A 1,153,433-nucleotide genomic window follows, 5' to 3' on the forward strand; every position below is an offset into this window, starting at 1 on the left:
ATGTCTGAACTGGGGTGGCAGAGTGGGCTAAAGAACGGTGATGGATCAAACCCAGATCTGTTGACTGGGTGTGAGTGTTTGATTGGTTCTGATGCTTCATCCATCACCACCCCCTTTTGTACCGCTTTGTTCGCCATAAGTTGGCAGGGTATACTCAGACGTGAGTCCCTTGCTCACTTTGCCACTGGATTCAAGCAAGCCTGGCTGAAGACGGCTGAAATGCCAGAAACCGGTCCTAGGAAGCTTGTTTCCGGTCCAGGGAAGGCATGGCTTGGCAATTCAGGCTGGACTGTTCCCATGAGGCACAGGGTCAGACTGATTTGCATATGGCCATGTCTGAACTGGGGTGGCAGAGTGAGCTAAAGAACGGTGATGGATCAAACCCAGATCTGTTGACTGGGTGTGAGTGTTTGATTGGTTCTGATGCTCCATCCATCACCACCCCCTTTTGTACCGCTTCCGCCCACCACAGCGGCAAAGATCTGGGCGGTTCCCCAAGCCCTGAGTCATTGACTGGGGGCTCCTGCGTGACGCGCCAGTGCGCTGCCCTGCCTCGTAGGCTCCAATGTCACAGGGGTCTTCCCCCCTGCAATCTGACCGCTAAAGCAGTCGAAGTCTGTCCCGGTAATCGACTGATCCACAGCGCCGCTCAGGCAGGGGAGATCCTCTTTGTTGTACCCCCAGTTAGCTGCTGCGGTGCGCCGGGGCCCCGCGCGCTGTCACTCTCTCATGCGTTGCTGCCCCCTCAGGCACTCCATGCGTCACCAGGAGGAGGAGGTTGGAAAAGTTGGGGGGGAAGGCTCTGCTTCCCTCTGCGGCCGCCGCCGCTCCAGCACCGCCTCTGCCGCACCAGCCCTGGCCCACACCGGGTGTCCTCAATGCTCAGCAAGCCGCGGCGGCGGTCCGATCTCCCGCTCGGCTGAGTCACCGAGCCTCCGCCGCTCTCTCTGCAGCTCCACTCACTTTTGAGCGACCAGGGTCCCGTCGCATTTCAGTCCCCGGTCCTCCGCGGCGAAGTCGCTTCTGTCAGCAAGGCACCTCCAGAATTCTATGCCACGCCACCAGATGTCTTTTTGGCCATAAAAAACGGCCCACAAGCAGGATAAATGATGGGGTTGGCGCGGAGCTCTCAGCTCATGCTGCCATCCGCATCGGCTCTGTAGCCACGCCCTTGGTAAACTCCTCATGCGCGTCATGTGATCAAGGCCTTCTGAAGGCTGAAACGAGTCATGGCGGTAGTGCTGGCTGTTACAAAACAAATTAACCTTGCACCAGTTTCTGGGGCCGTATTCGCCCATTGGTTTCAGGCACGTTATAGTTAGAAATTACCATTTCAAAAACCTTTGAAATTCACTGAAAAAAACATAGGTTTCAGGGATGTTATAGTTAGTTGGACATTTGACTCATCTAAAACTATAGAAATTCCCCTGTTATAGTTAGTTGAGCTAACTATAACTTGCGCCCCCGCAATGCACTGCTGATGAAGTCACATATTACATCATTCATGACATGGCTAGTGACATCACTGATGACATCTCAAATGACATCACTGATGACAACACTGATGACATCATCCAGTGAATGTGTGTTTCTATGAAATGTAAATATGTTTTATATATATATATATGCCAAGGTGTATTGAAGAATGATTGTGTGTATAAGAGTCAGGATGGATGATTGAGTAGGTGTGTGACTGACTGTATAAGTGAGTGATTAATTGTGTCTTGCTTAATTTATGTGTTAGCGACTGAAACAGACATTCACACAGTTTAGGTTGTCAGTTGGTGTGTAAGCAGTTCCATGATCTGGTTAGCAACTAAATGAGGATCTATATGAGCTATTGATTGCTTGTCTGAGTACCTGTATGGGTGCCTGAGTGTCTGTGTAGGTGGGTGGGGGGTGACTCTGTGCATAGATGTGTGAGTGGATAATTCACTGGGTATATGTGTTCAAGTCTGTATCTGTGAAGGGCTGTATGGCTTGGTGAGTGTGTTTATGAGTGTCTTGGTGAGTAAATGGATGACTCAGTGGTACATGTGTGAGTAACTCCATATGTGAAAGGCAGTATATATGAGTGTTGGACTGTATAAATGAATATATGTGAGAGTGAGTGATTGTGAGTGTGCCTGTATGGATCAGTGTGTGCTTGTATTAGTTATTGTATTAGAGTGTAAGTATGTGTTAGTATATGTTTAAATAAGTGTCGTGTATGTGTATAACTGTACAGGTGAGTAAATGAAAGTGTGATTGATTATTTCCATTACTGACTAGGTTTGATGAATGAGAGGCGGTGTGTGAGTGTCTGTATAGATATGTGAATATGATAATGCTGTATTGATGGCTGACTGTATGTATGAGTGACTGTATGGGTTAATGAATGGATGTGTGTGTAGACCTAGGAATTATTGAGTGGACATGTACTAACTGGTATTGGTGTGTTCATGGTTTCGAATATTATAGTCTGTATTTTAGAGTGGGTGTGTCAAGTGTTATATTAGGGTCTGATAAGGTGCATCAGATTTTGACTTGGATGATGTCATCAGTGATGTCATTTGAGATGTCATCAGTGATGTCACTGACCATGTCATGAATTATGTAATATGTGACGTCATCAGCAGTGCATTGCGGGGGCGCGAGTTATAGTTAGCTCAACTAACTATAACAGGGGAATTTCTCTGGTTTTATGTGAGTCAAATGTTCAACTAACTATAACATCCCTGAAACCTATGGTTATTTCAGTGAATTTCTAAGAACTTTTTAAATGCTAATTTCTAACTATGACGTGCCTGAAACCTATGGTTTTTTCTGTGAATTTCAAAGGTTTTTTAAATGCTAAATTCTAATTATAATGTTCATTAAACCTATCTTTTTTTCTGTGTTTTTCAATTATCAACCCATTCTCAACTTGGTGAAAACTGCAAATCTCACCACTCTTCCATCGATACCTTACGCCAGCAAAATTGCCACAAGCGAGAGCCAGAACTAACGCTAATGAAATGCAAAGTAGGCGTTCCTGCGATCCAAAAAGCAGGCGATAAGCCGAGTTAGCAGTAACAATAAACATCAACCTTTAATTGGTGTAAGGAGGTCAACTATCTACTCCGTGAATTGGACCCAACTCACAGCCACATCTAAAGACCAACACGTGATAGAGCTACTGATCATGCATGTCCGACACGCACTAAGACCACAACACCCAGCGCCACCACCACCAGAACCTCCCCCCCCGCACCCCCCCCGCATCACCCCCCTACTACCACCAAGGCAGCGCAAAACAGGAAAACGGACCTTCCCAAAACACCATGCCTCTCAGCCACACAATAGCTGAATGTTGGGAGATGTGGCAACCAACTATATATGAAGGATGAAAGTCACCCTTCAACAATAAAGCACACAATGCCAAGTGTAACGCTGATGTGCTGCACAGACCTCACTATGCAAAGCAAAAACCTCTCCATGTGGAGATATACTGTTGATACTTGTAGTGTAGGGCACAGTGGTTGCAACCATGTTACTTCAGGCAGTGGGGAAGATCTCGGTCATGTAGCTGTGTTGTCCCCCCCTAGAAAGCGGAAGCGGAGTGGGCTGCTCCAACGTATGCCACTCCAGCATAGCAGTATGAATAAATAGGCCAGGCCCTAGGCGTGGTTCACTTGAGGGAAGACCAACGAGTCTGTCATAGCGGCAGCCCTCACCCTGGCACGTGGCTGCTGCCATAACCGCGGGCCTCCTCGACACAGGCCCCCTGTGAACCCAGCGGCACAGCACCGCAGACTTATGTCTGTACCGACTACTGCCTTCGATCTACACTGCAGACAGCAGCGCTCACAATTCAGATGCAGTGGCGATTGCAGATGTCGCAGTCCAGTTCGCAAGACACTTTGCTTCCAGTGAGACCCGCCCAGACCACGCATCATCGCACGGTGCGCACTGTGTGCTTCACAGCATATGACACACAGTTTGGACTCACGCTTTCATCCCCGACTCCGGCAGCATCTCAGCTTAGCACCATGAGACTCTAGACAATACCTCACATATTTTCCGTACCCAGGACTATCACACCATTACGGGTCAGTAGTTCATCCTAGTAGGTATAATCACATGCTGATACTACTTCCACAACTGTACTGCAGCGGCCAGGGCACATGACTTCACAGCATAAGAGACAGTGTGGGCTCACGCTTTAATCCTCGAGTCGCGCACAAGCTCACCTTAGAAACATCACACACTACCCAATACCTCACTTACTTTTCGTAGCCTAGAACTTTCACACCGGTAGGCATGATTAGTTCACTTCACACCCTAAACACCCCACAAAGGTTACAGTGCTCTTGTCCTCTTCTTTCCCACATTTTTCACCCTTTTTCCCCCTTACTCACTTCAACGGAATCACAAAACGGCGACCAACACTTCCTAGTTGCAACCTCTCGCAGGGCTCGCAGCCAATTAGCAGCAAGCTCGTGCTAGTAACGCCTCAACCAATCAAATGGCAGAATTCCCAAATATCGATATCTGTAAATTTTGATATGTCTCAAAAACTACTGAACAGATTTATACCAAATAAACAAAAGCGTGTTTTCTAGACCAAGACCCTTCTCCCTGCCAAATTTGGGGTAATTCCGTTCACCCGTTCGACCTGTAGCCTTGTCTAAAGTTTCCTAAGGAAATTCACATTGAAAAAACACATTTTGGGACCCCCCTTTTTTCTCGGCCCCCCCTTGACGAATCACCCCCAAACTTTCAACATAGGAGCTGATCTCAACAAATAATTAGTTTTGAAAATTTCATCAATCGGCGCCAAAGTTATTGCGGATAGAATGTTGCCATTTTCCTATAGGAACTAGGTCCTAACTATAACTAAGTTGCACCAAATCTATTTCCAGCGTGCTGTGGTCTGTACCCGTGTTCCACCTACTAGTTGGACTTTGGGAACCTGCTTTCTTTATATATATATATATATATATATATATATATATATATATGTACATATATATATATATATAAACTCTTCGAAAAAGCGCTTGGTTAATCCTGCCACGTCTCCAGATCAAAGGGCGCGTCGTCTTGTCGGACCAACCCCGCAAGGTCCGTAGTGAATTTCCAAAGTTCCTTAGTAAGGAGTGACGACGCCGTGTCTTGTGCTGCAAAATAGTTTTATTTGTCAGCTGCTGGACGCGTTTCGCCTGACCTGCAGGCTTGCTCACCAACATTTTAAATAAAGTTTTTCACCATTTTAAATGTGCCCAAACCTAAACAGAGGTCACATGGTGGACTACATACACAGTGTGATGGAAAAAAGACTTGTAGTTTTTTGTTTGTAATCAAAATAATTTCACATTTCTTTTTCCTGCACACATAATGCCTCAACCATAGATCATTCATTTATGTAAGTACATTTCAGATATTTGTTTCTATGATTGATCAGACATATATTAATACTTTTTGTTTTTACGCAAAACCAAAATATACTGATCTCTGCATATAAATAATTTTAGCCTTAGTGTGCTTCGCAACTCAAAAATTGTATATAAGAAACAATATTGATGCGGCTGGTGCCTGAGAATCAACGCTTGGTAAATGCAAAACATGATATATCACATTTCATCTACTAAACATGTGTTCTTTACCCATTATGTTGCAGTTATTATAGCCCAAGTGGGCAATGATTGATACAGTTATCTACAGTCTTTTTGTGATTCCAGTGGTATGTGACTTTCTTCTAATACCTACTACAAATTAACCGTGCTTAAATGTGAAAATGGTTAAAAACGGAAAAGGGAGTAGCGTATTTTTCAAATCCTATTTTATTTACAGATGTGTGTATAAATCTTCTTCTACATTCAAACCTGCAGGGGTTTTGCAGTTTAATTTTATTATGTACTTAGATTCCAATTTTCTCAACTGCTTCTCACGATTTCCCCCTCTCTCATTTGGTTTGACAGCATCTATTACATAATAGCTTAAGCCCGTTATGTTTTTTTGGTGATGTCGTTCAAAGTGGCGTGCCACTGGGTACGTTCTGTCTCCATTTTTGACTGCTCTTAAATGCTGCAACACCCTCTTGTGGACTGGTAAGATCGTGCTGCCCACGTACCTCAGGCCACAAGGACACTGAAGTACGTAGACAGCATGGTCTGTCTTGCAAGTATAATGACCTCTGATTTTAAATTCCTTACTCGCTAGACTTGATGTATATTTTGTGGTATTAGTCCCATGGATGCAGGCTTTGCATTTTGTGCATTTGATAAAGCCTTCTTTTTTGTTTAACCACATCTTGGACGATTTAATAGGCACCTTTTTCATTACATTGCTAACCAACATTTCTTTAAAGGTTCTCGCTTTTCTGAATGTTAGTTGGGGCCTTCTCTGCACGATTTTACCCGGCACCGGATCATTTCTGATCAGGTGCCAGTGTTTGGATAATATGTTTCTCACATGTGTGTGCTGTGTGTTAAACGTGGTTATCATCCTGCATACATTCACATTTAGAGTTTCTTTTTTCTTTTTTGTGTTGCTCATCTTAAATAGAATGTCTTCTCTGGTTCTTTTTTTAGCTTTCAGAATGGCTGAGTCTATACATTGATCTGGGTACCCTCTCGCCTGAAAACGTGTATGTAAAATTTTCAACTCTGCATCACAGTTGTTTTTGTTGCTACAATTACGGATTGTTCTGAGGCTTTCCCCATACGGAATACTGTTAATTAAATTCCGGGGATGAAAGCTGTTGGCATGTAGCAACGTGTTGCCTGCCGTAGGTTTACGGTATAACGCTGTTTCCACTCTACCCTTGTCAATGTAGATGGTGAGATCTAAAAAATTGACTGTGGTGTCACTGATGTCACTTGTAAATTTTAAGTTCAGATCATTATTCTGTAAATGCGCAATGAAGTCAATTGCAGAGTTACTGGAGCCTTTCCATACGATGAACAAATCATCAATGAATCTGCTCCAATGCATCACATTGTTTTGCCAAATTTCTGGGTACATTTTTTGGATCACCTGCTCCTCCCACCAGCCCATATGCAAATTCGCAAAGCTGGGGGCGAAGCAGGTGCTCATCGCTGTGCCACATATCTGATGGTATAGTTCACCATTAAAAAGAAAGTAATTATTCTTAAGGCAAAAAGCTTTCATTTCTATTAGCATCTGGGTATGTGCCCAGAATTTTACTGGTCGATTGCCCAAAAAATGTTTGACTGCATTTAAGCCATCTTCATGGCGAATGCTGGTGTATAAACTTGTCACGTCTATAGTTACCAATAAAAAATCACTTTCCCATGGCATGTCATATATTCGTTTAAAAAAATCCCCTGTGTCCTGGATATATGATGAAAGACATTTTGTTAGGGGGCATAAAAAGGAGTCTACAAACTTGGAAGTGTTAGCTAGTGCACTGCCGATAGCCGAAATTATAGGGCGGCCCGGAGGGTTCAATTGATCTTTATGTATCTTTGGTATTAGATACAACACAGGTGTTACTGGGTTACTGATTTTCAAAAAATTCATTTCCTCTTGCTTCAATAGACCTCTTGTATACCAATCTGATAACATGCTATTGTACAAGACATGACTATCCTGCATAGTTGATTCAGATATTTTAACATAATTTGAACGATTGTTCAATTGTTTGTGTGCTTCCAATAAATATTTCTGTTTGTCCCAAAGTACCACATTGCCGCCTTTGTCAGCATTTCTCACAATGCAGTTAGAGTTCATTGCTAATTTGTTGACTAAGGCAAGGTATTCACGTTGTTGTTTTGGTATAGTTTCTTGTTTAGACAGTGTCTTAGTACATAGTTGTTTTAAATGATTGATTACCAATTCACTATAGATGTCAACTGCATCCTTTCCAGTCATTGGGATAAATTTAGAGGTTGGTTTAAAATGCGTTGGATCATTGCTGATGATATTGATGCCTTCACATTCTGCCAGTGATACTGCTCGATCAATGTCCGCACTTGTACTTATAGATGGTTGAGAGGAGCATGGTTGTTCCTGCAGATTATACATGTCCAGCATTAAGTTCATGTCCTCTACCACTAATTCTGTAATTGTTTCCGATGTAGAAGGGTCTTCACTTGATAATGCCGTTTTCGCGTTGTTACTGAAGTATTTCTTCAGTTTTAGTGATCGAGTGAATTTGAAAACATCGAGCCTCGTCTGAACGTAATTAAAGTCTTCTTTTGGGCAAAAAGATAGGCCTAATTTTAAAATTCTTTGTTCTTTTTCAGATAATTGTAGGTTGGTCAGATTTACGATTGTAGCTTTATCGTCATCTATTATTTCCTTTTGTTCATGGGCTGCCCTGCGTTTTCTGAATAGTTTTGTGCCCTTCCTCCTCTGTTTCCTCTGCCTCTTCCTCTTGGAGGCTTTGTGTATTGGACGAATTGTCTTGGTCGGAGATTGAATCTTCTCTCTTGCTCTAAAAAACTAAACTCATCCAATACTGAAGGGGTTGGAGCCATCTGCCCATTAGTTACTTCCTCTGCATCTGTGTCAACCTCTGAGCTCGGGACACTGCTTAACTCTGACTGCACTTGGCCTGTTGTTTTACCTCCTTCGTTTAATTTTTGGCGTCGTATGTTCTCAAATTTTTTTGCAAACGTGTAGATCTGACCTCGCTCATTATCCTGTTTGTCCCGTATAAATTTCTGTGCTTTTCTTTCTTTTATTGAATCTTCCAATTTACGCATTCTCTCCGACATCCCAATCTTGAATTTATTGATAAATTCTTGATCTTTTTCTTTGTCCAAAAACTCAGTGATTTGTTGTATCTCTTCAATGATCTTTACTCTGTCTATTTCAGCATATTTTATAAGAATTGCTAACATTCTAGCCGATGACTCATAGTTATTCTCTGCCCATTCACGTAACATGTTGGGGTTTGGGTTTTCATACGTGGGAGCAACCAGGATGTGTAGTCCTCTGGGGATTCGTTTGACTTCAAGATATCTTGTTAATGATTTCGTCTTCCACCATTTTGAAAGTTCTGCTCGCTTGAGCTTTTCCAGTCTTTTCAGCCGTACACTGACATCATCTTTGTCGACATCTTTTTGTGTTGCATATTTACTTTTGGATTTAACCAATACATCATCAAAGATGCATAGTGCCGCTTCCTCCCTTTCTTTGACTTCTTCAGCCGACATGTTGTGTTTAAATCAAATAGTTCCTAAGAGTAAATTTTACTCGCTCCCACATGAACCGCCAGTGTCACAGCTTGTAATTCAGCATAGACTGTAGTGATCAGAACTGGCTTTCCCTTTTCCTTATCGTCAATTCAAATCCCGGCTTACCTGGGTCTCAGTAGAAAGCCTCGGGTCCTCCGACTCGCTGTTCTGCTACTCAGCGCTCCAGGTTTCGCTCGGGACGTATTCCAAATCTTGACGCTGCTGCGTGGTACGATAAGGGGGGCGGCAGTCGTTTAGATAAACTCTTCGAAAAAGCGCTTGGTTAATCCTGCTGCGTCTCCAGATCAAAGGGCGCGTCGTCTTATCGGACCAACCCCGCAAGGTTCGTAATGAATTTCCAAAGTTCCTTAGTAAGGAGTGACGACGCCGTGTCTTGTGCTGCAAAATAGTTTTATTTGTCAGCTGCTGGATGCGTTTCGCCTGACCTGCAGGCTTGCTCACCAACATTTTAAATAAAGTTTTTCACCATTTTAAATGTGCCCAAACCTAAACAGAGGTCACATGGTGGACTACATACACAGTGTGATGGAAAAAAGACTCGTAGTTTTTTGTTTGTAATCAAAAATAATTTCACATTTCTTTTTCCTGCAAAGCAGCGAGCAGAACTTTCAAAATGGTGGGAGACAAAATCATTAACAAGATATCTTGAAGTCAAACGAATCCCCAGAGGACTACGCATCCTGGTTGCTCCCACGTATGAAAACCCAAACCCCAACATGTTACGTGAATGGGCAGAGAATAACTATGAGTCATCGGCTAGAATGTTAGCAATTCTTATAAAATATGCTGAAATAGACAGAGTAAAGATCATTGAAGAGATACAACAAATCACTGAGTTTTTGGACAAAGAAAAAGATCAAGAATTTATCAATAAATTCAAGATTGGGATGTCGGAGAGAATGCGTAAATTGGAAGATTCAATAAAAGAAAGAAAAGCACAGAAATTTATACGGGACAAACAGGATTATGAGCGAGGTCAGATCTACACGTTTGCAAAATAATTTGAGAACATACGACGCCAAAAATTAAACGAAGGAGGTAAAACAACAGGCCAAGTGCAGTCAGAGTTAAGCAGTGTCCCGAGCTCAGAGGTTGACACAGATGCAGAGGAAGTAACTAATGGGCAGATGGCTCCAACCCCTTCAGTATTGGATGAGTTTAGTTTTTTAGAGCAAGAGAGAAGATTCAATCTCCGACCAAGACAATTCGTCCAATACACAAAGCCTCCAAGAGGAAGAGGCAGAGGAAACAGAGGAGGAAGGGCACAAAACTATTCAGAAAACGCAGGGCAGCCCATGAACAAAAGGAAATAATAGATGACGATAAAGCTACAATCGTAAATCTGACCAACCTACAATTATCTGAAAAAGAACAAAGAATTTTAAAATTAGGCCTATCTTTTTGCCCAAAAGAAGACTTTAATTACGTTCAGACGAGGCTCGATGTTTTCAAATTCACTCGATCACTAAAACTGAAGAAATACTTCAGTAACAACGCGAAAACGGCATTATCAAGTGAAGACCCTTCTACATCGGAAACAATTACAGAATTAGTGGTAGAGGACATGAACTTAATGCTGGACATGTATAATCTGCAGGAACAACCATGCTCCTCTCAACCATCTATAAGTACAAGTGCGGACATTGATCGAGCAGTATCACTGGCAGAATGTGAAGGCATCAATATCATCAGCAATGATCCAACGCATTTTAAACCAACCTCTAAATTTATCCCAATGACTGGAAAGGATGCAGTTGACATCTATAGTGAATTGGTAATCAATGATTTAAAACAACTATGTACTAAGACACTGTCTAAACAAGAAACTATACCAAAACAACAACGTGAATACCTTGCCTTAGTCAACAAATTAGCAATGAACTCTAACTGCATTGTGAGAAATGCTGACAAAGGCGGCAATGTGGTACTTTGGGACAAACAGAAATATTTATTGGAAGCACACAAACAATTGAACAATCGTTCAAATTATGTTAAAATATCTGAATCAACTATGCAGGATAGTCATGTCTTGTACAATAGCATGTTATCAGATTGGTATACAAGAGGTCTATTGAAGCAAGAGGAAATGAATTTTTTGAAAATCAGTAACCCAGTAACACCTGTGTTGTATCTAATACCAAAGATACATAAAGATCAATTGAACCCTCCGGGCCGCCCTATAATTTCGGCTATCGGCAGTGCACTAGCTAACACTTCCAAGTTTGTAGACTCCTTTTTATGCCCCCTAACAAAATGTCTTTCATCATATATCCAGGACACAGGGGATTTTTTTAAACGAATATATGACATGCCATGGGAAAGTGATTTTTTATTGGTAACTATAGACGTGACAAGTTTATACACCAGCATTCGCCATGAAGATGGCTTAAATGCAGTCAAACATTTTTTGGGCAATCGACCAGTAAAATTCTGGGCACATACCCAGATGCTAATAGAAATGAAAGCTTTTTGCCTTAAGAATAATTACTTTCTTTTTAATGGTGAACTATACCATCAGATATGTGGCACAGCGATGGGCACCTGCTTCGCCCCCAGCTTTGCGAATTTGCATATGGGCTGGTGGGAGGAGCAGGTGATCCAAAAAATGTACCCAGAAATTTGGCAAAACAATGTGATGCATTGGAGCAGATTCATTGATGATTTGTTCATCGTATGGAAAGGCTCCAGTAACTCTGCAATTGACTTCATTGCGCATTCACAGAATAATGATCTGAACTTAAAATTTACAAGTGACATCAGTGACACCACAGTCAATTTTTTAGATCTCACCATCTACATTGACAAGGGTAGAGTGGAAACAGCGTTATACCGTAAACCTACGGCAGGCAACACGTTGCTACATGCCAATAGCTTTCATCCCCGGAATTTAATTAACAGTATTCCGTATGGGGAAAGCCTCAGAACAATCCGTAATTGTAGCAACAAAAACAACTGTGATGCAGAGTTGAAAATTTTACATACACGTTTTCAGGCGAGAGGGTACCCAGATCAATGTATAGACTCAGCCATTCTGAAAGCTAAAAAAAGAACCAGAGAAGACATTCTATTTAAGATGAGCAACACAAAAAAGAAAAAAGAAACTCTAAATGTGAATGTATGCAGGATGATAACCACGTTTAACACACAGCACACACATGTGAGAAACATATTATCCAAACACTGGCACCTGATCAGAAATGATCCGGTGCTGGGTAAAATCGTGCAGAGAAGGCCCCAACTAACATTCAGAAAAGCGAGAAGCTTTAAAGAAATGTTGGTTAGCAATGTAATGAAAAAGGTGCCTATTAAATCGTCCAAGATGTGGTTAAACAAAAAAGAAGGCTTTATCAAATGCACAAAATGCAAAGCCTGCATCCATGGGACTAATACCACGAAATATACATCAAGTCTAGCGAGTAAGGAATTTAAAATCAGAGGTCATTATACTTGCAAGACAGGCCATGCTGTCTACGTACTTCAGTGTCCTTGTGGCCTGAGGTATGTGGGCAGCACGATCTTACCAGTCCACAAGAGGGTGTTGCAGCATTTAAGAGCAGTCAAAAATGGAGACAGAACGTACCCAGTGGCACGCCACTTTGAACGACATCACCAAAAAAACATAACGGGCTTAACCTATTATGTAATAGATGCTGTCAAACCAAATGAGAGAGGGGGAAATCGTGAGAAGCAGTTGAGAAAATTGGAATCTAAGTACATAATAAAATTAAACTGCAAAACCCCTGCAGGTTTGAATGTAGAAGAAGATTTATACACACATCTGTAAATAAAATAGGATTTGAAAAATACGCTACTCCCTTTTCCGTTTTTAACCATTTTCACATTTAAACACGGTTAATTTGTAGTAGGTATTAGAAGAAAGTCACATACCACTGGAATCTCAAAAAGACTGTAGATAACTGTATCAATCATTGCCCACTTGGGCTATAATAACTGCAACATAATGGGTAAAGAACACATGTTTAGTAGATGAAATGTGATATATCATGTTTTGCATTTACCAAGCGTTGATTCTCAGGCACCAGCCGCATCAATATTGTTTCTTATATACAATTTTTGAGTTGCGAAGCACACTGAGGCTAAAAGAATTTATATGCAGAGATCAGTATATTTTGGTTTTGCGTAAAAACAAAAAATATTAATATATGTCTGATCAATCATAGAAACAAATATCTGAAATGTACTTACATAAATGAATGATCTATGGTTGAGGCATTATGTGTGCAGGAAAAAGAAATGTGAAATTATTTTGATTACAAACAAAAAACTACGAGTCTTTTTTCCATCACACTGTGTATGTAGTCCACCATGTGACCTCTGTTTAGGTTTGGGCACATTTAAAATGGTGAAAAACTTTATTTAAAATGTTGGTGAGCAAGCCTGCAGGTCAGGCGAAACGCGTCCAGCAGCTGACAAATAAAACTATTTTGCAGCACAAGACACAGCGTCGTCACTCCTTACTAAGGAACTTTGGAAATATATATATATATATATATATATATATATATATATATATATATATATATATATATATATATATATATATATATATATATATATATATATATATATAAAGAAAGCAGGTTCCCAAAGTCCAACTAGTAGGTGGAACACGGGTACAGACCACAGCACACTGGAAATAGATTTGGTGCAACTTTATTCCAGATGGATCGGCATGACGCGTTTCGGCCGCGTTGCCACGGCCTTGATCACATGACACGTTAGGAACCAATCAAGTAAGATATAGTGAAAAATGGATGACTTCCTCCCACATGAACCAATGGAATTGCGGCAGAGAAAATAGCAAACTGCAAGTAAAATCAGGGTGAATAATAGAAGAAATACTCAATCTTACAAAACCATGTTGTTTCAAAATTCAAAATAAATAATAAATAGTACCATAGTGGTAAAACATTCACATCAACAAACCCTGATTTTTACACTGATCACAATTCCCAAAAAAATCTCAATTGGCCATCATTACATACATAGATGGGTCCAAAAAACGATCAAATTCCAAAAACAAATAAACGGGAGGAAGGAAACCACATGAAACAATATAATAAAAATAGTTTTTTCGAGGCCATAGCGATCTTCTCAGATAAAACTTCCAAATCAAAAGGCATAGTTATTTAAATTTGGATGATGAAATTTAAACAGAACCCACTAATTTTTTGTCATGTCACTAATGCTCGTGATTACATGATAATGGTAATAAGCACAGTAGTGTTATATTGATAGATCCAATGTGGTTTTAACCAAAATCTAAACATAAAGAGCATAAAAGAATTTATGTATATGCATCACTATGTTTAAAAAATACCTGATTGTATCATAAAAAATCTCATCCACGAATAATGTAATGAAAGATGAAGATATGATAATATCCAATAAAGTGCAAGTGCAAAAAATATTGGGATTAAATCAAGTTAAGAGAATATTTGTAATTTAATACATTCTCCAAACGTTAATAATATACCACAGGATAAAATCAACTGTACATATAATAAAGTGCAAGTGCACCTGTGCAAAAATAGCAAAACATGTGCAAATAGCATAGTAATAGCAGCAAAAAAGAGTAATCTAGATGAGATTTATGCCTTACAGTGCTAGAGACTAAAATAATAAATATTGAGATGTTCATAAAAGCGTCCAAAAATCCAGGCTAGTAGCCTCAGTAAAAACCCAATAACAACCAAAAGGATAAAATTAGGTTAAAACCAAAGCACGAACCGGTTAAAAGAACGACAGAATGAAGACCAACAATAAAATGCTATACAGTGAATACAATGCTGATCAGAAAGACTATGTTATAAAATGTCACAAACACTACCGATAAATGATTCTCACAGTATCATAAAAAGTTATGCATATCCTCCCCTGTATTGAGGCCATTTGGCATCTTGGTATCTAATAGCAGTATGTATCGGGTTTCTAGCTGTCTAAGACGTTTTTCACTGTTGCCTCCTCTCGGTAATTTTGGTACCGCATCAATCACAAAGTATTTTAACTCATTCAAATTATTGTGATGAACTAATTTAAAGTGGCGTGCAACAGGGTAACTAGGGTCAGAGTTGACAATTGCTCGCAGATGTTGTAAAATCCGAGCAGATACCTGTAGTTTCGTGCTGCCAATATACTTCAAATTGCAAGAGCATTCAAGTATATATACTGCATAATCAGTTTTACACGTAAAGAAACCCTTAAAGCTAATAGGAGTTTGATCAAATGCGTTCATAAATTCAAAGGTGTTGATGCCAAACTTGCAAGCCCGACAAGAACTGCATTTAAAAAAAGCCTTACGATTAGATAACCAGGTGTTAGTAATAGCGACCTCAGGACTAGTCCTCACCAGAGCATCCCTCATAGAAGGTGCTCGTCTAAATGTAATCTGAGGTAAGTCGGGCACTAGCTGTGACATAGTTAAATCAGTTTTCACTATAGGCCAGTTTTTATACATAAGTTTCCTTAGATCTTTGTCCTGGCTACTGAAGGTAGTAATGAATCGAACAGAGTCAGGATCCCTAGATTCAATGTTGGTACTTGAAATAGTTCTGTGGGTAGTTTTTCTAGTAACCGTCTCAAAGTAATCACTGCGGTTCATAGTATTACCTTTGCTAATGCTAATTCTAGATCTTTTCTTTTATATCCACGAGCTAGGAATCTCAACAAGGATTCATTCTGGCAAGTGATACAGTCTGATTCTGAACTGCATATTCGTTTAATGCGAAGAAATTCACCATAAGGAATACTTTTAAGGAAATGATAAGGGTGGGAGCTTCGGGCATGTACTACAGCATTACCAGCTGTACTTTTACGATGTAGCTTAGTTTGTATGCTGTTATTCTTAATATATAGTTCCACATCAAGAAATTCAACTCGGTCTGAACTGATCTGAGCAGTAAATTCAAGATTCAATTCATTATTGTTAACACAATTCACAAACTCATTAGCTGATTTAATGGACCCATTCCAAATGATGCAAATATCGTCGATAAATCTCCACCAACGTATAACATGGGCCATATATAGCTCTCTGTGGGTGTGCCTGAGGACATGCTCCTCCCACCAGCCAACGTGTAAACACGCATAACTGGGAGAGAAGCAAGCCCCCATAGCCACGCCCTGCAGTGCTGAAATAGCTCATTGTTAAACATAAAGTAGTTATTATGTAAACAAATCTCTATCATACGTAACAACATGGCATTATGTTGATGGAAGATGATATTTCTTTTATCGAGGTAGAATTTGACTGCATGTAATCCATCAGAATGGCATATGCTTGTATAGAGGGAACAAATGTCCATGACAATAAATAAATATCCCTCTTGCCAAGTTACTGTCTGTACAGTGGATAGGAAATGGCCTGTATCTTTGATATATGATGGTAATTCCTCAACAAATTCATGGAGGAAAAAATCCACATACTTAGATATATTCTCACAGAGACTGCGTTGTGCCGAAATAATGGGCCTCCCTGGGATAGGCACTTGTTGCTTGTGCACTTTAGGAATAAAATATAAAACCGCAGTAATTGGAAAATCAACTTTAAAAAAACTGTGTTCATTCTTATTCAAAAGGCTGTCCCTTTTCCATTGCCCAAGTTCTCTGTGAATAGTATCTTTCAATTTCCTTATATCATTGGTAGTGGCCTTCCTGTAACAAAATTCATCGTTCAAATGGCGGTATGCTTCCTGTAAATACTGACTTTTAGCCCACAACACAACATTGCCTCTCTTATCGGCCTTAGTTATGATAACATCAGTGTTATTTTTCAATTTATTCATTAAGGTAGAATATTGTTGATCACGATAAGATCGATATTTGTTGGTTTTCAAAACCTTTCTGTTCAGCACTTTAAGGTCTTGAATGACACAGTCACTAAAAATGTCCAATGCATCTTTAGGCATGAGTGGGATGAGAGTGGAGTTTGGGCGAAACGGGCTCAATGCTGGAGAATTTCCACTAGTGCCTAGATTGGATAGTTGTTGTTGAGTTGACCAATCAGCATCATCTGAATTATTGACAAGAGCATGTAGTGTCTTAAGATTAGTCACATCACTGGCAGCAAGTCGTATACTTGGTTTGCCAGAAATGATGATATTAGCAGCAGTATTCGATGCTTTATTCAGTTTGAAGTGTTTCAATAATTTTAGTTTTCTGATAAACTTGAAAACGTCAATTCTAGTTTGAACATACTTGAAACGACTTTTAGGGCAAAATGACAAGCCCAATGATAATAGTTTTACCTCAGCTTTCGTAAGATTGACATTAGTCAGGTTAATGACAGTATTGTCTATCGTTTGATCAGTGCTTAGTTCTTCTTCTTCGTATTTCGCCATCTGCCCCTGTTGCTTCCTCCTTTTGGCTTTGCGTCTTTGTTTTCTGCATTCATTCCTCCATCTGTTCCTCTCTTGGCTTGAGTAGTTTGCCGCAGAGTCTGGCGGCGGTCTTCTACTAAAAAACCTAGTTCTTCAGACGGAGATAGATTGCTTGGAATTGACGTGAGCCCTTTGTCTGATCCACTATCTTCTGAGCAGACACTACTAGCAACTGAGCTAAGGTCTGAATCATCTTCTTCAGGATTGCGTAAACTAGATGTTGCTATTGGAGTAGTTTTAGGTGTCAGAGCTTGCCTTTTGACATTGTCAAATTTACGTGATATATATATATATATATCACTAGTCGCCAGTAGGTAGTTATAGTTAGTCCGCAACATTCTATTTGGAATAACTTTGGCGACCGTTGACGAATCTTCGCGAAATTTTCAAAACTTTTGGCCAGCTCCGGTCCGCTCCTATCCTGAAAGTCTCAGGATGATTCGTGTAGCAGGGGCTGAGAAAAAAGGGGGGTCCCAAAATGTGTTTTCCCCATGCAATTTCCCATGGGACCTTTAGCCGCAGCTACAGCCCGAACTGCTGAACGGAATTACACCAAATTTGGCAGAAAAGTAGACCTTGGTTCAGAGTCGTGCCTTTTGCTTAAATGGTGTAAATCCGTTCAGTAGTTCCTGAGAAAATCAAAATCTCATATATATCTGGGCGGAGCCTAACCACACATCTCATCGTGAGATCTGATTGGCTGTCAGTACTTTATCCAAGAAGTGTTGGTAGCCATCTTGGGTCCAATATACATGATAGCACCTCATTAAAAAGCATTGCAGTTAATAGAAGGTTTTAAGACTTTAGTTACATTACAAATCATTTGTTGATGGTACCATATTCATTTTAGGAATTGTGGTGTGTTCTAAGGTGATTTTACCATGTGAAAAAGCCTTCTGCTGTGATATTATGAATCATGTTTGAGAGAACTATTTTCTCATGCTTTTCCCACAGAGGTTTGGAAGGTGATCTATAAGCTAAACTGAGAGCATATGTTCTGTAAATTCACATTATCTTTCTCAGTCATGTGAGAATGAAGTCCGACATTCTCAGTAAAACATGTACATCCAACAAGGGCAGAGACTGTCAGTTGATTCCTTTGTGTTCTACTGCAGCTTCCCAGAGTGTTCTAAACTAGTGCGCTAACAGTCCTGCTTATGACAAACGTATTGCACACCTGAAGCCATCTTGATTGGAATAAAGTGGTAACTCTTAAAAAATTTAATTTAAAAAGGAACAAAATGAGGGGGTTCATTTTGCCATAGAAAGTAGGATTAGTGCTGCAGAAAGAAACATTAGGGCACATTTTGAGTGACTTCTCAAATCCTCTTCTATTTCATTAAAATTTTCGGACATGCAGACTCAAACATGCACTTTCAATACCAGCAGCAGACTTCCCTGGTGAGCAGTAGTTTTACTACAGTGATCTAATGAGCAACTAGAGTGCTAACATTCTGAATTTATGGCAAATGTGTGATACATCTGAATGCTTTCTTGATGGAATCAAAGTAAAAAACTGAAAGTATTTCCTACTGAGGTGACTGTAGTAAATGAGGAAATTAGGAAACTTCATAACAAATAAGTCTCCCAAAATGGCCACCAGAGACAAAAGAGCCCAAATGTAGCACACATATCACCCAGATGTAGCCCACATGTAGCCCAATGACAGAAGTGGGCAAAACACTTATTGTTTGTGTTTTTGCAGTTTTATATAGTGCAGACTTGTCAGGTATTGGATTGCTTTACATGAGCATTGGTTACATCACACAAGATCAAATTCATTTTGGTTGTAGACATGGAGAGATTAAATGATTTGACCAGAATCACAGAATGTTGAGCTGAAACAGAAACTCCAACATGGTTCCCCAGTTGCAAAGTCTGCAGCTCTGGAAGTAACACCACATCCTCTCCCCTAAGTGCAACATTTTAATCAAGTGGTCAACTGGATAAAAAAACATAAAGATAACAAATAATTTAAAAGTGCTTTGTCGCTATTTGAAATCTCAGAAAATATGTCCTCATTTTAGTTTTTTAGAGCACTAACCATAATTTTGATGCAAATAAGACCCTCTCATATATGTAATTTCTAAAGGAAATGCTCTAGGTATTACAGTTTTGATTACATCAAGATGACGTCAGGTGTTCCACACTTTTGTAATAAATATAGAATGTTAGCAATCTAGTTGTTCATTAGGATACTGTTGAGAGGCAGAGGCCAGGGGCACGGACTCTGAAAATTGAAGGCAGGTAGGAGGGTGCAGAGGCAACAATTTGACCACACTGGGCAGGCAGGAAGGGCAGTGGCAGCACAACAGACTATGGAGGGCAGTGGAAAGGGGGGCAGGGGCAACAAACCAACAATACAGGACTGGCAAGAGAGGCTGTGGCAACATAATAGACCATTGTGGGCAGAAGGAAGAGGCAATGGTAGCACAACCATACATGCCAACAGACCCGATTCAGCCAGGAAACGTCCAATGTTTTTAAGCTCAAATGGGCTTTATTTGATCTGTCTCCTATCTCCTCTTTTTCAATGTAACTCAAAGGAGAAAATCAATACCCCAGTTTTTTTTTAATCTCCCTCTTACCAAGTTCAAAATGTTCGCAAGTATGGTACATTGGATCATGGAAGGCAGGAGAAATTGGGGTAGGGACATGGACTCGGATAACAGAGGACAGGAGGGACATGGAGAGGTGCACCAAACTGACCCTACAGGGCAGGCATCAGGGTTTTCAGCAGCACAATACACCACACAGGGCATGCAGGACGGGAGTGCAGCACAACAATCCATAGAAAACAATAGGGAGGGGACAGGACCATGCAAATGGACAACAGAGAACAGAGGGGAAAGAGACAATGGTAGCTAGCTGACCATAATGGACAGACAGGAGAGAAAGCTGCAGCATAACAGACCATAAAGGGCAGGAGGGACGGATCAGGGGCATTACAATTGAACAGACAAGCCAGGAGGGAGGGAACAGGGGTCTGCAAATGGAAACAGAGGGCTGGGGGCAAGGGGGCAGGTCAGGAGCAGCAAGATGACCATGGAGGTCAGGCAGGATGGGCACTAGAAACAAGACACACCATGGAGAGCAACAGTGAGACTGTGATGGCATACACACAGACCATGGAGGGAAGGTGGGAGGGGGTCAGGGGGAACAAGCTGACCACACACGGGAGGTGGGAGGGGCCGTGGCAGCACAGAAGACCATGCATGGCAAGCGGGAGGGTTAGTGGCAGCACAATGGCTATGATGGGCAAGAAGGAGGGTGCAGGGGCATGCACAAAGGACCATGGAGGATAGAAGGGAGGGTCAGGACCTGGGCACAGACAAGAGAGTTCAGGGGAAGGGGCCTCACAACAGACCATGCGGGGCAGGCAGGAGGAGCAGTTGAAGCACAACAGACCAGGGAGGGCAGAAGGGTGTGGCAGTAAAATGGACCATGGAGGACAGGATGAAGGGGATGGGGCATGGCATGTGGACAGGCAAGGTGGAGGTGGCAGGGACAGGTTACAGTCATCTGACAATGCTAGGCAGATGGGAGGGGAGTGGCAGCTCAACAGAACACTCAGAGTAGATAGGAGTGGCAGGTCCATGGAACATGGTGGGCAAAAAGGATGGAGCAGGGGCATGCACAAAGACATCGGAGGGCAGGGGGAAGGAGAATAGGGGCAGCAAGCTAAGCACAGAGGCTAAGCAGGAGGTCAATGATGGGGCATAGAATTGGGTAATTGAGGGCAGGAGGAGTGGACTGGTACATCATACTAAACGGAGGTCAGTGGCAGCACATCAGACCATGCATGGCAGGAGGGAGCAGGCTGGTCCATGGATTCAGACAACAGATGATAGGGAGGAGGTGAATGGGGCAGCAAGCTAACTGTTCAGAGAAGGTGGGTATTAGGAACTTTATTGTTTTTAAAATGTGTGTCTGTGCGAACTACTTAAAATATGAACAAGTATGCAGCAAAATCTCACTTTTATTCAGGAAGAAGAGGACGTTTGTGACTCCGGGCTCACTTGGCAGAAACACCCCCTGACCCTCCACCCATCGCAAAATGTAATGCCCTTGAAAAGGGTAGGTGAACGCAGTGTTATATAGAACATAGTACTGAGAGCACGATTGAAAATGAGAACTAGATATAGTGTATGGTATAAACTATGCACCAAAAAGTGATATAAGATGAACCGGGCGTGAAATATAATATGCAATACATTGTGCGCAATGACAGATTCATTGGAGAGCGCGAGATAGCACAGGCACTAGCGCGTGCTATGCGATATGCGCCTTGGAGTGTAATATGCACAGGGCAGTGTTGTGTAACCTAACTAGTCTCTAAAGTTGTAATATAAAATATGTGCTGGGGAGTGTAACGTTGCATATGCACTGTGACAAAGATATGGATCCCAGATTGCAATATGTATGGCATAGTGCTGTGCGTTATAACATAGGCATCGAGGAAGGCACGTTAGATGGGGCAATATAACCCGTGCGAAGGCAAGTGTGGCATGACATATTCACGGGGTGGTGTTACAGTGCACATGGGCTAGAGAGTGTCATAGCATACACTAGCTGGTGGAATACAACACAGAGGTGTGTGGCACTCGGCGGACACTGGTGGGTGTAACCCAGCATTGGGCTCAGCCAGGAGCGCGCTGTGACTCTCGTGAGGTTCGTCTCCTTTCCAGAGAGTAAAATAAAAAGTATTACACATCTGGCGGTGGATGTGTGTTTTATTAACCGTGAGGGGGGTTTCTTGCATAGTTTTGGTCGAATTTTTGTCGAATCCCCTTTGAATGGCTTGGTGTGCGTGTGTATTAAATGTGCCCATCAATAGCTACCCATGTTTGTATAAATAAACGACAAGGGTGTCTACTTGGAGAGTACCCACCGGCGGGGGCGCCGGGATTAGGCACGGTAGGGCGTCAGACACGTCAGAGCTTCACTAGCGGTGTAAATACATTCCACGTGGATTCATTGTATGCAGTCGCCTTTTAATGAAAATCACGCAAATCGTCATGGTGATAGGTACATACGGTTTGTCCAGCATGTCCTAGGTGTTTCTATAAATATATATTTTTTTAAAATAATAAAAAACAAAGGCCGGCCCCGGGGGTTGGAGTCCCCGGGGCCGTAAGTGGCCGTAAGTGGCCTGAGGAGGGGGGCAACGCAGCCCCCCTCCTAAAGAATAAAAAAAAAAGGCCACGGCCCGGGGGTTGGGGTCCCCGGGGCTGATTAAGGCCTTGGGAGGGTGGCCAAAAAAATTAGGGGGCAGGCCCTGGGGATGGGGTCCCCAGGGCCAATAAATTAGAAAAAGAAGGGGGGCCACACAGCCCTCCTTCTTAAAAAAATAAAATAAATAAAAGACCGGCATCGCGCCAGAGGCCACGCCCCCTCCTTGCAGCACTCTGCAAACGCGCCCCCTGGCCAGTTCTAAGTTGGGGAATTAATTCCCCTTCAATACTGAGGGTCCCAGTGGGCCAACTAGCCCAACAGGTATCTCCAGTATACGCCAGGGAGCTGCGTTGCAGACAGGTGTTCTGAGGCCACGCCCCTTTTAACACCGCTCTGCAACGCAGCTCTGTGGTGCTTACTGGAGGTACCTAGTGGGCTAGTTTGACCCTAGGGACCCTTAGGATTCAAGGGGACTTAATCTCTCAACTTAGAACGGCCACAGGGTGGGGTTACACAGTGGTGAAGGGAGGGGAAGGGGCCTGAGGTGACGTGTGCAAACACGCCCTGTGGCGTGTTTTAAGTTGGGGAAATAATTCCCTTTCAATCCTGAGGGACCCTGGGGGCCAACTAGCCCACCAGGTGCTTCCAGTAAGCGCCACTGCTCTGCGTTGCAGAGAGGTGGTGCACGCCGTGCCCCTTTTTACACCTCTCTGCAATGGTGCTTACTGGACGTACCTAGTGGGCTAGTTGGACCCTAGGGACCCTCAGGATTCAAATGAACTTAATCTCCCAACTAAAAACGGCCACAGGGCGTGTTTACACAGTGGTGAAGGGAGTGGACGGGGCCTGAGTTAACGTGTGCAAACACGCCCTGTGGCGCGTTTTAAGTTGGGGAAATAATTCACCTTCAATCCTGAGGGACCCTGGTGGCCAACTAGCCCACCAGGTGCTTCCAGTAAGCGCCACTGCGCTGCGTTGCAGAGAGGTGGTCTAGGCCGTGCCCCTTTTTACATCTCTCTGCAATGCAGCTCTGTGGCGCTTACTGGAGGTACCTAGTGGTCTAGTTGGACCCTAGGGACCCTCAGGATTCAAGGGCACTTAATCTCCCAACTTAAAATGGCCACAGGGCATGTTTACACAGTGGGGAAGGGAGGGGACGGGGCCTGAGTTGACGTGTGCAAACACGCCCTGTGGTGCGTTTTAAGAGGTAGTTTTAATCCACCTGCCCCAGCATATACTAGTGGCTTACAGAGGAGGTCATGCTAATCACAGGGGGATCCCAACGCATAGTGTTCCCTAGTGTATGTAGGTGTTTTCACTGTTTTCTGAGTGTCTTTTAACATAGCACTGGCTCTAGGACTGGTTAGTCAGACTCAGTTACCACCAGTATCCGTCTGAAAAAGTTGAGGGTACAGGATGATTTTGCAACAAGGCTTCTTTCTGCTCTTCTGTTTGTTCTTTCTGCACGTTATCCTTCTTCCTGCACTTTTCTTCGTCTTTGAGGACTTCTGTTGCTTCTTTCTGCATTTCTTTTTTTTCTTTCTGTGCGTTTTTTCTTCTTTGTTCACATGTCCTATCTCTGTAGGCATAGTTAGAAATTAGCATTTAAAAAACCTTTGAAATTCACTGAAAAAAACATAGGTTTCAGGCACGTTATAGTTAGGAATTAGCATTTAAAAAAACCTTAGAAATTCACTGAAAAAAACATAGGTTTCAGGGGCGTTATAGTTAGCTGGACTTTTCACTCGTACAAAACCATTGAAATTCCCCCGTTAAAGTTAGTTCAGCTAACTATAACTCGCGCGCCCGCAATGCACTGCTGATGACGTCACATATTACATCACTCATGACATGGTCAGTGACATCACTCATGACATCACTGATGACATCTCAAATGACATCACTGATGACATCACTAATGACATCATCCTTGTGATAGAGTGGCAGACCTCCTCTCACCCTAATATAACCTTTGATACACACATTCAAAAATAGAAACTAAAATTTTCAAAACAATGGACATACCAATACCAGTTACAACAACCTATTCAGTAATTCTAAGATCCGCATACACATCCACTCATTCACCAACAGTCCTATACAGTCACTCATACATGTACTCACTCATCATATGTACTCATACACCTATACATCCTGTTACACAACGCCACTCATCCATAGAGTTACACACATAGTCACTCATGCTAATAAAGAATCAAACATCCATTTACTTGCATATACAGTTATACACACACCACCACACTTACTTCTACAGAAACTTACACATACCTAGTCTTTTAAACAATCACTTATAGAAACACATACGTTTTCATACAGGAACTCTTCCAATCTCTCACTCTCACATATACTCATTTATATACACCAATAGTCACATATACTAGTTTAAAACATATGTAGTTACTCATAAAGACACTATTGAGACAGTCATTCACTCACTAACACACCCATGCACACACTCATCCACCCATACAGTCCTGCACACATGCTGTCTTCAACACATACAAACAGTGAGTCACTCATTCATGCACCTATGACTACGTAATACCCCCCACCGAACTACTCAGACACTCATACTGATACTCAAAATAACCTATATAGACACTCATGTAGCCACTCACCAACCCATGCAGCCACTTATACACAAAGTGAGAGACTGATACAGATATTTACATATTTAAACATTACTCACTAAGCCATGTATTCACTAAGATACACTTAATCAGTCAGTTATACAATCAATTTTTCAAAAACAAATCATCCATTTAGACACTTATATACCCATTTATTCTTCCATCAACCTTGAAATATACATATATAAAACATATTTAATTTTCAGAAAAACACACATTCACTGGATGATGTCATCAGTGATGTCACTGACCATGTCATGAGTGATGTAATATGTGACGTTAGCTAAACTAACTATAACGGGGGAATTTCAATGGTTTTGTACGAGTGAATAGTCCAGCTAACTATAACGCCCCTGAAACCTATGGTTTTTTCAGTGAATATGTATATATATATATATATATATATATATATATATATATATATATATATATATATATATATATATAAAGAGGAAAAGACGATTATCAGAGACTTGAGGAAGACTGTTGTCGAAACGCGTCGTGGGGTCTAATGGAGTGCGAATTGATTAAAGAAGTGTGCCAAAACCTCTGGGAGTGCAGCGTCTCCATTTGGTGAATCATATATATATATATAATGTGTGTATGTATGTATATATGAATATATATATATAATGTGTGTATGTATGTATATATGAATATATATGTGTGTATATATATTTCCAGATTGAGGCATGCCAATGATTGCAGAGTATTAGTCATTACCCAGAAGCATTGCAGGGGTTTTATTACACTGCTTTATTCAAACTCCCATTGTTTTCAATTATTGCCAATACTCTGGCACAGTTCCTATCTGCACCCCTTCTTCCTTTGATTCCTTGAAATCTTAGTAAGTAGATGACAGTTATGAAAACGAGCTAAGTAGTGCACAGTTGTCCTGTCGGAATATGTATCCTTTCTAGTACAGAAAAATTCATGCAACATTATATTTTTCCTAATTTAATACAGGCTCACTTATGGTTTGTTCACTCTGTACATGTATAGTTGACTACATTTAATGTGGCCCTGAATGGATACTAAACTGATGCATATTTGTGCTTGAGTGTGTACTCATTGAACTAAATATATATTGTTTCCAATAATTGCCCTTGCCTGTACAGCAAATACCTACAGCGCAGCTTTCCAAACTTTTCATGTTGGTGACACACTTTCTAGACGTGCATCATTTTGCGACATGGTAAAGAAGTGTAGCGAGCGAGCGTATCGACTGAGCCTGAACCACCTAAGGAGGGTTCTCCCACTGAGAAAACTTTGAAAAAAAAGTGGGCAAATGGTTCATTTTCAAGCAAATTTTATCCGATGCCAGACAGTGCTCAGTGGGTCCTGACCATGCCCCTCTTCCTCATGCTAGACTGTTGGCACATATTCGTGTCATCTTTCTGTTGGCATGCAGGGGCACATATACATGCCCTCTTCCTGATGCTAGGCGGTGAACACTTTCACTTGCCTCTCTGTTCGCAGCCAGTGGGTCCTTCACAGGCCACTCTTCCTAGAACTACACTGTGGGTCATATGGGTGCCATCTTCTATTCACAGTAAGTGGTACATACGCATGCCCCTTTTTCTTTTTGGAGGCCGTGGGCACATATAAATGCCATTTTCTGCTCCCCAGCGATGCCACATACACAGCGTGTTTTGCTCTGCTCGCTGATGGAGGCACATACATGCCTCTTTATCTCTGTGCAAACTGTGTCACATTCACCTGCCCCTCTTTCTGCTGCTGGACAGTGTCACATACACGTGCGTGCGTACGGCCTATCCTCGGGGTCTCCACAAGCCTTCCTGCCTGCGTGACGTCACAGGACTGAGCTCTGATCACATCTCATGACTGCTGCGCTTGTCGCGTGAGGCGGGGTGACCGGCGCGCTCCCTGCTCGCTCTCCTCGCGTGGGGCCTTACTGCTGCTGGGAGGGTGCCGGGGTACTAACAGAGTGAAACACTGTCACAGCCGGTAGGGGCAGCAGGAAGGACTGAGTGTGCTGCAGCCTGTGCGCGCAGAGAACAGCCACCCACCAGGGAACACGTTCAATATTATTACCTCCTTTTTCAGCTAGATCTGAGCTTTTCTAGGTGCTGCAAAATAATACAGCTGGCTGAGTGCCAACACTGTGATCTCAGTGTGTAACCGGCAGGCAGCGCAGACTCAGTATCTCCCGAGATCCATAAGAAATTGCACCTGTATAAAGCATTTTTTAAAGGCTCGTCATACCAAAGAGGTAACCTTGGCTTAGGGTTAACTTGGCTGAGCCTCGAGCCTGCATTCTGGCAGAAGCGGCAAGTTTTGTGCTGGTAACTCGCGCTCGGGTGGGCACACGCACTGCACACGCACAGTCATCGCGTGACACACCCACACATGGCAGTACTGTGTCCCGACACAGAGTTTGGAAAGCTCTGACCTACAGGAATAGCCACTGCTCAACCTTTCTATGGTGAGCAGCATGGATGTTTATTTTTCTTTTCTTCTGAAGCACAGCCCAGTAGTAAGTAGCAGGAAAACCCGACTACAGCCAGGAACGCCATAAAACCTAATGCCTGCCTTGCTTCAGAGTAACCTGACCTATGTCATGGAAAGCTGGCCCTTGGCCTGAAGAGTAGACAGTGGCCAAGAGACCTTAAAATGAGACCGGAAATCTGAACAGGGAAAACTGATGATAGACCTCAAGGTCACAAAAACATTGGACATCCTGGTGCATTGGAATTTTGTCTAGTGGCAGTTAAGGCTCATCAGAAAGTAGTATGGTTAATGTGCCTGCTGCAAAGAAAGTGTACCATACAGATCACAGAACTGAGTGTGAGTGAACTATGAGTGGCGTTATAAAAAAATAAAATGTACCTGATAGAGAAGCTACGGAGAAATGGGGTGCATTGTTGGAGAATGGTAGTGAGGAAAATCACGGAGAAGGTAGTCATGGGGCAATGAATTCAATGGGTAGTCATATCAGCCCTGTATTGCTTCTACAAGGGCTGCAATCAGCCCACGGCTGGTCTAATATAAATAAAGTCATCCTTGTGTAAGTCTCATGTTGCTTTTAGTTTGTTATTTTTGTTTAAATATTACTTTCTTTAATTTATAATTTTTTTTACATGTTGCTTTTCTCAATTGAATTAAACATATACAGTAAGTGAATACATACTATATATACACAGTGCTTTACAATACGTTTCTTTGATTGAACGGAAAACAGTGTAACATGAATACACACAATACATATATACAATTAGATCCAATACATAAAAAGATCTTTTAGTTATTATTTGTCATTTCTTATTTGAAAGTAATCGTGCGGGTATATACACCTCAGGTAATACAAGACAACAATATTATTAGACAATATATACACCAAGTGATTACTTCAACTTCATTTCAAAAACCCCATGCATACAACTCCACTCTCTCCTCTCTCATACAATAATAACAGTTACTCATGCCATTCCCAACCTAGAATAACAGTCACCATCCGAGTACAACGGAAAAAGAGCTGACTTTTTCGACCGTTGCTGTGTTGTAAGGTGGGATATTGTATTTAAGGTGGGATATTGTATTTCCGGTCAACAATATCCCACCGGAATATGTATTGGAATTTTCAGTGGGTCATGTCCAGAGCCTGTCGGTGGCGGTCCCACCGACATCGTAATGTGCCCCTGAATTTGCAGTAAAAGAACTGGAAGTATTGACAAGGGTATGTGTAGGGGCCATGGCAACCATTTTGGGAAATCGTCCCTCATAGTGCCCAAATCACACAAAAATTAAATATGGAAAGCAGTGCAGGAGAAAATCAACTCTGTTGGAGAGACGCAGGGATCCATCAAGGAAAACAGAAAACAATTGTATGATCTCAGATCAGGGACAAAAGTGAATGTTGAAAACTGGCTAAGTGAGGCTAGTGAGGCTAGAGCTACTGCAGAGGGTCCCCGCCACTGCCCCTTCCCCCCAGAACTCCAATAGAAGAACTGGTAGAAACTATTCTGGAGCCTGAATCAGTTGTTGGATTCAGCACAATTCGTACATTGGACATTTCAGAAATCTCTTTAGGTAAGCGTAATATAGCATTATTACTTAACAAAAATGTATGCGGTTAGGCTTTGTCAAAACATGTATACATTTATACAACCTTTACTCTTCTTGGGTTTATATAAATAGGGAATAGAATCAGTATATTAGTGTACCATAAGAAAGCAGTGCATTTTCCTAGTGCATCATGGTAGATGTAGTGAGGAAACCTTAGCTTGAGGTTAAGTACAACAAATGTATTCAGCCCAACTTAACTACCGTCCCAACATTAATGATGAATGGATTTTCTGGCAGATATCCATGCTCATGGAAGTGATTGTCAGAAGCTGAGGGACATAAGGAATCTCATATGCACCTTGATGAACTAAGTGATCTTGACAGCCAGGACACAGCATCCCGAACTGAATCTGGGAGTCTCAGATTCAGAGAGCATACACAGTACAAGACTTTTGTGGAAGAGACACACAGAGTGTCAGCCAAGAAACTGTACTGAGGTCAAAACAAACTGCGGGGAAGATGTAGAAAATCTGGTAAGTGGTAATAGTGATGAAAATGCGCAATTCTTTGGAAGTTTGGAGGCATCAATTCTTAAGGTTCAGTGCTTGCAAGAAAAATAAATCAAGCTTGTTAAACAGAGAATAACAAAAATGGAGAAAAGCATTACATTTGCTTTTCAAAAAACTTGTAAATGCCCTTGCTGAAAACCAGATTGCTATGAGTGTGACACTAGATAGTTTGGCAGACACAGTGAAGACTATGTATTGAATTATATCAGGATAATATGGGTCAAAGACGGAGGGAACTTCAACACTATGTACATATTGATGGCATAAATAGGTCAATTAATCGCCTTGCACAAGCCACATCCATATTGTCACTGCATACTGTGAGACTACAAGTTGAAATGGGCCACTACAGTGGAGATGTAGCTGGAGGCCTTCATTCAAATTACAAATACTGTAGACACATTGCAAACTTCACAAATTGCAGTTGGCACTCTAGTAGTAGGGGCTGAAAGTGAAGATCAGTCCAGTGTCAGCAGCATAACTGCCACAGATAGTATTACTCTTCGTGAAACCAGGTGTTGCAGTACAGTTAGGGAACATAGGAGTTACAATATCTGCTTGTGGCAAACGCAAGATGTAGACCATTTATTTGTCATCCGTTATTTTTGGTGTGTTTAGGTTGACAACACACATTATACCTTGTTTTACATTTGTGACAATGAGTAATATTACTTTGCTTTTTTTATGTACATTGCTACACCTGCAAATAAAGATAGAATATGGTTTACCAGCTACAAAGAATTTGTATTATGTTAAAATGATTTAGGATCTTTTTCACTCACCCTGTAAAATAACTATTAGTTACATGAGCACACCATACTCGGCCTTCTGCTCCTCTTGAGTCATCATGTTATTGAGGCGCTGGTAGCGCTTCATCCTCTCCATCAGACTCCCTAACTACCAATCCTTTCTGAGTTGCTATATTGTTTAGATTTGCACATGTTGCTACAATTTCACAACTGGTTTCTGGAGAATATTGTAGGGCACCACCACTCTTAGGGATACATCGGAATCTACTTAAAAGTCCAAAAGTACGTTCTATGTCACCTCTTGTTCTTCTGTGTGCAACATTGGAATGAAGCTCACTCCGTGTGGAAGTGTTCAGATAAGGAGTCATTATCCATGGGCATAGGCAGTACGCAATGTCACCTACAACATTAATGTACATATTAGCACATCATACTCAAAATATATGTGGTTTACAAAAAGTAAAATACTTGAAGATAATGTACCCAAAATATATCTATCTGAAATAAATCTCTCTTAGTAGCCTTGTGTAAATGTCACTGTGCCTAAACATAAAGGAATCATGGGTGCTCCCTACAAATCATGCAACAATATCCATAAGCACATTTTTAGCACCACATACCACTTGTATGTTTAAGGAATTAGTAGTTTTTTGGTTGCAGAAGAAATACTCAATGGCAGAGGGTGGGCAGATAGGCACATGTGTACCATTTATGCAGCCAATCGTGTGGAAAATTGGCAATCCTTTAAAAGTGCAAATTTGTATTCAGTACTTCTTGTGCATTGCGGGGAAAGTAAATGTGAGCATTCATTCACATTAACATAGGATGTATGACATTACAACGCGTGTCATTACAACGCGTGCAGTTACATCGCATGCGTTACAACGCATGCGATGTTACAACGCTATGCCATTACAACGCAAGTCTTTACATCGACTTGCACTAGATGGCGTGCTAACATTAGAAAAGTGTAATTTACTATTCCAACTCCAGTCCACGTAACAGTAGGGAAGGTGTTGGGATAGTAAACTACACTATTTGTAATGTTAGCACGCCATCTAGCGCAAGTCGATGTAAAGACTTGCGTTGTAATGGCATTGCGTTGTAACATCGCATGCGTTGTAACGCATGCGATGTAAAAGCTGCGTGTGGTAAAAACCGCGTTGTAATGGCTGTTCCCCATTAACATAGTATCCAGGAGTGCACAAAAGGATTGAGACAGAGCATTCTGCGACATCCCAACAGTTGCAGCTAATACATCTTGGTTACTACCTGGGGCTAGGAGGTGCGAAGAACATAAAACCTGTACATTGGAGGGGATAGAATTACTAGACAGAATATTACTCTCAGGCTGTGGTTTTGAATTCGCTATGAGTTTCAAAATTACAGCGTTACTCAGCTTGTCCTTTTCATAGATTTCTTCTTCAGTTTGTTGGGATAGAGTTATTTTGATTTTAATAGTCCTCTCCTGTCTCCTCTTCTTTCTCTTCATTCCAGCCAGTATACACATTCTTCTTGCCTTCAAATATAACACCACCTTTGTTGAAACCGTGAATGCATTTTGGGGATGTTTTTATTGTTTGCACATGGTAACCACTTTCTTTGAGTTGGTGATAAACTGCATGCAGGGGAGCCTGTAATCAGCATTGGGGGTTTGATGGACCCCGGTTTTAAGCCCCGTTTGTTTTGCCCACCTGTTTTTCTTGGCTGCCTAGTTAATGCAACAGATAGCATGTCTGCGCAGCTCCTCCTGAGCAAAGACCTCGCCCTTCATTTACTTGTAGGCATTCTGCCGTTTGGGATGTGCCTGGATCCCTGTTAGTGGGCGCGATCTTGAGAGGGAGCAATTCTCCCATGTTTAAATGACTTATTGATTTTTCTTTTGCACTTTTTATTTTGTTCCCTTTCTGTTAACCAGTATTCAGCTCTTGCAGGGGAGCCTGTAATAACCTGTGGTGGTTGCTGGACCCCGGTTTTAAGCCCACTTGTTTTGCCCATCTGTTTTTCTTGTTCTCCACCCCCTTCAAGGGCTGTCTATTTAATGCAGCAGATAGCACGTCCGCACAGCTCCTCCTGATCAAAGACCTCCCCCCCCTTCATTTCCTTGTAGGCATTCTGCCGTTTGGGATGTGCCTGGATCTTTGTTGGTGGGCGCCATATTCAGAAGGAGTAATTCTCCCATGTTTTAATGATTTATTAAGCCCCAGGCACCAGAGATGCTGCTTGCTTTTTTTCTATTCATGCAACACCGCGTATGTCCCACTTGGGTAAGGAACTACGTAATTTAAATATAACACCTCCCACTAGACATAACAAGTGCACATGCTTTGATCTTTGTAAACTTTAGCCAAAGAAGCCTGCCAGCTGCCCTAACTGCGGCTTCCCTCTCGTGCGTTATGTTCTTTTATTTCACCATCCTCGGGGGCCACTACCAAATCTGCTCTAACGAATCATGGTGCACTTATAAATGATCGCTCCTTGCCTAAGCACAAACTCGATATCGCTGAGCTGATTGATGCTCAAGGTTTAGATTTGCTTTTTGTTACAGAAACCTGGGCGGACCAGGCAGCAGGCACAGATTTCTGCGCTCTTGTCCCTCCTGGTTTCACAGTATTCAGACATGATAGAACACACAAAAAAGGAGGAGGTCTCGCTTTGATTTACAGTGATATTTACAAAGCCACCTTTGAGCCTATATCCTCCCAAGAATGTGAAGCTTTTCTTTTTAATTTAAAAACAGCTAACCGATTTTACTTTAAAGGGATGCTACTCTACCACCCGCCAAGGACCAAAAATAGGTTTCTTACCACTCTTAACCCACTTCTAGAATCCTGTGCTCAAGAAAATAATTTTCACATCCTGGGTGATTTTAATATTCACCTAGCGGTGATTACTGATCTTAACACCGCCTCATTATTAGACATTATGAACACGGCAGGCCTAAGTCAAAAGGTCACTGGTACTTCGCATAGGGCGTGGCCATACCCTAGATGGAATTTTTACTAACAGTGAGTCAACTAATATTAAAGAGATTTTACCACAACCATGGACCAACCATTTTGTAATTCTCTTCGAGCTTAATGTCCCTCTCACTGTTCAGACAAGCGCTTCTAATGCCTAACGTGTCTTACCATAATTAGAAGCAGGTGGACAACAACATGCTTAGTCTCCATCTTTCTTGTTCCCAAACTGAACTGCCTGAGAAAGCGGAACTTGCTTCTGCTCAGTTTAACCATTGGCTCATGTCGGTATCCAACAGCTTAGCTCCTTACAAAAAAGCCTCAAGCAATAGGAAAGTCCCGTCTGCTCCTTGGTTCACAGAAGCTCTTAGAACAAAAAACACAAGAATGCAGAAGACAGGAAAGACGTTGGAGATCTAATTACAACACGAATGTGCTCTCCCTGTACAAAACTTTACTATCTGAATAGAAAGATCTCGGGCAGGTTTATGTTCCCTGGCGCATCCCTGCAAATCAGCATGGATGCGCCAGCGAAGATGCGTCACGCAAGTTTGCCCTTGCGCCACCGCAGATGTGCCGCATTTACAATGCGGTGCATCGTGGCGCAAGGACCAGCAGATGCGTGACGTATCTGCCGGCGTAAGGTTGGCGCAGTGCTGAAGTCGTGTCGCAAGCGCGACGCAACTCCAGCACTGTTCCAACCCACCCTATCCCTAACATGGTGCGTCAAGCCTTACGCCTGCTTCAAGCAGGCGCAGGGTTTTGACGCATCAGCGTTGGGAAAGTGACTCAGTGAAATCTTATAGATTTCACTGAGTCACTTTTCAGGGGCGTTCCTGCGACGGAACGCCCCCCCCCCCCCTGTGTCGCAATGCCCACATGAAACCTGACGCAGGTTTCACGTGGCGCAGGGCTTTACACCGTGACGCATCTCCATAGATGTATCACGATGTAAATCGGGCGCTACGTGGCGCAGGGTTTACACCGCCGCTGCATCACAAAAGTGACGCAACGGCGGCGTAAAAGGGGTGCAAGACCCACATAAATCTGCCCCCTCATCTTTAAGGAAAAGCGCTCCCATTAGTCTAAGCTAATCGGCGAGGCTAAAAACTCCACCAAGGAATTATTCCAAGTGATAACTAAATTGACTACACTCTCTGTTAAAGCTGTTAAAGAACATTCTCAAGTTTTTTGTAAGTCCCTAGCCCAGAACTTTCAAAATAAAGTGGAGCAAGTCTACTCCACTTTTGAGACTAAGCCCAGGTCTAAGCCTCAAGCTTCAGCAGTACTGCAATCCCCCAGCTCTTCAGTATTCACAGGATGTATTCCAGTAACCAATGATCAGATAATAGCCCTAAACCACCAGGCCAAATCGGGTTTTCCTTATGACCCTTATCCGCCTATGATATTCAAACAGGTTCCGTAAATACTCGGATCAAGTTTAACTACCATCTTTAATTCTATGTTTAAGGAAGGGTTTTCCCTTCCATTTGGAAGAGGGCATCGATTTTGCCTCTCTTGAAAAAACCCAGTCTTGACCCAGCCGAACCAAATAGCTATAGACCTATCTCGCGTCTTCCACTTCCAGGTAAAGTGGTGGAAAAAGCCATGAATGCTCAGCTATCAAATTATCTTCAAGAAAATAGTTTTTTCTTGAAGATGGTTTGGCAATAGGGCAGGCCACAGCACTGCAATTGCCCTAATCAAAGCCACAGACGAAATCGGGGTAGTTCTAGATGTAGGGGGTGCTGCAGCTCTTATCTTGCTTGACCTGTCAGCAGCGTTCGACACGGTCGACCATAATCTGTTCTTCTACTATCGTTTGAGTACTTTGGGCATTAAGGATAATGCGCTATTACGGGTCTCCTCTTTCATATTAGGAAGAGCACAATCGGTTGCTCCCTCCTTTGCCTTCTCCTGCGGGGTTCCGTAGGGTTCTTCAATGAGTCCTACTCTTTTTAACATTTATGTATCAGAATTAGCAGCACTAATCAGATCTTTCGGTTTGGCACCAACATCTTATGTGCACGACACTCAAATTGTCTTGTCCGTTCATAAAAATAGTCTACCTCTGGTCAATAGATTTAGGGACTGTATGTTGGCAGTCAGCTCCTGGATGAGTTCACACTGTCTTAAACTGAACTCAGAAAAAACGGAGATAGTGCTCTTTCCCAACTTTTCCCCCAACTGGTCGCATATATGGTGGCTGGACGAATTGGGGTTAGTACCCCTCCTGTTCACAAGGCGAAAAATCTGGGAGTTATCATTGATCCGAAACTGAATTTCGAGCCTCAAGTCAATGCCGTTTCCTCATCCAGCTTCTATCTAATTAAAGTGATGAAGAAAATACTGCCTTTTATTCTAGCAGATTGAAGAAAAATCTTAGTAACATCTTTAGTCCTTTCCAATCTGGAATATTGCAAAGGGCTCTATTTTAGTATGCCGTGAAGCAGCTTCAAAAGCTTCAGATGATTCAGAATGCTGCTGCAAGGGTTCTGTTAAGGATCCCTAAGTTCCAATTAGTAGAAAAGCACCTTCAAAATCCGCATTGGTTTCCAGCCAGAAACCGTATTACCTTCAAAGCTTTATGCATTACTTATAAAGTGCTTCACAGTACCGGCCCTCAGTTTTTGAGACGGTTGCTGCAATGATACTCCCGAAATATGTGCCTCCGCTCGGAAGGAGCAAAACTGATGCTTCTCCCCAGGTTTCGTAAAACTAACTAAGGGCGTCAGAAGCTTCACAGTGGGGGCCACGAAACTCTGGAATACCCTTCCCAGTTTCATTAGGACTCTCTCCTCTATGGCAGCCTTCGGGAAGGCTCTCAAAACTTGGTTATTCAATAAATAGAGATCTTAGCTTACTCAGGAATGCTAGCGCCAAGACACCATTTTGGTATTCGTTCTCTCTAGAAATTTTAATAACGTAACAGGTACAAAATGCTAATTTTGCAATTATTCACAATTTGCAACTTTCTTTAACATACAGATTCCGATTTCCTACTACCTATTTGAAAATCACTATTACGAGTCACAACATTATCAAATCGCAAATTAATTGATTCATCTAAAAAAAGCTAGGAATGCAGTTTGCTACTGCTTACCAATTCGCAAACGCTTCAAACATCTGGCCCCAGGTGTTGAATTAATATAAACCATTATTTTTAAAAGTCAATAAGTGGAGTATGATTATTGTTTCAAACCTGATCTGAGACAGCTTATGTTTTCACATGGCCATTGATATTGTCAGGTGTAGCATTTAGCTGTGTGTGAAAAGAGTAATTTTTCTTTTTGGAAGGGTTAGAACTACCTGTAAATTGGTTTATTGGTTGTTTTCACACTATGTTGATTTTGGCTCAGTAGCCCGCAACACAACCCTGGGTAGGTCAGGACTTCTATGCCTAGGTACTCTAGGGGGCAAGTGATAAAGTACTTGATGCTCAGTTTTGGGCCCAGTAGTAAGGTGGTCCAAGGACATCAGTAGTAAAAGGCCCAGATGATACAACTGCAGTAACATAACCCCAAACTGCCCTGTAATACCTGAACCAGTTTCCACAGATTCAGTCACTATCTATTCAGCTTCTTCCTAGACCTCTAAACTGCTGAATGTGACAATGTACCCTACTGACTCAATCTGGGTATACTATTAAAACAAATAAGCTCTTTGAACACCAATAACCTGACCAGGGCTGTTAAGCATTCTTTTCATGTCCACAAGCAACCACCCCTGCCGCAGACAAATATATTTATCCCCACCCATGTGAATCACTAAGAAATTGTAGATGTACCTTCACTCCGCCAGCAAAGATATTGTTGGGTGATATGAGCTCACCTCCGTTTCTGACTTTTGAGCCGCTGTACTGCATTTGTGGAAGCCCAAGTACCTCTTCCATTTGAGGAGTAGGGCTTTCTGAAGTGCAATGGCAATTAGAAAGCCCAGCAACACACAAGGATGTTGCCTTGCTTGTCTAATACACAGACAAGGGAGAAGAAAAGAAAACATAATCAAGGATTGTGTGTCCCTGGAAATGGCAAAAACACTACATGTAACTCACCTGACATAAGATTTGTAATTTGGGGATTCCCATCTCCCAGTTTTCATATTTTCATCATTCTACTAGCCCTGCCATGCCATGCCACTGAAGAAGCTGACCCACATATAGAAAGAATGAGTCCCGAACCTAGAGGCTGCCAGCCAAAACCTATCCAAAGCCATCTCTAGAACTGCTTGGAATTGTCAGGTACTCAGTGGTTACAACTCTTCATGCAGAAGTTTGGCAATGCATCATCTAGAAGTATGAAATAAGAAGGCAGCAAGGGCAAGTCACTCAAGCATACCTTGACTGGACTTTAACCTTTTTCCTTGGGCCAACCCGACTCAGCTAACAATCTATTGAAGTTAGTGAAGTAGGTAATTAGGTCTTTATTAACTTGTTTCAAGTTTAACAATTCTGTGTCGATTGACTGTATAAAAGTGTGTCTGTCGAATAACTTTCGCATTTCTGATTTAAACCCATTATAATGATATAACATGGGACCATTTCTCTCCATTAGTGGTATTGATCATGTGGCTGTGGTTCCCCCCAAATAAGAAGAACAAACACCTCCTTCAATTGATCACTGGGAAAACAATTAGGTTTGCACATGAGTAAAACTGACACTGGTTAAGAAATGTAGCGAATTAAGAAGGTTCCCCAAAGAAATGATCAGGTAGAGCCAACGGAACGCTTTGTGGTGTGATGACTTGGACTACCATTCCCACTAATACGTCCCCACAAGAAGCTCCCTTATTTAAATCTGACCCTTGTGACTCAGTATTAACACAATTAGGGGGATTTAACAAGGGTTTTGTTGCTTATTATTCAGAGGACAACATTTTAGGTTGTGCACCTGGATCAATTATACCTCCATGCAATTCATCTAACACTAGGTTAATTTCTGAGTTTCACTCTGTGATTGTTGAACTGCCTGTTTCAAGTCCTTCGTTTCATTTTGTAACGCTGCTAATACTGCAATGACATCAGGCAATGAGGGGTTCTGGGACTCCATCTCGCTCAGACAAGAGTAGTATTCTTTGGCTCTCAATTCTGTCCCGGCTAACGTCACCAGTAGCTAATGGTAGCACTAATTCTTGTAGAAGCTAGAAGAGTACCCAGAAGTTAACTTACCGTGTCTCCCAAGCCCTGTTATCACCGGATGAATATTAGCTCTCTGAGTCACAACCGGCCACGTGAATTGGGGGGGGGGGGGGGGGGGGTAAAGCACACCATTGAAAACTAGTAGTCCACACGGGATGTTTGCTAAAGTGTTGACTGGATTCACAATCTCCTAAGCGAGTGAGTCTGGAAAATACAAGATTAAAACTGTTACTCTTTTCAATCTCTCTGATATCAATTGAAAAAAAATGTTTAGAACACCATTGTGAATTCTTACCCAAGACTTCCCTCTTTCCTCACTGAAAACCTGAACTTGAACTTTATACCCAACGCTTCGGAGTTACGATCCTAATAGAGTAAATGAAGCGCAGCCTTATTATGTATTCATATATAATACAGTATTTCTCTCTAATAAACCCACCCTGTCCCCTGATAATGATACCTTGTTGGACCGTGACTCAAAGAATTACTTCATTCCTATATATCAAGGAACAAAAGTATCAGTCTATTACATAGGTCATAGAGAAAACCAAACAAGAGTTCAATGCTTGAATCAAGTCTTTTCTTTTAGGTTCATAACCCAAAGTCTCTATCATTGTTCTTATTTTTTAGAACATGAACAGATCCTACAAAATCCAGAGTGGGCCATCCAAGTGGAAATCCAACATGTAATCAGGAAGAGGACGGTAAGTGATTTTCTAGTAGGAATTGAAGCATGCATCTTACCATATAGTGGAAGGATGGATTGCTGTTGGTAATGACTTTCTTACTTGTTTATTTACAGGGGTCTGTGACCAGGAAAACTCTCAATGGAACAGAGGGTGCTGCCACGAACACAGATCACTCTTCTTCAGGAAGAATAACCAGAAGCAGTGAGGCAGCATAGAAAATGCAGGTAAGCAGGAAGGCAGCATAGAAAAACCATGGTAAGTATTAGGCAAAACAGGGGCTTCAGAGCACGCTTCTTATCCTGCATTTGAGAGCCTGTAATGTGTCTTCCTGAAGGGGCTGACATGGAAGGCCTAGGAGCATTAGAGCCCATCCTCTGCCTTGGCCTGTTTCCTCCTGGGGGCCATGTCAGCTGCGCCGCAACAACTACACTCTCATCACTCCACACTACTCTGATCTATTCTGCACCACTGTACTCCACGCCACTGCACTCTACCCTTCACCACTCCACTCTACCACGAGCCACTCCACTCTACGGCACTTCATTCTACTCTGAAACAATCTTCTTTATGCCACTGCACTCTATGCCACTGTACTCTGCTCTGCACCACTGTAAGCTATGCAATTGCACTTTATGCCACTCTACTCTACTCTACTCTACGTCACTGCACTCTACATCAATTCACCCTATACCATTTTACTCAAAACCAATGCACTCTAAGCCTATCTACTCTTCACCACTGTACTATACGCCACTTCACTCTAGGCCACTCTATTCCACTCTATGACGTTCCACTCCATTAATCTCTACTCCACTCTATCACCCTCTGCTCCACTCTATGGCACTCTACAACACTGCTCCACGCTATGACACTTTATGCAACTCTCTCTATGCCACTCCATGCCATGAATTTGTGATTCTATGGAAATTTACCACATACATTACCACCTATTGTATATGTATGCGGGGGCCTGTGGGTGGCAGGTGGAGTTCGTAGCGGAAGGGAAGGGTAAGCATTTTTTCTAGCAGGAGATAGCTTTGTTTGCTACTGTTGGAAAATGGATTATTGGTAGGGGCAAATGTAGGTCTGTCACTGGCAATAAGGCCACTAACACATGATAGGACTCAGCATAGGTCGTAGAAAATTATTTCTATGCTCAACCCTTGGTAGCTTGGCTGCGAGCAGGCAGGCTTAACTTCAAAGACAGGCATGTAAAGCTTTTAAAAACACAAATCCAGTAAATAATTTAGACACAACACGTAATACAAATCCAACACCAACCTATAATAGTAAATATTTTTCTCTTTAAAATGACACCAAAACGACAAAAATCCATTGTAGGGAACCAGAGATATGAATTTTCAAAGATTTAGCATTATATAGCACTTAGAAACATATAGCACCATATTGGGATATCTGGTCGCGATAGAACGGCTCAAAGTCAAAGTTTCAGGCCGACAGCGATGAAGACCGGAGTCCTGGGTCCCTCGAAGCTCTCAGTCAGTCCGGATTCGGTGAGGGTTCGCCGGATAGCCTTGAGACGAGTTCCCGGTCAAACTTATGGAAGTCCGACCTCCGGAGCGTTTCAGCGGGGCAAACCCAGGATCCAGGCCGACACGCGGCTTTCGGGGTTGCTCCTGGTTACCTTTTCTTTGTTCGGACTTAGAAACTTTTACAGAGCTGTTTCTCGTGGGGTCCCTTGATGCTCTTCACCAGGCCGGATTCGGTGAGGGTTCGCCGGCCTTGGATTTCTTCTACTCCCAAGTTCTCTGGGTCAAGCAGGAGGTCACTGCTGACCAATGGGAGCAGGGCAACTCCCCAAGAATATGACCACATCCTGTAGTGTGTGGCATTATGTTGTCTCAGAGTGCACCAAATCCCCCAAATTCATAATGGCTGATTTTCCAGCAGGGAGGTAAGAGCTGGCTAAACACACCCCTAGGATAGCTTACTTTCCATAAACACTCCCCCTTGCATCTGTGCATTCCTTCCATAAGCCTAGCTCTGGCTGAGGTGAAAAGTTAAGAGTTGTAAATGACACTAAGGCCTCCTCTTCTCTTTGAAGACCATGGTTTACGACTCCTCCCCCTTCTCTGGCATTCCAGTGTAGCAGCACACTGCCCTTCCAGCAGAGCTGGTTAACGCCAGGGGCTCTTTATTGTATTGTATTGTATTGTACTGGTTCTTATATAGCGCTGGTGTCACCCCACAGGTATCCTGGGGCTCCGATATAGGCACATACAGCCGGTGCTGAGGGATTAGGGCAGGACAGAGAGGATTAGGCTTTCGGGAAGAGCCATGTTTTGAGGCTCTTTCTGAAATCAGTTAGAGAGTCGATCTGTCTAATCCTCTGTCGTAGCTCATTCCACAACCGAGCACCCACCACGCTAAAGGCCCTCCCTCCTAGCCTAGATTGTTTAAATCTGGGAATTACCAGCAGACTGGCGCTGGAGGAACGGAGCTGTCTCCGAGGGAGGTACCAGGTGAACCTTTCCTGTAAAGGGACCGGGCCCATCCCGTGTGTTGCTCTGTACACCAGACAGAGGGATTTAAAAAGGGCCCTTTCCCTAATTGGTAGCCAGTGGAGCTCTCTCAAGGCCTGCGTAGAGGACGAATTACGTCGCCAGTTTAACACCAGTTTTGCCGCGGCCGACTGAACTCTTTGCAGACTCTGAAAGATGTATTGATGGGCCCCTAAATACAAGGAATTACAATAGTCCATTCTGCCATGATATTTTTTATGCATGGCGCGACACTTTTCCTCCCATTTACACTTTTATGATTTATTACTGAACACTTTCTAATGGTCAAATGTTAACACGACAAAGGAATATACGTGGGTGCGGACTATCCGTGATTGTCATGCAACCCTACAATTTACAGAGCACCATCGCGCTCCATCAGTCCCCCCTCTGATGACAAGGGTCATCAAAACAAATCACAACTCCCTGGAGAAAGAACCGACCTAAACAGAAGTTGTAGCCATTCTCCCCTGTCTGAACTTCTCTAGGCTTTTGAGGTGCTCATAGTGACTGTCCTGCAGTCTCTCCATCCTCCTTTCAGGCTCCCTAAGAGACCTCTCAGTCTGATCTGCCTTATGCCATTTGTAGGCTTTTACCAGACCCAACAAGATCACACAAACCACAATTATAGCGATGGGCTTCAATATATAACCAAGTATTCCCTTTCCAAGGCTGGCAAACCAACTTCCTATTTTTCTAAAGCCTTTTCCAATCTTGTCCCAAACATCCTCTGTCGCCAAATCACGCACTTCATGATGAATCTCAGTGATATTACTTATATACTTTAGTAGATCTTTGCTGTCATCAGGTATATAAGTACAGCACTGTTGAACCCCGACCCTCCTTTGCTAGCAAGACGTCTAAAGCAAGACGGTTCTGCATTACCATAGCTCTTATCGATACCATCTCTCCATCTACGAGCAACAAAGACTGAGCTGTTTTCGCTGGCTGACAACTTATGCACAATTGTTGACAACCTTCTAATCTTAATGTCATTCAGAACCACTCCTAAACTCGGTATCATTGCAACGAATACATCTCCAACTATCTCTCCTGTACCTGTACCTCGTTTCTCCCTATGATGTACTCCGCCTTCCAAGGGTCCAAGATCCTTAACATGCTAAATTTTGGGAAAAAACACAGCGACATAACATGTACCATACTAATTCAATGGCAATCGCACATAGGCATTTTTCCCACACACAAAATACACATTTGGTACAACTTGCACCGTTTCCTGCAAGAACTGCTTTGCAGTTGCTTCGATTGTTACGATATGATCACACACACTTTGTCCCACATAGACATTATCATAATATGTCTGTACCTGTCTAATGCAAAGCTTCCCTCTCTCTTAGAAATCCAAAGGTATTGGACCAGAGCTCCCTCTCGCCGTGTGTGCTAATTCCTCCTTGGTCCAAGCAACTGTCCCTTCTCTACTATTAGATTTGACTGACAACTGTCTATGTCTATCTTCTACCTGATCTACAAATTTCTTTTCTATGTCAGTTAACATACATGCCAAATTGTGACGATGTGCATAAGCCGTATCTAAGGTAACAGTAGGTATGAAATACTTTCCCACTCTATCTTTCTGCTTGTAATAATCATACTTATTCAGGTGTTTATAAGCTAGAACCTCTGAAAGCACCACATCATAGTTCGAAAAGTAATATATATAATGATCCGTACCGTAAAACATACTAAGTAACAAACTAAATGAAATACCATATGTCAAAGGAAGATGATGGTATCGAATACCTTCCTCCACAGACTCAGGCAATTGCATGCACACATAGCAAACAATCACATCCATCGTGTTCACATACTCATAAAGCAGCTTGGCATAAGCGTTAAGCGTGTAATCACCTTTAGACAAGTCTACGTGTAGCATACGACTAGTCTGATCTAGCATAGCCTTTGCAGCTCCTACGATACACTCTTTTGTGCTAGAAGTACAGGTGTGGTTGTCCCCTTCACTTCCACCCCTTCAACTTCAGCATCATGTGAAAGTTTTACAGACACAATAACTACCGCTTTTACTATCATCGCTCCTACTATGAGTGTACCTATTAAACACTTAGCCCTACGATTTGAATTTCCAGACTCCATTTTCAATGGTCGGTTTTGCACAGCACAGTATTTGCACAAAGTCTCTTCCTCTGCCTCTGATTGCTGTTAACCAGTTCCAATGCATTTTGTTGAAGTTCTGGAAATAAATTCACAGTTCGTTCTTTTCTTTATTTACACAGTTCAAAAGACTTCCTTAGCCCTCTCTCTTCTTCTACGGAAATGTCCCTGAATTTATTTTTCTTCTACTCGGGTCTAGGTTATCTTCTTTTAAAGCAACATTTTTACAATGCACTGTTCAACCAACAGTCTCCTACAAGCTAAAAACCAATTTCAACTAGGACACGTTGCAAAATCTCAAGACGAACAACTGCAATTTCCTGAGATGGTGGCTGGTATCCTAAAGTTGGAAAGGGCAAATCTTGTAGAATCAAAACTTGTACTTTGCTCAAAATTGGAGGTCTAAGTACCGTCACAGTCAACACCACCTCTATTTCCAAACCAGGAACTATCAGCTTGATATCAATTTTCAGTTCAGGGGTCCTTCTGACCACTCGTGAAGAACTCAGCCTTCCGGTCCACACTGGTCCCGGCATCGGTAGCCAGATAAGTCCACTCTGGGGCGGCGTATCTCTGACAAGGCACCCTTGCCCTTTCCGACCGTCTCGGACTCCCCTGTGCTTGTTCTGCATCACTTAACTCAGATATAGACGTTTAAGACATAGGAGCACAATCTCTTTCAGGTGCCAATATCAGATTTAACCTCCTTTGTCTGTCAGACCATGATTCCTCTACGAGCTCTGCCCTTCTTCTCTGCACCCGACCACCTTGCGCACCAGTTCTTTCAACTGAGTCTGACTCTGTATCACTTGCAACGTTACCATCTCCCTCAGAGTCGATACCTGGGCCTTGTGTAGTGCGATGCCCCTCAGCTTGCTCTGGTGGGCAATCAGCTTCAACAGTAACCCTCACAGCTTGGCTTGTCCCCTCTGGTGGCCTCACGACCACAGCTGGATTTTCTTCTTGGAGAGGAGCTGTTTCTTCGGAGGGTCCTGAAACTCTGCGGGTGTGAGATGCGTGTATCCAGTCCGGTAAGCCCCCGCACTTCACAGCTGTATTTGTCACCAAGATCACTTGATATGGGCCTCTACAGCGGGCGTCAAGGCAACTCTTTCTCACATGCTTGCGAATGAGTGCCCAGTCACCCGGACACAAATCATGGCACAGGTCCTTCGAGGTCGGGCCGTTGCAGCTTCAACCTGGTGAGTCACAGAAGGACTTCGTCAGCCAGTCCTTTGCAATAATCAAGGTTCAAATCATCTGTGATGCTTATCAGGGCTGTAGACGGCACTGCTGGCAAGCGGATCGCCCTCCCCATCAAGATCTCATGAGGCAAGAGACCTGTTCTCCTGTCGGGAATGCTACAGATACTCATCAACACCAAGGGCAACGCATCAGGCAATTTCAAAGATGTGGATGAACATACTTTTGCCATTCTCATTTTGAGAGTTCCATTAATTTGCTCCACAATTCCAGATGCCTCGAGCCTGTAGCTACAATGCAGTCTCTGATCAACTTACAAGGTGGCACAAAGCATCCTCATGACCTCACTATGGAAATGAGATCCTCTATCTGACTCCAATGAGGTTGGAAATCCAAAACGTGATATAGGCTCCCTAATCAACAACTTTGCTACCGTGAGACTGTCGGATAAGCTTCCACCCACCATGAGAGGATACACACCACAACCAACATGTACCTCAATCAATTGCACCTAGGCATCTCGATGAAGTGAAGCTGGATCCAATTAAAGGGTCCCCCTGATCTTCCAATGTGACTCAACACAACCACAGTCTTTTTCCCAGCAAACGCACAAAACCGTGGATTGAACCACATTTGCCTGAACACTCACATCATGGCATCCCTTCCAATGTGAACTGCTCCATGAATCTGCCTTTCCATTGGGTTTAGTAAATCATCCAGTAACACAGCTCGACCATCAGTTGAAACCCAAATGCTATCATCTCTTTTCTCACAACCTGCCTTGATCCAACCAGCTTCTTCCTGTCCTGATACATCTCCCTGCAGGCGCTTGAGCTCGTCCCAAGTGTCTGCCATGGCTAACATCATGCTGAGCTCCGTTCTCTCAGGACTCTCTCCAGTATATTCCCCTGATGAAAATGCACCCTCGTTCAGCACAGAAACGTGCAACTTCTTCGGCATCCCAAGCGTGACAAAGTCCTCCCCACCCCTCCTGTTGGCGGCACATTCGACCACTGCAATTTCTTTTGGACGATGCAATGCTTCCAACAACAGTCTCACACACTCCCCATTTCTGATTGGAGATCCTGATGATGTTAAGAATCCCCTCTGTGACCATAGCTGTCCGAAGTCATGAACCATGCCGAAACAGTACTGGCTATCAGTGTATTTTATTTTATTATTTATTTATTTTAAAGGTTTTATATAGCGCTGGCTGGACCCAAGAGTATCAGAGCGCTTTACAGGATTTGGTAACACAGAATAACAGACATACTTAGTACAATTGAGAAAATAAGGCAAGGCAATGTGAACTTTAAGAAAGTTGTAAGTTCGGAAGATCAAAATCAGGTATCAAATCGAAGATAGTAGATCAGGAAGACAGTGAAGAATTATATAGTGTAGGAGGGGTTGCAACGTAGATCTTTGGGAAGGGTATTCCAGATAGAAGGTGCATTCCCAGAGAATGAGCGAGACGGAGTTGATTTCTTTTTTAGCAGAGGAGGGACAAGGACAAGAGCGTTAGTGCTCCTCATTGTTCTAGTGCACCCAGCTTTTTGGAGTTTGTCAGAGAGGTAAGAAGGGGTATTTTGATGACGGGCTTTGTGCGTGATGCAGGCGATCTTGTAGGTGGATCTGCCTTCGATCGGAAGCCATTTAAGGTTTTTGAGAACAGGGTAGATGTGATCGTAACGCTTACAGTCAGTAATAAGCCTAGCAGCGTGGCTAAGCACGGATTTGATAGGGGCTAGGTGGACTTTAGGGGTACCAGCAAGAGTGGCGTTACCGTAATCAATTCTAGACAGGACTATTGATTGTACAACTGATTTAAAGTCATCTGCTGGAATGAAGGGTTTAATTTTTTTAAGGTGATGTAGTATGAAGAGAGCACCTTTTGCCGAGTTTTTTTATATGGGGAGTGAGACTGATTGTCTGATCAACGCTAATTCCAAGGGATATGATTGAGTTGGAGATGGCAAGAGAGCAGTTGAGAGCTTTAATGTCTGTGATCCAGTGTTGAATGGGGAGCGAGTTGTTCTTGGGAGAGAATAGGATGATTTCCGTTTTTTGGGGGTTTAGTTTGAGGTGGTTTTGGTAGAACCACAGTTGGATCTTAGTCAGGGCATCGTTAAGATGTAACACGTCGTCATGCGATTTGATCTTGTAGTATAGTTGTGTGTCATCGGCATAGAGGTGACACCCTTATTCCTAAACAAGTGAAAATCAGTTAAGGGGTTCCATGAAAAGGTTGAATATAGTGGGAGAGAGAATGGAGCCCTGTGGAACGCCCAAGGAGACAGGCTGAGGTTTAGAAAGGCAACCACTGACTTTAATTTGTTGAGTTCTATTTTGGAAATAAGAGGTGAACCACTTGAGAACATCACCGTCAAAGCCGAAACGGTCTTTGAGAATATTGAGTATAGCGTCATGGTTAACAGTATCAAAGGCTGCAGAGAGGTCAAGAAGAATGAGGAGGGAGGATTCGCCTTTGTCAAGGGAGCGATGTATGTCATCAGTAATGCTGAGCATTGCTGTTTCCGTGCTGCATCCCTTTCTAAAACCTGATTGGAAAACATCTAAGAGGTTAAATGAGTCGATGTGTTTGTCCAACTGTAGCAGGACGCATTTTTCGAGGGTTTTGGATAGGAAAGGAAGGTTGGAGATAGGGCGCAGGTTGTTTAAGTCGTTGGGGTCAGCCGCTGTATTTTTGACGATGGGGATAATTTGGCCAAGTTGGAGGGCAGCAGGAACACTACCAGTGGCAAAGGACGAGTTGATGATATTGGTCCATAGTAGGGCGATGATGTGTTTTAGTTCTTTTATCAGATGAGCTTGAAGTGGATCTCTAGTATGTGAGGATGGTTTAATCTTGGTGATGATGTTAAGGACATCACTTTCTGACACTGGACACAAATTATTCCAGGAAGCATTATTTTTTAGCTGGGGGGCGGTATGGAAAGGTTCGTAATGGGTGAAAGAGATGGGGAGTTGGGAGGAATCGGGGGGGGGATAGGAGTGGAAGAAGGCTCAGGGGGAATGTTAAGGAGGGGGGTTGACTGTGGTGGGGGATTTGTGGCGAAGGATTGGTCAATCTTGGTGACTTTATCAGCACAGAAGCTAGCAATTTCTTCAAACCTCTCAACCGTAGCTAGTAATTTAGGGGGGGCTGAGGTAGTTTGGTTTTTAACAATGTTAAAAAGCTCCATAGGACGATTTCTAGCCCGATCAAGTTGTGTATGGAGGAAGGTAGCTTTTTCGTTAAAGATGTGTTTTTTGTAGTTGACCTTTGCAGCTCTGAGGAGGACAAGATTCGAGGTGGAAGGTTGTTGCCTCCAAATGCGTTCAGTCTGTCTGAGGGCTCGTCTCTCTTTGTTAAGGTCAGTATTGAACCAAGTTTTGGAGGGAATGGTTTTTTGGAGTTTTAATTTGGCAGGGGCAATTTGGGCAAGGACTTCAAGGATAGAATTATTGTAATGATCAGTAAGACCAGTGGTGCTTTGGGAGAGAGGGGAAAGCTGTAGGTGAGCTTTAATTGTAGATTACAGTTCGCTAGGAGGAATAAGGTGAAGATTTCGGGTTAGCTTCTTTTGTAAGTTGGTGTTAGAGGGAGGAGGGGGCATAGAGCTGTTAATCATGAAGAGGATGAGGTGGTGATCGGATCAGTCAATGGGGATATTATGGGAAAGAGAATCCAGTTCCTTGCTAGTGATAATAGCATCAAGGGTGGCACCTTTGGAGTGAGTTGGAGAGTTGAAGATTTGCGTCAAGTCACTGATGTCAAGTAAGCCATTGATGAGGTTAACTGCGGGGTTATCGGTTTTGTTCCAATGGAGGTTAAAATCCCCAAGGAAGAGGTTTCTAGATCTGGATCTGGAGAGCGAAGATTGAATAAGAAGATCGGACAATTCCTCAGCAAAGGAGAGAGGGTCGCCAGGGGGGTGGTAGATATTATGTAGGCAGATAGGTGGGGAACCCTGTACTGTAAGTTCGGCACCAAGGTATTCAAAAGTGGAAAGGTCATGGTGGTAGGCAGGTGAAAGTTTAAGTTTTTCTTTATAAATTATAGCGAGGCCCCCTCCAATTTTTTCAGGCCTGTCTTTTCTGAGGATGGAGTAGCCCGGGGGAGAAAGCATGTCAAGGATTGATGAGGAGTGGGAGTTGAGCCAGGTTTCCGTCAAAAAGGCGATGTCAATGCTTTCACTGAGGATGGTTTCAGCGATTTCTGTTGCGTGACAAGAGGCCGACCGACAATTAACCAGCATGCAGTTGAGGGGTTTAGGGTCACTAGGTTTGGTGGAGGAACAGGAGTGAATAGAAGTGAGTTGCTGAGGGGGTCTGGGTGAAACTGGGGAAGACGGGATCCTACTAACTCCCAGGATCACTGGGATAGATGAATGAGATGGGGGGGTTCACACTCTAGGTGGAGAGGGGGTAGATTTTATTGAGGTCAGCGAGGTCATGGGGGGAGATGACTCGGGAGGGGGAGAGGGCTTAATGAGCTAATACGGTCTGTCACTTTAGATGGAGAAACAGGAGAGGACGGGATCCTACCCATTCCCAAGAACACTGGGATAGATGCATGAGGTGGGGGGAGTTCGAGGTCGAGGTGGAGATGATGAATACAGGCCCCAGCTAGGCCCGCAGGACACAAGGGTTCGCTCTCCTGTAATGGAATCTATAAGGAAGTTGGCACGTAAACTGCAAAGTACAAAGACAGCATTTATTAACCCTTAAGGGTGGTCCTACAATCCACACAACACTCTTCAGTATTGCATAGAGTAGCACAAAGAACTTGCGTACACAGTCCCCTTTTATACACAACAGAGGGGCTCATAAGTGGGTGGATACAACATGAGGCTGAAGAACATTACCATTTATGGTCATTTTCGATACTGAATCAATATGTGGGCGGAGCTAACACGCTCCTTGAGCCCGCGAAAACATGGTCAAGCAAGGCTAACTGATAACAGATGTGGTCAAGTCTGGGCATGTGCCAGATGAACAAAGGAGCTATTTATAGACTGTTACTAGGCAGATTACAAGAGCAACTAACACAGAGGTTGGACTCTTCTCGTGGGGAACACATGGAAGCATGACAATACAAAATGGAGTCCGAACTTCGGTCAACATAACAGAGAAAACATGATCTATAAGAGGGGAATTAATGTCTTTAGTAAATGCTTAATCACATCGTTGTTTCAATTTACAACAGACGACCCTTTCAGCATTTACTGAAGACATCCGGCTTGTTAGAATAATCATCATATATATCAATTATCATCATCTCTTCTACTTCCTTAGCTAAACGTTTCTGATAAGTGACATTGGCAATAGCTTTCTTATCGGGGATACAAAATGATACACATAATGAGCAGAGTAAAGGACCACACTGAATGCAGATACAGCATGAAAACAGAACCGCTACAATAATGCAGAGACCAGTTAGAACCTTCCATCCCCAGGCAGTAATTAACGCCCAAAACCATCCAGAAAAGGACCAAGTGCCATTTTCTGTATGGATCTCAGCTGCAATTTTATGCAGTTTATTGATGGCATTATAAACTGATGGCGTATGATCAGGGATAAACACACAACAGCTACTTCCAATAATTTTACATGCTCCTCCTCTATCAGCTAGCATAACGTCTAATACCATACGATTCTGCAATGCAACAATTCTAGTAATCTGCAATTCCTCCGTAAGATTCCCAAGAGCAGCAGCAGTCTGATTTGTCACAGCTTCTACCACTCTTGTTAACCTTCGGATCTTCCTACTGTTCAGGGCAGCTCCAACAAAGAAAAACAGTCCTAAGTTAAAATCAATATACTGTTGCAGACTGGTATCAGTCTGATCTACATCATCAATTGATAAAGTACGTTTATACCTATTTACAGTCACATTATTCAATAATTTCAGATCCTTATGATAAGATGCGGGTGCTAGGAATACAGGAGGTAATAGAAATGATACATAGCATACCCCAGACCACCCAGCTGGCAGACGGTAATAACCTTTATTTCCACACACAAAATACGTATTATGGGAGGCCAAGAAGGTACTATTGTTCAACCCATCAATATTCAGAACAGTAATGCAATCACTAACACCAACAGGAATAAAACCCACACTCTGGACACACAGGTCCGCTTGAGCTTGTGCTACTTGAATTACAAACTTGTTCTTTCCCACAGTGTCTCTTGTGTTCGTAAAGATGTAGGGAATGGATTCATTGTCTGGTCGGTACTCTTCCCACTCCCAAATTGTCCCATTCGCTTGTGGATACCCATTTTTGTCTTGATGGCATTCTTTATTGAGTCTAAAGAGCAATCGTCCCACTGTTGGTTTCCGAGTAGCAAAAAGCAAGGTATACCATGCTCTACAAGAGCCATTATGAGAGAAAGGAAGTGGTATAAATGGCGTTCCTCCTTTCTTCTGATGAGCTGGCATCATCCCACATATCCAACAGTTCGTAGCATTCGTAGCAACGTGGGTATGATGCAGCATCTGGATGAAAGTGTTATTCAAGTAAGATTGTCGATGCTTCAACTCTTGATACGGTAATGTATAAAAGTAGTGCTCCTCAGGCACCGGAGTTGTCAACACAAGAATCTTCCGAGCAGGAGTTACATCCTCCACGAACCATGTGGTTATCCCAACAATGGCTACTGTCAACATGAACCCTAATGCACAAAGGATTTCCTTTTTCTCCATGTCAAGGTAAAAATAAAACCCAATATCTTCCTGAAACTAAAAGTCTGTCAGAACTCTTCCCCTTGGGCAGCGGTTGATTTCTTCACCAGCGGGCCAAGACGGGTGTCGCTACACTAATGCAGGGCTGATCCCCCCCCCTTGCCTCATCGGCTCTCCGTTTCACTAACCCAAGGGCCGTTCTGACAGTATGTCCCGGTACTGGAAAACTCACTTTCTTGGTCGAAGATGATATCGCCTTCCTCCAGGAGTCGCGTGGTCCGGAAAGAGCTCCTCGGTGGCGTTTGGCTCCGCAGCACGGCCTGTCTCTGCAGCCAAGATTTCTCGTTGATCGGTCAGCACGGCAGGTTCCACCAATCCGGGCGGCACCTTCCTACAGTGCAGAGAGTGGATCCAATTCTTTCGGTTGGAGACTCGCACAGCCGTCCTCGTTGCGAGGAGGACCTGCTCAGGGCCCACCCATCTCGGTTCCAAGCTGTTCGTCCTGTCGAAAACTTTCACCATGACATGGTCACCAGGCCGGAGACCATGTCCTTCACCGGTAGACCGATCAGGGAGCGCCTCTCGGACCTGTTGATGAATAGAAACCAAGTTATCCGTTAACTGTGCCAGATAATCGTTCATCATTACACAAGGTACATCATACACAGCCTTAGGATTTGGTGGACCCCAAATATTCATTGGGCGTCCGAAAATGATTTCATAAGGTGTAAGGCCAGTTCGAGAGTGTGGTACCGATCTAATTGACAATAACGCCAGTGGCAGAGCGTCTGGCCAAGTCAAAGACGTTGAAGCTTGAATTTTAGCGATCTTAAGCTTCAGTGTACCATTATACTTCTCAACTAGGCCTGCAGACTGAGGGTGAAACACGGCGTGGAACTTCTGAGTGATGCCTAGGCCCTTCAAGACATACTTTATAACATCCGCTACAAAGTGAGGGCCGTTATCACTCCACAGAAGTCTACAGACGCCATATCGAGGGAAGAACTCTTTCAGCAGCAGCTTCGCAGTAGTCATTGCAGTATTGTCTTTCGTAGGGTACGCTTCAACCCATTTGCTGAAAGCGCAGACCACTACTAGAACATACTTCAGATTGTTACAGCGCTCAAGCTGGATGTAATCCATCTGCAAAACCTCGAAAGGTGCAGTAGGTGTCACAAATCCTCCTGCTGGAGTTCGAGTACCCTTTCCTGGGTTATACCTCAGGCAGATCATACAGGTCTGCACCACCTTCTTCGCTGTGCTAGCAATCTCTGGATGCTCCCAGACTTGGGTAAGCAATTTCACAATTGCGGAAGCTCCAACATGTGCTAGCCCATGTGCCATCTGAACCATAGGCTGTACAAAAGCCGTAGGTAATTTCCATCTATCCATCTGCTTATTTCTCCAGCAACCCTCATCATCCAATTCTCCCTCACTAGCCCATTGTTCCCGCTCTTTGTCAGAAGCGGTCCTTTGCATTTCTCGCACTTCCTCCTTCGCATCATGCCATCTTTCCACCTGCGACTTTACTACATACACGGCAGTAGTACCGGGCTGCATCGCAGTTTCCCGTGCTACTCGATCTGCCAACGCATTCCCTTCTCCAACTTTGTCAACTACTTTCCTATGGGCGCTACACTTAACGATAGCAATTTTCTTTGGGTATGTCAATGCGGTTAAAAGATTGTGAACTAACTCTCCATGCATTATCTGTACTCCATGTGACGTTAAAAACCCTCTCTCCTTCCAGAGTAGGCCGAAGTCATGCGCTACTCCGAAGGCATAGCGGCTATCTGTATAAACATTCACACATAGTCCTGTACTGAGCTCACATGCTCGTGTTAATGCTATCAGTTCCGCTGCTTGAGCTGATTTCTGTGGTATGCGTGCTGTCTCCACTATCGTTTGCAATGTGGTAATCGCATACGCTGCTGAAGTCGTACCATCTGGTAGCTTCAGGCATGATCCATCCACCCACAGTTCTCCATCTACATCTGGAAAGGGCGTATCCTGGAGATCAATACGACCCTTTGTTTGTTCCTCAGTCACGAGAATACAATCATGCGCTTTCCGCGCCTCAGGCTGGGTCTCGGGGTATGGCAACAATGTTGCCGGGTTTAACGTTACGCACCTTTTTAACGTAATATGAGGAGCCAAAAGCGTCAACTCATATCCCGTTAAACGGGCGCTGGTCAAATGCTGCGTCTTCGTTTGATTGAGTAGGGCATCGACAGCATGGGGGACTAATACCAACAACTTATGAGATAACACAATTCCCTCACTTTGGCGTATTGACACAGCTGTCGCCGCAACCGAGCGAAAACACCCCGGTAATGCTCGGGCGACAGGATCAAGTACAGCCGAAAAATATGCACAAGGGCGCTGCTTATCGCCGTGCATCTGCACTAAAACTGACAATGCACATCCATCTTTCTCATGCACATACAACGAAAAGGGTTTTGCATAATCAGGGGTCCCTAACACTGGTGCTGAACAAAGGGCCTGTCGTAGTTGCTGAAAAGCAGTATCACACTCATCTGACCAAGGGATTGGGATAGGCGTGTCCTTTGTCAAGAGGGCTAATAATGGCTTAGCTATGTGCGAAAACCCCAATATCCACTGTCTACAAAAAGAAACAAGACCCAGAAATGCACGCACATCCTTCTGTGTGGACGGTCTCGGTGTATCCAGAATTACTTGGATACGATCCGGTGTGAGTGCACGTCCCTCCTTAGACAAAAGGTGACCCAAATAAGTCACCTTTGGTCTACAGAATTGCAATTTCTTCCTAGATACCTTATGATTGTGGGATGCTAAAAAGGAAAGTAAGGATAACGTACTTTTTTCACACAACTCCAGGGTGTCAGCCGCCAGCAAGATGTCATCGACATATTGAATGAGGGCGACCCCCTCGAGCAGAGCAAAAGAATCCAATTGTCGTTTCAAAGCCTGACTGTAAATGCTAGGGCTTTCTGTATAGCCCTGGGGAATCCTACAGAAACGATAAGATCTATTATTCAATGTAAACCCAAAAAGATATCGGCTATCAGGGTGAATGGGAATGGAAAAGAAAGCATTCTTCAGATCAATCACTGAGAACATGGTCGCCGTAGGCGGGACCAAGGTAAGCAACGTCGTGATATCGGAAACCACTGGGTACTGAGGTATCACGATCTTGTTCACTTCTCTCAAATCAATTATAAACCGATAAACTCTGGCATCCGTATCCTTTTTCAGTATGGGAAGGATCGGACTGTTACAAATGTTGTAGGGGACTTCCTCCACTACCCCTACCGCCATCAAATCCTGCACTATCTGTATGAGAGCCTCCTCGCCCTCCTGGGAAATACGGTACTGTGGGAGGCGTGGTAACACCGCCCCCTCCTTGACGCTAATGTGGACCGGTGGAATCACCATTTGACCCACATCAGTATCCGAAGTTGCCCACAAAGCACGAGGGAGGGTAGCTAACAGCGCATCCTCAGACATCGTACACATCCGTTCTGATCGGGGGTAATTGTCATTCAATATTACCCGTACACCAGCAGGGGAGCAACGGATCGTAGCCCTAAAATGCTTTAACATATCAAGGCCCATAATGTTGTCCGGTGTGTACGGGGCAAGCAGAAACGGACAGGGTGCAGAAAAAGAGTCAACTTTAAACATGAGGGGCTGCGAAAGAGGGCTTCGGGAGAGTGTTCCGTCAAACCCTACCGATGTGACCATTAAGCCAGATGGGGGAGCCCCCGGAACCAATTGCTTAGACAGTGCACTACGTGTCGCTCCTGTATCCACTAGGAACTGATCAGTAGAGCCCAAAACCTCAGCCGATACATAAGGGCCCTTCTGATCGACCGGCACCTCAACTGATTCTAACCCCCATCCAACGCATTCCTATGCATGCTGAGAGTCATGGTACCCCGACCGGTCAATCCCCGACGCTTGGTACTGATGCTGGCGATCAAAAACGTTTGATCTATCGCGGTGCTGCCCAGCAGAGTCAAAACGAGCCTGTTCGTTAGAATTCCCTCGAAAGTTCGAGAAACCCCCTCTACCTCGCGGGCCACCATAGGTATGCCCCTGACGCGATGCATGCAACACCGGGCAGTCCCTAGCCCAATGACCCGATTGCTTACAATACGCACATTGGTTCCTATTTAAATCAGATCGGCCCGAGGGAGGACCATAAGATCCTCCCCTACCTCTATTACTACCCCGCCGGGGCGGGCCATAGACTTGTGCCAACATCACCTTTGTTTTCAAATCTTTCGATTTCTTTTCCTCCTGGCCCTTTGCTTCTTGCTCCTGACGCTCATAATACTGGGCGATAGTCAGGAGGGCCGTCGGTGTAGCGGAGGACCAAGAACTCTCGCTCGCTTTTAAACGGGCCGCAACTGCCGGCAGCAGATTAGCCACATATTTATCCGCAAAAAGGTGGCGGCCCGTATCGTCAGTAAGCAACTGGCCACTAAAATCATGAAACGTCTCCTCAAAGCGCGTAAAGAAGTCCGCAACTGACTAGTCAGCTTTCTGTTTACATGCAGCTAACATATTCCAGTCAATCTTTTTAGGGGGGATAATTGTCTTCAACTTAGCCACAATAGCAGCAGGGAGATCTAAAATATTCTGGGGCGGTTTCTGCGCAGGCTTCCGCTCCCTATCCTCATCCTCAAGGTCAGACCACCGGGCCTTAAAGGCAACTACATCATCTACCTTTCGGACAGATCGCCACATATCCGGTGGTAGAATAAGGCCAAAGAACAAATCGATATCTGCTAAAGTCATAACGCAAGAATTCAAGGCCCCCTCGACTTCTTCGTAGAAGGCCGCTGGATTCTTGCGGGGGTCAGGCAGCGCATTCTTTAATGCCATCACATCAGCTCTATGCCACGGAGTATAAACCCAATTATACACAAAATATCCCTTAGCATCGGCGGAGGTAATGTCCGAGCTAGTCCCCGCTCCTTTAGGAGGAACATACAAAGGCGCCGCCTCGCGCATTGGCTTAGCATGCACTAGATCGCTCTTATCTGATTGAGAGGTGGATGAGTGGCCTTCTGCGGTACACGAATCCGACTGCGTCTCCTCCCCTGCTCGTTGGCGCGCTTTTTCTCTATGGGCCAGCACCGCGTCCCGCAAGGCGAATAGCCGCCGAGCCGTATCAGGAGCCTTAGAGGGAGAAAAAACACCATCATGCAATGCTTTAGCATCTGATGTCACGTCTTCAGGCTCAAAGACACTAGAATATTTCCGAAAAGCAGCAATCACTTCCTCAGCGAAATGGCTCAAAAAATACAATCTCTCTCTATCCTGCCACGACCCCCAAGTATGGAACAATTCATCCACGGACACCTTACCCTTAAGTGCACGGAAAGAGATTTGCCGAAGCTCGGCCATATGCTCAGCCGATAACATGGACCGCGTATCTACCTTACCCGGACCCGGGACGGAATCTTGTGGCCTCGCAGCAGATGCGCCAACATAAGGGGGCGGAGAGCGATCTAGTAAATAAAAATCATCATCAAGATTATTAAGGACAGGATAGAGTGGCTGCCGAACAGCATATTGACCCGAAACTTGTAGCCTACGCTCCTTCTCTTGCCTGTCCGTCTGCTCTCTGTCCTCCCGACGCTTCGCTTCCTGTGCTCGCACATGATCATTCTTCCGTTGTTCTTTATCAAACAGCGCTTTCTCACGCTTCTCTCGCTCACGCACCTCCTTCACCCACAACCGTACACACTCAAACATATCCTGACGAGCACGCCGCTTGCACATACACTGTTCCACATACTCAATCTTACGTATATCAAACGATCCATACAAAGGCCATCGCAACTCAGGATCTTTTTTCGTATATTTCCTCCATACTGTGCTGTACATTATGGAAGAAAGACCATGCTTCACATACATATCCCTATTAGGAGTCCCCTCTGGGGGAGCTGGAGCAGATTCCTCGAGGTTCAACCGGTTCCCAAAACAGCAACACCACTTACGGAGTGCGCTGAAAGCAGGCATGCTCAGAAATAATGCAAAATATGCAATATTATAGAAAAATGGCACTTAATCGTTGCGCCGTTCAAAGTTACACAGCTCCGGAGAAATCTCTCCACATTACCTGCCTATATGTGTTGCAACGCATATATTTTCACAAAGACAAATACAAAATATGACTAGTCATCACAAATCAAACTCAAATAGCCGGACCAGGCTTCAAAAAACTCGGAGCAAGTACCGTACACCGGTTCTTACCAATCAAGAGTCCAGATTCCAACTGCCAAGCTCCACAATAGCCCAAACGGCTTTCACGGCAGGACCGACAGAAGAGGTCTCAGTCGAGGACCGGCGCCACCCAGACGGTCAGCTCGGAAGGGAAGGAAGAAAAACCTCGGGATGCCAGGGCTAAGACGCCGCTGGCAGTGATCACGTCCCCGGTCAAATTCCTCACCTTCGTCGCGACCAGTCCTTCGAGCATCCGAGTCGCCGATGAGCCCCACGTGACGGGCGCCAATTGATGAATACAGGCCCCAGCTAGGCCCGCAGGACACAAGGGTTTGCTCTCCTGTAATGGAATCTATAAGGAAGTTGGCACGGAAACTGCAAAGTACAAAGACAGCATTTATTAACCCTTAAGGGTGGTCCTACAATCCACACAACACTCTTCAGTATTGCATAGAGTAGCACAAAGAACTTGCGTACACAGTCCCCTTTTATACACAACAGAGGGGCTCATAAGTGGGTGGATACAACATGAGGCTGAAGAACATTACCATTTATGGTCATTTTTGATACTGAATCAATATGTGGGCGGAGCTAACACGCTCCTTGAGCCCGCAAAAACATGGTCAAGCAAGGCTAACTGATAACAGATGTGGTCAAGTCTGGGCATGTGCCAGATGAACAAAGGAGCTATTTATAGACTGTTACTAGGCAGATTACAAGAGCAACTAACACAGAGGTTGGACTCTTCTCGTGGGGAACACGTGGAAGCATGACAATACAAAATGGAGTCCGAACTTCGGTCAACATAACAGAGAAAACATGATCTATAAGAGGGGAATTAATGTCTTTAGTAAATGCTTAATCACATCGTTGTTTCAATTTACAACAGAGAGGGGGTAAACTTTATTGTGGTTGTAGAGGTCAAGGGGGGAAGATGGCTCGGGAGGAGGGGTGGGCTGAATGAAATATTACAGTCAGTCAGTCTAGAAGGAGAATTGACGATGGGGAAATAATTCCTTGGTTATATGGTGCGTGGTAATTTTGTGAGGGGACTAAGGGGTAGGTGAGATTGGGAGGGTTATTTGTGGTGAGGGAGGAGACGTCATTTCTGAGGGAAGAGAGTTCTAATACGAGGGTCGAGAGGTGCAGTTCAATGTTGAGGAGTGATTGGGTAAGAAGTGTGATAGGGAGGGGGGCTGGGAGATCAGGATGGAGGTGTGAAAAGTCCATGTTGGTCTGGGTGGAGGTCTGGTATGTGGAAGAGATGAGAAGCCATGAGGGGGAGGAGAGGGGAGTTGAGATAAGGGGGTAGAGATGGAGTAGAGGGGTGAGAAGGTGGGTTCCCAGAATTAGCATGGGGGTCGGGGGAGGTAAGGAGGGCCTGGGCGTTGAATTTGGGGGCATTAGTTAGATAATGGGGGGGTTTATAGGAGAAGGAATTGGGGAGGTTGTTGGAGCCGTTAGGGGAGGTGTTAAATGACTCAGATTTGCTCGGCACCCAAACAGGCACGTGTCAAAGCAATGATCTCAGCCACTTGTGCGGAGTATACTCCCTGTAAACAAGCAGCCTCCATATCTCCAGAAATGGTGCACACAGCAAACGCTGCTCTCAAATAGCCCCTATTGTCCCTTGGACATGAACCGTCTACAAGGAAGATCTCATCAAATTGGGGTAGGGGTTCATCGACAATGTTGGGTCTCGGTTTGGTACAAAGTTCAGTCACATCAAGACAGTCATGCGGCTCACAATCTTCATCATCAACATTTAGCAGGATTCAATACAGAACATCTTTTCAGAGTCACATTCTTTGAGGCAAGTATGACCTGCTCATGGCGTGCGAGTCTGTTATGTGTCAAATGGGGCGTCTTGGTTCTCGTCATCAGGAGCTCAACTGAGTGTAGAACATAAACTGCGAGTGGGTGACTCATTACTATGCTTTCACACCTTTCAATGCTGACCCCTGTTGCAGCAACGGATTTGAGACATCCAGGCAACGCTGAAGCTACCGGGTCTAAGGTAGCGAAAAAAAGGAAACTGGTCTACGGACACCTCCATGAGTCTGTGTTAGTACTGACAGTGTACAACTCTCTCTCTCACAGCAAAATAGTGAGAAGAACTTATTGTAATCAGGCATTCCCTGAGGCGGAGCGCGACGAAGGCTCTCTCTCAGCTCCATGAAGGCGATCAAGCAGTCGTTATCCCAAGGTACCGGATCACTTACATCCTTGTGAGTCAACCTCTGCAAAGGCTGTGCCTTCAATGAGATGTTGGGAATCCACTGACGACAATACCCAACCATTCCCAGAAACATCCTTACTTCCTTTTGTGTTGTAGTTGCAGTCATATTTATGATTGCCTCAACACGATCTGGTGACACCTTCGTCTTGCCTTTCTCAATTCGATGACCCAAGTACTGAACCTCCATCTAAAAATACTGTAGCTTGCTCGGGGACACCTTGTGTCTATTCTCGGCTAGATGATTTAGCAAAGCAACAGTATCAATCCTGCAAGCATCGTCTGTCTCAGATGCAATCAAGAGATTCATCAATATACTGCACGAGAACTGAATTCTGTGGCAGTACAAGATTCTCGAGATTCTTTTTCAAAATCTGATAAAAAATCGATGGACTTTTGGTATACCCTTGTGGGATACAACACCATGTTAACACACGATCTTCCAGACGGAAAGCAAATACAAATTTGCTAGCCTCGTGCAAAGGTATCGAAAAAACGTTTGGCACAGGTCAATCACGGTGAACCATTCAGCTTCACATGGTATCTGAAATAGGATCACTGATGGATTCGGTACCACAGGACAACATGGAACTACAATCGTGTTGACCTTTGGCAGGTCCTGCGCGATTCTGAACTTCCTACTCGGCTTCTGCAATCCCATTATAGGGAATTACATGTGCTTCCCATTATCTCTTTCAAAATTCCCTGTTCAATCATGGACTCAATTACAGGTTTAATTCCTGCCACCGTATCCAGCGTCATATTGTACTGAGGCCTTCTTGGGAATTCAGCGTTTGGCTTGACCTGCATCTTAACTGGTTCAACCCTTTTGATCAATCCTATCTCTTCCCCCATTAAACCCCATACTTCCAAAGAGACAGAATTTCTCAAATCAAGTGGTAAGTCCTCCACAGTTAACATGGGGAATATCTCTATACATGGATTCTGGTTCGCCAATTTGAATGCAATGTCATCATCATGAGTTTGCAACTCCACTCCCTTGGGCGTGCAATAGATAGTGCAGTTCAATTTGCACAATCGATCTCGAACCAACAATCGAAGCTCACCAACAATCGAATCGCACACCACAAATTGGACTAGATCGTGAAAGGTTCCTATTCCCACAGGTACCTCATCTGTCAATGGATTGGTCATTCTCTTGTTTGCAACTCCTACAACTTGGATCGATTGTCCCGAGAGGGGTAGGTTTGGAACTACTGTGGATCTTACAGTAGAATGGGTAGCACCAGCATCAATCAGATAGGTGATGGGGTGACCGTCAACATCTGCCTCCACGTACAGTCCTCTCAGGTCTAACTCCAAGACTGCTTTATGGGTACAGTTTTCCTCCCCCCTCAGGCACCGTCATTATAACGGGTCTGAAGCAAACTCATCAAAAGTCTCAATGAGTGGCATCTGCTGGTATGCCCTGCTTGCTTGTGGAATCCTCGGTGGTTGGGGAACTTGGACCTGTGGTCCTAAACTTCCCCCTTGTACAGACCTGGGCCGTACTGCTGTATTTACTTCCTTAGGTACCTGCACTATCTCCTCATCTTGGATCTGATTAGCAGGATTTAACCTGCACTCGCGCTTCCAATGCCTGATCTTGTGACAATAATGACATGCAGTTGTCTTCTTCAGAGGAGCAACATCCACCCATCTTTGGACCCACAGGTTTTCCTCTTCCCTGACCTGATGAGTTTTGGGTCCCTCTTTGGCCGTTCCCCTGCCTTCATTCCAACGTCTGTGCATGGTCCACTCCCTCTGCATTCTTCATTTGGACCAGCATCAACTTATCCTTGAGATTCTTATGCTTTGAGTCTACTTCATCACTACAGTACCTGGCATACCGTAGAATCTCATCCATGGACTTGTTCTGTCAGCAGATCAAATGCTGTTGGATCATGAAGCAAGTCTCCGGTCTCAACCCCTAGACAAATTTGGAGACGAACTGTCCCATATCCTTGGATTCTAGGGTGTCTAATCCACTGTATTGCCTAAAGGCTTGCAAGAGTCGCTCATAATAAGCAGGAACTGATTCTTTGGGCTCTTGGGTAGTTCGGTCTATCTTAACCCAATCAATATTCTATGGCGAAATTTTAGACTGTAACCATGTAATTACCTGCTCAAACATTTTCATCACCACAGGTGAAGGACCATTTGTAATAATAGGATCTCATTCTGGTTCTGACGTTGGCAAATCAACTGCAATTTTACAAGCTGACCACACATCACTTGGTACTACAATGTCAAACAATGTATTGAAATCAATCCATAAAACCTTTGAATTGTTAACAAAGCCATCGACTTGCTTGTACCACTCAACAGGTTTTTCCCTCAGCCGAGGAAAATCATTTGTGAATGCTGCCAAATCACCCCTGCACAAGGCACGTGCACATACCCTCCGTTCAGTACCTCTCCCAATGGGTAAGCCTCTACTCCTGCTGTTCCTCTTCCTGGAGGCGGCGTATCGCCTATACCCTTCTTGACACTCTGCTTCTTGGACCACCTCTCTTCCCACTTGTCAAGCATACTCCATGCACGTATTCCTATAACCAATTCTCAAATGTGTGTCTTCAACCCTATGACTCTTTTCTCTTCCAATTCCTGATCACTATAATTTAGCCTATGACTTCCCTGCAACATCTTCGTTTTGGATAAATCTACATTGTACCTTCGTGCTAATTCTGACAGTTTCTCCTGAGCCTTCCTCGCCTTACGGGTCACATCCTTCGCCACAAACAACAGCTCATCTTGTTCATAATGTTCCATCCTTTCCAAAGGTAAATTTCCACTTATGATTTCATCCACTTCTGCCCTCAATCTCACCACATCTAGCACTTTTCCCCTTATAGCAGCTTTGATTGTTTCCTGACTCGATGTACTGTTTAGCTATCCACTTTCACTGCCCTGAGTTCTTCGCTGACAACTTTCAACTATAGGCATCTTGACTCTCAAACTTCCTGATCCATTCTGCCTCCTGCTATTCTCCCCATGGGACCTCTGATTGGGGGAGCCCAAACACTAAAATCAGTGCGTGAATCGGCTAACGACACTGATCCTACCGTTCTAGACTCATGGTGCCCCCTAGAAGAGTCTGCAGTAGCAGGCAATGGAGAACTCGCCTCTAAAGGTCGCAAAAGAGGACCAATCCCACTCACTGTACCATTTCCTCCAGAACTGAAACTTTCTCATGCTGCTGGTAACTGTGTTTGACTACCGTTTCCTGCTTGACCTGGATCGTACATTGACACTATGGGACCAATGGTGACCTGCACCGTAAGGGCATCCGGTAACCGTGTAACAGCATTAGCTCCACTCGTCTCTGTATCTCTCGGTTGCTGTATTCCTATTCCCTCTGTTCCTGTTAAAATCTTTCCCATTACTCTCACACTAGGACTCGTCTGTAATTCTCCTGTCCCTTCCGTAAGAGCTTGTCTTCCCTCCTCCGACATTGGGTTATACGGAGGCAGCCGCTCTGCTAGCAACCTATCCAATAAGCTATCATCTGTGTCGCTATCATCGTCTTCTTCCTTCCTCTTCTGCGCATCTCCTACCTTCACTAACATTGGGAACAACCTCTCTCCCTCCATAGTATTCACTCTCCATCTCTTCGCAAATGCATCCCATCATGCATCTTGAAATGCCCTTATCGACTTTTTCACTCTTTCCTGACTTCGGTCCCTTTTCCTCGCATGTGCTGCTCTTATCCATGCATCCAAAGCCTCAAACTGTGTTGGTCTAGGTAGCAGTCGCAATGAAGCCATCACTGCCCTCAACTGATACAAAATGTCCAATCTAAATGAACCATAACGCGGAAAAGCCAAATCTCCCTCCTTCTCAGTAACCTCATGCCAATTTTGAAGCCAAACTATGGTATGGAGTCCTACATTCATGGCCATATAATGTGCACGTAACACCCGAAAGCATTGCATGTTCGAACCTATTTTTTTCCCCCCACAAGATATTTTAGTTCTTACATCCTGATGACAATCCACCAATCCCAGCGCGGCTTTACACCAAACGACCTATTGCAGCGTGGCACACTCCGACGTCACTCTTCCTCCTCGCTCAGCTCAGCAGTCACCCTCCTTTACAATCTCTTCCTTACGCATTCAAGCACTTCATTCATAGAAACAAGTAACTGTCTGCCCACCAAACGACTGGCCAGTCACAAAACCAACTGTCTGTCCACGAAACGACCGTACCGTCTCACAAGTAATTGTCTGCCTCACCTCTGGCAACTGTCTATCTGCGAAACGACCGGACAGCCACCTCAAACCGTCTGCCCACGAACGGCCGGACAGTCATATATCTAATCAATAGGATCCAATCGCTCAAAATCATTCACACACACGGTGACCCACGACCTGCGTTGTTCACTCGAATTGATGTGGTCCGCCCTTGTGCACAAGCTTCCCACACGTCTCTCTCAAACTCTCTCACACATGTTGCCTATCTTCCAGTGGGTTTGTCGATGACGCCTCACGACTCCCACAATCACTGGTTAGACAATTACAGCTCCGGTGTTTTCTACACCACAAATCTATCCCGGGATCTTAGGCTACTCGTCGGGCCTGACACAAAACCAAATACAAATCACATGGACCGCGCGTGCCCTGCCCGAAACCACAATCACTCGACTCTCAACCCAACTCCGCAAGACATCACACAATCAAATCATCACCACAATCTTACACACACATCCCTATTCATACTCACTCCACCGTGAACTGCTGTTCCTGCCACACCGTCACTCTCCGTCGGCTTCCGCCAAAGTCCGTCATCCTCCGCCTTCAATCCTCTGAGCTTTCATCCTCGGGGATATTTGGGGCTCTATGTCTAACTTCCCTAATATTCCTAACATCTCCCCTCACTGCAGAGGTAACCATTCTCTGCTACCAACTGAAAGGACTGAGTTCCTCCTACCAAATTACCATGGAACTCACGGCCGATGGACCTTTGTTACCTGCTGAGAAGTGTAGAGGGGAGAAATAACTCATTTAATCCGGACTGCTAAATTCATTCTGAATACAATGTTTTTATGGCTGTGGCTGTAATTCTTTCTCTTAAAACTTTTGTACTTGGAATGAATTTTGCCAATTTATGGAACTATACAAATACAGTTTGCACACAGGATCAAGTTTTCTACATTTTTTTCTTAATTTTCTCGTGGATATTATTTGTGTATGGATTTTTGACTATTACGCCATGAATTTCTACTGTGCCTCTATGTTTATGTTACTGTCATCCTAAGTATGATACGTAGTAAAGGCATAAAGTATTTAGTATAGCTTGAAATCTGCAGGAGGGACTAAAATCGAGTCCTTTATTTTACCATTCACTAGCAGCGGATCTTAATCACTATGAGTAGCCATCTACTTAATATTGCAGCTCCTTATAATAACTTGTTTTTATAAGTGACGTCATTCGTCATTTTTGCCATTCCTAAGTGCTATTAATAACAAATGATAACATTACTTTACTCAAGGTAGTCAACTACCAGACCTTGAAAGGCTAGAAGGCTGTGTTGGCCTTGTCAGGATTCAAACTGTGAAATAAGGCTGCCTGCATCTTTGCCAGAAAATTACATATGAAAGTGAACCACCCCAATTAGTTCCAGGACCTCAGACAGTGAATCCACATTCTGTATCTGAAAAATAGTATACAAGTGGGAGCAAAAACAACCTACTTTGTTCCAGTTACAAGTTCTTATTAACCAAGGAAGGGGGGGGGGGGGGGGGTTTGCAGAGTATTGGAAGAGCTGCTGTGAGATCATAGTTCGTGTCATCATGACAGACAGTCTCCCTGTGGTGAGGGGACAGCACACACAGTCTGTGCAGTTTAGTGAGGAAGCTGTAGGTATGACTAGCAGCTAGAGGCCTACCTACCAGCAAAAAAGAAGGAAGGAGAGCACCTGACCTGGCAGTAGGAAAGTCCAGGAGGAGAATCCCAACCATACTCCTGGAATATGAAGCACCCTGAAGAAGCTGACTGCCACCAGGAACTAAGCCGCTGATGACCCAAGTCTTGAGGGGTCATCCAGTCTCACTAGAACGCAGTTCATGTGTGAACTACATGAAGAAACTAAAGCCAGAACAACAGTGTGCCATCTAGTACTCGTGGAGTGCCCAAAGGACTGGTGCTGCTGCCGCCTGATGTGTGGTGTATCCGACAAGGAGCAGCTGTCATTGCTGAAGAACTGACTCGTGGCCTGGTGCCACAAATGCTGAAAACAAACACTGGCAAACTAGGCCTGCAGTGCAGGTCGACTCTTGGTCCTGCACTGCCAAAGAAGATGCCATTTACATTTTACATTTACAATGTTGCAATCCTAATCAGTGCACCATCCAGCAGCACACTAGCTGTGACTCAGCTAAGCAGACAACACTAGGCTTTAGCTCATCAGAATGTGAAACTGTGGACACGATTTATAGCATTGTGTTTGTACCGGTCCATCAGTGTGCCAGAGGACATTATGTGCACAGTGAACCGGTATTTGTAGAGATTATCACCGGCCCAGGGGAGATCTCTGTGCATCCACATGAGCTGCCTGTGGAGGCACTGAACATTTGGTGAACAGCTGCCATCTTTTAGGCAGCCAGCATCAAACCTTTTTGTTCTTCACAAACAAACTCACAAAGCTGGAGTTTATGAAGAAAAAAAACTAATGGATCCCACGCCCTGTCTTGTTTTCTGTTTGTGACCGCCAGGGTTTACCTGGCAGTTACGGATAGAAAAGAAAGCTATCAGACCTTCCATTGTATATAGGATGGACAGTCTGATGCCCTAACATGGGCCATCAGAGTAAGTTTTCCAATTGTGGAGCCAATGGGGGCATTGCTGTAAAAAAAAACCTGATGATCTGCCCGACTTACAATTTAGTGGGCAGACTGAAGGTTTGAGACAGGGCAGTGTCACTTTTGTGACAGAGTACCCTGTCTGTCAAACTCTAAATTCAGCCCTGTGTCTTGAACACACAAAAATACTCCTGCAGAAATTAAGCTAACCTTTTTCCAGTGTGAACTCTTTGGCTCCAAAACTATTTAACCAGACCTGGGATTTGCCAATGTGATGATTGGTTGGTCAATTCGCACCTGTGCTTATGTACATATATCAGAGAAATAGCAATAAATATTGGTGGTGGAACCTTGCAGCAGAGTGGCGACCGTAGAGGATGTAGGGATTGGCTAAGTTACCATAGGTGAGATCATATACCCTCTACCCCCATCTTATTGTGCAGCTTTAGTGTGATATTAAAATTATTTTATTTTACTGTTTGAGTGTGAGTCTCTGCCCTTCACAATACCTCCATGAGATGCCTCTGAACGATAGCGTTCTCCCCCTTGAGGGTATAGTTAGCCTAGTTTGCAGAGCTATAGTATGATCAATCAATCAATCAATCAATCAAACATTTGGAGAGCGCACTACACACCCGTGAGGGTCTCAAGGTCTCATGGGAGGGGGCTGGGGGCCGCTACTGATCAAACAGCCAGGTCTTGAGTAGCATCCTGAAGGTCAGCAGGTCTTGGGTCTGTCGTAGGCTCAGTGGGAGGGTGTTCCATGTCTTGGCGGGAGAAGGATCTCCTGCCGGTGGTTGTTCTTCGGATGCGTGGGACAGTGGCGAGTGCGAGGTCAGCGGAGCGGAGCTGGCAGTTGGGGATGTAGAAGGAAAGTCATCTGTTGAGGTAGGCTGGGCCGGTCTTGTGGAGTGCTTTGTGAGCGTGGATGAGGAGCTTGAAGGATATCCTCTTGTTGACGGGCAGCCAGTGCAGGTTTCTCAGGTGGGGGGGTGATGTGGCTGTGGCGTGGTACGTCGAGGATCAGTCATGCCGAGGCGTTTTGGATGCGTTGCAGTCGTTTGATGAGCTTGGTCGGGGCTCCCGCATAGAGGGCGTTTCCGTAGTCGAGTCTGCTGCTGACGAGGGCCTGGGTGACTGTTCTTCTTGTATCTGTCGGGATCCACCTGTAGATCTTGCGAAGCATGCGGAGGGTGTTGAAGCAGGAGGAGGAGACGGCGTTGACTTGCTTGGTCATGGAGAGCGTTGAGTCGAGGATGATTCCTAGGTTGTGTGCGTGGTTTGTGGGTGTCAGGGCTGCCCCCAGTGCCGTCGGCCACCAGGAGTCGTCCCAGGCTGAAGGGTTGGAGCCGAGGATGAGGACCTCCATTTTGTCCGTGTTCAACTTCAGTTGGCTGATCTTCATCCAGTCGGCGACGGCCTTCATTCCTTCGTGGAGGTTGGCTTTGGCGGTGATGGGGTCCTTGGTGAGGGAGAGTATCAGTTGAGTGTCGTCGGCGTAGGAGATTATGTTGAGGTCGTGCTGTCGGGCGACGTGTGCGAGCGGGGCCATGTAAATGTTGAACAGTGTCGGGTTGAGGGAAGATCCCTGGGGTACGCCGCAGATGATCTCGGAGGCTTCGGATCGGAATGGGGGGAGGCGGACGCTCTGGGTTCTGCCAGAGAGAAAGGAGGCGGTCCATTCCAGAGCTTTGTCACGGATCCCTACGGAGTGGAGGCGTGTGCGTAGTGTGCGGTGGCAGATGGTGTCGAAGGCGGCAGAGAGTCCAGGAGGATGAAGGCTGCGGTCTCACCGTTGTCCAGCAGGGTCCTGATGTCGTCGGTGGCGGTGATGAGGGCGGTCTCGGTGCTGTGGTTGCTGCGGTACCCTGACTGGGAAGGGTCCAGGATTCTGTTATCTTCGAGGTATCGGGTTAGCTGTCTGTTGACGATCTTCTCGATGACCTTGGCCGGGAACGGGAGCAGAGAGATGGACCCCAAGACACAATTGCAAATGACCCCACTTCCACGGCTGAGGCAAGGAGCCCCTTTTTGCCCTGTGGTCCCCTGAAGGGTTCTGACAAAAGCAAAGCTTTTAATAAGGCCACTGTAGATACGATTTGTGGGCAGCTGGTTAAGGAGGTGTTCAAACACTACAGAACGTAAATGGGTGGCAGTAGATAATTGGTTTCAAGCTGTGTGTCGGCATCAATAGACTTGGACTTATTTCAGAAGCACCTATGAGTTTACCTCTTTTCTGAATGTTGCTGAATATTTTGTGGTTTGGCTCACAAGGAGTCGTACAGTTTTGTGTCTTGACTGAAAATGAGGATACTCCTATGGATTTCTTTTTGTAAGATGGTATGGTTATCCGTGGTGCTTATCACAATGTTATACCACCAGCCATGCTGGGAACCACCATTTTTGTTCAGAACGGAATCAGCAATTCCAGCCAACACTTCCCACTCTTGAGTCTTTGCCCACTGATATCTTTTATGGTAGGGGTAACCTTTACTACTAAAATCGTATTCTGTGTAACACCTACGCAAGGAACATCAGCCCCAGGAAATGCTGCACAGCCATTTGTATGTCCCCTGAGTTGTTCATGCCTGGGAAACCCAAGATTATGAATTTACTAAGCTTTGCATCATTTTCAAGAATTTCTATGTCTTTAAATGTACAATGGATGCATAGGCACAGTTATCAAATTTATGATACCGGCAGCTGGAAACGACCCTTCCTCTGGTCCGTGACCATAATGTAGCCCTTAATTTCTTTCAAGTCAATCAAACAGTTCTCTATCCCATGCTTTGTAAGTCTTTCAAAGTGTTTATAATTGATCTATGCAGACCATTCCCGAGCTCTCAAGCAATTCCACATCCTTGATCCTTAAGCCCATGACCGAGCTCCAATGGATGCAGCCACCTTGGAGGCTGCCACGGTCCAACCTCAGTCCAATAAGAGTGTTTCTAGCTAAGACATATTATATTTGTGAGCTCGAGCCTACTGGTGAGCTCATAGGATTCCAGAGCCCGAGTTGCCTCGCGACACGGAATGCGATGTGGCCACCAGAGGAGAGAGCAAGGAGATGTGAGGAGGATCCTTACGTTTCACCTCAACACTGTTTCTGTATTCAAGTCTACAATAAAAGTGGATCACAACATACTTGACTCGGAGTGGTGATTTGCAACAATGGCGACGAGCGACTTGAATCCTGACGAACCCACCCATCAATGATGGCCATTGTCGAGTTTTTCTTTCCATTTGATATAAAGAAAATCCAGTCAGGGCAGCGTGAGGAAGAAGCAAGTCCACAAAGGAAGTCTACAATCCTCCAATTCAAGTTTTAAGTCTAGAACTATTTCTACACGCAACCGAATCGTAAGTGTAGCGTGTGATTCATTTTACAGAAATTATTAATCTTACCGTTTTATTCGAGCGTTGGCCATTGAAGATGCGAGGGACTTCTTCAAGGTTCACAAGAACCCTGCGTCATTCACTTTGTGACGTCTTCCATTCTTCTGCCAGAGGAAGAACTTCATCTAGGCAGCTTCCACAACGCTATCTGAAGAACGTGCATTGTCACCACGCACGCTATGCATGCCATGCACGTAACGTGGATGTCGGAGAGGCCAGTACTGTGTACTTTGGAGCACTCCGACCATTGAAGACAGGCACAGAAGCAGCAGGAATTCAAACGAAGCTGTGTTCACTTACATATGGTGATACGCACACCCAGCATGTCACGTATTTAGCAATGGTGATGTGCACACTTTGCGTGTCTTGTATTTGTGGCTGGAAGGAAAGAGAAGCTGTTTTTATTATTTTATTCCACGGTGACACGCACACCTCATGTGTCACATTTTGTGCAAGGGTTGAAGTTGAGGACAAGAGAGTTCATCCTTACATGGTGACACACACACCTTGTGTGTCACGCTGGTTCCAATGCAGATTTACAGCTGAGTTAAATTAGTGCGCAAGTGCACATCCATATAAGGTACTTCCCTTTTCTTAATTTCTGTTCCTTGCTATGGTCCCAATGAACCTTCCTGCTCCACAACCCTTTATGGTAAAGGATGGTGAAGTCAGTAGCCTTAAGTGGGAAGAGTGGAAATATTATCTTATTAATTACATCAACACTTTTGAAAGTAAAGAATTGTCTCCTGAAAGGAAAATAAAATCTCTTGCATTGCTTACATCCAGGTGGTCTACGTGTTTACAATAGCATTGAAAATAGGCTCAGAGCAGGTGATGTAGGCAATGTTTTTACACAAGTCATAGCTGATTTGGACTTTGCGCCCACTGTGTACAGAGCAGTTAATAGCTTTAATTTTTGCCACCGCAAACAAGGGCCTAATGAAAAAATTGAGGATTATCTTGCAGCTATAAAGAGATTAGCCATTTCCTCTAAGTTCGGAATTATAGAAGAAGAGCTTATACGGGACCAACTAGTTATGCATTGTAACAATCCCCATCTTCAAGACAAACTTTGGATCAATGGGAATGCCAGTCTTCTTGAAATAACTGCTATCGTTACTAAGGTTGAACTTACCTCTAGGTGCGCCAAAACTGTTGTAGCTTCCAGCAAGGTCGATAGTTGCGAAGAGATGGTCAAGTTGGAGAAAGAGAGTTATTCACATGCCAATGGACAAGAGAAGAAAAAAAATGAAGAGAATTTGGGAAAGGAGGGTACAAATCAAACCAGAAGGACAAGTTTTCTGATTTAAAAGGCAGATGTTACAGGTGTGATAGTTTGTCACATCTGGCACATGACAAAAGATGTCCTACGTTAGGGCAGAAGTGTGCCAAGTACAGGGTATCTGGCCATCATGCTCTTGTTTGTCGCAAAACAAAATCTGTAAGATGTGTTGTAGAAGACCTAGAGCAGAGGGAGGAGAGTTTGGATTCTGATAATTTACATGCTACGGGTATGTGTTTACGTGAGGAGTCTAACGGTGCAGAGGGCAAACAAAGGAAAAAGCCGGTATGTAAAGCTGTGGCAGGTGGTGTACCGGAGACCGTTATGGCTGACTCTGGACCACCTTACACCAACGTCAGTAACAACACTTGGATTGAATCCTTCAAGAAGGAAATTGGTGAAAAATTAGAATCCTCTGACATACATCCTGTAACTTATACTGGTGAACCTATTAAATTATTAGGTTTTTGCAAGCTTCCTTTTTAGTTTAAAGGAAGATGTGCAGAAGGCAATCTTTATGTATCAGCTTCAGGACCATGTGTCTTAGGTTGGTGGGACCAGAGGGAATTGGGTATTCTTCTAGACCCTAACAGCCCGATCCTTTTCTAAGTTTAGATGAAAGAAAGGATGATGTGAGTAAAGACATAGTAAGGCAAATGCTACTTACCAGTATGCATCTGTTCTTGGCATGTAGAGCTGCAGATCTACACACTGTGCATAGATCGCCATCTGGTGTTGGGCCCGGATGTTTGCAGTTGTTTTTCCTCTTGGAAAGTCTTTGGAAGTCACGAGGTATTTGAATCCTCCTTTGGATCGTATTGCGCATGGGCTTCGGCTCCATCCTCAGATTATTTTTCGCCAGCAGGGAAAGATGGAGTGTAGTAATAACAGTGAAGATGCCCATGTGTGTTGTATCTAAATAAGATGAACTGGAAAAGATAAAGGTAGCCGGGGAGGCGGTGGGCGTGTGTAGATCTGCAGCTCTACATGCCAAGAACAGATGCATACTGGTAAGTAGCATTTGCCGTTCGAGGCATATGAGCTGCAGATTACACACTGTGCATAGATTATATAGCAGTACCTATCCTTAGCGGCGACTACCCGTATCTGTTGCAGTGGTTTGAAATAATGTTTTGAGTACAGCCTGGCCCACACTAGCCTGTTGCTTAGTTTGCACATCTACACAATAATGTTTAGTGAAAGTGTGCGGTGTTGACCATGTAGCTGCTCCGCAGATATCATCTAATGGGATGTTCCCTAGAAATGCCATTGAAGCCCCTATTTTACATGTAGACTGGGCTTTAGGGGGAACGGATAGCGTTCGTTTTGCTTTGTGGTAGCAAATCTGAATGCATTTGACAATCCACCTAGCTATCCCCAACTTGGAGATGGGGTTGCCTTTGTGTGGTGGTGAGAAAGAGACAAACAGTTGTTTGGTCTTACGAAAAGGTTGTGTTCTCTTGATGTGGTAGAGTAAGGCTCGTTTGACATCTAATGTGTGAAGAGCTCTTTCTGCAACGGTCTGTGGTTGCGAGAAGAATACTGGTAGTTCTACAGATTGGTTTAGGTGAAAAGGAGAAATGACTTTAGGGAGGAATTTTGGGTTAGTACGGAGAAGAACCTTGTTATGGTGCATTTGGAGAAAAGGTTCTTGAATGGTAAGTGCTTGTATCTCAGTGACCCTTCTGAGGGAAGTGATGGCTACAAGAAAGGCGGTTTTCCATGTTAGGAATTGAAGTTCACATTTGTGTAGAGGTTCAAAGGGAGGTCCCATTAGTCTGGTGAGAACGATATTTAGGTTCCACACAGGTGAGGGTGGCACTCTGAGGGGAATTATTCTTTTGAGGCCTTCCATGAAGGCTTTAATGGCAGGTACTCTAAAAAGTGATAGATGTTGCCTGTTTTGTAGATAAGCTGCTATGGCTGTAAGGTGCAGTCTAATGGACGTATAGGCTAGATTGCATCTTTGTAGGTGTAGTAAATAGCCTATGATGTGTTGAATGGACACATCTAGGGGATTGATGGTATTGTTGTGACAATAGACAACAAAACGTTTCCACTTGGCTGCGTAGCACGCTCTAGTGGTGGGTCGCCTAGCTTCTTTAATGACGTTCATGCAGTCAGGGGGAAGATTTACATAACCGAATTCTAGGATTTCAGGAGCCAGATCGCAAGGTTGAGCTGAGCTGGGACCGGGTGCCTGATCTCTCCATGGTTCTGGGTTAAGAGGTGTGGAGAGAGGTGTAACTTTTGGTGCGTTACTACCGATAGTTTCAGCAGTGTGGTGTACCACGGTTGTCACGTCCAAGTTGGAGCTACTAGGATTAGTGTGAGGAAGTGTTGTTGTAGTTTGCGCACCACTAATGGAATGAGTGGGAGAGGCGGAAAAGCGTATGCAAATCTGCCTGACCAGTTCATCCATATCGCATTGCCTTTGGGCAATGGGTGTGGATATCTGGTGGCGAAGCTTGGGCATTTGGCGTTTTCGTGGGTGGCGAAGAGGTCTATCTGTGGAGGCCCCCACATTTGAAAGTACGGGTGAAGAACTTGTGGGTGGAGTTCCCACTCGTGGAGTTGTTGTGTTTGTCTGCTGAGCAGATCTGCCATAGTGTTTTGGACTCCTGGGACATGTTGGGCTAGGAGAAAGATTTTCTGGGGTATGGCCCATCTCCATATGCTCTGTGCTAGCTGAGAGAGCTGTGGAGAGTGTGTGCCGCCTTGTTTTTGTATATAGTACATGGCTGTCATGTTGTCTGTGCGGACTAGGACTGCCTTGCCTGAAATCTGTGTTTGAAAAGGTTTTAGGGCTAAAAATATGGCTAGTAACTCCAGATGGTTGATGTGGAGTAACTTTTGTTGAGGTGTCCATCTGCCCTGCATGGTGTGATGTAATAGGGGAGCTCCCCAGCCGGAGAGCGATGCGTCCGTTGTCAGTCCTATCTGAGGAACAGGGTCCAGGAACGGTCGCCCTTTGGAAAGGTTTTTGGTGGCCCACCACTGCAGAGAGCGATGGGTACGACCGTCTAACAACACCAGATCTGTTAATTGACCCTGGGCCTGGTTCCATTGGCGCGCTAAGCACTCTTGGAGAGGGCGCATCTGGAGTCTTGCGTGAGGTACTATGAAAATGCAAGAGGCCATCATTCCTATTAGTTGCATGAACACTCGAGCTGGAAGAGAGTGTTGTGGCTAAAATTTTGCGCGTAGAGCTTGAATGCTTGCTATGCTGGCAGGACTGGGGTAGGCTAGCGCTCTTGAGGTGTCTATAGTGGCACCCAGATATTGTTTTACGTGTGACGGTTGGAGATGGGACTTTGCGTGGTTTACTGTGAAGCCCAGTTGGTAAAGTAGCTGGATAGTGGCGTGCGTGTGTTGTACACACTGGTTGTATGAACTGGCCTCTATTAGCCAGTCATTTAGGTATAGGAAGACATGGATGTGTTGTCTCCGCAGGTGTGCTGCCCCTACTGCTAGGCACTTGGTGAATACTCGTGGTGCTGTGGTGACTCCAAATCGGAGTACTTTGAATTGGTAGTGTTGGCCATCCACTACAAATATGAGGAACTTCCTGTGAGCGTTGTGAACAGGAATGTGGAAATAGGCGTCTTTGAGGTCTAAAGTGGTCAGGAAATCGTTGTGGGAGTGCAGTGGAAGTACCTACTGAAGTGTTACCATGTGGAAATGGTCTGAGTGTATGTATCAGTTTAGGGGCCTGAGGTCTAGGATGGGCCGTAGAGTGTCGTCCCTTTTTGGTATGAGAAAATATAGGGAGTAGACCCCCATATTTTGTTGGTTGGTAGGAACCCGTTCTATCGCCCCCTTTTGTAGGAGGGAGATTACCTCCTGTTTTAGAAGTGTTAGATGTTCCTGTGACATTGGGTGTTGTTTGGGTGGAATGTTTGGGGGGTTAGATATTAGTTCTAGGCAGTAGCCTGATGGAATTATTTGTGATACCCATTTGCCTGAGGTGATGGTAGTCCAGACAGGAAGGACATTTTGGAGTCGGCCCCCGACCGGAGTGGGATGGTCTGGGGGAGTGGAGAGGAGTCATTGGGTAGGTGCGGAGGCAGAGCGGGCGGTGTTTGTCTTGCCTCTGCCTTTATTGTTGTTGCCTCTATAGCCGCCTCTTTGGTAACCCCTTATAAAGGTGGATTGGGTAGGGGCCTTATATGAAGTGGAAGCGGTGTCAGAGGAGTAGCCTCTGGATGTGCCCCGAAAGGAAGAGCGGCGAAAGGAGCGCCTGGGAGGGTGTGATTGTAAGGCTCCCATAGATTTTGCCGTATCGGTGTCTTTTTTCATTTTTTCTAGGGCCTCATCCACTTTTGGGCCGAACAGATGTTCCTGGTCAAAGGGGTGGTTCAGGATGGAAGCTTGCACTTCTGGTTTAAAACCTGAGATCCTTAGCCAGGCATGGTGACGGAGGAGGATGCTGGTATTAATGGGTCTGGAGGCGGTGTCAGCTGCATCTAGGGCACAGCGGATGGAGGTATTGGTAATGGTTTTGCCCTCCTGAATTAACTTCTTTGCCCTATTTTTATATTTGTCAGGGAGGTGTTGCATTATGGCTTCTAGATCGTCATAATGGGCCCTGTCGTATCTTGCCAGTAGCGCTTGTGTATTAGCGATGCGCCATATGTTGACAGCTTGGGATGCAGTGCACTTGCCCGATGCGTCCAGGAGTTTTGACTCTTTGTCAGGTGGTGGTGCTTCGCCTGACGCTTGGGAGTTTGCCCTCTTTCGTGCTGTAGACACTGCTAGGGAATCTAGTGGTGCTGGCCCTCTGATGTAGGCAGGATCTGTAGGGGCGGCTTTATATTTTTTTGTCTATGCGCGGGTTAATGACCCTGGCTCTGACTGGGTCTTTAAAGACCTCCGGCACGTGTTTTATAACTCCTTTGAGCATGGGCAGTATGCAGGTGGCCCTATGCGTGCTGTCAAAAGTATCGAGAAGGAAGTCCTCCTCCACGGGGTCGGTATGGAGATCCACCCCATGATAGTGTGCAGCCCTTTGGAGTAAGTGGTTGAACCCTAATGAGTCTTCTGGTGGGGATGGTCTCGAAGGGTAGAGATCATCTTGCGGGACGTTAGGAATGTCAGGGATGTTATAGTCGTCCCATGGGTCTGGGGAGCCTGTGGGAGTGGGGTTCCCTGTAGGTAGGTCATGGGGTACGTCCCCTATGTCATCATTAGGCCTGGTCCAAAATTCCGTTCCGCTCGCAGAAATTGCGATAATTTGGCAATTTCGCGTTCAGCAGGAAGCTCGAAAATGTCAAAATTTCCGCAATCTGCATCTTACCGGTAATTTTTTTCTTGCCCGTGCTGAAAAAAAATACATTCTCGTGTGCGCGTGATTGCCTTATCTGAATACCCGCGTTCGCTGACAAGTTTTCTCGACCCGGTCGCGTTCTCCACAAGATGTTGGTAGCCATTTTGCTCTGTCTCGTGACAGTTCACGCCCGCATTAACGTCATTTGTCGCGCGAAAACGTCTTTCTTCTCGCGATCATGCACCGCGAGAGTATGAGAAGATTGAGATCTTGAACACATCATTCTCCACCGCGAGCGAGAGCATGAGGACGCGGGCACGTCATATCGAACGCGAAAAGGAGAAAGAGACCCCGAACACGTCATATCCAACGCGACAGGGAGCGAGAGAACGCGATCAAGTCATTTTAGACACGCCATCGACATCCAGCGGAAGTAATGTGAAGCTTGAGAACTCGAACATGTAAAATGTTCAATTTGGAGAAGAATATCAGCTCTAGCAGCATGAAACCTTCTGCAAATGATGATTTGGATGAAAACAACTCCTCAGATTGACATTTGGCTGTCCTTTTTTGTGCAGGGAGTCCTTTTTTAAAAAGGTGGGGAGAGGGAGGAAGTGCCACAGAATCTCCAACTTCCTGTCCAGCAGGCTCCTCCCAGTGCTTTGTCCATCTCCTGCTCATTCTGCCTTTGGATTTTGAGCTGGAAAGATCACTCTTTTTGTCTGCTGCATCATTGCAATTGGATTTGAGGATTTTTTAATTGGATATTTTACAAGTAAGTGGTTGTTGTGTCTGTTTGATTGGGGGCATTGCAGTTGTTGTAACTACAATTTATTTTTGGTAACTATCATCATTCCTTTTTATAAAAATGTTGTGGGTAGTAGTAGTCAGTAGTAGGCCCGAGCTAGTCATGACCTCATGGGTGAGTGCATGATGAAGCAACTGTTCCTTTGGTGTTTTTTTAATGTATTTCATTTTCAAGCATCATTTAGGGCCTGGATGGCATTGGATTTAGTTGGGAAATGTGTTTGTTTGGGGTGGGCTTTCTGTTGTTGGGCCTGGCCTTGTGGCTGGTGGCCATTTAGAAGCCTAGGCCTGCAAGGTTGTCTGGCCTTGTCTGCCAACAGGCCTGCTTTCATCCAGTAGGATCAGAGCAGATAGCCACAGCTTTATTAATCAAGTGTTTCTGTGTGGTCTGTTGAATTTAGACATTATTTAGGGCATGGATGGTATTGGATTGAGTTGGGAAGTGTGTTTTTTTGGGGGTGGGCTTTCTGATGTTGTTGGGCCTGGCCATGTGGCTGGTGGCCATTTTGAAGCCTAGGCCTGCAAGCTTGTCTTGCCTTGTCTGCCAACAGGCCTGCTTTCATCCAGTAGGATCAGAGCAGGTAGCCACAGCTGTATTAATCAAGTGTTTCTGCGCGGTCTGTTGAATTTAGACATCATTTAGGGCATGGATGGCATTGGATTGAGTTGGCAAGTGTGTTTTTTTGGGGTGGGCTTTCTGATGTTGTTGGGTTCTGGCCATGTGGCTGGTGGCCATTGTGAAGCCTAGGCCTGCAAGCTTGCCTGGCCTTGTCTGCCAACAACAGGCCTGCTTTCATCCAGTAGGCTCAGAGGCTGCGCAGGTAGCCACAGCTGTATTAATCAAGTGTTTATGTGTGGTCTGTTGAATTTAGACATCATTTAGGGCCTGGATGGCATTGGATTGAGTTGGGGAAGTTTGTTATTTTGCGGTGGGCTTTCTGATGTTGTTGGGCCTGGCCATGTGGCTGGTGGCCATTTTGAAGCCTAGGCCTACAAGCTTGTCTAGCCTAGTCTGCCAACAACAGGCCTGCTTTCATCCAATTGGCTCAGAGGCTGAGCAGGTAGCCACAGCTGTATTAATCAAGTGTTTCTGTGTGGTCTGTTGAATTTAGACATCATTTAGGGCATGGATGGCATTGGATTGAGTTAGGGAAGTGTATTTTTTATGCGGTGGGCTTTCTGATGTTGTTGGGCCTGGCCATATGGCTGGTGGCCATTTTAAAGCCTAGACCTGCAAGCTTGTCTGGCCTGGTCTGCCAACAACAGGCCTGCTTTCATCCAGTAGGCTCAGAGGCTGAGCAGGTAGCCACAGCTGTATTAATCAAGTGTTTCTGTGTGGTCTGTTGAATTTAGACATCATTTAGGGCATGGATGGCATTGGATTGAGTTGGCAAGTGTGTTTTTTTGCGGTGGTCTTTCTGATGTTGTTGGGCCTGGCCATGTGGCTGGTGGCCATTTTGAAGCCTAGGCCTGCAAGCTTGCTTGGCCTTGTCTGGCAACAGGCCTGCTTTCATCCAGTAGGATCAGAGCAGGTAGCCACAGCTGTATTACTCAAGTGTTTCTGTGTGGTCTGTTGAATTTAGACATCATTTAGGGCATGGATGGCATTGGATTGAGTTGGCAAGTGTGTTTTTTTGGGGTGGGCTTTCTGATGTTGGTTGTCTTAAATACCTGCTTTTGTTGTGTGTGTCTGGTGTGTGTGTTGGTGTGTAATGCATGCACCCTGCAAACCTTTTTGGGGCCTGTGAATGTTCGTATTTGCATTTTGTAGCATTAAAAAGGCAGAGCAGTGTGCTTTAGCTTGCATCCTTTACCTGGCCTTTATAGGCCTTTTGTCAGCTCCTGGTCTTTCCCAGGCCCCCTGCTTGTTTGTGATTTGTGAGTGTCCATGTGGCTGGTGGCCTTTTTTGTGTTGGGAGTTATTAGTGTCCTGCTTTTGCCAGATAGGCCTGCATGGTTTTCCTATTGGCTTACTGCTTCCATCCATCCACCCCGTTTGCCAGCAGCAGCTCCATGGATGCTGAGATGCTCAAATAATTTAATGGCAAATAGGGTCCACCCCACTTCCATTACATTTTTATTTTGGTGGTTCTTATTAACTTTCCTATCCTTCCTGAGAGTGTAGTGTGTGACTGTACACAGTAGTATAACATAGCCCTTGTTGAAAAAAAGTCATAAATGGCTAGACTATATCTTTTGTTTGCACTAGTACAGCAGTAAGTAAGTAACTGAACCACAACAAATGCAACATTTCACTGATGTTCTTCTCCTGGCTTATTTGCTTTTAGCTGCACAAAAAGCCAGAGGAGGAGGTGTCATCAGCATCACCCGGCTACCCGTTGTACTGCCAGCCAGACAGAAGTCCTGCTGCGCATCACGTCCACGTGTGACCAGAACTTGTTGTGCATCTGCATCCTGCCTGACATCTGAAGAAGATGGCCCCAAAGAAAGGTACCAGGTCCAGTACCAAGAAAGTTGCCGGTGAGAAGAAGGAACAGAAAAAGGAAGTGCCATTACCCACGACTGGTGTGCCCGCCAATGTTTTTTTTGGCACCAAAAAAGTTACGCCTGCAGCAGCGTTGTCCGGGAACCAAGCTGGGAGCAGCACCTCAGCACCAGCGGTCCAACCCCACCAACCTAGGCCCAAGGGCTTTAGTGTCGCAGAGGTAGCCAGTCTACTAACGAGCAGCGATGTTGAAATGTCATTATCGCAAAGTAGTACACAATCAACGCAGGCGGAAACTCAGCAGATAAGTGTGCAGCCGCAACAAGAACAGCAGCAGCCGCAACAAGAACAGCAGCAGCCGCAACAAGAGCCCACCATAGTAGTTGTTGCTCCTGACGTAGGGGCATTTCAGAAAATCGAGCTGCCTGCAGACAAAGTGGAGCAAACCACTGTTTCAGAAGATCTATTGTCTTCCAGACCACCAGCAAAGAAAAGGAGGCTTAGTCCATCATCTTCTTCTTCAAGCCCCGCTTCTGATGATCGTGATGCCACTTGGCATCCACCAGCTCAGTCTGAGAGTGATGCACGCCACAAGACAATGCTTCTGAAAATGAAGGTCCCAGAAAAACTTAGAGTTATGGAGGTAGATGTAGAAGAGGGGGGTGATGTTGATGAAGACGAGCCAGTCATCACGCACATCACTCCCGCCCCAAAGGGATTGGAGACCAACATTCTCACCCTATCCAGAAAGGCTCCTACGGAGCGGGATGTAGCACGGATATCACCAACACAGGTTACACCACCACTACCTCCAGCTGCCATTTTTTCCAAGGCCCGGCAGGGACCTACATCCAGCTCAACCATCTCAGTAGGTAGTGGTAGTAAAAGTCACAGTGTAGCTGCACAGGGTCACATTCCAAGCACACCCTCCAGTTCATCTGGTATTGAAAGTGGCACATCCAGCAGTGCCAGAAAGTTCTCCTCCCCAGTTTGGGACTTCTTTTCTGTTAGCACGAAGGAGGAGAACTTTGCTATATGCTCAATTTGTCGACAAGGTGTTCGGCGGGGTAAGCTTCGTACTAACTATGGTACCGGAGGCCAAGCAAGTCATCTCAGAATCCACCACACTATCGTGTGGGAGAATCACCTACTTCAGTTAAAAGAAAGTAGAAAAACTCAACCCATTGAAGTTGGTCAGGAAGACTCAGGGAGCGATATTTTTGTGGTGGAAGGTGAAGAAGAGGGAGGCATTTCTAGCCCTGTCCCCAGTAGTGTAGTGGTACCGCCCACATCCTCCTCAGTAATATCTGAGTGGCACCGCAGTAAGAGCCATACTCCGAGTCAGGCTGAGACACCAAGGCGACCGAGTACCGCAATGAGACAAACTGTCTCGTTGAGCCTAAGTGGGTTAATGAAAACAACAGCACCACAAAGGAAACTAATCCAGCCTACCATTGAGAGCATGCTTAGGTTGGAGGGGCAGTTCCAACGCAACCACCCAACGGCACGGTTGTACAATGCAAAGCTGGCTGAAATGTTAGCGCTGGACCTTCTCCCTTTTTCATTTGTGGAATAGGTGGGTTTCCTTGAATTTGTGTCAGCCATCTGCCCTAAATTAAAGGTTCCCAGCCGGTCCTATTTCGCAAGAATTGCTGTTCCGGCACTACATCATGATGTGCTGGAATTGGTTGGACAAGCTTTGCAGCAGAGTGCTGTTCACAATATCCACCTGACAACAGACATGTGGACCAGTTGCCAAGCCACAGATTACATGTGCATCACGGCACACTGGGTCTCTTTTGTGGGGGTTAGAGATAAGCTATCTGCACGAGGTGCTGTTGACACAGCTGCGATTTTTAAAGGTACTCGGAAACATGCAACTGTAGCAATGTTCGCCATGGAGAAATCTCATACGGCTGTAAACATTTTGCAAGAGTTTCAAAGCAAGGTTTTTGAATGGCTGCGCCCAAGAGGGCTTAGTATTGGTTTTGTTGCCACAGACAATGGCAGTAATGTACTTAAGGCCATGGATCTTGGTTCCTATTTCAGGGTTCCGTGTTTGGAGCACTGCATAAACATTATAGTTCAAGACTTTCTGAAAAAAGAACCCATAGTCAGCAACTTACTGGCCATCTGCTGAAGAATATGCACTCATTTCAGCCATTCTTTTAAAGCTCGGAAGCAGCGGAGGATCATTCAACGTGAATATAGGATGCCAGTCAAAGCGCTCATCCAGGAGATGGCAACACGTTGGAACTCAACGTATTACATGCTTGATCGTCTGTTTGAGCAGTACAGGCCACTCAATGAATATGTCTGGAAAAGAGGGGATGCTACTGTTAAAGGCATGAACATTCAGATGGAGCAATGGAGCCTAATTAAATGCCTGACTGAGATGCTTCGTCCTTTTGAGGTCTTCACACGTGAAGTCAGCAAGGAGGACTGTACAATGGGCCAAGCTATCCCATTATTGCAAATGCTAAAGCATCAGCTGAAGAAGGTGTCTGAATCATACAAAGGTGTAGAGGACAAAAGGGAAGCCTATGACTTGGTGGAGAGCTTAGCCCGTCGCTTAGCTGAAAATACAAGGATAGAAAATAAAATGTTGTCACAAGAACATTAAATTTGTACCACAATTCTGGATCCACGTGCAAAATTTGGACTGAAGACATTCTTTGCTTTTTCAGAGATTGATGTTGCCCGCTACAAAACTTGTATAGCTGAGGCAGCCAGTAAGTTGGAAAACGAACGGCTGCAAATTAAAAGCCCGCAAGATCAACCCACAAGAAGTACTGCAGCAGGGCATGCAGGATCAAGTGCAACTTCGTCGGCTGAGGGCAGTGCGTTTGGATCACAACACTCACCATCACTATCGACAACAGCAACAATAACTGGATCATTAGGCCCAGTAGAATCGTTAGACGATTGGTATGTACAGTTAGGCATTAATAAGCACAGTGCTGATGCACAGAGAAAAGAGCCCGAAAGCTTACCAGCAGCACCCCTGAACATTGAGCGGATGGTCCACGCCTATCTGGACGTCCCAACAGAGGTGTACATTGATCAAAACCCATTGCAGTATTGGTATAGGAAAAGGTCTGAATGGCCACTGCTCAGCAGGCTGGCGATAAGCTATCTGCTTGCCCTGTCGCAAGTGTCTCTTCCGAACGTGTTTTTAGTGCTGCTGGTTCCATTGTAACATTGAGAAGGACCAGTCTCTCGCCCAAAAACGTGGAGAGGTTAACAATGATCAAAATGAATCAGCATTTCATATCACCGAATTACACATTACATGAAGCAATGGAGGAAGATGAGGACAGCGGCTCAGGTGACGGAAGTAGTGTGTCACATGATTACCTACTACTGGCTGAACCCCCAGAGTTTGAGGACGAGCTATACTTCCCTGACAATTAGGCTTGCACTTACTGTCTTCCTCCCTTTTTTTTCCCCATTATTTGTGTCTGTCGTTCCGGTTACAAACTTGTGAATCACAACAAATCCATTACCACCGTCTTCTAATCTAATATACAAGTTTCAGGTGTCTGCAATTTGACAGTACAGTCCTCCGAATCCAGCTCCTCCGCTCCATCATACTGAATCTCCCGCCTAAATCCATTGCCCTCATGAATGATGATTGGATGATGGAAAATAGAAGAAAAATTAAAACTTTCCCTGTCCCGCCAAAAGAAGTGGAGCATGAATCAGATGACTACTATAGCTATCCTCCTTTCCGAGCCGAGAGAGACTGCCCATTAACTGAAAATGATATGGAACAGGTAATGATTGATGCCATGCATTGGACGCAGAGTCGCAGACTGAGTGATTTTGTTGTGTTTGTTGTGCATGAAGTTATGTCATTGTGCACTAATCATCTTTCTACAGTACACACTAAACGTAACTCAAGGTGAATTTTCCCCTTCTTGCAAATAAGAAATTTGTACTTCTCCTGCAGCTTGATGCATTGCTTTTAATTCAATACAGGAAGGGGACTCAATCTGCGCACTGAGTATGATTGACAACAGCACCGTCCATGATGATGATGGCGAAAGAGACGGCCCGTTAACTTAAGATGAGAAGGAACAGGTAATGACAATTAATGGCATGCATTGGACACCTAACTCTGAGCAATTGGTGTTTGTGTGACTCAAGTCAATAATATTTCTACTCTTGTTGTGTAATAACAAAATGTTACTTCTACTGCAGGCCGATCTTCACAGTCAGTCAGTACAAGTATCGGAGATGATTGATGGAATAATAACAAGTCAGGAGGACGTTTCATGAGTGGCATAAAAGCCTAAAGGTAAACACGTCAACAACAACCACAGCAGACCCAAATGTCTGTGTAGAAGTGGAGTCGAGTGTAGCGGTTGGATGACTGTGGTGTATTGATTTAGTAACTTAAACTGTAAAATGCTATGTTTGGAATGGAATCATGGATAATGTGCTTTGCCTTTGTCCAACTCTTTAAAAAAAAAAAGAAAGAAAAACTCTAAACGTAGGATGTGCTACTGCTAAGCAACGTGCCGTCAGGCCTGTCACTGTGGGCCTGCTCTCTCCTGTTGTTGTTGAAGGTCAATGCTGGAAACAGACTAGAGTAGAGATGATGCATACATGCTGCCTCGGAAAGTGTTCTTGTTGCACTACACCATAACTTGTGCATTTGTTTCAACTTTGTTTCTCAATATCCCCTTTGTTTTTCCATTTACAATTACAGGCCGGGCCTTGCCCTATACTTGGGAAAACATTACAATGTACACTTACCTTACCAATAAATCGACATTTTTTTCCAGCCAGGCAGTGGCGAGTGGCGACACCCAAGATTGATGGACGAGAGGACCAAGAGGAATGCCGAGATGCAAATTCAGTCCACATTTTTGACCAGGATAACACAGTAACAGTATCAACTTTCATCTTCTTTTAAATAATTTGATTAATTTTTTTGTCTACAATCTTTACAACAGTGTGTTCTTGTTGTTGTTATTATCATCATTAGGTTTGCTCTCTGTTTACGATTCTTCCAGACTGTAAAAGTATTAAGGCCGGAACAACAGAACGAGAAGTGTATGTAATCCGGGTCTCTCATCATCATGCATGCATTTCCTTTTTCTCCCTTAACATATTGATATGGTAGTCTTCAAAGATTGTCGTTTGTTTGTCCATGCATACTGTTTTTCACTGTCAAACCTTTCCCCAAACCCCCTTCCCATCCATTCAACAAACCCTAACCCTCTTCCCCCGGGCTGTGTGACTTATTGTCGAGGTGTGACTAAATTAAATGTACACCAATACTTAATCACACGCTTGCTGGGGCAGATGTGGCGAAAGCAACAGTACTTAAATTTCAAGGCAGAGCGAAGATCTTCTTCTGCTTGCCCACCCATGAGCAGTATATTTTAGAGGTGATTTTATTTAACAAAGGAACATATACCTCAACATTAATTGTCGGCATTGATTGGATTTGTTGTCATTCCTCACAGCACTAACTTTTACGCTGTAGGCCTAGTCAAGTGACTCGACACAACTATAGTTTGTAACTCTGTCTAGTAGGCTATCCCAACCACCATTATGTTATGTTGTAAAATATTTTAGCATATTATTGTTGCTCGGTGAGTTCTGTACTGTACTTCATTCTACTACTCCTCTAAGAGTCTCTCAAAGGCGATTGACTGTCTCATTTTCTTTTTTTGCAAATGCTGCTGCCCTGCCAGTGTCTACTACTACTAATATACTACCACCACCACCCCAATCATGGCACATTAGAAAAAGGAAACCATCTTCACCATGCACCCATTGCTGTGCCTAAGTTAAACATCAAGCAAAGGTAAGTGAAGTTTGGGGGAGGCAGAATTAATAATGGACATGTTTTCAATGAATTCAATTTCACACACACCTTTGAGTCCAGATAAAGAATGCATAGACTAGAGGAGAGACTGAAAGTACTAGTAGGACAAGTCAGTCAGTGAGGGGTGTTGCATCTATCTGTTTGTGTCTTACACAGTCAGCCAATTATTTAAATCAAACACTGGCCATGGGCGGGCCTGCACCAGCAAGGAAACAGTGTGATGTAAAACAGTAACCCCACCTACAAAACATTAACAACATTGCATGTAACGTAGAAAAATATATTTAATTGACCCTAACAAAAATAAACTAAAAACCCACAAAAGCTGACTCACCCCCCTCCCTAACCCCAACCAATGTCCGGAAGAAAGTTCAGAAAATACTAGTCCAAAAAGCAAAAACCAAACGCCCAAACCAGTTCCCACCCACCCAAACAAGAATTAAAAAAGGGGCAGAAGACAGGGACTAAGGTGTGGGGTGGGATTGCAGGAGGACACGCATCTGCTCCTCTAGACGGGCGACGCTGCGTCTGAGGGCACGGCAGTTGCAGCCACAGTGGGGGGGGGCACCAGAGATGGCATTGCGGTGGCGGCGGGGAGCCGCCAGATGGTGGCGCCGTATCGCTGGAGGGGGTGGCTGGGGCCCGGGGCACTGGAGGAGGCTTCAAGTGCTGCTGCAGTCCCCTCCTCCTCCTCTGCCAAGACCACCAGCCGCAGATATTCCTGCTGGATTGCCTCCAGCTTCCGGCGCCGTGCCTTGGCAGCAACTCCTTACGATTGACTTTGGAAGGAGTAGCTGTGTATCAAAAAGAAAAAATCAAGACCATTGTAAAATACACTCTTAGAAAAACAGTAAGACAAGTTAATTATACACATGGTAGAGTAGCACTATAAAGCACAGTACATAACATTTTAAATCTCGCCCGTCCTTCTTCCTTCCACCCGTCTTTCACTTTTTAGTTGAACAGTGCACCAGGTGCTCTTCTCCATAAAACTTTCAAAGCGGAGTTGAAATCAGATAGATGAGGCCATTGGTTACTCAATACTCCCGCCCCTATGCCAATTAAAGGGTGTCTAGTCTAGTTCACTCTTCAAACGATCACAACAACTCATACTTACTTAAGACATCGGATCCGCCCGCCATCCTCATGCTAAAAAAGGTGGGGGTCCCGTGGGGACAATTAGGAGGATGCGCCTGGCACAGTGGCGGGCGCATCCTGTTTTTTTTACATTCTGGTGGACGGTGCCGAAAGCAATGCTAAAAATACATGTTGTGCTTTTCCAAGCACAACATGACAGGCCCCGCGCTGAGCCTGTCACGTTTTGCTTTGAAAGGCAGGGGGGTACCATAGCATAGGTACCCTCCATGGGGGCCCCCAAGCATACTCTGCATGCCTTTCAGTGGCGGCCGGCAATGCCGCCACGCAAAGGCATTCCAAAATGCAGATTATATGGCTGGCGGTGTGTTCAGAGAGACACCACCACCATATTGAACCCTTTTCGCCTGGTCGACATGTGTGGGGTCTGACTCTTTTCTACAGGGATGACGGGAGGTTTGCCCCTGCGGGGTCGGCGGTGACTACCGCCGGCCCGGCGGGGGCAATCCGCCCGCCATCCTAATGGAGCCCTAAGTCTCAACAGTACAGTATACATACAGTACACCCTTGCAGTGAGTGTACTGTCAACAATAGTTAAGGATTATGAATCTAACTTACCACCGCCCGCCACTGGTGCTGGCACTCCCCCTACCGCTCCATCGTCGGTATCGGCAGCAACTGCCGCATCCTCTCCCTCTGCGTCGCCTTCGCTGGCCCCGGCAATGGTGGTCGGTAGTGCGCCTAGAAAACATTACACATTTATTAGGCGTCATATACACCTCCCCCTATTGGTCAGTAGCAAGACTGAAAAATGAGTTAATAGTATATAACATACATCACTAGTACAAATCAGGTAGTAGTAGAGTAGACACTAATAGTTATATAGGGTCCCCCCCAGGGTCATTCTAGCCTTTGCTTAGTTAGCCCGAGCCATGCAACCATTTTACCTTTGTGTCTTTTATTTTTGCACATGTGACGTTACCTTGCAGCTTTTTGTATAAGACCCCTTTGAGCCCACATGACCTGCCTCACGCTGCTACTGTCTACGCGCTGCGTACAAGCTGTCAACAAAAACATTGACAAGCCACTTTTTTATGAAGTACTGGTGTACTGTTAGTCCATATTGCTTATCCATAAATGCTACACTTTTTGGCACAGCTAAGAAATGCTTGCAAGTTGCAATATACTAACGCGCACCATTTCATTTTTCGCATTACAGACGGAAGATTCCCTTCTACGAACCAGAGCTTTGCAGAGCTTATGAATGATGCAATAACTACCAGTACTAGGTTCTTCTAAGGTGAGGGGTCCCTTCACTCAGAGATCTTCATTTATAAATTTATATAAACTAAATTCCTAGGGGATTGTGGTGTTGCCTTCCACCACTGTTCAGTTATCATGATTTAATTCCCAAGTGTAACAATGTTTATTCTTTTAATGTTATTGATTTTCCGGTTGGTGCTGCATTATATAATAGAACAATGTACAGAGCTTCTCAATTCAAAATAAACATTTTGAACTTACATAGACTTGGTGGTATTTGGTGTGGACTTACACGAGTGAGCAAATTAAAGGAAGGGTGTGCATGTGCATTGCTTCCACGACTGAGAGGTTGGGTGTGTTATGTTCTGGGTTGTCTACTTGTTGGGTATCTTGGGGGGGAGGATTCGGAGACCTAATATTTATGACAAGACAGAACTATAGTCGGGCAGGGGATTGTGGTGGGTTGTGAATTTCTGATTGAGGTGTGTGAGGAAGGTCCAACCTACCATCACCAACATCCTATTTTCTTGTGCAAAGGTCTGTATGTGCAAGATCCCTACAACAGTAGTAGTATGTCCTATAGGCTATCATATCAAAATAGTAATAAATCTGGTTGGGCATTTGTTGCTGTGAATTGTCAAAGCCTCAAGATTAACAAAGACTCAAGATCAATAAGACTAGAAGTAGTACAAGAGGACGACCCAAAGGACAGGACTCAATGGCTAGAGCAACTGGTGAATCTGAGTTTTATTTACAACCTTTCAAATAAAGAGTGGCACTGGCCAACTGGGCAAGCTTAGCTACTACAGTACAGACAGACTGATAGTAGTAGTAGTACAGAGAGTCATCGTAGCAGAGGCAGGGATAACAAGATTTTTGAAACCATACAGATCGAAGGATAATTGTTGGTAAAAATTAGCATTGGGAAACTGAAACAATAGTTCGTGAAAAATATGGTGCAGTAAAAGTTATGGAATAAGAAATATTATTAAAAACAAGAAGACTTACTGGGGCCAGCAGAGGAGCCCTCGTTGGTGTCCTCCTGGTGGTGGTGTTCTCCCGCCGACCTCCCACTCCCGGTCTGCCTGCCCCTGGGTGCTGATGAACAGGAAAGATATAAGAAAGAGACAAACATTGATGGATGGTGTCAAACAAATACAATATCTTTAAAGAACGGTCAAAAAACACTTATGTAAACAACAATTGCAATAACTAAATTGACCGATCTCATCTGGTCAACAAGTAGTATCGGGGGATTCGTGGATCGACTACTTAAGTTACTATTTATCAACAGTAATCCAGTCTTCCATTCTGATTCCAGAATACTAAGTTACAACTAAGCCTAAGTACGACGTACCACCCGACCTAGCCCACCTAATTCCAGGCATGCCAATTGTACATTAAGTATGCATTTCCACTTTTTTTAGTCCTCAACAATGCATATGGACAAATGGAGGACACATGACTACATTTTTTGTATACACCAAATTTTGGGTTGATTGATTGATGCTGATGTTCTACTAGTGCTAAGCCAATTCCACCACTCATTGAACAAACTAGAAAAGGTTCTAATAATGACTGGCGTACTAGCAGCACATGACGTAACTGAGGGGGCATCATGCATACCACAAAAAAATTATAAACTCATACAAAGTACCTAAACCTAAGTATCAATCCGCCCCTATCTCTTAGTGACAGGACAAAGTAAGGACTAAAGTCACTGTAGCATTACGTAACTTAATTTATCTAAAATAAACTCTTACAGAATCACTCTAAGCGAGGGCAAACGCAAAGTTGCAAACAAGTAAGATTAGTAGTAGCGCAGAGGAGCACCTGTGTCATAACAATCACAGAAGACTTTTAAACGTAATTAACCTGGAATGTAAGCAGCAACATTCTAGCTGGTTGGAAGAAAAAAAAGATATTCGCAATATAACACAGAGCAGAAGAACAGACACAAAGTAGTAATAATTAAATAGTTACTCACCAAGACCCGGGACCTCCACTCCTAGCAGGTCCAGCAGGTCCTGCTCACGGTCCAGGATGTCGAACCACCGGTGCGTCAACTGCGCCTGGGTGCGCCGGACCCCAGAGCAGCGCAACACTACCCGGCGCTCCTTCCCCCACTGCTGTCAACGCTTCCGGAGGCCGTACCCGGACCCAGGCCTGCCACCTGCTGCCAGGGTTGAGGGGAGGTGGCGCTGCACAAAGAAAATGAGTGCAACCAACTCCACCTCCCCAAATAAGGCCCCTGCCTGCACCCCTTGTGGGCGCCGCCTTCCGCAAGGAAGGCGGTCGCGGCTCTGGCTGCGACGAGCCCTACCCTTTGACATGGTTCTGGGACGGGGCGGGAAAGAAAAGGTAATAAAATTAAAAAAGTAAGTAAAGGAAATGAATAGCAGGCAATAGAAAGAGTGAAGAAAAAGTAGCTAAAAAACTAAAAAAAAGTAGACAAAAAACAAAAATATAGAATCAGGAAAATAGTTAGAGAAATAATAAATAAAAAGGATTAAAAAAAAGTGGCTTCAAACAAAGGATTGAAAAGATGCAGGGAGGATTCAATATTAGGCCCCAGAACCATGCAATAGAGTGAAAAACAAGATGGCCGCGCCCATTGCGACCACATGCGCAAGTTCGAGCGATTATTTTCTCCCCGAGCAAGCAAAAAGCAACGCGAACAAGTGAAAGCGTTCACGAACAGGAAATATCTACCGCGAACGGGCGCGAGCATGCATTGCGCGACCCGGAACAGGAAGTAAGCATCACGGGAGGGCGGGACAAGTGAAAACAAGATGGCCGCGCCCGTGAGCTACCGCATGGGTAAGTTGGCGAGCCGCGATCACGCAAAAAATACCGCAAACAGGCGGGAAAAAAACTTCTGCGTCTTTGCGATATTTCCGGCGTGTTTGCGGAGATTTTCAACATTTTCGCGATAGTTTGCGAAAGAGAATTTCGCAAATTGCGCCCACCCCTGGTCATCATAGACATCATCATTATCATCTTTCGGAGAGGGTGTGAGGGAATGATGAGGTGGGGGGGAGAAGGAGGAGGTGGAGGAGGGGAAGGTGGAGGGGGTGGAGGAGGTGGTGAAGGCATTGGAGGAGATGGTGAAGGCATTCTGAAAGGGGAGGTAGCAGAGTCCTTCCTCTTTGGAGGTGGAGCTGGGGCAGGCTTTTCCAGCTGTCTCTTTTTGATACTGAGCATCAAATGTCCGGTTTTGGTGTCCTTGATCAATGTCTTTTGCAATGGATCAGGTGTAAAACGTTCTTCCGAGGGTGGTTTGTCCGTCGGCGCCGAAGGCATTGGGGCTGTCGGTTTTCTTGTTTTAGAGGCTGCGCTAGTCCGCTGTTTGAAATTATGCGGCCTGGAAAGGGCTGTCTGCTTACTCGGTGGCAAGATGGTTTTCGGCTTAGAGATATCGGTGTCGGTGGCCTTGTGTTTTTTGCTCGGTTCCGGGGAAGTTTCGGTACCGAGGAGCCGGAACTGGTTTTCGTCGCCGAGTGTTTCGGTATGGAGCTCGGTGCAGAGGAGGAGGCCATTTTCTTTTTAGGCGTCGGTGCGGAGGAGTGTTTCTCGGCACCGACGGTGGGCTGGCTTGAGCCCGAGCCACCAGAAGGCTTAATAGGCTTCTTTACTGGTCCCAAAGGTGCAGTGTGGGAAGCAGTGTCTTTGGTCTTGCCTAGGCCTGGAAGCGAAGGCGTGACCTTAGCCTTTTTCGGTGCCGTGGAGGGTGTGGGGGGGACTTCGGTACACACGACCCTCTGTGCCGGAGTGATGTCCTCCACATCTGAATCGTCGGCTTCGGAGGCGCTGACGAGGCACTCGTCGTTGTGTTGTCCTTCTGGAGCGTCGACGCCTTCCCCGAAGATGTCATCTGGAATCGCCGTCGATGAGTGTGCCATAATTCTTCGTGCCCTTCGGTCTCGAATGGTTTTCTTGGACCGGAAGGACTTGCAAGCCGGACAGTCTCGAGCCTCGTGTTCAGGGGAGAGGCAGAGGTTATATACTTCGTGAAGGTCGGTGTGGGGGAATTTGGACCCACATCGAGGGCATTTCTTGAAGGAAGTCCTTTCCATTAGCCAGGACCGAAGCTTGGGTAGGCCTTCGTCAACGACTGGAATCGAAGGTCTTGATCGATCAGAACCACGCCGAGTGTGGAGATCGCAAATTGGGGTGAGGATTGCGTGTCGATAGACGAACTGGAAACTGTTCGGAACCGAAGCGAGAAGATCACATCCAAGCCCGATGGCGGAAAAAAACAATCTGAGGATGGAGCCGAAGCCCATGCGCAATACGATCCAAAGGAGGAGTCACATACCTCGTGACTTCCAAAGACTTTCTAAGAGGAAAAACAACTGCAAACATCCGGGCCCAACACCAGATGGCGATCTATGCACAGTGTGTAATCTGCAGCTCATATGCCTCGAACCTAGGTTTTCCAAGGTTTTCTCTAGGTCTGTGGGTGGGCTGAAAGGTTTTTCGCACAAAATAATTCTAATAAAAGATGTTTGTCCCTGTGTTCATAAGGTAAGAAATATACCGATGGGTATCAAGGAAGAGGTGATTAATGAGATCCAGAAATTGGTGGACAATGAGTTGAAAGTATTGAAATCCCAGATTGGGTCGCCCCCCTTGTGGTCACCAGTAAACCTATTGGCCGAATCCGTTTGTGTGTGGACTTGAGGGAGCCCAATAAAAGCATCCTTGTTGATATATTCCCTCTTCCCAGGATCTCAGAATTATTGTCCGCTACCAGCAACATGCAATGGTTTTCTATGCTAGACCTGACCTCTGCCTACCACCAGCATTCGCTTCCAGGGCCCTCACTCCCACGGAAGAAAAATACTCTGTTATAGATGGGATGTGTTTGGGGACTCAAATTTTAGGCAGTACGTGTGTTACTGTAAGAATGGACCACAAGCCTCTCACGAAGGTGCTCACTTCAAAAGGACTTAGCAATGTTTCTTCTAGGATCTCTCGCATGTCAGTGCTATTGTTGGACTTTGTATACAAGATCATATATGTATCTGCTGTTTGTAACAGAATAGCTGATTTCTTAAGTAGGTGTCCGCTGCCAGTAAGAATGAATGGGATCATTGGCTGGTGGAAACTATTTTCGGCGAAGAATTACATAGTATTTCAAAGTGTTTGTCTCAGGATTAAAATTTAGTTTCTGTCATTGACTACATTCATACTGGTTGGCCAGAGTAAGCACATTTAAGTAGTACCTTGCTTCTTTTTTGGGAGGTCAGGAACTAATTATCTGTGGAAGGTGGTCTTCTACTGAGGAGTGACACGTTGGTTCCACCCATAGACTTTTGGGACAAGCTCATCAATCTTTGCCATGAAGGTCATCTAGGTATTGTAAAGAGTAAAAGTAGGATCAAGCAGTCTTATTGGTGTGTTGGTGTGGATAAAGACATCAAAAGAGTTGTCAGGGATTGCATGCAGTGTGCAAATTCCGATAAAAGTCTTGTCACGTACAGATCACTTGTACACCCTATTGTAATTCCTGCATGCCGTGGGAGAGAGCAGGAATTGATGTTTTTGTCCCTGTAAGAGATATCAATTGTTCACAAAAATTCATTCTGGCATTAATTGATCACTTCTCGAAGTGGCCAGAAATCAAAGTTATTGAGAGGGCTGATACGGAGAATGTGTTGCATTTCTTGGCTGAGGTTTTTGCACATTAAGGTTTACCAAAAGACCTAATATCTGACAATGGAGGACAGTTTGTCAGCTATTATTATACTAGAGAGGTGGCCCCACAACCAAAGGGAAGAGCGCACTACTATACAGTAGAGAAAATCAGAATTCCCATTGGAAACCAAATATCGGACGCATTCACTCGCAGACTCACTCACACTAAATCTTCACAGTACATGGACTGAGCAATTAAAGTGGAATAAAACCCACCCCGCAAACTAGTATGCCACCAAATTCGAGATATAACATCAAAGGATTTTTTAATTTTGAAAAAAGACACTTCATATCCCAATTCACTTCTTGTGACAAAAACATTTTAAAAGATATAAAATTCATATATAGCATGCAATATGTAATATAAAAACAATGTGAGCAATATAAAAACATTCATCAGAGTATTTACAGAGACAAAAAAGTGAAACGACTCTGAGCACTCCTGAATACGCCCACGAGGAATCTCTGGAATGAATGGAATTTCACATTCACCAGGATATGAACTTGATGTAAATTGTTGGATCAGTTAATACAACAGCTTTGTAGGTCGAGCCTTAGCGCAGCGCGCATGTGCTGCGCTAAGGATACGGCCTCTTGGAGCTCACGTCACTTCGCGCACGAGAGAGACAGCACGCAATTGGCCAAAGGCGTATTTTTGTCCCACCTTTTTGATCCAATGTTGACGCCCACGGCCTAATGCTTGCAGTTACCAGCACGGGTGGCATTTGTTTTGAATTATCGTGCCCAGACACGGGCGTGATAATTGAAAACAGATGGGCTGCTCGCTGTCGTGCACGCGCGCGCCCTTTTTTGTTTCCCTCTCGCGCGCGCACACCACTCGCGGGCCTTTTTTTTTTATTTGATAGCGGCCACGGCATGCAGCACTCCCTCGCCCCTCCTTCCTGCTCGCTTTAAAAGAAAAAAAAAACTGATGCCAGTGTAAACAACACGGGTGCCCGCTTTCATAAACAATACAAAGTGCACATTAACTCGAGGGCATGGGTCACCTTTCATTAGCTCCTGTGCTCGGCTGTCACATTCCTCACATGCTGGCGGCTGCATATTACTTGCTGTGTGTTTGCCCCTTCCCTGCAGTACTCAGCCTTCTGCGCGTGGACGACATGGGGCGGAAGAAGCAGCTCAAGCCTTAGTGCTGGTATTGGGCAGGGACTTTACTTGTGTGTGATGGGCAGCGGTGCGGAATGGATGTGGATGTTGTATGCCCCTTAGTTTCTTTATTCAAGAATGTATTTACTTAAGTATGGCAGTGCACGTCACGTAGTTACATTACATTTAGGATGGTTAATGCTCCTCATTAATCCCGTAGTGATGTTGGTGCAATATGGTAAATGCAAGACCACTTGAATTATGCAACAGCAAAGGAACACATGATGTTGCATGGTTGACTAAATTATGGAGCACAACAACGCAAATTATGCAGCATAAGCGGTGCATTTTGTGATGGTATTGCTTCATTAGCTTGTCATTTTTACATGTTAATACCGCCTGGACAAAGGTTTTACATCATTAGTACCAGTTTAACACGTTAATGCAGCCATAAGCAACAAAGAGACCCGTCAACTTTTAAAAAGAGCCTTCCAATGCGCAGAAACAGTTGCAGCTGCCTTTTTTTTGTAACTTTTGACCTGTTTCGGCTAGAACCTACATTTACAGCAGATGATGCGCTTATGTGCAAAGGAGGCAAACCCATAATTGTGCAGCAAACTGTGCTGCCGCAGAATCGTATCATTAGTGGCCCTGGGTACCAGCCCTTTGCACCACAACGTCCCTGGCATTTTGATGTTTTAAATGCTTTTTTTTGTGTTGCCAGTGTTTGCAGCAAGCACACGCTATAGCTGCACTGCTCTAGATGGTTCAGTGCATGGTGCCTGGTAGCATTCACTCTTAGAAATGTCATTGTATTCTCTCTAATCCCTTGACAGTTTGGTATGAGGATGCACATCAGAGGGCGGGCACTGCTCCTGGGAGTCAGGTTTCATGTCTCTGCTTCTGCAGTGAAGCACATATATGGCTAAGGCTAATAAATGTGTTAAAGCTTCCACTCACGATAATGTAAAGCATGACTAAAAACGTATAAGGTCCCAAAGGCGAGACCTATTGGCTATGCCAATGCTTGTTTTGAACTGTGCACAAAGGGTTCCCCGTTAGGATTTTCACTTTTTTGTCTCTGTATGTTCACGTCAAGGTTCAAGGACATGTCCCATTCCTGGGCTGATTCTAATGTTACAGAGGGAAGAGTTGTGTTGGCAATGGACAGAAGGGCAATAGAAAGTGTGGAGATGTCACCAGAGTTGGTAGAACCTATGTCAAACCAAAGCGTATGGATGATTATATTACACACATATGTCAAGTTTAGAAGTTATGTTTTATTACACTTTTAAAGCCTTCTTTTGTGCCTGAAACTGTTACTTATCGCTTTTCTGTTCTTTACTTTTGTATTGGAAGCAGAGTGGGGTCTTACACCCTTTTTCGTAGTAATTGTATTTTTGTTGTTGTTGTTTTATAAGTGATGGGGAAGTGTTATGTTTGTGAGCTCGAGCCTACTGGTGAGCTCATAGGATTCCAATGCCCAAGTTGCCTCGCGACATGGAATGCTATGTGGTCACCAGAGGAGAGAGCAAGGATCCTTACGTTTCTCCTCGACGCTGTTTCTGGATTCAAGTCTACAATAAAAGTGGATCAGAACATACTCGACTCTTAGTTGTGATTTGCGACAAGACACAGGTATGGCTCAAGGATTATGAATCTGGAAGGGCCATAAATAAACATGTGCGCAGGAAAAACAGCAAAGTGTTTCGGAAGAAGAGATTTTTATGACACTGGCAAAATCTTCCCTATGTTGAAATGTCTAAAATGTGAGGATTACATGCTTAATGTTAGGTGCAATGGTTAGGAATATTGGCCATGCCCTGTGCACAGTTTGTCGTCTGTCCTGCATGCAGATTTGCTAGTCACAGGGCATGAGTGCAGACTATCTGCCGGGCCCATCATGCAGAGGTGCAAGTCGTGAATAATCGTACTGGGCACATGGCATGAAGGTGTGCCATGCTCTATGCCCAGTGCCCTAGGCATAGGTATAGGCAGCGATTAGTTCGTGCAGGGGTATTTTGGTAGGTCTTGCGTGCATGAGCTATGAATTTTAGGGTGCTTTGCTACAATAGGTAATCATAAATGATGGAAATCAAATGATATTCATGTCAGAAGAACCCTTCACTATCAATACTCAAGTAGGGGTGCGCGTACAACAAGCTTCACCCATATACTTTTCCATTACCCCTGTCCTTTTCCCTCAAGCAGGAAGCCCCTCATATCATGCAAATGTTTTTCACTGCCACTCAGGGCTCCCACCCAAGAGTGACTACGGGGAAACCCAGTAACCCAATAACCACTGCCCTGTGGGATATATAGTTCTACTTTCCTGCTGTCAAAAGTTCGACGCTGAGACGTGTAGCATAAGACACGGCAATGTATGTGGCAGTCATGGCCACTTATGCAAGTAATGCTTGCAGACAGCCCCTTCCTCACCCCACCCCCCCCAGTCTCCTTGTAAACCTGCACGACAAGTGCAAAACCAGTGCAGTAGATCTGACTTGATGGAAATAGGAGGAGAGAGATAGGTAAAGGAGAAACACTGTAATCTTTTGTGCCTAGGCTTAAATAAAGATGTATATGTCATAACAAAGTTTTGAAATTCTGCTCACTGTCTTGGAGGCGAGGGAGAACAACACCCCAGCAGGTGGCAAGCCAGAAGATGCTGACTGCAGGCAGCGACTTGACCAGTATTCCAGTAATAATAGGAAGGTTAATCATAGGTGAATTCAACCAGCAGAAGGACTTTACACAGGAAGGGAAACAGAGGGAAGAGCCAAAACATTAAAGGTGCATTCGTAGGGAAGAGCTGGGTACGAATTAGTAGCAACATCAAGAAAAACACCAACATGTTCAGTGGCCAGGCAAGGAAATGAAGCCTGCCTGCCTTTTAAGTGACTCTGCCACTCTGCACCCAGAAAAGGAAGTATAAGCAGGGCGGGTGGCATCTTGCAGTAGTTTGTTTTAGCACCATAGACAGGTAGGAGAGGCCATTTTTATTTGAAAAGTATGCCGCGTTATAAACAAACAGCATCCCAATCACCATAAATCACCTGGACCTGCTCCTGCAAACTGCTACTCTATCAACCACACCAACCCCTACCTACCCTCACCTGCCAATGTCTCTAGGCATTTATTGGAGATAAACATACCACGGAGAAAAAACACCAAGTCTTGCTCAAGAAGAAGATGAAAAGGCCACAAAAACACCCATGCCAAGAGGCAAAACTAGATAAGGATATTTCAAGACGCAACATGTCTGGGAGAGAGTACTCAAGTTAACAGAGCACGTTGCAAAGCTGAGGCTACCAATCTGATGCATGTAGAACCTTGGAAAAATCGAGTAATTCGCTGAGAAGCAGCTAAGTGTCCTATTCGGGTGATAGCTTTAAAGGCCTCTATTAATAAATATCAGAGAATTGTTCAATAAAGCTGCGTGTACCAAACAGGGGGTTCTTAAAGTGGATCCACTGTTGGAACGGGAGTCATGTCATTTCAGAAGGATAGGGCAAGGTCGAGCAAAACAAGGAGATCCTGAAAGTAGGCAGGCAACTAGAAGTTTTTTGGAGCAGGATTTGGAGTAACTCCAAATATAAGTATTTGACATGATCTAAATGAGAGCCTATTAGGGCAGTAACTGATTTATGCTTACCATCAGAGGATAAAAAAGAAAGATTTTATCAGATGATAAAAAAAGAAAAATCTTTTAGAATTTTGAGGTGAGTACAAGACAAAACTACAGCGGAGACTTGATCTGACAGAGGTAGTTGACTGTCTATCGTCACACTCAGCCTCTTCACCAACTTTACCAAGGCCGGTAAGGGGACCATCTCCACAGGCGAGTGAGTGTTGCACCAAAAATCACTGTGGATGTTGACAATTAAGATTTCAGTCTTATCATCATAGAGCTTAAATGTATTACTGCCTACCCATTGCCAGACAATTTGCATAGTTTGTCGACACAAAGTGATATGTAGGATTATTTTCTACCCGTAGCAAAAGCTGGGAATGAGCAACATGCATGTACGACCTAATGTCCATCTTCGAAAGGACTCTTGTCAAAGGACTGATATATATGTTAAAAAATTGGTGAGAAAGAAAGAATTCCTGTGTGACTTCACAGTTGACTGAAACCTTTTGTGCTGCATAAGAGGCCAAGTTCACTGCTTCAGTCCAACCTGAAAAAAAGATTTAAGCCACTGAAATACTGAGCCTTAAGTACCTACTGCTCTGACACAGTCTAAAAGGATAGATTGAGCGACATGTCAAAGGCGGCTGATCGATTTAGAAGAATCAGAGCACAAATGTTCTCCAAGATCACGAAGAATGGAAAGAAAGACGGTTTCAGAAGCTAACGTGCATATCTTCCAGACATTTGTGGTATTGGAGATGCTTGCACAGTTGCTTAGATGGCCTTTGAAGATCTTAGCTGAAAAGGAAAGCAGCAAAATAGGGCGAACGTTCTTCAGAATAGAAGGGCCAGCTCCTGATATTTTTTGGTCGAAGCGTGAGTGTGTCAGCTCTAAATAGGGATGGATCTACTCCATGTTCAAAGGAAGAGTATAAAAGGGACTGTAAAGGAGGGACAATCATCTGACATCAATCTTTAAATACAAGTCATATACGAAAGGCGGGGATCTGTGTTAGATTTGAGGTGAGTCCTGACAGTGGCTCATCAAGGCCAGTAAGAGAAGGCTGCTTCGCAGTATGTTCAGAGCCCTGTGCAGCAGCACTATGGTTCCTGCTGGTGTGCGGTGCACATTATGTAGTTGACGAGTGTCTGCGTTTATAAAGGGTAAAAACTGTCTCCACCAAAATATTTTCAACATGCGCAACATTTATCTGCAGTAAAGGTATTTACAGAAACAAGAAATTCAAATTCAGCACACATCTTAAACTTCTTACATGGGCAGTACTACACAAAGCTACTTCCAGTGCCAGCTCTGCAAGCTTGAATAGTATTTGGTCCTCTGAATGGCCATTGCCTAAAGAAGATGGTTCAAAGCCCACTTTGTTAATTATTTGGAACACATAGAGCTCAGCCTAAGCAAATAAACAATTGTTCTAATGAATGTGTAGTCAGACTGCCAAGTGCAGCTTTAATCTAATAAGTGTACATTTGCAACAATTACGTACATTTGAACGTAATAATGTATAATCATAGCAAATAATGTAATTTTAGATTGATGAAAATGCACTTACAAAAAGAAACATACCAGTGTAGGTCTATTCACAGCATCACATGTACAGGATTCAACTTAAGATTCACTAAGTGAACAAACCTTAAAATTAGCCTTATTCACTCAAAGTCATGACTCTCATAATTTTCTAATGATTAAGGCACGTGTATAGCACAGTGACATGTCCCTTTAAAAAAATATAATTATAAGCACCTTTAATGATGTATTGAGAAGGGTTTTTTGTGTTGTAGCCTATATGTGCCTGGACTGCCACTTCTATTAAAGCCTTTGTGAGCTTTTCGTTAAAGAACTATATGCCACTTTGTGTCTCCTACAACGCTTGCTACTTTGTAGCACTGTCAATAACAAGTGTTCCTATAAATTAACTCAGTCTTACCAATTTAATTATTCTAAGAAGATGAAAGAGGTGAGCTGCCCTAGCTATGGTTCAAACCAGTGCCCTGCGAATTACAATCAGTGCACATGTGAAAACTTACTTTCAGGTGTATTTTCTTGTGAAGGAGAATCATGTCACGAGTCCCTTGATATGTGCCCTACATGATTTTGGCATGAGTTTAGAGTACTAGACTGCTGTATAGCTGGGTCCACCCAAACTGGCATTCCATTTACAATGAGCGGCTATCACCTCCATCACAAGGTCCTGACACTACAAATGGTTGGCATCAGCTGATTACAGTAGTGGCATTACATGAGCCCTTGTGTGGTTGTCGTGGTGCGCACGGGTTCTGTATCATGATTTTGCTCATTCCTCACACTGATTGAAAGTGATATATGCATAAGAAATACATATGATGTGGCGTACACAAGTTGGTGTCCTCCTGGCGGTGTGCAGGGCCTAGCTTTGTAGGGTGCTCCATTAATGTTAACGGTAGCCATGATTGCTGCGCCCTCTAGTCCCAGCGCTCCTCTTCAGTATTCTGGCCTCCCTAGAATTCTTTGTAAAGCCAAGTGCAACGATTCATTCTTTGGTCTACAAAAAGGGGGGGAAAGACCTTTCGTTGGACTTGGCCTGGACCAAAATCCAGTTACAGCCTGAGACCTGCCCAGAGCAGTATCTGAAGCATGGAATGACCCAAAGGATGGCCAAGACTGCACGCAGAGAATATAGACTGCTTGATCAACCGAGATTCTGTGCTTTGCGTTGGTGGAGAGGAGTCGACTACTGAAAGTGACAAGGAGAAGACGGTCCGGTGCATATAGGACCCGCACTCTTCAGCCCGAGCTCAGTGTTGAGAATCCTGCTGTGAGGTGGTTAGGGACAGCTGCCTGACTTGGCAGAGGAGTGGAACTGCTGCCCAGCTGGGCCTTTCTCTTGAGTGCCCACTGAAGACCATGGACTGTAACCTGCTACCATTAAATGAGAGCTACATTGAGTGGATAGATGTTTGTTTGAAGTCCTCCGTGCCTGCACCCTGCATTGCCTTTATTCTGCGGCAAGGGCTGTTAGGCCATGTGTGACTGCCCCCCGCTGTGCTTCTCTTTTTTGCTGTCCCTAGTGACTCTGTGAAGTGCTGCATGTCTACATCCTGTCTTGCCACTGTTTCTTGTGTGTCTGGTGTCCTAGTGAACTGGTGTGCATTTTCTTCTAGATCCTATGCACGCGTGAGGCCCTGGTGCCTGCCGGCTGTATAGCCACTATTTCTTCTGCAACCAACACCCGGGTGAGTCCATGTGTCTCGCCCTTGCTGCTCAAGAACTCTACTCCCTTCTCTGAGCAGACTGCTCTGTCAGTGTGCCCCTTGCCTTCGTGAGTTGCATGGCTCTGGGGCGGTTACTGTATGGTAAAATCAACCCAGTGTGGGACGATTTTTCAGTTTGTAAAACCGCATAGCATACATTTGCGACCTGCTCTTTCTTGGTGGTAAATGTATGAGTGGGCAAGGCCTTTGGAGGGACTAGGGGAGTAAGGGGAGAGGATGTGGCCTGACAGCTAGACTGCCGACTTTGGAGCTGCGAAATCAAGGTTCCAGCATGGGGGTCGACTCCACATCCTGTGATTCTGGGCATATCACTTAATCTCCCTGTGCCTACCAAAAAAAAACAATGTGTCCTTGTGTAACATAACTGTTTTTTTTTTTTTTAACACTAAGTATGAAGTTCCTATCAGAAGATAAAAATGACATGTGCTAACTGTATTGTTGAACCCAACTGAAATATAGGAGAGTGATCTCCTTATTGGAAAAAGACCCTCACACACCTCACAAGTAGGTGTCTTGCTTCATCATCGGGTCTGCTCCTACTCGGGCCGGCGCTGCAATGCCCGATCAGGCACCCGTTATGGGGCCTACTTCTTGGAGATCTTTATTCCAGAGCCGACAGGTGAAGTGCGAGTAAGGGTCCTAGTGTAGGTGCAAGTTAAGTGTGTTTAAAATAGAGAAAAATAGTCCAATCAAAAAATATTTTAATGTGTTTGGCTACTTCCCTAATTAAAATAAATACGTCGCGTATCGTCACCTAATGTTGTGCTTTGATACGCTTAAAAAGAGGTCGACATGTTTCTTGCCTAGTTATCGAATTTGATGGCAATTCCTCAGGACCTAGTGTTGTACTACCTACACATTTTTTGGTGGTGGTCACCCAACACAACCAGTGGAAAGCGGCTACCTTTACAGCACCCTAAAAAATGTGGGGGTACCTTGGTGTCAACAAAGGTTAACAAGTCTTAACCTGAAATGAATTAAAAACAGTTAGAACAGTCAAAATCAATATAGTACAGCATCATATCACTGGTAGTCAATACTACCGGTTCAATCGTTCGTGATAGTGTATTCAAAACATGCATTGGACCCATGGGCAGTGACATGCTTGATGCAATAAAACAATGATCAATCAATTTGAGAACACTTAGGTGATGGAAAGCAGAGCAATGAGTTGAAATATAGATCTCAGGGAAACATAATACTTAGGAGATATAAATTGACATAAAAGGTCTTGTGTTACAAAAACCGATAAAAGTATCATAAAAGTTGTGTCTCACCCTCGTTCAGTCCGTGCCGGGCCATAACGGTACCGGTCGCCGCAAACACGGAGATCTAGTGTCCGGATATATAATAGAAGCACGTTAATGTAGCACAAAATATTATCCATAGTCCGTAGAGATAGTCTTCCTAGGAATGGGTAAAAGGAGTGCCTGATGTGGAGGCCTCTAAGTGCTCAGTAGTAATGGAAGTATCACTGACCAGGTGGTCTAGAAACTATACAGGTAACGGTGGAACGGTAACCTGACTCCACCCACTGGAAGTACAACCAAAAGTATAGTAAGATGCAAAACCGGCCGAGTGACCAGATGTAAAAATGTAAATGTTGTAGACTTGTAAATGTAAATGTTGTAGACTTGTAAATATATATCTATGGTAATGAGGTCTGTATTGTCCTAGACAACAATGGCTCATAGGTAAGCAGTCTAGGTATCATAGGGTTGCACACGCTTATAGTTATCAGGGTTAGTGCGCAAAAGAGGCAAGCGAGGTTCGCCTGTCTCTGCGTATCAACGTACTGTTGTGTTTCCAGAAGCGAACAGTGCTAGTGAGAAAAAGCGTAAAGGTTACTCACGATTTACAGGATGAATCAGAGCGTTAACCCTACCCCAGCGGATCGACCGGTCCAAGTAGTCTGGTGACCGGGAGGGAGCTGAATGGAGTTTAAAAAGAAGAAGAACGCCGGGTGCGTGTTCCCTGTGCTTCCGGGTTGAGTGGGTTGGGAACTAGAGCGCCAAGCAATTAGTGGCGCCATCTTGGGGAAGTCTGAATGAACCCAAGCCGAGTGAAGTAATAGAAGAGGGACTGTTAGTGGAATGGTGGTCTTGAAGGACCGGGCGTTTTACTAAACAGTGATTAGTATATAGCGATCTCAGTTGTAAAGATACCCTCGTGATCGCATGTCAATAGTATAACGCGAGGACCCACATAATTGTTGGAGTCAGTGGCGTTGAAACGCTAACGGAATCGGAAAATCAAAACAAGATCAAAAGGATCAGTGGAATCATTATTAGCCAGGTATTTGTTAAAAGGAAATACGAGCTACGGGCATAAAGCTAATAGCAAAATTCTAGTAAGAATTATCAAAAAATAGCCGAGTCAATGCTGACAAATAACATTAGGGGAATAATCACTCTGAGGACCACTCAGTTTTTTGAGGTTAGCATACTCCAAGGGATATCCTCGTTAAGTCCTGAATTATCAGATGACAGTCTCAGAACCCAGCATTGTTCCAAACGGAACAAGGCATCCTTCGTCATGCCAGGGTGTGCTTCAAGAATACCCCATTCAAAGGAGTCAGGAGGATGTTGTCTTTCTTTGAAGTGGGTAGTCATTTTGGTATTGGTCTTAGCACATCTAAAGGTGCTTCTGTGTTCCATCATACGTAACTTCACTTGTCTTGTCGTCATCCCTATATAGATCAGGTTACAAGGGCAACGCATCAAATAGACACAATTGGTTGTGTTGCAGTTAGTGTGTTTAGTCAGATGCCACACAAAATTGTTCGGGAGATTCAATTGTTTACTAGCCTTGGTTTGGGAACAGACAGAACACGAACCACAAGGAAAGTGTCCCTGGACTGGTTGCAAGTGCCAAAGGGTGTTCTGTGTTGTGTCACGACGTTGTTTAGGTCTAGTATGTATCAACATATCTTTTACGTTGTTTGTTCTCTTGAAAGCGAATCTGGGGTTAGAGAGGTTCAAAGTACCGGTGTTAAGAATACCCCAGTTCTTGCGAATGATGTTCCTCAAACGACTAGAATCTGGGGTGTAGGTGGTAACACAAGTGATGGTGGAGTCTGGTTCTCTCATCCTAACCTCCAACAAACCCTCTCGGTTGTTGTTCCGCGCCCTTTTATAGGCATCATTGATCACCTGTTTGGGGGTATTGACGTTGGAGCAGATCTTGTTTCAACGTATTTGCTTCCTTTTTGTAGTCATCAAGGGTGCTGCAATTCCTTCTGATGCGGAGAAATTGGCCTACAGGAAGATTACCGGCACGGACTGAACGAGGGTGAGACACAACTTTTATGATACTTTTATCGTTTTTCGTAACACAAGACCTTTTATGTCAATTTATATCTCCTAAGTATTATGTTTCCCTGAGATCTAATTTTCAACTCATTGCTCTGCTTTCCATCACCTAAGTGTTCTCAAATTGATTGATCATTGTTTTATTGCATCAAGCATGTCACTGCCCATGGGTCCAATGCATGTTTTGAATACACTATCACGAACGATTGAACCGGTAGTATTGACTTCCAGTGATATGATGCTGTACTATATTGATTTTGACTGTTCTAACTGTTTTTAATTCATTTCAGGTTAAGACTTGTTAACCTTTGTTGAACGAAATGAACAAACAAAACGTGGTCATTTATTTCTGCATAATTTGAAATCATGGCCTATGCATCTTTCCGCTTAGTTCAGACTAGAGTCAGACTGCGGCTTTCAACAAACTGTGAACCTTGCGAAATGCACCCACGTGACCGCTGTGTGCTGAGCAGCGCATTCCCGGAGTGCGGCTCCCATAATGCCACGGGAAATGGCTACGTGAGTGACTGGATCAGATAAAGCACTGCAGTATCACCTAATTGAGTATGGCATCAGAACTTTCATATTCACTCACTTGCCCGTTTATACATTGCAATCAGTGAGTTAAGCTCCTGCTCCAGAAATCTGCCTTGTTCTACATGTCACTCAGTACTCAACTGTACATATTCTGTGAGCAATCAAAGCTTGCTGAAGTGTATGGGAAGCCGTTAATGTCAAAATTACAGATCCCCATATAAGCCACCTCCTGAAATGCATAGCATGCTACAAAATGAATATGACACACACCAGAATAAATGTAATATGTGTCAAAATAATTATGATACCTAGCAGAGTGAATCTGACTTGAATCAAAACAAATATAAAACCTGGCAGAGTGAATATGCTACTTTGGGATTAATATGAATAACACACACTCCACATTAAATAAGAGATATACCTAAATATATATCAATCATACTGAAATGAATATGACCCTCACAATAAACAATATAGCAATCACTGACACGAATACAATATGCTTCAAACAGAATGGGACATTTCTTGAAATGACTCACATATGCCAAGAGGTATATGACATACATTGAAATTAATATAACAGATTTAAATAAATATATTATATTCTGAAAAGAATGCAATGCACATTGAAAATATTATAACTTGCACTAAAATGAACATTAGACATGTTGCAATGAACATGAATTGCGTTGAAATTATTGTTACCCAGATTGCAATGAATATGAGAATTTCAGAAATGAATAGAAGTTGATTTAAAATGAATATGGCTTATGTTGACATTAATATAAGCTTCATTGAACTGAATTTTACATGTCTTAAAATAGGTATGACCAAAGCTGAAATTCTCACGACATTTGTCAAAATTAATATAGCATGCATTGAAATGAATATGATACATATTCAAATGAATATGATACATGTTAAAATAGATACGTTGCATCTTAAAATTAATAAGACTAGTATTAATATGAATATGACATCCATTGAAATAAATATAACATTGATTGAAAGGAATATATAATATGTAAAAAGGAATATGACATGCATTGAAATGAATATGACATTTATCAAAGTGAATACGGGTTGCATTTAAAGTAATATGGTACACATTGACATGATTATGATAAGTGTTGAAATGGTTATGATTCATGTTAAAATGAATATAAGATGTGTTAATGTGAATGAGACATCTATTGAAAGGAATATGGCATGTGCTAAGATGAATACGACATGCTTTGAAATGAATATGATACATGTTAAAATAGATACGTTGCATCTTAAAATCAATAAGACTAGTATTAATATGAATATGACATCCATTGAAATAAATATAACATTGATTGAAAGGAATATATAATATGTAAAAAGGAATATGACATGCATTGAAATGAATATGACATTTATCAAAGTGAATACGGGTTGCATTTAAAGTAATATGATACACATTGACATGATTATGATACGTGTTGAAATGGTTATGATTCATGTTAAAATGAATATAAGATGTGTTAAGGTGAATGAGACATCTATTGAAATGAATATGGCATGTGCTAAGATGAATACGACATGCTTTGAAATGAATATGAACCACATTGTAATAATGCAACATGCCTTAAAATTAATATGACCAATGCTGAAATTAAAATGAAACTTGTCAAAATGAATGTTATGTTTTGAAATTAATTTGATACACATCAAAATGAATATTGCATGTATGGAAATGAATATAACCTATATTGAAACGAATATGACCCATGTCAAAATTATGACAGTTGTTAAGGTGAATAAGACATTATTGAAATGAATATGAAATTCATTGAAAGGAATATGACAAATAAGTGATGGAGAGTGAGTAAAAAAAGAGTGGGAGATAAAGAGATGGAATAAGGGATGAGGGATGTGGAGGGACAACTCAGGGGTGAGGGATGAAACATAAAAAGTCTATTGAGTGAGTGATGTGAAGTGATTATTGGAATTCAGAAGTTAGAGATGACTTGTATATGTGAAATAGAGGATGGCTGATGGATGGTGAGAAATGAGGAGTGAGGGTAGAGGAGGAAGTAGGACATTTAGGTCCTCCTTTATATTTTGTCGGTCGGCCCGTCCTCGACCAGAGTGACTGAGTAAATTACCACATCACCCTGATGGAGGTGCAGACCGCCACATTTTGAAATATCCATTGGCCTGATGGACATTTCAAGCATTGGCAGGTACCATAGCTCCATCTCCACCAAAAATTTAAAGTAGGCCCTAAGCGTGACAGAAGAGAAGGATAAATAATGGATCAGGACTGATCAATCAATCAATCAAAGAAAACAAAGCAAGTAGTCCAAGCTGAGAATATTCAACACAATACTTGACTGACTCCTAAAAAGAAATGAAACTAAAAAGGAGGGTTTTATGAATTTCCCTATTATTTAATGGTAATGATTTGAATTTATTTCATTTTTCAAAGCATAATTTTGCGCAAAGAAATTTCTTTTGTTGCGCTAAGGTCTTATATACAAACATTTTTTACAAAACATATATTATAATCACCAACAATTATTAATCCCCTGGAAACAAAAATAAAAATAAAAAATATGTACAAACATCATCACACACTCATGGCCATTATACTCATGCATACACAGCAAACATTCAAAAGCAAAATCCTTGTGGTGACCTTCTTTCCCTTGTACCATCAGATACAACTCAGTTTGAATGTTCAGAAAACATTTCGTTATTACATTGTCCACAATGAATATGACCAATTGTTTTATAGACTTCACAAAAAAGAGAAAAATCTTTTGAAAGCGGTACAACACAAGGAGAATGAAAACTGGTCGACGCGTTTCGAACCCCAGAATTTGAGGGTTCTCCTCAGGACCAACCAATTTCTGCAATGAACAATGACAAAGATTTAGAATGTGAATTTGGACTTAGGAAAGCTGCAGAGCACTGAACAGGGCTTAGCAAAACCAACCTTAAAGCGTGAAAATCTATCTGCCTGAAGCGGATGCAAATCGTTTCAAATCCAGAGGGACCTAAACCAAAACAATACCAAAAAACCAACTAGATTAAAATTCACTTCACTAGCCAAAAATACACAAATAGCACATGACACACAACGGACTATAGACAAAGGTAAGAGATATTTGCTCAACTTACTGCAAGAAGAGAACGTATCCTCTTATCCGGCTACCAATAATTGAATCCTTATGTATCTAAAGGGAGAGGGGGAGAGGTCGAGATGGGTACCGTTGGTTATTATCGTTTCTAATGCCACTCTGAACTATTGTGCACATGCGCATTTGAAAAAATGGACCGAAGTCAGCTGTGTACAGTCAAGAACTTACTTGAATAAGTCTTGCGGTCTACTTCAAGATGACTTTCCCGCGCCGGAATCTGAAAAGGCGAACGAAACGAACTAAGTAAGTAAACAAAACGAGCTGACGTCTCGGAGCTCCTGTCTTCTAGAAATGACTAATCCCTGATTCATAAAGGCTTACCGGGAGAGTATTTTCCATCCGTCCACAACTTTGACAATCGACGAGTGAGGAAGCACAGAGCCTTGTGGGTAATGGTTACCAGTAGCTTTCATAAGCTCTCTAAGAAGCGCAAAGCTTCCTGGGACATGTAGTTTTGTGCTTTGGCTAACCTACAGGTGTGTATAATCAAAACGTGGCTGGAATACTGGGAAACAATGGTCTGAAGATGGATAATGAAAAAAGACATTTGTCCTCTGTCGCTGTCTCTTCATCTTGGGCTTGCCCGGGTCTGCTGCTTTCATTGATATAGGATCATAATTGTTGGATTATTCCGATCACTCGTTTTGGGGATGTCCGCCCCGAATCTTTTGTGCGTAGCAAAGGTATTGTTCTTTAGATATAGACACAACTGCAAAGAAGAAGTTTTCACCCTGAAGCCACTTATTTTTATCATCGGCATTCCATATTCAATACATTGTTTCCCAGTATTCCAGCCACGTTTTGATTATACACACCTGTAGGTTAGCCAAAGCACAAAACTACATGTCCCAGGAAGCTTTGCGCTTCTTAGAGAGCTTATGAAAGCTACTGGTAACCATTACCCACAAGGCTCTGTGCTTCCTCACTCGTCGATTGTCAAAGTTGTGGACGGATGGAAAATACTCTCCCGGTAAGCCTTTATGAATCAGGGATTAGTCATTTCTAGAAGACAGGAGCTCCGAGACGTCAGCTCGTTTTGTTTACTTACTTAGTTCGTTTCGTTCGCCTTTTCAGATTCCGGCGCGGGAAAGTCATCTTGAAGTAGACCGCAAGACTTATTCAAGTAAGTTCTTGACTGTACACAGCTGACTTCGGTCCATTTTTTCAAATGCGCATGTGCACAATAGTTCAGAGTGGCATTAGAAACGATAATAACCAACGGTACCCATCTCGACCTCTCCCCCTCTCCCTTTAGATACATAAGGATTCAATTATTGGTAGCCGGATAAGAGGATACGTTCTCTTCTTGCAGTAAGTTGAGCAAATATCTCTTACCTTTGTCTATAGTCCGTTGTGTGTCATGTGCTATTTGTGTATTTTTGGCTAGTGAAGTGAATTTTAATCTAGTTGGTTTTTTGGTATTGTTTTGGTTTAGGTCCCTCTGGATTTGAAACGATTTGCATCCGCTTCAGGCAGATAGATTTTCACGCTTTAAGGTTGGTTTTGCTAAGCCCTGTTCAGTGCTCTGCAGCTTTCCTAAGTCCAAATTCACATTCTAAATCTTTGTCATTGTTCATTGCAGAAATTGGTTGGTCCTGAGGAGAACCCTCAAATTCTGGGGTTCGAAACGCGTCGACCAGTTTTCATTCTCCTTGTGTTGTACCGCTTTCAAAAGATTTTTCTCTTTTTTGTGAAGTCTATAAAACAATTGGTCATATTCATTGTGGACAATGTAATAACGAAATGTTTTCTGAACATTCAAACTGAGTTGTATCTGATGGTACAAGGGAAAGAAGGTCACCACAAGGATTTTGCTTTTGAATGTTTGCTGTGTATGCATGAGTATAATGGCCATGAGTGTGTGATGATGTTTGTACATATTTTTTATTTTTATTTTTGTTTCCAGGGGATTAATAATTGTTGGTGATTATAATATATGTTTTGTAAAAAATGTTTGTATATAAGACCTTAGCGCAACAAAAGAAATTTCTTTGCGCAAAATTATGCTTTGAAAAATGAAATAAATTCAAATCATTACCATTAAATAATAGGGAAATTCATAAAACCCTCCTTTTTAGTTTCATTTCTTTTTAGGAGTCAGTCAAGTATTGTGTTGAATATTCTCAGCTTGGACTACTTGCTTTGTTTTCTTGTATTTTGGCTCAGTTCAGCTGAGTTTTTTGAGCCACAACCCAGTATTGTTTTCTAGCAATCAATCAATCAAGGCATTTGTATAGCGCGCTACTCTCCCGGGAGGGTCTCAAGGCGCTGGGGGAAGGGGTCCGTCACTGCTCGAACAGCCAGGTCTTGAGCTGCTTCCTGAAGGAGAGGTGGTCCTGGGTCAGCCGAAGGTGGATGGGGAGGGAGTTCCAAGTCTTGGCTGCCAGGTAGGAGAAGGATCTCCCTCCGGCGGTGGCTCGGCGGATGCGTGGTACGGAGGCGAGGGCGTGGCTGGTCGATCGTAGTTGGCGGGTGGGCGTGTAGAAGGTCAGGCAGTCGTTGAGGTACTTTGGGCCCAGGTCGTGGAGAGCCTTGTGTGCGTGGGTGAGGAGCCTGAATGTGATTCTCTTGCTGACGGGAAGCCAGTGCAGGTCTTTCAGGTGGCCGGAGATGTGGTTGTGTCGTGGGATGTCCAGGATGAGTCGTGCGGAGGCGTTCTGGATGCGTTGGAGTCTTTTTTGAAGTTTGGCTGTGGTTCCGGCGTAGAGGGTGTTCCCGTAGTCCAGTCGGCTGGTGACGAGTGCCTGGGTGACGGTCTTCCTGGTTTCGGTGGGGATCCATCGGAAGATCTTGCGGAGCATGCGCAGGGTGTTGAAGCATGAAGAGGAGACGGCGTTGACTTGTATGGTCATCGAGAGGGAGGAGTCCAGGATGAAGCAGAGGTTGCGTGCGTGGTCTGTTGGTTTGGGAGTGGTGCCCAGGGCAGGGGGCCACCAGGAATCATCCCAGGCGGAGGGCGATGATCCCAGGATGAGGACTTCCGTCTTGTCTGAGTTCAGTTTCAGGTGGCTGTTCTTCATCCACTCGGCGACGTCTTTCATCCCCTCGTGTAGACTGGCTCTGGTGGTGTCAGGGTCGTTGGTGAGGGAGAGGATCAGCTGGGTATCGTCGGTGTAGGAGATGATGTTGAGGTTGTGTTGGCGTGCGATGGCAGCGAGGGGGCTCATGTAGACGTTGAAGAGAGTAGGGCTGAGTGATGATCCTTGTGGTACGCCGCAGATGACTTCGGTGGCTTCGGATCTGAACGGGGGGAGGTGGACTCTCTGGATTCTTCCGTCGAGGAACGAGATGATCCACTCCAGTGCCTTCCCTTGGATTACGATGTTGCTGAGGCGCTGCACTAGGGTGCGGTGGCAGACGGTGTTGAATGCTGCGGAGAGGTCCAGGAGGATGAGGGCCGCTGTTTCCCCGTTGTCGAGCAGGGATCTGATGTCATCGGTGGCTGCGATCAGGGCGGTCTCGGTGCTGTGGTTGGCTCGGAAGCCGGACTGTGAGGGGTCGAGGGATCCGTTCGTCTAGAGGAACGCGGCGAGCTGTCTGTTGACGGTCTTCTCGATGACTTTGGCAGGAAAAGGGAGGAGCGAGATCGGGCGGAAGTTCTTGAGGTCGGTGGGGTCCGCTGTTGGTTTCTTCAGGAGGGCGCTAAGCTCGGCGTGCTTCCAGCTCTCCGGGAAGGTGGCGGTGTGGAAGGAGGCGTTGATGATGTCCAGGAGATGGGGTGCGATGATGGCGTCGGCCTTGTTGAAGACGTGGTGGGGGCAGGGGTCGGTAGGGGATCCGGAGTGGATGGTGTTCATCGTGCGGGTGGTGTCTTCGGTGCTGACCGGGGTCCAGTTGCAGAGGGTGGTGGTGGCGGGCGTTGGTTCGGTGGTTGTGTGCGTGGTCTGTGCACCGAAGCTGTTGTGAATGTCGGCGATCTTGCGGTGGAAGAAGGAGGCGAGTGAGTCGCAGAGGTCTTGCGAGGGGGTGATGTTGAGTAGTAAGTTCCATTCCAGATGTGAGGAGAGTTGTTGGTTGATTTTTTTTTTTATACCTTGGCCACGAGCAGGGACATCAGTCAGTAGTTGTTGAGTTCGCTGGGGTCTGCCGATGGTTTCTTTAGTAGGACATTGACTTCTGCATGTTTTCAGTCCCCGGGCAAGGTGGCCATGGCAATTGAGGAGTTGATGAAGGTGGTGAGTATGTGGTGATGGCATGGGTCGGTTGTGGTCCTTAAGTGGACCGAGCTCATGATGGAGGTGATGTCCTGTGGGGCAAGCTGTCTCCATTCAGTTAGTCAGTTGTCTGTGGTGGTAGCGGGGTCGTTGTGCTGCTTGAAGAAGTCTGTGTCCTTGGGCTCGGGTTTGAAGTTTCTGTAGCTGTTGGGGATCTTGTTGTGGAAGAAGCCTGCACTGTTGTCTCAGAGTTCCTGTGAGGGGGTAATGTTGTTTGTTGTGGCTGAGAGGTTGGAAATTCTTTGATAATGTTGAAGAGTTCTTTGCTGTTATTGGAGCTTGATTTGATGCTTGAGGCTAAGGACTTTTTCTTTGATTCTCTCAACTTTCTGTGGTAGAGGTTCAGGGCTGTCTTGAAGTTGGTTGTGTCCTAACTATTGCGCCATCTCCTTTCCAGATATTTACAGTGTCGTATAGTGGTTCTTAGGTTTTCAGTGTGCCAAGTAGCCTTCTTGCTGGACCTTCTGTGGGTGTTGTTGCCGATGGGAGTGACACTGTCAGCGCAGTCGGTGATCTAATCGTTGAAGTTTCTGGCGTTCTGGTATAGGTTGTTGGAGGAGATGGGGTGGGTGGTGTTGATGGAGTTGATTAATTCGTCCAATGAGACTTAGATCCAGCTGCGGTGGGGGGCGTTGGGCAGACTGGGGGCAGAGGTTTGTGAGTTGGTGATGTTGAAGTGAATAATGGAGTTGTCATCCAGGTGAGTTCTGTGGTGAGGCTGTACCTGATGCAGTCGCTGGAGATATATGTGGGTTCTAGTGTGGGGTCTGTGGTGTTTGTGGGGCCATGGTCAAGTTGGGTGAGTTCGATGTTGTTCATGCTGTCGAGGAGGTTGGTAGTGATTGTCATTGTGGTCGTCGAGATGGAAGTTGAGGTCACCGAAGAAAATGTAGTTATTGGAGTCCATGGCGAGGGGGGCGATGAAGTTGCAGAAGGCTGGACGTGGTCCTGGAGGACGGTAACCTGGGAATAGATAACAAAATAATGCAATAATAATATGTGCTGCATTATGCTGCATAATTTGCCTTTCTTGATGCATAATTTAGTCAACCCTGCCATACAATTTGGCCTTCCTCTCTCTGCTGCATAATTCCATTGGCCCTGTGTATTATACATAAACAGTCCAGCAGTGTCGCCCTTGTCACAGAAATCTTTTCTGCACTTCAAGATGGCACCTCTATAGTACAGTGGCATTAATCACAGCTAAAGTGGGGCTGCAAGAGTGCTTCAGGTGCCATGGCATTTGAAGCTGTTGTTAAGGAACTAGTCAGTATACACATTCCCATCATTCTCCCATCCCTCCCCCATTCTGCATGTTTAGCACAAGCTTTAAACGGTTGATGCAGTTTATATCATGAATCAACAGATATTCTTTCAAGGGACCCCAGATGTTCTTTGGCCACAGAACCTGGGAAATAGTGGAATAGTAGAGTTCCAGTTGGTCGTTGCAGTATATCATACAGCCAGGTCTTCACTGTAGGTATACAATCCGTGTTCCACACACAACACACGCCTCTCCACATCCTTTACTCCTCATGTATCCCTTCTCACTCATAAGCGCTCGCTCATCAGTCGACATCACCCCCTCGACTGATGTCCCTGCTCCTGGCCAAGGTATAAAAAAAAAAAAAAAGAAAATCAACCAACAACTCTCCTCACATCTGGAATGGAACTTACTACTCGACTCCTCTCAAACGGAATCTGCAGATACCACAGCACCAACACAACCCTTATCGCAGCTACCAAGCCCTACTTGACTGAGGAGGGACTGCAGCTCTGATCCTCCTAGACCTCTCAGCAGCCTTTGATATGCTCTCCCACACACATTCATCACAAGGCTGCACAACACAGGCATCCAAGGTGCCGCTCTCAGCGTGCCATGGCAAGCCTGTCTGTCCCTGGACTGTGCCCAGTGCAAGGAACCCTGGTCCTCCCCTTACCGACCATGTTCCTCAGCATGCTCAACCCCTATCCCCACTGACCGCACTGCTCCACACTCCACAAAGGGAGTCTTCACTTGCACCTCCCTCAAGCACCCATCCACTTTCACCGCTCCCGTACCCAGAACCCCACATGCAAACTAACCAACCACCAACCACACAGTAACCCACCCTCTCATAAATGGTCACTCAACCAAAACACGCCAGAGCCTTCTTTTCTCTTCCTGGATCCAGCAAGAATCTGAAAACCTTGCTTTTCTACTCACCATCCTGCCCTGTCTTGGCATGGCAAAGCACACTCATCAACTCAGTGCCAGGATGCCCTCCTGATAGTTTGCTTTACAAATACACATAACATAACAGGTGTACCCAAATGTTTGTGGTGTAGATTTGTATTGAAGACGGAGCAACATTACAGTCTATTAAACAAAAAACAAGTGCTTACTGGATAGCGTACATCCTGATTGCTCCGATTTGAAGGCTCTCTCAAATGCGATAATGAAGAAAAAGGAGTCTTGCATGGGATTACACAATTTTGTCAAGCAGGGAAGCCATGATTTCTTGTTTTGCACTATACAATTCAGCCACTAGCTATGTATCTTCTGTTCTCGTCTGTTTTACATCAAACGTTTTTCATCAAATGTTTGTCTTCATTTCTTGGTGCATGAGGTGGCAGCCTGAGTGGCTTGCAGCAAGTACCCACATGAAAGCTTGGTTAGTTTTGGGCTCCAGGGACCAAAAGGACGTCGAGCTGAGCTAGAGCCATCATCTGCTTGAGCCTGGCTTGAGTTTTCAGTGGCTCACCTACCTCTAGTACAAAAAACTCATGTCTTATTTCGTAACCTAAAATGTTGCTCAAGCCATAATTAGAATCTTGTCCACATTACTCTATACTATATAGTCAGGACCACTGGAATTGTTTTAGAATAGCACCAAGTCAAGCAGCAGGGATGACTAAATTATGCAGCAAAAAAAGGCAAATAATGCTGCTTAATATGGCAAATTTTTTGATATTGTTACTTCACTGTTTTGTAACTTTTACACATGGTAATAATGTCTGGGCAAATATTTCACCTCAGTAGTAGCAGTTACACAACCAAATACATAAAGAAAATATCCAAAAGATGACCAGTTAAACTTTGCAAAGGGCCTTGCACTGCACATAAACCCACGTCGCCATATTTGTCATAACTTTTCATCCTTTTGAGCTAAAAACTATTTTGTTTGTTCAAATCTGCAGATTATACAGCAGGTGTTGGATTATGTGGCAAATCCATTAATATTTTTTTTAAAGCTGCAGCTGTTGAATCACATTATTCCAGTGGCCCTGTATATAGGGTATCCATAACTGACTTACCTTTAAGTTCACTGATAGTGTTGTCATGAGGTTTTTCAGTGTATGTTTAAAAACCCTTATTTTAAATACTTCTGTGATTTACTAAGGTATGAAGCTTCAGAGTATTAACGAAATCCACTTTTTCTTATTTTGAACATCTTATATTATAAAATATTTGTGGCATAATTTACGTGGCAGTTATTCTGAAGCCTCGGCTCGTGCATGGAATCTTTGAGCCAGACTCCACTCTTGACTGTGCACTACATGATAATTTGTTGTACATCGCATATGCTGAGCTTAAGTATTTCAAGGTGCTTCGTATGTGCTAGTGAGATCACTAACACATGAGTGTCTTGAAATACGCTTGTTCAGGATATGCGCTGTACAAATAGGGATTCCCTAACAAAATAGCCCACATGGGTCAATGACATTTGAGTACTAGCCTGTCAAATTAATTTCTGATTAAATCAATCGAGATTGCTTTGCATGTGCCATACACTATTCTAACCAGTCCTGTGAGAAAATGTTTCAGGAGCTCTTAGCCAGTCCCAGTCCTAACTACAACAGGGGGACTGCACCTCAGCAGCTAACATCAGTTGCCCCTCAGGATACAGGCATAAAGGCAGGGTTTGGTAAAGTGTGCTGTGGTCAGGTAGTTGCACGAAGGCTCACTCGTGGTTGCTCACAGTAATAAACGACCAAACTGCAGACATGAGGGAGAAACAGAGTACACACTTCTGCAGCCAGATAATATATTTAACACTGGTTGACTGGAGGGAGGGAGGCCTCGTGGTTACTGGAGGATTGAGACTGCCGCCTCCTTTCATTCGCTAACCTTATTATGGGTCAGCCAAGAAGAGGAAACTGCAGTCCCTTACTCGTCACAAAGTGGGATGTGGTCAGTAGGACTGCTAACTCCAACCCACCCACTCAGGGACGAGGCTTCACTGATGAACAGTCAGCCCTGGGCACTTCAGGGCATAAAACTGAAGCGCCTGTGTCTATATGTGAGGCAACCGCTCGTCATGAGGGGGAAGGGCCTCCAGTGCTTTGACGGGCTGAAGAGCTTACACCCACAAGGCTCTGAAACCTTTATCATGGCAAATTTAATCTCAGACAGCCAGGCACCTGTGCATTTAGCACATGTACAGCGCCTAGCTGCCTGACCTGAACATGAAGTGTGTCAGGCTGAATTTTGCTCAGCCTGACACACTTCATATGATGGAAAAAGTTGGTGGGGGGGTGGCGCCCTTAAGAACGGACCACACCAGTGCCAGAGATAGCCATGACAAGACTAAGACAGCACAGCATCTTAGTATCACTCACAGTTTGGCTGAAAAGGACATAATACAGTAATACACCTTCAAACTGTATTCAGCACCACGCATGACACTACAATGCATCTAGAATTACAACGTGGTAAGTTACAATATGCAAAACTGTGCCCAGGGCGGAATTTGCCACATCAGAGACTGCACACAAGGTAGACTGTGTTGCGGTCTACGCCCCAATCCCCATGTCTCATTCAACTCCAGAAACAGGTTGAGGCCAGCGTCTTCACTGGAATCCGTACACCTCTAAGCACTGCGGTGGAGGCCTCAGCTGCTACCTTCTGTGTCCTCTGCACAAATGTGGGAAAAACTCCTGTCAGCATGTCACCTCTTGGAAGAGGAAGCAGCATGTAATGGCAAGTAACATGTGGCAGGGCTTTCTTTTCTGATGACGCATGCATGTTACTCGGTCATGTTTGTACGTGCTAGGCTTAGGGTCTAGAAAACAAATGGTTTGAATTGTGATAATACTTGACGGAGCGTGCAAGATGGTCATATCATTTTTTAAGCAGTTTGGCATTATTCACACCAACAAAAATAACAGCAATGCAGCAGAGGAAACGTCCATTCAGCTGTTCAGAGAGATATGTGTAGGGTGCAGCATTACGAGGTCATCCAACCCAGGACAGTGCAAATGTGATAGCATATTTCGATACACTTGCTTACCATTCAGATATGCCTCTAACTGAGGCATTGCTTGTTCTGTGGTACAGATACTTGAGACTGAACTACAACTTTTCCACCCTTTTCTATAGATAATTATTGAGGAGAAAGATATAAAGAGACTTATGAATTTGGGAGGGGAAGACAAGAGGACTGGTTGGTAGGGGGGAAATGCTAGTGACCAACTGCAAGCTTTTAAAGGTATTCAGTGGTACGATATGAATTGGAGTAAAATAGTTATGCACAATACTAATCATACACCAAAATAAAGATGCTAATATTATCCATATTGGCGCTAGGTATGACTTAAGCCAATTCATTATTAATAGTAGGGATGCGAGATATGAGATGATTTTTTCTAACTTTCTTTTTATTTTATAGTATGACTGCTGAAATTATTATAATATATATTCCCTTATTCTGATACACAAGGTTTGTGTGCCGATTGTACATATGACATAACTTAGGATCAGAAAACACCAATAATTGTGTATGTTGACTGCTTTCAGGGGCAGGTTGAGAGTTCACACACCTACAAATAATCCTTGCAAATAAAAGCTTATCTGGTAGGACTGTTTGACTCTTAAAACTCTGGATCTAGACGGGACTAACTCATTGCAGAGAAGTATGAGAGACTCCTGCCTTTTTTACTGTTCTCTGAAGGTAGTGTAATAACTAAGACCCATGGAGCCAGATGAATATTTGTGGGTGTGCCCTGCAATTTGGAGGTTCACGACACGGTGCAGTAGGTCCCTGCTGACCACTCGTGGTGGGCTGAGCCAATTCCACTGTGATGGGCACGGTCACACAGGTCTGCTTGAGATAACTTCGTGCATTACCTATTTAAAAAGGTGATCAGCACCGGACTTGTTACTGGGCCTTTAGAGCTCAAATCCAGAAGAATGGAAACACCTAGAAGAGAAGGACTAGGACGCAAGGCACAGTAGCTCAGTAAAATAATTGTACCTATAGCTTGTTCTGTGAAACATTAAGTTTTACATTTTTGTATAAAATTATTTTTCCTAAGCAAAGTAAAGCAATGTGTTGGACGATCAGTTACTGTGCTGCAGGCCAGTTGAGTTTGGAGTTTTCACACCTTCACACTTCCTCCCTGAGAAGCCTGTGACTGTTTGCTGTTGTTACAACTGAAGTCAAGTGTTAAAGAGATTGTACTTAGCCCAGTTTGCAGAGCCATAGGCAACTGTACCCCTGTACACCAGAGGTAAATGACTGCAGGCCCAGTAGCCCTTGCTTGCCTTGTGGCCACCAAAACAGGGTCTGACACCGACACAAGAAACACAAAAAAGATGAAAACGAGAACTGTCAATCTGAAGAACATCTATTTATTGACAACCGATGTAGAATGTATTGGTATAGGTAGTTTAGGAAAAAACTTTATTGATTATACCAGCAACAAATATTGACAAAGTTTCAGGAAAAATAAGTTTGTTCAGTAGTCTTTTCTAATATGCCATGATAAACGAGCGAGGAAGGGAAAGGAATGTGCTATTCTAAAGGCACAGAGCACTGCACCATGCTACTAGATGATTTTCCGGAAGCCTAAGGCCCTTGAATTTCACGAGCTTCCACAAGACTCCCACACCTTCCAAGACAGCAGCATGGTCAATCCTCTGTATCTATAACTACTTCGTAATATATGCATGCATTCTACCCATCATCTAAATATGATGACTAGGCCTGTCCATATCCAGGTGAATCCAGTATCCCAAAGTAGTTTGTTTTAAATGATTCATAGGATATTGAAAAGGGAGGGGCGGAACACATTTCCACAGGTGTTTGCCTCTGAAAACAGACATTTGGACGTGGCTATCGTATGCATGCAGAAACTCTTTTGATGGTTGATGATTAAAGCCAAATGGTGGAACTGTGCTCGTACCAGTCACAAAACACAATGTCTTAATCTGGCTTCACATGCAAGCTCTAAAAGAAGAAGAAAAAAATATTTGAGTCAAACGATTACTGCAACAATTGTGAATGTTTTTATTCCATCTGCTAAATGAATACAGTAATGACTGATCCATGAATAATGAAAACCCCTGATGATTTGCTATGCATCATTTCACAAAAAAAACACATCAAACTTAGATTATCTGCTGTTAATAACAGTGAACACTTCTAGACCTGGTGTGAAAGTATGTTACCATCACCGTTACCATCACCACTATACTGCTCGCCTTCCCACTGTTGAACATGGAGTAAGCATGACAGGTGTTGAAGAAAGCATGTCAGACGTTCGGGCATCATAGGTATACTCCAGAACCAGCCCAACGAGCAGAACGTGCTGTTGGGTGAGTGTTTAGGATAGAGTGTATATAAACTCCACCAGCTAGCACACCGGTCTACCTGAAGTATTGAAATATGCGTTATGGTAGAGAAACTGACCATAAAGTAGAAGTGCAATTGCAGGGAGCACGTGAGCAGAATGACAACATAGACAAAAGCAAATTACTTAACTAGAAATGCAGTGAGACTGGGGGAGTACCAACACGGCTACTCTGGACTGCATTCGCACAATCCACATGCGGTGGCTGTTTGCTTTTCACATTAGTGGGTTTGTTACTTTGGTCTGGGAAAAGAGGAGATTTGTGCTGTTCCCAAGAAGTGTGGCAGCTGTGAAGGTTCCCGTTTGGCTGGGAAATCTTGATTGGCTGAGGATGCTGCAACTCACTCTCTTACGCTCCTCCTTTTTCTTCCCTAGGGCCTCACTAGAGGTGAGGAGGTGCTGTGATGGGCACATATAACAGAAGATTCTGAGTGTCCTCACCTGAGCCAACTGAAATAGATTTTCAAAAGCTCAGGTTGGCTGCTGACAATGGCATCAGCGAAGCACCAAGTTTTCCATCTGCCTGTATTTCAACATGCTAGACATTTCATTTCCGTTTGTGTGTCACTTATCGCCCATAAGTAACACTTTATAGGGAGGAGATTGCATCAGTTATGCCTAAGTAATAAAATACATTACTATGTTTTGTGCAATCTAATGGTCTTAAAGCATGCAGTGATTTGAAAGATCTTAAGAAAGCTGTCATACATGCGAAGTTAAAACCATATATAGGTGGGACGTTTCCATGTTCCGCATGCGGATTATTCACTCTGACTGGCTCTGGTTTAGTGGCTGCCAAGAAGCACAAATGACAGGACTCAGTGCTATGGAGAAGATGTTAGCAGATTACAAATGCCATGCAAATGATGCAGTAAAACTGAAATTAGGTAATATATTGTGACTTTGTATTGTGCAGGAGACGTTAGTGTTTGCTTTGCCACACATTAGAGACTATAGTATTGTTACCACTTTACCACTGTCACACAATTTCAAGGAATTGAGCTTTGCTTTTGGAAAAATTCAAGTTGCTTGCATCTTAGGCCTGGTGAGAACGCTCCCACTTTCGTGTGCCGGGAGGGTAGCGCTGTTGAAGATGGTGGCGTTGCCACGCCTCCTCTACTTCTTTCGCACCCTGCCTATATGGATACCTGCATCGTATTTCGCACGGCTCCGAGCACTGTCTACGGGCTTTATTTGGGGCTCGGGGAGGAGGCGGGTGGCTTTGACCACACTGCGGCGGCCGAGAGCGGAGGGGGGCCTGGCAGTCCCGGATTTTGAATGGTACTATCTGAAAGCCCAACTCCAATGGCTTACGCAGGCGGTGGCCAGGGAGTATAGAGGCCCAGAGGGCCCACAGGGCAGGTTGATTCCACGGCATGTGCTCGCCTTCATAGTCTTGCAGCAGCGGTTGGATCTTGCCCAGCTTACTCTGGAGGAGCGTACCCTCCGGCTGTGCTGGAACAGGTGCCAGAGGAGGGCCGCGATAACTCGCCCCTATGCCCCGGAGATCCCTTTGGGAATGTGTACGGCGTTCCCGCATGGGGGCGATTGGTCTGGGTTGGCCGTTTGGGAGGAGCTGGGCGTGCAGATGGTGGGCGATTTATACAGAGAGGGGGTGCTGCTGCCCTTCCAGGACTTGCAGGACTCTTACGGGCTTCCACGGGGGGATTTTTTACTCCACGCGGCCCTTGTAGCGAGCCTCCAGAGACATTGGAATATGGGGCTCTCGGAGCCGCCGATCGCTGCAGGTTGCCAATATGTAGTGATGGCGGCGGGGACGACCAAGGCCATTACTTGTCTCTACCGCAGACTATCGACGGAAGGCCTGCAGCCCCTTGCCACCTTGAGGGGTAAGTGGGAATTGGACCTTGAGAAATCGATCCCCTAGACTACATGGACCACGCTGGTGCGGCGGGCCTGGAAGGGAACGCGCAATGCCCGGTTTCAGCTGGTTCAGTTTTTTACGTTGCACAGGGCGTATCTGACGCCGGTTAAGATATTGCAATATTTTGGGGGTGTGCACTCTCAATGCCCGCGGTGCGGGGGAGAGGGGGCTGATTTTCGTCACATGTTTTGGTCCTGCGCCCAGTTGGGTAACTATTGGGCAGAGGTTATGGATTGCCTGAATCAGGTGATGGACCGCATTATTGCCCCGGAACTGGGGGCCTGCTTGTTACTTTGGTTTCCCCACACCCGCCGGACGAAGGTTACTAGCAAGTTTTACGATTTAGGGTTGATTATGGCCAAGAGGGAACTGACTATGCACTGGAAGTCCCGAGCGGGGCCTAGCTTCTTGCGGTGGAGGGCGGTGTTTGCGCGATGGGCGGGGGCAGAGGGTACGCTCCGGTTGCAATTAGCCCTTCGGAGGGATGACGACAAGGCGCTGGCGACGGCCCGAGCGTGGGAGGCGCTGGTGGTGGAACATCAGGGGCTGATGTCTGACACCGGGGGAGCGGGGGACACATCTGACAGGCAGGAGGAGGCGTTGAACGGGGAGTAGGAGGGGAGCAGTGACGAGCACTGGAAGCATGAACGTAGCTAGGCATGAGGGAAAGCCTTGGTTCCCTAGAAGAGGTTGGGCACCCGTGCATGATTTATTGTAGGGGAGGGGCACATCAGGAGAGGAGAAGGCAGAGGGGGGCACACCGACATGGGGTGAGGAGGGAGGACGGGGGACCCGCATGTGATGGATGACTATTCTCCTGGATACTGGATGGCAACGATGTATGTAAAGTATTCCTTTTAAAGGGGGAGGTAGCGGGGATTGTATTGAGTTGATGCAATGAAAACAATAAAAAAAAATTCAAAAATCTTAGGCCTGGTGAGAAAAGGGATTTTTTCCTTTTCTTTTTTGATTAAAAAAAATCTACTTGACTATGGTCCTATTTCAAATCAAGTTGGATTGTGTACCACTTACACTCCGTTTCCTTGATTTCATACATTGAACTTTCTTGCATACTAAGTCAACTAAGTATTTGGCCTCAGTCTGACTCAACATACCAAAGAATTCCCCACATTTAACTAATAACGTTAAGGTAATGTAAGTCACCAATTTAGTTTCTATTTTTATTTCACATGTTTTACTTAATCTTGCATTCCCTAATGGGGAGTTAGCTATATCCAAGATCAATCAATCAATCAGGGGTTTGTAAAACGATAGCTACTTACCGCGAGCGGGTATCAGGGTGCTAAAGGAAGGGGGGTCCGCAGTTCATGGAGGTTCATTGAGTTCCATCAAAGAGCTAGGTCTTGAGATCCTTTAGGTACTTGGGAAGCATTGCCGTCTGTCAGAGGTGTAGAGGGAGGGAGTTCCAAGCCTTGGGCACGAGGAGGGAGAAGGAGCGCCCTCCTGTTCTGCTTTTCTTGATCCTAGGTACTGCTGCGAGGGAGTGCTGTGCCGAGCGGAGAGAGCGCCAGGGAGCATGAAACACGAGGCGGTGGTTCAGGTTGGAGGGCCTCGTGTGCGTGAGTGAGAAGCTTGAAGGCGATTCTTTTCTCAACAGGGAGCCAGTGTAGGGTCGGTAGGTGCTGGCTGATGTGGCAATGGCACGGTAGGTTAAGGACTAGTCTGGCGGCAGCGTTCTTGAGTTTGTGGGTGAGGCTTTTGCTGACCCCGGAGTAGAGTGCGTTGCCGTAGTCAAGTCTGCTACTGATGAGAGCTTGTTTGACGGTTTTCCTGTTTTCGGGGGGGTCCACTTGAAGGTCTTGCGGAGGAGGCGTAGGGTGTCGTGGCAGGAGGAGGTGATGGCTTTGACCTGGCGGTCCATTTTGAGTTTGGAGTCCAGAATTATTCTGAGGTTGCGTGTGTGGTCCCCGAGGGCAGGGGTCCACCAGGTGTCGTTCCAGGCATCGGGGTGTGGGCTCATGTTGAGTATCTCTGTTTTGTACATGTTGAGTTGGCGGCAGCTGTTCTTCATCCATCTGGCGACGGCTTCCATTCCATCTTGAAAGTTGTGTTTGAGGAGGGTGGGTTTGTTGAATAGGGAGAGGATGAGCAGGGTGGTATCTGCGTACGATGTGATGTTGAGTCCATGTGCTCTGACGACGGATGCGAGCGAGCCACATAGATGATTTTCCCCGTAGCATTACACTTATACAGTGGATAATTCGAATTGAGTACCCTCCGGATTTTTATTACTGGTCATGATTTAGAGCTCAGAAGTGCAAGTTTCTCACAGTGCCTGCCAGGGAGTCAAAACGGTGTTAAAGTACATGGTCATTTAAACCTATGTAGAGCGCACAGAGCAATGGGCATGTATTTCAGTTCCAATTGTGTTTCTGTGCAACTGTGTGAAGTGGGTATACAGTTGTCAAAATATTGACAAGATGAAAGTAAAGGAAAATGCAGTGTTACAGGTGAGTAGGTGTGTTGTGTTGGGAATGAAGTGAAGGAGATGCAAGTGCATTTCAGGAAACAATGAAAAGAGGATGCTGAAGAGGAAAGAGGAGGTGTGCGATATGCAGATGAAAAAAGATGTGTTGTAATTGTACCTAGATAGCGCTTACTACCCCTGCCAAGACAAAGTGCTTTTCAGCGAGTAGCACGCTGCTCCGGAACCCAAAGATGATTAGTGGTGGGTTAGTGTAGGAAAATATGTATTAATTTGAGTGGTGGACATGTCAGTCTGTTAGTTGGATTGAATAGGATAATGAAGAGATAGAAGAGGGGTGAGTCTAGAAAGTGTTATTTAGGATGTCATAGTTGTAAGAGGAGCCTTGGGATGAGTAAAAGGAGAGCTGGAGGAAGGAAGAGTCTCTAGAAAGGGATTAGAGAAATCATAGTAGTAAAATAAGGTTTTGGGTGAACCAAGCAGGGATAGAGGGGGGAAGAGTCTAGAAAGGTTTATTTTGGTGATCAAAGTAGTAGAATGAGGTTTGGGATGAGTCAGAGTGTGGAGGTAGAGGATATATTGAGAGAGGTATAGGGTGAGACAGTAGTGCATACGAAAGAGTCAAGGGTTGAATTTATTATTTTTATTTATATTTTAGTACTTTGTGCCTGGAAGCCGGGTTTTCAATCGGGAGCACTCTCAGCAACACCCTGGTGGGACCAAAGTCCTAGGGAGTACCGCCTGCCGCTGCCCGCACTCCGGATCACCAGGTCCACACCCTGGGGGACCACAAGTCCCAGGGTGCAACGGACTCCTTCTCCCGCCGCCGCTAACGAGGGGGAGGAGCTACCATTGCACTCAAAGCGCTGCTTCTCTACCCAGGGCGTGGGACGTGTACTTTGTGCCTGGAAGCCGGGTTTTCAATCGGGGGACTCTCAGCAACACCCTGGTGGGACCAAAGTCCCAGGGAGTACCGCCTGCCGCTGCCTGCCCTCCGGATCACCAGCTCCACACCCTGGGGGACCACAAGTCCCAGGGTGCAGTGGACTCCTTCTCCCGCTGCTGCTAACGAGGGAGAGGAGCTACCATTGCGCTCAAAGCGCTGCTTTTCTCCCCCCAGTGCGGGATGCACGCGGGCCTTGCCCGGGCCAAGGGCGGGCCCGTCTTTGCCCGTCAGTGGCCGGAAGAGGCTGGGCTGGGCCACCCCTCTAAGCTTTCGAAGGGGAGATCGACCGATCCCTGGAGAGTGGACTCCACACAAGCCACTAACAAGGTCAGTGACTCTAGGCCCCAGGTGCAGAATATTATTGGGTATTATTCTGCCCCTCTTACAATCATGGGGAGAAGAGCAGGGGTGGGGAAACCTAATGCGGCATCTGTGCAACCGGCCTCTTCTGTCCAACAAACTTCAATAGACCGGATGTTACAAAGAGCCATTGGTGTAGTGACAACCGAGAATGAACTTACTGAAAGACAATTGTCCATTACACCGGACCTAGCTGCTCCCCCTAGCCCCCTCAACTCAACAGGATCGCCTCCGTCCATGGATCAGGAACAAACAACCAGCACCACAAGAAGCCATGCAGCGAGTAGGGTGGAAGAACCATACCCAGGGGATGCCCGACCAAAAAAAGGGATACCCAAATCCACTGCATCTATGGAGCTCAAACATAAAGCTTCATCCCTTGAGACACCGGGCACCGCAAGGGCGGATGGCCAAAGACTATCACCTAAAGAAGGCCCAGAACAGCCAGCCTGGGTCATGGATGTGGTGGTGGACATGCAGGTCCAAGTAAGGACAATTGTGAGGGAGGAGCTAAAAAAATCTATGGGATCGGGTTGATAGCCTCGCCAAATTGGTAGAATGCTGGGTGGACAAGACTGAGGTGATTCTGAAGGAAAAGGAATCGGTCAACACAATGATCCACACAAGACCCAACCCCCGGCCCTTAAAAGATAATCTGCACCCCCCCCACCCCAGCAAGGTATTACAACCCGATCAGGAGAAAGAGGCAAAGCGGCTCAGCAGCCCCGAGGGGTTGGGTAAAGGAAATAGTATACATGGTCTGGAGCACAAGCAGGGGTAAGAGATGGGAAAAGGCAATGACCCAGTAAGGCCCACTGCGAGAACCCTACTGGGGGGTGGGCTAGGCAGAAGAGCGTGCCAAAGGAGGGACCCCACTAGGCAGGGACAGCCCTCCCATTTGCCAATCTCCCCCCGGCCTCAACCCCCTATGTAGTCATCCTAGCAGGAGTCCCGGAACTAAAAAAAAGGGACCAGGGAATCCTATTTTGATCTAAGGAATAAATGCCTACATTGGCTAGTTAATCACAATCACTTTTCCCATAGAGATATAAACAAAATTCTCATGATTCGCAGGGTGGGCTGGATAGGATGGAGACCGAAAGATATTACTGGCGACTGTGTGGTGATTAATTTTAGGAATATGGCGATTGTAGACTCCCTCCTAGATCACTGTTACTACAGGATAGGGGGGTCCATTAGCTCACTGCCTTTAGCCTATTTTTACCCACCTGGCCAGACTCTGCAAGAGCCCAGAGGTTATAACCATGTGAGGTGGGAAAGGCAACAGAATAACCAATTCTCCCCACTTTTGCAAGCACAACTGCCCCCATTACATTTTAATATCCCTGTAAACAATAGGTTTAGCCCTCTTGAGGCTGTGGATTGACTCTGGAAGGCAGAGCCCCTAATAGAAGATCGAATTCATTACAGAGTGCCTATCGTTCAGCCAAGGGGGACTGACCAATGGAGATACCCCCTGACACAGTCTGAGGCTATAATTCAGGTAAACAATGTAGGAAAAAGCAGTTTATCCGAGGGAAAACTGAAACCAGACATCACAGGCACACTAAAACCTGATACATCGTATAAGGATACGCAAATAACAAAATCAGCATTTGGGGTTGTAGTCCCTCCATCAGTAGCTAAAAGCACACATACCTTGAAACCCAGCTCCAGTTCTCCTGTTCTAAAGGAGTGCACTTATGCCAGTGATATCGCCGAACTCCCCTTGCACGTAAGCCTAGCGCACCCCTTAAGTGTAAAAATACTTTCCTGGAACATAGCAGGATTAGCGTCTTAATTGGATAGGCCGGACTGGGGACTCTTCATCGAACATCATGAGATCTGTATGTTCCAGGAAACATGGGCTAGGGACGAACCAAATAGATCGGGGTACGTGGCCTTCAGTATCCCAGCTATCCATGCGGGGAGAGGTAGACCCTCAGGGGGGTGTCCACTTGGGTAGGAGTCCATCTGGGTTGTGAGACAAAACAAATTGAGAGCTCCTCATGTGACATCCTTTGTGTCCTTCTAACTTTTCAATTAGGATTGAGTATCCTCCTAATACACCTATATTCACAACCAACACCTCGCGGGCAAGAGTCTACCACTGTTGACCAACTTAACATCCTTCTCCCGACTTTCCCTCCAAACTTGGGGGTAATTATTGGCTGCGATTTCAACTGTCAATTTGAGCTCCTGAACGGTTTGATCGCAGGAATAACGGATGAGGAAGACCAACATTGTCAATCCCAGAGCCTAACATTCCCCCGATGAGGGCCTGGACACCGCTAGTACTACAGTTATGCACTTTAACACTAAACTTTTGAGAGCATGCAAATGGACGCACCACACCTGATAGCCCGGGGAAACACTTCTGTGACGCAGCGGCGGCAACCATGCGCCACGTTGTGCCCTATTTACAACGTGGCACATCTAGGGAGATGTGTCACGTTGTAATGCCCTGCGCCACATGAAACCAGCGTCAGGTTTCATGTGGGTGTTCCGGCGTAGGGGGGGGGGGCGTTCCGTCGCAGGAACGCCTCGGAAAAGTGCCCGAGTGAAATCTACAAGATTTCACTCAGTCACTTTTCCGACGCCGCTGCGTCAAAACCTTGCGCCTGCTTGAAGAAGGCGTAAGGCGTGACGCACCACATTATGTATGGGCAGCCCACGAGCATTGCTGGAGTTGCGTCGCGCTTGCGACACGACTCCAGCAATGCACCAACCTTCCGACGGGAGATGCGTCACGCATTTGTTTATCCTTGCGTCACAATGCACGCATAGTAAATGCGGTGCATCTGTGGTGGCGCAAGGGTAAACTTGCATGACGCATCTTACCTGGCGCATCCCTGCTGATTTGCAGGGATGCGCCAGTCGTCATAAATCTGCTCCTAAGTCTTGGCATTGGGTGATAGATTTTAAAATCAGTCCCCGCCACGATAACGACCATGATGCTCTCATCCTAGAAATAGCACTGTCATGTACCAGGAAGGTGTCGGATAAACTGCCCGCACAAGCCCAAAGTCTGATCAAGACTAATGGAGGAAGGAGAGTCCGCTGGGGTGAAATCTCCCAATCGCAAGATAAACTAGCCAAGCTCTACCACCAAGTAATTCGATACCTCTTTACCACAATTCAAGCAGTAGAGAGCAAGGGAGCCCCCAAACCCCTCTTAAGGATTTCTAAAAATCACCCAGATTTGATTGCCTCTCTGGCCACCTTCTTCTATCAAAATAAAAAGCTTAGGGCGCCTAACAAGCCCAGGCACCAATGGTTTAATGCTAGCTGCCGAGCTGCCAAATCCGACCTTATCGCTGCCATTAAAAGTAGTGACAAGGCAACGATTAAAGAAGCAAGAGCTTCTTATAAGGGCGCCACGGCCTAAGCCAAAAAATGTTGGGTAGCCCAAAAATGGGAGGACGTCAGAAATGCACTAATGTCACACGACCTGAGGTCCTTCTGGAACACCATAAATTCCGGTTCCCAGGCTGGTAGACCGGCCATTGAACCCAATATAGACAAAGGAGTATGGAAGGCACATTATGAAACCCTCTATACAAAGGCCAAGTATGGGGAAGCAAGCGTAGTAGGAGAGCCACTGCACCCGGGTTTAACTCCTGACACGGTGCCACCAATCTCGGTGAGAGAAGTCACCGATGCCCTAGGAAAGATAACGCCTGCCAAAGCGGCAGGATTGGACAAGATCCCTCGCGACCTCTTCTGCTCGGAACCCACTATCTGGCCCCCCTACCTGGCCATTCTGTTTAATGCCATTTTACAAGGCATGTCAATCCCCACCACTTAGGCTGGGGCCGAAATAATACCAATCTATAAAAAGGGTTCTCCGTTCTTGCCTGTCAACTATATCCCGATTAGCCTCATAGATGTTGGCCAGAAAATATTTGCCCGAGTTCTATTGTGGCGGCTGGCCGGAAAATATTTGCCTGAGTTCTATTGGGGCGGCTTCAAGCCTGGTTGGAGGAACACAATATTCTTACCCCACTACAAGCCGGGTTTAGAGCCAGACCATCAACGATTGATCGAATATTTAGGCCCCAGCCGATATACTGGAAATCTGTCTTCATTGAGGGTGGCAGCCTCTATCTTATCTTTGTAGATTTAAAATTAAGCCTGGGCAAAGCACTACGGTCCTCAACGTCAAGTTGGCGACCGCGAGCAAGCAAAATGACATCCCGGCGAGACTTTTTCCTCGTTCGCGATCAGCAACATCAAGTTGGCGATCGCGAGCGTGGAAAATAAATCTCCCGGCGAGATTCTCAACACGGGGAGGTCAGGGTTCTCATTGCGAGTGGTTGCGTATGCTTGCGACCGCTTGCGATGAGTAACTACCAGTCCGCGATGAGAAAGCTGCCGCTCGAGTAAATATCTACTCAAGCGGCAGAAAACTACAGCTCGCACTGTGCAAGATGCCGTTTTCAATGATTGCACAGTGCCGGATGCTTGTCCGCACTGTGCAATCATTGAAAACGGCATCTTGCACAGTGCAAACAGGGTATTACACAGTTCGCGAAGTGCTACGCGTAGCTCGCATAGTGCGAAGTGCACTTTGCGTAGCTACGCGTAGCGCTACTTCGCGAACTACGCCCAGGGTTATTTAAAATCTGCCTTCGACCTGATACCGAGGGACAAATTATGGGATATTTTAACAGACATGGGAATACCAGAATACCTGTGCCAGCAGCTAAAACGTCTACATGAGGGTAATTTTGCCTGAATTAGATATGGCAAAAACGGCGAACTCACTGCCCCTTTGCCCGTAGAGAGAGGGGTTCGCCAGGGTTGCGTGCTCGCACCAACACTCTTCTTCCTTTTTATGAATGGCCTAATAGACTCATTGATTGCAGGGAAGAACATTGATGCCCCTAGGCTGGTGCAGCGCAAAATCCCAGCTCTGATGTTTGCAGATAATACGCTCCTCCTCGCAAGATCCCCCATGGGAATCCAGAGGACCCTCGACAACTTCAGTGCCTTCTGCAAGCACCGGGGACTGGAGATTAACCTGCAAAAACAAAGTATATGGCCTTTAATGTAGGCAATTCCACCCGCCCCAATCCTTGCTTGGATGGTAGACCCCTGGAGAGGGTAACCACCTTTGAGTATTTAGGACTGAAGCTGGCAGAAAGAATGGATTGGGGTGCCCAAATTAACAAAGCAGGGCTGAGATTAACCCAAACAACAGGGGGCATTTTAAAACTATATAGGAGCTGCACTGAAAAATTGGTCTCCCCAGTAGTGGAAATCTATAAAGTCCAGGCTAGGAGCGCTGCTCTTTATGGAGCAGAACTTTGGGGACACTGTGCATCGGGCTCGCTAGTCCGTACTGAGAATTATTCAGAAACCTCATGGGCCTTCCTAGTAGTACCCCCCCTAACACCACTCTGCCTGGATCTTGGGGTTAGACCCATGGCAGATGAGGTTGCTCTCAGACCTCTTCTCTATTGGCGCCGTCTTTGGAGCACCCCAGAACTAGCAGCATATAGTAATGAATTGACTGATGTTATGGGCCTGCGAGGTTCAGGGCAGATTCCATGGCTGGTTTACATTAAGAGTATTTGGGTTGGGGTAATCTATGGAGAAATGCAGGAGAAACCTCCCAAACAACCTCTAGAAGGACCCTGGTAGAGAGCTATAGAGAGCATAAGCTCAGGGAGCTCAAAAGGAGGTCCACCATTGGCCGCCTGACGGTGGAATTCCTGACAGTAAAAAACAGATACAGCTTAGAACTGGTGCTGGACGATATCCAGCCACTCCTCGCCAAAAAACTTTACGTACAATTTAGAAATGGAGTACTCCCGTTGCGCTCTTTTACTAATAAATGGGAGGGTGCCACTAATGTGTCCGGCATGTAACATCACTGAGGAAACGGAACTCCACGTGCTATTTTTCTGTAAGGGTTACAGGAGGGCTAGGTCGCGCTGGTTACTCCAACTTTGTAGGAACCTGGGGTCTAGACACTGTAGCGAAGTATACAGGCTACTGAAATCTGACACACAAATGCATATTGTCTTCTCCATTTCACGGTTCCTATTCACCATTTTGTGCACCCATAGGGCCATCCTAAAAAAGATGGCCCATTAGAATGGCATTGTAGAAATTCTCCGATTGATCTCCACAATGTACCTCCTTGGACACAATTTGGGCTAATGAGCGAGTGGCTACACAATAAATTGGATACTGATTCTTTTTATGTCAAATTTTAACTGTGAAAATTTTATGAACGTAATGTATTATATTGGGTGATTTTAATGATGCTTTTATGGCCTTGTGTGCCGAAATAAAGTTTTTATGAAGTGAAGTATCTTTTTTCTTTGTCTAAAGTAGGAGTAAAGTAATACATCTATAGAGATACATAACTATATAGACAGGATATACATTTTTTTACTGTAGGAATTAAGTAATTAACATATAGACACATATACTAAATAGAAGGGGTATACAGTAAGGTAATTTCCACTCTTATCAAAGGCAACCAAGTTTGAAAATATAAGCAGACTGTCACCAAGCTTACAGTTTGTAGACTTTTTCTATTTGCGATGGCAAAAATGCACTGAATTGTGTTTGTAAGTTTACCTTTTGTGACAAACTGTTGCAAAAAGTCACATTCTTTACACAAATGTGTGGAAAGGATGCCTCTTAACTATAATGTGAAGTTGCAAAGTTTTAGATAGTCCTATCAACCATGACTTGCCTATTTTTGATAATACCTACATTGAGAGAGGGTAGATTTTGTATCATAGGGGGCCCCTGGCCCGTTCTGGCCACACCTGAATTATGAGACCCTTGTCCTTGCCCTGCCAGCCTAATTTGTAGGCCGTATTACACTGACCAGCGGGTCCTGTGTTGCTATTTAGTCACCCTGGGACATCCCTCCCACTTGGCCAGCATGAAACTGCTGTGTAGGCCCTTCATTTCGAAATATAGGCCTTTGTTACATTGACCATAGCTCTGCCGTTTTAGTGTATTGCAGGCTGATGGCAGGTCTGACCCAACTCATATTCAGTTCCTCTTTCTGCGAGGTTTCCCGCTCCAAACTAGTAGCCCCCACCCTACCGTGCTCTGTGATCGGAATCAAAGTTCAGCATCCCCTTGAGACTTCGACATACAGTAAGCTGCATCCTGGCATGGCACTTGTTTCCTGAGCAGGGGTCCCGCTTTTAAGGGAAGTGGCAACCGCAGAGTGTCAAGTTAGGAGAACTGAAGAGATTTATATGTGTCTATATTCAATTCGCGCACAATATCTGTTTATATTTTCTAAGTCGCGTACAATGTCTGCTTATAGTTTCTGCTTGCTCTGCGAAATTTACGACAAGCGATTGGCCTGAGACACTGACCTTTTCACCTAGTTCATTGTCAGCATTAAGTGGGTAAATGACGACATGTCTGGTAAATACTGCAGACGAAGCTATTTGGGTAACTTACGTAGGTAGAAGTTGCGTGCAAAGAACCCCAAAAACAGTATAAATAGGGAGCACTCACAAACATCAAGCGGACTACCTCGCTGTCTGTATGTGGGTTACGGACTGCGTAGAGTTTTCCCCAAGAGCAAAAGAAGCTCTTGCGTCTGCTTAGCATTATGTTGTATTTTACCCATATGAAATGTCTTGTCATGTTTAATCATTGTTCTCTTTATTTGTTTCTCCTTTTTTGTATTTACATAATGTATTCATTGTAATTGCAGGAATGCTTGCTCTAGAGTAAACGTGAGAGTTCCTAGGTGACAGAGTTCTTATACTCTGAAATGTTTCTCCTTGATGTAACCTGTTTCTTCAATTGCACTTATAAATGTGTTCTCTTTCTCTCTGACAGTACAATAGTGCAGATACGGAGGGTATCATGATGAGCTCCATGTGATTATCTGAATTCTGTATTTTATGCCTTTGTCTTGCAGTTTCTTTGAAGTTGCATCTTCTCATTAAACTGCCATTGTATTCTGCCTCCAATTCCATGTCTCACATGTCTATTTTCTTCAATTTTAGAGCGAGCATTCCTAGGCACCCCGGTTCAAATTAAGGTGCCCCTTTTGTCCCTGACTAACTCTCCTGCTCAGTTCTGTGGTGGCTCCCGGGGCTCTGAGTACCGCCCCTAGCTTCCTTGTCCTGTAATAAATCCTCCCTCCAACAACATCATAATTTTTCTGCATGTTGTTTCATTCAGATACAATGATATGCTGAAGACAGGTCTGATAGCTCAATGCATTCGCTCCAGGAATTTGTGTTTGACTTCATGGTCACAGGTTTAAACTCCGCTGGACTGACTGCCATTCAGTTGCGTGATCATGTCTGCAATGTGTTGACCTGGATTTGTTTCTCTTTCGATTGCTTTGTTGGCCTGTTGCATTGTAATCTGTTTTTATAGAAGAATAAAGTACCCCAAGTACCAGTTCCTACATTTCCTGGCATTGCTTAGTCCCCATCGTCCTACTCAACCTAAGTGCCGCCTTCGACACTGTAATTCACGACATTCTACTCCACCGCCTTGGCATTATAGGAATCTCGGGAACAGCACTCACCTGGATGAGATCCTATCTCACAGACAGATCCTTCCAAGTATTTGAGAAGGATTTCACCTCCTCCAGTAAACCTCTTAATTGCGGAGTGCCTCAGGGCTCCTCCCTGAGTCCCACCCTTTTTAATGTTTATCTTAGCCCTCTAGCTGATGTCGTCCGACCCTTCGTTGTGAAAATTGTCACCTATGCGGACGACACACAGCTAGTGGTTGCGCTGGACCCACCTCTCAACTCCCACCACAGCCTACACAATTGCTTGGAAGCAGTTGCCGCCTGGATGTCAGGCTCCTGTTTAAAACTAAACGGGGATAAAACAGAGGTAATTCTCCTTTGAAATAACATCATGAAATCCATTGATTCCATCTGGCCCCTCTGTTTAGGCAGCTCCCCACAACCCAAGGAACAAATCAAGAGTCTAGGCATCTGGCTGGACCAAACTCTTATTTTCAACCACCAAGCATCCAAGCTTGCCGCCACCTGCTTCAGGCTAATGAGACTACTTCGAAAAATTCTCCTTCCGTTTCACTCAAGACGGATCATGGTCCAAGGACTAATTCTATCCCGTCTCGACTGCGGTAACGCCCTATACCTTGGGGCCCCACAGTCCACACTCAACAAACTTCAAATCATTCAAAACTGCGCGGCAAGAATCCTTCTCGACATCCCTCGCCGAGTCTCAGTCAAAGCCAGATTGAAGGATCTCCACTGGCTCCCTGTGAGAGCTAGAATCGAATTCAAGCGCATGTGCATTGCACATCGCTCCTACTGGGGAACAGGCCCTTCCATCAAACACCCCTTGGTAAAAGCCTATCATCCCAATCGCCCCCTCAGATCCGCGACCTCCCACCACACCTCAGTACCACGCATCAGAAGAGCCAGATGTGGAGGCCGGTCGCTCCCCTACAATCTGGCCAAGATCTGGAACTCTCTCCCCCTCCCAATCAGATCAGAATCCAATCTACTCACTTTCCGAAAACTTCTTAAGACCTGGCTCTTTAATAAAACTACTACCTAAATCTTCCCTCAGCTCCACTAAATCCAGCATTTCCGGCTCAACCTACTCTCCTCTGCAGTTTTGGGACGCCCCTGGGTAGCCATCGCGCTATATAAATTCTCTTTCCATTCCATTCCATTCCCACACAACCACCAGTACCCCCTTTTTGCAGCTCAACTGTGCATTTTTCTTGCAATTACTGCCAGTGCCAGCTTCCTGCTCTGCCCATGTACTGCCAACAAATACCAGTTTGTCACGCACTCTTTACCCGTTCCAGCTTCTCACAAGGTTAACCAGTGCCAGCTTCCTCAATAACCATCAATGCCAGTTTCTTATACTGCCTACTAATGTCATTTTCACATACTGACCTTTAAGTGCTGAATCCTCATACTGCCCACTGGTGCTTACATCTTACAATGTTAAACAGTGTCAACTTTCCACACTGCCCATCAGTGTTGGCAACCTCCTACTGAATTCCAGTGCCAGCTTCTTACACTGGTTGCTAGGGTCTTCTGCTCATAGTGGCTATAAGCGCGCTGGGTGCTTGTACTGCCCACCGGTGCCAGCATCTAACACTTCTACTGCCCACTGCTCATGCTGATCCCACTGATAATTTGCTTCTGTGCTCCACATACAAATGTGCGAGGAACAGTCGAATCTATGTGAAATAAATGCAAAATTGGTCATTGACACCTGCGTGAAATCAGCACAGGTGGAAAGAGTTGCTTGGGGCACGCTTCCCGTTTTAATCTTGGACAGATCCTTAGATTGGGGCCAGACGTGACTTTCACAGAGATGCGATCAGGGAGAGCGAAAGCATCGATTTCACTAAAGTTTATGAAGTGCAGCTTTGCAACCAGCAGTTAACATAGAAACACCTCTGGACGGCGGGGTATGGGATAGGTGGTGAAGCAAGTTGTAGCCGTGATGGAACAACTGGTTCTCGTTTCTGCTGCTCACCACCCCCTTCACAACTCCTCAGTGGACAGAACAAAGAACTGCAGTCTGTGAATATGGCCTGCCTGCTCCTGTTGTGCTACCTGCCACACACATACAAACATTAATCTTAGCACAGCAAGAGGTGGAAGAAAGAGGGGGTGCATGAGGAGAGGGTGGCTGCAAGAGTCTGTCATGCCGCTGACCTAGGGAGGGAGGGAGATGCAAGGCAGTGTAGAGTCACTGGTAATCTCAGGTTTGGACTAGGTAAGCACGAGGGCAGCACAACTGAATTCACCAGCAATGGAAACCGTATTACCTTGTCAGAGCCAAACCCATAATGTGCAAATCACACCAAAGATTAAGGATGTTTAACTCACTGAGACATCATTCCGGCGTCTGAGACCACGCAGATGTGAGGCAACTGGTTACTGTAGCCGGAAGGAAGACAAAGTAGAGCATCATGTCCAGTACGACAGGTAACACTTGCAGTTCTGCGGCCACACCCGAGTACTGTGTGCTGTTCTGCTGGCCATAGCCAAGTTCAGAGTACTTGTCTAGTTCTGCAGGCTGTTGCAGTAGTATTGCGGCCTAAAGGCCACGCCGGAGCAGAGTCTGACTGGCCTATAGGTAAATCTTGCAGTGTTTAAAGAGCTGCTCTGAGAGGCCGGTCTGTGGGCCTGTTTTGCAGTCTTGTGGGCCAGGTTTAATGTTAACTCTCCTAATATCACAAATATTGCCTCCAGCAAGGACAAATGCATGCAGACCCCCATACTTTGCAAAACAGTTATACAATGTTTTTTATATGTTCAAAACGACCTAATTTGAAAATCTGGGTTACATTTTTAACTACCTGCTAAAGGGGCCACTTTTATTTTGGTGCCCGGGCCTCTTTTCTGTCCTAGTCGAACACTTTGCCTAAGATTTGAGTACTGTGTCCAGTTCAGCAAGATGCGCATTGTATTTAGCGCTGCAGGCCACTCCGGAGAATACTTGGGGCCAGTCTGGAGTATTGCATCCAGTCCTGAGGGCCAAAGCTGTGCCCAGTTGCTTGAGCATGTGTCTCCTCCCAAGTATTATGTCTAGTTCTGCAACTCGCACCCAAGTATAACGTCCATTTCTGTTGGCCACACCGGAGTACTGAGCCAGATCTGTAGGCCACGCCCACATAATTGTGTACAGTTCGGCAGGGCACCTTGTGAGTATTGTATCCTGTTCTAACATTCTACAGAATGTCGCCTAACTGTAAATGAACATCTACAATATGGCGACGATCATTGTGTCCAGTACTGCAGGCAGCATTGGGAGTAGGGCAGGGCTTTAAGTGGGCTGAACACATTTGGGGTCTCTTATAGGGGCGTCGCTGATGTAATTAAGGGAGTGGCTTAAAACACTTAAGCTAAAAATCTGCACTTAGCATAGTGTGCTGCCAGACTGGTATTTTAATGCTTCTGTCCATTCATCCAGATATACAACACAAGAAGCAACATTACACCTAAAACAAGCCAGGACTATTGGCTTTGTCAATGGTTGTAAATTGCATAAAATAAATGAGCAACAATTATGACTTCGTTGTATATCATTTTGAAAATGTTTCAGTTCTTGTGCGCAAGGTTGTGGCGTAAGGCTAGAGCCGTCGACTTTCAAGCTGAGAAAGTAGTTTCGAGCTTGCGGTTGGCTCAACATCCTGTTATTCAACAAATTAATATGTTTTTATGTAATGTAACTGGTGCTCATGTAAAGCGTTGCATGTTTGTGCAGTATAAAACTAAAACACGAGTTTCTTTGAAGTTACATCAAAGGCAGTGACGGATGGTACTATTGCAACGTTTTTTCTCACCCCAAGTGTAAAAATGGCCAGATAGGGACCTGTCTAGGTACCTGCTTTTAACAACTGCAGCTGCTGAGCACCGATAGGACCCAGCCACTTAAAGCCCTGGAGTAGGGAGTCCTGCAGTAATATCCTGAAGTATGGCATTCATCTAGCATATGGCGGTCAGTTATGGGCGACACATTAAAGCGCTGTGTGCAGTTCTGCAGACCCTATTGGGAGTATGGTGTCCTGCTCTAACATTCTATAGAGTATGGCTCCCAATTGCAAGTAAACATCTTGATTAGAATATTGGGCCAGTCATGGGTTCCACATCTGGAAATCTGTACATTGTTCCGCAGGGCAGTATTTTGTCATTTTTTAACATTCTGGAGTATGGTGTCCTAACTTTAAGTGCTCATCTGGCATATGACGGTCAGTCGCGGCTGCCAGATTTAGATCATTGTGTCCTGCAGGCTGCATCAGGAATATGATGGCCTGTTCTAATTCTGAAGCACGGAGACCAGCTTTAATTACACATTTGAAATATGGTGGCCTTTTGTAGGGAGCAGAGACAGTATTTCGTGCACTTATGGAACAATGTTTGGACTTGTGTGGTCATGCCTTGAGCTCACATCTGGAGCACTTTGCTCCGTTCTGCAGACCATGTCTTTGGGAGCAGCAAAGCAGATTAGACTCAGTCTGTAACGGAGCTGTTGAGACGGGCATTTTGTTTAAGCAGCACACCAGGGAAACAATGAGGTTGGGACATGATAAAAGAGGGACATTTATATGTCTCGAGGGCATGCATGCATTCAGATGCGAGCATGTTCCAGGATCCTTTGGCGCACGTGGCTAACACATACACCTTGCCGACATGCACGTGAGGGGTGTTCAGAGCAGAAAATAAAACACAAAACAGGCTGGTACAAATATATTAAATGCAGGTACGTCAGTTCCCGTTCCGCTGAAAACAGTGCTAGAAAAAAATAAAACTGAATAGAGAGAGGTGGACAAACATAATTCGCCAGGGATGTAATCATCAAAGAAAAGTTCACGTCAACCCGGTAGCAGCACAAGGGGTTAGATTAATTAAAGGCTGTCCAACTCTCACCTTCCGCCTGGGCTGAAAGGATTTCATTTCTTTCTACATTGACAGTAGAAGCATAACTGACAGAGGAAGGAAACGGTATGCAAAAATGTCTTCATTCTTAGGTTAAACGGGAAACTAAATTCCCTTCAGTTCCCCTCCCCTGCTGCGGGCGCATAGGAATCATGCGGCCTACCCTGCAGCCTCTTCCCCGTCCTTTCCCAGCCTCCCCAACCCGCATCCTGTCTGGCTTACCTCGCTAGTACTTGCGGAGCATGCCGCGCTCAGGGTGGGCGAGTGCTGCGGCATCACCAGTGCCATGGTGAGCTGAGCGCTGGCCATGGAATTACCTTTCAGAGGCCGGGGCCAGAAAGGTCCGCTTGGGGGCCTCCATCAGCAGAAGCTCACACCGGCGCGTGCTGCGGCTTCCTCACTCCCCTGTCCTGAGGGTTTGTGAGTTAATTCTCTACTTTCTGCCATCCCCCCCTCCTGCTTGGGGGTTGCCCACTGACCTAACAACTCACCTTTCACGATACTTTAGATGTGCGCCTTGGGACAGGACACAATACACAATGTTGTCAGAGGGAGGTGCGGGGCTTAGGAGTCAGGCTGGGTGTTCGGCTTGCTGACTTGAGTAGCTTTTCGGCACTGGCAGGCACCGACGTCCACCAAAAGCCTCTCAGGCACCCTTAGCGAGGACATATGGCTGGAAGTGCTTCACCAGGAGAGTGCTGACCGAGAAGGTATGGGCGGGGCCAGACCAACATACATGGCCGTCATTGGTAGGCTTTCAGCTCTATGAGATTGACGGCCTTGTGATCCAAACAGCACAGCAGGGAAGGGTGTGGCTGGACTCTGTGCTGCCTGTTTCTGCACGTGTTTTTCAATGTGTTCCTGTCCACAATCCCTCCTCTTCCTGAGCAGCCCCGTTCAGTGTCCGAGTGAGCTCTGCAACTTGCATTGAACTCCACTGTGATTGGCTGTCAGTGTCATGTGCTTTTCAGTATGTGTTATACACACAATGCACCATATCCAATTCATTCATATCCTTATCCAGTGCATTCAATATTCTATACAACACAATGTGATTTATATCCAATTTCAGTGGTGTCCCTATTCATATCGAACAGTGTTATTTGCCTCACTGTTAGTTATATCAACTTCAAAATGTGTCTTATTGAAACCATCCTATTGGCTAGTCGTTCAAATGTATGTGTTCGTAGAAGCTTGCTTTTGTTTGGTTTATGATCTTTATTTGTCCCACATTTTACCTCTGTTTGCGCACTATTTGTTTTTTTTGCAGAGTACAGGATTTTGTAAAGAATATTCAATTTTGGTCTCTTTAGTTACATAACCCTGTGCGTCATGTATTGTATGCTAATACCACTGTTTTGACTTACATATACATAGTCTAGTATAGTGCGCACTTTTTGTAGATAAAATCCTTTTTATCCATGTTATTTAAAACAACTTTCACGCGGTAATTCAAAGCCTATTAGCCGATGACAAGCATTATTTGTTAACTTCACATTTTGTGAACGGGGCCACTGTTGCAGACTCCATTTTTGTTCTCGCAATGTTCCTTTATTTTTGGATTTGTTTAAAATGTATGCAATACCCTTATTCCAGATGCAACATTTTACTTAGTTTAATTAGGTGAATTTATATTTTTTGCTTTCTGGTTGTGCCTCTTTTATTTATGTGCAGGCTTGACACATTTTTTACGGATGTTCCTTTAGGATGTGTAGTGATGTCACTGGGTTACTGTATGTGTTCACAAATGCTTTACACACTGCCTCTGAGATAAGCCTGTCTGCTCGTGCCTATCTACTAAGGGGGTGAGCAGGGGTTATTTTAGGAGTGTACCCCCTTACCCTGACTAGACACAAGGATCTCTATTTGGTCAAAGGTACCTACCTCTGCCAACTAGAGACCCCCAAATCTAACACTGCCCATATGGTTCAATCAGCTTTCATCAGGGCTTCTCTACTTTCCTGACTATGGGTAAGTATACAGGGTATACCAATAACATTGTTAACTGAATCCCTGTAACTGTCCAGAAAAAGGTCATCTACAAACTCTCACTTGGTTGACTGAGCATTAGGGTTAGGAAGGGAGGAAAAGAAAGAGCTGCAGTCTTCCAAGTTCCCAGGAGCGGGTTGTCATGAGAAGCATGCGGCATGGCCTAGAGTGGCGCTCCCCCATCCCTCAACCCTCGGATCAGGCTGGGGAGCTTCTGTCTCAATATCAGTAGTCCTGGGACAAACATGGATGGAGGACATCAGGTGCAATTCTTAAGTGTCTGCCTCAATCAGAAGTTTCACAGTTTTTAGTGTACAGAAAGTATTTTAAACTTGTTAGCTCGTAGGGAAAATATTGGTTAGCTCAGTCTACGTTGCTTGAACCCTCCTCTGGGACAGGAGGCTCATGCGGTGACACAAACAGTCTTTTAGTTTTTGATGCATTTCTGCACAAAAGGTGCAGTGCTTTGGGAAGTAAGGAAAAGGTAGGGCCTGTTGCAATGCATGATCTTAAGTAGCACTGGATACAGCATTGCACAGTGTATTCCAGCTTGGCACAGTTTTCAGTTAATGTCAAACACCCACACCGGGCCACTTGGACTGTTAGTGTGAAATCCAGAAAGATGGAAAGAGTGATGTTCTCGTGTGTCAGAACGTCACTGTCTGCTTTTCTCAGGCCAGGCGGTGAACATTCTAGAGATAATTGAGCCCCATGTGAGAGGCTAGGACCCAGGGATCTGTAAGCCCTTTCCACAGCGAACAATGCGAAAAGCTGTCAGCTCCACAAAGGTATTTGAGAAGCCATATTGCCTGTGTTTGTTGCCTCAGGCATAACTATGACTCATAGGTTGTTGCATTATGATCTGGCTCCAAGTGCTCGCTCTTCACATTTATGACATTTAGTACTTAAATGATGTTTACTATTTATTTCATTGTAGTCAGCTGTGTTGCGCTACTTTCAGCTATAGTAATCCATTTTTCTTGCTTGCTGAGAGCAGTGGTTAGCGTGTCCACTCTGGAGTAAAGCATTTAAATCTTGTTATCTATAGATGTCAAGCTTTACTGGATATGTACTAGGTGCAAATTCATTTTGTCGTCATCCGTTTCCATGATGGGTCCCTGAGAGGATAATGCTTGTTCCGATGAGTGAGCTATGTCTGTCCTCTTGGTTTCAAAGTCCAATTTAGCTTGCATGGTGTCATCCTTCCCCATCATGCATACAAGGGTATAGGCAATTGGGCACTGCATGAAGCTCCCAGATGCACTGTAGAGGTAGGATATATGATCATTGGTGGATGCTGTGGCTGCTGGGGGAGCTCAGCTGTGAATAGAGGGCACACGCCCTACAGTACATATGCTGCAGATCTCAACATTCTCAATGCAGTCCACTTCTCTCCAGATCACCCCAACGTCGCTAGGGCGAGGGACTGGACACCCAACAGAATTTTACACAATGAAGGCATTGAAGTCTATGTCCACTTTTGCTCCTGGCACTGGAAATACAGCAGGGTACCCTCAAGGTTAGTCCCAGTAATGATACACAGCAGCCAATCAATTTGCTTTAGGGTTTCAAGGGGGCCAAATGCAATGCAAGAGCCCATCCCAGGCCAAGCAATTGCAGTGGGGCCAAGCTGTGCTGTGTAGCACCTGTACATACCACAGGGGTACTTTAAAAGGATATATGGGCCTCAGTGGTGGGCATCAGTAACATGCCGAGATGAGGGCGGTCCTGTCCTGACCCAAGACACCCCAAGGCCAAGCAGGCCCCTCTCGAACTCACAGGGCGCTCACCTGTCCCCATGGACCGGCTTCTATATACTCCTCAGTGCCTGCTGTCCGGACCACTGTCTGCCATCACTACAGAGGTGGCAAAGTGAGGCCACTGTAGGAGAGTAGGATCTGCTTACTATGGTTACCCCCACTTTTTGCTGGTGTTTCACTGTTTTTCGAATTTAGTCTGTCTGGGGTCCTGCTATCCAGGACCCCAGCCTAGCTGCTTCCTCTCTAAATTGATTTCATGTACTATAGGTACACTCCAGTTTGGTTACTGGGGTACCCTTGTGAGTCGCTAGTATATGGTACACTAGGTACTAAGGGCATAGGTACCCCAGAGGTCTACCAGGGGCTGCAGCACGTATTATGCCACCCCTGAGAAGCCTTCCAAAATGACACCACAGGACTGCTACTGCAGCCTGGGTAAGGTGGTGCATGCACCCCTTACTAAGATATAGGTTACCTATATCTACCTTTAATCACTGCAAATATAAACCTATCAGTCACTTCTATGGTAGGCCTTATCAATCCTGAAGGCAGAGTGCTTGGTGTTGTGTGAGAGGGTGCCCATGCATGAGCTTGGTCCCCATTGCAGCTTTTGGAGCCTATTCTCTGAGGCTGTTTAGTGATGCAGCCAGACCATATACTCTTAAGTGTATTATAACCTCGCGGTTAATGCTAACTTTGGAATGGCTGCATGGAAACATGTAGTGTTTGGTGTCAAACACTTTGGAATCCTCCCCCCCCCCCCCCCCCACCAGTCCTGACAGCGGGGGTAGAATTCCACCCTTCTAGGGGGAGAGACATGTACACACTGGTCTTAATAGTTTAAAAGAGCCCTGGCATCACAAAATTGATGCTGCAGCCACAGACACGAGTCTGGCCTCCTGCTGCTGACCGAACCTCTGGCAGGGGAGGCCTGGACAATAGGTTTCCTGTCACAGGGAGGTGTAACCACCTCCCGGACAGGCTTTAGTGTATTGGGGCTGGGTGGGTGCACTCTGAGAGTGCTTTGAAGCCAGCACTGGGGGCACATTTGGTGTCCCTGTGCATAGCCCAGTTTAAACCGGTTGCAGGGGCTACCAACCCCTGCTCTGGCTCAAAACTGGACAAAGGAAATGGGTGTAGCCACCCCTCTTTCTAGACCCTCCCATAGGTGGGTCCCCAGAGTATGTCCAACCCCTTTCTTAGTATAAGTAAGGAACCCCTGGCAACAGGACTTTAGATTACACCTGGACGAAACTGTGAAACTGAATTCTGGAACTTCGACGCTCTACTAAAGACTAGAGGATGGAAGAATCTCCCTTGGGGTCAAGGAGTGACTCCCCTGCTTGGCAGGCACCAATGAAGCATCATGCTGGTCTGCATTTCTGAAGCTCCCGCCGGACTCCGAAGTATTTGAAACACAGGAAGAGGATTTCCAGACTTCTCAGAGGCCAACACCGAGTTCCCAGCAAAGCTGAGACCCGCAGCTCTCGTGAGTGACGTGGAACCGGAACTACTGGACACCGTGCACATTTGCAAGTGCATTAACTTCTCGCCGTTTCTTGAAGTTGTGCTTTAGGTTACTTGTAGCTTAAGCCCCGAGCATTATCTGCACTGAAGACTGTGGGCCTACACTCCACGAGTGCTCCGTGAGCACGCTTCTTGCATTTCCGCTCAAGGCTCCTTCGCGATCCCTGGTCGGTCGACTGGTGGGTCCCTATGAAGGCAACTCTGATTTTCCTTGGACTTCCCTGGTTGCTCCAGACGTGCCCTAACTCCCCACTGAGTGGTGAGTCCCTCGAACCTTGCTGGTCCACACCGAAGCATTTCTTAGATTCCTGTGTGGGTTGCTGTTGCCAAGGCTTGTTGGGTCCAATCTGGACACCGACACTGCAGTACTCGACATCCTTTGTGTGGCAGCTCGATTCCAGATCCTGGTCATCGTTGACACCTCCTGGTCCTCGTGGCTGAAGAGTCAAGCTTCACCTCTTTCACCTGAAAGCACCCGACATCGGTGGGCATTCGACTATCTCGCCCCTGGTCACTGGCAAGTGACCCAGACTCTGTCCCCTCTGCTTTCAAGTTCTTCTCATCTTCGATCCAGGCTTGGATCACACCAGACACTTTCCACTTGGACGGCAGCGGCGCTTTGAAGCAGATCGCCATTGAAAACGACGACGATTCCCGACACCAAAAGACGCCTGTGCTCCCGTGGGTGTTGGCCCTAGAACCCCTTAAGTCTAAAGGGGTTTGCTCAAAGTCCTCTCCTAAGTGTCCTTTATCTTTAAATTTCCAACCGCGACTTTCCCCATAGAAGCTAATGGTGATTCGTGGCTGTGTTCTCACACTGCACGCATCCTCCGTGGGTCCCCTGTGTCACTACTTTGGGTGGTTCCTTGTGGCCCCAGCGATTCTACAGGCTCTAGGCCTTTGTCTAGTCAAGTCGTGGTTCTTATGCCACTTTCTTAATATATGGTTTGGTACGCCCCTAGGGCTCAGCGTATATTGTGCTAATTTACTGTGTGCTATTAAGTTTACCGTATGTACTTTTTCCTCTAGCCTCATAAAGAGACTAGTGGGATGTGTTTAGAATAAATACATATATTTTATATATACACCTGGTGTGGTTCTCCTTTCATTTGGTCATTCATGAGATTATAGACTGGTAAAACAAGCTGCTTTACATTCCTCCAAGACTACCACTAGGATAGCTTTCTATAAAGGTTGTCTTTAACCTACCATCAATAAGGGTCGTTTGGACTGGTGCAAGGTGCCCACTAGAATAGTAGACAGCATATGCCAGGCCAACTTCTCACAGCCACCCAGCCTTTTTACACTGAACCCCATGGAGAGGATGGGCCAGGGCAGGCCTCACCAACTGACATTGCAGTCACCGCACCACCGTCACCAGCGCTCCTCATTCAGGTTAGGGCGCTGATTTCAGAGCGTTTCAGGGTCCACCATCGTGGACCTAGTTAGGCTGGATGTCTATTCTATTATTTCTTACTCTTCAACCTAATGTTCTCATTCATCATCTTTTAATCCTCATCCTTTACTCCTCATTTCCCATGTCTCACTCCAGCTGTTATTCCTAATGCCTTACTAACCAGTCCTTGTCCCTCACTCCTCCTTCCTCCCTTATCATCCATCACCCCAATCACATACTCATCATCCCTCGCTTCTAATGTCTTCATTTATCATCCTTAAATTACTTCTCCATGACACAGTTTTCATACCTCATGTCCTTTCCCTCATTTTGCATCTCCCATTTCTTATTCCGCACTCCACAGCACACACTCCTCATTTTGAATTTCTCGCTACTCATCCTTTACTCCTCATTTTACTCCTTATCCTTCTTACTTCATTCCTTATCCCACACTCATCAGCTCTGGCTCCTGAGTATTCACCGCTCAATTCTCATCCTTCCCCCTCATTTATTACTTTCATGATTAACTCATGTCTCACCTTAGTTCTTATCCATCAGTCTTCATCCCTCATCTCTCCACATATTCTGCTCCTCATGTATCCCCTCTCACCCATCACTCCTTAACACTTGCCAGAGCACTGGGCTGATCTTACCATTTATCCTGCCATGAATCTTTTTGGTTGCCTGAGAGGTAAAGGAAAGTTAACATCAATCAAAAAAGTCAATTGCAGTGTAGGCCATTTGGCCACACAATGAGAACCGAGTATCAGTAAGTATGGTTAAGTATGTTTTATTACAAATTAAGGGCCAAATTGATGTATATAAATCTCAAGAACCTGTTGTAAAGATACAGAATAACCACTGATAAACCAAAGTGTTGAATTAAACTAAGTCTTAATAGCATAAGACACAGAACAAATCCAGTTGCAGCAATACAGAAGATAAGGAATAGAATCTGATGATCAGTGTACAGGTTTCGATCCTACTATCGATTTATGAATAAATCTAAAGTCACCTACATTAATCCTAGACTAAAATTGAAAAAACAGGGAAACCCTAGTGAAATCAGGGAAAGCAGGAAGGTGTCAGTATTGTGGAGATTTCAATAAAAGTTCTCAAAATCAGGACAATGCATAGCATAAAGCCACACAACGCTAATATGAGCAGAGAGGTCTATACCCCTCAGAGTCTAAAGATAATCTGAATCTCCCAACCTACAGTGCAAGCCCTAATCAATCCACAGAACTTTTGAGACATCCACGTCATCAACGTCTGTAACTTTCTACCTTCTAACAGTAGGAATTGTCCATTACTTGATCCTCCTGTCCCACCATTTGAACATCGGGACTGTCTTGATTGTCTCTCGGCTTCTGATATGACATGACTAGGAGATTTCCCTTAGTTCGTTGTGCCACATATTCTTGCCAAAAATTCTCCTCCTGGACCTCATTGTCTCTAATACATAGTAGGCCTTTCACTAACTATGAGATCATATGAAAACCCCTGCAAAAGAAGAAACATTGCAGCACAAGCAAAACTTTCACATTGAAGGGTTAAACATTGAAAGCCAAATGCTTAAGGTCATTGAATTGGGCTAACTTTGTAAGACAGTCAATGTGCACTTCAAATGCATAATTATATGTACACATAAGATTACAAAATAAATGCAAACATTAATAAATGAAGACATGAGTACATAAGAAATGCAATTTCAGTAAAGCAGTATAATATGAAATAGACAAATATGTGTGAATGAGAACTACAATATGTGACATTACAATAAACATGAAAGCACACACTTATATAAATTCCTAATCTCCATAGTGAATACACTCCAGTAGTATGTTTGGTGCTTCACTTTACATTAATAAGGTTAAAGCACATAGCAAATATATTGTGCTAATACATGTAAATATAGCACTTCTGTGACATATAGGGGTAGAGCTTAAATTGTGCCTCTCAATTCTCCCTCACCAGTCCTTATCCATTACACATCCTACCTCACTCCTGACTTCTAATTCATCAGCCCTTCCCTTCTTCTTCACTCCTCATTCTCTGCTTCTTTTCTATTATGCTTAGGGTACAATTTAAATGTTGGCAGAGAGGGAACGGTGGTTCTTGTCAATGCTTGAAATGTCCATTGGCCGGTAGACATTTTAAAATTTGGCAGTCAGCGCCTCTGTCAGGGCAATGGAGTAATTTACTCCAAATATAAATAAGGCCAAAATGTCCTACGTAAGGTTATCACTTTTTATCCCCACTCCTCCCTCCTCTACCCTCACTGCTAATCTCTCATTAATCAGCCATCCTCCATTCCCCATACACAAGTCATCTCTCACCTTTCAACTCTTTCACATCCCTCACTCTGCATCACTCCAAATATTTTTAAATGTTTCATCCCTCACCCCTCATCCCGCAGTTGTCCCTCCACATCCCTCATCCCTTATTCCATCTCTTTATTTCCCACTCTTCCACTCACTCCTCATCACTTGTCACACCTTATTCCTCATCTCTGCTTAATTTTCCTCCCTCATTTCTCCTAGCTCATACCCCCACCGTAGAAATTAGTGAAATGGCCGAATGGTGATACCCTAAAATATATATCACACTGCCAGTTTTAGGACACGCTGATCACTTACATCTCATTCCTCACTTCTCTTTCCTCATTCCATACCCACTTGCCCTCACTCCTCATTCTTTGCTTCTCATAACTTTTTAATCACTATCATTCCTCATTAATATCCAGCAGTCCTCAATGCTCAACCCTGATATCTAACTCCTCATCCTTCATTTCTCATTTGTTAACTCTCATCCCTCACTTTTAATTACTCCTTCTTTCAGTCTAACTACTCATCTTTTATCTCATCCATCACTCGACTTGTCCTTCACCCTCACTCCTCATGACTCAGTCCTCATCTCTCACTCCTCTCACCTATTTTCTCACTAACTCACCAACTACCCTCACTCTTCATCCCTCATTAAACAATCTTGACCCTTGATTTCCTACTCTACAGCCCTCATCCATCAATGCTCACTCCTCCTCTCTTCAACAGTGACACAGGAACTGGACAAAAGATGTTTTCCCTAAAATGTCTACTACCCTGACTATTTTAGGATATCCTTATTCCTCCCTCCTCATGACACAGATCTCAATATTCACCCCATGTTTCACTGTTTTTGACAGAGTTAGGCCTACGTAGCAACGCAGCACATTCTCTTACATTGCCCTTTTTCTGCACAATAACAGTTCACTGTAACCTTTTGCACATATTTGCGTGCGTTACAATGTTGGATTTGTTTCGCTGAAACTGCTTTCCTTATACAATCTGCTTTGCGCAACATTATCGTGATGTCTCAAACACCATGTACAAGGCCTTTCACACTGTCCAAATGTCATCCTATCTTCATACATGGGGCGACAGGGCTATCTGCAAACCCATTACTTCTAATCTGTATACACATCGCAAGGATGCTTTTTATCATAAATAAATAAACATTTCTGGGGGTTAGGCAGTGGAGACACTTCTGCTGACATCGGGAGGTCCCTGCATGCGGAGGCTTCACAAAGCAGCTACCTAAAATCTCCATGAGTGGTTTCCAGTTCTTGACCAAGACGTGATCCTACATTCTGTTCCGCCAGGTAAATGGGTTGGATCATCCCTCGGGAGGATTCTTGGCTATACACTTACATACACACTCCAGATGCTCATAGAGTAGGGATTGCATAGTAGAAGTACGCCTGATTACTATCTTGTTTTATATGTTTGAATACATTTAGCACCAATGATGGAACAGTACCTGCTATTTACTCTTTTGGTGCTCGTAATCACTTTCATATGCTTCTACTGATTATCGCAGCACATGTATTCTATACAAGAACAACGTTGGTTCAATAAATACATTGAAAAAAGGCCCATTGTATATTCTTTGTTTATTTCTCTGAGAACAAGAGTGCATGAGTGCTTGAGCGAGAGGGTTTTCTAGATCCGTTACCACGATCCCTGAGGGGTCAGGGTTGTGATGTTTAGTGGTTGCCAGAAAACATTTGCTCTCTGTTTGGGTTAGGGGGGCTTAGGGAGGCACTGTGACCTATCTGGTCTCTACGCCAACATATACTAAGGGGTGCATGGAATCTGTGTAGGCATCTTACCCAAAGTTTATGTTGCCCACAAACGCACAGATCCTATGGAATAGTCGGAACTGCATGACATCACACTCATCATGCCTCTCTGTTCCCTCATTCTTCATCTCTCACTGAAGCCTCACCAATCAGCCTTCAATCCTCAGCCCTCACACTTCATCTCTCATTCTTTACTTAGCATCTCTCAATCCTCATCCATCATTCCTCACTTGTCACTCTTCAAACGTGCCTTACCAAATCCCTCATTACTCACTCATGATCCCTCAGTCATCATCCCTCACGCTTCAGCTCTCATCCCAAAAACCTTATCTGTTATACATCACTCCTTACTCCTTGAGTCTCTTCTTCCACTCCCATTCCTTAAATTCCTTACCTCCAGTCCCTCACCCTTAGTAGTTACTCCTTATCGCTTCTGCCTCATCCTTCTTTCCTCACACTCCCTTTATTCTTCCTTACCTCTTACCCCTAATTGCTCATTCTGTGTCTCTTGGATTTCACCTTTTCTTGTTGCTTTACATGATAAATGAAATTGACAAACAATGTCCTAAAATGGTCAACAGCCTGTCTATTTTAGGACAATCTACTATCTCACACATCTGTTTTTATTCCTCATTCCTTATCACTCATCCCTATCTCCAATTTTCTTTGTCCTCAAGACTCAGTGATCACCCCTCATTCATCAAACCTCCCCCCTCATTCTCCACTTATGACCCCTCATTTCTTATTTATCAATTCTAATTCCTTACCCCTAATTATTTATCCCACACTCTTCTACTCTTACACTTATTACCTCACTCTTCATCTCTCATTCCTCATCTCTCACTCCACATTCTTTTAATTTTCAGCTCTTTATTGTTTATCCCTTACTTCAGATTTCCATCCCTCAATATTCATCTCCTATTCCTCAATTCTCATTCTGTCCTCATTGTTCTTAATTCCTTGCTTCCTGTTCCTAACCCCTCATTTCTAATTTTTCACTTCTCATTCTTCATCCCCATCTTTCCTTCCTTATACCTCATCGCTCACACCTCACTCCCTACTTTTCGTGCCAGATTCTTTATCCCTCACTCTTCAAATTTTTCACTGCTTGGGCCTCAACCCTTGGTCATCACCCCTCTCTTACCAACCCTCACACCTCATTATTTACCTCTCTTCTCTTGCTGCTTGTCCTTTAATTCTCCTCTCTTACTCTTCATCCTTTAATCCTCACTCATTATCCCTTGTCCCTCGATCACCTTTCACACATCTGTCTTACTCTCTCACTCACCATTTCTCACTCTGTAACTCTCATCCCTTACTCCTTATTCCTCATTCCTTTTCCCTCACCCTTCAACTTTGGTTTTGTATTTTTATTCTTAATAATAATAAATAATAACCTTGAGTTTGTAAAGCGCACAGCTACCTCTGAAGTGGTTTACCGGCGCTGGGGGCCCTGGGGAAGATTAAGCAAGCTATTGTCCAGAGTCACATGGGGCTGGGCTGACCTGCTGCCGGCGCCGGCGATTGAACCGTGAACCCCATGGTCCGGAGTCAGGGACCCTGGCCCCTGCGCCACACCTCTTCCACTCTTCAGTCTTCATTTCTCAACCTTCACTCACTTCCCATCTTTAACTACTCATCTCTTGCTCCATATACCTCATGCAGCACTCCTCATCTCAGACTACTTACTCTTCATGCCTTAGTCTCAGTCCTTATTCACACCCATCACCTCTTCATTTCTGATTTCTGTCTATCATCCCTCATTTATCTTTCACTACTCTTCCCTAGCATTTCATGACCACAATGTGCATATAGGTTCCGTGATGAATTATTGAGTGTTGTATTCCTTTAAACATTTTTTATATGGTTGGATATTGTAATGCATGCAAATACAACACATGCCATTATCATCACACGTATAATACAACACACTGACCTTTAAACACAGTGTGTGGCATACATTATGGACCTCAGCCACACATTGTTGCAGCTTTTATATATGTGTGTGTGTGTATGTATATATAATAACTGTTTCACTGCTCACTGACTCTTGCACTTCAATTTTAATTAAAACCACTTGTACCATACCCGTGCAGTGTCATACCCATTCTTATGGGGAGTGGATTATTGGATTTGATGTTTTGGGCCAGTCTTGCTGGCATTAGCTACCGAAACGCCTTCTCGATTAGGAACAATGCATCAGCCGGCAAAAGTGGACGTTGTAGGAAAATACAAATGGGTTGCCCCCCGGCGGACAGAGTACTTTGGCAGAAACATCACCGCATTGGGGAGAGAGGAGTAGTATGTTACTACTGAAAAGGGACTATATACGTGGATTGAACAACAAGAAAACCCATGAGCCAGCTGCAGAGGAGGTTGTGCAGTCCGCGGGCCAACAATGATAGGGGCACCATTGAGTGCACGGATGCCACATTACTTAATGGGCTTTCTCAGCGGACCACAGCAGACCGACGTAAATTGGCTGGGTGAGAGGCGGACGGTGTATCCTTTGGATGGGACACTGCATCTTTAAACATAAAGTAAGCTAGGACTGTGATCCATTTGCAGTAAGGACTGCCGTATTTAACTAATCCTCTGGTGTAATGACCCCCATTGTGAAACCGGCACTGAAGAAAGCTAATCACTGAAGCGCATCTGCGATGACGTTTCACAGCTCACTGACTCTTGCGCTTCAAATTTTATTAAAACCCCTAGTACCATACCCTTGAAGTGTCATACCCATTCTTATAGGGAGTAGAGTATTGGATTCGATGTTTTGGGCTAGTCTTGCTGGCACTGGTTACCGACACGCCCTCTCAATTAGGAGCAACGCGTCATCCAGCAAAAATGGACGTTGTAGGAAAATACAAATGCGTTGCCCCCTCGTCGGACAGAGTAGTTTGGCAGAAAAATCACCGCATTGGGGAGAGGAGTAGTATTTTACTACTGAAAGGGGACTATACTCGTGGATTGAACAACAAGAAAACCCGTGAGCCAGCTGCAGAGGAGGTTGTGCAGTCCGCGGGCCAACAATGATTGGGGCACCATTGTGTGCACGGATGCTGCATTACTTAATGGGCTTTCGCAGCGGACCACAGCAAACCAAAGTAATTTGGCTGGGTGAGAGGTGGACGATGTAGCCTGTGGATGGGACACTGCATCTTTAAACATAAAGGTGGGGCTAGGACTGTGCTCCAATGGGAGTAAGGACTGCCGTATTTAACTAATCCCCAGGTGTAATTACCCCCATTGTGAAACCGGCACTGAAAACTGAGGTACTGCTTTTTGGGACTGAAACCTCCTTCTGGAACGCATCTTGGTGGCCCAAGGAGTTGGGAGATCTACCTAAGCCAGTTCTGAAAGCTAAAAATCTGGGAGTCATCTTCGACACCAAGCTATGCTTCAGTGCTCAGATTAATGCAGTGACCTCCGGGAGCTATTTTCTGTTACGGATTCAAAAAAAAATACTCCCGTTTATTCCAACAGAACTTCAGAAGACAGTAATGTTGGCCCTCGTTGGGTCGAAGCTAGACTACTGCAATGCACTTTATCTAGGTATCCCGAAATACTTGATTAAAAAATTACAGTCTCTTCAAAATGCGGTGGCCAGAACACTCTTGAACATCCCCAAGTTTAAACCGGTGTCGCATTTACTGCATGGCCTTCATTGGCTACCAGTGGAGAGGAGAAATTCTTTCAAAACATTGTGCCTAATTCACACAAAGTATTTCATGGTACCGGACCCCTCTATTTTCAAGAGCTATTCACATGGTATACACCCAGTAGAACGCTTAGATCCAGCACGGAGCATAAGGTTCAGATTCCTAGAATTAATCGAGTAAAATGGAGTGGGAGGACTTTGACATTCCACGGGGGAAAGTAATGGAATTCCCTCCCTCTGGCCCTCCGCTCCCAACACTGCCTGCAGCTGTTTAGAAAGCAGCTAAACTGTCTGTTTCCACCGACTGAGCGCTAGTGTTTGTTTCCTTGGTCTCTGCCCCTTTTCCGTCTTAGATCCACTCAGCACTAAGACACCTTCGGGTATTGCGCGCTTTACAAAATCAACTCATTCAATCATTCAACTCAAGAAAGCTAATCGCTGAAACGCATCTGCCATGGTGTTTCACAGCTCACTGACTCTTGCGCTTCAAATTTTATTAAATTCACTTGAACCATACCCGTGCAGTGTCATGCCCATGCTTATGGGGAGTGGAGTATTGGATTTGAGATATATATATATATATATATATATCACAAAGTCCAAATATGAATAAGCACGCGCTCTCAGAAGTCCATAGAAGGATATTTATTTAGAGGTTCAGGTTACGCATTTCGGAAGCAATACTTCCTGTGATCAAGGAAGTATTGCTTTCGAAACGCGTAACCTGAACCTCTAAATAAATATCCTTCTATGGACTTCTGAGAGCGCGCGCTTATTCATATCTGGACTTTGCGATTTATGCCAGCTCTACGGGTAGAGTTCTCAGGAAGGGCGCCTACACTACACACATATATATATATATATATATATATATATATATATATATATATATATATATATATATATATATATATATATATATATATATATATATGTATATATATATATATTATCTACTGGCGGTCGCCAGTAGATAGTTATAGTTAGGACCGAGTTCCCATAGGAAATTCTATTTTGAATAACTTTGGCGCCGGTTGACTTATCTTCATGAAATTTTCAAAACTAATGGGGTGCTCCGCTCAGCTCCTACCCTGAAAGTCTCGGGGTGATTCGTCAAGCGGGGGCTGAGAAAAAAGGGGGGTCCCAAAACACGTTTTCCCCATGCATTTTCCCATAGGACCTTTAGTCGAAGGTACAGCCCGAACGGCTGAACAGAATTACTTGAAATTTGGGTAGTCCTCAGGTCAGGCATGTGCCTTTTGCTTAAATGGTGTAAATCTGTTCAGTAGTTCCTGAGAAAATCAAAAGTAAAATCACATATATATCTGGGCGGAGCCTAACCACACATCTCATTGTGAGATCTGATTGGCTGTCAGCACTTCATCCAAGAAGTTTTGGCAGCCATCTTGGGACCAATATACATGATAGCACCTCATTAAAAAGCATTGCAGTTAATAGAAGGTTTTAAGACTTTAGTTACATTATAAATCATTTGTTGATGGTACCATACTCATTTTAGGAATTGTGGTGTGTTCTAAGGTGATTTTACCATGTGAAAAAGCCTTCTGCTGTGATATCATGAATCATGTTTGAGAGAAAACTATTTTCTCATACTTTTCCCACAGAGGTTTGGAAGGTGATCTATAAGCTAACTGAGAGCATATTTTCTGTAAATTCACATTATCTTTCTCAGTCATGTGAGAATGAAGTCTGACATTCTCAGTAAAACATGTACAGCCAACAAGGGCAGAGACTGTCAGTTGATTCCTTTGTGTTCTACTGCAGCTTCCCAGAGTGTTCTAAAGAACAACTAGAGCGCTAACAGTCCTATTTATGACAAACGTATGGCACACCTGAAGCCATCTTGGTTGGAATAAAGTGGTAATTCTTAAAACATTTAATTTAAAAAGGAACAAAATGAGGGGGTTCATTTTGCCATAGAAAGTATGATTAGTGCTGCAGAAAGAAAAATTAGGGCACATTTTGAGTGACTTCTCAAATTCTCTTCTATTTCATTAAAAAATTCTGACATTCAGACTGAAACATGCACTTTCAATACCAGCAGCAGACTTCCCTGGTGAGCAGTAGCTTTACTACAGTGATCTAATGAGCAACTAGAGTGCTAACATTCAGAATTGATGGCAAATGTGTGACACATCTGAATGCCTTCTTGATGGAACCAAGTAAAAAACTGAAAGTATTTCCTACTGAGGAGACTGCAGTAAATGAGGAAATTAGGAAACTTCATAACAAATAAATCTCCCAAGATGGCCACCAGAGACAAAAGAGCCCAAATGTAGCCCAAATATCACCCAGATGTAGTCCAAGTATAGCCCAATGACAGAATGTCCCAGAGTGTTCTAACGAACAACTAGAGCGCTAACAGTCTTACTTATGACAAAAGTATGGCACACCTGAAGCCATCTTGATTGGAATAAAGTGGTAACACTTAAAACATTTAATTTACAAAGGAACAAAATGAAGGGGTTCATTTTGCCATAGAAATTATGATTAGTTCTGCAGAAAGAAAAATTAGGGCACATTTTGACTTCTCAAATCCTCTTCTATTTCATAAACAAATTCTGACATGCAGACTGAAACATGCACTTTGAATACCAGCAGCAGACTTCCCTTTTGAGCAGTAGTTTTACTACAGTGATATAATGAGCAACTAGAGTGCTAACATTCAGAATTTATGGCAAATGTGTGACACATCTGAATGCCTTCTTGATGGAACCAAAATAAAAAACTGAAAGTATTCCCACTGAGGAGACTGCAGTAAATGAGGAAATTCGGAAACGTCATAACAAATAAATCTCCCAAGATGGCCACCAGAGACAAAAGAGCCCAAATGTAGCCCAAATATCACCCAGATGTAGCCCAAGTATAGCCTAATGACAGAATGTCCCAGAGTGTTCTTAAGAACAACTAGAGCGCTTACTGTCTTACTTATGACAAAAGTATGGCACACCTGAAGCCATCTTGATTGGAATAAACTGGTAACACTTAAAACATTTAATTTAAAAAGGAACACAATGAGGGGGTTCATTTTGCCATAGAAATTATGATTAGTGCTGAAGAAAGAAAAATGAGGGCACATTTTGAGTGACTTCTCAAATCCTCTTCTATTTCATTAAAAAATTCTGACATTCAGACTGAAACATGCACTTTCAATACCAGCAGCAGACTTCCCTGGTGAGCAGTAGCTTTACTACAGTGATCTAATGAGCAACTAGAGTGCTAACATTCAGAATTGATGGCAAATGTGTGACACATCTGAATGCCTTCTTGATGGAACCAAGTAAAAAACTGAAAGTATTTCCTACTGAGGAGACTGCAGTAAATGAGGAAATTAGGAAACTTCATAACAAATAAATCTCCCAAGATGGCCACCAGAGACAAAAGAGCCCAAATGTAGCCCAAATATCACCCAGATGTAGTCCAAGTATAGCCCAATGACAGAATGTCCCAGAGTGTTCTAACGAACAACTAGAGCGCTAACAGTCTTACTTATGACAAAAGTATGGCACACCTGAAGCCATCTTGATTGGAATAAAGTGGTAACACTTAAAACATTTAATTTACAAAGGAACAAAATGAAGGGGTTCATTTTGCCATAGAAATTATGATTAGTTCTGCAGAAAGAAAAATTAGGGCACATTTTTACTTCTCAAATCCTCTTCTATTTCATAAACAAATTCTGACATGCAGACTGAAACATGCACTTTGAATACCAGCAGCAGACTTCCCTTTTGAGCAGTAGTTTTACTACAGTGATCTAATGAGCAACTAGAGTGCTAACATTCAGAATTTATGGCAAATGTGTGACACATCTGAATGCCTTCTTGATGGAACCAAAATAAAAAACTGAAAGTATTCCCACTGAGGAGACTGCAGTAAATGAGGAAATTCGGAAACGTCATAACAAATAAATCTCCCAAGATGGCCACCAGAGACAAAAGAGCCCAAATGTAGCCCAAATATCACCCAGATGTAGCCCAAGTATAGCCTAATGACAGAATGTCCCAGAGTGTTCTTAAGAACAACTAGAGCGCTTACTGTCTTACTTATGACAAAAGTATGGCACACCTGAAGCCATCTTGATTGGAATAAACTGGTAACACTTAAAACATTTAATTTAAAAAGGAACACAATGAGGGGGTTCATTTTGCCATAGAAATTATGATTAGTGCTGAAGAAAGAAAAATGAGGGCACATTTCGAGTGACTTCTCAAATCCTCTTCTATTTCATTAAAAAATTCTGATATGCAGACTGAAACATGCACTTTTAATACCAGCAGCAGACTTCCGTGGTGAGCAGTAGCTTTACTACAGTGATCTAATGAGCAACTAGAGTGCTAACATTCAGAATGTATGCCAAATGTGTGACATATCTGAATACCTTCTTGATGGAATCAAAGTAAAAAACTGAAAGCATTTCCTACTGAGGAGCCTGCAGTAAATGAGGAAATTAGGAAACTTCATAACAAATAAATCTCCCAAGATGGCCACCAGACACAAAAGAGCCTAAATGCAGCACAAATATCACCCAGATGTAGCCCACATGTAGCCCAATGACAGAAGTGTGCAAAACACTTATTTTTTGTGTATTTGCAGTTTTATATAGTGCAGACTTGTCAGGTATTGGAATGCTTTACATGAGCATTGGTTACATCACACAAGATCAAATTCATTTTGGTTGTAGACATGGGGAGATTAAGTGATTTGACCACAATCACAGAATGTTGAGCTGAAGCAGAAACTCCAACCTGGTTCCCCAGTTGCAAAGTCTGCAGCTCTGGAAGTAACACCACATCCTCTCGCCAAGGTGCAACATTTAATCAAGTGGTCAACTAGATAAAAAAACATAAAGATTACAAATAATTTAAAAGTTCTTTGTCGCTATTTGAAAACTCAGAAAATATGTCCTCATTTTAGTTTTTTAGAGCACTAACCATAATTTTGATGCAAATAAGACCCTCTCATATATGTAATTTCTAAAGGAAATACTCTAGGTATTACAGTTTTGATTACATCAAGATGACGTCAGGTAATAAATATAGAATGTTAGCAATCTAGTTGTTCATTGGGATACTGTTGAGAGGCAGAGGCTAGGGGCACGGCTCTGAAAATTGAAGGCAGGTAGGAGAGTGCAGAGGCAACAATTTGACCACACTGGGCAGGCAGGAAGGGCAGTGGCAGCACAACAGACTATGGAGGGCAGTGGAAAGGGGGGCAGGGGCAACAAACCAACAATACAGGACTGGCAAGAGAGGCTGTGGCAATATAATAGACCATTGTGGGCAGAAGGAAGAGGCAGTGGTAGTACAACCATACATGCCAACAGACCCGTTTCAGCCAGGAAACGTCCAATGTTTTTAAGCTCAAATGGGCTTTATTTGATCTGTCTCCTGTCTACAATTTCCTCTTTTTCAATGTAACTCAAAGGGGAAAATCAATACCACAGTTTTTTTTCAAAATCTCCCTCTTACCAAGTTCAAAATGTTCGCAAGTATGGTACATTGAATCATGGTAGGCAGGAGGAATTGGGGTAGGGACATGGACTCGGATAACAGAGGACAGGAGGGACATGGAGAGGTGCACCAAACTGACCCTACAGGGCAGGCATCAGGGTTTGCAGCAGCACAATACACCACACAGCGCATGCGGGACGGGAGTGCAGCACAACAATCCATAGAAAGCAATAGGGAGGGGACAGGACCATGCACATGGACAACAGAGAACAGATGGGAAAGAGGCAATGGTAGCTAGCTGACCATAATGGACAGACAGGAGAGAAAGCTGCAGCATAACAGACCATAAAGGGCAGGAGGGACGGATCAGGGGCATTACAATGGAACAGACAAGCCAGGAGGGAGGGAATAGGGGGTCTGCACATGGAAACAGAGGGCTGGGGGCAAGGTGGCAGGGCAGGAACAGCAAGATGACCATGGAGGTCAGGCAGGATGGGCACTAGAAACAAGACACACCATGGAGAGCAACAATGAGACTATGGTGGCATACACACAGACCATGGAGGGAAGGTGGGAGGGGGTCAGGGGCAGCTAGCTGACCACACAGGGAAGGTGGTAGGGGCCATGGCAGCACAGAAGACCATGCATGGCAAGCGGGAGGGTTAGTGGCAGCACAATGGCTATGATGGGCACGAAGGAGGGTGCAGGGGCATGCACAAAGGACCATGGAGGATAGAACGGAGGGTCAGGACCTGGGCACAGACAAGAGAGTTCAGGGGAAGGGGCCTCACAACAGACCGCGCGGGGCAGGCAGGAGGAGCAGTTGCAGCACAACAGATCAGGGAGGGCAGAAGGGTGTGGCAGTAAAATGGACCATGGAGGACAGGAGGAAGGGGATAGGGGCATGGGATGTGGACAGGCAGGGTGGAGGTGGCAGGGACAGGTTACAGTCATCTGACAATGCTAGGCAGGTGGGAGGGGAGTGGCAGCTCAACAGAACACTCAGAGTAGATAGGAGTGGCAGGTCTATGGAACATAGTGGGCAAAAAGGATGGAGCAGGGGCATGCACAAAGACATCGGAGGGCAGGGGGAAGGAGAATAGGGGCAGCAAGCTAAGCACAGAGGCTAAGCAGGAGGTCAATGATGGGCCATAGAATTGGGCAATGGAGGGCAGGAGGAGTGGACTGGTACATCATGCTAAATGGAGGGCAGTGGCAGCACATCAGACCATGCATGGCAGGAGGGAGGAGGCTAGTCCATGGATTCAGACAACAGAGGATAGGGAGGAGGTGGATGGGGCAGCAAGCTAACTGTTCAGAGAAGTTGGGTATTAGGAACTTTATTGTTTTTAAAATGTGTGTCTGTGCGAACTACTTAAAATATGAACAAGTATGCAGCATAATCTCACTTTTATTCAGGAAGAAGAGGACGTTTGTGACTGTGAATCCGGGCTCACTTGGCAGAAACACCCCCTGACCCTCCACCCCCATCGCAAAATGTAATGCCTGTGAAAAGGGTAGGTGGACGCAGTGTTATATAGAACATAGTCCTGAGAGCACAATTGAAAATTAAAACTAGATGTAGTATATGGTATAAACTATACACCAAAAAGTGTGATATAAGATGAACCGGGGCGTGAAATATAATATGCAATACATTGTGCGCAATGACAGATTCATTGGAGAGCGCGAGATAGCACAGGCACTAGCGCGTGCTATGCGATATGCGCCTTGGAGTGTAATATGCACAGGGCAGTGTTGTGTAACATAACTAGTCTCTAAAGTTGTAATATAAAATATGTGCTGGGGAGTGTAACGTTGCATATGCACTGTGACAAAGGTATGGATCCCAAATTGTAATATTTATGGCATAGCGCTGTGCGTTATAACATACACATCGAGGAAGGCACGTTAGATGGGGCAATATAACCCGTGCAAAGGCAAGTGTGGCATGACATATTCACGGGGTTGTGTTACAGTGCACATGGGCTAGAGAGTGTCATAGCATACGCACTAGCTGGTGGAATACAACACAGAGGTGTGAGGCAATCGGCGGGCACTGGTGGGTGTAACACAGCATTGGGCTCAGCCAGGGGCACGCTGTGACTCTCAAGTGAGGTTCGTCTCCTTTCCAGAGAGGAAATAAAAAGTATTACACATCCGGCGGTGGATGTGTTTTTTATTAACCGTGAGGGGGGTTTCTTGCATAGTTTGGTCGAATTTTTGTCGAATCCCCTTTGAATGGCTTGGTTTGCGTGTATATTAAATGTGCCCGTCAATAGCTACCCATGTTTGTACATTGTAGTTTCTATTTTTGAATGTGTGTATCAAAGGTTATATTAGGGGAAGAGGAGGTCTGCCACTCTATCACAAGGATGATGTCATCAGTGATGTCATTAGTGATGTCATTTGAGATGTCATCAGTGATGTCATGAGTGATGTCACTTACCATGTCATGAGTGATGTAATATGTGACGTCATCAGCAGTGCATTGCGGGCGCGCGAGTTATAGTTAGCTGAACTAACTATAACGGGGGAATTTCAATGGTTTTGTACGAGTGAAAAGTCCAGCTAACTATAACGCCCCTGAAACCTATGGTTTTTTCAGCGAATATATATATATATATATATATATATATATATATATATACACACATAGATATATATATCCAAGAAAGAAGTGACTCAAACAGATAGATTCACCAAAGAACAAAAATATATTTCCACTACAACGTTTCAGCTTCCGCCTTCCTCAGGTAGTACAAGATGGTTTGCTCTGTGGCTGCACGGATGACAGCTGAATTTTCAAAAAGCATCATGAGTGAAGATTCCATTTGGAATGTGGAATCAATGCAGTCCAGAGAGCTCTTGAGATATGCAGTAATCAGGTTGTGTTGTCAGTAATGTTCAGTCCATCTGGATGCAGTGATTTTAAACGGTACATCCAGAAGTTTTCCCTGGAGTCCAGTAGTTCTTCCTTTGAAACATGTTCCACGGGGAAAATCTTCAAATCTGACAGTGAATGATCCACAAGGTTAAAATGATTGGCTACAGGCTGGTCAATTTTCTTATTAATTATTGCAGATTTGTGGTTCCTGAATCCTGTACAGAGGTCATTCACTGTTTGGCCTACATATTGCTTTTTACAGCTTTGCCGTTGGCACTGAATCACATAAATAATGCATGTTGAGCGACATGTAAGATGCTGCTTTATTGCATAGGTCCTTCTCGTAACAGAACTAGTTGCAGATGATGTTTGTAAAAGATATTCACACGTGATGCACCTTTTAGAGTCACAGCAATGAACCCCTGCATTTGTTACAGCTTGCTTGAGTTCAGCTCTCACAATAAGAGATCGTAAATTTGGAGCTCTGCGGTAAGCAATGACTGGTGGTTTTGGAAAAACCTTTTGCAATTTTTCACAAGTGGACAGTAAGGGAAATGTTTTTTGCATTATATTTCTTTAGTTAGGAGCTGATGGATGATAGTCAACTACAAATGGAGTTCTGTACATAGATATATATATGTATGTACACATAGATATATATATATATATATATATATATATATATATATATATATATTACCTACTGGCGGTCGCCAGTAGGTAGTTATAGTTAGGACCCTGTTTCCATAGGAAATCCGCAACATTCTATTTTGAATAACTTTGGCGCCGGTCGACGAATCCTCGCGAATTTCTCAAAATAGGTGGGGCGCTACGCTCCGCTCCTACCCTGAAAGTCTTGGGGGGATTCGCCAAGCGGGGGCTGAGATAAAAGGGGGGTCCCAAAACGCGTTTTTCCCATGCATTTTTCCATAGGACCTTTAGACAGGGCTACAGCCCGAACGGCTGAACAAAATTACTAGAAATTTGGCAGAGAGGTAGTCCTCAGGTCAAGGAAGTGTCTTTTGTAGGTTTGGTGTAAATCTGTTCAGTAGATTCTGAGAAAATAGCCTTTAAATCAATATATATATCTGAGCCAGCTTACGGTACGCTTACCGTAAGCTTACCGTACGCGTACGGTGGCGTGCGCGAGCGCGATTCTGATTGGCTGTTAGATCTTAGTAAACATTCGAATCGGCCGAAACCAGGAAGCGGCGGCCGCCATTTTCTCTCTCGCACTCTGAGGGGGGGGCTGTAAACAAAGGCAAAAAACATATAAAGGGGCTGTTTAGACAGCGCCCATGCACATAGCCATGTTAGTTGAGTCCTCAAAGATCCCCCAAGGCCAAAAACGGTAAATTTTTATTTTTTGAAAATTTCGCCGATTACGCTTACCGTACGCGTACGGTGCGCTTATGCTAAAAATTTTAATAAAAAAAAAAAAACACTCTCTGTGCATGGCATATTATTGTCATCACTTACAAATTAAATTTAACAGATTACCTATCACAAGGAAGCGCATAATATGTCCTCCATGTGCGCACGGTGCGTAACGTGGGCACGCGGTGCGCGTAGCGCACTGCGTGCCCACCTTGCGTGTACGGCACTAACTGCGTAAAGTGGGCGCGCGGTGCGCGAAGCGCACCGTGCGCGCACGGAACGAACTGCGTTAAGTGGGCGTGCACGCCACGAATGGCGTAAAGTAACTTAGCATTTAAAAAACCGTACAAATTCACTGAAAAAACCATAGGTTTCACACACGTTATAGTTAGGAATTAGCATTTAAAAAACCTTGCTAATTCAATGAAAAAACCATAGGTTTCACACATGTTATAGTTAGCTGGAAATTTTACTGATAAAAAACCAATGAAATTCCCCCGTTATAGTTACTGTAGGCAACTATAACTCACGCAACCGTAATCCTCTGGTGATGACATATGTGTCTTTATGAAAAAAAAAAATTTGTAAAATATGTATAGCTAAAATTTAATGGAAGAAGACATGGGCAAATAAGTGTCTAAATACAGTATTAGCATCAGCAGAGGATTACGGTCGCATGAGTTATAGTTGCCTACAGTAACTATAACGGGGGAATTTCATTGGTTTTTTATCAGTAAAATTTCCAGCTAACTATAACATGTGTGAAACCTATGGTTTTTTCATTGAATATATATATATGTACACATAGATATATATATGTATATACACATAGATATATATATATAGATATATAAATATGTGTGCATGTATATATATTTATTTATGTATGCATATATATATATGTGTTTGTGTGTGTGTGTGAGACATATACTGTGTGCTCCCTTTTGTCTGGACAAAGCTATACATCTCTGGAGTGCTATAATAAGATAGAAACATGTGCCAGGGGTTGCTTTTATTGATTCCAGGTTGCCTTGGATGATATGTTCCTAATTCAAAGCTGTGATACATTGCCTGGAGTGGTAAAAGGCTTTTGTTATTTTTTAGCTCAGCAAGGATGGCAGTAGCTAATACTATGTTTAAAGACTTTACTTTAAAAATGGGAAAACACTTAGGGCCCCCTTACGATGTCGGGCAGAAGGCCTTCCGACAGCACGTCGGTAGCGTTCCACTCAACATCTGAGGCATCAGTCCGACCGCCATATTAGGATACAGGCAGTCCAACTGATGCCTGCGGCAGGAATCCGCTCCACCTCCGACAGGCTCAAGGAGCCCGTTGGGGATGATGGCAGATCGTAATCTCCAAAATGGAGGAGGTGGGGATTACGATGCACATTTCTGACAGTCTTCCTATGGGGGTCCGACTGCCATAGAAAGGCTGTCGGAAATGGACTCTGGGGGCCCCTAGCAGGGCCCCCGTCCTTCCGCAGCCTTCGCAATGAGGCCTGGGGGGCACCTGTGGTGCCCCCTCAAACATAAATGCATCATGTGGCAGACACCGCAGGGTGTGGATGTTTAAAAAGTGTAATTCTCCTATTGCGGCTTGTGCTGCAGCCCGCAGGACAAGCCGTAATAGGAAATATGCAATTTCCGTGAAGGCAGTCACCCGCTAATTAGGGAAGTGGGACCGCGACTCCTTCTCAGGCGGGCCCATTTCCGACATGATGCCGGTCAGACACTCGTCCAACTGGCATCGTAAAGAGGCCCTTGTCACTTTCTAGCTTGGTGTGGATGGAACTGTACAAATCCTATGCTTAAAAACGTTGCTATTGGACAGAAGCCCTAGCCTCTCCACATGGGGCGGCCATTGCAATGAGCCTTCGCCTCATCCAGTTTAAATATCTCCACAGGGTGTATTTTACTAGAGTCAGGCTGTGCAGGGCGGGTTTGGTGGCTTCCCCGGTGTGTCTTCGCTGCATTCATGAAGAGGGCACCCTGCTTCACACCATATGGGACTGTTCCGTGCTGGCGCAGTTCTGGCGGGGAGTAATGACCTGCCTGTCGGAGGTTCTGTGTTGGGATCTCCCCCGTTCACCTAAGCTGGTTCTCCTGCACATCATGGACGATATCGGGGGCAATGTTTACAAACGTTATCTTATGCTCTTGGGTTTTACCTTGGCCAAACGTGACATTGCTAGGGCCTGGAAGGCTACAGTGGCGCCCTCTGTTTCTGTTTGGAAGAAAGGCCTAGACTTTTGTATGGGCTTAGAGGCTCCCATCTTTGTTACGAAGGGGTGCCCTCGTAAACACTACAAAATATAGAAACGCTGGGCGGACTATCAGGCCTGGAATTGGAGCCTGTTCCAGCCCAGTGCCCAGACCGGCTCTGGTTTCTCCCCTGTCCCCTGAGGTGTCCTGTGTATACACTTGGTGGGATAGACGCTTCTTGGTAGTGAACCGTAGTGAGCGTAGGATTGTGGCTTTGACTGTACATATTATTCTTGCATGGTCGACAATGCAATGGGGAAGGGGGGTAGGGGGATGTTGTATGTTTTTCCTTTTTGTTTTGATTTAACTGCAATTCCTTTTAACATTCTCTTATGTATACAAGAAAAGTGTCAAAGTCATAATAATGTATATTGATACTACAGAAGTCTCTGGGTCACAGAGCTCCGCTCTCTACGTGCTTTTGACAAATAAAATATGTTTTAAAAAAAAATAAACTTTGCTAGAAAAATGGACATTTGAGGTGAGCAGATTCGGTGGTCGGTGGTGTTGTAGAGTGTTCCATAGAAAGAGCTGCTCTCCACCTAAACTTGGGAACTACCCAGAGTTCCCTGCTTCCTTTTATGCATAATTTATGCAGCACTCTAATCCTGAAACGATAAAGATATATACATATTTGTGTGCACACACGGATGTATATGAATATATATATATATATATATACACACACACATATTATATATACATATATATGTCCAAGGAAAATTCTCCAACCAAAGGGAGCCCCCATCCTGCAGGGCGGCTTCACAGAAAGGGGCATGGAGCATTCCATGATTTGGCACACCAAAGAAAAAGAGAAGTGAAGCCCAACTCGGTAAATCACTGGCTTTATTGTGTCTCAAGGGTGGCAGAGCATCAACCCTTACGCGTTTCGGTTGTTGGTCATGGCCTTGCTCACAGGTGAGGAAATTCTCATTGAATAAACTCGCACCATTTAAATCACAATGATCACGTGACCCGGTGCAATCCTACATTTCCCAAAATGCACGGGGTGTTATTGCAAACTGTGGTAGATGTACAATAATGCTGAATAGCATCTTGATGACACAATCTGATTAAAATCATTGCCCAGTGCTTGGACTGTGATGTAATGTAGATCTTGCTGGATAGCGTCCCAAATCGCAGTTTAAAAGTCTGCGTGCAATGTAATGTTCAAAAAATGAAATGTCACATATAAGTTGTGTAGCGTTTACCTTCCATGTTTAAAGTCCTCATGATGTACTGCCCATGGTATCACCATATCTTTGAACATAATGCCAGAGAGTCCAAGTTGGTAAGAGGAGACATAACTCCTCTAGTACTCCCTTTTGCACTGCCGTGCAAAAATACCTGGGAAATCCTTTTTGTCTGCATGTAGGCATACAGGACATATATTTATATATCTATGCATATATATATGTGTGTGTGTGTCTATTTTTTAATAGAGAACCCCCTTTTTTTCATTCTTTACCTGCCTTTACCTCTACTCACTTCCTACAACCAAAAATTATCCTCACCTCCCTTTACTTCCAACCACCTTTAAACCCTAAAATCATCCTTACCTCCCTTTATCACTGTGTGCACATAAAAAATTATCTCATTTACAAAAATACTTACCTGCCTGATAAATTGCTGTGTGACAAATGTAGAAATACTTAATTGTGTGGCAAATCGATGCATGTAATTGATGCGTGGTAAAGGCTGGTTCCTGTGGGTAATATTCATTTTAGTTACTTCATTTTTAGTCCTTATCATATCCTTTCAGAATATGTAATATTAATTTTAATATGTAATATTAATTTTACAGCTGCTCAACATAAGTTCAATGCAAGCCATATTCATTTAAACAGGGGTCATACTCATTTAAACATGGCTTGTGTTCATTTCGATATGTGGTTTATTCATTTCAAAGCATGCTACATTTATCTCACATAGTTTCATATTTATTTCAAAAGGTGTCATATTAATTTTAATAAATGTTCTGTTAATTTTGATGTGGGCCTTATTAATTTCACCAGGCGTCATATTCATTTCAAAGTGGTTCATATTCATCTTAGCATGTGTCCTATTCCTTTCAATGAATGTCATATTTATTTCAATGGATGTCATATTCTCCTTAACACCTGCCATAATAATTTCAACATGGGTCATATCCATTTCAACATGGTCGCTCCCCCTCCACTGCTGCTGCCTGACGCCTGCCTGCCTGCTACTACCGCTGACGCCACTTACCTCCTCCTCTCCACCGCTGACCTCTGCCCTGCCGCTTGCAAGTACCGCCCTCCGCTCGCTGCCTGCTCGCTCGCTGCCTGCTTTTGCTGCCCATTTCCTCGCCAGTTCACCGCCGCCGCTGCCCCGGTCACTCTCTTTCCTTTTTCCCGCTTCCCTGTTCCGGTTTCCCACCGCTGACCCCGCAGTCCCGCCTCCCCTTCCTGCCCATTGGCCACCCAGCCTCCCGCCTCCCAGCTGACCCTCCCTCCTGGCTCCCTACTTATGACGCCCCCAGAGAGACCGCGCAGCGGACGCGCGCAGCGGGAGCGCCGAAGGTGCGCCAAAGGTAAGCCCGTCTGCGCCCGTCTGCGCCTGGACCGCGCCCAGCGCCAGACCCCCGGCCCCCCGCATCCGCCACCCCCCCCGCAAGACCTACGATGCCGCCACACTCAACGCACTCAACACCGACCGAGCCCCCGGATGCTACCGAGCATTCCCGCGACGCACCCATGGACCCTTCGTCTGCCGATCCTGCAACTTCTCCTGCCTCCGAACCGGCACCGCACCCATCAAGACGGACAACAGCAACCACCTCAAGTGCATCCTGATCAACACCCGCTCCGTCCACAGACACGCCGTGGAACTCTGGAACCTCCTCGACTCAACATCTCCAGACGTCGCCTTCCTCACGGAAACCTGGATGAACGCCTCCTCAGCACTCGACATCGCCATAGCCATCCCGGACGGCTACAAGATCATCAGGAAGGATCGCGTCAACCAGACCGGAGGGGGCATTGCCATCGTTCACAAAAGCACCATTCGCATCTCGACTGACTCCATCGACGCATTAAACGCCGACGAATACCTGCACTTCCAGATCCACACCGACCCCAAGACTACCCTCAGAGGCACCCTCATCTACAGACCCCCGGGACCACGCGCACAGTTCTGCGAAGACATCACGGACTTCATCAGCCCTCCCGCCCTCCCCTCCACTGACTACATCCTCCTCGGGGACCTCAACTTCCACCTGGAGAACAACAACGACCGCAACACCACCGCCCTGCTGGACAACCTCGCCAACCTCGGACTCAAGCAACTGGTCAACACCGCCACCCACTACGCCGGCCACACGCTCGACCCCCTCTTCTCATCCAGCAAGCACGTCACCTTCAGCCACTCCACCGGACTTCACTGGACTGACCAAAGCTGCGTCCACTTCAGCTACAAAAAGAACACGGTCCACCACCACCCGAAGCAGGTTCCCCACAGAAACTGGAGCAAGATCACCGTCGACCAGCTCGCCACCTCCCTCAGCCAGAACCCACCTGTCAGGACAATGGACCCTGACACAGCAGCCCTCGACCTCACGCAGTGGCTGACCTCCTGTGCCGACGACCTCGCCCCACTGAGGAACCCACTCACCAGGCCCAGAAGCAAGAAGGCCCCCTGGTTCACCGACGAACTCAAGGACTCCAAGAAGGCCTGCCGCACCCTCGAGAAGGCCTGGCTCCTCGACAAAACCGCCGACAACATGACCACCGTCAAACTCGCCACCCGCAGACATCACCAGCTCATCCGCACCACCAAGAAGAAATCTCTGAAGGAACAACTGGACAAGAACGCCCATGACAGCAAGGAGCTCTTCAACATCGTCAAGGAGTTCTCCAACCCCAGCACCGGCAACAACGACATCACTCCCTCGCAGGACCTCTGCGAATCCCTCGCCTCGTACTTCCACCGAAAGATCGCCGACATCCACAACAGTTTCGGCGCTCCACCCCCGCACCCATCGGTCAAACCTACGCACCCCACCGCCATCCTCCAAACATGGACCGAGGTGACCCCCGAAGAAACGACACGCATGATGAACACCATCCACTCCGGATCCCCGACCGACCCGTGCCCCCACCATGTCTTCAACAAGGCCGCCTCTACCATCGCACCCCACCTCCGAGACATCATCAACACCTCCTTCGACACAGCAACCTTCCCGGAGAGCTGGAAGCATGCCGAGCTCAGCGCCCTGCTGAAGAAACCAACAGCGGACCCGACCGACCTCAAAAACTTCCGCCCCATCTCGCTCCTGCCTTACCCCGCCAAAGTCATCGAGAAGGTCATCAACAAGCAGCTGGCTGCCTTCCTCGAGACGAACGGATCCCTCGACCCATCGCAGTCCGGATTCAGAGCCAACCACAGCACCGAGACCGCCCTCATCGCAGCCACCGACGACATCCGAGCCCTGCTCGACAACGGTGAAACAGCGGCACTCATCCTCCTAGACCTCTCCGCAGCATTTGACACTGTCTGCCACCGCACCCTAGTCCAACGCCTCAACGACACCGGCATCCAAGGGAAGGCTCTGGACTGGATCATCTCATACCTCTCCGGCAGAACTCAGAGAGTACGCCTCCCTCCGTTCCGCTCTGAGGCAACCGAAGTCATCTGCGCGGTCCCGCAAGGATCGTCGCTCAGCCCCACTCTCTTCAACATCTACATGAAACCCCTCGCTGCCATCGCACGCCAACACAACCTCAACATCATTTCCTACGCCGATGACACCCAGCTGATTCTCTCACTCACCAAAGACCCCGACACCGCCAAAGCCAGCCTACACGGAGGGATGAGAGACGTCGCCGAATGGATGAACATCAGCCGCCTGAAATTGAACACGGACAAGACGGAAGTCCTCATCCTGGGACCGTCACCCTCCGCATGGGAAGACTCCTGGTGGCCCCCGGCCCTAGGCACCGCACCCAAGCCAACGGACCACGCACGCAACTTGGGCGTCATCCTGGACTCCTCCCTATCGATGACCAGACAAGTCAAAGCCGTCTCCTCATCTTGCTTCCACACCCTCCGCATGCTCCGCAAGATCTTCCGATGGATCCCGACCGAGACCAGGAAGACGGCCACCCAGGCCCTCGTCACCAGCAGACTAGACTACGGAAACACCCTCTACGCCGATACAACAGCCAAGCTTCAGAAGAGACTTCAGCGTATCCAGAACGCCTCCGCCCGACTCATCCCGGACGTCCCACGACGCAGCCACATCTCAAGCCACCTGAGAGGCCTGCACTGGCTCCCGGTCAACAAGAGGATCACGTTCAGACTCCTCACCCACGCACACAAATCCCTCCACGACCTGGGCCCAAGGTACCTCAACGACCGCCTGACCTTCTACACGCCCACCCACCAGCTACGATCCGCGAATCTCGCCCTCGCCCCTCGCGTCCAGAGAGCCACCGCCAGAGGAAGATCCTTCTCCTACCTGGCGGCCAAGACATGGAACTCCCTGCCCGTCCACCTGCGGCTGACCCAGGACCACCTCGCCTTCAGGAAACAGCTCAAGACCTGGCTGTTCGAGCAGTAGCAGACCCCCTCCCCCAAGCGCCTTGAGACCCTTCCGGGTGAGTAGTGCGCGATATAAATTCCACGATTGATCGATTGATTGAGATTAATTTCAAAGCATTATATATTCATTTTGACAAGTTTTATTTTAATTTCAGCATTGGTCATACTCTACATGTTGAATATATTTCAATGGGGCTCATATTAATTTCATTGCATGTCATAGTCATCTTAGCATGTATCATACTCCTTTCAATGGATGTCTCATTCATATTAACACATCTTATATTCATTCTAATATGAAACATATTCATTTCAACAGGTATCATAATCATGTTAATGTGCATCATATTACTTTCAATGTAACCCGTCTTCATTTTGATAAATACCATGTTCATTTTAACGTTATTTGTATTAATTTTAAAACATGTCAAATTAATTTCAATGAAGCTCATATTCATTTCAACACATTTCGTATTCATTTTAGCATGTGTTCTATTCCTTTCAATCAATGTTATATTTATTTCAATGGATACCATATGCATATTAACGTTTGTCATATTAATTTTAGGATGCAACTTTTCCATTTTAGCCCATATCATATTCACTTCAATATGTGTCATATTCATTTCAGTGCAAGCCATATTCATTGTGACAAATGCCATGAGAATTTCAGCTTTGGTCATACTCTTTTTAAGACATGTCAACTTCAATTCAATGGGGCTTATAATCATTTCAACACAAGCCAGATTCATTTCAAATCATTTCAAATCATTTCAAATCATCTTCTATTTATTTCTGTATAACTCATATTCATTGGAATCTGGGTAACATTCATTTCACCACAATTCATATTCATTGCAACATGTGTAATGCTTATTTCAGTTTATGTTATATTATTTTCAATGTGCATTATATTCTTTTCAGGATACAATATATTCATTTCAGTAACTTACATTCATTTCAATCTGTCATATTCATTTCAATGCATGTCGTATACCTCTTGGCATATGTCAGTCATTTCAAGAAATGTCCCATTCTGTCTGATGCATATTGTATACATTTCAGTGATAGCTATATTATTTACGGTGAGGGCCATATTTATTTTAGCATGATTGATATGTATTTCAGTACTGCTCTTATTCAGTTTGGACTGCGTTTTATTCATATCAATCACTAAGTAGCATATTCAATCTGCCAGGTTTCATATTTGTTTTGATTCAAGTCAGATTCACTCTGCCAGCTATCATAATTATTTTGACACATATTACATTCATTCTGGTGTGTGTCATATTCATTTTGCAACAGGCTATGGATTTCAGAAGGTGTCCTATATGGGGATCTGTAATTTTGACATGAACGGCTTCCCATAGAAGTGTGCACCACGTAATATATTTTGAGAGGGAGTGGAAGATTGCACTTGCTGCAATCTGTGATGGAGTGAAACTTGCTTTGCTACAGCCATGCTGTACATGTTCTTTGAGAAAGTAAAGCTTGCACGCACTGCTGTTACCTAGTAATTTCATATGAGGTTTGGCCGTTCATATATGTTTACATGTACAGGGAGCATTCAACAGTTCTGCAACTCCTCTCACATCATTGGCCGGGATTTTCCACTCACCGTCTTTCCGCCAACAGAATCCCTGTCCACCCCAGGACCTATTTAATGCAGGCCGCAGAGCAACCGTGATGCTGGTGTGCAGTCTGCACCTGTCCACGCATTGACCGTGCCTAGTGCCACCACCCCTGGCCTCCCGCCCCTTGAAGATACACCATTGGATAGCACTACACCCTCAACCCCGGACACCACAACAAACACTGCCTCCGAGCCGACCCACACTATACGTAGGACCTTTCACCTGCACCCACTGCCACATCACCTGCCACTACACACACACACAGCAGCTCACCAACCAGACCCACCCTGAACACATCATAGACACCACCTGCACAAAAACACCAAATCGTATGCGTCCTTTTCAACACATGCTCACTATGCAAGCATTCTACTGAATTATGGGACCTCATTGCCACCCTTGTACCCGACATCGTCTCCCTCACTGAGACCCGGCTCAACCCCACATCCACCCCAGACATTGCCACAACGATCCCAGACGGATATAAATCACTCACCAAGACCGCACCAACAAGCCCGTAGGAAGAACAGCCATCAACCACAAAGAGACCATACAGTGTACCACCACCACCGACAACTCAACCACCCCATGGAACATTTCAACTTCAAGCTCCACATGAATGACAAGACAACCAACAGAGGCACCCTTGCATACCGACCCCTAGGCCTGCGCTCCATCTTCTACAACACGATAACAGACTTCATTGCACCCCTAACCTTAGACTCCAAGGACTACATCTTCCTCTGTGACCTCAATTTCCACATTGACGACCTCAATGACAAAAACACTGCACACCTTCCTTGACAGTATGACAAGCCTCGAATTGACCCAGATCGCCCATGACCCTACACACACCGCAGGACACACGTTGGACCCAATTTTCACCTCCAGCAACCGCATCAAATGCAGCCACTGAACTCACATGGACGATCACTACATCGTCCACTTCAGCATCTTTAGCCCCTGCAACACCACCTCCAAGTTGACTAACGCCCCCATTGGAGGTGGAAGAAAATCTCAGAGACCAGCTCGCCGAACACCCCCTAAACACCTCCATCCCTGCTATTGCCACCAACCTCGAACAGGGAGTTAAAAATTTCAATGCCTGGATTCCCAATTGCGCAAACAGCATCGTCCCCATCAAGAGCAACATCCTGAGAAAATCATCCAAAAGGGCCAGCTGGTACACCCAAGAACTCAGAATAGCGAAACGAGACAGCAAACAGTTGGAGAGGAGGTGACATGCCAGCAAGGACACCTCCGACAGGGCAGCCTTCAAGACCTTCCTCAAACTTAACTACTGCCTGCTGAAGGCAACAAAGAAGACAGCCCTTGCTGCATGCATAGAAACCAGTGCAAGCAACACCAAGGGACTTTTCAACATCATTTAGGAATTCTCCATCCTGGCTGCCAGCAAAAATATCACACCCTCAAAGGAGCTGTGCGACAACCTTGCCCACTTTTTCCACAAAAAATCACAACCATATGCAAAACTTCGAACCCCAACCCACACCTATGGACATCAACAGATATGCCACCACCGTAACCATCACAAACCACACACTAACCATCCTCTCCAATTAGGACACCACCTCCACCATGAAATCCATCCACACTTGAGCTCCCATAGACCCATGCCTGCACCACATCTTCAACCTCGTGAACCAAAGTATCGGCCAGGAACTCACCACCCTGCTCAACCTCTCTATCATGATTGCAACATTTCCTGATGCCTGGAAACACTCAAAAAACCCTCCACTGACCCCAGCAAACTAAAAAAACTACCGGACAATCTCCCTGCTCTCATTCCCAGGAAAGGTACTGGAAAAGATCATCAACAATAAACTCATGACACACCTGGAGCAGAACCACCTACTTGACACCTCCCAATCTGGCTTCTGCAGCATTCACAGCACCAAAACCAGCCTTATTGCAGCCACCAATGTAATCCGAATCCTCCTCGACCGAGGAGAAAAAGCAGCTTTGATCCTCCTCGACTACTCCGCAGCCTGTGACACCATATCCCACAACACGCTGAACGAAAGACTCCACCACATTGGCATCCAGGGGATGTGCTCAGATGGATCACCGCCTTTCTCACTAGAAGAACCCAAAGGATCCACTGACCACCTTTCACCTCTGAACCCAAGTAGATCACCTGTGGTGTCCCCAGGGCTCATCCCTCTGCCCCACACTCTTCAATGTATATATGACCCCAATGGCCAGCATCGTCAGATCCCACGGTCTCAAAATCATTTCCTACGACACCCAACTCATCCTCTCACCGACGACCCCACCACCACCAGAACCAACTTCCATGCATGCATGACAAACATCGCCAACTGGATGAAGAACTGCCTGCAGCTGAACACAGACAAGTCAGAAGTACTGATCTTTGGCAACAGCAGCAACACATGGAACTACTCCTGGTGGCCATCAGACCTAGGACCCACACCTACTCCCTCCGACTATGCCAGAAACCTCGGAATCATCATTGACAACATGCTCGCCACGAAATCACAGATCAACAAGGACTCCTCTGGCTGCTTACTCACTCTGCGAATGTTACATTAGATCTTCGAGTGGCTACCCCTACACTCAAGATGCTTGGAAATCTGCCATTATTCTCCCACTGCTTGAGAAAGCCAACTTGAAGACCCTTGATTCAAATAGCTTTAGATCGATATCCAGGCTGCCCTTCCCAACTAAGATATTGGAGAAAGAAATTAATCTTCAATTATCGGCCTTCCTGGATAGCAATCAGCTGCTAGATGATTCTCAATTTGGGTGTCGCAGCAGCAGCCTGCGACACTGTCACTCATGACCTATTGATAGACTGGCTGGTAGAATTGGGTTTAGAAAGGGCAGAGCTGGCCCTCTTCAGATTCTTGTTGACGGAACGGACCCAATTGGTAGCCATGGGTGATTTCACCTCTAAACAATTTTCCTTGCCATGTGGAGTACCCCCGGCTCATCGTTGAGTCCAACTCTTTTTAATATTTATGCCCTGGTGAAATCATTGGGTCTCTTGATTGTTTCATTTGCGGATGACACTCAAATTGTCATGTAATTTCCAGAAATGGTTCTGACATGAATGAGTCGTCCTGGGTGTGCATGTGAGAGGTCAGTGCCTGGATGGATGTGAACTGCCTTAAGTTGAACTTTGTAAAAACAGAAGTCATCTTTTTTGGGAATAACACATCCTTTTGGATTCCTTCCTAATGGCCAAATGAATTGGGTTTTCTTCCTGTTCCTGCGAAAAGGGTGAAAAACTTGGGAACCCTGGTAGATGATAAACTTACATACAAAGAACCAGTTAATAAGGTAATTTCTACAACCTTCTTTGTGCTACGCACGATTAGGTGAATAGTATTGTTTCTTCCACCTAATTTACTGAAAACAGTGGTCCTTTGCATTGTAATTTCCAGGGTGGACTATTGTAATGGTTTTTATGTCAATCTACCCAATGCTCTTCTGAAAAAATTGCAGATTTTACAAAATACAGCAGCAAGATTGCCAATGAAAATCCAGAGGCTCCAGTCGGCCTCACAGGCTTTGGTGAGACTTCATTGGCTCCGTGTCGAAGGATGCCCTCTAAAGCGCTCTGCATCACATATGAAGCACTTCAGGGACATGGTCCAGCCTTCTTAAGAGAAAAACGTAGAAGGTACGTTCCTAACAGGACCCTTAGGTCGAGTTCATCTGTGAATTTGGTGGTGACTCCCTATAAGCTCTCCTCTAGGAGCGTTTTGGCCTGTACTACTCAAAACTGGAACAGGCTCCTTTAGGAAATTAAATCAGCCCCCTCTCTCTGAAGTTTCCGCAAGCTTTAAAAAAAGTGGCTTTTCACTAAATCCTAAATCTGTTCTCTATGTTTCTTCATCTCTTAGTGCCGAGACTCCTCTGGGTATTTCTTTGCGCTCTACAAACTCAAATCAAATCACTATGATGTTATATGCCAAAGGGGTATCATGATGTAGGCCCCGGTAATGTCATAACCCTTCACCTATATTCTCTCCCTACATTACACTTGTCACGGTTTACAGGGACTGACCTTTTACCTAGATATTACACTGCATGCAGAACGCAGATTTTCCCTAGTTTGAAATCTCATACATTATGCATGAGGATTCTTGGAAGCACAGCAGGACTACCATCTCCTGTATAAAATCTATGTACAAAGTTCATGCCCAACGTCATCCTTAAACCGACACAGTAATACAGTAAGGTTGGATCCCTGGGGAGACCTATGGGCATATATACATCACATCTTTCTAAGATAAGACAGAGGAGACCGGGACTTCCCGGCCGACACTGACCAGAGATGCTGAGGTTCCTGCATGCAGACAATCCAGCTCGCAGTGGTCTAACATCCCTCGCAGGGTGTCCAACTCGAGACTAGGATGGGTCCCACAGTCTCTCACTTCAGGCAATGGGGTTGACTAAATCCTAGAGGGATTTTTGGATTAAAACCTACCACCATGCTAAGTACACTTAGGTACATCTAGTTAGGGAGGCATTGTAGGAGTACGCATCTTTTATCATGTGTTTTATATATTCGTATGTATTCATGATTATAGTAAGATGGTAGAGCTATACCATCCATTTACCTTTATCGTACTGCTAATCATTTCTATCTTATACTGCCTAGCGCTTGTTGCAGCTCATCTATTTTACACCAGAATAACAACTGTTCAATAAATGCTTATTGAAAACGCCCAGCCTGTTTATTCTGTGTATTTCTCTGAGACAGAATAAGTAAGCACGAGTAACTGAGCGAAAGGTAGTATATTGTTTCCACGGTCCTGAGGGATCAGGGTTGTCATGTTCGATGGTTGCCAGGAACTATTCTCTCCTTGGTAAGAGGAGATTCTAGTGGTACCGTGAGCTAGTTGGTACAAAAGGCAAACATACCCGGTGGGGGTGATCAGAGTTTGTCTGACACCAATCCTACAGTGTATGTCGTCTAAACGCGCAGATCCTGTATACTTCTTATAGGAACAACACGACATGGTGCCGCCAAAGTTGGTTGGGTACTTATTTAACAGTAGAATCTGAGTAGTTCAGTCGTGCTATTCTCAGAAATCCCTATTCACAAAACACCAGAGGCGTCTGGAGTGGGTGGGCAAAACTCCACCACAGCTGAGTAGGCGAAATATCCTGTTTATTGGCTGTTGGTTAATCAAGCTTGAAGGACACAGTGTTCCTAAAAAATCTTTGTTCCCTTGAAGATTTATTTTGTGTTCCAAACACAATGACTAACCAGGTCTTAAACCCACTAGACCAGCCATTACCGCTCTCGGAAGACAAGGAGGATGCAAACGCAATACATATTGCGGCAAATGTTAGAAATACAGTCACCCTGAAACTGCTTGTGCATGGTTTAACACCTAGGGGCGGCGTAGTAGCTTTCGTGATTGAGGCACACAAATCATTCAGACAAGATGTATTTTATTCATGGGTTACAAAAACTTTTAATTTTACACAGAAGATGAACCACTAGCGGAATATTGTCCTTATGTGGACATTGAGGATCCGCTCACGTACCAGGAACATTTATACTGGTTTAAAGGCGTCCTACCCTATACAAGAGGAAGAGTGAGACTCGGCCCGCTCGGAAGAGAAGGGGCAACATGTGCAATATTAGCAGCCTACACACCACATCCTGATATCGAAACAATGCCAGGACCAGACTTACTTATAGTTCACAAGGAATTAATAAAACTCTACAGAAACATGATGCAGTTCGTCATGAGGACACTTACAGTCCAGACAGCAATGGTAACAACAAATACAACAAACGTTCAAAACACAACTAAAATAACACCACAAGCCGTACACGCAGTAATGGGTAAAATGCACGCAAAATGTGAACAAATGCCATTCTGGAAGCGCTGAAAATAACACAGCTAGAAGCAGTATTCCCAAATACCAGCGCTTATGAAAAACACAGAATGCTGACAATCTGCTTGCGCATGGGGATAACACAACAAATAGAGGACTGTGCCACTTGGGGTACAGTTTTCAGTGCCATATATACCAGAACTCATGTTATACCGTCCTTAGCAGTAATACCAGATGTATTAAGACAAATACAAAATGAGTACGGAGCAGAGCCTGCTCTGAACTTAGGGATGAAGTTACTAGGTAACTATGCCCAGGTATCAGTGATAATATTAGCAAATATTAAAGGGGAGGCAGCATCAGTGGCTATCCACCAACACCTAAGGGAGTTCAGTCCTTTACAACAGGAGCACGAACAACCAAAAATAATAGAAACTGCATATGCAGAATTAGGCAGGGACAGTTTGGGTCGAAAAGCATTGAAACCACAACTGATGGGTAGTCCCGAGAAGGAGACCTTCAAGCAGACACCTGCTTCTTCTAAAAAGAAGTGGGACAATAACAAAAAACAAAAAGTTAAAGAAAACAGATCTCAATGCAGGGGTAGATCTCCTCCACAGGAGCCATTCTAAAGGAGGTACAACCTTAGGAATAGGGATAATATTAAGAAACCTGACAGGTATCAGGATACTGATACACGTCCCTCTCGTTCCTTTCAGGGTTCAACGAAAATCTCAGAGAGAGAAGGACGGTCAGACAGACAAGGAGAGCATACAAAGTCCAGAGACAAGCAACACGCTCAAGAATATACTTATAAAAAAGAAGATAAAACAAAAACCATAGTTCAAAAAGAAGGTTGCAGGTCTAAAGATCAGACATGCCCAGAATTTTGAGGACTCGACTACTGAACGGGGAATGGGCTCTGACGATGCTAGACAGTGCGGCAGAAGTAACCATAGCTCACCAGAACTAGATGGAATTTCTGGTGACAGCGGACTTGAACGATTACATCTCGGTGGAAACACCAGATACTAGGGTAATTGTCCCACATAAACTATATGAAATAACACTCCAAATGGAGGGGGACAAATGCAGGACAGTAAGAGGTCTATTTTGGGAGAACCTAAAGTTTGGCTATGACATTTTACTAGCTGAACAATATTGGCCGCCAGAAACAGTAATTTTACCAGCATTCTCTGACCATGTTACCAAATATATGAAATATACATATGCGCTGGAGTGGGCGGTAGCCCAAGCCCCAGCATTAAACAAAAACCATGTTGGATGGGATGAGGATTCAACCCACCACATAATTCCATAAAAAATAGTCCACCTCCACTGAGGCAGTATCCAATAAAGCAAGAAGCTAAAACACAGGTCAGGGAGATCTTAGATCAACTTGAATACCAAAGAGTGATTGAAACATGCACCTCTCAATTGAATAACCCTTTGTTTCTCGTATCAAAACCGGACAACACATATCGTCTAGTGTTTGATTACAGACATTAAAACACTTGCACTAAAACATTTGCCATACAGAATGCACACAGTGCCGCATTAATGAATAACATTGTGAGAAAAAAAATACAAAACGACACTAGATATCTCAAATGGATTTTTTTTGGCTAAAATATAGCGCCTGAGAGCAGATATTTGACAGCTTTCTCAGTGCTAGGATCCCAGCAGCTATTTTGTCGACCTACCCAGGGGTATAAGAACAGCCCGGGGTCGTTTTTGGCCATGGTAAGTGAATTACTTCAAAATCTGGATGAAGAGGCATTGTCCTACGTAGATGATATTTATCTGACGGATGATGACCTGGAGGAATACTTGAACAGAGTAAATACCATAATTTTGGGATACGCTTCTGAGGGTTACAAATTCAACTTAAAAAAATTGAAGATTGCCCACCTTAATGTCTTTTTCTAGGATATGAGCTTTCAAGTGAAGGGAAAAGTCTAGCAGCTAACTTTTAAGAAAAATGCACGCTGCTCCAACCTCCAAAATCATTAAATTGTTTTACAATCAATCCTGGGATTCCTGAACTTTGGCAGAACATACATTTTAGACTATGCAGAAAGAGTAAAACCTTTCTACCATTTGATAAAACCTGACTTTTCAGTTAGACAGTGGACACAGGAACACACAGATACTCTTCATTCCTTACAAACAGACATGATAGCTTCAAAACACTTACAGACATACATAAATGTACGCAACCTGGTGATCAGTATAGTTGCGGGTCAATCTGGGTATACCTATCTAATATATAATGAAGGTGAGACAGTACCAATAGCATACAAATCATATTTGTACACAAATGCTGAGATGCGTTTTGTATCAACTGAAAAAATTCTAACAGCGGTATGGACTGCTGTAGTCATAGAAAGAGCCCTGGCTCAAGCGAAACGTATAATAGTTGTTACCCCGGTTCTAGCCTTAGAGGCTGCGACAAAGGCAAGCGTTCCCAGCGCTAAAGCTTTACATCCAAGATGGATACAATGGGCTAATTCTCTCACTGCAACAGATGTAGAATACAGGTACGACTCAAATTTAAAAACACGAGCCTTTCTGCAACACAAACAGGAATATCCTCTACCAAATGAAATAATGCCTCTAGATCAGTATGAATATATAATTTACACTGACGGTTCTGCGCAAACGGAAGCAAACGGCGATATAGCACCGTGTGTGCTAACGTTAAAGGATGCATGCAGGATGGAAAGTTTCACCCAAGATACACAAAAACACAGTCTCTAGGAGACTGCATGGCGCAGCTGGCAGAACTAAAAGCACTAATACTGGCACTGTTAAATACGGATCGAGAATTCCCCACACTAATCGTGAGTGATTCCTTTTACTGTGTACAGTGATATAATAAATATTTACATCACTGGGGACAAAACGGGTTTAAGGATGCCAAAGGTGGCACAATAAAGCACAAAATGCTATGGGAACATGTAGCAGAGTTGAAAAACCAACTACCAAGGGCTCAGGTGATACATACTCAGGGGCATATTCTCAAGGACCTATCGCAGAGTTATTAGCACTTTATCGCAGCCAAAGTGGCGATAAATGTATCACCCTATTCACAAGCTGGTGCTTACAGCCCACATCACCAGTTTTCATGCGATAGCAGCCACAGAAAATATCGCCACGGATGACACCGGCAACTAACGCTAATGAGATGCAGAGTAGGAGTTCCCGTGCAAAAACCCGCGACAACACCACTTTGCAACATTCTGAACGACCAGCCAGATCGACGATAAGATCACAAAACAGGCGATAAGGTGCATTAGCAGCAGGGATTTAACACCTGCTCGTACCTGGTGTAAAGACGGAAGACAACCTGCACCACAAAAGGGAGCCCAGCCCAGAGCCACACCTGAAGACCAACAGATGCCATGGAGCTACTGATCATGCAGCTCGGAGCCCCAACAGGGCCACTACACCCACCGCCACCACCCCCAGGCCCGCCACCCCCCCTGGATCCCACCAGATCACCACAGAGGCAGCACACACAAAGACCTTCAGAAAACGCACCAGCCTCACAGACTTAACACCAGAGAATGTAATTGACCACTACAGGCTCAAAAGGACAACCATGCTCCGCATCCTGACCATCACTGTCAACAGGCTGACCGTATCAACACAGTGGACAACCAACATCCCACCTCAGACAAAGCTGCTGGCTGTGCTGCACCTGTTGGCCTCTGGTACCTTCCAACCAACAACCGCAAGAGTCGGAGGAGTCTCACAGCCAGCCCTATCAAAGTTCCTCACACCTGTCCTGGATGCCATCATCAGCTTGGTACCCCAGTACCTATACATCCCCCACACTGCGCAGGAACAGCTGGAGACCAAGCAAAGCTTCTACGCCATAGCTGGCTTCCTGTACGTGTTGGGGGCAATTGACTGTACACATGTCCTACTTGTGCCCCCTGCCGACACTGCACACAATTACCGCAACAGAAAGCACACGCATTCCATCAATGTGCAAGCAATAGTGGACCACCGGGGACTCTTTACCAATGTCGTCGCCAACTACCCTAGCAGTGTGCATGATTGCTTCATCTTTCGACAGTCCATCATCAACCAGCGCTTTGAGGCTGGCACCTATGGGAATGCATTGCTCGTTGGTAAGTACCAAATGAACACACCACACACCTCAACTCCACAATCATGCAACTCACAACTGTGGGAATGCATATGTCACAACATCACACACAACATGCCAAACAACATGCCCACTTACCAGACACGAAAATGTAGCTTGTTACGTCCCCCCTGTAAGCGTGTGCAGAGTGGGCTAGCCCAGCGTATGCCAGGCTAACGTAGGGGAGTGAATAAAAAGCACGTAGCTCTGGTCGTGGTCCCCTTCCGGAATGGCCAACTTGTCTGACAGGGTGGCGCCTCTCACCCCGCCATGGGGCCGACGCCGTGAGCGGCATTGCCTGCGACCCTGTGCGCCTGCCGCAGCCTGGGCCGCTGGTCCCCGAACCAGTCTTGCCTGCCCTTGCACACCGAGGCCTCACTGCTCATCTGCCGACACCGGCGTGTGTCACGGAGGGCCCACCATGTGCTGGTGCAAGCTCCAAGCCCGAGGCACGTGACCTTGTCAGCCTCGTCAGACCATCACGGCCTCTGCGAGCAAGGCTTTGCAGTACTCCCTTCTCGTTGACGTACTCCACCGGCATTCACAGCAGTCCAGTAGGTCACACATTTGAAACAGTCTTGATTTCTTCATGGCAGAGTTTATATCATTGTACATGCCTCCTCGCAGACTGCATTCCCTTCCAGTTCTGGTGCCACTGACTCTGTGCCCCGAAAGTCATGGACACTCTCTGGTTGAACTTTGGTGGCATCTGAGTCTATGGCCTGGGGGTTGTCTTCATCATCATGTAGCTGATACTGACTTGGTGGTAAAAAGGAGTCTGTAGCATTCTACTCCTCCATTTGCCTTTTTGTGCTTGCATCTGCCCTCTGCCTCATGCCCTGGAAGGACACCTTCCACTGTCCCCCGTAACACTCCACGACATTCTCCTTGGAGATCAACGAGGACCTGCTCAGCTCGTGTGGCCCTACCTCAGTGCACCGCAAGTCACCGTCCCGTGGCGGTGTGACTGTGCCGGCCGCATGGCATCCGGGGCCACTAACTCTGTGCAGCTCAAGTCATGGACCCTTGCTGTTTGAACTTTGAAATTCTGATTGTCTAATCACTGTTGTAGTTGTTGCCAGCACCAACCAACCCCTAAGGGGTGGCTTACACTACCCAACACCCATCCAGCACAGGCATCACTGGACATGTGATCCTGGCAATAAAAGGTTCTGGGCGCACGTGCCCGTAGCCAGTCCCACAAACTATCTCAGTGTGTCCGTGTGGTCATTATGTGTGCATGAGGGCCCCGGGCCCTACCACATTACATTGTGCTGTGTACAGCGGACGCAACCTTGTCACCTCAGGCAGTGGGGTAGACATGAGTCGTACCCCCCTGTGGGCGTAAGCGGAGTGGAGCGACGTACAACAGTACAGCGTAGGGGTGTGGTTGATCAACACGTGGCTCTGGGCGTGGTTAAGTTTAGGCCTTACAAGGAAGTAACTAATGCGTGTGTCTCTGATGTAGCATCTGTGCCACCCGTCCCGCAATGGGCAATGTTGCTATGTAGCATGCCCCCGGAGTGCGGGCTCGGCCGAAGGGGTAAATGAGGAAGCGCAAGCCTGCTCGGGTCAGGGATCAGACATGCCAACTGTTGTGTGTGTCGCTATTACCGCAGCATAAGCCAAAGGTCTATCCTCAACTGCATGGCGAGTTCAGCCAGCCATGAACTCTACATCTGTGTCCGCCCTGTCCTTACCATAGGCCTACAGACACGTGGCCGCCCACCTTCAGCGCACAACATCACTGTGTCATTGACAGGCTTGTGGACATGCGCAGACAGGCATGACAATGGTGTGCTGTAGGAGTGCAAGTGATCCGACCGCGCTGCGCACACTAGTAAATGGGCTCGGGGAGGGAGGAGCAGCAGTGAGGCTACGTAATACACATTGATGCCGCTCCTTTGCAACAAGCAGTACATGTCAAACAGTAATCACTAAGTCACACATATCACACACCAATGAACCAGTGAGCCTGCCAACACATCATGCAGAACGAAGTATTGACTCATGTCTCTCTGCACTGTCACAGGTGATCAAGGATATGCACTCTGCGCTTGGATGATGACACCCCTCCGTGCCCCGAAACACAGGCCCAGAGGCAGTACAATGTGGCCCACAAACGCACCAGGGGCATCGTGGAACGCGCATTTGGCGTGTTGAAGTCACGTTTCAGGTGCCTGGACATCACAGATGGAAGGCTTCTGTACAGCCCAGACATCGTGTGCAAGATGATCGTTGCATGTTGTGTGTTGCACAATGTATGTGTACGCACCAATGCCCTATGTTTTACATTTTCCAGATGCATCGGACGATGATGAGGAGGATGAGGTGGGTGGACCACACCCCACTGCAGCTGCAGCAGGAATAGCCCGTAGGAACACCATCATTGACAATTTCTTCACATGAGCACGTCACATTGTGACAGTCCTTAGCAATCATGTCACAGTACAAAATGACCACAGGCACAGCACGTGCAAATAAATGCGTTCCAAGACACATTCCCTGAGTGCATGCCACACATCTGTACAGGTACATCACTCAAACAAGTGTGAATGCAACATATAGTGCTAACAATTTTTTCATTTGTTAATAGATGGTGGGTGTGTCACCTCGGTACTGAGAGGCTGTTTAGGGTGTCACGTATTCGAACTGCCAGTTCTGTGTGTCACAGATAGTACGGAATCCCACTCTTCGGCGTTTCACATGTGTCCCACATCATTACATATTGGCTGTCATTTGTGACCTACAAGTGACAACAGGGCTTCTTTTGGGGTCAAATATGTACCACCATGATGAAGGGATGCACCCTGTGACTCAAGTCCCATGAGCAACATTTACGTGTGGGGGAGGCACTGCCCCTACATTCGTCCATGCTTTCATAATTGATTGATCATGGACATGACACATCTGTGTGCAGGAGGTGTTGATTGTCCATCTGCAATGTGAAGGGGAGATGCGGTTTCACAGTGTGTTCCATGTATGTTTCCGTATTGGCGCAATTTACATGCAGACTGCATGTCAATGTACATTATGACTGCATGTGAGGAGATGCTTATTTGATGTGGGACAATGGTCATTTGTTCTACGTCACGGATGTGGGGTCGTACTTGTACATTTGTCATTTCACCGTTTTTTTAAACTACTTTTATGGTGCATTTTCCCACATGACGCGTGGGAAATGCAGGCCTGCCGCTGGTTATCACAGATTTTTGTATCACCACTTTTTTCGCGTTCGTGTTTCGCATTTTTGCGGTGTTGCTTTGATTTTAATGCGGTCATTTGACACGTTATCTTGGGACTATTGCATGGTACCACCGTGTTGAGAATTCCACATTAACATGGCATTGTTTTCCCGCGATAGACTGTGATATGCAAAGGTGCGTTAGAATAATTTTGCGATAATTATCACACGTTCTTGAGAATATTACCCCCCCTGAGTCATCAACGTGATGGGGTTCACGTTGAAGGGAATTAATTGGCTGAGGAAGCCTCAAAGGGGGCTGTACGTATGGCTTCTGTAGCTGCAATCACTCGTTCAAAAATGAGAATAGGCGGTGAGATAATGGTTGTGATTATTGCTACACACAATAACTCGGCAGTACCGAAAAGGTTTCCACTCAACTACTCCTACAAGTTATATGCAAACAATGTTCCATTTGCTCAAATTCCTGGAGGGGGGGATAGAGTAATACCAAATATGGATCATAGGTTAGGATTAATTGTAGCAGCACACAAGGGTATAGGGTCTGCACATGCAGGAGTTACAGCAACTGTTTCTCTACTAAAACAGCGCTATTGGTGGCCAGGATCAAGAAAGCAGACTAAGGACTACGTCTTGAAATGCGATATCTGCCAGCAGATGAAAGGCTCAACCGTAACACGTCCAACGCAGACACCATTATTAATATCAGACAAACCACTGGCATGTGTCGATTTGGACCACTGCTGCCCCTTACAATCTGATGGGGCTTACAAGTATATCATGGTTGCAGTGGATTCCTTAGGAGCTCTAGGTTCCTATGGGTATGGCCCCAGAGCTCGGCTGATGCTCTAACTGTGATATAAGATTTGGGAGTCTTTATAGAGACATATGCAATTGGCACATAACATTCTGGCAGTGGCCCCGCATTTAGCTCTAGGGCTTACAAGGAAGCCATGGGAAGTTTGGGTGTAGCATTGTGGTACTCCTCTCCGTACCATCCTGAGGGAAATTCGGTGTGGAGAGGATAAACCAGGACTTAAAGCAGTCTTAACACCTAGAGTATTAGGCTTGGGTGGAAATTGGGTAAAATATCTGTATGGCGTTCAAAGGGCATTAAATAATCAGCCAAGAAGCTCTCTAGGGGGTGTCACTCCTTATGAGGTCTTATTTTGGACGAGAATGTGGGTACCTGATCTTGATTGTGAAGGCACAGTGGCGGATGATAAACCTTTTGACATCCATAAACTTATGGCTGTTTTACAGGACCTAAATCAATCCAGGGCACTACAGAGTAATGTCCAGGTGAAAAGGACCACCACTGGGGAAGCGAAAAGTGTCATGGCAAGACCTGTCTGGATCCCTAAAGTTGGGGATCTGGTCAGAGAGAAAATAGTGGACAAAAAAGAATTTGGGCCATCATACACAAAGCCTGTACCTGTCCTAGCAGTTGAAGGAACAAGAACAGTACTTCTGCCACCTCTTGCCTGTACAAAGGAGAAAAGATTTGTCTTAATTGACTAAATCAAACCACACTATGTGTCCGATACTGAACAGTAGGCCACGATGACTCTGGAGTAACAGACACCCTCCTCTCACAACTATACAAGACGTTCAAACAGAAAGACTCATCACATTTGAAGGCTCACCTGCACGGAATGAAGGACTAAGCAACAATGCAATGGAACTAGTTCCTCTTGACACTGAAGTTCAAAATGAGAACTCAAAAGAAAGACAAGTTTCAATTCGACCAAACACGCATATCTATGTCAACATGCCCCAACAAGAGCAAGCTACACATAACCTGCGGAATTACTGAAAATTGATTGAACTGCATCTGGCTATTTCATTGACTTTGATACTTTTTCATTGGCTCCAAGTGAACCTGAAACAATGCAGGCCCAAAAATCTCGTCTGAAGCGATTCAAAGATTTTCGGAACTTTCTTAAAAAGACATACCTGTTATCACCTTGGGTGGAACTTTGGGTAACTACCGGGGTACTTTTCTTTCTTTTCTGGATAGACCTAATAACTGTCTTTAGCATGATTATAAATGGAACTTATCTTCGAGAAAGCTCTGCAGTACAAGAAGCGAATGTGATTCTGAAACCACATCTATCATCACATCGTGAAAAAAGAGATCTATCATCAGTGAACATTACAGCAGTTTCTATACCTTACATATAGTATGGGACATGGTTGATTATGATATATTTGGCCCGACTGAACTTTTAAAAATACAACATTTATTTAAGATTTCATTAAGTGATATCATTACCTCCAGTACATTTTCTGATGATTGGGATTATGAAACTGTTAATAACATGCTGTCTGATTTAGAAAAATCTGCTGCTTTTTCTAATGAAATGTTAGAGAGCACATCAGACTTTGAAACAATGTATTGCTATCAACATTATGGTCATCACTTTCTGCTTAAATCTGCTAATCCAAGAAATATTTTCACATACCACCAATGGGAACATTGCCCAACACCGCTGAACAACAGTTAAAAAACATTTGCACAGAAATTTCCGTAATTTTCAGGGTTTAACAAATCAGACCTAGCTTCAAATTATTATAAGGTTGCACCAACACCAGCACGGAAAAATATGTTAACAAACACCAAACAGATTTATTCTGCTACCTTTATTGCCCAATTGTCTGAACAGGGTTTCGACTTATGGAAAGACACCATAGACTTAAAATCTGTCTGGGGTACTGGGGACTGGCTGGTCCAAGGAACAGAGGCACAATTTAGATCATAACTTATTCCTCAGCAAATAATATTTTTGAATGAAACGGTGCAGCAAACGACCTGTCTGGGATTAGCCAAGAATAAAGATGTGAATACACCTCGGATGCCCACACCATCACACACTGAGTGTAATATAACATTACAAGAAGAGGTTACACTAGTTGACATCATGCAATAGATCAGACCCGGATTGGAAGGGATGGTTGATTTTGCCCGTAGACACCAATAACTGTCAGGAAAGATTATTGGGTAAAAAAAGGATTTAGTATCAAAGGCCAGATCCACGTTATGTACATAGACAACACCCAAGGGTAGTGACATCTTACAGTGTTGGGAAGTTATGCCTCGATTGGCTAAAAACCTCAACACTTAAACATGTGAAACAACACTTATCCTTACTTTCAGAGGATGTGAACCTATGGATTAGATCCTAGGAAGCCACGTCACAAATGTTTCTATTATGCTGTCTACAATGAGATTTGGAAAATATCACAGAAAGAGGCCGCGGACAGATTACGAGAAATAGATCGTATAAACATAGAGAAAGCTCTAGCAGTGGTCGATATTGGGTTAACAACACTAACGTCCAGAATATATTCTCTAGGCAACATTGTATCTTCTGCTATTGATGTACTAGAACAGGATCTGTCCACATTACAACAAGGGCAATCACAATTGCGTTCTATTATGTTATTAAGCTGGACGCTGCAATATTTGTGCGCAGGCTATGTGCCTTGGCGTTTCATAAACAGTACGTCTCTGTTTTCTTTGTACAATCTGACAGAGAAACAGATAGAAATGGCTCAAAGGGGAGCAAAATATACAATGCTGCGTATTGAAAAAAATGGATAGATTAGCATTTACTGTGGCAGAGTCACCGTCCACGGAATGGTTAATCCATGGCCACATAACTTTTCCAGGCACAACTTTTCAATTCCAATATTGCCTTGAACAAATGCAGGCAGGCAGATATAAAGAAATGGGTAGGGAATTCATCAAAGTATCTTGGGAATTACCGTACAGGTTTCGATGCCAGAGTAGGAAAAAATAAGTGGTTTTTTGAGCGGTACAAACTGTGAGAATACTTTTTGGATCACTTATATGCCAGGATATAATGCTTCATGGGGCCTGTAACGGTCCGGTACCAACTTATCCTGTCATTTAAAGGGTGCCCAGCTGCTGTGATCACTCCAGTGTTCAGGCTGCTTTCAAATGGGAGTTACTTGATGCTGAACGATCAAGGTTGCTGTGGGATGCTTCCGGGCATCGCATATCTGGTAACTGTGAGGTCCAGGGTTACTTGATGTATGCAAGTATTGTTTCCACCAACACATACAGTCAGGGAGGCACCGTTATGGCCTTCACTTAATGTTTCATTAATACGTTTGATGCTTTGAGCAGAATGAAAGCCATGCTTATACAGAAATCCGTTCCCTTAACCTCGGCTCGAGAGACTATTGATCTTCAAGTAGCAAGGTCTTCAGCAGAGATACAGGCACTTATACCTACAAATTGCCCTTGCCATTTCGCAGAAATGGTAAATCGTATCTTCAACATGCCTGGTACGACAGGCATTGTCCACCTATTTAAGACCATAGGTTCTGGACTATTAAGCACCTTTCAGACGGTCCTCGGAATTATACCAAACTTTATACACTCTGTATTTGGAAGCATATTTGGAGGACTGCCGCTGATCCTGTTTCTGTCCCAGTTACCAATGAGATGGAAACAGTACTGGAGAGAAAAAACAGTGATCGCTTGGTACAACTTCTGGGCACACCTCGCCTTAGGGAACTAAGAGCTTCTTGGTTCTTGTCATTTATACCAGTCAGGAGGGCCTGCATCTTACCTGTCCTCCGATGCCTGTTTTGCAGAGAAGAATGCGTGTTGGATCTATGTCTGACACTCCCATCATGTGCGCAACTGAACGTTGATGCTTCACTGGGTAGACCCGATAACAGCCCATGTTCTGCAGTGTCCCCAGTGTATTCCCATGTGGATGGCGGCATTCCTAGAGCCACCACAGGTAGTATCTGCTCCTGTTGGTATGGACACCGGCTCCTCCTCTGATACCCAGGCCTTGGATGGCACCCAGGCTGCCCAATCACCGGCTGTGGACAGTACGGAAGATCATCTTTTTTTTTTAACAGTGTTTTATATAGCGCGAACTTGACCCGAATCGGGTATCAGAGCGCTTTGCATCAGTTGCATTACATGAGGTCACATTCATTTTTGTTAGGTTTTTGTTAGGCACGGGGAGATTACGTGATTTGCTCAGAATCACAGGATGTTCAGCGTCATTGCCGAGACTCAAACCCAGTTCCCCAGATTCGAGGTCGGCCGCCCTAGCCGTTTGGCCAACTCCTCTCCCCATCTGTGCTCAATTGACATAATATGTGAGGTGTTATAGGGACCGCCAACTGCAGAGGCAAGCAATGAGAATGTTGCGTCTACCAGCCAGTACACATAAACATTTGACTCATTTGGCCCGTCTTGTGCTGGTAAAAAATTCGACTTTTTGGAAAACAAACAAAAAATTGGAACTCCATATCAAAATTGACATTCTTTTTGAGCATGCATGGCTTTCAAATGCTTGTAGTAGTTCGAACGATCCCTACGGACATATTAGAACTATAGCTTGAGTGTCAATTTCCATTTTTGACCTCTTTTAGAATTTTTGGGGGACTTTTAAAAAAAGTTTTAAACATTGTTTTTAAGCATAAATAGAAACTAATTTTTTTACTATTTGCATACCAGTATCTAGGCAGCCTAGTAGTACGTTTAGAATTTAACTATGTTAAACCATTCGGAAGAGGAGTGGGTGTTATTTTCCATATAGATACCATAATATAAGCCCCGGTAATCTCATTAACCTTCACCTATATTCTCTCCCTACATTACACTTGTCACGGTTTACAGAGACTGACCTTTTACCTAGATATTACACTGCATTCAGAACGCAGGTTTTCCCTAGTTCGAAATCCCATACATTATGGATGAGGATTCTTGGAAGCACAGCAGGACTACCATCTTCTGTATAAAATCTATGAGCAAAGTTCATGCCCAACATCATCCTTAGGCTCGCAATAGTCTAACATCCCTCGCGGGGTGTCCAACTTGAGACCAGGACGGGGTCCCACAGTCTCTCACTTCAGGTAATGGGGTTGACTCAAACCTAGAGGGATTATTGGATTAACACCTACCACCATGCTAGGTAGATTTAGGTACATCTAGTTAGGAAAGCATTGCAGGAGTACGCATCTTTTATCATGTGTTTTATATATTCGTATGTATTCATCATTATAGTAAGATGGTAGAGCTAGACCATCCATTTACCTTTATCGTACTGCTAATCATTTATATCTCATACTGCCTAGCGCTTGTTGCAGCTCATCTATTTTACACCAGAATAACAACTGTTCAATAAATGCTTATTGAAAACGCCCAGTCTGTTTATTCTGTGTATTTCTCTGAGACAGACTAAGTAAGCACGAGTAACTGAGCGAAAGGCAGTGTATTGTTTCTACGGACCTGAGGGATCAGGGTTGGTAAGAGGAGATTCTAGTGGCACTGTGAGCTAGTTGGTACAAAAAGCCAACATACCCAGTGGGGGTGATCAGAGTTCATCTGACACCAATCCTACAGTGTATGATGAATACAGGCCCCAGCTAGGCCCGCAGGACACAAGGGTTCGCTCTCCTGTAATGGAATCTATAAGGAAGTTGGCACGGAAACTGCAAAGTACAAAGACAGCATTTATTAACCCTTAAGGGTGGTCCTACAATCCACACAACACTCTTCAGTATTGCATAGAGTAGCACAAAGAACTTGCGTACACGGTCCCCTTTTATACACAACAGAGGGGCTCATAAGTGGGTGGATACAACATGAGGCAAGGAATGTTACCTTTTATGGACATTTTCGATACAAGATCAATATGTGGGCGGAGCTGACACACTCCTTGAGCCCGCGAAAACATGGTCAAGCAGGGCTAACTGATAACAGATGTGGTCAAGCCTGGGCATGTGCCAGATGGACAAAAGGAGCTATTTATAGACTGTTACTAGGCAGATTACAGGAGCAACTAACACAGAGGTTGGACTCTTCTCGTGGGGAACACGTGAAGGCATGACAGTACAAAATGGAGTCCGAACTTCGGTCAACATAACGGAGAAAACATGATCTAGAGAAGGGAATTAATGTCTTTAGTAAATGCTTAATCACGTCGTTGTTTCAATTTACAACAGACGACCCTTTCAGCATTTACTGAAGACATCCGGTTTGTTAGGATAATCATCATATATGTCAATTGTCATCATTTCCTCAACTTCTTTAGCTAAACGTTTCTGGTGAGCAACATCGGCAATAGCTTTCTTATCAGGGATACAGAATGATACACATAATGAGCAGAGTAAGGGACCACATTGAACGCAGATACAGCACGAAAACAGAACCGCTACAATAATGCAGAGACCAGTTAGAACCTTCCATCCCCAGGCAGTAATTAATGCCCAGAACCATCCAGAAAAGGACCAAGTGCCGTTTTCTGTATGGATCTCAGCTGCAATTTTATGCAGTTTATTGATGGCATTATAAACTGATGGCGTATGATCAGGGATAAACACACAACAGCTACTTCCAATAATTTTACATGCTCCTCCTCTGTCAGCTAGCATAACGTCTAATACCATACGATTCTGCAATGCAACAATTCTAGTAATTTGCAATTCCTCCGTAAGATTCCCAAGTGCAGCAGCAGTCTGATTTGTTACAGCTTCTACCACTCTTGTTAATCTTCGGATCTTCCTACTGTTCAGGGCAGCTCCAACAAAGAAAAACAATCCTAAGTTAAAATCAATATACTGCTGCAGACTGGTATCAGTCTGATCTACATCGTCAAGTGATAAAGTACGTTTATACCTATTTACAGTCACATTATTCAATAATTTCAGATCCTTATGATAAGATGTGGGAGCTAGGAATACAGGAGGTAATAAAAATGATACATAGCATACCCCAGACCACCCAGCCGGCAGACGGTAATAACCTTTATTTCCACATACAAAGTACGTATTATGGGAGGCTAAAAAGGTACTATTGTTCAACCCGTCAATGTTTAGAACAGTAATACAATCACTAACACCAACAGGGATAAAACCCACACTCTGGACACATAGGTCCGCTTGAGCTTGTGCTACTTGAATCACAAATTTGTCCTTTCCCACAGTGTCTCTTGTGTTCGTGAAGATGTAGGGAATGGATTCATTGTCTGGTCGGTACTCTTCCCACTCCCAAATTGTCCCATTCGCTTGTGGATACCCATTTTTGTCTTGATGGCATTCTTTATTGAGTCTGAAGAGCAATCGTCCCACTGTCGGTTTCCGAGTAGCAAAAAGCAAAGTATACCATGCTCTACAAGAGCCATTATGAGAGAAAGGAAGTGGTATAAATGGCGTTCCTCCTTTCTTCTGATGAGCTGGCATCATCCCACATATCCAACAGTTCGTAGCATTCGTAGCAACGTGGGTATGATGCAGCATCTGGATGAAAGTGTTGTTCAAGTAAGACTGTCGATGCTTCAACTCTTGATACGGTAATGTATAAAAGTAGTGCTCCTCAGGCACCGGAGTTGTCAACACAAGAATCTTCCGAGCGGCTGTTACATCCTCCACGAACCATGTGGTTATCCCAACAATGGCTACTGTCAACATGAACCCTAATGCACAAAGGATTTTCTTTTTCTCCATGTCAAGGTAAAAATAAAACCCAATATCTTCCTGAAACTAAAAGTCTGTCAGAACTCTTCCCCTTGGGCAGCGGTTGATTTCTTCACCAGCGGGCCAAGACGGGTGTCGCTACACTAATGCAGGGCTGATCCCCCCCCCTTGCCTCATCGGCTCTCCGTTTCACTAACCCAAGGGCCGTTCTGACAGTATGTCCCGGTACTGAGAAAAAAAAAAAAAACTCACTTCCTTGGTCGAAGATGATATCGCCTTCCTCCAGGAGTCGCGTGGTCCGGAAAGAGCTCCTCAGTGGCGTTTGGCTCCGCAGCACGGCCTGTCTCTGCAGCCAAGATTTCTCGTTGATCGGTCAGCACGGCAGGTTCCACCAATCCGGGCGGCACCTTCCTACAGTGCAGGGAATGGATCCAATTCTTTCTGTTGGAGACTCGCACAGCCGTCCTCGTTGCGAGGAGGACCTGCTCAGGACCCACCCATCTCGGTTCCAAGCTGTTTGTTCTGTCAAATATTTTCACCATCACGTGGTCACCAGGTCGGAGACCATGTCCTTCACCGGTAGACCGATCAGGGAGCGCCTCTCGGACCTGTTGATGAATAGAAACCAAGTTATCCGTTAACTGTGCCAGATAATCGTTCATCATTACACAAGGTACATCATACACAGCCTTAGGTTTTGGTGGACCCCAAATATTCATTGGGCGTCCGAAGACAATTTCATACGGTGTAAGGCCAGTTCGAGAGTGCGGTACCGATCTAATTGACAATAACGCCAGTGGCAGAGCGTCTGGCCAAGTCAAGGACGTCGAAGCTTGAATCTTAGCGATCTTGAGCTTCAGTGTACCATTATACTTCTCGACTAGTCCTGCAGACTGAGGGTGGAATACCGCGTGAAACTTCTGGGTGATGCCCAGGCCCTTCAAGACGTACTTTATAACATCCGCTACAAAGTGAGGCCCATTATCACTCCACAGGAGTCTACAGACGCCATATCGAGGGAAGAACTCTTTCAGCAGCAACTTCGCAGTAGTCATTGCAGTATTGTCTTTCGTAGGGTACGCTTCAACCCATTTGCTGAAAGCGCAGACCACTACTAGAACATACTTCAGATTGTTACAGCGCTCAAGCTGGATGTAATCCATCTGCAAAACCTCGAAAGGTGCAGTAGGTGTCACAAATCCTCCTGCCGGAGTTCGAGTACCCTTTCCTGGGTTATACCTCAGGCAGATCATACAGGTCTGCACCACCCTCTTCGCTGTGCTAGCAATCTCTGGATGCTCCCAGACTTGGGTAAGCAATTTCACAATTGCGGAAGCTCCAACATGTGCTAGCCCATGTGCCATCTGAACCATAGGTTGTACAAAAGCCGTGGGTAATTTCCATCTATCCATCTGCTTATTTCTCCAGCAGCCCTCGTCATCCAGTTCTCCCTCACTAGCCCATTGTTCCCGCTCTTTGTCAGAAGCGGTCCTCTGCATTTCTCGCACTTCCTCCTTCGCATCATGCCATCTTTCCACCTGTGACTTTACTACATACATGGCAGTAGCACCGGGCTGCATCGCAGTCTCCCGTGCTACTCGATCTGCCAACGCATTCCCTTCTCCAACTTTATCAACTACTTTCCTATGGGCGCTACACTTAACGATGGCAATTTTCTTTGGGTATGTCAATGCGGTTAAAAGATTATGAACTAACTCTCCATGCATTATCTGTACTCCATGTGACGTCAAAAACCCTCTCTCCTTCCAGAGTAGGCCAAAGTCATGCGCTACTCCGAAGGCATAGCGGCTATCTGTATAAACATTCACACATAGTCCTGTACTGAGCTCGCATGCTCGTGTTAATGCTATCAGTTCCGCTGCTTGAGCTGATTTCTGTGGTATGCGTGCTGTCTCCACTATCGTTTGCAATGTGGTAATCGCATACGCTGCTGAAGTCGTACCATCTGGTAGCTTCAGACATGATCCGTCCACCCACAGTTCTCCATCTACATCTGGAAAGGGCGTATCCTGGAGATCAATACGACCCTTTGTTTGTTCCTCAGTCACGAGAATACAAGCATGCGCTTTCCACGCCTCAGGCTGGGTTTCGGGGTATGGCAACAATGTTGCCGGGTTTAACGTTACGCACCTTTTTAACGTAATATGAGGAGCCAAAAGCGTCAACTCATATCCCGTTAAACGGGCGCTGGTCAAATGCTGCGTCTTCGTTTGATTGAGCAGGGCATCGACAGCATGGGGGACTAATACCAACAACTTATGAGATAACACAATTCCCTCACTTTGGCGTATTGACACAGCTGTCGCCGCAACCGAGCGAAAACACCCCGGTAATGCTCGGGCGACAGGATCAAGTACAGCCGAAAAATATGCAAAAGGGCGCTGCTTATCGCCGTGCATCTGCACTAAAACTGACAATGCACATCCATCTTTCTCATGCACATACAACGAAAAGGGTTTTGCATAATCAGGGGTCCCTAACACTGGTGCTGAACAAAGGGCCTGTCGTAGTTGCTGAAAAGCAGTATCACACTCATCTGACCAAGGGATTGGGATAGGCGTGTCCTTTGTCAAGAGGGCTAATAATGGCTTAGCTATGTGCGAAAACCCCAATATCCACTGTCTACAAAAAGAAACAAGACCCAGAAATGCACGCACATCCTTCTGTGTGGACGGTCTCGGTGTATCCAGAATTACTTGGATACGATCCGGTGTGAGTGCACGTCCCTCCTTAGACAAAAGGTGACCCAAATAAGTCACCTTTGGTCTACAGAATTGCAATTTCTTCCTAGATACCTTATGATTGTGGGATGCTAAAAAGGAAAGTAAGGATAACGTACTTGTTTCACACAACTCCAGGGTGTCAGCCGCCAGCAAGATGTCATCGACATATTGAATGAGGGCGACACCCTCGAGCAGAGCAAAGGAATCCAATTGTCGTTTCAAAGCCTGACTGTAAATGCTAGGGCTTTCTGTGTAGCCCTGGGGGATCCTACAAAAACGATAAGATCTATTATTTAATGTAAACCCAAAAAGATATCGGCTATCAGGGTGAATGGGAATGGAAAAGAAGGCATTCTTCAAATCGATCACGGAGAACATAGTCGCCGTAGGTGGTACCAAAGTAAGCAACGTCGTGATATCGGAAACCACTGGGTACTGAGGTATCACGATCTTGTTCACTTCTCTCAAATCAATTATAAACCGATAAACTCTGGCATCCGTATCCTTTTTCAGTATGGGAAGAATCGGACTGTTACAAATGTTGTAGGGGACTTCCTCCACTACCCCTACTGCCATCAAATCCTGCACTATCTGTATGAGAGCCTCCTCACCTTCCTGGGAAATACGGTATTGAGGAAGGCGTGGTAACACCGCCCCCTCCTGGACGCTAATGTTGACCGGTGGAATCACCATTTGTCCCACATCAGTATCCGAAGTTGCCCACAAAGCACGAGGGAGGGTAGCTAACAGCGCATCCTCTGACATCGTACACATCCGTTCTGATCGGGGGTAATTGTCATTCAATATTACCCGTACACCAGCAGGGGAGCAGCGGATCGTAGCCCTAAAATGCTTTAACATATCAAGGCCCATAATGTTGTCCGGTGTGTACGGGGCAAGCAGAAACGGACAGGGTGCAGAAAAAGAGTCAACTTTAAACATGAGGGGCTGCGAAAGAGGGCTTCGGGAGAGTGTTCCGTCAAACCCTACCGATGTGACCATTAAGCCGGATGGGGGAGCCCCCGGAACCAATTGCTTAGACAGTGCACTACGTGTCGCTCCTGTATCCACTAGGAACTGATCAGTAGAGCCCAAAACCTCAGCCGATACATAAGGACCCTTCTGATCGACCGGCACCTCAACTGATTCTAACCCCCATCCAACGCATCCCTATGCATGCTGAGAGTCATGGTACCCCGACCGGTCAATCCCCGACACTTGATACTGATGCTGACGATCGAAAACATTTGATCTGTCTCGGTGCTGCCCAGCAGAGTCAAAACGAGCCTGTTCGTTAGAATTCCCTCGAAAATTCGAGAAACCCCCTCTACCTCGCGGGCCACTATGGGTATGCCCCTGACGCGATGCATGCAACACCGGGCAGTCCCTAGCCCAATGACCCGATCGCTTACAATACACACATTGGTTCCTATTTAAATCAGATCGGCCCGAGGGAGGACCATGAGATCCTCCCCTACCTCTATTACTACCCCGCCGGAGCGGGCCATAGACTTGTGCCAACATCACCCTTGTTTTCAAATCTTTCGATTTCTTTTCCTCCTGGCCCTTTGCTTCTTGCTCCTGACGCTCATAATACTGGGCGATAGTCAGGAGGGCTGTCGGTGTAGCGGAAGACCAAGAACTTTCACTCGCTTTTAAACGGGCCGCAACTGCCGGCAGCAGATTAGCCACATATTTATCCGCAAAAAGGTGGCGGCCCGTATCGTCAGTAAGCGACTGGCCACTAAAATCATGAAACGTCTCCTCAAAGCGCGTAAAGAAGTCCGCAACTGACTCGTCAGCTTTCTGTTTACATGCAGCTAACATATTCCAGTCAATCTTTTTAGGGGGGATAATTGTCTTCAACTTAGCCACAATAGCAGCAGGGAGATCTAAAATACTCTGGGGCGGTTTCTGCGCGGGCTTCCGTTCCCTATCCTCATCCTCAAGGTCAGACCACCGGGCCTTAAAGGCAACTGTATCATCTACTTTTCGGACAGATCGCCACATATCCGGTGGTAGAATAAGGCCAAAGAACAGGTCTATATCTGCTAAAGTCATAACGCAAGAATTCAAGGCCCCCTCGACTTCTTCGTAGAAGGCCGCTGGATTCTTGCGGGGGTCAGGCAGCGCATTCTTTAATGCCATCACATCAGCTCTATGCCACGGAGTATAAACCCAATTATACACAAAATATCCCTTAGCATCGGCGGAGGTAATGTCCGAGCTAGTCCCCGCTCCTTTAGGAGGAACATAAAAAAGGCGCCGCCTCGCGCATTGGCTTAGCATGCACTAGATCGCTCTTATCTGATTGAGAGGTGGATGAGTGGCCTTCTGCGGTACACGAATCCGACTGCGTCTCCTCCCCTGCTCGTTGGCGCGCTTTTTCTTTATGGGCCAGCACCGCGTCCCGCAAGGCGAATAGCCGCCGAGCCGTATCAGGAGCCTTAGAGGGAGAAAAAACACCATCATGCAATGCTTTAGCATCCGATGTCACTTCTTCAGGCTCAAAGACACTAGAATATTTCCGAAAAGCAGCAATCACTTCCTCAGCGAAATGACTCAAAAAATACAATCTCTCTCTATCCTGCCACGACCCCCAAGTATGGAACAATTCATCCACGGACACCTTGCCTTTAAGTGCACGGAAAGAAATTTGTCGAAGCTCAGCCATATGTTCAGCCGATAACATGGACCGCGTATCTACCTTACCCGTACCCGGGACAGAATCTTGTGGCCTCGGAGCAGATGCGCCAACATAAGGGGGCGGAGAGCGATCTAGTAAATAAAAATCATCATCAAGATTATTAAGGACAGGATAGAGTGGCTGCCGAACAGCATATTGACCCGAGACTTGCAGCCTACGCTCTTTCTCTTGTCTCTCCGTTTGTTCTTTGTCCTCCCGACGCCTCGCTTCCTGTGCTCGCACATGATCATTCTTCCGTTGTTCTTTATCAAACAGCGCTTTCTCACGCTTCTCTCGCTCATGCACCTCCTTCACCCACAACCGCACACACTCAAACATATCCTGACGAGCACGCCGCTTGCACATACACTGTTCCACATACTCAATCTTACGTATATCAAACGATCCATACAAAGGCCATCGTAACTCAGGATCTTTTTTAGTATATTTCCTCCATACTGTGCTGTACATTATGGAAGAAAGACCATGCTTCACATACATATCCCTACTAGGAGTCCCCTCTGGGGGAGCTGGAGCAGATTCCTCGAGGTTCAACCGGTTTCCAAAACAGCAACACCACTTACGTAGTGCGCTAAAAGCAGGCATGCTCAGGAATAATGCAAAATATGCAATATTATAGAGAAAATGGCACTTAATCGTTGCGCCGTTCAAAGTTACACAGCTCCGGAGAAATCTCTCCACATTACCTGCCTATATGTGTTGCAACGCATATATTTTCACAAAGACAAATACAAAATATGACTAGTCATCACAAATCAAACTCAAATAGCCGGACCAGGCTTCAAAAACTCGGAGCAAGTACCGTACACCGGTTCTTACCAATCAAGAGTCCAGATTCCAACTGCCAAGCTCCACAATCGCCCAAACGGCTTTCACGGCAGGACCGACAGAAGAGGTCTCAGTCGAGGACCGGCGCCACCCAGACGGTCAGCTCGGAAGGGAAGGAAGAAAAACCTCGGGATGCCAGGGCTAAGACGCCGCTGGCAGTGATCACATCCCCGGCCAAGTTCCTCACCTTCGTCGCGACCAGTCCTTCGAGCATCCGAGTCGCCGATGAGCCCCACGTGACGGGCGCCAATTGATGAATACAGGCCCCAGCTAGGCCCGCAGGACACAAGGGTTCGCTCTCCTGTAATGGAATCTATAAGGAAGTTGGCACGGAAACTGCAAAGTACAAAGACAGCATTTATTAACCCTTAAGGGTGGTCCTACAATCCACACAACACTCTTCAGTATTGCATAGAGTAGCACAAAGAACTTGCGTACACGGTCCCCTTTTATACACAACAGAGGGGCTCATAAGTGGGTGGATACAACATGAGGCAAGGAATGTTACCTTTTATGGACATTTTCGATACAAGATCAATATGTGGGCGGAGCTGACACACTCCTTGAGCCCGCGAAAACATGGTCAAGCAGGGCTAACTGATAACAGATGTGGTCAAGCCTGGGCATGTGCCAGATGGACAAAAGGAGCTATTTATAGACTGTTACTAGGCAGATTACAGGAGCAACTAACACAGAGGTTGGACTCTTCTCGTGGGGAACACGTGAAGGCATGACAGTACAAAATGGAGTCCGAACTTCGGTCAACATAACGGAGAAAACATGATCTAGAGAAGGGAATTAATGTCTTTAGTAAATGCTTAATCACGTCGTTGTTTCAATTTACAACATGTATGTTGTCTAAACTTGCAGATCCTGTATACTTGTTATAGGAACTACACGACAATGACACAGGCTCTCATCACCAGCTGATTGGACTATGGCAACGCCCTCCACATAGGAATCACCACACACCTCCTACAGAGACTTCAGACCATAAAGAACGCCGCAGCAATAACCATCTGCGGCCTTCCCCGACGAACCCATATCAAACTACACCTCAGGCAACTCCACTGGCTCCCTGTACAGAAGAGATGCCAATTCGAGCGGCTGACCCACGCACACAAGGCTCTACACAACCAAGGACCAGCCTACATTAACTAACACCTGAACTTCCACCATCTGTAGAGAAGACTACACTGTGCCTCCCTTTCATTGCCCATACTCCTCGCATCTACTGAATCAGAAGTGGAGGATGCTCCTTCTCCCACATCGCAGCAGAGACCTGGAACAGCCTCCCCATGCACCTCCAGACCATCACCTCACTTCCTGTAAGAAACTTCCTTCCGACTCAAATTACCTTATATTACTTCGACGTCTTCCCCGTCCTCCTCCCATGTGACCTATAACCATAAAAAAGAGACTCAGAGGGGAAAAGGACAAGCGGCATTAATGAAGGACTACTATTATCCCCAACAGAAGGGAGAAGTCCAAAACCCAGCCCACCAATCCAAGGCCGGCCTTGATGTAGCAAACAACCGCATCACAAGAGGGAACGTCGTCAACCAGGAAAACGCAGCACAAGAGGAGAGGAGCCGGAGACCGGGAAATGGACCGTTGGAAGATGCAGCACGAGGAGAGAGGAGCCCGAGATCGAGAAAAGGTCTGCTGGAAGACCACGCTACGCGAACACAAGAGAAGGAGGAAGACCACGATTCCGATGAAGCTCCGGAGGCTTGGAGCGAAGAGTGGTGGTCCCCGACAGATGAAGCTAACAAGCGGCTATAACTCAGGAGAGTTGCGGCCATAATTCAGGAGAGTTGCGGCAGACGCTGGTACGTGTACCGAGAAGGGGTTGGAGAAAGAGCGTATCAGTATTCGGTTAGCTAGGGAACACGGGAGGTTGCTCACAGCTGGGTGGGGATATTAGGAGTATTTTTTGTTTCAATACCCATGGACTTCGACTGAGTTTAGCAGCCGAAATCTCTAGATAAAAGCAGTACTTAATTTGAGCCTGTGGTTCCCGATGGTTGGCACCGGCACTTAATCTTCAACACCAGCACTTATGACAGTATGCTACATGGCGGCACTGATGTCTACTATAGAGACGAGCACAACAAAAGTTGGTTATTTATTCAATATACCTTAAAATGGCTATTACCTGCCTTCCAAGCCATTCCTAGATCTTTGGGGGCCTGAAATAGTCTGAATTGTCACACTTGTAGGGTTTCATGGTTAGTTGTTGTGTTGGTTCTGTCAAAGGTGGCACTGACAGGAGCTGGTGCAAGCTGCAGTGGACTGCTGACTAGAGACCCGGCACTTTGTTTTCACAAATTAACCACTGGGTAAAAGTAAAGTGATGCAGGGTATTCCCACAGACCTCATAATTCCAATGGGGCCGGAAATTTGTGTAATCAGGCCCACTGGTATTAAGAGGCCACTCGTAATGAGGGCTTAGTGTGTTAGCTACCTGTGTTGTACTGGTCCTTTAAGTGTGAGAGAATTGTGAGATGTTGCTCCTGCTACTGCTACTTAACTTTATTACTTAAATGAAGGAGGACCTTGCAAGCTCCATGACCATGCCCAGTCACAAACAGAAAACAGACTGATACCAAGCACTACTTTTTGGTTAAAGAAAAAATGTCTCAGGACATATTTATTATGAAAATATTACATTGGGGCAACCAAGGCAAATGTATTTGTTGAAGACACCATTACAAATCTGCACATCTCCTTTGAACCAAATACAGAGTATCCTAGGCAACGTAATTCATTCCTAACCATCCATCCCTCCTATGCATATTTACATTTTTGTATGCTTGAAGTCTGACTCCTCCTCTGGTTCCACCTGTATTTTCCAAACCTTCGTTGGTCCCAACACAGTACTGAAAGAAGGCACAACTAAAGTTTTGGTTTCTGTAAAAGCCTCCCCAACATTGGGAGCAAAGGCTTGCTGAGATGTAAACCTGGTTATCCATGCCAGAGCCAATCCCACCAAACCATCCCTGAGAGGCCCGAGCCTGATGGAGAGATTGACTGGGCAACTAGGTCCAGAGGCGCAACTAGAGCCAAATTTCAGGGGTGGGGGGCTACCAAGAATTTCGGGGGGGGCGGTCTAATTCTTCTAGCCATACGCAGAGTGGAGATGCAGGGGCTCTAAGAAGGGGTGAAAACACTACAAAGCCTCGTTAGCAACTAAATGGTCTTTTAAAAACCTGTGAAGTACTCGGGTGCGGCTGTGTGTGTGCCCGGGAAGTTGTCTCAGCCGGGCTGACACACACAGCGGGGGGGGCTGAAAACCCTTGAGCCCAATGGGCGTTTGCGCGCCTGACTAGACCATAACTTAATCCCCCACAGCAGGCCTCATCTCATACCACCCCAAAGAGCCACCAAAAAGGAGCAACCAGGTAAATGGAAGGCCAGTAACAGCTGCTGCAGGGCCTATCCCAAGCCCTTGTAAAAACCTTAAAGCTCCAAAAATTCCCTCTTGTGTTCCAACTGAAATAGTCAATTATGTTTCTTATTATATGAAAGATTCAGAGGTGACCAGAATTATCAATGTCAACTATGAGCCCATCCCGCCTCAGGCCGTTATGGGTTACCTGCTTTGCGGCCTCCCCCCACTCTGAGCAATGAATTTTAAAGCAAGTAAGTGTAAATGCACAAAAAGATCATTACTCCCGTGTAAAAGATGTATCCCATCTGAGGGAAAACATGTGGGCATCCCTGAGATATGCTTGTGGGGCACATTTAAGGTGAGATGTTTTCAGTAACGTCAGCATTTTTCGGCTCAGACATATGACAGATTCATTAAGCACCCTGACAGAAATCTCATCAACCCCAACAAACCTACCTGGGAACCATATGTGACCACACTACCACCACCTCAGGGAAATCCTGTGTTAACCAAGACAATGCAGCCACCAACATATCAAGCAAATCATGTTGGCCAAGCAGCGCTGAATTGTTACCCCTAATATGCAGGACAGGCATTGGAAGGCTCCTTGCCTGTATCCTTTCTCTGATTATTGACACACAGACCCACTACACCGAACAATCCCATCCTTAACACAGCCTCTCTCGCTTGGCTCACAAAACCACTGCCAGTGTCTGACAGACTTCAGTACTTACCTGGGAGCAGAATGCTATTTATCGCTGCCCTTACCTTCATGCGGTAGCCACGAGTTACACACATAGGCCACCACGGGAAGATGAAGGGGAGGGGATCAGGAATGGGACTTTGGGGTAAATATGCTGTGACAAGCAGGTTTTCAGTTACTAACACTCTACAGAATGCAATCCACAATATTTCGCAAAAAGAATTGTAAATTATCCACGCCCGCCTCGAAGGAACTGGAGCAGGGTCACAGAGGAACACCTCAACACCACCCTCCTCCTAGACACCCCAGCACCACGACCGACACCAACTCCACAGCCAAAGAACTTCACCGCTGGACCTTCATGTTGCGCCGACAAGCTCGCGACCCTCCGCCACCCCACCAAACAACGCCCTCTGAAGGCCGCCTGGGTCACCACTGAACTAGAAGACGTCTAGAGAAAACCAGGTGAAACCAGAAAACCACAGAAGCACTGAACAACCACAGGGGCGCCCTGAAGGAATACCACCAGCGCATAAGAGACGCCAAATGGACCTTCATTTGAGACAAAATCCAGACCAACAAGACCAACGCCAAGGAACTGTTTAACGTCATACAGCAGTTCACCAAACCCCCCAGTGAAGCCACCGACGTCACACCTTCCCAGGAACTCTGCAACAAGCTCAGCTCCTACTTCCTTCTGAAGATCAAGACCCTCTATGACAACTTCAGCGAACAGACGCCGGACACCATCCCCTACCCACCACCGCCGATAAGCCAACCGTCATGACCTGGAATCCCGCCACCGTCGAGCACATCCCCGCGACCATGAAGAAAACCCACTCAGGAGCCCCTACGGACCCCTGCCCACCTCCCATATTCCACAGGGCCGCCGCTGCTACCATCGCACCCAAACTAGGATGGACCATCAACGTCTCCTTCAGATCCGGCATCTTTCCAGACAACTGGAAGCGGGCGGAGGTTAAACCCCTCCTCAAGAAACCATCGGCCGACCCAATGGGCCTGAAAAACTACCAGCCCATCTCTCTCCTCCCCTTCGCGGCCAAAGTCACCGAGAGACTAGTAAATGCCCAGCTGACCGCCTTCACCGAAGAGAACGCCATCCTAGACGCCTCCCAGTCGGTATTCCGCAGGAACCACAGTACCGAGACCGCCCTCCTCGCCGCCACTGACGACATCCGCATGCTACTCGACCAGGGACACACTGCGGCCATCATCCTTCTAGACCTCTCCGCAGCCTTCAACACCGTTTCACATCGCACGCTCGCAGCCTGAACTCACGATGTGGGGCTACGAAGAGCCGCCCTCAACTGGATCCAATCCTTTCTCTCCGGTAGAACCCAGAGAATCAGACTCCTTCCCCTCCTCTCCGAACCCACCGACATCAACTGCAGAGTACCCCAAGGATCATCGCTCAGCCCCACGCTCTTCAACATCTACATGGCCCCCCTCGCTGCCATCGTCAGACAGCATGGGCTCAACATTGCATCCTATGCCGATGACACCCAACTCATCCTCTCGCTCACTAAGAATCCCGAAGTGACCAGACTCTGCTTCCAGGAAGGAATGAAGAACGTCGCAGCCTGGATGAAAGATAGCTGCTTGAAGCTCAACTCAGAGAAAACCGAGGTCCTCATCCTTGGACCCTGCACCTCCGCCTGGGACAACACCTGGTGGCCCTCTGCCCTTGGGAATCCACCCACCCCTACAGACCACGCACAAAACCTCGGCATCATCCTCGACTCCTCGCTCTCCATGAACCGCCAGATCAACGCCGTCGCCTCCACCAGTTTCAACTGCCTGAGCATCCTCCGCAAGACCTTCAAATGGATCCCCCAACTGCAGAAGGACCGTCACCCAAGCGCTAATAACCAGGAGACTGGACTACGGCAACGCACTGTACGCCGGAATCAACAGAACGCTTCTACACAAACTCCAAACCATCCAAAACGTCGCAGCCAGACTCGTCCTCGGGACACCGCGTTACAAACACATGACCCAACACCTAGAAGACCTCCACTGGCTCGCCATCGAGAAGAGGGTCACCTTCAAACTCCTCACCCACGCCTACAGATCCCTCAACAACATCAGACCCAAATACCTCAATGAGAGAATCTCCTTCCACTCACCCAAGAGGAACCTCCGCTCCGCCGACCTCACCCTGGTAGAGGTCCCCACCATCCGCAAAAACAAAACTGGAGGGAGAGCCTTCTACTACATCGCAGCCAAGAACTGGAACGAGCTCCCTGTGAACATCAGACGCTCCCCGACCCTGCACGCGTTCAGGAAGGACCACAAGACCTTGCTACCCCCCCCCCCCCAGCGCCTTGAGTGGCGTGCTTTATAAACCTCTAATTGATTGATTGATTGATCCTTCCTGCCGTGGTAGATGGATGAAAAGGAATACAAATTATTAAAGGGAAGAAATGACAATGTTAATAAACCAAGAAGACATTAATTCATCCCAAACTGTGGTTTAAGATTTCTGATGTAGAAACATTGGATGGTTTCTGCAAGCTGATGCAAACCTGATGTGTTTGGCTTATTTTTAAAATTGTTTGGAGAGAGCTCAGCGTGAAGAATCCCTAGTTCGGGGAGGGCTCTTTAATTGCCTCTTTTTTACTCTTAAGCTCAAATGATGTTTATCAGTTGAAAAATGGATACTGAAATATTTTTGCAGCTACGCCATTGCTTGCAGTTTGTTTTCAATTGTTCCCTTTTTTGGCTCAAAGAAAATCAAAGGTTAAATTCTTGCCTTCCTCTCTATTGTTGCATCAAATTCAGCTTAATGTCAAAAAGGTAACATTTTAACTCACAGGTTCTTATACTTCTGAAAGTCGAAATGTCCTCTCCATCCAGGATGGTTTTGCTGAAGGAGGAGACTTGCTCTCCATCGCTTCTCCTGCTTGTTTGATTTCTCCGGAAGATGCTCCTGAAAGGTTCCAAAAGGATAATTACAACACACGACTACCGCGAGTGAAGATTCTCATTGATTGGCAGTTGGTCTTGAGTAGAGTCTCTTTTATAAGTCAGGGTCCACCCCAAGACGGCCGCTATGCAGGAAGTCTAATGTATTCTCACAAGACTTCGACCTCATAGGCCTCCTTGATAACAACAAAAAGGAGTCAGTGAATCTCTCCTTTGTTTAGTGGCATCGTCTCTTCTGGTAAATATTACCATACGTTGTTGGGCACTTCTTCGTATTACTAAATGATACCATACCATGTTTAAGGCCACATGAATTTAGGAAGGTGTGCACCCTAAATATCGAACCCACAATATCTGTGGGACAAACTATCGAGGAAAAAATATTTTTAAAAAATCTTGCCAGGTAAGTCTAGATTGTCTGTGCCTAACTTCACATGTATGTACCTACGTGGTACATATATTTTCAAGGTCCTTGTCGCACCAGTGGCTCAGAAGACTCAAGCACCTCATTGCAACTCGTTCCGTACTCATCGCTTTTGGCTTCCTCACATTATAGTTGATGGGCCCAGTGCAACCCACAAAGAAACAGAGGCGACTGGAGGCAGTTTTCCCCTCAACGGGAACGGTGGTGAGCTGGAAAGAATAGCAATTGGCAACGCCGCAGGTGACTCTCAGGAGCACCTCAGGCAGCGAGGGGATTTCCGGAGGCACTTCACGACGCTCCGCGGGAGCCCGGAGGCGGTGAGTGAAGGGGCAGCCCGGATTACCAGCAGTGCCCGTGGGGAGCCAGGGGAGCAGAGGAATCCCAGAGCATAACAGCTCAATACACTACAGGTTGGAGAACCGCGCATGACCTTAAAATGGCAGCCAAAATACTAGGTTCACCAGAGAGGGGGAAACAGGCATATTATGAGGTGGATATATGTCATGAACCTGCAGAAAGGCCTCAGGGAGTAAGGAGGTGCATGCACTGGGGCCAGACCGAATAAAGGAAATGAAAGCTTGACCTATGAGTCGTGCCTGACCCTAAGATGGCAGCCATCCTCCAAATCCTTTCTAAAAGAGTAGAGGAGGGGAATATCCCCATCTGAAACCAACCGATTCCCGTGGGACACCAGGACCGTTGCCTTTCGATGGAACTTTGACGATGCCCCCTGGGCGGATACCAAAACTCTTTGTACCTACCGCGGAGCCCGAACAACCTTGGCCGATGCCCGGTGGAGCTGTCCAATGCAGCTATAGAGGAGTTTGGCTTTGGCTCACCCCCTCGGCGTGACAGCCGGACATCAGACACTGTTTTCCTTGTCGCCCGTTGTGTTTCCTTCCCTCCACCGCATCGCATATTTTTGTTTTCTCCTATGTCTTTACTTGAAACCTGTAATTGATGGAATTATGTAACCTTTAATGCTCTGATCCTCATCTAAAGCGCTCTGATACCTCAGGGTCTAGCCAGTGCTATATAAAACTTTGCAATTAAATAAATAATAAAAATAAGGTACGTAGATGCGGTGGTAAGAACAGTAAATCTATACTTATTACGATATTGTTGGTGTTGATATTCAGTAGTACAATCTTTCGAACACCATAAAGCTGCAAATGTTGCTCCCAATCAGTACCCAAAAACCATCAGACACACCCTTGTCACAAGCAAGATCGAATTTGGGAACACCATCCATGCCAGGATCAACAAAAAACTCACCAGAAGGCTGCAGACCATTCAGAACTCGCCGTCCAGAATCACTCTCAACCTCCAGCGACGCACTCACATCATACCACACCTGAAGCAGCTCTACTTTATCCCCATACCAAAGGAGCACAATTAAAACTCCTTATTCACACTTTTAAGGCACTGCATAACACTGGCCAAGCAGTAATCAAAAATTGCATCTGCTTTCACAAACCTTCAAGACACCCCTGCTCATCCGGACTCCAGCTTGCACACATCCCTTGCATACGGAAAATCAGATCCAGTAATCAAACCTGCTCCTACATCGCGCCTAAGCATGGGGTGACATTCTGCTACACATAAGAACCTCCTCCTCACTTCTAGACCTCAACATGAAGCTGAAGGCCTGGCTTTTCAAATAGTCCCACTAGGTCCTAGGTTTGACTAGTTTTACACCTGATCAATGCCAGGATACCCCTCCCAGGTGATAGTGCGCTCTACAAATCTGCATAACATGATAATGTGACTTGTCTTAGTCTATTTTTAGACTTTTGATGATGCAGCAATGGGTGCAAAGTGTTCCTCCTAAATTGTCGTTGCAGCTGAGATTTGTGGGGCATAGTGGGAATAGTGACAGTATCCCCCTCTTTAAATGTTCCTCCACTCCAGAATTTGTAGGGAAATAGTATATGGAAAGTTTGTTCTAAACAGGGTTCATCACCGGACACAGCCAGTTCTCAAGACCATTCTTTACTTCCTTGTCCATTTCACAAACAAGAAGCTACAATTGTCTTCGTTTTTGGACTTGCACATCCCTCAAGTAATAAATAATGAGATTGAGTGCAATGGGACAAGTAAAGTAGAAGCCTTCTTAAGAAGGGAATCATGAAAGACTGGATGAACTTGATTTGTTGGTAGGAGTTTCAATTTAAATTCAGAGGATTCAATTGGGCTTGAGCCAAATGTTGGGGTACACAACATAACTAAGTCGGCCTTTTTAAAGACTGGAGCTTCTTGACTGTGTTTATCTGCTGGTTTCTTGTAAGCATGTTGGGCTTTTGTAAGTTATGATGTAGTTATACCAAAGTATGCTTTATGTTGCTCTACCTTTCATGTACAACAGGATAGAAAGGCTCACAAGGTAAGATTTTAGGGCAAACTCTCAGGTGAACGCCAGTTAGTGCAAAAAAGGAAAAATTCCTGTGGATGAATGTTGTGCATTATTATATATGAATTCAATGGCATAACTACAATCTAACCAGTTTCCACCGTATTGCAGAGTAGGACATCGAATATATTGCTGTATTGATTTATTCATTCGTTCTTACTGAGCAACTGTTTGAGGATACCTACTGGTGGATAGTTTTACATTCCATTTATTTCACGAAAGGCTTTCCAAAACTGGCATATGAATTGGGAAACTCCGTCAGAGATCACACTAAGGGATAAACAATGAAGACGCACACTGTGAGTGACAGAAAGAGTTGAGAAATAGAGATGGATTGTGCCATCTTGGATAGGTAATCTGTGATTACCAATATGGTGTTATAACACTGAACAGCAGGTATCTCAACTACAAAATCCAGTGAAAAATGTTCCCTTGTCTTCTGAGGAATTGGCGAGGGTTTTAATAACCAGTGAAGATTCTTATGTCTGACACAAACAATGTATTGGGCTATGTGATCAATACTGTCAGAGTTCTTGGAATCTCATCAAAAATTCATGCTTAATAGCCTTTAAAGTCTTAGTGAGCCTGGGATGCCTTGCAAGAACACTATTGGGGTACCAAAACAGAATATGATCTTACAACGATTTTTCTGAACAAAAATTAAGTCTCCGTCACAGGGAATTCCCTGTTTTATGCTTCTGTTCTCTTTCTTGAATACCCAATGTTCTAGATCTACTTTGTTTATCTGCTGGGCTATGAAATTATCAGATTCTTCCTTGATTGCCAGGCCTGCAAAGTGCCTCACACTTGCTTCGGATCTTCCTTAGTAGTATCCTGACTCCCTAATCGAGACAAAAAGTCAGCCTTTTGATTGCTACTGCCAGGTCTAAACGTGATAGGAAAAGGATACTCAGCAAAAGCTAGTGACCATCATAACTGTCTTGGTGTAAGTCTTAGCAGATTTCAAATATTTTAGGTTTCGATGGTCCATGTATACTTTAGTGCTGTGTGGGTTTCCCGTTAAGTATTGCCTCCATTTTGTAAAAACATTTAGCCAATAATTCTTTATCAGTAATAGTGTAATTCTTTTCATAAGATGTTAATTTACAAGAATGGTAAGCCATGGGCTGTAATTCTCCTGACTGAGGGTCCCTTTGTGATAAGCTGGCCCCCATGGCAGAGTTAGAAGCATCAGTACCTACCATGAATAGTAAATGCATTTGTGGATGTCGTAGGATTGGTGCAGTAATGAAGGTCTCTTAATATCTTGAAGGTGTCATCTGCCTCTTTAGTCTAATGATGAAATCTGCTGAAACGGGAGGGCATTCCAAGCTTTGGCTGCTCCCACCTGAAAACTCCTGCCTCCCCAGTCGGTTTTTCTGAAGAATAGAACTGCTACCAATTTAGCTCCTAGGGATCGCAATGGTCTATTTGGAACATACCACTGAAACTGCTGCTTCAGATGTTCTTGGCCGGTCTCGTGAAGAGCTTTAAAAACGGTGCAAAGTGACTTGAACTGCACCCGTTTCTTAATAGGCAACCAGTGGAGTCTTCTAATGTCGCCAGAAACAGAGGTGAACTTAGGTGTCCCTGTAAGCAGTCTAGCTGCCGAGTTTTGAAGAAGTTGTAGTCTATGCAACAGAAGCTCCTGGATATTAAGGTAAAGGCTGTTGCAATAGTCCAGCCTTGTCATAGTCAATGCAGTCACTATTGTGCATTGATTTTCCTTAGGAAGATACTGTAAAATTTTCTTACAGGTTCTCAGGGCAAATGTGGTCGCCGAGACAACTGAGTTGACTTGATCTTCAAACTGAAGCCTATCATCAATCAAAACTCCCAGGTTCTTTACTTTCCTGGAGGGGGTTGGAAGTAAGCCCAGTGAAACTGGCCACCAACTTGGGGTCCAGAACTTGGGATCATTACCAAACAAAATGACCTCAGTCTTGCTTGAGTTGAGTTTTAAGCAGTTCTGGGACATCCATATACCCACTGCGTCCATACAGTCATGAAATCGTAATTCTGTCCCCCTCTCTTGCCCTGGTCGCCGAGACACCACAATCTGAGTGTCATCTGCATAGGATGTTAGACCGAATCCAAATGACCTGATTAAAGGGGCAAGAGAGGACACATATACATTAAATAGTGTTGGACTGAGAGAGGAACCTTGTGGCACCCCGCAGGGCAGAGAAAACGGTTTAGAGCAAAAAGTGTCAAGAGACACTGTCTGCTTACTGTCTAAAAGGAAGGACTTCAGGAGTTCCCATGCTTTGCCTTGTACTCCACATTCCCACAACCGGTCCATCAACAAATCGTGATGGACCGTGTTGAAGGCTGCCGACAAATCCAGCATGATCATTGCGGCCTTGCCTCCCTGATCTAGTGCGGTCCAAATTCCCTCTGTAGATTTTAACAGCGCGGACTCGGTGCTATGACCCGCTCGAAACCCGTATTGAGTTGGATCCAATACTTGAGCTTCCAGTAAGTATGTAGTAAGTTGTGCGTTCATACTTTTCTCGGCCAGTTTAGCTGGCAGAGGGATACGCGAGATAGGTCGAAAGTTATTAGGATCCTTCGGGTTTAGGTTAGGTTTCTTAAGTAGAGGCAGGATTGATGTGGATTTCCAGGCTATCGGGAAATATCCTTTCTTAAACATGGCATTTATGATCGTGGTCAATGATATCGTAATCGGTTCTGGTATCTTCGATGAGGCCCCAAATCATGAATTTCTTGTAAGAAATGGTCCCATAGGAACCTCAGAAGGTAAAGGGGTAAGCCGGGACTGGAGCTAATCAAATCTGTTTAGTAAGGCTGCATTGTCTGAACTTGAGACGGCTAGATCAGCCTGAACTTCATCTAGGGTTTGGGTAATGGCGGTTAAGGGTGCAACAAGTCTTTCCATTGGCCTTAGGCACAATATTTGTTATGGATCTGTCAGCCTTTGATATTTATTCAAGAGCAGAATGGTATCCATTGCCTCCCTTACCTTGGTGTGGTAGCCATAATTTACAAATGTAGGCAACCACTTCAAGATGAAGGGGGGCGGGTTTAGGAAGGGAGCCTAGAGGGATAGATTCTATACCAAGCGGTTCTTCTGTTACTCACACTTCATAAAATGCAATATCTGCCATCCCCATATTTTGCAAAAGGATTTGTAAATTATACTACCTGCGTTGGTAGAGGGATGAAGAGGAATGCCATCCCCATATTTCGCAAAAGGAATTGTAAATTATGCTACCTGCGTTGGTAGAGGGATGAAGAGAAATGCAGAATCTTACTGCCAATATGCATTCCTTGAACTAGGAAGCTGGGCTGTTACGCCAGAGGGTGGAAAATAGAATATTGGCTGAGTTAACACTGTTTAAGGAATTTACAATGTTACTAAATCAAGAAGAAATTAATTCATCCCAAACTGTGGTTCAAAATTTCTCATATTGTAAAATTGAATGGTTTCTGCAAGCTAATGCATACCTGTGTTCAGATTATTTTGCAATTTATAAAGAGGTCTGTGTGATGAATACCTATTTGAGGCTGAGCTCTTTATTTGGCTGATTTTTACTCTTGAGCTCAAATGATGTTCATCAGTTGAAAATAAATGGATACTGAAATATCTTTGCAGCCACACCATTGTTTCAATTTGTTTTAAATTGTACCCTTTTTGGCTCAAAGAAAATGAAAGGTTAAAGTTCTCGCCTTGTACAGTTGTTCTGTCAATTTGCGCTTCATGGCTAAATGTTAAAGTTTTAATTCACAGGTAACTTCACTCCTGAAAGTCGACATTTCCTCTCTACCTCAGCCTGGATGACTTTGCTGAAAGAGCAGGTTTGCTCTCCACCACATGTCTTGCTTGTTTGATTCCCCAGTATGATGATTCTGGACGTTCCAACAGTATAACTAAAATCACATTACATTTTAAAACCCCATCCCAGGAAGGTACAGAAATTCTCAAAATAGGAACATGACACAGCGCAACCCACAGGCATGCATTGGCCAAAATAGTACGTGCAATCAAATTGGAAACACAACAAGTGGAAATCATCAGGATGGACTAACAAAAGCCTTAACGCAGTCTCAATGTTCACCATAGCAAGGATGGCTTGGGGCACCAAAATTCAAATTCATAGTAAATGCCTGATCCAAAGTTTTGTATTGCTTCACCAATCACACCCTGTGCCGGGATCCTGAAATCACAGCCCCTGGGCAGCTTGAAAATCGGAATAAATATTTCAACCACAAGACCACAGCCTGTAATTCTACTGAGGTAGGTGCTATTGCAGACAATTGGTCAGTTTCACCTTATAGGGATCTTATCCGTTGGTTTTCTTGAAGCACTTGAACTCGGTTCTCTTGCATTCTGCAAAAAGAGCTGCAATTATGTTTAACTTTACAGATTCCTGATTGGTAGGTGCAGGATTTCTTATTATAGGCCCCACATCCTCCATTGTCTTCTTTGTGTGACTGAAAGGACTGGTAGGGGATCCTTCAGCAGCATCATGTGTCTCAACCAGGCACTAATACCAGTTTGATTCCAAGGCAAGCTAGAGCCATTAACCTTCAGCACCTGGATGCCCTATCTTTCTTTATATATTCTTTATTTCGACCGTTTTAGATCATAAAAGATATACAACAATAAAAACGCCCTATCATATTTCTTCCAGCAGTTCCCACCAAACTGGTTGTGAGCACATACTATGTAGGGTTGTCAGACCTTGTAAGTCAGTCCTTGTCCACTTCTGGAGAAACCATCCGATTGCCCCACCTCCCTAAACCACCAAGAATTGGTAGGCAGTAATAACAGCAGAAGCTCCTCACTAAAATCTAGCCTACCCATTACCCTTTCAAAGTCCTGGTCCCTGCTGCAAAGGCGAGCTGCACTTTCTGGTGCTTTAGGAGGCATGCTCCTATCCGAACAAGCACCCGCTCACCAGGACTATGGTATGGTGGAAATCACCATCATATACAAAGGTAACCCCCTACACAAATACTTCTAGGTCTGGGGAAAAAGGGGGAGAAAAAAACATTATATTGGAGAAAGTTCCCACTTGACATGTGTGAGAAGGTGGCCTGATATATGCTGTCCACTAGTTCTAGTGGGCACCTTGTATCAGTCCAAACAACTCCTTATGGTGAATGGTTAAAGACAACCTTTATTGAAAGCTATCCTAGTGTTAGCCATGGAGAGCAGGCTTCAGGCTAAGTCTCAGAGGAATGTAAAGCAGCTTGTTTTACCAGTCTATAATCTCTTGAATGATCAAATGAAAGGACAAGCACACCAGGTATATATTTAAAATATATGTATTAAGGTTAACACACACCCCTCTATTCTCTTTATGAGACTGGAGTTCGAAGTACTTTAGTTACAAGTGATTAAGCATCAGTAACAGCACAAATACACGTTTGGGCCCTAGGGGCATACCAAACCAAATACCAAACAAGCATTGAAAATGCAATAGTTCTCGCCTTTGATTAAGTTAAAGCCATTTGCTTTGCTAATGGTATTCTATAGCAAAGCAAATGGCTTTAACTTAATCAAAGGCGAGACCTATTGCATTTTTAATGCTTGTTGGTAGGGAGATTAAGTGATTTGCCCAGAATCACGGGATGTTGAGCCAACGCCGATGCTCGATCCTTGTTCCGCAACTCTGGCCGTTAGGCCACATCCTCAAATTCTGGGAGTTCAGACTAGATTACTTTCAGCAGAAACAAATCGGCATCTTAAAACAATGTAAGAGTGGGGAACATGAAGTTATTCGGTGACCTTAAATACAAAGTGCCCCGTTTTGGCCGCCCGGCCTTAGATTGTCTCAAGCGCATATTTAGCTTTACCGCTGCCTTCGATTGACTCTGACCGGCAGGCATTACTAATCAATCAATCAATAAGGACTGTGGTAATCTAACTAATACAAGAAACAAACCAGCAAACGCTCGCCTCTGTTGTTGGCCAGAGGGGACACCTCGTCCTCTGAGGGAACACTTCTTACAACGTTGGGGGTGGCCATGCTGCACTATGAGAAACATGCACTACTCGAAAGAGCCAGCCAGCTGGAAAGGCCACGTCACCCGCAGGGGGGTGTTTACAAAAGACAGCCCCTTGATGTTTCCCCCACTGTCCGGGAAGAAAAGTCTTTTTTTCAGTGGCCATTTGGCCCCTCAGGTTAGCCGCAGTCAGCGCGAGATCTCTTACCCCATCCCCCCGGAGCGATATCTTGTCCTGGATAAAATTGGGTATTCACGAGGGCTCACTCGCCTGGTCATCCTTGGTTTCTGGCTAGTTTTCATTCCACCTCATATCTATTTTTCTAAACACCCTACACTTTAAGTGGCCTTTGCTCACTCACTCTAGAAGTTCTAGAGAAAAATACTTTCCCAACGACAGATTATTTGTTAAAGAGTCATAGAGCTGCACATCCCAGCCATGATACCCTGCATTGTCCGTAATTTTGGTATATAATGCCCCCACCTGAAGCTGCACTCCGTGTCTTGACGTTTGTGCAGGCACAGGCCCCCGACTCGACCCTGCACAGTGCGCTGACCATCACTTAGTTTACAGGCTGTTCTCGTCTGTGTTAAATTGTTAACACGGTCACTGCCTATCCATCTGCGTAAAACACTCCAAAGTAAAAAAAAAAACCCACAAAGGTGTTTGGGGACGGCCCTTTGGCTTTGTTTTCAAAAGTATGTATTTGTTTAGGCCTAGATTGCTCCCCAGAGCAGATGTGTAATGCGATCTGAACTCTGTTCCTAGATGCGTGTCCTCCGTCGAAATCCACGCTTAAGATTCTCTGTGGGTAAAAATACACAGTTATGACTGTTTACTCGTTTAATTGATTGCTTTTAGTATAAAAGTATAGTATTGCTTTCTATAACTTACTACAAAGTCCATTTTGAAGTCATAATCCTTTCGGACTCTGGTGTAAGAACTGTGAATACCATGTGACTCAATGGCGTCAGTGTTTTCATGTCTTCGGTTCCCATTCAGCAGCCCAGTGCATTTTTTTGTTGTTGCATATTTATATAGCGCAAACTCGACCCGGAGGTATTGGAGCGCTTTACATGAGCACCAGTTGCATTACACAAGGACACACTCCTTTTTGGTAGGGAGATTAAGTGATTTGCCCAGAATCACGGGACGTCGAGCCAACGCCGAGGCTCGATCCTTGTTCCCCACTCTGGCCGTTAGGCCACATCCTCCAATTCTGGGAGTTCAGACTAGATTAATTTCAGCTGAAACAAATCGGCATCTTAAAACAATGTAAGAGTGGGGAACATGAAGTTATCCGGTGACCTTAAATACAAAGTGCCCCGTTTTGGCCGTCCAGCCTTAGATTGTCTCAAGCGTATATTTAGCTTTGCCGTTGCCTTCGATTGACTCTGACCGGCATGCATTACTAATCAATCAAACGCTCAATAAGGACTGTGGCAATCTAACTAATACAAGAAACAAACCAGCAAACGCTCACCTCTGTTGTTGGTCGGAGGGGACACCTCGTCCTCCGAGGGAACACTTCTTACAACGTCGGGGGTGGCCATGCTGCACTATGAGAACCATGCACTACTCGAAAGAGCCAGGCAGCTGGAAAGGCCACGTCACCCGCAGGGGGGGTTTTACAGAAGACAGCCCCTTGATGTTTCCCCCACTGCCCGGGAAGAAAAGTCTTTTTTCAGGTAGGGTAACAATTTCCTAAAATGTTATCACACCTTTATCCTTTCCCTTAATCCGCTGGGAAAGCTACTTTGTTTAATTAAAAAAAGGGGGAGAGACGTCCCCACCCCTACAAACCAGGTTAAACGGCCCCTTGATAATTATTCCTGGGTCAGGCTTTAGCGGGGCATTACGGCCCACCGGAGCGTGTGATATTCGCTTTGAGTTTTTGGGCTGTATGTCTTTTGCTGCTTGTTTTGTTTGGGGGGCTACTTTGAGTTTCCAATGAAGGGCGTTAAAGCGCCCCTGGACAGGGGTGAACAGCAGCTCGGCCTGGGAGGGGGCCGTGTGTGTGTTATTTTCACCCTCTTTCCTCCCTTTGTTTGGGCGTGCGTCTGCCCAGCCGCCTCGGAGCAGCTGTTTCAGCACATGGCATAGGACCCCCATGGGCTGGTGCCCGCTCCGGAGCCTTTGAAGGGCCTGCCAGGCTTGTGCTGGGGTGCTGTGGTCGAGGGAGGGGGAGACGTGGGGGGTTTGATTGTGAAGCTCAAGCTGCAACACGCTGCGCCAGAGAAATTAAAGTTTCTCTTACAGGACACTGCGATCATTTATTTTCTAACTTTAACACTGAGCGGGTGGTGGGGGATGGAGGGGAGGACTCCATCATACGGGAAGGCACCTTTACATCTCATTCCTTATTTCAGTTTGGAAAGGAAACCGTGGGCTTTCGCAAAAAGAAAAAGTGAAGCCGTGGGCTTTCGCGCCCCACTGCACCGCAATTTCCGAATGACCGGGGTGAAAGTCGATGAGGACGCCCAGGATGGAGTTTGCTGCGTGTGTCTGTCCTCGACAGAGACTTTTCTCTTTTGGAGCCGTCCCACTTGGACGGACTGCCTTGCTGGCGTAAAAGGTTTATTATCTTCTTTATGGGGCCATCTGTTTCGCCCCATAAAGAAGATAAGAAACCTTTTACGCCAGCAGGAAGTCAGACGAGCCAGTCCAACTGGGACGGCTCTAAAAGAGAAAAGTGTATGTCACTGGAAGCTCTTTTCCAATGGCTAGCCAACGTTTAGCATACACGGTCACCCCAGCCAATGGAAAAGAGGGGCAAGGCTTAAACTCCGCTAGTGAAAGCTACCCAAAAACATAAAATCTCGCCAGCGAGACTGCGCATGTGCGCAGCCTACGCAAGCCAAAACCTAAAAAGTGGTATGAGAACCACAACTGGAATAGGCACTAGGCCTATTGCCTCTAGAATCGCTGGGACCCCAAGGAAGCACCCACGGTAGTGACACAGGGGACCCACAGGAGCTGTATGCAGTGTGAAAACACAACCGTGGGTTCCTATTATCTTTTATGGGCAATGTCACGGTTGGAAATTTAAAGATTAGGGACACTTCTAATCGAGTCTGGACCAAACCCTTTTGGACTTAAGCACCCACGAGAGCACCGGAGTACTCAAGTTACCTCACCAAGGGAAGCCGGCTGCATAGGTGTCTTTTGGTGTCGGGTCGCGTCGTCGATTCCAATGGAAGCCTGCAAAGAACTGCTGCTGCCGTGAAGAGGAGAAGTGTCCGAAGAGATCCAAGCCTGGATCTAGGGTGTAAGGAACCTGAAAGCAGAGGGGACAGTGTCTGGGTCACTAGCCAGTGACCGAGGGCAGGATTGACCAATGCCCACAGATGTCGGGTGCTTCTGGTGAGTTGATGGGTGTCTTGACTCTTCAGCCACGAGGTGAAGGAGGCGTCGTCGAAGTCCATGAGCCGGATTCGAGCTGTCCCACGAAGTCTGTCGAGTGCTGCGGTGTCAGTGACCAGAAAGGACCCAACAAGCCTTGGCAATGGCAAGTCACTGGAAATCAGAGAAAGGACTGCGGTGCAGACCAGCAAGGTCTGAGGGACTCACCAAGCAAGGGTAAGTCAGGGCACGTCTAGAGCAACCAGGTAAGCCCAATAAGGAAAGGAGTTGCCTTCGTGGGGACCTGCTAGCCAACGGGCTAGTGATCGCGAAGGAGCCTCGAGCGATCGCACTTGAAGCTGGCCCACGGGTCACTCGTGGAGTGGAGGCCAACAATCTTCGGTGCAGGAGGTGCTCAAGGCTGGGGCTACTCGGAGCCCAAAGCACAACTTCAAGGAGGACCAGGAAGATAGTGTTGCTGCAAAAGTTCACGGTGTCCAGGGGTCACGGTTCCACGTCACCCACGATAGCCACGGGCCTCAGCTTTGCTGTGGACTCAGGGTAGCCTCGGGGAAGTCTGGAAATCCACCTCTGGGGATGCAGAGACTTCGGCGTCCGGCGGGAGCTTCAGAATTGCAGACCAGTCAGTTGCTTCTTTGGTGCCTGCCAAGCAGGGGAGTCACTCCTTGACCCCAAGGGAGATTTCTTCAGTCTTCTAGTCAGGATAGAACGTCAAAGGTCCAGGATGTACGTTGCAGAGTTTCGTCCAAGTTAATCTAAAGTCCTAGGGACTGGATTCCTATACTTATACTATGTTTAGGGGATGGACTAACTCTAAGGCCCCACCTATGGTTGGGCCAGGAAAGAGGGGTGGTTACACCCATTTCCTTTGTCCAGTTTCGCGCAAGAGCAGGGGCAGGTAGCCCCTGCAACCGGTTTGAACTGGAGTATGCACAGGGACACCAAGTATGCCCCCAGTGCAGGACTTCAAAGCACCAGAGAGTGCTCCCGCCCAGTCCCAATACACATCAGCCTGTCTGGGGAGGTGGGGACACCTCCCCTCGACAGGAAACCTATTGTCCAGGCCTCCCCTGCCGGAGTTTCGGTCAGCAGCAGGAGACCAGACCCGTGTCTGTGGCAGAGGCATCCATTTTGTCATGCCAGGGCTCAGGAAAGTCCTACCGGGATTAGCCAGTGTGAACATGTCTCTCCCTTTAGAAGGGTGGAATGCTACCCTTGCCGCTAGGACTGGCAGGGGGGGGGGAAGTATTCCAAAGTGTTTGACACCAAACACAACATGTTTTGATGCAGCCATCCCAAAGTTAGCATTTACCGCAAGGTTATAATGCACTTAACATTATATGGTATGGCTGTATCACAGAACAGCCATAAGGAAGTATTTGCACCCTCTCAAATAAAACCAAGCACTCTGCCTTCAGGATTGTCAAGGCCTGCCATAGGAGTGGCTTATAGGTTTATATGTGTCTGTATAAGGTAGTGATATAGGTAGCCTATACCACTGTAAGGGGTGCAAGCACACCCTTACCCAGGCTGCAGTAGCAGACCTGTGGTGTCATTTTGGAGTGCTTCCCAGGGGTGGCATAATATATGCTGCAGCCCCTGGTAGGCCTCTGAGGTACCTATGCCCTAGGTACATAGTATACCATATACTAGGGGCTTATAAAAAATTAGAAATTTACCTAATGTACATGCAAACCTTTTTACAGAGAAAGCAGATAGACTGGGGCCCCGAATAGCAGGATCCCAGTCCAACTAAGTCATAAACCAGAAAAACACCAGGAAAAAAGTGGGGGCAACCATATAGTCAGATTCCACCTTCCTACAACCCGTATTTCTTCTCATATATCCTACAAATGCTGTTGGTTCTGATCCCCAGATACATTTATGCTACATATGCAGTATCTTTTATCAGACCATGTTTATTCATTTTTTCTTATATTTTATCATATTCATTGGTCTCACTAAACACATCTCATAAAAAAGGCTACATGTACATTTTAATATTTCCTTCCATGTACTGCGACAGATATCTGTTTTTCACAAAAAAGAAAATGTCATATTTTACATAAAATCAGAATTGCCCCCATAACACTCCATTCACTCACTCATACATACATACAAAGGCACTCCCTATCATACACTACATTCATACTATGACCCACCATTCCACACATACACTGGACAAACAACGGAAAAGCAGTTTTGATCTGTTGCAACGTTGTGGGCTGTAATCACTTTTTACAAAAATGGTCAAAGCGTGTTTCGGTGTGGGCATTGATTACATTCAACCACCTTCTTCAGGACCACACAACAATACAGATACTTCAAACGGTGGTCGATTGGGGGGAATTGATCTTTACAGCACACTGCTGCTTATAGCTGACAGCCGGTCACACCTATGTCTGGTAGTATGACACCTCCACACTACTACTTAGGAGATGATCTTATTATTACCAACTCCTGACAGAATTCCTCAGGCCAGGATCCTGACAATTCTTTTTTCTAGATGCACTCATGTTGCGTGTGAACTCCTGTGTTGCAGATGGTGACAATTGTCACCTTCACCATACAACCTATGGGTCACACAGGCCATTTGAGGCAACCATATCCTCAACAAAATGGCACCAAACAACACCAGCTTCTATCACAGTAAGGCAACAAGGCAACACAATCAAATTAGGAGTAAACAAGAGACTCGACCATTGACCCCACAACCAAATTGACTTTAACGCAAGGTGACATATAAAAAATTCCCCTACACAGCAGACTCTTGCTTCCACACAAACAGACCAAACATACCAGGAAAGGGAAAACAGTTAAACTGTTTCTAAAGCAGGCTGAATTCGATTGAATGTGCCAGGTGCCAGCCAAAACACACACACCGAAACATGACAAAATCTCTCTCACACTGACTGGAAAATCCTCCTTAGCTCACACTCACTTGGTCAGCACTTGAGGGTCAACACCAAAAGGACTCCTCCAGAGTGTGCAGAGAAAACAGAACAACAAGCAGGCAAACACAGACACCAGCTCCCAGCACTACCCAAGCTGCGGAGGCGAATAGGAGGAGAATTGCCAAAGCTATAGAAGCAAGCATTGGCAAAGACAATAGGTCTTGCCTATGTAAGAGCTTCATCAATATGTTTTAGTCATGTTGCACACCAGCGTGGCTGCTGCTCAGCATGCCTAAAAGTTAGTGGGGTAAAGGAAACTAGCATGTTGTGCCATTAAGTGGAGTACAGTGGAGTGTTATAGAGTGGCGTGGAGTGGTGTAGAGTTGAGTGGTGTGGATTGAAGTGAAGTGAAGTGTTATGGAGGAAGTAGAGCATTGTACAGTGGAAGGGCGTAAAGTGGAGTAGAGATGAGTGGAGTAGACTGGATTGGTGTAGAGTGTCAGAGTAGAGTTTCGTGGAGTGGCATTGAGTTTTGTGGAGGGGTGTAGAGTGGAGTGGTGTAGAGAGTGTTGCATAGAGTGGAGTAGAGTGTTGTAAAGTACAGTGGTGAAAAGCAAAGTAGATTGTTGTAGAGTGGGATAGAATGAAGTAGTGTAGGAGAGTGGAATTGCATAGAGTGAAGTAGAATGTTGTAGAGCCGAGTGGCGTAGAGAGGAGTGTCGGAGAGAAGTGGCGAATAGTGGGGTAGTGTGTCGTACAACAGTGTTGAGTTAAGTGGCATAGAGGGAGCTGCATAAAGCATCATAGAGTGGAATCATGATGTAGAGTGGCATAGAGTTGAGTAGAGTGTTGTAGAGTGGAGTAGAAGGTCATAGAGTGGATTAGAGTTTAATGGAGTAGAGCATCAGAGTGGAGTGTCGTAGAGTGGAATAGAGACACCTAGAGTGATGTGCCATAAAGTACTGTGGTGTTGAGTAGATTGGCGTACAGGGCATTGGTTTTGAGTATAGTGTCAACTGCTAGCATTGTTCCCCTATTTAAAAAGGGCAACAAGTGCGACCCTCAATGTTATCGCCCGATCTCACTGATTGACGTGTCAGCAAAGGTTCTAGGGAAGGTAATCCTAAACCGCCTAATGGACTGGGCAGAGGAGAATGAAATCATTACCGATACACAGTATGGTTTTAGAATGGGCCGTTCTACCTCGGACCAATGCCTTAATCTATACAACTTGGTGGCAAAGTACACCGTGGCAGGCGAGGGGACAGTCTTTCTAGCCTTCATGGACCTGACAGCAGCTTTTGACCGGGTTAACCGGGAAAAGCTGTGGGAGATTTTAGAGCTGTTAGGGGTCGATCCAGGTCTGATATTCATTTTAAAAACATTACACATGAACACAACAGCCCAGGTCAGATACAGTAATGAGGGGAACCTTACTGACCATTTCTCATGTACTAGGGGTGTGAGACAAGGTTGCATCCTGGTGCCCTTTTTATTCACGCTATATATAAATGGTTTGGACAAAGCACTTGGAGAGCTGGGGGTAGATTGTCCTAGAGTGGGCAACAGAAGCATACTTGTCCTCTTATACGCGGACGACGCAGTACTCCTGTCACGCACAGGGAGGGGACTGCAGTCTCTTATTGATGGCTTCTGTGGGTTCATGGCAAATTTAGACCTATCTCCCAATTTAACAAAATCATATGTTATGGAAGCAGGAAAAAGACCAACGAGGAATTTTATTTTTAAAATTGGGGGCCACAAACTAGAAAAGGTCGAGGTCTTTAATTATCTAGGGATAATTTTCGACAGACACCTCAATTTTAACACACTAATCTCAGAAAAATGTAAACAACAGTCGAGTACAATGGGCTCAATTATGAATCGAGCTACGAGATTAGGCCGCTGGTCACTGAATGAAATATTGAATTTATATAACGCAATCTGTTGCTCCAAAATTATGTATGGGAGTGAGGTTTGGGGATTCAGAAACACTTCCATGATACAATTGGAGGAAAATAAGTTTCTTAGAAGGATTCTGCAAGTCCCTCAAAGTATTCCGGCCCACATTGTTCATGAGGAGCTAGGGCTCCCTTACATTACTGATAGACTAAGCATTAAAGCAATAATGTGTTGGATTAAAATTTGGACCAACCCTGAGGCTAGTCTAAGTAGAAAAATAATCAAAGATTGTATAAATAGGGACAAAGGACATAGGATACCGTGGCTCAAATATGTGAAGGATACACTGAAGTGGCTGGGCTTTGCTAGTTGTTTTGATGAGCCCATGTCCCTGACGCCCCAGTTAAAAGTAGTTATAAAAGCAGAATACCTCAGGCGTCTAGCCTGCGCCCGGGAAGACAGTGAAATACTGAAAGGGTCAGTGCGATCACACATATTATCGAAATCTGTTGCAGGTTTAGAACCTTACCTGGCGCAGATATATAATAAAAATTATAGATTTTTAATGACCAGATTCAGACTGGATCTTTTACATCACATCTTAGCTGTCCCTGCAGGGTTCACAAGAGATATTGGATCAAAGGGTCCATGCGGCTGCGATCTGGGATCTGTATTCTTTTGTCCATTATACGAATACCCGCGGGCAGTTTTCTTAAAAACCATCCTAAGAGTGAATAAATTTAGTCAAGTTAGGGTAGCACTCCTATACCTGAAACTCTCCTCGGAACCCCTTACCTTGTTTTGCACTGCAAACTTTTTAAGATTAGCTGCAAAATTAAGGAAGTCTAGACGTGAGGCGTAAGCAACTTTGCTTGTTGAACACAGAGGGTTGGGTTCTATGATTAAAAGTTCCCTTTTAAACTTTGTTTACATTCTGCACACAACAGTAGACCTTACCGAGGATGTATGTAAATTATGAATTGTATGGTACAGTGTATTTGGGATGTTTTATGACGTTTAATATGTTATAGCTTATTTTTAAAGTCTTGTTTTAAACTGGCTATGATCATGCATTTTAAATAATTTTACTGTGTTGGTATCTCGTACTTTATAGATGTTAGCACCCTGCACTTTAAAACTCTATGAATTCACAGCCTTTTTTCTCGTGTAATCCCCGGACAGACCCTGCAGAAATGACTTATTTTAATTATTTTAAGATTATTTGTTCACATTATTGTATTATGAAATGTGTAAATGCATTGTTCTTTTCTTGGATGTTTCAATATCCGAATAAAGATATTTTGATGATGATGAGTATAGTGTATTGACGAAGAGTAGAGTGGCGTAGAGTGCAGCAGCATAGAGTAGAGTGGTGCAGAGTAGAATGCAGTGGCATAGCATACAGTGGCATAATGTAGATTGTTTCAGAGTAAAGTGAAGTGTCATAGAGAGGAGTGGTGCACGGTAGAGTGCAGAGGTGTACAGTAAAGTAGCGTAAAGAACAGTGGCATGGAGTCCTGAATAGAGTGGTTTAGAATGATGCAGAGTGTAGTGGCATAGAGTTGAGTGGTGCAGAGTAGAGTGCAGTCGCAGAGAGTAGAGTGGCGCAGAGAGAAGTGGTGTAGAGTACAGTGGTGGAGTGTAGAATAGAGTGGCATAAAGTGCAGTGACGTAGAACGTAATGGTGTAGAGTGGCAGACCATGCAGGGGCGCAGAGTAGAGTGGTGTTGAGTTCTGTGGCAGAGACTGCAGTGGCACGGAGTAGAGTGGGGAAGAGTAGAGCGGCGCAGACAGCAGTGGCTCAGAGTGGAACAGTGTTGTAGAGTGCAGTGACCGGGAGCGCAACCGTGCAGAGTGGCGTAGCTTGCAGAGTGCAGTGGTGCAGATTAGAGTGGTGTTGAGTTTAGCGGTACAGAGTGAAGTCTAGCAGACTACAGTGGTGTAGAGTAGTGTGGTGTAGAGTAGAGCAACAGAGGTGTAAAGTGGTGACGAGTATATTGGTGCAGTGTAGAGTGGCGTAGAGGGGTGCACATTGAAGTAGAGCAGAGTACAGTAGTGCAGAGTAGAATAGAGTAGCATAGGGTGCAGTGGTGTAGAGTGTTACAGAGTAGAGTATAGTGGCATAGAGTACAGTGAAGTTGGTGTAGAGTGCATTGGTTTTGAGTAAAGGGATTTAGAGTGCATTGGCTACAGTGCAGAGGTTGAAAGTAGGTGGCATATAGGGCAGTGGTGAAGTTTAGAGTAGAACAGAGCAGAGTGCAACAGCACAGAGACCGGTGGCATAGAGTAAATTGTTTCAGTGTAGAGTGAAATGGTGTGGAGTGGAGTGGAGTGGTGCGGTGTAGAGTGAAGTAGCATAGAATAGTGGCGTAGAGCGCAGTGGCATAAAGAGAAGGGGTGCAGGGTGGAGTAGAGTAGCATAGAGGGCAGTGGCATAGAGTAGATTGTAGAGTGAAGTGGGATGGAGTGGAGTGGTTAAGAATAGAGTTCAGTGGCATAGAGTAGTGGCATAGAGTGCACTGGCGTAGAGTGCAGTGTTGCAGAGTATACTGGCATAGAGTAAAGTGGTGCAGAGTAGAGTGGCACAGAGTGAAGTGGCGTAGAGTGTTGCATCAGATGCCAGCAGTGCTAAAGCCTGCCCTAATGGCCATTGTTTCAGTGGAACATGTTCACCTATTTCATTGTTGACAACACATGCATCCACCAAATAGTATAAAAACTATGTTTTGACATAAGCAGGATAATTACGGGTGTAGTGTAAATAATGCAGTGGGTTTCTAGTCTCCTGTTTGTAGTTTTCTGGAAAACAGTAATCTGTGTTGTCTAGGTTTTTATGTCACGGTGCTACTGTAAGCATTGCACATACTGAGGCTATTGCTCATTAAGTGTAGATGTGTAGGCCACACCTTTTGGCTTGCCATTGAGCTATTAATAAAAGGGTTTGGTACTCGGACTCACTGACTGTAAGCAGAAGGATCATTAGACATTCACTAGAGGGTCACATTAAGCAAAGGCTAACAGTGATTTGATAGAAAAACCTCAACATGAATATTTTAGTGCGTGCACCTCCTCCCTGCAGGCCTGTTAAAGGGTTATGTTAAAGCCTCGTAAACTGCAGCATAGGAGTGGCACGAGCTGGCTCCATGGAGAGAGTAATCTGCATTCCTCTTGCTTTTCTATAAACGTTCTCACTTTGAACTCACAGAAAAAAAAAGTAAAGTCCAGACTCCCTCGAAGACGGGGCCTGACATTTGGCCTTGCACAGCAAATGTGACAAGATGAGAACAAGATTTAAAAGTCTATTTACAGTAAGTGAGATCTAGGAAGTATAAAGTAAACAAGGTTTGGGCAAGGGAAGGGACAAGTCAAGCTGGACAGCCTACAACAAATAGAGCAAGCAAATAGAAAGCAAGGAAATGGGAGATACAAAACACAAAGCTAATGGTGAGCAATGGGAAGAATGCACTCCTAGGGAAGCTTTCTGAATGTTCTCAAGATGTCTTCAGCGAACCGCCTAAAAGGATCCGCAGCTTGAAGATACCACAGCACACAGAGCCAAAAGGAAAGAGCTCTGCACCATAACCAGGAAAGTTGGTTGTTGTCCTGGCGGGCTTTTCAGTGGATGAGTTGGTGGCAGCAGTGAGGGCCGGAAGCAAAACTCTAAGCCCACACTTTTTAAAGTGGATGGGCCATGTCCTACTACTGCCACTGCCGCTAGGACACGCTAAGCACACTTTGACATACTTGCCTAGTATCAAAGGAGTCCAGGCTGCCAATTTTGCAGACACAGTATATTCCGGTGATGTTGGTACCCTGCTATAATGTCAGTACGCCCCTTAGCATTCTGTGTGTTAAGGAAGATTTCACTACTGTTGTCCTCTTTGTACCTTCGTTGTGTTGTGAAGCTTGGTCTACAACTTTCCACTACCCAAAATACAAAACATTTCACGTTGGCAATGCTTGTTTTAATGCACAATGTGAATAAAACACTGAACCCTCACAAAAAATGTGAGCAGAGTTTACTTTTGGCTTTCGATGTAGAATAGACAACTTTGTAAATTGTTTAGAGCATAGCTGACAAATGGCCCTATATCATGCAGAACACTTTCTGCCAATTCTGTAATTTTAGCGAACAGTAGTTTGCGTGCTGGCATATTAAGCCCACAATGACAGCGTTAAAAGTGAAACTACAAGCCCCACAATGAAACATTGTTCGCTTTGAAGGGTGGAATGGCTGTTGGTGTCATATGTGTGACTTGGCAGACTTGTGAAATGAAAAATAAAATGCATTTCTTGACTTTATGCATTTTTTTATTGTAAGCTATCAAGGGTTAACCAGCCCATTGCCAGCATATTTTCCTTTCTATTACGTCTAAGCGAACACATGATATCCCTGTACATCTGTCCACTACCTCTGGATGCCCCGACACTTGTCCCGAGTTACCTGTTCCATGTTACATTGTTGTCACTCCTCCATGGCCACGGTTGTACAATGCATTTTCAACACAATAATGTATCTGGAAAATACAGGCAAACTCGTGTCCACATGACTTGGAATCTTATCTCTCCTCACTTGCCATCCACAGGTCCAGTCAGCAACTTCCCTGCCAGCACCAGTTCATCCACCCAAACTCATTCAGAAAATAGACAAGGGAATAGAAAATACATCTGAATATACTAACGTCTCCTTGAACCTCTTCAGTGAGAATAGACACATGTATGAAATGACAAAGGTTCTTGTAGGGTCTTGGGATATAGATACTACGGGGGCATCAGTGTGTGCTTCCAAATACGTTTTTGAGGTGGTGCTGTCTAGTGTGGGGTCTAAGAGGTCAACTGGTTTGGAGCAGTGGTTGCTGCTGGTATTGGTTAGCTCTTAGATTTTGGAGGTGTTGGGGCTGATAGGCAGTCAGAGGTGCAATCTGAAGTCAATCATCTTCCTTGGTCACTTAAGGCCAATGAGGTGTCTGGGTGAGCCCTCCAAACAGGGTCTCTACGCTCCACTGGGCTGGTTGGTATAGGTGTCACTGCTGTCTTGCACATGACCCCCTGAAATGGACCTGAAATGGACCTGATGGACCCTCTATGAATGGCTGTGTCTGTAACAAGCTGATGGTAGGAAGGCAGGTGAAGATTCCCTCAGGAATTGCCTTTTTAATGCAGGCTGACATTTGATGCAGGCACTCTAGGTTCTGGCATTAAGAGGGGTTGATGGCACTCACTTGGAAGACAAGTGTGAAAAAGTGCCTCTTTTCACATGGTTAGCTCCCACTTTTTGCCTGGTATTCGATGTGGTTTTGGTTGCAGTTGCTAACCAGGTCCCCTGTGTCAGTGCTTCTTCCCTAAAGCATACCCACAATTGGCACTTCTGCCCCCTGTAAGTCCCTAGTAAGTGGTGCCCTGTGTACCTAGGGCCTGGAAGCTGAAGAGGGTCCCCTGAGACTCACCTCACTAGGACCATGCCACTGCCCTTGTGTACATGCCCTTGTGAGGTGAAAAATGACAAAGTCGACATGGCACCCTGCCTGGGTGCCATGCCAGCCAGCACTGCCTGTATGTATAGGTAAGTCAACCCTCTAGCAGGCCTTACAGCCCTAAGGCAGGGGGCATATCTGCATGAGTAGATATGTCCCACAATACTTAGTCAATTATTAAATATTGTAAGTGCCAGGAAAGCCATAAGGAGTACATGGGGTGGAAACTCGAGTATCCCAGCACCATGATGGCTTCACCGAAACCAGGAGTGTTCAGTACCAAACAGCTCCTTGTCATACATCCACACTGATGCCAATGTGAGATTTATTAAAACATGTACTCAGAGGGACCTCAGAGGCACCTGAAAACTTACCGACCCTGGTGTGGGCACTGACTGACTTTAGGTTTCCAGGGTGGATAGACTCCCCCAGAATGGGCCAGTGCTCAAAGGGGAAGCTTCAAAGGCCTGCCGCCTTTGTAATGAGACCTCCAGCCTCTGCTGCTAGCAGCAGACGGCAGCCCCCGGTTTACACCCCCCACTTTGGGCAGGAATACTCAGAAGAAGGGTGCCCACCTTTGCCAACTCCACCCTTCAGGTGGAGGAGGTGAAGTTAAGCACACTTTTCAGTCCCCTCCATCCTGAAGATGAGGGGACTCCTTCAATCAGGGCTAGGTCTATGGCCCCCTCCCACAGGAGGGTGGCATACTAGTGGGTATAGTCACCCCAGGTAAGTTGTCCATTGGCCCTACCTACTACTCCCCTAAAACACCACCTACATTTAGTATTCAGGTGGCTCCCCCAGACTTAGAAACTAGACTCCTGCAACCTACGAAGAAGGATAAAGAAGACGCCATGCAGCACTGCCTGAAGACAATTACTGACTTGTCCCCAACCTCACTGGCTTGTCTCCAGCTTTAAAGACTCTGGAAAGAAGACAACGCCTGTCCTGTGGCCAGCGACTTCCAGAATCCTCAAGAATCCAGCCTGCTCTTCATCAAAGACCAGATCTCCCAAGGACAGCGGCCCTGTCCAGAAGAATCCAACTCCAAGGGCTCCGGATCCAGCTGGAACTGCAACTCTTGCCCACTCTGCACCTGACAGCCGAGTCAGAGTGGCTCACCTGTCCAGTGAAGTGTCCCCAGTGATCCTGACCTCAAGTCCAGCATTGGCTGACCTCTCCTGAACTCCACAATGGCTTCAGTAGACTGAATCCAGAGGCTCTGGATGTTGAAAGGCACCCCTGCACCTGAAATCCCTGGGCCTTGGTGAGCTAAACCAACGGTCCCCCTAGATCTCTACTTACCTCTGCTGTCGGTCTCCCTCCTGAAACCTCCAGTGCAACACCTGCAGCCTGTTTGTCAAAAAGCAAAATCCAGCATTGGGATCATGATGTTAAATTTGCACCATGCAACCGGCCGCCCCTGTGCCGCTGGTGGTTTATGTTGGTGCTGCTTTGTGGCCCCCTGTGCTTGACCTAACCCTCAAAGCTTGGGTCCTGCAACCAATTGACTAACCTGCAAGCAGTGTGGCTCCAAGTACCCCCAGTGTCCATTGAAACACATTGGGCCGAACTCCGATTTTGACCTCTGCAGCCGGCTGCCCCTGTGCTGCTGGTGGTGCAGTTTTGGTACTCACCTGTCCTTTTGTCCTGAAGACTGACACTCTAAGGGTAAAACTTACCCGTATAACCGCATTATTGTTTTCCTCCACAGGATAACATTGAACTGCTTCAAAATTGTTCTGTGTCGATTTTTGAAAGTGAAAAGTATTTTCAATTTAAAATGTACTTTTCTTATTGCAAAGATCTTGGTCTTAAAATAAAGTTCAAACAAAGTTCATTTTTCCAAAATTGCTGTGAATCTCCTTTTTGAGTCATGTGCCCATTATTGGTCAATGTTGTGCAGTAAATGTCATACACTCCTCTGTGTTAGGCCTAAGGCTGCTCGCCCACACTACCACTAATAGAGCAGTTTGGTTTTTACATTGAGCCCTGTAAACTTTTGGGGAACCCCTGAACTCCTAGTGGCATACCACATACAGAGCCAGCTTCCTAAAACAAGCAAGCACCAAATCCTTTAATCTCACTCTTAAATTTTAAGGCTGAATTCCTAGGAGGTCTACAAAGACATTCAGCAGGAGTGGCTCAGAGTTCAACTCCCTACAGGGCAGCTTTGGACATTTGATTTTCACTTATATTTGTTTACCTCAACAAATTAAATTTGACCGTCAGCCACTACTGCATGCCAGCCAAAAAGTCCTTGGTTTTACAGAATCCACAGCCCCTGCACCCATGGTCCACCAGGCCTTATCAAACTCTTCGCAATAGGCACATCAGGTGTGAGCACCCTGTTGATTCCATGGAATGCACCACACCCTTTAACATTTGTTTGGTCATGTCTTTAACTCAACATACTTTCTGTGATTCTTTCAGTATACCTTCCCTCAACGTCCTTCAATCTGTCAGCAGGTTTTTATCTTACTAGAATATTTATCTGGGCAAACAAATTTTATGTAGGCAGCTTCTTATTTCAACACACATCCTTTTACATTTTTTTCCTTCCATCCCTAGGCCACCTTGTTAAAGATACATTACTTACATAACAAATAAGATATTTTACTTCTGTTAATACGCCATTAACTACTCCCTCCCTATGTCTCTCCATTTTTATCAGCCTATGGGACAACATGTCTGCTGGCAAGTTTAAGAAATATGTAGTATAGTACATTAAAGTGGGAAACATCCTTTAGGACAAAGCCGGAATCATGCTGTGCCTTCACAGCGCCGGTAATAGAACAAAAGCATCTTTAGCACACATTTGTTCGCACGCAAGTCGTTACAACGACTTGCTTTATGGGTGGGGGGGCATTGGTGGAACTGAGTTGAAGTCCAACATCTTCTTTACTGTTGTGCAGACTGGAATTGGAATAGTAAATAAAGCTATTCCAAAATACAGCGCCCCCCTAAGACAAGTCATTATAACGACTTGCGTGCAGAACAAATGCATGCTAAAGATGTGTTTGTTCTAATGACGGTATTCCGCATGCGTGCTAAACGCATGCGGAATACCGTTATACATTCCATTTAAGTTATACAACTGTAGTTTTGCAGCCAATCTTGCCAACTTCAATGAGACTTTGGTCAGGTCAAAATGAGCTAAAATGTTCAAGAGAGGTATGTTGTCTGCCTTTAGCTCAAACCTAGTACGTGACATTAACAACCTATTTCTTTCTACAAACAAAAGATGCATGCCATGTAAACGCATATTTGCTCTGAAAGCCTTAGGGTTCTTGATGTCTTTGCAATTACTCACTTAACAGCCTGTTTGCTGGGAAAGCATTGCACCCAGCCCTAAAGCACTTGTTTTCACCGTTTTGATGCTATCCCTGCTAATGTCAACCAGAACAGTGCCTCCCCTTTAATGCCCTGAAAAGCAGACTCGTGTCCCTTCCCCTGTTTGCTATCTGCCTACTTCATCATTAGTGTATGCTAGTTTACTAAATTTGCTGAAGATTTTTCATAAGGTTGAGAGGTATTTAGCTTAGCGTTATCCTTTCACCAAACTCTATCTTTGCTTAAGTCTGTGTTTAACTTTGACAGGACCAAGGTAACCAATCTCGTCTTGATGTGCATTTCTATGCTTTTTATCCCTTGATAATATACGGAAAGTAAACAATGTCCTTGTCATTCCAAAATAAGGGATGCATGCTTCTCTGAAAAATGGAGACAAGTTTGCATCGTTTGCTATAACCTTGATTCTGTCATGAATGCTTTTATTTGTCAGAATTCAACATGGCAGGTCACCATCTGGTATGATGACCGCAGGAATAATGTACACAGCTTCATATCTCTGGCAGTGACATCAAATTAGTAATGCTTAGTAGTTGGCAGGAAGCTCTAGGATCAAATATGGCCATTCAGGGATCTAATATCGACACACACCATTGCTCACTCTTACCTTGCTTGTGCCAAAGAAAAGCCTAACTTGAGCCCTGAATTAGTTTGGCAGAAGGGTTACCTCATTACAAATGTGATGGATATCCTATCCACCTTATTACACGTTCCTTGGTATATAATGGGTAGAACGGGATATCGGCCACGTTTGTGATGGAGTAACTCATTCATCAAACTATAAATCAGTCCCTTGCTTTTCTTTATTATTCCCTACTCCGATTGGGCAAAATATGTTGCGCTTCCATTTTAATCCACACAGGAGATCTGCTTAATTTGTGCTTGACAGCGCCAGCTCCTCCGCTATAGCAGAGGGGCGTCGTACCACTGCTTGCAGCAGTGAAATAAAGAAAACATAAAATGACAATAACTTAATGTTATTATCATTGTATGTATTCCTGCTGCCGCAGCTTTGCGGGCGGGCTGGGCTGCTCACACAGGAGCAGGGGGAGGAATTATTTGCCCACTCCAAGTGCACATGAATAATTGGCTGGCCGTCTTGGGCCGGCCAAACATTCATGCGCACTTTGCATGTTCTCCTGGGTGGAGAACATGCCCAGGCTTCCACTGCCTATCTGAGTGCCAAACCACGACGCTCAGACCAATCACAATGCTGCATTGCAGCGTTGTGATTGGCTATTGGGAGCCTGGTGCTTCCTGCTCTGGCTGGGAGAGACGACAGAGGGATGACGGAGAGACGCGACAATCAAATACGTTATTTTCTTTTTTTGACACCCCCTCACACTCTACTCACACCCCTTGCCCCTGATAAGTTTCAGCCGCTACTGGTGCTTGACGAGTCTTTGACCATGTTCCACGTAGTCTTGTGACTGAAGTTCATTAACTTCTTTATAATCTTGGAAAATACATTTCTAAACACCTTCAACATTGATTCTTTACACTGGGAGTACAACACAGTAAAATCACATCACCAATTCAAACAAGCATTGGAAATGCAATAGGTCTCGCAGTTGTTGGAGCTGGAACTATTGGCATTGTAAATGGCAATGATTTGTACTTTGAAATAGGTCTTGTATTTGTTGGAGCTATTCACATTGTAAATGGCAATGTTTTTTATTTATCCTTGGGGTTTTATATAGAGCGAACTTAACAGCCTCAGTTGTGAATTTCGATTCATCAAAGTTTTGTGAGCCCTGAAAGTAAAGTGCTAACAGTATAAATATGGGCACTGTTTAATAAACAAAACCACTGCAATACAAGAGCAAAGGTGACCGAGTGACTGCTTCTGGGTTGACGGAGTTGCTTACACTCACTGCCCGTTAAAGCTAGCTAGCCCGCTACTGTGAGTTTATCAAATGTAATGCTATGTTTTCTTATGTTATGCTACGCAATGCTATGTTTTGATGTGTTTTGTTATGCTATGCTATGTTTTGTTATGCTATATGTTGTTTTGTTTTGTTATGCTATGCTGTTCTGTTATCCTATGCTATGTTTTGTTTTGTTATGCTATGCTTTGTTATGCTATGCTATGTTTTGTTGTGTTTTTCTATGCTATGCTTTGTTTTGCTATGCTATGCTTTGTTTTGTTATGCTATGCTGTTTTGTTATGCTATGTTTTGTTATGCTAAGTTTTGTTTTATTATGCTATGTTTGTTGTGTTTTGTTATGCTATGCTATGTTTTGTTTTTTGTTTGTTTTCTATGCTATGTTTTGTTTTGTTTTGTTATGCTATGCTATGCTTTCTTTTGTTATGCTATGCCATGTTTTGTTATGCTATGCTTTGTTATGCTATGTTGTGTTTTGTTACGCTATGCTGTTTTGTTATGCTATGCTATGTTTTGTTATGCTATGCCATGCTTTCTTATGCTATGCTATGTTTTGTTATGCTATGTTTTGTTTTGTTATGCTACGTTTTGTTATGCTATGCTGTGTTTTGTGTTTTGCTATGCTTGTTGTGTTATGCTATGCTATATTTTATTATGCTATGTTTTGTTATGCTATGTTTTGTTCAGCTGTTTTGTCATGCTATGCTGTTTTATTTTGCTATGCTATGCTTTATGCTATGTTTTGTTATGCTATTATATGCTATGCTATGTTTTGTTGTGTTTTGTTATGCTATGCTTTGTTATGCTATGCTTTGTTATGCTATGCTATGTTTTGTTTTGTTATGCTATGCAGTGAATTGTTGTGTTTTGTTATGTTGTGTTTTGTTATGCTATGTTTTGTTGTGTTTTGTTACGCTATGCTTTGTTATGCTATGTTTTGTTTTGTTATGCTATGCTATATTTTGTTATACTATGCTATGTTTTGTTTAGTTATGCTATGCTATGTTTTGTTATGCTATGTTATGCTATGCAATATTTTGTTATGTTATGCTATGTTGTGTTGTGTTATACTATTATGCTATGCTATGTTTTGTTCTGTTTTCCTAAGCTATGCTATGTTTTGTTATGCCTTGTGCTATGCTTTGTTATGCTAGGCTATGTTATGCTATGTTTTGTTGTGTTTTGTTATGCTATGCTGTGATTTGTGTTTTATTATGCTATGCTATGTTTTGTTGTGTTTTGCTATGCTATGCTTTGTTATGCTATGTTTTGTTGTGTTTTGTTATGCTATGCTTTGTTATGCTGTGTTTTGATATGCTATGCTCTGTTTTGTTGTGTTTTGTTATGCTCAGCTATGTTTTGTTATGTTTTGCTATGATATGTTTTGTTATGATATGCTATGCTATTTTTTGTTGTGTTTTGCTATGCTATGCATTGTTTGTTATGCTATGCTATGTTTTGTTATGCTGTTTTGTTGTGTTTTGTTATGCTATGTTTTGTTTTGCTATGCTATGCTTTGTATGCTATGCTATGTTTTGTGTATACTATGCTATGCTATGTTTATTTATGGTATATGTTGTTTTGTTTTATGCTATGCTATTTTTTATCCTATGCTATGTTTTGCTTTGCTATGCTATGTTTTGTTATGCTATGCTTTCTTATGCTATGCTATGTTGTGTTTTGTTATACTGTTATGTTTTGTTATGCTATGCTATGTTTTGTTGTGTTTTCCTATGCTATGCTTTGTTTTGTTATGCTATGCTATGTTTTGTTATGCTATGCTTTTTATACTATGTTATGTTTTGTTATGCTATGTTTTGTTATGTTTTCCTATGCTATGCTTTGTTTTGTTATGCTATGCTATGTTGTGTTTTGTTATGCTATGCTATTTTTTGCTATGCTATGTTATGCTATGCTATGTTTTCCTATGCTATGCTTTGTTTTGTTATGCTATGTTTTGTTGTGTTTTCCTATGCTATGCTTTGCTTTGTTATGCTATGCTATGTTTTGTTATGCCATGCTTTGTTATGCTATGTTGTGTTTTGTTATGCTACATTTTGTTATGATATGCTATTTTGTGTTATGCTATGCTTTGGTTTGCTATGCTATGCCTTGTTATGCTATGCTATGCTTTGTTTTGTTATGCTATGCTTTGTTATGCTATGCTAAGCGATTTTTTGTTATGCTATGCTATGTTTTGTTTTCTTATGCTATGTTATTCTTTGTTATGCTATGTTTTGTTGTGTTTTGTTATGCTATTCTATGTGTTGTTGTTATGCTATGCTTTGTTGTGTTTTGTTTTGCTATGCTCTGTTTTGTTGTGTTTTGTTATGCTCAGCTATGTTTTGTTGTGTTTTGCTATGATATGTTTTGTTATGATATGCTATGCTATTTTTTGTTGTGTTTTGCTATGCTATGCTTTGTTTTGTTATGCTATGCTATGTTTTGTTATGCTATGTTTTGTTTTGTTATGCTACGTTTTGTTATGCCTTGCTATGTTTTGTTGTGTTTTGTTATGCCTTGCTATGTTTTGTCGTGTTTTGCTATGCTATGCTTTGTTTTGTTATGCTATGCTGTTTTGTTATGCTATGTTTTGTTATGCTATGCTATGTTTTGTTATGCTATGTTTTGTTATGCTATGCTATGTTTTGTTATGCTGTGTTTTGTTTTATTATGCTATGTTTGTTGTGTTTTGTTATGCTATGCTATGTTTTGTTTTTTGTTTGTTTTCTATGCTATGTTTTGTTTTGTTTTGTTATGCTATGCTATGCTTTCTTTTGTTATGCTATGCCATGTTTTGTTATGCTATGCTTTGTTATGCTATGTTGTGTTTTGTTACGCTATGCTGTTTTGTTATGCTATGCTATGTTTTGTTATGCTATGCCATGCTTTCTTATGCTATGCTTTGTTTTGTTATGCTATGTTTTGATTTGTTGTGCTACGTTTTGTTATGCTATGCTATGTTTTGTGTTTTGCTATGCTTGTTGTATTATGCTATGCTATATTTTGTTATGCTATGTTTTGTTATGCTATGTTTTGTTCAGCTGTTTTGTTATGCTATGCTGTTTTATTTTGCTATGCTATGCTTTATGCTATGTTTTGTTATGCTATTGTATGCTATGCTATGTTTTGTTGTGTTTTGTTATGCTATGCTTTGTTATGCTATGCTTTGTTTTGTTTTGTTATGCTATGCAGTGAATTGTTGTGATTTGTAATGTTGTGTTTTGTTATGCTATGTTTTGTTGTGTTTTGTTACGCTATGCTTTGTTATGCTATGTTTTGTTTTGTTATGCTATGCTATATTTTGTTATACTATGCTATGTTTTGTTTAGTTATGCTGTGCTACGTTTTGTTATGCTATGTTATGCTATGCTATATTTTGTTATGTTATGCTATGTTGTGTTTTGTTATACTGTTATGCTATGCTATGTTTTGTTCTGTTTTCCTAAGCTATGCTATGTTTTGTTCTGCCTTGTGCTATGCTTTGTTATGCTAGGCTATGTTATGCTATGTTTTTTTGTGTTTTGTTATGCTATGCTGTGCTGTGATTTGTGTTTTATTATGCTATGCTATGTTTTGTTGTGTTTTGCTAAGCTATGCTTTGTTATACTCTGTTTTGTTGTGTTTTGTTATGCTCAGCTATGTTTTGTTGTGTTTTGCTATGATATGTTTTGTTATGATATGCTATGCTATTTTTTGTTGTGTTTTGCTATGCTATGCTTTGTTTGTTATGCTATGCTATGTTTTGTTATGCTGTTTTGTTGTGTTTTGTTATGCTATGTTTTGTTTTGCTATGCTATGCTTTGTTTGCTATGCTATGTTTTGTGTATACTATGCTACGCTATGTTTATTTATGGTATATGTTGTTTTGTTTTATGCTATGCTATTTTTTATCCTATGCTATGTTCTGCTTTGCTATGCTATGTTTTGTTATGCTATGCTTTCTTATGCTATGCTATGTTGTGTTTTGTTATACTGTTATGTTTTGTTATGCTATGCTATGTTTTGTTGTGTTTTCCTATGCTATGCTTTGTTTTGTTATGCTATGCTTTTTTTGTTATGCTATGCTTTTTATACTGTTATGTTTTGTTATGCTATGTTTTGTTATGTTTTCCTATGCTATGCTTTGTTTTGTTATGCTATGCTATGTTGGGTTTTGATATGCTATTTTTTGCTATGCTATGCTATGTTATGCTATGCTATGTTTTGTTATGCTATGATTTGTTATGCTATGCTATATTTTGTTGTGCTACACTGTGTTTTGTTATACAATGTTATGTTTTGTTATGCTATGTTTTGTTGTGTTTTCCTATGCTATGCTTTGTTTTGTTATGCTATGCTATGTTTTGTTATGCTATGCTTTGTTATGCTATGTTGTGTTTTGTTACGCTATGCTATGTTTTGTTATGCTATGCTATGTTTTGTTATGCTATGCCATGCTTTCTTATGCTATGCTATGTTTTGTTATGCTAAGTTTTGTTTTGTTATGCTACGTTTTGTTATGCCTTGCTATGTTTTGTTGTGTTTTGTTATGCCTTGCTATGTTTTGTCGTGTTTTGCTATGCTATGTTTGTTGTGTTTTGTTATGCTATGTTTTGTTTTTTGTTTGTTTTCTATGCTATGTTTTGTTGTGTTTTGTTATGCTATGCTATCTTTTGTTATGCTATGCCATGTTTTGTTATGCTAGGTTTTGTTATGCTATGTTGTGTTTTGTTACGCTATGCTATGTTTTGTTATGCTATGCTATTTTTTGTTATGCTTTGCCATTCTTTCTTATGCTATGCTACGTTTTGTTATGCTATGCTGTGTTTTGTGTTTTGCTATGCTTGTTGTGTTATGCTATGCTATATTTTGTTGTGTTTTGTTATGCTATGCTTTGTTTTGTTATGCTATGCTATGTTTTGTTATGCTATGTTTTGTTCTGCTGTTTTGTTATGCTATGCTGTTTTATTTTGCTATGCTATGCTTTATGCTATGTTATGCTATTTTATGCTATGCTATGTTTTGTTGTGTTTTGTTATGCTATGCTTTGTTATGCTATGCTATGTTTTGTTATGCTGCTTTTTGTTATGCTATGCTGTGATTTGTTGTGTTTTTTATGCTATGCTATGTTGTGTTTTGTTTTGGTATGCTATGTTTTGTTATGCTATGTTTTGTTGTGTTTTGTTACGCTATGCTTGGTTATGCTATGTTTTGTTTTGTTATGCTATGCTATATTTTGTTATACTATGCTATGTTTTGTTATGCTATATTATGCTATGCTATATTTTGTTATGTTATGCTATGTTGTGTTTTGTTATACTGTTATGCTATGCTATGTTTTGTTCTGTTTTATTAAGCTATGCTATGTTTTGCCTTGCTATGTTTTTTTGTGTTTTGTTATGCTATGCTATGTTTTGTTATGCTATTTTTTGTTATGCTATGCTATGTTTTGCTATGCTATGCTTTGTTATGTTATGCTTTGTTATGCTATGCTATGATTTGTTGTGTTTTGCTATGCTATGCTATGTTTTGTTATGCTATGCTATGTTTTGTTATGCTATGTTGTGTTTTGTTTTGTTATGCTATGCTATGTTTTGTTTTGGTATGCTATGTTTGTTGTGTTATGCTATGCTATGTTTTGTTGTGTTTTGTTATGCTATGCTATGTTTTGTTTTGGTATGCTATGTTTGTTGTGTTGTGTTATGCTATGCTATGTTTTGTTATGCTATGCTATGTTGTGTTTTGTTATGCTATGTTGTGTTTTGTTATGCTATGCTATGTTTTGTTATGCTATGCTTTGTTGTGTTTTGTTATGCTATGTTTTATTGTGTTTTGCTATGCTATGTTATGCTATGCTATGTTTTGTGATGCTATGGTATGTTTTGTAGTGTTTTGTTATGCTATGCTTTCTTTTGTTATGCTATGCTATGTTTTGTTGTGTTTTGTTATGCTATGCTTTGTGATGCTATGTTTTGTTTAGCTATGCTATGTTTTGTTGCGTTTTGGTACGCTATGCTATGTTTTGTTATGCTATGCTATGTTATGCTATGCCATGGTTTGTTATGCTATGCTATGTTTTGTTTTGCTGTGTTTTGCTATGCTATGCTTTGTTATGCTATGTTTTGTAGTGTTTGTTATGCTTTGCTTTGTTATGCTATGTTTTTATATGCTATACTATGTTTTGTTATGCAGTGCTATGTTTTGTCTAGTTATGCTATGCTATATTTTGCTGTGTTTTTTATGCTATGCTTTGTTTTGTTATGCTATGCTGTGTTGTATCTTGTTATCCTATGCTATGTTTTGTTGTGTTTTGTTATGCTATGCTTTGTTTTGTTATGCTATGTTTTGTTATTATATTTTGTTGTGCTATGCTTTGTTATGCGGGGCTATGTTATGCTATGTTTTGTTGTGTTTTGTTATGCTATGCTATGTTTTGTTATGCTATATTATGCTATGTTGTGTTTTGTTATGTTATGCTATGTTGTGTTTTGTTATACTGTTATGCTATGCTATGTTTTGTTCTGTTTTCCTAAGCTATGCTATGTTTTGTTATGCCTTGCTATGTTTTTTTGTGTTTTGTTATGCTATGCTATTTTTTGTTATGCTATGCTATGTTTTGCTATGCTATGCTTTGTTATGTTATGCTTTGTTATGTTATGCTATGTTTTGTTGTGTTTTCTTATGCTATGCTATGATTTGTTATGCTATGTGTTTTGATTTGCTATGCTATGCTGTTATGCTATGTTTTGTTGTGTTTTGTTATGCTATGCTATGTTTTGTTGTATTTTGTTATGCTATGCTATGATTTGTTGTGTTTTGCTATGCTATGCTATGTTTTGTTATGCAATGCTATGTTTTGTTATGCTATGTTTTGTTGTGTTTTGTTTTGTTATGCCATGCTATGTTTTGTTATGCTATGCTATGTTTTGTTTTGGTATGCTATGTTTGTTGTGTTATGCTATGCTATGTTTTGTTGTGTTTTGTTATGCTATGCTATGTTTTGTTTTGGTATGCTATGTTTGTTGTGTTGTGTTATGCTATGCTATGTTTTGTTATGCTATGCTATGTTGTGTTTTGTTATGCTATGTTGTGTTTTGTTATGCTATGCTATGTTTTGTTATGCTATGCTTTGTTGTGTTTTGTTATGCTATGTTTTATTGTGTTTTGCTATGCTATGTTATGCTATGCTATGTTTTGTGATGCTATGGTATGTTTTGTTGTGTTTTGTTATGCTATGCTTTCTTTTGTTATGCTATGCTATGTTTTGTTGTGTTTTGTTATGCTATGCTTTGTGATGCTATGTTTTGTTTAGCTATGCTATGTTTTGTTGCGTTTTGGTACGCTATGCTATGTTTTGTTATGCTATGCTATGTTATGCTATGCATGGTTTGTTATGCTATGCTATGTTTTGTTATGCTGTGTTTTGCTATGCTGTTTTGTTATGCTATGCTATATTTTGCTGTGTTTTTTATGCTATGCTTTGTTTTGTTATGCTATGCTGTGTTGTATCTTGTTATGCTATGCTATGTTTTGTTGTGTTTTGTTATGCTATGCTTTGTTTTGTTATGCTATGTTTTGTTGTTCTATGCTTTGTTATGCGAGGCTATGTTATGCTATGTTTTGTTGTGTTTTGTTATGCTATGCTGTGCTGTGATTTGTGTTTTATTATGCTATGCTATGTTTTGTTGTGATTTGCTATGCTATGCTTTGTTATGCTATGTTTTGTAGTGTTTTATTATGCTTTGCTTTGTTATGCTATGTTTTGATATGCTATGCTATGTTTTGTTATGCAGTGCTATGTTTTGTCTAGTTATGCTATGCTATATTTTGCTGTGTTTTTTATGCTATTCTTTGTTTTGTTATGCTATGCTGTGTTGTATCTTGTTATGCTATGCTATATTTTGTTGTGTTTTGTAATGCTATGCTTTGTTTTGTTATGCTATGTTTTGTTATTATGTTTTGTTGTGCTATGCTTTGTTATGCGAGGCTATGTTATGCTATATTTTGTTGTGTTTTGTTATGCTATGCTGTGATTTGTGTTTTATGATGCTATGCTATGTTTTGTTGTGTTTTGCTATGCTATGCTTTGTTATGCTATGGTTTGTAGTGTTTTGTTATGCTTTGCTTTGTTAGGCTATGTTTTTATATGCAATGCTATGTTTTGTTATGCAGTGCTATGTTTTGTCTAGTTATGCTATGCTATGTTTTGTAGTGTTTTGTTATGCTATGCTATGTTTTGTTATGCTATGTTATGCTATGTCTTGTGTTTTGTTGTTCTATGTTTTGTTATGCTATGTTTTGTTTTGTTATGCTACGTTTTGTTATGATATGCTATGTTTTGTTATGCTATGCTTTGTTTTGCTATGCTATGCTTTGTTATGCTATGCTATGCTTTGCTTTGTTATGCTATGCTTTGTTATGCTAAGCGATTTTTGTTATGCTATGCTATGTTTTGTTTTCTTATGCTATGCTCTGTTTTGTTGTGTTTTGTTATGCTCAGCTATGTTTTGTTGTGTTTTGCTATGATATGTTTTGTTCCGATATGCTATGCTATGTTTTGTTGTGTTTTGTTATGCTATGCTGTGATTTGTTGTGTTTTGTTATACTATGCTATGTTTTGTTGTGTTTTGTTATGCTATGCTATGTTATGCTATGCTATTTTTTGTTGTGTTTTGCTATGCTATGCTTTGTTTTGTTATGCTATGTTTTGTTTTGCTATGCTATGCTTTGTTATGCTATGCTTTGTATGCTATGCTATGTTTTGTGTATACTATGCTATGCTATTTTTTTATGGTATATGTTGTTTTGTTTTAGGCTATGCTATTTTTTATCCTATGCTATGTTTTGCTTTGCTATGCTATGTTTCATTATGCTATGCTTTCTTGTGCTATGCTATGTTGTGTTTTGTTATACTGTTATATTTTGTTATGCTATGCTATGTTTTGTTGTGTTTTCCTATGCTATGCTTTGTTTTGTTATGCTATGCTATGTTTTGTTATGCTATGCTTTGTTATACTATGTTATGTTTTGTTATGCTATGTTTCGTTATGTTTTCCTATGCTATGCTTTGTTTTGTTATGCTATGCTATGTTTTGCTATGCCTTGCTATATTTTGTTGTATTTTGGTATGCTATACTTTGTTTTGTTATGCTATGCTATGTTTTGTTATGCTATGTTGTGTTTTGTTATGCTATGTTTTGTGATGCTATGGTATGCTTTGTTGTGTTTTGTTATGCTATGCTTTCCTTTGTTATGCTATGCTATGTTTTGTTATGCTATACTTTGTTATGCTATGTTGTGTTTTGTTACGCTATGCTATGTTTTGCTATGCCATGCTGTGTTTATTTTATGCTATGCCATGCTTTGATATGCTATGCTATGGTTTGTTATGCTATGTTTTGTTTTGTTATGCTACGTTTTGTTATGCTATGTTGTGTTTTGTGTTTTGCTATGCTATGGTTGTTATGTTATCCTATGCTATATTTTTTGCGTTTTGTTATGCTATGCTTTGTTATGCTATGCTATGTTTTGTTATGCTGTGCTATGTTTTGTTTTGTTATGCTATGCTATTCTATGTTTTGTTATGCTATGCTTTGTTTTGTTTTGTTATGCTATGTTTTGTTTTGGTATGCTATGTTTGTTGTGTTTTGTGATGTTATGTTTTGTTATGCTATGCTATGTTGTGTTTTGTTATGCTGCTTTTTGTTATGCTATGCTTGGTTTTGTTATGATATGCTATGTTTTGTTCTGTTTTGTGTTGCTAGGTTTTGTTGTGTTTTGTTATGCTATGCATTGATTTGTTGTGTTTTGTTATGCTATGCTATGTTTTGTTGTTTTGCTATGCTATGTTTTGTTATGCTATGCTATGTTTTGTTATGCTATACTATATTTTATTACGCCATGCTATGTTTTGTTTAGTTACGCTATGCTATGTTTTGTTATGCTATGTTATGGAATCCTATGTTATGCTATGCTTTGTTCTGTTTTTCTAAGCTATGCTGTGTTTTGTTATGCCTTGCTATGTTTTGTTTGCTATGCTATGTTGTTTTGTTATGCTATTCTATGTTTTGTTATGCTATGGTTTGTTATGCTATGCTTTGTTTTGGTATGCTATGTTTTGTTGTGTTTTGTTATGCTATGTTTGGCTCTGCTATGCTTTGTTTTCTTTTGTTATGCTATGTTTTGTTGTGTTTTCTTATGCTATGCTACGTTTTCTTATGCTATGCTTTTTGTTTTGCTTTGCTATGCTGTTATAGTGTGCTATGTTTTGTTTTGCTATGATATGCTATGTTTTGTTATGCTATGTTTTGTTGTGTTTTGTTATGCTATGTTTTGCTGTGTTTTGCTATGATATGCTATGTTTTGTTATGCTATGTTTTGTTTTCTTATGCTATGCTATGCTTTGTTATGCTATGTTTTGTTGTGTTTTGTTATGCTATTCTATGTGTTGTTGTTATGCTATGCTTTGTTGTGTTTTGTTTTCCTATGCTCCGTTTTGTTGTGTCTTGTTATGCTCAGTTATGTTTTGTTGTGTTTTGCTATGATATGTTTTGTTCTGATATGCTATGCTATGTTTTGTTGTGTTTTGTTATGCTATGCTATGTTATGCTATGCTATTTTTTGTTGTGTTTTGCTATGCTATGCTTTGTTTTGTTATGCTATGCTATGTTTTGTTATGCTGTTTTGTTGTATTTTGTTATGCTATGTTTTGTTTTGCTATGCTATGCTTTGTTATGCTATGCTTTGTATGCTATGCTATGTTTTGTGTATACTATGCTATGCTATGTTTTTTATGGTATACGTTGTTTTGTTTTACGCTATGCTATTTTTTTATCCTATGCTATGTTTTGCTTGCTATGCTATGTTTCATTATGCTATGCTTTCTTATGCTATGCTATGTTGTGTTTTGTTATACTGTTATATTTTGTTATGCTATGCTATGTTTTGTTGCGTTTTCCTATGCTATGCTTTGTTTTGTTATGCTATGCTATGTTTTGTTAATCTATGCTTTGTTATACTATGTTATGTTTTGTTATGCTTTGTTTCGTTATGTTTTCCTATGCTATGCTTTGTTTTGTTATGCTATGCTATGTTTTGCTATGCCTTGCTATGTTTTGTTGTATTTTGGTATGCTATACTTTGTTTTGTTATGCTATGCTATGTTTTGTTATGCTATGTTGTGTTTTGTTATGCAATGTTTTGTGATGGTATGGTATGCTTTGTTGGGGTTTGTTATGCTATGCTTTCTTTTGTTATGCTATGCTATGTTTTGTTATGCTATGCTTTGTTATGCTATGTTGTGTTTTGTTACGCTATGCTATGTTTTGTTATGCCATGCTTTCTTTTTTTTATGCTATGCCATGCTTTGTTATGCTATGCTATGGTTTGTTATGCTATGTTTTGTTTTGTTATGCTACGTTTTGTTATGCTATGTTGTGTTTTGTGTTTTGCTATGCTATGGTTGTTATGTTATCCTATGCTATATTTTTTTGTGTTTTGTTATGCTATGCTTTGTTATGCTATGCTATGTTTTGTTATGCTGTGCTATGTTTTGTTTTGTTATGCTATGCTGTTTTATTTTGCTATGCTATGCTTTTTTGTGTTTTGATATGCTATGCTATGTTTTGTTATGCTATGTTTTGTTGTGTTTTGTTTTGTTATGCTCTGTTTTGCTTTGGTATGCTATGTTTGTTGTGTTTTGTTATGATATGCTATGTTGTGTTTTGTTATGCTGCTTTTTGTTATGCTATGCTATGTTTTGTTATGCTATGTTTTGTTGTGTTTTGTTATGCTAGGTTTTGTTGTGTTTTGTTATGCTATGAATTGATTTGTTGTGTTGTGTTATTCTATGCTATGTTTTGTTGTTTTGCTATGCTATGTTTTGTTATGCTATGCTTTGTTTTGTTATGCTATGCTATGTTTTGTTTAGTTATGCTATGCTATGTTTTGTTATGCTATGTTATGCTATCCTATGTTATGCTATGTTCTGTTTTCCTAAGCTATGCTATGTTTTGTTCTGCCTTGTGCTATGCTTTGTTATGCTAGGCTATGTTATGCTATTTTTTTTGTGTTTTGTTATGCTATGCTGTGCTGTGATTTGTGTTTTATTATGCTATGCTATGTTTTGTTGTGTTTTGCTAAGCTATGCTTTGTTATGCTCTGTTTTGTTGTGTTTTGTTATGCTCAGCTATGTTTTGTTGTGTTTTGCTATGATATGTTTTGTTATGATATGCTATGCTATTTTTTGTTGTGTTTTGCTATGCTATGCTTTGTTTGTTATGCCATGTTTTTGTTATGCTGTTTTGTTGTGTTTTGTTATGCTATGTTTTGTTTTGCTATGCTATGCTTTGTATGCTATGCTATGTTTTGTGTATACTATGCTACGCTATGTTTATTTATGGTATATGTTGTTTTGTTTTATGCTATGCTATTTTTTATCCTATGCTATGTTCTGCTTTGCTATGCTATGTTTTGTTATGCTATGCTTTCTTATGCTATGCTATGTTGTGTTTTGTTATACTGTTATGTTTTGTTATGCTATGCTATGTTTTGTTGTGTTTTCCTATGCTATGCTTTGTTTTGTTATGCTATGCTTTTTTTGTTATGCTATGCTTTTTATACTGTTATGTTTTGTTATGCTATGTTTTGTTATGTTTTCCTATGCTATGCTTTGTTTTGTTATGCTATGCTATGTTGGGTTTTGATATGCTATTTTTTGCTATGCTATGCTATGTTATGCTATGCTATGTTTTGTTATGCTATGCTATATTTTGTTGTGCTACACTGTGTTTTGTTATACAATGTTATGTTTTGTTATGCTATGTTTTGTTGTGTTTTCCTATGCTATGCTTTGTTTTGTTATGCTATGCTATGTTTTGTTATGCTATGCTTTGTTATGCTATGTTGTGTTTTGTTACGCTATGCTATGTTTTGTTATGCTATGCTATGTTTTGTTATGCTATGCCATGCTTTCTTATGCTATGCTATGTTTTGTTATGCTAAGTTTTGTTTTGTTATGCTACGTTTTGTTATGCCTTGCTATGTTTTGTTGTGTTTTGTTATGCCTTGCTATGTTTTGTCGTGTTTTGCTATGCTATGTTTGTTGTGTTTTGTTATGCTATGTTTTGTTTTTTGTTTGTTTTCTATGCTATGTTTTGTTGTGTTTTGTTATGCTATGCTATCTTTTGTTATGCTATGCCATGTTTTGTTATGCTAGGTTTTGTTATGCTATGTTGTGTTTTGTTACGCTATGCTATGTTTTGTTATGCTATGCTATTTTTTGTTATGCTTTGCCATTCTTTCTTATGCTATGCTACGTTTTGTTATGCTATGCTGTGTTTTGTGTTTTGCTATGCTTGTTGTGTTATGCTATGCTATATTTTGTTGTGTTTTGTTATGCTATGCTTTGTTTTGTTATGCTATGCTATGTTTTGTTATGCTATGTTTTGTTCTGCTGTTTTGTTATGCTATGCTGTTTTATTTTGCTATGCTATGCTTTATGCTATGTTATGCTATTTTATGCTATGCTATGTTTTGTTGTGTTTTGTTATGCTATGCTTTGTTATGCTATGCTATGTTTTGTTATGCTGCTTTTTGTTATGCTATGCTGTGATTTGTTGTGTTTTTTATGCTATGCTATGTTGTGTTTTGTTTTGGTATGCTATGTTTTGTTATGCTATGTTTTGTTGTGTTTTGTTACGCTATGCTTGGTTATGCTATGTTTTGTTTTGTTATGCTATGCTATATTTTGTTATACTATGCTATGTTTTGTTATGCTATATTATGCTATGCTATATTTTGTTATGTTATGCTATGTTGTGTTTTGTTATACTGTTATGCTATGCTATGTTTTGTTCTGTTTTATTAAGCTATGCTATGTTTTGCCTTGCTATGTTTTTTTGTGTTTTGTTATGCTATGCTATGTTTTGTTATGCTATTTTTTGTTATGCTATGCTATGTTTTGCTATGCTATGCTTTGTTATGTTATGCTTTGTTATGCTATGCTATGATTTGTTGTGTTTTGCTATGCTATGCTATGTTTTGTTATGCTATGTTTTGTTATGCTATGTTGTGTTTTGTTTTGTTATGCTATGCTATGTTTTGTTTTGGTATGCTATGTTTGTTGTGTTATGCTATGCTATGTTTTGTTGTGAGTTGTTATGCTATGCTATGTTTTGTTTTGGTATGCTATGTTTGTTGTGTTGTGTTATGCTATGCTATGTTTTGTTATGCTATGCTATGTTGTGTTTTGTTATGCTATGTTGTGTTTTGTTATGCTATGCTATGTTTTGTTATGCTATGCTTTGTTGTGTTTTGTTATGCTATGTTTTATTGTGTTTTGCTATGCTATGTTATGCTATGCTATGTTTTGTGATGCTATGGTATGTTTTGTAGTGTTTTGTTATGCTATGCTTTCTTTTGTTATGCTATGCTATGTTTTGTTGTGTTTTGTTATGCTATGCTTTGTGATGCTATGTTTTGTTTAGCTATGCTATGTTTTGTTGCGTTTTGGTACGCTATGCTATGTTTTGTTATGCTATGCTATGTTATGCTATGCCATGGTTTGTTATGCTATGCTATGTTTTGTTTTGCTGTGTTTTGCTATGCTATGCTTTGTTATGCTATGTTTTGTAGTGTTTTGTTATGCTTTGCTTTGTTATGCTATGTTTTTATATGCTATGCTATGTTTTGTTATACAGTGCTATGTTTTGTCTAGTTATGCTATGCTATATTTTGCTGTGTTTTTTATGCTATGCTTTGTTTTGTTATGCTATGCTGTGTTGTATCTTGTTATCCTATGCTATGTTTTGTTGTGTTTTGTTATGCTATGCTTTGTTTTGTTATGCTATGTTTTGTTATTATATTTTGTTGTGCTATGCTTTGTTATGCGGGGCTATGTTATGCTATGTTTTGTTGTGTTTTGTTATGCTATGCTATGTTTTGTTATGCTATATTATGCTTGCTATATTTTGTTATGTTATGCTATGTTGTGTTTTGTTATACTGTTATGCTATGCTATGTTTTGTTCTGTTTTCCTAAGCTATGCTATGTTTTGTTATGCCTTGCTATGTTTTTTTGTGTTTTGTTATGCTATGCTATGTTTTGTTATGCTATTTTTTGTTATGCTATGCTATGTTTTGCTATGCTATGCTTTGTTATGTTATGCTTTGTTATGTTATGCTATGTTTTGTTGTGTTTTCTTATGCTATGCTATGATTTGTTATGCTATGTGTTTTGATTTGCTATGCTATGCTGTTATGCTATGTTTTGTTGTGTTTTGTTATGCTATGCTATGTTTTGTTGTATTTTGTTATGCTATGCTATGATTTGTTGTGTTTTGCTATGCTATGCTATGTTTTGTTATGCAATGCTATGTTTTGTTATGCTATGTTTTGTTGTGTTTTGTTTTGTTATGCCATGCTATGTTTTGTTATGCTATGCTATGTTTTGTTTTGGTATGCTATGTTTGTTGTGTTATGCTATGCTATGTTTTGTTGTGTTTTGTTATGCTATGCTATGTTTTGTTTTGGTATGCCATGTTTGTTGTGTTGTGTTATGCTATGCTATGTTTTGTTATGCTATGCTATGTTGTGTTTTGTTATGCTATGTTGTGTTTTGTTATGCTATGCTATGTTTTGTTATGCTATGCTTTGTTGTGTTTTGTTATGCTATGTTTTATTGTGTTTTGCTATGCTATGTTATGCTATGCTATGTTTTGTGATGCTATGGTATGTTTTGTTGTGTTTTGTTATGCTATGCTTTCTTTTGTTATGCTATGCTATGTTTTGTTGTGTTTTGTTATGCTATGCTTTGTGATGCTATGTTTTGTTTAGCTATGCTATGTTTTGTTGCGTTTTGGTACGCTATGCTATGTTTTGTTATGCTATGCTATGTTATGCTATGCATGGTTTGTTATGCTATGCTATGTTTTGTTATGCTGTGTTTTGCTATGCTGTTTTGTTATGCTATGCTATATTTTGCTGTGTTTTTTTATGCTATGCTTTGTTTTGTTATGCTATGCTGTGTTGTATCTTGTTATGCTATGCTATGTTTTGTTGTGTTTTGTTATGCTATGCTTTGTTTTGTTATGCTATGTTTTGTTGTTCTATGCTTTGTTATGCGAGGCTATGTTATGCTATGTTTTGTTGTGTTTTGTTATGCTATGCTGTGCTGTGATTTGTGTTTTATTATGCTATGCTATGTTTTGTTGTGATTTGCTATGCTATGCTTTGTTATGCTATGTTTTGTAGTGTTTTATTATGCTTTGCTTTGTTATGCTATGTTTTGATATGCTATGCTATGTTTTGTTATGCAGTGCTATGTTTTGTCTAGTTATGCTATGCTATATTTTGCTGTGTTTTTTATGCTATTCTTTGTTTTGTTATGCTATGCTGTGTTGTATCTTGTTATGCTATGCTATATTTTGTTGTGTTTTGTAATGCTATGCTTTGTTTTGTTATGCTATGTTTTGTTATTATGTTTTGTTGTGCTATGCTTTGTTATGCGAGGCTATGTTATGCTATATTTTGTTGTGTTTTGTTATGCTATGCTGTGATTTGTGTTTTATGATGCTATGCTATGTTTTGTTGTGTTTTGCTATGCTATGCTTTGTTATGCTATGGTTTGTAGTGTTTTGTTATGCTTTGCTTTGTTAGGCTATGTTTTTATATGCAATGCTATGTTTTGTTATGCAGTGCTATGTTTTGTCTAGTTATGCTATGCTATGTTTTGTAGTGTTTTGTTATGCTATGCTATGTTTTGTTATGCTATGTTATGCTATGTCTTGTGTTTTGTTGTTCTATGTTTTGTTATGCTATGTTTTGTTTTGTTATGCTACGTTTTGTTATGATATGCTATGTTTTGTTATGCTATGCTTTGTTTTGCTATGCTATGCTTTGTTATGCTATGCTATGCTTTGCTTTGTTATGCTATGCTTTGTTATGCTAAGCGATTTTTGTTATGCTATGCTATGTTTTGTTTTCTTATGCTATGCTCTGTTTTGTTGTGTTTTGTTATGCTCAGCTATGTTTTGTTGTGTTTTGCTATGATATGTTTTGTTCCGATATGCTATGCTATGTTTTGTTGTGTTTTGTTATGCTATGCTGTGATTTGTTGTGTTTTGTTATACTATGCTATGTTTTGTTGTGTTTTGTTATGCTATGCTATGTTATGCTATGCTATTTTTTGTTGTGTTTTGCTATGCTATGCTTTGTTTTGTTATGCTATGTTTTGTTTTGCTATGCTATGCTTTGTTATGCTATGCTTTGTATGCTATGCTATGTTTTGTGTATACTATGCTATGCTATTTTTTTATGGTATATGTTGTTTTGTTTTAGGCTATGCTATTTTTTATCCTATGCTATGTTTTGCTTTGCTATGCTATGTTTCATTATGCTATGCTTTCTTGTGCTATGCTATGTTGTGTTTTGTTATACTGTTATATTTTGTTATGCTATGCTATGTTTTGTTGTGTTTTCCTATGCTATGCTTTGTTTTGTTATGCTATGCTATGTTTTGTTATGCTATGCTTTGTTATACTATGTTATGTTTTGTTATGCTATGTTTCGTTATGTTTTCCTATGCTATGCTTTGTTTTGTTATGCTATGCTATGTTTTGCTATGCCTTGCTATATTTTGTTGTATTTTGGTATGCTATACTTTGTTTTGTTATGCTATGCTATGTTTTGTTATGCTATGTTGTGTTTTGTTATGCTATGTTTTGTGATGCTATGGTATGCTTTGTTGTGTTTTGTTATGCTATGCTTTCCTTTGTTATGCTATGCTATGTTTTGTTATGCTATACTTTGTTATGCTATGTTGTGTTTTGTTACGCTATGCTATGTTTTGCTATGCCATGCTGTGTTTATTTTATGCTATGCCATGCTTTGATATGCTATGCTATGGTTTGTTATGCTATGTTTTGTTTTGTTATGCTACGTTTTGTTATGCTATGTTGTGTTTTGTGTTTTGCTATGCTATGGTTGTTATGTTATCCTATGCTATATTTTTTGCGTTTTGTTATGCTATGCTTTGTTATGCTATGCTATGTTTTGTTATGCTGTGCTATGTTTTGTTTTGTTATGCTATGCTATTCTATGTTTTGTTATGCTATGCTTTGTTTTGTTTTGTTATGCTATGTTTTGTTTTGGTATGCTATGTTTGTTGTGTTTTGTGATGTTATGTTTTGTTATGCTATGCTATGTTGTGTTTTGTTATGCTGCTTTTTGTTATGCTATGCTTGGTTTTGTTATGATATGCTATGTTTTGTTCTGTTTTGTGTTGCTAGGTTTTGTTGTGTTTTGTTATGCTATGCATTGATTTGTTGTGTTTTGTTATGCTATGCTATGTTTTGTTGTTTTGCTATGCTATGTTTTGTTATGCTATGCTATGTTTTGTTATGCTATACTATATTTTATTACGCCATGCTATGTTTTGTTTAGTTACGCTATGCTATGTTTTGTTATGCTATGTTATGGAATCCTATGTTATGCTATGCTTTGTTCTGTTTTTCTAAGCTATGCTGTGTTTTGTTATGCCTTGCTATGTTTTGTTTGCTATGCTATGTTGTTTTGTTATGCTATTCTATGTTTTGTTATGCTATGGTTTGTTATGCTATGCTTTGTTTTGGTATGCTATGTTTTGTTGTGTTTTGTTATGCTATGTTTGGCTCTGCTATGCTTTGTTTTCTTTTGTTATGCTATGTTTTGTTGTGTTTTCTTATGCTATGCTACGTTTTCTTATGCTATGCTTTTTGTTTTGCTTTGCTATGCTGTTATAGTGTGCTATGTTTTGTTTTGCTATGATATGCTATGTTTTGTTATGCTATGTTTTGTTGTGTTTTGTTATGCTATGTTTTGCTGTGTTTTGCTATGATATGCTATGTTTTGTTATGCTATGTTTTGTTTTCTTATGCTATGCTATGCTTTGTTATGCTATGTTTTGTTGTGTTTTGTTATGCTATTCTATGTGTTGTTGTTATGCTATGCTTTGTTGTGTTTTGTTTTCCTATGCTCCGTTTTGTTGTGTTTTGTTATGCTCAGTTATGTTTTGTTGTGTTTTGCTATGATATGTTTTGTTCTGATATGCTATGCTATGTTTTGTTGTGTTTTGTTATGCTATGCTATGTTATGCTATGCTATTTTTTGTTGTGTTTTGCTATGCTATGCTTTGTTTTGTTATGCTATGCTATGTTTTGTTATGCTGTTTTGTTGTATTTTGTTATGCTATGTTTTGTTTTGCTATGCTATGCTTTGTTATGCTATGCTTTGTATGCTACGCTATGTTTTGTGTATACTATGCTATGCTATGTTTTTTATGGTATACGTTGTTTTGTTTTACGCTATGCTATTTTTTTATCCTATGCTATGTTTTGCTTGCTATGCTATGTTTCATTATGCTATGCTTTCTTATGCTATGCTATGTTGTGTTTTGTTATACTGTTATATTTTGTTATGCTATGCTATGTTTTGTTGCGTTTTCCTATGCTATGCTTTGTTTTGTTATGCTATGCTATGTTTTGTTAATCTATGCTTTGTTATACTATGTTATGTTTTGTTATGCTTTGTTTCGTTATGTTTTCCTATGCTATGCTTTGTTTTGTTATGCTATGCTATGTTTTGCTATGCCTTGCTATGTTTTGTTGTATTTTGGTATGCTATACTTTGTTTTGTTATGCTATGCTATGTTTTGTTATGCTATGTTGTGTTTTGTTATGCAATGTTTTGTGATGGTATGGTATGCTTTGTTGGGGTTTGTTATGCTATGCTTTCTTTTGTTATGCTATGCTATGTTTTGTTATGCTATGCTTTGTTATGCTATGTTGTGTTTTGTTACGCTATGCTATGTTTTGTTATGCCATGCTTTGTTTTTTTTATGCTATGCCATGCTTTGTTATGCTATGCTATGGTTTGTTATGCTATGTTTTGTTTTGTTATGCTACGTTTTGTTATGCTATGTTGTGTTTTGTGTTTTGCTATGCTATGGTTGTTATGTTATCCTATGCTATATTTTTTTGTGTTTTGTTATGCTATGCTTTGTTATGCTATGCTATGTTTTGTTATGCTGTGCTATGTTTTGTTTTGTTATGCTATGCTGTTTTATTTTGCTATGCTATGCTTTTTTGTGTTTTGATATGCTATGCTATGTTTTGTTATGCTATGTTTTGTTGTGTTTTGTTTTGTTATGCTCTGTTTTGCTTTGGTATGCTATGTTTGTTGTGTTTTGTTATGATATGCTATGTTGTGTTTTGTTATGCTGCTTTTTGTTATGCTATGCTATGTTTTGTTATGCTATGTTTTGTTGTGTTTTGTTATGCTAGGTTTTGTTGTGTTTTGTTATGCTATGAATTGATTTGTTGTGTTGTGTTATGCTATGCTATGTTTTGTTGTTTTGCTATGCTATGTTTTGTTATGCTATGCTTTGTTTTGTTATGCTATGCTATGTTTTGTTTAGTTATGCTATGCTATGTTTTGTTATGCTATGTTATGCTATCCTATGTAATGCTATGTTCTGTTTTCCTAAGCTATGCTGTGTTTTGTTATGCCTTGCTATGTTTTGTTTGCTATGCTATGTTGTTTTGTCATGCTATTTTTTGTTATGCTATTCTATGTTTTGTTATGCTATGCTTTGTTTTGTTTTGTTAGGCTATGTTTTGTTTTGGTATGCTATGTGTGTTGTGTTTTGTTATGCTATGTTTTGTTATGCTATGCTATGTTGTGTTTTGTTATGCTGCTTTTTGTTATGCTATGCTTGATTTTGTTATGCTATGCTATGTTTTGTTGTGTTTTGTGTTGCTAGGTTTTGTTGTGTTTTGTTATGCTATGCATTGATTTGTTGTGTTTTGTTATGCTATGCTATGTGTTGTTGTTTTGCTATGCTATGTTTTGTTATGCTATGCTATGTTTTGTTATGTTATGCTATATTTTATTATGCTATGCTATGTTTTGTTTAGTTATGCTATGCTATGTATTGTTATGCTATGTTATGCTATCCTATGTTATGCTATGCTTTGTTCTGTTTTTCTAAGCTATGCTGTGTTTTGTTATGCCTTGCTATGTTTTGTTTGCTATGCTATGTTGTTTTGTTATGCTATTCTATGTTTTGTTATGCTATGGTTTGTTATGCTATGCTTTGTTTTGGTATGCTATGTTTTGTTGTGTTTTGTTATGCCATGTTTGGCTCTGCTATGCTTTGTTTTGTTATGCTATGTTTTGTTGTGTTTTCTTATGCTATGCTACGTTTTGTTATGCTATGCTTTTTGTTTTGCTTTGCTATGCTGTTATGCTGTGCTATGTTTTGTTTTGTTTTGCTATGATATGCTATGTTTTGTTATGCTATGTTTTGTTGTGTTTTGTTATGGTATGTTTTGTTGTGTTTTGCTATGATATGCTATGTTTTGTTATGCTATGTTTTGTTGTGTTGTGTTTTGTGATGCTATGCTATGCTTTGTTTTGTTATGCTACGCTGTGTTTTGTTATATTATGTTATGTTTTGTTGTGTTTTCCTATGCTATGTTTCGTTATGCCTTGCTATGTTGTGTTTTGTCATGCCTTGCTAAGTTTTGTTTTGTTTTGCTATGCTATGCTTTGTTTTGTTATGCTATGTTTTGTTAAGCTATGTTTTGTTATGCTATGCTATATTTTGTTATGCTATGTTTGTTGTGTTTTGTTATGCCTTGCTGTTTTGTTTTGTTGTTTTCTATGCTATGTTTTGTTGTGTTTTGCTATGCTATGTTATGCTTTGCTATGTTTTGTGATGCTATGGTATGTTTTGTTGTGTTTTGTTATGCTATGCTTTCTTTTGTTTTGCTATGCTGTTTTGTTATGCTATGCTTTGTTATGCTATGTTGTGTTTTGTTACGCTATCCTATGTTTTGTTATGCTATGCTATGTTTTGTTATGCTATGCTATGTTTATGCTACGTTTTGTTATGCTATGCTGTGTTTTGTTGTGTTTTGCTATGCTATGTTTTGTTATACTATGCTTTGTTATGCTATGTTTTGTTTTGTTATGCTATATTTTGTTATGCTATGCTATGTTTTGTTTAGTTATGCTATGCTATGTTTTGTTATGCTATGTTATGCTATCTTTTGTTTGCTATGTTGTGTTTTGTCATGTTATTTTTTGTTGTGCTCTCCTATGTTTTGTTATGCTTTGTTTTGTTATGCTATGTTTTGTTGTGTTTTGTTATGCTATGTTTTGCTCTGCTCTGCTTTGTTATGCTATGTTTTGTTGTGTTTTGCTATGCTATGTTTTGTTATGATATGCTATGTTTTGTTATGCTATGTTTGTTGTGTTTATTTATGCTATGTATTGTTATGCTGCTTTTTGTTATGCTATGCTGTGATTTGTTGTGTTTTGTTATGCTATGCTATGTTGTGTTTTGTTTGGTATGCTATGTTTTGTTATGCTATGTTTTGTTTTGTTATGCTATATTTTGTTATACTATGCTATGTTTTGTTAAATTATGCTATGCTATGTTTTGTTATGCTATGCTATATTTTGTTATGTTATGCTATGTTGTGTTTTGTTATACTGTTATGCTATGCTATGTTTTGTTCAGTTTTCCTAAGCTATGCTATGTTTTGTTATGCCTTGCTATGTTTTTTTGTGTTTTGTTATGCTATGCTATGTTTTGTTATGCTATTTTTTGATATGCTATGCTATGCTTTGTTATGTTATGCTTTGTTTTAATATGCTATGTTTTGTTGTGTTTTGTTATGCTATGCTATGTTTTGCTATGCTATGCTTTGTTATGTTATGCTTTGTTATGTTATGCTATGTTTTGTTGTGTTTTCTTATGCTATGCTATGATTTGTTATGCTATGCGTTTTGTTTTGCTATGCTATGCTGTTATGCTATGTGTTTTGTGTTTTGTTATGCTATGCTATGTTTTGTTGTATTTTGTTATGCTATGCTATGATTTGTTGTGTTTTGCTATGCTATGTTTTATTGTGTTTTGCTATGCTATGTTATGCTATGCTATGTTTTGTTATGCTATGTTTTATTATGCTATGTTTGTTGTGTTTTGTTATGCCTTGCTGTTTTGTTTTGTTGTTTTCTATGCAATGTTTTGTTGTGTTTTGTTATGCTATGTTTAATGTGTTTTGCTATGCTATGCTTTGTTATGCTTTGCTATGTTTTGTGATGCTATGGTATGTTTTGTTGTGTTTTGTTATGCTATGCTTTCTTTTGTTTTGCTATGCTGTTTTGTTATGCTATGCTTTGTTATGCTATGTTGTGTTTTGTTACGCTATCCTATGTTTTGTTATGCTACGCTATGTTTTGTTATGCTATGCTATGTTTTATGCTACGTTTTGTTATGCTATGCTGTGTTTTGTTGTGTTTTGCTATGCTATGTTTTGTTATACTATGCTTTGTTATGCTATGTTTTGTTTTGTTATGCTATATTTTGTTATGCTATGCTATGTTTTGTTTATTTATGCTATGCTATGTTTTGTTATGCTATGTTATGCTATCCTATGTTATGCTATGTTTTGTTTGCTATGTTGTGTTTTGTGATGTTATTTTTTGTAATGCTCTCCTATGTTTTGTTATGCTATGTTTTGTTGTGTTTTGTTATGCTATGTTTTGCTCTGCTCTGCTTTGTTTTGTTATGCTATGTTTTGTTGTGTTTTGTTATGCTATGCCATACTTTGTTTTGGTATGCTATGTTTGTTGTGTTTTGTTATGCTATGTTTTGTTATGCTGCTTTTTGTTATGCTATGCTGTGATTTGTTGTGTTTTGTTATGCTATGCTATGTTGTGTTTTGTTTGGTATGCTATGTTTTGTTATGCTATGTTTTGTTTTGTTATGCTATATTTTTTTATACTATGCTATGTTTGTTGAGTTATGCTATGCTATGTTTTGTTATGCTATATTATGCTATGCTATATTTTGTTATGTTATGCTATGTTGTGTTTTGTTATGCCTTGCTATGTTTTTTGTGTTTTGTTATGCTATGCTATGTTTTGTTATGCTATGCTTTGTTATGTTATGCTTTGTTTTGTTATGCTATGTTTTGTTGTGTTTTGTTATGCTATGCTATGCTTTGTTATGTTATGCTATGTTTTGTTGTGTTTTCGTATGCTATGCTATGATTTGTTATGCTATGCTTTTTGTTTTGCTATGCTATGTTTTGTTGTGTTTTGTTATGCTATGATATGTTTTGTTGTATTTTGTTATGCTATGCTATGATTTGTTGTGCTCTGCTATGCTATGCTATGTTTTGTTATGCTATGCTATGTTTTGTTATGCTGTTTTGTTGTGTTTTGTTTTGTTATGCCATGCTATGTTTTATTATGCTATGTTGTGTTTTGTTTTGTTATGCTATGCTATGTTTTGCTTTGGTATGCTATGTTTGTTGTGTTGTGTTATGCTATGCTATGTTTTGTTATGCTATGCTATGTTGTGTTGTGTTATGCTATGTTGTGTTGTGTTATGCTATGTTGTGTTATGCTATGCTATGTTTTGTTATGCTCTGATTTGTTGTGTTTTGGTATGCTATGTTTTATTGTGTTTTGCTATGCTATGTTATGCTATGCTATGTTTTGTGATGCTATGGTATGTTTTGTTGTGTTTTGTTATGCTATGCTTTCTTTTGTGATGCTATGCTATGTTTTGTTGTGTTTTGTTATGCTATGCTTTGTGATGATCTGTTTTGTTTTGCTATGCTATGTTTTGTTGCGTTTTGGTACGCTATGCTATGTTTTGTTATGCTATGCTATGTTATGCAATGCCATGCTTTGTTATGCTATGCTATGTTTTGTTATGCTGTGTTTTGCTATGCTGTTTTGTTATGCTATGCTATATTTTGCTGTGTTTTGTTATGCTATGCTGTGTTGTATCTTGTTATGCTATGCTATGTTTTGTTGTGTTTTGTTATGCTATGCTTTGTTTTGTTATGCTATGTTTTGTTATGCTGTTTTGTTGTGCTATGCTTTGTTATGCTAGGCTATGTTATGCTATGTTTTGTTGTGTTTTGTTATGCTATGCTGTGCTGTGTGTTTTATTATGCTATGCTATGTTTTGTTGTGTTTTGCTATGCTATGCTTTGTTATGCTATGTTTTGTAGTGTTTTGTTATGCTATGCTTTGTTATGCTATGTTTTTATATGCTATGCCATGTTTTGTTATGCAGTGCTATGTTTTGTCTAGTTATGCTATGCTATGCTATGTTTTGTTATGCTATGTTATGCTGTGTCTTGTTTTTTGTTATTCTATGTTTTGTTATGCTATGTTTTGTTTTGTCATGCTATGTTTTGTTATGATATGCTATGTTTTGTTATGCTATGCTTTGTTTTGCTATGCTATGCTTTGTTATGCTATGCTATGCTTTGCTTTGGTATGCTAGGCTTTGTTATGCTAAGCGATTTTTTGTTATGCTATGCTATGTTTTGTTTCCTTATGCTATGCTATGCTTTGTTATGCTGTTTTGTTGTGTTTTGTGATGCTATTCTATGTGTTGTTGTTATGCTATGCTTTGTTGTGTTTTGTTTTCCTATGCTCTGTTTTGTTCTGTTTTGTTATGCTCAGCTATGTTTTGTTGTGTTTTGTTATGCTATGCTATGCTATGTTATGCTATGTTTGTTGTGTTTTGTTATGCTATGTTTTGTTATGCTATGCTTTGTTGTGTTTTGTTATGCTATGTTTTGTTATGCTATGCAATGCTGTTTTGTTATGCTACGCTGTGTTTTGTTATATCATGTTATGTTTTGTTGTGTTTTCCTATGCTATGTTTTGTTATGCCTTGCTATGTTGTGTTTTGTCATGCCTTGCTAAGTTTTGTTTTGTTTTGCTATGCTATGCTTTGTTTTGTTATGCTATGTTTTGTTAAGCTATGTTTTGTTATGCTATGCTATGTTTTGTTATGCTATGTTTTGTTATGCTATGCTTGTTGTGTTTTGTTATGCCTTGCTGTTTTGTTTTGTTGTTTTCTATGCTATGTTTTGTTATGTTTTGTTATGCTATGCTATGATTTATTGTGTTTTGCTATGCTATGTTATGCTTTGTTATGCTTTGCTACGTTTTGTGATGCTATGGTATGTTTTGTTGTGTTTTGTTATGCTATGCTTTCTTTTGTTATTCTATGCTGTTTTGTTATGCTATGCTTTGTTATGCTATGTTTTTTTGTTACGCTATCCTATGTTTTGTTATGCTATGCTACGTTTTGTTATGCTATGCTGTGTTTTGTTGTGTTTTGCTATGCTATGTTTTATTATACTACGCTTTGTTATGCTATGTTTTGTTTTGTTATGCAATATTTTGTTATGCTATGCTATGTTTTGTTTAGTTATGCTATGCTATGTTTTGTTATGCTATGTTATGCTATCCTATGTTATGCTATGTTTTGTTTGCTATGTTGTGTTTTGTCATGTTATTTTTTGTTATGCTCTCCTATGTTTTGTTATGCTATGTTTTGATCTGCTCTGCTTTGTTTTGTTATGCTTTGTTGTGTTTTGCTATGCTATGTTTTGTTATGATATGCTATGTTTTGTTATGCTATGTTTTGTTGTGTTTTGTTATGCTATGCCATACTTTGTTTTGGTATGCTATGTTTGTTGTGTTTTGTTATGCTATGTTTTGTTATGCTGCTTTTTGTTATGCTATGCTGTGATTTGTTGTGTTTTGTTATGCTATGTTATGTTGTGTTTTGTTTCGTATGCTATGTTTTGTTATGCTATGTTTTGTTTTGTTATGCTATATTTTGTTATACTATGCTATGTTTTGTTAAATTATGCTATGCTATGTTTTGTTATGCTATATTATGCTATGCTATATTTTGTTATGTTATGCTATGTTGTGTTTTGTTATACTGTTATGCTATGCTATGTTTTGTTCTGTTTTCCTAAGCTATGCTATGTTTTGTTATGCCTTGCTATTTTTTGTGTGTTTTGTTATGCTATGCTATGTTTTGTTATGCTATGCTATGTTTTGTTATGCTATACTATATTTTATTACGCTATGCTATGTTTTGTTTAGTTACGCTATGCTATGTTTTGTTATGCTATGTTATGGAATCCTATGTTATGCTATGCTTTGTTCTGTTTTTCTAAGCTATGCTGTGTTTTGTTATGCCTTGCTATGTTTTGTTTGCTATGCTATGTTGTTTTGTTATGCTATTCTATGTTTTGTTATGCTATGGTTTGTTATGCTATGCTTTGTTTTGGTATGCTATGTTTTGTTGTGTTTTGTTATGCTATGTTTGGCTCTGTTATGCTTTGTTTTCTTTTGTTATGCTATGTTTTGTTGTGTTTTCTTATGCTATGCTACGTTTTCTTATGCTATGCTTTTTGTTTTGCTTTGCTATGCTGTTATAGTGTGCTATGTTTTGTTTTGCTATGATATGCTATGTTTTGTTATGCTATGTTTTGTTGTGTTTTGTTATGCTGTTTTGCTGTGTTTTGCTATTGTTAGACCTGGCACCTTGGCGTGAGTTTCCCTTCCACTTTTTGATGGTGTGCCTCGACTGTTTTGCTGGTGTTGTCCGCTCAGGGCACTGCGCCACGGCTAATCCGTGCCGCAGTGCAAGTGCTCCCTAGGTAAAGTGTACCTGTAATTGATGTCCATGATTGGTTTATTGGATTCACTGTCAGTCCCCAGTAAAATGCACCAGGGGTGCCAGGGCTCGTGAATGCCAATGCCGCTGGTGGGCTTGCAGCGCTGGTTGCGCCACCCACAGAGGCGGCCTTGTAAAATGTGTCTAGGGTCTGCCACCGCAGACCCTGTGCGCGGTCCGGGACCGTCGCGCTGACTGCGCAAGTGCCCCCACTTGCCAGTCCCTAAACCTTCCCTTACCTACATATTAGCCACCCCTCTGGTAGGCCCAAGGGCAGGGTGCATTGTAGGCATAAGGTAAGACATGCCCTGGTGTGTGTTGCATGTCTTAGTAGTGAATTACAGCCCTTTCCGTTCTTCACTATTGAAGGCTACCTGCTCTCCATAGGCCAGAATGGGCTGCTGGGATCACGCCAACGCTGTGACCCCAGTGGACTCAGAGAGCATGGTAGAAGTGTCAAGTTTAGTATGCCTGAACTCAGGATGATAAAATACTTCTTGTAGTCAAGTCTATTTTAGTATCCTGGGTTTGTAAATACTACTTTTAGAAAGTTAGTATTTACTGACCTGACCATCTCAGTCCGCCTCTGCTGTGTGTATGTGTTCTGCCTGACAACAGTAAGGAGCAGGGTTGGGGAATCCCCAGAGACAGGTTGGCTGCCAGGTGGTGGGTAGAGAGATTACACCTGGATGGGTGGGAGGAGTACACCTTGACTCTTGAATAGACCTGTGCTCTGCCACCACAAAGCCGGCGCCACCCCCTGTGGGGCGGCTGATGTCTCTGCCCTGCTGCTGAAAGGAAAGAGCAGAGTCACCATAACAAAGTGCTCCAGAACTGGACTGAGCCAGGCCTAGGCCCCCTGGCGCTAAAGAACAAAAGAATCATGGTATAAAAGTAGGAGCCTGGCTCCTAAGAAATCAGAATCCTGTTTACCACAAAGAACCTCTGCCCGACTAGAAGGAGAAGGAGACGCTGGAGGAGCTGGCCTGCTGCCTGCCTTGCTGAGAAAGGAGAGGAAGAGACTTACTGAAAAGACTTTGCTACTTTGTGCTTGAACATTCTCCAAGGGCTTGATCTGAGCTTGCCCCCTGAACTGAACCCCAGGAACAGTGGGTTCTCTGTGCTTCTTGCTCGTCCTCCAATTCGAGCCGTGTGTGCATCCCGCTGGAAAAGAGACTGCGCCCCTCATCGCCCCTCCTAGGGCCGTGACACTCAGAAGCTCGCCTGCCTCCAACCCGTGAGAGCCCCGCTCCGTCCCGAGCCGCTCTCTGTTCCCGGGCCAGGCCGCCTGCATCCCTGTCACCGCCTGCCATTGGAGTGCGCTGAACGCGCTATCACCCCTCCTGCCGGAAGCCGTCCGACGACTGTGATCTACGCCGGGTGCCCCAGCTGCACTAACCGTGCCCTGCGACCCCGCTTCGCTATCCCCGGACTTCTCAGGCCGCGCCGCCCCCGCTGTGGAGACCCTCCTGCACCGCCGTGCTAAAGGGTCGCTGGCCGCGCCTGCCTACGTGCCCACACCTGCTGATTGAGGACCCAAGAACACTTCCCGAAGTTAAGAGTCGCACCGACCTGTGCCGACTCTCCTAATCACGAAAGAAGTCCAGTATCGGGCTCGGGGCCCGCAACGCCTTATTTCCCCGTTCGCAGGAACCGATCTCTGTGAGTACTGGAGCTACAAGTAACGAGACTACAAACTATCCATTTACTACGAACCAAGAACATTTGCCTGCTGTATAACCTGGTGGCATAGCGAAAACGTTATTGGTCTTGTGATAAGTCTGTTGAGATATATATACCTTATTTTTACATAAAGAATCGTATTTTCATATAGATCCAAGTCTGGTGTCCGTTTCTGGGGGGATTGATGTATTTACTGTGTGTACGATTGTAAGTGCTTAACCAACAACGCCTGAGGAATCGCCTTGGCTGCTCACGCCACGCACCTAGAGGGTGAGCAAGGGTCATTCGCGAGGGGTTATCCTGCGCCCTGACGTGGAGGAGAGGGTTCCTGCTTGACACAAGGGCAACCTTGCGCCAACCAGAGATCCCCGACTCTAACATTGTTGGCAGCGGTTGGGATTTCGGATTTGCACTTGTAATTTGCATACAGTGAATTATTAATCACCAGATAGTGAGAGCAGACCAAATAACGCAGCCACAGGTTTGTAATTGTTGAACTTTGTTGAGACATCTGCCATTACTGCAACCATGCCTGGCTCACACTCCGCTGGGAGAGCACTCTCTGTGATTTCTGGAATCGATGAGGTGGATTGGGAGAGACTGGAAGGCTACTCGATGGAGCAATTGAAAGGCTACAGTGTAAAATTCCGAGTCCCCCATGCTGGATTCAAGAGGAGAACCCAGTACGCCAAGGCGCTGAGAGCCTGGAAGGAGTCACGAGACCCACGGAATGCGGGGGACATCGTTCCACCCGACAACCTTGAGGAGCCCAGCAGAGTCCGGTCGCCAGAGGAGCTGGCAGACAGGGCAGCAGACAGGGCGCATGCAATGGAGATGGCAAAGTTGGCAGGACAGATGGAAATGGAAAAGCAGAAGTTGGCCCTGGAGGCACAACAACGCCAAATGGATCATGATATCAGATTGAAGGAGTTGGAGCTGAAGGCGAAAAGTTTGGACACCGCTCCTTCTGGTGGCAGCACTCCACCAGCGCAGGTAGAGTCCAAGGTGTACATCCCCAAAGACGTAGTAAAGGAGTATTTTAGAAAGGATGACATAGGGCAGTGGTTTAGAGCCTACGAGGTGGCCATGTCCTCACACCGGGTCCCTGAGAAAGACTGGGGAGCGGGGTTGTGGGGAAGGTTCCTTGCTGAAGGGCGTGACACACTGTTAGATTTACCCTTAGATCTCCAAACCTCATACCCCCACATGAAGGAAGCTTTAATGACCAGGTATGGGTTAACTCCGGAGCTATATAGACAACGGTTCAGGGAGACGAAGAAGATCCCTGAGAGTACGTATGTGGAGTATGTGACCTTTTTCTGCAGAGCACTGGATGGTTGGGTGAAGGGTAGCAAAGTGAATGATTATCAAGGGCTGCTTGATTTAATTGCATGGGAGCACTTGTCCAGTCAATGTTTTCCTGAGCTACGCCAGCACCTGATTGATAGCAAGCTGTCCAACCCGAGGAAGCTTGCTGAGGAGGCGGACCGCTGGCTCAGCACCAGGGTCCACAAGGGTCAAGTGGGAGACTCCGCCAAAGGTGGGCAGGGTCCCCAGCAGAAGAGTGGGGGGGACAAGGGTAAACAGAAGGGGTTCCAAAAAGGCCCCCAAAGTAATTCCCAAGGGAACCAGCAGAAGGGTTCCCAGCCTCCCCCACCCCCGCAGCAGAACGGGGTCCCGACAGGTAGACCTGTTCCAAAGGGGCCCTTCAATTGTTATAAGTGTGGTGACCCGGGTCACATTGCCTCTGATCCTAAGTGTCGCCTGTTTGGTAAGACCGCACCCACTGGTGCTCCACCCCGGCAAGTAGCTAGTGTTAACTTTGGGGAGGAAGTAGCAGTCCAGGAGGGTGGGGGTCCCGGGCAGATGACCCTAGTCTCGCTAGGAGACAGTGAGATGGTCCCTGTAACCTACCTGCCCTCTAACACTAAGAAATATGGGCAAGTGGTGACCATCAATGGAAAGAAGGTTGAGGCTCTTAGAGATACAGGAGCCAGCGTGACCTCGGTGAGGCAACACCTGGTGTCTCAAGAGCAAATTGTACCCAATGCCTACTGTAGGGTTGTCAATGCTGACAACATAGAGAGTCGTTGTCCAATGGCTCAAGTTCCCTTTGAGTGGGGGGAGGTTTCTGGTACTCTGCAAGTCGCTGTGAGAACTGACATGCCTGTAGACTGTCTGCTAGGAAACGACCTGGAGAGCTCCCCTTGGGAAAAGGTGGAGAAGACCACGCATCTGAGGATGGTGGGTCTACCCGACTGGGCGTGCGTGACCACCCGGTCCATGGCAGCCAGTAGGGGTGTTGAGAGGGTCCTGGAGCCTGAGGGAGAGGTCCAGGAACCGGCCTTAGGGAGAAGGCGCAGGAGGCGCGGGAAACCGGCCCCCGAAGTTCCCACGGCCCAGGAGGAAGTAGACCCTGAGGGGGATGCTCTGGAGCCTACCGGGGAACAGATTGCCGAACTGGGAGACTTGCCTGAGCTGACCCATTGGCAGCAAGAAGGAGGTCCCTCCAGGGAGGAATTCTGCAGGGAGCAGAAAGAATGCCCTTCTCTCGTGGGTATGCGGCAACAGGCTGCAGACCAGGCCAATGGTGTTCAGGCCAAAACACACTACGTGTACTGGGAGAGTGACCTCCTGTATTCCGAGCCTAAGGCTGCTGAACCTGGGTCAGCCCGTGTGCTGGTGGTACCCCAGAAGTTCAGAACCTTCCTACTGGGGCTGGCTCATGATGTGCCGTTAGCAGGACATTTGGGGATGGACAAGACCTATGACAGGCTTGTCACCCACTTTTACTGGCCCCAAATGCACAAGAATTCAGATTCCTACTGCAGAACCTGTCAGACTTGCCAGGCAAGTGGTAAGAGCGGAGGGAAGCACAAGGCTCCTCTGCAACCTTTCCCTGTGGTCGGTACGCCATTCCAACGAGTGGGTATTGACATTGTGGGGCCTCTGGACCCCAAGACAGCCCTGGGCAACAGGTTCATCCTGGTCTTGGTGGACCATGCCACCCGGTACCCTGAAGCCATCCCTCTGAGGACAGTGACGGCCCCCGTGGTGGGACGGGCACTGATGGGAATTTTCTCCCGAGTGGGATTCCCTCTAGAGGTGGTGAGCGACAGGGGGACCAATTTCATATCCACATATATGAAATCCCTGTGGAAGGAGTGTGGGGTAACTTACAAGTTCACCACTCCTTACCATCCCCAAGGAAATGGGTTGGTTGAGAGATTCAACCGAACCCTCAAAGGCATGATCATGGGCCTGGACGGTCCAATGAGGCGTAAGTGGGACGTCCTCTTGCCATGCCTGCTCTTCGCTTATCGAGAGGTGCCGCAGAAGTCTCTAGGGTTCAGCCCCTTTGAGCTTCTGTATGGTCACCCGGTAAGAGGACCTCTGAGTTTGGTAAAGGAAGGCTGGGAGCAATCTCCCAGGAAACCTCCCCAGAATGTATATAGTTACATGCTGGCCTTCCGAAACCAGACTCGGCGTTTCAGGCAACTTGCTGAGGCAAATCTGGAAGCCAGCCAGGAAGAGATGAAGCGGTGGTACGACCGGAATGCCACTCTGGTAGAGCTTCAACCTGGACAAAAGGTGTGGGTCTTGGCCCCAGTGGAGCCGTGTGCACTTCAGGATAAGTGGACAGGTCCATTTGAGGTTGTGGAGCGCAAAAGTCCTATCACCTACTTGGTGGACATGCAGACTCCCAGGAACCCTTTGAGGGTCCTACATGTTAACCGCCTTAAGCCCCACTTAGAGAGGACCGAAGTGGGCATGCTGCTGGCCACTGATGATGGAATGGAAGAGGAGACCGAGCCTCTCCCTGACCTCTTAGTGGCCTCTGAGAAAGATGGGTCAGTGGATGGAGTTAACCTCTCACCCACCCTGACGCCCGAACAACAGGAAGACTGCCGCCACTTGCTGGGACAATTTTCCGACCGATTCTCCCTGGTTCCTGGTGTCACAGATTGGTGCGTCCATGATGTGGACACAGGAGACAGCTTACCCGTGAAGCACAAGGCTTACAGGGTAACTGACAGGGTCAGAGCTTGCATTAAGGAGGAGGTCTCCAAAATGCTTGCGCTAGGGGTGGTTGAGTCCTCCAGCAGTCCTTGGTCCAGCCCCGTGGTCTTGGTCCCAAAGGCTGCTGCGCCGGGAGCCACACCTGAACTCCGGTTCTGTGTGGACTACAGAGGACTCAATCCAGTAACGAAGACTGACGCGCACCCCATCCCCAGAGCTGATGAGCTCATTGATCGGCTGGGGGCTGCCCGGTTCCTCAGCACGTTTGACTTAACGTCTGGGTACTGGCAGATCGCCTTGACCGATGGGGCCAAAGAGAGGTCAGCATTCTCTACACCAGATGGGCACTTCCAGTTCCGAGTCATGCCATTTGGGATGAAGAATGCCCCTGCCACCTTTCAGAGGTTGGTCAACCAGGTACTGGTTGGGCTGGATGCGTTCAGTGCCGCCTACCTGGATGACATCGCAGTGTTCAGTGCCACCTGGCCTGAACACCTGCGCCACCTCTGGGAAGTGTTGATGGCGCTGCGCCGAGCAGGCCTCACGATCAAGGCAAGCAAGTGCCAGATCGGGCAGGGTTCCGTGGTGTACTTGGGACACCAAGTGGGGAGTGGCAAGGTGGCACCCTTGCAACCCAAAATTGAGACCATCCTGGCTTGGGAACCCCCCAAGACGCAGACCGCAGTGAGGGCCTTCCTGGGGCTCACTGGGTACTACAGGAGGTTTGTCAAGGGCTATGGAACGATCGTTGCCCCCTTGACAGAGCTGACTTCGAAGAAGCAGCCCAGGAACGTGATTTGGACTGACACCTGTCAGAAAGCTTTCGACACCCTGAAGACTGCCATGTGCACGGCGCCCGTGCTCTTGGCCCCTGACTTCTCCAAGGAATTCCTAGTCCAGACAGACGCTTCAGAGCATGGTGTGGGGGCTGTTCTCTCACAGATGACTGAGGAGGGCTGGGACCAACCCGTAGCCTTCATCAGTAGGAGGTTACTTCCACGGGAAAGTAGGTGGAGTGCAATTGAGCGAGAAGCATTTGCTGTGGTCTGGGCGCTGAAGAAGCTAAGACCCTACTTGTTTGGGTCTCACTTCCGGGTTCAGACGGACCACAGGCCCCTCAGATGGTTGATGCAAATGAGGGGTGAGAACCCGAAGCTGTTGAGGTGGTCCATCTCCCTACAGGGTATGGACTTTACGGTGGAACACCGTCCTGGTACAGATCACGCCAACGCTGACGGTCTGTCCAGGTATTTCCGCCTTAGTGACGAGGAACCCCCTGGGCAAGGGTAGTTCTCCCCACCTTTCGGCTGGAGGGGACACGTGTTAGACCTGGCACCTTGGCGTGAGTTTCCCTTCCACTTTTTGATGGTGTGCCTCGACTGTTTTGCTGGTGTTGTCCGCTCAGGGCACTGCGCCACGGCTAATCCGTGCCGCAGTGCAAGTGCTCCCTAGGTAAAGTGTACCTGTAATTGATGTCCATGATTGGTTTATTGGATTCACTGTCAGTCCCCAGTAAAATGCACCAGGGGTGCCAGGGCTCGTGAATGCCAATGCCGCTGGTGGGCTTGCAGCGCTGGTTGCGCCACCCACAGAGGCGGCCTTGTAAAATGTGTCTAGGGTCTGCCACCGCAGACCCTGTGCGCGGTCCGGGACCGTCGCGCTGACTGCGCAAGTGCCCCCACTTGCCAGTCCCTAAACCTTCCCTTACCTACATATTAGCCACCCCTCTGGTAGGCCCAAGGGCAGGGTGCATTGTAGGCATAAGGTAAGACATGCCCTGGTGTGTGTTGCATGTCTTAGTAGTGAATTACAGCCCTTTCCGTTCTTCACTATTGAAGGCTACCTGCTCTCCATAGGCCAGAATGGGCTGCTGGGATCACGCCAACGCTGTGACCCCAGTGGATTCAGAGAGCATGGTAGAAGTGTCAAGTTTAGTATGCCTGAACTCAGGATGATAAAATACTTCTTGTAGTCAAGTCTATTTTAGTATCCTGGGTTTGTAAATACTACTTTTAGAAAGTTAGTATTTACTGACCTGACCATCTCAGTCCGCCTCTGCTGTGTGTATGTGTTCTGCCTGACAACAGTAAGGAGCAGGGTTGGGGAATCCCCAGAGACAGGTTGGCTGCCAGGTGGTGGGTAGAGAGATTACACCTGGATGGGTGGGAGGAGTACACCTTGACTCTTGAATAGACCTGTGCTCTGCCACCACAAAGCCGGCGCCACCCCCTGTGGGGCGGCTGATGTCTCTGCCCTGCTGCTGAAAGGAAAGAGCAGAGTCACCATAACAAAGTGCTCCAGAACTGGACTGAGCCAGGCCTAGGCCCCCTGGCGCTAAAGAACAAAAGAATCATGGTATAAAAGTAGGAGCCTGGCTCCTAAGAAATCAGAATCCTGTTTACCACAAAGAACCTCTGCCCGACTAGAAGGAGAAGGAGACGCTGGAGGAGCTGGCCTGCTGCCTGCCTTGCTGAGAAAGGAGAGGAAGAGACTTACTGAAAAGACTTTGCTACTTTGTGCTTGAACATTCTCCAAGGGCTTGATCTGAGCTTGCCCCCTGAACTGAACCCCAGGAACAGTGGGTTCTCTGTGCTTCTTGCTCGTCCTCCAATTCGAGCCGTGTGTGCATCCCGCTGGAAAAGAGACTGCGCCCCTCATCGCCCCTCCTAGGGCCGTGACACTCAGAAGCTCGCCTGCCTCCAACCCGTGAGAGCCCCGCTCCGTCCCGAGCCGCTCTCTGTTCCCGGGCCAGGCCGCCTGCATCCCTGTCACCGCCTGCCATTGGAGTGCGCTGAACGCGCTATCACCCCTCCTGCCGGAAGCCGTCCGACGACTGTGATCTACGCCGGGTCCCCCAGCTGCACTAACCGTGCCCTGCGACCCCGCTTCGCTATCCCCGGACTTCTCAGGCCGCGCCGCCCCCGCTGTGGAGACCCTCCTGCACCGCCGTGCTAAAGGGTCGCTGGCCGCGCCTGCCTACGTGCCCACACCTGCTGATTGAGGACCCAAGAACACTTCCCGAAGTTAAGAGTCGCACCGACCTGTGCCGACTCTCCTAATCACGAAAGAAGTCCAGTATCGGGCTCGGGGCCCGCAACGCCTTATTTCCCCGTTCGCAGGAACCGATCTCTGTGAGTACTGGAGCTACAAGTAACGAGACTACAAACTATCCATTTACTACGAACCAAGAACATTTGCCTGCTGTATAACCTGGTGGCATAGCGAAAACGTTATTGGTCTTGTGATAAGTCTGTTGAGATATATATACCTTATTTTTACATAAAGAATCGTATTTTCATATAGATCCAAGTCTGGTGTCCGTTTCTGGGGGGATTGATGTATTTACTGTGTGTACGATTGTAAGTGCTTAACCAACAACGCCTGAGGAATCGCCTTGGCTGCTCACGCCACGCACCTAGAGGGTGAGCAAGGGTCATTCGCGAGGGGTTATCCTGCGCCCTGACGTGGAGGAGAGGGTTCCTGCTTGACACAAGGGCAACCTTGCGCCAACCAGAGATCCCCGACTCTAACATTGTTGGCAGCGGTTGGGATTTCGGATTTGCACTTGTAATTTGCATACAGTGAATTATTAATCACCAGATAGTGAGAGCAGACCAAATAACGCAGCCACAGGTTTGTAATTGTTGAACTTTGTTGAGACATCTGCCATTACTGCAACCATGCCTGGCTCACACTCCGCTGGGAGAGCACTCTCTGTGATTTCTGGAATCGATGAGGTGGATTGGGAGAGACTGGAAGGCTACTCGATGGAGCAATTGAAAGGCTACAGTGTAAAATTCCGAGTCCCCCATGCTGGATTCAAGAGGAGAACCCAGTACGCCAAGGCGCTGAGAGCCTGGAAGGAGTCACGAGACCCACGGAATGCGGGGGACATCGTTCCACCCGACAACCTTGAGGAGCCCAGCAGAGTCCGGTCGCCAGAGGAGCTGGCAGACAGGGCAGCAGACAGGGCGCATGCAATGGAGATGGCAAAGTTGGCAGGACAGATGGAAATGGAAAAGCAGAAGTTGGCCCTGGAGGCACAACAACGCCAAATGGATCATGATATCAGATTGAAGGAGTTGGAGCTGAAGGCGAAAAGTTTGGACACCGCTCCTTCTGGTGGCAGCACTCCACCAGCGCAGGTAGAGTCCAAGGTGTACATCCCCAAAGACGTAGTAAAGGAGTATTTTAGAAAGGATGACATAGGGCAGTGGTTTAGAGCCTACGAGGTGGCCATGTCCTCACACCGGGTCCCTGAGAAAGACTGGGGAGCGGGGTTGTGGGGAAGGTTCCTTGCTGAAGGGCGTGACACACTGTTAGATTTACCCTTAGATCTCCAAACCTCATACCCCCACATGAAGGAAGCTTTAATGACCAGGTATGGGTTAACTCCGGAGCTATATAGACAACGGTTCAGGGAGACGAAGAAGATCCCTGAGAGTACGTATGTGGAGTATGTGACCTTTTTCTGCAGAGCACTGGATGGTTGGGTGAAGGGTAGCAAAGTGAATGATTATCAAGGGCTGCTTGATTTAATTGCATGGGAGCACTTGTCCAGTCAATGTTTTCCTGAGCTACGCCAGCACCTGATTGATAGCAAGCTGTCCAACCCGAGGAAGCTTGCTGAGGAGGCGGACCGCTGGCTCAGCACCAGGGTCCACAAGGGTCAAGTGGGAGACTCCGCCAAAGGTGGGCAGGGTCCCCAGCAGAAGAGTGGGGGGGACAAGGGTAAACAGAAGGGGTTCCAAAAAGGCCCCCAAAGTAATTCCCAAGGGAACCAGCAGAAGGGTTCCCAGCCTCCCCCACCCCCGCAGCAGAACGGGGTCCCGACAGGTAGACCTGTTCCAAAGGGGCCCTTCAATTGTTATAAGTGTGGTGACCCGGGTCACATTGCCTCTGATCCTAAGTGTCGCCTGTTTGGTAAGACCGCACCCACTGGTGCTCCACCCCGGCAAGTAGCTAGTGTTAACTTTGGGGAGGAAGTAGCAGTCCAGGAGGGTGGGGGTCCCGGGCAGATGACCCTAGTCTCGCTAGGAGACAGTGAGATGGTCCCTGTAACCTACCTGCCCTCTAACACTAAGAAATATGGGCAAGTGGTGACCATCAATGGAAAGAAGGTTGAGGCTCTTAGAGATACAGGAGCCAGCGTGACCTCGGTGAGGCAACACCTGGTGTCTCAAGAGCAAATTGTACCCAATGCCTACTGTAGGGTTGTCAATGCTGACAACATAGAGAGTCGTTGTCCAATGGCTCAAGTTCCCTTTGAGTGGGGGGAGGTTTCTGGTACTCTGCAAGTCGCTGTGAGAACTGACATGCCTGTAGACTGTCTGCTAGGAAACAACCTGGAGAGCTCCCCTTGGGAAAAGGTGGAGAAGACCACGCATCTGAGGATGGTGGGTCTACCCGACTGGGCGTGCGTGACCACCCGGTCCATGGCAGCCAGTAGGGGTGTTGAGAGGGTCCTGGAGCCTGAGGGAGAGGTCCAGGAACCGGCCTTAGGGAGAAGGCGCAGGAGGCGCGGGAAACCGGCCCCCGAAGTTCCCACGGCCCAGGAGGAAGTAGACCCTGAGGGGGATGCTCTGGAGCCTACCGGGGAACAGATTGCCGAACTGGGAGACTTGCCTGAGCTGACCCATTGGCAGCAAGAAGGAGGTCCCTCCAGGGAGGAATTCTGCAGGGAGCAGAAAGAATGCCCTTCTCTCGTGGGTATGCGGCAACAGGCTGCAGACCAGGCCAATGGTGTTCAGGCCAAAACACACTACGTGTACTGGGAGAGTGACCTCCTGTATTCCGAGCCTAAGGCTGCTGAACCTGGGTCAGCCCGTGTGCTGGTGGTACCCCAGAAGTTCAGAACCTTCCTACTGGGGCTGGCTCATGATGTGCCGTTAGCAGGACATTTGGGGATGGACAAGACCTATGACAGGCTTGTCACCCACTTTTACTGGCCCCAAATGCACAAGAATTCAGATTCCTACTGCAGAACCTGTCAGACTTGCCAGGCAAGTGGTAAGAGCGGAGGGAAGCACAAGGCTCCTCTGCAACCTTTCCCTGTGGTCGGTACGCCATTCCAACGAGTGGGTATTGACATTGTGGGGCCTCTGGACCCCAAGACAGCCCTGGGCAACAGGTTCATCCTGGTCTTGGTGGACCATGCCACCCGGTACCCTGAAGCCATCCCTCTGAGGACAGTGACGGCCCCCGTGGTGGGACGGGCACTGATGGGAATTTTCTCCCGAGTGGGATTCCCTCTAGAGGTGGTGAGCGACAGGGGGACCAATTTCATATCCACATATATGAAATCCCTGTGGAAGGAGTGTGGGGTAACTTACAAGTTCACCACTCCTTACCATCCCCAAGGAAATGGGTTGGTTGAGAGATTCAACCGAACCCTCAAAGGCATGATCATGGGCCTGGACGGTCCAATGAGGCGTAAGTGGGACGTCCTCTTGCCATGCCTGCTCTTCGCTTATCGAGAGGTGCCGCAGAAGTCTCTAGGGTTCAGCCCCTTTGAGCTTCTGTATGGTCACCCGGTAAGAGGACCTCTGAGTTTGGTAAAGGAAGGCTGGGAGCAATCTCCCAGGAAACCTCCCCAGAATGTATATAGTTACATGCTGGCCTTCCGAAACCAGACTCGGCGTTTCAGGCAACTTGCTGAGGCAAATCTGGAAGCCAGCCAGGAAGAGATGAAGCGGTGGTACGACCGGAATGCCACTCTGGTAGAGCTTCAACCTGGACAAAAGGTGTGGATCTTGGCCCCAGTGGAGCCGTGTGCACTTCAGGATAAGTGGACAGGTCCATTTGAGGTTGTGGAGCGCAAAAGTCCTATCACCTACTTGGTGGACATGCAGACTCCCAGGAACCCTTTGAGGGTCCTACATGTTAACCGCCTTAAGCCCCACTTAGAGAGGACCGAAGTGGGCATGCTGCTGGCCACTGATGATGGAATGGAAGAGGAGACCGAGCCTCTCCCTGACCTCTTAGTGGCCTCTGACAAAGATGGGTCAGTGGATGGAGTTAACCTCTCACCCACCCTGACGCCCGAACAACAGGAAGACTGCCGCCACTTGCTGGGACAATTTTCCGACCGATTCTCCCTGGTTCCTGGTGTCACAGATTGGTGCGTCCATGATGTGGACACAGGAGACAGCTTACCCGTGAAGCACAAGGCTTACAGGGTAACTGACAGGGTCAGAGCTTGCATTAAGGAGGAGGTCTCCAAAATGCTTGCGCTAGGGGTGGTTGAGTCCTCCAGCAGTCCTTGGTCCAGCCCCGTGGTCTTGGTCCCAAAGGCTGCTGCGCCGGGAGCCACACCTGAACTCCGGTTCTGTGTGGACTACAGAGGACTCAATTCAGTAACGAAGACTGACGCGCACCCCATCCCCAGAGCTGATGAGCTCATTGATCGGCTGGGGGCTGCCCGGTTCCTCAGCACGTTTGACTTAACGTCTGGGTACTGGCAGATCGCCTTGACCGATGGGGCCAAAGAGAGGTCAGCATTCTCTACACCAGATGGGCACTTCCAGTTCCGAGTCATGCCATTTGGGATGAAGAATGCCCCTGCCACCTTTCAGAGGTTGGTCAACCAGGTACTGGTTGGGCTGGATGCGTTCAGTGCCGCCTACCTGGATGACATCGCATTGTTATGCTCTCCTATGTTTTGTTATGCTATGTTTTGCTCTGCTCTGCTTTGTTTTGTTATGCTATGCTTTGTTGTGTTTTGCTATGCTATGTTTTGTTATGATATGCTATGTTTTGTTATGCTATGTTTTGTTGTGTTTTGTTATGCTATGCCATACTTTGTTTTGGTATGCTATGTTTGTTGTGTTTTGTTATGCTATGTTTTGTTATGCTGCTTTTTGTTATGCTATGCTGTGATTTGTTGTGTTTTGTTATGCTATGCTATGTTGTGTTTTGTTTCGTATGCTATGTTTTGTTATGCTATGTTTTGTTTTGTTATGCTATATTTTGTTATACTATGCTATGTTTTGTTGAGTTATGCTATGCTATGTTTTGTTATGCTATATTTTGCTATGCTATATTTTGTTATGTTATGCTATGTTGTGTTTTGTTATACTGTTATGCTATGCTATGTTTTGTTCTGTTTTTCTAAGCTATGCTATGTTTTGTTATGCCTTGCTATGTTTTTTGTGTTTTGTTATGCTATGCTATGTTTTGTTATGCTATTTTTTGTTATGCTATGCTATGATTTGTTATGCTATGCTTTGTTATGTTATGCTTTGTTTTGTTATGCTATGTTTTGTTGTGTTTTGTTATGCTATGCTATGTTTTGCTATGCTATGCTTTGTTATGTTATGCTTTGTTATGTTATGCTATGTTTTGTTGTGTTTTCTTATGCTATGCTATGATTTGTTATGCTATGCGTTTTGTTTTGCTATGCTATGCTGTTATGCTATGTTTTGTTGTGTTTTGTTATGCTATGCTATGTTTTGTTGTACTTTGTTATGCTATGCTATGATTTGTTGTGTTTTGCTATGCTATGCTATGTTTTGTTATGCTATGCTATGTTTTGTTATGCTATGTTTTGTTGTGTTTTGTTTTGTTATGCCATGCTATGTTTTATTATGCTATGTTGTGTTTTGTTTTGTTATGCTATGCTATGTTTTGCTTTGGTATGCTCTGTTTGTTGTGTTGTGTTATGCTATGCTATGTTTTGTTATGCTATGCTATGTTGTGTTTTGTTATGCTATGTTGTGTTTTGTTATGCTATGCTATGTTTTGTTATGCTATGCTTTGTTGTGTTTTGTTATGCTATGTTTTATTGTGTTTTGCTATGCTATGTTATGCTATGCTATGTTTTGTTATGCTATGTTTTGTTATGCTATGTTTGTTGTGTTTTGTTATGCCTTGCTGTTTTGTTGTTTTCTATGCTATGTTTTGTTGTGTTTTGCTATGCTATGTTATGCTTTGTTATGCTTTGCTATGTTGTGTGATGCTATGGTATGTTTTGTTGTGTTTTGTTATGCTATGCTTTCTTTTGTTTTGCTATGCTGTTTTGTTATGCTATGCTTTGTTATGCTATGTTGTGTTACGCTATCCTATGTTTTGTTATGCTATGCTATGTTTTGTTATGCTATGTTTTATGCTACGTTTTGTTATGCTATGCTGTGTTTTGTTGTGTTTTGCTATGCTATGTTTTGTTATACTATGCTTTGTTATGCTATGTTTTGTTTTGTTATGCTATATTTTGTTATGCTATGCTATGTTTTGTTTAGTTATGCTATGCTATGTTTTGTTATGCTATGTTATGCTATCCTATAATATGCTATGTTTTGTTTGCTATGTTGTGTTTTGTCATGTTATTTTTTGTTATGCTCTCCTATGTTTTGTTATGCTTTGTTTTGTTATGCTATGTTTTGTTGTGTTTTGTTATGCTATGTTTTGCTCTGCTTTGTTTTGTTATGCTATGTTTTGTTGTGTTTTGCTATGCTATGTTTTGTTATGATATGCTACGTTTTGTTATGCTATGTTTTGTTGTGTTTAGTTATGCTATGCCATAATTTGTTTTGGTATGCTATGTTTGTTGTGTTTTGTTATGCTATGTTATGTTATGCTGCTTTTTGTTATGCTATGCTGTGATTTGTTGTGTTTTGTTATGCTATGCATTGTTGTGTTTTGTTTGGTATGCTATGTTTTGTTATGCTATGTTTTGTTTTGTTATGCTATATTTTGTTATACTATGCTATGTTTTGTTGAGTTATGCTATGCTATGTTTTGTTATGCTATATTATGCTATGCTATATTTTGTTATGTTATGCTATGTTGTGTTTTGTTATACTGTTATGCTATGCTATGTTTTGTTCTGTTTTCCTAAGCTATGCTATGTTTTGTTATGCCTTGCTATGTTTTTTTGTGTTTTGTTATGCTATGCTAAGTGATGATTTTTGATGCTATGCTAAGAGATGTTTTGTTATGCTATGCTATGTTTTGTTTTCTTATGCCATGCTATGTTTTGTTTTGCTATGCCATGCTTTGGTATGCTATTCTATGTGTTGTTATGCTATGCTCTGTTTTGTTGTGTTTTGTTATGCTCAGCTGTTTTGTTGTGTTTCGCTATGCTATGTTTTGCTATGCTATGTTTTGTTATGTTTTGTTGTGTTTTGTTATGCTATGCTTTGTTATGCTATGTTTTGTTATGCTATGTTTTGTTATGCTATGCTATGTTTTGTTATGCTATGTTTTGTTGTTTAGTAATGCTATGGTTTGTTATGCTATGCTATGTTTTGCCATGTTTTGTTATGCTATGCTATATTTTGTTGTGTTTTATTATGCTATGCATGTTTTGTGATGCTATGCTTTGTTATGCTATGTTTTGTTTTGCTATGCTATGCTATGTTTCGTTATGCTACATGTTTTGTTATGCTATGTTTTTTTATCCTATGCTATGTTTTGCTTTGCTATGTTTTGTTATGCTATGCTATGTTGTGTTTTGTTATACTGTTATGTTTTGTTATGCTATGCTTTTTGTTGTGTTTTCCTATGCTATGCTTTGTTTTGTTATGCTATGCTATGTTTTGTTATGCTATACTGTGTTTTGTTCTGCTATACTATGTTTTATTATGCTATGCTGTTTTGTTATGCTATGCCATGCTTTGTTATGCTATGCTATGTTTTGTTATGCTATGTTTTGTTTTGCTATGTTATGCTGTGTTTTGTTGTGTTTTGCTATGCTGTTTTGTTATGCTATGCTATATTTTGCTGTGTTTTGTTATGCCATGCTTTGTTTTGTAATGTTATGTTTTGTTATGCTATGCTGTGCTGTGTTATGCTATGCTATGTTTTGTTATGCTACGCTGTGTTTTGTTATATTATGTTATGTTTTGTTGTGTTTTCTATGCTGTTTTGTTATGCCTTGCTATGTTGTGTTTTGTTATGCCTTGCTAGGTTTTGTGTATGTTTTGCTATGCTATGCTTTATTTTGTTATCCTACACTTTGTTTTGTTATGCTATGTTTGTTGTGTTTTGTTATGCTATGCTATGTTTTGTTGTTTTCTATGCCATGTTTTGTTGTGTTTTGTTCTGCTATGCTATGTCTTATTGTGTTTTGCTATGCTATGTTATGCTTTGTTATGCTATGCTATGTTTTGTTATGCTAGGGTGTGTTTTGTTGTGTTCTGTTATGCTATGCTTTATTTTGTTATGCTATGCTATGTTTTGTTATGCTATGCTTTGTTATGCTATGTTGTGTTTTGTTACGCTATGCTATGTTTTATTACGCTATGTTATGTTTTGTTATGCTATGCTATGTTTTGTTATGCTATGTCATGCATTCTTATGCTGTTTTGTTATGCTACGTTTTGTTATGCTATGCTGTGTTTTCTGTTTTGCTATGCTATGCTTGTTGTGTTATGCTATGCTATGTTTTGTTATGCTATATTTTGTTGTGTTTTGTTATGCTATGATTTGTTTTGTTATGCTGTTTTATTTTGATATGTTATGCTTTATGCTATCTATTTTGTTATGCTATTTTATGCTATGCTATGTTTTATTGTGTTTTGTTATGCTATGCTTTGTTATGCTATGCTATGTTTTGGTAAGCTATGTTTTGTTATGCTGCTTTTTGTTATGCTATGCTTTGTTTTGTTATGCTATGCTTTATTGTGTTTTGCTATGCTATGTTATGCTTTGTTATGCTATGCTATGTTTTGTGGTGCTATGGTATGTTTTGTTGTGTTTTGTTATGCTATGCTATGTTTTGTTATGCTATGTTTTGTTATGCTATGCTTTCATTTGTTATGCTATGCTATGTTTTGTTATGCTATGCTGTTTTGATTTGTTATGCTATGCTTTGTTTTGTTACGCTATGCTATGTTTTGTTATGCTATGTTTTATTTTGTTATGCTATGCTGTTTTATTTTGCTATGCTATGCTTTGTTATGCTATGCTGTTTTGTTATGCTATGCTTTATTTTGTTATGCTATGTTTTGTTGTGTTTTTTTATGCTATGCTGTGTTTTGTTATGCTATGCTGTTTTGTTTTGTTATGCTTTGTTTTGTTATGCTATGCTATGTTGTGTTTTGTTATGCTATGTTTTGTTGTGTTTTGTTATGCTATGCTGTGATTTGTTGTGTTTTGTTATGCTATGCTTTGTTGTGTTTTGCTATGCTATGTTTTGTTATGCTATGTTTTGTTGTGTTTTGTTATGCTATGCTTTGTTTAGTTATGCTATGCTATTTTTAGTTATGCTATGTTATGCTATCGTATGTTATGCTATGTTTTGTTATGCTATGCGATGTTTTGTTCTGTTTTCCTAAGCTATGCTGTGTTTTGTTATGCCTTGCTATGTTTTGTTTGCTATGCTATGTTGTGTTTTGTCATGCTATGTTTTGTTATGCTATCCTATGTTTTGTTATGCTTTGCTTTGTTATGCTATGTTTTGTTGTGTTTTGTTATGCTATGTTTTGCTCTGCTATGCTTTGTTATGCTATGTTTTGTTTAGTTATGCTATGCTTTGTTATCCTATGTTATGCTGTGCTATGTTTTGTTCTGTTTTCCTAAGCTATGCTGTGTTTTGTTATGCCTTGCTATGTTTTGTTTGCTATGCTATGTTGTGTTTTGTCATGCTATTTTTTGGTAAGGCATCCTATGTTTTGTTATGCTATGCTTTGTTATGCTATGTTTTGTTGTGTTTTGTTATGCTATGCTGTGATTTGTTGTGTTTTGTTATGCTATGCTATGTTTTGTTGTGTTTTGTTATGCTATGTTTTGTTATGCTATGCTGTGATTTGTTGTGTTATTTTATGCTATGTTTTGTTGTGTTTTGCTATGCTAGGTTTTGTTATGCTATGTTTTGTTGTGTTTTGTTATGCTATGTTTTGTTATGCTATGCTGTGTTTTGTTGTGTTATGCTTTGTTTTGTTATGCTATGCTATGTTTTGTTATGCTATGCTGTGTTTTGTTATGCTATGCTGTGTTTTGTTATGCTATGCTTTGTTTTGCTATGCTTTGTTATGCTATGCTTTGTTTGCGTCGACGCAGAGTCCCGTTCCGTGGCGCATCGAGAGTTGCGGCGCCGGAAGTCAACGCTGCGCCGCGCATCGTGCCACATCGAAGCATGTCGCATTGAACCTGTGCGTGAAGCTTCCCCCTAAGAAACCTACGCAACTAAAGCCAAAGTCATCGCCGGCGCATCCACCTCTGCTGCGTGAAGCAGGGCTGCTGCAAAGCCTCCCCAGGATCTCAGGAGTATCGCATCGCCTTTGCCATCTTCCTTGTTATAGCATTGTGCAAGACACTGACTTTTACATCCTGGAGTACTTTCTGCAAAATCTTGAACTATGTTTAAAGTAACCTTTTTGAATTATATGTTGGTTTGTCTGTAGTATTTGGTCTTGTTAAGTTTTTAGTAAAGATACCTTATTTTTCTAAAACTGGTGTGGAGTGAATCTGTGGTGTTTTCACTGTGTTACTGTGAGTGTTGGTACAAATACTTTACACATTGCCTTTGATAGCCTAGACTGCTCAGGCCACGCTACCTAGAGGGTGAGCAGGGGTTATCTTAACAGTGCATCCCCCTTTCCGTGACTAGAAGCAAGGGTCCCTACTTGGACAGTGGTACCTACCCTGCCAACTAGAGACCCCCAGATCTAACACTATGTTTGGTTATGCTATGCTTTGTTTTATTATGCTTTGTTATGCTATGCTAAGTGATGTTCTGTTATGCTATGCTAAGTGATGTTTTGTTATGCTATGCTATCTTTTGTTTTCTTATGCTATGCTATGCTTTGTTATGCTATTCTATGTGTTGTTATGCTATGCTCTGTTTTGTTGTGTTTTTTTGTGTTTCGCTATGCTATGTTTCGCTATGCTATGTTTTGTTGTGTTTGTTTATGTTTTGTTGTGTTTTGTTATGCTATGCTTTGTTATGCTATGTTTTGTTATGCTATGTTTTGTTATGATATGCTATGTTTCGTGATGCTATGTTTTGTTGTTTAGTAATGCTATGGTTTGTTATGCTATGCTATGTTTTTCCATGTTTTGTTATGATATGCTATATTTTGTTGTTTTTTATTATGCTATGCATGTTTTGTTATGCTATGCTTTGTTATGCTATGTTTTGTTTTGCTATGCTATGCTTTGTATGCTATGCTATGTTTCGTTATGCTATATGTTGTTTTGTTATGCTATGTTTTTTATCCTATGCTATGTTTTGCTTTGCTATGTTTTGTTATGCTATGCTATGTTGTGTTTTGTTATACTGTTATGTTTTGTTATGCTATGCTTTTTGTTGTGTTTTCCTATGCTATGCTTTGATTTGTTATGCTATGCTATGTTTTGTTATGCTATGCTGTGTTTTGTTATACTATGTTATGTTTTGTTATGCTATGTTTTGTTGTGTTTTCCTATGCTATGCATTGTTTTGTTATGCTATGCTATGTTTTGTTATGCCTTGCTATGTTTTGTTGTATTTTGTTATGCTATGCTATGCTGTTTTGTTATGCTATGCTATGTTGTGCTTTGTTATGCTATGCTGTTTTTTGTTCTGCTATACTATGTTTTATTATGCTGTTTTGTTATGCTATGCCATGCTTTGTTATGCTATGCTATGTTTTGTTATGCTATGTTTTGTTTTGCTATGTTATGCTATGTTTTGTTATGCAGTGCTATGTTTTGTTTAGTTATGCTATGCTATGTTTTGTAGTGTTTTGTTATATTATGTCTTGTTTTGTTATTCTATGTTTTGTTATGCTATGCTTTGTTTTGCTATGCTCTGTTTTGTTATGCTCAGCTATGTTTTGTTGTGTTTTGCTATGCTATGTTTTGTTTAGTTATGCTATGATTTGTAGTGTTTTGTTATGCTATGTTATGCTATGTCTTGTTGTGTTTTGTTATTCTGTTTTGTTATGCTATGTTTTGTTATGCTACGTTTGGTTAGGCTATGTGTTGGAAACGGCCCTTTTTGCAGGGTTATCCCCAAACTTTTTGCTTCTTCCTCCTTTATTTTTTCTGAGCCGTGGTTGTTGGCAATAGGACTCTGGGCACTTTACCACTGCTGATCAGTGCTAAAGTGCATATGCTCTCTGTATAAATTATTATATTGATTGGTTATCCATGATTGGTATATTTGTTTCACCTGTTAGCCCCTAGTAAAGTGCACTGCGTGTGCCAGGGCTGGTAATTCAAATGCTACTAGTGGGCTGCAGCACTGATTGTGCCACCCACAGGAGTAGCGCTAAAATGATGTCTTAGGCCTGCTTGCAGTGCCTATGTGCAGTCCAGGACTGCCATGTCGACCTGGCCAGTGCACCCACTGACCAGGCCTTATCCTTCCCTTTCTGTACATGTCAGGCATCCCTATGGTGACCCTAGGTACCCCCCTGGGCTGGGTGCAGTGTATCTGAAAGGTAGGGCATGTACTGAGGTGTGTAACATGCCCTGGTAGTGAATTACAGCCATTTTCGTTTTTCACTGCTGAGAGGCTATCTTGCCCATAGGATAGAATGGGGAAGGCTGTTTACATGCCTATCTTCCCATAAGGGCAAGATAGAAAATCCAAGTTTGGTATCTCTGTGTTCAGAATTTAATTATACATCTTTTTAGCAAGATGGTTTTTAAATTCACTGTGTGAGAATAGCACTTTTTAGAAAGTAGCTATTCTCCTGTTTAACCTTCCTGTGTGCCTGTGTGCTGGTTGGCTGACTGGTGTCATGTGATGGGCCAGGTGGCTCCAGGAGCCTGGATGAGTCAGCAGCAGGGTGAATAGGGAGATCTGCTTTAGATGGGTGGGAGGAGTAGTCCCTGGGTTTGAATAGGGCTGCCCCTGCCAGCACAAAGCTGGCTCCACCCCCTGCTGGCCAGGCTGAGGACTCTGCCTCTGCTGGCACAAAGAAGGCTCCACCTCCTGCTGAGCGTCTAACGACCCTGCCCCTCACTCTGAAAGGAACCAGGTGCTCCAGAGCAGAGCACACCCAGGAACCGGTTTGAGCAGGGGAATCCCCCCACTGGAACAAAGAGAGACAAAGACTTGGAGGGGTATAAGAAGAGGACCCCAGACACCTAAATTTTAGATCACTTTGGAACTAAGAAGAAACCTCTGCCAAGGAGAAAGCTGAAAAGGACTGAAGAGGAGAAGACTGCCTGCTTGCTGTTTTGCTTTGCTGCCAAGGAGAGGGGAAGGACTTTGCTGTGTCCCCTTCTTTTGATTCTGATCTCCAAGGGCCTGAGAAGAGCTGGCTCCCTGTTAAGAAGTCCCAGGAACAAAAGGACTTCACCACCAGCTCCCCTGGAACTCTGCTGAAGGAGTTCTGACCTGCCTTGGAGTGCTTGCCCAGTCTTGGTGCCTCAGGAGGTCGTTTTGCTGTGTTTGGGAGCTGGGAAGCAGAAGCGTGAAAAGAGTAACTGGTACCCAACGCATCATCCGATTGCGTGTGGCAAGAACGAGAGTGCGTGGAAAATTTTATCGTGGCACCATCGCAACACGCAGGGTCCCCGCATCGCCGAGTGCGTCGAGCATCGTCCCGAAGCGTGAAGATTCCTGACATTGCGAGGGTCGTCGCAGAACCAGTTTGCGAGCCGCACCACTGCCGGTGCGTGAAAGTCTCCAGTCATCGTGTGCGTCGACGCAGAGTCCCGTTCCGTGGCGCATCGAGAGTTGCGGCGCCGGAAGTCAACGCTGCGCCGCGCATCGTGCCACATCGAAGCGTGTCGCATCGAACCTGTGCGTGAAGCTTCCCCCTAAGAAACCTACGCAACGAAAGCCAAAGTCATCGCATCCTCCCCCTACAGATCGGAGCCGGCGCATCCACCTCTGCTGCGTGAAGCAGGGCTGCTGCAAAGCCTCCCCAGGATCTCAGGAGTATCGCATCGCCTTTGCCATCTTCCTTGTTATAGCTTTTGGGAACCTTATCGCAACTACAGGTACTGTTGGGCACGAAAGTGTCGCATTTTGTGCATTGAGAGTCGCATTGTGCAAGACACTGACTTTTACATCCTGGAGTACTTTCTGCAAACTCTTGAACTATCTTTAAAGTAACCTTTTTGAATTATATGTTGGTTTGTCTGTAGTATTTGGTCTTGTTAAGTTTTTAGTAAAGATACCTTATTTTTCTAAAACTGGTGTGGAGTAAATCTGTGGTGTTTTCACTGTGTTACTGTGAGTGTTGGTACAAATACTTTACACATTGCCTTTGATAGCCTAGACTGCTCAGGCCAAGCTACCTAGAGGGTGAGCAGGGGTTATCTTAACAGTGTATCCCCCTTTCCGTGACTAGAAGCAAGGGTCCCTACTTGGACAGTGGTACCTACCCTGCAAACTAGAGACCCCCAGATCTAACACTATGTTTGGTTATGCTATGCTTTGTTTTATTATGCTTAGTTATGCTATGCTAAGTGATGTTCTGTTATGCTATGCTAAGTGATGTTTTGTTATGCTATGCTATGTTTTGTTTTCTTATGCTATGCTATGTTTTGTTTTGCTATGCTATGCTTTGTTATGCTATTCTATGTGTTGTTATGCTATGCTCTGTTTTGTTGTGTTTTGTTATGCTCAGCTGTTTTGTTGTGTTTCGCTATGCTATGTTTCGCTATGCTATGTTTTGTTGTGTTTTGTTATGCTTTGTTATGCTATGTTTTGTTATTCTATGTTTTGTTATGCTATGCTATGTTTTGTTGTTTAGTAATGCTATGGTTTGTTATGCTATGCTATGTTTTGCCATGTTTTGTTATGCTATGCTATATTTTGTTGTGTTTTATTATGCTATGCATGTTTTGTTATGCTATGCTTTGTTATGCTATGTTTTGTTTTGCTATGATATGCTTTGTATGCTACGCTAAGTTTCGTTATGCTATATGTTGTTTTGTTATGATATGTTTTTTTATCCTATGCTATGTTTTGCTTTGCTATGTTTTGTTATGCTATGCTATGTTGTGTTTTGTTATACTGTTATGTTTTGTTATGCTATGCTTTTTGTTGTGTTTTCCTATGCTATGCTTTGTTTTGTTATGCAATGCTATGTTTTGTTATGCTATGCTGTGTTTTGTTATACTATGTTATGTGTTGTTATGCTATGCTATGTTTTGTTATGCCTTGCTATGTTTTGTTGTATTTTGTTATGCTATGCTGTTTTGTTTTGTTATGCTTTGTTCTGTTATGGTATGCTATGTTGTGTTTTGTTATGCTATGTTTTGTTGTGTTATGTTATGCTATGCTGTGATTTGTTGTGTTTTGTTATGCTATGCTATGTTTTGTTGTGTTTTGTTATGCTATGCTTTGTTTAGTTATGCTATGCTATGTTTTGTTATGCTATGTTATGCTATCCTATGTTATGCTATGTTTTGTTATGCTATGCGATGTTTAGTTCTGTTTTCCTAAGCTATGCTGTGTTTTGTTATGCCTTGCTATGTTGTGTTTTGTCATGCTATTTTTTGTTATGCTATCCTATGTTTTGTTATGCTATGCTTTGTTATGCTATGTTTTGTTGTGTTTTGTTATGCTATGTTTTGCTCTGCTATGCTTTGTTATGCTATGTTTTGTTTAGTTATGCTATGCTATGTTTTGTTATCCTATGTTGTGCTATGTTTTGTTCTGTTTTCCTAAGCTATGCTGTGTTTTGTTATGCCTTGCTAGGTTTTGTTTGCTATGCTATGTTGTGTTTTGTCATGCTATTTTTTGTTATGCTATCCTTTGTTATGCTATCCTATGTTTTGTTATGCTATGCTTTGTTATGCTATGCTTTGTTATGCTATGCTTTGTTATGCTATGTTTTGCTCTGCTACGCTTTGTTATGCTATGTTTTGTTATGCGATGCTATGTTTTGTTGTGTTTTGTTATGCTATGTTTAGTTGTGTTTTGCTATGCTAAGTTTTGTTATGATATGCTATGTTTTGTTGTGTTTTGTTATGCTATGTTTTGTTATGCTATGCTGTGTTTTGCTATGCTATATTTTGCTGTTTTTTGTTATGCTATGCTATGTTTTGTTATGCTATGCTTTGTTTTGTTATGCTATGTTTTGTTATGCCATGCTGTTTTGTAGTGTTTTGTTATGCTATGTTTTGTTATGCTATGCTATGTTTTGTTATGCTATGCCATGCTTTCTTATGCTATGCTATGTTTTGTTATGCTAAGTTTTGTTTTGTTATGCTACGTTTTGTTATGCCTTGCTATGTTTTGTTGTGTTTTGTTATGCCTTGCTATGTTTTGTCGTGTTTTGCTATGCTATGTTTGTTGTGTTTTGTTATGCTATGTTTTGTTTTTTGTTTGTTTTCTATGCTATGTTTTGTTGTGTTTTGTTATGCTATGCTATCTTTTGTTATGCTATGCCATGTTTTGTTATGCTAGGTTTTGTTATGCTATGTTGTGTTTTGTTACGCTATGCTATGTTTTGTTATGCTATGCTATGCTATTTTTTGTTATGCTTTGCCATGCTTTCTTATGCTATGCTACGTTTTGTTATGCTATGCTGTGTTTTGTGTTTTGCTATGCTTGTTGTGTTATGCTATGCTATATTTTGTTGTGTTTTGTTATGCTATGCTTTGTTTTGTTATGCTATGCTATGTTTTGTTATGCTATGTTTTGTTCTGCTGTTTTGTTATGCTATGCTGTTTTATGTTGCTATGCTATGCTTTATGCTATGTTATGCTATTTTATGCTATGCTATGTTTTGTTGTGTTTTGTTATGCTATGCTTTGTTATGCTATGCTATGTTTTGTTATGCTGCTTTTTGTTATGCTATGCTGTGATTTGTTGTGTTTTTTTATGCTATGCTATGTTGTGTTTTGTTTTGGTATGCTATGTTTTGTTATGCTATGTTTTGTTGTGTTTTGTTACGCTATGCTTGGTTATGCTATGTTTTGTTTTGTTATGCTATGCTATATTTTGTTATACTATGCTATGTTTTGTTATGCTATATTATGCTATGCTATATTTTGTTATGTTATGCTATGTTGTGTTTTGTTATACTGTTATGCTATGCTATGTTTTGTTCTGTTTTATTAAGCTATGCTATGTTTTGTTATGCCTTGCTATGTTTTTGTGTGTTTTGTTATGCTATGCTATGTTTTGTTATGCTATTTTTTGTTATGCTATGCTATGTTTTGCTATGCTATGCTTTGTTATGTTATGCTTTGTTATGTTATGCTATGTTTTGTTGTGTTTTCTTATGCTATGCTATGATTTGTTATGCTATGCGTTTTGATTTGCTATGCTATGCTGTTATGCTATGTTTTGTTGTGTTTTGTTATGCTATGCTATGTTTTGTTGTATTTTGTTATGCTATGCTATGATTTGTTGTGTTTTGCTATGCTATGCTATGTTTTGTTATGCTATGCTATGTTTTGTTATGCTATGTTTTGTTGTGTTTTGTTTTGTTATGCCATGCTATGTTTTGTTATGCTATGTTGTGTTTTGTTTTGTTATGCTATGCTATGTTTTGTTTTGGTATGCTATGTTTGTTGTGTTATGCTATGCTATGTTTTGTTGTGTTTTGTTATGCTATGCTATGTTTTGTTTTGGTATGCTATGTTTGTTGTGTTGTGTTATGCTATGCTATGTTTTGTTATGCTATGCTATGTTGTGTTTTGTTATGCTATGTTGTGTTTTGTTATGCTATGCTATGTTTTGTTATGCTATGCTTTGTTGTGTTTTGTCATGCTATGTTTTATTGTGTTTTGCTATGCTATGTTATGCTATGCTATGTTTTGTGATGCTATGGTATGTTTTGTTGTATTTTGTTATGCTATGCTTTCTTTTGTTATGCTATGCTATGTTTTGTTGTGTTTTGTTATGCTATGCTTTGTGATGCTATGTTTTGTTTAGCTATGCTATGTTTTGTTGCCTTTTGGTACGCTATGCTATGTTTTGTTATGCTATGCTATGTTATGCTATGCCATGGTTTGTTATGCTATGCTATGTTTTGTTTTGCTGTGTTTTGCTATGCTGTTTTGTTATGCTATGCTATATGTTGCTGTGTTTTTTTATGCTATGCTTTGTTTTGTTATGCTATGCTGTGTTGTATCTTGTTATGCTATGCTATGTTTTGTTGTGTTTTGTTATGCTATGCTTTGTTTTGTTGTGTTTTGTTATGCTATGCTGTGCTGTGATTTGTGTTTTATTATGCTATGCTATGTTTTGTTGTGATTTGCTATGCTATGCTTTGTTATGCTATGTTTTGTAGTGTTTTGTTATGCTTTGCTTTGTTATGCTATGTTTTTATATGCTATGCTATATTTTGTTATGCAGTGCTATGTTTTGTCTAGTTATGCTATGCTATATTTTGCTGTGTTTTTTATGCTATGCTTTGTTTTGTTATGCTATGCTGTGTTGTATCTTGTTATCCTATGCTATGTTTTGTTGTGTTTTGTTATGCTATGCTTTGTTTTGTTATGCTATGTTTTGTGATTATATTTTGTTGTGCTATGCTTTGTTATGCGGGGCTATGTTATGCTATGTTTTGTTGTGTTTTGTTATGCTATGCTATGTTTTGTTATGCTATATTATGCTTGCTATATTTTGTTATGTTATGCTATGTTGTGTTTTGTTATACTGTTATGCTATGCTATGTTTTGTTCTGTTTTCCTAAGCTATGCTATGTTTTGTTATGCCTTGCTATGTTTTTTTGTGTTTTGTTATGCTATGCTATGTTTTGTTATGGTATTTTTTGTTATGCTATGCTATGTTTTGCTATGCTATGCTTTGTTATGTTATGCTTTGTTATGTTATGCTATGTTTTGTTGTGTTTTGTTATGCTATGCTATGATTTGTTATGCTATGTGTTTTGATTTGCTATGCTATGCTGTTATGCTATGTTTTGTTGTGTTTTGTTATGCTATGCTATGTTTTGTTGTATTTTGTTATGCTATGCTATGATTTGTTGTGTTTTGCTATGCTATGCTATGTTTTGTTATGCAATGCTATGTTTTGTTATGCTATGTTTTGTTGTGTTTTGTTTTGTTATGCCATGCTATGTTTTGTTATGCTATGCTGTGTTTTGTTTTGTTATGCTATGCTATGTTTTGTTTTGGTATGCTATGTTTGTTGTGTTATGCTATGCTATGTTTTGTTGTGTTTTGTTATGCTATGCTATGTTTTGGTTTGGTATGCTATGTTTGTTGTGTTGTGTTATGCTATGCTATGTTTTGTTATGCTATGCTATGTTGTGTTGTGTTATGCTATGTTGTGTTTTGTTATGCTATGCTATGTTTTGTTATGCTCTGCTTTGTTGTGTTTTGGTATGCTATGTTTTATTGTGTTTTGCTATGCTATGTTATGCTATGCTATGTTTTGTGATGCTATGGTATGTTTTGTTGTGTTTTGTTATGCTATGCTTTCTTTTGTTATGCTATGCTATGTTTTGTTGTGTTTTGTTATGCTATGCTTTGTGATGCTATGTTTTGTTTAGCTATGCTATGTTTTGTTGCGTTTTGGTACGCTATGCTATGTTTTGTTATGCTATGCTATGTTATGCTATGCATGGTTTGTTATGCTATGCTATGTTTTGTTATGCTGTGTTTTGCTATGCTGTTTTGTTATGCTATGCTATATTTTGCTGTGTTTTTTTATGCTATGCTTTGTTTTGTTATGCTATGCTGTGTTGTATCTTGTTATGCTATGCTATGTTTTGTTGTGTTTTGTTTTGCTATGCTTTGTTTTGTGATGCTATGTTTTGTTGTTCTATGCTTTGTTATGCGAGGCTATGTTATGCTATGTTTTGTTGTGTTTTGTTATGCTATGCTGTGCTGTGATTTGTGTTTTATTATGCTATGCTATGTTTTGTTGTGATTTGCTATGCTATGCTTTGTTATGCTATGTTTTGTAGTGTTTTGTTATGCTTTGCTTTGTTATGCTATGTTTTGATATGCTATGCTATGTTTTGTTATGCAGTGCTATGTTTTGTCTAGTTATGCTATGCTATATTTTGCTGTGTTTTTTATGCTATTCTTTGTTTTGTTATGCTATGCTGTGTTGTATCTTGTTATGCTATGCTATATTTTGTTGTGTTTTGTAATGCTATGCTTTGTTTTGTTATGCTATGTTTTGTTATTATGTTTTGTTGTGCTATGCTTTGTTATGCGAGGCTATGTTATGCTATATTTTGTTGTGTTTTGTTATGCTATGCTGTGATTTGTGTTTTATTATGCTATGCTATGTTTTGTTGTGTTTTGCTATGCTATGCTTTGTTATGCTATGGTTTGTAGTGTTTTGTTATGCTTTGCTTTGTTAGGCTATGTTTTTATATGCAATGCTATGTTTTGTTATGCAGTGCTATGTTTTGTCTAGTTATGCTATGCTATGTTTTGTAGTGTTTTGTTATGCTATGCTATGTTTTGTTATGCTATGTTATGCTATGTCTTGTGTTTTGTTGTTCTATGTTTTGTTATGCTATGTTTTGTTTTGTTATGCTATGTTTTGTTATGATATGCTATGTTTTGTTATGCTATGCTTTGTTTTGCTATGCTATGCTTTGTTATGCTATGCTATGCTTTGCTTTGTTATGCTATGCTTTGTTATGCTAAGCGATTTTTGTTATGCTATGCTATGTTTTGTTTTCTTATGCTATGCTCTGTTTTGTTGTGTTTTGTTATGCTCAGCTATGTTTTGTTGTGTTTTGCTATGATATGTTTTGTTCCGATATGCTATGCTATGTTTTGTTGTGTTTTGTTATGCTATGCTGTGATTTGTTGTGTTTTGTTATACTATGCTATGTTTTGTTGAGTTTTGTTATGCTATGCTATGTTATGCTATGCTATTTTTTGTTGTGTTTTGCTATGCTATGCTTTGTTTTGTTATGCTATGTTTTGTTTTGCTATGCTATGCTTTGTTATGCTATGCTTTGTATGCTATGCTATGTTTTGTGCATACTATGCTATGCTATTTTTTTATGGTATATGTTGTTTTGTTTTAGGCTATGCTATTTTTTATGCTATGCTATGTTTTGCTTTGCTATGCTATGTTTCATTATGCTATGCTTTCTTGTGCTATGCTATGTTGTGTTTTGTTATACTGTTATATTTTGTTATGCTATGCTATGTTTTGTTGTGTTTTCCTATGCTATGCTTTGTTTTGTTATGCTATGCTATGTTTTGTTATGCTATGCTTTGTTATACTATGTTATGTTTTGTTATGCTATGTTTCGTTATGTTTTCCTATGCTATGCTTTGTTTTGTTATGCTATGCTATGTTTTGCTATGCCTTGCTATATTTTGTTGTATTTTGGTATGCTATACTTTGTTTTGTTATGCTATGCTATGTTTTGTTATGCTATGTTGTGTTTTGTTATGCTATGTTTTGTGATGCTATGGTATGCTTTGTTGTGTTTTGTTATGCTATGCTTTCCTTTGTTATGCTATGCTATGTTTTGTTATGCTATACTTTGTTATGCTATGTTGTGTTTTGTTACGCTATGCTATGTTTTGCTATGCCATGCTGTGTTTATTTTATGCTATGCCATGCTTTGTTATGCTATGCTATGGTTTGTTATGCTATGTTTTGTTTTGTTATGCTACGTTTTGTTATGCTATGTTGTGTTTTGTGTTTTGCTATGCTATGGTTGTTATGTTATCCTATGCTATATTTTTGCGTTTTGTTATGCTATGCTTTGTTATGCTATGCTATGTTTTGTTATGCTGTGCTATGTTTTGTTTTGTTATGCTATGCTATTCTATGTTTTGTTATGCTATGCTTTGTTTTGTTTTGTTATGCTATGTTTTGTTTTGGTATGCTATGTTTGTTGTGTTTTGTTATGTTATGTTTTGTTATGCTATTCTATGTTTTGTTATGCTATGGTTTGTTATGCTATGCTTTGTTTTGGTATGCTATGTTTTGTTGTGTTTTGTTATGCTATGTTTGGCTCTGCTATGCTTTGTTTTCTTTTGTTATGCTATGTTTTGTTGTGTTTTCTTATGCTATGCTACGTTTTCTTATGCTATGCTTTTTGTTTTGCTTTGCTATGCTGTTATAGTGTGCTATGTTTTGTTTTGCTATGATATGCTATGTTTTGTTATGCTATGTTTTGTTGTGTTTTGTTATGCTATGTTTTGCTGTGTTTTGCTATGATATGCTATGTTTTGTTATGCTATATTTTGTTTTCTTATGCTATGCTATGCTTTGTTATGCTATGTTTTGTTGTGTTTTGTTATGCTATTCTATGTGTTGTTGTTATGCTATGCTTTGTTGTGTTTTGTTTTCCTATGCTCCGTTTTGTTGTGTTTTGTTATGCTCAGTTATGTTTTGTTGTGTTTTGCTATGATATGTTTTGTTCTGATATGCTATGCTATGTTTTGTTGTGTTTTGTTATGCTATGCTATGTTATGCTATGCTATTTTTTGTTGTGTTTTGCTATGCTATGCTTTGTTTTGTTATGCTATGCTATGTTTTGTTATGCTGTTTTGTTGTGTTTTGTTATGCTATGTTTTGTTTTGCTATGCTATGCTTTGTTATGCTATGCTTTGTATGCTATGCTATGTTTTGTGTATACTATGCTATGCTATGTTTTTTATGGTATAAGTTGTTTTGTTTTACGCTATGCTATTTTTTTATCCTATGCTATGTTTTGCTTGCTATGCTATGTTTCATTATGCTATGCTTTCTTATGCTATGCTATGTTGTGTTTTGTTATACTGTTATATTTTGTTATGCTATGCTATGTTTTGTTGCGTTTTCCTATGCTATGCTTTGTTTTGTTATGCTATGCTATGTTTTGTTATGCTATGCTTTGTTATACTATGTTATGTTTTGTTATGCTTTGTTTCGTTATGTTTTCCTATGCTATGCTTTGTTTTGTTATGCTATGCTATGTTTTGCTATGCCTTGCTATGTTTTGTTGTATTTTGGTATGCTATACTTTGTTTTGTTATGCTATGCTATGTTTTGTTATGCTATGTTGTGTTTTGTTATGCAATGTTTTGTGATGGTATGGTATGCTTTGTTGGGGTTTGTTATGCTATGCTTTCTTTTGTTATGCTATGCTATGTTTTGTTATGCTATGTTGTGTTTTGTTACGCTATGCTATGTTTTGTTATGCCATGCTTTGTTTTTTTTATGCTATGCCATGCTTTGTTATGCTATGCTATGGTTTGTTATGCTATGTTTTGTTTTGTTATGCTACGTTTTGTTATGCTATGTTGTGTTTTGTGTTTTGCTATGCTATGGTTGTTATGTTATCCTATGCTATATTTTTTTGTGTTTTGTTATGCTATGCTTTGTTATGCTATGCTATGTTTTGTTATGCTGTGCTATGTTTTGTTTTGTTATGCTATGCTGTTTTATTTTGCTATGCTATGCTTTGTTGTGTTTTGATATGCTATGCTATGTTTTGTTATGCTATGTTTTGTTGTGTTTTGTTTTGTTATGCTCTGTTTTGCTTTGGTATGCTATGTTTGTTGTGTTTTGTTATGCTATGCTATGTTGTGTTTTGTTATGCTGCTTTTTGTTATGCTATGCTATGTTTTGTTATGCTGTGCTATGTTTTGTTTTGTTATGCTATGCTGTTTTATTTTGCTATGCTATGCTTTGTTGTGTTTTGATATGCTATGCTATGTTTTGTTATGCTATTTTTTGTTGTGTTTTGTTTTGTTATGCTCTGTTTTGCTTTGGTATGCTATGTTTGTTGTGTTTTGTTATGCTATGCTATGTTGTGTTTTGTTATGCTGCTTTTTGTTATGCTATGCTATGTTTTGTTATGCTATGTTTTGTTGTGTTTTGTTATGCTAGGTTTTGTTGTGTTTTGTTATGCTATGAATTGATTTGTTGTGTTGTGTTATGCTATGCTATGTTTAGTTGTTTTGCTATGCTATGTTTTGTTATGCTATGCTTTGTTTTGTTATGCTATGCTATGTTTTGTTTAGTTATGCTATGCTATGTTTTGTTATGCTATGTTATGCTATCCTATGTTATGTTATGCTATGTTCTGTATTCCTAAGCTATGCTGTGTTTTGTTATGCCTTGCTATGTTTTGTTTGCTATGCTATGTTGTTTTGTCATGCTATTTTTTGTTATGCTATTCTATGTTTTGTTATGCTATGCTTTGTTTTGTTTTGTTAGGCTATGTTTTGTTTTGGTATGCTATGTGTGTTGTGTTTTGTTATGCTATGTTTTGTTATGCTATGCTATGTTGTGTTTTGTTATGCTGCTTTTTGTTATGCTATGCTTGATTTTGTTATGCTATGCTATGTTTTGTTGTGTTTTGTGTTGCTAGGTTTTGTTGTGTTTTGTTATGCTATGCATTGATTTGTTGTGTTTTGTTATGCTATGCTATGTGTTGTTGTTTTGCTATGCTATGTTTTGTTATGCTATGCTATGTTTTGTTATGCTATGCTATATTTTATTATGCTATGCTATGTTTTGTTTAGTTATGCTATGCTATGTATTGTTATGCTATGTTATGCTATCCTATGTTATGCTATGCTTTGTTCTGTTTTTCTAAGCTATGCTGTGTTTTGTTATGCCTTGCTATGTTTTGTTTGCTATGCTATGTTGTTTTGTTATGCTATTCTATGTTTTATTATGCTATGGTTTGTTATGCTATGCTTTGTTTTGGTATGCTATGTTTTGTTGTGTTTTGTTATGCTATGTTTGGCTCTGCTATGCTTTGTTTTGTTATGCTATGTTTTGTTGTGTTTTCTTATGCTATGCTACGTTTTGTTATGCTATGCTTTTTGTTTTGCTTTGCTATGCTGTTATGCTGTGCTATGTTTTGTTTTGTTTTGCTATGATATGCTATGTTTTGTTATGCTATGTTTTGTTGTGTTTTGTTATGCTATGTTTTGTTGTGTTTTGCTATGATATGCTATGTTTTGTTATGCTATGTTTTGTTGTGTTGTGTTTTGTGATGCTATGCTATGCTTTGTTTTGTTATGCTACGCTGTGTTTTGTTATATTATGTTATGTTTTGTTGTGTTTTCCTATGCTATGTTTCGTTATGCCTTGCTATGTTGTGTTTTGTCATGCCTTGCTAAGTTTTGTTTTGTTTTGCTATGCTATGCTTTGTTTTGTTATGCTATGTTTTGTTAAGCTATGTTTTGTTATGCTATGCTATATTTTGTTATGCTATGTTTGTTGTGTTTTGTTATGCCTTGCTGTTTTGTTTTGTTGTTTTCTATGCTATGTTTTGTTGTGTTTTGCTATGCTATGTTATGCTTTGCTATGTTTTGTGATGCTATGGTATGTTTTGTTGTGTTTTGTTATGCTATGCTTTCTTTTGTTTTGCTATGCTGTTTTGTTATGCTATGCTTTGTTATGCTATGTTGTGTTTTGTTACGCTATCCTATGTTTTGTTATGCTATGCTATGTTTTGTTATGCTATGCTATGTTTATGCTACGTTTTGTTATGCTATGCTGTGTTTTGTTGTGTTTTGCTATGCTATGTTTTGTTATACTATGCTTTGTTATGCTATGTTTTGTTTTGTTATGCTATATTTTGTTATGCTATGCTATGTTTTGTTTAGTTATGCTATGCTATGTTTTGTTATGCTATGTTATGCTATCTTTTGTTTGCTTTGTTGTGTTTTGTCATGTTATTTTTTGTTGTGCTCTCATATGTTTTGTTATGCTTTGTTTTGTTATGCTATGTTTTGTTGTGTTTTGTTATGCTATGTTTTGCTCTGCTCTGCTTTGTTATGCTATGTTTTGTTGTGTTTTGCTATGCTATGTTTTGTTATGATATGCTATGTTTTGTTATGCTATGTTTGTTGTGTTTATTTATGCTATGTATTGTTATGCTGCTTTTTGTTATGCTATGCTGTGATTTGTTGTGTTTTGTTATGCTATGCTATGTTGTGTTTTGTTTGGTATGCTATGTTTTGTTATGCTATGTTTTGTTTTGTTATGCTATATTTTGTTATACTATGCTATGTTTTGTTAAATTATGCTATGCTATGTTTTGTTATGCTATGCTATATTTAGTTATGTTATGCTATGTTGTGTTTTGTTATACTGTTATGCTGTGCTATGTTTTGTTCTGTTTTCCTAAGCTATGCTATGTTTTGTTATGCCTTGCTATGTTTTTTTGTGTTTTGTTATGCTATGCTATGTTTTGTTATGCTATTTTTTGTTATGCTATGCTATGCTTTGTTATGTTATGCTTTGTTTTAATATGCTATGTTTTGTTATGCTATGCTATGTTTTGCTATGCTATGCTTTGTTATGTTATGCTTTGTTATGTAATGCTATGTTTTGTTGTCTTTTCTTATGCTATGATTTGTTATGCTATGCGTTTTGTTTTGCTATGCTATGCTGTTATGCTATGTTTTTTGTGTTTTGTTATGCTATGCTATGTTTTGTTGTATTTTGTTATGCTATGCTATGATTTGTTGTGTTTTGCTATGCTATGTTTTATTGTGTTTTGCTATGCTATGTTATGCTATGCTATGTTTTGTTATGCTATGTTTTATTATGCTATGTTTGTTGTGTTTTGTTATGCCTTGCTGTTTTGTTTTGTTGTTTTCTATGCAATGTTTTGTTGTGTTTTGTTATGCTATGTTTAATGTGTTTTGCTATGCTATGCTTTGTTATGCTTTGCTATGTTTTGTGATGCTATGGTATGTTTTGTTGTGTTTTGTTATGCTATGCTTTCTTTTGTTTTGCTATGCTGTTTTGTTATGCTATGCTTTGTTATGCTATGTTGTGTTTTGTTACGCTATCCTATGTTTTGTTATGCTATGCTATGTTTTGTTATGCTATGCGATGTTTTATGCTAGGTTTTGTTATGCTATGCTGTGTTTTGTTGTGTTTTGCTATGCTATGTTTTGTTATACTATGCTTTGTTATGCTATGTTTTGTTTTGGTATGCTATATTTTGTTATGCTATGCTATGTTTTGTTTATTTATGCTGTGCTATGTTTTGTTATGCTATGTTATGCTATCCTATGTTATGCTATGTTTTGTTTGCTATGTTGTGTTTTGTCATGTTATTTTTTGTTATGCTCTCCTATGTTTTGTTATGCTTTGTTTTGTTATGCTATGTTTTGTTGTGTTTTGTTATGCTATGTTTTGCTCTGCTCTGCTTTGTTTTGTTATGCTATGTTTTGTTGTGTTTTGCTATGCTATGTTTTGTTATGATATGCTATGTTTTGTTATGCTATGTTTTGTTGTGTTTTGTTATGCTATGCCATACTTTGTTTTGGTATGCTATGTTTGTTGTGTTTTGTTATGCTATGTTTTGTTATGCTGCTTTTTGTTATGCTATGCTGTGATTTGTTGTGTTTTGTTATGCTATGCTATGTTGTGTTTTCTTTGGTATGCTATGTTTTGTTATGCTATGTTTTGTTTTGTTATGCTATATTTTGTTATACTATGCTATGTTTGTTGAGTTATGCTAGGCGATGTTTTGTTATGCTATATTATGCTATGCTATATTTTGTTATGTTATGCTATGTTGTGTTTTGTTATGCCTTGCTATGTTTTTTGTGTTTTGTTATGCTATGCTATGTTTTGTTATGCTATGCTTTGTTATGTTATGCTTTGTTTTGTTATGCTATGTTTTGTTGTGTTTTGTTATGCTATGCTATGCTTTGGTATGTTATGCTATGTTTTGTTGTGTTTTCGTATGCTATGCTATGATTTGTTATGCTATGCGTTTTGTTTTGCTATGCTATGTTTTGTTGTGTTTTGTTATGCTATGATATGTTTTGTTGTATTTTGTTATGCTATGCTATGATTTGTTGTGCTGTGCTATGCTATGCTATGTTTTGTTATGCTATGCTATGTTTTGTTATGCTGTTTTGTTGTGTTTTGTTTTGTTATGCCATGCTATGTTTTATTATGCTATGTTGTGTTTTGTTTTGTTATGCTATGCTATGTTTTGCTTTGGTATGCTATGTTTGTTGTGTTGTGTTATGCTATGCTATGTTTTGTTATGCTATGCTATGTTGTGTTGTGTTATGCTATGTTGTGTTGTGTTATGCTATGTTGTGTTTTGTTATGCTATGCTATGTTTTGTTATGCTCTGCTTTGTTGTGTTTTGGTATGCTATGTTTTATTGTGTTTTGCTATGCTATGTTATGCTATGCTATGTTTTGTGATGCTATGGTATGTTTTGTTGTGTTTTGTTATGCTATGCTTTCTTTTGTTATGCTATGCTATGTTTTGTTGTGTTTTGTTATGCTATGCTTTGTGATGCTCTGATTTGTTTTGCTATGCTATGTTTTGTTGCGTTTTGGTACGCTATGCTATGTTTTGTTATGCTATGCTATGTTATGCAATGCCATGCTTTGTTATGCTATGCTATGTTTTGTTATGCTGTGTTTTGCTATGCTGTTTTGTTATGCTATGCTATATTTTGCTGTGTTTTGTTATGCTATGCTGTGTTGTATCTTGTTATGCTATGCTATGTTTTGTTGTGTTTTGTTATGCTATGCTTTGTTTTGTTATGCTATGTTTTGTTATGCTTTTTTGTTGTGCTATGCTTTGTTATGCTAGGCTATGTTATGCTATGTTTTGTTGTGTTTTGTTATGCTATGCTGTGCTGTGTGTTTTATTATGCTATGCTATGTTTTGTTGTGTTTTGCTATGCTATGCTTTGTTATGCTATGTTTTGTAGTGTTTTGTTATGCTATGCTTTGTTATGCTATGTTTTTATATGCTATGCTATGTTTTGTTATGCAGTGCTATGTTTTGTCTAGTTATGCTATGCTATGCTATGTTTTGTTATGCTATGTTATGCTATGTCTTGTTTTTTGTTATTCTATGTTTTGTTATGCCATGTTTTGTTTTGTCATGCTATGTTTTGTTATGATATGCTATGCTTTGTTATGCTATGCTTTGTTTTGCTATGCTATGCTTTGTTATGGTATGCAATGCTTTGCTTTGGTATGCTAGGCTTTGTTATGCTAAGCGATTTTTTGTTATGCTATGCTATGTTTTGTTTCCTTATGCTATGCTATGCTTTGTTATGCTGTTTTGTTGTGTTTTGTGATGCTATTCTATGTGTTGTTGTTATGCTATGCTTTGTTGTGTTTTGTTTTCCTATGCTCTGTTTTGTTCTGTTTTGTTATGCTCAGCTATGTTGTGTTGTGTTTTGTTATGCTATGCTATGCTATGTTATGCTATGCTATGTTTGTTGTGTTTTGTTATGCTATGTTTTGTTATGCTATGCTTTGTTGTGTTTTGTTATGCTATGTTTTGTTATGCTATGCAATGCTGTTTTGTTATGCTACGCTGTGTTTTGTTATATCATGTTATGTTTTGTTGTGTTTTCCTATGCTATGTTTTGTTATGCCTTGCTATGTTGTGTTTTGTCATGCCTTGCTAAGTTTTGTTTTGTTTTGCTATGCTATGCTTTGTTTTGTTATGCTATGTTTTGTTAAGCTATGTTTTGTTATGCTATGCTATGTTTTGTTATGCTATGTTTTGTTATGCTATGCTTGTTGTGTTTTGTTATGCCTTGCTGTTTTGTTTTGTTGTTTTCTATGCTATGTTTTGTTATGTTTTGTTATGCTATGCTATGTTTTATTGTGTTTTCTATGCTATGTTATGCTTTGTTATGCTTTGCTATGTTTTGTGATGCTATGGTATGTTTTGTTGTGTTTTGTTATGCTATGCTTTCTTTTGTTATTCTATGCTGTTTTGTTATGCTATGCTTTGTTATGCTATGTTTTTTTGTTACGCTATCCTATGTTTTGTTATGCTATGCTACGTTTTGTTATGCTATGCTGTGTTTTGTTGTGTTTTGCTATGCTATGTTTTATTATACTACGCTTTGTTATGCTATGTTTTGTTTTGTTATGCTATATTTTGTTATGCTATGCTATGTTTTGTTTAGTTATGCTCTGCTATGTTTTGTTATGCTATGTTATGCTATCCTATGTTATGCTATGTTTTGTTTGCTATGTTGTGTTTTGTCATGTTATTTTTTGTTATGCTCTCCTATGTTTTGTTATGCTATGTTTTGTTATGCTATGTTTTGCTCTGCTCTGCTTTGTTTTGTTATGCTATGCTTTGTTGTGTTTTGCTATGCTATGTTTTGTTATGATATGCTATGTTTTGTTGTGTTTTGTTATGCTATGCCATACTTTGTTTTGGTATGCTATGTTTGTTGTGTTTTGTTATGCTATGTTTTGTTATGCTGCTTTTTGTTATGCTATGCTGTGATTTGTTGTGTTTTGTTATGCTATGCTATGTTGTGTTTTGTTTCGTATGCTATGTTTTGTTATGCTATGTTTTGTTTTGTTATGCTATATTTTGTTATACTATGCTATGTTTTGTTGAGTTATGCTATGCTATGTTTTGTTATGCTATATTTTGCTATGCTATATTTTGTTATGTTATGCTATGTTGTGTTTTGTTATACTGTTATGCTATGCTATGTTTTGTTCTGTTTTTCTAAGCTATGCTATGTTTTGTTATGCCTTGCTATGTTTTTTTGTGTTTTGTTATGCTATGCTATGTTTTGTTATGCTATTTTTTGTTATGCTATGCTATGATTTGTTATGCTATGCTTTGTTATGTTATGCTTTGTTTTGTTATGCTATGTTTTGTTGTGTTTTGTTATGCTATGCTATGTTTTGCTGTGCTATGCTTTGTTATGTTATGCTTTGTTATGTTATGCTATGTTTTGTTGTGTTTTCTTATGCTATGCTATGATTTGTTATGCTATGCGTTTTGTTTTGCTATGCTATGCTGTTATGCTATGTTTTGTTGTGTTTTGTTATGCTATGCTATGTTTTGTTGTACTTTGTTATGCTATGCTATGATTTGTTGTGTTTTGCTATGCTATGCTATGTTTTGTTATGCTATGCTATGTTTTGTTATGCTATGTTTTGTTGTGTTTTGTTTTGTTATGCCATGCTATGTTTTATTATGCTATGTTGTGTTTTGTTTTGTTATGCTATGCTATGTTTTGCTTTGGTATGCTCTGTTTGTTGTGTTGTGTTATGCTATGCTATGTTTTGTTATGCTATGCTATGTTGTGTTTTGTTATGCTATGTTGTGTTTTGTTATGCTATGCTATGTTTTGTTATGCTATGCTTTGTTGTGTTTTGTTATGCTATGTTTTATTGTGTTTTGCTATGCTATGTTATGCTATGCTATGTTTTGTTATGCTATGTTTTGTTATGCTATGTTTGTTGTGTTTTGTTATGCCTTGCTGTTTTGTTGTTTTCTATGCTATGTTTTGTTGTGTTTTGCTATGCTATGTTATGCTTTGTTATGCTTTGCTATGTTGTGTGATGCTATGGTATGTTTTGTTGTGTTTTGTTATGCTATGCTTTCTTTTGTTTTGCTATGCTGTTTTGTTATGCTATGCTTTGTTATGCTATGTTGTGTTACGCTATCCTATGTTTTGTTATGCTATGCTATGTTTTGTTATGCTATGCTATGTTTTATGCTACGTTTTGTTATGCTATGCTGTGTTTTGTTGTGTTTTGCTATGCTATGTTTTGTTATACTATGCTTTGTTATGCTATGTTTTGTTTTGTTATGCTATATTTTGTTATGCTATGCTATGTTTTGTTTAGTTATGCTATGCTATGTTTTGTTATGCTATGTTATGCTATCCTATAATATGCTATGTTTTGTTTGCTATGTTGTGTTTTGTCATGTTATTTTTTGTTATGCTCTCCTATGTTTTGTTATGCTTTGTTTTGTTATGCTATGTTTTGTTGTGTTTTGTTATGCTATGTTTTGCTCTGCTTTGTTTTGTTATGCTATGTTTTGTTGTGTTTTGCTATGCTATGTTTAGTTATGATATGCTATGTTTTGTTATGCTATGTTTTGTTGTGTTTAGTTATGCTATGCCATAATTTGTTTTGGTATGCTATGTTTGTTGTGTTTTGTTATGCTATGTTGTGTTATGCTGCTTTTTGTTATGCTATGCTGTGATTTGTTGTGTTTTGTTATGCTATGCTATGTTGTGTTTTGTTTGGTATGCTATGTTTTGTTATGCTATGTTTTGTTTTGTTATGCTATATTTTGTTATACTATGCTATGTTTTGTTGAGTTATGCTATGCTATGTTTTGTTATGCTATATTATGCTATGCTATATTTTGTTATGTTATGCTATGTTGTGTTTTGTTATACTGTTATGCTATGCTATGTTTTGTTCTGTTTTCCTAAGCTATGCTATGTTTTGTTATGCCTTGCTATGTTTTTTTGTGTTTTGTTATGCTATGCTAAGTGATGATTTTTTATGCTATGCTAAGAGATGTTTTGTTATGCTATGCTATGTTTTGTTTTCTTATGCCATGCTATGTTTTGTTTTGCTATGCTATGCTTTGGTATGCTATTCTATGTGTTGTTATGCTATGCTCTGTTTTGTTGTGTTTTGTTATGCTCAGCTGTTTTGTTGTGTTTCGCTATGCTATGTTTCGCTATGCTATGTTTTGTTATGTTTTGTTGTGTTTTGTTATGCTATGCTTTGTTATGCTATGTTTTGTTATGCTATGTTTTGTTATGCTATGCTATGTTTTGTTATGCTATGTTTTGTTGTTTAGTAATGCTATGGTTTGTTATGCTATGCTATGTTTTGCCATGTTTTGTTATGCTATGCTATATTTTGTTGTGTTTTATTATGCTATGCATGTTTTGTTATGCTATGCTTTGTTATGCTATGTTTTGTTTTGCTATGCTATGCTATGTTTCGTTATGCTACATGTTTTGTTATGCTATGTTTTTTTATCCTATGCTATGTTTTGCTTTGCTATGTTTTGTTATGCTATGCTATGTTGTGTTTTGTTATACTGTTATGCTTTGTTATGCTATGCTTTTTGTTGTGTTTTCCTATGCTATGCTTTGTTTTGTTATGCTATGCTATGTTTTGTTATGCTATACTGTGTTTTGTTCTGCTATACTATGTTTTATTAGGCTATGCTGTTTTGTTATGCTGTGCCATGCTTTGTTATGCTATGCTATGTTTTGTTATGCTATGTTTTGTTTTGCTATGTTATGCTGTGTTTTGTTGTGTTTTGCTATGCTGTTTTGTTATGCTATGCTATATTTTGCTGTGTTTTGTTATGCCATGCTTTGTTTTGTAATGTTATATTTTGTTATGCTATGCTGTGCTGTGTTATGCTATGCTATGTTTTGTTATGCTACGCTGTGTTTTGTTATATTATGTTATGTTTTGTTGTGTTTTTCTATGCTGTTTTGTTATGCCTTGCTATGTTGTGTTTTGTTATGCCTTGCTAGGTTTTGTGTATGTTTTGCTATGCTATGCTTTATTTTGTTATCCTACACTTTGTTTTGTTATGCTATGTTTGTTGTGTTTTGTTATGCTATGCTATGTTTTGTTGTTTTCTATGCCATGTTTGTTGTGTTTTATTCTGCTATGCTATGTCTTATTGTGTTTTGCTATGCTATGTTATGCTTTGTTATGCTATGCTATGTTTTGTTATGCTAGGGTGTGTTTTGTTGTGTTCTGTTATGCGATGCTTTATTTTGTTATGCTATGCTATGTTTTGTTATGCTATGCTTTGTTATGCTATGTTGTGTTTTGTTACGCTATGCTATGTTTTATTACGCTATGTTATGTTTTGTTATGCTATGCTATGTTTTGTTATGCTATGTCATGCATTCTTATGCTGTTTTGTTATGCTACGTTTTGTTATGCTATGCTGTGTTTTCTGTTTTGCTATGCTATGCTTGTTGTGTTATGCTATGCTATGTTTTGTTATGCTATATTTTGTTGTGTTTTGTTATGCTATGATTTGTTTTGTTATGCTGTTTTATTTTGATATGTTATGCTTTATGCTATCTATTTTGTTATGCTATTTTATGCTATGCTATGTTTTATTGTGTTTTGTTATGCTATGCTTTGTTATGCTATGCTATGTTTTGTTAAGCTATGTTTTGTTATGCTGCTTTTTGTTATGCTATGCTTTGTTTTGTTATGCTATGCTTTATTGTGTTTTGCTATGCTATGTTATGCTTTGTTATGCTATGCTATGTTTTGTGGTGCTATGGTATGTTTTGTTGTGTTTTGTTATGCTATGCTATGTTTTGTTATGCTATGTTTTGTTATGCTATGCTTTCATTTGTTATGCTATGCTATGTTTTGTTATGCTATGCTGTTTTGATTTGTTATGCTATGCTTTGTTTTGTTACGCTATGCTATGTTTTGTTATGCTATGTTTTATTTTGTTATGCTATGCTGTTTTATTTTGCTATGCTATGCTTTGTTATGCTATGCTGTTTTGTTATGCTATGCTTTATTTTGTTATGCTATGTTTTGTTGTGTTTTTTATGCTATGCTGTGTTTTGTTATGCTATGCTGTTTTGTTTTGTTATGCTTTGTTTTGTTATGCTATGCTATGTTGTGTTTTGTTATGCTATGTTTTGTTGTGTTTTGTTATGCTATGCTGTGATTTGTTGTGTTTTGTTATGCTATGGTTTGTTGTGTTTTGTTTCGTATGCTATGTTTTGTTATGCTGCTTTTTGTTATGCTATGCTGTGATTTGTTGTGTTTTGTTATGCTATGCTATGTTGTGTTTTGTTTCGTATGCTATGTTTTGTTATGCTATGTTTTGTTTTGTTATGCTATATTTTGTTATACTATGCTATGTTTTGTTAAATTATGCTATGCTATGTTTTGTTATGCTATATTATGCTATGCTATATTTTGTTATGTTATGCTATGTTGTGTTTTGTTATACTGTTATGCTATGCTATGTTTTGTTCTGTTTTCCTAAGCTATGCTATGTTTTGTTATGCCTTGCTATTTTTTTTGTGTTTTGTTATGCTATGCTATGTTTTGTTATGCTATTTTTTGTTATGCTATGCTATGATTTGTTATGCTATGCTTTGTTATGTTATGCTTTGTTTTAATATGCTATGTTTTGTTGTGTTTTGTTATGCTATGCTATGTTTTGCTATGCTATGCTTTGTTATGTTATGCTTTGTTATGTTATGCTATGTTTTGTTGTGTTTTCTTATGCTATGCTATGATTTGTTATGCTATGCATTTTGTTTTGCTATGCTATGCTGTTATGCTATGTTTTTTGTGTTTTGTTATGCTATGCTATGTTTTGTTGTATTTTGTTATGCTATGCTATGATTTGTTGTGTTGTGCTATGCTATGTTTTATTGTGTTTTGCTATGCTATGTTATGCTATGCTATGTTTTGTTATGCTATGTTTTATTATGCTATGTTTGTTGTGTTTTGTTATGCCTTGCTGTTTTGTTTTGTTGTTTTCTATGCAATGTTTTGTTGTGTTTTGTTATGCTATGTTTAATGTGTTTTGCTATGCTATGCTTTGTTATGCTTTGCTATGTTTTGTGATGCTATGGTATGTTTTGTTGTGTTTTGTTATGCTATGCTTTCTTTTGTTTTGCTATGCTGTTTTGTTATGCTATGCTTTGTTATGCTATGTTGTGTTTTGTTACGCTATCCTATGTTTTGTTATGCTATGCTATGTTTTGTTATGCTATGCTATGTTTTATGCTACGTTTTGTTATGCTATGCTGTGTTTTGTTGTGTTTTGCTATGCTATGTTTTGTTATACTATGCTTTGTTATGCTATGTTTTGTTTTGTTATGCTATATTTTGTTATGCTATGCTATGTTTTGTTTAGTTATGCTATGCTATGTTTTGTTATGCTATGTTATGCTATCCTATGTTATGCTATGTTTTGTTTGCTATGTTGTGTTTTGTCATGTTATTTTTTGTTATGCTCTCCTATGTTTTGTTATGCTTTGTTTTGTTATGCTATGTTTTGTTGTGTTTTGTTATGCTATGTTTTGCTCTGCTCTGCTTTGTTTTGTTATGCTATGTTTTGTTGTGTTTTGCTATGCTATGTTTTGTTATGATATGCTATGTTTTGTTATGCTATGTTTTGTTGTGTTTTGTTATGCTATGCCATACTTTGTTTTGGTATGCTATGTTTGTTGTGTTTTGTTATGCTATGTTTTGTTATGCTGCTTTTTGTTATGCTATGCTGTGATTTGTTGTGTTTTGTTATGCTATGCTATGTTGTGTTTTGCTATGTTTTGTTTTGTTATGCTATATTTTGTTATACTATGCTATGTTTGTTGAGTTATGCTATGTTTTGTTATTCTATATTATGCTATGCTATATTTTGTTATGTTATGCTATGTTGTGTTTTGTTATGCCTTGCTATGTTTTTTGTGTTTTGTTATGCTATGCTATGTTTTGTTATGCTATGCTTTGTTATGTTATGCTTTGTTTTGTTATGCTATGTTTTGTTGTGTTTTGTTATGCTATGCTATGCTTTGTTATGTTATGCTATGTTTTGTTGTGTTTTCGTATGCTATGCTATGATTTGTTATGCTATGCGTTTTGTTTTGCTATGCTATGTTTTGTTGTGTTTTGTTATGCTATGATATGTTTTGTTGTATTTTGTTATGCTATGCTATGATTTGTTGTGCTTTGCTATGCTATGCTATGTTTTGTTATGCTATGCTATGTTTTGTTATGCTGTTTTGTTGTGTTTTGTTTTGTTATGCCATGCTATGTTTTATTATGCTATGTTGTGTTTTGTTTTGTTATGCTATGCTATGTTTTGCTTTGGTATGCTATGTTTGTTGTGTTGTGTTATGCTATGCTATGTTTTGTTATGCTATGCTATGTTGTGTTGTGTTATGCTATGTTGTGTTGTGTTATGCTATGTTGTGTTTTGTTATGCTATGCTATGTTTTGTTATGCTATGCTTTGTTGTGTTTTGTTATGCTATGTTTTATTGTGTTTTGCTATGCTATGTTATGCTATGCTATGTTTTGTGATGCTATGGTATGTTTTGTTGTGTTTTGTTATGCTATGCTTTCTTTTGTTATGCTATGCTATGTTTTGTTGTGTTTTGTTATGCTATGCTTTGTGATGCTCTGTTTTGTTTTGCTATGCTATGTTTTGTTGCGTTTTGGTACGCTATGCTATGTTTTGTTTTGCTATGCTATGTTATGCAATGCCATGCTTTGTTATGCTATGCTATGTTTTGTTATGCTGTGTTTTGCTATGCTGTTTTGTTATGCTATGCTATATTTTGCTGTGTTTTGTTATGCTATGCTGTGTTGTATCTTGTTATGCTATGCTATGTTTTGTTGTGTTTTGTTATGCTATGCTTTGTTATGCTATGTTTTGTTATGCTGTTTTGTTGTGCTATGCTTTGTTATGCTAGGCTATGTTATGCTATGTTTTGTTGTGTTTTGTTATGCTATGCTGTGCTGTGATGTGTGTTTTATTATGCTATGCTATGTTTTGTTGTGTTTTGCTATGCTATGCTTTGTTATGCTATGTTTTGTAGTGTTTTGTTATGCTATGCTTTGTTATGCTATGTTTTTATATGCTATGCTATGTTTTGTTATGCAGTGCTATGTTTTGTCTAGTTATGCTATGCTATGTTTTGTTATGCTATGTTATGCTATGTCTTGTTTTTTGTTATTCTATGTTTTGTTATGCTATGTTTTGTTTTGTCATGCTATGTTTTGTTATGATATGCTATGTTTTGTTATGCTATGCTTTGTTTTGCTATGCTATGCTTTGTTATGCTATGCTATGCTTTGCTTTGGTATGCTAGGCTTTGTTATGCTAAGCGATTTTTTGTTATGCTATGCTATGTTTTGTTTCCTTATGCTATGCTATGCTTTGTTATGCTGTTTTGTTGTGTTTTGTTATGCTATTCTATGTGTTGTTGTTATGCTATGCTATGTTGTGTTTTGTTTTCCTATGCTCTGTTTTGTTCTGTTTTGTTATGCTCAGCTATGTTTTGTTGTGTTTTGTTATGCTATGCTATGCTATGTTTGTTGTGTTTTGTTATGCTATGTTTTGTTATGCTATGCTTTGTTGTGTTTTGTTATGCTATGTTTTGTTATGCTATGCAATGCTGTTTTGTTATGCTACGCTGTGTTTTGTTATATTATGTTATGTTTTGTTGTGTTTTCCTATGCTATGTTTTGTTATGCCTTGCTATGTTGTGTTTTGTCATGCCTTGCTAAGTTTTGTTTTGTTTTGCTATGCTATGCTTTGTTTTGTTATGCTATGTTTTGTTAAGCTATGTTTTGTTATGCTATGCTATGTTTTGTTATGCTATGTTTTGTTATGCTATGCTTGTTGTGTTTTGTTATGCCTTGCTGTTTTGTTTTGTTGTTTTCTATGCTATGTTTTGTTATGTTTTGTTATGCTATGCTATGTTTTATTGTGTTTTGCTATGCTATGTTATGCTTTATTATGCTTTGCTATGTTTTGTGATGCTATGGTATGTTTAGTTGTGTTTTGTTATGCTATGCTTTCTTTTGTTATTCTATGCTGTTTTGTTATGCTATGCTTTGTTATGCTATGTTTTTTTGTTACGCTATCCTATGTTTTGTTATGCTATGCTACGTTTTGTTATGCTGTGCTGTGTTTTGTTGTGTTTTGCTATGCTATGTTTTGTTATACTACGCTTTGTTATGCTATGTTTTGTTTTGTTATGCTATATTTTGTTATGCTATGCTATGTTTTGTTTAGTTATGCTATGCTATGTTTTGTTATGCTATGTTATGCTATCCTATGTTATGCTATGTTTTGTTTGCTATGTTGTGTTTTGTCATGTTATTTTTTGTTATGCTCTCCTATGTTTTGTTATGCTATGTTTTGCTCTGCTCTGCTTTGTTTTGTTATGCTATGCTTTGTTGTGTTTTGCTATGCTATGTTTTGTTATGATATGCTATGTTTTGTTATGCTATGTTTTGTTGTGTTTTGTTATGCTATGCCATACTTTGTTTTGGTATGCTATGTTTGTTGTGTTTTGTTATGCTATGTTTTGTTATGCTGCTTTTTGTTATGCTATGCTGTGATTTGTTGTGTTTTGTTATGCTATGCTATGTTGTGTTTTGTTTCGTATGCTATGTTTTGTTATGCTATGTTTTGTTTTGTTATGCTATATTTTGTTATACTATGCTATGTTTTGTTGAGTTATGCTATGCTATGTTTTGTTATGCTATATTTTGCTATGCTATATTTTGTTATGTTATGCTATGTTGTGTTTTGTTATACTGTTATGCTATGCTATGTTTTGTTCTGTTTTTCTAAGCTATGCTATGTTTTGTTATGCCTTGCTATGTTTTTTTGTGTTTTGTTATGCTATGCTATGTTTTGTTATGCTATTTTTTGTTATGCTATGCTATGATTTGTTATGCTATGCTTTGTTATGTTATGCTTTGTTTTGTTATGCTATGTTTTGTTGTGTTTTGTTATGCTATGCTATGTTTTGCTATGCTATGCTTTGTTATGTTATGCTTTGTTATGTTATGCTATGTTTTGTTGTGTTTTCTTATGCTATGCTATGATTTGTTATGCTATGCGTTTTGTTTTGCAATGCTATGCTGTTATGCTATGTTTTGTTGTGTTTTGTTATGCTATGCTATGTTTTGTTGTACTTTGTTATGCTATGCTATGATTTGTTGTGTTTTGCTATGCTATGCTATGTTTTGTTATGCTATGCTATGTTTTGTTATGCTATGTTTTGTTGTGTTTTGTTTTGTTATGCCATGCTATGTTTTATTATGCTATGTTGTGTTTTGTTTTGTTATGCTATGCTATGTTTTGCTTTGGTATGCTCTGTTTGTTGTGTTGTGTTATGCTATGCTATGTTTTGTTATGCTATGCTATGTTGTGTTTTGTTATGCTATGTTGTGTTTTGTTATGCTATGCTATGTTTTGTTATGCTATGCTTTGTTGTGTTTTGTTATTCTATGTTTTATTGTGTTTTGCTATGCTATGTTATGCTATGCTATGTTTTGTTATGCTATGTTTTGTTATGCTATGTTTGTTGTGTTTTGTTATGCCTTGCTGTTTTGTTGTTTTCTATGCTATGTTTTGTTGTGTTTTGCTATGCTATGTTATGCTTTGTTATGCTTTGCTATGTTGTGTGATGCTATGGTATGTTTTGTTGTGTTTTGTTATGCTATGCTTTCTTTTGTTTTGCTATGCTGTTTTGTTATGCTATGCTTTGTTATGCTATGTTGTGTTACGCTATCCTATGTTTTGTTATGCTATGCTATGTTTTGTTATGCTATGCTATGTTTTATGCTACGTTTTGTTATGCTATGCTGTGTTTTGTTGTGTTTTGCTATGCTATGTTTTGTTATACTATGCTTTGTTATGCTATGTTTTGTTTTGTTATGCTATATTTTGTTATGCTATGCTATGTTTTGTTTAGTTATGCTATGCTATGTTTTGTTATGCTATGTTATGCTATCCTATAATATGCTATGTTTTGTTTGCTATGTTGTGTTTTGTCATGTTATTTTTTGTTATGCTCTCCTATGTTTTGTTATGCTTTGTTTTGTTATGCTATGTTTTGTTGTGTTTTGTTATGCTATGTTTTGCTCTGCTTTGTTTTGTTATGCTATGTTTTGTTGTGTTTTGCTATGCTATGTTTTGTTATGATATGCTATGTTTTGTTATGCTATGTTTTGTTGTGTTTAGTTATGCTATGCCATAATTTGTTTTGGTATGCTATGTTTGTTGTGTTTTGTTATGCTATGTTGTGTTATGCTGCTTTTTGTTATGCTATGCTGTGATTTGTTGTGTTTTGTTATGCTATGCTATGTTGTGTTTTGTTTGGTATGCTATGTTTTGTTATGCTATGTTTTGTTTTGTTATGCTATATTTTGTTATACTATGCTATGTTTTGTTGAGTTATGCTATGCTATGTTTTGTTATGCTATATTATGCTATGCTATATTTTGTTATGTTATGCTATGTTGTGTTTTGTTATACTGTTATGCTATGCTATGTTTTGTTCTGTTTTCCTAAGCTATGCTATGTTTTGTTATGCCTTGCTATGTTTTTTTGTGTTTTGTTATGCTATGCTAAGTGATGATTTTTTATGCTATGCTAAGAGATGTTTTGTTATGCTATGCTATGTTTTGTTTTCTTATGCCATGCTATGTTTTGTTTTGCTATGCTATGCTTTGGTATGCTATTCTATGTGTTGTTATGCTATGCTCTGTTTTGTTGTGTTTTGTTATGCTCAGCTGTTTTGTTGTGTTTCGCTATGCTATGTTTCGCTATGCTATGTTTTGTTATGTTTTGTTGTGTTTTGTTATGCTATGCTTTGTTATGCTATGTTTTGTTATGCTATGTTTTGTTATGCTATGTTTTGTTGTTTAGTAATGCTATGGTTTGTTATGCTATGCTATGTTTTGCCATGTTTTGTTATGCTATGCTATATTTTGTTGTGTTTTATTATGCTATGCATGTTTTGTTATGCTATGCTTTGTTATGCTATGTTTTGTTTTGCTATGCTATGCTATGTTTCGTTATGCTACATGTTTTGTTATGCTATGTTTTTTTATCCTATGCTATGTTTTGCTTTGCTATGTTTTGTTATGCTATGCTATGTTGTGTTTTGTTATACTGTTATGTTTTGTTATGCTATGCTTTTTGTTGTGTTTTCCTATGCTATGCTTTGTTTTGTTATGCTATGCTATGTTTTGTTATGCTATACTGTGTTTTGTTCTGCTATACTATGTTTTATTAGGCTATGCTGTTTTGTTATGCTATGCCATGCTTTGTTATGCTATGCTATGTTTTGTTATGCTATGTTTTGTTTTGCTATGTTATGCTGTGTTTTGTTGTGTTTTGCTATGCTGTTTTGTTATGCTATGCTATATTTTGCTGTGTTTTGTTATGCCATGCTTTGTTTTGTAATGTTATGTTTTGTTATGCTATGCTGTGCTGTGTTATGCTATGCTATGTTTTGTTATGCTACGCTGTGTTTTGTTATATTATGTTATGTTTTGTTGTGTTTTTCTATGCTGTTTTGTTATGCCTTGCTATGTTGTGTTTTGTTATGTCTTGCTAGGTTTTGTGTATGTTTTGCTATGCTATGCTTTATTTTGTTATCCTACACTTTGTTTTGTTATGCTATGTTTGTTGTGTTTTGTTATGCTATGCTATGTTTTGTTGTTTTCTATGCCATGTTTTGTTGTGTTTTGTTCTGCTATGCTATGTCTTATTGTGTTTTGCTATGCTATGTTATGCTTTGTTATGCTATGCTATGTTTTGTTATGCTAGGGTGTGTTTTGTTGTGTTCTGTTATGCTATGCTTTATTTTGTTATGCTATGCTGTTTTGTTATGCTATGCTTTGTTATGCTATGTTGTGTTTTGTTACGCTATGCTATATTTTATTACGCTATGTTATGTTTTGTTATGCTATGCTATGTTTTGTTATGCTATGTCATGCATTCTTATGCTGTTTTGTTATGCTACGTTTTGTTATGCTATGCTGTGTTTTCTGTTTTGCTATGCTATGCTTGTTGTGTTATGCTATGCTATGTTTTGTTATGCTATATTTTGTTGTGTTTTGTTATGCTATGATTTGTTTTGTTATGCTGTTTTATTTTGATATGTTATGCTTTATGCTATCTATTTTGTTATGCTATTTTATGCTATGCTATGTTTTATTGTGTTTTGTTATGCTATGCTTTGTTATGCTTTGCTATGTTTTGTTAAGCTATGTTTTGTTATGCTGCTTTTTGTTATGCTATGCTTTGTTTTGTTATGCTATGCTTTATTGTGTTTTGCTATGCTATGTTATGCTTTGTTATGCTATGCTATGTTTTGTGGTGCTATGCTTTGTTGTGTTTTGTCATGCTATGTTTTATTGTGTTTTGCTATGCTATGTTATGCTATGCTATGTTTTGTGATGCTATGGTATGTTTTGTTGTATTTTGTTATGCTATGCTTTCTTTTGTTATGCTATGCTATGTTTTGTTGTGTTTTGTTATGCTATGCTTTGTGATGCTATGTTTTGTTTAGCTATGCTATGTTTTGTTGCCTTTTGGTACGCTATGCTATGTTTTGTTATGCTATGCTATGTTATGCTATGCCATGGTTTGTTATGCTATGCTATGTTTTGTTTTGCTGTGTTTTGCTATGCTGTTTTGTTATGCTATGCTATATGTTGCTGTGTTTTTTTATGCTATGCTTTGTTTTGTTATGCTATGCTGTGTTGTATCTTGTTATGCTATGCTATGTTTTGTTGTGTTTTGTTATGCTATGCTTTGTTTTGTTGTGTTTTGTTATGCTATGCTGTGCTGTGATTTGTGTTTTATTATGCTATGCTATGTTTTGTTGTGATTTGCTATGCTATGCTTTGTTATGCTATGTTTTGTAGTGTTTTGTTATGCTTTGCTTTGTTATGCTATGTTTTTATATGCTATGCTATATTTTGTTATGCAGTGCTATGTTTTGTCTAGTTATGCTATGCTATATTTTGCTGTGTTTTTTATGCTATGCTTTGTTTTGTTATGCTATGCTGTGTTGTATCTTGTTATCCTATGCTATGTTTTGTTGTGTTTTGTTATGCTATGCTTTGTTTTGTTATGCTATGTTTTGTGATTATATTTTGTTGTGCTATGCTTTGTTATGCGGGGCTATGTTATGCTATGTTTTGTTGTGTTTTGTTATGCTATGCTATGTTTTGTTATGCTATATTATGCTTGCTATATTTTGTTATGTTATGCTATGTTGTGTTTTGTTATACTGTTATGCTATGCTATGTTTTGTTCTGTTTTCCTAAGCTATGCTATGTTTTGTTATGCCTTGCTATGTTTTTTTGTGTTTTGTTATGCTATGCTATGTTTTGTTATGGTATTTTTTGTTATGCTATGCTATGTTTTGCTATGCTATGCTTTGTTATGTTATGCTTTGTTATGTTATGCTATGTTTTGTTGTGTTTTGTTATGCTATGCTATGATTTGTTATGCTATGTGTTTTGATTTGCTATGCTATGCTGTTATGCTATGTTTTGTTGTGTTTTGTTATGCTATGCTATGTTTTGTTGTATTTTGTTATGCTATGCTATGATTTGTTGTGTTTTGCTATGCTATGCTATGTTTTGTTATGCAATGCTATGTTTTGTTATGCTATGTTTTGTTGTGTTTTGTTTTGTTATGCCATGCTATGTTTTGTTATGCTATGCTGTGTTTTGTTTTGTTATGCTATGCTATGTTTTGTTTTGGTATGCTATGTTTGTTGTGTTATGCTATGCTATGTTTTGTTGTGTTTTGTTATGCTATGCTATGTTTTGGTTTGGTATGCTATGTTTGTTGTGTTGTGTTATGCTATGCTATGTTTTGTTATGCTATGCTATGTTGTGTTGTGTTATGCTATGTTGTGTTTTGTTATGCTATGCTATGTTTTGTTATGCTCTGCTTTGTTGTGTTTTGGTATGCTATGTTTTATTGTGTTTTGCTATGCTATGTTATGCTATGCTATGTTTTGTGATGCTATGGTATGTTTTGTTATGCTATGCTTTCTTTTGTTATGCTATGCTATGTTTTGTTGTGTTTTGTTATGCTATGCTTTGTGATGCTATGTTTTGTTTAGCTATGCTATGTTTTGTTGCGTTTTGGTACGCTATGCTATGTTTTGTTATGCTATGCTATGTTATGCTATGCATGGTTTGTTATGCTATGCTATGTTTTGTTATGCTGTGTTTTGCTATGCTGTTTTGTTATGCTATGCTATATTTTGCTGTGTTTTTTTATGCTATGCTTTGTTTTGTTATGCTATGCTGTGTTGTATCTTGTTATGCTATGCTATGTTTTGTTGTGTTTTGTTTTGCTATGCTTTGTTTTGTGATGCTATGTTTTGTTGTTCTATGCTTTGTTATGCGAGGCTATGTTATGCTATGTTTTGTTGTGTTTTGTTATGCTATGCTGTGCTGTGATTTGTGTTTTATTATGCTATGCTATGTTTTGTTGTGATTTGCTATGCTATGCTTTGTTATGCTATGTTTTGTAGTGTTTTGTTATGCTTTGCTTTGTTATGCTATGTTTTGATATGCTATGCTATGTTTTGTTATGCAGTGCTATGTTTTGTCTAGTTATGCTATGCTATATTTTGCTGTGTTTTTTATGCTATTCTTTGTTTTGTTATGCTATGCTGTGTTGTATCTTGTTATGCTATGCTATATTTTGTTGTGTTTTGTAATGCTATGCTTTGTTTTGTTATGCTATGTTTTGTTATTATGTTTTGTTGTGCTATGCTTTGTTATGCGAGGCTATGTTATGCTATATTTTGTTGTGTTTTGTTATGCTATGCTGTGATTTGTGTTTTATTATGCTATGCTATGTTTTGTTGTGTTTTGCTATGCTATGCTTTGTTATGCTATGGTTTGTAGTGTTTTGTTATGCTTTGCTTTGTTAGGCTATGTTTTTATATGCAATGCTATGTTTTGTTATGCAGTGCTATGTTTTGTCTAGTTATGCTATGCTATGTTTTGTAGTGTTTTGTTATGCTATGCTATGTTTTGTTATGCTATGTTATGCTATGTCTTGTGTTTTGTTGTTCTATGTTTTGTTATGCTATGTTTTGTTTTGTTATGCTATGTTTTGTTATGATATGCTATGTTTTGTTATGCTATGCTTTGTTTTGCTATGCTATGCTTTGTTATGCTATGCTATGCTTTGCTTTGTTATGCTATGCTTTGTTATGCTAAGCGATTTTTGTTATGCTATGCTATGTTTTGTTTTCTTATGCTATGCTCTGTTTTGTTGTGTTTTGTTATGCTCAGCTATGTTTTGTTGTGTTTTGCTATGATATGTTTTGTTCCGATATGCTATGCTATGTTTTGTTGTGTTTTGTTATGCTATGCTGTGATTTGTTGTGTTTTGTTATACTATGCTATGTTTTGTTGAGTTTTGTTATGCTATGCTATGTTATGCTATGCTATTTTTTGTTGTGTTTTGCTATGCTATGCTTTGTTTTGTTATGCTATGTTTTGTTTTGCTATGCTATGCTTTGTTATGCTATGCTTTGTATGCTATGCTATGTTTTGTGCATACTATGCTATGCTATTTTTTTATGGTATATGTTGTTTTGTTTTAGGCTATGCTATTTTTTATGCTATGCTATGTTTTGCTTTGCTATGCTATGTTTCATTATGCTATGCTTTCTTGTGCTATGCTATGTTGTGTTTTGTTATACTGTTATATTTTGTTATGCTATGCTATGTTTTGTTGTGTTTTCCTATGCTATGCTTTGTTTTGTTATGCTATGCTATGTTTTGTTATGCTATGCTTTGTTATACTATGTTATGTTTTGTTATGCTATGTTTCGTTATGTTTTCCTATGCTATGCTTTGTTTTGTTATGCTATGCTATGTTTTGCTATGCCTTGCTATATTTTGTTGTATTTTGGTATGCTATACTTTGTTTTGTTATGCTATGCTATGTTTTGTTATGCTATGTTGTGTTTTGTTATGCTATGTTTTGTGATGCTATGGTATGCTTTGTTGTGTTTTGTTATGCTATGCTTTCCTTTGTTATGCTATGCTATGTTTTGTTATGCTATACTTTGTTATGCTATGTTGTGTTTTGTTACGCTATGCTATGTTTTGCTATGCCATGCTGTGTTTATTTTATGCTATGCCATGCTTTGTTATGCTATGCTATGGTTTGTTATGCTATGTTTTGTTTTGTTATGCTACGTTTTGTTATGCTATGTTGTGTTTTGTGTTTTGCTATGCTATGGTTGTTATGTTATCCTATGCTATATTTTTGCGTTTTGTTATGCTATGCTTTGTTATGCTATGCTATGTTTTGTTATGCTGTGCTATGTTTTGTTTTGTTATGCTATGCTATTCTATGTTTTGTTATGCTATGCTTTGTTTTGTTTTGTTATGCTATGTTTTGTTTTGGTATGCTATGTTTGTTGTGTTTTGTTATGTTATGTTTTGTTATGCTATTCTATGTTTTGTTATGCTATGGTTTGTTATGCTATGCTTTGTTTTGGTATGCTATGTTTTGTTGTGTTTTGTTATGCTATGTTTGGCTCTGCTATGCTTTGTTTTCTTTTGTTATGCTATGTTTTGTTGTGTTTTCTTATGCTATGCTACGTTTTCTTATGCTATGCTTTTTGTTTTGCTTTGCTATGCTGTTATAGTGTGCTATGTTTTGTTTTGCTATGATATGCTATGTTTTGTTATGCTATGTTTTGTTGTGTTTTGTTATGCTATGTTTTGCTGTGTTTTGCTATGATATGCTATGTTTTGTTATGCTATATTTTGTTTTCTTATGCTATGCTATGCTTTGTTATGCTATGTTTTGTTGTGTTTTGTTATGCTATTCTATGTGTTGTTGTTATGCTATGCTTTGTTGTATTTTGTTTTCCTATGCTCCGTTTTGTTGTGTTTTGTTATGCTCAGTTATGTTTTGTTGTGTTTTGCTATGATATGTTTTGTTCTGATATGCTATGCTATGTTTTGTTGTGTTTTGTTATGCTATGCTATGTTATGCTATGCTATTTTTTGTTGTGTTTTGCTATGCTATGCTTTGTTTTGTTATGCTATGCTATGTTTTGTTATGCTGTTTTGTTGTGTTTTGTTATGCTATGTTTTGTTTTGCTATGCTATGCTTTGTTATGCTATGCTTTGTATGCTATGCTATGTTTTGTGTATACTATGCTATGCTATGTTTTTTATGGTATAAGTTGTTTTGTTTTACGCTATGCTATTTTTTTATCCTATGCTATGTTTTGCTTGCTATGCTATGTTTCATTATGCTATGCTTTCTTATGCTATGCTATGTTGTGTTTTGTTATACTGTTATATTTTGTTATGCTATGCTATGTTTTGTTGCGTTTTCCTATGCTATGCTTTGTTTTGTTATGCTATGCTATGTTTTGTTATGCTATGCTTTGTTATACTATGTTATGTTTTGTTATGCTTTGTTTCGTTATGTTTTCCTATGCTATGCTTTGTTTTGTTATGCTATGCTATGTTTTGCTATGCCTTGCTATGTTTTGTTGTATTTTGGTATGCTATACTTTGTTTTGTTATGCTATGCTATGTTTTGTTATGCTATGTTGTGTTTTGTTATGCAATGTTTTGTGATGGTATGGTATGCTTTGTTGGGGTTTGTTATGCTATGCTTTCTTTTGTTATGCTATGCTATGTTTTGTTATGCTATGTTGTGTTTTGTTACGCTATGCTATGTTTTGTTATGCCATGCTTTGTTTTTTTTATGCTATGCCATGCTTTGTTATGCTATGCTATGGTTTGTTATGCTATGTTTTGTTTTGTTATGCTACGTTTTGTTATGCTATGTTGTGTTTTGTGTTTTGCTATGCTATGGTTGTTATGTTATCCTATGCTATATTTTTTTGTGTTTTGTTATGCTATGCTTTGTTATGCTATGCTATGTTTTGTTATGCTGTGCTATGTTTTGTTTTGTTATGCTATGCTGTTTTATTTTGCTATGCTATGCTTTGTTGTGTTTTGATATGCTATGCTATGTTTTGTTATGCTATGTTTTGTTGTGTTTTGTTTTGTTATGCTCTGTTTTGCTTTGGTATGCTATGTTTGTTGTGTTTTGTTATGCTATGCTATGTTGTGTTTTGTTATGCTGCTTTTTGTTATGCTATGCTATGTTTTGTTATGCTGTGCTATGTTTTGTTTTGTTATGCTATGCTGTTTTATTTTGCTATGCTATGCTTTGTTGTGTTTTGATATGCTATGCTATGTTTTGTTATGCTATTTTTTGTTGTGTTTTGTTTTGTTATGCTCTGTTTTGCTTTGGTATGCTATGTTTGTTGTGTTTTGTTATGCTATGCTATGTTGTGTTTTGTTATGCTGCTTTTTGTTATGCTATGCTATGTTTTGTTATGCTATGTTTTGTTGTGTTTTGTTATGCTAGGTTTTGTTGTGTTTTGTTATGCTATGAATTGATTTGTTGTGTTGTGTTATGCTATGCTATGTTTAGTTGTTTTGCTATGCTATGTTTTGTTATGCTATGCTTTGTTTTGTTATGCTATGCTATGTTTTGTTTAGTTATGCTATGCTATGTTTTGTTATGCTATGTTATGCTATCCTATGTTATGTTATGCTATGTTCTGTATTCCTAAGCTATGCTGTGTTTTGTTATGCCTTGCTATGTTTTGTTTGCTATGCTATGTTGTTTTGTCATGCTATTTTTTGTTATGCTATTCTATGTTTTGTTATGCTATGCTTTGTTTTGTTTTGTTAGGCTATGTTTTGTTTTGGTATGCTATGTGTGTTGTGTTTTGTTATGCTATGTTTTGTTATGCTATGCTATGTTGTGTTTTGTTATGCTGCTTTTTGTTATGCTATGCTTGATTTTGTTATGCTATGCTATGTTTTGTTGTGTTTTGTGTTGCTAGGTTTTGTTGTGTTTTGTTATGCTATGCATTGATTTGTTGTGTTTTGTTATGCTATGCTATGTGTTGTTGTTTTGCTATGCTATGTTTTGTTATGCTATGCTATGTTTTGTTATGCTATGCTATATTTTATTATGCTATGCTATGTTTTGTTTAGTTATGCTATGCTATGTATTGTTATGCTATGTTATGCTATCCTATGTTATGCTATGCTTTGTTCTGTTTTTCTAAGCTATGCTGTGTTTTGTTATGCCTTGCTATGTTTTGTTTGCTATGCTATGTTGTTTTGTTATGCTATTCTATGTTTTATTATGCTATGGTTTGTTATGCTATGCTTTGTTTTGGTATGCTATGTTTTGTTGTGTTTTGTTATGCTATGTTTGGCTCTGCTATGCTTTGTTTTGTTATGCTATGTTTTGTTGTGTTTTCTTATGCTATGCTACGTTTTGTTATGCTATGCTTTTTGTTTTGCTTTGCTATGCTGTTATGCTGTGCTATGTTTTGTTTTGTTTTGCTATGATATGCTATGTTTTGTTATGCTATGTTTTGTTGTGTTTTGTTATGCTATGTTTTGTTGTGTTTTGCTATGATATGCTATGTTTTGTTATGCTATGTTTTGTTGTGTTGTGTTTTGTGATGCTATGCTATGCTTTGTTTTGTTATGCTACGCTGTGTTTTGTTATATTATGTTATGTTTTGTTGTGTTTTCCTATGCTATGTTTCGTTATGCCTTGCTATGTTGTGTTTTGTCATGCCTTGCTAAGTTTTGTTTTGTTTTGCTATGCTATGCTTTGTTTTGTTATGCTATGTTTTGTTAAGCTATGTTTTGTTATGCTATGCTATATTTTGTTATGCTATGTTTGTTGTGTTTTGTTATGCCTTGCTGTTTTGTTTTGTTGTTTTCTATGCTATGTTTTGTTGTGTTTTGCTATGCTATGTTATGCTTTGCTATGTTTTGTGATGCTATGGTATGTTTTGTTGTGTTTTGTTATGCTATGCTTTCTTTTGTTTTGCTATGCTGTTTTGTTATGCTATGCTTTGTTATGCTATGTTGTGTTTTGTTACGCTATCCTATGTTTTGTTATGCTATGCTATGTTTTGTTATGCTATGCTATGTTTATGCTACGTTTTGTTATGCTATGCTGTGTTTTGTTGTGTTTTGCTATGCTATGTTTTGTTATACTATGCTTTGTTATGCTATGTTTTGTTTTGTTATGCTATATTTTGTTATGCTATGCTATGTTTTGTTTAGTTATGCTATGCTATGTTTTGTTATGCTATGTTATGCTATCTTTTGTTTGCTTTGTTGTGTTTTGTCATGTTATTTTTTGTTGTGCTCTCATATGTTTTGTTATGCTTTGTTTTGTTATGCTATGTTTTGTTGTGTTTTGTTATGCTATGTTTTGCTCTGCTCTGCTTTGTTATGCTATGTTTTGTTGTGTTTTGCTATGCTATGTTTTGTTATGATATGCTATGTTTTGTTATGCTATGTTTGTTGTGTTTATTTATGCTATGTATTGTTATGCTGCTTTTTGTTATGCTATGCTGTGATTTGTTGTGTTTTGTTATGCTATGCTATGTTGTGTTTTGTTTGGTATGCTATGTTTTGTTATGCTATGTTTTGTTTTGTTATGCTATATTTTGTTATACTATGCTATGTTTTGTTAAATTATGCTATGCTATGTTTTGTTATGCTATGCTATATTTAGTTATGTTATGCTATGTTGTGTTTTGTTATACTGTTATGCTGTGCTATGTTTTGTTCTGTTTTCCTAAGCTATGCTATGTTTTGTTATGCCTTGCTATGTTTTTTTGTGTTTTGTTATGCTATGCTATGTTTTGTTATGCTATTTTTTGTTATGCTATGCTATGCTTTGTTATGTTATGCTTTGTTTTAATATGCTATGTTTTGTTATGCTATGCTATGTTTTGCTATGCTATGCTTTGTTATGTTATGCTTTGTTATGTAATGCTATGTTTTGTTGTCTTTTCTTATGCTATGATTTGTTATGCTATGCGTTTTGTTTTGCTATGCTATGCTGTTATGCTATGTTTTTTGTGTTTTGTTATGCTATGCTATGTTTTGTTGTATTTTGTTATGCTATGCTATGATTTGTTGTGTTTTGCTATGCTATGTTTTATTGTGTTTTGCTATGCTATGTTATGCTATGCTATGTTTTGTTATGCTATGTTTTATTATGCTATGTTTGTTGTGTTTTGTTATGCCTTGCTGTTTTGTTTTGTTGTTTTCTATGCAATGTTTTGTTGTGTTTTGTTATGCTATGTTTAATGTGTTTTGCTATGCTATGCTTTGTTATGCTTTGCTATGTTTTGTGATGCTATGGTATGTTTTGTTGTGTTTTGTTATGCTATGCTTTCTTTTGTTTTGCTATGCTGTTTTGTTATGCTATGCTTTGTTATGCTATGTTGTGTTTTGTTACGCTATCCTATGTTTTGTTATGCTATGCTATGTTTTGTTATGCTATGCGATGTTTTATGCTAGGTTTTGTTATGCTATGCTGTGTTTTGTTGTGTTTTGCTATGCTATGTTTTGTTATACTATGCTTTGTTATGCTATGTTTTGTTTTGGTATGCTATATTTTGTTATGCTATGCTATGTTTTGTTTATTTATGCTGTGCTATGTTTTGTTATGCTATGTTATGCTATCCTATGTTATGCTATGTTTTGTTTGCTATGTTGTGTTTTGTCATGTTATTTTTTGTTATGCTCTCCTATGTTTTGTTATGCTTTGTTTTGTTATGCTATGTTTTGTTGTGTTTTGTTATGCTATGTTTTGCTCTGCTCTGCTTTGTTTTGTTATGCTATGTTTTGTTGTGTTTTGCTATGCTATGTTTTGTTATGATATGCTATGTTTTGTTATGCTATGTTTTGTTGTGTTTTGTTATGCTATGCCATACTTTGTTTTGGTATGCTATGTTTGTTGTGTTTTGTTATGCTATGTTTTGTTATGCTGCTTTTTGTTATGCTATGCTGTGATTTGTTGTGTTTTGTTATGCTATGCTATGTTGTGTTTTCTTTGGTATGCTATGTTTTGTTATGCTATGTTTTGTTTTGTTATGCTATATTTTGTTATACTATGCTATGTTTGTTGAGTTATGCTAGGCGATGTTTTGTTATGCTATATTATGCTATGCTATATTTTGTTATGTTATGCTATGTTGTGTTTTGTTATGCCTTGCTATGTTTTTTGTGTTTTGTTATGCTATGCTATGTTTTGTTATGCTATGCTTTGTTATGTTATGCTTTGTTTTGTTATGCTATGTTTTGTTGTGTTTTGTTATGCTATGCTATGCTTTGGTATGTTATGCTATGTTTTGTTGTGTTTTCGTATGCTATGCTATGATTTGTTATGCTATGCGTTTTGTTTTGCTATGCTATGTTTTGTTGTGTTTTGTTATGCTATGATATGTTTTGTTGTATTTTGTTATGCTATGCTATGATTTGTTGTGCTGTGCTATGCTATGCTATGTTTTGTTATGCTATGCTATGTTTTGTTATGCTGTTTTGTTGTGTTTTGTTTTGTTATGCCATGCTATGTTTTATTATGCTATGTTGTGTTTTGTTTTGTTATGCTATGCTATGTTTTGCTTTGGTATGCTATGTTTGTTGTGTTGTGTTATGCTATGCTATGTTTTGTTATGCTATGCTATGTTGTGTTGTGTTATGCTATGTTGTGTTGTGTTATGCTATGTTGTGTTTTGTTATGCTATGCTATGTTTTGTTATGCTCTGCTTTGTTGTGTTTTGGTATGCTATGTTTTATTGTGTTTTGCTATGCTATGTTATGCTATGCTATGTTTTGTGATGCTATGGTATGTTTTGTTGTGTTTTGTTATGCTATGCTTTCTTTTGTTATGCTATGCTATGTTTTGTTGTGTTTTGTTATGCTATGCTTTGTGATGCTCTGATTTGTTTTGCTATGCTATGTTTTGTTGCGTTTTGGTACGCTATGCTATGTTTTGTTATGCTATGCTATGTTATGCAATGCCATGCTTTGTTATGCTATGCTATGTTTTGTTATGCTGTGTTTTGCTATGCTGTTTTGTTATGCTATGCTATATTTTGCTGTGTTTTGTTATGCTATGCTGTGTTGTATCTTGTTATGCTATGCTATGTTTTGTTGTGTTTTGTTATGCTATGCTTTGTTTTGTTATGCTATGTTTTGTTATGCTTTTTTGTTGTGCTATGCTTTGTTATGCTAGGCTATGTTATGCTATGTTTTGTTGTGTTTTGTTATGCTATGCTGTGCTGTGTGTTTTATTATGCTATGCTATGTTTTGTTGTGTTTTGCTATGCTATGCTTTGTTATGCTATGTTTTGTAGTGTTTTGTTATGCTATGCTTTGTTATGCTATGTTTTTATATGCTATGCTATGTTTTGTTATGCAGTGCTATGTTTTGTCTAGTTATGCTATGCTATGCTATGTTTTGTTATGCTATGTTATGCTATGTCTTGTTTTTTGTTATTCTATGTTTTGTTATGCCATGTTTTGTTTTGTCATGCTATGTTTTGTTATGATATGCTATGCTTTGTTATGCTATGCTTTGTTTTGCTATGCTATGCTTTGTTATGGTATGCAATGCTTTGCTTTGGTATGCTAGGCTTTGTTATGCTAAGCGATTTTTTGTTATGCTATGCTATGTTTTGTTTCCTTATGCTATGCTATGCTTTGTTATGCTGTTTTGTTGTGTTTTGTGATGCTATTCTATGTGTTGTTGTTATGCTATGCTTTGTTGTGTTTTGTTTTCCTATGCTCTGTTTTGTTCTGTTTTGTTATGCTCAGCTATGTTGTGTTGTGTTTTGTTATGCTATGCTATGCTATGTTATGCTATGCTATGTTTGTTGTGTTTTGTTATGCTATGTTTTGTTATGCTATGCTTTGTTGTGTTTTGTTATGCTATGTTTTGTTATGCTATGCAATGCTGTTTTGTTATGCTACGCTGTGTTTTGTTATATCATGTTATGTTTTGTTGTGTTTTCCTATGCTATGTTTTGTTATGCCTTGCTATGTTGTGTTTTGTCATGCCTTGCTAAGTTTTGTTTTGTTTTGCTATGCTATGCTTTGTTTTGTTATGCTATGTTTTGTTAAGCTATGTTTTGTTATGCTATGCTATGTTTTGTTATGCTATGTTTTGTTATGCTATGCTTGTTGTGTTTTGTTATGCCTTGCTGTTTTGTTTTGTTGTTTTCTATGCTATGTTTTGTTATGTTTTGTTATGCTATGCTATGTTTTATTGTGTTTTCTATGCTATGTTATGCTTTGTTATGCTTTGCTATGTTTTGTGATGCTATGGTATGTTTTGTTGTGTTTTGTTATGCTATGCTTTCTTTTGTTATTCTATGCTGTTTTGTTATGCTATGCTTTGTTATGCTATGTTTTTTTGTTACGCTATCCTATGTTTTGTTATGCTATGCTACGTTTTGTTATGCTATGCTGTGTTTTGTTGTGTTTTGCTATGCTATGTTTTATTATACTACGCTTTGTTATGCTATGTTTTGTTTTGTTATGCTATATTTTGTTATGCTATGCTATGTTTTGTTTAGTTATGCTCTGCTATGTTTTGTTATGCTATGTTATGCTATCCTATGTTATGCTATGTTTTGTTTGCTATGTTGTGTTTTGTCATGTTATTTTTTGTTATGCTCTCCTATGTTTTGTTATGCTATGTTTTGTTATGCTATGTTTTGCTCTGCTCTGCTTTGTTTTGTTATGCTATGCTTTGTTGTGTTTTGCTATGCTATGTTTTGTTATGATATGCTATGTTTTGTTGTGTTTTGTTATGCTATGCCATACTTTGTTTTGGTATGCTATGTTTGTTGTGTTTTGTTATGCTATGTTTTGTTATGCTGCTTTTTGTTATGCTATGCTGTGATTTGTTGTGTTTTGTTATGCTATGCTATGTTGTGTTTTGTTTCGTATGCTATGTTTTGTTATGCTATGTTTTGTTTTGTTATGCTATATTTTGTTATACTATGCTATGTTTTGTTGAGTTATGCTATGCTATGTTTTGTTATGCTATATTTTGCTATGCTATATTTTGTTATGTTATGCTATGTTGTGTTTTGTTATACTGTTATGCTATGCTATGTTTTGTTCTGTTTTTCTAAGCTATGCTATGTTTTGTTATGCCTTGCTATGTTTTTTTGTGTTTTGTTATGCTATGCTATGTTTTGTTATGCTATTTTTTGTTATGCTATGCTATGATTTGTTATGCTATGCTTTGTTATGTTATGCTTTGTTTTGTTATGCTATGTTTTGTTGTGTTTTGTTATGCTATGCTATGTTTTGCTGTGCTATGCTTTGTTATGTTATGCTTTGTTATGTTATGCTATGTTTTGTTGTGTTTTCTTATGCTATGCTATGATTTGTTATGCTATGCGTTTTGTTTTGCTATGCTATGCTGTTATGCTATGTTTTGTTGTGTTTTGTTATGCTATGCTATGTTTTGTTGTACTTTGTTATGCTATGCTATGATTTGTTGTGTTTTGCTATGCTATGCTATGTTTTGTTATGCTATGCTATGTTTTGTTATGCTATGTTTTGTTGTGTTTTGTTTTGTTATGCCATGCTATGTTTTATTATGCTATGTTGTGTTTTGTTTTGTTATGCTATGCTATGTTTTGCTTTGGTATGCTCTGTTTGTTGTGTTGTGTTATGCTATGCTATGTTTTGTTATGCTATGCTATGTTGTGTTTTGTTATGCTATGTTGTGTTTTGTTATGCTATGCTATGTTTTGTTATGCTATGCTTTGTTGTGTTTTGTTATGCTATGTTTTATTGTGTTTTGCTATGCTATGTTATGCTATGCTATGTTTTGTTATGCTATGTTTTGTTATGCTATGTTTGTTGTGTTTTGTTATGCCTTGCTGTTTTGTTGTTTTCTATGCTATGTTTTGTTGTGTTTTGCTATGCTATGTTATGCTTTGTTATGCTTTGCTATGTTGTGTGATGCTATGGTATGTTTTGTTGTGTTTTGTTATGCTATGCTTTCTTTTGTTTTGCTATGCTGTTTTGTTATGCTATGCTTTGTTATGCTATGTTGTGTTACGCTATCCTATGTTTTGTTATGCTATGCTATGTTTTGTTATGCTATGCTATGTTTTATGCTACGTTTTGTTATGCTATGCTGTGTTTTGTTGTGTTTTGCTATGCTATGTTTTGTTATACTATGCTTTGTTATGCTATGTTTTGTTTTGTTATGCTATATTTTGTTATGCTATGCTATGTTTTGTTTAGTTATGCTATGCTATGTTTTGTTATGCTATGTTATGCTATCCTATAATATGCTATGTTTTGTTTGCTATGTTGTGTTTTGTCATGTTATTTTTTGTTATGCTCTCCTATGTTTTGTTATGCTTTGTTTTGTTATGCTATGTTTTGTTGTGTTTTGTTATGCTATGTTTTGCTCTGCTTTGTTTTGTTATGCTATGTTTTGTTGTGTTTTGCTATGCTATGTTTAGTTATGATATGCTATGTTTTGTTATGCTATGTTTTGTTGTGTTTAGTTATGCTATGCCATAATTTGTTTTGGTATGCTATGTTTGTTGTGTTTTGTTATGCTATGTTGTGTTATGCTGCTTTTTGTTATGCTATGCTGTGATTTGTTGTGTTTTGTTATGCTATGCTATGTTGTGTTTTGTTTGGTATGCTATGTTTTGTTATGCTATGTTTTGTTTTGTTATGCTATATTTTGTTATACTATGCTATGTTTTGTTGAGTTATGCTATGCTATGTTTTGTTATGCTATATTATGCTATGCTATATTTTGTTATGTTATGCTATGTTGTGTTTTGTTATACTGTTATGCTATGCTATGTTTTGTTCTGTTTTCCTAAGCTATGCTATGTTTTGTTATGCCTTGCTATGTTTTTTTGTGTTTTGTTATGCTATGCTAAGTGATGATTTTTTATGCTATGCTAAGAGATGTTTTGTTATGCTATGCTATGTTTTGTTTTCTTATGCCATGCTATGTTTTGTTTTGCTATGCTATGCTTTGGTATGCTATTCTATGTGTTGTTATGCTATGCTCTGTTTTGTTGTGTTTTGTTATGCTCAGCTGTTTTGTTGTGTTTCGCTATGCTATGTTTCGCTATGCTATGTTTTGTTATGTTTTGTTGTGTTTTGTTATGCTATGCTTTGTTATGCTATGTTTTGTTATGCTATGTTTTGTTATGCTATGCTATGTTTTGTTATGCTATGTTTTGTTGTTTAGTAATGCTATGGTTTGTTATGCTATGCTATGTTTTGCCATGTTTTGTTATGCTATGCTATATTTTGTTGTGTTTTATTATGCTATGCATGTTTTGTTATGCTATGCTTTGTTATGCTATGTTTTGTTTTGCTATGCTATGCTATGTTTCGTTATGCTACATGTTTTGTTATGCTATGTTTTTTTATCCTATGCTATGTTTTGCTTTGCTATGTTTTGTTATGCTATGCTATGTTGTGTTTTGTTATACTGTTATGCTTTGTTATGCTATGCTTTTTGTTGTGTTTTCCTATGCTATGCTTTGTTTTGTTATGCTATGCTATGTTTTGTTATGCTATACTGTGTTTTGTTCTGCTATACTATGTTTTATTAGGCTATGCTGTTTTGTTATGCTGTGCCATGCTTTGTTATGCTATGCTATGTTTTGTTATGCTATGTTTTGTTTTGCTATGTTATGCTGTGTTTTGTTGTGTTTTGCTATGCTGTTTTGTTATGCTATGCTATATTTTGCTGTGTTTTGTTATGCCATGCTTTGTTTTGTAATGTTATGTTTTGTTATGCTATGCTGTGCTGTGTTATGCTATGCTATGTTTTGTTATGCTACGCTGTGTTTTGTTATATTATGTTATGTTTTGTTGTGTTTTTCTATGCTGTTTTGTTATGCCTTGCTATGTTGTGTTTTGTTATGCCTTGCTAGGTTTTGTGTATGTTTTGCTATGCTATGCTTTATTTTGTTATCCTACACTTTGTTTTGTTATGCTATGTTTGTTGTGTTTTGTTATGCTATGCTATGTTTTGTTGTTTTCTATGCCATGTTTGTTGTGTTTTGTTCTGCTATGCTATGTCTTATTGTGTTTTGCTATGCTATGTTATGCTTTGTTATGCTATGCTATGTTTTGTTATGCTAGGGTGTGTTTTGTTGTGTTCTGTTATGCGATGCTTTATTTTGTTATGCTATGCTATGTTTTGTTATGCTATGCTTTGTTATGCTATGTTGTGTTTTGTTACGCTATGCTATGTTTTATTACGCTATGTTATGTTTTGTTATGCTATGCTATGTTTTGTTATGCTATGTCATGCATTCTTATGCTGTTTTGTTATGCTACGTTTTGTTATGCTATGCTGTGTTTTCTGTTTTGCTATGCTATGCTTGTTGTGTTATGCTATGCTATGTTTTGTTATGCTATATTTTGTTGTGTTTTGTTATGCTATGATTTGTTTTGTTATGCTGTTTTATTTTGATATGTTATGCTTTATGCTATCTATTTTGTTATGCTATTTTATGCTATGCTATGTTTTATTGTGTTTTGTTATGCTATGCTTTGTTATGCTATGCTATGTTTTGTTAAGCTATGTTTTGTTATGCTGCTTTTTGTTATGCTATGCTTTGTTTTGTTATGCTATGCTTTATTGTGTTTTGCTATGCTATGTTATGCTTTGTTATGCTATGCTATGTTTTGTGGTGCTATGGTATGTTTTGTTGTGTTTTGTTATGCTATGCTATGTTTTGTTATGCTATGTTTTGTTATGCTATGCTTTCATTTGTTATGCTATGCTATGTTTTGTTATGCTATGCTGTTTTGATTTGTTATGCTATGCTTTGTTTTGTTACGCTATGCTATGTTTTGTTATGCTATGTTTTATTTTGTTATGCTATGCTGTTTTATTTTGCTATGCTATGCTTTGTTATGCTATGCTGTTTTGTTATGCTATGCTTTATTTTGTTATGCTATGTTTTGTTGTGTTTTTTATGCTATGCTGTGTTTTGTTATGCTATGCTGTTTTGTTTTGTTATGCTTTGTTTTGTTATGCTATGCTATGTTGTGTTTTGTTATGCTATGTTTTGTTGTGTTTTGTTATGCTATGCTGTGATTTGTTGTGTTTTGTTATGCTATGGTTTGTTGTGTTTTGTTTCGTATGCTATGTTTTGTTATGCTGCTTTTTGTTATGCTATGCTGTGATTTGTTGTGTTTTGTTATGCTATGCTATGTTGTGTTTTGTTTCGTATGCTATGTTTTGTTATGCTATGTTTTGTTTTGTTATGCTATATTTTGTTATACTATGCTATGTTTTGTTAAATTATGCTATGCTATGTTTTGTTATGCTATATTATGCTATGCTATATTTTGTTATGTTATGCTATGTTGTGTTTTGTTATACTGTTATGCTATGCTATGTTTTGTTCTGTTTTCCTAAGCTATGCTATGTTTTGTTATGCCTTGCTATTTTTTTTGTGTTTTGTTATGCTATGCTATGTTTTGTTATGCTATTTTTTGTTATGCTATGCTATGATTTGTTATGCTATGCTTTGTTATGTTATGCTTTGTTTTAATATGCTATGTTTTGTTGTGTTTTGTTATGCTATGCTATGTTTTGCTATGCTATGCTTTGTTATGTTATGCTTTGTTATGTTATGCTATGTTTTGTTGTGTTTTCTTATGCTATGCTATGATTTGTTATGCTATGCATTTTGTTTTGCTATGCTATGCTGTTATGCTATGTTTTTTGTGTTTTGTTATGCTATGCTATGTTTTGTTGTATTTTGTTATGCTATGCTATGATTTGTTGTGTTGTGCTATGCTATGTTTTATTGTGTTTTGCTATGCTATGTTATGCTATGCTATGTTTTGTTATGCTATGTTTTATTATGCTATGTTTGTTGTGTTTTGTTATGCCTTGCTGTTTTGTTTTGTTGTTTTCTATGCAATGTTTTGTTGTGTTTTGTTATGCTATGTTTAATGTGTTTTGCTATGCTATGCTTTGTTATGCTTTGCTATGTTTTGTGATGCTATGGTATGTTTTGTTGTGTTTTGTTATGCTATGCTTTCTTTTGTTTTGCTATGCTGTTTTGTTATGCTATGCTTTGTTATGCTATGTTGTGTTTTGTTACGCTATCCTATGTTTTGTTATGCTATGCTATGTTTTGTTATGCTATGCTATGTTTTATGCTACGTTTTGTTATGCTATGCTGTGTTTTGTTGTGTTTTGCTATGCTATGTTTTGTTATACTATGCTTTGTTATGCTATGTTTTGTTTTGTTATGCTATATTTTGTTATGCTATGCTATGTTTTGTTTAGTTATGCTATGCTATGTTTTGTTATGCTATGTTATGCTATCCTATGTTATGCTATGTTTTGTTTGCTATGTTGTGTTTTGTCATGTTATTTTTTGTTATGCTCTCCTATGTTTTGTTATGCTTTGTTTTGTTATGCTATGTTTTGTTGTGTTTTGTTATGCTATGTTTTGCTCTGCTCTGCTTTGTTTTGTTATGCTATGTTTTGTTGTGTTTTGCTATGCTATGTTTTGTTATGATATGCTATGTTTTGTTATGCTATGTTTTGTTGTGTTTTGTTATGCTATGCCATACTTTGTTTTGGTATGCTATGTTTGTTGTGTTTTGTTATGCTATGTTTTGTTATGCTGCTTTTTGTTATGCTATGCTGTGATTTGTTGTGTTTTGTTATGCTATGCTATGTTGTGTTTTGCTATGTTTTGTTTTGTTATGCTATATTTTGTTATACTATGCTATGTTTGTTGAGTTATGCTATGTTTTGTTATTCTATATTATGCTATGCTATATTTTGTTATGTTATGCTATGTTGTGTTTTGTTATGCCTTGCTATGTTTTTTGTGTTTTGTTATGCTATGCTATGTTTTGTTATGCTATGCTTTGTTATGTTATGCTTTGTTTTGTTATGCTATGTTTTGTTGTGTTTTGTTATGCTATGCTATGCTTTGTTATGTTATGCTATGTTTTGTTGTGTTTTCGTATGCTATGCTATGATTTGTTATGCTATGCGTTTTGTTTTGCTATGCTATGTTTTGTTGTGTTTTGTTATGCTATGATATGTTTTGTTGTATTTTGTTATGCTATGCTATGATTTGTTGTGCTTTGCTATGCTATGCTATGTTTTGTTATGCTATGCTATGTTTTGTTATGCTGTTTTGTTGTGTTTTGTTTTGTTATGCCATGCTATGTTTTATTATGCTATGTTGTGTTTTGTTTTGTTATGCTATGCTATGTTTTGCTTTGGTATGCTATGTTTGTTGTGTTGTGTTATGCTATGCTATGTTTTGTTATGCTATGCTATGTTGTGTTGTGTTATGCTATGTTGTGTTGTGTTATGCTATGTTGTGTTTTGTTATGCTATGCTATGTTTTGTTATGCTATGCTTTGTTGTGTTTTGTTATGCTATGTTTTATTGTGTTTTGCTATGCTATGTTATGCTATGCTATGTTTTGTGATGCTATGGTATGTTTTGTTGTGTTTTGTTATGCTATGCTTTCTTTTGTTATGCTATGCTATGTTTTGTTGTGTTTTGTTATGCTATGCTTTGTGATGCTCTGTTTTGTTTTGCTATGCTATGTTTTGTTGCGTTTTGGTACGCTATGCTATGTTTTGTTTTGCTATGCTATGTTATGCAATGCCATGCTTTGTTATGCTATGCTATGTTTTGTTATGCTGTGTTTTGCTATGCTGTTTTGTTATGCTATGCTATATTTTGCTGTGTTTTGTTATGCTATGCTGTGTTGTATCTTGTTATGCTATGCTATGTTTTGTTGTGTTTTGTTATGCTATGCTTTGTTATGCTATGTTTTGTTATGCTGTTTTGTTGTGCTATGCTTTGTTATGCTAGGCTATGTTATGCTATGTTTTGTTGTGTTTTGTTATGCTATGCTGTGCTGTGATGTGTGTTTTATTATGCTATGCTATGTTTTGTTGTGTTTTGCTATGCTATGCTTTGTTATGCTATGTTTTGTAGTGTTTTGTTATGCTATGCTTTGTTATGCTATGTTTTTATATGCTATGCTATGTTTTGTTATGCAGTGCTATGTTTTGTCTAGTTATGCTATGCTATGTTTTGTTATGCTATGTTATGCTATGTCTTGTTTTTTGTTATTCTATGTTTTGTTATGCTATGTTTTGTTTTGTCATGCTATGTTTTGTTATGATATGCTATGTTTTGTTATGCTATGCTTTGTTTTGCTATGCTATGCTTTGTTATGCTATGCTATGCTTTGCTTTGGTATGCTAGGCTTTGTTATGCTAAGCGATTTTTTGTTATGCTATGCTATGTTTTGTTTCCTTATGCTATGCTATGCTTTGTTATGCTGTTTTGTTGTGTTTTGTTATGCTATTCTATGTGTTGTTGTTATGCTATGCTATGTTGTGTTTTGTTTTCCTATGCTCTGTTTTGTTCTGTTTTGTTATGCTCAGCTATGTTTTGTTGTGTTTTGTTATGCTATGCTATGCTATGTTTGTTGTGTTTTGTTATGCTATGTTTTGTTATGCTATGCTTTGTTGTGTTTTGTTATGCTATGTTTTGTTATGCTATGCAATGCTGTTTTGTTATGCTACGCTGTGTTTTGTTATATTATGTTATGTTTTGTTGTGTTTTCCTATGCTATGTTTTGTTATGCCTTGCTATGTTGTGTTTTGTCATGCCTTGCTAAGTTTTGTTTTGTTTTGCTATGCTATGCTTTGTTTTGTTATGCTATGTTTTGTTAAGCTATGTTTTGTTATGCTATGCTATGTTTTGTTATGCTATGTTTTGTTATGCTATGCTTGTTGTGTTTTGTTATGCCTTGCTGTTTTGTTTTGTTGTTTTCTATGCTATGTTTTGTTATGTTTTGTTATGCTATGCTATGTTTTATTGTGTTTTGCTATGCTATGTTATGCTTTATTATGCTTTGCTATGTTTTGTGATGCTATGGTATGTTTAGTTGTGTTTTGTTATGCTATGCTTTCTTTTGTTATTCTATGCTGTTTTGTTATGCTATGCTTTGTTATGCTATGTTTTTTTGTTACGCTATCCTATGTTTTGTTATGCTATGCTACGTTTTGTTATGCTGTGCTGTGTTTTGTTGTGTTTTGCTATGCTATGTTTTGTTATACTACGCTTTGTTATGCTATGTTTTGTTTTGTTATGCTATATTTTGTTATGCTATGCTATGTTTTGTTTAGTTATGCTATGCTATGTTTTGTTATGCTATGTTATGCTATCCTATGTTATGCTATGTTTTGTTTGCTATGTTGTGTTTTGTCATGTTATTTTTTGTTATGCTCTCCTATGTTTTGTTATGCTATGTTTTGCTCTGCTCTGCTTTGTTTTGTTATGCTATGCTTTGTTGTGTTTTGCTATGCTATGTTTTGTTATGATATGCTATGTTTTGTTATGCTATGTTTTGTTGTGTTTTGTTATGCTATGCCATACTTTGTTTTGGTATGCTATGTTTGTTGTGTTTTGTTATGCTATGTTTTGTTATGCTGCTTTTTGTTATGCTATGCTGTGATTTGTTGTGTTTTGTTATGCTATGCTATGTTGTGTTTTGTTTCGTATGCTATGTTTTGTTATGCTATGTTTTGTTTTGTTATGCTATATTTTGTTATACTATGCTATGTTTTGTTGAGTTATGCTATGCTATGTTTTGTTATGCTATATTTTGCTATGCTATATTTTGTTATGTTATGCTATGTTGTGTTTTGTTATACTGTTATGCTATGCTATGTTTTGTTCTGTTTTTCTAAGCTATGCTATGTTTTGTTATGCCTTGCTATGTTTTTTTGTGTTTTGTTATGCTATGCTATGTTTTGTTATGCTATTTTTTGTTATGCTATGCTATGATTTGTTATGCTATGCTTTGTTATGTTATGCTTTGTTTTGTTATGCTATGTTTTGTTGTGTTTTGTTATGCTATGCTATGTTTTGCTATGCTATGCTTTGTTATGTTATGCTTTGTTATGTTATGCTATGTTTTGTTGTGTTTTCTTATGCTATGCTATGATTTGTTATGCTATGCGTTTTGTTTTGCAATGCTATGCTGTTATGCTATGTTTTGTTGTGTTTTGTTATGCTATGCTATGTTTTGTTGTACTTTGTTATGCTATGCTATGATTTGTTGTGTTTTGCTATGCTATGCTATGTTTTGTTATGCTATGCTATGTTTTGTTATGCTATGTTTTGTTGTGTTTTGTTTTGTTATGCCATGCTATGTTTTATTATGCTATGTTGTGTTTTGTTTTGTTATGCTATGCTATGTTTTGCTTTGGTATGCTCTGTTTGTTGTGTTGTGTTATGCTATGCTATGTTTTGTTATGCTATGCTATGTTGTGTTTTGTTATGCTATGTTGTGTTTTGTTATGCTATGCTATGTTTTGTTATGCTATGCTTTGTTGTGTTTTGTTATTCTATGTTTTATTGTGTTTTGCTATGCTATGTTATGCTATGCTATGTTTTGTTATGCTATGTTTTGTTATGCTATGTTTGTTGTGTTTTGTTATGCCTTGCTGTTTTGTTGTTTTCTATGCTATGTTTTGTTGTGTTTTGCTATGCTATGTTATGCTTTGTTATGCTTTGCTATGTTGTGTGATGCTATGGTATGTTTTGTTGTGTTTTGTTATGCTATGCTATGTTTTGTTGTACTTTGTTATGCTATGCTATGATTTGTTGTGTTTTGCTATGCTATGCTATGTTTTGTTATGCTATGCTATGTTTTGTTATGCTATGTTTTGTTGTGTTTTGTTTTGTTATGCCATGCTATGTTTTATTATGCTATGTTGTGTTTTGTTTTGTTATGCTATGCTATGTTTTGCTTTGGTATGCTCTGTTTGTTGTGTTGTGTTATGCTATGCTATGTTTTGTTATGCTATGCTATGTTGTGTTTTGTTATGCTATGTTGTGTTTTGTTATGCTATGCTATGTTTTGTTATGCTATGCTTTGTTGTGTTTTGTTATGCTATGTTTTATTGTGTTTTGCTATGCTATGTTATGCTATGCTATGTTTTGTTATGCTATGTTTTGTTATGCTATGTTTGTTGTGTTTTGTTATGCCTTGCTGTTTTGTTGTTTTCTATGCTATGTTTTGTTGTGTTTTGCTATGCTATGTTATGCTTTGTTATGCTTTGCTATGTTGTGTGATGCTATGGTATGTTTTGTTGTGTTTTGTTATGCTATGCTTTCTTTTGTTTTGCTATGCTGTTTTGTTATGCTATGCTTTGTTATGCTATGTTGTGTTACGCTATCCTATGTTTTGTTATGCTATGCTATGTTTTGTTATGCTATGCTATGTTTTATGCTACGTTTTGTTATGCTATGCTGTGTTTTGTTGTGTTTTGCTATGCTATGTTTTGTTATACTATGCTTTGTTATGCTATGTTTTGTTTTGTTATGCTATATTTTGTTATGCTATGCTATGTTTTGTTTAGTTATGCTATGCTATGTTTTGTTATGCTATGTTATGCTATCCTATAATATGCTATGTTTTGTTTGCTATGTTGTGTTTTGTCATGTTATTTTTTGTTATGCTCTCCTATGTTTTGTTATGCTTTGTTTTGTTATGCTATGTTTTGTTGTGTTTTGTTATGCTATGTTTTGCTCTGCTTTGTTTTGTTATGCTATGTTTTGTTGTGTTTTGCTATGCTATGTTTAGTTATGATATGCTATGTTTTGTTATGCTATGTTTTGTTGTGTTTAGTTATGCTATGCCATAATTTGTTTTGGTATGCTATGTTTGTTGTGTTTTGTTATGCTATGTTGTGTTATGCTGCTTTTTGTTATGCTATGCTGTGATTTGTTGTGTTTTGTTATGCTATGCTATGTTGTGTTTTGTTTGGTATGCTATGTTTTGTTATGCTATGTTTTGTTTTGTTATGCTATATTTTGTTATACTATGCTATGTTTTGTTGAGTTATGCTATGCTATGTTTTGTTATGCTATATTATGCTATGCTATATTTTGTTATGTTATGCTATGTTGTGTTTTGTTATACTGTTATGCTATGCTATGTTTTGTTCTGTTTTCCTAAGCTATGCTATGTTTTGTTATGCCTTGCTATGTTTTTTTGTGTTTTGTTATGCTATGCTAAGTGATGATTTTTTATGCTATGCTAAGAGATGTTTTGTTATGCTATGCTATGTTTTGTTTTCTTATGCCATGCTATGTTTTGTTTTGCTATGCTATGCTTTGGTATGCTATTCTATGTGTTGTTATGCTATGCTCTGTTTTGTTGTGTTTTGTTATGCTCAGCTGTTTTGTTGTGTTTCGCTATGCTATGTTTCGCTATGCTATGTTTTGTTATGTTTTGTTGTGTTTTGTTATGCTATGCTTTGTTATGCTATGTTTTGTTATGCTATGTTTTGTTATGCTATGCTATGTTTTGTTATGCTATGTTTTGTTGTTTAGTAATGCTATGGTTTGTTATGCTATGCTATGTTTTGCCATGTTTTGTTATGCTATGCTATATTTTGTTGTGTTTTATTATGCTATGCATGTTTTGTTATGCTATGCTTTGTTATGCTATGTTTTGTTTTGCTATGCTATGCTATGTTTCGTTATGCTACATGTTTTGTTATGCTATGTTTTTTTATCCTATGCTATGTTTTGCTTTGCTATGTTTTGTTATGCTATGCTATGTTGTGTTTTGTTATACTGTTATGCTTTGTTATGCTATGCTTTTTGTTGTGTTTTCCTATGCTATGCTTTGTTTTGTTATGCTATGCTATGTTTTGTTATGCTATACTGTGTTTTGTTCTGCTATACTATGTTTTATTAGGCTATGCTGTTTTGTTATGCTGTGCCATGCTTTGTTATGCTATGCTATGTTTTGTTATGCTATGTTTTGTTTTGCTATGTTATGCTGTGTTTTGTTGTGTTTTGCTATGCTGTTTTGTTATGCTATGCTATATTTTGCTGTGTTTTGTTATGCCATGCTTTGTTTTGTAATGTTATGTTTTGTTATGCTATGCTGTGCTGTGTTATGCTATGCTATGTTTTGTTATGCTACGCTGTGTTTTGTTATATTATGTTATGTTTTGTTGTGTTTTTCTATGCTGTTTTGTTATGCCTTGCTATGTTGTGTTTTGTTATGCCTTGCTAGGTTTTGTGTATGTTTTGCTATGCTATGCTTTATTTTGTTATCCTACACTTTGTTTTGTTATGCTATGTTTGTTGTGTTTTGTTATGCTATGCTATGTTTTGTTGTTTTCTATGCCATGTTTGTTGTGTTTTATTCTGCTATGCTATGTCTTATTGTGTTTTGCTATGCTATGTTATGCTTTGTTATGCTATGCTATGTTTTGTTATGCTAGGGTGTGTTTTGTTGTGTTCTGTTATGCGATGCTTTATTTTGTTATGCTATGCTATGTTTTGTTATGCTATGCTTTGTTATGCTATGTTGTGTTTTGTTACGCTATGCTATGTTTTATTACGCTATGTTATGTTTTGTTATGCTATGCTATGTTTTGTTATGCTATGTCATGCATTCTTATGCTGTTTTGTTATGCTACGTTTTGTTATGCTATGCTGTGTTTTCTGTTTTGCTATGCTATGCTTGTTGTGTTATGCTATGCTATGTTTTGTTATGCTATATTTTGTTGTGTTTTGTTATGCTATGATTTGTTTTGTTATGCTGTTTTATTTTGATATGTTATGCTTTATGCTATCTATTTTGTTATGCTATTTTATGCTATGCTATGTTTTATTGTGTTTTGTTATGCTATGCTTTGTTATGCTATGCTATGTTTTGTTAAGCTATGTTTTGTTATGCTGCTTTTTGTTATGCTATGCTTTGTTTTGTTATGCTATGCTTTATTGTGTTTTGCTATGCTATGTTATGCTTTGTTATGCTATGCTATGTTTTGTGGTGCTATGGTATGTTTTGTTGTGTTTTGTTATGCTATGCTATGTTTTGTTATGCTATGTTTTGTTATGCTATGCTTTCATTTGTTATGCTATGCTATGTTTTGTTATGCTATGCTGTTTTGATTTGTTATGCTATGCTTTGTTTTGTTACGCTATGCTATGTTTTGTTATGCTATGTTTTATTTTGTTATGCTATGCTGTTTTATTTTGCTATGCTATGCTTTGTTATGCTATGCTGTTTTGTTATGCTATGCTTTATTTTGTTATGCTATGTTTTGTTGTGTTTTTTATGCTATGCTGTGTTTTGTTATGCTATGCTGTTTTGTTTTGTTATGCTTTGTTTTGTTATGCTATGCTATGTTGTGTTTTGTTATGCTATGTTTTGTTGTGTTTTGTTATGCTATGCTGTGATTTGTTGTGTTTTGTTATGCTATGGTTTGTTGTGTTTTGTTTCGTATGCTATGTTTTGTTATGCTGCTTTTTGTTATGCTATGCTGTGATTTGTTGTGTTTTGTTATGCTATGCTATGTTGTGTTTTGTTTCGTATGCTATGTTTTGTTATGCTATGTTTTGTTTTGTTATGCTATATTTTGTTATACTATGCTATGTTTTGTTAAATTATGCTATGCTATGTTTTGTTATGCTATATTATGCTATGCTATATTTTGTTATGTTATGCTATGTTGTGTTTTGTTATACTGTTATGCTATGCTATGTTTTGTTCTGTTTTCCTAAGCTATGCTATGTTTTGTTATGCCTTGCTATTTTTTTTGTGTTTTGTTATGCTATGCTATGTTTTGTTATGCTATTTTTTGTTATGCTATGCTATGATTTGTTATGCTATGCTTTGTTATGTTATGCTTTGTTTTAATATGCTATGTTTTGTTGTGTTTTGTTATGCTATGCTATGTTTTGCTATGCTATGCTTTGTTATGTTATGCTTTGTTATGTTATGCTATGTTTTGTTGTGTTTTCTTATGCTATGCTATGATTTGTTATGCTATGCATTTTGTTTTGCTATGCTATGCTGTTATGCTATGTTTTTTGTGTTTTGTTATGCTATGCTATGTTTTGTTGTATTTTGTTATGCTATGCTATGATTTGTTGTGTTGTGCTATGCTATGTTTTATTGTGTTTTGCTATGCTATGTTATGCTATGCTATGTTTTGTTATGCTATGTTTTATTATGCTATGTTTGTTGTGTTTTGTTATGCCTTGCTGTTTTGTTTTGTTGTTTTCTATGCAATGTTTTGTTGTGTTTTGTTATGCTATGTTTAATGTGTTTTGCTATGCTATGCTTTGTTATGCTTTGCTATGTTTTGTGATGCTATGGTATGTTTTGTTGTGTTTTGTTATGCTATGCTTTCTTTTGTTTTGCTATGCTGTTTTGTTATGCTATGCTTTGTTATGCTATGTTGTGTTTTGTTACGCTATCCTATGTTTTGTTATGCTATGCTATGTTTTGTTATGCTATGCTATGTTTTATGCTACGTTTTGTTATGCTATGCTGTGTTTTGTTGTGTTTTGCTATGCTATGTTTTGTTATACTATGCTTTGTTATGCTATGTTTTGTTTTGTTATGCTATATTTTGTTATGCTATGCTATGTTTTGTTTAGTTATGCTATGCTATGTTTTGTTATGCTATGTTATGCTATCCTATGTTATGCTATGTTTTGTTTGCTATGTTGTGTTTTGTCATGTTATTTTTTGTTATGCTCTCCTATGTTTTGTTATGCTTTGTTTTGTTATGCTATGTTTTGTTGTGTTTTGTTATGCTATGTTTTGCTCTGCTCTGCTTTGTTTTGTTATGCTATGTTTTGTTGTGTTTTGCTATGCTATGTTTTGTTATGATATGCTATGTTTTGTTATGCTATGTTTTGTTGTGTTTTGTTATGCTATGCCATACTTTGTTTTGGTATGCTATGTTTGTTGTGTTTTGTTATGCTATGTTTTGTTATGCTGCTTTTTGTTATGCTATGCTGTGATTTGTTGTGTTTTGTTATGCTATGCTATGTTGTGTTTTGCTATGTTTTGTTTTGTTATGCTATATTTTGTTATACTATGCTATGTTTGTTGAGTTATGCTATGTTTTGTTATTCTATATTATGCTATGCTATATTTTGTTATGTTATGCTATGTTGTGTTTTGTTATGCCTTGCTATGTTTTTTGTGTTTTGTTATGCTATGCTATGTTTTGTTATGCTATGCTTTGTTATGTTATGCTTTGTTTTGTTATGCTATGTTTTGTTGTGTTTTGTTATGCTATGCTATGCTTTGTTATGTTATGCTATGTTTTGTTGTGTTTTCGTATGCTATGCTATGATTTGTTATGCTATGCGTTTTGTTTTGCTATGCTATGTTTTGTTGTGTTTTGTTATGCTATGATATGTTTTGTTGTATTTTGTTATGCTATGCTATGATTTGTTGTGCTTTGCTATGCTATGCTATGTTTTGTTATGCTATGCTATGTTTTGTTATGCTGTTTTGTTGTGTTTTGTTTTGTTATGCCATGCTATGTTTTATTATGCTATGTTGTGTTTTGTTTTGTTATGCTATGCTATGTTTTGCTTTGGTATGCTATGTTTGTTGTGTTGTGTTATGCTATGCTATGTTTTGTTATGCTATGCTATGTTGTGTTGTGTTATGCTATGTTGTGTTGTGTTATGCTATGTTGTGTTTTGTTATGCTATGCTATGTTTTGTTATGCTATGCTTTGTTGTGTTTTGTTATGCTATGTTTTATTGTGTTTTGCTATGCTATGTTATGCTATGCTATGTTTTGTGATGCTATGGTATGTTTTGTTGTGTTTTGTTATGCTATGCTTTCTTTTGTTATGCTATGCTATGTTTTGTTGTGTTTTGTTATGCTATGCTTTGTGATGCTCTGTTTTGTTTTGCTATGCTATGTTTTGTTGCGTTTTGGTACGCTATGCTATGTTTTGTTTTGCTATGCTATGTTATGCAATGCCATGCTTTGTTATGCTATGCTATGTTTTGTTATGCTGTGTTTTGCTATGCTGTTTTGTTATGCTATGCTATATTTTGCTGTGTTTTGTTATGCTATGCTGTGTTGTATCTTGTTATGCTATGCTATGTTTTGTTGTGTTTTGTTATGCTATGCTTTGTTATGCTATGTTTTGTTATGCTGTTTTGTTGTGCTATGCTTTGTTATGCTAGGCTATGTTATGCTATGTTTTGTTGTGTTTTGTTATGCTATGCTGTGCTGTGATGTGTGTTTTATTATGCTATGCTATGTTTTGTTGTGTTTTGCTATGCTATGCTTTGTTATGCTATGTTTTGTAGTGTTTTGTTATGCTATGCTTTGTTATGCTATGTTTTTATATGCTATGCTATGTTTTGTTATGCAGTGCTATGTTTTGTCTAGTTATGCTATGCTATGTTTTGTTATGCTATGTTATGCTATGTCTTGTTTTTTGTTATTCTATGTTTTGTTATGCTATGTTTTGTTTTGTCATGCTATGTTTTGTTATGATATGCTATGTTTTGTTATGCTATGCTTTGTTTTGCTATGCTATGCTTTGTTATGCTATGCTATGCTTTGCTTTGGTATGCTAGGCTTTGTTATGCTAAGCGATTTTTTGTTATGCTATGCTATGTTTTGTTTCCTTATGCTATGCTATGCTTTGTTATGCTGTTTTGTTGTGTTTTGTTATGCTATTCTATGTGTTGTTGTTATGCTATGCTATGTTGTGTTTTGTTTTCCTATGCTCTGTTTTGTTCTGTTTTGTTATGCTCAGCTATGTTTTGTTGTGTTTTGTTATGCTATGCTATGCTATGTTTGTTGTGTTTTGTTATGCTATGTTTTGTTATGCTATGCTTTGTTGTGTTTTGTTATGCTATGTTTTGTTATGCTATGCAATGCTGTTTTGTTATGCTACGCTGTGTTTTGTTATATTATGTTATGTTTTGTTGTGTTTTCCTATGCTATGTTTTGTTATGCCTTGCTATGTTGTGTTTTGTCATGCCTTGCTAAGTTTTGTTTTGTTTTGCTATGCTATGCTTTGTTTTGTTATGCTATGTTTTGTTAAGCTATGTTTTGTTATGCTATGCTATGTTTTGTTATGCTATGTTTTGTTATGCTATGCTTGTTGTGTTTTGTTATGCCTTGCTGTTTTGTTTTGTTGTTTTCTATGCTATGTTTTGTTATGTTTTGTTATGCTATGCTATGTTTTATTGTGTTTTGCTATGCTATGTTATGCTTTATTATGCTTTGCTATGTTTTGTGATGCTATGGTATGTTTAGTTGTGTTTTGTTATGCTATGCTTTCTTTTGTTATTCTATGCTGTTTTGTTATGCTATGCTTTGTTATGCTATGTTTTTTTGTTACGCTATCCTATGTTTTGTTATGCTATGCTACGTTTTGTTATGCTGTGCTGTGTTTTGTTGTGTTTTGCTATGCTATGTTTTGTTATACTACGCTTTGTTATGCTATGTTTTGTTTTGTTATGCTATATTTTGTTATGCTATGCTATGTTTTGTTTAGTTATGCTATGCTATGTTTTGTTATGCTATGTTATGCTATCCTATGTTATGCTATGTTTTGTTTGCTATGTTGTGTTTTGTCATGTTATTTTTTGTTATGCTCTCCTATGTTTTGTTATGCTATGTTTTGCTCTGCTCTGCTTTGTTTTGTTATGCTATGCTTTGTTGTGTTTTGCTATGCTATGTTTTGTTATGATATGCTATGTTTTGTTATGCTATGTTTTGTTGTGTTTTGTTATGCTATGCCATACTTTGTTTTGGTATGCTATGTTTGTTGTGTTTTGTTATGCTATGTTTTGTTATGCTGCTTTTTGTTATGCTATGCTGTGATTTGTTGTGTTTTGTTATGCTATGCTATGTTGTGTTTTGTTTCGTATGCTATGTTTTGTTATGCTATGTTTTGTTTTGTTATGCTATATTTTGTTATACTATGCTATGTTTTGTTGAGTTATGCTATGCTATGTTTTGTTATGCTATATTTTGCTATGCTATATTTTGTTATGTTATGCTATGTTGTGTTTTGTTATACTGTTATGCTATGCTATGTTTTGTTCTGTTTTTCTAAGCTATGCTATGTTTTGTTATGCCTTGCTATGTTTTTTTGTGTTTTGTTATGCTATGCTATGTTTTGTTATGCTATTTTTTGTTATGCTATGCTATGATTTGTTATGCTATGCTTTGTTATGTTATGCTTTGTTTTGTTATGCTATGTTTTGTTGTGTTTTGTTATGCTATGCTATGTTTTGCTATGCTATGCTTTGTTATGTTATGCTTTGTTATGTTATGCTATGTTTTGTTGTGTTTTCTTATGCTATGCTATGATTTGTTATGCTATGCGTTTTGTTTTGCAATGCTATGCTGTTATGCTATGTTTTGTTGTGTTTTGTTATGCTATGCTATGTTTTGTTGTACTTTGTTATGCTATGCTATGATTTGTTGTGTTTTGCTATGCTATGCTATGTTTTGTTATGCTATGCTATGTTTTGTTATGCTATGTTTTGTTGTGTTTTGTTTTGTTATGCCATGCTATGTTTTATTATGCTATGTTGTGTTTTGTTTTGTTATGCTATGCTATGTTTTGCTTTGGTATGCTCTGTTTGTTGTGTTGTGTTATGCTATGCTATGTTTTGTTATGCTATGCTATGTTGTGTTTTGTTATGCTATGTTGTGTTTTGTTATGCTATGCTATGTTTTGTTATGCTATGCTTTGTTGTGTTTTGTTATTCTATGTTTTATTGTGTTTTGCTATGCTATGTTATGCTATGCTATGTTTTGTTATGCTATGTTTTGTTATGCTATGTTTGTTGTGTTTTGTTATGCCTTGCTGTTTTGTTGTTTTCTATGCTATGTTTTGTTGTGTTTTGCTATGCTATGTTATGCTTTGTTATGCTTTGCTATGTTGTGTGATGCTATGGTATGTTTTGTTGTGTTTTGTTATGCTATGCTTTCTTTTGTTTTGCTATGCTGTTTTGTTATGCTATGCTTTGTTATGCTATGTTGTGTTACGCTATCCTATGTTTTGTTATGCTATGCTATGTTTTGTTATGCTATGCTATGTTTTATGCTACGTTTTGTTATGCTATGCTGTGTTTTGTTGTGTTTTGCTATGCTATGTTTTGTTATACTATGCTTTGTTATGCTATGTTTTGTTTTGTTATGCTATATTTTGTTATGCTATGCTATGTTTTGTTTAGTTATGCTATGCTATGTTTTGTTATGCTATGTTATGCTATCCTATAATATGCTATGTTTTGTTTGCTATGTTGTGTTTTGTCATGTTATTTTTTGTTATGCTCTCCTATGTTTTGTTATGCTTTGTTTTGTTATGCTATGTTTTGTTGTGTTTTGTTATGCTATGTTTTGCTCTGCTTTGTTTTGTTATGCTATGTTTTGTTGTGTTTTGCTATGCTATGTTTTGTTATGATATGCTATGTTTTGTTATGCTATGTTTTGTTGTGTTTAGTTATGCTATGCCATAATTTGTTTTGGTATGCTATGTTTGTTGTGTTTTGTTATGCTATGTTGTGTTATGCTGCTTTTTGTTATGCTATGCTGTGATTTGTTGTGTTTTGTTATGCTATGCTATGTTGTGTTTTGTTTGGTATGCTATGTTTTGTTATGCTATGTTTTGTTTTGTTATGCTATATTTTGTTATACTATGCTATGTTTTGTTGAGTTATGCTATGCTATGTTTTGTTATGCTATATTATGCTATGCTATATTTTGTTATGTTATGCTATGTTGTGTTTTGTTATACTGTTATGCTATGCTATGTTTTGTTCTGTTTTCCTAAGCTATGCTATGTTTTGTTATGCCTTGCTATGTTTTTTTGTGTTTTGTTATGCTATGCTAAGTGATGATTTTTTATGCTATGCTAAGAGATGTTTTGTTATGCTATGCTATGTTTTGTTTTCTTATGCCATGCTATGTTTTGTTTTGCTATGCTATGCTTTGGTATGCTATTCTATGTGTTGTTATGCTATGCTCTGTTTTGTTGTGTTTTGTTATGCTCAGCTGTTTTGTTGTGTTTCGCTATGCTATGTTTCGCTATGCTATGTTTTGTTATGTTTTGTTGTGTTTTGTTATGCTATGCTTTGTTATGCTATGTTTTGTTATGCTATGTTTTGTTATGCTATGCTATGTTTTGTTATGCTATGTTTTGTTGTTTAGTAATGCTATGGTTTGTTATGCTATGCTATGTTTTGCCATGTTTTGTTATGCTATGCTATATTTTGTTGTGTTTTATTATGCTATGCATGTTTTGTTATGCTATGCTTTGTTATGCTATGTTTTGTTTTGCTATGCTATGCTATGTTTCGTTATGCTACATGTTTTGTTATGCTATGTTTTTTTATCCTATGCTATGTTTTGCTTTGCTATGTTTTGTTATGCTATGCTATGTTGTGTTTTGTTATACTGTTATGTTTTGTTATGCTATGCTTTTTGTTGTGTTTTCCTATGCTATGCTTTGTTTTGTTATGCTATGCTATGTTTTGTTATGCTATACTGTGTTTTGTTCTGCTATACTATGTTTTATTAGGCTATGCTGTTTTGTTATGCTATGCCATGCTTTGTTATGCTATGCTATGTTTTGTTATGCTATGTTTTGTTTTGCTATGTTATGCTGTGTTTTGTTGTGTTTTGCTATGCTGTTTTGTTATGCTATGCTATATTTTGCTGTGTTTTGTTATGCCATGCTTTGTTTTGTAATGTTATGTTTTGTTATGCTATGCTGTGCTGTGTTATGCTATGCTATGTTTTGTTATGCTACGCTGTGTTTTGTTATATTATGTTATGTTTTGTTGTGTTTTTCTATGCTGTTTTGTTATGCCTTGCTATGTTGTGTTTTGTTATGTCTTGCTAGGTTTTGTGTATGTTTTGCTATGCTATGCTTTATTTTGTTATCCTACACTTTGTTTTGTTATGCTATGTTTGTTGTGTTTTGTTATGCTATGCTATGTTTTGTTGTTTTCTATGCCATGTTTTGTTGTGTTTTGTTCTGCTATGCTATGTCTTATTGTGTTTTGCTATGCTATGTTATGCTTTGTTATGCTATGCTATGTTTTGTTATGCTAGGGTGTGTTTTGTTGTGTTCTGTTATGCTATGCTTTATTTTGTTATGCTATGCTGTTTTGTTATGCTATGCTTTGTTATGCTATGTTGTGTTTTGTTACGCTATGCTATGTTTTATTACGCTATGTTATGTTTTGTTATGCTATGCTATGTTTTGTTATGCTATGTCATGCATTCTTATGCTGTTTTGTTATGCTACGTTTTGTTATGCTATGCTGTGTTTTCTGTTTTGCTATGCTATGCTTGTTGTGTTATGCTATGCTATGTTTTGTTATGCTATATTTTGTTGTGTTTTGTTATGCTATGATTTGTTTTGTTATGCTGTTTTATTTTGATATGTTATGCTTTATGCTATCTATTTTGTTATGCTATTTTATGCTATGCTATGTTTTATTGTGTTTTGTTATGCTATGCTTTGTTATGCTTTGCTATGTTTTGTTAAGCTATGTTTTGTTATGCTGCTTTTTGTTATGCTATGCTTTGTTTTGTTATGCTATGCTTTATTGTGTTTTGCTATGCTATGTTATGCTTTGTTATGCTATGCTATGTTTTGTGGTGCTATGGTATGTTTTGTTGTGTTTTGTTATGCTATGCTATGTTTTGTTATGCTATGTTTTGTTATGCTATGCTTTCATTTGTTATGCTATGCTATGTTTTGTTATGCTATGCTGTTTTGATTTGTTATGCTATGCTTTGTTTTGTTACGCTATGCTATGTTTTGTTATGCTATGTTTTATTTTGTTATGCTATGCTGTTTTATTTTGCTATGCTATGCTTTGTTATGCTATGCTGTTTTGTTATGCTATGCTTTATTTTGTTATGCTATGTTTTGTTGTGTTTTTTTATGCTATGCTGTGTTTTGTTATGCTATGCTGTTTTGTTTTGTTATGCTTTGTTTTGTTATGCTATGCTATGTTGTGTTTTGTTATGCTATGTTTTGTTGTGTTTTGTTATGCTATGCTGTGATTTGTTGTGTTTTGTTATGCTATGCTTTGTTGTGTTTTGTTTCGTATGCTATGTTTTGTTATGCTGCTTTTTGTTATGCTATGCTGTGATTTGTTGTGTTTTGTTATGCTATTCTATGTTGTGTTTTGTTTCGTATGCTATGTTTTGTTATGCTATGTTTTGTTTTGTTATGCTATATTTTGTTATACTATGCTATGTTTTGTTAAATTATGCTATGCTATGTTTTGTTATGCTATATTATGCTATGCTATATTTTGTTATGTTATGCTATGTTGTGTTTTGTTATACTGTTATGCTATGCTATGTTTTGTTCTGTTTTCCTAAGCTATGCTATGTTTTGTTATGCCTTGCTATTTTTTTTGTGTTTTGTTATGCTATGCTATGTTTTGTTATGCTATTTTTTGTTATGCTATGCTATGATTTGTTATGCTATGCTTTGTTATGTTATGCTTTGTTTTAATATGCTATGTTTTGTTGTGTTTTGTTATGCTATGCTATGTTTTGCTATGCTATGCTTTGTTATGTTATGCTTTGTTATGTTATGCTATGTTTTGTTGTGTTTTCTTATGCTATGCTATGATTTGTTATGCTATGCATTTTGTTTTGCTATGCTATGCTGTTATGCTATGTTTTTTGTGTTTTGTTATGCTATGCTATGTTTTGTTGTATTTTGTTATGCTATGCTATGATTTGTTGTGTTTTGCTATGCTATGTTTTATTGTGTTTTGCTATGCTATGTTATGCTATGCTATGTTTTGTTATGCTATGTTTTATTATGCTATGTTTGTTGTGTTTTGTTATGCCTTGCTGTTTTGTTTAGTTGTTTTCTATGCAATGTTTTGTTGTGTTTTGTTATGCTATGTTTAATGTGTTTTGCTATGCTATGCTTTGTTATGCTTTGCTATGTTTTGTGATGCTATGGTATGTTTTGTTGTGTTTTGTTATGCTATGCTTTCTTTTGTTTTGCTATGCTGTTTTGTTATGCTATGCTTTGTTATGCTATGTTGTGTTTTGTTACGCTATCCTATGTTTTGTTATGCTATGCTATGTTTTGTTATGCTATGCTATGTTTTATGCTACGTTTTGTTTTGCTATGCTGTGTTTTGTTGTGTTTTGCTATGCTATGTTTTGTTATGCTATGTTATGCTATCCTATGTTATGCTATGTTTTGTTTGCTATGTTGTGTTTTGTCATGTTATTTTTTGTTATGCTCTCCTATGTTTTGTTATGCTTTGTTTTGTTATGCTATGTTTTGTTGTGTTTTGTTATGCTATGTTTTGCTCTGCTCTGCTTTGTTTTGTTATGCTATGTTTTGTTGTGTTTTGCTATGCTATGTTTTGTTATGATATGCTATGTTTTGTTATGCTATGTTTTGTTGTGTTTTGTTATGCTATGCCATACTTTGTTTTGGTATGCTATGTTTGTTGTGTTTTGTTATGCTATGTTTTGTTATGCTGCTTTTTGTTATGCTATGCTGTGATTTGTTGTGTTTTGTTATGCTATGCTATGTTGTGTTTTGATTGGTATGCTATGTTTTGTTATGCTATGTTTTGTTTTGTTATGCTATATTTTGTTATACTATGCTATGTTTGTTGAGTTATGCTATGCTATGTTTTGTTATGCTATATTATGCTATGCTATATTTTGTTATGTTATGCTATGTTGTGTTTTGTTATGCCTTGCTATGTTTTTTGTGTTTTGTTATGCTATGCTATGTTTTGTTATGCTATGCTTTGTTATGTTATGCTTTGTTTTGTTATGCTATGTTTTGTTGTGTTTTGTTATGCTATGCTATGCTTTGTTATGTTATGCTATGTTTTGTTGTGTTTTCGTATGCTATGCTATGATTTGTTATGCTATGCGTTTTGTTTTGGTATGCTATGTTTTGTTGTGTTTTGTTATGCTATGATATGTTTTGTTGTATTTTGTTATGCTATGCTATGATTTGTTGTGCTTTGCTATGCTATGCTATGTTTTGTTATGCTATGCTATGTTTTGTTATGCTGTTTTGTTGTGTTTTGTTTTGTTATGCCATGCTATGTTTTATTATGCTATGTTGTGTTTTGTTTTGTTATGCTATGCTATGTTTTGCTTTGGTATGCTATGTTTGTTGTGTTGTGTTATGCTATGCTATGTTTAGTTATGCTATGCTATGTTGTGTTGTGTTATGCTATGTTGTGTTGTGTTATGCTATGTTGTGTTTTGTTATGCTATGCTATGTTTTGTTATGCTATGCTTTGTTGTGTTTTGTTATGCTATGTTTTATTGTGTTTTGCTATGCTATGTTATGCTATGCTATGTTTTGTGATGCTATGGTATGTTTTGTTGTGTTTTGTTATGCTATGCTTTCTTTTGTTATGCTATGCTATGTTTTGTTGTGTTTTGTTATGCTATGCTTTGTGATGCTCTGTTTTGTTTTGCTATGCTATGTTTTGTTGCGTTTTGGTACGCTATGCTATGTTTTGTTATGCTATGCTATGTTATGCAATGCCATGCTTTGTTATGCTATGCTATGTTTTGTTATGCTGTGTTTTGCTATGCTGTTTTGTTATGCTATGCTATATTTTGCTGTGTTTTGTTATGCTATGCTGTGTTGTATCTTGTTATGCTATGCTATGTTTTGTTGTGTTTTGTTATGCTATGCTTTGTTATGCTATGTTTTGTTATGCTGTTTTGTTGTGCTATGCTTTGTTATGCTAGGCTATGTTATGCTATGTTTTGTTGTGTTTTGTTATGCTATGCTGTGCTGTGATGTGTGTTTTATTATGCTATGCTATGTTTTGCCATGTTTTGCTATGCTATGCTTTGTTATGCTATGTTTTGTAGTGTTTTGTTATGCTATGCTTTGTTATGCTATGTTTTTATATGCTATGCTATGTTTTGTTATGCAGTGCTATGTTTTGTCTAGTTATGCTATGCTATGTTTTGTTATGCTATGTTATGCTATGTCTTGTTTTTTGTTATTCTATGTTTTGTTATGCTATGTTTTGTTTTGTCATGCTATGTTTTGTTATGATATGCTATGTTTTGTTATGCTATGCTTTGTTTTGCTATGCTATGCTTTGTTATGCTATGCTATGCTTTGCTTTGGTATGCTAGGCTTTGTTATGCTAAGCGATTTTTTGTTATGCTATGCTATGTTTTGTTTCCTTATGCTATGCTATGCTTTGTTATGCTGTTTTGTTGTGTTTTGTTATGCTATTCTATGTGTTGTTGTTATGCTATGCTTTGTTGTGTTTTGTTTTCCTATGCTCTGTTTTGTTCTGTTTTGTTATGCTCAGCTATGTTTTGTTGTGTTTTGTTATGCTATGCTATGCTATGTTATGCTATGCTATGTTTGTTGTGTTTTGTTATGCTATGTTTTGTTATGCTATGCTTTGTTGTGTTTTGTTATGCTATGTTTTGTTATGCTATGCAATGCTGTTTTGTTATGCTACGCTGTGTTTTGTTATATTATGTTATGTTTTGTTGTGTTTTCCTATGCTATGTTTTGTTATGCCTTGCTATGTTGTGTTTTGTCGTGCCTTGCTAAGTTTTGTTTTGTTTTGCTATGCTATGCTTTGTTTTGTTATGCTATGTTTTGTTAAGCTATGTTTTGTTATGCTATGCTATGTTTTGTTATGCTATGTTTTGTTATGCTATGCTTGTTGTGTTTTGTTATGCCTTGCTGTTTTGTTTTGTTGCTTTCTATGCTATGTTTTGTTATGTTTTGTTATGCTATGCTATGTTTTATTGTGTTTTGCTATGCTATGTTATGCTTTGTTATGCTTTGCTATGTTTTGTGATGCTATGGTATGTTTAGTTGTGTTTTGTTATGCTATGCTTTCTTTTGTTATTCTAAGCTGTTTTGTTATGCTATGCTTTGTTATGCTATGTTTTTTTGTTACGCTATCCTATGTTTTGTTATGCTATGCTACGTTTTGTTATGCTGTGCTGTGTTTGTTGTGTTTTGCTATGCTATGTTTTGTTATACTACGCTTTGTCATGCTATGTTTTGTTTTGTTATGCTATATTTTGTTATGCTATGCTATGTTTTGTTTAGTTATGCTATGCTATGTTTTGTTATGCTATGTTATGCTATCCTATGTTATGCTATGTTTTGTTTGCTATGTTGTGTTTTGTCATGTTATTTTTTGTTATGCTCTCCTATGTTTTGTTATGCTATGTTTTGCTCTGCTCTGCTTTGTTTTGTTATGCTATGCTTTGTTGTGTTTTGCTATGCTATGTTTTGTTATGATATGCTATGTTTTGTTATGCTATGTTTTGTTGTGTTTTGTTATGCTATGCCATACTTTGTTTTGGTATGCTATGTTTGTTGTGTTTTGTTATGCTATGTTTTGTTATGCTGCTTTTTGTTATGCTATGCTGTGATTTGTTGTGTTTTGTTATGCTATGCTATGTTGTGTTTTGTTTCGTATGCTATGTTTTGTTATGCTATGTTTTGTTTTGTTATGCTATATTTTGTTATACTATGCTATGTTTTGTTGAGTTATGCTATGCTATGTTTTGTTATGCTATATTTTGCTATGCTATATTTTGTTATGTTATGCTATGTTGTGTTTTGTTATACTGTTATGCTATGCTATGTTTTGTTCTGTTTTTCTAAGCTATGCTATGTTTTGTTATGCCTTGCTATGTTTTTTGTGTTTTGTTATGCTATGCTATGTTTTGTTATGCTATTTTTTGTTATGCTATGCTATGATTTGTTATGCTATGCTTTGTTATGTTATGCTTTGTTTTGTTATGCTATGTTTTGTTGTGTTTTGTTATGCTATGCTATGTTTTGCTATGCTATGCTTTGTTATGTTATGCTTTGTTATGTTATGCTATGTTTTGTTGTGTTTTCTTATGCTATGCTATGATTTGTTATGCTATGCGTTTTGTTTTGCTATGCTATGCTGTTATGCTATGTTTTGTTGTGTTTTGTTATGCTATGCTATGTTTTGTTGTACTTTGTTATGCTATGCTATGATTTGTTGTGTTTTGCTATGCTATGCTATGTTTTGTTATGCTATGCTATGTTTTGTTATGCTATGTTTTGTTGTGTTTTGTTTTGTTATGCCATGCTATGTTTTATTATGCTATGTTGTGTTTTGTTTTGTTATGCTATGCTATGTTTTGCTTTGGTATGCTCTGTTTGTTGTGTTGTGTTATGCTATGCTATGTTTTGTTATGCTATGCTATGTTGTGTTTTGTTATGCTATGTTGTGTTTTGTTATGCTATGCTATGTTTTGTTATGCTATGCTTTGTTGTGTTTTGTTATGCTATGTTTTATTGTGTTTTGCTATGCTATGTTATGCTATGCTATGTTTTGTTATGCTATGTTTTGTTATGCTATGTTTGTTGTGTTTTGTTATGCCTTGCTGTTTTGTTGTTTTCTATGCTATGTTTTGTTGTGTTTTGCTATGCTATGTTATGCTTTGTTATGCTTTGCTATGTTGTGTGATGCTATGGTATGTTTTGTTGTGTTTTGTTATGCTATGCTTTCTTTTGTTTTGCTATGCTGTTTTGTTATGCTATGCTTTGTTATGCTATGTTGTGTTACGCTATCCTATGTTTTGTTATGCTATGCTATGTTTTGTTATGCTATGTTTTATGCTACGTTTTGTTATGCTATGCTGTGTTTTGTTGTGTTTTGCTATGCTATGTTTTTTTATACTATGCTTTGTTATGCTATGTTTTGTTTTGTTATGCTATATTTTGTTATGCTATGCTATGTTTTGTTTAGTTATGCTATGCTATGTTTTGTTATGCTATGTTATGCTATCCTATAATATGCTATGTTTTGTTTGCTATGTTGTGTTTTGTCATGTTATTTTTTGTTATGCTCTCCTATGTTTTGTTATGCTTTGTTTTGTTATGCTATGTTTTGTTGTGTTTTGTTATGCTATGTTTTGCTCTGCTTTGTTTTGTTATGCTATGTTTTGTTGTGTTTTGCTATGCTATGTTTTGTTATGATATGCTACGTTTTGTTATGCTATGTTTTGTTGTGTTTAGTTATGCTATGCCATAATTTGTTTTGGTATGCTATGTTTGTTGTGTTTTGTTATGCTATGTTGTGTTATGCTGCTTTTTGTTATGCTATGCTGTGATTTGTTGTGTTTTGTTATGCTATGCATTGTTGTGTTTTGTTTGGTATGCTATGTTTTGTTATGCTATGTTTTGTTTTGTTATGCTATATTTTGTTATACTATGCTATGTTTTGTTGAGTTATGCTATGCTATGTTTTGTTATGCTATATTATGCTATGCTATATTTTGTTATGTTATGCTATGTTGTGTTTTGTTATACTGTTATGCTATGCTATGTTTTGTTCTGTTTTCCTAAGCTATGCTATGTTTTGTTATGCCTTGCTATGTTTTTTTGTGTTTTGTTATGCTATGCTAAGTGATGATTTTTTATGCTATGCTAAGAGATGTTTTGTTATGCTATGCTATGTTTTGTTTTCTTATGCCATGCTATGTTTTGTTTTGCTATGCCATGCTTTGGTATGCTATTCTATGTGTTGTTATGCTATGCTCTGTTTTGTTGTGTTTTGTTATGCTCAGCTGTTTTGTTGTGTTTCGCTATGCTATGTTTCGCTATGCTATGTTTTGTTATGTTTTGTTGTGTTTTGTTATGCTATGCTTTGTTATGCTATGTTTTGTTATGCTATGTTTTGTTATGCTATGCTATGTTTTGTTATGCTATGTTTTGTTGTTTAGTAATGCTATGGTTTGTTATGCTATGCTATGTTTTGCCATGTTTTGTTATGCTATGCTATATTTTGTTGTGTTTTATTATGCTATGCATGTTTTGTTATGCTATGCTTTGTTATGCTATGTTTTGTTTTGCTATGCTATGCTATGTTTCGTTATGCTACATGTTTTGTTATGCTATGTTTTTTTATCCTATGCTATGTTTTGCTTTGCTATGTTTTGTTATGCTATGCTATGTTGTGTTTTGTTATACTGTTATGTTTTGTTATGCTATGCTTTTTGTTGTGTTTTCCTATGCTATGCTTTGTTTTGTTATGCTATGCTATGTTTTGTTATGCTATACTGTGTTTTGTTCTGCTATACTATGTTTTATTATGCTATGCTGTTTTGTTATGCTATGCCATGCTTTGTTATGCTATGCTATGTTTTGTTATGCTATGTTTTGTTTTACTATGTTATGCTGTGTTTTGTTGTGTTTTGCTATGCTGTTTTGTTATGCTATGCTATATTTTGCTGTGTTTTGTTATGCCATGCTTTGTTTTGTAATGTTATGTTTTGTTATGCTATGCTGTGCTGTGTTATGCTATGCTATGTTTTGTTATGCTACGCTGTGTTTTGTTATATTATGTTATGTTTTGTTGTGTTTTCTATGCTGTTTTGTTATGCCTTGCTATGTTGTGTTTTGTTATGCCTTGCTAGGTTTTGTGTATGTTTTGCTATGCTATGCTTTATTTTGTTATCCTACACTTTGTTTTGTTATGCTATGTTTGTTGTGTTTTGTTATGCTATGCTATGTTTTGTTGTTTTCTATGCCATGTTTTGTTGTGTTTTGTTCTGCTATGCTATGTCTTATTGTGTTTTGCTATGCTATGTTATGCTTTGTTATGCTATGCTATGTTTTGTTATGCTAGGGTGTGTTTTGTTGTGTTCTGTTATGCTATGCTTTATTTTGTTATGCTATGCTATGTTTTGTTATGCTATGCTTTGTTATGCTATGTTGTGTTTTGTTATGCTATGCTATGTTTTATTACGCTATGTTATGTTTTGTTATGCTATGCTATGTTTTGTTATGCTATGTCATGCATTCTTATGCTGTTTTGTTATGCTACGTTTTGTTATGCTATGCTGTGTTTTCTGTTTTGCTATGCTATGCTTGTTGTGTTATGCTATGCTATGTTTTGTTATGCTATATTTTGTTGTGTTTTGTTATGCTATGATTTGTTTTGTTATGCTGTTTTATTTTGATATGTTATGCTTTATGCTATCTATTTTGTTATGCTATTTTATGCTATGCTATGTTTTATTGTGTTTTGTTATGCTATGCTTTGTTATGCTATGCTATGTTTTGGTAAGCTATGTTTTGTTATGCTGCTTTTTGTTATGCTATGCTTTGTTTTGTTATGCTATGCTTTATTGTGTTTTGCTATGCTATGTTATGCTTTGTTATGCTATGCTATGTTTTGTGGTGCTATGGTATGTTTTGTTGTGTTTTGTTATGCTATGCTATGTTTTGTTATGCTATGTTTTGTTATGCTATGCTTTCATTTGTTATGCTATGCTATGTTTTGTTATGCTATGCTGTTTTGATTTGTTATGCTATGCTTTGTTTTGTTACGCTATGCTATGTTTTGTTATGCTATGTTTTATTTTGTTATGCTATGCTGTTTTATTTTGCTATGCTATGCTTTGTTATGCTATGCTGTTTTGTTATGCTATGCTTTATTTTGTTATGCTATGTTTTGTTGTGTTTTTTATGCTATGCTGTGTTTTGTTATGCTATGCTGTTTTGTTTTGTTATGCTTTGTTTTGTTATGCTATGCTATGTTGTGTTTTGTTATGCTATGTTTTGTTGTGTTTTGTTATGCTATGCTGTGATTTGTTGTGTTTTGTTATGCTATGCTTTGTTGTGTTTTGCTATGCTATGTTTTGTTATGCTATGTTTTGTTGTGTTTTGTTATGCTATGCTTTGTTTAGTTATGCTATGCTATGTTTAGTTATGCTATGTTATGCTATCGTATGTTATGCTATGTTTTGTTATGCTATGCGATGTTTTGTTCTGTTTTCCTAAGCTATGCTGTGTTTTGTTATGCCTTGCTATGTTTTGTTTGCTATGCTATGTTGTGTTTTGTCATGCTATGTTTTGTTATGCTATCCTATGTTTTGTTATGCTATGCTTTGTTATGCTATGTTTTGTTGTGTTTTGTTATGCTATGTTTTGCTCTGCTATGCTTTGTTATGCTATGTTTTGTTTAGTTATGCTATGCTTTGTTATCCTATGTTATGCTGTGCTATGTTTTGTTCTGTTTTCCTAAGCTATGCTGTGTTTTGTTATGCCTTGCTATGTTTTGTTTGCTATGCTATGTTTTGTTTTGTCATGCTATTTTTTGTTATGCTATCCTATGTTTTGTTATGCTATGCTTTGTTATGCTATGTTTTGTTGTGTTTTGTTATGCTATGCTGTGATTTGTTGTGTTTTGTTATGCTATGCTATGTTTTGTTGTGTTTTGTTATGCTATGTTTTGTTATGCTATGCTGTGATTTGTTGTGTTATACTATGCTATGTTTTGTTGTGTTTTGCTATGCTAGGTTTTGTTATGCTATGTTTTGTTGTGTTTTGTTATGCTATGTTTTGCTATGTTTTGTTATGCTATGCTGTGTTTTGTTGTGTTATGCTTTGTTTTGTTATGCTATGCTATGTTTTGTTATGCTATGCTGTGTTTTGTTATGCTATGCTGTGTTTTGTTATGCTATGCTTTGTTTTGCTATGCTTTGTTATGCTATGCTTTGTTTGCGTCGACGCAGAGTCCCGTTCCGTGGCGCATCGAGAGTTGCGGCGCCGGAAGTCAACGCTGCGCCGCGCATCGTGCCACATCGAAGCATGTCGCATTGAACCTGTGCGTGAAGCTTCCCCCTAAGAAACCTACGCAACTAAAGCCAAAGTCATCGCCGGCGCATCCACCTCTGCTGCGTGAAGCAGGGCTGCTGCAAAGCCTCCCCAGGATCTCAGGAGTATCGCATCGCCTTTGCCATCTTCCTTGTTATAGCATTGTGCAAGACACTGACTTTTACATCCTGGAGTACTTTCTGCAAAATCTTGAACTATGTTTAAAGTAATCTTTTTGAATTATATGTTGGTTTGTCTGTAGTATTTGGTCTTGTTAAGTTTTTAGTAAAGATACCTTATTTTTCTAAAACTGGTGTGGAGTGAATCTGTGGTGTTTTCACTGTGTTACTGTGAGTGTTGGTACAAATACTTTACACATTGCCTTTGATAGCCTAGACTGCTCAGGCCACGCTACCTAGAGGGTGAGCAGGGGTTATCTTAACAGTGCATCCCCCTTTCCGTGACTAGAAGCAAGGGTCCCTACTTGGACAGTGGTACCTACCCTGCCAACTAGAGACCCCCAGTTATGCTATGTTATGCTATCGTATGTTATGCTATGTTTTGTTATGCTATGCGATGTTTTGTTCTGTTTTCCTAAGCTATGCTGTGTTTTGTTATGCCTTGCTATGTTTTGTTTGCTATGCTATGTTGTGTTTTGTCATGCTATGTTTTGTTATGCTATCCTATGTTTTGTTATGCTATGCTTTGTTATGCTATGTTTTGTTGTGTTTTGTTATGCTATGTTTTGCTCTGCTATGCTTTGTTATGCTATGTTTTGTTTAGTTATGCTATGCTTTGTTATCCTATGTTATGCTGTGCTATGTTTTGTTCTGTTTTCCTAAGCTATGCTGTGTTTTGTTATGCCTTGCTATGTTTTGTTTGCTATGCTATGTTTTGTTTTGTCATGCTATTTTTTGTTATGCTATCCTATGTTTTGTTATGCTATGCTTTGTTATGCTATGTTTTGTTGTGTTTTGTTATGCTATGCTGTGATTTGTTGTGTTTTGTTATGCTATGCTATGTTTTGTTGTGTTTTGTTATGCTATGTTTTGTTATGCTATGCTGTGATTTGTTGTGTTATACTATGCTATGTTTTGTTGTGTTTTGCTATGCTAGGTTTTGTTATGCTATGTTTTGTTGTGTTTTGTTATGCTATGTTTTGCTATGTTTTGTTATGCTATGCTGTGTTTTGTTGTGTTATGCTTTGTTTTGTTATGCTATGCTATGTTTTGTTATGCTATGCTGTGTTTTGTTATGCTATGCTGTGTTTTGTTATGCTATGCTTTGTTTTGCTATGCTTTGTTATGCTATGCTTTGTTTGCGTCGACGCAGAGTCCCGTTCCGTGGCGCATCGAGAGTTGCGGCGCCGGAAGTCAACGCTGCGCCGCGCATCGTGCCACATCGAAGCATGTCGCATTGAACCTGTGCGTGAAGCTTCCCCCTAAGAAACCTACGCAACTAAAGCCAAAGTCATCGCCGGCGCATCCACCTCTGCTGCGTGAAGCAGGGCTGCTGCAAAGCCTCCCCAGGATCTCAGGAGTATCGCATCGCCTTTGCCATCTTCCTTGTTATAGCATTGTGCAAGACACTGACTTTTACATCCTGGAGTACTTTCTGCAAAATCTTGAACTATGTTTAAAGTAATCTTTTTGAATTATATGTTGGTTTGTCTGTAGTATTTGGTCTTGTTAAGTTTTTAGTAAAGATACCTTATTTTTCTAAAACTGGTGTGGAGTGAATCTGTGGTGTTTTCACTGTGTTACTGTGAGTGTTGGTACAAATACTTTACACATTGCCTTTGATAGCCTAGACTGCTCAGGCCACGCTACCTAGAGGGTGAGCAGGGGTTATCTTAACAGTGCATCCCCCTTTCCGTGACTAGAAGCAAGGGTCCCTACTTGGACAGTGGTACCTACCCTGCCAACTAGAGACCCCCAGATCTAACACTATGTTTGGTTATGCTATGCTTTGTTTTATTATGCTTTGTTATGCTATGCTAAGTGATGTTCTGTTATGCTATGCTAAGTGATGTTTTGTTATGCTATGCTATCTTTTGTTTTCTTATGCTATGCTATGCTTTGTTATGCTATTCTATGTGTTGTTATGCTATGCTCTGTTTTGTTGTGTTTTTTTGTGTTTCGCTATGCTATGTTTCGCTATGCTATGTTTTGTTGTGTTTTTTTATGTTTTGTTGTGTTTTGTTATGCTATGCTTTGTTATGCTATGTTTTGTTATGCTATGTTTTGTTATGCTATGCTATGTTTCGTGATGCTATGTTTTGTTGTTTAGTAATGCTATGGTTTGTTATGCTATGCTATGTTTTTCCATGTTTTGTTATGATATGCTATATTTTGTTGTTTTTTATTATGCTATGCATGTTTTGTTATGCTATGCTTTGTTATGCTATGTTTTGTTTTGCTATGCTATGCTATGTTTCGTTATGCTATATGTTGTTTTGTTATGCTATGTTTTTTATCCTATGCTATGTTTTGCTTTGCTATGTTTTGTTATGCTATGCTATGTTGTGTTTTGTTATACTGTTATGTTTTGTTATGCTATGCTTTTTGTTGTGTTTTCCTATGCTATGCTTTGATTTGTTATGCTATGCTATGTTTTGTTATGCTATGCTGTGTTTTGTTATACTATGTTATGTTTTGTTATGCTATGTTTTGTTGTGTTTTCCTATGCTATGCATTGTTTTGTTATGCTATGCTATGTTTTGTTATGCCTTGCTATGTTTTGTTGTATTTTGTTATGCTATGCTATGCTGTTTTGTTATGCTATGCTATGTTGTGCTTTGTTATGCTATGCTGTTTTTTGTTCTGCTATACTATGTTTTATTATGCTGTTTTGTTATGCTATGCCATGCTTTGTTATGCTATGCTATGTTTTGTTATGCTATGTTTTGTTTTGCTATGTTATGCTATGTTTTGTTATGCAGTGCTATGTTTTGTTTAGTTATGCTATGCTATGTTTTGTAGTGTTTTGTTATGTTATGTCTTGTTTTGTTATTCTATGTTTTGTTATGCTATGCTTTGTTTTGCTATGCTATGCTCTGTTTTGTTATGCTCAGCTATGTTTTGTTGTGTTTTGCTATGCTATGTTTTGTTTAGTTATGCTATGATTTGTAGTGTTTTGTTATGCTATGTTATGCTATGTCTTGTTGTGTTTTGTTATTCTGTTTTGTTATGCTATGTTTTGTTATGCTACGTTTGGTTAGGCTATGTGTTGGAAACGGCCCTTTTTGCAGGGTTATCCCCAAACTTTTTGCTTCTTCCTCCTTTATTTTTTCTGAGCCGTGGTTGTTGGCAATAGGACTCTGGGCACTTTACCACTGCTGATCAGTGCTAAAGTGCATATGCTCTCTGTATAAATTATTATATTGATTGGTTATCCATGATTGGTATATTTGTTTCACCTGTTAGCCCCTAGTAAAGTGCACTGCGTGTGCCAGGGCTGGTAATTCAAATGCTACTAGTGGGCTGCAGCACTGATTGTGCCACCCACAGGAGTAGCGCTAAAATGATGTCTTAGGCCTGCTTGCAGTGCCTATGTGCAGTCCAGGACTGCCATGTCGACCTGGCCAGTGCACCCACTGACCAGGCCTTATCCTTCCCTTTCTGTACATGTCAGGGATCCCTATGGTGGCCCTAGGTACCCCCCTGGGCTGGGTGCAGTGTATCTGAAAGGTAGGGCATGTACTGAGGTGTGTAACATGCCCTGGTAGTGAATTACAGCCATTTTCGTTTTTCACTGCTGAGAGGCTATCTTGCCCATAGGATAGAATGGGGAAGGCTGTTTACATGCCTATCTTCCCATAAGGGCAAGATAGAAAATCCAAGTTTGGTATCTCTGTGTTCAGAATTTAATTATACATCTTTTTAGCAAGATGGTTTTTAAATTCACTGTGTGAGAATAGCACTTTTTAGAAAGTAGCTATTCTCCTGTTTAACCTTCCTGTGTGCCTGTGTGCTGGTTGGCTGACTGGTGTCATGTGATGGGCCAGGTGGCTCCAGGAGCCTGGATGAGTCAGCAGCAGGGTGAATAGGGAGATCTGCTTTAGATGGGTGGGAGGAGTAGTCCCTGGGTTTGAATAGGGCTGCCCCTGCCAGCACAAAGCTGGCTCCACCCCCTGCTGGCCAGGCTGAGGACTCTGCCTCTGCTGGCACAAAGAAGGCTCCACCTCCTGCTGAGCGTCTAACGACCCTGCCCCTCACTCTGAAAGGAACCAGGTGCTCCAGAGCAGAGCACACCCAGGAACCGGTTTGAGCAGGGGAATCCCCCCACTGGAACAAAGAGAGACAAAGACTTGGAGGGGTATAAGAAGAGGACCCCAGACACCTAAATTTTAGATCACTTTGGAACTAAGAAAAAACCTCTGCCAAGGAGAAAGCTGAAAAGGACTGAAGAGGAGAAGACTGCCTGCTTGCTGTTTTGCTTTGCTGCCAAGGAGAGGGGAAGGACTTTGCTGTGTCCCCTTCTTTTGATTCTGATCTCCAAGGGCCTGAGAAGAGCTGGCTCCCTGTTAAGAAGTCCCAGGAACAAAAGGACTTCACCACCAGCTCCCCTGGAACTCTGCTGAAGGAGTTCTGACCTGCCTTGGAGTGCTTGCCCAGTCTTGGTGCCTCAGGAGGTCGTTTTGCTGTGTTTGGGAGCTGGGAAGCAGAAGCGTGAAAAGAGTAACTGGTACCCAACGCATCATCCGATTGCGTGTCGCAAGAACGAGAGTGCGTGGAAAATTTGATCGTGGCACCATCGCAACACGCAGGGTCCCCGCATCGCCGAGTGCGTCGAGCATCGTCCCGAAGCGTGAAGATTCCTGACATTGCGAGGGTCGTCGCAGAACCAGTTTGCGAGCCGCACCACTGCCGGTGCGTGAAAGTCTCCAGTCATCGTGTGCGTCGACGCAGAGTCCCGTTCCGTGGCGCATCGAGAGTTGCGGCGCCGGAAGTCACCGCTGCGCCGCGCATTGTGCCACATCGAAGCGTGTCGCATCGAACCTGTGCGTGAAGCTTCCCCCTAAGAAACCTACGCAACGAAAGCCAAAGTCATCGCATCCTCCCCCTACAGATCGGAGCCGGCGCATCCACCTCTGCTGCGTGAAGCAGGGCTGCTGCAAAGCCTCCCCAGGATCTCAGGAGTATCGCATCGCCTTTGCCATCTTCCTTGTTATAGCTTTTGGGAACCTTATCGCAACTACAGGTACTGTTGGGCACGAAAGTGTCGCATTTTGTGCATTGAGAGTCGCATTGTGCAAGACACTGACTTTTACATCCTGGAGTACTTTCTGCAAACTCTTGAACTATCTTTAAAGTAACCTTTTTGAATTATATGTTGGTTTGTCTGTAGTATTTGGTCTTGTTAAGTTTTTAGTAAAGATACCTTATTTTTCTAAAACTGGTGTGGAGTAAATCTGTGGTGTTTTCACTGTGTTACTGTGAGTGTTGGTACAAATACTTTACACATTGCCTTTGATAGCCTAGACTGCTCAGGCCAAGCTACCTAGAGGGTGAGCAGGGGTTATCTTAACAGTGTATCCCCCTTTCCGTGACTAGAAGCAAGGGTCCCTACTTGGACAGTGGTACCTACCCTGCAAACTAGAGACCCCCAGATCTAACACTATGTTTGGTTATGCTATGCTTTGTTTTATTATGCTTAGTTATGCTATGCTAAGTGATGTTCTGTTATGCTATGCTAAGTGATGTTTTGTTATGCTATGCTATGTTTTGTTTTCTTATGCTATGCTATGTTTTGTTTTGCTATGCTATGCTTTGTTATGCTATTCTATGTGTTGTTATGCTATGCTCTGTTTTGTTGTGTTTTGTTATGCTCAGCTGTTTTGTTGTGTTTCGCTATGCTATGTTTCGCTATGCTATGTTTTGTTGTGTTTTGTTATGCTTTGTTATGCTATGTTTTGTTATTCTATGTTTTGTTATGCTATGCTATGTTTTGTTGTTTAGTAATGCTATGGTTTGTTATGCTATGCTATGTTTTGCCATGTTTTGTTATGCTATGCTATATTTTGTTGTGTTTTATTATGCTATGCATGTTTTGTTATGCTATGCTTTGTTATGCTATGTTTTGTTTTGCTATGATATGCTTTGTATGCTACGCTAAGTTTCGTTATGCTATATGTTGTTTTGTTATGATATGTTTTTTTATCCTATGCTATGTTTTGCTTTGCTATGTTTTGTTATGCTATGCTATGTTGTGTTTTGTTATACTGTTATGTTTTGTTATGCTATGCTTTTTGTTGTGTTTTCCTATGCTATGCTTTGTTTTGTTATGCTATGCTATGTTTTGTTATGCTATGCTGTGTTTTGTTATACTATGTTATGTGTTGTTATGCTATGCTATGTTTTGTTATGCCTTGCTATGTTTTGTTGTATTTTGTTATGCTATGCTGTTTTGTTTTGTTATGCTTTGTTCTGTTATGGTATGCTATGCTGTGTTTTGTTATGCTATGTTTTGTTGTGTTATGTTATGCTATGCTGTGATTTGTTGTGTTTTGTTATGCTATGCTATGTTTTGTTGTGTTTTGTTATGCTATGCTTTGTTTAGTTATGCTATGCTATGTTTTGTTATGCTATGTTATGCTATCCTATGTTATGCTATGTTTTGTTATGCTATGCGATGTTTAGTTCTGTTTTCCTAAGCTATGCTGTGTTTTGTTATGCCTTGCTATGTTGTGTTTTGTCATGCTATTTTTTGTTATGCTATCCTATGTTTTGTTATGCTATGCTTTGTTATGCTATGTTTTGTTGTGTTTTGTTATGCTATGTTTTGCTCTGCTATGCTTTGTTATGCTATGTTTTGTTTAGTTATGCTATGCTATGTTTTGTTATCCTATGTTGTGCTATGTTTTGTTCTGTTTTCCTAAGCTATGCTGTGTTTTGTTATGCCTTGCTAGGTTTTGTTTGCTATGCTATGTTGTGTTTTGTCATGCTATTTTTTGTTATGCTATCCTTTGTTATGCTATCCTATGTTTTGTTATGCTATGCTTTGTTATGCTATGCTTTGTTATGCTATGCTTTGTTATGCTATGTTTTGCTCTGCTATGCTTTGTTATGCTATGTTTTGTTATGCGATGCTATGTTTTGTTGTGTTTTGTTATGCTATGTTTAGTTGTGTTTTGCTATGCTAAGTTTTGTTATGATATGCTATGTTTTGTTGTGTTTTGTTATGCTATGTTTTGTTATGCTATGCTGTGTTTTGCTATGCTATATTTTGCTGTTTTTTGTTATGCTATGCTATGTTTTGTTATGCTATGCTTTGTTTTGTTATGCTATGTTTTGTTATGCCATGCTGTTTTGTAGTGTTTTGTTATGCTATGTTTTGTTATGCTATGCTATGTTTTGTTATGCTATGCCATGCTTTCTTATGCTATGCTATGTTTTGTTATGCTAAGTTTTGTTTTGTTATGCTACGTTTTGTTATGCCTTGCTATGTTTTGTTGTGTTTTGTTATGCCTTGCTATGTTTTGTCGTGTTTTGCTATGCTATGTTTGTTGTGTTTTGTTATGCTATGTTTTGTTTTTTGTTTGTTTTCTATGCTATGTTTTGTTGTGTTTTGTTATGCTATGCTATCTTTTGTTATGCTATGCCATGTTTTGTTATGCTAGGTTTTGTTATGCTATGTTGTGTTTTGTTACGCTATGCTATGTTTTGTTATGCTATGCTATTTTTTGTTATGCTTTGCCATGCTTTCTTATGCTATGCTACGTTTTGTTATGCTATGCTGTGTTTTGTGTTTTGCTATGCTTGTTGTGTTATGCAATGCTATATTTTGTTGTGTTTTGTTATGCTATGCTTTGTTTTGTTATGCTATGCTATGTTTTGTTATGCTATGTTTTGTTCTGCTGTTTTGTTATGCTATGCTGTTTTATGTTGCTATGCTATGCTTTATGCTATGTTATGCTATTTTATGCTATGCTATGTTTTGTTGTGTTTTGTTATGCTATGCTTTGTTATGCTATGCTATGTTTTGTTATGCTGCTTTTTGTTATGCTATGCTGTGATTTGTTGTGTTTTTTTATGCTATGCTATGTTGTGTTTTGTTTTGGTATGCTATGTTTTGTTATGCTATGTTTTGTTGTGTTTTGTTACGCTATGCTTGGTTATGCTATGTTTTGTTTTGTTATGCTATGCTATATTTTGTTATACTATGCTATGTTTTGTTATGCTATATTATGCTATGCTATATTTTGTTATGTTATGCTATGTTGTGTTTTGTTATACTGTTATGCTATGCTATGTTTTGTTCTGTTTTATTAAGCTATGCTATGTTTTGTTATGCCTTGCTATGTTTTTTTGTGTTTTGTTATGCTATGCTATGTTTTGTTATGCTATTTTTTGTTATGCTATGCTATGTTTTGCTATGCTATGCTTTGTTATGTTATGCTTTGTTATGTTATGCTATGTTTTGTTGTGTTTTCTTATGCTATGCTATGATTTGTTATGCTATGCATTTTGATTTGCTATGCTATGCTGTTATGCTATGTTTTGTTGTGTTTTGTTATGCTATGCTATGTTTTGTTGTATTTTGTTATGCTATGCTATGATTTGTTGTGTTTTGCTATGCTATGCTATGTTTTGTTATGCTATGCTATGTTTTGTTATGCTATGTTTTGTTGTGTTTTGTTTTGTTATGCCATGCTATGTTTTGTTATGCTATGTTGTGTTTTGTTTTGTTATGCTATGCTATGTTTTGTTTTGGTATGCTATGTTTGTTGTGTTATGCTATGCTATGTTTTGTTGTGTTTTGTTATGCTATGCTATGTTTTGTTTTGGTATGCTATGTTTGTTGTGTTGTGTTATGCTATGCTATGTTTTGTTATGCTATGCTATGTTGTGTTTTGTTATGCTATGTTGTGTTTTGTTATGCTATGCTATGTTTTGTTATGCTATGCTTTGTTGTGTTTTGTCATGCTATGTTTTATTGTGTTTTGCTATGCTATGTTATGCTATGCTATGTTTTGTGATGCTATGGTATGTTTTGTTGTGTTTTGTTATGCTATGCTTTCTTTTGTTATGCTATGCTATGTTTTGTTGTGTTTTGTTATGCTATGCTTTGTGATGCTATGTTTTGTTTAGCTATGCTATGTTTTGTTGCCTTTTGGTACACTATGCTATGTTTTGTTATGCTATGCTATGTTATGCTATGCCATGGTTTGTTATGCTATGCTATGTTTTGTTTTGCTGTGTTTTGCTATGCTGTTTTGTTATGCTATGCTATATGTTGCTGTGTTTTTTTATGCTATGCTTTGTTTTGTTATGCTATGCTGTGTTGTATCTTGTTATGCTATGCTATGTTTTGTTGTGTTTTGTTATGCTATGCTTTGTTTTGTTGTGTTTTGTTATGCTATGCTGTGCTGTGATTTGTGTTTTATTATGCTATGCTATGTTTTGTTGTGATTTGCTATGCTATGCTTTGTTATGCTATGTTTTGTAGTGTTTTGTTATGCTTTGCTTTGTTATGCTATGTTTTTATATGCTATGCTATGTTTTGTTATGCAGTGCTATGTTTTGTCTAGTTATGCTATGCTATATGTTGCTGTGTTTTTTATGCTATGCTTTGTTTTGTTATGCTATGCTGTGTTGTATCTTGTTATCCTATGCGATGTTTTGTTGTGTTTTGTTATGCTATGCTTTGTTTTGTTATGCTATGTTTTGTGATTATATTTTGTTGTGCTATGCTTTGTTATGCGGGGCTATGTTATGCTATGTTTTGTTGTGTTTTGTTATGCTATGTTTTGTTATGCTATATTATGCTTGCTATATTTTGTTATGTTATGCTATGTTGTGTTTTGTTATACTGTTATGCTATGCTATGTTTTGTTCTGTTTTCCTAAGCTATGCTATGTTTTGTTATGCCTTGCTATGTTTTTTTGTGTTTTGTTATGCTATGCTATGTTTTGTTATGGTATTTTTTGTTATGCTATGCTATGTTTTGCTATGCTATGCTTTGTTATGTTATGCTTTGTTATGTTATGCTATGTTTTGTTGTGTTTTCTTATGCTATGCTATGATTTGTTATGCTATGTGTTTTGATTTGCTATGCTATGCTGTTATGCTATGTTTTGTTGTGTTTTGTTATGCTATGCTATGTTTTGTTGTATTTTGTTATGCTATGCTATGATTTGTTGTGTTTTGCTATGCTATGCTATGTTTTGTTATGCAATGCTATGTTTTGTTATGCTATGTTTTGTTGTGTTTTGTTTTGTTATGCCATGCTATGTTTTGTTATGCTATGCTGTGTTTTGTTTTGTTATGCTATGCTATGTTTTGTTTTGGTATGCTATGTTTGTTGTGTTATGCTATGCTGTGTTTTGTTGTGTTTTGTTATGCTATGCTATGTTTTGTTTTGGTATGCTATGTTTGTTGTGTTGTGTTATGCTATGCTATGTTTTGTTATGCTATGTTTTGTTGTGTTTTGTTATGCTATGCTATGTTTTGTTTTGGTATGCTATGTTTGTTGTGTTGTGTTATGCTATGCTATATTTTGTTATGTTATGCTATGTTGTGTTTTGTTATACTGTTATGCTATGCTATGTTTTGTTCTGTTTTATTAAGCTATGCTATGTTTTGTTATGCCTTGCTATGTTTTTTTGAGTTTTGTTATGCTATGCTATGTTTTGTTATGCTATTTTTTGTTATGCTATGCTATGTTTTGCTATGCTATGCTTTGTTATGTTATGCTTTGTTATGTTATGCTATGTTTTGTTGTGTTTTCTTATGCTATGCTATGATTTGTTATGCTATGCGTTTTGATTTGCTATGCTATGCTGTTATGCTATGTTTTGTTGTGTTTTGTTATGCTATGCTATGTTTTGTTGTATTTTGTTATGCTATGCTATGATTTGTTGTGTTTTGCTATGCTATGCTATGTTTTGTTATGCTATGCTATGTTTTGTTATGCTATGTTTTGTTGTGTTTTGTTTTGTTATGCCATGCTATGTTTTGTTATGCTATGTTGTGTTTTGTTTTGTTATGCTATGCTATGTTTTGTTTTGGTATGCTATGTTTGTTGTGTTATGCTATGCTATGTTTTGTTGTGTTTTGTTATGCTATGCTATGTTTTGTTTTGGTATGCTATGTTTGTTGTGTTGTGTTATGCTATGCTATGTTTTGTTATGCTATGCTATGTTGTGTTTTGTTATGCTATGTTGTGTTTTGTTATGCTATGCTATGTTTTGTTATGCTATGCTTTGTTGTGTTTTGTCATGCTATGTTTTATTGTGTTTTGCTATGCTATGTTATGCTATGCTATGTTTTGTGATGCTATGGTATGTTTTGTTGTGTTTTGTTATGCTATGCTTTCTTTTGTTATGCTATGCTATGTTTTGTTGTGTTTTGTTATGCTATGCTTTGTGATGCTATGTTTTGTTTAGCTATGCTATGTTTTGTTGCCTTTTGGTACACTATGCTATGTTTTGTTATGCTATGCTATGTTATGCTATGCCATGGTTTGTTATGCTATGCTATGTTTTGTTTTGCTGTGTTTTGCTATGCTGTTTTGTTATGCTATGCTATATGTTGCTGTGTTTTTTTATGCTATGCTTTGTTTTGTTATGCTATGCTGTGTTGTATCTTGTTATGCTATGCTATGTTTTGTTGTGTTTTGTTATGCTATGCTTTGTTTTGTTGTGTTTTGTTATGCTATGCTGTGCTGTGATTTGTGTTTTATTATGCTATGCTATGTTTTGTTGTGATTTGCTATGCTATGCTTTGTTATGCTATGTTTTGTAGTGTTTTGTTATGCTTTGCTTTGTTATGCTATGTTTTTATATGCTATGCTATGTTTTGTTATGCAGTGCTATGTTTTGTCTAGTTATGCTATGCTATATTTTGCTGTGTTTTTTATGCTATGCTTTGTTTTGTTATGCTATGCTGTGTTGTATCTTGTTATCCTATGCTATGTTTTGTTGTGTTTTGTTATGCTATGCTTTGTTTTGTTATGCTATGTTTTGTGATTATATTTTGTTGTGCTATGCTTTGTTATGCGGGGCTATGTTATGCTATGTTTTGTTGTGTTTTGTTATGCTATGCTATGTTTTGTTATGCTATATTATGCTTGCTATATTTTGTTATGTTATGCTATGTTGTGTTTTGTTATACTGTTATGCTATGCTATGTTTTGTTCTGTTTTCCTAAGCTATGCTATGTTTTGTTATGCCTTGCTATGTTTTTTTGTGTTTTGTTATGCTATGCTATGTTTTGTTATGGTATTTTTTGTTATGCTATGCTATGTTTTGCTATGCTATGCTTTGTTATGTTATGCTTTGTTATGTTATGCTATGTTTTGTTGTGTTTTGTTATGCTATGCTATGATTTGTTATGCTATGTGTTTTGATTTGCTATGCTATGCTGTTATGCTATGTTTTGTTGTGTTTTGTTATGCTATGCTATGTTTTGTTGTATTTTGTTATGCTATGCTATGATTTGTTGTGTTTTGCTATGCTATGCTATGTTTTGTTATGCAATGCTATGTTTTGTTATGCTATGTTTTGTTGTGTTTTGTTTTGTTATGCCATGCTATGTTTTGTTATGCTATGCTGTGTTTTGTTTTGTTATGCTATGCTATGTTTTGTTTTGGTATGCTATGTTTGTTGTGTTATGCTATGCTATGTTTTGTTGTGTTTTGTTATGCTATGCTATGTTTTGGTTTGGTATGCTATGTTTGTTGTGTTGTGTTATGCTATGCTATGTTTTGTTATGCTATGCTATGTTGTGTTGTGTTATGCTATGTTGTGTTTTGTTATGCTATGCTATGTTTTGTTATGCTCTGCTTTGTTGTGTTTTGGTATGCTATGTTTTATTGTGTTTTGCTATGCTATGTTATGCTATGCTATGTTTTGTGATGCTATGGTATGTTTTGTTGTGTTTTGTTATGCTATGCTTTCTTTTGTTATGCTATGCTATGTTTTGTTGTGTTTTGTTATGCTATGCTTTGTGATGCTATGTTTTGTTTAGCTATGCTATGTTTTGTTGCGTTTTGGTACGCTATGCTATGTTTTGTTATGCTATGCTATGTTATGCTATGCATGGTTTGTTATGCTATGCTATGTTTTGTTATGCTGTGTTTTGCTATGCTGTTTTGTTATGCTATGCTATATTTTGCTGTGTTTTTTTATGCTATGCTTTGTTTTGTTATGCTATGCTGTGTTGTATCTTGTTATGCTATGCTATGTTTTGTTGTGTTTTGTTTTGCTATGCTTTGTTTTGTGATGCTATGTTTTGTTGTTCTATGCTTTGTTATGCGAGGCTATGTTATGCTATGTTTTGTTGTGTTTTGTTATGCTATGCTGTGCTGTGATTTGTGTTTTATTATGCTATGCTATGTTTTGTTGTGATTTGCTATGCTATGCTTTGTTATGCTATGTTTTGTAGTGTTTTGTTATGCTTTGCTTTGTTATGCTATGTTTTGATATGCTATGCTATGTTTTGTTATGCAGTGCTATGTTTTGTCTAGTTATGCTATGCTATATTTTGCTGTGTTTTTTATGCTATTCTTTGTTTTGTTATGCTATGCTGTGTTGTATCTTGTTATGCTATGCTATATTTTGTTGTGTTTTGTAATGCTATGCTTTGTTTTGTTATGCTATGTTTTGTTATTATGTTTTGTTGTGCTATGCTTTGTTATGCGAGGCTATGTTATGCTATATTTTGTTGTGTTTTGTTATGCTATGCTGTGATTTGTGTTTTATTATGCTATGCTATGTTTTGTTGTGTTTTGCTATGCTATGCTTTGTTATGCTATGGTTTGTAGTGTTTTGTTATGCTTTGCTTTGTTAGGCTATGTTTTTATATGCAATGCTATGTTTTGTTATGCAGTGCTATGTTTTGTCTAGTTATGCTATGCTATGTTTTGTAGTGTTTTGTTATGCTATGCTATGTTTTGTTATGCTATGTTATGCTATGTCTTGTGTTTTGTTGTTCTATGTTTTGTTATGCTATGTTTTGTTTTGTTATGCTATGTTTTGTTATGATATGCTATGTTTTGTTATGCTATGCTTTGTTTTGCTATGCTATGCTTTGTTATGCTATGCTATGCTTTGCTTTGTTATGCTATGCTTTGTTATGCTAAGCGATTTTTGTTATGCTATGCTATGTTTTGTTTTCTTATGCTATGCTCTGTTTTGTTGTGTTTTGTTATGCTCAGCTATGTTTTGTTGTGTTTTGCTATGATATGTTTTGTTCCGATATGCTATGCTATGTTTTGTTGTGTTTTGTTATGCTATGCTGTGATTTGTTGTGTTTTGTTATACTATGCTATGTTTTGTTGAGTTTTGTTATGCTATGCTATGTTATGCTATGCTATTTTTTGTTGTGTTTTGCTATGCTATGCTTTGTTTTGTTATGCTATGTTTTGTTTTGCTATGCTATGCTTTGTTATGCTATGCTTTGTATGCTATGCTATGTTTTGTGCATACTATGCTATGCTATTTTTTTATGGTATATGTTGTTTTGTTTTAGGCTATGCTATTTTTTATGCTATGCTATGTTTTGCTTTGCTATGCTATGTTTCATTATGCTATGCTTTCTTGTGCTATGCTATGTTGTGTTTTGTTATACTGTTATATTTTGTTATGCTATGCTATGTTTTGTTGTGTTTTCCTATGCTATGCTTTGTTTTGTTATGCTATGCTATGTTTTGTTATGCTATGCTTTGTTATACTATGTTATGTTTTGTTATGCTATGTTTCGTTATGTTTTCCTATGCTATGCTTTGTTTTGTTATGCTATGCTATGTTTTGCTATGCCTTGCTATATTTTGTTGTATTTTGGTATGCTATACTTTGTTTTGTTATGCTATGCTATGTTTTGTTATGCTATGTTGTGTTTTGTTATGCTATGTTTTGTGATGCTATGGTATGCTTTGTTGTGTTTTGTTATGCTATGCTTTCCTTTGTTATGCTATGCTATGTTTTGTTATGCTATACTTTGTTATGCTATGTTGTGTTTTGTTACGCTATGCTATGTTTTGCTATGCCATGCTGTGTTTATTTTATGCTATGCCATGCTTTGTTATGCTATGCTATGGTTTGTTATGCTATGTTTTGTTTTGTTATGCTACGTTTTGTTATGCTATGTTGTGTTTTGTGTTTTGCTATGCTATGGTTGTTATGTTATCCTATGCTATATTTTTGCGTTTTGTTATGCTATGCTTTGTTATGCTATGCTATGTTTTGTTATGCTGTGCTATGTTTTGTTTTGTTATGCTATGCTATTCTATGTTTTGTTATGCTATGCTTTGTTTTGTTTTGTTATGCTATGTTTTGTTTTGGTATGCTATGTTTGTTGTGTTTTGTTATGTTATGTTTTGTTATGCTATTCTATGTTTTGTTATGCTATGGTTTGTTATGCTATGCTTTGTTTTGGTATGCTATGTTTTGTTGTGTTTTGTTATGCTATGTTTGGCTCTGCTATGCTTTGTTTTCTTTTGTTATGCTATGTTTTGTTGTGTTTTCTTATGCTATGCTACGTTTTCTTATGCTATGCTTTTTGTTTTGCTTTGCTATGCTGTTATAGTGTGCTATGTTTTGTTTTGCTATGATATGCTATGTTTTGTTATGCTATGTTTTGTTGTGTTTTGTTATGCTATGTTTTGCTGTGTTTTGCTATGATATGCTATGTTTTGTTATGCTATATTTTGTTTTCTTATGCTATGCTATGCTTTGTTATGCTATGTTTTGTTGTGTTTTGTTATGCTATTCTATGTGTTGTTGTTATGCTATGCTTTGTTGTGTTTTGTTTTCCTATGCTCCGTTTTGTTGTGTTTTGTTATGCTCAGTTATGTTTTGTTGTGTTTTGCTATGATATGTTTTGTTCTGATATGCTATGCTATGTTTTGTTGTGTTTTGTTATGCTATGCTATGTTATGCTATGCTATTTTTTGTTGTGTTTTGCTATGCTATGCTTTGTTTTGTTATGCTATGCTATGTTTTGTTATGCTGTTTTGTTGTGTTTTGTTATGCTATGTTTTGTTTTGCTATGCTATGCTTTGTTATGCTATGCTTTGTATGCTATGCTATGTTTTGTGTATACTATGCTATGCTATGTTTTTTATGGTATAAGTTGTTTTGTTTTACGCTATGCTATTTTTTTATCCTATGCTATGTTTTGCTTGCTATGCTATGTTTCATTATGCTATGCTTTCTTATGCTATGCTATGTTGTGTTTTGTTATACTGTTATATTTTGTTATGCTATGCTATGTTTTGTTGCGTTTTCCTATGCTATGCTTTGTTTTGTTATGCTATGCTATGTTTTGTTATGCTATGCTTTGTTATACTATGTTATGTTTTGTTATGCTTTGTTTCGTTATGTTTTCCTATGCTATGCTTTGTTTTGTTATGCTATGCTATGTTTTGCTATGCCTTGCTATGTTTTGTTGTATTTTGGTATGCTATACTTTGTTTTGTTATGCTATGCTATGTTTTGTTATGCTATGTTGTGTTTTGTTATGCAATGTTTTGTGATGGTATGGTATGCTTTGTTGGGGTTTGTTATGCTATGCTTTCTTTTGTTATGCTATGCTATGTTTTGTTATGCTATGTTGTGTTTTGTTACGCTATGCTATGTTTTGTTATGCCATGCTTTGTTTTTTTTATGCTATGCCATGCTTTGTTATGCTATGCTATGGTTTGTTATGCTATGTTTTGTTTTGTTATGCTACGTTTTGTTATGCTATGTTGTGTTTTGTGTTTTGCTATGCTATGGTTGTTATGTTATCCTATGCTATATTTTTTTGTGTTTTGTTATGCTATGCTTTGTTATGCTATGCTATGTTTTGTTATGCTGTGCTATGTTTTGTTTTGTTATGCTATGCTGTTTTATTTTGCTATGCTATGCTTTGTTGTGTTTTGATATGCTATGCTATGTTTTGTTATGCTATGTTTTGTTGTGTTTTGTTTTGTTATGCTCTGTTTTGCTTTGGTATGCTATGTTTGTTGTGTTTTGTTATGCTATGCTATGTTGTGTTTTGTTATGCTGCTTTTTGTTATGCTATGCTATGTTTTGTTATGCTGTGCTATGTTTTGTTTTGTTATGCTATGCTGTTTTATTTTGCTATGCTATGCTTTGTTGTGTTTTGATATGCTATGCTATGTTTTGTTATGCTATTTTTTGTTGTGTTTTGTTTTGTTATGCTCTGTTTTGCTTTGGTATGCTATGTTTGTTGTGTTTTGTTATGCTATGCTATGTTGTGTTTTGTTATGCTGCTTTTTGTTATGCTATGCTATGTTTTGTTATGCTATGTTTTGTTGTGTTTTGTTATGCTAGGTTTTGTTGTGTTTTGTTATGCTATGAATTGATTTGTTGTGTTGTGTTATGCTATGCTATGTTTAGTTGTTTTGCTATGCTATGTTTTGTTATGCTATGCTTTGTTTTGTTATGCTATGCTATGTTTTGTTTAGTTATGCTATGCTATGTTTTGTTATGCTATGTTATGCTATCCTATGTTATGTTATGCTATGTTCTGTATTCCTAAGCTATGCTGTGTTTTGTTATGCCTTGCTATGTTTTGTTTGCTATGCTATGTTGTTTTGTCATGCTATTTTTTGTTATGCTATTCTATGTTTTGTTATGCTATGCTTTGTTTTGTTTTGTTAGGCTATGTTTTGTTTTGGTATGCTATGTGTGTTGTGTTTTGTTATGCTATGTTTTGTTATGCTATGCTATGTTGTGTTTTGTTATGCTGCTTTTTGTTATGCTATGCTTGATTTTGTTATGCTATGCTATGTTTTGTTGTGTTTTGTGTTGCTAGGTTTTGTTGTGTTTTGTTATGCTATGCATTGATTTGTTGTGTTTTGTTATGCTATGCTATGTGTTGTTGTTTTGCTATGCTATGTTTTGTTATGCTATGCTATGTTTTGTTATGCTATGCTATATTTTATTATGCTATGCTATGTTTTGTTTAGTTATGCTATGCTATGTATTGTTATGCTATGTTATGCTATCCTATGTTATGCTATGCTTTGTTCTGTTTTTCTAAGCTATGCTGTGTTTTGTTATGCCTTGCTATGTTTTGTTTGCTATGCTATGTTGTTTTGTTATGCTATTCTATGTTTTATTATGCTATGGTTTGTTATGCTATGCTTTGTTTTGGTATGCTATGTTTTGTTGTGTTTTGTTATGCTATGTTTGGCTCTGCTATGCTTTGTTTTGTTATGCTATGTTTTGTTGTGTTTTCTTATGCTATGCTACGTTTTGTTATGCTATGCTTTTTGTTTTGCTTTGCTATGCTGTTATGCTGTGCTATGTTTTGTTTTGTTTTGCTATGATATGCTATGTTTTGTTATGCTATGTTTTGTTGTGTTTTGTTATGCTATGTTTTGTTGTGTTTTGCTATGATATGCTATGTTTTGTTATGCTATGTTTTGTTGTGTTGTGTTTTGTGATGCTATGCTATGCTTTGTTTTGTTATGCTACGCTGTGTTTTGTTATATTATGTTATGTTTTGTTGTGTTTTCCTATGCTATGTTTCGTTATGCCTTGCTATGTTGTGTTTTGTCATGCCTTGCTAAGTTTTGTTTTGTTTTGCTATGCTATGCTTTGTTTTGTTATGCTATGTTTTGTTAAGCTATGTTTTGTTATGCTATGCTATATTTTGTTATGCTATGTTTGTTGTGTTTTGTTATGCCTTGCTGTTTTGTTTTGTTGTTTTCTATGCTATGTTTTGTTGTGTTTTGCTATGCTATGTTATGCTTTGCTATGTTTTGTGATGCTATGGTATGTTTTGTTGTGTTTTGTTATGCTATGCTTTCTTTTGTTTTGCTATGCTGTTTTGTTATGCTATGCTTTGTTATGCTATGTTGTGTTTTGTTACGCTATCCTATGTTTTGTTATGCTATGCTATGTTTTGTTATGCTATGCTATGTTTATGCTACGTTTTGTTATGCTATGCTGTGTTTTGTTGTGTTTTGCTATGCTATGTTTTGTTATACTATGCTTTGTTATGCTATGTTTTGTTTTGTTATGCTATATTTTGTTATGCTATGCTATGTTTTGTTTAGTTATGCTATGCTATGTTTTGTTATGCTATGTTATGCTATCTTTTGTTTGCTTTGTTGTGTTTTGTCATGTTATTTTTTGTTGTGCTCTCATATGTTTTGTTATGCTTTGTTTTGTTATGCTATGTTTTGTTGTGTTTTGTTATGCTATGTTTTGCTCTGCTCTGCTTTGTTATGCTATGTTTTGTTGTGTTTTGCTATGCTATGTTTTGTTATGATATGCTATGTTTTGTTATGCTATGTTTGTTGTGTTTATTTATGCTATGTATTGTTATGCTGCTTTTTGTTATGCTATGCTGTGATTTGTTGTGTTTTGTTATGCTATGCTATGTTGTGTTTTGTTTGGTATGCTATGTTTTGTTATGCTATGTTTTGTTTTGTTATGCTATATTTTGTTATACTATGCTATGTTTTGTTAAATTATGCTATGCTATGTTTTGTTATGCTATGCTATATTTAGTTATGTTATGCTATGTTGTGTTTTGTTATACTGTTATGCTGTGCTATGTTTTGTTCTGTTTTCCTAAGCTATGCTATGTTTTGTTATGCCTTGCTATGTTTTTTTGTGTTTTGTTATGCTATGCTATGTTTTGTTATGCTATTTTTTGTTATGCTATGCTATGCTTTGTTATGTTATGCTTTGTTTTAATATGCTATGTTTTGTTATGCTATGCTATGTTTTGCTATGCTATGCTTTGTTATGTTATGCTTTGTTATGTAATGCTATGTTTTGTTGTCTTTTCTTATGCTATGATTTGTTATGCTATGCGTTTTGTTTTGCTATGCTATGCTGTTATGCTATGTTTTTTGTGTTTTGTTATGCTATGCTATGTTTTGTTGTATTTTGTTATGCTATGCTATGATTTGTTGTGTTTTGCTATGCTATGTTTTATTGTGTTTTGCTATGCTATGTTATGCTATGCTATGTTTTGTTATGCTATGTTTTATTATGCTATGTTTGTTGTGTTTTGTTATGCCTTGCTGTTTTGTTTTGTTGTTTTCTATGCAATGTTTTGTTGTGTTTTGTTATGCTATGTTTAATGTGTTTTGCTATGCTATGCTTTGTTATGCTTTGCTATGTTTTGTGATGCTATGGTATGTTTTGTTGTGTTTTGTTATGCTATGCTTTCTTTTGTTTTGCTATGCTGTTTTGTTATGCTATGCTTTGTTATGCTATGTTGTGTTTTGTTACGCTATCCTATGTTTTGTTATGCTATGCTATGTTTTGTTATGCTATGCGATGTTTTATGCTAGGTTTTGTTATGCTATGCTGTGTTTTGTTGTGTTTTGCTATGCTATGTTTTGTTATACTATGCTTTGTTATGCTATGTTTTGTTTTGGTATGCTATATTTTGTTATGCTATGCTATGTTTTGTTTATTTATGCTGTGCTATGTTTTGTTATGCTATGTTATGCTATCCTATGTTATGCTATGTTTTGTTTGCTATGTTGTGTTTTGTCATGTTATTTTTTGTTATGCTCTCCTATGTTTTGTTATGCTTTGTTTTGTTATGCTATGTTTTGTTGTGTTTTGTTATGCTATGTTTTGCTCTGCTCTGCTTTGTTTTGTTATGCTATGTTTTGTTGTGTTTTGCTATGCTATGTTTTGTTATGATATGCTATGTTTTGTTATGCTATGTTTTGTTGTGTTTTGTTATGCTATGCCATACTTTGTTTTGGTATGCTATGTTTGTTGTGTTTTGTTATGCTATGTTTTGTTATGCTGCTTTTTGTTATGCTATGCTGTGATTTGTTGTGTTTTGTTATGCTATGCTATGTTGTGTTTTCTTTGGTATGCTATGTTTTGTTATGCTATGTTTTGTTTTGTTATGCTATATTTTGTTATACTATGCTATGTTTGTTGAGTTATGCTAGGCGATGTTTTGTTATGCTATATTATGCTATGCTATATTTTGTTATGTTATGCTATGTTGTGTTTTGTTATGCCTTGCTATGTTTTTTGTGTTTTGTTATGCTATGCTATGTTTTGTTATGCTATGCTTTGTTATGTTATGCTTTGTTTTGTTATGCTATGTTTTGTTGTGTTTTGTTATGCTATGCTATGCTTTGGTATGTTATGCTATGTTTTGTTGTGTTTTCGTATGCTATGCTATGATTTGTTATGCTATGCGTTTTGTTTTGCTATGCTATGTTTTGTTGTGTTTTGTTATGCTATGATATGTTTTGTTGTATTTTGTTATGCTATGCTATGATTTGTTGTGCTGTGCTATGCTATGCTATGTTTTGTTATGCTATGCTATGTTTTGTTATGCTGTTTTGTTGTGTTTTGTTTTGTTATGCCATGCTATGTTTTATTATGCTATGTTGTGTTTTGTTTTGTTATGCTATGCTATGTTTTGCTTTGGTATGCTATGTTTGTTGTGTTGTGTTATGCTATGCTATGTTTTGTTATGCTATGCTATGTTGTGTTGTGTTATGCTATGTTGTGTTGTGTTATGCTATGTTGTGTTTTGTTATGCTATGCTATGTTTTGTTATGCTCTGCTTTGTTGTGTTTTGGTATGCTATGTTTTATTGTGTTTTGCTATGCTATGTTATGCTATGCTATGTTTTGTGATGCTATGGTATGTTTTGTTGTGTTTTGTTATGCTATGCTTTCTTTTGTTATGCTATGCTATGTTTTGTTGTGTTTTGTTATGCTATGCTTTGTGATGCTCTGATTTGTTTTGCTATGCTATGTTTTGTTGCGTTTTGGTACGCTATGCTATGTTTTGTTATGCTATGCTATGTTATGCAATGCCATGCTTTGTTATGCTATGCTATGTTTTGTTATGCTGTGTTTTGCTATGCTGTTTTGTTATGCTATGCTATATTTTGCTGTGTTTTGTTATGCTATGCTGTGTTGTATCTTGTTATGCTATGCTATGTTTTGTTGTGTTTTGTTATGCTATGCTTTGTTTTGTTATGCTATGTTTTGTTATGCTTTTTTGTTGTGCTATGCTTTGTTATGCTAGGCTATGTTATGCTATGTTTTGTTGTGTTTTGTTATGCTATGCTGTGCTGTGTGTTTTATTATGCTATGCTATGTTTTGTTGTGTTTTGCTATGCTATGCTTTGTTATGCTATGTTTTGTAGTGTTTTGTTATGCTATGCTTTGTTATGCTATGTTTTTATATGCTATGCTATGTTTTGTTATGCAGTGCTATGTTTTGTCTAGTTATGCTATGCTATGCTATGTTTTGTTATGCTATGTTATGCTATGTCTTGTTTTTTGTTATTCTATGTTTTGTTATGCCATGTTTTGTTTTGTCATGCTATGTTTTGTTATGATATGCTATGCTTTGTTATGCTATGCTTTGTTTTGCTATGCTATGCTTTGTTATGGTATGCAATGCTTTGCTTTGGTATGCTAGGCTTTGTTATGCTAAGCGATTTTTTGTTATGCTATGCTATGTTTTGTTTCCTTATGCTATGCTATGCTTTGTTATGCTGTTTTGTTGTGTTTTGTGATGCTATTCTATGTGTTGTTGTTATGCTATGCTTTGTTGTGTTTTGTTTTCCTATGCTCTGTTTTGTTCTGTTTTGTTATGCTCAGCTATGTTGTGTTGTGTTTTGTTATGCTATGCTATGCTATGTTATGCTATGCTATGTTTGTTGTGTTTTGTTATGCTATGTTTTGTTATGCTATGCTTTGTTGTGTTTTGTTATGCTATGTTTTGTTATGCTATGCAATGCTGTTTTGTTATGCTACGCTGTGTTTTGTTATATCATGTTATGTTTTGTTGTGTTTTCCTATGCTATGTTTTGTTATGCCTTGCTATGTTGTGTTTTGTCATGCCTTGCTAAGTTTTGTTTTGTTTTGCTATGCTATGCTTTGTTTTGTTATGCTATGTTTTGTTAAGCTATGTTTTGTTATGCTATGCTATGTTTTGTTATGCTATGTTTTGTTATGCTATGCTTGTTGTGTTTTGTTATGCCTTGCTGTTTTGTTTTGTTGTTTTCTATGCTATGTTTTGTTATGTTTTGTTATGCTATGCTATGTTTTATTGTGTTTTCTATGCTATGTTATGCTTTGTTATGCTTTGCTATGTTTTGTGATGCTATGGTATGTTTTGTTGTGTTTTGTTATGCTATGCTTTCTTTTGTTATTCTATGCTGTTTTGTTATGCTATGCTTTGTTATGCTATGTTTTTTTGTTACGCTATCCTATGTTTTGTTATGCTATGCTACGTTTTGTTATGCTATGCTGTGTTTTGTTGTGTTTTGCTATGCTATGTTTTATTATACTACGCTTTGTTATGCTATGTTTTGTTTTGTTATGCTATATTTTGTTATGCTATGCTATGTTTTGTTTAGTTATGCTCTGCTATGTTTTGTTATGCTATGTTATGCTATCCTATGTTATGCTATGTTTTGTTTGCTATGTTGTGTTTTGTCATGTTATTTTTTGTTATGCTCTCCTATGTTTTGTTATGCTATGTTTTGTTATGCTATGTTTTGCTCTGCTCTGCTTTGTTTTGTTATGCTATGCTTTGTTGTGTTTTGCTATGCTATGTTTTGTTATGATATGCTATGTTTTGTTGTGTTTTGTTATGCTATGCCATACTTTGTTTTGGTATGCTATGTTTGTTGTGTTTTGTTATGCTATGTTTTGTTATGCTGCTTTTTGTTATGCTATGCTGTGATTTGTTGTGTTTTGTTATGCTATGCTATGTTGTGTTTTGTTTCGTATGCTATGTTTTGTTATGCTATGTTTTGTTTTGTTATGCTATATTTTGTTATACTATGCTATGTTTTGTTGAGTTATGCTATGCTATGTTTTGTTATGCTATATTTTGCTATGCTATATTTTGTTATGTTATGCTATGTTGTGTTTTGTTATACTGTTATGCTATGCTATGTTTTGTTCTGTTTTTCTAAGCTATGCTATGTTTTGTTATGCCTTGCTATGTTTTTTTGTGTTTTGTTATGCTATGCTATGTTTTGTTATGCTATTTTTTGTTATGCTATGCTATGATTTGTTATGCTATGCTTTGTTATGTTATGCTTTGTTTTGTTATGCTATGTTTTGTTGTGTTTTGTTATGCTATGCTATGTTTTGCTGTGCTATGCTTTGTTATGTTATGCTTTGTTATGTTATGCTATGTTTTGTTGTGTTTTCTTATGCTATGCTATGATTTGTTATGCTATGCGTTTTGTTTTGCTATGCTATGCTGTTATGCTATGTTTTGTTGTGTTTTGTTATGCTATGCTATGTTTTGTTGTACTTTGTTATGCTATGCTATGATTTGTTGTGTTTTGCTATGCTATGCTATGTTTTGTTATGCTATGCTATGTTTTGTTATGCTATGTTTTGTTGTGTTTTGTTTTGTTATGCCATGCTATGTTTTATTATGCTATGTTGTGTTTTGTTTTGTTATGCTATGCTATGTTTTGCTTTGGTATGCTCTGTTTGTTGTGTTGTGTTATGCTATGCTATGTTTTGTTATGCTATGCTATGTTGTGTTTTGTTATGCTATGTTGTGTTTTGTTATGCTATGCTATGTTTTGTTATGCTATGCTTTGTTGTGTTTTGTTATGCTATGTTTTATTGTGTTTTGCTATGCTATGTTATGCTATGCTATGTTTTGTTATGCTATGTTTTGTTATGCTATGTTTGTTGTGTTTTGTTATGCCTTGCTGTTTTGTTGTTTTCTATGCTATGTTTTGTTGTGTTTTGCTATGCTATGTTATGCTTTGTTATGCTTTGCTATGTTGTGTGATGCTATGGTATGTTTTGTTGTGTTTTGTTATGCTATGCTTTCTTTTGTTTTGCTATGCTGTTTTGTTATGCTATGCTTTGTTATGCTATGTTGTGTTACGCTATCCTATGTTTTGTTATGCTATGCTATGTTTTGTTATGCTATGCTATGTTTTATGCTACGTTTTGTTATGCTATGCTGTGTTTTGTTGTGTTTTGCTATGCTATGTTTTGTTATACTATGCTTTGTTATGCTATGTTTTGTTTTGTTATGCTATATTTTGTTATGCTATGCTATGTTTTGTTTAGTTATGCTATGCTATGTTTTGTTATGCTATGTTATGCTATCCTATAATATGCTATGTTTTGTTTGCTATGTTGTGTTTTGTCATGTTATTTTTTGTTATGCTCTCCTATGTTTTGTTATGCTTTGTTTTGTTATGCTATGTTTTGTTGTGTTTTGTTATGCTATGTTTTGCTCTGCTTTGTTTTGTTATGCTATGTTTTGTTGTGTTTTGCTATGCTATGTTTAGTTATGATATGCTATGTTTTGTTATGCTATGTTTTGTTGTGTTTAGTTATGCTATGCCATAATTTGTTTTGGTATGCTATGTTTGTTGTGTTTTGTTATGCTATGTTGTGTTATGCTGCTTTTTGTTATGCTATGCTGTGATTTGTTGTGTTTTGTTATGCTATGCTATGTTGTGTTTTGTTTGGTATGCTATGTTTTGTTATGCTATGTTTTGTTTTGTTATGCTATATTTTGTTATACTATGCTATGTTTTGTTGAGTTATGCTATGCTATGTTTTGTTATGCTATATTATGCTATGCTATATTTTGTTATGTTATGCTATGTTGTGTTTTGTTATACTGTTATGCTATGCTATGTTTTGTTCTGTTTTCCTAAGCTATGCTATGTTTTGTTATGCCTTGCTATGTTTTTTTGTGTTTTGTTATGCTATGCTAAGTGATGATTTTTTATGCTATGCTAAGAGATGTTTTGTTATGCTATGCTATGTTTTGTTTTCTTATGCCATGCTATGTTTTGTTTTGCTATGCTATGCTTTGGTATGCTATTCTATGTGTTGTTATGCTATGCTCTGTTTTGTTGTGTTTTGTTATGCTCAGCTGTTTTGTTGTGTTTCGCTATGCTATGTTTCGCTATGCTATGTTTTGTTATGTTTTGTTGTGTTTTGTTATGCTATGCTTTGTTATGCTATGTTTTGTTATGCTATGTTTTGTTATGCTATGCTATGTTTTGTTATGCTATGTTTTGTTGTTTAGTAATGCTATGGTTTGTTATGCTATGCTATGTTTTGCCATGTTTTGTTATGCTATGCTATATTTTGTTGTGTTTTATTATGCTATGCATGTTTTGTTATGCTATGCTTTGTTATGCTATGTTTTGTTTTGCTATGCTATGCTATGTTTCGTTATGCTACATGTTTTGTTATGCTATGTTTTTTTATCCTATGCTATGTTTTGCTTTGCTATGTTTTGTTATGCTATGCTATGTTGTGTTTTGTTATACTGTTATGCTTTGTTATGCTATGCTTTTTGTTGTGTTTTCCTATGCTATGCTTTGTTTTGTTATGCTATGCTATGTTTTGTTATGCTATACTGTGTTTTGTTCTGCTATACTATGTTTTATTAGGCTATGCTGTTTTGTTATGCTGTGCCATGCTTTGTTATGCTATGCTATGTTTTGTTATGCTATGTTTTGTTTTGCTATGTTATGCTGTGTTTTGTTGTGTTTTGCTATGCTGTTTTGTTATGCTATGCTATATTTTGCTGTGTTTTGTTATGCCATGCTTTGTTTTGTAATGTTATGTTTTGTTATGCTATGCTGTGCTGTGTTATGCTATGCTATGTTTTGTTATGCTACGCTGTGTTTTGTTATATTATGTTATGTTTTGTTGTGTTTTTCTATGCTGTTTTGTTATGCCTTGCTATGTTGTGTTTTGTTATGCCTTGCTAGGTTTTGTGTATGTTTTGCTATGCTATGCTTTATTTTGTTATCCTACACTTTGTTTTGTTATGCTATGTTTGTTGTGTTTTGTTATGCTATGCTATGTTTTGTTGTTTTCTATGCCATGTTTGTTGTGTTTTATTCTGCTATGCTATGTCTTATTGTGTTTTGCTATGCTATGTTATGCTTTGTTATGCTATGCTATGTTTTGTTATGCTAGGGTGTGTTTTGTTGTGTTCTGTTATGCGATGCTTTATTTTGTTATGCTATGCTATGTTTTGTTATGCTATGCTTTGTTATGCTATGTTGTGTTTTGTTACGCTATGCTATGTTTTATTACGCTATGTTATGTTTTGTTATGCTATGCTATGTTTTGTTATGCTATGTCATGCATTCTTATGCTGTTTTGTTATGCTACGTTTTGTTATGCTATGCTGTGTTTTCTGTTTTGCTATGCTATGCTTGTTGTGTTATGCTATGCTATGTTTTGTTATGCTATATTTTGTTGTGTTTTGTTATGCTATGATTTGTTTTGTTATGCTGTTTTATTTTGATATGTTATGCTTTATGCTATCTATTTTGTTATGCTATTTTATGCTATGCTATGTTTTATTGTGTTTTGTTATGCTATGCTTTGTTATGCTATGCTATGTTTTGTTAAGCTATGTTTTGTTATGCTGCTTTTTGTTATGCTATGCTTTGTTTTGTTATGCTATGCTTTATTGTGTTTTGCTATGCTATGTTATGCTTTGTTATGCTATGCTATGTTTTGTGGTGCTATGGTATGTTTTGTTGTGTTTTGTTATGCTATGCTATGTTTTGTTATGCTATGTTTTGTTATGCTATGCTTTCATTTGTTATGCTATGCTATGTTTTGTTATGCTATGCTGTTTTGATTTGTTATGCTATGCTTTGTTTTGTTACGCTATGCTATGTTTTGTTATGCTATGTTTTATTTTGTTATGCTATGCTGTTTTATTTTGCTATGCTATGCTTTGTTATGCTATGCTGTTTTGTTATGCTATGCTTTATTTTGTTATGCTATGTTTTGTTGTGTTTTTTATGCTATGCTGTGTTTTGTTATGCTATGCTGTTTTGTTTTGTTATGCTTTGTTTTGTTATGCTATGCTATGTTGTGTTTTGTTATGCTATGTTTTGTTGTGTTTTGTTATGCTATGCTGTGATTTGTTGTGTTTTGTTATGCTATGGTTTGTTGTGTTTTGTTTCGTATGCTATGTTTTGTTATGCTGCTTTTTGTTATGCTATGCTGTGATTTGTTGTGTTTTGTTATGCTATGCTATGTTGTGTTTTGTTTCGTATGCTATGTTTTGTTATGCTATGTTTTGTTTTGTTATGCTATATTTTGTTATACTATGCTATGTTTTGTTAAATTATGCTATGCTATGTTTTGTTATGCTATATTATGCTATGCTATATTTTGTTATGTTATGCTATGTTGTGTTTTGTTATACTGTTATGCTATGCTATGTTTTGTTCTGTTTTCCTAAGCTATGCTATGTTTTGTTATGCCTTGCTATTTTTTTTGTGTTTTGTTATGCTATGCTATGTTTTGTTATGCTATTTTTTGTTATGCTATGCTATGATTTGTTATGCTATGCTTTGTTATGTTATGCTTTGTTTTAATATGCTATGTTTTGTTGTGTTTTGTTATGCTATGCTATGTTTTGCTATGCTATGCTTTGTTATGTTATGCTTTGTTATGTTATGCTATGTTTTGTTGTGTTTTCTTATGCTATGCTATGATTTGTTATGCTATGCATTTTGTTTTGCTATGCTATGCTGTTATGCTATGTTTTTTGTGTTTTGTTATGCTATGCTATGTTTTGTTGTATTTTGTTATGCTATGCTATGATTTGTTGTGTTGTGCTATGCTATGTTTTATTGTGTTTTGCTATGCTATGTTATGCTATGCTATGTTTTGTTATGCTATGTTTTATTATGCTATGTTTGTTGTGTTTTGTTATGCCTTGCTGTTTTGTTTTGTTGTTTTCTATGCAATGTTTTGTTGTGTTTTGTTATGCTATGTTTAATGTGTTTTGCTATGCTATGCTTTGTTATGCTTTGCTATGTTTTGTGATGCTATGGTATGTTTTGTTGTGTTTTGTTATGCTATGCTTTCTTTTGTTTTGCTATGCTGTTTTGTTATGCTATGCTTTGTTATGCTATGTTGTGTTTTGTTACGCTATCCTATGTTTTGTTATGCTATGCTATGTTTTGTTATGCTATGCTATGTTTTATGCTACGTTTTGTTATGCTATGCTGTGTTTTGTTGTGTTTTGCTATGCTATGTTTTGTTATACTATGCTTTGTTATGCTATGTTTTGTTTTGTTATGCTATATTTTGTTATGCTATGCTATGTTTTGTTTAGTTATGCTATGCTATGTTTTGTTATGCTATGTTATGCTATCCTATGTTATGCTATGTTTTGTTTGCTATGTTGTGTTTTGTCATGTTATTTTTTGTTATGCTCTCCTATGTTTTGTTATGCTTTGTTTTGTTATGCTATGTTTTGTTGTGTTTTGTTATGCTATGTTTTGCTCTGCTCTGCTTTGTTTTGTTATGCTATGTTTTGTTGTGTTTTGCTATGCTATGTTTTGTTATGATATGCTATGTTTTGTTATGCTATGTTTTGTTGTGTTTTGTTATGCTATGCCATACTTTGTTTTGGTATGCTATGTTTGTTGTGTTTTGTTATGCTATGTTTTGTTATGCTGCTTTTTGTTATGCTATGCTGTGATTTGTTGTGTTTTGTTATGCTATGCTATGTTGTGTTTTGCTATGTTTTGTTTTGTTATGCTATATTTTGTTATACTATGCTATGTTTGTTGAGTTATGCTATGTTTTGTTATTCTATATTATGCTATGCTATATTTTGTTATGTTATGCTATGTTGTGTTTTGTTATGCCTTGCTATGTTTTTTGTGTTTTGTTATGCTATGCTATGTTTTGTTATGCTATGCTTTGTTATGTTATGCTTTGTTTTGTTATGCTATGTTTTGTTGTGTTTTGTTATGCTATGCTATGCTTTGTTATGTTATGCTATGTTTTGTTGTGTTTTCGTATGCTATGCTATGATTTGTTATGCTATGCGTTTTGTTTTGCTATGCTATGTTTTGTTGTGTTTTGTTATGCTATGATATGTTTTGTTGTATTTTGTTATGCTATGCTATGATTTGTTGTGCTTTGCTATGCTATGCTATGTTTTGTTATGCTATGCTATGTTTTGTTATGCTGTTTTGTTGTGTTTTGTTTTGTTATGCCATGCTATGTTTTATTATGCTATGTTGTGTTTTGTTTTGTTATGCTATGCTATGTTTTGCTTTGGTATGCTATGTTTGTTGTGTTGTGTTATGCTATGCTATGTTTTGTTATGCTATGCTATGTTGTGTTGTGTTATGCTATGTTGTGTTGTGTTATGCTATGTTGTGTTTTGTTATGCTATGCTATGTTTTGTTATGCTATGCTTTGTTGTGTTTTGTTATGCTATGTTTTATTGTGTTTTGCTATGCTATGTTATGCTATGCTATGTTTTGTGATGCTATGGTATGTTTTGTTGTGTTTTGTTATGCTATGCTTTCTTTTGTTATGCTATGCTATGTTTTGTTGTGTTTTGTTATGCTATGCTTTGTGATGCTCTGTTTTGTTTTGCTATGCTATGTTTTGTTGCGTTTTGGTACGCTATGCTATGTTTTGTTTTGCTATGCTATGTTATGCAATGCCATGCTTTGTTATGCTATGCTATGTTTTGTTATGCTGTGTTTTGCTATGCTGTTTTGTTATGCTATGCTATATTTTGCTGTGTTTTGTTATGCTATGCTGTGTTGTATCTTGTTATGCTATGCTATGTTTTGTTGTGTTTTGTTATGCTATGCTTTGTTATGCTATGTTTTGTTATGCTGTTTTGTTGTGCTATGCTTTGTTATGCTAGGCTATGTTATGCTATGTTTTGTTGTGTTTTGTTATGCTATGCTGTGCTGTGATGTGTGTTTTATTATGCTATGCTATGTTTTGTTGTGTTTTGCTATGCTATGCTTTGTTATGCTATGTTTTGTAGTGTTTTGTTATGCTATGCTTTGTTATGCTATGTTTTTATATGCTATGCTATGTTTTGTTATGCAGTGCTATGTTTTGTCTAGTTATGCTATGCTATGTTTTGTTATGCTATGTTATGCTATGTCTTGTTTTTTGTTATTCTATGTTTTGTTATGCTATGTTTTGTTTTGTCATGCTATGTTTTGTTATGATATGCTATGTTTTGTTATGCTATGCTTTGTTTTGCTATGCTATGCTTTGTTATGCTATGCTATGCTTTGCTTTGGTATGCTAGGCTTTGTTATGCTAAGCGATTTTTTGTTATGCTATGCTATGTTTTGTTTCCTTATGCTATGCTATGCTTTGTTATGCTGTTTTGTTGTGTTTTGTTATGCTATTCTATGTGTTGTTGTTATGCTATGCTATGTTGTGTTTTGTTTTCCTATGCTCTGTTTTGTTCTGTTTTGTTATGCTCAGCTATGTTTTGTTGTGTTTTGTTATGCTATGCTATGCTATGTTTGTTGTGTTTTGTTATGCTATGTTTTGTTATGCTATGCTTTGTTGTGTTTTGTTATGCTATGTTTTGTTATGCTATGCAATGCTGTTTTGTTATGCTACGCTGTGTTTTGTTATATTATGTTATGTTTTGTTGTGTTTTCCTATGCTATGTTTTGTTATGCCTTGCTATGTTGTGTTTTGTCATGCCTTGCTAAGTTTTGTTTTGTTTTGCTATGCTATGCTTTGTTTTGTTATGCTATGTTTTGTTAAGCTATGTTTTGTTATGCTATGCTATGTTTTGTTATGCTATGTTTTGTTATGCTATGCTTGTTGTGTTTTGTTATGCCTTGCTGTTTTGTTTTGTTGTTTTCTATGCTATGTTTTGTTATGTTTTGTTATGCTATGCTATGTTTTATTGTGTTTTGCTATGCTATGTTATGCTTTATTATGCTTTGCTATGTTTTGTGATGCTATGGTATGTTTAGTTGTGTTTTGTTATGCTATGCTTTCTTTTGTTATTCTATGCTGTTTTGTTATGCTATGCTTTGTTATGCTATGTTTTTTTGTTACGCTATCCTATGTTTTGTTATGCTATGCTACGTTTTGTTATGCTGTGCTGTGTTTTGTTGTGTTTTGCTATGCTATGTTTTGTTATACTACGCTTTGTTATGCTATGTTTTGTTTTGTTATGCTATATTTTGTTATGCTATGCTATGTTTTGTTTAGTTATGCTATGCTATGTTTTGTTATGCTATGTTATGCTATCCTATGTTATGCTATGTTTTGTTTGCTATGTTGTGTTTTGTCATGTTATTTTTTGTTATGCTCTCCTATGTTTTGTTATGCTATGTTTTGCTCTGCTCTGCTTTGTTTTGTTATGCTATGCTTTGTTGTGTTTTGCTATGCTATGTTTTGTTATGATATGCTATGTTTTGTTATGCTATGTTTTGTTGTGTTTTGTTATGCTATGCCATACTTTGTTTTGGTATGCTATGTTTGTTGTGTTTTGTTATGCTATGTTTTGTTATGCTGCTTTTTGTTATGCTATGCTGTGATTTGTTGTGTTTTGTTATGCTATGCTATGTTGTGTTTTGTTTCGTATGCTATGTTTTGTTATGCTATGTTTTGTTTTGTTATGCTATATTTTGTTATACTATGCTATGTTTTGTTGAGTTATGCTATGCTATGTTTTGTTATGCTATATTTTGCTATGCTATATTTTGTTATGTTATGCTATGTTGTGTTTTGTTATACTGTTATGCTATGCTATGTTTTGTTCTGTTTTTCTAAGCTATGCTATGTTTTGTTATGCCTTGCTATGTTTTTTTGTGTTTTGTTATGCTATGCTATGTTTTGTTATGCTATTTTTTGTTATGCTATGCTATGATTTGTTATGCTATGCTTTGTTATGTTATGCTTTGTTTTGTTATGCTATGTTTTGTTGTGTTTTGTTATGCTATGCTATGTTTTGCTATGCTATGCTTTGTTATGTTATGCTTTGTTATGTTATGCTATGTTTTGTTGTGTTTTCTTATGCTATGCTATGATTTGTTATGCTATGCGTTTTGTTTTGCAATGCTATGCTGTTATGCTATGTTTTGTTGTGTTTTGTTATGCTATGCTATGTTTTGTTGTACTTTGTTATGCTATGCTATGATTTGTTGTGTTTTGCTATGCTATGCTATGTTTTGTTATGCTATGCTATGTTTTGTTATGCTATGTTTTGTTGTGTTTTGTTTTGTTATGCCATGCTATGTTTTATTATGCTATGTTGTGTTTTGTTTTGTTATGCTATGCTATGTTTTGCTTTGGTATGCTCTGTTTGTTGTGTTGTGTTATGCTATGCTATGTTTTGTTATGCTATGCTATGTTGTGTTTTGTTATGCTATGTTGTGTTTTGTTATGCTATGCTATGTTTTGTTATGCTATGCTTTGTTGTGTTTTGTTATTCTATGTTTTATTGTGTTTTGCTATGCTATGTTATGCTATGCTATGTTTTGTTATGCTATGTTTTGTTATGCTATGTTTGTTGTGTTTTGTTATGCCTTGCTGTTTTGTTGTTTTCTATGCTATGTTTTGTTGTGTTTTGCTATGCTATGTTATGCTTTGTTATGCTTTGCTATGTTGTGTGATGCTATGGTATGTTTTGTTGTGTTTTGTTATGCTATGCTATGTTTTGTTGTACTTTGTTATGCTATGCTATGATTTGTTGTGTTTTGCTATGCTATGCTATGTTTTGTTATGCTATGCTATGTTTTGTTATGCTATGTTTTGTTGTGTTTTGTTTTGTTATGCCATGCTATGTTTTATTATGCTATGTTGTGTTTTGTTTTGTTATGCTATGCTATGTTTTGCTTTGGTATGCTCTGTTTGTTGTGTTGTGTTATGCTATGCTATGTTTTGTTATGCTATGCTATGTTGTGTTTTGTTATGCTATGTTGTGTTTTGTTATGCTATGCTATGTTTTGTTATGCTATGCTTTGTTGTGTTTTGTTATGCTATGTTTTATTGTGTTTTGCTATGCTATGTTATGCTATGCTATGTTTTGTTATGCTATGTTTTGTTATGCTATGTTTGTTGTGTTTTGTTATGCCTTGCTGTTTTGTTGTTTTCTATGCTATGTTTTGTTGTGTTTTGCTATGCTATGTTATGCTTTGTTATGCTTTGCTATGTTGTGTGATGCTATGGTATGTTTTGTTGTGTTTTGTTATGCTATGCTTTCTTTTGTTTTGCTATGCTGTTTTGTTATGCTATGCTTTGTTATGCTATGTTGTGTTACGCTATCCTATGTTTTGTTATGCTATGCTATGTTTTGTTATGCTATGCTATGTTTTATGCTACGTTTTGTTATGCTATGCTGTGTTTTGTTGTGTTTTGCTATGCTATGTTTTGTTATACTATGCTTTGTTATGCTATGTTTTGTTTTGTTATGCTATATTTTGTTATGCTATGCTATGTTTTGTTTAGTTATGCTATGCTATGTTTTGTTATGCTATGTTATGCTATCCTATAATATGCTATGTTTTGTTTGCTATGTTGTGTTTTGTCATGTTATTTTTTGTTATGCTCTCCTATGTTTTGTTATGCTTTGTTTTGTTATGCTATGTTTTGTTGTGTTTTGTTATGCTATGTTTTGCTCTGCTTTGTTTTGTTATGCTATGTTTTGTTGTGTTTTGCTATGCTATGTTTAGTTATGATATGCTATGTTTTGTTATGCTATGTTTTGTTGTGTTTAGTTATGCTATGCCATAATTTGTTTTGGTATGCTATGTTTGTTGTGTTTTGTTATGCTATGTTGTGTTATGCTGCTTTTTGTTATGCTATGCTGTGATTTGTTGTGTTTTGTTATGCTATGCTATGTTGTGTTTTGTTTGGTATGCTATGTTTTGTTATGCTATGTTTTGTTTTGTTATGCTATATTTTGTTATACTATGCTATGTTTTGTTGAGTTATGCTATGCTATGTTTTGTTATGCTATATTATGCTATGCTATATTTTGTTATGTTATGCTATGTTGTGTTTTGTTATACTGTTATGCTATGCTATGTTTTGTTCTGTTTTCCTAAGCTATGCTATGTTTTGTTATGCCTTGCTATGTTTTTTTGTGTTTTGTTATGCTATGCTAAGTGATGATTTTTTATGCTATGCTAAGAGATGTTTTGTTATGCTATGCTATGTTTTGTTTTCTTATGCCATGCTATGTTTTGTTTTGCTATGCTATGCTTTGGTATGCTATTCTATGTGTTGTTATGCTATGCTCTGTTTTGTTGTGTTTTGTTATGCTCAGCTGTTTTGTTGTGTTTCGCTATGCTATGTTTCGCTATGCTATGTTTTGTTATGTTTTGTTGTGTTTTGTTATGCTATGCTTTGTTATGCTATGTTTTGTTATGCTATGTTTTGTTATGCTATGCTATGTTTTGTTATGCTATGTTTTGTTGTTTAGTAATGCTATGGTTTGTTATGCTATGCTATGTTTTGCCATGTTTTGTTATGCTATGCTATATTTTGTTGTGTTTTATTATGCTATGCATGTTTTGTTATGCTATGCTTTGTTATGCTATGTTTTGTTTTGCTATGCTATGCTATGTTTCGTTATGCTACATGTTTTGTTATGCTATGTTTTTTTATCCTATGCTATGTTTTGCTTTGCTATGTTTTGTTATGCTATGCTATGTTGTGTTTTGTTATACTGTTATGCTTTGTTATGCTATGCTTTTTGTTGTGTTTTCCTATGCTATGCTTTGTTTTGTTATGCTATGCTATGTTTTGTTATGCTATACTGTGTTTTGTTCTGCTATACTATGTTTTATTAGGCTATGCTGTTTTGTTATGCTGTGCCATGCTTTGTTATGCTATGCTATGTTTTGTTATGCTATGTTTTGTTTTGCTATGTTATGCTGTGTTTTGTTGTGTTTTGCTATGCTGTTTTGTTATGCTATGCTATATTTTGCTGTGTTTTGTTATGCCATGCTTTGTTTTGTAATGTTATGTTTTGTTATGCTATGCTGTGCTGTGTTATGCTATGCTATGTTTTGTTATGCTACGCTGTGTTTTGTTATATTATGTTATGTTTTGTTGTGTTTTTCTATGCTGTTTTGTTATGCCTTGCTATGTTGTGTTTTGTTATGCCTTGCTAGGTTTTGTGTATGTTTTGCTATGCTATGCTTTATTTTGTTATCCTACACTTTGTTTTGTTATGCTATGTTTGTTGTGTTTTGTTATGCTATGCTATGTTTTGTTGTTTTCTATGCCATGTTTGTTGTGTTTTATTCTGCTATGCTATGTCTTATTGTGTTTTGCTATGCTATGTTATGCTTTGTTATGCTATGCTATGTTTTGTTATGCTAGGGTGTGTTTTGTTGTGTTCTGTTATGCGATGCTTTATTTTGTTATGCTATGCTATGTTTTGTTATGCTATGCTTTGTTATGCTATGTTGTGTTTTGTTACGCTATGCTATGTTTTATTACGCTATGTTATGTTTTGTTATGCTATGCTATGTTTTGTTATGCTATGTCATGCATTCTTATGCTGTTTTGTTATGCTACGTTTTGTTATGCTATGCTGTGTTTTCTGTTTTGCTATGCTATGCTTGTTGTGTTATGCTATGCTATGTTTTGTTATGCTATATTTTGTTGTGTTTTGTTATGCTATGATTTGTTTTGTTATGCTGTTTTATTTTGATATGTTATGCTTTATGCTATCTATTTTGTTATGCTATTTTATGCTATGCTATGTTTTATTGTGTTTTGTTATGCTATGCTTTGTTATGCTATGCTATGTTTTGTTAAGCTATGTTTTGTTATGCTGCTTTTTGTTATGCTATGCTTTGTTTTGTTATGCTATGCTTTATTGTGTTTTGCTATGCTATGTTATGCTTTGTTATGCTATGCTATGTTTTGTGGTGCTATGGTATGTTTTGTTGTGTTTTGTTATGCTATGCTATGTTTTGTTATGCTATGTTTTGTTATGCTATGCTTTCATTTGTTATGCTATGCTATGTTTTGTTATGCTATGCTGTTTTGATTTGTTATGCTATGCTTTGTTTTGTTACGCTATGCTATGTTTTGTTATGCTATGTTTTATTTTGTTATGCTATGCTGTTTTATTTTGCTATGCTATGCTTTGTTATGCTATGCTGTTTTGTTATGCTATGCTTTATTTTGTTATGCTATGTTTTGTTGTGTTTTTTATGCTATGCTGTGTTTTGTTATGCTATGCTGTTTTGTTTTGTTATGCTTTGTTTTGTTATGCTATGCTATGTTGTGTTTTGTTATGCTATGTTTTGTTGTGTTTTGTTATGCTATGCTGTGATTTGTTGTGTTTTGTTATGCTATGGTTTGTTGTGTTTTGTTTCGTATGCTATGTTTTGTTATGCTGCTTTTTGTTATGCTATGCTGTGATTTGTTGTGTTTTGTTATGCTATGCTATGTTGTGTTTTGTTTCGTATGCTATGTTTTGTTATGCTATGTTTTGTTTTGTTATGCTATATTTTGTTATACTATGCTATGTTTTGTTAAATTATGCTATGCTATGTTTTGTTATGCTATATTATGCTATGCTATATTTTGTTATGTTATGCTATGTTGTGTTTTGTTATACTGTTATGCTATGCTATGTTTTGTTCTGTTTTCCTAAGCTATGCTATGTTTTGTTATGCCTTGCTATTTTTTTTGTGTTTTGTTATGCTATGCTATGTTTTGTTATGCTATTTTTTGTTATGCTATGCTATGATTTGTTATGCTATGCTTTGTTATGTTATGCTTTGTTTTAATATGCTATGTTTTGTTGTGTTTTGTTATGCTATGCTATGTTTTGCTATGCTATGCTTTGTTATGTTATGCTTTGTTATGTTATGCTATGTTTTGTTGTGTTTTCTTATGCTATGCTATGATTTGTTATGCTATGCATTTTGTTTTGCTATGCTATGCTGTTATGCTATGTTTTTTGTGTTTTGTTATGCTATGCTATGTTTTGTTGTATTTTGTTATGCTATGCTATGATTTGTTGTGTTGTGCTATGCTATGTTTTATTGTGTTTTGCTATGCTATGTTATGCTATGCTATGTTTTGTTATGCTATGTTTTATTATGCTATGTTTGTTGTGTTTTGTTATGCCTTGCTGTTTTGTTTTGTTGTTTTCTATGCAATGTTTTGTTGTGTTTTGTTATGCTATGTTTAATGTGTTTTGCTATGCTATGCTTTGTTATGCTTTGCTATGTTTTGTGATGCTATGGTATGTTTTGTTGTGTTTTGTTATGCTATGCTTTCTTTTGTTTTGCTATGCTGTTTTGTTATGCTATGCTTTGTTATGCTATGTTGTGTTTTGTTACGCTATCCTATGTTTTGTTATGCTATGCTATGTTTTGTTATGCTATGCTATGTTTTATGCTACGTTTTGTTATGCTATGCTGTGTTTTGTTGTGTTTTGCTATGCTATGTTTTGTTATACTATGCTTTGTTATGCTATGTTTTGTTTTGTTATGCTATATTTTGTTATGCTATGCTATGTTTTGTTTAGTTATGCTATGCTATGTTTTGTTATGCTATGTTATGCTATCCTATGTTATGCTATGTTTTGTTTGCTATGTTGTGTTTTGTCATGTTATTTTTTGTTATGCTCTCCTATGTTTTGTTATGCTTTGTTTTGTTATGCTATGTTTTGTTGTGTTTTGTTATGCTATGTTTTGCTCTGCTCTGCTTTGTTTTGTTATGCTATGTTTTGTTGTGTTTTGCTATGCTATGTTTTGTTATGATATGCTATGTTTTGTTATGCTATGTTTTGTTGTGTTTTGTTATGCTATGCCATACTTTGTTTTGGTATGCTATGTTTGTTGTGTTTTGTTATGCTATGTTTTGTTATGCTGCTTTTTGTTATGCTATGCTGTGATTTGTTGTGTTTTGTTATGCTATGCTATGTTGTGTTTTGCTATGTTTTGTTTTGTTATGCTATATTTTGTTATACTATGCTATGTTTGTTGAGTTATGCTATGTTTTGTTATTCTATATTATGCTATGCTATATTTTGTTATGTTATGCTATGTTGTGTTTTGTTATGCCTTGCTATGTTTTTTGTGTTTTGTTATGCTATGCTATGTTTTGTTATGCTATGCTTTGTTATGTTATGCTTTGTTTTGTTATGCTATGTTTTGTTGTGTTTTGTTATGCTATGCTATGCTTTGTTATGTTATGCTATGTTTTGTTGTGTTTTCGTATGCTATGCTATGATTTGTTATGCTATGCGTTTTGTTTTGCTATGCTATGTTTTGTTGTGTTTTGTTATGCTATGATATGTTTTGTTGTATTTTGTTATGCTATGCTATGATTTGTTGTGCTTTGCTATGCTATGCTATGTTTTGTTATGCTATGCTATGTTTTGTTATGCTGTTTTGTTGTGTTTTGTTTTGTTATGCCATGCTATGTTTTATTATGCTATGTTGTGTTTTGTTTTGTTATGCTATGCTATGTTTTGCTTTGGTATGCTATGTTTGTTGTGTTGTGTTATGCTATGCTATGTTTTGTTATGCTATGCTATGTTGTGTTGTGTTATGCTATGTTGTGTTGTGTTATGCTATGTTGTGTTTTGTTATGCTATGCTATGTTTTGTTATGCTATGCTTTGTTGTGTTTTGTTATGCTATGTTTTATTGTGTTTTGCTATGCTATGTTATGCTATGCTATGTTTTGTGATGCTATGGTATGTTTTGTTGTGTTTTGTTATGCTATGCTTTCTTTTGTTATGCTATGCTATGTTTTGTTGTGTTTTGTTATGCTATGCTTTGTGATGCTCTGTTTTGTTTTGCTATGCTATGTTTTGTTGCGTTTTGGTACGCTATGCTATGTTTTGTTTTGCTATGCTATGTTATGCAATGCCATGCTTTGTTATGCTATGCTATGTTTTGTTATGCTGTGTTTTGCTATGCTGTTTTGTTATGCTATGCTATATTTTGCTGTGTTTTGTTATGCTATGCTGTGTTGTATCTTGTTATGCTATGCTATGTTTTGTTGTGTTTTGTTATGCTATGCTTTGTTATGCTATGTTTTGTTATGCTGTTTTGTTGTGCTATGCTTTGTTATGCTAGGCTATGTTATGCTATGTTTTGTTGTGTTTTGTTATGCTATGCTGTGCTGTGATGTGTGTTTTATTATGCTATGCTATGTTTTGTTGTGTTTTGCTATGCTATGCTTTGTTATGCTATGTTTTGTAGTGTTTTGTTATGCTATGCTTTGTTATGCTATGTTTTTATATGCTATGCTATGTTTTGTTATGCAGTGCTATGTTTTGTCTAGTTATGCTATGCTATGTTTTGTTATGCTATGTTATGCTATGTCTTGTTTTTTGTTATTCTATGTTTTGTTATGCTATGTTTTGTTTTGTCATGCTATGTTTTGTTATGATATGCTATGTTTTGTTATGCTATGCTTTGTTTTGCTATGCTATGCTTTGTTATGCTATGCTATGCTTTGCTTTGGTATGCTAGGCTTTGTTATGCTAAGCGATTTTTTGTTATGCTATGCTATGTTTTGTTTCCTTATGCTATGCTATGCTTTGTTATGCTGTTTTGTTGTGTTTTGTTATGCTATTCTATGTGTTGTTGTTATGCTATGCTATGTTGTGTTTTGTTTTCCTATGCTCTGTTTTGTTCTGTTTTGTTATGCTCAGCTATGTTTTGTTGTGTTTTGTTATGCTATGCTATGCTATGTTTGTTGTGTTTTGTTATGCTATGTTTTGTTATGCTATGTTTTGTTTTGTCATGCTATGTTTTGTTATGATATGCTATGTTTTGTTATGCTATGCTTTGTTTTGCTATGCTATGCTTTGTTATGCTATGCTATGCTTTGCTTTGGTATGCTAGGCTTTGTTATGCTAAGCGATTTTTTGTTATGCTATGCTATGTTTTGTTTCCTTATGCTATGCTATGCTTTGTTATGCTGTTTTGTTGTGTTTTGTTATGCTATTCTATGTGTTGTTGTTATGCTATGCTTTGTTGTGTTTTGTTTTCCTATGCTCTGTTTTGTTCTGTTTTGTTATGCTCAGCTATGTTTTGTTGTGTTTTGTTATGCTATGCTATGCTATGTTATGCTATGCTATGTTTGTTGTGTTTTGTTATGCTATGTTTTGTTATGCTATGCTTTGTTGTGTTTTGTTATGCTATGTTTTGTTATGCTATGCAATGCTGTTTTGTTATGCTACGCTGTGTTTTGTTATATTATGTTATGTTTTGTTGTGTTTTCCTATGCTATGTTTTGTTATGCCTTGCTATGTTGTGTTTTGTCGTGCCTTGCTAAGTTTTGTTTTGTTTTGCTATGCTATGCTTTGTTTTGTTATGCTATGTTTTGTTAAGCTATGTTTTGTTATGCTATGCTATGTTTTGTTATGCTATGTTTTGTTATGCTATGCTTGTTGTGTTTTGTTATGCCTTGCTGTTTTGTTTTGTTGCTTTCTATGCTATGTTTTGTTATGTTTTGTTATGCTATGCTATGTTTTATTGTGTTTTGCTATGCTATGTTATGCTTTGTTATGCTTTGCTATGTTTTGTGATGCTATGGTATGTTTAGTTGTGTTTTGTTATGCTATGCTTTCTTTTGTTATTCTAAGCTGTTTTGTTATGCTATGCTTTGTTATGCTATGTTTTTTTGTTACGCTATCCTATGTTTTGTTATGCTATGCTACGTTTTGTTATGCTGTGCTGTGTTTGTTGTGTTTTGCTATGCTATGTTTTGTTATACTACGCTTTGTCATGCTATGTTTTGTTTTGTTATGCTATATTTTGTTATGCTATGCTATGTTTTGTTTAGTTATGCTATGCTATGTTTTGTTATGCTATGTTATGCTATCCTATGTTATGCTATGTTTTGTTTGCTATGTTGTGTTTTGTCATGTTATTTTTTGTTATGCTCTCCTATGTTTTGTTATGCTATGTTTTGCTCTGCTCTGCTTTGTTTTGTTATGCTATGCTTTGTTGTGTTTTGCTATGCTATGTTTTGTTATGATATGCTATGTTTTGTTATGCTATGTTTTGTTGTGTTTTGTTATGCTATGCCATACTTTGTTTTGGTATGCTATGTTTGTTGTGTTTTGTTATGCTATGTTTTGTTATGCTGCTTTTTGTTATGCTATGCTGTGATTTGTTGTGTTTTGTTATGCTATGCTATGTTGTGTTTTGTTTCGTATGCTATGTTTTGTTATGCTATGTTTTGTTTTGTTATGCTATATTTTGTTATACTATGCTATGTTTTGTTGAGTTATGCTATGCTATGTTTTGTTATGCTATATTTTGCTATGCTATATTTTGTTATGTTATGCTATGTTGTGTTTTGTTATACTGTTATGCTATGCTATGTTTTGTTCTGTTTTTCTAAGCTATGCTATGTTTTGTTATGCCTTGCTATGTTTTTTGTGTTTTGTTATGCTATGCTATGTTTTGTTATGCTATTTTTTGTTATGCTATGCTATGATTTGTTATGCTATGCTTTGTTATGTTATGCTTTGTTTTGTTATGCTATGTTTTGTTGTGTTTTGTTATGCTATGCTATGTTTTGCTATGCTATGCTTTGTTATGTTATGCTTTGTTATGTTATGCTATGTTTTGTTGTGTTTTCCTATGCTATGCTATGATTTGTTATGCTATGCGTTTTGTTTTGCTATGCTATGCTGTTATGCTATGTTTTGTTGTGTTTTGTTATGCTATGCTATGTTTTGTTGTACTTTGTTATGCTATGCTATGATTTGTTGTGTTTTGCTATGCTATGCTATGTTTTGTTATGCTATGCTATGTTTTGTTATGCTATGTTTTGTTGTGTTTTGTTTTGTTATGCCATGCTATGTTTTATTATGCTATGTTGTGTTTTGTTTTGTTATGCTATGCTATGTTTTGCTTTGGTATGCTCTGTTTGTTGTGTTGTGTTATGCTATGCTATGTTTTGTTATGCTATGCTATGTTGTGTTTTGTTATGCTATGTTGTGTTTTGTTATGCTATGCTATGTTTTGTTATGCTATGCTTTGTTGTGTTTTGTTATGCTATGTTTTATTGTGTTTTGCTATGCTATGTTATGCTATGCTATGTTTTGTTATGCTATGTTTTGTTATGCTATGTTTGTTGTGTTTTGTTATGCCTTGCTGTTTTGTTGTTTTCTATGCTATGTTTTGTTGTGTTTTGCTATGCTATGTTATGCTTTGTTATGCTTTGCTATGTTGTGTGATGCTATGGTATGTTTTGTTGTGTTTTGTTATGCTATGCTTTCTTTTGTTTTGCTATGCTGTTTTGTTATGCTATGCTTTGTTATGCTATGTTGTGTTACGCTATCCTATGTTTTGTTATGCTATGCTATGTTTTGTTATGCTATGTTTTATGCTACGTTTTGTTATGCTATGCTGTGTTTTGTTGTGTTTTGCTATGCTATGTTTTTTTATACTATGCTTTGTTATGCTATGTTTTGTTTTGTTGTGCTATATTTTGTTATGCTATGCTATGTTTTGTTTAGTTATGCTATGCTATGTTTTGTTATGCTATGTTATGCTATCCTATAATATGCTATGTTTTGTTTGCTATGTTGTGTTTTGTCATGTTATTTTTTGTTATGCTCTCCTATGTTTTGTTATGCTTTGTTTTGTTATGCTATGTTTTGTTGTGTTTTGTTATGCTATGTTTTGCTCTGCTTTGTTTTGTTATGCTATGTTTTGTTGTGTTTTGCTATGCTATGTTTTGTTATGATATGCTACGTTTTGTTATGCTATGTTTTGTTGTGTTTAGTTATGCTATGCCATAATTTGTTTTGGTATGCTATGTTTGTTGTGTTTTGTTATGCTATGTTGTGTTATGCTGCTTTTTGTTATGCTATGCTGTGATTTGTTGTGTTTTGTTATGCTATGCATTGTTGTGTTTTGTTTGGTATGCTATGTTTTGTTATGCTATGTTTTGTTTTGTTATGCTATATTTTGTTATACTATGCTATGTTTTGTTGAGTTATGCTATGCTATGTTTTGTTATGCTATATTATGCTATGCTATATTTTGTTATGTTATGCTATGTTGTGTTTTGTTATACTGTTATGCTATGCTATGTTTTGTTCTGTTTTCCTAAGCTATGCTATGTTTTGTTATGCCTTGCTATGTTTTTTTGTGTTTTGTTATGCTATGCTAAGTGATGATTTTTTATGCTATGCTAAGAGATGTTTTGTTATGCTATGCTATGTTTTGTTTTCTTATGCCATGCTATGTTTTGTTTTGCTATGCCATGCTTTGGTATGCTATTCTATGTGTTGTTATGCTATGCTCTGTTTTGTTGTGTTTTGTTATGCTCAGCTGTTTTGTTGTGTTTCGCTATGCTATGTTTCGCTATGCTATGTTTTGTTATGTTTTGTTGTGTTTTGTTATGCTATGCTTTGTTATGCTATGTTTTGTTATGCTATGTTTTGTTATGCTATGCTATGTTTTGTTATGCTATGTTTTGTTGTTTAGTAATGCTATGGTTTGTTATGCTATGCTATGTTTTGCCATGTTTTGTTATGCTATGCTATATTTTGTTGTGTTTTATTATGCTATGCATGTTTTGTTATGCTATGCTTTGTTATGCTATGTTTTGTTTTGCTATGCTATGCTATGTTTCGTTATGCTACATGTTTTGTTATGCTATGTTTTTTTATCCTATGCTATGTTTTGCTTTGCTATGTTTTGTTATGCTATGCTATGTTGTGTTTTGTTATACTGTTATGTTTTGTTATGCTATGCTTTTTGTTGTGTTTTCCTATGCTATGCTTTGTTTTGTTATGCTATGCTATGTTTTGTTATGCTATACTGTGTTTTGTTCTGCTATACTATGTTTTATTATGCTATGCTGTTTTGTTATGCTATGCCATGCTTTGTTATGCTATGCTATGTTTTGTTATGCTATGTTTTGTTTTACTATGTTATGCTGTGTTTTGTTGTGTTTTGCTATGCTGTTTTGTTATGCTATGCTATATTTTGCTGTGTTTTGTTATGCCATGCTTTGTTTTGTAATGTTATGTTTTGTTATGCTATGCTGTGCTGTGTTATGCTATGCTATGTTTTGTTATGCTACGCTGTGTTTTGTTATATTATGTTATGTTTTGTTGTGTTTTCTATGCTGTTTTGTTATGCCTTGCTATGTTGTGTTTTGTTATGCCTTGCTAGGTTTTGTGTATGTTTTGCTATGCTATGCTTTATTTTGTTATCCTACACTTTGTTTTGTTATGCTATGTTTGTTGTGTTTTGTTATGCTATGCTATGTTTTGTTGTTTTCTATGCCATGTTTTGTTGTGTTTTGTTCTGCTATGCTATGTCTTATTGTGTTTTGCTATGCTATGTTATGCTTTGTTATGCTATGCTATGTTTTGTTATGCTAGGGTGTGTTTTGTTGTGTTCTGTTATGCTATGCTTTATTTTGTTATGCTATGCTATGTTTTGTTATGCTATGCTTTGTTATGCTATGTTGTGTTTTGTTATGCTATGCTATGTTTTATTACGCTATGTTATGTTTTGTTATGCTATGCTATGTTTTGTTATGCTATGTCATGCATTCTTATGCTGTTTTGTTATGCTACGTTTTGTTATGCTATGCTGTGTTTTCTGTTTTGCTATGCTATGCTTGTTGTGTTATGCTATGCTATGTTTTGTTATGCTATATTTTGTTGTGTTTTGTTATGCTATGATTTGTTTTGTTATGCTGTTTTATTTTGATATGTTATGCTTTATGCTATCTATTTTGTTATGCTATTTTATGCTATGCTATGTTTTATTGTGTTTTGTTATGCTATGCTTTGTTATGCTCTGCTATGTTTTGGTAAGCTATGTTTTGTTATGCTGCTTTTTGTTATGCTATGCTTTGTTTTGTTATGCTATGCTTTATTGTGTTTTGCTATGCTATGTTATGCTTTGTTATGCTATGCTATGTTTTGTGGTGCTATGGTATGTTTTGTTGTGTTTTGTTATGCTATGCTATGTTTTGTTATGCTATGTTTTGTTATGCTATGCTTTCATTTGTTATGCTATGCTATGTTTTGTTATGCTATGCTGTTTTGATTTGTTATGCTATGCTTTGTTTTGTTACGCTATGCTATGTTTTGTTATGCTATGTTTTATTTTGTTATGCTATGCTGTTTTATTTTGCTATGCTATGCTTTGTTATGCTATGCTGTTTTGTTATGCTATGCTTTATTTTGTTATGCTATGTTTTGTTGTGTTTTTTATGCTATGCTGTGTTTTGTTATGCTATGCTGTTTTGTTTTGTTATGCTTTGTTTTGTTATGCTATGCTATGTTGTGTTTTGTTATGCTATGTTTTGTTGTGTTTTGTTATGCTATGCTGTGATTTGTTGTGTTTTGTTATGCTATGCTTTGTTGTGTTTTGCTATGCTATGTTTTGTTATGCTATGTTTTGTTGTGTTTTGTTATGCTATGCTTTGTTTAGTTATGCTATGCTATGTTTAGTTATGCTATGTTATGCTATCGTATGTTATGCTATGTTTTGTTATGCTATGCGATGTTTTGTTCTGTTTTCCTAAGCTATGCTGTGTTTTGTTATGCCTTGCTATGTTTTGTTTGCTATGCTATGTTGTGTTTTGTCATGCTATGTTTTGTTATGCTATCCTATGTTTTGTTATGCTATGCTTTGTTATGCTATGTTTTGTTGTGTTTTGTTATGCTATGTTTTGCTCTGCTATGCTTTGTTATGCTATGTTTTGTTTAGTTATGCTATGCTTTGTTATCCTATGTTATGCTGTGCTATGTTTTGTTCTGTTTTCCTAAGCTATGCTGTGTTTTGTTATGCCTTGCTATGTTTTGTTTGCTATGCTATGTTTTGTTTTGTCATGCTATTTTTTGTTATGCTATCCTATGTTTTGTTATGCTATGCTTTGTTATGCTATGTTTTGTTGTGTTTTGTTATGCTATGCTGTGATTTGTTGTGTTTTGTTATGCTATGCTATGTTTTGTTGTGTTTTGTTATGCTATGTTTTGTTATGCTATGCTGTGATTTGTTGTGTTATACTATGCTATGTTTTGTTGTGTTTTGCTATGCTAGGTTTTGTTATGCTATGTTTTGTTGTGTTTTGTTATGCTATGTTTTGCTATGTTTTGTTATGCTATGCTGTGTTTTGTTGTGTTATGCTTTGTTTTGTTATGCTATGCTATGTTTTGTTATGCTATGCTGTGTTTTGTTATGCTATGCTGTGTTTTGTTATGCTATGCTTTGTTTTGCTATGCTTTGTTATGCTATGCTTTGTTTGCGTCGACGCAGAGTCCCGTTCCGTGGCGCATCGAGAGTTGCGGCGCCGGAAGTCAACGCTGCGCCGCGCATCGTGCCACATCGAAGCATGTCGCATTGAACCTGTGCGTGAAGCTTCCCCCTAAGAAACCTACGCAACTAAAGCCAAAGTCATCGCCGGCGCATCCACCTCTGCTGCGTGAAGCAGGGCTGCTGCAAAGCCTCCCCAGGATCTCAGGAGTATCGCATCGCCTTTGCCATCTTCCTTGTTATAGCATTGTGCAAGACACTGACTTTTACATCCTGGAGTACTTTCTGCAAAATCTTGAACTATGTTTAAAGTAATCTTTTTGAATTATATGTTGGTTTGTCTGTAGTATTTGGTCTTGTTAAGTTTTTAGTAAAGATACCTTATTTTTCTAAAACTGGTGTGGAGTGAATCTGTGGTGTTTTCACTGTGTTACTGTGAGTGTTGGTACAAATACTTTACACATTGCCTTTGATAGCCTAGACTGCTCAGGCCACGCTACCTAGAGGGTGAGCAGGGGTTATCTTAACAGTGCATCCCCCTTTCCGTGACTAGAAGCAAGGGTCCCTACTTGGACAGTGGTACCTACCCTGCCAACTAGAGACCCCCAGTTATGCTATGTTATGCTATCGTATGTTATGCTATGTTTTGTTATGCTATGCGATGTTTTGTTCTGTTTTCCTAAGCTATGCTGTGTTTTGTTATGCCTTGCTATGTTTTGTTTGCTATGCTATGTTGTGTTTTGTCATGCTATGTTTTGTTATGCTATCCTATGTTTTGTTATGCTATGCTTTGTTATGCTATGTTTTGTTGTGTTTTGTTATGCTATGTTTTGCTCTGCTATGCTTTGTTATGCTATGTTTTGTTTAGTTATGCTATGCTTTGTTATCCTATGTTATGCTGTGCTATGTTTTGTTCTGTTTTCCTAAGCTATGCTGTGTTTTGTTATGCCTTGCTATGTTTTGTTTGCTATGCTATGTTTTGTTTTGTCATGCTATTTTTTGTTATGCTATCCTATGTTTTGTTATGCTATGCTTTGTTATGCTATGTTTTGTTGTGTTTTGTTATGCTATGCTGTGATTTGTTGTGTTTTGTTATGCTATGCTATGTTTTGTTGTGTTTTGTTATGCTATGTTTTGTTATGCTATGCTGTGATTTGTTGTGTTATACTATGCTATGTTTTGTTGTGTTTTGCTATGCTAGGTTTTGTTATGCTATGTTTTGTTGTGTTTTGTTATGCTATGTTTTGCTATGTTTTGTTATGCTATGCTGTGTTTTGTTGTGTTATGCTTTGTTTTGTTATGCTATGCTATGTTTTGTTATGCTATGCTGTGTTTTGTTATGCTATGCTGTGTTTTGTTATGCTATGCTTTGTTTTGCTATGCTTTGTTATGCTATGCTTTGTTTGCGTCGACGCAGAGTCCCGTTCCGTGGCGCATCGAGAGTTGCGGCGCCGGAAGTCAACGCTGCGCCGCGCATCGTGCCACATCGAAGCATGTCGCATTGAACCTGTGCGTGAAGCTTCCCCCTAAGAAACCTACGCAACTAAAGCCAAAGTCATCGCCGGCGCATCCACCTCTGCTGCGTGAAGCAGGGCTGCTGCAAAGCCTCCCCAGGATCTCAGGAGTATCGCATCGCCTTTGCCATCTTCCTTGTTATAGCATTGTGCAAGACACTGACTTTTACATCCTGGAGTACTTTCTGCAAAATCTTGAACTATGTTTAAAGTAATCTTTTTGAATTATATGTTGGTTTGTCTGTAGTATTTGGTCTTGTTAAGTTTTTAGTAAAGATACCTTATTTTTCTAAAACTGGTGTGGAGTGAATCTGTGGTGTTTTCACTGTGTTACTGTGAGTGTTGGTACAAATACTTTACACATTGCCTTTGATAGCCTAGACTGCTCAGGCCACGCTACCTAGAGGGTGAGCAGGGGTTATCTTAACAGTGCATCCCCCTTTCCGTGACTAGAAGCAAGGGTCCCTACTTGGACAGTGGTACCTACCCTGCCAACTAGAGACCCCCAGATCTAACACTATGTTTGGTTATGCTATGCTTTGTTTTATTATGCTTTGTTATGCTATGCTAAGTGATGTTCTGTTATGCTATGCTAAGTGATGTTTTGTTATGCTATGCTATCTTTTGTTTTCTTATGCTATGCTATGCTTTGTTATGCTATTCTATGTGTTGTTATGCTATGCTCTGTTTTGTTGTGTTTTTTTGTGTTTCGCTATGCTATGTTTCGCTATGCTATGTTTTGTTGTGTTTTTTTATGTTTTGTTGTGTTTTGTTATGCTATGCTTTGTTATGCTATGTTTTGTTATGCTATGTTTTGTTATGCTATGCTATGTTTCGTGATGCTATGTTTTGTTGTTTAGTAATGCTATGGTTTGTTATGCTATGCTATGTTTTTCCATGTTTTGTTATGATATGCTATATTTTGTTGTTTTTTATTATGCTATGCATGTTTTGTTATGCTATGCTTTGTTATGCTATGTTTTGTTTTGCTATGCTATGCTATGTTTCGTTATGCTATATGTTGTTTTGTTATGCTATGTTTTTTATCCTATGCTATGTTTTGCTTTGCTATGTTTTGTTATGCTATGCTATGTTGTGTTTTGTTATACTGTTATGTTTTGTTATGCTATGCTTTTTGTTGTGTTTTCCTATGCTATGCTTTGATTTGTTATGCTATGCTATGTTTTGTTATGCTATGCTGTGTTTTGTTATACTATGTTATGTTTTGTTATGCTATGTTTTGTTGTGTTTTCCTATGCTATGCATTGTTTTGTTATGCTATGCTATGTTTTGTTATGCCTTGCTATGTTTTGTTGTATTTTGTTATGCTATGCTATGCTGTTTTGTTATGCTATGCTATGTTGTGCTTTGTTATGCTATGCTGTTTTTTGTTCTGCTATACTATGTTTTATTATGCTGTTTTGTTATGCTATGCCATGCTTTGTTATGCTATGCTATGTTTTGTTATGCTATGTTTTGTTTTGCTATGTTATGCTATGTTTTGTTATGCAGTGCTATGTTTTGTTTAGTTATGCTATGCTATGTTTTGTAGTGTTTTGTTATGTTATGTCTTGTTTTGTTATTCTATGTTTTGTTATGCTATGCTTTGTTTTGCTATGCTATGCTCTGTTTTGTTATGCTCAGCTATGTTTTGTTGTGTTTTGCTATGCTATGTTTTGTTTAGTTATGCTATGATTTGTAGTGTTTTGTTATGCTATGTTATGCTATGTCTTGTTGTGTTTTGTTATTCTGTTTTGTTATGCTATGTTTTGTTATGCTACGTTTGGTTAGGCTATGTGTTGGAAACGGCCCTTTTTGCAGGGTTATCCCCAAACTTTTTGCTTCTTCCTCCTTTATTTTTTCTGAGCCGTGGTTGTTGGCAATAGGACTCTGGGCACTTTACCACTGCTGATCAGTGCTAAAGTGCATATGCTCTCTGTATAAATTATTATATTGATTGGTTATCCATGATTGGTATATTTGTTTCACCTGTTAGCCCCTAGTAAAGTGCACTGCGTGTGCCAGGGCTGGTAATTCAAATGCTACTAGTGGGCTGCAGCACTGATTGTGCCACCCACAGGAGTAGCGCTAAAATGATGTCTTAGGCCTGCTTGCAGTGCCTATGTGCAGTCCAGGACTGCCATGTCGACCTGGCCAGTGCACCCACTGACCAGGCCTTATCCTTCCCTTTCTGTACATGTCAGGGATCCCTATGGTGGCCCTAGGTACCCCCCTGGGCTGGGTGCAGTGTATCTGAAAGGTAGGGCATGTACTGAGGTGTGTAACATGCCCTGGTAGTGAATTACAGCCATTTTCGTTTTTCACTGCTGAGAGGCTATCTTGCCCATAGGATAGAATGGGGAAGGCTGTTTACATGCCTATCTTCCCATAAGGGCAAGATAGAAAATCCAAGTTTGGTATCTCTGTGTTCAGAATTTAATTATACATCTTTTTAGCAAGATGGTTTTTAAATTCACTGTGTGAGAATAGCACTTTTTAGAAAGTAGCTATTCTCCTGTTTAACCTTCCTGTGTGCCTGTGTGCTGGTTGGCTGACTGGTGTCATGTGATGGGCCAGGTGGCTCCAGGAGCCTGGATGAGTCAGCAGCAGGGTGAATAGGGAGATCTGCTTTAGATGGGTGGGAGGAGTAGTCCCTGGGTTTGAATAGGGCTGCCCCTGCCAGCACAAAGCTGGCTCCACCCCCTGCTGGCCAGGCTGAGGACTCTGCCTCTGCTGGCACAAAGAAGGCTCCACCTCCTGCTGAGCGTCTAACGACCCTGCCCCTCACTCTGAAAGGAACCAGGTGCTCCAGAGCAGAGCACACCCAGGAACCGGTTTGAGCAGGGGAATCCCCCCACTGGAACAAAGAGAGACAAAGACTTGGAGGGGTATAAGAAGAGGACCCCAGACACCTAAATTTTAGATCACTTTGGAACTAAGAAAAAACCTCTGCCAAGGAGAAAGCTGAAAAGGACTGAAGAGGAGAAGACTGCCTGCTTGCTGTTTTGCTTTGCTGCCAAGGAGAGGGGAAGGACTTTGCTGTGTCCCCTTCTTTTGATTCTGATCTCCAAGGGCCTGAGAAGAGCTGGCTCCCTGTTAAGAAGTCCCAGGAACAAAAGGACTTCACCACCAGCTCCCCTGGAACTCTGCTGAAGGAGTTCTGACCTGCCTTGGAGTGCTTGCCCAGTCTTGGTGCCTCAGGAGGTCGTTTTGCTGTGTTTGGGAGCTGGGAAGCAGAAGCGTGAAAAGAGTAACTGGTACCCAACGCATCATCCGATTGCGTGTCGCAAGAACGAGAGTGCGTGGAAAATTTGATCGTGGCACCATCGCAACACGCAGGGTCCCCGCATCGCCGAGTGCGTCGAGCATCGTCCCGAAGCGTGAAGATTCCTGACATTGCGAGGGTCGTCGCAGAACCAGTTTGCGAGCCGCACCACTGCCGGTGCGTGAAAGTCTCCAGTCATCGTGTGCGTCGACGCAGAGTCCCGTTCCGTGGCGCATCGAGAGTTGCGGCGCCGGAAGTCACCGCTGCGCCGCGCATTGTGCCACATCGAAGCGTGTCGCATCGAACCTGTGCGTGAAGCTTCCCCCTAAGAAACCTACGCAACGAAAGCCAAAGTCATCGCATCCTCCCCCTACAGATCGGAGCCGGCGCATCCACCTCTGCTGCGTGAAGCAGGGCTGCTGCAAAGCCTCCCCAGGATCTCAGGAGTATCGCATCGCCTTTGCCATCTTCCTTGTTATAGCTTTTGGGAACCTTATCGCAACTACAGGTACTGTTGGGCACGAAAGTGTCGCATTTTGTGCATTGAGAGTCGCATTGTGCAAGACACTGACTTTTACATCCTGGAGTACTTTCTGCAAACTCTTGAACTATCTTTAAAGTAACCTTTTTGAATTATATGTTGGTTTGTCTGTAGTATTTGGTCTTGTTAAGTTTTTAGTAAAGATACCTTATTTTTCTAAAACTGGTGTGGAGTAAATCTGTGGTGTTTTCACTGTGTTACTGTGAGTGTTGGTACAAATACTTTACACATTGCCTTTGATAGCCTAGACTGCTCAGGCCAAGCTACCTAGAGGGTGAGCAGGGGTTATCTTAACAGTGTATCCCCCTTTCCGTGACTAGAAGCAAGGGTCCCTACTTGGACAGTGGTACCTACCCTGCAAACTAGAGACCCCCAGATCTAACACTATGTTTGGTTATGCTATGCTTTGTTTTATTATGCTTAGTTATGCTATGCTAAGTGATGTTCTGTTATGCTATGCTAAGTGATGTTTTGTTATGCTATGCTATGTTTTGTTTTCTTATGCTATGCTATGTTTTGTTTTGCTATGCTATGCTTTGTTATGCTATTCTATGTGTTGTTATGCTATGCTCTGTTTTGTTGTGTTTTGTTATGCTCAGCTGTTTTGTTGTGTTTCGCTATGCTATGTTTCGCTATGCTATGTTTTGTTGTGTTTTGTTATGCTTTGTTATGCTATGTTTTGTTATTCTATGTTTTGTTATGCTATGCTATGTTTTGTTGTTTAGTAATGCTATGGTTTGTTATGCTATGCTATGTTTTGCCATGTTTTGTTATGCTATGCTATATTTTGTTGTGTTTTATTATGCTATGCATGTTTTGTTATGCTATGCTTTGTTATGCTATGTTTTGTTTTGCTATGATATGCTTTGTATGCTACGCTAAGTTTCGTTATGCTATATGTTGTTTTGTTATGATATGTTTTTTTATCCTATGCTATGTTTTGCTTTGCTATGTTTTGTTATGCTATGCTATGTTGTGTTTTGTTATACTGTTATGTTTTGTTATGCTATGCTTTTTGTTGTGTTTTCCTATGCTATGCTTTGTTTTGTTATGCTATGCTATGTTTTGTTATGCTATGCTGTGTTTTGTTATACTATGTTATGTGTTGTTATGCTATGCTATGTTTTGTTATGCCTTGCTATGTTTTGTTGTATTTTGTTATGCTATGCTGTTTTGTTTTGTTATGCTTTGTTCTGTTATGGTATGCTATGCTGTGTTTTGTTATGCTATGTTTTGTTGTGTTATGTTATGCTATGCTGTGATTTGTTGTGTTTTGTTATGCTATGCTATGTTTTGTTGTGTTTTGTTATGCTATGCTTTGTTTAGTTATGCTATGCTATGTTTTGTTATGCTATGTTATGCTATCCTATGTTATGCTATGTTTTGTTATGCTATGCGATGTTTAGTTCTGTTTTCCTAAGCTATGCTGTGTTTTGTTATGCCTTGCTATGTTGTGTTTTGTCATGCTATTTTTTGTTATGCTATCCTATGTTTTGTTATGCTATGCTTTGTTATGCTATGTTTTGTTGGGTTTTGTTATGCTATGTTTTGCTCTGCTATGCTTTGTTATGCTATGTTTTGTTTAGTTATGCTATGCTATGTTTTGTTATCCTATGTTGTGCTATGTTTTGTTCTGTTTTCCTAAGCTATGCTGTGTTTTGTTATGCCTTGCTAGGTTTTGTTTGCTATGCTATGTTGTGTTTTGTCATGCTATTTTTTGTTATGCTATCCTTTGTTATGCTATCCTATGTTTTGTTATGCTATGCTTTGTTATGCTATGCTTTGTTATGCTATGCTTTGTTATGCTATGTTTTGCTCTGCTATGCTTTGTTATGCTATGTTTTGTTATGCGATGCTATGTTTTGTTGTGTTTTGTTATGCTATGTTTAGTTGTGTTTTGCTATGCTAAGTTTTGTTATGATATGCTATGTTTTGTTGTGTTTTGTTATGCTATGTTTTGTTATGCTATGCTGTGTTTTGCTATGCTATATTTTGCTGTTTTTTGTTATGCTATGCTATGTTTTGTTATGCTATGCTTTGTTTTGTTATGCTATGTTTTGTTATGCCATGCTGTTTTGTAGTGTTTTGTTATGCTATGTTTTGTTATGCTATGCTATGTTTTGTTATGCTATGCCATGCTTTCTTATGCTATGCTATGTTTTGTTATGCTAAGTTTTGTTTTGTTATGCTACGTTTTGTTATGCCTTGCTATGTTTTGTTGTGTTTTGTTATGCCTTGCTATGTTTTGTCGTGTTTTGCTATGCTATGTTTGTTGTGTTTTGTTATGCTATGTTTTGTTTTTTGTTTGTTTTCTATGCTATGTTTTGTTGTGTTTTGTTATGCTATGCTATCTTTTGTTATGCTATGCCATGTTTTGTTATGCTAGGTTTTGTTATGCTATGTTGTGTTTTGTTACGCTATGCTATGTTTTGTTATGCTATGCTATTTTTTGTTATGCTTTGCCATGCTTTCTTATGCTATGCTACGTTTTGTTATGCTATGCTGTGTTTTGTGTTTTGCTATGCTTGTTGTGTTATGCAATGCTATATTTTGTTGTGTTTTGTTATGCTATGCTTTGTTTTGTTATGCTATGCTATGTTTTGTTATGCTATGTTTTGTTCTGCTGTTTTGTTATGCTATGCTGTTTTATGTTGCTATGCTATGCTTTATGCTATGTTATGCTATTTTATGCTATGCTATGTTTTGTTGTGTTTTGTTATGCTATGCTTTGTTATGCTATGCTATGTTTTGTTATGCTGCTTTTTGTTATGCTATGCTGTGATTTGTTGTGTTTTTTTATGCTATGCTATGTTGTGTTTTGTTTTGGTATGCTATGTTTTGTTATGCTATGTTTTGTTGTGTTTTGTTACGCTATGCTTGGTTATGCTATGTTTTGTTTTGTTATGCTATGCTATATTTTGTTATACTATGCTATGTTTTGTTATGCTATATTATGCTATGCTATATTTTGTTATGTTATGCTATGTTGTGTTTTGTTATACTGTTATGCTATGCTATGTTTTGTTCTGTTTTATTAAGCTATGCTATGTTTTGTTATGCCTTGCTATGTTTTTTTGTGTTTTGTTATGCTATGCTATGTTTTGTTATGCTATTTTTTGTTATGCTATGCTATGTTTTGCTATGCTATGCTTTGTTATGTTATGCTTTGTTATGTTATGCTATGTTTTGTTGTGTTTTCTTATGCTATGCTATGATTTGTTATGCTATGCATTTTGATTTGCTATGCTATGCTGTTATGCTATGTTTTGTTGTGTTTTGTTATGCTATGCTATGTTTTGTTGTATTTTGTTATGCTATGCTATGATTTGTTGTGTTTTGCTATGCTATGCTATGTTTTGTTATGCTATGCTATGTTTTGTTATGCTATGTTTTGTTGTGTTTTGTTTTGTTATGCCATGCTATGTTTTGTTATGCTATGTTGTGTTTTGTTTTGTTATGCTATGCTATGTTTTGTTTTGGTATGCTATGTTTGTTGTGTTATGCTATGCTATGTTTTGTTGTGTTTTGTTATGCTATGCTATGTTTTGTTTTGGTATGCTATGTTTGTTGTGTTGTGTTATGCTATGCTATGTTTTGTTATGCTATGCTATGTTGTGTTTTGTTATGCTATGTTGTGTTTTGTTATGCTATGCTATGTTTTGTTATGCTATGCTTTGTTGTGTTTTGTCATGCTATGTTTTATTGTGTTTTGCTATGCTATGTTATGCTATGCTATGTTTTGTGATGCTATGGTATGTTTTGTTGTGTTTTGTTATGCTATGCTTTCTTTTGTTATGCTATGCTATGTTTTGTTGTGTTTTGTTATGCTATGCTTTGTGATGCTATGTTTTGTTTAGCTATGCTATGTTTTGTTGCCTTTTGGTACACTATGCTATGTTTTGTTATGCTATGCTATGTTATGCTATGCCATGGTTTGTTATGCTATGCTATGTTTTGTTTTGCTGTGTTTTGCTATGCTGTTTTGTTATGCTATGCTATATGTTGCTGTGTTTTTTTATGCTATGCTTTGTTTTGTTATGCTATGCTGTGTTGTATCTTGTTATGCTATGCTATGTTTTGTTGTGTTTTGTTATGCTATGCTTTGTTTTGTTGTGTTTTGTTATGCTATGCTGTGCTGTGATTTGTGTTTTATTATGCTATGCTATGTTTTGTTGTGATTTGCTATGCTATGCTTTGTTATGCTATGTTTTGTAGTGTTTTGTTATGCTTTGCTTTGTTATGCTATGTTTTTATATGCTATGCTATGTTTTGTTATGCAGTGCTATGTTTTGTCTAGTTATGCTATGCTATATGTTGCTGTGTTTTTTATGCTATGCTTTGTTTTGTTATGCTATGCTGTGTTGTATCTTGTTATCCTATGCGATGTTTTGTTGTGTTTTGTTATGCTATGCTTTGTTTTGTTATGCTATGTTTTGTGATTATATTTTGTTGTGCTATGCTTTGTTATGCGGGGCTATGTTATGCTATGTTTTGTTGTGTTTTGTTATGCTATGTTTTGTTATGCTATATTATGCTTGCTATATTTTGTTATGTTATGCTATGTTGTGTTTTGTTATACTGTTATGCTATGCTATGTTTTGTTCTGTTTTCCTAAGCTATGCTATGTTTTGTTATGCCTTGCTATGTTTTTTTGTGTTTTGTTATGCTATGCTATGTTTTGTTATGGTATTTTTTGTTATGCTATGCTATGTTTTGCTATGCTATGCTTTGTTATGTTATGCTTTGTTATGTTATGCTATGTTTTGTTGTGTTTTCTTATGCTATGCTATGATTTGTTATGCTATGTGTTTTGATTTGCTATGCTATGCTGTTATGCTATGTTTTGTTGTGTTTTGTTATGCTATGCTATGTTTTGTTGTATTTTGTTATGCTATGCTATGATTTGTTGTGTTTTGCTATGCTATGCTATGTTTTGTTATGCAATGCTATGTTTTGTTATGCTATGTTTTGTTGTGTTTTGTTTTGTTATGCCATGCTATGTTTTGTTATGCTATGCTGTGTTTTGTTTTGTTATGCTATGCTATGTTTTGTTTTGGTATGCTATGTTTGTTGTGTTATGCTATGCTGTGTTTTGTTGTGTTTTGTTATGCTATGCTATGTTTTGTTTTGGTATGCTATGTTTGTTGTGTTGTGTTATGCTATGCTATGTTTTGTTATGCTATGTTTTGTTGTGTTTTGTTATGCTATGCTATGTTTTGTTTTGGTATGCTATGTTTGTTGTGTTGTGTTATGCTATGCTATATTTTGTTATGTTATGCTATGTTGTGTTTTGTTATACTGTTATGCTATGCTATGTTTTGTTCTGTTTTATTAAGCTATGCTATGTTTTGTTATGCCTTGCTATGTTTTTTTGAGTTTTGTTATGCTATGCTATGTTTTGTTATGCTATTTTTTGTTATGCTATGCTATGTTTTGCTATGCTATGCTTTGTTATGTTATGCTTTGTTATGTTATGCTATGTTTTGTTGTGTTTTCTTATGCTATGCTATGATTTGTTATGCTATGCGTTTTGATTTGCTATGCTATGCTGTTATGCTATGTTTTGTTGTGTTTTGTTATGCTATGCTATGTTTTGTTGTATTTTGTTATGCTATGCTATGATTTGTTGTGTTTTGCTATGCTATGCTATGTTTTGTTATGCTATGCTATGTTTTGTTATGCTATGTTTTGTTGTGTTTTGTTTTGTTATGCCATGCTATGTTTTGTTATGCTATGTTGTGTTTTGTTTTGTTATGCTATGCTATGTTTTGTTTTGGTATGCTATGTTTGTTGTGTTATGCTATGCTATGTTTTGTTGTGTTTTGTTATGCTATGCTATGTTTTGTTTTGGTATGCTATGTTTGTTGTGTTGTGTTATGCTATGCTATGTTTTGTTATGCTATGCTATGTTGTGTTTTGTTATGCTATGTTGTGTTTTGTTATGCTATGCTATGTTTTGTTATGCTATGCTTTGTTGTGTTTTGTCATGCTATGTTTTATTGTGTTTTGCTATGCTATGTTATGCTATGCTATGTTTTGTGATGCTATGGTATGTTTTGTTGTGTTTTGTTATGCTATGCTTTCTTTTGTTATGCTATGCTATGTTTTGTTGTGTTTTGTTATGCTATGCTTTGTGATGCTATGTTTTGTTTAGCTATGCTATGTTTTGTTGCCTTTTGGTACACTATGCTATGTTTTGTTATGCTATGCTATGTTATGCTATGCCATGGTTTGTTATGCTATGCTATGTTTTGTTTTGCTGTGTTTTGCTATGCTGTTTTGTTATGCTATGCTATATGTTGCTGTGTTTTTTTATGCTATGCTTTGTTTTGTTATGCTATGCTGTGTTGTATCTTGTTATGCTATGCTATGTTTTGTTGTGTTTTGTTATGCTATGCTTTGTTTTGTTGTGTTTTGTTATGCTATGCTGTGCTGTGATTTGTGTTTTATTATGCTATGCTATGTTTTGTTGTGATTTGCTATGCTATGCTTTGTTATGCTATGTTTTGTAGTGTTTTGTTATGCTTTGCTTTGTTATGCTATGTTTTTATATGCTATGCTATGTTTTGTTATGCAGTGCTATGTTTTGTCTAGTTATGCTATGCTATATTTTGCTGTGTTTTTTATGCTATGCTTTGTTTTGTTATGCTATGCTGTGTTGTATCTTGTTATCCTATGCTATGTTTTGTTGTGTTTTGTTATGCTATGCTTTGTTTTGTTATGCTATGTTTTGTGATTATATTTTGTTGTGCTATGCTTTGTTATGCGGGGCTATGTTATGCTATGTTTTGTTGTGTTTTGTTATGCTATGCTATGTTTTGTTATGCTATATTATGCTTGCTATATTTTGTTATGTTATGCTATGTTGTGTTTTGTTATACTGTTATGCTATGCTATGTTTTGTTCTGTTTTCCTAAGCTATGCTATGTTTTGTTATGCCTTGCTATGTTTTTTTGTGTTTTGTTATGCTATGCTATGTTTTGTTATGGTATTTTTTGTTATGCTATGCTATGTTTTGCTATGCTATGCTTTGTTATGTTATGCTTTGTTATGTTATGCTATGTTTTGTTGTGTTTTCTTATGCTATGCTATGATTTGTTATGCTATGTGTTTTGATTTGCTATGCTATGCTGTTATGCTATGTTTTGTTGTGTTTTGTTATGCTATGCTATGTTTTGTTGTATTTTGTTATGCTATGCTATGATTTGTTGTGTTTTGCTATGCTATGCTATGTTTTGTTATGCAATGCTATGTTTTGTTATGCTATGTTTTGTTGTGTTTTGTTTTGTTATGCCATGCTATGTTTTGTTATGCTATGCTGTGTTTTGTTTTGTTATGCTATGCTATGTTTTGTTTTGGTATGCTATGTTTGTTGTGTTATGCTATGCTATGTTTTGTTGTGTTTTGTTATGCTATGCTATGTTTTGGTTTGGTATGCTATGTTTGTTGTGTTGTGTTATGCTATGCTATGTTTTGTTATGCTATGCTATGTTGTGTTGTGTTATGCTATGTTGTGTTTTGTTATGCTATGCTATGTTTTGTTATGCTCTGCTTTGTTGTGTTTTGGTATGCTATGTTTTATTGTGTTTTGCTATGCTATGTTATGCTATGCTATGTTTTGTGATGCTATGGTATGTTTTGTTGTGTTTTGTTATGCTATGCTTTCTTTTGTTATGCTATGCTATGTTTTGTTGTGTTTTGTTATGCTATGCTTTGTGATGCTATGTTTTGTTTAGCTATGCTATGTTTTGTTGCGTTTTGGTACGCTATGCTATGTTTTGTTATGCTATGCTATGTTATGCTATGCATGGTTTGTTATGCTATGCTATGTTTTGTTATGCTGTGTTTTGCTATGCTGTTTTGTTATGCTATGCTATATTTTGCTGTGTTTTTTTATGCTATGCTTTGTTTTGTTATGCTATGCTGTGTTGTATCTTGTTATGCTATGCTATGTTTTGTTGTGTTTTGTTTTGCTATGCTTTGTTTTGTGATGCTATGTTTTGTTGTTCTATGCTTTGTTATGCGAGGCTATGTTATGCTATGTTTTGTTGTGTTTTGTTATGCTATGCTGTGCTGTGATTTGTGTTTTATTATGCTATGCTATGTTTTGTTGTGATTTGCTATGCTATGCTTTGTTATGCTATGTTTTGTAGTGTTTTGTTATGCTTTGCTTTGTTATGCTATGTTTTGATATGCTATGCTATGTTTTGTTATGCAGTGCTATGTTTTGTCTAGTTATGCTATGCTATATTTTGCTGTGTTTTTTATGCTATTCTTTGTTTTGTTATGCTATGCTGTGTTGTATCTTGTTATGCTATGCTATATTTTGTTGTGTTTTGTAATGCTATGCTTTGTTTTGTTATGCTATGTTTTGTTATTATGTTTTGTTGTGCTATGCTTTGTTATGCGAGGCTATGTTATGCTATATTTTGTTGTGTTTTGTTATGCTATGCTGTGATTTGTGTTTTATTATGCTATGCTATGTTTTGTTGTGTTTTGCTATGCTATGCTTTGTTATGCTATGGTTTGTAGTGTTTTGTTATGCTTTGCTTTGTTAGGCTATGTTTTTATATGCAATGCTATGTTTTGTTATGCAGTGCTATGTTTTGTCTAGTTATGCTATGCTATGTTTTGTAGTGTTTTGTTATGCTATGCTATGTTTTGTTATGCTATGTTATGCTATGTCTTGTGTTTTGTTGTTCTATGTTTTGTTATGCTATGTTTTGTTTTGTTATGCTATGTTTTGTTATGATATGCTATGTTTTGTTATGCTATGCTTTGTTTTGCTATGCTATGCTTTGTTATGCTATGCTATGCTTTGCTTTGTTATGCTATGCTTTGTTATGCTAAGCGATTTTTGTTATGCTATGCTATGTTTTGTTTTCTTATGCTATGCTCTGTTTTGTTGTGTTTTGTTATGCTCAGCTATGTTTTGTTGTGTTTTGCTATGATATGTTTTGTTCCGATATGCTATGCTATGTTTTGTTGTGTTTTGTTATGCTATGCTATGTTTTGTTATGCTATGTTATGCTATGTCTTGTGTTTTGTTGTTCTATGTTTTGTTATGCTATGTTTTGTTTTGTTATGCTATGTTTTGTTATGATATGCTATGTTTTGTTATGCTATGCTTTGTTTTGCTATGCTATGCTTTGTTATGCTATGCTTTGCTTTGTTATGCTATGCTTTGTTATGCTAAGCGATTTTTGTTATGCTATGCTATGTTTTGTTTTCTTATGCTATGCTCTGTTTTGTTGTGTTTTGTTATGCTCAGCTATGTTTTGTTGTGTTTTGCTATGATATGTTTTGTTCCGATATGCTATGCTATGTTTTGTTGTGTTTTGTTATGCTATGCTGTGATTTGTTGTGTTTTGTTATACTATGCTATGTTTTGTTGAGTTTTGTTATGCTATGCTATGTTATGCTATGCTATTTTTTGTTGTGTTTTGCTATGCTATGCTTTGTTTTGTTATGCTATGTTTTGTTTTGCTATGCTATGCTTTGTTATGCTATGCTTTGTATGCTATGCTATGTTTTGTGCATACTATGCTATGCTATTTTTTTATGGTATATGTTGTTTTGTTTTAGGCTATGCTATTTTTTATGCTATGCTATGTTTTGCTTTGCTATGCTATGTTTCATTATGCTATGCTTTCTTGTGCTATGCTATGTTGTGTTTTGTTATACTGTTATATTTTGTTATGCTATGCTATGTTTTGTTGTGTTTTCCTATGCTATGCTTTGTTTTGTTATGCTATGCTATGTTTTGTTATGCTATGCTTTGTTATACTATGTTATGTTTTGTTATGCTATGTTTCGTTATGTTTTCCTATGCTATGCTTTGTTTTGTTATGCTATGCTATGTTTTGCTATGCCTTGCTATATTTTGTTGTATTTTGGTATGCTATACTTTGTTTTGTTATGCTATGCTATGTTTTGTTATGCTATGTTGTGTTTTGTTATGCTATGTTTTGTGATGCTATGGTATGCTTTGTTGTGTTTTGTTATGCTATGCTTTCCTTTGTTATGCTATGCTATGTTTTGTTATGCTATACTTTGTTATGCTATGTTGTGTTTTGTTACGCTATGCTATGTTTTGCTATGCCATGCTGTGTTTATTTTATGCTATGCCATGCTTTGTTATGCTATGCTATGGTTTGTTATGCTATGTTTTGTTTTGTTATGCTACGTTTTGTTATGCTATGTTGTGTTTTGTGTTTTGCTATGCTATGGTTGTTATGTTATCCTATGCTATATTTTTGCGTTTTGTTATGCTATGCTTTGTTATGCTATGCTATGTTTTGTTATGCTGTGCTATGTTTTGTTTTGTTATGCTATGCTATTCTATGTTTTGTTATGCTATGCTTTGTTTTGTTTTGTTATGCTATGTTTTGTTTTGGTATGCTATGTTTGTTGTGTTTTGTTATGTTAGGTTTTGTTATGCTATTCTATGTTTTGTTATGCTATGGTTTGTTATGCTATGCTTTGTTTTGGTATGCTATGTTTTGTTGTGTTTTGTTATGCTATGTTTGGCTCTGCTATGCTTTGTTTTCTTTTGTTATGCTATGTTTTGTTGTGTTTTCTTATGCTATGCTACGTTTTCTTATGCTATGCTTTTTGTTTTGCTTTGCTATGCTGTTATAGTGTGCTATGTTTTGTTTTGCTATGATATGCTATGTTTTGTTATGCTATGTTTTGTTGTGTTTTGTTATGCTATGTTTTGCTGTGTTTTGCTATGATATGCTATGTTTTGTTATGCTATATTTTGTTTTCTTATGCTATGCTATGCTTTGTTATGCTATGTTTTGTTGTGTTTTGTTATGCTATTCTATGTGTTGTTGTTATGCTATGCTTTGTTGTGTTTTGTTTTCCTATGCTCCGTTTTGTTGTGTTTTGTTATGCTCAGTTATGTTTTGTTGTGTTTTGCTATGATATGTTTTGTTCTGATATGCTATGCTATGTTTTGTTGTGTTTTGTTATGCTATGCTATGTTATGCTATGCTATTTTTTGTTGTGTTTTGCTATGCTATGCTTTGTTTTGTTATGCTATGCTATGTTTTGTTATGCTGTTTTGTTGTGTTTTGTTATGCTATGTTTTGTTTTGCTATGCTATGCTTTGTTATGCTATGCTTTGTATGCTATGCTATGTTTTGTGTATACTATGCTATGCTATGTTTTTTATGGTATAAGTTGTTTTGTTTTACGCTATGCTATTTTTTTATCCTATGCTATGTTTTGCTTGCTATGCTATGTTTCATTATGCTATGCTTTCTTATGCTATGCTATGTTGTGTTTTGTTATACTGTTATATTTTGTTATGCTATGCTATGTTTTGTTGCGTTTTCCTATGCTATGCTTTGTTTTGTTATGCTATGCTATGTTTTGTTATGCTATGCTTTGTTATACTATGTTATGTTTTGTTATGCTTTGTTTCGTTATGTTTTCCTATGCTATGCTTTGTTTTGTTATGCTATGCTATGTTTTGCTATGCCTTGCTATGTTTTGTTGTATTTTGGTATGCTATACTTTGTTTTGTTATGCTATGCTATGTTTTGTTATGCTATGTTGTGTTTTGTTATGCAATGTTTTGTGATGGTATGGTATGCTTTGTTGGGGTTTGTTATGCTATGCTTTCTTTTGTTATGCTATGCTATGTTTTGTTATGCTATGTTGTGTTTTGTTACGCTATGCTATGTTTTGTTATGCCATGCTTTGTTTTTTTTATGCTATGCCATGCTTTGTTATGCTATGCTATGGTTTGTTATGCTATGTTTTGTTTTGTTATGCTACGTTTTGTTATGCTATGTTGTGTTTTGTGTTTTGCTATGCTATGGTTGTTATGTTATCCTATGCTATATTTTTTTGTGTTTTGTTATGCTATGCTTTGTTATGCTATGCTATGTTTTGTTATGCTGTGCTATGTTTTGTTTTGTTATGCTATGCTGTTTTATTTTGCTATGCTATGCTTTGTTGTGTTTTGATATGCTATGCTATGTTTTGTTATGCTATGTTTTGTTGTGTTTTGTTTTGTTATGCTCTGTTTTGCTTTGGTATGCTATGTTTGTTGTGTTTTGTTATGCTATGCTATGTTGTGTTTTGTTATGCTGCTTTTTGTTATGCTATGCTATGTTTTGTTATGCTGTGCTATGTTTTGTTTTGTTATGCTATGCTGTTTTATTTTGCTATGCTATGCTTTGTTGTGTTTTGATATGCTATGCTATGTTTTGTTATGCTATTTTTTGTTGTGTTTTGTTTTGTTATGCTCTGTTTTGCTTTGGTATGCTATGTTTGTTGTGTTTTGTTATGCTATGCTATGTTGTGTTTTGTTATGCTGCTTTTTGTTATGCTATGCTATGTTTTGTTATGCTATGTTTTGTTGTGTTTTGTTATGCTAGGTTTTGTTGTGTTTTGTTATGCTATGAATTGATTTGTTGTGTTGTGTTATGCTATGCTATGTTTAGTTGTTTTGCTATGCTATGTTTTGTTATGCTATGCTTTGTTTTGTTATGCTATGCTATGTTTTGTTTAGTTATGCTATGCTATGTTTTGTTATGCTATGTTATGCTATCCTATGTTATGTTATGCTATGTTCTGTATTCCTAAGCTATGCTGTGTTTTGTTATGCCTTGCTATGTTTTGTTTGCTATGCTATGTTGTTTTGTCATGCTATTTTTTGTTATGCTATTCTATGTTTTGTTATGCTATGCTTTGTTTTGTTTTGTTAGGCTATGTTTTGTTTTGGTATGCTATGTGTGTTGTGTTTTGTTATGCTATGTTTTGTTATGCTATGCTATGTTGTGTTTTGTTATGCTGCTTTTTGTTATGCTATGCTTGATTTTGTTATGCTATGCTATGTTTTGTTGTGTTTTGTGTTGCTAGGTTTTGTTGTGTTTTGTTATGCTATGCATTGATTTGTTGTGTTTTGTTATGCTATGCTATGTGTTGTTGTTTTGCTATGCTATGTTTTGTTATGCTATGCTATGTTTTGTTATGCTATGCTATATTTTATTATGCTATGCTATGTTTTGTTTAGTTATGCTATGCTATGTATTGTTATGCTATGTTATGCTATCCTATGTTATGCTATGCTTTGTTCTGTTTTTCTAAGCTATGCTGTGTTTTGTTATGCCTTGCTATGTTTTGTTTGCTATGCTATGTTGTTTTGTTATGCTATTCTATGTTTTATTATGCTATGGTTTGTTATGCTATGCTTTGTTTTGGTATGCTATGTTTTGTTGTGTTTTGTTATGCTATGTTTGGCTCTGCTATGCTTTGTTTTGTTATGCTATGTTTTGTTGTGTTTTCTTATGCTATGCTACGTTTTGTTATGCTATGCTTTTTGTTTTGCTTTGCTATGCTGTTATGCTGTGCTATGTTTTGTTTTGTTTTGCTATGATATGCTATGTTTTGTTATGCTATGTTTTGTTGTGTTTTGTTATGCTATGTTTTGTTGTGTTTTGCTATGATATGCTATGTTTTGTTATGCTATGTTTTGTTGTGTTGTGTTTTGTGATGCTATGCTATGCTTTGTTTTGTTATGCTACGCTGTGTTTTGTTATATTATGTTATGTTTTGTTGTGTTTTCCTATGCTATGTTTCGTTATGCCTTGCTATGTTGTGTTTTGTCATGCCTTGCTAAGTTTTGTTTTGTTTTGCTATGCTATGCTTTGTTTTGTTATGCTATGTTTTGTTAAGCTATGTTTTGTTATGCTATGCTATATTTTGTTATGCTATGTTTGTTGTGTTTTGTTATGCCTTGCTGTTTTGTTTTGTTGTTTTCTATGCTATGTTTTGTTGTGTTTTGCTATGCTATGTTATGCTTTGCTATGTTTTGTGATGCTATGGTATGTTTTGTTGTGTTTTGTTATGCTATGCTTTCTTTTGTTTTGCTATGCTGTTTTGTTATGCTATGCTTTGTTATGCTATGTTGTGTTTTGTTACGCTATCCTATGTTTTGTTATGCTATGCTATGTTTTGTTATGCTATGCTATGTTTATGCTACGTTTTGTTATGCTATGCTGTGTTTTGTTGTGTTTTGCTATGCTATGTTTTGTTATACTATGCTTTGTTATGCTATGTTTTGTTTTGTTATGCTATATTTTGTTATGCTATGCTATGTTTTGTTTAGTTATGCTATGCTATGTTTTGTTATGCTATGTTATGCTATCTTTTGTTTGCTTTGTTGTGTTTTGTCATGTTATTTTTTGTTGTGCTCTCATATGTTTTGTTATGCTTTGTTTTGTTATGCTATGTTTTGTTGTGTTTTGTTATGCTATGTTTTGCTCTGCTCTGCTTTGTTATGCTATGTTTTGTTGTGTTTTGCTATGCTATGTTTTGTTATGATATGCTATGTTTTGTTATGCTATGTTTGTTGTGTTTATTTATGCTATGTATTGTTATGCTGCTTTTTGTTATGCTATGCTGTGATTTGTTGTGTTTTGTTATGCTATGCTATGTTGTGTTTTGTTTGGTATGCTATGTTTTGTTATGCTATGTTTTGTTTTGTTATGCTATATTTTGTTATACTATGCTATGTTTTGTTAAATTATGCTATGCTATGTTTTGTTATGCTATGCTATATTTAGTTATGTTATGCTATGTTGTGTTTTGTTATACTGTTATGCTGTGCTATGTTTTGTTCTGTTTTCCTAAGCTATGCTATGTTTTGTTATGCCTTGCTATGTTTTTTTGTGTTTTGTTATGCTATGCTATGTTTTGTTATGCTATTTTTTGTTATGCTATGCTATGCTTTGTTATGTTATGCTTTGTTTTAATATGCTATGTTTTGTTATGCTATGCTATGTTTTGCTATGCTATGCTTTGTTATGTTATGCTTTGTTATGTAATGCTATGTTTTGTTGTCTTTTCTTATGCTATGATTTGTTATGCTATGCGTTTTGTTTTGCTATGCTATGCTGTTATGCTATGTTTTTTGTGTTTTGTTATGCTATGCTATGTTTTGTTGTATTTTGTTATGCTATGCTATGATTTGTTGTGTTTTGCTATGCTATGTTTTATTGTGTTTTGCTATGCTATGTTATGCTATGCTATGTTTTGTTATGCTATGTTTTATTATGCTATGTTTGTTGTGTTTTGTTATGCCTTGCTGTTTTGTTTTGTTGTTTTCTATGCAATGTTTTGTTGTGTTTTGTTATGCTATGTTTAATGTGTTTTGCTATGCTATGCTTTGTTATGCTTTGCTATGTTTTGTGATGCTATGGTATGTTTTGTTGTGTTTTGTTATGCTATGCTTTCTTTTGTTTTGCTATGCTGTTTTGTTATGCTATGCTTTGTTATGCTATGTTGTGTTTTGTTACGCTATCCTATGTTTTGTTATGCTATGCTATGTTTTGTTATGCTATGCGATGTTTTATGCTAGGTTTTGTTATGCTATGCTGTGTTTTGTTGTGTTTTGCTATGCTATGTTTTGTTATACTATGCTTTGTTATGCTATGTTTTGTTTTGGTATGCTATATTTTGTTATGCTATGCTATGTTTTGTTTATTTATGCTGTGCTATGTTTTGTTATGCTATGTTATGCTATCCTATGTTATGCTATGTTTTGTTTGCTATGTTGTGTTTTGTCATGTTATTTTTTGTTATGCTCTCCTATGTTTTGTTATGCTTTGTTTTGTTATGCTATGTTTTGTTGTGTTTTGTTATGCTATGTTTTGCTCTGCTCTGCTTTGTTTTGTTATGCTATGTTTTGTTGTGTTTTGCTATGCTATGTTTTGTTATGATATGCTATGTTTTGTTATGCTATGTTTTGTTGTGTTTTGTTATGCTATGCCATACTTTGTTTTGGTATGCTATGTTTGTTGTGTTTTGTTATGCTATGTTTTGTTATGCTGCTTTTTGTTATGCTATGCTGTGATTTGTTGTGTTTTGTTATGCTATGCTATGTTGTGTTTTCTTTGGTATGCTATGTTTTGTTATGCTATGTTTTGTTTTGTTATGCTATATTTTGTTATACTATGCTATGTTTGTTGAGTTATGCTAGGCGATGTTTTGTTATGCTATATTATGCTATGCTATATTTTGTTATGTTATGCTATGTTGTGTTTTGTTATGCCTTGCTATGTTTTTTGTGTTTTGTTATGCTATGCTATGTTTTGTTATGCTATGCTTTGTTATGTTATGCTTTGTTTTGTTATGCTATGTTTTGTTGTGTTTTGTTATGCTATGCTATGCTTTGGTATGTTATGCTATGTTTTGTTGTGTTTTCGTATGCTATGCTATGATTTGTTATGCTATGCGTTTTGTTTTGCTATGCTATGTTTTGTTGTGTTTTGTTATGCTATGATATGTTTTGTTGTATTTTGTTATGCTATGCTATGATTTGTTGTGCTGTGCTATGCTATGCTATGTTTTGTTATGCTATGCTATGTTTTGTTATGCTGTTTTGTTGTGTTTTGTTTTGTTATGCCATGCTATGTTTTATTATGCTATGTTGTGTTTTGTTTTGTTATGCTATGCTATGTTTTGCTTTGGTATGCTATGTTTGTTGTGTTGTGTTATGCTATGCTATGTTTTGTTATGCTATGCTATGTTGTGTTGTGTTATGCTATGTTGTGTTGTGTTATGCTATGTTGTGTTTTGTTATGCTATGCTATGTTTTGTTATGCTCTGCTTTGTTGTGTTTTGGTATGCTATGTTTTATTGTGTTTTGCTATGCTATGTTATGCTATGCTATGTTTTGTGATGCTATGGTATGTTTTGTTGTGTTTTGTTATGCTATGCTTTCTTTTGTTATGCTATGCTATGTTTTGTTGTGTTTTGTTATGCTATGCTTTGTGATGCTCTGATTTGTTTTGCTATGCTATGTTTTGTTGCGTTTTGGTACGCTATGCTATGTTTTGTTATGCTATGCTATGTTATGCAATGCCATGCTTTGTTATGCTATGCTATGTTTTGTTATGCTGTGTTTTGCTATGCTGTTTTGTTATGCTATGCTATATTTTGCTGTGTTTTGTTATGCTATGCTGTGTTGTATCTTGTTATGCTATGCTATGTTTTGTTGTGTTTTGTTATGCTATGCTTTGTTTTGTTATGCTATGTTTTGTTATGCTTTTTTGTTGTGCTATGCTTTGTTATGCTAGGCTATGTTATGCTATGTTTTGTTGTGTTTTGTTATGCTATGCTGTGCTGTGTGTTTTATTATGCTATGCTATGTTTTGTTGTGTTTTGCTATGCTATGCTTTGTTATGCTATGTTTTGTAGTGTTTTGTTATGCTATGCTTTGTTATGCTATGTTTTTATATGCTATGCTATGTTTTGTTATGCAGTGCTATGTTTTGTCTAGTTATGCTATGCTATGCTATGTTTTGTTATGCTATGTTATGCTATGTCTTGTTTTTTGTTATTCTATGTTTTGTTATGCCATGTTTTGTTTTGTCATGCTATGTTTTGTTATGATATGCTATGCTTTGTTATGCTATGCTTTGTTTTGCTATGCTATGCTTTGTTATGGTATGCAATGCTTTGCTTTGGTATGCTAGGCTTTGTTATGCTAAGCGATTTTTTGTTATGCTATGCTATGTTTTGTTTCCTTATGCTATGCTATGCTTTGTTATGCTGTTTTGTTGTGTTTTGTGATGCTATTCTATGTGTTGTTGTTATGCTATGCTTTGTTGTGTTTTGTTTTCCTATGCTCTGTTTTGTTCTGTTTTGTTATGCTCAGCTATGTTGTGTTGTGTTTTGTTATGCTATGCTATGCTATGTTATGCTATGCTATGTTTGTTGTGTTTTGTTATGCTATGTTTTGTTATGCTATGCTTTGTTGTGTTTTGTTATGCTATGTTTTGTTATGCTATGCAATGCTGTTTTGTTATGCTACGCTGTGTTTTGTTATATCATGTTATGTTTTGTTGTGTTTTCCTATGCTATGTTTTGTTATGCCTTGCTATGTTGTGTTTTGTCATGCCTTGCTAAGTTTTGTTTTGTTTTGCTATGCTATGCTTTGTTTTGTTATGCTATGTTTTGTTAAGCTATGTTTTGTTATGCTATGCTATGTTTTGTTATGCTATGTTTTGTTATGCTATGCTTGTTGTGTTTTGTTATGCCTTGCTGTTTTGTTTTGTTGTTTTCTATGCTATGTTTTGTTATGTTTTGTTATGCTATGCTATGTTTTATTGTGTTTTCTATGCTATGTTATGCTTTGTTATGCTTTGCTATGTTTTGTGATGCTATGGTATGTTTTGTTGTGTTTTGTTATGCTATGCTTTCTTTTGTTATTCTATGCTGTTTTGTTATGCTATGCTTTGTTATGCTATGTTTTTTTGTTACGCTATCCTATGTTTTGTTATGCTATGCTACGTTTTGTTATGCTATGCTGTGTTTTGTTGTGTTTTGCTATGCTATGTTTTATTATACTACGCTTTGTTATGCTATGTTTTGTTTTGTTATGCTATATTTTGTTATGCTATGCTATGTTTTGTTTAGTTATGCTCTGCTATGTTTTGTTATGCTATGTTATGCTATCCTATGTTATGCTATGTTTTGTTTGCTATGTTGTGTTTTGTCATGTTATTTTTTGTTATGCTCTCCTATGTTTTGTTATGCTATGTTTTGTTATGCTATGTTTTGCTCTGCTCTGCTTTGTTTTGTTATGCTATGCTTTGTTGTGTTTTGCTATGCTATGTTTTGTTATGATATGCTATGTTTTGTTGTGTTTTGTTATGCTATGCCATACTTTGTTTTGGTATGCTATGTTTGTTGTGTTTTGTTATGCTATGTTTTGTTATGCTGCTTTTTGTTATGCTATGCTGTGATTTGTTGTGTTTTGTTATGCTATGCTATGTTGTGTTTTGTTTCGTATGCTATGTTTTGTTATGCTATGTTTTGTTTTGTTATGCTATATTTTGTTATACTATGCTATGTTTTGTTGAGTTATGCTATGCTATGTTTTGTTATGCTATATTTTGCTATGCTATATTTTGTTATGTTATGCTATGTTGTGTTTTGTTATACTGTTATGCTATGCTATGTTTTGTTCTGTTTTTCTAAGCTATGCTATGTTTTGTTATGCCTTGCTATGTTTTTTTGTGTTTTGTTATGCTATGCTATGTTTTGTTATGCTATTTTTTGTTATGCTATGCTATGATTTGTTATGCTATGCTTTGTTATGTTATGCTTTGTTTTGTTATGCTATGTTTTGTTGTGTTTTGTTATGCTATGCTATGTTTTGCTGTGCTATGCTTTGTTATGTTATGCTTTGTTATGTTATGCTATGTTTTGTTGTGTTTTCTTATGCTATGCTATGATTTGTTATGCTATGCGTTTTGTTTTGCTATGCTATGCTGTTATGCTATGTTTTGTTGTGTTTTGTTATGCTATGCTATGTTTTGTTGTACTTTGTTATGCTATGCTATGATTTGTTGTGTTTTGCTATGCTATGCTATGTTTTGTTATGCTATGCTATGTTTTGTTATGCTATGTTTTGTTGTGTTTTGTTTTGTTATGCCATGCTATGTTTTATTATGCTATGTTGTGTTTTGTTTTGTTATGCTATGCTATGTTTTGCTTTGGTATGCTCTGTTTGTTGTGTTGTGTTATGCTATGCTATGTTTTGTTATGCTATGCTATGTTGTGTTTTGTTATGCTATGTTGTGTTTTGTTATGCTATGCTATGTTTTGTTATGCTATGCTTTGTTGTGTTTTGTTATGCTATGTTTTATTGTGTTTTGCTATGCTATGTTATGCTATGCTATGTTTTGTTATGCTATGTTTTGTTATGCTATGTTTGTTGTGTTTTGTTATGCCTTGCTGTTTTGTTGTTTTCTATGCTATGTTTTGTTGTGTTTTGCTATGCTATGTTATGCTTTGTTATGCTTTGCTATGTTGTGTGATGCTATGGTATGTTTTGTTGTGTTTTGTTATGCTATGCTTTCTTTTGTTTTGCTATGCTGTTTTGTTATGCTATGCTTTGTTATGCTATGTTGTGTTACGCTATCCTATGTTTTGTTATGCTATGCTATGTTTTGTTATGCTATGCTATGTTTTATGCTACGTTTTGTTATGCTATGCTGTGTTTTGTTGTGTTTTGCTATGCTATGTTTTGTTATACTATGCTTTGTTATGCTATGTTTTGTTTTGTTATGCTATATTTTGTTATGCTATGCTATGTTTTGTTTAGTTATGCTATGCTATGTTTTGTTATGCTATGTTATGCTATCCTATAATATGCTATGTTTTGTTTGCTATGTTGTGTTTTGTCATGTTATTTTTTGTTATGCTCTCCTATGTTTTGTTATGCTTTGTTTTGTTATGCTATGTTTTGTTGTGTTTTGTTATGCTATGTTTTGCTCTGCTTTGTTTTGTTATGCTATGTTTTGTTGTGTTTTGCTATGCTATGTTTAGTTATGATATGCTATGTTTTGTTATGCTATGTTTTGTTGTGTTTAGTTATGCTATGCCATAATTTGTTTTGGTATGCTATGTTTGTTGTGTTTTGTTATGCTATGTTGTGTTATGCTGCTTTTTGTTATGCTATGCTGTGATTTGTTGTGTTTTGTTATGCTATGCTATGTTGTGTTTTGTTTGGTATGCTATGTTTTGTTATGCTATGTTTTGTTTTGTTATGCTATATTTTGTTATACTATGCTATGTTTTGTTGAGTTATGCTATGCTATGTTTTGTTATGCTATATTATGCTATGCTATATTTTGTTATGTTATGCTATGTTGTGTTTTGTTATACTGTTATGCTATGCTATGTTTTGTTCTGTTTTCCTAAGCTATGCTATGTTTTGTTATGCCTTGCTATGTTTTTTTGTGTTTTGTTATGCTATGCTAAGTGATGATTTTTTATGCTATGCTAAGAGATGTTTTGTTATGCTATGCTATGTTTTGTTTTCTTATGCCATGCTATGTTTTGTTTTGCTATGCTATGCTTTGGTATGCTATTCTATGTGTTGTTATGCTATGCTCTGTTTTGTTGTGTTTTGTTATGCTCAGCTGTTTTGTTGTGTTTCGCTATGCTATGTTTCGCTATGCTATGTTTTGTTATGTTTTGTTGTGTTTTGTTATGCTATGCTTTGTTATGCTATGTTTTGTTATGCTATGTTTTGTTATGCTATGCTATGTTTTGTTATGCTATGTTTTGTTGTTTAGTAATGCTATGGTTTGTTATGCTATGCTATGTTTTGCCATGTTTTGTTATGCTATGCTATATTTTGTTGTGTTTTATTATGCTATGCATGTTTTGTTATGCTATGCTTTGTTATGCTATGTTTTGTTTTGCTATGCTATGCTATGTTTCGTTATGCTACATGTTTTGTTATGCTATGTTTTTTTATCCTATGCTATGTTTTGCTTTGCTATGTTTTGTTATGCTATGCTATGTTGTGTTTTGTTATACTGTTATGCTTTGTTATGCTATGCTTTTTGTTGTGTTTTCCTATGCTATGCTTTGTTTTGTAATGCTATGCTATGTTTTGTTATGCTATACTGTGTTTTGTTCTGCTATACTATGTTTTATTAGGCTATGCTGTTTTGTTATGCTGTGCCATGCTTTGTTATGCTATGCTATGTTTTGTTATGCTATGTTTTGTTTTGCTATGTTATGCTGTGTTTTGTTGTGTTTTGCTATGCTGTTTTGTTATGCTATGCTACATTTTGCTGTGTTTTGTTATGCCATGCTTTGTTTTGTAATGTTATGTTTTGTTATGCTATGCTGTGCTGTGTTATGCTATGCTATGTTTTGTTATGCTACGCTGTGTTTTGTTATATTATGTTATGTTTTGTTGTGTTTTTCTATGCTGTTTTGTTATGCCTTGCTATGTTGTGTTTTGTTATGCCTTGCTAGGTTTTGTGTATGTTTTGCTATGCTATGCTTTATTTTGTTATCCTACACTTTGTTTTGTTATGCTATGTTTGTTGTGTTTTGTTATGCTATGCTATGTTTTGTTGTTTTCTATGCCATGTTTGTTGTGTTTTGTTCTGCTATGCTATGTCTTATTGTGTTTTGCTATGCTATGTTATGCTTTGTTATGCTATGCTATGTTTTGTTATGCTAGGGTGTGTTTTGTTGTGTTCTGTTATGCGATGCTTTATTTTGTTATGCTATGCTATGTTTTGTTATGCTATGCTTTGTTATGCTATGTTGTGTTTTGTTACGCTATGCTATGTTTTATTACGCTATGTTATGTTTTGTTATGCTATGCTATGTTTTGTTATGCTATGTCATGCATTCTTATGCTGTTTTGTTATGCTACGTTTTGTTATGCTATGCTGTGTTTTCTGTTTTGCTATGCTATGCTTGTTGTGTTATGCTATGCTATGTTTTGTTATGCTATATTTTGTTGTGTTTTGTTATGCTATGATTTGTTTTGTTATGCTGTTTTATTTTGATATGTTATGCTTTATGCTATCTATTTTGTTATGCTATTTTATGCTATGCTATGTTTTATTGTGTTTTGTTATGCTATGCTTTGTTATGCTATGCTATGTTTTGTTAAGCTATGTTTTGTTATGCTGCTTTTTGTTATGCTATGCTTTGTTTTGTTATGCTATGCTTTATTGTGTTTTGCTATGCTATGTTATGCTTTGTTATGCTATGCTATGTTTTGTGGTGCTATGGTATGTTTTGTTGTGTTTTGTTATGCTATGCTATGTTTTGTTATGCTATGTTTTGTTATGCTATGCTTTCATTTGTTATGCTATGCTATGTTTTGTTATGCTATGCTGTTTTGATTTGTTATGCTATGCTTTGTTTTGTTACGCTATGCTATGTTTTGTTATGCTATGTTTTATTTTGTTATGCTATGCTGTTTTATTTTGCTATGCTATGCTTTGTTATGCTATGCTGTTTTGTTATGCTATGCTTTATTTTGTTATGCTATGTTTTGTTGTGTTTTTTATGCTATGCTGTGTTTTGTTATGCTATGCTGTTTTGTTTTGTTATGCTTTGTTTTGTTATGCTATGCTATGTTGTGTTTTGTTATGCTATGTTTTGTTGTGTTTTGTTATGCTATGCTGTGATTTGTTGTGTTTTGTTATGCTATGGTTTGTTGTGTTTTGTTTCGTATGCTATGTTTTGTTATGCTGCTTTTTGTTATGCTATGCTGTGATTTGTTGTGTTTTGTTATGCTATGCTATGTTGTGTTTTGTTTCGTATGCTATGTTTTGTTATGCTATGTTTTGTTTTGTTATGCTATATTTTGTTATACTATGCTATGTTTTGTTAAATTATGCTATGCTATGTTTTGTTATGCTATATTATGCTATGCTATATTTTGTTATGTTATGCTATGTTGTGTTTTGTTATACTGTTATGCTATGCTATGTTTTGTTCTGTTTTCCTAAGCTATGCTATGTTTTGTTATGCCTTGCTATTTTTTTTGTGTTTTGTTATGCTATGCTATGTTTTGTTATGCTATTTTTTGTTATGCTATGCTATGATTTGTTATGCTATGCTTTGTTATGTTATGCTTTGTTTTAATATGCTATGTTTTGTTGTGTTTTGTTATGCTATGCTATGTTTTGCTATGCTATGCTTTGTTATGTTATGCTTTGTTATGTTATGCTATGTTTTGTTGTGTTTTCTTATGCTATGCTATGATTTGTTATGCTATGCATTTTGTTTTGCTATGCTATGCTGTTATGCTATGTTTTTTGTGTTTTGTTATGCTATGCTATGTTTTGTTGTATTTTGTTATGCTATGCTATGATTTGTTGTGTTGTGCTATGCTATGTTTTATTGTGTTTTGCTATGCTATGTTATGCTATGCTATGTTTTGTTATGCTATGTTTTATTATGCTATGTTTGTTGTGTTTTGTTATGCCTTGCTGTTTTGTTTTGTTGTTTTCTATGCAATGTTTTGTTGTGTTTTGTTATGCTATGTTTAATGTGTTTTGCTATGCTATGCTTTGTTATGCTTTGCTATGTTTTGTGATGCTATGGTATGTTTTGTTGTGTTTTGTTATGCTATGCTTTCTTTTGTTTTGCTATGCTGTTTTGTTATGCTATGCTTTGTTATGCTATGTTGTGTTTTGTTACGCTATCCTATGTTTTGTTATGCTATGCTATGTTTTGTTATGCTATGCTATGTTTTATGCTACGTTTTGTTATGCTATGCTGTGTTTTGTTGTGTTTTGCTATGCTATGTTTTGTTATACTATGCTTTGTTATGCTATGTTTTGTTTTGTTATGCTATATTTTGTTATGCTATGCTATGTTTTGTTTAGTTATGCTATGCTATGTTTTGTTATGCTATGTTATGCTATCCTATGTTATGCTATGTTTTGTTTGCTATGTTGTGTTTTGTCATGTTATTTTTTGTTATGCTCTCCTATGTTTTGTTATGCTTTGTTTTGTTATGCTATGTTTTGTTGTGTTTTGTTATGCTATGTTTTGCTCTGCTCTGCTTTGTTTTGTTATGCTATGTTTTGTTGTGTTTTGCTATGCTATGTTTTGTTATGATATGCTATGTTTTGTTATGCTATGTTTTGTTGTGTTTTGTTATGCTATGCCATACTTTGTTTTGGTATGCTATGTTTGTTGTGTTTTGTTATGCTATGTTTTGTTATGCTGCTTTTTGTTATGCTATGCTGTGATTTGTTGTGTTTTGTTATGCTATGCTATGTTGTGTTTTGCTATGTTTTGTTTTGTTATGCTATATTTTGTTATACTATGCTATGTTTGTTGAGTTATGCTATGTTTTGTTATTCTATATTATGCTATGCTATATTTTGTTATGTTATGCTATGTTGTGTTTTGTTATGCCTTGCTATGTTTTTTGTGTTTTGTTATGCTATGCTATGTTTTGTTATGCTATGCTTTGTTATGTTATGCTTTGTTTTGTTATGCTATGTTTTGTTGTGTTTTGTTATGCTATGCTATGCTTTGTTATGTTATGCTATGTTTTGTTGTGTTTTCGTATGCTATGCTATGATTTGTTATGCTATGCGTTTTGTTTTGCTATGCTATGTTTTGTTGTGTTTTGTTATGCTATGATATGTTTTGTTGTATTTTGTTATGCTATGCTATGATTTGTTGTGCTTTGCTATGCTATGCTATGTTTTGTTATGCTATGCTATGTTTTGTTATGCTGTTTTGTTGTGTTTTGTTTTGTTATGCCATGCTATGTTTTATTATGCTATGTTGTGTTTTGTTTTGTTATGCTATGCTATGTTTTGCTTTGGTATGCTATGTTTGTTGTGTTGTGTTATGCTATGCTATGTTTTGTTATGCTATGCTATGTTGTGTTGTGTTATGCTATGTTGTGTTGTGTTATGCTATGTTGTGTTTTGTTATGCTATGCTATGTTTTGTTATGCTATGCTTTGTTGTGTTTTGTTATGCTATGTTTTATTGTGTTTTGCTATGCTATGTTATGCTATGCTATGTTTTGTGATGCTATGGTATGTTTTGTTGTGTTTTGTTATGCTATGCTTTCTTTTGTTATGCTATGCTATGTTTTGTTGTGTTTTGTTATGCTATGCTTTGTGATGCTCTGTTTTGTTTTGCTATGCTATGTTTTGTTGCGTTTTGGTACGCTATGCTATGTTTTGTTTTGCTATGCTATGTTATGCAATGCCATGCTTTGTTATGCTATGCTATGTTTTGTTATGCTGTGTTTTGCTATGCTGTTTTGTTATGCTATGCTATATTTTGCTGTGTTTTGTTATGCTATGCTGTGTTGTATCTTGTTATGCTATGCTATGTTTTGTTGTGTTTTGTTATGCTATGCTTTGTTATGCTATGTTTTGTTATGCTGTTTTGTTGTGCTATGCTTTGTTATGCTAGGCTATGTTATGCTATGTTTTGTTGTGTTTTGTTATGCTATGCTGTGCTGTGATGTGTGTTTTATTATGCTATGCTATGTTTTGTTGTGTTTTGCTATGCTATGCTTTGTTATGCTATGTTTTGTAGTGTTTTGTTATGCTATGCTTTGTTATGCTATGTTTTTATATGCTATGCTATGTTTTGTTATGCAGTGCTATGTTTTGTCTAGTTATGCTATGCTATGTTTTGTTATGCTATGTTATGCTATGTCTTGTTTTTTGTTATTCTATGTTTTGTTATGCTATGTTTTGTTTTGTCATGCTATGTTTTGTTATGATATGCTATGTTTTGTTATGCTATGCTTTGTTTTGCTATGCTATGCTTTGTTATGCTATGCTATGCTTTGCTTTGGTATGCTAGGCTTTGTTATGCTAAGCGATTTTTTGTTATGCTATGCTATGTTTTGTTTCCTTATGCTATGCTATGCTTTGTTATGCTGTTTTGTTGTGTTTTGTTATGCTATTCTATGTGTTGTTGTTATGCTATGCTATGTTGTGTTTTGTTTTCCTATGCTCTGTTTTGTTCTGTTTTGTTATGCTCAGCTATGTTTTGTTGTGTTTTGTTATGCTATGCTATGCTATGTTTGTTGTGTTTTGTTATGCTATGTTTTGTTATGCTATGCTTTGTTGTGTTTTGTTATGCTATGTTTTGTTATGCTATGCAATGCTGTTTTGTTATGCTACGCTGTGTTTTGTTATATTATGTTATGTTTTGTTGTGTTTTCCTATGCTATGTTTTGTTATGCCTTGCTATGTTGTGTTTTGTCATGCCTTGCTAAGTTTTGTTTTGTTTTGCTATGCTATGCTTTGTTTTGTTATGCTATGTTTTGTTAAGCTATGTTTTGTTATGCTATGCTATGTTTTGTTATGCTATGTTTTGTTATGCTATGCTTGTTGTGTTTTGTTATGCCTTGCTGTTTTGTTTTGTTGTTTTCTATGCTATGTTTTGTTATGTTTTGTTATGCTATGCTATGTTTTATTGTGTTTTGCTATGCTATGTTATGCTTTATTATGCTTTGCTATGTTTTGTGATGCTATGGTATGTTTAGTTGTGTTTTGTTATGCTATGCTTTCTTTTGTTATTCTATGCTGTTTTGTTATGCTATGCTTTGTTATGCTATGTTTTTTTGTTACGCTATCCTATGTTTTGTTATGCTATGCTACGTTTTGTTATGCTGTGCTGTGTTTTGTTGTGTTTTGCTATGCTATGTTTTGTTATACTACGCTTTGTTATGCTATGTTTTGTTTTGTTATGCTATATTTTGTTATGCTATGCTATGTTTTGTTTAGTTATGCTATGCTATGTTTTGTTATGCTATGTTATGCTATCCTATGTTATGCTATGTTTTGTTTGCTATGTTGTGTTTTGTCATGTTATTTTTTGTTATGCTCTCCTATGTTTTGTTATGCTATGTTTTGCTCTGCTCTGCTTTGTTTTGTTATGCTATGCTTTGTTGTGTTTTGCTATGCTATGTTTTGTTATGATATGCTATGTTTTGTTATGCTATGTTTTGTTGTGTTTTGTTATGCTATGCCATACTTTGTTTTGGTATGCTATGTTTGTTGTGTTTTGTTATGCTATGTTTTGTTATGCTGCTTTTTGTTATGCTATGCTGTGATTTGTTGTGTTTTGTTATGCTATGCTATGTTGTGTTTTGTTTCGTATGCTATGTTTTGTTATGCTATGTTTTGTTTTGTTATGCTATATTTTGTTATACTATGCTATGTTTTGTTGAGTTATGCTATGCTATGTTTTGTTATGCTATATTTTGCTATGCTATATTTTGTTATGTTATGCTATGTTGTGTTTTGTTATACTGTTATGCTATGCTATGTTTTGTTCTGTTTTTCTAAGCTATGCTATGTTTTGTTATGCCTTGCTATGTTTTTTTGTGTTTTGTTATGCTATGCTATGTTTTGTTATGCTATTTTTTGTTATGCTATGCTATGATTTGTTATGCTATGCTTTGTTATGTTATGCTTTGTTTTGTTATGCTATGTTTTGTTGTGTTTTGTTATGCTATGCTATGTTTTGCTATGCTATGCTTTGTTATGTTATGCTTTGTTATGTTATGCTATGTTTTGTTGTGTTTTCTTATGCTATGCTATGATTTGTTATGCTATGCGTTTTGTTTTGCAATGCTATGCTGTTATGCTATGTTTTGTTGTGTTTTGTTATGCTATGCTATGTTTTGTTGTACTTTGTTATGCTATGCTATGATTTGTTGTGTTTTGCTATGCTATGCTATGTTTTGTTATGCTATGCTATGTTTTGTTATGCTATGTTTTGTTGTGTTTTGTTTTGTTATGCCATGCTATGTTTTATTATGCTATGTTGTGTTTTGTTTTGTTATGCTATGCTATGTTTTGCTTTGGTATGCTCTGTTTGTTGTGTTGTGTTATGCTATGCTATGTTTTGTTATGCTATGCTATGTTGTGTTTTGTTATGCTATGTTGTGTTTTGTTATGCTATGCTATGTTTTGTTATGCTATGCTTTGTTGTGTTTTGTTATTCTATGTTTTATTGTGTTTTGCTATGCTATGTTATGCTATGCTATGTTTTGTTATGCTATGTTTTGTTATGCTATGTTTGTTGTGTTTTGTTATGCCTTGCTGTTTTGTTGTTTTCTATGCTATGTTTTGTTGTGTTTTGCTATGCTATGTTATGCTTTGTTATGCTTTGCTATGTTGTGTGATGCTATGGTATGTTTTGTTGTGTTTTGTTATGCTATGCTTTCTTTTGTTTTGCTATGCTGTTTTGTTATGCTATGCTTTGTTATGCTATGTTGTGTTACGCTATCCTATGTTTTGTTATGCTATGCTATGTTTTGTTATGCTATGCTATGTTTTATGCTACGTTTTGTTATGCTATGCTGTGTTTTGTTGTGTTTTGCTATGCTATGTTTTGTTATACTATGCTTTGTTATGCTATGTTTTGTTTTGTTATGCTATATTTTGTTATGCTATGCTATGTTTTGTTTAGTTATGCTATGCTATGTTTTGTTATGCTATGTTATGCTATCCTATAATATGCTATGTTTTGTTTGCTATGTTGTGTTTTGTCATGTTATTTTTTGTTATGCTCTCCTATGTTTTGTTATGCTTTGTTTTGTTATGCTATGTTTTGTTGTGTTTTGTTATGCTATGTTTTGCTCTGCTTTGTTTTGTTATGCTATGTTTTGTTGTGTTTTGCTATGCTATGTTTTGTTATGATATGCTATGTTTTGTTATGCTATGTTTTGTTGTGTTTAGTTATGCTATGCCATAATTTGTTTTGGTATGCTATGTTTGTTGTGTTTTGTTATGCTATGTTGTGTTATGCTGCTTTTTGTTATGCTATGCTGTGATTTGTTGTGTTTTGTTATGCTATGCTATGTTGTGTTTTGTTTGGTATGCTATGTTTTGTTATGCTATGTTTTGTTTTGTTATGCTATATTTTGTTATACTATGCTATGTTTTGTTGAGTTATGCTATGCTATGTTTTGTTATGCTATATTATGCTATGCTATATTTTGTTATGTTATGCTATGTTGTGTTTTGTTATACTGTTATGCTATGCTATGTTTTGTTCTGTTTTCCTAAGCTATGCTATGTTTTGTTATGCCTTGCTATGTTTTTTTGTGTTTTGTTATGCTATGCTAAGTGATGATTTTTTATGCTATGCTAAGAGATGTTTTGTTATGCTATGCTATGTTTTGTTTTCTTATGCCATGCTATGTTTTGTTTTGCTATGCTATGCTTTGGTATGCTATTCTATGTGTTGTTATGCTATGCTCTGTTTTGTTGTGTTTTGTTATGCTCAGCTGTTTTGTTGTGTTTCGCTATGCTATGTTTCGCTATGCTATGTTTTGTTATGTTTTGTTGTGTTTTGTTATGCTATGCTTTGTTATGCTATGTTTTGTTATGCTATGTTTTGTTATGCTATGTTTTGTTGTTTAGTAATGCTATGGTTTGTTATGCTATGCTATGTTTTGCCATGTTTTGTTATGCTATGCTATATTTTGTTGTGTTTTATTATGCTATGCATGTTTTGTTATGCTATGCTTTGTTATGCTATGTTTTGTTTTGCTATGCTATGCTATGTTTCGTTATGCTACATGTTTTGTTATGCTATGTTTTTTTATCCTATGCTATGTTTTGCTTTGCTATGTTTTGTTATGCTATGCTATGTTGTGTTTTGTTATACTGTTATGTTTTGTTATGCTATGCTTTTTGTTGTGTTTTCCTATGCTATGCTTTGTTTTGTTATGCTATGCTATGTTTTGTTATGCTATACTGTGTTTTGTTCTGCTATACTATGTTTTATTAGGCTATGCTGTTTTGTTATGCTATGCCATGCTTTGTTATGCTATGCTATGTTTTGTTATGCTATGTTTTGTTTTGCTATGTTATGCTGTGTTTTGTTGTGTTTTGCTATGCTGTTTTGTTATGCTATGCTATATTTTGCTGTGTTTTGTTATGCCATGCTTTGTTTTGTAATGTTATGTTTTGTTATGCTATGCTGTGCTGTGTTATGCTATGCTATGTTTTGTTATGCTACGCTGTGTTTTGTTATATTATGTTATGTTTTGTTGTGTTTTTCTATGCTGTTTTGTTATGCCTTGCTATGTTGTGTTTTGTTATGTCTTGCTAGGTTTTGTGTATGTTTTGCTATGCTATGCTTTATTTTGTTATCCTACACTTTGTTTTGTTATGCTATGTTTGTTGTGTTTTGTTATGCTATGCTATGTTTTGTTGTTTTCTATGCCATGTTTTGTTGTGTTTTGTTCTGCTATGCTATGTCTTATTGTGTTTTGCTATGCTATGTTATGCTTTGTTATGCTATGCTATGTTTTGTTATGCTAGGGTGTGTTTTGTTGTGTTCTGTTATGCTATGCTTTATTTTGTTATGCTATGCTGTTTTGTTATGCTATGCTTTGTTATGCTATGTTGTGTTTTGTTACGCTATGCTATATTTTATTACGCTATGTTATGTTTTGTTATGCTATGCTATGTTTTGTTATGCTATGTCATGCATTCTTATGCTGTTTTGTTATGCTACGTTTTGTTATGCTATGCTGTGTTTTCTGTTTTGCTATGCTATGCTTGTTGTGTTATGCTATGCTATGTTTTGTTATGCTATATTTTGTTGTGTTTTGTTATGCTATGATTTGTTTTGTTATGCTGTTTTATTTTGATATGTTATGCTTTATGCTATCTATTTTGTTATGCTATTTTATGCTATGCTATGTTTTATTGTGTTTTGTTATGCTATGCTTTGTTATGCTTTGCTATGTTTTGTTAAGCTATGTTTTGTTATGCTGCTTTTTGTTATGCTATGCTTTGTTTTGTTATGCTATGCTTTATTGTGTTTTGCTATGCTATGTTATGCTTTGTTATGCTATGCTATGTTTTGTGGTGCTATGGTATGTTTTGTTGTGTTTTGTTATGCTATGCTATGTTTTGTTATGCTATGTTTTGTTATGCTATGCTTTCATTTGTTATGCTATGCTATGTTTTGTTATGCTATGCTGTTTTGATTTGTTATGCTATGCTTTGTTTTGTTACGCTATGCTATGTTTTGTTATGCTATGTTTTATTTTGTTATGCTATGCTGTTTTATTTTGCTATGCTATGCTTTGTTATGCTATGCTGTTTTGTTATGCTATGCTTTATTTTGTTATGCTATGTTTTGTTGTGTTTTTTTATGCTATGCTGTGTTTTGTTATGCTATGCTGTTTTGTTTTGTTATGCTTTGTTTTGTTATGCTATGCTATGTTGTGTTTTGTTATGCTATGTTTTGTTGTGTTTTGTTATGCTATGCTGTGATTTGTTGTGTTTTGTTATGCTATGCTTTGTTGTGTTTTGTTTCGTATGCTATGTTTTGTTATGCTGCTTTTTGTTATGCTATGCTGTGATTTGTTGTGTTTTGTTATGCTATTCTATGTTGTGTTTTGTTTCGTATGCTATGTTTTGTTATGCTATGTTTTGTTTTGTTATGCTATATTTTGTTATACTATGCTATGTTTTGTTAAATTATGCTATGCTATGTTTTGTTATGCTATATTATGCTATGCTATATTTTGTTATGTTATGCTATGTTGTGTTTTGTTATACTGTTATGCTATGCTATGTTTTGTTCTGTTTTCCGAAGCTATGCTATGTTTTGTTATGCCTTGCTATTTTTTTTGTGTTTTGTTATGCTATGCTATGTTTTGTTATGCTATTTTTTGTTATGCTATGCTATGATTTGTTATGCTATGCTTTGTTATGTTATGCTTTGTTTTAATATGCTATGTTTTGTTGTGTTTTGTTATGCTATGCTATGTTTTGCTATGCTATGCTTTGTTATGTTATGCTTTGTTATGTTATGCTATGTTTTGTTGTGTTTTCTTATGCTATGCTATGATTTGTTATGCTATGCATTTTGTTTTGCTATGCTATGCTGTTATGCTATGTTTTTTGTGATTTGTTATGCTATGCTATGTTTTGTTGTATTTTGTTATGCTATGCTATGATTTGTTGTGTTTTGCTATGCTATGTTTTATTGTGTTTTGCTATGCTATGTTATGCTATGCTATGTTTTGTTATGCTATGTTTTATTATGCTATGTTTGTTGTGTTTTGTTATGCCTTGCTGTTTTGTTTAGTTGTTTTCTATGCAATGTTTTGTTGTGTTTTGTTATGCTATGTTTAATGTGTTTTGCTATGCTATGCTTTGTTATGCTTTGCTATGTTTTGTGATGCTATGGTATGTTTTGTTGTGTTTTGTTATGCTATGCTTTCTTTTGTTTTGCTATGCTGTTTTGTTATGCTATGCTTTGTTATGCTATGTTGTGTTTTGTTACGCTATCCTATGTTTTGTTATGCTATGCTATGTTTTGTTATGCTATGCTATGTTTTATGCTACGTTTTGTTTTGCTATGCTGTGTTTTGTTGTGTTTTGCTATGCTATGTTTTGTTATGCTATGTTATGCTATCCTATGTTATGCTATGTTTTGTTTGCTATGTTGTGTTTTGTCATGTTATTTTTTGTTATGCTCTCCTATGTTTTGTTATGCTTTGTTTTGTTATGCTATGTTTTGTTGTGTTTTGTTATGCTATGTTTTGCTCTGCTCTGCTTTGTTTTGTTATGCTATGTTTTGTTGTGTTTTGCTATGCTATGTTTTGTTATGATATGCTATGTTTTGTTATGCTATGTTTTGTTGTGTTTTGTTATGCTATGCCATACTTTGTTTTGGTATGCTATGTTTGTTGTGTTTTGTTATGCTATGTTTTGTTATGCTGCTTTTTGTTATGCTATGCTGTGATTTGTTGTGTTTTGTTATGCTATGCTATGTTGTGTTTTGATTGGTATGCTATGTTTTGTTATGCTATGTTTTGTTTTGTTATGCTATATTTTGTTATACTATGCTATGTTTGTTGAGTTATGCTATGCTATGTTTTGTTATGCTATATTATGCTATGCTATATTTTGTTATGTTATGCTATGTTGTGTTTTGTTATGCCTTGCTATGTTTTTTGTGTTTTGTTATGCTATGCTATGTTTTGTTATGCTATGCTTTGTTATGTTATGCTTTGTTTTGTTATGCTATGTTTTGTTGTGTTTTGTTATGCTATGCTATGCTTTGTTATGTTATGCTATGTTTTGTTGTGTTTTCGTATGCTATGCTATGATTTGTTATGCTATGCGTTTTGTTTTGGTATGCTATGTTTTGTTGTGTTTTGTTATGCTATGATATGTTTTGTTGTATTTTGTTATGCTATGCTATGATTTGTTGTGCTTTGCTATGCTATGCTATGTTTTGTTATGCTATGCTATGTTTTGTTATGCTGTTTTGTTGTGTTTTGTTTTGTTATGCCATGCTATGTTTTATTATGCTATGTTGTGTTTTGTTTTGTTATGCTATGCTATGTTTTGCTTTGGTATGCTATGTTTGTTGTGTTGTGTTATGCTATGCTATGTTTAGTTATGCTATGCTATGTTGTGTTGTGTTATGCTATGTTGTGTTGTGTTATGCTATGTTGTGTTTTGTTATGCTATGCTATGTTTTGTTATGCTATGCTTTGTTGTGTTTTGTTATGCTATGTTTTATTGTGTTTTGCTATGCTATGTTATGCTATGCTATGTTTTGTGATGCTATGGTATGTTTTGTTGTGTTTTGTTATGCTATGCTTTCTTTTGTTATGCTATGCTATGTTTTGTTGTGTTTTGTTATGCTATGCTTTGTGATGCTCTGTTTTGTTTTGCTATGCTATGTTTTGTTGCGTTTTGGTACGCTATGCTATGTTTTGTTATGCTATGCTATGTTATGCAATGCCATGCTTTGTTATGCTATGCTATGTTTTGTTATGCTGTGTTTTGCTATGCTGTTTTGTTATGCTATGCTATATTTTGCTGTGTTTTGTTATGCTATGCTGTGTTGTATCTTGTTATGCTATGCTATGTTTTGTTGTGTTTTGTTATGCTATGCTTTGTTATGCTATGTTTTGTTATGCTGTTTTGTTGTGCTATGCTTTGTTATGCTAGGCTATGTTATGCTATGTTTTGTTGTGTTTTGTTATGCTATGCTGTGCTGTGATGTGTGTTTTATTATGCTATGCTATGTTTTGCCATGTTTTGCTATGCTATGCTTTGTTATGCTATGTTTTGTAGTGTTTTGTTATGCTATGCTTTGTTATGCTATGTTTTTATATGCTATGCTATGTTTTGTTATGCAGTGCTATGTTTTGTCTAGTTATGCTATGCTATGTTTTGTTATGCTATGTTATGCTATGTCTTGTTTTTTGTTATTCTATGTTTTGTTATGCTATGTTTTGTTTTGTCATGCTATGTTTTGTTATGATATGCTATGTTTTGTTATGCTATGCTTTGTTTTGCTATGCTATGCTTTGTTATGCTATGCTATGCTTTGCTTTGGTATGCTAGGCTTTGTTATGCTAAGCGATTTTTTGTTATGCTATGCTATGTTTTGTTTCCTTATGCTATGCTATGCTTTGTTATGCTGTTTTGTTGTGTTTTGTTATGCTATTCTATGTGTTGTTGTTATGCTATGCTTTGTTGTGTTTTGTTTTCCTATGCTCTGTTTTGTTCTGTTTTGTTATGCTCAGCTATGTTTTGTTGTGTTTTGTTATGCTATGCTATGCTATGTTATGCTATGCTATGTTTGTTGTGTTTTGTTATGCTATGTTTTGTTATGCTATGCTTTGTTGTGTTTTGTTATGCTATGTTTTGTTATGCTATGCAATGCTGTTTTGTTATGCTACGCTGTGTTTTGTTATATTATGTTATGTTTTGTTGTGTTTTCCTATGCTATGTTTTGTTATGCCTTGCTATGTTGTGTTTTGTCGTGCCTTGCTAAGTTTTGTTTTGTTTTGCTATGCTATGCTTTGTTTTGTTATGCTATGTTTTGTTAAGCTATGTTTTGTTATGCTATGCTATGTTTTGTTATGCTATGTTTTGTTATGCTATGCTTGTTGTGTTTTGTTATGCCTTGCTGTTTTGTTTTGTTGCTTTCTATGCTATGTTTTGTTATGTTTTGTTATGCTATGCTATGTTTTATTGTGTTTTGCTATGCTATGTTATGCTTTGTTATGCTTTGCTATGTTTTGTGATGCTATGGTATGTTTAGTTGTGTTTTGTTATGCTATGCTTTCTTTTGTTATTCTAAGCTGTTTTGTTATGCTATGCTTTGTTATGCTATGTTTTTTTGTTACGCTATCCTATGTTTTGTTATGCTATGCTACGTTTTGTTATGCTGTGCTGTGTTTTGTTGTGTTTTGCTATGCTATGTTTTGTTATACTACGCTTTGTCATGCTATGTTTTGTTTTGTTATGCTATATTTTGTTATGCTATGCTATGTTTTGTTTAGTTATGCTATGCTATGTTTTGTTATGCTATGTTATGCTATCCTATGTTATGCTATGTTTTGTTTGCTATGTTGTGTTTTGTCATGTTATTTTTTGTTATGCTCTCCTATGTTTTGTTATGCTATGTTTTGCTCTGCTCTGCTTTGTTTTGTTATGCTATGCTTTGTTGTGTTTTGCTATGCTATGTTTTGTTATGATATGCTATGTTTTGTTATGCTATGTTTTGTTGTGTTTTGTTATGCTATGCCATACTTTGTTTTGGTATGCTATGTTTGTTGTGTTTTGTTATGCTATGTTTTGTTATGCTGCTTTTTGTTATGCTATGCTGTGATTTGTTGTGTTTTGTTATGCTATGCTATGTTGTGTTTTGTTTCGTATGCTATGTTTTGTTATGCTATGTTTTGTTTTGTTATGCTATATTTTGTTATACTATGCTATGTTTTGTTGAGTTATGCTATGCTATGTTTTGTTATGCTATATTTTGCTATGCTATATTTTGTTATGTTATGCTATGTTGTGTTTTGTTATACTGTTATGCTATGCTATGTTTTGTTCTGTTTTTCTAAGCTATGCTATGTTTTGTTATGCCTTGCTATGTTTTTTGTGTTTTGTTATGCTATGCTATGTTTTGTTATGCTATTTTTTGTTATGCTATGCTATGATTTGTTATGCTATGCTTTGTTATGTTATGCTTTGTTTTGTTATGCTATGTTTTGTTGTGTTTTGTTATGCTATGCTATGTTTTGCTATGCTATGCTTTGTTATGTTATGCTTTGTTATGTTATGCTATGTTTTGTTGTGTTTTCTTATGCTATGCTATGATTTGTTATGCTATGCGTTTTGTTTTGCTATGCTATGCTGTTATGCTATGTTTTGTTGTGTTTTGTTATGCTATGCTATGTTTTGTTGTACTTTGTTATGCTATGCTATGATTTGTTGTGTTTTGCTATGCTATGCTATGTTTTGTTATGCTATGCTATGTTTTGTTATGCTATGTTTTGTTGTGTTTTGTTTTGTTATGCCATGCTATGTTTTATTATGCTATGTTGTGTTTTGTTTTGTTATGCTATGCTATGTTTTGCTTTGGTATGCTCTGTTTGTTGTGTTGTGTTATGCTATGCTATGTTTTGTTATGCTATGCTATGTTGTGTTTTGTTATGCTATGTTGTGTTTTGTTATGCTATGCTATGTTTTGTTATGCTATGCTTTGTTGTGTTTTGTTATGCTATGTTTTATTGTGTTTTGCTATGCTATGTTATGCTATGCTATGTTTTGTTATGCTATGTTTTGTTATGCTATGTTTGTTGTGTTTTGTTATGCCTTGCTGTTTTGTTGTTTTCTATGCTATGTTTTGTTGTGTTTTGCTATGCTATGTTATGCTTTGTTATGCTTTGCTATGTTGTGTGATGCTATGGTATGTTTTGTTGTGTTTTGTTATGCTATGCTTTCTTTTGTTTTGCTATGCTGTTTTGTTATGCTATGCTTTGTTATGCTATGTTGTGTTACGCTATCCTATGTTTTGTTATGCTATGCTATGTTTTGTTATGCTATGTTTTATGCTACGTTTTGTTATGCTATGCTGTGTTTTGTTGTGTTTTGCTATGCTATGTTTTTTTATACTATGCTTTGTTATGCTATGTTTTGTTTTGTTATGCTATATTTTGTTATGCTATGCTATGTTTTGTTTAGTTATGCTATGCTATGTTTTGTTATGCTATGTTATGCTATCCTATAATATGCTATGTTTTGTTTGCTATGTTGTGTTTTGTCATGTTATTTTTTGTTATGCTCTCCTATGTTTTGTTATGCTTTGTTTTGTTATGCTATGTTTTGTTGTGTTTTGTTATGCTATGTTTTGCTCTGCTTTGTTTTGTTATGCTATGTTTTGTTGTGTTTTGCTATGCTATGTTTTGTTATGATATGCTACGTTTTGTTATGCTATGTTTTGTTGTGTTTAGTTATGCTATGCCATAATTTGTTTTGGTATGCTATGTTTGTTGTGTTTTGTTATGCTATGTTGTGTTATGCTGCTTTTTGTTATGCTATGCTGTGATTTGTTGTGTTTTGTTATGCTATGCATTGTTGTGTTTTGTTTGGTATGCTATGTTTTGTTATGCTATGTTTTGTTTTGTTATGCTATATTTTGTTATACTATGCTATGTTTTGTTGAGTTATGCTATGCTATGTTTTGTTATGCTATATTATGCTATGCTATATTTTGTTATGTTATGCTATGTTGTGTTTTGTTATACTGTTATGCTATGCTATGTTTTGTTCTGTTTTCCTAAGCTATGCTATGTTTTGTTATGCCTTGCTATGTTTTTTTGTGTTTTGTTATGCTATGCTAAGTGATGATTTTTTATGCTATGCTAAGAGATGTTTTGTTATGCTATGCTATGTTTTGTTTTCTTATGCCATGCTATGTTTTGTTTTGCTATGCCATGCTTTGGTATGCTATTCTATGTGTTGTTATGCTATGCTCTGTTTTGTTGTGTTTTGTTATGCTCAGCTGTTTTGTTGTGTTTCGCTATGCTATGTTTCGCTATGCTATGTTTTGTTATGTTTTGTTGTGTTTTGTTATGCTATGCTTTGTTATGCTATGTTTTGTTATGCTATGTTTTGTTATGCTATGCTATGTTTTGTTATGCTATGTTTTGTTGTTTAGTAATGCTATGGTTTGTTATGCTATGCTATGTTTTGCCATGTTTTGTTATGCTATGCTATATTTTGTTGTGTTTTATTATGCTATGCATGTTTTGTTATGCTATGCTTTGTTATGCTATGTTTTGTTTTGCTATGCTATGCTATGTTTCGTTATGCTACATGTTTTGTTATGCTATGTTTTTTTATCCTATGCTATGTTTTGCTTTGCTATGTTTTGTTATGCTATGCTATGTTGTGTTTTGTTATACTGTTATGTTTTGTTATGCTATGCTTTTTGTTGTGTTTTCCTATGCTATGCTTTGTTTTGTTATGCTATGCTATGTTTTGTTATGCTATACTGTGTTTTGTTCTGCTATACTATGTTTTATTATGCTATGCTGTTTTGTTATGCTATGCCATGCTTTGTTATGCTATGCTATGTTTTGTTATGCTATGTTTTGTTTTACTATGTTATGCTGTGTTTTGTTGTGTTTTGCTATGCTGTTTTGTTATGCTATGCTATATTTTGCTGTGTTTTGTTATGCCATGCTTTGTTTTGTAATGTTATGTTTTGTTATGCTATGCTGTGCTGTGTTATGCTATGCTATGTTTTGTTATGCTACGCTGTGTTTTGTTATATTATGTTATGTTTTGTTGTGTTTTCTATGCTGTTTTGTTATGCCTTGCTATGTTGTGTTTTGTTATGCCTTGCTAGGTTTTGTGTATGTTTTGCTATGCTATGCTTTATTTTGTTATCCTACACTTTGTTTTGTTATGCTATGTTTGTTGTGTTTTGTTATGCTATGCTATGTTTTGTTGTTTTCTATGCCATGTTTTGTTGTGTTTTGTTCTGCTATGCTATGTCTTATTGTGTTTTGCTATGCTATGTTATGCTTTGTTATGCTATGCTATGTTTTGTTATGCTAGGGTGTGTTTTGTTGTGTTCTGTTATGCTATGCTTTATTTTGTTATGCTATGCTATGTTTTGTTATGCTATGCTTTGTTATGCTATGTTGTGTTTTGTTATGCTATGCTATGTTTTATTACGCTATGTTATGTTTTGTTATGCTATGCTATGTTTTGTTATGCTATGTCATGCATTCTTATGCTGTTTTGTTATGCTACGTTTTGTTATGCTATGCTGTGTTTTCTGTTTTGCTATGCTATGCTTGTTGTGTTATGCTATGCTATGTTTTGTTATGCTATATTTTGTTGTGTTTTGTTATGCTATGATTTGTTTTGTTATGCTGTTTTATTTTGATATGTTATGCTTTATGCTATCTATTTTGTTATGCTATTTTATGCTATGCTATGTTTTATTGTGTTTTGTTATGCTATGCTTTGTTATGCTATGCTATGTTTTGGTAAGCTATGTTTTGTTATGCTGCTTTTTGTTATGCTATGCTTTGTTTTGTTATGCTATGCTTTATTGTGTTTTGCTATGCTATGTTATGCTTTGTTATGCTATGCTATGTTTTGTGGTGCTATGGTATGTTTTGTTGTGTTTTGTTATGCTATGCTATGTTTTGTTATGCTATGTTTTGTTATGCTATGCTTTCATTTGTTATGCTATGCTATGTTTTGTTATGCTATGCTGTTTTGATTTGTTATGCTATGCTTTGTTTTGTTACGCTATGCTATGTTTTGTTATGCTATGTTTTATTTTGTTATGCTATGCTGTTTTATTTTGCTATGCTATGCTTTGTTATGCTATGCTGTTTTGTTATGCTATGCTTTATTTTGTTATGCTATGTTTTGTTGTGTTTTTTATGCTATGCTGTGTTTTGTTTTGTTATGCTTTGTTTTGTTATGCTATGCTATGTTGTGTTTTGTTATGCTATGTTTTGTTGTGTTTTGTTATGCTATGCTGTGATTTGTTGTGTTTTGTTATGCTATGCTTTGTTGTGTTTTGCTATGCTATGTTTTGTTATGCTATGTTTTGTTGTGTTTTGTTATGCTATGCTTTGTTTAGTTATGCTATGCTATGTTTAGTTATGCTATGTTATGCTATCGTATGTTATGCTATGTTTTGTTATGCTATGCGATGTTTTGTTCTGTTTTCCTAAGCTATGCTGTGTTTTGTTATGCCTTGCTATGTTTTGTTTGCTATGCTATGTTGTGTTTTGTCATGCTATGTTTTGTTATGCTATCCTATGTTTTGTTATGCTATGCTTTGTTATGCTATGTTTTGTTGTGTTTTGTTATGCTATGTTTTGCTCTGCTATGCTTTGTTATGCTATGTTTTGTTTAGTTATGCTATGCTTTGTTATCCTATGTTATGCTGTGCTATGTTTTGTTCTGTTTTCCTAAGCTATGCTGTGTTTTGTTATGCCTTGCTATGTTTTGTTTGCTATGCTATGTTTTGTTTTGTCATGCTATTTTTTGTTATGCTATCCTATGTTTTGTTATGCTATGCTTTGTTATGCTATGTTTTGTTGTGTTTTGTTATGCTATGCTGTGATTTGTTGTGTTTTGTTATGCTATGCTATGTTTTGTTGTGTTTTGTTATGCTATGTTTTGTTATGCTATGCTGTGATTTGTTGTGTTATACTATGCTATGTTTTGTTGTGTTTTGCTATGCTAGGTTTTGTTATGCTATGTTTTGTTGTGTTTTGTTATGCTATGTTTTGCTATGTTTTGTTATGCTATGCTGTGTTTTGTTGTGTTATGCTTTGTTTTGTTATGCTATGCTATGTTTTGTTATGCTATGCTGTGTTTTGTTATGCTATGCTGTGTTTTGTTATGCTATGCTTTGTTTTGCTATGCTTTGTTATGCTATGCTTTGTTTGCGTCGACGCAGAGTCCCGTTCCGTGGCGCATCGAGAGTTGCGGCGCCGGAAGTCAACGCTGCGCCGCGCATCGTGCCACATCGAAGCATGTCGCATTGAACCTGTGCGTGAAGCTTCCCCCTAAGAAACCTACGCAACTAAAGCCAAAGTCATCGCCGGCGCATCCACCTCTGCTGCGTGAAGCAGGGCTGCTGCAAAGCCTCCCCAGGATCTCAGGAGTATCGCATCGCCTTTGCCATCTTCCTTGTTATAGCATTGTGCAAGACACTGACTTTTACATCCTGGAGTACTTTCTGCAAAATCTTGAACTATGTTTAAAGTAATCTTTTTGAATTATATGTTGGTTTGTCTGTAGTATTTGGTCTTGTTAAGTTTTTAGTAAAGATACCTTATTTTTCTAAAACTGGTGTGGAGTGAATCTGTGGTGTTTTCACTGTGTTACTGTGAGTGTTGGTACAAATACTTTACACATTGCCTTTGATAGCCTAGACTGCTCAGGCCACGCTACCTAGAGGGTGAGCAGGGGTTATCTTAACAGTGCATCCCCCTTTCCGTGACTAGAAGCAAGGGTCCCTACTTGGACAGTGGTACCTACCCTGCCAACTAGAGACCCCCAGTTATGCTATGTTATGCTATCGTATGTTATGCTATGTTTTGTTATGCTATGCGATGTTTTGTTCTGTTTTCCTAAGCTATGCTGTGTTTTGTTATGCCTTGCTATGTTTTGTTTGCTATGCTATGTTGTGTTTTGTCATGCTATGTTTTGTTATGCTATCCTATGTTTTGTTATGCTATGCTTTGTTATGCTATGTTTTGTTGTGTTTTGTTATGCTATGTTTTGCTCTGCTATGCTTTGTTATGCTATGTTTTGTTTAGTTATGCTATGCTTTGTTATCCTATGTTATGCTGTGCTATGTTTTGTTCTGTTTTCCTAAGCTATGCTGTGTTTTGTTATGCCTTGCTATGTTTTGTTTGCTATGCTATGTTTTGTTTTGTCATGCTATTTTTTGTTATGCTATCCTATGTTTTGTTATGCTATGCTTTGTTATGCTATGTTTTGTTGTGTTTTGTTATGCTATGCTGTGATTTGTTGTGTTTTGTTATGCTATGCTATGTTTTGTTGTGTTTTGTTATGCTATGTTTTGTTATGCTATGCTGTGATTTGTTGTGTTATACTATGCTATGTTTTGTTGTGTTTTGCTATGCTAGGTTTTGTTATGCTATGTTTTGTTGTGTTTTGTTATGCTATGTTTTGCTATGTTTTGTTATGCTATGCTGTGTTTTGTTGTGTTATGCTTTGTTTTGTTATGCTATGCTATGTTTTGTTATGCTATGCTGTGTTTTGTTATGCTATGCTGTGTTTTGTTATGCTATGCTTTGTTTTGCTATGCTTTGTTATGCTATGCTTTGTTTGCGTCGACGCAGAGTCCCGTTCCGTGGCGCATCGAGAGTTGCGGCGCCGGAAGTCAACGCTGCGCCGCGCATCGTGCCACATCGAAGCATGTCGCATTGAACCTGTGCGTGAAGCTTCCCCCTAAGAAACCTACGCAACTAAAGCCAAAGTCATCGCCGGCGCATCCACCTCTGCTGCGTGAAGCAGGGCTGCTGCAAAGCCTCCCCAGGATCTCAGGAGTATCGCATCGCCTTTGCCATCTTCCTTGTTATAGCATTGTGCAAGACACTGACTTTTACATCCTGGAGTACTTTCTGCAAAATCTTGAACTATGTTTAAAGTAATCTTTTTGAATTATATGTTGGTTTGTCTGTAGTATTTGGTCTTGTTAAGTTTTTAGTAAAGATACCTTATTTTTCTAAAACTGGTGTGGAGTGAATCTGTGGTGTTTTCACTGTGTTACTGTGAGTGTTGGTACAAATACTTTACACATTGCCTTTGATAGCCTAGACTGCTCAGGCCACGCTACCTAGAGGGTGAGCAGGGGTTATCTTAACAGTGCATCCCCCTTTCCGTGACTAGAAGCAAGGGTCCCTACTTGGACAGTGGTACCTACCCTGCCAACTAGAGACCCCCAGATCTAACACTATGTTTGGTTATGCTATGCTTTGTTTTATTATGCTTTGTTATGCTATGCTAAGTGATGTTCTGTTATGCTATGCTAAGTGATGTTTTGTTATGCTATGCTATCTTTTGTTTTCTTATGCTATGCTATGCTTTGTTATGCTATTCTATGTGTTGTTATGCTATGCTCTGTTTTGTTGTGTTTTTTTGTGTTTCGCTATGCTATGTTTCGCTATGCTATGTTTTGTTGTGTTTTTTTATGTTTTGTTGTGTTTTGTTATGCTATGCTTTGTTATGCTATGTTTTGTTATGCTATGTTTTGTTATGCTATGCTATGTTTCGTGATGCTATGTTTTGTTGTTTAGTAATGCTATGGTTTGTTATGCTATGCTATGTTTTTCCATGTTTTGTTATGATATGCTATATTTTGTTGTTTTTTATTATGCTATGCATGTTTTGTTATGCTATGCTTTGTTATGCTATGTTTTGTTTTGCTATGCTATGCTATGTTTCGTTATGCTATATGTTGTTTTGTTATGCTATGTTTTTTATCCTATGCTATGTTTTGCTTTGCTATGTTTTGTTATGCTATGCTATGTTGTGTTTTGTTATACTGTTATGTTTTGTTATGCTATGCTTTTTGTTGTGTTTTCCTATGCTATGCTTTGATTTGTTATGCTATGCTATGTTTTGTTATGCTATGCTGTGTTTTGTTATACTATGTTATGTTTTGTTATGCTATGTTTTGTTGTGTTTTCCTATGCTATGCATTGTTTTGTTATGCTATGCTATGTTTTGTTATGCCTTGCTATGTTTTGTTGTATTTTGTTATGCTATGCTATGCTGTTTTGTTATGCTATGCTATGTTGTGCTTTGTTATGCTATGCTGTTTTTTGTTCTGCTATACTATGTTTTATTATGCTGTTTTGTTATGCTATGCCATGCTTTGTTATGCTATGCTATGTTTTGTTATGCTATGTTTTGTTTTGCTATGTTATGCTATGTTTTGTTATGCAGTGCTATGTTTTGTTTAGTTATGCTATGCTATGTTTTGTAGTGTTTTGTTATGTTATGTCTTGTTTTGTTATTCTATGTTTTGTTATGCTATGCTTTGTTTTGCTATGCTATGCTCTGTTTTGTTATGCTCAGCTATGTTTTGTTGTGTTTTGCTATGCTATGTTTTGTTTAGTTATGCTATGATTTGTAGTGTTTTGTTATGCTATGTTATGCTATGTCTTGTTGTGTTTTGTTATTCTGTTTTGTTATGCTATGTTTTGTTATGCTACGTTTGGTTAGGCTATGTGTTGGAAACGGCCCTTTTTGCAGGGTTATCCCCAAACTTTTTGCTTCTTCCTCCTTTATTTTTTCTGAGCCGTGGTTGTTGGCAATAGGACTCTGGGCACTTTACCACTGCTGATCAGTGCTAAAGTGCATATGCTCTCTGTATAAATTATTATATTGATTGGTTATCCATGATTGGTATATTTGTTTCACCTGTTAGCCCCTAGTAAAGTGCACTGCGTGTGCCAGGGCTGGTAATTCAAATGCTACTAGTGGGCTGCAGCACTGATTGTGCCACCCACAGGAGTAGCGCTAAAATGATGTCTTAGGCCTGCTTGCAGTGCCTATGTGCAGTCCAGGACTGCCATGTCGACCTGGCCAGTGCACCCACTGACCAGGCCTTATCCTTCCCTTTCTGTACATGTCAGGGATCCCTATGGTGGCCCTAGGTACCCCCCTGGGCTGGGTGCAGTGTATCTGAAAGGTAGGGCATGTACTGAGGTGTGTAACATGCCCTGGTAGTGAATTACAGCCATTTTCGTTTTTCACTGCTGAGAGGCTATCTTGCCCATAGGATAGAATGGGGAAGGCTGTTTACATGCCTATCTTCCCATAAGGGCAAGATAGAAAATCCAAGTTTGGTATCTCTGTGTTCAGAATTTAATTATACATCTTTTTAGCAAGATGGTTTTTAAATTCACTGTGTGAGAATAGCACTTTTTAGAAAGTAGCTATTCTCCTGTTTAACCTTCCTGTGTGCCTGTGTGCTGGTTGGCTGACTGGTGTCATGTGATGGGCCAGGTGGCTCCAGGAGCCTGGATGAGTCAGCAGCAGGGTGAATAGGGAGATCTGCTTTAGATGGGTGGGAGGAGTAGTCCCTGGGTTTGAATAGGGCTGCCCCTGCCAGCACAAAGCTGGCTCCACCCCCTGCTGGCCAGGCTGAGGACTCTGCCTCTGCTGGCACAAAGAAGGCTCCACCTCCTGCTGAGCGTCTAACGACCCTGCCCCTCACTCTGAAAGGAACCAGGTGCTCCAGAGCAGAGCACACCCAGGAACCGGTTTGAGCAGGGGAATCCCCCCACTGGAACAAAGAGAGACAAAGACTTGGAGGGGTATAAGAAGAGGACCCCAGACACCTAAATTTTAGATCACTTTGGAACTAAGAAAAAACCTCTGCCAAGGAGAAAGCTGAAAAGGACTGAAGAGGAGAAGACTGCCTGCTTGCTGTTTTGCTTTGCTGCCAAGGAGAGGGGAAGGACTTTGCTGTGTCCCCTTCTTTTGATTCTGATCTCCAAGGGCCTGAGAAGAGCTGGCTCCCTGTTAAGAAGTCCCAGGAACAAAAGGACTTCACCACCAGCTCCCCTGGAACTCTGCTGAAGGAGTTCTGACCTGCCTTGGAGTGCTTGCCCAGTCTTGGTGCCTCAGGAGGTCGTTTTGCTGTGTTTGGGAGCTGGGAAGCAGAAGCGTGAAAAGAGTAACTGGTACCCAACGCATCATCCGATTGCGTGTCGCAAGAACGAGAGTGCGTGGAAAATTTGATCGTGGCACCATCGCAACACGCAGGGTCCCCGCATCGCCGAGTGCGTCGAGCATCGTCCCGAAGCGTGAAGATTCCTGACATTGCGAGGGTCGTCGCAGAACCAGTTTGCGAGCCGCACCACTGCCGGTGCGTGAAAGTCTCCAGTCATCGTGTGCGTCGACGCAGAGTCCCGTTCCGTGGCGCATCGAGAGTTGCGGCGCCGGAAGTCACCGCTGCGCCGCGCATTGTGCCACATCGAAGCGTGTCGCATCGAACCTGTGCGTGAAGCTTCCCCCTAAGAAACCTACGCAACGAAAGCCAAAGTCATCGCATCCTCCCCCTACAGATCGGAGCCGGCGCATCCACCTCTGCTGCGTGAAGCAGGGCTGCTGCAAAGCCTCCCCAGGATCTCAGGAGTATCGCATCGCCTTTGCCATCTTCCTTGTTATAGCTTTTGGGAACCTTATCGCAACTACAGGTACTGTTGGGCACGAAAGTGTCGCATTTTGTGCATTGAGAGTCGCATTGTGCAAGACACTGACTTTTACATCCTGGAGTACTTTCTGCAAACTCTTGAACTATCTTTAAAGTAACCTTTTTGAATTATATGTTGGTTTGTCTGTAGTATTTGGTCTTGTTAAGTTTTTAGTAAAGATACCTTATTTTTCTAAAACTGGTGTGGAGTAAATCTGTGGTGTTTTCACTGTGTTACTGTGAGTGTTGGTACAAATACTTTACACATTGCCTTTGATAGCCTAGACTGCTCAGGCCAAGCTACCTAGAGGGTGAGCAGGGGTTATCTTAACAGTGTATCCCCCTTTCCGTGACTAGAAGCAAGGGTCCCTACTTGGACAGTGGTACCTACCCTGCAAACTAGAGACCCCCAGATCTAACACTATGTTTGGTTATGCTATGCTTTGTTTTATTATGCTTAGTTATGCTATGCTAAGTGATGTTCTGTTATGCTATGCTAAGTGATGTTTTGTTATGCTATGCTATGTTTTGTTTTCTTATGCTATGCTATGTTTTGTTTTGCTATGCTATGCTTTGTTATGCTATTCTATGTGTTGTTATGCTATGCTCTGTTTTGTTGTGTTTTGTTATGCTCAGCTGTTTTGTTGTGTTTCGCTATGCTATGTTTCGCTATGCTATGTTTTGTTGTGTTTTGTTATGCTTTGTTATGCTATGTTTTGTTATTCTATGTTTTGTTATGCTATGCTATGTTTTGTTGTTTAGTAATGCTATGGTTTGTTATGCTATGCTATGTTTTGCCATGTTTTGTTATGCTATGCTATATTTTGTTGTGTTTTATTATGCTATGCATGTTTTGTTATGCTATGCTTTGTTATGCTATGTTTTGTTTTGCTATGATATGCTTTGTATGCTACGCTAAGTTTCGTTATGCTATATGTTGTTTTGTTATGATATGTTTTTTTATCCTATGCTATGTTTTGCTTTGCTATGTTTTGTTATGCTATGCTATGTTGTGTTTTGTTATACTGTTATGTTTTGTTATGCTATGCTTTTTGTTGTGTTTTCCTATGCTATGCTTTGTTTTGTTATGCTATGCTATGTTTTGTTATGCTATGCTGTGTTTTGTTATACTATGTTATGTGTTGTTATGCTATGCTATGTTTTGTTATGCCTTGCTATGTTTTGTTGTATTTTGTTATGCTATGCTGTTTTGTTTTGTTATGCTTTGTTCTGTTATGGTATGCTATGCTGTGTTTTGTTATGCTATGTTTTGTTGTGTTATGTTATGCTATGCTGTGATTTGTTGTGTTTTGTTATGCTATGCTATGTTTTGTTGTGTTTTGTTATGCTATGCTTTGTTTAGTTATGCTATGCTATGTTTTGTTATGCTATGTTATGCTATCCTATGTTATGCTATGTTTTGTTATGCTATGCGATGTTTAGTTCTGTTTTCCTAAGCTATGCTGTGTTTTGTTATGCCTTGCTATGTTGTGTTTTGTCATGCTATTTTTTGTTATGCTATCCTATGTTTTGTTATGCTATGCTTTGTTATGCTATGTTTTGTTGTGTTTTGTTATGCTATGTTTTGCTCTGCTATGCTTTGTTATGCTATGTTTTGTTTAGTTATGCTATGCTATGTTTTGTTATCCTATGTTGTGCTATGTTTTGTTCTGTTTTCCTAAGCTATGCTGTGTTTTGTTATGCCTTGCTAGGTTTTGTTTGCTATGCTATGTTGTGTTTTGTCATGCTATTTTTTGTTATGCTATCCTTTGTTATGCTATCCTATGTTTTGTTATGCTATGCTTTGTTATGCTATGCTTTGTTATGCTATGCTTTGTTATGCTATGTTTTGCTCTGCTATGCTTTGTTATGCTATGTTTTGTTATGCGATGCTATGTTTTGTTGTGTTTTGTTATGCTATGTTTAGTTGTGTTTTGCTATGCTAAGTTTTGTTATGATATGCTATGTTTTGTTGTGTTTTGTTATGCTATGTTTTGTTATGCTATGCTGTGTTTTGCTATGCTATATTTTGCTGTTTTTTGTTATGCTATGCTATGTTTTGTTATGCTATGCTTTGTTTTGTTATGCTATGTTTTGTTATGCCATGCTGTTTTGTAGTGTTTTGTTATGCTATGTTTTGTTATGCTATGCTATGTTTTGTTATGCTATGCCATGCTTTCTTATGCTATGCTATGTTTTGTTATGCTAAGTTTTGTTTTGTTATGCTACGTTTTGTTATGCCTTGCTATGTTTTGTTGTGTTTTGTTATGCCTTGCTATGTTTTGTCGTGTTTTGCTATGCTATGTTTGTTGTGTTTTGTTATGCTATGTTTTGTTTTTTGTTTGTTTTCTATGCTATGTTTTGTTGTGTTTTGTTATGCTATGCTATCTTTTGTTATGCTATGCCATGTTTTGTTATGCTAGGTTTTGTTATGCTATGTTGTGTTTTGTTACGCTATGCTATGTTTTGTTATGCTATGCTATTTTTTGTTATGCTTTGCCATGCTTTCTTATGCTATGCTACGTTTTGTTATGCTATGCTGTGTTTTGTGTTTTGCTATGCTTGTTGTGTTATGCAATGCTATATTTTGTTGTGTTTTGTTATGCTATGCTTTGTTTTGTTATGCTATGCTATGTTTTGTTATGCTATGTTTTGTTCTGCTGTTTTGTTATGCTATGCTGTTTTATGTTGCTATGCTATGCTTTATGCTATGTTATGCTATTTTATGCTATGCTATGTTTTGTTGTGTTTTGTTATGCTATGCTTTGTTATGCTATGCTATGTTTTGTTATGCTGCTTTTTGTTATGCTATGCTGTGATTTGTTGTGTTTTTTTATGCTATGCTATGTTGTGTTTTGTTTTGGTATGCTATGTTTTGTTATGCTATGTTTTGTTGTGTTTTGTTACGGTTTGCTTGGTTATGCTATGTTTTGTTTTGTTATGCTATGCTATATTTTGTTATACTATGCTATGTTTTGTTATGCTATATTATGCTATGCTATATTTTGTTATGTTATGCTATGTTGTGTTTTGTTATACTGTTATGCTATGCTATGTTTTGTTCTGTTTTATTAAGCTATGCTATGTTTTGTTATGCCTTGCTATGTTTTTTTGTGTTTTGTTATGCTATGCTATGTTTTGTTATGCTATTTTTTGTTATGCTATGCTATGTTTTGCTATGCTATGCTTTGTTATGTTATGCTTTGTTATGTTATGCTATGTTTTGTTGTGTTTTCTTATGCTATGCTATGATTTGTTATGCTATGCATTTTGATTTGCTATGCTATGCTGTTATGCTATGTTTTGTTGTGTTTTGTTATGCTATGCTATGTTTTGTTGTATTTTGTTATGCTATGCTATGATTTGTTGTGTTTTGCTATGCTATGCTATGTTTTGTTATGCTATGCTATGTTTTGTTATGCTATGTTTTGTTGTGTTTTGTTTTGTTATGCCATGCTATGTTTTGTTATGCTATGTTGTGTTTTGTTTTGTTATGCTATGCTATGTTTTGTTTTGGTATGCTATGTTTGTTGTGTTATGCTATGCTATGTTTTGTTGTGTTTTGTTATGCTATGCTATGTTTTGTTTTGGTATGCTATGTTTGTTGTGTTGTGTTATGCTATGCTATGTTTTGTTATGCTATGCTATGTTGTGTTTTGTTATGCTATGTTGTGTTTTGTTATGCTATGCTATGTTCTGTTATGCTATGCTTTGTTGTGTTTTGTCATGCTATGTTTTATTGTGTTTTGCTATGCTATGTTATGCTATGCTATGTTTTGTGATGCTATGGTATGTTTTGTTGTGTTTTGTTATGCTATGCTTTCTTTTGTTATGCTATGCTATGTTTTGTTGTGTTTTGTTATGCTATGCTTTGTGATGCTATGTTTTGTTTAGCTATGCTATGTTTTGTTGCCTTTTGGTACACTATGCTATGTTTTGTTATGCTATGCTATGTTATGCTATGCCATGGTTTGTTATGCTATGCTATGTTTTGTTTTGCTGTGTTTTGCTATGCTGTTTTGTTATGCTATGCTATATGTTGCTGTGTTTTTTTATGCTATGCTTTGTTTTGTTATGCTATGCTGTGTTGTATCTTGTTATGCTATGCTATGTTTTGTTGTGTTTTGTTATGCTATGCTTTGTTTTGTTGTGTTTTGTTATGCTATGCTGTGCTGTGATTTGTGTTTTATTATGCTATGCTATGTTTTGTTGTGATTTGCTATGCTATGCTTTGTTATGCTATGTTTTGTAGTGTTTTGTTATGCTTTGCTTTGTTATGCTATGTTTTTATATGCTATGCTATGTTTTGTTATGCAGTGCTATGTTTTGTCTAGTTATGCTATGCTATATGTTGCTGTGTTTTTTATGCTATGCTTTGTTTTGTTATGCTATGCTGTGTTGTATCTTGTTATCCTATGCTATGTTTTGTTGTGTTTTGTTATGCTATGCTTTGTTTTGTTATGCTATGTTTTGTGATTATATTTTGTTGTGCTATGCTTTGTTATGCGGGGCTATGTTATGCTATGTTTTGTTGTGTTTTGTTATGCTATGTTTTGTTATGCTATATTATGCTTGCTATATTTTGTTATGTTATGCTATGTTGTGTTTTGTTATACTGTTATGCTATGCTATGTTTTGTTCTGTTTTCCTAAGCTATGCTATGTTTTGTTATGCCTTGCTATGTTTTTTTGTGTTTTGTTATGCTATGCTATGTTTTGTTATGGTATTTTTTGTTATGCTATGCTATGTTTTGCTATGCTATGCTTTGTTATGTTATGCTTTGTTATGTTATGCTATGTTTTGTTGTGTTTTCTTATGCTATGCTATGATTTGTTATGCTATGTGTTTTGATTTGCTATGCTATGCTGTTATGCTATGTTTTGTTGTGTTTTGTTATGCTATGCTATGTTTTGTTGTATTTTGTTATGCTATGCTATGATTTGTTGTGTTTTGCTATGCTATGCTATGTTTTGTTATGCAATGCTATGTTTTGTTATGCTATGTTTTGTTGTGTTTTGTTTTGTTATGCCATGCTATGTTTTGTTATGCTATGCTGTGTTTTGTTTTGTTATGCTATGCTATGTTTTGTTTTGGTATGCTATGTTTGTTGTGTTATGCTATGCTGTGTTTTGTTGTGTTTTGTTATGCTATGCTATGTTTTGTTTTGGTATGCTATGTTTGTTGTGTTGTGTTATGCTATGCTATGTTTTGTTATGCTATGTTTTGTTGTGTTTTGTTATGCTATGCTATGTTTTGTTTTGGTATGCTATGTTTGTTGTGTTGTGTTATGCTATGCTATATTTTGTTATGTTATGCTATGTTGTGTTTTGTTATACTGTTATGCTATGCTATGTTTTGTTCTGTTTTATTAAGCTATGCTATGTTTTGTTATGCCTTGCTATGTTTTTTTGAGTTTTGTTATGCTATGCTATGTTTTGTTATGCTATTTTTTGTTATGCTATGCTATGTTTTGCTATGCTATGCTTTGTTATGTTATGCTTTGTTATGTTATGCTATGTTTTGTTGTGTTTTCTTATGCTATGCTATGATTTGTTATGCTATGCGTTTTGATTTGCTATGCTATGCTGTTATGCTATGTTTTGTTGTGTTTTGTTATGCTATGCTATGTTTTGTTGTATTTTGTTATGCTATGCTATGATTTGTTGTGTTTTGCTATGCTATGCTATGTTTTGTTATGCTATGCTATGTTTTGTTATGCTATGTTTTGTTGTGTTTTGTTTTGTTATGCCATGCTATGTTTTGTTATGCTATGTTGTGTTTTGTTTTGTTATGCTATGCTATGTTTTGTTTTGGTATGCTATGTTTGTTGTGTTATGCTATGCTATGTTTTGTTGTGTTTTGTTATGCTATGCTATGTTTTGTTTTGGTATGCTATGTTTGTTGTGTTGTGTTATGCTATGCTATGTTTTGTTATGCTATGCTATGTTGTGTTTTGTTATGCTATGTTGTGTTTTGTTATGCTATGCTATGTTTTGTTATGCTATGCTTTGTTGTGTTTTGTCATGCTATGTTTTATTGTGTTTTGCTATGCTATGTTATGCTATGCTATGTTTTGTGATGCTATGGTATGTTTTGTTGTGTTTTGTTATGCTATGCTTTCTTTTGTTATGCTATGCTATGTTTTGTTGTGTTTTGTTATGCTATGCTTTGTGATGCTATGTTTTGTTTAGCTATGCTATGTTTTGTTGCCTTTTGGTACACTATGCTATGTTTTGTTATGCTATGCTATGTTATGCTATGCCATGGTTTGTTATGCTATGCTATGTTTTGTTTTGCTGTGTTTTGCTATGCTGTTTTGTTATGCTATGCTATATGTTGCTGTGTTTTTTTATGCTATGCTTTGTTTTGTTATGCTATGCTGTGTTGTATCTTGTTATGCTATGCTATGTTTTGTTGTGTTTTGTTATGCTATGCTTTGTTTTGTTGTGTTTTGTTATGCTATGCTGTGCTGTGATTTGTGTTTTATTATGCTATGCTATGTTTTGTTGTGATTTGCTATGCTATGCTTTGTTATGCTATGTTTTGTAGTGTTTTGTTATGCTTTGCTTTGTTATGCTATGTTTTTATATGCTATGCTATGTTTTGTTATGCAGTGCTATGTTTTGTCTAGTTATGCTATGCTATATTTTGCTGTGTTTTTTATGCTATGCTTTGTTTTGTTATGCTATGCTGTGTTGTATCTTGTTATCCTATGCTATGTTTTGTTGTGTTTTGTTATGCTATGCTTTGTTTTGTTATGCTATGTTTTGTGATTATATTTTGTTGTGCTATGCTTTGTTATGCGGGGCTATGTTATGCTATGTTTTGTTGTGTTTTGTTATGCTATGCTATGTTTTGTTATGCTATATTATGCTTGCTATATTTTGTTATGTTATGCTATGTTGTGTTTTGTTATACTGTTATGCTATGCTATGTTTTGTTCTGTTTTCCTAAGCTATGCTATGTTTTGTTATGCCTTGCTATGTTTTTTTGTGTTTTGTTATGCTATGCTATGTTTTGTTATGGTATTTTTTGTTATGCTATGCTATGTTTTGCTATGCTATGCTTTGTTATGTTATGCTTTGTTATGTTATGCTATGTTTTGTTGTGTTTTCTTATGCTATGCTATGATTTGTTATGCTATGTGTTTTGATTTGCTATGCTATGCTGTTATGCTATGTTTTGTTGTGTTTTGTTATGCTATGCTATGTTTTGTTGTATTTTGTTATGCTATGCTATGATTTGTTGTGTTTTGCTATGCTATGCTATGTTTTGTTATGCAATGCTATGTTTTGTTATGCTATGTTTTGTTGTGTTTTGTTTTGTTATGCCATGCTATGTTTTGTTATGCTATGCTGTGTTTTGTTTTGTTATGCTATGCTATGTTTTGTTTTGGTATGCTATGTTTGTTGTGTTATGCTATGCTATGTTTTGTTGTGTTTTGTTATGCTATGCTATGTTTTGTTTTGGTATGCTATGTTTGTTGTGTTGTGTTATGCTATGCTATGTTTTGTTATGCTATGCTATGTTGTGTTTTGTTATGCTATGTTGTGTTTTGTTATGCTATGCTATGTTTTGTTATGCTATGCTTTGTTGTGTTTTGTTATGCTATGTTTTATTGTGTTTTGCTATGCTATGTTATGCTATGCTATGTTTTGTGATGCTATGGTATGTTTTGTTGTGTTTTGTTATGCTATGCTTTCTTTTGTTATGCTATGCTATGTTTTGTTGTGTTTTGTTATGCTATGCTTTGTGATGCTATGTTTTGTTTAGCTATGCTATGTTTTGTTGCGTTTTGGTACGCTATGCTATGTTTTGTTATGCTATGCTATGTTATGCTATGCATGGTTTGTTATGCTATGGTATGTTTTGTTATGCTGTGTTTTGCTATGCTGTTTTGTTATGCTATGCTATATTTTGCTGTGTTTTTTTATGCTATGCTTTGTTTTGTTATGCTATGCTGTGTTGTATCTTGTTATGCTATGCTATGTTTTGTTGTGTTTTGTTTTGCTATGCTTTGTTTTGTTATGCTATGTTTTGTTGTTCTATGCTTTGTTATGCGAGGCTATGTTATGCTATGTTTTGTTGTGTTTTGTTATGCTATGCTGTGCTGTGATTTGTGTTTTATTATGCTATGCTATGTTTTGTTGTGATTTGCTATGCTATGCTTTGTTATGCTATGTTTTGTAGTGTTTTGTTATGCTTTGCTTTGTTATGCTATGTTTTGATATGCTATGCTATGTTTTGTTATGCAGTGCTATGTTTTGTCTAGTTATGCTATGCTATATTTTGCTGTGTTTTTTATGCTATTCTTTGTTTTGTTTTGTTATGCTATGCTGTGTTGTATCTTGTTATGCTATGCTATATTTTGTTGTGTTTTGTAATGCTATGCTTTGTTTTGTTATGCTATGTTTTGTTATTATGTTTTGTTGTGCTATGCTTTGTTATGCGAGGCTATGTTATGCTATATTTTGTTGTGTTTTGTTATGCTATGCTGTGATTTGTGTTTTATTATGCTATGCTATGTTTTGTTGTGTTTTGTTATGCTATGCTTTGTGATGCTATGTTTTGTTTAGCTATGCTATGTTTTGTTGCGTTTTGGTACGCTATGCTATGTTTTGTTATGCTATGCTATGTTATGCTATGCATGGTTTGTTATGCTATGGTATGTTTTGTTATGCTGTGTTTTGCTATGCTGTTTTGTTATGCTATGCTATATTTTGCTGTGTTTTTTTATGCTATGCTTTGTTTTGTTATGCTATGCTGTGTTGTATCTTGTTATGCTATGCTATGTTTTGTTGTGTTTTGTTTTGCTATGCTTTGTTTTGTTATGCTATGTTTTGTTGTTCTATGCTTTGTTATGCGAGGCTATGTTATGCTATGTTTTGTTGTGTTTTGTTATGCTATGCTGTGCTGTGATTTGTGTTTTATTATGCTATGCTATGTTTTGTTGTGATTTGCTATGCTATGCTTTGTTATGCTATGTTTTGTAGTGTTTTGTTATGCTTTGCTTTGTTATGCTATGTTTTGATATGCTATGCTATGTTTTGTTATGCAGTGCTATGTTTTGTCTAGTTATGCTATGCTATATTTTGCTGTGTTTTTTATGCTATTCTTTGTTTTGTTTTGTTATGCTATGCTGTGTTGTATCTTGTTATGCTATGCTATATTTTGTTGTGTTTTGTAATGCTATGCTTTGTTTTGTTATGCTATGTTTTGTTATTATGTTTTGTTGTGCTATGCTTTGTTATGCGAGGCTATGTTATGCTATATTTTGTTGTGTTTTGTTATGCTATGCTGTGATTTGTGTTTTATTATGCTATGCTATGTTTTGTTGTGTTTTGCTATGCTATGCTTTGTTATGCTATGGTTTGTAGTGTTTTGTTATGCTTTGCTTTGTTAGGCTATGTTTTTATATGCAATGCTATGTTTTGTTATGCAGTGCTATGTTTTGTCTAGTTATGCTATGCTATGTTTTGTAGTGTTTTGTTATGCTATGCTATGTTTTGTTATGCTATGTTATGCTATGTCTTGTGTTTTGTTGTTCTATGTTTTGTTATGCTATGTTTTGTTTTGTTATGCTATGTTTTGTTATGATATGCTATGTTTTGTTATGCTATGCTTTGTTTTGCTATGCTATGCTTTGTTATGCTATGCTATGCTTTGCTTTGTTATGCTATGCTTTGTTATGCTAAGCGATTTTTGTTATGCTATGCTATGTTTTGTTTTCTTATGTTATGCTATGTTTTGTTGTGTTTTGTTATGCTATGCTATGTTTTGTTATGCTATATTATGCTTGCTATATTTTGTTATGTTATGCTATGTTGTGTTTTGTTATACTGTTATGCTATGCTATGTTTTGTTCTGTTTTCCTAAGCTATGCTATGTTTTGTTATGCCTTGCTATGTTTTTTTGTGTTTTGTTATGCTATGCTATGTTTTGTTATGGTATTTTTTGTTATGCTATGCTATGTTTTGCTATGCTATGCTTTGTTATGTTATGCTTTGTTATGTTATGCTATGTTTTGTTGTGTTTTCTTATGCTATGCTATGATTTGTTATGCTATGTGTTTTGATTTGCTATGCTATGCTGTTATGCTATGTTTTGTTGTGTTTTGTTATGCTATGCTATGTTTTGTTGTATTTTGTTATGCTATGCTATGATTTGTTGTGTTTTGCTATGCTATGCTATGTTTTGTTATGCAATGCTATGTTTTGTTATGCTATGTTTTGTTGTGTTTTGTTTTGTTATGCCATGCTATGTTTTGTTATGCTATGCTGTGTTTTGTTTTGTTATGCTATGCTATGTTTTGTTTTGGTATGCTATGTTTGTTGTGTTATGCTATGCTATGTTTTGTTGTGTTTTGTTATGCTATGCTATGTTTTGTTTTGGTATGCTATGTTTGTTGTGTTGTGTTATGCTATGCTATGTTTTGTTATGCTATGCTATGTTGTGTTTTGTTATGCTATGTTGTGTTTTGTTATGCTATGCTATGTTTTGTTATGCTATGCTTTGTTGTGTTTTGTTATGCTATGTTTTATTGTGTTTTGCTATGCTATGTTATGCTATGCTATGTTTTGTGATGCTATGGTATGTTTTGTTGTGTTTTGTTATGCTATGCTTTCTTTTGTTATGCTATGCTATGTTTTGTTGTGTTTTGTTATGCTATGCTTTGTGATGCTATGTTTTGTTTAGCTATGCTATGTTTTGTTGCGTTTTGGTACGCTATGCTATGTTTTGTTATGCTATGCTATGTTATGCTATGCATGGTTTGTTATGCTATGGTATGTTTTGTTATGCTGTGTTTTGCTATGCTGTTTTGTTATGCTATGCTATATTTTGCTGTGTTTTTTTATGCTATGCTTTGTTTTGTTATGCTATGCTGTGTTGTATCTTGTTATGCTATGCTATGTTTTGTTGTGTTTTGTTTTGCTATGCTTTGTTTTGTTATGCTATGTTTTGTTGTTCTATGCTTTGTTATGCGAGGCTATGTTATGCTATGTTTTGTTGTGTTTTGTTATGCTATGCTGTGCTGTGATTTGTGTTTTATTATGCTATGCTATGTTTTGTTGTGATTTGCTATGCTATGCTTTGTTATGCTATGTTTTGTAGTGTTTTGTTATGCTTTGCTTTGTTATGCTATGTTTTGATATGCTATGCTATGTTTTGTTATGCAGTGCTATGTTTTGTCTAGTTATGCTATGCTATATTTTGCTGTGTTTTTTATGCTATTCTTTGTTTTGTTTTGTTATGCTATGCTGTGTTGTATCTTGTTATGCTATGCTATATTTTGTTGTGTTTTGTAATGCTATGCTTTGTTTTGTTATGCTATGTTTTGTTATTATGTTTTGTTGTGCTATGCTTTGTTATGCGAGGCTATGTTATGCTATATTTTGTTGTGTTTTGTTATGCTATGCTGTGATTTGTGTTTTATTATGCTATGCTATGTTTTGTTGTGTTTTGTTATGCTATGCTTTGTGATGCTATGTTTTGTTTAGCTATGCTATGTTTTGTTGCGTTTTGGTACGCTATGCTATGTTTTGTTATGCTATGCTATGTTATGCTATGCATGGTTTGTTATGCTATGGTATGTTTTGTTATGCTGTGTTTTGCTATGCTGTTTTGTTATGCTATGCTATATTTTGCTGTGTTTTTTTATGCTATGCTTTGTTTTGTTATGCTATGCTGTGTTGTATCTTGTTATGCTATGCTATGTTTTGTTGTGTTTTGTTTTGCTATGCTTTGTTTTGTTATGCTATGTTTTGTTGTTCTATGCTTTGTTATGCGAGGCTATGTTATGCTATGTTTTGTTGTGTTTTGTTATGCTATGCTGTGCTGTGATTTGTGTTTTATTATGCTATGCTATGTTTTGTTGTGATTTGCTATGCTATGCTTTGTTATGCTATGTTTTGTAGTGTTTTGTTATGCTTTGCTTTGTTATGCTATGTTTTGATATGCTATGCTATGTTTTGTTATGCAGTGCTATGTTTTGTCTAGTTATGCTATGCTATATTTTGCTGTGTTTTTTATGCTATTCTTTGTTTTGTTTTGTTATGCTATGCTGTGTTGTATCTTGTTATGCTATGCTATATTTTGTTGTGTTTTGTAATGCTATGCTTTGTTTTGTTATGCTATGTTTTGTTATTATGTTTTGTTGTGCTATGCTTTGTTATGCGAGGCTATGTTATGCTATATTTTGTTGTGTTTTGTTATGCTATGCTGTGATTTGTGTTTTATTATGCTATGCTATGTTTTGTTGTGTTTTGCTATGCTATGCTTTGTTATGCTATGGTTTGTAGTGTTTTGTTATGCTTTGCTTTGTTAGGCTATGTTTTTATATGCAATGCTATGTTTTGTTATGCAGTGCTATGTTTTGTCTAGTTATGCTATGCTATGTTTTGTAGTGTTTTGTTATGCTATGCTATGTTTTGTTATGCTATGTTATGCTATGTCTTGTGTTTTGTTGTTCTATGTTTTGTTATGCTATGTTTTGTTTTGTTATGCTATGTTTTGTTATGATATGCTATGTTTTGTTATGCTATGCTTTGTTTTGCTATGCTATGCTTTGTTATGCTATGCTATGCTTTGCTTTGTTATGCTATGCTTTGTTATGCTAAGCGATTTTTGTTATGCTATGCTATGTTTTGTTTTCTTATGCTATGCTCTGTTTTGTTGTGTTTTGTTATGCTCAGCTATGTTTTGTTGTGTTTTGCTATGATATGTTTTGTTCCGATATGCTATGCTATGTTTTGTTGTGTTTTGTTATGCTATGCTGTGATTTGTTGTGTTTTGTTATACTATGCTATGTTTTGTTGAGTTTTGTTATGCTATGCTATGTTATGCTATGCTATTTTTTGTTGTGTTTTGCTATGCTATGCTTTGTTTTGTTATGCTATGTTTTGTTTTGCTATGCTATGCTTTGTTATGCTATGCTTTGTATGCTATGCTATGTTTTGTGCATACTATGCTATGCTATTTTTTTATGGTATATGTTGTTTTGTTTTAGGCTATGCTATTTTTTATCCTATACTATGTTTTGCTTTGCTATGCTATGTTTCATTATGCTATGCTTTCTTGTGCTATGCTATGTTGTGTTTTGTTATACTGTTATATTTTGTTATGCTATGCTATGTTTTGTTGTGTTTTCCTATGCTATGCTTTGTTTTGTTATGCTATGCTATGTTTTGTTATGCTATGCTTTGTTATACTATGTTATGTTTTGTTATGCTATGTTTTGTTATGTTTTCCTATGCTATGCTTTGTTTTGTTATGCTATGCTATGTTTTGCTATTCCTTGCTATATTTTGTTGTATTTTGGTATGCTATACTTTGTTTTGTTATGCTATGCTATGTTTTGTTATGCTATGTTGTGTTTTGTTATGCTATGTTTTGTGATGCTATGGTATGCTTTGTTGTGTTTTGTTATGCTATGCTTTCCTTTGTTATGCTATGCTATGTTTTGTTATGCTATACTTTGTTATGCTATGTTGTGTTTTGTTACGCTATGCTATGTTTTGCTATGCCATGCTGTGTTTATTTTATGCTATGCCATGCTTTGTTATGCTATGCTATGGTTTGTTATGCTATGTTTTGTTTTGTTATGCTACGTTTTGTTATGCTATGTTGTGTTTTGTGTTTTGCTATGCTATGGTTGTTATGTTATCCTATGCTATATTTTTTGCGTTTTGTTATGCTATGCTTTGTTATGCTATGCTATGTTTTGTTATGCTGTGCTATGTTTTGTTTTGTTATGCTATGCTATTCTATGTTTTGTTATGCTATGCTTTGTTTTGTTTTGTTATGCTATGTTTTGTTTTGGTATGCTATGTTTGTTGTGTTTTGTTATGTTATGTTTTGTTATGCTATTCTATGTTTTGTTATGCTATGGTTTGTTATGCTATGCTTTGTTTTGGTATGCTATGTTTTGTTGTGTTTTGTTATGCTATGTTTGGCTCTGCTATGCTTTGTTTTCTTTTGTTATGCTATGTTTTGTTGTGTTTTCTTATGCTATGCTACGTTTTCTTATGCTATGCTTTTTGTTTTGCTTTGCTATGCTGTTATAGTGTGCTATGTTTTGTTTTGCTATGATATGCTATGTTTTGTTATGCTATGTTTTGTTGTGTTTTGTTATGCTATGTTTTGCTGTGTTTTGCTATGATATGCTATGTTTTGTTATGCTATATTTTGTTTTCTTATGCTATGCTATGCTTTGTTATGCTATGTTTTGTTGTGTTTTGTTATGCTATTCTATGTGTTGTTGTTATGCTATGCTTTGTTGTGTTTTGTTTTCCTATGCTCCGTTTTGTTGTGTTTTGTTATGCTCAGTTATGTTTTGTTGTGTTTTGCTATGATATGTTTTGTTCTGATATGCTATGCTATGTTTTGTTGTGTTTTGTTATGCTATGCTATGTTATGCTATGCTATTTTTTGTTGTGTTTTGCTATGCTATGCTTTGTTTTGTTATGCTATGCTATGTTTTGTTATGCTGTTTTGTTGTGTTTTGTTATGCTATGTTTTGTTTTGCTATGCTATGCTTTGTTATGCTATGCTTTGTATGCTATGCTATGTTTTGTGTATACTATGCTATGCTATGTTTTTTATGGTATAAGTTGTTTTGTTTTACGCTATGCTATTTTTTTATCCTATGCTATGTTTTGCTTGCTATGCTATGTTTCATTATGCTATGCTTTCTTATGCTATGCTATGTTGTGTTTTGTTATACTGTTATATTTTGTTATGCTATGCTATGTTTTGTTGCGTTTTCCTATGCTATGCTTTGTTTTGTTATGCTATGCTATGTTTTGTTATGCTATGCTTTGTTATACTATGTTATGTTTTGTTATGCTTTGTTTCGTTATGTTTTCCTATGCTATGCTTTGTTTTGTTATGCTATGCTATGTTTTGCTATGCCTTGCTATGTTTTGTTGTATTTTGGTATGCTATACTTTGTTTTGTTATGCTATGCTATGTTTTGTTATGCTATGTTGTGTTTTGTTATGCAATGTTTTGTGATGGTATGGTATGCTTTGTTGGGGTTTGTTATGCTATGCTTTCTTTTGTTATGCTATGCTATGTTTTGTTATGCTATGTTGTGTTTTGTTACGCTATGCTATGTTTTGTTATGCCATGCTTTGTTTTTTTATGCTATGCCATGCTTTGTTATGCTATGCTATGGTTTGTTATGCTATGTTTTGTTTTGTTATGCTACGTTTTGTTATGCTATGTTGTGTTTTGTGTTTTGCTATGCTATGGTTGTTATGTTATCCTATGCTATATTTTTTTGTGTTTTGTTATGCTATGCTTTGTTATGCTATGCTATGTTTTGTTATGCTGTGCTATGTTTTGTTTTGTTATGCTATGCTGTTTTATTTTGCTATGCTATGCTTTGTTGTGTTTTGATATGCTATGCTATGTTTTGTTATGCTATGTTTTGTTGTGTTTTGTTTTGTTATGCTCTGTTTTGCTTTGGTATGCTATGTTTGTTGTGTTTTGTTATGCTATGCTATGTTGTGTTTTGTTATGCTGCTTTTTGTTATGCTATGCTATGTTTTGTTATGCTGTGCTATGTTTTGTTTTGTTATGCTATGCTGTTTTATTTTGCTATGCTATGCTTTGTTGTGTTTTGATATGCTATGCTATGTTTTGTTATGCTATGTTTTGTTGTGTTTTGTTTTGTTATGCTCTGTTTTGCTTTGGTATGCTATGTTTGTTGTGTTTTGTTATGCTATGCTATGTTGTGTTTTGTTATGCTGCTTTTTGTTATGCTATGCTATGTTTTGTTATGCTATGTTTTGTTGTGTTTTGTTATGCTAGGTTTTGTTGTGTTTTGTTATGCTATGAATTGATTTGTTGTGTTGTGTTATGCTATGCTATGTTTTGTTGTTTTGCTATGCTATGTTTTGTTATGCTATGCTTTGTTTTGTTATGCTATGCTGTTTTGTTTAGTTATGCTATGCTATGTTTTGTTATGCTATGTTATGCTATCCTATGTTATGTTATGCTATGTTCTGTATTCCTAAGCTATGCTGTGTTTTGTTATGCCTTGCTATGTTTTGTTTGCTATGCTATGTTGTTTTGTCATGCTATTTTTTGTTATGCTATTCTATGTTTTGTTATGCTATGCTTTGTTTTGTTTTGTTAGGCTATGTTTTGTTTTGGTATGCTATGTGTGTTGTGTTTTGTTATGCTATGTTTTGTTATGCTATGCTATGTTGTGTTTTGTTATGCTGCTTTTTGTTATGCTATGCTTGATTTTGTTATGCTATGCTATGTTTTGTTGTGTTTTGTGTTGCTAGGTTTTGTTGTGTTTTGTTATGCTATGCATTGATTTGTTGTGTTTTGTTATGCTATGCTATGTGTTGTTGTTTTGCTATGCTATGTTTTGTTATGCTATGCTATGTTTTGTTATGCTATGCTATATTTTATTATGCTATGCTATGTTTTGTTTAGTTATGCTATGCTATGTATTGTTATGCTATGTTATGCTATCCTATGTTATGCTATGCTTTGTTCTGTTTTTCTAAGCTATGCTGTGTTTTGTTATGCCTTGCTATGTTTTGTTTGCTATGCTATGTTGTTTTGTTATGCTATTCTATGTTTTGTTATGCTATGGTTTGTTATGCTATGCTTTGTTTTGGTATGCTATGTTTTGTTGTGTTTTGTTATGCTATGTTTGGCTCTGCTATGCTTTGTTTTGTTATGCTATGTTTTGTTGTGTTTTCTTATGCTATGCTACGTTTTGTTATGCTATGCTTTTTGTTTTGCTTTGCTATGCTGTTATGCTGTGCTATGTTTTGTTTTGTTTTGCTATGATATGCTATGTTTTGTTATGCTATGTTTTGTTGTGTTTTGTTATGCTATGTTTTGTTGTGTTTTGCTATGATATGCTATGTTTTGTTATGCTATGTTTTGTTGTGTTGTGTTTTGTGATGCTATGCTATGCTTTGTTTTGTTATGCTACGCTGTGTTTTGTTATATTATGTTATGTTTTGTTGTGTTTTCCTATGCTATGTTTCGTTATGCCTTGCTATGTTGTGTTTTGTCATGCCTTGCTAAGTTTTGTTTTGTTTTGCTATGCTATGCTTTGTTTTGTTATGCTATGTTTTGTTAAGCTATGTTTTGTTATGCTATGCTATATTTTGTTCTGCTATGTTTGTTGTGTTTTGTTATGCCTTGCTGTTTTGTTTTGTTGTTTTCTATGCTATGTTTTGTTGTGTTTTGCTATGCTATGTTATGCTTTGCTATGTTTTGTGATGCTATGGTATGTTTTGTTGTGTTTTGTTATGCTATGCTTTCTTTTGTTTTGCTATGCTGTTTTGTTATGCTATGCTTTGTTATGCTATGTTGTGTTTTGTTACGCTATCCTATGTTTTGTTATGCTATGCTATGTTTTGTTATGCTATGCTATGTTTATGCTACGTTTTGTTATGCTATGCTGTGTTTTGTTGTGTTTTGCTATGCTATGTTTTGTTATACTATGCTTTGTTATGCTATGTTTTGTTTTGTTATGCTATATTTTGTTATGCTATGCTATGTTTTGTTTAGTTATGCTATGCTATGTTTTGTTATGCTATGTTATGCTATCTTTTGTTTGCTATGTTGTGTTTTGTCATGTTATTTTTTGTTGTGCTCTCCTATGTTTTGTTATGCTTTGTTTTGTTGTGTTTTGTTATGCTATGTTTTGCTCTGCTCTGCTTTGTTATGCTATGTTTTGTTGTGTTTTGCTATGCTATGTTTTGTTATGATATGCTATGTTTTGTTATGCTATGTTTGTTGTGTTTATTTATGCTATGTATTGTTATGCTGCTTTTTGTTATGCTATGCTGTGATTTGTTGTGTTTTGTTATGCTATGCTATGTTGTGTTTTGTTTGGTATGCTATGTTTTGTTATGCTATGTTTTGTTTTGTTATGCTATATTTTGTTATACTATGCTATGTTTTGTTAAATTATGCTATGCTATGTTTTGTTATGCTATGCTATATTTTGTTATGTTATGCTATGTTGTGTTTTGTTATACTGTTATGCTGTGCTATGTTTTGTTCTGTTTTCCTAAGCTATGCTATGTTTTGTTATGCCTTGCTATGTTTTTTTGTGTTTTGTTATGCTATGCTATGTTTTGTTATGCTATTTTTTGTTATGCTATGCTATGCTTTGTTATGTTATGCTTTGTTTTAATATGCTATGTTTTGTTGTGTTTTGTTATGCTATGCTATGTTTTGCTATGCTATGCTTTGTTATGTTATGCTTTGTTATGTAATGCTATGTTTTGTTGTCTTTTCTTATGCTATGATTTGTTATGCTATGCGTTTTGTTTTGCTATGGTATGCTGTTATGCTATGTTTTTTGTGTTTTGTTATGCTATGCTATGTTTTGTTGTATTTTGTTATGCTATGCTATGATTTGTTGTGTTTTGCTATGCTATGTTTTATTGTGTTTTGCTATGCTATGTTATGCTATGCTATGTTTTGTTATGCTATGTTTTATTATGCTATGTTTGTTGTGTTTTGTTATGCCTTGCTGTTTTGTTTTGTTGTTTTCTATGCAATGTTTTGTTGTGTTTTGTTATGCTATGTTTAATGTGTTTTGCTATGCTATGCTTTGTTATGCTTTGCTATGTTTTGTGATGCTATGGTATGTTTTGTTGTGTTTTGTTATGCTATGCTTTCTTTTGTTTTGCTATGCTGTTTTGTTATGCTATGCTTTGTTATGCTATGTTGTGTTTTGTTACGCTATCCTATGTTTTGTTATGCTATGCTATGTTTTGTTATGCTATGCGATGTTTTATGCTAGGTTTTGTTATGCTATGCTGTGTTTTGTTGTGTTTTGCTATGCTATGTTTTGTTATACTATGCTTTGTTATGCTATGTTTTGTTTTGGTATGCTATATTTTGTTATGCTATGCTATGTTTTGTTTATTTATGCTATGCTATGTTTTGTTATGCTATGTTATGCTATCCTATGTTATGCTATGTTTTGTTTGCTATGTTGTGTTTTGTCATGTTATTTTTTGTTATGCTCTCCTATGTTTTGTTATGCTTTGTTTTGTTATGCTATGTTTTGTTGTGTTTTGTTATGCTATGTTTTGCTCTGCTTTGTTTTGTTATGCTATGTTTTGTTGTGTTTTGCTATGCTATGTTTTGTTATGATATGCTATGTTTTGTTATGCTATGTTTTGGTGTGTTTTGTTATGCTATGCCATACTTTGTTTTGGTATGCTATGTTTGTTGTGTTTTGTTATGCTATGTTTTGTTATGCTGCTTTTTGTTATGCTATGCTGTGATTTGTTGTGTTTTGTTATGCTATGCTATGTTGTGTTTTGTTTGGTATGCTATGTTTTGTTATGCTATGTTTTGGTACAAATACTTTACACATTGCCTTTGATAGCCTAGACTGCTCAGGCCAAGCTACCTAGAGGGTGAGCAGGGGTTATCTTAACAGTGTATGCCCCTTTCCGTGACTAGAAGCAAGGGTCCCTACTTGGACAGTGGTACCTACCCTGCCAACTAGAGACCCCCAGATCTAACACTATGTTTGGTTATGCTATGCTTTGTTTTATTATGCTTTGTTATGCTATGCTAAGTGATGTTCTGTTATGCTATGCTAAGTGATGTTTTGTTATGCTATGCTATGTTTTGTTTTGCTATGCTGTTTTGTTATGCTATGCTTTGTTATGCTATGTTGTGTTTTGTTACGCTATCCTATGTTTTGTTATGCTATGCTATGTTTTGTTATGCTATGCGATGTTTTATGCTAGGTTTTGTTATGCTATGCTGTGTTTTGTTGTGTTTTGCTATGCTATGTTTTGTTATACTATGCTTTGTTATGCTATGTTTTGTTTTGGTATGCTATATTTTGTTATGCTATGCTATGTTTTGTTTATTTATGCTATGCTATGTTTTGTTATGCTATGTTATGCTATCCTATGTTATGCTATGTTTTGTTTGCTATGTTGTGTTTTGTCATGTTATTTTTTGTTATGCTCTCCTATGTTTTGTTATGCTTTGTTTTGTTATGCTATGTTTTGTTGTGTTTTGTTATGCTATGTTTTGCTCTGCTTTGTTTTGTTATGCTATGTTTTGTTGTGTTTTGCTATGCTATGTTTTGTTATGATATGCTATGTTTTGTTATGCTATGTTTTGGTGTGTTTTGTTATGCTATGCCATACTTTGTTTTGGTATGCTATGTTTGTTGTGTTTTGTTATGCTATGTTTTGTTATGCTGCTTTTTGTTATGCTATGCTGTGATTTGTTGTGTTTTGTTATGCTATGCTATGTTGTGTTTTGTTTGGTATGCTATGTTTTGTTATGCTATGTTTTGGTACAAATACTTTACACATTGCCTTTGATAGCCTAGACTGCTCAGGCCAAGCTACCTAGAGGGTGAGCAGGGGTTATCTTAACAGTGTATGCCCCTTTCCGTGACTAGAAGCAAGGGTCCCTACTTGGACAGTGGTACCTACCCTGCCAACTAGAGACCCCCAGATCTAACACTATGTTTGGTTATGCTATGCTTTGTTTTATTATGCTTTGTTATGCTATGCTAAGTGATGTTCTGTTATGCTATGCTAAGTGATGTTTTGTTATGCTATGCTATGTTTTGTTTTCTTATGCTATGCTATGTTTTGTTTTGCTATGCTATGCTTTGTTATGCTATTCTATGTGTTGTTATGCTATGCTCTGTTTTGTTGTGTTTTGTTATGCTCAGCTTTTTTGTTGTGTTTCGCTATGCTGTTTCGCTATGCTATGTTTTGTTGTGTTTTGTTGTGCTTTGTTATGCTATGTTTTGTTATGCTATGCTATGTTTTGTTGTTTAGTAATGCTATGGTTTGTTATGCTATGCTATGTTTTGCCATGTTTTGTTTATATTTTGTTGTGTTTTATTATGCTATGGTATGTTTTGTTATGCTATGCTTTGTTATGCTATGTTTTGCTATGCTATGCTTTGTATGCTATGCTATGTTTCGTTATGCTATATGTTGTTTTGTTATGCTATGTTTTTTTATCCTATGCTATGTTTTGCTTTGCTATGTTTTGTTATGCTCTGCTATGTTGTGTTTTGTTATACTGTTATGTTTTGTTATGCTATGCTTTTTGTTGTGTTTTCCTATGCTATGCTTTGTTTTGTTATGCTATGCTATGTTTTGTTATGCTATGCTGTGTTTTGTTATACTGTGTTTTTTATGCTATGTTTTGTTGTTTTTTCCTATGCTATGCATTGTTTTGTTATGCTATGCTATGTTTTGTAATGCCTTGCTATGTTTTGTTGTATTTTGTTATGCTATGCTGTTTTGTTATGCTATGCTATGTTGTGCTTTGTTATGCTATGCTGTTTTTTGTTCTGCTATACTATGTTTTGTTATGCTATGTTGTTTTGTTATGCTATGCCATGCTTTGTTATGCTATGCTATGTTTTGTTATGCTACGTTTTGTTTTGCTATGTTATGCTGTGTTTTGTTGGGTTTTGCTATGCTGTTTTGTTATGCCATGCTATATTTTGCTGTGTTTTGTTATGCCATGCTTTGTTTTGTAATGTTATGTTTTGTTATGCTATGCTGTGCTGTGATTTGTTGTGCTTTATTATTCAATGCTATGTTTTGTTGTGTTTTGCTATGCTATGCTTTGTTATGCTATGTTTTGTTGTGTTTTGTTATGCTATATTTTGATATGCTATGCTATGTTTTGTTATGCAGTGCTATGTTTTGTTTAGTTATGCTATGCTAAGTTTTGTAGTGTTTTGTTATGTCATGTCTTGTTTTGTTATGCTATGTTTTGTTTAGTTATGCTATGCTATGTTTTGTAGTGTTTTGTTATGTTATGTCTTGTTTTGTTATGCTATGTTTTGTTTAGTTATGCTATGTTGTGTTTTGTTATGCTATGTTTTGTTATGCTTTGTTTTGTTATGCTATGCTATGTTTTGTTATGCTATGCTATGTTTTGTTATGCTATGCTTTGTTATGCTATGTTGTGTTTTGTTATGCTATGTTTTGCTATGCTATGCTTTGTTTTGTTATGCTATGCTATGTTTTGTTATGCTATGCTATGTTTTGTTATGCTATGCTATGTTTTGTTATGCTATGCTTTGTTTTGTTACGCTATGCTTTGTTTTGTTATGCTATGTTTTGTTGTGTTTTGTTATGCTATGCTGTGTTTTGTTATGCTATGCTGTTTTGTTTTGTTATGCTTTGTTTTGTTATGCTATGCTATGTTGTGTTTTGTTATGCTATGTTTTGTTGTGTTTTGTTATGCTATGCTGTGATTTGTTGTGTTTTGTTATGCTATGCTATGTTTTGTTGTGTTTTGTTATGCTATGCTTTGTTTAGTCATGCTATGCTATGTTTTGTTATGCTATGTTATGCTATCCTATGTTATGCTATGTTTTGTTATGCTATGCGATGTTTTGTTCTGTTTTCCTAAGCTATGTTGTGTTTTGTTATGCCTTGCTATGTTTTGTTTGCTATGCTATGTTGTGTTTTGTCATGCTATTTTTTGTTATGCTATCCTATGTTTTGTTATGCTATGTTTTTTTGTGTTTTGTTATGCTATGTTTTGCTCTGCTATGCTTTGTTATGCTATGTTTTGTTTAGTTATGCTATGCTTTGCTATCCTATGTTATGCTGTGTTTTGTTATGCTGTGCTATGTTTTGTTCTGTTTTCCTAAGCTATGCTGTGTTTTGTTATGCCTTGCTATGTTTTGTTTGCTATGCTATGTTGTGTTTTGTCATGCTATTTTTTGTTATGCTATCCTATGTTTTGTTATGCTATGCTTTGTTATGCTATGCTTTGTTATGCTATGTTTTGCTCTGCTATGCTTTGTTATGCTATGTTTTGTTATGCGATGCTATGTTTTGTTGTGTTTTGTTATGCTATGTTTTGTTATGCTATGCTGTGATTTGTTGTGTTATACTATGCTATGTTTTGTTGTGTTTTGCTATGCTAGGTTTTGTTATGCTATGTTTTGTTGTGTTTTGTTATGCTATGTTTTGCTATGTTTTGTTATGCTATGCTGTGTTTTGTTGTGTTATGCTATGCTATATTTTGCTGTGTTTTGTTCTGCTATGCTTTGTTTTGTTATGCTATGCTATGTTTTGTTATGCTATGCTGTGTTTTGTTATGCTATGCTTTGTTTTGCTATGCTTTGTTATGCTATGCTTTCTTTGCGTCGACGCAGAGTCCCGTTCCGTGGCGCATCGAGAGTTGCGGCGCCGGAAGTCAACGCTGCGCCGCGCATCGTGCCACATCGAAGCGTGTCGCATTGAACCTGTGCGTGAAGCTTCCCCCTAAGAAACCTACGCAACGAAAGCCAAAGTCATCGCCGGCGCATCCACCTCTGCTGCGTGAAGCAGGGCTGCTGCAAAGCCTCCCCAGGATCTCAGGAGTATCGCATCGTCTTTGCCATCTTCCTTGTTATAGCATTGTGCAAGACACTGACTTTTACATCCTGGAGTACTTTCTGCAAACTCTTGAACTATGTTTAAAGTAACCTTTTTGAATTATATGTTGGTTTGTCTGTAGTATTTGGTCTTGTTAAGTTTTTAGTAAAGATACCTTATTTTTCTAAAACTGGTGTGGAGTAAATCTGTGGTGTTTTCACTGTGTTACTGTGAGTGTTGGTACAAATACTTTACACATTGCCTTTGATAGCCTAGACTGCTCAGGCCAAGCTACCTAGAGGGTGAGCAGGGGTTATCTTAACAGTGCATCCCCCTTTCCGTGACTAGAAGCAAGGGTCCCTACCCTGCCAACTAGAGACCCCCAGATCTAACACTATGTTGGTTATGCTATGCTTTGTTTTATTATGCTTTGTTATGCTATGCTAAGTGATGTTCTGTTATGCTATGCTAAGTGATGTTTTGTTATGCTATGCTATGTTTTGTTTTCTTATGCTATGCTATGTTTTGTTTTGTTTTGCTATGCTATGCTTTGTTATGCTATTCTATGTGTTGTTATGCTATGCTCTGTTTTGTTGTGTTTTGTTATGCTCAGCTGTTTAGTTGTGTTTCGCTATGCTATGTTTCGCTATGCTATGTTTTGTTGTGTTTTGTTATGCTATGCTTTGTTATGCTATGTTTTGTTATGCTATGCTATGTTTCGTGATGCTATGTTTTGTTGTTTAGTAATGCTATGGTTTGTTATGCTATGCTATGTTTTGCCATGTTTTGTTATGATATGCTATATTTTGTTGTGTTTTATTATGCTATGCATGTTTTGTTATGCTATGCTTTGTTATGCTATGTTTTGTTTTGCTATGCTATGCTTTGTATGCTATGCTATGTTTCGTTATGCTATATGTTGTTTTGTTACGCTATGTTTTTTTATCCTATGCTATGTTTTGCTTTGCTATGTTTTGTTATGCTATGCTATATTGTGTTTTGTTATACTGTTATGTTTTGTTATGCTATGCTTTTTGTTGTGTTTTCCTATGCTATGCTTTGATTTGTTATGCTATGCTATGTTTTGTTATGCTATGCTGTGTTTTGTTATACTATGTTATGTTTTGTTATGCTATGTTTTGTTGTGTTTTCCTATGCTATGCATTGTTTTGTTATGCTATGCTATGTTTTGTTATGCCTTGCTATGTTTTGTTGTATTTTGTTATGCTATGCTATGCTGTTTTGTTATGCTATGCTATGTTGTGCTTTGTTATGCTATGCTGTTTTTTGTTCTGCTATACTATGTTTATTATGCTATGCTGTTTTGTTATGCTATGCCATGCTTTGTTATGCTATGCTATGTTTTGTTATGCTATGTTTTGTTTTGCTATGTTATGCTATGTTTTGTTATGCAGTGCTATGTTTTGTTTAGTTATGCTATGCTATGTTTTGTAGTGTTTTGTTATGTTATGTCTTGTTTTGTTATTCTATGTTTTGTTATGCTATGTTTTGTTTTGCTATGCTATGCTTTGTTATGCTATTCTATGTGTTGTTATGCTATGCTCTGTTTTGTTGTGTTTTTTTATGCTCAGCTGTTTTGTTGTGTTTCGCTATGCTATGTTTCGCTATGCTATGTTTTGTTGTGTTTTGTTATGCTATGCTTTGTTATGCTATGTTTTGTTATGCTATGTTTTGTTATGCTATGCTATGTTTCGTGATGCTATGTTTTGTTGTTTAGTAATGCTATGGTTTGTTATGCTATGCTATGTTTTGCCATGTTTTGTTATGATATGCTATATTTTGTTGTGTTTTATTATGCTATGCATGTTTTGTTATGCTATGCTTTGTTATGCTATGTTTTGTTTTGCTATGCTATGCTTTGTATGCTATGCTATGTTTCGTTATGCTATATGTTGTTTTGTTACGCTATGTTTTTTTATCCTATGCTATGTTTTGCTTTGCTATGTTTTGTTATGCTATGCTATATTGTGTTTTGTTATACTGTTATGTTTTGTTATGCTATGCTTTTTGTTGTGTTTTCCTATGCTATGCTTTGATTTGTTATGCTATGCTATGTTTTGTTATGCTATGCTGTGTTTTGTTATACTATGTTATGTTTTGTTATGCTATGTTTTGTTGTGTTTTCCTATGCTATGCTTTGTTTTGTTATGCTATGCTATGTTTTGTTATGCCTTGCTATGTTTTGTTGTATTTTGTTATGCTATGCTATGCTGTTTTGTTATGCTATGCTATGTTGTGCTTTGTTATGCTATGCTGTTTTTTGTTCTGCTATACTATGTTTTATTATGCTATGCTGTTTTGTTATGCTATGCCATGCTTTGTTATGCTATGCTATGTTTTGTTATGCTATGTTTTGTTTTGCTATGTTATGCTATGTTTTGTTATGCAGTGCTATGTTTTGTTTAGTTATGCTATGCTATGTTTTGTAGTGTTTTGTTATGTTATGTCTTGTTTTGTTATTCTATGTTTTGTTATGCTATGCTTTGTTTTGCTATGCTATGCTCTGTTTTGTTATGCTCAGCTATGTTTTGTTGTGTTTTGCTATGCTAAGTTTTGTTTAGTTATGCTATGATTTGTAGTGTTTTGTTATGCTATGTTATGCTATGTCTTGTTTTGTAATGTTATGTTTTGTTATGCTATGCTGTGCTGTGATTTGTTGTGCTTTATTATTCAATGCTATGTTTTGTTGTGTTTTGCTATGCTATGCTTTGTTATGCTATGTTTTGTTGTGTTTTGTTATGCTATGTTTTGATATGCTATGCTATGTTTTGTTATGCAGTGCTATGTTTTGTTTAGTTATGCTATGCTATGTTTTGTAGTGTTTTGTTATGTTATGTCTTGTTTTGTTATGCTATGTTTTGTTTAGTTATGCTATGCTATGTTTTGTAGTGTTTTGTTATGTTATGTCTTGTTTTGTTATGCTATGTTTTGTTTAGTTATGCTATGCTATGTTTTGTTATGCTATGTTTTGTTTAGTTATGCTATGCTATGTTTCGCTATGCTATGTTTTGTTGTGTTTTGTTATGTTTTGTTGTGTTTTGTTATGCTATGTTTTGTTATGCTATGCTATGTTTCGTGATGCTATGTTTTGTTGTTTAGTAATGCTATGGTTTGTTATGCTATGCTATGTTTTGCCATGTTTTGTTATGATATGCTATATTTTGTTGTGTTTTATTATGCTATGCATGTTTTGTTATGCTATGCTTTGTTATGCTATGTTTTGTTTTGCTATGCTATGCTTTGTATGCTATGCTATGTTTGCTGTGTTTTGTTATACTGTTATGTTTTGTTATGCTATGCTTTTTGTTGTGTTTTCCTATGCTATGCTTTGATTTGTTATGCTATGCTATGTTTTGTTATGCTATGCTGTGTTTTGTTATACTATGTTATGTTTTGTTATGCTATGTTTTGTTGTGTTTTCCTATGCTATGCATTGTTTTGTTATGCTATGTTTTGTTATTCTATGTTTTGTTATGCTATGCTATGTTTTGTTGTTTAGTAATGCTATGGTTTGTTATGCTATGCTATGTTTTGCCATGTTTTGTTATGCTATGCTATATTTTGTTGTGTTTTATTATGCTATGCATGTTTTGTTATGCTATGCTTTGTTATGCTATGTTTTGTTTTGCTATGCTATGCTTTGTATGCTACGCTAAGTTTCGTTATGCTATATGTTGTTTTGTTATATGTTTTTTTATCCTATGCTATGTTTTGCTTTGCTATGTTTTGTTATGCTATGCTATGTTGTGTTTTGTTATACTGTTTTGTTATGCTATGCTTTTTGTTGTGTTTTCCTATGCTATGCTTTGTTTTGTTATGCTATGCTATGTTTTGTTATGCTATGCTGTGTTTTGTTATACTATGTTATGTGTTGTTATGTTATGCTATGTTTTGTTATGCCTTGCTATGTTTTGTTGTATTTTGTTATGCTACGCTATGCTGTTTTGTTTTGTTATGCTTTGTTTTGTTATGCTATGCTATGTTGTGTTTTGTTATGCTATGTTTTGTTGTGTTATGTTATGCTATGCTGTGATTTGTTGTGTTTTGTTATGCTATGCTATGTTTTGTTGTGTTTTGTTATGCTATGCTTTGTTTAGTTATGCTATGCTATGTTTTGTTATGCTATGTTATGCTATCCTATGTTATGCTATGTTTTGTTATGCTATGCGATGTTTTGTTCTGTTTTCCTAAGCTATGCTGTGTTTTGTTATGCCTTGCTATGTTGTGTTTTGTCATGCTATTTTTTGTTATGCTATCCTATGTTTTGTTATGCTATGCTTTGTTATGCTATGTTTTGTTGTGTTTTGTTATGCTATGTTTTGCTCTGCTATGCTTTGTTATGCTATGTTTTGTTTAGTTATGCTATGCTATGTTTTGTTATCCTATGTTATGCTATGTTTTGTTATGCTGTGCTATGTTTTGTTCTGTTTTCCTAAGCTATGCTGTGTTTTGTTATGCCTTGCTATGTTTTGTTTGCTATGCTATGTTGTGTTTTGTCATGCTATTTTTTGTTATGCTATCCTATGTTTTGTTTTGTTATGCTATGCTTTGTTATGCTATGCTTTGTTATGCTATGTTTTGCTCTGCTATGCTTTGTTATGCTATGTTTTGTTATGCGATGCTATGTTTTGTTGTGTGTTGTTATGCTATGTTTAGTTGTGTTTTGCTATGCTAAGTTTTGTTATGATATGCTATGTTTTGTTGTGTTTTGTTATGCTATGTTTTGTTATGCTATGCTGTGTTTTGCTATGCTATATTTTGCTGGTTTTTGTTATGCTATGCTTTGTTTTGTTATGCTATGCTATGTTTTGTTATGCTATGCTTTGTTTTGTTATGCTATGTTTTGTTATGCCATGCTGTTTTGTAGTGTTTTGTTATGCTATGCTTTGTTATGCTAGGCTATGTTATGCTATGTTTTGTTGTGTTTTGTTATGCTATGCTGTGCTGTGATTTGTTGTGTTTTAATATGCAATGCTATGTTTTGTTATTCTATGTTTTGTTATGCTACGTTTTGTTATAATATGCTATGTTTTGTTATGCTATGCTTTGTTTTGCTACGCTATGCTGTTCTGTTATGCTCAGCTATGTTTTGTTGTGTTTTGCTATGCTATGTTTTGTTATGCAGTGCTATGTTTTGTTTCGTTATGCTATGCTATGTTATGCTATGTCTTGTGTTTTATTATTCTATGTTTTGATATGCTATGTTTTGTTTTGCTACGTTTGTTATGACATGCTATGTTTGGTTATGCTATGCTTTGTTTTGCTATGCTTTGTTTTGTTATGCTTTGTTATGCTAAGTGATGTTTTGTTATGCTATGCTATGTTTTCTTATGCGCTGCTGTTTTGTTTTGCTATGCTATGCTTTGTTATGCTATGTTTTGTTATGCTATTCTATGTGTTGTTGTTATGCTATGCTTTGTTGTGTTTTGTTATGCTATGCTGTTTTGTTGTGTTTTGTTATGCTCAGCTATGTTTTGTTGTGTTTTGCTATGCTATGTTTTGTTATGCTATGTTTTGTTGTGTTTTGTTATGCTATGCTAGGTTTTGTTATGCTATGTTTTGTTGTTTTGTACTGCTATGCTATGTTTTGTTTTGCCATGTTTTGTTATGCTATGCTATGTTTTGCCATGTTTTGTTATGCTATGCTATGTTTTGTTATGCTATCCTATGTTATGCTATGTTTTGTTATGCTATGCGATGTTTTGTTCTGTTTTCCTAAGCTATGCTGTGTTTTGTTATGCCTTGCTATGTTTTGTTTGCTATGCTATGTTGTGTTTTGTCATGCTATTTTTTGTTATGCTATCCTATGTTTTGTTATGCTATGCTTTGTTATGCTATGTTTTTTTGTGTTTTGTTATGCTATGTTTTGCTCTGCTATGCTTTGTTATGCTATGTTTTGTTTAGTTATGCTATGCTTTGCTATCCTATGTTATGCTATGTTTTGTTATGCTGTGCTATGTTTTGTTCTGTTTTCCTAAGCTATGCTGTGTTTTGTTATGCCTTGCTATGTTTTGTTTGCTATGCTATGTTGTGTTTTGTCATGCTATTCTTTGTTATGCTATCCTATGTTTTGTTATGCTATGCTTTGTTATGCTATGTTTTGCTCTGCTATGCTTTGTTATGCTATGTTTTGCTTTGCTATGTTTTGTTTTGCTAGGCTATGTTGTGTTTTGTTATACTGTTATGTTTTGTTATGCTATGCTTTTTGTTGTGTTTTCCTATGCTATGCTTTGTTTTGTTATGCTATGCTATGTTTTGTTATGCTATGCTATGTTTTGTTATACTATGTTTTTTATGCTATGTTTTGTTGTTTTTTCCTATGCTATGCATTGTTTTGTTATGCTATGCTATGTTTTGTAATGCCTTGCTATGTTTTGTTGTATTTTGTTATGCTATGCTGTTTTGTTATGCTATGCTATGTTGTGCTTTGTTATGCTATGCTGTTTTTTGTTCTGCTATACTATGTTTTGTTATGCTATGCTGTTTTGTTATGCTATGCCATGCTTTGTTATACTATGCTATGTTTTGTTATGCTACGTTTTGTTTTGCTATGTTATGCTGTGTTTTATTGGGTTTTGCTATGCTGTTTTGTTATGCTATGCTATATTTTGCTGTGTTTTGTTATGCCATGCTTTGTTTTGTAATGTTATGTTTTGTTATGCTATGCTGTGCTGTGATTTGTTGTGCTTTATTATTCAATGCTATGTTTTGTTGTGTTTTGCTATGCTATGCTTTGTTATGCTATGTTTTGTTGTGTTTTGTTATGCTATGTTTTGATATGCTATGCTATGTTTTGTTATGCAGTGCTATGTTTTGTTTAGTTATGCTATGCTATGTTTTGTAGTGTTTTGTTATGTTATGTCTTGTTTTGTTATGCTATGTTTTGTTTAGTTATGCTATGCTATGTTTTGTAGTGTTTTGTTATGTTATGTCTTGTTTTGTCATGCTATGTTTTGTTTAGTTATGCTATGCTATGTTTTGTTATGCTATGTTGTGTTTTGTTATGCTATGTTGTGTTTTGTTATGCTATGCTATGTTTTGTTATGCTATGCTTTGTTATGCTATGTTGTGTTTTGTTATGCTATGTTTTGTTATGCTATGCTTTGTTTTGTTATGCTATGCTATGTTTTGTTATGCTATGCTATGTTTTGTTATGCTATGCTATGTTTTGTTATGCTATGCTGTTTTGATTTGTTATGCTATGCTTTGTTTTGCTACGCTATGCTTTGTTTTGTTATGCTATGTTTTGTTGTGTTTTGTTATGCTATGCTGTGTTTTGTTATGCTATGCTGTTTTGTTTTGTTATGCTTTGTTTTGTTATGCTGTGGAAATATGGATTTTTAGGGTCAGTTATGTCCCCTATCTTGGACCCCAACGGTTTCATGTATCAATCACAAGTACATGTATGTTCCCTCCAGTTCCAGTTATGAAGACGCAAACACATGTGCGTCCACCGTCAACATGTCCTCTTTCAGATCCGCCATGAATGGGCCGGATATTCTATTCCTAAGTATGAAAGGCCACCGGCTTTATATGGTTCACTTATCCCATTTTACAGTTCAGACGAGTAGGCCCTGATTCTGCCATCAAGTCTTTTCTGCCTTCTGCCTCTGAAAGCTCCAGTCTGAGCTCGCATCTGTACCCATGAACTTTGTCCTACTCCCTGCGCGGCTAACGGTGCCTGACTCCAGCCTGTTGCCTGCCAAAAACTGTATTTCACCTTCAAGATTATCTGCTTTGCTCCGCTCCCTATCCAATACATTCCTGTCTAGTAGTTTAAGTAAACATTCTCCCAGCTACCGAGCAAAGGGCCCGGCTTCTCTGTCTTCATGCAAGTAATTAATAGCCCTATTACTATGGAAGATTTCTGCCCTCGCATCTAGTGTAGACACTTAGACGCTTGTACACGCACTAACGGACAGTATAGTCAGTATAGAATAAGATTCTATCCTAAGAGACCTTTCTTTCTGGATAACACAGTTCTTTAAACATAGGATATTAGATATGATTTGGGATTAGGTTGACATAACCCCAGACTTCTGTCTCCACATGTAGAGCTAAATGTCAAGTCCCCTTCATCCCCTAGTTACACGTCAATCACACGTCATGCTGCTGCGCGCGCATCTCTGCCAAGTATTTCTGCTGACATTGCGAAATTCTTTCATGGAACCACCCATTTATGACATCATACCTGATGACGTTCTTTAGTTACACCCACTTTAGTTACGCATGTATGTTCTTATCTTTGTTATCAACTGTTACGCCTCCGGCATCTGTTTCACTGTAATGCCTATTGTATATAAATGATTACTTGTCAATAAAGTGGGGCCCTTCACTTCCTGAACCTTCGTGGTGATGGAATATGGAGTCCTCAATTCGAATTGATTTTGGAATAAAGCCCGTTCCGAACCTCTAATACCACGGATTCTGCCTCTTATTTTACTGAGCTATTATTATAGATTTTCCGCATCAAATTAAGTCCCGGTAATTAAATTATTTACCACATATATGGCGCCCGAACAGGGACACTTTCTCATCTCACGCGCCGGAGGTGCGTTGCAGGCCCGGTCTCCTGTCACAGCTGGACGGACAACAACGCGTACCCACAGGATTTCCTGTATCTCCCTCCTGCCGAGCGGGGGTAACTGAGGCTGCGATCAACACCCAGACGAGGCGGTGAGAAGTGCGAAGTATCCCGACCAGAGCCTAGCTGAGAGAGCAAGATCCGAGGTATACAGAGGCCCACCAGTTCCGAAGTTCCGAAGTTCCGAAGTATCGAGTCGAGTCGAGTCCGGTCCGAGTCCAGTTCAGTTCAGTTCCGAGGCCTTCCGTTCCGAGCTACCCGGTGAGTACCATTGTCGGGGAGGCGTTCTGACGTGCACATAGGTTGTGCCGGTCAAGACGGGTTTGGGTACACAAATCCGGTCTGCACTGTTTCAGCAGTGTATCTGTACTGTTTAGCAGTATATCAAGTATGTCTAGTATATGAAGTCAGAATTATCTAGTTAGTATCGAGTATTATGCTTAGTGAACGGCCATCATTGTTGTTCATTAAATGTTAAATGTTAAATGTTTTAAATACGTTCTGCATATTGTGGTGTGAATGACTGTTCATTATTGTGTTTCGTTGTATTAAACGTGTTCAAAATTAGGTATCAGATCAGATCAGTTCTCAAAAATGCCGCTCTTTTCGAAATTAAGACAGATCAAAACTAGAAAAGGGGTACTCGAAGAAGCTGTTCCCATTCCTCCTAGGGACACTCCAGGGTACTTTATGTATCATAAACATGGCCTAGACGCCATATTATTTCTTGATTTATGGGTAGACTACACCAAGGAATTACCAGAAAGTCAGAGGTGGCCCGCAGCTGGGACCTGGGATGCAGATTGCATCGTGAAAGTAGAGGAAGAATTATGGAAAAAGAAAGCTAGACAATCACAGAAAGACGCCATTGAATTATGGCGTAAAGAATCGTATAGACGTACAGAAAAAGCACGTAGACAGGAAGAGAAGAGTAAGGAGAATTTAAATAAAGTTCGAGAGAATATATTAATTGAAGAAGGTACTCGAGTAAAATCAGAACAAGTAGACAGACAACGAAATGCCCTTATGAATGGTATGTATCCTCTCCTGGCCGAAGGATTACCTAAGGCTACTCCGGAGATACCAAAAGACTTGCCACCCCCATTGTTTCCGATAAAGGTACATCCCAAAGGGCATCCCAGAACCGCAGAAGATGTTTTTCTTTCCTCTTATTTAGACGACGCAGCTCCCGAGTATGCTAATGCTGCGCCACATAGACCGCCTGCAGAGGGGGTTCAACGCCAAGACCCTCTTCCGTCTGTACCTCCGCAACAGCAAACTCCGACACAAGTTCAGGCAAGCACATCTGCTTCGACATCTGTATCCACACCTATAGTTGCTATATCACGTTCGACGAATCCTTTCACATCCAGCACCCCAGGTGGGGCTACCGGAGGTACATCAAACATTTTTTCCACGCCACCCAGAGTAAATAAACTTTCCTTTCAAGAATTAGCCCACCAACGTACGCCCAAACTAATAACTCCCAACACGCTCAAGGAACTTCTAATAGATTGTAGATATGACCCTGTGCCCGGAAAAGGGGACGAAATGATGCTAGCATCATTACGTATCCGACGAGCTGCTATATATTTAGGGAAGCTACCAGGAATGACTACACACTTAGAAAATATATATCACTTTGTCCAGTCAGGGCGAGATTCTGAGAGTATTAACAGAGCCATGGAGTACCAAAAAGTGGAAATACAGGGGGAACTGTTACGTTTCCTCATAAATTGTGTGATCAGAAATCAAGACCAACCAGGGGTAAATCCGAAAGAAATGCAAATTCTTACCACATGGAGTCAGAATATATCAGAGGGGAGACATGATAAACGATCATGTATAGTAGCTATGTGCCGAAAGATCCGCAAAGAAATAGAACGAATACACGAAGAAAGATTAGCAGTAGACGAACCTGAACAAACCGAAGACGAGGAAGAATTAGAACTGCCCACAGGACAGTTAGAAACCATGGCCTATGTAGGTAGAGGAAGATCTTGCAATAATACTAGATGCTTCACTGATCCGATACGTCCGGTACGTCCAGATAATAGCAGAAATTTCCAAAGTCCTATAATAAATATAAGGTCCCCCGAACATTCGTTCCAAGCCGCTGACAACCTACTCCGAGAACGAAGGGGTTATCATATACTCGATTCTATGGACGAACAAGAATTAGCCAGGTCAGCCGTTCATTGGGTTGATAGTCCCGGAAAATATAGTGATGATACATTAGCACACACGTTTTTGAACCTCGCCCCAGATGAACAGCGTTTAGCTGGTATCTATATGATTCAACAACTCCTTATATTATATAAAAGCCAACACTCCGACCCTGGTCCCTTACCTGATATATTTACTAAATTACTCACGAATAAATGGAGAGGTTCAGGTACTGAGCTAATTAGAGAAATACTAGAATCCAGAAAGCAGTACATTCTTTTTGTATGTCCCGAACATGTTTCACTGCCCATCAAGGAAAGAACGACGTACTATATGGATAGACAGAATCCCTTACGCGAAGTGCACCCGATAAAAGGTGAGGACAATCAGTTTAAACGTGTGTTTGTATACACACCCATATCTAAAATAGAACTATTGGAAATGAAGAAGGTGGTACCCAGTCATGACAAAGACCCAGCGGGTTTCCACCGAGAAATTAAAGACATGTTGCTCATGGGAGAGTATACCTACCCCGACATTATGACAATATTGAAGGTATTAATGCCTGCGGGCATTTACGAAAAACTCAAGGAAAAGGATTGGGAGGTGGGAGACCAAAAGATAGATTGGACAGCATTAGAAAACGAAGAAAAAGCTCGAGGTCCAGGTGCAGGGCTTGTGGAGAAGACCAAAACACTACCAGGTTTACTAGTACAGGTACTGCCATGTTTATTAACTACGAAAAAGGAAGACTGGGGTGCAATCTCAGCCTGTAAACAAAAACCAGACGAGGACACTAGTGATTTCTACGCCCGATTCGAAAAATGTTTTGGTATAAATAGTGGAATAAAAGCAAGTAGCGAGTCGTATCCACATCTGTTTGTGACAAAGTTAGTTGAAAATTCTTTGCCCCAAGTTAAGAATAGAGTATTGAAATTCGAGAGTACCTGGCAAGGTAACACTCCGTCACAAATGTTACAAATGCTACAGTACCATCACAATAGAATTAGAGAGGAACAAGAACATGAACAAAGACGCATGAAAGACACGAAAATGAAAATGCTAGTTTCCCAGACAGTTCCAGCTGACGGTCATAAAAAGGGTATGACACAGTCCAGTGTTTCAACAGGTCCTGTAAAAGGGACATGCAACTATTGTAAACAGCCAGGTCATTATGTACACGATTGTCCAGTTTTAAAACATAATATCGCCATAGGTAATACAAAAGAAAGACCACGGCCACCTAGACAGGATCAGAACGAACAAGGAGCCCTGCAGCATGCACAGGCCATGCCAGCTCCGCAACAGTCTATGCCAGCTCCACCACCGCAGCCTATTGCTGCCACACAAACAACGACACGACAGATGTACCAGACCGCACAGTATGACTATCCTGATTATCAACGATACTCATGAAACAGCCTAGAGAGGGAAGTTGGCTTACCCCTTATTGAGGTCCCTGTAGATCAAGAAGGACCTTATGTACACAGTGAACTATTAGGCCAAGATAGAAAATTTTTACTTGATACAGGGGCAAGCCGAACAACAATAAAACGTAGTGAAGTTCCAGGGGCACCCCTCTCAGGCTCACAGAATATTTCCCTTGGCTTTTCAGGAAAACCTATCGTTAACGAAGTATCACAGCCTCTTCCCCTTACGATTGGTCCTTTGACACGAACTACAGATTTATTGCTTACTAAATCATGCCCAGAAAACTTGTTAGGTATAAAAACTTTGAAAGCTCTAGGAGCTATAATATGTTGTTCTCCGGAAGGAGTAAGATTGTTTTTACGTGATTTCAAAGGGCACTATGTGTCCCGAGACATGGATCACCGACTGCAGACTTTACCCACACATTTATGGGCACAAGGCCCTACAGATGTTGGTTGCATGAACATTACACCATATCGAGTCACACTAAAGGCAGGAGTGGTACTACCACGAATGCGACAATACAAGTTACCACCGGATGCTGTAGTGGCTTTACTGCAAATCATTGACGAACTTATCACCCAAGGAGTGGTTGTGGAAACAGACTCCAATGTATGTAATTCACCGATAATTCCGATTCTTAAACGAACTGATCCAAAGGCCCCGCCAGTATATCGATTGGTCATTGATCTGCGCGAATTAAATAAATGTATTGTACCACAATACCCCGTAGTTCCAGACATTTCTTCATTACTGACAGCTATTGATTCCGAAGCAACATTCTTTACTGTAATTGATCTCAAGAATGCCTTTTTCAGCGTCCCAATAGATCCGGAAAGCCAATACTTGTTCGGATTTAGTTTAAATGGACGAAGCTTTAAATTCACACGCGCACCCCAAGGATTCACAGAAAGCCCCAGCATCTATAGCCAAGCACTGAAACGAGAACTTGACAGTATACACATGCCAGTCAACACTGCCCTGCTTCAATATGTCGATGATCTGCTGATCACCGCTAGAAGCGAACCTGAATGTGAAAAAGCCTCACTGACGGTTTTACATTTTTTGGCCGAAAAGGGGCACAAGGTGTCCCCTTCTAAGCTGCAATTCTGTGTCCAGCGAGTTGTTTACCTTGGTCACTCGCTGTCCAAGGAGGGAAGGCAGCTTACACCAGATCGCATCCAGTTAATTGCTAACATGCCAATACCCAAGACACAAAAGGAGGTGCGGGCTTTTATAGGCCTCACTTCATATTGTAGGCAGTGGATCCCTCAGTATGCATTTCTAGCAAAACCACTCATTCAGTTGACAACACAGGAGGCAGCCACATCGACTGTCCTCCCTTGGACACAGGAACATACACAAGCTTTTGAAAGCCTAAAGAAAGCTTTATGTCAAGCACCCGTTTTAGCAACACCATGTTACTATAAACATTTTACACTCTTTGTTACAGAACGCGAAGGTACTGCTTTGTCAGTACTCACTCAGGAACAAGCAGGATCACACAAACCGTGTGCTTATTTTTCTAGTACATTAGATCCCGTAGCTCAGGCTCTGCCTGCGTGCCTGAAATCAGTGGCAGCAACAGCTTTAGCAATTAGACAAAGCGATGCCATAGTGTTAGGACACCAATTGACAGTACAAGTACCACATGCAGTAGAGGTTCTCTTGAACCGCACACAGACACAACACTTGACTATAGCACGACTCACTGGTTACGAATTAACATTGTTTCAGCCACATATAGAAATCAGACGTTGTAGTACATTGAATCCTGCCACACTGTTACCAGTAAACGGAACAGACCCACTTGCACATGATTGTATTGAAGTTATCACTATCACGACGAAACCTAGACAAGACTTGACAGACGTCCCATTGTCAGATCCAGACCTGACGTTGTATGTAGATGGGTCATGTATGAGAACAAGTACAGGAGAGTTAGTGGCCGCGTATGCAGTCACAACAGATACTGAAGTTATTGAAACAAATCGCATAAATACCTTGTCCGCTCAAGTAGCAGAGCTCGTCGCTCTGACACAAGCCTGTATTCAAGCTACGAATAAAAAAGTCAACATATATACTGATTCACGTTATGCATTCGGAGTTGTACATGACTTCGGCGTGCTGTGGCGAGAGAGAGGTTATTTAACTTCTCACGGTACCCACATTCAGCACGGACCCCTTATTCATGCCTTATTAGATGCAATACATCTACCAACTGCAATATCAATTATGAAATGTAAAGCTCATACGAAAGTTACTGATATCATTTCCCAAGGCAATGATTTAGCTGACAGAACAGCTAAACAGACTGCTCAAACCCACACGTCTGACATGACAAAGACAATAGTTCCGACACCAACACATTGCATGACGGTTAAGGATCCCGCTCTTGACGTAATTGACATACAGACACATGCTACACCAGATGAAATAAAGAAATGGACTGAATTAGGAGGGACCCAAACGGATCAAGGATGGATGACTAAGGAAAAATCTGTGTGGTTCCTTCCTGATTCAATGGTCCAAGTTATCATTAACACTGTACATAGTCCAGCGCATCTAGGAGAAAAAGCTATGCTAGACAGCATTCAACACATTTGGTTCAACAAACATTTACGAGCAGCAGCTAAACAAAAAGTCCGTACCTGTATGATCTGTTGTCAGTTTAACCCAGGTAAAAGCATTCCCGTAGAACAGGGTGGATTTCAGCCTCCTGATCACTCTTTTGAAGTCCTCCAGATGGATTATATCCAGATGGAACGATGTCGAGGATTCAAATATGTTCTCGTAGTTGTCTGTGCTCTTTCCCGTTGGACAGAGGCATACCCGGTTTCAGATTACACTGCCCCGACTACTGCCAAACAGTTGGTTCGAGAATTCTTCCCACGATACGGTTTACCACGTGTTGTCTACTCAGATAACGGCCAGCCGTTCTCCTCCGAACTAATGAAACACGTTTCACTTTTGTTAGGCTATCAGTGGAGATTTCACTGTGTCCGACACCCCGAGGCAGCAGGTCTCGTGGAACGACATAATCAAACTCTGAAAATTAGATTGTCCAAAATATGTAGAGAGAAAGGTGTCGACTGGGTAGTAGCCTTACCAGTTGCACTCTTTTACATGAGAATGGTAGCGCACTCTCGAACAGGGCTATCCCCTTATGAGGTGGTCTTTGGTAGACCACCAAATATGTGGGGGACGCCTATACCACGAAAAATAACTGATGTTGACTGTAACATGCTGACAGATTACTTGGCTTCCTTGATGTCTGCACTACAATCTTGTCGTTCACAGGTAGCTGCAGCCTTTCCCGACAACACCGAGGTGAAACCCCATGACGTAATTCCAGGGGATTTGGTGTTAGTGAGGAATTTTGACCGGAAGTCCCAGCTGGATCCTAGGTGGAGATCGCCTCAACTCGTACTGTTAACAACGAGGACAGCCGTGAAGATCGAAGGTCGAAAAGGCTGGATACATTCAAGTCATATCAAGAAATTTCATGGACTACCGTCCGATGTAAATGACACACCTTGCGTGTCTTCACCGATTGACTCAAAGCTTCCTTTGGTTGAACTGAATGACAAAGAACAATACAGACTAAAATTAAGGTCTACCAAGTCAGACAATTTGATTGTTTAAGTCCTCTCCAAGGTGAATCGGTCGAATTTGTCCCTGACATGAATCCCCTAGACCTGAATAGAGAAAGACACCGAAGGAAGCGAATGAAACAACATGCGTACTATAAATCACTGCGTAGTCATTGCACAGTGACGTTATTAATTTTGTTTTTCCTATGTCTTTTAATAATAGCTGCAAGTATATTGTTGCACATATATTCTCCTATTTCTAAACATGTTCATAATGTTACTGCTGAACATTCTTTTAGTGAACTTCCCCCGCATGAGTTGTCATATAGATTTGCGCTGCGCAACAACACTTTTATTAGTATGTTACATCATTCCCATCAGGTTAGCAATGCTACAAATTGTTGGATATGTGGCCGATTCCCTCCCTATCAGAACTATAAAGGAATTCTGCCTCTCTTCCCATACCCGTTCACACACAATGGCTCCTGTGGAGCATGGTTTAGTCTAATTAATTCCCAAGATTCGAATTCCGCAGTTTATCAAGACAACTGGGTATGGGGAAACCTGCACTTAGTTTTACTTAAAGTCTGCTACCCTGACAAGAAGGGACTTCCCAAAAGAACAGGAACTGATCTAGAAAATGAAGTATATGGATTAGGTAATTTCACGCTCGATCTCATGATCCTGAATGTCGAATCCGAAGCTGCACCAATTTTGCCCGCTATGTCAGTATATCCAGTTAAAGGTGAATTATGTATAAGAAAGAATGGCTCTATACACATGGGCCACAGTAAATGCACCACTGTAATAGAATTCAGTGATCAAGGCAAGTCTACATTTAGAGCTTCTCGCCATTCCTACTTTGTATGTGGTCAGACTGCATATATACGTTTGCCTCTAGATTGGGATGGTACCTGCTATATTGGATTCCTTTTGCCACCTGTTTTCCTAGCTCCTCCTGATTATCATAGAAATACTCATTTAGTACACAATAGAGAACGGAGAGATCTCCCAATAGTCGATTACACTGAGACGGCATGGGAAAAATACACAGATTTCAATAAAGGTCTCTTTCCCTATATAGGTACAGTTACCAATAGTAAGCTGATACGTAGATTAACCAGAACCCTTGAAGCAGTAGTGAACGAAACTATTTCCGCCTTAGGCAATTTAACAGAAGAGCAGTCTGCTATGCGGATTGTTGTGCTTCAAAATCGTCTTGTCCTTGACGTCATCCTGGCCGATAGGGGCGGAGCTTGTAGGGTCATCGGATCAAGCTGTTGCATTTTCATACCAGAAAATTCGCCATCTGTATATAAAGCCATAACTCGCCTTCATAAGATTGTAAGCCAGATACACCAGAATCCAGGCACCTGGACTTGGTCCAGTTGGTTTTGGAGTGTATTATCTACCTTTGGATGGAGGGTCCTATCCTTCCTAGGTATTGGCTTTCTCATACTATTCAGTTGCTGTTTATGCCTACAATGTGGACCAGCGATTTGTGGTCTGTGTGCCACCTCGTGTATCCCACATCCAAGTTTTCATTCAAGACTCCGGAAGAAGAAAGAAGAACAAATGATGCTATATGAACAGATCAACGGATTGATGAAGATTGATATCTCTTAAGGGCAAGTAGGGGACAAGGAGGGAATGTGGAAATATGGATTTTTAGGGTCAGTTATGTCCCCTATCTTGGACCCCAACGGTTTCATGTATAAATCACAAGTACATGTATGTTCCCTCCAGTTCCAGTTATGAAGACGCAAACACATGTGCGTCCACCGTCAACATGTCCTCTTTCAGATCCGCCATGAATGGGCCGGATATTCTATTCCTAAGTATGAAAGGCCACCGGCTTTATATGGTTCACTTATCCCATTTTACAGTTCAGACGAGTAGGCCCTGATTCTGCCATCAAGTCTTTTCTGCCTTCTGCCTCTGAAAGCTCCAGTCTGAGCTCGCATCTGTACCCATGAACTTTGTCCTACTCCCTGCGCGGCTAACGGTGCCTGACTCCAGCCTGTTGCCTGCCAAAAACTGTATTTCACCTTCAAGATTATCTGCTTTGCTCCGCTCCCTATCCAATACATTCCTGTCTAGTAGTTTAAGTAAACATTCTCCCAGCTACCGAGCAAAGGGCCCGGCTTCTCTGTCTTCATGCAAGTAATTAATAGCCCTATTACTATGGAAGATTTCTGCCCTCGCATCTAGTGTAGACACTTAGACGCTTGTACACGCACTAACGGACAGTATAGTCAGTATAGAATAAGATTCTATCCTAAGAGACCTTTCTTTCTGGATAACACAGTTCTTTAAACATAGGATATTAGATATGATTTGGGATTAGGTTGACATAACCCCAGACTTCTGTCTCCACATGTAGAGCTAAATGTCAAGTCCCCTTCATCCCCTAGTTACACGTCAATCACACGTCATGCTGCTGCGCGCGCATCTCTGCCAAGTATTTCTGCTGACATTGCGAAATTCTTTCATGGAACCACCCATTTATGACATCATACCTGATGACGTTCTTTAGTTACACCCACTTTAGTTACGCATGTATGTTCTTATCTTTGTTATCAACTGTTACGCCTCCGGCATCTGTTTCACTGTAATGCCTATTGTATATAAATGATTACTTGTCAATAAAGTGGGGCCCTTCACTTCCTGAACCTTCGTGGTGATGGAATATGGAGTCCTCAATTCGAATTGATTTTGGAATAAAGCCCGTTCCGAACCTCTAATACCACGGATTCTGCCTCTTATTTTACTGAGCTATTATTATAGATTTTCCGCATCAAATTAAGTCCCGGTAATTAAATTATTTACCACAATGCTATGCTATGTTGTGTTTTGTTATGCTATGTTTTGTTGTGTTTTGTTATGCTATGCTGTGATTTGTTGTGTTTTGTTATGCTATGCTATGTTTTGTTGTGTTTTGTTATGCTATGCTTTGTTTAGTTATGCTATGCTATGTTTTGTTATGCTATGTTATGCTATCCTATGTTATGCTATGTTTTGTTATGCTATGCGATGTTTTGTTCTGTTTTCCTAAGCTATGCTGTGTTTTGTTATGCCTTGCTATGTTTTGTTTGCTATGCTATGTTGTGTTTTGTCATGCTATTTTTTGTTATGCTATCCTATGTTTTGTTATGCTATGCTTTGTTATGCTATGTTTTTTTGTGTTTTGTTATGCTATGTTTTGCTCTGCTATGCTTTGTTATGCTATGTTTTGTTTAGTTATGCTATGCTTTGCTATCCTATGTTATGCTATGTTTTGTTATGCTGTGCTATGTTTTGTTCTGTTTTCCTAAGCTATGCTGTGTTTTGTTATGCCTTGCTATGTTTTGTTTGCTATGCTATGTTGTGTTTTGTCATGCTATTTTTTGGTAAGGCATCCTATGTTTTGTTATGCTATGCTTTGTTATGCTATGCTTTGTTATGCTATGTTTTGCTCTGCTATGCTTTGTTATGCTATGTTTTGTTATGCGATGCTATGTTTTGTTGTGTTTTGTTATGCTATGTTTTGTTATGCTATGCTGTGATTTGTTGTGTTATACTATGCTATGTTTTGTTGTGTTTTGCTATGCTAGGTTTTGTTATGCTATGTTTTGTTGTGTTTTGTTATGCTATGTTTTGTTATGCTATGCTGTGTTTTGTTGTGTTATGCTATGCTATATTTTGCTGTGTTTTGTTCTGCTATGCTTTGTTTTGTTATGCTATGCTATGTTTTGTTATGCTATGCTGTGTTTTGTTATGCTATGCTTTGTTTTGCTATGCTTTGTTATGCTATGCTTTCTTTGCGTCGACGCAGAGTCCCGTTCCGTGGCGCATCGAGAGTTGCGGCGCCGGAAGTCAACGCTGCGCCGTGCATCGTGCCACATCGAAGCGTGTCGCATTGAACCTGTGCGTGAAGCTTCCCCCTAAGAAACCTACGCAACGAAAGCCAAAGTCATCGCCGGCGCATCCACCTCTGCTGCGTGAAGCAGGGCTGCTGCAAAGCCTCCCCAGGATCTCAGGAGTATCGCATCGCCTTTGCCATCTTCCTTGTTATAGCATTGTGCAAGACACTGACTTTTACATCCTGGAGTACTTTCTGCAAACTCTTGAACTATGTTTAAAGTAACCTTTTTGAATTATATGTTGGTTTGTCTGTAGTATTTGGTCTTGTTAAGTTTTTAGTAAAGATACCTTATTTTTCTAAAACTGGTGTGGAGTAAATCTGTGGTGTTTTCACTGTGTTACTGTGAGTGTTGGTACAAATACTTTACACATTGCCTTTGATAGCCTAGACTGCTCAGGCCAAGCTACCTAGAGGGTGAGCAGGGGTTATCTTAACAGTGCATCCCCCTTTCCGTGACTAGAAGCAAGGGTCCCTACTTGGACAGTGGTACCTACCCTGCCAACTAGAGACCCCCAGATCTAACACTATGTTTGGTTATGCTATGCTTTGTTTTATTATGCTTTGTTATGCTATGCTAAGTGATGTTCTGTTATGCTATGCTAAGTGATGTTTTGTTATGCTATGCTATGTTTTGTTTTCTTATGCTATGCTATGTTTTGTTTTGCTATGCTATGCTTTGTTATGCTATTCTATGTGTTGTTATGCTATGCTCTGTTTTGTTGTGTTTTTTTATGCTCAGCTGTTTTGTTGTGTTTCGCTATGCTATGTTTCGCTATGCTATGTTTTGTTGTGTTTTGTTATGTTTTGTTGTGTTTTGTTATGCTATGCTTTGTTATGCTATGTTTTGTTATGCTATGTTTTGTTATGCTATGCTATGTTTCGTGATGCTATGTTTTGTTGTTTAGTAATGCTATGGTTTGTTATGCTATGCTATGTTTTGCCATGTTTTGTTATGATATGCTATATTTTGTTGTGTTTTATTATGCTATGCATGTTTTGTTATGCTATGCTTTGTTATGCTATGTTTTGTTTTGCTATGCTATGCTTTGTATGCTATGCTATGTTTCGTTATGCTATATGTTGTTTTGTTACGCTATGTTTTTTTATCCTATGCTATGTTTTGCTTTGCTATGTTTTGTTATGCTATGCTATGTTGTGTTTTGTTATACTGTTATGTTTTGTTATGCTATGCTTTTTGTTGTGTTTTCCTATGCTATGCTTTGATTTGTTATGCTATGCTATGTTTTGTTATGCTATGCTGTGTTTTGTTATACTATGTTATGTTTTGTTATGCTATGTTTTGTTGTGTTTTCCTATGCTATGCATTGTTTTGTTATGCTATGCTATGTTTTGTTATGCCTTGCTATGTTTTGTTGTATTTTGTTATGCTATGCTATGCTGTTTTGTTATGCTATGCTATGTTGTGCTTTGTTATGGTATGCTGTTTTTTGTTCTGCTATACTATGTTTTATTATGCTATGCTGTTTTGTTATGCTATGCCATGCTTTGTTATGCTATGCTATGTTTTGTTATGCTATGTTTTGTTTTGCTATGTTATGCTATGTTTTGTTATGCAGTGCTATGTTTTGTTTAGTTATGCTATGCTATGTTTTGCCATGTTTTGTTATGATATGCTATATTTTGTTGTGTTTTATTATGCTATGTATGTTTTGTTATGCTATGCTTTGTTATGCTATGTTTTGTTTTGCTATGCTATGCTTTGTATGCTATGCTATGTTTCGTTATGCTATATGTTGTTTTGTTACGCTATGTTTTTTTATCCTATGCTATGTTTTGCTTTGCTCTGTTTTGTTATGCTATGCTATGTTGTGTTTTGTTATACTGTTATGTTTTGTTATGCTATGCTTTTTGTTGTGTTTTCCTATGCTATGCTTTGATTTGTTATGCTATGCTATGTTTTGTTATGCTATGCTGTGTTTTGTTATACTATGTTATGTTTTGTTATGCTATGTTTTGTTGTGTTTTCCTATGCTATGCATTGTTTTGTTATGCTATGCTATGTTTTGTTATGCCTTGCTATGTTTTGTTGTATTTTGTTATGCTATGCTATGCTGTTTTGTTATGCTATGCTATGTTGTGCTTTGTTATGCTATGCTGTTTTTTGTTCTGCTATACTATGTTTTATTATGCTATGCTGTTTTGTTATGCTATGCTATGTTTTGTTATGCTATGTTTTGTTTTGCTATGTTATGCTATGTTTTGTTATGCAGTGCTATGTTTTGTTTAGTTATGCTATGCTATGTTTTGTAGTGTTTTGTTATGTTATGTCTTGTTTTGTTATTCTATGTTTTGTTATGCTATGCTTTGTTTTGCTATGCTATGCTCTGTTTTGTTATGCTCAGCTATGTTTTGTTGTGTTTTGCTATGCTATGTTTTGTTTAGTTATGCTATGATTTGTAGTGTTTTGTTATGCTATGTTATGCTATGTCTTGTTGTGTTTTGTTATTCTGTTTTGTTATGCTATGTTTTGTTATGCTACGTTTGGTTATGCTATGTGTTGGAAACGGCCCTTTTTGCAGGGTTATCCCCAAACTTTTTGCTTCTTCCTCCTTTATTTTTTCTGAGCCGTGGTTGTTGGCAATAGGACTCTGGGCACTTTACCACTGCTGATCAGTGCTAAAGTGCATATGCTCTCTGTATAAATTATTATATTGATTGGTTATCCATGATTGGTATATTTGTTTCACCTGTTAGCCCCTAGTAAAGTGCACTGCGTGTGCCAGGGCTGGTGATTCAAATGCTACTAGTGGGCTGCAGCACTGATTGTGCCACCCACAGGAGTAGCGCTAAAATGATGTCTTAGGCCTGCTTGCAGTGCCTATGTGAAGTCCAGGACTGCCATGTCGACCTGGCCAGTGCACCCACTGACCAGGCCTTATCCTTCCCTTTCTGTACATGTCAGGCATCCCTATGGTGGCCCTAGGTACCCCCCTGGGCTGGGTGCAGTGTATCTGAAAGGTAGGGCATGTACTGAGGTGTGTAACAGCCCTGGTAGTGAATTACAGCCATTTTCGTTTTTCACTGCTGAGAGGCTATCTTGCCCATAGGATAGAATGGGGAAGGCTGTTTACATGCCTATCTTCCCATAAGGGCAAGATAGAAAATCCAAGTTTGGTATCTCTGTGTTCAGAATTTAATTATACATCTTTTTAGCAAGATGGTTTTTAAATTCACTGTGTGAGAATAGCACTTTTTAGAAAGTAGCTATTCTCCTGTTTAACCTTCCTGTGTGCCTGTGTGCTGGTTGGCTGACTGGTGTCATGTGATGGGCCAGGTGGCTCCAGGAGCCTGGATGAGTCAGCAGCAGGGTGAATAGGGAGATCTGCTTTAGATGGGTGGGAGGAGTAGTCCCTGGGTTTGAATAGGGCTGCCCCTGCCAGCACAAAGCTGGCTCCACCCCCTGCTGGCCAGGCTGAGGACTCTGCCTCTGCTGGCACAAAGAAGGCTCCACCTCCTGCTGAGCGTCTAACGACCCTGCCCCTCACTCTGAAAGGAACCAGGTGCTCCAGAGCAGAGCACACCCAGGAACCGGTTTGAGCAGGGGAATCCCCCCACTGGAACAAAGAGAGACAAAGACTTGGAGGGGTATAAGAAGAGGACCCCAGACACCTAAATTTTAGATCACTTTGGAACTAAGAAGAAACCTCTGCCAAGGAGAAAGCTGAAAAGGACTGAAGAGGAGAAGACTGCCTGCTTGCTGTTTTGCTTTGCTGCCAAGGAGAGGGGAAGGACTTTGCTGTGTCCCCTTCTTTTGATTCTGATCTCCAAGGGCCTGAGAAGAGCTGGCTCCCTGTTAAGAAGTCCCAGGAACAAAAGGACTTCACCACCAGCTCCCCTGGAACTCTGCTGAAGGAGTTCTGACCTGCCTTGGAGTGCTTGCCCAGTCTTGGTGCCTCAGGAGGTCGTTTTGCTGTGTTTGGGAGCTGGGAAGCAGAAGCGTGAAAAGAGTAACTGGTACCCAACGCATCATCCGATTGCGTGTCGCAAGAACGAGAGTGCGTGGAAAATGTTATCGTGGCACCATCGCAACACGCAGGGTCCCCGCATCGCCGAGTGCGTCGAGCATCGTCCCGAAGCGTGAAGATTCCTGACATTGCGAGGGTCGTCGCAGAACCAGTTTGCGAGCCGCACCACTGCCGGTGCGTGAAAGTCTCCAGTCATCGTGTGCGTCGACGCAGAGTCCCGTTCCGTGGCGCATCGAGAGTTGCGGCGCCGGAAGTCAACGCTGCGCTGCGCATCGTGCCACATCGAAGCGTGTCGCATCGAACCTGTGCGTGAAGCTTCCCCCTAAGAAACCTACGCAACAAAAGCCAAAGTCATCGCATCCTCCCCCTACAGATCGGAGCCGGCGCATCCACCTCTGCTGCGTGAAGCAGGGCTGCTGCAAAGCCTCCCCAGGATCTCAGGAGTATCGCATCGCCTTTGCCATCTTCCTTGTTATAGCTTTTGGGAACCTTATCGCAACTACAGGTACTGTTGGGCACGAAAGTGTCGCATTTTGTGCATTGAGAGTCGCATTGTGCAAGACACTGACTTTTACATCCTGGAGTACTTTCTGCAAACTCTTGAACTATGTTTAAAGTAACCTTTTTGAATTATATGTTGGTTTGTCTGTAGTATTTGGTCTTGTTAAGTTTTTAGTAAAGATACCTTATTTTTCTAAAACTGGTGTGGAGTAAATCTGTGGTGTTTTCACTGTGTTACTGTGAGTGTTGGTACAAATACTTTACACATTGCCTTTGATAGCCTAGACTGCTCAGGCCAAGCTACCTAGAGGGTGAGCAGGGGTTATCTTAACAGTGTATCCCCCTTTCCGTGACTAGAAGCAAGGGTCCCTACTTGGACAGTGGTACCTACCCTGCCAACTAGAGACCCCCAGATCTAACACTATGTTTGGTTATGCTATGCTTTGTTGTATTATGCTTTGTTATGCTATGCTAAGTGATGTTCTGTTATGCTATGCTAAGTGATGTTTTGTTATGCTATGCTATGTTTTGTTTTCTTATGCTATGCTATGTTTTGTTTTGCTATGCTATGCTTTGTTATGCTATTCTATGTGTTGTTATGCTATGCTCTGTTTTGTTGTGTTTTGTTATGCTCAGCTGTTTTGTTGTGTTTCGCTAGGCTATGTTTCGCTATGCTATGTTTTGTTGTGTTTTGTTATGCTTTGTTATGCTATGTTTTGTTATTCTATGTTTTGTTATGCTATGCTATGTTTTGTTGTTTAGTAATGCTATGGTTTGTTATGCTATGCTATGTTTTGCCATGTTTTGTTATGCTATGCTATATTTTGTTGTGATTTATTATGCTATGCATGTTTTGTTATGCTATGCTTTGTTATGCTATGTTTTGTTTTGCTATGCTATGCTTTGTATGCTACGCTAAGTTTCGTTATGCTATATGTTGTTTTGTTATATGTTTTTTTATCCTATGCTATGTTTTGCTTTGCTATGTTTTGTTATGCTATGCTATGTTGTGTTTTGTTATACTGTTTTGTTATGCTATGCTTTTTGTTGTGTTTTCCTATGCTATGCTTTGTTTTGTTATGCTATGCTATGTTTTGTTATGCTATGCTGTGTTTTGTTATACTATGTTATGTGTTGTTATGCTATGCTATGTTTTGTTATGCCTTGCTATGTTTTGTTGTATTTTGTTATGCTATGCTATGCTGTTTTGTTTTGTTATGCTATGCTATGTTGTGTTTTGTTATGCTATGTTTTGTTGTGTTATGTTATGCTATGCTGTGATTTGTTGTGTTTTGTTATGCTATGCTATGTTTTGTTGTGTTTTGTTATGCTATGCTTTGTTTAGTTAGGCTATGCTATGTTTTGTTATGCTATGTTTTGTTATGCTATGCGATGTTTTGTTCTGTTTTCCTAAGCTATGCTGTGTTTTGTTATGCCTTGTTATGTTGTGTTTTGTCATGCTATTTTTTGTTATGCTATCCTATGTTTTGTTATGCTATGCTTTGTAATGCTATGTTTTGTTGTGTTTTGTTATGCTATGTTTTGCTCTGCTATGCTTTGTTATGCTATGTTTTGTTTAGTTATGCTATGCTATGTTTTGTTATCCTATGTTATGCTATGTTTTGTTATGCTGTGCTATGTTTTGTTCTGTTTTCCTAAGCTATGCTGTGTTTTGTTATGCCTTGCTATGTTTTGTTTGCTATGCTATGTTGTGTTTTGTCATGCTATTTTTTGTTATGCTATCCTATGTTTTGTTTTGTTATGCTATGCTTTGTTATGCTATGATTTGTTATGCTATGCTTTGTTATGCTATGTTTTGCTCTGCTATGCTTTGTTATGCTATGTTTTGTTATGCGATGCTATGTTTTGTTGTGTTTTGTTATGCTATGTTTAGTTGTGTTTTGCTATGCTAAGTTTTGTTATGATATGCTATGTTTTGTTGTGTTTTGTTATGCTATGTTTTGTTATGCTATGCTGTGTTTTGCTATGCTATATTTTGCTGTTTTTTGTTATGCTATGCTTTGTTTTGTTATGCTATGCTATGTTTTGTTATGCTATGCTTTGTTTTGTTATGCTATGTTTTGTTATGCCATGCTGTTTTGTAGTGTTTTGTTATGCTATGCTTTGTTATGCTAGGCTATGTTATGCTATGTTTTGTTGTGTTTTGTTATGCTATGCTGTGCTGTGATTTGTTGTGTTTTAATATGCAATGCTATGTTTTGTTGTGTTTTGCTATGCTATGTTATGCTATGTTTTGTTATGCTATGTTTTGTTATGCAGTGCTATGCTATGTTTTGTAGTGTTTTGTTATGCTATGTCTTGTTTTGTTATTCTATGTTTTGTTATGCTACGTTTTGTTATGATATGCTATGTTTTGTTATGCTATGCTTTGTTTTGCTATGCTATGCTGTTCTGTTATGCTCAGCTATGTTTTGTTGTGTTTTCCTATGCTATGTTTTGTTATGCAGTGCTATGTTTTGTTTCGTTATGCTATGCTATGTTATGCTATGTCTTGTGTTTTATTATTCTATGTTTTGATATGCTATGTTTTGTTTTGCTACGTTTGTTATGACATGCTATGTTTGGTTATGCTATGCTTTGTTTTGCTATGCTTTGTTATCCTATGTTATGCTATGTTTTGTTATGCTGTGCTATGTTTTGTTCTGTTTTCCTAAGCTATGCTGTGTTTTGTTATGCCTTGCTATGTTTTGTTTGCTATGCTATGTTGTGTTTTGTCATGCTATTTTTTGTTATGCTATCCTATGTTTTGTTTTGTTATGCTATGCTTTGTTATGCTATGCTTTGTTATGCTATGTTTTGCTCTGCTATGCTTTGTTATGCTATGTTTTGTTATGCGATGCTATGTTTTGTTGTGTTTTGTTATGCTATGTTTAGTTGTGTTTTGCTATGCTAAGTTTTGTTATGATATGCTATGTTTTGTTGTGTTTTGTTATGCTATGTTTTGTTATGCTATGCTGTGTTTTGCTATGCTATATTTTGCTGTTTTTTGTTATGCTATGCTTTGTTTTGTTATGCTATGTTTTGTTATGCTATGCTTTGTTTTGTTATGCTATGTTTTGTTATGCCATGCTGTTTTGTAGTGTTTTGTTATGCTATGCTTTGTTATGCTAGGCTATGTTATGCTATGTTTTGTTGTGTTTTGTTATGCTATGCTGTGCTGTGATTTGTTGTGTTTTAATATGCAATGCTATGTTTTGTTGTGTTTTGCTATGCTATGTTATGCTATGTTATGCTATGTTTTGGTATGCTATGTTTTGTTATGCAGTGCTATGCTATGTTTTGTAGTGTTTTGTTATGCTATGTCTTGTTTTGTTATTCTATGTTTTGTTATGCTACGTTTTGTTATGATATGCTATGTTTTGTTATGCTATGCTTTGTTTTGCTATGCTATGCTGTTCTGTTATGCTCAGCTATGTTTTGTTGTGTTTTGCTATGCTATGTTTTGTTATGCAGTGCTATGTTTTGTTTCGTTATGCTATGCTATGTTATGCTATGTCTTGTGTTTTATTATTCTATGTTTTGATATGCTATGTTTTGTTTTGCTACGTTTGTTATGACATGCTATGTTTGGTTATGCTATGCTTTGTTTTGCTATGCTTTGTTTTGTTATGCTTTGTTATGCTAAGTGATGTTTTGTTATGCTATGCTATGTTTTCTTATGCGCTGCTGTTTTGTTTTGCTATGCTATGCTTTGTTATGCTATGTTTTGTTATGCTATTCTATGTGTTGTTGTTATGCTATGCTTTGTTGTGTTTTGTTATGCTATGCTATGTTGTGCTTTGTTATGCTATGCTGTTTTTTGTTCTGCTATACTATGTTTTGTTATGCTATGCTGTTTTGTTATGCTATGCCATGCTTTGTTATGCTATGCTATGTTTTGTTATGCTATGTCTTGTTTTGCTATGTTATGCTGTGTTTTGTTGGGTTTTGCTATGCTGTTTTGTTATGCTATGCTATATTTTGCTGTGTTTTGTTATGCCATGCTTTGTTTTGTAATGTTATGTTTTGTTATGCTATGCTGTGCTGTGATTTGTTGTGTTTTATTATTCAATGCTATGTTTTGTTGTGTTTTGCTATGCTATGCTTTGTTATGCTATGTTTTGTTGTGTTTTGTTATGCTATGTTTTGATATGCTATGCTATGCTATGTTTTGTTATGCAGTGCTATGTTTTGTCTAGTTATGCTATGCTATGTTTTGTAGTGTTTTGTTATGTTATGTCTTGTTTTGTTATGCTATGTTTTGTTTAGTTATGCTATGCTATGTTTTGTTATGCTATGTTGTGTTTTGTTATGCTATGTTTTGTTATGCTTTGTTTTGTTATGCTATGCTATGTTTTGTTATGCTATGCTTTGTTATGCTATGTTGTGTTTTGTTATGCTATGTTTTGTTATGCTATGCTTTGTTTTGTTATGCTATGCTATGTTTTGTTATGCTATGCTGTTTTGTTATGCTATGCTGTTTTGATTTGTTATGCTTTGCTTTGTTTTGTTACGCTATGCTATGTTTTGTTATGCTATGTTTGATTTTGTTATGCTATGCTGTTTTATTTTGCTATGCTATGCTGTTTTGTTATGATATGCTTTGTTTTGTTATGCTATGTTTTGTTGTGTTTTGTTATGCTATGCTGTGTTTTGTTATGCTATGCTGTTTTGTTTTGTTATGCTTTGTTTTGTTATGCTATGCTATGTTGTGTTTTGTTATGCTATGTTTTGTTGTGTTTTGTTATGCTATGCTTTGTTTAGTTATGCTATGCTATGTTTTGTTATGATATGTTATGCTATGTTTTGTTATGCTATGCGATGTTTTGTTCTGTTTTCCTAAGCTATGCTGTGTTTTGTTATGCCTTGCTATGTTTTGTTTGCTATGCTATGTTGTGTTTTGTCATGCTATTTTTTGTTATGCTATCCTATGTTTTGTTATGCTATGCTTTGGTATGCTATGTTTTGTTGTGTTTTGTTATGCTATGTTTTGCTCTGCTATGCTTTGTTATGCTATGTTTTGTTTAGTTATGCTATGCTATGTTTTGTTATCCTATGTTATGCTATGTTTTGTTATGCTGTGCTATGTTTTGTTCTGTTTTCCTAAGCTATGCTGTGTTTTGTTATGCCTTGCTATGTTTTGTTTGCTATGCTATGTTGTGTTTTGTCATGCTATTTTTTGTTATGCTATGCTTTGTTATGCTATGCTTTGTTATGCTATGTTTTGTTCTGCTATGCTTTGTTATGCTATGTTTTGTTGTGTTTTGTTATGCTATGTTTAGTTGTGTTTTGCTATGCTAAGTTTTGTTATGATATGCTATGTTTTGTTGTGTTTTGTTATGCTATGTTTTGTTATGCTATGCTGTGATTTGTTGTGTTATACTATGCTATGTTTTGTTGTGTTTTGCTATGCTAGGTTTTGTTATGCTATGTTTTGTTGTGTTTTGTTATGCTATGTTTTGTTTTGCTATGTTTTGTTATGCTATGCTGTGTTTTGTTGTGTTATGCTATTCTATATTTTGCTGTGTTTTGTTCTGCTATGCTTTGTTTTGTTATGCTATGCTATGTTTTGTTATGCTATGCTGTGTTTTGTTTTGCTATGCTTTGTTATGCTATGCTTTGTTTGCGTCGACGCAGAGTCCCGTTCCGTGGCGCATCGAGAGTTGCGGCGCCGGAAGTCAATGCTGCGCCGCGCATCGTGCCACATCGAAGCGTGTCACATTGAACCTGTGCGTGAAGCTTCCCCCTAAGAAACCTACGCAACGAAAGCCAAAGTCATCGCCGGCGCATCCACCTTTGCTGCGTGAAGCAGGGCTGCTGCAAAGCCTCCCCAGGATCTCAGGAGTATCGCATCGTCTTTGCCATCTTCCTTGTTATAGCATTGTGCAAGACACTGACTTTTACATCCTGGAGTACTGTCTGCAAACTCTTGAACTATGTTTAAAGTAACCTTTTTGAATTATATGTTGGTTTGTCTGTAGTATTTGGTCTTGTTAAGTTTTTAGTAAAGATACCTTATTTTTCTAAAACTGGTGTGGAGTAAATCTGTGGTGTTTTCACTGTGTTACTGTGAGTGTTGGTACAAATACTTTACACATTGCCTTTGATAGCCTAGACTGCTCAGGCCATGCTACCTAGAGGGTGAGCAGGGGTTATCTTAACAGTGTATCCCCCTTTCCGTGACTAGAAGCAAGGGTCCCTACTTGGACAGTGGTACCTACCCTGCCAACTAGAGACCCCCAGATCTAACACTATGTTTGGTTATGCTATGCTTTGTTTTATTATGCTTTGTTATGCTATGCTAAGTGATGTTCTGTTATGCTATGCTAAGTGATGTTTTGTTATGCTATGCTATGTTTTGTTTTCTTATGCTATGCTATGTTTTGTTTTGCTATGCTATGCTTTGTTATGCTATTCTATGTGTTGTTATGCTATGCTCTGTTTTGTTGTGTTTTTTTATGCTCAGCTGTTTTGTTGTGTTTCGCTATGCTATGTTTCGCTATGCTATGTTTTGTTGTGTTTTGTTATGTTTTGTTGTGTTTTGTTATGCTATGCTTTGTTATGCTATGTTTTGTTATGCTATGTTTTGTTATGCTATGCTATGTTTCGTGATGCTATGTTTTGTTGTTTAGTAATGCTATGGTTTGTTATGCTATGCTATGTTTTGCCATGTTTTGTTATGATATGCTATATTTTGTTGTGTTTTATTATGCTATGAATGTTTTGTTATGCTATGCTTTGTTATGCTATGTTTTGTTTTGCTATGCTATGCTTTGTATGCTATGCTATGTTTCGTTATGCTATATGTTGTTTTGTTATGCTATGTTTTTTTATCCTATGCTATGTTTTGCTTTGCTATGTTTTGTTATGCTATGCTATGTTGTGTTTTGTTATACTGTTATGTTTTGTTATGCTATGCTTTTTGTTGTGTTTTCCTATGCTATGCTTTGTTTTGTTATGCTGTGTTTTGTTATACTATGTTTTTATGCTATGTTTTGTTGTTTTTTCCTATGCTATGCATTGTTTTGTTATGCTATGCTATGTTTTGTAATGCCTTGCTATGTTTTGTTGTATTTTGTTATGCTATGCTGTTTTGTTATGCTATGTTGTGCTTTGTTATGCTATGCTGTTTTTTGTTCTGCTATACTATGTTTTGTTATGCTATGCTGTTTTGGTATGCTATGCCATGCTTTGTTATGCCATGCTATGTTTTGTTATGCTACGTTTTGTTTTGCTATGTTATGCTGTGTTTTGTTGGGTTTTGCTATGCTGTTTTGTTATGCTATGCTATATTTTGCTGTGTTTTGTTATGCCATGCTTTGTTTTGTAATGTTATGTTTTGTTATGCTATGCTGTGCTGTGATTTGTTGTGCTTTATTATTCAATGCTATGTTTTGTTGTGTTTTGCTATGCTATGCTTTGTTATGCTATGTTTTGTTGTGTTTTGTTATGCTATGTTTTGTTATGCAGTGCTATGTTTTGTTTAGTTATGCTATGCTATGTTTTGTAGTGTTTTGTTATGTTATGTCTTGTTTTGTTATGCTATGCTTTGTTATGCTATGTTTTGTTTAGTTATGCTATGCTATGTTTTGTTATGCTATGTTATGCTATCCTATGTTATGCTATGTTTTGTTATGCTATGCGATGTTTTGTTCTGTTTTCCTAAGCTATGCTGTGTTTTGTTATGCCTTGCTATGTTTTGTTTGCTATGCTATGTTGTGTTTTGTAATGCTATTTTTTGTTATGCTATCCTATGTTTTGTTATGCTATGCTTTGTTGTGTTTTGTTATGCTATGTTTTGCTCTGCTATGCTTTGTTATGCTATGTTTTGTTTAGTTATGCTATGCTATGTTTATCCTATGTTATGCTGTTTTGTTATGCTATGCTATGTTTTGTTCTGTTTTCCTAAGCTATGCTATGTTTTGTTTGCTATGCTATGTTGTGTTTTGTCATGCTATTTTTTGTTATGCTATCCTATGCTTTGTTATGCTATGTTATGCTATGTTTTGTTATGCTATGCTTTGTTATGCTATGTTTTGTTGTGTTTTCTTATGCTATGCTATGTTTTGTTATGCTTTTTGTTTTGCTATGCTATGCTGTGATGTTATGCTATGTTTTGTTATGCTATGCTGTGATTTGTTGTGTTTTGTTATACTATGCTATGTTTAGTTGTGTTTTGCAATGCTAAGTTTTGTTATGATATGCTATGTTTTGTTGTGTTTTGTTATGCTATGCTGTGATTTGTTGTGTTTTGCTATACTATGCTAAGTTTTGTTGTGTTTTACTATGCTAGGTTTTGTTATGCTATGTTTTGTTGTGTTTTGTTATGCTATGTTTTGTTTTGCGCTGTTTTGTTATGCTATGCTGTGTTTTGTTGTGTTATGCTATGCTATATTTTGCTGTGTTTTGTTATGCTATACTTTGTTTTGTTATGCTATGCTTAGTTTTGTTATGCTATGCTATGTTTTGTTATGCTATGCTGTGTTGTGTTATGCTATGCTTTGTTTTGCTATGCTATGCTTTGTTATGCTATGCTTTGTTTTGCTATGCTTTGTTTTGTTATGCTATGTTTTGTTATGCTATGCTGTTTTGTAGTGTTTTGTTATGCTATGCTTTGTTATGCTAGGCTATGTTTTGTTGTGTTTTGTTATGCTATGCTGTGCTGTGATTTGTTGTGTTTTATTATGCAATGCTATGTTTTGTTGTGTTTTGTTATGCTGTTTTGTTATGCAGTGCTATGCTATGTAGTGTTTTGTTACGCTATGTCTTGTTTTGTTATCCTATGGTTTGTTATGCTACGTTTTGTTATGATATGCTATGTTTTGTTATGCTATGCTTTGTTTTGCTATGCTGTTTTGTTGTGTTTTGTCATGCTCAGCTATATTTTGTTGCGTTTTGCTATGCTATGTTTTGGTATGCAGTGCTATGTTTTGTTTAGTTATGCTATGCTATGTTTTGTTATGCTATGTTATGCTATGTCTTGTGTTTTATTATTCTATGTTTTGTTATGCTATGTTTTGTTTTGCTATGTTTGTTATGACATGCTATGTTTGGTTATGCTAAGCTTTGTTTTGCTATGCTTTGTTATGCTATGCTTTGTTTTGTTATGCTTTGTTATGCTAAGTGATGTTTTGTTATGCTATGCTATGTTTTCTTATGCGCTGCTGTTTTGTTTTGCTATGCTATGCTTTGTTATGCTATGTTTTGTTGTGTTTTGTTATGCTATTCTATGTGTTGTTGTTATGCTATGCTTTGTTGTGTTTTGTTATGCTATGCTCTGTTGTGTTGTGTTCTTTTATGCTCAGCTATGTTTTGTTGTGTTTTGCTATGCTATGTTTTGTTATGCTATGTTTTGTTGTGTTTTGTTATGCTATGCTTTGTTATGCTATGCTAGGTTTTGTTTTGTTATGCTATGTTTTGTTGTTTTGTAATGCTATGCTATGTTTTGTTTTGCCATGTTTTGTTATGCTATGCTATGTTTTGCCATGTTTTGTTATGCCATGCTATGTTTTGTTGTGTTTTGCTATGCTATGCTTTGTTTTGTTATGCTATGCTATGTTTTGTAGTGTTTTATTACGCTATGCTATGTTTTGTTTTGCTATGCTTTGTTATGCTATGTTTTGTTATGCTATGCTATGCTTTGTATGCTATGCTATGTTTCGTTATGCTATATGTTGTTTTGCTATGCTATGTTGTGTTTTGTCATGCTATTTTTTGTTATGCTATCCTATGTTTTGTTATGCTATGCTTTGTTATGCTATGCTTTGTTATGCTATGTTTTGTTATGCTATGCTTTGTTATGCCATGTTTTGCTCTGCTATGCTTTGTTATGCTATGCTATGTTTTGGTGTGTTTTGTTATGCTATGTTTAGTTGTGTTTTGCTATGCTAAGTTTTGTTATGATATGCTGTGATTTGTTGTGTTTTGTTATACTATGCTATGTTTTGTTGTGGTTTGCTATGCTAGGTTTTGTTATTCTATGTTTTGTTATGCTAGGCTGTGTTTTGTTGTGTTATGCTATGCTATATTTTGCTGTGTTTTGTTATGCTATGCTTTGTTTTGTTATGCTATGCTATGTTTTGTTATGCTGTGTTTTGTTATGCTATGCTTTGTTTTGCTATGCTTTGTTATGCTATGCTTTGTTTTGTTATGCTATGTTTTGTTATGCTATGCTGTTTTGTAGTGCTTTGTTATGCTAGGCTATGTTATGCTATGTTTTGTTGTGTTTTGTTATGCTATGTTTTGTTATGCAGTGCTATGCTATGTTTTGTAGTGTTTTGTTATGCTATGTCTTGTTTTGGTATTCTATGTTTTGTTATGCTACGTTTTGTAATGATATGCTATGTTTTGTTATGCTATGCTTTGTTTTGCTATGCTATGCTGTTTTGTTATGCTCAGCTATGTTTTGTTGTGTTTTGCTATGCTATGTTTTGTTATGCAGTGCTATGTTTTGTTTCGTTATGCTATGCTATGTCTTGTGTTTTATTATTCTATGTTTTGTTTTGCTACGTTTGTTATGACATGCTATGTTTGGTTATGCAATGCTTTGTTTTGCTATGCTTTGTTATGCTATGCTTTGTTATGCTTTGTTATGCTAAGTGATGTTTTGTTATGCTATGCTATGTTTTCTTATGCGCTGCTGTTTTGTTTTGCTATGCTATGCTTTTTATGCTATGTTTTGTTGTGTTTTGTTATGCTATTCTATGTGTTGTTGTTATGCTATGCTTTGTTGTGTTTTGTTATGCTCAGCTATGTTTTGTTGTGTTTTGCTATGCTATGTTTTGTTATGCTATTTTTTGTTGTGTTTTGTTATGCTATGCTTTGTTATGCTATGTTTGGTTTTGTTATGCTATGTTTTGTTGTTTTGTAATGCTATGCTATGTTTTGTTTTGCCATGTTTTGCTATGCTATGTTTTGCCATGTTTTGTTATGCTATGCTATGTTTTGTTGTGTTTTGCTATGCTTTGTTTTGTTATGCTATGCTATGTTTTGTTTTGCTATGCTTTGTTATGCTATGCTTTGTTATGCTATGTTTTGTTTTGCTATGCTATGCATTGTATGCTATGCTTCGTTATGCTATATGTTGTTTTGCTATGCTATGTTTTTTTATTCTATGCTATGTTTTGCTTTGCTATGTTTTGTTATGCTATGTTATGTTTTGTTATACTGTTATGTTTTGTTATGCTATGCTATGTTTTGTTGTGTTTTCCTATGCTTTGTTTTGTTATGCTATGTTTTGTTATGCTATGCTGTGTTTTGTTATGCTATGCTATGTTTTGTTATACTATGCTATGTTTTATGATATGCTATGTTTTGTTGTGTTTTGTTATGCTATGCTGTGATTTGTTGTGTTTTGTTATACTATGCTATGTTTTGTTTTCTTATGCCATGCTGTTTTGTTTTGCTATGCCATGCTTTGGTATGCTATTCTATGTGTTGTTATGGTATGCTCTGTTTTGTTGTGTTTTTTTATGCTCAGCTGTTTTGTTGTGTTTCGCTATGCTATGTTTCGCTATGCTATGTTTTGTTGTGTTTTATGTTTTGTTGTGTTTTGTTATGCTATGTTTTGTTATGCTATGCTATGTTTCGTGATGCTATGTTTTGTTGTTTAGTAATGCTATGTTTTGCCATGTTTTGTTATGATATGCCATATTTTGTTGTGTTTTATTATGCTATGCATGTTTTGTTATGCTATGCTTTGTTATGCTATGTTTTGTTTTGCTATGCTATGCTTTGTATGCTATGCTATGTTTCGTTATGCCATATGTTGTTTTGTTATGCTATGTTTTTTTATCCTATGCTATGTTTTGCTTTGCTATGTTTTGTTATGGTATGCTATGTTTTGTTATGCTATGCTGTGTTTTGTTATACTATGTTATGTTTTGTTATGCTATGTTTTGTTGTGTTTTCCTATGCTATGCATTGTTTTGTTATGCTATGCTATGTTTTGTTATGCCTTGCTATGTTTTGTTGTATTTTGTTATGCTATGCTATGTTGTGCTTTGTTATGCTATGCTGTTTTTTGTTCTGCTATACTATGTTTTATTATGCTATGCTGTTTTGTTATGCTATGTCATGCTTTGTTATGCTATGCTATGTTTTGTTATGCTATGTTTTGTTTTGCTATGTTATGCTATGTTTTGCTGTTTTGTTATGCCATGCTTTGTTTTGTAATGTTATGTTTTGTTATGCTATGCTGTGTTATGGTATGCTTTGTTATGCTATGCTATGTGTTGTTATGCTACGCTGTGTTTTGTTATATTATGTTATGTTTTGTTGTGTTTTTCTATGCTGTTTTGTTATGCCTTGCTATGTTGTGTTTTGTTATGCCTTGCTATATTTTGCTGTGTTTTGTTATGCTATGCTTTGTTTTGTTATGCTATGCTATGTTTTGTTATGCTGTGTTTTGTTATGCTATGCTTTGTTTTGCTATGCTTTGTTATGCTATGCTTTGTTTTGTTATGCTATGTTTTGTTATGCTATGCTGTTTTGTAGTGCTTTGTTATGCTAGGCTATGTTATGCTATGTTTTGTTGTGTTTTGTTATGCTATGCTGTGCTGTGATTTGTTGTGTTTTATTATGCAATGCTATGGTTTGTTGTGTTTTGCTATGCTATGTTATGCTATGTTTTGTTATGCAGTGCTATGCTATGTTTTGTAGTGTTTTGTTATGCTATGTCTTGTTTTGGTATTCTATGTTTTGTTATGCTACGTTTTGTAATGATATGCTATGTTTTGTTATGCTATGCTTTGTTTTGCTATGCTATGCTGTTTTGTTATGCTCAGCTATGTTTTGTTGTGTTTTGCTATGCTATGTTTTGTTATGCAGTGCTATGTTTTGTTTCGTTATGCTATGCTATGTCTTGTGTTTTATTATTCTATGTTTTGTTTTGCTACGTTTGTTATGACATGCTATGTTTGGTTATGCAATGCTTTGTTTTGCTATGCTTTGTTATGCTATGCTTTGTTATGCTTTGTTATGCTAAGTGATGTTTTGTTATGCTATGCTATGTTTTCTTATGCGCTGCTGTTTTGTTTTGCTATGCTATGCTTTGTTATGCTATGTTTTGTTGTGTTTTGTTATGCTATTCTATGTGTTGTTGTTATGCTATGCTTTGTTGTGTTTTGTTATGCTCAGCTATGTTTTGTTGTGTTTTGCTATGCTATGTTTTGTTATGCTATGTTTTGTTGTGTTTTGTTATGCTATGCTTTGTTATGCTATGTTAGGTTTTGTTATGCTATGTTTTGTTGTTTTGTAATGCTATGCTATGTTTTGTTTTGCCATGTTTTGCTATGCTATGTTTTGCCATGTTTTTTTATTCTATGCTATGTTTTGCTTTGCTATGTTTTGTTATGCTATGTTGTGTTTTGTTATACTGGTATGTTTTGTTATGCTATGCTATGTTTTGTTGTGTTTTCCTATGCTTTGTTTTGTTATGCTATGTTTTGTTATGCTATGCTGTGTTTTGTTATGCTATGCTATGTTTTGTTATACTATGCTATGTTTTATGATATGCTATGTTTTGTTGTGTTTTGTTATGCTATGCTGTGATTTGTTGTGTTTTGTTATACTATGCTATGTTTAGTTTTCTTATGCCATGCTGTTTTGTTTTGCTATGCCATGCTTTGGTATGCTATTCTATGTGTTGTTATGGTATGCTCTGTTTTGTTGTGTTTTTTTATGCTCAGCTGTTTTGTTGTGTTTCGCTATGCTATGTTTCGCTATGCTATGTTTTGTTGTGTTTTATGTTTTGTTGTGTTTTGTTATGCTATGTTTTGTTTTGCTATGCTATGTTTCGTGATGCTATGTTTTGTTGTTTAGTAATGCTATGTTTTGCCATGTTTTGTTATGATATGCTATATTTTGTTGTGTTTTATTATGCTATGCATGTTTTGTTATGCTATGCTTTGTTATGCTATGTTTTGTTTTGCTATGCTATGCTTTGTATGCTATGCTATGTTTCGTTATGCCATATGTTGTTTTGTTATGCTATGTTTTTTTATCCTATGCTATGTTTTGCTTTGCTATGTTTTGTTATGCTATGCTATGTTTTGTTATGCTATGCTGTGTTTTGTTATACTATGTTATGTTTTGTTATGCTATGTTTTGTTGTGTTTTCCTATGCTATGCATTGTTTTGTTATGCTATGCTATGTTTTGTTATGCCTTGCTATGTTTTGTTGTATTTTGTTATGCTATGCTATGTTGTGCTTTGTTATGCTATGCTGTTTTTTGTTCTGCTATGTTTTGTTTTGCTATGTTATGCTATGTTTTGCTATTTTGTTATGCCATGCTTTGTTTTGTAATGTTATGTTTTGTTATGCTATGCTGTGTTATGGTATGCTTTGTTATGCTATGCTATGTGTTGTTATGCTACGCTGTGTTTTGTTATATTATGTTATGTTTTGTTGTGTTTTTCTATGCTGTTTTGTTATGCCTTACTATGTTGTGTTTTGTTATGCCTTGCTAAGTTTTGTGTATGTTTTGCTATGCTATGCTTTATTTTGTTATCCTACACTTTGTTTTGTTATGCTATGTTTGTTGTGTTGTGTTTTGTTATGCTATGCTTTGTTATGCTATGCTAGGTTTTGTTTTGTTATGCTATGTTTTGTTGTTTTGTAATGCTATGCTATGTTTTGTTTTGCCATGTTTTGTTATGCTATGCTATGTTTTGCCATGTTTTGTTATGCCATGCTATGTTTTGTTGTGTTTTGCTATGATATGCTTTGTTTTGTTATGCTATGCTATGTTTTGTAGTGTTTTATTACGCTATGCTATGTTTTGTTTTGCTATGCTTTGTTATGCTATGTTTTGTTATGCTATGCTATGCTTTGTATGCTATGCTATGTTTCGTTATGCTATATGTTGTTTTGCTATGCTATGTTGTGTTTTGTCATGCTATTTTTTGTTATGCTATCCTATGTTTTGTTATGCTATGCTTTGTTATGCTATGCTTTGTTATGCTATGTTTTGTTATGCTATGCTTTGTTATGCCATGTTTTGCTCTGCTATGCTTTGTTATGCTATGCTATGTTTTGGTGTGTTTTGTTATGCTATGTTTAGTTGTGTTTTGCTATGCTAAGTTTTGTTATGATATGCTGTGATTTGTTGTGTTTTGTTATACTATGCTATGTTTTGTTGTGGTTTGCTATGCTAGGTTTTGTTATGCTATGTTTTGTTATGCTAGGCTGTGTTTTGTTGTGTTATGCTATGCTATATTTTGCTGTGTTTTGTTATGCTATGCTTTGTTTTGTTATGCTATGCTATGTTTTGTTATGCTGTGTTTTGTTATGCTATGCTTTGTTTTGCTATGCTTTGTTATGCTATGCTTTGTTTTGTTATGCTATGTTTTGTTATGCTATGCTGTTTTGTAGTGCTTTGTTATGCTAGGCTATGTTATGCTATGTTTTGTTGTGTTTTGTTATGCTATGTTTTGTTATGCAGTGCTATGCTATGTTTTGTAGTGTTTTGTTATGCTATGTCTTGTTTTGGTATTCTATGTTTTGTTATGCTACGTTTTGTAATGATATGCTATGTTTTGTTATGCTATGCTTTGTTTTGCTATGCTATGCTGTTTTGTTATGCTCAGCTATGTTTTGTTGTGTTTTGCTATGCTATGTTTTGTTATGCAGTGCTATGTTTTGTTTCGTTATGCTATGCTATGTCTTGTGTTTTATTATTCTATGTTTTGTTTTGCTACATTTGTTATGACATGCTATGTTTGGTTATGCAATGCTTTGTTTTGCTATGCTTTGTTATGCTATGCTTTGTTATGCTTTGTTATGCTAAGTGATGTTTTGTTATGCTATGCTATGTTTTCTTATGCGCTGCTGTTTTGTTTTGCTATGCTATGCTTTTTATGCTATGTTTTGTTGTGTTTTGTTATGCTATTCTATGTGTTGTTGTTATGCTATGCTTTGTTGTGTTTTGTTATGCTCAGCTATGTTTTGTTGTGTTTTGCTATGCTATGTTTTGTTATGCTATGTTTTGTTGTGTTTTGTTATGCTATGCTTTGTTATGCTATGTTAGGTTTTGTTATGCTATGTTTTGTTGTTTTGTAATGCTATGCTATGTTTTGTTTTGCCATGTTTTGCTATGCTATGTTTTGCCATGTTTTGTTATGCTATGCTATGTTTTGTTGTGTTTTGCTATGCTTTGTTTTGTTATGCTATGCTATGTTTTGTTTTGCTATGCTTTGTTATGCTATGCTTTGTTATGCTATGTTTTGTTTTGCTATGCTATGCATTGTATGCTATGCTTCGTTATGCTATATGTTGTTTTGCTATGCTATGTTTTTTATTCTATGCTATGTTTTGCTTTGCTATGTTTTGTTATGCTATGTTGTGTTTTGTTATACTGTTATGTTTTGTTATGCTATGCTATGTTTTGTTGTGTTTTCCTATGCTTTGTTTTGTTATGCTATGTTTTGTTATGCTATGCTGTGTTTTGTTATGCTATGCTATGTTTTGTTATACTATGCTATGTTTTATGATATGCTATGTTTTGTTGTGTTTTGTTATGCTATGCTGTGATTTGTTGTGTTTTGTTATACTATGCTATGTTTTGTTTTCTTATGCCATGCTGTTTTGTTTTGCTATGCCATGCTTTGGTATGCTATTCTATGTGTTGTTATGGTATGCTCTGTTTTGTTGTGTTTTTTTATGCTCAGCTGTTTTGTTGTGTTTCGCTATGCTATGTTTCGCTATGCTATGTTTTGTTGTGTTTTATGTTTTGTTGTGTTTTGTTATGCTATGTTTTGTTATGCTATGCTATGTTTCGTGATGCTATGTTTTGTTGTTTAGTAATGCTATGTTTTGCCATGTTTTGTTATGATATGCTATATTTTGTTGTGTTTTATTATGCTATGCATGTTTTGTTATGCTATGCTTTGTTATGCTATGTTTTGTTTTGCTATGCTATGCTTTGTATGCTATGCTATGTTTCGTTATGCCATATGTTGTTTTGTTATGCTATGTTTTTTTATCCTATGCTATGTTTAGCTTTGCTATGTTTTGTTATGGTATGCTATGTTTTGTTATGCTATGCTGTGTTTTGTTATACTATGTTATGTTTTGTTATGCTATGTTTTGTTGTGTTTTCCTATGCTATGCATTGTTTTGTTATGCTATGCTATGTTTTGTTATGCCTTGCTATGTTTTGTTGTATTTTGTTATGCTATGCTATGTTGTGCTTTGTTATGCTATGCTGTTTTTTGTTCTGCTATACTATGTTTTATTATGCTATGCTGTTTTGTTATGCTATGCCATGCTTTGTTATGCTATGCTATGTTTTGTTATGCTATGTTTTGTTTTGCTATGTTATGCTATGTTTTGCTGTTTTGTTATGCCATGCTTTGTTTTGTAATGTTATGTTTTGTTATGCTATGCTGTGTTATGGTATGCTTTGTTATGCTATGCTATGTGTTGTTATGCTACGCTGTGTTTTGTTATATTATGTTATGTTTTGTTGTGTTTTTCTATGCTGTTTTGTTATGCCTTGCTATGTTGTGTTTTGTTATGCCTTGCTAAGTTTTGTGTATGTTTTGCTATGCTATGCTTTATTTTGTTATCCTACACTTTGTTTTGTTATGCTATGTTTGTTGTGTTTTGTTATGCTATGCTATGTTTTGTTGTTTTCTATGCCATGTTTTGTTGTGTTTTGTTCTGCTATGCTATGTCCTATTGTGTTTTGCTATGGTATGTTATGCTTTGTTATGCTATGCTATGTTTTGTGATGCTAGGGTGTGTTTTGTTGTGTTCTGTTATGCTATGCTATGTTTTGTTATGCTATGCTTTGTTATGCTATGTTGTGTTTTGTTACGCTATGCTATTTTTTGTTATGCTATGTTATGTTTTGTTATGCTAAGTTTTGTTATGCTATGCCATGCATTCTTATGCTATGTTTTGTTATGCTACGTTTTGTTATGCTATGCTGTGTTTTCTGTTTTGCTATGCTATACTTGTTGTGTTATGCTATGCTATATTTTGTTGTGTTTTGTTATGCTATGATTTGTTTTGTTATGCTGTTTTATTTTGCTATGTTATGCTTTATGCTATCTTTTGTTATGCTATTTTATGCTATGCTATGTTTTATTGTGTTTTGTTATGCTATGCTTTGTTATGCTATGCTATGTTTTGTTATGCTATGCTTTGTTATGCTATGTTGTGTTTTTTTACGCTATGCTATGTTTTGTTACGCTATGTTATGTTTTGTTATGCTATGCTATGTTTTGTTATGCTATGCCATGCATTCTTATGCTATGTTTTGTTATGCTACGTTTTGTTATGCTATGCTGTGTTTTCTGTTTTGCTATGCTATGCTTGTTGTGTTATGCTATGCTATGTTTTGTTATGCTATATTTTGTTGTGTTTTGTTATGCTATGATTTGTTTTGTTATGCTGTTTTATTTTGCTATGTTATGCTTTATGCTATCTTTTGTTATGCTATTTTATGCTATGCTATGTTTTATTGTGTGTTGTTATGCTATGCTTTGTTATGCTATGCTATGTTTTGTTAAGCTATGTTTTGTTATGCTGCTTTTTGTTATGCTATGCTTTGTTTTGTTATGCTATGCTTTATTGTGTTTTGCTATGCTTTGTTATGCTATGCTATGTTTTGTGGTGCTATGGTATGTTTTGCTGTGTTTTGTTATGCTATGCCATGTTTTGTTATGCTATGCTTTGTTATGCTATGTTGTGTTTTGTTATGCTATGTTTTGTTATGCTATGCTTTGTTTTGTTATGCTATGCTATGTTTTGTTATGCTATGCTATGTTTTGTTATGCTATGCTGTTTTGATTTGTTATGCTATGCTTTGTTTTGTTACGCTATGCTATGTTTTGTTATGCTATGCTGTTTTATTTTGCTATGCTATGTTATGCTATGCTGTTTTGTTATGCTATGTTGTGTTTTGTTATGCTATGTTTTGTTGTGTTTTGTTATGCTATGCTGTGATTTGTTGCATTTTGTTATGCTATGCTATGTTTTGTTATGCTATGCTTTGTTTAGTTATGCTATGCTATGTTTTGTTATGCTATGTTATGCTATCCTATGTTATGCTATGTTTTGTTATGCGATGTTTTGTTGTTTTCCTAAGGTATGCTGTGTTTTGTTATGCCTTGCTATGTTGTGTTTTGTCATGCTTTTTTTTGTTATGCTATCCTATGTTTTGTTATGCTATGCTTTGTTATGCTATGTTTTGTTGTGTTTTGTTATGCTATGTTTTGCTCTGCTATGCTTTGTTATGCTATGTTTTGTTTAGTTATGCTATGCTATGTTTTGTTATCCTATGTTATGCTATGTTTTGTTATGCTGTGCTATGTTTTGTTCTGTTTTCCAAAGCTATGCTGTGTTTTGTTATGCCTTGCTATGTTTTGTTTGCTATGCTATGTTGTGTTTTGTCATGCTATTTTTTGTTATGCTATCCTTTGTTATGCTATCCTATGTTTTGTTGTGCTATGCTTTGTTATGCTATGTTTTGCTCTGCTATGCTTTGTTATGCTATGTTTTTTTATGTGATGCTATGTTTTGTTGTGTTTTGTTATGCTATGTTTAGTTGTGTTTTGCTATGCTAAGTTTTGTTATGATATGCTATGTTTTGTTGTGTTTTGTTATGCTATGCTGTGATTTGTTGTGTTTTGTTATACTATGCTATGTTTTGTTGTGTTTTGCTATGCTAGGTTTTGTTATGCTATGTTTTGTTGTGTTTTGTTATGCTATGTTTTGTGTTGCTATGTTTTGTTATGCTATGCTGTGTTTTGTTGTGTTATGCTATGCTATATTTTGCTGTGTTTTGTTCTGCTATGCTTTGTTTTGTTATGCTATGCTATGTTTTGTTATGCTATGCTGTGTTTTGTTATGCTATGCTTTGTTTTGCTATGCTTTGTTTTGTTATGCTATGTTTTGTTATGCTATGCTATGCTGTTTTGTAGTGATTTGTTATGCTATGCTTTGTTATGCTAGGCTATGCTATGTTTTGTTGTGTTTTGTTATGTTATGCTATGCTGTGCTGTGATTTGTTGAGTTTTATTGTGCAATGCTATGTTTTGTTGTGTTTTGCTATGCTATGTTATGCTATGTTTTGTTGTGTTTTGTTATGCTATGTTTTGTTATGCAGTGCTATGCTATGTTTTGTTATGCTATGTCTTGTTTTGTTATTCTATGTTTTGTTATGCTACGTTTTGTTATGATATGCTATGTTTTGTTATGCTATGCTTTGTTTTGCTATGCTAGGCTGTTCTGTTATGCTCAGCTATGTTTTGTTGTGTTTTGCTATGCTGTGTTTTGTTATGCAGTGCTATGTTTTGTTTCGTTATGCTATGCTATGTTATGCTATGACTTGTGTTTTATTATTCTATGTTTTGATATGCTATGTTTTGTTTTGCTACGTTTGTTATGACATGCTATGCTTGGTTATGCTATGCTTTGTTATGCTATGCTTTGTTTTGTTATGCTTTGTTATGCTAAGTGATGTTTTGTTATGCTATGCTATGTTTTCTTATGCGCTGCTGTTTTGTTTTGCCATGCTATGCTTTGTTATGCTATGTTTTGTTGTGTTTTGTTATGCTATTCTATGTGTTGTTGTTATGCTATGCTTTGTAGTGTTTTGTTATGCTATGCTCTGTTTTGTTGTGTTTTGTTATGCTCAGCTATGTTTTGTTGTGTTTTGCTATGCTAGGTTTTGTTATGCTATGTTTTGTTGTTTTGTAATGCTATGCTATGTTTTGTTTTGCCATGTTTTGTTATGCTATGCTATGTTTTGCCATGTTTTGTTATGCTATGCTATGTTTTGTTGTGTTTTGCTATGCTTTGTTTTGTTATGCTATGCTATGTTTTGTTTTGCTATGCTTTGTTATGCTATGCTTTGTTATGCTATGTTTTGTTTTGCTATGCTATGCATTGTATGCTATGCTATGTTTCGTTATGCTATATGTTGTTTTGCTATGCTATGTTTTTTTTATCCTATGCTATGTTTTGCTTTGCTATGTTTTGTTATGCTATGTTGTGTTTTGTTATACTGTTATGTTTTGTTATGCTATGCTATGTTTTGTTGTGTTTTCCTATGCTTTGTTTTGTTATGCTATGTTTTGTTATGCTATGCTGTGTTTTGTTATGCTATGCTATGTTTTGTTATACTATGCTATGTTTTATGATATGCTATGTTTTGTTGTGTTTTGTTATGCTATGCTGTGATTTGTTGTGTTTTGTTATACTATGCTATGTTTTGTTTTCTTATGCCATGCTATGTTTTGTTTTGCTATGCTATGCTATTCTATGTGTTGTTATGCTATGCTCTGTTTTGTTGTGTTTTGTTATGCTCAGCTGTTTTGTTGTGTTTCGCTATGCTATGTTTTGTTATGCTATGTTTTGTTATGCTATGCTGTGTTTTGTTATGCTATGCTATGTTTTGTTATACTATGCTATGTTTTATGATATGCTATGTTTTGTTGTGTTTTGTTATGCTATGCTGTGATTTGTTGTGTTTTGTTATACTATGCTATGTTTTGTTGTGTTTTGTTATGCTATGCTTTGTTATGCTATGCTATGTTTTGTTATGCTATGTTTTGCTATGCTATGCTGTGTTTTGCTATGCTGTTTTGTTATGCTATGCTATATTTTGCTGTGTTTTGTTATGCTATGCTATGTTTTGTTATGCTATGCTGTGGTGTGTTTTGTTTTGCTATGCTATGCTGTTATGCTATGCTTTGTTTTGTTATGCTATGTTTTGTTATGCTATGCTGTTTTGCAGTGTTTTGTTATGCTAGGCTATGTTATGCTATGTTTTGTTATGTTTTGTTATGCTATGCTGTGATTTGTTGTGTTTTATTATGCAATGCTATGTTTTGTTGTGTTTTGCTCTGCTATGCTTTGTTATGCTATGTTTTGATATGCTATGCTATGTTTTGTTATGCAGTGCTATGTTTTGTTTAGTTATGCTATGCTATGTTTTGTAGTGTTTTGTTATGTTATGTCTTGTTTTGTTATTCTATGTTTTGTTATGCTATGTTTTGTTTTGTTATGCTACGTTTTGTTATGATATGCTGTTTTGTTATGCTATGCTTTGTTTTGCTATGCTATGCTCTGTTTTGTTATGCTCAGCTATGTTTTGTTGTGTTTTGCTATGCAATGTTTTGTTTAGTTATGCTATGATTTGTAGTGTTTTGTTATGCTATGTTATGCTATGTCTTGTTGTGTTTTGTTATTCTGTTTTGTTATGCTATGTGTTGGAAACGGCCCTTTTTGCAGGGTTATCCCCTATTTTTTGTTATGCTATCCTATGTTTTGTTATGCTATGCTTTGTTATGCTATGTTTTGTTGTGTTTTGTTATGCTATGTTTTGCTCTGCTATGCTTTGTTATGCTATGTTTTGTTTAGTTATGCTATGCTATGTTTTGTTATCCTATGTTATGCTATGTTTTGTTATGCTGTGCTATGTTTTGTTCTGTTTTCCTAAGCTATGCTGTGTTTTGTTATGCCTTGCTATGTTTTGTTTGCTATGCTATGTTGTGTTTTGTCATGCTATTTTTTGTTATGCTATCCTATGTTTTGTTATGCTATGCTTTGTTATGCTATGCTTTGTTATGCTATGCTTTGTTATGCTATGCTTTGCTCTGCTATGCTTTGTTATGCTATGTTTTGTTATGCGATGCCATGTTTTGTTGTGTTTTGTTATGCTATGTTTAGTTGTGTTTTGCTATGCTAAGTTTTGTTTTGTTATGCTATGTTTTGTTATGCTATGCTGTGATTTGTTGTGTTTTGTTATGCTATGCTATGTTTTGTTGTGTTTTGCTATGCTAGGTTTTGTTATGCTATGTTTTGTTGTGTTTTGTTATGCTATGTTTTGTTTTGCTATGTTTTGTTATGCTATGCTGTGTTTTGTTGTGTTATGCTATGCTATATTTTGCTGTGTTTTGTTATGCTATGCTTTGTTTTGTTATGCTATGCTATGTTTTGTTATGCTGTGTTTTGTTATGCTATGCTTTGTTTTGCTATGCTTTGTTATGCTATGCTTTGTTTTGTTATGCTATGTTTTGTTATGCCATGCTGTTTCGAGTGTTTTGTGATGCTATGCTTTGTTATGCTAGGCTATGTTATGCTATGTTTTGTTGTGTTTTGTTATGCTATGCTGTGCTGTGATTTGTTGTGTTTTAATATGCAATGCTATGTTTTGTTGTGTTTTGCTATGCTATGTTATGCTATGTTTTGTTGTGTTTTGTTATGCTATGTTTTGTTATGCAGTGCTATGCTATGTTTTGTAGTGTTTTGTTATGCTATGTCTTGTTTTGTTATTCTATGTTTTGTTATGCTACGTTTTGTTAGGATATGCTATGTTTTGTTATGCTATGCTTTGTTTTGCTACGCTATGCTGTTCTGTTATGCTCAGCTATGTTTTGTTGTGTTTTGCTATGCTATGTTTTGTTATGCAGTGCTATGTTTTGTTTCGTTATGTTATGCTATGTCTTGTGTTTTATTATTCTATGTTTTGATATGCTATGTTTTGTTTTGCTACGTTTGTTATGACATGCTATGTTTTGTTTTGCTATGCTTTGTTATGCTATGCTTTGTTTTGTTATGCTTTGTTATGCTAAGTGATGTTTTGTTATGCTATGCTATGTTTTCTTATGCGCTGCTGTTTTGTTTTGCTATGCTATGCTTTGTTATGCTATGTTTTGTTGTGTTTTGTTATGCTATTCTATGTGTTGTTGTTATGCTATGCTTTGTTGTGTTTTGTTATGCTATGCTCTGTTTTGTTGTGTTTTGTTATGCTCAGCTATGTTTTGTTGTGTTTTGCTATGCTATGTTTTGTTGTGTTTTGTTATGCTATGCTAGGTTTTGTTATGCTATGTTTTGTTGTTTTGTAATGCTATGCTATGTTTTGTTTTGCCATGTTTTGTTATGCTATGCTATGTTTTGCCATGTTTTGTTATGCGATGCTATGTTTTGTTGTGTTTTGTTATGCTATGTTTAGTTGTGTTTTGCTATGCTAAGTTTTGTTATGATATGCTATGTTTTGTTGTGTTTTGTTATGCTATGTTTTGTTATGCTATGCTGTGTTTTGCTATGCTATATTTTGCTGTTTTTTGTTATGCTATGCTATGTTTTGTTATGCTATGCTTTGTTTTGTTATGCTATGTTTTGTTCTGCCATGCTGTTTTGTAGTGTTTTGTTATGCTATGCTTTGTTATGCTAGGCTATGTTATGCTATGTTTTGTTGTGTTTTGTTATGCTATGCTGTGCTGTGATTTGTTGTGTTTTAATATGCAATGCTATGTTTTGTTGTGTTTTGCTATGCTATGTTATGCTATGTTTTGTTGTGTTTTGTTATGCTATGTTTTGTTATGCAGTGCTATGCTATGTTTTGTTATGCTATGTCTTGTTTTGTTATTCTATGTTTTGTTATGCTACGTTTTGTTATGATATGCTATGTTTTGTTATGCTATGCTTTGTTTTGCTATGCTATGCTGTTCTGTTATGCTCAGCTATGTTTTGTTGTGTTTTGCTATGCTGTGTTTTGTTATGCAGTGCTATGTTTTGTTTCGTTATGCTATGCTATGTTATGCTATGACTTGTGTTTTATTATTCTATGTTTTGTTTTGCTACGTTTGTTATGACATGCTATGCTTGGTTATGCTATGCTTTGTTATGCTATGCTTTGTTTTGTTATGCTTTGTTATGCTAAGTGATGTTTTGTTATGCTATGCTATGTTTTCTTATGCGCTGCTGTTTTGTTTTGCCATGCTATGCTTTGTTATGCTATGTTTTGTTGTGTTTTGTTATGCTATTCTATGTGTTGTTGTTATGCTATGCTTTGTAGTGTTTTGTTATGCTATGCTCTGTTTTGTTTTGTTTTGTTATGCTCAGCTATGTTTTGTTGTGTTTTGCTATGCTAGGTTTTGTTATGCTATGTTTTGTTGTTTTGTAATGCTATGCTATGTTTTGTTTTGCCATGTTTTGTTATGCTATGCTATGTTTTGCCATGTTTTGTAATGCTATGCTATGTTTTGTTGTGTTTTGCTATGCTTTGTTTTGTTATGCTATGCTTTGTTTTGTTATGCTATGCTATGTTTTGTTTTGCTATGCTTTGTTATGCTATGCTTTGTTATGCTATGTTTTGTTTTGCTATGCTATGCATTGTATGCTATGCTATGTTTCGTTATGCTATATGTTGTTTTGCTATGCTATGTTTTTTTATCCTATGCTATGTTTTGCTTTGCTATGTTTTGTTATGCTATGTTGTGTTTTGTTATACTGTTATGTTTTGTTATGCTATGCTATGTTTTGTTGTGTTTTCCTATGCTTTGTTTTGTTATGCTATGTTTTGTTATGCTATGCTGTGTTTTGTTATGCTATGCTATGTTTTGTTATACTATGCTATGTTTTATGATATGCTATGTTTTGTTGTGTTTTGTTATGCTATGCTGTGATTTGTTGTGTTTTGTTATACTATGCTATGTTTTGTTTTCTTATGCCATGCTATGTTTTGTTTTGCTATGCTATGCTATTCTATGTGTTGTTATGCTATGCTCTGTTTTGTTGTGTTTTGTTATGCTCAGCTGTTTTGTTGTGTTTCGCTATGCTATGTTTTGTTATGCTATGTTTTGTTATGCTATGCTGTGTTTTGTTATGCTATGCTATGTTTTGTTATGCTATGTTTTGTTGTGTTTTCCTATGCTATGCATTGTTTTGTTATGCTATGCTATGTTTTGTTATGCCTTGCTATGTTTTGTTGTATTTTGTTATGCTATGCTATGTTGTGCTTTGTTATGCTATGCTGTTTTTTGTTCTGCTATGTTTTGTTTTGCTATGTTATGCTATGTTTTGCTATTTTGTTATGCCATGCTTTGTTTTGTAATGTTATGTTTTGTTATGCTATGCTGTGTTATGGTATGCTTTGTTATGCTATGCTATGTGTTGTTATGCTACGCTGTGTTTTGTTATATTATGTTATGTTTTGTTGTGTTTTTCTATGCTGTTTTGTTATGCCTTACTATGTTGTGTTTTGTTATGCCTTGCTAAGTTTTGTGTATGTTTTGCTATGCGATGCTTTGTTATGCTATGTTTTGTTGTGTTTTGTTATGCTATGTTTTGATATGCTATGCTATGTTTTGTTATGCAGTGCTATGTTTTGTTTAGTTATGCTATGCTATGTTTTGTAGTGTTTTGTTATGTTATGTTATGTCTTGTTTTGTTATGCTATGCTTTGTTATGCTATGTTTTGTTTTGCTATGCTATGCTTTGTATGCTATGCTATGTTTCGTTATGCTATATGTTGTTTTGTTATGCTATGTTTTTTTATCCTATGCTATGTTTTGCTTTGCTATGTTTTGTTATGCTATGCTATGTTGTGTTTTGTTATACTGTTATGTTTTGTTATGCTATGCTTTTTGTTGTGTTTTCCTATGCTATGCTTTGTTTTGTTATGCTGTGTTTTGTTATACTATGTTTTTTATGCTATGTTTTGTTGTTTTTTCCTATGCTATGCATTGTTTTGTTATGCTATGCTATGTTTTGTAATGCCTTGCTATGTTTTGTTGTATTTTGTTATGCTATGCTGTTTTGTTATGCTATGTTGTGCTTTGTTATGCTATGCTGTTTTTTGTTCTGCTATACTATGTTTTGTTATGCTATGCTGTTTTGGTATGCTATGCCATGCTTTGTTATGCCATGCTATGTTTTGTTATGCTACGTTTTGTTTTGCTATGTTATGCTGTGTTTTGTTGGGTTTTGCTATGCTGTTTTGTTATGCTATGCTATATTTTGCTGTGTTTTGTTATGCCATGCTTTGTTTTGTAATGTTATGTTTTGTTATGCTATGCTGTGCTGTGATTTGTTGTGCTTTATTATTCAATGCTATGTTTTGTTGTGTTTTGCTATGCTATGCTTTGTTATGCTATGTTTTGTTGTGTTTTGTTATGCTATGTTTTGTTATGCAGTGCTATGTTTTGTTTAGTTATGCTATGCTATGTTTTGTAGTGTTTTGTTATGTTATGTCTTGTTTTGTTATGCTATGCTTTGTTATGCTATGTTTTGTTTAGTTATGCTATGCTATGTTTTGTTATGCTATGTTATGCTATCCTATGTTATGCTATGTTTTGTTATGCTATGCGATGTTTTGTTCTGTTTTCCTAAGCTATGCTGTGTTTTGTTATGCCTTGCTATGTTTTGTTTGCTATGCTATGTTGTGTTTTGTAATGCTATTTTTTGTTATGCTATCCTATGTTTTGTTATGCTATGCTTTGTTGTGTTTTGTTATGCTATGTTTTGCTCTGCTATGCTTTGTTATGCTATGTTTTGTTTAGTTATGCTATGCTATGTTTATCCTATGTTATGCTGTTTTGTTATGCTATGCTATGTTTTGTTCTGTTTTCCTAAGCTATGCTATGTTTTGTTTGCTATGCTATGTTGTGTTTTGTCATGCTATTTTTTGTTATGCTATCCTATGCTTTGTTATGCTATGTTATGCTATGTTTTGTTATGCTATGCTTTGTTATGCTATGTTTTGTTGTGTTTTCTTATGCTATGCTATGTTTTGTTATGCTTTTTGTTTTGCTATGCTATGCTGTGATGTTATGCTATGTTTTGTTATGCTATGCTGTGATTTGTTGTGTTTTGTTATACTATGCTATGTTTAGTTGTGTTTTGCAATGCTAAGTTTTGTTATGATATGCTATGTTTTGTTGTGTTTTGTTATGCTATGCTGTGATTTGTTGTGTTTTGCTATACTATGCTAAGTTTTGTTGTGTTTTACTATGCTAGGTTTTGTTATGCTATGTTTTGTTGTGTTTTGTTATGCTATGTTTTGTTTTGCGCTGTTTTGTTATGCTATGCTGTGTTTTGTTGTGTTATGCTATGCTATATTTTGCTGTGTTTTGTTATGCTATACTTTGTTTTGTTATGCTATGCTTAGTTTTGTTATGCTATGCTATGTTTTGTTATGCTATGCTGTGTTGTGTTATGCTATGCTTTGTTTTGCTATGCTATGCTTTGTTATGCTATGCTTTGTTTTGCTATGCTTTGTTTTGTTATGCTATGTTTTGTTATGCTATGCTGTTTTGTAGTGTTTTGTTATGCTATGCTTTGTTATGCTAGGCTATGTTTTGTTGTGTTTTGTTATGCTATGCTGTGCTGTGATTTGTTGTGTTTTATTATGCAATGCTATGTTTTGTTGTGTTTTGTTATGCTGTTTTGTTATGCAGTGCTATGCTATGTAGTGTTTTGTTACGCTATGTCTTGTTTTGTTATCCTATGGTTTGTTATGCTACGTTTTGTTATGATATGCTATGTTTTGTTATGCTATGCTTTGTTTTGCTATGCTGTTTTGTTGTGTTTTGTCATGCTCAGCTATATTTTGTTGCGTTTTGCTATGCTATGTTTTGGTATGCAGTGCTATGTTTTGTTTAGTTATGCTATGCTATGTTTTGTTATGCTATGTTATGCTATGTCTTGTGTTTTATTATTCTATGTTTTGTTATGCTATGTTTTGTTTTGCTATGTTTGTTATGACATGCTATGTTTGGTTATGCTAAGCTTTGTTTTGCTATGCTTTGTTATGCTATGCTTTGTTTTGTTATGCTTTGTTATGCTAAGTGATGTTTTGTTATGCTATGCTATGTTTTCTTATGCGCTGCTGTTTTGTTTTGCTATGCTATGCTTTGTTATGCTATGTTTTGTTGTGTTTTGTTATGCTATTCTATGTGTTGTTGTTATGCTATGCTTTGTTGTGTTTTGTTATGCTATGCTCTGTTGTGTTGTGTTCTTTTATGCTCAGCTATGTTTTGTTGTGTTTTGCTATGCTATGTTTTGTTATGCTATGTTTTGTTGTGTTTTGTTATGCTATGCTTTGTTATGCTATGCTAGGTTTTGTTTTGTTATGCTATGTTTTGTTGTTTTGTAATGCTATGCTATGTTTTGTTTTGCCATGTTTTGTTATGCTATGCTATGTTTTGCCATGTTTTGTTATGCCATGCTATGTTTTGTTGTGTTTTGCTATGCTATGCTTTGTTTTGTTATGCTATGCTATGTTTTGTAGTGTTTTATTACGCTATGCTATGTTTTGTTTTGCTATGCTTTGTTATGCTATGTTTTGTTATGCTATGCTATGCTTTGTATGCTATGCTATGTTTCGTTATGCTATATGTTGTTTTGCTATGCTATGTTGTGTTTTGTCATGCTATTTTTTGTTATGCTATCCTATGTTTTGTTATGCTATGCTTTGTTATGCTATGCTTTGTTATGCTATGTTTTGTTATGCTATGCTTTGTTATGCCATGTTTTGCTCTGCTATGCTTTGTTATGCTATGCTATGTTTTGGTGTGTTTTGTTATGCTATGTTTAGTTGTGTTTTGCTATGCTAAGTTTTGTTATGATATGCTGTGATTTGTTGTGTTTTGTTATACTATGCTATGTTTTGTTGTGGTTTGCTATGCTAGGTTTTGTTATTCTATGTTTTGTTATGCTAGGCTGTGTTTTGTTGTGTTATGCTATGCTATATTTTGCTGTGTTTTGTTATGCTATGCTTTGTTTTGTTATGCTATGCTATGTTTTGTTATGCTGTGTTTTGTTATGCTATGCTTTGTTTTGCTATGCTTTGTTATGCTATGCTTTGTTTTGTTATGCTATGTTTTGTTATGCTATGCTGTTTTGTAGTGCTTTGTTATGCTAGGCTATGTTATGCTATGTTTTGTTGTGTTTTGTTATGCTATGTTTTGTTATGCAGTGCTATGCTATGTTTTGTAGTGTTTTGTTATGCTATGTCTTGTTTTGGTATTCTATGTTTTGTTATGCTACGTTTTGTAATGATATGCTATGTTTTGTTATGCTATGCTTTGTTTTGCTATGCTATGCTGTTTTGTTATGCTCAGCTATGTTTTGTTGTGTTTTGCTATGCTATGTTTTGTTATGCAGTGCTATGTTTTGTTTCGTTATGCTATGCTATGTCTTGTGTTTTATTATTCTATGTTTTGTTTTGCTACGTTTGTTATGACATGCTATGTTTGGTTATGCAATGCTTTGTTTTGCTATGCTTTGTTATGCTATGCTTTGTTATGCTTTGTTATGCTAAGTGATGTTTTGTTATGCTATGCTATGTTTTCTTATGCGCTGCTGTTTTGTTTTGCTATGCTATGCTTTTTATGCTATGTTTTGTTGTGTTTTGTTATGCTATTCTATGTGTTGTTGTTATGCTATGCTTTGTTGTGTTTTGTTATGCTCAGCTATGTTTTGTTGTGTTTTGCTATGCTATGTTTTGTTATGCTATGTTTTGTTGTGTTTTGTTATGCTATGCTTTGTTATGCTATGTTTGGTTTTGTTATGCTATGTTTTGTTGTTTTGTAATGCTATGCTATGTTTTGTTTTGCCATGTTTTGCTATGCTATGTTTTGCCATGTTTTGTTATGCTATGCTATGTTTTGTTGTGTTTTGCTATGCTTTGTTTTGTTATGCTATGCTATGTTTTGTTTTGCTATGCTTTGTTATGCTATGCTTTGTTATGCTATGTTTTGTTTTGCTATGCTATGCATTGTATGCTATGCTTCGTTATGCTATATGTTGTTTTGCTATGCTATGTTTTTTTATTCTATGCTATGTTTTGCTTTGCTATGTTTTGTTATGCTATGTTATGTTTTGTTATACTGTTATGTTTTGTTATGCTATGCTATGTTTTGTTGTGTTTTCCTATGCTTTGTTTTGTTATGCTATGTTTTGTTATGCTATGCTGTGTTTTGTTATGCTATGCTATGTTTTGTTATACTATGCTATGTTTTATGATATGCTATGTTTTGTTGTGTTTTGTTATGCTATGCTGTGATTTGTTGTGTTTTGTTATACTATGCTATGTTTTGTTTTCTTATGCCATGCTGTTTTGTTTTGCTATGCCATGCTTTGGTATGCTATTCTATGTGTTGTTATGGTATGCTCTGTTTTGTTGTGTTTTTTTATGCTCAGCTGTTTTGTTGTGTTTCGCTATGCTATGTTTCGCTATGCTATGTTTTGTTGTGTTTTATGTTTTGTTGTGTTTTGTTATGCTATGTTTTGTTATGCTATGCTATGTTTCGTGATGCTATGTTTTGTTGTTTAGTAATGCTATGTTTTGCCATGTTTTGTTATGATATGCCATATTTTGTTGTGTTTTATTATGCTATGCATGTTTTGTTATGCTATGCTTTGTTATGCTATGTTTTGTTTTGCTATGCTATGCTTTGTATGCTATGCTATGTTTCGTTATGCCATATGTTGTTTTGTTATGCTATGTTTTTTTATCCTATGCTATGTTTTGCTTTGCTATGTTTTGTTATGGTATGCTATGTTTTGTTATGCTATGCTGTGTTTTGTTATACTATGTTATGTTTTGTTATGCTATGTTTTGTTGTGTTTTCCTATGCTATGCATTGTTTTGTTATGCTATGCTATGTTTTGTTATGCCTTGCTATGTTTTGTTGTATTTTGTTATGCTATGCTATGTTGTGCTTTGTTATGCTATGCTGTTTTTTGTTCTGCTATACTATGTTTTATTATGCTATGCTGTTTTGTTATGCTATGTCATGCTTTGTTATGCTATGCTATGTTTTGTTATGCTATGTTTTGTTTTGCTATGTTATGCTATGTTTTGCTGTTTTGTTATGCCATGCTTTGTTTTGTAATGTTATGTTTTGTTATGCTATGCTGTGTTATGGTATGCTTTGTTATGCTATGCTATGTGTTGTTATGCTACGCTGTGTTTTGTTATATTATGTTATGTTTTGTTGTGTTTTTCTATGCTGTTTTGTTATGCCTTGCTATGTTGTGTTTTGTTATGCCTTGCTATATTTTGCTGTGTTTTGTTATGCTATGCTTTGTTTTGTTATGCTATGCTATGTTTTGTTATGCTGTGTTTTGTTATGCTATGCTTTGTTTTGCTATGCTTTGTTATGCTATGCTTTGTTTTGTTATGCTATGTTTTGTTATGCTATGCTGTTTTGTAGTGCTTTGTTATGCTAGGCTATGTTATGCTATGTTTTGTTGTGTTTTGTTATGCTATGCTGTGCTGTGATTTGTTGTGTTTTATTATGCAATGCTATGGTTTGTTGTGTTTTGCTATGCTATGTTATGCTATGTTTTGTTATGCAGTGCTATGCTATGTTTTGTAGTGTTTTGTTATGCTATGTCTTGTTTTGGTATTCTATGTTTTGTTATGCTACGTTTTGTAATGATATGCTATGTTTTGTTATGCTATGCTTTGTTTTGCTATGCTATGCTGTTTTGTTATGCTCAGCTATGTTTTGTTGTGTTTTGCTATGCTATGTTTTGTTATGCAGTGCTATGTTTTGTTTCGTTATGCTATGCTATGTCTTGTGTTTTATTATTCTATGTTTTGTTTTGCTACGTTTGTTATGACATGCTATGTTTGGTTATGCAATGCTTTGTTTTGCTATGCTTTGTTATGCTATGCTTTGTTATGCTTTGTTATGCTAAGTGATGTTTTGTTATGCTATGCTATGTTTTCTTATGCGCTGCTGTTTTGTTTTGCTATGCTATGCTTTGTTATGCTATGTTTTGTTGTGTTTTGTTATGCTATTCTATGTGTTGTTGTTATGCTATGCTTTGTTGTGTTTTGTTATGCTCAGCTATGTTTTGTTGTGTTTTGCTATGCTATGTTTTGTTATGCTATGTTTTGTTGTGTTTTGTTATGCTATGCTTTGTTATGCTATGTTAGGTTTTGTTATGCTATGTTTTGTTGTTTTGTAATGCTATGCTATGTTTTGTTTTGCCATGTTTTGCTATGCTATGTTTTGCCATGTTTTTTTATTCTATGCTATGTTTTGCTTTGCTATGTTTTGTTATGCTATGTTGTGTTTTGTTATACTGGTATGTTTTGTTATGCTATGCTATGTTTTGTTGTGTTTTCCTATGCTTTGTTTTGTTATGCTATGTTTTGTTATGCTATGCTGTGTTTTGTTATGCTATGCTATGTTTTGTTATACTATGCTATGTTTTATGATATGCTATGTTTTGTTGTGTTTTGTTATGCTATGCTGTGATTTGTTGTGTTTTGTTATACTATGCTATGTTTAGTTTTCTTATGCCATGCTGTTTTGTTTTGCTATGCCATGCTTTGGTATGCTATTCTATGTGTTGTTATGGTATGCTCTGTTTTGTTGTGTTTTTTTATGCTCAGCTGTTTTGTTGTGTTTCGCTATGCTATGTTTCGCTATGCTATGTTTTGTTGTGTTTTATGTTTTGTTGTGTTTTGTTATGCTATGTTTTGTTATGCTATGCTATGTTTCGTGATGCTATGTTTTGTTGTTTAGTAATGCTATGTTTTGCCATGTTTTGTTATGATATGCTATATTTTGTTGTGTTTTATTATGCTATGCATGTTTTGTTATGCTATGCTTTGTTATGCTATGTTTTGTTTTGCTATGCTATGCTTTGTATGCTATGCTATGTTTCGTTATGCCATATGTTGTTTTGTTATGCTATGTTTTTTTATCCTATGCTATGTTTTGCTTTGCTATGTTTTGTTATGCTATGCTATGTTTTGTTATGCTATGCTGTGTTTTGTTATACTATGTTATGTTTTGTTGTGTTTTCCTATGCTATGCATTGTTTTGTTATGCTATGCTATGTTTTGTTATGCCTTGCTATGTTTTGTTGTATTTTGTTATGCTATGCTATGTTGTGCTTTGTTATGCTATGCTGTTTTTTGTTCTGCTATGTTTTGTTTTGCTATGTTATGCTATGTTTTGCTATTTTGTTATGCCATGCTTTGTTTTGTAATGTTATGTTTTGTTATGCTATGCTGTGTTATGGTATGCTTTGTTATGCTATGCTATGTGTTGTTATGCTACGCTGTGTTTTGTTATATTATGTTATGTTTTGTTGTGTTTTTCTATGCTGTTTTGTTATGCCTTACTATGTTGTGTTTTGTTATGCCTTGCTAAGTTTTGTGTATGTTTTGCTATGCTATGCTTTATTTTGTTATCCTACACTTTGTTTTGTTATGCTATGTTTGTTGTGTTGTGTTTTGTTATGCTATGCTTTGTTATGCTATGCTAGGTTTTGTTTTGTTATGCTATGTTTTGTTGTTTTGTAATGCTATGCTATGTTTTGTTTTGCCATGTTTTGTTATGCTATGCTATGTTTTGCCATGTTTTGTTATGCCATGCTATGTTTTGTTGTGTTTTGCTATGATATGCTTTGTTTTGTTATGCTATGCTATGTTTTGTAGTGTTTTATTACGCTATGCTATGTTTTGTTTTGCTATGCTTTGTTATGCTATGTTTTGTTATGCTATGCTATGCTTTGTATGCTATGCTATGTTTCGTTATGCTATATGTTGTTTTGCTATGCTATGTTGTGTTTTGTCATGCTATTTTTTGTTATGCTATCCTATGTTTTGTTATGCTATGCTTTGTTATGCTATGCTTTGTTATGCTATGTTTTGTTATGCTATGCTTTGTTATGCCATGTTTTGCTCTGCTATGCTTTGTTATGCTATGCTATGTTTTGGTGTGTTTTGTTATGCTATGTTTAGTTGTGTTTTGCTATGCTAAGTTTTGTTATGATATGCTGTGATTTGTTGTGTTTTGTTATACTATGCTATGTTTTGTTGTGGTTTGCTATGCTAGGTTTTGTTATGCTATGTTTTGTTATGCTAGGCTGTGTTTTGTTGTGTTATGCTATGCTATATTTTGCTGTGTTTTGTTATGCTATGCTTTGTTTTGTTATGCTATGCTATGTTTTGTTATGCTGTGTTTTGTTATGCTATGCTTTGTTTTGCTATGCTTTGTTATGCTATGCTTTGTTTTGTTATGCTATGTTTTGTTATGCTATGCTGTTTTGTAGTGCTTTGTTATGCTAGGCTATGTTATGCTATGTTTTGTTGTGTTTTGTTATGCTATGTTTTGTTATGCAGTGCTATGCTATGTTTTGTAGTGTTTTGTTATGCTATGTCTTGTTTTGGTATTCTATGTTTTGTTATGCTACGTTTTGTAATGATATGCTATGTTTTGTTATGCTATGCTTTGTTTTGCTATGCTATGCTGTTTTGTTATGCTCAGCTATGTTTTGTTGTGTTTTGCTATGCTATGTTTTGTTATGCAGTGCTATGTTTTGTTTCGTTATGCTATGCTATGTCTTGTGTTTTATTATTCTATGTTTTGTTTTGCTACATTTGTTATGACATGCTATGTTTGGTTATGCAATGCTTTGTTTTGCTATGCTTTGTTATGCTATGCTTTGTTATGCTTTGTTATGCTAAGTGATGTTTTGTTATGCTATGCTATGTTTTCTTATGCGCTGCTGTTTTGTTTTGCTATGCTATGCTTTTTATGCTATGTTTTGTTGTGTTTTGTTATGCTATTCTATGTGTTGTTGTTATGCTATGCTTTGTTGTGTTTTGTTATGCTCAGCTATGTTTTGTTGTGTTTTGCTATGCTATGTTTTGTTATGCTATGTTTTGTTGTGTTTTGTTATGCTATGCTTTGTTATGCTATGTTTGGTTTTGTTATGCTATGTTTTGTTGTTTTGTAATGCTATGCTATGTTTTGTTTTGCCATGTTTTGCTATGCTATGTTTTGCCATGTTTTGTTATGCTATGCTATGTTTTGTTGTGTTTTGCTATGCTTTGTTTTGTTATGCTATGCTATGTTTTGTTTTGCTATGCTTTGTTATGCTATGCTTTGTTATGCTATGTTTTGTTTTGCTATGCTATGCATTGTATGCTATGCTTCGTTATGCTATATGTTGTTTTGCTATGCTATGTTTTTTTATTCTATGCTATGTTTTGCTTTGCTATGTTTTGTTATGCTATGTTATGTTTTGTTATACTGTTATGTTTTGTTATGCTATGCTATGTTTTGTTGTGTTTTCCTATGCTTTGTTTTGTTATGCTATGTTTTGTTATGCTATGCTGTGTTTTGTTATGCTATGCTATGTTTTGTTATACTATGCTATGTTTTATGATATGCTATGTTTTGTTGTGTTTTGTTATGCTATGCTGTGATTTGTTGTGTTTTGTTATACTATGCTATGTTTTGTTTTCTTATGCCATGCTGTTTTGTTTTGCTATGCCATGCTTTGGTATGCTATTCTATGTGTTGTTATGGTATGCTCTGTTTTGTTGTGTTTTTTTATGCTCAGCTGTTTTGTTGTGTTTCGCTATGCTATGTTTCGCTATGCTATGTTTTGTTGTGTTTTATGTTTTGTTGTGTTTTGTTATGCTATGTTTTGTTATGCTATGCTATGTTTCGTGATGCTATGTTTTGTTGTTTAGTAATGCTATGTTTTGCCATGTTTTGTTATGATATGCCATATTTTGTTGTGTTTTATTATGCTATGCATGTTTTGTTATGCTATGCTTTGTTATGCTATGTTTTGTTTTGCTATGCTATGCTTTGTATGCTATGCTATGTTTCGTTATGCCATATGTTGTTTTGTTATGCTATGTTTTTTTATCCTATGCTATGTTTTGCTTTGCTATGTTTTGTTATGGTATGCTATGTTTTGTTATGCTATGCTGTGTTTTGTTATACTATGTTATGTTTTGTTATGCTATGTTTTGTTGTGTTTTCCTATGCTATGCATTGTTTTGTTATGCTATGCTATGTTTTGTTATGCCTTGCTATGTTTTGTTGTATTTTGTTATGCTATGCTATGTTGTGCTTTGTTATGCTATGCTGTTTTTTGTTCTGCTATACTATGTTTTATTATGCTATGCTGTTTTGTTATGCTATGTCATGCTTTGTTATGCTATGCTATGTTTTGTTATGCTATGTTTTGTTTTGCTATGTTATGCTATGTTTTGCTGTTTTGTTATGCCATGCTTTGTTTTGTAATGTTATGTTTTGTTATGCTATGCTGTGTTATGGTATGCTTTGTTATGCTATGCTATGTGTTGTTATGCTACGCTGTGTTTTGTTATATTATGTTATGTTTTGTTGTGTTTTTCTATGCTGTTTTGTTATGCCTTGCTATGTTGTGTTTTGTTATGCCTTGCTATATTTTGCTGTGTTTTGTTATGCTATGCTTTGTTTTGTTATGCTATGCTATGTTTTGTTATGCTGTGTTTTGTTATGCTATGCTTTGTTTTGCTATGCTTTGTTATGCTATGCTTTGTTTTGTTATGCTATGTTTTGTTATGCTATGCTGTTTTGTAGTGCTTTGTTATGCTAGGCTATGTTATGCTATGTTTTGTTGTGTTTTGTTATGCTATGCTGTGCTGTGATTTGTTGTGTTTTATTATGCAATGCTATGGTTTGTTGTGTTTTGCTATGCTATGTTATGCTATGTTTTGTTATGCAGTGCTATGCTATGTTTTGTAGTGTTTTGTTATGCTATGTCTTGTTTTGGTATTCTATGTTTTGTTATGCTACGTTTTGTAATGATATGCTATGTTTTGTTATGCTATGCTTTGTTTTGCTATGCTATGCTGTTTTGTTATGCTCAGCTATGTTTTGTTGTGTTTTGCTATGCTATGTTTTGTTATGCAGTGCTATGTTTTGTTTCGTTATGCTATGCTATGTCTTGTGTTTTATTATTCTATGTTTTGTTTTGCTACGTTTGTTATGACATGCTATGTTTGGTTATGCAATGCTTTGTTTTGCTATGCTTTGTTATGCTATGCTTTGTTATGCTTTGTTATGCTAAGTGATGTTTTGTTATGCTATGCTATGTTTTCTTATGCGCTGCTGTTTTGTTTTGCTATGCTATGCTTTGTTATGCTATGTTTTGTTGTGTTTTGTTATGCTATTCTATGTGTTGTTGTTATGCTATGCTTTGTTGTGTTTTGTTATGCTCAGCTATGTTTTGTTGTGTTTTGCTATGCTATGTTTTGTTATGCTATGTTTTGTTGTGTTTTGTTATGCTATGCTTTGTTATGCTATGTTAGGTTTTGTTATGCTATGTTTTGTTGTTTTGTAATGCTATGCTATGTTTTGTTTTGCCATGTTTTGCTATGCTATGTTTTGCCATGTTTTTTTATTCTATGCTATGTTTTGCTTTGCTATGTTTTGTTATGCTATGTTGTGTTTTGTTATACTGGTATGTTTTGTTATGCTATGCTATGTTTTGTTGTGTTTTCCTATGCTTTGTTTTGTTATGCTATGTTTTGTTATGCTATGCTGTGTTTTGTTATGCTATGCTATGTTTTGTTATACTATGCTATGTTTTATGATATGCTATGTTTTGTTGTGTTTTGTTATGCTATGCTGTGATTTGTTGTGTTTTGTTATACTATGCTATGTTTAGTTTTCTTATGCCATGCTGTTTTGTTTTGCTATGCCATGCTTTGGTATGCTATTCTATGTGTTGTTATGGTATGCTCTGTTTTGTTGTGTTTTTTTATGCTCAGCTGTTTTGTTGTGTTTCGCTATGCTATGTTTCGCTATGCTATGTTTTGTTGTGTTTTATGTTTTGTTGTGTTTTGTTATGCTATGTTTTGTTATGCTATGCTATGTTTCGTGATGCTATGTTTTGTTGTTTAGTAATGCTATGTTTTGCCATGTTTTGTTATGATATGCTATATTTTGTTGTGTTTTATTATGCTATGCATGTTTTGTTATGCTATGCTTTGTTATGCTATGTTTTGTTTTGCTATGCTATGCTTTGTATGCTATGCTATGTTTCGTTATGCCATATGTTGTTTTGTTATGCTATGTTTTTTTATCCTATGCTATGTTTTGCTTTGCTATGTTTTGTTATGCTATGCTATGTTTTGTTATGCTATGCTGTGTTTTGTTATACTATGTTATGTTTTGTTGTGTTTTCCTATGCTATGCATTGTTTTGTTATGCTATGCTATGTTTTGTTATGCCTTGCTATGTTTTGTTGTATTTTGTTATGCTATGCTATGTTGTGCTTTGTTATGCTATGCTGTTTTTTGTTCTGCTATGTTTTGTTTTGCTATGTTATGCTATGTTTTGCTATTTTGTTATGCCATGCTTTGTTTTGTAATGTTATGTTTTGTTATGCTATGCTGTGTTATGGTATGCTTTGTTATGCTATGCTATGTGTTGTTATGCTACGCTGTGTTTTGTTATATTATGTTATGTTTTGTTGTGTTTTTCTATGCTGTTTTGTTATGCCTTACTATGTTGTGTTTTGTTATGCCTTGCTAAGTTTTGTGTATGTTTTGCTATGCTATGCTTTATTTTGTTATCCTACACTTTGTTTTGTTATGCTATGTTTGTTGTGTTGTGTTTTGTTATGCTATGCTTTGTTATGCTATGCTAGGTTTTGTTTTGTTATGCTATGTTTTGTTGTTTTGTAATGCTATGCTATGTTTTGTTTTGCCATGTTTTGTTATGCTATGCTATGTTTTGCCATGTTTTGTTATGCCATGCTATGTTTTGTTGTGTTTTGCTATGATATGCTTTGTTTTGTTATGCTATGCTATGTTTTGTAGTGTTTTATTACGCTATGCTATGTTTTGTTTTGCTATGCTTTGTTATGCTATGTTTTGTTATGCTATGCTATGCTTTGTATGCTATGCTATGTTTCGTTATGCTATATGTTGTTTTGCTATGCTATGTTGTGTTTTGTCATGCTATTTTTTGTTATGCTATCCTATGTTTTGTTATGCTATGCTTTGTTATGCTATGCTTTGTTATGCTATGTTTTGTTATGCTATGCTTTGTTATGCCATGTTTTGCTCTGCTATGCTTTGTTATGCTATGCTATGTTTTGGTGTGTTTTGTTATGCTATGTTTAGTTGTGTTTTGCTATGCTAAGTTTTGTTATGATATGCTGTGATTTGTTGTGTTTTGTTATACTATGCTATGTTTTGTTGTGGTTTGCTATGCTAGGTTTTGTTATGCTATGTTTTGTTATGCTAGGCTGTGTTTTGTTGTGTTATGCTATGCTATATTTTGCTGTGTTTTGTTATGCTATGCTTTGTTTTGTTATGCTATGCTATGTTTTGTTATGCTGTGTTTTGTTATGCTATGCTTTGTTTTGCTATGCTTTGTTATGCTATGCTTTGTTTTGTTATGCTATGTTTTGTTATGCTATGCTGTTTTGTAGTGCTTTGTTATGCTAGGCTATGTTATGCTATGTTTTGTTGTGTTTTGTTATGCTATGTTTTGTTATGCAGTGCTATGCTATGTTTTGTAGTGTTTTGTTATGCTATGTCTTGTTTTGGTATTCTATGTTTTGTTATGCTACGTTTTGTAATGATATGCTATGTTTTGTTATGCTATGCTTTGTTTTGCTATGCTATGCTGTTTTGTTATGCTCAGCTATGTTTTGTTGTGTTTTGCTATGCTATGTTTTGTTATGCAGTGCTATGTTTTGTTTCGTTATGCTATGCTATGTCTTGTGTTTTATTATTCTATGTTTTGTTTTGCTACATTTGTTATGACATGCTATGTTTGGTTATGCAATGCTTTGTTTTGCTATGCTTTGTTATGCTATGCTTTGTTATGCTTTGTTATGCTAAGTGATGTTTTGTTATGCTATGCTATGTTTTCTTATGCGCTGCTGTTTTGTTTTGCTATGCTATGCTTTTTATGCTATGTTTTGTTGTGTTTTGTTATGCTATTCTATGTGTTGTTGTTATGCTATGCTTTGTTGTGTTTTGTTATGCTCAGCTATGTTTTGTTGTGTTTTGCTATGCTATGTTTTGTTATGCTATGTTTTGTTGTGTTTTGTTATGCTATGCTTTGTTATGCTATGTTAGGTTTTGTTATGCTATGTTTTGTTGTTTTGTAATGCTATGCTATGTTTTGTTTTGCCATGTTTTGCTATGCTATGTTTTGCCATGTTTTGTTATGCTATGCTATGTTTTGTTGTGTTTTGCTATGCTTTGTTTTGTTATGCTATGCTATGTTTTGTTTTGCTATGCTTTGTTATGCTATGCTTTGTTATGCTATGTTTTGTTTTGCTATGCTATGCATTGTATGCTATGCTTCGTTATGCTATATGTTGTTTTGCTATGCTATGTTTTTTATTCTATGCTATGTTTTGCTTTGCTATGTTTTGTTATGCTATGTTGTGTTTTGTTATACTGTTATGTTTTGTTATGCTATGCTATGTTTTGTTGTGTTTTCCTATGCTTTGTTTTGTTATGCTATGTTTTGTTATGCTATGCTGTGTTTTGTTATGCTATGCTATGTTTTGTTATACTATGCTATGTTTTATGATATGCTATGTTTTGTTGTGTTTTGTTATGCTATGCTGTGATTTGTTGTGTTTTGTTATACTATGCTATGTTTTGTTTTCTTATGCCATGCTGTTTTGTTTTGCTATGCCATGCTTTGGTATGCTATTCTATGTGTTGTTATGGTATGCTCTGTTTTGTTGTGTTTTTTTATGCTCAGCTGTTTTGTTGTGTTTCGCTATGCTATGTTTCGCTATGCTATGTTTTGTTGTGTTTTATGTTTTGTTGTGTTTTGTTATGCTATGTTTTGTTATGCTATGCTATGTTTCGTGATGCTATGTTTTGTTGTTTAGTAATGCTATGTTTTGCCATGTTTTGTTATGATATGCTATATTTTGTTGTGTTTTATTATGCTATGCATGTTTTGTTATGCTATGCTTTGTTATGCTATGTTTTGTTTTGCTATGCTATGCTTTGTATGCTATGCTATGTTTCGTTATGCCATATGTTGTTTTGTTATGCTATGTTTTTTTATCCTATGCTATGTTTAGCTTTGCTATGTTTTGTTATGGTATGCTATGTTTTGTTATGCTATGCTGTGTTTTGTTATACTATGTTATGTTTTGTTATGCTATGTTTTGTTGTGTTTTCCTATGCTATGCATTGTTTTGTTATGCTATGCTATGTTTTGTTATGCCTTGCTATGTTTTGTTGTATTTTGTTATGCTATGCTATGTTGTGCTTTGTTATGCTATGCTGTTTTTTGTTCTGCTATACTATGTTTTATTATGCTATGCTGTTTTGTTATGCTATGCCATGCTTTGTTATGCTATGCTATGTTTTGTTATGCTATGTTTTGTTTTGCTATGTTATGCTATGTTTTGCTGTTTTGTTATGCCATGCTTTGTTTTGTAATGTTATGTTTTGTTATGCTATGCTGTGTTATGGTATGCTTTGTTATGCTATGCTATGTGTTGTTATGCTACGCTGTGTTTTGTTATATTATGTTATGTTTTGTTGTGTTTTTCTATGCTGTTTTGTTATGCCTTGCTATGTTGTGTTTTGTTATGCCTTGCTAAGTTTTGTGTATGTTTTGCTATGCTATGCTTTATTTTGTTATCCTAAACTTTGTTTTGTTATGCTATGTTTGTTGTGTTTTGTTATGCTATGCTATGTTTTGTTGTTTTCTATGCCATGTTTTGTTGTGTTTTGTTCTGCTATGCTATGTCCTATTGTGTTTTGCTATGGTATGTTATGCTTTGTTATGCTATGCTATGTTTTGTGATGCTAGGGTGTGTTTTGTTGTGTTCTGTTATGCTATGCTATGTTTTGTTATGCTATGCTTTGTTATGCTATGTTGTGTTTTGTTACGCTATGCTATTTTTTGTTATGCTATGTTATGTTTTGTTATGCTAAGTTTTGTTATGCTATGCCATGCATTCTTATGCTATGTTTTGTTATGCTACGTTTTGTTATGCTATGCTGTGTTTTCTGTTTTGCTATGCTATACTTGTTGTGTTATGCTATGCTATATTTTGTTGTGTTTTGTTATGCTATGATTTGTTTTGTTATGCTGTTTTATTTTGCTATGTTATGCTTTATGCTATCTTTTGTTATGCTATTTTATGCTATGCTATGTTTTATTGTGTTTTGTTATGCTATGCTTTGTTATGCTATGCTATGTTTTGTTATGCTATGCTTTGTTATGCTATGTTGTGTTTTTTTACGCTATGCTATGTTTTGTTACGCTATGTTATGTTTTGTTATGCTATGCTATGTTTTGTTATGCTATGCCATGCATTCTTATGCTATGTTTTGTTATGCTACGTTTTGTTATGCTATGCTGTGTTTTCTGTTTTGCTATGCTATGCTTGTTGTGTTATGCTATGCTATGTTTTGTTATGCTATATTTTGTTGTGTTTTGTTATGCTATGATTTGTTTTGTTATGCTGTTTTATTTTGCTATGTTATGCTTTATGCTATCTTTTGTTATGCTATTTTATGCTATGCTATGTTTTATTGTGTGTTGTTATGCTATGCTTTGTTATGCTATGCTATGTTTTGTTAAGCTATGTTTTGTTATGCTGCTTTTTGTTATGCTATGCTTTGTTTTGTTATGCTATGCTTTATTGTGTTTTGCTATGCTTTGTTATGCTATGCTATGTTTTGTGGTGCTATGGTATGTTTTGCTGTGTTTTGTTATGCTATGCCATGTTTTGTTATGCTATGCTTTGTTATGCTATGTTGTGTTTTGTTATGCTATGTTTTGTTATGCTATGCTTTGTTTTGTTATGCTATGCTATGTTTTGTTATGCTATGCTATGTTTTGTTATGCTATGCTGTTTTGATTTGTTATGCTATGCTTTGTTTTGTTACGCTATGCTATGTTTTGTTATGCTATGCTGTTTTATTTTGCTATGCTATGTTATGCTATGCTGTTTTGTTATGCTATGTTGTGTTTTGTTATGCTATGTTTTGTTGTGTTTTGTTATGCTATGCTGTGATTTGTTGCATTTTGTTATGCTATGCTATGTTTTGTTATGCTATGCTTTGTTTAGTTATGCTATGCTATGTTTTGTTATGCTATGTTATGCTATCCTATGTTATGCTATGTTTTGTTATGCTATGCGATGTTTTGTTGTTTTCCTAAGGTATGCTGTGTTTTGTTATGCCTTGCTATGTTGTGTTTTGTCATGCTTTTTTTTGTTATGCTATCCTATGTTTTGTTATGCTATGCTTTGTTATGCTATGTTTTGTTGTGTTTTGTTATGCTATGTTTTGCTCTGCTATGCTTTGTTATGCTATGTTTTGTTTAGTTATGCTATGCTATGTTTTGTTATCCTATGTTATGCTATGTTTTGTTATGCTGTGCTATGTTTTGTTCTGTTTTCCAAAGCTATGCTGTGTTTTGTTATGCCTTGCTATGTTTTGTTTGCTATGCTATGTTGTGTTTTGTCATGCTATTTTTTGTTATGCTATCCTTTGTTATGCTATCCTATGTTTTGTTGTGCTATGCTTTGTTATGCTATGTTTTGCTCTGCTATGCTTTGTTATGCTATGTTTTTTTATGTGATGCTATGTTTTGTTGTGTTTTGTTATGCTATGTTTAGTTGTGTTTTGCTATGCTAAGTTTTGTTATGATATGCTATGTTTTGTTGTGTTTTGTTATGCTATGCTGTGATTTGTTGTGTTTTGTTATACTATGCTATGTTTTGTTGTGTTTTGCTATGCTAGGTTTTGTTATGCTATGTTTTGTTGTGTTTTGTTATGCTATGTTTTGTGTTGCTATGTTTTGTTATGCTATGCTGTGTTTTGTTGTGTTATGCTATGCTATATTTTGCTGTGTTTTGTTCTGCTATGCTTTGTTTTGTTATGCTATGCTATGTTTTGTTATGCTATGCTGTGTTTTGTTATGCTATGCTTTGTTTTGCTATGCTTTGTTTTGTTATGCTATGTTTTGTTATGCTATGCTATGCTGTTTTGTAGTGATTTGTTATGCTATGCTTTGTTATGCTAGGCTATGCTATGTTTTGTTGTGTTTTGTTATGTTATGCTATGCTGTGCTGTGATTTGTTGAGTTTTATTGTGCAATGCTATGTTTTGTTGTGTTTTGCTATGCTATGTTATGCTATGTTTTGTTGTGTTTTGTTATGCTATGTTTTGTTATGCAGTGCTATGCTATGTTTTGTTATGCTATGTCTTGTTTTGTTATTCTATGTTTTGTTATGCTACGTTTTGTTATGATATGCTATGTTTTGTTATGCTATGCTTTGTTTTGCTATGCTAGGCTGTTCTGTTATGCTCAGCTATGTTTTGTTGTGTTTTGCTATGCTGTGTTTTGTTATGCAGTGCTATGTTTTGTTTCGTTATGCTATGCTATGTTATGCTATGACTTGTGTTTTATTATTCTATGTTTTGATATGCTATGTTTTGTTTTGCTACGTTTGTTATGACATGCTATGCTTGGTTATGCTATGCTTTGTTATGCTATGCTTTGTTTTGTTATGCTTTGTTATGCTAAGTGATGTTTTGTTATGCTATGCTATGTTTTCTTATGCGCTGCTGTTTTGTTTTGCCATGCTATGCTTTGTTATGCTATGTTTTGTTGTGTTTTGTTATGCTATTCTATGTGTTGTTGTTATGCTATGCTTTGTAGTGTTTTGTTATGCTATGCTCTGTTTTGTTGTGTTTTGTTATGCTCAGCTATGTTTTGTTGTGTTTTGCTATGCTAGGTTTTGTTATGCTATGTTTTGTTGTTTTGTAATGCTATGCTATGTTTTGTTTTGCCATGTTTTGTTATGCTATGCTATGTTTTGCCATGTTTTGTTATGCTATGCTATGTTTTGTTGTGTTTTGCTATGCTTTGTTTTGTTATGCTATGCTATGTTTTGTTTTGCTATGCTTTGTTATGCTATGCTTTGTTATGCTATGTTTTGTTTTGCTATGCTATGCATTGTATGCTATGCTATGTTTCGTTATGCTATATGTTGTTTTGCTATGCTATGTTTTTTTTATCCTATGCTATGTTTTGCTTTGCTATGTTTTGTTATGCTATGTTGTGTTTTGTTATACTGTTATGTTTTGTTATGCTATGCTATGTTTTGTTGTGTTTTCCTATGCTTTGTTTTGTTATGCTATGTTTTGTTATGCTATGCTGTGTTTTGTTATGCTATGCTATGTTTTGTTATACTATGCTATGTTTTATGATATGCTATGTTTTGTTGTGTTTTGTTATGCTATGCTGTGATTTGTTGTGTTTTGTTATACTATGCTATGTTTTGTTTTCTTATGCCATGCTATGTTTTGTTTTGCTATGCTATGCTATTCTATGTGTTGTTATGCTATGCTCTGTTTTGTTGTGTTTTGTTATGCTCAGCTGTTTTGTTGTGTTTCGCTATGCTATGTTTTGTTATGCTATGTTTTGTTATGCTATGCTGTGTTTTGTTATGCTATGCTATGTTTTGTTATACTATGCTATGTTTTATGATATGCTATGTTTTGTTGTGTTTTGTTATGCTATGCTGTGATTTGTTGTGTTTTGTTATACTATGCTATGTTTTGTTGTGTTTTGTTATGCTATGCTTTGTTATGCTATGCTATGTTTTGTTATGCTATGTTTTGCTATGCTATGCTGTGTTTTGCTATGCTGTTTTGTTATGCTATGCTATATTTTGCTGTGTTTTGTTATGCTATGCTATGTTTTGTTATGCTATGCTGTGGTGTGTTTTGTTTTGCTATGCTATGCTGTTATGCTATGCTTTGTTTTGTTATGCTATGTTTTGTTATGCTATGCTGTTTTGCAGTGTTTTGTTATGCTAGGCTATGTTATGCTATGTTTTGTTATGTTTTGTTATGCTATGCTGTGATTTGTTGTGTTTTATTATGCAATGCTATGTTTTGTTGTGTTTTGCTCTGCTATGCTTTGTTATGCTATGTTTTGATATGCTATGCTATGTTTTGTTATGCAGTGCTATGTTTTGTTTAGTTATGCTATGCTATGTTTTGTAGTGTTTTGTTATGTTATGTCTTGTTTTGTTATTCTATGTTTTGTTATGCTATGTTTTGTTTTGTTATGCTACGTTTTGTTATGATATGCTGTTTTGTTATGCTATGCTTTGTTTTGCTATGCTATGCTCTGTTTTGTTATGCTCAGCTATGTTTTGTTGTGTTTTGCTATGCAATGTTTTGTTTAGTTATGCTATGATTTGTAGTGTTTTGTTATGCTATGTTATGCTATGTCTTGTTGTGTTTTGTTATTCTGTTTTGTTATGCTATGTGTTGGAAACGGCCCTTTTTGCAGGGTTATCCCCTATTTTTTGTTATGCTATCCTATGTTTTGTTATGCTATGCTTTGTTATGCTATGTTTTGTTGTGTTTTGTTATGCTATGTTTTGCTCTGCTATGCTTTGTTATGCTATGTTTTGTTTAGTTATGCTATGCTATGTTTTGTTATCCTATGTTATGCTATGTTTTGTTATGCTGTGCTATGTTTTGTTCTGTTTTCCTAAGCTATGCTGTGTTTTGTTATGCCTTGCTATGTTTTGTTTGCTATGCTATGTTGTGTTTTGTCATGCTATTTTTTGTTATGCTATCCTATGTTTTGTTATGCTATGCTTTGTTATGCTATGCTTTGTTATGCTATGCTTTGTTATGCTATGCTTTGCTCTGCTATGCTTTGTTATGCTATGTTTTGTTATGCGATGCCATGTTTTGTTGTGTTTTGTTATGCTATGTTTAGTTGTGTTTTGCTATGCTAAGTTTTGTTTTGTTATGCTATGTTTTGTTATGCTATGCTGTGATTTGTTGTGTTTTGTTATGCTATGCTATGTTTTGTTGTGTTTTGCTATGCTAGGTTTTGTTATGCTATGTTTTGTTGTGTTTTGTTATGCTATGTTTTGTTTTGCTATGTTTTGTTATGCTATGCTGTGTTTTGTTGTGTTATGCTATGCTATATTTTGCTGTGTTTTGTTATGCTATGCTTTGTTTTGTTATGCTATGCTATGTTTTGTTATGCTGTGTTTTGTTATGCTATGCTTTGTTTTGCTATGCTTTGTTATGCTATGCTTTGTTTTGTTATGCTATGTTTTGTTATGCCATGCTGTTTCGAGTGTTTTGTGATGCTATGCTTTGTTATGCTAGGCTATGTTATGCTATGTTTTGTTGTGTTTTGTTATGCTATGCTGTGCTGTGATTTGTTGTGTTTTAATATGCAATGCTATGTTTTGTTGTGTTTTGCTATGCTATGTTATGCTATGTTTTGTTGTGTTTTGTTATGCTATGTTTTGTTATGCAGTGCTATGCTATGTTTTGTAGTGTTTTGTTATGCTATGTCTTGTTTTGTTATTCTATGTTTTGTTATGCTACGTTTTGTTAGGATATGCTATGTTTTGTTATGCTATGCTTTGTTTTGCTACGCTATGCTGTTCTGTTATGCTCAGCTATGTTTTGTTGTGTTTTGCTATGCTATGTTTTGTTATGCAGTGCTATGTTTTGTTTCGTTATGTTATGCTATGTCTTGTGTTTTATTATTCTATGTTTTGATATGCTATGTTTTGTTTTGCTACGTTTGTTATGACATGCTATGTTTTGTTTTGCTATGCTTTGTTATGCTATGCTTTGTTTTGTTATGCTTTGTTATGCTAAGTGATGTTTTGTTATGCTATGCTATGTTTTCTTATGCGCTGCTGTTTTGTTTTGCTATGCTATGCTTTGTTATGCTATGTTTTGTTGTGTTTTGTTATGCTATTCTATGTGTTGTTGTTATGCTATGCTTTGTTGTGTTTTGTTATGCTATGCTCTGTTTTGTTGTGTTTTGTTATGCTCAGCTATGTTTTGTTGTGTTTTGCTATGCTATGTTTTGTTGTGTTTTGTTATGCTATGCTAGGTTTTGTTATGCTATGTTTTGTTGTTTTGTAATGCTATGCTATGTTTTGTTTTGCCATGTTTTGTTATGCTATGCTATGTTTTGCCATGTTTTGTTATGCGATGCTATGTTTTGTTGTGTTTTGTTATGCTATGTTTAGTTGTGTTTTGCTATGCTAAGTTTTGTTATGATATGCTATGTTTTGTTGTGTTTTGTTATGCTATGTTTTGTTATGCTATGCTGTGTTTTGCTATGCTATATTTTGCTGTTTTTTGTTATGCTATGCTATGTTTTGTTATGCTATGCTTTGTTTTGTTATGCTATGTTTTGTTCTGCCATGCTGTTTTGTAGTGTTTTGTTATGCTATGCTTTGTTATGCTAGGCTATGTTATGCTATGTTTTGTTGTGTTTTGTTATGCTATGCTGTGCTGTGATTTGTTGTGTTTTAATATGCAATGCTATGTTTTGTTGTGTTTTGCTATGCTATGTTATGCTATGTTTTGTTGTGTTTTGTTATGCTATGTTTTGTTATGCAGTGCTATGCTATGTTTTGTTATGCTATGTCTTGTTTTGTTATTCTATGTTTTGTTATGCTACGTTTTGTTATGATATGCTATGTTTTGTTATGCTATGCTTTGTTTTGCTATGCTATGCTGTTCTGTTATGCTCAGCTATGTTTTGTTGTGTTTTGCTATGCTGTGTTTTGTTATGCAGTGCTATGTTTTGTTTCGTTATGCTATGCTATGTTATGCTATGACTTGTGTTTTATTATTCTATGTTTTGTTTTGCTACGTTTGTTATGACATGCTATGCTTGGTTATGCTATGCTTTGTTATGCTATGCTTTGTTTTGTTATGCTTTGTTATGCTAAGTGATGTTTTGTTATGCTATGCTATGTTTTCTTATGCGCTGCTGTTTTGTTTTGCCATGCTATGCTTTGTTATGCTATGTTTTGTTGTGTTTTGTTATGCTATTCTATGTGTTGTTGTTATGCTATGCTTTGTAGTGTTTTGTTATGCTATGCTCTGTTTTGTTTTGTTTTGTTATGCTCAGCTATGTTTTGTTGTGTTTTGCTATGCTAGGTTTTGTTATGCTATGTTTTGTTGTTTTGTAATGCTATGCTATGTTTTGTTTTGCCATGTTTTGTTATGCTATGCTATGTTTTGCCATGTTTTGTAATGCTATGCTATGTTTTGTTGTGTTTTGCTATGCTTTGTTTTGTTATGCTATGCTATGTTTTGTTTTGCTATGCTTTGTTATGCTATGCTTTGTTATGCTATGTTTTGTTTTGCTATGCTATGCATTGTATGCTATGCTATGTTTCGTTATGCTATATGTTGTTTTGCTATGCTATGTTTTTTTATCCTATGCTATGTTTTGCTTTGCTATGTTTTGTTATGCTATGTTGTGTTTTGTTATACTGTTATGTTTTGTTATGCTATGCTATGTTTTGTTGTGTTTTCCTATGCTTTGTTTTGTTATGCTATGTTTTGTTATGCTATGCTGTGTTTTGTTATGCTATGCTATGTTTTGTTATACTATGCTATGTTTTATGATATGCTATGTTTTGTTGTGTTTTGTTATGCTATGCTGTGATTTGTTGTGTTTTGTTATACTATGCTATGTTTTGTTTTCTTATGCCATGCTATGTTTTGTTTTGCTATGCTATGCTATTCTATGTGTTGTTATGCTATGCTCTGTTTTGTTGTGTTTTGTTATGCTCAGCTGTTTTGTTGTGTTTCGCTATGCTATGTTTTGTTATGCTATGTTTTGTTATGCTATGCTGTGTTTTGTTATGCTATGCTATGTTTTGTTATGCTATGTTTTGTTGTGTTTTCCTATGCTATGCATTGTTTTGTTATGCTATGCTATGTTTTGTTATGCCTTGCTATGTTTTGTTGTATTTTGTTATGCTATGCTATGTTGTGCTTTGTTATGCTATGCTGTTTTTTGTTCTGCTATGTTTTGTTTTGCTATGTTATGCTATGTTTTGCTATTTTGTTATGCCATGCTTTGTTTTGTAATGTTATGTTTTGTTATGCTATGCTGTGTTATGGTATGCTTTGTTATGCTATGCTATGTGTTGTTATGCTACGCTGTGTTTTGTTATATTATGTTATGTTTTGTTGTGTTTTTCTATGCTGTTTTGTTATGCCTTACTATGTTGTGTTTTGTTATGCCTTGCTAAGTTTTGTGTATGTTTTGCTATGCTATGCTTTATTTTGTTATCCTACACTTTGTTTTGTTATGCTATGTTTGTTGTGTTGTGTTTTGTTATGCTATGCTTTGTTATGCTATGCTAGGTTTTGTTTTGTTATGCTATGTTTTGTTGTTTTGTAATGCTATGCTATGTTTTGTTTTGCCATGTTTTGTTATGCTATGCTATGTTTTGCCATGTTTTGTTATGCCATGCTATGTTTTGTTGTGTTTTGCTATGATATGCTTTGTTTTGTTATGCTATGCTATGTTTTGTTGTGTTTTATTACGCTATGCTATGTTTTGTTTTGCTATGCTTTGTTATGCTATGTTTTGTTTTGCTATGCTATGCTTTGTATGCTATGCTATGTTTCGTTATGCTATATGTTGTTTTGCTATGCTATGTTGTGTTTTGTCATGCTATTTTTTGTTATGCTATCCTATGTTTTGTTATGCTATGCTTTGTTATGCTATGCTTTGTTATGCTATGTTTTGTTATGCTATGCTTTGTTATGCCATGTTTTGCTCTGCTATGCTTTGTTATGCTATGCTATGTTTTGGTGTGTTTTGTTATGCTATGTTTAGTTGTGTTTTGCTATGCTAAGTTTTGTTATGATATGCTGTGATTTGTTGTGTTTTGTTATACTATGCTATGTTTTGTTGTGGTTTGCTATGCTAGGTTTTGTTATGCTATGTTTTGTTATGCTAGGCTGTGTTTTGTTGTGTTATGCTATGCTATATTTTGCTGTGTTTTGTTATGCTATGCTTTGTTTTGTTATGCTATGCTATGTTTTGTTATGCTGTGTTTTGTTATGCTATGCTTTGTTTTGCTATGCTTTGTTATGCTATGCTTTGTTTTGTTATGCTATGTTTTGTTATGCTATGCTGTTTTGTAGTGCTTTGTTATGCTAGGCTATGCTATGCTATGTTTTGTTGTGTTTTGTTATGCTATGCTGTGCTGTGATTTGTTGTGTTTTATTATGCAATGCTATGGTTTGTTGTGTTTTGCTATGCTATGTTATGCTATGTTTTGTTGTGTTTTGTTATGCTATGTTTTGTTATGCAGTGCTATGCTATGTTTTGTAGTGTTTTGTTATGCTATGTCTTGTTTTGGTATTCTATGTTTTGTTATGCTACGTTTTGTAATGATATGCTATGTTTTGTTATGCTATGCTTTGTTTTGCTATGCTATGCTGTTTTGTTATGCTCAGCTATGTTTTGTTGTGTTTTGCTATGCTATGTTTTGTTATGCAGTGCTATGTTTTGTTTCGTTATGCTATGCTATGTCTTGTGTTTTATTATTCTATGTTTTGTTTTGCTACGTTTGTTATGACATGCTATGTTTGGTTATGCAATGCTTTGTTTTGCTATGCTTTGTTATGCTATGCTTTGTTATGCTTTGTTATGCTAAGTGATGTTTTGTTATGCTATGCTATGTTTTCTTATGCGCTGCTGTTTTGTTTTGCTATGCTATGCTTTTTATGCTATGTTTTGTTGTGTTTTGTTATGCTATTCTATGTGTTGTTGTTATGCTATGCTTTGTTGTGTTTTGTTATGCTCAGCTATGTTTTGTTGTGTTTTGCTATGCTATGTTTTGTTATGCTATGTTTTGTTGTGTTTTGTTATGCTATGCTTTGTTATGCTATGTTAGGTTTTGTTATGCTATGTTTTGTTGTTTTGTAATGCTATGCTATGTTTTGTTTTGCCATGTTTTGCTATGCTATGTTTTGCCATGTTTTGTTATGCTATGCTATGTTTTGTTGTGTTTTGCTATGCTTTGTTTTGTTATGCTATGCTATGTTTTGTTTTGCTATGCTTTGTTATGCTATGCTTTGTTATGCTATGTTTTGTTTTGCTAGGCTATGCATTGTATGCTATGCTTCGTTATGCTATGTGTTGTTTTGCTATGCTATGTTTTTTTATTCTATGCTATGTTTTGCTTTGCTATGTTTTGTTATGCTATGTTGTGTTTTGTTATACTGTTATGTTTTGTTATGCTATGCTATGTTTTGTTGTGTTTTCCTATGCTTTGTTTTGTTATGCTATGTTTTGTTATGCTATGCTGTGTTTTGTTATGCTATGCTATGTTTTGTTATACTATGCTATGTTTTATGATATGCTATGTTTTGTTGTGTTTTGTTATGCTATGCTGTGATTTGTTGTGTTTTGTTATACTATGCTATGTTTTGTTTTCTTATGCCATGCTGTTTTGTTTTGCTATGCCATGCTTTGGTATGCTATTCTATGTGTTGTTATGGTATGCTCTGTTTTGTTGTGTTTTTTTATGCTCAGCTGTTTTGTTGTGTTTCGCTATGCTATGTTTCGCTATGCTATGTTTTGTTGTGTTTTATGTTTTGTTGTGTTTTGTTATGCTATGTTTTGTTATGCTATGCTATGTTTCGTGATGCTATGTTTTGTTGTTTAGTAATGCTATGTTTTGCCATGTTTTGTTATGATATGCTATATTTTGTTGTGTTTTATTATGCTATGCATGTTTTGTTATGCTATGCTTTGTTATGCTATGTTTTGTTTTGCTATGCTATGCTTTGTATGCTATGCTATGTTTCGTTATGCCATATGTTGTTTTGTTATGCTATGTTTTTTTATCCTATGCTATGTTTTGCTTTGCTATGTTTTGTTATGGTATGCTATGTTTTGTTATGCTATGCTGTGTTTTGTTATACTATGTTATGTTTTGTTATGCTATGTTTTGTTGTGTTTTCCTATGCTATGCATTGTTTTGTTATGCTATGCTATGTTTTGTTATGCCTTGCTATGTTTTGTTGTATTTTGTTATGCTATGCTATGTTGTGCTTTGTTATGCTATGCTGTTTTTTGTTCTGCTATACTATGTTTTATTATGCTATGCTGTTTTGTTATGCTATGCCATGCTTTGTTATGCTATGCTATGTTTTGTTATGCTATGTTTTGTTTTGCTATGTTATGCTATGTTTTGCTGTTTTGTTATGCCATGCTTTGTTTTGTAATGTTATGTTTTGTTATGCTATGCTGTGTTATGGTATGCTTTGTTATGCTATGCTATGTGTTGTTATGCTACGCTGTGTTTTGTTATATTATGTTATGGTTTGTTGTGTTTTTCTATGCTGTTTTGTTATGCCTTGCTATGTTGTGTTTTGTTATGCCTTGCTAAGTTTTGTGTATGTTTTGCTATGCTATGCTTTATTTTGTTATCCTACACTTTGTTTTGTTATGCTATGTTTGTTGTGTTGTGTTTTGTTATGCTATGCTTTGTTATGCTATGCTAGGTTTTGTTTTGTTATGCTATGTTTTGTTGTTTTGTAATGCTATGCTATGTTTTGTTTTGCCATGTTTTGTTATGCTATGCTATGTTTTGCCATGTTTTGTTATGCCATGCTATGTTTTGTTGTGTTTTGCTATGATATGCTTTGTTTTGTTATGCTATGCTATGTTTTGTTGTGTTTTATTACGCTATGCTATGTTTTGTTTTGCTATGCTTTGTTATGCTATGTTTTGTTTTGCTATGCTATGCTTTGTATGCTATGCTATGTTTCGTTATGCTATATGTTGTTTTGCTATGCTATGTTGTGTTTTGTCATGCTATTTTTTGTTATGCTATCCTATGTTTTGTTATGCTATGCTTTGTTATGCTATGCTTTGTTATGCTATGTTTTGTTATGCTATGCTTTGTTATGCCATGTTTTGCTTTGCTATGCTTTGTTATGCTATGCTATGTTTTGATGTGTTTTGTTATGCTATGTTTAGTTGTGTTTTGCTATGCTAAGTTTTGTTATGATATGCTGTGATTTGTTGTGTTTTGTTATACTATGCTATGTTTTGTTGTGGTTTGCTATGCTAGGTTTTGTTATGCTATGTTTTGTTATGCTAGGCTGTGTTTTGTTGTGTTATGCTATGCTATATTTTGCTGTGTTTTGTTATGCTATGCTTTGTTTTGTTATGCTATGGTATGTTTTGTTATGCTGTGTTTTGTTATGCTATGCTTTGTTTTGCTATGCTTTGTTATGCTATGCTTTGTTTTGTTATGCTATGTTTTGTTATGCTATGCTGTTTTGTAGTGCTTTATTATGCTAGGCTATGTTATGCTATGTTTTGTTGTGTTTTGTTATGCTATGCTGTGCTGTGATTTGTTGTGTTTTATTATGCAATGCTATGGTTTGTTTTGTTTTGCTATGCTATGTTATGCTATGTTTTGTTGTGTTTTGTTATGCTATGTTTTGTTATGCAGTGCTATGCTATGTTTTGTAGTGTTTTGTTATGCTATGTCTTGTTTTGGTATTCTATGTTTTGTTATGCTACGTTTTGTAATGATATGCTATGTTTTGTTATGCTATGCTTTGTTTTGCTATGCTATGCTGTTTTGTTATGCTCAGCTATGTTTTGTTGTGTTTTGCTATGCTATGTTTTGTTATGCAGTGCTATGTTTTGTTTCGTTATGCTATGCTATGTCTTGTGTTTTATTATTCTATGTTTTGTTTTGCTACGTTTGTTATGACATGCTATGTTTGGTTATGCAATGCTTTGTTTTGCTATGCTTTGTTATGCTATGCTTTGTTTTCTTATGCGCTGCTGTTTTGTTTTGCTATGCTATGCTTTTTATGCTATGTTTTGTTGTGTTTTGTTATGCTATTCTATGTGTTGTTGTTATGCTATGCTTTGTTGTGTTTTGTTATGCTCAGCTATGTTTTGTTGTGTTTTGCTATGCTATGTTTTGTTATGCTATGTTTTGTTGTGTTTTGTTATGCTATGCTTTGTTATGCTATGTTAGGTTTTGTTATGCTATGTTTTGTTGTTTTGTAATGCTATGCTATGTTTTGTTTTGCCATGTTTTGCTATGCTATGTTTTGCCATGTTTTGTTATGCTATGCTATGTTTTGTTGTGTTTTGCTTTGCTTTGTTTTGTTATGCTATGCTATGTTTTGTTTTGCTATGCTTTGTTATGCTATGCTTTGTTATGCTATGTTTTGTTTTGCTATGCTATGCATTGTATGCTATGCTTCGTTATGCTATATGTTGTTTTGCTATGCTATGTTTTTTTATTCTATGCTATGTTTTGCTTTGCTATGTTTTGTTATGCTATGTTGTGTTTTGTTATACTGTTATGTTTTGTTATGCTATGCTATGTTTTGTTGTGTGTTCCTATGCTTTGTTTTGTTATGCTATGTTTTGTTATGCTATGCTGTGTTTTGTTATGCTATGCTATGTTTTGTTATACTATGCTATGTTTTATGATATGCTATGTTTTGTTGTGTTTTGTTATGCTATGCTGTGATTTGTTGTGTTTTGTTATACTATGCTATGTTTTGTTTTCTTATGCCATGCTGTTTTGTTTTGCTATGCCATGCTTTGGTATGCTATTCTATGTGTTGTTATGCTATGCTCTGTTTTGTTGTGTTTTTTTATGCTCAGCTGTTTTGTTGTGTTTCGCTATGCTATGTTTCGCTATGCTATGTTTTGTTGTGTTTTATGTTTTGTTGTGTTTTGTTATGCTATGTTTTGTTGTTTAGTAATGCTATGTTTTGCCATGTTTTGTTATGATATGCTATATTTTGTTGTGTTTTATTATGCTATGCATGTTTTGTTATGCTATGCTTTGTTATGCTATGTTTTGTTTTGCTATGCTATGCTTTGTATGCTATGCTATGTTTCGTTATGCCATATGTTGTTTTGTTATGCTATGTTTTTTTATCCTATGCTATGTTTTGCTTTGCTATGTTTTGTTATGCTATGCTATGTTTTGTTATGCTATGCTGTGTTTTGTTATACTATGTTATGTTTTGTTATGCTATGTTTTGTTGTGTTTTCCTATGCTATGCATTGTTTTGTTATGCTATGCTATGTTTTGTTATGCCTTGCTATGTTTTGTTGTATTTTGTTATGCTATGCTATGTTGTGCTTTGTTATGCTATGCTGTTTTTTGTTCTGCTATACTATGTTTTATTATGCTATGCTGTTTTGTTATGCTATGCCATGCTTTGTTATGCTATGCTATGTTTTGTTATGCTATGTTTTGTTTTGCTATGTTATGCTATGTTTTGCTGTTTTGTTATGCCATGCTTTGTTTTGTAATGTTATGTTTTGTTATGCTATGCTGTGTTATGGTATGCTTTGTTATGCTATGCTATGTGTTGTTATGCTACGCTGTGTTTTGTTATATTATGTTATGTTTTGTTGTGTTTTTCTATGCTGTTTTGTTATGCCTTGCTATGTTGTGTTTTGTTATGCCTTGCTAAGTTTTGTGTATGTTTTGCTATGCTATGCTTTATTTTGTTATCCTACACTTTGTTTTGTTATGCTATGTTTGTTGTGTTTTGTTATGCTATGCTATGTTTTGTTGTTTTCTATGCCATGTTTTGGTGTGTTTTGTTTTGCTATGCTATGTCCTATTGTGTTTTGCTATGGTATGTTATGCTTTGTTATGCTATGCTATGTTTTGTGATGCTAGGGTGTGTTTTGTTGTGTTCTGTTATGCTATGCTATGTTTTGTTATGCTATGCTTTGTTATGCTATGTTGTGTTTTGTTACGCTATGCTATTTTTTGTTATGCTATGTTATGTTTTGTTATGCTATGTTTTGTTATGCTATGCCATGCATTCTTATGCTATGTTTTGTTATGCTACGTTTTGTTATGCTATGCTGTGTTTTCTGTTTTGCTATGCTATACTTGTTGTGTTATGCTATGCTATATTTTGTTGTGTTTTGTTATGCTATGATTTGTTTTGTTATGCTGTTTTATTTTGCTATGTTATGCTTTATGCTATCTTTTGTTATGCTATTTTATGCTATGCTATGTTTTATTGTGTTTTGTTATGCTATGCTTTGTTATGCTATGCTATGTTTTGTTATGCTATGCTTTGTTATGCTATGTTGTGTTTTTTTACGCTATGCTATGTTTTGTTACGCTATGTTATGTTATGCTATGCTGTGTTTTCTGTTTTGCTATGCTATGCTTGTTGTGTTATGCTATGCTATGTTTTGTTATGCTATATTTTGTTGTGTTTTGTTATGCTATGATTTGTTTTGTTATGCTGTTTTATTTTGCTATGTTATGCTTTATGCTATCTTTTGTTATGCTATTTTATGCTATGCTATGTTTTATTGTGTGTTGTTATGCTATGCTTTGTTATGCTATGCTATGTTTTGTTAAGCTATGTTTTGTTATGCTGCTTTTTGTTATGCTATGCTTTGTTTTGTTATGCTATGCTTTATTGTGTTTTGCTATGCTTTGTTATGCTATGCTATGTTTTGTGGTGCTATGGTATGTTTTGCTGTGTTTTGTTATGCTATGCTATGTTTTGTTATGCTATGCTTTGTTATGCTATGTTGTGTTTTGTTATGCTATGTTTTGTTATGCTATGCTTTGTTTTGTTATGCTATGCTATGTTTTGTTATGCTATGCTATGTTTTGTTATGCTATGCTGTTTTGATTTGTTATGCTATGCTTTGTTTTGTTACGCTATGCTATGTTTTGTTATGCTATGCTGTTTTATTTTGCTATGCTATGTTATGCTATGCTGTTTAGTTATGCTATGTTGTGTTTTGTTATGCTATGTTTTGTTGTGTTTTGTTATGCTATGCTGTGTTTTCTGTTTTGCTATGCTATACTTGTTGTGTTATGCTATGCTATATTTTGTTGTGTTTTGTTATGCTATGATTTGTTTTGTTATGCTGTTTTATTTTGCTATGTTAAGCTTTATGCTATCTTTTGTTATGCTATTTTATGCTATGCTATGTTTTATTGTGTTTTGTTATGCTATGCTTTGTTATGCTATGCTATGTTTTGTTATGCTATGCTTTGTTATGCTATGTTGTGTTTTTTACGCTATGCTATGTTTTGTTACGCTATGTTATGTTTTGTTATGCTATGCTATGTTTTGTTATGCTATGCCATGCATTCTTATGCTATGTTTTGTTATGCTACGTTTTGTTATGCTATGCTGTGTTTTCTGTTTTGCTATGCTATGCTTGTTGTGTTATGCTATGCTATGTTTTGTTATGCTATATTTTGTTGTGTTTTGTTATGCTATGATTTGTTTTGTTATGCTGTTTTATTTTGCTATGTTATGCTTTATGCTATCTTTTGTTATGCTATTTTATGCTATGCTATGTTTTATTGTGTGTTGTTATGCTATGCTTTGTTATGCTATGCTATGTTTTGTTAAGCTATGTTTTGTTATGCTGCTTTTTGTTATGCTATGCTTTGTTTTGTTATGCTATGCTTTATTGTGTTTTGCTATGCTTTGTTATGCTATGCTATGTTTTGTGGTGCTATGGTATGTTTTGCTGTGTTTTGTTATGCTATGCTATGTTTTGTTATGCTATGCTTTGTTATGCTATGTTGTGTTTTGTTATGCTATGTTTTGTTATGCTATGCTTTGTTTTGTTATGCTATGCTATGTTTTGTTATGCTATGCTATGTTTTGTTATGCTATGCTGTTTTGATTTGTTATGCTATGCTTTGTTTTGTTACGCTATGCTATGTTTTGTTATGCTATGTTTGATTTTGTTATGCTATGCTGTTTTATTTTGCTATGCTATGCTGTTTTGTTATGATATGCTTTGTTTTGTTATGCTATGTTTTGTTGTGTTTTGTTATGCTATGCTGTGTTTTGTTATGCTATGCTGTTTTGTTATGCATTGTTTTGTTATGCTATGCTATGTTGTGTTTTGTTATGCTATGTTTTGTTGTGTTTTGTTATGCTATGCTGTGATTTGTTGTGTTTTGTTATGCTATGCTATGTTTTGTTGTGTTTTGTTATGCTATGCTTTGTTTAGTTATGCTATGCTATGTTTTGTTATGCTATGTTATGCTATCCTATGTTATGCTATGTTTTGTTATGCTATGCGATGTTTTGTTCTGTTTTCCTAAGCTATGCTGTGTTTTGTTATGCCTTGCTATGTTTTGTTTGCTATGCTATGTTGTGTTTTGTCATGCTATTTTTAAGTTATGCTATCCTATGTTTTGTTATGCTATGCTTTGGTATGCTATGTTTTGTTGTGTTTTGTTATGCTATGTTTTGCTCTGCTATGCTTTGTTATGCTATGTTTTGTTTAGTTATGCTATGCTATGTTTTGTTATCCTATGTTATGCTATGTTTTGTTATGCTGTGCTATGTTTTGTTCTGTTTTCCTAAGCTATGCTGTGTTTTGTTATGCCTTGCTATGTTTTGTTTGCTATGCTATGTTGTGTTTTGTCATGCTATTTTTTGTTATGCTATCCTATGTTTTGTTATGCTATGCTTTGTTATGCTATGCTGTGTTATGCTATGTTTTGCTCTGCTATGCTTTGTTATGCTATGTTTTGTTATGCGATGCTATGTTTTGTTGTGTTTTGTTATGCTATGTTTAGTTGTGTTTTGCTATGCTAAGTTTCGTTATGATATGCTATGTTTTGTTGTGTTTTGTTATGCTATGTTTTGTTATGCTATGCTGTGATTTGTTGTGTTATACTATGCTATGTTTTGTTGTGTTTTGCTATGCTAGGTTTTGTTATGCTATGTTTTGTTGTGTTTTGTTATGCTATGTTTTGTTTTGCTATGTTTTGTTATGCTATGCTGTGTTTTGTTGTGTTATGCTATGCTATATTTTGCTGTGTTTTGTTCTGCTATGCTTTGTTTTGTTATGCTATGCTATGTTTTGTTATGCTATGCTGTGTTTTGTTTTGCTATGCTTTGTTATGCTATGCTTTGTTTGCGTCGACGCAGAGTCCCGTTCCGTGGCGCATCGAGAGTTGCGGCGCCGGAAGTCAACGCTGCGCCGCGCATCGTGCCACATTGAAGCGTGTCGCATTGAACCTGTGTGTGAAGCTTCCCCCTAAGAAACCTACGCAACGAAAGCCAAAGTCATCGCATCCTCCCCCTACAGATCGGAGCCGGCGCATCCACCTCTGCTGCGTGAAGCAGGGCTGCTGCAAAGCCTCCCCAGGATCTCAGGAGTATCGCATCGCCTTTGCCATCTTCCTTGTTATAGCATTGTGCAAGACACTGACTTTTACATCCTGGAGTACTTTCTGCAAACTCTTGAACTATGTTTAAAGTAACCTTTTTGAATTATATGTTGGTTTGTCTGTAGTATTTGGTCTTGTTAAGTTTTTAGTAAAGATACCTTATTTTTCTAAAACTGGTGTGGAGTAAATCTGTGGTGTTTTCACTGTGTTACTGTGAGTGTTGGTACAAATACTTTACACATTGCCTTTGATAGCCTAGACTGCTCAGGCCAAGCTACCTAGAGGGTGAGCAGGGGTTATCTTAACAGTGTATCCCCCTTTCCGTGACTAGAAGCAAGGGTTCCTACTTGGACAGTGGTACCTACCCTGCCAACTAGAGACCCCCAGATCTAACACTATGTTTGGTTATGCTATGCTTTGTTTTATTATGCTTTGTTATGCTATGCTAAGTGATGTTCTGTTATGCTATGCTAAGTGATGTTTTGTTATGCTATGCTATGTTTTGTTTTCTTATGCTATGCTATGTTTTGTTTTGCTATGCTATGCTTTGTTATGCTATTCTATGTGTTGTTATGCTATGCTCTGTTTTGTTGTGTTTTGTTATGCTCAGCTTTTTTGTTGTGTTTCGCTATGCTGTTTCGCTATGCTATGTTTTGTTGTGTTCTGTTGTGCTTTGTTATGCTATGTTTTGTTATGCTATGTTTTGTTATGCTATGCTATGTTTTGTTGTTTAGTAATGCTATGGTTTGTTATGCTATGCTATGTTTTGCCATGTTTTGTTATGCTATGCTATATTTTGTTGTGTTTTATTATGCTATGCTATGTTTTGTTATGCTATGCTTTGTTATGCTATGTTTTGTTTTGCTATGCTATGCTTTGTATGCTATGCTATGTTTCGTTATGCTATATGTTGTTTTGTTATGCTATGTTTTTTATCCTATGCTATGTTTTGCTTTGCTATGTTTTGCTATGCTATGCTATGTTGTGTTTTGTTATACTGTTATGTTTTGTTATGCTATGCTTTTTGTTGTGTTTTCCTATGCTATGCTTTGTTTTGTTATGCTATGCTATGTTTTGTTATGCTATGCTGTGTTTTGTTATACTATGTTTTGTTATGCTATGTTTTGTTGTTTTTTCCTATGCTATGCATTGTTTTGTTATCAATCAATCAATCAATGTGAACTTTATTCGGATAAACATTATATCCATTAAAGTACAGTTAAAATATGAGACAATATAAAAATACAATTAATACAAACACATCAAATGGCGGAGTTATGTCAAATACATAGTATTACGGGTGCGTACCTCCAATTTTAAAAAGGATCCAACTCTAAAACACAATTCATCATTGTTAATAGCAAGCACCATGTCATAGGCAATCTTATAGTCTGAAACACATTGTGAGTTAAAGTATGGAATTAAAAAATTTTTGGTGGGGGAAGAATAAAAAGAGCAGAAAAATAAGAAATGTAACATTGATTGTTTCGAGCTATTATTACATGGGCAGAGGGAGGATTCAAGATTAGCTGTATAGCCAGTGGGAAATGACAACAGATATTTCATTGTGTCTGTTCTTAGCCTGAAAAATAAGCCCCTTTCCCAGCGACCAACAGGATTTGAGAGATATTTAGGCATGTTTGGGGTTACATACTCAATTTGCATATATCTAGCAACTGAGGTTTTATTATATTCAGTTGCTAGTCTTATTTTTTTAAAAGATGCATAGAGTGATCTTTCTGTAATTTTAATGTTAACGGGGTTGTGACCTAAAGGATTTAGGAACAAATGTTCCATATTCAGGTTTATCAAACTTTTATAAACTCCTGCCAGCCACGGTATATCCATCCCTCTGTCACAGTTCAAACAATCCGTAATTATATCTCTGGTCAATTGTGCAGCCTTGTTCTTCCAGATTCTTAACCAGAACAATGTCGGGCGAGCCTTTATAAAATCTTCTACATACGGCAAATGTAATTCGCTATGGCTAGCATATGTGGAGGAGAAGAAAGGGGCTCCCAGAGTTTTACGACAAAATCTATTCTCTTCACACTGAATAGGTGTGCAGATGGAATTCCCCCATACCCCTGCACCGTATGTAGCAGTTGGTACACATTGTAATCTGTAAATTTTAATAATAGAAGGAACTACCCCTATGTTTTTCGGCTTTGGTAGCTTTAAAATTGTAGTAATAGAATTGGTAAATTTCCTTTTACAGTGAGCAATGTGATCATTCCATAAGCCATTTGATGCGAATACCAGACCTAAATAAGGAAAAGTGCACGTGCTTAACAATTGATTAGAGTTTAAAACAATTGAAAAATTAGAATATTTCTTGGACCCACATGACATTAAAAACGATTTTTTAAAATTAGTACATAGGCCCAAAGTTGCCATGAAATTCACAAAGCCGTGAACCAGGGCGCGTAAAGCTTTAGGAGTGCGCCCCATTAACACGGCGTCATCGGCGTAAAGCAATGCGGGGATCTTATTTCCCTTGATAATTGGGACGTCTTCAGTTGTAATTAAAAGTGATTTAGTTAAATTGTTAATATACAATATAAAAAGAAGCGGGGCCAGGACACAGCCCTGTCTGACCCCCCTGCCAATTTTAATAGCCTCTGAGATCTCGCCATTCCTTCCTATACGCACCCTAGCTTTCAGGTCTCTGTGTAAATAAGCCAAAAAGGAAACCAATTGGTCGTCTAGCCCAAGATTCAGGAGGATTTGCCACAGCCGTGATCTGTTGACAAAATCAAAGGCTGACGTGAGATCCATGAATGCTAGATACATTGATGTTTTTTTAGCTATTGTGTATTTGCTGATAATTAGGTGAAGGTTGAGGCACTGTTCTACCGTGCCGACGTTGCTCCTAAACCCCAGCTGGGATGGATGCAAGACCTTATTTTCCTCTGCCCATAGACTGATCCTATTAAATATTACCCTGCCCAGAATTTTTAGGGTGTTATCGATCAATGAAATTGGTCTATAACAACTCGGATCCATCCGGTCCCCCTTCTTAAAAATTGGGACTATGGTACTATATGACCAAGAGTCAGGAATAAATGAATCAGTGAGATTATTAAAAATATTAGTAAGAAGTGGTGCCCAGAAGTCGGGTTTATTTTTAATTAAGTCAATCGGAAGCCCGTCTGGTCCCGGTGCTTTGCCCCCTAAACTTTGGCTTATAGCATCTTCAACCTCAGTTAATTCAATCTGTATTCCAGAGGTGAAAGTATATACTTTTTCAGGTTCATTAGGGGTTGGGGAGGCATAGATCTTAGTAAAATGAGCCTCCCAGGATTCGCTGGATATATTGCATCCAAGCGGTGAGGGAATATTGCCCACATTTTTCATATCTTGTTTTGTTATGCTATGCTATGTTTTGTATTGCCTTGCTATGTTTTGTTGTATTTTGTTATGCTATGCTGTTTTGTTATGCTATGCTATGTTGTGCTTTGTTATGCTATGCTGTTTTTTGTTCTGCTATACTATGTTTTGTTATGCTATGCTGTTTTGTTATGCTATGCCATGCTTTGTTATGCTATGCTATGTTTTGGTATGCTATGTTTTGTTTTGCTATGTTATGCTGTGTTTTGTTGGGTTTTGCTATGCTGTTTTGTTATGCTATGCTATATTTTGCTGTGTTTTGTTATGCCATGCTTTGTTTTGTAATGTTATGTTTTGTGATGCTATGCTGTGCTGTGATTTGTTGTGTTTTATTATTCAATGCTATGTTTTGTTGTGTTTTGCTATGCGATGCTTTGTTATGCTATGTTTTGTTGTGTTTTGTTATGCTATGTTTTGATATGCTATGCTATGTTTTGTTATGCAGTGCTATGTTTTGTTTAGTTATGCTATGCTATGTTTTGTAGTGTTTTGTTATGTTATGTTATGTCTTGTTTTGTTATGCTATGCTTTGTTATGCTATGTTTTGTTTAGTTATGCTATGCTATGTTTTGTTATGCTATGTTATGCTATCCTATGTTATGCTATGTTTTGTTATGCTATGCGATGTTTTGTTCTGTTTTCCTAAGCTATGCTGTGTTTTGTTATGCCTTGCTATGTTTTGTTTGCTATGCTATGTTGTGTTTTGTAATGCTATTTTTTGTTATGCTATCCTATGTTTTGTTATGCTATGCTTTGTTGTGTTATGTTATGCTATGTTTTGCTCTGCTATGCTTTGTTATGCTATGTTTTGTTTAGTTATGCTATGCTATGTTTATCCTATGTTATGCTGTTTTGTTATGCTATGCTATGTTTTGTTCTGTTTTCCTAAGCTATGCTATGTTTTGTTTGCTATGCTATGTTGTGTTTTGTCATGCTATTTTTTGTTATGCTATCCTATGTTTTGTTATGCTATGCTTTGTTATGCTATGTTTTGTTATGCTATGCTTTGTTATGCTATGTTTTGTTGTGTTTTCTTATGCTATGCTATGTTTTGTTATGCTTTTTGTTTTGCTATGCTATGCTGTGATGTTATGCTATGTTTTGTTATGCTATGCTGTGATTTGTTGTGTTTTGTTATACTATGCTATGTTTAGTTGTGTTTTGCTATGCTAAGTTTTGTTATGATATGCTATGTTTTGTTGTGTTTTGTTATGCTATGTTTTGTTATGCTATGCTGTGATTTGTAGTGTTTTGCTATACTATGCTATGTTTTGTTGTGTTTTGTTATGCTATGTTTTGTTGTGCTTTGTTATGCTATGTTTTGTTTTGCGATGTTTTGTTATGCTATGCTGTGTTTTGTTGTGTTATGCTATGCTATATTTTGCTGTGTTTTGTTATGCTATACTTTGTTTTGTTATGCTATGCTATGTTTTGTTATGCTATGCTGTGTTGTGTTTTGTTATGCTATGCTTTGTTTTGCTATGCTATGCTTTGTTATGCTATGCTTTGTTTTGCTATGCTTTGTTTTGTTATGCTATGTTTTGTTATGCTATGCTGTTTTGTAGTGGGACACCCCGCGCCGCACAGCCACCAGCTGCTGCGTGTGCCCCATTGCCTGCCTTACTGCCTCGCCGCCGGCCTCGCTGCCGCCTTGGTCGCGCCCCATTGGTTTTCGCCATTTGTTTTGCCCTACATTTGTGCTTGTATTTTTTGTGCCGTGTGATCGTTTCTCTTGCTGTTTTCGCCATTGTTTTGCCCTCCATTTGTGCTTGTATTTTTTGTGCCGTGACATCGTTTTCCTTCCTGTTTTTGCCATTTATTTTGCCCTCCATTTGTGCCTGTTTTCATTTAATGTAATCTCTGTACCGTGTTTCAGTTTCCTTCCTGTTTGCCCGCCTACCTCGCCGCCCTCCGCTCTCCCTCCCCGCTTCCCGCCACCGCCATTTGCCCCGCCCCTTTTCTCTTCTGTTCCCTCCCCGCTCCCGCCTCCCAGCTGCTCCGCCCACCCGCGCACTTGGCCTTAAATGGCGACCGTGCGACGCAGGTGAGTGTGACCCACTTGTGGGACACCCCCGCGCCGCAAGGCCACCAGCTGCTGCGTGTGCCCCATTGCCTGCCTTACTGCCTCGCCGGCGGCCTCGCTGCCGCCTTGGTCGCTCCCCATTGGTTTTCGCCATTTGTTTTGCCCTACATTTGTGCTTGTATTTTTTGTGCCGTGTGATCGTTTCTCTTGCTGTTTTCGCCATTGTTTTGCCCTCCATTTGTGCTTGTATTTTTTGTGCCGTGACATCGTTTTCCTTCCTGTTTTTGCCATTTATTTTGCCCTCCATTTGTGCCTGTTTTCATTTAATGTAATCTCTGTACCGTGTTTCAGTTTCCTTCCTGTTTGCCCGCCTACCTCGCCGCCCTCCGCTCTCCCTCCCCGCTTCCCGCCACCGCCATTTGCCCCGCCCCTTTTCTCTTCTGTTCCCTCCCCGCTCCCGCCTCCCAGCTGCTCCGCCCACCCGCGCACTTGGCCTTAAATGGCGACCGTGCGACGCAGGTGAGTGTGACCCACTTGTGGGACACCCCCGCGCCGCAAGGCCACCAGCTGCTGCGTGTGCCCCATTGCCTGCCTTACTGCCTCGCCGCCGGCCTCGCTGCCGCCTTGGTCGCTCCCCATTGGTTTTCGCCATTTGTTTTGCCCTACATTTGTGCTTGTATTTTTTGTGCCGTGTGATCGTTTCTCTTGCTGTTTTCGCCATTGTTTTGCCCTCCATTTGTGCTTGTATTTTTTGTGCCGTGACATCGTTTTCCTTCCTGTTTTTGCCATTTATTTTGCCCTCCATTTGTGCCTGTTTCATTTAATGTAATCTCTGTACCGTGTTTCAGTTTCCTTCCTGTTTGCCTGCCTACCTCGCCGCCCTCCGCTCTCCCTCCCCGCTTCCCGCTTCCCGCCACCGCCATTTGCCCCGCCCCTTTTCTCTTCTGTTCCCTCCCCGCTCCCGCCTCCCAGCTGCTCCGCCCACCCGCGCACTTCGCCTTAAATGGCGACCGTGCGAACGCGCAGCGGTCACGCGCAGCGGGCGCGCCGATTGTGCGCCGAAGGCGCGCCAAAGGTAAGCCCGTCTGCGCCCGTCCGCGACCGGACCGCGCCCAGCGCCAGGACCCCTGGCCCACGAAGACCCCGACCTACCCGCCTGACGTACTCCGCCGCCACCCTCATCGCACTCAACACCGGCCGACTCCCAGAATGCCACCAAGCCACACCACGACGCACCCACGGACCTTTCAGCTGCCACGCCTGCAAATTCACCTGCATCCGGACCTGCCTCGCACCAGCACCCGCCAAGTCAAACACCAGCAGCACCCACCTCAAGTGCATCCTGCTCAACACCCGCTCCGTCCACAGACACGCCATCGAACTCTGGAACCTCCTAGACGCCACAGCCCCTGACGTTGCCTTCCTCACGGAGACCTGGATGAACGCCTCTTCAGCTCCTGACATCTCCATCGCCATCCCAGAGGGCTACAAGATCGTCCGGAGGGACCGCAACGCCAACCAGATGGGAGGAGGCATCGCCATCATCCACAGGAACACCATCCGTCTCACGACCAGCACCGACGACACCCTGACCAGCGCCGAACACCTGCATTTCCAGATCCACACCAACCCGAACACCACCCTCAGAGGCACCCTGATCTACCGACCCCCGGGACCACGCACCCCATTCAGCGAGGACATCGCCGACTTCGTCAGCCCGCATGCCCTCCCCTCCGCTGACTACATCCTCCTGGGAGACCTCAACTTCCATCTGGAGAACAACAACGACCGCAACACCAGCACCCTGCTCGACAACCTCGCCAATCTTGGACTCAAGCAGCTGGTGTCCACCCCCACCCACCTCGCCGGACACACACTCGACGCAGTCTTTTCCTCCAGCACAGACATCAACTTCAGCCACGCCACAGAGCTTCAATGGACGGACCACAGCTGCGTCCACTTCACCTTCAAGAGAACGAAGACCCACCACCACCAGCAACAGGCCGCCCGCAGAAGCTGGAACAAGATCACAGCAGACCAGCTCGCCACCTCCCTGAGCCAGCACCCTCCTGCCAGCTCAGCGAACCCCAGCCAGGCCGCCGACAACCTCACGAAGTGGATCAGCAACTGCGCGGACGAGCTCGCCCCGCTGAGGACCCCGCCCAGCAGACCCGGCAGCAAGAAAGCCCCGTGGTTCACCGACGAACTCAAGAGCTCCAAGAAGAACTGCCGAGCCCTCGAGAAAGTCTGGAGAAGGGAACCTACACCGGACAACAGGACCACCCTCAAGCGGGCCACTCGGAAGCACCACCAGCTGATCCGCGCCGCCAAGAAAACTGCATTCAAGGACCGGCTGGACAACAACGCACACAACAGCAAGGAACTCTTCAACATCGTGAAAGAGCTATCCAACCCCAGCGCAGGAAACAACGACATCACCCCATCGCAAGACCTCTGCAACTCCCTCGCTTCATACTTCCACAACAAGATCGCGGACATACACAACAGCTTCAACAACCAACCAACGCACACCATGACCGAACAACCACCCCCACCACCACCTTCCACGCCTGGACCCCGATCAGCACCGAAGACACCATCCGCACGATGAACTCCATCCACTCCGGATCACCAACCGACCCCTGCCCTCACCACGTCTTCAACAAGGCCGACGCTGTCATCGCACCCCACCTGCGAGACATCATCAACACATCCTTCGACACCGCCACCTTCCCTGAGAGCTGGAAGCACGCCGAACTCAGCGCTCTACTCAAAAAACCAACAGCAGACCCCACCGAACTCAAGAACTACCGCCCCATCTCGCTCCTCCCGTTTCCAGCCAAAGTCATCGAGAAGACCGTCAACAAGCAGATGGCCGCCTTCCTCGAGACGAATGGATCCCTCGACCCCTCACAGTCCGGCTTCCGAGCCAATCACAGCACCGAGACCGCCCTCATCGCCGCCACCGATGACATCCGAGCCCTGATGGACAACGGAGAAACAGCGGCCCTCATCCTCCTAGACCTCTCCGCGGCATTCGACACTGTCTGCCACCGCACCCTAGTACAGCGCCTCAGCAACATCGGAATCCAGGACAAGGCGCTGGAATGGATCATCTCCTTCCTCGACGGAAGAACTCAGAGAGTCCGCCTACCACCGTACAAGTCAGAGGCCTCCGAAGTCATCTGCGGCGTCCCTCAAGGATCCTCTCTGAGCCCCACCCTCTTCAACGTCTACATGAGCCCCCTCGCGGCCATCGCACGCCAACACAACCTCAGCATAATCTCCTACGCCGACGACACCCAGCTGATCCTCTCCCTGACCAACGACCCCGCCACCGCCAGAGCCAACCTACACGAAGGGATGAAAGAGGTAGCCGAGTGGATGACGACCAGCCGCCTGAAACTGAACTCTGACAAGACGGAGGTCCTCATCCTGGGCTCTTCACCCTCCGCCTGGGACGACTCCTGGTGGCCTCCCGCCCTGGGCACCGCACCCAAACCGACAGACCATGCACGCAACCTGGTCTTCATCCTGGACTCCTCCCTCTCCATGACCAGGCAAGTCAACAACGTCTCCTCGGCGTGCTTCAACATCCTACGCATGCTACGGAAGATCTTCTGGTGGATCCCCACCGAGACCAGGAAGACCGTCACCCAGGCCCTCGTCACCAGCCGACTGGACTACGGCAACGCCCTCTACGCCGGTACCACCGCCAAGCTCCAGAAGAGACTCCAGCGGATCCAGAACGCCTCAGCCAGACTCATCCTCAACATCCCACGAACCAGCCACATCTCCGGACATCTGAGAGACCTTCACTGGCTCCCCGTCAACAAAAGAATCACCTTCCGCCTCCTCACCCACGCACACAAAGCCCTACACGACCAAGGCCCGAGCTACCTCAACAGCTGGATCAACTTCTACGCTCCCAAACGCCACCTCCGATCAGCCAACCACGCCCTCGCCGCCGTCCCCCGCATCCGAAGAGCGACTACAGGAGGAAGGTCCTTCTCCTACCTGGCCGCCAAGACCTGGAACTCCCTCCCGGCCGACCTGCGCCTGACCCAAGACCACCTCTCCTTCAGGAAGAAGCTGAAGACCTGGCTGTTCGAGCAGTAGCGGCACCCCCCTCCCCCAGCGCCTTGAGACCCTACGGGTATGTAGCGCGCTCTATAAGTGTCACTGATTGATTGATTGATTATGCTATGCATTGTTATGCTAGGCTATGTTATGCTATGTTTTGTTGTGTTTTGTTATGCTATGCTGTGCTGTGATTTGTTGTGTTTTATTATGCAATGCTATGTTTTGTTGTGTTTTGCTATGCTATGCTTTGTTATGCTATGTTTTGTTGTGTTTTGTTATGCTATGTTTTGTTATGCAGTGCTATGCTATGTAGTGTTTTGGTATGCTATGTCTTGTTTTGTTATCCTATGTTTTGTTATGCTACGTTTTGTTATGCTATGCTTTGTTTTGCTATGCTGTTTTGTTGTGTTTTGTCATGCTCAGCTATATTTTGTTGTGTTTTGCTATGCTATGTTTTGTTATGCAGTGCTGTTTTGTTTAGTTATGCTATGCTATGTTTTGTTATGCTATGTTATGCTATGTCTTGTGTTTTATTATTCTATGTTTTGTTATGCTATGCTATGTTTTGTTGTGTTTTATTACGCTATGCTATGTTTTGTTTTGCTATGCTTTGTTATGCTATGCTTTGTTATGCTATGTTTTGTTTTGCTATGCTATGCTTTGTATGCTATACTATGTTTTGTTATGCTATATGTTGTTTTGCTATGCTATGTTGTGTTTTGTCATGCTATTTTTTGTTATGCTATCCTATGTTTTGTTATGCTATGCTTTGTTATGCTATGTTATGCTATGCTTTGTTATGCTATGTTTTGTTATGCTATGCTTTGTTATGCTATGTTTTGCTCTGCTATGCTTTGTTATGCTATGCTATGTTTTGGTGTGTTTTGTTATGCTATGTTTAGTTGTGTTTTGTTATGCTATGTTTTGTTATGCTATGCTGTGATTTGTTGTGTTTTGTTATACTATGCTATGTTTTGTTGTGGTTTGCTATGCTAGGTTTTGTTATGCTATGTTTTGTTGTGTTTTGTTATGCTATGTTTTGTTTTGCTATGTTTTGTTATGCTATGCTGTGTTTTGTTGTGTTATGCTATGCTATATTTTGCTGTGTTTTGTTATGCTATGCTTTGTTTTGTTATGCTGTGTTTTGTTATGCTATGCTTTGTTATGCTATGCTTTGTTTTGCTATGTTTTGTTATGCTATGCTGTTTTGTAGTGCTTGGTTATGCTATGCTTTGTTATGCTAAGCTATGTTATGCTATGTTTTGTTGTGTTTTGTTATGCTATGCTGTGCTGTGATTTGTTGTGTTTTATTATGGAATGCTATGTTTTGTTGTGTTTTTCTATGCTATGTTATGCTATGTTTTGTTGTGTTTTGTTATGCTATGTTTTGTTATGCAGTGGTATGCTATGTTTTGTAGTGTTTTGTTATGCTATGTCTTGTTTTGGTATTCTATGTTTTGTTATGCTACGTTTTGTTATGCTATGCTTTGTTTTGCTATGCTATGCTGTTTTGTTATGCTCAGCTATGTTTTGTTGTGTTTTGCTATGCTATGTTTTGTTATGCAGTGCTATGTTTTGTTTCGTTATGCTATGCTATGTCTTGTGTTTTATTATTCTATGTTTTGTTATGCTATGTTTTGTTTTGCTACGTTTGTTATGACATGCTATGTTTGGTTATGCTATGCTTTGTTTTGCTATGCTGTTTTATGCAATGCTTTGTTTTGTTATGCTTTGTTATGCTAAGTGATGTTTTGTTATGCTATGCTATGTTTTCTTATGCGCTGCTGTTTTGTTTTGCTATGCTAGGCTTTGTTATGCTATGTTTTGTTGTGTTTTGTTATGCTATTCTATGTGTTGTTGTTATGCTATGCTTTGTTGTGTTTTGTTATGCTCAGCTATGTTTTGTTGTGTTTTGCTATGCTATATTTTGTTGTGTTTTGTTATGCTATGCTTTGTTATGCTATGTTAGGTTTTGTTATGCTATGTTTTGTTGTTTTGTAATGCTATGCTATGTTTTGTTTTGCCATGTTTTGTTATGCTATGCTATGTTTTGCCATGTTTTGTTATGCTATGCTATGTTTTGTTGTGTTTTGCTATGCTTTGTTTTGTTATGCTATGTTTTGTTTTGCTATGCTTTGTTATGCTATGCTTTGTTATGCTATGCTTTGTTTTGCTATGCTATGCATTGTATGCTATGCTATGTTTCGTTATGCTATATGTTGTTTTGCTATGCTATGTTTTTTTATCCTATGCTATGTTTTGCTTTGCTATGTTTTGTTATGCTATGTTGTGTTTTGTTATACTGTTATGTTTTGTTATGCTATGCTATATTTTGTTGTGTTTTCCTATGCTTTGTTTTGTTATGCTATGTTTTGTTATGCTATGCTGTGTTTTGTTATGCTATGCTATGTTTTGTTATACTATGCTATGTTTTATGATATGCTATGTTTTGTTGTGTTTTGTTATGCTATGCTGTGATTTGTTGTGTTTTGTTATACTATGTTATGTTTTGTTTTCTTATGCCATGCTATGTTTTGTTTTGCTATGCCATGCTTTGGTATGCGATTCTATGTGTTGTTATGCTATGCTCTGTTTTGTTGTGTTTTGTTATGCTCAGCTGTTTTGTTGTGTTTCGCTATGCTATGTTTCGCTATGCTATGTTTTGTTGTGTTTTGTTATGTTTTGTTGTGTTTTGTTATGCTATGCTTTGTTATGCTATGTTTTGTTATGCTATGTTTTGTTATGCTATGCTATGTTTTGCCATGTTTTGTTATGCTATGCTATATTTTGTTGTGTTTTATTATGCTATGCATGTTTTGTTATGCTATGCTTTGTTATGCTATGTTTTGTTTTGCTATGCTATGCTTTGTATGCTATGCTATGTTTCGTTATGCTATATGTTGTTTTGTTATGCTATGTTTTTTTATCCTATGCTATGTTTTTCTTTGCTATGTTTTGTTATGCTATGCTATGTTGTGTTTTGTTATACTGTTATGTTTTGTTATGCTATGCTTTGTGTTGTGTTTTCCTATGCTATGCTTTGATTTGTTATGCTATGCTATGTTTTGTTATGCTATACTGTGTTTTGTTATACTATGTTATGTTTTGTTATGCTATGTTTTGTTGTGTTTTCCTATGCTATGCATTGTTTTGTTATGCTATGCTATGTTTTGTTATGCCTTGCTATGTTTTGTTGTATTTTGTTATGCTATGCTGTTTTGTTATGCTATGCTATGTTGTGCTTTGTTATGCTATGCTGTTTTTTGTTCTGCTATACTATGTTTTATTATGCTATGCTGTTTTGTTATGCTATGCCATGCTTTGTTATGCTATGCTATATTTTGTTATGCTATGTTTTGTTTTGCTATGTTATGCTGTGTTTTGTTGTGTTTTGCTATGCTGTTTTGTTATGCTATGCTATGTTTTGCTGTGTTTTGTTATGCCATGCTTTGTTTTGTAATGTTATGTTTTGTTATGCTATGCTGTGCTGTGTTATGCTATGCTTTGTTATGCTATGCTATGTGTTGTTATGCTACGCTGTGTTTTGTTATATTATGTTATGTTTTGTTGTGTTATTCTATGCTGTTTTGTTATGCCTTGCTATGTTGTGTTTTGTTATGACTTGCTAAGTTTTGTGTATGTTTTGCTATGCTATGCTTTATTTTGTTATCCTACACTTTGTTTTGTTATGCTATGTTTGTTGTGTTTTGTTATGCTATGTTTTGTTGTTTTCTATGCCATGTTTTGTTGTGTTTTGTTCTGCTATGCTATGTCTTATTGTGTTTTGCTATGCTATGTTATGCTTTGTTATGCTATGCTATGTTTTGTGATGCTAGGGTGTGTTTTGTTGTGTTCTGTTATGCTATGCTTTATTTTGTTATGCTATGCTTTGTTATGCTATGTTGTGTTTTGTTACGCTATGCTATGTTTTGTTACGCTATGTTATGTTTTGTTATGCTATGTTTTGTTATGCTATGCCATGCATTCTTATGCTGTTTTGTTATGCTACATTTTGTTATGCTATGCTGTGTTTTCTGTTTTGCTATGCTATACTTGTTGTGTTATGCTATGCTATGTTTTGTTATGCTATATTTTGTTGTGTTTTGTTATGCTATGATTTGTTTTGTGATGCTGTTTTATTTTGCTATGTTATGCTTTATATTATCTTTTGTTATGCTATTTTATGCTATGCTATGTTTTATTGTGTTTTGTTATGCTATGCTTTGTTATGCTATGCTATGTTTTGTTAAGCTATGTTTTGTTATGCTGCTTTTTGTTATGCTATGTTTTGTTATGCTATGCTTTATTGTGTTTTGCTATGCTTTGTTATGCTATGCTATGTTTTGTGGTGCTATGGTATGTTTTGTTGTGTTTTGTTATGCTATGCTATGTTTTGTTATGCTATGCTTTGTTATGCTATGTTGTGTTTTGTTATGCTATGTTTTGTTATGCTATGCTTTGTTTTGTTATGCTATGCTATGTTTTGTTATGCAATGCTATGTTTTGTTATGCTATGCTGTTTTGATTTGTTATGCTATGCTTTGTTTTGTTACGCTATGCTATGTTTTGTTATGCTATGTTTGATTTTGTTATGCTATGCTGTTTTATTTTGCTATGCTAAGCTTTGTTATGCTATGCTGTTTTGTTATGCTATGCTTTGTTTTGTTATGCTATGTTTTGTTGTGTTTTGTTATGCTATGCTGTGTTTTGTTATGCTATGCTGTTTTGTAATGCTTTGTTTTGTTATGCTATGATATGTTGTGTTTTGTTATGCTATGTTTTGTTGTGTTTTGTTATGCTATGCTGTGATTTGTTGTGTTTTGGTATGCTATGCTATGTTTTGTTGTGTTTTGTTATGCTATGCTTTGTTTAGTTATGCTATGCTATGTTTTGTTATGCTATCCTATGTTATGCTATGTTTTGTTATGCTATGCGATGTTTTGTTCTGTTTTCCTAAGCTATGCTGTGTTTTGTTATGCCTTGCTATGTTGTGTTTTGTCATGCTATTTTTTGTTATGCTATCCTATGTTTTGTTATGCTATGCTTTGTTATGCTATGTTTTGTTGTGTTTTGTTATGCTATGTTTTGCTCTGCTATGCTTTGTTATGCTATGTTTTGTTATCCTATGCTATGCTATGTTTTGTTATGCTGTGCTATGTTTTGTTCTGTTTTCCTAAGCTATGCTGTGTTTTGTTATGCCTTGCTATGTTTTGTTTGCTATGCTATGTTGTGTTTTGTCATGCTATTTTGTGTTATGCTATCCTATGTTTTGTTATGCTATGCTTTGTTATGCTATGCTTTGTTATGCTATGTTTTGTTATGCTATGTTTTGTTGTGTTTTGCTATGCTATGTTGAGTTGTGTTTTGCTATGCTAAGTTTTGTTATGATATGCTATGTTTTGTTGTGTTTTGTTATGCTATGTTTTGTTATGCTATGCTGTGATTTGTTGTGTTTTGTTATACTATGCTATGTTTTGTTGTGTTTTGCTATGCTAGGTTTTGTTATGCTATGTTTTGTTGTGTTTTGTTATGCTATGTTTTGTTATGCTATGCTGTGTTTTGTTGTGTTATGCTATGCTATATTTTGCTGTGTTTTGTTATTCTATGCTTTGTTTTGTTATGCTATGCTATGTTTTGTTATGCTATGCTGTGTTTTGTTATGCTTTGTTTTGCTATGCTTTTGTTATGCTATGCTTTGTTTTGTTATGCTATGTTTTGTTATGCTATGCTGTTTTGTAGTGTTTTGTTATGCTATGCTTTGTTATGCTAGGCTATGTTTTGTTGTGTTTTGTTATGCTATGCTGTGCTGTGATTTGTTATGTTTTATTATGCAATGCTATGTTTTGTTGTGTTTTGCTATGCTATGTTATGCTATGTTTTGTTGTGTTTTGTTATGCTATGTTTTGTTATGCAGTGCTATGCTATGTTTTGTAGTGTTTTGTTATGCTATGTCTTGTTTTGTTATTCTATGTTTTGTTATGCTACGTTTTGTTATGATATGCTATGTTTTGTTATGCTATGCTTTGTTTTGCTATGCTATGCTGTTCTGTTATGCTCAGCTATGTTTTGTTGTGTTTTGCTATGCTATGTTTTGTTATGCAGTGCTATATTTTGTTTCGTTATGCTATGCTATGTTATGCTATGTCTTGTGTTTTATTATTCTTTGTTTTGTTATGCTAGGTTTTGTTTTGCTACGTTTGTTATGACATGCTATGTCTGGTTATGCTATGCTTTGTTTTGCTATGCTATGCTTTGTTTTGTTATGCTTTGTTATGCTAAGTGATGTTTTGTTATGCTATGCTATGTTTTCTTATGCGCTGCTGTTTTGTTTTGCTATGCTATGCTTTGTTATGCTATCTTTTGTTGTGTTTTGTTATGCTATTCTATGTGTTGTTGTTATGCTATGCTTTGTTGTGTTTTGTTATGCTATGCTCTGTTTTGTTGTGGTTTGTTATGCTCAGCTATGTTTTGTTGTGTTTTGCTATGCTATGTTTTGTTATGCTATGTTTTGTTATGCTATGTTTTGTTGTGTTTTGTTATGCTATGCTTTGTTATGCTATGCTAGGTTTTGTTTTGTTATGCTATGTTTTGTTGTTTTGTAATGCTATGCTATGTTTTGTTTTGCCATGTTTTGTTATGCTATGTTTTGCCATGTTTTGTTATGCCATGCTATGTTTTGTTGTGTTTTGCTATGCTATGCTATGTTTTGTTGTGTTTTATTACGCTATGGTATGTTTTGTTTTGCTATGCTTTGTTATGCTATGCTTGGTTATGCTATGTTTTGTTTTGCTATGCTATGCTTTGTATGCTATGCTATGTTTCGTTATGCTATATGTTGTTTTGCTATGCTATGTTTTTTTATCTTATGTTATGTTTTGTTATACTATGCTATGTTTTATGATATGCTATGTTTTGTTGTGTTTTGTTATGCTATGCTGTGATTTGTTGTGTTTTGTTATACTATGCTATGTTTTGTTTTGTTATGCTATGCTTTGTTTTGTTATGCTATGCTATGTTTTGTTATGCTATGTTTTGCTATGTTTTGTTATGCTATGCTGTGTTTTACTATGCTGTTTTGTTATGCTATGCTATATTTTGCTGTGTTTTGTTATGCTATGTTTTGTTATGCTATGCTATGCCTTGTGTTTTGTTTGGCTAGGCTATGCTGTTATGCTATGCTTTGTTTTGTTATGCTATGTTTTGTTCTGCTATGCTGTTTTGAACTGTTTTGTTATGCTAGGCTATGTTATGCTATGTTTTGTTGTGTTTTGTTATGCTATGCTGTGATTTGTTGTGTTTTGCTATGCTATGCTTTATTATGCTATGTTTTGTTATGCTATGTTTTGTTATGCAGTGCTATGTTTTGTTTAGTTATGCTATGCTATGTTTTGTAGTGTTTTGTTATGTTATGTCTTGTTTTGTTATTCTATGTTTTGTTATGCTATGTTTTGTTTTGTTATGCTACGTTTTGTTATGATATGCTATGTTTTGTTATTCTATGCTTTGTTTTGCTATGCTATGCTCTGTTTTGTTATGCTCAGCTATGTTTTGTTGTGTTTTGCTATGCTATGTTTTGTTTAGTTATGCTATGTTTTGTAGTGTTCTGTTATGCTATGTCTTGTGTTTTGTTATTCTGTTTTGTTATGCTATGTTTTGTTATGCTACGTTTGGTTATGCTATGTTTGGTTATGCTATGCTTTGTTTTATTATGCTTTGTTATGCTATGCTAAGTGATGTTTTGTTATGCTATGCTATGTTTTGTTTTCTTATGCTATGCTATGTTTTGTTTTGCTATGCTATGCTTTGTTATGCTATTCTATGTGTTGTTATGCTATGCTCTGTTTTGTTGGGTTTCGTTATGCTCAGCTGTTTTGTTGTGTTTCCCTATGCTATGTTTCGCTATGCTATGTTTTGTTGTTTTGTTATGCTATGCTTTGTTATGCTATGTTTTGTTATGCTATGTTTTGTTATGCTATGCTATTTTTTGTTATGCTATGTTTTGTTGTTTTGTAATGCTATGGTTTGTTATGCTATGCTATGTTTTGCCATGTTTTGTTATGCTATGCTATATTTTGTTGTGTTTTATTATGCTAAGCTATGTTTTGTTATGCTATGCTTTGTTATGCTATGTTTTATTTTATTATGCTATGCTTTGTATGCTATGCTATGTTTCGTTATGCTATATGTTGTTTTGTTATGCTATGTTTTTTTATCCTATGCTATGTTTTGCTTTGCTATGTTATACTGTTCTGTTTTGTTATGCTATGCTTTTTGTTGTGTTTTCCTATGCTATGCTTTTTTTTGTTATGCTATGCTATGTTTTGTTATGCTATGCTGTGTTTTGTTATACTATGTTATGTTTTGTTATGCTATGTTTTGTTGTGTTTTCCTATGCTATGGATTGTTTTGTTATGCTATGCTTTGTTATGCCTTGCTATGTTTTGTTGTATTTTGTTATGCTATGCTGTTTTGTTATGCTATGCTATTGTAGGAAGGTGGATATCTGACTATGGTTACCCCCAACTTTTTGCCTAGTGTCTAGCTGGTTTTTCGACTTAGTTGTCCTGAGATCCTGCCATTCAGGATCTCAGCCTATCTGCTCTCTCTTTAAAATGGACTCCATGTACCCTAGGTGCATAACCCATTGGAATTGGATCACCCTGTGAGCCCCTGTACCAGTGTACACTAGGTACCCAGGGCATTGGTGTATCTAAGGCCTACCAGGGGCTGAAGCATGTATTGTGCCACCCCTTGCCTGGCCTAGCAATTTGACACAACTGGCTGATCACTCAGCTGGGGTAAGGTGCTGTATCCACCTCTTACTTAGGTGTAGTATACCTATACCTAACCTTAAATGGAACACATGTTAACCTATAAGTCACTCCTATGGCAGGCCTTAACAATCCTGAAGGCAGAGTGCTTGGTTCCATGTGAGATGGTGCTCTGGCATGAGCTGAGCCTGTCTGCAGTGGTCAGAACAACTTCCTTCTACCGTTTCCAGATATCGCCATACCATATACTCTTAAGTGCGTTATGAACCTCGCGGTTAAATGCTAACTTTGGTTTGGCTTTATCAAAACATGTCGAGTAAGGTGTCATACGAATTGGAATACTAACCCCTCGCCAATTCTGGCGACGGGGTTAGCATTCCACCCTTCTAGAGGGACACGACATGTACAGAACCTGAAACCCGGGTAAAATCAGACATAGCCTCAGCTCCACAAAATGGACGCTGCCACCACCGACACAAGTCTGCCCTCCTGCTGCTGGGAGTCCTCCCAGCTTGGGAGACGTGGACAAAGGGTTTCCTGCCAGGGGAGGTGCGAGCACCACCCCAGACAGGATTTTGTGTATTGGTCAGGTAGGGCTTGAATAGAATCAGACATGCCTGAGGCTCACAAGGAGCCTCGGTGCATATGCCAGTTCAAACCGGTCCTGGGGCACACCAGCCCCGGACCTGGGGCGAGCTGGACAAAGGATTGGGGGTGTAACCACCCCCCTTCCTGGTCCCACCCTTAGGGAGGGACCTAGCAGGTAGTCCGGCCCCTAGAATCCGCTTAAAGGTAGGAGCTGTGTCCTAAGACTTCAGACATCCTGGAATCAACTTAACACTAAGAAGAAGACGGGAACTTCGACGTTCTGCTGCACAGAAGACTGAAGGAATTCTCCCCTATGGTCAGGGAGTGACCATCTTGCTAACGCAAGCACCAACCAGCGAATCGACGTCTGCTTTGCCGCCGCCTCCTGCCGGAGCACGAGCCCAGGGACCGACAAGAACTGGACCTCCAGACCTCTCACAGCCCGATCCACAGTCCCTGCAAAGAAGGAACCCGTGGAGGCACCGAGACACGTGGAGCCAGCCATCTTGGAAGACACTCGACAAGCTGCAAGCGCGACAACAGAGGCTCCCTCCAAGTTGTGCTTTGGGTCCTGAGAAGCCCAACACCCGAGCAGCATCTGCACCAAAGGTGAGCCCTCCAGCATCTCCATGATCTGCGTGGGGCCCCTCTGCACTTTGCAACTCGACGCGCCTGCCCGGTCCCTGGCCCGTTGGCTAGTGGCCATTTTGGCGAACTATCTTGAAAACTACGACGCTGGTCTGGTTGCCCCAGACTGGCCCCTGCTGCCCTCCAAAGGAGCAGCCCTTGCTGGTCAGAACCACCAGCTTTCTTCATTTCCTGCGACTCCTGCTTTTGCCAAGGCTTGTTGGCTTCCTTTGAGTCGCCGACACCGCCGACAGCGAGAGCCTGCGTGGGACAGCTCGTGAACCGACTCCTGGATGTCGTCGACCTTCAGGGACCACGTGGCTGCAGAGACAAGCTACACCTCTTCACCTGTTTGCACCCGACATCGCCTGGTACCTACCTGGTGCCACGCCGGTCACTGGCTAGTGACTGTGAACACTGTCCCCTCTGCTTACAGGTCTTCTACAACTCCGATCCTTCCTTGGATCCACCACATCTCTTCTGGACCGGCCGCCTGCAGCATCTTTGTCGCCAGGCTCCATTGAACAGATAGACGAAACCCGACGCACTTCGAGACCTATGCACCCGCTTCCTGTGGGTGAGGTAAAGCTGGCACTCCGGTGCACAAGTGTAGAGTAACATCTCTAGTGTCTAGGTTTGAAGTCTTGAATTCTTAGTCCAACCAGAAGACCCTTCTAGCAGTAACTTTTGAACTTTTACGCACCCATTGAAAACCTATGGGAGCCCGCGTGTAACTTTCCTCACTGCACACGCGACCCGTGGACCTCCTGGTCACTAACTGAAGTTAGCTCCTTGTAGGCCCAGCGATTCTAGAGGCCCTAGGCCTTTTCCCTTTCCTAGTCGTGGTACTTATACCACTATTTTAGTATATGGTTCGAGCGGCCACCAGGGCCTATCCATATAAAGTGCAACTTCTGTATATTGTGATACTTTCTTGTTTAACGATTTGTGCTCCTGTTCTCATAAAGAGTCTAGGGGATACTTTGAGTAATAAATACATATATATTTTGAATATATATCTGTGTGGTGTCCTTTCATTGGTATAAAGGAGGGTTACATATGGTAAAACGGCTTGCTTTACATGCGAAAACGAGTTTAGCCTGAAAGACTGCTTAGCCTACGCTACCACTAGGGCAGCTAGTCCGAAAAGGTTGACTTACAACCACACCATAAGGGTTGCTTGGCATGGTACAAGGTGGTCACTTTAACTAGTGAACATCATATACCAGGCCAACTTCTCACATTGGTGAGCAGCGGTTGGATTTGAGCTTGCTGTGTTTTACCGTTGTAATCTCTTTGTTACCAATTGAAAGATCACACAGATACCTGTAGGTACATATAAAACAAGATTAGTTATATACTTAAGTTCTACTGAACTTAGTTGTTGTAGAGAAAAGGGAGTAGCACACCCTGACTACAACTACTAGATAGGTTTAGTAGGAAAACCCAAGTGTAGGTAGTTGCAACACATCCACTCACACTTAAGAGCAATGGCTGGGGCAGAGGGGTCCAATGTACCCATCTCTGTCGAGAGTGACCCCCAGAGGGCACCAACCATCTTTGCTACCCTAAACCAGAATGAGCTCAGGCAGTTGGCAAATATCAGGGGCCTTAAACAGCCCAGGAACCCTACCTCTGCTGAACTCAGAGAACTCTTACAAGCTGATGAAGATCAGAGAGCTCTCAAGAAAGCCTCCCAGTTAGACCCCTCAGGGACTGGAACAGGAGGCCCTCCTTCTGAAGATGCTACTGAAGTACCCCTTTCTAACAGCCACCCCTTAGTTGAGAATCAGACTACAGATGATGAGGATCAGCATAGGGACAGGGATGACAAAGGAGGTGAGTCTGATAGTAGTAGTAGTTCTGATGGGAGAAATAGCCCAGTGCCAGGTGCTATACCTGGCTCAGCTAACTTAAGACTACTTGGGACTGACAATGGGTTCCCCCCATTGAATCTCCCTAGTGGACTTAACCAGTGGTTTGGGAGACAGAGGAATCACTCAGGTGACTCTAATGCCTCTCATGCCTCTAGAGGCTCTCAGGGTCACTCCAGAAGAAGGATGACCAGCCCTCAGAGGAGGGAGCATGAGGCCAGAATGAAAGAAGCCCAGCTGAGGATCAGGAGACAGAAGTAGCCCTGATGGAAGAGAAACTGAGCAAGGCTAGGCAACCTAGAGAGAGTGGGTCTATACCCACTGGTGGCAGCATTGTCCCTATGGACAAAGATAGGGTCTTTGATAATAGGAATCTGTCCAAGGTTGTGCCCCCCTACAAAAGTGGGGATGATATCCACAAGTGGATGACTGCTCTTGAGAGAGCCTGCAAAGTGCAGCAGGTTCCTGAGGACCAGTGGGCAGCAATCTGATAGCTCTCCTTTGAAGGTAGAGGCAGAGATAGACTCCTCACTGTTAGAGAGGAGGATGTCAGAAACTACAGAGCCCTGAAGAGTGTCCTTGTTGATGGGTTAGGCTTAACCACTGAGCAGTACAGGTTAATGTTCAGAGATACCCAGAAGGCACAGACTCAGGACTGGTCTGAATATGTTGAATGTGCCACTAAGGCTTTGGAGGGTTGGTTGCTGGGAAGTAAGGTTTCAGATTATACAGGATTGTACAATTTGATGATGAGAGAACAGATTTTAAGTAACTGTCAAAACCAGCTCCTCCATCAACACCTGGTAGACTCAGATTTGACCTCTCCCCAAGAATTGGGAAAGAGGGCAGATAAATGGGTCAGGACCAGGATCAGGCCTAAAAATCAGGGTGGTGACCAAAAGAAAGATACCACCAAACCTCAAGAGAAGGGTGGGGATAAAACAAAAGAGAAATCTTCCTCAGGGCCCCAAAACTCCACACAGGGTGGTGGGTCCCAAGCTCCCTCCTCTACCACAGGTAAAAAGCCTTACTGCCATGAATGTAAAATTCCTGGGCATTGGAAAACTGACAGCAGTTGCCCAAAGGCTAAAAACAAAACTGTTCCTCCAATTACTCCTGTCACACCACCTATTACTGTCAGCAGTAATCCCCCAGGTGGTGGGAGTGCCCCCAGAAATTTGGGTGGGTTTACTTGGGGAACACAGGGGGACCCTGGCTTAGCCAATTCCCCTACAGCAACCACTTTTGTCTGTGATGGTGGCATGGGGTTTGCCAACTTCACTGCCTGTCCCAACACTTTGGGTAGGTACAGACAGGAGCCCTACATCAATGGTTGAAAAGCTGAGGCCTACAGAGACACTGGAGCTAGCATCACTATGGTGGCCCATAGGCTAGTTCCCTCTGAGCAGCTTTTGCCTGGTAGCTCCTACCAGGTAACTAACATTGATGGCAAATAGAACAGTCATCCCATGGCAGAGGTATGTCTCAGCTGGGGAGGTGTCACTGGCCCTAAAAGGGTGGCAGTGTCTCCAACCTTGCCTGTAGACTGCTTACTGGGGAATGACTTAGAACTCTCAGCTTGGGCTGGAGTTGAACAAAACACCCATTCTAAAATGGTAGGCCTTTCACCAAAGGGTAGTGGGGTTGTGCCAGCCACAACCCCTGTCCAAGTAGATTTCCTCCCTGAAAAGGTTGGAAGGGCAGTGGTAGCCACAGCCCAAGCAAAGACAGACTTCCCTGTAGGAACTGGCAGAGCTGTGACAGTCACAGCTCACACCCAAACTGAGTGCCCCCCTGAAAAGGTTGGCAGGACTGTAATGGTCTCAGTCCATACTCAAACTGACATAGGTGTAGTGAAGCCTGAAACTATGGATCACTCCACACAAACAGAGAGTAGTGGGGAGGAAGAAACGTTTCCCTCTCCCCAGACATTAGGAAAAGGTCAGCCTCCCCAGGGATCTGACCCCACCCCTTGTGAAGGAACTGCCCCAGAGGTAGCCAGGCCTAGCCTGACAGGGCCTCTGATGTCAGTGGACCTTTCCAAGGTGGGACCCAGTCTGGTGCAGGTAGCCTGCCTCTCTCTACCCTGCCTCAGTCAGCCCAGGGCTGCAGGGGTCAGGGAGGCCAGTGGACCCCAAGAGGGCCCCTGTCCACAAGAACCCCCCCATCAAAGAATGAGGATTGCCTGTCTAGTAGCCCTAGCCAGGTGATGGTTAAACACATTCCTGAGGGATCCCCTTTACAGGTAGTTAGGGACCTCCCCCAGAGGGATTCTGTTGGGCACAGGCAAACCTGGGACCTTAGGGCCCCAAACCTGACCTGTCCCTCCAGTAAGCCCACAAAAGGGACCCAGCCTCCAGCTTTAGGTAGCCAGAGGCTGACCCTGAGAGCACAGTGCAACTCAGTTAAGGAAAGAAAGGCATCCATGGTGGAGGATGATTGGAGGAAGCGGAGGCCTCACATTGAGGACACTCACTTCAGTACTCCATCTCAACACCAGCCTTTTACTTTGCAAAGACACACCAAAGGTAGAGATTCCCTATGGTGGAGACCCTATGATACCTTTAGGGTGAGGGATTGCTTAGTGGACCATGAGACAGGGGGTAACCATGCCAGTGCTGGTTCTTCCTTATATGGCCACTTGGGCAATATAGGCTTACCTGGTCAAGGTCAGCCTTATCTCCCTTCGTTTGGGGGGGGGTTGTGTAGGAAGGTGGATATCGGACTATGGTTACCCCCAACTTTTTGCCTAGTGTCTAGCTGGTTTTTCGACTTAGTTGGCCTGAGATCCTGCCATTCAGGATCTCAGCCTATCTGCTCTCTCTTTAAAATGGACTCCATGTACCCTAGGTGCATAACCCATTGGAATTGGATCACCCTGTGAGCCCCTGTACCAGTGTACACTAGGTACCCAGGGCATTGGTGTATCTAAGGCCTACCAGGGGCTGAAGCATGTATTGTGCCACCCCTGGCCTGGCCTAGCAATTTGACACAACTGGCTGATCACTCAGCTGGGGTAAGTTGGTGTATCCACCTCTTCCTTAGGTGTAGTATACCTATACCTAACCTTAAATGGAACACATATTAACCTATAAGTCACTCCTATGGCAGGCCTTAACAATCCTGAAGGCAGAGTGCTTGGTTCCATGTGAGATGGTGCTCTGGCATGAGCTGAGCCTGTCTGCAGTGGTCGGAACAACTTCCTTCTACCGTTTCCAGATATCGCCATACCATATACTCTTAAGTGCGTTATGAACCTCGCAAATAAATGCTAACTTTGGTTTGGCTTTATCAAAACATGTCGAGTAAGGTGTCATACGAATTGGAATACTAACCCCTCGCCAATTCTGGCGACGGGGTTAGCATTCCACCCTTCTAGAGGGACACGACATGTACAGAACCTGAAACCCGGGTAAAATCAGACATAGCCTCAGCTCCACAAAATGGACGCTGCCACCACCGACACAAGTCTGCTCTCCTGCTGCTGGGAGTCCTCCCAGCTTGGGAGACGTGGACAAAGGGTTTCCTGCCAGGGGAGGTGCGAGCACCACCCCAGACAGGATTTTGTGTATTGGTCAGGTAGGGCTTGAATAGAATCAGACATGCCTGAGGCTCACAAGGAGCCTCGGTGCATATGCCAGTTCAAACCGGTCCTGGGGCACACCAGCCCCGGACCTGGGGCGAGCTGGACAAAGGATTGGGGGTGTAACCACCCCCCTTCCTGGTCCCACCCTTAGGGAGGGACCTAGCAGGTAGTCCGGCCCCTAGAATCCGCTTATAGGTAGGAGCTGTGTCCTAAGACTTCAGACATCCTGGAATCAACTTAACACTAAGAAGAAGACGGGAACTTCGACGTTCTGCTGCACAGAAGACTGAAGGAATTCTCCCCTATGGTCAGGGAGTGACCATCTTGCTAACGCAAGCACCAACCAGCGAATCGAAGTCTGCTTTGCCGCCGCCTCCTGCCAGAGCCCGAGCCCAGAGACCGAAAAGAACTGGACCTCCAGACCTATCACAGCCCGATCCACAGTCCCTGCAAAGAAGGAACCCGTGGAGGCACCGAGACACGTGGAGCCAGCCATCTTGGAAGACACTCGACAAGCTGCAAACGCGAAAACAGAGGCTCCCTCCAAGTTGTGCTTTGGGTCCTGAGAAGCCCAACACCCGAGCAGCATCTGCACCAAAGGTGAGCCCTCCAGCATCTCCACGATCTGCGTGGGGCCCCTCTGCACTTTGCAACTCGACGCGCCTGCCCGGTCCCTGGCCCGTTGGCTAGTGGCCATTTTGGCGAACTATCTTGAAAACTACGACACTGGTCTGGTTGCCCCAGACTGGCCCCTGCTGCCCCCCAAAGGAGCAGCCCCTCTGACCTTGCTGGTCAGAACCACCAGCGTTCTTCATTTCCTGCGACTCCTGCTTTTGCCAAGGCTTGTTGGCTTCCTTTGAGTCGCCGACACCGCCGACAGCAAGAGCCTGAATGGGACAGCTCGTGAACAGACTCCTGGACGTCGTCGACCTTCAGGGACCACGTGGCTGCAGAGACAAGCTACACCTCTTCACCTGTTTGCACCCGACATCGCCTGGTACCTACCTGGTGCCACGCCGGTCACTGGCTAGTGACTGTGAACACTGTCCCCTCTGCTTACAGGTCTTCTACAACTCCGATCCATCCTTGGATCCACCGCATCTCTTCTGGACCGGCCGCCTGCAGTATCTTTGTCGCCAGGCTCCATTGAACAGATAGACGAAACCCGACGCACATCGAGACCTATGCACCCGCTTCCTGTGGGTGAGATAAAGCTGGCACTCCGGTGCACAAGTGTAGAGTAACATCTCTAGTGTCTAGGTTTGAAGTCTTGAATTCGTAGTCCAACCAGAAGACCCTTCTAGCAGTAACTTTTGAACTTTTACGCACCCATTGAAAACCTATCCTCACTGCACACGCGACCCGTGGACCTCCTGGTCACTAACTGAAGTTAGCTCCTTGTAGGCCCAGCGATTCTAGAGGCCCTAGGCCTTTTCCCTTTCCTAGTCGTGGTACTTATACCACTATTTTAGTATATGGTTCGAGCCGCCACCAGGGCCTATCCATATAAAGTGCAACTTCTGTATATTGTGATACTTTCTTGTTTAACGATTTGTGCTCCTGTTCTCATAAAGAGTCTAGGGGATACTTTGAGTAATAAATACATATATATTTTGAATACATATCTGTGTGGTGTCCTTTCATTGGTATAAAGGGGGGTTACATATGGTAAAACAGCTTGCTTTACATGCTAAAACGAGTTTAGCCTGAAAGACTGCTTAGCCTACGCTACCACTAGGGCAGCTAGTCCGAAAAGGTTGACTTACAACCACACCATAAGGGTTGCTTGGCATGGTACAAGGTGGTCACTTTAACTAGTGAACATCATATACCAGGCCAACTTCTCACATTGGTGAGCAGCGGTTGGATTTGAGCTTGCTGTGTTTTACCGTTGTAATCTCTTTGTTACCAATTGAAAGATCACACAGGTACCTGTAGGTACATATAAAACAAGATTAGTTATATACTTAAGTTCTACTGAACTTAGTTGTTGTAGAGAAAAGGGAGTAGCACACCCTGACTACAACTACTAGATAGGTTTAGTAGGAAAACCCAAGTGTAGGTAGTTGCAACACATCCACCCACACTTAAGAGCAATGGCTGAGGCAGAGGGGTCCAATGTACCCATCTCTGTCGAGAGTGACCCCCAGAGGGCACCAACCATCTTTGCTACCCTAAACCAGAATGAGCTCAGGCAGTTGGCAAATATCAGGGGCCTTAAACAGCCCAGGATCCCTACCTCTGCTGAACTCAGAGAACTCTTACAAGCTGATGAAGATCAGAGAGGTGTCAAAAAAGCCTCCCAGTTAGACCCCTCAGGGACTGGAACAGGAGGCCCTTCTTCTGAAGATGCTACTGAAGTACCCCTTTCTAACAGCCACCCCTTAGTTGAGAATCAGACTACAGATGATGAGGATCAGCATAGGGACAGGGATGACAAAGGGGGTGAGTCTGATAGTAGTAGTAGTTCTGATGGGAGAAATAGCCCAGTGCCAGGTGCTATACCAGGCTCAGCTAACTTAAGACTACTTGGGACTGACAATGGGTTCCCCCCATTGAATCTCCCTAGTGGACTTAACCAGTGGTTTGGGAGACAGAGGAATCACTCAGGTGACTCTAATGCCTCTCATGCCTCTAGAGGCTCTCAGGGTCACTCCAGAAGAAGGATGACCAGCCCTCAGAGGAGGGAGCATGAGGCCAGAATGAAAGAAGCCTAGCTGAGGATCAGGAGACAGGAGCTAGAAGTAGCCCTGATGGAAGAGAAACTGAGCAAGGCTAGGCAACCTAGAGAGAGTGGGTCTATACCCACTGGTGGCAGCATTGTCGCTAGGGACAAAGATAGAGTCTTTGATAATAGGAACCTGTCCAAGGTTGTGCCCCCCTACAAAAGTGGGGATGATATCCACAAGTGGATGACTGCTCTTGAGAGAGCCTGCAAAGTGCAGCAGGTTCCTGAGGACCAGTGGGCAGCAATCTTATGGCTCTCCTTTGAAGGTAGAGGCAGAGATAGACTCCTCACTGTTAGAGAGGAGGATGTCAGAAACTACAGAGCCCTGAAGAGTGTCCTTGTTGATGGGTTAGGCTTAACCACTGAGCAGTACAGGTTAATGTTCAGAGATACCCAGAAGGCACAGACTCAGGACTGGTCTGAATATGTTGAATGTGCCACTAAGGCTTTGGAGGGTTGGTTGCTGGGAAGTAAGGTTTCAGATTATACAGGATTGTACAGTTTGATGATGAGAGAACAGATTTTAAGTAACTGTCAAAACCAGCTCCTCCATCAACACCTGGTAGACTCAGATATGACCTCTCCCCAAGAATTGGGAAAGAGGGCAGATAAATGGGTCAGGACCAGGATCAGGCCTAAAAATCAGGGTGGTGACCAAAAGAAAAATACCACCAAACCTCAAGAGAAGGGTGGGGATAAAACAAAAGAGAAATCTTCCTCAGGGCCCCAAAACTCCACACAGGGTGGTGGGTCCCAAGCTCCCTCCTCTACTACAGGTAAAAAGCCTTACTGTCATGAATGTAAAATTCCTGGGCATTGGAAAACTGACAGCAGTTGCCCAAAGGCTAAAAACAAAACTGTTCCTCCAATTACTCCTGTCACACCACCTATTACTGTCAGCAGTAATCCCCCAGGTGGTGGGAGTGCCCCCAGAAATTTGGGTGGGTTTACTTGGGGAACACAGGGGGACCCTGGCTTAGCCAATTCCCCTACAGCAACCACTTTTGTCTGTGATGGTGGCATGGGGTTTGCCAACTTCACTGCCTGTCCCAACACTTTGGGTAGGTACAGACAGGAGCCCTACATCAATGGTAGAAAAGCTGAGGCCTACAGAGACACTGGAGCTAGCATCACTATGGTGGCCCATAGGCTAGTTCCCTCTGAGCAGCTTTTGCCTGGTAGCTCCTACCAGGTAACTAACATTGATGGCAAACAGAACAGTCATCCCATGGCAGAGGTATGTCTCAGCTGGGGAGGTGTCACTGGCCCTAAAAGGGTGGCAGTGTCTCCAACCTTGCCTGTAGACTGCTTACTGGGGAATGACTTAGAACTCTCAGCTTGGGCTGGAGTTGAACAAAACACCCATTCTAAAATGGTAGGCCTTTCACCAAAGGGTAGTGGGGTTGTGCCAGCCACAACCCCTGTCCAAGTAGATTTCCTCCCTGAAAAGGTTGGAAGGGCAGTGGTAGCCACAGCCCAAGCAAAGACAGACTTCCCTGTAGGAACTGGCAGAGCTGTGACAGTCACAGCTCACACCCAAACTGAGTGCCACCCTGAAAAGGTTGGCAGGACTGTAATGGTCTCAGTCCATACTCAAACTGACATAGGTGTAGTGAAGCCTGAAACTATGGATCACTCCACACAAACAGAGAGTAGTGGGGAGGAAGAAACGTTTCCCTCTCCCCAGACATTAGGAAAAGGTCAGTCTCCCCAGGGATCTGACCCCACCCCTTGTGAAGGAACTGCCCCAGAGGTAGCCAGGCCTAGCCTGACAGGGCCTCTGATGTCAGTGGACCTTTCCAAGGTGGGACCCAGTCTGGTGCAGGTAGCCTGCCTCTCTCTACCCTGCCTCAGTCAGCCCAGGGCTGCAGGGGTCAGGGAGGCCAGTGGACCCCAAGAGGGCCCCTGTCCACAAGAACCCCCCCATCAAAAGAATGAGGATTGCCTGGCTAGTAGCCCTAGCCAGGTGATGTTTAAACACATTCCTGAGGGATCCCCTTTACAGGTAGTTAGGGACCTCCCCCAGAGGGATTCTGTTGGGCACAGGCAAACCTGGGACCTTAGGGCCCCAAACCTGACCTGTCCCTCCAGTAAGCCCACAAAAGGGACCCAGCCTCCAGCTTTAGGTAGCCAGAGGCTGACCCTGAGAGCACAGTGCAACTCAGTTAAGGAAAGAAAGGCATCCATGGTGGAGGATGATTGGAGGAAGCGGAGGCCTCACTTTGAGGACACTCACTTCAGTACTCCATCTCAACACCAGCCTTTTACTTTGCAAAGACACACCAAAGGTAGAGATTCCCTATGGTGGAGACCCTATGATACCTTTAGGGTGAGGGATTGCTTAGTGGACCATGAGACAGGGGGTAACCATGCCAGTGCTGGTTCTTCCTTATATGGCCACTTGGGCAATATAGGCTTACCTGGTCAAGGTCAGCCTTATCTCCCTTCGTTTGGGGGGGGGTTGTGTAGGAAGGTGGATATCGGACTATGGTTACCCCCAACTTTTTGCCTAGTGTCTAGCTGGTTTTTCGACTTAGTTGGCCTGAGATCCTGCCATTCAGGATCTCAGCCTATCTGCTCTCTCTTTAAAATGGACTCCATGTACCCTAGGTGCATAACCCATTGGAATTGGATTACCCTGTGAGCCCCTGTACCAGTGTACACTAGGTACCCAGGGCATTGGTGTATCTAAGGCCTACCAGGGGCTGAAGCATGTATTGTGCCACCCCTGGCCTGGCCTAGCAATTTGACACAACTGGCTGATCACTCAGCTGGGGTAAGTTGCTGTATCCACCTCTTACTTAGGTGTAGTATACCTATACCTAACCTTAAATGGAACACATGTTAACCTATAAGTCACTCCTATGGCAGGCCTTAACAATCCTGAAGGCAGAGTGCTTGGTTCCATGTGAGATGGTGCTCTGGCATGAGCTGAGCCTGTCTGCAGTGGTCGGAACAACTTCCTTCTACCGTTTCCAGATATCGCCATACCATATACTCTTAAGTGCGTTATGAACCTCGCGGTTAAATGCTAACTTTGGTTTGGCTTTATCAAAACATGTCGAGTAAGGTGTCATACGAATTGGAATACTAACCCCTCGCCAATTCTGGCGACGGGGTTAGCATTCCGCCCTTCTAGAGGGACATGACATGTACAGAACCTGAAACCCGGGTAAAATCAGACATAGCCTCAGCTCCACAAAATGGACGCTGCCACCACCGACACAAGTCTGCCCTCCTGCTGCTGGGAGTCCTCCCAGCTTGGGAGACGTGGACAAAGGGTTTCCTGCCAGGGGAGGTGCGAGCACCACCCCAGACAGGATTTTGTGTATTGGTCAGTTAGGGCTTGAATAGAATCAGACATGCCTGAGGCTCACAAGGAGCCTCGGTGCATATGCCAGTTCAAACCGGTCCTGGGGCACACCAGCCCCGGACCTGGGGCGAGCTGGACAAAGGAATGGGGGTGTAACCACCCCCCTTCCTGGTCCCACCCTTAGGAAGAGACCTAGCAGGTAGTCCGGCCCCTAGAATCCGCTTAAAGGTAGGAGCTGTGTCCTAAGACTTCAGACATCCTGGAATCAACTTAACACTAAGAAGAAGACGGGAACTTCGACGTTCTGCTGCACAGAAGACTGAAGGAATTCTCCCCTATGGTCAGGGAGTGACCATCTTGCTAACGCAAGCACCAACCAGCGAATCGACGTCTGCTTTGCCGCCGCCTCCTGCCGGAGCCCGAGCCCAGAGACCGAAAAGAACTGGACCTCCAGACCTCTCACAGCCCGATCCACAGTCCCTGCAAAGAAGGAACCCGTGGAGGCACCGAGACACGTGGAGCCAGCCATCTTGGAAGACACTCGACAAGCTGCAAACGCGACAACAGAGGCTCCCTCCAAGTTGTGCTTTGGGTCCTGAGAAGCCCAACATCCGAGCAGCATCTGCACCAAAGGTGAGCCCTCCAGCATCTCCACGATCTGCGTGGGGCCCCTCTGCACTTTGCAACTCGACGCGCCTGCCCGGTCCCTGGCCCGTTGGCTAGTGGCCATTTTGGCGAACTATCTTGAAAACTACGATGCTGGTCTGGTTGCCCCAGACTGGCCCCTGCTGCCCTCCAAAGGAGGAGTCCCTCTGACCTTGCTGGTCAGAACCACCAGCTTTCTTCATTTCCTGCGACTCCTGCTTTTGCCAAGGCTTGTTGGCTTCCTTTGAGTCGCCGACACCGCCGACAGCAAGAGCCTGCGTGGGACAGCTCGTGAACCGACTCCTGGACGTCGTCGACCTTCAGGGACCACGTGGCTGCAGAGACAAGCTACACCTCTTCACCTGTTTGCACCCGACATCGCCTGGTACCTACCTGGTGCCACGCCGGTCACTGGCTAGTGACTGTGAACACTGTCCCCTCTGCTTACAGGTCTTCTACAACTCCGATCCATCCTTGGATCCACCGCATCTCTTCTAGACCGGCCGCCTGCAGCATCTTTGTCGCCAGGCTCCATTTGTCAGGCGCTGATCCAGTGCGCCTACCGAAACTGTAACCAGACCACAACTTCCAGAAAGCTTGGCGGTAGAGGGCGTGTCCTCCGCTATTTAGTACGGGAGAGGAGGACCAATCGGAGCGCGTAATCCTGTTCACTTGAATTCCGTTCGGTGGGTTCCGAACGAAACGAAGAACTGCTGAAGCTCGCCAGCGCGGGACGCTAGAGTAAGCGTTGCCGCGTTATTCTGAACCCAGGATTTGCCAAAGGTGAAGGACCACTCGCGGGACGCAGATGCCAAGCGTTGCCGCGTTACTTCGAAACCTAGGATTTGCCAAAAGGTGAAGGAGCACTCTTTATTCGCGGGACGCTGAAGCCAAGCGTTACCGCGTTACTTCGAATCCCGGATTTGCCAAAGGTGAAGGACCACTCGCGGGACGCTGACGCAAGCGCCGCCGCGTTCCAGGAGTTCGGGACTGATATCTAAGCCTCGGACCAAAAGAGGCACTCGGAGCGGACGCTTCCTCCGTGGAAGCCGGAGCGGTGCCATTCCCCGCCGGAGCCGCAGCCTGCCACTAGCAAGGTAGAGTCGTTCTAAGGAGGGGCTGCATTGTGCGGGACATTTCTTGACTCCGACGAAGCCACCAGCCTGGTGTATAGGGGGTGTGCGTGACTTTAACTCTACCTCACCTAAAGGGCTAGACAAGGGTGTCAGTGAAAGACTATAGTCACTGAGTCGTTTAGTATTGAAGCACTGCAGAAATATATCGGGTGCTACCACCTCAAAGGAGCCTTAAGTCAGGGGGAACAGAACCCAGAGAGCCATAATCGACCTGGGGTGTGTGAGATGAAAGGAGGAAGCCTCTTGTTGTAACTGGTGGCGATTTCGGCAATGTTCTTGGAGTTTTGTTGTGTATGAGGTGACACATTGAGGAGACATAGTGAGACCTAATGAGAGTAGGTTGCCCAGTGTGGTTGTACTATGTATTATGATTTCCTTCTGTTACAGGTATCCCATTCCCCGCTGTTCCCTTCCTAATTCCCCTGGTACTCTGTGTTCACATTCAGAGCCGGGGACGTCGGGAGGTGGAACTCTTGTACTTCATTCGCCCCCACAGAATCCACAGAGGATCGCGACAGAATTACGCGCCCAAGAATTATTTCTGTGGGTTCGAGTCAAGCACAAGTATGGCCTCCCTAGACGATGTATTGCAAGCCCTCCTGTTGGTCCAACAGGAATTGGCTGCCTCAAAGATAGAAACAGCCGCCCTGAAGGATAGAGTAGAATGACAGGGGCGCAACCCGTTTGATGCCTCGCCGTCAATATCGCCTATACATGTGAATGTATCACCGCCCATCACCCTGGCGAGCCCGGAGAGGTTCTCGGGTGACCCCCACAAGATCCAAACATTCCTGACACAAATAGCTTTACATTTTTCATGCAAACCCGCTTCTTTCCCCACCAATCATTCGCGGGTAGCGTTTGCGATATCTTATATGACGGGGGACGCTGCCAATTGGGCAGTTCCCTTGGTCAAATACGATGATCCCCTGTTATCCGATTGGAACGCCTTTAGAGACGAATTCGAGCGAGTGTTCGATAGAAGGGCCACCACGTTTTCGGCGGACAGAGAGTTATTGGGACTCAGACAGGGCAAACATGAGTTAGTGACATATCTAACCCAGTTCAACCGGCTCATAGCCGAGACGGCGTAGCCAGAGGAAAAGCGTATGTCCCTGTATTATCAGGGCTTACATGATGATATGAAGGACGTACTGGCGCAGATCGATCCACAGCCTAAAACTTATACAGACCTGATGAACCTCACGTTACGGTTAGACCATCGATTGGCTGAGCGGAAGGGAGAGCGGGTGTACGGCCACGTAGATAAAACGGAGAGAGGACCCAGGACCACAGGGGTATCTCCGGAGTCTCAGGCAGAACCCATGGAGGTGGGTGCGATCAGGGCCCCGTTATCTAAAGCCGAGAGAGAAAGTCGCAGACTCGCCGGTCTCTGCATGTATTGCGGGAAGAAAGGCCATTATGTTCGAGAGTGTCCGGTTAAACCCAAGAAGAGCGGGTATGCCGGGGCTAAGAAAGTGGCAGTGGCTTCGTTGCCGGCGTTGCCCTCAGGTAGGCAAACCCCCGAAGTACTGGAGACGACAACCGAACCTCGGGTTATGCGGTTGCCTTCTTTGGCCGTGATAGAGTCGGTTGCATCCGAATCTCACGTAGTGTTAACCATGCGATTGACCGCGGGCACTAGCGAGTACGAGATAGGGGTGATGATTGATTCCGGGGCCACCGGGAACTTCGTGGATAGTGGGTTAGTACAGCGGCTAGGACTAAAACGCATTCCGAGAACCAGTCCCGAGATAGTTTGGGCGGTGGATGGGAAGCCTCTTAAATCAGGGCCCATCACAGAAGTCACTGAATCTCTAACCCTGACCAAAGCAGGACTCCTGGGGGATCATGTGGAAAAGGTGGCCTTCAACATCATCGAGGCTCCGCAATACGAAGTGATATTGGGAATGCCTTGGCTGACAACCCATAACCCCACGATCGATTGGAAGCAGAAATCGGTGGAGTTCAACACCGAGTACTGTAGAGAGGAGTGCGCCACGGCGCATCGAACCCATCTTCTAGCCCTCACTCACGGTTTTCACCTCGGTACCGCAGCTGAGAAAGAGACGGTTCTCCCGGCAGCCTATGGCAAGTACAGGGAGGTGTTCAGCGAGAGTAAGGCGGAAACCTTGCCACCACACCGCGTTTACGACTGCCAAATTGACTTAATCCCAGGGGCAGTCATGCCGTCTTGTCGAGTATACGCCTTGTCAGAGCCGGAGACAGAACATTTGCGACACTACTTAGACCACTACGTTGAGTTAGGGTTTATTAGACCTTCACGTTCTCCAGCGGCTTCACCACTGTTCTTCATCAAGAAAGCCAATGGTGAATTACGAACGTGCATCGACTATAGAGTACTGAATAAAAACACAGTGCGCAACCGCTACCCTCTTCCTCTCATCCCAGTCTTACTAGACCAGGTGAAGGAGGCGTCCATTTACTCTCGCTTGGATTTGCGAGGGGCCTATCACCTGGTCCGGATAAGAGAGGGCGATGAGTGGAAGACGGCATTTAAGACGCGGTACGGGCTATTTGAGTACAGGGTGATGCCGTTTGGGCTGTGCAACGCCCCGGCCGCGTTCCAATACTTCCTAGATGACGTTCTCAAGGAATATATTGATAAAACTGCAGTAGTATATATCGACGATATACTAATATATTCCTCAGACCCCAAAGAGCACATCACGCACGTGTCACAAATCCTACACATACTACAAGAGAACAATTTGTTTTGCAAGTTGAGCAAATGCGAATTCAACGTAGAAGAGGTAGAATTCCTGGGGGTGGTCTTGAGTCCGTTAGGGTTGAGTATGGCTGAGAGAAAGGTGGTTGCAGTGCAGGAGTGGCCTATACCGAAGAACGTGAGAGATGTGCAGTGTTTTCTGGGATTTTCTAATTATTATAGAAGGTTCATCTCTCACTTCTCGCAGCTCGTCTCGCCTATCACTCGTTTGCTACGCAAAGGTCATCCGTTCTCTTGGTCTCAGGAGGCCATGCAGGCGTTCTGTGACTTAAAAACGGCCTTCACTACTGCCCCAATCCTGCAACATCCTCGCTCAGAAGTCCCATTCATAGTAGAAGCAGACGCTTCCGACATAGCGGTGGGGGCCGTGCTGTCACAGAGGGAAGCTCTAACAGGACAGTTGCATCCAGTGGCCTTTCTGTCCCGGAAACTGACTCCAGCAGAAGCAAACTACACGATCGCCGAAAAGGAGCTCTTGGCCATCAGGAAGGCGTTTCAGGAATGGAGGCACTATCTGTGGGGGGCCAAACATCCGGTAACTGTTTTCACCGACCACCGGAATTTACAGTACCTAAAAACGGCCCGGCATCTCACGCAAAGGCAAATGCGATGGATGCTGTTTTTTGCTGGCTTCGAGTTCATCATCACGTATCGCCCGGGGTCAGAGAACAGGAAAGCGGATGCGCTTTCACGACAAGACGGGGGGCAAGAACACCGCTCTGAAGTCATTGAGGCCATCATACCCCCAGAGAAGGTGATATGCGCGGTACGGGCAGACTCGTTTCTGGACTCCGTCAGAAAACACCGCACGTTAATGGACTGGCTCCGATGGGAGGAACAGGAGGCGGACAGGCGCATAAAAGGGGGTTTGCCCTTTTATCAGAATCGACTGTTCGTGCCTTCAATGGAGCTACAAAGGCAGGCCTTCGCATGGTGCCATGAGTCCCAGATAGCAGGACAGCCCGGTTGTACGAAAACGCAGCACCTGATGCAACGACACTTCTGGTGGGAACACATGAACCAGGACATCCGTCTTTGGATACAGCAGTGCGCGGTATGCGCTCGAGCGAAAGGAGATCACTCGAAGGCTAAGGGCAAGCTGGTTCCTTTGCCGACTCCTGCGGGGCCCTGGCAAACCATAAGCATGGACTTTGTGGTGGGCCTACCGCTGGATCAGGGATATGATGCGATTATGGTGGTGGTGGATAGTCTCACCAAAATGGGACATTTCGTCCCGTGCAGGAATCTACCCTCAGCCAGCCAAACAGCCCAGTTGTTGTTGTCTCACGTGGTGCGATTGCATGGATTTCCAGGAGTCATAATCTCGGACAGGGGCCCGCAGTTTGTTGCCAGGTTCTGGAGAACATGGTGTAAGGCCCTACAAGTGGAAGCGGCCACGTCCACAGGGTTCCATCCCCAGACGGATGGCCAGACCGAACGTCTGAATCAGACGCTGAAGACGTATCTCCGGTGCTATGCTACAGAGGCGAGTACGTCGTGGGTGTCGCTTCTCTGGTTAGCAGAACTCGCCTACAACAACGCGTGGCACAGCTCCACCAAGGAGTCCCCCTTTCGGGCTAACTATGGATATCATGCCAAGGTGCTCCCTTTATCCTTCCCCGCGGAGGTGCGCGATCAACCTGCCATTTCTGCTCATCTACAGGAGTTGAGTAGGCTGCACGGCCGCTTGAAACTCAACCTGGATCGGGCCAAGCGGTTGTACAAGGCGTGGGCGGACCGACATCGGCAGGATGGACCCCGGTATCAACCGGGCGACAGAGTGTGGTTATCCACGAAACACCTCCGGTTCAAGCTGCGCAGCATCTTCCATCCTCGTTTCATAGGTCCGTATCTGGTGGTGCGTCGCGTGGGTGCCGTGGCGTACAGATTGGCGTTACCTGCCTCTTTGCGCATCCACCCGGTGTTCCACTGCAGTCTGCTAAAGCCGGCGCTGGGGGCTCGGAGGGTGGCCGCCCCGCCGGTGTTCAGAGATGGTCATTTGGAATATGAAGTACGTAAGGTGTTGGATTCCAGGTTCCGGAGGGGTCGTCTGTGGTACCTCATAGCCTGGAAGGGGTACACCGCTGAGGAGGACTCCTGGGTTCCGTCTTCGAATGTGCACGCCCCGACCGCGGTGCAGTTGTTTCACGCCCGTTTCCCGGAAAAGCCTGATTCTAGGAGGCGCGCGGGAGGGGAGCATACTGTCAGGCGCTGATCCAGTGCGCCTACCGAAACTGTAACCAGACCACAACTTCCAGAAAGCTTGGCGGTAGAGGGCGTGTCCTCCGCTATTTAGTACGGGAGAGGAGGACCAATCGGAGCGTGTAATCCTGTTCACTTGAATTCCGTTCGGTGGGTTCCGAACGAAACGAAGAACTGCTGAAGCTCGCCAGCGCGGGACGCTAGAGTAAGCGTTGCCGCGTTATTCTGAACCCAGGATTTGCCAAAGGTGAAGGACCACTCGCGGGACGCTGATGCCAAGCGTTGCCGCGTTACTTCGAAACCTAGGATTTGCCAAAAGGTGAAGGAGCACTCTTTATTCGCGGGACGCTGAAGCCAAGCGTTACCGCGTTACTTCGAATCCCGGATTTGCCAAAGGTGAAGGACCACTCACGGGACGCTGACGCAAGCGCCGCCGCGTTCCAGGAGTTCGGGACTGATATCTAAGCCTCGGACCAAAAGAGGCACTCGGAGCGGACGCTTCCTCCGTGGAAGCCGGAGCGGTGCCATTCCCCGCCGGAGCCGCAGCCTGCCACTAGCAAGGTAGAGTCGTTCTAAGGAGGGGCTGCATTGTGCGGGACATTTCTTGACTCCGACGAAGCCACCAGCCTGGTGTATAGGGGGTGTGCGTGACTTTAACTCTACCTCACCTAAAGGGCTAGACAAGGGTGTCAGTGAAAGACTATAGTCACTGAGTCGTTTAGTATTGAAGCACTGCAGAAATATATCGGGTGCTACCACCTCAAAGGAGCCTTAAGTCAGGGGGAACAGAACCCAGAGAGCCATAATCGACCTGGGGTGTGTGAGATGAAAGGAGGAAGCCTCTTGTTGTAACTGGTGGCGATTTCGGCAATGTTCTTGGAGTTTTGTTGTGTATGAGGTGACACATTGAGGAGACATAGTGAGACCTAATGAGAGTAGGTTGCCCAGTGTGGTTGTACTATGTATTATGATTTCCTTCTGTTACAGGTATCCCATTCCCCGCTGTTCCCTTCCTAATTCCCCATCCCTCGCCTGATTGCCCTGGTACTCTGTGTTCACATTCAGAGCCGGGGACGTCGGGAGGTGGAACTCTTGTACTTCATTCGCCCCCACAGAATCCACAGAGGATCGCGACACCATTGAACAGATAGACCAAACCCGACGCACTTCGAGACCTATGCACCCGCTTCCTGTGGGTGAGGTAAAGCTGGCACTCCGGTACACAAGTGTAGAGTAACATCTCTAGTGTCTAGGTTTGAAGTCTTGAATTCGTAGTCCAACCAGAAGACCCTTCTAGCAGTAACTTTTAAACTTTTACGCACCCATTGAAAACCTATGGGAGCCCGCGTGTAACTTTCCTCACTGCACACGCGACCCGTGGACCTCCTGGTCACTAACTGAAGTTAGCTCCTTGTAGGCCCAGCGATTCTAGAGGCCCTAGGCCTTTTCCCTTTCCTAGTCATGGTACTTATACCACTATTTTAGTATATGGTTCGAGCGGCCACCAGGGCCTATCCATATAAAGTGCAACTTCTGTATATTGTGATACTTTCTTGTTTAACGATTTGTGCTCCTGTGCTCATAAAGAGTCTAGGGGATACTTTGAGTAATAAATACATATATATTTTGAATATATATCTATGTGGTGTCCTTTCATTGGTATAAAGGGGGGTTACATATGGTAAAACAGCTTGCTTTACATGCTAAAACGAGTTTAGCCTGAAAGACTGCTTAGCCTACGCTACCACTAGGGCAGCTAGTCCGAAAAGGTTGACTTACAACCACACCATAAGGGTTGCTTGGCATGGTACAAGGTGGTCACTTTAACTAGTGAACATCATATACCAGGCCAACTTCTCACATTGGTGAGCAGCGGTTGGATTTGAGCTTGCTGTGTTTTACCGTTGTAATCTCTTTGTTACCAATTGAAAGATCACACAGGTACCTGTAGGTACATATAAAACAAGATTAGTTATATACTTAAGTTCTACTGAACTTAGTTGTTGTAGAGAAAAGGGAGTAGCACACCCTGACTACAACTACTAGATAGGTTTAGTAGGAAAACCCAAGTGTAGGTAGTTGCAACACATCCACCCTCACTTAAGAGCAATGCCTGGGGCGGAGGGGTCCAATGTACCCATCTCTGTCGAGAGTGACCCCCAGAGGGCACCAACCATCTTTGCTACCCTAAACCAGAATGAGCTCAGGCAGTTGGCAAATATCAGGGGCCTTAAACAGCCCAGGAACCCTACCTCTGCTGAACTCAGAGAACTCTTACAAGCTGATGAAGATCAGAGAGCTCTCAAAAAAGCCTCCCAGTTAGACCCCTCAGGGACTGGAACAGGAGGCCCTTCTTCTGAAGATGCTACTGAAGTACCCCTTTCTAACAGCCACCCCTTAGTTGAGAATCAGACTACAGATGATGAGGATCAGCATAGGGACAGGGATGACAAAGGGGGTGAGTCTGATAGTAGTAGTAGTTCTGATGGGAGAAATAGCCCAGTGCCAGGTGCTATACCTGGCTCAGCTAACTTAAGACTACTTGGGACTGACAATGGGTTCCCCCCATTGAATCTCCCTAGTGGACTTAACCAGGGGTTTGGGAGACAGAGGAATCACTCAGGTGACTCTAATGCCTCTCATGCCTCTAGAGGCTCTCAGGGTCACTCCAGAAGAAGGATGACCAGCCCTCAGAGGAGGGAGCATGAGGCCAGAATGAAAGAAGCCCAGCTGAGGATCAGGAGACAGGAGCTAGAAGTAGCCCTGATGGAAGAGAAACTGAGCAAGGCTAGGCAACCTAGAGAGAGTGGGTCTATACCCACTGGTGGCAGCATTGTCCCTAGGGACAAAGATAGGGTCTTTGATAATAGGAACCTGTCCAAGGTTGTGCCCCCCTACAAAAGTGGGGATGATATCCACAAGTGGATGACTGCTCTTGAGAGAGCCTGCAAAGTGCAGCAGGTTCCTGAGGACCAGTGGGCAGCAATCTTATGGCTCTCCTTTGAAGGTAGAGGCAGAGATAGACTCCTCACTGTTAGAGAGGAGGATGTCAGAAACTACAGAGCCCTGAAGAGTGTCCTTGTTGATGGGTTAGGCTTAACCACTGAGCAGTACAGGTTAATGTTCAGAGATACCCAGAAGGCACAGACTCAGGACTGGTCTGAATATGTTGAATGTGCCACTAAGGCTTTGGAGGGTTGGTTGCTGGGAAGTAAGGTTTCAGATTATACAGGATTGTACAATTTGATGATGAGAGAACAGAGTTTAAGTAACTGTCAAAACCAGCTCCTCCATCAACACCTGGTAGACTCAGATTTGACCTCTCCCCAAGAATTGGGAAAGAGGGCAGATAAATGGGTCAGGACCAGGATCAGGCCTAAAAATCAGGGTGGTGAGCAAAAGAAAGATACCACCAAACCTCAAGAGAAGGGTGGGGATAAAACAAAAGAGAAATCTTCCTCAGGGCCCCAAAACTCCACACAGGGTGGTGGGTCCCAAGCTCCCTCCTCTACCACAGGTAAAAAGCCTTACTGCCATGAATGTAAAATTCCTGGGCATTGGAAAACTGACAGCAGTTGCCCAAAGGCTAAAAACAAAACTGTTCCTCCAATTACTCCTGTCACACCACCTATTACTGTCAGCAGTAATCCCCCAGGTGGTGGGAGTGCCCCCAGAAATTTGGGTGGGTTTACTTGGGGAACACAGGGGGACCCTGGCTTAGCCAATTCCCCTACAGCAACCACTTTTGTCTGTGATGGTGGCATGGGGTTTGCCAACTTCACTGCCTGTCCCAACACTTTGGGTAGGTACAGACAGGAGCCCTACATCAATGGTAGAAAAGCTGAGGCCTACAGAGACACTGGAGCTAGCATCACTATGGGGGCCCATAGGCTAGTTCCCTCTGAGCAGCTTTTGCCTGGTAGCTCCTACCAGGTAACTAACATTGATGGCAAACAGAACAGTCATCCCATGGCAGAGGTATGTCTCAGCTGGGGAGGTGTCATTGGCCCTAAAAGGGTGGCAGTGTCTCCAACCTTGCCTGTAGACTGCTTACTGGGGAATGACTTAGAACTCTCAGCTTGGGCTGGAGTTGAACAAAACATCCATTCTAAAATGGTAGGCCTTTCACCAAAGGGTAGTGGGGTTGTGCCAGCCACAACCCCTGTCCAAGTAGATTTCCTCCCTGAAAAGGTTGGAAGGGCAGTGGTAGCCACAGCCCAAGCAAAGACAGACTTCCCTGTAGGAACTGGCAGAGCTGTGACAGTCACAGCTCACACCCAAACTGAGTGCCCCCCTGAAAAGGTTGGCAGGACTGTAATGGTCTCAGTCCATACTCAAACTGACATAGGTGTAGTGAAGCCTGAAACTATGGATCACTCCACACAAACAGAGAGTAGTGGGGAGGAAGAAACGTTTCCCTCTCCCCAGACATTAGGAAAAGGTCAGCCTCCCCAGGGATCTGACCCCACCCCTTGTGAAGGAACTGCCCCAGAGGTAGCCAGGCCTAGCCTGACAGGGCCTCTGATGTCAGTGGACCTTTCCAAGGTCGGACCCAGTCTGGTGCAGGTAGCCTGCCTCTCTCTACCCTGCCTCAGTCAGCCCAGGGCTGCAGGGGTCAGGGAGGCCAGTGGACCCCAAGAGTGCCCCTGTCCACAAGAACCCCCCCATCAAAAGAATGAGGATTGCCTGGCTAGTAGCCCTAGCCAGGTGATGGTTAAACACATTCCTGAGGGATCCCCTTTACAGGTAGTTAGGGACCTCCCCCAGAGGGATTCTGTTGGGCACAGGCAAACCTGGGACCTTAGGGCCCAAAACCTGACCTGTCCCTCCAGTAAGCCCACAAAAGGGACCCAGCCTCCAGCTTTAGATAGCCAGAGGCTGACCCTGAGAGCACAGTGCAACTCAGTTAAGGAAAGAAAGGCATCCATGGTGGAGGATGATTGGAGGAAGCGGAGGCCTCAATTTGAGGACACTCACTTCAGTACTCCATCTCAACACCAGCCTTTTACTTTGCAAAGACACACCAAAGGTAGAGATTCCCTATGGTGGAGACCCTATGATACCTTTAGGGTGAGGGATTGCTTAGTGGACCATGAGACAGGGGGTAACCATGCCAGTGCTGGTTCTTCCTTATATGGCCACTTGGGCAATATAGGCTTACCTGGTCAAGGTCAGCCTTATCTCCCTTCGTTTGGGGGGGGTTGTGTAGGAAGGTGGATATCGGACTATGGTTACCCCCAACTTTTTGCCTAGTGTCTAGCTGGTTTTTCGACTTAGTTGGCCTGAGATCCTGCCATTCAGGATCTCAGCCTATCTGCTCTCTCTTTAAAATGGACTCCATGTACCCTAGGTGCATAACCCATTGGAATTGGATCACCCTGTGAGCCCCTGTACCAGTGTACACTAGGTACCCAGGGCATTGGTGTATCTAAGGCCTACCAGGGGCTGAAGCATGTATTGTGCCACCCCTGGCCTGGCCTAGCAATTTGACACAACTGGCTGATCACTCAGCTGGGGTAAGTTGCTGTATCCACCTCTTACTTAGGTGTAGTATACCTATACCTAACCTTAAATGGAACACATGTTCACCTATAAGTCACTCCTATGGCAGGCCTTAACAATCCTGAAGGCAGAGTGCTTGGTTCCATGTGAGATGGTGCTCTGGCATGAGCTGAGCCTGTCTGCAGTGGTCGGAACAACTTCCTTCTACCGTTTCCAGATATCGCCATACCATATACTCTTAAGTGCGTTATGAACCTCGCGGTTATATGCTAACTTTGGTTTGGCTTTATCAAAACATGTCGAGTAAGGTGTCATACGAATTGGAATACTAACCCCTCGCCAATTCTGGCGACGGGGTTAGCATTCCACCCTTCTAGAGGGACACGACATGTACAGAACCTGAAACCCGGGTAAAATCAGACATAGCCTCAGCTCCACAAAATGGACGCTGCCACCACCGACACAAGTCTGCCCTCCTGCTGCTGGGAGTCCTCCCAGCTTGGGAGACGTGAACAAAGGGTTTCCTGCCAGGGGAGGTGCGAGCACCACCCCAGACAGGATTTTGTGTATTGGTCAGGTAGGGCTTGAATAGAATCAGACATGCCTGAGGCTCACAAGGAGCCTCGGTGCATATGCCAGTTCAAACCGGTCCTGGGGCACACCAGCCCCGGACCTGGGGCGAGCTAGACAAAGGATTGGGGGTGTAACCACCCCCCTTCCTGGTCCCACCCTTAGGGAGGGACCTAGCAGGTAGTCCTGCCCCTAGAATCCGCTTAAAGGTAGGAGCTGTGTCCTAAGACTTCAGACATCCTGGAATCAACTTAACACTAAGAAGAAGACGGGAACTTCGACGTTCTGCTGCACAGAAGACTGAAGGAATTCTCCCCTATGGTCAGGGAGTGACCATCTTGCTAACGCAAGCCACAACCAGCGAATCGACGTCTGCTTTGCCGCCGCCTCCTGCCGGAGCCCGAGCCCAGAGACCGACAAGAACTGGACCTCCAGACCTCTCACAGCCCGATCCACAGTCCCTGCAAAGAAGGAACCCATGGAGGCACCGAGACACGTGGAGCCAGCCATCTTGGAAGACACTCGACAAGCTGCAAACGCGACAACAGAGGCTCCCTCCAAGTTGTGCTTTGGGTCCTGAGAAGCCCAACACCCGAGCAGCATCTGCACCAAAGGTGAGCCCTCCAGCATCTCCACGATCTGCGTGGGGCCCCTCTGCACTTTGCAACTCAACGCGCCTGCCCGGTCCCTGGCCCGTTGGCTAGTGGCCATTTTGGCGAACTATCTTGAAAACTATGACACTGGTCTGGTTGCCCCAGACTGGCCCCTGCTGCCCTCCAAAGGAGCAGCCCCTCTGACCTTGCTGGTCAGAACCACCAGCTTTCTTCATTTCCTGCGACTCCTGCTTTTGCCAAGGCCTGTTGGCTTCCTTTGAGTCCCCGACACCGCCGACAGCAAGAGCCTGCGTAGGACAGCTCGTGAACCGACTCCTGGACGTCGTCGACCTTCAGGGACCACGTGGCTGCAGAGACAAGCTACACCTCTTCACCTGTTTGCACCCGACATCGCCTGGTACCTACCTGGTGCCACGCCGGTCACTGGCTAGTGAATGTGAACACTGTCCCCTCTGCTTACAGGTCTTCTACAACTCCGATCCTTCCTTGGATCCACCGCATCTCTTCTGGACCGGCCGCCTGCAGCATCTTTGTCGCCAGGCTCCATTGAACAGATAGACGAAACCCGACGCACTTCGAGACCTATGCACCCGCTTCCTGTGGGTGAGGTAAAGCTGGCACTTCGGTGCACAAGTGTAGAGTAACATCTCTAGTGTCTAGGTTTGAAGTCTTTAATTCGTAGTCCAACCAGAAGACCCTTCTAGCAGTAACTTTTGAACTTTTACGCACCCATTGAAAACCTATGGGAGCCCGCGTGTAACTTTCCTCACTGCACACGCGACCCGTGGACCTCCTGGTCACTAACTGAAGTTAGCTCCTTTTAGGCCCAGCGATTCTAGAGGCCCTAGGCCTTTTCCCTTTCCTAGTCGTGGTACTTATACCCCTATTTTAGTATATGGTTCGAGCGGCCACCGGGGCCCATCCATATAAAGTGCAACTTCTGTATATTGTGATACTTTCTTGTTTAACGATTTGTGCTCCTGTGCTCATAAAGAGTATAGGGGATACTTTGAGTAATAAATACATATATATTTTGAATATATATCTGTGTGGTGTCCTTTCATTGGTATAAAGGGGGGTTACATATGGTAAAACAGCTTGCTTTACATGCTAAAACGAGTTTAGCCTGAAAGACTGCTTAGCCTACGCTACCACTAGGGCAGCTAGTCCGAAAAGGTTGACTTACAACCACACCATAAGGGTTGCTTGGCATGGTACAAGGTGGTCAGTTTAACTAGTGAACATCATATACCAGGCCAACTTCTCACAGCTATGTTGTGTTTTGTTATGCTACGTTTTGTTATGATATGCTATGTTTTGTTATGATATGCTTTGCTATGCTATGCTCTGTTTTGTTGTGTTTTGTTATGCTCAACTATGTTTTGTTGTGTTTTGCTATGCTATGTTTTGTTTAGTTATGCTATGCTATGTTTTGTAGTGTTTTGTTATGCTATGTCATGCTATGTCTTGTGTTTTGTTATTCTATGTTTTGTTATGCTATGCTTTGTTTTGCTATGCTATGCTTTGTTACGCTATGCTTTGTTTTGTTATGCTTTGTTATGCTATGCTAAGTGATGTTTTGTTATGCTTTGCTGTGTTTTGTTTTTTATGCTATGCTATGTTTTGTTTTGCTATGCTATGCTTTGTTATGCTATGCTTTGTTGTGTTGTTATGCTATGCTCTGTTTTGTTGTGTTTTGTTATGCTCAGCTAAGTTTTGTTGTGTTTTGCTATGCTATGTTTTGTTTTGCTAGGCTTTGTTATGCTATGTTTTGTTGTGTTGTGTTATGCTATGCTGTTTTGTTCTGCAGTGCTATGTTTAGTTTAGTTATGCTATGCTATGTTTTGTAGTGTTTTGTTATGCTGTTATGCTATGTCTTGTGTTTTTTTATTCTATGTTTTGTTATGCTATGTTTTGTTCTGTTATACTACGTTTTTTTATGATATGCTATGTTTGGTTATGCTATGCTTTGTTTTGCTATGCTTTGTTATGCTATGCTTTGTTTTGTTATGCTTTGTTATGCTACGCTAAGTGATGTTTTGTTATGCTATGCTGTGTTTTGCTTTGTTATGCTATGTTTTGTTATGCTATGCTTTGTTATGCTATGTTTTGTTGTGTTTTGTTATGCTATTCTATGTGTTGTTGTTATGCTATGCTTTGTTGTGTTGTTGTTATGCTATGCTCTGTTTTGTTGTGTTTTGTTATGCTCAGCTATGTTTTGTTGTGTTTTGCTATGCTATGCTTTGTTATGCTATGTTTTGTTATGCTATGCTATGTTTTGTTTTGCTATGTTTTGGTTTGTTATGCTATGCTATGTTTTGCCATGTTTTGTTATGCTATGTTTTGTTTTGCCATGTTGTGTTATGCTATGCTGTTTTGCTGTGTTTTGCTAGGCGATGGTATGTTTCGTTATGCTATATGTTGTTTTGTTTTGCTATGCTATATTTTGCTTTGCTATGTTTTGTTATCAATTCAATTCAATTCATCAGTCTTTATTCGATTTAAGAAACAATCATAAAAGACACAAACATAGTACATAAAAACATACATTTCAATAAATACATTAAAATACCTTTAAAAAAACATTAAACACTTCGATGGACTGACATGTAGTAATAAAAACACTTTAAAATTGTCCCTGGCACAGGTGATGAAAGGGAAAACCCAAACACAAAATTCATTAAAGGCCATCAAGGGTACGCTTAATTGTTTTTCTCCGCAATGCCCATGCCCAGCCCAAATATTTTGCCAATGCGACAGAAACTATTGTTAAAGAGCTAGTGCGCAAAATGCGTAATGCTACAGCGCAGCTCCTTGTGCCGAGAGATTTACACATTGGGGAAAGCCAAACGCGCCTTGGAATGGTAAATGCCGGGCAGGCAAACAGAAAGTGGGGAGCTGTTTCAATTGCAGCCCCGCATGCAGGGCACTGCAATTCCGAGTTCCTGGCCCACCTTCCAGTCAAAAATCTAAGAGGCAGGGAGCCAGCTCTAAACTGAAAGTAGAGTTTCCTGTCGCCCACATTAGTCACCAAATCCCAATATTGTTCAAGGCTGGGGGAGTCTTTGAACTCCAGAAAATTCCCGGACATCCCTGTAGCTCTACTCAATACCTGGGAATCAATTCTTTCCCAGTATGCTATTTTGAGAGAACTTTTTGATGGAAACTGGGCAGTCGCTGGGTCAGTCCACATCCCTTCCATACCCATGTCTTTTAAAGACGCATGTAAGTTCTTCAGCCACTCGATTTTATGAAAGACATCAGTTTTTATAATGTCCATGAGGCCATTGGCATAATGGGAAAGTTCAGGAGTAGTCCAAAGCCTCCGCCAGTATAAGACCGGGCGGAGCCTTGCGATATCCTTAATGGACCTCCTGCCCAGATCATACCTAAGTGGGATCAGAGGGGTGCTCTGAGGAAGACCAGTTATACTACGAAGGAATTTATGCTCCACACTTGTCAAAGTCGCTAGCTGATCAAAACCCCAGAGCTCCGCCCCATAAAGGACAGAGTTTAGGGCCTTCGCTTCATAAACTTGCAATACCGGGCTTATTGGTTTTGTGAATGACCTGCTAAATTCCCTGCTCAGGGCACCAGTTAACTGTTTAAATCGCAGGGAGGCCATTTCAAGATGCCGGCGCCAGTTAATACTACTTGAAATTTGCAATCCAAGATACGTAAAATTGGTTACCAATTCTAAAGGTTGCCCATTCATGAACACTCTTTTCCCTTGGAAGCTGCTATGAGGGTTAAAGGCCATAAATTTCGTTTTTGCCACATTAACCTCCAGACCATGGTCAAGGCAAAACTCATCAAACAGGCGGAGGGCTTTTTGCAGACCATTAGATGTTCTGGATACGATAAGCGTATCATCTGCAAACAATAGTATGGGGATGGAAACACCAGCCTACCTTGGTGCGTCGGTATTAACAGAGAGCATGAGATCAACTATCCCATTGATGTAAAGAGAGAAGAGCGTGGGTGCCATAGTACAACCTTGTCGCACACCACGCTCAACCGGGAACTCAGATGTGTCCTCTCCCGCCCCACCCCACTGGATCCTAGCATAGTTGGACTCATGCAAACGCATCACCATTGTCAAAGTTTCTTTGGGGAGACCTAGCCTCTCAAGGACTGCCCACAACCGGTGGCGGGGAACAAGATCGAAGGCAGCTCTTAAGTCAACAAAAGCTACGTAAAGACTGCCCTTCCCCAATGTCACCACCTTCCAAAGGAGCTGGACAAAGTAAAAGACTTGGTCCACCGTGCTGGTTAGTTTCCGAAAACCTGCTTGGAAGGGTGACAGGATGTTGTTATCATCGATCCATTCTTGTATTTGATTCAAGACCATCCTCCCTACCACCTTCTGGATGGAATCAATAAGGCTAATTGGCCTATAGTTTCCCGGGAGCGTCCTATCACCCTTCTTAAATACAGGTATGATGACTGCCCCCCTCCATGATTTTGGGACTGGCGCGCCTGCAGCCACAGCATTAGCCAATAGGGTTATATACTTGCTCCAGTTATCTTTGTTATGGAGAAAAACATCCGAAGGAACCCTATCCTGGCCAGGGGCACGTCCACTGGTGACTGAGCATAGGGCCCTTTTAGCATCTTGGATGCAAAAGGGACCCTGAGAGAAAAAAGCATAATTTGGCACCCATGCAAAATTAAACGAGATATTGCAAGCATATTGAGGTTTGAAATATTGGACCCACTCTACCTGTGAGACATAATTAGAAGGACTATCAGGCCGCCCACCTCTGTCCCACTTAAGAATGTTCCAAAATAACCGGGAATCTCTAGTACGACATGCACTTTTTAAATCAAGCCAACGTTGCTCGTCCCAGTTCTTTTTGGCCATTCTTACAGCTTTTTTATATGCTAGTCTGGCGAAGCGGACACAATCCTTTCCTCCATTAGACAGAGCTTTCACCAGATTGGCCCTAGATTCTCTACAAGCACCGTCATACCATCTATTCTTCTTAGTTGGAGCCTTATTCTTGTTCCTCAAAGGCTTCGTAAAATAGGAACCTATTTCAGCAAACAACTTGTCATGGCATTCAGTGACTTCAATATTGCCGGGGACATGGATTAGCATACCCTCAAGCTCAACAATAGAATCAGCTAATTTCTTATCTATATCGGCAATAGCCAGGATGTTATGCTCGAGCTCCCCCCACTTGAGTCTACGCATATTATTCGTTAAAATTACCTCAGAGAGGCACGGAACCATCTCACCGGCTATTAGGCGATTACTAGACCACCATCGGTGAGTTACACAGATGGGGTTATGGTCACTCTCAACTCTAGCCTCAACAACCATGTCTAGAACTGATTGCCATAATTTCAAGCTGCATAAAACATAATCAATCCTGCTAGAATGCCGACCATTGTCAAATGTCTTCGCCCCTTGTTTATCACCTGGCGTCCTCCCATTCAGGGCCCTCAGACCATACTCATAGCAGAGAGCATTAGCCTGGACAATAGTCTCAGTCCACCTTTTAATTGGACTGAGATCAAGCACAGGTACCCCCCACAATTGGTCTTCCACAGCTTCATCACCCCACCCAAAGTCAGGGTCTAAGAGTGGTTCGAAGGTAATATTCAGATCCCCAGCAACAAGTATTCGCCTCCCACCTGAGTGCTGGTCTATAAGGGAAACTAAGTGAGCCAAAACCTGGGAGCCCGTCCTATTGAGGTCTCTCAGATACAAGTTGTAGATATCCAGGTCACCCAGGATCCCAAGTGACACCCTGACTAGTTGGATATCCTCAGACCCAGTAGATATTGCACAAGCCTCAGGAAATACATCCTGTCGAACCCAGATTACCAGGCCTCCCTTTGGGCGCCCCCTTAGACCCTGGGTTGCGGGGACATAAAAATTCAGAAACCCCTGTAAGAACTGGGGCTCACAGGACCAGGTTTCCTGGAAGAGGCAGACATCAAAGCTAACCATTCCGGGGAGTCCATTTTTGACTTTAAGCCTGCAATATTCCAAGAAACCATTGATCCCCCCTCCCTTCCTTGGCCTTGGACGTGTGCAGGGTCCGCACACGACTGCTCACGTCCACGTTGTGTTTCCGTAGACAGTTCAGGGGTTATTACAACTACATCTACTATCTCAGCCGCCCCGTTAGCAGGGGAGTAACATACAGATTCATTAAGCTTAGGCCCTCAGGCTGGGATACTTGGATTAAGGGATGTAATAAGTAACTGCGGCCCAGATACCGGTCAGGCAAAGGCTACTGAGGAGCACAGGTCATTTACTTCCCAATTTTTCAGAGCTGGGCTAAATCCTACAGGAATATTGGGATTAGAATTGTAAAAATACCCTAAGTCATGTACCCCAATTTTTGACTGGTCGCAAGCCAGTCGAGAGTCACAAATATAATGCACTGTACGACTATCTCCAAAGTTGACAATAATGGAGTCCCCAGGAACGTCTTTGGGTCTTGGGCCTACCCAACTAACCCTTCTAGCAAAGAGGATCTTTCCATCCAAATAGTTTGGAAGCGGTCTGTTCCTATTTAGCCAGAAGGTAACTTTGTTTTTTAATTGCTGATACGATTCTAGAACACCTTCATTTAATTCCGGGACTCCTGTCAGTACAGCTACATAAGGAGTACAGGCAGGGGGCAAATGAATGTGAGCCCTAGACAATGTACTGTTTTTAACCCCAGATTCCAAAGTCCGTCCCTTGTTCACAGACTTTTTTCCAGCATTGATACTGGACACACTCGTAGGGTTATCTCCCGCATGGCCAACACATTGTTTAATAGGATTGTCAGTAACCTGTGCCTTGGGGAGAGCAGCCTCAGGTGTAACCCCGGACATTACTTCATAATCAGGAGATACCAGCGGGAGAATAGGGAGGGTAGAAGACACCCCTAGAAGATTATCCCTTTCCTTGGTAGCTAGTTTGATAACATTTTTAAGTGAACAAAAATTGTCTAAGACAGTTTGTTCTAATCGATCTACCTTCTCACTAACCAGTTTAACCCTTTCCAGCAGAGGTAGTATCAGAGAACGGACCATTTTCTCTATCTGGGGAATCATATTACTCGATTGGGGCTGATCTATATGCCTAGCAACATTCCCACTAGGAGATAAAAGATCTTCGTCCTGAGTCACCCCCATTGGAGATTTTTCCGTAACATTAGGGTGTTTGGCCTTTCTCCCTCCCTGGGACGTCCCTACTCGTTTCCTCTTAGGGTTGGGAGGTTTTACAATTTTTTTGCTAGCCCTTGTCTGCGGGTAGGTTAAAGCAGATTTAGCAGTAACGGGGGGGCTGCATGTTGTTATAGCTATGTCGCCTGAGTCACCAGGAACATCACACACAACACTACAGGACTGCGATATAGAAGTACTAACCCCAAGATTCTCCCGTGATACTAAATCACCCCCATCCTGACCCACTAGCTTCGAAGGAGATTTAGCCAGTGCCAAAATTCCCAAGGATGAGCGTCTGGCTTGCGCTAGCTCTGCGGACAGGCGCCGCTCAGTTATAGTTAGTTTGTGCTCTAGAACTGATACAGCTCTAGTGATAAACTGGTCAAGAGTACCCGTCACAGACCCACACCCACCGGTACGTTTCCCTTTGGTTGCCATTTTACACTATACACACAATACTAGAGCCAATATAGTCGATAGCCTAGATGAAGTCAGCTGGGAGATAATATTTTACTCCACCGGAGCAGGATACTAGCAATATAAAGTATTCGCCTATAAAGCAAAACAAGGAAATGCAACAAACACTTTCAAGTCCAATCAATGTAAGTGCACCCTTCTACCTTAGGTATAGTGCCACAGCAGCAGCGTTAGAGATGTGGCCCAGTCCAGTCAGAATCGGTCAGAGACGGGCAAGGACGGGCCCGCCCTTGGCCCGGGCTTCGCCCGCGCGCGTCCCGCGCTGCGGAACACCGAAGCCGCCTTTAAGCTCCCCCGGCGCTGCCTGCTGATGTCAATGACAGGCGCCTGGGGTGAGCACTGGCCGCTGGGAGTCGAAGTCCGAGCTGTCCGTTCCCTTCACGGCGAGATGGAATGATGCCTGGTAGGTGCTGCAAAAGTCCTCGCGGCCGTTCCCCTCACGGCGGGATCAAACAAAGCAAGAAGCTGGCAAGGGTCAAGGTAACTAGCGCGTCCCGCGCTGCGGAACACCGAAGCCGCCTTTAAGCTCCCCCGGCGCTGCCTGCTGATGTCAATGACAGGCGCCTGGGGTGAGCACTGGCCGCTGGGAGTCGAAGTCCGAGCTGTCCGTTCCCTTCACGGCGAGATGGAATGATGCCTGGTAGGTGCTGCAAAAGTCCTCGCGGCCGTTCCCCTCACGGCGGGATCAAACAAAGCAAGAAGCTGGCAAGGGTCAAGGTAACTAGCGCGTTATGCTATGGTATGTTGTGTTTTGGTATGCTATGCTATGTTTCGTTGTGTTTTCCTATGCTATGCTTTGTTTTGTTATGCTATGTTTTGCTATGCTATGCTTTGTTATGCTATGCTGTGTTTTGTTATACTATGTTATGTTTTGTTATGCTATGTTTTGTTGTGTTTTCCTATGCTATGCATTGTTTTGTTATGCTATGCTATGTTTTGTTATGCCTTGGTATGATTTGTTGTATTTTGTTATGCTATACTTTGTTTTGTTATGCTATGTTTTGGCATGCTATGTTGTGTTGTGTTTTGTTATGCTATGCTGTTTTTTGTTATGCTATGCTATGTTTTGGTATGCTATGTTATGCTTTGTTATGCTATGTTTTGTTATGCTATGCTGTGTTTTGTTGTGTTTTGCTATGATGTTTGGTTATGCTATGCTATGGTGTGTTGTGTTTTGCTATGCTATGCTTTGTTATGCTATGCTTTGTTTTGTTATGCTATGTTGTTTTGTTGCGTTTTGTTATGCTATGCTTCATTTTGCTAGGCTATGTTATGCTATACTATGTTTTGTTGTGTTTTGTTATGCTATGATTTATTATGCAATGCTATGTTTTGTTGTGTTTTGCTATGCTATGCTATGCTTTGTTATGCTATGTTTTGTTGTGCTATGCTTTGTTATGCTATGTTTGGATATGCTATGTTTTGTTATGCAGTGCTATGTTTTGTTTAGTTATGCTATGCTATGTTTTGTAGTGTTTTGTTAAGCTATGCTATGTTTTGTTATGTTATGCTATGTGTGGTTGTGTTTTGGTATTCTATGTTTTGTTATGCTATGTTTTGTTTTGTTATGCTATGTTTTGTTATGATATGCTATGTTTTATTATGCTATGCTTTGCTATGCTATGCTTTGTTTTGTTATGCTTTGTTATGCTAAGCGATGTTTTGTTTTCTTATGCTATGTTGTGTTGTGTTATGCTATTCTGTGTTGTTGTTATGCTATGCTTTGTTGTGTTTTGTTATGCTATTTTGTTGTGTTTTGCTCAGCTATGTTTTGTTGTGTTTTGCTATGCTTTATTTTGATATGCTATGCTATGTTTTGTTGTGTTTTGTTATGCTATGCTTTGTTATGCTATGATATGTTTTGTTGTGTTTTGTAATGCTATGTTTTGTTTTGTTATGCTATGCTTTGTTATGCAATGCTGTTTTGTTGTTTTGTAATGCTATGCTATTTTTTGTTGTGTTTTGCTATGCTATGCTTTGTTTTGTTATGCTATGCTATGTTTTGTTATGCTATGTTATGTTGTGTTTGATTATGCTATGCTATGTTTTGTTTTGCTATGCTATGTTATGCTATGGTTTGATTTGCTATGCTATGCATGCTATGCTGTTTTGTGTATGCTATGCTGTTTCGTTATGCTATATGTTATTTTGTTTTGTTATGCTATGCTGTTTTTGTTATCCTATGCTATGTTTTGTTATGCTATGCTATGCTGTGTTTTGTTATACTGTTATGTTTTGTTATGCTAAGCTATGTTTTGTTGTGTTTTCCTATGCTATGCTTTGTTTTCTTATGCTATGTTATGCTATGCTTTGTTATGCTATGCTGTGTTTTGTTATACTATGTTATGTTTTGTTATGCTATGTTTTGTTGTGTTTTCCTATGTAGGTTTTGTTATGCTATGTTTTGTTATGCCTTGCTATGTTTTGTTGTATTTTGTTATGCTATACTTTGTTTTGTTATGCTATGCTATGTTTTGTTATGCTATGCTATGTTGTGTTTTGTCATGCTATGCTATGTTTTGTGATGCTATGGTATGTTTTGTTGTATTTTGTTATGCTATGCAATGCCATGCTTTGTTATGCTATGTTTTGTTATGCTGTTTTCTTTTCTTATGCTACGTTTTGTTATGCTATGCTGTGTTTTGCTATGCTAGTTGTGTTATGCTATGCTATGTTTTGTTATGCTATGCTATGTTTTGTTATGCTATGCCATGCTTTGTTATGCTATGCTGTTTTGTTATGCTGTTTTGTTTTGCTATGTTTTGTTATGCTATGCTGTGTTTTGTTGTGTTTTGCTATGCTGTTTTGTTATGCTATGCTTTGTTTTGTTATGCTGTTTTGTTATGCTATGCTGTGTTTTATTATGCTATGCTTTGTTTTGCTATGCTATGCTTTGTTATGCTATGCTTTGTTTTGTTATGCTATGTTTTGTTATGCTATGCTGTTTTGTTGCGTTTTGTTATGCTATGCTTTGTTATGCTAGGCTATGTTATGCTATACTATGTTTTGTTATGCAATGCTATGCTATACTTTGTTGTGTTATGCTGTTTTGTTATGCTATGCTGTGTTTTGCTATGCTATGTTACGCTATGCTTTTTTTGGTTATGCTATGTTTTGTTATGCTATGCTGTTTTGTTGTGTTTTATTATGCAATGTTGTATTTTGTTGTGTTTTGTTATGCTATGCTTTGTTATGCTATGTTTTGATATGCTATGTTTTGTTATGCATTGCTATGTTTTGTTTAGTTATGCTATGCTATGTTTTGTTATGCTATGTTTTGTTGTGTTATGCTATATCTTGTTTTGTTATTCTATGTTTTGTTATGCTAGGGTTTGTTTTGCTATGCTATGCTTTGTTATGCTATGCTTTGTTATGCTATGCTAAGCGATGTTTTGTTATGCTATGCTTTGTTTTGCTATGCTTTGTTATGCTATCCTATGTTTTGTTTTCTTATGCTATGTTCTGTTTTGCTATGCTATGCTTTGATATGCTATGTTTTGTTGTGTTTCGTTATGCTATTCTATGTGTTGTTATGCTATACTTTGTTGTGTTTTGCTATGCTATGCTATGTTTTGTTAAGCTATGCTATGTTTTGTTGTGTTTTATTATGCTATGCTATGTTTTGTTTTGCTATGCTATGCTTTGTTATGCTATGTTTTGTTTTGCTATGCTTTGTGTATGCTATGCTGTTTCATTATGCTAAATGTTGTTTTGTTTTGCTATGCTATTTTTTGTATCCTATGCTATGTTTTGCTTTGCTATGCTATTTTTTGTTATGCTATGCTATGCTGTGTTTTGTTATACTGTTATGTTTTGTTTTCCTATGCTATGCTTTGTTTTGTTATGCTTTGCTATGTTTTGTTGTGTTTTGTCATGCTATGCTATGTTGTGTTATGCTATGCTACGTTTTGTTGTGTTTTGTTATGCTATGCTTTGTTTTGTTATGCTATGTTTTGTTATGCTGTTTTGTTTTGTTATGCTATGTTTGTTGTGTTTTGTTATGCTATGCTATGTTTTATTGTGCTTTGCTATGCTATGCTTTGTTATGCTATGTTTTGTGATGCTATGGTATGTTTTGTTATGCTATGCTATGCCATGCTTTGTTATGCTACGTTTTGTTATGCTATACTGTGTTTTGTTATGCTATGCCATGTTTTGTAATGCTATGCCATGCTTTGTTATGCTATGCCATGCTTTGTTATGCTATGCCATGCTTTGTTATGCTGTGTTTTGTTGTGTTTTGCTATGCTGTTTTGTTATGCTGTTTTGTTATGCTATGCTATATTTTGCTGTGTTTTGTTATGCTATGCTTTGTTTTGTTATGCTAGGTTTTGTTATGCTATGCTGTGTAGTGTTTTGTTATGCTATGCTTTGTTTTGCTAGGCTATGTTATGCTATACTATGTTTTGTTATGCAATGCTATGTTTTGTAGTGTTTTGCTATGCTATGCTTTGTTGTGTTATGCTATGTTTTGTTATGCTATGCTATATTTTGTTATGCTATGCTATGCTGTGTTTTGCTATGCTATGTTATGATATGCTTTTTTTGGTTATGCTATGTTTTGGTATGATATGCTGTGCTTTGTTGTGTTTTGCTATGCTGTTTTGTTATGCTATGCTATGTTATGCTATGCTTTGTTTTGTTATGCTATGTTTTGTTATGCTATGCTGTTTTGTTGTGTTTTGTTATGCTAGGCTGTGATTTGTTGTGTTTTATTATGCAATGTTGTGTTTTGCTATGCTATGCTTTGATATGCTATGTTTTGGTATGCTATGCTTTGTGTTATGCTATGTCTTGTTTTGTTATTCTATGTTTTGTTATGCTAGGGTTTGTTTTGCTATGCTATGCTTTGTTATGCTATGCTTTGTTATACTATGCGATGTTTTGTTATGCTATGCTATGCTTTGTTATACTATGTTTTGCTGTGTTTTGTTATGCTATTCTATTTGTTGTTATGCTATGGTCTGTTTTGTTGTGTTTTGTTATGGTCAGCTATGTTTTGTTGTGTTTTGCTATGCTATGTTTTGATATGCTATGCTATGTTTTGTTATGCAGTGCTATGTTTAGTTTAGTTATGCTATGCTATGTTTTGTTATGCTATGTTATGCTATGTCTTGTTGTGTTTTGTTATTCTGTTATAATATGCTATGTTTTGTTATGCTATGCTTTGTTTTGCTATGCTTCGTTATGCTATGCTTTGTTGTGTTGTTGTTATGCTATGCTCAGTTTTGTTGTGTTTTGTTATGCTCAGCTATGTTTTGTTGTGTTTTGCTATGCTTTGTTATGCTATGTTTTGTTGTGTTATGCTATGCTGTTTTGTTATGCAGTGCTATGTTTTGTTTAGTTATGCTATGCTATGTTTTGTAGTGTTTTGTTATGCTATGTCTTGTGTTTTGTTATTCTGTTTTGTTATGCTATGTTTTGTTATGCTACGTTTTGTTATGCTATATTTTGCAGTGTTTTGTTATGCTATGCTTTGTTTTGTTATGCTAGGTTTTGTTATGCTATGCTGTGTTGTGTTTTGTTATGGTATGCTTTGTTTTGCTATGCTATGCTTTGTTTTGTTATGCTATGTTTTGTTGTGTTTTGCTATGCTATGCTTTGTTGTGTTATGCTATGCATTGTTTTGTTATGCTAGGTTTTGTTATGCTATGCTGTGTTGTGTTGTGTTATGCTATGCTTTGTTTTGCTATGCTATGCTTTGTTATGCTATGCTTTGTTTTGTTATGCTATGTTTTGTTGTGTTTTGCTATGCTATGCTTTGTTGTGTTATGCTATGTTTTGTTATGCTATGCTATATTTTGTTATGCTATGCTATGCCATGTTTTGTAATGCTATGCCATGCTTTGTTATGCTATGCCATGCTTTGTTATGCTATGCTGTTTTGTTATGCTATGTTTTGTTATGCTATGCTATATTTTGCTGTGTTTTGTTATGCTATGCTTTGTTTTGGTATGCTAGGTTTTGTTATGCTATGCTGTGTTGTGTTTTGTTATGCTATGCTTTGTTTTGCTAGGCTATGTTATGCTATACTATGTTTTGTTATGCAATGCTATGTTTTGTTGTGTTTTGCTATGCTATGCTTTGTTGTGTTATGCTATGCTATATTTTGTTATGCTATGCTATGCTGTGTTTTGCTATGCTTTTTTTGGTTATGCTATGTTTTGGTATGATATGCTGTGCTTTGTTGTGTTTTGCTATGCTGTTTTGTTATGCTATGCTATGTTATGCTATGCTTTGTTTTGTTATGCTATGTTTTGTTATGCTATGCTGTTTTGTTGTGTTTTGTTATGCTAGGCTGTGATTTGTTGTGTTTTATTATGCAATGTTGTGTTTTGCTATGCTATGTTTTGTTATGCTGTTTTGATATGCTATGTTTTGTTATGCATTGCTATGTTTTGTTTAGTTATGCTATGCTATGTTTTGTTATGCTATGTTTTGTTGTGTTATGCTATGTCTTGTTTTGTTATTCTATGTTTTGTTATGCTAGGGTTTGTTTTGCTATGCTATGCTTTGTTATGCTATGCTTTGTTATGCTATGCGATGTTTTGTTATGCTATGCTATGCTTTGTTATACTATGTTTTGCTGTGTTTTGTTATGCTATTCTATTTGTTGTTATGCTATGCTCTGTTTTGTTGTGTTTTGTTATGGTCAGCTATGTTTTGTTGTGTTTTGCTATGCTATGTTTTGATATGCTATGCTATGTTTTGTTATGCAGTGCTATGTTTAGTTTAGTTATGCTATGCTATGTTTTGTAGTGTTTTGTTATGCTATGTTATGCTATGTCTTGTTGTGTTTTGTTATTCTATGTTTTGTTATGCTATGCTTTGTTTTGCTATGCTTTGTTATGCTATGCTGTGTTTTGTTTTCTTATGCTATGCTATGTTTTGTTTTGCTATGCTATGCCTTGTTATGCTATGCTTTGTTGTGTTGTTGTTATGCTATGCTCTGTTTTGTTGTGTTTTGTTATGCTCAGCTATGTTTTGTTGTGTTTTGCTATGCTATGTTTTGCTATGCTTTGTTATGCTATGTTTTGTTGTGTTGTGTTATGCGATGCTGTTTTGTTATGCAGTGCTATGTTTTGTTTAGTTATGCTATGCTATGTTTTGTAGTTTTTTGTTATGCTATGTCTTGTGTTTTGTTATTCTATGTTTTGTTATGCTATGTTTTGTTTTGTTATGCTACGTTTTGTTATGCTATATTTTGCTGTGTTTTGTTATGCGATGCTTTGTTTTGCTATGCTATGCTTTGTTATGCTATGCTTTGTTTTGTTATGCTATGTTTTGTTGTGTTTTGCTATGCTATGCTTTGTTGTGTTATGCTATGTTTTGTTATGCTATGCTATATTTTGTTATGCTATGCTATGCCATGTTTTGTAATGTTATGCCATGCTTTGTTATGCTATGCCATGCTTTGTTATGCTATGCTGTTTTGTTATGCTATGCTGTGTTTTGTTGTGTTTTTCTATGCTGTTTTGTTATGCTATGCTATATTTTGCTGTGTTTTGTTATGCTAGGTTTTGTTATGCTATGCTGTGTTGTGTTTTGTTATGCTATGCTTTGTTTTGCTAGACTATGTTATGCTATACTATGTTTTGTTATGCAATGCTATGTTTTGTTGTTTTTTGCTATGCTATGCTTTGTTGTGTTATGCTATGTTTTGTTATGCTATATTTTGTTATGCTATGCTATGCTGTGTTTTGCTATGCTATGTTATGCTATGCTTTTTTTGGTTATGCTATGTTTTGGTATGATATGCTGTGCTTTGTTGTTTTTTGCTATGCTGTTTTGTTATGCTATGCTTTGTTTTGTTATGCTAGGTTTTGTTATGCTATGCTGTGTTGTGTTTTGTTATGCTATGCTTTGTTTTGCTATGCTATGCTTTGTTATGCTATGCTTTGTTTTGTTATGCTATGTTTTGTTGTGTTTTGCTATGCTATGCTTTGTTGTGTTATGCTATGCTTTGTTTTGTTATGCTATGTTTTGTTGTGTTTTGCTATGCTATGCTTTGTTTTGTTATGCTAGGTTTTGTTATGCTATGCTGTGTTGTGTTTTGTTATGCTATGCTTTGTTTTGCTATGCTATGCTTTGTTATGCTATGCTTTGTTTTGTTATGCTATTTTTTGTTGTGTTTTGCTATGCTATGCTTTGTTGTGTTATGCTATGTTTTGTTATGCTATGCTATATTTTGTTATGCTATGCTATGCTGTGTTTTGCTATGCTATGTTATGCTATGCTTTTTTTGTTTATGCTATGGTTTTGGTATGCTATGCTGTGCTTTGTTGTGTTGTGTTTTGCTATGCTGTTTTGTTATGCTATGCTATGCTTTGTTTTGTTATGCTATGTTTTGTTATGCTATGCTGTTTTGTTGTGTTTTGTTATGCTAGGCTGTGATTTGTTGTGTTTTATTATGCAATGTTGTGTTTTGCTATGCTATGCTCTGTTATGCTATGTTTTGTTATGCTATGCTTTGTTATGCTATGTTTTGATATGCTATGTTTTGTTATGCATTGCTATGTTTTGTTTAGTTATGCTATGCTATGTTTTGTTATGCTATGTTTTGTTGTGTTATGCTATGTCTTGTTTTGTTATACTATGTTTTGCTGTGTTTTGTTATGCTATTCTATTTGTTGTTGTTATGCTATGCTCTGTTTGGTTATGCTCAGCTATGTTTTGTTGTGTTTTGCTATGCTATGCTATGTTTTGTTATGCAGTGCTATGTTTAGTTTAGTTATGCTAGGCTATGTTTTGTAGTGTTTTGTTATGCTATGTTATGCTATGCTATGTTTTGTTATGCTATGCTTTGTTTTGCTATGCTTTGTTATGCTATGCTTTGTTTTGTTATGCTTTGTTATGCTATGCTAAGTGATGTTTTGTTATGCTATGCTGTGTTTTGTTTTCTTATTCTATGCTATGTTTTGTTTTGCTATGCTTTGTTATGCTATGCTTTGTTGTGTTGTTGTTATGCTATGCTCTGTTTTGTTGTGTTTTGTTATGCTCAGCTATGTTTTGTTGTGTTTTGCTATGCTATGCTATGTTTTGCTATGCGTTGTTATGCTATGTTTTGTTGTGTTGTGTTATGCTATGCTGTTTTTTTATGCAGTGCTATGTTTTGTTTAGTTATGCTATGCTATGTTTTGTAGTGTTTTGTTATGCTATGTTTTGTTTTGTTATGCTACGTTTTGTTATGATATGCTATATTTTGTTATGCTATGCTTTGTTTTGCTATGCTATGTTTTGTTTTGTTATGCTTTGTTATGCTATGCTATACATAGCCTCTTTGTAAGAAATGAGCATATTCATTCAGTATAGCTCTTCTTATTTACACTCAACACATACAACGCAATATTGTTGCTCTTGACAATCATTGACATTTGTGTCCTAAGGATAAAAATCCTACATAAAGAGAGGATGGGAGGAAAAAAGAAATGTGTTCAACATAACCTCAAGGGCTAACTGATTGGATCCCGCAGAACCAGTAAAAGCAAGAAGAAAGGGAAAACGAAAAGGAAAAAATAACAAGGATATAAGTCAAGCATGAAAAGTGAAGAGAAGGAGCTCAACCGAGCTTTATAGTCTAAACCAAACGGCCAATTATATCTGGCTCAAAGGCTTCTTCTCAATACTGCCTGTAACCATTACCTCATATAGGCAATGCAGCAACAACAAACTTAAAATTGCCAAATGGCGTTTTGTTATGCAGTGCTATGTTTTGTTTAGTTATGCTATGCTATGTTTTGTAGTGTTTTGTTATGCTATGTTTTGTTTTGTTATGCTACGTTTTGTTATGATATGCTATATTTTGTTATGCTATGCTTTGTTTTGCTATGCTATGTTTTGTTTTGTTATGCTTTGTTATGCTATGCTATACATAGCCTCTTTGTAAGAAATGAGCATATTCATTCAGTATAGCTCTTCTTATTTACACTCAACACATACAACGCAATGTTGTTGCTCTTGACAATCATTGACATTTGTGTCCTAAGGATAAAAATCCTACATAAAGAGAGGATGGGAGGAAAAAAGAAATGTGTTCAACATAACCTCAAGGGCTAACTGATTGGATCCCGCAGAACCAGTAAAAGCAAGAAGAAAGGGAAAACGAAAAGGAAAAAATAACAAGGATATAAGTCAAGCATGAAAAGTGAAGAGAAGGAGCTCAACCGAGCTTTATAGTCTAAACCAAACGGCCAATTATATCTGGCTCAAAGGCTTCTTCTCAATACTGCCTGTAACCATTACCTCATATAGGCAATGCAGCAACAACAAACTTAAAATTGCCAAATGGCGTTTAGAATATCAACCTCTCAACATCCCATGCTGTATGGGTGCATCAGTACATAAATATTCAATGATACCCACCATGTATAAGGTGCAAAACTAATCAATCCTATTCGGCATGAGTAGATAAAAAGTCAGATCCGCAATTCTGTAGAGGATTCCCCTTTTTCTTATGTAGAATGAGATTATCTGTGAGTCGAAAACAATAAGCGTGGTCAACATTTAAAATCACTCCATCGCCCGTGTGTGAAATCAATACACTGTAATATTTTACCAGTGAGTACCAGCCCTCAAGTTGGATACTTACATCAGAGCGTCGTATTCTCTAGGGTCACCATGTTATTAAAAATCTGACCAGGTCACGTCATTCCAACCATTTCTTTGTTGTATAATGCGAAAAATATCAGTCTTCACAGCCTAAGGCAAAAGGGAACAGATGTATATAATAATATGGCCTTAGGGGACAAATCTTACAACGAAAACGTTCCTGAGACATCCCTTGACGTAATCCTTTTAAAGTTTAGCATAAACAGCTAATTGTTCTAAACATCACCATCTACAAGCACGTTACACAATACACCTCGTTACTACTGCTGCCTGATAAGCCAGCCTCCTACTAGTATTACTGCAAATGTAATAGAGATACCGCCGGTCACCAGGCTCTTTTCCCACAAGTATATATGACCCAACGTTTGGGAGAAAGGGGACGAGTCGCATGCAAAGCACTTTAGTTAGCATGGGACTGAGAACGTCGTGCTATCCGGGCAGTCTTTGGAAATACACCCCTAATGTATAACAGAAAACAATGAGCAGGGAGCTGAACCGATATCATCCTGTACCTAACTAACAAAGTCAAGTTATATTCTCGTTGTAACAAGTATCCCGTGATTAACTTACCGATATGAGGCTGTATCGAGCGCCCGAGTGTTCCGGAGAGAACGGCTGGCGAGCAGAGAAAAAATAACGAGCAAGCAAAAACCAGAAGAAATTCAACGTTTAAATATACGTGGTAATTACCATTCACGAAGCACACCTGTAGACCTTCACAACGTGATGCGCGGACGTCTCCGTAGATCACAAAAAAAATTCTCCAGCGACGCGGCCATCTTGAAGTGGTATATTTAGATGGCTGACTACTATTATTTATAATCTGGCCTGAAAAGGCTATAACGGTAATTTGTTAAAGAACAAATACATTATATTTTGTTCTTGACATCCATAACAATCTTTCTTTTTTAAGTTAAAAAAGAGGCACAGAGACCGGCCGCCTCCACAGGACAAGATAGCGTAAATGGCGGCCATCTTGTGTCAGGCAAATGTTAATGAATGTAGTCAAACTGAATTGACAACACAAAAAAAACGGCCGCCTTAATAGGTCATGCCGATTTTAGCTTATAATGCGATTCAGATCGTGTCAGGCAATTTACTATTAAATGCTAACAGTCTTAGATTCAACTTTAAAATGTGCAAACACCATAATATGATTTATATTTATTTTATATATATATAAACCTAATGAGGCTATTAGCGCATATATCATGCTTATGACTATGTGAAGAACAATGGTAAAAGGGGTACCCTGAACACCAGAAATCAATTTCAGAGTATAAATATGTCGCGCAAGCTTGTGAACCAATGATAAAGCAGGACCCATAGTAAGGTAGTGCATTTAGATCTAGACACAAACATAAAACAGGCTTTCCGAAGCAAGCTTAATAAATCAAAAGAAAGATAACCAAAAAATAGGGAAGTAAGGGGGATCCTGGGTCCATTAGGTACAAAGACAATAATTGACATGAGTAAACAACAGAAAGAACCACATTAGTAATGGGAGTCATTACAGGTACATCAATGGTCGAAAACTACATTCAGCCCACATTGTCCAGTGGCAAGGAATTCCTCAGTAAAATATTAATAACAAGTCCAGTATTCACATAATGGTAGCTAAACACTGCACCTTGGCTACAGAAAGTAGTGCATTTCGTCATCGCTGTTATGTCCCAATTCTACACACTTGAGTCTACATATCCATGCAGCCTCATTTTTTCTCAGGGCCAGTTCCCTATCTCCTCCTCTTGGGTGGATCGGGATATGGTCTATTCCTATAAACCAAAGGTCCTCCATACTACCATGGTTTTCCTGCATGTGATATGTAAGAGGGTATCTAAGATCTCCTTTACGGAGGGCACGTAGATGCTCCTGGATTCTTATTTTCAGGGGTCTCTTGGTGCTGCCCACGTAGATCTTATTACACGGGCAGCCCAGAATATAGGTCACGAATGTCGATTTACAATTAATCATATGATTGATGTTATATGTTCGATTGGTGTTATAACAAAACGTTTTGGTCTTGTTTTTGCCCAGCCTACATACGTTACATTCATTGCATGTAAAGAAACCCTTTGTCGTTTTGCTATGCTATGCTTTGTTATGCTATGTTTTGTTGTGTTTTGTTATACTATGTTTTGATATGCTATGCTATGTTTTGTTATGCAGTGCTGTTTTGTTTAGTTATGCTATGCTATGTTTTGTAGAGTTTTTTTATGCTATGCTATGTTTTATGTTATGCTATGTCTTGTTTTGTTAGTCTATGTTTTGTTATGCTATGTTCTGTTTTGTTATGCTACGTTTTGTTATGACATGCTATGTTTTGTTATGATATTGTAGTAAGGAACCAGATGAAAGTAGTTATAAGTTGTTGGTTTATTAGCTACATGGACAGCAGAGACAGGACTGCCTCTGCCAACAGCTCCAGCAAGAATGTCACAACATGTCATTACTAAGCAACCATCACCATTCTAGATTATTGGGTTACAGTAAAATACAGTAAGAAAGCTGAAGCATAACAGAGAATACAACACATCTTCTCTTCTCACAAAAAAACACAACAAAAAAATAATGATTAAATTAATATTAAATAAAACAAACATTTTATGACCTGTACCTGGCAGGTTTAACAATGTTTCTAGAACTTTTTCTTGAAGAAAGATGTTTAGCACAAGGAGAAGAACTCCTTCTTGAAAGAGAAACAGTGGTACACTCATGAACTTTAACTATTCTGTTGAGATTCCACCAATGCCCCCCATCAACCATAACAGCATTTCCCAAAATTTTATGACTTTAACAGGTGAACTAAATTTGCTGTCACCTTTCTTAGAGTGTACACCACTTGTAATCTTAACAGTGTCACCCACTTCTAGTTGCGTCATTTTAACACCTCTATGAGCATCAAACAACATTTTTTGTTTGGATTGTGATTCAGACACATTTCCACTAACCAGGGATAGCAAGTGTGCAACATCAGACTCAGATCTCACCCATCTGCTCATCTAAGCTGGTCTGAAACTAGTGTTTGGTTTACGCCCTCTCAATAATTCAAAAGGTGAAATCTTCGTAATCGAATGTGGCGTAGTTCTGTAAAACCATATCATGGCGTTTAGTGCTTTACAAACATCATGACCACCAGCTCTTGCCCACCTAACACATTCACCCACCACCCTATTCATCCTCTAAACCAAGCCATTACTTTGCCGGTGATAGAGCGAACTTTTATGGTGCTTAACACCAGAATCTATTAGGAATGACTCAAACTCAAACTCTGCACTAACGAACTGTTTGCCATTATCTGAAATTAAGGTTTCTAGAAAACCCTCTCTCAACCACACACTGTTGAGAAAGTCTATAAGGGCATGTGTATTGGCATCTTTCACCAACTTAATTTCCGGCCACTTTGATGTGTATTCCATTAAAACTAGAATAAAACAAGCCCCCCCTGGAAGGACCTCATATGGACTCATCACATCAATCCCGAGTTTTGACCATGGACTTTTAGGACATTCAATTGGCATCAGAGGTGGAACAGACACCTTCAAACTTTTATCAGAAGCCCCACAAACACAACAGCCAGCTACCATAGAATCAATCTCAGAATCCATCCCCAGCCACCAGTAAACATCCCTGATACGACGTTTAGTGAGCGTGGTACCCAAATGACCCTCAAGAGCTCTCTCAATAATAGTTTTACGAAATAGAGCAGGTGGAACAAATTTATCTCCCCTAAGGAGTAGTCCATCTTTGATGGAAAGTTCATCTTCAACTTTCTAAAAAGGTTGCAAAGGAACAGAGAGTGCTTTTTCCCTTGGCCACCCACACTTAACAAAATGAGCTACTTTAGACAACACACAGTCAGACTCCAGGGCTCGTTTCCAATCATGCTCAGAACCCAAACTTAGAACGGGTATGTCAAGGACTGCCACTAAACAATCCTCACTTGAAAATTCCTCAAGATTAACGTCATCAATTTCACCTGACTTAACAGGAAAACGGGATAAAAAATCTGCTCTCCCATTCTTTCCTCCAGCAATATGCTGGATTGAGAACTGGTACTGTAATAGTTTGGTAACCATACGCATGATCCTAGGTGAACAACACTTACTCACACTTACTCCCAGAATGTTTACTAAGGGCTTATGGTCTGTCAACAATTTAAACCGTTTTCCCCAAATATAGGGTCTAAACTTCTCGATAGCCCACATACACGCAAGCAATTCCCTTTCAATGACGGAATACTGCAGTTCAGGAGTTCTCAATACCCTTGACGCAAAACATACCGTGTTCTCACTGTTGTTGTCAATTTGCGTCAAGGTAGCACCAATTCCTACCTGACTTGCGTCCACAGTCACACAGCAAGGCAAACTCGGGTCAAACGGTTTGAGTATGGGTCCATCACATAAAGCAGACTTCACTGATTTAATGGCAACCACACAATCTTGACACCAATCAAATTTGACTCCCTTTTTAAGTAGATTACTGATGGGACGGACAACTGTGGCAAAATTAGGAATACATTGAGAATAATATTCACATAACCCCAACAAAGACTTAACTCCCCCTTTATCAATAGGGTCTGGTGATTCTGCTATAGCTTGAATTAGGCCTGGACGTGGACTTACCCCTTCTCTGGAAATCACATGTCCCAAATATTCCACTTTAGTGCACAAAAACTTACATTTTCCTTCCTTCAAGACTACACCACGATTCTTGAAAATGGTCAAGACTTTTTCTAGAGCAATGTCATGGGAAGTAACATCTTTTCTAAAAATAAGTACATCATCTTGGAATACGAGGACACCATCGACACCCTTCAATATACTACCCATTATCCTCTGGAAAACGGCCACCGCAGACGCAAGTCCAAAAGGCATGCAACAATAGCGAAAGGTTCCCAGAGGTGATACGAATGCAGTAAGATGTCGTGACTCATCATCAAGTTCTACCTGATGGTACGCACTCGCCAGATCCAATTTAGAGAAATAGCACGCTCCTTTTGTGGAGGAAAATAAGTCACCAAGTTTGGGTAGCGGATGAGAGTCAACCCAAATCTCCTTATTTAGGGACCTCAAATCCACACAAACGCGAAGATCCCCTCCCCTTTTTCTCGCTACGACCAATGGAGAAAGCCACAAGGAAGAGTTTGTGGGTTCAATGATCCCTTTGCTACACAGCTCTTTCAACTCCTTTTCCAAATCTTCCCTCACACTGAAAGGAACTCCTTTGAGTTTGTGTTTGATAGGGAGGGCACCCACTTTAACAATTATTTTATGTCGGAACCCTTTAATTTTTCCTAACTTGTTGCTGAACACTTGAGGATATTTCTCTTTCCAATGTAAACCAATGTCTTCGCAACCAACTACTAATACTTGCTCCTCTTGGCCAGGCTTGAGTATCATTCCAAACAGACCTTGATGAAACCAACCTAATATATCAAGTCCTTTTACTGCAACATAGATTTTTCCTTCAATCTTTCTTCCTTTGAATTCTAACTCATCTTCAAAATAACCCAATAGATCTATTCTACGCCCCTCATATGATACCGGAGAACGATCAGGAGGAAGTAAGGGTTGACAACCATTCCAAGTTTCTTCAAATAAATTTTGTGTGATCATAGTGATCTTCGCTCCAGAATCAACCAATAGTTTAACAGTATGGTTCCCAATCCTGATATCAACAATTGGATCAATACATGAGGAGGGATCTCCAGTTACAACCTTAGAAGGGAGATTAAATTCGACATAATCTGATTCATTTTCACATCTTATAACAGAAACGACTTCTGGATCTGATTCACCCTCCGATTCCACACAGCAAACTGCTGGTTTGCTCACATACTTTTTTTTTTAAACAGACTTTTGCAAAATGACCCATCTTTTTACAGTAATTACAAATAACATTGTTAGCAGGACAACGTGAACCTTTGGCGTGTGGAGGATTACCACATCTAATACATATATTTTTGGAACATATTTAACCATTTTATTACTATCAGCGTTGCATTTAGCTGTTTGATGACCTGGTTGTGTGGACTTCCCACGCTGTTTGGTGCTACCATTAGTGACCACAACATTAATTGCATCTTGTGGTTTGTCATCGAGTTCCTTAAGAGATACCATGGAAATCTCAATACTTTTAGCAATTTCGGATCACCTGGTGTTAGCAATTTTTGGCGAATATTTTTGTCCTTGCACTGACACACAAACTGATCCCTGATCAATTGATCTGTAAAGTTTTCAAATTTGCATTCGGCTGCCAACCTGCGCAAAACAGAGATGTAAGCATCAACATCCTCTCCTTCCGATTGTTTTCTTTTAAAGAACTTGTGTCTCCAAACCATGAGACTTGGTTGCTTATCAAACCTAGTTTTTAATTTAATAATAGTCTCTTGATATTCGTCGATTCCATGAAATTCTTCTTGTGATAGAGGTGATAGGTGCTTATGAATAGATCTACCTTCAAATCCCAAGGAATGCAAAAGAAGACATTTCCTCCTCTCAGCACTGAAACGTAACGCACCTATAGCTCCTAAATATGTTTGGAACGCATCATACCATATTTCCCATCTAACCGGGGGGTCACCTGGTGATTCCAGAAATGAGGGTGGCGGATTGACGGATTGCATAGTGCACAATTCTGCCAAGGTTGGAAAGTTTGAGAGCGCAATGATGAAATTCCAATAACAGAACTGGAACAAAGTATATAGTTGAGTTAATCAATCAATCAATCAATCGCATTTATAAAGCGTGCTACTCACCCATCAAGGGTCTCAAGGCGCTGGGAGGGGGGGGGGGGGGGGGTCAGTGCTCGAAGAGCCAGGTCTTGAGCTGTCTTCTGAAGGAGAGGTGGTCAGGTATGGCGCGAAGGTGGCTGGGCAGAGAGTTCCAGGTCTTCGCTGCTAGAAAAGAGAAGGATCTTCCTCCGGCGGTGGCTTTGCGGATGCGGGGTACGGCTGCCAGGGCCTGTCCGGTGGAGCGCAGAGTGCGCGGGGGAGTGTAGAAGGAGACGCGGTTGTTGATGAGTTTGGGTCCGAGGTTGTGAAGGGCTTTGTGAGCGTGGCTGAGTAGTCAGAAGGTGATCCGCTTGTTGACGGGTAGCCAATGGAGTTTTTTCAGGTGTCCGGAGATGTGGTGGTGGCGAGGGATGTCCAGGATGAGTCTTGCGGCAGCGTTCTGGATCCGTTGGAGTTTCCTCTGCAGCTTGGTGGTGATGCCGGCATACAGGGTGTTCCCGTAGTCCAAGCGGCTGGTGACGAGGGCGTGGGTGACGGTCTTCCTGGTGTCGGTGGGGATCCAGCGGAAGATCTTGCGGAGCATGCGGAGGGTGTTGAAACATGCCGAGGTCACCGAGTTCACCTGTCTGGTCATGGTGAGGGAAGAGTCCAGGATGAAGCCGAGGTTGCGCGCGTGGTCGGTGGGTTGGGGAGTGCTGCCTAGGGCGGGGGGCCACCAGGAGTCATCCCATGCGGTGGGAGTGGGGCCGAGGATGAGGACCTCCGTTTTGTCTGTGTTCAGTTTCAGACGGCTGTCTGTCATCCAGTTCGCCACTTCCTTCATTCCTTCATGTAGTCTGGTCCTAGCTGATGTGGGGTTGTTAGTGAGGGATAAGATGAGCTGGGTGTCGTCGGCGTATGATATAAGGTCGAGTCCGTGTTTGCGTGCGATGTTCGCCAGGGGGGTCATGTAGACGTTGAAGAGAGTGGGGCTGAGGGAGGATCCTTGAGGTACGCCGCAGATGATCTCCGTGGCTGTGGATCTGAAGGGGGGAAGGCGGACTCTCTGAGTCCTTCCGGAGAGGAAGGAGACGATCCATTCCAGGGCCTTGCTTCTGATGCCGGCGTTGCTGAGGCGGCGTATCAGGGTGTGGTGGCAGACCGTGTCGAAGGCTGCAGAGAGGTCCAGGAGTATGAGGGCCACGGTCTCTCCCTTGTCGGTCAGGGCTCTGATGTCGTCCGTTGCTGCGATCAGGGCGGTTTCGGTGCTGTGGTTAGCCCTGAAACCGAACTGTGTGGGGTCGAGGGAGTCGTTGGTTTCCAGGGCGTTGGTGAGTTGAGCGTTGACGATTTTCTCAATCACTTTGGCGGGGAACGGCAGGAGAGAGATGGGCCGGAAGTTTTTGAGTTCGGTGGGGTCTGCTGTAGGTTTCTTTAAGAGGGCGTTGAGCTCTGCGTGTTTCCAGCTCTCCGGGAAGCTGGCGGCGGTGAGGGAGGCGTTGATGACGTCTCGGAGGTGCGGTGCGATGACGTCGTCGGCCTTGTTGTAGAAGTGGTGCGGGCAGGGGTCCGATGGGGATCCGGAGTGGATCGAGTTCATTATGCGGGTGGTCTCCTCGGTGGTGGTAGGGTTCCAGGTGAGGATGGTGGTGGTGTCGGTGGCGGGTTCCGGAGGGGGGCTCGTGTCGGCGGTCGGGAAGCTGTTGTATATGTCGGTGATCTTGTGGTGGAAGAAGGTTGCGAGGGAGTCGCAGAGGTCCTGTGAGGGAGGGATGGAGTTGTTTTCTGCTTCCGGGTTGGAGAGCTCTTTGACGATGCCAAATAGTTCCTTGCTGTTGTGGGCGTTGTCGTCAAGTCTGTTCCGGTAGGCTGTTTTTCGTGCGGCGCGGAGGTGTTGGTGGTGTTGGTGGGTGGCGTCCTTGAGAGCTGACATGTTCTCTTCGGTCTGGTTAAGGCGCCACGTCTTCTCGCGGGTGCGGCATTCTTTCTTGGAGTTCTTGAACCAGGAGTTTTTCTTGTGGTTGTTGGTGCTGGCTTGAGTCTTCAGGGGGGCCAGGAGGTTGGCGCAGTCGGAGATCCAGTTTGTGAGGTTGTTGGCGGCTACATTGGGGTCGGTGGTGCTGGTGGGTTGGTTCTGGGAGAGGGTTGATGCGAGCTGTTCCGTGGTGATACGATTCCAGTGTCTTCTTGGTGGTTGCTGGGTGTGGTGGGGCACGGTGGTCTTCTTGAAGATGAAGTGGACGCAGCTGTGGTCCGACCAGGTGAGTTCGGTGGTGTGGCTGAAGGTGATGTGTTTGCTGGAGGAGAAGATGGGGTCGAGCGTGTGTCCGGCGTCGTGGGTGGGGGTGTTGACTAGCTGATTCAGTCCCAGGTTGGCGAGGTTGTCCAGTAAGGCGGTGGTGGTGTTGTCGGTGAGGTTCTCCAAGTGAAAGTTGAGGTCTCCTAGGAGGATGTAGTCGGTGGATGAGAGTGCGTGAGGGTTGACGAAGTCTGCGATGTCTTCGCTGAACTTGAAGTTTAACTTAACCAGTAAATTGTAAAATTATCTTTCTCTGAAGAATGAAAGTAAAAGAAGAGAGAATTTCTTTTTTACATTGTAGATGATAAAGTATATATAAATATATATCACTGGTTATACAATTCATTTCTGTTATTTCAAGATAAACTTTTTTTTTTTAAATTGTCACCAAAAAAAATGTATTCTCTTACTCTCCTTACATGATGTGCATATCACCGGGACACAGATGAATGCACTATACTCCAATCTTATGGTGTGCGTATCACCGTGGTCAAGATGAACGCACAACACTTGAAGCGAATGGTGTGCGAGTCACCGAGATCCGGAAATATTGAAATGCCTCTTTAACTTAAATAATGTGTGTGCGTAGCCGAAATTGAATTTAATACACTTTTTTTTGTAGAACTGGCGTGCGTGTCACCGAGATTGCGAAACACGCAATGTTGAACAATGTTAAGCCGATGTTAAGTCGATAATTACTGAAAGGTGTGCGTCCCATCCTCGTCGCCATAATTTTGTAGTAAGAAACCAGATGAAAGTAGTTATAAATTGTTGGTTTATTAGCTACATGGACAGCAGAGACAGGACTGCCGCTGCCAACAGCTCCAGCAAGAATGCCACAACATGTCATTACTAAGCAACCATCAACATTCTTGATTATTGGGTTACAGTAAAGTACAGTAAGTAAGCTGAAGCATAACAGACAATACAACACATATGCTTTGTTTTGCTATGCTATGCTGTGTTTTGTTGTGTTTTGTTATGCTCAGCTATGTTTTGTTGTGTTTTGCTATGCTATGTTTTGTTATGCAGTGCTATGTTTTGTAGTGTTTTGCTATGCTATGTTATGCTGTCTTGTGTTTTGTTATTCTATGTTTTGTTATGCTACATTTTGTAATGATATGCTATGTTTTGTTATGCTATGCTTTGTTTTGCTATGCTTTGTTATGCTATGCTTTGTTTTGTTATGCTTTGTCATGTTATGCTAAGTGATGTTTTGTTATGCTATGCTGTGTTTTGCTTTCTTATGCTATGTTTTGTTATGCTATGCTTTGTTATGCTATGTTTTGTTGTGTTTTGTTATGCTATTCTATGTGTTGTTGTTATGCTATACTTGGTTTTGTTGTTGTTATGCTATGCTCTGTTTTGTTGTGTTTTGTTATGCTCAGCTATGTTTTGTTGTGCTTTGCTATGTTGTGTTTTGTTATGCTATGTTTTGTTGTGTTTTCTTATGCTATGCTTTGTTATGCTATGTTTTGTTATGCTCAGCTATGTTTTGTTGTGTTTTGCTATGTTGTGTTTAGTTGTTATGCTATGTTTTGTTGTGTTTTGTTATGCTATGCTTTGTTATGCTATGCTATTGTTTTGTTTTGTTATGCTATGTTTTGGTTTGTTATGCTATGCTATGTTTTGCCATGTTTTGTTATGCTATGTTTTGTTTTGCCATGTTTTGTTATGCTATGCTGTTTTGCTGTGTTTTGCTAGGCTATGCTATGTTTCGTTATGCTATATGTTGTTTTGTTATGCTATGCTGTGTTGTGTTTTGTTATGCTGTGCTATGTTTCGTTGTGTTTTCCTATGCTAGGCTTTGTTTTGTTATGCTATGTTTTGTTATGCTAAGCTTTGTTATGCTATGCTGTGTTTTGTTATGGTATGTTTTGTTGTGTTTTCCTATGCTATGCATTGTTTTGTTATGCTATGCTATGTTTTGTTATGCCTTGGAATGTTTTGTTGTATTTTTTTATGCTATACTTTGTTTTGTTATGCTATGCTATGTTTTGGTATGCTATGCTATGTTGTGTTTTGTTATGCTATGCTGTTTTTTGTTATGCTATGTTATGTTTTGTTATGCTATGCTATGTTATGCTTTGTTATGCTATGTTTTGTTATGCTATGCTGTGTTTTGTTGTGTTTTGCTATGATGTTTGGTTATGCTATGCTATGGTGTGTTGTGTTTTGTTATGCTATGCTTTGTTTTGCTATGCTTTGTTATGCTATGCTTTGTTTTGTTATGCTATGTTGTTTTGTTGCGTTTTGTTATGCTATGCTTTTAATGCTAGGCCATGTTATGCTATACTATGTGGTGTTGTGTTTTGTTATGCTATGCTTTGTTATGCTATGTTTTGTTGTGTTTTGTTATGCTATGCTTTGCTATGCTATGTTTGGATATGCTTTGTTTTGTTATGCAGTGCTATGTTTTGTTTAGTTATGCTATGTGTGGTTGTGTTTTGTTATTCTATGTTTTGTTATGCTATGTTTTGTTTTGTTATGCTATGTTTTGTTATGATATGCTATGTTTTATTATGCTATGCTTTGTTTTGCTATGCTATGCTTTGTTTTGTTATGCTTTGTTATGCTATGCTAAGCGATGTTTTGTTTTCTTATGCTATGCTTTGTTATGCTATGTTTTGTTGTGTTTTGTTAAGCTATTCTGTGTTGTTGTTATGCTATGCTTTGTTGTGTTTTGTTATGCTATTTTGTTGTGTTTTGCTCATTTATGTTTTGTTGTGTTTTGCTATGCTATATTTTGATATGCTATGCTATGTTTTGTTGTGTTTTGTTATGCTATGCTTTGTTATGCTATGAAATGTTTTGTTGTGTTTTGTAATGCTATGTTTTGTTTTGTTATGCTATGCTTTGTTATGCTATGCTGTTTTGTTGTTTTGTAATGCTATGCTATTTTTTGTTGTGTTTTGCTATGCTATGCTTTGTTTTGTTATGCTATGCTTTGTTTTGTTATGCTGTTTTGTTGTGTTTGATTATGCTATGCTATGTTTTGTTTTGCTATGCTATGTTATGCTATGTTTTGATTTGCTATGCTATGCATGCTATGCTGTTTTGTGTATGCTATGCTGTTTCGTTATGCTATATGTATGCTGTGTTTTGTTATACTGTTATGTTTTGTTATGCTATGCTATGTTTTGTTGTGTTTTCCTATGCTATGCTTTGTTTTGTTATGCTATGTTATGCTGTGCTTTGTTATGCTATGCTGTGTTTTGTTATACTATGTTATGTTTTGTTATGCTATGTTTTGTTGTGTTTTCCTATGCTATGCTTTGTTTTGTTATGCTATGTTTTGTTATGCCTTGCTATGTTTTGTTGTATTTTGTTATGCTATACTTTGTTTTGTTATGCTATGCTATGTTTTGTTGTGTTTTCTTATGCTCAGCTATGTTTTGTTTTGATACGCTATGCTATGTTTTGTTATGCTATGTTTTGTTATGCTATGCTATGTTTTGTTATGCAGTTATGCTATTTGTTGTTGTGTTTTGCTATGCTATGCTATGTTTTGTTATGCTATGCTATGTTTTGTTGTGTTTTATTATGCTATGCTATGTTTTGTTTTGCTATGCTATGCTTTGTTATGCTATGCTATGCTGTGTTTTGTTATACTGTTATGTTTTGTTATGCTATGCTGTTTTGTTTTGCTATGCTATGTTTTGTTATGCTATGCTTTGTTATGCTATGCTGTTTTTTGTTATACTATGCTATGTTTCGTTATGCTGTTTTGTTATGCTATGTTATGCTATGCTATGTTTTGTTGTTTTATGTTATGCTTTGTTTTGTTATGCTATGCTATGTTTTGTTGTGTTTTGTTATGCTATATTTTTGTGTGTTTTGTTATGCTATGCTTTGCTATGCTATGCTATATTTTGTTATGCAATGTTATGCTATGCTAAGTTTTGTTGTGTTTTCTTATGCTATGCTATGTTTTGTTGAGCTATGCTGTTTTGTTATGCTGTTTGTTGTGTTTTGTAATGCTATGTTTGTTGTGTTTTGTTATGCTATGTTTTGTTATGCTATGCTATGTTTTGTTATGCTATGCTTTATAGTGTTTTGCTATGCTATGTTATGCTATGCTGTTTTGTGATGCTATGGTATGTTTTGTTGTATTGTGTTATGCTATGCTGTTTTGTTATGCAGTGCTATGTTTTGTTTAGTTATGCTATGCTATGTTTTGTAGTGTTTTGTTATGCTATGCTATGTCTTGTGTTTTGTTATTCTATGGTTTGTTATGCGACGTTTTGTTATGCTATGCTTTGTTTTGTTATGCTAAGTGATGTTTTGTTATGCTATGCTGTGTTTTGATTTCTTATGCTATGCTATGTTTTTTTTGCTATGCTATGCTTTGTTATGCTATATTTTGCTGTGTTTTGTTATGCTATGTTATGCTATGCTATGTTATATAGTGTTTTGCTATACTATGTTATGCTATGCAATGTTTTGTGATGCTATGGTATGTTTTGTTGTGTTTTGTTATGCTATGCTATGCTATAATTTGTTATGATGTTTTGTTTTGTTATGCTATGCTGTGTTTTAATATGCTGTTTTGTTATGCTATATTTTGCTGTGTTTTGTTATGCTATGTTTTGTTAGGCTATGCTATGTTTTGTTATACTGTTATGTTTTGTTATGCTATGCTATGTTTTGTTGTGTTTTCCTATGCTATGCTTTGTTTTGTTATGATATGCTTTGTTATGCTGTGTTTTGTTATACTATGTTCTGTTTTGTTATGCTATGTTTTGTTTAGTTATGCTATGCTATGTTTTGTTATGCCTTGCTATGTTTTGTTGTGTTTTGTTATGCTATACTTTGTTTTGTCATGCTATGCTATTTTTTGTTATGCTATGCTACGTTTTGTTGTGTTCTGTTATGCTATGCTATGTTTCGTTGTGTTTTGCTATGCTATGCTTTGTTTTGTTATGCTATGTTTTGGTATGCTGTTTTGTTTTGTTATGCTATGTTTTGTTATGCTATGCTGTTTTATTGTGCTTTGCTATGCTGTGTTATGCTTTGTTATGCTATGCTATGTTTTGTGATGCTATGGTATGTTTTGTTGTGTTTTGTTATGCTTTGCCATGCTTTGGTATGCTATGTTTTGTTAGGCTGTGTTTTCTTTTCGTATGCTACGTTTTGTTCTGCTATGCTGTGTTTTGCTATGCTATGCTTGTTGTGTTATGCTATGCTTTTTTATGCTATGCTATGTTTTGTTATGCTATGCTATGTTTTGTTATGCTATACTATGCTTTGTTATGCTAAGCTATGTTTTGTTATGCTATGCCGTGTTTTGTTGTGTTTTGCTATGCTGGTTTATGCTATGCTATATTTTGCTGTTTTGTTATGCTATGCTTTGTTTTGTTATGCTATGCTGTGTTTTGCTATCCTATGCTTTGTTATGCTAAGCTTTGTTATGCTATGTTGTTTTGTTGCGTTTTGTTATTCTATGCTTTGTTATGCTAGGCTATGTTATGCTATACTATGTTTTGTTATGCTATGCTGTGATTTATTATGCAATGCTATGTTTTGTTGTGTTTTCTTATGCTCAGCTATGTTTTGTTTTGATATGCTATGCTATGTTTTGTTATGCTATGTTTTGTTTTGCTATGCCATGCTTTATTATGCTATGCTTTGCCATGTTTTGTTATGCTATGCTATGTTTTGTTATGCTGTTATGATATGCTATTTTTGTTGTTATGCTATGCTATTTTTGTTGTTTTGCTATGCTTTGTAATGCTATAATTGTTATGCTATGCTGTTTTGTTGTGTTTTGTTTTGCTATGCTATGTTTTGTTTTGATATGCTATGCTATGTTTTGTTATGCAGTGCTATGTTTTGTTATGCTATGTCTTGTGTTTTGTTATTCTATGGTTTGTTATGCTATGGCTTGTTATGCTATGCTTTGTTTTGCTATGCTATGATTTGTTATGCTATGCTTTGTTGTTATGCTATGCTAAGTGATGTTTTGTTATGCTATGCTATGTTTTGTTTTCTTTTGCTATGCTATGTTTTGGTATGCTATGCTTTGTTATGCTATGTTTTGCTATGCTATTGTATGTGTTGTTGTTATGCTATGCTCTGTTTTGTTGTGTTTTCTTATGCTCAGCTATGTTTTGTTTTGATATGCTATGCTATGTTTTGTTTTGCTATGCTATGCTTTATTATGCTATGCTTTGCCATGTTTTGTTATGCTATGCTATGTTTTGTTATGCTATGCTATTTTTGTTGTTTTGCTATGCTATGCTTTGTTATGCTATGGTTTGTTATGCTATGCTGTTTTGTTGTGTTTTATTATGCTATGTTTTATTTTGCTATGCTAGGTTTTGTTTTGCTATGCTTTGTGTATGCTATGCTGTTTCGTTATGCTATATGTTGTTTTGCTATGCTATTTTTTGTATCCTATGCTATGTTTTGCTTTGCTATGCTATGTTTTGTTATGCTATGCTTTGTTACGCTGTTTTGTTATGCTATGCTGTGTTTTGTTATACTATGCTATGCTATGTTTTATTGTGTTTTGTTATGCTGTGATTTGTTGTGTTTTGTTATGCTATGTTTTGTTATGCAATGTTATGCTATATTATGCTATGTTTTGTTCTGTTTTTCCTAAGCTATGCTATGCTTTATGTCTTGCTATGTTGTATTTTGTTATGCAATCCTATGTTTTGTTATGCTATGCTTTTTTATGCTAGGCTATGTTATGCTATACTGTGTTTTGTTATGCTATGCTATGCTTTGTTGTGTTATGCTATGCTATATTTTGTTATGCTATGTTATGCTATGCTTTTTTTTTATGATATGTTTTGTTATGCTATGCTGTTTTGTTTTGTTATGCTATGCTGTGCTGTGATTTGTTGTGTTTTGCTATGCTGTTTTGTTTTGCTATGCTTTGTTATGCTATGCTGTGTTGTGTTTTGTTTTTCTATGCTATGTTATGCTATGTTTTGTTATGCTATGCTGTTTTGTTGTGTTTTGTTATGCTAGGCTCTGATTTGTTGTGTTTTATTATGCAATGCTATGTTTTGTTGTATTTTGCTATGCTATGTTTTGTTATGCTATGCTTTGTTATGCTATGTTTTGCATTGCTATGTTTTGTTTAATGATGCTATGCTATGTTTTGTTATGCTATGTCTTGTTTTGTTATTCTATGTTTTGCTATGCTATGTTTTGTTTTGTTATGCTACGTTTTGTTATGATATGCTATGCTTTGTTTTGTTATGCTTTGTTACGCTATGCTAAGCGATGTTTTGTTATGCTATGCTTTGTTTTCCTATGCTATGCTATACTATGTTTTGTTATGGTATTCTATGTGTTGTTGTTATGCTATCCTTTGTTGTTTTGTTATGCTATGCTCTGTTTTGTTGTTTTGTTTTGCTCAGCTATGTTTTTTTGTGTTTTGTTTTGATATGCTATGTTTTTTATACAGTGCTATGTTTTGTTTAGTTATGCTCTGCTATGTTTTGTAGTGTTTTGTTATGCTATGTCTTGTGTTTTGTTATGCTACGTTTTGTTATGATATGCTATGTTTTGTTATGCTATGCTTTGTTTTGCTATGCTATGCTTTATGCTTTGTTATGCTATACTAAGTGATGTTTTGTTATGCTATGCTATGTTGTTTTCTTATGCTATGCTATGTTTTGTTTTGCTATGCTATGCTTTGTTATGCTATGTTTTGTTGTTAGGCTATGCTCTGTTTTGTTGTGTTTTCTTATGCTCAGCTATTTTTTTTGTTTTGATATGCTATGTTTTGTTATGCTATGTTTTGTTGTTTTGTAATGCTATGTTTTGTTTTGCTATGCTATGCTATGTTTTGTTTTGCCATGTTTTGTTATGCTATGCTATGTTTTGTTCTGCTGTTATGCTATGCTATTTTTGTTGTGTTTTGCTATGGTATGCTTTGTTTTGTTATGCTATGTTTTGTTATGCTATGCTATGTTTTGTTGTGTTTTATTATGCTATGCTGTTTTGTTTTGCTATGCTATGCTTTGCTATGCTATGCTTTGTTTTGCTATGCTTTGTGTATGCTATGCTGTTTCGTTATGCTATATGTTGTCCTATGCTATGTTTTGCTTTGCTATGCTATGTTTTGTTATGCTATGCTGTGTTTTGTTATACTGTTATATTTTGTTATGCTATGCTGTTTTGCTATGCTATGCTTTGTTATGCTATGCTATGTTTTGTTATGCTATGCTGTGTTTTGTTATACTATGCTATGTTTTGTTATGCTATGCTATGTTTTGTTGTGTTTTGTTATGCTGTGATTTGTTGTGTTTTGTTATGCTATGTTTTGTTGTGTTTTGTTATGCTAGGCTGTGATTTGTTGTGTTTTATTATGCAATGCTATGTTTTGTTGTGTTTTGCTATGCTATGCTTTGTTATGCTATGTTTTGTTATGCTATGCTTGGTTATGCTATGTTTTGCATTGCTATGTTTAGTTATGCTATGCTATGTTTTGTTGTGTTATGCTATGTCTTGTTTTGTTATTCTATGTTTTGCTATGCTATGTTTTGTTATGCTACGTTTTGTTATGATATGCTATGTTTTGTTATGCTATGCTTTGTTTTGCTATGCTATGCTATACTATGTTTTGTTGTGTTTTGTTATGCTATTCTATGTGTTGTTGTTATGCTATGCTTTGTTGTTTTGTTATGCTATGCTCTGTTTTGTTGTGTTTTGGTTTGCTCAGCTATGTTTTGTTGTGTTTTGCTATGCTATGTTTTGTTTTGATATGCTATGCTATTTTTTGTTATGCAGTGCTATGTCTTGTGTTTTGTTATGCTACGTTTTGTTATGATATGCTATGTTTTGTTATGCTATGCTTTGTTTTGCTATGCTATGCTTTGTTATGCTATGCTTTGTTTTGTCATGCTTTGTTATGCTATGCTAAGTGATGTTTTGTTATGCTATGCTATGTTTTATTTTCTTATGCTATGCTATGTTTTGTTTTGCTATGCTATGCTTTGTTATGCTATGTTTTGTTGTGTTTTGTTATGCTATTCTGTGTTGTTGTTATGCTATGCTCTGTTTTGTTGTGTTTTCTTATGCTCAGCTATGTTTTTTGTTTTGATATGCTATGTTTTGTTATGCTATGTTTTGTTATGCTATGTTTTGTAATGCTATGTTTTGTTTTGCTATGCTTTATTATGCTATGCTATGTTTTGTTTTGCCATGTTTTGTTATGCTATGCTATGTTTTGCTATGCTATTTTTGTAGTTTTGCTATGCTATGCTTTGTTTTGTTATGCTATGCTATGTTTTGTTGTGTTTTATTATGCTATGCTATGTTTTGTTTTGCTATGCTTTGTTATGCTATGTTTTGTTTTGCTATGCTTTGTGTATGCTATGCTGTTTCGTTATGCTATATGTTGTTTTGTTTTGCTATGCTATTTTATTTATCCTATGCTATGTTTTGTTATGCTATGCTATGTTTTGTTATACTGTTATGTTTTGTTATGCTATGCTATGTTTTGTTATGCTATGCTTTGTTATGCTATGTTTTGTTATGCTATGCTGTGTTTTGTTATACTATGCTATGTTTTGTTATGCTATGTTGTGTTATGCTTTGTTTTGTTATGCTATGCTATGTTTTGTTATGCTGTGATTTGCTGTGTTTTGTTATGCTATGTTTTTTTGTGTTTTGTTTATGTGGTAAATAATTTAATTACCGGAACTTAATTTGATGCGGAAAAATCTATAACAATAGCTCAGTAAAATAAGAGGCAGAATCCGTGGTATTAGAGGTTCGGAACGGGCTTTATTCCATAATCAATTTAAATCGATGAGCTCCAGATTCCATCACCACGAAGGTTCAGGAAGTGAAGACCCTACTTTATTGATAGGTAATCATTTTTATACAATAGGCATTACAGTGAAACCAATGGAGGAGGCGTAACAATTGATAGTAAAGATAAAACATACATGCGTAGCAAAAGTGGGTGTAACTGGGCGTAAATAAAGAACGTCATCAGGTATGATGTCATAATAGGGTGGTTCCATGAAAGAATTTCGCAATGTCAGCAGAAATACTTGGCAGAAATGCGCGCGCAGCAGCATGACGTGTGATTGACGTGCAACTAGGGGGTGAAGGGGACTTGACATTTAGCTCTACATGTGGCGACAGAAGTCTGGAGGGTCAAGTCAACCTAATCCCAAATCATATCTAACATCCTATGTTTAAAGAACTATGTTATCCAAAAGAGAGGTCTCTTAGAGTAGAATCTTATTCTATACTGACTATACTGACTGTTAGTGCGTATACAAGCGTCTAAGTGTCTACACTAGATGCGGGGGCAGGAATCTTCCATAGTAACAGGGCTATGAATTACTTGTATAAAGACAGAGAAGCCGGGCCTTTGCTCGGTAGCTGGAAGAATGTTTACTTAAACTACTAGACAGGAATGCATTGGGTAGGGAGCGGAGCAGATAATTTCGAAGGTGAAATACAGTTTTTGGCAGGCAACAGGCTGATGTCAGGCACCGTTAGCTGCGCAGAGAATGAGGACAAAGTTCATGGATACAGATGCGAGCTCAGACTGAAGCTTTCAGAGGCAGAAGGCAGGAAAAGCTTGATGGCAGAATCAGGGCCTACTTGCCTGGACTGTAAAATGGCATAAGTGAACCATATAAAGCCGGTGGCCTTTCATACTTAGGAATGGAATATCCGGCCCATTCATGGCGAATCTGAAAGAGGACATGTTGGTGGTGGACACACATGTGTTTGCGTCTTCATAACTGGAACTGGAGGGAACATACATGTACTTGTGATTTATACATGAAACCGTTGGGGTCCAAGATAGGGGACATAACTGACCAGAAAAATCCATATTTCCACATTCCCTCCTTGTCCCCTACTTGCCCGTCAAGAGATATCAATCTTCATCAATCCATCGATCTGTTCATATAGCATCATTTGTTCTTCTTTCTTCTTCCGTGATGAATGAAATCTTGGTGGTGGAATACACGATGTGGCACACAGACCACAGATCGCTGGTCCACATTGTAGACATAGACAGCAACTGAATAATATGAGGAAGCCAATACCTAGGAAGGATAGGACCTTCCATCCAAAGGTAGATAATACACTCCAAAACCAACCGGACCAAGTCCAGGTGCCTGGATTCTGGTGTATCTGGCTTACAATCTTATGAAGGCGAGTTATGGCTTTATATACTGACGGCGAATTTTCTGGTATGAAAATACAACAACTTGATCCGATGACCCTACAAGCTCCGCCCCTATCGGCCAGGATGACGTCAAGGACAAGACGATTTTGAAGCACAACAATCCGCATAGCAGACTGCTCTTCTGTTAAATTGCCTAAGGCGGAAATAGTTTCGTTCACTACTGCTTCAAGGGTTCTGGTTAATCTACGTATCAGCTTACTATTGGTAACTGTACCTATATAGGGAAAGAGACCTTTATTGAAATCTGTGTATTTTTCCCATGCTGTCTCAGTGTAATCGACTATTGGGAGATCTCTCCTTTCTCTATTGTGTACTAAATGAGTATTTCTGTGATAATCAGGAGGAGCTAGGAAAACAGGTGGCAAAAGGAATCCGATGTAGCAGGTACCATCCCAATCTAGTGGCAAACGTATGTATGCCGTCTGACCACATATGAAGTAGGAATGGCGGGAAGCTCTAAATGTAGACTTGCCTTGATCACTAAATTCTATTACAGTGGTGCATCTGCTATGGCCCATATGTATGGAACCATTCTTTCTTACACATAATTCACCTTTTACTGGAAATACTGACATGGCGGGCAAAATTGGAGTAGCTTCGGATTCGACATTCAGGATCATGAGATTAAGCGTAAAATTACCTAATCCATACACTTCATTTTCTAGATCAGTTCCTGTTCTTTTGGGAAGTCCCTCCTTGTTGGGGTGGCAGACTTTGAGTAAAACTAAGTTCAGATTTCCCCATACCCAGTTGTTCTGGTAAACTGCAGAATTCGAATCTAGGTAATTAATTAAACTAAACCATGCTCCACAGGAGCCGTTGTGTGTGAACGGGTATGGAAAGAGAGGTAGAATTCCTTTATAGTTCTGATAGGGAGGGAGTCGGCCACATATCCAACAATTTGTAGCATTGCTAACCTGATGGGAATGATGTAACATACTAATAAAAGTGTTATTGCGCAGCGCGAATCTATAAGACAACTCATGCTGAGGTAATTCACTAAAAGAATGTTCAGCAGTAACATTATAAATATGTCTAGAAATAGGATAATATATGTGCAACAATATACTTGCAGTAATTATTAAAAGACTTAAGGAAAACAGAATTAATAACGTCACTGTGCAATGACTACGCAGTGATTTACAGTACGCATGTCGTTTCAATTTTATCCTTTTGTTTCTTTCTCTGTACAGGTCTAAGGGATACATGTCAGAGACAAATTCGACCGCTTCACCTTGGAGAGGACTTAAACAATCAAATTGCCTGACTGGTTAGACCTGAGTTTTAGTCTGTATAGTTCATGGCTATTCAGTTCAACCAAAGGAAGTTTAGAGTCACTCGGGGAAGACACGCAAAGTGTGTCGTTTACGTCTGATGGTAGTCCATGAAATTTCTCGATATGACTTGAATGTATCCAGCCTTTTCGACCTTCGATCTTCACGGCTGTCCTCGTCGTTAGCAGTACGAGCTGAGGCGACTTCCACCTAGGATCCAGCTGAGACTTCCGATCAAAGTTCCTCACTAAAACCAAATCCCCTGGAATTACGTCATGGGGTTTCACCTCGGTGTTGTCGGGAAAGGCTGCAGCTACCTGTGAACGACAAGATTGTAGTGCAGACATCAAGGAAGCCAAGTAATCTGTCAGCATATTACAGTCAATATCAGTTATTTTACGTGGTATAGGCGTCCCCCACATATTTGGTGGTCTACCGAAGATCACCTCATACGGGGATAGCCCTGTTCGAGAGTGTGCTACCATTCTCATGTAAAAGAGTGCAACGGGTAAGGCTACTACCCAGTCGACACCCTTCTCTCTGCATATTTTGGACAATCTAATTTTCAGGGTCTGGTTATGTCTTTCCACGAGACCTGCTGCCTCGGGGTGTCGGACACAGTGAAACTTCCACTGATAGCCTAACAAAAGTGAAACGTGTTTCATTAATTCGGATGAGAACGGCTGGCCGTTATCTGAGTAGACAACACGTGGTAAACCGTATCGTGGGAAGAATTCTCGAACTAACTGTTTGGCAGTAGTCGGGGCAGTGTAATCTGAAACCGGGTATGCCTCTGTCCAACGGGAAAGAGCACAGACAACTACGAGAACATATTTGAATCCTCGACATCGTTCCATCTGGATATAATCCATCTGGAGGACTTCAAAAGGGTGATCAGGAGGCTGAAATCCACCCTGTTCTACGGGAATGCTTTTACCTGGGTTAAACTGACAACAGATCATACAGGTACGGACTTTTTGTTTAGCTGCTGTTCGTAAATGTTTGTTGAACCAAATGTGTTGGATGCTGTCTAGCATAGCTTTTTCTCCTAGATGTGCTGGACTATGTACAGTGTTAATAACGACTTGGACCATTGAATCAGGAAGGAACCACACAGATTTTTCCTTCGTCATCCATCCTTGATCCGTTTGGATCCCTCCTAATTCAGTCCATTTCTTTATTTCGTCTGGTGTAGCATGTGTCTGTATGTTGATTACGTCAAGAGCGGGATCCTTAACCATCATGCAATGTGTTGGTGTCGGGACTATTGTCTTTGTCATGTCGGATGTTTGAGTTTGAGCAGTCTGTTTAGCTGTTCTATCAGCTAGATCATTGCCTTGAGAAATGATATCAGTAACTTTCGTATGAGCTTTACATTTCATAATTGATATTGCAGTGGGTAGATGTATTGCATCTAATAAGGCATGAATAAGGGGTCCGTGCTGAATGTGGGCACCGTGAGAAGTTAAATAACCTCTCTCTCGCCACAGCACGCCGAAGTCATGTACAACTCCGAATGCATAACGTGAATCAGTGTATATGTTGACTTTTTTATTTGTGGCTTGAATACAGGCTTGTGTCAGAGCGATGAGCTCTGCTGCTTGAGCGGACAAGGTATTTATGCAATTTGTTTCAATTATTTCAGTGTCTGTTGTGACTGCGTAAACGGCCACTAGCTCTCCTGTACTTGTTCTCATACATGAACCATCTACATACAACGTCAGGTCTGGGTCTGACAATGGGACATCTGTCAAATCTTGTCTGGGTTTCGTCGTGATAGTGATAACTTCGATACAATCATGTGCAAGTGGGTCTGTTCCATTTATAGGTAACAGTGTGGCAGGATTCAATGTACTACAACGTCTGATTTCTATATGTGGCTGAAACAATGTTAATTCGTAACCAGTAAGTCGTGCTATAGTCAAGTGTTGTGTTTGTGTGCGGTTCAAGAGAACCTCTACTGCATGTGGTACTTGTACTGTCAATGGATGTCCTAATACTATGGCATCGCTTTGTCTGATTGCTAAAGCTGTTGCTGCCACTGATTTCAGGCACGCAGGCAAAGCCTGAGCTACGGGATCTAATGTACTAGAAAAATAAGCACATGGTTTGTGTGATCCTGCTTGTTCCTGTGAGAGTACTGACAAGGCAGTACCTTCGCGTTCTGTAACGAAGAGTGTAAACTGTTTATTGTAACATGGTGTTGCTAAAACAGGTGCTTGGCATAAGGCTTTCTTTAGGCTTTCAAAAGCTTGTGTATGTTCCTGAGTCCAAGGGAGAACAGTCGATGTGGCTGCCTCCTGTGTTGTCAATTGAATGAGTGGTTTTGCTAGAAATGCATACTGAGGGATCCACTGCCTACAATATGAAGTGAGGCCTATGAAAGCCCGCACCTCCTTTTGTGTCTTGGGTATTGGCATATTAGCAATTAGCTGGATGCGGTCTGGTGTAAGCTGCCTTCCCTCCTTGGACAGCGAGTGACCAAGGTAAACAACTCGCTGGACACAGAATTGCAGCTTAGAAGGGGACACCTTGTGCCCCTTTTCGGCCAAAAATTGTAATACCGTCAGTGAGGCTTTCTCACATTCAGGTTCGCTTCTAGCGGTGATCAGCAGATCATCGACATATTGAAGCAGGGCAGTGTTGACTGGCATGTGGATACTGTCGAGTTCTCGTTTCAGTGCTTGGCTATAAATGCTGGGGCTTTCTGTAAATCCTTGAGGTGCGCGTGTGAATTTAAAGCTTCGTCCATTTAAACTAAATCCGAACAAGTATTGGCTTTCCGGATCTATTGGGACGCTAAAAAAGGCATTCTTGAGATCAATTACAGTAAAGAATGTTGCTTCGGAATCAATGGCTGTCAGTAATGAAGAAATGTCTGGGACTACGGGGTATTGTGGTACTATGCATTTATTTAATTCGCGCAGATCAATAACCAATCGATATACTGGCGGGGCTGTTGGATCAGTTCGTTTAAGAATCGGAATTATCGGTGAATTACATACATTGGAGTCAGTTTCCACAACCACTCCTTGGGTAATAAGCTCGTCAATGATTTGTAGTAAAGCCACTACAGCATCTGGGGGTAACTTGTATTGTCGCATTCGTGGAAGTACCACTCCTGCCTTTAGTGTGACTTGATATGGTGTAATGTTCATGCAACCAACATCTGTAGGACCTTGTGCCCATAAATGCGTCGGTAAAGTCTGTAGTCGGCGATCCATGTCTCGGGACACGTAGTGCCCTTTGAAATCACGTAAAAATAATCTTACTCCTTCCGGAGAACAACATATAATAGCTCCTAGAGCTTTCAAAGTTTTTATGCCTAACAAGTTTTCTGGACATGATTTGGTAAGTAATAAATCTGTAGTTCGTGTCAAGGGACCGATCGTAAGTGGAAGAGGCTGTGTTACTTCGTTAATGATAGGTTTTCCTGAAAAGCCAAGGGAAACATTCTGTGCGCCTGAGAGGGGTGCCCCTGGAACTTCACTACGTTTTATTGTTGTTCGGCTTGCCCCTGTATCAAGTAAGAATTTTCTATCTTGACCTAACAGTTCACTGTGTACATAAGGTCCTTCTTGATCCACAGGGACCTCAATAAGGGGTAAGCCAACTTCCCTCTCTAGGCTGTTTCATGAGTATCGTTGATAATCAGGATAGTCATACTGTGCGGTCTGATACATCTGTCGTGTCGTTGTTTGTGTGACAGCAATAGGCTGCGGTGGTGGAGCTGGCATAGACTGTTGCGGAGCTGGCATGGACTGTGCATGCTGCGGAGCTCCTTGTTGGTTCTGATCCTGTCTAAGTGGTCGTGGTCTTTCTTTTGCGTTACCTATGGCAATATTATGTTTTAAAACTGGACAATTGTGTACATAATGACCTGGCTGTTTACAATAGTTGCACGTCCCTTTAACAGGACCTGTTGAAACACTGGACTGTGTTATACCCTTCTTATGACCGTCAGCTGGCACTGTCTGGGAAACTAACATTTTCATTTTCGTGTCTTTCATGCGTCTATGTTCATGTTCTTGTTCTTCTCTAATTCTATTGTGATGGTACTGTAGCATTTGTAACATTTGTGACGGAGTGTTACCTTGCCAGGTACTCTCGAACTTCAATACTCTATTCTTAACTTGGGGCAAGGCATTTTCAACTAACTTTGTCACAAACAGATGTGGATACGACTCGCTACTTGCTTTTATTCCACTATTTATACCAAAACATTTCTCAAATCGGGAATAGAAATCACTAGTGTCTTCATCTGATTTTTGTTTACAGGCTGATATTGCACCCCAGTCTTCCTTTTTCGTAGTTAATAAACGTGGCAGTACCTGTACTAGTAGACCTGGTAGTGCTTTGATCTTGTCCCCGAGCCCTGAACCTGGACCTCGAGCTTTTTCTTCGTTTTCTAATGCTGTCCAATCTATCTTCTGGTCTCCCACCTCCCAATCCTTTTCCTTGAGTTTTTCGTAAATGCCCGCAGGCATTAATACCTTCAATATTGTCATAATGTCGGGGTAGGTATATTCTCCCATGAGTAACATATCTTTAATTTCACGGTGGAAACCCGCTGGGTCTTTGTCATGACTGGGTACCACCTTCTTCATTTCTAATAGTTCTATTTTAGATATGGGTGTGTATACAAACACACGTTTAAACTCATTGTCCTCACCCTTTATCGGGTGCACTTCGCGTAAGGGATTCTGTCTATCCATGTAATACGTCGTTCTTTCCTTGATGGGCAGTGAGACATGTTCAGGACATACAAAAAGAATGTACTGCTTTCTGGATTCTAGTATTTCTCTAATTAACTTAGTACCGGAACCTCTCCATTTATTCGTGAGTAATTCAGTCAATATATCAGGTAAGGGACCAGGATCGGAGTGTTGGCTTTTATATAATATAAGGAGTTGTTGAATCATATAGATACCAGCTAAACGCTGTTCATCTGGGGCGAGGTTTAAAAACGTATGTACTAGGGTATCATCACCATATTTTCCAGGACTATCAACCCAGTGAACGGCTGACCTGGCTAATTCTTGTTCGTCCATAGAATCGAGTATATGATAACCCCTTCGTTCTCGGAGTAATTTGTCAGCGGCTTGGAATGAATGTTCGGGGGACCTTATATTTATTATAGGAGTTTGGAATTTTCTGTTATTATCTGGACGTATCGGACATATCGGATCAGTAAAGCATCTAGTATTATTGCAAAATCTTCCTCTACCTACATAGGCCATAGTTTCTAACTGTCCTGTGGGCAGTTCTAATTCTTCCTCGTCCTCGGTTTGTTCTGGTTCGTCTACTGCTAATCTTTCCTCGTGTATTCGTTCTATTTCTTTGCGGATCTTTCGGCTCATAGCTACTATGCATGATCGTTTATCGTGTCTCCCCTCTGATATATTCTTACCCCACGTGGTAAGAATTTGCATTTCTTCCGTATTTACCCCTGGTTGATCTTGATTTCTGATCACACAGTTTATGAGGAAACGTAACAGTTCCCCCTGTATTTCCACCTTTTGATACTCCATGGCTCTGTTAATACTCTCAGGGTCTCGCCCTGATTGAACAAAATGATATATATTTTCTAAATGTGCAGTCATTCCTGGTAGCTTCCCTAAATATATTGCAGCTCGTCGGATACGTAATGATGCCAGCATCATTTCGTCCCCTTTTCCGGGCACAGGGTCATATCTACAATCTATTAGAAGTTCCTTAAGCGTGCTGGGAGTTACTAGTTTGGGCGTACGTTGGTGGGCTAATTCTTGAAAGGAAAGTTTATTTGTTCTGGGTGGCGTAGAAAAAATGCTTGATGTACCTCCGGTAGCACCACCTGGGGTGCTGGATGTGAAAGGATTCGTTGAACGTGATATAGCAACCATAGGTGTGGATGCGGATGTAGAAACAGATGTGCTTGCCGGAACTTGTGTCGGAGTTTGCTGTTGCAGAGGTACAGACGAAGGAGGGTCTCGGCGTTGAGCCCCCTCGGCAGACGGTCTATGTGGCGCAGCATTAGCATACTCGGGAGCTGCGTCGTCTAAATAAGAGGAAAGAAAAACATCTTCTGCGGTTCTGGGATGCCCTTTGGGATGTGCTTTTATCGGAAACAATGGGGGTGGCAAGTCTCTTGGTATCTCCGGGGTAGCCTTAGGTAGTCCTTCGGCCAGAAGAGGATACATACCATTCACAAGGGCATTTCTTTGTCTGTCTGTTTGTTCTGACTTTACTCGAGTACCTTCTTCAATTAATACACTTTCTCGAACTTTATTTGAATTCTCCTTACTCTTCTCTTCCTGTCTACGTGCTTTTTCTGTACGTCTATACGATTCTTTACGCCATAATTCAATGGCATCTTTCTGTGACTGTCTAGCTTTCCTTTTCCATAATTCTTCTTCTACTTTCACGATGCAATCTGCATCCCAGGTCCCAGCTGCGGGCCACCTCTGTCTTTCTGGTAATTCCTTGGTGTAGTCTACCCATAAATCAAGAAATAATATGGCGTCTAGGCCATGTTTATGATACATGAAGTACCCTGGAGTGTCCCTAGGAGGAATGGGAACAGCTTCTTCGAGTACCCCTTTTCTAGTTGTGATCTGTCTTAATTTCGAAAAGAGCGGCATATTTGAGAACTGATCTGATACCTAATTTTGAACACGTTTAATACCATAAAACACAATAATGAACAGTCATTCACACCACAATATACAGAACGTATTTAAAACATTTTAACATTTAACATTTAAACAAAATAGACAATGATGGTCATTTAGGGAACTAGTCCCTAAGCATAATACTCGATACTAACTAGGTAATTCTGAATCACATACTAGACATACTTGATATACTGCTAAACAGTACAGATACACTGCTGAAACAGTGCAGACCGGATTTGTGTACCCAAACCCGTCTTGACCGGCACAACCTATGTGCACGTCAGAACGCCTCCCCGATAATGGTACTCACCGGGTAGCTCGGAACGGAAGGCCTCGGAACTGAACTGAACTTGAACCGGACTGGACTCGACTCGGAACTTCGGAAACTTCTGAAACTGGTGGGCCTCTGTATACCTCGGATCTTGCTCTCTCAGCTAGGCTCTGGTCGGGATACTTCGCACTTCTCACCGCCTCGTCTGGGTGTTGATCGCAGCCTCAGTTACCCCCGCTCGGCAGGAGGGAAATACAGGAAATCCTGTGGGTACGCGTTGTTGTCCGTCCAGCTGTGACAGGGGACCGGGCCTGCAACGCACCGCCGGCGCGTGAGATGAGAAAGTGTCCTGTTCGGGCGCCATTTATGTGGTAAATAATTTAATTACCGGAACTTAATTTGATGCGGAAAAATCTATAACAATAGCTCAGTAAAATAAGAGGCAGAATCCGTGGTATTAGAGGTTCGGAACGGGCTTTATTCCATAATCAATTTAAATCGATGAGCTCCAGATTCCATCACCACGAAGGTTCAGGAAGTGAAGACCCTACTTTATTGATAGGTAATCATTTTTATACAATAGGCATTACAGTGAAACCAATGGAGGAGGCGTAACAATTGATAGTAAAGATAAAACATACATGCGTAGCAAAAGTGGGTGTAACTGGGCGTAAATAAAGAACGTCATCAGGTATGATGTCATAATAGGGTGGTTCCATGAAAGAATTTCGCAATGTCAGCAGAAATACTTGGCAGAAATGCGCGCGCAGCAGCATGACGTGTGATTGACGTGCAACTAGGGGGTGAAGGGGACTTGACATTTAGCTCTACATGTGGCGACAGAAGTCTGGAGGGTCAAGTCAACCTAATCCCAAATCATATCTAACATCCTATGTTTAAAGAACTATGTTATCCAAAAGAGAGGTCTCTTAGAGTAGAATCTTATTCTATACTGACTATACTGACTGTTAGTGCGTATACAAGCGTCTAAGTGTCTACACTAGATGCGGGGGCAGGAATCTTCCATAGTAACAGGGCTATGAATTACTTGTATAAAGACAGAGAAGCCGGGCCTTTGCTCGGTAGCTGGAAGAATGTTTACTTAAACTACTAGACAGGAATGCATTGGGTAGGGAGCGGAGCAGATAATTTCGAAGGTGAAATACAGTTTTTGGCAGGCAACAGGCTGATGTCAGGCACCGTTAGCTGCGCAGAGAATGAGGACAAAGTTCATGGATACAGATGCGAGCTCAGACTGAAGCTTTCAGAGGCAGAAGGCAGGAAAAGCTTGATGGCAGAATCAGGGCCTACTTGCCTGGACTGTAAAATGGCATAAGTGAACCATATAAAGCCGGTGGCCTTTCATACTTAGGAATGGAATATCCGGCCCATTCATGGCGAATCTGAAAGAGGACATGTTGGTGGTGGACACACATGTGTTTGCGTCTTCATAACTGGAACTGGAGGGAACATACATGTACTTGTGATTTATACATGAAACCGTTGGGGTCCAAGATAGGGGACATAACTGACCAGAAAAATCCATATTTCCACAGTTATGCTATGCTATGTTTTGTTATGCAATGTTATGCTATGTTTTGTTCTGTTTTCCTAAACTATGCTATGCTTTATGTCTTGCTATGTTGTGTTTTGTTATGCTATCTTATGTTTTGTTATGCTATGCTTTGTTATGCTATGCTTTGTTTTGTTATGTTTTGTTGTGTTTTGTTATGCTATGCTATGTTTTGCTCTGCTATGCTTTGTTATGCTGTTTTGTTTTGTTGTGTTTTCTTATGCTATGCTATGTTTTGTTATGCTATACTTTTTGTTTTGCTATGCTGTTATGCTATGCTATGTTTTGTTTTGGTATGCTATGTTTGTTGTGTTTTGTTATGCTATGTTTGTTGTGTTTTGTTATGCTATGCTATGTTTTGTTATGCTATGTTTTATTATGCTATGCTATGTTTTGTTATGCTATGCTTTGTTGTGTTTTGTTATGCTATGCAATGTTTTGTGATGCTATGGCATGCTTTGTTGTGTTTTGTTATGCTATGCTATGTTTTGTTGTGTTTTGTTTTGCTATGCTTCGTTATGCAATGTTTTGTTATGCTATGCTATGTTTTGTTGTGTTTTGGTACACTATGCTATGCTTTGTTTTATGCTTTGTTATGCTATGCTAAGTGATGTTTTGTTATGCTATGCTATGTTTTGTTTTCTTATGCTGTTTTGTTATGCTATGCTATGTTTTGTTTTCTTATGCTATGCTATGTTTTGTTTTCTATGCTATGCTTTGTTATGCTATGTTTTGTTGTGTTTTGTTATGCTATGCTATGTGTTGTTGTTATGCTATGCTCTGTATTGTTTTCTTATGCTCAGCTATGTTTTGTTTTGATATAATATGCTATGTTTTGTTATGCTATGTTTTGTTATTTTGTAATGCTATGTTTTGTTTTGCTATGCTATGCTTTATTATGCTATGCTATGTTTTGTTATGCTGTTATGCTATGCTATTTTTTGTTGTGTTTTGCTATGCTATGCTTTGTTATGCTATGTTTTGTTATGCTATGCTATGTTTTGTTGTGTTTTATTATGCTATGCTATGTTTTGTTTTGCTATGCTTTGTGTATGCTATGCTGTTTCGTTATGCTATGTGTTGTTTTGTTTTGCTATGCTATTTTTTATCCTATGCTATGTTTTGCTTTGCTATGCTATGCTATGTTGTGTTTTGTTATACTGTTATCTTTTGTTATGCTATGCTGTTTTGTAGTGTTTTGCTATGCTATGTTTTGTTATGCTATGCTTTGTTATGCTATGCTATGCTTTGTTATGCTATGTTTTGTTATGCTATGCTGTGTTTTGTTATAGTATGCTATGTTATGCTATGTTGTGTTATGCTATGTTTTGTTTTCTTATGCTATGCTATGTTTTGTTGTGTTTTGTTATGCTGTGATTTGTTGTGTTTTGTTATGCTATGTTTTGTTGTGTTTTGTTATGCTATTTTTTTGTGTTTTGTTATGCTATGCATTGTTATGCTATGCTTTGTTATGCTATGTTTTGTTATGCTATGTTATGTTTTGTTATGCTATGTTTTGTTCTTTGTTCCTAAACTATGCTATGCTTTATGTCTTGCTATGTTGTGTTTTGTTATGCTATGCTATGTTTTGCTCTGCTATGCTTTGTTATGCTATGTTTTCTTATGCTATGCTGTTTTGTTATGCTCTACTTTTTGTTTTGCTATGCTATGCTGTTATGCTATGCTAAGTTTTGTTGTGTTTTGTTATGCTATGCTATGTTTTGTTGTGCTATGCTATGTTTTGTTTTGGTATGCTATGTTTGTTGTGTTTTGTTATGCTATGCTATGTTTTGTTGTGTTTTGTTTTGCTATGCTTTGTTATGCAATGTTTTGTTATGCTATGCTATGGTGCGTTTTGGTACGCTATGCTATGTTTTGTTATGCTATGTTTTGTTATGCTATGCCATGCTTTGTTATGCTATGCTATGTTTTGTTATGCTGTTTTGTTATGCTATGTTTTGTTATGCTATGTTGTGTTTTAATATGCTGTTTTGTTATGCTATATTTTGCTGTGTTTTGTTATGCTATGCTGTGATTTGTTGTGTTTTATTATGCTATGCTATGTTTTGTTGTGTTTTGCTATGTTATGCTATGTCTTGTGCTTTGTTATGCTACGTTTTGTTATGATATGCTATGTTTTGTTATGCTATGCTTTGTTTTGCTATGCTATGTTATGCGATGTTTTGCTATGCTATGCTATGTTTTGTTATGCTATGCTATGTTTTGTCATGCTATGTTTTGTTTTGCTATGCTTTGTTATGCTATGCTATGTTTTGTGTTTTGTTATGCTATTTTATGTGTTGTTGTTATGCTATGCTTTGTTGTGTTTTGTTATGCTATGCTCTGCTTTGTTGTGTTTTGTTATGCTCAGCTATGTTTTGATATGCTATGCTGTTTTGTTATGCTATGTTTTTTTGTGTTTTGTAATGCTATGTTTTGTTTTGTTATGCTATGCTTTGTTAATCTATGCTATGTTTTGCCATGTTTTGTTATGCTATGTTATGCTATACTATGTTATGCTATTTTTGTTGGGTTTTGCTATGCTATGCTTTGTTTTTTTATGCTATGCTATGTTGTGTTTTGCTATGCTACGTTATGTTTTGCTATGCTTTGTATGCTATGCTTTGTTGTGTTTTGTTATGCTATGTTTTGTTGTTATGCCATGCTTTGTTGTGTTTTGTTATGCTATGCTGTTTTGTTTTATGCTATGCTCTTTTGTTTTGTTATGCTATGCTATCTATGTTTTGGCATGCTATGCTATGTTTTGTTGTGTTTTGCTATGCTATGCTTTGTTATGCTATGTTTTGTTGTATTTTGTTATGCTATGCTATGTTTTGTTGTGTTTTGCTGTTTTGTTGTGTTTTGCTATGCTATACTTTGTTTTGGTATGCTATGCTTTGCTATGGTAGGTTTTGTTTTGTTATGCTATGCTTTGTTATGCTATACTATGTTATGTTTTGTTATGCTATGTTATACTATGTTATGTTATACTATGTTATGTTTTGTTATGCTATGTTATGAATTGTTATGTTGTGTTAGGCTAGGCTTTGTTATGTTAAGTTATGTTATGCTATGCAATGGTATGCAATGATAGGCTATGTTTTGTTATGTTTACTATGTTATGTTGTATTAAACTACTGTGGATTTTAACACATCCAAAAGCTGATGATCGGAGCGGGCTTGCACGTCTTTGGGCTTGTGCGGGCTCCCCTCCCTCCCCCACCACAGTACTTTTAATTTTTTCCCTGTGTTTGTAAGTGTATTTTCATGTGGAATTAAGGTTATTTCGAGCCTCCGATACAAACATAATTTTGAACGCCTTTGAAGCTGTTTTTCAAATTTGAGTGCAAACGGAAAATATGTTGCCTACAATTTAACGTGCGCTAATTAAGAAACAACAGCCAAATGAAAACAGAAAAAATTAATCACAAGGCACAGAAACAAAGAGTTAAAATTATATTAAGAAAATCAAAGGCGCTAGTCCCCAAAGTTGACGTAATTTCGTATTACTTTGACTGCAGCATTGCCTTGCTGCTTAAAAGTGCTAAGATATCACTGCAGTCAGCAAGAGCAGTGTAGGCAAAACTACCACACCCTGCTTCGCCATATTTAAGTATCCCTGATATTAATGACAAGAAAAAAATGCCTTTGCACTCACTGCTACACCCAGCCCACATGCATGCACCAAGGCACAGGGTGTTAGTACCTTCAAAAACCAAACCATGCTGCAATCATACGGATCTGTTTTAGTAGCAGATTCAGAAAGTAAGCATACAAGTTTTCATGCACGCTTTTTTAAAAGAGATAAATTGAACGGCTAGCTAAGCAGCTAATTAACTTTGAGGGTCTTGAAATGGACAATGTAAACATTGTGAAAATAATTATTTTACATGATACTTTCAAAGGCAAAAGATAAGACGATCGCACACAAGATGAAACAAAAATAGACGGCTTATAAACTATGTTAAAACAAGCGCGGTCCAGGGATCTCTTGTCTTTATGGGGCCATGAGTTTCTAACACATGGCCCCATAAAGATAAGAAACTGCTTTGCGACAGACGCAAAGCAGGCCACCAAGTCCGGCTCGGATGCCAAAGGGCGGCCACCAAAAACCTTAATTTCCAATGGCAGGCCACTGTTTACCATAAACGCCGACGCCAGCCAATGGAAATAAGGGGCGGGGCTTAAAGCCCTCTTCTAAAAGTACTCATCAACAATAAATCTCGCCGAGCGAGCTGCGCATCTGTGCAGCAACGCCAGCCAAGACCCAAAAACCACATTCTAAATCGCTGGCTAAGGCTAGCAGGAATGTTATTTCAACCTTCCCATGTAGTGAGAGGCTTATAATAAGCCCCATAGTCATGTAGTCTTATTGGTTTGTTGAATTTGTTTCTTGACCATTATTTCAATTGTGGTTCATCTTCAACATCTGGAGAATGGGCATCAGGCTTCAAGTTAAGCTCCAGGGTTACAGCATGTTCCGTTTTCCTCATTTAAACAGTTCATTGTGACTTCCCCATTGTCATCCCTTTGCTTCTTACACCCAATACTAATCCTCCCACCGGCTATTTCCTTAACTTTCTTTCTGCTACTTACTGACTCTGGGATTCCATTTTGTCAGCCTAACTACTCTCTAAACGTACCCAAAATTCCTGTGCTGATCTTGCATTTGAGAACAGTCATAGGTGCTAAGCACCTAAATTCCTATTTTAACTGCGGATTCCTGACCTTTAATCAAAGGCATTAGGCAGTCTGGTGGTATAGTGTCCTGATGCGTTTACTGCAGGGCCCTGTGTCCGACCTCATGGTTACATGTTCAAATCCTGTCAGGTCCAATCAGCCTTTCAGCCATCTGAGGTCGATAAATTAAGTACCATTGAGTTGAGTAACAATAAAACATCTTTTTTTCAGAGACAAGATGCCTGTGGGTGAACGTGCGCTTTACAAATACACATTAAGGTAGTTGTCTTTGTAACTAACATCTTCCTGCAGTTGGTGCTTTTGTGAGTTCAAGTGACTTAAGACTTTAAGAGGTTGACGCGCATAGGATACTCTGTCACAAATGTGATGGATATCCTGTCCGCTGTATTATAAGTGCCACTGAATATAATGCACTTGTAATACGGCAGATGTAATCCCATCCACCAAACTCTAAATCAGGCCCTTTGTCTCTCGCCTGGTCTATATTAAGTTTATCATGTTCCCTCATAGACCAATTGGATTCAACTTTAATATAGGTTTTTGCCTAATCAGAAAAATTCACGAGGGTTGCCCATTCTTCTCATGCACTGCTAAAACATTTCTCGGATGGCCTTGCTCTGATATATCTTATTCACTAATACCAGTTTAAAACTACTCCTCACTAGTCTATTAGAGCAGACCACTAATCTGTTAGCCCTTGAGAAATATAAAACCCTGTGTCAATAGTAGATCCCAAATGTTTTTAATTGAAATCTGCATTTTTACTTAATTAAAATCAGTTTTCTGCAAATCCTTTTTTTATTTTTAATATATGAATACATAAATGTATACAGTCTGTTTTAATTGTTAGAGGACTAGCTCTTTTAGCTTATTCAAAATAATGACCTCAAACGATGTTGAATGCTAAGTGACCAGCAATAAAACCTACTTACACTTTTTAACCAGGATGTCCTTCAGTCGCATGTTCATCTTTTTACGCTGGATGTCCTTCAGTTGCATCATCTAGATTGCTACTTTTTTCAAGGACCTCATGGGCCATGCCTCAGTGAATAGTGCTGCATGGCAGTCTTCCCAGACTTAACACAATATGTGCCAAACAATCTTTCACCATCATCTAATTCATGGTCCATTCCAGGCCATAAGTAATGTTCTCTTAGTGTAGTTTCAATGGCACTCTTCAGGCGCCTATCCTGTAGGGCTGCCACTATTTTGTGATGTGAGAGGGAGGAGAGTGCCTTACAACCCCTTCTGGCTTAAGGGCATTCAGTGCTTGCACACACTTGTCACGTCTTGTGCTACACAAACCATAGCTTGTGACCTCACCTTGCAAACCATCACCCACTTGCCAATAGCAGGGTTCTTGACCTCAGACATGATGTGACAGATAGCAGCAAAAATAACACTGATGACATCACTGGTTACATTGTACATTGTTGTTATTGAAGACATCACTATGGATACAAAACCAAATTTTTCTGGGATGTGTGTTATTTAATAGTGCTGTGTTAAATTATTTAACCCCTATAGCGCGGCGCGGATTCCCGCGCTGTGCTGAAGGGTTCGAGCGCGGGCGGGGCCATGACGGAACGGTTCCGTCATCCGCACAGCGCAACCGATGCTCATGACGGAACCGTTCCGTCATGAGCATCGAAGGGGTTAATATGACTTATTTGTCGATTTAGCAGTATAAATATTGTTGCGAGGTCAATAGCTTCTGAGGTGTGAGTTACAGTTTACATGCTGTGTATGTATACATATTTATATTATCTGGGACCGCCACAAAGACGGACCATTCATGTGGCTGCTGCCAGGAGGCAGACTGACTGCACGGGGAAAAAAGCTCATTGTTGCGTTTTCCACGGCCCGGTCTGATCTGTATTAATGGCTGGGGCGTAGGAGACTCGAGGGCGCCCTGGACACTGTCTATTGCGGATGGTACCTGCCACTACATGGCCCCCCTTCACATGGTATTTGCAGCGCTAACGTTTAGTTGTAATGTCCCTGATATTGGATTTATCCACCTGTTGCATTCTGGGAGCTGTGGTCTCGTATTTGACTACAGCTGCTTCAATCAGGGTCAGCTGCTCTCCTGCCAATGGGAGCACCATGGCAATATTTGAAGGAGGGAGTCGGCACCATCCGGTTGCACTCAGCGTCTGATGAAGGCTTCAATAGCCGAAATGCATTACGCTGTGTAAGCTGTGATTAAAGGGCTCCTGAAAGAATCCCCGCTGTGTCCTTGGGTCATTCCTTCTCGTTTGATCTTCTTTTGATGTTTTCCGCTTAGGCCAGAAATGCGGTACAAGGACCCGCTCCACTAAGAGTCCCAGGTGTCAATGGCACAGAACTTTGTTGTTACCAAAGGATCGGTTTATCTGGGACCACCACGAAGACGGACCATTCATGTGGCTGCTGCCAGGAGGCAGACTGTGACTGCATGGGGGAAAAAGCTAATTGTCGCATTTTCCATGGCCCGGACTGATCTGTATGCTGGGGCGTAGGGGACTCGTGGGCGCCCTGGACACTCTCTTTTGCGGATGGTACCTGCCACTACATGGCCCCCCTTCACATGGTATTTGCAGCGCTAACATTTCGTTGTAATGTCCCTGATATTGGATTTATCCACCTGTTGCATTCTGGGAGCTATGGTCTCATATTTGACAACAGCTGCTTCAATCAGGGTCAGCTGCTCTCCCGCCAATGGGAGCACCGTGGCAATATTTGAAGGAGGGAGTCGGCACCATCCGGTTGCAGTCAGCGTCTGAGGAAGGCTTCAATAGCCGAAATGCATTACGCTGTGTAACCTGTGATTAAAGGGCTCCTGAAAGAATGCCCGCTGTGTCCTTGGGTCATTCCTCCTAGTTTGATCTTCTTTTGATATCTATATATACACACACACACATATATATATATACACATATATCTAAAGTATAGTTAGGCTGTCCGGTTTTAGGTTTAAACCTATAATAACTGATAAAACGCCACCGAAAGGGAAATAGCCCTCACCAGTGTAAACATATCAACACTGAAAAAAAACCTGCACAACCACAGAATAAATGCCATTCAAAGATAGGAAAAGGAGAGTGAAAGAGTAATTTTTATTTCTTTCTGAAGGGGCCAATACAATGTAACTTTGTTATATAAGGTAGCAGTAAGAAAGACTGGGCTAACATTACTCTGCTTGAGTTTTGTTGTTTAGGGATGTCACCAAAATATTGTTTCTTTTTTCTTTTTTCAGTTTTGTGGTCTTTGGTCTAAAGATACAGGGGTTAGAAGCATATTTAGGTGTTGTTTGTTTATTTTATAAACTGTAGAGAATCAGGAAACATCAAAATCATATTTGATTTTTGGGCTACGTTTGAGTCTTTCATTGATAAGAAAAATTTAGGTTTCATAAGAATCTTTCCCAATATGTAACATCATATTTACCCACAAAGAATGGGTAAAAACATGACACCAAGTAAAAGAAGGAATTCCCTGGTGGAAAACTAGAATGGATACTTAAGTTATTATAATAGATACAATCTACAGCCCATATGCTAGAACATGTACAATGTCAAATTAAACCATAACAATTTAAAATGATTAAAAAATATTTTATTTTATATAAAAAACACAATTAAAAATTAAAAGAGATTTTTTGTTTATGTTAACACCAAACATGTATAATACTACCAATGCATAAACACATATCACATTATGCAAGCTTGTGAGATTAGAGAGTTAATGCACAAAACTCCGATGCAAGATATGATGATCACAGTAAAAACAATTGTGTTTAATTTCTATCCTTAACCCATACACTTAACAGAGAGACAAAGACAGACAGTTTGTTTTGTCATTTATGTAACACATCCGTTTTTAAGATTTCAAAAAAGCTCTTCTTAGGAACAATCTAGTTGTAAAGTATCTCAAAGAAAAGCTATTCACACAGATTGTGTTAAATGTAGCGTCGACGCGTTTCGATGGTTTTGACTAATAATCCATCTTTATCAAGACCAAAATCGATAAATCGACTTTATTAATATATTTGGGCACCGCGTGACATAAGGAGTGATTAACAACGGCAACCAACCAGTGCCTATAACAAGAGGGACGTTATTTTGGTCTTGATAAAGATGGATTATTAGTCAAAATCATCGAAACGCGTCGACGCTACATTTAACACAATCTGTGTGAATAGCTTTTCTTGGTGTTAACATAAACAAAAAATCTCTTTTAATTTTTAATTGTGTTTTTATATAAAATAACATATTTTTTAATCATTTTAAATTGTTATGGTTTAATTTGACATTGTACATGTTCTAGCATATGGGCTGTAGATTGTATCTATTATAATTACTTAAGTATCCATTCTAGTTTTCCACCAGGGAATTTCTTCTTTTACTTGATAACAGTACCCTATTCCCCTGGTTGTCATAAAGGGGTCCCTCTCATCCTTATTTTGAAATAAAAACATGATACATCAGCCCACTTTTCTAGTGAGTCAGTATTGATAGTAGGTGAATTGCCAAACACCCCAGGCTTTAAACATTCAATGCAAGGTATAGTGACAGGTACATGTGAAAAGAGTGCAGTCACAAAGCATCTGGGATACTGGTGAAAACAGGACACCAGACTTTTGGAAAACATGGAACGCAGTGTCACTTGGAATGCTGCTGCAAAAAGTTCTTACCAAGTTCAACAAAGATTGGAGTGATTGTGTTTGTATTTGCAGTGATTCAGCTACGTATATGAAAAAGTTTGGTTTGACACTCAAAATCGATAGCTGAGCTGAAGTGCTTCCCTGTAGGAGATCCTTGCCTCTTGTTAGATGGTATGCTGAAAGCATCTTTACAATCTTCAGAGTTAATGAAGAATGACATTGACTTTTTAGTCCATTCTGGTGCACTGTTTTGTTATGCACGTAAACTAAAACATACATATTGTGCTTTGTGTGGCATTAAACAAAGAGACATCCCAATTGTGTCACTTTTTCTGGTGGTTCTCAGTCCTAGAGGCCATGAATGCCATATTATCCACGTGGCAACCGTTTACTGAACTTTTGCTGATTGATAATGCCAAAGGCAAGAAATGTGAGGATCTTTGGTCACATACTGATAGTGATTTGAAAAAAGTACAGTCTACTGAATTCTTAGATTTTTACAGGAAAGCATGAGTGCAGCAGTAGACATGATAAAAAAACTAGAGTCTGAAAACACCCTTGTCTACCAAGTGTTCAGCATAATTGGTGTAGATGTGTAACAACTCCTTGAGAGTAGACTGGGCGACACTTTTAGTGACTTTGGCACTGGAACATATTCCATGTTAGAGTGCTTGCCACTTGGTAAGTAAAGAAATGTTGAGGAGCAATTCAGGAACTTTTATTTTACAATGTTTTAGAAATAGCCCTTCACCAACCATGGCATTTGAAGTCAATGAAGCCTCAATGTAGTACTCTGCACAAGTTATAGATCCCTTCTGTAGGAGAGTAGGATCTTCACTTATGTTGCCCTTACTTTTTTTCTGATGTTAACACTGGTTTCTGGCTATATCTGGCTGGGTCCCTGCTAATCACGGCCCCAGTCTCTCTGTTCTCTCTAAACGACTTGGAGTGCATATTAGATGCACTAGTGATTGGTTACTGTGGTGCCTTATGAGCCCCTAGTATACGATACCTTAGGTAACAAGGGCATAGGTACTTTACAGGCCTACCAGGGGCTGAAGCATGTATTATGCCACCCCTGGGAAGCAGACTAAATCTGACACCTCAGGCCTGCTACTGCAGCCTGGGTGAGGTAGTGTTAGCACTCCTCACAGAGGTATAGGTTCCTATATCTCACCATACACACACATATAAACCTATCAGTCACCACTACAGCAGGCACTATCAATCCTGAGGGCAGGGTGCTTGATTTACAATGTGAGGGGGTGCCTCTGCCTGAGCAGGGCCCCTCTGCAGCTGGCAGGGTCTAGTCCCTGTGGCTGTTTGTGGATGCGGTTTTTTAGGGGGCTTTTAAAATAAGTGATTGTTTATTGTGATTTTAAACTTCTACATTCATTTAACTGTGGCACACTTTAAACATCCTTGAGAAACGCTGTAGTACCTGATTTTTGTCCGCCCGATATCTTGGGAGTAGCGTGGGGAGCAGTCTAGCGACTGCTATAACTGCCGTAGCCTGTCTAATTTTCCACCCAACTGTGAAAGCTTAGCTTTCTCTCTCGAATTTTCTGCAACCAATACCTTTTCAGGGACACTCATATACCGCCCACCGGGGCCTATGGGTCAATTCCTTAACGCCCTATCTTCTTCATTAGCTAGTTTAGTATGTAGCTCAGCAAACTACACTCTTTTAGGAGATCTCAACATTCACTTTGATAATACCACCGACCGCAGTGCCTTAGATCTGTCCACAAACCTTGCTGCGCTACAGCTTCAGCAATTAGTTATAAAACCCACCCACTGTAAGGGTCACTTGCTGGATCCCATCTTCAGCAACTCCACAGATCTCCTGGTGGAAAACCCCTCCCCGTTGCCCTGGACAGATCATCTTTTGATCCCCTTTCGCCTGGCTACCGCACACAGCCCCTCTGTTTCCTCTATAGTCATTCGGAAGGAACGAAATTGGTCGAAACTCCCTTGGGCTGACTGGGCTCGGGCCCTCGAATCATCCAGACCTCCTTTTAATTCTGATCCTATCCTAGCCAATCGAAACTACAATAAACTGATTCTAAATTCTTTAGATTCCGTACTTCCCATAGATTATATTAAACCCAAGCGTGGAATCAAAACTGCCCCTTGGTACTCCCAAGACTTGCGAGATAGCAAGCGTCTATGCAAAAAACTGGAGAGGAAATGGCGTCTGGATTATTCACTTCCCAGGAAAATTGCATATAGAGCTGCGATAAAATCTTATAAGAATGAAATTACAACCGCGCAAGCTGCTTTTTTTGAAACTAAGATTAATGCAGCAGCCTCTAATCCCAGGGAAATTTACCACATTGCTAAAACTCTTCTAAAAATCCCTGAAAAAACTCCCAATCCCCTTAATGCTCATCTCCGTTGCAATGACTTGGCAGAGTTCTTTCATAATAAAATTCAAGCCATCTACACCTCTTTTCCTCTCATCCAGACTTCCTCAACGACCGTCGAAGCTGTTGAAGCAGAGCATTCCCCCCTGGCAACACTTGAAATACTACCCCCTCTCGACCGTCCCTTTTTACAGTCCATCATGCCACAGATTAAGTCTGGCTCCCCCAATGATCCAGCGCCCCCGCGATCTCTGATGTTAGTCAGTTCTCATATTTTATCCACTATCCTGGACCTGCTTAACGCCTCCTTAGCTACCGGCATAGTCCCGCTACCATGGAAACAGGCCATGGTCAAAGCTCTTCTAAAAAAACCATTCTAGACAGCAATAACCCGGCGAACTATCGTCCAATTTCTCTATTACCCTGGCTCAGTAAGATCCTAGAGAAACACGTCAATAAGACACTGACGGAGTTTCGAGACCAACCATCTGCTGGACCCCTCCCAGACTGGGTTTCGGCCCCGGCATGGGATTGAGACCGCGCTTGTTACAGTGACGGAAGAGGCCAGGAAGATTATTGATCAAGGATGCACTGTCGCCATCTTCCTTCTGGACCGGAGTGCCGCTTTCGACACTGTAAACCATAGCATCTTACTCCAGAGGCTCACCAATTTAGGAATCTCAAACCATGTCCTCAGATGGTTTAAATCATTTCTGTCTGATCGTTCCTTTCAGGTCTTTGAGAGCAATGCCACCTCTCCATGCAAACCTCTGGGATGTGGGGTGCCGCAGGGCTCTTCGTTGAGCCCCACGCTCTTCAACGTTTATATGGCTCCCCTGGCTGCAATCGTCCGCCATTTTGGGATAAAAATTGTGACTTATGCCGACGATACCCAGCTGGTGGTAGCCTTAAATCAAACCCACATACAGACAAATAACAACATGAGGGATTGTTTAGAAGCAGTTGCCTCTTGGATGACCTCATCCTGTCTCAAATTAAATGGGGACAAGACAGAGCTGATGTTCTTGGGCAACTCTTCTAACATCATCAATAACTCCTTCTGGCCAGTATGCCTTGGACCTACTCCCACCCCCAAGGACTCAATTAAGAGTCTGGGTATCTGGCTGGATAAGTCTCTTAACTTTACCCACCAGGCAGCCAAACTCTCAGCTACCTGTGTTGGTATTCTCAGGCTTATCCGAAAAATCCTTCCCCTACTTCCCTTTAAAGCCAGACAGATCATGACCCAAGGTCTCATACTTTCTCGTTTAGATTTTGGGAATGCCCTCTATCTGGGGGCTCCCCAGGCTACTCTTAATAAGCTTCAGGTCATTCAGAACTGCGCAGCACGAATTCTTTTGCAGATCCCTCGCCATCTGTCAGTAAAATCTGAACTAAGGAAGCTCCGTTGGCTTCCAATCAGGGAAAGAATATCCTTCAAGAGCCTATGTATCGCCCATCGCACCTTTTGGAAAACAGGCACCCCCATTAACCACTCCCTGATCTCCCCTCACCTTCCCACCAGACATCTCAGATCAGCTTCCATGTTCCTGACCACGGTGCCAAAAATTACGAGAGCCGATCCGGTGGCCGGTTGTTTTCTTACAACTCGTCCAAACTCAGGAACTCTCTTCCTTTTCACCTACGCTCAGAACCTAACCACCTATCTTTTCGAAAAGGGCTAAAAACGCTGTTGTTTAATACTTCAGATTAGGTCTCCTTCTTGTTTTACGCACACACAGTTCTATACAGCGCTGGGACGCCTTAGGGTAGCCATCGCGCTTTACAAATGCTCTTTTCATTCATTCATTCATTTCATATACTCTTAAGTGCATTATAGCCTCCCGGTAAATGCTAACTTTGGAATGACTGCATCAAAACATGTTGTGTTTGGTGTCAAACAACTTGGAATCATACCCCTTCTAGAGGGGACGACATGTACCCACTGTGGAAACACAGTAGAAATCTGAAAGAGCCCTGGCATCACAAAATGGATGCCACCAGCACAGACACTGGGCTGCCCTCCTGCTGCTGACCGAAACTCGCAGTGGAGGAGGCCCAACAATAGGCATCCTGTCACAGGGAGGTGGCACCACCTTAGGTACCAAGGGCATAGGTATTTTACAGGCCTACCAGGGGCTGAAGCATGTATTATGCCACCCCTGGGAAGCAGACTAAATCTGACACCTCAGGCCTGCTACTACAGCCTGGGTGAGGTAGTGTTAGCACTCCTCACAGAGGTATAGGTTCCCATATCTCAACATACACACACACATATAAACCTATCAGTCACCCCTACAGCAGGCCCTAACAATCCTAAGGCAGGGTGCTTGGTTTACAATTCGAGGAGGTGCCTCTACCTGAGCAGGACCCCTCTGCAGCTGGCAGGGTCTATTCCCTGTGGCTGTTTGTGGATGCGGTTAAACCATATACTCTTAAGTGCATTATAACCTCCCGGTAAATGCTAACTTTGGAATGACTGCATCAAAACATGTCGTGTTTGGTGTCAAACAACTTGGAATCATACCCCCATACCAGTAACTGGTGTGGGAGTATGATCCCACCCTCTAGAGGGGACGACATGTACCCACTGTGGAAACACGGTAGAAATCTGAAAGAGCCCTGGCATCACAAAATGGATGCCACCAGCACAGACACTGGGCTGCCCTCCTGATGCTGACCGAAACTCTCAGTGGAGGAGGCCCAACAATAGGCATCCTGTCACAGGGAGGTGTCACCGCCTTCCAGACAGGATTTAGTGTATTGGAGCTGGGTGGGTGCACTCTTAGATTGCTTTGAATTCCTGCACTGGGGGAGCAGTAGGCTCCTCTGTGCATATGCCAGCTGAAACCGGTTCAGGGGCTACCAGCCCCTGCTCTGGCGCGAAACTGGACAAAGGGAAGTGGGTGTAACCATCCACCCCCCTGACCCTCCTAGAGGAGTGGTCATAGAGTTAGGCCCTCCCGTTCTTTTACTATAAGATAGGTACACCTTGCCATTGCCAGTTAGATAACCCTGGACGACGCTTTACAAGAAGAATCCTGGTCCTTCGACGTTCCACTACCTCTGGAAGACGGAAGAATCTCCCTTGGAGTGAAGGAGTGACTCCCCTGCTTGGCAGGCACCAAAACTTGAATCAACGGTCACCAAACTTTCCTGCTCCCGCCGGAGTCCGAAGTCCCTGCAGCCCCGGAAGTAGATTTCCTGACTTCTCGACGGCCACTGCGAGTCCCCAGCAGAGTTGAGGCGTGTGGACCCCACGAGTGACGAGGAACTGCAATACCTGTGAACCATGCACTATTGTTGAGAGCAACCCCTTCACGACGTTCTACGAACTTGTGCTTTGGACCATTTGTGGCCCAAGCCTCCAGCAGGTTGTGCACCGAAACTCAGAGGCCTACGCCATCCCGAGTGACCGTGGGCTCCTGTAAGGCATTTCCTCACGAGGAGTCTTCGCGATCCCTTGCCCGTTGGCTTGTGCGTCCTCTGAAGACTTTCTTATCAAACCAAAGGGCTCCCCTGGTTGCTCCAGGCCTGCCCTCACTCACCCTCACTGGGTGAGTCCCTCAGACCTTGCTGGTCTGCACCATTGACTTTATTCACTTTTCACGAGACTTGCTGTTGCCAAGGCTTGTTGGCTCCAATCTGGTTGCCGACACCGCAGTCAGCTGCAGACGTCATTGGACACTCTGAATCCAGCTGCTGGTCATCGTCGATCTCTCCTGGACCTCGTGGGCGAAGAATCAAAATACCCTTAAGCACCTGAAATCACCCGACATCCGTGGGCATCCATCTTCCTGGCCCCGGGTCACTGGCAAGTGACTGTGAACACTGTCCCTTCTGCTTTCAGGTCTTCTTCATCTTGAATCCAGCCTTGGATTCCACCGGACACTTCTTCAGTCTTCGCAAGCAGCAAATCTTCTTTGGCTTCCATAGAAAACAGCGACGTGACCCGACACCAAAAGACATCTATGCACCCGGCTTCCCTGGGTGAGGTAACTTGTGCACTCCAGTGCCCTAGTGTGTGTTGGCCCTCGAATTACTTACATTGTAAGTGGCTAGCTTGTAGACTTCCTCAAAGTACCCTAAAACTTTAAAAATCCAACCGTGACTTGCTCCATTGTAATCAGTAGGGAACCCGCGGCTGTGTTCTCACACTGCATGCTTCTCCCGTGGGTCTTTTACTTACCTGCCTTGGGTGGATTAGTGAAGCCCCAGCGATTCCACAGGCCCTAGGCCTTGTCCCCTTGCAAGTCGAGTTTCCTAAACCTCTTCTTTAGTATATGGTCTGGTACACCCCTAGGACACATATTTGTGCTTAATTTATTGTGAAACGTTGATATTTGAATGTGTTCCTGGCTTCTAATCTCATAAAGAGATTAGTAGTGTGTGTCTAGAAATAAATACATATATATTTAATATATATACTTGTGTGGTGCCCTTTCATTTGGTAATTCAAGAGATTATAAGGTAAAACAAGCTGCTTTACATTCCTCTGAGACTTAGCCTGAAGGCTGCTCTCCACAGCTACCACTAGGATAGCTTTCTTTAAAAGGTTGTCTTAAACCTATCTACCATAAGAGTCGAACTGGACTGGTGCAAGGTGGCCACTATATAGTGACCAGCATATGCTAGGCCAACTTCTCACACCTTCCGTAAAGGGAAATTTTCTCCAGAGTTTCAAAAGTGCTGCCTCATTTTTTGGCCACTTTAATAACTCTTAGAGCATGTGCGCCCAGTTCAACGTATATGTTGCAGAACCTGTCGCAGAGAATCACAATCTTCAGGTGCACCACTATTGGCATGGATAGCTATGTCAGTGGCCAGAGTTAGCAAATTGTATACAGGCTATTTTGGTGTTGCCTGTCTCAAGTGCCAATGTTGAGAGGGCCTTTTCACAGATAAAAATTTACATGGGAAGGAAAGAGCGAGCGTGCATGACCAAAGACTCACTGAAGTAGTAGTATATGGTGTACTACGATAAGTTTGATTTGTAAAAATGTATTTGGACCTCATTTACACTGTATGTACACTGTCTATATACTATGCACTATCAGTGCATAAAGCAAGCGATACTAAAAGCAAAATGTTCCATAAACACCGGAAAAACACAGTTGCTGTTGTTTTTAATGGCGCAAAAATGTGTAACCACTGATAACCACAGTTTTTTTAAGGTATTGAAATCACTTGAAAACACTGAAAAAAAACCACCTGAATTTACCAAAAATAGAAACTGAAAACAGGAAAGCTGAAGTATAGTCCATTGAACGATATACGAATGGGGCATCTTTGTTGTGCACATTCTGAAAACTCAATTAGTTTTGCTCCCAATGTTGTCAGATAAGGAAAGTGAGGCACACTGACCTAATGGAATCTGCCCATAGTTACCTCAGCATCTAGACTGCTCTTGGTGCCAGTGCTTAATGCATGCTAATGGTTGCAAGTGGTGGCACTCTGTTGTGGGAACAATGGCTTATTTTTCAACACCAGACTTTGACACCGAACAAAAGAGAAAAAATCATCCAAGGGAGAAGGAAAAGAAAGAGGAAATCAGGGACCAAGGAAGAAAGGAGGAAAGAAAAAACATGCAAGAGTGAGCTAAAGAGACTGACAGCATAGGGAGGTTGCAGAGAGGAATGATGTGAAATCAAGACTAGGCAGTGTTGGTATTCAGCAGCTCTGGCATTCAGAAGCAGTAACATAGGACTTCTAAGAAAATCTTTAAGCCCCTGTAATTTTTAACACATTAAGCACAGCTTTCAACTTGATCAAATTCACTCACAAAACAACGCCAACTTGAGGGCAAAATAGAGGTGGTGCAAGGGCGAAAACTGCTGGAGGGAGGGTATCTTAAAAGTCTTTTAGTTTAAGGAGCGAGGGTCCTACTTCTTTAGGGGTAAGAGCAAAAAATCATGGGAGGTGATAAGTAGGCACAGTGGGATGATGGGAAAGGTTCCTAAGGAAGGCAAAGATTCCCAGAAAACTACTACTAGATTTACTGACTTAGGTTTGATTTTGGCAAAACGAGAATGGACCATGCACTGGAAATCAGCACATGGTCCTCAAATTACTAGATGGCGTAAAGAAATGGTTAAATGGGCAAGTTTGGAAAGAGCGGTGTTGTTTTGTGAGATAAAAAGAGGACAAGGGAAAATTGAAAGGGTTAAAGTGTGGTAACACCGGGTGGATAGTTTGTTGGCCCCGGAAGCAGACACAGATTTGTCAAATAGCTCCCCGAGTTCTTGCAGGTAAGGGAAGGGAAATCTAGTTTAATACTGATAAATTGGGTGATAATGGGTACGACTGTGATATGAATGTATGACGTTACTACGCCATCTATTACCCCACAGTAGGTTACAACGCGGACGTTACATCGTCCATAATGTTACCACGCATGGTGTTACATCGCAAGTTGTTTCTTTGACTTGCGCTAGATGGCGCGCTGGACTTAGGAATAGTATAAATTACTTTTCCTACTCCAGCTAGGGCAACAGCAGGGAATGTGTTGGATTTAAGATTCAACACATTCCCTTGTGTTGTGCGCCATCTAGTGCAAGTCGTTGAAACCCGAGTCCCCTATGGTCTCTCCCTGACCATAGGGGAGATTTCCTTCAGTCTTCTGTGCAGCAGAACGTCGAAGTTCCCGTCTTCTTCTTAGTTACAAGTTGATCCCAGGATGTCTAAAGTCTTTGGACACAGCTCCTACCTTTTAAGCGGATTCTAGGGGCCGGACTACCTGCTAGGTCCCTCCCTAAGGGTGGGACCAGGAAGGGGGGTGGTTACACCCCCAATCCTTTGTCCAGCTCGCCCCAGGTCTGGGGCTGGTGTGCCCCAGGACCGGATTGAACTGGCATATGCACCGAGGCTCCTTGTGAGCCTCAGGCATGTCTGTTTCCTTTCAAGCCCTACCTGACCAATACACAAAATCCTGTCTGGGGTGGTGCTTGCACCTCCCCTGGCAGGAAACCCTTTGTCCACGTCTCCCAAGCTGGAAGGACTCCCAGCAGCAGGAGGGCAGACTTTCATATACGAGAATGCCGTGCCAGAGCTCAGCTCCCGGATCGGAGCAGCTCGCCCAGAGCCCTAGCCTCCCTGGAGAACAAGGAGCTAGCAGAAAACTAAAGAGCCCGAGTCAGACTAAGGTCACTGGTTCGGGTAAACCACGTATAACGATCTCATCTGTCATTGCGAACACCATTCAACCTGCAGTGGCACATTTGAATGTTGGAGTTTCCCTGTGGATTGAAGGGTCTACGGTGGTGCAATTGGAGGCCTTACTAGATTCTGGAGCCACAGGAAACTACGTGGACCTAACATACGCACAGAACATCGGAGTGTCATGGGAAAGAAAAAAGAACCCTGACAACGTGTGAGCCGTAGACAAGTTGTAAGTCATACCCATCTTCTCCTGATGCGGCTAGGTACGGAACACTACGAACGCATATCATTCGACCTTATTGACGCACCCCAGTTTCGTCTCATCTTAGGCATGCCATGGCTCACCTTACATGACCCCATGATCAACTGGGCTGCCCTCACAGTGTCCATGAGTTCTCCGTATTACAAGGCACACTGTACAGAAGAGACGGCCAGGCCTGAGACCGACTCTACGTCTCAAACCTTTCTGATGGCAAACGCTTGTTGTACGATGGCTTCTGAGACCCAGATCACGTTACCTGAGGCCTACCAGGAGTACCAGACCCTCTTTAACAAACAAAAGGCAACCCAGCTACCTCCACACAGAGCCCATGACTGCCGCATCGAGTTAATCCCCGGAGCGGACATTCCATGCAGTCGAGCGTACGCCCTGACAGAGCCAGAAACCCGCTATCTGAAAAACTACTTGGAGGAGAATCTGGCCTCCGGATTCATCACTCATTCTTCGTCTCCTGCATCGTCTCCTCTTTTTTTTATACCGAAGAAGGACTGCGATGAGTTAAGGACATGCATCGACTATAGAGCAGTAAACCGTGTAACAATTAAAAAACGCTACCCTCTCCCTTTGATCCCTGTGCTTCTGGATCAACTGAAGGGCGCCCGATACTTCACTAAATTGGATTTAAGGGGCGCCTATCACCTCGTCAGAGTACGGAGTGGAGACGAGTGGAAGACTGCCTTACGAACCAAATTCGGGTTATTCGAATACAGGGTGATGCCTTTTGGGCTATGTAACGCCCCAGCGGCCTTTCAATTTTTCATGGATGAGGTGTTGAGAGGCCTCTTGGACGTCTTTTGTGTGGTGTACATAGACGATATCCTCATCTACTCTTCCTGTCTAAAGGACCATGTCACTCATGTTAAGGCAGTGTTGGAAAGGCTCCAGAAACATTCCCTGTATGCGAAGTTGGAGAAATGTTTGTTCCATGTTCAAGAAGTAGCCTTTTTGGGCTACGTGATCAACGCGGATGGATTTCAAATGGATGTTAACAAGGTGGAGGCGATCACCCGCTGGAAAACTCCACATCATGTCAAATCGGTCCAGAGTTTCCTGGGATTCGCCAATTACTATCGGCGTTTCATTAAAGACTTCTCAAAGATTATCCAACCCATTACCCAGTTGCTGAGAAAGAACGCCCCTTTTGTGTGGGGGGAAGAGGCTGAAAGGTCATTTCAGGACTTAAAGACTAGATTCACCCAGGCCCCTATTTTGCGACATCCTGACTCTTCTCTCCCTTTCGTGGTAGAAACGGATGCTTCCAAGTACGCCCTAGGAGGGGTATTGTCCCAGCGACATCCACAGACGGGACAGCTACACCCTGTGGCGTACTTCTCCAAAAAACTCACCGCCAGCGAAATAAATTATTCTATCTCCGACAAAGAATTGCTTGCCATAAAACGGGCCTGTGAAGAATGGCGACACTATTTCTTGGGGGCACGACACAAAATAGAAATATACACAGATCACCGGAACCTGTTGTTCCCTTAAAACAGCTAGGGCACTTACACCCCGACAGCTGCGCTGGACACTCTTTTTTGCAGATTACGATTTTATCATCAAATACCGACCTGGACTCCAAAACGGGAAAGCAGATGCTCTATCCCGCTTTAAAGACCCTGAGGACCCCAGAGACATAGAGATGCCGGAACCCCCCTTGATCCTCGCGGAGGACTCCATCGAAGAATCGACCCTAGCCTTACTCTTCTCCCAGACGTTCCTCGATGAAGTAAGGACTTCCTTAGTCGATATCGACGGACAGGCCTGGATAAAAGAAGAACCCGAACACCGAGCCGAAGACAAGAACTTGCTGTACCATTCTCACGCACTATATGTACCAACTGCGGGTCTTCAGGTACAGGTCCTGGCATGGGCTCACGAAACCGCGTTAGGAGGACACTTGGGAACCCACAAAACGATTGCCTGTATTGAACGCTCCTTCTGGTGGCCGACGATAAAGAAAGACACAAAAGAGTACCTCAGCGGGTGTTCAGTGTGTGCTCAAGGAAAAGCGGCACACTCCAAACCGATGGAACTACTAAGACCTTTGCCTATCCCTTCTAGACCCTGGCACACTGTCTCAATGGATTTTATCGTGGAGATGCCCCCCTGCAGTGGATACACGGTGGTGCTAGTGGTCGTGGACCATTTGACCAAGATGGGGCATTTCATACCTCCAAAAGGGCTACCTACATCATCCGAATTAGCCCTTATCTTTCTGCAACACGTAGTCGGAGCCCACGGGCTGCCCGGCATTCTCATCACGGACAGAGGAACACAATTCACCTCCCGATTTTGCAGAGCATTATGCAAAGCCATGAACATCGACGCCAGGCTGTCCACTAGTTATCCCCAGACCGATGGCAAAACAGAACGCCTCAATCAGACCCTGGAACAATAACTTCGATGTTTTTCCCTCCAGAGCGCTACAAACTGGGTCACCCTACTATGGACAGCGGAATTTTCCTACAATAACTCAGAACACCCCACACTAGGGTGCTCTCCATTCTTCTGTTTGTACGGATACCATCCAAACATGCTCCCCTTTGAATGGCCCATCGAATCCTCGGTCCCTAGCGTTCAAGAACATCATGCACATTTACGAGCCATGCTCCAGGAGGCAAAGCAGCACCTCAGGAAGGCTCAAGCGACACACAAAAGATTTGCAGACCGGAAGAGAACCAGAATATAAGGTGGGGGACATGGTATGGCTGGCGACGAGGAACCTGCATCTAAAGGGGGCCAACAAGCCGAAACCAAAATACATAGGTCCCTATCCCATAGTAGAAACCATTAACCCCGTGGCAATGAAACTATCATTACCCCAGACATGGCGCATCCACCCCGTTTTCCACCTTTCCTTGCTTCGTCCATGTCCTAGCCACATTAGGTTGCCAGAACGCCCCCTCCCATTAGAGATCGAGGGACAGGAAGAATATGAAGTACAGGAACTCCTCGATTCCCATTTGGTAAGGGGACGAGTGCAATACTTGGTGGACTGGAAAGGTTTTGGGGTGGAGGATAGGACATAGGAACCGGTACAGAACCTCCACTGCCCCGATCTCGTTGAACGATTCCACGAGGCTCACCCTGGAAGGCCGGGATGACCGCGAGTCGGCGATGCTTAAGAGGGGGTTCTGTCATGCTCCTTCACTTACGGAGCCATAGGCAGAGACGCGTTTCTCGCATCTTCCCTCCCCGAGCGACAGAGCGTAGGCAATCTCCTCCAAAACTACAACTCCCAGAAGGCCGAGGGCCGCTTCCGGGTAGCGACACGTGTTTCAAGCGGTTGCATTCAAAAGCGCTTGCGGGGCGAGGGGGAGACGCTTGACAATCCTTTCATATTGATGGCGGCGAGCGGACGCTTTCCTTCCCGTGGATAGGAGAAAGCCGATCATCGTCTTGAATTCACCAGTGTTAAGCGAGCCCGAGAGGACTTCACAAGAAACGCATCCAAGGGTCACGTTCCCGTGAGGACTTCACAAGAGAAGTGTTCGTGCTACGGGAACTTCACTGTTTACTACATTTCCACATCTCCTGAACCTTTTGGCGATGGCAGAGCAGCCATAATCCACGGACGCCCATCCGAAGTTATTTTTCTGCGGTGTTCGGTGATGCTTACCAGTTTCCAGTGTCCAGCACAGGACAGACAGGTACCGAGTGACTTTACTCCCTCGAGACGCCTGTAAGAATCCCCTTTCTTTTTCCTTTTATTTTAACGATAGAGATCCAGACCTTGTGCTTGTATGGGGATTCCAGTCTGCACTTAGAGCATTTCATCTAAGTGAGTGCAGGAACCTGGAAGAGAGAGAGAGTTGCAACTGTTGCTGGGTGAATACAGTGGTGGAAAGACATATTCAAGGAACTTTCCTGTGCATTGTGAGGAAACAGCGCAGAAGTGGCATATGTCATGCTAATGTGGGGACCACAGACACAGGTCGTGAACTCTCTGGAACGGGAAAACTGTGATTAAAGCATAGCCCAAATACACTCAGGTAGATATATATAGGTTACCAGGAAAAGTGAAGAAGAGTGTCATTGAGGGGTTAGGCAGACGTATTAATCCACGATTTGTGTGTTTCTGTGCCCTCCCTGCAGATAGCCGGTACTCACTCTCAGACCAGACCCCCTACGCAAGAGCCCCAGGAGTTTTTGTTTTCTTCTCTGTTCCTTTTCCCCCGGGTGCGCTCCCTCATAGCTGTATCACATCACACTCTGGGGAGAGACCGCGTCCGGTGAAGAAGGGAACATACTCAGCTCGACATCGTCCCTGCTGGCTGCTACGCAGAGGTTAGTGGTTTCTGATTCCTTCTTGAGCAGCTGACACCCGACAACAGGCAGGCAAAAGTTGCAGACCGGATGCTGGTCCTTCTGCGCGTATTTGTGGTGGCAGTTACGGCAGAATTTAAAAGGTGTTTTGTCCATTCCGGCGCTCAGTGTCCCTGAGTGCGCATTTTCCGTTGGACGTCGAAGATCTCAATGTTCTCCTCCTTCTTCGTCGTCCCGGCTTGTTGCTCTTCCTTTCTGTAGTCTTCCTCAACTTCTTCTTCGATGAAACTCGTGCTTTTACTTCTTTCTTCGCCAAAAAACTCTGGAGCTTCACGTTGACGATCCAGACCCAACGGCGGAAAAAATAATCTGAAGATGGCGCCCCGAGGTGGGACTTCCGCAGGAAGCAGGACGACGTCACGAGAAGTGCACCAAATGTAAATGTAAATGTAAATGTACAGGAATTTATATAGCGCAAATCACCAAGCGGTCTCTAAGCGCTTGCTTAGGGAACCCGGCCTGGTATTCCCCTGTGAGATAACCCGGCAGGGCATCCGCAAGGTGAAAGCCAGGCATCCCGCCGCGAGGGGCTGTTGTGGAGATTAAGCAAGCTATTGCCCAGAGTCGCAGAGTGTGAACCCATGAATCGAGTATGCACTGGAGCAAGAATTATCGAGTCCATGGACATTTTTTATGGACTCAAGACCCAGCCGAGGCTCGAATTGAACCCTGGTCCCGGGCTGACCTCTGCTTCCAGGTCTGCCTCCTCTAACCAGTGAGCCACACTTCTCCACTGGTGGGACGTAGACGCCCACCTGGGCTACAAAAAAAAGACAAAAGAAAGACTACGACTCCGGACCCAACCACCAGACCGCGGAATAATGCACAGCATAGTGAATCCAGAAAGATTCACGCTGCAAAAATATGATGTTCTGAGATTTACTTGAATTGATCTAGAAATTCTAAACTTTGACGAGACAAATGCAAATATAAATCATTATGAAATTTTAGATAAACGAATATTGATTAACAAGAAATATGAGTTTGTGGTTTTTCATTAAGGGAAATAAGGATTCTGAGTCTTAAATGTGTTTTAGCTGGTTCTAAATCACCATCAACCAATCCAACTAATTGGTCCGTCGAACAAGTGGGAGGAGTGCCTTGATGTTTAGGATTAGGGATCTATAGGCGACGGATGTTAATGTATATTTTGTAAAATAACTTTCTCTCCCTATAGATTATGAGGTGTTTCCCCCCACATGTACAGCGCTTGAATTACTCATCCCTCCTGTATGTGTAGACTTGTGAATGGTGACGTTTGTGAGTTGGTGTTATGGGCCCCACCAATGAACGCGTGTATGTATGAGTGTGCATGACGACGGGTCTGCGACGCAGGGAGGATATCGGTATATGTCGTTCCCCATTTTTCCCAGTCTTGCGCTGGATCACAACCTTCAACGTGCAGGCCACCTCAGGGGGAAGAGGCAGACCCTCGGGGGGCTTATGCACCTGGGTTGCTACCCACCTGGATTGCACTGCGGTTCAGTTGAATACCGCATCCAACGATATCCAGTGTATTGTACTTTCCCCTCCAGCTTAAAACTTGCTCTTATTAACATCTATTCCTGTCCTGTAAACATCACACAGGAATCCCCGACCATAGACTTACTTAACACCTTCATCAACACAGCACCCCTGAATGCTAGATTGATTATTGGGGGGAGACCTTAACTGCCAATACAAGCCCCTGGCTCCCCCTACTGATGCCCCCTCTAGCGATGAGGATTGTCTTTGGCTAATCCCTGATCTTCAAATTCCACCGGTAAAGGCCTGGACTCTTCTGGTACTCCAGATAAATGCAGTCTGACCAGCCAGGGAAGCTAACCTTTAACAGACCAGGACAATCTTCCCTGCTGGATATTTTAGTGGAGACAAGCATTTGGCGGTGGGTGGTCGACTTCGCTGTCATGCCAAGACTTTACAGTGATCATAACGCCCTTATAGTGGAGATGGAGCCTCCCGAACTTTACAATCCCACGACTATTGGCACCCTTGCAGGTACCAACTTAACACTTGCCAATATTCGAAGGAAAATCAGGTGGGGAAAACTCAAGCAGTCACCAGATAAGGCAGCCTCATTATATTCTCTAATCATCCCATCCTTAATGGAAATTGAGTCGGCTGCTGCAACACTCAACACTCCACAAACCATTAGTAGACTAGAGGCACTGCATGAAGAACTGTCAACAATCCTGACCAATATTTTTAACCCTTTGACACATTCTAAGCCCAACAAGGCTACGAAGCAAGCCTCTTGCCGCAAGGCAAAGGGTGCCCTCATAGATGCTATTAAACTTAAGGATAGATCCTTAATCAAATCAAGCAAGGCCGAGTATCGAGATAGTATCAAGCTAGCCAAGAAGAACTGGGAGCTTGAAAGGTGGGATGACATTCAGGCAGCACTCTTTAATAGGGACATGAAGAAGTTTTGGTCATTAGTGAGCGCAGACGGCAGTATAGAGAATTCAGCGTTAGAGCCAAACATCGCTGCAGGCGCATGGAAGTTGCACTTCCAAGTTCTCTATTCTACTGAGGAACCCACAGAGCCCAAAGACGCAGCGTCTTTAGCAACTTTAGGGAATCCCAATGAAGACCCCCAATGGATTACTCTCAAAGAAGTTTTAAACGTAATTAGGAAGCTCCCCCTAGGAAAGGCCCCTGGTTTAGATAAGATCCTTGGGGACTTATTCATGGAGGAACCTAACATCTGGGGACCCTATCTTTGGGCAATATTTAACGCTATTTTGTTAGGCATGAAGATCCCGGATACGTGGCTAGGGGCCGAAATCTTCCCAATTTTAAAGAAAGGCTCACCACTCTTGCCCTCCAACTATAGGCTGATCAGCCTGATAGATGTCACCCAGAACTTGTTCGCCAGGATCCTCCTTGAGCGACTCCACTCTTGGATGGAAGAGCGTGAAGTTCTGAGTACGTATCAGGCTGGGTTTCGGAAGAATATTTCCACGATTGATCAGCTCTTCAGGCTCCAACTATTATACTGGAAGACGGTGTCAATAGAAGGTGGCAGCCTCTATTTGATACTCGTTGACCTTAAATCGGCTTTCGATCTGGTCCCCCGAGCCAAACTGTGGGAGGTTCTTGAGCAGCTGGGTATCCCGCCCTACCTGTTGTCACTGATTATGCGATTGCATACAGGTAACTTTGCCCAAGTCAGATATGGGATAGTTAACAGTGGAGTGAGACAGGGGTGTGTGCTGGCCCCTACCCTGTTTTGCCTTTTTATTAACGCTCTGGTGGCCCAATTAAACAAAGTAGCGGACAATGATGCCCTGAAACTGGTGTAAGGTATGGTGCCAGCAACGATGTTTGCGGATAACACTTTGCTGTTGTCTAAGTCCCCTAAGGGCATTCAAAGGATCCTGGACAGTTTCTCTTTATTTTGTAAAAATCAAGGGTTGGAGATTAATACAACAAAGACCAAATTCATGGACTTCAACCCAGCCAAAACATCTTGCCCAAACACCTCTTTAAATGGCACCTTGTTAGAGAGGGTGACTGTCTTTGAATACCTGGGTGTCACGTTGTCCAAAACGTTTGAATGGGGCCCACAACTAGACAAGGCAGGCTTGAGGCTAGCGCAGATGGTGGGGGGGAATCATTAAAATCTTTAGGAATTCCCTATACAAACCGCCTGGCCCGGTTGCTGAAATATATAAAGTACAAGTAAGGAGTGCTGTAATGTACGGGGCGGAACTATGGGGTCCCCGCCCCTCTGTCGGTTTGGCCAAAATAGAGAACCAATTTACGAGAAAGCTCTTGGGCTTACCGCCTAGCACTCCCCTCATTCCCCTGCGCCTGGATCTAGGAATCAAACTCATTGCAGAGGAGATCGGACTAAGACCACTGACCTTCTGGCGCAGACTACGGGCGACCCCTGAACTAGCATCTTACCAAACAGAACTCAAGGGGGTCCTGGGACTTTCGGGGGCCAGAAAATTGCCATAGTTCAAGTACATCAAAGACGCATGCACCAGAATAGGCATGCCTAACCTGTGGAGTAATACCGAGGAAGTGTTCCCAATAATATCTCGACTTCAACTTGTAAGAGCATATAGATCGCTCAAACTAGTCGATCTGAAGGGGAACACCAAACTCGGGCACTTAACGGCTGATTTTCTTAACATGAAAGCCGAGTATCTCTTTGAGGAAGCTGTATATCCAGTTTAGAACAGGGACCCTTCCAGTTAATGCTTTTACGAATAAATGGTCAAAAGATCCCTCTGTTGGGTGTCCCGCTTGCAACAGTCCTGATGAGACCGACACTCATGTTCTTTTTTTTTGCCCTGGCTACAAATCTGCCAGACGGCGTTGGCTCAAACCATTATGTAGAAACATGGGCTGTACACAGTGTTTGGAGATGTATAGAATTCTAAGATCTGACATACATCCCCCATAGTTTTTTGCTGTGTCCCGATTCCTCAATTCTATGTGGCACAGGCGTAGGGCCTTTTTTAAAACATCTCAGCAACTGTAAAAAATGTCCCCCGCACTCTTGTTGTTTTTAGTTTTAAAATTTTAAACCTTTGTATCTGGTTTTAATCATCCTCGTTGTTAACTGGTGTAAAGATATTGGACAAACTAAAATGTTTCTCTGGCTATATTTTATAACCTGTTATCAATGAAATTTCATCTCTCGTTGTTGTTGTGTGATATGGGATTCAGAATGCACATGTATACTCCGACATGCCGATTATAGGATCATATGCGTTTAAAAGTGGTGAGGTTGTGTTTTTTCTCTGCACTGTTAATGGGTTTTTATGGACTTTTAGGATATGGCCCCTTAGAAAATTGCTGCTGATTTGTTTGTGTTGAACTAGAGTATACACAGAGAATGTTGATCTGTCATAACACCGGAGACAACATTCTCCGCAATATCCCGATTTAATAAAAAAATTCAAAATTAAGTGGCAAAAGCGAGCAGTCCAAGCGACCTCTGATTTTATTTTTCATAGGCTACGAGTAGAGTGTTGTTGGATTTTAAGAAGGAATAGGATAAGTCCTTTTTGCTTGATAATCCTGATTCACATCTCCTCACATTTGGTTTATTGGACATGGATCTTCCTAGTTGCTTTTTAGTTTTATGCATATATGAAGAATAGTGGATTTAATAGATGTTCTTTTTGTTTCTTCAGTCTGGCGATAAAGCTACATAAAGTATTTTTCTTCTTTTATTGTTATATTGTCATGTGTTCCCTATATAGCCCACTGTTGTTTTCCCTATGTTAACCTAACTATGTACACATTGTAAGCTGCATTCACTGTGCACATATTGCCAAATATTACTTTTACTTTTGTGCGACATTGTATTTGCACACATAGGCAGCACATGTTTTTGTATTTTGTTCCCTTTTTGGGATTTAGCCGGAACAGCTCATGCAAGGTCAAACATTATTGCTCCTTGTTATTCTCTGTGGTCGGACACTAGCACATAAACATAATAGCGAAACCCACCTGCTGTTTTTGAACACACATGTTTTATCTTATAACCTGGGACTTGTTGCTTGAAAACACAGAGCGGAGGACTTGCAGGCAAAGACAAAGTCCTGAGACGAATGGGATGCGTCAGCTGAGATGTAGAACATCCATCTATGTATGACGAGGTGTGGGGTTCGTCACTAATCCCAGAGATCTATAATCACTTTACTTATATAGTGGAGGTGGGCTTAGGCAAATCTGTCAGCTAATATGACAGTGATTTTTATTGTATATGGTCTTTCAGTCATGCTAATGACATTACTGACTGGCATATATTTTCCAATTGTGGCACAATTATTGCATATTAGAGCATGATAGTTTCAATAAATATTATAAGCTTCCTTCATGCCTCTTTTCTATTTAAAAGGGGATGACCTGCTACCGCGATCCCTGGAAGGGTCGAGAGTGTTGTGTTCTGGGTGTCAAATCACTTGTCTCTCTGGGAAGGTTAGGAGGACAAGTGAGGCACTATTAGCTAGTCGGATTTGGGTCCATAGGTACTTATGCGGTATGGGGACTCAGTCCCTACATACTAACATTGTATGGTCCCATGCATAGTTCTGTTCCTGAGCCGAATCCCTGCAACAATACTAGATGGACAGGTAACCAAACACATTTTTTTTAATTGTCTTGCACATAACTTTATTTGAGCACATTATTAGAGGCTCAGTATAGTGAAAATGTATTTTCCACAGCTTTTCAGAACTACTGTTATTTTAATATGAAGAGAAATGCAAAACTTCATGATGGAATTTAACCACTTTATGTATCCGCACTTTCACACAAAATGAGGATCATATAACTAAACTATTATCAGAAATCATCTGAATGATCCTTTCTAGAAAGATCGATCATCCTGTCATAGATGCTTTAGAGCAGTGGTTCTTAACCTTTCGACTGGTGTGGACACCCAACGAATCATAACTGGAATAAAAGTAATCCAATGAGTCATTATTTGAAGCTGGGGTTCCCCCGACATACGCAATTTCTTTGATTTGAACTTCAAAACAAACACAAAAACAAGTACACAACTAAAAAAGTCTCAAACATGGAAATATTTTGTTTAATTCACAATCAAATATAGAAAAGGTATTTAAATGTTAATTTTGCTTATTTATTTGTATAAACTTTGTTAATTTTAATTTATTAATTTTAATATTATTTAATTTTATAGAACAGCCGCGGACCCCCTGGGGACCTCAGACCACAGGTTAAGAACCACTGCTTTAGAAAACCAGTCATGCAGTTCTACTTTCTATTAACTGTTTTTTTCTACTTGTTAATATTGGGTATGGTTCTTTAGCATGCCACAAAGTGACAGGTTTCGGTTCTTTTGCTTTCATCTCTTGTTGGACAAAACACGGGATTGCTATCTTTACCTGTTCTAAGATTAACTTTGGTATGGATCTGTTCCCATGTTTTTGGTTCCAACATCATTTTGATACATTTCCTCTGATGGGGTTTTTCACAAATTATCCCTTTGTTTTCCAAGACTTATTTATAATGAACCATAGATAAATTGGTACCTCTTATCTCTTGAATAGTGAAATTATTTTCTTGAAATTGTATCAAAAGTGTTGTTTGTTAAAGTATTTTTTGCTTACCTTTCTTTTACGTTGTTACTAATGTGAATTTTTTTTGTTTGGTATTTGCTGTTAATTCAAGCCCTGATGAAGTGAAATATGAATTTAAAATGTAAACTGAACCAGTTGGGTTTTGGAAGAATGAAGTAAAAGGAAAATGCTACTTACCAGTATGCATCTGTTCTTGGCATGTAGAGCTGCAGATCCACACACTAGCATTAGATAGCCATCTGGTGTTGGGCTCGGATGCTTACACCTTGTTGCTGTCTTGGAAGAAGTCTTTGTAGTCACAACATAGGTGACTCCTCCCTTGGACGATAGTGTGCATGGGCATCAACTCCATCCTTCGATTGTTTTTCGCCATAATGGGAAATGATGGAGTTAGTAGAAAGAAAAAGATGTCCATGTGTATATATCTAAGTAACATAGAACTGGAACAGATACAGGTCCCGGGGAGGTGGGTGGGTATGTGTGGATCTGCAGCTCTACATGCCAAGAACAGATGCATACTGATAAGTAGCATTTTCCGTTCGAGGCATATGAGCTGCAGATCACACACTAGCATAGACTGTACAGCAGTATCTCCCCTAGCTGGGGTCACCTGTATCGGTTGCAGTAGTTTGAAAGAGTTTTAAGAACAGCTTGGCCCACAGTAGCTTGTTGCTTGGCTTGCACGTCAACACAATAGTGTTTAGTAAAGGTGTGTGTTGTAGACCATGTTGCTGCCTTACAGATGTCTTCTAGGGGAATGTTCCCTATGAATGCCATGGAGGCCCCTAGTTTGCGTGTGGAGTGAACTCTAGGGGGAATTGTCAATGTGCGTTTAGCTTTTTGGTAGCATATTTGGATACATTTAATGATCCACCTTGCACTCCCAGCTTTGATGATGGTGTTTTCTTTATGCGGTGGGGAGAAAGCTACGAAAAATTGTTTATTCTTGCGAAAGGATTTAGTTCTGTCAATGTAATAAAGTAGGGCTCTTTTTACATCTAGGGTGTGTAGAGCTCTCTGCTATGGAGTCTGGGTTTTGAAAAAACACTGGTAACTCCACCGATTGGTTAAGATGAAATGGAGAGATGACTTTAGGAAGGAATTTTGGATATGTTCTGAGAACCACCTTGTTACGATGTATTTGTAAGAATGGTTCTTGTATGGTTAAAGCCTGGATCTCACTTACTCTTCAAAGAGAGGTGATTGCAATAAGGAAAGCTACTTTCCATGTGAGGAAATTCGCATTTATGTAGATGTTCAAATGGGGGTCCCATGAGCCTAGTAAGAACAATATTTAGATTCCATACTGGAGAGGGTGGCAACCTGGGAGGAATGATTCTTTTCAGGCCCTACATAAAGGCTTTATTTGCAGGGACACTAAAAAGTGACAAGTGTTGTCTGTTTTGTAAATAAGCAGCAAGTGCTGCTAGATGTAAACGTATGGATGAATATGCTAGATTACATCTTTGCAAGTGTAGTAAGTAGCAAATGATGTCCTGGATGGAGGCATCCAGTGGATCAATATGGTTATTAGTGCAGTAAATGGCAAATCTTTTCCATTTTGCAGCAGAGCAAGCTCTAGTAGTAGAGCGTCTGGCTTCTTTAATGATGTTCATACAGTCTGGTGGTAGGTTAAGGTAACCGAACTCTAGGACTTCAGGAGCCAGATCGCCAGATTCAGCTGACCTGCATCTGGATGTCTGATCTCTCCATGGTTCTGTGTTAACAAGGATGGGGACAGGCGTAGTTTTTGGTGCAGAACTAGTGAGAGTTCCAATAGTGTTGTGAACCGCGGTTGGCGTATCCATGTGAGAGCTACAAGGATTAGTTTGAGAGACTGTTGCCGGAGCTTGCGTACCACTAGTGTGGGTGGCGGAAAAGCGTATGCAAATCTGCCTGACCAGTTCAACCATATCGCATTGCCCTTGGACAATGGGTGTGGAAACTGTGAGAAGTTGGCCTGGTATATGATGTTCACTAATTAGAGTGACTACCTTGTACCATGCCAAGCAACCCTTATGGTGTGGTTGTAAGTCAACCTTTTCGGACCAGCTGCCCTAGTGGTAGCGTAGGCTAAGCAGTCTTTGAGGCTAAACTCGTTTAGGCATGTTAAGCAAGCTGTTTTACCATATGTAACCCCCCTTTATACCAATGAAAGGACACCACACCGATATATATTCAAAATATATATGTATGTATTACTCAAAGTATTCCCTAGACTCTTTAGGAGCACAGGAGCACAAATCGTTAAACAAGAAAGTATTACAATATACGAAAGTTGCACTTTATATGGATAGGCCCTGGTGGCCGCTCAAACCATATACTAAAATAGTGGTATAAGTACCACGAACAGGAAAGGGAGAAGGTCTAGGGCCTCTAGAATCGCTGGGCCTACAAGGAGCTAACTTTAGTTAGTGACCAGGAGGTCCACGGGTCGCGTGTGCAGTAAGGAAAGTTACACGCGGGCGCCCATAGGTTTTCAATGGGTGCGTAATTGTTCAAAAGTTACTGCTAGAAGGGTCTTCTGGTTGGACTACGAATTCAAGACTTCAAACCTAGACATTAGAGATGTTACTCTACACTTGTGCACCGGAGTGCCAGCTTTACCTCACCCACAGGAAGCGGGTGCATAGGGCTCGAAGTGCGTCGGGTTTCGTCTATCTGTTCAATGGAGCCTGACGACAAAGATGCTGCAGGCGGTCGGTCCAGAAGAGATGCAGTGGATCCAAGGATGGATCGGAAGTGTAGAAGACCTGTAAGCAGAGGGGACAGTGTTCACAGTCACTAGCCAGTGACCGGCGTGGCACCAGGTAGGTACCAGGCGATGTCGGGTGCAAACAGGTGAGGAGGTGTAGCTAGTATCTGCAGCCACGTGGTCCCTGAAGGTCGACGACGTCCAGGAGTCGGTTCACGAGCTGTCCCACGCAGGCTCTCGCTGTCGGCGGTGTCGGCAACTCAGAAGAAGCAAACAAGCCTTGGCAAAAGCAGGAGTCGCAGGAAGTGAAGTAAGCTGGTAGCTCTGACCAGCAAGGTCAGAGGGGCTGCTCCTTTGGAGGGCAGCAGGGGCCAGTCTGGAGCAACCAGACCAGCATCGTAGTTTTTCAAGATGGTCGCCAAGATGGCCACTAGTCAACGGACCAGTAACCGGTTAGGCGCGTCGAGTCACGAAGTGCAGAGGGGCCCCACGCAGATCGTGGAGATGCTGGGGGGCTCACCTTTGATGCAGATGCTGCTCGGATGTTGGGCTTCTCAGGACCCAAAGCACAACTTGGAGGGAGCCTCTGTTGTCGCGCTTTCAGCTAGTCGAGTGTCTTCCAAGATGGCTGGCTCCACGGGTCTCGGTGCCTCCACGGGTTCCTTCTTTTCAGGGACTGTGGATCGGGCGGTGAGAGGTCTGGAGGTCCAGTCCTTGTCGGTCTCTGGGCTCGGGCTCCGGCGGGAGGTGGCGGCAAAGCAGACGTCGATTCGCTGGATGGTGCTTGCGTTAGCAAGATGGTCACTCCCTGACCATAGGGGAGATTTCCTTCAGTCTTCTGTGCAGCAGAACGTCGAAGTTCCCGTCTTCTTCTTAGTTACAAGTTGATTCCAGGATGTCTAAAGTCTTTGGACACAGCTCCTACCTTTTAAGCGGATTCTAGGGGCCGGACTACCTGCTAGGTCCCTCCCTAAGGGTGGGACCAGGAAGGGGGGTGGTTACACCCCCAATCCTTTGTCCAGCTCGCCCCAGGTCTGGGGCTGGTGTGCCCCAGGACCGGATTGAACTGGCATATGCACCGAGGCTCCTTGTGAGCCTCAGGCATGTCTGTTTCCTTTCAAGCCCTACCTGACCAATACACAAAATCCTGTCTGGGGTGGTGCTCGCACCTCCCCTGGCAGGAAACCCTTTGTCCACGTCTCCCAAGCTGGAAGGACTCCCAGCAGCAGGAGGGCAGACTTGTGTCTGTGGTGGCAGCATCCATTTTGTGGAGCTGAGGCTATGTCTGATTTTACCCGGGTTTCAGGTTCTGTACATGTCGTGTCCCTCTAGGAGGGTGGAATGCTAACCCCGTCGCCAAAATTGGCGAGGGGTTAGTATTCCAATTCGTATGACACCTTACTCGACATGTTTAGATAAAGCCAAACCAAAGATAGCATTTAACCGCGAGGTTCATAATGCACTTGAGAGTATATGGTATGGCGATATCTGGAAACGGTAGAAGGAAGTTGTTCCGACTACTGCAGACAGGCTCAGCTCACGCCAGAGCACCATCTCACATAAAACCAAGCACTCTGCCTTCAGGATTGTTAAGGCCTGCCATAGGAGTGACTTATAGGTTAACATGTGTCCCATTTAAGGTTAGGTATAGGCATACTACACCTAAGTAAGAGGTGGATACACCAACTTACCCCAGCTGAGTGATCAGCCAGTTGTGTCAAATTGCTAGGCCAGGCCAGGGGTGGCACAATACATGCTTCAGCCCCTGGTAGGCCTCAGATTCACCAATGCCCTGAGTACCTAGGGTACACTAGTACAGGGGCTCACAGGTAGATCCAGTTCCAATGGGTCATGCACCTAAAGTGCATAGTGTCAATTTAGCAGAGAGAACAGCAGGCTGGGGGTCTGATTGGCAGGCCCACAGCCTCAATACGTCGAAAACCAGTGAAGCAAAAAAAGCAAAAATTTGGGGTGACCATAGGATAGCAGACCCTACTCTCCTACACAACCCCTCCCCCCCAAACGCAGGGACATAAAACTAGCCTGGACCAGTCGTGTCTTCATGTCCTAAGTGGAGGTACCTGGAGAGACCATCTGCATTCCCATGGTCTGTACCTGGCCGGTGCTCCACTGTAAAGTCCATCCCCTGTAGGGAAATGGACCTCCTAAGCAGTTTGGGGTTTTCACCCTACATCTGATTTAGCCACAAGAGGGGCTTATGGTCGGTCTGGATCTTGAAGTAAGTGCCAAATAAGTATGGCCTCAGCTTCTTCAGGGCCCACACCACAGCAAAGGCCTCCCTCTCAATAGCTGACCAATTCTTCTCTCTGGGGGTCAACCTTCTGCTAATAAAAGCAATGGGTTGGTCCTGACCATCCACATTAAGTTGTGACAGCACAGCTCCCACACCCAACTCAGAAGCATCTGTTTGGACAATAAACTCTTTGGAGTAGTCAGGACTTTTCAGGATAGGTGCAGAGCACATGGCCTTCTTCAGGTCATCAAATGCCTTTTGACAGCTTACTGTCCACTGAACCTTTTTGGGCATCTTTTTGGATGTCAGATCATTAAGAGGAGTCACAATGGGCCCATAGTTCTTAACAAACTTCCTGTAGTACCCAGTCAAGCCCAAGAAAGCTCGGACCCGAGTCTGGGTGGTGGGAGGAGACCAGTCCTTGATGGATTGTATCTTACTCTCCAGTGGTTGAACTTGGCCTCCACCTACAAGGTGGCCCAAGTACACAACCTTACTCTGCCCTATCTGGCACTTAGTAGCCTTGATAGTGAGGCCTGCCTTTTGCAGAGCCTCAAGTACCTTCTTCAGGTGGATCAGGTGATCCTCCCAGGTGGAGCTAAAGACAGCAATGTCATCAAGATATGCTGCACAAAAGTCATCCAACCCAGTAAGGACTTGATTCACCAACCTTTGGAAGGTGGCTGGTGCATTTTTCAGACCAAAGTGCATCACCACAAATTGGTAGTGTCCTCCTAGGGTTGAAAATGCTGTTTTGGCCTTAGACTCCTCAGCTAGCCTGATTTGCCAATAGCCAGCTGTCAAATCAAATGTGCTCAAAAACTTAGCAGAAGCCAGTTTATCTATGAGCTCATCTGCCCTTGGAATAGGATGTGCATCTGTCCTAGTGACAGCATTGAGTCCTCTGTAATCCACACAGAACCTCATCTCTCTCTTGCCATCTTTGGTGTGAGCTTTGGGGCCAGAACCACTGGGCTAGCCCAGGGGCTCTCTGAGGGCTCAATGACACCCAACTCCAGCATCTTTTGTACCTCAGTCTTTATACAGTCCCTGACATGGTCAGGTTGCCTGTAAAGTTTGTTCTTCACAGGAAGACTGTCACCGGTGTCCACCACATGGGTACACCAGTCAGTTTGACTAGGTATCAGTGAGAACATATGCTGAAATGATTGTAGAACTTGTCTACATTCAATTTGCTGATGCTCAGTGAGGTTGCCTCCCAGGGTCACTCCTTCAACTGAACCATCTTCAGGGTTCTGAGACAACAGGTCTGGGAGAGGGTCACTCTCTTCCTCGTGTCCCTCGTCTGTAGCCATGAGCAAGCCCATGTCTGCCCTGTCAACATATGCTTTTAACCTGTTAACATGGAGTACCCTGTGGGGACACCTGGGAGTGCCTAGGTCCACCAAGTAGGTAACCTCTCCCTTCTTTTCCAGGATTGTATGGGGTCCAGACCATTTGTCTTTGAGTGCTGCTGGGGCCACTGGCTCCAACACCCATACCTTCTGTCCTGGCTGAAACTCAACCAAGACAGCCTTTTGGTCATGCCAAGCTTTCTGCAAGGCCTGGCTTGCCTCAAGGTTTTGAGATGCCTTCTCCATGTACTCAGCCATCCTGGAGCAGAGACCAAGTACATAGTCCACTATGTCTTGCTTAGGCTTTTTGAGAGGTAACTCCCATCCTTCTCTCACCAGACATAGGGGTCCTCTTACAGGGTGCCCAAATACCAATTCAAAGGGGCTGTAGCCAACTCCTTTTTGTGGGACCTCTCTGTAAGCAAACAGAAGGCAGGGTAGAAGGATGTCCCATCTTCGCCTGAGCTTTTCAGGTAATCTTTTGATCATACCCTTTAGGGTCTTGTTGAATCTCTCAACAAGCCCATTGCATTGTGGGTGATAAGGGGTGGTGAACTTGTAGTTGACACCACATTCCTTCCACATAGCTGTCAAGTATCCTGACATGAAGTTGGCACCTCTGTCAGAAACTACCTCCTTAGGAAACCCCACTCTGGAGAAGACTCCCAGTAAGGCCCTGGCAACAACAGGAGCTGTTGTGGTCCTAAGGGGAATTGCCTCTGGATACCTGGTGGCATGATCCACTACCACCAGTATAAATCTGTGCCCAGATGCAGTGGGGGGATCCATGGGACCCACAATATCAATCCCCACTCTTTCAAAGGGAACCCCCACCACAGGTAGTGGTATTAGGGGGGCCTTTGTTGTGCCACCTGATTTGCCACTGGCTTGGCAGGTTACACAGGAGCGACAAAACTCCTTGGTATCTTCATTCATTTGAGGCCAGTGAAAGTGAGGGACAAGCCTGTCCCAAGTCTTGTTCTGGCCTAAGTGTCCTGCTAGAGGAATATCATGGGCCAAGGTAAGAAGGAAGCCCCTAAATTGCAGAGGTATCACCAACCTCCTGGTTGCACCAGGTTTTGTGTCTCTAGCCTCTGAATAAAGGAGCCCATCATCCCAATATACTTTATGGGTACCTTGAGCATTCCCAGCAGCCTCAGCAGCAGCCAGCTGTCTGAGGGGTTCAAGAGATGGACAGGATAACTGAGCCTGCCCCAAGTCAGTCCTAGAAGGTCCCCCTGTCCCCAGAAACTCAACCTGGTCAGGTTCAAGCTCTTCAGGGACAGTTCCTTCAAGGTTCTCGAGATCATCCTCCTGGGAAGACTGATCATCACTTGGAGGCAGGGGGGAAGGCACAGCCTTAACCCTCCTGTTGTTCTTCTTGGAAGGTGCTTGGTCCATTGTTCCAGGATCCAAGACATGAGGTTCAGTAAGGCACTTTTTGGCCTGTGACCTGGTCACAGCAAGGACATGTGGTGATATACCTAACATCTCTGCATGTGTCCTGTACTCCACTTCTGACCATAGAGAACTCTCCAGGTCATTGCCCAACAAACATTCTACTGGGAGGTCTGCGCTAACCACAACCCTTTTGAGGCCAGTTACCCCTCCCCACGAGAAGTTAACAATAGCCACACTATGGGAAGTAGTGGTATTGCTGGCATTGGTCACCAGGTAATTTTCACCTGGTATGTACTGTCCAGGATCCACAAAGCCTGGTGTCACCATAGTGACACTGGCACAAGTGTCCCTGTAGGCTTGAGCCACTTTTGTATTGATCAATGGAGTCCGTCTGTACTTGCCCAGATTACTGGGGCTCACAGTCAGGGACAAATCCATGTCCCCATCACAGATCAAGACTGCCTGTGTAAGGGTTCTGTCTAGGTCAGAATCTCCTTCAGTTCCCATAGTGATTCCCACTACACCCTTTGTCTGGGGACCAACACTGCTAACAGTACTACTGGGAGCAGGTGCCTTAGGGGCAACAGTGTTGGGGGCTCCACCCTTCTTACAATCACAAGTCCAGTGAGTTGTATTCTTGCAAGATTTGCACCAGGGTTTCTTTGGACCTTCTTTCTTCTTTCCTTTAGATTGTTGGGGCCCACCCTCATTAGTACTAGTTTGGGGCCCTGTTGAAGACTTCTGGTCTTTGGATTTCTGGTCATTACCCTTTTGGTCTGTTTTCTTCTGATCACCCCCTTGGCCCTGGTTCTGGTTCTTTGCTTAACCCTGGTTCTGACCCATTTGTCTGCCTTCTTTCCCAATTCTTGGGGAGAGGTCAGATCCGAGTCAACCAAGTGTTGATGCAGTTGCTGGTTTTGACAGTTATTTAAAATCTGTTCTCTCATCATCAAATTGTACAATCCTGTATAATCTGAAACCTTACTTCCCAGCAACCAACCCTCCAAAGCCTTAGTGGCACATTCAACATATTCAGACCAGTCCTGAGTCTGTGCCTTCTGGGTATCTCTGAACATTAACCTGTACTGCTCAGTGGTTAAGCCTAACCCATCAACCAGGACACTCTTCAGGGCTCTGTAGTTTCTGACATCCTCTTCTCTAACAGTGAGGAGTCTATCTCTGCCTCTACCTTCAAAGGAGAGCCATAAGATTGCTGCCCACTGGTCCTCAGGAACCTGCTGTACTTTGCAGGCTCTCTCAAGAGCAGTCATCCATTTGTGGATATCATCCCCACTTTTGTAGGGGGGCACAACCTTGGACAGGTTCCTATTATCAAAGACTCTATCTTTGTCCCTGGGGACAATGCTGCCACCAGTGGGTATAGACCCACTCTCTCTAGGTTGCCTAGCCTTGTTCAGTTTCTCTTCAATCAGGGCTACTTCTAGCTCTTGTTTCCTGATCCTCAGCTGAGCTTCCTGCATTCTGGCCTCATGCTCCCTCCTCTGAGGGCTGGTCATCCTTCTTCTGGACTGACCCTGAGAGCCTCTAGAGGCATGAGAGGCATTAGAGTCACCTGAGTGATTCCTCTGTCTCCCAAACCCCTGGTTAAGTCCACTGGGGAAACTCGATGGGGGGACCCCATTGTCATTCCCAAATAGTCTTAAGTTAGCTGGGCCAAGTATAACACCTGGCACTGGGCTATTTCTCCCATCAGAATCACTACTATTATTAGGCTCATCCCCCTTGTCATTCTCGTCCCTATGCTGATCCTCATCATCTGTAGTCTGATTCTCACCTAAGGGGTAACTGTTAGGAAGGGGTGCTTCAGTAGCATCTTCAGAAGGAGAGCCTCCTGTTCCAGTCCCTGAGGGGCCTAACTGGGAGGCTTTCTTGAGAGCTCTCTGATCTTCATCAGTTTGCAAGAGTTCTCTGAGTTCAGCAGAGGTAGGGTTCTTGGGCTGTTTAAGGCCCCTAGAATTAGCCAACTGCCTGAGCTCGTTCTGGTTTAGGGTAGCAAAGATGGATGGTGCCCTCTGGGGGTCACTCTCAACAGAGATGGGTACCTTGGACCCCTCTGCCCCAGCCATTGCTCTTAAGTGTGGGTGGAAGTGTTGCAACTACCTACACTTGGGTTTTCCTACTAAACCTATCTAGTAGTTGTAGTCAGGGTGTGCTACTCCCTTTTCTCTACAACTAAGTTCAGTAGAACTTAAGTATATAACTAACTTGTTTTATATGTACCTAAAGGTACCTGTATGATCTTTCAATTGGTAACAAAGAGATTACAGAGGTAAAACAACAGCAAGCTCAAATCCCAACCGCTGCTCACCAATGTGAGAAGTTGGCCTGGTATATGATGTTCACTAATTAGAGTGACCACTTTGTACCATGCCAAGCAACCCTTATGGTGTGGTTGTAAGTCAACCTTTTCGGACCAGCTGCCCTAGTGGTAGCGTAGGCTAAGCAGTCTTTGAAGCTAAACTCGTTTAGGCATGTTAAGCAAGCTGTTTTACCATATGTAACCCCCCTTTATACCAATGAAAGGACACCACACAGATATATATTCAAAATATATATGTATTTATTACTCAAAGTATTCCCTAGACTCTTTATGAGCACAGGAGCACAAATCGTTAAACAAGAAAATATTACAATATACGAAAGTTGCACTTTATATGGATAGGCCCTGGTGGCCGCTCAAACCATATACTAAAATAGTGGTATAAGTACCACGAACAGGAAAGGGAGAAGGCCTAGGGCCTCTAGAATCGCTGGGCCTACAAGGAGCTAACTTTAGTTAGTGACCAGGAGGTCCACGGGTCGCGTGTGCAGTAAGGAAAGTTACACGCGGGCACCCATAGGTTTTCAATGGGTGCGTAATTGTTCAAAAGTTACTGCTAGAAGGGTCTTCTGGTTGGACTACGAATTCAAGACTTCAAACCTAGACATTAGAGATGTTACTCTACACTTGTGCACCGGAGTGCCAGCTTTACCTCACCCACAGGAAGCGGGTGCATAGGGCTCGAAGTGCGTCGGGTTTCGTCTATCTGTTCAATGGAGCCTGACGACAAAGATGCTGCAGGCGGTCGGTCCAGAAGAGATGCGGTGGATCCAAGGATGGATCGGAACTGTAGAAGACCTGTAAGCAGAGGGGACAGTGTTCACAGTCACTAGCCAGTGACCGGCGTGGCACCAGGTAGGTACCAGGTGATGTCGGGTGCAAACAGGTGAGGAGGTGTAGCTTGTCTCTGCAGCCACGTGGTCCCTGAAGGTCGACGACGTCCAGGAGTCGGTTCACGAGCTGTCCCACGCAGGCTCTCGCTGTCGGCGGTGTCGTCGACTCAGAAGAAGCAAACAAGCCTTGGCAAAAGCAGGAGTCGCAGGAAAGGAAGTAAGCTGGTAGCTCTGACCAGCAAGGTCAGAGGGGCTGCTCCTTTGAAGGGCAGCAGGGGCCAGTCTGGAGCAACCAGACCAGCATCGTAGTTTTTCAAGATGGTCGCCAAGATGGCCACTAGTCAACGGACCAGTAACCGGTTAGGCGCGTCGAGTCGCGAAGTGCAGAGGGGCCCCACGCAGATCGTGGAGATGCTGGGGGGCTCACCTTTGATGCAGATGCTGCTCGGATGTTGGGCTTCTCAGGACCCAAAGCACAACTTGGAGGGAGCCTCTGTTGTCGCGCTTTCAGCTAGTCGAGTGTCTTCCAAGATGGCTGGCTTCACGGGTCTCGGTGCCTCCACGGGTTCCTTCTTTTCATGGACTGTGGATTGGGCGGTGAGAGGTCTGGAGGTCCAGTCCTTGTCGGTCTCTGGGCTCGGGCACCGGCGGGAGGCGGCGGCAAAGCAGACGTCGATTCGCTGGATGGTGCTTGCGTTAGCAAGATGGTCACTCCCTGACCATAGGGGAGATTTCCTTCAGTCTTCTGTGCAGCAGAACGTCGAAGTTCCAGTCTTCTTCTTAGTTACAAGTTGATTCCAGGATGTCTAAAGTCTTTGGACACAGCTCCTACCTTTTAAGCGGATTCTAGGGGCCGGACTACCTGCTAGGTCCCTCCCTAAGGGTGGGACCAGGAAGGGGGGTGGTTACACCCCCAATCCTTTGTCCAGCTCACCCCAGGTCTGGGGCTGGTGTGCCCCAGGACCGGATTGAACTGGCATATGCACCGAGGCTCCTTGTGAGCCTCAGGCATGTCTGTTTCCTTTCAAGCCCTACCTGACCAATACACAAAATCCTGTCTGGGGTGGTGCTCGCACCTCCCCTGGCAGGAAACCCTTTGTCTACGTCTCCCAAGCTGGAAGGACTCCCAGCAGCAGGATGGCAGACTTGTATCTGTGGTGGCAGCGTCCATTTTGTGGAGCTGAGGCTATGTCTGGTTTTACCCGGGTTTCAGGTTCTGTACATGTCGTGTCCCTCTAGGAGGGTGGAATGCTAACCCCGTCGCCAGAATTGGCGAGGGGTTAGTATTCCAATTCGTATGACACCTTACACGACATGTTTAAATAAAGCCAAACCAAAGATAGCATTTAACCGCGAGGTTCATAATGCACTCAAGAGTATATGGTATGGCGATATCTGGAAACGGTAGAAGGAAGTTGTTCCGACTACTGCAGACAGGCTCAGCTCACGCCAGAGCACCATCTCACATAAAACCAAGCACTCTGCCTTCAGGATTGTTAAGGCCTGCCATAGAAGTGACTTATAGGTTAACATGTGTCCCATTTAAGGTTAGGTATAGGCATACTACACCTAAGTAAGAGGTGGATACACCAACTTACCCCAGCTGAGTGATCAGCCAGTTGTGTCAAATTGCTAGGCCGGGCCAGGGGTGGCACAATACATGCTTCAGCCCCTGGTAGGCCTCAGATTCACCAATGCCCTGAGTACCTAGGGTACACTAGTACAGGGGCTCACAGGGTAATCCAGTTCCAATGGGTCATGCACCTAAAGTGCATAGTGTCAATTTAGCAGAGAGAACAGCAGGCTGGGGGTCTGATTGGCAGGCCCACAGCCTCAATACGTCGAAAACCAGTGAAGCAAAAAAGCAAAAATTTGATGTGACCATAGGATAGCAGACCCTACTCTCCTACAGAAACCTGGCGGCGAAGGTTGGGCATTTTGCGTTTTGGGTGTGTGGCAAACAGATCTATGTCTGGTTGGTCCCACATTTGGAAAAATGGTAGAAGAACTTGGGGATGTCGGTCCCATTTGTGAATCTGCTGTGTCTGTCGACTTAACAGATCCGCAATCTGATTGTGAACTCCTGGAAGGTGTTCCGCAAGTAGGTATACATTTTGTGGGATGGTCATCTCCAAATGTTCTGTGTGAGCTGGGACAGCTGCAGAGAATGTGTGCCTCACTGTTTTTGTATGTAATACATGGCTGTCATGTTGTCCGTCCGGATCAGGACAACTTTGTTTTGTAGATGTACTTGGAATGATTTTAATGCAAGAAATATTGCTAGTAGTTCCAGGTGATTGATGTGGAGCACTTTTTGTTGAGTGGTCCATTTGCCTTGAGTTGTATGCCCGAGGAGATGGGCTCCCCAACCTGCGAGTGATGCGTCTGTTGTGAGCACTATCTGTGGAACAGGTTCGAGGAACGGCCGCCCTCTGGATAAGTTTGTTGTGTTCCACCACTGCAGAGCGCGATGTGTGCGGCTGTCTACCCTCACCAGATCTGTAAGTTGTCCTTGAGCCTGATTCCACTGACTGACATTCCTGTAGGGGACGCATTTGAAGTCTTGCATAAGGTACAATAAAGATGCCATCATGCCTATGAGTTGCATGAACACTCTGGCTGGGAGAGTGTTGGGCCTGAAAATTTGGGATGAGGGTTTGTATACTGGCTATCCTGGCTGGACTGGGATATGCCAGAGCTGTGGAAGTGTTTATTGTGGCCCCTAGATATTGGAGTATATGAGAGGGCTGGAGATGCGACTTGGTGTAGTTTAGTGTGAACCCCAAGTTGTGTAATGTTTGGATGGTTTGGTGAGTGTGTTGAACACATAGGTTGAATGACTTGGCTTTTAATTAGCCAGTCGTCCAGATATGGGAAGACATGGATCTGTTGTCTTCTCAAATGTGCTACTACCACCGCAAGACATTTTGTGAATACTCTGGGTGCGGTGGTGACTCTGAATGGAAGGACTTTGAACTGATAGTGTTGTCTGTCCACTACGAACCTTAGATACTTCCTGTGAGCAGGATGTATGGGAATGTGGAAGTAAGCGTCCTTGAGATCTTGTGTGGCAAGGAAGTCGCCTTGTTGCAACAGTGGGAGCACTTGTTGGAGAGTGATCATGTGAAAATGATCCGAGTGTATATACAGATTGAGGGGTCTGAGGTCAAGTATTGGTCTTAGAGTCCCGTCTTTTTTGGGTATTAGGAAATACAGCAAGTAAACCCCTGTTCCTTGATGTGGTAAAGGAACAGGCTCTATTGCGTGCTTTTGAAGCAGTGAGAGAACTTCTTGTTTTAAGAGCGTGAGATGATCTGTGGACATTGGACGCTGCTTGGGTGGTATGTGTGGGGGTAGCTGTAAGTTCCAGTCAGTAACCATACTGGATAATCTGTCTTACCCACTTGCCTGTTGTGATGGAATTCTAGACAGGTAGGAACTGTGATAATCTTCCCCTGACCGGAGTGGAATGGTCTGGGGGAGTGAAGTCACTGTTTTGTAGTAGGGGTGGTGCGAGTGTTGTTGTTACCTCGGCCTCTCCCTTTCTTGTTATTTCCTCTGTATCCACCTCTAAAATATCCTCTATTGGGGGATGTTTGTGTAGTGGTTTTAAAGGAAGATGAGGTGTCTGTGCCCATGTTCTTGGAGGCTCCTCTGTAAAAGGAGCGACGAAAGGAGCCACGTGTTTGCGGAGACCAACGCTCCCATGGACTTAGCAGTCTCTGTGTCTTTCTTCATTTTTTCAAGAGCAGTGTCTACAGCCGGTCCAAATACTTGTTCTTGGTTGAACGGCTGGTTTAGGATGGTTGTATGGACCTCTTGCTTAAAACCTGAAATGCGCAGCCAGGCATGTCGTCTGAGCAGTACATTAGAGGCAGTGTCTGCTGCATCAAGGGCGCATTTAATTGAAGCGTTTGATATTAGTTTGCCCTCTTGGATGAGATCATTTGCCTGAGTTTTGTATTGGTCAGGCAAATGCTGTAATAGGGTTTCCAGTTGATCATAGTGGGCCCTATCATATCTAGCCAGCAGTGCTTGCATGTTGGCTATGCGCCAGTGATTGGCAGCCTGCGCAGCTACTCTTTTGCCAGATGCGTCCAGTAATTTGGATTCCTTATCTGGGGGTGGTGCATCCCCGGAGGTTTGTGAGTTGGCGTGCTTTCTAGCGTTGGAAACTGCTAGAGAATCCAAAGGCAGTTGCCCCTTAATGTAAGCAGGGTCTTCAGGAGCAGGTCTATAGTTTTTTATCTATCCTAGGATTAAGAATCCTGGCACGTACGGGATCTTTGAACACGTCAGGGGCACGTTTAATGACTCCTTCAATCATTGGTAATATTTGCACTGTTTTTTGGGACTGTTCAAATGTGTCTAAAAGGAAGTCCTCCTCTGCTGTGTCTGAGTGCATTTTCACACCGTGAAAAACGGCAGCCCTATTAAGCAATTGTCCAAAACCAATATTTTCGTGAGAGGTCTGGTAGATCTATTGGGACAGTGTAATCCCAATCATCTTGTGGTGGGTCGTCTGGATCTGTGAATGGATCAGGGTCTCCACCCGCCCCTAGGTCATCATCATCATCATCATCCTGTGGTGGTGTATGTGTTAGAGAAGTTACAGGCAGAGGTGGTGTGACAGATTTAAGGATAGGAAGGGGGTTAGAAGGAAGTAAAGGAGAAGGAGGCATAGGTGATGTAGCAGAGTCCTTCTTCACAGGCACTGGAGGGGCATGTGCGGTGTCTAACTTCCTCTTCTTGCATGGCACAGCTGTGACATGTCCAGTTTTAGGATTAATATAGATCTTTTTCTGCTTAGGATCGATAGGATCCGGATGAAAAAGTTACTCTTCCTTGATGACCACTTTCGGTGTCGATTTTTTTCGGTTCCGAGTGGGGCTGTTGTTGAGTTTTATGCTCTTTGGCCTTAGGAGGCGTGGTAGAATCCTTAGGCTTGTCTTTCGGTTCCGAGGATTTTGGTTTCGGAGCCGAGGCGGGATCTTTAGGCTCAGAAGCGTTCGAACCCGGTTTATTCACGGGTCTCGCGGTTTTCGGGCCGGTTTGTCTTTTGACGTGGAAGGAGTTGGAACCGATTTCAGAGCCGAGTGATCCTTTGGCTTCGGTGCTGAAGGTGCCGGTGGGACAATTATATGTGGTTTGCTCGGTCCCGAGCTCGGAAGGCTTGTCTTTTTTCTTCGGAGCCGGGCATGGAGGCGGGGTTTCTGAAGTGTGTTTTCGGTCGCGACTGGGGCCAACAGGGAAAGTCTTGACCAGTGCCTTTTGTTTTGGTGGTGGGGTTGGGGTATGGGCAGTAGTACTCACTCGTTGACCATGAGTGATGGGGTTGTCTGAGTCTTCTGCCTCTGACACGATTTTGAGATCCTCGGAATCTTCTTCTGGGACATCCAGACCTTCATCGAAGATGTCCTCTGGTTCCGGAGCTGATCTCTGCGCCATGAGGTGTCGTCCAGCCCTTCGATCTCGAATAGTCTTCTTCGATCGAAAGGATGCGCAGACTGGACAGCTTGACTTGTTGTGTTCTGGCGAGAGGCACAGGTTGCAGACCTTATGATGGTCACTGTGCGGGAACTTTGCACCACAATGGGGGCATTTCTTGAATGGCGTCCTTTCCATGAGCCGTAGGCCTTACGGCGTCGATAGGCCCAGCGGCCCGCGTTGATGACTGGAATCGGGCCGATGAAAGGCGCGTCGAAGATATCGATGTTCGAAGTCAATCCAAAGAGTTTGTGAAAGTTTTGCGCGTCGAAATAGTTTGAAATGGAAGTTTCGAACCAGAGCGCAAAAGTTGCATTCGAACACAATGGCGGAAAAAAACGATCTAAGGATGGAGTTGATGCCCATGCGCACTATCGTCCAAGGGAGGAGTCACCTATCTCGTGACTACAAAGACTTCTTCCAAGACAACAACAAGGTGCAAGCATCCAAGCCCAACACCAGATTGCGATCTAATGCTAGTGTGTGATCTGCAGCTCATATGCCTCTAACATAAACTTAGCAATAATAAACAATCATAAATCTGACTGGATGCTTGAAGAACTCCATCTTTGGGCGAAAAATGCTGCAGCAACAAGTAATGGATGGCATGCTGAATAGATCAAACATTCACCCCCAGTCAAAAGATCTGTGTTAAATTCATCGTTCTTTTGCTCACTACGCCACCTTTGGACCCATATGCAAATCAGTCTTGACCCTGCACTTCATGGGAACAGTCCAGTCCGAACTGCTAAGCTGTGTCCTCCCTGGACCGGAAACAAGCATACTGGGACCGGTTTTGGGGTATCACCCCTCATCAGCTAGAATAGCTTGAATCCAGTGGCAAAGTGAGCAAGGGACCCACGTCTGGGTATACCCTGCCAACTTAGGGCGAACAAAGCAAACACAAGGAGATGATAGACAGAGCGCTGAAACTTTTCAGACACTCACCCAAAGTCACAGATCTGGGTTGAATCCAACATTGTTCTTTAGCTCACTTTGCCACCCCAGTTCAGACACAGCCATATGCAAATCAGTCTTGAACTGTCCCTCATGGGAACAGTCCAGCCCGAACTGCCAAGCCAGGTCTTCCCCGGTCTCAAAACAGGCATCCAGGGTCCAGTTTCAAGCTAACCCCCTCATCAGCCAGGCTAGCTTGAATTTAGTGGCTAAGTGAGCAAAGGACCCACGAACAAAGCAAACACAAGTAGATGATGGATGGAGCACTGAAACCTTTCAGACACTCACCCCCAGACACAGATCTGGGTTGAATCCATCATCATTCTTTAGCTCACTTTGTCACCCCAGTTCAGACCCAGCCATAATTAAAGGGACCCACATCTGGGCATACCCATCCCACTTGGGGCGATAAATGCTGCTGCAACAAATGATGGACGGAATGCTGAATAAATTAAACATTCTGCATCACAGCCCAGTCAACTCACACAGTAGCTGTGTGACACACTTTTTTTCTTTTAATCATCACACGGGCACTCAGTGAGGTGACACTATCACACATTGAGGTGGAAACCCACGAACATGTTAGGTCTCCAGCTTAGGTGTGAATGCCCTGCACAGCTGGGCTCCAATTAAAACTTCGCCAAGGAATGGAAAGTCATTCCAGATGAGTTGCTTATTAATGTGGGAGAAGGCAGGTGTGACTGTTTGGGAGGTGATGGGAGGCCAAAACCCCACTGTCCAGGGGCCCTGTCCCTTCTCTCTATTATGTCCTTTCAAAATTATTTTCAGGCAATTTTGTGGCAATCCTGACAAAGAGGCATCGCCGCTGAAACACGCGTCGAAGAAGATTCAATTTCTGCCAATATTGGTTTTTATTGTGTTTTTATTATGTCGTTCATATATTGAACAATATTGTCGATCTAAAGATTGTATTTCATAATATCGCAAATTGGATGTTTTTTTATAATTGAAGATCGTTTTTATACTACTATTGAACTCAATTAATTGAAATTAAAAAACCTTTTTATTACATTTCTTCCTTTTTGGTTCTTACACTGAGCTTACGTTTAATTATTACTTATTTTGTCATAGTATAATGTTTGACAAGTTCATCATTGCCTAGGAATTTATTGTCGATTGGAGTTGCCTTCTTTGCCTTGCACTGCGCACTTTCAAGATTGTGATTGTAGTTTGCATTGCGTATGAAAAAGGCTTTACTGCTCCTTAATCTTGAATCTGGTGCCCCTTTGCACGTCCCCCTACGAAGGCCTCCATCTACTGTACTGTACTGCAATTACATTTATATAGTGCTTACTTCCCCTGAAGAGCCGTAAAAGCACTTTATGGCAGGTAGCACGCTCTCCTAAATTCAAAGGTTAGCGGTGAATCCAGTGGTTCTTCTTGATTGTTAATGGGATTAGTCATTTTCTCAAGGAAAGGATTGCATGCATTTATTGTCTCCGTGGAAGATCACGTTAATAGGTGTTAGGTGTGAGTATTACATTGAGTTTGTGCAAATCGTTGGTGGAAAGCATAGGATGGTTAGAGGAGGTGAGTTACTGTTAGAATGCAGGGATATGTTTTTCAGGAAGGAGAGGTTATGATCTAGAGGATGAGGTGTGGGTTGTTTGTATAAATACAATAATTGAGAGTAAAGCAGACAGGCATGCACCAGAGTAGGTTATACTTAGAGAGAGTAAGGGATGCAGAGAATGGGTAAGAAAAAATGGAAAGGGAACAATCATATCTTTTAAAGCAAAATCAACAGTTCGTGCGAGGCTTTAGGAGTAAAGGGGGAGAAGGGTTTTAGGAAAGCATGTACCAACTGTGAAAGAAGGATAGACGTCTGTCACATGTGGGAAGGTGCCAATAGCTGCAGCATCTTTGGGTTCTGTTTCACTATCGAAATTGTTGAATCTTTGTTCTTTGAAAAATAACATTAACAGTAAACATTATTCCCAATGTTTTCAACTCGATACTCTGCTCTTTTTAACATTAGGTGCTATGCTATTAGGTAAGTCCTTTGGGTTTGACAGGCAAGATTTGGAGGAGTAAATCATCTCTGCGATTTGAAGTGATCCATCCGTTATGCCTGGTTCTCCCCTGACCTCAGGAAGGGGATTTTGTAAGGAGTTTGTGCTGATTTGGTTCTCTTAAAGGGTAATACACAGGTATCAGTCTGTAGCCTAAGAGGGCTTGTCTTTGTGAATTAGATCATATAGATTTTCTGCCACACATTAGGAATAACCAACTCTTAACTATTCTTCTGAACTCCAAGTGATTCTCAGTGGCTCTAATTTTTGCAGGTCGGAAGTGCTATAATGTTGCAATCCGAATGTAGTGCCACAAATGGTTTTATTTATATTTACTGGAAGTATCAGACGGGTTGCCAGCTAAAACATAATCTCCGTAATTGCAAATAATTGTTTGAATAATATCGATCCTTTGCAGTTGAGCTAAACATATAAATGTCAGAGGAGAGAGGTCCCATGATGACCCTTCATCTAAGGCTGGAGGCTGCCAGGACAGTTTTGTCAGTCAGCCTGGCTGTCACTGCCTTAAATATTTTACGATTTTTTTGTTTTGCATTTATTTGAAACTAAAGTTCCAGAGTAATCCCTAAACACAGATTCTTAATTTGATTTGTGTGATACTGTGCGACAGCCGTTCCCAAACATCTGTCAGACTGCTGCTGCAAAAGGACATTAGGGGGAGTAAAGTCAGAGAGGGTGGCAAAGTCCTGACATAGCTTTGTCCTTGCTCATCTTCAGACATGACCTATAGATTAGCCAAAATCAAATATCTGGCTAGAGCCAAATCCCAGCATGCTTTGCCTCAGTCACCTACAATGCCTGGGTTAATCTGCACTGATAAATCAGCAGCAACTGTGGGTTCGGGGGGAAAGAGATGATGGATGTGATCTGCTTTGTTTATCTTGAGTGATAGTAAGAAGGGGTGATAGGCCTTATATCAGATGCGGTAACCAATTGTGAGCAAAGTAATAAGTGGAATGTGTCAGAACTTACCTGGAGCGAAGATGATGTCAGAGAATACATCACGAATGGTCCGCCCTACAATTTGATATCCAAAAGACGTTTCATCATAGGGACTGACGGGAAGAGGTTCAAAGGCATTCTTAATAGTAATTTTCACTCTGTCATCACTGATGGCGTGCTTCACAATGTCAATTACCTAGAGAAAGAAAACAAGGTGAATAGGCTTTCCTTTATTCAATATTTATTTGTTATGAATTCCAGTGGAGTTTTTTTCAGTGCTTTCAAAAATTATTTAAATTTTTTTTTTTTTAAAGTTATCAGGGTTTACTCTTTTTGGTCCAAACAAAATTGCTGAGATTATGGTCTTTTCAATGCTTAGAGCGAAATGCCCTTTTTTCCCTTCTTTCCCTCGTTCTTTCCTTTTGTAAATTATTACTAGTTCTTCCTTCTCCAAACTCACTGGTTCACACCCTTTCCTTACATTTGTTCTTCCATGTAACTTTCATTATCTCACCTCTCTGCCAGTCTAAATTGTCAGTAATCAGATACCTCTTTTCAGCAGTCCATGCTCAGTATGCGCATGAATGGAGATATGGTGGCATTTCATTAAAACAGCAAAGATCTACTTTATAAAGATTTTCAACTCTGACATTAAATGTATGTAAACTGGTGTGTACTCACTACTAGGTTATTGTACGCCTGTGTCACAATGTCCTGTTCTGTGGCTCCACATACCAAGAAAAATAAATATATTATTACTGATGGATCTAGGCCTATTTTTGCTGTACCTAGTCATAGGGTATAAACCTGCTAGAATATTACTACTGTTAGCTATAATGACTTTGGTGACAAAAAACTGTGCTGTTATTTGAAGCAGCTGACGTAATAAAGCAATTTCATTAACTGCAGGATGTTTAGAGTCGCTCTCAAGTGCAGTTCACACAGGGTATGAAACCTATTGTACACTGTTGGGGTAGTGTCTGTGGATTTAGGTGTAATTGAAAGCCAGCACATGGACCTCTAAGCACTGGTTCTTACCACTCATGTGGGTGGGCTTTGTTTCTTTGAAAGCAGTGCTGGGACTGTGTAGCTGCCAAGTATGTGTGAGAACTGCTCAAGGCACTTTAACGTTGTGTTCTGTGCAGTGTGTATAGTTCCAGGGCATTTTCTATTGAGCAGGAAAGAATTAATGAGCACAGTGCAATGTGTTTCCATTAATTGTAGTCAGCGTGTTTTGTACAGGCGACGTTGCCAAGTGGCGAGCCTTGCTTTGTCATCATACATTTCAAGCTTCATTTCGACAATGAGGCAGTAGGAATGAAAGTTGAACTCAGTGATCATCTGGCTGCATCATGCACACATCCTACTTCAGTGCACAGACTCAGAATAGGTTTTTACATCTGTTTATGCTTAAACTGCACTGACATTTTTCTGATATTGCATATACTAGTAAACATGGAGCAGTACGTGCTTCTTCATTTTCTGAGTGAATACACCAACTCATAGATTTTCAGCATTAATGTATGTGCTAAAAGCAGCATGGTTTCCCCAAAAAACAAGGCATGAACTTCTGTGCCTGCACATACGCAACGTAGATGTTCATGCTTTGGCCCCTAATCATTTTGTATATAGGCTGCAGCTGATATGGACATGCTCGTCACATCACCACGATCTACACCTAACAAGTGGAGCGATGGGTGGACATCAATTCAGTAAGTACCCGCATGCACAGTGATTTTTGTTTCCACAATCCTGATATGTGAGCTTTCAGATCCAAAACGTTGTCCTGCTCTCAATGAAGAAGCATAGCATCCTTTTGACATGGCCTTGATAGCAGCAAAACAATAGCAACGCATTGGAAACTCAAGAGGACCCATTGCGAGTAGATGGCTCCAGGGTGCTCCGAAATTGGTCATGGTGGAGCTGACCACACTAATGGCCCTACGCTGCAGACCTAATAAGGACTCCCCATTGGACACATGGGAGAACAATCTTGCTACCCGTTGAAGGTAAATTTAATATTCGACCCTGTTAGACCTGGCATCATTGGCATGAGTCTCTTCTCCATTTTTTTCTGTTTGCCTCCTCTGTTTACGATGTTTTTGCTGGTTTATTGCTTTGGGCACTGTGCCACTGCTGATCAGTGCCACAGTGCAAGTGCTCCCTATGTTAAATTGTTACATTGATTGGTGTTACCATGATTGGCTTGGTTGACTTACTGTTCAGACCCTAGTCTAGTGCACTGCGTGTGCCAAGGGCGTGTAAGTTAACTGCTGCTGGTGGGCTTGCAGCACTGGTTGTGCCACCCACAGAAGCAGCGTGTAAAATGTGTCTCAGGCCTGCCACCGCAGCGCCTGCGTGCAGTCCCTGACTGCCATGTCGACTTGGTAAGGAAACCTACTTGCCAGTCTCTAAACCTTCACTTTGCCACATTTCAGACACCTCTATGGTAGGCCCTAGGGCAGGGTGCATTGTTGGTAAAAGTTAGGTCATGCCCTGATGTGTGTGGCATGACCTCATAGTGAATTACAGCCATTTTCGTTTTTCACTATTAAAGGGCTACCTGCCTCCAATAGGCCAGACTGGGCAGACTGATTATTAACTCCATTATAATCTATCTGACTCAGGGAGCATGGTAGCAAGTCGAGTTTAGTATCCCTGAACTCAGAATTTAATAACACACCCTTTAGGATGGATGGTTTTTCAATTCTATGTTTGAAAATAGCACTTTTAGAAAGTGGCTATTTTCTTGTCCAACTATCTACCGGTCTCTGCTGGTTTGGTGTGTGTGTCAGGGGCTGGGTGGCTCCAGAGTTCTGAATGAGTCAGTGTGGGGTGAATGGGGCGTTTACACATAGAGTGAGGGAAGAATAGCCTGCCCTGCCTGACACAATACTGGCTCCACCTCCTGCTGGGCGACTGATAGCCCTGCTCCTGCCAGTGACAATACTGGCTCCGCCTCCTGCTGGGCGGCTGAGGACTCTGCCCTGCTCAGTGAATAGGCCAGGTGCCTCTGCCTGGCAACACCCACAACAAACCTGAGATGGTGGGAATTTCCCTGTTTGGACAAAGGGAACAAAGGAGAAATGGGGTATAAGAGAAGGACCCCTGAACCAAGAACTCAGATCACTTCTGACAAGGAAACCTGTACCAAGGACAAGAAGCCTGCTGATCTAAGGACTTGCCTCCCCTTTCTGCCAGAGTGCTGTTTTGCTGTGGAGGAACCTGAAAGCTGCTTCTTTATTTTTGCCAAGGAACAAGGAGAGAGGAACTTGGTGTGTACTCTCTGAACACTTGCTAGGAAATCTCCAAGGGCTGGAAGAGTGCCAGTCTCCTGCTGAAGTCACAGGGCCAAAGGACTTCACCATTTGCTGAATTGCTGGAAAGTGTTGTTTCCAGTACACAAGGGAAAATCTGCAGTCTCGACGCCGCCGACGCCGCCGAATCCAGCTCGACATCGTGAGTAACGGCTCCAGTGTCCCGAGCCATCGACGCCGGCCGCCGGGCCTGATCGACGCCAGCAGCAACGCCAGTGAGCAGTGGGTATCGGCCCCGGCTCCAAGTGACCCCGTCTCGACGCCGGTATCGACGCCAGTGAGGAGTGAGTATCGGCTCCACCTCCAAGCGACCCCGTCCCGACGCCGCTGCTGATCGCATCGACTCGACGCCCTTCTCGACGCCGTGAGCGCTGCTCCGGCCTGACATCCCTCGACACCGCTGCGGATTGACCCGACTCCGAGGCACGATCGACGCCGACCTCGACGCCGACATCTCGACGCCGTGGATCATCGTTTTCCTCGTTTCTCAAGGTACTGTACTGGTGGGGTCTGTTGCAACTCCAGGCTCGACGTAGCGCTCCTCGCGGTCGACGCCGAACCTTGGGAATCTTGTAGACTCGACGTCGTGTGACTCCTGTGGGGGTTACATTGTTGCCAAAGAACTGTGCTCAGAAGAATACTTTGCTAAAGAACTATTTGCCAAGAAGAAACCTTACTTGAACTATTATTTTTCCTTCCAAAGAGTATTTATTAAGACTGTGGTATATTTTTGTCGTTATTTGGTCTTGTGCTAAGCCTTATATAAAAATACTATTTTTATAATAACTTCGGTGTCGTGTCCATCTGTAGTGTATTCACTTTATTACTGTATGTGGTCATAAATGCTTAACACACTGCCTCTGAGATAAGCCTGTCTGCTCTGCCAAGCTACCAAGGGGGTAGCAGGGGTTATCTGAGTGTGTAATCCCCTTTCCCTGACTAGAGTTGGTTGGTCCCTATTTGTCAGAAGTGTATACCTCTGCCAACTAGAGACCGCCGGTTCTAACATTGGTGGTCAGCGGTGAGGATTGAACTTTGCATTTATGACTCATGTGCAGTGATTAGTGTACGCTACATAGTGAAAGCAGACCATAACGCAGCCACAATCTGTTTTTGGTAGGATATTCTATTTTTTGTTCTCCGCTTTCCTGGAGCTTATTTTCTTAAACACTGCCAGTTTTGACCATGGAGAATGCCAGAGCTGCTACACCTGTGGAGATTGTTGTGGGGGAATTTGATAAGGAGAAGATAGATTCCTACAAGCTAAAGGATCTAAGAGGATTTTGCAAGCAGTTTAAAGTTCCTACCACAGGTCTCAAATTGAGAGGCGACTTCCTCAAAGCGCTGAAGGCCTGGTTAGAGGCCAGAGATCCCTCTGACCCGGTGGTGGTACCGGAAGAGGAAGAAGAAGAGGAAGAGGAAGAGCCCACAGGTGGGCAAGTGTCATCTCCAGGCAGCAGTGTTTCCTCTAAGAGCCTTTCTCCTGAAGAGTTGGAAGACAGGGAGAAGGAGAAGGAATACAAGTTAGAGATGGCAAAACGTAAATTAGGAGGGCAGTTGGAATTAGAGAATGCAAGAAGCAAGAGAGAAGCTGAAATGGAGAGCAAAAGATTAGATTTTGAGAGAGAGAAATTAGCGTTTGAACGTGAGAAGATGGTGAGGGAGATGGAGCTTAAAACTAAGAGTTTAGAGTTGAATCCCTCTGGTGGCAGCACTCCATCTGTGCCTGCAGAAAGTAGGTTTTATTTTCCTAAAGATGTGATCAAAGATTACAGTAAGAATGAAGATATTAGCCAATGGTTTAAAGCATATGAGTTAGCGTTATTGGCCCACCGGGTCCCTGAGAAAGATTGGGGAACGGGGTTGTGGAGCCGCTTTACAAATGAAGGGAGAGATACCTTGTTGAGCCTTCCTGCGGAGGATAGGATGTCTTATACTCATATGAAAGATGCTTTAATGCTGAGATATGGCTTAACTCCAGAAAAGTACAGACAAACCTTTAGAGAATGTAAGAAGTTGCCTGGTACTACGTGGGTTGAATATGTGTCTTTTTTCTGCAGAACCATGGATGGTTGGATAAAGGGTAGCAAGGTTGATAGTTATGATGCTCTTTATGATTTGTTTGCTTGGGAGCACTTGTCTAATAACTGTTTTCCAGAGCTACGCCAGCACCTTGTTGATAGCAAGATATCTAACCCTAGAAAACTTGCTGAGGAGGCGGACCGCTGGGTCAGTACCAGGGTCCACAAGGGTCCAGTGGGAGACTCAGCCAAAGGTGGGCAGGGTCCCCAGCAGAAGAGTGGGGGGGACAGGGGTAAACAGAGGGAGTTTCAGAAAGGGCCCCAAAGTAGTCCCCAAGGGAACCAAGGGAAGGGTTCCCAGCCTCCCCCTGTAAAGAAGCCAGAGGCCCCGACAGGTAAACCTGTTCACAGGGGCCCCATGACCTGCTATGCCTGTAAGCAGGTGGGACACCGTTATTATGATCCCCAGTGTCCCATGAAGGATTCGAATGCACCGCCGCGTGCACCCCCTCGTCAGGTAGCGAGTGTAGCCCTGGGAGGGGATGAGATGGGTGCCCCCGGTGGGTGGGGTCCCGCAGAAATGTCCCTGGTCTCTTTAGGAGACGTGGAAATGGTCCCTCCAACCCCTCTGCCTAGTAACACTAAGAAATATAGGCAGTGGGTGACCATTAATGGCCATAGGGTGGAAGCTCTCAGAGACACCGGAGCGAGTGTGACAGCTGTCAAGTGTCACTTGGTGTCCAGAGAGCAGGTGGTCCCTCATGCATTCTACCCCGTTGTAGCTGCTGACAACTCACAGAGTCAGTGTGAGGTAGCTCAAGTTCCCTTTGAGTGGGGGGGGGGTCTCAGGTACTCTTCAGGTTGCTGTGAGGCCCGCCATGCCTGTTGATTGTCTCCTGGGCAATGATTTGGAGGACTCCCCTTGGGCTAAGGTGGAGAGAAAATCGCATCTGGAAATGTTGGGTCTCCCTGAGTGGGTGTGTGCGACCACCCGGTCCATGTCAGTCAGTAAGGGTGTTGATGGGGCCCTGGAGCCTAAAAGTATGGCCCAGGTCCCAACCGTGAAGAGAAGAGGCAGGGGGTGCGGGAAACCGTCCCCCATCGTTCCCGCGGTCCAGGAGGGAGCAGACCCTGAGGGGGATGCCCTGGAACCGACAGGAGAACAAGTGGCCGAACTGGGAGACCTGCCCGAGCTGACCCATTGGCAGCAGGATGGTGGTCCCTCCAGGGAGAAATTTTGTGCTGAACAGAAAGTGTGCCCTTCTCTTGTGGGAATGAGGCAGCAGGCCTCAGCCCAAACGACAGGTGATCAGTCAGGATCATATTGGGTCTACTGGGAGAACGACCTCCTGTATAGCGAGCCTAAGGCTGCTGAACCTGGGTCAGCCCGTGTGCTGGTGGTACCCCAGCGCTTCAGAGCCTTCCTACTGGGGTTGGCTCATGACGTTCCGTTAGCTGGACATCTGGGGCAGGACAAGACCTATGACAGGCTTGTCACCCATTTTTATTGGCCCCAGATGAGAAGGGATTCAGATATCCATTGTAGGACCTGTCAAACTTGCCAGGCAAGTGGGAAAAGTGGGCGGAAGCAGAAGGCTCCCCTCCAACCTTTTCCCGTCGTCAGTACCCCCTTTGAGCGAGTGGGAATTGACATTGTGGGGCCACTGGACCCCAAGACAGCCATGGGCAACAGGTTTATCCTGGTCTTGGTGGACCATGCCACCCGGTACCCGGAAGCCATCCCTCTCCGCACAGTGACGGCCCCCGTGGTGGGACGGGCACTGATGGGTGTTTTCTCCCGCATGGGGTTCCCCAGAGAGGTGGTGTCAGACCGGGGCACCAACTTCATTTCGAATTATATGAAGTCTCTGTGGAAGGAGTGTGGGGTAACCTACAAGTTTACCACTCCTTACCACCCTCAAGGTAATGGGCTGGTTGAGAGATTCAACCGGACCCTAAAAGGCATGATCATGGGTCTTGAAGAACCAATGAGGCGTAAATGGGACGTCCTCTTGCCATGCCTGCTGTTTGCTTACCGTGAGGTGCCACAGAAGTCTCTAGGGTTCAGCCCCTTTGAGCTTTTGTATGGTCACCCGGTAAGAGGACCTTTGAGTCTGGTCAAAGAAGGCTGGGAGCAATCTCCCAGGAAACCTCCCCAGGATGTATATAGTTACATGCTGGCCTTTAGGAACCAGACTCGGCGCTTCAGAGATCTTGCTCAGGCAAATCTGGAGGCCAGCCAGGAAGAGATGAAGCGGTGGTACGATCAGAATGCCACTCTGGTTGAGCTTCAACCTGGTCAGAAAGTTTGGGTCATGGCCCCTGTGGAACCTTGTGCGCGCAAGGACAGGTGGACTGGACCATTTGAGGTTGTGGAGAAAAAGAGCGATGTCACCTACTTGGTGGACTTGAAGTCTCCCAGGAACCCCTTAAGGGTCCTGCATGTCAACCGGTTAAAGCCCCACTTAGAAAGGTCCGAAGTGGGCATGCTCCTTGCCACAGATGCTGGGATGGAGGAGGAGAGTGAGCCTCTTCCTGACCTCCTGTGTGCAAAAGAAAAAGATGGGTCAGTGGATGGTGTTGTCCTCTCTGACACACTGACCCCTGAGCAGCAGCAAGATTGTCGCCATCTGTTGGCACAGTTCCCTGATCTGTTCTCCTTAATCCCTGGTGTCACTCAGTGGTGTGTCCATGATGTGGACACTGGGGACAGCACTCCTGTGAGGCACAAGGCCTACAGGGTGACTGAAAAGGTCAGAGCATATATCAAGGAGGAGGTCTCCAAGATGTTTGCCTTAGGGGTGGTTGAGTCCTCTAGCAGTCCTTGGGCCAGCCCAGTGGTCTTGGTCCCAAAGGCTGCAGCGCCTGGTGCTTCACCAGAACTTCGGTTCTGTGTGGATTACCGAGGACTCAATTCGGTCACCAAGACTGACGCGCACCCCATCCCCAGAGCTGATGAGCTCATCGATCGGTTGGGGGCTGCCCGGTACCTTAGTACGTTTGATCTAACGTCTGGGTACTGGCAGATCGCCTTGACTGATGGGGCAAAAGAGAGGTCTGCATTCTCCACACCAGATGGGCACTACCAGTTCCGTGTGATGCCCTTTGGGATGAAGAATGCCCCTGCCACATTCCAGAGGTTGGTTGACCAGGTATTGGCCGGGCTGGAAGATTTCAGCGCCGCCTACCTGGACGATATAGCAGTGTTCAGCGCCAGCTGGGAGGAACACTTGCGCCACCTCCAGGAAGTGTTGTTGGCCCTGCGCAGAGCAGGCCTCACAATCAAGGCTAGTAAGTGCCAGATTGGGCAGGGTTCAGTGGTGTACTTGGGGCACCAAGTAGGGAGCGGCAAGGTGGCCCCCCTGCAACCCAAGATAGATACCATCCTGGCTTGGGAACCGCCCAAAACCCAGACTCAGGTGAGAGCCTTCTTGGGTCTCACGGGTTACTACAGGAGGTTTGTCAAGGGGTATGGCAACATTGTGCATCCCTTGACCTCGCTGACTTCCAGGAAGCAGCCGAGACTTGTGATCTGGACTGACGCCTGTCAGAACGCCTTTGACACCCTGAAAACTGCAATGTGTACAGCACCGGTCCTCCAGGCACCCGACTTTTCAAAAGAATTCATTGTCCAGACAGACGCTTCAGAGCATGGTGTGGGGGCTGTTCTAGCACAGATGAATGAGGAGGGCCGAGACTTACCTGTAGCCTTCATCAGCCGGAGGTTACTTCCCAGGGAACAGAGGTGGAGTGCGATAGAGCGTGAGGCATTTGCTGTGGTCTGGGCGCTGAAGAAGCTAAGACCCTACCTGTTTGGGACTCACTTCCGGGTTCAGACAGACCACAGGCCCCTCAGATGGTTAATGCAGATGAGGGGTGAGAACCCAAAGCTGTTGAGGTGGTCCATTTCCCTACAGGGGATGGACTTTACGGTGGAACACCGCCCTGGTACAGATCACGCCAATGCTGATGGTCTGTCCAGATTTTTCCGCCTTAGTGATGAGGACTCCCTGGGTGAAGGGTAGTTCTCCCCACATTTCAGCTGGAGGGGACACGTGTTAGACCTGGCATCATTGGCATGACTCTCTCCTCCATTTTTTTCTGTTTGCCTCCTCTGTTTACGATGTTTTTGCTGGTTTATTGCTTTGGGCACTGTGCCACTGCTGATCAGTGCCACAGTGCAAGTGCTCCCTATGTTAAATTGTTACATTGATTGGTGTTACCATGATTGGCTTGGTTGACTTACTGTTCAGACCCTAGTCTAGTGCACTGCGTGTGCCAAGGGCGTGTAAGTTAACTGCTGCTGGTGGGCTTGCAGCACTGGTTGTGCCACCCACAGAAGCAGCGTGTAAAATGTGTCTCAGGCCTGCCACCGCAGCGCCTGCGTGCAGTCCGTGACTGCCATGTCGACTTGGTAAGGAAACCTACTTGCCAGTCTCTAAACCTTCACTTTGCCACATTTCAGACACCTCTATGGTAGGCCCTAGGGCAGGGTGCATTGTTGGTAAAAGTTAGGTCATGCCCTGATGTGTGTGGCATGACCTAATAGTGAATTACAGCCGTTTTCGTTTTTCACTATTGAAGGGCTACCTGCCTCCAATAGGCCAGACTGGGCAGACTGATTATTAACTCCATTATAATCTATCTGACTCAGGGAGCATGGTAGCAAGTCGAGTTTAGTATCCCTGAACTCAGAATTTAATAACACACCCTTTAGGATGGATGGTTTTTAAATTCTATGTTTGAAAATAGCACTTTTAGAAAGTGGCTATTTTCTTGTCCAACTATCTACCGGTCTCTGCTGGTTTGGTGTGTGTGTCAGGGGCTGGGTGGCTCCAGAGGTCTGAATGAGTCAGTGTGGGGTGAATGGGGCGTTTACACATAGAGTGAGGGAAGAGTAGCCTGCCCTGCCTGACACAATACTGGCTCCACCCCCTGCTGGGCGACTGATAGCCCTGCTCCTGCCAGTGACAATACTGGCTCCGCCTCCTGCTGGGCGGCTGAGGACTCTGCCCTGCTCAGTGAATAGGCCAGGTGCCTCTGCCTGGCAACACCCACAACAAACCTGAGATGGTGGGAATTTCCCTGTTTGGACAAAGGGAACAAAGGAGAAATGGGGTATAAGAGAAGGACCCCTGAACCAAGAACTCAGATCACTTCTGACAAGGAAACCTGTACCAAGGACAAGAAGCCTGCTGATCTAAGGACTTGCCTCCCCTTTCTGCCAGAGTGCTGTTTTGCTGTGGAGGAACCTGAAAGCTGCTTCTTTATTTTTGCCAAGGAACAAGGAGAGAGGAACTTGGTGTGTACTCTCTGAACACTTGCTAGGAAATCTCCAAGGGCTGGAAGAGTGCCAGTCTCCTGCTGAAGTCACAGGGCCAAAGGACTTCACCATTTGCTGAATTGCTGGAAAGTGTTGTTTCCAGTACACAAGGGAAAATCTGCAGTCTCGACGCCGCTGACGCCGCCGAATCCAGCTCGACATCGTGAGTAACGGCTCCAGTGTCCCGAGCCATCGACGCCGGCCGCCGGGCCCGATCGATGCCAGCAGCAACGCCAGTGAGCAGTGGGTATCGGCCCCGGCTCCAAGTGACCCCGTCTCGACGCCGGTATCGACGCCAGTGAGGAGTGAGTATCGGCTCCACCTCCAAGCGACCCCGTTCCGACGCCGCTGCTGATCGCATCGACTCGACGCCCTTCTCGACGCCGTGAGCGCTGCTCCGGCCTGACATCCCTCGACACCGCTGCGGATTGACCCGACTCCGAGGCACGATCGACGCCGACCTCGACGCCGACATCTCGACGCCGTGGATCATCGTTTTCCTCGTTTCTCAAGGTACTGTACTGGTGGGGTCTGTTGCAACTCCAGGCTCGACGTAGCGCTCCTCGCGGTCGACGCCGAACCTTGGGAATCTTGTAGACTCGACGTCGTGTGACTCCTGTGGGGGTTACATTGTTGCCAAAGAACTGTGCTCAGAAGAATACTTTGCTAAAGAACTATTTGCCAAGAAGAAACCTTACTTGAACTATTATTTTTCCTTCCAAAGAGTATTTATTAAGACTGTGGTATATTTTTGTCGTTATTTGGTCTTGTGCTAAGCCTTATATAAAAATACTATTTTTATAATAACTTCGGTGTCGTGTCCATCTGTAGTGTATTCACTTTATTACTGTATGTGGTCATAAATGCTTAACACACTGCCTCTGAGATAAGCCTGTCTGCTCTGCCAAGCTACCAAGGGGGTAGCAGGGGTTATCTGAGTGTGTAATCCCCTTTCCCTGACTAGAGTTGGTTGGTCCCTATTTGTCAGAAGTGTATACCTCTGCCAACTAGAGACCGCCGGTTCTAACAGACCCCCTTAAGATGGCTGCTTCATATACTGTGGATTACTTCATAAAACAAATATTAAGTGTTGTCAGTGATGCCCAATGGTTTACCCCGCCTTTTGATTACATACAATGCTTGCTTGCTGGGGTGTGGGGGGAGTGGAGAGGATACTGGTTTTGTTAACGTTTAGTTTCTCTTCATTCTCACTGGTTAGTGGAACTAGGACAAACTCTTTTGTGCGCATTAAATGTATGCTGGATACATGCTACTAGCAGGCATGATTCTTATGGCATACACTGCTTTTGTTAATGCATATTATCGTGGTCAATAAAGAATGACTAAACAAAAATTGCACCCTGGAGGTGGCACATGTCCTGAACTGAGAAACTTCATATTCAGCTGCAAATCCTCTGGCCATTACACACCAACATGCAGTAACAGTGAATAGCAGCCATGTGAGGAGAGCCATGCTTTAGAAACAGGGGTGGAAGTAGTTCCTGGTTGTCCTGAGACCATGTGGAAGGTCACTAGGGCATAACAATTACCTGCATGTGTCATAGTAGAAGCCTCAATGACTGGAAAGCTCTTGGAGGTAAGGGATGCACTTATACTGATTGATCTCAGGGATGCAAAAGTTCAGCAAACTCCTGTTTTCCAGTTTCTACCGATAAACTAATGGATTGCACCCCTACACCGAGTGCCCCAACTGCACTGATGTCTGGATCCCAAATGCTGATTTTCGCTGGTGTGGGCAAACACGGATCATGGGTGTGCACCATGACATAGCTTGTCTCACAGATTAGTCTTTTTGGACCGTATGGGTGTCCAAAGAGCTACCAGCATAGTGGTGAAAGGCTGCTGGCTTTACCAGGAGTTAGGGAGCACGATGTTGGCATCATAATGTGTAGTAATCAGGAATATTGAAAAGGTCCTTTTTACCTATGTCACTGAAGTGAATCCTACAGGCTCTCTCATTTAAAATATTTGGGTGCTGTGTGCTTAACTCACCCTTGGCCTATGTTGGTTTGGTGTACAGTGCTGTAAAGTGCATGTGTGGTATACATGTGCTGGGTGTATGTGTGCCCGTGTAAGGTACACTACAGGGATAATGCAATACTGTGCAGTGTGTGTATGCTATGTGCAATTGCTGGGTGTAGGTGTACCTGTGAATGTTGAAGTACATGAAGAATCTAGTGCTGTGCATTGTGTGTTTGCTATATGCATGTGCTGAGTGTATGTGTGCCTCTGAAGGGTACAATACATGGAATACAATGCTGACAGTCCAAAAGAAGATCCGAGGAGCACTCTGCCTAAAGTCAACAAGCTGCAGACTCCACGCATTGCAGCTTGTCTCTTGTCCTGGACTCTGGGAGCACTCAGTGTAGGCTCAGCTTCTTGTGCAGGTGTTAAGATACTTCCAACTGCTTCCCTCCCCTCAAAATCCCCTTTGTGCAGCCATATCTACGGTCCTGACTCCGTATTAGACAAAGGTGCGTCTTTGATAATCCACCTGTACACTGTTTTTCTCACTCACTCCCTAAGGCTCACTTATTCTAAGTCTGTTTCGCTCGCTTTCTGGCAGATCACTAAAGTTCTCAGATTACAGTTGTGGCACTGTTCCTAGTTCAAGAGCAAACTCTTGGTTGTGTCCGAAAAAGGATTTTACAGTTCGGTTGCAAATTTCTCCTTGTGGGTTTGCTTTCAGAAATTTCACAAGGTTACATTGTTGCAGGGATTCTGCTGATACACAGAACTATGCGAAGAACCCCAGGACCTCAGTGAATTGTGGTGTACCAGAAACTCACCTCAGAACCCAGAACCCAGTATCCGGCTAGCATAAGTGTCCCATTCGTTATCCGAGATTTAGCTCGGCGGTCCCAATGAAAAGACAACCCAGAACACGCGACTCAGTACATACTCAGGAATGGTGGGAATCGGAAATACCTGTTCGTATATTATTCTCACATCAGTCCACAACAATAATCAACAGAGACACGTTGTAAATAAAAGGGGTTTATTTTTATAGACCACGTGTCCTAAGATGCAGTACTTTGGCTAATACAAGCAGACAAATGATTAATATCAAAACCAGCAACATAGTTACAATACCATAGAATATAAAAGGGGTGATCATATTATAATGACAGTGGATACTACCACCTTCCCTTTACTAAGAAGCTAATATTATTATTATGCTAATAGAAGGTCTCTTAGGCTTGAACAGGGGACCCCATACCTCAAAGATCAGCTTAGTGAAATCACATCACAGGAGCATCCGGAGTCTTCTCGCAGGAAGGCTCGTCTTCGGTCTGAATAATAAACATGATGTCTGTGATATTAAAAGCACCAACTTTCAGGTATGTGCAGCTGCGCGTGTGTTATGGCTAAATAGTGGGTCGATCAACCTAGAGTGGAAAACATGCATTGTGTAACAACTCAGACTGTTTGTCACATCGTGTGCAGACCAAGGTCGCTGCGCAGAGCTTGGGATGGTAACAACAGATTGCTCTTGTGTGAAGCAAGTCTCGAGTCAGCAGTTTGTTTTAAGAAATAACATGTAAACGCAGTGTCGTGTGCAAAAGCAAAAAGATGGCTTTCTAACATCTAACGTGGTTATGCTAACTTAACAATGCCTGTACGTATTCAGAGAGAACTCACTACACGCCCCCTTGATCGAAGCACTATTTAGTAGGCAAGAAAAGAGAGAACGCAGAGTTCAATTTCGACAGAGCAGAACAAGGCGTAATCAATCCAAAGGTTCAGAATGAGTTAAAGTCTGAAACGAAAAAATTGAAAAGGAAAAGGGGAAAACAGTGGTGTCCGAAAAAAAAATATAATTAATTAAAAAAAAACTCAAAACAACCATCAGGGAGAAAGCAAAAAAGAAAAAGGTAAATGTCACGGCAGGGTGCTGTCCAGGAGCGTCAGGCGCCAAGGACGACAGTGCAGTCAATCCATGAATGTATAGGCAGCATATGTGGCAACCGCCTCCAACAAAAAATCATTTGCAGGGCCAGCGAAAGTCTCAGCCATCCAATCCATCAACGAAAAGGAGCACACGTGTTCTTCAATCAGCGGAGCTTCCAGCACGATCAGAGGGCACCCGGAATGTTCCTCCAAATAGCTCATAGCCAAGAAGTTGTAGGCAGCTGTAGAGATGTCCCAATTACCCAGGATCCCATGTGCTGCTCCACAAGCCATTATCCGGACACCAGAACAGGTCAACTCGTGAGACACTAAGGGCCTCATTAGTCGATCGAAATCCGGCACCGGAGACACCAGGCTGGTCAAGCACAAATCCAAAGGCCATTCAAAGGGGCAATCCAGGCAGTGAAGCACAGGCTGCACGCAGGTGAAGTAGCAATACCGGAAGGATAATCCATATGCCAGGCTTAATGTCGCCAATGGCAGAGTTCCATAAAAGTCAAGCATCCTATCCCGAAGAAGATGCAGGCGGGACAGGTGCACGTGTGGCACAGAAGGAGCAGCCATTCCGTAGTATGAAAAGGAAAAGCAGCACACCCGCCACTAGTGCCAGAAGCAGCGGAACACCTCCAAAGATGCTCGAGAAAAGTGAATGAAAAAATCCCGGAACCACACCAAAAATAGTTTGGAAAGAGGTCACGAGACCCGAGCCCACAAGTTTAAAAAAATGAGCCAGGCCGGTCGTGGACGAGGCATTGAAAATAGTTTGGATCAAAGAGCCGAAATGTAGGGGGAGGTCAGTATTCAGAAGCGCCTGTACCTCAGTGCGCGTATTAGCCACGTGAAGGTCGAATGTTTCACGAGATGAAGTCAAAGACACCTCTTTTTGGGACAATAGGGCTCTTATTCTGCTCAACTTGTTGAACTCTGCTTTCAAGGTTGGAATCGAAGGCCAGATGGAAGCATCCAGCCGCCCATGCGGGGGTGGAAAGAGAACATTATTGCAGCAGACCACTTTCTGCGAGACAGTTACTATATACGGGATTCCCACTAACATCCCACAGCAAGCTTCACTATTCAAAATCAAATAACTACCGTTAGCAAGCAGTGTGAAAGAAGGCGTAATCACAGGCACTGGGACACCTCGTAGGATGCAGGCTAAGTTCGGTGCTTGTACATTGCATGCGCCGTGTAATTGAATGTGCCTACATACCAAGGAATGGTCTGGTGACGTGGTACATTCCTCGCCTTTCAAATAAACCTCAGTCCCGTCCCTAGTACATCGATACGTAAAGGGGAGGGACCAAACCTCATGTATGAAAGCGGTGCCCAGCGGTTCATATCTACCCAAAGCATAATGTTTCATACAAGACGTAAACTTAAAAAGCGCAAAAGGGAGAGTTATCAATCCGTGGACTAACCACGTAGCTGAATTGATCTCCGCTACAGAAAAAGGCAATGGTTCTAATTTTTCAATATGTAACAATGAATATGTAGCATCCTTCATGGACATAAACCGCTGCTTGTCAGTAAGGTTAAAGGGAAGGAATAACGATGTAGTGTTAAGATAGTCCCAAGGGACTCTCCCCGCCTTCAACGTCTGCAATGTCCATGCAAACTGCATAACAGAACGCAACTGGTTTTGACCATGATATAACACAGACATATCATCATGCACAATATCAACAACAGAAGAAACAATATTATCTAATGTATAAATCCTAGAAGAGAGAGTGCTAATGCTATTATCTATAACGGCTAAAACCTTTTCCATGTTGGCTTGGTCAATAGCCCTCAATCTGGAAGCCGCCTCAATCTGCGACAACTTCCAGACTTCGTTGTAAATAGCATACGCCCACCTTTTGGTTCTGCCACCCACAGGACCCTTAACAAAATCATTCAAATCTATTTTGTCATGTAATTGTGATAAATGAACTTTGACAGACGCCAAAGTGGAATGTCGCAGCCAAGATTGACATAACTTGCCCACAGAGTATGTAGTTACAGTATGTGACGATTCAAACCGAGGGTCTACGCGTTCCTGAGTATACCCCGGTTTCAGTCCCAGAAAACGTCGTTGACAGATATCTGAACTGCTTTGCCAAATTAACCAACCCTCACTATTAACTTTCGAAAAATTGAAAGATGTATTTGAAACTAAGGAGCGCAAAGCAGCAAGGGACAGATCTGTGTGGTTATCCCAATCGGGATAAGCGCCCAGATCCGGCACAGAAGGTGACTTTAATTGTTTAGAAGTAGCCAATCCAAAACAGGTGGTCTGGAAGATGGATGAATTTAAAAATAAAATATGATTTGGTATAAGACAGGCACGATGTAAAGCCTCTGTACCCTGTACCTGCCACGGCTTGGAACCCCAAACCGACTTTAGATCAATAGTAGCCTTCCATACATCATAACCTTTGATTGACAACTCGTCCATAAAGGACTTGGAATAAAGTAGTTTTGTGTGTGTCAGCCTAACCTTTGCGGCAGACTCAGGCAGCACCTTAAAGTAAAACGCTGCCGGGTCGGAAACACTGAAATCAGTAAAATAAGAATACTTGTTAACTAGTGTTTGTGAACTTCCGAACTCGGGAGTAGGACAGTGTTCCCATTGGGTAAAATTTACAAAATTCCTAAATGTATTTGCTTTATGCAGGAAATGATTGCCATAATGTTGAAAACAATATTGTTCCGCATAATTAGCCGCATTTTCATATAAATCTTCAGCATCAAAAGCGGCATAATATTTCAAATCAGAAAACAGTGATTCAATGGCGTGTACATCCCAATCATCAGAACGTATGTTCTGCCTAACCACATCACCCATAGAAACACGAAATACATTAGGTACATTAATGACCTCTGTAGGCCCATGAATTTGGAATTTAACAGCATCCCATGCGTTTCCATCCAAGACGGGCCAGGCAGTAATATTCACAAAAGTCTGGTCCCTCTTCATGACGTGGGACGAGGAGTGGGGGGCCAAAGTTCCATTGATAAGTCTAATTGTCGATCTCTCACTCAGATAGTGGCCATCCACAAGACGGAAAAAAACTATCACGAATCCAATGGACATAAACAAAAAAATACTGAAAAGCAACAGCCAAATGTATGTCCAAGGGGCAATCAAAAAATGTCTCTTAAACCAGCTGAAAAAAACAGCAATGTTCGATGGGGGGCTTGAGGGCAACGAGTTAGTGTCAAAGGAGAAACGGGACTGTCCAAGCGCCGTAGATTGTAAAACAGGCGAGGGACCACGTGTAGGATAAGCATACTCAGTCTCTTCGGGCAAACCACCAGCCGATGGTATCAACAAGGGATCAGTAACCGATTGCATCTCGATGGCAACATCAGGCAAGGTGTTAGAAGCAAGAGTCAACATTGAATTTCTCTGCACCGTCTGGCATGAAACTGCTGGAGTCATGCTAAGAAGTATCGGCCACTCGCTGAAGTTTGACATTGTCAATAGAGATGTACCTGTTTTCTTTGCGACCAGGAAGTGGAGGTAAAATGACTGTTCTTGTACCCTGCACTCCAAGCACTGGAACTGGTGCACGATAAGAGGGGCCGAACTCCTTCTTGTTCTCCACCTTCTCACGGACCAGATCTCCAACTCGGGGTAGCCAGCCGACTACCGGAACCTGAACTTCAACTTCAGATGTGGAGGGCAAGTGTTCCTTCGATAGAGTGTCTCTGGCTTCTTGTAGAGTCTGTAAAACAGCACAGTGATCATCTACGTCAAAGGGTGCGGTCGACGCCGCCATGTCTAGACCATCAAGGTCTGGTACAAACATTCTGATTCCGAAGAGCATCATGTACGGGGTCCGCCCACCCAGAGACCTTCTAGGGAGATTATTAAGTGCACGTTGGACGTTATACAAATGGGCTAGCCAGTTCCGGCCTGTGCCTAAAACACGGGCTGTCAATGATTGCTTTAAGTCACGGTTCATTCGCTCCACCACACTATTACCCTCAGGTCGGTAGGGGGACGAAAATTTGACTAGGACCCCCAAATTTCTCATAGCCTCCTTGTAAGCCTTAGAGGCGAACGCAGGGCCCTGATCAGAATGGAAGGTACCACACGCAAAAGTTCCCACAAAGACACGCAAATCTCTGATGACAGTCCGCGAGTCAGCACTCCTTTGTGGCCATACCCACAGAAAACGTGTGCACGAATCCACTGCAACCAAGATGTACTTGTACGCAGTATCAGAAGAAAAAGGACCGCAGTGATCCAAATAAACACAACCAAATGGTTTATTGGATATGTACAACTGTGTTTGTGATGGGCGCGCAACAGTAGAAGGTTTAATCTGTTGGCAAATGTCACAATCAAGAACATAAGCGCGCGCTTGTTTATATAAACCAAACCACCAGTAACGTTGTTGCAGCAGAGATATTGTGGCTGACACTCCGGCGTGGGCAGACGCCAACCCCTCATGAGCAGCCAGAATCAGTGCGGGTCTGCAGTCCGCGTTGGGAATAATTCTGTCACCAACGTCGTTAATCCTCACTAATGGGACATTATCAGGACTTAAATGGTAAATGTAACGAGAAGGAAAACCCTTCGGGTAATCGCCTCCCTTTTCTGTAGCAGCAATAGCTGCCAAGATGTCATCATCAATCTTACTCTTTGATCTGGTAACTGCTGCCACTAAGTATGTAGCCACTGCTGTTTTTGCTGCCTCGTCAGCCAAGCTGTTGCCGACAGCATGGACACCAAGTCGCTGGTGACCAAGAGTGTGAATAACATTCACGAGAGGGAGACGTTCTTTAAAGTCTGCCACTCGAACCCAAAGCGTTTTATGCTTAATTGTGCCACCTTTTGTGTCTCGATAGTCATTCTGAGACTAGAAGTGTAAATTGTCATTGTAGGACTGGACACAGTAGAAGGAATCACTCACTATAAGAGTAGTGACCCGGGGATCAGCAAACTCCAGTGCAAGCACCAGAGCCCGAAGCTCCGCCAATTGCGCGGTACAATCACCCAATGACTGCGTATGCACTGCATCAGATTGGAATTCACCATTTACGAATGTACCTACGACAATTGCGCAAGCCGCTGAATAAGCGTGCTTTGATCCAATTGCGGGCTGCGCAGACCCGTCAGTGTATATGACACAATGGTATTCTTCGAGCGGGCGCAAAGACAGAGGAGCCGGATGAACGAATTCATACTGCAAGAACTCTTGAGTCTGTAATGAGGCATCAAAGATGTAGGTGACGTCTGGCGACGTCAGTGTTGTGGCCCATTGTATCCACCGAGGATGCAAAGCTTTAGAATTTGGTACACTTGCCTTTGTCACCGCTTCTAAGGCAGGATAGGGTGTTACAACCAGAATCTGTTTCCCATGTGACAGTGCGCGTTCCTTAAGGATCGCCATCTGTACAGCAGTCAGAACTTTTTCGACCGCGGAAAAACGTAATTCAGCAGAGGTGTACAAGTGGGATTTGTACGCAATGGGGACTGTATCGCCCTCATTAAACGTCAAATACGTGAAACCCACGGCGCCTGGCACTATTCTTATCACCAGGTTAGTGCGGTTATCACGTGTCAGCAAATATTGTGAAGCAAGAAGGTCAGCCTGTAAAGACTGTAAAATTTTAGAATGTTCCAGCTGCCAGCTAGACTTCGAAAATGTGGGTTGTACCAAGGCGTAAAGCGGCTTGATACGCTGGGCATAATCAGGAATGTACGTACGGCCGAAATTCAGAAAGCCCAGCAGAGATTGTAATTTCTTTAGTGTCGTTGGCGCACTCAAGCATGCGCACTTCTCCAGAAAGTGGGGAGCTAACCCCTTTCCTTCATTATTGAGCTCGTAGCCCAAAAACAACACTGTATATTCCGCGATGTGAGACTTCGCAAAATTGAATTTGTAGCCATAGTCAGCAAAACTCACTACAATATTGTCGACTCGAGACAGATGCGGCAACAGCTCGTCATCCGTGAGGTAGATATCGTCAACATAGGAGTATGCCTCGGGGTCTATTCTTTCTAAGAGAGAAACCACGCGAGCCGAAAAGACGCCAGGGCTATTTTTGTAGCCCATGGCTAATCTCGTAAACTGTTTTTGTTTACCGCCCGAAGTAAACGCTGTCCACTGGCTACTCAGTGTGGACAGGTTATGGCTAAAAAAGCCATTGGAAATGTCAAGTGTCGTTTTAAACCGTTTACGCACGAGACTGTCGACCAAAGCCGAGCTATGTGTATTTTGTACCGCGCAGGTCCGGCAATGGGAGTTTAGGTGCCGGTAATCCAAAACGAAACGGTACGAGCCGTCAGGCTTCGTTACAGTGAATAAAGGGTTATTCATAGGGGACACACAAGTTTCAATTACACCCTGATATTCCAATTGTTCAAGGATCGCCGCGACGTGAGGTCTAGCTTCACGACGCATGGGATATTGGGGCTGAGGCTGGGGCATAGACCGCAGTGGAATCTCATGGCAGGGGGACAACCGGTCCCAACCCACTTGAGTACGATATACCGCTGGCGCAAGCACCAGCGCCCATTCACCAGCGTACATTTCAGCTTGGTCCTTAGGCACAGTGTGCGCAAAGGACGGGAGGATTTTCTCCTCCCCTCTAGGAGCTTCCAAAATGAAGGCTGGGGGCCAATCTGCCTCCGCTAGGAGGATATCATAGGTGGTGGTCAGATTATCCCAAAAAATCCCTTTTATAGTACGTTGTATGTCACCCTCTATTAATAAGACTATTTCATAAAGTCTATCAGGGGGAGCCACTCTGGTGTCAGCTGTTTCAACAGTAACCAATACATCAGTTGCTGTCGCCGCCAGAAATGGACGCAGAGCTTGACGGACTATGGTAATTTCTGCCGCGCTGTCCAATAGCGTCAGCGCCCATGTCCGGTTCTGAAGCTGTGTCCGCACTATCTGAGGCATATTTTGCCGTCAGAGCCGCCACTTTCTTCTGCTGAAACGGGGGTCTTTGTCGAGCAAACTCGTCCTGCTTGCCTTTACCCTCAGTCTGTCGGGGTTGGTCACGCTGTTGTGGAGCACCCCGACCTTTGCCACCGCCTCCGCCACCAGACTGTGTAGCCGATGTTTCCTGTGAAGAACGAGGAGAGCGCGGTTCAGAAACCTGAAATCTATCAGGAGACTTAATAGTAGCACGATCTCGCAGATCATAAGTGCGTTCACTACTTGACTGTACGGGAGAGGCAGGCCGAGAGCCCTGTTTCTGCTGCTGCTTTCCCTGTTGCTTAGTCCGCCAAGGTTGTTTTGGAAAAATTGGCCGACCATCTTTACCAGAAGTTTCTGCCTTACCCTGCTGCTTAGAATCGGGATTTTTGATCACAGGCTTAACTCCTAAAGAGCTACGCCCCAAATCACGATATGCTTCTGAAATTATTTTAGCAAATTCCTGCGGCTTGTCCTCTTCAGCAACTTTCTTCAGTTCATTACGAACCTGAAAGTGCAACGCATCACCCTTAAGGTTTCCCATTATCATGGTAGCCACCAGGCCAAAATCTCCGAGGAGCCGCATCCCCAATCCTATCGCAGACTCCGCTCCATGGTCCTCTTGAACCTGTTTAATTATGGAGGGCAGCTGTAACATAGACGGAGTGCCAAAGCACTGCGCGTACGTCGCAGCAAAAATCTTACCCCAGGATACACAATCATCTATATGGGGAACTAAGTCTTTAGGCAAACTAATGGTGAGGATCCTGTGTTTTTCCACAGGAGTTGTATGCGGATAAACCGCCTCTATTTGGTCAAATTTTTCAGCAAGCCAAAAAGGATAATCATCCCTTGTGAGGGGGCGCTTGCCCATTACAGAATTGACCATAACAGGACTAATGACCACCGCGTGACGATCACTAGGTTGTCCCGCACTAACAGGCGCCCCCGCCTGTACAGTGCGCGACACATACTGCACCAACGCCCTATATACTGATATAAGGGCAGTGTGTAGTACACGCAATTCAGCCACCGTCACCGTGAGGTAACGGGGATGAGGCGTAAATCCGGCTAGTACCGGCCAAGTGGCCCCCGCAATTGATAAAGGGCCCATTCTCGGCGGTATAACCACATGGGGGAGGGCGCCATTAAACCAAATCTGATGTTGCCAAGCAGATATTGGTATCTCCTGTGTCCTATACGGCGCATAGTTAGCAGGCACGGCAGTAGCAGTGTAAGAATGAAAGGTATCGTCATCCCCACTGACTGCCGGAATCGTCACCCAGGAATAGAACAACTCAAACGGGTGAGCCGCATCGGCTCCCACTACAAAGATGACGTCCATGCCCGTGTCCGGCACCCCATACTGCGTCAAATGACGTTTCAGAGCTGCACGGCTGTGCGCCGCAATGTCTACTGCCATAAGGACAAGCTACACTTCAAGTATTTAGTAGCACAAGGGTTCAATAACCTTTTTAATGATCAAGCTTGAAGGAACCTATATCAATAGAACTAGGTAGGTTTAAATCCGTCAGACTTGTTATCCGGAAACAAGAATGAGGGTGTTGTGGACTAAAATGTAAGCACTACTAAGGCGTTTCAACTCATAGACCAAACGTTAGGTGCGCCATGTTGCAGGGATTCTGCTGATACACAGAACTATGCGAAGAACCCCAGGACCTCAGTGAATTGTGGTGTACCAGAAACTCACCTCAGAACCCAGAACCCAGTATCCGGCTAGCATAAGTGTCCCATTCGTTATCCGAGATTTAGCTCGGCGGTCCCAATGAAAAGACAACCCAGAACACGCGACTCAGTACATACTCAGGAATGGTGGGAATCGGAAATACCTGTTCGTATATTATTCTCACATCAGTCCACAACAATAATCAACAGAGACACGTTGTAAATAAAAGGGGTTTATTTTTATAGACCACGTGTCCTAAGATGCAGTACTTTGGCTAATACAAGCAGACAAATGATTAATATCAAAACCAGCAACATAGTTACAATACCATAGAATATAAAAGGGGTGATCATATTATAATGACAGTGGATACTACCACCTTCCCTTTACTAAGAAGCTAATATTATTATTATGCTAATAGAAGGTCTCTTAGGCTTGAACAGGGGACCCCATACCTCAAAGATCAGCTTAGTGAAATCACATCACAGGAGCATCCGGAGTCTTCTCGCAGGAAGGCTCGTCTTCGGTCTGAATAATAAACATGATGTCTGTGATATTAAAAGCACCAACTTTCAGGTATGTGCAGCTGCGCGTGTGTTATGGCTAAATAGTGGGTCGATCAACCTAGAGTGGAAAACATGCATTGTGTAACAACTCAGACTGTTTGTCACATCGTGTGCAGACCAAGGTCGCTGCGCAGAGCTTGGGATGGTAACAACAGATTGCTCTTGTGTGAAGCAAGTCTCGAGTCAGCAGTTTGTTTTAAGAAATAACATGTAAACGCAGTGTCGTGTGCAAAAGCAAAAAGATGGCTTTCTAACATCTAACGTGGTTATGCTAACTTAACAATGCCTGTACGTATTCAGAGAGAACTCACTACAACATCTGTTGCAAATCAGGGAGTGGCAGTGGTCAAACCGCACTAATAGTCAGCTTACACAGATCGGATTCGATGAAAACATGGTAAGTTTGCATTTTTCACCATTCTGACAACTGTATGCCATCCATGCTAATAGCAGGTATTGGACTATGATTAGCATCCAAATTTGCACTCGATTTGTAATTCGGTCCATCACTCTCTCTCTCTTTCATTCAGGCAAAATCTGACATAGGTTCATCCAACAACACTTGCTACTGTCAGTTACCTACCACACATACATTTCCTGGGAAATGGGCGCCCAAAAACCAAGTGAGGAAATATATAACCAATTAGGTACACACTTTAGTCTCCCACATTCCAAAATTCACACCATTTTAAAACTGACACCGCTGACCGCACACCGACCAAAATTGAATCAGACTCTGGTTTGAGATGAGGACATAACCAGGATAAACAAAATGAGCTGCAAAGCTATCCTAATGTCAGATTGCATGCAATACAATTGCTAATTGACGACAACAATAAGCTTATACACCCTGCCCCTCTAAAATATTAAGAAAAACAACTTGCAAATTCAGAGGGTGATGGCCATCGCTGAAAAAATATACAATACATTCTAAACCGTCCTCCACCCTAGCTAAGCACAGTTTTTAAATGGCAAAGTACTCTAAAATAGTCAGGGTTTGGTTGAAAAATGTGAATGGCTTTGTTCTAAATAATCAATAGTTTTGGATAGCATGTCCAAGGCCCAGAAGACTTCAAAGCGCTTTACATTGAAAAAAGAAAAACCTGAGTACAAATATAAAATATTTCAAAAAAGAAGATACAATTTGGAGGAACAGTACTACTAAGAGAAGGGGGAGAAAAAAACTGATATATATAAATGCAGTATTTACAAAGTAGTTGGACTAGGAGTGCACATTTTATTATGATGCATATAATAAACGGGTTTACAAAATACTGTATTGGGGTTTCATTGCGCACATTCCATGTAATGAATATGCTACTTACCAGTATGCATCTGTTCTTGGCATGTAGGGCTGCTGACATTCATATCTGTGCATAGATCGCCGCCTAGTGTTGGGTCCGGATGATTGCACATTGTTGTCCTGGAAGAGTCTTCGAAGTATCACGAGATAGGTGGCTCCTCCCCTGGACTACAGTGCGCATGGGCATCCTCTCCATCCTTAGATTGTTTTTCGCCATTGTGGCAGTGATGGAGTAGATACAGTAAGTGATGACCATGCTATACAGTATTTCTGAGTGCTGCAGCCGCTACAGGTGCCGGGGAGGAGGGTGGGCGATATGAATGTCAGCAGCCCTACATGCCAAGAACAGATGCATACTGGTAAGTAGCATATTCAGTTTGAGGCATGTGGGCTGCTGAATTCATATCTGTGCATAGAATACATAGCAGTACCTCCTATTAGCGGCGGCTACCAGTGCCAGCTGCAGCAGTCTGAAAAAGAGTTTTGAGAACAGCCTGTCCTACAGCTGCCTGCTGTTTTGAGTGTACATCTACACAGTAGTGTTTGGTAAATGTATGTATAGTGGACCATGTGGCTGCTCTACATATTTCCTGTAAAGGAATGTTTCCCAGGAAAGCCATGGACGCCCCTAACTTTCGTGTTGAGTGGGCTCCTGGGGGAATCGTTAATGTGCGTTTAGCCTTTTGATAGCAAATTTGAATACATTTAACGATCCATCTGGCTATACCTGCTTTGGAAATGGCGTTGCCCTTGTGTTGTGGAGAAAAGGCAACGAAAAGTTATTTTGTCTTCCTAAAGTCCTTAGTTCTGTCTATATAGTACATGAGTGCCCTCTTTACATCTAGTGTATGGAGCATTCTCTCAGCGACATTTTGTGGATTTTGAAAGAAAACAGGCAGTTCAATAGTTTGATTCATGTGGAACTGTGATATTACTTTAGGCATGAATTTGGGGTTGGTACGTAGTACGACCCTGTTTGCGTGAACCTGTATGAATGGCTCTTGAATGGTTAGTGCCTGGAGTTCACTAACTCTTCTTAACGAAGTGATTGCTACTAGGAAAGCTACTTTCCAGGTGAGGAATTGAATCTCACATGAGTGGAGAGGTTCGAAGGGTGGACCCATCAGTCTGGTGAGGACCAAGTTGAGGTTCCACACCGGTGCTGGTGGGTGTCTTGGGGGAATTACTCGTTTAAGTCCCTCCAAGAAGGCTTTGATGGCAGGCACTCTGAATAAAGAGAGGTGCTGCCTGTTTTGGAGATAGGCTGCTATTGCGGTCAAATGGATACGTATTGAGGTGTATGCCAGATTGCATCGGTATAGGTGTAAGAGGTAACAGATTATGCTTTGAATGGATGCGTCTAGCGGGTTAATGTCATTGTTGTTGCAGTAAATGACAAACCTCTTCCATTTAGCCGCATAGCAAGCTCTGGTAGTGGGTCTCCTGGCCTCCTTGATGATCTCCATACAGTCAGGTGGCAGGTTTAGGTAGCCAAACTCTAAGACTTCAGGAGCCAGATTGCCAGGTTCAGCTGTTGCGGATCTGGGTGCTGAATTTTGCCATGGTTCTGCGTTAAGAGTGCAGGTTTGATCCGCAGCCTTTGATGCGGCACCACGGAAAGTTCTAGAAAGGTGGTGTACCATGGCTGGCGCGCCCATGTGGGAGCAACTAGGATGAGTGTCAGTGAGTGCTGTCGCAGTTTGCGTGCCACCAGCGGTATTAATAGCGCTCGGGGAAAAGCGTACGCAAATCTGCCGGACCAGTTCATCCATATCGCATTGCCCTGCGACTGTGGATGTGGGAACCTGGCGGCAAAGCTTCGGCATTTTGCGTTTTCGTTTGTGGCGAATAGGTCTATCTCTGGATGACCCCACTGTTGGAAGTACGGTTGGAGAACTGATGGATGTAGCTCCCACTCGTGCATCTGGTGGCTGTGTCTGCTGAGCAGATCCGCCATCTGGTTGTCCTTGCCGGGGAGGTGTTCCGCCATGAGGAATATGTTCCTCTGAATGGCTCACTTCCACATGCTCTGAGCCAGATGAGACAACTGTGGAGAGTGTGTTCCTCCCTGCTTCTGTATGTAGTACATGGCAGTCATGTTGTCCGTCCGGATCAACACGACTTTGTTGCACAGGTGTACTTTGAATGCCTTCATGGCTAGGAAGATTGCCATCAGTTCCAGAAGGTTGATGTGCATCTTCTTTTGTTGTGTCGTCCATAGTCCCTGCACTGTGTAATTGAGTACATGAGCTCCCCATCCCTGGAGAGAGGCGTCCGCCGTCAGTATTATTTGTGGAACAGGCTCTTGGAACGGTCGGCCCTTGCAAAGGTTTTGTGGATTCCACCAATGCAGAGAGTTGTATGCCCGACCGCTCACCAACACTAGGTCTTTTAATTGCCCATGAACCTGAGTCCATTGACGTGCCAAGCACTCCTGAAGCGGGCGCATATGTAGTCTCGCGTGCGGGACTATGAAAATGCAGGAGGCCATCATGCCTATCAACTGCATGAACACTCGCGCAGGAAGGGAGTGTTGAGGTTTGAACTTTGAGATCAGCAGTTGCATGCTGTTGATCCTCACTAAATTTGGCTGAGCTGTGGCTGCCAGAGTGTTTATGGTCGCGCCCAGGTACTGTCGTACGTGTGCGGGTTGGAGATGTGATTTTGGGTAATTTAGTGAGAATCCTAGACTGTGAAGAAGGTGGATGGTGAGGGACATGTGGCTGGCGCATTGCTGGGCTGACTTTGCTTGAACAAGCCAGTCGTCCAGGTAAGGGTAGACGTGAATGTGCTGTCTCCGTAGATGTGCAGCCACTGTAGCTAGGCACTTGGTGAAAACCCTGGGTGCTGTTGTCACGCCGAAGGGGAGGACTTTGAATTGATAGTGCTGTCCCTGAATAGTGAACCTGAGATATTTCCTGTGTTGTGTAATGGGTGTATGGGTATGTGGAAGTACGCATCTTTGAGGTCTAGTGTGGCTAGGAAGTCTCCCTGGCTGAGCAGCGGGAGAACCTGCTGTAGGGTGAGCATATGGAAATGCTCTGACAGAATGTAGTGGTTGAGGGGTCTCAGGTCTAGTATAGGTCTGAGCAACCCGTCCTTTTTTGGGATTAAGAAGTACAGAGAGTACACCCCTGTCCCCTGCTGGTTGACGGGCACGACCTCTATTGCACCCTTTTGCAGCATACTTAGCACTTCCTGCTGCAATAATGCTAAGTGCTCTACGGACATAGGACGGTGCTTTGGCGGTATGTTGGGTGGAGTGGAGGTTAATTTGAGACAGTAACCGTGCTGGATAATGTCCCTGACCCACCTGTCTGTGGTGATGGTTTTCCACGTGGACAGGAACCGCTGGAGTCTCCCCCCGACAGGTGTTATGTGGTCGGGGGGAAGGGAGAGGGCGTCACTGTTTGTTTTTGGGTGAGGACCTCGTGTTGCCATAACCACGTCCTCTGCCCTTGGTGCTGGAGCCACGATATCCACCTCTGTTGGTTTTATCGTAGGTACTCTGTGTGCCCCCTTTAGTGTATTGCTGCTGTGACCCCTGGCCTCTAACTGCTCCTCTATTCCCGGGGCGACGAAAGGAGCCACTACGAAATTGCTGCGTTTGCAGAGCCCCCATTGACTTCGCAGTGTCAGTGTCTTTCTTTATTTTTTCTAAGGTGGTGTCAACTTCTGGGCCGAATAAGTAGTCGGGGTTGACTGGCTGATTCAGGATGTTGTTTTGAATCTCTGGTTTGAATCCTGAGATTCTTAACCAAGCGTGTCGGCGTAACATGACGCTGGTGTTAATTGCCCTTGCTGCTGTGTCTGCAGCATCCAGTGCGCACTTAATGGATGCGTTGGTAAGGAGTTGTCCCTCTCTGATGAGGAGCTCCGCTACCTCTTTGTATTCATCTGGCAGATGCTGGAGTAGCGATTCTAGCGTGTCGTAGTGTGAACGATCATAGCGGGCCAGGAGGGCCTGTGTATTGGCAATGCGCCAGATGTTTGCTGCTTGAGCTGCAATTCTTTTGCCTGAGGTCTCCAGCACCTTGGACTCCTTGTCTGGGGGAGGAGCATCACCTGTTGTTTGCGAATGGGCTCGTTTGCGAGCGTTAGCAACCACCATGGAGTCCAGAGGTAACTGACCTCTAATGTACATAGGGTCTCCGGGCGCAGGTTTGTATTTTTTTTCAATCCTGGGGTTTAGCACCCGTGCCCTGGTTGTTTCCTTGAAAATGTCCTTTGCAGGCTTGAGAACACCTTTCAACATGGGCAAAGTTTTGACAGTTCTCTCGGAGGAGGCGAAAGTGTCCACCAAGAAGTCTTCCTCAACTGTGTCAGAGTGGAGTTGTACTCCATGATTGGCTGCAGCACGTTCTATGAGGGCATTGAAGGCAGCAGTGTCCTCTGTGGGAGATGTTTTTGCGCCGTAAAGCTGCGTGTCCTGGGTATCTGGCGCGGTACCCTGGTCTGTAGGGTCATCCCATGCTTGATCTGGGTCCTGCTGCTCATCAGGATCGGCATCCCCAGGGTAGGTGGTATCATCACCCATGTAGTCCTCCACTGCGTCTGTTTCGGAAGGCGTAGGAGAAAAGGACTGGGGATCCTGATAGGAGGTTTGCAAGCGTTCATACAGAACCGGTTCCGACTCTGCTGGCAATTTGTGCTTCAGAGGTATTCTGTAGGAGTCCAAGCCCTTCTCTGGCGTGATCTTCCGTTTGCGGAGCATCAGTCTGCCAGTGTCGGCGTCGATGAATTGTGGCTGTGAAGGCTCAGAAGGTGAGTGTCCAGTAGATGGGGACTGTGTCTGGCGGACACGTGTTCGGATCTCGAACATCTTCGGCGCCGTGGACGGCGGCAAACCAAAAGTGATGTTGGTTGGCGCCGAGGGTGCGTTTGGAGCCTTGTTCGTGTCGGGGCCCGACGTGGACCGGAGGGCTGCCCGTTCTCTGATGCATTGCAACGACGCCGCGACTTGTCGTACCGAGAACGCCGAAGGTTCTTTGGTGCCGGTCCGTACCGTGGAGGTAGGCGTCGACTGCTTTGGAGCCACAGGGTCATCGAGCCGAAGAGAGGTATCAGCGGTCGTCGGAGTCGATGACTTGGCGTGTGCCGCTGTCTTCGAAGTGGACGCAGATGGAGCGGCCATTTTGATTTTGGTTGTCGGGGCCGACTGCTTCGGTCCCAGGGGCCGAGGCGTTTTCGCGGGACCGAGGGCCTTCCTTTTAGGGTCGGTACCGATATCCGCTGCAGCGAGTTCGGCGCCAAAATCCCTCTTAGGGCGTTCGGAGCCGACGGTCTTTGTTGGCATCGAAGGAGTGGAGGTCTTCGAGGGCTTCGAGCCGATCACGGCCAGTTTCACTTTTGGTTTCGGTGGAACTGGTGCGACGATTGGTTTCGGTTACGTAGAAGGGAATCCAGTCGTCTTTGGTAATAATGGCTCGTGCTGGATGTTCGAGGCCGGGCCCGAAGGCGGGGCCGAAGAACTTTGGGATTGATCTCGTGTAAGGCCCGGAGGCGATCCTTCGACCTGAGCCGTAAAATGACGGACTTTGACGGCCTCCGTATCGACGGGTAGGCCTGGCTCTTCGCTAGAGCTATCTTCTTCGGCCCCAAAGGCCTCATCGTAGTCTCCTACCTCGTCGACGGCTTCTTCCCTGTGAAAAAGCAGTTCATCGGCGTCTTCCGATCGGGAATGGTGTTCGGATGCGGGGCTGGAGTTTACTTCTTCCACGCTCTCTACATCCTCGTCCTCGGTGCTGAAGATGTTGGCCGGGGCAGGCGCCGATTGCTGCGCTTCTAACCTCGCTGCCCGTCGATTCCGGAGAGTCTTCTTCGATCGGAATCGGGCACAGGCCATACATTTCGATTCGTCGTGATCCGGTGAGAGACATTTGTTGCATACCGGGTGGACGTCGATGTGTGGGTATTTGGCGTGGCATACAGGACGCCGTTTGAATGGGGTCCTCGATTCCATCGTCGATGTAAGGTCAATGTTCGGATCAAACTGATCCGAAAGGCTGGAAGAAGTTTCTAAACTAATCAAGAAAGCAGTCGATACCGAACGGGAACAGTACCGACGAAAACTAAAGGCCTTTTGGCCTGAAACTAAATTTTCCTAACTTGAGCTAAGATAAGCACATCCGAACCCAATGGCGGAAAAAAACAATCTAACGATGGAGAGGATGCCCATGCGCACTGTGGTCCAGGGGAGGAGTCACCTATCTCGTGATACTTCGAAGACTCTTCCAGGACAACAACGTGCAAACATCCGGACCCAACACTAGGCGGCGATCTATGCACAGATATGAATTCAGCAGCCCACATGCCTCGGACACAGATCATATATGGAAAAAGAAGTTGTTTCAGACATGGTAAAGTTCAGTGATGTCAAAACGCATCATTAAAACTTCTTGCCCGTACAGTCAGGAAACCTGCACCCAAGCACACAGCTGGGCCTTATCCACAAGTTCCTCAGTTTATTTTAATTGGTAATCTATTAGGAGGCGAATACAAGCCCTGCCAGCTGTAAAAAGGATTACCATATTGGGCACGCAGAAGAGCTTGTCTTTTATTTTGCCTTCATGCCGTCTATTGATTCTCTATAGGTCCGATTTTACGCCTTGGCATAATAAAAGCTTCTGCTCTGACTCCGCACCTAAAACCTTTTTTATGCGCGCTCTTGTAGAACCCCTGCGTGGAGATAAAGGACATTAAGTGCGTCCGTCCAGGCGAGCACCTTAGAGGAAACTCTGATCCTGAGTGGCTAAAAGGAGGCAACAAGCTGAGCAGGCCTTTTTATGGAAGTACCCAGCTGACAAGTGGCAGTGACTTAGAGTGGATCGACCGTTGGACTCACCCTGTGAGTCTAAGTGCCTCCCCGAAGGTCCAGGGGCCTTAAAAAGCGCACTCCTATAGGGGACTAAGACAGAAGGTAAAATCTTTGACGACGACAAACCTAATTAGTGTATCTGACCCGTGCTCCATCTATGTCAGCCTCAAGTTGCACCTATGTATTGTTCTACAGTGACCATTGGCACTTTAAGATTTTTGTTGCTATTTCTACTTCAAAGTTCAAAAACTCACCTCTCTGGTTCCCCTCATTGGATTTTTGTCATTGTAAGAAGCTGGCTCTTTATAGGATATATCAAAATGAGGCAAATAGTCCAAGGGGATCCCTTATGAGTGGACAAGGACTTGCTCTAGCAATCCCAAGGTGCTCTTCTAGGGGGTAGTGTGGTCGAGCAGCATTAGGCTACTCAGAGAGGAGTGTTAGACATCTGCAAATACACACAATAGTAAAAAAATGATGCACTGTTGTTGTATTGTTTTAACTTGTATTTTCAATAAAATAGATTTAAAAAGGGAAAAAAATGATGCACACGACTCAATAAGCAGATCCACACCAATTTATAAAAATAACATGCATCTTTGTATGTGTTTAGGGACCAGAATCAATATGATCAGGTAAGTCCATTTTGCAAGTTAAATATTAAGCATTTTAAATTCAACACTTTTCAAAAGCTGCAATGTTATCCTATGGGAGGAAAAATAAGTACAGCATCCAGGTACAGTAGAGCCACTTACAAGACCAATCTCCGGGACTTAAGGTGAGTATCGGGCAAGGTCCAAGGCAGCACCAGCAGGTCAACTCCAGCAGCACTGGGGCGGCCGGGTGCAGTGGTGCAATACAGCGTTGGGTGCCCAACATGAGCAAATGGGGATCGGTCCTCATGAAAAGAGGCAGCAAGTTTTGACTGGAAGGCTAGTCGGGTTGACCCAAGAGGAGGGTTCAAGTCTTGCGATACTAGGAGACGTCGGGACACCGGTGGTCCTAGTCTCCAAGTGCAAGAGCAGCATAGTGCAGAGGTGTTTGAGATGTTGGGTTTCTTAGTCCAATAGCACTCGTGTTGGAGTGGGCCTGCAAACAGAGGCTGCATGCGACGTCAGGGAGTTCACGAGGGGTGAACCCAAAGTGGACTCGGCCTCCTGAGGACTTGGGGACCAATTGTACAGTTTTGGGAAAGAGATCTGGTAGGGGGAACCTGGTTAGCAGGAACCAAGTACACATCCAGTTAAAATCACATCAAATACCAGGCAAAAGTGGGGGTGACCATGTCAAAAAGAGGCACTTTGCTAGAGTCATTTTATTAATTATTATTCTATTTTTATAATTCGGTTTGGGATTTTTATGGTTTTACATTCTGACTATCACTGTTTTGGTATTGCATAAATACTTTACGTATTGTCGTACGTTAGGCATATCTGCACTGTGCCATAGTGGATATTTACTAGGGGGTTGTGGGAAGAGTAAATAGTGATTTTAAGGTTTCACCCCGTCAAAGGTTGTGTAAAAGGTTGTGATTATTCCTTGATATTCTGAAAGTACATAATAGAGAGAAGGGACAAGTTATTTGTTACATAATAAAACAATGAAACTGAGGGTTACAATAAATAGGTAATATGATAGCTGGTTTCTGTGGCTTAATGGGTTAAAGAGCCCACTCTAGGGATCTGTGTTTGACACCAATCAATCATCAGATTTTTATAAATCGTGGCAGATGCACTTACCATTTCATCCTTCTCAGGTGGATAAAATGAAAACTACTGAGTTGGGTGACAGCCGACCTCCATTATCGGTCAGAAGAGTCAAGAGAGATACTCGGGCGAACATGCACTCTACAAATATGCCAGACATGTTTATGTTAACGATGAAACACTAAAAAGTGTCTGAAGTACTGAAACACAAGCTTTCTCCACAAAAAACAACAAAAGAAATGGTGCTATGTTCCATTACACTGATGAAATAGACATGTAACAAGGCATCAGGTGTGGCACCTTGGCATTATCATGCACAAGCCTGAACTGTGCTAGTTTAACATGTTAGCTGGAACAGGAAAAACATCAGGATCCTAATTCTGCATGCAGTCGGATCACCCAGGGCAAGAGTATACCCACTTAGACCATGCAGCGAACATTTAAGTCCAAAAAGCACTACATTGCAAAACCTGGTTCTAGAGAGACTCCATCATTTGGAACAGCCTTACCACAGAGGTACAGGGGATGCACCACAGGCCCCGAGGCTCACGCCAGAAAGCCAGCCAGCGCTGAACATGATGCTGGCAGTTGGCATCCTGAGCCTTTACAGCCTACTCAGACACCTATAAAGCTCGGAGCGGAGTGCTGGAGGGGAGCACCCTGGGCCCAGAAACCCAGCTAGGGAGTCATGCAGGTCTAAACTTACCTCTATTACTGGGAACCCTGAGTATGCGGCAGTGAGAAGTGTGCTCTCAAGGAGCACCATGGGTTCTTAGTCTCTAGCCAGAGAGGCACAACTGTGGCTCATGTAAAGTGCTGTGATACCTTTGGCTCTAGTTCGCGCTATATAGAACTGCAAATTGTTTTTTTTTTATGGTTGCTTGCAGTGAGCATGGTGACCAACTTGCAACCTGCACTTCTTCTAGTTAGGTCGGCCATATTTCTGACTTTGTGCCCATGAACATCTGAAATGCAATTAATAGGATTGGAAATATAAATGTGTTACATAAGGGGTCCCCAATCTTTTCTGTAAGTGGGAGCTACTTCTGCTCAAGGAAAGTGCTCCTGCGCTACTAGCAAATGTTGTCTCTGTAAAATAGTGACAACATAAGAAAACATGACACTATGACCACACTAAGGAGGATTATCAGTAGTGACCCACAAGAATTCCAGGCATAGTTACCAGCAGAAATACCAGGAAACAGTTATCAATATTAAATGCCTTCATGTGACTAATGAAGTAACATTCAAATCATCAGATGCCTTCTGGCACAAAGGAAACCACAGCCTTTTGTTTCACCAATTCAGGTTAGATTATTATTCTACTTTCAACTTTAAATGTGTTTTGGAATTGAACGTTTTGTTTATGTCAGCACAACCTTTCATGAAAATACATATTTTTCTATCAAATATCACTTTCCATTTTGGGCAAACAAACTGAATATTTCAGAAGAAAAGCCTTTTCTGAAAAAAAACAAGCTTTGCCTTCAAATATCCGTTTTCATTTTTAGGAAATACGCAGACCCCAAACATCAGTTTGTCATTTTCATTGAGTACATACATGTACAAATGCCTCTCATGGACAGATTCTGCATTGAATGGCCAGATATTACAATTATAGGCCATAGATGCTCATTATACTTCAAGTTTGCCCTTACTGCTCCAATAATGCCTACCATTGCACCAGGGCCTCAATTGTGACAAAGCTGAACACCATAACAGCCAGGATGCCCACGATATATCAGTAAGGGCCATTAATATGTTAGGGGTGGCCCCCATCATGTCAAAGCTGGCTAAAAGTAGGCCAGTCATACTCGTGTCAATGATGCCTGCCAGTATGCCACGACTAGATCATGAATGTCCAAAATAATCAAGGATGACGGATATTATTCCATTGGCACTTTTAGGACCTGAATGGCACAACTGTGCCAGAGATAAAACCCTTTTGATGGAGTCAAGCATACTCATTTGGGGGCCCCTTAGCACCAAGCATAGCTTCCAGGAAGTGATATTTTTATTAGGAAGGAGCACAATGTCAAACAGACACACACATAAATTAATGCAGGAGGTGACTTTAAAATTTCTCTGATCTGATCATGTATCCAACTAACATTTTCACACTGGCTCGTGCAGTCCCACTTCAGTGGGTCAGCATTGGTTACTGCTCATGCTACTGTTGCCAGTCTTCTTTCATGGTTCATTATTTACACATATGGTGCAACTGAAAGAGCAGGGTCTACAACATGGCCAATGTACTTGTGATTTAGTTAGATGGAGAGTGGATACAGATGGTCCATACCTCAAAGACCGACACAGTATTGTGTTATAACTTATCCTTTTTTAAATGTATAATAATGCCATTTCATGTATATTTATCTTTAGCATGTTTTTTAGTTTTTCTTTCCTATTAGTATGTTCCACCCCCATGTCTCTGGGTCCTTGGTTCTACCTTAGAACCCTTGTGAGAGTGCACCTTAGAATGTTGCCATTTAATGTATATTTATCTTTAGCATGTTTTTTAGGTTTTTTTTCCTATTAGTATGTTCCACCCCCATGTCTCTGGGTCCTTGGTTTTACCTTATAATGTTGGCATTCTTACTGAGGAGCGTTAGACATGGCAGTTGGGGAACTGTTATTACTTCATTTTGGCGACGATTGAAGACTACTGCGCAGGGGGCAGCTGTGGTTCCCCACCTCTGTTACGTTACTAGCCAAACCTACTTTTGAATACGCCTTACCTGGTCATCTCTGGGACTTCTCCTCACGTTTTCTACTTACTTCTGTCCAGTTGGAGTTTTACACTGTTGTCTACTTGGGCCGTGTCCTGGTGCCAAGTTTGTGTTTAGCTCCTGCCTTGAGGTAATTTTTCGAGAGTTTGCCTCGCTTCCTTACATAGCTGGCAATCCTGTTCCAGTCTTCCCTGCCACCTGTTGAAACTGTGGTGAAGATTTCTACGCCTCCCTTGTGAGGTGCTCCCAGTCTTCGGCGCATGCTTTATTTGCTTTTCCTGGGGCTCCTCACCGAGGTTTCCTGTCTCTTCACTGCGCAGGTCCAGAGGATTGGTGTCTCCGCGCTTGCCCTGCCCAGTTAAATTTTCTTCAAGATTTCCAGTTCTCCTCACAGCGCACGCCCTGGGGAGCGGCATCTCCGCTCTGCACCTGCCCTGTTGTATTTTCTTCAAGGTTTCCTCACAGCCCACTCCCTGGGGAGCGGCGTCTCCGCGCAGCGTCTGCTTTCTCCACGCTTCCATCCAGCGTCTTCGCCTGCCATCACCGCTGTTGCTTCAACGGTATCCAACCCTCCTCTCCTCAATCGCTGTCACGCTTCGCTCTCTCAGCACCCTCAAGTGAAATTTCACTTTCCCTGCTGAGAGTTTGTTTGAAGTCGTTCAACTTTTACAAGTAAGTTGAGGAAGTCATCAACAGTGTGCTGTTTTGGTTGGCGTTACACGCTGACAGGCGCAGCTTAATTACGCCTGCAGTTTATCATAGTTCTGTATACGCTGACAGGCACAGCATACCTTGTTTTCATAAGCAGTTGACTAATGTTCATCTTTACATGCTGATAGGCACAGCTTATATTTGCCTGCCATCTTTTTTCATTAAACTTTCTTTGACAAGCACAGCCCATTTATTGATTCCATGGTAACTGTGACTTCTCTTCTTCCTTTCTCCTTCACATATAGTCACCTATATCATTGGTAGGGATCTTTATTTTCATTTCTAGCTTTTAAATCTTTTGATTCTTTTCAGTCATGTCAGTTGCAAATATGAGTCATACGCCTCCATTCTTAAATGATGAGGGTGAACCAGAAATCCCTTGGGATAGATGGGTTAAAATACTGCATTTCTATTTAATTGCCATAGGTGGGGAAAAGTGTTCATCTGTAACGAAACAGCATATTTTATTATACAACTTGGGCATACAAGGAAGAAACGTTTATGAAGATCTTGCTGATGGTGGAGAAGAGGAAGGTGATGTAGATGTTTTCACCACTACTTTAAGGAAATTGGGTTCCCATTTCAAAGATAGGGTAAATGTTGTTTTGGAGCAACATAAGTTCTTTAAAAGGGTGCAAGGAAAAAATGAAAAAGTCACCTCATACATTGCCACATTGAGGGGGCTCACTGTCACATGTGAATTTGGAGCACTTACTGATTCTCTCATTGGGGATCAATTGGTCTGCTGCACCAATACCACAAAGTACAAGAGAGGTTGTTGACTCAAAATCCTGATTTAGAGGAAGCTGTAGCGATAGGTAAGAGCATTGAGCACACTGCTTATTGTGTAAAAGAAATTAAAAATAACAACGACTCTCTTAGTGATGAGAAGGATGTAAATGAAATTAAGGAGGACAATAAAGTTTTAAGAGTGTTAGATGCACACACTGTGGTTAAAACCAAGTAAAAAAAAGAGAATTTCAGAAGTTACAGATGTGGGAATGTTATTCTTCTCACTAATTTCTCTAAGTGTCCTGCCAGAGGGGTTAATTGTAGAAAATGTAATAGAGTAGGACATTTTTCTAAGATTTATAAATTCAAAACAGCGGTAAAAGATATACATGTGGTACATGAAGAACCGGACACTGATTCTGGAGATAACAAAGGTATATTTCAAGTGCATTGTCAAGAGGAAGAAGAGAGGATTAACTATCCCGTTTGTGAAATACATTTAGATTGCAAAAAAGTCAGTGTGTTTGCAGATTCTTGTTCCCCTAATACCCTGATTGACAAAGAAACCTTTCAGGGAATGTTTAAGGAAAATGAGCATACTTTGGAGAAGCCAGATATACATCCAGAGGGGATTAATAAGAATCCTATTGCTGTAAAAGGAATGGTGAAGATGCAAATCACTTTTGAAGTCAGGCATAGCATTGGAAAAGTCTACATCACAGAGAAAGGGAGTAATCTATTGGGGTGGAAGTACCAAAAATATTTAGGCATCACGCTTGACTCCAATAATAAAGAACAGGTATTATTGGTTGACAGATCCTTGGTAGGAATTGATGTATGCAAAGAATTTCCTGAAGTTTTCACTGACAATATAGGAATGTTGAAAAACTATGTACACAACATTAAACTAAACAATTATGCTGTTCCGGTTTTTGAACAAAACCAGGTCCATTCCTTTGTTGATGCGTGAACCATTAAAAAAAAAGAACTAGAGAACATGGAGAAGCAGGGCATTATTAAAGCTATGAAAAGTTCAGAATGGTTGTCCCTCATTGTAATAACATCTAAAAAAGAGAGTAAAGACATCCGCATCTGTGTGGATCTAAGAAGTTTAAACACCAACATTTGGATAGATAGATATCCGCTTCCCAAAATCAATGAAATGTTGTCTGTAATTAATGGTGCTAGATACTTCTCTGTTTTAGACCTTACATCAGCATACCATCAAGTCCCTTTGCACTCTGATTCCCAGATTCTTACTGCCTTTACTACACCTTTCGGTACTTACAAATTTTTAAGAATGCCTTTTGGTCTGGCCGCGGCCGCAGCGGCTTTCCAAAGAATTATGCAACATGTATTGGGTGGAATAGATAAATCTATTTGTTTCCAAGACAATATCCTTATTTATGGTTCGAATGAAGAACAATCTCAACTTGAGGAAAGTGTGTGCTAAGCTTAGTGAGGCAGGTTTTACCATCAAGAAGAATAAATGCAATATTGGAGTAGCATCTGAGGATTTTCTTGGTCACACCCTGTCTAGTGAAGGAATGAAACCCAAAATGGACTTATTAATCAGTAATGGAAGCTCCCATTCCCGTCAACAAGGAAGAAATCAAATCCTTTTTAGGTTTAGCACAGTATATGTCTAAATTCATTAGAACTTAACCGTGCGTTCATGGATTTTAAAAAAGCTATTGCAACTGCACTTTTCTTACCACCGATGCCAGTAACGGGGCATTGGTGCTACACTATCGCAAATGGAAGGTGGCAAAGAAAAGATAACAGCCTTTGCCTCCAGGACATTGAAGGAAGCAGAAATCAACTACTGTACAATTAAGAAAGAGGCTTTGTCATGTTTTTGGGTGACAAACCATTTCAAATACTTTTTGTGGGGTATACCGTTTGTACTAAGAACTGACCATAAACCCTTAGTATCATTATTTTCATCAAAAGACATTGAAAAACTACACCCAAAATAGGTAAATGGCGCGTGCCTTTACAAAGTTTCAATTTTAAAATTGAATATGTTCTGGGCATCAAGAATCAGGTAGCAGACTGCCTTTTTCGTTTACCCATCAATAAGCAATTGGAAGAGGGTGTAGAAGATTTGAAGTTTTACAAGTAGTCATTCCTGCAATTTTGGAAGAAGATTGGGAAAGACACGTCAGACGATGCTACGTTAAGGGTGGTCATTGAAAATATAAACAAGCATTTGCAATGCAATAGGTCTCGCATTTGCAAGAGTTAGAGCTATTGGTATTGTAAATGACAATGTCATTTATATATATGTTTTGTTTTAGAGTGGAGTGGAGTGGATATATGTTGCTTGGAGTGGAATTATGTGATATGAATTAGAATTGTTAGTTGTGGAATTTTGTGGGGTGGATTTGTGTGGTGAATAGTGTATTTTTGTAGTGGAATTATGTGACATGGTGAAAAGATACGGGTGAGAGCTGCGAGGAATATATAGAGAGAATATAGGGAGTGTGAGGGAGGGATGATAGGGATAGTGGAATTGTGAGGTAATAGGGGGTAGTGTCAGTGTGATGAGAGTGTCAGTGGCACGTGTTACACAAATATGTATATGTGTTCTCCAGATGACTTTTGTGCATGGTGTGCAGTTAGTCTATGCAGAGCAGACTTAAAATCGTAATTAGAAAGCAAAATACTTTGAAACAGCACCCAGTCATATAAGCAGAGTGGACTTTTTATAAGTAGAAATTTGGTGTCACGATAATATAAATGAACAGATAATTTGAGACTTTATGCAAGAAAGAAATGGCAAGCGTATTTAAAAAACTTAAAGGTACCTCAACCACGACAGGTCAGGATGAATCGGTACAGAGTAGCTTGTACAGTTGGGTGAGAGGGAGGGCAGGGGTGAATGAACTTGTGCATGGAGGGAAGAACAAGAAGAAAAATGTAGGACTTATATTCGGACAAATGTGTCTTATTGGTGTATCTATCAGAGAGCATCTCTTCCAATTGTGCAAGCAAACGCACGCAGCCAAGGTAAACATTCACATCGGCCACCGGGCTCAGCTATAATCCCATAATCCAAATGCGAAAAATTTACTATGTTATATTAAAGTTAAAGGTCAGTATGAAGGCCAGCATTAGCCATCCTTTAAAGGTTGCCGACTTACTTACGAAAGGCACATGATATGCAGTAAATGCGCCAAAACAGTTACGATATGGAGACAGAAAACACCGTCTCAACCAAACGGCGAGGAATGTAACCCACGTAGTTCCTAAAAAACAGGAAAGCAAAAAACTAAATAAAGTGACATTTGCAGGAATCTAACAAACACCTACCACATTTGAATTTACACATGCGCTTTTTACTTGAGAACCCAAATTAGTGGTCACAAACCGTGAGAGTATCCTGCAAGTCCACCCTTCCAAACAGCATCTAAACAACACAGGCCTATTTAAGGAACCAGTTAAGGGATTTGGTCGAGCTAATCAACCAATCGCAGCAAGTATGGTGTGGAGTTATGGGAATTGTAGTGCCTCCATACTTTATAAACATGACTGAAATCCTGGGACTAATCAACCAATCGCAGCAACCATGGAAAGGAATTCTAGGGTATGTAATTCCTCAATACTTCGTATACGTAATTCAGACCAAAAAACAAATACATGCACCTCCTCTGAAGTGGTAAACAATTTGCTTACGTACCGTTAAGAAAAGCCCTGAAACCAAATTAAATTATATAAAGCACGATTATTGTAGGCATCGTAAACTGCTTTTCAAGGCTAACGGGGAAAACTCGTAGCCCACGCAACAAGGTAGGAGCGCGTAACATACAGAAATCATTCGGAAGCATGTTATGCTCATATAGACAGAAGAAATCAAGTTACGGGCAAGCATACCCAACCGTGTCAGCTTAATAAAAAATGCAAAGAGGGCTTAGCCGCAGCCAGGGACACTAACCAGTTCTTCGGAAAGCAGCAAGAACCTGCGAGCGCTGGAACCAGGAAGAACAAGCAAAAGAGAAAGCAGCTCCACATGCGGGCCGGGGAGAAGACCTGCGAGGGCTGCCCGCGCATGCGCGGTACATGTAACTTTTGCGAGTTCTGCAGCTTGTGCCCAGTGGCGGCGTGTGCGGACTTCAACACCGCCGGACTTTTAATTAGTGCTGCGCGGCTCGTGCGGCCCAGGGAGGGGGCCGCCAAACAGTACAGGAAGTCCGGCGGGAGCCCACCCTGCCTTCATGAATGGTGCATGGTGTGGACAAAGCAGGATTTCAGGCGGGGCTCCTGTGAGCAAAACGGAGTCCAGCGTGTTGCTGCAGTGACCGGCAGGAAAAGCAGAGGAGCAGCGCAGAGTCCCAACAAGAGCCGGTAAGTGCTTGGAGCGCGCGTGCGTATTTAAAAAAAAAAATGAAATAGCATGAGGCTGCCTAGGACGTGCGTGTTAACGAAAGTGAAACTGGATGCTGGCTTGCGAGGGTGCACGCCGCGTGGCTGTAGGCGCGTACACCAACTCAAATCCGCCGAGACCATGCGCGTGCCCATCTCCTGTCCCACTTCCGAGGCAAGTCAGCAACAATAGATCTCGCTGGCGACAGCGCTTCGCGCTGCGTTCGCCAGGCGAGACCTAAAAATGGATGGCCCAAGAAATGTGGGGATCTTCCTCGTGAAATACAACCGTATTGGAATGTAAAGGAAGAACTGTCAATTGTAGGGACTAATGTATTTAAGTCTGACAAAATCCTTCCTCCTGAAAAAATCAGAAGGCGCATCTGTGAAATAGCTCATGAAGGCCATCTGGGAAGGAATCTTACGAAAAGTAAGCTTAGGTCTAGATACTGGTTCCCTTGTATGGACACCCTTTTAGAGGATCTGGTTAAAGATTGTAATGCCTGTGGTCTCAGTGACAAATCTAAAAGCAGAAGGAGAGTACCTTTGGAACCAGTGCAAACTCCCATTAAAGCCTGGGAAAAACTAGGCCTTGACATTATTGGTCCTCTACAAAATTCAGGTCTGCAAGAAAGATTCATCTTAATTTTGGTAGACTATTTTTCCAAATGGATCACTCTCAAGTTTGTCAATAGAGTGGACACCAAGACTATAATACACTTTCTGTCTGAAGTGTTTGCTAATGAAGGTATCCCTCACACTCATCACCGACAATGGTGTCCAGCTAGTGTCAGAGGAAATGAAAGAGTTTGTCAGTCTTGCCATAAAAAACATATCCACCCCCTTATATTGCCCTTGTGCTAATGGGCTGGAGGAACGCTGTAACAGAATGATCAAAGACGCTTTACAATTAGCGATGGTGGCTCATAAACCCATTGTTTAGTCAATCAAAGACATGATATGGACATATTATATTACGCCTAACAGTGTAACTGGTTACTCACCTTTTTGTTTATTGAGAGGGCGTAAACCCGGCTCAAAACTTACACCGAATTGGCTGTTTGAAGATAACCCATTTGAATGGGACAGTCAAGTGGCTAAGGAGAGAATTGTGTTTCATCAAAAGAAATACAAGCAAGAATACGATCACAGATGGGGAGCCAAACAACGCAAATAACATAACATGACGTGTATTTGTAAAGCGCACGTTCACCCAGAGGTATCTTGGCGCCGAATAACAGATGTGTCTTGTTACCCAACTCAATGGTACTCATTTTATCGACCTCAGATGGATGAAAGGCTGAGCGGACCCTCCGGGATTTGAACCTGTGACCATGAGGTCGAACACAGGCCCCTGCAGTGGAGGCATTAGTCCACTGAGCCACTAGAAAGTAGGTCAATGGGTCATTGTTAAGAAACCTCACACTAACCTGAACAGGTACAATAAACACTATGGTACAGAAAGAATAAAGGATGTTAAGAAAAATGTAGTCATTATGGCTGATGGCCGAATGTGGAGCATGGATAGATTGGTTCCACATCCAAGGCAAGGTATCGGTAAAAAGTTGATTAATGGTTCAAAAGAGCTGTCCAACATATCTGGAGTTAAACGTAGTGACAGGAATGTAAGTTCACCCAAGTGGCATGAGGACTATGCCATGAAATAATCTTTTATATAATGTTACAGCATTTTCTGTGTCCTCTCTTTCCTGTCAGACCTCCTTCCACTCTATATTCATCTTGTTTTGCTGTTTCGTTCTTCTCCTCCTTTCTTACCTTTGCTCCTATCATTTATTTCTAATCCCTCTTTCTTTCTAATTTTTTTCCTCCTCCATTTTCTCTTACATCTACCTTCCTCCCTTTACCTCTTCCTGGCTCTTCTCCTCTTATGTTATTTAGGGTAAGGAAATGTGTTATAATTTATCCTTTTTAAATGTATAATAATGCCATTTCAGGTATATTATCTTTAGCATGTCTTCTAGTTTTTCTTCCTATTGGTATGTTCCACCCCCTTGCGTCTGGGTCCTTGGTTTTACTTTAGAACCCTTGTGAGAGTGCACCTTAGAATGTTGGCATTCTTACTGAGGAGGGTTAGCCTTGACAGTTGGGGAACTGTTATTACTTCATTTGTTTTTAAGTGTTATCATACGGCCCTGCCACTGGTGTGGTTGGCTGTCTTTCTAGGGGTCTTGAGATGAGAAGTGCTGTCTTCTTTAATATGCACAGATCCACTGAAGAGATACTCTATTCTTCTGAACTCCAAGTGATTCTCAGTGGCTCTAATTTTTGCAGGTCGGAAGTGCTATAATGTTGCAATCCGAATGTAGTGCCACAAATGGTTTTATTTATATTTACTGGAAGTATCAGACGGGTTGCCAGCTAAAACATAATCTCCGTAATTGCAAATAATTGTTTGAATAATATCGATCCTTTGCAGTTGAGCTAAACATATAAATGTCAGAGGAGAGAGGTCCCATGATGACCCTTCATCTAAGGCTGGAGGCTGCCAGGACAGTTTTGTCAGTCAGCCTGGCTGTCACTGCCTTAAATATTTTACGATTTTTTTGTTTTGCATTTATTTGAAACTAAAGTTCCAGAGTAATCCCTAAACACAGATTCTTAATTTGATTTGTGTGATACTGTGCGACAGCCGTTCCCAAACATCTGTCAGACTGCTGCTGCAAAAGGACATTAGGGGGAGTAGAGTCAGAGAGGGTGGCAAAGTCCTGACATAGCTTTGTCCTTGCTCATCTTCAGACATGACCTATAGATTAGCCAAAATCAAATATCTGGCTAGAGCCAAATCCCAGCATGCTTTGCCTCAGTCACCTACAATGCCTGGGTTAATCTGCACTGATAAATCAGCAGCAACTGTGGGTTCGGGGGGAAAGAGATGATGGATGTGATCTGCTTTGTTTATCTTGAGTGATAGTAAGAAGGGGTGATAGGCCTTATATCAGATGCGGTAACCAATTGTGAGCAAAGTAATAAGTGGAATGTGTCAGAACTTACCTGGAGCGAAGATGATGTCAGAGAATACATCACGAATGGTCCGCCCTACAATTTGATATCCAAAAGACGTTTCATCATAGGGACTGACGGGAAGAGGTTCAAAGGCATTCTTAATAGTAATTTTCACTCTGTCATCACTGATGGCGTGCTTCACAATGTCAATTACCTAGAGAAAGAAAACAAGGTGAATAGGCTTTCCTTTATTCAATATTTATTTGTTATGAATTCCAGTGGAGTTTTTTTCAGTGCTTTCAAAAATTATTTAAATTTTTTTTTTTTTAAAGTTATCAGGGTTTACTCTTTTTGGTCCAAACAAAATTGCTGAGATTATGGTCTTTTCAATGCTTAGAGCGAAATGCCCTTTTTTCCCTTCTTTCCCTCGTTCTTTCCTTTTGTAAATTATTACTAGTTCTTCCTTCTCCAAACTCACTGGTTCACACCCTTTCCTTACATTTGTTCTTCCATGTAACTTTCATTATCTCACCTCTCTGCCAGTCTAAATTGTCAGTAATCAGATACCTCTTTTCAGCAGTCCATGCTCAGTATGCGCATGAATGGAGATATGGTGGCATTTCATTAAAACAGTAAAGATCTACTTTATAAAGATTTTCAACTCTGACATTAAATGTATGTAAACTGGTGTGTACTCACTACTAGGTTATTGTACGCCTGTGTCACAATGTCCTGTTCTGTGGCTCCACATACCAAGAAAAATAAATATATTATTACTGATGGATCTAGGCCTATTTTTGCTGTACCTGGTCATAGGGTATAAACCTGCTAGAATATTACTACTGTTAGCTATAATGACTTTGGTGACAAAAAACTGTGCTGTTATTTGAAGCAGCTGACGTAATAAAGCAATTTCATTAACTGCAGGATGTTTAGAGTCGCTCTCAAGTGCAGTTCACACAGGGTATGAAACCTATTGTACACTGTTGGGGTAGTGTCTGTGGATTTAGGTGTAATTGAAAGCCAGCACATGGACCTCTAAGCACTGGTTCTTACCACTCATGTGGGTGGGCTTTGTTTCTTTGAAAGCAGTGCTGGGACTGTGTAGCTGCCAAGTATGTGTGAGAACTGCTCAAGGCACTTTAACGTTGTGTTCTGTGCAGTGTGTATAGTTCCAGGGCATTTTCTATTGAGCAGGAAAGAATTAATGAGCACAGTGCAATGTGTTTCCATTAATTGTAGTCAGCGTGTTTTGTACAGGCGACGTTGCCAAGTGGCGAGCCTTGCTTTGTCATCATACATTTCAAGCTTCATTTCGACAATGAGGCAGTAGGAATGAAAGTTGAACTCAGTGATCATCTGGCTGCATCATGCACACATCCTACTTCAGTGCACAGACTCAGAATAGGTTTTTACATCTGTTTATGCTTAAACTGCACTGACATTTTTCTGATATTGCATATACTAGTAAACATGGAGCAGTACGTGCTACTTCATTTTCTGAGTGAATACACCAACTCATAGATTTTCAGCATTAATGTATGTGCTAAAAGCAGCATGGTTTCCCCAAAAAACAAGGCATGAACTTCTGTGCCTGCACATACGCAACGTAGATGTTCATGCTTTGGCCCCTAATCATTTTGTATATAGGCTGCAGCTGATATGGACATGCTCGTCACATCACCACGATCTACACCTAACAAGTGGAGCGATGGGTGGACATCAATTCAGTAAGTACCCGCATGCACAGTGATTTTTGTTTCCACAATCCTGATATGTGAGCTTTCAGATCCAAAACGTTGTCCTGCTCTCAATGAAGAAGCATAGCATCCTTTTGACATGGCCTTGATAGCAGCAAAACAATAGCAACGCATTGGAAACTCAAGAGGACCCATTGCGAGTAGATGGCTCCAGGGTGCTCCGAAATTGGTCATGGTGGAGCTGACCACACTAATGGCCCTACGCTGCAGACCTAATAAGGACTCCCCATTGGACACATGGGAGAACAATCTTGCTACCCGTTGAAGGTAAATTTAATATTCGACCCCCTTAAGATGGCTGCTTCATATACTGTGGATTACTTCATAAAACAAATATTAAGTGTTGTCAGTGATGCCCAATGGTTTACCCCGCCTTTTGATTACATACAATGCTTGCTTGCTGGGGTGTGGGGGGAGTGGAGAGGATACTGGTTTTGTTAACGTTTAGTTTCTCTTCATTCTCACTGGTTAGTGGAACTAGGACAAACTCTTTTGTGCGCATTAAATGTATGCTGGATACATGCTACTAGCAGGCATGATTCTTATGGCATACACTGCTTTTGTTAATGCATATTATCGTGGTCAATAAAGAATGACTAAACAAAAATTGCACCCTGGAGGTGGCACATGTCCTGAACTGAGAAACTTCATATTCAGCTGCAAATCCTCTGGCCATTACACACCAACATGCAGTAACAGTGAATAGCAGCCATGTGAGGAGAGCCATGCTTTAGAAACAGGGGTGGAAGTAGTTCCTGGTTGTCCTGAGACCATGTGGAAGGTCACTAGGCCATAACAATTACCTGCATGTGTCATAGTAGAAGCCTCAATGACTGGAAAGCTCTTGGAGGTAAGGGATGCACTTATACTGATTGATCTCAGGGATGCAAAAGTTCAGCAAACTCCTGTTTTCCAGTTTCTACCGATAAACTAATGGATTGCACCCCTACACCGAGTGCCCCAACTGCACTGATGTCTGGATCCCAAATGCTGATTTTCGCTGGTGTGGGCAAACACGGATCATGGGTGTGCACCATGACATAGCTTGTCTCACAGATTAGTCTTTTTGGACCGTATGGGTGTCCAAAGAGCTACCAGCATAGTGGTGAAAGGCTGCTGGCTTTACCAGGAGTTAGGGAGCACGATGTTGGCATCATAATGTGTAGTAATCAGGAATATTGAAAAGGTCCTTTTTACCTATGTCACTGAAGTGAATCCTACAGGCTCTCTCATTTAAAATATTTGGGTGCTGTGTGCTTAACTCACCCTTGGCCTATGTTGGTTTGGTGTACAGTGCTGTAAAGTGCATGTGTGGTATACATGTGCTGGGTGTATGTGTGCCCGTGTAAGGTACACTACAGGGATAATGCAATACTGTGCAGTGTGTGTATGCTATGTGCAATTGCTGGGTGTAGGTGTACCTGTGAATGTTGAAGTACATGAAGAATCTAGTGCTGTGCATTGTGTGTTTGCTATATGCATGTGCTGAGTGTATGTGTGCCTCTGAAGGGTACAATACATGGAATACAATGCTGACAGTCCAAAAGAAGATCCGAGGAGCACTCTGCCTAAAGTCAACAAGCTGCAGACTCCACGCATTGCAGCTTGTCTCTTGTCCTGGACTCTGGGAGCACTCAGTGTAGGCTCAGCTTCTTGTGCAGGTGTTAAGATACTTCCAACTGCTTCCCTCCCCTCAAAATCCCCTTTGTGCAGCCATATCTACGGTCCTGACTCCGTATTAGACAAAGGTGCGTCTTTGATAATCCACCTGTACACTGTTTTTCTCACTCACTCCCTATGGCTCACTTATTCTAAGTCTGTTTCGCTCGCTTTCTGGCAGATCACTAAAGTTCTCAGATTACAGTTGTGGCACTGTTCCTAGTTCAAGAGCAAACTCTTGGTTGTGTCCGAAAAAGGATTTTACAGTTCGGTTGCAAATTTCTCCTTGTGGGTTTGCTTTCAGAAATTTCACAAGGTTACATCTGTTGCAAATCAGGGAGTGGCAGTGGTCAAACCGCACTAATAGTCAGCTTACACAGATCGGATTCGATGAAAACATGGTAAGTTTGCATTTTTCACCATTCTGACAACTGTATGCCATCCATGCTAATAGCAGGTATTGGACTATGATTAGCATCCAAATTTGCACTCGATTTGTAATTCGGTCCATCACTCTCTCTCTCTTTCATTCAGGCAAAATCTGACATAGGTTCATCCAACAACACTTGCTACTGTCAGTTACCTACCACACATACATTTCCTGGGAAATGGGCGCCCAAAAACCAAGTGAGGAAATATATAACCAATTAGGTACACACTTTAGTCTCCCACATTCCAAAATTCACACCATTTTAAAACTGACACCGCTGACCGCACACCGACCAAAATTGAATCAGACTCTGGTTTGAGATGAGGACATAACCAGGATAAACAAAATGAGCTGCAAAGCTATCCTAATGTCAGATTGCATGCAATACAATTGCTAATTGACGACAACAATAAGCTTATACACCCTGCCCCTCTAAAATATTAAGAAAAACAACTTGCAAATTCAGAGGGTGATGGCCATCGCTGAAAAAATATACAATACATTCTAAACCGTCCTCCACCCTAGCTAAGCACAGTTTTTAAATGGCAAAGTAATCTAAAATAGTCAGGGTTTGGTTGAAAAATGTGAATGGCTTTGTTCTAAATAATCAATAGTTTTGGATAGCATGTCCAAGGCCCAGAAGACTTCAAAGCGCTTTACATTGAAAAAAGAAAAACCTGAGTACAAATATAAAATATTTCAAAAAAGAAGATACAATTTGGAGGAACAGTACTACTAAGAGAAGGGGGAGAAAAAAACTGATATATATAAATGCAGTATTTACAAAGTAGTTGGACTAGGAGTGCACATTTTATTATCATGCATATAATAAACGGGTTTACAAAATACTGTATTGGGGTTTCATTGCGCACATTCCATGTAATGAATATGCTACTTACCAGTATGCATCTGTTCTTGGCATGTAGGGCTGCTGACATTCATATCTGTGCATAGATCGCTGCCTAGTGTTGGGTCCGGATGATTGCACATTGTTGTCCTGGAAGAGTCTTCGAAGTATCACGAGATAGGTGGCTCCTCCCCTGAACTACAGTGCGCATGGGCATCCTCTCCATCCTTAGATTGTTTTTCGCCATTGTGGCAGTGATGGAGTAGATACAGTAAGTGATGACCATGCTATACAGTATTTCTGAGTGCTGCAGCCGCTACAGGTGCCGGGGAGGAGGGTGGGCGATATGAATGTCAGCAGCCCTACATGCCAAGAACAGATGCATACTGGTAAGTAGCATATTCAGTTCGAGGCATGTGGGCTGCTGAATTCATATCTGTGCATAGAATACATAGCAGTACTTCCTATTAGCGGCGGCTACCAGTGCCAGCTGCAGCAGTCTGAAAAAGAGTTTTGAGAACAGCCTGTCCTACAGCTGCCTGCTGTTTTGAGTGTACATCTACACAGTAGTGTTTGGTAAATGTATGTATAGTGGACCATGTGGCTGCTCTACATATTTCCTGTAAAGGAATGTTTCCCAGGAAAGCCATGGACGCCCCTAACTTTCGTGTTGAGTGGGCTCCTGGGGGAATCGTTAATGTGCGTTTAGCCTTTTGATAGCAAATTTGAATACATTTAACGATCCATCTGGCTATACCTGCTTTGGAAATGGCGTTGCCCTTGTGTTGTGGAGAAAAGGCAACGAAAAGTTATTTTGTCTTCCTAAAGTCCTTAGTTCTGTCTATATAGTACATGAGTGCCCTCTTTACATCTAGTGTATGGAGCATTCTCTCAGCGACATTTTGTGGATTTTGAAAGAAAACAGGCAGTTCAATAGTTTGATTCATGTGGAACTGTGATATTACTTTAGGCATGAATTTGGGGTTGGTACGTAGTACGACCCTGTTTGCGTGAACCTGTATGAATGGCTCTTGAATGGTTAGTGCCTGGAGTTCACTAACTCTTCTTAACGAAGTGATTGCTACTAGGAAAGCTACTTTCCAGGTGAGGAATTGAATCCAACATGAGTGGAGAGGTTCGAAGGGTGGACCCATCAGTCTGGTGAGGACCAAGTTGAGGTTCCACACCGGTGCTGGTGGGTGTCTTGGGGGAATTACTCATTTAAGTCCCTCCAAGAAGGCTTTGATGGCAGGCACTCTGAATAAAGAGAGGTGCTGCCTGTTTTGGAGATAGGCTGCTATTGCGGTCAAATGGATACGTATTGAGGTGTATGCCAGATTGCATCGGTATAGGTGTAAGAGGTAACAGATTATGCTTTGAATGGATGCGTCTAGCGGGTTAATGTCATTGTTGTTGCAGTAAATGACAAACCTCTTCCATTTAGCCGCATAGTAAGCTCTGGTAGTGGGTCTACTGGCCTCCTTGATGATCTCCATACAGTCAGGTGGCAGGTTTAGGTAGCCAAACTCTAAGACTTCAGGAGCCAGATTGCCAGGTTCAGCTGTTGCGGATCTGGGTGCTGAATTTCGCCATGGTTCTGCGTTAAGAGTGCAGGTTTGATCCGCAGCCTTTGATGCGGCACCACGGAAAGTTCTAGAAAGGTGGTGTACCATGGCTGGCGCGCCCATGTGGGAGCAACTAGGATGAGTGTCAGTGAGTGCTGTCGCAGTTTGCGTGCCACCAGCGGTATTAATAGCGCTGGGGGAAAAGCGTACGCAAATCTGCCGGACCAGTTCATCCATATCGCATTGCCCTGCGACTGTGGATGTGGGAACCTGGCGGCAAAGCTTCGGCATTTTGCGTTTTCGTTTGTGGCGAATAGGTCTATCTCTGGATGACCCCACTGTTGGAAGTACGGTTGGAGAACTGATGGATGTAGCTCCCACTCGTGCATCTGGTGGCTGTGTCTGCTGAGCAGATCCGCCATCTGGTTGTCCTTGCCGGGGAGGTGTTCCGCCATGAGGAATATGTTCCTCTGAATGGCTCACTTCCACATGCTCTGAGCCAGATGAGACAACTGTGGAGAGTGTGTTCCTCCCTGCTTCTGTATGTAGTACATGGCAGTCATGTTGTCCGTCCGGATCAACACGACTTTGTTGCACAGGTGTACTTTGAATGCCTTCATGGCTAGGAAGATTGCCATCAGTTCCAGAAGGTTGATGTGCATCTTCTTTTGTTGTGTCGTCCATAGTCCCTGCAATGTGTAATTGAGTACATGAGCTCCCCATCCCTGGAGAGAGGCGTCCGCCGTCAGTATTATTTGTGGAACAGGCTCTTGGAACGGTCGGCCCTTGCAAAGGTTTTGTGGATTTCACCAATGCAGAGAGTTGTATGCCCGACCGCTCACCAACACTAGGTCTTTTAATTGCCCATGAACCTGAGTCCATTGACGTGCCAAGCACTCCTGAAGCGGGCGCATATGTAGTCTCGCGTGCGGGACTATGAAAATGCAGGAGGCCATCATGCCTATCAACTGCATGAACACTCGCGCAGGAAGGGAGTGTTGAGGTTTGAACTTTGAGATCAGCAGTTGCATGCTGTTGATCCTCACTAAATTTGGCTGAGCTGTGGCTGCCAGAGTGTTTATGGTCGCGCCCAGGTACTGTCGTACGTGTGCGGGTTGGAGATGTGATTTTGGGTAATTTAGTGAGAATCCTAGACTGTGAAGAAGGTGGATGGTGAGGGACATGTGGCTGGCGCATTGCTGGGCTGACTTTGCTTGAACAAGCCAGTCGTCCAGGTAAGGGTAGACGTGAATGTGCTGTCTCCGTAGATGTGCAGCCACTGTAGCTAGGCTATTGGTGAAAACCCTGGGTGCTGTTGTCACGCCGAAGGGGAGGACTTTGAATTGATAGTGCTGTCCCTGAATAGTGAACCTGAGATATTTCCTGTGTTGTGTAATGGGTATATGGGTATGTGGAAGTACGCATCTTTGAGGTCTAGTGTGGCTAGGAAGTCTCCCTGGCTGAGCAGCGGGAGAACCTGCTGTAGGGTGAGCATATGGAAATGCTCTGACAGAATGTAGTGGTTGAGGGGTCTCAGGTCTAGTATAGGTCTGAGCAACCCGTCCTTTTTTGGGATTAAGAAGTACAGAGAGTACACCCCTGTCCCCTGCTGGTTGACGGGCACGACCTCTATTGCACCCTTTTGCAGCATACTTAGCACTTCCTGCTGCAATAATGCTAAGTGCTCTACGGACATAGGACGGTGCTTTGGCGGTATGTTGGGTGGAGTGGAGGTTAATTCGAGACAGTAACCGTGCTGGATAATGTCCCTGACCCACCTGTCTGTGGTGATGGTTTTCCACGTGGACAGGAACCGCTGGAGTCTCCCCCCGACAGGTGTTATGTGGTCGGGGGGAAGGGAGAGGGCGTCACTGTTTGTTTTTGGGTGAGGACCTCGTGTTGCCATAACCACGTCCTCTGCCCTTGGTGCTGGAGCCACGATATCCACCTCTGTTGGTTTTATCGTAGGTACTCTGTGTGCCCCCTTTAGTGTATTGCTGCTGTGACCCCTGGCCTCTAACTGCTCCTCTATTCCCGGGGCGACGAAAGGAGCCACTACGAAATTGCTGCGTTTGCAGAGCCCCCATTGACTTCGCAGTGTCAGTGTCTTTCTTTATTTTTTCTAAGGTGGTGTCAACTTCTGGGCCGAATAAGTAGTCGGGGTTGACTGGCTGATTCAGGATGTTGTTTTGAATCTCTGGTTTGAATCCTGAGATTCTTAACCAAGCATGTCGGCGTAACATGACGCTGGTGTTAATTGCCCTTGCTGCTGTGTCTGCAGCATCCAGTGCGCACTTAATGGATGCGTTGGTAAGGAGTTGTCCCTCTCTGATGAGGAGCTCCGCTGCCTCTTTGTATTCATCTGGCAGATGCTGGAGTAGCGATTCTAGCGTGTCGTAGTGTGAACGATCATAGCGGGCCAGGAGGGCCTGTGTATTGGCAATGCGCCAGATGTTTGCTGCTTGAGCTGCAATTCTTTTGCCTGAGGTCTCCAGCACCTTGGACTCCTTGTCTGGGGGAGGAGCATCACCTGTTGTTTGCGAATGGGCTCGTTTGCGAGCGTTAGCAACCACCATGGAGTCCAGAGGTAACTGACCTCTAATGTACATAGGGTCCCCGGGCGCAGGTTTGTATTTTTTTTCAATCCTGGGGTTTAGCACCCGTGCCCTGGTTGTTTCCTTGAAAATGTCCTTTGCAGGCTTGAGAACACCTTTCAACATGGGCAAAGTTTTGACAGTTCTCTCGGAGGAGGCGAAAGTGTCCACCAAGAAGTCTTCCTCAACTGTGTCAGAGTGGAGTTGTACTCCATGATTGGCTGCAGCACGTTCTATGAGGGCATTGAAGGCAGCAGTGTCCTCTGTGGGAGATGTTTTTGCGCCGTAAAGCTGCGTGTCCTGGGTATCTGGCGCGGTACCCTGGTCTATAGGGTCATCCCATGCTTGATCTGGGTCCTGCTGCTCATCAGGATCGGCATCCCCGGGGTAGGTGGTATCATCACCCATGTAGTCCTCCACTGCGTCTGTTTCGGAAGGCGTAGGAGAAAAGGACTGGGGATCCTGATAGGAGGTTTGCAAGCGTTCATACAGAACCGGTTCCGACTCTGCTGGCAATTTGTGCTTCAGAGGTATTCTGTAGGAGTCCAAGCCCTTCTCTGGCGTGATCTTCCGTTTGCGGAGCATCAGTCTGCCAGTGTCGGCGTCGATGAATTGTGGCTGTGAAGGCTCAGAAGGTGAGTGTCCAGTAGATGGGGACTGTGTCTGGCGGACACGTGTTCGGATCTCGAACATCTTCGGCGCCGTGGACGGCGGCAAACCAAAAGTGATGTTGGTTGGCGCCGAGGGTGCGTTTGGAGCCTTGTTTGTGTCGGGGCCCGCCGTGGACCGGAGGGCTGCCCGTTCTCTGATGCATTGCAACGACGCCGCGACTTGTCGCACCGAGAACGCCGAAGGTTCTTTGGTGCCGATCGGTACCGTGGAGGTAGGCGTCGACTGCTTTGGAGCCACAGGGTCATCGAGCCGAAGAGAGGTATCAGCGGTCGTCGGAGTCGATGACTTGGCGTGTGCCGCTGTCTTCGAAGTGGACGCAGATGGAGCGGCCATTTTGATTTTGGTTGTCGGGGCCGACTGCTTCGGTGCCAGGGGCCGAGGCGTTTTCGCGGGACCGAGGGCCTTCCTTTTAGGGTCGGTACCGATATCCGCTGCAGCGAGTTCGGCGCCAAAATCCCTCTTAGGGCGTTCGGAGCCGACGGTCTTTGTTGGCATCGAAGGAGTGGAGGTCTTCGAGGGCTTCGAGCCGATCACGGCCAGTTTCACTTTTGGTTTCGGTGGAACTGGTGCGACGATTGGTTTCGGTTACGTAGAAGGGAATCCAGTCGTCTTTGGTAATAATGGCTCGTGCTGGATGTTCGAGGCCGGGCCCGAAGGCGGGGCCGAAGAACTTTGGGATTGATCTCGTGTAAGGCCCGGAGGCGATCCTTCGACCTGAGCCGTAAACTGACGGACTTTGACGGCCTCCGTATCGACGGGTAGGCCTGGCTCTTCGCTAGAGCTATCTTCTTCGGCCCCAAAGGCCTCATCGTAGTCTCCTACCTCGTCGACTGCTTCTTCCCTGTGAAAAAGCAGTTCATCGGCGTCTTCCGATCGGGAATCGTGTTCGGATGCGGGGCTGGAGTTTACTTTTTCCACGCTCTCTACATCCTCGTCCTCGGTGCAGAAGATGTTGGCCGGGGCAGGCGCCGATTGCTGCGCTTCTAACCTCGCTGCCAGTCGATTCCGGAGAGTCTTCTTCGATCGGAATCGGGCACAGGCCATACATTTCGATTCGTCGTGATCCGGTGAGAGACATTTGTTGCATACCGGGTGGACGTCGATGTGTGGGTATTTGGCGTGGCATACAGGACGCCGTTTGAATGGGGTCCTCGATTCCATCGTCGATGTAAGGTCAATGTTCGGATCAAACTGATCCGAAAGGCTGGAAGAAGTTTCTAAACTAATCAAGAAAGCAGTCGATACCGAACGGGAACAGTACCGACGAAAACTAAAGGCCTTTTGGCCTGAAACTAAATTTTCCTAACTTGAGCTAAGATAAGCACATCCGAACCCAATGGCGGAAAAAAACAATCTAAGGATGGAGAGGATGCCCATGGGCACTGTGGTCCAGGGGAGGAGTCACCGATCTCGTGATACTTCGAAGACTCTTCCAGGACAACAACGTGCAAACATCCGGACCCAACACTAGGCGGCGATCTATGCACAGATATGAATTCAGCAGCCCACATGCCTCGAACACAGATCATATATGGAAAAAGAAGTTGTTTCAGACATGGTAAAGTTCAGTGATGTCAAAACGCATCATTAAAACTTCTTGCCCGTACAGTCAGGAAACCTGCACCCAAGCACACAGCTGGGCCTTATCCACAAGTTCCTCAGTTTATTTTAATTGGTAATCTATTAGGAGGCGAATACAAGCCCTGCCAGCTGTAAAAAGGATTACCATATTGGGCACGCAGAAGAGCTTGTCTTTTATTTTGCCTTCATGCCGTCTATTGATTCTCTATAGGTCCGATTTTACGCCTTGGCAAATAAAAGCTTCTGCTCTGACTCCGCACCTAAAACCTTTTTTATGCGCGCTCTTGTAGAACCCCTGCGTGGAGATAAAGGACATTAAGTGCGTCCGTCCAGGCGAGCACCTTAGAGGAAACTCTGATCCTGAGTGGCTAAAAGGAGGCAACAAGCTGAGCAGGCCTTTTTCTGGAAGTACCCAGCTGACAAGTGGCAGTGACTTAGAGTGGATCGACCGTTGGACTCACCCTGTGAGTCTAAGTGCCTCCCCGAAGGTCCAGGGGCCTTAAAAAGCGCACTCCTATAGGGGACTAAGACAGAAGGTAAAATCTTTGACGACGACAAACCTAATTAGTGTATCTGACCCGTGCTCCATCTATGTCAGCCTCAAGTTGCACCTATGTATTGTTCTACAGTGACCATTGGCACTTTAAGATTTTTGTTGCTATTTCTACTTCAAAGTTCAAAAACTCACCTCTCTGGTTCCCCTCATTGGATTTTTGTCATTGTAAGAAGCTGGCTCTTTATAGGATATATCAAAATGAGGCAAATAGTCCAAGGGGATCCCTTATGAGTGGACAAGGACTTGCTCTAGCAATCCCAAGGTGCTCTTCTAGGGGGTAGTGTGGTCGAGCAGCATTAGGCTACTCAGAGAGGAGTGTTAGACATCTGCAAATACACACAATAGTAAAAAAATGATGCACTGTTGTTGTATTGTTTTAACTTGTATTTTCAATAAAATAGATTTAAAAAGGAAAAAAAATGATGCACACGACTCAATAAGCAGATCCACACCAATTTATAAAAATAACATGCATCTTTGTATGTGTTTAGGGACCAGAATCAATATGATCAGGTAAGTCCGTTTTGCAAGTTAAATATTAAGCATTTTAAATTCAACACTTTTCAAAAGCTGCAATGTTATCCTATGGGAGGAAAAATAAGTACAGCATCCAGGTACAGTAGAGCCACTTACAAGACCAATCTCCGGGACTTAAGGTGAGTATCGGGCAAGGTCCAAGGCAGCACCAGCAGGTCAACTCCAGCAGCACTGGGGCGGCCGGGTGCAGTGGTGCAATACAGCGTTGGGTGCCCAACATGAGCAAATGGGGATCGGTCCTCATGAAAAGAGGCAGCAAGTTTTGACTGGAAGGCTAGTCGGGTTGACCCAAGAGGAGGGTTCAAGTCTTGCGATACTAGGAGACGTCGGGACACCGGTGGTCCTAGTCTCCAAGTGCAAGAGCAGCATAGTGCAGAGGTGTTTGAGATGTTGGGTTTCTTAGTCCAATAGCACTCGTGTTGGAGTGGGCCTGCAAACAGAGGCTGCATGCGACGTCAGGGAGTTCACGAGGGGTGAACCCAAAGTGGACTCGGCCTCCTGAGGACTTGGGGACCAATTGTACAGTTTTGGGAAAGAGATCTGGTAGGGGGAACCTGGTTAGCAGGAACCAAGTACACATCCAGTTAAAATCACATCAAATACCAGGCAAAAGTGGGGGTGACCATGTCAAAAAGAGGCACTTTGCTTGAGTCATTTTATTAATTATTATTCTATTTTTATAATTCGGTTTGGGATTTTTATGGTTTTACATTCTGACTATCACTGTTTTGGTATTGCATAAATACTTTACGTATTGTCGTACGTTAGGCATATCTGCACTGTGCCATAGTGGATATTTACTAGGGGGTTGTGGGAAGAGTAAATAGTGATTTTAAGGTTTCACCCCGTCAAAGGTTGTGTAAAAGGTTGTGATTATTCCTTGATATTCTGAAAGTACATAATAGAGAGAAGGGACAAGTTATTTGTTACATAATAAAACAATGAAACTGAGGGTTACAATAAATAGGTAATATGATAGCTGGTTTCTGTGGCTTAATGGGTTAAAGAGCCCACTCTAGGGATCTGTGTTTGACACCAATCAATCATCAGATTTTTATAAATCGTGGCAGATGCACTTACCATTTCATCCTTCTCAGGTGGATAAAATGAAAACTACTGAGTTGGGTGACAGCCGACCTCCATTATCGGTCAGAAGAGTCAAGAGAGATACTCGGGCGAACATGCACTCTACAAATATGCCAGACATGTTTATGTTAACGATGAAACACTAAAAAGTGTCTGAAGTACTGAAACACAAGCTTTCTCCACAAAAAACAACAAAAGAAATGGTGCTATGTTCCATTACACTGATGAAATAGACATGTAACAAGGCATCAGGTGTGGCACCTTGGCATTATCATGCACAAGCCTGAACTGTGCTAGTTTAACATGTTAGCTGGAACAGGAAAAACATCAGGATCCTAATTCTGCATGCAGTCGGATCACCCAGGGCAAGAGTATACCCACTTAGACCATGCAGCGAACATTTAAGTCCAAAAAGCACTACATTGCAAAACCTGGTTCTAGAGAGACTCCATCATTTGGAACAGCCTTACCACAGAGGTACAGGGGATGCACCACAGGCCCCGAGGCTCACGCCAGAAAGCCAGCCAGCGCTGAACATGATGCTGGCAGTTGGCATCCTGAGCCTTTACAGCCTACTCAGACACCTATAAAGCTCGGAGCGGAGTGCTGGAGGGGAGCACCCTGGGCCCAGAAACCCAGCTAGGGAGTCATGCAGGTCTAAACTTACCTCTATTACTGGGAACCCTGAGTATGCGGCAGTGAGAAGTGTGCTCTCAAGGAGCACCATGGGTTCTTAGTCTCTAGCCAGAGAGGCACAACTGTGGCTCATGTAAAGTGCTGTGATACCTTTGGCTCTAGTTCGCGCTATATAGAACTGCAAATTGTTTTTTTTTTATGGTTGCTTGCAGTGAGCATGGTGACCAACTTGCAACCTGCACTTCTTCTAGTTAGGTCGGCCATATTTCTGACTTTGTGCCCATGAACATCTGAAATGCAATTAATAGGATTGGAAATATAAATGTGTTACATAAGGGGTCCCCAATCTTTTCTGTAAGTGGGAGCTACTTCTGCTCAAGGAAAGTGCTCCTGCGCTACTAGCAAATGTTGTCTCTGTAAAATAGTGACAACATAAGAAAACATGACACTATGACCACACTAAGGAGGATTATCAGTAGTGACCCACAAGAATTCCAGGCATAGTTACCAGCAGAAATACCAGGAAACAGTTATCAATATTAAATGCCTTCATGTGACTAATGAAGTAACATTCAAATCATCAGATGCCTTCTGGCACAAAGGAAACCACAGCCTTTTGCTTCACCAATTCAGGTTAGATTATTATTCTACTTTCAACTTTAAATGTGTTTTGGAATTGAACGTTTTGTTTATGTCAGCACAACCTTTCATGAAAATACATATTTTTCTATCAAATATCACTTTCCATTTTGGGCAAACAAACTGAATATTTCAGAAGAAAAGCCTTTTCTGAAAAAAAAACAGCTTTGCCTTCAAATATCCGTTTTTATTTTTAGGAAATACGCAGACCCCGAACATCAGTTTGTCATTTTCATTGAGTACATACATGTACAAATGCCTCTCATGGACAGATTTTGCATTGAATGGCCAGATATTACAATTATAGGCCATAGATGCTCATTATACTTCAAGTTTGCCCTTACTGCTCCAATAATGCCTACCATTGCACCAGGGCCTCAATTGTGACAAAGCTGAACACCATAACAGCCAGGATGCCCACGATATATCAGTAAGGGCCATTAATATGTTAGGGGTGGCCCCCATCATGTCAAAGCTGGCTAAAAGTAGGCCAGTCATACTCGTGTCAATGATGCCTGCCAGTATGCCACGACTAGATCATGAATGTCCAAAATAATCAAGGATGACGGATATTATTCCATTGGCACTTTTAGGACCTGAATGGCACAACTGTGCCAGAGATAAAACCCTTTTGATGGAGTCAAGCATACTCATTTGGGGGCCCCTTAGCACCAAGCATAGCTTCCAGGAAGTGATATTTTTATTAGGAAGGAGCACAATGTCAAACAGACACACACATAAATTAATGCAGGAGGTGACTTTAAAATTTCTCTGATCTGATCATGTATCCAACTAACATTTTCACACTGGCTCGTGCAGTCCCACTTCAGTGGGTCAGCATTGGTTACTGCTCATGCTACTGTTGCCACTCTTCTTTCATGGTTCATTATTTACACATATGGTGCAACTGAAAGAGCAGGGTCTACAACATGGCCAATGTACTTGTGATTTAGTTAGATGGAGAGTGGATACAGATGGTCCATACCTCAAAGACCGACACAGTATTGTGTTATAACTTATCCTTTTTTAAATGTATAATAATGCCATTTCATGTATATTTATCTTTAGCATGTTTTTTAGTTTTTCTTTCCTATTAGTATGTTCCACCCCCATGTCTCTGGGTCCTTGGTTCTACCTTAGAACCCTTGTGAGAGTGCACCTTAGAATGTTGCCATTTCATGTATATTTATCTTTAGCATGTTTTTTAGGTTTTTTTTCCTATTAGTATGTTCCACCCCCATGTCTCTGGGTCCTTGGTTTTACCTTATAATGTTGGCATTCTTACTGAGGAGCGTTAGACATGGCAGTTGGGGAACTGTTATTACTTCATTTTGGTGACGATTGAAGACTACTGCGCAGGGGGCAGCTGTGGTTCCCCACCTCTGTTACGTTACTAGCCAAACCTACTTTTGAATACGCCTTACCTGGTCATCTCTGGGACTTCTCCTCACGTTTTCTACTTACTTCTGTCCAGTTGGAGTTTTACACTGTTGTCTACTTGGGCCGTGTCCTGGTGCCAAGTTTGTGTTTAGCTCCTGCCTTGAGGTAATTTTTCGAGAGTTTGCCTCGCTTCCTTACATAGCTGGCAATCCTGTTCCAGTCTTCCCTGCCACCTGTTGAAACTGTGGTGAAGATTTCCACGCCTCCTTGTGAGGTGCTCCCAGTCTTCGGCGCATGCTTTATTTGCTTTTCCTGGGGCTCCTCACCGAGGTTTCCTGTCTCTTCACTGCGCAGGTCCAGAGGATTGGTGTCTCCGCGCTTGCCCTGCCCAGTTAAATTTTCTTCAAGATTTCCAGTTCTCCTCACAGCGCACGCCCTGGGGAGCGGCATCTCCGCTCTGCACCTGCCCTGTTATATTTTCTTCAAGGTTTCATCACAACACACGCCCTGGGGAGCGGCGTCTCCGCGCTGTTGCGCCTGCCCTGTTGTATTTTCTTCAAGGTTTCCTCACAGCCCACTCCCTGGGGAGCGGCGTCTCCGCGCAGCGTCTGCTTTCTCCACGCTTCCATCCAGCGTCTTCGCCTGCCATCACCGCTGTTGCTTCAACGGTATCCAACCCTCCTCTCCTCAATCGCTGTCACGCTTCGCTCTCTCAGCACCCTCAAGTGAAATTTCACTTTCCCTGCTGAGAGTTTGTTTGAAGTCGTTCAACTTTTACAAGTAAGTTGAGGAAGTCATCAACAGTGTGCTGTTTTGGTTGGCGTTACACGCTGACAGGCGCAGCTTAATTACGCCTGCAGTTTATCATAGTTCTGTATACGCTGACAGGCACAGCATACCTTGTTTTCATAAGCAGTTGACTAATGTTCATCTTTACATGCTGATAGGCACAGCTTATATTTGCCTGCCATCTTTTTTCATTAAACTTTCTTTGACAAGCACAGCCCATTTATTGATTCCATGGTAACTGTGACTGCTCTTCTTCCTTTCTCCTTCACATATAGTCACCTATATCATTGGTAGGGATCTTTATTTTCATTTCTAGCTTTTAAATCTTTTGTTTCTTTTCAGTCATGTCAGTTGCAAATATGAGTCATGCGCCTCCATTCTTAAATGATGAGGGTGAACCAGAAATCCCTTGGAATAGATGGGTCAAAATACTGCATTTCTATTTAATTGCCATAGGTGGGGAAAAGTGTTCATCTGTAACGAAACAGCATATTTTATTATACAACTTGGGCATACAAGGAAGAAACGTTTATGAAGATATTGCTGATGGTGGAGAAGAGGAAGGTGATGTAGATGTTTTCACCACTACTTTAAGGAAATTGGGTTCCCATTTCAAAGATAGGGTAAATGTTGTTTTGGAGCAACATAAGTTCTTTAAAAGGGTGCAAGGAAAAAATGAAAAAGTCACCTCATACATTGCCACATTGAGGGGGCTCACTGTCACATGTGAATTTGGAGCACTTACTGATTCTCATTGGGGATCAATTGGTCTGCTGCACCAATACCACAAAGTACAAGAGAGGTTGTTGACTCAAAATCCTGATTTAGAGGAAGCTGTAGCGATAGGTAAGAGCATTGAGCACACTGCTTATTGTGTAAAAGAAATTAAAAATAACAACGACTCTCTTAGTGATGAGAAGGATGTAAATGAAATTAAGGAGGACAATAAAGTTTTAAGAGTGTTAGATGCACACACTGTGGTTAAAACCAAGTAAAAAAAAAGAGAATTTCAGAAGTTACAGATGTGGGAATGTTATTCTTCTCACTAATTTCTCTAAGTGTCCTGCCAGAGGGGTTAATTGTAGAAAATGTAATAGAGTAGGAAATTTTTCTAAGATTTATAAATTCAAAACAGCGGTAAAAGATATACATGTGGTACATGAAGAACCGGACACTGATTCTGGAGATAACAAAGGTATATTTCAAGTGCATTGTCAAGAGGAAGAAGAGAGGATTAACTATCCCGTTTGTGAAATACATTTAGATTGCAAAAAAGTCAGTGTGTTTGCAGATTCTTGTTCCCCTTATACCCTGATTGACAAAGAAACCTTTCAGGGAATGTTTAAGGAAAATGAGCATACTTTGGAGAAGCCAGATATACATCCAGAGGGGATTAATAAGAATCCTATTGCTGTAAAAGGAATGGTGAAGATGCAAATCACTTTTGAAGGCAGGCATAGCATTGGAAAAGTCTACATCACAGAGAAAGGGAGTAATCTATTGGGGTGGAAGTACCAAAAATATTTAGGCATCACGCTTGACTCCAATAATAAAGAACAGGTATTATTGGTTGACAGATCCTTGGTAGGAATTGATGTATGCAAAGAATTTCCTGAGGTTTTCACTGACAATATAGGAATGTTGAAAAACTATGTACACAACATTAAACTAAACAATTATGCTGTTCCGGTTTTTTAACAAAACAGGTCCATTCCTTTGTTGATGCGTGAACCATTAAAAAAAAGAACTAGAGAACATGGAGAAGCAGGGCATTATTAAAGCTATGAAAAGTTCAGAATGGTTGTCCCTCATTGTAATAACATCTAAAAAAGAGAGTAAAGACATCCGCATATGTGTGGATCTAAGAAGTTTAAACACCAACATTTGGATAGATAGATATCCGCTTCCCAAAATCAATGAAATGTTGTCTGTAATTAATGGTGCTAGATACTTCTCTGTTTTAGACCTTACATCAGCATACCATCAAGTCCCTTTGCACTCTGATTCCCAGATTCTTACTGCCTTTTCTACACCTTTCGGTACTTACAAATTTTTAAGAATGCCTTTTGGTCTGGCCGCGGCCGCAGCGGCTTTCCAAAGAATTATGCAACATATATTGGGGGGAATAGATAAATCTATTTGTTTCCAAGACAATATCCTTATTTATGGTTCGAATGAAGAACAATCTCAACTTGAGGAAAGTGTGTGCTAAGCTTAGTGAGGCAGGTTTTACCATCAAGAAGAATAAATGCAATATTGGAGTAGCATCTGAGGATTTTCTTGGTCACACCCTGTCTAGTGAAGGAATGAAACCCAAAATGGACTTAATAATCAGTAATGGAAGCTCCCATTCCCGTCAACAAGGAAGAAATCAAATCCTTTTTAGGTTTAGCACAGTATATGTCTAAATTCATTAGAACTTAACCGTGCGTTCATGGATTTTAAAAAAGCTATTGCAACTGCACTTTCTTACCACCGATGCCAGTAACGGGGCATTGGTGCTACACTATCGCAAATGGAAGGTGGCAAAGAGAAGATAACAGCCTTTGCCTCCAGGACATTGAAGGAAGCAGAAATCAACTACTGTACAATTAAGAAAGAGGCTTTGTCATGTTTTTGGGTGACAAACCATTTCAAATACTTTTTGTGGGGTATACCGTTTGTACTAAGAACTGACCATAAACCCTTAGTATCATTATTTTCATCAAAAGACATTGAAAAACTACACCCAAAATAGGTAAATGGCGCGTGCCTTTACAAAGTTTCAATTTTAAAATTGAATATGTTCTGGGCATCAAGAATCAGGTAGCAGACTGCCTTTTTCGTTTACCCATCAATAAGCAATTGGAAGAGGGTGTAGAAGATTTGAAGTTTTACAAGTAGTCATTCCTGCAATTTTGGAAGAAGATTGGGAAAGACACGTCAGACGATGCTACGTTAAGGGTGGTCATTGAAAATATAAACAAGCATTTGCAATGCAATAGGTCTCGCATTTGCAAGAGTTAGAGCTATTGGTATTGTAAATGACAATGTCATTTATATATATGTTTTGTTTTAGAGTGGAGTGGATATATGTTGCTTGGAGTGGAATTATGTGATATGAATTAGAATTGTTAGTTGTGGAATTTTGTGGGGTGGATTTGTGTGGTGAATAGTGTATTTTTGTAGTGGAATTATGTGACATGGTGAACAGATAGGGATGAGAGCTGCGAGGAATATATAGAGAGAATATAGGGAGTGTGAGGGAGGGATGATAGGGATAGTGGAATTGTGAGGTAATAGGGGGTAGTGTCAGTGTGATGAGAGGGTCAGTGGCACGTGTTACACAAATATGTATATGTGTTCTCCAGATGACTTTTGTGCATGGTGTGCAGTTAGTCTATGCAGAGCAGACTTAAAATCGTAATTAGAAAGCAAAATACTTTGAAACAGCACCCAGTCATATAAGCAGAGTGGACTTTTTATAAGTAGAAATTTGGTGTCACGATAATATAAATGAACAGATAATTTGAGACTTTATGCAAGAAAGAAATGGCAAGCGTATTTAAAAAACTTAAAGGTACCTCAACCACGACAGGTCAGGATGAATCGGTACAGAGTAGCTTGTACAGTTGGGTGAGAGGGAGGGCAGGGGTGAATGAACTTGTGCATGGAGGGAAGAACAAGAAGAAAAATGTAGGACTTATATTCGGACAAATGTGTCTTATTGGTGTATCTATCAGAGAGCATCTCTTCCAATTGTGCAAGCAAACGCACGCAGCCAAGGTAAACATTTACATCGGCCACCGGGCTCAGCTATAATCCCATAATCCAAATGCGAAAAACTTACTATGTTATATTAAAGTTAAAGGTCAGTATGAAGGCCAGCATTAGCCATCCTTTAAAGGTTGCCGACTTACTTACGAAAGGCACATGATATGCAGTAAATGCGCCAAAACAGTTACGATATGGAGACAGAAAACACCGTCTCAACCAAACGGCGAGGAATGTAACCCACGTAGTTCCTAAAAAACAGGAAAGCAAAAAACTAAATAAAGTGACATTTGCAGGAATCTAACAAACACCTACCACATTTGAATTTACACATGCGCTTTTTACTTGAGAACCCAAATTAGTGGTCACAAACCGTGAGAGTATCCTGCAAGTCCACCCTTCCAAATAGCATCTAAACAACACAGGCCTATTTAAGGAACCAGTTAAGGGATTTAGTCGAGCTAATCAACCAATCGCAGCAAGTATGGTGTGGAGTTATGGGAATTATAGTGCCTCCATACTTTATAAACATGACTGAAATCCTGGGACTAATCAACCAATCGCAGCAACCATGGAAAGGAATTCTAGGGTATGTAATTCCTCAATACTTCGTATACGTAATTCAGACCAAAAAACAAATACATGCACCTCCTCTGAAGTGGTAAACAATTTGCTTACGTACCGTTAAGAAAAGCCCTGAAACCAAATTAAATTATATAAAGCACGATTATTGTAGGCATCGTAAACTGCTTTTCAAGGCTAACGGGGAAAACTCGTAGCCCACGCAACGAGGTAGGAGCGCGTAACATACAGAAATCATTCGGAAGCATGTTATGCTCATATAGACAGAAGAAATCAAGTTACGGGCAAGCATACCCAACCGTGTCAGCTTAATAAAAAATGCAAAGAGGGCTTAGCCGCAGCCAGGGACACTAACCAGTTCTTCGGAAAGCAGCAAGAACCTGCGAGCGCTGGAACCAGGAAGAACAAGCAAAAGAGAAAGCAGCTCCACATGCGGGCCGGGGAGAAGACCTGCGAGGGCTGCCCGCGCATGCGCGGTACATGTAACTTTTGCGAGTTCTGCAGCTCGTGCCCAGTGGCGGAGTGTGCGGACTTCAACACCGCCGGACTTTTAATTAGTGCTGCGCGGCTCGTGCGGCCAGGGAGGGGGCCGCAAAACAGTACAGGAAGTCCGGCGGGAGCCCACCCTGTGGACAAAGCAGGATTTCAGGCGGGGCTCCTGTGAGCAAAACGGAGCCCCGCGTGTTGCTGCAGTGACCGGCAGGAAAAGCAGAGGAGCAGCGCAGAGTCCCAACAAGAGCCGGTAAGTGCTTGGAGCGCGCGTGCGTATTTAAAAAAAAAAAATGAAATAGCATGAGGCTGCCTAGGACGTGCGTGTTAACGAAAGTGAAACTGCATGCTGGCTTGCGAGGGTGCACGCCGCGTGGCTGTAGGCGCGTACACCAACTCAAATCCGCCGAGACCATGCGCGTGCCCATCTCCTGTCCCACTTCCTAGGCAAGTCAGCAACAATAGATCTCGCTGGCGACAGCGCTTCGCGCTGCGTTCGCCAGGCGAGACCTAAAAATGGATGGCCCAAGAAATGTGGGGATCTTCCTCGTGAAATACAACCGTATTGGAATGTAAAGGAAGAACTGTCAATTGTAGGGACTAATGTATTTAAGTCTGACAAAATCCTTCCTCCTGAAAAAATCAGAAGGCGCATCTGTGAAATAGCTCATGAAGGCCATCTGGGAAGGAATCTTACGAAAAGTAAGCTTAGGTCTAGATACTGGTTCCCTTGTATGGACACCCTTTTAGAGGATCTGGTTAAAGATTGTAATGCCTGTGGTCTCAGTGACAAATCTAAAAGCAGAAGGAGAGTACCTTTGGAACCAGTGCAAACTCCCATTAAAGCCTGGGAAAAACTAGGCCTTGACATTATTGGTCCTCTACAAAATTCAGGTCTGCAAGAAAGATTCATTTTAATTTTGGTAGACTATTTTTCCAAATGGATCACTCTCAAGTTTGTCAATAGAGTGGACACCAAGACTATAATACACTTTCTGTCTGAAGTGTTTGCTAATGAAGGTATCCCTCACACTCATCACCGACAATGGTGTCCAGCTAGTGTCAGAGGAAATGAAAGAGTTTGTCAGTCTTGCCATAAAAAACATATCCACCCCCTTATATTGCCCTTGTGCTAATGGGCTGGAGGAACGCTGTAACAGAATGATCAAAGACGCTTTACAATTAGCGATGGTGGCTCATAAACCCATTGTTCAGTCAATCAAAGACATGATATGGACATATTATATTACGCCTAACAGTGTAACTGGTTACTCACCTTTTTGTTTATTGAGAGGGCGTAAACCCGGCTCAAAACTTACACCGAATTGGCTGTTTGGGATAACTCATTTGAATGGGACAGTCAAGTGGCTAAGGAGAGAATTGTGTTTCATCAAAAGAAATACAAGCAAGAATACGATCACAGATGGGGAGCCAAACAACGCAAATAACATAACATGACGTGTATTTGTAAAGCGCACGTTCACCCAGAGGTATCTTGGCGCCGAATAACAGATGTTTCTTGTTACCCAACTCAATGGTACTCATTTTATCGACCTCAGATGGATGAAAGGCTGAGTGGACCCTCCGGGATTTGAACCTGTGACCATGAGGTCGAACACAGGCCCCTGCAGTGGAGGCATTAGTCCACTGAGCCACTAGAAAGTAGGTCAATGGGTCATTGTTAAGAAACCTCACACTAACCTGAACAGGTACAATAAACACTATGGTACAGAAAGAATAAAGGATGTTAAGAAAAATGTAGTCATTATGGCTGATGGCCGAATGTGGAGCATGGATAGATTGGTTCCACATCCAAGGCAAGGTATCGGTAACAAGTTGATTAATGGTTCAAAAGAGCTGTTCAACATATCTGGAGTTAAACGTAGTGACAGGAATGTAAGTTCACCCAAGTGGCATGAGGACTATGTCATGAAATAATCTTTTATATAATGTTACAGCATTTTCTGTGTCCTCTCTTTCCTGTCAGACCTCCTTCCACTCTATATTCATCTTGTTTTGCTGTTTCGTTCTTCTCCTCCTTTCTTACCTTTGCTCCTATCATTTATTTCTAATCCCTCTTTCTTTCTAATTTTTTTCCTCCTCCATTTTCTCTTACATCTACCTTCCTCCCTTTACCTCTTCCTGGCTCTTCTCCTCTTATGTTATTTAGGGTAAGGAAATGTGTTATAATTTATCCTTTTTTAAATGTATAATAATGCCATTTCAGGTATATTATCTTTAGCATGTCTTCTAGTTTTTCTTCCTATTGGTATGTTCCACCCCCTTGTCTCTGGGTCCTTGGTTTTACTTTAGAACCCTTGTGAGAGTGCACCTTAGAATGTTGGCATTCTTACTGAGGAGGGTTAGCCTTGACAGTTGGGGAACTGTTATTACTTCATTTGTTTTTAAGTGTTATCATACGGCCCTGCCACTGGTGTGGTTGGCTGTCTTTCTAGGGGTCTTGAGATGAGAAGTGCTGTCTTCTTTAATATGCACAGATCCACTGAAGAGATACTGGACTTGGCTTCACCTCTGAGAGCTACTCTGTGGTTGCTGGTTAGCTACCAATAGCTCACAAGCTACCCATTGGAGACCCCTGGTTTCCACCATATGAATGTTTGGTTCTTTGCAGATTTCACAAACATTATGTTATCTAAGCAGATCAATAATACAGCTCTTTAAACAACTGTATGCTCTTGGACAGTGGCGGGGGGTGGGAGACGTGGGGCCAAGAGAAATCGAGAAGAGCCAAGGGGAGAGGAAAGGGGAAGACAAAATAGATCAAATGGACGATATGCCTCGAGAACAAAATGGATTGTTCTTCCCCGTGACATAAGAATCAGTACTCCATGGGTAGGCAGATCTATGCATTTGACCAACAGGTGGGAAAGAGCAATCATGGGAAACAGCAGAAGGCCAAAGGGAAAATTAGAGGGAAAGAAGTAGATATGTGGGTTGAAAGTGGGAGAAACGGGAATAACAGAGTTAGAAATGCATGCACTGCTCCAAAAATATTAGAGAGAAAAAGAAAGACCGCGAGAGAGCCAGGAGGCCGCTTACCAGCTCCACAGTGGAGACGGCCCACCGACTCCACTGTCTCAACAGTGAGTCCTCATGTGATCCTATCACTATGACTCATATTGCTATGTGCCCCCAGTTGAAGAAGGAAATGTTGGGATGGAGCCAGAATGCAGCTGATGGGAGAACGTAGACCAATGGGAAGGAAAATATCAAGTATCTGACAGTCTTAAGAAGGAGAAGGTATTGTTGGCTGACTGATAGTGCTTGAAATGGAAAATACTAAGTGAAGGCATTAACTGTCTTAGAGTAGCTGCTTCCAGATGAAACTAGACAGTCCCCTATTTCTGAAAAGCAAATTATTTTGAGATTGTGATTGCTGTGCCAATTTATTGCCGCCACTTCTGTGTTTGCTGCAACACAGTAGACGCTACATTGTCTTAGCATTTCACAATAGTTCAGCAAAAACTTGGTTGTGCCACTATGAATCATTCCCAGAGGAGCCGTAATGCAGGACTCATAATGAAATACACTTGCTGTGCCATCCATAAATCGTAAACATTTTACTGGCTTAAATTGTACTTCATTTATTCTTCATGCAAGGCTGGCATGCATTTTCAGCGTGGCACTATTTTATATTCTGCTGCTTCCGGTGTCCGTGGGTTTGCTGCAAGTTTGGGTATCTGTCGAAGCAGAAAGGCACTATGTAAACTGACACTGTGTGCTGGTTTATGTAGTTTTACAATCAATAGCTGCCCAGGAGTTCAGATTTAACCATATCACACTCGACAAACACTCTGAGATCGAGTGGAACTTCCTTGAATTGCCTGAGTCGGAGGAGCTCTTACTGAGCACAAGATGGCAGCATGCTCTTCGGCGGAGCTTGCTGCGGACCGAGGCTCCGGTTTCCCTCCTGGAGCACGAATCTCGACCAGAGTTCAACACGGGACTCAACGGGGCATGCACCATACAAGGCACTCTGCTATTTTGGTTTCTCTGAGCCCTGTATGTTTCAGAGGCTCGCTCCAGTTTTCAACTCAGCCTGACCCTAAAATGGCGACTGCTCAAAAACGTGATGGACTTAAATGTCTGACGAACAACAACAGTGCAGGCTGCATCGCCGTTGAAACAGATAGGGGCCTAATTTCCATTCCGAGTGCCCATTGCCGGATGTTCATTGCATCTTCACTTCTCTTCCCTAAGGTACAATTTTCCGCCGCAGTTATACAGTATGATCTTCGCTCCAGTGAGCACTGCTTGTATGACCTGACTCTAAGATGGCGTCCTTTTGTGAAGTGCAGGGAGCGCTTCTCCTTCCCTTACTGGTATACGTGCTGGAATCCTATGGTCCTGGGCAACTGTCTCAGCTGTGGTGCCTGTTTTTGTAGGGTATGAACTATATATATATATGATATACAGTATCTTCTTCATTCCGGTGAGCTTTGCTTGTAAGGCCTGACCCTAAGATGGCATCCATTCGAAATGTACGTGGATAGCTTTCTCCTTCCCCTGTTGGTCTGCGTGTCGGAATCCTATGGTCCTGGGCAAGCGTTTCAGCAGTGGTGCCTGTTTGTTAGGGATTGAACTACTGCTGGGCCGTTCTATCCTGAAACCGAGTTTCTCTTGTGTGCTGATCCTGACCTTAGGATGACACCTGTGTTTTTGGATCTCAGAGTATGTGATGAGATCACCCAAGATCTGAACTTAAGCTACCGCAAGACTCATAAGACGCAGTCCTCTACCCCCTTCACCCTAAAGTATGTCGCCTGGCCTCTACATCTTAAGGATCTCTCCCCTGGGACCCACTCTCAAACTATTTCAAATTTGATGCTGAGATGACCCTGCATGGTGTTTATTATTGGCAATGGACCGAGTTTCCATGTGGCCCCACTTGGGTTTTGGTCCCACTAGCTCTAACTTTTGGGCCCCCTTGGGACACGTTCCTTCCATTGCCGGTATACCTGAACTGATCTGCTCCCCTGTCTTTTCTCCCCTCCGTTTTTCCCTCCTCCCTCTACTGAGGTCTTGACCTCCTATGTTTGATTATACAACAGTAACTAACGTAACCGTGCAAATCTGTTATTCTTGTTATTCCCGACTGCGGATACGTGAACAACATGGCTGATGACCGGTGGAGCTGCTAGACAGCTATAGAGGAGATTGGCCCTGGTCTTCCCCCTCGGCCATCACCTACCCAGCCGGACATTAGGCATAGTTCTCCTCATCTCCCCACTTTGTCTGCTTCCGCCCCCTCCCTCCTACGAACTACTATAACATTGTTGTTTTTCCTATGTTTTTATTATGCTCTTGTAACGGATGTAATTTGTAACGTAACGATCCTCATGTAAAGCGCTCTGATACCTCCGGGTCTAGCCAGCGCTATATAAAACTCAAATAAATAAATATTTGTTGAGTGGCAAAACATAGGGTTACCACGTACGGCCAGTGAGAGAAAGTCAGCATTCTATGCTATATAGAGTCTGTACATAGGGTGTCCTCTCCACGCCAGCATGGGATATCTCAAGTGCTGATATCCTGTACCGCAGTTTAAAGGTTCGGTCTGCTGTTAAATATGGTATGAAGAGAAAATAACCAAAGAAATGTGCTTAAGCTGCACCACTTGCCACCAATTTTCTAAAATAGTTACTACAAATATCTTGTAAAATATAAGGTATTCTCTCGACAACTGGACTCAATGTGTTTTAGAAGACACCATTTGTCACTCTCACAGAAAGAGCACACAATTCTATATCTTTCCAGGTATTAATGAGTATAAAAAAGCCACTAATACCAATGAATGGAAAGCTCACAAGCAGTGCTGGAAAGTAGAGGTGTCGCCCTGGATCCAGATTCCCCCTGCTATAACACCTAGAGGCCAGTACAAGGGAAGGAAATGAAGACGCACAGCCATTCACATCACAAGTACCTTAGAGAAACTAGGACTTAGAGATAGGGGGGCTCATTTATGAGCCCCTGCGTCACTTTTGCGCCACCAGTGCGTCACTTTTTGTGACACACAAGTGGCGTAAAACATGCGCCATGATGCGCCATATTTACAAAGTAACACATCTACCTAGATGCGTCACTTTTTAAACCCCTGCGCTACATTATACCTGCGTCAGGTATAATGTATGCAGGGTGGGCGTTCCCACGTACGTATGCATCGTAGAAGTGACGCAGTGAAATCTACGAGATTTCACTGCGCCACTTATAGGGTGCAAATGCGTCAAAATCTTGCGCCTGCCTCACAGCAGGCGTAAGACTGACGCAGGCCCTTTCACATGGGGCTTGCCCCATGTGAAAGGACACATTGCTGGAGTTGCGTCACTTTTGTGACACACTCCAGCAATGCGTCACTTTTGCGCCTACAGATACGTCAGAAATACTTACGTATCTGTGACTCCTTGCGACATGATGCGCCATACTGTAAATATGACGCATCATTGGAGTCGCAGGGAGGGCGCAGTGAAAAGTGACGCATCACTGTTTTCACGCAGTGATGCGTCACTTTTCATAAATGAGGCCCAGGGTCTTTACTTTGTTGACCCCCCCCCCCCCCACCTGCCATGTAATATATGCACATGCAGTGCTAGAATGCAAGAATGATCAGTGTCTATGAGTAATTACACAGATAGTGATTTAAATGACATCTACTAACTTATTTTTTATTTAATTCTTTTATAATGCTGCTCATCCCGGTGTAGGGTTTTGGAGTGCTTTACTTCACAAAGAGAAAAAAGAACAATTGATGGACAGAATGCTGCACAATGTCAGGCGGCAGTGGAGCAGCCGGCAAAGGATTTCTAACTTGGTCTTATTTGAGTGTTTAGTCATGGTCATAATTCTGAGGAAGGAGGCAAGGCCATGCTTATAAACTACCCTTTCCAATGGTGTGGTTTGTCCAGAGAACTCGAATAGAGGTTCCTATTCCAAGATAAAGCAGAAATCTTTCCTGTGAAGCATTCACAAGAGGAAGATGAGTTGAAACACATTTTTTCCCTATTTTTCGTCCCGTTCATTGTACAATGTTTTCTTTATTTTTGCTTCATGCAGTTGAATTCCATTAGATTCTTTGGTCTGGCTCTTCTCTGTTCCATGTGCTTTGGAAAGTTTGGTTCCTGACTTATCTACTACAACAATATCTCCATCTTCACTCAAGCATTATCAAATTGCCATTGTATTGACCTTTGTGTTTTTTCATCTTAACTGGGACCCTCTTAAGGAGAGCATGTGATTACTTTAACATGTTACACTGTGCAAAGCTATATTGTGGATACTGGGAGGAGTCGCCTTATCCTCAAGAAATTAAGAGAGAAACTGGACAGACATTCACTGCGTTCAGTCTTTGACATAGGGCTGGAGAGATCCATATTTACTTCTTACCAGGACAAACCTCTGCAAGAAAAAAAGAACTGATCCTATATGACAATCAGGCTGGACATCTTTGTTTCTAGATTTGTCCCCGATAGCTTAGCCCTAAGTGGAATTACTTGCACTGCACACCCTCAAATTCACATGCCCTGTAGCCACCTGCAACTTTCCTTTTGTGTTGGAACAAGAGCCGGCTATAAGAAACAATACTCCAATCAGGTAGACTCCACAGACTCTCCCTAATCCGTGACCCCTTTGAACATCTGATACTGCCCAGCTCCGTTCTTGTAAAGCATGCTTGATATGCTTTAGAGTGATAGGAACTATATTTTTTGAAAGTGGCACACCTTCAGAAGGGCCTTTGGCTTACCATCGGTACATACCCCTATAACCTGCATAAGAACTAGCTCACAAGTGCCAATTGCTTGAATTAGTCTGGACTTCAGATGAAGCAGTGTAGCAACAGTAGGAAAGCACACTGAATCGGGAAAGGGTTTCAGAAGCTGTAATATCACTGCAAAGCTGTAGCTAAGACGGATACTGCCATTTGTTGCATGCAACTCAAACGTGGTTTTAGCCCAGACCACAGAACTGTTAGCGCTGCTACTGTAGAAGTACAGAGGGGGCGGGGGTAACAAAAGGCAGTATATTCAACTATACTTCCTAACCACTGATCTTCTGGGACAGATATGAAAAAGGGAATGTCATCAGAGTTGTGGGCAGTGCCAATGTGGTGCATCTGTAGTAGCAAATCTGGTCCCAGGAAAGCAGGGCTTAAAAGTTTATTGATCCAATTTGACACCTGAGATTATTTCTATATACAAGAAACATGCAGAAGAAGCATCGGTTAGAAATGCTATCAGTGAACTCTGGGGCAAACACCAGGAGACAGCATTATTGACAACAAAGAGACCCTAGCAAAAACTGATGATGTAATACACAATGATCCCATCCAAAGGGAAGGGCAGCTTAACTCACATAGTGGTTTCAGTGACATATGAGAGAAGAAATGGCACCTCTCTCACCCGTGCAAGAAATTAAAAACCAAAATCAGTGACACATGGCCTTGAGAGAAGATTTTGAACCATAAAATTCACCACACAACCACCACCCCTGCCTATCTGGCTGACAAGCTCACCAGGTCTGTTGACTCTCTACAAACCACCAACCGGAAGGAACACATTCAGATGGGAAATGAAGAAATGGAAAAACCAAGACAACAAGCCTGCTCTGTCCATGCAGCAAGAATCTGAAGCAGCATACCCGTAACCATTGGGGCTGACAAGACCAATTCTGCTCTCAGAACACAAGTGCCCCTGCAATCACTTTTCGACTGAAATTTACCTCTTGATCTTATATAGGGCTCCACTACCTTCCTGATCGGCTATATTTGTGCTGTACAAATAACACATAAAAAACACCGAAAGACGATATTTACTAACACCAAAGGCAGATTCCATGAAAGACCACACAAAGAGAGCCCATCTGTCAGTTACATCAAACAACCACATTGAGAAACACACCATCCTGATGCACAAGCCCAAACATTGAACAGAGATAAGAGGTACACCAAGCTGAAGAAAAAGAAACAGAGGAAGAGACAACATCGCGGTCACATCAGTTTGAGAGACAGGCACACCAACAGTCTGATAACTGGACCACAGACATAAGCACGATGCAGAGTAAGTCATCACTGACACACCACATACTGAAATTTTAAGCGCATACATATCGTGATAATTAAACGACAACTTACAAAACGTGAAGTACTACTGGCTTAAAAAAACTCACAACTCCCTTGAGGGCATCACACATCACACTGTGCTTTCCACTTGGCAGGTACAACAGCAATCGTACGCATGGAAATAGAGAGAATCAGTGGCGCACAAAAGTTTGCCATGGTTAAAGACAGACTTAGCTGAACAGATACGGCAACATCGGAAGTGACAGCATTACTGACACGAGAGGGAGACCGCCAGAGAGCCAATGGCATTGATACCAAATACATTATAGGAGACCACATTGCTGGCATAAAAATAAATCGTTGGGGGCGGGGGGTGGTCGCGACTCAGCACTGACACAAGACACAGACACTAAAAGAGGGACACCGTAGGTGAAAGTGGGAGACTGATACTAATGAGAGGGACATCGAGGGAAAGCCGAGTAAAAATGAGAAACAGCAGCAAAGCACCCAAACAAATAAAGGCGCACTGACTTTAGAAACAAACACTAAAGTGACAGTATTGCTGCTACCAAAGAGACAGCGGCACTGAGACAGACACCAGGTGTGACACTGTCAAAACCGAAGACAAACACTGGGAAATGAACAATAATTAAAAGAAGAGCATTATCGATAACAAACAAAGACAACTGGGGAGAAAGTGACTGAAACTTAAAAGATCAACTTGGAGGTACCGAGGACGCCATGAGATGCGGGAGATTTTAATGTAAATCATCTCAGAAACAACTAGCCAAGCAGGGGCGCCAGAGGCAGCGTAGAAACAACTAGCCAAGCAGGGGCGCCAGAGGCAGCGTATACTGACTCTGGTGCCGCAATAATCGAGACACTGGTGTCTAGGTTCAACTAAGAGAATGTAGAGACAAGCAGTGGGACACACCAAAAGCAATCACTAACACGGTCCCTAAGGGGCGACAGGGTTTCAGACACTAGAACACAGCATTACTGATGCTAGACAGTAGAGACTTGGCTTTCTGACACCGGAGGTGCAGACGCCAGGAGATGCAGCAGCTGATTCCCCGGAGGACCACCTGTGGCGGTATTAGACACCCCAGCTAAACACCAGAAGAAACTGCATTATCCTCATCAGGATCAGAGGCAAACACTGAGAGGGGTGTCAGAAGAACCAGTCTCTGCTGATTGGGTACCGGAAAACTCGGTGGGATATGCAAGGAAAAACAGAAACTGGCGCAGGAAGAGGACGTAGCATCAATACAGACGAAATAACACCATGACAGCCAGCATTCCGATCCCCACAGAGACAGAAACACTAATAGGCAGCGTTACTGACCCAAAAAGAAAGACAAAATGACAGACAGCACTGACACATCCAGAAAAATACAGGGAGTAAAGGAACCCTGCATTCAGAGACACACATGCCTGTTGCCCGCTTCATTCGCCTGGAAGGCAGATGTCTCACCTGCATCCAGTCACCGCTGTCCCGAGTGGACAGACGGACGTGGTCCGGTATGAGGCCCTTAGGCCGATAAGAGCTTGTGACAGGGCTCGGCCGGACGCGGAGACTCTCAGATCTCGCAGACGCCACCAGCTCAGCAGTAAAAGGCTTCGTCCCGAGCCGCGGACGGACAATAGAAGACCAGACAGACAGAGCAAGATGGCGGCGGCGTCCGCGAGCGCGCCGCGCGACCGTTGCGGGGGAGGCGCGAATCAGGAACAAGGAACACAGGTGCGGGAAGGGGGGGGGGGTGACGGTCAGGGTATTTGCAAGTTAGTGGAAGCCGGAGGCCGCCAAATCCCTGCCAGGGGCCGCCACGAATATGTATTGTATCCGATTCCTCGTGGCGGCCCCTGGGGTTTGGCGGCCCTGTGCAGATGCACAGCTTGCACATGCCTAAGGCCGCCCCTGATGCAAAGCAGTCTTGACCCTGTTCCCCATGGGAACAGTCTCGCCCCAACTGCCAGGCCAGGTCCTCCCTGGACTGGAACCAAGAATCCAGGGACTGGTTCCGAGGCATCACCCCTCATCAGCCAGGCTAGCTTGACTCCGGTGGCATGGTGAGCACGGGACCCACGTCTGGCCCCAAGTAGGATGGGTATGCCTAGACGTGGGTCCCTTGCTCACTGTGCCACTACATTCAAGCTAGCCTGGCTGATGAGGGGTAATACCCCGAAACCGGTCCCAGGCTGCTTGTTTCCGGTCCAGAGAGGATATAGATTGGCAGCTCAGGCTGGACTGTTCCTATGAGGCACAGGATGAAGACTGATTTTCATATGGCTAGGTCTAAACTGGGGTGGCATGGTGAACAAAAGAACGATGGATTTACCCAGATCTCTTGACTGGGTTGAATGTATGATTTATTCAGCATTCCATCCATCATTTGCGTATCACTTTACTTCACAAAGAGACACCGTAAATCATCCAAGTGTGTAACTCAATAGACAAAATTTTTTACATAAGACAATTAGTTTTATAAGGTGTTAGAAATCAGGTATCGCCCATACTTGTGGACATTATATGCTAAGACTGAATGGTCAGAAGAAAGACATGGTCAGGATTTAAAACTTTACAGTGATTGGTGTTGCCTGTACTTATAAGGCATTTTTAATTCCTAAGAGATCCCTTCTTTGCAACCTTAGACTGAGAAAAAAAACACAATAAGGATCTAAACCCATGTCCTATAGTATACAGACTCCTCCGTGATTCTGATAAATAGACCACTGTGCTATATTAGAAGGACTGCAACATATGAATTGGGAGTAACAAAATGATCTCAATGTCAAAAACAGTGGTTCCCGTATCCAGCTACATAAAACACAATTCTGTGATGCGCATGTTACACTATGTGCTTTGTCGCAGGCACATTAACCCGGTATACAATTTTTAGAATCAAAACTGTGACCAGACAAAACACAAAACTTTCCCAGAAATGCATTAAATACCAGAGTTATTTTACTGCTATTATAGTCCCCTCATAATTGCTGAGCACACAAAAGCCTCTGCAGCAGATGTCTTAAAGCATAAGATATTTTAAAATGCAGCCTTTTTGTGACCAATTAAGTAATCTATAACAGATTTACAGTCAAATTCGTCCTTGTTTGCAATTTATTTGCAGCATGATTATTTTTATTTTAATGCATAAGTTGACCGTCAGATTCTGCTGTGCAAACTCCTTTTGTGACACCACCCCTTTTCCAATGCCACACCTTGACCCCCAATGCATGGATTCCCGGAGTCAAATGTTTCGAGTTCTAGCACTGCCCTTGAGAAATTGTGACTTGGGCTTTTGAACATGGCTCTGCTCCCGCCATTCAAAATAACGTAAGCGACCCCTCCCATCACAAGTTTGGGTACAGTTGTGCGCCCATAAGCAATCTGAAACCTCGGCAGCTATGGGCCCTGGCACTGTCCTGCAAACGGCACAATATTGCCCGCTGTACGTTTGGTTGTTGTTTCGTAGTCAGCCTCTGACTCAATAGCAGACCAGTGACAATGAAAAAAATACACGATGTGAGAAAAGAACACAAAAAATGGTGCTCATTCAAGCGTTAGTTACCTCCTGCACAGTCTGGGCGGGATGAATCCGGAAGTTCAACGTGGCACTGGCAGAAGGCGGGATTATGTTCCACTGCGGGAAGATAGTAAATAATCATGGCTGCACTCTAATAACATTAAACATTTCTACGCCGTCAACTTAATTGCCTATTGTTATTTAAATATTCGTAAACATTAACACCCAGTCCGAACAACGAAAGCATTCTGTTAGAGGCGCCTAGTCCATGGCCTATTTTACTAAACTTGAAAGAATGGGAAACCTCGGATTGGTAGGGCTGGGGCACAGTCTATTACGCCTGGGCGTCTGAAAGGCGACAAAGACTGGGCCTAGCATGCCATCTGTTTCATCACAGCCCTACAATCACTCCCTCAGAATGATTTGAAGGGCACCCATATTTGAGACCCGCATGTTGCAGTACTGTTTCCTGCAAAGCCAACCACTGCTCCCCATAGTTTTACTCGTGCCAATTCAAACATCGATATGTCAAACAATCCTCCTAACTAAATTTCGATGTTTAGTAGTAAAAACATCTCTCCCACGGCTCCATCTATTGATCTGGTGTGGTCAATGCAGCTGTGATAATTAAACTGTAAAGCAGTTGACTTTCGGGCCTTTCATTATAAATGTGAAACTTTGTTTCTTTCATGGCACTTAATCCTGTAGGTCAGACCATTTTTGTAGGTTTTTGAACATGATGCAACTGTGAACGGCGAGATGTTCGAGAATCCTGCGGGGCACAGGAGGCACGCAAGAAACTGAGCACAACTATTACAAACCTGCGCAATATGTATTTCAAAGTCAGGCAAGATGCCATATCGCAGTAAGAGACGAGGTGTGTGTGTTCAGAGCAATACAGAGAGTCTCGACTAGGACGGAGGCGTGGGCCATGGCAGCCCTCGCGTTAAGTACTGTCTGACACGAATTAAAGCTTTCAATAAATCCCTGTTTTTTTGCCAGAGAGACACCCTATGTGTGAAGGGTATTCCAAAATGGGTGTCCGGTGCTTGCTGTCCTACACGACTCCGGCTACAGGTCACTGATGAGGCCAAACAAGGCCAAAACTGATTTGAGCTTACCTGTGTTCCTATTCAGAGTCGCCTAAAGTGCAGGATGGGTTGTTCTTATTGGGACAGGACCAACCTGATTGGCATATGATCCCAGGTCTTCAGTGACACAGTGAGCAAACAAATGACTGAATGTGACCAGGTGCAGTTATCAAGACTGAGAGTGACACAGAGTGGCCAAGAAATTTGAAGCATGCATTTCCCATACTTATTTTGGCACAAAAATTACAGAGCATAATATCTGGCTTATATCGAGTAGACAGTGTGTGGAATTTCAACAACCAGTTCCGTTTTTACAGGATGCATACATGAAAGCAGTTTTGGTACACAATTAAGCTAAGCAGTTTTTATACACAACTAAGCTGTGAAATACAAATTACCCCTTGTCTTCACACACACACTCTTTGGGAAATGGGTGTGCCTCTTTCGACATAAATTAATACATATGCCTGTATATAAGAACATGCATAGTTAGGCAGGAGTTACAAGGCAATGTATGCGAATACGCAAAAACCATAGAGTACACATATGCACAGCTCACGTGTTGTATACTTTGCATATGAAATTCTACAATATTTTGAATCAGTCTGTAGGTCCCTCTGGATACTCAGGAGGGGATATTGTGTGATTCAGGAACCAACAAATTCTTGTATGGCTCTGGGAGTCACAGATACAGAGATCTCTCTGCGTATTATGAACCTTCAAGATAGAGAGGTAGCTACTCTTTGTGTCTCATGAAACTAATCACTACAAGTAGATGACAGGAGGTCCCATGACTCTAGAGATGTACGAGGAGATGCTATGCTTATTGGCATTACGAGGCTGTTCGCAAAGGTGAAGGGAGACAGCGCTCTCTTACCTGCTGACGAGAGGGGTGAAGAACCAAAGGTTAATCATTATGACATTGATGGGGAAGCTGAACTGAAGGAAAGACAGAAAAGAACATAGTGCATTAACAGTGCCGCTGATGGCAAGATATCAACCTGCCAATGCCAGTCCACACATTTGTTTTTATAATACCAGAATCCTATCTTATGCTCTTCCTTCATGACTCTTACAATAAATAGATTTTCCTTCTTCAAAAAAAGCACACTTGTCTAAAGGGAAGCCTGTTTATTCCTGGTAGGGCTACAAAGTCCTAGCTTGGGAGGCCCAAAGGAGGTCCATGAGGGCAAATCCTGTCCAGATATTTAGAATAATCACTATGTAAATAGAGTCCATTCAGATTTACTGCATGTAATTGAATCTTCTGTGGATATCATGAAAATCAGTTATGAATCTGGCACTCCTGGACGTCCGTGGGCTAACCTTGCCATAGAATCGGACAACATTTCTGATTTCCGCAAACAGCAAGTCCGGCCTGCCTCTTTCTGGGTGAAGAGCACCAAAATGTCCTTTTCCTTCGTCCTTGGACTGACTGCCAGGTTGGTGGCACTTTACCTAGGAGGTACATCCAATGTAAAAAGAAAAGTAAGAAAACTATGAGGGTGTGGTCAGCAAGTGTGGGGGCTGGGTCAGTGATGTGGCTAAAATAAACAAGATATTCTTTAACTATTTTGTTGACCTTTCACCTACAAATAACTGTATTATAAAATATAATGGACACACCTTAAATGAAAATTAAATGCAACTCAAATTTATCTGTTGGAAATGCATTTTTCTGGCACAAAAGCTTAGATGGTTAATGCGATCACTTCAAACTCAGTAGGAGTGGCCGGATGGTCTCTGATTTGACTCTGGTTCATGCAACAGGGAAATACTTAAGTGTTTTATAGTGCTAAGAGGTCCGCGCCTGTTTGTGAAAGCACTGCAAATATGAAAGTCATTAGTTTGAAAAATGTTATACATATTATACCAAAGGTTGAACATAGTATACATAGGCTGTTGCAAAAAGACTGCTTAAATGTTTACACTGCTTTCAAAAGTTATGTTGTTAGTAATATGCCAACTGTGTCTTGTGTAAATCTTTTTTATACACTTCCATTAAAAGGACACATTTCAGATTCTATCAATTAAAGTCTAAAATGCCTTCCAAGCAGTCTTTAGATTTGCTGATTAACCAATTGCACACATTTACATTTCCTTTAGGAGCAGGGACACTGGACTTGCTTCTTCTTTATATGCCTCTCCCTTCTCTCACTATAGACTTACAGCCCACTGCCTTGAGCTATACCACTTGTTAAAGGCCCTGAACCCAAGTTATAGGCCTGCACCGCAGGTGCGGGCCTATAACAAAGGTTAGGGCCTTTACCAACTGGTATAGCTCAAGGAAAAAGGGCTATGAGGCTATTAGAACACTCCACACACGGAGGGTAGAATGCCCTACATTAAAAAGGCAGAAACAGAAAGACAAACATTGGAATGTTGGCGCTTCGGACTTGTACCAGCCATTATAAGCCCTGAGCCACTCGAGTGGAATGTTGAGAGCTTCATTGAAGACCATGTTCTACTTCACAGTAGAGACCCTTCTTCTCTTCTTTCAACCTGCTGCAACTTATTCGTTCAGGATCGTTTGATTTTTTAAATAAAAAATATATACAAACTGTTTTGATCAAATTATTAAAATTTGGACCGTCATTCTCCTGTCACCCTGCCCACTTTGACCTCTGGCTGTGTCCTGGGCATTGCCACATCATGGGTATTGTGATGCGTCACTACTGCCCCTCGCCTTTCTCTCTTGGCCTTAGGACAAAATAAATCCATGATTAATATCTTCAAACTAAGGAAAATCCCGAGGTTACAGTGTAGGAGGGGGTCCCAATCTGACCTCAGTGCTCTGAAGAAAGGGACATTCGTTACATGCCTCCCGAAGTCCGCCTTGCATTGTAATGAAAGGTCTCAGGTCTCCCCTGGACCAAGGTATGTACCGTCACTTTCCCAGGGAGAGAACATCAGTTCCAAACTTATGGAATATAACATATACACAGCATTTCCTAAGGTGGGCAAACTTTCAACACTCCCCCAAAGGCAAGGCAAGAAAACAATATCACATGAGTCTCCTCTAGACCAAGGTAACACACACAACACTTCTCTAGAGCGAGATATACTTTGCACATCACTTGCCAGGAGTAGAACAACTTCCTATAACACAATTACCTGCTAGAAGGGATTTCACCCATCCTTCTACAACAGAATACTTGGCCAAGAAGAGTCCACACCTCCTGCTACAAGGAAAAGACAAATTGGTATATCTGGGATATATATTTATTAGTAAATAGCACCACACAGTAAGCCAAATGCACCTATCATAGCAGACTCTAACATGTCAATACTATGATTGAAACACAATCAAGGCAAACATATATGTAGAAATATATATGTGTATATAAATGTATGGAACCTGAAAATAAAGTTATAGTAATCAAGAACAGTAGGAAAACTAGAAATTAGTGGAACACCTCACCAACTGTCTGTCCATCCCGTTTCCACTTCGCCAAAGGGGAGTCCGGTTCTTCGGCCGAAACAGGAGACAGTAGTGACACTATACGCCCCACCGCCACAGCTGCACGTCTGCCCTGTGATGAACTTCCACCGCACAGAACCCAGACACCTCCTTTAGTACAAGTGGAGACGTAAGACGAAGCTCCTGGTGAGCCTCGCCCCCTTTTCCCATCAGAGTCCGTACCACTCCGCACCAAGGCCACAGCTTCAGCTGGCCAGGCGTCTGTTATGGCTTCAGAGCAGAGCGAGCACATTCCTCTGACAAGATCCAGTTCTTTCTGGTCAGTAAAGTGTGAAAAACAAGTGAAAAGGAAAACTTGCCCTTCTCACATAGTGAAGCTCAGAAAATGGCGACAGCTCAGAAAATGGAGTCACTCAAGCATAAGCCTCTATTCACGCAAAAGAGCAAAATTAGTATGCAAGATGACATAAGATCAGGCCAAAGCCAATAGCAAGCACTGCCGTTAAGCAAGATAAAGTCAGAATCTGAAAGAGACATAATCAAGCACTACTTCGTAGCTTATTCTTACTAGGCAGGCCTACACATCACTATATTATGTTATAATATGCTAAATAAGACTGAGATGGTGATGGGCGACGGTCATTATCAGGCCATTTATCCACATAAATGGCACATTCATTACATGCATTCTCCATCTTCCTAGCTCAACTTCTCCACCAGCAAGGACCAAAACCATTGAAGAGCAACCAATGCTAGGCACAGGCTGTCCAGCAGATAGTGGCTCGTGCCATGCCTTCACGCAGGCTGTTGGGATGTGTGGTGGCACCTGGCTGCCAACCCTCATATTCTTAGGTCCACCTTCCCCAAGATTGGACACCATCCATCATGGTACATTCTGAGCAACACCACTCTAGGGCGTGCAACACCATGATGTGTTGGATGGCCCTACACTTCTCTTCTACAGTCTTTAATGGAATAGATTTCCCTCTTAAGGGATGCTTGTCCTATTCTATGTATTTCTAGTTGTTTCAGACTAAAAGGTGCGAGTTTCTTATTCTAACCGTACCCTCTGCATGTAGACATTAAATCTGCTGGTTGGAATGTCTCTACCCCAGCTAGGGCTAGGTTTACAACATACCACTGCATGGTTTGCAGCGCTTGCGCCTCAGCATTATTTCTTAAGTTAATCTTTTTATATTTCCATCATAGCAGTGACCCAGGAGATGGCATTATAACCTCAAACACGTGCCTTAGGAGTTACTAAGCCATAACCCAAGCATCCATGCCTCGTTTTCTGTGGTCGCATAATCAGAGGGATGCAAGTGCCAATTACAACTGACTAATGGAGAAACATAAAATATCAATTTCAAGGCCCTAAATTCTAATAGTAGAATCGGAAAGGTGACAGAAAACTCACTGACTGACTATCCGAGCTGCCAGGACCCACTTCCACTAGAATACACACTTCGTACCACGATTCTCAAAAGCACTTTCTTCCACCTATTAACAGGGCCCTGTATCGCTTAGACCATCGCTCCTAATTTGCATTCTCGCTAATAACGTGGCATCGAATATTCAACAAACCTGAGCAGCGCACAGTATTTGGAAATGTGTGCTTATACCATATGAGTCTTTGATCTCCTCTAATCACGTGTTCTGTTCTACGAGGATTTGCCAGTATTTACGCCGAGACAGAGTTATAATGTCTTGTGAGTATACTTGCTTCAAAGACCGAAGCATAAATATTTTACGTGGCATTAGTAGAACATTAAATAAAAGAACTGTTTGAATACCGACAGCACAGAACACATTTACCTGTGCGGTTTAGCCTCCAGCAAGAGAGTTTTACACTAATTTTCGAGAGTTCTGCTCAGAGTTGTGAACAGCCAGTCCATCTGCAGTTGAAGCTCAGAAACATTTTATGCAGAACTTTACAGCTAGAATCACAGGACGGGATGTCTGTGCACTTAATTTTCCTTCTAGAAGTTACTGATGGCAATCACAATCACAGTATTCGCATAGTACTTTTTCTTTTTGATCTGGCTACAGATAGCTTTAATTGTCTACCGAAGTGGTTCACGTCAGCCTCCTTTAGAAATTGCTTGGGTCATGCTGCTTGTGCTTTACCAGCTCACAAAACCGCGTTGCTCTATCTGCTTTTAGCTTTAACCTCACTTCACTGAACAAGAAAGTTAATTATGTATTTCGATAAGTTTAATGAGACAATCTATTTCCGAACCACCACTCTGGCTTGAATATATTGGTATTGTAATACATATCTTTCGGATTTATGAGAAATTCGATGTTTGGACGGAAAAGTCCCTCACCTGATGATGGACATTTATCCCTGCCCTGAGTGCCCCAGCTGCGGTGATATCTGGATCCTTGGTAACGATTTTTGGTCACGGATCATGCATGTGTGCTAGGACCTAGGCCTGCATCATGAACTGCAGTCTTTTTATACCAGGAGGGGCACCCAAAATACTACCTCCAATTGGCAGAAGGCTACTTCCTTCACACCAGTGCAGTGGTGGCAGCATAATTTTTAGTAATCAGTAGAATGGACAGTCCTTTTAACCGGTCTCATGGGAGTGGTGTCTCCTGGGCAACTCTGGTAAAGTTCTGCAACTCACCGTTGGCCTGCTTTGGATTGGGTGGAGCCCTGGGATGTACGTGTGCCTGTGGGAAGCTGCAGTGTATCAGGAAATGGCATGTGTGGTTGCGTGCGTGTTGGGATAAACATGTGCTTCTAAGAAGATACAGTGCACCAGGAAATAGCATGCATAGTTACATGCATGGATATATGTGGTCCTCTGAGCTAGTACCACACATAGGAGATAGCGCACAGTGTTGCATGAGTGCACTGTGATGTATTGCTGCCCAGGAAAAGGTACAGTACATTTGAGGCTGTCGCATGTTTATGTGTTTGTGCAGTTTGCATGTATGTTTGCAATGGACACAACACATGGAAGACACTGAGTTCCATTTTGGGAAATGCAGGGCTTGCTGGAGGAGCAGGGAGAGGTAGAGGTTTCCCCCAGACTGATTCATGGATAGTACACAAGCTGGAGGAAGGAAGTCAAGGTTCTCCAATGCACATTAATAGGGGCTCTTTCATTACAAATGAGGTCACTGGCCAAAGCATCTGGAGGAAGGAAATGGAGCTGATAAGGGAATCATAATGAGGAGGGTCCTGCCCTTTGGCAACCTTTTGATGCACACATTACTGAGGCTGGCATCAGGGTGTGAAACCCATAGTCCCGCTTTTGACCAGCCTTTGGGCATATCAAGGTTGGAGACTGTCTTGTTGTGATAGACTGTACTCTTCCTCCAGAGAGCAACAAAGGAGTGGGCAACCCCCAGAACACAAACTTCAAAGTTAGAGATGCTAAATCACAAGTATGTCTGGAAACACATTATAAAAAGGGGAGCTTGCAACTCCCAAATTGTCAATCTAAAGTTGCACAACAGTGTTGAAAATCTCAGCACGAGTACCAGCACTGGGGAGTAAGGGTCTCCCAGTCTCCCATGCTGGATGAGGGGACATCGCCAAACACTCACTTGGAGCCTGTAGCACCAGCTTCTGTCTGACCCAAGAAGTGCTCCCTGCGAGGTGAAAGATTGCTTGGAGGGAGTGAGGTCCAGTGGGGATCCTGGGAGCAGAGTGTGAGATTCAAGTCCGTCGAGACTGAAGTGCTGATTGGGTTTCTGGACCATATGCCAAAGTCTGCTGCTCAGCGAGGTCCACCGTGAAGAAAAAGGTGTACCGTGTTGATTCTGCATTGTGAGAGAAGGAGGGCCATTGCCCGATACAGCTCCGAGACCCGAAGACGGTCGCCACCACTTTCATGCTGTCTGCGCCTGCGTATGCCAGGTGAGGACCACGGTGAAGTCAGAGGGCCAATCACCCTCTGTGTGCTGCTGGTATCCTACTTGGGTGTCAGGAGGAAGGGACCATGAAGGAAGAAGAGGGCTGTATCCCTGAATCCACCTGCAGCAAAGAAGACGCCCCGGGCCATTACCTGTGGAAAGTGAGAGCAACTACTTCAACTCCCCCATCTGGGAGCATCGGAGACCTGTCCATGGAATCTAGGAGAGGCTTATCACATCAGGGGAGTGCTGAGGATGTCGGCCACCATGACTGCAGCTTCCTCTGTGATCAGTCAGGCTGCCGAGGTGCACCTGGGGACTCTAAACCACGACTCCGCGAGTAAGATCAACAATAAGACCACCAGGCCCTTGGGAACTTGCTCTGATTTATACACTCCATCGTTGGAACTCAGATCTTTGCAACAGAGCCCCCGTAAAACTTTCAAGACCCGAATGTATTAGCACAGCCTAGCATGGATGGCGCCACTTGAGTATAGGGAATAACCATCAGCCATAAGCGGGAAAGTGAGACTGGAAAGCTGATCTGGGTAACGCTAGTGGGCTTGCCTCTAGAAGGCTATGTAAATTACCCGCAATATGTTGTATTGTAATCTGTGTTAGGAGATAAATTCTTCTTTATACATAAAAGCAAGTATTTGACTTAACAAAACTTTATTAGGGTTGCTGGATGTATTCCGAATTGTAAGCCTGTGTACACCTTACACCAATCTCCTTCCAGAGAAGGCTTGGACTACTAAACCCATGCTATCACTGAGAGTCAAGTGCTGAAGGGGTACTTGACCCAGTTGCTCAGAGCCCATAGTAGGCCTGGCCCCGGGATATCAGGAGTAAAAACCCTCAACCACCAGAGTTGGGCCCAGTGTCTCCTGCTTGCCCCGTGGCCCTCTGAAAGGGGTTGTGATGTTAGGACATAAAGGTCTGTGCATTTTTGCTAATGTTTCCATTCATACTGTAGATAGATGTCTGCTAGGAATATGAATGGCCTAGTTGGTTGAGCTGCTTACAGAGTAGTGTTTTTAGTAGGAGCTTTGTTTACTTGACAGTCTAGAAGGCTTCTCATCAACAAAACAAATAGTAAATGTTAGTGAATCGAATGCGTTCTAGTGTACTCAAATAATAATTTACTTCAGGCCCAAAATACAACCCCAGCAGTAACATCACTTGTTTTTACAAAACTGTGGTCTAGTCTTGTCTAGCTTTCCATCAGAGACCGACAACATGCTTTTAAACAAAATAATGATTTCCTGAAATCTGAAGCAGTGACATCACGAAGTCAATACACGGAATGCTTACAAATATTTACGCAACACCACATCTACCACTGAAAGGAAAAGAAAACTAAGGAAGTGTTTGCGAGACACTGCAGGGAATAGAGTCTAGTATCGTGTGATGCAGAGGAGAGCGAGCAATTTTATTTCTGAACCTGCCCCATGCTGCCTTGCGCACATGGACCTGGAGAAAGAGGTTACCCACAGTTTACCATTATGTTGCTAGGTGTAGAAGCAGTGTCCTGACCTCTGGAGCCAACTGCTCAAAGGTGGCCTTCTCTGGCCCGCTGCCAAACAGATTGGGCATCGGATTCTGCTCCAGCCTGGAAAAAAATACAACATAAGATGGAAGATTGAGATCTTGGTTGGACAACATAATTCAAATTCACTGCAGACAAAAATTAGAAATACTGAATGGAGAGCAAAATATCTCAAGCTTTCTTCTGGCCAGCTAACCCAGGTCTAGAACTTCCTACCCACTCAGATCCAGCAAGCGCCATCATTCCTGCTCTTTGGGAAGAAACTGAAGACCCTCATCTTCAAGCAATGCCTCACCAACATTTAAACATCTGGGGAATGGGCATCAATGGAATTCTCTATCTAATCTGCATCAACCCCCTCTTCTCAACCACCTCTCTACCATGTCACTTTTGTAGTGCCATATTAAAGTTATAGCTAGACTGGCACTACATAATTCCCCGTGCATACATAAAAGCTGTAGAACCATAAACTATATTAAAGAGAGTCCGTTCAGTAGGGCAAACGAGGAGGGATGAGAGGTGGAATACTAAAAGAACTGAGCAGAGGAAAGGAGGTGAAAGCGTGAAGAAAGCAGATACCCTTGCAAGACGTAATGATCAATTGAATAGTGTTGTAATCTTCTGTTCCTGTTTGACATATCCTTCAAACGGTGAAGGAATTGTTTATTTTACTGCAGACAGACATTTTCCATTTGCAAGAATGGGTTCATCGATTTAAAGGTGCCTAAATTGGGAAACTGGAGTGGTCCTCTTCATCTTAGACCCATAGTGCCCTCGTGTGGCCACTGAGGGAAATGCATCTCAGCTAAACAGTATCTGCGTTTAGGCAAATGGAGAGATACTTTTTTTTAACAAGACTGGAGGCTCCTATTATGCTTTTCTTATGTTGCATTTTATTCAATAGCAGCCAAGATAAAACGAAAACTACAGTTCCCAGAAGGCCAAGAGAGCAAAAGGGCAATGGGGAAACGTGGAATCCAAGACATCAACCAATGAATGGGCAGAACTGAGTATAATGCTTGTCCTGACTGCGAACAGCCCTCTTTTCTTGCTGCTCGCAATCAAGATAAGTATATACTCTTTCTCAGTTTTGACGTATTTCTATTGCGCATTGTTATTTATCTGCTTGGTATTGTTTAACGTTGATTGCTGGCTTATAGGAGTTAATCCCTTTTGATAACCCGCCGCCGGGTGCTGCGCTGTTTCCCGTGGCTCGCGCGCTCATTAGCGCGTTGCGTCGCAGCCATTTCTCCTACCGTTTATTTCCTAACGGTTTTTGGCTTCAAGTCGAGCCTCCTCGCCTGCTGTGTCTCTTGTCCTGAGCTTCTCCGTCCACACGTTGGTAGAGTCCGGACCCCTGGGAAAGGTTTTCCCTGCTAACCCGGCCTCTCTGTGTTCCTCCAAACGCAAAGGGGTGGTATTAGGCTCTCTCTCTCAGCCTGCTGGTTTACCCTTTGTTCCCCACTCTTCTCCCTTTGTTTTTGCTATGGAGGTTGACAGCTCTCCTGGGTCTGATTTTCATAATGAAGAAGGGGAGTCATTTAAGAATGATTTCAATACGTTTATTAATTCCTCTGTGGAAAATGCTGTTCAAACCTCTATGAAGAGATTTTCTAAGGATATGGAAAACTCTATGTTATCTCTAATGTCCAAAGCTTTGGCCCATTCTGCGGGGGATAGCAGAAAGAGAAAGCTTGTACCTTCCAGCAATAATTCCAAGGTGTCTGCGACTATGAAGTCACGAGTGCACAGTGAGATTTCCTCACGCGAAGATGAGGACGTAGTGCCTCCCAGGCCTCCTGCTAAGGAGGGGTTTAATGTTAAGAATGCTGGTAAATGTAAATCAAAATTAAATGCCGAGGTACCTCAAAAATTGGTTATTTCTCAAATTTTGGACACGGATGACGATCTTGGAGACGCCGATGATGCGTTTGACCTTTTAGATGCCAATGATCCTTCTTCCCCTCCTGCTATGTTATGTTAAAATTTCTTATAAAGCGCTCCTATACTGAGTGGTTTCTTGGCGCTGGACTTAAGAAGCTTTTCTGGAGCCACATGTGTTAGTCGTAAATAGAGTCTAGTTATAAGCTTGGGTAAATAGCCAGGTCTTGAGTAATCTACGGAATCTAACAGATTCAGTGCAAGTTCTTATATCTAAAGGGAGAGTGTTCCAGAAACAGGGGGCCAGTACTGCAAACCTGCAGCCACCTATTCGTTTCCATTTGTAGGAAGGAATGACTAGGAGGTTCTTATGAGCAGAGCGTAAGCTCCGTGCAGGTAAATATTTCTGAACAAGTCTGGATACAAATTTTGGGTTAGTTTCTTACAAGGTTTTAAAAATGAGGCAACCAACTTTAAACGTGCATCTTTTCAGGATGGGGAGCCAATGTAGCTCTTTCATAGTAGGGGATATATGTTCCCATCTGCGTTGTTGGAATATCACCTTGCTGGCTGGTTCTGATCCTGCTAAGAAGTCAAGAACTGATTCTTTTTCTTTTCAACCTATTTTTGGATTTGGAGGGTGCTCCCATGTTTGACCCTTCTACTAGTCATCACCCTAACTCTACGGAAGGGTTCCCTGCATCTCATGTAGGTGACTATATTTCAGCTAGGCTTTGTCTGCCTTTGGACAAATCCACCAGATCCCGGCTCAAGTGGGAATGTCCCAAACCTTCCCTTCCTTCCAATATCTCCTCTACTCCGACTATCGATCAACCCTTGTCAACTTTCTTCTCAAAGTTTGGAAAAGATACTCATAAAGGGGTGGATAGGGCCTGGTCTACCGGTCAGGACAAATTATTGGAAATTGTAGGGCCTTTGGCTCGTATTTTTGACATGGCAGAGTCTGCTCGTTTGGACGGATCAGATTTGGACCCAGAGGATGTTTCTTTATGGGTCCAAAGAGCCTTTTGCCTCCTGGGTAATGCCAATTCGTCAATCATACATGAGCGCCCCAAAGGCCTTCTTATAAAGTTGGATCCCAAGTTGGCTAACTTGGCTACCCTTGATTCGGGTATTAAGACCGACGGTCTTTTGTTTGGTGACTCGTTAGTAAAGGATCTAAGTAAATTTGTATCTACCTTTGCCTCCATCGATAAGGCTCAACAATCCTTAAAGACAGTTTTTACCCAGCGGGTTTTTGGACGGGCCGGTAGAGGCAGGGGTCGCTTTACCGGCCGTCCATACCACAATCAAGGCTCCAGAGGATCTTTCAACTCAAATTGCAACTACCAGGAGTTTAAACCCCAGTTCTACCCGCAACGAGGTCGCGGTTTCAGGGATCATGGACAAACCTTCCGCAACAATAACCAACAAGGTGAGTCTCTCAGAGCCTCCCCCCGTAGGGGGTCGTTTAAGTCTTGTGCTTCCAAAATGGCTAACTCTAACTGCAGATCCGTGGGTTCGAAGCTCTATCCATGGTTATTTTATAGATTTCTACGCTCCACCTTTCCAAACAGTTTTCCCTCCTCCTCTCGTTTTTTCCACCGACATGGCCAATCTCAGTTCTCTCGAGGTGCAGTCCCTTTTGCTGAAACACGCTATTCAAGCCGCTCCTCTAGACCGTTCGGGGTTTCTCAGTTCTATCTTTCTAGTACAAAAAAAGAACAAGAAAATGCGTCCTGTCGTATCTCAAGTGGATCAACCAATTTGTAGTTTATCGTCACTTCAAAATGGAGACCATCATCATCTCAGGGACTCTCTCCACTTACACGATTGGATGGTCAGAAAAGACTTGCAGGACGCGTACCTTAGTATTCTTATCCATCCTTCCCACAGGAAAGTTCTACAGTTTCAGTGGCTAGGAGTGACTTACCACTTTTTCTCTCTCCCCTTCGGGCTATTGTCAGCACCATGGTGCTTTACAAAGATCATGAAACCAGTGGGGACTTATCGCAGGTCTCTTGGGGTCAGGTTACTTATTTACCTCGATGACATTTTAATTATGAATTTGGACAAACAGACCCTTTTGTCTCATTTGGACATCACTCGGTCCCATCTTTCAGAGCTGGGCTTTCTTCTAAATCCCGAAAAATCCATGCTCATTCCTTCCCAACAGATAAGAGTTCCCCGGTTTTCTGGTAGATTCTTCAACAGCTTCGCTTCATCTGCCTCAAACAAAGGTGTCAGCCATAAAATCGGAAATTTCCCAAGTGCTTCGGAGCTCCTCGATTTCTCTTAGATCTCTGGCCAGAATTGTAGGTCTTTTGTCTGCCTCCATACAAGCAATCTTTCCAGGACCTCTGCAGTATCGAGCGCTCCAGTGCCTAAAAACTCGCCACCTGCGTCAAGGCCTAGCTTATTCAGATCTGATTTCCTTAGACACAGATTCTCGTTTAAAGCTCCAATGGTGGATAGACCATTTAGATGCGTGGAACGACAGGACAATCTTTGCCTCAGCCCCAAATCTTGTATTAGAATCAGATGCAACCTGTCCCGTTGGGGCGCCCGATGTGGGTCAATCTCGACTGGCAGTACATGGTCACAAAATCCAAGCCTCTTGCGGAGTTGCCAAAGAGTCTTTGGGAATTTTGCCTTCTCAACAAGATTTCAGTCAGAGCCGAATATCTTCCAGGCAATCTCAATTCCATCGCAGATTGGCACTCTCATTACCTACGGGACTCCGGCGATTGGAAGCTTCTTTCATCCGTCTTTCAATCTCTGTCCCAAAAATGGGGCCCTTTGCAAATCGATCTCTTTGCCTCTCGTCTCAATTCCCAGCTTCCTCTCTTCTTCAGTTGGCGCCCAGATCTGCTGGCTCTTGCCACAGACGCTTTCCTCCGGGATTGGTCTCTTCATCTCAACTACGCCTTTCCCCCTTTCATCATGATAAACAGAGTCCTTGCTCAGTCCAGACGCCAATAAGCCTCTCTGGTGATAGTTGTTCCGTTCTGGCAATCTCATATTTGGTTCCCGTCTCTGCTGGAGATGGCAGTGGACTTTCCTGTTCTTCTTCCTTCTTACAACAATCTTTTGATGGATCCTTTGGGTCGTCCTCACAGTCTCATTTTGGACAACAATCTGACCCTGTCCGCGTGGAAGATCCCGGGCCTAACCTCCTTGACCACTGCATTTCACAGGAAGCTTCTCTCTTTATTAGCAGAGCCTGGGCTCCAGGCACAACAAAAGCTTACAAATCAGCTTGGTCTTTATGGACAAGCTGGTGTGTGGGAAAACATGTCGATCCCTTTTCAGCAAATTTGACTTACGTTGACAATTTTCTGGCGTCTGAAGCCAGTTCAGGTAAGTCTTACAGAACAGTTAACCTTTACAGATCAGCAATCTCCCTCAATCACAATACGGTGGGCGGCAAGCCAGTGGGTAAACATCCTCTGGTTTGTCGGCTCCTTCGGGGAGTAAAGTTTTCCAAGCCTCCGTCACCAAGGTACTCTAAGTTATGGAATGTGAATCTAGTTCTCAAACTTTTTTCCGATTGGCCAGATAATACTGCTCTTTCTCTGAAGATGCTTTCTGCCAAACTTACTATGCTATTGTGCTTGGTTAAGGATATGGATGTTTCCTCTCGGCAATTTACCCCATCTGGGGTGATGTTTCACATCAACAAATGTACAAAAACTAACTTGAATTCTGTTTTTTACCCTTATTTACCTTCTCAACCTAAATTGTGTGTAGGTCAATGCCTCAAGGTGTATGAACGTCCTCCCATTCCCATCTTCTCATTTCATTTTGCAAACCTCACAAGCCGGTTTCCTCTGCCACCCTTGCCTGTTGGGTTATGTCCCTTGCTGGTATTGATGTTTCTATCTTCGGTGCCCACTCTGCCAGGGGAGCCATGGCCTCCAAAGACTTTTGGGCAGGCTCCAGATTGGAGGACATTCTGTGATCGGCTGATTGGTCCAATGACAAAGTGTTTTGTATGCTTTACTGTAAACCTGTTATTACTGCTGCTTCTTTAGTTGTCGATATGCTTTGAACAAGCATAATAGGAGCCTCCGGTCTGGTCATAAAATGTCGATTTTCCTAGTAATTTATGACGGAAAGTCTTAATTTTTATGTGTTATTTTTTCCCTCCCTTAGCGGCTGCAGCTCTTCCACCAGCAGCTTCCTGACCGGGGACACAGTTCGCTCAGGGTTTCTGATCTGCACCGTCCAGCTTCAGTCTGCATTCCTGGTTCTTCGATCCCAGTTCCAATTCCGAGGATGACGTTCTTGGACTTTTGTCGAGAGTTTTCTATTTGGACTCTAGCCGTTGGTGTGATTCTCTCAATTTTTCCTTTGTTTATGGATAATATCCAGTCCGCTCGCCAAAGAAAAGAGGGCTGTTCGCAGTCAGGACAAGCATTATACTCAGTTCTGCCCATTTCTGGTTGAGTTCCTGGATTCCAAGTTTCCCCATTGGCCTTTTGCTCTCTTGGCCTTCTGGGAACTGTAGTTTTTATTTTATCTTGGCTGCTATTGAATAAAATGCAAGATAAGAAAAGCATAATACTCGCCCCCGTGTCTTTATTAAAATTAAGACTTTCCGTCATAAATTACTAGGAAAATCTACATTATAGCTTCTCCTTGTGAAGAGCTATTTCTCACAATACTTTGGCAAATGTGGGGTGGGAGGAGTGGCCCGGCTGCATCTCCGCACTCAGGGCCATTGTTATGGAGCCTTTCTCCGTAGCACCGATCCTGGGGCAGGCAGAGCAAAACCTGGGTTACGGGGTGGTCATTGTAGCAACAGACAAGACAAACGGCTGCCTCAATCAAAGACCTTAATGTCCACAGACAGTAACTTTCAATTACTTGGGAACACGCACATTCTACCACAAGAGAAACGTCAAAATAACTGTATGAGGCACACGGGGGAGTGACTCAAACTCTGTCACCAACAACATTGACAACATCCTTTCATCCATAATTATCAATAAACTCATCACAAACAAACTCTGGGTGTCTTTGCTGACTTTACAACAAATGACTTACTCTTGCTTGAATGAAACGCTCAGACAAAGGTGCACAGTTTCTACTCTCTTTATAGGAATCAAGTGGAAGCTCCAGCCGCACAACCTCAACCTCCTTAGGCGCACACATGACATAGAAAAAGTCTTTAGCAGAGCATTAATGCTTTTCTGTAAATTGATTGTTCACGATTTCGTAGCTGCGTTAGCAGTTCAGGACACAAGGGAGTGTGTGTCCAAGATAATTCTCAAAATTGTAACTTACACTCGAGGGGCAGCGGGTACCCAGCTGTGCCTGTGTGTACCGGGGGCTCTAACACTTTCCTTCTATTCTGAAGATGCAAAGTAGTTGAATTGGTTCTTTCAGATACATAATCGGGAAGATGCTGCTCACATCTCTCCCCAGAACTCCTCCTTTTAACCAGAACCATTCTTTTTTTGTAGCAACAATAAGAAGTAAACATTTGTGGCATATGGCACCATCTTGAGGTTATTTGCGGTGGAGTCATAAGGCAGTTCCAGCAATAGCCTTTCTGTAGCACTGTCCCTAACCCTTGGGTTGGGTGTCTCATCTTATTAAAGCAGAATAGGGTCCCATGCCTTTCGATCTTTACATGCATAAAATGGTAAAGATTGATCTTTAATTCAGGCTGTAAGTTGTTTCCTACGCAGACAACACACAGCTGTTTTTCACCCTCTCAGGTCCACAATCTCAACAATTTAGCCATTGTTTAGAAAAAGTAACTAAACGGATGGCTGGCCGCTATCTCAAGCTCAATGGGAACAAGACGAGTTCATGTTGCCGGGCAACAACCCGAAATTTCCAGACAGTGCTAGGATGGCCTGACTTTCTAGGTACAGCACCAGCCCAAAAACCCCCATAAAAAGCTTGAGGGTGTGGCTAGACAAATCTCTCACAATGGAAAAACAAGCAAGGTAACTTGCTTGCCAGCTGCTATGGTCTTCTTAGAACACTCAGCAGAATTATAGATCTGCTCTCCCTTCTCTATAGAAGGATTGTTGTACAGGCTTCAGTACTTTCACACTTTGACTACGGGAACTCCCTATACCTAGAGGCTCCACGATATGTGACCAGAAGGTTACAAACCATATTCCCTCCAATTGTGTTGCGAGTGCAGCTACCATAATCAGTGCTCTTTGCTACCTGCACAATTTTGTTTACCACCAGAAGAAAAAAGGAGTATTCACCCTACCAAGACAGTATAGGGTAGGGCATTAATCTTTATAGAAAGCAGTGGTGGTGCCTTAAAAATCTTCTTCATGGATGTTATGCGAGAGCCAGCGCTGCTGCCGAATCGTGTATCTGTGTAACCTGAAATAATTGCTCAGTTCTCTCAGCTGTGGTCCAATTAGGACTCAGTTATAAAACAAAAAAAAGCTACATAATGTAGAAGGCTACAATAATATGGGGATCACTGTGCAGGGACAAATCGTAGTCATTGTGATCTGAATAACTTTTGCAGTCTTATATGGTGCCCGATTACATCACACTTTGTCATGTACATGAAGATTAAGTGATTTTCCCAGAATCATTCACTGTTGAACCAAGACTGGAACTTGAGCCTTGTCCCTCAGGTTCAAAGTGACCTGCCGTTAGGCCACATCTCATCACAGTTAGGTTGAATATTTCTATCCGAAAAAGGAAGACAAAAACACAGTTACAAAAACAAGCATTGGCATAGCCAATAGGTTTCGCCTTTGGGACCTTATAAGTGTTTAGCCATGCAACAGTTGATGTTGTTGCACCAAGGATATTGTGCTGAATAACTAAACACTTATAAGGTCCCAAAGGAGACACCTATTGGTTATGCCAATGCTCGTTTTGTATGGCTACTGTGAGTAACCAATTGCTTGTTGTGTATCAACATGAAAATGGTAAATAAAGTTAGAAAAAAAAAAGTTATCAATCAATACAACCACAAAAACAAATAAAATCTAATAAAGGACTGTATGGTTATAACCCCAGTATACAGCGTATCACAAATGACTCTATATAACCGACTTAAACATTACAAGCCGAGCTACAAAGAACTGTATACTGAAAGTCTTACAGATACTGCAGGCAAAGGAGCCAGGGCCAAGAATGATAACTATTGTGTTGCAGCATTGTTTAGCTCCTACTACATTTAAGGGGGCTCTAAAGCACTAACCCACACAAATAGCAACCTCCAACGTGTAGGGTGTGTGGTTGGGCAGTGCAGTTTTTCGTTTGTGCCTATGTGGGAAGTGTTTTTATTTCTCTGTGATGACCTCCAAGGTACGGTTATCATGTTATGGGAAGCAGTATGTAAAAGAGACCTTCAAATTATAGTTATAATAAGGACTAACAAGCTTAACCACAGGGGCGATGGTATGTTGTGTGCCCATAAACCAAAGAGGGGGAGTGGGATAATCGGATAAGACCCAGTAATCCATAAAGCGACATGTGCCAGAAAGAGATACTGTCAAATGAGTCAATGGATGCCACAACGGTAAGAATGGGACTTGGAGATACAAGCAGTAGCCATGCACCTTGTCATTTTATTTGTTTATTTACTTGACCCCGGTAGAAAAAAAGACATCCCATGAAAGAACAAGCATTGGCATAGCCAATAGGTCTCGCCTTTGGGACCTTTTAACTGTTTAGCCATGCAACACTTGATGTTGTTGCACCAAGGATATTGTGCTGGACAACTAAACACTTATAAGGTCCCAAAGGCGACCTATTGGCTATGCTAATGCTTGTTAAACTTTATTAAAAAGTATTCTTCATCTCCTGCAGGTTATCCCGGCCTGTTATATCGTTTGCAAAGTCCTGCTATTTACACTTTTGCTTTTACATTTGTAACTCTGAATGCGAAAAAAAAGTATTCAATGGAGCTGCAGATGTAAAATTGGTTTATATGCTAAACAAATACAGCAACTGGCCAACTCATTTCTGGCCTATCCAAGTTTCAAAATCTGATCAGCATACAGGATAGTAAATATTAAAAGTATCGAGATAGGCTGATCAACCAATGGCGTAACACTACACGACGGCGGCCCCTGAGACTTGTACATGTCACAAACATTGAACTGCGAACATGATTTGTATTTATGGGAATAGCCTGATTTGCCTAAGCACAGAAGGACGTATTGGATTGTGTAAAAAACACAAAGGAAAAGGGAGGGTTGCAAATAATCGAACCACCGGCAATTGCCAGGCTTAGCTTTCTAATCCATCATCTTTTTGCCTACCATGCCAGCTCTGATTTGCCCCAGACATATGCACATATGTCTTCTTGTTTAATGTAATGTCCCAAATGACCACTCGTATGCCCAGAAATGGGTCTCGTGCTCTCTGTGCCACTACACTCGAGCTGCACCTGGCCAAAGAGGCCCAGCTAGGCTGAAACTGGTCTAGGCTGCTGCCGTTTCAGTACAGAGAAGGCCTGGCAGCTCCACATAGGAGAAGGACTAGACTCATTTGAGGAGTTTAATCTGAGATTGCATGGTGGGCAAAAAACGATGGGTGGGAGCGATTGCTAGTGGATAGACTGTTTGCAAGCATTCCTTCCCTTCGAGCGTTTGTTTGGAATGGTAGCCTGTTTATGGAAATTCCATGCAGAAACTGAGGCTGCTTATCGTAGCTTTTATTATCCTCACGAAAATGTGTTACCTGCTCATCATATCCAGTGGCTTGCAACAGCTCCCTTTTGGCTATTAATTTGGGCGCACGTGAGCGTGTGTGCACGCCCTCGCGTGTGTATTTTTGTGCGCGTGCCCGTGTGTGGGGGGTGGGTGGTGTTAGGGTGCATAGAAGGGGGAAGTTGAATTTTTTTTTGTTGATGTTAATCACTGGTTGAACGCTGGCCAGTTGCTGCCATGGCCACTGAGAAGTCTCTTTTAACACCTAATGCGCGTACGTGTACACTCCGAAAATACAGTACTGCATGTACGCTCAGCTTCTGTGCTGGGAGTGAGGCGGCCTTGGAGCGCTCTCCCACCCGAGCCACCACGTCGCTGCTGCGTGACGCCGCTGCTACAGAGCCCACGCGCTGGGGTCCGGGAATGAATTCCGCCCGCTAAATTACTACTAAAGTGCGTAGTGCACGCACTTTAGTAACAATTTAGCGATTGTCCCAATGGCGAAAAGACAGCACTCGCACGGGGCTGTTAATGACCCTGCTACCTGCCTTCCTTTTCGAGGACTAATCCGTATTTTCCATCAAAATGTGACTAGGAGAGAGGGCAAGAGAAGGGCAGAAAAGCTAGGAAGCAGGAGGAAGAGAAAGATAGGACAATAGTGAATAGGGCAGTGATGACAAACAACAAGTGAGATAAAGAGACAAAGGAGGGGTCGGCGGTGGAAGAGGGAGGCGCGCAGTGCACCCAGCGTGCCTTTGTATCCACGCTCTGTGGTGAGAGAGGTCTTTGTAATGAAATGGACAGCCCGCTCCGCGTTTCTTACGCTTGCTATTATCAGCGGTTCAAGGGTTGAAGTACATAACAAGACAAGCCCGGCGGAGCGTGGCGCTCGCGCTTGGCGGGGGAGCGCATTCCAGGCGGGGAGCGGACCCTTTGAAGTAGGATGCCAAACTGATTGCATGGCGGCACGATGCACGTGATTGTGCGCGTGCTCGCCATGCAATCCGCTTTTGGGAGCACTTTTGGGAGCCCCTTTACTAGAGTCTCGCTGAGCGATCGCTTACGCGATAGCCAGCGAGACCTAAAAAGGATGAAAGAATGTGGACGAGCGCTGAAGGCCGGCAGTCTGAGCAGAAGCTGCACACTCTTTAAAAGGCCCAGATTTCACCTACTCCTGCAAGCCCGTAGGAAGCCAACATTGTGAGCAGGGGTTCACACCCATAGCCTCTATCAGACTCTCCGAGGTTCTCAAAGGCGGGTGAGACCCAGTACGACAACCCCAGCTAGATGGCACCGTCCACATGCGAGGGTCAGAGACAAAGCACTTAGTAGGAGCGAATTGGCCTACCTCGTGTTAACCTGCAGGCCTCACCTTTCCAAGAGATCCCAGTACTTTTCTTGGATCCCTGAGACCATTGTTCTTTCTAGTTTACATAAGGAGGCGTCCTCCTGACATTCGAGAATTTCCTCCCAGAACAACTTCCACTGTCATTATTAGCGCTGAACGACAACATTTCAGGGTAAAAAAGGGACCATGTTGTGCAAGAAGGCTTACACTGATTCCATCACTTCGGCTAAGACAGCAGCATGGTGACGATTTGATAATTCTCAATGTGTTCTTTCTTAGCCCAGCCCCTGTCCGACCTGTGCGCCTTGCGAATAGCATATGTTTCTTCACTGCAGTGTATAGTGAACAAAAAATGTTATTATTACACAATGTAATAGTACCCAGCTTACCTATCTGTAAAGTTCCTAAGAATCCGTTAGCATGTCAGGCATTCGAAATACTGCATGTCTCAGCAGCGAGCGTTTATCTCACTTAGACATGCTGCCAGCTACAAGGGCGAGGGGATGAGGAGTGAGTGAGATTTACAGGGGGGGGGGGGGGGATGGGTAGCCTGGGATGTTTAAAGCTGGCTGTGTGAAGAAGGGGTGGATATTCAAGGGTGGTCCTAGTCAGCGACCAACCACAAGCACAGCTGTGCTATCACGCCACCGGGTGAAGCAGGCAGTGTGGTAAATGCAAATTCAAACCGTGTGAAGGTGACCTTGTAAAACCTTGTGGAAATGCCACGTCCTTTGATGCTTTTCATTCCTGCTGGGTCATCTCGGCTGCAAACACGGTGCGCTTTAATATTTCTCACGCATACAAATCACCAACAGAGCGCAGGTGACCAGCGCGTGCCCTTGATGCTGAAACCAAAAAACGTGAATGAACTCAAACACGAAAAGCGCATGCCCTGTGTCTGTGATGGTTCTTCTAAAGAGGTGGATAAACAGTGGGCAGTAGAAAGTGGTTTACGTGCAGGTGGGCGAGAAAGTGCAGCACAAACCATGGAAAGCGGCTCCCTGTGCCAAGTACCAGGGCGAGCTTCCGCCGGGGCATGACGGTGATTCAGGCACTGGCTCCGGCCCAGCTCGCTGCTCGCGAGCGGTTACCAGATTTGAAAATGGATTCTAAGCTCGGCCATGCCTCGGAGTGCGACCTGCAGGAGATCCCCGCACTTCAAGGCGCTGCGGAGGCTGTGGCAGTGCTTCCTCAGGCCCAGGGGGCTTCTTGGCGCTGGATGCTGCAGAGGAAGGTAAGGGAAGGAAGCTCTTATTAAAAGGGGTTCCCCGTTAGCGCATGGTGCTATTGTAGAATACAACTCTAGCAATAAAAAGCTAAACTTTGAAAGAAACACGTGTAGCGCCGGGTGCAGGCGCCTTGTGTTTGGTGGCGTCATTAATTTACACGTTGTCAAATTGAAGTCACAGCCATTTAGAACTGGGGTGCCCCGAGCAAACATGTTTTCCGAATTTCAGTGACACTTTAATAAGTTAATGCGCCAGTATTTGCTGACTGTAAGATAGTTCTGGGTTTTGCATATATTTAAAAATATGTCTGTTTTTAAATAGCCTGTGTTGTTGGTCAGGCATCAGCTGGGAGCGCTGTCTGGGCAGGAGAGCAGGGGTGCACTATGTACTTCCCTAGCAAGGCAGTGTGCAGGCGATAAAGCTTTTACAAAGGTTTATCTATGGCAATCCCTCTCTGCTCGCAAGTTATCTTCAGAAGAGTTCTTTCTCCGTTCATGAAAAACGACCAGGCAGGAGTTACTTGCAGAATGCAGTCAGATGCTGTGCGCATGTGACAGTCCTGGGGTCATTTGTATGCTTTACATAGAATTATCCAAGCATCAGGGCACATGTGGAGCCCACATCAATCAAGGTTCTCGGCCTGTAATCCGTGCATCAAATGAAACAAGCGCGGATGCAGACAAGAAAAAACAGATGTCCGTTGCGCGCGCGCGGCTGCGAAACGAAAACAAGAAAATAATTTTAAACAGATGGCGCCTCTGGTCGCTCCTGAGACACATAGGCCATGGAAGGGAACATTTAGAGATAAGGCGGGTGTGGTATCTCATGTTAGGTGATGTTGGAGAGTTAGTGTTCTCATGACATCACTGACTGATGTCATGGACTGTTGTGTGTGACAATGTTCTAGAGACCTTCAGTTATTAGACTGATGGCTGGCGGTTGGATGAGATCTTCCTTGCTACAATAAATCTCATACTTTTCATCAACCTTTGATCCTGTTTCTTATTCAAGATACTTCACTGGCGTAGTCGGCATTGGAATGAGGAAGATCTCAACACAAGAGTTAAGCTTCTGCTGAATTCAAGAGTAAAGCTGCTGGAAAAACTCTATTCCTCAAACAAAAAAAAAAAAGAAAATGGTTATGAGGAACCACATCAGTCTACCAAGTCTGCCATCAATTAATTAATTTTGGACTTCAAGAAGCGACCTTAATATCAAGTGCAACAGCATTGAAAATATTATCGTTTTGAAGGATTTATTCGGATAAGCACTCTGACATTTAACCCATATTGGATGCCTTATGGAGCGAAGCCTGGCGCACTAACAGCGAAACTTTTGATCGTTGTAACACTATCGTCGGCTTTGTGGTCATTGCCAAGAAACTGCTGGTGTGCGGTGTATGGTTTGTTGCCAGGCAAGTGCATACGAGGCTATTTATTTTGACTTTTCGTTTTCGATCGTTGCTCTTTTCTTAAGGGGATTGATTGATACAGGAGTTTTTTCAGCTTTAATTTGAACCATTCAAAGGAAAACACTTGTTTCTCAACTGTCGCAGAGCAGCGTACCTGGAACTTTCATTCTCAAGCCGGAGTTCTCGTTCCAGTTGGGAATCTACTTAGAACTTTTCAACGAGTCAACAAGCGGCCGATGCTGAGATCGACTTCACAGGCACTCTGTATCTTGTCATACCTGGAATTGGAACTTCTATCTGCGAGCTGGGGTTCTTCTTCTTGTCGGGAGCTCATCTCGGAATTCCTTGACGAACTTCTGAACGCGTCATTGTCCAGCCGATGCGGAGACTGTCTTCACTGACTTTCCGTATCTCGTCATTGCGCATCACGTTACGTTGGATGTGCGTGGTGGCCATTTTGATTACGGTTGCTTAGTAACTGTGAATTTGTTTACATCGCGTTGTTCGTGTTCGAGTGAATGGCATTAGGTTGCGTGATATCACCGACTCATAACTGTAGAATCAGCCACTCAAAACAGTAGGTCCATAGTGTCTTATTTTCAATTGGTGTACACTTAATTTTTTTTAAAAAAAAAAGGTTTTTGGGCTAATTTAATTGGTTTGAAAATTAGGAAACATATTAAGATAAGATAAATTACATGGTTGTATTTGAAGTTATATCTATTACATCAATGGGCATTACAGTAGCTGCGGGTAAAAAATAGAAGTAGAGCATGTGGGGAGCATTATAAGTTCAGCAGTTTGTTGAGATATTTTAAGAAAATGTATTAGAGAGATTTACACATTTGTTATTCAACCATGCAGAATGTAACTGCAGCACCTTTTTTCTTATCATGTCTGGGCTCTCCTCCAATTAAATGGAAAAAGTGGAAGGTGGTTTTCGAAAGATATGGCAGGGTATGTGGTCCGTCATTGAGTGCTAAAAGACGGTCAGCTCTATTACTCCACTGTTTGGGTTCGGAGGGCCAAGATGTGTTTGATAATTTGCCAGATCTATCGGCTGAAGAAGCAAGAGGTCTAAATGATTATGAAATCTGTATCAAGAAGCTGGATAAACATTATTTGCCCAAAGTTAGCACAATCCTGGAAAGGTATCAGTTTGCAAAGAGAATGCAATCTACTGATGAGTCAATTGAGGATTATATAACTCAGTTGAGGAAGCTTGCCTCTTCATGCAAGTTTGATAATTTAACTGATGAACGTATCAGAGACCAATTTATGTTTGGGTGTAACATGGAAAAAGTTAGAGAAGAGTTATGGTTGAGGGATGAACCGTCTCTAGATGAGGTGTTAAGTGTTGCAAAACGCATAGAACACTCTTTGAAATGTGTTGCGGTGATAAAGAAAGATGCTGAAAAAGGGGCCAAGGTTGAGGTGATAAAGATTAAAACAGAAAAAAGTGATCTTAATACTAAAACTCAATCAGATAAAGTAGGGTTAGAAAGAAAGTGTTATAGATGTGGTAAAACGGATCATCTGGCCAATGATAGAAAATGTCCGGCTCTCAGTCAAACATGCTCAAAGTGTAAATTAAAGGGGCATTTCACTGCTTTTTGTAAAACCAAACTAAAGACAAAGGTCAAAGAGGTGGAAATTTACCAAGGTGATGATTTTGAGAATCAAATTTGTGAGCAAATTGTGGTACAAGTTGAGGGAAAAAATATAAAAAAGACAGGTCCTTATGATGAAATTATGGTGGAAGGAGAACGTACTAAGGTACTATTTGATTCCGGTGCAAAGATCACCATAGTATCAAATGATTTTTAGGCTTCTAAACTCAAGGGAAAGGTTACTCTCACTAAACCAGACATTATACCTTTAGCTTATGGGGGAGAACCAATAAAGTTGCATGGATATTTTAATGGGCTTGTAGGGTATAAGGATCGATTGATCAATGGGAAAATTTATGTTTCAAAGCGTGGAGACAGCATTATTAGTTGGCTGCATCAAGGGGATTTAGGAGTGTATCTTGACCCAAATGCAGATTTTCCGATACAATTGAGAGAAAGGATTCAATCTGTGGATAAGAATGCTAATGAAATATATGCTCACATGCTTGAATCAGAATTTCCTAATGTATTTAGGGAAACCTTGGGATGCCTGGAAGGGTACAAGCACAAAATACAGTTAAAATCTAATGCAATTCCAATACAATGTAAAGTGAGGAATGTTCCACTATCAGTTAGAGATGACATGAAAAGGGAAATAGAAAAACTGAGCAAAGGTGGGATCATAGAGGAAATAGAAGGATCGGAATGGCTTGCTCCAGTTGTCGCTGCACGCAAACCAAATGGCAGTTTGCGTTTGTGTATTGACTTGAGACAACTAAACAAGAGTGTTGTGGTGGACAGATACCCTTTGCCCAACATTACCGAATTATTGACATTACTTGATGGGGCAAAGATTTTCAGTACGTTAGATTTGACCTCGGCGTATCACCAAATTGAGCTTGATGAGTCGTCTCGAGATTGTACCTCGTTTATTACTCCATTTGGTACTTTTAGATTTAGAAGAATGCCTTTCGGGTTGGTGTCTGCGTCCTCAGTATTTCAAAGGGTAATGGAAAGAGTATTAAAGGATCTCCCTGTTGTGTGTGTCTACCAAGACGATATATTGGTCTTTGCAAAAAATGACAGGGAACACGACTGTAGGTCGAGAGCTGTGTTAAAGGCATTGAGTGAGCACAACCTCACGATTAAAGTGGAAAAATGCACATTTGGATCCAACACCATTAACTACCTAGGCCATAGCATCTCAGGAGAAGGTGTGAAGCCAAAGTCCGAGTTGGTTGAAACAATTACAAAAATGTGTTCTCCCACCAATAAGTCTGATCTTATGAAATTTTTAGGGATGATTGAATATTATGCGAAGTTCATCAAAGGCTTTGCTTTAGCAACTGTGAATATGAGAAGGTTACTACGAAAGGGTGAGGAGTATTTGTGGACAGAGAAATGTGAGGATGAGTTCGTGGCCATGAAGGAAAAGTTGGGACTAGCTCCTTCATTGAAGAGTTTTAATCCCTCTGGTAAATCCATTTTGGTGACAGATGCGAGTGAGAAGGGTTTGGGAGCTGTATTGAAGCAGAATGGTATTAATGGTATGAAAACTATCATGTTTCTGTCTAGAAGTCTTAGAGATCCAGAAACTCGATATTCAGTTGTGGAGAGGGAAGCTCTAGCAGTGTTTTGTGCGGTAAAAAAACTCAAGAAGTTTCTGTGGGGTGTAGATTTTGAGGTCCATACGGATCATAAGCCTTTAGTTGAGATTTTCAGTAAGAAAGGTTTGGATCTAGTTTCTGGTAGAATTACCAAGTGGGTGATTGGTTTACAGGAATATAATTTCATGATCAAGTATATTCCAGGCATTGAAAATGGGGTAGCGGATGTTCTCTCGCGTTTGGTGCCTTCTGTCAGTTTCCGTGAGGACAGTCCAGAGTATGAGGAGGATGATGAAATTGTTTATGTTGTAGACCAGGTTATCATATCGGAGGATAGGTGGTTGGATGAAATACAGAAAGATTCAACTTTGTGTGAGGTTATGTCCTTGTTAAAAGCAGGGTGGTGATCCAACAAAAATGTATCAGAAGATGTAAGATGTTTTTGGGGGGTACGAAATGAATTGTCAGTGGACAACAATCTCTTGTTTAGGGGAACAAGACTGATTCCTCCCATTAGTTTAAGAAGGGAATTGGTAGACTCAGTGCATGTGGCTCATTCAGGATTATCTAAGTGTAAAGAAAGATTGCGCATGTCTTATTGGTGGCCAGGTATGGACAGAATGATTGAGCGTGTTATTAGAGATTGTGTGTCGTGTGCCATCAGTGACAAATCGAAGTGCACACATGAACAACCGTTGGTATTAAGGAAACGTCCAAATGGACCTTGGCAGGAAATTGCTTTGGACATAGTTGGTCCCATTCAAGGGAAAGAATCCCAAACATACTTACTAGTGGTCATAGACATGTATTCTAGGTGGCCTGAAGTATTATTTTTGTCATATGTCAACACGGGTAGTGTAATTGAGTGTTTGAAGTCTCTGTTTGCCAAGGAAGGTTTGCCTATTTCCATTCTATCGGACAATGGTGTTCAGTTAATTTCAAGAGAAATGGAACAATTTTTGTCCTCTAAGGGAATTGTACACAACACCTCTGCTCTCTATCACCCAGAGACGAATGGGATGGTAATAGATTTAACAGAGTTGTTAAGGAGACTATTGCCTTAGCGAAGAGTGTTGGGTTAGACTGGAAAAAAGAGGTTGTTGCAAAAATTGAGGAATATAGATTGGCTCCACATGCAACTACTGGGAAAACTCCTTTCTTACTGTTTCGGGGTAGACTTCCTAACACATGTGTTGAACCATTTTGGGTCAATAAATATGAAGTGCAAAAAGGAAAAGAAAAAGAATGTGATGGGGAGAAGATGTTGAGAGTTGAAGAAGAAAAAGGGAAAATAAGAAAAGAGTATTTTGATAGAAAACATGCTGTAAAGAGGACTGTGGTACATGTTGAAGATTGGGTCAGGATTAAACGTCCTGGTGTACTAGGCAGCTCCATGTCCAAATACATGAAACCAATTAAGGTGATTCAAATATTTAACAATGCAATTCAAACCCAAGATCATCGCATTTGGAATTTAAATAGAGTAGCTGTGTGTAGGGGGAAGTTGGAATGTGGTGTTGACACTGAGTATAAGGGGTATGATAACATCTCTTCACATGATAGTAGTGGAGTGGGTGTGAAATTGAATTGTCCAAGAAAATCTACCAGGGTGGTTGTGAAGCCTAGCTACTTGGCAGATTTCATTTAACCTAATGCACATGATATTTATTAAGATTGTATATTGGGTGTAAAATTGAATTGTCCAAGAAAATCTACCAGGGTGGTTGTGAAGCCTAGCTACTTGGCAGATTTAATTTAATTTAATGCACATGATATTTATTAAGATTGTATATTGTTGTTTTTGTATTTGGGTAAGGGAGATGTGTGGTATCTCATGTTAGGTGATGTTGGAGAGTTAGTGTTCTCATGACATCACTGACTGATGTCATGGACTGTTGTGTGTGACAATGTTCTAGAGACCTTCAGTTATTAGACTGATGGCTGGCGGTTGGATGAGATATTCCTTGCTACAATAAATCTCATACTTTTCATCAACCTTTGATCCTGTTTCTTATTCAAGATACTTCAGCGGGGCAAATCCCCGAGCCTTTGGCCATTTGGGTGCTTTCTTTTGTGAAAGCCTTACGCAAATGGCCAATCAAATGCGTGGGCGGAAAAAAAAACATGAGCAAAAGATGTGTTAGCTGGAAGTCCTTACTAGAAGCCTCGCAGAGCAGCGCATGCGCTGGCTCAGGCAAAACCTAAAGAGGAAGGAGACAGTTAAAATGTCTTGCAGTAGTGTTTGGCTGCAGTGCACGCAATTAAAAGCCTGTCTTTGTGCGAGAAATGGAGAGAGCTCCAAGGGGCACGAACACAGAGCAGGCAGATCTGTCTCTAAATTGCTCCTTTTATGAGCCATTACTTAGTAAGGAGTGTGAGCGATAAACAAATGCTGTGTTATATAGAAGGCCACAGTGATGTGAGCGTCACCATGCAGTCGGGCACATATAGACAGCCTTGCAATCTCCGTAACCAGTTAGATTGAGCATTTCAGAAAATGTGTTGCCTTTTAAACATGGAAAATGAAAACACATGACTGACAAAGGGGAGGGAGACAGTTAACACAGCTGCTGCAGAGCTTTTTATGGGCTGCAGAGCCTAAATTGAAAATGTGTTTGTATGCTAGAATTGCTGGGACAGCCGCATTAGGCAGGAAGAAAGGAGGCAGGTCCTTATCTAAATTATATAACCCAAGGAGAGGAAGGCAGAATGCGCCTTGACCCGCACGAGCATCTTCTGATAACTGATATCAGCATAGTAGAGTTCAAATCCTCCCATCAGTCCCTGCAAGCCACTGCCGCTTCACCTCAATATTAAGGGAGCAGGCGGCATATGTGGGAGACGCCTGCTCGAACTCAGCGTCCTGTTGCAACTCGCAAAGATGCTTCTCTTCCTGCTCTGCTACCAAGAAAGCGAGTGACTGGTTTTATTTTTGCCCTGCTTGCGATTTAAAGCCAACGTTCCAGAATTGTCTCTCACTCTTGTGATGCAGGCAGTGACTTAAGCAGTGAAGTGCACGCTTCGTAATGGGTGTGGGCACTTGAGAAAGGTGGGCAGCGCATACCCTACAGGGAACACTGGCTACAAGTCGTCCAAAATGCAGCGGCTTGGCTTCTGCTTAACGTTCCAAGACATCTCTCAGCTACGAATGCCCTGGTTTCTCTTCACTGGCTTCCCATTGATCAGCGGGTGAAATTCAGGGCTCTATGCCTGGCTCATAGTGGACATCATGCGAAAGGCCCTCCACTGCTAAGGACCCTTACGGTGCCTTACATACCTAGCAGGGCACTGAGGCCAACCAATGCATGACTCATGAAAATGCCTCAAGTATGCAGGACGCGATGAGGTGGGCTTTCTTTTTCTTATGTCGTTCCTAAGCTTTGGAACTCTATGTCCATTAGCCTGCGTCTGATGGAGAATGAACTCCCGTTTAGGAAGCATTTAATAGCATGGCTCTATGTAGCTTAGTCCTTTTCTTGAGAGGATCCCCTGATGAGCATATGTGCCAGTAATGATGTGGATGCTAGCGCTGGAGAGCTTTTTGGTAGGAAGGACAGCCCCACCCGCCCGGGAGGAGGGATCGCCATCGTCCACAAATCCACCCTCTGCCTGAGCACACTCCCAGACGAGCCCACAGACCTGATGGAACACCTTCACTTCAAGATACTGGCCAGCCATACCACCACCCTCTGAGGAACCCTCATCTACCAACCCCCTGGACCCCAGGGACCATTTGCCAACTCCATCACGGACATCATCTCCCCGCATGCCATCGCATCCACCAACTACACCCTGCTGGGAGACCTCAACTTCCACCTCGACAACCAAGTGGACCCCAACAACACATCCCTCCTGGACAACCTCCACAACATTGGACTCCACCAGATCGTGACCGAACCGACGCACTCAGCAGGCCACACCCTTGACCCCTTCTTCACAACAGGAAACTCCATCACTTTCAGCCACACCACGAACTCCAGTAGACAGACCATCGATGCGTCCATTTCACCTTCAGAAAACCTACCATCCACAGACATCAGCACCGGCTCCCACGAAGAAACTGGACCAAAATCACTGACGACCAGCTCACCTCCTCACTCAGCAACTCCACCATAACCATCGCGGAAGACGACGACCCCAACACTGCAGCCCGAACTCTGCACAGATGGATCTCCGACAGCGCCAACACCATAGCCCCCCTCAAAAAAAACAACAAAACTCACTTCAAGAAAGCCAGATGGTTTACCACAGAACTTCGAGAGTCAAGACGCACGTGTGCCGCCTCGAAAAGGTCTGGAGGAACTCCAAATCCACAGAGGCCCACAACGACTTCAGAGCCGCCACCAACGCCCACCACCAACTCAACAGAAAAACGAGGAAAAAGGCAATTAAAGACAGAATCTCCACACACACACACGCGCACAAAAGCAAACAACTCTTCAGCATCATCAAGGAGTTCGCCCAACCCACCAGCGAGTCTACTGACATCCCTCCCTCACAAGACCTCTGCGATAAACTCAGAACCTTCTTCCACCTCAAAATCAAGAACATTTACAACAACTTCCACGAAGACAACCAACACACTGAACCCTCACCAGCCACCGTCGACACCCTGAAGCCAACGATTGACAACTGGACAGCCCTCACCACCGAAGACACACTGAAGATGATAAAGTCAATCTACTCCGGGGCCCCCACAGACCCCTGCCCCCCACCACATCTTCAACACAGCAGCCGACACCATTGCACCCATGCTCTGCCACACCATCAACCGCTCCCTGACGAATGCCGCGTTCCCCGACGACTGGAAACACGCCGAGATCCACCCCCTCTTGAAGAAGCCCTCGGCGGACCCCACCGACCTCAAGAACTACAGACCCTTCTCCCTGCTCCCGTTCCCAGCGAAAGTCATTGAGAAAGCCATCAACAGCCAACTCGCCACCTTCACCGAAGAGCACAACATCCTCGACTCCTCCCAATCCGGCTTCAGAAAAAACCACAGCACAGAAACCGCCCTCCTCGCCGCAACAGACGACATCCGCTCCCTACTAGACAGAGGAGAAACAGTAGCCCTCAGCCTCCTTGACCTCTCATCGGCGTTCGACAGTCTCTCACCGCACCCTAATACGCAGACTCCACGATGCAGGGATCCGGGACAAGGCCCTCGACTGAATCCACACCTTCCTCTCCAGCAGAACGCAGCGTGTCAGACTCATCCCCCCCCTAACTTCCTCTCAGACCCTACACCTACCGAGTCCCCCAGGGGTCCTCCCTCAGCCCCACGCTCTTAAACGTCTACATGGCTCCGCTCGCCCCCATTGTCAGAACCTACGGACTCAACATTGTGTCATATGCAGATGACACCCAACTCATCCTCTCCTTATCCAACGAGCCCAACACTGCCAGACAACTTTCAAGAAGGCATGGAAGCCGTCGCCAAGTGGATGAAAAGTAGCTGCCTACAACTCAACACAGACAAAACAGAAGTATTCATCGTGGGCCCAAACCCCGAAGCCTGGAACGACACCTGGTGGCCGGCCACCCTCGAAAGCCCACCCACCCCCACGGACCACGCACGCAACCTTGTAATCATCCTGGACGCCAAGCTGAAAATGGACCACCAGATCAACTCCGTCGCATCCTCCTGCTTCCACGCCCTTTGCCTCCTACGTAAGACCTTCAAATGGATCTCCCTCGAGCACAGAAAGACCGTCACTCACGCCCTCGTCACCAGCAGACTCGACTACGGCAACGCACTCTATGCCGGAATAAACAAAAACCTCACCCGCAAGCTACAAAACATCCAGAACGCCGCCGCAAGGCTAGTTCTCAACCTGCCAAGACACTGCCACATCTCCCAGCACCTGCGCGCACTCCACTGGCTCCCCATCGAGGCTAGAATCACCTTCAAGATTCTCACCCACGCACACAAGGCACTCCACAACACCGGACCAGCATACCTAAACAGAAAAACTCAAATTCCACACATCCCAAAGGACCCTACGCCGTGGTCCCCCGCACCAGAAAGACCAGATCGGGAGGCCGCTCCTTCTCTTTCCTCGCGGCCAGAGCCTGGAACACCCTTTCACTCCACCTCAGAAAGACAACTTCGCTCCTTATCTTCGCGAGAAACCTCAAGACCTGGCTCTTCGACAGACCCCCTCCTTGATGGACTGGAACCTGCACCTCCCCTCCCCCCAGCACCTTGACACCCTCACGGGTGAGTAGTCACGCTATAAAAAACTCCAGATTGATTGATTTTGGTAGCCATCCACTCTATACATCATGATAGAATAGACTGAAGAGGGTAAGCCCTCTCCATTCCGAGGGGCATGTTTTCAAAGAATTCTATTATCAGGTTTAAAAAAAAAAAAAAAAAAATACAAACTACCACTGTTTTGTGTTGATTTTTATAGTGTATGCTGAAGTGTAAAGCGCTACAGCATCTATAGCCCCAGAGTCCCTGGGGTCTCCCCATATCTAGCCATCAAGTGCACCCAACTGTGTTAAAGACTGGCAAAACATGTACAAGCTTGATTAGGGCACCTAGATTTACTAGAACTGCACAACAAAACTCCGTAACAATTAGAGCACATGTGCCTTTTCCTGGTGTGTCATGGGTCCCACCTGCTGCTGTAAAATATCAACTGACTTTCAGGCAGGTTCTGGTATTTATTACAGCAAAGCAAATCTCCCCGATAACTGAAGGCCTATTCTAGCTGACTGCAGGGGAACATGTACACCAACATGAAGACAGCAGTACTGTGCTATGGCCATGGTGATAAGTGAGCAATGCCCATCTTGCTCTTGCACTAAGGTAATAACATTCAGGCTTTCCCACGCGTATCAGAGTTCAGTGGCACTCAACTGTTCAACACTGAAGTATTACCTAGCTAATTGGACCTGGGAACCTCTACCCTACAAAAATGGTTTCCCTACAGGGTCTCTACCAACTCACTATAGGTGAGAAAATGGCAGCAGGGAGCCTGATGACATTGTGAGAAAGTGTGAGGAAGATGACCTGCCTGAACCCCATGAGGGCACTCCAACACCTCAACAAACCCATAACACCGATTGTCATATTTATACAAAACATATCACTGTGTGCTATGCACCATGCCTGGCCATACCCATGGAGTCTGAAGAAGGACCCACATATGCCCTACTCACCCACTCGGTTGCCCTAAACAGATAATTTGTCACATGATGGCTACCAACTGCCTCTTAAGAGCCTAGTTGATCTAGGTCCCACAAAAGCCCACAGCCCATGTTCCCCCCATGCTGCAGAGATGGTGTGGGACCAAGGTGGCTCAGCAGACCAAGGTGGCACAGCGGAAGCTATGTGCTGACTTGTCAAACACTTAGGGATCCAAATGTCCATTTCATCATTCCTGTAGAGGATGTCCAAGGAGGGGACTTGCAGCCAGCTTTGTCCACCTGTTGGACTTGGCCCTTCTGGCAGGTTCACCCCTAAACTTTTTTCAATTATCCTAGCTTTTTCCCTATGTTGTGTAAGTGGTTTTAGGCCTCTAGGCGCTTTTACACTGTGTCCCAGTGGAAAGTGCGTGCGCGCTTTTACATTTAGTGAGACTGACCTGCCCTCCCATAGGAATGCATGGGGAATGTATGTGTCCATGGTAGTTCCTGATGCCTGGGGAGTGCAGGGTCGAGGTTGGTATGTGCGAACTCGTGAGAGTGAATGGTGCGCGATGATGTGTGCGGCGTTACTGTGTCTAGTATAGAAGTGCCACTTCTAGACGTTGGCATAAATGTGAAGGGACTGTCAGGCTGGTGATTGGCTGGTGAGCCTGGCTCCAGGAGTCAGGATGGGTCTGCCCCAGTGGTGGATAGGGAGATTTACATCCAGATGGGTGGGAGGAGTACACCTGGGACCTGAATAGGGCTGGGCTTTCCCCACACAATGCTGGCTCCGCCCCCTGTGGTGCGACTGATGTCCCTGGCCTGTCCTGTGAATAGGGAGAGGGGCTGAGCAAAACAAAGTGCTCAGGAACCAGTTGCATCTGGTTTGCCCCTTCCCTGCACCTTGAGACAAAGGAAACCTGTGTATAAAAAGGGGCTGTGACCCCAAGTAAAATGTTCTTCTGATCCTAACTGGAGGGCGGCCTGCTGCTGCTGCTGGGCGCCAGGAAAGACCGCCACTGGGGACTGCCTCCCTGTCTGGAGGGCCCTGTGAGCTGGGCTCTGGGCCCAGCCCTTGCCCCCCTGCCTCCTAAAAGACTTTTTCTGGACTTTTGCCTCCAGCACCCTGGGGGCGCTTTGGCATATATTTTACTAGAGCACTTGGCTCTTGGCCCAAGAGGAGAAGCGCTCCTGATCTGCCTGCAGCACGAAGCTGCATCGTGTGGGATTCCCCCCCCCCCCCATTGGTAATTATCGAGCAGGTGCCCACCCTACAAATCGGCGCTAAGAAAACCGAGCGGGAGCCCACCCCGCATCGGTGCCTTCGTGGCGGCTGCCTACCCCGCTTTGTGTACCTGGGGAGGGAGAGAGCTCACCGCCTCCTGCCGCCTTAACGTAATTTCAGTGGGTGCCCAGCCCGCCGTTGGGCTCGTTCTCGCTGGTGCCCACCCCGCATAATTGCCATTTCTTTTACTATCCCTAGCGGGTGCCCAACCCCGCCGGGGACTTTGTGCTGAATAACAGGAGCCTACCCCGTACTGAAATCACCGCCGCAGCCCAGACCCACCAGGAAACCAGACAACCCACGCAGAGACGTGGGCGGGGCCTGGATCGAAGAGAGGGAAGTCCGTTTTCTGGCTCGCTGGCCGGAAGTTGAGCCCAGCCGGAGGACGGAGACGCGCTGGACGGTGTGCGGAGGAGTGCAGCAGTGGCTGGCGGGGCTCCCGTGCCGCGAGGGAGAGCCCCACGCCTACATCGGAGGAGGCGTCCCCCGACTTGAGGAGTCTCCGCTTCGGTCCGGTGAGTGGGGGCTGAGTTAGGAGCTCCCGTAGAGCTCCTCCGTATACTGCCTCCCTACCCTTCACGTTTGTTCTTTCAGCTGCCCCACTTGCAGAGGGCAGCTGCACCGAGGGGGCAAGTTCTTTTGGGGGCATGGTCTATCTAGAGCGCCAGTGCGCTCCAACGTTTGGCATACTGTTCTTCCAGAGCCGGGTGGCTACAAGGTGGGCCATATTTGTTTAAAGGCCCCGGGGAGGGGGCCAAAGGGCACCGCACATTAGGGCCCTCTTTTGATGTACAGCTGCCCCGTCTTGCTAAAAGGGCAGCTGCCACACTTTTGGGGCCCTGTTTGGTGAGCCTGTGTGCTCCAGCAAGGGGGCCAGTATGAATTAAAAGCCTCTTCCCCTACTCACAGCTGCGCCGCACCAGCACGGGCAGCTGCAACAGTGGCCAATTGTTCGAAGGGCACATTGAGAGCCCAGGCCCTTTTAGACATTTCAGCCTGCACAGCTGCCCAGCAAGTAGTGGGCAGCTGCAACGTTTAGGCCTGATCTTTTGCGCCTTCTGCCTTGGCTGCCTGCGCAGCCCAGCCCTGACATTTTAGACAAAGGGCATTTGAGCCCCTGAGAGGCCAAGTTGGCTTGGGGACAGTTTTCCCGTGTTGTGCCCTCACCTAGGGTACCTGGTTTTTGCATGTGTACTTTTGCGCAATGTGCATTGCCTGTATGCTTATTTTTTATTCCTAACTGTGTCCATGCGTAGGAGACTGTTTTCCTAGTATAGGTTATGCTAGTGTGTTCATGGTTCCCTGCGTGATATATGCCTAAGGTGTTTAGGATTGCGTAGGGTTTACTTACCTTTTACCAGTGGTTACTGGTTGGGCGCTACATTTATTATTTGTTCTACATTTCTACAGTTACAATTGGTGATATGTGTTAATTCTGACAGTGGTCCATGTGGCCCTGTCTTGTGTAAATAGTCCCCTGTAAATTCCGCCCAGTGCCAGTTGGCACAGTGTAAATTGTGTGAATATTATCTAATGTGTTTTGGTATAATACAAAGGCTATTTTTATATAACCTTGTGTGGAATTTCCTTTGTGGTGGGCCTTGGGTGTTGTTGCAGGGTGCACGCGCAAACGCTTTACACATTGCCTCCGGGATAAGCCTGACTGCTCGTGCCAAGCTACCAAGGGGGTGAGCAGGGGTTATCTTGGCGTGTAACTCCCCAGCCCTGACTTAGAGTGGTGGTTTCTGCCTGGCTTTGGCGCAAGCCCTAGCCAACCAGAAATCCCTTTTCTAACACCACCCTTTTATGAAACATTGAAGGCACCCAGTTTCCCAAGCCTGCTTTTAAGGCATTATCTGGATGAAGCTTGTAGTAGCATTTAATCAATTTGACATTCAATAAAAAAAATTCTCACTCATAGATACTCACAGCCAGCACTGCCACAGGCCCTCGCCATTTACAGAAGATGCCCTTACGCAAGGTTAAGCCGATGCACACTGCCTGCAGTACTCCCTAATGACGACACCATGTGGCAACATTTCTAGACATGCATGCGACCCGAGGCCAGGAAGGAAAAGGTCCCTGTACATTTGCTACCTTAACTGACTCAAATACTCTTGTCCCTTAAACCAAACACACACGCTTGGCAAGAATTGTACAACAACCCCATGTAAAATAACTTTGTGTATAGTGCCACAAGTTGGCACAGTAACAAAACTGAACATACTAAAAACATAAGTGTGTGGGAATAGCAACCCTATTGGTTGTAAAAAATTGTGTTGCTTATAACCTGTCACAAACCTAGGATTCTTCAATACATTTTGTAACGAATGATGACAAGGAAACATTTATTCCAGGTAAGTGGGATGAGTACATGCATAGCATGATCAGATGTTGAACCAGTTAACCAAGCTTTGAGCAAGGGCATGGTTGTACCTCAATACTGGTCTCATGTTAACACATTTAATTAAAATATAACCACTTCACTGGTTATTATGCAACTTGCCCTCCACGTATCATAAAACAGACATTCACATTCAAATGAATACCCCACCTACATACAATGAACTACAGCAATTTGTTCCTTTGCTTGCTCCTGTCTTGCATTTCTCCTCACTATTTAGCAACCATCACACATCAACCCACCTACACCCCTCAACCTTTTTATCTTCCATTCCGTCAATTATCCTTCTCACCTCTCCAGCACCGCTCTCTTCACCCTACTGCCATACAGCAAGACATGACAGAACTAGGGAAGGCCTACCAGTGGGTTGGGGGCGCGGGCGGTGGTGGGCGGGGGGGGGGGTCACTTGCACATCAAGCTAAACAACATGCCTTGCAAATGTAGCATCATATACTGTCCAAATACTTTCCACCAGTATGTCCAGCACATAAGTGACTGAGTGCCCTAGAGCACCGAAATCTTCCCATTACATACACGCAGAGACTTCTAGTCTGTGGCAGAGAAATCAATTCACCCTGAACACCTAACAAACAATCATTGGCATAGCCAATAGGTCTCGCCTTTGGGACCTTTTAAGTGTTTAGCCATGCAACAGTTGCATAACTAAATACTTATAAGGTCCCAAAAGCGAGACCTATTGGCTATGCCAAGCGGCCGTGCGGCCGCGAAAGTGATCGCGATCAAACATCAAAGCGGCCATGCGGCCGCAAAAGTAATCGCGGTCAAGCGCGGCGCGCGCGCCCGCGCACAAGCACTGTAGTTCTAGGCTGACCTGATAGCACTTTTTGGAGCCCTCTCAATAAGTATCGCCAGACCAGCGCATGCGCTGGGTCAGGCGAGACCTAAAAAGGCACCAATGCCATGTCCCCCACATAAAATTTGCAATTGCACACCATGGCTGGCGAAAGGTCAAAAGATCCCCCTCCGCCCTCTGCCCCCACTCGATAACCTCCCCCTGCCTCATGGTGACATCCAAAGGTAAACTCACCTAGTGCACGTTCAATTGCTCTGGGTAGAAAGAAGATACAAATGCATGACACAATTACCCGCCACTCACACCGCCATTAGCAGCACTTTTCCCTAGCCTCTAGGATCACGTGCACCCTTTCCTTCCCATCACACTTCCACCTCCCTATCCTGTGAAGCATGACATTTCAATCTAGCTTTGCAACTACCCTCCCCCGTAATATTTGATGCCCCACTGACGCCTTGTATTAACCGGCAATATGTAGCTTGTGTGTGTGTGTGTGTGCTGTCCTTGTCCACTCCTTGTTTTCTCCCCATTCTTTTGAGAATCCTTCCTCTACAAAGACTCCCGGTACCTTCTACGAACCGCAGTCCAGTTATTCTTTTGAATAGAGCAGCACTCTTTTTTCTGATCTAGACTACGTTTATGCCACAGGGTGGCCCTGAAGTCCAGACTTTACCACTGACAGTGGAGTGACGTTAACTCCTGCCTGTCAATATAGAGGAGGTTTTGAAGATCAAGCTGGTAAGTGGACTGTTGTGTGTGCTTGGACTTGACATGTATTATCACTATCAACTGGGGTACTAGCCACATGAGTGTTAGTGTTAACAAGGAGTGTATTTCATTTTCAGCTTTTTTTTTTCTCTTGTTCCTCCACATGAGCATCACCTGTTTCTACATTAGGGGAAGAGTGGTGGTCACTCCTTGACTCATTCCCCCAACTTTTAGGGAACAGTTACCAGTAAGCGAGTGTAAGAAAGTGGCTCTGTATATACTGTTCCCAAATAGGTACAGTGTGCACAGAGTCCGCAGACCCCAGAGGTTTGGCAGAGGCTAAAGTTATATATAACCTTACTCACTAAAGTGGTAGCTTGGTCGAGCAGTAAGGCAGTATCAGAGGACAGTGTAAAGCATTTGTTGTACACAGTCAGCAAATGGTCTCACACACTCAAGAACTGAACTCTAGGCCAATGGTTTTCGTATAAAAATATATAGTGGTTTTATTTTAGAACCAACAATGGGTATCAAAATATACTTTCTCAGGATGAGATGCTTTAGATAAATACTTTTCAATAGGCAATAGACTTTTGAATATAACAGTTACAGTGGTTGCAATAGGCAACACAATTTCAAAACACGATAATACATTGAGCTCAATGGGAATTTCTAATTAAACGCAATTAGTTACTTTAAGGATTACTTTTCTAACCACAGGACTGGATCCTGGATTCAGTCCTTGGACATTTTCTGTAAACAATTGAGTAAAAGCGTTTTGGTTACAGTTGTGATTTTTAAGCAATATTTTTGTATTTTAAAAGTTGACCGAAACTTTTTCACAAAGAATCACCAATTTTATCCTATGAGAGGAAATTCACTTAGCAGGTAAGTGGGGTTATTGTTACTTTTTCTAACTCAGTGTTGGATCCTGGATCCAGCACTGGGGCATCTCCTGTAAACAGTTGAAAGAATTCGTTTTTGTCATACAGGCGATTTTTAACGAATATTTGTAAGTTTGCAAAATCGACAAACTTTTTCAGCAAAAACCAGGCAATGTTATCCTATGGAAGGAAATTCAAATTACAGGTAAAGTACGTTCTCGTTACTTTTGTAATACAGTTCTGGGCTCCTAGGTTCAGCACTGGGACATCTATCTAAAACAGGTAAGCAATTACGTTTTCACAGTTGGTGCGATTTTTAAAGAATATTTGAAGTTTGCAAAAATCGACAAGAAATTTAGCAGAAAAATAGTCAATGGTTTCCTATGGAAGAAAACTGGGTCAGCGGTAAGTATAGTTGTAATTACTTTTCAGGGTCAGTGCTGGGCACCAAGATCCAGCACTGGGATCTCTCCTGATAGCAGGTGAGTATTTTCGTTTTCGTTACTCGGTTGATTTTAGGTGAATATTTTAAAGTTTAGAAACTCCACACTTAAAAGAATTTTCAGGTGAAACCAGTCAATGTTACCCTATGGAAGAAAAGAGAGTTATCGGCTTTTGGGTAAGTACTCGACTGGCAGAGTTAAGGTTCTGGGCATAGACTCAGGGGTCTCCCAGGGTCAAGTAAGTACAGTTGTTACACCCTCAGCGGTACAGGGGCAGCCGGGTGCAGAGTGAGTTAGGCCCAATGTTATCCCATGGGAGGCAGGGGGCCCTTGGTTGGTGGCTGCTGACTAGCAGGCCACGCGGCTGTGGGAGCTGGGCTCCTGGTCACTTGCTCAGGGCAAATGGGGAAGTAGGTTAGAGTAGAGGTTGCACTGCCAGGGGCACTCGGGCGGCTGGGTGCAGAGTGCTTTTGAGCCGTCAGGCGCTCAATGGATTGCAATGGAGAAGCTCAAGAACGAACAAAGGCTGCAAGCTCGGGGACGAAGATTCTTCAGGTGCGACCACCACTTCGAGAGGTAAGGTGGGTAGTTGGAGGATAGGTAGGCACCCACGAGTTGGGCACAGGGGGCCGCAGGGCGCCGGGGTGCCTTTTGGTGTCGGGAAATCTTGCCCTTTGCTGGTTGGGGGGGTCCCTGGTTCTGAGGCTGCAGGCGTCGCCAGGAGCGTTGAGGTGGGTCCTTGGGTCACAGTCGCCGGGGGGACGTCCTCGTGGTCTTTGTTCACTCCAACACCGGCCAGGCTTGGCGGGTACAGAGTGTGCAGGGTTCGCGGTTCCTGGCTCATGCCAGGGGTCAGTTACCTGCTTTGAGCAGTACCACTGCTCGTGGGAGTCCCAGGTACTTAGAGTCACAAGGCAGTCAGGTCCTCCGGGATTTGTGAGGTTGCTGACCACTGGAGATGCCGGGGTTTAGCAGGAGCAGGTTCAACAGGCTGGTAGGGCTGGGGCCAAGTCAGTTGGTGTTGTCCTCTTCGTAGCAGCTGCACGGCAGGTCTTCTTGTTTCTTGATCTTCTTGCTGGTTTCGGATCGGGATCTGAGGAAGGAAGGTTCAGGGTGCCCCTAAATACTACATTTAGGGGCATTACAGGTAGGTAAAGGGCAGGGACCACTGGATCCCTGCCCTGGGGTGGGTACACCCCCTATCCTGCCACTCTCCTGTGGGAGGGGGCAGTAGCCTAGTCCTGATTGGGCGGGGCTTCCCATCTTCAAGATGGCAAGAGCCCGGAAATGTGCTTCACCTCACCTCACCCACCTGAGGGGCGGGGTTGTCAGAGGCTGGCACACCCCCTTTCCTTCCTTGGGGTTTCCGGACAGTCTTCCCGCCAGAGTGGGGGTCAGAACCGGTAGGGGCCAGTTGCTGAGTACAGCAAGTGGTCTGGAGAAGCTCACAAAGGCGGCATGCCTTTGAAGCTTCCCCTGCCCATCCTGGGGAAGGAGACCTAGCACCTTGCCCAGGATGTACATTGTTGCAGGCCCAGGAGAGCAGATGGCTCTCTACCCAGGGGTCCAGCAACATGTCTGCTGTGTGGCAGCCTAGGCAGCCCCTCAGACAAGACGTGGATAGTAGGTTAGGCTCAGGGGGCATCTCTAAGATGCCCTCTGTCGTGCATTGTACATTAAATCCCACACTGGCATCAGTTCGGGTTTAATGTGCTGAGAAGTTTGATACCAAACTTCTCAGTCTTCAGTGGAGCCATCATGGTGCTGTGGAGTTCGTGTTGACGATCTCCCAGCACCATATACTCTTAAATGTCAACACTGCACTTACAGTGCCCAGGAATGGACCAGGGTACTGGAGGGGCACAGGGCTCATGCACCTGTACCCACACCACTGTCATAGGGCACCCAGCTAGAGGGGTGGCTGAAGTATGCCAGGGCAGTGTGTGTTGTGGGCATGGCACACAGGGATGTGTGCCATGTCGATTCTCTGTTTTGTTCTGTACCCAGGCACTCAGCCTACAAGGGCAGTGTGTGTGTGTGTGTGTGTCAGGGTACAGGGCCTCTAAGGGTTGGCACAATAAGTGCTGCAGCCCTTGGGGGCCTTCCCTGGTCACAAGACCCTGGGTACCTAGTGTACAATTTACCAGGGGCTGACATGTGGCCAGAGATGCCAATTGGGTTTAGGTTTCAGCACAGTTTTGGGGAAGGAACATAGGCCCTGGGTACCTGATTGGCAGGAGCCCAGGGCACAGTCAGTCAAAGTACATTCAGCAATTCAGCAAAAAGTAGGGGCATACCATGCAAGAAAGATGGCACTTTCTCACAGCGAGTCTCCCTATATTACTAGAGGTGCTGGTTTCTCGGCGTTTGGGGAAACGCATCTTCGTTCCTGTGGAATCATGCTTGGTGCAGGCGGGGATTCAGAGTCCAGACCCGACACTGAGAATTGTTTGTCCATAAACACACCTTCCTCAAACTTGACAGCATGTAGGAGCTGATAAGACATATCAGCATATGTGCTCTCTCTAAGGTGCAGCCATATCTGGTAATCGCCAACTACTGGCAGATTGTACTTTGCACCCAATGCACATGAAGCAATCAAGGCAGTCTGCCCTGGCTGAGTGAGTGGTGCCTTCAACAACAGAAGGCGCAAAAGCAATAACTTCATTGGCACCGTGAATTGGATGAATATATGCCAATCTTCCCCCACATTTCCTGGACTCAGAACTTAGGGTCAGATATACAAACTTTTTTTCCCTAGAATCGGGCCATTTGCAACAAAAAAAAAGGAATTTTATATTGCATACGATTTGCTAACCTATTATGTTTGTTTTGCGAGTTTGCGATTCGGTATTAAGAAGGGGCGTGTAAAGGGAGTCCCTGCCTAATACCGAATCCCAGTGGTACGTGTGAATGTTTTGCGACCTTTAAGTAGGTGGGAACCCATTCGCATTTGGGAAGGGGTCCCCAAGAGATCCTTCCCCTTTGAGAATGTTTGTAAAAACATTTTTGAAGAGCAGGCAGTGGTCCCATGGACTACTGCCTACTCTTAAAAAATTCAGAAAAAACTTTTCATTTTTCTTTTTGAAACACATCCCGGTTTCTTTAAGGAAAACGGGCTGAATTTAAAATAACAAAAAAAGCATTGCTTTATTTAAGAGCAATCACAGACATTGTGGTCTGCTGACCACAGCAAATCACCATCCCTGTGATTTTTAGGTCTCCCCTACGCAGCGCACATGCGCTGCATAGGAAAGAGACCTTTAGCCGTCGATTCCCTTTTTGAGGCAAAAACGTGCACGCGTTGCATTGCTTAGAATGGCAACGCGTGCATGTTTGGCGATTACCTTGCGGGAGCGAGCGCCATCTGGTAGCAATTATCGCGCTCGCTCCCGAAGGTAAACGCTGCCTGCTCTCGGCCGCACTCCCCCCCCCCCCCTTGTTTAACTTTGAGCGCGAGGCGCGCGCACGGCCAATGCTTTTTTTTTTTTTTTACCTAGATCTGTGCGAGGCGTGCATGCTTGTTTCCAACTAACAGCTCAAAGTGAATGACCTGCTCGTCCTCAAGCAGTCCAACTTACATTATTCCTAAAACCGCTAGACCTTTTTTCACCAACAAAAGTTACACTGCGTACAGTTACATGTCAAGTACAACGAAGACAGACTGAGTGAGAAGGGCTTAATGGAGGTGCAGAGACTTAGATAAAAGTGCATGATTTCGTTATAGCTCCACTTTGTCAGAAACAGAGACTGTCAGAGCATACAGAATTGCCTGAGAAACATTATGGGCATGGGTTCATCGGTGATCAATGCCGGGTCTGCGTGACCGGGTTCTAAACATCACTCATTCGCCAGCCATTCACTACTTGCCCCTCTGCACCGTCCCTTCCAGTCCTGAATTGTGGGTAGCAACAGCACAACCTACCCAGGCCGAAACCGACTGTCACCGTCCAGTTCAAGCTTGCCCCGTCCGTGACAAGCAGTATTTAAAAACAATATTGCTCAACTGCAGAGGCACTTGGGGGACTCTAGAGACAATGAGCATTTCGGATTTTTGTGCAGTGTACTAGGATTGGCTGAGGTACACCAATCTTAGATCGTTTTACATAATATGCGCTCCTCTCGCTCCAAGATGGCTGCTTTAATATGTATGGTCCTGGGTTTGTTTTGTTGTGCGACCCGGAAGAACTGAAAGATTAATTACAGACAATGAAATTAGGCTGAATTCACGAACGGTCTGTGTAAGTGACGTGCAGGCAGTCAGCATGTTGTACAGGCGTGCAGTGTGTCATTGTGTACTTAAGACTTGATTCCCATGACAGTTTTTTTGTGCGCGCCGCCAGTTTTCTTGCAATACATTACAGTGTGGCAAAAAAATCTCCCAAAGCACGCCCATTGACAGATTTTGTCAAGGGCTCCGTTTTCAGAGCTAAAAGTTTGTGTTCCCCAAGCAACGTGGTCTTTGTGGTTATCGTTTTCCAAAAACGTACTTTGAATTGTACACCCGGTTTTGCAAGAAATATTCTTTTTTTAAATTGCCTATGAACATATCGTTATAAAGTGCCTTGCAATACTAATATTGCCCGGCTATGAACACTGCCTTTTTAACATACATCATATCAGATGTGGAGTATTAATCAGGTATAGGTGAAAGAGCGAGATGCGGAATCTAAACTTCCACAGAGCTGACTAGTCATCAGTGAAAATTTCCAGAAGGTTGTTGATATTAATGTAGTGTCCTAGCATGGACACGTTCTAGTGTTCAGAAGTGTGTGTCCTACACTGTACACCCACCCACCACCTACGTCACTGGGTCAGGTGACTAGGCTAATAAAAGGGCCGAGCGCATGTGCTCGTGGCCAGTTAACCCACTACCTAACTGAGTGTGCTGTGTCCGTCATTATCTAGCATGAGGGCCTAGGGCCCCAACACAACATTGGCGACGAGGGTTGTGAGCCCCAGCGTGCCGCGGCAGCACTTCTGTTCGTGAGGGGGAGAGGAGTGCTCCCACTGAGGTCACCCCCCTCTGCAAGAAGGCGCGACGCGCCGAGAAGCTGGCAGGGAGAGTCGGAGCCCACAGCACCGCTGCGGGCGTGCACAGTGCCCCTGAGTGGAAGCGTGGAAGTCGGGTGCCCACCCCGACCTGCCGCTGTGTCCGGAAGTGCCCGGTAATAAGGCAAGCCGATCGGAGCCCACCCGAATCGGCCGCGACCTGCCTGGAGGAGGGGAATAGCGGACCGATCGGTGCCCACCCGCATCGGCCGCGACGGAGGGCCCCAAACGTAAGAGGACGTTGGGTGCCCACCCCGAGTTTGCCGCAGTGACCCACGCGCAGGCAGCGCCGTGAAAGACTGAGCGGAAACCAAAGCGGAGCCCACCCGCGTGAAAAGCCCAGCCGGGCATAAGGTGAGCCCTGGAGCGCCGGACTAATTGAAGCGGACGGGAGCCTACCCCGCCGTGATAGCGAAGTGGCACCAGCAGCCCCCCCCCCGCGCGGTCCGTGACGATAAGAGACCTGCTGCGGGGGCGGGACGAGCAGAAGTGTCAAGCGGAGCCCACCCGCGACGGACAACAGAAGCGGCACCAGCAGCCCCCCCGCGCGGTCGGTGAAGCGACGAGACCTGCTGCGGGGGAGGGACGAACTGAGGAAAAAGCGGAGCCCACCCGTGAAGGAGCGCGAGACCTGTCTGGCCCGCGACGCAAAGACAGCAAAAGGAAATAAAGGCACTACCAGCGGGTGCCTACCCCGCATGACGACAAGCGTGCCGACACACCCCACCCCCCCCCTGCCGCAAGAAACTGCCGCGAGCAGGGAGGGCGATGTCAAGAGTAAAGAATGGCCGCCGCCAGCCATAGAAGTATGCGGGACCCCCAGCAGCGCCTTCACGAGCAGCACGCAGCCAGCGCTGCCACTAATGAACAAAACACGGCGTGATAGCACCAACTGCCCCTATGCTCAATAGGGTGATGCCTCATCCTCTCTGCAGTGCCTGTGCCCCCTGCACCTCAATAAACAAGTGCCCATAGCAAGATGCCTCATCCTCTCTGCACTGCCTGTGCCCCCTGCCCTTCAATCAACTTAAGTACAAAAAAAAAAACAGACTTACCTGCTGCCACGCGTCCTGGACTCCGCTGCTCTGCTCCAGCTCCAGCCCCATCTGGACTCCACTGGTCTGCCTGGCTCCGGCTCCCCTCCAGTTCTCCTGCTCACGAACGAAGCCTGGAAGAAAGGAAAAGAAGACAGGGCATAGAGTTCTGGCAGCGAAGAAGGTTGCTGCTGAAGCAAAGAAAAGCAACACTGCCACCCAGTGGCCACTGGCAGTACTGCAGCAAGAGGAAAATCAACAAGCCTACAGCAAGCCAAGTGAATCCAGCAGCCACAGGAGACCGACGGATCGCTGCGCAAGGGAGAAGAGGCAGCAAGGCACGTACCGCAAGGTCTGACGGATGCGCGATGGTGAGCGCACGGGAGTGCGACGGAGGCGCACAGGAATGTGCCAGAAGCGCAGGAACGCGACGGAAGCACAGGAATGTGCCAGAGGCGCAGGAATGCGACAGAACTGCAAGGGTGAAGAGACAGTGTGCCACAGGGATGCAGCACCATCCCGCAGCAACAAGGAGGAAGAAAGAAGAACGGTGTCGAGCCACATCCACCCCAGCGAGGACTGCGCTGTCGCCGCATCAAGTGGAGCGAACCCTCGAGAGAACAAACGGACTCAGCGCAGAGGTACCCCGGACGCGGACAGTACACTGCAGCGCCTACACGAGAGGAACCCACTGAAGAGGATGGGCGCAGCAAGTATCCAACACTGGCGGGCAAGGATGTCGAGCCCCACCCAGTGGCGCCAAGAAGCCACCACATCAAGTGATCATGATACTAGGAGCAACGCTACACTGAAGATGTACCACGACGGTACGAAGAGTAGCACGCACCAGCGCCTGACAAGGCAGCGGACAAAGGTAGTCACACGACGCGACACACCTCGTGAAGCCGACCAGCCACATGGTCGCACCACAAAGGCCAAGCCGACCAGCCAAATGGTCGCACCACAAAGGTCAAGCCGACCAGCCAAATGGTCGCCCCACAAAGGCCAAGCCGACCTGCCAAACGGTCGCCCCACAAAGGTCAAGCCGACCAGCCAAATGGTCGCACCACAAAGGCCCAGCCGACCTGCCACATGGTCGCACCAAAGACGCCGACTCGCCAGGAGTTGCACAAAGAGGTCTGACGCAAGACCGAAGATATCCTGCCAGTGATCGGCAGCGCGGACCGACAAGTGGTCCAAGAAGCTCAAGAAGAACCGAAGTAACTGGTGAAAGGGAGAAGAACGAAGCGGACCATGAGTATGGCCCCACGAACTTCAACCAAAGTAACTGGTGAAAAGCAGAAGGTGAAGAGAAGGTCACGACCCTAACTCGGAATGCTGAGGAAGATGAAGAGAGTGTTCTCGGACGAGGACAAGACCAGGGGGAACACGTGCAGAGTGCGCGCGCTGCATGGAGAAGCCTGGCCAGACAAGAGGAGAACAGAAACGGTCCAGAGGAGGTCGTGAAGCGAAGAGATGAAGAGACCAGAGTGGCACGTCCGCCACTACAAGAAAAGGAGACAGACGATATCGCAGTGGCACGTTTGCCACTACAAGAAAAGAGAGAAGATATCGGAGTGGCACGTCTGCCACTACAAGAAGAGAAGGAAGATGACATCGGAGTGGCACGTCTGCCACTAATAGAAAAAGGCGAAAGAAAGATCTGAGTGGCACGGTTGCCACTGCAAGAAGGAGAAGAAGTCAGAGTGACATGACATCCTCACGGAGAAAGAAATAGAGGAAGGAGAAGAGTGTGGCAAGACTACTCACACCTCAAAGACAAGGACAGAGAGAAGAGTGTGGCAAGACTACTCACACCTCACAGACAAGGAAGGTGACAAGCGTCAGAACACAGTGCGCAAGTCCTGAAGAACACCCGTGGCACGGAGAAAAGACCATCTGTTTGATGATGCTTTCAGCACACCTGGGATCTGCAGAGGTGAGCAGGCCGGACCATTCGAAACACCCACCTTTGGGGTTACACGGACACTGGTCAATGCCAGCCGTGGTGACTCAGGGGCAAAGGCCTCAGGGATGCCGGTGAGAGAGAGTATCCCTGCGACGAGAGATGGTCATCAGCCGCCTGACTGCGGAATCTGAGGTGAGACCTGCCGTCTCCTCCGCACCCGTACTTATCGGCATGGGAGTAACACGATACAGGACACTGAACCCAGGCCAGATCTGAGGAAGAGGGCCTCAAGGATATCCCGTGGCAGGGGAACACCTGTGAGAGGGGCATCCTGGTGAGAGGGGTGTCTTGCGAATAACCCGTCTTTCTGCAAAACAGAACACACGCCACAGATAAAGAAAAGGACTGGACTAAAAGACAAACGGCAACATCTAGCGGTGAACCACAAGAACTCAACTGTGTTTGTCGCCAAGAAAATAAAGCGAAGAGAGACTGTGAGAGCAACTGCAAGGCAGAGCCGTCAAACAGACTAACTCCATCGAGCACCCATGACTGGTGCCACAGTGAACTGGTGATCACCCGCGACAGGAAGAACATCGTCTGTGACTCCAGGCTGCTGAAGCGTGAGCGACTCTGCAGAAGTTTGGTCACTGTATTACCTCTGTATATATATTTCTTTCTCCCCTAGGTTGGACATTTGACTCTGGGTTTTTGTTATTAAAAATTGGGAGGAATGTAGTGTCCTAGCATGGACACGTTCTAGTGTTCAGAAGTGTGTGTCCTACACTGTACACCCACCCACCACCTACGTCACTGGGTCAGGTGACTAGGCTAATAAAAGGGCCGAGCGCACGTGCTCGTGGCCAGTTAACCCACTACCTAACTGAGTGTGCTGTGTCCGTCATTATCTAGCATGAGGGCCTAGGGCCCCAACACAACAATTAAAAGACTGTGAGCGCCGACTTCAGTACCAACTTACTGTACCTCACCCATACCGGACTTTGAGCGATATGAGCCGCACGTTTGTGATTTTCAGTATAAAGCAGGCAGCTTAAGTATATTTGATGCTTTATTGTTGATAGATATTATGTTTGTTGGGTGTGGTTGGAGGACTAACCTAGACATGTTTACTTGCAAACTGGTGCATTTGACTTGCGTATTGCCCACATGGTTGTGCGTGAATTAGCTGGAGTTATCGCATAGTGGCCGGCTGGCCGCATCTGCTAGCTTGTTTTGACTGATGTGGGTGGGTGTTGTCAATTCTATGTCAGGACAGGAGGCTCCGATTATGCTTTCTCATTTCTTTATTAGAAATGCCCAGCAGCCAATCAGAACCGTTTATGAAACGAAAAAACTACAGTACCCATGAGCACCAGGGTACCACGTGACCAACCATAGAGTCTCTCATATAAAAGATACAATGGGAGAAAGTACGTCCTCTTTCTTTGCTGCTCCGCAGCCAGTTAAGTGCCTTTTTCTTATTACTCTTGATACATTGTTGCATTATTCGCTGTGCGATACCGCTTTGACGCGCTCGCTTGCTAGTCTTTATTTGTGCATGGATACATTGTTGCGCGCTGTCTCACGCGGTTTCTAGGTCTCCGCTTGTCGCGCGGTGCACATTCAGGGAGCGTGGTCTCACCTCCCCAGGCGAGACGCTCGTTCGAGCGTCGGTGTCCTTCTTTTGGTGGAGTGGGAGTTAAGGGGCTGAGGAGCTCGCGCTAACGCGCGTGCTTCTCTGTTTACACTATTTCTGAGGCGGCCGTTACCGCGCATGCGCGGCGGCCATTTTGTTTGTTTATCTTCGTGTTTTCCACACGGACCTTGTCAGAATCGGTTGTTCTTCACACCGCTGCCCACTGCCTCAGTTTACCTTCAGCCCCATCAACGCCCTTTGCTGTTTTAAGGCTTGGGGCTGTACAATAACGCATAGGCACTGCCTAGAGTGACTGTCAGCAAGCCCTCCCTCCACAATTAATTATTTATTTATTTGGTCAGGTTTTTTCTGCCCTTATCAGTGGCTTGCTGTGGGGTTTTTCACTCCCCCTGAATTGTGCCTTTGGCATACATATATATATTGACATTCAAGTGTCATTTTGTGGGCATTAATTTCACTTTACAGTGACAAAAAGTAAAATGGAGGAGTATTTTGATGATGATGATTACTCCTTTGAGGATGACAGCTCTAGTTTCCTAGAGCAGGATTTAGTAGAGGCTCTGGACCAAGGAGTTCAGCACTCCGTTAATAAAGCTCTGGTCCACGCTATCAATCCTCTGAAGCGTCATTTGACGCACTATGCCAAGCAACAGGGTTGGTTGCCTTCTTCACGTTCTTCTAAGTCCCCAGTAAATCCGCATAGGTCGGATTTTAAACGTTTGGCTAAATCTCTAGCCTCAGAAAAGGCTTCCTCCAGGCCACTGGTAGGCGCTTCTACCTCTGCTGGCTGCCTGACTGACACTGAAGGTCCTCCTTCCTCCTCTTCGGACCAAGATGTTCCTCCACCACGCAAGAAGTCTCATAAGGAGCACTACGTGGACGCTCCTACTCACCCTCAGGTCCTAACCTTTGAACCTTCGGAACTTTATCACCCCCATTCGTCTTCCTGGCTTCCTTCTCCTGCGGTAGCGGAATATGTCCAGGCGCACATCCGGCAACCCTTTGAAAAGGATGTTAGGGCTCGTCTCCGCTCCGAATGCCCTCGCCCGGATCTCGCAGATCACCTGGCAGACACTCCTGAAATTGATCCCACAATGCTTTCCTATTTGAAAAAATTTGCAAAGGATCCAAAAAAGGGTCTAGACAGATCCTGGCGTTCCTGTCAGGATAAAATGCTGGATTTATTGGGACCCCTCACCAAGATTCTTGATCTTGGCTTTCAGGCCAAGGAAGCTGCTTCCCTTGTGGATCCGGATGACCTCATAGAATGGGCTCAGAGGGCTATTTGCCAGTTAGGCAATGCAAATTGTGCAATTTCGAGTGAGCGCCGCCGCTCTATTCTACTAAAAATTGATCCAAAATTGGCGGAGCTCTCTACTTCCGAATCTGGTCCGGTGGCACAAGGTCTTTTATTTGGCCAACCGTTTCTTAAGGAACTGACAAAGTTTGTTGCAACCTTCAGCGGTTTGGATAAAGCTCAAGCTTCCATCAAGCGTGCACTTCGTCCGGTTTTTGCCAGGGCCGGACGACATAGGGGACGCTCGTTCGGCCGTGGTTCCCATAATCCCTCCCAGAGGGGTTATCAGTCCCAGAGAGGCGGTGGTCAGGAGTCCGGCTACAACTCCCGCTCAAACTTCTATCCTTCCCGCAAAGGGAGAGGTCAATTCCGGAAAGGCCGTTCCGGTGGCAACCAAGGTGCCTATCACGACTCTAACACCTCAGGTGAGTGTGATTCCTTTTTCCGAGGTGGTTCTGGGGGGCAGAATACGTTTTTTTCTCCAGAACTGGCGTCAAATCTCCAACGATGCTTGGGTTCTGCAAACTGTTCAAGGTTTCAAAATAGAATTCTATCAGACCCAACATCAATCCCTCCCCCCAACGCCTCTACATTTTTCTCTTCAAGACCAAAAGTTTATCTCGGCGGAGATAGAATCCCTTCTCGCCAAAGGGGCAATTATTCCAACTGTTCCCCACCCACAAGGGTTCATCAGCAATGTTTTCTTGGTTCAGAAAAAAGGGGGTGGCAATCGCCTGGTCCTCAACTTGAAGGATTTCAACGGCAGTGTCGTTTACAGACACTTCAAAATGGAAGGGATCCATCTTTTGCGCGATCTTCTTCGCGAAGGGGACTGGATGGTTCGGTTCGACCTCAAGGATGCGTATCTTTCGATTCCCATTTTCGAGCCTCATCGTCGGTTTCTTCAATTCAGTTGGCAGGGGATTTGGTACGAATACACGGTTCTCCCTTTCGGCCTCTCGTCAGCACCCTGGTGCTTCACGAAACTTCTGAGGCCCGTAGTGGAATGTCTGCGTGCTCGGGGTGTCCGCTTGATAATATATCTCGACGACATTCTTCTCATGGCGGACAATCCCCTCACAGTCTTAACACACCTGGAGTGGTCTATCGACCTTTTACAATCCCTGGGTTTTCTAGTCAATCCGCAGAAGTCTATCTTGAACCCTACACAGGTGATCGAGTTTCTAGGTTTTCAAGTGAATTCCCTATCCTGTCAACTTTTATTACCACACCAAAAGATTCGGTACATCAAGAGGGAATTGAGGTCTGTTCTTTCCAGACAGACTGTGTCGTTGAGATCGTTAGCACGTGTTGTCGGTCTATTGGCGTCCTCCATTCAGGCGATATTCCCAGGTCCTCTGCACTACAGAGCACTTCAAAGGTTGAAGATTCGTCATCTCCAAAAAGGTCTTCGTTATTCAGATCTGATTCCTCTTTCCGAGGATGCGAAGAGCGAGATGCAATGGTGGTTAGACCACATGGAGGCCTGGAATGGACGAGCCCTGTTCGGCTCTGCTCCGGATCTGGTGATAGAATCCGATGCCAGTCTTTGGGGTTGGGGAGCCCGGTGCGGTCCCATCTCGACCGGGGGTCGATGGTCCCCCCAGGAACTGTCTCTTCACATCAACTGTCTAGAGCTTCTGGCGGGTTCCTTTGCGATTCGGTGTTTCTCTCCTCTTCAGACCAATTGCTGTATCCTTCTCCGCATGGACAACGTTTCAGCGGTCCGGTATGTCAACAAGTTGGGGGGAACACGATCCAAGATTTTGGCGGAGATCGCCAAGGATTTTTGGCATTTCTGTCTTCAACAGAAGATCACAGTTATTGCCGAATACCTTCCCGGTTGCCGCAATCAGATTGCGGACTGGAACTCTCGCCATCTTCGCGACTTCAGCGATTGGCGCCTTCACCCGCGCATTTTTCGCATTCTCCGTCGGACTTGGGGTCAATGTCACCTGGATCTGTTTGCGTCTCGCCCAAATACTCAACTCCCTCTATTCTTCAGCTGGAGGCCGGATCCGAAGGCCCTGGCCACGGATGCATTTCTTCAGACTTGGCCGTCCACTCTGTGTTACGCTTTTCCCCCGTTCATGATGATTCCCAGGGTTCTGGCCTACGCGAAACGTTTTCAAACAGAGCTAATTCTCATTGCTCCGCTGTGGAGAGCTCAAGCATGGTTCCCGGTTCTTCTGGAGATGTGTTGTGCGGTCCCGTTCCTTCTCCCCCAGAAGTGGAATCTGTTGTTGGATCCCCTAGGCGATCCGCATCCCCTTGTTCTATCCGGCAATCTCCTTCTGTTGGCGTGCCGAGTTTCGGGGATCGCTGGTCGCTTCCAGGCCTTTCATGCGACGCTTCCAAATTCATCAGTGACGCCTGGTCTCCCAGTACTCACAAACGATATAGAGCCTCATGGAAACGTTGGTGTGACTGGTGTGTTCAGCGGGAAGTTGATCCCGCTTCAGCAGATGTGGCTATGATTATTAATTTTCTAGCTTCTCTCGCTTCCTCTGGTTTGGCTTATCGCACGGTCAACAACTTCCGTTCCGCCATCTCTGCGGCTCACGTTCCCATCAATGGTAAACCGGCGGGTGAACATCCCTTAATTTCCAAATTGCTTAAGGGCATTCGTTTGGCGAATCCTCCGTGTCCTAAATATGTCTCGCTTTGGGATGTCTCCATTGTTTTGAGATTTTTGGAGGCTTGGCCTTCTAATTCATTACTTTCTCGCAAGCAACTCTCTGCCAAATTGACTATGCTGTTATGTCTCGTTTCTTGCAAACGAGTTTCTGATGTGCGTGCGTTAGACTTAGCAGGTCGCAGATTTACACCTGAGGGTGTCACTTTTCTAATTTCTAAACGCACCAAGACTGCTACCTCTTCGGTTACCTATCCGTCTTTTCCTCATCATCCCAACCTTTGCGTTGTTCAATGTGTCAAGGATTACGAGGTATGTACTGCCCCTTTACGTTCTGATACACAGGGTCAACTACTTATTGCCTTGCAGAAACCTTTTCGTCCTGTTACTCCTGCTACTTTAGCTCGCTGGGTTAGATGGCTCTTGTCTGAGGCTGGAATTGATGTTTCCATTTTTGGTGCTCATTCGGCTCGCGGGGCCATGGCCTCTAAAGCGTTCTCGATGGGTGTTTCATTACTGGACATCATGAAAACCGCAGATTGGTCTTCTGACTCTATGTTCAAAACTTTTTATTACAAACCTATCGAACATATTGCTTCTGTAGTGGTGGATCAGCTTTGAACAAGCATAATCGGAGCCTCCTGTCCTGACATAGAATTAAAAATTTGCAAACATTCGTGACAAGAATTTTCAATTCTATTAAGGACAAGGAGGCGAGGATTATCCCACCCAAAGTCATGTTTGATTCTCATGTTTCTCATTGTCACAGTTGTATTTGATTTATGCCAATGCATTGGTTTTCTCTCTTTTTACCCTTCCCTTTTATTGCCTTCACTCTCTTTATCGGATGAGTATTACGGCTGTACTTTCTTTTCAGGTTCTGACCCGAAATAGTGACTCTGCTGTTTATCCTGCTAACTACGCTTGGATGGTCTGCTGCCTCCTCTGTTCGGCGATTGCTGTGTTTCTAGCGTCAGGATGATCTCCGGCTGCGGCTGATGGACTCTGTTACCTGGCATTCTTCGTTTTCCATTGGACTTCCTGTTTTCTGTGAACTGTTCCTCACCAAAGAAAGAGGACGTACTTTCTCCCATTGTATCTTTTATATGAGAGACTCTATGGTTGGTCACGTGGTACCCTGGTGCTCATGGGTACTGTAGTTTTTTCGTTTCATAAACGGTTCTGATTGGCTGCTGGGCATTTCTAATAAAGAAATGAGAAAGCATAATCCTCGCCTCCTTGTCCTTAATAGAATTGAAAATTCTTGTCACGAATGTTTGCAAATTTTTAATTCTGTTGAGACATATACTGCGGTATGATGGTGAATATTGCTGGTATGCTTAAATGCTTTTGTGGGAACTCTCCTATCCACCTACGTGGCATGTCATTGCACTGTTGACTGCCCAAAGTGCTCTGTGTATAACGTTGTGTTGGACGTTCATGTGCATTGTTTATTCTTCACTAAGAAGCAGTGGCGCCAAATTATGTTCATGCTGTCTCTGTGACACTGACAAAGTCCTCTCAATTCTGATTTATGATCCCGGTTTTCTCAACTCAGTATTGTGCAAATACCCAGATGCTGTGTCATTTGGACATATTCTGACATATGTATATTTTGTGCATGTATAATTGTGAGTTATATCGTTTATGGTATTACTATACAACCCTTTATGCATATAGGGACCTTTCGCTTATCTTTACGTGTCTAAAGGTACTGATTCAATTTGTTGTGCTGTTTAGCCTTAACTGTTCTTTATATCTTTCACAGAGTTAGACTGTGAGCTTCCACGGTCGCAAAAACGGATCATCCTTTCAAATAATTTCACTGACCCTTCATTTTCTTGCCCATGTTTGTAACCAATATATGTATTCACGTTTCTGTATAAATATGCTTTTGCACTCCACCTTCTCCATATGTATGTATTGTAACGATATACATGCAATCCTTTCTGTAAAGATGATATGCACTACACCTGCTTCATATGTACTGGATGTACTTTTACGTACAGTGCTCCAACACCCTTGAGTACTGGTCTACGCCATAAAAAAAAGTGTAAGATAAAATTGAAAGTGCTATTAGGAGCACATTTACACCTACCTATGTCGAAAGCATGCACTATGTCTTTTATAGATAGTTCTGTGTAATGTAATCTGTAGGTTGTTGGGTTATAGTTGAATGCTGCTGGGGCTCCATGATGACATTTTAGATGCATAACCGAACTGTTTTGGGTGCACATGTGCGCTAAAAGTGCTGTTGGGCGTAGCTACGAGCCTTTTACTTCACTGATACATGGTATTCAGGGCCCAGCTAGCTTGTCCATTCTAGGCATGTTACTAAACAGGTACAGTGAGTCCAAGTACCGACCTTCTGTCTCTTACCTATCTCAGCTCTTCTCTCTTCTCTCTCCTCCCTCCTTTCGCTGCCTCAGTCCTCTCTCCTTCCACTACCTCAACCCCCTCTCTTTCTACTACCCACTTTCCTTTGTCTCAGCCCCCTTTCCTGTCTGGCCCTTCCCTGCCTCAGACAGTCTCTCTCTCTTCCCTGTCTCAGCTCTTCTCGCTCTATCTTACCTGTCTCGGACCTTCTGTCTCTCTTCCCTGTCTCACCCTCTTCTCTCCTCCTGACCTCCTTTCACAGCCTCCACCCTGCTCTCTCCTCCACCCTCCTCACCGCCCTCCGTGCTCAGCCTCAGCCCACCCCTGCCCCACAGCTCTTCTGTAATTGCAGCGCTGTGTGCCTGGCCCGGAGCCACCAATCAATGTGTCGCTGTTGAAATGTTAATGCTAATCGTATAAGGGCTCCAGCAGGCGGGCAAATAGAGACAAATTTCGGGGGGGGGGGGGGGGGTAGGGTCTGAAAGAGATTTCGGGGGGGGGGGGCGGGGGCTAAGTCTTCCAGCCATAGGCAGAGTGGCTGTAAGAAGGGGTGAAAACACAACAAAACCCTCATTAACAAGTAAATGGTCTTTTAAAGACCTGTGAAGTACTCGGGTCCGGCTGCAATTAGATGGACGCCAGCCCGCGAGGCTGTCTCAGCCGGGCTGACACACATGAGGGGGGGGGGGAGCTGAAGCCCGGTGAGCCGAATGGGTGTTGCGCGCCTGGGCTCCAGTGGCACGCCCTTCAGTGGCAGTGCCAATTAATCTCAGGTAAAGCCGTCTCTGACCTTGGGCAGGAACCTGCCGCAGCCAAGAGATGCTTATGTAATTACACCGTAAAGTGTGTAATCACCGCCCTCATCCCCGTGGCCTCCCAATTAGCCGGCTTCGGTGCCGGGCTGCCAAGTGCTGCCGCCGGAGATGGAGAGACGCCCATTAACACCAGCGCAGCGCCAACTGTTGCATGCAACTGATGTAGCGCCTAAATGTATTGAAAATTGTAGGGGTGCATCATATTCACTGTTAGTTGGCACCCGCATATAATGAACGTATCTTTAGTTGTGCTGTGCGAAATGTATTAAGAAATGTATCAGCTATGTCGCAATGTAGAAGCATTAGGAGACGCGGAAAACATATAATGGATGTATTTAAGAAAATGTAAAACGATAAGTTTCTGTTTAATGCAATGTACTCGACTAAATGTGTAATTCGATTGGATTAATTCATGTATGGCGTTTATTCATGTATGTGAAAGTAAAAGCACTAACGTTAGAATGTAATTTAATAGTGTGTTTAACCTAGTAGAGGCCCGAAGTCACATATATCGTGGAAGAGAAAGGCCTGGTATTTCTTATGTTAGCTGTATGCGGTAGGCCGCAAGTGATTTATTTTAGCAGAGGTTTTAGGCTGCAGTAAATTGTAGAAGTAAAGGATGCGAAGTATTTCTTCACTCTGTGATCTCACCGCAGGTGCAAGGACAGTTGGTTCGTTAGTAAAAAGGTCTTTGTTTAATAGTTGAATTATGGAGAAGGCCAGACATGGGAGTGCATTGGAATGTGCCAATCGTAACTCCTAGTGCCGACGGTGTCTGGGACTCAAGGCCAAGCTGATGGACGAGGGAAGATGGACGGAGCTGAATGGAAAATTACTGGAAGAAGACCTGGTCGATGAGGTGTGCCAGAAGGTGTGTTTTGTGTTTTGGGATTTCGTATTAGGGACAGCGCCCCGAGGGTTGAGCAGAGAGGAGGTAGGCGAGGAGCTAGAAGGAGCGTTTAGATCGAGCTCTCCAAGTGAAGACTTCTTAGGAAGTTCACTTCTGACACCTTTTCACGAGTTCTTGGGTCTCAAGGGAATGGTAAACAGGGACGTCATCTAGCATAGAGTAGGGACAGAAATGCTTTGGTTTAATGATTCCTAACATCGACATTAGCTTGGTAGTTATCTACCTCATGCTTTTAGAAGCCGTGTTTTTGTTCATATTCAGTCGTATGCGGATTCTTCGTAGAGTGGCATTTGTATTAGTACCCATTTATTTGCTGAGCCTTGTGCTAAGGTGCTTGTATCTGCAGATGTTTTTTCTGATAATAAAATTCCGAAAGGAATAGAAATTGACCTCCGAGTCTTCAATTATGTCAAATTGCGGAAGGTATTCTTTGATAATTGTGTTTGCTCCCTCCACGCTATTGGGCAAGTAAAAAGGTTCATTCGACCAGAGTGGGTTCTTGAGATAAATTGCTTCAAGAAAATTGGGCCCCAGCACCTAAACACTTATAAGGTCCCAAAGGCGAGACCTATTGGCTATGCCAATGCTTGTTGTGATTCCAATAGGTCGCAAACCGAAACCTACCTCATGAATATTAATGAGGGAGGTCTATTTGCGACCCACTTGGAATCGCTAAACATGAGTGTTTGCGATTACCAAATAGTGAATCACAAAAGTCCGCTATTTAGTAATCGCAAAGCCTTCCCTATGTTTATCTAGCTCATAATGTAGAAACAAGTAAGGTCTTGCCTTCTAGGGGGCTCCTATTCCAGTTGCAAGTTGAGTACATACTGTGTGTCCCTTCATTTTCGGAAAGCACCCACTACATCTTAAGACTGCCAACCATTATTCAACCACTGGCCACAGAGCACAAGTGGGTTCATACTCTACACCATACATGCAGAAAATCCCTCTTCCTTGCAGTTCCTTAGTTTTTAACTTTTTTACCCTTCCCATAGACCATGGCCACAGCAACCCAGAGCACTTGAACATTATAGAGACCACATCTGTCTTCGTTTGTTCAGGGTGAAAATGGGAAAGCAGAATCTAAGTTCATTGTGCATGAAACAGCCAAAACAGATTAAACTTTCTTTTAAATCCTTAGTGTATAAATGATGGCAGCAGCCGAGTGGGTTAAGAGATACTGATTCAGTAACTTAGAAAGGTTGTTTAGGAGGTCGCTGGATGCAAATGGTGGATGTGACACTGCACCAGATTACAGTGACTTGCAGTTACTTACAGCGCTATGGGACGGTTCATTCCTTGGATCACCCCATCCAAGATGCCAAGGCGCTCATCCGTCAAGAAGGACAGACGAACACCTCGAGCTTCCAGCCTGGCAGCTATTTGTAGAGCACCTTTATATCCAGACACCTATGGGCAGTCAAAGAATAGATTATAAGAAGTAGCAAAAATCTTAGGGAAGAAACTGTGGAGGAAACCACAAGGTCAACCTACAAAACATGAACTGAATAAAGGAGGTGGTTAGATTTACATGGCAAGGTAAGAAATAGTGAACATGAAATCATTTGTGATACCGTTGCAACCACAGCTACATTTTGTCTATTTAACGTTATTAAATTGTTTGCTGGCCTGCAAGAGCAGCAAAAAAGGGTGGGGAGAATGCTAAGCATGAAGTGGAGTAAGAAAGAAAGATAGGTATTCACTAGGAAAAGAAGCAAAGGTAACAACAGACATAAGGAGGATATAGGGGTGGAAATTCAGAAAGGGACCGAATCAGAAAATTGAGAGTGCGGGACAGACAAGCAGAATTACAGGGTGACAAAAACTGAAAGAATGAGGGAGTGAGAGAGAACGAACGTGATAATTAGCGACATGGAATGGCAGAGAGAAATTTAAAAAACAGGATTTTGTTAAAAAGCAAAAAGGAGCTAAGAGGGTACTGCACATAGATAACAAGAACAAAGTGACAAGGGCAAAACAAAGACATCTGGAGGGGTTTAAGTGAGTGGTCTCTAGAGCTACAGATCACAAGACAGTTTCAGATGAAATGAGGCAAAAAGGATCCAAAAAGGTGGTGGAAGCAGAAAGGCAGAGCCACCAAAAATGTGGATGAGGTTCTCTACCTCTTCATCGTGCCCGATACCCACGTAGAAGGATCTCCGCGGTCTGAACTTTATCTTCAGTAGGAACTCCAGAGCCTGCAAAATGCCCTAAGTAGGGGACACAACATGTATCAAGTAAAGCACTACAGCATAGAGGGATATTCACGTGGCAAGGCCAACGTGACAATGCATTGAACATAAGAGAGGATAAGGGAGTGAATGACTTAGGAAAGAGCATTGAGAGGTCAGAGAACAGAAGTGTTGCAGGGATTCTGCTTATACACAGAACTATGCGTAGAACCCCAGGACCTCAGTGAATTGTGGTGTACCAGAAACTCACCTCAGAACCCAGAACCCAGTATCCGGCTAGCATAAGTGTCCCATTCGTTATCCGAGATTTGGCTCGGCGATCCCAATGAAAAGACAACCCAGAACAAGCTACTCAGTGTACTCTCAGGAATGGTGGGAATCGGAAATACCTGTTCGTATATTATTCTCACATCAGTCCACAACAAAAATAAACGGAGACACGGTGAAAATAAAAAGTGTTTATTTTTATAGACCACGTGTCCTCAGATGCAGTACTTTGGCTAATACAAGCAGACAAATGATTATAATTAAAACCATCAGCATCGTTACAATACCATAGAATATAAAAGGAGTGATCATGTTCTAATGACAGTGGATACTACCACCTTCCCTTTACTAAGAAGCTAATATTATTATGATGCTAATAGAAGGTCTCTTAGGCTTGAATAGGGGACCCCATACCTCAAAGATCAGCTTAGTGAAATCACATCACAGGAGCATCAGGAGTCTTCTCGCAGGAAGGCTCGTCTTCGGTCTGAATATTAAACATGATGTCTGCAATATTAAAAGCACCAACTTTCAGGTATTCGCAGCTGTCTGTGTGTTATGGCTAAATAGTGGGTCGATCAACCTAGAGTGGAAAACATGCATTGTCTAACAACCCAGACTGTTTGTTACACCATGTACAGACCAAGGTCGCTGCGCAGAGCTCGGGATGGTAACAACAGATTGCTTTCGTGTGAGGCAAAGCGCGAGTCAGCAGTTTGTTTAAGCAATAACATGTAGATGCAGTGTCGTGTGCAAAAGCAGCAAGATGGCTTTCTAACATCTAACGCGGTTATGCTAACTTAACAATGTATGTACGTATTAAGGGAGTCCTTACTACAGAAGCAAGGTGCTTCAAGGAGCCCATGGGAGGGAGCAATGGAAAGTGGATAGGTAATAGTCTGAAGCAACTGGGAGTGCAGGTATAAGATGTGACATATTAGCGTGGAAGGTACAGGAGGGAGCACACAACAATGCACGGGGCTTGGAGGTGCACAGTGACCAGAAGGTGTAGTAAGAGTTAGAATGGGGCTGCACAACATGGAGAATTGAGTCATGGGTAAGTGGAGGCATGCAGGGTAAAGGGAGGCCTATGGAAGAAAATGCCAAGGAGAAGCATGGGGGTGGAAGATATCTTACAGTCGACCCTTGAGAAGGCGGCACAGGGCGGCGATCAGAGAGGTATGGAGTGTCAAGCATATTGCAGCAAAAGAACAAGATTCCCATATAAGAAAACGAGGACTTGGGCAAAAGACTAAATGTGTAAAAATTTGAAATAAACACAACAATATTGAATTTTTTAAATTTCTTTTACTGTTATTTTTTACTATGTGAAACATGACAAGGTGGAAAAACAAGTAACTGAAAGGCAATGGCTTTGGTCTACTTTTTTAATCGTCGACTAGGATGCCTCCCCCTTCCCTTGCTCTTGAGGACAACCTTGATGAGGAGTGCTTAGCGGATGGGTCCACATCAAATATTGCCGACCTTCACAGCATGTCAATACTTAGTTGGATGCAAAGATTAACTCTCCTCTTGTGTACTGGAGCGTATCTTCCACCCCCATGCTTTTCCTTGCCATGTTCTTTCATAGGCCTCCCTTTACCCTGCATTCCTGCACTTACCAATCAGTGTCAACCTTGGCTCTTTTAGGTGGAGGTGGCTGTGGTGCATCATCAGTCCCCAAATGAATGGTCCCTTCTTGAAAAAGAACGTTGTTAATCCACTTGCTACAGCAGCTCCAAGGGATGTAGGAGACCCTTGCATCCTTTCCCAAGGGAGACAGTTAGAAAACTGTACCTAAAGGCCTAGAAGAAGGAGGCAATGATTCCTCAACAGCTTAACTTCAGCGGTACAAGGTTCTACCTGGGTCATTTAATTGTCACTAGGCATACATTCGGAGTTGACCTCAGGATAAGGGGGATCTACCCTGAAGCTGTGAGAGAAACCTGGTGTTGTAGTGTTTAGAGGAAGGGTGTTCAACTGAGGTTAGCCCTTACAGGTCTGCAGGTTCAACTGCAATTTTTCAAGGTTTAGGGGGGAGGACGGAAGTGGCATTTGTGGGGGTTTCCGCTATATTCCTGAATGCTTTTTTATTCTGGAAATGAACTTCATTTGGTGCTGACTGTACTGTAGAGTAGGCCCTTCAAATAAATGATCCTTACAACAGATATGCCTTGAAATGCTTATTAAAACTGGTTATGTTGGCTAGGCAACAAGGGGAGAAGGGGTCTCTGTGCAGGACGACTCACATATACGACTGTTTCTCGATTGCATGGGGCTTTTGGCTTGGATTAGGGTGCGTTTCCAAGACATTACAAATTTCAAAGGGAACCTGTTAATTGAAAATGACCTCTCCTCTACCACCGAGGTCACTTTGCACTCTTCAGATGTGTGCAGGATTATCTTAATGTACAGAGATAAATTAGCCTGTTATTGTCACCCTTGACTTGACCTCAAAAGGCGAGCGTCCTTCTAAACTCAGTTATACATGGCCCTGGCCTACTCCTCGTTGTGAGAAAGTGTCTCTGTATATACTGTTCCTTAATAGGTACAGGGTGTACAGAGTCCACAGTCCCCCAGGGTTTGACAGAGGTTAAAGTTAGATATAACCTTACTCTCTAAAGTGGTAGCTTGATCGAGCAGTAAGGCAGTATCAGAGGACAGTGTAAAGCATTTGTTGTACACACTCAGTCAGCAAATGGTCTCACACCCTCAATAACTGAACTCTAGGCCAATGGTTTATATATAAAAAAATATATGCTTGTTTTATTTTAGAACCAACACTGGGATTTAAAATATACTTTCTCAGAATGAGATGTTTCATAAAAATACTTTTGTAAACAGTTACAAGTGGTTGCAATAGGCAACTCTATTTTAAACACAACAATGCATTGAGCAACAGATTACTTTTTAGATTACTTTTGAAATTCCAGGACTGGATCCTAGATTCAGTCCTGGGTCAGTACTCAGAATCAAGTGATGAAAGTCGACTTAATTACTGTAATGATTTTTAAACAATATTTAGCTATTTTAAAAGTTGACACAGAAAATATTTAAAAGAAAACAGTCAATGATTCCCTATGGAAGAAAATTCAAGTTGCAGGTACAGTATGTTCTCGTTACTTTTGTAATCCAGTACTGGGTGCCTAGATTCAGTACTGGGACCTTTATCCAAAACAGGTAAGTAATTACGTTTTCAGATATTATACGATTTTTGAAGAATATTTAAAGAATGCAGAAATCGACACTTAGAAGAAATTTCACAGAAAAACAGTCAATGATTTCCTATGGAAGAAAATTGGGTCACGGGTAAGTAGAGTATTTTTCAGAGTCAGTGCTGGGCACCAAGATCCAGCACTGGGAGCTCACCTAAGAGCAGGTGAGTAATTTCGTTTTCGTTACTCGGCTGATTTTTGGTGAATATTTTAAGATTTGAAAAGTCCACACTAAGAAGAAATTTCAGGAAAAAGCCGGTCAATGTTACCCTATGAGGAAAATAGAGTTATCGGTTTCAGGGTAAGTACTCGACTGGCAGAGTTGAGGTTCTGGGCATAGACTCAGGGGTCCCCCAGGGTCAGGTAGGTACAGTTGGTTCACCCTCAGCGACTCTAGGGCGGCCGGGTGCAGAGAGAGTTAGGCCCAATGTTATCCTATGAGGGATAGGGGGGCCTTGGTTGGTGGCTGCTGACTGGCAAGCCACGCGGCTGTGGGAGCTGGGCTCCTGGTCACTTACACAGGGCAAGTGGGGAAGTAGGTAGGTGTAGAGTTTTCACTGCCAGGGCCATTCGGGCGGCTGGGTGCAGAGTGCTTTTGAGCCTTCGGGCGCTCAATTGATTTCAATGGGAAATCTCCAGTTTAGAAAAAGACTGCAAGCTCGGGGACGAGGACTCTTCAGGTGCCACCACCACTTCGAGAGGTAAGTTGGGTAGTTGGAGGATAGGTAGGTACCCCGGGATTGGGCACAGGGGGCCGCGGGGCGCCGCTTGCAGGGGTGCCTTTTGGTGTCGGGAAATCTTACCCTCTGTTGATCGCGGTGGGAGGGCACCTTGTTCTGAGGCTGCAGGCTTCTTCAGGAGTGTCGAGGGAGGTCCTTGGGTGCTGGACTCGGGGTCACAGTCGCCGTGGGGTCGTCCTCTGGGTCTTTGTTCACTCCGGCACTGTCAAGGCTTGGCTGGGGCAGAGTGTGCTGAGTTCGCGGTTCCGGGCTGCTGCCAGGGATTAGAGATAGGGTTTGAGTAGAGCCTCTACTCATGGGAGTCCCAGGGGCTTAGAGCCAAAAGGTAGCCAGGTCCTCCGGGGTTGGATGAGGTTGCTGGCCACAAGAGATGCCGGGTTGGAGCAGGAGCGAGGGTCGACAGGCCGGTAGGGCTGGGGCCAAAGCAGTTGGTGTCTTCCTCTTTTTAGCAGCTGCAGGGCAGGTCTTCTTTCTTCTTGCTCTTTGTAGTTTTGAATCTGGAATCTGGGAAAGGAAGGTTCAGGGTGCCCCTAAATACTAGATTTAGGGGCGTTACAGGTAGGTGAAGGGCAGGGACCAATGGGTCCCTGTCCTGGGGTGGGTACACCCCCTATCCTGCCTCTCTCCTGTGGGAGGGGGGCAGTAGCCTAGTCCTGATAGGGTAGGGCTCACCATCTTCAAGATGGCGAGAGCCCGGAGATGTGCTTCACCTCGCCTCCCCCACCTGAGGGGTGGGGTTGGCAGGCTGGCACATCCCCTGTCCTTATTTGGGGTTTCCGGACAAAGATTCCCGCCAGAGTGGGGTGTTGCAGTGGCCTGGGGAAGCTCACAGAGGCGGCGTGCCTTTGAAGCTTCCCCCTGCCCATCCTGGGGAGGAGATTTAGCACCTCGCCCAGGATGTGCATTGTTGCAGGCCCAGGAGAGCAGGGGCTCTCCTACCCAGGGGTCCAGCAACATGTCTGCTGGGTGGCAGCCTAGGCAGCCTCAGAGCAGACGTGGATTGTAGGTTAGGTTTAAGGGGGCACCTCTAAGATGCCCTCTGGGGTGCTGGGTACATTAAATCCCACACTGGCATCAGTGTGGGTTTAATGTGCTGAGAAGTTTGATACCAAACTTCTCAGTCTTTAGTGTTGCCATGATGGTGCTGTGGAGCTCGTGTTTGACGAGCTCTCAGCACCATGTACTCTTAAATGGCAGCACTGCCCACACCATTGGCATAAGGCACCCAGCTAGAGGGGTGGCTGATGTATGCCATGGCAGTGTAGGTGATGGGCATGGCACACAGGGATGTGTGTCATGTCGACTTTGTTTTTGTCTTGCACCCAAACACTCAACCTGCAAAGGCAGTGTGTGTGTGTAAGGGTACAGGGCCTCTAAGGGTGGCACAAGGAGTGCTGCAGCCCTTAGAGGCCTTCCCTGATCACAAGGCCCTGGGTACCTAGGGTACCATTTACCAGGGGCTGACATGTGGCCAGGGTTTGCCAATTTGGGTTTGTTTTGTTTTAGGGAAGGAACATAGGCCCTGGGTACCTGATTGGCAGGAGTTCAGGGAACACTCAGTCAAAGTACATTCAGCAATTCAGCAAAAAGTGGGGGTATACCATGCAAGAAAGATAGCACTTTCTCACACTCGTCTAGGAAAGACATAGGAAATCTGCAGGTCTGCTACTAAGTCCAGCCCATCCACTTCCTTCTACTATTGGCTAGAGGTGAGACCCTAAGTACAGGAAGTTCGGTAACAGGATTCAACAGCTGCTACACATTTGTAGTATGGTTGTGAGTAAACTGCAGTATTTTGCAACTCTCAAGATTTTTTTGTATAGATCACATTGAAACAGATAATTTAGGAAGGTGTAGATAACTCAGCTAAGTAAGAAGTGCAACTAGTAAAAATAAAATCCAAGTGATGGCATTATAGGTAAATAATTGTAGCATCCCTGGACGTCAGTCTGCCAGCAAGACGAAGTACCTATTCAACACCCATAAAAATCTTGGGGCATTTTTAAGCTTGCACAAAACACGTACATTTATCACGCTACACAAAATGTAATTGTCCTAAATCGATACAGAACATACACTTTAATTCACAAAAGTATTTTGTTGAAAAAATTGAGGGGGGGGTTTACCCCCCTAAGAAATGTTAATGAGGCTGTAAAATGAAGAGGAGTGTGCTTCCTGTCACTCTCTTGCCCCCTCAAGAACATGGAAAGCTACCTGTGACTGCCTACAGGTGCATGGGAGCCATTAACAGAGCTTAACAACTCCATATTACTTAAAGAAGGTTGGTCTTTGTGTCAGCTTCTTACTCAGTCACTTCCTAGCTTGCTAACAATTGTAAAACAAGAAGTCTGCACTCTTACCTGCTTTTCCTGAAATGCTGGTCTGTCTTCTCATTGGTTGTAGCACATCATCAGTCCTCAAATGAGGTTTTCAGGTGGTGGGGCCCTCAAGACTCTAATGGACGGGCTGCTTAAAGAAGCTAAATCCTATTGTATATGGGTTCTGCAAGTAAAGTGATGTTCCTCCTTGGTCCACGTGGGCTGCCTGTATGCCAGATTTCCAGAATATCCACAATCTATTTTGCATAGAGTGAACCAAAGGAGAACCACTGATAGTAATTGGTTACCCTGGAATTCTGCCATACCTGTGGTACACAAGGACCAGCACTGGATACCCCAAGGCTAAAACTTCCAGAAAAGCCTCCGACTTAGGAATTTAATTACTCCATCAACAGTATTCACTGACAAGTCATAGCCAGTATCTAGCGCATTGAAAATAGAATCACTATCTCCTGACACTGTGGCGATATCCACCTTCCTTGTAGAACGAAGAGAAACTACTGATAAAAAGGACTGAAAAAGTAGGGCTGTATTGTAGTGAACACATATAATCAATTGTCTCTGCACTGGAAAGTAAGAATGAATTTCGGGAGATCCTAAAGCCTGATGAGGTGGGCAACTCTTGTGACCAGGGAGAATTGTGGAAACAGAGTCCTCTTCCTTTCCTGGAAACTGAAAAGTCACTGAAGGTTATGGACATTAATTAGAAGGGTATGACCTTAGTTTGCCTTCTGAATTAGACATATGGCTTTAGATTTAGAATGAATAGGTATCATGGGCTAAACAACAATTTTCAGTACTAAGGAGCCTGTCCCAGATTTTTTTTCCTGTATGGGAACGGTAAAGGACTTACTACTAATAATACAGGTATGTTTTTTTTAAATCCTCTTTTGTATTTTAGCTTTTATTTTGTGTGCTTATAAACGGAAGCTCTGTATTGAGGCAGGCTCATGTAGTGTTCCGCACATCCACATCAAATTTAAATATAGAATATAACCCTCTGAGCCTTTGTGATCATCTGCAAGAATCAACTGTAGGTGTAGTCAATTGTGGATAGTTCATTATGAAGGTTTTGCACCTTGACCCTGAGAGGAGTCTGGCTCAGTCACTAAAGGACGAATATTTATGCAAAGGCGTATTTGTTTTTCTATGGAGATCTTGCTTTCGTAGCCTGGTTGATCCCAGACTAATCTGATCCTGTTATAGCCATTACAGAAGCAGAATCACCCTTTAATGATAGTTTTAGAACCCTGTGAGGAATGAACGGGTCATTTGATAAGGGAAGGCCACAAGCTGGGTTCTCAACGAGAGGTAGAGGGCACTGGGATATGAGAAGCAATGATCATACCAGTATCAATAGCTATTTACCAACCCAGATGGAGTACAGGGTTAGAATCAATCTTTCCAACTTTGAAGGCTTTGTAAATGATGATGCCTTTTATGGATCTGTTTTGCTAATTAACAAATGAATAAAAGGCACTGTCATTTACAGTGCTAACAGCTCTAACTCTTGTAAATGTGAGACCTATTCTAAGAAGCAGCTGCCATTAGCCCGGGCTGCTCCAAAAGTGAAAGCACGCGAATGTTGCAGGAAAGCATGTTGTGCCTGCAGTAGGAGAAACTCATTAAAGAAAATAGTGCGTACAGACTAAAAAAGACATACCATGTAACAACCGAAGTAAAAGGGCCAGTCCTCACTGGAGGTTACAAATGAAGACAATGCGGTACTAAGGAGGGGCTAACAAGCCTATTAGCGAATCAGAAGCCAGCATTTACAAAGGACAATGACACAAGCCCATGAGAAATATGGGTGTAGAGTGGGTGGGGCTTCTATTCCATACTCCTGTACAGCATGCCGCAGAGCAGCGCATGTGCTTCCCAGGCTCGACCTTAAAAAAGAGATGGCCGAAAGGGGTTGTGGATGCAAACTTTGAGGCAGGGCCTGGTAACGTAGAAATATGTTTAGGCAGAGCACCACAAAAGCCCTTAATGTTTTTCTTTTCAACAGCTTGTTCTGGCCCTGCCCATTACTGCAGGGAATTTGCAACTACTTAAGAAGGGAAGAGTACAGGATGGCAGAGTTGGTACTACAGAAAAAGGGCAGAAAATATTTCAAGGTTATTGAGAATAGACTGAAGCAATGAAATAAAGCAATGTGTTCATTGTGGGTACACATAAATCACGGGGAGTTTTGAAGATCATCTATTTCTCATGAGGCAGCCTTGTGGTGGCTCTCAATACGTACAATAGCCGAGCCTTTGTCATCCAGTGTTCCTCGCCCATAGATAAAGCCATCAACTTCCTTGGCTGCGAAGGGTGGATAATTCCAGCCCTCGTCAGATGCGGGCACCACGTCAGAGTGGGCCAGCATCATGTAAGGTTCAAGTTGGAGGTCCGAACCTTGAATGGTAAAGAGGTGGCTGTATCCTGCAATTATCTCATGCTGAATGAAGCTGCAGGTAAACAATTCAGGGAAAACTGCAAGAAAAATAGAGCGAGTTAATTATGGCTATAGAGACACTTCGGTTTAAAACAAATTTAAACGTTCAGAAACTCTAAGATAAAAGACGTTATCGAACTAAGCGCATTTAGAAGTCTTCTGTGTTAATTCAATTAAGGTTATCCACAATTTAAAGTTGCACCTCCTATGCTGCTTCACTGATGTTACCCACGTTTCCAGCTGCAAAGTCTGCACTTATCAAGCTATGCAATTCCAACACTGCTTTTCTGATGTTACCTACATCTCCGGCTACAGTCAAAGTCTGTATTAATAAAGGTAAGCACCGGTGCAGGCTGTTTCAATCATACACTGCACCTCTCCTGACACACGGAAAACCAGCATGTACCAAGCTATGCACCCCCACAGTGGAGTCAGTGTGTGTTCTTGATGTTATGCTTATGCACCTGCCCCGTAGCAGTCAGTACACCCTCATCAAAGTATGCATTAAGGTGGTTATGGCTCCTCCGACCATAAAAGTCAGTCTGAACCCTGTAATGCCACCGCCCCTCATAGAAAAGACAGACCAAAGGCCTCACAGCATTAGTACCTTTTTTGATGTATGTGTTGAACTCCTCCATGGCAGTCAGGTTCAGTTTGTCTTCTGAGAAAGAGACGGTGGGGATCCTGATGGCCCCTTGGAAAGAGAAACAGACCTGCAGGTCAGTACTAAACAATCACTTGAAGGTGCAGCGTATTCTGAAAAGAAAGTGGCTGCTGATTTGACTCCTAATTAAGCCTTCTCGCACCCATAGCACTCAAATTCCCTTCCAGAAGTCCTCCAGGGGACAGCTGGATAAAAAACACCTACAAGTTTTTACCTTTACAAATACACTTTTCAGTGAGGAATCGGTCAAACTAACAATTCAGTCAGCTTAATGGTTTTTTTTTTGCTTTAATCAGAGTAGTTCTGATAAACTGAAGCATCTGTAGTATTTTATATGGATTTGCAGAGTAGAGGTACAGACCTCGTCTGAACTTGCAGCAGTGGTGTGCATCCAGGCTGGAGCACTCACAAAAAAGACACAAAGAGGTGTGAACAGTCTGTGATGGAGTGGGTAAAACAAAAATGTTGTATACCCCCCCATTCTGCATGTTCATACTAATTAGAATAATCTATTAATTATAATAAGTATTAATGTGTTTGTTTGCTACCTAATCACCCCTACTAATGTATGAATTACACGTGGGATTTGCATTGCTAAAATAATTTGTAAACTAATATACGTATGCATACTAACAATAGAATATTACATGGTATATGTTGCCTTTGTGATGCAATTGTAAATTGCACCAGATGACATCATTGGGTGAGTATAAACGCTTTAAATGTCGCCAATATGCTAGATAATTACACACACATAAGGGAATTAGTGAGGGTTAAACATTTTATTAGTTATTTCCATGTTTAATTACTTTTTGTGTTTGTTTTGCTTAAGTTGACCAATTTGGCCTATGATAAAATGGCCGACCAATGGACACGACGAAACAGCTACCATTCCACGAGGTTTCCGACTAAATGCGCATGCTCCAGGCTCCAGAACAAGTGGCCTCAAGATGACCCACACAGCCTGTACCACTGACAAGGTCGTGCCTGGACTACTGCCAAGAGCTTTAACAATGGACAATCTTAGCAAAACCGGATGGATCATGTCTGACAGTGTGACATCATAGACTTTGGGAAACCGAAACGGACGATCTTAACCAACCAATCAGAAGTGCCTAAAACTGACTTTTGCTACATTTTATCATTAATTTCATTATAAAAAGATGGTAGAATAGTGAGTTGTTTCGCTCTTTTCCTGTTTCCTGACATTATGCTGACGGAGACGGCCATGACACTGCAGGACAGCGGTTTCCCTGAATCTTTGACAGACTAGATTGCTGCCCATTTTCCTGATGAACTGAGGACTCTTAGACTGATGGGCATTGATTGATACGGGCACGTTTATGGTCCAGACCCAATCTTTGGGACTGTAGCGTGCTGCATGACGAATTGATTGACTTAAGAGGACGACCAATGTCCAGATTAGGTAACTATGACGTTCTGTGAATTGATTACAATTCTTACTAAAAATTTGCATTTATTAGATACAAATATTATTGATTAACAAGCAAATGTGTTGGGTTATTTATTATCATCTGAATCTAAATGAAAAGGATTAGAATCACTTTTGCAAATTCAACTAAATTGATCCATCGACTAAGTGGAAGGAATATCTTGAGATTCAGGATCAAGATGTGCTGGATTGAAGATATTTAGTGTATGTTTATGTAAATAGAATTTCATTAGATTATAAGATATTCTTTTCACGCCAGCGTTTGGAACATCTATCTCTCCTGTAAGAACAAAATAAATGAGAGTGTGTGAGTGTTGGTTTTATGGCCCCACCAATGAATGTATTGAGTGAAAGCGTTAGTATGGTATCTGGTTTGTGACGAAGGGAGGATAGGAAATTCCACGCTGGAGCAGTTTTTCTTGGTAGCAGAGTTATGGTTTTTATTGTTTTGGTTTGGTGATTATTGCTTGTAAATAGCTTATTGATTATTGATTGTGGATAGGTATTGGTTTATGTATTAACACTCTATGTTGAGTCGCGTCGAGTTCTATGTTGTTTGCACGACTTCTGGGATGTAGGAAGTCGGAAGTTTGTAATGGTTCCGTAGTAGAGCAGAGGTAAGCGCTGCTCTCGGGAAAGACGGAATTGTTGTTGTCCTGAAGGTACACGGGGAAAACGTGTGACGATTGAAGTTGCACGGCGCATTGTCTGGGTTTGATTCGGTAACATCGTCGTGTGTTGCCATTAGAGATATCTCCTGTATGAAAGAAGTGTATGGTAGCGAAGGTCACCTGTGAAATTTTGGTCTTAGGTACCAGGGGTCCAGATGGCACTCCAATAACGCTAATCACTAGAAAGGTAATAAGTGCTCCCTAAGCTTGATAGAAGGATAAAGTAGAGGGAAGCGCTACTTTGTTAACGAGTGTCATAATTCTGTAGCAGGACAGACTGTTCGCTGTTCTCGGGAAAGACAGAATTCTGTGGGACTAAACTACATTCTCCGTATGAAAGTGCGTGAATGAAATAGCATTCGGGTTAATTGTGAAACTCTGGTTTTATTTCTCAGGAGAATTGGGTCTCCAACTAGGTGTCTTAATTCTGGAGAAACGGTTAGCTAATGCTTGTTAGAAGGGTCAGGTAGAGGGATGTGCTACTTTATCAACGGAAGTAACGATTCCATAGTAGGGCAGAGGTAAGCGCTGCTCTCGGGAAAGACGGAATTCTTGTGAAAAAGGTCATTAACTATCCTTGGTTAGCGAAGCGGACAATGGTGGCGTTTTATGTCGTTACTAACAGATTTGTAAGTTAGAACAAGCGAAAAGAAATGAACCGAGAACATTTTGTAAAGGAGGGGTCAGTAGAAGCCGGTGTAAGAGCAGCGGCTGCTGACGTCAGAAAGACCGCGCTGGGATTGGCCAGTCAGCTAGAAACGTAAACGCTCCTGATTGGTGCGTTAGTGTGAGTCGCGCTAGGAGTGGAGAATTACAGGGTAACGTAGATGCTCCGGATTGGTGCGTTAGTGTGAGTCACGCTACGATTGGCTAAAATAACAGAATAGTCGTAAAGGAGAGACTAGTGATACGTGAAAAGACAAAATGATGTATTACGATCCACCTGAAAAAGAGAAAAAGTCCTGGTTTGGAAAAATCAAGAAGTGGTTTAAAAAGGACAAACCGATTGTGACTAGGGAAGGACAGTTGCTTCCCCCACCGAAAACCCCTGCATCCTTTATGGTTGTGAAATATGGATATCACACTTGCATTTGGTTAGACACTTGGGTAAAATATACCAGGAGTGACGGAGTTTTAGCATTTCCAGAGCATGGTTCGTTTAATTTAGCGGTTTTGAGAAATTTGAGAGAAAGAATGATGAATCTAGAACCGAGACCTAGACCAACACAGTTTGAAGCACTGACAGAATGGGAAAATGAGATGCATGACAGAGAAAGACAGAGGAGTGGCGGAAGGTATAAATACATGTTTGGCAGATACAGGCATGATACTCATGATGAGAAAATGAGAAGGTGGCGGAATGCGAGTATGACCGATGGGTTGTTTCCTGTAAGAATGGTTGAAAGAGTTGGAGGGAAAAAATGTACAGAAAAAAGACATAATTTAGAACCAAAGGGGTACGGAGTGAACGAACTAGAGGATGATGTTCTTGATGATATGTTTTATAAAAATCCACCTCCGTATCAACCAGAATCTGAAATGTTGACACCAAGTGCCCCAATGAGAGAAACTTTGCGAGTCATTAAGACAGAGCAAGTACCTCAAGAATTAGGGGAAAGTAAAACAATGGGAGAAATGGAGAGAAATTCAGATGATAAAATGAGTAGTGAAAATTCAGCAGTTAGCAAAAACAACCTTAGAATTAACTGAAAAGATAGAAGAATTGACCAAAACTTTAGAAGCTGTAACTGTTCCAGTGACTATAGGACCTGTAATGCCTATTTTTGACAAACAGAAGGATAGTGAACATTGTTTAATGGTTCCTTATAACACTAATAAACAAATTGAAAAATCAAGGCAGAGTTCAAATGAGAATCAATGGAGACAGACAATGGGTATGATGGAGCCAAATGCCTCAAATAACCCATTTCTATGCCCAAAAGTTGCAGAAAGCCCTACTTTGAAGATGGAATCAGTATTTGAAACCCAAAGGGACTTAGAACAAACTAATGTAGAAAAACCAGTAGGCCTATCTTCAGAAGAACTGAGCGAATGGTTGAGAAGTCTGGAGAGAAAAGACAAAGAATCCCAATCAATAGATGTAGCCAAACTACGAATGGTATTGGAAGAATTAATAGTAGGAACTATTCCCACAGAGAAGTTAAAAACTTACCAGGAGGAGGAGTTGTTGTTTCTGTGTAAAAGCATAACTTGGAGAGCAAAAAATCTCCATGAAAGATTAGAAGAAGTAGCAAATGAAATGGGTATAGACATTGAAAAGGTAAAGGCCCTACAGAAACCATATCGAATAGATTTCACTGAAAAGGATATTGAAAATTTGAATACCACAGAACGAATAAGTCAGATTAAGGAAATAATTATCCTGCTGAGGAAATGGGGAGATGTGGACAAATGAAGAAGCAGATGGTATCGAAAACAAGATGATGCTTTAGACAAAAGTTTTGCAGCTTTCCCTGTTAGAGAAAAGGAGAAGGTAGTAACAGAATGTCCTATGAGAGAAATTCCAGGAGGAGGATATGTACATGTCCCATGGACTAGACAAGATATTTTGTCATTCACAAATGATTTCCCTAGACTACGTGAAAAACCCGTCGAGTGGTATAGGTCGGTAGACAGATTTGTAAAATTGTCCAAAGTAATATGGATTGATCTAAACAGCCTGTTTGACATAATAGTACCAGCAGATTTAAGGACGGAATGCAAACTTATGATAAATTGGCCCACACAAGAATATCCTAGGTATTAAAGACAGGAGCCCCAGACCCAGAGGTAATGAAGAAATACGAGCAGGTTATTGTCTTTTTGAAAAACAAAGTACCTCCTAAAGAAACAGATTGGGTAAAGATTGACAGAACTCATCAGGAAAGTAAGGAGTCGGTACATCCTTACTATGAGAGGTTGATTTTGGCTTTTAAACAATTTAGGTGGTGATGAAAATTTGAGCGAAAGGGACTGGAGTCATTTTGTATATAGATTTGTATATGGTCTACGTCCAGAAATTAGTGAAATGATCAAACAACATACCGTAGATTGGCAAAACAAGAAAATAGACGAAGTATTGAGACATGCAAAATATTTCAGTGATGAGATGGAGACCAAACAACGAAAGTTAAAAGAAAAAGCAATGTGGGCACAAGTAAAAGTGGCAGAGAGACAGGAAGCCCAGTTAGTGGAACAAGCAAATAATATAGGTCCCAAAAAGTTCATTCCTGGGAAAGGTAAGGGAAATTTTAACATAGAAGAAGCCAAAAAGAAATTCCCATGTCACAATTGCGGTAGGATAGGGCATTGGAAATCTGAGTGTAAATTTCCCCCTTGTACTAACAATGAAAATATATCATTGAATCCACAGGTGCAGAATGAGGTGAGTGGTCAACCGCAGCGACAGCAGCAGGTTGTAACCCAACAGAATCAGGTGCCAAAACCGCCTTTTCCACAGAGCAAAAACTCCCAGAAATATAGTAATGAAACAGGATTCTACAACGAAGAACAGGTAACTAAGCTGCCGCGTGCCAACGCTGTTTCGCAGTATTGGCTACAACGCGATGCAAGCGATTCAGAAGAAGGTTATTGACGGTGCCGAAGGGAGGGAGAAGAGTGCGTACTTGGCGCAACTCTAGAAGTAGACCAGACAGGCCCATTTGTGGATGGAAAGATAAATAATGAAAATGTTACTTTCCTGGTAGATACTGGTGCTACTAGATCAACTGTTAGGTCAGCTGATGTTAAAAATCGTCCTCTCTCGGATGAAACGATCCAAGTAGTTGGTGTATCCAACAGACAGATTAAAACTTATCTGACAGAACCTGTAAAGGTCAGCATAGGGAAATTTTCTGAAATGCACCGCTTTGTTGTGTGAGATACCAGTCCTGTGAATTTGTTAGGAAGGGATTTATTGTGCAAAATGAATTGCACTATATTCTGTACTCCTAATGGTATAGCATTTGAGACCCCTGATGAAGATGTGTTGTATAAGATGACCATGGCAAACAGAGAAACTGAGGTTACTGAAGCCTGTGCTGTATTTAACCCTGATGACCTACCCAAAGAATTGAAACAAACTGTAAAGGCAGAAGTTTGGGACTTCACGGGAGAAGATGTGGGACTAATGAGAAATGTAGACCCAGTAAGAATAACAGTAAAAGAGGGAATAAATTATCCTAATATTCCACAATATAAATTGACACCTGAGATAATTGAAGGAGTTACCCCTATAATTGAGAAAATGATAAAACAAGGTATTTTAAGGGAAATAATGAGTAGTTTATGTAATTCCCCAATTATGGGACTGAAAAAACCAAATGGAAAGTTCAGGATAGTACAGGATTTGAGAAAATTAAACAAAATTGTTGTGCCATGTTGTCCCATTTTACCGAATCCATCTGTGATTCTGTATCAGATTCCCCATGAAGCAGAATGGTATACAGTAATCGATTTATGCCATGCTTTCTTTTCCATTCCATTGCACCATGACAGCCAGCATATTTTTGCGTTTCGTTTTGGCGAGCGTATTTTGGCATGGTGCCGAATTCCACAGGGGTATGCAGAAAGCCCCTCAATCTTTAATCAGATACTGAAGAAATCTTTACAAAGTTTAGAGATGCCCGAGAATTCAGTGTTAGTACAATTTATCGATGACCTACTTGTGGCGTCAAAGACTCGCGAGGCCTGTGTAACGGACACTATAACATTTGTAAGAAAGAATTTCATTACTTAGGCCATAACCTCGAAAAAGGACTGAGGAAAATAACAATAGACAGAATCAGGATAATAAAAGGAATGAGAGCCCCTATGACACAAAGAGAGGTAAGGATGTTTCTTGGAATGGTTGGATATTGTCGTCAATGGATAAGTAATTTTTCCCTAATCGCAAAACCATTGGTACGTTTGACAAAAAGTGATGTGAGAGATCCCATTGATTTGAGCAAAGAAGAATTGGCAGCTTTCAAACAATTGAGAGATAGTTTGTGTGAAGCGCCAGCATTGGGAATGCCGGACTATGAGAAGGAGTTTGAGTTGTATTGCAGTGAGAGGAATGGATGTGCACTTTCTGTATTAATTCAGAAACATGGAAAACTAAGAAGATCAATTGCATACTTTTCATCAATATTAGACCCAGTAGCTGTAGCTTTACCTGGGTGCTTGAAAGCAGTAGCTGCTACTTGTCGAAGCCTGGAACAAAGTGAAGGGATTGTGATGGGATATCCTGTGAAAGTGTTTGTACCTCATGATGTGGCAATCCTTTTAACAAGGAGTCACACTCAATACATGGCACAGTCGGCTGACTAAATATGAGAAAGTCATATTAGGTGCAACGAATGTGAGCCTTGAGAGGTGCTTGAATGTGAACATTATTGCCTGATGCCGAGAAAGTGGAAGTCAGAGAGGAAGCAGATCATGATTGTCTGTATGTACTAGATTTCTGTACCAAGCCACGTCCAGATATAAAAAGATGTACCATTGTCAGAAAGTGATTTTGTGTTGTTTGTAGATGGTTCTTGCTTGAGAACAGATGATGGAATGTTGAGTGCAGCATATGCAGTATGCACGGTTGCAGCAGTAATGGAAGCATCCTATCTGAAAGGAGTAAAATCAGCCCAAGTAGCTGAACTTGTTGCTTTGACTAGAGCATGTAAGATTGGGAAAGGTGTGAGAGTGACTGATCACTGACAGCCAGTATGGTTTTGGTGTGGTGCACGACTTTGGCCAAATATGGCTACAGAGAGGATTTCTGACATCAAATGGAACGCCCATTAAGAATGCTGAAGTGGTTGGAAAATTGCTCGAGGTGATACAGCTGCCTAAGCAATTGGCTGTTGTGAAGTGTGCTGCACATAATCAGTCTGGCGATTACATCGCTGTAGGCAATAAATACGCTAACGATATGGCTCAATACTGTGCACGAAATCAGAATTCAATCAATAGCGGAAAGGAAAAGGAAGTGACTTCTTGCTCCATACTGTTTACTAATATTATGGGTACCTGGGAGGAAGTGAGACAAGTACAGGAAGAAGCAGGAGATGAGGAAATGAAACAGTGGGTAAAAGCAGGATGTGCACCAAGAGAGAAGGATCATGTATGGGTCTATCGGGATGGAAGACCAGTTATGCCTGATAGCATGATGTCTGCCATGGCACGGATGTATCATGGACAGGGACACATAGGGAGAGATGCCATGATAAGGTCGTTTAAACAGACCTGGTACAATGCAAAATTTAGACTTGTAGCAGAAAGTCTATGTCAGAGATGTCTCATATGTCAGCAATATAACCCAGGAAGAAATACAGTGGGGAGTCTAGGACAAATAGGTCGAGAAGGAGGACCTTTTACCAAAATACAAGTAGACTTCATTGAAATGCCTCCTTGTAACAGGTTGAGGTATGTTCTAGTTATGGTCTGTTTGTTTTCAAGATGGGTAGAAGCTTACCCAACGAGAAGAATTGATGGAACCACAGTGGCAAAATTGCTTTTGAGGGAATTTATTCCCAGATTCGGGTTCCCAGTAACAATTGAATCAGATCGAGGAGGACATTTTCAGAATGAGATCATAAAACTGATTTGTGAAGCATTAGGTGTAGAGCAAAAACTACATTGTGCCTATCGCCCAGAAGCTTCTGGTGTGGTGGAACAAATGAATGGTACTATCAAGAACAGGATTGGGAAAATGTGTTTAGCCACGGGTATGAAATGGCCAGATGTCTTGCCTCTAGTACTCATGACAATTAGATCAATTCCAGACAGAACCACAGGGCTGAGCCCCCAAGAAATTATCATGGGAAGAGCCATGCGCCACGTGTTCATACCAGTCAACAAGTTATTGCCTGATGACATGGTGTTGGATTACTGTAAAAGCCTGGCTGACGCAGTTCATTCTGTGTTTCATCAGGTTGGAGCGGATGCCACCACCCTTGAAAAGAAGCAAGCTCATGACCTGAGCCCAGGGGACTGGGTAAGAATCAAAGTACACAGAAGAAGAAACAGTTTGGTTCCAAGGTGGGGAAAACCACGACAAGTGATTTTGACTACAACTACATCTGTAAAGTGTGCTGGAATCAAAAACTGGATTCAAGCAAGTCACACGTTGAGAATCCCAAATCCAGTGGATAGCACTGAAAAGGAATATTTTAATGAGACAGAATCGAGTACTGAATCAGACGAAGAAGAGACAAGAACAAAGAAAACCCTGAGAGGGGGGAATTGGAGATAGATCAAACAGTTGTCCCGAGAAGTGTTTCCTTGAAAAGAAGATTGCAAATTTCTGATACCAGCTCAGACTCAGAGACTGAACAAGCAACTTTACATTCAAGAAAAGAAAAAGACAGCGAAAAGACAATTAAAGAAACTGTGGATAGAGAAATTCCAGATGAAAAATTGAGAGAAATTCCACCTGAAGTAACAAAATTAGATGGACAAGTACTAGATACAGAGAGGGAAAGATTCTTGCGGAAGACCCCCGAGGAGGTGTAGGGAATTCCAACATCCAGTTAGAGAAAGGGACAAGTAGCCAGCAGGAAGATTGTGCGCAAGAAACCCGAGGAGGGACAGAATTAGGGAAAACAAAAGAAGCAAAAGAAAGAAAAGAGGTTGGAAGGAAAAAGCAAGTTGAAGCAGAGTCGGAAGAAAGTGAAGACGAAATACCAGAAGGTAGAGTCTTAAGAAAGGGAGCTTGGAAGACTGAAAAGAATGATAAAGGAAATAAACTGAAAAGATCAGCAAAAGATGAAGTTTTGCCAAACAAGATAAAGAAGTTGAGATACCGACTGACAAAAGTAAAATCACCAAGAGCTGAACAGGTGAATGAAATAACGAGTCAAGAAAAATCAAAAGACGAAGAAACAGTTGTAATTGAGGAAAGCAAAAGAACGAGGAAGCCTAACCAAAAGTATAAGTCGCCAGAATGGACATATGTAGCCCTGCCTGAAATTAAAGAAGAGGCAGACAGCCAAGAAAATCCAGAGGTGACTATACCAGAAGTGGTTGAGGAAGATGAAGAATCGGAAATCCTGAGAGTTATCTTATCCGATATTGGAGAAGAGACGGATGTTCAGGAAATACTATATCTAGACAATGAAGGAAAGGTGAAGAATGATGAGATGCCAAACTGAATAAGACAAGAATGCTGCTAATGGAAAGACAATAAATTAGGGAAAAGATAAAAACTGGTGGAACCAAGTAGGTGCTTAGAGCCTTGGGTTAGATAAACTAGTTGTGAAGTAGAAGAGGTTAAGTCAAAAGTCACTGTTCATTTCATGAAAATGGCTGACACAGATGGTAGAAAAAGTAGATGTATATTTTTGAAACGATGGTGTAGAATGTGTTGTTGTTGTACAGGATTACTAATGCTTCTATGGAGTATATTAGCATTGATGATTACATTTAAGGTTAGCTTTGACACAATAGGAGAACATAGTGAAAACAAGACTAATATAGAGCAGATTCAAAAGACAGATCACACTAGAATAGATAACATTTATATGCATAAAGACAGGTCAATAACTGATTTTTCTAACAATGTATTTTCGAAATGACTGTATGAATATGTAAAGACAATGGACGTGAGGGACTGCTACGTCTGTATACAGTTACCTGCATCTGTTTTGGAGGGAGTGACTTATCACCACCTTCCTGTAACTTATGGAATAACATGTAGTGTAATAGCTAGTTTATTTTATCGAACAGGGAAGTTAGAATATTATTTTTCAGATAGAGATAACATACTTTCACAAGTGCCGTCAATTAACAAACTAAATAGGGTAAGACCTGCAAACGTATTAGGCAAATTTTTCTTAGAAACTAAAGAATTAACATTAGAATATATATATAGAAATAATCTGACTTGCAGTTTAAAGAAAGAAGAAAGGACTTTTTTAGATATGGTTGAAGAAAGAAGACTGAAAATGCAAAGGAAGGTCTCTGAAGGGAAGACAGAAAAGACAATTTGGGATGTAGATATGGAAAAACACTTGAAGGAAGAAGCTAGTCCAACTATGGCTTTGGATTGGCCTTAGAAAGGAAATATGTGTATTAGGAGGAATAAGACTGCATATGACAATTACTTTGTAGGTAACAGTGTGTGAGCGGGTTGGAAGGATAACACAAGAGGTGACGTCTGGTTAACGAAGGCTTTATTTTTAAACTGTCTCTTTTACTCGATGAAGCCAGGATGTGATACACCGGTAGGGTCCCGTAACCTCAAGGATGCTTCACGTAGGGGAATTCGAGCTCCAGCGTCGGAGAGACAACGTACGTCGGCCGTGAAGGTCTTCTCGCAACATCGGAGAAGCGTGCCGCATCTGGAAGATCTTCACGTCTTTATTTCTTTGCACCAAAAACTTCATCGCATCAACATCGTTGCAACACTTTCGTTGCCCTGCGTGTCGCATCTAAAAGGTACATTGACTTAAAGTATCACATTTAAGAACTTAAGAGAACTAAGCAAAATCCTACAATCTAAAGTAACAGTATTGTTCGTTTTTGTCGTTTAATGGTCCGGTGGTAAATCTATATAAAGAATACTTATTTTTGATATAAAACCTGTGTGGTGTCCATTTGTAGTGTTGTCACTCGGTTACTGTATGTGTTCACAAATGCTTTACACACTGCCTCTGAGATAAGCCAGTCTGCTCGTGCCAAGCTACCAAGGGGGTGAGCAGGGGTTATTTTAGGAGTGTATCCCCTTACCCTGACTAGAGGCGAGGGTCCCTATTTGTCACAAGTGCATACCTGTGCCAACTAGAGACCCCCAAGTCTAACATTCACCAAGAACCCGACAAACCCAGAGCCAATAACTGAGCAGCATCTTGCAATGGTTTTTTATTATGTACCGGGTCTATAGCAATTGTTCTGGGAAAATGTATACATGGAAAAATCGATATGAAAGACACCTATGTATTTCTGAAATGGGAACCACATATAGAGTTTAGAAACAGTAGATAGTTGCACATTTCCGAAATTGGGAGCACCCATACTAGCATGAGAATTATAGGTCATTTTTCAAAATGACTTCTTTTTTATACACTGTCTTTCATTTGGAAGGTAGAAATGCATCGAAAATCAATAGGTAATAACAGTTGCTCAACAATTATGTGTTACCCCAAGTCTCCCGATAAAAATGGTACCTCACTTGTGTGGGTAGGCCTAGTGCCCGCGACAGGAAACGGCCCAAAACGCAACTTGGACACATCACATTTTCACAGTGAAAACTGACCCTTTTTTTTCAAAGTGCCTAGCTGTAGATTTTGAACCCTAGCTCTGCCGTCACCTAGGTAAATGTTGGAATTGGCCCTTTTTGTAGGGTCATCCCTGAATTTTTTTGCCTTTCTCCTATATTTTTTCTGACCTGTTGTTGGCTGTTTTATGACTCTGGGCACTTTTTCACTGCTGATCATTGCTAAAGTGCATATGCTCTCCCTATTGTAAATTAATGTATGAATTTGTGATTGCGTGATTGGTTGTCAGAGTGCCCAGGGCTTGTAAATCCAAATGCTGATGGTGGGCTTGCAGCACTGGTTGTGCCACCCACAGAAGCAGCCTGTACAAATGTGTCTAAGGTCTGCCATTGCAGAGCCTGCGTGCAGTCTGGTACTGTCATGCTGACTGAGCAAGTGCACCCACTTGCCAGTCCCTAAACCTTCCCTTTTCTTCATATCAGACACCCCTATGGTAGGCCCAGGGGCAGGGTGCATTGCAAGGATAAAGTAGGACATGCCCTGGTGTGTGGGGCATGTTCTAATAGTGAATTACAGCCATTTTCGTTTTTCACTATTGCAAGGCTACCTGTTCTCCATAGGCCAGAATGGGCAGTTTGATTATTACATCTTATAATCCTAACTGACTCAGGGAACATGGTAGAAATTTGAGTTTGGATGCCTGAACTCAGAATGATAAAATACATCTTTTAGTGAAGTTGGTTTTAACATTCTGTGTTTGAAAATACAATTTTTAGAAAGTAGGTATTTTCTTGTCTAACTATCCAAACCTGCCTCTGCTAGGCTGTGTATTCCTTGTCTGGAGTTTGAGTGACAGGGGCTTGGGAATTCCAGGGGGCTGGGGATTTCCCAGAGACAGGGTGAGTCAGCACAGAGCTGAATAGAGAGATCTCCATGTAGATGGGTGGGAGGAGTTGCACCTGGGACCTGAATAGGGCTGTGTTTTCCCTCCACAATGCTGGCTCCACCTCCTGTGGTGCGTCTGATGTCTCTGCCCTGCACTGTGAAAGGAAAGAAGGAGTCATGTAAACAAAGTGCTCCAGGACTGACCAGAACTGGTTTGGACCAGGTAAAGACCTCTCTGCCTTCAGAGAACAAAGAGAAACTGTGTATACATATTGGGACCCAGACCCCAGAACTTTAGGTCACTTTGGGAAACAAGAAGAAACTCTGCTGAGGAGCGGAACCAAGAAGAAACTGAGGAGAGACTATCCCTGAACCTGGGGGATTGGCCTGCAGAGGTTGCCTACTGCCAAAGAGAGGAGTAAGGAACTTTGTGTGTACTTTTGCTCAACTTGTGAAGGATCTCCAAGGGCTTGGAAAAGAGCTTGCCTCCTGTTGAAGTCTCAGGAACACCAGACTTCACCCCCCAGCTCTCCAGAGTCCTTTGGAAGTGCCTGCTGCTACTGTTTGGGCCTTCTAAGCGACTGCATGTCGCAAGGAGCTGGAAGCGTGACTTAAGAAGGAGAAGCATGCCACCATCGGAGCTGTTGTCGTCGCATCGCGTAAAGTGTGTCGCCGCTGCAGCATCGCATAGAGCGGAAGCGTCTCACACCATCGAAGAAGTGTCTCGCAACTCCGAAGAAGCGTGTCGCCTTCGCAGCCATCGTAGCTGACGTATTGCACCGCATCAAGAGATGAGTCTCTGTTAGAATTGGGAATCTCTAGTTGGCACAGGTATGCACTTGCGACAAGCAGGGACTCTCAATTCTAAGTCAGGATAAGGGGATCACCCTTTCAAATAACCCCTGCTAACCCTTTAGGTAGTGTGGCGCAAGTAGTCAAGACTATTCTCAGGGCGTCATAGGTTAAGCATTTGTGAACACATACAGTAATACAATGACACACCACAAATGGACACCAGTCAAGGTTATATCAAAAATAGTTCTCTTTATATAAGGCTTAGCACAAGACCAGAATAACGAATAAAATGACCACAGTATTATTTTAAAGTTCAATGTTCTTGTAAAAAGGCTTAAAATGCAAAAATAGGCTTTTTTTTAGTCAATTCTGCTTCTTTTCAGGCTCTGTACGGTTCGTACCTGGATGTGCGACTCGTAGGCCTCAAAAACCAGGAAAGTACGAGTCAAACAATCGGGGCTGACTCCGGGGTCCGTGACGTGCATGCTGCGTTGCGAACAGAACAAAGTACCTTAAGTTCGTGGGGTCCGCGACGGACAGTGCGGGACAAGTTGATGGGTCCGGTTCGTAGTTCGGTAGCGTATTCGGATGCTGGTCGGGTCGCGGCGTCGGGACGCGGCGTTGGTACGGGACCTTCAGGGATATGTGCGGATGGCCCGGATCAGCTTGCAGAGTCCGTGGCGTTCGGCGTTCGAGCCGTATCTTCGGTGCGGATAGGCGGCGACACTTCTCGGCACCATACAGCGTACGGGGAGGATCAGCGTGATGCGGCTTCTCGGCTTTGAGTACGGCACGGTGCAGTACGTTAGCAGCGCACGGACCATACCTGCGAGACAGCGAAGCTTGAGTCCAGCGTACAGGGTTCGGCAGCCAGGGTTGTACGTCTCGAATCGGCGGGGAAGGTTAGGTGCGATACGGCCTGGAGGGATACGGCACGTACTAACGCTTTTGGATCAGTGTAGACGCACGGTGCCGGGCGGCAAAGACACGGCTTCGCGGCGGATGGGGTACGAGGCGTACTGGGGCCAAATCCAGTGGGAAACAAGCAAGAATTGTCCAGGCAACTCAGTTTTAGAAGGCAGATGAGTCCAATGGTCCTGGGACTCAGTTCAGGGGGCAAGCTCTTCTTCCAAGCCCTTGGAGACTGTTGAAAAACAAAGTGCAAAGTCTCTTTCAGTCTTTTCCTCTCCTTTCTCAGCAAGGCACCAACTGCAGGCCAATCCCCCAGGTCAGGGAAAGTTACTCCTCCTTCAGCTTCTTCCAGGTCCTTCTAGTCAGGCAGACTTCCTTCGTGGTTCAATCAGGATCTGATTTCTTAGGAGCAGGGCTCCTACATTTATACCAAGTTTCTTTTGTCTTTACAGGCCAGGGGGGCCTTTGCATAATCCCAGTCCAGTTCTTTTCAGTGAGGAGCACTTTGTTGTTGGGACTCTGGCTTCTTCTTTCAGCAGGCAGGGCAGAGACATCAGACGATCCCCAGGGGGTGGAGCCAGCATTGTGGTGGCAGAGCACTGCCCTATTCAGAGTCAAGGTGCACTCCTCCCACCCATCCTGGTGTAATCACTCTATTCACCACCTGGCAGCCCCAGCCTGTCTCCTGGAACTTCCCAGCCCTGTCACTCAAGCTACACACAAAGAAGATAGCCCTCCCCTCCAGAGGCGGACTGAAATGGTTAGGCACGCAAAGGCTAACTTTCTAAAAGTAGCATTTGCAAACCCAGGATATTAAAATAACCTTTACTAAAAGATGTATTTTATTATTCTGAGTTCAGGCATACTAAACATGAATTTCTACCATGCTTCCTGAGCCTGCTAGGATTATAGAGTGTTATAATCTAGCAGCCCATTCTGGCCTATGGAGAGCAGGTAGCCTTACAATAGTGAAAAACAAAAATGGCTGTAATTCACTATTAGGACATGCCACACACCTCAGGGCATGTCCTACCTTATCCTTACAATGCACCCTGCCCTAGGGCCTACCATAGGGGTGACTAATATGAAGGTAAGGGAAGGTTTAGGGACTGGCAAGTGGGGACACTTGCCCAGTCGGCATGACAGTACCAGACTGCATGCAGGTTCTGCAATGGCAGACCTTAGACACATTTTACCAGGCTGCTTCTGTGGGTGGCACAACCAGTGCTGCAAGCCCACTAGCAGCATTTGGATATACAAGCCCTTGGCACCCCTGGTGCACTCTACTAGGCACTGATAGTAAACCAAATAAGCCAATCATGGAATCCAATGAACATCAACATTTTACCATAGGGAGAGCATATGCACCTTAGCACTGATCAGCAGTGGTAAGGTGCCCAGAGTCATAAAACAGCCAACAACAGGTCAGAAAAAATACCGGAGGAAGGCAAAAGGTTTAAGGATGACCCTGCAAAAAGGGCCAGGTCCAACAGTCTCGCATCGAGAAAGAAGTGTGTCGCCATCGCAGCCATCGTAGTTGTCGCATTGCACCGCATCAAGAAAAGCGCCTCACATCCACGGAGAAGCGTGCCGCCGTCGGAGCTGCTGTCGTCGCATCGCGTAAAGGGGTGTCGTCGCTGCAACATCGCATCGAGCGGAAGCCTCTCTCAATGTCGGAGAAGAGTGTCGCCGCCAAGGCCTCTGTCGCATCGCGTAAAGGGATGGTGCTGCTGTAGCTGACGCATCGAGTCGAGTCTTCTCGCAACATCGGAGAAGCGTGCTGCATCTGGAAGATCTTCTCTTCTTTATTTCTTTGCACCAAAAACTTCATCGCATCAACATCGTTGCAACACTTTCATTGCCCTGCGTGTCGCATCTAAAAGGTACATTGACTTAAAATGTCGCATTTAAGAACTAAAGAGAACTGAGCTAAATTCTACCATCTTAAAGTGGCAGTATTGTGGATTTTTGTCATTTAATGGTCTTGTGGTAAATTTATATAAAGAATACTTATTTTTTATTTAAAACCTGTGTGGTGTCCATCTGTAGTGTGTCACTTGATTACTGTATGTGTTCACAAATGCTTTACACACTGCCTCTGAGATAAGCCTGTCTGCTCGTGCCAAGCTACCAGGGCGGTGAGCAGGGGTTATTTTAGGAGTGTACCCCCTTTCCCTGACTAGAGGCGAGGGTCCCTATTTGTCCCAAGTGCATACCTGTGCCAACTATAGACCCCCAAGTCTAACATTGGTGGTCAGCAGTGAGGATTCTGGACTTGCATTTGTGACTCATGTACAGTGACTGGTGAACACTACTAGTGAGTGCAGACCAAGACACGACCACATACTTGTTGGTAGATTTATTTTTGGGACTTTCTATTTTTGAGTAGTGCCAAGCTTACTCATGGTGGAGAGAGCAGAATCTGTAGTCTCTGTTGATAATGAGTGGGAGTGGGAAGAAGAGAAACTGGAAAGCTACCAAGTAAGACAGCTGAAGTTCTTCTGCAAGAAATTTAATGTTTCCACTACTGGATGTAGAAATAAGGCAGAGACCTACAAGGCGCTGAGGGTCTGGGTAGAAGCAAGGAATGCCACTGATGATGATAATGCAGAGGAGCAGCTGGAAGGGCCAGTTGGCCCAAGAGGAAGGAGAACCCCTTCCCCTGCCGGTAGCAGTGTTTCTGTTAAGAGTCTGTATCCAGAGGAGTTGGCAGATAGAAAAGAGTGTAGGATGCATGAGATGGAGCTGACCAAACTCAAGTTAAACGGGCAGTTGGAAATTGAATTGCAAATTAGGAAATTGGCCCTAGAAGAAAAGGAAATGGAAATGGAGCATGAGTTGAGAATGAGGGAGCTTGATATAGAGCTCGATAGGCTTGAGGCCATGAGTGTCTCAGCCCAGCAACAAGAAATGTGTGTAGCTCAGACATTGAGCTTTGCTGAGTTGGAGGAGGAATCCAGCTCAGATGGTGGTGCTGGAGCAGGGTTTTCTATTTAAACCCAAACATCAGCTTATATTTTTATATGTCATGATTAAAATTACTAATAATTAATTACTAAGTACTAAAGTTTTGTCGAGTTTTTTATTAATCAACCTTACTAATGAAAGAATTACACGTGGGAATGCAATTGCATGGCTTAATTAATAAGTGAACTAAGTTGGTGAGCAAATTAATTAAATGAGTGTGGCTAATGTGCTATTTGTTATGTGTTTGCGCTTTAAAATAATATGCTTTAATGCTTCTTTATGTCGCAAATGGCTAGATAAATACATACACATAAGGGTATTAGTGGGAATTAACACTGTATAATCAATACAATGTAGTAACGCTGTTTTGTGTTTCTTTTAATTAAGTTGTCCGTTTTGGCCTGTTGAGAAAATGGCCGACATCTACAGCCTGCATTTGAGTAGATTAAATATGAAGAGAGGCCTCGCTGAATATGGTTGAATATGACCTCGGCCTCTGTCTGAGCTAAAAGTTATGAAAAGACGACAACTCTGGGATGGTCGCCAAGTATCCTTGGAGAAGAATATTTGTCACAAATGAACATTTTTGATAAACTTGCGGTGGTTTCGCTGCGAGTGAAACAATTCCGGAGACGAGCATCCATGGATGTTGCAAAATATATTTTGGTTTTCCTATTTCCGTGTTTTTATTTTTGAGATATCCGAGAGCAGAGATTTTTCTAAATGTTGCAAGCTAACATCCTTTCCTGCTCGCTCTGCTCAACGGACAACGGACGTTTTAGAGTTTGTTTGTAACTTTTAATATGCAAATTTTAGTATAAATATTTCTAGACTAGAGAGGGTCTGAGGCCACTTCTTCCTGAACTTATGCTCAAGAGGATCGATGCTGACAGAGAGGACGGCGACTCGAGAGACTTTGATTCTTTACTGAGAGACCTGTCCTAACTTAGAGTACGACATTTAGCCAGAATAGGTAAATATGAGAATAATTATTTTGCAATTGAATGGCTTTCCCTATGAATTAATTTAGATAAAATAATTTCTGTTTGAATTTCAGTGTCGGGTGGTTATTTCTTTGTCATATTATTGAGATCTCAAATGTGTTTAAATTGTTTAAATCATGACTCGAGACAATTCAATTTGGTTGCATTGACCTCCAATTAGGTGCAGATTGATTTAGGAATTCTCTCTTATATTCAGTGTGGATAGAGTAATAGAATGAATGTTGGTGTAATGGGCCCCACCAGCGTATGATGAGTGTATGTGCGTATGACTGTGAAATTACTCTGTCCGTGGAAGTAGGGAGAATTTATAAGCCCTGATCTGCAGCAGTTTCCTGGTAGCAGTATGATGGTTTTGATTATTGTCTTGATCTGATGAATTGCTTGTACATAGGCTTTTGGATTTATTGATTAATGTTGATACATGTACTAACACTAAATGTTGAAGTCATAGTATTGAGTTATATGTAGTGTGTACGGCTTCTGGGACGTAGGGAGTCGGTGACGGTTCCGTAGTAGGGCAGAGGGAAGTGAGTGCTGCTCTCGGGAAAGACGGGATTGTTGGCCCTGTACGAATGCAGGGAAAAGCGTGTGACAATTGAAGTTGCGCGTCGCATTGTCTGGGTTCGATTCAGTGACATCGTCGTGTGTTACTACTAGAGACATATTTTCTGTATAAGAGAAGTGTGTATGGTTGCGAAGGTTATCTGTGAAGTTCTGGTTTTAGGTATCAGGGATCCTTTTTTGGGATTGCCGTTAACACTTATCACTAGGAAGGCAATAGGTATTCTCTGAGCTTGTTTGAAGGATTGAGCAGAGGTAAGCGCTGCTTGGTTAACGTGTGTTATAATTCTGTAGTAGGACAGACTGTTCGCTGTTCTCGGGAAAGGCAGGATTCTGTGTAAATGTGCTACATTTTCTAGTGTGAAAGTGAGTGAATGTATGAGCATTTAGTTGATTGTGAAACTCTTAGGAGCATTCCGGGAGGAAACAGTTGATGGATGCATGTTAGAAGGGCAGAGTAGAGGGATGTGCTGCTGTGTCAACGAAAGTAATAATTCCGTAGTAGAGCAGAGGTAAGCGCTGTTCTAGAGAGAAGCGGGATTCTCGTGGGAAAGGTCTTTACTATTCTGTGGTTAGCGGAGCAGACAATGGAGATGTTTATATGTTGTAACTAATGGATTTGTAGAATTTGAAACAGAGTCTACTGAGAAGGTTTTGTAAAGGAGGGGTAGACGAGTGACAGGAGACAGGAGTAGAAGCGACTGCAGCGACTACTGACGTCAGGAAAAGACCGCGCTGTGATTGGACAGTGGGTTAGAACAGCGGCGAAAGTGCGTTGGTGTGAGCCGCGCAGGGATTGGAAGAAGTACAGGTGACGTAGACGCTCCGGGATTGGTGCGTTAGTGTGAGTCGCGCTGTTATTGGACAAAGGATCGTACAGCTGTAGAGAGGACTAGAGGGTTGTGGTAAACGCAAAAATGTAGTACCAAACAGAGGAAAAGAAAAAGAAATCATTGTTCAGTAAAATTAAAAAATGGTTTGACAAGGATAAGGACATAATAACTAGAGAAGGTGAGTTATTACCTCCGACAAGAACTCCTGCATCCTTCATGGTTGCGAAATATGGGTATCATACCTGTATTTGGTTAGACAATTGGGCTAAATATACTAGAGAAGATGGTGTTTTAGCATTTCCGGAACATGGTTCATTTAATCTGGCCGTGTTGAGAAATTTACGGGAGAAAATGATGTGTCTAGAGCCTAGACCAAGACCGACACAGTTCGAGGCATTGGTAGAATGGGAAGATGAGGTGCATGAACGAGAAAAGCAGAGGAGTGGAGGTAATTATAGGTACATTTTTGGGAGGAAATATGATCGTGAAACTCATCATGATCGAATGAGGAGATGGCGAGATGCTAGTATGTCAGAGGGACTATATCCTATGAGAACTGTTGAAGAAGCGGAAGGGAGGAAAGGTACGGAAAAGGTACATGATGCAGAATTGAGAAGGTATGGGGCTAATGAATATGAGGATGAAGTCTTGGATGACATGATCTATAAGAGACCACCTCCATATAGACCAGAACCAGAAGTAAGAACACCAGTTTCTACACCAATGAGAGATACTTTGCAAATCATAAAAACAGAAGTTGCGACACCTGATTTGAAAAGTGGTAGCTCTTTCACGGAAAGGGAGAGAGAGAGATCGCGAGAGAGAGAGAGTGCAATTGGGGATGAAAAAACAAGAGAATTAGCAAGAACCACATCTGAGTTGACAGAGAAAATTAGGGAATTAACAAAGAATCTAGAAGCTGTTACGGTGCCTGTAACCATAGGTCCAGTTATGCCTATTTTTGATAAGCAAAGAATGGGTGAAAGTGGTTTAACAGTTCCATATGTAGGAAATGGATTGGTTAGTTCTCCAGGAGAGTCAGGAATGAGGACGGGAGAGAATCAGTTGAGGCATACCATATGTGGTGGAGTCAGATGTACAGCCTAATTTAGGATTGAATACTGGTTGTGTGGAAAGAAATGTTATGATGGGAGGATCAATTTTGGAACCACAGAGGATGGCAGAACAAGTGAGTACAGGAAAAAGTCCACAGAAATAACGGCTGAGGATTTGAATGATTGGTTGAAAGTTCTTCAAAAGAAAGACAAAGATTCTCAGGCAATTGATGTAGCCAGGTTGCGCATAGAACTGGAGGAGCTTATAGCAGGAACAATTCCTACAGAAATGTTAAAAAATCATCATGATGGAGAGTTGTTATTCATGTGCAAGAGTATCACATGGAGGGCTAAGAATACACATGAAAGGCTAAAAGGAATAGCGAGTGAAATGGGAATTGACATGGACAAGGAGTGGATTTTTCGGATAAAGACATTGAGAATCTAAATGATGTTGGCAGAACAGGGCAGATTAAGGAAATGATTTCCTTATTGCGAAAATGGGGTGATGTGGAAAAGTGGAAGGATAGATGGTACAAGAAAAGAGAAGATACAGTGGACAGGACTTACTCAGCATTTCCTATGAGAGAAAAGGAAAAAACAGTGGATGCCTATCCTATGAGAGAGATTCCTGGAGGAGGATATGTACATGTCCCATGGACTAGGCAGGATATTTTGTCATTTACAAATGATTTCCCTCGACTGAGAGAAAAGCCTGTTGAGTGGTATAGGCAGGTAGATAGGTTTGTGAAATTGTCAAAAGTGCTGTGGATTGACCTGAATAGTCTGTTTGATATAATTGTTCCAGCAGACTTGTGGGCAGAGTGTAAAATAGTTGTAGATTGGCCTGCTAAAGAATACCCGAGAGATCAGAGAACAGGAGCTCCAGACCCGGAGGTTATGAAGAAATATGAGCAGGTTATTGTGTTCCTGAAGAATAAGGTACCCCCTAAAGAGACAGATTGGGTTAAGATAGATCGAACACATCAGGAAGCAAAAGAATCAGTTCATGCTTTTTATGAAAGGTTAATACTGGCTTTTAAACAGTTCAGTGGAGATGAACATCTGGGTGATAAGGATTTGAGTCATTTTGTATACAGATTTGTATATGGCTTGAGACCTGAAATCAGTGAAATGATTCGTGAGCACACAGTTGATTGGCAGAGTAAGAAGATTGATGAGATCTTGAGACATGCAAAGTACTTCAGTGATGAAATTGAGGCGAAACAAAGGAAGCTGAAGGAAAAGGCAATGTGGGCACAGGTGAAGGTTGCAGAAAGACAAGAACCACAGCTGGTTGAACAAGCAAATAATCCAGGAAATAGGCCTAGATATGGTACAGGAAAAGGAAAGGGGAACATCGAAGAGGCGAAAAAGAAGTTTCCGTGCCACAACTGCGGAAAATTAGGGCATTGGAGATCCGAGTGTACGAATCCACCATTAGTGAATAATGAAAATCAATCCTTGAATCAACAGGTGCAGAACGAGGGGTGTAATCATCAGCAGCAACAGCAGAAGGTTGTCAAGCAGCAGAATCAAGAGCCAAAACCGCCTTTGCCACAGAACCGAGGATCTCAGAAATACAATCAAGACTCGGGATTCTACAATGATGAACAGGTAAACAAACCGAGACGTACAAATCCAGTACAACAATATTGGCTAAAGAATGAGGGGAGTGAGTCCGAAGGGGATTACTGATGGTGCCGAAGAGAGGAGGAAGAGTGCATACTTGGAGCAACTCTAGAAATAGATCAGGCAGGACCATTTGTAGATGGGAAAATAAATGGGGAAAGTGTTACTTTTTTAGTAGACACAGGAGCGACGAGATCAACTGTCAGGTCAGCAGATATAAGAAATCTTCCTCTCTCGGACGAAGCAATCCAAGTGGTTGGTGTGTCTAATACACAGATTAAAACTCATCTTACTGAACCAGTAAGGGTAAGGATAGGGAAATTTTCAGATATGCACAGGTTTGTAGTGTGCGACACTAGTCCAGTGAATTTGTTAGGTAGGGACTTGTTGTGTAAAATGAATTGCACAATTTTTTGTACTCCGGATGGAATAGCCTTTGAGACACCGGATGAGGATGTCTTATACAGGATGACTCTAGATAATAGAGAAAATGAGATTGTTGGAACATATGCTGTATTTAATCCAGATGATTTGCCTCAAGAGTTGAGACACACAGTAAAAGCAGCAGTTTGGGATTTTACTGGAGAGGATGTGGGATTGATGAATAATGTAGATCCAGTAAAGATTACAGTGAAAGAGGGAATCTCCTATCCTAATATCCCACAATATAGATTGACACCGGAGATAATTGAAGGAATAAAATCCTATAATTGATAAAATGATTCAGCAAGGTGTTTTGAGAGAGTTACTGAGTAGCCCATGTAATTCACCAATAATGGGGCTGAAGAAACCTAATGGGAAGTTCAGAATAGTGCAAGATTTGAGAAAAGTTAACAAAATTGTGGTATCATGCTGTCCCATTGTGCCAAATCCATCAGTGATTTTGTATCAGATTCCTCATGATGCTGAATGGTACACGGTAATTGATTTGTGCAATGCTTTCTTTTCAATTCCATTGCATCATGACAGCCAGCCGATTTTTGCATTTCGGTTTGGACAGCGTATTTTGGCATGGTGCCGAATCCCACAGGGGTATACAGAGAGCCCTTCAATATTCAATCAGTTGCTGAAGAAGTCTTTGGAGAGTCTGACTATGCCTGAAAGCTCAGTACTAGTACAATATATCGATGACCTACTTGTGGCATCGAAGACACGTGAAGCCTGTGAAGTAGATACCATAGCTTTACTGAATCATCTGGCAGATGGAGGATTAAAGGTATCTCCAGCCAAATTGCAATTTTGCAAGAAAGAAGTACATTATCTTGGACACAATATTGAGAAAGGTCTAAGAAAGCTGACCATTGACAGGATCAAAATTATCAGAGGAATGAGAGCCCCAATGACCCAGAGAGAAGTAAGAATGTTTCTGGGAATGGTGGGTTATTGTCGTCAGTGGATAAGTAACTTTTCCCTGATAGCAAAGCCACTGATTAAATTGACCAAAAGCGAAGTAAAAGACCCATTGGAATTGAATGCAGAACAAATGGCAGCATTTGAAGAATTGAAGAGCAGATTATGTGAAGCTCCTGCTTTGGGAATGCCAGACTATGAGAAGGAGTTTGAGCTGTACTGTAGTGAGAGAAATGGATGTGCACTTTCAGTGTTAATCCAGAAACATGGACGTCTGAGAAGACCAATTGCGTACTTCTCATCCACACTTGACCCAGTAGCTGTGGGTTTACCAGGTTGCCTGAAAGCAGTAGCTGCTACATGCAGAAGCTTGGAACAGAGTGAGGGTATAATAATGGGATATCCTGTACGGGTGTTTGTACCTCATGATGTGGCAATTCTTTTGACAAGAAGCAGAACTCAATATATGTCACAGAGTCGGCTGACTAAATATGAGAAAATTATTCTGGGAGCATCAAATGTGACTCTTGAGAGATGTGTAAATGTGAATCCAGCAACACTGTTGCCAGATGCTGAAAATGTGAGTGTGAGAGATGATGTTGATCATGATTGCTTGGATGTGCTTGATTACTGTACAAAACCGAGACCAGACATAAGAGATCTGCCACTGCCTGAGAGTGATCATGTGTTGTTTGTGGATGGATCATGTCTGAGAACAGAAGAAGGTGTGCTGAGTGCTGCGTATGCGGTGTGCAAAGTTTCAGAAGTTATGGAAGCTTCACCTTTGAAAGGAGTTAAATCTGCTCAAGTAGCGGAATTGGTGGCACTGACAAAAGCTTGCAAGATTGGAAGAAATGTGAGAGTGACTGTAATGACTGATAGTCAATACGGATTTGGAGTTGTTCACGATTTTGGCCAGCTTTGGCTACAGAGAGGTTTCCTGACCTCGAGTGGGACTCCTATAAAGAATGCTGAAGTGATTGGGAAATTGCTTGAGGCGATACAGCTGCCTAAAGAACTAGCGGTTGTAAAATGTGCTGCTCATGGACAGGGAAATGATTTTGTTACTCTTGGTAATCGGTTTGCAAATGACATAGCACAGTATTGTGTAAAGAACAATCATTCTATTAACAGGGGAAAGGAGAAGGAAATGTCTGTTTGTTCTGTGATGTTTACTAATGTACTGGAAACATGGGATGAGGTGAGGCAGTTGCAGGATGAAGCAGGAGATGAGGAAATGAGAGATTGGATCAAAGCAGGTTTTGCACCAAGGGAAAAAGATCATGTTTGGATTTATAGGGATGGAAGACCAGTCATGCCAAATTCTATGTTGTCAACAATGTCAAGAATGTATCATGGCCAGGGACACCTGGGGAGGGATGCTATGATTAGGTCCTTCAAGCAGACCTGGTACAATGCAAAGTTCAGGCTGATTGCAGAGAGCATCTGTCAAAGATGTTTGATTTGTCAGCAATTCAATACTGGAAAGAAAACAGTGGTGAGCCTAGGGACAATAGGCAGAGAAGGAGGTCCTTTTACCAGAATGCAAATTGATTTCATTGAAATGCCCTAAGTCAATAGATTGAGGTATGTTTTAGTGGTAGTCTGTTTGTTCTCAAGGTGGGTGGAAGCATATCCAACTAGGAGAAATGATGGAATAACAGTGGCAAAGTTGCTGTTAAGAGAGTTGATTCCTAGGTACGGGTTCCCAGTGACAATTGAGTCAGACAGAGGAGGACACTTCTACAATGAGCTCATGAGTTTAATTTGTGAAGCATTGAGTATACAGCAGAAGCTACATTGTGCATACAGGCCAGAGGCTTCTGGCGTTGTTGAGCAGATGAACGGCACAATTAAAAACAGAATTGGCAAGATGTGCTTAACTACTGGAATGAAATGGCCTGATGTCTTGCCTCTAGTGCTAATGACTATTAGATCTACTCCAGACAGAACTACGGGGTTGAGTCCACATGAAATATTAATGGGACGTGCAATGAGACATGCATTCGTGCCTGTCAACAAGCTGATGACTTTAACTGATGACATGATTTTGGATTACTGTAAAGGCCTGGCTGACGCAGTTCATTCTGTGTTTCACCAGGTTGGAGAAGACGCCACCACACTTGAAAAGAAGGCAGCCCATGATCTGAGCCCAGGGGACTGGGTGTGAATAAAAGTGCACAGAAGAAGAAATTGCTTGGTTCCAAGGTGGGGAATGCCAAGACAAGTCATTCTGACTACAACGACTGCTGTGAAGTGTGCTGGAGTGAAGAACTGGATTCATGCAAGTCATACTCTGAGAGTTCCAAACCCAAAGGATGGGACTGGGAAAGAGTACTTTGAAGAGTCAGATTCCAGTGATGATGCAGACACTGAAACAGTGAGAAGAAAAAAGAATCCTGAAAGGGGGGAAAGAGAGTCAGAAAGAGAGTCAGGTGATTCTTTTTTCTTACCAGAAGAAGTTTCAAGAGTTTCAAGAGGAACATTGCGAACCTCAGAAGAGAGTTCAGATTCTGGAAAATTGCCTGAAGTTCTAACGAGCAGTGGAGAAAATAAAGAGGAAAAAAGAAAAGAAAGGAGCAATTCCACAGAGACTATACCTGAGTCAAATGAAGAGATTGAGAGGAATCCATCTGAGATAACTTCTGAAGAAGTAGGGTCAGAAGAAGATAGAGAGGGACAGATTGCGGAAGACCCCCGAGGAGGTGTAGGGAACATTCATGATAAGCTAGGTGAAGGGACAAGTAGACAGCAAGAAGATTGCGTGTCGGAGACCCGAGGAGGGATAGTAGCAGGGAAATCTCAATCGGTGGAGAAGAAGACTGTGGAAAAAGAGAGAATTGTTGAAGAACAAGAGGCAAATGAGACAGAATCGGATGAGAGTGAGAATGAGATACCAGAGGGTCGAGTTCTGATAAAGAGAACTTGGATTGGAGAAAGAAATAATAGAGAAGTGAAACAGAAAAGAAGTGTAAAAGGAGATCTTTGGCCTAACAAGATAAAGAGGCTGAAATATCGAAAGCTGAACAGGTGAACGAGGTGTCAAGTCAAAATCAAGCAAAAGAAGAAGAACGAAAAGAGTCAAAGGAACCAGAGGAGATCAAAAGAATCAGGAAACCCAACCAGAAGTATAGGTCACCAGAATGGACGTATGTGGCAATGTCTGAAGAAGAAGAAGAGGCAGAGAATCAAGGAAATCCAGAGGGGACCTTACAGAGAGTGGTTGAGGAAGAGAAAACTGTTGGAATCCTGAAAGTTATCTTGTCTGACATTGGAGAAGAGACAGATGTTCAGGATCTGATACAATTTGATGTTGCTGAAGAAGAAGTGAAAAGTGATGAAAATCCAAATTGAGTGAACTAAAGGAGTCACTTGGAGAAGAGTGAAAAGAAGAGTTCTAAAAATTAACAGATTTTAGCGATCTAGTGTTCTAGAGATTCAGTAGTGGAGTAGTAGAGGCTAAGTCAAAAGACACTGCCAAAGTAATAAGATGGCTAACACAGAAAATAATCAAAGTAGATGTACCTTCCTGAAAAGATGGTGCAGAATGTGCTGCTGCTGTACAGGATTATTAATGCTACTATGGAGTGTGTTTGCTTTATTAGTTACTTTTAGAGTTACAATAGATACTTTGGAAATACATACTGAGAATATGACTAACATAGGGAAGAGTTCACAGAAAGTAGTACCAACTAGAATTAGTAATATATACATACACAAGGATAGGTCAATTAATGATTTTTCTAGCAATATTTTTTCAAAATTGTTATATGAATACGTAAAGACAATGGAAGTAAGGGATTGCTACGTCTGTATGCAATTGCCTGCATCTGTTTCAGAGGGAGTTACTTATCATCATCTCCCAGCTACGTATGGGATTTCATGTAGTGTGTTGAGTAGTATTTTTTATTTGTTAGGGAAAATAGATTATGAAATGTCCAATAAAGATAGTATTTTTGGGCAAAAGCCTATGAATAAAAAACTGAATCCTGCTAAAGAAGCTAACATTTTAGGTGAGATTTTTATTGAAACAGAAGAATTAACATTAGATTACATTTTTAGAAACAATTTAACTTGTAGTTTAAAGGAAGAAGAAAAAGCTTTCCTAGACATGGTAGAGAAAAGGAGAATGAGCATGCATGAAAAGGCAGGAGGATATAAAATGAGTGAGACAGTGTGGGACATTGAGATGGGAAAGGAGTTGAAGAATGGGGCCAGTCCAACTTTGGCTTTAGATGCACCACAGAAGGGTAAACTATGCATTACCAGAAGGAAATCCCAATATGATAATTATTTTGTTGGGACTAGTGAGTGCCATGATAGATACTTTATTGCAACGGGATGGGGATTCAAAGGAGGAGAGGATCCAGTTTTCCCGGGAGTGTATTATATTTGTGGGAATAAGGCTTATTACAGGTTGCCTGACCATTGGTATGGCACATGTTATGTTGGCCTGGTCTTTCCAAAGATTTTCCATATGGATAGAATAGAAGATGCAGAACAAATTAATTTACTAACACGCTTTAAAAGAGAAACCTGGACAGAAATTGTAGGAGATATTTTTGGAGCTTTGATACCAGCAGTGGGAATTTCATTAAATGCATATGGAATTCGGAAGCTGTCAACAGTGGTGGATCGCTTATCGACAAGCACCGCTGGAGGGTTTCTATTGGTAAATACAGAGATGGTTGCTCTACGCGCTATGTCTATGCAAAATCGACTTGCCCTTGATATTCTATTGGCAAAGGAGGGTGGAGTCTGTGGAATGCTAAAAGTTCAACATTGTTGCACTTACATTCCCGATGAAAGCAAAGATCAAAAGGTCTATATCAAAAATATTACTGATTTGCATGAAGAATTAGTACCACTGGAAGCTGAAAGTATCTGGACTAAAATGGCTAATAAGATGATTGCTGTTAAGAATTTTATTGCTAAGATAGGAAGTACCATTTTTGGTAAGATATTATTTCCATTGACATGTGTGATTGTTGCTTTATTGATTCTTAGATTAGGGTGTTTATGTTGTAGATACAGGAGAAGTAAAAAGAAAATAATAAGAGAAAATACTGAAAAGAGACAAAAGAGGTCGAAAAGAGACCCACAAGAAATAGAATTGGAAGAATTTAGAGAGAGCATGTACTTAGAAACAAAAAGAGATGATGAAAGAGAAACTGGAGTTTAATGAATAAACAAAAAGACATTTGAATTCTTCCTAAAATGGGACTAAATTTTTTGGGTTGGATTTTTGTGGTGATGATATATCACCAAAGGGGGGATTGCTGGAGCAGGGTTTTCTATTTAAACCCAAACATCAGCTTATATTTTTATATGTCATGATTAAAATGACCAATAATTAATTACTAAGTACTAAAGTTTTGTCGAGTTTTTTATTAATCAACCTTACTAATGAAAGAATTACACGTGGGAATGCAATTGCATGGCTTAATTAATAAGTGAACTAAGTTGGTGAGCAAATTAATTAAATGAGTGTGGCTAATGTGCTATTTGTTATGTGTTTGCGCTTTAAAATAATATGCTTTAATGCTTCTTTATGTCGCAAATGGCTAGATAAATACATACACATAAGGGTATTAGTGGGAATTAACACTGTATAATCAATACAATGTAGTAACGCTGTTTTGTGTTTCTTTTAATTAAGTTGTCCGTTTTGGCCTGTTGAGAAAATGGCCGACATCTACAGCCTACATTTGAGTAGATGAAATATGAAGAGAGGCCTCGCTGAATATGGTTGAATATGACCTCGGCCTCTGTCTGAGCTAAAAGTTATGAGAAGACGACAACTCTGGGATGGTCGCCAAGTATCCTTGGAGAAGAACATTTGTCACAAATGAACATTTTTGATAAACTTGCGGTGGTTTCGCTGCGAGTGAAACAATTCCGGAGAAGAGCATCCATGGATGTTGCAAAATATATTTTGGTTTTCCTATTTCCGTGTTTTTATTTTTGAGATATCCGAGAGCAGAGATTTTTCTAAATGTTGCAAGCTAACATCCTTTCCTGCTCGCTCTGCTCAACGGACAACGGACGTTTTAGAGTTTGTTTGTAACTTTTAATATGCAAATTTTAGTATAAATATTTCTAGACTAGAGAGGGTCTGAGGCCACTTCTTCCTGAACTTATGCTCAAGAGGATCGATGCTGACTGAGAGGACGGCGACTCGAGAGACTTTGATTCTTTACTGAGAGACCTGTCCTAACTTAGAGTACGACATTTAGCCAGAATAGGTAAATATGAGAATAATGATTTTGCAATTGAATGGCTTTCCTTATGAATTAATTTAGATAAAATAATTTCTGTTTGAATTTCAGTGTTGGGTGGTTATTTCTTTGTCATATTATTGAGATCTCAAATGTGTTTAAATTGTTTAAATCATGACTCGAGACAATTCAATTTGGTTGCATTGACCTCCAATTAGGTGCAGATTGATTTAGGAATTCTCTCTTATATTCAGTGTGGATAGAGTAATAGAATGAATGCTGGTGTAATGGGCCCCACCAGCGTATGATGAGTGTATGTGCGTATGACTGTGAAATTACTCTGTCCGTGGAAGTAGGGAGAATCTATAAGCTCTGATCTGCAGCAGTTGCAGCAAAATTGAATTTTCTAGTGCTGAAAGAGTAGTACACACACCCAGAGATGTGGCGCCTGACTTGAAGGAGGGGGTTAACATACACCAGGAGGTACACGGATATGAGGTAGCTCTAGTAGTGCGCAGTGTCCCTGGGATAGATTGGGGAACTGGCAGAGGGGTTCATAGTCCTAGTGGCGGGAGGGACACTCTACTGACTCTAGATGAGAGGTGCAGGGAGAGGGGTTCCCCCATGGTTGAAGTCCTGGTGTGTGAGTGTGAAGACCGCCCAGAAGAGTGTGGGTTGAGTTGCAGAGACAGTCAGATGCTGTCTTGCCAATCTCAGGAGGGTGGTGTAGAGTACGTAAGCGAGGCACTGGATGGAGAGGTGAAGGATAGTTTGGTTAACCCTTGTAGGGGGCGGTGTGATCCAATTGTGGGAGAGCATATTGTAAGTCCCTGTTTTCCAGAGCTATGCCAACACCTGTTGGAAAGTGAGTTCTCTGACCGCAGGGAGCTCACTTTGGAGGCAGACCTTTTGGTGGATTCCAGAGGGTCTGGAGAGGCATTGGGGAGTGATCCCAAGAAGAGTGGTTCAGGTATCTTCCAACCCAGAGTGGGGGAAGAGGTTCAGTGTAGCACAGCTAGGTCCCAGTATAGTGGGAGGGGTGTAGGGACTCACGTCCTGTCTCAGTGGAGAAGGAGTGAGTGTGGGGCTGCGTGTCCCAAGGTGCCCGAAACCCGGTCTCAGAGCCTGGATGGTTCTTTAAGGGAACACTAGGTAGGGAGCCTAGGCTGTCCTGATAGGCCGCCCGTTGAGGGGGATCCCCTAGTGTCTAGTGAACTGGGAGTGTCTGTAAACAGGCCTCCCGCAGTTCTGGTTTTTGGCAGTGCCACTCCTAAGTGGAGGGTGCAGATGTCCAGACTGAGGGGTGAGAGGGGAAAAGAGTCCCCAGTGGAAGAACCAGTGTATCAGGGGCCAGCCAGAAGGGCTGCGTCACCTGTGAATGATCATGGTGACACCACTTCTGTCCTGGGGGATCTTTCCGCACTGTCTGATGGACAGGGGTCGGGAGATCTGCGCCAGGCAGACTATCACACAACACACGAGTTATGTGTTATCCTCCAGGGGGCCATGCGTGCTCCCAAGGAAGTCTTGGTGCGCCGGGCAAGTGTTCAACCACTGGGTACAGACCCTGGGTTGGAGAGACAGGTTCAGGTGTTGTCTGACCTGGAGGAAGGGGCAACTGTAATCAGTGTCCTGACTGATGTAGCTTCTAGGTGTACCACTCCAGTTGGGAGGGTGCAGGACTCTGGAAGGGGGTGCAGAGGGAGGGAGTCCTCGCCTCTGACCCCGGTTCAACTGGAGGGTTTAGACCCTAGATCGGAGGGCCAGGTTCAGGGTGTCCCCCCTGACCTGGACACCCAGCGGTTTTTGGCCCCATGCTCGGCAGCCAGCTAAGGAAACCTACCAAACCCACATATTTCTGAAAACTAGACACCCAGGGGGTTATAGGGAGGTATGGCTTGCGTAGATCCCCCAACTTTTTCTTACCCAGAATCACCTGCAAGCCTCAAATGTAGCTGAAAAATCACTTTTTCCACACATTTTTGTGTGGGAAAGTTGTGGCATCACCGGGCTGACACAAATTTCCTACCACCCAGCGTTCCTCCAGGTCTCCCAATAAAAATTCTGCCTCACTCGTATGGGAGGCCCAAGTACCCGCGACAGGCAAGGGCCCAAAACGTGTTGAGTTTTTTTCACTGTGAAAACCAACCCTTTTCTTGCAAAGTGCCTAGATGTAGATTTTGAACCCTAGCTCTGCCGGCACCTAGGGAAATGTTAGACCTGGCACCTTGGCATGAGTCTCCCTTCTACTTTTTGTCGCTGTGCCTCATGTGTTTTTATGGTGTTGGCCGCTCAGCGCACTGTGCCACTGCCAACCAGTGCCACAGTGCAAGTGCTCCCTATGTAAAATGTATATGTTGGTTGGATTCCATGATTGGCTTATTTGGTTTACTGTCAGACCCCAGTAAAGTGCACCAGGAGTGCCAGGGCATGTAAATACAAATGCCGCTGGTGGGCTTGCAGCACTGGTTGTGCCACCCACAGAAGCGGCCTGGTAAAATGTGTCTAGGTCTGTGTAGTGAATCAGACACTTTTATGGTCTGACACCCTATGATGACCCTCAACAACCACCATTCTGTACTGACTTAAGTGTGTTATGTTACCTTAGCCTTAATGTAGGATGGGTTTGCATATGCCTGCTTTTCTTCTGTCTTTTAGTGGAATAGTCTTTCCAAGAATAGAAGGTATGGGATGTTGAGGTGCAGTCTTGTGGGTGGTGGTGCACACATGTGCTCAATGTTGTATACTGGGGGATTAAGTGTATAATGTTATTTGGGTTAGGTGAATTATGACTTTGACCTATTGGCTTTGACGTAGTCTAATGTCATTCTGCCTTCTGACTTTACCTTGCTCCAAACGTTTCTGTGTGCACAGTGGTGCTTGTAAGTTGTGTGGATGAGAATTATAGGTGCGGACTATTGCCTTTGACAGGGCCTCATGTCTGACTCTGCCTTGCTGCTGCGTGCACAGCTGTGCTTGCAAGTTGTTTGGGTTATTCACATTCAAGGTCTTGGTGTTTTCCTGAGCGATTGTTTTTGTTTAGTGTACTGTGGAAGGCCTTGTGAGAGCTTCGTCAAGACAGAGGCTGGAAGAAGTGCGAATGGAGGAAGAGACTTGAGAGCTCCTTACTGCCATGGAGCTGCTTGCTTGGAACTTGGCCAGTTCTGGTAAAATTCCTCTGGCGGTGGGAGGAGGTCTTTCACGAATCTTCTAGTGTGTTTATAGCTGAGGGTTGCAGGCTGAGAAACTGGGAGTTTGGATTCCGAGCGAGGGCAGACGTGTCTATCTCGGATTGAACCCTGGCTTGCTGAGCTCTGATCCCCGGCTGTAATTCCCCCAGTCAGAAGTGGGCAGTGTATGCACCAGGTGATGTATTGAGTTGTGTGGTTTTTTGATCATTGGAGGTGTTTTCTTTGTGGTGTGGGAGGTGCACATCCAGAGTACTCCTCTGCTCTATATATATGTATATCTTTCTGATCTCTTGCAGGACGTCCAGTGTACCTTATCTTATATCAGTTATTGCTTGTTTATTCATCAGTATTATAGTTTGTTCAGTTATTGATTCATGCCTTTAGATTATAAGTTTGCTATATATATTTGAATCTTATGCATTTGGTATCTGAGATAGCCTTTGTTTAGAGAGTATTATGTAATAAACCCCAAGCCTTATTCTAAAAGTGATAGAGTCTTTGCATTTTGTTATTTGCCTCCCAGGTGGGAGTGCAGGGATTGGGTGTGGCTTATTGGTGAGAAGCTACATTCAAAACATTTTGGCGTAGTCGGTTGCAGGATCTGAACATTGATTTAAAAGCGGAAGAAATACGTTTTTTTTTTCTTGTTTTTTAGAAATTGAAAGCAGACTCTTAGATATCAATTGATTTATTTGCATGGGGGTAGCCCATATGATGTGCTGGCTCGTGAAGTGAGCTAATTGTGCTGAGTTAGAATTGGTGTGTGTGTGTGTTTAAGTGTGTTTTGTAAAAAGTGCTTATAAATAGCTTGCTACGTGAGACAGAAAGGGCTGGATCCCTTTCAAGTGTTTGTTAAGGAATGCATATCAAATGTTTTCAGTTGCAAAGTGAATGTAAAATGTCAGAGCATAACTCTGAAGCGTGGGACTCCTTCGAGTTTAAAGACTCCGGAGTTGTGATGCAGGGTGTTAATCAGCGGGAGATTAATGACATTTTAGACAGAGACAGCGGTGTTATTTTAAATGTGTTCGTTAATATGCATCAAACATGTGAGCATTTGCTAAAAGAACGTAGTGAGTTGAAAACAGAGCTAGTTGATGCCCAGTTTGAAAATATATCTTTGAAGACAGAATTAAACGTGTACCAGGCTGTGAAGCTGTTTACTTTGACCAGCCAGAATGATTCAGTTGTGATAAATGTTACAGAGAATGCAGTCAGTCTACGAGCTACACAGACGGTTTTAATTAATTCTTCTGAGGAGCTTTCTCAGCCAGAAAGGAATGTGCATGAAAGTAAACAGACTAATGTTTTAGGCTTAACGATCACCGGTTGCGGACATGAATTAGACATGACAGTGAATGATGCATTTTGCTTCGAAAGAGAAATGCAACAATATGATTTTGGATGTGAACAGCAGATTGTGTACAATGATTACAGGAAAGTGCAGGGAAATGAAAGGTTACTTTTAAATTCAGATGCTGGACAAATGCAGATGATTCTGTGCTTTCTGGCACCAAAAGATTGTGGACAGAACAGCGTTACAGAAAATGTGTTTTGCCTATGGGAGATTGCAATGGTTGTTAAGTGGCATGTACAGACAGAAAAACAGTTTGCACAGGATTTAATAGAAAGTCCTGAAGTGGAGTTTGAAACACAAGATTTCCCAGTGAAGGTGCACTATTTTATAAAGGAAATTAATTTGAAACAGTACAGAATGCCAGATGGGCGTGAAGGGATCAGTGAGATCATTCAGGGCTTGACAGATTGAGGTGGTGACCCTAATTGTGTAGCATGTGTGCAAATATATACCTTCTCTGACTGATGCTGTCCCAGATATTGTTACAGAAGTAGCATGGGACTTGATATGTGACTTTTGATATTGCCAATGCTTTTTTCTTTTTGATATGTCAAGAGCAGTTTAGTTTTTTTTTGATGAGGCGATAGACTAATGTCAGTTAAGAATTTGCTAGAATTAGTTGGACAGAATGGAGGAGCATTTTCAGAGTAAAGAATGTGAAGTCTTCCTGGAGGTAAGGAGAGGTTAAAGCTGTTTTTCCTCTCAGACATGTAAAGAGTTGTTCTGGGAGTGGGTCATTTGAAAGCGTCTTTGAGACTGATGTTTGGGAGGCTTGCAGTGAGATCATCCAGCAACGCTGAGAAGAGCTCAGGCTTTCTGTGATGACTTAGGAGGCCTACGGGAGGGGTCATCCCAGCTCCTCTCCCCAGTAGAGAGAGTCACAGAGCAGATAGGTACAGAGGAAAGTTGGCAGCAGGAGTTCAGAGCACGTTGACCTTGAAGAGATAAGGTGCGAGCTAGAGACAGCCGGAGAAGTCTCTGCTTGTTATGTTTGGCAGGGGGCCATTTAGTGTCCGCAGAGATTTGTGAAGGGGGGCAGCACCTGTGAGGGGTGCAGTGAGAGAAGTGAGAGAAGGAGACTGCCCCAGCCCTTCTTGCTGTGTATAGAAAAAGAGAGATTTTACCAAGAATTCAGAGGCTAAAGCGTTGGTAGTATTCTTAGACAATTCCCCAGAGCTGGAGGAGACCTATGTAGACAGAAATTAAAATATTGTATTTTTAGAAATGCAAGACAGAAGAAGTGTACTTTTGAAAAATGTTTTTTGCAAGAAGAGTGATGCTTGTTTCTTTTTCAGATTCGCCCAGTTCTCCGCGTGTGAGTGGGACTCCCTTCTCCCGTGTGAGTGGGGCCCTCCCTCTCCCCCCCCTCCCCTCTCCCCTTCACCTCCCCCAAGCCTGGAGTGATCGCCAGACCAGACGGTGGCGGCTGATGCCTGTGGCCGACCAGAATTGATGGGGTCCTCCCTTGTCAAGGAGATCAGATATATACCGGAGAGCATGATGGACTGCTTCTTTTCAAGCAAAGAGGGATCAGCAGAGTGTGGAACTGTTTTTTTCACGTGAGGACCACTTTACATGCATGAAGGCTGTGTGTCTTTCACACAGGGTACCTGCTTGTGTGACAGCAGAGACAAAACAAATGAGAGAACTACAGGATGTGCTTTGCCAGAACTGTTTTATCAACGTGAAGTTCAGATGCGATGGAAGACGGCTGTGTGTTTTTTCACACAGAAGGACTGTTTTTGTTTTTAGGGATGGAGACCAATAGAGACGCTTTGCAGCGATCGGCGTAGATATTTTCTGAGTTAGTGAACAGTAATAACCTGTAGCTGTTGCTACAATATATGAGTTTGGCAGTAGAGTTTCCAGTTTAACCATTAGAGGCATTAGGAGCATTCAAAAGCTTGATTCATTTATTTTGTGTATTCACTTAAACATGTATCCAGATATCTATGAGCTATTTCTAGATGCACCTGAGTTATTGCTTCTACATTTATTTAGGGAATGCAGTCTTTATTTGTTCTAAAGTGATTATCATATGCTTTTGATGAGTTTCAGGTTTTGCAATGGAGCATTTCGATCATAGTTGCTTTTTAGTCATGATTTGTTTGGAATTATGTATTTTTGTGTAGCCACTTCAGCACATGAGTTGCTGTTTCAACATGTGCTTTTTAGTAGTTGTGCCTTTCAATTCAGAAATGTGGTCTTAAATGATTTTGCTTTCAGTTGAGATATGCAGTGCTTCAATGATAGTTTTGTTTTTTCGTTATGATATACAGTTGCTATTTGCTTTGCAATTATTCAATTTTTGCATTTAGGAGATGCAGTGCTTCATTCATAGTTGTGCCTTTAGTTGAAGACTTTGTTTTTGACATATGTGAATGGTGATGATCAAGGGTCATGGGGTGCAATGCAGTGAATCAGACACTTTTGTGGTCTGACACCCTATGATGACCCTCAACCACCACCATTCTGTACTGACTTAAGTGTGTTATGTTACCTTAGCCTTAATGTAGGATGGGTTTGCATATGCCTGCTTTTCTTCTGTCTTTTAGTGGAATAGTCTTTCCAAGAATAGAAGGTATGGGATGTTGAGGTGCAGTCTTGTGGGTGGTGGTGCACACATGTGCTCAATGTTGTATACTGGGGGATTAAGTGTATAATGTTATTTGGGTTAGGTGAATTATGACTTTGACCTATTGGCTTTGACGTAGTCTAATGTCATTCTGCCTTCTGACTTTACCTTGCTTCAAACTTTTCTGTGTGCACAGTGGTGCTTGTAAGTTGTGTGGATGAGAATTATAGGTGCGGACTGTTGCCTTTGACAGGGCCTCATGTCTGACTCTGCCTTGCTGCTGCGTGCACAGCTGTGCTTGCAAGTTGTTTGGGTTATTCACATTCAAGGTCTTGGTGTTTTCCTGAGCGATTGTTTTTGTTTAGTGTACTGTGGAAGGCCTTGTGAGAGCTTCGTCAAGACAGAGGCTGGAAGAAGTGTGAATGGAGGAAGAGACTTGAGAGCTCCTTACTGCCATGGAGATGCTTGCTTGGAACTTGGCCAGTTCTGGTAAAATTCCTCTGGCGGTGGGAGGATGTCTTTCACGAATCTTCTAGTGTGTTTATAGCTGAGGGTTGCAGGCTGAGAAACTGGGAGTTTGGATTCCGAGCGAGGGCAGACGTGTCTATCTCGGATTGAACCCTGGCTTGCTGAGCTCTGATCCCCGGCTGTAATTCCCCCAGTCAGAAGTGGGCAGTGTATGCACCAGGTGATGTATTGAGTTGTGTGGTTCTTTGATCATTGGAGGTGTTTTCTTTGTGGTGTGGGAGGTGCACATCCAGAGTACTCCTCTGCTCTATATATATGTATATCTTTCTGATCTCTTGCAGGACGTCCAGTGTACCTTATCTTATATCAGTTACTGCTTGTTTATTCATCAGTATTATAGTTTGCTCAGTTATTGATTCATGCCTTCAGATTATAAGTTTGCTACATATATTTGAATCTTATGCATTTGGTATCTGAGATAGCCTTTGTTTAGAGAGTATTATGTAATAAACCCCAAGCCTTATTCTAAAAGTGATAGAGTCTTTGCATTTTGTTATTTGCCTCCCAGGTGGGAGTGCAGGGATTGGGTGTGGCTTATTGGTGAGAAGTTACATTCAAAACAGTCTGCCATTGCGGAACCTGCGTGCAGTCTGGTACTGTCATGCTGACTGGGCAAGTGCACCCACTTGTGTGAGTGACAGGGCTGGGGAAACCCAGATGGGCAGGGCTAGGTAGCTTGGTGGTGAATAGAAAGATTGACCTGTAGATGGGTGGGAGGAGTACACCTGGACTCTGAATAGGGCTGTGCTCTGCCACCACAATGCTGGCTCCGCCCCCTGTGGAGCGTCTGATGGCTCTGCCCTGCACCCTGAAAGACGAAGCCTGCATCGCATCAACAAAGTGCTCCAGAACTGGACTGAACTAGGCAAGGGCCCCCCAGGCCTGGACACACCAAAGAAATGGTGTATAAAAGAAGGAGCCCTGCTCCTAAGAAATCAGATCTGCTTTGAACCAAGAAGAATCTCTGCCTGAGGAGGCGGCACCAGGAAAGCTGTACGGAGGAAGACTGTCCCTATCCTGGGGGACTGGCCTGCAGTGGTGACCTTGCTGCCAAAGGAGAGAATAAGAACCCTTTTACTAAGACTTGTTCCATTTTTATTCCAAATAGCCTTGTGCTTTCAAAACGATCTCCAAGGGCCTGGAAGCGAGCTTGCCTCCTGAACTGAGCCCCAGGACCATTGGGCTCATCCTGACCTTCGCCTGCCTACTGCTGGACTGTGGTGTTCCTTACATCCAGGAGCCGTGACTCTGGTGCTCTTCAGCCGCTCCTTGGACCGTGACGGGGCTGCTTGGCCGCCCCTGCCTTGAGAATAGCCTCGCTCGATCTGAGCTGCTCTCTCTACGCCGTGCTGGGCTGCCCCCGACACCTCGCCTGCTGGAGGCCCGCTGTGCACCTTCACCCCTCCCGACGGAATCTGCGCTGTGAGCATTCCACAAGCCTCGCACGGCCCGGACGTGGAAAACTGGGTCGTGTAATAAGTCTGCATAAAAGATATATATATAAAAGCCATATTTTTATATAAAACCTGCCTGGTGTCCGTTTGTGGTGCATGCAATGTATTTGCTGTGTGTATAATTGCAAATGCTTAACTGTGTACGCCCTGAAGTTTAGCCTTGATTGCTCGCGCCACGCACCTAGAGGGTGAGCAGAGGTTATTCTAAAGAGTCATCCTTCGCCCTGACTAGAAGTAAAGGGTCCCTGCTTGTCGCTGGTACTTACCTGCGCCAACCAGAGCCCCCTCATTTCTAACAGGAAACCTAGCAAACCTATAAATCTTTTAAAACTAGACACCCAGGGGAATCCAGGGTGGGGTGACTTCACTGACTCCCACCAGGTTCCTTTACCCAGAATCCCTTGCAAACCTCAAAATTTGTCCCAAAAACACATTTTCCTCACATTTCTGTGGTGGAAAGGTCTGGAATCTGTGTGGATCCACAAAATTCCACCCACCCCGCGTTTCCCAAAGTCTTCAGAGAAAAATGGTACCTCACTTATGTGGGTAGCCCTAGTGCCCGCGAAAGGAAACGACCCAAAACGTAACGTGGACACACCACATTTTCACAGTGAATTCAGACCCTTTATTTGCAAAGGGCCTAGCTTTAGGTTTTGAACCCTAGCTCTGCCAGCACCTAGGGAACTGTTACAACTGGGAATCTCTAGTTGGCACAGGTATGCACTTGCGACAAGCAGGGACTCTCAATCCTAAGTCAGAGTAAGGGGATCACCCTTTCAAATAACCCCTGCTCACCCTTTAGGTAGTGTGGCGCAAGCAGTCAAGACTATTCTCAGGGCGTCATAGGTTAAGCATTTGTCAACACATACAGTAATACAATGACACACCACAAATGGACACCAGTCAAGGTTATATCAAAAATAGTTCTCTTTATATAAGGCTTAGCACAAGACCAGAATAACGATTAAAATGACCACAGTATAATTTTAAAGTTCAATGTTCTTGTAAAAAGGCTTAAAATGCAAAAATAGGCTTCTTTTACTCAATTCTGCTTCTTTTGAGGCTTTGTACGGTTCGTACCTGTGTGTGCGACTCGTCCGCATTAAAAACAAGGAAAGTACGAGTCAAACAATCGGTGCGGACTCCGGGGTCCGTAACATGCACGCTGCGGTGCGAACAGAACAAAGTACCTTAAGTTCGTGGGGTCCGCGACGGACAGTGCGGGACAAGTTGATGGGTCCGGTTCGTAGTTCGGCAGCGTATTCATATGCTGGTCGCGTCGCGGCGTCGGGACGCGGCGTTGGTACGGGACCTTCAGGGATCAGCTTGCAGAGTCCGTGGCGTTCGGCGTTCGAGCCGTACCTTCGGTGCGGATAGGCGGCGGCAATTCTCGGCGCCGTACAGCGTACGGGGAGGATCGGCGTACTGCGGCTTCTCGGCTCTGAGTACAGCACGGTGCAGTACGTTAGTAGCGTACGGACCGTACCTGCGGGTCGATGGAGCTTGGGTCCGGCGTACAGGGTTCGGCAGCCAGTGTTGTACGTCTCGAATCGGCAGGGAAGGTTAGGTGCAATGCGGCCGGGAGGAATACGGCGCGTACTAACGCTTTTGGATCAGCGTAGACACACGGTGCCGGGCGGCAAAGACACGGCTTCGCGGCGGATGGGGGTACGAGGCGTACTGGGGCCAAATTCAGCGGGTAACAAGCACAAATCCTCCAGGTAACTCAATTTTGGAAGGGAGATGAGTCCAATGGTCCTGGGACTCAGTTCAGGGGGCAAGCTCATCTTCCAAGCCCTTGGAGATAGTTGAAAAACAAAGTGCAAAGTCTCTTTCAGTCTTTTCCTCTCCTTTCTCAGCAAGGCACCAACTGCAGGCCAATCCCCCAGGACAGGGAAAGTTACTCCTCCTTCAGCTTCTTCCAGGTCCTTCTAGTCAGGCAGAGTTCCTTTGTGGTTCAATCAGGATCTGATTTCTTAGGAGCAGGGCTCCTACATTTATACCAAGTTTCTTTTGTCTTTACAGGCCAGGGGGGCCTTTGCATAATCCCAGTCCAGTTCTTTTCAGTGAGGAGCACTTTGTTGTTGGGACTCTGGCGTCTTCTTTCAGCAGGTAGGGCAGAGACATCAGACGCTCCCCAGGGGGTGGAGCCAGCATTGTGGTGGCAGAGCACTGCCCTATTCAGAGTCAAGGTGCACTCCTCCCACCCATCCAGGTGTAATCTCTCTATTCACCACCTGGTAGCCCCAGCCTGTCTCCTGGAACTTCCCAGCCCTGTCACTCAAGCTACACACAAAGAAGATAACCCCTCCCAGCAGAGGCGGACTGAAATGGTTTGGCACGCAAAGGCTAACTTTCTAAAAGTAGCATTTGCAAACTCAGGATATTAAAATAACCTTTACTAAAAGATGTATTTTATTATTCCGAGTTCAGGCATACTAAACATGAATTTCTACCATGCTTCCTGAGCCTGCTAGGATTATAGGGTGTTATAATCTAGCAGCCCATTCTGGCCTATGGAGAGCAGGTAGCCTTACAATAGTGAAAAACGAAAATGGCTGTAATTCACTACTAGGACATGCCACACACTTCAGGGCATGTCCTAGCTTATCCGTACAATGCACCCTGCCCTAGGGCCTACCATAGGGGTGACTAATATGAAGGTAAGGGAAGGTTTAGGGACTGGCAAGTGGGGACACTTGCCCAGTCAGCATGACAGTACCAGACTGCATGCAGGTTCTGCAATGGCAGACCTTAGACACATTTTACCAGGCTGCTTCTGTGGGTGGCACAATCAGTGCTGCAAGCCCACTAGCAGCATTTGGATGTACAAGCCCTTGGCACCCCTGGTGCGCTCTACTAGGGACTGATAGTAAACCAAATAAGCCAAACATGGAAGTCAATTCACATAATACATTTTACCATAGGGAGAGCATATGCACCTTAGCACTGATCAGCAGTGGTAAGGTGCCCAGAGTCATAAAACAGCCAACACCAGGTCAGAAAAAATACAGGAGGAAGTCAAAAAGTTTAGGGATGCCCTGCAAAAAGGGCCAAGTCCAACTGGGAACCCTAGAAACCTATACATTTTTGAAAACTAGACACCCGGGGGCTTCCATGGAGATATGGCTTGCGTGGATCCCCCAAAGATTTCTTACCCAGAATCCCCTGCAATCCTCAAATGTAGCTAAAAAAATAACTTTTTTGCCACACATTTTTGTGTGGGAAAATTGTGGCATCACCGGGCTGACACAAATTTCCTACCACCCAGCGATCCCCCAGGTCTCCTGATAAAAATGGTGCCTCATCATGTGGGAGACCCAAGTACCTGCGACAGGCAAGGGCCCAAAACGTATTGAGGCGACACCAAATTTCGTATCACAAAACAAACTGGTTTTGCAAGGGGGACACCTGGGTTCTTGGCCACGTGCTCGGCAGCCAGCTAAGGAAACCTACCAAACCCACACATTTCTGAAAGCTAGACACCCGCGGGGTTATAGGGAGGTATGGCTTGTGTGGATCCCCCAACGTTTTCTTACCCAGAATCACCTGCAAACCTCAAATTTAGCTGAACAAATCACTTTTTCCACATATTTTTGTGTGCGAAAGTTGTGGCATCACCGGGCGGCCACAAATTTCCTACCACTCAGCAACCCCCTAGGTCTCCTGATAATAATGGTGCCTCACTCGTGTGGGAGGCCCAAGTACCCGCGACAGGCAAGGGCCCAAAACGTATTGAGGCGTTTTTCACAGTGAAAACCAACCCTATTTTTGCAAAGTGCCTAGCTGTAGATTTTGAACCCTTGCTCTTCCGGCACCTAGGGAAACCTAGCAAACCTATACATTTTTGAAAACTACACACCCAAAGGAATACAGGATGGGGTTACTTGACTGGCTTTCACCAGGTTCTGTTACCCAGAATTCCTTGCAAACCTCAAAATCTGTCAAGAAACCTACATTTTCCTCACATTTCTCTAGTGGAAAGTTCTACATCTGTGTGGATCCACAAAATTCCACCCACCCCATATTTCCCAAAGTCTTCAGAGAAAAATGGTACCTCACTTATGTGGGTAGCCCTACTGCCCACGAAAGGAAACGGCCCAAAACGCAACGTGGACACACCACATTTTCACAGTGAATTCAGACCCTTTGTCTGCAAAGGGCCTAGCTGTAGATTTTGAACCCTAGCTCTCCCAGCACCTAGGGAAACCTAGCAAACATATACATTTTTGAAAACTAGACACCTGGGGGCTTCCATGGAGGTATGGCTTGCGTGGATCCCCCAAAGTTTTCTTTCCCAGAATCCCCTGCAAACCTCAAATGTAGCTGAAAATATCACCTTTTCCACGCATTTTTGTGTGGGAAAGTTGAGGCATCACAGGGCTGACCCAAAAGTTCCTACCACCCAGCAATCCCCCAGGTCTCCCGATAAAAATGGTGCCTCACTCATGTGTGAGGCCCAAGTACCTGCGACAGGCAAGGGCCCAGAACGTATTGAGGCGACATCAAAATTGCCTTTCACAAAACGACCTGGTTTTGCAAGGGGGAGTCACCTGGGTTTTTGGCCCCGTACTCGGCGGCCAGCTAGGGAAACCTACCAAACCCACACATTTCTGATAACTAATCACCTGGGGGATTCTAGGAAGGTATGGTTTGCGTGGATCCCCCAACGTTAACCTAACCCAGAATCCCCTGCAAACCTCAAATGTAGCTGAAAATATCACCTTTTCCACACATTTTTGTGTGGGAAAGTTGTGGCATCACCGGGCTGACACAAATTTCCTACCACCCAGCAATCCCCCAGGTCTCCCGATAAAAATGGTGCCTCACTCGTGTGGGAGGCAGAAGTACCCGCGTCAGCCTAGGGCCCAAAACTTATTGAGGCGACATCAAAATTGTCTATCACAAAAGGACCTGGCTTTGCAAGGGGGGGTCACCTGGGTTTTCTGGCCCCGTGCTCGGTCGCCAGCTAGGGAAACCTACCAAACCCATATATTTCTGAAAACTAGACACCCAGGGGATTATAGGGAGGTATGGCGTGCGTGGATCTCCCAAATTTGTCTTACCCAGAATCCCCTGCAAACCTCACATTTAGCTGAAAAAAACACTTTTTCCACACATTTTTGTGTGGTAATGTTGTGGCATCACTGGTCTGACACAAATTTCCTACCAACCAGCAATCCCGCAGGTCTCCTGATAAGAATGGTGCCTCACTCGTGTGGGAGGCCCAAGTACCTGGGACAGGAAGGGCCCAAAACGTATTGAGGTGACATCAAAATTGCCTATCACAAAACGGCCTGGTTTTGCAAGGGGGTCAACTGAGTTTTTGGCCGCGTCCTCGGCGGCCAGCTAAGGAAACCTACCAAACTTACACATTTCTGAAAACTAGATATCCAGGGGGTTATAGGGAGGTATGGTTGCGTAGATCCCCCAACTTTTTCTTACCCAGAATAACCTGCAAACCTCAAATTTAGCTGAAAAATCACTTTTTCCACACATTTTTGTGTGGGAAAGTTGTGGTACACCGGACTGACACAAATTTCCTACCACCCAGCGTTCCTCCAGGTCTCCCGATAAAATGTCTGCCTCACTTGTGTGGGAGGCCCAAGTACCCGCGACAGGCAAGGGCCCAAAACGTATTGAGGCGACATAAAAATTGCCTATCACAAAACAAACTGGTTTTGAAAGGGGGTCAACTGGGTTTTTGGCCGCGTCCTCGGCAGCCAGCTAAGGAAACCTACCAAACCCACACATTTCTGAAAACTAGACACCCGGGAAGTTATAGGGAGGTATGTCTTGAGTGGATCCCCCAACTTTTTCTTACCCAGAATCACCCGCAAACCTCAAATTTAACTGAAAAAAACACTTTTTCCAGATATTTTTGTGTGGGAAAGTTGTGGCATCACCGGGCTGACACAAATTTCCGACCACTCAGCAATCCCCCAGGTCTCCCGATAATAATGGTGCCTCACTCGTGTGGGAGGCCCAAGTACCCGCGACAGGCAAGGGCCCAAAACGTATTTAGGCGACATCAAAATTGCCTATCACAAAACGACCTGGTTTTGCAAGGGGGTAACCTGGGTTTTTGTCCCCATGCTCGGCGGCCAGCTAAGGAAACCTACCAAACCCACACATTTCTGAAAACTAGATACCCAGGGGGTTATAGGGAGGTATGGTTGCGTAGATCCTCCAACTTTTTCTTACCCAGAATCACCTGCAAACCTCAAATTTAGCTGAAAAATCACTTTTTCCACACATTTTTGTGTGGGAAAGTTGTGGTATCACCGGACTGACACACATTTCCTACCACCCAGCGTTCCTCCAGGTCTCCCGATAAAAGCTATGCCTCACTTGTGTGGGAGGCCCAAGTACCCGCGACAGGCAAGGGCCCAAAACGTATTGAGGCGACATCAAAATTGCCTATCACAAAACAAACTAGTTTTGCAAGGGGGTCAACTGGGTTTTTGGCCGCGGCCTCGGTAGCCAGCTAAGGAAACCTACCAAACCCACACATTTCTGAAAACTAGACACCCGCGGAGTTATAGGGAGGTATGGATTGCGTGGATCCCCCAACTTTTTCTTACCCAGAATCCCCTGCAAACCTCAAATTTAGCTGAAAAAAACACTTTTTCCAAATTTTTTTGTGTGGGAAAGTTGTGGCATCACCGGCTGACACAAATTTCCGACCACTCAGCAATCCCCCAGGTCTCCCGATAATAATGGTGCCTCACTCGTGTGGGAGGCCCAAGTACCCGCGACAGGCAAAGGCCCAAAACGTATTGAGGCGACATCAAAATTGCCAATCACAAAACGACCTGGTTTTCAAATGGGGGTCACCTGGGGTTTTGGCACCGTGCTCGGCGGCCAGCTAAGGAAACATACCAAACCCACACATTTCTGAAAACAAGACACCCGGGGGATTCCATGGAGGTATGTCTTGAATGGATCTCCAAATGTTTTCTTACCCAGAATCCCCTGCAAACCTCAAATTTAGCTGAAAAAATCAATTTTTCCACATATTTTTGTGTGGTAAAGTTGTGGCATCACCGGGCTGACACAAACTTCCTACCACCCAGCAATCCCCCAGGTCTTCTGATAAAAATTGTGCCTCACTCGTGTGGGAGGCCCAAGTACCCGCGACTGGCAAGGGCCCAAAACATATTGAGGTGACATCAAAATTGCCTATCACAAAACGATCTGGTTTTGCAAGGGGGGGTCACCTGGGTTTTTGGCCCCGTACTCGGCGGCCAGCTAGGGAAACCACCCAAACCCACACATTTCTGAAAACTACCCGGGGTAGTCAAGGGAGGTATGGTTTGCGTGGCTCCCCCAACGTTAACCTAATCCAGGATCCCCTACAAACCTCAAATTCAGCTGAAAAAAATCACTTTCCACACATTTTTGTGTGGAAAAGTTGTGGCATCACCGGGCTGACACAAATTTCCTACCACCCAGCAATCCCCCAGGCAGGCAAAGGCCTAAAACGTATTGAGGCTTTTTTCACAGTGAAAACTGACCCTTTTTTTGCAAAGCGCTTAGCTGTAGATTTTGAACCCTAGCTCTGTCGGCACGTAGGGAAACCTAGCAAACCCATACATTTTTGAAAACTAGACACCCAGGGAAATCCAGGATGGGGTGACTTGTCTGGCTCTCACCAGGTTCTGTTACCCAGAATCCCTTGCAAACTTCAAAATTTGTCCCAAAAACACATTTTCCTCATATTTCTGTGGTGGAAAGTTCTGGAATCTGCATGGATCCACAAACTTCCACGCACCCCGCGTTTCCCAAAGTCTTCTGAGAAAAATGGTACCTCACTTGTGTGGGTAGGCCTAGTGCCCGCGACAGGAAACGGCCCAAACGCAACGTGGACACACCACATTTTCACAGTGAAAACTGACCCTTTTTTTGCAACGTGCCTAGCTGTAGATTGTGAACCCTAGCTCTGCCGGCACCTAGGTAAACCTAGCAAACCTATACATATTTGAAATCTACACACCTAAAGGAATGCAGGAGGGGTTGACTTCACTGGCTCTCACCAGGTTCTGTTACCCAGAATCCCTTGCAAACTTCACAATTTGTCCCAAAAGCCACATTTTCCTCACATTTCTGTGGTGGAAAGTTTTGGAATCTGCGTGGATCCACAAAATTCCATCCAGCCCATGTTTCCCAAAGACTTCAGAGAAAAATGGTACCTCACTTGTGTGGGTAGGCCTGCGGTGCACGCAAAAGAAAACGGCCCAAAACGCAACGTGCACACACCACATTTTCACAGTGAAACCTGACCCTTTATTTGCAAAGTGCGTAGCTGTAGATTTTGAACCCTAACTCTCCCAGCACCTAGGGAAACCTAGCACACCTATACATTTTTGAAAACTAGACACCTGGGGGCTTCCAGGGAGGTATGGCTTGCGTGGATCCCCCAACGTTTTCTTACCCAGAATCCCCTTTAAACCTGAAATGTAGCTGAAATAATCACTTTTTCCACACATTTTTGTGTGGGAAAGTTGAGGCACCAGGCTGACACAAATTTCCTACCACCCAGCAACCCCCCAGGTCTCCCGATAAAAATGGTGCCTCACTCGTGTGGGAGGCCCAAGTACCTGCGACAGGCAAGTGCCAAGCTGTATATTTTGAACCCAAGATCTGCTGGCACCTAGGGAAACCTAGCACACCTATACATTTTTTTAAACTAGACAACCAGGCAAATCCAGGATGGGGTGACTTGACTGGCTCTCGCCAGGTTGTTATACCCAGAATAACTTGCAAACCTCAAAATTTGTCCCAAAAACACATTTTCCTCACTTTTCTGTGGTAGAAAGTTCTGAAATCTGCGTGGATCCACAAACTTCCACCCACCCCGCGTTCCCCAAAGTCTTCCGAGAAAATTTTTACTTCACTTGTGTGGGTAGGCCTAGTGACCGCGACGGGAAACGGCCCAAACGCAACGTGGACACACCACATTTTCATAGTGAAAACTGACCCTTTTTTTGCAAAGTGCGTAGCTGTAGATTGTGAACCCTTTCTTTGCCGGCACCTAGGTAAACCTAGCAAACCTATACATTTTTGAAAACTACACACCCATAGGAATCTAGGAGGGGGTGACTTGACTGGCTCTCACCAGGTTCTGTTACCCAGAATCCCTTGCAAATCTCAAAATTTGTCAAAAAAACACATTTTCCTCACATTTCTGTGGTGGAAAGTTCTGGAATCTGCGTGGATCCACAAAATTCCAGCCACCCCACATTTCCCAAAGTCTTCAGACAAAAATGGTACCTCAGTTGTGTGGGTAGGCCTAGTGCCCGGGAAAGGAAACAGCCCAAAACGCAACGTGGACACACCACATTTCCACAGTGAAAACGGACCCTTTTTTTGCAACGTGCCTAGCTGTAGATTTTGAACCCTAGCTCTGCCGGCACCTAGGTAAACCTAGCAAACCTATACCTTTTTTAAAACTAAACACCCGGGGGTTTCCAGGGAGGTATGGCTTGCGTGGATCCTCCAACGTTTTCTTACCCAGAATCCCCTGTAAACCTCAAATTTAGTTGAAAAACATACTTTTTCCACACATTTTTGTGTGGGAAAGTTGTGGCATCACCGGGTTGACACAAATTTTCTACCACCCAGCAATCTGCCAGGTCTCTCGATAAAAATGATGTCTCACTCGTGTGGGAGGCCCAAGTACCCGCGACAGGCAAAGGCCCAAAACGTATTGAGGCGACATCAAAATTGCCTATCACAAAACGACCTGGTGTTGCAAGGGGGTCACTTGGTTTTTTGGCCCCTTGCTCGGCAGCCAGCTTGGGACACCTACCAAACCCACACATTTCTGGAAACTAGACACCGGGCGGATTCCAGGGAGGTATGGCTTGCGTGGATCCCCCAACGTTTTCTTACCCAGAATCCCCTGTAAACCTCAAATTTAGCTGAAAACAACACTTTTTCCACACATTTTTGTGTGGGAAAGTTGTGGCATCACTGGGTTGACACAAATTTTCTACCACTCAGCAATCCCCCAGGTCTCCCGATAAAAATGGTGCCTCACTTGTGTGGGAGGCTGTTACACCTGGCACATTGGCATGAGTCTCCCTTCCATTTTTCACTGTTGCCTCATATGTTTTTGCCGGTGTCAGTTGCTCAGGGCACTGTGCCACTGATGTCCAGTGCCACAGTGCAAGTGCTCCCTATTGTAAATTGATGTATAATTTGTGATTCCATGATTGGTTGGTTTGGGTTACCTGTCAGAGCCTAGTACAGTGCACCAGGAGTGCCCAGGGCTTGTAATCCAAATACTGCTGGTGGGCTTGTAGCACTGGTTGTGCCACCCACAGAAGCAGCCTGTAAACATGTGTCTAAGGTCTGCCATTACAGAGCCCGCGTGCAGTCTGGTACTGTCATGCTGACTGGGCAAGTGCACCCACTTGCCAGTCCCTAAACCTTCCATTTTCTTCATATCAGACACCCCTATGGTAGGCCCAAGAGCAGGGTGCATTGTAAGGATAAGGTAGGACATGCCCTGGTGTGTGTGGCATGTTCTAATAGTGAATTACAGCCATTTTCGTTTTACACTATTGCAAGGCTACCTGTTCTAGGCCAGAATGGGCAGTTTGGTTATTACATCTTATAATCCTAACTTACTCAGAGAACATGGTAGAAATTCAAATTTAGTATGCCTGAACTCAGGATGATAAAATCCAACTTTTAGTGAAGTTGGTTTTAACATTCTGTGTTTGAAAATGCCACTTTTAGAAAGTAGGCATTTTCTTGTCTAACTATTCAAACCTGCCTCTGCTAGACTGTGTGTATTCCTTTGTCTGGAGTTTGAGTGACAGCGCTGGGGAATTCCAGGAGATAGGGTGAGGTGCCCCAGTGGTGAATAGAGAGATCTGCATCTAGATGGGTGGGAGGAGTTGCACCTGGGACCTGAATAGGGCTGTGCCTGCCTTTCACAATGCTGGCTCCACCCCCTGGGGAGCCGCTGATGTCTCTGCCCTGCACAGTGAATGAAGAGAAGGACTCCTGTCAACAAAGTGCTCCAGGGCTGTACTTGCCTTCCACAATGCTGACTCCACCTCCTGTGGGGCATCTAATGTTTCTGCCCTGCACTGTGAAAGGAAAGAAGTCTGGTAAACAGAGTGCTCAGGAACTGGTTTGGACTGGGCAAAGGCCCCTCTGCCTTCAGAAGACAAAGGATTTCTGGGTATAAATATTGGGACCCTGATCCCAAGAATTCAGATCACTTTGGGAAAACAAGAAGAACCTCTGCTGAGGGAGGAACCAGAAGAAGCTGAGGTGGAAACTATCCCTGAACCTGGGGGATTGGCCTGCAGTGGTTGCCTTACTGCCAAAGAGAGGAGAAAGGAACTTTGTGTGTACTTTTGCTCAACTTGTGAAGGATCTCCAAGGGCTTAGAAAAGTCTCAGGAACAACAGACTTCACCCCCCAGTTCCCCAGAGTTCTTTGGAAGTGCCTGCTGCTGTTGTTGGGCCTTCTGAGGGACTGCGTGTCGCAAGGAGCTGGAAGCGCGACTCAAGAAGGAGAAGCGTGCCGCCGTCGGAGCTGTTGTCGTCACATCTCGTAATGTGTGTCGCCGCTGCAGCATCGCATCGAGCGGAAGCGTCTCACATCATCCAGGAAGTATCCCGCAACGCCGAAGAAGCGTGTCGTCATCTCAGCCATTGTAGCTGACGCATTGCACCGCATCAAGAGAAGAGTCTCGCATCGAGGAAGAAGCGTGTCGCCATCGTAGTTGTCGCATTGCACAGCATCAAGAGAAGCGCCTCGCATCCACGGAGAAGCGTGCCGCCATCGGAGCTCCTGTCGTCGCATCGTGTAAAGGGGTGTCGCCGCTGCAACATTGCATCGAGCGGAAGCGTCTCGCAAATGTCGGAGAAGAGTGTCGCTGCCAAGGCCGCTGTCGTCGCATCGTGTAAAAGGTGACGCCGCTGCAGCTGAAGCATCGAGTCGAGTCTTCTCGCAACATCGGAGAAGCGTGCCGCATCTGGAAGATCTTCACGTTTTTATTTCTTGGCACCAAAAACGTAATCGCATCAACATCGTTGCAACACTTTCGCAGCCCTGCGTGTCGCATCTAAAAGGTACATTGACTTAAAGTGTCGCATTTAAGATCTTAAGAGAACTAAGAAAAATTCTACTATCTAAAGTAACAGTATTGTGTGTTTTTGTTGTTTAATGGTCTTTTGGTAAATCTATATAAAGAATACTTATTTGTGATATAAAGCCTGTGTGGTGTCTATTTGTAGTGTTGTCACTTGATTACCGCATGTGTTCACAAATGCTTTACACAATGCCTCTGAGATAAGCCTGTCTGCTCATGCCAAGCTACTAAGGGGGTGAGCAGGGGTTATTTTAGGAGTGTACCCCCTTACCCTGACTGGAGGAGGAGGTCCCTATTTGTCACAAGTGCATACCTGTGCCAACTAGAGACCCCCAAGTCTAACATTGGTGGTCAGCGGTGAGTATTCTGGACTAGCATTTGTGACTCATGTACAGTGATTGGTGAACACTACTTAGTGAGTTCAGACCTTAACGCAACCAATACTTGTTGGTAGATTTCTTTTTGGGACTTTCTATTTTTGAGTACTGCCAAGCTTAACCATGGTGGAGAAAGCAGCATCCATAGTCTCTGTTGATAATGAGTTGGAATGGGAAGAAGAGCAACTGGAAAGCCACAAAGTACAACAGCTGAAATGTAATGTTTGCACTACTGGATGCAAAAATAAGCCAGAGTTCTACAAGGCGCTGAGGGCCTGGGCAGAAGCAAGGAATGCCACTGATGATGATAATGCAGAGGAGCAGCTGGATGGGCCAGTGGGTCCAAGAGGAAGGACAACCCCTTCCCCTGACAGTAACAGTGTTTCTAGTAAAAGTCTCCAGAGGAGTTGGCAGATAGAAAAGAGTGTAGGATGCACGAATTGGAGCTGACCAAGCTCAAGTTAAGTGGGCAGTTAGAATTTGAAATGCAAAGTAGAAAGATAGCGCTAGAAGAAAAGAAGCTACAGTTTGAACATGAACAGATTTTGAGGGAGTTGGAGTTGAAAGCCCAGAATTTAGGGAGTACTCCCTCTGGTGGCAGCACACCGTCAATGCCTGTGGAATCTAGAGTATATATCCCTAAAGATGTAGTGAAGGATTTTTTTTTAAATGATGATATTGGGCAGTGGTTCAAGGCCTATGAGGTAGCCATGTCTTCCCACCGGGTCACTGAGAAGGATTGGGGAGCGGGGTTGTGGGGACGGTTCCTTAGTGAGGGGCGGGACACACTGCTAGACTTGCCTTCTGATGTCTATAATTCCTATCCCCACATGAAAGATGCATTGATGTCTAGATATGGTTTGACCCCTGAGATATACAGACAGAGGTTCAGGGGTTGCACAAAGATAGCAAACAGTTCCTACGTTGAATATGTCACATTTTTCTGCAGAGCATTGGATGGTTGGGTGATGGGTAGCAAAGTCAATGATATTCAGGGACTGCTTGATTTGATTGCATGGGAGCACTTGTCAAGTAACTGTTTTCCTGAGCTACGCCAGCACCTGATTGATAGTAGGCTGACTAATCCTAGGAAGCTTGCTGAGGAGGCGGACCGCTGGGTCAGTACCAGGGTCCACAAGGGTCACATGGGAGACTCAGCCAAGAGTGGGCAGGGTCCCCAGCAGAAGAGTGGGGGGGGGACAAGGGTAAACAGAGGGAGTTCCATAAGAGGCCCCAAAGTAATCCCCAAGGGATCCAAGGGAAAGACTCTCAGCCTCCCCCCCAGAAACCGTCAGGGGCCCCAACAGGTTCACCTGTTCACAGAGGGCCCCTGAGATGCTACAAATGTGGAGAACTGGGTCATTTTGCCAATGATACCAAGTGTTGCCTGTTTGGAAAACCAGCACCCACTGGTGCAGCCCCCCGGCAGATGGCTAGTGTAGCCCTGGGTGAGGAGATGGGTGCCCAGGGTGGGTGGGGTCCCGCAGAGATGTCCCTTGTCTCATTAGGAGACTGTGAGGTGGTCCCTAGGACCCAGCTGCCTGATAACACTAAAAAATACAGGCAGTGGGTGACCATCAATGGCCATAGAGTGGAGGCTCTTAGAGACACAGGGGCCAGTGTGACAGCTGTCAAGTGTCACCTGGTGTCTCAAGAGCAGGTTGTCCCTGGAGCATTCTACCCAGTTGTTGCCGCTGACAACACAGAGAGTCACTGCAGGGTGACTCAGGTTCCCTTTGAGTGGGGGGGGGGGGGGGTCTCTGGTACTCTTCAGGTAGCTGTGAGGCCCGCCATGCCTGTTGACTGTTTGTTAGGAAATGATTTGGAGAGCTCACCTTGGGCGAAGGTGGAGCGGAATGCACATTTCAAAATGTTGGGTATGCCTGACTGGGCGTGTGTGACCACCTGGTCAATGGCACCGAGTAAAGGTGCTCAAGAGGACCTGGAGCCTGAGAGGGAGGCCCAAGTACCTGCCGTCAAGAGTAGAGGCCGGGGGCGCGGGAAACCGGCACCCTAAGTTCCCACGGTCCAGGAGGGAGCAGACCCTGAGGGGGATGCCCTGGAGCCTACAGGGGAACAGGTAGCTGAACTGGGGGACCTGCCTGAGCTGACCCATTGGCAGCAAAAAGGAGGACCCTCCAGGGAGAAATTCTGCAAGGAGCAGAAAGAATGCCCTTCTCTTGTGGGTCTGCGGCAACAGGCTGCAGACCAGGCAGCAGGTGATCAGTCTGGATCACATTGGACCTACTGGAAGAATGATCTCCTGTATACAGAGCCTAAGGTTGCTGAGCCTGGGTCAGCCCGTGTGCTGGTGGTACCCCAGCGCTTCAGAGCCTTCCTACTGGGGCTGGCTCATGATGTTCCATTGGCAGGACATTTGGGGCAGGACAAGACCTTTGAAAGGCTTGTCATCCATTTTTATTGGCCCCAAATGCGCAGGAGTTCAGACACTCACTGCAGGATGTGTCAGACTTGCCATTGAAGTGGTAAGAGTGGGAGGAAGCGCAAGGCTCCTCTCCAGCCATTCCCTGTAGTCAGCACCCCCTTTGAACGGCTGGGTATTGACATTGTGGGGCCACTGGACCCCAAGACAGCCATGGGCAACAGGTTCATCCTGGTCTTGGTGGACCATGCCACCCGGTACCCGGAAGCCATACCTCTGAGGACAGTGACAGCCCCCGTGGTGGGACGAGCACTGATGGGAATTTTCTCCAGAGTGGGATTCCCTCGCGAGGTAGTGTCTGACCGGGGCACTGTTAGACTTGGGGTCTCTAGTTGTCACAGGTATGCACTTGTGACAAATAGGGACCCTCTCCTCTAGTCAGGGTAAGGGGGTACACTGCTAAAATAACCCCTGCTCACCCCCTTGGTAGCTTGGCACGAGCAGACAGGCTTATCTCAGAGGCAGTGTGTAAAGCACTTGTGAACACATACAGTAACCAAGTGATAACGCTACAAATGGACACCACACAGGTTTTATATTAAAAATAAGTATTCTTTATATAGATTTACCACAAGACATTTAAACGACAAAAACACACAATATGGTTACTTTAGATGGTAGAATTTTGCTTAGTTCTCTTAAGTTCTTAAATGCAACACTTTAAGTCAATGTACCTTTTAGATGCGTTGCGCTTCTACGACAAGCAATGTCGCAGCGATGGAAATGCGGCAAATTTCTGGTGCAAAGAAATAAAGACGTGAAGATCTTCCAGATGCGGTACGCTTCTCTGATGTTGTGAGAAGACTTGACTCGATGTGTCAGCTGCAGCGGTGACACAATTTACGCGATGCGACGACAGCAGCTCCGACGGCGGCACGCTCCTCCGTGGATGCGAGGCGCTTTTCTTGATGCGGTGCAATGTGGCAACTACGATGGCTGCGATGGCGACACGCTTCTTCCTCGATGCGAGACTCTTCTCTTGATGCGGTGCAATGTGTCAGCCTCGATGGCTGCGATGGCTTCTTCGGCGTTGCAAGACACTTCCTGGATGATGCGAGACGCTTCCGCTCGATGCGATGCTGCAGCGGTGACACACTTTATGAGATGCGACGACAACAGCTCCGACGGCGGTACGCTTCTCCTTCTTGAGTCACGCTTCCAGCTCCTTGCGACATGCAGGCCCTCAGAAGGCCCAACAACAGCAGCAGGCACTACCAAAGAACTCTGGGGAGCTGGGGGTGAAGTCTGTTGTTCCTGAGACTTCAGCAGGAGGCAAGCACTTTTCCAAGCCCTTGGAGATCCTTCACAAGTTGAGCAAAAGTACACACAAAGTTCCTTTCTCCTCTCTTTGGCAGTAAGGCAACCACTGCAGGCCAATCCCCCAGTTTCAGGGATAGTTTCCTCCTCAGCTTCTTCTGGTTCCTCCCTCAGCAGAGGTTCTTCTTGTTTTCCCAAAGTGATCTAAGTTCTTGGGATCAGGGTCCCAATATTTATACCCAGAAATCCTTTGTCCTCTGAAGGCAGAGGGGCCTTTGCCCAGTCCAAACCAGTTCCTGAGCACTCTGTTTACCAGCCCTCTCCTTTCCTTTCACAGTGCAGGGCAGAAACATTAGATGCCCCACAGGAGGTGGAGCCAGCATTGTGGAAGGCAGGCACAGCCCTATTCAGATCCCAGGTGCAACTCCTCCCACCCATCTGGATGCAGATCTCTCTATTCACCACTGGGACACCTCACCCTGTCTCCTAGAATTCCCCAGCCCTGTCACTCAAACTCCAGACAAAGGAATACACACAGCCTAGCAGTGGCAGTTTGAATGGTTAGACAAGAAAATGCCTACTTTCTAAAAGTGGCATTTTCAAACACAGAATGTTAAAACCAACTTTACTAAACGATGTATTTTATCATCCTGAGTTCAGGCATACTAAATTCGAATTTCTACCATGTTCTCTGAGTCAGTTAGGATTATAAAATATAATAACCAAACTGCCCATTCTGGCCTAGGGAGAACAGGTAGCCTTGCAATAGTGAAAAACAAAAATGGCTGTAATTCATGTAACATGTCACACACACCAGGGCATGTCCTACCTTATCCTTACAATGCACTGTTGCAGAGATTCTGCTTATGCACAGAACTATGCGCAGGAACCCAGGCCCTCAGTGAATTGTGGTGTACCAAAAACTCACCTCAGAACCCAGAACCCCTTATCCGGCCAGCATCATTGTCCCATTCGTTATCCGAGGTTTAGCTCGGCGGTCTCAATGTATAGACAACCCAGAACAAGCGACTTAGTATATTTCTCAGGAATGGTGGGAATCAGAAATACCTTTTCGTAATTATTCTCATATCAGTCCACAACAGAATAAACAGAGACACGGTAAAAGTTTAAAGAGTTTATTTTATAAACCTCGTGTCCTAAGATGCAGCAGTTTGGCTAACATAAGCAGACAAACGATTAAAATCAAAACCATCAGCATAGTTACAATACCATAGAAAATGAAAGGAGTAATCATACTAAAATGACAGTGGATCTAAGCCACCTTCCTTTCTCTAACACACTAATAGTATTATTAGACTAATTAAAGGTCTCTAGGCTTGAATGGGGAACCCCATACCGTAAAGATCAGTTCAGTGAGTTCACATCACAGGATCAGCTATGCTCTGCTCCTGGGAACGCTCTTCTTCCGAATGTAATAAAAACATGTAACACTGCAATATTAAAAGCACTCGATTTTCAGGTATTTGCAGCTGCGTGCATGTTATGGCTAAACTAGTGGGCCGATCAACCTGAACTCAACAACATGCACTGTCTAGCGACCCAGACTGTTTCTTTACACTGTGTACAGACCAAGGTCGCTGCTCACTGTTTGGGATGTTAACAACAGACAGTTCTCATGTGAAGCAAAGTCGAGTAAGCATTTCTCAATTTAATAACATGTGACTACAGTGTCGCGTGCAAAAGCAGCAAAAGCGGCAAGATGGCTTTCTAACATCTAACGCAGTTGTGCTAACTTAGCATTGTATATATATAGATAAGGATCTTCACTACACCCCCCCTTGATCGGACCACTAACCAGTAGGGGCGCACTTGCAAGAACGCAAAGTTCAAGTTTGATAGAACGAAACCAAGGGCATGAACTGTAAGTCCATATAAGGGAAGTGAAAAAGTTCGAAGAAAAAAAAACAAAGAAAAAAGTTAAAACGGAGTAAAAGACACATGTAGAGGATAAAAAAAACATCATTGAAGGACGTAGGACGAAATGAAAGTACAAAAGTCAATCCATCAATGTATAGGCACAATAAGTTGCAACAGCTTCCAAGAGGAAATCATTGGAACGTTCCGCAAAATTATCTGCCATCCAGTTCAGGACGGGGAAGGAACATACATGCTCCTCAACTACCGGAACCTCTAGCACTAGATGAGGACAACTGGCGTGTTCTTCAAGATAACTTCTTGCTAAGAAGTCAATCGCAGCCGTTCCGATGTCCCAATTCCCAAGGACTCCATGTGCCGCTCCACAGGCCATAATCCCGACGCCAGAACAGTCCAACTCATGAGCCACTAAGGGGCTCATCAGTCGATCATAATCCGGGGCAGGAGACACCGAGTTCGACATACACAAATGCAGAGCCCATTGGAACGGACAATCGAGGCAATGAAAGACGAGCTGCACACAGTAAAATAAGGAAACCGGAAGGACAATCCATAGCTATGCTTAGAGTTGCCAGTGGTAAAGTGCCATAGTATTCAAGCATCCGGTTACGAAGATGGAGCAGCCGTGACATGTTGTCGTGTGACGCAAGTTGTGCATCCATAGCGCAGGGCGCAGATCAACAACAGTATTCCAGCTATGAGGGCGAGAAGTAAAGGGAGACCTCCGAGGCCGGAGCCCACAATTAAAAAAAAATGAGCTATGCCACTTGTTGACGAGGCATTAAAGATAGTCTGAATCAGGGTCCCAAAATGAAGTGGGAGATCAGTATTCAAAAGCGCTTGCACCTCAGTGCGGGTGTTTGCTACGTGAAGGACAAATGTTTCCCGGGATGAAGTCAACGCGAATTGTTTTTGAGACAATAGAGCCCTTATTCTGCTCATCTTGTTGAACTCTGCTTTCAAGGTTGGAATGGAAGGCCAGATGGATACATCGAGCCGGCCATGCGGGGGTGGGAAAAGAACGTTATTACAGCAGACTACTCTCCGTGAAACAGTCACTATATAAGGAATCCCCACTAACGTCCCACAGCAAGATTCGTTATTTAATAGCAAATAACTACCGTTAGCAAGCAGCGTAAAAGACGGCGTTATAACTGGCACAGGAATCCCTTTCAGGACGCAAGCTAAATTAGGGGCGTGTACATTACATGCACCATGCAATTGAATGTGCCTACACACAACAGAGTGATCCGGAGTGGAAGTGCACTCTTCACCTTTCAAGTAAACCTCTTTGCCGTCTCTCACACATCTATATGTGAAGGGGAGAGACCAAACTTTGTGCAGGAAGGCAGTACCGAGTTGTTCATATCTGCCTAGAGCATAATGTTTCATGCACAAACTAAACTTAAACAGGGGGAACGGTAACGTGATCAACCCATGTACAAGCCACACAGCAGAATTCAATTCAGCAACAGAGAAAGGCAAAGGTTCTAACTTTTCAATATGTCGTAATTAATATGTAGCATCTTTCATGGACATGAACTGTTGTTTCGCAGTTAAATTAAAAGGAAGGAACAAAGATGAAGTGTTCATGAAATCCCAAGGGACTTTCCCTGCCTTTAACGTTTGCAACGTCCATGCAAACTGCATAATAGAACGCAATTGATTTTGACCATGATACAAAACAGACAAATCATCCTGCACAATGTCTACCACAGACGATACAATATTATCTAAGGTATAAATTCTAGAAGAGAGGGTGTTAATACTATTATCTATTACAGCCAACACCTTTTCCATATTGGCTTGATCAATAGCACGTAATCTGGATGCAGCCTCGATTTGAGATAACTTCCAAACTTCGTTATAAACAGCATACACCCATCGTTTTTGGCCTGCCAACAGCAGGACCCTTAACAAAATCATTCAAATCTATTTTGTCATTTAAACGTGCTAAATGAAGTTTAACAGACGCTAAAGTGGAATGTTGCAGCCAAGACTGGCATAACTTCCCTACTGAGTAGGTAGTTACAGTGTGAGAAGATTCAAAACGGGGGTCCACACGAACCTGTGTATACCCCTGCCTTAAATCCAGAAACCGATGTTGACAGGAGTCCGAACTCGTTTGCCACACCAACCACCCTTCCGGATTCAATTCAGAAATATTGAAGGACGCGTTGGAAACCTGTGTCTGCAACATAGCAAGGGATAGATCCGTATGATTACCCCAATTGGGATAAGCACCCAGACCCGGAACGGAGGGAGAATTTAATCTTTTAGAAGTAGCCAATCCAAAACAGGTTGTCTGAAAAATGGACGAATGTAAAAATAACATGTGATTCGGGATGAGACAGGCACGATGCAAAGCTTCTGTTCCCTGCACTTGCCATCGTTTGGAGCCCCAAAGCGATTTAAGATCGACAGTAGCTTTCCACTGATCATACCCGCCAATTGCCAACTCGTCCATAAAGGACTTGGAATACAATAATTTGGTGTGTGTCAGTCTAACTTTAGAAGCAGACTCAGGGGCAGAAAAATAGGTGAATTTTTCCACCAACGTGGCAGAGCTGCCCATCCTAGGGGCGGGGCAGTGTTCCCATTGTGTATAATTTACAAAATTTCTAAACGTATTTGCTTTGTGTAGGAAATGCGTACCATAATGTTGATAACAAAATTGTTCATCATAATTAGCAGTATCTAAATACAAATCCTCAGCATCAAACGCAGCATAATATTTCAAATCAGAAAACAGTGCTTCAATGGCTTGAACATCCCAATCATCTGAGTGGATGTTCTGTTTAACGACATCACCCATAGAAACACGAAATACATTTGGTACATTAATTACTTCAGTGGGGCCATGAATTTGAAATTTTACGGCATCCCAAGCAATCCCATCACGTACAGGCCAGGCAGTAATGTTCACAAAAGTCTGGTCCCTCTTCATAATGTGTGATGAGGAGTGGCCAAAGTTCCATTAATTAGTTGAATCGTTGATCTTTCTTTCAGGTAGTGTCCATTAATAAGTCTAAAAAACACTACCACAAAGCCAATTGACATAAACAAAAAAACACATATGAGCACCAGCCAAATGTAAGTCCAAGGGGGAACTAAAAAATGTCTTTTGAACCAGGACAGAAAAATCGAAACTTTGGACGGGGCAATGGAAGTCATTGAACGAGAATCAAAAGAGTCTTGTGAGTGGACAACTGTGGTGGATTGTAAAACAGGCAAGGTAACATCCGCAGGATAAGCATACTCAACCTCTTCAGGCATACCACTAGGTGTTGGTGGCAACATGGGACCAGTAACGGTATGCATCTCGATGGCAACATCAGGCACTGTGTTAGAAGCTCGGGCCACAACAGAATTTCTCAGCATCGAAGGGCAAGAAACTGCCGGAGTCATACTAAGAAGAATCGGCCACTCGCTGTAGTTTGACATTGTCAATCGAGATGTACCTGTTATCCTTTCGACCAGGAAGGGGAGGTAAAATGACTGTTCTAGTACCCTGTACTCCAAGCACTGGAACCGGTGCACGATAAGAGGGGCCAAACTCCTTCTTGTTCTCCACCTTCTCACGGACCAGATCACCAACTCGAGGTAGCCAGCCGACTACCGGAATCTGAAGTTCAGCATCAGATGAGGAGGGTATGTGGTCCTTCGCTAGACTGTCTCTGGCTTCTTGAAGATTCTGCAATACAGCACAGTGTTCATCTACGTCAAAGGGTGCGGCTGAGGCCACCATGTCTAGACCATCAAGGTCTGGGACAAACATTCGTACACCAAAGAGCATCATGTATGGGGTCTGCCCACCCAGAGACCTTCTAGGGAGATTATTAAGTGCACGTTGCACGTCATACAAGTGGGCTAGCCAGTTCCGGCCAGTACCCAAAACTCTGGCTGTCAAAGATTGCTTTAAGTCACGGTTCATTCGCTCCACTACACTATTACCCTCAGGCCGGTATGGAGACGAAAATTTGACTTGGACCCCCATATTTCTCATGGCTTCTTTGTACGCCTTAGAGGCGAACGCAGGGCCCTGATCAGAATGAAAGGTACCACATGCAAAACTCCCAACAAAGACACGCAAATCTTTTATGACAGTGCGAGAATCAGCACTCCTTTGTGGCCACACCCACAGAAAATGGGTGCACGAATCCACTGCAACCAAGATGTATTTGTACGCAGTATCAGAGGTAAAAGGACCGCAATGATCTAAATAAACACAACCCATTGGTTTATTAGATATGTACAACTGAGTTTGTGGTGGGCGCGCCGCAGTTGAAGGTTTAATCTGCTGGCAAATGTCACAATTAAGAACATAAGCCCTGGCCTGTTTATACAAACCGCACCACCAGTAACGTTGTTGTAACAGAGATACAGTAGCTGCAATGCCGGCATGCGCGCACGCCATGCCCTCGCGAGCCGCTAATATCAAAGAAGGTCTGCAGTCCGCGTTGGGAATCAACCTGTCACCAACGTCATTAATCCTCACTAATGGGACTTTATCAGGACTTAAGCGATAATGGTAACGAGCTGGGAAACCTCTCGGTGGCTTCGTTCCCTGCTCTGTAGCAGCAATAGCTGCCAAGATGTCATCATCGATCTTACTTTTGGATCTTGTAACTGCTGCTACTAAGTATGTCGCCACTGCTGTTTTTGCTGCCTCGTCAGCTAGGCTGTTGCCGACAGCATGGACACCAATTCGTTGGTGACCAAGAGTGTGAAGTACATTCACGAGAGGCAGACGTTCGTTAAGATCTGCCACTCAAACCCAAAGCAGTTTATGCTTAATCGTGCTACCTTTGGAATCATGGTAGTAATTCTGAGACCAAAAATGTAGATTGTCGTTGTATGATTGAACACAATAAAAGGAGTCACTCACTATAAGGGTAGTGACTCGGGGATCAGCAAACTCCAGTGCAAGCACCAGAGCACGAAGCTCCGCCACCTGTGCGGTACAATCACCCAATGACTGCGTATGCACGACATCGGACTGGAATTCACCATTTACGAAAGTATCGACTACAATTGCGCAAGCCGCTGAATAGGCGTGCTTTGATCCAGTTGCCGGTTGCACAGAACCGTCAGTGTAAATGACACAATGGTAATCCTCGAGCGGGCGCAAGGACAGAGGAGCTGGATGAACGAATTCATACTGCAAAAACTCCTGAGTCTGAAGTGCCGCGTCAAACATATATGTGACGTCCGGCGATGTCAAGGAAGTGGCCCATTGTATCCACCTTGGATGCAAAGCTTTAGAATTCGGTACACTTGCTTTTGTCACCTCCTCAAGGGCAGGATAGGGTGTTACCATCAACATGCGTTTACCTTGTGACAGCGCTCGTTCTTTCAGAATCGCCATCTGCACCGCCGTCAGAACTTTCTCGACAGCGGAAAAACGCAGTTCAGCTGAAGTGTACAAGTGAGATTTGTAAGCAATGGGGACTGTGTCGCCCTCATTGAACGTTAAGTACGTGAAACCCACTGCGCCAGGCACAATTCTTATGACCAGGTTAGTGTGGTTATCACGCGTCAGTAAGTATTTAGAAGCAAGAAGATCATCTTGCAATAACTGCAATATAGCTGAATGCTCTGGCAGCCAACAAGATTTGGAAAAAGTAGGTTGTACCAAGGCATAAAGCGTCTTGATACGCTGGGCATAATCCGGGATGTAAATTCGACCGAAATTCAAAAAACCCAGCAGAGATTGTAATTTCTTCGACCTTCATTGTTGAGTTCGTACCCCAAGAACAACACTGTATATTCCGCAATGTGAGAAAAGTTGAATTTGTAACCGAAGTCAGCAAACAAAACAATAATGCGATCAACGCGACGGAGATGCGGGTCCAACTCGTCATCTGTGAGATATATGTCATCCACATACGAGTACGCATCAGGGTCTACACCCTCTAAGAGAGAGACCACGCGAGCGGCAAAGACTCCCGAGCTGTTCTTATAACTCATTGGTAATCTTTTGAATTGTTTTTGTTTGCCACCCGAGGTGAACGCCGTCCACTCACTACTAAGAGAGGACAGGTTATGGCTGTAAAAGCCATTGGAAATGTCAAGTGTGGTTTTAAACCTTTTTCTCACAAGACTATCGACGAGAGCTGAACTGTGGGTGTTTTGTACTGCACAGGTCCGGCAATGAGAGTTTAGGTGCCGGTAATCCAAAACTAGGCGGTACGACCCGTCAGGCTTCGTCACAGTGAACAAAGGATTATTCATAGGTGACACACATGTTTGGCTAACATAAGCAGACAAACGATTAAAATCAAAACCATCAGCATAGTTACAATACCATAGAAAATGAAAGGAGTAATCATACTAAAATGACAGTGGATCTAAGCCACCTTCCTTTCTCTAACACACTAATAGTATTATTAGACTAATAAAAGGTCTCTAGGCTTGAATGGCGAACCCCACACCGTAAAGATCAGCTCAGTGAGTTCACATCACAGGATCAGCTATGCTCTGCTCCTGCGAACGCTCTTCTTCCGAATGTAATAAAAACATGTAACACTGCAATATTAAAAGCACTCGATTTTCAGGTATTTGCAGCTGCGTGCGTGTTATGGCTAATTTAGTGGGCCGATCAACCTGAACTCAACAACATGCACCGTCTAGCGACCCAGACTGTTTCTTTACACTGTGTACAGACCAAGGTCGCTGCGCACTGTTTGGGATGTTAACAACAGACAGTTCTCATGTGAAGCAAAGTCGAGTAAGCATTTCTCAATTTAATAACATGTGACTACAGTGTCGCGTGCAAAAGCAGCAAAAGCGGCAAGATGGCTTTCTAAAATCTAACGCAGTTGTGCTAACTTAGCATTGTATATATATAGATAAAGATCTTCACTACAGCACCCTGCCCTTGGGCCTACCATAGGGGTGTCTGATATGAAGGAAAGGGAAGGTTTAGGGACTGGCAAGTGGGTGCACTTGCCCAGTCAGCATGACAGTACCAGACTGCACGCAGGCGCTGCAATGGCAGACCTAGAGACATGTTTACAGGCTGCTTCTGTGGGTGGCACAACCAGTGCTGCAAGCCCACCAGCAGTATTTGGATTACAAGCCCTGGGCACTCCTGGTGCACTGTACTAGGGTCTGACAAGTAAACCAAACCAACCAATCATGGAATCACAAATCATACATCAATTTACAAAAGGGAGCACTTGCACTGTGGCACTGGACAGCAGTGGCACAGTGCCCTGAGCAGATAACACCAGCAAAAACATACATGAGGCACAGCGAAAAATGGAAGGGAGACTCACACCAATGTGCCAGGTCTAACACGTGACCCCTCCAGCTGAAATGTGGGGAGAACTACCCTACCTCCTGGGACTTCTCATCACTAAGGCGGAAAAATCTGGACAGACCATCAGCATTGGCGTGTTCTGTACCGGGTCGATGAAATCCATCCCCTGAAGGGAAATGGACCACCTTAACAGCTTTGGATTCTCACCCCTCATCTGCATCAACCATCTGAGGGGCCTGTGGTCTGTCTGAACCCGGAAGTGATTCCCAAACAGGTAGGGTCTCAGCTTCTTCAGTACCCAGACCACAGCAAAAGCCTCACGCTCAATAGCACTCCACCTCTGTTCCCGTGGAAGTAACCTCCTACTGATGAAGGCTACAGGTTGATCTAGGCCCTCCTCATTCATCTGTGCTAGAACAGCCCCCACACCTTGCTCTGAAGCGTCTATTTGTACTATGAACTCCTTGGAGAAGTTGGGTGCCAAGAGCACGGGCGCTGTGCACATAGCAGTTTTTAAGGCCTCAAAAGCTGCCTGACAGGTGTCAGTCCAAATCACTTTCCTTGGCTGCTTCCTGGAAGTCAGCGCTGTCAATGTTGCCATACCCCTTGACAAACCTCCTGTAGTAACCCGTGAGTCCTAAGAAGGCTCTCACCTCTGTCTGGGTTGTGGGCGGTTCCCAAGCCAGGATGGTTTCTATCTTGGGTTGAAGGGGCACCACCTGGCCGCTCCCTACCTGGTGTCCCAAGTACACCACAGAACCCTGCCCGATCTGGCACTTAGTCGCCTTGATCGTGAGGCCTGCCCTCCGCAGCGCCATTAACACTTCCCAGAGGTAGCGCAGGTGTTCTTCCCAACTGGCGCTGAACACTGCGATGTCATCCAGGTAGGCGGCACTGAACAAATCCAGCCCAGCCAACACCTGGTTGACTAACCTCTGAAAAGTGGCAGGGGCATTCTTCATCCCAAAGGGCATAACCCAGAACTGGTAGTGCCCATCTGGTGTGGAGAATGCTGACCTCTCCTTTGCCCCATCGGTCAAGGCGATCTGCCAGTACCCAGACGTTAAGTCAAACGTGCTGAGGTACCGTGCAGCCCCTAGCCGATCTATGAGCTCATCAGCTCTGGGGATGGGGAGTGCATCAGTCCTGGTGACCGAATTGAGCCCTCTGTAGTCCACACAGAACCGGAGTTCGGGTGTGGCACCCGGCGCGGCAGCCTTTGGGACCAAGACCACTGGGCTGGCCCAAGGACTGCTAGAGGACTCAATTACCCCCAGCGCAAGCATCTTTGAGACCTCCTCTTTGATGCAAGCCCTTACCCTGTCAGTCACTCTGTAGGCCTTGTGCCGCACAGGTGTACTGTCCCCAGTGTCCACCTCATGGACGCACCAATCAGTGACACCAGGAACCAGGGAGAACAGATCAGAAAACTGTCCCAGCAACTGGTGGCAGTCATTCTGTTGCTCAGGGTGGAAGAGAGGTTGACACCATCCACTGACCCATCTTGCTCTCTGGCTGACAGGAGGTCAGGAAGAGGCTCGGTCTCCTCTTCCATCCCAGCATCTGTTGCCAAGAGCATGCCCACTTGAGACCTCTCCAAGTGGGGCTTCAGGCGGTTGACATGCAGGACCCTCAAGGGGTTCCTGGGAGACCGCAAATCCACCAAGTAGGTAACTGGACACTTGCGCTCCACAACCTCAAAGGGGCCAGTCCACTTATCTTGGAGCGCACAGGGCTCCACTGGGGCCATGACCCACACCTTCTGTTCAGGCTGAAGCTCAACCAGAGTTGCATTCTGGTCGTACCACCGCTTCATCTCCTCCTGGCTGGCTTCCAGATTCGCCTCAGCGAGTTGTCTGAAACGCCTAGTCTGGTTCCTGAAGGCCAGCATGTAGCTATATACATCCTGGGGAGGTTTCCTGGGAGATTGCTCCCAGCCTTCTTTGACCAGACTTAGAGGTCCTCTTAAGGGGTGTCCATAGAGAAGCTCAAAGGGACTGAACCCTAGAGTTTTCTGTGGCACCTCACGGTAAGCAAAGAGCAGGCATGGTAAGAGGACGTCCCACTTACGCCTCATAGGTTCCTCAAGACCCAATGGGTCCGCTCAGGCAGGTCCCCCAGTTCGGCTACCTGTTCCCCTTGTAGGCTCCAGGGCATCCCCCTCAGGGTCCGCTCCCTCCTGGGCTGTGGGAACTTCGGGGGCCGGTTTCCCACGCCCCCTGCCTCTACTCTTGACGGCAGGTACCTGGGCCTCCCTCTCAGGCTCCAGGTCCTCTTGAGCACCTTTACTCGCTGCCATTGACCGGGTGGTCACACGCGCCCAGTCAGGCATACCCAACATTTCTAAATGTGCATTCAGCTCTACCTTCGCCCAAGGTGAGCTCTCCAAGTAATTCCCTAACAAACAGTCAACAGGCATGGCGGGCCTCACAGCTACCTGAAGAGTACCAGAGACCTCCCCCCCCCACTCGTAGGGAACCTGAGCCACCTTGCAGTGACTCTCTGTGTTGTCAGCGGCAACAACTGGGTAGAATGCTCCAGGGACAACCTGCTTTTGAGACACCAGGTGACACTTGACAGCTGTCACACTGGCCCCTGTATCTCTCAGAGCCTCCACTCTATGGCCATTGATGGTCACCCACTGCCTGTACTTTTTAGTGTTATCAGGCAGCTGGGTCCTAGGGACCACCTCACAGTCTCCTAATGAGACAAGGGACATTTCTGCGGGACCCCACCCACCTTGGGCACCCCTCTCCTCACTCAGGGCTACACTAGCCATCTGCCGGGGGGCTGCACCAGTGGGTGCTGGTTTTCCATAAAGGCGACACTTGGTACCATTGGCAAAATGACCCAGTTCACCACATTTGTAGCATCTCGGGGGCCCTCTTTGAACAGGTGGACCGGTCGGGCCCCTGACGGTTTCTGGGGGGGAGGCTGAGAACCTTTCCCTTGGTTCCCTTGGGGATTACTTTGGGGCCTCTTATGGAACTCCCTCTGTTTACCCTTGTCCCCCCCACTCTTCTGCTGGGGACCCTGCCCACTCTTGGCTGAGTCTCCCACGTGACCCTTGTGGACCCTGGTACTGACCCAGCAGTCCGCCTCCTCAGCAAGCTTCCTAGGATTAGTCAGCCTACTATCAATCAGGTGCTGGCGTAGCTCAGGAAAACAGTTACTTGACAAGTTCTCCCATGCAATCAAATCAAGCAATCCCTGAAAATCATTGACTTTGCTACCCTTCACCCAACCATCCAATGCTCTGCAGAAAAACGTGACATATTCAACATAGGTACTGTTGGCTATCTTTGTGCAACCCCTGAACCTCTATCTATACATCTCATTGGTCAAACCATATCTAGACATCAATGCATCTTTCATGTGGGGATAGGAATTATAGACATCAGAAGGCAAGTCTAGCAGTGTGTCCCGCCCCTCTCTAAGGAACCGTCCCCACAACCCCGCTCCCCAATTCTTCTCAGGGACCCGGTGGGTAGATATTGCTACCTCATAGGCCTTGAACCACTGCCCAATATCATCATTTTTTTAAAATTCCTTCACCACATCTTTAGGGATATAAACTCTAGATTCTAAAGGCATTGATGGTGTGCTGCCACCAGAGGGAGCAATTTCTAAACTCTGGGCTTTCAACTCCAACTCCCTCAAAACCTTTTCATGTTCATACTGTAGCTTTTTCTCTTCTAGGGCTAACTTTCTACTTTGCATTTCAGATTCTAACTGCCCACTTAACTTGAGCTTGGTCAGCTCCAATTCGTGCATCCTACACTCTTTTCTATCTGCCAACTTTGAAGATAGACTTTTACCAGAAACACTGCTACCGGCAGGGGAAGGGGTTCTCCTTCCTCTTGGACCCACTGGCCCATCCAGCTGCTCCTCTGCATTATCATCATCAGTGGCATTCCTTGCTTCTACCCAGGCCATCACCACATTTGTAGCATCTCGGGGGCCCTCTTTGAACAGGTGGACTGGTAGGGCCCCTGACGGTTTCTGGGGGGGAGGCTGAGAACCTTTCCCTTGGTTCCCTTGGGGATTACTTTGGGGCCTCTTATGGAACTCCCTCTGTTTACCCTTGTCCCCCCCCACTCTTCTGCTGGGGACCCTGCCCACTCTTGGCTGAGTCTCCCACGTGACCCTTGTGGACCCTGGTACTGACCCAGCAGTCCGCCTCCTCAGCAAGCTTCCTAGGATTAGTCAGCCGACTATCAATCAGGTGCTGGCGTAGCTCAGGAAACCAGTTACTTGACAAGTTCTCCCATGCAATCAAATCAAGCAATCCCTGAAAATCATTGACTTTGCTACCCTCACCCAACCATCCAATACACTGCAGAAAAACGTGACATATTCAACATAGGTACTGTTGGCTATCTTTGTGCAACCCCTGAACCTCTATCTATACATCTCATTGGTCAAACCATATCTAGACATCAATGCATCTTTCATGTGGGGATAGGAATTATAGACATCAGAAGGCAAGTCTAGCAGTGTGTCCCGCCCCTCTCTAAGGAACCGTCCCCACAACCCCGCTCCCCAATTCTTCTCAGGGACCCGGTGGGTAGACATTGCTACCTCATAGGCCTTGAACCACTGCTCAATATCATCATTTTTTTAAAATTCCTTCACCACATCTTTAGGGATATAAACTCTAGATTCTACAGGCATTGACGGTGTGCTGCCACCAGAGGGAGCAATTTCTAAACTCTGGGCTTTCAACTCCAACTCCCTCAAAACCTTTTCATGTTCATACTGTAGCTTTTTCTCTTCTAGGGCTAACTTTCTACTTTGCATTTCAAATTCTAACTGCCCACTTAACTTGAGCTTGGTCAGCTCCAATTCGTGCATCCTACACTCTTTTCTATCTGCCAACTTTGAAGATAGACTTTTACCAGAAACACTGCTACCGGCAGGGGAAGGGGTTCTCCTTCCTCTTGGACCCACTGGCCCATCCAGCTGCTCCTCTGCATTATCATCATCAGTGGCATTCCTTGCTTCTACCCAGGCCATCACCACATTTGTAGCATCTCGGGGGCCCTCTTTGAACAGGTGGACCGGTCGGGCCCCTGACGGTTTCTGGGGGGGAGGCTGAGAACCTTTCCCTTGGTTCCCTTGGGGATTACTTTGGGGCCTCTTATGGAACTCCCTCTGTTTACCCTTGTCCCCCCCACTCTTCTGCTGGGGACCCTGCCCACTCTTGGCTGAGTCTCCCACGTGGCCCTTGTGGACCCTGGTACTGACCCAGCAGTCCGCCTCCTCAGCAAGCTTCCTAGGATTAGTCAGCCTACTATCAATCAGGTGCTGGCGTAGCTCAGGAAAACAGTTACTTGACAAGTTCTCCCATGCAATCAAATCAAGCAATCCCTGAAAATCATTGACTTTGCTACCCTTCACCCAACCATCCAATGCTCTGCAGAAAAACGTGACATATTCAACATAGGTACTGTTGGCTATCTTTGTGCAACCCCTGAACCTCTATCTATACATCTCATTGGTCAAACCATATCTAGACATCAATGCATCTTTCATGTGGGGATAGGAATTATAGACATCAGAAGGCAAGTCTAGCAGTGTGTCCCGCCCCTCTCTAAGGAACCGTCCCCACAACCCCGCTCCCCAATTCTTCTCAGGGACCCGTTGGGTAGACATTGCTACCTCATAGGCCTTGAACCACTGCCCAATATCATCATTTTTTTAAAATTCCTTCACCACATCTTTAGGGATATAAACTCTAGATTCTACAGGCATTGACGGTGTGCTGCCACCAGAGGGAGCAATTTCTAAACTCTGGGCTTTCAACTCCAACTCCCTCAAAACCTTTTCATGTTCATACTGTAGCTTTTTCTCTTCTAGGGCTAACTTTCTACTTTGCATTTCAAATTCTAACTGCCCACTTAACTTGAGCTTGGTCAGCTCCAATTCGTGCATCCTACACTCTTTTCTATCTGCCAACTTTGAAGATAGACTTTTACCAGAAACACTGCTACCGGCAGGGGAAGGGGTTCTCCTTCCTCTTGGACCCACTGGCCCATCCAGCTGCTCCTCTGCATTATCATCATCAGTGGCATTCCTTGCTTCTACCCAGGCCATCAGCGCCTTGTAGAACTCTGCCTTACTTTTACATCCAGTAGTGCAAACATTACATTTGTTGCAGAAGAATTTCAGCTGCCTGGCAGTGTAGCTGTCCAATTTCTCTTCTTCCCATTCCCATTCATTATCAACAGAGACTATGGATGCTGCTTTCTCCACCATGGTTAAGCTTGGCGGTACTCAAAACTAGAAAGTCCCAAAAAGAATCTACCAACAAGTGTTGGTTGCGTTAAGGTCTTCACTCACTAAGTAGTGTTCACCAATCACTGTACATGAGTCACAAATGCAAGTCCAGAATCCTCACCGCTGACCACCTATGTTAGACTTGGGGGTCTCTAGTTGGCACAGGTATGCACTTGTGACAAATAGGGACCCTCTCCTCTAGTCAGGGTAAGGGGGTACACTCCTAAAATAACCCTGCTCACCCCCTTGGTAGCTTGGCACGAGCAGACAGGCTTATCTCAGAGGCAGTGTGTAAAGGATTTGTGAACACATACAGGAACCAAGTGACAACACTACAAATGGACACCACACAGGTTTTATATTAAAAATAAGTATTCTATATATAGATTTACCACAAGACCTTTAAACGACAAAAACACAGAATACGGTTACTTTAGATGGTAGAATTTTGCTTAGTTCTCTTAAGTTCTTAAATGCGACACTTTAAGTCAATGTACCTTTCAGATGCGTTGCACTTCCACGACAAGCAATGTTGCAGCGATGGAAATGCGGCAAAGTTCTGGTAAAGAAGTAAAGACGTGAAGATCTTCCAGATGGGGTACGCTTCTCCGATGTTGCGAGAGGACTCGACTCGATGCGTCAGCTGCAGCGGCGACACACTTTACGCGATGCGACGACAGCGGCCTTGGCAGCGACACTCTTCTCTGATGTTTGCGAGACGCTTCCACTCGATGCGATGTTGCAGCGGCGACACCCCTTTACGCGAAGCGACGACAGCAGCTCCGACGGCGGCACGCTTATCCATGGATGCGAGGTGCTTTTCTTGATGCGGTGCAATGCGACAACTAAAATGGTTGCGATGGCGACACGCTTCTTCCTCGATGCGAGACTCTTCTCTTGATGCGGTGCAGTGCGTCAGCTACGATGGCTGCGATGGCGACACGCTTCTTCGGCATTGCGAGACACTTCCTGGATGATGTGAGACGCTTCCGCTCGATGCGATGCTGCAGCGGTGACACACTTTACGAGATGCGATGACAACAGCTCCGACGGCGGCACGCTTCTCCTTCTTGAGTCGCGCTTCCAGCTCCTTGCGACACGCAGCCCCTTAGAAAGCCCAACAACAGCAGCAGGCACTTCCAAAGAACTCTGGGGAGCTGGGGGGTGAAGTCTGTTGTTCCTGCAACTTCAGCAGGAGGCAAGCTCTTTTCCAAGCCCTTGGAGATCCTTCACAAGTTGAGCAAAAGTACACACAAAGTTCCTTTCTCCTCTCTTTGGCAGTAAGGCAACCACTGCAGGCCAATCCCCCAGTTTCAGGGATAGTTTCCTCCTCAGCTTCTTCTGGTTCCTCCCTCAGCAGAGGTTCTTCTTGTTTTCCCAAAGGGATCTAAGTTCTTGGGATCAGGGTCCCAATATTTATACCCAGAAATCCTTTGTCCTCTGAAGGCAGAGGGGCCTTTGCCCAGTCCAAACCAGTTCCTGAGCACTCTGTTTACCAGCCCTCTCCTTTCCTTTCACAGTGCAGGGCAGAAACATTAGACGCCCCACAGGAGGTGGAGCCAGCATTGTGGAAGGCAAGTACAGCACTGGAGCACCTTGTTGACAGGATTCCTTCTCTTCATTCACTGTGCAGGGCAGAGACATCAGCCGCTCCCCAGAAGGTGGAGCCAGCATTGTGGAAGGCAGGCACAGCCCTATTTAGATCCCAGGTGCAACTCCTCCCACCCATCTGGATTCAGATCGCTCTATTCACCACTGGGACACCTCACCCTTTCTCCTGGAATTCCCCAGCCCTGTCACTCAAACTCCAGACAAAGGAATGCACACAGCCTAGCAGAGGCAGGTTTGAATGGTTAGACAAGAAAATGCCTACTTTCAGGCATACTAAATTCGAATTTCTACCATGTTCTCTGAGTCAGTTAGGATTATAAAATGTAATAACCAAACTGCCCATTCTGGCCTATGGAGAACAGGTAACCTTGCAATAGTGAAAAACGAAAATGGCTGTAATTCATTATTATAACATGCCACACTCACCAGGGCATGTCCTACCTTCTCCTTACAATGCACCCTGCCCTTGGGCCTACCATAGGGGTGTCTAATATGAAGAAAAGGGAAGGTTAAGGGAGTTGAGTCTTCTCGCAATTTCGAAGAAGCGTGCCGCATCTGGAAGATCTTCACGTCCTTATTTCTTTGCGCCAAAAACTTAATTGCATCAACATCGTTGCAACACTTTCGTTGCCCTGCGTGTCGCATCTAAAAGATACATTGACTTAAAGTGTCGCATTTAAGAACTTAAGAGAACTAAGCAAAATTCTACTATCTAAAGTAACAGTATTGTGTGTTTTTGTCATTTAATGGTCTTGTGGTAAATCTATATAAAGAATACTTATTTGTGATATAAAGCCTGTGTGGTGTCCATTTGTAGTGTTGTCACTTGATTACTGTATGTGTTCACAATGCTTTACACACTGCCTCTGAGATAAGCCTGTCTGCTTGTGCCAAGCTACCAAGTGGGTGAGCAGGGGTTATTTTAGGAGTGTACCCCCTTACCCTGCCTGGAAGAGGAGGTCCCTATTTCTCACAAGTGCAAACCTGTGCCAACTACAGACCCCCAAGTCTAACAGAGGCCCAAGTACCCGCGACAGGCAAGGGCCCAAAACGCGACATCAAAATTGCCTATCACAAAACAAACTGGTTTTGCAAGGGGGTCACCTGGGTTTTTGGCCACGTGCTCGGCAGCCAGCTAAGGAAACCTACCAAACCCACCCATTTCTGAAAACTAGACATCCGGGGGTGATACGGAGGTATGGCTTGCATGGATCCCCCAACTTTTTCTTACCCATAATCACCTGCAAATCTCAAATGTAGCTGGAAAAATCACTTTTTCCACACATTTTTGTGTGGGAAAGTTGTGGTATCACCGGGCTGACACCAATTTCCTACCCCCCAGCGTTTCCCCAGGTCTCCCGATAAAATGGTGCCTCACTTGTGTGGAATGCCCAAGCACCCGCGACAGGCAAGGCCCAAAACGTATTGAGGCTTTTTTCACTGTGAAAACAGACCCTTTTTTTGCAAAGTGCCTAGCTGTAGATTTTGAACCCTATCTCTGCCGGCACCTAGGGAAACGTAGCAAACCTATACATTTTTTAAAACTAGACACCCAGGGAAATCCAGGATGGGGCGACTTGACTGGCTCTCACCAGGTTCTGTTACCCAGTATCCCTTGCAAACCTCAAAATCTGTCAAAAAAACATTTCCCTCACATTTTCGTGGAGGAAAGTTCTGGAATCTGCGTTGAGCCACAATATTCCACCCACCCCGCTTTTCCCAAATTCTTCCAAGAAAAATGGTACCTCACTTGTGTGGGTAGGCCTAGTGCCCGCGACAGGAAACGGCCCAAAACGCAGCAAGGACACACCACATTGTCCCAGTGAAAAGCAACCATTTTTTTGCAAGGTGCCTAGCTATAGATTTTGAACCCAACCCCTGCCGGCACCTAGGGAAACCTAGCACACCTATACATTTTTTTAAACTAGACACCCAGGAGAGTCCAGGATGGGGTAACTTGACTGGATCTCAACAGGTTCTTTTACCCAGAATAACTTGCAAACCTCAAAATTTGTCCCAAAAACACATTTTCCTCACATTTCTGTGGTGGAAAGTTCTGGAATCTGCGTGGATCCACAAACTTCCACCCACCCCGCGTCCCCCAAAGTCTTCCAAGAAAAATGTTACCTCACTTGTGTGGGTACGCCTAGTGCCCGCGACAGGAAACGGCCCAAAACGCAACGTGGACACAAAACATTTTCATAGTGAAAACGGATCATTTTTTTGCAAAGTGCCTAGTTGTAGATTTTGAACCCTAGCTGTGGCAGCACCTAGGGAAACCTCACAAACCTATACATTTATGAAAACTAGACACAAGGGGGCTTCGAAGGACGTATGGCTTGCGTGGATCCCCCAACGTTTTCTTACGAAGAATCCCCTGCAAACCTCAAATTTAGTTGAAAAAAATCACTTTTTCCACACATTTTTGTGTGGGAATGTTGTGGCATCACCAGGCTGACACAAATTTCCTGCCACCCAGCATTCCCCCAGGTCTCCCGATAAAAATTGTGCCTCACTCGTGTGGGAGGCCTAAGTACCCGCGACAGGCAAGGGCCCAAAACGTATTGAGGCAATATCAAAATTGCCCATCACAAAACGACCTGATTTTGCAAGTGGGGTCACCTGGGTTTTTGGCCCCGTGCTCAGCGGCCAGCTTGGGAAACCTACCAATCCCACACATTTCTGAAAACTAGACTCCCGGTGGATTCCAGGGAGGTATGGCTTGCGTGGTTACCCCAATGTTTTCTTCCCCAAACTCCCCTGCAAACCTCAAATTTAGCTGAACAATCGCTTTTTCCACACATTTTTGTGTGGAAAAGTTTTGGCATCACCGGGCTTGACACAAATTTCCTACTACCCAGCGTTTCCCCAGGTCTCCCGATGAAAAAGGTGGCTGACTCGTGTGGGAGGCCCAAGTACCTGAGACAGGCAAGGGCCCAAAACGTATTGAGGCGACATCAAAATTGCCTATCACAAAACAAACTGATTTTGGAAGGGGGTCACCTGGGTTTTTGGCATCGTGCTCGGCTGCCAGCTAGGGATACCTACCAAACCCACACTTTTCTAAAAACTAGACACCCGGGGGATTCCAGGGAGGTATGGCTTGCGTGGATCCCCCAAAGTTTTCTTACCCAAAATCCCCTTCAAACCTCAAATTTAGCTGAACAATCGCTTTTTCCACACATTTTTGTGTGGAAAAGTTGCGGCATCACCAGGCTGACACAAATTTCCTACCACCCAGCGTTCCCCCAAGTCTCCTGATAAAAAAAAGTGCCTCACTCGTGTGGGAGGCCCAAGTACCTGAAACAGGCAAGGGCCCAAAACGTACTGAGGCGACATCAAAATTGCCTATCACAAAACGACCTGGTTTTGCAAGGGGGTCACCATGATTTTTGGCATCGTGCTCTGCAGCCAGCTAGGGAAACCTACCAAATCCACACTTTTCTAAAAATTAGACACCGAGAGAATTCCAGGGAGTTATGGCTTGCGTGGATCTCCCTTTGTTTTCTTACCCAGAATCCGCTGCAAACCTCAAAATTAGCTGAAAAAATCACTTTTTCCACACATTTTTGTGTGGGAAAGTTGTGGCATCACCGGGCTGACACAAATTTCCTACCACCCAGGATTCCCCCATGTCTCCCGATAAAAATGGTGCCTCGCTCGTGTGGGAGGCCGAAGTACCCGCCTCAGGCAAGGGCCCAAAACTTATTGAGGCGGCATCAAAATTGGCTATCACAAAACGACCTGGCTTTGCAAGTGGGGTCACCTGGGTTTTTGGCCCTTTCCTCGGCGGCCAGTTAGGGAAACCTACCAAACCCATACATTTCTGAAACCTAGACACCCAGGGATTATAGGGAGGTATGGCTTGTGTGGATCCCCCAACTTTTTCTTACCCAGAATCCACTGTAAACCTCAAATTTAGCTGAAAAAAATCACTTTATACAAACATTTTTGTGTAGGAAAGTTGTGGCATCACCGGGCTGATACAAATTTCCTACCACCTAGCGTTACCCTAGGTCTCCAGATAAAAATGGTGCCTCACTCGTGTGGGAGGCCCAAGTACCCGCAACAGGCAAGGGCGACCCCCCTTTACGCGATGCGATGACAACAGCTCCAAGGAGAAGGAAGGCAAGTTGGCGGCCGGCAGGCTAGGCTAGGCTAGGCTGCAGCAGAAGCTCGATGGTGTGATCCATTGACCCCCCACTTGTGGAATATGATCGCCCACCGCAATTAGTCCTGGTGATGTATGGCCCCACCGAGAATTTAATCCTCGATAACAGAGGTGAAAGGATTAACTACTGTGAAATAGCCTCGACGGCTATAGTGGAAACAGTGGCTCTTACCTGTTGGCAGAGTTGGTGTGTGGTGACCTCTGGAATCGTCACGAGCCGGGAGCAGAGAGGGTCTTCAAGCGTGTGGCTAGCGGGGCAGTGGTGCGTGAGCTACGAGGAGATGAAGCCGAAGCCCAGGGCGAAGGTGGGAGCCAAGGATGCAGTCGAGGATACCACCCCTCCAGGAAAAGCGAGCACCATAGCAGCAAAACCCTCTCGGCGGCTGGAGGACGGCGCAGCTGTTGCAGGAGGAGGTGTGACGCGTCCGCTAGGACAACACAGGCAGAATTCAACCCGGAAGGACTGTCCGGGAAGAGGAACGCCCCAGCAACTACCAGACGGTCCTAGCATAATGGAGCTGCTAACGAAGAGTCGGGAGAAACAAGCAAAGCAGGCAAAATGCAGTGATAAGGAAAAGGCCAGCGACACAAGTCAGGAGGGACTGGATATGGTGAGAGATCGCGCTGATAGTCAAAACATTACACCTGAATGTTCATCACAGGTAACTGACATAACAGATTCGGCAATGGCAGGGGGTATTGTAGTTATGTCTGCTACACCTTTAGCCTCTAAAGAAATGAATGATGTTATGATGGAGAATAACTTGATGACTGATGGGGCCTGGGATGATCAACATGAGGAAGCAATAATTGATATTAACGCTGCTCCAGCAGCAATATTTGATGAGGAAACCAGGCAAGCTGAGGGGGGCCAGACACTGCAACCGCAGTTGCAGCAGATAAAAGGCAAGCAGGTTAAGGGGGCTCATGACCGTGGTAATGGTAATGCTAAACTCAAACAGATAACACCGACATATCTGAATAAGGATGAATTATGATCAGCCCGGTCCTGCAGTAAAGAAGCAAGCTCAAACCTCCCTGTGTCAAAGGCTAAAACAACAGTAAAAATAACGGATGATTCATCCCATGTGCGACCTAAGCATTTTTCACGGAGAATACAACAGGGGAAGGAGACGGATATTGAGACGACAGACTATTATTACTCTCTTTCTGAGGACACAGAATCAGAATCATTGGCGGGGTCTGCCCAGTCTATGAATGGTAGCGACAGTGAGGTGGAAGAAGATAGTGAAAGCCCACACGACACTAGTGGTAGAGATACCAGTGGTAGAGACTCTGCAACAACGATACGAAGGTTAGCTAAGTCTTAGCTACAAATCAAACAAAAGGGGGAACACAAGATCTAAACTGGGATTATTCATCCACTAACCACCTTGTGGGGGATAAACCTGAAACACTCTCCAATACGGGATCGGCGACTACGACAACCTTGGACGCAATATTGCAGTCGGTCATGGCACACAGGGATGAATCTAAACAAGATAATAGGCGATCCCAGGCTGCCATTCGGAAGATCCAAGGTTCAGTCTGTAAGATAGCCAAAGTATGCACGGAGATTTCGGAACGTTTAACAGATCTTGAAACTAGAACGAGCAATATGGAGACGGAGTTGATGGGAACACAGCAGCAGACCACTTCTCATGAGGCCAGACTTGTAGACATACAGTGGAAACTTGAAGATCAGGTAAACTGCCAACGTAGAAACAATCTGCGGTTCATGGGTATCCCCGAAGATAGAGGTGCGGTGGATATCAGAACCTATATGGTTGACCTGTTGGCCAAGGCATTCCCCGAGATTGGAGGATGGAATTGGGATCAGGAAGTGCAACGTGCACATAGGGTCCCAATAGCTCAGAAACAGCAGACAAGTGACACTACAAGACCCCGGGCCGTGCTTGTCTTTTTTCGAAATTATCTCCTACGACAATCAATTTTTGAAAAAGCAAGACCAGATCGTAAGAGACGTATGGAGGATGTGGATTTTTTTAGAAGGCCAGACTTCTGCCGTGTGACAGTGGAGAGACGGTGGCGGTTACGGCAGATGATCACTCCCTTCCAAGAAAAGGGAGCTCAGGCATTCTTCCTGAACCCTGCAAAACTAAAAATTATAATTGGGGATAGAGTTCGTTTTTTTACATCAGAAATCAAAGCTAAGGAATTTTTGGAGGAGTTAAATAGAAAAAGTTAGAATGTGTAGGTGAGATTAATATGGAAAAGCTAGGAAAATGCGGGAGTGCACATGGAGTGGTGCGATATGAAGAACGCATAAACTAATAGGTGGATAAGAAACCAGGATATTGCGTCCGTCACAAAGGTTTTTTTTTTTTTCCTTATGGATGTATTGATTTTTGATAGAGTAGAAAATGGGGGGCCACTAGGATTACACCAAGAGCTGTCACATCACTACTAGACCAAGGTCTAGTGGCTTTCATGGGTGCGTTGAGGGCAGGGTGGGGTGGGCGGGGTGGGAGGGGTGGAAGGGTGGATAGGGAGGATGGGGGAGAGTCGGGGGGAAGAAATTCCAGTTCAGGTACATGAAGTTGAATAGAACTAGAAGCGTAGCAAAGGAAGGAATGAATAAAAGTTGGAATGTTAAACTATTAAGTTGGTATAATTTCACAGTAAAGCATGGATAAATTACAGATTTGTACCGTTAATGTCGCAGGCTTGAATGATAGAGCCAAGAGAGCAAAAGTGTTCGAGATTTTGCGATTTATTGCCCCGGAAATTATTTGCGTACAGGAGACCCATATTCCGTGGAACAATCGGGGTGTCTTACAGATAATAGGATATGATTTGGCAGTATTCTCCTCGCAGACCTCAATGATAAGAGGTGTAGCAATATTTATCAAACGTCAAGCAGGCATTATTAAGCGGACTTTGGCTGACAAATGAGGTAGATGGGCCATTATAACATTAAGCACTGGTGTAACTATTGTGTCTGTCTATGCATCAAATCAGGACGATCCAGAGCTCTGGGAGGAGCTAGAATTGGAGCTTGCTACATGGTCAACCCCACTAATAGTATGTGGTGACTTTAATATTCATTTTGATAGCCTAAAGGTGGTGGGGGAGAAATATAAGGGACGTAAACCTCAGGTGAATCAGGCTATAAATAGTTTTAGGTCTAGTAATGGCCTGGTAGATGTATGGGCAGATAAGAAGGATTTAGATCCTGGGTATACCTATTTTTCATACCCGCATCAAAAATATTTCCGCTTAGATTATTTTTTAATGTCTGCTAATTTACTGGGGGAAGCAGAGGTCAATAAACTGCCACGTATCTTTTCGGATCACAATCCGCTTATGCTTAAAATCAGGGGCCAGGCTCTGGAAAGAGAACCTCGCTCCTGGTCGTCCGACAGGAAATTATTGATATATGAAAAGTTTATAAAGTACATTAAAAAGTGGACTAGAGGATTTTTTTAAATAAACCGATATAGCGCCTCACGAGCAATTGTGTGGGATACATATAAAGGGTGTCTAAGGGGCGAAATAATAAGTTATGTGGGTCAACAGCGGAAAGTATGGAGAAGTCAGGTCACCTCCCTAATGAGTAGGTTAGCACAGCTAGAAACAGAACACACTAAATTATTATCTCAGGGGGAGGGGGATAGATTAAGGACCGTTAATAACCAGATAATGATTGGTAAATCAGAGATTAACAACGTGTTCCAGATGCAAATAGCCCAGACATACCAAGCACACTGAAAAGAGATGTATGAATATGGAGAAAAGGCGGGTAAACTTCTGGCCCTTAGGACCAGACAAAAGGTTAGCAGAAATAATATAAAAGAAATAAAAAATTCGGAGGGGCAAACGGAAACTACCTCTGCTAAGATAATGGAGGTTTTTAAGCAATATTATAGTAAACTTTATCAACAAGATCCCTGCGATATTCAATCAGGTACGGAAGGGGAATATCCACAGCTTAGAAAATTAGACCCAGCCATACGTCTGGAATTAGAAGAAGAGATCACGCTGGAGGAGACGGTCCTAGCTTTAAATTCGCTCTCCTCAGGGAAGGCCGCCGGCCCAGACAAAATCCCGTTAGAGTTATATAAAATGCTTCAAAGCGAGTTGGCCGGTTTCCTTCAGGATCTTTTTTTAGATGTCCAATATCGTGGGATTCCGCCTAATTCATGGAAGGAAACAGATATAATCATATTTCATAAGAAGGGGAAACCGCCGGCAGTACCAGGGTCATATCGGCCCATCTCGTTGATAAACTCAGATGCGAAGATATACTCAAAGGTCCTAGCAACCCGGCTCCAGAGAATCATAGCCAGCTTGGTCTCACCCTGGCAACATGGCTTTGTGCCAGGAAGGGGAACAACGGATCATACCAGACGAATAATATCTTTGCTAGATATAGTCGCAGCAGGAGGGGATGGACTGGCTGTGATTCTCTTGGACGCAGAGAAGGCCTTTGACAGAGTGATGTGGCAATATCTGTGGGGGGCACTAGCGGAGCGAGGGATAGGCCCCAAAATGATAACAGCCATTCAGGCGATGTACCATCAACCTTATGCTAGATTACAAATGATGGGTATGGCATCAGGTCCGATAGAGGTGGCAAGGGGCACCCGGCAAGGATGTCCATGCTCCCCAATCCTCTTCGCTATATATCTGGATCCATTTATTAATCAGATAATAGAGAACACTGTGATTGAACCCTATAAAACTAAGGGATATGAGACAAAAATACTTGCATATGCAGACGACATCGCTGTGGTTACATCAAGCCCAATATCAGCAATAGAAGAAATCGAGAGATTGGCAGAGGAATTTGGGAGTAGATCAGGTTACTGTTTGAATAAAGGGAAGACTCAGATAATCTCCACTAGACAGGGAAGCTTACAAGATCAGCGGCAGATAGATGTTGCAACCTATCTTGGGGTAAAGATTGGGCATGATATGGATACATTATGGGCAAATAATATTGATCCAGTATTAGAGGATATATCCTCCGAGCTTCGAAGATTGGATAAATTACACTTAACGATAGTGGGCAGAGTCAATGTTTTAAAAATGAAGATCTTACCTTGAATTCTGTATTTATTTCGAGTAATCCATCTAGAATTATCGGCTAGTACATTTCAGAAAATGAACTCAATTTTTTCCAATTTTTTTGGGAACTATCAAAAAACAAGACGGGCTCTGAGGACAATGACTCTTCCACGAGAGAGAGGGGGTGGGCTGTTCCAAACTTATATTATTACTATTTGGCAGCCTTCCTGCAAGAAATGGGCGATCTGCTGGGTGCAGATAGGCGCGTGGGTGAGGACAACTTACCCTCTATATATCAGCTTGCTGTGGGGAAAGAAGCAGCAGGTCTCCTTCTCAGACAGTTAGAATCTAAATATTATTAAAAAAAAACGTTTCAAATGCTTGAAAGCTGCCAGAATGGTATGGATCCAAATAAGTAAAATTATGAACATCCCAAAATGTAATAGATATACCCCATTGTGGGGAACTACGATTTTTCCAGCCGAACTCTCGGACAATATGGCTAGTGAGTGGGCACAGGCAGGCATACAGCAAGTTGGGAACCTACTTAACGATAAGCTAGACATATTACCGTTTCAAGAACTGGCTCAGAAATTTGAGATTAATAATAGAACATATTTTAAATATATTCAAATAAGGGGGTGTATAAAGAATCAAGCCAAGAAACAGGAAAATCTCAGACCAGTACCGCTAATGGATAAGGTGTATCAGGGAAAAGGGAGGATTGGGGAGCTCTATAAAATACTAATGGAAACAATACCCGATGATGTGGAGAAAACTGAGACAAAGTGGGCATCTAAACTAGGGGATGATGATATAGATTTATAGTTATGTCATTAAAACTGGGCGAGAATATATTTTTGGCTGCTAATCTCCAGGCCCAACATTACAAAACCCTTTTCAATCTATATTACACCCCAGCAAAACTCTTCGGGTGGGGGAAAAGAGATAATGATCAGTGCCCCAGATGCCACCATAGTCCAGCGGATATCACGCATGTGTTTTATGCATGCAAAACCCTGACCCCTTTAAAGAAGGGTATAGAAAGTTTTTGGCATGAATCGATTAATTGTGTAATCGAAATAATTGCTTCACTGATGCTGTTAGGGTATGATAGTCGAAATCGACTAATATCGGCACATAGGGACTTTGTTTTTGTCTCAATAGCGGTCGCTAGGCTACTAATAGCTACAGCTTGGAAAGACTTGGAACCACCGATATATGCACTCTGGCCTCATCACTTATTGAATATGTATAATATGGAAATGGCTCTATACAAGAACAAGGGCCATCGTGCCAGAAAAAAAGGGGATAAGATTTGGGCTCCATTATTTAAATGGTTAGGAAAAAGTCATGGCGAGCTAGGGGAGAGAATGGGAATAGGGTAAAGGGAAGATCTGAAACGGGAATGTTCTTCCATGGTTTTCTTTATGTTCTATATTTTTCTTTATCTTTACTCATGTACGTTTGTTTTCATTAATTCTGACTGTTCTAAGACTGATGTATAGCCCTTTTCCTTCCTAATCTGCTTGTTTGTTTTAAGATGTACCTGAAGGCATAAAATTAAACAAAACAAAAAAAAAAGACCACAGCTCTGACGACGGCACGCTTCTCCGTGGATGCAAGGCGCTTTTCTTGATGTGGTGCAATGTGACAACTACGATGGCTGCGATGGCGACACGCTTCTTCCTCGATGCTAGACTCTTCTCTTGATGCGGTGCAATGCGTCAGCTACGATGGCTGCAATGGCGACACGCTTCTTCGGCGTTGCGAGACACTTCCTGGATGATGCGAGATGATTCCTCTCGATGCGATGCTGCAGCTGCAGCTGCGACACACTTTACGAGATGTGACGACAACAGCTCTGACGGCGGCACGCTTCTCCTTCTTGCGTCGCGCTTCCAGCTCCTTGCGACACGCAGTCCCTCAGAAGGCCCAACAACAGCAGCAGGCACTTCCAAAGAACTCTGGGGAGCTGGGGGGTGAAGTCTGTTGTTCCTGAGACTTCAGCAGGAGGCAAGCTATTTTCCAAGCCCTTGGAGATCCTTCACAAGTTGAGCAAAAGTACACACAAAGTTCCTTTCTCCTCTCTTTGGCAGTAAGGCAACCACTGCAGGCCAATCCCCCAGTTTCAGGGATAGTTTCCTCCTCAGCTTCTTCTGGTTCCTCCCTCAGCAGAGGTTCTTCTTGTTTTCCCAAAGTGATCTAATTTCTTGGGATCAGGGTCCCAATATTTATACCCCAAAATCCTTTGTCCTCTGAGGGCAGAGGGGCCTTTGCCCAGTCCAAACCAGTTCTGGAGCACTCTGTTTACATGACTCTTTCTTTCCTTTCACAGTGCAGGGCAGTAAACATGAGGCGCCCCTTAGGAGGTGGAGCCAGCATTGTGGAGGGAAAGCACAGCCCTGGAGCACTTTGTTGATATGATTCCTTCTCTCCTTTCACAGTGCAGGGCAGAGACATCAGACGCACCACAGGGGGTGGAGCCAGCACTGTGGGGGGCAGGCACTGTCCTATTCAGGTCCCAGGTGCAACTCCTCCCTCCCATCTAGATGCAGATCTCTCTATTCACCACTGGGCGGACTCGCCCTGTCTCCTGGAATCCCCCAGCCCTGTCACTCAAACTCCAGACAAGGAATACACAACCTAGCAGAGGCAGGTTTGAATGTTTTTTTTTTGTTTTGTTTTCCAAAACCTTTATTGTTACTTCAAAATGTACACTGCTATTCAGCCAACAACCCGGAGGCAGGCAGCTTGGTTACGTAGCGGCACACCGCTGGAACTTATCCATGTCGTACATCTAAGCAAAATACCCAAAGCAATACGTTTCGTAATTCACAACAACAACTGTAAGCGATAGTCGAGGAACAGTGACATACGTTAAAGACCAATATCTCTGTCATTACCGTCCTGTGTCCCTGTGGCGCCATATCCATGTAAACACCAAACGACCCAGCCATGCACAGCGCAGTCCAGCCGCCAGAGCATCCGTGATCAATGCAGCTCCCCCCACTTTCGTTTGCCCCCCTACGCAGACCCACATCCCAATTACGCTACACCACCAGTCAACTCGCACACGACCTCAGTCTTCGCCAGTCACGTCCGCCCCCGCCAGCCAGTCCACTAACGGCTGCCATATGTCTACTGGACGTGAGCGCTGCGGCAACTGGTCCCAGTAGGCAGTGAGTTGTTCCTTGCAGTATATCGCGGATCTCATCCATCCCGCGACTTTCGGCGGGGCCTTCCTCTTCCAGTGTATCGCCAGTTGACGCTTGGCGAGCAATAAAAGAAGGGCCACCAGTCGTCGCGACGCATTAGGTACATTCTTGACAAATCCCAGGAGGGCCACTAGTGGGTCCGGAGCAATAGCCGTGCCCACTATCTCACCTACGGCTTTTAAGACAGCGTCCCAGAATCTATTTATGGATCCACACGTCCATACAAGATGATAGAAGGTAGCCTCCCTCTCGCCACATCTCCAACACTTCGTGTCAGCCTGTAGTCGCATTTTGAAAAGTTGTATAGGTGTACGGTACGTCCTGTGCAAGTAGTTAAAGTGTACCAGCCGCAGTCTATAGTTAGGCGACAGTTGTTCAAGTTGGGCGCAACAGAATTCCCACTGTTTCTCCGTGATACGTATGCCTGCTTCACCCTCCCACAGTGCCCTAGAATCCACGTGCGCAACAGGTGTTGCGTGTTGTGTAACCCTGTATATGCGTGTTATCAATTTCCGCGAGGAGGAGTTCGACAGTACGTCTTCCAAGGCCGCCAGCGACGGTGGGGCCCCTGGGAACGTAGGGTACTTCTGTTTACAGGCCGACCGTAATTGATAGTACAGTAGCAGCTCCGATGCCGTCGGCTCAGAAGCCGCAGCCATATTCTGCAGTGCAAGGAAAGTATCATCCGGATACAGGTCACCCGCCACCGTCAGGCCACAAGCACGGGCCCGGCGCGCCACCGCCGCGTCCGTCAGCGGACCCAGCAGGGGATTGCCATCCAACGGCATGCTCGGGGCGTAGAGGTCCGATATGCCCGCGCGCTTAGCAATGCCCGACCAAGCCCAGCGCACCATCTCCACAGTGTCAATATCTTCCCTAGGCCGTTTGTATTTCTGATACACCACTGTCCGTAATGGGCAGGGTGCCGCCACGTCCGTCTCTATCGCCACATGAGGCTGGTAAGGAATCGGGTGATGCCAGTAGTGCAAGTATTGTGCCTGCGCGCTGTATGCATACAGCTCGAAGTCCGGGGCTGCTAGGCCCCCCTGACGGAAGGGAAGTGTAAGGAGGTTCCAAGCCACTCTAGGCTGCTTGCCCGCCCAGACCAATTCAATCATGGCCGAGCGAAGGCGGCGAAAGAATGCTTTTGTTAGCGGCAAGGGGATATTTACAAATAGATAGAGGAATTTAGGCACAACAACCATTTTTGCGATAGCAATGCGGCCCAACATAGAAAGCGGCAGCGTTTTCCATCTCTTCACTTTACTCTCCAGCCACTCCATGGCCACCCCAAAATTAGACAGCCATATGTCCTGAACTGAGCGTCTCATCCTGATACCTAGGTACTTGACCTCGTCGGTGACCCATTCGATCGGGAATTCCGTATGACACACGGCCGTGCCATCCATCAGCGGTAGCATCACCGACTTTGACCAGTTTATATCTATGCCGGTGAGGCCACTATAGCGTATCACCTCTCTCATCAACGGATCAAAATTCTCTGACGGGTTCAGCATGTATATAGTAATATCGTCAGCATACATCGATATTAATAGACCACGCAACGTGAATCCAATGCTACGCTGAGTATGGTGTTGCCTCAAGCGAGCTGCCAGTGGTTCCGTGGCGATAGCGAATAGCAACGGCGACAGCGGGCAACCCTGTCGAGTCCCTCTGGTTATGCATATAGGTGCAGACGTTCGACCATTCACCCGCACTCTTGCCGTCGGGTCATTATAAAGTATGCCAATACGCCTGGCAAATGGCAGGCTAAACCCCATTCGGGTAAACAGCGTCCGCAAGAACTTCCACTCCAGGGAGTCGAATGTTTTGGTCGCGTCCAATAACGCCGCCGCCGCCTGCACCCTGGGATCCAGGTAGTGCAGGAGCCCAAAAAGCACCCTCAGGTTATGTGAGGTGGACCTCCCCATTACAAATCCCGACTGATCAGACAGCGCAATCTGTGGCAACATAAATTTTAAGCGGTCGGAGAGCAGTTTCGCGTAGATTTTGGCATCAAGGTTTATTAATGAAAGTGGACGATAGGAGTCCGGGCTTGTGGGGTCTTTTCCCGGTTTAAGTAGCGTGATAATCAGCGCTTCACGCATCGACTGGGGGAGGATGCCCGTTTCCACCGCCTCCTCAAATACCTTGTGCAATCTCGGAACCAGGATGTCTTCATATTCTTTATAGAAGGCCGCCGTCAGCCCGTCAGTGCCTAGTGCCTTGCAAGGTGGCAAGCTAGTTATTATCGCCCGTATGTCGTCTGGCGTAAACGGGAGATCCATATACTGTCTGGCACTGTCATTGAACCATGCCAAAGCTATAGTATCTAGGTAATCGTGGAGAACCTTGTCATCTGGTTCCACCCTGGAAGTGTATAATTCTCTATAGTAGTCTGTCATGGTGGCTAGTATAGCCGGTGGCTCCCTCACCACTCCACCCTCTGCACTCTGTAGTTCCAGGATATGGTCCGCCCCTCGTGGCGCTTGCAGCAAGTTTGCTAGCGTGCGGCCAGCGCGGTCCCCCTCGCCATACCGTCTGGCCTGACAGTCTTTAGACAAATACGCGACTTCACGGTCAGCCTCCTCCTGGTACCTAGTAAGCGTCAATCGAAATGCAGCCCGCACGCTATCTGAAGGCGCAGTAATCAAAGTGGACTCTAGCTGCGCTAGCTCAGTTTCTAAGGAGTGCAGCGCATCTCGTATGGATCTCAGAACTCCTGTCTTTAGCGAGATGCAGTACCCTCTCGTAACCACCTTACAGGCCTCCCATAGCGTGCCATGTGACTCCACAGAGCCCTCGTTGATCTCGAAGTACTCCTCCAGCTTTTCGCGGAGTCCCTGCTGAAATACCTGGTCGCACAGCGCCCGGGAGGGAAACCGCCAGCTAAACGGTGTAATATATTGGGAGGGGGTGGCCATGGACAGGAACACCGGAGCATGGTCGGAAAGTGACCTCGGCAGGTGCTCCACCTCTAGTACTGAGGTGTGTAAATCTCTGGATGACAACCAGTAATCCAGCCTGGACCAGGCAGCTCTATGTGCAGTTATGCATGTGCCCACGCGGTCCCCGGGGTGTAGTAGCCTCCAGGAGTCCACCAGCCCCGCATCCTGTATAATACAGCCGAGCGCCTCCGCCGCTCTAGGATGGTGGTCCCTGGCCGCGCCCTGCCGATCCATAGTGTCTGATATCACCACATTGTAATCTCCCCCCCACAGTACCGCTGCCAGTCCCCGGGTCTGCAGCTTATGCCATAAATCCCCATAGAAGTCCGGGTTATCATCATTTGGGCCATAAACATTCACCAGCACCACTCTCATGCCATACAACGACCCCACAAGTATTATGTATCTGCCTTCAGCGTCCCTAATTGCCTCGTGTGTGGTCCATGGAAGCCCTCTTCTGATCAGTATCGACACCCCTCTGGAGTAATTGGAATACGACGCGTGCACTATCTCTACCCATCTATTACGCTTGAGCAGCTACGCCACATTAGCAGTTAAATGGGTTTCCTGCAGGAGGCAGATGTCTATGTCTTTCCTAAGTAAGTAGGCCTGCACTAGCCTGGCTTTGCGGCTGTCATTCATACCCCGCACATTCCAAGTGAGACACTTCACGTTCTGCACGGCGACAGGGACAGACGCAGACGCGTGGGTCAAAACCCAATGGCCCGACGAGCAACCAAGCATGGGAGTGAGCGCAGCACATCGAGCAAGTTGACGAACAACATGGCAGTGAATACTTTACGGTAATTGGTATATCACAATAACTCGCTTCCTCTGATCCTACGCTACAAAACAAACAAACAACAACATCATCCTCCAAACACACAATACCAAAATCCCCACCCGCCCCAACCCCCCAATTAGGTTGTGCAAAATCCCCCCAGGTCACCCTCCCTACCCCACAAACTTTAACTAAGGCCATTGGCAGCAACCAATGAGTGGGAATCATCCCCTGAGGCGCGCGGGTTGGCCACCTACTAACCCTGTACTTTTGACAGGGCGATCGAGCGCTGGCTCAGCGTGTCGGCTCGAGGACCTCCCTCCCCTAGATCCAAAGTCATATGTATAGCTCCCCAGCCACATGAAGGTAACCCCCGATGCCCCCAGCAGACACCAGTCTCCGATCCAGCCAATACAGGCAGGCCATAATTGAACACCATAGACCCAACGTATTCAATCACTCAATATCACTTAGCCTGTCCTGCAGAGCCGGCCCCTCTGCAAGTGGGTGGTTCTTTTGGTCTCTGGCCAATTGTTTCGCATACTGCAGGGCTGCCTTCGCATCCACGAAAAAAGATGGTTTACCCGGGCTCTGTACCCTGAGCTTTGCAGGGTAGATCAGTGAATATTTCGTGCCCGTTTGTTGGAAGATTTTCTTCGCCGGCATGAATTCTCTGCGAGCGGCCTGGACCTGTAGAGTGTAATCCGGGTATAGTGCGATGTGGTTGCCTTTGTATTGCACGTCCTTCATGTCTCGTGCCATTCGCAATATCGTGTCCCGGTCCCTGTAGTTCAGGATGCGAGCAATAATGGGCCTGGACGGCGCTCCCGGCTTTGGCCTAGGTCCCAATGTCCTATGCGACCTCTCGATGAGGAACATCGGCGAGAGACCTGACCCAAACAGATCTTTCAGCATCTGTTCAACATACTGCTCCATGTTGGTAATGTCCGTTGATTCTGCCACCCCTGTGACGCGGATGTTGTTGCGCCTCGAGCGCGCCTCCAAGTCCTCGTTCTTTTGCTGTATGAGAGCCAATACTTTATCCATGCCCCGCATTTGTGTGACAAGATCAGACTGGCTCTCTTCCGTTTCGGCCACGCGTGTTTCTAACACTTCTACCCTGCCTTCCTGTTTGTCCATTCTCGTTGTAATGCCATCCATGCGTTCCGCCAGCGAGTCCATTTTGCCATCAATACCCTGCAGGCTCGCCTTTAATTCTTGGAACATTGATTTAATGTCCACATCCTGAGAGCCACTCCGGTTGTCCTTCGCAGCTTCAGAGTCCCGAGTGTCGGGATCCGGCGTTTTATGCTTGGATTTGTCGAACGTCAGTCTCGGCTGACGGGTATCAGGCTTACCCATTTCTGCCTCACAGCGCAATCAATTGACCGGAGCAGCCTTGACCCCGATACCCCTCCCGTCACCAGACACTCTGCTCCGGGCTTCCGCGGCAGTCAGCAAATCGGACAGTCGTCGCCAGCAGCCAGGGGGAGCACCGTCCCCCGCGGCGGGGTATGCCCACTGTGGATCAATCCGCCCGCTCGGGACAGTCGCGGCACGGGTCTCCAATCTCGAGCCGCGCCCTGCGCAGCAGCTTCACTTATGACTCTCAGGTCTGGGCCGCGTGTTAACACCGTGCGGCTGCAGCAGCGCTCCAACCCGGTCGGCCGTCGGGCCTGGCGCCCATCAAGATGGCGGCTCGCGTGTCACCTCCCAGGCGCCAACGCCGCCCGTCCCCCGTCACCACGGGCGGAGACACTGGCCCTCAAAGGGCCGCGGCACAGCAGCGCGTAGTCTCCGGGACCGGGCAGTGGACACACACCCCTGTCAATACTTTCACTCAGTCCGCTGTCGCGGGGTACCTTCTCGCAGGCAGCTGCGGTGTCGCAGTTCTGGATACAATGGCCGCCCTCCGCCTCGGACCTCGAGACCCGGTGCAGGTTTCAATGCTCCAAAGGGAGCTCGGGCGCCCCGCAGGTGCGAAGCGGTTCTTTTCACCTCGAGGTCCGGCACAGCAAGCCCGGCTTACGTGGTCCCGCAGCGTCCACCGATCGCCAGCGCAGGCCCACGCTCCTCGACTCCCGGATGTCCTCCAACTGCTCGAATCGCGGGGACACAGAGAGCTCTCTCCCCACTGCACCTCAATTCCGCCAGCAACGGTCCGCAGCACAGGACACGCCGCCCCCGGACTATGGCACCACCTGTGGGGGTAGGTCCTGTGGTATATCGCGCACCCGGGTCCGGGCTGGCCAGATGTACGCCGCTACGTAACACAGCACTCCCTCGGGCACCAGCCCCACGCTAGTCCCCGGCGTCCGTGAGCGTCGCAGGCCTCACCGCCGATCTCCACTCGCCAAGCCGATCTTCGCTACAGCTCTACCCACTGGAGCAGGGATCCCCTCCGGCAGAACCCCTTCACAGTGTGTCCTGGTGGGGTCGAGAGATCCGAGTCCAGACACCGGTTTGACGGATTAATGCTGGATTAATTTGCTCGATCGGCGGAGCTGCGGTTTCAGGCAGCCATTCCGCTTCGCAGCCTAGCCACGCCCCCCCAGGTTTGAATGGTTAGACAAGAAAATACCTACTTTCTAAAAGTGGTATTTTCAAACACAGAATGTTAAAACCAACTTCACTAAAAGATGTATTTTATCATTCTGAGTTCAGGCATACTAAATTGGAATTTCCACCGTGTTCCCTGAGACAGTTAGGATTATAAAATGTAATAATCAAACTGCCCATTCTGGCCTATGGAGAACAGGTAGCCTTGCAATAGTGAAAAATGAAAATGGCTGTAATTCACTATTAGGACATGCCACACACACCAGGGCATGTCCTACCTTATAAGTACAATGCACCCTGCCCTTGGGCCTACCATAGGGGTGTCTGATATGAAGAAAAGGGAAGGTTTAGGGACTGGCAAGTGGGTGCACTTGCCCAGTCAGTATGACAGTACCAGACTACACGCAGGCTCTGAAATGGCAGGCTTTAGACACACTTTTACAGGCTGCTTATGTGGGTGGCACAAACAGTGCTGCAAGCCCACCAGCAGCATTTGGATTTACAAGCCCTGGGCACTCCTGGTGCACTGTACTAGGGTCTGACAGGTAAACCAAACCAACCAATCATGGAATCACTCATTCGCACAATAATTTACAATAGGGAGAGCATATGCACTTTAGCACTGATCAGCAGTGGTAAAGTGCCCAGAGTCATAAAACAGCCATCAACAGGTCAGAAAAAATATAGGAGGAAGGCAAAAAGTTCAGGGATGACCCTGCAAAAAGGGCCAAGTCCAATAGGAACCCTACCAAACCCACACATTTCTGAAACCTAGACACCCGAGGGGTTATAGGGAGGTATGGCTTGCGTGGATCTCCCAACTTTTTCTTACCCAGAATCACCTGCAAATCTCAAATGTAGCTGAAAAAATCACTTTTTCCACATATTTTTGTGTGGGAAAGTTGTGGCATCACCGGGCTGACACAAATTTCCTACCACACAGCGTTTCCTCTGGTCTCTCGATAAAAATGGTGCGTCACTCGTGTGGGTGGCCCAAGTACCCGCGACAGGCAAGGCCGAAAACGTATTGAGGCTTTTTTCACAGTGAAAACTGACCCTATTTTTGCAAAGTGCCTAGCTGTCGCTTTAGAACCCTAGCTCTGCCGGCACCTAGGAAAACCTGGCAAACCTATACATTTTTTAAAACTAGACACCCAGGAAAATCCAGGATGGGGTGACTTGACTGGCTCTCACCAGGCTCTGTTACCCAGAATCCCTTGCAAACCTCAAAATTTGTGAAAAAAACAACATTTTCCTCACATTTTTGTGGAGGAAAGTTCTGGAATCTGTGTAGACCCACAAAGTTCCACCCACCCCAGTTTCCACAAAGTCTACAAAGTAAAATGGTACCTCACTTGAGTGGGTAGGCTTAGTGCCCGCGACAGGAAACGGCCCAAAACACAACAAGGACACACCACATTTTCACAGTGAAAACCAACCATTTTTTTGCAAAGTGCCTAGCTGTAGATTGTTAACCCAAGTTCTGCCGGCACCTAGGGAAAGCTAGCACACCTATACATTTTTTTAAACTAGACACGCAGGGGAATCCAGGATGGGGTAACTTGACTGGCTCTCACCAGGTTCTGTTACCCAGAATCCCTTGCAAACCTCAAAATTTGTCCAAAAAACACATTTTCCTCACATTTCTGTGGTGGAAAGTTCTGGAATCTTCGTGGATCCACAAAATTCCTCCCACCCCGCATTTCCCAAAGTCTTCAGAGAAAAATGGTACCTCACTTGTGTGGGTAGACCTAGTGCCCGCGAAAGGAAACCGCACAAAACTCAACGTGAACACACCACATTTTCAGAGTGAAAACTCACCCTTTTTTTGCAAAGTGCCTAGCTGTAGATTTTGAACCCTAGCTCTGCCGGCACCTAGGGAAACCTAGCAAACCTATACATTTTCAAAACCTAGACACCTGGGGGCTTCCAGGGAGGTATGGCTTGCGTGGATCCCCCAACGTTTTCTTACCCAGAAAACCCTGTAAACCTTAAAATTATCTGAAACAATCACTTTTTCCAAACGTTTTTGTGTGGGAAAGTGGTGGCATGAACGGGCTGACACAAATTTCCTGCCACCCAGCAATTCCCCAGGTCTCCAGATAAAAATGGTGCCTCACTCGTGTGGGAAGCCGAAGTACCTGCGACAGGCAAGGGCCCAAAACATGTTGAGGCTTTTTTCACAGTGAAAACTGACACTTTTTTTGCAAAGTGCCTAGCTGTAGATTTTGTACCCTAGCTCTGCAGGCACCTAGAAAATCTAGCAAACCTATACATTTGTGAACACTGACACTCGGGGGCTTCCAGGGAGGTATGGCTTGTGTCGATCCCCCAACATTTTCTTACCCAGTATCCCCTGCAAACCTCAAATTTAGCTGAAAAAATCACTTTTTCCACACATTTTTGTGTGGGAAAGTTGTGGCATCACCAGGCTGACACAAATTTCCTACCACCCAGTGTTTCCCCAGGTCTCCCGATAAAATGGATGCCCTTTTACCAATGACAGGCAAGGCCCAAAACATACTGAGGCTTTTTTCACAGTGAAAACTCACCCTTTTTTTGCAAACTGCCTAGCTGTAGATTTTGTACCCTAGCTCTGCCGGCACCTAGGGAAACATAGCAAACCTATACATTTTTAAAAACTAGACACCCAGGGAAATCCAGGATGGGGTGACTTGACTGGCTCTCACCAGGTTCTGTTACCCAGAATCCCTTGCAAACCTCAAAACTTTTCAAAAAAACATTTCCCTCACATTTTTGTGGAGTAAAGTTCTGGAATCTGCGTGGATCTACAAAATTCCACCCACCCCGCTTTTCCCAATGTCTTCCAAGACAAATGGTACCTCACTTGTGTGGGTAGGCCTAGTGCCCGCGGCAGGAAACGGCCCAAAACACAACAAGGACACACCACATTTTCCCAGTGAAAACCAACCATTTTCTTTCAAGGTGCCTAGCTGTAGATTTTGAACCCAAGCTCTGCCGGCACCTAGGGAAACCTAGCACACCTATACATTTAAACTAGACACCCAGGAGAATCCAGGATGGGGTGACTTGACTGGCTCTCATTAGGTTCTTTTACCCAGAATAACTTGCAAACCTCAAAATGTTTCCCAAAAACACATTTTGCTCACATTTCTGTGGTGGAAAGTTCTGGAATCTGCGTGGATCCACAAACTTCCACCCACCCCGCGTTCCCCAAAGTCTTCCAAGAAAAATGATACCTCACTTGTGTGGGTAGGCCTAGTGCCCGCTACAGGACACGGCCCAAAATGCAACGTGGACACACCACATTTTCACAGAGACAACAGACCCTTTTTTTGCAAAGTGCCTAGTTGTAGATTTTGAACACTAGCTCTGCCAGCACCTAGGGAAACCTAGCAAACCTAAACATTTTTGAAAACTAGACACCCAGGGGCTTCCAGGGAGGTATGGCTTGCGTGGATTTCCCAACGTTTCTTACCCAGATTCCCCTGCAAACCTCAAATTTAGCTGAAAAAAATCCCTTTTTCCTCACATTTTTGTGTGGGAAAGATGTGGCATCACTGTGCTTACACACATTTCCTACTACCCAGCATCCCCCCGGGTCTCCAGATAAAAATGGTACCTCACTCGTGTGGGAGGCGCAAGTACCTGCGACAGGAAGGGCCCAAAATGTATTGAGGCGACATCAAAATTGCCTATCACAAAACAAACTGGTTTTGCAAGGGGTGTCACTTGGGTTTTTGGCCCCCTGCTCGGCGGCCAGCTAGGGAAATGTTAGACCTGGTACCTTGGCGTGAGTCTCCCTTCCACTTTTTGTCGCTGTGCCTCATGTGTTTTGCTGGTGTTAGCTGCTCAGAGCACTGTGCCACTGTCAACCAGTGCCACAGTGCAAGTGCTCCCTATTTAAAATGTATATGTTGGTTGGATTCCATGATTGGCTTATTTGGTTTAGTGTCAGACCCCAGTTAAGTGCACCAGGAGTGGCCAGGGCTTGTAAATACAAATGCTGCTGGTGGGCTTGCAGCACTGGTTGTGCCACCCACAGAAGCGGCCTAGTAAAATGTGTCTAAGGTCTGCCATTGCAGAACCTGAGTGCAGTCTGGTACTGTTCTGCTGACTGGGTAAGTGCACCCACTTCCCAGTCCCTAAACCTTCCCTTAACTTCATATTAGTCACCCCTATAGTAGGCCCAAGGGCCGTTGCATTGTAAGCATAAGGTCGGACAAGCACTGAAGTGTGTGGCATGTCCTAATAGTGAATTACAGCCATTTTCGTTTTTCACTATTGCAAGGCTACCTGTTCCCATAGGCCAGAATGGGCTGTTAGAATTGTTACATCCTATGATCCTAACAGACCCAGGGAACATGGTAGAAAATCGAGTTTAGTATGCCTGAACTCAGAATAATAAATTACATCTTTTAGTAAAGTTTATTTTAATATTATGTGTTTGCAAATACCACTTTTAGAAAGTTGGTATTTGCTTGCCTAACCATTTCAGCCTGCCTCTGCTATGATATGTATCTGCCTGTCTGGTTTGTGTGAATGACAGGGCTGGGGAAGCCCAGAGGGGCAGGGCTAGGTAGCCTGGTGGTGAATAGAGAGATTGACATCCAGATAGGTGGGAGAAGTGCACCTGGACTCTGAATAGGGCTGTGCTCTGCCACCACAATGCTGGCTTCACCTCCTGTGGAGCGGCTGATGTCTCTGCCCTGCACCTTGAATGGAAAGTCAGAGTCCTGTCAACAAAGTGCTCAGGAACTGGTTTGGACTGGGCAAAGGCCCCTCTACCCCAGAGGAACAAAGGAATTAGGGGTATAAGTATTGGGACCCTGCTCCCAAGAAATTAGATCCTGCTTGACAAGAAGAACCTCTGCCTGAGGAGAAGGAACTGGGAAAGCTGTAAGGAGGAGTACTGTCCCTGACCTGGGGGATTGGCCTGCAGTGGTTGCCTTGCTGCTGAAGAAGAGGAGAAAGACTACAAAGACTTTATTTCAACTTGTGCTTAAAAAGATCTCCAAGCGCTTGGAATAGAGCTTACCTCCTGCTGAAGTCTCAGGAACAACAGACTACACCTCCCAGCTCCCCAGAGTCCTTTGGAAGTGCCTGCTGCTGTTGTTGGGCCTTCTGAGGGACTGCGTATCTCAAGGAGCTGGAAACGCGACTCAAGGAGGAGAAGCGTGCCGCTGTCGCAGCTGCTGTCGTTGCATGAGCTGCTGTCGTCGCATCTCGTAAAGTGTGTCGCCGCTGCAGCATCGCATCGAGCGGAAGCGTCTCGCATCATCCAAGAAGTGTCTCGCAACGCCGAAGAAGCATGTCGCCATCGCAACCATCGTAGCTGACGCATTGCACCGCATCGAGAGAAGAGTCTCGCATCGAGGAAGAAGCGTGTCGTCATCGCAGCCATCGTAGCTGTCGCATTGCACCGCATCAAGAAAAGCGCCTCGCATCCACGGAGAAGCGTGCCGCTGTTGGAGCTGCTGTCGGAGCATCACGTAAAGGGGTGTCGCCGCTGTAACATCGCATCGAGCGGAGGCGTCTCGCAAACGTCGGAGAGGAGTGCCGCTGCCAAGGCCGCTGTCGTCGCATCGCGTAAAGGGTGACGCCGCTGTAGCTGACGCATCGAGTCGAGCCTTCTCGCAACATCGGAGAAGCGTAACGCATCTGGAAGATCTTCACGTCTTTATTTCTTTGCACCAAAAACTTCATCGCATCAACATCGTTGCAACACTTTCGTTGCCCTGCCTGTCGCATCTAAAAGGTACATTGACTTAAAGTGTCGCATTTAAGAACTTAAGAGAACTAAGCAAAATTCTACCATCTAAAATAACAGTATTGTGTATTTTTGTCGTTTAATGGTCTTGTGGTAACTCTACACACATCCCATCCCCAGACCTTATGAGCTCATAGAACGGCTAGGGGCTGCCAACTACCTTTGATTTAACGTCTGGGTACTGGCAGATCGCCTTGACCGAGGGGGCCAAAGTGAGGTCAGCTTTTTCCACCCCTGATGGACACTACCAGTTCCGGGTTATGCCCTTTGGGATGAAGAATGCCCCTGCCACCTTCCAGAGGTTGGTCATCCAGGTGTTGGTTGGACTGGACTCGTTCAGTGCAGCCTACCTGGATGACATCGCAGTGTTCAGCTCCACTTGGGAAGAACACCTGCGCCACCTCTGGGAAGTGTTGATGGCGCTGCGGAGGGCAGGCCTCACGATCAAGGCGAGTAAGTGCCAGATCGGGCAGGGTTCCGTGGTGTACTTGGGGCACCAGGTTGGGAGCGGCCAGGTGGCGCCCCTTCAACCCAAGATAGAAACCATCCTGAATTGGGAGTCGCCCAAAACCCAGACAGAGGTGAGAGACTTCCTAGGTCTCACCGGGTACTACAGGAGGTTTGTCAAGGGCTACGGCAACATTGTTGCCCCCTTGACAGCGCTGACTTCTAGGAAGCAGCCCAGGAAAGTGATTTGGACTGACACCTGTCAGAAAGCTTTTGAGGCCCTGAAAGCTGCTATGTGCACGGCGCCCGTGCTCTTGGCTCCCAACTTCTCCAAAGAGTTTATCGTTCAGACAGACGCTTCAGAGCATGGTGTGGGGGCTGTTCTTTCACAGATTAATGAAGAGGGCCTAGATCAACCTGTAGCCTTTATTAGCAGGAGGTTACTTCCACGGGAACAGAGATGGAGTGCTATTGAGCGTGAGACATTTGCTGTGGTCCGGGCGCTGAAGAAGCTAAGACCCTACCTGTTTGGGTCTTACTTCCGGGTTCAGACAGACCACAGGCCCCTCAGATGGTTGATGCATATGAGGGGTGAGAATCCAAAGCTGTTGAGGTGGTCCATTTCCCTACAGGGTTCGGATTTCACGGTGGAACATCGCCCTGGTACAGATCACGCCAATGCTGACGGTCTGTCCAGATTTTTCCGCCTTAGTGATGAGGAACTCCCTGGGGTAGGGTAGTTCTCCCCACTTTTCAGCTGGAGGGGACACGTGTTAGTCCTGGCACCTTGGCGTGAGTCTCCCTTCCACTGTGCCTCATGTGTATTTATGGTGTTGGCCGCTCAGCGCACTGTGCCACTGCCAACCAGTGCCACAGTGCAAGGGCTCCCTATGTAAAATGTATATGTTGGTTGGATTCCATGATTGGTTTATTTGGTTTACTGTCAGACCCCAGTAAAGCGCACCAGGAATGCCAGGGCGTGTAAATACAAATACCACTGGTGGGCTTGCAGCACTGGTTGTGCCACCCACAGAAGCGGCCTGGTAAAATGCGTCTAGGTCTGCCATCGCAGAACCTGCGTGCAGTCTGGTACTGACATGCTGACTGGCAAGTGCACATACTTGCCAGTCCCTAAACCTTCCCTTAACTTCATGTTAGTCACCCCTATTGTAGGCCCAAGGGCAGGGTGCGTTGTAAGCATAAGGTAGGACAAGCCCTGATGTGTGTGGCATGTCCTAATAGTGAATTACAGCGATTTTCGTTTTTCACTATTGTAAGTCTACCCTGTTCTCATAGGCCAGAATGGGCTGTTAAGATTATTACATCCTATGATCCTAACATGCCCAGGGAACATGGTAGAAGATCGAGTTTAGTATGCCTGAACTCAGAATAATAAGGTACATCTTTTCGTAAGGTTTATTTTAATATTCTGCGTTTGCAAATGCCACTTTTAGAAAGTTGGCGTTTGCTTGCCTAACCATTTCAGCCCGCCTCTGCGTGATGTATGTCTGCTGTCTGGCTTGTGTGAGTGACAGGGCTGGGGAAACCCAGATGGGCAAGGCTAGGTAGCCTGGTGGTGAATAGAAAGATTGACAGGTAGATGGGTGGGAGGAGTACACCTGGACTCTGAATAGGACTGTGCTCTGCCACCAGTGGAGCGTCTGATGACTCTGCCCTGCACTCTGAAAGAAGAAGCCTGCATCGCGTCAACAAAGTGCTCCAGAACTGGACTGAACTAGGCAAGGGCCCCCCTGGCCTGGGAGAACAAAAGAAATGTAGTATAAATGTAGGAGCCCTGCTCCTAAGAAATCAGATCCGCTTTGAACCAAGAAGAATCTCTGCCTGAGGAGGAGGCGCCAGGAAAGCTGTAAGGAGGAAGACTGTCCCTATCCTGGGGGACTGGCCTGCAGTGGTGACCTTGCTACCAAAGGAGAGAAGAGGAACCTTTTACTAGAGACTTTGCTTTATTTTTATTTTCAAGAAACTTGTGCTTTCAAAAACGATCTCCAAGGGCCTGGAAGCGAGCTTGCCCCCTGAACTGAGCCCCAGGACCATTGGGCTCATCCTGACCTTCACCCACCCGCCGCTGGACTGTGGTGTTCCTTCCCTCGCCGGAGCTGTGACCCTCGTGCTTGTCAGCCCCTCCTCGAGCAGTGACCGGGCTGCTCAGCCATCCCCGCCTTGAGCCTAGCCTCGCTCAATCCGAGCCGCTCCCTCTACGCTGTGCTGGGCTGCCCCCGTCACCTCGCCCGCTGGAGGCCCGCTGCGCACCTTCACCCCTCCCGCCGGAATCGGTATTGTGAGCAACCCGAAGCCTCGGACGGCCTGGACGTAGTCTACGTACCCGGCTGCCCCGCTCTGCTCACCTGCCCCACCTGAGCACCCCACTCCCCCTGTGAGTCTGAAGGATCAGATGCCCCCCTCGTAAAGTGTGGGAGCCCCGGACGCCGCCTCGCCCTTCTACAAGAGCCGCTGGACGCCCTGCAACCACCTTTGCTGCAAGAAACAAGGTACTGTAACACCTGAACTCAACCGCGAGTTCGCATCGGATCCAGGGTCCGCACCGTTTGTTTTTGCTGACACCCGACGCGCTCTACCTGGTCGCTGCCTCAGCGCGAAGCGCGCTAAGACTTCCAGTTCTCCTTGTTGTCCCGCCTGAAAGAACTTCCGTAAGAACAGAGATTGTGGCCCCACCTTGTCAACGTTTATGGGCCTTGTACCAATTCTGCTTAAAAGTACATAAAAGTCTTATTTTTCTATACAACCTGCCTAGAGTCCATTTGTGGTGCATGTGATGATTCCGCTGTTTGTATAATGCCGAGTGCTTAACCGTGTACGCTCTGAAGTTTAGCCTTGATTGCTCGCGCCAAGCACCTAGAGGGTGAGCAGGGGTCATTCTGAGGAGCCATCCTTCGCCCTGACTAGAAGTAAAGGGTCCCTGCTTGTCGCTGGTACTCACCTGCGCCAACCAGAGCCCCCTCATTTCTAACATTGGAGGCAGCGGTGAGGATTTTCGGATTTGCATTGGTAGTTGCATACAGTGGATCATTGATCACCACATAGTGAGTGCAGACCAGTAACGCGGCCACAATACGATTGACTTTTTGTTTTGCCAAGAATCTCCACTTTTTGAGAAACCGTGCCTGGTTCACTCCCTGCAGGAAGGGCAGCCTCTATAGTCTATGGAATGGACGATGTAGATTGGGGAGAAGGCGCACTTGAGAGCTACACTAATGAGGATTTGAAAGGTTTTTGCTCCAAGTTCAGAATTTCCCAAACTGGATTGAAAAACAAGGCCCAACTTGTAAAGACGCTGAGGGCCTGGTATGAGTCAAGGGCACCAGAGAATATGGTGGAAGTGGTTCCACCAGAAAGCGTCCATGAGTTTGCCAGAGGCCTGTCGCCAGAAGAGTTGGCAGACAGGGCAGCAACCAGGGCACATGAAGTGGAGATGGCCAAGCTTAATGGGTAGATGGATATGGACAAACAAAGATTAGCCATGGAAGAAAGAAAAATCCAAATAGAACATGAGATGAAGCTGAGGGAGCTGGAGCTGAAAGCGAAAAGTTTGGACCTTAATCCCTCTGGTGGCAGCACACCGCCAGTGCCGGCGGAATCAAGGGTATATATTCCTAAAGATGTGGTTAAGGAGTTTTTTAAGAATGATGACATAGGGCAGTGGTTCAAAGCCTACGAAGTAGCCATGTCCTCCCACCGGGTCCCTGAGAAGGATTGGGGAGCGGGGTTGTGGGGGCGGTTCTTGAGTGAAGGGCGGGACACACTGCTAGATTTGCCCTCAGATGTGTATAACTCTTACCCCCAGGATGCTTTAATGGCTAGGTATGGGTTAACTCCTGAAATGTATAGACAGAAGTTCAGGGGTTGCACTAAGATTCCCAATAGTACGTATGTGGAGTATGTGTCTTTTTTTTTGCAGAGCACTGGCTGGTTGGGTAAAGGGTAGCAAGGTTGATGATTTTCAAAGGCTTCTTGATTTAATGGCATGGGAGCACTTGTCCAGTAATTGTTTTCCTGAGCTACGCCAGCACCTGATTGATAGTAGGCTGACTAACTCTAGGAAGCTTGCTGAGGAGGCGGACCGCTGGGTCAGTACCAGGGTCCACAAGGGTCACGTGGGAGATTCCGCCAAAGGTGGGCAGGGTCCCCAGCAGAAGAGTGGGGGGGACAGGGGTAACCAGAGGGAGTTCCCAAAAAGGCCCCAAAGTAATCCCCAAGGGAACCAAGGGAAAGGTTCTCAGCCTCCCCCACCCCCGAGACCGACCGGGGCCCCGACAGGTCCTCCTGTTCAGAAGGGGCCCCTAAAATGTTACAGGTGGGGTAACATGGGGCATTTTGCCTCTGATGAAAAGTGTCCGCTGTATGGTAAACCAGCACCCACTGATGCTCCACCCCAGCAGGTGACTAGTGTAGCCTTGGGGGCGGAGATGGGTGTCCAAGGTGGGTGGGGTCCCACAGAGATGTCCCTTGTCTCATTAGGAGACTGTGAAGTGGTCCCCCAAACCCAGCTGCCTGATAACACTAAGAAATACAGGCAGTGGGTGACCATCAATGGCCGTAGGGTGGATGCTCTGAGAGATACAGGAGCCAGTGTGACAGCTGTCAAGTGTCACCTGGTGTCTCAAGAGCAGGTGGTCCCAGGAGCATTCTATCCAGTTGTTGCCACTGACAACACAGAGAGTCACTGCAAGGTGGCTCAGGTTCCCTTTGAGTGGGGGGGGCTCTGGTACTCTTCAGGTAGCTGTGAGGCCCGCCATGCCTGTAGACTGTCTGTTAGGGAACGATTTGGAGAGCTCACCTTGGGCTAAGGTGGAGCGGAGTGCTCACCTAGAGATGTTGGGTATGCCGGATTGGGCGTGTGTCACAACACGGTCCATGGCAACAAGTAGAGGTACTCAAGAGGTCCTGGAGCCTGAGAGGGAGGCCCAGGAACCGGCCTTAGAGAGAAGGAGCAGGGGGCGTGGGAAACCGGCCCCTGAAGTTCCCACGGTCCAGGAGGAAGCAGACCTTGAGGGGGATGCCCTGGAGCCTACAAGGGAACAGATAGCTGAATTGGGGGACCTGCCTGAGCTGACCCATTGGCAGCAGGAAGGAGGCCCCTCCAGGGAGGACTTTTGTAAGGTGCAAAAAGAATGCCCTTCTCTCGTGGGTATGCGGCAGCAGGCTGCAGACCAGGCTGCAGGTGATCAGTCGGGGTCACATTTCATTTACTGGGAGAACGACCTCCTATATACAGAGCCTAAGGTTGCTGAGCCTGGGTTAGCCCGTGCGCTGGTGGTACCCCAGGACTTCAGAGCCTTCCTACTGGGGCTGGCTCACGATGTGCCATTGGCAGGGCATTTGGGGCAGGACAAGACCTTTGAAAGGCTTGTCACCCATTTTTATTGGCCTCAAATGCGCAGGAGTTCAGGCACTCACTGCAGGACATGCCAGACTTGCCAGGCAAGTGGAAAGAGTGGAAGGAAGCAGAAGGCTCCACTCCAACCATTCCCTGTGGTCGGTACCCCATTCCAGCGAGTGGGGATTGACATTGTAGGGCCACTGGACCCCAGGACAGCCATGGGCAATAGGTTCATCATGGTCCTGGTGGACCATGCCACCCGGTACCTGGAAGCCATCCCTCTGAGGACAGTGACGGCCCCCGTGGTGGGACGTGCACTGATGGGAATTTTCTCCCGAGTGGGATTCCCTCTAGAGGTGGTGTCTCACCGGGGTACCAATTTCATGTCCAAATACATGAAATCCCTTTGGCAAGAGTGTGGTGTAACCTACAAGTTCACCACACCTTACCACCCCCAAGGAAACGGGTTGGTTGAGAGATTCAACCGTACCCTCAAAGGCATGATAATGGGCCTAGAAGGACCCATGAGGCGTAAGTGGGACGTCCTCTTACCATGCCTTCTCTTTGCTTACCGTGAGGTGCCACAGAAGTCTCTATGGTTCAGCCCCTTTGAGCTCCTGTACTGCCAGTCTGCCACCCAGTGCGAGGACCTCTAAGTCTGGTCAAGGAAGTCTGGGAGCAATCTCCCAGGAAACCTCCCCAGAATGTATATAGTTACATGCTGGCCTTCAGGAATCAGACTAGGCGATTCAGGCAACTTGCTGAGGCAAATCTAGAAGCCAGCCAGGAGGAGATGAAGCGGTGGTACGACCAGAATGCCAATCTGGTAGAGCTTCAGCCTGGACAAAAGGTATGGGTCTTGGCCCCAGTGGAGCTCTGTGCGCTCCAGGATAAGTGGACCGGTCCATTTGAGGTGGTGGAGTGCAAGAGTCCTGTTACCTATTTGGTGGACTTGCGGTCTCCATGGAACCCCTTAAGGGTCCTTCATGTCAACCGCCTCAAGCCCCACTTGGAGAGGTCCCAAGTGGGCATGCTCTTGGCAACAGATGCTGGAATGGAAGAGGAGACCGAACCTCTTCCAGACCTCCTGTCAGCCCAGGAGCAAGATGGGTCAGTGGATGGTGTCATCCTCTCTTCCGCCCTGACCCCTGAGCAACAGAATGATTGTCACTAATTGCTGGGGAAATTTTCTGATCTGTTTTCCCTGGTTCCTGGTGTCACTGATTGGTGCATCCATGATGTGGACACTGGGGATAGTCCACCCGTAAGGCACAAGAGGCCTACAGGGTGACTACAGGGTGAGGGCATGCATCAAGGAGGAGGTCTCCAAGATGTTTGCACTCGGGGTAATCGAGTCCTCCAGAAGTCCTTGGGCCAGCCCAGTGGTCTTGGTCCCAAAGGCTGCAGCGCCGGGAGCCACACCCAAACTCCGGTTCTGTGTGGACTACAGAGGACTCAATTCGGTCACCAGGACTGACGCACACCCCATCCCCAGAGCTGATGAGCTCATAGATCTGCTAGGGGCTGCCCACTACCTCAGCACGTTTGACTTAACGTCTGGGTATTGGCAGATCGCCTTGACCGATGTGGCCAAAGAGAGGTCCGCATTCTCCACCCCAGATGGGCACTACCAGTTCCGGGTTATGCCCTTTGGGATGAAGAATGCCCCTGCCACCTTCCAGAGGTTGGTCAACCAGGTGTTGGCTGGACTGGATTCGTTCAGTGCTGCCTACCTGGATGACATCGCAGTGTTCAGCTCCACTTGGGAAGAACACCTGCACCACCTCTGGGAAGTGTTGATGGCGCTTCGGAGGGCAGGCCTCACGATCAAGGCGAGTAATTGCCAGATCGGGCAGGGTTCCGTGGTGTACTTGGGGCACCAGGTTGGGAGCGGCCAGGTGGCGCCCCTTCAACCCAAGATAGAAACCATCCTGAATTGGGAGTCGCCCAAAACCCAGACAGAGGTGAGAGCCTTCCTAGGTCTCACCGGGTACTACAGGAGTTTTGTCAAGGGGTATGGCAACATTGTTGCCCCCTTGACAGCGCTGACTTCTAGGAAGCAGCCCAGGAAAGTGATTTGGACTGACACCTGTCAGAAAGCTTTTGAGGCCCTGAAAGCTGCTATGTGCACGGCGCCCGTGCTCTTGGCTCCCAACTTCTCCAAAGAGTTTATCGTTCAGAGCATGGTGTGGGGGCTGTTCTTTCACAGATTAATGAAGAGGGCCTAGATCAACCTGTAGCCTTCCTTAGCAGGAGGTTACTTCCATAGGAACAGAGGTGGAGTGCTATTGAGCGTGAGGCATTTGCTGTGGTCTGGGCGCTGAAGAAGCTAAGACCCTACCTGTTTGGGTCTCACTTCTGGGTTCAGACAGACCACAGGCCCCTCAGATGGTTGATGCATATGAGGGGTGAGAATCCAAAGCTGTTGAGGTGGTCCATTTCCCTACAGGGTATGGATTTCACGGTGGAACATCGCCCTGGTACAGATCACGCCAATGCTGACGGTCTGTCCAGATTTTTCCGCCTTAGTGATAAGGAACTCCCTGGGGTAGGGTAGTTCTCCCCACTTTTCAGCTGGAGGGCACACGTGTTAGACCTGGCACCTTGGCGTGAGTCTCCCTTCCACTTTTTGTCGCTGTGCCTCATGTGTTTTTATGGTGTTGGCAGCTCAGCGCACTGTGCCACTGCCAACCAGTGCCACAGTGCAAGTGCTCTCTATGTAAAATGTATATGTTGGTTGGATTCCATGATTGGTTTATTTGGTTTACTGTCAGACCCCAGTAAAGCGCACCAGGAATGCCAGGGCGTGTGAATACAAATACCGCTGGTGGGCTTGCAGCACTGGTTGTGCCACCCACAGAAGCGGCCTGGTAAAATGTGTCTAGGTCTGCCATCGCAGAACCTGCGTGCAGTCTGGTACAGACATGCTGACTGGCAAGTGCACACACTTGCCAGTCCCTAAACCTTCCCTTAACTTCATGTTAGTCACCCCTATGGTAGGCCCAAGGGCAGGGTGCGTAGTAAGCATAAGGTAGGATAAGCCCTGATGTGTGTGGCATGTCCTAATAGTGGATTACAGCAATTTTCGTTTTTCACTATTGTAAGGCTACCCTGTTCTCATAGGCCAGAATGGGCTGTTAAGATTATTACATCCTATGATCCTAACATGCCCAGGGAACATGGTAGAAGATCGAGTTTAGTATGCCTGAACTCAGAATAATAAGGCACATCTTTTCATAAGGTTTATTTTAATATTCTGCGTTTGCAAATGCCACTTTTAGAAAGTTGGCGTTTGCTTGCCTAACCATTTCAGCCCGCCTCTGCGTGATGTGTATCTGCTGTCTGGCTTGTGTGAGTGACAGGGCTGGGGAAACCCAGATGGGCAGGGCTAGGTAGCCTGGTGGTGAATAGAAAGATTTCCAGGTTGTCTCGTCCGGCGCCTCTTCCTCTGTTCGCTCATCGGCGCATGGGGTTCCGCAGGGGTCTTCACTTAGCCCTTTGCTTTTTAATATCTACGTGAAACCCCTTGCTTCCATCGTTGAAGACTCTGGTCTTTCCTTGTACTCATACGCCGATGACACCCAGATTCTTTTCTCTCTCTCTTCTGCCACTGCCAACTCCCCTTCCGCTCTTAAACTAGGACTTGGTCGAGTTGCAGAGTGGATGCAGTCGAATCTCCTGAAACTGAACGGAGATAAGACGGAGGTGCTCATTCTGGGCAAGCAAAAGCACCTCTGGGGCCCTTCACATTGGCCGGCTGAAATGGGCCCCTTGCCTGTTCCAGTGACTCAGGCTCGCAATCTTGGATTCATCATGAATGATGCACTCTCCATGCGACATCAGGTGGTTAAGGTAGCGGCCACTTGTTTTTCTATTCTAGGGTGGTTGCGTAAAATCCTGTGGATGCTCCCAGTAGGATCAAGACGCCAGGTGGTCCAGGCTTTAGTCACCTCTCGCCTGGACTATGGCAATGTGCTCTACCTTGGCATCACCCATGAGCTCCAGCACAAACTTCAGCTGGTTCAGAACTCCGCGGCTCGCCTCCTTTGCAGGGTCCCGTGGAAATCCTCTATCTCTCCTTTTCTCAGTGACCTTCACTGGCTCCGCATTATTAACCGGATTAAATTTAAGGCCCTCTGCTTTCTGCACAAAATCAAGCAAGGGCGGGCCCCCGGTTATCTCATGGCCCTGGTCCAACCTTACTCTCCTCTACGTGCCCTCAGATCGTCTACTCAGGGCAATCTTGTAATCCCCCGCTTCAAACTTGCAAGAATGGGCGGCTGTTCCTTTTCTTACATTGCCCCCAGACTGTGGAATTCCCTTCCGCCCACACTGAAACTGGAACCATCTCTTATGAAATTCCGCAAAGACTTGAAAACCTGGCTTTTCTCTCTATAAACATCTATGACGGGTATTCCTTGAATCTATTGGCGCCGGAAGACCCCTTGCGGGTAGCTGTGCGCCCTACAAATTCAATTACAAATTACAAATTACAAATGGGTGGGAGGAGTACACCTGGACTCTGAATAGGACTGTGCTCTGCCACCACAATGCCGGCTCCGCCCCCTGTGGAGCGTCTGATGACTCTGCCCTGCACTCTGAAAGAAGAAGCCTGCATCGCGTCAACAAAGTGCTCCAGAACTGGACTGAATTAGGCAAGGGCCCCCCTGGCCTGGGACAACAAAATAAATGTAGTATAAATGTAGGAGCCCTGCTCCTAAGAAATCAGCTTCGCTTTGAACCAAGAAGAATCTCTGCCTGAGGAGGAGGTGCCAGGAAAGCTGTAAGGAGGAAGACTGTCCCTATCCTGGGGGACTGGCCTGCAGTGGTGACCTTGCTGCCAAAGGAGAGAAGAGGAACCTTTTACTAGAGACTTTGCTTTATTTTTATTTTCAAGAAACTTGTGCTTTCAAAAACGATCTCCAAGGGCCTGGAAGCGAGCTTGCCCCCTGAACTGAGCCCCAGGACCATTGGGCTCATCTTGACCTTCACCCACCCGCCGCTGGACTGTGGTGTTCCTTCCCTCGCCGGAGCTGTGACCCTCGTGCTTTTCAGCCCCTTCTCGAGCCGTGACCAGGCTGCTCGGCCGCCCCCGCCTTGAGCCGAGCCTCGCTCAATCCGATCCGCTCCCTCTACGCTGTGCTGGGCTGCCCCCGTCACCTCGCCCGCTGGAGGCCCGCTGCACACCTTCACCCCTCCTGCCGGAATCGGTATTGTGAGCAACCCGAAGCCACGGACGGCCCGGACGTAGTCTACGTACCCGGCTGCCCCGCTCTGCTCACCTGCCCCACCTGAGCACCCCACTCCCCCTGTGAGTCTGAAGGATCAGATCCCCCCCTCGTAAAGTGTGGGAGCCCCGGACGCCGCCTCGCCCTTCTACAAGAGCCGCTGGACGCCCCGCAACCACCTTTGCTGCAAGAAACAAGGTACTGTAACACCTGAACTCGACCGCGAGTTCGCATCGGATCCAGGGTCCGCACCGTTTGTTTTCCCTGTCACCCGACGCGCTCTACCCGGTCGCTGCCTCAGCGCGAAGCGCGCTAAGACTTCCAGTTCTCCTTGTTGTCCCGCCTGAAAGAACTTCCGTAAGAACAGAGATTGTGGCCCCACCTTGTCAACGTTAATGGGCCTGTACCAATTCTGCTTAAAAGTACATAAAAGTCTTATTTTTCTATACAACCTGCCTAGAGTCCATTTGTGGTGCATGTTATGATTCCGCTGTGTGTATAATGCCGAGTGCTTAACCGTGTACGCCCTGAAGTTTAGCCTTTATTGCTCGCGCCACGCACCTAGAGGGTGAGCAGGGGTCATTCTGAGGAGCCATCCTTCGCCCTGACTAGAAGTAAAGGGTCCCTGCTTGTCGCTGGTACTCACCTGCGCCAACCAGAGTCCCCTCATTTCTAACAGACTTCTAATACAATGTGTCCCAAAGAAGAAATTAGCACTGGCACCACGAAGGGGCTGGGGAACCTCTCCTTCCGGGGGCTCCCTTTTCAGGAACAATGCCCCCAACAATGCCAGATTGGAGCCCCACTCACCGCGACTCCTGCAGTGGCTATTCGCTCCTTGGTTGCGGACTGCGCGGGGCTAGTATGCGGCAGGGGCAGGTGCCGACAATGTGCCGCGGGCCCCCTCCGCCTCGCTCCCAGATGGCTGCAACACACATCTCTTCTAACCGCGGCGGGGGCAGGCACCGGCACTGTGCCTCGAGCCCCCTCCGCTTTAATCCCAAAATCAGGCGATTTCCGGCACCGGTCCTCGGAGCAGGACCGTGCAGGCGGGGTGTGCCCCGCCTGACTTCTGCACTCGCGAGGCTCTCCCCAGCCTTCGGGAGCCACGAGTGCCTTCCGCAGTACTGCCTCTCCCCCTTCCGGCCGGACACGGCTTCCGTCTTGCGGCCTGCCCCCAGAAGGGTGCCTGGCTTCCAGTATTCTCCGCACTTCTGGGAAAAATGCGGGGTAGGCTCCCGCTTCTCAAAGGCACGCAAATGCGGGGTGGTCTCCCTCTGCGGAAGTGGACAGTCACCAAAGAATGCGGGGTAGGCACCCACTGGAGAGCAGAACGCGGGTTGGGCTCCCGCTCGATTTTCACGCAGCAATCAGCGGGGTGGGCTCCCGCTCGAGAAGGGCACAGATGCAGGGGGATCCCCACGCCGGGGACTCCCTCTGCAAAATGATCGCAGCTCTGTGCTGCAGCAAAAGACAGAAGCGCTGCTCCTCTTGGACAGAAACTAGAGCGCTCCCCAGGCAATAAAGGTATAGCGCTTCCCAGGTGCTTGAAGTCCCAAAATCCAGGGGAAAAGAATGGAGCGCTCTGGCCAGCAATAGAGAGCAAAGCGCTCTTCCCAAATAAAAGGCAAAGATCAGGGGGCGCAAGGCTGGGCTCTGGCAGGCCAGCGCACAGGGCCCTCCAGCAGGGAGGCAGTGCCTAGTGGCGGTTCCTCCTGGAACCCAGCAGCAGCAGCCCCCAGCATCAGGACCAGCACAGCAGAACATTTTCATGGGGTCACAGCCCCTTCTTATACACATATTTCCTTTGTCACAAACTGTAGGGCAAGGGGAGAACCAGTTGCAACTGGTTCTGGAGCACTTTGTTTTGCTCAGCCCCTCTCCCTATTCACAGGACAGTCTAGGGACATCAGACGCACCACAGGAGGTGGAGCCAGCATTGTGTAGGGAAGGCACAACCCTATTCAGGTCCCAGGTGCAACTCCTCCCTCCCATCTACATGCAGATCTCTCCATTCACCACTGGGCTGACTCACCCTGGCTCCTGGAATTCCCCACACCATCCAGCACCTGTCAATCACAAGCCAGAAATGCACTCCACATCAGGCAGGCAGACACACAGCACACAGAAATGCCAACTTCTAGAAGTGGCACTTCTCCTATAGTTATAATAAATCCGCGCACATCATTGTGCAGCATTTATTCTTACGAGTTCGCACATACTAGACTTGACGCTGCACTCCTCTCACATCAGGAACTACCATGGACACACATATCCCCCATGCATTCCTATGGGAGGGCAGGCCAGTCTCACTAAATGTAACACAGAGCGCACGCACTTTACACTGGGACACAGTGCTAAAGTGCTTAGAGGTCTAAAACCACCAACACTACAGTGGGAAAAAGGCTAGGATAATTGCAAAAAGTTTAGGGGTGAACATGCCAGAAGGGCCAAGTCCAACAAGTCCCAAGTACCCGCGACAGTCAAGGGCCCAAAACGTATTGAGGCTTTTTTCACAGTGAAAACTGACCCTTTTTTTGCAAAGTGCCTAGCTGTAGATTTTGAACCCTAGCTCTGCCGGCACCTAGGGGAACCTAGCAAACGTATACATTTTTGATCACTAGAAAACTGGGGGCTTCCAGGGAGGGTAAAGCTTGCGTCGATACCCTAATGTTTTCTTACCCAGAATCCCCTGCAAACCTCAAATGTAGCTGAAAAAAATCACTTTTTCCACATATTTTTCTGTGGGAAAGTTTTGGCATCACCAGGCAGACACGAATTTCCTACCACCCAGCAATCCCCCAGGTCTCCCGATAAAAATGGTGACTCACTCGTGTGGGAGGCCTAAGTACCTGCGACAAGCAAGGGCCCAAAACATATTGAGGCGACATCAAAATTGCCTATCACAAAACGACCTGGTTTTGGAAGGGGGGTCACCTGGGTTTTTGGCCGCGTGCTCGGCGGCCAGCTTGGGAAACCTACCAGACCCACACATTTCTGAAAACTAGACACCCGGGGGATTCCAAGGAGGTATGGCTTGCGTGGATCCCCCAACTTTTTCTTACCCAGATTCCCCTGTAAACCTCAAATTTAGCTGAAAAAAACACTGTTTCCACAAATTTTTGTTGTGACATCACCGGGTTGACACAAATTTTCTACCACACAGCAATCCCGCAGGTCTCCGAATAAAAATGGTGTCTCACTCGTGTGGGAGGCCCAAGTACCCGCGACAGGCAAGGGCCCAAAACGTATTGAGGCGACATCAAAATTGGCTATCACAAAACAATCTGGCTTTGCAAGGGGGTCACCTGGGTTGTTGGCCCCACGCTCAGCCGCGAGCTTGGGAAACCTACCAAATCCACACATTTCTGAAAACTAGACACCCGGGGGATTCCAGGGAGGTATGGCTTGCGTCGATCCCCCAACTTTTTCTTACCCAGAATCCCTACCTCAAATTTAGATGAAAAAAACACTTTTTTACACCCATTTTTGTGTGGGAAAGTTGTGGCAACACCGGGTTGACACAAATATTCTACAACCCAGCAATCCCCCACGTCTCCCAATAAAAATGGTGTCTCACTCGTGTGGGAGGCTCAAGTAACCGAGACAGGCAAGGGTCCAAAACGTATTGAGGCGACATCAAAATTGGCTATCACAAAATGACCGTGCCTTGCAAGGGGGGTCACCTGGGTTTTTGGCCCTGTGCTCGGCGGCCAGCTAGGGAAACTTACCAAACCCATACATTTCTAAACCCTAGACACCCAGGGATTATAGGGAAGTATGGATTGCATGGATCCCCCAACTTTTTCTTACCCAGAATTCCCTGTAAACCTCAAATTTAGCTGAAAAAAACAATTTTTCCACACATTTTTGTGTGGGAAGGTTGTGGCATCACTGGGCTGACTCAAATTTCCTACCACCCAGCAATCCCCCAGGTCTCCTGATAAAAATGGTGTCTCACTCATGTGGGAGGCCCAAGTACACGTGACAGGCAAGGGTCCAAAACGTATTGAGGCGACATCAAAATGACCTATCACAAAACGACCTGGTATTGCAAGGGGGTCACCTGGGTTTTTGGCCCCGTGCTCGGCGGCCAGCTTGGGAAATGTTAGACTTGGGGGTCTCTAGTTGGCACAGGTATGCACTTTTGACAAATAGGGACCCTCTCCTCTAGTTAGGGTAAGGGGGTACACTCCTAAAATAACCCCTGCTCACCCCCTTGGTAGCTTGGCACGAGCAGACAGGCTTATCTCAGAGGAAGTGTGTAAAGCATTTGTGACACATACAGTAACCAAGTGACAACACTACAGATGGACACCACACAGGTTTTATATAAAAAATAAGTATTCTTTATATAGATTTACCACAAGACCGTTTAGGAGGCTCGACCTGTATAAATAGTAGGCAATCTTGAGGCGAGCTTCCATTTGGCTCTCGCGCATTTCATTGCAGCGTTTTCTCATTGCTTAGCTTTGGCTGTGCTTTTAAAATATCCCGTTTTTGCTATTTAGGTTTGTGTTTTTGTTAGCCCTTATTTACCCTGTTTTTAACTGTGCTGGCCTCGCTTACCTGCACGCAGTCACTCTCACCTGCATAGTAATTTGATTTCACCGCATTTCGCGGGTCCCTCGCCACTGTCTCGTTGGCGGCCATATTGGGTGAGGGGTGAGACAGATCCTGGTCTAGTCCTCGTTTAGGAGGCTCGACCTGTATAAATAGTAGGCAATCTTGAGGCGAGCTTCCATTTGGCTCTCGCGCATTTCATTGCAGCGTTTTCTCATTGCTTAGCTTTGGCTGTGCTTTTAAAATATCCCGTTTTTGCTATTTAGGTTTGTGTTTTTGTTAGCCCTTATTTACCCTGTTTTTAACTGTGCTGGCCTCGCTTACCTGCACGCAGTCACTCTCACCTGCATAGTAATTTGATTTCACCGCATTTCGCGGGTCCCTCGCCACTGTCTCGTTGGCGGCCATATTGGGTGAGGGGTGAGACAGATCCTGGTCTAGTCCTCGTTTAGGAGGCTCGACCTGTATAAATAGTAGGCAATCTTGAGGCGAGCTTCCATTTGGCTCTCGCGCATTTCATTGCAGCGTTTTCTCATTGCTTAGCTTTGGCTGTGCTTTTAAAATATCCCGTTTTTGCTATTTAGGTTTGTGTTTTTGTTAGCCCTTATTTACCCTGTTTTTAACTGTGCTGGCCTCGCTTACCTGCACGCAGTCACTCTCACCTGCATAGTAATTTGATTTCACCGCATTTCGCGGGTCCCTCGCCACTGTCTCGTTGGCGGCCATATTGGGTGAGGGGTGAGACAGATCCTGGTCTAGTCCTCGTTTAGGAGGCTCGACCTGTATAAATAGCAGCCATGCCCTCGCGCAGCGTCATCGCGCAGCGTCATCGCCTGACTTCCGCCGGAGTTACGCCTGAGTTCAGCCCGTCTGCGCCCGTCCGCGCTGAGGACGCGCTGCAGGGCGGGCTGGACTCGGCGGATTGTAGTTCTTCATCTAATGAGGCGTATAGACACTATTCCATCTCGGAACTCTTGACCTACAGACCTATAGCGCAGCGATGCGCTCACCGCTTCTCTCCTGAAGGTATTTTGCATTCTCAGCGATGCCGGACTTGCAAGGTTTCCTTTTGCTGTCCTACCCCTACTATTACCAGATCCCATTCTTACTCTGGACGTTTGCCGGTTCTGCAGCTTAAAACTGGCTTTTTAATCAACGCTAGATCGTTGATTAAGCATAATGTTGTCTTTCATGAATTTGTATTGGAAAGACAGCCTGATTGGGTTTTCATCACTGAGACTTGGGCCTCAGATTCTTCTGGCCATGACCTACTGCTGGCCATCCCTGATGGCTACTCATTACTGAGGCAGGATAGACAACTGCGTAGAGGTGGAGGAATTGCTGTTCTTTTTAAATCTTCCTTATCATGCTCTGTTAAATCTATATCCTTGCCCAGGGATTGTTTTGAGGCACTTTATTTTTGCATTCATTGCACTCCATCCGTCTCCTTTACTGGGATTCTTCTATATCGACCCCCCGGCCCTAGGGCCAGTTTTCCTTCTGATCTGCTCCGAATTCTGGAGCCCTACTTTGGGAGAACGGATTTTTCCGTTTTGGGTGATTTCAACTTCCACCTTGAGGAAATCAACTCCAAGGACACTTTAACACTACTAGAGTCACTTGGGGCCTGTGATTTGTCTCAATTGGTGAGCAGTCCCACTCATATAGCTGGCCATACCCTTGATGGGGTATTTTCTAGCGATCTTAGGCTATCTGCTGGACTGCCTCTGCCTCTGATTTGGACGGATCACTTTGCTGTTCCACTTAAATTCGAGTTCTCCTCCTTGTCCTCAGTTAAGCGTATCAACTCTCGATTTATCCCTAGGAGAAATTTTAGAAATATCATGGATGATACTGTGGGCTCTCATATTGGGATATCAGAATCTTTTTCTTTGAAAGATGCTGATGAGGCAGCTCAAGAACTCACGGATTCTATCATCAAAGTAGTGGAGGAGCTTGCCCCTGCCTCCCTCCGATATGTAGCGCGACAGAAACCAACTGCACCCTGGTTTTCTGAACACTTGAGACTTTTGAGACAGAAATGTAGGCGTAGCGAGAGATGCTGGAGGAAGTCTTGGGACCTGAATGATCGTAAGACATATAAATCTGTTCTACGAGAATATAAACAGAGAGTTTTAGTGGAGAAGAAAGAATATTTCTCTAATCTTACAAGCTCCCTTATTTCATCTAGCGAACTTTTTAAAATTGCGGACTCACTTTGCTCTCTCCAACTCCCGGATCCTGTAGTTAGCTCCCAAGATCTTTGCAATAATATCTCTGACTTTTTCTTTAGTAAAATCTCGGATATACATATTGCTTTGGAAGCCCAATGCCGCTCTCTAGACAAGAGCATTCCTCCCGCTATAGCTAGGCTGGACAGTTTGGATGAAGGACCTTCTAAATTTCTTAGGCAGTTTCCATTACTGTCGTTAGAAGGATTTAACCTTCTTCTTGACAAGACAAAATCTTCCTCCCCTATGGATCCGCTTCCGCTAAAATCATTGAAGGAATGCAGAAACAGCATTGTTCCGCTTATGCTGGGAGTTATGAACAGGGCCATTACTCAGGGTTTATTTCCTTCAATCTGGAAGAAGGCTATTGTAAAGCCTCTTCTAAAGAAACCCTCTTTAGATCCCGGCCTCCTTAAAAACTTTAGGCCCATCTCATTGCTTCCTGCCCCTGCAAAAATATTGGAAGCTCATCTTAATCTCCATCTTTCCACTTTTCTTCAGACCAGTGAATATCTCGACCACACACAGCACGGATTTAGAAAACATCACAGCACTGAATCCGCACTTACTGTAGTAGTCGATACCATCCGTCGTAAAGTGGATGGCGGCCAAACTACGATCTTGGTCCTGTTGGACCTTACAGCTGCATTCGATACCCTGTCTCCTGCCATTTTAACATCTCGGCTAAGGGAGGCGGGGATTACTGGGCAGGCTTTGGATCTTCTCAACTCCTTCCTTCTTGGGAGAGAACAGAGAGTGAAGCTCGGAGACTTTCTCTCCCCTGCAAAGTCATTGCAATGTGGGGTGCCACAGGGGTCGGCTCTTAGTCCGACCTTGTTTAATATCTATGTGGCCCCCCTTGCCCGACTAGTAAAATCTCAGGGGATGGAGGTGGTCTCCTATGCTGACGACACCCAGATCATGGTGTCTCTGGCTCATTCCTCTGTTCATACATCCGCCATTGGCTTTAGGTCTTGCATGCAACTTGTTGCAGACTGGATGATTATCAACTCACTAAAGCTAAATGGCGATAAAACTGAGGTCTTGGTCTTTGGGAAAGACCATGATGTTTGGTCGAGCGATTGGTGGCCTACATCTCTTGGTGTTTGCCCCACCCCCTCCCAATCAGCCAGGAATCTGGGTGTGATCTTTGACACCTCACTCTCTATGATCCCTCAAGTGAATAGGACCATAGCCACATGTTGGGGGGTTATCAGGATCCTGAATAGAATCCGTGACTATTTCTCTCCCCAGGCACGCATGCAGGTTGAAGTTGCCCTTGTTGGCTCTAGGCTCGACTATTGTAACTCCCTGTATGTGGAGTCCAACAAGGGCCTTATACATCGACTGCAAATCGTGCAGAATGCCGCTGCACGCTTTGTCCTAGCCCTTCCCTTGGCGTCCTCAGCCACGACGGCTAGAAAAAAGCTTCACTGGCTCCCTGTTCAGTACAGAATTTCCTTCAAGATTCTCTGTCTTGCTTATAGAGCCCTTATGGCTGGCTCTAACGATGCATTGGGATCTCTGCTGACTCGTTACATCCCTTCCAGATCACTTCGGTCGGCTGGGCTATCTCAATTGGTAGTGCCTCGTACAAGATTAGCCAGATGGGGAGCGAGAGCTTTTTCTGTAGTCGCCCCCAAGCTCTGGAATTCTCTTCCAATTGAGGTTAAAACCCTTCCCTCAATTGACTTGTTTAAAAAGGCTCTGAAGACGTGGTTTTTTACTATGGCTTATCAATGAGATTCTGCTGGTTCTGATCTGCGAGCTGTATTATTTTGATTTAGGCGCCTTGACGCCCACTGGGCTAAGTTGCGCGTGATAAAATCTATTTCATTTCATTCATTTCATTTCAACGACAAAAATACACAATACTGTTACTTTAGATGATAGAATTTTGCTTAGTTCTCTTAAGTTCTTAAATGCGACACTTTAAGTCAATGTACCTTTTAGATGCGATACGCAGGGCAACAAAAGTGTTGCAACGATGTTGATACGATGAAGTTTTTGGTGCAAAGAAATGGCAGCGACACTCTTCTCCGACGTTTGCGAGACGCTTCCGCTCGATGCGATGTTGCAGCGGTGACAACCCTTTACGCGATGCGACGACAGCAGCTCCGGCGGCGGCACGCTTCTCCGTGGATGCGAGGCGCTTTTCTTGATGCGGTGCAATGCGACAACTACGATGGCTGAGATGGCGACGCGCTTCTTCGGCGTTGCGAGACACTTCCTGGATGATGCGAGACGCTTCCGCTCGATGCGATGCTGCAGCGGCGACACACTTTACGAGATGCGACGACAACAGCTCCGACAGCAGCACGCTTCTCCTTCTTGAGTCACGCTTCCAGCTCCTTGCGACACGCAGTCCCTCATAAGGCCCATCAACAGCAGCAGGCACTTCCAAAAGAACTCTGGGGAGCTGGGGGGTGAAGTCTGTTGTTCCTGAGACTTCAGCAGGAGGCAAGCTCTTTTCCAAGCCCTTGGAGATCCTTCACAAGTTGAGCAAAAGTACGCACAAAGTTCCATTCTCCTCTCTTTGGCAGTAAGGCAACCACTGCAAGCCAATCCCCCAGGTTCAGGGATAGTTTCCTCCTCAGCTTTTTCTGGTTCCTCCCTCAGCAGAGGTTCTTCTTATTTTCCCAAAGTGTTCTAAATTCTTGGGATCAGGGTCCCAATATTTATACCCAGAAATCCTTTGTCCTCTGAAGGCAGAGGAGCCTTTGCCCAGTCCAAACCAGTTCCTGAGCACTCTGTTTACCAAACTTCTCCTTTCCTTTCACAGTGCAGGGCAGAAACATTAGACACCCCACAGGAGGTGGAGCCAGCATTGTGGAAGGCAAGTACAGCCCTGGAGCACTTTGTTGACAGGATTCCTTCTCTTCATTCACTGTGCAGGGCAGAGACATCAGCTGCTCCCCAGGGGATGGAGCCAGCATTGTGGAAGGCAGGCACAGCTCTATTCAGGTCCCAGGTGCAACTCCTCCCACCCATCTAGATGCAGCTCTCTCTATTCACCACTGGGGCACCTCGCCCTGTCTCCTGGAATTCCCCAACCCTGTCACTCAAACTCCAGACAAAGGAATACACACAGCCTAGCAGAGGCAGGTTTGAATGGTTAGACAACAAAATGCCTACTTTCTAAAAGTGGCATTTTCAAACACAGAATGTTAAAACAAACTTCACTAAAAGATGTATTTTATCATCCTGAGTTCAGGCATACTAAATTCGAATTTCTACCATGTTCTCTGAGTCAGTTAAGATTATAAGATGTAACAACCAAACTGCCCATTCTGGCCTATGGAGAACAGGTAGCCTTGCAATAGTGAAAAACGAAAATGGCAGTAATTCACTATTAGAACATGCCACACACACCAGGGCATGTCCTACCTTATCCTTACAATGCACCCTGCCCTTGGGCCTACCATAGGGGTGTCTGATATGAAGAAAAGGGAAGGTTTAGGGACTGGCAAGTGGGTGCACTTGCCCAGTCAGCATGACAGTACCAGAATGCACGCAGGCTCTGCAATGGCAGACCTTAGACACATGTTTACAGGCTGCTTCTGTGGGTGGCACAACCAGAGCTGCAAGCCCACCAGCAGTATTTGGATTACAAGCCCTGGGCACTCCTGGTGCACTGTACTAGGGTCTGACAGGTAAACCAAACCAACCAATCATGGAATCACTAATTCGTACAATAATTTAAAATAGGGAGAACATATGCACTTTAGCACTGGTCAGCAGTGGTAAAGTGCCCAGAGTCATAAAACAGCCAACAGCAGGTCAGAAAAAATATGGGAGGAAGGCAAATAGTTCAGGGATGACCCTGCAAAAAGGGCCAAGTACAACAGGAAACCTACCAATCCCACACATTTTTGAAAACTAGACACCCCGGGGGATTCCAGGAAGGTATGACTTGCGTGGATCCCCCAAGGTTTTCTTACCCAAAATCCCCTGTAAACCTCAAATTTAGCTAAAACAAATCACTTTTTCCACAAATTTTTGTTTGGGAAAGTTGTGGCATCACCGGGCTGACACAAATTTCCAACCACCCAGCTTTACCCAGGTCTCCCAATAAAAATGGTGCCTCACTCGTGTGGGAGGCCCAAGTACCCGCGACACGCACGGGCCCAAAACATATTGAGGCTTTTTTCACAGTGAAAACTGACCCTTTTTTTGTAAAGTGCCTAGCTGTAGATTTTGAAACCAAGCTCTGCCGGCACCTAGGGAAACCTAGCACACCTATACATTTTTTAACACTAGACACCTGGTGGCTTCCAGGGATGTATGGCTTGCATCGATCCCCCCAACGTTTTCTTACGCTGAATCCCCTGCAAACCTCAAATTTAGCGGAACAAATCACTTTTTCCCAAACATTTTGTGTGGGAAAGTTTTGACATCACCAGGCTGACACGAATTTCCTACCACCCAGCAATCCCCCAGGTCTTCCTATAAAAATTGTGCCTCACTCGTGTGGGAGGTCCAAGTACCTGTGACAGGCAAGGGCCCAAAACATATTGAGGCGACATTAAAATTGCCTATCACAAAACAACCTGGTTTTGCAAGGGGGTCACCTGGGTTTTTGGCCCCGCGCTTGGCAGCCAGCTAAGGAAACCTACCAAACCCACACATTTCTGAGAACTAGACACCTGGGGGCTTATAGGGAGGTATTGGTTGCATGGATCCCCCAACATTTTCTTACCCAAAATCCCCTGCAAACCTCAAATTTAGCTGAAAAAACTACTTTTTCCACAAATTGTTGTTTGGGAAAGTTGTGGCATCACCGGCTGACACAAATTTCCAACCACCCAGAGTTTCCCCAGGTCGCCCAATAAAAATGGTGTCTCACTCGTGTGGGAGGCTCAAGTAACCGAGACAGGCAAGGGTCCAAAACGTATTGAGGCGACATTAAAATTGGCTATCACAAAATGACCTGGCTTTGCAAGGGGGGTCACCTGGGTTTTTGGCCCTGTGCTCGGCGGCCAGCTGGGGAAACTTACCAAACCCATACATTTCTAAACCCTAGACACCCAGGGATTATAGGGAAGTATGGCTTGCATGGATCCCCCAACTTTTTCTTACCCAGAATTCCCTGTAAACCTCAAATTTAGCTGAAAAAAACAATTTTTCCACACATTTTTGTGTGGGAAGGTTGTGGCATTACTGTGCTGACTCAAATTTCCTATCACCCAGCAATCCCCCAGGTCTCCTGATAAAAATGGTGTCTCACTCGTGTGGGAGGTCCAAGTACCTGTGACAGGCAAGGGCCCAAAACATATTGAGGCGACATTAAAATTGCCTATCACAAAACAACCTGGTTTTGCAAGGGGGTCACCTGGGTTTTTGGCCCCGCGCTTGGCAGCCAGCTAAGGAAACCTACCAAACCCACACATTTCTGAGAACTAGACACCTGGGGGGTTATAGGGAGGTATTGGTTGCATGGATCCCCCAACATTTTCTTACCCAAAATCCCCTGCAAACCTCAAATTTAGCTGAAAAAACTACTTTTTCCACAAATTGTTGTTTGGGAAAGTTGTGGCATCACCGGCTGACACAAATTTCCAACCACCCAGAGTTTCCCCAGGTCGCCCAATAAAAATGGTGTCTCACTCGTGTGGGAGGCTCAAGTAACCGAGACAGGCAAGGGTCCAAAACGTATTGAGGCGACATCAAAATTGGCTATCACAAAATGACCTGGCTTTGCAAGGGGGGTCACCTGGGTTTTTGGCCCTGTGCTCGGCGGCCAGCTGGGGAAACTTACCAAACCCATACATTTCTAAACCCTAGACACCCAGGGATTATAGGGAAGTATGGCTTGCATGGATCCCCCAACTTTTTCTTACCCAGAATTCCCTGTAAACCTCAAATTTAGCTGAAAAAAACAATTTTTCCACACATTTTTGTGTGGGAAGGTTGTGGCATTACTGTGCTGACTCAAATTTCCTATCACCCAGCAATCCCCCAGGTCTCCTGATAAAAATGGTGTCTCACTCATGTGGGAGGCCCAAGTACACGTGACAGGCAAGGGTCCAAAACGTATTGAGGCGACATCAAAATGACCTATCACAAAACGACCTGGTATTGTAAAGGGGTCACCTGGGTTTTTGGCCCCGTGCTCGGCGGCCAGCTTGGGAAATGTTAGACTTGGGGGTCTCTAGTTGGCACCGTTATGCACTTTTGACAAATAGGGACCCTCTCCTCTAGTTAGGGTAAGGGGGTACACTCCTAAAATAACCCCTGCTCACCCCCTTGGTAGCTTGGCACGAGCAGACAGGCTTATCTCAGAGGAAGTGTGTAAAGCATTTGTGACACATACAGTAACCAAGTGACAACACTACAGATGGACACCACACAGGTTTTATATAAAAAATAAGTATTCTTTATATAGATTTACCACAAGACCGTTTAACGACAAAAATACACAATACTGTTACTTTAGATGATAGAATTTTGCTTAGTTCTCTTAAGTTCTTAAATGCAACACGTTAAGTCAATGTACCTTTTAGATGCGATACGCAGGGCAACGAAAGTGTTGCAACGATGTTGATACGATGAAGTTTTTGGTGCAAAGAAATGGCAGCGACACTCTTCTCCGACGTTTGCGAGACGCTTCTGCTCGATGCGATGTTGCAGCGGTGACAACCCTTTACGCGATGCGACGACAGCAGCTCCGGCGGCGGCACGCTTCTCCGTGGATGCGAGGTGCTTTTCTTGATGCGGTGCAATGCGACAACTACGATGGCTGAGATGGCGACACGCTTCTTCGGCGTTGCGAGACACTTCCTGGATGATGCGAGACGCTTCCGCTCGATGCGATGCTGCAGCGGCGACACACTTTACGAGATGCGACGACAACAGCTCCGACAGCAGCACGCTTCTCCTTCTTGAGTCACGCTTCCAGCTCCTTGCGACACGCAGTCCCTCATAAGGCCCAACAACAGCAGCAGGCACTTCCAAAAGAACTCTGGGGAGCTGGGGGGTGAAGTCTGTTGTTCCTGAGACTTCAGCAGGAGGCAAGCTCTTTTCCAAGCCCTTGGAGATCCTTCACAAGTTGAGCAAAAGTACGCACAAAGTTCCATTCTCCTCTCTTTGGCAGTAAGGCAACCACTGCAGGCCAATCCCCCAGGTTCAGGGATAGTTTCCTCCTCAGCTTTTTCTGGTTCCTCCCTCAGCAGAGGTTCTTCTTATTTTCCCAAAGTGATCTAAATTCTTGGGATCAGGGTCCCAATATTTATACCCAGAAATCCTTTGTCCTCTGAAGGCAGAGGAGCCTTTGCCCAGTCCAAACCAGTTCCTGAGCACTCTGTTTACCAAACTTCTCCTTTCCTTTCACAGTGCAGGGCAGAAACATTAGACACCCCACAGGAGGTGGAGACAGCATTGTGGAAGGCAAGTACAGCCCTGGAGCACTTTGTTGACAGGAGTCCTTCTCTTCATTCACTGTGCAGGGCAGAGACATCAGCCACTCCCCAGGGGATGGAGCCAGCATTGTGGAAGGCAGGCACAGCTCTATTCAGGTCCCAGGTGCAACTCCTCCCACCCATCTAGATGCAGCTCTCTCTATTCCCCACTGGGGCACCTCGCCCTGTCTCCTGGAATTCCCCAACCCTGTCACTCAAACTCCAGACAAAGGAATACACACAGCCTAGCAGAGGCAGGTTTGAATGGTTAGACAAGAAAATGCCTACTTTCTAAAAGTGGCATTTTCAAACACAGAATGTTAAAACAAACTTCACTAAAAGATGTACTTTATCATCCTGAGTTCAGGCATACTAAATTCGAATTTCTACCATGTTCTCTGAGTCAGTTAAGATTATAAGATGTAACAACCAAACTGCCCATTCTGGCCTATGGAGAACAGGTAGCCTTGCAATAGTGAAAAACGAAAATGGCAGTAATTCACTATTAGAACGTGCCACACACACCAGGGCATGTCCTACCTTATCCTTACAATGCACCCTGCCCTTGGGCCTACCATAGGGGTGTCTGATATGAAGAAAAGGGAAGGTTTAGGGACTGGCAAGTGGGTGCACTTGCCCAGTCAGCATGACAGTACCAGAATGCACGCAGGCTCTGCAATGGCAGACCTTAGACACATGTTTACAGGCTGCTTCTGTGGGTGGCACAACCAGAGCTGCAAGCCCACCAGCAGTATTTGGATTACAAGCCCTGGGCACTCCTGGTGCACTGTACTAGGGTCTGACAGGTAAACCAAACCAACCAATCATGGAATCACTAATTCGTACAATAATTTAAAATAGGGAGAACATATGCACTTTAGCACTGGTCAGCAGTGGTAAAGTGCCCAGAGTCATAAAACAGCCAACAGCAGGTCAGAAAAAATATGGGAGGAAGGCAAAAAGTTCAGGGATGACCCTGCAAAAAGGGCCAAGTACAACAGGAAACCTACCAATCCCACACATTTTTGAAAACTAGACACCCCGGGGGATTCCAGGAAGGTATGACTTGCGTGGATCCCCCAAGGTTTTCTTACCCAAAATCCCCTGTAAACCTCAAATTTAGCTAAAACAAATCACTTTTTCCACAAATTTTTGTTTGGGAAAGTTGTGGCATCACCGGGCTGACACAAATTTCCAACCACCCAGCTTTACCCAGGTCTCCCAATAAAAATGGTGCCTCACTCGTGTGGGAGGCCCAAGTACCCGCGACACGCACGGGCCCAAAACGTATTGAGGCTTTTTTCACAGTGAAAACTGACCCTTTTTTTGTAAAGTGCCTAGCTGTAGATTTTGAAACCAAGCTCTGCCGGCACCTAGGGAAACCTAGCACACCTATACATTTTTTAACACTAGACACCTGGTGGCTTCGAGGGATGTATGGCTTGCATCGATCCCCCCAACGTTTTCTTACGCTGAATCCCCTGCAAACCTCAAATTTAGCGGAACAAATCACTTTTTCCCAAACATTTTGTGTGGGAAAGTTTTGACATCACCAGGCTGACACGAATTTCCTACCACCCAGCAATCCCCCAGGTCTTCCTATAAAAATTGTGCCTCACTCGTGTGGGAGGTCCAAGTACCTGTGACAGACAAGGGCCCAAAACATATTGAGGCGACATTAAAATTGCCTATCACAAAACAACCTGGTTTTGCAAGGGGGTCACCTGGGTTTTTGGCCCCGCGCTTGGCAGCCAGCTAAGGAAACCTACCAAACCCACACATTTCTGAGAACTAGACACCTGGGGGGTTATAGGGAGGTATTGGTTGCATGGATCCCCCAACATTTTCTTACCCAAAATCCCCTGCAAACCTCAAATTTAGCTGAAAAAACTACTTTTTCCACAAATTGTTGTTTGGGAAAGTTGTGGCATCACCGGCTGACACAAATTTCCAACCACCCAGAGTTTCCCCAGGTCGCCCAATAAAAATGATGCCTCACACATGTGGGAGGACTAAGTACCCGCGACAGGCAAAGGCCCAAAAACTTATTGAGGCTTTTTTCACAGTGAAAACTGACCCTTTTTTTGCAAAGTGCCTAGCTGTAGATTTTGAACCCAAGCTCTGCCGGCACCTAGGGAAACCTAGCAAACCTATACATTTTTGAACACTAGACACCTTGGGGCTTCCAGGGAGGTATGGCTTGCGTCGATCCCCCAACGTTTTCTTACGCAGAATCCCCTGCAAACCTCAAATTTAGCAGAACAAGTCACTTTTACCACACATTATTGTGTGGGAAAGTTTTGGCATCACCAGGCTGAGACGAATTTCCTACCAACCAGCAATCCCCCAGGTCTTTCGATAAAAATTTTCCCTCACTCGTGTGGGAGGCCCAAGTACCTGCGACAGGCAAGGGCCCAAAACATATTGAGGCAACATCAAAATTGCCTATCACAAAACGACCTGGTTTTGCAAGGGGGTCACCTGGGTTTTTGGCCCCGTGCTTGGCGGCCAGCTTGGGAAACCTACCAAACCCATGCATTTTTTAAAACTAGACATCCGGGGATTGCAGGGAGGTATGGCTTGCATGGATCCCCCAACGTTTTCTTACCAAAAATCCCCTGCAAACCTCAAAATTAGCTGAAAAAATCACTTTTTCCACAAATTTTTGTTTGGGAAAGTTGTGGCATCACCGGGCTGACACAAATTTCCAACCACCCAGCGTTTCCCCAGGTCTCCCAATACAAATGGTGCCTCACTCATGTGGGAGGCCCAAGTACCTGTGACAGGCAAGGGCCCAAAACGTATTGAGGCTTTTTTCACAGTGAAAACTGAAGTGCTTAGCTGTAGATTTTGAACCCAAGCTCTGCCGGCACCTAGGGAAACCTAGCAAACCTATACATTTTTGAACACTAGACACCTGGGGTCTTCCAGGGAGGTATGGCTTGCGTCGATCCCCCAATGTTTTCTTACGCAGAATACCCTGCAAACCTCAAATGTAGCTGAAAAAAATCACTTTTTCCACACATTTTTGTGTGGGAAAGTTTAGGCATCACCAGGCTGACACAAATTTCCTACCACCCAGCAATCCCCCAGGTCTCCTGATAAAAATGGTGACTCACTCGTGTGGGAGGCCCAAGTACCTGCAACAGGCAAAGGCCCAAAACATATTGAGGCGACATCAAAATTGCCTATCACAAAACGACCTGGTTTTGGAAGGGGGGTCACCTGGGTTTTTGGCCCCGTACTCGGCGGCCAGCTAGGGAAACCTACCAAATCCACACATTTCTGAACACTAGTCAACCGGGGGATTCTAAGGAGGTATGGCTTGCGTGGATTCCCCAACGTTTTCTTACCCAGAATCCCCTGCAAATCTCAAATTTAGCTGTCAAAATCACTTTTGCCACACATTTTTGTGTGGAAAAGTTGTGGCATAACCGGGCTGACACAAATTTCCTACCACCCAGCGTTTCCCCAAGTCTTCCGATAAAAATGGTGCCTCACTCATGTGGAAGGCCCAAGTACCCGCGACAGGCAAGGCCCAATACGTATTGAGGATTTTTTCACAGTGACAAACTGGCCCTTTTTTTGCAGCTTTTCCCAAAGTCTTCCGAGAAAAATGGTGCCTCACTTGTGTGGGTAGGTCTCGTGCCTGCGACAGGAAGCAGCCCAAAACACAATAAGGATACACCATATTTTCCCAGTGAAAACCAACCATTTTTTTCCAAAGTGCCTAGCTGTAGATTTTGAACCCAAGCTCTGCCGGCACCTAGGGAAACATAGCACACCTATACATTTTTTTAAACTAGACACGCAGTAGAATCCAGGATGTGGTGACTTGACTGGCTCTCACCAGGTTCTTTTACCCAGAATAACTTGCAAACCTCAAAATTTGTCCAAAAAACAAATTTTCCTCACATTTCTTTTTTGGAAAGTTCTGGAATATGCGTGGATCCACAAACTTCCACCCACCCTGCGTTCCCCAAAATCTTCCGAGAAAAATGATACCTCACTTGTGTGGGTAGGCCTAGTGTCCATGACAGGAAATGCCCAAACGCAACGTGGACACACAACACTTTCACAGTGAAAACTGACCGTTTTTTTGCAAAGAGCCTAGCTGTAGATTGTGAACCCTAGCTGTTCCGGCAACTAGGTAAACCTAGCAAACCAATACATTTTTGAAAACTATACACCCAAAGGAATCCAGGAGGGGGTGACTTGACTGGCTATCACCAGGTTCTGCTACCCAGAATCCCTTGTAAACCTCCAAATTTGTAAAAAAAAAAACACATTTTCCTCACATTTCTGTGGTGGAAAGTTCTGGAATCTGCGTGGGTCCACAAAATTCCATCCACCCCACATTTCCCAAAGTCTTCAGACAAAAATGGTACACCACTTGTGTGGGTAGGCCTATTGCCCGTGAAAGGAAACGGCCCAAAACGCAACGTGGACACTCCACATTTTCACAGTGAAAACGGACCCTTTTTTTGCAAAATGCCTAGCTGTAGATTTTGAACCCTAGCTCTGCCGGCACCTAGGGAAACCTAGCAAACCTATACATTTTTTTAAACTATACACCTGGGGGCTTCCAGGGAGGTATGGCTTGCTTGGATCCCCTTCCGTTTTCTTACCCAGAATCCCCTGCCAACCTCAAATTTAGCTGAACAATCACTTTTCCCACATATTTTTGTGTGGGAAAGTTGTGGCATCACCGGGCTGACACAAATTTCCGACCCCCCAGCAATCCCCAGGTCTCCTGATAAAAATGGTGCCTCTCTCGTGTGGGAGGCCCAAGTACCTGCGACAGGCAAGGGCCCAAAACGTATTGAGTGAGGTGACATCAAAATTGCCTATCACAAAACAACCTGGTTATGCAAGCGGGGTCACCAGGGTTTTTGGCCCCGTACTTGGCCGCCAGCTAGGGACCCCTACCAAACAACACATTTCTGAAAACTAGTCACCATGGGAATTCTAGGGAGGTATGTCTTGCGTGGATCCCCCAACGTTTTCTTACCCAGAATCCCCTGCAAACCTCAAATTTAGCTGAACAATCACTTTTTTCCACACATTTTTGTGTGGGAAAGTTGTGACGTCACCGGGCTGACACAAATTTCCTACCACCCTGCGTTCCCCCAGGTCTCCAGATAAAAATGTTGCCTCACTCGTGTGGGAGGCCCAAGTACCCGCGACAGGCAAAGGCCCAAAACGTATTGAGGCGACATCAAAATTGCGTATCACAAAACGACCTGGTTTTGCAAGGGGGGTCACCTGGGTTTTTGGCCCCGTACTCGGCGGCCAGCTAGGGAAACCTACCAAACCCACACATTTCTGAAAACTAATTACCCGGGGGACTCTAAGGTGGTATGGCTTGCGTGGATCCCCCAGCGTTTTCTTACCCAGAATCCTATGCAAACCTCAAATTTAGCTGAAATAATCACTTTTTACACACATTTTTGTGTGGGAAAGATGTGGCATCATCGGGCTGACACAAATTTCCTACCACCCAGCATTCCCCCAGGTCTCCAGATAAAAATGTTGCCTCCCTCATGTGGGAGGCCCAAGTACCCGCGACTGGCAAGGGCCCAAAATGTATTGAGGCAACATCAAAATTGCCTATCACAAAACATGCTGGTTTTGCAAGGGGAGTCACCTGGGTTTTTGCCCCCGCGTTCGGCAGCCTGCTAAGAAAACCTAACAAACCGACACATTTCTGAAAACTAGACACAAGGGAGGTCATAGTGAGGTATGGCTTGCGTGGATCCTCCAACTTTTTCTTACCCAGAATCACCTCCAAACCTCAAATTTAGCTGGACAAATCACTTTCCAGGCATGTTTGTGTGGGAAAGTTGTGGCATCACCGGGCTGACACAAATTTCCTACCACTCAGCGTTTCCCCAGGTCTCCCGACAAAAATGGTGCCTCACTCGTGTGGGAGGCCCAAGTACCCGCGACAGGCAAAGGCCCAAAACGTATTGAAGCTTTTTTCACAGTGAAAACTGACCCTTTTTTTGCAAAGTGCCTAGCTGTAGATTTTGATTCCTAGCTCTGCCGGCACCTAGGGAAACCTAGCAAACCTATACATTTTTGAAAACAAGACACCCAGGTAAATCCAGGATGGGGTGACTTGACTGGCTCTCACCAGGTTCTCTTATCCAGAATCCCTTGCAAACCTCAAAATTTATCAAAAAAACAACATTTTCCTCACATTTCTGTGGAGGAAAGTTCTTCAATCTGCGTGGATCCACAAAATTCCACCCACCCTGCTTTCCCCAAAGTCTTCAGAGAAAAATTGTACCTCACTTGTGTGGTAGGCCTAGTGCTCACGACAGGAAACAGCCCAAAACGCAACAAGGACACGCCACATTTTCACAGTAAAAACCAACCATTTGGCCCAAAACGCGACATCAAAATTGCCTATCACAAAACAAACTGGTTTTGCAAGGGGGTCACCTGGGTTTTTGGCCACGTGCTCGGCAGCCAGCTAAGGAAACCTACCAAACCCACACATTTCTGAAAACTAGACACCCGGGGGTGATACGGAGGTATGGCTTGCATGGATCCCCCAACTTTTTCTTACCCATAATCACCTGCAAATCTCAAATGTAGCTGGAAAAATCACTTTTTCCACACATTTTTGTGTGGGAAAGTTGTGGTATCACCGGGCTGACACAAATTTCCTACCCCCCAGCGTTTCCCCAGGTCTCCCGATAAAATGGTGCCTCACTTGTGTGGAATGCCCAAGCACCCGTGACAGGCAAGGCCCAAAACGTATTGAGGCTTTTTTCACAGTGAAAACTGACCCTTTTTTTGCAAAGTACTTAGTTGTAGATTGTGAACCCTAGCTCTGCCGGCACCTAGGTAAACCTAGCAAACCTATACATATTTGAAAACTACATACCCAAAGGAATCCAGGAGGGGGTGACTTGACTGGCTCTCTCCAGGTCCTGTTACCCAGAATCCCTTGCAAACCTCAAAATTTGTCGAAAAAAACACATTTTACTCATATTTCTGTGGTGGAAAGTTCTGGAATTCCTCGTGGAGCCACAAAATTCCACCCACCTCACATTTCCCAAAGTCTTCAGAGAGAAATGGTACCTCACTTGTGTGGGTAGGCCTAGTGCCCACGAAAGGAAACGAACCAAAACGCAGCGTGGACACACCACATTTTCACAGTGAAAACGTACCCTTTTTTTGCAAAGTGCCTAGCTGTAGATTTTGAACCCTAGCTCTTCCGGCACCTAGGTAAATGTTAGAATCCGGGTTCTCTGGTTGGCACAGGTAGGTACTTGTGACAAGCAGGGGACCTTTCCTCTAGTCAGGGTAAGGGGTTACACTCCTAAAATAACCCCTGCTCACCCTCTAGGTAGCTTGGCGCGAGCAGACAAGGCTTATCTCAGAGCGTTATAGGTTAAGCATTTGTGAACACATACAGTAACCAAGTGACAACACTACAAATGGACACCACACCGGTTTTATATTAAAAATAAGGATTCTTTATATAGAGTTACCACAAGACCATTAAACAACAAAAATACACAATACTGTTACTTTAGATGGTAGAAGTTTGCTTAGTTCTCTTAAGTTCTTAAATGCGACACTTTAAGTCAATGTAACTTAGATGCGACACGCAGGGCAACGAAAGTGTTGCAACGTTGTTGATGCGAAGAAGTTTTTGGTGCAAAGAAATAAAGACGTGAAGATCTTCCAGATGCGTTACGCTTCTCCGATGTTGCGAGAAGACTCGACGCGTCAGCTACAGCTGCGTCACCCTTTACGCGATGCGACAACAGCGGCCTTGGCAGCGGCACTATTCTCCGACGTTTGCGAGACGCTTCCGCTCGATGGGATGTTGCAGCGGCGACACCCCTTTACGCGATGCAACGACAGCAGCTCCGACGGCGGCACGCTTCTCCGTGGATGCGAGGCGCTTTTCTTGATGCGGTGCAATGCGACAGCTACGATGGCTGCGATGGCGACACGCTTCTTCCTCGATGCGAGACTCTTCTCTTGATGCGGTGCAATGCGTCAGCTATGATGGCTGCGATGGCGACACGCTTCTTCGGCGTTGCGAGACACTTCTTGGATGATGCAAGATGCTTCCGCTCGATGCGATGCTGCAGCGGCGACACACTTTACGAGATGCGACGACAACAGCTCCGACGGCGGCACGCTTCTCCTTCTTGAGTCGCGGAGCTGAGGGGTGAAGTCTGTTGTTCCTGAGACTTCAGCAGGAGGCAAGCTCTATTCCAAGCCCTTGGAGATCTTATGAAGCACAAGTTGAAATAAAGTCTTTGTAGTATTTCTCTTCTCCTTCAGCAGCAAGGCAACCACTGCAGGCCAATCCCCCAGGTCAGGGACAGTACTCCTCCTTACAGCTTTCCCAGTTCCTTCTCCTCAGGCAGAGGTTCTTCTTGTCAAGCAGGATCTAATTTCTTGGGAGCAGGGTTCCAATACTTATACCCCTAATTCCTTTGTTCCTCTGGGGTAGAGGGGCCTTTGCCCAGTCCAAACCAGTTCCTGAGCACTTTGTTGACATGACTCTGACTTTCTACTCAGGATGCAGGGCAGAGACATCAGCCGCTCCACAGGAGGTGGAGCCAGCATTGTGGTGGCAGAGCACAGCCCTATTCAGAGTCCAGGTGCACTCCTCCCACCCATCTGAATGTCAATCTCTCTATTAACCACCAGGCTACCTAGCCCTGCCCCTCTGGGTTTCCCCAGCCCTGTCACTCACACAAACCAGACAGGCAGATACACATCATAGCAGAGGCGGGCTGAAATGGTTAGGCAAGCAAATACCAACTTTCTAAAAGTGGTATTTGCAAACACAGAATATTAAAATAAACTTTACTAAAAGATGTATTTTATTATTCTGAGTTCAGGCATACTAAACTCGAATTTCAATTTCTACCATGTTCCCTGGGTCTGTTAGGATCATAGGATGTAACAATTCTAACAGCCCATTCTGGCCTATGGGAACAGGTAGCCTTGCAATAGTGAAAAACGAAAATGGCTGTAATTCACTATTAGGACATGCCACACATATCAGGGCTTGTCCTACCTTGTGCTTACAATGCACCCTGCCCTTGGGCCTACCATAGGGGTGACTAATATGAAGTTATGGGAAGGTTTAGGGACTGGGAAGTGGGTGTACTTGCCCAGTCAGCATGACAGTACCAGACTGCACGCAGGTTCTGCAATGGCAGACCTTAGACACATTTTACTAGGCCGCTTCTGTGGGTGGCTCAACCAGTGCTGCAAGCCCACCAGCAGCATTTGTATTTACAAGCCCTGGGCACTCCTGGTGCACTTTACTGGGGTCTGACAGTAAACCAAACAAGCCAATCATGGAATCCAGCCAACATATACATTTTAAATAGGGAGCACTTGCACTGTGGCACTGGTTAGCAGTGGCACAGTGCTCTGAGCAGCTAACACCAGTAAAACACATGAGGCACAGCGACAAAAAGTGGAAGGGAGACTCACGCCAAGGTGCCAGGTCTAACAGTAAACCTAGCAAACCTATAAATTTTTTAAAACTAGACACCTGGGGGCTTCCAGGGAGGGATGGCTTGCATGGATCCCCCAAAGTTTTCTTTCCCAGATTCCCCTGTAAATCTAAAATTTAGCGGAAAAAATCACTTTTTTCACACATTTATGTGTGGGAAAGTTGTGGCATCAATGGGCTGACACAAATTTCCTACAACCCAGGAATCCCCCAGGTCTCCCGATAAAAATAGTGCCTCACTCGTGTGGGAGGCCCAAGTACCTGCGACAGGCAAGGTCCCAAAACGTATTGAGGCTTTTTTCACAGTGAAAACTGACCCTTTTTTTGCAAAGTACATTGCTGTAGATTTTGAACCCTAGCTCTGCCGGCACCTAGGGAAACCTAGCAAACCTATACATTTTTGAGAACTAGATACCCAGGGAAATCCAGTATTGGGTGACTTGACTGGCTCTCACCAGGTTCTGTTACCCAGAATCCCTTGCAAACCTCAAAATTTGACAAACAAACAACATTTTGCTCACATTTCTGTGGAGGAAAGTTCTGGAATCTGTGTAGATTCACACAATTCCACCCACCCCACTTTCCCCAAAGTATTCCATGAAAAAAGGTACCTCACTTATGTGGGTAAGCCTAGTCCCTGTGACAGGAAATGGCCCAAACGCAACGTGGACACACCACATTTTCACAGTGAATACTGACCCTTTTTTTGCAAAGTGCCTAGCTGTAGATTGTGAACACTAGCTCTGCCGGCACCTAGGTAACCATAGCAAACCTATACATTTTTGAACACTAGACACCCGGGGGCTTCCACGGAGCGGTGGCTTGCATCGATCCCCCAAAGTTTTCTTACCCAGTATCCCCTGCAAACCTCAACTTTAGCTGAAAAAATCACTTTTTCCACACATTTTTGTTATCCTATAATCCCTTGGGTGTCTAGTTTTCAGAAATGTATGGGTTTGGTAGGTTTCCCTAGCTGGCCGTCGAGCACGGGGCCAAAAACCCAGGTGAACCCCCTTGCAAAACCAGGTCGTTTTGTTATAGACAATTTTGATGTCGCCTCAATACGTTTTGGGCCCTTACCTGTCGCAGGTACTTGGGCCTCCCACACAAGTGAGGCACCATTTTTATCGGGAGACCTGGGGGATTGCTGGGTGGTAGGAAATTTGTGTCAGCCCGTTGATGCCACAACTTTCCCACACAACGTGTGGAAAAAGTGATTTTTTCAGCTAAATTTGAGGTTTGCAGGGGACTCTGGGTTAGAAAACGTTGGGAGATCCACGCAAGCCAAAACTCCCTGGAATTCCCTGGGTGTCTAGTTTTTAGAAAAGTGTGGATTTGGTATGTTTCCCTAGCTGGCAGCCGAGCACGACGCCAAAAACGCCAGTGACCCCCTTGCAAAACCAGGTCGTTTTGTGATAGGCAATTTTGATGTCGCCTCAATACGTTTTGGGCCCTTGCCTGTCTCAGGTACTTGGGCCTTTCAGTGAGGCACCTTTTTTATTGGGAAACCTGGGGGAAAGCTGGGTGGTAGAAAATTTGTGTCAACCCAGTGATGCCACAACTTTCCCAAACAAAAATGTTTGGAAAAAGTGTTTTTTCCAACTAAATTTGAGGTTTACAGGGGATTCTGGGTAAGAAAAAGTTGGGGAATCCACGCAAGCCATACCTCCCTGGAATCCCCCAGGCGTCTAGTTTTCAGGAATGTATGGGTTTGGTAGGTTTCCCAAGCTGGCTGCCGAACACAGGGCCAAAAACCCAGGTGACCCCCCTTGCAAAACCAGGTCGTTTAGTGAAAGGTAATTTTGATGTCGCCTCAATGTGTTTTGCGCTCTTGCCTTTTGCGTGTACTTGGGCCTCCCACAGGAGTGAGGCACCATTTTTATCGGGAGACCTGGGGGAATGCTGGGTGGTAAGAAATTTGTGTCAGCCCGGTGATGCCACAACTTTCCCACACAAAAATGTGTGGAAAAAGTGAGTTTTTTCAGCTAAATTTGAGGTTTGCGGGGGATTCTGGGTAAGAAAAAGTTGGTTGATCCACGCAAGCCATACCTCCCTATAATCCCGGCGTGTCTAGTTTTTAGAAATGTGTGGGTTTGGAAGGTTTCCCTAGCTGGCGCCGAGCACGGGGCCAAAACCCAGGTGACCTTCCTTGCAAAACCAGGTCTTTTTGTGATAGGGAATTTTGTTGTAGCCTCAATACGTTTTGGGCTCTTGCCTGTCACGGGTACTTGGGCCTCCCATTTGAGTGAGGCACCATTTTTATTGGGAGACCTGGGGGAACGCTGGGTGGTAGGAAATTTGTGTCAGCCCGGTGATGCCACAACTTTCCCACACAAGAATGTGTGGTAAAAGTGAGTTTTTTCAGCTATGTTTGAGGTTTGCAGGGGATTCTAGGTAAGACAAAGTTGGGGGATCCACGTGATCCAGCGGTAATTACCTGGTAATTTCCCTATTCAAAACCTCATTACCTATGGTTTACCGCTGTAAAGGGTGAAAATGATGGACCTTTTGATGACCGTGTTTCACCACACAGGAGACTTTACATAAATATGTAAATTAAATGCAAACAATATTAGAGGCAATAATGAGAGTGGTGAGTTATTTTAAAGGGTTTTATTTTAAGTCAAAAGTTAAGGTTCTCTGACTCTTTATTCATTAGTCAAATATCAATCAGGTTACAGAATTGAAAAATAGGAAAAATAGCATTAATACAGAACATATTACAGTCTGCATATAAGCATCACATATAGGAAGGGAAACGTGGCGCAAATTGTCAGTCAAAACTCTTAAAGACTTTCTAAGAAAAAGAGTAAGTCTTACAAGGTTAATCAATAATTAATAATGGCACAAAATATCCTAAAAAGTGAAATAAATGCAGTTTAGCACCTAAAATCTAAATCTGTTCTGATCCTTTCATCTCTTTCCCTCTGCCTCTGCTTCGCTGTGCTAGTCTGTGTCTCTGTCTCAAGCTGCACCATAGCCCCCACAGAATGCAGCCCCTCCCTGTCTCTGTGTCCAGCACAGAAACTGGGCCTGGCCCTCAGAAAAAATAGAAAAAAGAGGAGGCAAAAGCAAAAAAGCACTCCTCCCACTTGGAAGCCATATTTCAAGTAAAAGTTCACGTGCTCAGTCCTCATAGCTGATCCAATCAGAACTTCAAGACACATCATCTCCCCATGGGCTGACTGTATACGTCATTAATCAGGCTTGTTCCTGTTCAAATTTCAGTCTTGTGATTTATGAAAAAAAGTTTGTTCTTCTCTCCACGTTTAAACAGGCTACAAAAATATGCAACATTGTGAAGGTCGAAGAAAACTGGAGGTAGGAGTCCACTAAAGCAAACAAAAATCACGTGGTTTTCTACACTGTGAAACACAATTCAGCACATTTCTACTCTTGCAAAAATACAAGATGCCATTTGGAAAGTACAAATACATTTTCTAAATTAATGTGCATTCTATAATAAGATTACATATGGATTAATCACATAAAACATGGCTGTTCAACTAATTAAGCATGTTTTCACATGAAAACACCTCCAAACTGAAGCATTCTGATCAGGCCCTATGTTTTCATCTTGCTTGCGCCACAATCTGCGTGCCATTTTAGAACTCATGTCTGCAACCTTTTGCCATATAATAATGCATACATTTTATAGGTGAAATCTAAGCTCCATCAATTCACCCTTTTGATAAATATCAAATCATTGTACCTCAAACGATTTCGAAATTTATCACACTTATTTAATTTCACATGTTACATTTTTTTAAATAAAACACATCATTAGTTGAGTCAAATATATGTTTTTCTCTACCTAAAATATTACTACTTATTATTAGTGTTGATTAGCACACTTAATTCACACAGGTATCTAAAAGAAAACCCTACTAAATTAGTATGGTCTTTATCACTTGTTACTACAAAAGCTGAGCATATAACAATGTTACCTCTATTTCTAAGGCCACACAAATTTGGTCTGAAAGCAGATCATATATGGCCAAGCTCAAATGTTGTTGTGCAGATTTCTGTAAGTAGCTTCTTGGAACAGTTTGACAGTTCTCATTTATTGTTTCAGCACATTTTGGCTCCTTGTCACCTGGCTTATCATCAAGGTGGCTCAAACAGTGTGGCATCCTTTACTTTTTCCATGCATTTTGGCCACTCAGGTGCTGAAAAACTCTGACAGAGCGCCATCAATTTCGTGCACTTTTCCAATCCAAGCCTTTCACTTTTATTTTCACTTTGGTCAGATTCAAATGTTTCAGCTATGGGTGCAAATGATTTTTTAAGGGACCACTGCAAACTTTTTGGATTCCCTTTCATTCAGCTTTTTCCTACCTCCACTCGTAGGCCCACAGCACTAATTTCTTCTTCAGAGGCTGCACCTGACTCTTTCACCCTTTGGATACCGCTTTCATCTGAGTCAGTTTCCACTTTTTGCTTTTCCAGTGCCACCTCAGTTTTTTCTAGTGCTGCTTCAAACTCTGTGTGTTCCCTTACAGCTTGACTGACCCTCTTCTGTGGACTTTTGACCACTGCTGGCATTTTTTCTTGAAGAGGAGCTGTTTAATCAGGGGGACACAGGACCATACATGTGTGAGAGGTATGCACCCAATTTGGAAGGCCACCACGTTTCACAATAGTCTTTGCCAGGATCATTTGGAACAGGCCTTTCCATTTCACAGCATCTCTCAAATCAAAGTTTTGGCACCATTCATTATGTAGATCTTGTGTAGCAGCTGCAATCTGGTGAGAAACTACACGCTCCACATCAGTCAGACCTTCACAGCAATGACTAGTCTTTTCATCTGTGTTTTTCACAAGTGCATTTGCATGTAAATACTCAAGCAACTTTGGTGACGCTGAAACACAGTCTTTTGCAAAGTGTAACTCTGTGCTGCCTTTGTGTTGCTTTATTATGCTTGAAACTTCAGGCAGATAGCTACAATCCACTTCTTGTCCAGTCTGTGGTTTTGCACTCATCATCTTTGAGACCTCATTATGATCTGATTTCAGAGAAACTGGCAATCTATACCTGGGCATCAGCTTTTGCAATAACACATTTGAGACTAACAGGATACAATATTGTGCAACTGAATTAGCATTACTCTTTCCCAGGACAACAGTGACTCCCATTTGAGAAATTATATTGCATATTATGGTAAGGGCAATCAATTTCGAATTTTGAACTGAAGTAACTGCTGACATCCATGAAACTTTGACAACATAATGTATAGGAAGCACAGCCTGTGCTGCTCTTAATGTGTCATTGTTACCTTTCAAATATGGTCCATCTACAAAATGGTTGGGCTGAATCAGACGTTCACCATTAAAGTCTAACTTTGGTTTCAGGCAGAAATTCATGACATTTAAACATTTAGGTTCAGTTTGATCCCAAACAATTTCATTTGCTGGCAGTAAGCTAAATACATTTGAATTTAGACATTGCTTGGTCACAGTATGTTCCCAAAACAACTCCACAAAGGAAGCAACCATTACAATAATTGGAAATGCCATTATTATAAACTCACTCTTTTTATGACTGACATCTACCACAGCTACTAAATTAAGGCAGCTGGGCATTTCTGTGATGTTGGGGTCAAGGGTCATTGGGAAATACCTCACAGACCTTTGAACAAATTCATGATTTTGAACAGGCACTGAGAGAGCGCAGCCCTCCCTCTCACTGCACATCGGTGTATTTTCTTTTAAATAAACTTGCATTCCTAGTGCTGGGGCGTGACACCTTTTCACTTTCAACTCTAGGAATGTTTTTGTGCAATTGTTGACCAATGGAAGCGGATCAGACACATCCTTGTGTGTCAGCCTCAGTAAAGGCTTAGCCACTAGGGAAAGGTTTAGTAACCACTCACTACAGCAGCGAACCATTCCCAAAAACTTCCTGACTTCTTTCTGAATTTGAGGTGGATTCATCTGGTAAATTATTTCCACTCTCTGTGGTGACACCTTTCTACCTCCCTTTCCAAATATGTGTCCCAGACATTCATTTTCTTTCTGACAGTACTCCTCACTAGCTTCATGCAATGGCACTGTGACATGAACTTGGCAAAAATCAATAACAGTAAGCCATTCTTCAGCACATGGAATGTGAAAAAATATATTGGCTGGATTCGGTACCACAGGACAACATTAAAAAATTATGCTATTAATCTCCTGCTCTAATCTGTTCTTTTCATTTAGTTTCTGCGAACCTGTGATCAGAAAGTTACATAAACTTCCAATCAATTCCATCAAAAATCCTTTTATTGGTAAAATTCCTGCAACTGATGCTGTTCTTGAATACATGTCATCTAATTCTAATTTGAATAAGACATGCTCTGCACATTTGTATCTGAAATCCTTCTCTGTGAACTCTCTTATTTCTGCTTTTATTATTGCTTTCAAATCAGAAGGTAATTTTTCAACTATCTTTTCTGAAAACAATGCTACAGCTGTCTCTTGTTGGGCCATTTTAAAATGTACATCCTCATCAGGAATCTGAAAATTAACATTATCTGGTGTACAGTAATCTGGGCTGTTTAATTTGCAAAACAATTGTTTTCCTGTCAGGCCTTGTTTCTGGAAATAATTCACATTTGCTCTGGACAACTTATTTAAATTAATTTTAGCATTTTCCATATTTTGTGGGACAATTTGGGCTTGAAAAATTTATGACATTGGTACTTGTTTCTGAACTGACATTTGCATTTGCTTAGCTGGCACCTCTTGCACCTGCATTTCTCTCTGTTTTTGCACATATCCTACTGCTGCATCATGTTTAAATTTAAATTTCTTCTTCCAGTGCTCAAATCTGTCACAAAGATGGCAAAATAACACTTTTTCCAGCAGTACAACATCCATATCTGAATTTGCACAATCCAAAACACCTTTATTTCCATCCTGTGGAACACCAAATCTTTCTTGAGCACTTTTTACTTCTGCTTGTGAAACATCACCCTGTACCACAATTGTATTCTCTGCAAACAGCTTATTCTGAAAACGTTTCTGTGCAAACCTTCTCTGTAGGTTTTTCTTCAAACTCTTTTGGCTTCATTCCCTGTTCAGCACAATAGTAGCCTTCATCCTTCAGGTGCCATTCTATCAGCTTTCGCTGTATGTGCACACTGATCTGATCAGAAAATATTAAACTAATAACCAACTGAGTCACAAAGGATCTTTTGCTAGTGGCATCTGGACATACTCTACCACTGTGTTGCTGAAACATTAAGCACACAATTTCACAAAATTCATTAACCAATTTTAGCTCCTGTTTTGTTCTTTTAATCTGTACCCTTTTAACATATTTTCCTGGCATTCTGCCCTTCAGAAAAGTAATCACTGCTTAATTTTTCTAAACAACAAGAGAAAATGATGGTGCATTCATGCAAACAGTTTTCACTGTCTCCTCACCTGGCCTTTGCACCGCAACTTTAGATTCAAACCATAATTCAGTTTGCATGGCAGTGTCAAAAATCATTTCCAAATTAATACACAACTCCTTTAAAATTTTGATAAATCCATCAACTTGTGAGTATCACAGCATAAGTTTGTCTCTCAATTTCGGGAATGTGTTCAGAAATTCTGCAAGTTCACTTTTGTTCCGTGGCACATGAACATGCACTTCTCCCACCATTTTTCTCAATGAGCAAGCAAAAGCTTCTCCCTCATTCTGCTTATTATTTTCCTCAACTAAATCTGGCGGTTTCATTTTCTTATCCAGTTTCCTTGCTAGGTCTGGTGGTTTCTTTTTCTTATCCAATTTCCTTGCTAGGTCTGGTGGTTTCTTTTTCTTCTCATGTTTTCTTGTGCACTTGTCTCCTAATTTCTCAAGCCCATTGCATTTAAAAATATATTTCGTTTCTGCAATGTGCAATTGCATTCCTGAAGAACACATTGTCTCATTTGCCTCTTCATTCATGTGTACCCTGAAGCTTTTCTGAAATGGAAAACTTCCTGAAACATTAATTTCATATTTTTTAGCCAAATCGGTCAGTCTACCATGTGTAGTTACTGCACATGTATTTGTTTCCTTACTCAGGGAAATTAATTATTTTTCCTGACACTGGTTCACATTTTCTTGATTTAAATAGCAAGGACTGTTAATTTCTCCATGCTCAAATGTTGAATTTAAAACACAAGCTGTTTCTCTTTTTCGGGGTCTGGGTTAATTTGTTCCCTCATGCTTTCTATCTTTTTAATTACTGCTGCTTCCTCAAAGCAGGTTTGAAAAATCCCATCTCCAAATATATTCATTTTATCCTGGGCCGTGGGTGCTGTAAACACCATTTTTCCCCATCTTTCAATGCTTGGACTGTCTGGGGTAATTTCTATTCAATAATCTGTGAATTCTGAGTTTCTGAAATAAACCCTGACATATTTACTCCTTCTACAACTCTTTGAACCTTTTGAGTAGGGACCATATTAATTGGGACAGTCACAATTTGTCTAGGCACTGTCTGTGCATCTGCAGCTTGTAGTTTTTTCACTGAATCAGTCACATTTAAAGCAGTAACACCTGGAGGTATCACTGTCAGTGCTGAATCAACAGGTAGTGGATCAATCTGAAATGTCTGCACATTTCTCTCATTCTGTATTTCTCTCTGTTCAACAGAAGCAGTAGCCACTGTAGTACTTACTTGTACACTATTATCAGTATTTTCAATGGGAACCACATAAAGTGGCAGACACTCAGTTAACAATGCATCCATTATTTCATCCACTGAATCATTATTTATTTGAAGCTATTTATCATCACTAATTCCCTTCTCCTGCATCTGGTGCTTTACCTTTTTATCCTCACTTGCTTTGTCTCTTGCTGCTTTTCCCCACATGCTTAAGGCCTCAAATTGTGCAGCTATTGATGGTGTATTTCTTTCACATAACACTTCCCTTAATTTGTCAATAACTTGCAATTCAAAAGTACCATCTTTTGGAAACCTCAAAGGACCCTCTCTTTCAGTAATCTTGCACCATTGGTGAACCCACATACATGAATTTTGTCCCAAATTGGTAGACATAAAATGCACAGGTGTTCCTTCAGGAGCATCACCAACAAAACACTAGTTTTTCACTTTACTTCCAAACAGCTTCTTTAAACCTTTAAACAATTCCATTCCTGCAATATTTTAATGCAATTTATTTTCTCCAATCCTGCCACAATTGACAGTTTCAGTCTGTTTAACTCCTTGGATCTGAGACTGTACCCTAAAGATGGGAGGATTCACACGGAATTGTATCAAAAGCCTATGGCAATAAACTCTTTATTGAGTTATCATAGTTTCCATCCCCGAGCCCTACTAACTAACTTACCGGTGGGCCAATTCCTCAGATTGAGGAGAAATTGTACAGAGTTGGCCAACTACCATAAACATGCTAGAAAACTGAGTGAAGAATTGGCCGCAAGACACTACCCAATGCAACTTATTAAGAGAGCCTCCAAAAGAGCACGCAATAACGATAGAGAGGCTCTTTTAGAAACATTTGCTAAAGCCAAAACAGAAAGGATGGTGTGTGTTACTACCTTTAGCAACCTTACAGACAACATCAAAAGGGCCATTAATAAAAATTGGCATATATTGAACACTGGGAATCTAACTCTGGATCGCCCTCTTTTTGCATTAAAACGCAGTAGCAATTTACGAGACCTGTTGGTGCACACGAGACCGAGAATTGTTACTAATCAGAGCAGACAACTGACTTTAGGGGGTGCGACACCAGTGGTGGGTCACTTCCCCTGTGGGGCGTGTTCAGTCTGTCCATTTACACAACACACGACTGAAGTCAACATATTACCAGACTCGCCATGGAAATTGAACAAACATACTAATTGTAATACTAGTGGAGTAATTTACATGATAACATGTCCATGTTCATTAATCTATATCGGAATGACAACACGGAAGGCTCGCCTAAGAATAATTGAACACAGGAGTGCCTTTAGGTGTAAAAAATCTAATACACGTATGACAAAACACTATTTAGAAAAAGCACATACAGAGGATGATTTAAAATGGGTAATTATTGACAAACCCAATTATGACATCAATATGGGTCCCCTAGATAGTGTGCTCTTTCGTCGGGAACAACGATGGGTGTTTCGCACAAAGAGCCATCTGAGGGGCCTAAATGAAGATATTCCCTAGTGCTCTGTATGAGCATGTTTTGCGCTTTGGCTTGGTGTTGAGTCCAGATATATGTACACACCTGATGCTGGTACTTGTTGACTGTGGATGGGTTTTTGGTGTTCTACAGCCACATTGTTAACTTTGGAGAGAGAGATGTATATACACACTGTCTCATGATGGTTGCCATTTTAGTCCTGGGATACATACATGCTTTCTTATGAAGGAGAATTTAGCAAATACATCTGATCTTGGCAGGTGACAAATACATTTTAACACTTTTCCCTTCCACACTGGGTACATGATTTTCTACGTAGATAATATTGGGAAGACATAACGAAATCCCACAAATTATCTGTGTTGATACATACATATGATACAACATGTGTATCTATATAGACGACGGGATTGCTTGTCATGTAGATAGTTCATTTCCATTCCTTGACATTCATTTTTTTGCCACACGCGAGAGGGCGGAGAAGACTTGTACAGTTTTTTTAGGCATTCGTCTGCTTCGTTGCAAACTTTAGTGGCGCTCTTCCGTTTTACGGGATGTTGCTAACTACAAATCCCATGGTGCCGCCAAACCGGAAATGTATTGCGCTATACTTCCAGGGCACACGCCATAACGAAGCTAAATGAATGCTTATAACACACGAAGAAACAGGGTTTCCTCCCCTTGGATTTTTACCGCGAGATGGCACAGACACAGAGTATTGAGAGGTATGTTGATTCTCGTAAGAGAAACATACGAGTCAACATGCGTTTCGTTTGTTGGTGGACATTACAAATGCATACTATTTTTCCCCTTAACGAGATGCCTATACGATACCTTCGACATTGGTCGCTTTTTGGCCTTTGGTCTAGCATTCTGTGTCTATAATAAGGGCATTACCTTTATAAGTGTGATGCTGACTATTAATATGGACATTTTAAATAATGGGATTTACATATACGTAGTGCTCAGAAGGGGGCATAGATGAGAGTGCTTTTGGTCACTACTACTTATAAACATCTTTCCAACGCAGGTCATTAATGTAAAAGGGATATGATCTTTTAACTTCGAGTTGATGTACATGTGTTGGGGCTTTTTCATTAACTGCTATTTTGTTGACTGCTTTTTCAATCTGCATATAACATTATGTTCATCGCTATGAGCAGTTCTTACTTGTGATCGCTGGTTTTGATAATGATTGTGTGGTTTGCTTTGGAGGTTGACTTTTTCATAGGAAATGCGTATCTTCTTTTTCCTCAGAAAACCTGTGATCTGAGGTAAACTCCCATAAGGTGGAGGTAAATTAATATTACCGCCTAGGTGAGTGGATGTTGAATGATTCAATATATTTTTACTTCTCACGTTGTTTATCACGTGTGGGTGTTCTAACACGAGTGTGGTGATTAGAGGGTTGATGGTATAATTAGGTTATGATTTGTACAATAATGTTTGTTTTATTTACAGACACTGGACCGGACTGCAGCTGGTTCCACTGTCTATGTTACCATAACAATTAAGTATGGTCTTCATTTTATTACTTTTGTAAGCAGAGTGACATCGTTTGAGGTCCTGATGAATGCCGCGAACTCCTAGTCATCTGGCAGAAACATGTTGACCAATTACGAATAGGACATCCTTTCAGTCCTTAATATCACTAGCTTTTTTAATACTGGTCTATGGGGACGCATATTAAATTAAGTTTAGTCACCCATGAGCTAGTTTTAATACACACACTTTATTCCTTTATGCACTCTGCCCCTCACCCCAATTGTCGAATTTGGGTATATTAAAACACCTCACGCTCCTCTCCATTGGCGAGAGTTGTAGCCCACACTGGATACCTTGCGGCAACTTTGTGTAAGAGGGGACCCAATGATGAAGCATGTCACCCTTGGGTGAGTGAGGGTTCTCGTCTTTAAAGAAAAGATTCCCCCCCTTTTTCTACTGCCCTCCCTCGTCCCTCTTGTACCTGACCCCCAGCCCATCTTTAGAAACACAGGTTTGGTTTCTATCAAACTAGCATTCTATCATTTTTGTGAAATATCTATTTAACTCCTGCTACTGACAGGGCTCACTACACACCCACTGTCTCGTCCAGTGCCAGCGTGGCCCTTTGGGACGTCAGTTTTCCTCCTGCTACTAGCCCTCCCTTTAAAAAATCTTCCGGCAATCTTTTTCTTACATTCTCTTTTACTCAAAATCTGTTATTAACGACATAAAAACGCCACCATTTTCTGTTTCGCTAACCAAAGTATAGTTAATGACCTTTTTCACAAGAATTCCGTCTTTCCCGAGAGCAGTGCTTACCTCTGCCCTACTACGGAATCGTTACATCCGTTGATAAAGTAGCACATCCCTCTACCATACCCTTCTAGCAAGCATTAGCTAACCATTTCTCAAGAATTAAGACACCTAGTTGGAGACGCTCTGCTCCTGAGAAATAAAACCAGAGTTTCAAAATTAACCTGAATGCTATTTCATTCACACACTTTCATACGGAAAATGTAGTTCATTCACACAGAATTCTGTCTTTCCCGAGAACAGCGAACAGTCTGTCCTACTACAGAATTATGACACACAGTAGCACTTCCCTCTACTCTATCCTTCTAGCAAGCTTAGGGAACACCTATTACCTTTCCAGTGATAAGCGTAATCAGAGTGCCTTTTGGACTCCTGGTACCTAAGACCAACATTTCACAGGTGACCTTCGCTACCATATATTTCTCTCATACAGAAAATGTCCCTAATGGCAACACACGACGATGTTACCGAATCGAACCCAGACAATGCGTTGTGCAACTCAATCGTCACACATTTTCCCTGTGTACCTACAGGGCAACAATAATTCCGTCTTTCCCGAGAGCAGCGCTTACCTCTGCCCTACTACGGAATCATTACAAACATCCGACTTCCTACATCCCAGAAGTCTTCAAAACAACATAAAACGTGACGCGACTCAACATAGAATGTTAGTACATAAATCAATAATCAATAAATCTGTCCTATGAAATTACCAATTCAATCAATAAAAAAAAAACATCAAGTCAAAATGAGCAAACTTTCATCCACAGTCAAAATCCTTACTATTTTTCAACACCACAAAAACATACCTGTAGGCACATTAACATTTCACAACCCTATTAATACTCACACCACTCCAGCAATCTCCTTCTTGTATCACCTTTCCAGTACTGCTTTGCCAGTCTTCAGGTTCTGAGCACAGGAATCAGGAATCAGGACTCTATCTAACTTGGGCAATTATTTTCTAGCGCTAGGCATTAGCCTAACTATGCTCCTTTTGGTGATGGCACTAACCTTAACTCTGCTACCAAAAACTGATCCAGCGGTAATTACCTGGTAATTTCCCTATTCAGTGCCTCATTACCGATGGTTTACCGCTGTAAAGGGTGAAAATGATGGACCTTTTGATGACCGTGTTTCACCAAACAGGAGACTTTACATAAATATGAAAATTAAATGCAAACAATATTAAAGGCAATAATGAGAGTGGTGAGTTATTTTAAAGGGTTTTATTTTAAGTCAAAAGTTAAGGTTCTCTGACTCTTTATTCATTAGTCAAATATCAATCAGGTTACAGAATTGAAAAATAGGAAAAATAGCATTAATACAGAACATATTACAGTCTGCATATAAGCATCACATATAGGAAGGGAAATGTGGCGCAAATTGTCAGTCAAAACTCTTAAAGACTTTCTAAGAAAAAGAGTAAGTCTTAAAAGGTTAATCAATAATTAATAATGGCAAAAATATCCCATAAAGAGAAATAAATGCAGTTTAGTACCTAAAATCTAAATCTGTTCTGATCCTTTCAGCTCTTTCCCTCTGCCTCTGCTTCGCTGTGCTAGTCTGTGTCTCTGTCTCAAGCTGCACAATAGCCCCCACAGAATGCAGCCCCTCCCTGTCTCTGTGTCCAGCATAGAAACTGGACCTGGAGAGAGACGAAAAGCATGGCAAAAAGGAGGCACTCCTCCCACTTGTAAGCCATATTTCAAGTAAAAGTTCACGTGCTCAGTCCTCATAGCTGATCCAATCAGAACTTCAAGACACATCATCTCCCCATGGGCTGACTGGATACGTCATTAACCAGGCTTGTTCCTGTTCAAATTACAGTCTTGTGATTTATGAAAAAAAAGTGTGTTCTTCTCTCCACGTTTAAACAGGCTACAAAAATATGCCACATTGTGAAGGTCGAAGAAAACTGGAGGCAGGATTTTTTAACAGAGCCCTTTCAATGAAAGTTGCTAGCAAAGAGGAGTACATTCCATTCTGAGTCTCCAAGGGCAAAAAAAAAACAAAAAAAAACTACATAAAACTGAGTCCACTAAAGCAAACTAAAATCACGTGGTTTTCTACACTGTGAAACACAATTCAGCACATTTCTACTCTTGCAAAAGTACATGATGCCATTTTGAAAGTACAAATACATTTTCTAAATTAATGTGCATTCTATAATGAGATTACATATGGATTAATCACATATAAACATGGCTGTTCAACTATTTAAGCATGTTTTCACATGAACGCACCTCCAAACTGAAGCATTCTGATCAGGCCCTATGTTTTCTTCTTGCTTGCGCCACAATCTGCGTGCCATTTTAGAACTCATGTCTGCAAACTTTTGTCATATAATAATGCATACATTTTATATGTGAAATCTAAGCTCCATCACACGCAAGCCATACTTCCCTATAATTCCCTGTTTGTCTAGTTTCCCGACATGTGTGGGTTTGTTAGGTTTCCATAGCTGGCCACCGAGCATGGGGCCAAATCCCAGGTGACCCCCCTTGCAAAACCAGGTAGTTTTGTGAGGCAATTTTGATGTCGCCTTAATATGTTTTGGGCCCTTGCCTGTGGCGAGTACTTGGGCCTCCCACACGAGTGAGGCACCATTTTTATCGGGAGACCTGAGAGAATGCTGGGTGGTAGGAAATTTGTGTCTGCCCAGTGATGCCATAAATTTCGCACACAAAAATGTGTGGAAAAAGTGATTTTTTCAGCTAAATTTGATGTTTGCAGGGGATTCTGGGTAAGAAATAGTTGGGGGATCCACGCAAGCCATACCTCCCTGGAATCCCGTGGGTGACTAGTTTTCAGAAATGTGTAGGTTTGGTAGGTTTCCCTAGCTGGCCGCCGAGCACGGGGCCAAATCCCAGGTGACCCCCCTTGCAAAACCAGGTAGTTTTGTGAGGCAATTTTGATGTCGCCTCAATACGTTTTGGGCCCTTGCTTGTCGCTGGTAATTGGGCCTCCCACACGAGTGAGGCACCATTTTTATCGGGAGACCTGGGGGAACGCTGTGTGGTAGGAAATTTGAGTCAGCCCAGTGATGCCACAACTTTCCCACACACAAATCGTGGGAAAAGTGAATTTTTCAGCAAAATTTGAGGTTTGCAGGCGATTCAGGGTAAGAAAAAGTTGGGGGATCCACGCAAGCCATACCTCCCTATAATCCTCAGGTGTCTATTTTTCAGAAATGTGTAGGTTTGGTAGGTTTCCCTTGCTGGCCGCCGAGCACGGGGCAAAAACCCAGATGACCCCCCCTTGCAAAACCAGGTCTTTTTGTGATAGGCAATTTTGATGTTGCCTCAATATGTTTTGGGCCCTTGCCTGTCGCGGGAACTTAGGCCTCCCACTTGAGTGAGGCAACATTTTTATTGGGAGGTCTGGCGGAATGCTGGGTGGTAGGAAATTTGTGTCAGCCCAGTGATGCCACAACTTTCTCACACAAAAATGTGAGGAAAAAATGATTTTTTCAGCTACATTTGAGGTTTGCAGTGTATTCTGGGTAAGAAAAAGTTGAGGGATCCACGCAAGCCATACCTCCCTATAATCCCCCGGGTGTCTAGCTTTCCAAAATGTGTGGGGTTGATAGGTTTCCCTAGCTGGCCACCGAGCATAGGGCCAAATCCCAGGTGACCCCCTTGCAAAACCAGGTCGTTTTTAGAAAAAGTTGGGGGATCCACGCAAGCCATACCTCCCTATAATCCTCAGGTGTCTATTTTTCAGAAATGTGTAGGTTTGGTAGGTTTCCCTTGCTGGCCGCCGAGCACGGGGCAAAAACCCAGATGACCCCCCCTTGCAAAACCAGGTCTTTTTGTGATAGGCAATTTTGATGTTGCCTCAATATGTTTTGGGCCCTTGCCTGTCGTGGGTACTTGGGCCTCCCACACGAGTGAGGCACCATTTTTATTGGGAGACCTGGGGGAATGCTTTGTGGTAGGAAATTTGTGTGAGCCCAGTGATGCCGCAATTTTCTCACACAAAAATGTGTGGAAAAAGTGATTTTTTCAGCTAAATTTGATGTTTGCAGGGGATTCTGGGTAAGAAATTGTTGAGGGATCCATGCAAGCCATACCTCCCTGGAATCCCCCGGGTGACTAGTTTTCAGAAATGTGTGGGTTTGGTAGGTTTCCCTATCTGGCCGCCGAGCATGGGGCCAAAGCCCCAGGTGACCCTCCTGGCAAAAACTGGTCTTTTTGCCATAGCCAATTTTTATGTCGCCACAATACGTTTTGGGCCCTTGCCTGTCACGGGTACTTGGGCCTCCCACACGAGTGAGGCACCATTTTTATTGGGAGACCTGGGGGAACGCTGGGTGGTAGGAAATTTGTGGCAGCCCAGTGATGCCACAACTTTCCCACACTAAAATGTGTGGAAAAAGTGTTTTTTTCAGCAAAATTTGAGGTTTGGAGGGAATTCTGGGTAAGAAAAAGTTGGGGGATCCACGCAAGCCATACCTCCCTGAAATCCCCAGGGTGATTAGTTTTCATAAATGTGTGGGTTTGGTAGGTTTCCCTAGCTGGCCGCCAAACACGGAGCCAAAAACCCAGGTGACCTCCTTTGCAATACCAATTTGTTTTTGATAGGCAATTTTGATGTCGCCTCAATACGTTTTGGGCCCTTGCCTGTCGTGGGTACTTGGGCCTCCCACTTGAGTGAGGCACCATTTTTATTGGGAGACCTGGTGGAACGCTGGATGGTAGGAAATTTGTGTCAGCCCGGTGATGCCACAACTTTCCCACACAAAAATGTGTGGAAAAGGTTATTTTTTTCAGCTAAATTTGAGGATTGTAGGGGATTCTGGGTAAGAAGAAGTTGGGGGATCCACGCAAGCCATACCTCCCTATTATCCCCCGGGTGTCTAGTTTTCCGAAATGTGTGGTTTTGGTAGGTTTCTCTAGCTGGCCGCCGAGCATGGGGCCAAAAACCCAGGTGACCCCCCCTGCAAAACCAGGTTGTTTTATGATAGGCAATTTTGATGTTGCCTCAATACGTTTTGGGCCCTTGCCTGTCCCGGGTACCTGAGACTCCCAAATGAGTGAGGCACCATTTTTATTGGGAGACGTGGGGGAACGCTGGGTGGTAGGAAATTTGTGTCAGCCCAGGGATGGCACAACTTTCCCACACACAAATATGTGGAAAAAGTGATTTTTTCAGCTAAATTTGAGGTTTGCAGGGGATTCTGGGTAAGAAAAAGCTGGGGGATCCACGCAAGCCATACCTCCCTGGAATCCCCCAGGTGACTAGTTTTCAGAAATGTGTGGGTTTGGTAGGATTCCCTAGCTGTCCACCGTGCACGGGGCCAAAAACCCAGTTGACCCCCCCTTGCAAAACCATGTATTTTTGTGATAGGCAATTTTGATGTCTCCTCAATACGTTTTGGGCCCTTGCCTGTCGCGGGTACTTGGGCCTCCCACACGAGTGTGGCACCATTTTTATCGGGACACCGGTGGTAACGCTGGGTAGTAGGAAATTTGTGTCAGCCCAGTGATACCACAACTTTCCCACACAAAAATGTGTGGAAAAAGTGATTTTTCAGCACAATTTGAGGTTTGCTGGGGGTTCTAGGTAAGAAAAAGTTGGGGGATGTACGCAAGCCATACCTCCCTGAAATCCCCAGGGTGACTAGTTTTCAGAAATGTGTGGGTTTGGTACGTTTCCCTAGCTGGCCGCCGAGCATGGGGCCAAAAACCCAGGTGACCCCCCTTGCAAAACCAGGTTGTTTTGTGATAGGCAATTTTGATGTCGCCTCAATACGTTTTGGGCCCTTGCCTGTCGCGCGTACTTGGGCCTCCTACACGAGTGAGGCACCATTTTTATCGGGAGACCTGGGGAAACGCTGGGTGGTAGGGAATTTGTGTCAGCCCAGTGATGCCACAAGTTTCCCACACACAAATGTGTGGAAAAAGTGTTTTTTTCAGCTAAATTTGAGGTTTGCAGGGGATTTTGGGTAAGAAAAAGTTGGAGGATCTACGCAAGCTATACCTCCCAGGAATCCCGTGGGTGACTAGTTTTCAGAAATGTGTGGGTTTGGTAGGTTTCCCTAGCTGGCCGCCGAACAAGGGGCAAAAAATCCAGGTGATCCCCTTTGCAAAGCAAGTTAGTTTTTTGATAGGCAATTTTGATGTCGCCTCAATACGTTTTGGGCCCTTGCCTATCACGGGTATTTGGTCCTCCCATACGAGTGAGGCACCATTTTTATCGAGAGACCTGGGGGAATGCTGGGTGGTAGGAAATATGTGTCAGCCCAGTGATGCCACAACTTTCCCACACAAAGATGTGTGGAAAAAGTGATTTTTTCAGCAAAATTTGAGGTTTGCAGGGGATTCTGGGTTAGAAAAAGTTGGGGTATCCACGTAAGCCATACCTTCCTATAATTCCCCGGTTGTCTAGTTTTCCGGAATGTGTGGGTTTGATAGGTTTACCTAGCTGGGCACCGAGCATAGGGCCAAATCCCAGGTGACCCCCCTTCCAAAACCAGATTGTTTTGTGATAAGCAATTTTGATGTCGCCTCAATACGTTTTGGGCCCTTGCCTGTCGCGCGTACTTGGTCCTCCCACACGAGTGAGGCACCATTTTTATCGGGAGACCTGGGGGAACGCTGTGTGGTAGGAAATTTGAGTCAGCCCAGTGATGCCACAACTTTCCCACACAAACATGTGTGGAAAGTGATTTGTCCAGCTAAATTTGAGGTTTGCAGGGGATTCTGGGTTAGAAAAAGTTGGGGGATCCATGTAAACCATACCTCCCTATAATTCCCCGGTTGTCTAGTTTTCCGAAATGTGTGGGTTTGATAGGTTTACCTAGCTGGGCACCGAGCATAGGGCCAAATACCAGGTGACTCCCCTTGCAAAACCAGGTCGTTTTGTGATGGGCAATTTTGATGTCGCCTCAATACGTTTTGGGCCCTTGCCTGTCGCGCGTACTTGGTCCTCCCACACGAGTGAGGCACCATTTTTATCGGGAGACCTGGGGGAACGCTGTGTGGTAGGAAATTTGAGTCAGCCCAGTGATGCCACAACTTTCCCACACAAACATGTGTGGAAAGTGATTTGTCCAGCTAAATTTGAGGTTTGCAGGGGATTCTGGGTTAGAAAAAGTTGGGGGATCCATGTAAACCATACCTCCCTATAATTCCCCGGTTGTCTAGTTTTCCGAAATGTGTGGGTTTGATAGGTTTACCTAGCTGGGCACCGAGCATAGGGCCAAATACCAGGTGACTCCCCTTGCAAAACCAGGTCGTTTTGTGATGGGCAATTTTGATGTCGCCTCAATATGTTTTTGGCCCTTGCCTGTCGCGGGTACTTGGGCCTCCCACACGAGTTAGGCACCATTTTTATTGGGAGACCTGGGGGAATGATGGGTGGTAGGAAATTTGTGTCAGCCCAGGGATGTCACAACTTTCTCACACAAAAATGTGTGGAAAAGGTGATTTTTTCAGCTAAATTTGATGTTTGCAGGGGATTCTGGGTAAGAAATCGTTGAGGGATCCATGCAAGCCATACCTCCCTGGAATCCCCCAGGTGACTAGTTTTCAGAAATGTGTGGGTTTGGTAGGATTCCCCAGCTGTCCGCCGAGCACGGGGCCAAAAACTCAGGTGACCCTCCAGGCAAAACCAATTCGTTTTTTGATGGGCAATTTTGATGTCGCCTCAATACGTTTTGGGCCCTTGCCTGTCGCGGGTACTTGGGCCTCCCACACGAGTGTGGCACCATTTTTATCGGGACACCGGTGGTAATGCTGGGTGGTAGGAAATTTGTGTCAGCCCAGTGATACCACAACTTTCCCACACAAAAATGTGTGGAAAAAGTGATTTTTTCAGCACAATTTGAGGTTTGCTGGGGGTTCTAGGTAAGAAAAAGTTGGGGGATCTACGCAAGCCATACCTCCCTGAAATCCCCAGGGTGTCTAGTTTTTAGAAATGTGTGGGTTTGGTAGGATTCCCTAGCTGGCCGCCAAACACGGGACCAAAAACCCAGGTGACCTCCTTTGCAAAACCAATTCGTTTTTTGATGGGCAATTTTGATGTCGCCTCAATACGTTTTGGGCCCTTGCCTGTCGCGGGTACTTAGGCCTCCCACTTGAGTATGGCACCATTTTTATTGGGAGACCTGGGGGAACGCTGGGTGGTTGGAAATTTGTGTCAGCGCAGTGATGGCACAACTTTCTCACACAAAAATGTGTGGAAAATGTGATTTTCTCAACTAAGTTTGATGTTTGCAAGGGATTCTGGGTAAGAAATCGTGGAGAGATCCACGCAAGCCATACCTCCCTGGAATCCCGCGGGTGACTAGTTTTCAGAAATGTGTGGGATTGGTAGGTTTGCTTAGCTGGCCGCCGAGCATGGGGCCAATAACCCAGGTGACCCCCCTTGCAAAACCAGATTGTTTTGTGAAAGGCAATTTTGATGTTGCCTCAATACGTTTTGGGCCCTTGCCTGTCGCGCGTACTTGGTCCTCCCACACGAGTGAGGCACCATTTTTATTGGGAGACCTGGGGGAACGCTAGGTGGTAGGAAATTTGTGTCAGCCCAGTGATGCCACAACTTTCCCACACAAAAATGTGTGGAAAAAGTGATTTTTTCAGGTAAATTTGAGGTTTGCAGGGGATTCTTGGTAAGAAAAAGTTGGGGAATCCACGTAAGCCATACCTCCCTATAATTCCCCGGTTGTCTAGTTTTCTGAAATGTGTGGGTTTGATGGGTTTACCTAGCTGGGCACCGAGCATAGGGCCAAATCCCAGGTGACTCCCCTTGCCAAACCAGGTCGTTTTGTGATGGGCAATTTTGATGTCGCCTCAATATGTTTTGGGCCTTTGCCTCTCGCGGGTACTTGGGCCTCCCACACGAGTGAGGCACCATTTTTATTGGGAGACCTGGGGGAATGCTGGGTGGTAGAAAATTTGTGTCAGCCCAGTGATGCCACAACTTTCTCACACAAAAATGTGTGGAAAATGTGATTTTTTTAGCTAAATTTGAGATTTGCAGGGGATTCTGGGTAAGAAAATGTTGGGGAATCCACGCAAGCCATACCTCCTTGGAATCCCCCGTGTGACTAGTTTTCAGAAATGTGTGGGTTTGGTAGGTTTCCCTAGCTGGCCGCCGAGCATGGGGCCAAAAATCCCAGGTGACCCCCTTTGCAAAACCAGGTCGTTTTATGATAGGCAATTTTGATGTCGCCTCAATACGTTTTGGGCCCTTGCCTGTCTCGGGTACTTAGGCCTCCCACACGAGTGAGGCACCATTTTTATCGGGAGACCTGAGGGAACGCTGGGTGGTAGGAAATTTGTGTCAGCCCGGTGATGCCAAAACTTTCCCACACAAAAATGTGTGGAAAATGTGATTTTTTTCAGCTAAATTTGACGTTTGCAGGGGATTCTGGGTAAGAAAAAGTTGGGGGATCCACGCAAGCCATACCTCCCTATAATCCCCGGTTGTCTAGTTTTCCAAAATGTGTGGGTTTGGTAGGGTTCCCTAGCTGGCTGCCGAGCATGGGGCCAAAAACCCCCTTGCAAAACCAGGTTGGCTTGTGATAGGTAATTTTGATGTCGCCTCACTAGGTTTTGGGCCCTTGCCTGTCGCGGGTACTTGACCCACTCACGCTAGTGGTGTACCATTTTTATCGGGAGACATGGAGAAATGCTGTGTAGAAGGAAATTTGTGGATCCACGCAGATTCCAGAACCTTCCCACAACAGAATTTTGACGAATATGTGTTTTTTTTTTTTTTACAAAGTTTGAGGTTTGCAAGGGATTCTGGGTAACAGAACCTGGTGAGAGCCAGACAGCTCACTTCATCCTGGATTCCCCTTGGTGTCTTGTTTTGAAAAATGTACAGGTTTGCTAGGTTTCCCTATGTGCCTGCTGAGCTAGGGCCCAAAATCCACAGGTAGGCACATTGCTAAAAAAAAAGTCGGTGCCTAGTTGGCTTTTAGGCTGCCCTGCGAGGGAATCGGGGGGGAGGGGGGATTTGCCCCGATATGCCCCCAAGAAGGGCAGAAAGACTGTGGCTATTGTTTGTGGGGGTGGGGGTGGAGGCATTGGTATGCCCATGCATAAAAAAAGCCAGCGTAATTTCTGGTGCCTAGTGGGCTTTCTGCCACCCCCATGGGGCAGATCAGGGGCCACTGCCCCCATCTGCCCTCCCGGGGGGGCAGAAAGACTGGAATTTCTCTGGGGGTGGGGGTATTGTCATGCCCATTTTGGGCAGCCCCTACCCCTACACGAAACAAAATAAACACATCCCTGGTTTCTAATGGGATTTCTGCCCCATATGCCCCCCGGGGGCCAGAAATGCTATAATTTTGGCGGGGGTGGGGTGGGGGCATTGGTATGCCCATTTCGGACAGCCCCTACCATAATTAAAATTGCCCCCAAAAAATCCCTGGTGTCTAGTGGGCTTTTTCCCCCCCCGGGAAGCAGATTGGGGGCTACTGCCCACATATGCCCCCCGGGGGGGCAGAAAGGCTTTAATTGTGGCGCGGGGATGGAGGCATTGGCATGCCCATTGTGGGCACCCCCACCCTAATTACATATGACAACAAAAAAATCCCTGGAGTCAAGTGGGCTTTCTGCCCCCTCGGGGAGGCAGATTAGGGGCTACTGCCCCCATATGCCCACCCGGGGGGGGCAGAAAGGCGGTCATTTTGGCAGGTGGGTGGGGGCATTGTTGTGCCCGTTTTGGGCCGCCCCCTCCCTAATTACATATGGCAACAAAAAAAAATCCCTGGCGTCAAGTGGACTTTCGGCAGAAAAGCTGTAATGGTGGTAGGGGTTGGGGGCAGAAAGACTGAATATGGACAATTTGTTTGGGGGGAGAAAAGGCCCTTGCCCAAGGGGCCGCTCCCCTCTTCCTGGTGTCTAGTGGGTGGATCCCTGATTGGAGATTCTCCCCTTTCCAATGATACCTCTCCCGTCTTTCTACGTACTCAGGGGGCTGAGATAGCTCCCTGAGCACGTAGAATGTGAAAAGTTTAGGTTTCTGTGAAATGACGTCAGCCCGACATGCGCGCTGATGGTCCTTTCACAGAAAGGGGGGGGGGGGGGGAGGCCTCAGGAGCTGGGGAAGCTCTTTCCCCAGCTCCCGAGGCTACAGGGGAGAAAAAGAAATCCCTTTGGTGCCTGCACCAGAGGGATTTCCGGTGCCATGTGCCAGGACGGCCAGGACGGCCAGGAGCTGTTCTGCGCACACGAGCACCGTGGCGCAGGACGGCTCCCTGCCATCCTGCACACCGAATGGGTTAACCACTCCCTTGGGGGAGTGGGCACACATGCACCCCATACCCATCCATCACAGGCATCACAAGTGACATGAGCCTGTTAATAAAAGGGCCTGGTTGCACGTGCTCATGGCCAGTTCCAGTAACCACATACACTGAGTCAGTGTCGTTATTCATTATCATGTGGGCCTAGGGCCCACAACGCAACATTGGCGACGATGAGTCTGACCCCACACACGTGCTGCCTTGCAGATCCACTGCCCTGAAGGAAGAAGAGATAGCTCCATAGGCTTGGCTGCTATCGCCGGCCCCTAGGAAGAAGTCAAGTGCAGCGTCAGGAAAGGCTGCTGTGCCCTCGTGACGTGGTGCAGCGCCACCTGGTGGTCAATGGGCCACACCACACGCAAGCACCTTGCAAGAATGTACGCCAACAGTACCCCGCGACCACGACACGTGCTATGCACAACTCCCCAGACATTCAGAAGCTGCAAACTGTGGCACCTCTACACCTACCTTGCTCAAGGGAGATGGAGGCTGTGAAGCACAGCCACAGCAAGCACTGACTGCATCCTGTGACCACGCCTCCAGTAGTGCACTACTCCATATTAACTCAACTGGAAAACAGGGATGTCTCTAAACCCCCATCCTTTGCTCAAGCAGAACTGAGACTGTGAAGCGCAGTCAAGATAGGGGCTGATGGCACCCTGGGCCACCATGGAAAAAGGTCAACCCCAGAAGGAACCAAAGCCGTAACTTAGCACCATACTGCTCTCAAAACACTGCCTCCTGCAGCAGCACTGCACACAAACATGGGTCTACTGACACTGTGGCCCTACCTATACTGTGCTTAAGCCACCCCAGTAAGAGCCTGCTGAGAAATCACTATCCACCTCCTGTGGGCTGCCCATCCTCCTGAATGGCAGAAACCGTGTTGTTCCCACCAGCAGGAAGAGGGCGCCACACGCCCCTGGCGGTGAACGACCACCGCTGCAAAGAAGAAGAGCAGGCATGCCAGATGCCAGAAGAGGGCGCCCTTGAAAAGACAAAGCGTGCACAGCCTGAGGTGCGTGACACATGCACCCAGAAGGACGTCAGCATGGGTAAATGCCCAGGAGGGAAAGAGACCTCTCCAAAGAAAAGAAGCACTGCTGGAGACAGCAGGGAGATCCTCTACATCTCCACAGCAGCAACAAAGTTGATAGGCCCTGTTGGCCTTTTTGGAACAAGGTGCATTTGACTGCACCTGGAAGAAGAATCACAAAGAAGAGTGACAATCCTGTCACCAGGAAGAGCTGGACAGACACAGGTGCGCTAAGGGAAACAAGAGGAGAAGCACGAGGACTTGTAGCACCACAAGCCAAGAGCACACCCAGAGACCCCAGACAGCCACCAAGGCAGACCGACGTACCTGGAGACAGCCCCATGGGAGAACCAAACATAAGCCGCAGCAAGCGCACACCGTGTCTCTCCCCAACGCTTCCCAGTGCGACCGTCCATCCCTGAGTGTCGGCTGTCAAAGTCGGACGGCATCCCTGCTCCTGACTTCATATGCCATGGGTGTAGGAACCGCCTCAGCAAGACAAAGACACATGGCTGCAAAGTCCCTCCAGAAACCTCCTCTCACAGAAGATCGTCAACACCTGTTGTCCAGGCCCATTGGCAACTACATCATCCTTGCCATGTGCATGACACCGCACTCAGCAAGAAACGTGGAAGTGTGACCGGAGGGTCTACACTAAGAATCGGATAACTGACCAAGCTCAGAAGGGGAAGGCGTGAGTGGCCGGACCGGACAATGAAGAGAATCCAAGCTGCTAAAGGAGCGCATCCTGACTCATCAACAGCAAGTGAAGTGGGTGACAATCGGAGAATGAACTGGCGACTGCCCAGCGGGAGACCGAGAGTAACCCGCAAGCCTGCGCGAACAGAGTCTCATGCCTCACATTTATTTGCGTGTCCATCACGTCACTGTCACCAACGTCCTAGTAGCCCAAGGAGTCCAAGTGCACGATGTAACGGTCTCCCCAAAGTAAATGGAAGCACCTGGCCACCCCCACTCTCGGTGGTCGACTCTAGAACGAAGGCCTGCATCTATCATGGCAAGTCATCACCAACTGTTGTCCAGATTCACCCCAAGGCTGGCATGCCATCAAGCCAGTCCTCGTCAAAATGCGTCAAAGACTACCATCTTGAGTACCAATGGACTGGAGTCCTACACCGTTGCTAAACCAGCCGACAAGCAAAACCAGAAGCCACCTGCTGACCTGGCTAACACCTGAACTGCGGCAGCAAGAGCATGTCCTGACCAAGACTCATCCACCCCTGAGGTTTGTGCGAGCGACTGGGTACTAGCTCCTCGGTGGTCTTGCAGCTGCCCCCAGTTGGCACACACGCAGCCCCAGCGCAGCTCACAAGCAGTCCTGTGGCAAACCCGACAAAAGGCCTCCCCAGGCGGGAGAGTTGGACTTGATATTGCCACACCGACTGGTTACAGGATACAGCAAAGTAGGCTAGCAGAGACTTCAGTCGATCAAGCAACACCATCGTGAATCTTCACATTGGGCTCCTTCCATGCTCTTGACGCATCCTGTTTAATGAACTGTTAGTACCCACCACATACCATCCTCTACGTCAGCGAAGGGGAGTCACCTCCGACCAAAAGTCATGTTTCCACCGGCATGGTATGAGAGGGCAGCTGACATCTCCAAGCCAGTGTTCGTGTCCTGAACCACTCAGGTTAAATTATGAGTGCCAGCCGAGATCGTCCTACTGTAGCCAGAGTCACCAGCCCCTGTCTGCTGTCTTCCTGCTGCCTAACACGAGAAGCTAATGGATCCTGTGGTGTATAGTTAGGCTTTCCTGTTTTCGGTTTCTATTTTTGGGAAATTCTGGTGGTGTTTTTTCAGTGTTTTCCAGTGATTTCAATACCTCAAAAAAACAGTGCTTTTCAGTGGTTACTCATTTTAGCGCCATAAAAAACAACTGAAACAGTGTTTTACCGGTGTTTATGGAACGCTTTGCTTTTATTATTGCTTTTTCCATTTTTCTTCAGAAATTGTATACTGCTCTACTTTTCAGAAGCTTAATACAGTCAGGAAATACTTTCCATTGTCCTTTGATTCTGCAGCTCTTGCAATGCAATGGGTCTCGCATTTGTGAGTGCAAAACCCTAAAAAAGCAATGTATAAGGTGACACGGAGTTGCAAGATTTTACGTATGGCAATGCTGCCAAGTTAGGTCTCCTTCAGTTGCCATCATATGATCTGGACCACAGTGGCGTGGCCATGAGAATACCCCATTACCACAGGGCTTTATTCCCTTCATTATTTCGATTTGAGAGTCTCTGCATTGTTAACAGACCGCCCCCATAAACCCTGCCTTGAAATCATTATGAAGACATGAATTAACTATATTTCCAAACGCTCCCTATGTTCCAAAACTCTTGGATGCCAAGTAGTCCCTTCTTTCTGGCATCACAAAACTCTTGATTGGTCTTTTAGGTTGCAGGACGCACTCCCCTGATTGCTGTATCCAGGTTATGATTAATATGGAGATTCGTGAATTAGTTGTGTAAATTTAAAGGAAAAAGATGAAGAAGGAATAGGACAATGTACACTTTTAGGCTGCAACTCTGCAGATATGAAAAGATTGTGCCTTTAAGGGCTCACAGCCCACAAGTAACCCACCATGCCCAGTAAGTGGCAGTTTCCTCAGTTCTTTTTTACCGAGCCAGCGGTAGTACTTTAAAAAAAAGAAATTGTTTTCACTGGTACATAACTGTTCAGCACGAACAAAGTCAACAACACCATGTCTATATTAATCTTTGCCAACATTTCCCAGGTAGGCCCATCCCCGTCTCTACATCAAGTCACAGATGATGACATCTTGTTCATATATGTCACCGACTGCCCAGAGGACTCCTCCGTGCTGCACCCCCATTGAAATTGCTAAGTCACTCCTCGTTCCCATCAAGCAGCACCCAACACCTCCACAGTTCCATCACCCACCCCTGACCTCCCCATGTACTTTCCCCTGCAGCACTCCCTTCTCCAGACTCAACTCACGCATTCAAGTCTCCTGTTACTTCCTCGATCTCCTGAAAAGCCTCCAATTACCCCGCCCAGACACTCCCCCACGTTCTTGTTCAGCCTAGTCATCCGGATGTGCTGTTCCCCCGCCCCGGCCCACTCAGATGTATCCCTGCACCATATGGCCACGGAGGGAGGTCTCCCACCAAGCCACCCTGCTGCCACCAGTCTTATAGTTATCATTAATCAACCCATGTCACCCTCTCCCCTGCACAACCGTCCAGAATGCCTGTACCGATGGACAGACAGGCCACATGTAGAAAGAAGGCCGCCACCGCTCCACACCTTGGGCAGTCCGCAGTCCTGCCAGCATACATTCTGCTCAATTTAATCGGTGTCCGATAAATGTGATGCAAGTAATTAAAACACATTAATATGAACCTGGAATTACAAGACACCCTCCGGGTAAGTGCGCAGGCTTCCTCCACTCTCTCATTCATATCATCTACACATCTCCCCCTCCAGGCTTCCTACGCCGGAATAGTCTGCCCAACTCTCTTTTAAGTGCCCCATAGAACAGTGACCCTGAGCCCCGCTCGTCGCCCAATGATAGCAGCAGTTCCCGAGTGCCCGACCCCCTAGGGGCTGCAGGGAATCCCGTGCCAGTGGTAGTATTAGCTAGGGAAATTAATTCTCTATTAACCATCTCTGTTTCTTCCAGAGAGGAGGAGGGCGAGTTTTACAAATCCGGAACCCGCTGTGTGTAAGCCACACCTTCCTCAGTTCAATGAAGACGGGGAATCGCGCACATTTAAAAAAACGGGATTAACTGGGCCGTCCGCCTCCCGCCAGGCCAGTCACTGAGGGGGTGATGATCGCGCGTCGCGGCAGCCGCTGCTCAGGGAGGCAAGCTAGCTCCGGGGCCCGCTACGCACTCACCGCCTCATCTTCGCTTCTTTAGGCTCCCCGTTGGTTGTCAGGACCCCCTAGACGCCCGCCACCACGTGGGGGTCCACACGGCGATCCACACACCGAGGCACCAACACGGCTCCAGGGCAGAAGGGGAAAGAGTGCACTCAGTTGTTCCAACAAATCGCCTCGGTCAAGCGATCCCAGCAGCACCACAGCCTTTGGCGGTCAGGTCCGGCAGGTCGCTCCAGTGCCGCGGTGATCTGCATAAACCTGGCAATGAAGACCGTTTTTGCGCCCAGCCCCGCCCACAGGGGCTCTGTGAAGGGGCGAAAGAACAACAAAGCCTCGTTATCTAAATGGTCTTTTTAAAGACCTGTGAAGTACTCGGGTGCGGCCGCAGTCAGAGAGACGGCAGTCCACAACAGCTCCTCTACCTCATCAACTATGAAAATCAGTGACACTCGGTTTAAACCGGGTCAGCTGATTTTCATCCGGTAGGGTACTGTCGGTCAGATTCGGTTTAAACCGAATTCCGGACAGCCTATGTATAGTTAACTGTTGTTTATCCCTACAGGTTGGACTAGTGATTGTTTTGTTTTCATTAAAATTGGGGAGCAATGTTGTGTCCTGCTGGACACGTTCTAGTGTCTCAGCAGACACAGAGTTTGTTAACCACTCCACTGGGGGAGTGGGCACACATGCACCCCACACCCATCCATCACAGGCGTCACAAGTGACGTGAGCCTGTTAATAAAAGGGCCCGGGTGCACATGCTCGTGGCCAGTTCCAGTAACCACATACACTGAGTCTGTGTCGTTATTCATTATCATGTGGGCCTTGGGCCCACGATGTAACAGTTGTGTAATTGTGTGGGTGGGATTGTGTAGCGTGTAGTGAAAGAGGAATGATGGCCCCCGGGAGAAGTGAAGGTTGCAGACTAGTCTTCCCCTGCGACTATTCGCGCAATGGCCAGAAGGACAAGGTGGGGGAGGGATTAGAAGATTGGGGGGAAGGTGCGGGAGTTGGGAATGTATATAAGGTGTCAGGAGAGGAGGATCCGGCCTCTTCCTGACACCTTAGCACCACCGGATGGTTCGAGGGAAAAGTTTGTGAAAGTGGTAGGCGGATTAACAGGTCAGTTGGGACAGTGGACGGGTTGGCGAGGTGTAAAGCGCGCCTTAGGGGGCCTTGGGGATTAGGTTCGGGCTTACCTCGCCGAACTGGGTGACCATGGCGAGTGCGGCAAAGCGTTGCGTGAACCATGCTGGATGGTCCCCTGGCAGCCGGGCCGTTGACCAGGTGGGGGGAGGGGGGACACGTTCCGAGGGCACCCGGGGGTTGTGTCTGAGTTTCTGCATGGGAATAGAGGTCTGGAGGTCTTGGGGGGGGGGGGGTCCTTAAGCAGGACGTTCCTGAGCCGTGGGTGGGGGCGGGGTGGGAGCCTGCTCAAAGCCAGAGTCTGGGGGTCAGCCATCCGCGGCCCACTCCGGCGTGCAGCTTAGGGAGCCGTGGAAACGTCCCCAGCAGTGGGGTGTGGTAGGCAGAGGCCACAAATAGTCAGAGCAAGTGTAGCAGCCGGTGACTCCTGTCCTTGCCAGTGGCTGACGCCCAAATTCACGAGTCAGCGGAAGCCAGGGATCCTGTACAGCACCCCTCTAGGAGCGCGCTGACATATCACCCATGGGAAACGAGGGCTTTCTTGGAGCCAGCGGCGGACAACACGGAGGCGTGCCACGGCCCTGCCAGCCAGCAGCCCGCCCACGCGAGTACAGAGTACCCCGAGGGGCTTACGTCGGGGCTGTCATGGCGGCATCAGCGGAGCGAGGGAGCCGCCAAGCCTGCAGACAGGAAGGTGGGGCGCCTGGAGCAGGACGCTCCCGGATGTCGTGTGGAGGCGGGGCTTTAATGTGACTGCCTGCACAGCGCTGATCCCAGCGGACAGCGCCACAGCGTGGGTGCCTGCATGCCCCCAACCAGTATGGAGCCTCTTCTAGAGGGCGCACAGCGGACCCGACAGTCCGGCCCCGGGTTTTCAGTGGCTGGGGGGTTCAGTTAGGGAAGGTTGTACCGGGGAGGACGGGGCAGGGCCATGAGCAGGAGTTTGCTGCTCGGGGAGGAGGAAGGGGCCCCCAGGAATGCAGTGTAGGGCGCAGCACGCAGCAGGTGCCCTGGGGGGAGAGGGGTTGGGGAGAAGGGGATTGGGGGGGACCCAGGGGTCTTCAGCTGTTAGCCCGTCCCCACTGTAGGGGTGAGGGACTGCCAGCACGACATGAGGCCTGGTGGTGCTTGGGACCCACCAGGTCGGAGCGGCCTGGGAGGGGGGAACCAGGACCGGCGATTGCGACCGGCAGGAAAAGTGGCATCGCCAGCGGGGCGCACAACGGTCCCGGTATGCTGGCAGGAAGCAGTAGGGGGGTCTGCGGCGGCCCACCCTCCAGCGAGGGATCGCGCAGCGAATCCTCTAACGTTCTCAATACAATTTGAAAAGGATGACTTGGATGTTGAGAGGATAAAGACTGGGGAGTGTGACGATGTATGAAGGGGATGGGAGTGTTGAATGGAAGATGAAGTGTGAGGAAGGATGTGGCTGAGTGGGGTTTTCGGGGGTGGGGGGAGTTGAGGTAACCAGACTGTATGGTTTTGTAGGAGGTAAGTGTGGCCTAAGATGCAGCTGAGGACAAGTAGCAAAAGGGAGCGGCAGCGTCAGTCAGGATGAGGAGTTCCCAGACGGACACTCGGGTAAAGGAATAAGGCAGAGGGCAGGGGAGGAGGGAACACAGGGTAAAAAGGAAATTCAGTTGGTCTGCTGGGGTGTGTGGGATGGCTGTGAGGGATTTGGCACAGAGGCAGGTGCAGCTGCAGCATGCTGTAGGACAAAAGGGAAAATCGGGGCCTAGCGATTTGGTAGGGATGGGTGCAGATGGACAATTTGGTAACACACGAAAAGAAGGGATTGAACAATGAGTTGCATATCGCCGTCTGCCATGGTGGAAGAGAGTGTCGAATGGGCTGGCGGTGCCAGTTAACACAAAAGAGGATATCAGTATCAAAACGTTGGACCAGCATCTTACGGTGTGGGGGCTCGGGAGCAGGGCGATTGCCCTGTGGAACGTCATGGATAGCAGCTGAATTGCACGAAGGATGGGGGTTTTGCATGGCTGAGCAATGTGGGAGGAGGGCTGAGGTCAGTCACACTTGACTGAAACCAGAGGGGGCATCACTGCAATGCTCAGCCTCTATGCAAAAGCTAGGGTATGCTAGCGACTTTATCGGCTCTTACAAAGGGATCACTTAACCAGGAGCGGGGAAATCGAGAGGCATCCACTCATATGAGGTCAAGCTGAGCCACCCTGGAAGAACAGGGGAAGATCATGAAAAGGGGGATGAGATGGGGGAGGGGGGTAGTCCGGGCCAAGAGGTCCTTACCCGGTTCCTTTGAGGCCATGGGCCCATGGCACTAGACTTTTCCCGACAGGAAGCCGGTGCTATGGCAAGGAAGGGAGATGTTCTCAGAAGAGGGTTGAGTATGACAACGAGTCCACGAAGGCCTAGAGAGGCAGGCAATCTGGAATAGGTTGACTACGGGAAGGACTGGCAGATTATGGGGGAAAGGGGTCAATGAGAAAGGTGTTGCCGGTCCGGTCGGTCGGCCACCTTAAGGGAAAACTTGGTCAAGTTAATCTGCAAGGACGACGCCAAAAACGGTGTCAGGGGATTTCAGGGGAGCCACAACCCAGTTGAAAGAAAAAAGGGGTGTTAGAATCCGGGTTCTCTGGTTGGCACAGGTAGGTACTTGTGTCAAGCAGGGAACCTTTCCTCTAGTCAGGGTAAGGGGGTACACTCCCAAAATAACCCCTGCTCACCCCCTTGGTAGCTTGGCACGAGCAGACAGGCTTATCTCAGAGGCAGTGTGTAAAGCATTTGTGAACACATACAGTAACCAAGTGACAACAATACAAATGGACACCACACAGGTTTTATATTAAAAATAAGGATTCTTTATATAGAGTTACCACAAGACCATTAAATGGCAAAAATACACAATACTGTTACTTTAGATGGTAGAATTTTGCTTAGTTCTCTTAAATGCAACACTTTAAGTCAATGTACCTTTAAGATGCGACATGCAGGGCAACCAAAGTGTTGCAATGATGTTGATGCGATGAAGTTTTTGGTGCAAAGAAATTAAGACGTGAAGATCTTCCAGATGTGTTACGCTTCTCCGAGGTTGCGAGAAGACTCAACTCAACGCGTCAGCTGCAGCGGCATCACCCTTTACGCGATGTGACGACAACAGCCTTGGCAGCGGCACTCTTCTCCGACGTTTGCGAGACGCTTCCGCTCGATGCGATGTTGCAGCGGCGACACCCCTTTACGTGATGCGGTCCAATGCGACAGCTACGATGGCTGCAATGGCGACACGCTTCTTCCTCGATGCAAGACTTTTCTCTTGATGCGGTGCGATGCGTCAGCTACGATGGGCGCGATGGCGACACGCTTCTTCGGCGTTGCGAGACACTTCCTGGATGATGCGAGACGCTTCCGCTCGATGCGATGCTGCAGCGGCGACACACTTTACGAGATGCGACGACAACAGCTCCGACGGCGGCACGCTTCTCCTTCTTGAGTCGCGCTTCCAGCTCCTTGCGACACGCAGTCCCTCAGAAGGTCCAACAACAGCAGCAGGCACTTCCAAAGAACTCTGGGGAGCTGGGGGTGAAGTCTGTTGTTACTGAGACTTCAGCAGGAGGCAAGCTCTATTCCAAGCCCTTGGAGATCTTTTTAAGCACAAGTTGAAATAAAGTCTTTTGTAGTCTTTCTCCTCTCCTTCAGCAGCAAGGCAACCACTGCAGGCAAATCCCCCTGGTCAGGGACAGTACTCCTCCTTACAGCTTTCCCAGTTCCTTCTCCTCAGGCAGAGGTTCTTCTTGCCAAGCAGGATCTAATTTCTTGGGAGCAGGGTCCCAATACTTATACCCCTAAATCCTTTGTTCCTCTGGGGTAGAGGGGCCTTTGCCCAGTCCAAACCAGTTCCTGAGCACTTTGTTGACATGACTCTGACTTTCTATTCAGGGTGCAGGGCAGAGACATCAGCCGCTCCACAGGAGGTGGAGCCAGCATTGTGGTGGCAGAGCACAGCCCTATTCAGAGTCCAGGTGTACTCCTCCCACCCATCTGGATGTAGATCTCTCTATTCACCACCGGGCTGCCCCAGCCTGTCTCCTGGAATTCCCCAGCCCTGTCACTCACAGGAACCAGACAGCAGATACACATCCTAGCAGAGGAGGGTTGAAATGGTTAGGCAAGCAAATACCAGCTTTCTAAAAGTGGCATTTGCAAACACAGAATATTAAAATAAATTTTACTAAAAGATGTATTTTATTATTCTGAGTTCAGGCATACTAAACTCGAATTTCTACCATGTTCCCTGGGTCTGTTAGGATCATAGAATGCAACCATTTTAACAGCCCATTCTGGCCTATGTAGAACAGGTAGCCTTACAATAGTGAAAAACGAAAATGGCTGTAATTCACTATTAGGACATGCCACACACATCAGGGCTTGTCCTACCTTATCCTTAAAATGCACCCTGCCCTTGGGCCTACCATAGGGGTGACTAATATGAAGTTAAGGGAAGGTTTAGGGACTGTCAAGTGGGTGCACTTGCCCAGTCAGCATGCCAGTACCAGACAGCCTGCAGGTTCTGCAATGGCAGACCTCAGACACATTTTACTAGGCCGCTTCTGTGGGTGGTACAACCAGTGCTGCAAGCCCACTAGCAGCATTTGGATTTACAAGCCCTGGGCACTCCTGGTGAATTTTACTGGGTTCTGACAGTAAACCAAATAAGCCAATCATGGAATCCAACCAACATATACATTTTACAGTAGGGAGAGCATATGCACTTTAGCACTGATCAGCAGTGGTAAAGTGCCCAGAGTCATAGAACAGCCAACAACAGGTCAGAAAAAATACAGGAGGAAGGCAAATATTTCAGGGATGACCCTGCAAAAAGGGCCAAGTCCAACACGACCCCTTTCCAGCCAAAACGCAGGGTAGCCCAATCACCACCGTGATGGGCTTCCCTGCTTCGGGCGATAGAACAAGGACCTGGCCCGCAACTGCAGGGGCAGACTCCAGTTCTACGCCAATCTGAACCTATTGGAATCCCTCTGTCCACACTCTCAGGGCCCACCAAGCCAATCCCTGGGGAACCCTTCTCCTCACCTGTGGACACCACCTGTGCAGCACCTAACCGTAACTGGCTCACAGGTGTGTCCCAACAGACAGACAGCAAAATGCTACAGTGGCCACTGACAGTAGTCATGGATGAGACCCAGGTTGTATGCCTCTCAGGGCTCTCAAACCTCTGTGGTGCCAGGGAGCGGGGGGCAGTAGCCCCAGGTGCTTGGCAACCTTTGTCCATTCTCCCTCCTGTCAGGTCAGGTATGACATCCTGGCACTGACCCACCAGCCCCAGGCCCGTACCCGGCGGCTGGACCAAAGACTGGGGTGGCCTCTCCCACACCCGGTCCTCCACCTTGGGGCTCTGTACCCTCCCACTTGGAGTGGTACCCCCTTCCAGAATTGCCAGGGCACCTGTGGCAGGTGTCCTGCGCAATTCGCCCACCAGTTCAGGGGTTCTATCCTGCAACTGGGCGTACAGGTCAGGGGGGACACCCTGAACCTGGTCCTCCAACCTAGGGTCTAAACCCTTCAGTTGAGCCGGGGTCAGAGGCGAGGACTCCCTCCCTCTGCACCCCCTTCCAGATGGCTGTACCCTCCCACCTGGAATGGTACACCAAGAAGCAACATGGGTCAGGACACTGATTACAGAGGTCCCTCCCTCCAGGTCAGACAACACCTGAACCTGGCTCTCCAACCTAGGGTCTAAACCCTCAGGCAGCACCGGGGTCAGAGGCGAGGACTCCCTCCCTCTGCACCCCCTTCCAGAGTACTGCACACTCCCAACTGGCGTGGTACCCCTAGAAGCAACATGGGTCAGGACACTGATTACAGTTGTTCCACCCTCCAGGTCAGACAACACCTGAACCTGGCTTCCCAACCCTGGGACCAACCCATGCGGTTGAACGCTCGCCTGGTGCACCAGGACTTCCCGGGGAGCCCGCATGCCCCCCCTGAGGGTGGCACATAACTCATGTGTCGTGTGACAGTCTGCCTGGCGCAGATCTCTCAACCCCTGTCCATCTGACAGTGCGAGAAGATCCCCCAGGACAGAAGTGGTGTCACCATGTTCATTCACTGGGGACGCAGCCCTTCTGGCTGGCCCCTGACCCACTGGTTCTTCCACTGGGGACTCTTTCCCCCTCTCACCCCTCACTCTGGACTTCTGCACCCTCCCAACTGGAGCGGCACTGCCAGACACCCGAACTGATGGAGGCCTGCTTACAGACACTCCCCGTTCACCAGACACTAGGGGGTCCCGCACAAAGGGCAGCCCCTCAGGACAGACTAGGCTCCCCACTGGGTGTTCCCTTAAAGAACCATCCAGGCTCTGAGACTGAGGTTGGGCACCACCGGGACCTAACCCATTCTCACTCCTTCCCCTTAAAGACAGAACGTGAGGCCCTACACCCCTCTCACTACTACAGGACCTAGTTGGGTTGCTCTGAGCCACTTCCACCACACTGGGTTTGAAGATACCTGAACCACTCATCTTGGGATCACTCCCCAATGCCTTTCCAGCCCCTTTGGACTCCACCAAAAGGCCTGCCTCCAATGTGAGCTCCCTGCGGTCAGAGAACTCACACTCCCACAGGTGTTGGCATAGCTCTGGAAAACAGGGACTTACAATATGCTCTCCCATAATTGGATCACACAGCCCCCTAGCAGGGTTAACCAAACTATCCTTCACCCCCCCATCCAGTGCCTCGCACATGTACTCCACACCACCTTCCTGACATTGGCAAGACAGTATCTGACTGTCCCTGTCACTCAACCGACACTCTTCTGGGTGGTCTTCACACTCACACACCAGGATCTTGTAACGCCCTGAACGTCTCAGGATCGTTTAACAGACACAATAATGAGAACGCAACCACTTGTGAAGGTTTAGTTATTTTAATGAAGGCAAAAATAATACAAGGAATAAACAAAGGTTATAGTCACTGGAATCCTCCAGGCTAAGTACGTTACCAGCCCACAGCACGGATGGTCCTAACCGTCCTCTGCATATACGCCGATCCCGGCGTATGCCAACAGAGGGCAGAAATGAAATGGCCGACAATGCCAATCGGTAGGCTGTGAGGGGCACGAAGAGTGTTGGGGTGAATCGAGGAGTCAGGGAAACACCCAGCCGGGGTCTCTACCTGAAGGGAGCAGCCGCTCAACCTCTTCCTCAGACTGCACCGGGACGCGGAGTCACCTCCTGGTGATGCGTCACCGATACCCCAATCACAAGCAAAGAAGACTGAACCGAGAGCAGCCGCTCGATCGATCCCGTGGACTTCCGAGTCTGTAACGCGGCAAACACCTCCTGGTGTGCGTTACAGCTGGCAGTCCCTGTATCTCTTGTCGGGCTGGGAGTTACGACTCCAACCAGCAAAAGCGCCACTGCGCTTTGACTCAGCCGAGTCAAAAAGCGAAGCTCAATGGTTATCCGGTAGAGCTTCCGGGTCCTTCACAGGTGACGATGGGGCAAGACACGGCCCAGGGAGTAACGACTCGACCTACCTCAGTTCTTGCCTTACTGGAGCACCACTCCGGAACACTGCTCTTCACTAAGCAGGTACGTCGGTGTAAACACAATATCCGACAGCGTTGTACCTCCCGGTTCCTCCCTTTATAGGGCGTGTTTTCCTTGAGTTATGTAACAGCTCTCCTGTTTACATAAGGGCGTGTTTTCCTTGAGTTATGTAACAGCTCTCCTGTTTACATAAGGGCGTGTTTTCCTTGAGTTATATAACAGCTCTCCTGTTTACATAAGGGCGTGTTTTCCTTGAGTTATGTAACAGCTCTCCTGTTTACATAAGGGCGTGTTTTCCTCCCCTCGCATGACAGGAATTCTTGACAGTACATCCTCCCTCTCAGCGGCTCCCCACGGGTCCAGCGCTGGCAGGAAAACGCCGATGGAACAAGGAGACCAAGCGCGGAGCATGAACCCCTTCAGCCGGTTCCCATGACTGCTCCTCCGGGCCATAGCCTTTCCACGCAACCAGGTACCACAGCTTCCCCCTGCGCCATTTGGACGCCCGTATGCCCGACACTTCATACTCCACCTCCACGCATACCAGCCTAGGTGTCCCAGACGGCTTGGAGGGTGCTGGTTTGAGCAATGATACATGAAAGACAGGGTGTATCCGCAATGACTGGGGCAAGCACACCTTCACGTTCACGGGACCCATACACTTGGTAATTCGATAGGGGCCCATGTACTTGGGATGGAACACACTGTTCTTTCGAAACCTCATGTTTCTTGTGGATATCCAGACGTAGTCTCCAGTGCGGTACAGTGGCCCGGGCCTTCTCTTCCTGTCTGCCGCAGCCTTGTATCTTCTCTTGGCCTCTATTAGGACAGCCCTTGAGCGCATCAACGTGTCTTTTATGTGTGCCACCCTGTCCGCTGTGGCGGGAATCCTGTCCTCTCTGAACGGATGTAGAAATGGCAAGAACCTGGGATGTTGGCCATAGTTGCTATAGAACGGAGATGACTGTGTGGAGCTGTGAGTGGCGTTGTTATAGGCTATCTCTGCAACCCATAGCAAGTCGACCCATTCTTCCCTGCCCTGGTCCACAAAACATCGCAGGTACTGTTTGAGCGTTTGGTTCAGGCGCTCGGTTTGGCCGTCCGTTTGAGGGTGGTAGCTGGTGGACAGGGCGGTCTTAACATGCAGCGCAGTGCACCAAGTCTTCCAGAATTGCGCAGTAAACTGCGACCCCCGGTCCGACACGATCACCCCCGGTAATCCATGCAGTCGTACCACATTCTTTAGGAGTAGTGACGCCAATTCCCCGGCCGTAGGGACTCTCTTGCAGGGGATGAAGTGCCCCATTTTCGTCAAGTAATCCACCACCACCAGTATTGCCGTCATCCCCTGGTCTACCGGTAGGCCCACCACGAAGTCCAGTGATATGCTATCCCATGGTCTATCCGGGGTCGGAAGTGGATGTAAGAGCCCTTGGGTTCGGCCATGGTCGGCCTTCATGGTAGCACACGTAGGACACTCCTGTCCCCACCTCCTGACATCCACTCTCATGGTTGGCCACCAGAAATGCTGTCCCATGCTAGCCACCGTTTTTTCAAAGCCCAAATGACCTGCGCATGGAGAGTCATGGCACCAGATGAATGCTTGTTTCCTTAGCCTAGGCGTGGGTATCAATAGGCACCTGCCCTTCAGGGGTATCCCGTCCTTCAGCTGCCATTCTCTGTGACTGAGGAGCCACCTCCGCCATGCGAATGACCTGATCCCTCTCTTTATTCCCCTCAGGAAAGTATCCGGTTGGATAACCCCCAATACCATCCTCGGGGAAATGATGGAATGCTCGGTCGCAGGCAATGGTTCCTTAACTGCAGATTGACGGGACAGGGCGTCCGCCTTCCGGTTTTCCGTCCCCGGCCGATATGTGATGCGGAAGTTGAACCCCGCAAAGAAGATCATCCACCGCAGCTGTCTGGGAGAAAGGTGTCTTGTGGCCGTCATGAACTGTAGGTTCCGATGGTCCGTGTACACCGATACCACATGTCTTGCCCCCATCAACCAATGCCTCCATTCGGTGAAGGCGTCCTTGATTGCGAGAAGCTCCTTCTCCGCAATATGGTAGTTGCGTTCGGCGCCGTTGAGTTTGCGGGACATGTACGCAACGGGATGAAGCACCCCTGTGTCGTGGTTGCGTTGGGACAAGATAGCCCCCAGCGCCACATCCGATGCATCCGCTTCCACCACGTAGGGGAGATCCGGATCGGGGTGAGCCAACACCGGCGCCTTACCAAAGGCGCTTTTCAGGGCCTCAAAGGCTGTGTTCGCTTCAGGGGACCAGACAAACTCCTTGGACTTCCTCAGTAGCTGTGTGATTGGGGCCACCAATCCTGAAAATCAATCTATAAACCGCCTGTAAAAGTTGGTGAAGCCAATGAAACTTTGGACGTCCTTCACGCTTTGGGGCACCGGCCATTCTTTCACCGCCTTGATCTTTCGTTCTGCCATCTCCTGTCCCTCTGGACTCAGCATCACTCCGAGGAATTCCACGGATGTGACGTGGAAGTCACACTTGCTGAGTTTACAAAACAGCATGTTTTCCCTCAGCTTTTGGAGCACAGCTTTGACGTGGTGTACGTGCTCCTCCACACTGGACGAATATATGAGGATGTCGTCGATATATACGACCACGTAGATATCCAACTCCTCTCTGAATACCTCATTCAAAAAGTACTGAAAGGCTGCCGGGGCGTTGCACAGACCGAACGGCATGACGAGGTACTCAAAAAGGCCGAACCTGGTCTTAAAGGCGGTCTTCCACTCGTCTCCGTCCCTCATGCGCACCAGATGGTATGCCCCTTTCAAATCCAACTTGGTGTAGATACGAGCTTTCTTGACCTGTTCCAGAAGTACACTGATGAGAGGCAAGGGGTACCGATTCTTTACGGTTATCGCATTCAATGCCCTAAAGTCCACACAGGCTCTCAGCTCCCCATTAGCCTTCGGGATGAAAAAGAGTGGCGAGGCGGCCGGAGACTTGGACGGGCGGATGAATCCTAGCTTGAGGAGTTTATCCAGGTACCCCCGGAGATGCACGTTTTCAGGCTCCGTCAGGGCATACAGCCTGCCGCTGGGAACGCTGGCCCCTGGCACCAGGTCGATCTGGCAGTCAAACTGTCTATGTGGTGGTAGCACTTCCGCCTTCACCTCATCAAATACATCCTCAAAACTGTGATAAGCCTGGGGGAGAGCCACATCTTTTTCTGCCGCTGTAGCCACCGTCTGACTCCCGCTCTCATCTGCGTCAAGGGATTCCGTTCTTATTCCACAATGCAGGATGCAATACGGTGACGTCAGTTCGATGCGATGTGTTGGCCAATCCACAGAGGGGTTGTGTTTCTGTAGCCACGGCGATCCCAATATGACGCCATATTGGGGCGCTCGGATGATGTTAAAATCGATTTGTTCCAAATGGTTCCTCCCACATCTCATCGGAAGGACCCCCGTGTGCTGCCCGATGGGCCCCGTCACCAATCGCCTTCCGTCTACAGCATAAACGTCTTCGGGTACAGCTTTGGGAAGAAGCACTAGCCCTAGCCTGCATGCCTCGTTGTGGTCCATAAACATGCCAGTGGCCCCTGAATCCACCATGGCCACTACGGGTATCCACTGGTCATGCACTCACACGTGCACCGTGAGAAACAGGTGTCGTTGTCCCTTAGTGACCGAGTTGGAAAGTGAAGGGATGGATGAGTGACTCCGAGATGCCCCTTCTTTGGTCTGGGAGTCCTCTAGTTTTCCGCCGGTACGTCCACCACGGCTGTTACCGACCGGTTGGCCCGATAACGTGACGTCTTCGGTTTGGCAGGGCATTCACGTACGTAGTGGCCTTTTTTGCCACAATATAGGCACAATCCTTGTTTACGGCGTGACTCTTTCTCCGTGGCTGTGAGGCTCGCTCGTATTGCGCCGATGTCCATGGGTTCTCCCTTGGATGCGGTGGCAGTTTCAGGACTTCCCACTGTCACATAGGATGGAAGGGATTTTCCTTTTCTCCCATGATCCCCCTTTCTTTCACTTAGCCTATGTTCCAGCCGTAATACCAGGTTGATAAGGCCCTCACATGTCTTGGGTTGTGGGTCAATATGAGCCACGGCGTCCTTGAGCTCATCGCACAGCCCGTGATGGAAGAGCGCCGTCTGTTTAGCAACAGGCCACTTGGTTTCCGCAACCAGCCTTCGGAACGCGTTGAGATACTGCACCAGGTCGTTGGATCCCTGTCTCAACTCAAGCATTTCACGGTCCGCCGTGTACGAGTCAGCCCTTCTGTCGAAGACCTTCAGGAATTCCTCGCGAAAAGCACCCCAATCACATAAGATGGGGTCGTCCCTGCTCACCAGAGGTACGGCCCATTGTGCCGCGTTTCCAGCCAAATAGGATATAAGGAAAGCCACACGAGCCTGACTCGTGGGGAACGCCCTTGGTTTGCACGATAAATGTAGCGCCACTTGTGTGAGGAATACCTGCACTGTGTTAGGATCCCCACTGTACCTCTCTGGTGTTGCCAAGGGGACGGCTACCGGCATTTCCACTACTACCGCAGGGGTCTGGTTCGTGAGGGAGGTGCTGGGCGTGAGCGGGTCCAATTGGATAGCATCCAGTCTGGCTTTTACATCGGCTGTTTCATGCCTGGAGGCAGCCAATTCAATTTGCACGGTCGCTAAAGCAGCCAGCACATCATCAAGTGTTGCCATGTCTGTTATCGACCGGGAGACAGTTAGTGTTATTACGGTCGGATATTTTGTAACGCCCTGAACGTCTCAGGATCGTTTAACAGACACGATAATGAGAACGCAACCACTTGTGAAGGTTTAGTTATTTTAATGAAGGCAAAAATAATACAAGGAATAAACAAAGGTTATAGTCACTGGAATCCTCCAGGCTAAGTACGTTACCAGCCCACAGCACGGATGGTCCTAACCGTCCTCTGCATATACGCCGATCCCGGCGTATGCCAACAGAGGGCAGAAATGAAATGGGCGACAATGCCAATCGGTAGGCTGTGAGGGGCACGAAGAGTGTTGGGGTGAATCGAGGAGTCAGGGAAACACCCAGCCGGGGTCTCTACCTGAAGGGAGCAGCCGCTCAACCTCTTCCTCAGACTGCACCGGGACGCGGAGTCACCTCCTGGTGATGCGTCACCGATACCCCAATCACAAGCAAAGAAGACTGAACCGAGAGCAGCCGCTCGATCGATCCCGTGGACTTCCGAGTCTGTAACGCGGCAAACACCTCCTGGTGTGCGTTACAGCTGGCAGTCCCTGTATCTCTTGTCGGGCTGGGAGTTACGACTCCAACCAGCAAAAGCGCCACTGCGCTTTGACTCAGCCGAGTCAAAAAGCGAAGCTCAATGGTTATCCGGTAGAGCTTCCGGGTCCTTCACAGGTGACGATGGGGCAAGACACGGCCCAGGGAGTAACGACTCGACCTACCTCCGTTCTTGCCTTACTGGAGCACCACTCCGGAACACTGCTCTTCACTAAGCAGGTACGTCGGTGTAAACACAATATCCGACAGCGTTGTACCTCCCGGTTCCTCCCTTTATAGGGCGTGTTTTCCTTGAGTTATGTAACAGCTCTCCTGTTTACATAAGGGCGTGTTTTCCTTGAGTTATGTAACAGCTCTCCTGTTTACATAAGGGCGTGTTTTCCTTGAGTTATGTAACAGCTCTCCTGTTTACATAAGGGCGTGTTTTCCTCCCCTCGCATGACAGGAATTCTTGACAGATCTCAACTATGGGGGAATCCCTCCCACCACTAGGACTATGAACCCCTGTGCCAGTTTCCCAATTCACCTCAAGAACACTGCACACCACTGGAGCTACCTCATATCCTTGAACCTCCTGGTGTAAATTAACCCCCTCCTTCAAGTCAGGCGCCACATCTCTGGGTGTGTGTACTACTCTCTCAGCACTAGAAAATTCAATATCGCTGCCACCATCTGAGCTGGATTCCTCCTCCCACTCAGCAAAGCTCAATCTCTGAGCTACACACATTTCTTGTTGCTGGGCTGAGACACTCATGGTCTCAAGCCTCTCGAGCTCTAAGTCAAGCTTCCTCATAATCAACTCATTCTCTATTTGGATTTTTCTCTCTTCCAGAGCCAGCTTTTTGCTTTCCAGCTCCAGTTGCCCATTTAATTTGAGCTTTGCCATCTCCATTTCGTGCATCCTACCCTCTCTTCTATCTGCCAATTCCTCTGGAGATAGACTTTTAACAGAAACAGTGCTACCGGCAGGGGAAGGGGTTCTCCTTCCTCTTGGACCCCATGGCCCATCCAGCTGCTCCTCTGCATTATCATCATTAGTGGCATTCCTTGCTTCTACCCAGGCCCTCAGCGCCTTGAGTAGATGTGTCTTGACCTTACATCCAACATGAGGAAATTTGAATTTTTTGCAGAAGCCCTTCAGCTGGGCCTTGGTGTAGCTCTCTAGTCTCTCCTCTTCCCATTCTACTTCTTCGCCTTTAGAGACTACAGATGGTGCTTTCTCAACAATGACTGAACCAGGCATGATTTAAAAACTGGAGATTTCTTGGCAACCAAAAATTAAAAGTATGTAGCTGCGTTATGGTCTGAACTCACTAAGTGATGTTCACCAATCACTGCACATGAATCACAAATGCAAATTCAGGATCCTCACCGCTGACCACCAATGTTAGAATCCGGGTTCTCTGGTTGGCACAGGTAGGTACTTGTGACAAGCAGGGAACCTTTCCTCTAGTCAGGGTAAGGAGGTACACTCCCAAAATAACCCCTGCTCACCCCCTTGGTAGCTTGGCACGAGAAGACAGGCTTATCTCAGAGGCAGTGTGTAAAGCATTTGTGAACACATACAGTAACCAAGTGACAACACTACAAATGGACACCACACAGGTTTTATATTAAAAATAAGGATTCTTTATATAGAGTTACCACAAGACCATTAAACGGCAAAAATAAGCAATACTGTTACTTTAGATGGTAGAATTTTGCTTAGTTCTCTTAAGTTCTTAAATGCGACACTTTAAGTCAATGTACCTTTTAGATGCGACACGCAGGGCAACCAAAGTGTTGCAATGATGTTGATGCAATGAAGTTTTTGGTGCAAAGAAATAAAGACGTGATGATCTTCCAGATGCGTTACGCTTCTCCGAGGTTGCGAGAAGACTCGACTCTGCGTCAGCTGCAGCGGCGTCACCCTTTACGCGATGCAACGACAACGGCCTTGGCAGCGGCACTCTTCTCTGACGTTTGTGAGACGCTTCCGCTCGATGCGATGTTGCAGCGGTGACACCCCCTTACGTGATGCGATGACAGCAGCCCCGACGTCGGCACACTTCTCCGTGGATGTGAGGCGCTTTTCTTGATGCGGTGCAATGCGACAGCTACGATGGCTGCAATGGCGACACGCTTCTTCCTCGATGCAAGACTCTTCTCTTGATGCGGTGCGATGCGTCAGCTACGATGGCAACACGCTTCTTCGGTGTTGTGAGACACTTCCTGGATGATGCGAGACGCTTCCGCTCGCTGCGATGCTGCAGCGGCGACACACTTTACGAGATGCGACGACAACAGCTCCGACGGCGGCACGCTTCTCCTCCTTGAGCCGCGCTTCCAGCTCCTTGCGACACGCAGTCCCTCAGAAGGTCCAACAACAGCAGCAGGCACTTCCAAAGAACTCTGGGGAGCTGGGGTTGAAGTCTGTTGTTCCTGAGACTTCAGCAGGAGGCAAGCTCTATTCCAAGCCCTTGGAGATCTTTTTAAGCACAAGTTGAAATAAAGTCTTTTGTAGTCTTTCTCCTCTCCTTCAGCAGCAAGGCAACCACTGCAGGCCAATCCCCCTGGTCAGGGACAGTACTCCTCCTTACAGCTTTCCCAGTTCCTTCTCCTCAGGCAGAGGTTCTTCTTGCCAAGCAGGATCTAATTTCTTGGGAGCAGGGTCCCAATACTTATACCCCGAAATCCTTTGTTCCTCTGGAGTAGAGGGGCCTTTGCCCAGTCCAAACCAGTTCCTGAGCACTTTGTTGACATGACTCTGACTTTCTATTCAGGGTGCAGGGCAGAGACATCAGCCGCTCCACAGAAGGTGGAGCCAGCATTGTAGTGGCAGAGCACAGCCCTATTCAGAGTCCAGGTGTACTCCTCCCACCCATCTGGATGTAGATCTCTCTATTCACCACCGGGCTGCCCCAGCCTGTCTCCTGGAATTCCCCAGCCCTGTCACTCACAGGAACCAGACAGCAGATACACATCCTAGCAGAGGCGGGTTGAAATGGTTAGGCAAGCAAATACCAGCTTTCTAAAAGTGGCATTTGCAAACACAGAATATTAAAATAAACTTTACTAAAAGATGTATTTTATTATTCTGAGTTCAGGCATACTAAACTCGAATTTCTATCATGTTCCCTGGGTCTGTTAGGATCATAGAATGTAACAATTCTAACAGCCCATTCTGGCCTATGTAGAACAGGTAGCCTTACAATAGTGAAAAACGAAAATGGCTGTAATTTACTATTAGGACATGCCACACACATCAGGGCTTGTCCTACCTTATGCTTACAATGCACCCTGCCCTTGGGCCTACCATAGGGGTGACTAATATGAAGTTAAGGGAAGGTTTAGGGACTGGCAAGTGGGTGTACTTGCCCAGTCAGCATGACAGTACCAGACTGCCTGCAGGTTCTGCAGACCTTTAGCACTGATCAGCAGTGGTAAAGTGCCCAGAGTCATAGAACAGCCAACAACAGGTCAGAAAAAATACAGGAGGAAGGCAAATATTTCAGGGATGACCCTGCAAAAAGGGCCAAGTCCAACACAGGGCAGTTAATAAGTAGGCGTAGTGGAGGTCCCGGGGGGGGGGCGGCGGGCCTCGGTGGACGAGGACGTTTGTCGAAGGGGACGAATGTCCAGATAGGGGAGAAAGGGCGCGTACGTCTAGAAGGCTCTTTCACCAATGCACGCACGGGTTCTTGCTTGGAACGCAATTGAGGAGGGCACACATAGATGGGCAAGGACTTGCCTAGGGGCTGGGCAGGTATGGGGGCTCCTTGACTGACAGGTTTTGCACAGTAACTGAGCGCAAGCGTTTGTCCAGCGGGATGGGGAGAGATATATAGGCAAGGACCTGCATGGGGGCCAGACATGTATGGGGTACCTGGTCGGACACTGGATAGCATACTCAGTGGGTGGTTTTTGTGTCCTGAGGAGCAGTAGGGGCTCTGGGGGTGTCGCAGTAACTGTGAACAAAAGGGACGAAAGACAAGGAGCCCACGAGGTAGGGGACGGGGCAGGCCAATGCTTTGGTAAATTATACATGGTGGAGGGGCATGAGCCGCGAGAAACGGTTGGGCCCAAAGCTTGCTAATTGTTTATTTGACAGTGATAATTTCAAAGGGGGAGCGCGGTTGCGTGAGAAAGTTTCTTTAAAGGACAAGAGGTCACTTGAGCCGAGGGCAGTATATAAGGGGGGTATAAGGCAGTGTATAATGGGCTGGGGGAGTTACACAAAGGGTATGCTGGGAGAAGGTAACAGGGAGACAGAGTGCTGACGTTCAGGCATGGCTGGGGCAGGTCTGCAGTACCATAGAGTGGTTCTTGTAGGGGAGATCATTTTTGGGGTGTGGGAAAAGTGAGGCAGAGTGCAAGGGTGTCATAGGATGCTGCAGATGGGGACGTGGTTTGGCACAGCAAAGTTGATGTAAGCAACATGAATATGTGAAGTAGGGTATGTGCGGCGAAGGTTGAGGATGTATGGAGGGTGGGCCATCACCCAGTGGTCGATTCGAAAAGAACTATGATAGTATGGTAATTTTCTGAAGGTTTGGTGTAACTGGGTGTCTTGGGGTGGGAACCTTTGGAGAGAGGACGATATGGTTTAATATGGAGAGTAGGCAGGGGGGCATTGACTGGGATGGAAGGTTTGTTTAGTGAGCCTGGCTTGTTTGAGGTGGTACATCTGCAAGGGGTTCTTGGGCAGCACAGGGTCGGGTCAGTTAAAGTGTATGTGAGGATGGGGGGTGTGCCTGAGGCAAGGGCGATTTGGGTTGGTCGAGTTGTTCATTTGGATGCAGTGGACGGGGTCAGTGGAGCGCGGGTCATAGAAAAAGGGGACGCAAGGAGAGGGCATGATGCAGTGGCGATGGTGTCGAGAAAGGGAACGCCTCTGCCTAGGGGGGAATTGGTTTTCCAAATTTGGAAGGTAGAGTGACAGTTCTGCCGGCCATTATAGGTTTCATACAAGGGCCATGTAGAATGGGTGGGGCCAACCGAGGGAGACATACAATTCCTACGCATTGAGGCTGTAGCAGTGGTAGTGTCTGACAGGACCGGGGGAGTGAAGGAAATTGAAGGAGGGCAGAGAGGGGAGTACAGAAAATGTGTTCTGTGAAGATATAGGTACTGGAAATGGGGTTTTAGAAGTGGGTTTGGAACAAATGGTGAAAGGGGGCAATGGGAAAGGGGTAGAATTTCATACAAGACTAATCATCCTTTTTTCTACTACAGGATGTGGGGGTAGACCGGGAACCAGGGCGGTTGCCTGGATAGGTGGCCAATTTTCCCAGGCTTTGGGCGGCAACAGATGTAGTCTAGCAGGTGTACAGACGTCACCGGGCTGGGAGCACAGCACCAGGATGAGATATGGGGGGGGGAGAAGTGAATTGCAATGGGGGGGCATTGTTGACTGTATGGGTGAAACCGTGTCAAAAGGAAAAAGGAATTGCCCCGATATGAAGATACATGTGGAGGAGAAAGCATTCTAGAGTGTGTCAAGACTGGCATTACACAATGATACATGGAAAGGGGTATGGTTTAATAGGAAGGAACTTGGGGGTAGTTGGTTACGTGAATGAATTGTGCCTCGCAGAGGATGGAATGGGGGTGTCGAACATGCTTCAAGGGAAATGGCCTGCAGGTAACGGGACAGTTTTCGGGAGGAGTGAGTGGTCTTGTTTAGAGACGGTGCCCTTTTTCGCAGTCGGGGATGTCAGGGATATCTTATCGGAACATGGGGCGCAAGTTTTATGTGGTGGATGGCCATCCAGATGGTGCCGCAGGATCGGCTGATGGGAGGTGAAAAGTTCACAGGACCTGGGGGAGTCAGGTAACTGCCCTACGGGGGTTCCCTGATTGGCGGTACTTTGGAGGGGTGGTAAGTCACATACGGGCGGATCCACCCCTCGGGAGGAGAGAACGGTACACAGGTGACTGATAGCGGAGCGCGGGAGGCAATGAGCAATGAAGGAAAGTCAACAGAGGATCCTTGGAGGGCAAGTGATGGTGAGAATGGGGAGAGGAAGGAGATCACCGAGTGAATGGGGAAGAGTCAAACAGGTGAGATGGTTTTGAGAAGGCTGAAGGAGAATGTGTCGGTATGGGATGGGAAAAGTATATTTCTTGCCTTTATGTACTGTTAATAAAGTCTAAGAGACCGATTCACAGAACTAATCTGAGACAAAATCCTAAACGTACTACTTTTGGTATTCACAGAAGGCATTTAGTAGTAGGAAAGTTAGGATTTTGTCTTAAGAACAAAACTTAAGAGAAACTTAAGTTTAACTTAAGACAAATCCTAACTTAAGACAAAATCCTAACTTAAGACAAAATCCTACCATTACTACTACTAAATGCCTTCTGTGAATACCAAAAGTAGTAAATTTAGGATTTTGTCTCAGATCAGTTCTGTGAATCGGCCCCTAAATGATTGCAACCTTGCGCGATGACGGCCCCCGGGGGGGGGGGGGCTATTCGCGCAATGGCCAGAAGGACAAGATGGGGGAGGGATTAGAAGATTGGGGGGAAGGGGCGGCAGTTGGAAATGTATATCAGGTCTCAGGAGAGGAGGATGTTATGTTATGTTAAAGGGACTTCTTAAGCGCATGTACACCAGGCGGTTTCATGGCGTTGAGGGCGGAAAGGACGCAGTGTTAACGGGCAATCACCTCACTGATATGCTTGGGAGAATAGCCAGGTTTTAAGCATTTTTCTGAACAGGGCATAGGGGTACGCTGTTCTCTTTCCAGAGGGAGCGAGTTCCAGAATGTGGGGCCAGAACTGCAAGTCTGAGCCCTCCATGCTTTTTACGTTTGAATGGAAGAGTGGACAGTAGGTTGAGGTTAGTGGAGCGCAGATTTCGAGAAGGGATATAGCGCTTTATAATAGAAGAAATGAAAGCAGGACCATTCCCAGCGAGGGCTTTAAAGATGGTACAGCCCAATTTGAAGGCGCAACGTCTGGCCACTGGGAGCCAGTGTAGGCTCTTCAGCAGGGGTTTAACACGAAGTCTGCTGGGCTGACGGGCGATTAGTCTGGCTGTGTGGTTCTGCACCAACTGCAGACGATGTAGCTGGTAAGCTGGTATACCAACATATAATGAGTTAGCGTAGTCGAGACGCAAGATTACCAAGGCTAACACGACCAAGGTCAGGGCCTCAGTCGTCAGGAATCTGCTGATTTTCCGGATACTGCGCAGATGAAAAAAACAGGCAGATACCACCGAGCTAATCTGGGCTTTCATGGACAGATCACTGCTGATTACAATTCCCAGACTTTTAATTGAGTTGACTGGGAGTGGAGGCTTGCCCAGGAGGGGAGGCCAGAGACTAGGGCTCCAAGGATTGAGGGGACCCCCAGTCAAAATGAGCTTGTTTTTATCGGGGTTGAGTTTCAGTTGGTTAGCATTCATCCAATTACTAATGAAACACATAGTGGACTGGAAATTGGACATTGAGGAAGGAGAGGGGTTGATGTCAAACACCAGCTGCATGTCGTCAGCATAGTTGAAGATTTCGACCTTCCTTTCGCGTAGTAGATGGATCAGGGGTAGTAGATATAGATTAAAGAGGAGGGGTGACAAGGAAGACAACTGCGGTACCCCACAAGTCAGTTTTTTTTTTTGGGATGAGAAATTAGCCAGACGGACCGCTTGAGATCGGTTGCTGAGGAAGGGGGAAACCCAGTTCAGTGCCAGGCCCTGGATCCCGGCGCTGCTGACACAGTCGATCAAGAGAGTATGATCGACCGTGTCAAAGGCAGCCAATAGATCAAGCAATACCAAGGCCTGGGTGAGGTTCCTGTCAGCCCCTCTTCTGAGCTCGTCCATTACCGCAAGGATAACTGACTCAGTTGATTGGGCTGGTCGGAAACCTGCTTGGTGCGGGTCCAGAAAGTGGGAAAGTTCAATGAAAGACCTAAGACAATTCGTGACATGAGCTTCCAAGATTTTCCATAGATAGGGCAGCAGTGAGATAGGGCGGTAATTGCTGAGAACCAGGGGATCAGAGTTGGACTTTTTCAGTATCATGACAATTTCAGCGCTTTTGAAAGAGTTGTGGACAATGCCATGTTTAAGGGAGTTATTAAGAAGTACAAGAGGCGGGTCTGGGCATTTCAGGAGGGCTTCGCATACAATGTGAGGAGGGCAGCTGTCTGTGGGGGAACCAGACCCAACTTTCCCAAGAAGGGCTATGAACTATTCCTTTGAGATGAGAGGGATTTTTTCAAGTGAAGATGAGTTTTTACATGAAGCTAAGGGGGCCATAGTGGGTATTGAAGGGGGAATGCTGGCCTTGATGGAAGTGATTTTCTCGACTAAGTAGCGGTTAAGAGAGTCGCATAAGAATTGTGGGGGAACAGGTTTGGGCATAACTTGGTCTGGTTTCGCAAGTTCATTGACTATAGAAAAGATGTCCTTGGACTTGTTTGCTGAATTTAAAATTTTGGTAGAGAAATATTCCGCCTTAGTCTGAAGGATGGCTTTTTTATACTCTTTGAGTAATATTACATAACAATCCTTTTTATCTGGAGAGTAGTCCCGTCTCCAGCGACGCTCAGTTTGCCATAGAGCGAGTTTCTTCAGTTTTAGGTCGTGAGAGAACCAACGTTGGGCCTCATAATTTTGATTTTTTTATACGGGGCAATCTTGTCACTGGTGGATTCCAGCCAAGACTTGATGGTTGATTCCTGAATATGGAGAGACTCGTGTGCGATAGTAAGTAAAGAGCAAAATTCCTCAATATTGGCACGTTTTCAGTTTCTTGCGACATGATTTCTAGTCACTGGGTTTTTGTTGGGGGAGATACATGAGATCGTAAATGTAATAAAATAGTGATCTGACCAAGTACATGGAGAGATTAGGAATTTAGAGATTTCCAGGTTCGATGTCCAGACTTGGTCAAGCCTATGCCCTTTTATGTGGGTTGCGGCATTGACATGTTGGGTGCGGTTCATTCCCGAGAGGAGGTCAGTAAATTCAAGGGAGTCAGTGCTTTCCCGTATGTCGGTGGGCCAATAGTTAAAATCTCCGATAATGAGGATTCTGGCATAATTAATAGCCAGTTGGGAGATCTTGTTGCCTAGCAATTGCGGGAATGTGGGCATGACCGGGGGGGGGGGCCTATAGAAGAGCGCCCAAATAAATGGGGTCGAGTGGGATTCAAATTTAAGTATTAGGCTGTCGACTGAAGGAATACCTGTGATACCTAAAGAAGTAAATTGGTGTGAACAGTGAATGATGGCCGCGACCCCGCCACCCACTTTCCTCGAGGATCTATTGGCCTGCAGGATATAATAGTTGTCAGGCACTGCTGTCAGCATATCGGGAGTAGACTCAGCAGTGAGCCATGTTTCAGAAAGGAGGAGGATGTCCCGTTTGTCTGAGTCGACTAGCTGAAAAATTTTAAGCTGATGTTTGGCCATTGAGCGAGTGTTTAGATAACAGATTGTAATTCCTCTCTTCTCTTGTTGTTTAGGGTGGTTAAGACCGGAGGGGCCTTATCGGTGGTGGGGAAAGCTTGTCCACTAGGGGACAAGGAGACTTTAGGATAAGAGTCCCTATCAGTTAGGATCCCTACCCCATCAATTTTGGTACAAACCTCAGGTTCAATGGGCCCGTTTCCCTGCAGCTGCTTGAGTTCTAGTGCTGAGTAACTGAAGAAACTGGCATAGTGAGTGGCCCCTGGACCAGGTTGGGCGCAGACGGGCTTGCCTTTGGTGCGAGTCACATGGCGTGATTCTGTAGGCCCATTTAAATAGGTGTCAGGCAACTAGAGTGCTGACCGCTCTGCTCCGCCCCCAACCGTTCCTGAGAATCAAGGACCGGGATTTTGGAGCGCCGGCACCCTCCACAACAAGCGGGGAAACCCTGTGATGGACCAGGGTGCGGACGAGATCGCCGCCAAGTAAAGTGCAAAATGCAAAGTACGTTTTTTTGGGGAAATACACAACTCAACAAGCATCTTCCCAAAACCCAAAGTTTGTTTTGTTGACTCTAGGATTTGGCGCACATGCTGACTGAAAACTTACACCCAGGGCAATTGTTGTACACAATACAGAGGGTATTTTTAGCAGGCGCATTCCACTTGCCACTCTACAGCATCCCTCTAAGCCGGACACACTGTCCTTCTCATCCCCGATGACTGACAGCTGAATGCCAGGGCTAAAGCTAATTGCTAACCATGACCTGGCTGCCAGCTCCTCACTCATTAAGCTCCAGCAGCCGCCCCACAGGTGCCTCCATCTTGGTGATTAACACAAGAATGTCACATCTTTGCAAAGAAGGGCCCCCGTGGCCCGTGGTGACGGACACACACATAAGCAGCCCGCATTTACATGGAAATATGTTAATCCCGCCACACCACGTGGCCCCCGCCCTACCTTTAAAAAAATGGATGGAAATGAACCCCTGCCAGCGTGAGCCAAGCTTCCCCACAAAGTGGTGCGGCGTCCTGTGGAGGGCGCCTCGCATGCAACCCCCGAGTGCAGCGCACCGGCGTGCGCTTAAAATGGTTACAAGACGCGCCATTAATTGGGCAATTCGGACCATTATTCCGTTACAACACAACCCCACTTCCAAAAGCAACCCGACGGCAATAGATCTCGCAAAGCGAGCAGCGCATGCGCTGCGACGCTAGGCGAGAGCTAAAAAGGAAAGCACCAGCTGTCTATATGTCGGTGAAAGGCGCCACATTCTTCCAGTCCAAAACTTAATAAAGAAAGATCAAATTATAACCGCCAAATGCTCTGCTCTCTCTTTTAGCTTCTGCCGTTTGACTCAGCTGATCTGTATAACAGGAAGTGCGTTGCTACCAGCTGAAACATAGGCATAGATGAAGGAATAGGGAAACAGATGCCTGCCTTGGCTGCTATTATCAGATAGTAAATACGACAGTCATTTTGTAAAGAACAAAGTGGATGCAATTTGTTGAAGTCGTAAGTTCTTTATTCTTCGCCAACACAGCTCCGAACGTGGAGCGCAAGATACAGCCGCTGCTCAGGATCACCAGCTGTCAACTGTCACCAACTGACAGCTGGTGAGGTCACAGCTGGTGAGGTGGCAACGATACGGTGTCCTCGCAGGGACACGGCAGTGCATAGGACACTACGGTGTCCACAGGATGACAATACACATACACAACACATCTTCCCCCCTACTGAACAGAGGGAGCATTTACATAACAAGGTTTAACAAAATACCTAATCACAAATGTAATCGCTAAGTTTCGCGGGAGGTACTATCCTTCTACCACACCTGCTGGTACTAGATGGTAGTGACTCGTCGTACCTAGGAGTAGGTGGCAAAACCCTGACTACCCTACCTGAATCCGCGCTAGGGGTGTGAGTTACTGGGTTGGGTGCCTCAGTATGTGTAGTGTGTGGGTCCTGTGTGGTTTCACTGTCGGAGGAGTCAGACAGGGAAATGTGGTGCTTGTTATCATACAACTTACTTTGTACTTTGGTGGGAACTGCCGTGGTGGGCTTACATACCGAGAGGGCCGAGAGGTGCCACACTTTACCATCACTCAAAAGAGCAGAGTTACAATACACCTTGTTAACAATAAGGGGTGGAGAGAACCTGTTCTGACCCTTCGCTATGTGACCACTTCTCTTCACCTTCACAGTGTCCCCTATTGAGAGTTACACTTCTTTGCAACCGTGTTTGTGGTCGTACATTTTTTTGGTTTTGTCCTGCCCATGCTCAACCTTCCTTCTTACTTGGTCACTAGTCCAGTGCACTCTCTTTGAGGCTAAGGCCCAACCCACATTGTCCTTTGAGAGGGGCGTTCTGCCCCGCATGAGTACGAATGTGCTGTGGCCAGTAGAGTCACATGGCGTGATTCTGTAGGCCCATAATGTTTTTAGGATCTCATTTTTCCAGCACAGTCTGTTGTCGTTGGACAACTGGATAATGCCTTTTAGTACTCTATTGAAGCGTTCCACAGCGCCGTTACCAGCTGGGTGGTACACTGATGTAGTTTTGTGCGAAATTTGGTTTCTAGATGTGTAGGCCTTGAATAGGTCTGACAAGAACTGCGGCCCATTGTCACTAGTTATTTGTTTTGGGAGCCCTTCTCGTGTGAACACTGAATCTAAAAACTCAACCACCGTCTTAGAATCTGGTTTGACTGTGAATTTGAGTTCAGGCCATTTGGTAAAATGGTCTATAAGTACAATTATATACCACTGCTCTTCTTTTTCCACTATGGGGCCCATGATATCTATTCCCACTCTTTCCCATGGCATGGCTGGGCAACCAATGGGGTGTAATGGTGGTCTAAGAGTTACTTGGGTCTTGTCGGATTGCTGACACATGTTGCAGCTTCTGACTATTCTTTCTACGTCCATGCTTACCCCAGGCCACCAGTAATTTTCCTTGACTCTTCTTTTACACTTAACTATGCCTAAATGTCCCTCGTGACATATTTCAAGGATTCTTTTCCTTAACGTGACTGGGGATACCACCCTACTACCCCTCAACAGTAAGTTATTTTCGGGTGATAGTTCTTCCTTCACTTCATAGTAATGTCTCATTGTTTCAGAGAGTTTATTTGTATGTGTCCACTCTCCCTCTAACATCCTGATCACAAGACAGATGTCTTTGTCCTTTTCTTGCTCTGTGAGCCATTCTTCCTTTGAGATTCCCTGTAGATTGTCATCTAGGCTGGCTATACAGTACTCTTCCTCTTCTGTTTTGTTATCTTGGTTTTCTTCTCTTATTGGTAATCTGCTTAAGTAGTCTGCAACAACGTTCCTCACTCCAGGTACATATTCTATGTTATAATTGTAGTCAAATAGGCGTACAGATAAGCGCGCTAGCCTAGGTGACGCTGAATATAGACCTTTTGTCGTGAACACCTTGGTGAGCGGCTTATGGTCCGTGCATAGTGTGACTTTGTTTCCCCACACATAATTTCGATAGTGCTCCAAGGCCCACACACATGCCAATGCTTCGCGTTCGATGACAGAGAATTTTTCCTCTGTCGGTGTCAATGACCGTGATGCGAACGCAATGGTGTACTGTATTCCCTTGTCATCTTTTTGAGTCAATACGGCTCCAAGTCCCTTCGAACTTGCGTCCGTTGTGATGGTGTTGCGGAGTGAAGGGTCAAAGCCCTGTAGAGGTATAGCATTGCACAAGTCATTTTTAACGGAGTTGAACGCGGCTTGGCACGTGTCAGTCCAATTGAATTCACTTCTCATCTTCAGTAGTTGTCGAAGATCATAAGTTTTTTCAGAGAAGTTCTTTATAAACTTCGCATAAAATTCTACAAGGCCTAGGAAAGACCTCAGCTCTTCCTTGTTTTTGGGTACAGGAGAGTATTTTATAGCATCCATTAAGTCTTTTTTCGGGTAGATTCCTTTTCCATTTATTTCGTGCCCAAGATAGTTCACCGACTCACATGCAAACTTGCATTTACTGTACTCTGCCGTGAGCCCCTTAGTTTCCAAGATTCCTAGTACTTGTTCTACCTTATCATCGTGCTCCTCCTTTGATTTACCCATGACTAGGATGTCATCCTGAAACATGATGTTTGTAGTAGGAGTTTGTATTTCTTTTTAGGTGTAAATTCATCATCATCATCAAACTGCGAGATGTAGTTGTTAAAATACTCCCTCCATTTTTCCGTATTGTTGTGCCGCAGCTGCTATTTCTTACAGATCTTTAACACTCTTTTTTTTTTTGCTAGAGTTCTTTCTTTTTTTTTCTGTAAGTTTTCTTTTGACGCCGTATTTTTTTTTTTTTTAAAGTTCATTTACCGGTTGTGGGTTCCGGTGTTGGCGCTCGTCGCCACTTTGTAAAGAACAAAGTGGATGCAATTTGTTGAAGTCGTAAGTTCTTTATTCTTCGCCAACACAGCTCCGAACGTGGAGCGCAAGATACAGCCGCTGCTCAGGATCACCAGCTGTCAACTGTCACCAACTGACAGCTGGTGAGGTCACAGCTGGTGAGGTGGCAACGATACGGTGTCCTCGCAGGGACACGCCAGTGCATAGGACACTACGGTGTCCACAGGATGACAATACACATACACAACACATTTTCACTTTCAAAGTAAAGTCCATTGCATTGCTCCGTAGAGCTGTCACTCATACTCCATGTGCGCCATGCAACATGGGCAGATTTATGAGCCCCTTGCGCCACTTTTGCGTCACTTTTCCCATGTTAAAAGTGACGCAAAAGTGGCGCAAGGGGCTCATAAATCTGCCCCTTTGTTTTTGATTTTACACGTTGGCGCACATAGCAATCACCTATGTCTGCTGAGGGCCTTAGGTACCTGCGCTCTAGTGGATACAATTATGATTTAGCCACATGCCGGTTCTTGGTGCACAGAGATTAAACTGTGGGGGGCTTTCGGGGAAGAATGGCAGTGATCACAAGGAAGGGGTTGGGGAGGATAGGCAATTAAGTGCCTCCAGGGGCAACCCCCCCCCCCCCCCTTTTTACAATTATTTTGATATTTGATTAATTCCGGGAACACTGATATTACATTCTGTTGTTTCTGGGTAACACAAATTTTTACTGACTTATGGACTCTGTCAAACTCCCTGATTCCAATATGGCCCCACTTTTACCTGCATAGGGTTTACATTCTAGTGTTCTTCGCAGTTCTGATTGGTGGTGGGAACCCCGCCCCCGATTGATGCCCATCGAGTGTTCAAAACCACCACAACAAGGTCGGTCGTTACCGCTCGGTTCCAGCAGCGTGTGGGGTAGGTCCTCCGCCAATGTACAGAGAAGACACGTCAGTAAATCAAACCTCCCTCTCACTCGTCGGCTATACTTTGGCGTACGAGGCTTACCGGCGAAACCTTCCGGTAGGTGTTGTGATTCTGGGTCATAGGCGGCGATATCCTGGAATACCTTGTAATTTTGGTAGCATGCGGTTATACTGCCGTGGCCACAATGCATATGTTCGATAGGGCTCCTTGCTAGCCTCTTTTAATGTATGCATTTGTGTGACGCTGCTGGTGGGTCGCAATTCGTAGCTCCGTTATGCGTGAGAGTTCCCTCGGTGGACCTCATCGAGATTTAGAGAATGGGATTCACTACCTCTGCACCCTGACACTTCTCACTATCAGGGCCTCCCCCCTGAATCTTGGGCCATTGTAACAGGTGGTGTGACATTGTTCGCACCCCCTAAGCCAACCAAGTCCCATATGATTGGTTTTGCTTTTCCATACCTACAGGACACTAGTCTTTACAGTGTAGTCGCCTGCTGGAACACGTAGATGAATATTAATGACTGCAATTGATTGTGTTCAAGAACGTGATGCACAAAATCTTTTATTTCAATCTGCCGTTTTCATGTCTGTCACAGCACGCCAACTTATAGCATGCTTACTTCACTGTTGAGTGCTGCATGGGTATGTTTTAAATCCTCTAATGAATGCCATCAATTGATGTTGTTACTTCCATGAATTTATAATCTCTCTACTGGTTGATTGTTTAAAGTGACAGGTACCACACTTTTTAGGGTACTGGTTGTGGTCTCGCACTTTCACGTTTCTGACCACGACTGATCGTGTAGAATCCTTATTACCATTGCTGAAGAATTGCCGTCAACTAGACAATTAGGCAAGAAACATGTCGTCCAGCATACGCGGTACCTTGTAACATCATTTCAGGGGCGCGTCACATATTTTTAACTAGGAGAGGAGCCATACTCATTCAAATTATTTTGATTGGACATCTATCTCCTATTTTAACCTCGCCTTCCACCACATCTACACTCTCCAGGCCCTCACACGCACTGCACCATATGGCAAGGAACAAAAGATCTCCGCCAAAGAGCCCCTTCATGGGTGCCCGTTGGGTATTGCAGCGCCGACCCGACGAGGAGCAGACCCAAATGATGAAGCATGACACCTAGCTGGCTAGGTGTGTGAGGGTTCTAGTACCACTTTTTTGCATTGATGTATTACTGGGCATGTATGCTGGACCTATTATAAAAGCCCGTAGTCCCCCTTTTTGTAGACATAAAAAACCTGCACACACACGAGATATAAAGAAAACGTTTTTCTGGATGCTTCTCCGCATGTCTCACATACTCTGTTGCCTGTTCGAAGAAGTTGTGGGCTGGCTTTTTTCACTGGCTGACCGAATAACAAGCAACATAAAGGGAATGGATGCCGGGGGGGGCACACCGGCATGTCGAAGGAAGTGGCTGTGCAGATTTCTTTCATCATCAAGCATCAGCTTCCTGAAGCGTTGCAACCAGCCGTGAAGTGTGAGGGGAGGGAGCGTCTTTAAAAGGAAAAAGTACAGCTTCCATGATCTGGTGCCGTGCTTACCCAGGAAAACACGTGGACTCTGCAAGAAAACAAGAGTGCATAAAGACATGGTAAAGCCCTTTTGTCAAAGGATACCCCTAACAGCCAATACTCCAGGGGAAGTGCAAGACACAAGAAGGTGGGACATAAAAGGCAAAAACACCATTGAGAAGCAAGCTTTTGTGAGTGATGCTCTTCTTAACCAATCAGCAGAGAGGAGCAGAATGAAAGTTCACATGCTGAATACAGCATGTCTTCCAGACAGTGCATGCACTGTCTAGGCTTGACATGAAAAATAATCAGGAGAATGTATTTTCCCCCATTGACTTCTATTGAGGGAGATGCAATTTTAGGTGGGAGATGGGCAAAATAAAGCCATTTTTGGCTTAGAAAATCATGGGAGTCTATCCCGTCTGAATCAGGGCTGTTGACATGTATGTATGTGCTTTAGGGGCCTCACCAGAATTGTAATGCTAAAATGGCTAAAAAAGGAATAATCAAAATTCCGGTAGTTTTTCCCTTTCAGTACATTATTGAAAACAGCAAATACAAGATAAAAACACTTAAGAAGAATCATAAGTGGCTTTTAAAGGAAAGAGATTCTGTCTGGTTCCAAAAGAATTATTGTAGCTTACAGCCCCTCATTTGTTTACCATTGGTTTACCTTTAGAGGTGGGCAAGCCACTGAATGCTTGCTCTGGCTCAGTCAACCCTAGGTCCTGTTGCAACTTCGAGCCCATAACGAACCAAGCCTCCAATTGGTTTCTGCCTGCCAACATACCCCTACCCAGAATGCAACATTACAGCCAGTGCTGAACCAGGTTTGAGTCTCCGCATCGGCTAAGCATACTGTAATTGTAGGCAAATCGCTTAATCTCTCTTGCCTTTGAAACATGAATGTGGTGTAATGTAATTAGTACTCTTGGTGCAGTGCTGTAGTGTGATGTTTTAATGTCAAACTTTCTACATGTCAAAACACTTTATTGAATTTGAAATGGGTGGTCATATTTTACGTATGTTTCTTATATAATTTACATAGCAAAAATTTTCCGTGCTCGGCTTGTGAACCGGCTCTAAGATCCAAGGCAGACCCGTGGCTCCACTGGCTTGCCGCTCCAACCTCTATTTGCTTTATTGTCACTCTTGCTTGCTTGTTTCTTATTCAATGGCTTCCCTTGTCCTAGCTTGTTCATCTTCTGTTTGTCCATTCCCTGGAGCCTAGACTCTTTACTATCGCTCTGACTGGATGACTTTCATACTTCCACTGCTAACATTTAGTGAGCTACTTTTTTGGTCTTGCCTGAGGCAGTGCATTTTCAGTCGCTTGTGAGAAACATTTTTATAGCTTACAGTTGGGCCTATTGCCTTCCTTTGCTTACCATTGGTTGGCTTTATTGCCATTCTCCTTTCCTTGCTTCTCTTTGGACAGCGTATGTGGTTTCTTTTCCTCTTTGTTGGTTTGTCCCTGCCATGGCCCAAGAACTGATTCCTTCCTTACTCACCTTCTACTGCTCACGCTTTCAGAGCGACTTTTTTCTTTAAGTTTCAGCACTCCATAAGAGTTGATGTTTTTCAGGCTGTCTTCCCTATCCCCCTTCATCCCCATTGCTCGTTCCTTCCCTCCCACCCTCTGTCCCTGTTACCTGTGGCCCCCTGCAGTCCCACTGACTTGTTGCTTGCTTTCTCCAACCCTTCTGTTGTTAGTTGCATCCCCTCTCTTCAGTCTGTGTTGTTGCTTGTACTGCCTCTTGGCCTGCTCCGTGTTGTTGCTAGAACCCTCACATGATATTGCTTCCCCCCCCACACCTTCCATGCAGTCAGTGTTGTAGAATTTAATTGATTGATCTACGCGGCCATCACAGTTCCATAAGACAACAGAATTATCTTTATACCTCCTAATCCTCCTTCTTGCTGAAAGCTTACACCACCCATATTACAAAGCACTGCTGCAGGATGGCAAAATGATTCCCAGTGAAATCCCATTTACAAGATAGTGCTTGGAGATGCGCATTGTTTCACCTCCCCTCTGTAAAGGAGCCCATGTGTGTGAAGGGAGATCTAGAGCTGCCTCATCTGTGCTTGTTCTATGGCACACATGTCACACTGGCCCATTTTGAGTGGCATGTCTTTGCTTAAACCTTCAGGTACTGCTTGGTGGAAATACAATGATACAGCACAAATGCAAAAAGCAGTGGAGGTACTGTTCTTATCAGAAAGCAAAGCAGAAAGAAAGGCAGACGAAGAAGGGGCAATCCTAAGGATTATTTCTTGGTGCCCTCACACATCCATGATGTTCGCTTTACCAGAAATCTTTTTATTTTTGCTGCCTGATAAGAAGTGCCTGTGTGAGGACGTTCATCCGCCTGCTGCTCCATGGTTCCTATCATGGGGGTACATAAGGGAAGTGGTACCGCCTCATTGACATCAACAGAAACATCTGTGCTAATGAAGAACGAGACCCATGTCAAGTTGCAAAATGCTTATGATAAGTACTGCTTGGTGTGATGTGTGAGACTCCATAGTAGGGCGTCCCATATGTGGAATGGTGTCAGTGGTGATATGGGAAATCAGATCACATGTATGAAGAGCATGTCAATAGATCCACGGTTAGGGAGTATCTAATGTTGCAGGGGACTGACTGGAGAATTACACCTCGCACCACAGAATTTCATTGTTCAGACCTTTGCTGTTGGTGGAGAGGCAAAAAATCCACTGTTGCTCCCTTATGAGAAGGTTAGCAGGGCTCTATGAGTTATTTACTTCCAAAATCGCCCACAGAGGTCATCTGGAGAGTGGTTGGAGACCCAAAAGTGATTGCACATTTTTGTAGTGGTACGTCTGCAACAGATGTTGCTTCGGTGCTCCATTATTCTTGATTTGATATCCCTTGTGCTCATACCAACGTAATGAAGGGCAGGTGATCAGGTAAACACAGTATTTTATATTGCAGTTAGTTTGACCTTTCTGTATCCAGGTGAATTTGGGATCCAATTTGACATCTTTGGAATGGTTAGTGAGTGGGCATACCCCTTAGGACCCACAGGGATAGTGTCCTGTGACATTTGGTAAGGCCCACAAGGTGTTTTGCATGTGGGACTGTTGAGTGCAGGATCTGTTGTGTAGCAGGGGGTACTTCAGGTTTTGGGTAGACTTAAAAGCAAATCATGGCTGTGGAATCTCAAGGGACCCAGTGAGTAAAATACCCCAATATTTTGTGATGGTGCATTTGATCTGATTGAAGTTTGGGGTGAAGGTGGTCAGCCAACTAAGAATCTTCAGTAGGTCTTGTGTTGGTCTCCAAGAGAGCTCCCCGGTGATTGTTTTGTGCCCTTTTCTCAGCTCATTTGATAACTCTGGATGGGTGGTTCCGGGAGGACAGATTCCTACTAAGTGTTTTGGCTTGAGCATCATAGTCTTTTAATGAGCTGCAATTTCTCTGGAGACGGAAAAACTGCCCATATGGCAAGTTCTCCAATAGGACTTTTGGATGGTGTCTATCAAATACTAGATGTCTGTTGCAATCAGTGGTCTTTCTATAGGTATTGGTGCATAGGTTCCCATCTTCAATGGAGCTTAGTAAATCCAGGAATGGTACCTCCCTTGTTGAGGTAGACTGGGTGAATCTCAGGTACGGGTTGAGAGTGTTGATTCAGCATCCGAAATCCTGGCACGTGGTATCTTCGCCTTTTCCAGAAGACCAGAATGTCATCTATGTATCGTCGCCATGTTAGAATGTTGGCTTTAAAGGGATATCTATTTTCTCCACATAGACATAGGCAAAATTAAACCTATTTGCATCGCATGGTAAGAGCACATTATAGCCTGTTGGGGCCATGTGAGGGCCTAAAGAGGTGCATTGCAATCCGTCTTCTATTGTGGGGTCTGTGACAATCTTTGCATCTTCATTTTATGCTTTTGTTTAATTGTTCATATTTATTTGAGTATTTGCAGTTCATGGTGCGCTCTTGGTGCAGGAGCGGTGCTGCTTCTTACACCGTTTACTATTAAACACAGGGCTCTCTGTTCCCATATGTAGTGCTCAGCTAAAGATCACTGAACACAAAAGCACTGGCTCTTATCCCCGCAAGAAGGGCTGGCATCCAATGTCTGCTGATCTTACAGACAGCAGCGCTTTCCTACAGCGGTTGCACTGTCTTTAATTTTTGTAACAGCAAGGAAAGGGTGCAGTACCACAGGCTGTTACGAGGTGCCCCTTCGGAGTTGTAAAGGGACCTCTATTAGCCACATCAGGTACTGCACTCTTAATACAGTTCTAAAGAGAAAGATTTCAGATGAGCATATGTTTCCACTTGTTTATATTGGAAAATAGATTTTTGTCAGCTTACGTTTTAAAAATGCACCATTGTTGTTTATTTAACTTTATTTCACAAAGCTAAATAAACCACAATGGTGCATTTTTAAAATGCAAACTAACAAAAATCTCACTTGTGTGAAACTGAAAGCCATCCGCTTTCAGTGATCAGTGCGTAGGAGCACCGCTCAGCCCCCGAGCACAAATCTGAATGGGGAAAAGTATGTTTGGAAGGAGCCTCCCCATGGACGTCATTTAGACCCCTAGCCTGCCCCTGTAACCTCTGAGACTGTCACCGGGTCCCCTGGTCTACGGCCCGACTGGCCATGACTTGAATTGAGCATTTCCCCTGGGCGCTTCACAAAAAGTATACACAAAGGCCCTGTGCTTGAAGGGGTTGAATCATTTCAGAATGCATGTGAAGTCATTCTGTGCGAGCGGAAGCACAGGTCATTTACACTACAATCAATAAAATAGCTGCTCTGTTTGCAGTATGCCTAGTTGTGCCTCTCGCCTCTAAATATTTAGGAAAAGTTTTAGCATCCCTTATTTATTTTAAATGTATATTATCTGATAGTGGTGCTTCCCAGCCAATTCCGAACACCACCCAGCAGTGCCAGGCAACTAACAAGCCGATCCTGTCTGAAGCACCCCGGAGGGAGCCTTCCATATCAGATCCCTGCCTGGTGCTTTTCGCAACTGCACTCTAATTCACCCGTCTGATTTTTCCAGCATGTTAATTAACCGCTCTTGGCCACCCTTCCTTTTAGTTCTACTGAAACCCAAAAGCACGATTTCTTTAATTTCTATTTCAGGACAAATAACTGTTGCAGAGTCAGGCTCAGGTCTCAGAGAGGTGACTGACAGCAAGTTGTTTACCTAACATAAAAGCTAACATAACCTTTGTATTTAAGCCACCTGCGGTCCCAGCCCTGATTTACACCACACAAAACAAAACTAGCATTTGCAATGCAACAGGTCTCGCATTTACGCGACTTTAAGCTATTGGCATTGTAAATGACAATGCCTTTTATTTGTTTTAAAAACAAAAATAAAAGGCATTGTTCTTTGCTATGCCAATAGCTCAAACTCGCGTAAATGCGAGACCTATTGCATTGCAAATGCTTGTTATATAGAAATCTTTCAGTGTACAGTTATACAAACACAAACTGGTCTAGTACACCTAATAATTTGGATATTCATCCTCTGCTCGGGGGTTGCCACCATTTTCACTGGGTTCAGGTGACACGCAGGAGTAAATAATGGCCAGCAAGACACGCCATACATGTGTGGTTAGTTACACTAGAGAGGTTTACAGGGCAGACTATTTTTCACATCTTTAAAATTCATTTATGCTGCTAGGGCATTAGCAGAGGCCCAGCGCTTTTTCAAGTTTTTTTGACAACTTTTAAAAGGCAGCCTCAGGACAGTTCCATCAGCTAGCACTCTTCCGCCCAGTGAGCTCGCAGCCCCAGAACTGCTCACTTAGTTCTCGGGGCATTGAGTGCAGAAGACATTACCAGAGCTACCGCTGCTCGGTGAACCCTCTTGGGTGGAGGGACGAGAACCGGTACGTGTGCATGCCACACGGAAAACTCAAGACATGTCTCCAATGGACGCCTCTGCAGGGCCAGGAAACACCTGCAAATGTAATCACGTTTACGGAAGTGAAGAGTTTTTTTTCTTTTTTTTTTTTTTTTTCTTTTTTTTTTCTTTTGCAATGTCAAAGTAAGGAAATTGCTTCTTTCTCTGTTTTTGTCTTCTCTCTTTAGCATGTAGAAAGACGGATCCTATTATTTACATTTTAAGAAATCAGATTTTTAACAGCCCTAGTATGCTTTTAGATTTAAAACCCTGCCCTTCATTCAAAATTCTAGAGTCAAGTCAAAGATCTTTATTCGGAAAAAAAGACATCCATAAAAGTACATGTAAATCACAACAATCATCCAATAAAAACAGTAGGATAAACTTTTAAAAGCTAATAAAAAGCGGCTTAGTTAGTCTTATAATGTAAGCATCTTAAAAATGCGGTTATCATGACAGTAACAATGATTCTACGATAAATGTGCAAATGATTTAGGCTAGAATAGGCAACAATTGAAACAATACACAGCTAATTAGCTGTGACATGTGCAAAAGAAAAAGCAACCATTAGTGCAAATATGCAATGTGCAAACTATGCAAGAATAAAACAAACTTATCAGACCGTGTTCATTGTTGCTCGGGATCGTACAGCGGATTGAAGAAAGCGACTAACTCTGAGGATTACATCATCAGAGCTTAGCATCAATAAATCTCTAAATGCTAGATTAAAATCCAACAGAGCATTCTTTCTAAAGTACGGGATTAGGTAGTGTTTGGTATATTTTATATAAAAACCACAAAAGAACGTAAAATGCAACAGGCTTTGTTTGCCACCTAGGTTACAGGGACAGCTTACATTTTCCAAATTTTTATTAAAGCCTAAAGCGAAGCTAAGTAGATTTTTAATGCTCCCGTCCCTGAACCGAAACAACAAGCTCCTATTCCATTTACCCAGTTTTTTTTGCAGGTAGCCCTGGGGCATGTTGTAGGGCCTACCGCATGGTACCAAGAGGGGAATGTACCTTACAATAGCAGGCTTTACATACTCGGTTATTTCCCTATCTTTGCGGTACAGGTCGTACAACGCCCTTTTTACTGAGTTCTTATGCGTGCAATCAATAATATGAGGTGATAAAAATAGATGCCCCTTCTCCACGCTTACTAAGCTTTTCTCGACTGCCCTCAGCCAGGGTATGTGATTAGCCCGCTCACATTTTAAGCAGTCCGAGATAATATCACGGGTCAAAGAGGCGGCAGAGTTCTGCCATATTTTCAGCCAAAACAGGGCGGGTCTGCATCTTATAAAATCCTCGATATAGGGGAGATTCAATTCCCCCCCCCCCCTGAGCCTTCCTACAAAATCTGTTCTCTTCGGTCTGTATGTTAGTGCAGTTCGAATATCCCCACACCTCTGAACCATAGGTTCCTGTCGGTAAACATTGAGTTCTGTAAATTTGTAACAATGGTGTGATGACCTTGGCATGTTTCGGTTGGCGGAGGGTGATTATGGAATTAGTTGCTTTGCCCAGTTTGTTCCTCCCCCAGGCGACATGGGGCTGCCAGGATCCAGAGTCGGAGAACAGGCCTAAATAGGGAAAAGTGCAAGTGCTTTTTAAAACATTGTTCCCTGACATGATATGACGAATTCTATGTTTCTTTGGGCCACAGGACATTATATAAGATTTATTAAAATTGGTACATAAGCCAAGGTCGGCCATATGAGACGAAACCTGATATTAAAGTGCGCAGTGCATTGGGTGTGCGGCCCATAAGGACCGCATCATCCGCATAGAGGAGTGCAGGGAGTGGTTTGCCATTAATGTCCGGGACGTCACTGGTTAGTTTACACAAAATTGCTCAATTCATTTATATACAAGATAAAAAGCAGGGGGGCCAAGACATAGCCCTGTCTGACCCCCCTGCCAATTAAAATGTCACCGGAAACTTCACCATCATTGTTTATTCGAACGCGGGCTTTCAAGTCACTGTGTAGGTGGGCCAAAAAATAAACCAGAGATTCATCTAAACCATAATTCAACAGAACTGACCATAAACTGGAACGATTAACAAAATCAAAAGCAGAACTTAAATCCATAAACCCTAGATACAATGGGGATTTTTTGGCGATGGTGTATTTGGCCAATAATAGGTTTAGATTTAGGCATTGCTCCACAGTCCCTACGTTACTTCTAAAGCCTAACTGGCACGGGTGTAAGATCATATGTTCCTCCGCCCAGGTTCTAATCTTGTTAAAAATAACCCTACCTAAAATCTTCAGGGTGTTGTCTATTAAAGATATTGGGCGATAACAACCAGGGTCGAGTCTGTTGCCTTTTTAAAAAATTGGCACGATGATGCTGTTAAACCAGGTTCTTGGGAGTGGGGTATGAGATAAGTTATTAAAAATGTTGCACAATAGAGGTGACCAAAAGTCAGGCTCTGATTTTATTTGGTCGATGGATAATCCATCGGGTCCAGGTGCTTTGTTCCCCGCACTTTGTGAGATGGCATCTTCCACCTCCATTATAGAAATGTTCAATGCCGTGAATGGCTGAGAAATTACTGTGGAAGGGTGCGGTGCAACATAAATATTTGAAAAATGGTCCACCCACGCATCCCCTGATATATTACAGTTTTTATGGGGGTGATATTAGATCCAATTGATCTCAGGTTCTTAACCTCACTCCAGAACCCGGCGGCATCTCTCAGTGCCGCTGTGCGCACAAGGGATTCCCAATGATCTTTTAGTAGCTCTTCAGATCTTATTTTTAAGGTGCGCTTATAACTTGACCTCAGTCTCCTCACCAGAGACTGGTCCCGCGGTTCAACTATAAGGGCAGCCCTTAGTTCCCAATTTGCTTTGGAACATGAGGTGTCAAACCACCTTGGGTTTTTATTATTATTGGCTGGGGCTGGTTTAGAAATCTCCTTTTTTATGGCCATACACAGTCCAATGAAGGCCTCAACAATGTCATGTCCAGGACTATCAGTGGATAAACAGACAGACCCTAATGAAGGATGCATCTTGATGATGCAAGCTAGAACCCCCTTATTGTCAATCCCTTTCCAGACCACCCTAAGTTTGTCTGACGCTACTAAGTTTTTTGCCCCAATTTCTCTGTGATTCCCCTGTTTTTTGATAGATTTAAAACTAGTTAAGATGGGGTAGTGGTCACTGTATATGGTACTAAAAACCACAGCCTCTAATAAAAGGTCCACGAGCAGGGAGGATATAAATACGTAGTCTATTGTTGTTGAGCTCCCACGCCCGACATAGGTGGCCACAGGTTCTTTGTTCACAGCGACATTTGCCTTCTCCATAACATTGACTAAATCCTGTGTGGCTAAGTGATTAAGCAATTCTTCCCCTCTTTTACAAGGAGGGGTTCTAAGGTGAATGTGTGCATTAAAATCTCTTCCTAGACAAAGACCATCAAGTTTACCATACTTTTGACCGTCAACAATTTCATCAATAAAATCAAACAATGTTATAAAATTAGTGTTAGGATGAGTTGTAAAATCATTGTTCTAAAAATTAATTAAACATAACTTTATCCTACTGGTATAAATCGGAGCCTGGAAGTTCATATCGTTGGTTTGCAGGGATTTAATTTTATCTCCTGCCCTAATCTTAACCCAGATAGAAAGACCCCCGCTGGGTCGACCTGTTTTCGGGATGGGTACAGTTTGATTGTAACAACTATAACCCTCGTAGAGCAAGGAATTAGTACACCTGGTTTCCTGAAACATTAAAATGTCAAAATTGATAACCCAGTCTGTCCAGTCCCTAATTTTCATTTTCGCATTGAGACCGGCAATGTTCCAGCTCAGGATTGTCAGATTATCGGACATTATAGGGGTGACGGTGGCATGGGCGGGTATTTTAAAATGGGATGACGACGCTGGCGCTCTGATGCCATTAGACCCCATTGTAATGGGGCAAGTTGACGATTCACCCACGGGACCAGTTGTATTCAAGTGATCGCTATTTGCTATATCTGGGAAGATAGCTGGTGGTCAGTCCAAGGTCCCCGACTCAGATAATACACTGAATCTGTTATACAGTGGATAGGGTGGTGGAGCTGGGCTGAATGGTCTCTGAGGTGGCCTATAGAAGTAACCCAAAGGCAATGGGGTTACAGCAGTTGAAGAGCTAGGATAGATGTTATTGCTATTAGGAATGAATTTAACTGTAGTAGGGTATCTGAAATTGATTACAATGCAATCTCCAGTGATATTCTTAAGTAAAGGGCCAACCCAGCTCATCCGACGGACTGACAAAATTTCACTCGAGATGTTAGGATCTATCCCTTTATGTTTAGTCAACCTGTCAATACACTTGTTATTCAACTGGACCCAGGACTCACCTTGTCCCTCCTTAAGCGGTGGTACACCTGCCAAGATGAGAACATATGGGCAAGCATCAGGGGGCAAATGAAGGGCCGGCCCCAGATGTTTTATGGGCCTAGTAGCAACAGCTTGGCCCTTATCTGAGCCAATATTAGTTGGGGCCCCCGGTTTCGTGATAGCCAAGGTGGATCCGCCCTTAGAATTACCAGCAACCACACTAGTGTGGCAAGGCGGTCCAGCTGTTACGACCGGGGTGTGCTGCGATGTCATGGCAGATTGGGTATTCCCTACAGTATCACCCCTGGGTACAATATTAGATGTGGGTGTACTACTGGTGATGTTAGGCCTGCCACCCAAAAAGCCCTTGCTGGCAACTTCCAAATCTTTCAGTAGGCGATCTCCCCTCATTAGATAAAGACTAATCACCCCTTTCCTTTTTGCGTCTTCGTTTTTTACCAGGTTTTCCAATCTATCTAATCTTTTAAAAATAGTATTAAACTGTTTGATCATTTGACTTTCCATTTGTTTAATAATAGTATCAACTATAGTCTCGATAAAATTCCCATTTGGGTTTTTTAGAGTAACACTTTCATTTATAAGCTCAGTCTGTGTGCAGGTGGAGTTATGTCCTTCTTTAGTGGGAGTTGTGACTGGAAGACCCTTAGCGAGTTGTAGAGACTCAGTAATATCGCTGCCACCCCCAGGCGGTTGTTGCTTCCCTCTAGTCCACATGCTCTGGGGGGTCGGTTGGCTCTTGTTACGAGGGGGTTGTTTTCTCTTATTAACAGTAAGTTTGGAGAGGCCTCTTTTCCTTTTCTCTCCTACAATCTTGTTACTCGGCGTTAGAGGAGAGATATCAACATGTACAACAGGGTCAGGCTGTGAGTCAGTAATAATAATTGGACTGCTGCCCCCAGGTAACGTTGCCAACTGGTTAACCAATGGGTTAGATGTCATAACTGTGACTACAGGGGAAAGCGGCGAGACATTATTTGAGCTAGTTTGCTGGGGCTCTGAGTGTAGGCTTATAAGGTGGAACTTGTATTTCGTTTCCCCATAATGAATATTTCAGGGCTCACCTTACTGGCAACTTAGAGGGGTGGCCCGCCCGACCAATGATGACCTCCGAGGGCCCGCCCTCTCCCGGGCTTAGCCCGGCGCCACCCGCGCGCGTCCCGCGACGCGGAGGGAGCCTCTCGCTTTTCTCCGCCTCCGGGCGCCAGAGTGGTGCATGTCAGCCGCTGAGCAGCCTGGGAGCTGTAGTCTCCCCCTTCGGACCGCGAGGTGGAATGGAGTGGCCACGGAGGAGACACACCGCGTCGGGGCCCCAGGAGCGTTGAAAGAAGCAGGGGCCCCAGGAGCGTTGAAAGAAGCAGGTAAGTGGAGGATCGAGTGGCTGGTCACTACTAGCAGCTCTATGCAGTCCCCCCTAGAGGAAGTTGAATGTTGTGCGTAACTCACTCTTGTCAAGTACCTAAAACGGCTGAATATTTAAGGGGTCGTGCACTCGCTGATCTGTTAAACACAAAGTCCCTCCCCGTTGGATTTTTTTCTAACAAGGAAGCTGCCCCTCCCAGGCTGGAATCCTTGGAGTAGGTGGTATCGTCACGAAACACTAACATTTCCTTGTCGGGATTTACACTGGAAAGCCAGTTTATACACACAAGCCACAAGTCTGCGATGGAAACATCCAACTTTCTAAAAGAATAAACAGTACACAAGGCGAGCATGTTTTTGGCCGAACTAGAGGCCATCATAGGAGACTGGAAGCGGATGGGGTGGAGGGAGAAAAACTAGATCGGTCGCGAAAGTCATAGCGCCCGTGCTGGGGAAATTAGTACAAGTAACCTGATACTGGAATGCAGCTTGCCGTGCAGCTGGCACACTGCGCGCCGCTAATTACTGCGCTCGCTCCCAAGACACATAGGCTATGGGAGGGAGCATTTAAAGATAAGGCGGGACATACCACGCCTTTGGCTATTTGTCTGCTTTCTTTTGTGAAAGCCTTACGCAATGGCCAATCAAACAAGGGGAAAAGCTCTGGGAGTTGGGAGTGCTTACAAGAAGCCTCCCATAGAGCAGCGCATGCACGCTGTGCTAGGCTCGACTTAAGTTTTGGGGTTCAGCCCACCATTCGAGTATCTGTCTTCGTTCAGTGCAGTTCCAATTAGCTGTCAGTGATGTGTATTTTAAATGTGCTGTAGATAGGGTGACGTCACATAAAGTTCAGAGATTCTACTAGAGTAGTGTGGGCTCAGCAAAGAGGGGCACACAATGTTTCCAAGTCAGGGTGCTGGGAGAGTTTGAGGCGCTATGCAAGTGGCAGTGGGATAGCCAGCACAAGCTCTCCCTACAACAGGCCGCAGGGATGGTATCTGAACCGGTGGTTTAAGCTGGGCATCAGTGGCCAACCACCCATGATATGAAGCATGGAAGGAACAGTGTCGGCCACCAGGCAAGAGCCACATACGTGGCCTGCCAACCTCAGAGATGGCACCCATGTCTGAACAAACAAGTACATTTTTTGTGTTACACTGAGCATCATACACTGTAGAATATGCAGCATATTTACTGGCCTTCCCTCAGGTGCCTGGTCAGTTTTCGGGCCCATTCCCCTCCATTATTTTTCACCCCTTGGCTTCGTCCCTCTTCGTGGCCATTGATGAGAATCATGAGGAAAGCTCGCCCAGAGAAAGAATTTTATGAATTAAAAATGTAGAATGATGGAAGGTGCAAGTCAACGACAGGAGTTTACCCGTCACAACCCTTAGGCTCAGGACAACAAGGGTCAGGAAGGTTAGTGACTTTCAATTTCTGGGATTTTTGTTCTGTTTCAGTGCCTTGTCTAGAGCTTCTTAAGGCGTAATAGTTGAGCAAATTTCTCTTTTTGTCTCCTTGTACAAACTTTATTGCTTGGTTTTCTTCGTGTCAGTGTTTCATCCAAATTATCACGCATTTGGAAATAGAATGTCACTCGGAGGCCCACTGAAACCATGGAAATGTCACTCATAAGTTGCTTAAACTTGGCAGCTATGCAAGAGGCCCTCACAGACAAAGCTCCTGCTCCCTTTACAAGGGGAGCACAAATTAATCTGGCAGACCTGAACACAAGGACAACTCAGGAAAAAGGTTGACCTTAGCTGACATGGAAAGAAAGGGTACATTATACTGTGAAACCTCAACTACATAAAAAAACTGCTAGAAGAGTTTGGCTCACTGTCTTAAGCCAGCTCGGTTGGGCAGTGTGCCTTCTGAAGAGAACTATGATGGTAATACCTTTTTGTGCCAATTTTTGAAGTGTAAACATTAGTTATTTAACTATTTTATTTACTCTTCATTAGCAGACATTGATACAGTGTTATTGTACACCAAGTAAACACTTCTGGCACTGCCAAATAAGGATTATGATTCTTGCCATGCCAGTGAAATATGGTGCCCACACGTGGCTTTTTACTACTGACCCTGCCAGTTGTAAACATGGAATATGGTACCCCTTTTTTGCCAACACAGAATGCTGGAAAGTATACCCGCCTCCCTGCTGGATGTGGGTTCCACATGTGACTCTGCTGACTTGCTCGTCAACTCTTTGGCGTGCTCTGAATTTTGGAATGTGCAATTGGGTATGCTGCCTAAATCAATGCTTACAGTGTTGTTAGTTACCTTATAGGATACATACTGATCTCAAAGCATTGCTGACAATGCATGTACTAGCCAATATCAAATTACAACAATTCTGGTAAGATTTTCATACACTTTGCAGCAGAAATGAAGCACAAAATGAAAGGTAAAGTTTTATGGTAGGTTTTTTTTTTTTTATCTGTGTTTATCCATATTTATTTTTTAGCCATCTTATTGGTATTTATCCATATTTCTTTTGTATTTTGAGGATAAATGAAGCTGTAAAATGGTATATTTCAGTGTTTATTTTACTCTTGGACGTGCACTCAAACATGGGTGCCTCACGTTTTAGCACACTAAGCAGCCATGTATAACAAAAGACTACACTCACAGGTACATATTAGCGTTGTACTACAAATATTATGTTAATATATGGCTGTATTTAAGGACATCCGATTCTGTTTTTTAACCCTTCGTACTGTCTGCCCACTCGGCTGTTGCCTGGAATTCATGAAAGACAGCATGGAGAGTTTCTCACAAGAAGCACCATTTTCAAGATTTTTCCCCTTTTAAAAATAAATACAGACAGGAAACCTATTGTTTTCTGTCTGTATTTATCTGTAAAAAAAGGAAATCTGGAAGCCTTAATTATAATATAGCATAATTGATAAGAAGTGCAGACACAGTCCCGCTAAATATATATATATATATATATATATATACTGCTCCTATAAGTTATAACAAAGATGACAATTGTAGATACTGGCCAATTAATTAAAGTTGCAGGAGCATTGTAAGACTAGTCTGAGGTATGTCTGTGGAAAATGTAGCATCACTGCAGACAAATACTGCACCATTAGATTTCAGCATTGTTGACAGGTGCAGGCAAAGGGCATTCCATAGAAGCTCGAGTACCACCGGTTTATTGAAAGCACAGGCTTTAGAAAGCATACACAATTGTAAGCCCTCAAGAAAGTAAAGCACGTAGAGACAAAAAGGTTGGTGTATGCTAAAACTAAATAAACAGCAGTTGCTGCATTCTACTCTTATATCCCTTGGCTCAACATTTTCTAGATTTTATCCACACATGATGTTCAATGTAGAGTTGCTGATTCGTGTATTTTGAAAGCTAGTGATCTGCTGAGGAATATCCATTTGATTCCAGTCACAATTCAAAACTTGTTCTCCATGCAGATTGTTTTTGTTGGTGTCTGCTGGTGCTTATTGGTTTAAAGTTGCTGTTGTCATTTGGAAAGCGTAACTTGTCTTATATTTTCCTGCCTGCCGTTAAAAATTTGCAACAGGTGTTATGGCTCACCTCTGTATCCATTGCGAATATTTACTCACCAATTTTATGTTGTCTCAAGATATACCCATGCATTTTTCCAATACAATTCCTCCCAATGTCAATTATGATCATCCAGTGTCCAGCCTTTTCATATTGTCAGACTCTACATGGTCCTAAAATCCACCCTTCCTTACCGGAGGGCAGGTCTGACAAGCCCTACCTCTGTTGCTAATCGCCAGAGCCTTTAATGGTTAAGAAAGGAGAAAGTAGTAATGGGAGACAGGAACAGTAAGTAAAAGCAAAGTGGAGGTAAGATCAGAGAGATGAGGAGCGACCCAAAGGGAGGAAGAGAGGGGGATGGTATCCAGAGAAAGAGAGAAAGGATGGAGGAAGAGCAACTATGTGCAAGAGAGAAAAGGAATGATGGTGAAAAGGATTAAAAATCATAGGGAATGAGGAGAGAAGTGATGGAGCAATGGCACGGACACAGAGGGAGAGAATGCATAACATGGAGGTAAAAACAAGAGAGCGATCATAAGGAGAGAGAAGAAAGAAAGGCTGAGAGAAGAAAGTATAGAGGTGTTACAGTTAAGGAAGCAAGGCCATGGTTAAAGAAATAATGCGAGAGCAAAAAAGGAATGATCAGAAAAAGAGATGGGGACATTAGTGTATGATGAAACGGGTGTGGTATAATGCACCATTTTCCACGTTTGTTTTCGAAAATTTCTTTGAGAACTCTCCCTAAGCTCCCCTTGTAGTTTTTGGGATAACTCATTGTGCTCACTCAGCACAGTATGGGGGCTGGTATGTCATCATTTGGCAAAGATGGTTTTGGTTCCCAGTCCAGCCTTGACTGGCCTCAGAGGTGGAACATTCAGTGCCAAAAACACAGATGTAGCACATGGTAAAATACTGTTGTTGGCATACTACTAGTAATTCTTGACATATTGGACACCCTTAGAAAAATCCTGGTGCTGGCATAGCTTGGCATAAGGGGAATCCATGGCAAAATGCTGGCGCTAGCATATTGGAGGTAATACCTGGCATATGGGAGGGAGCAACCATGATAAAATGCTGGTCCTGACATGCTAGAGATAATTTTTAACAAATGGTAGCCCCAGAGCACATTTTGGAAAAAAAGGGTCGATTGGCTTGGCACACCATGAAAAGACCCGAATATTTAATGAGAACCCATTCAGCGCCTATGACGTTCTAGCTATTCTATGTGAAAAATGTGGTTTACAATGCACTATTTGACCCAATATTTATAAGCATTTTCTCAATTTCGGACACCCTTTGTACACTTGGTAGAGGAGGTCTGGCTCATTTACTTCACTTGCTATAATTAGAGTGAGTTTTATTTCCCACCACTTTCGAAGACCATGTCTGCACCATAAATAGGTGATATCTAAAACAGACATTTGTTTGTGTTGTATTTTCGTATAACTGATGCAGTTATTATAGAAAGTCGGTGATGTCAATTATTGTGATGTGCTCAGGGTTATGGTCATATGACATTACCTCCTGGAAATATTCAGGGTCAAAGGTCATATAATAATGTCACTTACGGTGATGTCATTCAGGTCAAAGGGTGCATGATGTCACTTCAGCTACCCCTGGCATTTTGGTGAGTCGACGTAAATGGGCCTCTCCTTTTCAACATACCTCTTCTCCATAGTGTATTCCTGCTTGGGAATGGCTGCAGCAGGGTTATCCTGACCAGGAATCCACCCTGAGAGGGTCACATTCAAGGAGGTAGTGGCTCCTCCAGGCATGGGCTTATGCTCCATCTCCTCTCCATCCCTGTCAAGTCTTTCTGCCCCCAATGGGCAGATTGATGGATTTTCTCCCAATCTGCCAGCTCCTGGGGGCAAAAATCTCACAAGACATCAGTGAAAATATATATATATTTTTAAAGGAATGGGGAGGGGGCAGCCTCTCTGGAATACCACTAAACACCAGGTGTTACTTTTTAAATTATATATGGGAAGAAAAGTCTCTATTGGCATTGGGTTCCACCCCTCAATCTCAGGCGGCTGACAGTTTCTGTCTGCCCACCTCCAGGGTTGATGGAGGAGTATGTCTAATCTGCCAACCCAGGGGAGCAGAAAGCGCATTTAGGCACTAGGGATTACATGAGTACTTTTTTATGTATGGATGAGTGGCTGTAATTGGGCTGCCCCCCTCTCAGATCCAAGGCAGTCTTTGGAGGTTTACCCCTATTCTGATTCCAGAGGAGAATAATGCTCACATGACCACAAGCAATTTTATTTTAAATGTATGCTGCGGGAGCTGATCCGCCCTGGCATTTGGCCACCTCCCTACCCCCAGTCCAAAGCTGTCTTTCTGCCTGTGGGGGAGCAGATTGAAGCTTTACCCCTAGTCTGCCCATAGGGGTTATAAAGTTCACTAGACCACCAGTGGTTACTTTGTTATGTTTGGAGTTGTTGGGGCGGACCAGTCCTATAACTGGGTTAGCCTTACACCTCGAACTCAAGATGGTCTTTCTGCCTACTCTGCGGGCAAGTTGGAGCTTTACTTCCAATCTGTTCCGGGGAGGTGGGTGGGGACTTGAAGCCCTTTAGATCAGAAGGATAAAAAGATGTAATGGGGAAATACTTCTTGGAACATGTGTTAGACTTTGTTCTGTCCCCCCCCTCCCCCTTTCAGGGTTTTCTTTTGTTTTTGGCTCTCCGTCATCTGACTCAGTACTGGATTCTGATTCATCAAAATACTCCTTTTCTGTGCTGTCCACTGGATTTGGAATTCTCAATGTATGGCTTGCATAGATCCAGTTTTTCAATCCAGCACACTTTACAGCTGTTGTTGTGGTCAAGATGACTTGTGTTGGTTTTCCCCACCTTGGAACCAAACAGTTTCTTCTTCTGTGTACTTTTACTCTCACCCAGTCCCCTGGGCTTAGATCATGGGCTGGCTTCTTTTCAAAGGTGGTGGCTTCCGCTCCAACCTGATGAAACACAGAATGAACTGCGTCAGCCAGGCTTTTACAGTATTCCAACACCATGTCATCAGTTATAGTCATCAGCTTGTTGACTGGTATAAACACGTGCCGCATGGCTCTTCCCATGATGATTTCATGGGGGCTTAACCCTGTAGTTCTATCTGGAATTGATCTAATAGTCATGAGTACCAGAGGCAAGACATCAGGCCATTTCATACCTGTGGCTAAACACATTTTCCCTACCCTGTTTTTGATAGTACCATTCGTCTGTTCCACCACACCCGAAGCCTCTGGTCGGTAGGCACAATGTAGTTTTTGTTGTACATTCAATGCTTCACAAATCAGTTTTATGATCTCATTATGGAAATGCCCTCCTCGGTCTGATCAATTGTCACTGGGAACCCAAATCTAGGGATAAATTCCCTCAAAAGTAATTTTGCCATGGTCATCCCATCATTTCTTCTTGTTGGGAATGCCTCTACCCATCTGGAAAACAGACAGACCATAACCAAAACATACCTCAGTCTGTTACAGGGAGGCATCTCAATGAAATCCACTTGCATTCTGGTAAAAGGCACTCCTTCTCGACCTATTGTTCCTAGACTCACTACTGTCTTTCTTCCAGGATTGTATTGCTGACATATTAGGCATCTCTGACAAAGACTTTCTGCTACAAGTCTGAATTTTGCATTGTACCAAGTTTGTTTAAATGACCTGACCATAGCATCTCTCTCTATGTGTCCCTGACCATGATACATCCGTGCCATGGCAGACATCATGCTATCAGGCATGATTGGTCTTCCATCCCGATAGAGAGAGACACACACCACACACCACACACCACACACCTCTCCCTCTCCCTCCATTCACTGCTTCTTCCTGTAATTGTCTCACTTCTTCCCATGGTCCCACAATGTTAGTAAACATCAAGGAACAAGAAATCACTTCTCTTTCCTTAGCCCGATTAATGGAATTCTGATTTTGTGCACAGTATTGGGCCTTGTCATTAGCGTATTTGTTGCCAGTGGCGACATAAACACCAATTGCCTAGGCAGCTGTATCGCCTCAAGCAATTTTCCAACCACTTCAGCATTCTTAATGGGAGTTCCACTTGATGTCAAAAATCCTCTCTGCAGCCATATCTGACGGAAGTCATATACGACTCCGAATCCATACTGGCTGTCAGTTATCACAGTCACTCTCACACTCTTTCCAATCCTGCATGCTCTAGTCAAAGCAACAAGTTCAGCTACTTGTGCCGATGTTACTCCTTTCAGATATGATGCTTCCATTACTGCTGCAACTGTACATACCGCATATGCTGCACTTAACACTCCATCTGTTCTCAAACAAGACCCGTCCACAAACAGAACAAAATCACTTTCTGGTAAGGGTATATCTCATGTCCGGTCGAGGTTTTGTACAGAAATTTGTGGCACCTAGTATAACTTTCTCATATTTAGTCAGCCGACTATGTGTCATATACTGAGTATGACTTCTTGTTAAAAGGATTGCCACATCATGAGGTACAAACACTTTCACAGGATATCCCATCACAATTCCCTCCCTCTGTTCCAAACTTCGGCATGTAGCAGCTACTGCTTTCAAACACCCAGGTAGGGCCATAGCTACTGGGTCCAACATTAATGAAAAATATGCAATTGGTCTCCTCAGTTTTCCATGCTTCTGTATTAGCACAGAGAGCGCACATCCATTTTCTCTCACTGCAGTACAACTCAAACTCCTCCTCATAATCGGGCATACCTAATGCAGGTGCTTCACACAACCCATCTCTCAATCTTTTAAATGCTGCCAATTCTTCTTTGTTCAAATCAATGGGATGTTTCACATCGCTTCTTGTCAGTCGTACCAAAGGTTTTGCAATCAACGACAAATTGCTAATCCATTGACGACAATATCCAACCATTCCCAGAAACATTCTCACCTTTCTTTGGGTCATAGGTGCACTCATTCTTTTTATGATCTTGATCCTATCTATCGTTATTTTTCTCAGTCCTTTTTCAATGTGATGTCCTAAATATTGTACTTCTTTCTTGCAAAATTGGATAATTTTGATGGTGACACTTTAAGTCCTCCATCTGCCAAATGGTTCAGCAAGGCTATAGTGTCTAGTTCACAAGCCTCAAGGGTTTTCGACGCCACAAGAAGGTCGTCTATGTACTGGACTAATACTGAATTTTCGGGCATTTCTAGACTTTCCAAAGACTTCTACAATAGCTGATTAAATATCGAGGGGATTTCTGTATACCCCTGTGGAACTCGGCACCAAGCCAAAATATGCTGCCAAAACGAAATGCAAAAATTTGCTGACTGTCAAGGTGCAATGGGATGGAAAAGAAAGCATGGCATAGATCAATTACTGTATACCATTCTGCGTCATGGGGAATCTGATACCAAATCACAGATGGATTTGGTACAATGGGACAACATGACACAACAATTTTATTTATCTTTCTCGGATACTGTACTATCCTGAACTTCCCACTAGGCTTTTTCAGTCCCATTATTGGTGAATTACATGGACCACTCATTATTTCTCTCAAAATACCTTGTTTTATCATTTATTTAATCACAGGAGTCACTCCTTCAATTATTTCAGGTGTCAATTTATATTGAGGGACATTTGGATAACTTACTCCTGCTTTCACTGTTATTTTTACTGGATCTACATTTCTCATTAATCCCACGTCTTCTCCTGTGACATCCCAAACTTCTGCTTTTACAGACGGTTTTAATTCTTTAGGTAATTCATCACGGTTAAATACAGCATAGGTTTCAATAACCTTATGTTCCCTGTTTGTCATTGTCATTTTCTACAGCACATCTTCATCCGGGGTTTCAAATGCTATCCCATCCGGGGTACAGAATATAGAGCAGTTCATTTTGCACAACAAATCTCTACCTAACAGATTCACAGGACTGGTATCGCACACGACAAAGCGGTGCATTTCAGAAAATTTTCCTATGCTAACTTTCACCGGGTCTGTAAGGTAAGTTTTAATCTGCCTGTTGGATACACAGACTATTTGGATTGCTTCATCCGAGAGAGGAAGATTCTAAACATCAGCTGATCTGACAGTTGATCAAGTAGCACCACTATCAACTAGGAAAGTAATGCGTTCATCATTAATCTTTCCATCTACAAATGGGCCTGACTTGTCTACTTCTAGAGTTGCGCCAAGTACGCACTCTTCTTCCTCCCTTCGGCACCGTCAATAACTTTCTTCTGAATCACTCTCAGCGCGTTGCAGCCAATACTGCGAAACAGCGCTAGTGCGTGGCAGCTTATTTACCTGTTCTTCGTTGTAAAATCCCGTTTCACTATTATACCTCTGGGAGTTTTTGCTCTGTGGAAAAGGCAGTTTTGGCACCTGATTCTGTTTGGTAACCACCTGCTGCTGTCGCTGCGGTTGACCACTCACCTCATTCTGCACCTGTGGATTCAATGATGCATTTTCATCGTTAGTACTTGGGGGAAATTTAAACTCGGATATCCAATGCGCTATTCTACCGCAATTATGACACGGCAATTTCTTCTTAGCTTCCTCTATATTTCCTTTACCTTTCCCAGGACTGAATTTTTGTCTTGATCCTGTAGTATTCGCTTGTTCGGCCAATTGAGCTTCCTGTCTCTCTGCTACCTTCACTTGTGCCCACAGAGCCTTTTCTTTCAATTTTCGCTGTTTAGCTTCAATTTCACCACTGAAATATTTAACATGTCTCAATACTTCGTCTATTTTCTCATTCTGCCAATCTACAGTATGTTTTATCATCTCACTAATTTCTGGACGAAGACCATATACAAAATGACTTTGATCCTTTTCACTCAGATTTTCGTCTCCACTAAACTGTTTGAAGGCCAAGATCAGCCTCTCATAATATGCATGTACTGACTCTTTGCTTTACTGATGCGTTCTGTCAATTTTTACCCAATCTGTTTTTTTAGGTGGAACCTTATTCTTCAGAAATGCAATAACCTGTTCGTATTTCTTCATTACCTCGGGATCTGGAGCCCCTGGTTTTTGGATCCCTTGGGTATTCTTGTGTTGGCCAATCTATCATTATTTTGCACTCTGTCCATAGATCTGCTGGTACTATTATGTCAAACAGGCTGTTTAGATCAATCCATAATACTTTGGACAATTTCACAAATCTGTCCACCTGTCTATACCACTCGATGGGTTTTTCACGCAGTTGAGGGAAGTCATTCGTAAATGACAAAATATCTTGCCTAGTCCATGGGACATGTACATATCCTCCTCCTGGAATTTCTCTCATAGGGCATTCTGTTACTACCTTCTCCTTTTCTCTAACAGGGAAAGCTGCAAAAGTTTTGTCTAAGGCATCATCTCGTTTTCGATAACATCTGCTTCTCCATTTGTCCACATCTTCCCGTTTTCTCAGCAAGATAATTATTTCTTTAATCTGACTCATTCGTCCCGTGGTATTCATATTTTCAATATCCTTTTTCAGTGAAATCTATTCGATATGGTTTCTGTTGGGCTTTTACCTTTTCAATGTCTATACCCATTTCATTTGCTACTTCTTCTAATCTTTCATGGAGACTTTTTGCTCTCCAAGTTATGCTTTTACACAAAAAAAGCAACTCTTCATCCTGGTAAGTTTTTAACTTCTCAGTAGGGATAGTTCCTACTATTAACTCTTCCAGTACCATTCGTAATTTGGCCACATCTATGGACTGCGATTCTTTATCTTTTCTTTGCAAGTTTCTCAACCATTCACTTAATTCCTCAGTAGATGGTCCTACTGACTTCTCTACATTACCTTGTTCTGAATCCTTTTGTGTTTCTGAAATTGACTCCATTGTTGTTGTACGTCTTTCTGCAAAATTCTGGCCTACAAACGGATTATTTGAAACATTTGGTTCAATCATACTTATTGTCTGTCTCCATGGAATTTCATTTTGACTCTGTTTTGGCTGCTCAACAGGTTTATTGCTTTTATAAGGAACCGTTAAACAATGTTCGCTAGCTTTCTGTCTATCAAAAATAGGCATTACTGGACCTATCGTTACCGGAACTGTTACAGCTTCCAGATTTTTAGTAATTTCTCTTATTTTCTGTGTTAGTTCTAAGGTTGTCTTTGCTAGTTCTGCTGAATTTTCACCATTTATTCTATTTTCTGATTTCCCCTCTACCTCTCTAATAGAATTGTCTTTTTCCTAAATCATGGAACTCTGGTTCCGATTTTATGATTCGCAAAGTTTTTCATTGGGGCACTTGGTGTTAATATTTCTGGTTTTGGCCGATATGGGGGTGGATTTTTATAGAACATGTCATCAAGAACATCATCCTCTGATTCATTCACTCCATACCCTCTCGATTCCACATTATGTCTTTTTTCTGCGCATTTTCTTCCTTCATTTTCTCCTGTAGTTCTTATGGGAAACAAACCCTTGGTCATACTTGCATTCTGCCACCTTCTCATTCGATCATCATGATTCTCATGTCCGTATGATCTACCAAACATATACCTATACCTTCCGCCATTTCTCGGTTTTTCTCGGTCATGCATCTCCTCTTCCCATTCAGTCAATGCTTCAAATTGTGTCGGTCTAGGTCTCGGTTCTAGATTCATAATTTTCTCTCTTAAACTTCTCAAAACTGCCAAATTAAATGAACCATGTTCTGGAAAAGCCAAAACTCCGTCATCCTTAGTGTACTTAACCCAATTGTCTAACCAAATACAGGTGTGATATCCATATTTCGCAGCCATAAAGGATGCAGGGGCTTTCGGTGGAGGAAGTAATTGTCCTTCCCTAGTTACAATCGGTTTGTCCTTCTTAAAACCACTTTTTAATTCTACTGAACCGGGACTTCTCCTTTTCTGGTGGATCGTAATACATCTTTTCTGTCTTTTCGTGTATCACTAGTCTCTCGACCGTACCGCTTTTCTGACCAATTGTAGCACGACTCACACTAACGCACCAATCCGGAACGTCTACGTCACTCTGCAATTCTCCAATCCCAGCACGACTCACACTAACGCACCAATCCGGAACGTCTACGTCACCCTGTGATTCTCCAATCCCAGCACGACTCACACTAACGCACCAATCAGGAGCGTCTACGTCACCCTGTGATTCTCCACTCCTAGCGCAGCGTACACTAACGTACCACTCAGGAGCGTTCTACGTTTCCAACTGATTGGCCAATCCCAGCGCGGTCGTTCTGACGTCAGCAGCCGCTGCCGCAGCTCCGGCTCCGGCTCCTGTCTACCCCTCCTTTACAAAATTCACTAGGTAAGTTTTGTTTCAAATCTGTTAGTAACACAAAAAACACCACCATTGTCTGCTTCGCTAACCAAGGAATAGCAATAGACCTTTCTCACAAGAATTCAGTCTTTCCCGAGACCAGCGCTTACCTCTGCCCTACTACGGAATCGTTACTTCCGTTGATAAAGTAGCACATCCCTCTACCATACCCTTCTAACAAGCATTAGCTAACCGTTTCTCCAGAATTAAGACACCTAGTTGGAGACCCAATGCTCCTGAGCAATAAACCCAGAGTTTCACAATTAACCCGAATGCCTTCACATTCACGCTCTTTCACATGAGAAAATGTAGTACATTCACACAGAATCCTGTCTTTCCCGAGAACAGGGAACAGTCTGTCCTACTACAGAATTATGACATATGTTAATAAAGTAGCACTTCCCTCTACTTTATCCTTCTAGCAAGCTAAGAGACCACCTATTACCTTTCTAGTGATAAGCGTTATCGGAGTGCCATTTGGACTCCAGGTACCTAAGACCAAAACTTCACAGGTGACCTTCGCTACCATACACCTCTTTCATACAGGAGATATTTCTAATGACAACACTCGACAATGTCACCGTATCGAACCCAAACAATGCGTTGTGCAACTTCAATCGTTACACGTTTCCCCTGTGTACCTACAGGGCAACAACCGTTCCGTCTTTCCCGAGAACAGCGCTTACCTCTGCTCTACTACGGAACTGTTACAAACTTCTGACTTCCTACATCCCAGAAGCCGTGCAAATAACATAAAACTCGCCGCAACTCAACATAGAGTTCATAAACCAATACCAATCAATAATCGATAAACAATGTACAAGCAATAATCACCAAAACAATAACAACCATCATTCTGCTACCTGAAAACTGTTGCAGCATGGAATTTTAAATCCTCCCTTCGTCACAAATCAAATATCACACTAGCACATACACTCAATACATTAATTGGTGGGGCCCATAACACCAACACTCACACTTCATTGATCCATTCTCACGGGAAAGATACATTTTCCAAAAGCTGACCTGAGAGGAATACCTTTTCAACTAAAGAACTTAATTTACTTGAACATAGATTAAGTACTTTTATTAAACTCAGAACCTCGAGGATATTCCCTCCATTTTGTCGATGGATCAGTTAGTTGATATTGGATATTTGGTGACTCAATTCTTTAATCTACATTTAATCTTATTCTAATTTCTCTAAATAAATCACCCAACACATTTATTTGTTAGATCAATAATTGTGTTTATCTAATCAATTGCAATTTTAATAAGTCATAAACCAAATCACCGAACATCATATCTACCTAATCTGGCTATTAGTCGTCCTCCAAGTCAATCAAGTCGTGGACAGCCTTTAATTCATCAAAGTCAGGCAGCAATTCAGTCTGTCAAGGGTTCAGGATAAACTGTTGTCCAGCAGTGTCACCGTCCTCTTCGTCAGTGTCAGCATTCCCAGCCTTAAGACGCCTTACATCGCATAGCATAGCCCCGTCCCTCTCTATTCTACCATCTTTTATAATAAATTTAATGTCAAAATGTAATAAAAATCAGTTTTAGAAAGTCCTGATTGGAGGATTTGGGGTAATTAGGTGAAGTTCTCTCATAGTCTATTTTGTTAGATCATCATGCTTGCTGGTTCCGGTTTCAAAGACAGTCTTTTGTTTAGCAAAATTGGCAACTTTCCCATTGCGTCCTTGATGGGTACATCTCACATGAGTTCAAGACGAGGCCACTTGTTGCTGGCTGTGGAGCAGGCGCACTTCACCCGAAACCTCGTGGAATGGTAGCTGTTTCGTCGTGTCCATGGGTCGGCCATTTTTACGAAGGCCCAAATCGGTCAACTTAAGTAAAACAAACACAAAACGTAATTAAAACATTGAAATGGCTAATAAAATGTTAAACCCTCACTAATTCCCCTATGTGTATGTAATTATCTAGCACGATAGCAACATTCAAAGCGTTTATATTCACCCAACGATGTCATCTGGTGCAAGTTACAATTGCATCACAAAAGCAACATGTATGATGCAATATTCTCATTAGTATGCGTACATATATTAGTATACAAATTAGTTTAGCCATGCAAATCCCTCGTGTAATTATTTTATTAATATTGTTGGTTAGAGATCACTTCAAACAGATTAATAATATTACAATTAATAGATTATTCAGATTAATATAAACATGCAGAAATGGGGGTATACGAAATTTTGTACTACCCTCTCCAGCAGGGCTTGCATGGATCCCTTTATGCTGTCTTCCGCAGAATGTCCTGTGGTACCTCCTACGTGTGGGTGACCCTAATTCATATGATCGGAGCAGGCAAAATAATAAACATGTGAGGATCAAATTGAGACTTCTTTGATACAGTCCATGTTTTGACTGAATCCTGTGTTGCAGAATAGGCCCACTCACAAATGTAGGATTCGGTTTTCATCTGCAGAAGTTTAGAAATGAAGGAAAATAGGCCTTTTGGTGGTGGCTGAAAGTTACAACATTTTTTGTCACATAAATATTAGAAAGTTGATTTTTTTTCACTCATACTTTGACATTTATAGGGCATTCTGTGTAATAAAAGTTGGTGGGACCCATGCATCCCACTTCATATTGGCAACTGGTTTACAAAAATGGCTGTGGCTGATATATATCCCAGGGTGCTGGGTGATTTTGGGTCAAAAACCGCAGCCACCAGTCATCGAAAAAGCAAGGAACTTTGAGTTTTTTTATGCATAATTATGACATTTGCAGAGTATTCTTGGTACGAAAATGTACTGGAATCTGCAGAAACCATACCACCTTGGACTCTCCTGGGTCTCTAGTTGTCTGAAAAGCCTTGAGTTCGAGGTGTTTAGTGAGTGTTAGCCAACCCCGCAACCAAATACTGCAACTATCCCCTATGGCCAGTGAGATGGATTCTTTTGAGGCATGGTTATGACATTTGCAGGGTATTCTGGTTAAGAAATAATTGTGAAACCCATGAAAACCACACAACTTGACACTCCCTTGAACATTTAATTTTCAAGATGTCTGGGGCTGTGCCGCCTGCACAGAGCAACATAGAGCAGCTTTTAAAAAGGTGCTCTGTATTTCTCTTGAATGCGCGGCCCTGGGGCCAGGGACAGTTTGCGGTTGCTTTGAGAGTACCGTATTCTATATGATAGATGCACTTTTTCTGTTTGCAATTGGCGCACCTGTTTAAAGGTGTTCCGTGGTGCAAGCAGGAAATTGCGCCCTATGTATAATGGGGCCCTTTAGGGCATATCCGCAAGGGCTGGCGATATCACCGCTTTAGCGTCCGTTTTTGGGCGATAAGTGGCGATAATCATATCGCAATATCATCAAGGACACGCTAGCGTGTGTTTCCTTAATGTAGAGCCCGTTTTTTCACAGCCTCGCTAATGAGATGCAAAAGAGGCGTGGCTGTGAAAACACATGTTAATATCGTGAAGGCAGATTCGGCCTGGTAAAATGTGTCTAGGTCTGCCATCGCAGAACCTGCGTGCAGTCTGGTACTGACATGCTGACTGGCAAGTGCACCCACTTGCCAGTCCCTAAACCTTCCCTTAACTTCATGTTAGTCACCCCTATGGTAGGCCCAAGGGCAGGGTGCGTTGTAAGCATAAGGTAGGACAAGCCCTGATGTGTGTGGCATGTCCTAATAGTGAATTGCAGCCATTTTCGTTTTTCACTATTTTAAGGCTACCCTGTTCTCATAGGCCAGAACGGGCTGTTAAGATTGTTACATCCTATGATCCTAACATGCCCAGGGAACATAGTAGAAGATCGAGTTTAGAATGCCTGAACTCAGAATAATAGGGTACATCTTTTCGTAAGGTTTATTTTAATATTATGCGTTTGCAAATGCCACTTTTAGAAAGTTGAAGAATTAACGAAAAAGTTGCTAGTACTGCAACTATTATAGGACCTCAAAACAACTTATGAGGGCACATTTTGGGAGACAACAAAATGCGTATAAGACCTTTCTTTTCGTCGATTTTTAATCCATCAAATTTATTTATATCAAAAATACTTCATACACCTTCCGTATTACAAAAATCAAGCAAAGGTTATACTTCACATCAATGAGACATATTTTGGACAATATATTTCACACCATTCAAAAACTCATTCCAAGCATTCTAGACACCAGACAATTCTTCAATCCAAACACACTGGTACCCCAAATCATTCATTCATCTCAATCAGACTCTCAAAAAACAACTCAATATACTTTTCTGAGACCACAGAAAAATTTGATAAGCTAGATGCTCTCAAAATTATTTCTTTTCACAAATTCAAAATTCTTGTGGTCGCACCAAAAGGTCTACGCGTTTCGAAACCCCTTAGTTTCAGGGTCTCTCATCGGGACCTGTGAATTAAAAATGACAAAAACCTTTTTAAGTAACCAGGGGACGTCCAACCAAAACTAAAAGCAACAGCAACCCTTAAACACTGACTTGTTTACCTCTGTCAAGTGAAGAGCAGATCAGCCGATCTTCGAATAACTCTGGAAAGAAGAAAACAAGGCACTAAACCCAAAGGAGATATAAATTACGACAACACTAACAATGTTTGAAACGTGATGCTAAGTGTGACATTCGCACAATCATTCGACATGGACTTACATGGATTATCCTAGTTGCAGCGCGTCTTCGCTATCTGGATGTAGTAGATATTGGCGGAATGTTCGTAATGTAATTACTCGTCAACTGTGGAAGAGTGTAAAAGATGTTTTCAATACGGGCCACTGATCTCCGAGAAGGGATCATAATTAGTTAGTAGTTTGGAATTTGGTACCTTATTAACGTGCGGAGGACATGTGGAGATGTCCTAAGGTTGCTCCATGTTGCACTACTCCGGTTATTTAGAAAGCCAACCGACCGCAACAAGATGTTACATTTTACAAGCAGTCACCCGAGAAATCTGAGAGAGAACTTGCCATTCCGCCAGTTTCTACGTGTGAGACGCAATTGCAATTTTAAAGATGAATATTTACTCCACGCAACCAGATTATTAAATAATGTGAAAAATAGAGGCTACCCGAAGAAACTTTTGAAAAACGCAATGAAGAGAGCATGGTGGACCCCAAGAGAAGAACTGCTCAGAAAAACAATAAAAACACCACTTGACAGGATTGTTTGTGTCTCGACATTTTGTCCCAATTCAAACAATTTTGAAAAAGGTCAATCAAAATTGGCATTTGATAAAAAATCTTTATTGCTCATTAAAACAGAATCCACTCTTTGCCTTCAAAAAAGATCGTAATATAGCAAATCAAATTGTGCGAGCATCTATGCCAAAACACAAACAAAGCACCTTACGTGACTATGTAGGACTTCACCCCCCCCCCCCCCCCCAGTACGAGGATATCACAAATGTGGAACTTGTATCTGTTGTGAATACACAGAGGAAGGCGATTTATTTGAACATAACTCTGTTTTTTGGAAAAGCGACTCTTTTACTAATTGTAAAAGCAAGTTTGTTATCTATGGCATACGCTGCCCTTGCAACCTATTGTATATAAAAAAAAAAACAAGCCAAGAGATCCGTACAAGAGTATCGCAACACAAATCGCGAATCAACAAAAATGTGGCAACAGCTCCATTGGTTAACCATTGGAAAGCCAAAAATCATCAAATTAATGATCTAAAATGGACAGTAATATCTAAGGTGGCCCAAGATATAAGGGGTGGTGATTTAGAACTTAAACTATCCAGAAGAGAGGCCTTATTGATATTGAAATTTAACACAGCCATCAATGGACTCAACGAGCTGTATAAACTGAACTAATATACCACCAAACGACGTGGTTTGCATTATCATAAGAATTTTCCATTCTTATTAAAGCTTCCACTCCTTTTCTCATTGTAGTTCATAAGTACCAACAAAGCTTTATGTGCTGCCTCAACACTGGAGCAGGTCTTGTTTCTATCTGACGGCAAACTACTTGGACTTTATTATCATCATAAGCACTTATTTTCCCTTCAAGGGATCGATTATGAGGATGTACTTCCCGTTTATATTAAAGCATCGATTCTTTGCTTTCTTTGAAGTTTACAAATACTAATAGTTTCATCAGTTTCCTCCATGTTGGATCAGGCTGTTCGTTCTGGCTCCACTACGATAAGTCCGTCCTTTGTTTTACCCAAAAAGATATATAAACACCACTATCACGTGTCTTTACACGTGACAAGAATGGCGTCTACAAGCGGGTACCGACATCCACGAACATCACTCAGGTAAGCCTTGTCTTTAGGCTTGAATTTTGGATTTCTGCAATTTCTCCTCCGATGAGGAAAAGAGGAATCACCTATATGCTTCTGGACCTTATGACGTTATTGTTTTTTTTGGGCAAATATGATTCACGTATCATTTTCATGAAATCGCTCAGCTTCCAAAATGTTCCATACGCATTGGGTACATGAAACCGCCTAGCTTTAAAATGCTTCATACTTCGTTTTTAAATTTACCCGCCATCTAAAACCTGGTTCCAATACATTTGCAGGTTTAAAGATTTTTCAAATTCACGGAGTGTAACGTGATCATTACACAGCGTACTTCATCTCTTCCTGGAAATTTTGAATTCCGGCCTTACCGGAGTAGTGCAACATGGAGCAACCTTAGGACATATCCACATGTCCTCCGCACGTTAATAAGGTACCAAATTACTAACTAATTATGATCCCTTCTCGGAGATCAGTGGCCTGTATTGAAAAAATCTTTTACACTCTTCCACAGTTGACGAGTAATTACATTACAAAGATTCCGCCAATATCTACCACATCCAGACAGCGAAGACGCGCTACAACTAGGATAATCCATGTAAGTCCATGTCGAATGATTGTGCGAATGTCACACTTAGCATCACGTTTCAAACATTGTTAGTGTTGTCGTAATTTATATCTCCTTTGGGTTTAGTGCCTTGTTTTCTTCTTTCCAGAGTTATTCGAATAAGATCGGCTGATCTTCTCTTCACTTGACAGAGGTAAACAAGTCAGTGTTTAAGGGTTGCTGTTGCTTTTAGTTTTGGTTGGACGTCCCCTGGTTACTTAAAAAGGTTTTTGTCATTTTTAATTCACAGGTCCTGATGAGAGACCCTGAAACTAAGGGGTTTCGAAACGCGTAGACCTTTTGGTGCGACCCCCAAGAATTTTGAATTTGTGAAAAGAAATAATTTTGAGAGCATCTAGCTTATCAAATTTTTCTGTGGTCTCAAAAGTATATTGAGTTGTTTTTTGAGAGTCTGATTGAGATGAATGAATGATTTGTGGTACCAGTGTGTTTGGATTGAAGAATTGTCTGGTGTCTAGAATGCTTGGAATTAGTTTTTGAATGGTGTGAAATATATTGTCCAAAATATGTCTCATTGATGTGAAGTATAACCTTTGCTTGCTTTTTGTAATACGGAAGGTGTATGAAGTATTTTTGATATAAATAAATTTGATGGATTAAATCGACGAAAAGAAAGGTCTTATACGCATTTTGTTGTCTCCCAAAATGTGCCCTCATAAGTTGTTTTGAGGTCCTATAATAGTTGCAGTACTAGCAAATTTTTCGTTAATTCTTATTTCGGGTCCAGCTCTACTGCCTTTGGCCCACCTACAGTCTTGGTTTGGGCTTTTAGAAAGTTATCCTTTGCTTGCCTAACCATTTCAGCCTGCCTCTGCGTGATGTGTATCTGCTGTCTGGCTTGTGTGAGTGACAGGGCTGGGGAACCCAGATGGGCAGGGCTAGGTAGCCTGGTGGTGAATAGAAAGATTGACAGGTAGATGGGTGGGAGGAGTACACCTGAACTCTGAATAGGACTGTGCTCTGCCACCACAATGCCGGCTCCGCCCCCTGTGGAGCGTCTGATGACTCTGCCCTGCACTCTGAAAGAAGAAGCCTGCATTGCGTCAACAAAGTGCTCCAGAACTGGACTGAACTAGGCAAGGGCCTCCCTGGCCTGGGAGAACAAAAGAAATGTAGTATAAATGTAAGAGCCCTGCTCCTAAGAGATCAGGTCCGCTTTGAACCAAGAAGAATCTCTGCCTGAGGAGGAGGTGCCAGGAAAGCTATAAGGAGGAAGACTGTCCCTATCCTGGGGGACTGGCCTGCAGTGGTGACCTTGCTGCCAAAGGAGAGGAGAGGAACCTTTTACTAGAGACTTTGCTTTATTTTTATTTTCAAGAAACTTGTGCTTTCAAAAACGATCTCCAAGGGCCTGGAAGCGAGCTTGCCCCCTGAACTGAGCCCCAGGACCATTGGGCTCATCCTGACCTTCACTCTCCTACTGCTGCCCTCGCCGGAGCCGTGACGCCTGTGCTCCTCAGCCCCTCCTTGAGCCGTGACCGGACTGCTTAGCCGCCCATGCCTTGGGAAGAGCCTCGCTCGATCTGAGACGCTCTCCCTACGCCGTGCTGGGCTGCCCCCGTCACCTCGCTCACCGGAGGCTCGCTGCGCACCTTCACCCCTCCTGCCGGAATCGGCGCTGTCAGCATCTTCAAGCCTCGGACGGCCCGGACGTAGAAAGCGTGCCCGGCTGCCCCGCTTTGCTCACTTGCCAACCTGTAACAACCCGCTCTTGCTGTGAGCCTGAAGGACCAGACCCCCCCCTCGTGAAGCGTGGGAGCCCCGGACGCCGCCTCTCCCTTCTGCAAGGGCCGCTGAGTGTCCCGCACCCGCCTTCACGAAAAGAAACAAGGTACTGTACTTACCAACTCGACCGCGAGCTCGCATCGGATCCAGGGTCCGCAACGTTCTGTTTTCCCTGCCGTCTGACGCGTGCCTCCCGGTTGCCGCCTCAGCGCGAAGTGTGCTATGCCCCACAGTCACCTGGTTGCCCGCATAAGAAGACTTTCCGTATAAAAGAACTTTCCGTATTCATAGAGATCGTGGCCCCACCGTTTCACCGTTACCGGGTCTTGTACTAAATCTGCTGAAGATATATAAAAGCCTTATTTTTGTATACAACCTGCCTGGTGTCCGTTTGTGGTGAATGCAAAGTATTTACTGTGTGTATAATTGCAAATGCTTAACCATGTACGCCCGGAGGTTTAGCCTTGACTGCTCGTGCCACGCACCTAGAGGGTGAGCAGGGGTTATTCTAAGGAGCCATCCTTCGCCCTGACTAGAAGTAAAGGGTCCCTGCTTGTCGCTGGTACTTGCCCGCGCCAACCGGAGCCCCCTCATTTCTAACATTGGAGGCAGCGGTGGGGATTTTCGGATTTGCATTTGTAGTTTGCATATAGTGGATCATTTCTCACCACATAGTGAGTGCAGACCAGTAACGCGGCCACAATACGATTGACTTTTTGTTTTGCCAAGAATCTCCACTTTTTGAGAAACCGTGCCTGGTTCACTCCCTGCAGGAAGGGCAGCCTCTATAGTCTCTGGAATGGACGATGTAGATTGGGGAGAAGGCGCACTTGAGAGCTACACAAATGAGGATTTGAAAGGTTTTTGCTCCAAGTTCAGAATTTCCAAAACTGGATTGAAAAACAAGGCCCAACTTGTAAAGGCGCTGAGGGCCTGGTATGAGTCAAGGGCACCAGAGAATATGGTGGAAGTGGTTCCACCAGAAAGCGTCCATGAGTTTGCCAGAGGCCTGTCGCCAGAAGAGTTGGCAGACAGGGCAGCAACCAGGGCACATGAAGTGGAGATGGCAAAGCTTAATGGGCAGATGGATATGGACAAACAAAGATTGGCCATGGAAGAAAGAAAAATCCAAATGGAACATGAAATGAAGCTGAGGGAGCTGGAGCTGAAAGCGAAAAGTTTGGAGCTTAATCCCTGTGGTGGCAGCATACCGCCAGTGCCGGCGGAATCAAGGGTATATATTCCTAAAGATGTGGTTAAGGAGTTTTTTAAGAATGATGACATAGGGCAGTGGTTCAAAGCCTACGAAGTACCCATGTCCTCCCACCGGGTCCCTGAGAAGGATTGGGGAGCGGGGTTGTGGGGTGGTTCTTGAGTGAAGGGCGGGACACACTGCTAGATTTGCCCTCAGATGTGTATAACTCTTACCCCCATATGAAGGATGCTTTAATGGCTAGGCATGGGTTAAATCCTGAAATGTATAGACAGAGGTTCAGGGGTTGCACTAAGATTCCCAATAGTACGTATGTGGAGTATGTGACTTTTTTTTTGCAGAGCACTGGATGGTTGGGTAAAGGGTAGCAAGGTTGATGATTTTCAAGGGCTTCTTGATTTAATGGCATGGGAGCACTTGTCCAGTAATTGTTTTCCTGAGCTACGCCAGCGCCTGATTGATAGTAGGCTGACTAACCCTAGGAAGCTTGCTGAGGAGGCGGACCGCTGGGTCAGTACCAGGGTCCACAAGGGTCACCAGGGAGATTCCGCCAAAGGTGGGCAGGGTCCCCAGCAGAAGAGTGGGGGGGACAGGGGTAACCAGAGGGAGTTCCCCAAAAAGGCCCCGAAGTAATAACCAAGGGAAAGGTTCTCAGCCTCACCCACCCCCGAGACCGAACGGGGCCCCGACAGGTCCTCCTGTTCAGAAGGGGCCCCTAAAATGTTACAAGTGTGGTAACATGGGGCATTTTGCCTCTGATGTAAAGTGTCCTTTGTACGGTAACCCAGCACCCACTGGTGCTCCACCCCGGAAGGTGACTAGTGTAGCCTTGGGGGCGGAGAGGAGTGTCCAAGGTGGGTGGGGTCCCACAGAGATGTCCCTTGTCTCATTAGGAGACTGTGAAGTGGTCCCCCAAACCCAGCTGCCTGATAACACTAAGAAATACAGGCAGTGGGTGACCATCAATGGCCGTAGGGTGGAAGCTCTGAGAGATACAGGAGCCAGTGTGACAGCTGTCAAGTGTCACCTGGTGTCTCAAGAGCAGGTGGTCCCAGGAGCATTCTATCCAGTTGTTGCCGCTGACAACACAGAGAGTCACTGCAAGGTGGCTCAGGTTCCCTTTGAGTGGGGGGGGGGGGTTCTCTGGTACTCTTCAGGTAGCTGTGAGGCCCGCCATGCCTGTATACTGTCTGTTAGGGAACGACTTGGAGAGCTCACCTTGGGCTAAGGTGGAGCGGAGTGCTCACCTGGAGATGTTGGGTATGCCGGATTTGGCGTGTGTCACCACACGGTCCATGGCAGCAAGTAGAGGTACTCGAGGTCCTGGAGCCTGAGGGGGAGGCCCAGGGACCGTCTTAGAGAAGGAGCAGGGGGCGCGGAAAGCCAGCCCCTGAAGTTCCCACGGTCCAGGAGGAAGCAGACCTTGAGGGGGATGCCCGGGAGCCTACAGGGGAACAGATAGCTGAACTGGGGGACCTGCCTGAGCTGACCCATTGGCAGCAGGAAGGAGGCCCCTCCAGGGAGGACTTTTGTAAGGTGCAAAAAGAATGCCCTTCTCTCGTGGGTATGCGGCAGCAGGCTGCAGACCAGGCCGCAGGTGATCAGTCTGGGTCACATTTCATTTACTGGGAGAACGACCTCCTATATACAGAGCCTAAGGTTGCTGAGCCTGGGTCAGCCCGTGCGCTGGTGGTACCCCAGGACTTCAGAGCCTTCCTACTGGGGCTGGCTCACGATGTGCCATTGGCAGGGCATTTGGGGCAGGACAAGACTTTTGAAAGGCTTGTCACCCACTTTTATTGGCCTCAAATGCGCAGGAGTTCAGACACTCACTGCAGGACCTGTCAGACTTGCCAGGCAAGTGGAAGGAAACAGAAGGCTCCACTCCAGCCATTCCCTGTGGTCGGTACCCCATTCCAGCGAGTGGGGATTGATGACCCCAGGACAGCCATGGGCAATAGGTTCATCCTGGTCCTGGTGGACCATGCCACCCGGTACCCGGAAGCCATCCCTCTGAGGACATTGACGGCCCCCGTGGTGGGACGTGCACTGATGGGAATTTTCTCCCGAGTGGGATTCCCTCTAGAGGTGGTGTCTGACCGGGGTACCAGTTTCATGTCCAAATACATGAAATCCCTTTGGCAAGAGTGTGGTGTAACCTACAAGTTCACTGCACCTTACCACCCCCAAGGAAACGGGTTGGTTGAGAGATTCAACCGTACCCTCAAGGGCATGATATTGGGCCTAGAAGGACCCATGAGGTGTAACGGACATCCTCTTACCGTGCCTTCTCTTTGCTTACCGTGAGGTGCCACAGAAGTCTCTAAGGTTCAGCCCCTTTGAGCTCCTGTACGGCCACCCAGTGAGAAGACATCTAAGTCTGGTCAAGGAAGGCCGGGAGCAATCTCCCAGGAAACCTCCCCAGAATGTATATAGCTACATGGTGACCTGCAGGAATCAGACTAGGCGATTCAGGCAACTTGCTGAGGCAAATCTGGAAGCCAGCCAGGAGGAGATGAAGCGGTGGTACGACCAGAATGCCACTCTGGTAGAGCTTCAGCCTGGACAAAAGGTATGGGTCTTGGCCCCAGTGGAGCCCTGTGCGCTCCAGGATAAGTGGACCGGTCCCTTTGAGGTGGTGGAGCGCAAGAGTCCTGTCACCTATTTGGTGGACTTGCGGTCTCCAAGGAACCCCTTAAGGGTCCTTCATGTCAACCGCCTAAAGCCCCACTTGGAGAGGTCCCAAGTGGGCATGCTCCTGGCAACAGATGCTGGGATGGAAGAGGAGACCGAGCCTCTTCCAGACCTCCTGTCAGCCCAGGAGCAAGATGGGTCAGTGGATGGTGTCATCCTCTCTTCTGCCCTGACCCCTGAGCAACAGAATGATTGTTGCCAATTGCTGGGGCAATTTTCTGATCTGTTTTCCCTGATTCCCGGTGTCACTGATTGGTGCGTCCATGATGTGGACACTGGGGATAGTCCACCCGTGAGGCACAAGGCCTACAGGGTGACTGACAGGGTGAGGGTATGCATCAAGGAGGAGGTCTCCAAGATGTTTGCACTCTGGGTAATTGAGTCCTCCAGCAGTCCTTGGGCCAGCCCAGTGGTCTTGGTCCCAAAGGCTGCCGCGCCGGGAGCCACACCCGAACACTGGTTCTGTGTGGACTACAGAGGACTCAATTCGGTCTCCAGGACTGACGCACACCCCATCCCCAGAGCTGATGAGCTCATAGATCGGCTAGGGGCTGCCAACTACCTCAGCACGTTTGATTTAACGTCTGGGTACTGGCAGATCGCCTTGACCGATGGGGCCAAAGAGAGGTCAGCATTTTCCACCCCAGATGGGCACTACCAGTTCCGGGTTATGCACTTTGGGATGAAGAATGCCCCTGCCACCTTCCAGAGGTTGGTCAACCAGGTGTTGGCTGGACTGGATTCGTTCAGTGCTGCCTACCTGGATGACATCGCAGTGTTCAGCTCCACTTGGGAAGGACACTTGTGCCACCTCTGGGAAGTGTTGATGGCGCTGCGGAGGGCAGGCCTCATGATCAAGGCGAGTAAGTGCCAGATCGGGCAGGTTTCCGTGGTGTACTTGGGGCACCAGGTTGGGAGCGGCCAGGTGGCGCCCCTTCAACCCAAGATAGAAACCATCCTGAATTGGGAGTTGCCCAAAACCCAGACAGAGGTGAGAGCCTTCCTAGGTCTCACCGGGTACTACAGGAGGTTTGTCAAGGGGTATGGCAACATTTTTGCCCCCTTGACAGCGCTGACTTTTAGGAAGCAGCCCAGGAAAGTGATTTGGACTGACACCTGTCAGAAAGCTTTTGGGGCCCTGAAAGCTGCTATGTGCACGGCACCCGTGCTCTTGGCTCCCAACTTCTCCAAAGAGTTTATCGTTCATACAGACGCTTCAGAGCATGGTGTGGGGGCTGTTCTTTCACAGATTAATGAAGTGGGCCTAGATCAACCTGTAGCCTTCCTTAGCAGGAGGCTACTTCCACGGGAACAGAGGTGGAGTGCTATTGAGCGTGAGGCATTTGCTGTGGTATGGACACTGAAGAAGCAAAGACCCTATCTGTTTGGATCTCACTTCCGGGTTCAGACAGACCACAGGCCCCTCAGATGGTTGATGCATATGAGGGGTGAGAATCCAAAGCTGTTGAGATGGTCCATTTCCCTACAGGGTATGGATTTCACGGTGGAACATCGCCCTGGTACAGGTCACGCCAATGCTGACGGTCTGTCCAGATTTTTCCGCCTTAGTGATGAGGAACTCCCTGGGGTAGGGTAGTTCTCCCCACTTTTCAGCTGGAGGGGACACGTGTTAGACCTGGCACCTTGGTGTGAGTCTCCCTTCCACTTTTTGTCGCTGTGCCTCATGTGTTTTTATGGTGTTGGCCGCTCAGCGCACTGTGCCACTGCCAACCAGTGCCACAGTGCAAGTGCTCCCTATATATATGTTGGTTGGATTCCATGATTGGCTTATTTGGTTTACTGTCAGACCCCAGTAAAGTGCACCAGGAGTGCCAGGGTGTGTAAATACAAATACCGCTGGTGGGCTTGCAGCACTGGTTGTGCCACCCACAGAAGCGGCCTGGTCAAATGTGTCTGGGTCTGCCATCGCAGAACCTGCGTGCAGTCTGGTACTGACATGCTGACTGGCAAGTGCACATACTTGCCAGTCCCTACACCTTCCCTTAACTTCATGTTAGTCACCCCTATGGTAGGCCCAAGGGCAGGGTGCGTTGTAAGCATAAGGTAGGACAAGCCCTGATGTGTGTGGCATGTCCTAATAGTGAATTACAGATATTTTCGTTTTTCACTATTGTAAGGCTACCCTGTTCTCATAGGCCAGAATGGGCTGTTAAGATTGTTACATCCTATAATCCTAACCGACCCAGGGAACATGGTAGAAAATCGAGTTTAGTATGCCTGAACTCAGAATAATAAGGTACATCTTTTTGTAAGGTCTATTTTAATATTCTGCGTTGGCAAATGCCGCTTTTAGAAAGTTGGCCTTTGCTTGCCTAACCATTTCAGCCCGCCTCTGCGTGATGTGTATCTGCTGTCTGGCTTGTGTGAGCGACAGGGCTGGGGAAACCCAGATGTGCAGGGCTAGGTAGCCTGGTGGTAAATAGAAAGATTGACAGGTAGATGGGTGGGAGGAGTACACCTGGACTCTGAATAGGACTGTGCTCTGCCACCACAATGCCGGCTCCGCCCCCTGTGGAGCGTCTGATGACTCTGCCCTGCACTCTGAAAGAAGAAGCCTGCATCGCATCAACAAAGTGCTCCAGAACTGGACTGAACTAGGCAAGGGACCCCCTGGCCTGGCAGAACAAAAGAAATGTAGTATAAATGTAGGAGCCCTGCTCCTAAGAAATCAGATCCGCATTGAACCAAGAAGAATCTCGGCCTGAGGAGGAGGCGCCAGGAAAGCTGTAAGAAGGAAGACTGTCCCTATCCTGGGGGACTGGCCTGCAGTGGTGACCTTGCTACCAAAGGAGAGGAGAGGAACCTTTTACTAGAGACTTTGCTTTATTTTTATTTTCAAGAAACTTGTGCTTTCAAAAACGATCTCCAAGGGCCTGGAAGCGAGCTTGCCCCCTGAACTGAGCCCCAGGACCATTGTGCTCATCCTGACCTTCACTCGCCTACTGCTGGACTGTGGTGTTCCTTCCCTCGCCGGAGCCGTGACTCCCGTGCCCCTCAGCCCCTCCTTGAGCCGTGACCGGACTACTTAGCCGCCCCTGCCTTGGGAAGAGCCTCGCTCGATCTGTAACAACCCGCTCTTGCTGTGAGCCTGAAGGACCAGACTCCCCTCGCGATGCGTGGGAGCCCCGGACGCCGCCTTGTCCTTCTGCAAGAGCCGCTGAGTGTCCCGCACCCGCCTTCACGAAAAGTAACCAGGTACTGTACTTACGAACTCGAGCTCGCATCGGATCCAGGGTCCGCAACGTTCTGTTTTCCCTGCCGTCTGACGCGTGCCTCCCGGTTGCCGCCTCAGCGTGAAGTGCACTAAGCCCCACAGTCACCTGGACTTTCCGTATAAAAGAACTTTCCGTATTCATAGATGTCGTGGCCCCACATTTTCACCGTTACCGGGTCTTGTACTAAATCTGCTGAAGATATATAAAAGCCTTATTTTTGTATACAACCTGCCTGGTGTCCGTTTGTGGTGAATGCAAAGTATTTACTGTGTGTATAATTGCAAATGCTTAACCGTGTACACGCGGAGGTTTAGCCTTGACTGCTCGTGCCACGCACCTAGAGGGTGAGCAGGGGTTATTCTAAGGAGCCATCCTTCGCCATGACTAGAAGTAAAGGGTCCCTGCTTGTCGCTGGTACTTGCCTGCGCCAACCGGAGCCCCCTCATTTCTAACAGCGATAGCTGGCGATAATTTTTCTATCGCTATGAACGGCCAGCGATAATTATCGCTGGCCGTTGATAATATGCCGCCTAGTGTCTAGTTTACAAAAATGTCTGGGGTTGGTAGTAATTTAAATGTTAAGTAAAAAATATTGATCTTGCCACGTTGCATTTTGGGGCATTTAGATGGTCAAGATTTACGCTTAGAATGCATTGAAAACTTCAATATGCGAATAATTTCCCATTGTGTTCTCCATGATAGGCAGGGGCTATATTTTCTTGTTAGATTTGGCATAATTTCCCTCTAACTTTTTGCCTCCAGTATTCCTGCTTCAGGTGACTTCGTTTTTGCAAGCCTTAGGACTCTGCACTTTGCTAACCAGTGCTAAAGTGCTTGCGCTCCTTTCCTCTAACATTGGCTTATATACATTGGAATTTTTTATTTACTTGTAAGTCTCTAGCAAAGTGGCACAACTTGTGCCCAAGCCTGTAAATTAAATTGTACTAGCTGGCCTGCAGCACCAATTGTGCTACCCACTTAAGTAGAACTCTAAACATGTCCTAAACTGCCATTTCGACCTAGCAGTCTTTGACAGGCCCAAAACTTCCTTTTTAATACATACAAGTCATCCCTACAGTAGGGCCTAGACGGCCAAGAGGGCAGTGTACAATGTATTTAAAACCGAACATGTGCTTTTAAGTTTTACATGTCCTTGTAGTGAAAAACCCTTACATTCATGTTTTACTATCATCTGGCCAACCTTCCTATAGGATTATCTTGGAGTTACCTTATTAGATACTATAAGTGTAATTTCCAAATGGGAACAAGTAACCCCTCTGGAATTGTTTTTTCAAATCCTAGTTTATGGTGAAGTCTGATTTTAAGTTTCAATTTTGAAAATGTCACTCGCTTTTCTTCTTGCCTTAGCCATTTAGTGCCTGCAGTCTTTCTCTGAGTCACATTGCTGTGTGTGGGAGACAGTGTTTTGTGTATTTCTCTTAGACAGCCAAACACAATGGGGAGCTTAGGTGTGACTGGGTGGTCCATCACTGTCTGGATGGGAGGGAGAAGCTGGGCCAAGTCCCCCTTACACTTGATTAGGCTGCTTCCTGTCTCCACACAAAGGACTGCATACCCCTGTAGTTAGTCTGGAGCAAGGACCAGGATGCCCTTCAAAGGTTGTCCTCTAGAACATGGGTTCTCACAAACATTTGCCCAGGGGCCACAAAGTGCGGTCTGTGTTGTGACGGAGGGCCACACTGATGCCAGCAGAGTGGTGGTAGGGGGTCTGGGTGAGTCAGGGATTGTGTAAGGAGGTCTAAAAACATGTTAAATAAATTGACAAGCATTTATTTGCAGTTTAATAAATTCTTTCCCATTTATTTAACATTTTTTTTTGTCTTAATATTAGTGCTCAGCAACTAAACAACTGGTGTTGCTGTTCACCGGGGGGGGCCGCATGGAAAGGTCAAGAGTGCCACAAGCTGCCTATGGCCGTACTTTGAGTATCACTGCTCTAGAAGCTCCTCCCCACTTGAAAAGCACAACTGTGTATAAATAATGGCCCTCAGACACCAACTCTTCAGTATACTTATGGACCTGTGGATACTCTGCCAAGAAGAAGGACTGCTGTGCTCCTGAAAGAACTACCACTCTGCAGGACTGCTGCTCTGAAGTAACTGCCATACTGCCCTCTTTCCTGGGCAAGAAAGAATGGACCAGCTTTCTTGAACCCAGAACCCTGAGTGACTCCAACAAGTTGTCTGATAATAGCAAAGGTTGTGTCTTTACACTGCACATTGTTAGAGAACATACAAGGCACAGGCACATGAGGCAAATGAAACAGTTACTTTACAACAGTGCTTAATTTGAGCTGGTGGTTTCTGGTGCTCAGCACCAGCACCTAATTGTCAACACTGGGCTTGCCACATGGTGGAGCTGTTTAGAAATTAACACAATATCAGTTCTTTATTAATGCAATACACATTAAATAATGCGAATACCTGCCGTCCAACTCCTTCTTAAAGCTTTGGGGAGGCTGGAAAAGTGGTAACTGTCACACTTGTAGGAGTGTGATGGTTAGTAGCTGTGTTGTTACTGGCATTTGCAGTGCTGACGGGAGCAATTGGTGGTGCAAGCTTCAGGGCCTTCTGATGCAGGCCCTGGTACTTATTTTTCTTTTGTTCTTTTTTTTTTTTATACAAATTAAGCACTGCTTTACGGTATGGTCCTCAAATAGTTTTTCATGGCATGCTGGATAATATTTCTGTTAATGTCCGTCATTAATCCTCCAGGTTGAATTGTTTCTTGTTACTTAATAAAACATGCACTCATCATGCAACTCAGTGCTTCACATTTTAACAACTTGGGAAGAATGAAATGTGTGACCACCAACAGCATTCAGATCTGTGATCTATGTGCAAACTGCACCCAGATCTCTACTGACCTCTACAGCAGGCATGTTACAATACTTACTGTTTCTTATCCAGCATTGGGCCCGTGGGATGCAGAGTGGCCCACAATGTTTTTTATGAGGCCCATCAAGGAAGAAGGTGTATTTTTTTAATTACATTTTCCACGGTTGTTCTATTAGCCAAAGAAAAATGATTCCTATACTGCATGTTATGTCGATTTTGTATGGCGCAACTTATCACCCATGATGGTATGCAGGCTCCAGAGCAGGACCATAGGCTGTTTGGAGCTCCTAGTTGAACATCCAGGTCGTTAGTTTCTTGCAGAAGTTGAGAAGTGAAGGAGCTGTCCTGATGTGTTGAAGTTCATTCCAGTTCTTGGTGGCGATGAAGGAGAAGGCGCGCATCCTGACTTGCTTCAGCGGATGCAGGGGACCTGTGCAATGGTGAGAGGGTTATATTGTTGCTGTCTGTATTATTGATATAGTTGAAGTTGGTCTTTGAGGTATGCTGGTCCAGTGTTGTGGAGTGCTGTATCGGCAAGGATGAACAGCTTGAATTGGCGATGTTTTTGGATGGGTAGCCAGTGTAGTTCAGCGAGGTAAGGAGAGATGTGACTGATGCTCGTGCAGCAACGTTACTCTGGGCTGTCAAACAAATGTGGGAGCCCCAACCCACTTGTTGTTGTAGCCTATTTAGATGTTAGAAGGCCTGTCGCACCCACCTCCCATTGTCAGCCTACTATTAGGGAGACACAGATTCACACATTGAGCAAGTCCTGTCCCAGACCCTCTGCAACACCTTCTACCCCCACTACACTTCTCTCTTTAATGTTCAGTGATGCAATCTCTTGTCATTCCTCCGTTTCTGTTTGAAATCTCAATAGTATCCATGCACACACTTGTGGAGAAGTCCACTGCTACAAGTTTACAAAAGTGAACGTCCATTATGCAAAAAACTGGGGATTTGAAAGGAATGCACTACGGCGACGTGTCTGATTCTGGATTTTCTGCTTTTTGCCATTCAAGCCTTCCCAACATAATGGCATTCATTTTTATCAACATCTGAAGAATGAAATTATGCAAGGATTCAAACTTCTCTGCCTACCTCATACATATGCTGCCTGTCATAGCCACTGTACTATTGCCCTGGATCGAAATGTCTGATATGCAAGTTACACAAAGATCCATTTAATAGTTGAACGAACCAACAGAGGTTTTAGTTGTAGAAAGCGGGAAAGGGCTCCCTGAAACATCCCCTCTACCAACATCACTGTGATCAGTATCAATTGAGTCCACCCTAGGATCTACAAATCTCTCCACCTTGGGCTCTGATGTATCCTAGGGAACATTCAGCACATACTTGAGAGCAAGGTCATTTCAAAATCTAGAGACACTGACCAGTGGGGGGTGGGGGGGGGGGGGGGCGGTCCACTCCAGGTGGCACTATTTTGGGGGCGGCCAGTGGCAGCTGCGTGGCACTGGTGGCCTGCCTTGGATTTATTCGGGGTGACAGGACAGTGATGACAGTACACCCCGCCACCCCACACGTGCTGCTGCCGGCGAAGGCTGTCACTGAGCAGCACCACACCGGCACATAAGTGCAAGCGCACCTGCTTGCAAATACATACTGCACCACCTAGCATAGTGTATGTGGGCCCCAATCTTGTGGCGCGCGAAGCGTTACCAATGACGGCCCTGGGCATCATTTTTGGCAAGCCCCCCGCGCTCCAGCAGTGACGCGCACTATCAGGCACACCACCGCCGCACTAGCCTTGACATTTCAAATTTGCTGCAGACAGTCTGACCGGAACCGGCGAATGTCCTCATTCTCCTGCTCCTCTGTGGTTACAAGTCCATAGGCACTTGGTGTTATCCATTTTCACTGTCCCTTGGGCTGCCCTGCGTCTTCACCCCCCTCTGGAGCATCTCCACTGTCATTTGGAGCTACCAAAATAGGACTTCAAACCAGTGATCTTGATGTCTTTCAGCCTCAGAGCTAGATGACTCCTGCTTCCTTGGCCAAAGGGTTTCCTCTCCATCCAGAGGTGCCATTGGTGGCTAGGATGAATGCCAGATCCCTGGGGAGGAGGATGCTAACTTGGGATTCCTTTTACATAAGGTAGGTTGATCTCTATTGGAAATTAACATTCCTCAATTTGGTTAGGACTATCAGCTGTTCTTCATACTCTTCACCATTTTTAGTTTCAGTCAATGGTCAGTGTTTCAGAGAAACTGTGGCTTATGTCAGTCAGAAGAGGGGACTTGTTCCGGGTCTCCACCTCATCCACTGAGTTAGAAGCACGCCCTCCCCCGCCTAATCAAGGTAAGTGAAAATGAATTAAATTTGCATTTTTTTTACGCTACTTTGGAATGTTTTAGAAAAGGAATGGAGAAATATATGAAATGATGAGCATAGAAAGCTTGTCAAATCTAGATTTATTGCGTCAAGTGTAGCACGCAATTTCTAAGCCTGACTCAGGAAGGGTTTATGTGAAAGACTCTGTGCACATTTCATAAAGCTGTGACTTCTATAGCTCTTGAATCTACTGAGTGGTAAACGCCGATCCCGCTCTAGAATCCAAAGTAAGCACTTCTCCAGCAAGTGGCAACTTTCCCAAAAGCACCTGTCACGTCCAGCCAAACAGGCCTCGTACAACGAAAATGTCTGTTCACCATTGATGATGACGGTGGTTGTGAATACTGATGCTTAGAAGTCATAAAAGTAACTCTCAGACATGCGCTAAATAAAAAGAAATCACCCAGACACAGACCTGTCATAGTTACTCTTTTTCTTCCTCCCCCTTTCAAAGCAGAGAGAAACGTCCATATTTTAAAAGGCCATTCAAACATCCCCACCATTACAGTTCCCCTTAGACTTTTTTCTCTCCTGTATTTCAGAGATATGATTGTCCTGTGCAGTATATTTGTGCATGGGAGCATGTAGGTATAATGACAATACCCTCTCAATTTCCAAGGAAAGTCAATTTAACATACCACAGGCACAGAACTAAATGTTCAGGATGTGAAATTCGTTTGCAGGATGCAGATTTTAATAAAGTGAACACACCTTAAACTTCCAGTTGAATTTCTCTTGGAAGTTTGTTTAGTGTGCATTTAATTCTTACAGCTCCAGCACGTGGGGGGGCGCGGGGGACTAACCTTGTTAGTCAGTATGCAAGTGACATCGTGTGTGCCATCACAGCCTGTGATGTCACAATGCATGACCTCACACGTGGCATCACAGTAAGTGACATCACATATCATGAGTGCATTATGAGATTTAACAAATTAGATTTTGCTTTGGGGTTGTACTAAAAAACGTGCGCAATCCTGATGCAAAATCTGGGCTCAACTAATTTTACACATATTTTAAAACCCTGCCACAAACAAAATGGCAACATGGGGGAGCATGTTGGCAGATCTTTTATGCTTAATTGGTTACAAATTCTGCGTTTTCATATTTTTATGGGGTTAAGGCATCTGTTGCGGAGGTGCCCAGTAAATATCAGGGAATAATAATCAGTGAGATAGCCCAGGAGGTTAAAGTATTTCTTGGAGAGATTTCGGTTTTGTGTAGTCCCAGATCTGACTCAAAGTAGTATAGAAGGTTAATGTGCCTGCAAAGCATGTAATATGCAGGTGATAGAATATATTTTTTTTAAATGTAGCTAGGTAAGTGGGTTACTGCTTTGAACACAGATACTTTTGTTACTTGCAATTCGTAAATAGTAAGCCTTTAAATAAAGCACAGTGAGCTATGTAGGCTATGTGACTGCTACACCTTTTAACCTTCACTGACTCATGAAACATATCTTGTACACTGATTTACACACTTGCATGATTTATTGTCAATTTGTATGTTATGTAAAGCGCTCTGACACCCTGCATTGGGATGCGTAGCACTATAAAAGAAATAAAATACTGCAATTTAAATTGTGTGTAAATACTGGGACAGATCAACAAATCTGACATTCTTACAGTTCATGCACTTACATAAAGGGACCTAACTACGTCAAAAGCATGCCTTTAAGTACCTGTGAAGAGATAACAAGCTGTGTGCTTTTGTCTCCCTCCATTTCATTTACATTTAATTGTGAGGTTCCAGGCCACTCGATCAAAAGGGTCATTACTCAGTTGAGTACGTGCGCCATGGCAGTGCGTGTTCTCTGGGAGACGTTAGTGTTGGGCACGCAGCACCTCTGCTCCGACCTTTGCTTTCTCCTGCATTGGAGTAGAGAGTGGTGTCGTAACTTAAACCCTGCCAATCCACCCGTGCTGCTCGCTGCCCTTTTCCCCCCAGAAACCGCCCTTACCTCCGCTACCGGCCATGGGTGGCAATCTGAGGGTTAGTCCCGGGCGCCAGAAGCTCTAGCTACGCCAATGATGTACACCACCAGCACATATGGATCTTGCACTATAGTGGAAACAAACATCTAACGTTTAAGGCTACACTTCAGAGTCGTATATGTGAGAGAGGTAACACAAAGCTGAAAATTCGAGAGAACCAACAGAGCATGTTACTTTTACCCCATCTTAAAGAACCATGCACTCTTGTTCTTTATGTTTACTCAGCCTTCCCAATAGAGTGGAAACAAGTTCTGTGCCCCAAATTCCAAGAAACAAACACAAGGATCTACTGATCAGCCATCTTAATGTGCGTCAGGAGCAATGACGTCACTCATCAGAAAATGTGTAAAATGTATGAATAAGGTTTTAAAGTGCATTTAGGAAAGGGTATTGTATACCTAATGATCTTTGTAATGTTGCTCACTTCACCGCAGGGTAACATACATGAACACTCGGACGTATGGAAGGAATCACCTTTTATTATATAAAGGTATTGGGAGCGCCGTAGCGGAGCTCCGTACTTGCCTGAATTCGGTGAGCTAATCCAATACGAAACATGGCCGCTACCAGATGGCCGCTGACGTCACACGCAGTGTGCGTCGCATACTAGACCGCTACACCACATCTCCCCCTTCATAAACACTCCAGCTACTACAACCCAATAAAACAACAACCACAGCTGGAACAGTCTTACTTGTTGTCCATACTGAACTCCTCGAACCTCCTAGGTAACATTACTCTTCTCCCACATCGTGTCCTCGTACTGCCCCCACCTGGGGTCGGGGTGGTCTCGACCCCGTCCAGGCAGGATGTTTCACCTTCTCCTCTGAGTCCTGCACAACTCCCTTCTGGCTCCTCCTGCTCCTCCTGGGTATCTGGTCCAGGTCCTGTGCTTTCCTCTCTTCTTTGTCGCCCTGTTCCCGACCGGGGACTGCCGTCTTCATCGCAGGATCTCCTCCTTGCTGCGCCCGAGTCCTTCGTGGCACTGGCCTTCCCTTTGTCGCCAGACTCCACCCCGGGTTCCTTCTCGTTGGCGCGAGTGCATCTCGCCATTCGGTCTTGGGACCATATCTTCCCGTCGCTGAGCAGGGCTGACCTGGAGTAGGGCTCTACCACTTGGAACGGGGACGTGAACTTGCTGTCTCCTTTCTTCCCTTGCGTGGGCAATTTGACTCTCACCCACTCACCCTTCTCGAGTGCGACGTTCTTAGTGTTGTGTCTCTTGTCATAGTATTCAGTGTACACTGCCTGCGCTCTCTCCAGGTTCCTGCGTACAACTGCTGGGGACCAGTGGCTTTGTACTGTGAGTCGTTTCCAAGCTACGTTGTCCTTCGTGAAGGGTTCTCTCCCTCTAAGTACACGGAACGGGCTGTAACCCGTGGAGGTGGGTGTTATCCGGTAGGCCCACATCAACCGCTTTAACTCCTTCTCCCAGTTGACTCCTTGGCTGATCGCTGCCTGCACCGACCCCATTATTACTCGGTTGAATCTTTCCACCGCTCCGTTCCCCACAGGGTGATAAATCGGCGTGTGCCGGATGGCAATGCCGTTCCTGTCCATGAATGCTTCCCACTTGGCCGATGTGAATTGCGGGCCGTTGTCGCTTAGGATCGCTTTGGGAATTCCTTCCCTGATGAACACGTCCGTGAGGAATTCCAATATTGTTTCTGTCTCTACATTGTCATTCACATGGACCTCCGGCCATTTGGAGTAACGGTCAATGACCACCGTGAGGTACTTCTGGCCACCATTTGAGTCTTGTATGGGGCCCAGTACGTCAATTGAGATCTCTTCCCATGGGTTCTCGGGACAGTCAAAACTCCCTAGGGGCGGACGTAACACTCTTTGGTCTGATCTGCGTTGCTACACTGCTCGCACGCCCTCACGTGACGTTCCACCGCGGTGTCTATTCCCGGCCACCAGTAGTCTTCTTTCGTTCTCCCCTTTGTCTTCACTATCCCCAAGTGGCCTTCATGTGCGATGGTGACAATGCGTGGCCTCAGCGTGTGTGGAGGGACTACTTTGCTTCCTCGCAGCAGGAACCAGGGTTGGTCCCCTATTGACAGTTCTTCCCGGACCTCCCAATACTGCTTCAATTCTTCCTCCAGTAGCCTCTTGTCCGGCCATCCCTTGGTTACGTATGCTTTAACTGCTCTAGTTTTCTCGTCCCTTCCATATTCCGTCTCCCCTTCTTGTCCGCTTATGGCTCTTTCGTGATCTCCGGTAAACGCCACAGCATAATCCTCCCATCCACCTTCGTCCTGGGCCTCCGTAACTTCCTTGGACGCTGCTCTGCTCAGAAAGTCTGCCACCTTGTTCTTGTGCCCTGGCAGGTACTCCACGTCGTATACATAGTCTAGAAGCCTCAGCGTCATCTTGGTGATTCTTGGAGTGGCATGTTCATGCCCGCTGGATGTGAGGACCTTCACCAGCGGTTTGTGGTCCGTGCGCAGTAAGAACCTACCTTCCCACAGGAATTGCCGGAACCTCTCCATTGCCCACACCACTGCGAGCATTTCCTTCTCAATGACGCTGAACCTACACTCGTTGGGAGCCAATGTTCGGGATGCAAAACTGATCGTGTTGGTTGCCCCCTCGGTGGTTCTTTGTGTGAGTACCGCTCCTAGGCCCCGGGCGCTGGCATCTGTAGTCAACACCGCGAGCGCCGTTGGGTCGAAACCTTGAATGGGCACCGCCTCGCTGATGTGTCTCTTCATCTCCTCGAACTCCTGCTGCTGTTGTTCTTCCATCGGAACGTGACTTTGTCCTTGAGCAGTGATCTCATGTGGTGGGTCTTGGAGGCAAAGTGCGGTACAAACTTACTGTAGAATTCCGCCATGCCCAAGAACGTTCGGATGTCCTCCTTGTTCAAGGGCATGGGTGCGTCTTTGATAGCTGCCACGTTGGATGCTTTGGGTTGTGTCCTAAGTACGTAACCTTGTTCATGCCAAACCTGCACTTGTCCCATTGGGCCGTGAGTCCGTTCTGCTTTAGCACCGTGAGCACTTCTTCTAGCTTTCTGTTGTGATCCGCTAGGGACGTTCCCATAACCAAGATGTCGTCTTGGAAATATTGGATGCCTGCTTTCTTATGGAACAGCCGGTACATGAGCTTTTGGAAAACGTCTGCCGCTGAGGCGAGTCCGAACGGCATCCGTAGAGGGTGTGATGAAGGATGTCAGGTGGTTGCATGACGGGTGTAGGGCAATCTGGTGGTAGGCCGACGTCAAGTCTACGGTGGAGAACCATTTTGCTCCTTGGGTCTTGGCCAACATCTCGTTGATCCTGGGGAGCGGGAATTTGTCCACCAATATGTTCTTGTTAAGCTCCCTTAGATCCACACACAACCTCACCTTCCTGTTGGGCTTCTGCGCCACTACTAGGGGTGCCAACCACTCCGCGTTGTCAATCGCCTCTATCACCCCATTGTCCTCCAGTCTCTGCAGCTCCTCCTGTACGGCTGCCCTGGTCCGGAATGGGATGTTGCGTGCTCTGTGGGACCCTGGACGGGCCCCCTCTCTCAGGTGTATCTTGTGTGTGAACTTCGCTAGGCGACCGATGGAGTCCTTGAAGACTTCTGGGAATTCTTCCTTCCACCGCTGCGCCTCCTGGTCTGGACTGTCTTCGGTCATAAGCACTTGCGTGCGTCTGCCTGGGTTCAGTTTTATTCCTAACTCCCCCTGGTCCTTCCAGCCCAGTACTGACGGTCCTTTCTCCGCCACGTATAGTTTTCCCTCGCACGTTCTGCCCTTGAATTCAAAGGTGAGAGGGCAATACCCTACCATAGGTATGGGTTCCCCGGTGAACGTTACCGGATGAATGTCAGTGGGTTTCAGGCGATACATTGTTCGCGTTGCGAAATCTTTCTCCCATACCTTCCTCCTTATGATCGTGTAGGGCGATCCCGAGTCCGCCACCATGGTGACTCGTACTCCTCCTATGCACATGTCGCACTTCGGTTTCTTCTCCACCGACCTCTCTATGCCCAGTATTTGTTCTTCCACTATTAAGATTTCGTCTTCTTCCTCGTGGTTCTCATCTTCTTCCCCCTCTGCCTGTTTCTTGTGCCACATACTTCACTTGTTGCCTCGGATTTCCTCCGGCACACTTTTTCGTAGTGTCCTAGCAACCCGCAGTATGCGCACTTCGCTCCGAACGCCGGACAGCCCTTGTCGTTGGCGGCGTGAGTGCCACTTCCGCACCTGTAGCAAACATTCGTGCTCCACGGTCGCTGTCCTTGGGGTCTCGCGGTACGGGCGTTGAGCCGCCTGTAGTTCCGCGTGCCTTGTTGTCGTGTCGACGCTTTGCTGTCCGTGACCTTCCGATCCTCTACTTTGCACACAGCCAGCTCTGGCTGGCGCTCCCGTTTGGCCGCTTCCGCATATCTCCTGGTCAACTCGGCTTTCTTCACCAAGGATACGACCGTCTTCAATGGTGCGTCGCCGTTGGCCCACAGTTTCTCTTGGATGGAGGTATTTACCTTGTGCATGATGATCTGGTCTCTGATCAGTTCTTCTTGCAAGGTCCCGAATTTGCATGTCAAGGCCAGTTTTTCACCTCATTGACTTCTAAACTACTTTTACCCTCCTGCAATTCAGTAAGAAACTGAAGACGTCTTTCAGGGAAGATTACCCTTCTGTGCACTAGAATTGTCTGTTGCCTGTTCCCTGTAAATGACTATCGTCCTTGACCTCAGGCTTTTGTAAATCACTGTTGCATCCTAGCTATGGCATTCTATGCAAGTACCAACATGTACATTATTTTTTCAATGTATGTTTATTTTTTAATTCCTTCTGCAGTTGTTGCTGTCCTAGGTTCTCAAAAGGGGATACAAGCAGAACAGCTGCACAGTCCCTACATTCGTAGACCCTCAGTAACTATGTGGGTGCAAGCATCTATAGTGCACTGGAGGGCACACAGTCAGTGCAGAAGACAGTTATGGAGTAGCAGACATACCCATCAGTTAGGTTCAAACAAATGGCAACCAGGAACTACTGGAATTGCTTAGCCAACCCTAATCAAGAAATAATGCCTGGTAGAGGAGCTCTGAAGATCATTCTCTGTGTACGGCAGTCAATGGTTACTGGGCAGTATTTGTTGTGGTTATTGCCACTTACATTGATGTCCCTGGTCTTTGGTATTATTGCATTCCAACTAGATATCAAAGTTACTACTCTATTTGTAATCTTGACTCTCCAAGATTGGGCGATGAGCAGCCAAGGCTCTTTCCAAGGGGTGGTGTTAGGATTATTATACTTTTTCTCTTCTAGGCCCTCCCCTTTTAGCCTAAACATATTAATCATTCAAAGGTGAAGGGCTGTGATTAATATGAACTGCACATTTGTTTTATGTCTCTTTTCTTTTGCAAAGTGATAAACAATTCTGCTCAAATGTATTCAGTGTTTATTCTGAGGATGCTATTTTGTTCTAAATTATTATTATTAAGTTGTGAACAAAGTTCATGGTAAGCTAATAACTAGGTTTCTCGTCTGTTGCTGTTGTTACTGGCTTCACCTCCACTCCCCAGAAGCCTAACAGCGCCGGTAACATCAACGGCATGATCATAAACTGCAGATCTAGCTGAATCCATCCTCAACCATGAAATTGACATCACATTTATCGCTGATACATGTCTAAATGATACTGCTTATCCTACCCTAGACCTACTAGTCTCCCCTAGCTTCATCATCAAGAAAGACAGGGAAACCCGCCCCGGGGTGGCATAGCTATTATCTACAAGACCAACATCCTCATGGCAGAAAGAGCAACCTATACTGCCCCAATTTTGAATATATCAGCACAAACTTAATGACAAAACAACGAAATGCTACCTACAACTCACCCACCACACCTATCAAAACTGATAATGCATTGCTCACTTTCAGATGACAATAACTTCTTCCTTGGCGACTTCAACCTACACTGGAATGATGAGACGCACTCATACAATCCTTAAATGATCTCCTTCTCAGCATAAATCTTATCCAGCAGTGCAGAGGGAAAACACATACCAGAGACACAACCATGGACGCTTTTATAGTGCACAAGTACCCCTTACTAGCACTCAGAAAAACATAGACTCCGGATCCCAACCCCCCCCCCACGAGATGGAGGACATTTAACTTGCTTACAGAGGACTACATCTCAAAGATGATTGTGAATTCCAAGCCCTTCTCTCACCTTTGCAGATCTCCTTCCAGCCTCCCTGGCGAAAAGCCTTAAACACGCCCTAGCACCCCTCTGGACAAAAATAATAAATAGCTTCCTGAGCTATGTTTCGATGCCTGACTGCCTCAAACTATGACAAGTCACTCCCTTGCTACAGAAACCAGGTGTAGACCTAGATTACCTCAGCAGCTTCGGACCTATCTCCAACTTTCCATCCCTGGACAAAATACTTGAGAAATGTGTTCTCTCCCAACCCACCCAACCCATGGACGCCAACAGTATTCTCGACTCACTACAGTCAGGCTTTAGAAAAGAATGTAGCAAGGAAACAGCCCTACTGAACATAGCTGATGACATACACAAGTCACTGTCCACTGATAGATGCTGCCTGCTCATCCTTCTAGACCTATTAGTGGCCTTTGACACTGTCCATCACAAGATGCCTCTATAATACCTCCACAAATGGATGAGAGTAGACTGCTAGTCCAGAAATGGTTCCCCTCCTAACTCCATAACTCCTCCCAACTCGTTAAAATCAACAACTTGACCTCAAGCACAATCTTCAAAACCAGGGGTATTTCCCAAGGCTCAGTCCCCTCACTTGCACTCTTCAATATATACTTGGAACCCCATATTCAAACAAGCAAACATCCTCTACCACCTCTAAGTGCATGACACCCAGATCTGCCTTGAAATATCCTCACTAGAAGATGTACGACAACTTAACTCCACTCTCATAAAAGTCTAAAACTGGCTCCCACGCAACCACCTGAAACTCAACCAAGATAAGATGGAAATCCTACTCGTATCCAACAGTGGACTGATCCCTCCGGTCCAAGAGTGGATAAGCTCCATTGACACTCTGAACAGCAAATGGACGCTTTCCGACAACCATCAACTCTTTGGAGAACTCTCTTGACGCAAGCCTCAGCATAAGCCAATATATACAGAATACAGCATAGAGAGCATTCTATAACCTAAAACTCCTACAAATATCAAATCCTTCCACCGAATGATCTAAAAACCACTACACAAGCGTTGGTACTGTCTGGATTGCACTATAGGAAGGCCACCCTCACTGGCTCCACAAAATCGTAACAAGCCCCCTTAAGAGCCACACTAAATATAGCAGGAAGGAGGGTCACTGGAGCCAAAAGACATGATCACAACTCCCCCTCCCTAAAAAAAGGTCAATTGGATCCCAATTAAAACCAGTTGTTGCTTCAAAATGGCCTGCCTCACCCACAAAGTCCCCCACATCGGTAAACCATCTTACCTTGTTTCCAAACACTCAAAAGCAGGCCAGACAAGTAATCTAGGAAGCACCAACACTCTGCTTCTCATCCCACCAAAGAAACAGAAACAAAGCCCTCACACACTCCTTTTCGGGCAATCCACCCAAATTCTGGAATTCCCTCCCTGTGCATATCAGGGTGAACCCCTCCTTCATGAGCTTAAAAAACAACTAAAACATCTACTCCTCAATCGACACTTCAACATTTCGGACTCCAACACCTAGGCCACCACTGGACACTATTCCTCACATCACTTGTTTCCCCTCCACAAACTACTGTAAACCTACCACTCAACAAGTCCACATTTTATAATCTATGCTCTTCATCGGGGCCTTGTCTGTTGTCCTTTTCTGTAAAGCACTCTGATACCCCTGGGTCTTGCCAGCACTATATAAAACTCCTCAAATTAATACATAAATAAATAGTTCAAAGAACACAATTTCACAGAAGGAAAATAAGTTAAACGGCACCAGCTTTTCTGCTAATTGTTCATCTTGAAAGGTTCACAACGACTAAATAATGTTATGTAAGCTCAGGATGTGAAGAACTTTATACCCGGCAACACAGACGAGACAGGCCATGCTGAATTGCATCACCTGCTCCTCCTGAAATATTACGGGAGGCATTCAACCTTAACTTGCTGAGCTTATCAGCCCAGCTGTGAGTGCAGATAAGAATAGCAGAACTTACTGTTATGCTGAACATGAAGCCTTATTGTTTCAGTAGGTGTTAGGGTGTGAACCATCTGAAACTTGAATTATGCTATTGATCCAGCGCGGACCCAATAATTTGGACAGTGTCAAACGTTCAATTATTTCATTAACTTTGGTCCATACACATACACCCAAGACCCTGTGGCGCTGGTGTCAAGTGTATGAATTTCTTACTATTTCATATTTAGCTGTTGAAATGTGAGAATCTACTCTCTAAACCGTCATCAAATAATCCATCTCAAGGAAACATAAGTTGCATGAGGGGATAGAAGAAGAGACATCAGACATGTGCATAAATCAAATCTTGATTGGAGAAAGATAGATGAAGGAACAAAAGAACATGGATTATAACTTTGAGATATCAAAGATACCAACCCAAAGAATAAGAACGATGAAAACCACCACCCAGGCCTAGGTAGCAGCAGGGGACCCCCCCCAGAAAAAGAGTTGGGGATCAATGACTCTAAGGATAGGACTGGAACAGCTAGGCCTCTCTGCAACCGGACAATCAGCAGCGCACATTTTCTCTCCTCATGCCGAATGCAGCAGCCGCATCTGCCGCCCTAGCTTCCAACCTCGCCCCTCAATCACCTATTCTTTATACCTTTACCAAACAGATTCCATCCCTCAAACGTTGCTAAATCGCCCTTTCTAGCTACAGGATTGGTCAAAACGTGGGGCAGATGATCACCCTATCATTAAGTCATGCTTTCTTTGACTACCCCATTGTCAAACTTTTTGTTACCACATATTCTGTTTGCATCCCTATTCTCTCATGAGGTGAAAGTATTGAATTAAGGACAATTTTTAATACAGTTAACATTTTGTGGATTTTCATGCAGAGTCACTGGAGCTGGCTGCATGTCAAGCGTCATGTCCTTCACTGTGCCATGCTCTTTCAGCTTGTTCAGCATCTTGGCCACTCAGTCACGTAGTTTATGTGCGCTGCAAGTTTCACTCATTACAGTTCGGCTAACTTAACCCAAAATGGAGACTCGTTCATTTACTAAAAGAACGGAAAGCAGACATTTATTAATAATGTTATAATGAAATCTTCACTGTTAACCACCCACCTTAACCCATGTTAACAATGATCCTAGCATAAGCAGGAGGCAGCATTAATAATTATGACAAAGCAACACACATCATGCCTTTTTACTACCTATAAATGCAATATGCCATGCAAAACATTCATAACACGTTCTACACACAATATTATTACAAATTTGGTTATTTACGTATTGTTAGGATTAATTCTAGGCATTTTGCAAAGCAAATTTCCAATGTGTGGTGTGTAGCTGCATATTAATACTACTTAAAATTAGTACATATTACAGGGGTACTTGATACAAGCGGATTTCTTTTTGCGAATCCCCACTCATCACCTTCTTTTCTAAGATGAGCTTTAGTCCGTAAACACATGATTGTGGAATTGTTATAAAATACACTGTCAATACGCTAGAATATTTCTTGCGATTCATGCTTTTAGTAAAAGTTGCAGTTACCATGTTATGTCTATATCGTAATTACAATTTATATTGTGTGCACTAGGATAGGATTTTGATTTTAAAAATAAATCTTTAAAATGTATGCATGGTTTCATATTAATCTTGTGTGCTCTTTCCTAATGAAAAAGGATTTAGAATTCCACTAACTTTCCCTACAATTTCTCATAGGATTGATCATTACCTGAAACACATCTCACTGAAATATTGCTTAGTGTATTGTGGGGTGGTTGGAGTCTGACTTGTTTTCTGTTTCGGGTTGGCACATGTATTCATTCTTTGATGCAAGAGGGTCTAGAAGACCAAACTCTGGGCAATGTCCTAGAAGAATTCAGAAAAGCTAATGGTGGTGGAAAGTTTGGACCAAACATACTGTGTGACACAAGTAATTTTGCATGACAAACTCAGTGTCTTATCAGAGCTGTATCTTTTAAAAAACAACAGCCCATGTTGCCAGGAGAGACCCCTTTGCCTAAGTCCAACATTGGCTGTACCAGAAGGGGTGGTGGAACAGCTGTCAAAACTCAGATGAATGTGTAGAAGAGTTAACGCTATGTCAAGTTGCCATAGAAAGTAAGGTAAGCGGGGTTCTTATGTGGGCACTGATATTGTATCACTCAATTTAGGGACATTCTCTTTCCTCATAAGTACTTTTCATAATATCCACCAGCATTAAAGCCCGTTAGGTCATCTTGCAATTAAAATTTATTTCTCCCTTCATGGAAAGAGCCACTCCAGTGGAAAGGTGCTTGTGGCTCCTGTGTAGCTTGTTTCCTGGGGAGGGCCCACATTTAGGCTTCAGTCTTGCTCTTAGAATTGTGGACAGGAACCTGGTCTTCAGCACACATCAGGAAACCTAGCTGACTCATCTCCAAGGACAGGTCACATCACCATGGATTCTACAGTTCTTATGTCTGATTCTGACCTGGATGATGTACTTCATCAAACAGAGTCCTGTTCCTGGCACACTTCTCTCTGGGCTGGTGTGCAGTACAGCCATCTCAATAATCAATTAGAGATGCACGAGCCACTGAAAGCCTGAGCCAGGCCCAAGCCAAATGCTTGCTCTGGCTCAGACTCAGGTGCTCTTGGACCATTCAGCCCCAAAGTTCCATATGGATTCTGCCTCCCACTCACGCCCTAATCTCATATGTTGGAGATTAACAACATAGCATGAACCTTTGACATAACATGAAAGAGACAGAGATACCCATGTAATTAGTGAATTGAAAATAGAAAAACTGGGATCAGCCTTGACTTCCCTACTTGACCAACGTGTGTGATACTAGGCAGAAATGACTTTTGTTCATAGAGGAATATATGTGAACCAGTGGCCCAAGCCTGCATGCACCTTATTTTGTAAATGTAAATGTCAAGGTACTTATAGAGCGCACTGTCACCAGACGGCCACCTTGCGGTGTCGCCTTTTGCGGTTTCCTGGCGCTGATACTCATACCACTGTGGAACCCCTCCTGGCTTTCCTTGTGAAGTGTCCACTCCTAGGCACCCCCAGGGTGAAGCCAGGCATCCTTAGCGCTGTTGGGGCCCGTGTGGAGGCTAAGCAAGCTATTGCCCAGAGTTGCAGCGTGGGACCCATGATTAGAATAGGCACCGAGGCGAGAATAGACAGGTCCGAGGAAATTGAGCCTGAGCCCCGCCGAGGCGGGAATCGAACCCTGGTCCCTGGCCAGAACTCTGCTTCAGGGTCTGCCACTCTAACCATTGAGCCACACTCCTCCTAATATCACTGCTGGCGGGGGCCGAGTTTGTTATCGGGGACTGGAAGCCCGTGTTTCCTGCCTGCAGGGTTTGGGCATTTTAGAAATAAACAATGCAACAAGAATGATATTAAAGTGTGCTTCAAACAATTTGTTTTTGCATTTGGGTATTCCCGGTCTTCTGCAGGGTGGACACAAGCAGCCCTGAACTTTAGGGAAAGGGTGGGTGGCTGAAGGGTCTGCTGTTCCTTGACTCAAATAGTTCAGGACATAAATACTCTTCAAAATTCAAAAATATGTGTTTCTTTATAATGTGATTTTTGCAACGCATTTCCGTCTACTATCTTAAGTCATAAGGGCAATATTATCAAGCCAGGCGATAATATTATCGCCGCTTTAGCGGCAGAAAACTGCTGCTAAAATGACGATAATGGGCTTGATAATATGCTCTATGGAATTCCAATTGAAGCCCATGTTAGATGTCCTTCACATCTAACATGGGCTTCAATTGGAATTCCATAGAGCATATTATCAAGCCCATTATCGCCGTTTTAGCGGCAGTTTTCTGCTGCTAAAGCGGCGATAATATTATCGCCTGGCTTGATATGCCCCTAAGTTTGCATTGCATGGCAATTGTTTGAAGTGACAGATTCTAATCATGAAGTTAGACACATTCATGCCTCTGCCACTACCGCCCTGACAGCTAAGCTATTAATGAACCCAGAGAAAGTAAACTGTCGCTGTTATGACAGATGGAGTAACTAAGGGGCATATCATCAACAAATTGCGATAATTAAAAATGTTATCGCCGGCAAAGTCCAATTTTTATCGTCGCAGTAGCGACGTATTATCAAGGCGCCGCTAGCCAGCGATAGCTATCAGTTCCGGCGCCAATGGATGGCGATAAAATCTTAGCGCTGGCAATAAAAAAACACACGCTAAGCCACAAAGTCGCGCTGGGCCAATTCTCGCCAAAATCAGCCCGACAATTGCCAACAGGCTTGCATTTTGCATGCAGCAAGCGGGAAAATACACTTTAAAAGGCCCCCAAGCAGGCCAAAAAAGAAAAACAAAATGGAGACCAGAGAAGAGAGCAGAGACATGGAGGAGGCTGGGACAAGTGCGCAGCCTACGGAGCCTACAGCAAACCCCACAGCCAGCCAGGAGGAGCAGGGAGAGAGCCAGGGGAAGGCCAAGAGGAGGAGGAACCCCAGGTTCAGGCACCAGGAGAATCAGGTTCTGTATGGCCTGGTGGCTGAACATCAGCAGGAGCTATTCATCAGGAGGATAGTGCCATTGTCCAGGAAAAAAAGATCTGGGAGGAGATCACAGCAAAGGTCAATGCTGTGGGAGATAGGAAGAGGAGGACCGTGGAGGAGGTAAAGAAGCGCTGGAACAACAGCAAAAAGAACACGAAGGAGAAGATGGCCGCCAACCGGAGGGCAGCCATGGCCACTGGAGATGGTAGCCCTGGGCCCCTGCTGGAGCTGGTTGAGCAGGAGGAAATGGTGGCGCAAGTCATCACCGAGGAGACGGTGGTTTGAGTGCTGGGTCGGGACACTGCTGAATGTGACCAGACACAACCACAGGGTGAGTACAAACTATGGAGTGGGTGGACGGGGTGGATGGCCACAATGGCACACATGTACAATAAATAGCATTGCATACTCACAATTACTGTGGTTCAGGTCCCAGATAGCCCTGTGCATGGTGGCATGGACACACATCAACTGCTCCAACATAAACATTGCTAGACACACTTTGACGGACACACTGACATTGAAATGTGCACTGAAACGTCAGAAAAACACAGTCCAGGTACATCATCAGACCACAAAATAAGTGCCACATCACATAGCAAAATGCCACATCACATAGAGACTCAGCATGCTGCCAAAATGCACCCCTTGCACCATCACAACCCATATCCAAATCATCTCCACAAGGCCGCAACTCCCATGTGCCAAAATGAGTATGTAGTGAGAATGTGACTGATCACGTGCACGAGTAAGCATGCCAACAGCAAGACCAGCACACCTGCAAACTAGCACATGTGTCTGACTTGTGTTCAAGGATGTGCGTGGCCAACAAGGGTGACTTGGAGGGCCACACACAACCTTGCACACGAGCCAAACACATGTGCAATGTTGCAGGTGTGCTGAGCTTGTCGCTGGTATGCTTACTCGTGCATGTGACCAGTCACCTTCACACTGCATACTCATTTTGGCACATGGGAGTTGCGGCCCTGTGAAGATGATTTGGATAAGTGTGGTGATGAGGCAAGGGGGACATTGTGACAACCTCATGCATGTTCTACAAAAATGCCCCCTTGCCTGTACATGCTATGCAGCACTGTGTACAGCAAGATGAGAAAGTAATGAGTGACTGCATATCGACAACACATGCAATGTCACACCAAAAATATGGATTTAGTCGTGTGCCCTCCATTGCAAAATGCGATGCAGGGTGCACCATGAAATCCATTCAGTCATCCAAAGTCTACTTACCTGCATTCACACATATCCCTGTCCATACTACCCACCACCCTCCCCCGCCCCACGTCAACGCATGGCATGTACTATTTTCTCTTGCAAATTCAAAAACTCTTAATGTCTGCGAAATCTGGATCTTCAAATCTAACAATCGCACCAACCTAGGGCCATATTATCAACATCAGCGTTAAAATTATCGCTGCTTTAGTGGTAGTTTCCTGCCATTAAAGCGGCGATAATTTAATGCTGATCTTGATAATATGGCCCCTAGTCCCTCTCCCCTCACTATGATGTACAAGTGTCTGAGCATAGGATCCTTGGCTCGTTACTATGACATTTCTCCTCTACTACCTTTAATATGAAGAACCATGTAAAAAGGAGATTAACAACCAATTTTCAACACAAGCCATATAAACAAACATCATCATCACAAATAAATCCATCCGAAAGTCTATTTCACACTCCCTCAAGGCATGTCACTACCCATGTTGATCTGTACTTTTTGATAGCCATTAGCAGTGCGTAATCTGTGGTATCCAGAAGGTAAACACTAAAAACGCAATATACAGGCTGCCGCTTTAGATTCACCCATCATGCATGTCTACAATGGTGTCGAATGGTTACATCTACGTGCTATAAAGGCCCTACCATGGTACCAGCTCACCTGGCTCAGTGTTGACATCGCTCTTGCTGTCTTGGTCCACCAATGGTCCAAAGAAATGGTCCCATGCCCTAGCCGCCTCAAGTGATCCCTTGCTCACCGTACCCTTGACCAGTAGTAGCCTAACTATCCCATAACACTCGGCCCATTTGGTGAACTCTCACTCCCATTGATCTAAACTCTTTGCCCCACTTGCCTTCCAGTACATCGTAATATCCCCTCATGGCCACTAATAATCCCCTATCCATAAACTTGCGGCAGTCCCACTTTGAGCTGTGTGTGGGAAGCAATGTAGGATACAAGCCCCCAACGCCAGATCTACCTCCCTGTCCGTCAACACCTTCAATAGTGCCATCACTACGGTCCAATAAGTAGCCCAAAGTGGTCACCCCCAAATCATGTGAGGTAAGTTTGCCCCCTCTCCCTGAACCCTTGGGCATTTGTATGAGTCGGTGTTGAAACACTGACTCATACGACTTTTTGCCGGTGTGAGGTAAGGCTATGTAAAACATTCAAAAGAAGCCTTTGGAAGCGGGCGTGCCTGGTGCACCTCCATGCTTACTCTACAATCTCAGTACAAGCCCTTTCCGGTATCTCTCTCCCTACATCCACCTCCCATTTCAATTAAGTATGTCCAAAGGGGGCAGCTCCTCAAGATCCATGCGCATGTACAGGCATGTGACTGCCTTAAACTTTACAGCTGCTGTCAATCTGTATTGGCACCCTAAAGAAAGCTCAGGTCCTGCTTGGTCCCCTTTACAATGTGCACGAATATCTGCTGTGATCGTTGCATGGAGTAAGAAGTCCCCCCCCTTCTAAAATCAAAGCGCTTATGCAGATAACAGAAGGCCACCGCCTGGTATGATGCACAAAACGGCCCACCACTGCCACACACACTCCACATGTGGGCCCAAATCTGTGGGTAATGGGTGTGGACACTGTCTGCTCAGACAGCAAAAATAATTGCTATACATGCTGCACCATACTCTGAAAGGATAATCCAAAAGAAGTACAGGAAGCAAAACATGCAAGATTAAACATGACGGACGCAATGCACACAACACAAATCACAAGGAGCCAAAGCGACTTAGAGGCACATGTGTCCTACACAGTGCAGCTCTGTAGAAAAAACACAGTGGATATAATCAAGGACGTTCTTAAAATTATCGACGCTTCAGTGGCATGAAACTGCTGCCAAAGCGGTGATAGTGTGCCTGATAACATGCTGCAGAGAATTCCAATAGAAGCCCATGTTCACACCAGAACGTGTGCTTCTATTGGAATTCGATGCGGCATATTTTCAAGAACATCATCGCCGCTTGTAGCGGAAGTTTCCTGCCGCTAAAGCGCCAATAACATTAAGGCCGTCCATGATAACATGCCCCCAAGTAGGCTCCCATTGCCAATTTGCCAAAAGTGGGTCCTCGTCACACATAACTAATAGCACACAAAACACATGCACATGTGCAAGCCCTTGCAAAGCTGCAACTCCTTGAGCCACACTGATAAGGCAATTGATAGGGCATGATGGATAGCATGCCTGCAGGACAAAGATTTACATGGTGCAGGATGTTGCGGAGTGTGGAACACATCCTCAAGGGAGCATGTCACACCCTGTCACAACCTTATGTACACACAACCCCTGATGTGAACAAGACACTTGATGACCTACTATGCACAAGTGTCACAAGTCTGACAAGGACCCACAATCCACACAGCTTTCCACATGTCTGCATTGTACATACACAGAAGTCAAAGGCCCATTTCATGAAAGGGACAAGGGGCAGGTAAACAAAGGCAGCAGGTGCCACCATCACACAATGCAGTGTACACACATACTAATCTGAGAACATCAACATTGCCTAATAGGTGTTCCGGACTGCATTAGTCACATAACACAAACCAGGACACAACAGGTAGCATTTATGTGTAGACACTGTCGAGACACATTTCTCACATAGGCAACTTGTGATATTACAATGTACAAGTACATCCTCACATCCGTGATGTCTCTGAAATAATCCCCATCCAGAAACTAACATGCATATTGTACAAAATATCTATAATGTACAGTCTCCCTCAGTCTGATTGTTAAGTCAAATAATGCATGCCCATACATGGATTCCACTGTTAAACTGTATCTCCCATGAACATTTCAGAGGGAGAGACAACACATCCTGGACAGCAGGACAACCTACTCTGCCACGATGACTTGTCGGAAACCCCCCACCATCAATGTGGATGAATTTCAGCGTCTCCTGGATTCCTTTGCCACACCAACTCCTGGAGCAGGGCCACCCAGCAGCATTGCGCCAAGCCCACCCCCCTGCAAAAACCACCCAGCAGCAAGCACCTCCCACCACAGCTGCCTCACAGGACCCAGGTAACTCATATGTGGCCTTTCACACCATGGTGCTTGAGGTCCAGTGTGAGACACGGGACTATGTGTAGGTGCGGTTGGAGAGCCTGGCTGCCAAATTTGATGAGCTCCGTGGGTGTCTGAATCGCCTCGACAACCACATGCAGAGGATGTCAGACATCCACACACCCCTCAATAATATCCAACGCACCCTGGATGACATTGCTGGGGTCCTGATCCGGAGAGCGGACACACTGTCCCGGCAGGATATCTCCAGTAGTGTCTGTGCTGCATTATCCAGACTGTCATGGATAATGGAGGCCAGGGAGCGGAGGGAACTCCAACAGGTGGCTGCCACGGCTGAACACCAGCGCAATCTTGAACGGACATGGCCGGCCCTGCTACATCAAATCACATCTGTGCCTCCCCATGGTCTTGCGCCAACATCTGCTGGCGCATCCACATCCTCAGCTCCGCACCCTGATGTGTCTGTGCCTCACAGTGCTGCTCCCACCATACCACCACCCACATGTGAGACACATGACGCATCCGAGGACAAATCTGAGGCTGAAACTGCCACCATGGTAATGCGCAAGTACACCTACCAGTGACGTACAAAGGCCTGTCACACCATCGGATTGTACATACCATCATTCCACTGACCTTCCCCTTCCACTGTCTTCCGACGTCCACCAACATACTTCTGGATCCACACATGGACCTGCAACAAATCTCTTTTTTCCTTGACAATGGCACTGCAAACTCAGCCTCTTCCCCTGGCTCTGTCCCTTACAATGGACTCTGCCTGCCACTCCCAACGGGCATCCAGCCAATCCCGTGTCCTATGGGCCACTTCTGGTCCAGTCTAAACATTGTCTTGTAAATAAATTCCCTAAAATCACACAGATGCGTGCTTCCATGACCAATCAAGTATTTAACTAAGGCAATAAGTAAGGGGCTGTGAATTCACACGAAGGTCCAGCAAGGGAAACACAATCAATGTACATGTCACCTGACATGGATAGGCAGTGAGATGACCGTGTATGTGCACAAGCAATCAATCAAATTTTCCTATCACAACATCTTTAAAGTGCACCACTAACCCGTGAGTGTCTCCAGGAGTGGGGGGGGGGGGGGGTAGGAGGGGGGGAGTCTGCCACTGCTTGTAAATCCCGTTCTTGAGGAGTCTCATTAAGGTTAGCATGTCCTGTGCCTGCCGCAGGAGGGTGGGGAGAGTGTTCCAGTTCTTAGCGGCAAAGTGGCATAATGATCTTCCACAGAAGGTCGCTTTTCTGATGCGGAGGACTGTGGTGAGTGCAATGTCAGCGCAGCGGACCTGCTGGTTTGGGGTGCAGAAGCTGAGTCGTCTGTTGAGGTATGCAGGTCCGGTATTGTGGAGTGGCTTGTGTGCGTGGTTCAGGAGCGTGAAGGTGATCCACTTGTTGGCGGTAAGTCAGTGCAGGTCTCCCAGGTGGGGTGTGATGTGCTGTCGGCGAGGGATTTTGAGGGCTAGGCGTGCTGAGGTGTTTTGAATCCGTTTAAGTCGTTTTCAGAGTTTGGTCGAGGCTCCTGCATAGAGGGTGTTTCCGTATTCAAACTTGCTGCTGATGAGTGCCTGTGTGACTGTTCTCCATGTTTCGGTGGGAAGCCACCTGTAGAACTTGACAAGCATCTGGAGGATGATGAAGCAGGAGAACGAGACAGCGTTTACCTGCTTTGGCATGAAGAGAGTAGAGTTGATGTTGAACCCCATGTTGCGTGTGTGGTTGATTGGTTTTGGATCTGTTCCCAGGGTGGCCACACCCCAGGAGGTGTCCCAGGCTGAGGGGGTGGATCAGAGGATGAGCATTTCTGTCTTGTCCGAGTTTATCTCCTGTTGGCAGTTCTTCCTCAACTCTGCAACGGCTTACAGTCCTACATTGTATTGTATTGTATTAACATTTATAAAGCGCGAAACTGCGACCCTACGGGTATCCAGGCGCTCTGATAGAACGGGTCACTTATGCTGAGGGGGGAGAGGTCCGGGAACATCAGGCTGCTGGAAAGAGCCAGGTCTTAAGGCTCTTTCTGAATGCCATTAACGAATCGGTCTGTCTAAGCCCCTGTGGGAGCTCGTTCCACATCCGTGCTCCAACCATGCTAAAGGCCCTCCCACCCAACCTTGAGCGTATAAACCTAGGTTGCGTCAGCAAGCTAGCAGTAGAAGATCGCAACTGTCTTGAGGGGGAATAGCGTGTGAATCTTTCTTGGAGCGGGACCGGGCCCCTCCCATAGGTTGTTTTATGGACTAAGCAAAGGGACTTAAAGAGAACCCTCTCTCTAACTGGCAGCCAGTGGAGATCACACAGTGCCTGAGTAAAGGAAGAATCGTACTTGCGATTTAACGCCAGCTTCGCCGCAGCTGACTGAACACGCTGTAGCCCCTGCAGAATGTATTGGGGGGCTCCAAGATACAGGGAGTTGCAGTAATCTAGTCTGCTTAGCACCGTGCTCCTCACAACCGTGCTTTGAGAGTCTACGGGCAGCAGTGGAAGAATTCTGCGTAAAAGCCGAAGTAGCCCAAAGCATATGCTGGCTGTCTTATTAGCCTGCAAATCCAACTGGAGATTGCTGTCAAATAGAAAGCCGAGATTTCGTACCACGCTGACTGGGACCAGTGGAGCCTCATCCGGAACAAGCCTGGGGTCCACTGGTAGGTGTTGAATCTGCCTTATCGGCGCAAAGTACACCAGCTCGGTCTTATCTCCATTGAACTGCAGGCCATTTCTTTGTAGCCAGTCGATGGTCCGCCTCATGCAACTATGAAATTGCTCATGGGGAACTGCCTGTTTCCCTTCCAATGAGAAGACCAATTGTGTATCATCAGCATAATTAATTAGCTCCACCCCGAACGCCTTGATGATTGGAAGGAGTGGCTGTAGATATATGTTGAATAAGATGGGGCTAATGCTAGAGCCCTGCGGCACTTCAAAGGCCACTGGAGTTTTTTCTGAGGAGAAAGGTCCCAGAGTCACCATTTGATGTCTTCCCGCTAAGAGCGAAGCCACTGTAGTGCCCGGCCCTTCACCCCAAACTCCTCCAGACGCTCCAGCAGGATTGTGTGACTCACTGTGTCGAATGCGGCTGACAAATCCAGGAGCACCAAAACTGCGGTGCTCCCATTGTCAGCCCGCATTCGCATATTAACCAGCATAGTGACCAGGGCTGACTCCGTTCCGTGGCCGGGACGGAAGCCAAACTGGTCCTTATCCAGCAGATGGTTTTCCTCTAAGTAGTCAGAAAGGGACCTACTTACAACCTTTTCTAAGATTTTAATAGGAAAAGGGAGGAGAGAAATGAGCCGGAAATTAGCTGGAATAGTTGGATCCAGAGTTGGTTTTTTGATAAGGGGGGAGACCACTGCCTGTTTCCAATTCTCTGGAACCAGACCCACTTCCAGAGACTGGTTACAGATCTGGCGCAGCCATGGGAGGGTCAAGTGACCATAGAGCTTCCATGCCCTATGGGGCAGGGGGTCAAGAGGTGAGCCAGAGGAGATACTGTGAGCCGTTGTAACAAACGACACGTCCGTAAAAGAGGGGAAAGTAGTTAAGGAACAGTGGCGGCTCGATCTCTCATTGGCCAACCCCTTGTCTAACTCCTGGTCGGCTGTATCATTATCCTTAAAAAGATCAGTTATCTTAGCCACTTTATCTTTAAAGTGGTTAGCAATCTCATCACACAGCTTTTGTGATGCTACTGCTTTGTTCTCAAGACAGTGCGGGGCCGAAATGGACCTTACAATTTTTAACAGTTCCTTAGCCCCATTAGAGGCTTGCACTATAGAGTCAGCATAAAAATTAGCTTTTCGCTCCATCATCAGCTGCTTATATCTGCTCTGTGCTGATTTTAGTGTCAGCTTGTCCATGTCCAGGTATCCCTTCCTCCATTTCCTTTCAGCCCGTCTGCAAAGCTGTCTTTGCGCTCTCAGATCATCATCGTACCAGGGAGCAGACGGTTTATCCCTAATTCTTATCTGTTTCATCGGGACTAGATGATCTAGGTCAGCAGTGATAAACTCACAGTAGGCGTTATAATTCGCCTCCACCGTATTGGAAGCCTGATAGAGGCTAACTGTAGGAGGAGAAAGAAGGGTGCCCGCTTTTGCGAGTTTGGACCAGTTTCTGCCTTCCCGATACAATACTGCGGGTTTAGCTTGGGCTGAAGTAACAGCCATCAGCAAGTTAAAATGAATAAAATAATGGTCAGTCCAAGTTTGGGGCTGAATGTTTAAGAGTCTAGCCTCGGACTCATGTGCGAAAAGGAGATCAAGTATGTGGCCTCCCTTATGAGTGGGGGAGGTGTCTAATTGCTGAAGGCCAAGACTATTGCAGGTATACATCAGTCCTACATGGTGTTTGGTTGTGTAAGTGAGGGTGGCCATGGTGAGGGAGAAGATCAGCTGGCTGTCGTTCTCGTAGGAGAGGATGTTGAGGTTGTGCAGTCGGGTAAATTGTGCGAGTGGTGACATGTACATGTAGAACAATGTTGTGTGAGGGATGAGCCCTGGGGTAAGCCGCTGAAGATTAATGTGGATTCTGAGCAGGAAGGGTGGAGGCGGGCGCCCTGTGTTTTGCCAGAGAGAAAGGAGGTTGTCCAGTCACAAGCCTTGTCTCTGATCTCGGTGTTGTGTATGCGTGTGCATAGTGTGTGGTGCAAGCCAGTGTTGAAGGCGAATTACAGGTCCTGGGCAAAGAGCGCTGCTGTTTCACTGTTGTCCATCTGTGGCATTATGTCATTGGTTGCGGAGATGAGTCCAGTTTGCTGCAGGAGTTGCCGCAGAAGCGTGAATGGGACGGATCCAGGATGCTGTTCCCATAGAGTTAGTGGGTCAGTTGTCTGTTGATGGTCTTCGCAATGACTCCTCACAGGAATGGTAGCAGGGAGATGGGACGTAAGTTCAGGAGGTCCTTGGGGTCAGTCCTGTGTTTGTGGAGTAAGGGGTTAATCTCTGCGTGCTTCCAGCTCTACGTGAATGTTGAATTTTCAAAGGAGATGTTGATGCTTATCTGGAAATGGGGTGCAATGGTGGTGCTGGCTTTGGAGCAGATGTGGTGTGTGCATGTGTCTGACGTTGATCCGGAGTGGCTGTTGTAACAGATTTTCATTGTGTTTGTGTCGTTTATGTTGGTCCAGGAGAGCAGGGGGTTGGTGCGGATGGTGTCCGTAGGGATGGAGGTCTCAGTGCTATTCGTGGCAGTCGTGACGTTGTAGCTGTCATGGATGTCTGCACCCTTGCGATGGACGAAAGTGTGAAAGGAGTTGCACAGGTCTTGCAAAGGTGGGATGTTGTTGGTGTTGGAGAGTTCTTTCACTAGGTTGAAGAGCACTTAGCTGGTGTGTGCGTTGTTGGCTATGCTGTCTTTGAAGGAGGCCTGATTGCGCATCTGATGAGGTGATGGTGTCTGTGTGTGGCATCTTTGTGGGTTGCGTAGCTGTCCAGTGTCTGTTCATGGTGCAATTTCTTCACTAGATCATGGCAGGTCGGCATTGAGTCCTGGTGTTCTGCATTGAACCAGCTGGCTTACTTGCTGGTGTGTCGGTTGGAGTGTGTCCTAATCTGGCCGAGTGTGTTGGCGCAGTTACAGATCCTTTGTCTGAGGTTCTGGGCGGTGGAGTCAGTGTCGGTGGTTGTGCTCCGGGCAAGGCTGGTGGTTAGCTGGGCTTCTGTGACTTTGCTCCAGCAGTGCCAGTGGATATGTTGGGTGTGGTGGTGCGTGGTGTCTTTATGGAAGGCGAAGTTGATGCATCGATGGTTGCTCCAGTGGAGGTTGATTGTGTGGTTGGAGTAGATGTGGGAGCTTGCGGAGAATATGTGGTCAAGCGTGTGGCTGTTGTGGTGGGTGGGTGTTGTGACAAGTTGTATGAGTCCGAGGTTGGCCAGGTTGTCAATCAGGGTGGTGGATACGGTGCCGTTAATGTACACGAGGTGGAAGTTCAGGTCAACGTGAAGGATGTAGTCTGTGGATGTGAGGGCGTGTGTACTGACAAAGTTGGTGATCGAGTTGCAGAACTGTGTTTGGGGTCCGGGGGCTCTGTAAGATGCGGGTTACTCTGAGGGTGGTGTTGGGATTGTTGTGGATCTGGAAGTGCAGGTGTTCGGCGTTGCTGAGGATGTCGTCGTTGTTGGTTGAGACTCTGAGAGTGTTCCTGTTGATGATGGCAATTCCTACTCCTTCTCTGTTGGTGCGGTCCCTGTGGTTGATCTTGTAGCTGCACAGGATGGCTATGGCGAGATAGTGTTCCGAGGAGGGGTACAATTAGGTCACTGTCATGAAGACCATGTCTGGGGAGGTTGAGTTGAGTAGGTCCCAGAGTTCACTTGTGGGTTTGCGTCCGTGGCAGGTGTTGGGGACAATGCATCTGAGGTAGCTGGCTTCCAACCCAGTGGGTGGATTTGACGATCGGATGCCGGTGACTATGCAGTTCCGGCAGGAGAGGTGTCCTTGTGTGCGTTTTGGTCCGGGTTGGAAGCAGGTGTGTGATCGTACTATGTTGAGGGTGCTAGCATCGTAGTGACAACGTGTGTAGTTGCGTTTGCGGGCCCAGGATGTTCCTTCACTTTGCGCGGTCCCGGCGTGGACGTACGCCAGAGGAAGGGGTACATCCCCGTGTGCCATGCCCACAACCTACACTGCCCTGGCATACATCAGCCACCCCTCTAGCTGGGTGCCCTATGCCAGTGGTGTGGGCACAGGAGCATGAGCCCTTTGCACTTGCAGTACTCAGATCCATTCCTGGGCACTGTAAGTGCAGTGCTGCCATTTAAGAGTATATGGTGCAGAGAGCCTGTCTAACTCGAACTGCACAGCACCATAATGGGAACACTGAAGACTGAGAAGTTTGGTATCAAACTTCTCAGCACATTAAACCCACACTAATGCCAGTGTGGGATTTAATGTACAAAGCACTACAGAGGGCATCTTAGAGATGCCCCCTGAAAACTAATCCTACAATCCACGTTTGGTCTTGGAGGCTGCCTAGGCTGCCATACAGCAGACATGTTGCTGGACCCCAGGGTGGAGAGTCCCCGCTCTCCTGGGCCTGCAACAATGCACATCCTGGGCGAGGTGCTAGGTCTCCTCCCCCAGGATGGCAAGGGGGAAGCTTCAAAGGCATGCCGCCTCTGTGAGCTTCTCCAGGCCACTTGCTGTACCCAGCAAACTGCCCCCCCCTGGTTCTGACCCCCACTCTGGCGGGAAGACTGTCCGGAAACCCCAAGTAAGGACAGGGGATGTGCCAGCCTGCCCACCTCAACCCTCAGGTGGGGGAGGCGAGGTGAAGCACATCTCCGGGCGCTCGCCATCTTGAAGATGGGAAGCCCTGCACAATCAGGACTAGGCTACTGCCCCCCTCCCACAGGAGAGTGGCAGGATAGGGTGTGTACCCACCCCAGTCCAGGGACCCATTGGTCCCAACCCTTTACCTACCTGTAAGGCACCTAAATCTAGTATTTAGAGTCACCCTAAACCTTCCTTCTCCAGATTCCAGATTCCGAAAAAGCAAAGAAGAGCAAGAAGAAAGAAGACCTGCCGTGCAGCTGCTAAGGAGAGGAAGACACCAACTGCTTTGGCCCCAGCCCTACCGGCCTGTCGACCCTCGAACCTGCTCCTGCTAAATCCCGGCCCCACTTGTGGCCAGCAACCTCACAAACCCAGGAGGACCTGGCCACCTTGTGACTCTGAGCATCTGGGACTCCCATGAGCAGTAGCTCTGCTCAAAGCAAATTTCTAACCCCCGGCATCATCCCGGAACCGCAAACTCTGCACCCGCCAAGCCTGGCCTGTGCCGGAGTGGACAAAGACCCCGATGACGTTCTCCCCCCCCCCCCCCCCCCGGCAACTGTGACCCCGAATCTGGCCCCCAAGGACTCACCTCGACGCTCATGACGATGCCTGCAGCCTCAGAACCAGGGACCACCCCGACCACGATCAACCGAGGGTAAGATTTCCAGACACCAAAAGTCACCCCTGCACCCGGTGCCCTGCGGCCCCCGGTGCCCGACTCCTGGGTACATACCCATCCTCCAACTACCCAAATTACCTCCTGAAGTGGTGGTGGCACCTGAAGAATCTTCGACCCCGAGCTTGCAGCCTTTGTTCGTCCTGGAGCTTTCCCATTGCAATCCATTGAGTGCCCGAAGGGTCAAAGCACCCTGCACCCAGCCGCCCGAGTGGCCCTGGCAGTGTAACTTCTACTCCTACCTACTTCCCCATTTTCCCTGAGCAAGTGACCAGGAGCCCAGCTCCCACAGCCGCGTGGCATGCTAGTCAGCAGCCACCAACCAAGGCCCCCCTGCCTCCCATAGGATAACATTGTGCCGAACTCACTCTGCACCCGTCCGCCACAGTGCCTCAGAGGGTGTAACAACTGTACCAACCTGACCCTGGGAGACCCCTGCGTCTGTGCCCAGAACCTTAACTCTGCCAAACTCTACCCAACAGCCGATAACCCAATTTTATTCCATAGGCTAACATTGATTGGTTTCATCAGAAATTTCTTCTAAGTGTGGAGATTCTAAAACTTAAAATATTCACCTAAAATCAACCGAGTAACAAAAACGGAAATGCTCACCTGCTATTAGGAGAGATCCCACTGCTGGATCTTGGTGCCCAGCACTGACCATGAAAAGCACTCCCAACCGTTCTTACCACTAACCCAATTTTCTTCCATAGGATCATTGCCAGTTTTTTCTGTTAAATTTCTTCAAGTGTCAACTTTTGAAATAGCAAAATATTGCCTAAAAATCACAACAGTAACTACAACGAATTTACTCACTTGTTTCCAAGACCTTTCCCAGGACTGAGTCTAGGATCCGGTCCTTGAATTAGAAAAGTAATCCTGGGAGTAATCTATTGCAAATAACTTCAAACTCACATTGAGCTCAATGTATTATTGTGTTTGAAATCGTGTTGCCTATTGCAGCAACTTGTAACTATTACCTACCAAAGTCAATTGCATATTGCAAAAGTATGTAACTAAAGCCTCTCATTCTGAGGAAGTATATTTTGATACCTATTGTTGGTTCTAAAGTAAAACCATATTTTTTTTTTATATAAACCATTGGCCTAGAGTTCAGTTCTTGAGTGTGTGAGACCATTTGCTGACTAAGTGTGTACAACAAATGCTTTACTCTGTCCTCTGATACTGCCTTACTGCTTGACCAAGCTACCACTTTAGAGAGTAAGGTCATATCTAACTTTAAACTCTGCCAAACCTCTGGGGACTGGGGACTCTGTGCACACTGTACCTATTTGGGAACAGTATATACAGAGCCACTTTCTCACAATATGCATGTGTGACAACATGTACAAGTCTGTTACAGGACACAAGTAGTGTCACCAAGAAGGATAGCAAAGCATAATCTCCTGGCATATCGCCTTACAAAGGACTTGTTGATCAAAGATTGTTGTGATGTAGCACATTGCATGTCACATCTCTAGGTGTTCACAACAGATTCACATTGCTGATGAGACCCAAGGGCACAGGTCTAGCATACATACATGGAACTACAAAGTAAGCCACACTGAAGTTGAGTCTACAATAGTTACTGAAGCCAAAGTGCAAAGCGTCAGTCAGACCCTACCTGTGCACAAACAATGCCAAACCAACTTCAGAGCACTGCCATGAAGTGCCCACATAATGGCCATTGTGCCCACGGATGTCAGTTGAACTGTACTTAGTCTGAATCAGTGGCAAGATTAGAAGGGTATCATCACTATGAGCCAATGCGAAGGTTGCAGCTGGGATAAGTGGCTATGGCACTGTTGGTACAGGGAGCAATGCAGCATGTCACCACTTGTGTGCAGCAGAACTGTGTGCCTGCAACCAAACATCTTCAGGTCCAAAAGCATAACTCTAATGATTAAGGGTGTCACAAAAGCAAGAAACTCTAAGTTAAGTCTGTATTCCGAACAGTGCAAATCCTAAAAGACACCTGTGAATGATCTCTATTCCAAAGTCATGACTCAGTCTCATATAACTCATGTGACTCACTAACACTGTCGTGCCATGTGACGTTTTTATTTATTTTTAGAGTTTTATATAGCGCGAACCAGACCCAAGTAGGGTAACGGAGCGCTTTACATGGTGAACAGGGTACGAGTAACGCAATTAGTACAAACATAGCATACATAAAAATAAGACCAACGAGTACAAAGTAACAACTTAGTATAACCGAGATCGTCAAGATCATTATAGTCAAGTTAGAGGATATAAGCTGGCGTGGTGTTGTGCAGATTTTAGGGGAGGAGTTTGCTCATCAAGAATGATTTTGCTTCCTTTTTGAAGAGGGGTCTCGAGGTGATTTTTCTGATGGATGGCGGAAGTGAGTTCCAAATTCTTGGCGCTGCACCAGAAAAAGCTCTGTTGGAGGTTTTAGTCTTGTTGAAACGTGAGGGTTTCAGGAGTAGATTATCTGTGCTCCTAGAGTGTCTGTTTCCTCCTGATAGAGTACGTTTTTGGGCTAGGTATTGGGGGGTGTTGTGGTGTGATGCAAGCCATCTTTAGTTGAATACGAGCTTCATAGGGTAGCCAGTTGAGTGCCTTTAGGTGTGGCGATATGTGGTCAAATTTCCTAGATCCAGTTATGAGTCTAGCTGCGGCGTTAAGACAGGCTTTTAGTGGGGCGGTAGAGATTTTGGGAAGCCCTGAGAGGGTAGTTCATCCGTATTCCAGCCTCGACATAACTAAGGATTGAACTGCCGTTTTGAGGTCTGGATTCTCGATGAATGGCTTCATTTTTCTGAGGTAGCTGAGGTGAAAGCGGGCATTTTTAGCCATCGAGTTGATGTGAGCCTGCATGTTAAGGTTCTTATCCAGTGTGATTCCAAGTGATATTGTGGAGTCCACCAACGTTGGTGTGCAGTTCAAAGCAGTGATCATTTTGGTCCACTCCTTTATTTCCTGGGAGTTATTGGGGGGAGAGATTAAGAGAAATTCTGTTTTTTGTGAGTTAACCTTGAGGAAGTTGGTTGTTAACCATTGGACGGTTTTTTCAAGAGGAAGATTCACTGTCTTTATCTCTTCCACGGAGGTGATCTTAATGTAAAGTTGGCTGTTGTCCGCATACATGTGGTGGGAGATGTTTGCCTGCTGAAGTAGGTCGGTAAGTGGTTCGACATATAGGTTGAATAGTGTGGGGGAAAGGGTAGAGCCTTGTGGTACTCCCAGTAGGTTAGGTGAGGAAAGAGAAAGAATCTTGTTGGTCATGAACGATTGTGTTCTGTTTTCCAGAAAGGATTTGAACCAACTAAGGACCGTGCCAGATAGACCCATCCTGCTTTCTAGTCTTCTTAAAAGTTTGGTGTGATTGACAGTATCGAAAGCTGATGAGAGGTCAAGCCGAACTAGTAGGCAGGTTTCATTGCGGTCAAGAGCTAAGAGGGCGTTGTCTACTATATGTAGGATGGCAGTTTCTGTGCTGTGGCCAGGTCTGAAACCCGATTGGTGGATGTTTAATAGATTGAAGTTTGCGATGTGTTGATTTAGTTGTTGCTGAACACATTTTTCCAAGACCATAGCTAGCATGGGGATATTGGTTATTGGTCAGAAGTTGTTGGGGTCGGAGGTGTTTGCTGTCGGTTTTTTTAGGATTGGGGTGACTTGGCCAGTTTTTAGGCAGTCTGGTATGTGACCTTGTGTTAGTGAGGCGTTGATGATTTTTGTCCAGAGAGGAGAGATGATATGATAGAGGTGAGGTAGGCAATTAGCTGGGACAGGGTTATTGAAGTGGTTTTTGAGTTTGGTAGTCTCTACAATGTTTGTGATGTCATTGAGCTCGTAATGTTTGAAGGTAGACCAGTAAGAGTTATTTTTGGGCAGGCTTAGGTTATGTTGAGTCTGGTTAGTGGCTTGAGTGATCATAGGGGTGGTTAAGTAAATAGCCGCTGATCTAAGTTCAAGTTGGAGGGAATTTGTTTTTGTTGTGAAGAATGAGGAGAATTCTTCACTACTTAGCTGTGAAGTCGTTGTAAAGGTTGATGATTTGGAAAGTTTGTTCAATTGTTGTTTCAGAATTTCGAAGAGTTTACAATGGACACACACATGACCAACAGCATGCATGGAATGGAGATCGATTGGCCATGCCCAAGAACATGTGAGATGTTGGAGGTCACAGTAAACTGTCGCCAGAGTAGGCCGTAAACCATATTTGCTAATCTATCAGACATGCAAGGTCATTGTGCTCACATCTAAGGTATCTGGCCTCAATCCATCCTGCTGAGGGACAGGTCAGGACCATAGTTACACATACAATGATTACTCCAGTGATGGTATGAGTTGCACACAATGGAGCAAGCCCCACTACCCCGCATCAGCCATGATATAAGTGCAAGCAGAAATCTAAAATTAACAAGATTTATTCAACAATATGATAGATACAAAAACTCTACACTAATCTATGACCCTAATCTTATGGACCTTCCTCACGTGGAGGTACCGGTCCTTGGCGACCTGGAATTTGTGCTGCTCCTCAGGTGTCATGTTGTCTGTAAAAAAAAATAAAAAATAACTCAATGTCAGTTTTCTGTCCCCTACACTATGTAACCGTCCAACATGGTATCTGTATCACAAGTTAAAAACAACATGGGAGGCAACACACCCGCTTCACTCTGTTAAGTCAAAGACAGACCTGTTAAACCCAATGTCTAAGCATGATTCAATAACTACATGTTGTGGAGACTGACAGGATGGTGCATGGCATGGTACACAACTAAAAGCTAATGACACGCTACAAACATGGCACCATTGGACAACCGGGCTGTGGGTGACATGTACAATTGACTTCATTCGGGAGGCATAATCCCTACGTGCAGAGCACAACCCTTTCCCATCCTGTGACAGACAGCTGCATCAAAAGTACAATGCACATGTGTAGCAATGTGTGTCCCCCAGGAACTGTGTGCAGTACATCAAGTCAGTGCCAATACAGGCAAGGGTGTATGTGTGCAGGTGTGAATAACTACCTATTCTAGTCTCACACTACATGCACAATAACAGGACTGGGACTGCCCTACTCACACTTGCAATCCTGCTGCATCACGCCGCACACATGGAAACATGTTTGGTGTATGAATGCTGACTTAGGCACTTACTCACTCCACCATTACTATGCAATTGGTGATCGTCATCCACTGCGAGGGATTACATCATTGACCCACAACTGCCACTCATGCATGTCTTGTAACCACCAATCTCACTCCATAGTAGAGATGAACACGCATGCATCAACTACGCAAACTGTTACAATGGATTACACATTGTAATGGCACCCTGGGGTCATGAGGGTTGTGCAATTGTTATGGCTAATGCATACACACAGATATTGTTGCCGCAGGCTGGATTTGCCAATCTATGTGACATCAAATGATGCATAGCTAATGCATGCGTATGAAATGTGTGTTGAGTAATGTCACCAATTGTGTCAGCTGAGTTGGTACACATGATCCTGAGTCCAGCATGGAATGTCCACACGGACACAGTCTATCAACACCATTGCAGTGCACAAATATCAATTGACGTACACATCTATAGAATGTTTTTGTGTAACACGCCATTGACCAATTTGGATCTGAGCTACACCCTGCCACTTCTGGTTCTGTGCTATGTAGCATACCTTGGGTATCACTGTGCCAAGATGTCTGACCTTGTACGGTCATAAATGCACTGCCTCATTGTGCACAATGCTACACCCACTGCACGCCCCTTGGACGATGTTTATAGCATGTAAGTGTGCCATCTTGACTAGGCTGCGCAAATGAACATGGGAGGAAATGCTAGTGGCCTATTGCCAACACAACTGCAGTGTAAATGCCTAGTTGGCAGCATTAGTTGCTTGGAAATAGGCACATACATTGACATGTGTATCACTGACTGTTGATGGACAAAGTCACAACTCTTAATAAGATGCATTGTACCCCTTCAAACTACCATATTTGACACAGATCGGAAATGCTGAATCCCTCTGCACATCGTAGGCAATTGACATGCGATACACACCCATACCCTTAACCCGGTCGCTCCACCTACCGCACGGCCCCCGTGTGCCCTGGTCACCGCTGCTGCCTCTGACACAGCCTCTCCTTCCTGCTCCGCGTGCTGCCGCTGCCTCTAGGGCCTCTGCCCTCAGGCTTGCCCCCTCGTCGCACCTCCGTTCGTTTTTCCCGCCCTCAGGCTTGCCCCCTCGCCGCTCCTCCTCCGTTTTTTCCCGCCCTTGTCTCCCCCGCTCCCCGCTGCTGTTCCCCTGTGGCCCCGCCCCCTTCCTCTTCCCTGATTTCCCCATTCGCCGCCCCGCTCCCAGCTGCTCCTCCCTCCCACTTCGCCATATATGGTGGGGACCGCGCATACGCGCAGCGGCCACACGCAGCGGGCGTGCCAAAGGCAAGCCCGTCTACGCCTGACCACGCCTGGCCGCGCCCAGCGCCAGACCACCTGGTCCGCACCGAAGCCAGCCAACCTGTCAGATATGGCGCCGCCACCCTCCGTGCACTTAACTCCGGTTGACTGCCAGCCTGCTACCAAGCCACCCCGAAACACAACCACGGAGCCTTCACCTGTCACGCCTGCCACGTCACCGTCACCTGCACCCGCTCCTGCACCGCACCCGCTAAGACAGGCTCCAGCAACAATCACCTCAAGTGCATCCTGCTCAACACCCGCTCCATCCACAGGCATGCCGTCGAACTCTGGAACCTCCTCGACACAACTTCACCAGACGTCGCTTTCCTCACAGAAACATGGATGAACGCCTCCTCTGCTCCCGACATCGCCATAGCCATCCCGGATGGCTACAAAATCGCCCGGAAAGACCGCGTCGACCAAACCGGAGGAGGGATCGCCATCGTCCACAGAGACACTATCCGAATCACGACCAACTCCAACGACTCCTTGCCGCCGCCGAACACCTTCACTTCCAGATACACACCGACCCCAAAACCACCCTCAGAGGTACCCTTGTATACAGACCCCCAGGACCACGCACACAATTCAGCGAAGCCATCGCAGACCTCGTCAGCCCACATGCCCTCACCTCCTCTGACTACATCCTCCTAGGAGACCTCAACTTCCACCTGGAGAACAACAACGACAGCAACTCCGCCACCCTGCTGGACAACCTCGCCAACCTCGGACTCGAGCAGCTGGTGAACACCCCCACCCACTATGCCGGCCACACGCTTGACCCCATCTTCACCTTCAGCAAGCACATCTCCGTCAGCCACTCCACCGAACTACACTGGACGGACCACAGCTGCGTCCACTTCAACTTCAGGAGAACCACGACCCACCACCACCCTCAACAGGTTCCCCGCAGAAGATGGAGCAAGATCACTGCCGACCAGCTCACCACCTCCCTCAGCCAGAACCCCCCTACCATCACAACGGACCCCAACGAAGCAGCCCGCAACCTCACGCAGTGGCTCACAAACTGCGCCGTCTCCCTCGCTTCACTGAAGAACCCCCCCAGCAGACACGGCAGCAGGAAAGCCCCTTGGTTCACCGACGACCTCATAATCTCCAAGAAAACCTGCCGCACCCTCGAGAAAGCCTGGCGTCACGAACTGAAAACATGACCGCCCTTAACAACGCCACCCGCAAACACCACCATCTGATCCGTCCCACCAAAAGGACCGCATTCAAAGAACGCTTGGACAACAACTCCCAACACAGCAAGGAACTCTTCAGCATTGTCAATGAGCTCTCCAGCCCCAGCGCCTGCAACAACGACATCACACCCTCGCAGGACCTCTGCGACTCACTCGCCTCGTTCTTCCACCGTAAGATCGCAGACATACACAACAGCTTCGGCGCACAGACCACGCACCCTACCACCGACCAGACGCCCCCCACCACCACCCTCCGCACCTGGACCACGGTCCGCACCGAAGACATCACCCACACGATGAACACCATCCACTCCGACTCGCCAACAGACCCCTGCCCACACCACATCTTCAACAAAGCCAATTCCATCATCGCACCCCAACTCCGGGACATCATCAACAGCTCCTTCGCAGTCGCCACCTTCCCGGAGAGCTGGAAACACGCTGAGCTCAGCGTCCTCCTGAAGAAACCCACCGCGGACCCCACGGACCTCAAGAACTTCCGCCCCATCTCTCTCCTCCCTTTTCCGTCCAAGGTCATCGAGAAGACCGTCAACAAGCAACTCTCCGCCTACCTCGAGACCAACGGATCCCACCGTCCCACGCATTCGCAAGACCACCGCCGGAGGAAGATCCTTCTCCTACCTGGCGGCCAAGACTTGGAACTCCCTCCCCACCCACCTACGACTGACCCAGAACCATCTTGCCTTCAGGAAACAACTCAAGACCTGGCTCTTCGAGCAGTAGCGGTTTCCCCCCCCCCAGCGCCTTGAGACCCTTCGGGTGAGTAGCACGCTTTACAAATTCCATGATTGATTGATTGATTGACCCATACTGCTAATCAACAACGTGTTGCATTTGGCACAGACACTCATGACCCGCAACATGCCAATATTTGTTGTCACTACTCACCAGTGGCGTGTGGGTCCCCGAATCGGTCAATGTCCTCGTGGTGATAGGTTGGCGTCCATCTGTGAGAGGACAAACGTAAATAGGTGTTGTTAGCAAACCCCAGAAAACGTGGCATATTCACAATGTGAATTGTTACAGTGACAGACATCCCTGTGGTGTTGACTTCATGTTGGCCACATGACTGGGCCTACTTTGAATGGCATCCACACACGAACCTGTGGAAGCAGAGGCTGCACAGCCAAAACGTCACTGCTGGCAGACCTGCACATATGAGTTGTGTCACGTAATATCAAGGCACCTCATCCACATGGAGCGCGAAAAAAACAGTTGCACTCATCATCCTTGACCGATCGCTGTGGCGTTCAGCACTGTCTCTAAAAGCCCACCAATATGCAGACTCCACAACAAAGGGATCCAAGACAAGGCCCTCAACTGGATATGCTCCTTCCTCAACGGACATATGCTGTGGGTCAGACACCCCTCTTTTGTCTTGGAGCCTACAACAACCACCCGTGGAGTCCCCCAGAGATCCTCACTCAGCCCTACAATCTTCGACATCTACATGGCTCCGCACGCCACAATCGGGATTGGCTATGGACTCAACATTGTATCATAGGCATACGACTGACAACTCCTCCTCGACACATCCAACTAACACAACTCCGGCAAACAAAAGTATTGAGAAGCCATGGCAGAGCTGAATGAAATGAAAAGTGGATTTATAAAGCGCAGATTGCTGCCCTAAGGCGTCCAAGCGCTACTTGAAGGGTGAGGTGGGGACGACCGAAGTGATTCAAGAAAATTAACTTTGGGGGGTGAAGAGGAAAGTCTTCAGATGTTTCCGAAAAGAGGAAAGGTTGGGATTGGATCTGAGTTGGGGAGGTAAGAGGTTCCACAGCTTGGCGACATTATAGGAAAACATCCTGCCGCCAGCCCGTGTTCTCCTAATTCTGGGTACTGTTGCTAGAAAGGCCTGGCCGGAGCGGAGTTGTTTCCTAGGATGGTAATGAGTGATGAAGTTTTGGCAGATGCCGGTCCTTTGTCCCAGAAGGCCTGATGGGCAATACACAGTGCTTTAAAGGAGATTCTCTGCCGGACCGGTAACCAATGCAGGCTTCTCAGTCCGGGTTTAGCTGATAGTCTCCGTGGCAGCTGTAATAATGTGCGGGCGGCACAGCTTTGAACGGTCTGCAGCTTACGAAGTGTATAGTCAGGGTCACCAAGGTATAAGGAGTTGCCAAAGTCCAGTCGAGACTGAATTAGACCTTGAACAGCGACTTGCTTGGCCTCCATGGGTAGAAGTGGGAGCACTTTTCTAAGCATCCTAAGTAGGCCAAAACCGGTCGCAGACAACTTTGTAGCCTGCGTGTTGAAAGTTGGGGCTTTATCCAGCCATATTCCCAGACTTTTTATATTATCCTTGGGTGCCGGTCGAGTGCCTAAGCAGGGGGGCCAAAGAGAGTTGAAAGATGTTGGGGTGGCGGGCCCCAAAAGCATCAGCTCCGTTTTGTCCCTGTTAAGTTTAAGGAAGGATCTCGTCATCCATCCTTTCACATCCTCCAGACATTCCCTTAGTCCCCTTTGTGCAGAGCCGCTATCCTCCTGTGCCAGGGATACCACTAGCTGAGTATCGTCCGCATAGGAAACTATCTTAATACCAAATGGGCGGACGACCTCAGCCAGTGGTCGCATATGTATGTTAAATAACGCAGGGCTGAACGATGAGCCCTGCGGAACCCCACAGCTCAGGGGTTTACTAGAGGAAACAATATCTCCCTCGAAAACCTGAAAGGATCTATTGCTTAGGAAGGATTTAAGCCAACATATGGCCTTGCCTGAGATTCCCAGTTCAGAGAGGCGACAGAGAAGCACATCATGGCTAATGGTGTCAAACGCTGCGCTTAGATCCTTCTGGATTCCTCGGTTACCGCCAATAAGGCGGTCTCCGTCCCATGTTTTGGTCGGAAGCCTGTTTGGGTGATATCCAGCAGCTGGTTAAACTCCAGAAAAGCCGTCAGGTGTATATTAATGTGCTTCTCCAAGATCTTACTTATCCAGGGGAGCAGGGAAATAGGGCGATAATTACTAAAGTCGCCAGGGTCCAGATTGTTTTTTTTTTTAGCAAGGCACGGACCATAGCCTGCTTCCAGAGTGGTGGAACTACGCCGGCAGTGATGGAAGCATTAAGGAGATTCTTGATGGTAGGAAGAACCGCCTGGATAACCGAAATCATAGCCTTTGGAGTGGCAGGGTCACGGGGTGATCCAGATTTCACTTGTTGTGCTAAAGACTCCAAAGAGTCCTGTTCCAACAAAGGACAACATTCCAAAGTGGCCATAGGTTGAGGAGAGAGTTCCGCAGAACAGGGCCATGTCTGAGAAACAAGATGAGAGTCAGTATCCGGGAAGGAAGAATACATTTGGAGAACTTTTTGGTGAAAAAAGGCTGCCAGATTATTACAATGTGTTAACGTTTTACAAGGTAGTGTAGACGGCGGTGGGGCTTTTGTAAGATTCTTCACTATTTGAAAAATTTCCTTGGGTTTTGATTTAGCCCGCAGAATTTGAGTAGAAAAATACGTAGCTTGGGCGAGTTTAACCTCGTATTTATAGTCTCTAATTGCCTTTCTGTATAAAACTTTCTCACTTAAGAGGAAGTCGAGTCGCCATCGTCTTTCCATTTTCCTGCAATGCCTCTTTTTTTCCCTAAGTTCCTCAGAGAACCAAGGGGCAGATTTTTGTAAACATTTTGTAGTAATTTTCCGAAAGGGGAGAATAATCTCCAAAGAGTGCGAGACCCACTCTTCGTACTCCTGATTGGCTATGTTGGGATCCATGTTAGGGGATGGGCAGGAGCTTGCCAAATGAATGCCAAACAGCTGCATACAAGTGAGCAACAACAAAGGATAAGTACCCATCATGCTCCAAAACCTCCACACATGAAATTACACAGGGAACCCACACCCCAACACGGAAAAGGCACGCAACATGGAATCCATCATGGACTCCGATGTCCAAGATAATTGCAAGATCTATCCGGTCTAATCATCCTGCTTCCACACACTCTGCCTCCTGTGTCACACAGTCAAATGACTCCTACTCAAACTGTCCTCCTTACGCGCTAACCACTTCTCATATGACGTAAACATTCTCGAGTCCCGTGACCCAGTGTGTTATTTGGCATTATGAATACACATCAGCAGCGGGCAAATCATAATCCTGTAGGGGCTGCAGATATGGCACAAGCCCTTCTAGATCAAAGCTAGAGCCTATGCTCTTGCAGCCCTGTTCTCGCCAGCGATGGAATATCGCTGATTCCTGACCCGGGGGCAAGTCCGGGTTATCCACGCTGGAGTTCATTGTTGAGGGGAAAGAGGTCCACCCTTTCCGTACTGCCACCCTGTCCAAGATCTTGTGGGTGGGCGCCCTAACCGGCAAAGAGTACAAGCCCCAGTGCCAGTGCTTATCGGCTAGCCACAGTTATATCCAGATGTTTTTGCCCACCACAGACTGGTCCATGAAGTTATAGTGCTTCTCCGATAGCAGCCTATTCCATTCCACTATATATCAAAGGCATGTGGCTTGGTAGTAGCCACCAATGAGGGGCAATCCCAGGCCACCTTGCATTTTTGGGCGTGTAAGCTGCACAAGTGAGGGGCAAGGCCGCTTGCCCTCCCTGACAGACTTATTAATGAGGGCTTGCAATTGTGTGAGTGCACGGGGTGGGACACTGTGTCCAGATTGAAATACATAGGGAATGCGTGGAAGAATCAATATTTTCACTCCCGCTATGCATCCAAACCATGTGAGGTGCAGTTTTGAGCAGGTGTCCAGCGCCTTAGCTGTCTCATCCAACAGTGTTGAATATTTGAGCTTCACTGTACAGGCAAGAGTCGGAGCCAGTTGGAGACCCAGGTACTGTGTATCCCCCTGCACCCAACGGAATGGGAATTGTTGTTCCATAGACCACACTTCCTCAGGGGTATACACAGACTACCTTTTATGTTCCAAGACCGTTGACACCCAAAATGGCATATAACATTACTCATCCCCACCTCTTTTGGTAATTTCACAGACATTCATTCAAAAAAGAGATGTGAATTGTAAGGGCACTACTCACCTGGGGTGGTCTGTAGGTGATGAGTATATGCGCAGATCAATCCGACAATAAGGGTGGGCATGATGTGCCCTACTCGCACGTGAGGCTCACAAGTCGCTGTGGGGAAGTGGGAGTGCAGCTCCGTCTCAGCCAAATAGCCATGTCTTGTCATTCCGCATGTAAGCGTGCTGGGTGTGAGATTGTTTGATGTTGACTTTCATCTCGTCCATGGCTTTGCTGGTGACGTAGGTGGCAGCTCTTCCTCAGCCTCATGATTTTCCGATCCCGGTCGAGTCTGCAAGGGCAAGGTTGTCAGAGCAGCAGTTCCTCTTGTGGATGTTGAGGTTGACTCTCTCATGGATGTCGTTGTGCCTGATGATGTGTAGTGAATTGTAGGTGTGTGTGAGTCATTTGAGGCTTACTTTCTCCTTGTTGGTGCTACATTGGATGTTCTGTATGTGTTGCCTCTTGTGTTTTGGACGTGGGTTTCTGAAGACAGGTGTGTCTGCAGCTTTCAGGCTGTTAGAACTTGTGTAGTGGCGTTTTGTATATCCCTGCGTTGAGTTTGTTGCATTAGTCCAATCTGCTGGGGATGAGTGCGTTTGTGACAATTTTAATGCATCCTGGGGTTATCCATTGTGATGGATTAGGTTAGATCAGTAGACAGCTGTATCACGCAATGGAGTAGATCTGGCAGGGCAGGATGATGGAGGATTTGGGATGATGCCAAACTTGAGTGCATGGTCTGTCAGTGAGGGCAGGCTCACAAGGGCAGAGAACCACCAGAGGTTGTCCCATGCTGATGTGGATGGACCGGAGATGAGGAGGTCAGTCTTCTCACAGTTGAGCTTTATGCAGAGGTTTGTCATCCAATCTGCTAGTTCCGACATTCATTCCTGGGAGCTGGCTCTTGTGTCTTCTGCGTAATTCATGAGGGGGAGGATGAGCTGTGTATTGTCTGTGTGGGATGATATGCTTACCCCGTGCTGTCTAGCAATGGCAGTGAGTGGGGACATGTGCATATTGCAAAACGTGTGTCTTGGTGACGCTCCATGTGGTACTCCGCAGTTGTTGCCTGTGGTTTAGGAGATAGGGGTGGGAGATGGTCCTTTGGCTTATTGCGGGGAAGACGGAGTGGATCCAGGTGAGGGCTGTTCCTCGTATCCCCTTGTGGTGGTGTCTGGCATCTGGTGTGTGGTGTGGGAGAGGGTGTTTGAGGCTGCATAGAGGTGTAGTAGGATGTGTTGTCCGCAATGTGACACAGGTCAAGTGGCATGCATATGTAATCATTGTCAGCATGGTGTACATTCTTGGTGCTGTGCTTGATGCCAAAACAAGACTGGGAGTAGTCCATGATGGAGTTCTCTTCAATGTAGCCAGTCAGCTGGGTGTTTATGGGTCTCTCAGTGACTTTGTCCACCACAGGGTGCAGGGAGATGGTCAGATAGTTTGTCTTGTCTGTTGGGTCATACTGCCAATGAGCCAATTTGTTAAACATCGTGACCGGTCTTGACGGTCTTCATGAAGGTGTCTAGGGATAGTGTGCATGTGAGCCTTGCTTTTGGCTCATTCAATGTCTTGGATGCATGCGGAGTTTCTTTCCCCCATTTGGCACCATTTCACACCCAATTTACAGGTTAGACCCACAGTTCACACCCACTTTTAAGATTTGCACCCGATTTAGGACACATTTTACCAAATTGAGCACCAAATTCACACCCATTTTTCAGCTTGGACACACCGTTCACACCCACCTCTCATATTTGAGCACCATTCCACACCCACGTCTTAGATTTGAGCCCCATTCCACACCCACTTCTCCACATTGAGCCCCATTCCACACCCACTTCTCAGGTTAGTGCCCCATTCCACACCCAATTTTCTGATTTGTCCCCCTTATCACGGCCTTAACCGTTATATTTAACAACGAATTAACCAATGAAATCATTTTTTGGCAGTTCATAAACTATACATTATAAATTATCATGCCAGGTACACCCTGTGAATCATGAAGTACATAGTATTTGACAGAACCATTGATGGGTTGTGTGCCCGATTTTACTCATTGTAAAGTCAGCTTGTGCACGATTGACGCACTATTGCAACTCTCTGGGATGATGAAACATACACAGCATGATTTTACTTTGGTACTCTTGCAATTATTGTACAATGGTAACATTTCATAGTGATATACTGATGCAGGTGAGTAACTTGCAGACAGGGTATGTGTGTTGAGTTTGTTTGTCACAAACAGTACTTGAGGTCCTTTTCTACATACATGTATTTGCTATTGTCATTCACAATGTGATGTGCTCATGTGAAGAAATTATTTATGATCCTGTCCCTTCGGGCAATTCCAGCCGCAGTGGCTGTGGGCCACCTTGCTGATCCTCGTCATCATCCTGTTCATCACCCGGTGCTGCAGGCACTTGTATCCAGGGGGCATTTGTGCTGACAAAAATGTTGTGCAATACACAACATGCCAGTATTCTTTTGTTCACCATTTCTGGGCTCTACAGCAGTTTGCCACCTGTAATATCCAGGCAACGAAAATGTGACTTGAGAACGCCAAATGTACGCTCCACGATACCACGTGTGCGTCAATGTGCAGCATTGTACTGCCTCTGTGCCTGGGTGGTGGGGTTTCGTATGGGTGTCATCATCCACGGGCAGAGAGCATATCCTTGATCACCTATGACATGTGAGGTATAGATGGGTACATGATTCATTAGGCATACTATGTTGGCAGTGTTGACAGTTTATTATCTTGTGATTTTAGCAATTTTTAGACTTAGGTTAGACATGTGTTGCTTCTGGCTATTTAGCAGTATCAATGCTGAGTACATTGCCTCAGTGTTGATCGTCCAACCAGCCATTTAGCTTGTGTTTGCTGCACAGTTGCATACGTGTCACTACAAATGTACAAAATGGAAATGAGACCTGCCCTAAAACCACAGACACCAACAGGCAGCCTGGCTCTCCTGACATCTAGCCAGGGCACTGATCCACACTCCTCGCAGTCACCGCCATGTGAATGTTAAAATGACATCGGCCACGCATGACACAGCTCACATTCAGACATGCATCTCATGCTGATGGCAGACCAGTGACACCACACAAGCCATGCAATTGTATGTTCCGTGAGATAACGAGGGACAGTCCGCAGCCACCTCACCTGCAGAGCCCACTGGAGACAGTGAAGGTTTGAAAACACCATCAACAATAACTTTTGACACAACGTAAACTTCATGACCTGGGTCATCTATCACTAGCAGGGCATGAAACTCATATGACACCACTTCTCCAAATCATTTACACTATGTGGTTTATTTGACCAGATATGACTGGCCACACACTTCACCAAGCTGATACACATGGCATGTCTCACCTTTGCACACTTCTTAGCATTTGTAATTGTTTAGCATTTGACCTATCTATTTCAACACACAAGTAGTGGCCGAATAGACATCCACTTACTCATCGGGCAACCACATGACACACCATATCACAGGGGTGAGAATGATAAATATGTGTGGCAGTGAGAGAGGAGATGCTACTAGACACCATCAACAGCAGCACCAACAACACTGCAGTCAACACCAATGGAGCTGTATGGTGGTTTCATGACACATTTTCTGGCCTATGCATGCACATTTGCCCCACTCTGCACTTCCTACAATCAAAGTGCATTGTTATAACCTTGGTCACGACAAACCTCTGAATTGACACACTGATTGTACATGTGTGAGTACTTATGCAACATTGGGTCACCCTAATAGGTCACCAGCAACAAGAACTGCAACATGATCATCTTCATCAACAATGCGACCACACACCGGACTGGAATACCAGTGAGGATGACTTTGATTAGGTACATAGATGACCAGGTGCTGGTGGTTACTCTACACCATGGGTACTCACATAGGGGCATATTATCAAGCCAGGCGATAAAATTATCGCCGCTTTAGCGGCAGAAAACTGTCGCTAAAACGGCGATAATGGGCTTGATAATATGCTCTATGGAATTCCAATTGAAGCCCATGTTAGATGTCCTTCGTGTCTAACATGGGCTTCAATTGGAATTCCATGGAGCATATTATCAAGCCTATTATCGCCGTTTTAGCAGCAGTTTTCTGCCGCTAAAGCGGCGATAATTGTATCGCCTGGCTTGATGATATGCCCCATACTTTCTCTCTGGTCCCAAATTTGCAGTGTGGTTTGTGGCAGTGTGCCGTGGGGGTGGGGTCAGTGGGGAAGGGGGCAGGGCTAGTGAGAAAGGAAATTGACCATGTGGTTGGACACAGGCCCCTGGTGTGGACACCCTCGTTCACTGAGCCACCAGACCTGGCATACACACATTTTTCTCTCTCTGTCTCTGTCTCTGTCTCTCTCTCTCTCTGTCTCTTTCCCTCTGTCTCTTTCCCTCTGTCTCTTTCCCTCTCTCTCACCTGCCCCCCTGGCAGCCTGGGCTGAGACCGCTTCATGGGCACACACACACAGCCACACCCCAGTACTTCACAGGTCTTTCATGGACCATTTACTTGTTAATATGTTTTTGTTATATTTCACCTCTTGGCGCACATGCATCTCCACTCTGACTATCCCTGGACTCGCACCGCCCCCATGGTGCAGAGTCTCTCGGAGTCCGCGCTGGTGCGGCAGTGTTTGGTGGCACTCTTATGAAATCTGCAGACATGGCACACAGGTACAATGTCTGCAAGGTCCACGGCCCAACAAGAAAGGCTTGCCAGGCCGCTGGCAGCACATGGGCCATACAATGAGCACCCGTGCTCTACACAGTGGAGCCTGTATACCTCATCCTCGTACACAATACATCAGCATGTGCCCATGCATTTTGTGCCCCCCCCCCCAAACCCCCCCTCCCCCAATCAGTACCTAGGCAATGTATTTACACCCTCCCTCTTGATGGGTCAACATGATTTTGTTTTTTGAGCATGTGGTGTGTTCAGTTGGTACTTACCCACAAGCAATGCATTTCCATATGTGCCATCCTGGAAGCGCTGGTTTATGATGCAATGTCGGAAGATGAATGCATCATGCACACTCCCTGGAAATTTGGCAATGACATTTGTGAACAGTCCGCGGTGGTCCACTATTGCCTGCACATTCATTGAATGGGTGTGCTTCCTGTTGCGGTATATGTGTTCGCTGTCCGCAGGGGGCACAAATGGTACATGTGTTCAGTCAATGGCACCGATCACCTGTGGTAAGCCAGCAATGGCATGGAATCCTTGCTTGATGGCAATCTGCTCCTGCACAGTGTTGGGGAAGTGAAGGTGCTGGGGAATCAGGCTGAGTATGCCATCCAAGACAGTGGGGAGGAAGGTTGAGAAGGCTGCCTGTGATACTCCACCGACTCTGGCTGTTGTTGGTTGGAATGTCCCAGAGGCCAGAAAGTGCAGCACAGCGAGCAGTTTTGTCTACGGAGGGATGTTCGTTGTCCGCTGTGTTGGTGGCGTCAGCCTGTGGGCAATAAGGGTCAGGATGTGCTGGATGGATGTCCTTTTGAGCCTGTAGTGGGCTATGACTTCCTCTGGCCTTAAGTCTGCGAGGTAGAAACGTCTGCGCAGTGCCCGCTGTCTTCTTCGTCGCTGCATGGGTGGTGCTGGTCCTAGTGGTGGTGGCATTGGCGGTGGTTGTTGTTGTTGCTGCCTTGGTGGGACTCCAATCTGCATGATGACTACCTCCATGGCTTCTGTGGCTGTTCTGGGGAATCTCGGGCCGACTCTCCCTTATATACACCCACTTATCTCCAGTGTAAGTCAGGTTTTTATCAGGTGTTAATAACTGGAGTTAGTGTGCGTTTTTTTTGTAGCTCAGTGGGTTGGCGATATCCTTGATAATAGGGAGCAGCTGTGTTAGCGACTTTTTTCGTGGGATTTCAGTCAGGAACGCCTACTTTGCATGTCATTAGCGTTGATTATCGCTGGCTTGAAAGGCGATAAATTTCCGGTCGCTATCGCCGGAAAAGGAACGCTAACAGGGGCTAGCATCGCCTTGTTGATAGAGCGATAGAATTATCGCCGCTTTATCGCCGGAAACTGACGCTAAAGCAGCGATAATGCCCTTGATGATATGCCCCCATAGAGTCTTTCGCTTTTGTGTAGCGCACACCCCAAACTGTTGTATTTCAAGGCGCTCTCATGATTATGAAATAGAAGGGAGCACTGTGAGAAAAGTAATTGCCTACGATCTCACAATGTTGTCAAGTTGAAGCCGGGACTGATGCAAATTTTCCTGGTTTCACTCGGACTACAGGCCTGCCATTGCAGCCTGCGTGAGTTGGTACTGTGCATTTCAGCCACTACATAGTTATCTTATTCTCTCTCCTGTTTTAGAACAAACTTAATGCTTTATTTTTCATTTTGTGAGGAGTTGAATCAATACACTGTGTTAAATACGTCCAGGCTATAAGTGTTTCATATGGATTGTTGACAGTAGTGTTTGAGGAGGGTGATGTTTTAATGCAGAAGCTAAGATGAAAACCAAAGCACTCACCCATAGTCAATGCATAGAGACCAATTGCTCCACGTAGCTAAAAATCTTTGTTTAATATCATCCATTCTTGATTTAATTCATTCATGCACTCCTCACAATCAAACTATTCATTCTTTGAGCCAGGCAGTCCTATCTCCAATCTTCATCCAGCTATTCATCATTGGACAGGGTTCTATAACAAAAGATGTGTTGTAAAACGCACCATATTTGCAACTTTTCCCCAAACATTTCTTGTGAGGATGTTAAAGGTATTAGACACATTAAGGTAGTGTGTTGACCGATTGAGAAAAATCAGTCACCATACTTCTCCCAAGTCTGAAAACTCAACCAGTATGCATACAAATCTCCACGGTCATGGATCATCTTGCTCCCCGTAAGATGAAGCTTGTACAAGCATACTGTTTTACGGCTTATCAGGTGTGCAACATAGTTGAAGCAGGGTTTCCTAGAATAAGAAACAGTACCTACATCCCAAAACACTATAGTTGGTAAAATACTTAATAGTTCAGCTTTGTATAGTGATATATATTAACCAATGTGAGGGGCAGCAAATGTCTCAAAGTAGAAACTGCTAGTTTGCATTATTCCAGGTGCAAAACAAAATGAAGAGTGACATGAACAGATATTCTTGATGTTGATGAGAAACGCACTGGTCTGAAGGTCATAGGACATATGTCTAGATTTACACATACACATGCTTTTTCTTGGGCACTCTTGTGTTTTTCAGTTATTCTTACACAGGGGATAACCACACCATGCCCCCCACAGTGGTGAGGATCACTCGCTAGATGCAATATGAGGGCTGATCTGACAAACTTTGCCAGGGCTGTTTTTGGTTCCCAGTTTGGCCCTGTGTTTATCTTGTGGGCCCCATAGGTAAGTGTATCGCTCATGGTAAGCCATGTGACTTTATTCAGTGTGCAGACACTACCAGATGGACAGGTTCTGTCCACCACTTCTTCCCCAAAGATTCTTCTAGATAGAGGATCCCTGAAACAGACAGTATTGTATTCACATGACAACTACATGTTCCATCCACAGTGCATTACTAATGCAAATATGAAAATAAATAAATTTTAGTCAAAGGAACTCCTTCTTAGCTTGGCTAAAGATGGTGCACTACCTGTCCTGCCGTATTCATACATGCTGAGGTTATTTTCTCGTTCTACTGACCCTCAAGTAGTCATGTTGCTAATGGTAACTTTATAAGTGTATATCTTACTTTAGTTTAATGATAAAGGTGATAATTTCCTCACCACTCTACAAGTTCAGGTCAGACATCTTGTTTTATGCTAATTCTGCTGTCATCTCATTTCCATGCATATCTCGGAGTATACATTTTATGAAGCCTTCACTGGGAAATCCTACACTGTCTGCCCTGGCCTATTTATACTGTGCTGAAGTTGTTCTCTTCCTATCCTTGCTGGACTGTCATTAGGCTTGGTACCATCATTATTACCAAACACAATGTTACCACAGTTAATTACCAATTATGCTATAATTAATATCCATAATGAGTATCCCAGCTAAAAACATTGAAATAATAAATGTCACATCTCGACTCAATCTAGCCCCAGTGGGCTTAAAATACATAATAATATTAACTGCATTTTAATAGGGTCTCTCACATAATTTCTAATTGCCAAATTCATCTTGTCCACTAGACCATTAAAGCTCAAGATGTTCATATAACAATTTCCTGGGAAGTTGCCCTAGAAGACATTTAAAAACATTTAAAACACATTTAAAACAAGTTCCACTCATCTGTTAATTCATTATGGCTCTTCACTTACAAAGAACTTGCATTTCTTCATCAATATTTAGACCATTGAGATCTTTAAATCCATCTCCAAGATATAACGGGATTCAAGTTTGCATAACTCTTCTCTCACCTCCTCTGCTTGACTTTGTGACATGATCTATCACACTGTAGGTTATCAAATTCTCATTACTTTCATGATATCTTTCAAAATGTTGGGCAACTGGGTAACTGGAGTCACTATTCCTTATGGCTCTAAGATGTTACCGTTTGCGTTTGTGTATTTGCAAGATTGTACTGTCAATTCACACTTTAGTGCACGTGCAATTCAACATATACACAACATACACAACATACACAGGTTTACAGTTCAGACTTTTTTTAATCCAAATTTTCTTGTTCAATGGACTTCACATTTTTGTCATATTAGCTTGCACGACAGGGTGTTGCCAACTGGGCTTGGCCTGTGGCCAATCCACCCGGAGACAGGCAACACCACATCCTCTCCAGGCAGGCTGTCCCATGCAGTGCACGGTCTTTCGTCGCTTGTGGTGCAGGTTTGGAACAGGGCCTGGCTAACAGCAAGACCCTGCGCCCAACTCCCTGCAAACTATTACAAACACAAAAGGGAGAAAAAGAGGCTATGAAATAGGCCCACACCTGCCTCTTGGTAAACACTCCAAATACAAAAATGTCGTCATGCCCTCTTGAAGTGTATATGGACCTGTCTCCCTAGCACTGGTTGTGTTCTCCTACCCACCTACTGCTAGTATCCCCTACAGGGGAAAAAAGAGGCAATACCAAGATTTGGACGAGGCGTGCTCACTCACATAATGTGACATGCTTCATCATAGGCCACCTCGTCCCACCCTAGTGAGATAGTACTACCAGGAATGGCCTGAAAGAATTCTTAGACATTTATTTTTTCCTCTGGATAAAATACTTGGATCCAGTTAGTGTCTAAAAGATCCTTAGGATATACCACAAAGTATCCTTTATTCCAGTGGTACCCTAGGCTTAAATAAAAATACTGTAAGGTAGTCCCAGAGGACGTACGTGGTTACTATGACCCTTGCGTACCTTTGAGTTATCGTGCCAACATGTTTCTGCCCTTCTAAAAAGAGCCTAAAAGAGCTTCCGGACATTCGTCAGCTCTAAAGGTATGTATCCCTAGACTTTATTATTTAGAGTGAGGGGTACAGTGGTAAATATTGAGAGGACCTATCGCTCTTCGGTCAATTACCAGGACTTAGTACCTAATCAAGGGAAGTAAAAAATTCAAATAGCAGTGATTGATGGAACGAAAGATGTACCTAATATTTCGGTATACACAACCGTATGCACTTATCACAGTAACCTGCATATCGACATTCTTTTGCACATTTAAAACAACAGTGGCACATGTGACATTTAACACATTTCCTCACAGCACTCATGCACTGGTGATAAAGACACACGTGGGGAAGGAATACCATATGTAGTACCTGTGATGATAAATATCCACATGTTTACCCAGTGTCAGGGGACATTTTGCCTCATGATCTGTTCTGGGTAGGCGCCTCCTATGGTCACACTCTGATAGGTGTGTTAAATTAATTTTAAAACAGGAAGAAGTGGAAAGAGAAAATGAGGGTGAAAGTTAGGGGTGGGCGGAATTTGCGAAAGTGATTTTCGCAAATTATCGCGAAAATGTTAAAAATCTCCGCAAACACGCGGAAATATCACGAAGATGCAGAAGTTTTTTTCCCGCCCGTTCGCGGTATTTTCTGCGTGGTCGCGGCTCGCCAACTTACCCATGCGGTTGCTCGCGGGCGCGGCCATCTTGTTTTCACTCTTCTCGCGGTGCATGATCGCGAGAAGAAAGACGTGATCGCGCAACCAATGACATTACTGCGGGCGCGAACAGTCGCGAGACGGCGCAAATGGCTACCAACAATCCAACATCTCGTGGAGAACGCGACCGGATCGGGAAAACTTGTCGGCGAACGCGGGGATTCAGGTAAGGAGATCGTGCGCGAGAATGTATTATTTTACAGCGTGAGCAAGAAACAAATTATCGCTAAGCTGCGGAATGCGGAAATTTTTACATTTTTGCGCTCTCCGCGGAACGTGAAAATATCAAATTATCGCAATTTCCGCGAGCGGAGCGGAAATTTAGCCCAGGCCTAGTGAAAGTAAGCAAATAAGTATGATGTCCCAAAGTGCGTGCTCCAAACACTTTCAGGACCTCCTCAGTTTCTCACAGATAGTAGCAGCGTCTTCTACCCATCGTAGGCGCTGCATCTTTTTAACATTGCATTAATTTTATGCCACTTACCTCATCAAGTTAGTGCTCCACAAAGATCCTACCGTGCCCAAAGGAACAGAAGTCTGGCAACATCAGGCGGTATCTCTGCTTTTAGTTTTTAAAGGGACCGGGCTGCCGATAGTAGCCAATCAGCCTTGTCCCCCTATTTGCAGACTCATTGTAATTAACGCGTCCCACCTGGGAGTGGGCAATGCAACACAGGATCATTTTTTAGGGGGGCGTAATGCCGCAGTGTTACTTGTCCCTGTTTCAGTTCTTCTGCATGGAGCACTTCTGAACTGACACAGCAAACTTCTTCCAGACAAGCGCCTGTCAGTCATTCTGGCAGCTTTTCTTGAGCCTAAGCTAGGTTCCAGGCTGGATCCAGCAGTTTCTCTCAAATATGTCCGGGTACAATGTGTAAAAACTAGGACACATACCATGGTGGCAGCTCACATTCAGAGTGTACATTGAAGCACCAGCTTGCATGGCAGTGGACATGGCCCACGGAAGAACCATTTTCCTTTCGCTTATGGTCTTGCTATCAATACTTCAGCTCATGGACAGTCAGTAATTCGATTTCTCTTGCTTGAGTATATGTTGGAGATCAAATAAAAGCATGTATGTTTTATTAGAATTTCTTGTGTGTGGGATGATACTAATTATAACCATGTACTATTCAAATAATATCGAGCTGAATTGTTTTTAAGAATTATTTTTTGCTTTAAAATGGAAGCAGATTCATCAACCTTGGAATACCAAAACCTTGAGTTTAACCCTGCTAGGGTTGGCAGGTATGCCTGGCAGGTGACATGCAGCTACTAGGCACTGCCACACAGCACAGTCAACAGTTTTACTATCACTCCTGATATGCGGGTTACACAAGGATTTTTGTGACAAACAGAACAAACATTTGTGAATTAGATGTTACAAGTAACATCTCTACAGCGAGCACATTAACCCTGTACTCCATGTCATGTTGGCTCATGTGACCAGAGCATACACCCACAGCTCTCTCCAGGCAGTCCATTACTTGTACTGTGTTTTCGTGCGCCTACAAATAGTTCTCAGTGCTGTATTAAGCCCGGTGGCTAATTTAAAAGTTCTTCTGTGTTGTGACTATTGAAGTAAACCCAACAGAACACGTTTACAATAGGGCTTTGGGGGGCGGCCGACCATCGGTAGGCATCACCTCCCCGAGATTTTTGGGCCATTGGTGCAGCCCAGAGCCCAATTGGGCTGGTTGGGCTATAGTTGGGCTGTCACTATAAGATCGGCTATATTAGGTCACCAGGCACCATTTTCGGTGGGTGACACGACAGCCGACCTTATAGGGACAGGGTGAAAGTTTTTGTGGTTGCAGGTGTTTGCGGGTCCCTACGGTTGTCAGGCGGTGTACTATAGGGAGCGTGGGGGCAGGCTCCTGTGGACGTGTGACGGCGGAGTAACGATGGCGGCACTGGGAGACGGCCCAAGGGTGGCGGAGGCCATGCGCCTGCTCGTGGAAGCAGGCCGCATGGATTTGCTGCGTCTCGCAGCGGAGGTGAGGCCTTAACGGCAGTCGTCAGTTGGGGTCACAGCGGCGGTGCTAGCATGCTCAACGCCGCGGAACCGCAAACCTCGGGCTAATACTGCTGGGGGCGGACGCACTGCTAAGGTGGCACCGCGTGGGAAGGCAGCGCGGAGGGGGGGCGGGGCGCGATACCCAATCCCAGCCTTGGGTTTGTGTCTGGAACGGGAGGGGCCCCCTTGAGAGGGAAGCGCTCCTGGAAGCAGCCGGGGGGGAGCCATTACCCCTGAATCTGGTGGAGGGTTGCCGGGCAGGGAGGAGGGGACTGTGGGCCTTGTGTCAGGTACCCCAGAGGGGGAACCCGGGGAGGGCGTTGAGAGGGGGCAGGGAGGGGGGGGGCCCCGCCAGGCCCCCATCAATGTCAGAGTGCGGGGAGGGGGGCGGGAGGATGGAGGGGCAGTCAGGCCCAGCAGACGGCCAGAACAGGGGTGGACACGGTGGGGACCTATGCCGTCCCTGGAGCTGGGACGGTGGTTAGAGAGGGCCCCCAAGGGTCTCAGGCAACAATGGTCAGAGAACAGGGGTTGGGCCCAGGAGGGTATCGGTGGAGGTGGGAGCGGGGTACCCCCAACACAGGACAGGGGGTTGGGGGTGGGTCGAACGGGTAAGAGGCACATAGACATGTTGGAGTGATGGGGAGGAAGGGAGAGCCGGGGCACCGAGGAGGGACTCTGGGTTAGTCATAGGGGCTCCCTGCTCCAGGGTAGGGGGCAGAGGGGCACCCCGGCCATTCTACGGGGTTCTCCGGGTGGCTGGTGGGGGAAGAGAATTGGCAGTGGGGTCCAGAGGCGGCAGGGACAGAGGAGGGTACTAACCCCGGCTTGTCGGACCTCGCCTTTCCTTTCCAGGGGCAGCAGGTGGGATGCTCTGGTTAGTTGCTTGCAGCTCTGCCCCGCCGAGAGGATGGGCAGGCAGTGCCCCGTGCGGGCCACCGGACCCTTGCGTGGGACGTGCAGTAAGCAGCACAATGTTGGACAGAAGAGCGGTCTCTGGTGTCACTACCCCGGTGGGTCGATGCGGCCTCTGGGGAAACGGCGCAGTTGTTGGGAACGAACAGAACAGACGAAGCGGGGAGACTGGTTTTGGACCAGCGGCATGCAGGCTTAGATGTAAGAGAATTGATACACAGTGGGAGGGAGCAGGCACGTGTATGCAGGGAGGAGTCAAGGGAGGACAGCCAGTTACTGTTGGATTACTACGAGGTTAGCTTGGAGGAAGGGGAGCTTCTAGAGGAGGAGGAGGACGACAGACAGGAAGGATGGGGGGGAGTTGTTACTAATGATGTGCCTAGTTTTTTGCAGAAGGTTCAAGACCGCTCGCACACGGTTACGGATAGAGTGGTAGCACCTCCTGCACAACTGGTTAGCCAGCGGGATCCAGTCAGGACGCCGACCTTGACGCCAGGTAAGGCTAAAGCACGTACGCAGAGGAACAGCACAGCGTTGGGCGGTGTGGCAGGAGGCACAGAGGCATGGGGGTGTTGGAGGGGGGCGCAGGCACGGAGTGGGGGCAACGACAGGGTGTCAGGGTGCAGACTGGTAGGGCGGCGGGATCCGTGGAGGACGCCAGCCTTGATGCCAGGCAAAGAACCGGCAGGCATGCAGAAGGGTAACAAAACGCAGGGCAGGGTGTCTGTGCGTACAGATGCATGGGGGAGGTGAGGGGGAGTTTCGCTTGCTGAGAGGTGCATATGCTAAAGATACCGGGGTGGGCCTGGAGGAGCAACAAGGGGGTGCGGAGGAGAACAAGAAGGGGGTCTACGGCACCTGGACAAGGGAAGGGTCTGACGGCGGGGCCAAGCACGGTTCTAGCTAAAGAAGAAAAAGGGGCTGATGGGTTAACCACAGAGGGGGTGAAAGAGAGCCACGGCGTTCAACCGAAGAAGTTGCCTTACATGGGGATAACTAAGCCATTGGGGGCCCACCTTACGTTGGCCACTAAAGAGAAAATTTGGAAAGCCGACTATGTGGACATGCTGAAGCTGCTGCATAGGGAGCTTATAGCGAAGGAAGGGTCCATTGGAATTGGAGCTTGCCAAGAGACCACGGGTGGCCATGACCATCGAGAATTGGTCGGCAGCCTTCTTGATATTCGCCAGTGTATACTGCGAAAAGTTTACGGACAGGTCTGTCGCGTTGTTTAAATACATAGACGTGATCAGAAGGACCAAAGTAACGTACGGGGGTACGCGTGGTCCCATTATGATGAAGAGTTCAGGGCACGGCTGGCTTGGGATATGGAGGCGAAGTGGGGGAGATAGATACGGACTTATACCAACCAACCATGGGAGCGGTGAAGTTTGGGAAGACGATATACATGGCCAGCAACCTTCCCCTAGTGTCCCGCCCTTTCAGAACCGCTTCACCCAAGGGGGGGTTGGGTACACAGCAAGCGGTACCGGGAGTATACAGGGAGCATGCTGGGATTTTAATAAAGGCACATGTTCCAGACAGTACTGCAAGTTTAGGCACGAATGCTCGAAGTGCTCAGGCAGACACCCATTGGTTGAAAGCCACGGACCAGGGTTCAGCGAGCAAGGTCAGCAGCCCAACCAGGGCACACAGCATCCTGCGGGGGGTTAGGGGGGCAGAGGAGCGCAAGGGAATATGGGAAAAGGCTTATACACCCATTAGGCAGGGTCGCATGGAACAGTGGTTGGCATCTTATCCACGGAAAGAAGACACAGAGCTCTTGAGACGCGGTTTTAAGGAGGCTTTTCGGCTAGGGTATGAAGGGCCTCGGGCTGCCAGGTGGGTGGAGAATTTGAAATCTGCGAAAAAACACGGGGCGGTAGTGCGCACCAAACTGTTCAAGGAAATACAGGAAGGACGCATGATAGGCCCTTTCACGGTTAGCCCCATTAGAGACCTGATCATTTCCCCGATTGGGGTAGTGCGGAAGAAAGACCCAGGGCAATATAGGCTGATCCAACACTTCTCCTGGCCGGAGGGGGCGTCGGTGAATGACTTTATAGCGGCCGACTTGACGTCTGTGTCCTATTCTTCGGTGGACGTGGCACGAGAATTGGTTGCCACGGTAGGACCAGGTGCCCTCATGGCAAAATGCGACATTAAATCGATGTTTCGCTTACTGCCAGTACACCCTGACGATTACCAGTTGCTAGGCATACAGTTTGAGGGTTCCATCTTTGTGGACAAGGCGATGTCGATGGGATGTTCCATATCCTGTGCATTATTTGAGAGCTTTAGTTCATTCTTGCAATGGGTCTTCTTATGGCACACTGGTAAAAAGGCGGTGACACACTACCTGGAAAACTTCTTCCTGGTGGGCCAGCCTGGTTCTGTGGACTGTCAGCAGCAGCTGACCAGTTTTAAAGAGCTCATGGGTTACCTGGGAGTACCCCTGCCACCAGAGAAGACGCACAGTCCCAGTACGGTGTTGTCATTTCTTGGCATCGAATTAGATTCAGGGGCAATGGCGGCACGCCTTCCTATGGACAAAAAACTCCACATGTTGCTACTGATCGATGGTTTACTGGCCCAAAAAGAAGGTGACGGTCAGGGAGGTGCAGGTATTGCTAGGACATCTGAATTTTGCGTGTAGGGTGGTAAGGGCAGGATGAACTTTCTGCAGGATATTGGGGATGTCCCTAGCGGGTTTGACAATGCCGCATCACCACATGCGGCTGTCAGCCGGAACTAAGGAAGACTTGTGCATGTGGTGCACATTTCTGGCAGAATTTAATGGCATCCCAATGGCGCCGCCGGAGGAATGGGAGTGGGATGTCACGATCTACTCAGACGCTGGAGGGGCGGAGGTTTTGGTCTCTACTGGCAGGGGAGGTGGTGCGCAGAAGAGTGGCCTCCACATTGGAAGAATGGGGGGGGGGGGGGAGCATTGCCTTTTTGGAACTCTTTTCACTAGTGGTGGCAGTGACAGTATGGGCACGGGACTTGGCGCACAAGAAGGTGATATTTAAGGTCGACAACATGTCAGTGGTGCAGGTGGTTAACAGGCAGTCAGTGAGGGAGGCTCACGTGCTGAAGTTGTTAAGGGTTTTTGTGCTGAGCTGTTTGGAACACGATGTCTTGTTTCAAGCCAAGCATGTGCCGGGAGTGGACAATGACATTGCGGATGCTTTGTCTCGTTCGCAGTGGCAGAGGTTCCATGGTCTAGTCACGGAGGCGGACAGAGGCAGGACGCCGGTTCCAGTAGGAATGTGGTACGTAGGAGACAAAGGGTTTTCCAGCTGGTATTAGTGTCACTGGCCGCATCCACACGGAGGGCATATTAACAGGCTTGGAAGGAATTTCTGGAAGGTGGGGCACAGCGAATATCCTAGCAATGGGCAAGGGAGGAGGAGGTAGTGCAGTTTATACTGTCCATGATTGACAGGGGTTTATCGAAGGTCACTTTAGCAGGCAAGTTGTCGGGCATAGCGTTCATGGGCAAACTATGGTGGGGCTATTCGACCTCGGCTGGGGAACTGGGCAGTCGCCTCCTGAAAGGTTGGGCGTGGGAAAGGGGCGGCAGGCCTCGGGCGAGAAGGCCTCTGTCCTTTGGGCTCTTGGTCGGCTTGATCCGGGTTTTGCCACAGATCTGCCGAAATGTGGAGGAGGTTGTTTTGTTTTCCACCCTAATGTCATGGATGTATTTCGGGGCTTTTCGGGTGTCTGAATTGCTGGGGGGAAAGGGTGCACAGGGGGTGCAATGGAACGACGTGGAGCTTCGGGATGAAGGGGTAGCAGTGCGGCTTAATAAATTCAAAACAGACCAGAGGGAGTTGGGAAGTGGGTGGTCATGGGTACTGCCAGGGATAAAGGGGTATGTCCAGTATTTTGGGAGAGGACAGTGTCCAAGGGTCTGGTTTCAGGTGACAGGAAAGTGTTCGACAGGGAGGCGGGCATCCGGGTGATGGCGGCGCAGCTGTTATGGATTATGAGGCAAGTTCTTCTTTTTTTGGGGGAGGCACCTGGACAGTTTAAGACACATTATTTTCGTATAGGGGCTATGACAGACGCAGCGAAGCTAGGATAGGGAAAGGACGAGATTATGCGTTTGGGTCGTTGGTAGTCGGACTGCTTTAAGACATACATTCAGCTGCGAGGCTTGTGGGAGGGGGAAGCGTAGTTTTTGTTCATTTTTCTTGTCGCATATATGTGTCTTTTCAGGTGCGGTGGCGGGCCTGCTGCGGCGGAATTGTCCATATGGATTGTGGGACATTCTTTTGTTAACTGGGTAGAGCGTTATGAGCGGTCAAAAGGGAAGGGTTTGAATTTGGGTCTTGACAACACGTTGTTCCATTGTTCATGGCAAGGAAAGGGGGGCATTAGGTGGCATGAGTTGTTTCCCATCTTAAACAGGATGGTGCGAGGCAGTATTTGTCCTGACGTTTTGATTATTCATTTGGGGGAGAATGACCAGGTTTTGTGTAAGGGTTTGGCACTGCTGAAACAAATGAAGAGGGATCTGCTTGAGATAAAAACAATGGTGTGGGTGCTATGTCATCTGGTCGGAATTCATCCCGAGGAGGCATTGGAGGGGGGCAGAGCAGCCAGGAGCAATAGATATGGCCAGGAGAAAGATTAACCGGGACATGAGAAGCTTTTGTGACAAGGAGGGCATTGGGAGAGTAGAGCATTCGGAGCTTAGGTATGCTGCAATATATTTTTTCAGAGAGGATGGAGTTCATTTGTCGAATTTTGATTTGGAGTTGTACATCATACAGATCAAGGAGGTTTTAGACACAGCTATGAACATTAGA

The 1,153,433-nt window shown here is 42.2% G+C and overlaps 2 protein-coding genes across 6 annotated transcripts; both read right to left on the reverse strand.

Annotated features, from left to right (window-relative positions):
- Positions 1 to 120,278: 120,278 nt before the first annotated feature.
- Positions 120,279 to 836,487, reverse strand: LOC146870027 (N-fatty-acyl-amino acid synthase/hydrolase PM20D1.2-like). 5 transcript variants are annotated; one of them, XM_085625007.1, is made up of 7 exons: positions 836,362 to 836,487; positions 798,827 to 798,902; positions 793,114 to 793,178; positions 788,954 to 789,025; positions 754,805 to 754,970; positions 709,693 to 709,858; positions 120,279 to 120,892 (listed from the first exon to the last, which is right to left on the reverse strand). In XM_085625007.1, exons 5-7 carry the CDS (start codon positions 754,832 to 754,834, stop codon positions 120,852 to 120,854), a joined length of 237 nt encoding a protein of 78 aa, XP_085481133.1. In that variant the 5' UTR covers positions 754,835 to 754,970; positions 788,954 to 789,025; positions 793,114 to 793,178; positions 798,827 to 798,902; positions 836,362 to 836,487; the 3' UTR covers positions 120,279 to 120,851. The 5 variants fall into 5 exon arrangements, with proteins under 5 accessions (XP_085481133.1, XP_085481060.1, XP_085480979.1 ...); XM_085624934.1 differs by having other exon boundaries at positions 793,114 to 793,181; positions 798,792 to 798,902; XM_085624853.1 differs by having other exon boundaries at positions 793,114 to 793,181; positions 836,362 to 836,485.
- Positions 805,379 to 859,824, reverse strand: LOC146870028 (N-fatty-acyl-amino acid synthase/hydrolase PM20D1-like). Its single transcript, XM_085640899.1, has 5 exons — positions 859,743 to 859,824; positions 858,941 to 859,173; positions 850,066 to 850,152; positions 849,219 to 849,352; positions 805,379 to 805,475 (listed from the first exon to the last, which is right to left on the reverse strand). Exons 1-5 carry the CDS (start codon positions 859,771 to 859,773, stop codon positions 805,379 to 805,381), a joined length of 582 nt encoding a protein of 193 aa, XP_085497025.1. The 5' UTR covers positions 859,774 to 859,824.
- Between the last annotated feature and the right edge of the window lie 293,609 nt (positions 859,825 to 1,153,433).

Source organism: Triturus cristatus, chromosome 1_1, assembly GCF_964204655.1.
Source record: "Triturus cristatus chromosome 1_1, aTriCri1.1, whole genome shotgun sequence".
In the NCBI taxonomy this organism is placed as follows: Eukaryota; Metazoa; Chordata; class Amphibia; order Caudata; family Salamandridae; genus Triturus; species Triturus cristatus.

Bases quoted from the DNA above. Each gene is read 5' to 3' on its own strand.
- LOC146870028 (XM_085640899.1), bottom strand. From the start codon at position 859,773: ATGGAGGAGTTCAACACATACATCAAAAAAG. The intron at 859,174-859,742 runs GTACTAATGCTG...TTTTTCTTGCAG, and splicing joins CAACACATACATCAAAAAAG to TTTTCCCTGAATTGTTTACC. The intron at 805,476-849,218 runs GTAAGTAACTGC...TGCCTGCCCCAG, and splicing joins ATGAACCGTCCCATAGCGCT to GATCGGTGCTACGGAGAAAG.
- LOC146870027 (XM_085625007.1), bottom strand. From the start codon at position 754,834: ATGTATTCTCTGACATCATCTTCGCTCCAG. The intron at 709,859-754,804 runs GTAAGTTCTGAC...TTCTTTCTCTAG, and splicing joins TGACATCATCTTCGCTCCAG to GTAATTGACATTGTGAAGCA. The intron at 120,893-709,692 runs GTAAGTTCTGAC...TTCTTCTTTTAG, and splicing joins TGACATCATCTTCGCTCCAG to AGCTTGCATGTGAAGCCAGA.